Source organism: Durio zibethinus, chromosome 19 (assembly GCF_047325235.1).
Source record: "Durio zibethinus cultivar Kanyao isolate XHJ-2024 chromosome 19, ASM4732523v1, whole genome shotgun sequence".
NCBI classification, from domain to species: domain Eukaryota; kingdom Viridiplantae; phylum Streptophyta; class Magnoliopsida; order Malvales; family Malvaceae; genus Durio; species Durio zibethinus.
The window spans coordinates 12,057,215-13,210,647 of record NC_143180.1 but is presented as its reverse complement, the minus strand read 5'-3'; positions in this window follow the sequence as shown (position 1 = coordinate 13,210,647).

Genomic DNA, 1,153,433 nt, shown 5'->3' with positions numbered 1-1,153,433 from the left:
GGGTACCCCTCTACGTGCTACCGATCCTGCTGCCGCAAACCTTGGTCCGGTCTGATCTGAGACTGAGAATGCACTCCGTATGCCTAAGCCAACCGACGAAACGAGCGGGTGGGCGGACGGGCACTACGTCGGCCAGAGAGACGGGATGCGCAAGCCGTGGATCGATAGGGTGGTAGGTGGGTTTAGGAACATCTTCATATTTCTAAGTGCCAATGCCATTTTTATGGCTTGTAAATTCATACAATGGTCCTTTAAGCCTTCACGTGAAGTTTCATGGCAAGACGACTCATTTTTTATTTTTCATGATTTTTGAAACTTTTTACGGTTCGGGATTTTTTAAAATTTTTTTGGAAGGTGTTTTGGCCCCAAACTTGGTAGACGTGATCCTTGTATTTTTTTTGGCATGCAAAAAAAAATTCAGCTAAAAACTCGAAGTGTACAAGATTTTGTGACCATTTGAAAAAAATGTCCCCATTTCAGACACTTTAATGGCTACTGGTAGCAAACTTGTAAATCTCAAATGCTCTTTAAGGGGGTGTGAGTTCTCGAGGTTTGAAGAGGAATAGGGGGCCAATATAAGGGCCAAGTACCAGCACCCATCGCACATCATGTGCGCACACCCCCGCTGCCCCCCGATCGTCGGAACCCCAATGCCGTCGGTCAGGTTCTCCGGTGATGGTGCCCCGACGAAGAAAAATGCGGCACCAGCACATGCTCGAGCCCAGCATGTGCTGTCGCAACCATCGGTCTGGTTCGATCTTGGACTGGGAATGAACTCCGTATGCTTAGACTAGGAATGAACTCTGTATGCCTAAGTCAGCCCACAAAACGAGCGTGCGGGCGCTCAGCTGACCAGAGGGGCAGGATGCATAAGTCGAGGATCGATCGGGTCCCTCTCTGTGTGCTGCCAATCCTACTGCTGCATCCCTCGGTCTGATCTGATCTTAGACTGGGAATGAACTCCGCATGCCTAAGCCAACCGACGAAACAAGCGGGCGGGCGGGCACTACGTCGGCCAGAGAGACGGGATGCGCAAGCCGTGGATCGATAGGGTGGTAGGTGGGTTTAGGCACATCCAATGCCATTTTTATGTCTTGTAAATTCATACAATGGTCCCTTAAGCCTTCACGTGAAGTTTCATGGCAAGACAACTCGTTTTCTATTTTTCACGATTTTTAAAACTTTTTGTGGTACGGGATTTTTCAAAATTTTGTCGGAAGGAGTTTTGGCCCCAAAACATGGTAGACGTGATCCTTGTATTTTTTTTGGCATGCACAAAAAAATTCAGCTAAAAACTCAAAGTGTACAAGATTTTGTCACCATTTGAAGAAAGTGTCCCTATTTCAGACACTTTAATGGCTACTGGCAGCAAACCTATAAAATGTCAAATGCTCTTTAAGGGGGTGTGAGTTCTCGAGATTTAATGAGGGATAGGGGGCCAATATAAGGGCCAAGTACCAGCACCCATCGCACATCATGTACGCACACACCCCCCCGATCCCCCGATCGTTGAAACCCTAATACCGTCGGTCAGGTTCTCCAACGATGGTGCCCCGACGAAGAAAAATGCGGCACCAGCACATGCCCGAGCCCAAGATGTGCTGCCGCAACCCTCGTTCTGGTCTGATCTTAGGCTGAGAATGAACTCCTATGCTTAGACTAGGAATGAACTCCATATGCCTAAGTCAACCCATGAAACGAGCGTGCGTGCACTCAGCTGACTAGAGGGGCGGGAATGCGCAAGACGAGGATCGGTTGGGTCCCTCTCTATGTGCTGTCGATCCTGCTACCACATCCCTCGATCTGATTGAATCTTAAACTGGGAATGAACTCCGTATGCCTAAGCCAATCGACGAAACAAGCGGACAGGCGGGCACTACACCGGCCATAGAGACGGGATACACAAGCCGTGGATTGATAGGGTGGTAGGTGGGTTTGGGCACATCTTCATATTTTTGCGTGCCAATGCCATTTTTATGGCTTGTAAATTCATACAATGGCCCTTAAGCCTTCACGTGAAGTTTCATGGCAAGACGACTCGTTTTCTATTTTTCATGATTTTCAAAACTTTTTGCGGTGGGGGATTTTTAAAAATTCTTTCGGTAAGAGTTTTGGCTCCAAACTTGGTAGACGTGATCCTTGTATTTTTGTTGGCATGCACAAAACAATTCAGCTAAAAACTCGAAGTGTACAAGATTTTGTGACCATTTGAAAAAAGTGTCCCCATTTCAGACACTTTAATGGCTACTGGCAGCAAACCTGTAAAATCTCAAATGATCTTTAAGGGGGTGCGAGTTCTCGAGGTTTGATGAGGGATAGGGGGCCAATATAAGGGCCAAGTACCAGCACCCATTGCACATCATGTGCGCACACCCCCCCGGCCCTCTCGATCATCGAAACCCCAATGCCGTCGATCAAGTTTTCCGACGATGCTCTGACGATGGTGCCCAGACGAAGAAAAATGCGGCACCAACACATGCCCGAGCCCAAGATGTGCTGCCGTAACCCTCGGTCCGGTCCAATCTTAGACTGGGAATGAACTCTGTATGCTTAGACTGGGAATGAACTCCGTATGCCTAAGTCAACCCACGAAACGAGCGTGCATGAGCTCAGCCGACCAGAGGGGCGGGATGCGCAAGTCGGGGATCGGTCGGGTCCCCCTCTGCGTGCTGCTGATCCTGCTACCGCAACCCTCGATTTGGTCTGATCTTAGACTGGGAATGAACTCCGTATGCCTAAGCCAATTGATGAAACGAGCGGGTGGATGGGCGGGCGGCAACTACGTCGGCCAGAGAGACGGGATGCGCAAGCTTTGGATCGATGGAGAGGTTTGTGGGTTTAGGCACATCTTCATATTTTTGCATGCTAATGCTATTTTTATGGCTTGTAAATTAATACAATCCCTTAAGCCTTCACGTGAAGTTTCATGGCAAGACGACTCATTTTCTATTTTTCATGATTTTCAAAACTTTTTGCGGTTCGAGATTTTTTAAAATTTTTTCGGAATGTGTTTTGGCCCCAAACTTGGTAGACGTGATCCTTGTATTTTTTTTGACATGCACAAAAAAAATCAGCTAAAAACTTGAAGTGTACAAGATTTTGTGACCATTTGAAAAAAGTGTCCCCATTTCAGACACTTTAGTGGCTACTGGCAGCAAACCTGTAAAATCTCAAATGCTCTTTAAGGGGCTCAGAGTTCTCGAGGTTTGATGAGGGATAGGGGGCCAATATAATGGCCAAGTACCAGCACCCATCGTACATCATGTGTGCATACCCCCCCGACCCCCTTGATCGCCGGAACCCTAATGTCGCCGGTAAGGTTCCCCGATGATGCTCCGGTGATGGTGCCCCGACGAAGAAAAATGCGGCACCAGCACTTGCCCGAGCCTAGCATGTGCTGCCGCAACCCTCGGTCTGATCCAATCTTAGATTGAGAATGAACTCCGTAAGCTTAGACTGGGAATGAACTCCGTATGCCTAAGTCAACCCATGAACCGATTGTACGGGGGCTCAGCCGGCCAGAGGGGTGGGATGTGCAAGCTGGCCATCGGTCGAGTCCCCTTCTGTGTGCTACCAATCTTGCTACCGCAACCCTCGGTCCGATCCGATCTTAGACTGGGAATGAACTCCGTATGCTTAAGCCAATCGACGAAACGAGCGGACGGGTGGGCGGGCACTACGTCGGCTAGAGAGACGGGATGCGCAAGCCGTGGATCGATAGGGTGGTAGGTGGGTTTAGGCACATCTTCATATTTCTACGTGCCAATGCCATTTTTATGGCTTGTAAATTCATACAATGCTCCCTTAAGCCTTCAGGTGCAGTTTCATGGCAAGACGACTCGTTTTCTATTTTTCATGATTTTTGAAACTTTTTACGGTTCGAGATTTTTTAAAATTTTTTCGGATGGAGTTTTGGCCCCATACTTGGTAGACATGATCCTTTTATTTTTGTTGGCATGCACAAAAAAATTCAGCTGAAAACTCGAAGTGTACAAGATTTTGTGACCATTTGAAAAAAATGTTCCCATTCCAGATACTTTAATGGCTACTGGCAGCAAACCTGTAAAATCTCAAATGCTCTTTAAGGGGGTGTGAGTTCTCGAGGTTTGATGAGGGATAGGGGGCCAATATAAGGGCCAAGTACCAGCACCCATCGCACATCATATGCGCACACCCCCTGGCCCCCCCGATCGTCGGAACCCCAATGCCGTCGGTCAGGTTCTCCGATGATGCTTCGACGATGGTACCCCGATGAAGAAAAATGTGACACCAGCACATGCCCGAGCCCAACATGTGCTACCGTAACCCTCGGCCCAGTCCGATCTTAGACTGGGATTGAACTCTGTATGCTTAGACTGGGAATGAACTTCGTATGCCTAAGTCAACCTACAAAACGAGCATGCGGGCGCTCAGTCTGCCAGAGAGGCGGGATGCGCAAGCCGGGGATCGACCGGGTCCACCTCTACGTGCTGTCGATCCTGCTACAGCAACCCTCGGTCCGGTTCGATCTTAGACTGGGACTGAACTCTGTATGCCTAAGCCAACTGACGAAATGAGCGAGCGGGCGGGCGGGCGGGCGGGTGAGCGGGGCACTACGCCGGCCAGAGAGACGGGATGCGCAAGCCGTGGATCGATAGGGTGGTAGGTGGGTTTAGGTACATCTTCATATTTCTACGTGCCAATGCCATTTTTATGGCTTGTAAATTCATACAATGGTCCCTTAAGCCTTCACGTGAAGTTTCATGGCAAGACGGCTCGTTTTTTATTTTTTTTTATTTTTGAAACTTTTTACGGTTCGGGATTTTTTAAAAATTTTTTGGAAGGAGTTTTGGCCCCAAACTTGGTAGACGTGATCCTTGTATTTTTGTTGGCATGCACAAAAAAATTCAGCTAAAAACTCGAAGTGTACAAGATTTTGTGACCATTTGAAAAAAGTGTCCCCATTTCAGACACTTTAATCGCTACTGGCAACAAACCTGTAAAATCTCAAATGCTCTTTAAGGGGGTGCAAGTTCTCGAGGTTTGATGAGGGATAGGGGGCCAATATAAGGGCCAAGTTCCAGCACCCATTGCACATCATGTGCGCACACCCACCGGCCCCCCCGATCATCGAAACCCCAATGCCGCCAGTCAGGTTCTCCTACGATACTCCGACGATGGTGCCCCGACGAAGAAAAATACGACACCAGCACATGCCCGAGCCCAGCATGTGCTGCCACAACCCTCGATCCGGTCTGATCTTAGATTGGAAATGAACTCCGTATGCTTAGACTGGGAATGAACTCCGTATGCTTAGGTCAACCCATGAAACGAGCGTGCAGGGGCTCAGCAGGCCAGAGGGGTGGGATGCGCAAGCCGGGGATCGACCGGGTCCCCCTCTGCGTGCTGCTGATCCTGCTGTCGCAACCCTTGATCCGATCTGATCTTAGACTGAGAATGAACTCTGTATGCCTAAGCCAACCGACGAAACAAGCGGGCGAGCGGGCGGGCAGGCACTACGCCGCCCAGAGAGATGGGATGCGTAAGCCGTGGATCAATAGGATGGTAGGTGGGTTTAGGCACATCTTTATATTTTTACGTGCCAATGCCATTTTTATGGCTTGTAAATTCATACAATGGTCCCTTAAGCCTTCACGTGAAGTTTCATGGCAAGACGACTCATTTTTTATTTTTCACGATTTTCAAAACTTTTTGCGGTGCGAGATTTTTTAAAATTTTTTTGGTAGGAGTTTTGGCCCCAAACTTGGTAGACGTGATCCTTGTATTTTTGTTGGCATGCACAAAACAATTCAGCTAAAAAATTGAAGTGAACAAGATTTTGTGACCATTTGAAAAAAGTGTCCCCATTTCAGACACTTTAATGGCTACTGGCAGTAAACCTGTAAAATCTCAAATGCTCTTTAAGGGGGTGCGAGTTCTCGAGGTTTGATGAGGGATAGGGGGCCAATATAAGGGCCAAGTACCAGCACCCGTTGCACATCATGTGCGCACACCCCCCCGCCCCCCCCGATCGTCGAAACCCCAATGCCGCCAATCAGGTTCTCCTATGATGCTCCGGCGATGGTGCCCTGGCGAAGAAAAATGTAGCACCAGCATGTGCTGCCGCAACCCTCGGTCCGGTCCGATCTTACACTGGGAATGAACTTCATATGCTTAGACTGGGAATGAACTCCGTATGCTTAAGTCAACCCACGAAACGAGCGTACAGGTGCTCAGCCGACCAGAGGGGTGGGATGCGCAAGCCGGGGATCGACTGGGTCCCCCTTTGCGTGCTGTCGATCCTACTGCCGCAACCCTCAGTCCGGTCCGATCTTAGACTGGGAATGAACTCCGTATGCCTAAGCCAACCGACGAAACGAGCGAGCGGGCGGGCACTACGCCGGTCAGAGAGACGGGATGCGCAAGCCGTGGATAGATAGGGTGGTAGGTGGGTTTAGGCACATCTTCATATTTCTGTGTGCCAATGCCATTTTTATGGCTTGTAAATTCATACAATGGTCCCTTAAGCTTATTTGTTCATGTGCTTTCATATTTTCTTTTGTTTTCACTTTTTTTCTTCGTTTTAAAAATTTCTACAAAACATTTTTTCTTTTTATTTTATTTCATATTTTTGCCTCTTCATTTTTTATTTTTTCTTGTTTTTCTAATTTTTTTTGCAAAATTTTTTTTATTTCTTCTTTCCATTTTTTTTTCACACTTCCTTAGATTTTTTATTTTTCATAAATCTCTTGTCTTTTCATTTTTATTCTTTTCTTAATTTTTTCACAAATTTCTTTTTATTTTTTATTTTCATTTTTAAATTCTTATAGTTTTTTTGTTGCATTTTCTTTTTTTGTTTTCATTTTTATTTTGCATTAACTTTTTTCTTTTTTAATTTTTTGCCCTTGAATTTTTATATTGTTTTCTTATTATATCTTATATGTTTTTCAATTTTTTGTATTTTTTCAAATATTTTTTTCTATTTTCTCGTTTCAATTCATTTTTGTCTTTTTTTATTTTTTATTTTTGATTCATTATTTTTTTTCTTACTTTTTATATTTTATATTTTTTGTTTTGCTTTAATATTTTTTTCTTTTTTATTTCTTTTTTTCTTTATATTTTCATAAATTTTTATAATGTTTTGGATTTTTTTATTTTTCTTTTCTTTTTTTATTTATCGTTGTTTCTTATTTTCTATTGTATTTTTATAATTTTTCATTAACTCCTTTTCCTTTTAAATTTTTCTTTTTCTTTTTTACTTATTTTTTCATGTGCTTTCATATTTTCTTTTGTTTTCACATTTTTTCTTCGTTTTAAAAATTTCTACAAAACATTTTTTCTTTTTATTTTATTTCATATTTTTGCCTCTTCATTTTTTTTTCTTGTTTTTCTAATTTTTTTCGCAAATTTCTTTTTATTTCTTGTTTCCATTTTTTTTTCACACTTCCTTGGAGTTTTTATTTTTCATAAATCTTTTGTCTTTTCATTTTTATTCTTTTCTTCATTTTTTCACAAATTTCTTTTTATTTTTTATTTTCATTTTTAAATTCTTATATTTTTTTTTGTTGCATTTTCTTTTTTCGTTTTCATTTTTATTTTGCATTAACTTTTCTCTTTTTTAATTTTTTATCCTTGAGTTTTTATATTGTTTTCTTATTATATCTTATATGTTTTTCAATTTTTTGTATTTTTTCAAATATTTTTTTTTCTATTTTCTCGTTTCATTTCATTTTTGTCTATTTTTATTTTTTATTTTTGATTCATTATTTTTTATTTTCTTACTTTTTACATTTTATATTTTTTGTTTTGCTTTAATATTTTTTTCTTTTTTTATTTTTTATTTCTTTCTTTATTTATATTTTTATAAATTTTTATAATGTTTTGGATTTTTTTATTTATCGTTGTTTCTTATTTTCGATTGTATTTTTATACTTTTTCATTAACTCTTTTTCCTTTTAAATTTTTCTTTTTTTTTTTACTTATTTTTTCATGTGCTTTCATATTTTCTTTTGTCTTTTTACTTTTTTTCTTCATTTTAAAAATTTCTAAAAAACATTTTTTCTTTTTATTTTATTTCATATTTTTGCCTCTTCATTTTTTTATTTTTTCTTGTTTTTCTAATTTTTTTCGCAAAATTCTTTTTATTTCTTGTTTCCATTTTTTTTTCACATTTCCTTGGATTTTTTCTTTTTCATAAATCTTTTGTCTTTTCATTTTTATTCTTTTCTTAATTTTTTTACAAATTTGTTTTCATTTTTTATTTTCATTTTTAAATTCTTATAGTTTTTTTTTGTTGCATTTTTTTTTTTCGTTTTCATTTTTATTTTGCATTAACTTTTCTCTTTTTTAATTTTTTGTCCTTGAATTTTTATATTGTTTTCTTATTATATCTTATATGTTTTTCAATTTTTTGTATTTTTTCAAATATTTTTTTTTCTATTTTCTTGTTTCATTTCATTTTTGTCTTTTTCTATTTTTTATTTTTGATTCATTATTTTTTATTTTCTTACTTTTTATATTTTATACTTTTTGTTTTGGTTTAATATTTTTTTCTTTTTTATTTCTTTCTTTATTTATATTTTCATAAATTTTTATAATGTTTTGGATTTTTTTATTTTTCTTTTCTTTTTTTATTTATCATTGTTTCTTATTTTCTATTGTATTTTTATAATTTTTCATTAACTCTTTTTCCTTTTAAATTTTTCTTTTTTTTTACTTCTTTTTTTCATGTGCTTTCATATTTCCTTTTGTTATCACTTTTTTTCTTCGTTTTAAAAATTTCTACAAAACATTTTTTCTTTTTATTTTATTTCATATTTTTGCCTCTTCATTTTTTTTTCTTGTTTTTCTAATTTTTTTCGCAAATTTCTTTTTATTTCTTGTTTCCATTTTTTTTTCACACTTCCTTGGAGTTTTTATTTTTCATAAATCTTTTGTCTTTTCATTTTTATTCTTTTCTTCATTTTTTCACAAATTTCTTTTTATTTTTTATTTTCATTTTTAAATTCTTATATTTTTTTTTGTTGCATTTTCTTTTTTCGTTTTCATTTTTATTTTGCATTAACTTTTCTCTTTTTTAATTTTTTGTCCTTGAGTTTTTATATTGTTTTCTTATTATATCTTATATGTTTTTCAATTTTTTGTATTTTTTCAAATATTTTTTTTTCTATTTTCTCGTTTCATTTCATTTTTGTCTATTTTTATTTTTTATTTTTGATTCATTATTTTTTATTTTCTTACTTTTTACATTTTATATTTTTTGTTTTGCTTTAATATTTTTTTCTTTTTTTATTTTTTATTTCTTTCTTTATTTATATTTTTATAAATTTTTATAATGTTTTGGATTTTTTTATTTATCGTTGTTTCTTATTTTCGATTGTATTTTTATACTTTTTCATTAACTCTTTTTCCTTTTAAATTTTTCTTTTTTTTTTTACTTATTTTTTCATGTGCTTTCATATTTTCTTTTGTCTTTTTACTTTTTTTCTTCATTTTAAAAATTTCTAAAAAACATTTTTTCTTTTTATTTTATTTCATATTTTTGCCTCTTCATTTTTTTATTTTTTCTTGTTTTTCTAATTTTTTTCGCAAAATTCTTTTTATTTCTTGTTTCCATTTTTTTTTCACATTTCCTTGGATTTTTTCTTTTTCATAAATCTTTTGTCTTTTCATTTTTATTCTTTTCTTAATTTTTTTACAAATTTGTTTTCATTTTTTATTTTCATTTTTAAATTCTTATAGTTTTTTTTTGTTGCATTTTTTTTTTTCGTTTTCATTTTTATTTTGCATTAACTTTTCTCTTTTTTAATTTTTTGTCCTTGAATTTTTATATTGTTTTCTTATTATATCTTATATGTTTTTCAATTTTTTGTATTTTTTCAAATATTTTTTTTTCTATTTTCTTGTTTCATTTCATTTTTGTCTTTTTCTATTTTTTATTTTTGATTCATTATTTTTTATTTTCTTACTTTTTATATTTTATACTTTTTGTTTTGGTTTAATATTTTTTTCTTTTTTATTTCTTTCTTTATTTATATTTTCATAAATTTTTATAATGTTTTGGATTTTTTTATTTTTCTTTTCTTTTTTTATTTATCATTGTTTCTTATTTTCTATTGTATTTTTATAATTTTTCATTAACTCTTTTTCCTTTTAAATTTTTCTTTTTTTTTACTTCTTTTTTTCATGTGCTTTCATATTTCCTTTTGTTATCACTTTTTTTCTTCGTTTTAAAAATTTCTACAAAACATTTTTTCTTTTTATTTTATTTCATATTTTTGCCTCTTCATTTTTTTTTCTTGTTTTTCTAATTTTTTTCGCAAATTTCTTTTTATTTCTTGTTTCCATTTTTTTTTCACACTTCCTTGGAGTTTTTATTTTTCATAAATCTTTTGTCTTTTCATTTTTATTCTTTTCTTCATTTTTTCACAAATTTCTTTTTATTTTTTATTTTCATTTTTAAATTCTTATATTTTTTTTGTTGCATTTTCTTTTTTCGTTTTCATTTTTATTTTGCATTAACTTTTCTCTTTTTTAATTTTTTGTCCTTGAGTTTTTATATTGTTTTCTTATTATATCTTATATGTTTTTCAATTTTTTGTATTTTTTCAAATATTTTTTTTTCTATTTTCTCGTTTCATTTCATTTTTGTCTATTTTTATTTTTTATTTTTGATTCATTATTTTTTATTTTCTTACTTTTTACATTTTATATTTTTTGTTTTGCTTTAATATTTTTTTCTTTTTTTATTTTTTATTTCTTTCTTTATTTATATTTTTATAAATTTTTATAATGTTTTGGATTTTTTTATTTATCGTTGTTTCTTATTTTCGATTGTATTTTTATACTTTTTCATTAACTCTTTTTCCTTTTAAATTTTTCTTTTTTTTTTTACTTATTTTTTCATGTGCTTTCATATTTTCTTTTGTCTTTTTACTTTTTTTCTTCATTTTAAAAATTTCTAAAAAACATTTTTTCTTTTTATTTTATTTCATATTTTTGCCTCTTCATTTTTTTATTTTTTCTTGTTTTTCTAATTTTTTTCGCAAAATTCTTTTTATTTCTTGTTTCCATTTTTTTTTCACATTTCCTTGGATTTTTTCTTTTTCATAAATCTTTTGTCTTTTCATTTTTATTCTTTTCTTAATTTTTTTACAAATTTGTTTTCATTTTTTATTTTCATTTTTAAATTCTTATAGTTTTTTTTTGTTGCATTTTTTTTTTTCGTTTTCATTTTTATTTTGCATTAACTTTTCTCTTTTTTAATTTTTTGTCCTTGAATTTTTATATTGTTTTCTTATTATATCTTATATGTTTTTCAATTTTTTGTATTTTTTCAAATATTTTTTTTTCTATTTTCTTGTTTCATTTCATTTTTGTCTTTTTCTATTTTTTATTTTTGATTCATTATTTTTTATTTTCTTACTTTTTATATTTTATACTTTTTGTTTTGGTTTAATATTTTTTTCTTTTTTATTTCTTTCTTTATTTATATTTTCATAAATTTTTATAATGTTTTGGATTTTTTTATTTTTCTTTTCTTTTTTTATTTATCATTGTTTCTTATTTTCTATTGTATTTTTATAATTTTTCATTAACTCTTTTTCCTTTTAAATTTTTCTTTTTTTTTACTTCTTTTTTTCATGTGCTTTCATATTTCCTTTTGTTATCACTTTTTTTCTTCGTTTTAAAAATTTCTACAAAACATTTTTTCTTTTTATTTTATTTCATATTTTTGCCTCTTCATTTTTTTATTTTTTCTTGTTTTTCTAATTTTTTTCCCAAAATTCTTTTTATTTCTTGTTTCCATTTTTTTTTCACACTTCCTTGGATTTTTTATTTTTCATAAATCTTTTGTCTTTTAATTTTTATTCTTAATTTTTTCACAAATTTCTTTTTATTTTTTATTTTCATTTTTAAATTCTTACAGTTTTTTTTAGTTGCATTTTCTTTTTTCGTTTTCATTTTTATTTTGCATTAGCTTTTCTCTTTTTTAATTTTTTGTCCTTGAGTTTTTATATTGTTTCCTTATTATATCTTATATGTTTTTTCATTTTTTGTATTTTTTCAAATATTTTTTTCTATTTTCTCGTTTCATTTCATTTTTGTCTATTTTTTTTTTTTATTTTTGATTCATTATTTTTTATTTTCTTACTTTTTGTATTTTATATTTTTTGTTTTGCTTTAATATTTTTTTCTTTTTTATTTCTTTCTTTATTTATATTTTCATAAATTTTTATAATGTTTTGGATTTTTTTATTTATCGTTGTTTCTTATTTTCTATTGTATTTTTATACTTTTTCATTAACTCTTTTTCCTTTTAAATTTTTCTTTTTTTTTTTACTTATTTTTTCATATGCTTTCATATTTTCTTTTGTCTTTTTACTTTCTTTCTTCGTTTTAAAAATTTCCAAAAAACATTTTTTCTTTTTATTTTATTTCACATTTTTGCCTCTTTATTTTTTTATTTTGTCTTGTTTTTCTAATTTTTTTTGTAAAATTCTTTTTATTTCTTGTTTCCATTTTTTTTTCACATTTCCTTGGATTTTTTCTTTTTCATAAATCTTTTGTCTTTTCATTTTTATTCTTTTCTTAATTTTTTTACAAATTTGTTTTCATTTTTTCTTTTCATTTTTAAATTCTTATAGTTTTTTTTTGTTGCATTTTCTTTTTTCGTTTTCATTTTTATTTTGCATTAACTTTTCTCTTTTTTAATTTTTTGTCCTTGAATTTTTATATTGTTTTCTTATTATATCTTATATGTTTTTCAATTTTTTGTATTTTTTCAAATATTTTTTTTCTATTTTCTCGTTTCATTTCATTTTTGTCTTTTTCTATTTTTTATTTTTGATTCATTATTTTTTATTTTCTTACTTTTTATATTTTATATTTTTTGTTTTGCTTTAATATTTTTTTCCTTTTTTATTTCTTTCTTTATTTATATTTTCATAAATTTTTATAATGTTTTGGATTTATTTATTTTTCTTTTCTTTTTTTATTTATCGTTGTTTCTTATTTTCTATTGTATTTTTATAATTTTTCATTAACTCTTTTTCCTTTTACATTTTTCTTTTTTTTTTACTTCTTTTTTTCATGTGCTTTCATATTTTCTTTTGTTTTCACTTTTTTTCTTCGTTTTAAAAATTTCTACAAAACATTTTTTCTTTTTATTTTATTTCATATTTTTGCCTCTTCATTTTTTATTTTTTCTTGTTTTTCTAATTTTTTTCGCAAAATTCTTTTTATTTCTTGCTTCCATTTTTTTTTTCACACTTTCTTGGATTTTTTATTTTTCATAAATCTTTTGTCTTTTCATTTTTATTCTTTTCTTAATTTTTTCACAAATTTCTTTTTATTTTTTATTTTCATTTTTAAATTCTTATAGTTTTTTTTTGTTGCATTTTCTTTTTTTGTTTTCATTTTTATTTTGCATTAACTTTTCTCTTTTTTAATTTTTTGTCCATGAATTTTTATATTGTTTTCTTATTATATCTTATATGTTTTTCAATTTTTTGTATTTTTTCAAATATTTTTTTCTATTTTCTCGCTTCATTTCATTTTTGTCTTTTTTTATTTTTTATTTTTGATTCATTATTTTTTATTTTATTACTTTTTATATTTTATATTTTTTGTTTTGCTTTAATATTTTTTTCTTTTTTTATTTCTTTCTTTATTTATATTTTCATAAATTTTTATAGTGTTTTGGATTTTTTTATTTTCCTTTTCTTTTTTTATTTATCGTTGTTTCTTATTTTCTATTGTATTTTTATAATTTTTCATTAACCCCTTTTCCTTTTAAATTTTTCTTTTTTTTTTACTTATTTTTTCATGTGCTTTCATATTTTCTTTTGTTTTCACTTTTTTTCTTCGTTTTAAATATATTTTTTCTTTTTATTTTATTTCATATTTTTGCCTTTTCATTTTTTTATTTTTTCTTGTTTTTCTAATTTTTTTCGCAAAATTCTTTTTATTTCTTGTTTCCATTTTTTTTTCACACTTCCTTGGATTTTTTATTTTTCATAAATCTTTTGTCTTTTCATTTTTATTCTTTTCTTAATTTTTTCACAAATTTCTTTTTATTTTTTATTTTCATTTTTAAATTCTTATAGTTTTTTTTTTTTGTTGCAGTTTCTTTTTTCGTTTTCATTTTTATTTTGCATTAACTTTTCTCTTTTTTAATTTTTTGTCCTTGAATTTTTATATTGTTTTCTTATTATATCTTATATGTTTTTCAATTTTTTGTATTTTTTCAAATATTTTTTTTCTATTTTCTCGTTTTATTTCATTTTTGTCTTTTTTTATTTTTTATTTTTGATTCATTATTTTTTATTTTCTTACTTTTTATGTTTTATATTTTTTGTTTTGCTTTAATATTTTTTCTTTTTTTTAATTTTTTATTTCTTTCTTTATTTATATTTTCTTAAATTTTTATAATGTTTTGGACTTTTTTATTTATCGTTGTTTCTTTTTTTCTATTGTATTTTTATAATTTATCATTAACTCCTTTTCCTTTTAAATTTTTCTTTTTTTTTTTTTACTTTTTACGGTTCGGGATTTTTTTAAAATTCTTTTGAAAGGAGTTTTGGCCCCAAACTTGGTAGACGTGATCCTTGTATTTTTTTTGGCATGCATAAAAAAATTCAGCCAAAAACTTGAGGTGTACAAGATTTTGTAACCATTTGAAAAAAGTGTCCCCATTTTAGACACTTTAATGGCTACTGGCAACAAATTTGTAAAATCTCAAATACTCTTTAAGGGGGTGTGAGTTCTCGAGGTTTGATGAGGGATAGGGGGCCAATATAAGGGCTAAGTACTAGCACCCATCGCACATCATGTGCGCACACCCCCCTCGGCCCTCCCGATCGTCGGAACCCCAATACCGTCGATCAGGTTCTCCGACGATGGTGCCCTGACGAAGAAAAATGCGACACCAGCACATGCCCGAGCCCAGCATGTGCTGCCGCAACCTTCGGTCTGGTTTGATCTTAGATTGGGAATGAACTCCGTATGCTTAGATTGGGAATGAACTCCGTATGCCTAAGTCAAGCCATGAAATGAGCGTGCACGCACTCAACCGGCCAGAAGGGCGGGATGCGTAAGCTGGGGATCGACCGGGTCCCCTTCCGCATGCTACCGATCTTGTTGCCGTAACCCTCGGTCTGATCCGATCTTAGACTGGGAATGAACTCTGTATGCCTAAGCCAACCGACGAAACGAGCGGACGGGCACTACGTCGGCCAGAGAGACGGGATGCGCAAGCCGTGGATCGATAGGGTGGTAGGTGGGTTTAGGCATATCTTCATATTTCTGCGTACCAATGCCATTTTTATTTCTTGTAAATTCATACAACGGTCCCTTAAGCCTTCACGTGAAGTTTCATGGCAAGACGACTTGTTTTCTATTTTTCATGATTTTTGAAACTTTTTACGGTTCAAGATTTTTTAAAATTTTTTCGGAAGGAGTTTTGGCCCCAAACTTGGTAGACGTGATCCTTGTATTTTTGTTGGCATGCACAAAAACATTCAGCTAAAAACTCGAAGTGTACAAGATTTTGTGACCATTTGAAAAAAGTGTCCCCATTTCAGACACTTTAATGGCTACCGGCAGCAAACCTGTAAAATCTCAAAAGCTCTTTAAAGGGGTGCGAGTTCTCGAGGTTTGATGAGGCATAGGGGGCCAATATAAGGGCCAAGTACCAGCACCCTTCGCACATCCTGTGCGCACACCCCCCTCGGCCCGCCCGATCACTGGAACCCCAATGTCGCCGGTCAGGTTCTCTGACGATGCTCCAGCGATGGTGCCCCGGTCAAGAAAAATGCGGCACCAGCACATGCCCGAGCCCAGCATGTGCTATCGTAACCCTCGGTTCGGTCTGATCTTAGACTGGGAATGAACTCCGTATGCCTAAGTCAACCCATGAAATGAGCATGCGGGCAATCAGTTGGCCAGAGGGGCGGGATGTGCAAGCCGGGGATCGGTCGGGTCCCCCTCTGGGTGCTGTCGATCCTGCTACCACAACCCTCGATCCGGTCTGATCTTAGACTAGGAATGAACTCCATATGCCTAAGCCAACCAACGAAATAATCAAGTGGGCGGGCAGGCAGGCACTACGCCTGCCAGAGAGACGGGATGCGCAAGTCGTGGATCGATAGGGTGGTAGGTTAGTTTAGGCACATCTTTATATTTCTGCATGCCAATGCCATTTTTATGGCTTGTAAATTCATACAATGGTCCCTTAAGCCTTCATGTGAAGTTTCATGGCAAGACGACTCGTTTTCTATTTTTCACGATTTTTGAAACTTTTTACGATTCAAGATTTTTTTTAAAATTTTTTGGGAAGGAGTTTTGGCCCAAAAATTGGTAGACATGATCCTTGTATTTTTGTTGGTATGCACAGAAAAATTCAACTAAAAAATCGAAGTGTACAAGATTTTGTGACCATTTAAAAAAAGTGTCCCCATTTCAGACACTTTAATGGTTACTGGCAGCAAACCTGTAAAATCTCAAATGCTCTTTAAGGGGTTGTGAGTTCTCGAGGTTTGATAAGGGATAGGGGGCCAATATAAGGGCCAAGTACCAGCACCCATCGCAATCATGTGCGCACACCCCCGCCCCCCCGATCGTCGAAACCCCAATGTCGTCGGTCAGGTTCTTCGGCGATGCTCCGACGATGGTGCCCGACGAAGAAAAATGCGGCACCAGCACATGCCCGAGCCCAGTATGTGCTGCCACAACCCTCATTCCGATCCGATCTTAGACTAGGAATGAACTCTGTATGCTTAGATTGGGAATGAACTTTGTATGCCTAAGTTAACCCACGAAACGAGCGTGCGGGCGCTTAGCCGACCAGAGGGGCGGGATGCGCAAGCCGGGGATCGGTCGGGTCCCCCTTTGCATGCTGCTGATCTTGCTGCCACAACCCTCGGTCTGGTCTGATCTTAGACTGGGAATGCACTCCGTATGTCTAAGCCAATCGACGAAACGAGCAAGTGGGCGAGCGGTCGAGCACTATGCCGGCCAAAGAGTCGGGATGCGCAAGCCGTGGATCGATAGGGTGGTAGGTGGGTTTAGGCACATCTTCATATTTCTGTGTGCCAATGCCATTTTTATGGCTTGTAGATTCATACAATGGTCCCTTAAGCCTTCACGTGAAGTTTCATGGCAAGACGACTTGTTTTCTATTTTTCATGACTTTCAAAACTTTTTACGGTTTGGGATTTTTTAAATTTTTTCGAAAGGATTTTTGGCCCCAAACTTGGTAGACGTGATCCTTGTATTTTTGTTGGCATGCACAAAAAAATTCAGCTAAAAACTCGAAGTGTACAAGATTTTGTGACCATTTCAAAAAAAGTGTCCCCATTTCAGACACTTTAATGGCTACTGGCAGCAAACCTGTAAAATGTCAAATGCTCTTTTAGGGGGTGTGAGTTCTCGAGGTTTGATAAGGGATAGGGGGCCAATATAAGGGCCAAGTACCAGCACCCATCACACATCATGTGTGCGCACCCCCTGCCCCCCCATCGCCGGAATCGTAATGCCGTCGGTCAGGTTCTCTGACAATGCTCCGATGATGGTGCCCCGGTGAAGAAAAATGTGGCACCAGCAAATGCCCGAGCCCAGCATGTGTTGCCGCAACCCTCGGTCTGATCCGATCTTAGACTGGGAATGAACTCCGTATGCTTAGATTGGGAATGAACTCTGTATGCCTAAGTGTACCCACGAAACAAGCATGCGGGCGCTCAGTCGGCTAGAGGGGCGGGATGCGCAAGTCGGGGATCGGTCGGGTCTCCCTCTACGTGCTGTCGATCCTGCTGCCATAACCCTCAATCCGGTCTGATCTTAGACTGGGAATGAACTCCGTATGCCTAAGCCAACCGGCAAAACGAGCGGATGTGCACTACGCCGGCCAGAGAGACGGGATGCGCAAGCCTTGGATCGATAGGGTGGTAGGTGGGTTTAGGCACATCTTCATATTTCTATGTGCCAATACCATTTTTATGGCTTGTAAATTCATACAACGGTCCCTTAACCTTCATGTGAAGTTTTATGGCAAGACGACTCATTTTCTATTTTTCATAATTTTCAAAAATTTTTACGATTCGGGATTTTTTTAAATTTTTTTGGAAGGAGTTTTGGCCCCAAACTTGGTAGATGTGATCTTTGTATTTTTTTTGGCTTGCACCAAAAATTCAGCTAAAAACTCAAAGTGTACAAGATTTTGTGACCATTTGAAAAAAGTGTCCCCATTTCAGACACTTTAATGGCTACTAGCAGCAAACCTATATAATCTCAAATGCTCTTTAAGGGGGTGTGAGTTCTTGAGGTTTGATGAGGGATAGAGGGCCAATATAAAGGCCAAGTACCAGCACCCACCGCACATCCTGTGCGCACACCCCCCGGCCCCCCTGATTGTTGGAACCCTAATGCCGCCGGTCAGGTTCTCCCGTGATGCTCCGGCGATTGCGCCTTGATGAAGAAAAATGCGGCACCAGCACATGCTTGAGCCTAGCATGTGCTGCCGCAACCTTCGATCCGGTATGATCTTAAACTGGGAATGAACTCTGTATGCTTAGACTGGGAATGAACTCCGTATGCTTAAGTCAACCCACGTAACGAGCGTACGGGCGCTCAGCCGGCCAGAGGGGTGGGATGCTCAAGCCGGGGATCGGCTGGGTCCCCCTCTGCATGCTGCCGATCCTGCTACCGCAACACTCAATCTGGTCTGATCTTAGACTGGGAATGAACTCCGTATGCCTAAGCCAACCGACGAAACGAGCGGGCGGGCGGGTAGGCTGGCACTACGTCGGCCAGAGAGACGGGATGCGCAAGTCGTGGATCGATAGGGTAGTAGGTGGGTTTAGGCACATCTTCATATTTTTGTGTGCCAATACCATTTTTATGGCTTGTAAATTCATACAATGGTCCCTTAAGCCTTCACGTGAAGTTTCATGGCAAGACGACTCGTTTTCTATTTTTCATAATTTTTGAAACTTTTTATGGTTCGAGATTTTTTAAAATTTTTTCGGAAAGAGTTTTGGCCCCAAACTTGGTAGACGTGATCCTTGTATTTTTTTGGCATGCACAAAAAAACTCAGCTAAAAAATCAAAGTGTACAAGATTTTGTGAGCATTTGAAAAAAGTGTCTCCATTTCAGACACTTTAATGGCTACTGGTAGCAAACCTGTAAAATCTCAAATGCTCTTTAAGGGGGTGTGAGTTCTCGAGGTTTGATGAGGGATAGGGGGCCAATATAAGGGCCAAGTACCAGCACCCATCGCACATCATGTGCGCACACCCCCCAACCCCCCCGATCATCGGAACCCCAATGCCGTCTGTCAGGTTCTCCGGCGATGGTGCCCTGACGAAGAAAAATGTGGCACCAGCACATGCTCGAGCCCAGCATGTGTTGCCGCAACCCTCAGTCCGATCTGATTTTAGATTGGGAATGAACTCGTATGCCTAAGTCAACCCACGAAACGATCGTGTGGGCGTTCAACAGGCCAGAGGGGTGGGATGCGCAAGCTGGGGATTGGCCGGGTCCCCCTCTACGTGCTGCCAATCCTACTGCCATAACCCTCAGTCTGGTCTGATCTTAGACTGGGAATGAACTCCGTCTGCCTAAGCCAACCAACGAAACAAGCGGGCAGCGCCACGCAAGCTGTGGATCGATAGGGTGTAGGTGGTTTAGGCACATCTTCATATTTTTGTGTGCCAATGCCATTTTTATGGCTTGTAAATTCATACAATGGTCCCTTAAGCCTTCATGTGAAGTTTCATGGCAAGACGACTCCTTTTCTATTGTTCACAATTTTTGAAACTTTTTGCGGTTTTGGATTTTTTAAAATTTTTTTGTAAAGAGTTTTGGACCCAAACTTGGTAGACGTGATCCTTGTATTTTTTTTGGCATGCACAAAAAAATTCAGCCAAAATCTTGAAGTGTACAAGATTTTGTGACCATTTGAAAAAAGTGTCTCCATTTCAGACACTTTAATGGCTACTGGCAGCAAACCTGTAAAATCTCAAATGATCTTTAAGGGGGTGTGAGTTCTGGAGGTTTGATGAGGGATAAAGGGCAATATAAAGGCCAAGTACCAGCACCCATTGCACATCATGTGCGCACACCCCCCCCGACCCCCCGATCGTTGGAACCCCAATGCCGCTGATCAGGTTCTCCAGCGATGCTCCGACGAATGGTGCCCCGGTGAAGAAAAATGTGGCACCAGTACATGCCCAAGCCCGGCATGTGCTGCCGCAACCCTCGGTTCGGTCCAATCTTAGATTGGGAATGAACTCCGTATGCCTAAGAAAACCCATGAAACGAGCATGTGGGTGCTCAGTCGGCCAGAGGGGCGGGATACGCAAGCCGGGGATCGGTTAGGTCCCCCTCTGCATGCTGCCGATCCTGCTGCCGCAACCCTTGGTCCGGTCTGATCTTAGACTGGGAATGAACTCCGTATACCTAAGCCAACTGACCAAACGAGCCGGCGGGCGGGCGGGCGGGCGCTACACCTGCCAGAGATACGGGATTCGCAAGTCGTGGATCGATAGGGTGGTCAGTAGGTTTAGGCACATCTTCATATTTCTCCCTGCCAATGCCATTTTTATGGCTTGTAAATTCATACAATGGTCCCTTAAGCCATCACGTGAAGTTTCATGGCAAGACGACTCGTTTTCTATTTTTCATGATTTTTGAAACTTTTTACGGTTCGAGATTTTTTAAAATTTTTTCAGAAGGAGTTTTGGCCCCAAACTTTGTAGACGTGATCCTTGTATTTTTTTTGGTGTGCACAAAAACATTCAGCTAAAAACTTGAAGTGTAGAAGATTTTGTGACCATTTGAAAAAAGTGTCCCCATTTCTGACACTTTAATGGCTACTGGCAGCAAACCTGTAAAATCTCAAATGCTCTTTAAGGGGGTGTGAGTTCTCGAGGTTTGATGAGGGATAGGGGGCAATATAAGGGCCAAGTACCAGCACCCATCGCACATCATGTGCGCAAACCCCCTGGCCCCCCGATCACCGGAACCCCAATGCCGCTGGTCAGTTTCTTTGACGATGCTTCGGCAATGGTTGCCCGACGAAGAAAAATGCGGCACCAGCACATGCCCGAGCCCAACATGTACTGCCGCAACCCTCAGTCCGATCCAATCTTAGATCGGGAATGAACTCTGTATGCCTAGACTGGGAATGACTCCGTCTACCTAAGCCAATCGACTAAACGAGCGGGCGGGCGGGCAGGCGGGCACTACGTCGGCCAGAGAGACGGGATGCGCAAGCCGTGGATCGATAGGGTGGTAGGTGGGTTTAGGCACATCTTCAAATTTCTGTGTGCCAATGCCATTTTTATGGCTTGTAAATTCTTACAATGGTCCCTTAAGCCTTCACGTGAAGTTTCATGGCAAGACGACTCATTTTCTATTTTTCACGATTTTCAAAACCTTTTACGGTTCATGATTTTTTAAAATTTTTTCGGAAGCATTTTTGGCCCCAAACTTGGTAGACATGATCCTTGTATTTTTTTTGGCATGCATAAAAAAATTCAGCTAAAAACTCGAAGTATACAAGATTTTGTGACCATTTGAAAAAAGTGTCCCCATTTCAGACACTTTAATGGCTACTGGCAGCAAACCTGTAAAATCTCAAATGCTCTTTAAGGTGGAGTGAGTTCTGAAGGTTTGATGAGGGATAGGGGCCCAATATAAGGGCCAAGTACCAGCACCCATCACACATCATGTGCGCACACCCCCCGGTCCCCCCGATCGTCGGAACCCCAATGCCGTCGGTCAGATTCTCCGGTGATGCTCCGGCGATGGTGCCCCGACGAAGAAAAATGCGGCCCCAGCACATGCCCGACCCCAGCATTTGCTGCCACAACCCTCGGTCCGGTCCGATCTTAGACTGGGAATGAACTCCGTATGCTTAGACTGGGAATCAACTAATGAACTCCGTATGTAAGTCAACCCACGAAACGAGCCTAGGGGCGCTCAGCCGGCCAGAGGGGCGGGATACGCAAGCTGTGGATCGGCTGGGTCCCCCTCTACGTGCTGCCAATCTTGCTACCGTAACCCTCAGTCTGGTCTGATCTTGGACTGGAAATGAACTCCGTATGCCTAAGCCAACCGACGAAACGAGCGGACGGGCAGGCGGGCACTACGTCGGCCAGAGAGACAGGATACGCAAGGCGTGGATCGATAGGGTGGTAGGTGGGTTTAGGCACATCTTCATATTTCTGCGTGCCAATGCCATTTTTATGGCTTGTAAATTCATACAACGGTCCCTTAAGCCTTCACGTAAAGTTTCATGGCAAGACGACTCATTTTTTATTTTTCACTATTTTTGAAACTTTTTGCGGTTCGGTATTTTTCAAAATTTTTTCGGAAGGAGTTTTGGCCCCAAACTTGGTAGACGTGATCCTTGTATTTTTTTGGCATGCACAAAAAAATTTAGCTAAAAACTTGAATTGTACAAGATTTTGTGACCATTTGAAAAAAGTGTCCCCATTTCAGACACATTAAAGGCTACGGGCAGCAAACCTGTAAAATCTCAAATGCTCTTTAAGGGGGTGTGAGTTCTTGAGGTTTGATGAGGGATAGGGGGCCAATATAAAGGCCAAGTACCAGCACCCATCGCACATCATGTGCGCACACCCCCCCGGCCCCCCCGATCGTCGGAACCCTAATGCTGCCGGTCAGGTTCTCCGGCGATGCTTCGGCGATAGTGCCCCGAGGAAGAAAAATACGACACCAGCACATGCCCGAGCCCAGCATGTGCTGCCACAACCCTTGGTCCGATCCGATCTTAGACTGGGAATGAACTCCGTATGCCTAAGTCATCTCGCGAAACGAGTGTGCGGGCGCTCAGTCGGCCAGAGGGGCGGGATGCACAAGTCGGGGATCGATCGGGTCCCCCTCTGCGTGCTGTCGATCTTGCTGCCACAACCCTCAGTCTGGCCCAATCTTAGACTAGTAATGAACTCCGTATACCTAAGCCAACCGACGAAATGAGCGGGCGGGCGGGCGGGCACTACGTCGACAAGAGAGATGGGATGCACAAGCCGTGGATCGATAGGGTGGTAGGTGGGTTTAGGCACACCTTCATATTTCTCTATGCAAATGCCATTTTTATTGCTTGTAATTTCATACAATGGTCCCTTAAGCCTTCACATGAAGTTTCATGGCAAGACGACTCGTTTTCTATTTTTCATGATTTTTGAAACTATTTGCGGTTCAGGATTTTTTAAAATTTTTTCGGAAGGAGTTTTGGCAAAAAACTTGGTAGACGTGATCCTTGTATTTTTGTTGGCATGCATAAAAAAATTCAGCTAAAAACTCGAAGTGTACAAGATTTTGTGACCATTTGAAAAAAGTGTCCCCATTTTAGACACTTTAATGGCTACTGGCAGCAAACCTGTAAAATCTCAAATGCTCTTTAAGGGGGTTGAGTTCTTAAGGTTTGATGAGGGATAGGGGGCCGATATAAGGGCCAAGTACCAGCACCCATCACACATCATGTGCGCACACCCCCCCGGTCCCCCCGATCGTCGGAACCCTAATGCCGTCGGTCAGATTCTCCGGTGATGCTTCAGCGATGGTGCCCCGACGAAGAAAAATGCGGCCCCAGCACATGCCCAACCCCAGCATTTGCTGTCGTAACCCTCGGTCCGGTCCGATCTTAGACTGGGAATGAACTCCGTATGCTTAGACTAGGAATGAACTAATAAACTCCGTATGTAAGTCAACCCACGAAACGAGCGTATGGGCGCTCAGCAGGCCAGAGGGGCGGGATACGCAAGCTGTGGATCGGCTGGGTCCCCATCTACGTGCTGCCAATCTTGCTACCGTAACCCTCAGTTTGGTCTGATCTTAGACTGGAAATGAACTCCGTATGCCTAAGCCAACCGACGAAACGAGCGGGCGGGCAGGCGGGCACTACGTCGGCCAGAGAGACGGGATGCGCAAGGCGTGGATCGATAGGGTGGTAGGTGGGTTTAGGCACATTTTCATATTTCTGCGTGCCAATGCCATTTTTATGGCTTGTAAATTCATACAACGGTCCCTTAAGCCTTCACGTGAAGTTTCATGGCAGGACGACTCATTTTTTATTTTTCACTATTTTTGAAACTTTTTGCGGTTCGGTATTTTTCAAAAATTTTTCGGAAGGAGTTTTGGCCCCAAACTTGGTAGACGTGATCCTTGTATTTTTTTGGCATGCACAAAAAAATTTAGCTAAAAACTTGAATTGTACAAGATTTTGTGACCATTTGAAAAAAGTGTCCCCATTTCAGACACATTAAAGGCTCCGGGCAGCAAACCTGTAAAATCTCAAATGCTCTTTAAGGGGGTGTGAGTTCTTGAGGTTTGATGAGGGATAGGGGGCCAATATAAAGGCCAAGTACCAGCACCCATCGCACATCATGTGCGCACACCCCCCGGCCCCCCCGATCATCGGAACCCCAATGCTGTCGGTCAGGTTCTCCGGCGATGCTTCGGCGATAGTGCTCGGGTGAAGAAAAATGCGGCACCAGCACATGCCCGAGCCTAGCATGTGCTGCCGCAACCCTTGTTCTGATCCGATCTTAGACTGGGAATGAACTCTGTATGCTTAGGCTGGGAATGAACTCTGTATACCTAAGTCAACCCACGAAACGAACGTACAGGCGTTCAACCGGCCAGAGGAGTGGGATGCGCCAGTCGGGGATCGGTCGGGTCACCCTTTGCGTGCTGTCGATCCTGCTATCGTAACCCTTTGTCCGATCTGATGTTAGATTGGGAATGAACTCCGTATGCCTAAACCAACCGACGAAATGAGCGAGCGGGCGGGCGGGCGGACGGGCGGGCGGGCACTACGTTAGCCAGAGAGACGGGATGCGCAAGTCATGGATCGATAGGGTGGTAGGTGGGTTTAGGCACATCTTTATATTTTTGTGTGCGAATGCCATTTTTATGGCTTGTAAATTAATACAATGGTCTCTTAAGCCTTCACGTGTAGTTTAATGGCAAGACGACTCGTTTTCTATTTTTAATGATTTTTGAAACTTGTTGCGATTCGAGATTTTTTAAAATTTTTTCGGAAGGTGTTTTTGCCCCAAACTTGGTAGACATGATCTTGAATTTTTGTTGGCATGCACAAAAAAATTCAGCTAAAAACTCGAAGTGTACAAGATTTTGTGACCATTTGAAAAAAGTGTCCCCATTTCAGACACTTTAATGGCTACTGGCAGCAAACCCGTAAAATCTCAAATGTTTTTTAAGGGGGTGTGAGTTCTCAAGGTTTGATTAGGGATACGGGGCCAATATAAGGGCCAAGTACCAGCATCCATCGCACATCATGTGCGCACACCCCCTCGGCCCCCCCGATCGCCGGAACCCCAATGCAGTCGGTCAGGTTCTCCGACGATGCTCCGGCGAAGAAAAATATGGCACCAGCACATGCCCGAGCCTAGCATGTGCTACCGTAACCCTCGGTCCGATCCGATCTTAGACTGGGAATGAACTCTGTATGCTTAGACTGGGAATGAACTCCGTATCCCTAAGTTAACCCATGAAACGAGCGTACAGGTGCTTAGCCGGCCAGAGGGGTGAGACGCGCAAGCTGGGGATCGGTCGAGTCCCCCTCTATGTGCTGCCGATCCTACTGTCGTAACCCTTAATCTAGTCTTATCTCAGACTGGGAATGAACTCTGTATGCCTAAGGCAACTGAAGAAACAAGCGGGCGGGCGGGCATTACGCCGACCAGAGAGACTGGATGCGCAAGCCGTGGATCGATAGGGTGGTACGTGGGTTTAGGCACATCTTCATATTTCTGTGTGCCAAAACCATTTTTATGACTTGTAAATTCATACAATGGTCCTTTAAGCCTTCACATGAAGTTTCATGGCAAGATGACTAGTTTTCTATTTTTCATGATTTTTGAAACTTTTTGCGGTTTGGGATTTTTTAAAATTTTTTCGGATGGGGTTTTGGCCCCAAACTTGGTAGACGTGATCCTTGTATTTTTTTTGGCATGCAAAAAAAAATTCAGCTAAAAACTCGAAGCGTACAAGATTTTTTGACCATTTGAAAAAGTGTCCCTATTCTAGACACTTTAATGGCTACTGGCAGCAAACCTGTAAAATCTCAAATGCTCTTTTAGGGGGTGTGAGTTCTCGAGTTTTGATGAGGGATAAGGGGCCAATATAAGGGCCAAGTACCAGCACCCATCGCACATCATGTGTGCACACCCCCCCGGTCCCCCCGATCGTCGTAACCCCAATGCCGTCGATCAGGTTCTCCGGTAATGGTGCCCCAACGAAGAAAAATGCGGCACCAGCACATGCCCAAGCCCAGCATGTGCTACAGCAACCCTCAGTCCGATCTGATCTTAGACTGGGAATGAACTCCGTATGCTTAGACTGGGAATGAACTCCGTATGCCTAAGTCAACCCATGAAACGAGCGTGCAGGCGCTCAGTCGGCCAGAGGGGCGGGATGCGCAAGCCGGGGATCGGTCGGGTCCCCCTCTCCGTGCTACCGATCCTGCTGCCACAACCCTCGATCTGATCTGATCTTAGACTGGGAATGAATTCCGTATGCCTAAGCCAACCGACGAAACGAGCGGGCGGGCGGGCACTACGCCGGCCAGAGAGACAGGATGCGCAAGCCATGGATTGATAGGGTGGTAGGTGGGTTTAGGGACATCTTCATATTTTTGTATGCCAATGCCATTTTTATGACTTCTAAATTCATACAATGGTCCCTTAAGCCTTCACGTGAAGTTTCATGGGAAGACAACTCGTTTTCTATTTTCCACGATTTTTGAAACCTTTTGGGGTTCGGGATTTTTTAACAATTATTCGGAAGTAGTTTTGGCCCCAAATTTGGTAGACGTGATACTTGTATTTTTGTTGGCATGCACAAAAAAATTCAGCTAAAAAATCAAAGTGTACAAGATTTTGTGACCATTTGAAAAAAGTGTCCCCATTTCAGACACTTTAATGGCTACTGGCAGCAAACCTGTAAAATCTCAAATGCTCTTTAAGGGGGTGTGCGTTCTCGAGGTTTGATGAGGGATAAGGGGCCAATATAAGGGCCAAGTATCAGCACCCATCACACATCATGTTCGCACACCCCCCAGCCCCCCCGATCGTCGTAACCCCAATACCGTCGGTCTGGTTCTCCGGCGATGGTGCCCCGACGAAGAAAAATACGGCACCAACACATGCCCGAGCCCAGTATGTGCTGCCACAACCCTCGGTCGGGTTCGATCTTAGACTGGGAATGAACTCCATATGCTTAGACTAGGAATGAACTCCGTAAGCCTAAGTCAACTCACGAAACGAGCGTGCGGGCGCTTAGCCAGCCAGAGGGGCTGATGCGCAAGCAGGGAATGGGCTGGGTCCCCCTCTGTGTGCTGCCGATCCTATTACCGCAACCCTTGGTCTGGTTCGATCTTAGACAGGGAACGAACTTCGTATGCCTAAGCCAACCGACGAAACAAGCTAGCGGGCGGGCGGGCACTACGCCGGCTAGAGAGACGGGATCCGCAAGCCGTGGACCGATAGGGTGGTAGGTGGGTTTAGGCACATCTTTATATTTCTGTGTGCCAATGCCATTTTTATGGCTTGTAAATTCATACAATGGTCCCTTAAACCTTCACGTGAAGTTTCATGGCAAGACAACTCGTTTTCTATTTTTCATGATTTTTGAAAATTGTTACGGTTTGGGATTTTTTAAAATTTTTTCAGAAGGATTTTTGGCCCCAAACTTGGTAGACGTCATCCTTGTACTTTTGTTGGCATGCACACAGAAATTCAGCTAAAAACTCAAAGTGCACAAGATTTTGTGACCATTTGAAAAAACTGTCACCACTTTATACACTTTAATGGCTACTGGCAGCAAACCTGTAAAATCTCAAATGCTCTTTAAGGGGGTGTGAGTTCTCAAGGTTTGATGAGGTTTAGGGGGCTAATATAAGGGCCAAGTAGCAGCACCCATCTCACATCATGTGTGCACACCCCCCGACCCCCCCGATCGCTGGAACCCCAATGCTGCCGGTCAGGATCTCCGACGATGCTCTAGTGATGGTGCCCCAGTGAAGAAAAATGCGGCACCAGCACATGCCCGAGCCCAGCATGTGCTGCCGTAACCCTCTGTCTGGTCCGATCTTAGACTGGGAATGAAATCCGTATGCTTAGACTAGGAATGAACTCCGTATGCCTAAGCCAACCCATGAAACGTGCGGGCGCTCAGTCGGCCAGAGGGGCAGGATGCGCAAGCCGGGAATCGATCGGGTCTCCCTCTGTGTGCTGCCGATCCTGCTACCGTAACCCTCGGTCTGGTTTGATCTTAGACAGGGAATAAACTCCGTATGCCTCAGCCAACTGACAAAACGAGCGAGCGGGCGGGCGGGCACTACCCCGGCTAAAGAGACGGGATGCGCAAGCCGTGGATCGATAGGGTGGTAGGTGGGTTTAGGGACATCTTCATATTTCTGTGTGCCAATGCCATTTTTATGGCTTGTAAATTCATACAATGGTCCCTTAAGCCTTCACGTGAAGTTTCATGGCAAGACGACTCGTTTTGTATTTTTCACGATTTTCAAAACTTTTTGCGGTTTAGGATTTTTTAAAATTTTTTCGGAAGGATTTTTGGCCCCAAAATTTGTAGACGTGATCCTTGAATATTTGTTGGCATGCAAAAAACAATTCAGTTAAAAACTCGAAGTGTACTAGATTTTGTGACCATTTGAAAAAAGTGTCTCCATTTTAAACACTTTAATGGTTATTGGCAGTAAACCTGTAAAATCTCAAATGTTCTTTAAGGGGGTGTGAGTTCTCAAGGTTTGATGAGGGATAGAGGGCCAATATAAGGACCAAGTACCAGCACCCATCGCACATCATGTGCGCACACCCCCCCGACCCCCCGATCGTCGGAACCCGAATGTCATCGGTCAGGTTCTCCGGCAATGCTCCGGTGATGGTGCCCCGACGAAGAAAAATATGGCACCAGCATATGCCCGAGCCCAGCATGTGCTGTCGCAAACCTCGGTCCGGTCTGATCTTTGACTGGGAATGAACTCCGTATGCCTAAGTCAACCCATAAAACCAGCGTGCGGCCGCTCAACCGGCCAGAGGGGCGAGATGCGCATGCCGGGGATCGACCGGGTACCCCTCTGCGTGCTACCGATCCTGCTGCCGCAACCGTCGGTCCGATCTGATCTTAGACTAGGAATGAACTCCGTATGCCTAAACCAACTGACGAAACGAGCGGGTGGGCGGGCGATCACTACGCCGGCCAGAGATACGGGATGCGCAAGCCGTGGATCGATAGGGTGGTAGGTGGGTTTAGTCACATCTTCATATTTCTGTGTGCCAATGCCATTTTTATGGCTTGTAAAATCGCACATCATGTGTGCACACCCCCCCGGCCTCCCCGATTGCCAGAACCCCAATGTCGTCATTTAGGTTCTTTGGCAATGCTCCGGTGATGGTGCTCCGACGAAGAAAAATGCAGCTCTAGCACATGCCCGAGCCTAGCATGTGCTGTCGCAACCCTCGGTCCGGTCCGATCTTAGACTGGGAATGAACTCCGTATGCTTAGACTGGGAATGAACTCCGTATGCCTAAGTCACCCCATAAAACGAACATGCGGGTGCTCAGCCGACAAGAGGGACGGGATGCGCAAGCCGGAGATCGACCGGGTCCCCCTCTACGTGCTACCGATCTTGCTGCCGCAAACCTCGGTCGGCTCTAATCTTAGACTGGGAATGAACTCCGTATGCCTAAGCCAATCGACGAAACGAACGGGCGGGCGGGCGGGCGGACGGGCGGGCACTACACCGGCCAAAGAGACGGGACGCGCAAGCCGTGGATCGATAGGGTGGTTGGTGGGTTTAGGCACATCTTCATATTTCTATGTGCCAATGCCATTTTTATGGCTTTTAAATTCATACAATGGTCCCTTTAGCCTTCACGTGAAGTTTCATGGCAAGACGACTCATTTTTTAATTTTCACGATTTTTGAAACATTTTATGGTTCGGGATTTTGTAAAATTTTTTCTGAAGGAGTTTCGAATCCAAACTTGGTAGACGTGATCCTTGTATTTTTGTTGGCATGCACAAAAAAATTCAGTTAAAAACTCGAAGTGTACAAGATTTTGTAACCATTTGAAAAAGGTGTCCCTATTTCAGACACTTTAATAGCTACTGGTAGCAAACCTGTAAAATCTCAAACCCTTTTTAAGGGGGTGTGAGTTCTCGAGGGTTGATGAGAGATAGGGGGCCAATATAAGGGCCAAGTACCAGCACCCATCGCACATCATGTGCGCGCATCCCCCTGGCCCCCCCGATCGACGGAACCCCAATGCGGCCGGTCAGGTTCTCCGACAATGCTCCGACGATGGTGCCCCGGAGAAGAAAAATGCGGTACCAGCACATGCTGGGCTTGAGCATGTGCTGCCTCAACCCTCGGTCTGATCCGATCTTAGACTGGGAATGAACTACGTATGCCTCAGTCAACCCACGAAACGAGCGTGCGGGCACTCAGTCGGCCAGAGGGGAGGGATGCACAAATCGGGTATCGGCCGGGTCCCCCTCTACGTGCTGCCGATCCTGCTGTCACAACCCTTGGTTCAGTCCGATCTTAGACTGGGAATGAACTCCGTATGCCTAAGCCAACCGACGAAACGAGCAGGCGGGCGGGCAGGCACTACATCGGCCAGAGAGACGGGATGCGCAAGCCGTGGATCGATAGGGTGGTAGGCGGGTTTAGGTACATCTTCATATTTCTGCGTGCCAATGCCATTTTTATGGCTTGTAAATTCATACAATGGTCCCTTAAGCCTTCGCGTGAAGTTTCATGGCAAGGCGACTCATTTTTTATTTTTCACGATTTTTGAAACTTTTTGCTGTTCGAGCTTTTTGAAAAAATTTTCGGAAGGAGTTTTGGCCCGAAACTCGGTAGACGTGATCCTTGTATTTTTGTTGGCATGCGTAAAAAAATTCAGCTAAAAACTCGAAGTGTGCAAGATTTTGTGATCATTTGAAAAAAGTGTCCCCATTTCAGACACTTTAATGGCTACTAGCAGCAAACCTCTAAAATCTCAAATGCTCTTTAAGGGGGCATGAGTTCTCGAGGTTTGATGAGGGATAGGGGGACAATATAAAGGCCAAGTACCAGCATCCATCATACATGATGTGCGCACACCCCCCAGCGCCCCCGATCGTCAAAATCTAAATGCCGTCGGTCAGGTTCTCCAGCGATGATCCGACGATGGTGCCCCGACGAAGAAAATTATGGCACCAGCACATGCCCGAGCCCAGCATGTGCTGCCGCAACCCTCAGTCCAGTCCGATCTTAGACTAGGAATGAACTCTGTATGCCTAAGCCAACCGACGAAACGAACGAGAGGGCGGGCGGGCAGGCACTACGTCGACCAGAGAGATGGGATGCGCAAGACGTGGATCGATAGGGTGGTAGGTGGGTTTAGGCACTTCTTCATATTTCTGCGTGCCAATGCCATTTTTATGGCTTTTAAATTCATACAATGGTCCCTTAAGCCTTCACGTGAAGTTCATGGTAAGACGACTCGTTTTCTATTTTTCATGATTTTCAAAACTTTTTACGGTTCGAGATTTTTTAAAATTTTTTTGGAAGGAGTTTTGGCCGCAAACTTGGTAGACGTGATCCTTGTATTTTCGTTGGCATGCACAAAAAAATTGAGATAAAAACTCGAAGTGTACAAGATTTTTTGATTATTTGAAAAAAGTGTCCCCATTTCAGACACTTTAATGGCTACTAGCAGCAAACCTGTAAAATCTCAAATACTCTTTAAGGGGGTGTGAGTTCTCAAGGTTTGATGAGGGATAGGGGGCCAATATAAGGGCCAAGTACCAACACCCATCGCACATCATGTGCGCACACCCCCTGGCCCCCCGATCGCCGGAACCCTAATGCCGTCGGTCAGGTTCTCCGGTGATGCTCCGACGATGGTGCCCCGACGAAGAAAAATGCGGCACCAGCACATCATAAGCCCAGCATGTGCTGCCGCAACCCTCAGTCTGGTCGGATCTTAGACTGGGAATGAACTCCATATGCCTAAGCCAACTGATTAAACAAGCGGGCGGGCGGGCACTACGCCGGCCAGAGAGACGTGATGCACAAGCCGTGGATTGATAGGGTGGTAGGTGGGTTTGGGTACATCTTCATATTTCTGCATGCCAATGCAATTTTTATGGCTTGTAAATTTATACAATGGTACCTTACGCCTTCACGTGAAGCTTCATGGCAGGACGACTCCTTTTCTATTTTTAATGATTTTCGTAACTTTTTGTGGTTCGGGATTTGTTAAAAATTTTTTGGAAGGATTTTTGGTCCCAAACTTCGTAGACGTGATCCTTGTATTTTTATTGGCATGCACAAAAGAATTCAGGTAAAAACTCGAAGTGTACAAGATTTTGTGACCATTTGAAAAAAGTGTCCCCATTTTAGACACTTTAATGGCTACTGGCAGCAAACCTGTAAAATCTCAAATGCTCTTTAAAGGGGTGTGAGTTCTCAAGGTTTGATGAGGGATAGGGGGCCAATATAAGGGCCAAATACCAACACCCATCGCACATCATGTGCGCACACCCCCCCGGCCCCCCGATCGCCAAAACCCCAATGCCGTCGGTCAAGTTCTCCGACAATGCTCCGACGATGAAAAATGCGGCACCAGCAAATGCCCGAGCCCAGTATGTGCTGCCGCAACCCTCGGTCTGGTCGGATCTTAGAATGGGAATGAACTCCGTATGCCTAAGCCAATCGATGAAACAAGCGGACGGGCGGGCACTACGTCGGCCAGAGAGACGGGATGCACAAGCCATGGATCGATAGGGTGGTAGGTGGGTTTAGGCACATCGTCATATTTTTGCAGGCCAATGCAATTTTTATGGCTTGTAAATTCATACAATGGTCCCTTAAGCCTTCACGTTAAGCTTCATGGCAGCACGACTCCTTTTCTATTTTTAATGATTTTCGTAACTTTTTGCGGTTCGGATTTTTTAAAATTTTTTTGGAAGGATTTTTTGGCCCAAACATCGTAGTCGTGATCCTTGTATTTTTGCTGGCATGCACAAAAAATTTCAGCTAAAAACTCGAAGTGTACAAGATTTTGTGACCATTTGAAAAAAGTGTCCCCATTTCAGACACTTTAATAGCTACTGACAGCAAACCTGTAAAATCTCAAATGCTCTTTAAGGGGGTGTGAGTTCTCGAGGATTGATGAGGGATAGGGGGCCAATATAAGGGCCAAGTACCAACACCCATTGCACATCATGTGCGCACACCCCCTAGGTCCCCCCGATCATCGGAACCCCAATGCCGCCGGTCAGGTTCTCCGGTGATGCTCCGGTGATGGTGCCCCGACGAAGAAAAATACGGCACCAGCACATCACAGGCCCAGCATGTGCTGCCGCAACCCTTGGTCTGGTCGAATCTTAGACTGGGAATGAACTTCGTATGCCTATGCCAACCGACGAAACGAGTGGGCAGGCAGGCACTACGCCGGCCAGAGAGACGGGATGCACAAGCCGTGGATCAATAGGGTGGTAGGTGGGTTTAGGCACATCTTCATATTTCTGCATGCCAATGCAATTTTTATGGCTTGTAAATTCATACAATGGTCCCTTAAGCCTTCACGTGAAGCTTCATGGCAGGACGACTCCTTTTCTATTTTTAATGATTTTCGTAACCTTTTGCGGTTCGAGATTTTTTAAAATTTTTTTGGAAGGATTTTTGGTCCCAAACTTCGTAGACGTGATGCTTGTATTTTTTTTGGCATGCACAAAAAAATTCAGCTAAAAACTTGAAGTGTACAAGATTTTGTGACCATTTGAAAAAAGTGTCCCCATTTCAAACACTTTAATGGCTACTGGCAGCAAACCTGTAAAATCTCAAATGCTCTTTAAGGGGGTGTGAGTTCTTGAGATTTGATGAGGGATAGGGGGCCAATATAAGGGCCAAGTACCAGCACCCATCTCACATCATGTGCGTGCACCCCCCCGGCCCCCCCGATCATCGGAACCTCAATGCTATCGGTCAGGTTCTCCAGTGATGCTTCGGTAATGGTGCCTCGATGAAGAAAATTATGACACCAGCACATGCCCAAGCCCAGCATGTGCTGCTGCAACCCTCGGTCCGGTCCGATCTTAGACTGGGAATGAACTCCGTATGCCTAAGCCAACCGACGAAAGGAGCGGGCGGGGGGGCACTACGTTGGCCAGAGAGACGGGATGCGCAAGCCGTGGATCGATAGGGTGGTAGGTGGGTTTAGGCACATCTTCATATTTCTGCATGCCAATGCCATTTTTATGGCTTGTAAATTCATACAATGGTCCCTTAAGCCTTCAAGTGAAGTTTCATGGCAAGACGACTCGTTTTCTATTTTTCACGATTTTTGAAACTTTTTGAGGTTTGGGATTTTTTAAAATTTTTTTGAAAGGCATTTTTACCCCAAACCTGGTAGACTTGATCCTCATAGTTTTGTTGGCATGCACAAAAAAAATCAGCTAAAAACTCAAAGTGTACAAGATTTTGTGACGATTTGAAAAAAGTGTCCCCATTTCAGACACTTTAATGGCTACTGGCAGCAAACCTATAAAATCTCAAATGCTCTTTAAGGGGGGGAGTTCTTGAGGTTTGATGAGGGATAAGGGGCCAATATAAGGGCCAAGGACCAGCACCCATCGCACATCATGTGCGCACACCCCCTGGCACCCCCGATCGTCGGAACCCCAATGTCGTCGGTCATGTTCTTCGGTGATGCTGTCCCGATGAAGAAAAATGCTACACCAGCACATGCCTGAGCCCAGCATGTGCTGCTGTAACCCTTGGTCCAGTCTGATCTTAGACTGGGAATGAACTTTGTATGCTTAGATTGGGAATGAACTCCGTACGCCTAAGTCAACCCACGAAACGAGCGTGCGGGCGCTCAACCGGCCAAAGGGGCGGGATTCGCAAGCCGGGGATCGGCCTGGTCCCCCTCTACGTGCTGTCGATCCAGCTACCATAACCCTCAGTCCAGTCTGATCTTAGACTGGGAATGAACTCCGTATGCCTAAGCCAACCGACGAAACAAGTGGGCGGGCACTATCCCGGCCAAAGAAACGGGATGCGCAAGCCGGGGATCAGTTGGGTCTCCCTCTACGTGCTCTCAACCTTGCTACCGCAACCCTCGGTCTGGTCCAATCTTAGACTGGGAATGAACTCCCTATGCTTAAGCTAACCGATGAAACGAGCGGGCGGGCGGGCGGACGGGCACTACGCCGGCCAGAGAGACGGGATGCGCAAGCCGTGGATCGATAGGGTGGTAGGTGGGTTTAGGCACATCTTCATATTTCTGCATGGCAATGCCATTTTTACGACTTGTAAATTCACACAATGGTCCCTTAAGCCTTCACGTGAAGTTTCATGGCAAGACGACTCGTTTTCTAATTTTCACGATTTTTGAAACTTTTTGCGGTTTGAGATTTTTTAAAAATGTTTCGGAAGGATTTTTGGCCCCAAACTTGGTAGACATGATCCTTGTATTTTTTTTGGCATACACAAAAAAAGTCAGCTAAAAACTCGAAGTGTACAAGATTTTGTGACCATTTGAAAAAAGTGCCCCATTTCAGACACTTTAATGGCTACTGGCAGCAAACCTGTAAAATCTCAAATGCTCTTTAAGGGGGTGTGATTTCTTGAGGTTTGATGAGAGATAGGGGGCCAATATAAGGGCCTAGTACCAGCACCCATCGCACATCATGTGCACACACCCCCTCGGCCCCCCCGATCACCGGAAACCCAATGTCGCCGGTCAGGTTCTCCGACGATGGTGCTCCGACGAAGAAAAATGCAGCACCAGCACATGCCCGAGCCCAGCATGTGCTGTCGCAACCCTCGGTCTGGTCCGATCTTAGATTGGGAATGAACTCCGTATCCTTAGACTAGGAATGAACTCCGTATGCCTAAGTCAAACCATGAAACGAGCGTGCAGGCGCTCAAACGGCCAAAGGAGCGAGATGCGTAAGCTGGGGATCGACCGGGTCCCCCTCTGCATGCTACCGATCCTGCTGTAGTAACCCTCAGTCTGATCCAATCTTCGACTAGGAATGAACTCCGTATGCCTAAGACAACCGACGAAACGAGCGGGCGGGCGGGCACTATGCCGACCAGAGAGACGGGATGCGCAAGCCGTGGATCGATAGGGTGGTAGGTGGATTTAGGCAGATCTTCATGTTTCTGCATGCCAATGCCATTTTTTGGATTGTAAATTCATACAATGGTCCCTTAAGCCTTCAGGTGAAGTTTCATGGCAAGACGACTCGTTTTCTATTTTTCACGATTTTCAAAACTTTTTGCAGTTTGGGATTTTTTAAAATTTTTTCGAAAGGAGTTTTGGCCCTAAACTTGGTAGACGTGATCTTTGTATTTTTGTTGGCATACACAAAAAAATTCAGCTAAAAACTCGAAGTGTACAAGATTTTGTGACCATTTGAAAAAAGTATCCCCAATTCAGACATTTTAATGGCTACTGGCAGCAAACTTGTAAAATCTCAAATGCTCTTTAAGGGGGTGTGAATTCTCAAGGCTTTATAAGGGATAGGGGGCCAATATAAGGGCCAAGTACCAGCACCCATCGCACATCATGTCCGCACACCCCCCCGGGCCCCCCGATCGCCGGAACCCCAATGCCATCAGTCAGGTTATTCGGTGATGGTGCCCCGACGAAGAAAAATGCGGCCCCAGCACATGCTCGAGGCCAGCATGTGTTGCCGTAACCCTCAGTCCAGTCCGATCTTAGACTGGGAATGAACTCCGTATGCTTAGACTAGGAATGAACTCCGTATGCCTAAGTCAACCCATGAAACGAGCGTGCGGGCGCTCAGTCGGCCAGAGGGGCGAGATGCGCAAGCTGGGGATCGATCGGGTCCCCCTCTACGTGCTGCTGATCCTGCTGCTGCAACCCCTAGCCCGGTCCAATCTTAGATTGGGAATGAACTCCGTATGCCTAAGCCAATCGACGAAACGAGCGGGTGGGCTGGCAGGCGGGCACTACGTCGGCCAGAGAGACGGGATGCGCAAGCCGTGGATCGATAGGGTGGTAGGTGTGTTTAGGGACATCTTCATATTTCTGTGTGCCAATGCCATTTTTATCTCTTGTAAATTTATACAATGGTCCCTTAAGCCTTCAAGTGAAGTTTCGTGGCAAGATGAATCGTTTTCTAATTTTCACGATTTTTGAAACTTTTTGTGGTTTGGGATTTTTTAAAATTTTTTCGAAAGGATTTTTGGCCCCAAACTTGGTAGACGTGATCCTTGTATTTTTTTGGCATGCATAAAAAAATTCAGCTACAAACTCGAAGTGTACAAGATTTTGTGACCATTTGAAAAAAGTGTCCCCATTTCAGACACTTTAATGGCTACTGGCAGCAAACTTGGAAAATCTCAAATGCTCTTTAAGGGGGTGTGAGTTCTAGAGGTTTTATGAGGCATAGGGGGCCAATATAAGGGCCAAGTACCAGCACCCATCGCACATCATGTGCGCACACCCCCCGGCCCCCCGATCGTCGGAAACCCAATGCCGTCGGTCAGGTTCTCCGGTGATGCTCCGATGATGGTGCCCCGGTGAAGAAAAATGTGGCTCCAGCACATGCCCGAGCCTAGCATTTGCTGTCGCAACACTCGGTCTAGTCCGATCTTAGACTGGAAATGAACTTCGTATGCTTAGACTGGGAATGAACTCTGTATGCCTAAGTCAACCCATGAAATGAGAGTGCGGGCGCTCAGTCGGCCAGAGGGGCGAGATGTGCAAGTTGGGGATTGGTCGGGTCCCCCTTTACGTCCTGTCGATCCTGGTGCTGCAACCCTCGGTTCGGTCTGATCTTAGATTGGGAATGAACTCCGTATGCCTAAGCCAACCGAAGAAACGAGCAGGTGGGCGGGCGGGCACTACGTCGGCCAGAAAGATGGGATGCGCAAGCTGTGGCTCGATAGGATGGTAGGTGGGTTTAGGCACATCTTCATATTTCTGCATGCCAATGCAAATTTTATGGCTTTTAAATTCATACAATGGTCCGTTAAGCCTTCACGTGAAGTTTCATGGCAAGACGACTCGTTTTCTATTTTTCACGATTTTTGAAACTTTTTATGGTGCGGGATTTTTCAAAATATTTTCGAAAGGAGTTTTGGGCCCAAACTTGGTAGACATGATCCCTATATTTTTGTTGGCATGCACAAAACGCTTCAGTCAAAAACTCGAAGTGTACAAGATTTTGTGACCACTTGAGAAAAGTGTCCCCATTTCAGACACTTTAATGGCTACTGGGAGCAAACTTGTAAAATCTCAAATGCTCTTTAAGGGGGTGTGAGTTCTCGAGGTTTGATGAGAGATAGGGGCCAATATAAGGGCCAAGTACCAGCACCAATCGCACATCATGTACGCACACCCCCCGGCCCCCCGATCGTCGAAACCTCAATGCCGTCGGTCAGGTTCTCTGGCTATGCTCCGATGATGGTACCCCGACAAAGAAAAATGTGGCACCAGCACATGCCTGAGCCTAGCATGTGCTGCCGCAACCCTCGGTCTGACCCGATCTTAGATTGAGAATGAATTTCGTCTGCTTAGACTGGGAATGAACTCCGTATGCCTAAGTCAAACCACGAAACGAGCATGCGGGCGCTCAGCCGGCCAGAGGGACGGGATGCGCAACCGGGGATCGGTCGGGTCCCCCGCTATGTGCTATCGATCCTGCTACTGCAACCCTCAGTTCAGTCTGATCTTAGACTGGGAATGAACTCCGTATGCCTAAGCCAATCGACGAAACGAACGGGCATGCGGGTGGGCGGGCATTACGCCGGCCAGAGAGATGGGATGCGCAAGCCGGGATCGATAGGGTGGTAGGTGGGTTTAGGCACATCTTCATATTTCTGCATGCCAATGCCATTTTTATGGCTTGTAAATTCATACAATGGTCCCTTAAGCCTTCACGTGAAGTTTCGTGGCAAGACGACTCATTTTCTAATTTTCACGATTTTTGAAACATTTTGCGGTTCGAGATTTTTTAAAATTTTTTCGGAAGGATTTTTGGCCCCAACCTCGGTAGACGTGATCCTTGTATTTTTCTTGGCATGCACAAAAAAATTCAGCTAAAAACTCGAAGTGTACAAGATTTTGTGACCATTTGAAAAAAGTGTCCCAATTTCAAACACTTTAATACCTACTGGCAGCAAACCTGTAAAATCTCAAATGCTCTTTAAGGGGGTGTGAGTTCTCGAGGTTTGATGAGGGACAGGGGGCCAATATTAGGGCCAAGTACCAGCACCCATCGCACATCATGTGCGCACATCCCCCAGCCCCCCCGATCGTCGGAACCCCAATGTCGTTTATCAGGTTCTCCGGTGATGCTTCGGCGATGGTGCCCCGACGAAGAAAAATGTGACACCAGCACATGCCCGAGGCCGGCATGTGCTGCCACAACCTTCGATCCGGTCCGATCTTAGATTGGGAATGAACTCTGTATGCCTAAGTCAACCCACGAAACGAGCGTGCGGGCGCTCAGCCAACTAGAGAGGCGGGATGCACAAGTCAAGGATCGGTCGGGTGCCCTCTGCGTGCTGTCAATCTTGCTGCCACAACCCTCTATCTGGTCCAATCTTAAACTAGGAATGAACTCCGTATGCATAAGCCAACCGACGAAACAAGCGGGCGGGCGGGTGGGTGGGCACTACGACGGCCAAAGAGACGGATGCGCAAGCCGTAGATCTATAGGGTGGTAGGTGGGTTTTGGCACATCTCCATATTTCTACATGCCATTGCCATTTTTATGGCTTGTAAATTCATACAATGGTCCCTTAAGCCTTCACGTGAAGTTTCTTGGCAAGACAACTCGTTTTCTATTTTTCACGATTTTCGAAACTTTTTATGGTTCAGGATTTTTTAAAATTTTTTTGAAAGGAGTTTTGGCCCCAAACTTGGTAGACGTGATCTTTGTATTTTTGTTGGCATGCAAAAAAACATTCAACCAAAAACTTGAAGTGTACAAGATTTAGTGACCAATTGAAAAAAGTGTCCCCATTTCAGACACTTTAATGGCCGAAACCCCAATGCCGCTGGTCAGGTTCTCCGGTGATGCTTCGACGATGGTGCCTTGACGAAGAAAAATGCGGCACCAGTACATGCCCGAGCCCAGCATGTGCTGTCGCAACCCTTGGGCCGGTCTGATCTTAGACTGGGAATGAACTCCGCATGCTTAGACTGGGAATGAACTCTGTATGCCTAAGTCAACCCACGAAACGAGCGTACGGGCGCTCAACCGGCCACAGGGATGGCATGCGTAAGTCGAGAATCAGCCGGGTCCCCCTCTGCTCGCTGTCGATCCTGCTGTCACAACCCTCGATCCGATCTAATCTTAGACTAGGAATGAACTCTGTATGCCTAAGCCAACCGACGAAACGAGCGGGCGGGCGTGCGGGCACTACTCCGGCCAGAAAGACGAGATGCGCAAGCCGTGGATCGATAGGGTGGTTGGTGGGTTTAGGCACATCTTCATATTTCTGTATGCCAATGCCATTTTTATGGCTTGTAAATTCATACAATGGTCCCTTAAGCCTTCACGTGAAGTTTCATGGCAAGATGACTCGTTTTCTATTTTTCATGATTTTCGAAACTTTTTACGGTTCGGGATTTTTTAAAATTTTTTTGGAAGGATTTTTGGCCCCAAACTTGGTAGACGTGATCCTTGTTTTTTTTTTGGCATGCACAAAAAAATTCAGCTAAACGCTCTAAGTGTACAAGATTTTGTGACCGTTCGAAAAAAGTGTTCCATTTCAGACACTTTAATGGCTACCGGTAGCAAACCTGTAAAATCTCAAATGCTTTTTAAGGGGGTGTGAGTTCTCTAGGTTTGATGAGGGATAGGGGGCCAATATAAGGGCCAAGTACCAGCACCCATCACACATCATGTGCGCACACCCCCCGGCCCCCCCGATCATCGGAACCCCAATGCCGCCGGTCAGGTTCTCCGAGGATGCCCCGACGATGGTGCCCCGGCGAAGAAAAATGCGGCACCGCACATGCCCGAGCCTAGCATGTGCTGCCGCAACCCCCAGTCCGGTCCAAACTTAGACTAGGAATGAACTTCGTATGCTTAGACTAGGAATGAACTCCGTACGCCTAAGTAAACCCACGAAACGAGCGTGCGGGTGCTCAGCCGTCCAGAGGGGCAGGATGCGCAAGCTGGGGATCGGTCGGGTCCCCCTCTACGTGCTGCTGGTCCTGCTGCCACAACCCTCGGTTCAATCTGATCTTAGATTGGGAATGAACTCCGTATGCCTAGGCCAACCGAAGAAATGAGCGAGCGGACGGACGGGCGGGCACTATGCCGGCTAGAGAGACGGGATGCGCAAGCCGTGGATCGATAGGGTGGTAGGTGGGTTTAGGCACATCTTCATATTTCTGTGTGCCAATGCCATTTTTATGGCTTGTAAATTCATACAATGGTCCCTTAAGCCTTCACGTGAAGTTTCATGGCAAGACGACTCGTTTTCTATTTTTCACGATTTTTAAAACTTTTTGAAGTTCAGGATTTTTTAAAATTGTTTTGGAAGGAGTTTTGGCCCCAAACTTGGTAGACATGATCCTTGTATTTTTGTTGGCATGCACAAAAAAATTCAGCTAAAAACTCGAAGTGTACAAGATTTTGTGACCATTTGAAAATAGTGTCCCCATTTCAGACACTTTAATGGCTATTTGCAGCAAACCTATAAAATCTCAAATGCTCTTTAAAGGGGTGTGAGTTCTTGAGGTTTGATGAGGGATAGGGGGCCAATATAAGGGCCAAGTACCAGCACCCATCGCACAACATGTGCGCACACCCCCCGGCCCCCCGATCACCGGAACCCCAATGCCGCCGGACAGGTTCTTCCGTGATGCTACCCTGGCGAAGAAAAATACGGCACTAGCACATGCCCGGGCCCAGCATGTGCTGCCGCAACCCTCAGTCCGGTCTGATCTTAGACAGGGAATGAACTCCGTATGCTTAGACTGGGAATGAACTTCGTATGCCTAAGTCAACCCACGAAACGAGCGGACGGGCGCTCAACCGGCCAGAGGGGCGGGATGCGCAAGCTGCGGATTAGTCGGGTCCCCCTCTGCGTGCTGCCGATCCTGTCGTCGCAACCCATGGTCCGGTTCGATCTTAGACTGGGAATGAACTTCGTATGGCTATGCTAACCAACGAAACGAACGGGCGGGCGGGCACTACGTCGGCCAGAGAAACGGGATGCGCATGCCGTGGATCGATAGGGTGGTATGTGTGTTTAGGCACATCTTCATATTTTTGCATGCCAATGCCATTTTTATGGCTTGTAAATTCATACAATGGTCCCTTAAGCCTTCACTTGAAGTTTCCTGGCAAGATGACTCGTTTTCTATTTTTCATAATTTTTGAAACATTTTGCGGTTCGGGATTTTTTAAAATTTTTTTGGAAGGAGTTTTCGCCCCCAAACTTGGTAGAAGTGATCCATGTATTTTTGTTGGCATGCATAAAAAAATCCAGCTAATAACTCAAGGTGTACAAGATTTTGTGACCATTTGAAAAAAATGTCCCCATTCCAGACACTTTAATGGCTACTGGCAGCAAACCTGTAAAATCTCAAATGCTCTTTAAAGGGGTGTGAGTTCTTAAGGTTTGATGAGGGATAGGGGGCCAATATAAGGGCCAAGTACCAGCACCTATCGCACATCATGTGCGCACACCCCCCTCGGCCCCCCGATCGCCGGAACCCTAATGCCGTCGATCAGGTTCTACGACGATGCTTCGACGATGGTGCCCCGGCGAAGAAAAATGTGGCACCAGCACATGCTTGTGCCCAGAATGTGCTGCGGCAACCCTCGATTCAGTCCGATCTTAAACTGGGAATGAACTCCGTATGCCTAAGTCAACCCAAGAAATGAGCGTGCGGGCGCTCAGCCAGCCAGAGGGGCGGGATACGTGAGCCGAGGATCAGTCGGGTCCACCTCTGCATGCCGCCAATCCTACTGCCGTAACCCTTGGTTCGGTCCGATCTTAGACTGGGAATGAACTCCGTATGCCTAAGCCAACCGATGAAACGAACGGGCGGGCAGACGGGTGAGCACTACGTCGGCTAGATATACGGGATGAGCAAGCCGTGGATCGATAGGGTGGCAGGTGGGTTTAGGCACATCTTCATGTTTCTGTGTGCCAATGCCATTTTTATGGCTTGTAAATTCATACAATGGTCCCTTAAGCCTTCACGTGAAGTTTCATGGCAGGACGACTTCTTTTCTATTTTTCACGATTTTTAAAACTTTTTACGGTTCGAGATTTTTTAAAATTCATTCGAAAGGAGTTTTGGCCCCAGACTTGGTAGACATGATCCTTGTATTTTTGTTGGCATGCAAAAAAACATTTAGCGAAAAACTCGAAGAGTACAAGATTTTGTGACCATTTGAAAAAAGTGTCCCCATTTCAGAGACTTTAATGGCTACTGGCAGCAAACTTGTAAAATCTCAAATGCTCTTTAAGGGGGTGTGAGTTCTCAAGGTTTCATGAGGGACAGGCGACCAATATGAGGGCCAAGTACCAGCACCCATCGCACATCATGTGCACACACCCCCCCGACCCCAAGATCGTCGACACCCAATGCCGCCGGTTAGGTTCTCCGGTGATGCTCCGATGATGGAGCCGCGATGAAGAAAAATATGGCACCAGCACATGCCCGAGCCCAGCATGTGCTGTCACAATCCTCGATCCAGTCCGATCTTAGAACGTGCGGAAGTCAATCCATGAAATGAACGTGCGGGCGTTCAGCCGGCCAGAAGGGCGGGATGCGCAAGCCGAGGATCGATCGGGTCCCCCTTTGCGTGCTGCCAATCCTGCTACCGCAACCCTTAGTCTAGTCCTATCTTAGATTGGTAATTAACTCTGTAAGCTTTAGCCAACCGACGAAACGAGCGGGCGGGCGGGCGGGCGGGCACTACGCTGGCCAGAGAGACGGGGTGCGCAAGCCGTGGATCAATAGGGTGCTAGGTGGGTTTAGGCACATCTTCATATTTCTACGTGCCAATCCCATTTTTATGGCTTGTAAATTCAAACAATGGTCCCTTAAGCCTTCACGTGAAGTCTCATTGCAAGATGACTCGTTTTCTATTTTTCATGATTTTTAAAACTTTTTACGGTTCGAGATTTTTTAAAATTTTTTTGGAAGGATTTTTGGCCCCAAACTTGGTCGACGTGATCCTTGTATTTTTGTTGGCATGCACAAAAATATTCAGCTAAAAACTCAAAGTGTACAAGATTTTGTGACCATTTGAAAAAGTGTCCCCATTTCGGATACTTTAATGGCTAATGGCAGCAAACTTGTAAAATCTCAAATGCTCTTTAAGGGGGTGTGAGTTCTCAAGGTTTGATGACGGATAGGGGGCCAATATAAGGGCCAAGTACCAGCACCCATCGCACATCATGTGCGCACAACCCCCGGCCCCCCGATCGTCGGAACCCAATACCATCGATCAGGTTCTCTGGTGATGCTCCGACGATGGTACCCCGACGAAGAAAAATGCGGCACCAGCACATGCCCAAGCAACCCTCGATTCGGTCCGATCTTTGATTGGCAATGAACTCCATATGCTTAGATTGGAATGAACTCCATATGCCCATGTCAACCCACGAAACGAGCGTGTGGGCGCTTAGCCGGCCAGATGGGCAAGAGGCTCAAGCCGGGGATCGGTCGGGTCCCCCTCTGGGTGCTGCCGATATGCTACCACAACCTCCAGTCCGATCTGATCTTAGACTGGGAATGAACTCCGTATGCCTAAGCCAACTGACAAAATGAGTGGGCGGGTGGGAGGGCACTACGCCGACCAGAGAGACGGGATCTGTAAGCCGTGGATCGATAGGGTGGTAGGTGGGTTTAGGCACATCTTCATATTTTTCCAATGCTATTTTTATGGCTTGTAAATTCTTGCAATGGTCCCTTAAGCCTTCACGTGAAGTTTCATGGCAAGACGACTCGTTTTCTATTTTTCACGATTTTCAAAACATTTTACGGTTCGAGATTTTTTAAAATTTTTTCGGAAGGAGTTTTGGCCCCAAACTCGGTAGACATGATCCTTGTATTTTTGTTGGCATGCACAAAAACATTCAGCTAAAAACTCGAAGTGTACAAGATTTTGTCACCATTTGAAAAAAATGTCCCCATTTCAGACACTTTAATGGCTACTGGTTGCAAACCTGTAAAATCTCAAATGCTCTTTAAGCAGGTGTGAGTTCCCGAGGTTTCATGAGGGATAGGGGGCCAATATGAGGGCCAAGTACCAGCACCCATCACACATCATGTGCGCACACCCCCCCGGCCCCCAGATTATCAGAATCCCAATGCCGTCGGTTAGGTTCTCCGGGGATGCTCCGGTGATGGAGCCCCGATGAAGAAAAATACGACACCAGCACATGCCCGAGCCCAGCATGTGCTGCCGTAACCCTCGGTCCAGTTCGATCTTAGACTGGAAATGAACTCCGTATGCTTAAGTCAACCCACGAAATGAGCGTGCGGGCGCTCAGCCAGCCAGAGGGGCAGGATGCGCAAGCCGGGGATCAGTCGGGTCCCCCTCTACATGCTGCCGATCTTGCTGCCACAACCTTTAATCTAGTATGATCTTAGACTTGGAATGAACTCCGTATGCCTAAGCCAACCGACGAAACGAGCGGGTGGGCGGACGTGCGGGCACTACGCTAGCCAGAGAGACGAGATGCGCAAGCCGTGGACCGATAGGGTGGTAGGTGGGTTTAGGCAGATCTTCATATTTCTGTGTGCCAATGCCATTTTTATGGGTTGTAAATTCATACAATGGTCCGTTAAGCCTTCACGTGAAGTTTCATGGCAAGATGACTCGCTTTTTATTTTTCACGATTTTTGAAACTTTTTGCGGTTTGGGATGTTTTAAAATTTTTTTGAAAGAAGTTTTCGCCCCAAACCTGGTAGATGTGATCCTTGTATTTTTTTTGGCATGCACAAAAAAATTCAGCTAAAAACTCGAAGTGTACAAGATTTTGTGACCATTTGAAAAAAGTGTCCCCATTTCAGACACTTTAATGGCTCCTGGCAGCAAACCTGTAAAATCTCAAAGGCTCTTTAAGGGGGTGTGAGTTCTCGAGGTCTGATGAAGGATAGGGGGCCAATATAAGGGCCAAGTACCAGCACCATTGGACATGATGTGCGCACACCCCCCCGGCCCCCCCGATTGTCGGAACCCCAATGTCGTCAGTCAAGTTCTCCGATGATGCTCCGACGATGGTGCCCCGACGAAGAAAAATGCGGCGCCAGCACATGCCAGAGCCCAGCATGTGTTGCCGTAACCCTCGGTCCGATCCGATCTTAGACTGGGAATGAACTCTGTATGCTTAGACCGAGAATGAACTCCGTATGCCTAAGTCAACCCACGAAATGAGCGTGCGGGCGCCTAGCCGGCCAAAGGAGCGGGATGCGCAAGCTGGGCATCGGCCAGGTCCCCCTCTGTGTGCTACCGATCCTGCTGCCGCAACCCTCAATCCGGTCTGATCTTAGACTAGGAATGAACTCCGTATGCCTAAGCCAATCGATGAAACGAGCGAGCACTACACAGGCTAGAGAGAAGGGATGCACAAGCCGTGGATCGATAGGGTGGTAGGTGGGTTTAGGCACATATTCATATTTCTGTGTGCCAATGCCATTTTTATGGCCTGTAAATTCACACAATGGTCCCTTAAGCCTTCACGTGAAGTTTCATGGCAAGACGACTTGTTTTCTATTTTTCATGATTTTTGAAACTTTTTGCAGTTTGGGATTTTTTTAAATTTTTTCGGAAAGAGTTTTGGCCCCAAAGTTGGTAGACGTGATACTTGCATTTTTGTTGGTATGCACAAAAAAATTCAGCTAAAAACTCAAAGTGTATAAGATTTTGTGACCATTTGAAAAAAGTGTCCCCGTTTGAGACACTTTAATGGCTACTGGCAGCAAACCTATAAAATCTCAAATGCTCTTTAAGGGGGTGTGAGTTCTCGAGGTTTGATGAGGGATAGGGGGCCAATACAGGGGCCAATTACCAGAACCCATCGCACATCATGTGCACACACCACCCCGGCTCCCTTGATCGTCGGAACCCCAATGCCGCCGGTCAGGTTCTCCGACGATGCTCCTGCGATGGTAGCCCGACGAAGAAAAATGCGGCACCAGCACATTCTCGAGCCCAGCATGTGCTACTGCAACCCTCTTTCTGGTCTGATCTTATACTGGGAATGAACTTCGTATGCTTAGACTGGGAATGAACTCTGTATGCCTAAGTCAACCCACGAAATGAGCGTGCGGGCACTAAGCCGGCCAGAGGGGTGTGATGCGCAAGCCGGGGATCGGTCAGGTCCCCCTCTGCATGCTGTCGATCCTACTACCATAACCCTTTGTCCGGTCCAATCTTAGATTGGGAATGAACTCCGTATGCCTAAGCCAACCGACGTAACGAGTGGGCGGGCGGGCACTATGCCGGCCAGAGAGACGGGATGCGCAAGTCGTGGATCGATAGGGTGGTATGTGGGTTTAGGCACATCTTCATATTTTTGCATGCCAATGCCATTTTAATGGCTTGCAAATTCATACAATGGTCCCTTAAGCCTTCACGTGAAGTTTCATGGCAAGACGATTCGTTTTCTATTTTTCATGATTTTTGAAACTTTTACGGTTCAGGATTTTTTAAAATTTTTTTAGAAGGAGTTTTGGCCCCAAACTTGGTAGTCGTGATCCCTGTATTTTTTTTGGCATGTACAAAAAAATTCAGCTAAAAACTCGAAGTGTACAAGATTTTGTGACCATTTGAAAAAAGTGTCCCCATTTCAGACACCTTAATGGCTACTGGTAGCAAACCTGTAAAATCTCAAATGCTCTTTAAGGGGGTGTGAGTTCTCAAGGTTTCATGAGGGATAGGGGGCCAATATAAGGGCCAAGTACCAGCACCCATCACACATCATGTGTGCACACCCCCCCCGCCCCTTCGATCACCGGAACCCCAATGCCGTCGTTCAGGTTCTCTGGAGATGCTTTGGCGATGGTGCCCCAGCGAAGAAAAATGCGGCACCAGCACATTCCCGAGCCTAGCATGTGCTGCTGCAACCCTTGGTCCGGTCCGATTTTAGACTGGGAATGAACTTCGTATGCTTAGACTAGGAATGAACTCCGTATGCGTAAGTCAACCCACGAAACGAGCGTGCGAGTGCTCAGTCGGCCAGAGGGGTGGGATGCGCAAGCCGGGGATCGACCGAGTCCACTTCTGTGTGCTACCGATCCTGCTGCCGCAACCCTCGGTCCGTTCGAATCTTAGAATGGGAATAAACTCTGTATGCCTAAGTCAACCCACGAAACGAGCGTGCGGGCGCTCAACCAGCCAGAGGGGCGAGATGCACAACTTGGGTATCGGCCGGGTCCCCCACTGTGCGCTACCGATCCTGCTGTCACAACCCTCGATCTGATCCAATCTTAGACTGGGAATGAACTCTGTATGCCTAAGTCAACTGACGAAACAAGCGGACGGGCGGGTGGGAACTACGCCGGCCAGAGAGACGGGATGCGCAAGCCATGGATCGATAGGGTGGTAGGTGGGTTTAGGCACATCTTCTTATTTCTATGTACCAATGCCATTTTTATGGCTTTTAAATTCATACAATGGTCCCTTAAGCCTTCACGTGAAGTTTCATGGCAAGACGACTCGTTTTCTGTTTTTCACGAGTTTTGAAACTTTTTGCAGTTCGGGATTTTTTTAAATTTTTTCGGAATGAGTTTTGGCCCCAAACTTGGTAGACGTGATCCTTGTATTTTTTTTTTGCATGCACAAAAAAATTCAGCTAAAAACGCGAAGTGTACAAGATTTTGTGACCATTTGAAAAAAGTGTCCCCATTTCAGACACTTTAATGGCTACTGGCAGCAAACCTGTAAAATCTCAAATGCTCTTTAAGGGGGTGTGAGTTCTCAGGGTTTGTTGAGGGATAGGGGGTGAATATAAGGGCCAAGTACCAGCACCCATCTCACATCATGTGCGCACACCCCCCCGGCCACCCCGATCGTCGAAACCCCAACGCCGTCGGCCAGGTTCTCCGGCGATGCTCCAGCGCTGGTGCCCCAACGAAGAAAAATACGGCACCAAGCACGTGCCCGAGCCTAGCATGTGCTGCTACAACCCTCGGTTCTGTCCGATCTTACACTGGGAATGAACTCTGTATGCCTAAGTCAACCCACGAAACAAGTGTGCAGGCGCTCAGCCGGCCAGAGGGGCAAGATGCACAAGTCGGGGATCGGTCGGGTCCCTCTCTGCGTGCTGTCGTTCCTGCTAATGTAATCCTCAGTCCGATCCAATCTTAGACTGGGAATGAACTCCGTATGCCTAAGCCAACTGACAAAACGAGCGGCGGGCGGGCACTACCTCGGCCAGTGAGATGGGATGCGCAAGCCGTGGATCGATAAGGTAATAGGTGGGTTTAGGCACATCTTCATATATCTACGTGTTGATACCATTTTTATGGCTTCTAAATTCATACAATGGTCCCTTAAGCCTTCACGTGAAGTTTCATGGCAAGACGACTCGTTTTCTATTTTTCACGATTTTTGAAACTTTTTACGGTTTGGGATTTTTTAAAATTTTTTTGGAACCAGTTTTGGCCCCAAACGTTGTAGACGTGATCCTTGTATTTTTTTTGGCATGCACAAAAACATTCAGCTAAAAACTGGCAGTGTACAAAATTTTGTGACCATTTGAAAAAAGTGTCCCCATTTCAGACACCTTAATGGCTACTGGTAGCAAACCTGTAAAATCTCAAATGCTCTTTAAGGGGGTGTGAGTTCTCGAGGTTTGATGAGGGATAGGGGGCCAATATAAGGGCCAAGTACCAGCACCCATCACACATCATGTGTGCACCCCCCGGCCCCCCTGATCGCCGGAACCCCAATGCCGCCGGTCAGGTTCTTCGACAATGCTCCGGTGATGGTGCCCCGATGAAGAAAAATACGGCACCAGCACATGCCCGAGCCAAGCATGAACTCCGTATGCTTAGACTAGGAATGAACTCTGTATGCCTAAGTCAACCCACGAAATGAGCGTGCAAGCGCTCAGCCAGCCAGAGGGGCGGGATGCGCAAGCGGGGGATCAGTCGGGTCCACCTCTGTGTGCTGCCGATCCTGCTGCTGCAACCCTCGGTCTGATCTGATCTTAGATTGGGAATAAACTCTGTATGCCTAAGTCAACCCAAGAAACGAGCGTGCGGGCGCTCAACCGGCCAGAGGGGCGAGATGCGCAACCGGGGGATCGGCCGGGTCCCCCTCTGTGCGCTACCAATCCTGCTGTCGCAACCCTTGGTCTGATCCAATCTTAGACTGGCAATGAACTTCGTATGCCTAAGCCAACCGACGAAACGAGCGGGCGGGCACTACGTCGGCCAGAGAGACGGGATGCGCAAGCCGTGGATCGATAGGGTGGTAGGTGGGTTTAGGCACATTTTCATATTTCTACGTGCCAATGCCATTTTTATGGCTTGTAAATTCATACAATGGTCCCTTAAGCCTTCACGTGAAGTTTCACGGCAAGAGGACTTGTTTTCTATTTTTCATGATTTTCAAAACTTTTTAGGGTTCGAGATTTTTTAAAATTGTTTTGGAAGGAGTTTTAGCCACAAACCTGGTAGACATGATCCTTGTATTTTTATTGGCGTGCACAAAAAAATTCAACTAAAAACTCAAAGTGTACAAGATTTTGTGACCATTTGAAAAACGTGTTTCCATTTTAGACACTTTAATGGCTACTGGCAGCAAACTTGCAAAATCGCAAATGCTCTTTAAGGGGGTGTGAGTTCTCGAGGTTCGATGAGGGATAGGGGGCCAATATAAGGGCCAAGTACCAGCACCCATCGCACCTCATGCACGCACACCCCCCGGCCCCCCCGATCGTCGGAACCCCAATGGCGCCAGTCAGGTTCTCCTACGATGCTCCGGCGATAGTGACCCGACGAAAAAAAATGCGGCACCAGCACATGCCCGAGCCCAGCATGTACTGCCGCGACCCTCGGCCCGGTCCGATCTTAGACTGGGAATGAACTCCGTATGCCTAAGTCAACCCACGAAACGAGCGTACGGGCGCTTAGTCGGCAAGAGGGGCAAGATGTGCAAGTCGGGGATCGTTCGGGTCCCCCTCTGCGTGCTATCGATCCTACTGTCGCAACCCTCTGTTCGGTCCAATCTTAGACTGGGATTGAACTTCGTATGCCTAAGCCAACCGACCAAACAAGCGGGCGGGCGGGGAGGCAGGCACTACGTCGGCCATTACGCCAGCCAGAGAGACGTGATGCGCAAGCCGTGGATCGATAGGGTGGTAGGTGGGTTTAGGCACATCTTCATATTTCTGCATGCCAATGCCATTTTTATGGCTTGTAAATTCATACAATGGTCTCTTAAGCCTTCAATTGAAGTTTCATGGCAAGATGACTCGTTTTCTATTTTTCACGATTTTTGAAACTGTTTGTGGTTCGAGATTTTTTAAAATTTTATTCGTAAGGAGTTTTGGCCCCAAACTTCATAGACTTGATCATTGTATTTTTTGTTGGCATGCACAAAAAAATTAAGCTAAAAACTCGAAGTGTACAAGATTTTGTGACCATTTGAAAAAAGTATCCTTATTTCAGACACTTTAATGGCTACTAGCAGAAAACCTGTAAAATCTTAAATGCTCTTTAAGAGGGTGTGAGTTCTTGAGATTTGATGAGGGATAGGAGGCCAATATAAGGGCCAAGTACTAGCACCCATCGCACATCATGTGCTCACAACCCCCGGGCCCCTCGATCGTCGGAACCCTAATGCCACCGGTCAGGTTCTCCGGCGATGCTCCGGTGATGGTGCCCTGATGAAGAAAAATGCGACACCAGCACATGCCCGAGCCCAGCATGTGTTGCCGCAACCCTCGGTCTGATCCGATCTTAGACTGGGAATGAACTCTGTATGCTTAGATTGGGAATGAACTCCGTATGCCTAAGTCAACCCACGAAACGAGCGTGCGGGTGCTCAGCCGGCAAGAGGGGTGGGATGCGCAAGCTAGGGATCGACCAGGTCCCCTTCTGCGTGCTGTCGATCCTGCTGCCATAACTCTCTGTCTGGCTGATCTTAGACTAGGAATGAACTCCGTATTTCTTAGCCAATCGACGAAACGAGCGAGCGGGCGGGCACTACGCCGATAAGAGAGACGGGATGCGCAAGGCGTGGATCGATAGTGTGGTAGGTGGGCTTAGTCACATCTTCATATTTCTTCATGCCAATGCCATTTTTATGGCTTGTAAATTCATACAACGGTGCCTTAAGCCTTCACGTGAAGTTTTATGGCAAGACGACTCGTTTTCTATTTTTCATGATTTTCGAAACTTTTTACGGTTCGAGATTTTTTAAAATTTTTTCGAAAGGAAATTTGGCCCCAAACTTGGTAGACGTGATCCTTGTATTTTTGTTGGAATGAACAAAAAAATACAGCTACAACCTTGAAGTGTAGAAGATTTTGTGACCATTTGAAAAAAGTGTCCCCATTTTAGACACTTTAATGGCTACTGGCAACAAACCTGTAAAATCTCAACTGCTCTTTAAGGGGGCGTGAGTTCTCAAGGTTTGATGAGGGATAGGGGGCCAATATAAGGGCCAAGTACCAGCACCCATCACACATCATGTGCGCACACCCCCCTCCCCGCCCCCCGATCACCGGAACCCCAATGCCGCCGGTCAGGTTCTCCGACGATGGTGCCCCGACGAAGGAAAATGTGGCACCAACACATGCCCGAGCCTAGCATGTGCTGCCGCAACCCTCGGTCTAATCCGATCTTAGACTGGGAATGAACTCCGTATGCTTAGACTGTGAATGAACTCCGTATGCCTAAGTCAACCCATGAAACGAGCGTGCGGGCGCTCAACCGGCCAGAGGGGTGGGATACGCAAGCCGGGGATCGATCGGGTCGCCCTCTGCGTGCTGCCGATCCTACTACCGTAACCCTCGGTCCGGTCTGATCTTAGACTGGGAATGAACTCCGTATGCCTAAGCCAACCGATGAAACGAGCGTGCGGGTGGGCAGGCACTACACCGACCAGAGAGACGGGATGCGTAATCCGTAGATCGATAGGGTGGTAGGTGAGTTTAGGCACATCTTCATATTTCTACGTGCCAATGCCATTTTTATGGCTTGTAAATTCATACAATGGACCTTTATGCCTTCACATGAAGTTTCATGGCAAGACGAATCGTTTTCTATTTTTCATTATTTTCGAAACCTTTTGCGGTTCAAGATTTTTTAAAATTTTTTCGGAAGGAGTTTTGGTCCCAAACTTGGTAGAAGTGATCCTTGTATTTTTTTTGGCATGCATAAAAAAATTCACCTAAAAACTCGAAGTGTATAAGATTTTGTGACCATTTGAAAAAAGTGTCCTCATTTCAGACACTTTAATTGCTACTGGCAGCAAACCTGTAAAATCTCAAATGCTCTTTAAGGGGGTGTGAGTTCTAGAGGTTTGATGAGGGATAGGGGGCCAATATAAGGGTGAAGTAGCAACACCCATCGCACATCATGTGCGCACACCCCCCGACCACCTCGATTGTCGAAACCCCAATGCCATCGGTCAGGTTCTCCAGTGATGCTCCAACGATGGTGCCCCGACGAGGAAAATTACGGCACCAGCACATGCTCGAGCCCAGCATGTGCTGTCGCAACCCTCGGTCCGGTCCGATCTTAGACTGGGAATGAACACCATATGCTTAGACTAGGAATGCTCTCCGTATGCCTAAGTCAACCCACAAAACGAGCGTGCATGCGCTCAGCCGGCCAGAGGGGTGGGATGCGCAAGTCGGGGATCGGTTGGGTCCCCCTCTGCTTGCTGCCAATCCTGTTGCCGTAACCCTCGGTCCGGTCCGATCTTAGACTGTGAATGAACTCCGTATGCCTAAGCCAATCAATGAAATGAGCGGGCGGGAGGGTACTACGTCGGCCAGAGAGACGAGATGCGCAAGCCATGGATTGATAGGGTGGTAGGTGGGTTTAGGCACATCTTCATATTTCTATGTGCCAATGCCACTTTTATGGCTTGTAAATTCATACAATGGTCCCTTAAGCCTTCACATGAAGTTTCACGGCAAGACGACTCGTTTTATATTTTTCACGATTTTCAAAACTTTTTGTGGTTCAGGATTTTTAAAAATTTTTTTGGAAGGCGTTTTGGCTCCAAACTTTGTAGACGTCATCCTTTTATTTTTGTTGGCATGCACAAAAAAATTCAGCTAAAAACCCAAAGTGTACAAGATTTTGTGACCATTTGAAAAAAGTGTCCCCATTTAAGACACTTTAATGGGTATTGGCAGCAAACTTGTAAAATCTCAAATGCTCTTTAAGGTGGTGTGAGTTCTCGAGGTTTGAAGAGGGATAGGGGGCCAATATAAGGGCCAAGTATCAGCACCCATCACACATCATGTGCGCACACCCCCCGGCCCTCGCCATCACCGGATCCCCAATGCCGCCAGTCAGGTTCTCCGGCGATGGTGCCCTAGCGAAGAAAAATGCAGCACCAGCACATGCCCGAGCCCAGCATGTGTTACGCAACCCTCAGTCTGGTCTGATCTAACACTGGGAATGAACTCCGTATGCTTAGACTACGAATGAGCTCCGTATGCCTAAGTCAACCCACGAAACGAGCGTACGGGCGCTCAGCCGACCAGAGGGGCGGGATGCGCAAGCCGAGGATCGGTTGGGTCCCCCTCTATGTGTTGTCGATTCTTCTACCACAACCCTCGGTCTGATCTGATCTTAGACTGGTAATGAACTCCGTACACCTAAGCAAACTGACGAAACGAGCAGGCGGGCGGGCACTACGCCGACTAGAGAGACGGGATGCGCAAGCCGTGGATCGATAGGGTGGTAGGTGGGTTTAAGTACATCTTCATATTTCTGCATGCCAATGCCATTTTTATGGCATGTAAATTCATACAATGGTCCCTTAAGCTTCACGTGAAGTTTCATGGCAAGACGACTCATTTTCTATTTTCACGATTTTTGAAACTTTTTTTGGTTTTGGATTTTTTAAAATTTTTTCGAAAGGAGTTTTGGCCCAAAATATGGTAGACGTGATCCTTGTAATTTTGTTGGCATGCAAAAAAAATTCACCTAAAAACTTGAAGTGTACAAGATTTTGTGACCATTTGAAAAAAGTGTCCCTATTTCAGACACTTTAATGGCTACTGGCAGCAAACCTATAAAATCTCAAATGCTCTTTAAGGGGGTGTGAGTTCTCGAGGTTTGATGAGGGATAGGGAGCCAATATAAGGGCCAAGTACCAGCACCCATCGCACATCATGTGCGCACACCCCCCCGGCCCCCCCGATCGCTGGAACCCCAGTGCCTCCGGTCAGGTTCTCTGGCGATGCTCCGACGATGGTGCCCTGGTGAAGAAAAATACGGCACCAGCAAATGCTCGAGCCCAGCATGTGCTGCCGCAACCCTCGGTCCGGTCCGATCTTAGACTGGGAATGAACTCCGTATGCCTAAGTCAACCCACAAAATGAGCGTGCGGGCGCTCAGCCAGCCAGAGGGGCGAGATGCGTAAGCCGGGGATCGATCGGGTCCCCCTTGCCTGTTGTCGATCCTATTATCGGAACCCTCAGTCTGGTCTGATCTTAGAGTGGGAATGAACTCTGTATGCTTAAGCCAACTGACGGAACGAGCGGACGGGTAGGCACTACGCCGGCCAGAGAGACGGGATGCGCAAGCCGTGGATCGATAGGGTGGTAGGTGGGTTTAGGCACATCTTCATATTTCTGCATGCCAATACCATTTTTATGGCTTGTAAATTCATACAATGGTCCCTTAAGCCTTCACGTGAAGTTTCATGGCAAGACGACTCGTTTTCCATTTTTCATGATTTTTGAAACTTTTTGTGGTTCGGAATTTTTTAACATTTTTTCGAAAGGATTTTTGGCCCCAAACTTGGTAGACATGATCATTGTATTTTTGCTGGCATGCACAAAAAAATTCAGCTAAAAACTCGAAGTGTACAAGATTTTATGACCATTTGAAAAAAGTGTCTCCATTTCAGACACTCGCAGCAAACCTGTAAAATCTCAAATGCTCTTTAAGGGGTGTGAGTTCTCGAGGTTTGATGAGGGATAGGGGGCTAATATAAGGGCCAAGTACCAGCACCCATCGCACATCAAGTGCGCACACCCCCCGGCTCCCTCGATCGGCGGAACCCCAATGCCACCGGTCAGGTTCTTTGGTGAAGCTCCAGCGATGGTGCCCTGGCGAAGAAAATTGTGTCACCAGCGCATGCCCGAGCCCAGCATATGCTGCTGCAACCCTCGGTCCGGTCCGATCTTAGACTGGGAATGAACTCCGTATGCTTAGACTGGGAATGAACTCTGTATGCCTAAGTCAACCCACGAAACGTGTGTGCGGGCGGTCAGCCGACCAGAAGGGTGGGATGCGCAAGCCGGGGATCGAACGGGTCCCTCTCTGCATGCTGTCGATCCTGCTGCCACAACCCTCAGTCCGGTCCGATCTTAGACTGGGAATGAACTTCGTATGCCTAAGCGAACTGACGAAAAGAGCGGTCGGGTGGACGGGCGGGCACTACGTCGACCAGAGAGACGGGATGCGCAAGCTGTGGATCGATAGGGTGGTAGGTGGGTTTAGGCACATCTTCATATTTCTGCATGCCAATGCCATTTTTATGGCTTGTAAATTCATACAATGGTCCCTTAAGCCTTCACGTGAAGTTTCATGGCAAGACGACTTGTTTTCTATTTTTCACGATTTTTGAAACTTTTTACGGCTCGAGATTTTTAAAAATTTTTTCGAAAGGAGTTTTGGCCCCAAACTTGGTAGATGTGATCCTTGTAGTTTTGTTGGCATGCACAAACAAATTCAGCTAAAAAATCGAAGTGTACAAGATTTTGTGACCATTTGAAAAAGGTGCCCCGTTTCAGACACTTTAATGGCTACAGCCAGCAAACCTGTAAAATCTCAAATGCTCTTTAAAGGGGTGTGAGTTCTCAAGGTTTGATGAGAGATAGGTGGCCAATACAAGGGCCAAGTACCAGCACCCATCGTACATCATGTGCGCACACCCCCCAGCCCTCCCGATCGTCGGAACCCCAATACCGCCGGTCAGGTTCTCCGGCGATGCTCCGGTGATGGTGACCCGATGAAGAAAAATGCGTACCAGCACATGCCTGAGCCCAGCATGTGCTGCTGTAACCCTCGATCCGGTGTGATCTTAGATTGGGAATGAACTCTGTGTGCTTAGATTGGGAATGAACTCCGTATGCCTAAGTCAACCCACGAAACGAGTGTGTGGGCGCTCAGCCGACCAAAAGGGCAGGATGCGTAAGACGGGGATCGACCGAGTCCCCCTCTACGTGCTGTCGATCCTGCTGCTGCAACCCTCGATCTGCTCTGATCTTAGACTGGGAATGAACTTCGTATGCCTAAGCCAACTGACGAAACGAATGGGCGGGCGGACGGGCGGGCACTATGTCGGCTAGAGAGATGGGATGCGCAAGCCGTGGATCGATAGGGTGGTAGGTGGGTTTAGGCACATCTTTATATTTCTGCATGCCAATGCCATTTTTATGGCTTGTAAATTCATACAATGGTCCCTTAAGCCTTCACGTGAAGTTTCATGGCAAGACGACTCATTTTCTATTTTTCACGATTTTCAAAACTTTTTGTGGTTCGGGATTTTTTAAAATTTTTTCGGAAGGAGTTTTGGCCCCAAACTTGGTAGACGTGATCCTTGTATTTTTTTTTGCATGCACAAAAAAATTCAGCCAAAAACACCTAGTGTACAAGATTTTACGACCATTTGAAAAAAGTATCCCCATTTGAGACACTTTAATGGCTACTGGCAGCAAACCTATAAAATCTTAAATGCTCTTTAAGGAGGTGTGAGTTCTCGAGCTTTGAAGAGGGATAGGGGGCCAATATAAGGGCCAAGTACCAGCACCCATCACACGTTATGTAAGCAAACCCCCCAACCCCCCCGATCGTAAGAACCCCAATGCCGCTGGTCAGGTTCTCCGACGATGGTGCGCCGACGAAGAAAAATGCGACACCAGCACATGCCCGAGCCTAGCATGTGCTGTCAAAACCCTCGGTCTGGTCCGATCTTAGATTGGGTATGAACTTCATATGCTTAGACTGGGAATGAACTCCGTATGCCTAAGTCAAACGACGAAACGAGCGTGCGGGCGCTAAGCCGACCAGAAGGGTAGGATGTGCAAGCCAAAGATTGACCTGGTCCCTCTCTGCGTGCTGCCACAACCCTCGATCCAGTCTGATCTTAGACTGGGAATGAACTCCGTATGCCTAAGCCAACCGACGAAACGAGCGAGCAGGCGGGCGGGCGGGCACTACGCCGACCAGAGAGACGGGATGCGCAAGCCGTGGATCGATAGGGTGGTAGGTGGGTGTAGGCACATCTTCATATTTGTGCATGCCAATGCCATTTTTATGGCTTCTAAATTCATACAATGGTCCCTTAAGCCTTCACGTGAACTTTCATGGCAAGATGACTCGTTTTTTATTTTTCATGATTTTCAAAACTTTTTATGATTCAAGATTTTTTAAAATTTTTTCGAAAGACGTTTTGGCCCCAAACTTGGTAGATGTGATCGTTGTATTTTTATTGGCATGCACAAAAAAATTCAGCTAGAAACTCGAAGTGTACAAGATTTTGTGACCATTTGAAAAAAGTGTCCCCATTTCAAACACTTTAATGGCTACTGGCAGCAAACCTGTAAAATCTCAAATGCTCTTTAAGGGGGTGTGAGTTCTCGAGGTTTGATGAGGGATAGGGGGCCAATATAAGGGCCAAGTACCAGCACCCATTGCACATCATGTGCGCACACCCCCCGGCCCCCCCGATCGTCGGAACCCCAATGCCTCCGGTCAGGTTCTCTGGCAATGCTCCGACGATGGTGCCCCGGTGAAGAAAAGTATGGCACCAGCAAATGCCCGAGCCCAGCATGTGCGACCGTAATGCTCGGTTCGGTCCGATCTTAGACTGGGAATGAACTCCGTATGCCTAAGCCAACCGACGAAACGAACGGGCGGACAGGCACTACGCCGACCAGAGAGACGGGATGCCAAGCCGTGGATCGATAGGGTGGCAAGTGGGTTTAGGCACATCTTCATAGTTCTGCATGCCAATGCCATTTTTATGGCTTGTAAATTCATACAATGGTCCCTTAACCCTTCACGTGAAGTTTCATGGCAAGACGACTCGTTTTCTATTTTTCACGATTTTTGAAACTATTTGCGGTTCGGGAGTTTTTAAAATTTTTTCGGAAGGAGTTTTGGCCCCAAACTTGGTAGACGTGATCCTTGTATTTTTATTGCCATGCACAAAAAATTTCAGCAAAAAAATCGAAGTGTACAAGATTTTGTGACCATTTGAAAAAAGTGTCCCCATTTCAAACACTTTAATGGCTACTGGCAGTAAACCTGTAAAATCTCAAATGCTCTTTAAGGGGGTGTGAGTTCCTGAGGTTTGATGAGGGATAGAAGGCCAATATAAGGGCCAAGTACCAGCACCCATCGCACAGCATGTGCGCATACCCCCTGGCCCCCTCGATCACCGTAACCTCAATGCCGCCGGTCAGGTTCAACGGTGATGCTCCGACGATGGTGCCCCGGTGAAGAAAAATGTGGCACCAGCACATGCCCGAGCCCAGCATGTGCTGCCGCAACCCTTGGTCCGGTCCGATCTTAGACTGCAAATGAACTCTATATGCTTAGACTAGGAATGAACTCCGTATGCCTAAGTCAACAACGAAACAAACGTGCGGGCGCTCAGTCGGCCGGAGGGGCGGGATGCGCAAGCTGGGGATCGGTTGGGTCCCCCTCTGCGTGCTTCTGATCTTGCTGGGGCAACCCTCGGTCCGGTTTGATCTTAGACTGGGAATGAACTTTGTATGCCTAAGCCAACCGACGAAACGAGGGGCGGGCGGGCACTATGCTTTTGTGTACAAGATTTTGTGTCCCCATTTCAGACACTTTAATGGCTACTGGCAGCAAACCTGTAAAATCTCAAATGCTCCTTAAGGGGGTGTGAGTTCTTGAGGTTTGATGAGGGATATGGGGCCAATATAAGGGCCAAGTACCAGCACCTATCACACATCATGTGCGCACACCCCCTGGCACCCACGATCGTCGGAACCCCAATGTCGCCAGTCAGGTTCTCCGACGATGTTCCAGCGATGGTGCCCCGACGAAGAAAAATGTGGCACCAGCACATGCCCAAGCCCAGCATGTGCCACCGTAACCCTCAGTCCAGTCCGATCTTAGACTGGGAATGAACTCCATATGCTTAGACTGGGAATGAACTCCGTATGCCTAAGTCAACCCACGAAATGAGCGTGCGGGTGCTCAACCGGCTAGAGGGAAGGGATGCGCAAGTCGGGGATCGGTTGGGTCCCCCTCTACGTGCTGCCGATCCTGGTGCCGCAACCCTTGGTCCGGTCCAATCATAGACTAGGAATGAACTCCATATGCCTAAGCCAACTGACGAAACGAAAGGGCGGGCGGGCGGACGGACATTATGTTGGCCAGAGAGACGGGATGCGCAAGCCGTGGATCGATAGGGTGGTAGGTGGGTTTAGGCACATCTTCATATTTTTGCATGCCAATGCCATTTTTATGGCTTGTAAATTCATACAAAGGTCCTTTAAGCCTTCACGTGAAGATTCATGGCAAGACGACTCGTTTTCTATTTTTAACGATTTTTGAAACTTTTTGCGGTTCAAGATTTTTTAAAATTTTTTCGGATGGTGTTTTGGCCCCAAATATGGTAGACGTGATCCTTGTATTTTTGTTGGCATGCACAAAAAAATTCAGCCAAAAACTCGAAGTGTACAAGATTTTGTGACCATTTGAAAAAAGTGTCCCCATTTCAAACACTTTAATGGCTACTAGCAGCAAACCTGTAAAATCTCAAATGCTCTTTAAAGGGGTGTGAGTTCTCAAGGTTTGATGAGGGATAGGGGCCAATATAAGGGCCAAGTACCATTACCCATCGCACATCATGTGCGCACACCCCCACCCGGCCCCCCGATCGTCGGAACCCCAATGTCGTCAGTCAAGTTCATCGGTGATGCTCCGGTGATGGTGCCCCGACGAAAAAAAATGTGGCACCAGCACATGCTTGAGCCCAGCATGTGCTGCCGTAACCCTCGGTCCAGTCTGATCTTAGATTGGGAATGAACTCCGTATGCTTAGACTAGGAATGAACTCTGTATACCTAAGTCAACCCATGAAACGAGCGTGCGGGCGCTCAGCCGGCCAGAGGGGCAGGATGCACAAGCCGGGGATCGGTCGGGTCCCCCTCTGCATGCTGCCGATCTTGTTGCTGCCACCCTCAGTTTGATACGATCTGAGACTGGGAATGAACTCCATATGCCCAAGCCAACAGACGAAACGAGCGGGCGGGTGGGCACTATGCCGGCCAGAGAGACGGGATGCGCAAGCCATGGATCGATAGGGTGGTAGGTGGGTTTAGGCACATCTTCATATTTATGCATGCCAATGCCATTTTTATGGCTTGTATATTCATACAATGTTCCCTTAAGCCTTCACGTGAAGTTTCATGGCAAGACGACTCGTTTTCTATTTTTCATGATTTTTGAAACTTTTTACAGTTCGAGATTTTTTAAAATTTTTTCAGATGGATTTTTGGCCCTAAACTTGGTAGACGTGATCCTTGTATTTTTTTTGGCATGCACAAAAAAATTTAGCTAAAAACTCAAAGTGTACAAGATTTTGTGGCCATTTGAAAAAAGTGTCCCCATTTCAGACACTTTAATGGCTACTGGTAGCAAACTTGTAAAATCTCAAATGCTCTTTAAGGGGGTGTGAGTTCTCGAGGTTTGATGAGGGATAGGGGGCCAATATAAGGGCTAAGTTCCAGCACCCACTGCACATCATGTGCGCACAACCCCCCAGCCCCCCGATAGTCGGAACCCCAATGTCGTCGGTCAGGTTCTCCGGCGATGCTCCGAAGTTGGTGCCCCAGTGAAGAAAAATGCGGCACCAGCACATGCCTGAGCCCAGCATGTGCTGCCGCAACCCTTGGTCTGATCCGAACTTCGTATGCTTAGACAGGGAATGAACTCCGTATGCCTAAGTCAACCCATGAAATGAGCGTGCGGGCATTCAGCCGGCCAGAGGGGCGGGATTCGCAAGCCGGGGATCGGTCGGGTCCCCCTCTGCATGCTGCCCATCCTGCTGCCACAACCCTTGGTCCGGTCCGATCTTGGACTGGGAATGAACTTTGTATGCCTAAGCCAACCGACGAAACGAGTGGGCGTGCGGGCGGGCGGGCACTACGCCGGCCAGAGAGACGGGATACGCAAGCCGTGGATCGATAGGGTGGTAGGTGGGCTTAGGCACATCTTCATATTTCTGCATGCCAATGCCATTTTTATGGCTTGTAAATTCATATAATGGTCCCTTAAGCCTTCATGTGAAGTTTCATGGCAAGACGACTCGTTTTCTATTTTTCACGATTTTTGAAACTTTTTGCAGTTTGGGATTTTTTAAAATTTTTTCGGAAGGAGTTTTGGCCTCAAACTTGGTATACGTGATCCTTGTATTTTTTTTGAATGCACAAAAAAATTCAATTAAAAACTCAAAGTGTACAAGATTTTGTGACCATTTGAAAAAAGTGTTCCCATTTCAGACACTTTAATGGCTACTAGCAGCAAACCTGTAAAATCTCAAATGCTCTTTAAGGGGGTGTGAGTTCTTGAGGTTTGATGAGGGATAGGGGGCCAATATAAGGGCCAAGTACCAGCACCCATCGTACATCATGTGTGCACACCCCCTGTCGGCTCCCTCGATCATCGAAACCCCACTGCCGCTGGTCAGGTTCTCCGGCGATGCTCTGGTGAAGAAAAAAGCGGCACCAGCACATGCTCGAGGCCAGCATGTGTTGCCGCAACCCTCGGTCTGGTCCAATATTAGACTGGGAATGAACTCCGTATGCTTAGACTGGGAATGAACTCCGTATGCCCAAGTCAACCCACGAAACGAGCGTACAGGCGCTCAGCCGGCCAGAGGGGCGGGATGCACAAGCTGGGGATCGATCGCATCCCCCTCTGCGTGCTGTCGATCCTACTACCGCAACCCTTAGTCCGGTCCAGTCTTAGACTGGGATTGAACTCCGTATGCCTAAGCCAACCGACGAAACGAGCGGGCGGGCGGCCACTACGTCGACCAGAGAGACGGGATGCGTAAGTCGTGGATCGATAGGGTGTAGGTGGGTTTAGGCGCATCTTCATATTTCTACATGCCAATGCCATTTTTATGGCTTGTAAATTCATACAATGGTCCCTTAAGCCTTCCCGTGAAGTTTCATGGCAAGACGACTCGTTTTCTATTTTTCAGGATTTTTGAAACTTTTTACGGTTCAGGATTTTTTAAAATTTTTTCGGAACGAGTTTTAGCCCCAAACTTGGTAGATGTGATCCTTGTATGTTTTTTGGCATGCATAAAAAAATTCAATTAAAAACTCGAAGTGTACAAGATTTTGTGACCATTTGAAAAAAATGTCCCCATTTCAGACACTTTAATTGCTACTAGCAGCAAACCTGTAAAATCTCAATTGCTCTTTAAGGGGGTGTGAGTTGTCAAGGTTTGATGAGGGATAGGGGGCCAATATAAGGGCCAAGTACCAGCACCCATCTTACATCATATGCGCACACCCCACCTGGCCCCCCCGATCACCGGAACCCCAATGCCGTCGGTCAGGTTCTCCGTCGATGCTCCGATGATGGTGCCCCGACGAAGAAAAATGCGACACCAACACATGCACGAGCCCAGCATGTGCTGCCACAACCCTTGGTCCAGTCCGATCTTTGATTGGGAATGAACTCCGTATGCTTAGACTAGGAATGAACTCCGTATGCCTAAGTCAACCCTCGAAACGAGCGTGCGGGCGCTCAGCTGGCAAGAAGGGCGGGATGCGTACACTGGGGATCCGTCGGGTCCCCCTCTATGTGCTGCTGATCCTGCTACCGTAACCCTCAGTCTGATCTGATCTTAGACTGGGAATGAACTCCGTATGCCTAAGCTAACCGACGAAACGAGCGGGCGGTCGGGCGGGCACTACGCTGGCCAGAGAGACGGGATGCATAAGCCGAGGATCGATTGGGTGGTAGGTGGGTTTAGGCACATCTTCATATTTCTGCATGCCAATGCCATTTTTATGGCTTGTAAATTCATACAATGGTCCTTTCAGCCTTCACGTGAAGTTTCATGGCAAGACGACTTGTTTTCTATTTTTCATGATTTTCAAAACTTTTTGCGGTTCGGGATTTTTTTAAATTTTTTCGGAAGGATTTTTCACACCAAACTTGGTAGACGTGATCCTTGTATTTTTTTTGGCCTACACAAAAAAATTCAGCTAAAAACTCGAAGTGTACAAGATTTTGTGACCATTTGAAAAAAGTGTCCCCATTTCAAACACTTTAATGGCTACTGGCAGCAAACTTGTAAAATCTCAAATGCTCTTTAAGGAGGTGTGAGTTCTCGAGGTTTGATGAGGGAGAGGGGGCCAATATAAGGGTCAAGTACCAGCACCCATCGCACATCATGTGCGCACACCCCCCCCTCGGCCCCCTCGATCGTCAGAACCCCAATGCCGTCGGTCAAGTTCTTCGTCGATGCTCCGACGATGGTGCCCCGGTGAAGAAAAATGCGACACCAGCACATGCCTGAGCCCAGCATGTGCTGCCGCAACACTCGGTCCGGTCCGATCCTAGACTGGGAATGAACTCCGTATGCTTAGACTGGGAATGAACTCTGTATGCCTTAGTCAACCCACGAAACGAGCATGCGGGCGCCCAGTCGGTGAGAGGGGCGGGATGCACAAGCCGGGGATCAGTCGGGTTCCCCTCTACGTGCTGCCAATCCTGCTACTGTTACCCTTGGTCTAGTCGAATCTTGGACTGGGAATGAACTCCGTATGCCAAAGCCAACCGATGAAACGGGCGGGTGGGCACTACGCCGACCAGAGAGACGGGATGCGCAAGCCGTGGATCGATAGGGTGGTAGGTGGGTTTAGACACATCTTCTTATTTCTGTGTGCCAATGCCATTTTTATGGCTTGTAAATTCATACAATGGTCCCTTAAGCCTTCGCGTGTAGTTTCATGGCAAGACGACTCATTTTCTATTTTTCATGATTCTCGAAACTTTTTGCGGTTCGGGATTTTTTAAAATCTTTTCGGAAGGAGTTTTGGCCCAAAACTTGGTAGACATGATCCTTGTATTTTTTTTGGCATGCACAAAAAAATTCAGCTAAAAACTCGAAGTGTACAAGATTTTGTGACCATTTGAAAAAGTATCCCCATTTCAGACACTTTAATGGCTACTAGCAGCAAACCTGTAAAATCTCAAATGCTCATTAAGGGGGTGTGAGTTCTCAAGGTTTGATGAGGGACAGGGGGCCAATATAGGGGCCAAGTACCAGCACCCATCGCACGTCATGTGCGTACACCCCCCCCGACCCCCCCGATCGTCAGAACCCCAATGCCGTTGATGAGGTTCTCCGGCGATGCTCCGACGATGGTGACCCGACGATGAGAAATGCGGCACCAGTACATGCCCAAGCCCAGCATGTGCTATCGCAACCCTCGGTCCGATCCGATCTTAGACTGGGAATGAACTCCATATGCCTTAGTCAACGCACAAAACGAGCGTACAGGCGTTCAGCCGGCCGAAAGGGTGGGATGCGCAAGTTGGCGATCGATCGGGTCCCCCTCTACGTGCTGCCGATCCTGCTACCGTAACCCTCGGTCTAATTCGATCTTAGACTGGGAATGAACTCTGTATGCCTAAGCCAACCGACGAAATGTGCTGGCTGGCGGGCGGGCGGGCACGACGCCGGCCAGAGAGACGGGATGCGCAAGCCGTTGATCCATTGGGTGTTAGGTGGGTTTAGGCACATCTTCATATTTATGCATGACAATGCCATTTTTATGGCTTGTAAATTCATGCAATGGTCCCTTAAGCCTTCACGTTAAGTTTCATGGCAAGACGACTTGTTTTCTATTATTCATGATTTTTGAAACTTTTTTCGGTTTGAGATTTTTTAAAATTTTTTCGGAAGGATTTTTGGCCCTAAACTTGGTAGACATGATCCTTGTATTTTTTTTGGCATGCACAAAAAAATTCAGCTAAAAACTCAATGTGTACAAGATTTTGTGACCATTTGAAAAAAGTGTCCCCATTTCAGACACTTTAATGGCTACTGGTAGCAAACCTGTAAAATTTCAAATGCTCTTTAAGGGGGTTTGAGTTCTTGAGGTTTGATGAGGGATAAGGGGCCAATATAAGGGCCAAGTACCAGCACCCATCGTACATCATGTACGCACACCCCCCCGGCCCCCCCGATCGCCGGAAACCCAATGTCGTCAGTCAGGTTCTCCGATGATGCTCCGGTGATGGTGCCCCGACGAAAAAAAAGTGGCACCACCACATGCCTGAGCCCAGCATGTGTTGTCGTAACCCTCGGTCTGCTCCAATCTTAGACTGGGAATGAACTCTGTATGCTTAGACTGGGAATGAACTCTCTATGCCTAAGTCAACCCACGAAACGAGCGTACGGGCGCTCAGTCGACCAGAGGGGCGGGTTGCGCAAGCCGGGGATCAGTCGGGTCCCCCTCTACGTGCTGTCGATCCTACTACCGTAACGCTTGGTTCGGTCTGATCTTAGACTAGGAATGAACTCCGTATGCCTAAGCCAACTGACGAAACGAGTGGGCAGGCGGGCGGGCACTACGCCGGCCAGAGAGATGGGATGCGCAAGCCGTGGATCGATAGGGTGGTAGGTGGGTTTAGGCACATCTTCTTATTTCTACGTGCCAATGCCATTTTTATGGCTTGTAAATTCATACAATGGTCCCTTAAACCTTCATGTGAAGTTTCATGGAAAGACGACTCGTTTTATATTTTTCACGATTTTTGAAACTTTTTGATTTTCGGGATTTTTTAAGATTTTTTCAAAAGGAGTTTTAGCCCCAAACTTGGTAGACATGATCCTTGTATTTTTTTTGGCGTGCACAAAAAAATTCAGCTAGAAACTGGAAGTGTACAAGATTTTGTGACCATTTGAAAAAAGTGTCCCCATTTCAGACACTTTAATGGCTACCGGCAGCAAACTTGTAAAATCTCAAATGGTCTTTAAGGGGGTGTGAGTTCTCGAGGTTTGATGAGGGATAGGGGGCCAATATAAGGGCCAAGTACCAGCACCCATCGCACATCATGTGCGCACACCCCCCGGCCCCCTGATCATCGAAACCCCAATGCCGTCGGTCAGGTTCTCTGGCGATGGTCCGACGATGGTGCCCCGACGAAGAAAAATACGGCACCAGAACATGCTCAAGCCCAGCATGTGCTACCGTAACCCTCAGTCCGGTTCAATCTTAGACTGGGAATGAACTCCGTATGCTTAGACTGGGAATAAACTCCGTATGCCTAAGTCAACTCATGAAGTGAGCATGCGGGCGCTCAGCCGACCAAAGGGGCGGGATGCGTAAGCCGGGGATCGGTAGGGTCCCCGTCTACATACTATCGATCCTGCTACCGTAACCCTCAGTCTGGTCTGATCTTAGATTGGGAATGAACTCCGTATGCCTAAGCAAACCGATGAAATGAGCAGGCGGGCGGGCGAGCACTACGTCGGCCAGAGAGACGGGATGCGCAAGCTGTGGATCGATAGGGTGGTAGGTGGGTTTAGGCACATCTTCATATTTTTACGTGCCAATGCCATTTTTATGGCTTGTAAATTCATAGAATGGTCCCTTAAGCCTTCACGTGAAATTTCATGGCAAGACGACTCATTTTTTATTTTTCAAGATTTTCAAAACGTTTTACGATTCGGGATTTTTTAAAAATTTTTGAAAGGAGTTTTGGCCATAAACTTGGTAGACGTGATCCTTGTATTTTTCTTGGCATGCATAAAAAAATTCAGCTAAAAACTCGAAGTGTATAAGATTTTGTGACCATTTGAAAAAAGTGTCCCCATTTCAAACACTTTAATGGCTACTGGCAGCAAACCTGTAAAATCTCAAATGCTCTTTAAGGGGGTGTGAGTTCTCAAGGTTTGATGAGGGATAGGGGGCCAATATAAGGGCCAAGTACCAGCACCCATCACACATCATCTGCGCACACCCCCCTGGGCCCCCCGATCGCCAGAACCCCAATGCAGCCGGTCAGGTTCTCCAGTGATACTCCGACGATGGTGCCCCGACGAAGAAAGATGCGGCACCAGCACATGCCCGAGCCTAGCATGTGCTGCCGTAACCCCCGGTCTGGCCCGATCTTAGACTGGGAATGAACTCCGTATGCTTAGACTGGGAATGAATTTCGTATGCCTAAGTCAACCCACGAAACGAGCGTGCGGGCTCTCAGCCTGCCAGAGGGGCGGGATGCGCAAGCCGGGTATCGACCGGGTCACCCTTTACGTGCTGTCGATCCTACTGCCACAACGATCAATCCGGTCTAATCTTAGACTGTGAATGAACTCTGCATGCCTAAGCCAACCGACGAAACGAGCGGACGAGCGGGCGAGCACTACGTCGGCCAGAGAGACGGGATGCGCAAGCCGTTGATCGATAGGGTGGTAGGTGGGTTTAGGCACATCTTTATATTTCTGCATGCCAATGCCATTTTTATGGCTTGTAAATTCATACAATGGTTCTTTAAGCCTTCTCGTGAAGTTCCATGGCTGAATCACGATTTTCAAAACTTTTTGCGGTTCGAGATCTTTTAAAATTTTTTCGGAAGGAGTTTTGGCCCTAACCTTGGTAGACATGATCTTGTATTTTTGTTGGCCTGCACAAAAAAATTCAGCTAAAACCTCAAAGCGTACAAGAATTTGTGACCATTTGAGAAAAGTGTCCCTAATTCAGACACTTTAATGGCTACTGGCAGCAAACCTGTAAAATCTCAAATGCTATTAAACAGGGTGTGAGTTCTCAAGGTTTGAAAGGGGATAGGGGGCCAATATAGGGGGCCAAGTACCAGCACCCTTCGCACATCATGTACGCACACCCCCTCGGCCCCCTCAATCACCAGAACCCCAATGTCGCCGGTCAGGTTCTTCGACGATGCTCCGGCGATGGTGCCCCGACGAAGAAAAATGAGGCACCAGCACATGCCCGAGCCTTGAATGTGCTACCGCAACCCTCGGTCCGATCCGATCTTAGAGTAGGAATGAACTCCATATGCTTAGACTGGGAATGAACTCCGTATGCCTAAGTCAACCCACGAAATGAGCGTTCGGGTGCTCAGTCGGCCAAAGGGGCAGGATGTGCAAGCAGGGGATCGGTCGGGTCCCTCTTTGCGTGCTGTCGATCCTGCTGTTGTAACCCTTAGTCTGGTCTGATCTTAGAATGGGAATGAACTCCGTATGCCTAAGCCAACCGACGAAACAAGCGGGCAGGTGGACGGGCGGGCGAGTACTACACCGACCAGAGAGACGGGATGCGTAAGCCATGGATCGATAGGGTGGTAGGTGGGTTTAGCTAGATCTTCATATTTCTGCATTCCAATGCCATTTTTATGGCTTGTAAATTCATGCAATGGTCCCTTAAGCCTTTACGTGAAGTTTCATGGCCAGACGACTCGTTTTCTATTTCTCATGATTTTCAAAACTTTTTACGATTTGGGATTTTTTTAAATTTTTTCGGAAGGAGTTTTGGCCCCAGACTTGGTACACATGATCCTTGTATTTTTGTTGGCATGCACAAAAACATTCAGCTAAAAACTCGAAGTGTATAAGATTTTGTGACCATTTGAAAAAAGTGTCCCCATTTCAGACACTTTAATGGCTACTGCAGCAAACTTGTAAAATCTCAAATGCTCTTTAAGGGGGTGTGCGTTCTCAAGGTTTGATAAGGGATAGGGGGCCAATATAAGGGCCAAGTACCAGCACCCTTCGCACATCATGTACGCACACCCCCCCGGCCCCCCCGATCGTCGGAACCCCAATGCCACCGGTCAGGTTCTCTGACGATGCTCCGGCGATGGTGCCCCGATGAAGAAAAATGAGGCACCAGCACATGCCCGAGCCTTGAATGTGCTGCCGCAACCCTCGGTCTGGTCGGATCTTAAACTGGGAATGAACTCCATATGCTTAGACTGGGAATGAACCCCGTATGCCTAAGCCAACCCACGAAATGAGTGTACAGGCGCTCAGCCGGCCAGAGGGGCAGGATGAGCAAGTCGGGGATCGATCGGGTCCCCCTCTGTGTGCTGTCGATCCCGCTGCTGTAACTCTCAGTTCGGTCCGATCTTAGACTGGGAATGAACTCCGTATGCCTAAGCCAACCGACGATACGAGCGGGCGGGCAGGCGGGCACTAAGCCGACCAGAGAGACGGGATACGCAAGCCGGGGATCGATAGGGTGGTAGGTGGGTTTAGGCACATCTTCATATTTCTACGTGCCAATTCCATTTTTATGGCTTGTAAATTCATACAATGGTCTCTTAAGCCCTCACGTGAAGTTTCATGGCAAGACGACTCGTTTTCTATTTTTTACGCTTTTCGAAACTTTTTACGCTTCAGGATTTTGTAAAATTTTTTCAGAAGGATTTTTGGCCCCAAACTTCGTAGACGTGATCCTCGTATTCTTGTTGGTATGCATAAAAAAATTCAGCTAAAAACTCGAAGTGTACAAAATTTTGTGACCATTTGAAAAAAGTGTCCCCATTTCATACACTTTAATGGCTACTCGTTGCAAACCTGTAAAATCTCAAATGCTCTTTAAGGGGGTGTGAGTTCTCAAGGTTTGATGAGGGATAGGGGGCCAATATATGGGCCAAGTACCAGCACCTATCACACAATCATGTGTGCACACCCCCCGGCCCCCCGATCGCCGGAACCCTAATGCCGTCGGTCTGGTTCTCCGGTGATGCTCCAGCGATGGTGCCCCGGCGAAGAAAAATATGGCACCAGCACATGCTAGAGCCCAGCATGTGCTGCCACAACCCTCGGTCCAGTCCGATCTTAGACTGGGAATGAACTTCGTATGCCTAAGTCAACTCACGAAACGAGCGTACAGGTGCTCAGCCGGCCAGAGGGGCAGGATGGGCAAGCCGGGGATCTGCCGGGTGCCCCTCTGCGTGCTACCGATCCTGCTACCATAACCCTTGGTTCGGTCTAATCTTATACTAGTAATGAACTCTGTATGCCTAAGCCAATCGACAAAACGAGTGGGTAGGCAGGCGGACGGGCACTATGCCGGCCAGAGAGACGATATGCGCAAGCCGTGGATCGATAGGGTGGTAGGTGGGTTTAGGCACATCTTCATATTTCTGTGTGCCAATGCCATTTTTATGGCTTGTAAATTCATAGAATGGTCCCTTAAGCCTTCACGTGAAGTTTCATGGCAAGATGACTCGTTTTCCATTTTCCATGATTTTTGAAACTTTTTGCAGTTCTGGATTTTTTAAAATTCTTTGGAAGGAGTTTTGGCTCCAAACTTGGTAGAAATGATCCTTGTATTTTTGTTGGCATGCACAAAAAATTCAGCTAAAAACTCAAAGTGTTCAAGATTTTGTGAACATTTGAAAGAAGTGTCCCCATTTCAGATACTTTAATGGCTACTGGCAGTAAATCTGTAAAATCTCAAATGCTCTTTAAAGAGGTGTGAGTTCTCGAGGTTTAATGAGGGATAGGGGGCCAATATAAGGGCCAAATACCAGCACCCATCGCACATCATGTGCGCACACCCCCCCGACCCCCCCGATCATCAAAACCCCAATGTCGTCGGTCAGGTTCTCCGGTGATGCTCCGACGATGGTGCCCCGGTCCAATCTTATACTGGGAATGAACTTCGTATGCCTAAGTCAACCCACGAAACGAGCGTGCGGGCGCTCAGTCGGCCAGAGGGGCAGGATGCGCAAGCCGGGGATTGGCCAGGTCCCCCTCTACGTGCTACCTATCCTGCTGCCACAACCCTCGGTTCGATCCGATCTTAGATTGGGAATGAACTCCGTATCCCTATGCTAACCAACGAAACGAGCGGGCGGAAGGGCGGGCGGGCACTACGTCGGCCAAAGAGACAGGATGCGCAAGCTGTGGATCGATAAGGTAGTAGGTGGGTTTAGGCACATCTTCATTTCTCTGTGTGCCAATGCCATTTTCATGGCTTGTAAATTCATACAATGGTCCCTTAAGCCTTCACGTGAAGTTTCATGGTAAGACGACTCGTTTTCTATTTTTCACGATTTCTGAAACTTTTTACGGTTCGAGATTTTTTAAAATTTTTTCGGAAAGCGTTTTGGCCCCAAACCTGGTAGACCTGATCCTTGTATTTTTGTTGGCATGCACAAAACAATTCAGCTAAAAACTCGAAGTGTACAAGATTTTGTGATGATTTGAAAAAAGTCTCCCCATTTCAAATACTTTAATGGCTACTGACAGCAAACCTGTAAAATCTCAAATGCTCTTTAAGGGGGTGTGAGTTCTCGAGGTTTGATGAGGGATATGGGGCTAATATAAGGGCCAAGTACCAGCACCCATCGCACATCATGTGCGCACACCCCCAGCCCCCCCGATCGTCGAAACCCTTATGCCGTCGGTCAGGTTCTCCGATGATACTCTGGCGCTGGTTCCCCGATGAAGAAAAATACAGCACCAGCACATTCTTGAGCCCAGCATGTGCTACTGCAACCCTCGGTCTGGTCCAAGCTTAGATTGGGAATGAACTCCGTATGCCTAAGTCGACCTACGAAATGAGCGTTTGAGTGCTCAACCGACCAGAGGGGCGGGATGCGCAAGCCGGGGATCGGCTGGGTCCTCCTCTGTGTGCTACCCATCCTACTGCTGCAATCCTTGGTCTGGTCTGATCTTAGACTGGGAATGAACTCCGTATGCCTAAGCCAACCGACGAAACGAACGGGCGGACGGGCGGGCAGGCACTACGTCGGCCAGAGGGACGGGATGCGTAAGCCGTGAATCGTTAGGGTGGTAGGTGGGTTTTGGCACATCTTCATATTTTTGCATGCCAATGAAATTTTTATGGCTTGTAAATTCATACAATGGTCCCTTAAGCCTTCACGTGAAGTTTCATGGCAAGACGACTCATTTTCTATTTTTCACGATTTTCAAAACTTTTTGTTGTTCGGGATTTTTTAAAATTTTTTCGGAAGTAGTTTTGGCCCCAAAACTTGTTAGACGTGATCCTTGTATTTTTGCTGGCATGCACAAAAAAAGTCAGCTAAAAACTCAAAGTGTTCAAGATTTTGTGACCATTTGAAAGAAGTATCCCAATTTCAGACACTTTAATGGCTACTGGAAGCAAACCTGTAAAATCTCAAATGCTCGTTAAAGAGGTGTGAGTTCTTGAGGTTTGATGAGGGATAAAGGGCCAATATAAGGGCCAAGTACCAGCACCCATCGCACATCATGTGCGCACACCCCCCGGCCCCTCCGATCGCCGGAACCAAAATGTCGTCAGTCAGGTTCTTCGACGATTGTGCCCCGACGAAGAAAAATGTGGCACCAGCACATGCCTGAGCCCAACATGTGCTGGCGCAACCCTTGGTCCAGTCTGATCTTAGACTGGGAATGAACTTCGTATGCTTAGACTGGGAAGGAACTCCTTATGCCTAAGTCAACACGCGAAACGAGCGTGCGGTCGCTCAGCCGGCCAGAGGGGCGAGATGCGCAAGCCGGGGATCGGCCGGGTCTTTCTCTGCGTGCTACCGATCCTACTATCGTAACCCTCAGTCTGGTTCGATCTTAGACTGGGAATGAACTTCGTATGCCTAAGCCAACCGACAAAAAGAGCGGGCGGGCGGGCATTACATTGGCCAGAGAGACGGGATTCGTAAGCCGTGGATCGATAGGGTGGTAGGTGGGCTTAGGGACATCTTCATATTTTTGCATGCCAATGCCATTTTTATGGCTTGTAAATTCATACAATGGTCCCTTAAGCCTTCACGTCAAATTTCATGGCAAGACGACTCATATGCTCTTTAAGGGGGTGTGAGTTCTCAAGGTTTGATGAGGGATAGAGGGCCAATATAAGGGCCATGTACCAGCACCCATCGCACATCATGTGCACACACCCCCCAGGCCCCCCAATCACCGAAACCCCAATGCTGCTGGTCAGGTTCTCCGACGATGCTCCGGCAATGGTGCCCCGAAAGAAAAATGAGGCACCAGCACAAGCGTAAGCCCAGCATGTGCTGCGGCAACCCTCGGTCCGGTCCAATCTTAGACTGGGAATGAACTCCGTACGCTTAGACTAGGAATGAACTCCGTATGCTTAGACTGGGAATGAACTTCGTATGCCTAAGTCGACTTACGAAAAGAGCGTTCGGGTGCTCAGTCAGCCAGAGGGGCGGGATGCACAAGCCGGGGATTGGCTGGGTCCCCCTCTGCGTGCTGCCGATCCTACTACCGCAATCCTTGGTCTAGTCTAATGTTAGACTGGGAATGAACTCCGTATGCCTAAGCCAACTGACCAAACGAGCGGGCGGGCACTACACCGACTAGAGGGACGGGATGCGCAAGCCATGGATTGATAGGGTGGTAGGTGGGTTTAGGCACATCTTCATATTTTTGCATGCCAATCAAATTTTTAAGGCTTGTAAATTCATACAATGGTCCCTTAAGCCTTCATGTGATGTTTCATGGCAAGACGACTCGTTTTCTATTTTTCACAATTTTTAAAACGTTTTGCGGTTTGGGATTTTTTAAAATTTTTTTAGAAAGATTTTTTGCTAGACATGATCCTTGTATTTTTTTTGGTATGCACAAAAAAATTCAGCTAAAAACTCGAAGTGTACAAGATTTTGTGACCATTTGAAAAAAGTGTCCCCATTTCAAACACTTTAATGGCTACTAGCAGCAAACTTGTAAAATCTCAAATGCTCTTTAAGGGGTGTGATTCTCAAGGTTTGATGAGAGATAGGGGGCCAATATAAGGGCCAAGTACCAGCACCCATCGCACATCATGAGCGCAGACCCCATCGGCCCCCCGATCACCGAAACCCCATGCCATCGGTCAGGTTCTCCGGCGATGCTCCGACGATGGTGCCCCGACGAAGAAAAATGTGACACCAGCACATGCCTGAGTCAAACATGTGCTGTCGTAACCCACGGTCTGATCCGATCTTAGACTGGGAATGAACTCTGTATGCCTAAGTCAACCCACGAAACGAGCGTGCGGGCGCTTAGCCGGCCAGAGAGGCGGGATGCGCAAGCCGGGGATCGGCCGGGTCCCCCTCTGCGTGCTGCCGATCCTACTGCCACAACCCTTGGTCTGGTCTGATCTTAGACTGGGAATGAACTCCATATACCTAAGCCAACCGGCGAAATGAGCGGGCAGGCAGGTGGGAACTACGTCGGCCAGAGAGACGGGATGCGCAAGCCGTGGATTGATAGGGTGGTAGGTGGGTTTAGGCACATCTTCATATTTCTACATGCCAATGCCATTTTATGGCTTGTAAATTCATACAATGGTCCCTTAAGCCTTCACGTGAGGTTTCATGGCCAGATGACTCATTTTTTATTTTTCACGATTTTTGAAAATTTTTGCAGTTCGTGATTTTTTAAACTTTTTTTGGAAGGATTTTTGGTCCCAAACTTGGTAGACGTGATCCTTGTATTTTTTTTGGCATGCACAAAAAAATTCAGCTAAAAACTCGAAGTGTACAAGATTTTGTGACCATTTGAAAAAAGTGTCCCCATTTCAGACACTTTAATGGCTACTAGCAGCAAACCTGTAAAATCTCAAGTGCTCTTTAAACGGGTGTGAGTTCTTGAGGTTTGATGAGGGATAGGGGGCCAATATAAGGGCCAAGTACCAGCACCCATCACACATCATGTGCGCACACCCCCTCGGCCCCCCGATCGCTGAAACCCTAGTGCCGTCGGTTAGGTTCTCCGGCGATGGTGCCCCAACGATGAAAAATGTGGCACCAGAACATGCTCGAGCCCAGCATGTGCTGCCGTAACCCTTGGTTTGGTCCGATCTTAGACTGGGAATGAACTCCGTATGCCAAGGTCAACCCATGAAATAAGCGTGCAGGCGCTCAGTCGGCTAGAAGGGTTGGGTGCGCAAGTCGGGGATCGGTCGGGTCCCCTTTTGCGAGCTACTGATACTACTGCTGTAACCCTCGGTCTGACATGATCTTAGACTGGGAATGAACTCTGTATGCCTAACCCAACCGACAAAATGATCGGGCGGGCACGACACCGGCCAGAGGGACGGGATGCACAAGCCGTTGATCGATAGGGTGGTAGGTGGGTTTAGGCACATCTTCATATTTCTGTGTGCCATTACCATTTTTATGACTTGTAAATTCAAAAAATGGTCCCTTAAGCCTTCACGTGAAGTTTCATGGCAAGACAACTCATTTTTTATTTTTCACGATTTTTGAAACTTTCTGTGGTTCGGGATTTTTTATAATTTTTTCGGAAAGAGTTTTGGCCCCAAACTTGGTAGACGTGATCCTTGTATTTTTTTTGGCATGCAAAAAAAAATTCAGCTAAAAACTCGAAGTGTACAAGATTTTGAGACCATTTGAAAAAAGTTTCCCAATTTCAGACACTTTAATGGCTACTGGCAGCAAACCTGTAAAATCTCAAATGCTCTTTAAGGGGGTGTGAGTTATCCAGGTTTGATGAGGGATAGGGGGCCAATATAAGGGCCAAATATCAGCACCCATCGTACATCATTTGCGCACACCCCCCCGGCCCCCCCGATCGCCAAAACCTCAATGCCGTCGGTCAGGTTCTTCGGCGATGCTCCAATGATGGTGCCCCGACGAAGAAAAATGCGGCACCAGCACATGCACGAGCCCAACATGTGCTGCCGCAACCCTCGATCCGGTCCAATCTTAGACTGGGAATGAACTCCATACGCTTAGACTGGAAATGAACTCCGTATGCCTAAGTCAACCCACGAAACGAGCGTGCGGGCACTGAGCCGGCATGAGGGGCGGAACGTGCATGTCGGGGGTCGATCGAGTCCCCTTCTACATGCTGCCGATCCTGCTGCCACAAACCTCGATCCGATTCAATCTTAGACTGGGAATGAACTCCGTATGCCTAAGCCAACCGATGAAACGAGCGGGCCAGCAGGCGGGCACTATGCCGGCCAGAGAGACGGGATGCGCAAGCCGTGGATCGATAGGGTGCTAGGTGGGTTTAGGCACATCTTCATATTTCTATGTGCCAATGCCATTTTTATGGCTTGTAAATTCATACAATGGTCCCTTAAGCCTTCATGTGAAGTTTCATGGCCAGACGACTCATTTTCTATTTTTCATGATTTTTGAAACTTTTTACGATTCGAGATTCGGAAGAAGTTTTGGCCCTAAAATTGGTAGACATGATCCTTGTATTTTTGTTGGCATGCACAAAAAAATTCAGCTAAAAACTCGAAGTGTACAAGATTTTGGGACCATTTGAAAAAGTGTCCCCATTTCAAACACTTTAATGGCTACTGGCAGCAAACCTGTAAAATCTCAAATGCCCTTTAAGGGGGTGTGAGTTCTCGAGGTTTGATGAGGTATAGGGAGCCAATATAAGGGCCAAATACTAGCACCCATCGCACATAATGTGCGCACACCCCCCCGGCCACCCCGATCGTTGGAACCCCAATGCCGCTGATCAGGTTCTCCGGTGATGCTTCGATGATGGTGCCCCGACGAAGAAAAATATGGCACCAGCACATGCTCGAGCCCAGCATGTGCTGCCGTAACCCTCGGTCTAGTTCGATCTTAGACTGGGAATGAACTCCGTATGCTTAGACTAGGAATGAACTCCGTATGCCTAAGTCAACCTATGAAACGAGTGTGCGAGCGCTCAACCGGCAAGAGGGGTGGGATGCGCAAGCCGGGGATCGATTGGGTCTCCCTCTGCGTGCTGTCGATCCTGCTATCGGAACCCTCAGTTCGGTCCAATCTTAGGCTGGGAATGAACTCCGTATGCCTAAGCCAACCGATAAAATGAGCAGACGGGCGGGCGGGCAGGCACTACGTCGGCAAGAGAGACGGGATGCGCAAGCCATGGATCGATAGGGTGGTAGGTGGGTTTAGCCACATCTTCATATTTCTACATGCCAATGCCATTTTTATGGCTTGTAAATTCATACAATGGTCCCTTAAGCCTTCACGTGAAGTTTCATGGCAAGATGACTCGTTTTCTATTTTTCATGATTTTCTAAACTTTTTGCGGTTCGGGATTTTTTAAAATTTTTTCGAAAGGAGTTTTGGCCCCAAACTTGGTAGACGTGATCCTTGAATTTTTGTTGGCATGCACAAAAAAATTCAGCTAAAACCTCAAAGTGTACAAGATTTTGTGACCATTTGAAAAAAGTGTCCCCATTTCAGACACTTTACTGGCTACTGGCAGCAAACCTGTAAAATCTGAAATGCTCTTTAAGGGGTGTGAGTTCTCGAGGTTTGATGAGGGATAGGGGCCAATATAAAGGCCAAGTACCAGCACCTATCGCACACCATGTGTGCACACCCCCTGTCTCTCCCGATCACCAGAACCCCAATGCTGCCGGTCAGGTTCTTCGACGATGCTCCGGCTATGGTGCCCTGACGAAGAAAAATGCGGCACCAGCACATGCCCGAGCCCAGGATGTGCTGTCGCAACCCTCGGTCCGGTTCGATCTTAGACTGGGAATGAACTCCGTATGCTTAGACTGGGAATGAACTCTGTATGCCTAAGTCAACCCACGAAATGAGCGTGCGGGCGGTCAGCCGGACTGAGGGGCGGCATGAGAAAGCCGAGGATCGATTGGGTTTCCTTCTTCGTACTGTCGATCCTACTACCGTAACCCTCAGTCTAGTTCAATCTTAGACTACGAATGAACTTCGTATGCCTATGCCAACCGACAAAATGAGCGGGCGGGCGGGCGGGTAGGCACTACACCGACCAGAGAGACGGGATGCGCAAGTCGTGGATCGATAGGGTAGTAGGTGGGTTTTGGCACATCTTCATATTTCTACGTGCAAAGGCCATTTTTATGGCTTGTAAATTGATACAATGGTCCCTTAAGCCTTCACGTGAAGTTCATGGCAAGACTACTCATTTTCTATTTTTCACGATTTTCAAAACTTTTTGAGGTTCGAGATTTTTTAAAATTTTTTCGAAAGGAGTTTTGGCCCCAATCTTCGTAGACGTGATCGTTGTATTTTTTTTGGCATGCACAAAAAAATTCAGCTAAAAACTCGAAGTGTACAAGATTTCGTGACCATTTGAAAAAAGTGTCCTCATTTTAGACACTTTAATGGCTACTGGCAGCAAACCTGTAAAATCTCAAATGCTCTTTAAGGGGGTGTGAGTTCTCGAGGCTTGATGAGGGATAGGGGGCCAATATAAGGGCCAAGTAGCAGCACCCATCGCACATCATGTGCGCACACCCCCCGGCCCCTCGATCGTCAGAACCCCAATGCCGTCGATCAGGTTCTCCGACGATGCTCTGGTGATGGTGCCCCGACGAAGAAAAATGCGGCACCAGCAGATGCCCGAGCCAAGCATGTGCTACCGTAACCCTCAGTCCAGTCTGATCTTAGACTGGGAATGAACTCCGTATGCCTTAGTAAACCCACGAAATGAGCGTGCGGGCGCTCAGCCGGCCAGAGGGGCGGGATGTGCAAGCTGGGGATCGACCAGGTCCCCCTCTGCGTGCTGGTGATCCTGCTACAGCAGCCCTCGATCCAGTGTGATCTTAGACTGGGAATGAACTCCGTATGCTTAAGCCAACCGACAAAATGAGCAGGCGGGTGGGCGGGCACTACGCCGGCCAGAGAGACGGGATGCGCAAGCCGTGGATCAATAGGGTGGTAGGTGGGTTTAGGCACATCTTCATATTTCTATGTGCTAATGCCATTTTCATGGCTTGTAAATTCATACAATGGTCCCTTAAGCCTTCACGTGAAGTTTCATGGCAAGACGACTCGTTTTCTATTTTTCATGATTTTTGAAACTCTTTGAGGTTTGGGATTTTTTAAAATTTTTTTGGAAGGATTTTTGGCCCCAATCTTGGTAGACGTGATCCTTGTATTTTTTTTGGCATGCATAAAAAAATTCAGCTACAAACTCGAAGTGTAAAAGATTTTGTGACCATTTGAAAAAAGTGTCCCCATTTTAGACACTTTAATGGTACTGACAGCAAACTTGTAAAATCTCAAATGCTCTTTAAGGGGGTGTGAGTTCTCGAGGTTTGATGAGGGATAGGGGGCCAATATAAGGGCCAAGTACCAGCACCCATCGCACATCATGTGCGCACAACCCCCCCGGCACCCCCGATCGCCGAAACCCCGATGCCGCCGGTCAAGTTCTCCGGCGATGCTCCGACGATGGTGCCCCGGCAAAGAAAAATGTGGCACCAGCACATGCCCGAGCCCAACATGTGCTACCGCAACCTTCGATCCGATTTGATCTTAGACTGGGAATGAACTCTGTATGCTTAGACTGGGAATAAACTCCGTATGCCTAAGTCAACCCACGAAACGATCGTATTGGCGCTCAGCCGGCCAGAGGGGAGGGATGCTCAAGCCGGGGATCGGTCGGGTCCCCTCTGTGTGCTGCCAATCCTGCTGCTACAACCCTTGGTCCGGTCCGATCTTAGACTGGGAATGAACTCCGTATGCCTAAGCCAACCGACGAAATGAACGGGCGGGGGGACGGGCGGGCACTACGCCGGCCAGAGAGAAGGGATGCGTAAGCAATGGATCGATAGGGTGGTAGGTGCGTTTAGGCACATCTTCATATTTTTGCATGGCAATGCCAATATAAGGGCCAAGTACCAGCACCCATCGCACATCATGTGCGCACACCCCCCGACCCCCCCGATCGTCGGAACCCTAATGCCACTAGTCAGGTTCTCTGGTGATGGTGCCCCGGTGAAGAAAAATACGGCACCAGCACATGCCCGAGCCCAGCATGTGCTGCTGCAACCCTCAGTCTGATCCGATCTTAGATTGGGAATGAACTCCGTATGCTTACACTGGGAATGAACTCCGTATGCCTAAGTCAACCCATGCAACGAGCGTGCGGGCGTTTAGTTGGCCAGAGGGGCGGGATGCATAAGCCAAGGATCGATTCGTTCCCCTACTACGTGCTGGTGATCATGCTACCACAACCCTCAGTCCGGTGCAATCTTAGACTGGGAATGAACTCCGTATGCCTAAGTCAACCGACGAAATTAGCGGGTCCAAACTTGGGATTTTTTAAAATTTTTTCGGGAGGAGTTTTGGCCCCAAACATGGTAAACGTGATCCATGTATTTTTGTTGGCATGCACCAAAAAATTCAGCTAAAAACTCGAACTGTACAAGATTTCATGACCATTTGAAAAAAGTGTCCCCATTTCAGACACTTTAATGGCTACTCACAGCAAACCTGTAAAATCTCAAATGCTCTTTAAGGGGGTGTGAGTTCTCGAGGTTTGATGAGGGATAGGGGGCCAATATAAGGGCCAAGTACCAGCACCCATCGCACATCATGTGCGTACACCCCCCGACCCGCCCGATCGCTGGAACCCTAGTGCCGCCAGTCAGGTTCTCAGGTGATGCTTCGGCGATGGTGCCTCGACGAAGAAAATTACTGCACCAACACATGCCCGAGCCCAGCATGTGCTGCCGTAACCCTCAATCCAGTCCGATCTTAGACTGGGAATGAACTCTGTATGCCTAAGCCAACCGACGAAACGAGCGGGCGGGCAGGCACTACGCCGGCCAGAGAGACGGGATGCGCAAGCCGTGGATCGATAGGGTGGTAGGTTGGTTTAGGTACATCTTTATATTTCTACGTGCCAATGCCATTTTTATGGCTTGTAAATTCATACAATGGTCCCTTAAGCCTTCACGTGATGTTTCATGGCAAGAAGACTCGTTTTCTACTTTTTACGATTTTTGAAACTTTTACGGTTCAAGATTTTTTAAAATTTTTTCGGAAAGAGTTTTGGCCCCAAACTTGGTAGATGTGATCCTTGTATTTTTCTTGGCATGCACAAAAAGAATAAGCTAAAAAGTCGAAGTGTACAAGATTTTGTGACCATTTGAAAAAAGTGTCCCCATTTCAAACACTTTAATGGCTATTGGCAGCAAACCGGTAAAATCTCAATTGCTCTTTAAGGGGGTGTGAGTTCTCGAGGCTTGATGATGGATAGGGGGCCAATATAAGGGCCAAGTACCAGCACCCATCTCACATCAAGTGCGCACACCCCCCCAGCCCCCCTATCGTCGGAACCCCAATGCCGCTGGTCAGGTTCTCTGACGATGGTGCCCCACAAAGAAAAATGCGACACCAGCACATGCCCGAGCCCAGCATGTGCTACCGCAATCCTCGGTCTGATCTGATCTTAGACTGGGAATGAACCCTGTATGCTTAGACTGGGAATGAACTCCGTATGCCTAAGTCAACCCACGAAACGAGCGTGCGAGCACTCAACCGGCCAGAGGGGCGGGATGCACAAGCTGGGGATCGGTTGGGTCCCCCTATGCGTGCTGCTGATCCTGCTACCACAACCCTCGATTCGGTCTGATCTTAGACTGGGAATGAACTCCGTATGCCTAAGCCAACCGACGAAACTAGCGGGCAGGCGGGCGGGCGGGCACTACGCTGGCCAGAGAGACGGGATGCGCAAGCCATGGATCGTTAGGGTGGTAGGTGGGTTTAGGCACATCTTCATATTTCTGCATGCCAATGCCATTTTTATGGCTTGTAAATTCATACAATGGTCCCTTAAGCCTTCACATGAAGTTTCATGGCAAGACTACTCGTTTTCTATTTTTCAGGATTTTTGAAACTTTTTACGGTTCGATATTTTTTAAAATTTTTTCGGAAGGGGTTTTGGCCCCTAACTTGGAAGACGTGATCCTTGTATTTTTGTTGGCATGCACAAAAAAATTCAGCTAAGAACTCGAAGTGTACAAGATTTTGTGACAATTTGAAAAAAGTGTCCCCATTTCAGACACTTTAATGGCTACTGGCAGCAAACCTGTAAAATCTCAAATGCTCTTTAAGGGGGTGTGAGTTCTCGAGGTTTGATGAGGGATAGGGGGAGAATATAAGGGCCAAGTACTAGCACCCATCGCACATCATGTGCGCACACCCCCCGGCCCCCCCGATTGTCGGAACCCCAATGTTGCCAGTCAGGTTCTTCGACGATGCTCCGGTGAAGAAAAATGCGGCACCAGCACATGCCCGAGCCCAGCATGTGGTGCCGCAACCCTCGGTCCGATCCGATCGTAACTGGGAATGAACTTCATATGCTAAGACTGGGAATGAACTACGTATGCCTAAGTCAACCCACGAAAGGAGCATGCGGGCGCTCAGGAGGCAAGACGGGCGGGATGCGCAAGCCGGGGATCGATTGGGTCCCCCTCTACGTGCTGCTGATCCTGGTACTGTAACCCTCAGTCTGGTCCGATTTAGACTGGGAATGAACTCCGTATGCCTAAGCCAACCGACAAAACGAGCAGGCGGGCGGGTGGGCAGGCACTACGTCGGCCAGAGAGACGGGATGCGCAAGCTGTGGATCGATAGGGTGGTAGGTGGGTTTAGGCACATCTTCACATTTTTACGTGCCAAAGCAATTTTTATGGCTTGTAAATTCATACAGTGGTCCCTTAAGCCTTCACGTGAAGTTTCATGGCAAGACAACTCGTTTTCTATTTTTCATGATTTTTGAAACTTTTTACGGTTCGGGATTTTTCAAAATTTTTTCGGAAGGAGTTTTGGCCACAAACTTGGTAGATGTGATCATTGTATTTTTGTTGGTACGCACAAAAAAATTCACCTAAAAACTAGAAGAGTACAAGATTTTGTGACCATTTGAAAAAAGTGTCCCCATTTCAGACACTTTAATAGCTACTGGAAGCAAACCTGTAAAATCTCAAATGCTCTTTAAGGGGGTGTGAGTTCTCAAGATTTGATGAGGGATAGGGGGCCAATATAAGGGCCAAGTACCTTCACCCATCACACATCATGTGCACACACCCCCCCGGCCCCTATGATCGTCGAAACCCCAATGTCGATGGTCAGGTTCTTCGGTGATGCTCTGGCGATGGTGCCCCGACGAAGAAAATTGCGGCACCTGCACATGCCCAAGCCTAGTCCGATCTTAGACTAGGAATGAACTCCGTATGGTTAGAATGGGAATGAACTCCGTATGCCTAAGTCAACCCACGAAATGAGCGTGCAGGCGCTCAGTCGGCCAGAGGTGCGGGATGAGCAAGTCGGGGATCAGTCGGATCCGTCTCAGCGTGCTGTTGATCCTGCTACCATAACCCTCAGTCCGACCTGATCTTAGACTGGGAATGAACTCCGTATGCCTAAGCCGACCGATGAAACGAGCGGGCAGGCACTACGTCGGCCAGAGAGACGGAATGTGCAAGCCGTGGATCGATAGGGTGGTAGGTGGGTTTAGGCACATCTTCATATTTATGAGTGCCAATGCCATTTTTATGGCTTGTAAATTCATACAATGGTCCCTTAAGCCTTCATGTAAAGTTTCATGGCAAGACGACTCGTTTTCTATTTTTCATGATTTTTTGAAACTTTTTACGGTTTGAGATTTTTTAAAAGTTTTCAGAAGGAGTTTTGTCCCCAAACTTGGTAGACATGATCCTTCTATTTTTGTTGGCATGCATAAAAAAATTCAGCTAAAAACTCGAAGTGTACAAGATTTTGTGACCATTTGAAAAAAGTGTGCTCATTTCAGACACTTTAATGGCTACTGGCAGCAAACCTGTAATATCTCAAATGCAATTTAATGGGGTGTGAGTTCTCAAGGTTTGATGAGGGATAGGGGGCCAATATAAGGTCCAAGCACCAGCACCCATCACACATCATGTGCGCACACCCCTTCGGCCCCCCCGATCGCCAGAACCCCAATGCCGCCGGTTAGGTTCTCCGACGATGCTCCGACGATGGTGCCCCGACGAAGAAATATACGGCACGAGCACATGCCCGAGCCCAGCATGTGCTGCCGCAACCCTCGATTCGGTCCGATCATAGACTAGGAATGAACTCTGTATGCTTAGACTGGGAGTGAACTTCGTATGCCTAAGTCAACCCACGAAATAAGCGTGCGGGCGCTCAGCCGGCCAAAGTGGCGAGATGTGCAAGCCGGGGATCGATCGGGTCCTCCTCTACGTGCTGCTGATCCTGCTACCGCAACCCTATTTCTGGTCCGATCTTAGACTGGGAATGAACTCCGTATGCCTAAGCCAACTGACGGAACGAGCGGGCAGGCACTACGTCGGCCAAAGACACGGGATGCGCAAGCTGTGGATCGATAGGGTGGTAGGTGGGTTTAGGCACATCTTCATATTTCTGCGTGCCAATGCCATTTTTATGGTTTGTGAATTCATACAATGGTCCCTTAAGCCTTCACGTTAAGTTTCATGGCAAGAGGACTCGTTTTATATTTTTCATAATTTTTGAAACTTTTCACGGTTCCAGATTTTTTAAAATTTTTTCGAATGGACTTTTGGCCCCAAACTTGGTAGACATGATCCTTGTATTTTTGTTGGCATGCATAAAAAAATTCAGCTAAAAACTTGAAGTGTACAAGATTTTCTAACCATTTGAAAAAAGTGTTCCCATTTCAGACACTTTAATGGCTACTGGCAGCAAACCTGTAAAATTTCAAATGCTCTTTAAGGGGGTGTGAGTTCTCCAGGTTTGATGAGGGATAGGGGGCCAATATAATGGCCAAGTACAAGCACCCATCGCACATCATGTTTGTACACCCCCCGGCCCCCCTGATCACCGGAACCCTAATGTCGCCGGTCAGGTTCTCCGACGACGCTCCGACGATGGTGCCCCGGCGAAGAAAAATGTGGCACCAGCACATGCCCGAGCCCAGCATGTGCTGCTGCAACCCTCGGTCTGGTCCGATCTTAGACTGGGAATGAACTCGATATGCTTAGACTGCGAATGAACTTAATATGCCTAAGTCAACCCACGAAACGAGCGTGCGGGCGCTCAGCCGGCTAGAGGGGCGGCATGCACAAGCCGGGCATCGGTCGGGTCCCCCTCTATGTGCTGTCGATCCTACTACTGCAACCCTTAATTTGGTCTGATCTTAGACTTGGAATGAACTCTGTATGCCTAAGCCAACCGACAAAACAAGCGGTCGGGCGGGTGGGCAAGCACTACGCCGGCCAGAGAGATGGGATAAGCAAGTCGTGGATCGATAGGGTGGTAGGTGGGTTTAGGCACATCTACATATTTCTACGTGTCAAGGCCATTTTTATGGCTTGTAAATTCATACAATCGTCCCTTAAGCTTTCACGCGAAGTTTCACGGCAAGATGACTTTTTTCTATTTTTCATGATTTTTGAAACCTTTTGCAGTTTGGGATTTTTTAAAATTTTTTTGGAATGAGTTTTGGCCCCAAACTTGGTAGATGTGATCCTTGTATTTTTTTTGTCATGCACAAAAAAATTCAGCTAAAAACTAGAAGTGTACTAGATTTTGTGAGCATTTGAAAAAAGTGTCGCCATTTCAGACATTTTAATGGCTACTGGCAGCAAACCTATAAAATCTCAAATGCTCTTTAAGGGGGTGTCATTTCTCGAGGTTTGACGAGGGATAGGGGGCCAATATAAGGGCCAAGTACCAGCACCCATCACACATCATGTGCGCACACCCCCTGGCCCCCCCGATCGCCGGAACCCCAATGCCGTAGGTCAGGTTCTCCGGCGATGCTCTGGCGATGGTGTGCCGGCGAAAAAAATGCGGCACCAGCACATGCCCAAGCCTAGCATGTGCCTCCATAACCCTCGATCTGGTCCGATTTAGACTGGGAATGAACTCCGTATGCTTAGACTGGGAATGAACTCCGTATGCCTAAGTTAACCCATGAAACGAGCGTGCGGGCGCTCAGCCGGCCAGAGGGGCAGGATGCGCAAGCCGGGATTCGACTGGGTCTCACTCTACATGCTGTTCATACTGCTACCGCAACCCTCAGTCTGGTCCGATCTTAGACTGGGAATGAACTCCGTATGCCTAAGCCAACCGATGAAATGTGTGGGCGGGTAGGCACTATGTCGGCCAGAGAGACGGGATGCGCAAGCCGTGGATCGATAGGGTGGTAGGTGGGTTTAGGCACATCTTCATATTTCTACATGCCAATGCCATTTTTATGGCTTGTAAATTCATACAACGCCCCTTAAACCTTCACGTGAAGTTTCATTGCAAGACGACTCGTTTTCTATTTTTCACGATTTTCAAAACTTTTTATGGTTCGGGATTTTTTAAATTTTTTTCGGAAGGAGTTTTGGCCCCAAACTTGGTAGACGTGATCCTTGTATTTTTGTTGGCATGCAAAAAAAAATTCAGCTAAAAAATCGAAGTGTGCAAAATTTTGTGGCCATTTGAAAAAAGTGTCCCCATTTTAGACACTTTAATGGCTACTGGCAGCAAACCTGTAAAATCTAAAATGCTCTTTATGGGGGTATGAGTTCTTGAGGTTTAATGAGAAATAGGGGCCAATATAAGGGCCAAGTACCAGCACCCATCGCACATCATGTGCGCACACCCCCCCGTCGGCCCCCTCGATCACCGGAACCCTAATGCCGTAGGTCAGGTTCTCCGGCGATGCTCTGGCAATAGTGCCCCGACGAAGAAAAATGTGGCACCAGCACATGCCTGAGCCCAGCATTTGCTGTCGTAACCCTCGGTCCAGTCCGATCTTATACTAGGAATGAACTCCGTATGCTTAGACTGGGAATGAACTCCGTATGCCTAAGTCAACCCACGAAACGAGCGTGCGGGCGCTCAGCCGGCCAGAGGGGTGGGATGCGCAAGCCGAGATTCGATTGGGTCCCACTCTACGTGCTGTCGATACTGCTACCGTAACCCTCAGTCTGGTCCGTTCTTAGACTGGGAATGAACTCCGTATGCCTAAGCCAACCGACGAAATGAGTGGGCGGGTAGGCACTATGTCGGCCAGAGAGACGGGATGCGCAAACCGTGGATCGATAGGGTGGTAGGTGGGTTTAGGACATCTTCATATTTCTGCATGCCAATGCCATTTTTATGGCTTGTAAATTCATACAACGGTCCCTTAAACCTTCACGTGAAGTTTCATGGCAAGACGACTCATTTTCTATTTTTCACGATTTTCAAAACTTTTTACGGTTCGGGATTTTTTAAAATTTTTTCGGAAGGAGTTTTGGACCCAAACTTGGTAGACGTGATCCTTGTATTTATGTTGGCATGCACAAAAAAATTCAGCTAAAAAATCGAAGTGTACAAAATTTTGTGGCAATTTTGAAAAAAGTGTCCCCATTTCAGACACTTTAATGGCTACTGGCAGCAAACCTGTAAAATCTCAAATGCTCTTTCAGGGGGTGTGAGTTCTCAAGGTTTGATGAGAAATATGGGCCAACATAAGGGCCAAGTACCAGCACCCATCGCACATCATGTGCGCACACCCCTCCGGCCCCCCGATCGCCGGAACCCTGATGCCGTCGGTCAGGTTCTCCGACGATGCTCTGGCAATAGTGCCCCGACAAAGAGAAATGTGGCACCAGCACATGCCCGAACCCAGCATTTGCTGCCGCAACCCTCGGTCCGGTCCGATCTTAGACGAGGAATGAACTCCGTATGCTTAGACTGGGAATGAACTCCGTATGCCTAAGTCAACCCATTAAACGAGTGTGCATCCCAGGGATCGGTCGGGTCCCCCTCTACGTCCTGCCAATCCTACAGCCGCAACCATCAGTCCGATCCAATCTTAGACTGGGAATGAACTCCGTATTCCTAAACCAATCGACGAAACGAGTTGGCGGGCGGGTGGGCACTATGCCGGCCAGAGAGACGGGATGCGCAAGCCGTGGATCGATAGGGTGGTTGGTGGGTTTAGGCACATCTTGATACTTCTACATGACAATGCCATTTTTATGGCTTGTAAATTCATACAATGGTCCCTTAAGCGTTCACGTGAAGTTTCATGGCAAGATGACTCGTTTTCTATTTTTCACGATTTTTGAAACTTTTTACGGTTCAGGATTTTTTAAAATTTTTTCGGAAGGAGTTTTGGCATAAAAATCAGTAGAAATCATCCTTGTGTTCTTGTTGGCATGCACAAAAAAATTTAGCTAAAAAATCGAAGTGTACAAGATGTGGTGACCATTTGAAAAAAATGTCCTCATTTCAGACACTTTAATGGCTACTGGCAGCAAACCTGTAAAATCTCAAATGCTCTTTAAGGGGGTGTGAGTTCTTGAGGTTTGATGAGGGATAGAGGTCCTATGTAAGGGCCAAGTAGCAGCACCCATCACACATCATGTGCGAACACCCCCCACCCGGCCCCCTCGATCGTCGAAACCCCAATACCGTCGGTCGATTCTCTGACGATGCTTCGACGATGGTGCCCCGACGAAGAAAAATGTGGCACCAGCACATGCCCAAGCCCAGCATGTGCTGTCGCAACCCTCCATCTGGTCCGATCTTAGATTGGGAATGAACTCCGTATGCTTAGACTGGGAATGAACTTCGTATGCCTAAGTCAACCCATAAAACGAGCGTACGGGGGCTCAGCCAACCAGAAGGGTGGGATACGCAAGCCGAAGATCGATCGGGTGCCCCTCTGTGTGCTGTCGATCCTGCTACCACAACCCTCGGTCTGGTCTGATCTTAGACTAAGAATGAACTCCGTATGCCTAAGCCAACCGACGAAACGAGCGGGCAGGCGGGCGGGTGGGCACTACGCCGGCCAAATAGACGGGATGCGCAAGCCGTGAATCGATAGAGTGGTAGGTGGGTTTAGGCACATCTTCATATTTCTACGTGCCAATGCCATTTTTATGGCTTCTAAATTCATACAATGGTCCTTTAAGCCTTCACGTGAAGTTTCATGGCAAGATGACTCGTTTTCTATTTATCATAATTTTTGAAACTTTTTGAAGTTCGGGATTTTTTAAAATTTTTTTGGAAGTAGTTTTGGCCCCAAACTTAGTAGAAGTGATCCTTGTATTTTTGTTGGCATGCACAAAAAAATTCAGCCAAAAACTCTAAGTGTACAAGATTTTGTGACCATTTGAAAAAAGTGTCCTCATTTCAGACAATTTAATTGCTACTGGCAGCAAACCTGTAAAATCTCAAATGCTCTTTAAGGGGATGTGAGTTCCCGAGGTTTGATGAGGGATAGGGGGCCAATATAAGAGCCAAGTACCAGCACCTATCGTACATCATGTGCGCACACCCCCCTCGGCCCCCACGATCGTCGGAACCCCAATGCCGCCGGTCAGGTTCTCTGGAGATGCTCCAGCGATGGTGCCCCAGCGAAGAAAAATGCAGCACCAGCGCATGCCCAAGCCCAGTATTTGCTACCGCAACCCTTGGTCCGGTCCGATCTTAGACTGGAAATAAACTCCATATGCTTAGACTAGGAATGAACTCCGCATACCCAAGTCAACCCACAAAATGAGCGTGCGGGCGCTCAACCAGCCAGAGGGGCGGGATGCGCAACCCGAGGATCGACTGGGTCCCCCTCTATGTGTTGCCGATCCTATGCCACAACCCTCGGTCTGGTCCGATCTTAGACTGGGAATGAACTCCGTATGCCTAAGCCAACCGACGAAATGAACGGGTGGGCAGGCACTACGCCGGCCAGAGAGACGGCATGCGCGAGCCATGGATTGATAGGGTGGTAGGTGGGTTTAGGCACATCTTCATATTTCTCAATGCCAATGCCATTTTTATGGCTTGTAAATTCATACAATGGTCCCTTAAGCCTTCACGTGAAGTGTCATGGCAAGACGACTCGTTTTCTATTTTTCACGATTTTTGAAACTTTTTGCTGTTCAAGATGTTTTAAAATTTTTTCAGAAGGGGTTTTCGCCCTAAACTTGGTAGACGTGATCCTTGTATTTTTTTTGGCATGCATAAAAAAATTCAGCTCAAAACTCGAATTGTAAAAGATTTTGTGACCATTTGAAAAAAGTGTCCCCATTTCAGACACTTTAATGGCTACTGGCAGCAAACCTGTAAAATCTCAAATGCTCTTTAAGGGGGTGTGAGTTCTCAAGGTTTGATGAGGGATAGGGGGCCAATATAAGGGCCAAGTACCAGCACCCATCGCACATCATGTGCGCACACCCCCCTCGGCCACACTGATCGTCGGAACCCCAATGCCACCGGTCAGGTTCTCCGATGGTGCTCCGGCGATGGTGCTCTAGTGATGGTGCCCCGACGAAGAAAAATGCGACACCAGCACATGCTCGAGCCCAGCGTGTGCTGCCGCAACCATCAGTTCGGTCTGATCTTAGACTGGGAATGAACTTCGTATGCTTAGACTGTTAATGAACTCCGTATGCCTAAGTCAACCCATGAAATGAGCGTGTAGGCGCTCAATCGGCCAGAGGGGCGGCATGCACAAGCCGGAGATCGGTTGGGTCCCCCTTTGTGTGCTACCGATCCTACTACCATAACCCTCGATCTGGTCATATCTTAGACTGGGAATGAACTCCGTATGCCTAAGCCAACCGACGAAACGAGCAAGCGGGCGGGCGGGCACTACGTCGGCCAGAGAGACGGGATGCGCATGCCGTGGATCGATAGGGTGGTAGGTGGGTTTAGGCACATCTTCATATTTCTATGTGCCAATGCCATTTTTATGGCTTGTAAATTCATACAACGGTCCCTTAAGCCTTGACGTGAAGTTTCATGGCAAGACAACTCATTTTCTATTTTTCATGATTTTTGAAACTTTTTACGGTTCGGGATTTTTTAAAATTTTTTCAGAAGGGGTTTTCACCCCAAACTTGGTAGACGTGATCCTTGTATTTTTGTTGGCATGCACAAAAAAATTCAGCTCAAAACTCGAAGTGTACAAGATTTTGTGATCATTTGAAAAAAGTGTCCCCATTTCAGACACTTTAATGGCTACTGGCAGCAAACCTGTAAAATCTCAAATGCTCTTCAAGGGGTGTGAGTTCTTGAGGTTTGATGAGGGATAGGGGGCCAATATAAGGGCTAAGTACCAGCACCCATCGCACATCATGTGTGCACACCTCCCCGACCCCCCCGATTACTAGAACCCCAATGCCACCGGTCAGGTTCTCCGGTGATGCTCCGGGGATGGTGCCCTGATGAAAAAAAATGCGGCCCCAGCACATGCCCGAGCCCAGCATGTGCTGTTGCAACCCTCGGTCTGGTCCAATCTTAGACTGGGAATGAACTCCGTATGCCTAAGTCAACCCACGAAATGAGCGTGCAGGCGCTTAGTCGGCCAGAGGGGTGGGATGCGCAAGCCGAGGATTGATCGGGTCCCCCTCTACGTGCTGCCGATCCTGCTGCTGCAACCCTTGGTCCGGTCCAATATTAGACTGGCAATGAACTCCGTATGCCTAAGCCAACCGACGAAACGAGTAGGTAGGCGGGCACTACGTCGGCCAGAGAGACGAGATGCGTAAGCCGTGGATCGATAGGGTGGTAAGTGGGTTTAGGCACATCTTCATATTTCTACGTGCCAATCCCATTTTTATGGCTTGTAAATTCAGACAATGGTCCCTTATGCCTTCACGTGAAGTTTCATGTACAAGATTTTGTGACCATATAAAAAAAGTGTCCCCATTTCTGACACTTTAATAGCTACTGGCAATAAACCTGTAAAATCTCAAATGCTCTTTAAGGGGGTGTGAGTTCTCGAGGTTTGATGAGGGATAGGAGGCCAATATAAGGGCCAAGTACCAGCACCCATCGCACATCATGTGCGCACACCCCCCTCCCAGCTCCTCTGATCGCCAAAACCCCAATGTTGTCGGTCAGGTTCTCCGACGATGGTGCCCTAACGAAGAAAAATACGGCACCAGCCCATGCCCGAGCCCAGCATGTGCTGCCGCAGCCCTCGGTCTGATTTGATCTTAGACTGGGAATGAACTCTGTATGCTTAGACTGGGAATGAACTCCGTATGTCTAAGTCAACCCATGAAACGATTGTGCGGGCACTCAGCCGGCCAGAGAGGCGAGATGCGCAAGCCGAGGATCAATCGGGTCCCCCTCTACGTGCTATCGATCCTACTACCGTAATCCTCGATCCGATCTGATCTAATCTTAGACTAGGAATGAACTCCGTATGCCTAAGCCAACCGACGAAACGAGCGGGCGAGCGGGCGGGCGGGCACTACGCCGACCAGAGAGACGGGATTCGCAAGCCGTGGATCGATAGGGTGGTAGGTGGGTTTAGGCACATCTTCATATTTCTGCATGCCAATGCCATTTTTATGGCTTGTAAATTCATACAATGGTCCCTTAAGCCTTCACGTGAAGTTTCATGGCAACACGACTCATTTTCTATTTTTGACGATTTTCCAAACTTTTTACGGTTCGAGATTTTTGAAAATTTTTTCGACAGGAGTTTTGGCCCCAAACTTGGTAGACGTGATCCTTGTATTTTTCTTGGCATGCACAAAGAAATTCAGCTAAAAACTCGAAGTGTACAGGATTTTGTCACCTTTGGAAAAAAGTGTCCCCATTTCAGACACTTTAATGGCTACTGGCAGCAAACCTGTAAAATCTCAAACGCTCTTTAAGGGGGTGTGAGTTCTCGAGGTTTGATGAGGGATAGGGAGCCAATATAAGGGCCAAATACCAGCACCCATCACACATCATGTGCGAACACCCCCCGGCCCCCCTGATCGTCGGAACCCCAATGCCGCCGGTCAGGTTCTCCGGCGATGCTCCGGCAATGGTGCCCCAGCAAAGAAAAATTTGGCACCAGCACATGCCCGACCCCAGCATGTGCTGTCGCAACCCTCGGTCCATCCGATCTTAGACTGGGAATAAACTCCGTATGCTTAGACTGGGAATGAACTCCGTATGCCTATGTCAACCCACGAAACGAGCGTGTAGGTGCTCAGTTGACCAGAAGGGCGGGATGTGCAAGTCGGGGATCGACCGGGTCCCCCTCTGTGTGCTGCTGATCTTGCTGTTGCAACCCTCGATCTGGTCCGATCATAGACTGGGAATGAATTCGTATGCCTAAGCCAACCGACGAAACGAGCTGGTGGGCGGACGAACGGGCACTACGCCGGCCAGAGAGACGGGATACGCAAGCCGTGGATCGATAGGGTGGTAGGTGTGTTTAGGCACATCTTCATATTTCTGTATGCCAATGCAATTTTTATGGCTTGTAAATTCATACAATGGTCCCTTAAGCCTTCACGTGAAGTTTCATGGCAAGACGACTCGTTTTCTATTTTTCACAATTTTTGAAACTTTTTGTTGATTGGGATTTTTTAAATTTTTTTTGAAAAGATTTTTGGCCCCAAACTTGGTAGACGTGATCCTTGTATTTTTATTGGCATGCACAAAAAATATCAGCTAAAAATTCGAAGTGTACAAGATTTTGTGACCATTTGAAAAAAGTGTACCCATTTCAGACACTTTAATGGCTACTGGCAGCAAACCTGTAAAATCTCAAATGCTCTTTAAGGGGGCATGAGTTCTCGAGGTTTGATGAGGGATAGGGGGCCAATATAAGGGCCAAGTACCAGCGCCCATCGTACATATGTGTGCACACCCCCCGGCCCCCCCGATAGCCGGAACCCCAATACCGCCGGTTAGGTTCTCTGGCGATGGTGCCCCAACGAAGAAAAATGCAGCTCCAGCACATGCCCAAGCCCAGCTTGTGCTGCCATATCCCTCAATCCGGTCTGATCTTAGACTGGAAAGAACTCCATATGCTTAGACTAGGAATGAACTCCGTATGCCTAAGTCAACCCACGGAACGAGCGTGCCCCGACGAAGAAAAATGCGGCACCAGCACTTGCCCGAGCCCAGCATGTGCTGTCACAACCCTCGGTCTGGTCCGATCTTAGATTGGAAATAAACTCTGTATGCTTAGACTGGAATGAACTCCGTATGCCTAAGTCAACCCATGAAACGAGCGCGCGGGCGCTCAGCCGGCCAGAGGGGTGGGATGCACAAGCCGTGAATCGATCGGGTCCCCTTTTCCGTGCTACTGATCCTACTACCACAACCCTCGATCTGGTTCGATCTTAGATTGGGAAAGAACTCCGTATGCACAAGCCAACCGACAAAATGAGCGGGCGGGCACTATGCCGGCCAGAGAGACGGGATGCGTAAACCGTGGATCGATAGGGTGGTATGTGGGTTTAGGCATATCTTCATATTTCTGCATGTCAATGCCAGTTTTATGGCTTGTAAATTCATACCAAAGGCCCTTTAAGCCTTCACGTGAAGTTTCATGGCAAGACGACTCGTTTCCTATTTTTCATGATTTTTGAAACTTTTTGTGGTTCGGGATTTTTCAAAATTTTTTCGAAAGGATTTTTGGCCCCAAACTTGGTAGACGTGATCCTTGTATTTTTTTTGGCATGCACAAAAAAAATCAGCTAAAAACTCGAAGTGTACAAGATTTTGTGACCATTTGAAAAAAGTGTCCCCATTTCAAACACTTTAATTGCTACTGGTAGCAAACTTGTAAAATCTCAAATGCTCTTTAAGGGGGTATGAGTTCTTGAGGTTTGATGAGGGATAGGGGGCCAATATAAGGGCCAAGTACCAGCACCCATCACACATTATGTGCACATACCCCCCGGCCCCCTGATCGCCGGAACCCTGATGCCGCCGGTCAGGTTCTCCGGTGATGCTCCGGCGATGGTGCCCCGGTGAAGAAAAATGCGGCACCAGCACATGCCCGAGCCAAGCATTGCTGCCACAACCCTCGATCCGGTCCGATCTTAGACTAGGAATGAACTCCGTATGCTGAGACTGGGAATCAACTTCGTATGCCTAAGCCAACCGACGAAACGAGTGGGCGGGAGGGCGGGCGGGCATTACGTCGGCCAGAGAGACGGGATGCGAAAGCTGTGGATCGATAGGGTGGTAGGTGGGTTTAGGCACATCTTCATATTTCTGCATGCCAATGCTATTTTTATGCTTGTAAATTCATACAATGGTCCCTTAAGCCTTCATGTGAAGTTTCATGACAAGACGACTCGTTTTCTATTTTTCATGATTTTCAAAACCTTTTCTGGTTCGGGATTTTTTAAAATTTTTTCGGAAGGATTTTTGGCACCAAACTTGGAAGACGTGATCCTTACATTTTTTTTGGCACGCACAAAAAAATTCAGCTAAAAACTCGAAGTGTACAAGATTTTGTGACCATTTGAAAAAAGTGTCCCCATTCCAGACACTTTAATGGCTACTGGCAGCAAACCTGTAAAATCTCAAATGCTCTTTAAGGGGGTGTGAGTTCTCAAGGTTTGATGAGGGATAGGGGGCCAATATAAGGGCCAAGTACCAGCACTAATCGCACATCATGTGCGCATACCCCCCGGCCCCCCTGATTGCCGGAACCCCAATGCCGCCGGTCAGTTTCTCCGGTGATGCTCCGGTGATGGTGCCCCGGTGAAGAAAAATGCGGCACCAGCACATGCTCGAGCCCAGCATGTGCTGCCACAACCCTCGGTCCGGTCCGATCTTAGATTGGGAATGAACTTCGTATGCTTAGACTGGGAATGAACTCCGTATGCCTAAGTCAACCCACGAAATGAGCCTGTGGGCACTCAGTCGGCCAGAGGGGCAGGATGCATAAGCCGAGGATCGACCGGGTCCCCCTCTACGTGCTATCAATACTGCAGCTGCAACACTCGGTCCGGTCCAATCTTAGACTGGGAATGAACTCCATATGCCTAAGCCAACCGACGAAACGATCAGGCGGGCGGGCAGGCTCTACATCGGCCAGAGATACGGGATGCGCAAGCCGTGGATCGATAGGGTGGTTGGTGGGTTTAGGCACATCTTCACATTTCTACGTGCCAATGCCATTTTTATGGCTTGTAAATTCATACAATGGTCCCTTAAGCCTTCACGTGAAGTTTCATAGCAAGACAACGCGTTTTCTATTTTTCACGATTTTCAAAACTTTTTGCGGTTCGAGATTTTTTAAAATTTTTTCGAAAGGCATTTTGGCCCCAAACTTGGTAGACGTGATCCTTGTATTTTTGTTGGCATGCACAAAAACATTCAACTAAAAACTCGAAGTGTACAAGATTTTGTGACCAATTGAAAAAAGTGTCCCCATTTTCAGACACTTTAATGGCTACTGGCAGGAAACCAGTAAAATCTCAAATGCTCTCTAAGGGGGTGTGAAATACAAGGATGACGTCTACCAAGTTTGGGGCCAAAACTGCTTCCAAAAAAATTTTAAAAGATCCCGAGACGTAAAAAGTTTCAAAAATCACAAAAAATAGAAAACGAGTCGTCTTGCCATGAAACTTCATGTGAAGGCTTAAGGGACCATTGTATGAATTTGCAAGCCATAAAAATGGCATTGGCACGCAAAATATGAAAATGCACCTAAACCCACCTACCACCCTATCAATACACGGCTTGCGCATCCCGTCTCTCTGGCCAGAGTAGTGCCCGCCCGCCTTCCCGCCCGCTCGTTTCGTCGGTTGGCTTAGGCATACAAAGTTCATTCCCAGTCAAGCATACGGAGTTCATTCCCAGTGTAAGATCAGACCGAGCTGAAGGTTGCGGTAGCACATACTGGGCTCGGGCATCTACTGGTACCGTATTTTTTTTCTCCGGGGCACCATCACCGGAGCATCGCTGGAGAACCTGATCGGCGACATTGGGGTTCCGACGATCGGGGGGGTCGGGGGAGGGTGTGCGCACATGATGTGCAATGGGCGCTTGTACTTGGCCCTTATATTGGTCCCCTATCCCTCATCAAACCTCAAGAACTCACACCCCCTTAACGAGCATTTGAGATTTTACAGGTTTGCTGCCAGTAGCCATTAAAGTGTCTGAAATGGGGACACTTTTTTCAAATGGTCACAAAATCTTGTACACTTTGAGTTTTTTGCTGATTTTTTTTGTGCATGCCAAAAAAAATACAAGGATCACGTCTGCCAAGTTTGGGGCCAAAACTCATTTCGAAAAAAATTGAAAAATCCCAAACTTGGCAGACGTGATCCTTGTATTTTTTTTGGCATGCATAAAAAAAATCAACTAAAAACTCGAAGTATACAAGATTTTGTGACCATTTGAAAAAGGTGTCCCCATTTTAGACACTTTAATAGCTACTGGAAGCAAACCTGTAAAATCTCAAATGCTCTTTAAAAGGGTGTGAGTTCTCGAGGTTTGATGAGGGATAGGGGGCCAATATAAGGGCCAAGTACCAGCAGCCATCGCACATCATGTGCGCACACTCCCCCCCGGCCCCCCGATCGCCGGAACCCCAATGCCGTCGGTCAGGTTCTTCGATGATTCTCCGACGATGGTGCCCCGATGAAGAAAAATGTGGCACCAACACATGCCCAAGCCCAGCATGTGCTGCCGTAACCCTCGATCTGATCCGATGTTAGACTAGGAATGAACTCCATATGCTCAGACTGGGAATGAACTCCGTATGCCTAAGTCAACCCACGAAACGAACGTACGGGCGCTCAGCCGGCCAGAGGGACGGGATGCGCAAGCCGAGGATTGGCCGAGTCCCCCTCTGGGTTCTGCTAATCCTACTACCGTAAACCTCGGTCTAGTCTGATCTTAGACTGGGAATGAACTTCGAATGCCTAAGCCGACCGACGAAACGAACGGGCGGGCGGGCGGGCACTACGCCGGCTAGAGAGACAGGATGCGCAAGCCGTGGATCGATAGGGTGGTAGGTGGGTTTAGGCACATCTTCATATTTCTATGTGCCAATGCCATTTTTATTGCTTGTAAATTCATACAATGGTCTCTTAAGCCTTCACGTGAAGTTTCGTGGCAAGACGACTCGTTTTCTATTTTTCACTATTTTTGAAACTTTTGCGGTTCGAGATTTTTTAAAATTTTTTCGAAATGGGTTTTGCCCCAAACTTGGTAGATGTGATCCTTGTATTTTTGTTGGCATGCACAAAAAATTTCAGCTAAAAACTCAAAGTGTACAAGATTTTGTGACCATTTGAAAAAAGTGTCCCTATTTCAAACACTTTAATAGGTACTGGCAGCAAACCTGTAAAATCTCAAACACTCTTTAAGGGGGTGTGAGTTCTCAAGGTTTGATGAGGGATAGGGGGCCAATATAAGGGCCAAGTACCAGCACCCATCACACATCATGTACGCACACCCCCCGACCCCCCGATCGTCGGAACGCCAATGCCGTCGGTCAGGTTCTCCGGTGATGCTCCGGCGATGGTGCCCCGACGAAGAAAAATGCGACACTAGCACATGCCTAAGCCCAACATGTGCTGTCGTAACCCTTGGTCTGGTCTGATCTTAGACTGAGAATGAACTCCGTATGCTTGGACTGGGAATGAACTCCGTATGCCTAAGTCAACCCATGAAACGAACGTGCAGGCGCTCAGTCGGCTAGAAGGGCGGGATGCGCAAGCCAGGGATTGTTCGGGTCCCCCTCTGCGTGCTGTCGATCCTGCTGCAGCATCCCTCGATCCGATCCGATCTTAAACTGGGAATGAACTCCGTATGCCTAAGTAAACCGACGAAATGAGCAGGCAGGCGGACGGGCGGGCACTACGCCGGCCAAAGAGACGGGATGCGCAAGCCGTGGATCGATAGGGTGGTAGGTGGGTTTAGGCACATCTTCATATTTCTATGTGCCAATGCCATTTTTACAGCTTGTAAATTCATACAATGGTCCCTTAAGCTTTCACATGAAGTTTCATGGCAAGACAACTCGTTTTCTATTTTTCACGATTTTTAAAACTTTTTGCAGTTTGGGATTTTTTAAAATTTTTTCAAAACGAGTTTGGCCCAAACTTGGTAGATGTGATCCTTGTATTTTTGTTGCCATGCATAAAAAATTTCAGCTAAAAACTCAAAGTGTACAAGATTTTGTGACCATTTGAAAAAAGTGTCCCTATTTCAGACACTTTAATGGGTACTGGCAGCAAACCTGTAAAATCTCAAATGCTCTTTAAGGGGTTGTGAGTTCTCAAGGTTTGATGAGGGATAGGGGGCCAATATAAGGGCCAAGTACCAGCACCCATCGCACATCATGTACGCACACCCCCCGACCCCCCGATCGTCGGAACGCCAATGCCGCCGGTCAGGTTCTTCGGTGATGCTCTGACGATGGTGCTCCGACGAAGAAAAATGCGGCACCAGCACATGCCTGAGCCCAGCATGTGCTGTCGCAACCCTTGGTCTGGTCCGATCCTAGACTGAGAATGAACTCCGTACGCTTGGACTGGAATGAACTCCGTATGCCTAAGTCAACCCATGAAACGAGCGTGCAGGGCGGGATGCGCAAGCCAGGGATCGACCGGGTCCCCCTTTGCGTGCTGTCGATCTTGCTACAGCAACCCTCGATCTGATCCGATCTTAGACTGGGAATGAACTCCGTATGCCTAAGTAAACTGATGAAATGAGCGGGCGGACGGGCGGGCACTACGTCGGCCAGAGAGACGGGATGCGCAAGCCATGGATCGGTAGGGTGGTTGGTGGGTTTAGGCACATCTTCATATTTCTGCGTGCCAATGCCATTTTTATGGCTTGTAAATTCATACAATGGTCCCTTAAACCTTCACGTGAAGTTTCATGGCAAGACGACTCATTTTCTATTTTTCACAATTTTTGAAACTCTTTGCGGTTCCGAATTTTTTAAAATTTTTTCGGAAGTTGTTCTAGCCCCAAACTTGGTAGACATGATCCTTGTATTTTTTTTGGCACGCATAAAAAAATTCAGCTAAAAACTTGAAGTGTACGAGATTTTGTGGCCATTTGAAAAAAGTGTCCTCATTTCAGACACTTTAATGGCTACTGGTAGCAAACCTGTAAAATCTCAAATGCTCTTTAAGGGGGTGTGAGTTCTCAAGGTTTGATGAGGGATAGGGGGCAATATAAGGGCCAAGTACCAGCACCCATCGCATATCATGTGCGTACACCCCTCTCGGCCCCCCGATCAACGGAACCCCAATGTCGCCGGTCAAGTTCTCTGGCGAGCCTCGATGAAGAAAAATGCGGCACCAGCACATGCCTGAGTCCAGCATGTGCTGTCGTAACCCTCGGTCTGGTCCGATCTTAGACTGGGAATGAACTCCATATTCTTAGACTGGGAATGAACTCCGTATGCCTAAGTCAATCCACTAAACGAGCGTGCGGCCGCTCAGTCGACCAGAGGGGCAGGATACGCAAGTCGGGGATCAGCGGGTCCCCCTCTGCGTGCTACCGATCCTGCTGCTGCAACCCTCGGTCTAGTCTGATCTTAGACTGGGAATGAACTCTGTATGCCTAAGCCAACCGACGAAATAGGCGGGCGACCGGGCAGGCGGGCACTACGTCGGCCAGAGAGACAGGATGCGCAAGCTGTGGATCGATAGGGTGGTAGGTGGGTTTAGGTATATCTTCATATTTCTATGTACCAATGAGATTTTTATGGCTTGTAAATTCAAACAATTGTCCCTTAAGCCTTCACGTGAAGTTTCATGGCAAGACGACTCGTTTTATATTTTTCATGATTTTCAAAACTTTTTACGGTTTGGGATTTTTTAAAATTTTGTCAAATGGAGTTTTGGCCCCAAACTTGGTAGACATGATCCTTGAATTTTTGTTGGCATGAAAAAAACAATTCAGCTAAAAACCCGAAGTGTATAGGATTTTGTTACGATTTGAAAAAAGTGTCCCCATTTTAGACACTTTAATGGCTACTAGCAGCAAACTTGTAAAATCTCAAATGCTCTTTAAGGGGGTGTGAGTTCTCAAGGTTTGATTAGGGATAGGGGGCCAATATAAGGGCCAAGTACCAGCACCCATTGCACATCATGTGCGCACACCCCCCCGGCCCTCCCGATCGTCGAAAACCCAATGCTGTCGGTTAGGTTCTCCGACGATGCTCCAGCGGAGAAAATTGCGGCACCAGCACATGCCCGAGCCCAGCATGTGCTACCGCAACTCTAGGTCCGGTCCGATCTTAGACTGGGAATGAACTCCGTACGCTTAGACTGGGAATGAACTTCGTATGCCTAAGTCAACCCACGAAACGAGCATGCGGGCGCTCAGCCGGCCAGAGGGGCGGGATGCGCAAACCGGGGATCGACCGGGTCCCCCTCTATGTGCTACCGAACCTGCTACCGCAACCCTCGGTCCGGTCCGATCCTAGACTGGGAATGAACTCCGTATGCCTAAGGCAACCGATGAAATGAGCGGGCGGGCGAGCACTACGCTGGCCAGAGAGATCGGATGCGCAAGCCGTGGATCGATAGGGTGGTAGGTTGGTTTAGGCACATCTTCATATTTCTGCGTGCCAATGCTATTTTTATAGTTGTAAATTCATTAAATGGTCCCTTAAGCCTTCACGTGAAGTTTCCTGGCAAGACGACTCGTTTTCTATTTTTCATGATTTTCAAAACTTTTTACGGTTCGGAATTTTTTAAAATTTTTTTGGAAGGAGTTTTGGCCCCAAACTTGGTAGACGTGATCCTTGTATTTTTTTTGGCATGCATAAAAAAATTCAACTAAAAACTCGAAGTGTACAAGATTTTGTGACCATATGAAATAAGTGTCCCCATTACAGACACTTTAATGGCTACTGGCAGCAAACCTGTAAAATCTCAAATGCTCTTTAAGGGGGTGTGAGTTCTTGAGGTTTGATGAGGGATAGGGGGCCAAGATAAGGGCCAAGTACCAGCACCCATTGCACTTCACGTGCGCACACCCCCTCCGGCCCCCCCGATCGCCGGAACCCCAATGCCGTCGGTCAGGTTCTCCGACGATTCTCCGACAATGGTGCCCGGCGAAGAAAAATGTGGGACCAGCACATGCTTGAGCCTAGCATGTGCTGTCGCAACCCTCCGTCCAGACCGATCTTAGACTGGGAATGAACTCCGTATGCCTACGTCAACCCACGAAACGAGCGTACGGGCGCTCAGCTGGCCAGAGGGGCGGGATGTGCAAGCCAGGGATCGACCGGGTCCCCCTCTGTGTGTTGTCGATCCTGCTGCCGCAACCCTCGATCTAGTCCAATCTTATACTGGGAATGAACTCCGTATCCTAAGCCAACCGATGAAACGAGCGGGCGGGCATTACGCCGGCCAGAGAGACGGGTTGCGCAAGCCGTGGATCGATAGGGTGGTAGATGGGTTTAGGGACATCTTCATATTTCTGTGTGCCAATGCCATTTTTATGGCTTGTAAATTCATACAATGGTCCCTTAAGCCTTCACGTGAAGTTTCATGGCAAGACGACTCGTTTTCTATTTTTCACGATTTTTGAAACTTTTTGCGGTTCAGGATTTTTTAAAATTTTTTTGAAAGGAGTTTTGGACCCAAACTTGGTAGATGTGATCCTTGTATTTTTTTTGGCATGCATAAAAAAATTCAACTAAAAACTCGAAGTGTACAAGATTTTGTGACCATATGAAATAAGTGTCCCCATTACAGACACTTTCATGGCTACTGGTAGCAAACCTGTAAAATCTCAAATGCTCTATAAGGGGGTGTGAGTTCTCAAGGTTTGATGAGGGATAGGGGGCCAATATAAGGGCCATGTACCAGCACCCATCCCACAACATGTGTGCAACCCCCCGGCCCCCCCGATCGTCGGAACCCCAATGTCGCCGGTCAGTTTCTCCGGCGATGGTGCCCTGGTGAAGAAAAATGCGGCACCAGCACATGCTCGAGCCGAGCATGTGCTGCCGCAACCATCAGTTTGGTCCGATCTTAGACTGGGAATGAACTTCGTATGCTTAGATTGGGAATGAACTCCGTATGCCTAAGCCAACCGACGAAATGAGCGAGCGGGCGGGCCAGAGAGACGGGATGCGTAAGCTGTGGATGGATAGTGTGGTAGGTGGGTTTAGGCACATCTTCATATTTCTGCATGCCAATACCATTTTTATGGCTTGTAAATTCATGCAATGTTCCCATAAGCCTTCACGTGAAGTTTCATGGCAAGACGACTCGTTTTCTATTTTTCACGATTTTTGAAACTTTTTGTGGTTCAGGATTTTTAAAAATTTTTTCGGACGGAGTTTTGGCCCCAAAATTGGTAGACGTGATCCTTGTATTTTTTTTGGTATGCACAAAACAATGCAGGTAAAAACTCGATGTGTACAAGTCTTTGTGACCATTTGAAAAAAGTGTCCTCATTTTAGACACTTTAATGGCTACTGGCAATGTCGGCCAGAGAGACGGGATGCGCAAGCTGTGGATCGATAGAGTGGTAGGTGGGTTTAGGCACATCTTCATATTTCTGCATGCCAATGCCATTTTTATGGCTTGTAAATTCATGCAATGGTCCCATAAGCCTTCACATGAAGTTTCATGGCAAGACGACTCGTTTTCTATTTTTCACGATTTTTGAAATTTTTTGTGGTTCAGGATTTTTAAAAATTTTTTCGGACGGAGTTTTGGCCCCAAAATTGGTAGACGTGATCCTTGTATTTTTTTTTGGCATGCACAAAACAATGCAGCTAAAAACTCGATGTGTACAAGATTTTGTGACCATTTGAAAAAAGTGTCCCCATTTCAGACACTTTAATGGCTACTGGCAGCAAACCTGTAAAATCTCAAATGCTCTTTAAGGGGGTGTGAGTTCTCGAGGTTTGATGAGGGATAGGGGGCCAATATAAGTGCCAAGTACTAGCACGCATCGCACATCATGTGCGCACAGCCTAACCAGCCCCCCCAATCGCCGGAACCCCAATGCCGTCGGTCAGGTTCTCCGGCGATGCTACGGTGATGGTGCCCTGGCGAAGAAAAATATGGCACCAGCACATGCCCGAGCCCAGCATGTGCTGCCCCAACCCTAGGTCCAATTCGATCTTAGACTGGGAGTGAACTCCGTATGCCTAAGCCAACCGACGAAACGAGCGGACGGGCGGGCACTACGCCGGCTAGAGAAACGAGATGCGCAAGCCGTGGATCGATAAGGTGGTAGGTGGGTTTAGGCACATCTTCATTCTTTTGCGTGCCAATGCCATTTTTATGGCTTGTAAATTCATACAATGGTCCCTTAAGCCTTCACGTGAAGTTTCATGCCAAGACGACTCGATTTCTACTTTTCACGATTTTTGAAACTTTTTACGGTTCGGGATTTTTTAAAACTTTTTCGTAAGGAGTTTTGGCCCCAAACTTGGTAGACGTGATCCTTGTATTTTTGTTGGCATGCACAAAGAAACTCAGCTAAAAAATTGATGTGTACAAGATTTTGTGACCATTTGAAAAAAGTGTCCCCACTTCAGACACTTTAATGGCTACGGCCAGCAAACCTGTAAAATTTCAAATGCTCTTTAAGGGGGTGTGAGTTCTCGAGGTTTGATGAGGGATAGGGGCCCAATATAAGGGCCAAGTACCAGCACCCATCGCACATCTTGTGTGCACACCCCCCGGCTCCCCCGATCATCGGTACCCCAATGCCGTCAGTCAAGTTCTCCAGCGATGCTCCGATGATGGTGCCCCGACGAAGAAAAATGTAGCACCAGCACATGCTCAAGCCCAGCATGTTCTGTCGTAACCCTCGATCCGGTTTGATCTTATACTGGGAATGAACTTCGTATGCTTAGACTGGGAATGAACTCCGTATGCCTAAGTCAACCCACGAAACGAGCGTGCGAACGCTCAGTCGGCCAGAGGGGTGGGATGCGCAAGCCAGGGATCAGTCGGGTCCCCCACTACGTGCTATCGATCCTGTTGCCACAACCCTCAGTCCGGTCTGATCTTAGACTGGGAATTAAACTACGTATGCCTAAGCCAATCGACGAAACAAGCGGGCGGGTGGGCACTACGTCGACCAGAGACACGGGATGCGCAAGCCGTGGATCAATAAAGTGGTAGGTGGGTTTAGGCACATCTTCATATTTCTACGTGCCAATGCCATTTTTATGGCTTGTAAATTCATACAATGGTCCCTTAAGCCTTCACGTGAAGTTTCATGCAGGACAACTCATTTTCTATTTTTCACGATTTTCAAAACTTTTTGCAGTTCGGGATTTTTTAAAATTTTTTCGGAAGGAGTTTTGGCCCCAAACTTGGTAGACGTGATCCTTGTACTTTTTTTGGGATGTACAAAAAAATTCAGCTAAAAACTCGAAGTGTACAAGATTTTGTGACCATTTGAAAAAAGTGTCCCCATTTTAGACACTTTAATGGCTACTGGCAACAAACCTGTAAAATCTCAAATGCTCTTTAAGGGGTCTGAGTTTTTGAGGTTTGATGAGGGCTAGGGGCCAATATAAGGGCCAAGTACCAGCACTCATCACGCATCATGTGTGCACACCCCCCTCGGCCCCCTCGATCGTCGGAACCCTAATGTCGCCGGTCAGGTTCTCCAGTGATGCTTCATCGATGGCGCCCCAGCGAAGAAAAGTACGGCACCAACACATTCCCGAGCCCAACATGTGCTACCGTAACCCTTGGTCCAGTCTCATCTTAGACTGGGAATGAACTCCATATGCCTAAGCCAACCAACGAAACGAGCGGGCGAGCACTATGCCGGCCAGAGAGACGGGATGCGCAAGCCGTGGATCGATAGGGTGGTACATGGGTTTAGGCACATCTTCATATTTCTACTTGCCAATGCCATTTTTATGGCTTGTAAATTCATACAATGGTCCCTTAAGCCTTCACGTGAAGTTTTATGGCAAAAAGACTCGTTTTCTATTTTTTCGGAAGGATTTTTGGACCCAAACTCAACAGACGTGATCCTTGTATTTTTTTTGGCTTGCACAAAAAAATTCAGCTAAAAACTCGAAGTGTACAAGATTTTTGTGACCATTTGAAAAAAGTGTCCCCATTTCAGATAGTTTAATGGCTACTGGTAGCAAACCTGTAAAATCTCAAATGCTCTTTAAGAGGGTGTGAGTTCTTGAGGTTTGATGAGGGATAGAGGGCCAATATAAGGGCCAAGTGCCAGCACCCATCGCACATTATGTGCACACACCCCTCCCAGGCCCCCCGATCACCGAAACCCCAATGCCGCCAATCAGGTTCTCCGGTGATGGTGCCCCGGCGATGAAAAATGCGGCACTAGCACATGCCCGAGCCCAACATGTGCTACCGTAACCCTCGATCTGATCCGATCTTAGACTGGGAATGAACTCTGTGTGCTTAGACTAGGAATGAACTCCGTATGCCTAAGTCAACCCATGAAACGAGCGTGCGGGCGCTCAGTCGGCCAGAGGGGCGGGATGCCCAAGCTAGGGATCGGTTGGGTCCCCCTCTGCGTGCTGCCGATCCTACTACCACAACCCTCGGTCTGATCCAATCTTAGACTGGGAATGAACTTCATATGCCTAAGCCAACCGACGAAACGAGAGAGCGGGTTGGCAGGCGGGCACTATGTTGGCCAGAGAGACGGGATGCGCAAGCCGTGGATCGATAAGGTGGTAGGTAGGTTTAGGCACAATGTGCCAATGCCATTTTTATGCTTATAAATTCATACAATGGTCCCTTAACCCTTCACGTGAAATTTCATGGCAAGATGACTCGTTTTCTATTTTTCACAATTTTTGAAACTTTTTACGATTCGATATTTTTTAAAATTTTTTTGGGATGAGTTTTGGCCCCCAAACTTGGTAGACATGATCCTTGTTTTTTTGTTGGCATGCTCAAAAAAATTCAGCTAAAAACTCGAAGTGTACAAGATTTTGTGACCATTTGAAAAAAGTGTCCCCATTTCAGACACTTTAATGGCTACTGGCAGCAAACCTGTAAAATTCAAATGCTCTTTAAGAGGGTATGAGTTCTTGAGGTTTGATGAGGGATAGGGGACAAATATAAGGGCCAAGTACCAGCACCCATCGCACATCATGTGTGCACACACCCCCGGCCCCCCGATTGCCGGAACCCCAATGTCGCCGGTTAGGTTCTCCGACGATGCTCCGACGATGGTGCCCCGACGAAGATAAATGCGGCACCAGCACATGACCAGCCCAACATGCGCTGTCGCAACCCTCGATCCAGTCCGATCTTAGACTGGGAATGAACTCCGTATGCTTAGACTGGGAATAAACTCCGTATGCCTAAGTTAACCCATGAAACGAGAGTGCAGGCGCTCAGCCGGCCAGAGGGGTGGGATGCGTAAGCCGAGGATCGGCCAGGTCCCTTCTGTGTGCTACCGATCCTACTTCCACAACCCTCAGTCTAGTCTAATCTTAGACTGGGAATGAACTCCGTATACCTAAGCCAACCGACGAAATGAGCGGGCGGGCGGGCGGGTAGGCACTACGTCGGCCAGAGAGGCGGGATACACAAGCCGTGGATCGATAGGGTGGTCGGTGGGTTTAGGCACATCTTCATATTTTTGTGTGCCAATGCCATTTTTATGGTTTGTAAATTCATACAATGGTCCCTTAACCCTTCACGTGAAATTTCATGGCAAGACGACTCGTTTTCTATTTTTCATGATTTTAAAAACTTTTTACGGTTCGATATTTTTTAAAATTTTTTTGGAATGAGTTTTGGCCCCAAACTTGGTAGAGGTGATCCTTGTATTTTTGTTGGCATGCTCAAAAAAATTCAGCTAAAAACTCAAAGTGTACAAGATTTTGTGACCATTTGAAAAAAGTGTCCCCATTTCAGACACTTTAATGGCTACTGGCAGCAAACCTGTAAAATCTCAAATGCTCTTTAAGGGGGCATGAGTTCTCGAGGTTTGATGAGGGATAGGGGGCCAATATAAGGGCCAAGTACCAGTGCCCATCGTACATATGTGTGCACACCCCCCGGCCCCCCGATAACCGAAACCCCAATACCGCCGGTTAGGTTCTCCGGCGATGGTGCCCCAACGAAGAAAAATGCAGCTCCAGCACATGCCCAAGCCCAGCTTGTGCTGCCACATCCCTCAATCCGGTCTGATCTTAAACTGGAAAGAACTCCATATGCTTAGACTAGGAATGAACTCCGTATGCCTAAGTCAACCCACGGAACGAGCGTACGGGCGCTTAGCCGGCCAGAGGGGCGGGATGCACAAGCCAGGGATCAATCGGGTCCCCCTCTACGTGCTGCCGATCCTGCTACCACAACCCTCGATTTGGTCTGATCTTAGACTGGGAATGAACTCCATATGCCTAAGCCAATCAACGAAACGAACGGGTGGGCGGGCATCGGCCAGAGAGACGGTATGCGCAAGCCGTGGATCGATAGGGTGGTAGGTGGGTTTAGGCACATCTTCATATTTCTGCATGCCAATGCCATTTTTATGGCTTGTAAATTCATACAATGGTCCCTTAAGCCTTCACGTGAAGTTTCATGGCAGGACGACTCGTTCTCTATTTCTCACGATTTTTGAAACTTTTTGCGGTTCGGGATTTTTTAAAAGTTTTTCGAAAGGAGTTTTGGCCCAAAACTTGGTAGACGTGATCCTTGTATTTTTGTTGGCGTGCACAAAAAAATTCAGCTAAAACCTCGAAGAGTACAAGATTTTGTGACCATTTGAAAAAAGTGTACCCATTTCAAACACTTTAATGGCTACTGGCAGCAAACCTGTAAAATCTCAAAAGCTCTTTAAGGGGGTGTGAGTTCTCGAGGTTTCATGAGGGATAGGGGGCCAATATAAGGGCCAAGTACCAGCACCCATCACACATCATGTGCGCACACCCCACCCGGCCTCCTCGATCGTCGACCCCTCAATGCCTCCTGTCAGGTTCTCCGACGATGCCCCGGTGATGGTGCCCCGACAAAGAAAAATGCGGTACCAAAAAATGCCCGTATGCTTAGACTGGGAATGAACTCCGTATGCCTAAGTCAACCCACGAAACGACCGTGCGGGCGCTCAGTCGGCCAGAGGGGCGGGATATGCAAGCCAAGGATTGGCCGGGTCCCCTTCTACGTGTTGTCGATCCTACTGTCGCGACCCTCGGTTCGGTCTGATCTTAGACTGGAATGAACTCCGTATGCCTAAGCCTACTGATGAAATGAGCGGACAGGCGGGCGGGCAGGCGGGCACTACGTCGGCCAGAGAGACGGGATACGCAAGCCGTGGATCGACATGGTGGTAGGTAGGTTTAGGCACTTCTTCATATTTCTGTGTGTCAATGCCATTTTATGGCTTGTAAATTCATACAATGGTCCCTTAAGCCTTCACGTGAAATTTCATGGCAAGATGACTCGTTTTCTATTTTTCATGATTTTTCAAACTTTTTACGGTTCGGGATGTTTTAAAATTTTTTCGAAAGGAGTGTTGGTGCCAAACTTGGTAGACATGATCCTTGTATTTTTGTTGGCATGCCCAAAAGAATTCAGCTAAAAACTCAAAGTGTACAAGATTTTGTGACCATTTGAAAAAAGTGTCCCCATTTTAGACACTTTAATGGCTACTGGTAGCAAACCTGTAAAATCTCAAATGCTCTTTAAGGGGGCGTGAGTTCTCGAGGTTTGATGAGGGATAGGGGGCCAATATAAAGGCCAAGTACCAGTGCCCATCATACATACGTGCGCACACCCCCCGGCCCCCCCGATAGCCGGAACCCAAATGCCACCGGTTAGGTTCTCCGACGATGCTCCGGCGATGATGCCCTGACGAAGAATAATGCGGCACCAGCACATGCCCAAGCCCAGCATGTGCTGCCACATCCCTCGGTTCGGTCTGATCTTAGACTGGGAAAGAACTCCGTATGCTTAAACTAGGAATGAACTCCGTATGCCTAAATCAACCTACGAAATGAGCGTGCGGGCGCTCAGCTAGCCAGAAGGCCGGGATGCGCAAGTCGGGGATCAACTGGGTCCCCCTCTGCATGTTACCAATCCTGCTATCATAACCCTCGATCTAGTCCGATCTTAGACTGGGAATGAACTCCGTATGCCTAAGCCAACTGACGAAATGAGCGGGCGGGTAGGTGGGCACTACGCCGATCGTGGATCGATAGGGTGACAGGTGGGTTTAGGCACATCTGCATATTTGTGAGTGCCAATGCCATTTTTATGGCTTGTAAATTCATACGATGGTCCCTTAAGCCTTCACGTGAAGTTTCATGGCAAGACGACTCGTTTTCTATTTTTCACGATTTTTGAAATTTTTTGCGGTTCGAGATTTTTCAAAAGTTTTTCGGAAGGAGTTTTGGCCCAAAACTTGGTAGATGTGATCCTTGTATTTTTGTTGGCGTGCACAAAAAAATTCAGCTAAAACCTCAAAGAGTACAAGATTTTGTGACCATTTGAAAAAAAGTATCCCCATGTCAGACACTTTAATTGCTACTGGCAGCAAACCTGTAAAATCCCAAATGCTCCTTAAAGGGGTGTGAGTTCTCGAGGTTTGATGAGGGATAGGGGGCCAATATAAGGGCCAAGTACCAGCACCCATGGCACATCATGTGCACACACCCCCCCGGCCCCCCCGATCGTCGGAACCCTAATGCCGTCGGTCAGGTTCCCTGACGAAGCTCCAGCGATGGTGCCCCGACGAAGAAAAATGCGACACCAGCACATGCCCGAGCCCAGCATGTGCTGTCACAACCCTCGGTCTGATCTGATCTTAGACTGGGAATGAACTCCGTATGCTTAGACTGGGAATGAACTCCATATGCCTAAGTCAACCCACGAAACAACCGTACGGGCGCTCAGCGGCCGGAGCGGTGGGATGCGTAAGTCGGGGATCGAACAGGGCCCCCTCTATGTTCTACCGATCCTGCTACTGCAGCCCTCAATCCGGTCTGATCTTAGACTGGGAATGAACTCCATATGCCTAAACCAATCGACGAAACGAACGGGCGGGCGAGCGGGCGGGCACTGCACCAGCCAGAGAGACGGTATGCGTAAGTCGTGGATCGATAAGGTGGTAGGTGGGTTTAGGCACATCTTCTTATTTTTGCATGCCAATGCCATTTTTATGGCTTGTAAATTCATACAATGGTCCCTTAAGCCTTCACGTGAAGTTTCATGGCAAGACGACTCGTTTTCTATTTTTCATGATTTTTGAAACTTTTTACAGTTCAGAATTTTTTAAAATTTTTTCTGAAGGATTTTTGGCCCCAAACTTGGTAGACATGATCATTGTATTTTTGTTGGCATGCACAAAACAATTCAGCTAAAAACTCGAAGTGTACAAGATTTTGTGACCATTTGAAAAAAGTGTCCCCATTTCAGACACTTTAATAGCTACTAGAAGCAAACCTGTAAAATCTTAACTACTCTTTAAGGGGTGTGAGTTCTCAAGGTTTGATGAGGGATAGAGGGCCAAGTACCAGCACCAATCGCGCATCATGTGCACACACCCCCCGGCCCCCCCGATCGTCAAAACCCCAATGCCGTCGGTCAGGTTCTCCGGCGATGCTCAGGTGATGGTGCCTCTGCAAAGAAAAATGTGGCACCAGCACATGCCCAAGCCCAGCATGTGCTGCCGCAACCCTCAGTCTGGTCCGATCTTAGACTGGGAATGAACTCCGTAAGCTTAGACTGGGAATGAACTATGTATGCCTAAGTCAACCCACGAAACGAGCGTGCGGACGCTCAGCCAGCCAGAGGGGTGGCATGCGCAAGCTGGGGATCGGTCGGGTTCCCCTCTGCGTGCTGTAGATCGTGCTATTGCAACCCTCGGTTTGGTCCAATCTTAGACTGGGAATGAACTCCGTATGCCTAAGCCAACCAACGAAATGAGCGGACGGGCGGGCGGGCACTACGTCGGCCAGAGAGATGGGATGCGCAAGCTGTGGATCGATAGGGTGGTAGGTGGGTTTAGGCAAATCTTTATATTTTTATATGCCAATGCCATTTTTATGACTTGTAAATTCATACAGTGGTCCCTTAAGCCTTCACGTGAAGTTTCATGGCAAGACGACTCGTTTTCTATTTTTCACAATTTTTGAGACTTTTGCGGTTCGAGATTTTTTAAAAATTTTTTGGATGGAGTTTTTGCCACAAACTTGGTGGATGTGATCCCTGTATTTTTGTTGGCATGCACAAAAAAATTCAGATAAAAACTCAAAGTGTACAAGATTTTGTGACCATTTGAAAAAAATGTCCCCATATCAAACACTTTAATGGCTACTGGCAGCAAACCTGTAAAATCTCAAATGCTCTTTAAGGGGGGGTGAGTTCTCAAGGTTTCATGAGGGATAGGGGGCCAATATAAGGGCCAAGTACCAGCACCCATCGCACATTATGTGCGCACACCCCCCGGCCCTCTAGATCGCCAGAACCCTAATGCCGCCGGTCAGGTTCTCCGGCGATGCTCCGATGATGGTGCCCCGGCAAGAAAAATGTGGCACCAGCACATGCTCGAGCCCAGCATGTGCTGCCGTAACCCTCGGTCTGATTTGATCTTAGACTGGGAATGAACTCCGTATGATTAGACTGAGAATGAACTCCGTATGCCTAAGTCAACTCACGAAACTAGCGTGCGGGCGCTCAGCCTTCTAGAGGGGCAGGATGCGCAAGTCGGAGATCGATCGGGTCCCCCTTTGTGTGCTGCCGATCCTGTTGCCGTAACCCTCATTCTAGTCCAATCTTAGACTGGGAATGAACTCCGTATGCCTAAGCCAACCGACGAAACGTGCAGGTGGGCGAGCGGGCACAATGTCAGCCTGAGAGACGGGATGCGCAAGCTGTGGATCGATAGGGTGGTAGGTGGGTTTAGGCACATCTTCATATTTTTGCCTGCCAAAGCCATTTTTATGGCATGTAAATTCATACAATGGTCCCTTAAGCCTTCACGTGAAGTTTGATGGCAAGACGACTCGTTTTCAAATTTTCACAATTTTTGAAACTTTTTACGGTTCGAGATTTTTTAAAATTTTTTCGGATGTAGAGTTGGCCCCAAACTTGGTAGACGTGATCCTTGCAATTTTGTTGGCATGCACAAAGAAATTCAGCTAAAAACTCGAAGTGTACAAGATTTTGTGACCATTTGAAAAAAGTGTCCCCATTTCAGACACTTTAATGGCTACTGGCAGCAAACCTATAAAATCTCAAATGCTCTTCAAGGGGGTGTGAGTTCTCGAGGTTTGATGAGGGATTTGGGGCCAATATAAGGGCCAAGTACCAACACCCATCACATATTATGTGTGCACACCCCACCAACCCCCCGATCGCCAGAACCCCAATGCCGTCGGTCAGGTTCTCCGGAGATGGTGCCCCGACGAAGAAACATGCGGCACCAGCACATGCCCGAGCCCAGCATGTGCTGCCGCAACCCTCAGTCTGATCTGATCTTAGACTAGTAATGAACTCGTATGCCTAAGCCAAATGACAAAACGAGCGAGCGGGTGGGCACTACGCCGGCCAGAGAGACGGGATGCGTAAGCCGTGGATCGATAGGGTGGTAGGTTGGTTTAGGCACATCTTCATATTTCTATGTGCCAATTCCATTTTTATGGCTTATAAATTCATACAATGGTCCTTTAAGCCTTCACGTGAAGTTTCATGGCAAGACAACTCGTTTTCTATTTTTCATGATTTTTGAAACTTTTTACAGTTCAAAATTTTTTATAATTTTTTCAAAAGGAGTTTTGGCCCCAAACTTGGTAGTCGTGATCCTTGTATTTTTGTTGGCATACAGCCAAAACTTTAGCTAAAAACTCGAAGTGTACAAGATGTACTATGCTACCCGAGCCTAGCATGTGCTGCCGCAACCCTCGGTCTGGTCTGATCTTAGCTGGGAATGAACTCCGTATGCTTAGATGGGAATAAACTCCGTATGCCTAAATCAACCCATGAAACGAGCGTGCGGGCGCTCAGCCGGCCAGAGGGGCAGGATGCTCAAGCCGGGGATCGGTCGGGTCCCCCTCTACGTGCTGCCGATCCTTTTGCCATAACCCCCAGTCTGGTCCGATCTTAGACTGGGAATGAACTCCGTATGCCTAAGCCAACCGACGAAACGAGCTGGCGGGTGGGTGGGTGGGCACTACACCGACTAGAGAGATGGGATGCGTAAGCCATGGATCGATAGGGTGGTAGGTGGATTTTGGCATATCTTCATATTTCTGTGTGCCAATGCCATTTTAATGGCTTGTAAATTCATACAATGGTCCCTTAAGCCTTCACGTAAAGTTTCATGGCAAGACGACTCATTTTCTATTTTTCATGATTTTTGAAACTTTTTACGATTCGGGATTTTTTAAAAATTTTTTGGAAGGAGTTTTGGCCCCGAACTTGTAGACGTGATCCTTGTATTTTTTTTGGCATGCACTAAAAAAATCAGCTAAAAACTCGAAGTGTACAAGATTTTGTGACCATTTGAAAAGAGTGTCCCCATTTCAGACACTTTAATGGCTACTGGCAGCAAACCTGTAAAATCTCAAATGCTCTTTAAGGGGGTGTGACTTTTCAAGGTTTGATGAGGGATAGGGGGCCAATATAAGGGCCAAGTACAAACACCCATCGCACATCATGCACGCACACCCCGCCGGCCCCCCCGACCGTCGGAACCCTAATGCCGTCGGTCAGGTTCTCCAGTGATGCTCCGACGATGGTGCCCCACGATGAAAAATGCAGCACAGTACATGCCTGAGCCCAGCATGTGCTGTCGCAACCCTCGGTCCGATCCAATCTTAGACTAAGAATGAACTCCGTATGCTTAGACTGGGAATGAACTCCGTATGCTTAAACTAGGAATGAACTCCATATGCCTAAGTCAACCCACGAAACGAGCGTACGGGTGCTCAGCTGGCTAGAGGGGCGGGATGCACAAGCCAGGGATCAATCGGGTCCCCCTCTACGTGCTGCCGATCCTACTGTCGCAACCCTCGGTCTGGTCTGATCTTAGACTGGAAATAAACTCCGTATGCCTTAGCCAACCGACGAAACGAGCTGACGGGCGGGTGGGCGGGCACTACGCCAGCTAGAGAGACGGGATGCGCAAGCTGTGGATCGATAGGGTGTTAGGTGGGTTTTGGCATATCTTCATATTTTTGCATGCCAATGCCATTTTAATGGCTTGTAAATTCATACAATGGTCCCTTGAGCCTTCACATAAAGTTTCATGGCAAGACGAGTCGTTTTCTATTTTACATGATTTTTGAAACTTTTTGTGATTCGAGATTTTTTAAAATTTTTTCGGAAGAAGTTTTAGCCCCAAACTTGGTAGACGTGATCCTTGTATTTTTTTTTGCATGCACTAAAAAAATCAGCTAAAAACTCGAAGTGTACAAGATGTTGAGACCATTTGAAAAAAGTATCCCCATTTCAGACACTTTAATGGCTACTGGTAGCAAACCTGTAAAATCTCAAATGCTCTTTAAGGGGTGTGACTTCTCAAGGTTTGATAAGGGATAGGGGGCCAATATAAGGGCAAGTACAAGCACCCATCGCACATCTTGTGCGCACACCCTGCCGGCCCCCCGGATCGCCGGAACGCCAATGCCGTCAGTCAAGTTCTCCGACGATGCTCCGGCGATGGTGCCCCGACGAAGAAAAATGTGACACCAGCACATGCCCGAGCCCAATATGTGCTACCGCAACCCTCGGTCTGGTCCGATCTTAGATTGGGAATGAACTCCATATGCCTAAGCCAACCGACGAAACGAGCGGGTGGGCGGGCGGGCGGGCACTACACCGACTAGAGAGACGGGATGCATAAGTCGTGGATCGATAGGGTGGTAGGTGGGTTTAGGCGTATCTTCATATTTCTGTGTGCCAATGCCATTTTTACATTTTGTAAATTCATGCAATGGTCTCTTAAGCCTTCACGTGAAGTTTCATGGCAAGACGACTCGTTTTCTATTTTTCACGAGTTTTGAAACTTTTTACGGTTCGAGATTTTTTAAAATTTTTTCGGAAGCATTTTTTGCCCCAAACATGGTATACGTGATCCTTCTATTTTTGTTGGTATGCATAAAACAAATCAGCTAAAAACTCGAAGTGTACAAGATTTTGTGACCATTTGAAAAAAGTGTCCCCATTTCAGACACTTTAATGGCTACTGGCAGCAAACCTGTAAAATCTCAAATGCTCTTTAAGGGGGTGTGAGTTCTCAAGGTTCGATGAGGGATAGGGGGCCAATATAACGGCCAAGTACCAGCACCCATCGCACTTCATGTCCGCACAGCCCCTAGGGCCCCCCGATTGTCGGAACCCCAATACCGCCGGTCAGGTTCTCCGACGATGCTCCGACGATGGTGCCCCGATGAAGAAAAATGCGGCGCCAGCACATGCCCGAGCGTAGCATGTGCTACCGCAACCCTGGATCCGGTCTGATCTTAGACTGGGAATGAACTCTGTATGCCTAAGCCAATCGACGAAGCGAGCCGGCGGGCGGGCGGGCAGGCGGGCACTATATTGGCCTGAGAGACGGGATGCGCAAGCCGTGGATCGATAGGGTTGTAGGTGGGTTTAGGCACATCTGCATATTTCTGCGTGCCAATGCCATTTTCATGGCTTGTAAATTCATACAATGGTCCCTTAAGCCTTCACGTGAAGTTTCATGGCAAGATGACTCGTTTTTTATTTTTCATGATTTTTGAAACTTTTTGCTGTTCGGGATTTTTTAAAATTTTTTCGAAAGGAGTTTTGGCAAAAAACTTGGTAGACGTGATCCTTGTATTTTTTTTGGCATGCACAAAAAAATTCAGCTAAAAACTCGAAGTGTACAAGATATTGTGACCATTTGAAAAAAGTGTCCCCATTTTAGACACTTTAATGGCTACTGGCAGCAAACCTGTAAAATCTCAAATGCTCTTTAAGGGCGTGTGAGTTCTTGAGGTTTGATGAGGGATAGGGGGCCAATATAAGGGCCAAGTACCAGCACCCATCACACATCATGTCCGCACACCCCCCCAGGGCCCCCCGATCGTCGGAACCCCAATGCCGCCAGTCAGGTTCTCCGGCGATGCTCCGACGATGGTGCCCCGATGAAGAAAAATGCGGTGCTAGCACATGCCTGAGTGCAGCATGTGCTACTGCAACCCTCGGTTCGATCCGATCTTAGACTGGGAATGAACTCTTTATGCCTAAGCCAATCGACGAAACGAGCGGGCGGGAGGGCGGGAGGGCGGGCAGGCACTACATCGTCCTGAGAGATGGGATGCGCAAGCCGTGGATCGATAGGGTTGTAGGTGGGTTTAGGCACATCTTCATATTTCTTCATGCCAATGCCATTTTTATGGCTTGTAAATTCATACAATGGTCCCTTAAGCCTTCACGTGAAGTTTCATGGCAAGATGACTCGTTTTTTATTTTTCACGATTTTTGAAACTTTTTGCGGTTTGGGATTTTTTAAAATTTTTTCGGAAGGAGTTTTGGAAAAAAACTTGGTTGACGTGATCCTTGTATTTTTCTTGGCATGCACAAAAAAATTCAGCTAAAAAATCGAAGTGTACAAGATTTTGTGACCATTTGAAAAAAGTGTCCTCATTTCAGACACTTTAATGGCTGCTGGCAGCAAACTTGTAAAATCTCAAACGCTCTTTAAGGGGGTGTGAGTTCTTGAGGTTTAATGAGGGATAGGGGGCCAAAATGAGGGCCAAGTACCAGCACCCATCGCACATAATTTGCGCACAGCCCCCGGCCCCCCCAATCGCCAGAACCCCAATGCCGTCGGTCAGGTTCTTCGGCGATGGCGCCCCGACGAAGAAAAATGCGGCACCAGCACATGCCCGAGCCCAGCATGTGCTGCTGTAACCCTTGGTCCAGTCTGATCTTAGACTAGGAATGAACTCCGTATGCCTAAGCCAACAGACGAAACGAGCGGGCGGCCACTACGCTGGCCTGAGAGACGGGATGCGCAAGCCGTGGATCGATAGGGTGGTAGGTGGGTTAAGGCACATCTTCATATTTCTGCATGCCAATGCCATTTTTATGACTTGTAAATTCATACAACGGTCCTTTAAGCCTTCACATGAAGTTTCATGGCAAGACGACTTGTTTTCTATTTTCCATGATTTTCAAAACTTTTTGCGGTTTGGGAGTTTTTAAAATTTTTTCGGATGGAGTTTTGTCCCCAAACTTGGTAGACATGATCCTTTTATATTTTTTGGCATGCACAAAAAAATTCAGCTAAAAACACGAAGTGTACAAGATTTTGTGACCATTTGAAAAAAGTGTCCCCATTTTAGACACTTTAATGGCTACTGGCAGCAAACATGTAAAATCTCAAATGCTCTTTAAGGGGGTGTGAGTTCTCGAGGTTTGATGAGGGATAGGGGGCCAATATAAGGGCCAATTACCAGCACCCATCGCACATCATCTGCGCACACTGCCCCCAGCCCCCCGATCGCCGGAACCCTAATTCTACCAGTCAAGTTCTCCAGCGATGCTCCGACGATGGTGCCCCAAGGAAGAAAAATGCTACACCAGCACATGCCCGAGCCCAGCATGTGCTGTTGTAACCCTCCGTCTGGTCCGATGTTAGAGTGGGAATGAACTCCGTCTGCCTAAACCAACCGACGAAACGAGCGGGTGGCCGGGCGGGCGGGCACTACGCCAGCCAAAGAGACGGGATGCGCAAGCCGTGGATCGATAGGGTGGTAGGTGGCTTTAGGTACATCTTCATATTTCTGTAGGCCACTTCCATTTTTATGGCTTGTAAATTCATACAATGGTCCCTTAAGCCTTCACATGAAGTTTAATGGCAAGACGACTCGTTTTCTATTTTTCATGATTTTTGAAACTTTTCGTGGTTCGGGATTTTTTAAATTTCTTTCGGAAGGAGTTTTGTTCCCAAACTAGGTAGACGTGATCCTTTTATTTTTGTTGGCATGCACAAAAAAATTCAGCTAAAAACTCGAAGTGTACAAGTTTTTGTGACCATTTGAAAAAAGTGTCCCCATTTCAAACACTTTAATGGCTACTGGCAGCAAACCTGTAAAATCTCATATGCTCTTTAAGGGGGTGTGAGTTCTCGAGGTTTGATGAGGGATAAGGGGCCAATATAAGGGCCAAGTACCAGCACCCATCGCTCATCATCTGCGTACAACCCCCTGACCCCCTTGATCGCCAGAACCCCAATGCCGCCGGTCAGATTCTTCGGTGATGCTCCAGTGACGGTGCCCCGACAAAGAAAAATACGGCACCAGCACATGCCCGAGCCCAGCATGTGCTGGCGCAACCCTCGGTCCGATCCATCTTAGACTAGGAATGAACTTCGTATGCTTAGACTGGGAATGAACTCCGTATGCCTAAGTCAACGCACGAAATGAGCGTGCGGGCGCTCAGTCGGCCATAGGGGCGGGTTGTGCAAGCCGTGGATCGGTCGGTCCCCTTCTATGTGCTGCCGATCCTGCTACCACAACCCTCAGTCCGATCCGATCTTAGACTGAGAATGAACTCCGTATGGCTAAGCCAACCGACGAAACGAGCGGGCGGGCACCCATCGCACATCATGTGTGCACCCATCGCACATCATGTGTGCACACCCCCCTCGGCCCCCCCGATTGTCGGAACCCCAATGCCGCCGGTTAGGTTCTCTGGCAATTCTCCGGTGATGCTGCCCCGATGAAGAAAAATATGGCACCAGCACATGCTCGAGCCCAGCATGTGCTGTCGTAACCCTCGGTCCGGTCCGATCTTAAACTGGGAATGGACTCCGTATGACTAAGCCAACTGACGAAACGGGCGGGCGGGGAGGGGGGCGGGCGGACACTACGTTGGCCAGAGAGACGGGATACGTAAGCCGTGGATCGATGGGGTGGTAGGTGTGTTTAGGCACATCTTCATATTTCTGCAAGCCAATGCCATTTTAATGGCTTGTAAATTCATAAAATGGTTCCCTAAACCTTCACGTAAAGTTTCATGGCAAGACGAATCGTTTTCTATTTTTCATGATTTTCAAAACTTTTTGCGGTTCGGGATTTTTTAAAAAATTTTTGAAAGGAGTTTTGTCCCCAAACATGGTAGATGTGATCCTTGTATTTTTGTTGGCATGCACAAAAAAAATCAGCCAAAGACTCAAAGTGTACAAGATTTTGTGACCATTTAAAAAAAGTGTCCCCATTTCAGACACTTTACTTGCTACCGGCAGCAAACCTGTAAAATATCAAATGCTCTTTAAGGGGGTGTGAGTTCTCGAGGTTTGATGAGGGATAGGGGGCCAATATAAGGGCCAAGTACAAGCACCCATCGCACGTCATGTGCGCACACCCCCGGCCCCCCGATCGTCAGAACCCCAATGCCGCCAATCAGGTTCTCCGACGATGCTTCGACGATGGTGCCCCGATGAAGAAAAATGTGGTACAGCACATGCTCGAGCCCAACGTATGCTACCACAACCCTCGATCCGGTCTGATCTTAGACTAGGAATGAAATCTGTATGCTTAGACTGGGAATGAACTCCGTATGCCTAAGTCAACCCACGAAATGAGCGTGCGGGCTCTCAGTCGGCGAGAGGGGCGGGATGCGTAAGCCGGGGATTGGCGAGGTCCCCCTCTACGTGCTGCCAAACCTGCTGCTGTAACCCTCGGTCTGGTCCAATCTTAGACTGGGAATGAACTCTGTATGCCTAAGCCAACCGACGAAAAGAGCGAGCGGGCGGGCAGGCGGGCCGGCACTACACTGCCCTGAGAGACGGTATGTGCAGGCCTTGGATCAATAGGGTGGTAGGTGGGTTTAGGCACATCTTCATATTTCTACATGCCAATTCCATTTTTATGGCTTGTAAATTCATACAATGGTCCCTCAAGCCTTAACGTGAAGTTTCATGGCAAGACGACTCATTTTTTATTTTTCATGATTTTTGAAACTTTTTGCAGTTCGGGATTTTTTAAAATTTTTTCAAAAGCAGCTTTGGCCCCAAACTTGGTAGACGTGGTCCTTTTATTTTTGTTGGTATGCACAAAAAAATTCAGTTAAAAACTCGAACTGTACAAGATTTTGTGACCATTTGAAAAAAGTGTCCTCATTTCAGACCCTTTAATGGCTACTGGCAGCAAACCTGTAAAATCTCAAATGCTCTTTGTGGGGGTGTGAGTTCTCGAGGTTTGATGAAGGATAGAGGCCCAATATGATGGCCAAGTACCAGCCCCCATCGCACATCATGTGTGCACACCCCCGGCCACCCCGATCGCCGAAACCCCAATGCCGTCGGTCAGGTTCTCCGGCGATGCTCCGACGATGGTGCCCCGGCAAAGAAAAATGCATCACCAGCACATGCCCGAGCCCAGCATGTGCTATCGCAACCCTCGGTCCGGTCCGATCTTAGACTGGGAATGCACTCCGTATGCCTAACCAACCGACGAAACGAGCGGGCGGGCACTACGCCGGCCAGAGAGACAGGATGCATAAGCCGTGGATCGATAGGGTATAGGTGGGTTTAGGCACATCTTCATATTTCTGTGTGCCAATGCCATTTTTATGGCTTGTAGATTCTTTTTATGGCTTGTAAATTCATACAATGGTCCCTTAAGCCTTCACGTGAAGTTTCATGGCAAGACGACTCGTTTTCTCTTTTTCATGATATTCAAAACTTTTTATGGTTCGAGATTTTTTAAAATTTTTTCAGAAGGAGTTTTGGCCCCAAACTTGGTAGACGTGATCCTTGTATTTTTTTTGGCATGCACAAAAAAATTTACTAAAAACTCGAAGTGTACAAGATTTTTTGACCATTCGAAAAAAGTGTCCCCATTTCAGACACTTTAATGAATACCGGCAGTAAACCTGTAAAATCTCAAATGCTCTTTAAGGGGGTGTGAGTTCTCGAGGTTTGGTGAGGGATAGGGGGCCAATATAAGGGCCAAGTACCCGCACCCATCGCACATCATGTGCGCACACCCCCGACCCCCCGATCGTCGGAACCCCAATGCCGCTGGTCAGGCTCTCCGGCGATGCTCCGGTGATGGTACCCTGACGAAGAAAAATAAGGCACCAGCACATGCCCGAGCCCAGCATGTACTACCACAACCCTCAGTTCGGTCCAATCTTAGACTGAGAATGAACTCCGTATGCTTAGATTGGGAATGAACTCCGTATGCCTAAGTTAACCCAAGAAATGAGCGTGTGGGCGCTCAGCCAGCCAGAGGGGCGGGATGCGCAAGCCGGGGATCGGCTAGGTCCCCCTCTCCATGCTGCCGATCCTACTACCACAACCCTCAGACCGGTCTAATGTTAGACTGGGAATGAACTCCTTATGCCTAAGCCAACCGACGAAACGAGCAGGTGGACGGGCGGGCGGGCACTACGCCGGTTAGAGAGACGAGATGCGCAAGCCATGGATCGATAGGGTGGTAGGTGGGTTTAGTCACATCTTCATATTTCTGCATGCCAATGCCATTTTTGTGGCTTGTAAATTCATACAATGGTCCCTTAGGCCTTCACATGAAGTTTCATGGCAAGACGACTCGTTTTCTATTTTTCATGATTTTTGAAACTTTTTGTGGTTTGTGATTTTTTAAAATTTTTTCAGAAGGAGTTTTAATGCCAAACATGTTAGCCCTGATCCTTGTATTTTTGTTGGCATGCACAAAAAAATTCAGCTAAAAACTCGAAGTGTACAAGATTTTGTGACCATTTGAAAAAGTGTCCCCGTTTCAGACACTTTAATGGCTACCGGCAGCAAACCTGTAAAATCTCAAATGGCCTTTAAAGGGGGGTGAGTTCTTGAGGTTTGATGAGGGATAGGGGGTCAATATAAGGTCCAAGTACAATCACCCATCGCACATCATGTGCCCACACCCCCCCGACCCCCCGATCGCCGGAACCCCAATGCCTTCGGTCAGGTTCTCCGGTGATGCTTTGGCGATGGTGCCCCGACGAAGAAAAATGCGGCACCAGCACATGCCTGAGCTCAGCATGTGCTGCCGCAACCCTCGGTCTGGTCTGATCTTAGACTGGGAATGAACTCCGTATGCCTAAGCCAACCGACGAAACGAGCGGGCGGGCACTACGCCGACCAGAGAGACAGGATGCGCAAGCCGTGGATCGATAGGGTGGTAGGTGGGTTTGGCACATCTTCATATTTCTGCATGCCAATGCCATTTTTATGGCTTGTAAATTCATACAATGGTCCCTTAAGCCTTCACGTGAAGTTTCATGGCAAGACGACTCGTTTTCTATTTTTCATGATTTTTGAAACTTTTTGTGGTTCTGGATTTTTTAAAATTTTTTCGGAAGGCGTTTTGGCTCCAAACTTCGTAGATGTGATCCTTGTATTTTTTTTGGCATGCACAAAAAAATTCAGCTAAAAACTCGAAGTGTACAAGATTTTGTGACCATTTGAAAAAACTGTCCCCATTTTAGACACTTTAATTGCTATTGGCAGCAAACCTATAAAATCTCAAATGCTCTTTAAGGGGGTGTGAGTTCTCGAGGTTTGATGAGGGATAGGGGGCCAACATAAGGGCCAAGTACCAGCACCCATCGCACATCATGTGCGCACATCCCCCCGGCCCCCCTGATCGCCGGAACCCTAATGCCGCCAGTCAGGTTCTCCGGTGATGCTCTGGCGATGGTGCCCCGACGAAGAAAAATGTGGCACCAGCACATGCCCCAGCCCAGCATGTGCTGCCGCAACCCTCGGTCTGGTCCGATCTTAGACTGGGAATGAACTCCATATGCCTAAGTCAACGCACGAAACGAGCGTGCGGGCGCTCAGCCGGCCAGAGGGGTGGGACGCGCAAGCCATGGATCAGTCAGTCCCCCTCTGCGTGCTGCCGATCCTGCTACCACAACCCTCAGTCCCATCCGATCTTAGACTGGTAATGAACTCCGTATGCCTAAGCCAACTGACGAAACGAGCGGACGGGCACTACACCGGCCAGAGAGACGGGATGCGAAAGCCGTGGATCGATAGGGTGGTAGGTGGGTTTAGGCACATCTTCATATTTTTGTGTCCCAATGCCATTTTTATGGCTTGTAAATTCATACAATGGTCCCTTAAGCCTTCACGTGAAGTTTCATGGCAAGACGACTCGTTTTCTATTTTTCATTATTTTTGAAACTTTTTGTGGTTTGAGATTTTTTAAAATTTTTTCGGAAGGAGTTTTGGCCCCAAACTTGGTAGACTTGATCCTTGTATTTTTGTTGGCATGCATAAAAACATTCAGCTAAAAACTCAAAGTGTACAAGATTTTGTGACCATTTGAAAAAAGTGTCCTCATTTCAGACACTTTAATAGCTACTGGCAGCAAACCTGTAAAATCTCAAATGCTCTTTAAGGGGGTGTGAGTTCTCGAGGCCTGATGAGGGATAGGGGGAAAATATAAGGGCCAAGTGCCAGAACCCATCGCACATCATGTGCGCACACCCCCCCGATCGTCGGAACCCCAATGCTGTCGGTCAGGTTCTCCGACGATGCTCCTGTGATGGTGCCCCGACGAAGACAAATGCGGCACCAGCACATGCCCGAGCCCAGCATGTGCTGCCGCATCCCTCGGTCTAATCTGATCTTAGACTAGGAACGAGCTCTGTAAGCTTAGACTGGGAATGAACTCCGTATGCCTAAGTCAACCCACGAAACGAGCGTACGGGCACTCAGTGGGCTAGAAGGGCCGGATGCGCAAGTCGGGGATTGATCGGGTCCCCTTCTACGTGCTGCTGATCCTGCTACTGCAACCCTTGGTTGGGTCCAATCTTAGACCAGGAATGAACTCCGTATGCCTAAGCCAACCGATGAAACGAGCAGGTGGGTGGGCGGGCGGGCACTACACCGACCAGAGAGACGGGATGCGCAAGCCCTAGATCGATAGGGTGGTATGTGGGTTTAGGCACATCTTCATATTTCTACATGCCAATGCCATTTTTATGGCTTGTAAATTCATACAATGGTCCCCTAAGCCTTCACGTGAAGTTTCATGGCAAGACGACTCGTTTTCTATTTTTCATGATTTTTGAAACTTTTTAAGGTTCGAGATTATTTAAAATTTTTTTGAAAGGAGTTTTGGCCCCAAACTTGGTAGAGGTGATCCTTTTATTTTTCTTGGCATGCACAAAAACATTCAGCTAAAAACTCGAAGTGTACAAGATTTTGTGACCATTTGAAAAAAGTGTCCCCATTTCGAACACTTTACTTGCTACCGGCAGCAAACCTGTAAAATCTCAAATGCTCTTTAAGGGGGTGTGAGTTATCGAGGTTTGATGAGAGATAGGGGGCCAATATAAGGGCCAAGTACCAGCACCCATCGCACATCATGTGCGCACACCCCCCGGCCCCCCCGATCACCGAAACCTCAATGTCATCGGTCAGGTTTTTCGGCGATGGTGCCCCGGTGAAGAAAAATGCGGCACCAGCACATGCCCGAGCCCAGCATGTGCTTAGACTGGGAATGAACTCCGTATGCTTAGACTGGAAATGAACTCCGTATGCCTAAGTCAACCCACAAAACGTGCGTGCGGGCGCTCAACCGGCCAGAGGGGCGAGATGTGTAAGTCGGGGATCGATCGGGTCCCCCTCTGCGTGCTGCCAATCCTACTGCCGCAACCCTTAGTCCAGTCTGATCTTAGACTGGGAATGAACTCCATATGCCTAATCCAACCGACAAAACGAGCGGGTGCGCGTACGGGCACTACGTCGGCCAGAGAGACGGGATGCGTAAGCCGTGGATCGATAGGGTGGTAGGTGGGTTTAGGCACATCTTCATATTTCTACGTGCCAATGCCATTTTTCTGGATTGTAAATTCAGAAAATGGTCCCTTAAGCCTTCACGTGAAGTTCCATGGCAAGACAACTCGTTTTCTATTTTTCATGATTTTTGAAACTTTTTACAGTTCGAGATTTTTTAAAATTTTTTCGGAAGGAGTTTTGGCCCCAAACTTGGTAGACGTGATCCTTGTATTTTTTTTGACATGCACAAAAACATTCAGCTAAAAACTCGAAGTGTACAAGATTTTGTGACCATTTGAAAAAAGTGTCCCCATTTCAGACACTTTAATGGCTACTGGCAGCAAACCTGTAAAATCTCAAATGCTTTTTAAGGGGGTGTGAGTTCTGGAGGTTTGATGAGGGATAGGGGGCCAATATAAGGGCCAAGTACCAGCACCCATCGCACATCATGTGCACACACCCCCCCAACCCCCCCGATCGTCGGAACCCTAATGTTGCCGGTCAGGTTCTCCGGCGATTTTACCCCGACGAAGAAAAATGTGGCACCGACACATGCCCGATTCCAGCATGTGCCGCTGCAACCCTCTGTCCGATCCGATCTTAGGCTGGGAATGAACTCCGTATGCTTAGACTAGGAATGAACTCCGTATGCCTAAGTCAACCCATGAAACAAGCGTGCGGGCGCTTAGCCGGCCAAAGGGGTGGGATGTGTAAGTCGGGGATCGGTCGGGTCCCCATCTGCGTGCTATCGATCTTACTGCCACAACCCTCAGTCTGATCTGATCTTAGACTAAGAATGAACTCTGTATGCCTAAGCCAACCGACAAAACGAGCGGACGGGCGGGCACTACGTCGGCCAGAGAGACAGGATGCGCAAGACGAGGATCGATAGGGTGGTTGGTGGGTTTAGGCACATCTTCATATTTCTACGTGCCAATGCCATTTTTATGGCTTGTAAATTCATACAATGGTCCCTTAAGCGTTCACGTGAAGTTTCATGGCAAGACGACTCGTTTTCTATTGTTCATGATTTTTCAAACTTTTTACGGTTCCGGATTTTTTAAAATTTTTTCGAAAGGAGTTTTGGCCCCAAACTTAGTAGACGCGATCTTTGTATTTTTTTTGTGTACAAGATTTTGTGTCCATTTGAAAAATGTGCCCCATTTCAGACACTTTATTGGCTATTGGCAGCAAACCTGTAAAATCTCAAATGCTCTTTAAGGGGATGTGAGTTCTCGAGGTTTGATGAGGGATAGGGGGCCAACATAAGGGCCAAGTACCAGCACCCATCGCACATCATGTGCGCACACCCCTGGCCCTCTCGATCGCCGTAACCCTAATGCCGTCGGTACCCTAAAGCATCCGATCAGGTTCTCCGGCGTGGCTCTGACGATGGTGCCCCGACGAAGAAAAATGAGGCACCAGCACATGTCGAAGCCCAGCATGTGCTACCGCAACCCTCGATCCGATCCAATCTTAGATTGGGAATGAACTCCGTCTGCTTAGACTGAGAATGAACTCCGTATGCCTAAGTCAACCCACGAAACGAGCGTGCGGGCACTCAGCCTGCCATAGGAGCAGGATACGCAAGCCATCGGTCGGGTCCCCCTCTGCGTGCTGCCGATCCTGCTACCACAACCCTCGATCCGGTCTGATCTTAGACTAGGAATGAACTCCGTATGCCTAAGCCAACTGACGAAACGAGCGGGCGGGCACTACGCCGGCCAAAGAGACGGGATCGATAAGGTGGTTGGTGTGTTTAGGCACATCTTCATATTTTCTACATGCCAATGCCATTTTTATGGCTTGTAAATTCATACAATGGTCCCTTAACCTTCACGTGAAGTTTCATGGCAAGACAACTCATTTTCTGTTTTTTACGATTTTTGAAACTTTTTATGGTTCGAGATTTTTTTAAATTTTTTCGGAAGGGGTTTTGGCCCTTAACTTCGTAAACGTGATCCTTGTATTTTTGTTGGCATGCACAAAAACATTCAGCTAAAAACTCGAAGTGTACAAGATTTTGTGACCATTTGAAAAAAGCGTCCCCATTTTAGACAGTTTAGTGGCTACTGGCAGCAAACCTATAAAATCTCAAATGCTCTTTAAGGGGGTGTGAGCTCTCGAGGTTTGATGAGGGATAGGGGGCCAATATAAGGGCTAAGTGCCAGCACCCATCGCACATCATGTGTGCACACCCCCCGCCCCCCGATCGTTGGAACCCTAATGCCACTGGTCAGGTTCTCCGGCGATGCTCCAATGATGGTGCCCCGACGAAGAAAAATGCGGCACCAGCACATGCCCGAGCCCAGCATGTGTTGCCATAACCCTCGGTCTGATCCGATCCTAGACTGGGAATGAACTCCGTATGCCTAAGCCAACCGATGAAACGAGCGGACGGGCGGGCGGGCACTACGTCGGCCAGAGAGACGGGATACGCGAGCCATGTATCGGTAGGGTGGTAGGTGGGTTTAGGCACATCATCATATTTCTACGTGCCAATTCCATTTTTATGGCTTGTAAATTCATACAATGGTCCCTTAGGCGTTCACGTGAAGTTTTATAGCAAGACGACTCATTTTCTATTTTTCATGATTTTCAAAACTTTTTACGGTTCGGGATTTTTTAAAAATTTTTTGGAAGGATTTTTCTCCCCAAACTTGGTAGACGTGATCCTTGTATTTTTGTTGACATGCATAAAAACATTCAGCTAAAACTCGAAGTTTACAAGATTTTGTGACCATTTGAAAAAAGTGTCCCCATGTCAGACACTTTAATGGCTATTGGCAGCAAACCTGTAAAATCTGAAATGCTCTTTAAGGGGGTGTGAGTTCTCGAGGTTTGATGAGGGATAGGGTGCCAATATAAGGGCCAAGTACCAGCACCCATCGCACATCATGTGCGCACACCCCCGACCCCCCCGATCGTTGGTACCTCAATGCCGTCGGTCAAGTTCTCCGGCGATGCTCCAGAGATGGTGCCCCGACGAAGAAAAATGCGACACCAGCACATGCTCGAGCCCAGTATGTACTGCCGCAACCCTCGGTCTAGTTTGATCTTAGACTAGGAATGAACTCTGTATGCTTAGACTGGGAATGAACTCCGTATGCCTAAGTCAACCCACGAAATGAGCGTGCGGGCGCTCAGCCGGCCAGAGGGGTGGGATGCATAAGCCGAGGATCGGCTGAGTCCCCCTCTATGTGCTACCGATCCTGCTGCAGCAACCCTTGGTCTGGTCCAATCTTAGACTAGGAATGAACTCCGTATGCCTAAGCCAACCGACGAAACAAATGGGCGGGCGGACAAGCGGACGGGCGGGCGGGCACTACGTCGGCTAGAGAGACGGGATGTGCAAGTCGTGGATCGATAGGGTGATAGGTGGGTTTAGTCACATCTTCATATTTGTGCATGCCAATGCCATTTTTATGGCTTGTAAATGCATACAATGGTCCCTTAAGCCTTCACGTGAAGTTTCATGGCAAGACGACTCGTTTTCTAGTTTTCATGATTTTCAAAATTTTTTACTGTCCGGGATTTTTTAAAATTTTTTCGGAAGGGTTTTTGGTCCCAAACTTGGTAGACGTGATCCTCGTATTTTTTTTGGAATGCACAAAAAAATTCAGCTAAAAACTCGAAGTGTACAAGATATTGTGACCGTTTGAAAAAAGTGTCCCCATTTCAGACACTTTAATGGCTATTGGCAGCAAACCTGTAAAATCTCAAACGCTCTTTAAAGGGGTGTGAGTTCTCGAGGTTTGATGAGGGATAGGGGGACAATATAAGGGCCAAGTACCAGCACCCATCGCACATCATGTGCGCACACCCCCTGGCCCCCCCGATCGCCAGAACCCTAATGCCGCCGGTCAAGTTCTCCGATGATGCTCCGGCGATGGTGCCCCGGGGAAGAAAAATGCGATACCGGCACATGCTCGAGCCCAGCATGTGCTGTCGTAACCCTCGGTCTTGTCCGATCTTAGACTGGGAATGAACTTCGTATGCTTAGACTGGGAATGAACTCCACATGCGTAAGTCAACCCACGAAATAAGCGTGCGGGCGCTCAGCCAGCCGGAGGGGCAGGATGCACAAGCTGGGGATCAGCCGGGTCCCCTTCTGCGTGCTGCCAATCCTGCTACTTCAACCCTCAGTCCGGTTAAATCTTAGACTGAGAATGAACTCCGTATGCCTAAGCAAACCGATGAAATGAGCAGGTGGGCGGGCGGGCGGGCACTGCGTCGGCCAGAGAGACGGGATGCGCAAGCCGTGGATCGATAGGGGGTAGGTGGGTTTAGGCACATCTTTATATTTCTGCATGCCAATGCCATTTTTATGGCTTGTAAATGCATACAATGGTCCCTTAAGCCTTCACGGAAAGTTTCATAGCAAGACGACTCGTTTTCTATTTTTCACAATTTTTGAAACTTTTTACGATTCAGGATTTTTTAAAATTTTTTCGGAAGGAGTTTTGGCCCCAAACTTGGTAGACGTGATCCTTGTATTTTTGTTCGCATGCACAAAAAAGTCAGCTAAAAACTCGAAGTGTACAAGATTTTGTGACCATTTGAAAAAAGTGTCCCCATTTCAGACACTATAATGGCTACTGGCAACAAACCTATAAAATCTCAAATGCTCTTTAAGGGGGTGTGAGTTCTCGAGGTTTGATGAGGGATAGGGGGACAATATAAGGGCCAAGTACCAGCACCCATCGTACATCATGTGCGCACACCCCCCCGGCCCCCCGATAACCGGAACCCTAATGCCGCCGGTCAGGTTCTCTGACAATGATCCGTAGATGGTGCCACTACGAAGAAAAATGCGACACCAGCACATGCCCTAGCCCAACATGTGCTGCCGCAACCGTCGGTCTGGTCCGATCTTAGACTGGGAATGAACTTCGTATGCTTAGACTGGGAATGAACTCCATATGCCTAAGTTAACTCATAAAACGAGCGTGCGGGTGGTCAGTCGGCCAGAGGGGTGGGATGCACAAGCCGGGGATCGATCGAGTCCCCCTCTGCGTGCTACCAATCCTGCTGCCTCAACCCTTAGTCCGGTCTGATCTTAGACTACGAATGAACTCCGTATGCCTAAGCCAACCGACGAAACGAACGGGCGGACGGGCGGGCACTACGTCGGCCAGAGAGACGGGATGCACAAGCTGTGGATCGACAGGGTGGTAGGTGGGTTTAGGCACATCTTCATATTTCTGCGTGCCAATGCCATTTTTATGGCTTGTAAATTCATAGAATGGTCCCTTAAGCCTTCATGTGAAGTTTCATGGCAAGACGACTCGTTTTCTATTTTTCACGATTTTTGAAACTTTTTACGGTTTGGGATTTTTTAAAATTTTTTTGGAAAGAGTTTTGGTCCAAAACATGGTAGTCGTGATCCTTGTATTTTTGTTGGCAAGCAAAAAAAAAGTCAGCTAAAAACTCAAAGTGTACAAGATTTTGTGACCATTTGAAAAAAGTGTCCCCATTTCAGACACTTTAATAGCTACTGGCAGCAAACCTGTAAAATCTCAAATGCTCTTTAAGAGGGTGTGAGTTCTCGAGGTTTGATGAGGATAGGGGGCCAATATAAGGGCCAAGTACTAGCACCCATCGCGCATCTTGCGTGTACACCCCCCCGGCCCCCCGATCACCTGAACCCAAATGCCGCCGGTCAGGTTCTCCGACGATGCTCCAGTGATGGTGCCCCGACGAAGAAAAATGTGGCACCAGCACATGCTCGAGCCCAGCATGTGCTGTCGCAACCCTCGATCTGGTCCGATCTTAGACTGGGAATGAACTTCGTTTGCGTAAGCCAACCGACGAAACGAGCGGGAGGGCAGGCGGGCAGGCACTACGCTGGGCAGCGAGACGAGATGCGCAAGCCGTGGATCGATAGGGTGGTAGGTGGGTTTAGGCACATCTTTATATTTCTGGATGGCAATTCCATTTTTATGGCTTGTAAATTCATACAATGGTCCCTTAAGCCTCCACGTGAAGTTTCGTGGCAAGACAACTCGTTTTCTATTTTTTACGATTTTCAAAACTTTTTGCAATTAGGGATTTTTTAAAATTTTTTCGAAAGGATTTTTGGCCCCAAACTTGGTAAACGTGATCCTTGTATTTTTGTTGGCATGCACAAAAAAATTCAGCTAAAAACTCGAAGTGTACAAGATTTTGTGACCATTTCAAAAAAGTGTCCCCATTTCAAACACTTTAATGGCTACTGGCAGCAAACCTATAAAATGTCAAATGCTCTTTAAGGGGGTGTGAGTTCTTGAGGTTTGATGAGGGATAGGGGGCCAATATAAGGGCCAACTACCAGCACCCATCGTACATCATGTGCGTACACCCCCCCGGCCCCCCCGATCATCGAAACCCCAATGCCGTCGGTTAGGTTCTCCGGTGATACTCCGACGATGGTGCCTCGACGAAGAAAAATGCGGCACCAGCAAATGCCCGAGCCCAACATGTGCTATCGTAACCCTTGGTCCGGCCTGATCCTAGATTGAGAATGAACTCCGTATGCTTAGACTGGGAATGAACTCCATATGCCGAAGTCAACCCATGAAACGAGCGTGCGGGCGCTCAGCCGGCCAGAGGGGCCGGATGTGCAAGTCGGGGATCGATCGGGTCCCCCTCTGTGTGCTACCGATTCTGCTGCCACAACCTTCGGTCCAGTCCGATCTTAGACTGGGAATGAACTCCATATGCCTAAGCCAACGGACAAAACGAATGGGCGAACGGGCGGGCGGGCACTATGGCAGCCAGAGAGGCGGGACGCGCAAGCCGTGGATCGATAGGGCGGTAGGTGGGTTTAGGCACATCTTCATATTTCTATGTGCCAATGCCATTTTTATGGCTTGTAAATTCATACAATGGTCCCTTAAGCCTTCACGTGAAGTTTCATGCCAAGACGACTCATTTTCTATTTTTCATGATTTTTGAAACATTTTACGGTTCGGGATTTTTTAAAATTTTTTCGAAAAGAGTTTTGTCCCTAAACTTTGTAGACGTGATCCTTGTATTTTTGTTGGCATGCACAAAAACATTCAGCTAAAAACTCGAAGTGTACAGGATTTGTTGACCATTTGAAAAAAGTGTCCCCATTTCAGACACTTTAATGGCTACTGGCAGCAAACCTTTAAAATCTCAAACGCTCTTTAAGGGGTGTGAGTTCTCGAAGTTTGATGAGGGATAGGGGGTAAATATAAGGGCCAAGTACCAGCACTCATCACACATCATGTGCGCACATGCCCCCCGGCCCCCCGATCGCCGGAACCCTAATGCCATCGGTCAAGTTCTCCAACGATGCTCCGACGATGGTGCCCCGAAGAAGAAAAATATGGCACCAGCAGATGCTTGAGCCCAGCATGTGCTACCACAACTCTCGGTCCGATCCAATGATAGACTGGGAATGAACTCCATATGCCTAAGCCAACTGACGAAACGAGCGGGCAGGCGAACGGGCGAGCACTACGCCGGCCAGAGAGATGGGTTAAGCAAGCTGTGGATCGATAGAGTGGTGAGTGGGTTTAGGCACATCTTCATATTTCTATGTGCCAATGCCATTTTTATGGCTTGTAAATTCATACAATGGTCTCTTAAGCCTTCACGTGAAATTTCATGGCAAGACGACTCGTTTTCTATTTTTCATTATTTTTGAAACTTTTTACGGTTCGGGATTTTTTAAAATTTTTTCGGAAGGCGTTTTGGCCCCAAACTTGGCAGACATGATCCTTTTGTTTTTTTTGGCTTGCACAAAAAAATTCAGCTAAAAACTCAAAGTGTACAAGATTTTGTGACCGTTTGAAAAAAGTGTCCCCATTTCAGAGACTTTAATGGCTAATGGCAACAAACCTGTAAAATCTCAAATGCTCTTTAAGGGGGTGTGAGTTCTCAAGGTTTGATGAGGGATAGGGGGCCAATAAAAGGGCCAAGTACCAGCACCCATCGCACATCATGTGCGCACACCCTCCCGGCCCCCCCGATTGTCGAAACCCCAATGCCGCCGGTCAGGTTCTCCGGCGATACTCCGATGATGCTGCCCTAGCGAAGAAAAATGTGGCACCAGAACATGCTTTAGCCCAGCATGTGCTGCATGAACCCTTGATCCAATCCAATCTTAGATTGAGAATGAACTCCGTATGCCTAAGCCAATTGACAAAATGAACGGGTGGGCGGGCGGGCGGGCACTACGTCGGCCAGGGAGACGGGTTGCTTAAGGCGTGGATCGATAGGGTGGTAGGTAGGTTTAGGCCCATCTCCATATTTCTATGCTCCAATGCCATTTTTATGGCTTGTAAATTCATGCAATGGTCCCTTAAGCCTTCACGTGAAGTTTCATGGCAAGGCGACTCGTTTTCTATTTTTCATGATTTTTGAAACTTTTTGCGGTACGGGATTTTTTAAAATTTTTTCGGAAGGAGTTTTCGCCCCAAACCTGGTAGACATGATCCTTGTATTTTTTTCGGCATGCACAAAAAAATTCAGCTAAAAACTCGAAGTGTACAAGATTTTATGGCTATTTGAAAAAAGTGTCCCTATTTCAGACACTTTAATGGCTACTGGCAGCAAACCTGTAAAATATCAAATGCACTTTAAGGGGGTGTGAGTTCTCGAGGTTTGATGAGGGATAGGGGGCCAATATAAGGGCCAAGTACCAGCACCCATCACAGATCATGTGCGCACACTCCCCTGGCCCACCCGATTGCCGGAACCCAATGCCGCCGATCAGGTTCTCCGACGATGCTCCGGAGATGGTGCCCTGGCGAAGAAAAATACGGAACCAGCACATGCTCGAGCCCAGCATGTGCTGCAAAAACCCTTGGTCTGGTTTGATCTTAGACTAGGAATGAACTCCGTATGCCTAAGCCAACCGACGAAACGAGCGGGCGGGCGAGCGTGCGGGCGGGGACAATGCCGGCCCGAGAGACGGGTTAAGCAAGCCGTGGATTGATAGGGTGGTAGGAGGGTTTAGGCACATCTTCATATTTCTACGTGCCAATGCCATTTTTATGGCTTGTAAATTCATACAATGGTCCCTTAAGCCTTCACGTGGAGTTTCATGGCAAGACGACTCGTTTTCTATTTTCCATAATTTTCGAAACTTTTTGCTGTTCGGGATTTTTAAAAATTTTTTGGAACGAGTTTTGGATCCAAACTTAGTAGGCGTGATCCTTGTATTTTTGTTGGCATGCACAAAAACAATCAGCTACAAACTCGATGTGTACAAGATTTTTTGACCATTTGAAAAAAGTGTCCCCATTTCAGACACTTTAATGGCTACTGGCAACAAACCTATAAAATCTCAAATGCTCTTTAAGGGGGTATGAGTTCTTGAGGTTTGACGAGGGATAGGGGGCCAGTATAAGGGCCAAGTACCAGCACCCATCGCACATCATGTGTCCACACCCCCCCGATCCCCTATCACCGGAACCCCAATGCCGTTGGTCAGGTTCTTCGGTGATGCTCCGGCGATGGTGCCCCGGTGAAAAAAAATACGGCACCAGCACATGCCATAGCCCAGCATGTGCTGCCGCAACCCTTGGTCCGGTCCGATCTTAGATTGGGAATGAACTCCGTATGCCTAGGTCAACCCATGAAACAAGCGTACTGGCGCTCAACCGGCCAGAGGGGCGGGATGCGTAAGCCGAGGATCGGTCGGGTCCCCCTCTGCGTGCTGCTGATCCTGCTATCGTAACCCTCGATCTGAACCAATCTTAGACTGGGAATGAAGTCCGTATGCCTAAGCCAACCGACGAAATGAATTGGGGGGGGGGCTCTACGTCGGCCAGAGAGACGGGATGCGCAAGCCGTGGATCGATAGCGTGGTAGGTGGGTTTAGGCACATCTTCATCTTTCCGTGTGCCAATGACATTTTTATGGCTTGTAAATTCATACAATGGTCCCCTAAGCCTTCACGTGAAGTTTGATGGCAAGACGACTCGTTTTCTATTTTTCATGATTTTTGAAACTTTTTGTGGTTCAAGATTTTTTAAAATTTTTTTGGAAGGAGCTTTGGCCCCAAACTTGGTAGACGTGATCCTTGTATTTTTTTTGACATGCACAAAAAAAATCTGCTAAAAACTCGAAGTCTACAAGATTTTGTGACCATTTGAAAAAAGTGTCCCCATTTTAGACACTTTAATGGCTACTGGCAGCAAAATTGTAAAATCTCAAATGCTCATTAAGGGGTGTGAGTTCTCGAGGTTTGATGAGGGATAGGGGGCCAATATAAGGGCCAAGCACTAGCACCATCTCACATCATGTGCGCACACCCCCTGGCCCCCTAATCGTCGGAACCCAAATGCCTCCGGTCAGGTTCTCCGGCGATGCTCTGACGATGGTGCCCCGACGAAGAAAAATGCGGCACCAGCACATGCCCGAGCCTAGCTTGTGCTATCGCAACCCTCGGTCTGGTTCGATCTTAGACTGGGAATGAACTTCGTATGCCTAAGTCAACCCACGGAACGAATGTGTGAGAGCTCAGCCGGCCAGAGGGGCAGGATGCGCAATCTGGGGATCGGTCGGGTCCCCTTCTGCATGCTGCTGCAACCCTCAGTCTGGTCCAATCTTAGACTGGGAATGAACTCTGTATGCCTAAGCCAACCGACGAAATGAGCGGCCGGGCAGGCGGGCTCCACACCGGCCAGAGAGGTGGGATGCGCATATCGTGGATCGATAGGGTGGTAGGTGGGTTTAGGCAAATCTTTATATTTTTGCGTGCCAATTCCATTTTTATGGCTTGTAAATTCATAAATGGTCCCTTAATCCTTCACGTGAAGTTTCATGGCAAGACGACTCGTTTTCTATTTTTCACGATTTTTGAAACTTTTTACGGTTTGGGATTTTTTAAAATTTTTTCGTAAGGAGTTTTGGCCCCAAACTTGGTAGACATGATCCTTGTATTTTTGTTGGATGCACAAAAAAATTCAGCTAAAAACTCGAAGTGTACAAGATTTTGTGACCATTTGAAAAAAAGTGTCCACATTTCAGACACTTTAATGGCTACTGGTAGCAAACCTGTAAAATCTCAAATGCTCTTTAAAGGGGTGTGAGTTCTGGAGGTTTGATGAGGGATAGGGAGCCAATATAAGGGCCAAGTACCAGCACCCATCGCACATCATGTGCGATCACCCCTCGGCCCCCCCGATCGTCGGAACCCCAATGCCATCGGTCAGGTTCTCCGGTGATGATCCGGCGATGGTGCCCCAGTGAAGAAAAATATGGCACCAGCACATGCTCGAGCCCAGCATGTGCTGCTGCAACCCTTGGTCTGATCCGATCTTAGACTGGGAATGAACTCCGTATGCTTAGACTGGGAATCAATTCCGTATGCCTAAGTCAACCCACGAAACGAACGTGCGGGCGCTCAGCCGGCCAAAGGGGCGGGATGTGCAAGCCGGGGATTGGTCGGGTCCCCCTCTGCGTGCTGCCGATTCTGCTACTGTGACCCTCAGTTCGGTCCGATCTTAGACTAGGAATGAACTCAGTATGCCTAAGCCAACCGACGAAACGAGCGGGTGGGCACTACGCCGGCTAGAGAGACGGGATGCGCAAGCCGTTGATCGATAGGGTGGTAGGTGGGTTTAGGCAAATCTTCATATTTATACGTGCCAATGCCATTTTTATGGCTTGTAAATTCATAAATGGTCTTTTAAGCCTTCACGTGAAGTTTCATGGCAAGACGACTCGTTTTCTATTTTCCATAATTTTTGAAACTTTTTACTGTTCGAGATTTTTAAAAAATTTTTTGGAGCGAGTTTTGGATCCAAACTTAGTAGGTGTGATCCTTGTATTTTTGTTGGCATGCACAAAAACAATCAGCTACAAACTCGATGTGTACAAGATTTTTTGACCGTTTGAAAAAAATGTCCCCATTTCAGACACTTTAATGGCTACTGGCAGCAAACCTGCAAAATCTCAAATACTCTTTATGGGGGTGTGAGTTCTCGAGGTTTGATGAGGGATAGGGGCCCAATATAAGGGCCAAGCACCAGCACCCATCGCACATCATGTGCGCACACACCCCCGACCCCCCCGATCGCCGGAACCCCAATCTCACCGGTCAGGTTCTCCGACGATGCTCCGGCGATTGTGCCCCGACGAAGAAAAATGTGGTACCAGCACATGCTCGAGCCCAGCATGTGCTGTCGCAACCCTTGGTCTGGTCTGATCTTAGATTGGGAATGAACTCCGTATGCTTAGACTAGGAATGAACTCCGTATGCCTAAGTCAACCCATGAAACGAGCGTGCGGGCGCTCAACGTGTGGGTGATGCTCCGGTGATGGTGCCCCGATGAAGAAAAATGCGGCACCAACACATGCCCAAGCCCAGCATGTGCTGCCACAACCCTCGGTCTGGTCCGATCTTAGATTGGGAATGAACATCGTATTCCTAAGTCAACCCACGAAACGAGCGTGCGGGCGCTCAGCTAGCCAGAGGGGCAGGATGCGCAAGCTGGGGATCGGCTGAGTCCCCCTCTGCGTGCTGCCGATCTTGTTGCCACAACCCTCAGTCCGGTCTGATCTTAGACTGGGAATGACCTTCGTATGCCTAAGCCGACCGACGAAATGAGCGGGCGGACGGGCACTACGTCGGCCAGAGAGGCGGGATGCGCAAGCCATGGATCGATAGGGTGGTAGGTGGGTTTAGGCACTTCTTCATATTTTGGCGTGCCAATGCCATTTTTATGGCTTGGAAATTCATACAATGGTCCCTTAAGCCTTCGTGTGAAGTTTCATTGTAAGACGACTCGTTTTCTATTTTTCATGATTTTTGAAACTTTTTACGGTTTGGGATTTTTTAAAATTTTTTCGGAAGGATTTTTGCCCCCAAACTTGGTAGACGTGATCCTTGTATTTTTGTTGGCTTGCACAAAAAAATTCAGCTAAAAACTCGAAGTGTACAAGATTTTGTGACCATTTGAAAAAAGTGTCCCCATTTCAGACACTTTAATTGCTACTGGCAGGAAACCTGTAAAATCTCAAATGCTCTTTAAGGGGGTGTGAGTTCTCAAGGTTTGATGAGGGATAGGGGGCCAATATAAGGGCCAAGCACCAGCACCCATCGCACATCATGTGCGCACACCCCCCAGCTCCCCCGGTCGTCGGAACCCCAATGCCACCGGTCAGGTTCTCCGACGATGGTGCCCTGTCGAAGAAAAATACGGCACCAGCACATGCCCAAGCCTCGCATGTGCTGCCGTAACCCTCGGTCCGGTCCAATATTAAACTGGGAATGAACTTCGTATGCCTAAGTCAACCCATGAAACAAGCATGCGGGCGCTCAGCCAGCTAGAGGGGCAGGATGCGCAAGTCGGGGATCAATTGAGTCCCCCTCTGCGTGCTGCTGACCCTACTGCCGCAACCCTTGGTCCGGTCCAATCTTAGATTGGGAATTAAGTCCGTATGCCTAAGCCAACCGACGAAATGAGCGGGCGGGCGGGCGGGCACTACACCGGCCAGATAGACGGGATGCGCAAGCCGTGGATCGATAGGTCGGTAGGTGGGTTTAGGCACATCTTCATATTTCTTCATGCCAATGCCATTTTTATGGCTTGTAAATTCATACAACGGTCCCTTAAGCCTTCTTGTAAAGTTTCATGGCAAGACGACTCGTTTTCTATTTTTCACAATTTTTGAAACTTTTTGTGGTTCAGGATTTTTTAAAATTTTTTCGGAAGGAATTTTGGCCTCAAACTTGGTAGACATGATCCTTTTATTTTTGTTGGCATGCACAAAACAATTCAGCTAAAAACTCGAAGTGTCCCCATTTCAGACACTTTAATGGCTACTGGCAGCAAACCTGTAAAATCTCAAATGCTCTTTAAGGGGGTGTCAGTTCTCGAGGTTTGATGAGGGATAGGGGGCCAATATAAGGGCCAAGCACCAGCACCAATCACACATCATGTGCGCACACCCCCCGACCCCCCCGATCGTCGGAGCCCCAATGCCGCCGGTCAAGTTCTCCTGTGATGCTCCGACGATGGTGCCCCGACGAAGAAAAATGCGGCACTAGCACATGCCCGAGCCCAGCATGTGCTGCCGCAACCCTAAGTCCAGTCCAATCTTAGATTGGGAATGAACTTCGTCTGCTTAGACTGGGAATGAACTCCGTATGCCTAAGTCAACCCAAGAAACGAGCGTGTGGGCGCTCAACCGGCCAGAAACGTGGGATGTGCAAGCCGGGGATCGACCGGGTCCCCCTCTGCGTGTTGCTGATCCTGCTGCCACAACCCTCGGTCTGGTCCTATCTTAGACTAGGAATGAACTCCGTATGCCTAAGCCAACCGACGAAATGAGCGGGCAAGCGGGCGGGCGGGCACTACGCCGGCCAGAGAGACGGGATGCGCAAGTCGTGGATCGATAGGGTGGTAGGTGGGTTTACGCACATCTTCATATTTCTGCATGCCAATGCCATTTTTATGGCTTGTAAATTCATACAATGGTCCTATTTTAGACACTTTAATGGCTACTAGCAGCAAACCTGTAAAATCTCAAAGGCTCTTTAAGGGGGTGTGAGTTCTCGAGGTTTGATGAGTGATAAGAGGCCAATATAAGGGCCAAGCACTAGCACCCTTCGCACATCATGTGCGCACACCCCGCCCGACCCCTCTGATCATCGGAACCCCACTGCCGTCGGTCAGGTTCTCCGACGATGCTCCGGTGATGGTGCCCCGTCGAAGAAAAATGTGGCACCAGCACGTGCCCGAGCCCAGCATGTGTTACCGTAACCCTTGGTCCGGTTTGATCTTAGACTGGGAATGAACTCCATATGCTTAGATTGGGAATGAACTCCATATGCCTAAGTCAACCCACGAAATGAGCCTGCCGACGCTCAGCCGGCTAGAGGGGCGGGATGCGCAAGCCGAGGATCGATCGAGTCCCCCTCTGCGTGCTGCCGATCCTGCTACTGCAACCCTCGATCTGGTCCGATCTTAGACTGGGAATGAACTCCGTATGCCTAAGCTAATCGACGAAACGAGCAGGCGGGCGGCCAGAGAGACGGGATGAGCAAGCCTTGGATCGATAGGGTGGTAGGTAGGTTTAGGCACATCTTCATATTTCTGCATGCAAATGCCATTTTTATGGCATGTAAATTCATACAATGGTCCCTTAAGCCTTCACGCGAAGTTTCATGGCAAGACGACTCATTTTATATTTTTCACGATTTTTGAAAACTTTTTGTGGTTTGGGATTTTTAAAAATTTCTTTGGAAGGAGTTTTGGCCCCAAACTTGGTAGATGTGATCTTTGTATTTTTGTTGGCATGCACAAAAAAATTCAGCAAAAAACTCGAAGTGTACAAGATTTTGTGACCATTTGAAAAAAATGTCCCCATTTCAGACACTTTAATGGCTACTGGTAGCAAACCTGTAAAATCTCAAATGCTCTTTAAAGGGGTGTGAGTTCTCGAGGTTTGATGAGGAATAGGGGGCCAATATAAGGGCCAAGTACCAGCACCCATCGCACATCATGTGCGCACACCCCCCTGGCCCCCCGATCGTTGGAACCCTAATGCCGTCAGTCAGGTTCTCTAGTGATGCTCAAGCGATGGTGCCCCGGTGAAGAAAAATGTGGCACCAGCACATGCCCAAGCCCAGCATGTGCTGCCGCAACCCTTGGTCTGATCCGATCTTAGACTGGGAATGAACTCCGTATGCTTAGATTGGGAAAGAACTACGTAGGCCTAAGTCAACTCACGAAACGAGCATGCAGGCGCTCAACCGGCCAGAGGGGCAGGATGCGCAAGTCAGGGATCGACCGGGTCCCCCTCTGCGTGCTGCCGATCCTGCTGTCACAACCCTCAGTCCAGTCGAATCTTAGAATAGGAATGAACTCCGTATGCCTAAGCCAACCGACGAAACGAGCGGGCGGGCGGGCACTATGCCGGCTAGAGAGACGGGATGCGTAAGCCGTGGATCGATGGATGGTAGGTGGGTTTAGGGACATCTGCATATTTCTATGTGCCAATGCCACTTTTATGGCTTGTAAATTCATACAATGGTCCCTTAAGCCTTCACGTCAAGTTTCATGGCAAGATGACTCGTTTTCTATTTTTCATGATTTTCGAAACTTTTTGCTGTTCGAGATTTTTTAAAATTTTTTCGGAAGGAGTTTTGGCCCCAAACTTGGTAGACGTGATCCTTGTATTTTTGTTGGCATGCACAAAAACATTCTGCTAAAAAATCGAAGTGTACAAGATTTTGTGACCACTTGAAAAAAGTGTCCCGATTTCAGATACTTTAATGGCTACTGGCAGCAAACCTATAAAATCTCAAATGTCTTTAAGGGGGTGTGAGTTCTTGAGGTTTGATGAGGGATAGGGGACCAATATAAGGGCCAAGTACCAGCACCCATCGACATTATGTGCGCACACCCCCCCCGGCCCCCCCCCGATAGTCGGAACCTCAAGGCCATCGGTCAGGTTCTCCGGCGATGCTCCGACGATGGTGCCCCGACGAAGAGAAATGTGGCACCAGCACATGCCCGAGCCTAGCATATGCTATCGCAACCCTTGGTTCGGTCCAATCTTAGACTGGGAATGAACTTCATATGCTTAGACTGGGAATTAACTCCGTATGCCTAAGTCAAAACATGAAATGAGCATGCGGGCTCTCAGCCGGCCAGAGGGGTAGGATGCGCAAGCCGGGGATCGACCGGGTCCCCCTCTGCGTGCTATCGATCCTACTACCACTACCCTCGGTCTGGTCCAATCTGAGACTGGGAATGAACTCCGTATGCCTAAGTCAACCGACGAAACGAGTGGGCGGGCAGGCGGGCGGGCACTATGCCAGCCAGAGAGAGGGGATACGGAAGCCGTGGATCGATAGGGTGGTAGGTGGGTTTAGGCACATCTTCATATTTCTGTGTGCCAATGCCATTTTTATGGCTTGTAAATTCGTACAATGGTCCCTTAAGCCTTCACGTGAAGTTTCATGGCAAGACGACTCATTTTCTATTTTTTACGACTTTTGAAACTTTTTGTGGTTTGGGATTTTTTAAAATTTTTCAGAAGGAATTTTGTTCCCAAACTTGGTAGACATGATCCTTGTATTTTTGTTGGCATGCACAAAAAAATTCAGCTAAAAACTCGAAGTGTACAAGATTTTGTGACCATTTGAAAAAAGTGTCCCAATTTTAGACACTTTAATGGCTACTGGCAGCAAATCTGTAAAATCTCAAATGCTCTTTAAGGGGGTGTGAGTTCTCGTGGTTTGATGAGGGATAGGGGGCCAATATAAGGGCCAATATAAGGGCCAAGTACCAGCACCCATGGCACATCATGTGCGCAAACCCCCGGCCCCGATCGTCGGAACCCCAATGCCGTCGGTCAGGTTCTTCGACGATGCTCTGGCGATGGTGCCGCGGCGAAGAAAAATGTGGCACCAGCACATGCCTGAGCCCAATATGTGCTGCTGCAACCCTCGGCCTGGTCCGATCTTAGACTATGAATGAACTCCATATGCTTAGACTAGGAATGAACTCCGTATGGCTAAGTCAACCCACGAAACGAGTGTGCGGGCGCTCAGCCGGCCAGAGGTGGGATGCGTAAGCCGGGGATCAGTCGGGTCCCCCTCTCTGTGCTGTCGATTCTGCTACCACAACCCTCGGTCTAGTCAGATCTTAGAGTGGGAATGAACTCCGTATGCCTAAGCCAACAGACGAAATGAACGGGCGGGCGGGCGGGCGGGCACTACGCCGGCCAGAGAGATGGGAAGCGCAAGCCGTGGATCGATAGGGTGGTAGGTGGATTTAGGCACATCTTCATATTTCTACTTGCCAATGCCATTTTTATGGCTTGTAAATTCATACAATGGTCCCTTAAGCCTTCACGTGAAGTTTCATGGCAAGACGACTTGTTTTCTATTTTTCACGATTTTCTGACCGTTGAAAAAAGTGTCCCCATTTGAAAAAAGGGGGTGTGAGTTCTCAAGGTTTGATGAAGGATAGGGGCCCACTATAAGGGCCAAGTACCAACACCCATCACTCATTATGTGCGCACACCCCCCCGACCCCCCGATCGCCAAAACCACAATGTCGTCGGTCAGGTTCTCTGACGATGGTGCTCCGACAAAGAAAAATGCGACACCAGCACACGCCCGAGCCCAACATGTGTTGCCGCAACCCTTGGTTCGGTCCAATCTTAGACTGGGAATGAACTCTGTATGCCTAAGTCAAACCACGAAATGAGCATATGGGCGCTCAGTCGACCAGAGGGGTTGGATGCACAAGCTGGGGATCGACCGGGTCCCCCTCTGCGTGCTGTCGATCCTACTACCGCAACCCTCGATCTGGTCTGATCTTAGACTGGGAATGAACTCCATATGCCTATGCCAATCGATGAAACGAGCAGGCACTGCGTCGGCCAGAGAGACGGGATGTGCGACCCGTGGATCGATAGGGTGGTTGGTGGGTTTAGGCAAATCTTCATATTTCTGTGTGCCAATGCCATTTTTATTGCTTGTAAATTCGTACAATGGTCCCTTAAGCCTTCACGTGAAGTTTCATGGCAAGACGACTCGTTTTCTATTTTTAACACTTTTGAAACTTTTTGTGGTTTGGGATTTTTTAAAATTTTTCGGAAGGAATTTTGTTCCCAAACTTGGTAGAGGTGATCCTTGTATTTTTGTTGGCATGCACAACACAATTCAGCTAAAAACTCGAAGTGTACAAGATTTTGTGACCATTTGAAAAAAATGTCCCAATTTCAGACACTTTAATGGCTACTGGCAGCAAATCTGTAAAATCTCAAATGCTCTTTAAGAGGGTGTGAGCTCTCGAGGTTTGATGAGGGATAGGGGGCCAATATAAGGGCCAAGTACCAGCACCCATCGCACATCATGTGCACACACCCCCCCGACCCCCCGATCATCGGAACCCTAATGCCGCCGGTCAGGTTCTCTGGCGATGGTGCCCTAGTGAAGAAAAATGCGGCACCAGCACATGCCTGAGCCCAGCATGTGCTGTCGCAACCCTCGATCCGATCCGATCTTAGACTGGGAATGAACTCCGTATGCTTAGATTGGGAATGAACTCCATATGCCTAAGTCAACCCATGAAACGAGCGTGCGGATGCTCAGCCGGCCAAAGGGGCGGGATGCATAAGCTCGGGATCGATCAGGCCCCCCTCTGTGTGCTGTTGATCCTACTGCTGCAACCCTTGGTGCGATCCGATCTTATACTAGGAATGAACTCCGTATGCCTAAGCCAACCGACGAAACGAGCGGGCAAGCGGGCGGGCGGGCACTACGCCGGCCAGAGAGACGGGATGCGCAAGTCGTGGATCGATAGGGTGGTAGGTGGGTTTAGGCACATCTTCATATTTCTACATGCCAATGCCATTTTTTAGCTTGTAAATTCATACAATGGTCCCTTAAGCCTTCACGTCAAGTTTCATGGCTAGACGACTCGTTTTCTATTTTTCACGATTTTCAAAACTTTTTGCGGTTCAGGATTTTTTAAAATTTTTTTGAAAGGAGGTTTAGCCCCAAACTTGGTAGACGTGATCCTTGTATTTTTGTTGGTATGCACAAAAATATTCAGCTAAAAACTGGTAGTGTACAAGATTTTGTGACCATTTGAAAAAAGTGTCTCCATTTCAGACACTTTAATGGCTACTGGCAGCAAACCTGTAAAATCTCAAATGCTCTTTAAGGGGGTGTGAGTTTTCGAGTTTTGATGAGGGATAGGGGGCCAATATAGGGGCCAAGTACCAGCACCCATCGTACATCATGTGCGCACACCCCCCTGGCCCCCCCGATCGTCGGAATCCTAATGTCGCCGGTCAGGTTCTCCGGCAATGCTCCGACGATGGTGCCCCAGTGAAGAAAAATGTGGCACCAGCACATGCCTGAGCCCAGAATGTGCTATCGTAACCCTCGGTCTAATCCGATATTAGACGGGGAATGAACTCCGTATGCCTAGACTGGGAATGAACTCCGTATGCCTAGGTCAACCCACGAAACGAGCGTGCGGGCGCTCAGCTAGCCAGAGGGGAGGGATACGCAAGCCGTGGATCCCCCGCTGCGTGCTGCCGATCCTGTTGCCGTAACCCCCAGTCCGGTCCAATCTTAGACTGGCAATGAACTAAGTATGCCTAAGCCAATCGACGAAACGAGAGGGCGGGCGGGCGGGCAGGCACTACACCGACCAGAGAGACGGGATGCGTAAGTCGTGGATCAATAGGGTGGTAGGTGGGTAGGCACATGTCCATATTTCTACCTGCCAACGCCATTTTTATGTCTTGTAAATTCATACAAAGGTCCCTTAAGCCTTCACGTTAAGTTTCATGGGAAGACGACTCATTTTCTATTTTTCAAGATTTTCAAAACTTTTTGTGGTTCGAGATTTTTGAAAATTTTTTCAAAAGGAGTTTTTACCCCAAACTTGGTAGACGTGATCCTTGTATTTTTGTTGGCTTGCATAAAAAAATTCAGCTAAAAACTAGAAGTGTACAAGATTTTGTGACCATTTGAAAAAAGTGTCCCCATTTCAGACACTTTAATGGCTACTGGCAGCAAACCTGTAAAATCTCAAATGCTCTTTAAGGGGGTGTGAGTTCTGGAGGTTTGATGGGGGATAGGGGGCCAATATAAGGCCCAAGTACCAGCACCGATCGTACTTCATGTGCGCACACCCCCCGGCCCCCCCGATCGTCGGAACCCCAATACCGTCGGTCAGGTTCTCCGGCAATGGTGCCCCGGCGAAGAAAAATGCGGCACCAGCACATGCCTGAGCCTAGTATGTGTTGTCGCAACCCTCGGTCCGAATCGATCTTAGACTGGGAATGAACTCCGTATGCTTAGACTAGGAATGAACTTCGTATGCCTAAGTCAACCCATGAAACGAGCGTACGGGCGCTCAGCCGGCCATAGGGGCGGGATGCGCAAGTTGAGGATCGATGGGGTCCCCCTCTGCGTGCTGCCAATCCTGCTGCCACAACCCTAGGTTCGGTCAGATCTTAGTCTGGCAATGAACTCCGTATGCCTAAGCCAACCGATGAAACAAGCGGACGGACGGGCGGGCACTACGCCGGCCAAAGAGAAAGGGATGCGCAAGCCGTGGATCGATAGGGTGGTAGTTGGGTTTAGGCACATCTTTATATTTCTGTGTGCCAATGCCATTTTTATGGCTTGTAAATTCATACAATGGTCCCTTAAGCCTTCACATGAAGTTTCATGGCAAGACGACTCATTTTCTATTTTTCACGATTTTTGAAACATTTTACTGTTCAAGATTTTTTAAAATTTTTCCAAAAGGAGTTTTTGCCCCAAACTTGGTAGACATGATCCTTGTATTTTTTTTGGCATGCATAAAAAAAGTCAGCTAAAAACCAGAAGTGTACAAGATTTTGTGACCATTTGAAAAAAGTGTCCACATTTCAGACACTTTAATGGCTACTGGCAGCAAACCTGTAAAATCTCAAATGCTCTTTAAGGGGGTGTGAGTTATCGAGGTTTGATGAGGGATAGGGGGCCAATATAAGGGCCAAGTACCAGCACCCATCGTACATCATGTGCGCACACCCCCCGACCCCCCCGATCGTCGGAACTCCAATGCCGTCGGTCAGGTTCTTCGGCGATGCTCCGGCGATTGTGCCCCGATGAACAAAACTGCAGCACCAGCACATGTCAGAGCCCAGCATGTGCTGCTGCAACCCTCGGTCTGTCCAATCTTAGACTGGGAATGAACTTCGTATGCCTAAGCCAATCGACAAAACGGACGGGCGGGCACTACGCCGGGTCAGAGACACGGGATGCGCAAGCCGTGTATCGATAGGGTGGTAGGTGGGTTTAGGCACATCTTCATATTTCTGCATGCCAATGCCATTTTTATGGCTTGTAAATTCATACAATGGTCCCTTAAGCCTTCACGTGAAGTTTCATGGCAAGACGACTCGTTTTCTATTTTTCACGATTTTCTAAACTTTTTGTTGATCGGGATTTTTTAAAATTTTTTCGGAAGGAGTTGTGGCCCATCCTTCTATTTTTGTTGGCATGCACAAAAAGAATCAGCTAAAAACTCGAAGTGTACAAGATTTTGTGACCATTTGAAAAAAGTGTTCCCATTTCAGACACTTTAATGGCTACTGGCAGCAAATCTGTAAAATCTCAATTGCTCTTTAAGGGGTTGTGAGTTCTCGAGGTTTGATGAGAGATAGGGGGCAAATATAAGGGCCAATTACCAGCACCCATTGCACATCATGAGCACACACCATCCCCGGCCCCCCCCGATCACCGGAACCCCAATGTCGTCGGTTAGGTTCTCCGGTGATGCTCCGGCGAAGAAAAATGCGGCACCAGCACATGCCCGAGCCCAGCATGTGCTGCCGTAACCCTCGGTCCGGTTTGATCTTAGACTAGGTATGAACTCCGTATGCGTAAGCCAACCGATGAAACGAGCGAGCGGGCGGGCGGACGGGCACTACGTCGGCCAGAGAGACGGGATGCGCAAGCCGTGAATTGATAGGGTGGTAGGTGGGTTTAGGCACATCTTCATATTTTTGCATGCCAATGCCATTTTTATGGCATGTAAATTCATGCAATGGTCCCTTAAGCCTTCACGTGAAGTTCCATGGCAAAACGACTCGTTTTCTATTTTTCATGATTTTTGAAACTTTTTGCCGTTCGAGATTTTTTAAAATTTTTTCGGAAGGAGTTTTGGCCCCAAACTTTGTAGACATGATCCTTGTATTTTTTTTGGCATGCACAAAAAAAATCAGCTAAAACTCGAAGTGTACAAGATTTTGGGACCATTTGAAAAAAGTGTTCCCATTGCAAATACTTTAATGGCTACTGGCAGCAAACCTGTAAAATCTCAAATGCCTTTTAAAGGGGTGTGAGTTCTTGAGGTTTGATGAGGGATAAAGGGCCAATATGAGGGCCAAGTACCAGCACCCATCGTACATCATGTGTGTAGACCCCCACCGGCCCCCTCGATCGTCGGAACCCCAATGCCGCCGGTCAGGTTCTTCGATGATGCTCCGGTGATGGTGCCCCGACGAAGAAAAATACGGCACCAGCACATGCCCAAGCCCAGCATCTGCTGTCATAACCCTCGGTCCGGTTCGATCTTAGACTGGGAATGAACTCCGTATGCTTAGATTGGGAATGAACACCGTATGCCTAAGTCAACCCCCGAAAGGAGCGTGCGGGCGCTTAACCGGCCAGAGGGGTGAGATGCACAAGCCGGGGATCGATCGGGTCCCCCTCTGCGTGCTGCCAATCTTGCTGCCAGAACCCTTGGTCTGGTCCAATCTTACACTGGGAATGAACTCTGTATGCCTAAGCCAACTGACGAAACGAGTGGGCGGGCGGGCGGGCACTACGCCGGCCAGAGAGACGGGATGTGCAAGCCGTGGATCGATAGGGTGGTAGGTGGGTTTAGGCACATCTTCATATTTCTGCATGGCAATGCCATTTTTATGGCTTGTAATTTCATGCAATGGTCCCTTAAGCCATCACGTGAAGTTTCATGGCAAGACGGCTCGTTTTCTATTTTTCATGATTTTCAAAACTTTTTGCGGTTCGAGATTTTTTAAAATTTTTTCGGAGGGAGTTTTGGCCCCAAACTTGGTAGACGTGATCCTTGTATTTTTGTTGGGATGCACAAAAAAAATCAGCTAAAAACTCGAAGTGTACAAGATTTTGTGACCATTTGAAAAAAGTGTCCCCACTTCAGACACTTTAATGGCTACTGGCAGCAAACCTGTAAAATTTCAAATGCTCTTTAAGGGGGTGTGAGTTCTTGAGGTTTGATGGGGGATAGGGGGCCAATATAAGGGCCAGGTACCAGCACCGATCGTACATCATGTGCGCACACCCCCTGGCCCCCCCGATCGTCGGAACCCCAATGCCGCTGGTCAGGTTCTCCGGTGATTGTGCCCCGGTGAAGAAAAATGCGGCACCAGCACATCCCAAGCCCAGCATGTGCTGCCGCAACCCTCAGTCCGATTCGATCTTAGACTGGGAATGAACTCCATATGCCTAACGCAACCCACGAAACGAGTGTACGGGCATTCAGCCGGCCATAGGGGTGGGATGCGCAAGTCGAGGATCGGTCGGGTCCTCCTCTACGTGCTACCGATCCTGTTGCTGTAACCCTCAGTTTGGTCTGATCTTAGAGTGGGAATGAACTCCATATGCCTAAGCCAACTGACGAACCAAGCGGGCTGGTGGGCGGGCGGGCACTACGTTGGCCAGAGAGACGGGATGCGCAAGCCGTGGATCGATAGGGTGCTAGGTGGGTTTAGGCACATCTTCATATCTCTGTGTGCCAATGCCATTTTTATGGCTTGTAAATTCATACAATGGTCCCTTAAGCCTTCATGTGAAGTTTCATGGCAAGACGACTCATTTTCTATTTTTCACGATTTTTGAAACTTTTTGTCGTTCGGAATATTTTAAAATTTTTTCGGAAGGAGTTTTGGCCCCAAACTTGGTAGACGTGATCCTTGTATTTTTTTTGGCATGCACAAAACAAATCTGCTAAAAACTTGAAGTGTACAAGATTTTGTGACCATTTGGAAAAAGTGTCCCCATTTCAGACACTTTAATGTCTACTGGTAGCGAACCTGTAAAATCTCAAATGCTCTTTAAGGGGGTGTGAGTTCTTGAAGTTTGATGAGGGATAGGGGGCCAATAGAAGGGCCAAGTACCAGCACCCATCGCACATCATGTGTGCACACCACCCCCGGCCCCCTCGATCGCCGGAACCCCAATGTCGCCGGTCAGGTTCTCTGGCGATGCTCCGGCGATCATGCCCCGATGAAGAAAAATGTGCCATCAAAACATGCTCGATCCCAGCATGTGCTACCGCAACCCTCGGTCTGGTCCGATCTTAGATTGGGAATGAACTCTATTTTCTTGGGTTGGGAATGAACTCCGTATGCCTAAGTCATCCCACAAAATGAACGTGCGGGCGCTCAGTCGGCCAGAAGGGCGGGATGCACAAGTCGGAGATCGGCTCGGTCCCCCTCTGCGTGTTGCCAATCCTGCTGCTGCAACACTCGGTCTGGCCTGATTTTAGACTAGGAATGAACTCCATATGCCTAAGCCAACCGACGAAACGAGAGAGCAGGCGAACGGGTGAGCACTACGCCAGCCAGAGAGATAGGATGCGCAAGCCATGGATCGATAGGGTGGTAGGTGGGTTTAGGCACATCTTCATATTTTTGTGTGCCAATGCCATTTTTATGGCTTGTAAATTCATACAATGTTCCCTTAACCCTTCACGTGAAGTTTAATGGCAAGACGACTCGTTTTCTATTTTTCATGATTTTTGAAACTTTTTTAGGTTCGGGATTTTTTAAAATTTTTTTGGAAGGAGTTTTGTTCCCAAACTTGGTAGACATGATCCTTGTATTTTTGTTGGCATGCACATAAAATGTCAGCTAAAAACTCGAAGTGTACAAGATTTTGTGACCATTTGAAAAAAGTGTCCCCATTTTAGACACTTTCATGGCTACTGGTAGCAAACCTATAAAATCTCAAATGCTCTTTAAGGGGGTGTGAGTTCTCGAGGTTTGATGAGGGATAGAGGGCCAATATAAGGGCCAAGTACCAGTACCCATCGCACATCATGTTTGCACACCCCCGACCCTCCTGACCTTCGGAACCCCAATGTCGCCGGTCAGGTTCTCCGGCGATGCTCCGACGTTGATGCCCTGGCGAAGAAAAATACGGCACCAGCACATGCCCGAGCCCAGCATGTGCTGCCACAACCCTCAGTCCAGTCCGATCTTAGACTGGGAATGAACTCTGTATGCTTAGACTGGGAATGAACTCCATATGCCTAAGTCAACCCACGAAACGAGTGTACGGGCGCTAAACCGGCCAGAGGGGCGAGATACGTAAGCCGAGGATCGGTCGGGTCCCCCTCTGTGTGCTACCGATCCTACTGTCGCAACCCTCAATCCGGTCTAATCTTAGACTGGCAATGAACTCCGTATGCCTAAGCTAACCGACGAAACGAACGGGCGGGCGGGCGGGCGGGTGGGCACTACGCCGGCCAGAGAGACGAGATGCGCAACCCGTGCATTGATAGGGTGGTAGGTGGGTTTAGGCACATCTTCATATTTTTGCATGCCAATACCATTTCTACAGCTTGTAAATTCATATAATGGTGCCTTAAGCCTTCAAGTGAAGTTTCATGGCAAGACGACTCGTTTTCTATTTTTCAGGATTTTTGAAACTTTTTGTGGTTCGGGATTTTTTAAAATTTTCTTGGAAGGAGTTTTGGCCCCATACTTGGTAGACGTGATCCTTGTATTTTTTTTGGCATGCACAAAAAAATTCAGCTAAAAACTTGAAGTGTACAAGATTTTGTGACCATTTGAAAAAAATGTCCCCATTTCGAACACTTTAATGGCTACTGGCAGCAAACCTGTAAAATCTCAAATGCTCTTTAAGGGGGTGTGAGTTCTCAAGGTTTGATGAGGGATAGGGGGCCAATATAAGGGCCAAGTGCCAGCACCCATTGCACATCATGTGCGCACACCCCACGGCCCCCCCGATCATCGGAACCCCAATGCTACCGGTCAGGTTCTCCGATGATACTCCGACGATCGTGCCCCGACGAAGAAAAATGTGGCACCAGCACATGCTCGAGCCTAGGATGTGCTACCGCAACCCTTGGTCCAGTCCGATCTTAGATTGGGAATGAACTCAGTATGCTTAGATTGGGAATGAACTCCATATGTCTAAGTCCACCCATGAAACGAGCGTGCGGGCGCTCAGTCGGCCAGAGGGGCGGGATGCACAAGACGGGATCGGCTAGGTCCCCCTCTACGTGTTGCTGATCTTGCTGCCGCAACCCTCGATCCACTCTGATCTTAGACTGGGAATGAACTCCGTATGCCTAAGCCAACCGACGATACAAGCGGGAGGGCGGTCGGGCGGGCACTACGTCAACCAGAGAGACGGGATGCCGAAGCTGCGGATCGATAGGGTGGTAGATGGGTTTAGGCACATCTTCATATTTCTGCATGCCAATGCCATTTTTATGGCTTGTAAATTCATACAATGGTCCCTTAAGCCTTCACGTGAAGTTTCATGGCAAGACGACTTGTTTTCTATTTTTCACGATTTTTGAAACTTTTTGAGGTTCAAGATTTTTTAAAATTTTTTCAGAAGGTTTTTTGGCCCCAAACTTGGTAGACGTGATCCTTGTATTTTTTTTGGCATGCACAAAAAAAATCAGCTAAAAACTCGAAGCGTACAAGATTTTGTGATCATTTGAAAAAAGTGTCCCCATTTCAGACACTTTAATGGCTACTGGCAGCAAACCTGTAAAATCTCAAATGCTCTTTAAGGGGGTGTGAGTTCTCGAGGTTTGATGAGGGATAGGTGGCCAATATAATGGCCAAGTACCAGCACCCATCACACATCATGTGCGCACTTCCCCCCGATCGTCGGAACCCCAATACCGCCAGTCAGGTTCTCTGGTGATGCTCCGATGATGGTGCCCCGGTGAAGAAAAATACGGCACCAGCACATTCCCGAGCCCAACATGTGCTGTCACAACCCTCGGTCCAATTCGATCTTAGACTGGGAATGAATTCCTATGCTTAGACTAGGAATGAACTCCGTATGCCTAAGTCAACCCATGAAACGAACGTGTGGGCACTCAGTCGGCCAGAAAGGCGGGATGCACAAGTCGGGGATCGACCAAGTCCCCCTCTGCATGCTGCTGATCCTGCTACCGCAACCCTCGATCTAGTCTAACTTAGACTGGGAATGAACTCCGTATGCCTAAGCGAACCGACGAAACAAGCGGGCAGGCGGGTGGGCACTATGTCGGCTAGAGAGACGGGATGCGCAAGCCGTGGATCGATAGGGTGGTAGGTGGGTTTAGGCACATCTTCATATTTCTACGTGCCAATGATATTTTTATGGCTTGTAAATTCATACAATGGTCCCTTAAGCCTTCACATGAAGTTTGATGGCAAGATGACTCGGTTTTTATTTTTCATGATTTTGGAAACTTTTTACGGTTCGGGATTTTTTAAAATTTTTTCGGAAGGAGTTTTGGCCCCAAACTTGGTAGACGTGATCCCTGTATTTTTGTTGGCATGCACAAAGAAAATCAGCTAAAAACTCGAAGTGTACAAGATTTTGTGACCATTTGAAAAAAGTGTCCTCATTTCAGACACTTTAATGGCTACTAGAAGCAAACCTGTAAAATCTTAAATGCTCTTTAAGGGGGTTTGAGTTCTCGAGGTTTGACGAGGGATAGGACACCAATATAAGGGCAAAGTACCAGCACCCATCGCATATCATGAGCGTACACCCCCCAGCCCCCTCGATCGTCGAAACCCCAATGCCGCCAGTCAGGTTCTCCAACGATGCTCTGGCGATGGTGCCCCGATGAAGAAATAAGCGGCACCAGCACATGCCCGAGCCTAGCATGTGCTACCGCAACCCTTGGTCCAGTCCAATCTTAGACTGGGAATGAACTCCATATGCTTAGACTGAGAATGAACTCCGTATGCCTAAGTCAACCCACGAAATGAGCGTGTTGGCACTCAGCTAGCTAGAGGGGTGGGATGCGTAAGTCGGGGATCGACTGGGTCCCCTCTACGTGCTGTCGATCCTGTTGCCGCAACCCTCAATCTGGTCTGATCTTAGATTGGGAATGAACTCTGTATGCCTAAGCCAACCGACGAAACAAGCTGGCGGACGGGCAGGCAGGCATTACGTCGGCCAGAGAGACGGGATGCGCAAGCCGTGGATCGATAGGGTGGTAGGTGGGTTTAGGTACATCTTCATATTTCTACGTGCCAATGCCATTTTTATGGCTTGTAAATTCATACAATGGTCCCTTAAGCCTTCACGTGAAGTTTCATGGCAAGAAGACTTGTTTTCTATTTTTCACGATTTTTGAAACTTTTTACGGTTCGGGATTTTTTAAAATTTTTTCAGAAGGAGTTTTGGCCCCAAACTTGGTAAACATGATCCTTGTATTTTTGTTGGCATGCACATAAAATATCAGTTAAAAACTCAAAGTGTACAAGATTTTGTGACCATTTGAAAAAAGTGTCCCCATTTCAGACACTTTAATGGCTACTGGTAGCAAACCTATAAAATCTCAAATGCTCTTTAAAGGGGTGTGAGTTCTCGAGGTTTGATGAGGGATAGGGGGCCAATATAAGGGCCAAGTACCAGCACCCATCGTACATCATGTGCGCACACCCCCCGGCCCTCCTGACCGTCGGAAGCCCAATGCCGTTGATCAGGTTCTCCGGCGATGCTCCGACGTTGATGCCCTGGCGAAGAAAAATGCGGCACCAGCACATGCCCGAGCCCAGCATATGCTGCCGCAACCCTCAGTCCAGTCTGATCTTAGACTGGGAATGAACTCCATATGCTTAGATTGGGAATGAACTCCGTATGCCTAAGTCAACCCACGAAACGAGTGTGCGGGCGCTCAGCCGGCCAGAGGGGCGAGATGCGCAAGCCGGGGATCGGTCGGGTCCTTCTCTGCGTGCTACCGATCCTACTGTCACAACCCTCAATCCGGTTTGATCTTAGACTGGCAATGAACTCCGTATGCCTAAGCTAACCGATGAAACGAACGGGCGGGCGGACGGGTAGGCACTACTTCGGCCAGAGAGACAGCATGCGCAAGCCGTGCATCGATAGGGTGGTAGGTGGGTTTAGGCACATCTTCATATTTTTGCATGCCAATGCCATTTCTACAGCTTGTAAATTCATACAATGGTGCCTTAAGCCTTCACGTGAAGTTTCGTGGCAAGACGACTTGTTTTCTATTTTTTAGGATTTTTGAAACTTTTTGTGGTTCGGGATTTTTTTAAATTTTTTTGGAGGGAGTTTTGGCCACATACTTGGTAGACGTGATCCTTGTATTTTTTTTGGCATGCCTAAAAAAATTCAGCTAAAAACTTGAAGTGTACAAGATTTTGTGACCATTTGAAAAAAGTGTCCCCATTTCGAACACTTAAATGGCTACTGGCAGCAAACCTGTAAAATCTCAAATGCTCTTTAAGGGGGTGTGAGTTCTCAAGGTTTGATGAGGGATAGGGGGCCAATATAACGGCCAAGTGCCAGCACCCATTGCACATCATGTGCGCACACCCCCCGGCCCCCCCGATCGTCGGAACCTCAATGCTACCGGTCAGGTTCTCGGCGATACTCCGGCGATCGTGCCCCACGAAGAAAAATGTGGCACCAGCACATGCCCGAGCCCAGCATGTGCTACTGTAACCCTTGGTCCCGTTCGATCTTAGATTGGGAATGAACTTAGTATGCTTAGACTGGGAATGAACTCCGTATGTCTAAGTCAACCCATGAAACGAGTGTACGGGCGCTCAGTCCGCCAGAGGGGCGGGATGCACAAGACGGGGATCGGCTGGGTCCCCCTCTGCGTGCTACTGATCCTGCTGCCGCAACCCCCGATCCGATCCGATATTAGACTAGGAATGAACTCTGTATGCCTAAGCCAACCGACGAAACGAACGGGCAGGTGGGCATGCGGGCATTACGTCGGCCAGAGAGACGGGATGCGCAAGCCGTGGATCGATAGGGTGGTAGGTGGGTTTAGGTATATCTTCATATTTCTGCATGCCAATGCCATTTTTATGGCTTGTAAATTCATACAATGGTCCCTTCACCCTTCACGTGAAGTTTCATGGTAAGACGACTCGTTTTCTACTTTTCACGATTTTTGAAACTTTTTGAGGTTCGAGATTTTTTAAAATTTTTTCGGAATGAGTTTTGGCCCCAAACTTGGTAGACGTGATCCTTGTATTTTTGTTGTCATGCACATAAAGTATCAGCTAAAAACTTAAAGTGTACAAGATTTTGTGACCATTTGAAAAAAGTGTCCCCATTTCAGACACTTTAAAGGCTACTGGCAGCAAACCTGTAAAATCTCAAATGCTCTTTAAGGGGGTGTGAGTTCTCGAGGTTTGATGAGGGATAGGGGGCCAATATAAGGGCCAAGTACCAGCACCCATCGCACATCATGTCCGCACAACCCCTCCGGCCCCCCTGATCGTCGGAACCCTAATGTCGTCGGTCAGGTTATCAGGCGATGCTCCGACGTTGGTGCCCCGGTGAAGAAAAATGCAGCACCAGCACATGCCCGAGCCCAGCATGTGCTACCGCAACCCTCGGTCCAGTTCGATCTTAGACTGGGAATGAACTCCGTATGCTTAGACTGGGAATGAATTTCGTATGCCTAAGTCAACCCACAAAACGAGCATGCGGGGGCTCAGCCGACCAGAGGGGCGGGATGCGCAAGCCAGGGATCGATCGGGTCCCCCTCTACATGCTGTCGATCCTGCTGTCGCAACCCTCGATCCGATCTGATCTTAGACTGGCAATGAACTCCGTATGCCGAAGCTAACCGACGAAACGAACGTGCGGGCGGGCGGGTGGGCACTACGCCGGCCAGAGAGACGTGATGCGCAAGCCGTGCATCGATAGGGTGGTAGGTTGGTTTAAGCACATCTTCATATTTTTATGTGCCAATGCCATTCTATGACTTGTAAATTCATACAATGGTCCCTTAAGCCTTCACGTGAAGTTTCATGGCAAGACGACTCATTTTTTATTTTTCAGGATTTTTGAAACTTTTTGTGGTTTGAGATTTTTTAAAATTTTTTCGGAATGATTTTTGGCGCCAAACTTGTAGACGAGATCCTTGTATATATTTTTGCCATGCACAAAAAAATTCAGCTAAAAACTCGAAGGGTACAAGATTTTGTGACCATTTGAAAAAAGTGTCCCCATTTCAAACACTTTAATGGCTACTGGCAGCGAACCTGTAAAATCTCAAATGCTCTTTAAGTGGGTGTGAGTTCTCGAGGTTTGATGAGGGATAGGGGGCCAATATAAGGGCCAAGTGCCAGCGCCAATTGCACATCATGTGCGCACACCACCCTCGGCCCCCTCGATCGTCGGAACCGCAATGCTACCGGTCAGGTTCTCCGGCGATGCTCTGACGATGGTGCCCCGACGAAGAAAAATACGGCACCAGCACATGCCCGAGCCTAGTATGTGCTACTGCAACCGTCGGTCCGCTCTGATCTTAGACTGGGAATGAACTCCGTATGCCTATGCCAACCGACGATACAAGCGGGAGGGCGGTCGGGTGGGCATTACGTCAACCAGAGAGACGGGATGCGCAAGTTGCGGATCGATAGGGTGGTAGGTGGGTTTAGGAACATCTTCATATTTCTGCATGCCAATGCCATTTTTATGGCTTGTAAATTCATACAATGGTCCCTTAAGCCTTCACGTGAAGTTTCATGGCAAGACGACTTGTTTTCTATTTTTCACGATTTTTGAAACTTTTTACGGTTCGAGATTTTTTAAAATTTTTTCAAAAAGAGTTTTGGCCCCAAACTTGGTAGACGTGATCCTTGTATTTTTTTTGGCATGCACAAAAAAAAATCAACTAAAAACTCGAAGCGTACAAGATTTTGTGACCATTTGAAAAAAGTGTCCCCATTTCAGACACTTTAATGGCTACTGGCAGCAAACCTGTAAAATCTCAAATGCTCTCTAAAGGGGTGTGAGTTCTCGAGGTTTGATGAGGGATAGGTGGCCAATATAATGGCCAAGTACCAGCACCCATCACACATCATGTGTGCACTTCCCCCCGATCGTCGAAACTCTAATACCGCCAGTCAGGTTCTCCGGTGATGCTCCGATGATGGTGCCCCGGTGAAGAAAAATGCGGCACCAGCACATTCCCGAGCCCAGCATGTGCTGTCACAACCCTCGGTCCAATTCGATCTTAGATTGGGAATGAATTCCTACGCCTAGACTGGGAATGAACTCCGTATGCCTAAGTCAACCCATGAAACGAGAGTGTGGGCACTCAGCCGGCCAGAAGGGCGGGATGCACAAGTCGGGGATCGACCAGGTCCCCCTCTGTGTGCTGCCGATCCTACTACCGGAACCCTCGGTCTAGTCTAACTTAGACTGGGAATGAACTTCGTATGCCTAAGCCAACCGATGAAACAAACGGGCGGGCGGACGGGCGGGCACTACGTCGGCTAGAGAGACGGGATGCGCAAGCCGTGGATCGATAGGGTGGTAGGTGGGTTTAGGCACATCTTCATATTTCTACGTGCCAATGATATTTTTATGGCTTGTAAATTCATACAATGGTCCCTTAAGCCTTCACATGAAGTTTGATGGCAAGATGACTCGTTTTTTATTTTTCATGATTTTGGAAACTTTTTACGGTTTGGGATTTTTTAAAATTTTTTCGGAAGGAGTTTTGGCCCTAAACTTGGTAGACGTGATCCCTGTATTTTTGTTAGCATGCACAAAGAAAATCAGCTAAAAACTCGAAGTGTACAAGATTTTGTGACCATTTGAAAAAAGTGTCCTCATTTCAGACACTTTAATGGCTACTAGAAGCAAACCTGTAAAATCTCAAATGCTCTTTAAGAGGGTGTGAGTTCTCGAGGTTTAACGAGGGATAGGACGCCAATATAAGGGCAAAGTACCAGCACCCATCGCATATCATGAGCGCACACCCCCCAGCCCCTTCGATCGTCGAAACCCCAATGCCGCCAGTCAGGTTCTCCAGCGATGCTCTGGCGATGGTGCCCCGACGAAGAAATAAGCGGCACCAGCACATGCCCGAGCCTAGCATGTGCTACCGCAACCCTCGGTCCGATCCAATCTTAGACTGGGAATGAACTCCGTATGCTTAGACTGGGAATGAACTCTGTATGCCTAAGCCAACCCACGAAACGAGCGTGTTGGCGCTCAGCTAGCTAGAGGGGTTGGATGCGTAAGCCGAGGATCGACTGGGTCCCCTCTACGTGCTGTCGATCTTGTTGCCACAACCCTCGATCTGGTCTGATCTTAGATTGAGAATGAACTCTGTATGCCTAAGCCAATCGACGAAACGAGCGGGCAGGCGGGCACTACGCCGGCCAGAGAGACGGGATGCGCAAGCCGTGGATCGATAGGGTGGTAGGTGGGTTTAGGCACATCTTCATATTTCTACATGCCAATGCCATTTTTATGTCTTGTAAATTCATACAATGGTCCCTTAAGCCTTCACGTGAAGTTTCATGGCAAGACGACTCATTTTCTATTTTTCGCGATCTTCAAAACTTTTTGCGGTTCGAGATTTTTTAAAATTTTTTCAAAAGGAGTTTTGGCCCCAAACTTGGTAGATGTGATCATTGTATTTTTATTGGCATGCACAAAAAAATCAGCTAAAAAGTCTAAGTGTACAAGATTTTGTGACCATTTGAAAAAAGTGTCCCCATTTCAGACACTTTAATGGCTACTGGAAGCAAACCTGTAAAATCTCAAATGCTCTTCAAGGGGGTGTGAGTTTTCGAGGTTTAATGAGGGATAGGGGGTCAATATAAGGGCCAAGTACCAGCACCCATCGCACATCATGTGCGCAGACCCCCCCGGGCCCCCCGATCTCCAGAACCCCAATGCCGTCGGTCAGGTTCTCCGACGATTCTCCGATGATGGTGCCCCGACGAAGAAAAATGCGGCACTAACACATGCTCGAGCCCAGCATGTGCTGTCGGAACCCTCAGTCTGGTCTGATCTTAGACTGGGAATGAACTCCGTATGCCTAAGCTAACCGACGAAATGGGCGGGCAGGCATTACGCCGGCCAAAGAGACAGGATGCACAAGTCGTGGATCGATAGGGTGGTAGGTGGGTTTAGGCACATCTTCATATTTATGCATGCCAATGATAATTTTTATGGCTTGTAAATTCATACAATGGTCCCTTAAGCCTTCACGTGAAGTTTCATGGCAAGACGACTAGTTTTTTATTTTGCACAATTTTGGAAACTTTTTACGGTTCGAGATTTTTTAAAAATTTTTTGAAAGGAGTTTTATCCCCATACTTGGTAGACATGATCCTTGTATTTTTTTTGGCGTGCACAAAAAAATTCAGCTAAAAACTCAAAGTGTACAAGATTTTATGACAATTTGAAAAAAGTGTCCCCAATTTAGACACTTTAATGGCTATTGGCAGCAAACCTGTAAAATCCCAAATGCTCTTTAAGGGGGTGTGAGTTCTCGAGGTTTGATTTGGAATAGGAGGCCAATATAAGGGCTAAGTACCAGCACCCATCACACATCATGTGCGCACACCCCCTGCCCCCCCCCGATCGTCAGAACCCCAATGTTGCCGGTCAGGTTCTCCTACGATGGTGCCCCGGTGAAGAAAAAAGAGACACCAGCACATGCCCGAGCCCAGTATGTGCTACCGCAACCCTCAGTCCTATCCAATCTTAGACTGGGAATGAACCCCGTATGCTTAGACTGGGAATGAACTCCGTATGCTAAGTCCACCCATGAAACGAGCGTGCGGGCACTCAGTCGGCCAGAGGGGCGGGATGCACAAGTCGAGGATCGGTCGGGTCCCCCTCTGCGTGCTGCCGATCCTACTGCTGCAAACCTCGGTCCAGTCTGATCTTAGATTGGGAATGAACTCCGTATGCCTAAGCCAACCGACGAAACGAGCGGGCGGGCGGGCGGGCACTAGCTGGCCAGAGAGACGGGATGAACAAGCCGTGGATCGGTAGGGTGGTAGGTAGGTTTAGTCACATCTTCATATTTCTACGTGCTAATGCCATTTTTATGGCTTGTAAATTCATACAATGGTCCCTTAAGCCTTCACGTGAAGTTTCATGGCAAGATGACTCGTTTTTTATTTGTCATGATTTTTAAAACTTTTTACAGTTCGGGATTTTTTAAAATTTTTTGGAAGGACTTTTGGCCCCAAACTTGGTAGACATGATCCTTGTATTTTTGTTAGCATGCACAAAAAAATTCAGCTAAAAACTCGAAGTGTACAAGATTTTGGCCACCATTTGAAAAAAGTGTCCCTATTTCAGACACTTTAATGGCTACTAGCAGCAAACCTGTAAAATCTCAAATGCTCTTTAAGGGGGTGTGAGTTCTCAAGGTTTGATGATGGATAGGGGGCTAATATAAGGGCCAAGTACCAGCACCCATCGCACATCTTGTGCGCACACCCCCCGGCCCCTCTATCGTCGAAACCCCAATGCCGCTGGTCAGGTTCTTCGGTGATGCTCCGACGATGGAGCCTCGGTGAAGAAAAATGCGGCACCAGCACATGCTCGAGCCCAGCATGTGCTGCCGTAACCCTAGGTCCGGTCCGATCTTAGACTGGGAACGAACTTCGTATGCTTAGACTGGGAATAAACTCCGTATGCCTAAGTCAACCCCCTGAAACGAGCGTGCGGGCACTCAGCCGGCCAGAGGGGCGGGATGCGCATGCCGGGATCGGTCGGGTCCCCCTCTGCATGCTGCCGATCCTGCTGCCACGACCCTCGATCTGGTCTGATCTTAGACCGGGAATGAACTCGTATGCCTAAACCAACCGACGAAACGAACGGGCAGGCGGGCGGGCGGGCACTACGCCGGCTAGAGAGACGGGATGCGCAAGCCGTGGATCCATAGGGTGGTAGGTGGGTTTAGGCACATCTTCATATTTTTACGTGCTAATGCCATTTTTATGACTTGTAAATTCATACAATGGTCCCTTAAGCCTTCACGTGAAGTTTCATGGCAAGACGACTCGTTTTCTATTTGTCACAATTTTCAAAACTTTTTGTGGTTCAGGATTTTTTAAAATTTTTTCGGAAGGATTTTAGGCCCCAAACTTGGCAGACGTGATCCTTGTATTTTTTTGGCATGCACAAAAAAATTCAGCTAAAAACTCGAAGTGTACAAGATTTTGTGACCATTTAAAGAAAGCGTCCCCATTTCAGACACTTTAATAGCTACTGGGAGCAAACCCGTAAAATCTCAAATGCTCTTTAAGGGGGTGTGAGTTCTCAAGGTTTGATGAGGGATAGAAGGCCAATATAAGGGCCAAATACCAGCACCCATCGCACATCATGTGCGCACACCCCCTCGACCCCCCCGATCACCGGAACCCCAATGCCGTCGGTTAGGTTCTCCGGTGATGCTCCGACGATAGTGCCTCGATGAACAAAAATGCGGCACCAACAATGCCCGAGCCCAGCATGTGCTACCGCAACCCTTGGTCTGGTCGGATCTTAGACTAGGAATGAACTCCGTATGCCTAAGTCAACCCACAAAATGAGCGTGCGGGTGCTCAGCCGACTAGAGGGGTGGGATGCGCAAGCCGGGGATCGACCCCTATTTCAGACACTTAAATGGCTACTGGCAGCAAACTTGTAAAATCTCAAATGCTCTTTAAGGGGTGTGAGTTCTTAAGGTTTGATGAGGGATAGGGGGCCAATATAAGGGCCAAGTACCAGCATCCATCGCACATCATGTGCGCACACTCCCCTGGCCCCCTGATCGCCGAAACCCCAATGCTGCCGGTCAGGTTCTCCGATGATGCCACGACGATGGTGCCCCGGTGAAGAAAAATGTGGCACTAGCACATGCTCGAGCCCAGCATGTGTTGCCGTAACCCTCAGTCAGGTCCGTTCTTAGACTGGGATTGAACTCCATATGCTTAGACTGGGAATGAACTCCGTATGCCTAAGTCAAGCCACGAAACGAGCGTGCGGGCGCTCAGCCGGCCAGAAGGGCGGGCTGTGCAAGCCGGGGATCGACTGGGTCCCCCTCTACGTGCTGCCGATCCTATTGTCGTAACCCTCGGTCCGGTCCGATCTTAGACTGGGAATGAACTCCGTATGCCTAAGCGAACCGATGAAACGAGTGGACGGGCGAGCGGGCACTACGCCGGCCAGAAAGACGGGATGCGCAAGCCGTAGATCTATAGGGTGGTAGATTGGTTTAGGCACATCTTTATATTTCTACGTGCCAATGCCATTTTTATGGCTTGCAAATCCATACAATGGTCCCGTAAGCCTTCACGTGAAGTTTCATGGCAAGACGACTCGTTTTCTATTTTTCACAAATTTTGAAACTTTTTGCGGTTCAAGATTTTTTAAAATTTTTTCGGAAACAGTTTTGGCCCCAAAACTTGGTAGACGTGATCCTTGTATTTTTGTTGGCATGCACAAAAAAATGCAGCTAAAAACTCGAAGTGTACAAGATTTTGGCCACCATTTGAAAAAAGTGTCCCCATTTCAGACACTTTAATGGCTACTGGCAGCAAACCTGCAAAATCTCAAATGGTCTTTAAGGGGGTGTGAGTTCTCGAGGTTTGATGAGGGATAGGTGGCAATATAAGGGCCAAGTACCAGCACCCATCGCACATCATGTGCGCACACCCCCTCGGCCCCCCCGATCACCGAAACCCCAATGCCGCCGATCAGGTTCTCCGACGATGCTTCGACGATGGTGCCCTGGCAAAGAAAAATGCGGCACCAGCAGAAGCCCGAGCCTAGCATGTGCTGCCACAACCCTTGGTCTGGTCCGATCTTAGACTGGGACTGAACTCTGTATGCTTAGACTGGGAATGAACTTCGTATGCCTATGTCAACACACGAAACGTACGTGCCGACGCTCAGCCGGCCAGTGGGGCAAGATGCGCGAGCCGGGGATCGACCGGGTCCCCCTCTACGTGCTACCGATCCTACTACCGCAACCCTTGGTCCGGTCCGATCTTAGACTGGGAATGAACTCCGTATGCCTAAGCCAACCGATGAAACGAGCAGGCGTGCAGGCGGGCAGGCACTACGCCGTCCAGAGAGACGGGATGCCCAAGCCGTGGATCGATAGGGTGGTAGGTGGGTTTTGGCACATCTTCATATTTTTGCATGCCAATGCCATTTTTATGGCTTGTAAATTCATACAATGGTCCCTTCAGCCTTCACGTGAAGTTTCATGGCAAGACGACTCGTTTTCAATTTTTCACGATTTTTGAAACTTTTTGCGGTTTGGGATCTTTAAAAATTTTTTCAGAAGGCATTTTGGCCCCAAACTTGGTAGACGTGATCCTTGTATTTTTGTTGGCATGCACAAAAAAATTCAGCTAAAAAATCAAAGTGTACAAGATTTTGTGACCATTTGAAAAAAGTGTCCCCATTTCAGACACTTTAATGGCTACTGGTAGCAAACCTGTAAAACTCAAATGCTCTTTAAGGGGGTGTTAGTTCTCGAGGTTTTATGAGGGATAGGGGGCCAATATTAGGGCCAAGTACCAGCACCCATCACACATCATGTGCACACACCCCCCGGCCCCCCCGATCGTCGGAACCCCATTGCCGCCGGTCAGGATCTCCGGGGATGCTCCGACTATGGTGCCCCAGCGAAGAAAAATGCGACACCAGCACATGCTCGAGCCCAGCATGTACTGCCGCAACCCTCGGTCCAGTACAATCTTAGACTGGGAAAGAACTCCGTATGCTTAGACTGGGAATGAACTCCGTATGCCTAAGTCAACTCACGAAATGAGCGTGCGGGCGCTCAGCCGACCAGAGGGGTGGGATGCGCAAGCCGGGGATCGATCGGGTCCCCCTCTACATGCTGTCGATCCTGCTGCCACAACCCTCGGTCTGGTCTGATCTTAGACTGGGAATGAACCCCGTATGCCTAAGCCAACCGACAAAACGAGCGGGCGGGCACTACGTCGGCTAAAGAGACGGGATGCACAAGCCATGGATCGATAGGGTGGTAGGTGGGTTTAGGCACATCTTCATATTTCTGCATGCCACTTCCATTTTTATGGCTTGTACATTCATGCGATGGTCCCTTAGGCCTTCACGTGAAGTTTCATGGCAAGACGACTCGTTTTCTATTTTTCACGATTTTTAAAACTTTTTACGGTTCGAGATTTTTTAAAATTTTTTCGAAAGGAGTTTTGGCCCCAAACTTGGTAGACGTGATCCTTGTATTTTTTTTGGTGTGCACAAAAAACTTCAGCTAAAAACTCGAAGTGTACAAGATTTTGTGACCATTTGAAAAAAGTGTCCCCATTTTAGACACTTTAATGGCTACTGGCAGCAAACCTGTAAAATCTCAAATGCTCTTTAAGGGGGTGTGAGTTCTCGAGGTTTGATGAGGGATAGGGGGCCAATATAAGGGCCAAGTACCAGCACCCATCGCACATCATGTGCGTACACCCCCCCGGCCCCGCCGTCGCCGAAACCCAAATTCCACCGGTAAGGTTCTTCGGTGATGCTCCGGCGATGCTCCGGTGATGGTGCCCCGACAAAGAAAAATGCAGCACCTCACACATACTCGAGCCTAGCATGTCCACAACCCTCGATTCGGTCTGATGTTAGACTGGGAATGAACTCCATATGCTTAGACTGGGAATGAACTTCGTATGCCTAAGTCAACCCATGAAACAAGCGTACGGGCGCTTAGCCGATCGGAAGGGTGGGATGTGCAAGCTAGGGATCGGCCAGGTCCCCCTCTACGTGCTGTCGATCCTACTGCCACAACCCTCAGTCCGGTCTGATCTTAGATTGGGAATGAACTCCGTATGCCAAAGCCAACTGACGGAACGAGCGGGCGGGTGGTAGGTGGGTTTAGGGTGGTAACAGGTTCGGGATCTATAGGATGGTAGGTTGGTTTAGGCACATCTTCATATTTTTGCATGCCAATGCCATTTTTATGGCCTGTAAATTCATACAATGGTCCCTTAAGCCTTCACGTGAAGTTTAATGGCAAGACGACTCGTTTTCTATTTTTCACCATTTTTGAAACTTTTTACGGTTCGGGAATTTTTAAATTTTTTTCGGAAGGAGTTTTGGCCCGAAACTTAGTAGACGTGATCCTTGTATTTTTGTTGCCATGCCCAAAACAATTCAGCTAAAAACTCGAATAGTACAAGATTTTGTGACCATTTGAAAAAAGTGTCCCCATTTTAGACACTTTAATGGCTACTGGCAGCAAACCTGTAAAATCTGAAATGCTCTTTAAGGGGGTGTGACTTCTCGAGGTTTGATGAGGGATAAGGGGCCAATATAAGGGCCAAGTCTGATCTTAGACTGGGAATAAACTCCGTATGCCTAAGCCAACCGATGAAACGAGCGAGTGGGCAGTACACCGGCCAGAGAGACTGGATGCGCAAGCCGTGGATCGATAGGGTGGTAAGTGGGTTTAGGCACATCTTCATATTTCTGCATGCCAATGCCATTTTTATGGCTTGTAAATTCATACAATGTCCCTTAAGCCTTCACGTGAAGTTTCATGGCAAGACGACTCCTTTTTTATTTTTCACGATTTGTAAAACTTTTTACGGTTCAAGATTTTTTAAAATTATTTTGGAAGGTGTTTTGACCCCAAACTTGGTAGACGTGATCCTTGTATTTTTGGTGGCATGTACAAAAAAATTCAGCTAAAACTCGAAGTGTACAAGATTTTGTGACCATTTGAAAAAAGTGCCCCCATTTAAGACACTTTAACGGCTACTGGCAACAAACCTGTAAAATCTCAAATGCTCTTTAAGGGGGTGTGAGTTCTCGAGGTTTGATGAGAGATAGGGGGCCAATATAAGGGCCAAGTACCAGCACCCAGTGCACATCATGTGCGTACACCCCTCCGCCCCCCCGATCGTCGGAACCCCAATTCCGCCGGTCAGGTTCTCCCACGATGCTATGGCGATGGTGCCCCGACGAAGAAAAATACGGCACCAGCACATGCCCGAGCGTAGCATGTGCTACCGCAACCCTCGGTCTGATCTAATCTTAGATTGGGAATGAACTCCGTATGCTTAGACTGGGAATGAACTCCGTATGCCTAAGCCAACCCATGAAACGAGCGTGCAGGCGCTCAGTCGGCAAGAGGGATGGGATGTGCAAGTCGGGGATCGATTGGGTCCCCCTCTGCGTGCTGTCGAACCTGCTACCACAACCCTCAGTTCGATCCGATTTTAGAATGGTAATGAACTCCGTATGCCTAAGCCAACCGACGAAACGAGCGGACGTGCGGACGGGCGGGCGGGCACTACGCCAGCCAGAGAGACAGGATGCGCAAGCCGTGGATCGATAGGGTGGTAGGTGGCTTTAGGCACATCTTCGTATTTCTATGTGCCAATGCCATTTTTATGGCTTGTAAATTCATGCAATGGTCCCTTAAGCCTTTACGTGAAGTTTCATGGCAAGATGACTCGTTTTCTATTTTTCACGATTTTTCAAACTTTTTACGATTCGGGATTTTTTAAAATTTTTTCAAAAAGAGTTTTCGGCCAAACCTGGTAGACGTGATTCTTGCAATTTATTTGGCATGCACAAAAAAATTCAGCTAAAAACTCAAAGTTTACAAGATTTTGTGACCATTTGAAAAAAGTGTCCCCATTTCAGACACTTTAATTGCTACTGGCAGCAAACCTGTAAAATCTCAAATGCTCTTTAAGGGGGTGTGAGTTCTTGAGGTTTGATGAGGGATAGGGGGCCAATATAAGGGCCAAGTGCCAGCACCCAGCGCACATCATGTGCGCACACCCCTCCAGCCCCCCCGATCGCCGGAACCCCAATTCCGCCGGTCAGGTTCTCCGATGATGCTCTGGCGATGGTGCCCCGACGAAGAAAAATACGGCACCAGCACATGCCCGAGCCCAGCATGTGCTACCGCAACCCTCGGTCTGATCTAATCTTAGATTGGGAATGAACTCCGTATGCTTAGACTGGGAATGAACTCTGTATGCCTAAGTCAACCCACGAAACGAACGTGCGGGCGCTCAGCCGGCAAGAGGGATGGGATGTGCAAGTCGGGGATCGACCGGGTCCCCCTCTACGTGCTGTCGAACCTGCTACCACAACCCTTAGTTCGATCCAATTTTAGAATGGGAATGAACTCCGTATGCCTAAGCCAATCGACGAAACGAGCGGACGGGCGGACGGGCGGGCAGGCACTACGCCAGCCAGAGAGACGGGATGCGCAAGCCGTGGATCAATAGGGTGGTAGCTGGCTTTAGGCATATCTTTGTATTTCTATGTGCCAATGCCATTTTTATGGCTTGTAAATTCATGCAATGGTCCCTTAAGCCTTTACGTGAAGTTTCATGGCAAGATGACTCGTTTTCTATTTTTCACGATTTTTGAAACTTTTTACGGTTCGAGATTTTTTAAAATTTTTTCAAAAGGAGTTTTTTCCCAAACCTGGTAGACGTGATCCTTGCAATTTATTTGGCATGCATAAAAAAATTCAGCTAAAAACTCAAAGTTTACAAGATTTTGTGACCATTTGAAAAAAGTGTCCCCATTTCAAACACTTTAATTGCTACTGGCAGCAAACCTGTAAAATCTCAAATGCACTTTAAGGGGGCTTGAGTTCTCGAGGTTTGATGAGGGATAGGGGGTAAATACAAGGGCCAAGTACCAGCACCCATCGCACATCATGTGCGCACACCCCCCGATCGCTAGAACCCCAATGCCGTCGGTCAGGTTCTCCGGCGATGCTCCGGCGATGGTGCCCCAACGAAGAAAAATACGGCACCAGCACATGCCTAAACCCAGCATGTGCTGTCGCAACCTTCGGTCCAATCCGATCTTAGACTAGGAATGAGCTCCTTATGCTTAGACTGGGAATGAACTCCATATGCCTAGGTCAACCCACGAAACGAGTGTACGGGCGCTTAGTCGGCCAGAGGGGCGGGATGCGCAAGCCGGGGATCGGCCAGGTCCCCCTCTACGTGTTGCTGCAACCCTTGGTCCAGTCCGATCTTAGACCAGGAATGAACTCCGCATGCCTAAGCCAACCGACGAAACGAGCGGGCGGGCGGGCGGGCACTACGCCGTCCAGAGCGACGGGATGCGCAAGCCGTGGATCGATAGGGTGGTAGGTGAGTTTAGACACATCTTCCTATTTCTACATGGCAATGCCATTTTTATGGCTTTTAAATTCATACAATGGTCCCTTAATCCTTCACGTGAAGTTTCATGGCAAGACGACTCGTTTTCTATTTTTCACAATTTTCAAAAAATTTTACTGTTCGAGATTTTTTAAAATTTTTTTGGAAGGAGTTTTGGCCCCAAACTATGTAGACGTGATCCTTGTATTTTTGTTGGCATGCACAAAAAAATTCAGCTAAAAACTTGAAGTGTACAATATTTTGTGACCATTTGAAAAAAGTGTCCCAATTTCAGACACTTTAACGGCTACTGGCAGCAAACCTGTAAAATCTCAAATGCTCTTTAAGGGGGTGTGAGTTCTCGAGGTTTGATGAGGGATAGGGGGCCAAAATAACAGCCAAGTACCAGCACCCATCGCACATCATGTGCGCACTCACCCCCCCGGCCCCCCGATCGCCGGAATCCAAATGCCATCGGTCAGGTTCTCTGACGATGCTCCGACGATGGCGCCTTGACGAAGAAAAATGCAGCACCAGACTTGCTCGAGCCCAGCATGTGCTGCCGCAACCCTCGGTCCGATCCTATCTTAGACTAGGAATGAACTTCGTATTCTTAGACTGGGAATGAACTCCGTATGCCTAAGTCAACCCACAAAATGAGCGTATGGGCGCTCAGCAGGCCAGAGGGGCAGGATGCGCAAGTCGAGGATAGGTCGGGTCCCCCTCTATGTGCTGTCGATCCTGCTACTGCAACCCTCAGTCCGGTCCAATCTTAGACTGGGAATGAACTCTGTTTGCCTAAGCCAACCGACGAAACGAACGGGCGGACGGGTGGGCGGGCACTACACCAGCCAGAGAGACGGGATGCGCAAGCTGTGGATCGATAGGGTGGTAGGTGGGTTTAGGTACATCTTCATATTTCTACATGCCAATGCCATTTTAATGGCTTGTAAATTCCTAAAATGGTCCCTTAGGCCTTCACGTGCAGTTTCATGGCAATACGACTCGTTTTCTATTTTTCATGATTTTTGAAACTTTTTACGGTTTGGGATTTTTTAAAATTCTTTCAGAAGGAGCTTTAGCCCCAATCTTGGTAGATGTGATACTTGTATTTTTGTTGGCATGCACAAAACAATTCAGCCAAAAACTCAAAGTGTACAAGATTTTGTGACCATTTGAAAAAAGTGTCCCCATTTCAAACGCTTTAATGGCTACTGACAGCAAACCTGTAAAATCTCAAATGCACTGTAAGGGGGTGTGAGTTCTCGAGGTCTGATGAGGGATAGGGGGCCAATATAAGGGCCAAGTACCAGCACCCACCGCACATCATGTGCGCACAACCCCCCGGCCCCTCCGATCGCTGGAACCCAAATGCCACCGGTCAGGTTCTCGGCGATGCTCCGACGATCGTGCCACAACGAAGAAAAATGAGTACCAGCACATGCCCGAGCCTAGCATGTGCTGCCGCAACCCTCAGTCCTGTCCGATTTTAGACTGGGAATGAACTCCGTATGCTTACACTGGGAATGAACTCCGTACGCCTAAGTCAACGTACAAAATGAGCGTGCGGGCGCTCAGCTGGCCAGATGGGCAGGATGCGTAAGTCAGAGATCGGCCAGGTCCCTCTCTGCATGCTGCAGATCCTACTGCCGCAACCCTCAGTCTGGTTCCATCTTAGACTGGAAATGAACTCCGTATGCCTAAGCCGACTGACGAAACGAGCGGGTGGGCGGGCACTACATCGGCCAGAGAGACGAGATGCGCAAGCCGTGGATCGATAGGGTGGTAGGTGGGTTTTGGCACATCTTCATATTTCTGCATGCCAATGCCATTTTTATGGCTTGTAAATTCATACAATAGTCCCTTAAGCCTTCACGTAAAGTTTCACGGCAAGATGACTCATTTTTTATTTTTCATGATTTTTGAAACTTTTTGTGGTTCGAGATTTTTTAAAATTTTTTCGGAACGAGTTTTGGCCCCAAACTTGGTAGATGTGATACTTGTATTTTTGTTGGCATGCAAAAAACAATTCAGCCAAAAACTCAAAGTGTACAAGATTTTGTGACCATTTGAAAAAAGTGTCCCCATTTCAGACACTTTAATGGCTACTGGCAGCAAACCTGTAAAATCTCAAATGCTCTTTAAGCGGGTGTGAGTTCTCGAGGTTTGATGAGGGATAGGGGGCCAATATAAGGGCCAAGTACCAGCACCCATCACACATCATATGCGCACACCCCCCCGGCCCCCCCGATCACTGGAACCCAAATGCCGTCGGTCAGGTTCTCCGACGATGCTGCGACGATGGTGCCTTGACGAAGAAAAATACAGCACCAGCACATGCCCGAGCCCAGCATGTGCTACCGCAACCCTCTGTTCGATCTTAGACTGGGAATGAACTCCGTACGCTTACACTGGGAATGAACTCCGTATGCCTCAGTCAACCATAAAATGAGCGTGCGGGCGCTCAGCTGGCCAGAGGGATGGGATGCGCAAGCCGAAGATCAATCGGGTCCCCCTCTGCATGCTGCCGATCCTACTATCGCAACCCTCGGTTCAGTTCAATCTTAGACTGGGAATGAACTCCGTATGCCTAAGCCAACCGACGAAATGATTTTCGAAAGGAGTTTTGGCCCCAAAATTGGTAGACGTGATCCTCGTATTTTTGTTGGCATGCACATAAAAATTCAGCTAAAAACTCAAAGTGTACAAGATTCTGTGACCATTTGAAAAAAGTGTCCCCATTTCAGACACTTTAATGGCTACTGGCAGCAAACCTGTAAAATCTCAAATGCTCTTTAAGGGGGTGTGAGTTCTTGAGGTTTGATGAGGGATAGGGGGCCAATATAGGGGCCAAGTACCAGAACCCATCGCACATCATGTGCCCCCCCGGCCCCCCCAATCGTCGAAACCCTAATGCCACCGGTCAGGTTCTCCGATGATGCTCCTGTGATGGTGTCCTGACGAAGAAAAATGTGGCACTAGCACATGCCCGAGCCCAGCATGTGCTGTCACAACCCTCGGTCTGGAAAAATCTTAGATTGGGAATGAACTCCGTATGCTTAAGTCAACCCACGAAACGAGCGTGCGGGTGCTCAACCTACCAGAGGGGCGGGATGCGCAAGCCGGGGATCGACCGGGTCCCCGTCTGCGTGCAGCCGATCCTGCTGCCACAACCCTCAGTTTGGTCTGATCTTGGACTGGAATGAATTCCGTATGCCTAAGCCAACTGACAAATCGAGCAGGCGGGCGGGCGAGCGGGCGGGCACTTCGTCGACCAGAGAGATGGGATACGCAAGCCGCGGATCGATAGGGTGGTAGGTGGGTTTAGGCACATCTTCATATTTTTATGTGTCAAAGCCATTTTACGAATTGTAAATTCATACAATGGTCCCTTAAGCCTTCACGTGAAGTTTAATGGCAAGACGACTAGTTTCATTGCGGTTCGAGATGTTTTAAAATTTTTTCGAAAGGAGTGTTGGTGCCAAACTTGGTAGACATGATCCTTGTATTTTTGTTGGCATGCCCACAAAAATTCAGCTAAAAACTCGAAGTGTACAAGATTTTGTGACCATTTGAAAAATGTGTCCCCATTTCAGACACTTTAATGGCTACTGGCAGCAAGCCTGTAAAATCTCAAATGCCATTTAAGGGGGCGTGAGTTCTCGAGGTTTGATGAGAGATAGGGGCCAATATAAGGGCCAAGTACCAGCGCCCATCGTACATATGTGCGCACATCCCCCCGGCCCCCCGATAGTCGGAACCCCAATGCCACCGGTTAGGTTCTCCGACGATGCTTCGGCGATGGTGCCCCGACGAAGAAAAATGCAACCCTAGCACATGCCCTAGCCCAGCATGTGCTGCCACATCCCTCGGTCCGATCTGATCTTAGACTGGGAATGAACTTCGTATGCTTAGAGTAGCAATGAACTCCGTATGCGTAAGTCAACCCACGGAACGAGCGTGCGGGCGCTCAGTCGGCCAGAGGGGCGGGATGCGCAAGTCGGGGATCAATCGGGTCCCCCTCTGCGTGCTGCTGATCCTGCTACCGTAACCTTCAGTCTGGTCCAATCTTAGACTGGGAATGAACTCCGTATGCCTAAGCCAACTGACGAAACGAGCGGGCGGGCGGGCAGGCGGGCACTACGTCGGCCAAAGAGACGGTATGCGCAAGCCGTGGATCGATAGAATGGTAGGTGGGTTTAGGCATATCTTCATATTTGTGCATGCCAATGCCATTTTTATGGCTTCTAAATTCATACAATGGTCCCTTAAGCCTTCACGTTAAGTTTCATGGCAAGACGACTCGTTTTCTATTTTTCACGATTTTTGAAACTTTTTGCGGTTCGAGATTTTTTAAAAGTTTTTCGGAAGGAGTTTTGGCCCAAAACTTTTTAGACGTGATCCTTGTATTTTTTTTGGCGTGCACAAAAAAATTCAGCCAAAACCTCAAAGAGTACAAGATTTTGTTTCCATTTGAGGGATAACTCATTTTTTATTTTTCATGATTTTTAAAACTTTTTACGGTTCGGGATTTTTTAAAATTTTTTTGGAAGGAGTTTTGGCCCCAAACATGGTACACATGATCCTTGTCTTTTTTTTTGGCATGCAAAAAAAAATTCAGCTAAAAACTCGAAGTGTACAAGATTTTCTGACCATTTGAAAAAAGTGTCCCCATTTCAGACACTTTAATGGCTACTGGCAGCAAACCTGTAAAATCTCAAATGCTCTTTAAGGGGGTGTGAGTTCTCCAGGTTTGATGAGGGATAGGGAGCCAATATAAGGGCCAAGTACTAGCACCCACCGCATATCATGTGCGCACACCCCCCTGACCCCCCAATCACCGGAACCCCAATGCTGCCGGTCAGGTTCTCCTGCGATGCTCCGACGATGGTGCCCCGACGAAGAAAAATGTGGCACCAGTACATTCTCAAGCCCAGCATGTGCTCTCACAACCCTCGGTCCTGTTTGATCTTAGACTGGGAATGAACTCCGTATGCTTAGACTGGGAATGAACTCCGTATGCCTAAGTCAACCCATGAAATGAGCGTGCGGGCGCTCAGCCGGCCAGAGGGGCAAGATCCGTAAGTCGGGGATCGGCTGGGTCCCCCTTTGTGTGCTGCCAATCTTGCTGCCGCAACCCTCGGTCCTGTCTGATCTTAGACTAGGAATGAACTCCGTATGCTTAAGCCAATCGACAAAACGAGCGGGCGGGCAGGCGGGCACTACGTCAGCCAGAGACACGGGATACGCAAGCCGTGGATCAATAGGGTGGTAGGAGGGTTTAGGCACATCTTCATATTTCTGTGTGCCAATACCATTTTTATGGCTTCTAAATTCATACAACGGTCCCTTAAGCCTTCACCTGAAGTTTCATGGCAAGACGACTCGTTTTCTATTTTTCACGATTTTCAAAACTTTTTGCGGTTCAGGATTTTTTAAAATTTTTTTGGAAGGAGTTTTGGCCCCAAACTTGGTAGACGTGATCCTTGTATTTTTTGTGGCATGCAAAAAAAACATTCAGCTAAAAACTCAAAGTGTACAAGATTTTGTGACCATTTAAAAAAAATGTCACCATTTCAGACACTTTAATGGCTACTGGCAGCAAACCTATAAAATCTCAAATGCTCTTTAGGGGGGTGTGAGTTCTCGAGGTTTTATGAGGGATAGGGGGCCAATATAAGGGCCAAGTACCAGCACCCATCACACATCATGTGCGCACACCCCCTTGGCCCCCCCGATCGTGGAACCCTATTACCGTCGGTCAAGTTCTCCGGCGATGCTCCGACGATGGTGCCCCGACGAAAAAAAATGTGGGACCAGCACATGCCTGAGCCCAGCATATGCTGCCGCAACCCTCGGTGCAGTTCGATCTTAGATTGGGAATGAACTCCGTATGCCTAAGTCAACCCACGAAACGAGCATGCGGGCGCTGAACCGGCAAGAGGGGCGGGATGCGCAAGCTGGTGATCAGCCAGGTCCTCCTCTGCGTGCTGCCGATCCTGCTACCGCAACCCTCAGCTCGGTCTGATCTTAGACTAGGAATGAACTCCATATGCCTAAGCCAACCGACGAAACGAGCGGGCGGGCGGGCACTATGCCGACCAGAGAGACAGGATGCGCAAGCCGTGGATCGATAGGGTGGTAGGTGGGTTTAGGCAGATCTTCATATTTGTGTGTGCCAATGCCATTTTTATGGCTTGTAAATTCATACAATGCTCCCTTAAGCCTTCACGTGAAGTTTCATGGCAAGATTACTCGTTTTCTATTTTTCACGATTTTAAAAACTTTTTATGGTTCGGGATTTTTTAAAATTTTTTTGAAAGGAGTTTTGGCCCCAAACTTGGTAGACGTAATCCATGTATTTTTGTTGTCATGCATAAAAATTCAGCTAAAAACTCGAAGTGTACAAGATTTTGTGACCATTTGAAAAAAGTGTCCCCATTTAAGACACTTCAACGGCTACTGGCAGCAAACTTGTAAAATCTCAAATGCTCTTTAAGGGAGTGTGAGTTCTTGAGGTTTGATGAGGGATAGGGGGCCAATATAAGGGCCAATACCAGCACCCATCGCAAATCATGTGCGCACACCCCCGACCCCCCGATCATTGCAACCCCAATGCCGCCGGTTAGGTTCTCCGACGATGCTCCAGCGATGGCGCCCCGATGAAGAAAAATGTGGGACCAGCACATGCCCGAGCCCAAGATGTGCTGCCGCAACCCTCGGTCCGGTTCGATCTTAGACTGGGAATGAACTTCGTATGCTTATACTGGGAATGAACTCCGTATTCCTAAGTCAACCACGAAACGAGCGTGCGGGGGCTCAGCCGGCAAGAGGGGCGGGATGCGCAAGCTAGTGATCAGCCAGGTCCTCCTCTGCATGCTGCTGATCCTGTGGCCACAACCCTCGGTCTGGTCCGATCTTAGACTGTGAATAAACTCCGTATGACTAAGCCAACCGACGAAATGAGCGTGCGGGCGGCCGGGCGGGCGAGCACTACGCCGGCCAGAGAGACGGGATGCGCAAGTCGCGGATCGATAGGGTGGTAGGTGGGTTTAGGCACATCTTCATATTTCTACGTGCCAATGCCATTTTTGTGGCTTGTAAATTCATACAATGGTCCCTTAAGCCTTCACGTGAAGTTTCATGGCAAGACGACTCGTTTTCAATTTTTCACGATTTTTGAAACTTTTTGCTGCTTAGGATTTTTTAAAATTTTTTCGGAAGGATTTTTGGCCCCAATCTTGGTAGATGTGATCCTTGTATTTTTGCTGGCATGCATAAAAAAATTCAGCTAAAAACTCGGAGTGTACAAGATTTTGTGACAATTTGAAAAAAGTGTCCCCATTTAGGACACTTTAACGGCTACTGACAGCAAACCTGTAAAATCTCAAATGCTCTTTAAGGGGGTGTGAGTTCTCGAGGTTTGATGAGGGATATGGGGCAAATATAAGGGCCAAGTACCAGCACCCAATGCACATCATGTGCGCACACACCCCCCGGCCCCCCCGATCGCCGGAACCCCAATGCCGTCGGTCAGGTTCTCCGACGATGCTTCGACGAAGAAAAATACGGCTCCAGCACATGCTCGAGCCCAGCATGTGCTGCCGCAACCCTCGGTCCGATCGATCTTAGACTGGGAATGAACTCCGTATGCTTAAGCCAACCGACGAGACGAGCGGGAGGACGGGCAGGCGGGCACTACGCTGGCCAGAGAGACGCGATGCGCAACCCGTGGATCGATAGGGTGGTAGGCAGGCTTGGGCACATCTTCATATTCCTCCATTCCAATGCCATTTTTATGGCTTGTAAATTCATACAATGGTCCCTTAAGCCTTCACGTGAAGTTTCAAGGCAAGACGACTCGTTTTTTATTTTTCACAATTTTTGAAACTTTTTATGGTTCGGGATTTTTTAAAATTTTTTCGAAAGGATTTTTGGCCCAAAACTTGGTAGACGTGATCCTTGTATTTTTTTTGGCATGCACAAAAAAATTCAGCTAAAAACTCAAAGTGTACAAGATTTTGTGAGCATTTGAAAAAAATGTCCCCATTTCAGACACTTTAATGGCTACTGGCAGCAAACCTGTAAAATCTCAAATGCTCTTTAAGGGGGTGTGAGTTCTCGAGGTTTGATGAGGGATAGGGGGCCAATATAAGGGCCAAGTACCAGCACCCATCGCACATCATGTGAGTACACCCCCCGGCCCCCCCGATCGTCGGACCCCAATACCGCCGGTCAGGTTCTCCGACGATGGTGCCCCGACGAAGAAAAATGCGGCACCAGCACATGCTTGAGCCCAGCATGTGCTGCTGCAAACCACGGTCTAGACCGATCTTAGACTGGGAATGAACTCCGTATGCCTATGTCAACCCATGAAACGAGTGTGCGGGCGCTCAGTCGGCCAGAAGGGCGGGATGCGCAAGCCGGGGATTGGTCGGGTCCCCCTCTATGTGCTACCAATCCTGCTACTGCAACCCTCGGTCCAATCTGATCTTATATTGGGAATGAACTCCGTATACCTAAGCCAACCGATGAAATGAGCGGGCAGGCGGGTGGGCGGGCACTACGCTGGCCAGAGAGACGGGATGCGCAAGCCGTAGATTGTTAGGGTGGTAGGTGGGTTTAGGCACCTCTTCATATTTCTACATGCCAATGCCATTTTTATGGCTTGTAAATTCATAAAATGGTCCCTTAAGCCTTGACGTGAAGTTTCATGGCAAGACGACTCGTTTTGTATTTTTCACGATTTTTAAAACTTTTTACGGCTCGAGATTTTTTAAAATTTTTTCGGAAGGAGTTTTGGCCCTAAACTTATTAGACGTGATCCTTGTATTCTTGTTGGCATGCACAAAAAAATTCAGCTAAAAACTCGAAGTGTACAAGATTTTGTGACCATTTGAAAAAAGTGTCCCCATTTCAGACACTTTAATTGCTACTGGCAGCAAACCTGTAAAATCTCAAATGCTCTTTCAGAGGGTGTGAGTTCTCGAGGTTTGATGAGGGATAGGGGGCAAATAAAAGGGCCAACTACTAGCACCCATTGCACATCATGTGCGCACACCCCCCCGACCCCCCGATCGTCGAAACCCCAATGTCGCCGATCAAGTTTTTCGATGATGGTGCCCCGGTGAAGAAAAATGCGACACCAGCACATGCCCGAGCCCAGCATGTACTGCCGTAACCCTCGGTCTGGTCCGATCTTAGACTGGGAATGAACTCCGTATGCTTAGAATGGGAATGAACTCCGTATGCCTAAGTCAACCCACGAAATGATTGTGCGTACGCTTAGTCGACCAGAGGGGCGGGATGCGTAAGTCAGGGATCGGTTGGGTCCCCCTCTACGTGCTGTCGATCCTGCTACCGCAACCCTCGATCCAATCTGATCTTAGACTGGGAATGAACTCCGTATGCCTAAGCCAACCGACGAAACGAGAGGGCCGACGGACGGACGGGCACTACGCTGGCCAGAGAGACGGGATGCGCAAGCCGTGTATCGACAGGGTGGTAGGTGGGTTTAGGCACCTCTTCATATTTCTACATGCCAATGCCATTTTTATGGCTTGTAAATTCATACAATGGTCCCTTAAGCCTTGACGTGAAGTTTCATGGCAAGACGACTCGTTTTCTATTTTTCATGATTCTTAAAAATTTTTGGGGTTCGGGATTTTTTAAAATTTTTTCGGAAGGCGTTTTGGCCCCAAACTTATTAGATGGGGTCCTTGTATTCTTGTTGGCATGCACAAACAAATTCAGCTAAAAACTCAAAGTGTACAAGATTTTGTGACCATTTGAAAAAGGTGTCCCCATTTTAGACACTTTAATAGCTACTTGCAGAAAACCTGTAAAATCTCAAATGCTCTTTAAGGGGGTGTGAGTTCTCAAGGTTTGATGAGGGATAGGGGGCCAATATAAGGGCCAAGTACCAGCACCCATCGCACATCATGTGCGTAAACCTCCCCGGCCCCCTGATTGTCGGAAGCTTAATACCGCCGATCAAGTTCTCCGGCAATGGTGCCCCGGTGAAGAAAAATGTGGCACCAGCACATGCCCGAGCCCAGCATGTGCTACCGCAGCCCTTGGTCTGGTCCGATCTTAGACGGGGAATGAACCTTGTATGCTTAGACTGGGAATGAACTCCGTATGCCTAAGTTAACCCATGAATCGAGTGTGCAGGCGCTCAGCCGGTCAGAGGGGCGGGATGGCAAGCCGGGGATCAGTCGAGTCCCCCTCTACGTGTTGTCGATCCTGCTACCGCAACCCTCGATCCGATTTGATCTTAGACTGGGAATGAACTCCGTATGCCTAAGCCAACCGACGAAACGAGCGGGCGGGCGGGCACTACACCGGCCAGAGAGACGGGATGCGCAAGCCGTGGATCGATAGGGTGGTAGGTAGGCTTAGCCACATCTTCATATTCCTGCATTCCAATGCCATTTTTATGGCTTGTAAATTCATACAATGGTCCCTTAAGCCTTCACGTGAAGTTTCATAGGAAGACGACTCATTTTCTATTTTTCACGATTTTTGAAATTTTTTTCTGTTCGGGATTTTTTAAAATTTTTTCGAAAGGAGTTTTAGCCCCAAGCTTGGTGGACGTGATCCTTGTATTTTTGTTGGCATGCATAAAACAATTCAGCTAAAAACTCGAAGTGTACAAGATTTTGTGACCATTTGAAAAAAGTGTCCCCATTTCAGACACTTTAATGGCTACTGGCAGCAAACCTGTAAAATCTCAAATGCTCTTTAAGGGGGTGTGAGTTCGCAAGGTTTGATGAGGGATAAGGGGCCAATATAAGGGCCAAGTACCAGCACCCATCGCACATCATGTGCGCACAGACCCCCGGCCCCCCCGATCGTCGAGACCCCAATACCGCCGGTCAGGTTCTTTGGTGATGCTCCGGTGATGGTGCCCCGACGAAGAAAAATGCGACACCAGCACATGCCCGAGCCCAACATGTGCTAACCCAACCCTCGATCCAGTCCGATCTTAGACTGGGAATGAACTCCATATGCTTAGACTGGGAATGAACTCCGTATGCCTAAGTTAACCCACGAATCGAGCGTGCAGGCACTAAGTCGGCCAGTGGGGTGGGATACGCAAGCCGGGGATCGGCCAGGTCGTAACCCTCAGTCCCATCTGATCTTAGACTGGGAATAAACTCCGTATACCTAAGCCAACCGACAAAACAAACAGGCGGGCAGGTGGGCGGGCACTACGCCAGCCAAAGAAACGGGATGCGCAAGCCGTGGATCGGTAGGTGCTTGGTGGGTTTAGGCACATCTTCATATTTCTGCATGCCAATGCCATTTTTATGGCTTGTAAATTCATACAATGGTCCCTTAAGCCTTCACGTGAAGTTTCATGCCAAGACAACTCGTTTTCTGTTTTTCATGATTTTTGAAACTTTTTGCGGTTCGAGATTTTTTAAAAATATTTTGGAAGGAGTTTTGGCCCGAAACTTGGTAGACATGATCCTTGCATTTTTGTTGGCTTGCACAAAAAAATTCAGCTAAAAACTCGAAGTGTACAAGATTTTGTGACCATTTGAAAAAAGAGTCCTCATTTTAGACACTTTAATGGCTACTGGCAGCAAACCTGTAAAATCTGAAATGCTCTTTAAGGGGGTGTGAGTTCTTGAGGTTTGATGAGGGATAGGGGGCCAATATAAGGGCCCAGTACCAGCACCCATCGGACATCATGTGCGCACACCCCCCCGACCCCCCGATCGTCGGAACCCCAATGCCGCCGATCAGGTTCTCCGGCAATGCTCCGGCGATGGTGCCCCGACAAAGAAAAATACAGCACCACCCCATGCCCGAGCCTAGCATGTGCTACCGCAATCCTCGGTCCAGTCCGATCTTAGACTGGGAATGAACTCTGTATGCTTAGACTGGGAATGAACTCCGTATGCCTAAGTCAACCCACGAAACAAGCGTGCAGGCGCTCAGCCGACGAAAGGGGCGAAATGTTCAAGCTGGGGATTGTCTAGGTCTCGTTTTGCATGCTACCGATTCTGCTACCGCAAACCTTGGTCTGGTCTGATCTTAGATTGGGACTGAACTCCGTATGCCTAAGCCAACCGACAAAACGAGCGAGCGGGCGGGCACTACGTCGGCCAGAGAGACGGGATACGCAATCCGTGGATCGATAGGGTGGTAGGTGGGTTTAGGCACATCTTCATATTTCTGCATGCCAATGCCATTTTTATGGCTTGTAAATTCATACAATGGTCCCTTAATCCTTCACATGAAGTTTCATGGCAAGACGACTCGTTTTCATTTTTCACGATTTTTGAAACTTTTTACGGTTCGAGATTTTTTAAAATTTTTTAGGAAGGAATTTTGGCCCTAAACTTGGTAGACATGATCCTTGTATTTTTGTTGGCATGCACAAAAAAATTGAGCTAAAAGCTCAAAGTGTACATGATTTTGTGACCATTTGACAAAAGTGTCCCAATTTTAGACACTTTAATGGCCACTGGCAGCAAACCTGTAAAATCTCAAATGCTCTTTAAAGGGGTGCGAGTTCTCAAGGTTTGATGAGGGATAGGGGGCCAATATAAGGGCCAAGTACTAGGACCCATCGGACATCATGTGCGCACACCCCCCCGATCCACCCGATCGTCGAAACCCCAATGCCGTAGGTCAGGTTCTCCGGTGATGCTCCGGTGATGGTGCCCCGGCGAAGAAAAATGCGGCACCAGCAAATGCCCCCATCCCTCAGTCCGGTCTGATCTTAGACTGGGAATGAACTCCATTTGCCTAAACCAACCGACGAAACAAGTGGGCTGGCAGGCGGGCGGGCACTACGTCGGCTAGAGAGACAGGATGTGCAAGCCGTGGATCGATAGGGTGGTAGGTGGGTTTAGGCACATCTTCATATTTCTGTGTGCCAATACCATTTTTATGGCTTGTAAATTCATACACTGGTCCATTAAGCCTTCACATGAAGTTTCATGGCAAGACGACTCGTTTTCTATTTTTCACAAACATTTTGCGGTTCGAGATATTTTAAAATTTTCTTGGAATGAATTTTGGCCCCAAACTTAGTGGATGTGATCCTTGTATTTTTGTTGGCATGCACAAAAAAATTCAGCTAAAAACTCGAAGTGTACAAGATTTTGTGACCATTTGAAAAAAGTGTCCCCATTTTAGACACTTTAATGGCCACTGGCAGCAAACCTGTAAAATCTCAAACGCTCTTTAAGGGGGTGTGAGTTCTCAAGGTTTGATGAGGGGTAGGGGGCCAATATAAGGTCCAACTACCAGCACCCATCGCACATCTTCTGTGCACCCCCCGGCCCCCCCGATCGCCAAAACCCCAATGCAACCGGTCAGGTTCTCCGACGATGCTCCAACAATGGTGCCCCGACGAAGAAAAATACGACACCAGCACATGCCCGAGCCTAGCATGTGCTGCCGTAACCCTCAGTCCGGTTCGATCTTAGACTGGGAATGAACTCTGTATGCCTAAGTCAACCAACGAAATGAGCATGCGGGCGCTCAGCCGGCCAGAGGGGCTAGATGCGCAAGTCGGGGATCGGCTGGGTCCCCCTCTGCGTGCTGCCAATCCTACTATCACATCCCTCGGTCCAATCTGATCTTAGATTGGGAATGAACTCCGTATGCCTAAGCCAACAGACGAAACGAATGGGCTGGCAGGCGGGCGGGCACTACGCCGGTTAGAGAGACAGGATGTGCAAGCCGTGGATCGATAGGGTGGTAGGTGGGTTTAGGCACATCTTCATATTTATGTGTGCCAATACCCTTTTTATGGCTTGTAAATTCATACACTGGTCCCTTAAGCCTTCACGTGAAGTTTCATGGCAAGACGACTCGTTTTCTATTTTTCACAAACTTTTTGCGGTTTGAGATATTTTAAAATTTTTTTGGAAGGAATTTTGGCCCCAAACTTAGTAGACGTGATCCTTATATTTTTGTTCGCATGCACAAAAAAATTCATCTCAAAACTTGAAGTGTACAAGATTTTGTGACGATTTAAAAAAAGTGTTTCCATTTCAGACACTTTAATGGCAACTGGTAGCAGACCTGTAAAATTTCAAATGCTCATTAAGGGGGTGTGAGTTCTCGAGGTTTGAAGAGGGATAGGGGGCCAATATAAGGGCCAAGTACCAGCACCCATCGCACATCATGTGCGCACACCCCCCGACCCCTCCGATCGTCGGAACCCCAATGCCACCGGTCAGGTTCTCCGACGATGGTGTCCCGACGAAGAAAAATGTGGCACCAGCACATCCCGAGCCTAGCATGTGCTGTCGTAACCCTCGTTCTGGCTTGATCTTAGAGTGGGAATGAACGCCGTATGCCTAACCCAACCGACGAAAAGAATGGCCGGACGGGCAGGCGGGCACTATGCCAGCCAGAGAGACAGGATGCGTAAGCCTTGGATCGATAGGGTGGTAGGTGGGTTTAGGCACATCTTCATATTTCTGCATGCCAATGCCATTTTTATGGCTTGTAAATTCATACAATGGTCCTATAAGCCTTCATGTGAAGTTTCATGGCAAGACGACTCGTTTTCTATTTTTCACGATTTTTTAAACTTTTTACGGTTCGGAATTTTTTAAAATTTTTTCAGAAGGAGTTTTGGCCCAAACTTGGTAGACGTGATCCTTGTATTTTTGTTGGCATGCAAAAAAAATTCAGATAAAAACTCAAAGTGTACAAGATTTTGTGACCATTTGAAAAAAGTGTCCCTATTTCAGACACTTTAATTGCTACTGGCAGAAAACCTGTAAAATCACAAATGCTCTTTAAGGGGGTGTGAGTTCTCAAGGTTTGATGAGGGATAGGGGGCCAATATAAGGGCCAAGTACCAGCACCCATCACACATCATGTGCAAACACCCCCCGACCCCCCCGATCGTTGGAACCCCAATGCTGTCGATCAGGTTCTCTGGCGATGCTTTGGCGATGGTGCCTTGGCAATGAAAAATGCGGCACCAGCACATGCACAAGCCCAGCATGTGCTGCTACAACCCTCGGTCCGATCCGATCTTAGACTGGGAATGAACTCCATATGCTTAGACTGGGAATGAACTCCATATGCCTAAGTCAAACAACGAAACGAGCGTGCAGGCACTCAGCCGGCCAAAGGGGTGGGATGCGCAAGTCGGGGATAGATCGGGTCCCCCTCTGCGTGCTGCCGATCCTACTACCGTAACTCTCAGTTTGGTCTGATCTTACACTGGGAAGGAACTCCGTATGCCTAAGCCAACCGATGAAATGAGAGGGTGGACGAGCGGGCGGGCACCAAGCCGGCCAGAGAGATGGGATGCGCAAGCCGTGGATCGATAGGTGGTAGGTCGGTTTAGGCACATCTTCATATTTTTGTGTGCCAATGCCAATTTTATGGCTTTTAAATTCATACAATGGTCCCTTAAGCCTTCACGTGAAGTTTCACGGCAAGACGACTCGTTTTCTATTTTTCACGATTTTTGAAACTTTTTGCGGTTCAAGATTTTTTAAAATTTTTTCCAAAGGTTTTTCGACCCCCAACTTGGTAGACATGATCCTTGTATTTTTGTTGGCATGCACAAAAAAATTCAGCTAAAAACTCGAAGTGTACAAGATTTTGTGACCATTTGAAAAAAGTGTTTCCATTTCAAACACTTTAATGGCAATCGGCAGCAAACCTGTAAAATCTCAAATGCTCGTTAAGGGGGTGTGAGTTCTCGAGGTTTGATGAGGGATAGGGGGCCAATATAACGGCCAAGTACCAGCACCCATCACACATCATGTGCGAACACCCCCCGGGCCCCCCGATCACCGGAACCCCAATGCCGCCGGTCAGGTTCTCCGATGATGCTCCGACGATGGTGCCCCGGCGAAGAAAAATTCGGCACCATCACATGCCCGAGCCTAGCATGTGCTGCCATAACCCTCATTTTGGTCTGATCTTAGAGTGGGAATGAACTCCGTATGCCTAACCCAATCGACGAAACGAACGGCCGGAAGGGCAGGCGGGCACTACGCCAGCCAGAGAGATGGGATGCGCAAGCCGTGGATCGATAGGGTGGTAGGTGGGTTTAGGCACATCTTCATATTTCTGCATGCCAATGCCATTTTTATGGCTTGTAAATTCATACAATGGTCCTTTAAGCCTTCACGCGAAGTTTCATGGCAAGACGACTCGTTTTCTATTTTTCACGATTTTTTAAACTTTTTACGGTTCGGGATTTTTTAAAATTTTTTCAGAAGGATTTTTGGCCCCAAACTTGGTAGACATGATCCTTGTATTTTTTTTGGCATGCACAAAAACAATCAGCTAAAAACTCGAAGTGTACAAGATTTTGTGACCAATCGAAAAAAGTTTCCCCATTTTAGACACTTTAATGGCTACTGGCAGCAAACCTGTAAAATCTCAAATGCTCTTTATGAGGGTGTGAGTTCTCGAGGTTTGATGAGGGATAGGGGGCCAATATAAGGGCCAAGTACCAGCACCCATCGTACATCATGTGCGCACACCCTCCGGCCCCCCGATGGCCGGAACCCCAATGCCGCCGATCAGGTTCTCCGACGATGCTCCAGCGATGGTGCTCCGGCGAAGAAAAATACGGCACCAGCACATGGCCGAGCCCAGCATGTGTTGCCGCAACCCTTGGTCCGATCAGATCTTAGACTGGGAATGAACTCCGTATCCTTATACTGGGAATGAACTCCGTATGCCTAAGTCAACCCATGAAACGAGCGTGCGGGCGCTCAACAGGCCAGAGGGGCGGGATACGTAAGCCGGGGATCGGTCGGGTCCCCCTCTGTGTCTTGCCGATCTTGCTGCTGTAACCCTCTGTCCGATCTGATCTTAGATTGGGAATGAACTCCGTATGCCTAAGCCAACCGACGGAACGAGCGGGCGGGCGGGGGGGCGGCCACTATGTCAGTCAGAGAGACGGGATGCGCAAGCCGTTGATTGATAGGGTGGTAGGTGGGTTTAGGCACATCTTCTTATTTCTACGTGCCAATGCCATTTTTATTTTTTGTAAATTCATACAATGGTCCCTTAAGCCTTCACGTGAAGTTTCATGGCAAGACGACTCGTTTTCTATTTTTCATAATTTTCAAAACTTTTTATGGTTCGAGATTTTTTAAAATTTTTTCGGAAGGTTTTTTGGCCCCAAACTTGGTAGACGTGATCCTTGTATTTTTGTTGGCTTGTACAAAAAAATTCAGCTAAACACTCGAAGTGTACAAGATTTTGTGACCATTTGAAAAAAGTGTCCCCATTTCAGACACTTTAATGGCTACTGGCAGCAAAACTGTAAAATCTCAAATGCTCTTTAAGGCGGTGTGAGTTCTCAAGGTTTGCTGAGGGATAGGGGGCCAATATAAGGGCCAAGAACCACCACCCATTGTACATCATGCGCGTACATCCCCCCCGGCCCCCCCGATCGTCGGAACCCCAATGTCGCCTGTTAGGCTCTCCGGGATGCTCCGACGATGGTGCCTCGGTGAAGAGAAATGTGGCACCAGCACATACCCAAGCCCAGCTGCCGCAACCCTTGATCCGGTCTGATCTTAGACTGGGAATGAACTCCTATGCCTAAGTCAACCCATGAAATGAACATGTGGGCGCTCATCCGGCCAGAGGGGTGGGATGCACAAGCTGGGATTGGCCGGGTCCCCCTCTGCGTGCTGCCGATCCTGCTTCTGTAACCCTCGATCTGGTTTGATCTTAGACCGAGAAAGAACTCCGTATGCCTAAGCCAACCGACGAAACGAGCGGGCGGGTGGGCACTATGCCGACCAGAGATACGGGATGCACAAGCCGTTGATCGATAGGGTGGTAGGTGGGTTTACGCACATCTTCATATTTCTGCATGCCAATGCCATTTTTATGTCCTGTAAATTCATACAATGGTCCCTTAAGCCTTCACGTGAAGTTTCATCGCAAGACAACTCATTTTTTATTTTTCACGATTTTCAAAACTTTTTACGGTTAGAGATTTTTTAAAATTTTTTCGAAAGGAGTTTTGGTCCCAAACTTGGTAGACGTGATCCTTATATCTTTTTTGCATGCACAAAAAAATTCATCTCAAAACTTGAAGTGTACAAGATTTTGTGACCATTTGAAAAAAGTGCCCCCATTTGAGACACTTTAATTGCTACTGGCAGCAAACCTGCAAAATCTCAAATGCTTTTTAAGGGGGTGTGAGTTCTCAAGGTTTGATGAGGGATAAGTGGCCAAAATAAGGGCCAAGTACCAGTACCCACCACACATCATGTGTGCACACCCCCCAGGCACCTTCGATCACCGGAACCCCAATGCCGTCGATCAGGTTCTCCGACGATGCTTCGGCGATGGTGCCTTGGCAATGAAAAATACGGCACCAGCACATGCACAAGCCCAGCATGTGCTGCTACAACCCTCGGTCCGATCCGATCTTAGACTGGGAATGAACTCCATATGCCTAAGTCAAACAACGAAACGAGCGTGCAGGCACTCAGTCGGCCAGAGGGGTGGGATGCGCAAGCCGGGATCGATCGGGTCCCCCTCTGCGTGCTGCCGATCCTACTGTCGCAACTCTCGATTCGGTCTGATCTTAGACTGGCAAGGAACTCCGTATGCCTAAGCCAACCGATGAAACGAGTGGGTGGGCGGGCGGGCGGGCACCAAGCCGGCCAGAGAGATGGAATGCGCAAGCCGTGGATCGATAGGGTGGTAGGTCGGTTTAGGCACATCTTCATATTTTTATGTCCCAATGCCATTTTTATGGCTTTTAAATTCATACAATGGTCCCTTAAGCCTTCAGGTGAAGTTTCACGGCAAGACGACTCGTTTTCTATTTTTCATGATTTTTGAAACTTTTTGCGGTTCAAGATTTTTTAAAATTTTTTTCGAAGGTTTTTTGAACCCCAACTTGGTAGACGTGATCCTTGTATTTTTTTTGGCATGCACAAAAAAATTCAGCTAAAAACTCAAAGTGTACAAGATTTTGTGACCATTTGAAAAAAATGTTTCCATTTCAGACACTTTAATGGCAACTGGCAGCAAACCTGTAAAATCTCAAATGCTCATTAAGGGGGTGTGAGTTCTCGAGATTTGATGAGGGATAGGGGCCAATATAACGGCCAAGTACCAGCACCCATCGCACATCATGTGCGCACACCCCCCGGCCCCCCCGATCGTCCGAACCCCAATGTCGTCGGTCAGGTTCTCCGACGATGCTCCGACGATGGTGCCCCGATGAAGAAAAATACGGCACCATCACATGCCCGAGCCTAGCATGTGCTGCCATAACCCTCGTTCCGGTCCAATCTTAGAGTGGGAATGAACTCCGTATGCCTAACCCAACCGACGAAACGAGCGGCCGGGCAGGCAGGTGGGCACTACGCCAGCCAGAGAGACGGGATGCGCAAGCCGTGGGTCGATAGGGTGGTAGGTGGGTTTAGGCACATCTTCATATTTCTGCATGCCAATGCCATTTTTATGGCTTGTAAATTCATACAATGGTCCTTTAAGCCTTCACGTGAAGTTTCATGGCAAGACGACTTGTTTTCTATTTTTCACGATTTTTTAAACTTTTTACGGTTCGGGATTTTTTAAAATTTTTTCGGAAGGATTTTTGGCCCCAAACTTGGTAGACATGATCCTTGTTTTTTTTTTGGCATGCACAAAAACAATCAGCTAAAAACTCGAAGTGTACAAGATTTTGTGACCAATCGAAAAAAGTTTCCCCATTTTAGACACTTTAATGGCTACTGGTAGCAAACCTGTAAAATCTCAAATGCTCTTTATGAGGGTGTGAGTTCTCGAGGTTTGATGAGGGATAGGGGGCCAATATAAGGGCCAAGTACCAGCACCCATCGCACATCATGTGCGCACACCCCCCGGCCCCTCCGATGGCCGGAACCCCAATGCCGCCGGTCAGGTTCTCCGACGATGCTCCAGCGATGGTGCTCCGGCGAAAAAAAATATGGCACCAGCACATGGTCGAGCCCAGCATGTGTTGCCGCAACCCTCGATCTGATCAGATCTTAGACTGGGAATGAACTCCGTATCCTTATATTGGGAATGAACTCCGTATCCTTATATTGGGAATGAACTCCGTATCCTAAGTCAACCCATGAAACGAGCGTGCGAGCTCTCTGCCGGCCAGAGGAGCGGGATGCGCAAGCCGAGGATCTGTTGGGTCCACCTCTGCATGCTACCGATCCTGCTGCCACAACCCTCAGTCCGGTCTGATCTTAGACTAGGAATGAACTCTGTATGCCTAAGCCAATCGATGAAATGAGCGGGCGGACGGGCGGGTGGGTACTACGCCGCCCAGAGAGACGGGATGCACAAGCCATGGATAAATTGGGTGGTAGGCGGGTTTCATCACATCTTCATATTTCTGCTTGCCAATGCCATTTTTATGGCTTGTAAATTCATACAATGGTCCCTTAAGCCTTCACGTGAAGTTTCATGGCAAGATGACTCGTTTTCTTTTTTTCATGATTTTTAAAATTTTTTTCGATTTGGGAGTTTTTAAAATTTTTTCGAAAGGATTTTTGGCCCCAAACTTGGTAGACGTGATCCTTGTATTTTTTTTGGCATGCACAACAAAAAATTAGCTCAAAACTCGGAGTGTACAAGATTTTGTGACCATTTGAAAAAGGTGTCCCCATTTCATACACTTTAATGGCTACTGACAGCAAACCTATAAAATCTCAAATTCTCTTTAAGGGAGTGTGAGTTCTCGAGGTTTGGTGAGGGATAGGGGACCAATATAAAGGTCAAGTACCAGCACCCATCGCACATCATGTGCGCACACCCCCCCGGCCCCCCCGATCACCGGAACCCCAATGTCGCCGGTTAGGTTCTCCGACGATGCTCCGGCGATGGTGCCCCGACAAAAAAAAATACGGCACCATCACATGCCCAAGCCCAGCATGTGCTGCCGCAACCCTCGGTCCAGTCTGATCTTAGACTGGGAATGAACTCCGTATGCTTAGACTAGGAATGAACTCCGTATGCCTAAGTCAACCCACGAAACGAGCGTGCGGGCGCTCAACAGGCCAGAGGGGCGGGATGCGTAAGTTGGGGATCGGCCGGGTCCCCTCTGTGTCTTGCCGATCTTGCTACTGCAACCCTCCGTCCAATCTAATCTTAGATTGGGAATGAACTCCATATGCCTAAGCCAACTGACGAAACGAGCGGGCGGGCGGGGGGGCATCCACTATGTCAGTCAGAGAGACGAGATGCGCAAGCCGTGGATCGATAGGGTGGTAGGTGGGTTTAGGCACATCTTCTTATTTCTACGTGCCAATGCCATTTTTATTTCTTGTAAATTCATACAATGGTCCCTTAAGCCTTCACGTGAAGTTTCATGGCTAGACGACTCGTTTTCTATTTTTCATGATTTTTGAAACTTTTTGTGGTTTGAGATTTTTTAAAATTTTTTCGAAAGGTTTTTTGACCCCAGACTTGGTAGACGTGATCCTTGTATTTTTGTTGGCTTGCACAAAAAAATTCAGCTAAACACTCGAAGTGTACAAGATTTTGTGACCATTTGAAAAAAGTGTCCCCATTTTAGACACTTTAATGGCTACTGGCAGCAAACCTGTAAAATCTCAAATGCTCTTTAAGGGGGTGTGAGTTCTCGAGGTTTGGTGAGGGATATGAGGCCAATATAAGGGCCAGGAACCACCACCCATCTCACATCATGCGCGTACACCCCCCCCGGCCCCCCCGATCGTCGGAACCCTAATGTCGCCTGTCAGGCTCTCTGGCCATGCTCCGACGATGGTGCCCCGATGAAGAAAAATATGGCACCAGCACATGCCCAAGCCCAGCATGTGCTGCCGCAACCTTCGGTCCGGTCTGATCTTAGACTGGGAATGAACTCCTATGCCTAAGTCAACCCATGAAATGAACGTGTGGGCGCTCATCCGGCCAGAGGGGCGGGATGTGCAAGCCGGGGATCGGTCGGGTCCCCCTCTACGTGCTACCGATCCTGCTTCTGTAACCCTCGATCTGGTCTGATCTTAGACCGAGAAATAACTCCGTATGCCTAAGCCAACCGACGAAACGAGCGGGCGAACGGGCGGGTGGGCACTATGCCAACCAGAGATACGGGATGCACAAGCCGTAGATCGATACGGTGGTAGGTGGGTTTACACACATCTTCATATTTTTGCTTGCCAATGCCATTTTTATGTCCTATAAATTCATACAATGGTCCCTTAAGCCTTCACGTGAAGTTTCATCGCAAGACAACTCGTTTTCTATTTTTCACGATTTTCAAAACTTTTTACGGCTAGAGATTTTTTAAAATTTTTTCGGAAGGAGTTTTGGTCCAAAACTTGGTAGACGTGATCCTTATATATTTTTTTGCATGCATAAAAAAATTCATCTCAAAACTTGAAGTGTACAGGATTTTGTGACCATTTGAAAAAAGTGTCCCCATTTGAGACACTTTAATGGCTACTGGCAGCAAACCTGCAAAATCTCAAATGCTCTTTAAGGGGGTGTGAGTTCTCGAGGTTTGATGAGGGATAAGTGGCCAAAATAAGGGCCAAGTACCAGTACCCACCGCACATCATGTGCGCACACCCGCCCAGGCCCCCCCGATCACTGAAACCCCAATGCCGTCGGTCAGGTTCTCCGGCGATGCTCCGACGATGGTGCCCCGGTGAAGAAAAATGTGGCACCAGCACATGCCCGAGCCCAACATGTGATGCAGTAACCTTCGGTCCGGTCTGATCTTAGACTGGGAATGAACTCCGTATGCCTAAGTCAACCCATGAAACGAGCGTGCGAGCACTCAGCCAACCAGAGGGGCGGGATGCGCAAGTCGGGGATCGACCTGGTCCCCCTCTACGTGCTGTCGATCCTGCTGCCACAACCCTCGGTCTGGTCCAATCTTAGATTGGGAATGAACTCCGTATGCCTAAGCCAACTGACGAAACGAACGGGCGGGCAGGCGGGTGGGCACTACGCCGGCCAGAGAGACGGGATGCGTAAGCCGTGGATCGATAGGTTGGTTGGTGGGTTTAGGCACATCTTCATATTTCTACGTGCCAATGCCATTTTTATTTCTTGTAAATTCATACAATGGTCCCTTAAGCCTTCACATGAAGTTTCATGGCAAGATGACTCGTTTTCTATTTTTCATGATTTTTGAAACTTTTTGCGGTTCGAGATTTTTTAAAATTTTTTTGGAAGGATTTTTGGTAGATGTGATCCCTGTATTTTTGTTGGCATGCATAAAAAAATTCAGCTAAAAACTCAAAGTGTACAAGATTTTGTGACCATTTGAAAAAAGTGTCCCCATTTCAGATACTTTAATGGCTACTGGCAGCAAACCTATAAAATCTCAAATGCTCTTTAAGGGGGTGTGAGTTATCGAGGTTTGATGAGGGATAGGGGGCCAATATAAGGGCCAAGTACCAGCACCCAACGCACATCATGTCCGCACACCAACCCCGGCCCCCCGATCGCCGGAACCCCAATGCCGCCGGTCAGGTTCTCCGACGATGCTCCGGCGATGTGCCCGACGAAGAAAAATGTGGCACCAACACATTCTCGAGCCCAACATGTGCTGCCACAACCCTCAATCTAGTCTGATCTTAGACTGAGAATGAACTCCGTATGCCTAAGCCAATCGATGAAACGAGCGGGCGGGCGGGCGGGCGTATGTCAGCCAGAGAGACGGGATGTGCAAGCCATGGATCGATAGGGTGGTAGGTGGGTTTAGGCACATCTTCATATTTCTATGTGCCAATGCCATTTTTATGGCTTGTAAATACATACAATGGTCCCTTAAGCCTTCACGTGAAGTTTCATGGCAAGATGACTCGTTTTCTATTTTTCATGATTTTTGAAACGTTCTGCGGTTCGGAATTTTTGAAAATTTTTTTGGAAGGAGTTTTGGCGCCAAACTTGGTAGACGTGATCCTTGTATTTTTGTTGGCATGCACAAAAAAATTCAACTAAAAACTCGAAGTGCACCAGATTTTGTGGCCATTTGGAAAAAGTGTCGCCATTTAAGACACTTTAACGGCTACTGGCAGCAATCCTGTAAAATCTCAAATGCTCTTTAAGGGAGTGTGAGTTCTCGAGGTTTGATGAGGGACAGGGGCCCAATATAAGGGCCAAGCACCAGCACCCTTCGCACATTATGTGCGCACACCCCTCCGGTGCCCCTGATCGCTGGAACCCTAATGCCGTCGGTCAGGTTCTCCGACGATGCTCCGGTGATGGTGCCCCGACGAAGAAAAATGCGGCACCAACACATGCCCGAGCCCAGCATGTGTTGTCGGAACGCTCGGTCTGGTCCGATCTTAGACTGGGAATGAACTCTGTATGCTTAGACTGGGAATGAACACCGTATGCATAAGGCAACCCATGGAAATAGCGTGCGGGTGCTCAGCTGGCCAGAGAGGCGGGATGCGCAAGCCGGGGATCGATCGGGTCCCCCTCTGCGTGCTGCCAAATGTTGCTGCCACAACCCTCGGTCCAGTCTGATCTTAGACTGGGAATGAATTCCATATGCCTAACCCAACCAACGAAATAAGTGGGCGAGCGGACGAGCACTACACCGGCCAGACAGACAGGATGTGCAAGCCGTCTATCGATAGGGTGGTAGGTGGGTTTAGGCACATCTTTATATTTCTGCGTGCCAATGCCATGTTTATGGCTTGTAAATTCATACAATGGTCCCTTAAGCCTTCACGTGAAGTTTCATGGCAAGACGACTCATTTTCTATTTTTCATGATTTTTGAAACTTTTTACGGTTCGGGATTTTTTAAAATTTTTTCGGAAGGAGTTTTTGCCCCAAACTTGGTAGACATGATCCTTGTATTTTTGTTGGCATGCACAAAAAAATTCAGCTAAAAACTCAAAGTGCACTAGATTTTGTGACCATTTGAAAAAAGTGTCGCCATTTTCAGACACTTTAATGGCTACTGGCAGCAAAGCTGTAAAATCTCAAATTGTCTTTAAGGGGGTGTGAGTTCTCGAGGTTTGATGAGAGATAGGGGGCCAATATAAGGGCCAAGTAGCGGCACCCATCGCACATCATGTGCGCACACCCCCCAGCCCCCCTGATCTTAGACTGGGAATGAAGTCTGTATGCCGATGGCAACCGACGAAACCAGCGGGTGGGCGGGCAGGCGGGCACTATGTCGGCCAGAGAGACGGGATGCGCAAGCCGTGGATCGATAGGGTGGTAGGTGGGTTTAGGCACATCTTCATATTTCTACGTGCCAATTTCATTTTTATGGCTTGTAAATTCATACAACAGTCCCTTAAGCCTTCACGTGAAGTTTCTTGGCAAGACGACTCGTTTTCTATTTTTCATGATTTTCAAAACTTTTTGCCATTCGAGATTTTTTAATATTTTTTCGAAGGGGTTTTTACCCCAAACTTGGTAGACGTCATCCTTGTATTTTTTTTGGCATGCACAAAAAAAATCAGCTAAAAACTCGAAGTGTACAAGATTTTGTGACCATTTGAAAAACGTGTCCCCATTTCAGACACTTTAATGGCTACTGGCAGCAAACCTGTAAAATCTCAAATGCTCTTTATGATGGTGTGAGTTCTTGAGGTTTGATGAGTGATAGGGGGCCAATATAAGGGCCAAGTACCAGCATCCATCGCACATCATGGGCGCACACCCCCCCTCCGGCCCCCCGATCTTCGGAACCCTAATGCCGTCGGTCAGGTTCTCCGGCGATGTTCTGACGATGGTGCCCCGACGAAGAAAAATGAGGCACCAGCACATGCCTGAGCCCAACATGTACTGCCGTAACCCTCGGTCCGGCCCGATCTTCGACTGGGAATGAACTCCGTATGCCTAAGCCAACCAACGAAACGAGCGGGCGGGCGGGTGGGCGGGCGGGTGGGTGGGCACTACGTCTGCCAAAGAGACGGGATGCGTAAGCCATGGATCGATAGGGTGGTAGGTGGGTTTAGGCACATCTTCATATTTTTGCGTGCCAATGCCATTGTTATGGCTTGTAGATTCATACAATGGTCCCTTAAGCTTTCACGTGAAGTTTCATGGCAAGACGACTTGTTTTCTATTTTTCAAGATTTTTGAAACTTTTTTACGGTTCGGCATTTTTTAAAATTTTTTCGGAAGGAGTTTTGGCTCCAAACTTGGTAGACGTGATCCTAGTATTTTTGTTGCCATGCACAAAAAAATTCAGCTAAAAACTCGAAGTGTACAAGATTTTGTGACCATTTGAAAAAAGTATCCCCATTTCAGACATTTTAATGGCTACTGGTAGTAAACCTGTAAAATCTCAAATGCTCTTTAAGGGGGTGTGAGTTCTCGAGCTTTGATGAGGGATATGGGGCCAATATAAGGGCCAAGTACCAGCACCCATCGCACATCATGCGCGCACACCCCCACGGCCCCCCCGATCATCGGAACCCCAATGCCGTCGATCAGGTTCTCTCGCGAAGCTCCGGCGATGGTGCCCCGGCAAAGAAAAATGTGGCACCAGCACATGCCTGAGTGCAGCATGTGCTGCCACAACCCTCGGTCCGGTCCGATCTTAGACTGGGAATGAACTCCGTATGCTTAGACTAGGAATGAACTCTGTATGCCTAAGTCAACCCACGAAACGAGCGTGCGGGCGCTTAGCTGGCCAGAGGGGCAGGATACGCAAGCTGGGGATCAGTCGGGTCCCCCTATACGTGCTGCCGATCCTGCTACTGCAACCATCCATCTGGTCAGATCTTAGACTGGGAATGAACTCTGTATGCCTAAGCCAACTGACAAAATGAGCAGCCGGGCGGGCGGGCACTATGCCGGCCAGAGAGACAGGATGCGTAAGCCGTGGATCGATAGGGTGGTAGGTGGGTTTAGGCACATCTTCATATTTCTACATGCCAATGCCATTTTTATGGCTTGTAAATTCATACAATGGTCCCTTAAGCCTTCACGTGAAGTTTCATGGCAAGACGACTCGTTTTCTATTTTTCATGATTTTTGAAACTTTTTGCGGTTCGGGATTTTTTAAAATTTTTTCGAAAGGAGTTTTGACCCCCAAACTAGGTAGAAATGATCATTTTTTTTTTTGGCATGCACAAAAAAATTCAGCTAAAAACTCGAAGTGTACAAGATTTTGTGAACATTTGAAAAAAGTGTCCCCATTTCAGACGCTTTAATGGCTACTGGCAGCAAATCTGTAAAATCTCAAATGCTCTTTAAGGGGGTGTGAGTTCTTGAGGTTTGATGAGGGATAGGGGGCCAATATAAGGGCCAAGTACCAGCACCCATTGCACATCATGTGCGCACACCCCCCGACCCCCCCGATCGTCGAAACCCCAATGCCGCCGATCAGGTTCTCTGGCGATGCTCCAGCGATGGTGCCCCGACGAAGAAAAATACGGCACCAGCACATGCCCGAGCCCAGCATGTGCTGCCACAACCTTCGGTCTGGTCCGATCTTAGACTGGGAATGAACTCCGTATGCTTAGACTGGGAATGAACTCCATATGCCTAAGTCAACCCACGAAACGAGCGTGCAGGCGCTCAGCCGGCCAGAGAAGCGGGATGTGCAAATCGGGGATCGGCCGGGTCCCCCTTTACATGCTGTCAATCCTGCTGCTGCAACCCTCAGTCCAATCCAATCTTACATTGGGAATGAACTCCGTATGCCTAAGCCAATCGACGAAACGAACGGGTGGGCGGGCAGGCGGGCACTACGTCGGCCAGAGAGACGAGACGTGCAAGCCGTGGATCGATAGGGTGGTACGTGGGTTTAGGCACATCTTTGTATTTCTGCGTGCCAATGCCATTTTTATGGCTTGTAAATTGATACAATGGTCCCTTAAGCCTTCATGTGAAGTTTCATGGCAAGACGACTCGTTTTCTATTTTTCACGATTTTCAAAACTTTTTACGGTTCGGGATTTTTTAAACTTTTTTTGGAAGGATTTTTGGCCCAAAACTTGGTAGACGTGATCCTTGAATTTTTGTTGGCATGCACAAAAAAATTCAGCCAAAAACTCGAAGTGTACCAAATTTTGTGACCAATTGAAAAAAGTGTCCCCATTTCAGACATTTTAATGGCTACTGGCAGCAAACCTGTAAAATTTCAAATGCTCTTTAAGGGGGTGTGAGTTCTCAAGGTTTGATGGGAGATAGGGGGCCAATATACGGGCCAAGTACCAGCACCCATCGTACATATGTGCGCACAAACCCCCGACCCCACCGATCGTCAGAACCCCAATGCCACCGGTCAGGTTCTCCGACGATGCTCCGGTGATGATGCCCTGGCGAAGAAAAATGCGGCACTAGTACATGCCCGAGCCCAGCATGTGCTGCCGCAACCCTTTGTCCAGTCTGATCTTAGACTGGTAATGAACTCTGTATGCTTAGACTGGGAATCAACTACGTATGCCTAAGTCAACCCACGAAACGAGCGTGCAGGCGCTCAGCCGGCCAGAGGGGTGGGATGCGGAAGCCGGAGATCGGTTGGGTCCCCCTCTGCATGCTGCCGATCCTGCTATCGCAACCCTCGGCCCAGTCCGATCTTAGACTGGGAATGAACTCCATATGGCTAAGCCAACCGACGAAACGAGCGGGAGTGCGGGCGGGCACTACGTCAGCCAGAGAGACGAGATGCGTAAGCCGTGGATCGATAGGGTGGTACGTGGGTTTAGGCACATCTTCATATTTCAGCGTGCCAATGCCATTTTTGTGGCTTGTAAATTCATACAATGGTCCCTTAAGCCTTCACGTGAAGTTTCATGGCAAGACGACTCGTTTTCTATTTTTCATGATTTTTGAAACTTTTTACGGTTCGGGATTTTTTAAAGTTTTTTCGGAAGGAGTTTTAGCCCCAAAATTGGTAGACATGATCCTTGTATTTTTTTTGGCATGCACAAAAAAATTCAGCTAGAAACTCGAAATGTACAAGATTTAGTGACCATTTGAAAAAAGTGTCCCCATTTCAGACACTTTAATGGCTACTGGCAGCAAACCTGTAAAATCTCAAATGCTCTTTAAGGGGGTGTGAGTTCTCAAGGTTTGATGAGGGATTTGGGGCCAATATAAGGACCAAGTACCAGCACCCATCGCAAATCATGTGCGCACACCCCCCCGGCCCCTTCGATCGCTGGAACAGTAATGCCGCCGATCAGGTTCTCTGGCGATGCTCCAGCGATGGTGCCCCGGCGAAGAAAAATGCGGCACCAGCACATCCCCGAGCCCAGCATGTGCTGCCACAACCCTCGATCTGCTCCGATCTCAGACTGGGAATGAACTCCGTATGCTTAGAGTAGGAATGAACTCTGTATGCCTAAGTCAACCCACTAAACGAGCGTGCGGGTGCTTAGCCGGCCAAAGGGGCAGGATGCGTAAGTCGGGGATTCGTCGGGTCCCCCTCTACGTACTGCTGATCCTGCTACCGCAATCCTCGGTCCGGTCTGATCTTAGACTGGGAATGAACTCCGTATGCCTACGCCAACCGACGAAACGAGCGGGCGGGCGGGCGGGTACTATGCCGGCCAGAGAGACGTGATGCGCAAGCCGTGGATCGATAAGGTGGTAGGTGGGTTTAGGCACATCTTCATATTTCTGCGTGCCAATGCCATTTTTATTTCTTGTAAATTGATACAATGGTCCCATAAGCCTTCATGTGAAGTTTCATGGGAAGACGACTCATTTTCTATTTTTCATGATTTTTAAAACCTTTTGCGGTTCGAGATTTTTTAAAATTTTTTTGAAAGGAGTTTTGGCCCCAAACCTGATAGAGGTGATCCTTGTATTTTTTTTGGCATGCACAAAAAAATTCAGCTAAAAACTCAAAGTGTACAAGATTTTGTTACCATTTGAAAAAAGTGTCCCCATTTTAGACACTTTAATGGCTATGGCAGCAAACCTGTAAAATCTCAAATGCTCTTTAAGGGGGTGTGAGTTCTCGAGGTTTGATGAGGGAAATGGGGCTAATATAAGGGCCAAGTACCAGCACCCATCGCACATCATGTGCGCACACCCCCCCGACCCCATCGATCGCCGGAACCCCAATGCCGCTGGTCAGGTTCTCCGGCGATGGTTCCTCGACGAAGAAAAATACAGCACCAGCACATGCCTGAGTCCAGCATGTGCTGTCGCAACCCTCAGTCCAATCCGATCTTAGAGTGGGAATGAACTCTGTATGCTTAGACTGGGAACGAACTCCGTACGCCTAAGTCAACCCACGAAATGAGCGTGCAGGCGCTCAGTCGGCCAGAGGGGTGGGATGCGGAAGCCGGGGATCGGCCGGGTCCCCCTCAATGTGCTACCGATCCTATTGTCATAACCCTCGGTCTGGTCTGATCTTAGACTGGGAATGAACTCCGTATGCGTAAGCCAACCGACGAAACGAGCGGGCGGGCACTACGCCAGCTAGAGAGACGGGATGCGCAAGCCGTGGATTGATAGGGTGGTAGGTGGGTTTAGGCACATCTTCATATATTTTGCGTGCCAATGCATTTTTATGGCTTGAAAATTCATACAATGGTCCCTTAAGCCTTCACGTGAAGTTTCATGGCAAGACGACTCGTTTTCTATTTTTCACGATTTTTGAAACTCTTTGCGGTTCGAGATTTTTCAAAATTTTTTTGGAATGAGTTTTGGCCCCAAACTTGGTAGACGTGATCCTTGTATTCTTGTTGGCATGCACAAAACAATTTCGCTAAAAAGTCGAAGTGTACAAGATTTTGTGACCATTTGAAAAAAGTGTCCCCATTTCAAACACTTTAACGGCTACTGGCAGCAATCTTGTAAAATCTGAAATGCTCTTTAAGGAGGTGTGAGTTCTCGAGGATTGATGAGGGATAGGGGGCCAATATAAGAGCCAAGTACTAGCACCCATCGCACATCATGTGCGCACACCCCCTGACCCCCCCGATCACCGGAACCCTAATGCTGCCAGTCAGGTTCTCCAATGATGCTCCGGTGATGGTGCCACGGTGAAGAAAAATACGGCACCAGCACATGCCCAAGCCTAGCATGTGCTACCGCAACTCTCGATCCGATCTGATCTTAGACTGGGAATGAACTCCGTATGCCTAAGGCAACCGATGAAATGAGTGAGTGGGCGGGTGGGCGGGCATTACGCCTGCCAGAGAGATGGGAAGCGCCAGCCATGGATCGATAGGGTGGTAGGTGGGTTTAGGCACATCTTCATATTTCTACATGCCAATGCCATTTTTATGGCTTGTAAATTCATACAATGGTCCCTTAAACCTTCACGTGAAGTTGCATGGCAAGACGACTCATTTTCTATTTTTCATGATTTTCAAAACTTTTTGCGGTTTGAGATTTTTTAAAATTTTTTCGGAAGGAGTTTTGGCCCCAAACTTGGTAGACGTGATCCTTGTATTTTTTTTGTCATGCACAAAAAAAAACCAGCTAAAAACTCAAAGTGTACAAGATTTTGTGACCATTTGAAAAAAGTGTCCCCATTCCAGACACTTTAATGGCTACTTGCAGCAAACATGTAAAATCTGAAATGCCCTTTAAGGAGGTGTGAGTTCTCGAGGTTTGATGAGGGATAGGGGGCCAATATAAGGCCAAGTACCAGCACACATCGCACATCATGTGCGTACACGCCCCCGTCGACCCCTTTGATCGTCGGAATCCCAATACCGCCGGTCAGGTTCTCCGGTGATGCTCCGACGATGGTGCCCCGCCGATGAAAAATGCGGCACAAGCACATGCCCAAGCCCAGTATGGGCTGCCGTAACACTCGGACTGGTCTGATCTTGGACTGGGAATGAAATCCGTATGCTTAAACTGGGAATGAACTCTGTATGCCTAAGTCAACCCACGAAATAAGCGTGCAGGCGCTCAGCGACCAGAGGGGCGCGATGCTTAAGCCAGGGATTGATCGGGTCCCACTCTACGTGCTGCCAAGCCTACTGCTGCAACCCTCGGTCTGGTCTGATCATAGACTCGGAATGAACTCCGTATGCTTAAGCCAACCGATGAAACGAGCGGGCGGGTGGGAGGGCGGGCACTATGCCAGCCAGAGAGATGGGATGCGCAAGTCCTGGATCGATAGGGTGGTAGGTGGGTTTAGGCACATTTTCATATTTTTGCGTGCCAATGCCATTTTTTTTGGCTTGTAAATTCATACAATGGTCCCTTAAGCTTTCACGTGAAGTTTCACGGCAAGACGACTCGTTTTCTATTTTTCATGATTTTCGAAAGTTTTTGCGGTTCGTGATTTTTTAAAATTTTTTCGAAAGGAGTTTTGGCCCCAAACTTGGTAGACATGATCCTTGTTTCTTTTTGGGCATGCATAAAAAAAATCAGCTAAAAACTCAAAGTGTACGAGATTTTGTGACCATTTGAAAAAGGTGTCCCCATTTCAGACACTTTAATGGCTATTGGCAGCAAACCTGTAAAATCTCAAATGCTCTTTAAGGGGGTGTGAGTTCTTGAGGTTTGATGAGGGCTAGGGGGCCAATATAAGGGCTAAGTACCAGCACCCATCACACATTTTGTGCGTACACCCCCCGTCAGCCCCCCCGATCGTCAGAACCCCAATGTCGCCGGTCAGGTTCTCCGATGATGCTCCGACGATGGTGCCCCGATGACGAAAAATGCGGCACCAGCACATGCCCGAGCCCAACATGTGCTGCCGTAACCCTCGGTCTGCTCTGATCTTAGACTGGGAATGAACTCCGTATGCTTAAACTAGGAATGAACTCTGTATGCCTAACTCAACCCACGAAACAAGCGTGCGGGCGCTCAGTCGGCCAAAGGGGCGGGATGCGCAAGCCGGGGATCGACCGAGTCCCACTCTGTGTGCTGCCGAGCCTACTGCCACAACCCTCGGTCTGGTCTGATCATAGATTATGAATAAACTCCGTATGCCTAAGCCAACTGACAAAACGAGCAGGCGGTCGAGAGGTCGGGCACTACGTCGGCCAGAGAGACGGGATGCGCAAGCCGTGAATCGATAGGGTGGTAGGTGGGTTTAGGCACATCTTCATATTTCTGAATGCCAATGCCATTTTTTTGGCTTGTAAATTCATACAATGGTCCCTTAAGCCCTCACGTGAAGTTTCATGGCAAGACGACTCGTTTTCTATTATTCACGATTTTTGAAACTTTTTGCGGTTCGGGATTTTTTAAAATTTTTTCGAAAGGAGTTTTGGTCCCAAACTTGGTAGACGTGATCCTTGTATTTTTTTATGCATGCACAAAAAAATTCAGCTAAAAACTCGAAGTGTACAAGATTTTGTGACCATTTGAAAAAAGTGTCCCCATTTCAGACACTTTAATGGCTACTGGCAGCAAACCTATAAAATCTCAAATGCTCTTTAAGGGGTGTGAGTTCTCGAGGTTTGATGAGGGAAAGGGGGCCAATATAAGGGCCACGTACCAGCACCCATCGCACATCATGTGCGCACACCCGCCTGCCAGCCCCTCGATCATCGGAACCCCAATGACGCCGGTCAGGTTCTCCGGTGATGCTCCGGTGATGGTGCCCCGACGACGAAAAATGCGGCATCAGCACATGCTCGAGCCTAGCAAGTGCTGCCGTAACCCTCAGTCCGGTCTGATCTTAGACTGGAATGAACTCCGTACGCTTAAACTGGGAATGAACTCCATATGCCTAAGTCAACCCACGAAACAAGCGTGAGGGTGCTCAGTCGGCCAAAAGGGCGGGATGCGCAAGTTGGGGATCGATCGGGTCCCCCTCTGCATGCTGCCGAACCTACTGCCACAACCCTTGGTCTGGACCAATCTTAGACTGGGAATGAACTCCGTATGCCTAAGCCAACCGATGAAACGAGCGGGCGGGCGGGCGGGCACTATGTCGGCCAGAGAGACGAGATGCGCAAGCTGTGGATCGATAGGGTGGTAGGTGGGTTTAGGCACATCTTCATATTGCTGCATGCCAATGCCATTTTTATGGCTTGTAAATTCACACAATGGTCCCTTAAGCCTTCACATGAAGTTGCATGGCAAGATGACTCGTTTTCTATTTTTCACGATTTTGAAAACTTTTTGCGGTTCGAGATTTTTTAAAATTTTTTCAGAAGGATTTTTGGCCCCAAACTTGGTAGACGTGATCCTTGTATTTTTATTGGCATGCACAAAAAAAATCAGCTAAAAACTCGAATTGTATAAGATTTTGTGACCATTTGAAAAAACTGTCCCCATTCTAGATACTTTAATGGCTACTGGCAACAAACCTATAGAATCTGATAGGCCCTTTAAGGAGGTGTGAGTTCTCGAGGTTTGATGAGGGATAGGGGGCCAATATAAGGGCCAAGTACCAGCACCTATCGCACATCATGTGAGTACACCCCCCCGTCGGGCCCCCCGATCATCGGAACCCAATGCCGCCGGTCAGGTTCTCCGGTGATGCTCCGACGATGGTCCCCCGACGACGAAAAATACGGCACCAGCACATGCCCGAGCCCAGCATGTGCTGTCGCAACCCTCGGTCTTGTCTGATCTTAGACTGGGAATGAACTCCATATGCTTAAACTGGGAATGAACTCTGTATGCCTAAGTCAACCCATGAAACAAGCGTGCGGGCGCTCATCCGGCCAGAGGGGCGGGATGCGCAAGCCGGGGATCAATCAGGTCCCACTATGCGTGTTGCTGAGCCTACTGCTTCAACCCTCGATCTGGTCTGATCATAGACTGGGAATGAACTCCGTATGCCTGACCCAACCGATGAAATGAGCGGGCGGGCGGGAGGGCGGGCACTACACCGGCCAAAGAGACGGGATGCGCAAGCCGTGGATCGATAGGGTGCTAGGTGGGTTTAGGCACATCTTCATATTTCTACATGCCAATGACATTTTTTTGGCTTGTAAATTCATACAATGGTCCCTTAAGCCTTCACGTCAAGTTTCATGGCAAGACGACTCGTTTTCTATTTTTCTTGATTTTTGAAACTTTTTACGGTTCGGGATTTTTTAAAATTTTTTCGGAAGGAGTTTTGTCCCCAAACTTGGTAGACGTGATCCTTGTATTTTTGTTGGCATGCACAAAAAAAAAATCAGCTAAAAACTCGAAGTGTACAAGATTTTGTGACCATTTGAAAAAAGTGTCCCCATTCTAGACACTTTAATGGCTACTAGCAGCAAACCTGTAAAATCTGAAATGCCCTTTAAGGAGGTGTGAGTTCTCGAGGTTTGATGAGGGATAGGGGGCCAATATAAGGGCCAAGTACCAGCACCCATCGCACATCATGTGCGTACACCCCCCGATCGTCGGAACCCCAATGCCACCGGTCAGGTTCTCCGGTGATGCTCTGGTGATGGTGCCCTGACGATGAAAAATGCGGCACCAGCACATGCCCGAGCCTAGCATGTGCTATCGCAACCCTCATTCTAGTCCGATCTTAGACTGGGAATGAGCTCTGTATGCTTAAACTGGGAATGAACTCCATATGCCTAAGTCAACCCACGAAACAAGCGTGCGGGCGCTCAGTCGGCCAGAGGGGCGAGATGCGCAAGCCGAGGATCGATCGGGTCCCACTCTACGTGTTACCGAGCCTACTGCCGCAACCCTCGGTCTGGTCTGATCATAGACTTGGAATGAACTCCGTATGCCTAAGCCAACCGACGAAATGAGCGGGCGGGCGGGAGGGCGGGTACTACGCCGACCAAAGAGACGGGATGCGCAAGCCGTGGATCGATAGGGTGGTAGGTGGGTTTAGGCACATCTTCATATTTCTGCGTGCCAATGCTATTTTTTTGGCTTGTAAATTCATACAATGGTCCCTTAAGCCTTCATGTGAAGTTTCATGGCAAGACGACTCGTTTTTTATTTTTCTTGATTTTTGAAACTTTTTGCGGTTCGGGATTTTTTTAAATTTTTTCGGAAGGATTTTTGGCCCCAAACATGGTAACGTGATCCTTGTATTTTTTTGGCCATGCACAAAAAAAATCAGCTAAAAACTCAAAGTGTACAAGATTTTGTGACCATTTGAAAAAAGTGTCCCCATTTCAGACACCTTAATGGCTACTGGCAACAAACCTGTAAAATCTCAAATGCTCTTTATGATGGTGTGAGTTCTCGAGGTTTGATGAGTGATAGGGGGCCAATATAAGGGCCAAGTACCAGCATCCATCGCACATCATGTGCGCACACCCCCCCTCCGGCCCCCCGATCGTCGGAACCCTAATGCCGTCTGTCAGGTTCTCCAGCGATGTTCTGACGATGGTGCCCCAACGAAGAAAAATGAGGCACCAGCACATGCCTGAGCCTAGCATGTACTACCGTAACCCTCGGTCCGGTCCGATCTTAGACTGGGAATGAACTCCGTATTACTAAGCCAACCAACGAACCGAGCGGACGGGCGGGCGGGTGGGTGGGCACTACGCCGGCCAGAGAGACGGGATGCGTAAGCCGTGGATCGATAGGGTGGTAGGTGGGTTTAGGCACATCTTCATATTTCTGCGTGCCAATGCCATTGTTATGGCTTGTAGATTCATACAATGGTCCCTTAAGCCTTCACGTGAAGTTTCATGGCAAGACGACTTTGTTTTCTATTTTTCATGATTTTTGAAACTTTTTTACGGTTCGGCATTTTTTAAAATTTTTTGGTAGACGTCATCCTTGTATTTTTGTTGGCATGCACAAAAAAAATCAACTAAAAACTCGAAGTGTACAAGATTTTGTGACCATTTGAAAAACGTGTCCCCATTTCAGACACTTTAATGGCTACTGGCAACAAACCTGTAAAATCTCAAATGCTCTTTATGATGGTGTGAGTTCTCGAGGTTTGATGAGTGATAGGGGGCCAATATAAGGGCCAAGTACCAGCATCCATCACACATCATGTGCGTACACCCCCCTCCGGCCCCCCGATCGTCGGAACCCTAATGCCGTCGATCAGGTTCTTCGGCGATGTTCTGACGATGGTGCCCCAACGAAGAAAAATGAGGCACCAGCACATGCCTGCGCCCAGCATATACTACCGTAACCCTCGGTCTGGCCCGATCTTAGACTGGGAATGAACTCCGTATTACTAAGCCAACCAACGAAACGAGCAGCAGGGCGGGCGGGTGGGTGGGCACTACGCCGGCCAGAGAGACGGGATGCGTAAGCCGTGGATCGATAGGGTGGTAGGTGGGTTTAGGCACATCTTCATATTTCTGCATGCCAATGCCATTGTTATGGCTTGTGATTCATACAATGGTCCCTTAATCCTTCACATGAAGTTTCATGGCAAGACGACTTGTTTTCTATTTTTCATGATTTTTGAAATTTTTTTACGGTTCGGCATTTTTTAAAATTTTTTCAGGAGGAGTTTTGGCTCCAAACTTGGTAGACGTGATCCTAGTATTTTTGTCGCCATGCACAAAAAAATTCAGCTAAAAACTCGAAGTGTACAAGATTTTGTGACCATTTGAAAAAAGTATCCCCATTTCAGACATTTTAATGGCTACTGGTAGCAAACCTATAAAATCTCAAATGCTCTTTAAGGGGGTGTGAGTTCTCGAGGTTTGATGAGGGATATGGGGCCAATATAAGGGCCAAGTACCAGCACCCATTGCACATCATGCGCGCACACCCCCACGGCCCCCCCGATCATCGGAACCCCAATGCCGTCGATCAGGTTCTCTGGCGAAGCTCCGGCGATGGTGCCCCGACGAAGAAAAAGGCGGCACCAGCACATGCCCGAGTGCAGCATGTGCTGCCACAACCCTCGGTCCGGTCTGATCTTAGACTGGGAATGAACTCCGTATGCTTAGACTAGGAATGAACTCCGTATGCCTAAGCCAACCGACGAAACGAGTGGGTGGGCGGGCGGGCGGGCATTACGCCTGCCAGAGAGACGGGATGCGCAAGCCGTGGATCGATACGGTGGTAGGTGGGTTTAGGCACATCTTCATATTTCTGCATGCCAATGCCATTTTTATGGCTTGTAAATTCATACAATGGTCCCTTAAACCTTCACGTGAAGTTGCATGGCAAGACGACTCATTTTCTATTTTTCATGATTTTCAAAACTTTTTACGGTTTGGGTTTTGTTAAAATTTTTTCGGAAGGAGTTTTGGGCCCAAACTTGGTAGACGTGATCCTTGTATTTTTTTTGTCATGCACAAAAAAAATCAGCTAAAAACTCGAAGTGTACAAGATTTTGTGACCATTCGAAAAAAGTGTCCCCATTCTAGACACTTTAATGGCTACTAGCAGCAAACATGTAAAATCTGAAATGCCCTTTAAGGAGGTGTGAGTTCTCGAGGTTTGATGAGGGATAGGGGGCCAATATAAGGCCAAGTACCAGCACACATCGCACATCATGTGCGTACACCCCCCCGTCGGCCCCTTCGATCGTCGGAACCCCAATACCGCCGGTTAGGTTCTCCGTTGATGCTCCGACGATGGTGCCCCGACGACGAAAAATGCGGCACCAGCACATGCCCGAGAGCAGTATGTGCTATCGTAACACTTGGACTGGTCTGATCTTGGACTGGGAATGAACTCCGTATGCTTAAACTGGGAATGAACTCCGTATGCTTAAACTGGGAATGAACTCCGTATGCCTAAGTCAACCCACGAAACAAGCGTGCGGGCGCTCAGCGACCAGAGGGGCGGGATGCGCAAGCCGGGGATCAATCAGGTCCCACTCTGCGTGCTGCCAAGCCTATTGCTGGAACCCTCTGTCTAGTCTGATCATAGACTCGGAATGAACTCCGTATGCCTAAGCCAACCGATGAAACGAGCGTGCGGGTGGGAGGGCGGGCACTATGCCAGCCAGAGAGATGGGATGCGCAAGTCCTGGATCGATAGGGTGGTAGGTGGGTTTAGGCACATCTTCATATTTCTGCGTGCCAATGCCATTTTTTTTGCTTGTAAATTCATACAATGGTCCCTTAAGCCTTCACGTGAAGTTTCACGGCAAGACGACTCGTTTTCTATTTTTCATGATTTTCGAAAGTTTTTGCGGTTCGAGATTTTTTAAAATTTTTTCGAAAGGAGTTTTGGCCCCAAACTTGGTAGACTTGATCCTTGTATCTTTTTGGGTATGCACAAAAAAAATCAGCTAAAAACTCAAAGTGTACGAGATTTTGTGACCATTTGAAAAAGGTGTCCCCATTTCAGACACTTTAATGGCTATTGGCAGCAAACCTGTAAAATCTCAAATGCTCTTTAAGGGGGTGTGAGTTCTTGAGGTTTGATGAGGGCTAGGGGGCCAATATAAGGGCTAAGTACCAGCACCCATCACACATCATGTGCGTACACCCCCCGTCAGCCCCCCCGATCGTCAGAACCCCAATGCCGCCAGTCAGGTTCTCCGGTGATGCTCCGACGATGGTGCCCCGACGAAGAAAAATGCGGTACCAGCACATGCCCGAGCCCAACATGTGCTGCCGTAACCCTCGGTCTGGTCTGATCTTAGACTGGGAATAAACTCCATATGCTTAAACTAGGAATGAACTCCGTATAACTAACTCAACCCACGAAACAAGCGTGCGGGCGCTCAGTCGGCCAAAGGGGCGGGATGCGCAAGCTGGGGATCGACCGAGTCCCACTCTGTGTGCTGCCGAGCCTACTGCCACAACCCTCGGTCTGGTCTGATCATAGATTGGGAATGAACTCCGTATGCCTAAGCCAACTGACAAAACGAGCAGGCGGGCGAGAGGGCGGGCACTACGCCGGCCAGAGAGACGGGATGCGCAAGCCGTGGATCGATAGGGTGGTAGGTGGGTTTAGGCACATCTTCATATTTCTACATGCCAATGCCATTTTTTTGGGTTGTAAATTCATACAATGGTCCCTTAAGCCTTCACGTGAAGTTTCATGGCAAGACGACTCGTTTTCTATTATTCATGATTTTTGAAAGTTTTTGCGGTTCGAGATTTTTTAAAATTTTTTCGGAAGGAGTTTTGGCCCCAAACTTGGTAGACGTGATCCTTGTATTTTTTTAGGCATGCACAAAAAAATTCAGCTAAAAACTAAAAGTGTACAAGATTTTGTGACCATTTGAAAAAAGTGTCCCCACTTTAGACACTTTAATGGCTACTGGCAGCAAACCTATAAAATCTCAAATGCTCTTTAAGAGGTGCCAGTTCTCGAGGTTTGATGAGGGATAGGGGGCCAATATAAGGGCCATATACCAGCACCCATCGCACATCATGTGTGTACACCCGTCTGCCAGCCCCTCGATCATCGGAACCCCAATGACGCCGGTCAGGTTCTCCGGTGATGCTCCGGTGATGGTGCCCCGACGACGAAAAATGCGGCACCAGCACATGCTCGAGCCTAGCAAGTGCTGCCGCAACCCTCAGTCCGGTCTGATCTTAGACTGGAATGAACTCCGTATGCTTAAACTAGGAATGAACTCCGTATGCCTAAGTCAACCCACGAAACAAGCGTGCGGGTGCTCAGTCAGCCAAAAGGGCGGGATGCGCAAGTCGGGGATCGATCGGGTCCCCCTCTGCATGCTGCCGAACCTACTGCCATAACCCTTGGTCTGGAGCAATCTTAGATTGGGAATTAACTCCGTATGCCTAAGCCAACCGACGAAACGAGCGGGCGGGCGAGCGGGCACTATGTCGGCCAGAGAGACGGGATGCGCAAGCGGTGGATTGATAGGGTGGTAGCTGGGTTTAGGCACATCTTCATATTTCTGCATGCCAATGCCATTTTTATGGCTTGTAAATTCATACAATGGTCCCTTAAGCCTTCACATGAAGTTGCATGGCAAGATGACTCGTTTTTTATTTTTCACGATTTTGAAAACTTTTTGCGGTTCGAGATTTTTTAAAATTTTTTCAGAAGGAGTTTTGGCCCCAAACATGGTAGACGTGATCCTTGTATTTTTGTTGGCATGCACAAAAAAAATTAGCTAAAAACTCGAAGTGTACAAGATTTTGTGACCATTTGAAAAAAGTGTCCCCATTCTAGACACTTGAATGGCTACTGGCAACAAACCTGTAAAATCTGATAGGCCCTTTAAGGAGGTGTGAGTTCTCGAGGTTTGATGAGGGATAGGGGGCCAATATAAGGGCCAAGTACCAGCACCCATCTCACATCATGTGTGTACACCCCCCAGTCGGCCCCCCGATCATCGTAACCCCAATGCCGCCGGTCAGGTTCTCCGGTGATGCTCCGACGATGGTGCCTCGATGACGAAAAATGCGGCACCAGCACATGCCCGAGCCCAGCATGTGCTGTCGCAACCCTCGGTCTTGTCTGATCTTAGACTGGGAATGAACTCCATATGCTTAAACTGGGAATGAACTCCGTATGCCTAAGTCAACCCACGAAACAAGCGTGCGGGCGCTCAGCCGGCCAGAGGGGCGGGATGCGCAAGCCGGGGATCAATCGGGTCCCACTCTACGTGTTGCTGAGCCTACTACTTCAACCCTCAGTCTGGTCTGATCATAGACTGGGAATGAACTCTGTATGCCTGACCTAACCGATGAAACGAGCGGGCGGGCGGGAGGGCGGGCACTACACCATCCAAAGAGTCGGGATGCGCAAGCCGTGGATCGATAGGGTGCTAGGTGGGTTTAGGCACATCTTCATATTTCTACGTGCCAATGCCATTTTTTTGGCTTGTAAATTCATACAATGGTCCCTTAAGCCTTCACGTGAAGTTTCATGGCAAGACGACTCGTTTTCTATTTTTCTTGATTTTTGAAACTTTTTGCGGTTCGGGATTTTTTAAAATTTTTTCGGAAGAAGTTTTGGCCCCAAACTTGGTAGACGTGATCCTTGTATTTTTGTTGGCATGCAAAAAAAAAATCAGCTAAAATCTCGTAGTGTACAAGATTTTGTGACCATTTGAAAAAAGTGTCCCCATTCTAGACACTTTAATGGCTACTAGCAGCAAACCTGTAAAATCTGAAATGCCCTTTAAGGAGGTGTGAGTTCTCGAGGTTTGATGAGGGATAGGGGGCCAATATAAGGGCCAAGTACCAGCACCCATCACACATCATGTGCGTACACCCCCCGTCGGCCCCCCCGATCGTCGGAACCCCAATGCCGTCGGTCAGTTTCTCCGGTGATGCTCTGGTGATGGTGCCCCGACGATGAAAAATGCGGCACCAGCACATGCCCGAGCCTAACATGTGCTGTCGCAACCCTCGGTCTGGTCCGATCTTAGACTGGGAATGAGCTCCGTATGCTTAAACTGGGAATGAACTCCGTATGCCTAAGTCAACCCACGAAACAAGCGTGCGGGCGCTCAGCCGGCCAGAGGGGTGAAATGCGCAAGCCGGGGATCGATCGGGTCCCACTCTACGTGTTGCCGAGCCTACTACCGTAACCCTCGGTCTGGTCTGATCATAGACTTGGAATGAACTCCGTATGCCTAAGCGAACCGACGGAACGAGCGGGCGGGCGGGAGGGCGGGCACTATGCCGACCAAAGAGACGGGATGCGCAAGCCGTGGATCGATAGAGTGGTAGGTGGGTTTAGGCACATCTTCATATTTCTGCGTGCCAATGCTATTTTTTTGGCTTGTAAATTCATACAATGGTCCCTTAAGCCTTCATGTGAAGTTTCATGGCAAGATGAGTCGTTTTCTATTTTTCACAATTTTCAAAACTTTTTGCAGTCGAGATTTTTTAAAATTTTTTCGGAAGGAGTTTTGAACCCAAACTTGGTAGACGTGATCCTTGTATATTTGTTGGCATGCACAAACAAATTCAGCTAAAAACTCGAAGTGTACAAGATTTTGTGACCATTTGAAAAAAGTTTCCCCATTTCAGACACTTTAATGGCCATTGGCAGCAAACCTATAAAATCTCAAATGCTCTTTAAGGGGGTGTGAGTTCTCAAGGTTTGATGAGGGATAGGGGGCTAATATATGGGCCAAGTACCAGCACCCATCGCACATCATGTGCGCACACCCTCCCCGGCCCCCCCGATCGTCGGAACCCCAATGCCGCCGATCAGGTTCTCCGACGATGGTGCACCGATGAAGAAAAATGCGGCACCAGCACATGCCCGAGCCCAGCATGTGCTGCCGCAACCCTCGATCCGGTCTGATCTTTCACTAGGAATGAACTCCATATGCTTAGACTAGGAATGAACTCCGTATGCCTAAGTCAACCCTCGAAACGAGCGTGCGGGCGCTCAGCCGGCCAGAGGGGCGGAATGCGCAAGCCGAGGATCGACCGGGTCCTCCTCTGCGTGCTGTTGATCTTGCTACCACAACCCTTGGCTCGATCTGATCTTAGATTGGGAATGAGCCCCGTATGCCTAAGCCAACCGACGAAACGAGTGGGTGGGTGGGCGGGGATCGATTGGGTCCCCCTCTGCATGCTGTCGAACCTACTACCACAACCCTTGGTCTGGACAGATCTTAGACTGAGAATGAACTCCGTATGCCTAAGCCAACCGACGAAACGAGCGTTTTCTATTTAGACGTGATCCTTGTATATTTGTTGGCATGCACAAACAAATTCAGCTAAAAACTCGAAGTGTACAAGATTTCGTGACCATTTGAAAAAAGTGTCCCCATTTCAGACACTTTAATGGCTACTAGCAGCAAACCTGTAAAATCTCAAATGCTCTCCCCATCACACATCATGTACGCACACCCCCCCGGCCCCCTCGATCGTCGGAACCCCAATGCCGTCGATCAGGTTCTCCGGTGATGCTCCGACGATGGTGCCCTGACGAAGAAAAATGCGACACCAACACATGCCTGAGCCTAGCATGTGCTACGCAACCCTTGGTCTGGTCCGATCTTAGACTGGGAATGAACTCCATATGCCTAAGCCAACCGATGAAACGAGCGGGCGGGCAAGCGTGCGGGTACTACGCCGACTAGAGAGATAGGATGCGCAAGCCGTGGATCGATAGGGTGGTAGGTGGGTTTAGGAACATCTTCATATTTCTATGTGCCAATACCATTTTTATGGCTTGTAAATTCATACAATGGTCCCTTAAGCCTTCACGTGAAGATTCATGGCAAGACGACTCCTTTTCTATTTTTCACGATTTTTGAAACTTTTTACGGTTCGGGATTTTTTTAAAATTTTTTCAGAAGGAGATTTGGCCCCAAACTTGGTAGATATGATCCTTGTATTTTTGATGGCATGCACAAAAAAATTCAGCTAAAAACTCGAAGTGTACAAGATTTTGTGACCATTTGAAAAAAGTGTCCCCATTTTAGACACTTTAAAGGCTACTGGCAGCAAACTTGTAAAATCTCAAATGCTCTTTAAGTGGATGTGAGTTCTCAAGGTTTGATTAGGGATAGGGGGCCAATATATGGGCCACGTACCCCCCCAATCGTCGGAACCCCAATGCCACTGGTTAGGTTCTCCGATGATGCTCTGGCGATGGTGCCCCGACGAAGAAAAATATAGCACCAGCACATGCCCGAGCCCAGCATGTGCTGCCGTAACCCTCGGTCAGTTTGATCTTAGATTGGGAATGAACTCCGTATACCTAAGCCAACCGACGAAATGAGCGGAAGGCGGGCGGGCGGGCACTACGCCGGCCAAAGAGACGGGATGTGCAAGCCGTGGATCGATAGGGTGGTAGGTGGGTTTAGGCACATCTTCATATTTCTACACGCCAATGCCATTTTTATGGCTTGTAAATTCAGAGAATGGTCCCTTAAGCCTTCACGTGAAGTTTCATTGCAAGACGACTCGTTTTCTAATTTTCATGATTTTTGAAACTTTTTGCAGTTCGTGATTTTTTAAAATTTTTTCGGAAAGCTTTTTTGCCCCAAACAGGGTAGACGTGATCCTTTTATTTTTGTTTGCATGCATAAAAAAATTCAGCGAAAAACTCGAAGTGTACAAGATTTTGTGACCATTTGAAAAAATTGTCCCCATTTCAGACACTTTAATGGCTACTGGCAGCAAACCTGTAAAATCTCAAATGCTCTTTAAGGGGGTGTGAGTTCTCGAGGTTTGATGAGGGATAGGGGGCCAATATAAGGGCCAAGTGCCAGCACCCATCGCACATCATGTGCGCACACCCGCCCCAGCCCCCCCGATCATCGGAACCCCAATGTCGTCAGTCAGGTTCTCCGGCGATGCTTCGATGAAGGTGCCCCGACGAAGAAAAATGCAGCACCAGCACATGGTCGAGCCCAGCATGTGCTGCAGCAACCCTCGGTCCGGTCCAATCCTAGACTGGGAATGAACTCCTATGCCTAAGCCAACCGACAAAACGAACGGGAGGGCGAGCGGGCGGTCACCACACTGGCCAGAGAGACGGGATGCGCAAGCCGTGGATCGATAGGGTGGTAGGTGGGTTTAGACACATCTTCTTATTTCTACGTGCCAATGCCATTTTTATGGCTTGTAAATTTATACAATGGTCCCTTACGCCTTCACGTGAAGTTTCATGGCAAGATGACTCGTTTTCTATTTTTCACGATTTTTGAAACTTTTTGCGGTTGAGGATTTTTTTAAAATTTTTTCAGAAGGAGATTTGGCCCCAAACTTGGTAGATGTGATCCTTGTATTTTTGATGGCATGCACAAAAAAATTCAGCTAAAAACTCGAAGTGTACATGATTTTGTGAGCATTTGAAAAAAGTGTGCCCATTTCAGACACTTTAATGGATACTGGCAACAAACTTGTAAAATCTCAAATGCTCTTTAATGATGTGTGACTTCTCGAGGTTTGATGAGAGATAGGGGGCTAATATAAGGGCCAAGTACTAGCACCCATCGCACATCATTTGCGCACACCCTCCCCGACCCCCCCGATCGTCGGAACCCCAATGCCGTCAGTCAGGTTCTCCGACGATGCTCCGGTGAAGGTGCCCCGACGAAGAAAAATGTGGCACCAGCACATGCTCAGGCCCAGCATGTGCTGCAGCAAGCCTTGATCTGGTCCGATCCTAGACTGGGAATGAACTCTGTATGCCTAAGCCAACCGACAAAACGAACGGGCGGGCGAGCGGGCGGGCACTACACCGGCCAGAGAGACGGGATGCGCAAGCCGTGGATTGATAGGGTGGTAGGTGGGTTTAGGCACATCTTCTTATTTCTTCGTGCCAATGCCATTTTTATGGCTTGTAAATTTATACAATGGTCCGTTAAGCCTTCACGTGAAGTTTCATGGCAAGACGACTCGTTTTCTATTTTTCACGATTTTTGAAACTTTTTGTGGTTCGGGATTTTTTTAAAATTTTTTCAGAAGGAGATTTGGCCCCAAACTTGGTAGACGTGATCCTTGTATTTTTGATGGCATGCACAAAAAAATTCAGCTAAAAACTCGAAGTGTACAAGACTTTTGTGACCATTTGAAAAAAGTGTCCCCATTTCAGACACTTTAATGGATACTGGCAGCAAACCTGTAAAATCTCAAATGCTCTTTAATGGGGTGTGACTTCTCGAGTTTTGATGAGAGATAGGGGGCCAATAAAAGGGCCAAAGACCAGCACCCAACGCACATCATGTGCATACACCCCCCGGCCCCCCGATTGCCGGAACCCCAATGCCGTCGGTCAGGTTCTCCGGCGATGCTCTGACGATGGTGCCACGGAGAAGAAAAATGCGGCACCAGCACATGCCCGAGCCCAGCATGTGGTGCCGTAACCCTAAGTCCGGTCCGGTCTGATTCTAGACTGGGAATGAACTCCGTATGCCTAAGCCAACTGACAAAACGAGCGGGTGGGCAGGCGGGCGTGCACTACACCGACCAGAGAGACGGGATGCGCAAGCCGTGGATCGATAGGGTGGTAGGTGGGTTTAGGCACATCTTCATATTTCTATGTGCCAATGCCATTTTTATGGCTTGTAAATTCATACAATGGTCCCTCAAGCCTTCATGTGAAGTTTCAAGGCAAGACGACTCGTTTTCTATTTTTCACGATTTTTGAAACTTTTTACGGTTCGGGATTTTTTAAAATTTTTTCAGAAGTCATTTTGGCCCCAACCTTGGTAGACATGATCCTTGTTTTTTCTTTGGCATGCACAAAAAAATTCAGCTAAAAACTCGAAGTGTAGAAGATTTTGTGACCATTTGAAAAAAGTGTCCCCATTTCAAACACTTTAATGGCTACTGGCAGCAAACCTATAAAATCTCAAATGCTCTTTCAGGGGGTGTGAGTTCTCGAGGTTTAATGAGGGATAGGGGGCCAATAAAAGGGCCAAGTACCAGCACCCATCACACATCATGTGCGCACACCCCCCCGACCCCCCCGATCGTCGGAACCCCAATGCCGCCGGTCAGGTTCTCTGATGATGCTCCGGTAATGGTGCCTCGATGAAGAAAAATGCGGCACCAGCACATGCCCGAGCCCAGCATGTGCTGCCACAACCCTCGATCTGGTCCGATCTTAGATTGGGAATGAACTCCATATGATTAGACTGGGAATGAACTCCGTATGCCTAAGTCAATTCATGAAACGAGCTTGCGGGCGCTCAGTCGGCCAGAAGGAAGGGATATGCGAGCCGAGGATCGGTCGAGTCCCCCTCTACGTGCTACCGATCCTACTTTCGCAATCCTAGGTCCGGTCTGATCCTAGACTGGGAATGAATTCCTTATGCCTAAGCCAACTGATAAAACAAGCAGGTAGGCAGGCGGGCGTACACTACACCGGCCAGAGAGATGGGATGCGCAAGCCGTGGATCGATAGGGTGGTAGGTGGGTTTAGGCACATCTTCATATTTCTACGTGCCAATGCCATTTTTATGGCTTGTAAATTCATGCAATGGTCCCTTAAGCTTTCACGTGAAGTCTCATGGCAAGACGACTCATTTTCTATTTTTTACGATTTTCAAAACTTTTGACGGTTCGAGATTTTTTAAAATTTTTTCGGGAAGAGTTTTGGCCCCAAACTTGGTAGACGTGATCCTTGTATTTTTGTTGGTGTGCACAAAACAATTCAGCTAAAAACTCGAGGTGTACAAGATTTTGTTTCCATTTGAAAAAAGTGTCCCCATTTCAGACACTTTAATGGCTACTAGTAGCAAACCTGTAAAATCTCAAATGCTCTTTAAGGGGGTGTGAGTTCTCGAGGTTTGATGAGGGATAGGGGGCCAATAAAAGGGCCAAGTACCAGCACCCATCACACATCATGTGTGCACACCCCCCCGGTGCCCCCGATCGTCGGAACCCGATCGTCACTGGTCAGGTTCTCCGACGACGCTCCGACGATGGTGCCCCGACGAAGAAAAATGCGACACCAGCACATGCCCGAGTCCAGCATGTGCTGCTGCAACCCTTGGTCCCGTCCGATCTTAGATTGGGAATGAACTCTGTATGCTTAGACTGGGAATGAACTCCGTATGCCTAAGTCAACCCACGAAACGAGCGTACGGGTGTTCAATCGGCCAGAGGATCAGGATGCACAAGCCGGGGATCGGTCGGGTCCCCCTCTATTTGCTGTCGATCCTACTACCGCAACCCTCTGTCTGGTCTGATCTTAGATTGGGAATGAACTCCGTATACCTAAGCCAGCCGACGAAACGAACGAACAGGCGGGCGGGCGCTACGCCGACCAGAGAGACGGGATGCGCAAGTCGTGGATCGATAGGGTGGTAGGTGGGTTTAGGCACATCTTCATATTTCTACTTGCCAATGCCATTTTTATGGCTTGTAAATTCATACAATGGTCCCTTAAGCCTTCACGTGAAGTTTCATGGCAAGACGACTCGCTTTCTATTTTTCACGATTTTTAAAACTTTTTGTGATTTGGAATTTTTTAAAATTTTTTCAAAAGGAGTTTTGGCCCCAATCTTGGTAGTCATCATCCTTGTATTTTTGTTGCCATGCACAAAACAATTCAGCTACAAACTCGAAGTGTACAAGATTTTGTGACCATTTGAAAAAAGTGTTCCCATTTCAGACACTTTAATGGCTACTGGCAGCAAACCTATAAAATCTCAAATGCTCTTTAAGGGGGTGTGGGTTCTCGGGGTTTGATGAGGGATAGGGGGCCAATATAAAGGCCAACTACCAGCACCCAATGCACATCATGTGTGCACACCCCACCCGGTCCCTCGATCATCGAAACCCCAATACCGTAGGTCAGGTTATCCTGTGATGGTGCCCCGACGAAGAAACATCTGGCACAAGCACAAGCTCGAGCCCAGCATGTGTTGTCGTAACCCTCGGTCTGATCTGATCTTAGACTGGTAATGAACTTCGTATGCTTAGATTGGGAATGAACTCCGTATGCCTAAGTCAACCCACGAAACGAGCGTGCGGGCGCTCAGTCGGCCAGAGGGGCGGGATGCGCAAGCCAGGGATCGATCGGGTCCCCCTTTACGTGCTGTCGATCCTACTACCACAACCCTCGGTTCAGTTCGATCTTAGATTGGGAATGAACTCCATATGCCTAAGCCAACCGACGAAACGAGCGGGCGGGCGGGCATGCGGGCACTACATCGGCTAGAGAGACGGGATGCGCAAGCCGTGGATCGATAGGGTGGTAGGTGGGTTTATACACATCTTCATATTTCTGCATGCCAATGCCATTTTTATGGCCTGTAAATTCATACAATGGTCCCTTGAGCCTCCACATGAAGTTTCATGGCAAGACGACTCGTTTTCTATTTTTCACGATTTTTGAAACTTTTTACGGTTAGGGATTTTTTAAAATTTTTTCAGAAGGAGTTTTGGCCCCATACTTGGTAGACACTGTAATGGCTACTGGCAGCAAACCTGTAAAATCTCAAATGCTCTTTAAGGGGGTGTGTGTTCTCGAGGTTTGATGAGCGATAGGGGGCCACTATAAGGGCCAAGTACTAGCACCCATCGCACATCATGTGCGCACACCCCCCGGCCCCCCGATCGTCGGAACCTCAATGCCGCCAGTCAGGTTCTCCGATGATGCTCCGGTAATGGTGCCTCGATGAAGAAAAATACGACACCAGCACATGCCCGAGCCCAGCATGTGCTATCACAACCCTCGATCCGATCCGATCTTAGATTGGGAATGAACTCCGTATGATTAGACTGGGAATGAACTCTGTATGCCTAAGTGAACTAATGAAACGAGCTTGCGAGCGCTCAGTCGGCCAGAGGGAAGGGATATGAAAGCTGAGGATCGGTCCAGTCCCCCTCTACGTGCTACCGATCCTACTTTCGTAACCCTAGGTTCGGTCTGATCTTAGACTGGGAATGAACTCCGTATGCCTAAGCCAACCGACGAAACGAGCCGACGAGCGGGCGGGCGGGCACTACACCGGCCAGAGAGACGGGATGCACAAGCCGTGGATCGATAGGGTGGTAGGTGGGTTTAGGCACATCTTCATATTTCTACATGCCAAATGCCATTTTTATGGCTTGTAAATTCATACAATGGTCCCTTAAGCCTTCACGTGAAGTTTCATGGCAAGATGACTCGTTTTCTATTTTTCATGATTTTCGAAACTTTTTGCATTTCGAGATTTTTTAAAATTTGTTCGGAAAGAGTTTTGGCCCCAAACTTGGTAGACGTGATCCTTGTATTTTTGTTGGCATGCACAAAAAAATTCAGCTAAAAACTGTATAAGATTTTGTGACCATTTGAAAAAAGTGTCCCTGTTTCAGACACTTTAATGGCTACTGGCAGCAAACCTATAAAATCTCAAATGCTCTTTAAGGGTGTTTGAGTTCTGAAGGTTTAATGGGGGATAGGGGGCCACTATAAGGGCCAAGTACCAGCACCCATCACACATCATGTGCGCACACCCCCCGACCCCCCGATCATCGGAACCCCAATGCCGTCGGTTAGGTTCTCCGACGATGGTGCCCCGACGAAGAAAAATGCGGCACCAGCACATGCCCGAGCACAGCATGTGCTGCCGCAACCCTCGGTCCGGTCCAATCGTTGAATGGGAATGAACTCCGTATTCTTAGACTGGCAATGAACTCCGTATGCCTAAGTCAACCAATGAAACGAGCGTGTGGGTGCTCAGCTAGCTAGAGGGGCGGGATGCGCCAATCGGGGATCGGTCGGGTCTCCTTCTGTGTGCTGCCGATCCTGCTACCGCAACCCTCAGTCCGGTCCAATCTTAGACTGGGAATGAACTCCGTATGCCTAAGCCAATCGACGAAATGAGCGGGCGGGAGGGCACTACGCCGGCCAGAGAGACAGGATGCGCAAGCCATGGATCGATAAGGTGGTAGGTGGGTTTAGGCATATCTTCATATTTCTGCATGCCAATGCCATTCTTATGGCTTGTAAATTCATACAATGGTCCCTTAAGCCTTCACGTGAAGTTTCATGGCAAGATGACTCGTTTTCTATTTTTCATGATTTTCAAAACTTTTTGTGGTTCGAGATTTTTTAAAATTTTTTCTGAAGGATTTTTGGCCCCAAACTTGGTAGATGTGATCCTTGTATTTTTTTTGGCATGCACAAAAATATTCAGCTAAAAACTCGAAGTGTACAAGATTTTGTGACCATTTGAAAAAAGTGTCCCCATTTCAGACACTTTAATGACTACTGGCAGCAAACCTGTAAAATCTCAAATGTTCTTTAAGGGGGTGTGAGTTCTCGAGGTTTGATGAGGGATAGGGGGCCAATATAAGGGCCAAGTACCAGCATTCATCGCACATCATGTGCACACACCTCCAGGCCCCCCGATCGTCGAAACCCCAATGCCGTCGATCAGGTTCTCCGACGATGCTTCGGCGATGGTGCCACGACGAAGAAAAATACGGCACCAACACATGTCGAGCCCAGCATGCGCTACAGCAAACCTCAGTCTGGTCTGATCTTAGACTGGGAATGAACTCCGTATGCTTAGACTGGGAATGAACTCCGTATGCCTAAGTCAACCCATAAAACGAGCGTACGGGCGCTCAGTAGGCCAGAGGGGCGGGATGTGCAAGCCGGGGATCGGCCGGGTCACCCTCTGCGTGCTGCCGATCATACTACCGTAACCCTCGGTCCGGTCCAATCTTAGATAGGGTGGTGGGTGGGTTTAGGCTCTTCTTCATATTTCTGCGTGCCAATGCCATTTTTGTGGCTTGAAAATTCATACAATGGTCCCTTAAGCCTTCACGTGAAGTTTCATGGCAAGACGACTCGTTTTCTATTTTTCACGATTTTCAAAACTTTTAGCGGTTCTGGATTTTTTAAAATTTTTTCGGAAGGAGTTTTGGCCCCAAACTTGGTAGACATGATCCTTGTATTTTTGTTGGCATGCATAAAAACATTCAGCTAAAAACTCGAAGTGTACAAGATTTTGTGACCATTTTTAAAAAGTGTCCCCATTTTAGACACTTTAATGGCTACTGGCAACAAACCTGTAAAATCTCAAATGCGACACCAGCACATGCTCGAGCCCAGCATGTGCTGCCGTAACCCTCAGTCCAGTTTGATCTTAGACTAGGAATGAACTCTGTATGCTTAGACTGGGAATGAACTTTGTATGCCTAAGTTAACGCACAAAACGAGTGTGTGGGCACTCAACCGGCCAGATGGGTGGGATGCACAAGCTGGGGATCGATCAGGTCCCTCTCTGCGTGCTACCAATTCTGCTGCCATAACCCTTGATCCGGTCTGATCTGCACTACGTCGGCCAGAGAGACGGGATGCGTAAGCCGTGGATCAATAGGGTCGTAGGTGGGTTTAGGCACATCTTCTTATTTCTACGTGCCAATTCCTTTTTTATGGCTTGTAAATTCAAACAATGGTCCCTTAAGCCTTCACGTGAAGTTTCATGGCAAGATGACTCATTTTCTATTTTTCATGATTTTTAAAACTTTTTAAGGTTCAGGATTTTTTTAAATTTTTTCGAAAGGGATTTTGGCCTCAAACTTGGTAGACGTGATCCTTGTATTTTTCTTGGCATGCATAAAAAAATTCAGATAAAAAGACGAAGTGTACAAGATTTTGTGACCATTTGAAAAAAGTGTCCCCATTTCAAACACTTTAATGGCTATAGGCAACAAACCTGTAAAATCTCAAATGCTCTTTAAGGGGGTGTGAGTTCTCAAAGTTTGATGAGAGATAGGGGGCCAATATAAGGGCCAACTACCAGCACCCAGCGCACATCATGTGCGCACACCCCTCCAGCCACCCCGATTGCCGAAACCCCAATGCCGTCGGTCATGTTCTCCAGTGATGGTGCCCCGGCGAAGAAAATTACGGCACCAGCACATGCCCGAGCCCAGCATGTGCTGTCGCAACCTTTGGTCTGGTCTGATCTTAGACTGGGAATGAACTCCGTATGCCTAAGTCAACCTACGAAACGAGCGTGCAGGCACTCAGCCGACCAGAGGGGCGGGATGCGCAAGTCGGGGATCGGCTGGGTCCCCCTCTGCGTGCTATCGATCATGTTGCCGCAACCCTCAGTCCAGTTCATTCTTAGACTGGGAATGAACTTCGTGTGCCTAAGCCAACCGACGAAACGAGCGGACTGGCGGGTGGGCACTACGTCGGCCAGAGAGACGGGATGCGCAAGACGTGGATCGATAGGGTGGTAGGTGGGTTTAGGCACATCTTCATATTTCTATGTGCCAATGCGATTTTTATGGCTTGTAAATTCATACAATTGTCCGTTAGGCCTTCACGTGAAGTTTCATGGCAAGACGACACATTTTCTATTTTTCACGATTTTTAAAACTTTTTACGGTTCGAATTTTTTAAAATTTTTTCGAAAGGATTTTTAGTCCTAAATTTGGTAGGCATGATCCTTGTATTTTTGTTGGCATACACAAAAAGATTCAGCTATAAACTCAATTTGTACAAGATTTTGTGACCATTTGAAAAAAGTGTCCCCATTTCAGACACTTTAACGGCTACTGGCAGCAAACCTGTAAAATCTCAAATGCTCTTTAAGGAGGTGTGAGTTTTCGAGGTTTGATGAAGGATAAGGGGCCAATATAAGGGACAAGTACCAGCACCCATCGCACATCATGTGCGTACACCCCCCGGCCGCCCCGATCGTCGAACCCCAATGTCGTCGATCAGGTTCATCGATGATGCTCCGGTGATGGTGCCCCGACGAAGAAAAATACGGCACCAGCACATGTTCGAGCCCAGCATGTGCTGCCGCAACCCTCGGTTCGGTCCGAACTTAGGCTGGCAATGAACTTCATATGCTTAGACTGGGAATGAACTCCGTATGCCTAAGTCAACCCACGAAACGAGCGTACGGGCGCTCAGCAGGCCAGAGGGGCGGGACGTGCAAGCCGGGGATCGGTCGGGTCCCCCTTTGCGTGCTGTCGATCTTGCTACCGTAACCCTCGGTTTGGTCTGATCTTAGACTGGGAATGAACTCCGTATGCCTAAGCCAACAGACGAAACGAGCGGGCGGGTGGGCACTACGTCGGCCAGAGAGACAGGATGCGCAAGCCGTGGATCGATAGGGTGGTAGGTGGGTTTAGGCACATCTTCATGTTTCTACGTGCCAATGCCATATTTATGGCTTGTAAATTCATACAATGGTCCCTTAAGCCTTCACGTGAAGTTTCATGGCAAGACGACTCGTTTTCTATTTTTCACGATTTTCAAAACTTTTTACGGTTCGAGATTTTTTAAAATTTTTTCGGAAGGAGTTTTGGGTCCAAACTTCTTAGAGGTGATCCTTTTATTTTTGTTGGCATGCACAAAAAAGTTTAGGTAAAAACTCGAAGTGTACAAGATTTTGTGACCATTTGAATAAAATGTCCCCATTTCAGACACTTTAATGGCTACTGGCAACAAACCTGTAAAATCTCAAATGCTTTTTAAGGGGGTGTGAGTGCTCAAGGTTTGATGAGGGATAGGGGGCCAATATAGGGGGCAAGTACCAGCACCCATCTCACATCATGTGTGCACACCCCCCCGGCCCCTCCGATCGTTGGAACCCCAATGCCGCCAGTTAAGTTTTCTGACGATCCTCCGGCGATGGTGCCCCAACGAAGGAAAATGCGGCACCAACACATGCCCGAGCCCAGCATTTGCTGCTGTAACCCTCGGTCTGGTCTGATCTTAGACTGCGAATGAACTCCGTATGCTTAGACTGGGAATGAACTCCATATGCCTAAGTCAACCCACGAAACGAGCGTGCGGGCGCTCAGCCGGCCAGAGGGGTGGGATGCGCAAGCAGGGGATCGGCCGGGTCCCCCTCTGTGTGTTGCCAATCCTGCTGCCCAACCCTCGGTCTGGTCTAATCTTAGACTAGGAATGAACTTCATATGCCTAAGCCAACCGACGAAACGAGCGGGCCGGCACTACGCCAGCCAGAGAGATGAGATGCGCAAGCCGTGGATCGATAGGGTGGTAGGTGGGTTTAGGCACAACTTCATGTTTCTGTGTGCCAATGCCATTTTTATGGCTTGTAAATTCATACAATGGTCCCTTAAGCCTTCACGTGAAGTTTCATGGCAAGACGACTCGTTTTCTATTTTTCACTATTTTCAAACCTTTTTGCAGTTCAAGATTTTTAAAAAATTTTTCGGAATGAGTTTTGGCCCCAAACTTGGAAGAAGTGATCCTCGTATTTTTGTTAGCATGCATAAAAAAATTCAGCTAAAACCGCGAAGTGTAGAAGATTTTGTGACCATTTGAAAAAAGTGTCCCCATTTCAGACACTTTAATGGCTACTGGCAGCAAACTTATAAAATCTCAAATGCTCTTTAAGGGGGTGTGAGTTCTCGAGGTTTGATGAAGGATAGGGGCCAACATAAGGGCCAAGTACCAGCACCCATCACACATCATGTGCGCACACCCCCCCCGATCGTTGGAACCCCAATGCCGCCGGTTAGGTTCTCTGGTGATGGTGCCCCGACGAAGAAAAATGTGGCACCAGCACATGCCCGAGCCCAGCATGTGTTGTCGTAACCCTCAGTCCGATTCAATCTTACACTAGGAATGAACTCCGTATGCTTAGACGGGGAATGAACTCCATATGCCTATGTTAACCCATGAAACGAGCGTGCGGGCGCTTAGCCGATCAGAGGACCAGGATGCGTAAGTCGGGGATCGGCCGGGTCCCCCTCTGCGTGCTGCCGATCTTGCTATCGCAACCCTCGATCGGGTTCAATCTTAGACTGGGAATGAACTCCGTATGCCTAAGCCAACCGACGAAACGAGCGGGCGGGCGGACGGGCGGGCACTATGCCGGCCAGAGAGACAGGATGCGCAAGCCGTAGATCGATAGGGTGGTAGGTGGGTTTAGGCACATCTTCATATTTTTGGGTGCCAATGCGATTTTTATGGCTTGTAAATTCATACATTTGTCCCTTAAGCCTTCATGTGAAGTTTCATGGCAAGACGACTCGTTTTCTATTTTTCACGATTTTCAAAACTTTTTACGGTTCGAGATTTTTTAAAATTTTTTTTGGAAAGAGTTTTGGCCCCAAACATGGTAGATGTGATCCTTGTATTTTTTTTGGCATGCATAAAAAAATTCAGCTAAAAAATCGAAGTGTACAAGATTTTGTGACCATTTGAAAAAAGTGTCCCAATTTCAGACACTTTAATGAATACTGGCAGCAAACCTGTAAAATCTCAAATGCTCTTTAAGAGGGTGTGAGTTCTCGAGGTTTGATGGGGGATAGGGGGCAAATATAAGGGCCAAGTTCGAGCACCCATCGCACGTCATGTGCACAAACCCCCTAGCCCCCCCGATCGCCGGAACCCTAATGCCACCGGTTAGGTTCTCCGATGATGGTGCCCTGACGAAGAAAAATACGGCACCAGCACATGCCCGAGCCCAGCATGTGCTGCCGTAACCCTCGGTCCAGTCCGATCTTAGACTGGGAATGAACTCCATATGCTTAGATTGAGAATGAACTCCATATGCCTAAGTCAACCCATGAAACGAGCGTACGGGCGCTTAGCCGGCCAGAGGGGCGGGATGCGCAAGTCGGGGATCGGTCGGGTCCCCCTCAGCGTGCTGCAGATCCTACTGCTGTAACCCTTGTTTCGGTCTGATCTTAGATTAGGAATGAACTCGGTATGCCTAAGCCAGCCGACAAAACGAATGGGCGGGCGGGCACTACGCCGGCCAGAGAGACGGGATGCGCAAGCTGTGGATTGATAGGGTGGTAGGTGGGTTTAGGCACATCTTCATATTTTTGTGTGCCAATGCCATTTTTATGGCTTGTAAATTCATACAATGGTCCCTTAAGCCTTCACGTGAAGTTTCATGGCAAGACGACTCGTTTTCTATTTTTCACGATTTTCAAAACTTTTTACGGTTCAGGATTTTTTAAAATTTTTTCGGAAGGAGTTCTGGCCCCAAACTTGGTAGAAGTGATCCTTGTATTTTTTTTGGCATGCACAAAAAAATTCAGCCAAAAAGTGTACAAGATTTTATGACCATTTGAAAAAAGTGTCCCCATTTCAGACACTTAATGGCTACTGGCAGCAAACCTGTAAAATCTCAAATACTCTTCAAGGGGGCATGAGTTCTAGAGGTTTGATGAGCGATAGGGGGCCAATACAAGGGCCAAGTACTAGCACCCATCATACATCATGTGCGTACACCCCCCGGCCCCCCAAATCGCCGAAACCCCAATGCCGCTGGTCAGGTTTTCTGACAATGCTCCGACGATGGTGCCCCAGTGAAGAAAAATGTGGCACCAGCACATGCCCGAGCCTAGCATGTGCTACCGTAACCCTCGATCTGGTTCGAGCTTAGACTGGGAATGAACTCCGTATGCCTAAGTCAACCCATTGAACGAGCGTGCGAGCGCTCAGCCGGCGAGAGGGAAGGGATACGCAAGTCGAGGATCGGCCGGGTCCCCCTCTGCGTGCTACCGATCCTGCTGTCGTAACCCTGGGTCCGATCCGATATTAGACTAGGAATGAACTTCGTATGCCTAAGCCAACCGAGGAAACGAGCGGGTGAGCGGGCGGGCGAGCACTACGCCGGCCAGAGAGACGGGATGCACAAGCCGTGGATCGATAGGGTGGTAGGTGGGTTTAGGCACATCTTCATATTTCTGCATGCCAATGCCATTTTTATGGCTTGTAAATTCATACAATGGTCCCTTAGGCCTTCACGTGAAGTTTCATGGCAAGACGACTCGTTTTCTATTTTCCACGATTTTCAAAACTTTTTACGGTTCGGGATTTTTTAAAATTTTTTTTGGAAGGAGTTTTGGCCCCAAACTTGGTAGACGTGATCCTTGTATTTTTGTTGGCATGCCCAAAAAAATTCAGCTAAAAAGTGTAGAAGATTTTGTGACCATTTGAAAAAAGTGTCCCCATTTCAGACACTTTTATGGCTACTGGCAGCAAACCTATAAAATCTCAAATGCTCTTTCAAGGGGTGTGAGTTCTCGAGGTTTGATGAGGGATAGGGGGCCACTATAAGGGCCAAGAACCAGCACCCGTCACACATCATGTGCACACACCCCCTGACCCCCCCGATCGCCAGAACCCCAATGCCGCCGGTCAGGTTCTCCGACGATGGTGCCCCGGTGAAGAAAAATGCATCGCCAGCACATGCCCGAGCCCAGTATGTGCTGGCACAACCCTCGGTTCAGTCCGATCTTAGACTGGGAATGAACTCCGTATGCCTAAGTCAACCCACGAAACGAGCGTACGGGCGCTCAGCCGGCCAGAGGGGCAGGATGCGGAAGTCGGGGATCGGCCAGGTCCCCCTCTGCGTGCTATCGATCCTGCTGCTGCAACCTTGGTCTGGTCCAATCTTGGATAGGGAATGAACTCCGTATGCCTGAGCCAACTGACGGAACGAGCAAGCGGGCGGTCATTATGGCACCCAGAGAGACGGGATGCGCAAGCCGTGGATCGATAGGGTGGTAGGTGGGTTTAGGCACATCTTCATATTTCTGCGTTCCATTGCCATTTTTATGGCTTGTAAATTCATACAATGGTCCCTCAAGCCTTCACGTGAAGTTTCAAGGCAAGACGACTCGTTTTCTATTTTTCATGATTTTTGAAACTTTTTACGGTTCAGGATTTTTTAAAATTTTTTCAGAAGGCATTTTGGCCCCAACCTTGGTAGACATGATCCTTGTTTTTTCTTTGGCATGCACAAAAAAATTCAGCTAAAAACTCGAAGTGTAGAAGATTTTGTGACCATTTGAAAAAAATGTCCCCATTTCAGACACTTTAATGGCTACTGGCAGTAAACCTATAAAATCTCAAATGTTCTTTCAGGAGGTGTGAGTTCTCGAGGTTTAATGAGGGATAGGGGGCCAATATAAGGGCCAAGAACCAGCACCCATCACACATCATGTGCGCACACACCCCACGGCCCCCCTGATCTCCGGAACCCTAATGCCGCCGGTCAAGTTCTTCGGTGATGGTTCGGCGATGGTGCCCCAGCGAAGAAAAATGCGGCACCAGCACATGCCCAAGCCCAACATGTGCTGCCGTAACCCTCGGTCCGGTCTGATCTTAGATTGGGAAAGAACTCTGTATGCTTAGACTGGGAATGAACTCCGTATGCCTAAGTCAACCCAGGAAACGAGCGTACAGGTGCTCAGCCGGCCAGAGGGGCGGGATGCGTAAGCCGGGGATCGATCGGGTCCCCCTCTGCATGCTGCCATAATCCTCGATTCAGTACAATCTTAGACTAGGAATTAACTCCGTATGCCTAAGCCAACTGACGAAATTAGCGGGCGGGCGGGCAGGTTGGGGGGCACTACGTCGGCCAGAGAGATGGGATGCGCAAGCCGTGGATCAATAAGGTGGTAGGTGGGTTTAGGTACATCTTCATATTTCTGCATGCCAATGCCATTTTTATGGCTTGTAAATTCATACAATGGTCCCTTAAGCCTTCATGTGAAGTTTCATGGCAAGATGACTCGTTTTCTATTTTTCACGATTTTTGAAACTTTTTACGGTTCGGGATTTTGTAAAATTTTTTCGAAAGGAGTTTTGGCCCCAAAGTTCATAGACTTGGTCATTGTATTTTTTTTTGGCATGCACAAAAATATTAAGCTAAAAACTTGAAGTGTACAAGATTTTGGGACCATTTGAAAAAAGTATCCTTATTTCAGACACTTTAATGGCTACTGGCAGCAAACCTGTCAAATCTCAAATGCTCTTTAAGGGGGTGTGAGTTCTCAAGGTTTGATGAGGGATAGGGGGCCAATATAAGGGCCAAGTACCAGCACCCATGGCACATCATGTGCGCACACCCCCCCGGCCACCCCGATCGCCGAAACCCCAATGCCGTCGGTCATGTTCTCCAGTGATGCTCCGGTGATGGTGCCCCGACGAAGAAAATTGCGGCACCAGCACATGCCCGAGCCTAGCATGTGCTGCCGTAACCCTCGGTCTGGTCCGATCTTACGTTGGGAATGAACTCCATATGCTTAGACTAGGAATGCACTTCGTATGCCTAAGTCAACCCACAAAACAAGCGTGTGGGCGCTAAGCCGGCCAGAAAGACGAGATGCGCAACCCGGGGATCGATCGGGTCCCCCTCTGCATGCTGCCGATCATGCTACCGTAATCCTCGATCCGGTCCAATCTTAGACTGGGAATGAACTTCGTATGCCTAAGCCAACCGATGAAGCGAACGGGCGGGCGAACGGGCGGGCACTATGCCGGCCAGAGAGACGGGATGCGTAAGCCAAGGATCGATAGGGTGGTAGGTGGGTTTAGGCACATCTTCATATTTTTGCATGCCAATGCCATTTTTATGGCTTGTAAATTCATACAATGGTCCCTTAAGCCTTCACATGAAGTTTCACGGCAAGACGATTCGGTTTCTATTTTTCATGATTTTTAAAACTTTTTACGGTTCAGGATTTTTTAAAATTTTTTTGGAAGGAGTTTCGGCTCCAAACTTTGTAGACGTGATCTTTTTATTTTTGTTGGCATGCACAAAAAAATTCAGCTAAAAACCCAAAGTGTACAAGATTTTGTGACCATTTGAAAAAAGTGTCCCCATTTCAGACACTTTAATAGCTACTGGCAGCAAACCTGTAAAATCTCAAATGCTCTTTAAAGTGGTGTGAGTTCTCAAGGTTTGATGAGGGATAGGGGGCCAATCTAAGGGCCAAGTACCAGCACCCATTGCACATCATGTGCGCACACCCCCCGGCCCCGCCATCACCGGAACCCTAATGTCGTCGGTTAGGTTCTTCTTCGATGGTGCCCCGACGAAGAAAAATACAGCACTAGCACATGCCCGAGGCCAGCATGTGCTGCCGTAACCCTCGATCTGGTCCGAGCTTAGACTGGGAATGAACTCCGTATGCTTAGACTACGAATGAGCTCCGTATGCCTAAGTTAACCCACGAAACGAGCGTGCGGGCGCACAGCCGGCCAGAGGGGCGGGATGCGCAAGCCGTGGATCGATAGGGTGGTAGGTGGGTTTAGGCACATCTTCATATTTCTGCATGCCAATACCATTTTTATGCCTTGTAAATTCAGTCAATGGTCCCTTAAGCCTTCACGTGAAGTTTCATGGCAAGACGACTCGTTTTTTATTTTTCACGATTTTTGAAACTTTTTTTGGTTCAGGATTTTTAAAAAATTTTTTGGTAGGAGTTTTGGACCCCAAACATGGCAGATGTGATCCTTGTATTTTTGTTCGCATGCACAAAAAAATTCACCTAAAAAACTCGAAATGTACAAGATTTTGTGACCATTTGAAAAAAGTATCCCCATTTTAGATACTTTAATAGCTACAGGCAGCAAACCTGTAAAATCTCAAATGCTCTTTAAGGGGGTGTGAGTTCTCAAGGTTTGATGAGGGATAGGGGGCCAATATAAGGGCCAAGTACCAGCACCCATCATACATCATGTGCGCACACCCCCCTGGCCCCCCCGATCGTCGGAACCCCAATACCGCCGGTCAGGTTCTTTGACGATGCCCCGACGATGGTGCCCCGGTGAAGAAAAATACGACACCAGCACATGCCTGAGCCCAGCATGTGTTGTCGCAACCCTCGGTCCGATCCGATCTTAGACTGGGAATGAACTCCGTATGCCTAAGTCAACCCAGGAAATGAGCGTACGGGCGCTCAGCCAGCCAGAAGGGTGGGATGCGTAAGCCGGGGATCAATCGGGTCCCTCTCTGCATGCTACCGATCCTACTGCCACAACCCTCAGTCCGGTCCGATCTTAGACTGGGAATGAACTCCGTATGCCTAAGCCAACCTACGAAACGAGCGGGCGGGCGGGTGGACGGGCACTACGTCGACCAGAGAGACGAGATGCACAAGCCGTGGATCGATTGGGTGGTAGGTGGGTTTAGGCACATCTTCATATTTCTGCATGCCAATGATATTTTTATGGCTTGTAAATTCATACAATGGTCCCTTAAGCCTTCACGTGAAGTTTCATGTCAAGACGACTCGTTTTCTATTTTTCATGATTTTTGAAAGTTTTTGCGGCTCGAGATTTTTTAAAATTTTTTCGGAAGGATTTTTGGCCCCAAACTTGGTAAATGTGATCCTTGTATTTTTGTTGGCTTGCACAAAACAATTCAGCTAAAAACTCGAAGTGTACAAGATTTTTGTGACCATTTGAAAAAGGTGCCCCATTTCAGACACTTTAATGGCTACTACCAGCAAACCTGTAAAATTTCAAATGTTCTTTAAGGGGGTGTGAGTTCTCGACATTTGATGAGGGATAGGGGGCCAATACAAGGGCCAAGTACCAGCACCTGTCGCACATCATGTGCGCACACCCACTGATCGTCGGAACCTCAATGCCGTCGGTTAGGCTCTCCGGTGATGCTCCGACGATGGTGCGCCGACGAAAAAAAATACGGCACCAGCACATGCCAGAGCCCAGCATATGCTACCACAACCCTCGATCCGGTGCAATCTTAGACTGGTAATGAACTCCGTATGCTTAGACTGGGAATGAACTCCGTATGCTTACACTGGGAATGAACTCCGTATGCCTAAGTCAACCCACGAAATGAGCGTGCGGGCGCTCAGCCGGCCAGAGGGGCGGGATGCGCAAGTCGGGGATCGATCAGGTCCCCCTCTGCGTGCTATCAATCCTATTGCTGCAACCCTCGATCTGGTCTGATCTTAGACTGGTAATGAACTCCGTATACCTATGCTAAACGATGAAATGAGCAGGTGGGCGGGCGGGCGGGCACTACGTCGGCCAGAGAGACGGGATGTGCAAGCCGTGGATCAATAGGGTGGTAGGTGGGTTTAGGCATATCTTCATATTTCTGCATGCCAATGCCATTTTTATGGCTTGTAAATTCATACAATGGTCCCTTAAGAGTTTATGCGAAGTTTCATGGCAAGATGACTTGTTTTCTATTTTTCATGATTTTTGAAACTTTTTGTGGTTTGGGATTTTTTAAAATTTTTTTGGAAGGAGTTTTGGCCCCAAACTTGGTAGACGTGGTCTTTGTATTTTTGTAGGCAGGCATAAAAAAATTCAGCTAAAAACTCGACGTGTACAAGATTTTATGACCATTTGAAAAAAGTGTCCCCATTTCAAACACTTTAATGGCTACTGGCAGCAAACCTGTAAAATCTCAAACGCTCTTTAAGGGGGTGTGAGTTCTCGAGGTTTGATGAGGGATAGGGGGCCAATATAAGGGCCAAGTACCAGCACCCATCGCACGTCATGTACCAAACCCCCCCGGCCCCCCCAATCGTCCGAACCCCAATGCCGTCGGTCAGGTTCTCTGGCGATGGTGCACCGACGAAGAAAAATGTGGCACCAGCACATGCCCGAGCCCAGCATGTGCTGCCGCAACCCTCGGTCCGGTCCAATCTTAGACTGGGAATGAACTCCGTATGCTTAGACTGGGAATGAACTCTGTATACTTAGACTAGGAATGAACTTCGTATGCCTAACTCAACCCACGAAACGAGCGTGCGGGCGCTCAGCCGGCCTGAAGGGTGGGATCCGCAAGTCGGGGATCGACCTGGTCCCTCTCTGCGTGCTGTTGATCCTGCTGCCACAACCCTCGATCCAGTCTGATCTTAGACTGGGAATGAACTCCGTATGCCTATGCCAACTGACGAAATGAGCGGGCAGGCGGACGGGTGGGCACTACGCCGGCCAGAGAGACAGGATGCGCAAGCCGTGGATCGATAGGGTGGTAGGTGGGTTTAGGCACATCTTCATATTTGTGCGTGCCAATGCCATTTTTATGGCTTGTAAATTCATACAATGGTCCCTTAAGCTTTCACGTGAAGTTTCATGGCAAGACGACTCGTTTTCTATTTTTCACGATTATCAAAACTTTTTGTGGTTTGGGATTTTTTAAAATTTTTTCAGAAGGAGTTTTGGCCCCAAACATGGTAGACATGATCCTTGTATTTTTGTAGGCATGCATAAATAAATTCAGCTACAAACCTGAAGTGTACAAGATTTTATGACCATTTGAAAAAAATGTCCTCATTCCGGACACTTTAATGGCTACTGGCAGGAAACCGGTAAAATCTCAAATGCTTTTTAAGGGGGTGTGAGCTCTCAAGGTTTGATGAGGGATAGGGGGCCAATATAAGGGCCAAGTACCAGCACCCATCGCACATCATGTGCACACACCCCCCGGCCCCGCGATCGTCGGAACCCCAATGTCGCCTGTCAGGTTCTCCGACGATGCTCCGGCGATGGTGCCCCGGTGAAGAAAAATGTGGCACCAACACATGCCCAAGCCCAGCATGTGCTGCTGCAACCCTTGGTCCGGTCTGATCCTAGACTGGGAATGAAGTCTGTATGCTTAGACTGGGAATGAACTCCGTATGCCTATGTCAACCCACGAAACGAGCGTGCGGGCATTTAACCGGCCAGAGGGGCGGGATGCGCAATCCGAGGATCGATCGGGTCCCCCATTGCGTGCTACCAATCCTGCTACCGCAACCCTCAGTCCGGTCTAAACTTAGACTGGGAATGAACTTCGTATACCTAAGCCAACCGACGAAACGAGCGGGCGGGCGGGCGGGCACTACGTCGGCCAGAGAGACAGGATGCGCAAGCCGTGGATCGATAGAGTGGTAGGTGGGTTTAGGCACATCTTCATATTTCTGCATGCCAATGCCATTTTTATGGCTTGTAAATTCATACAATGGTCCCTTAAGCCTTTACGTGAACTTTCATGGCAAGACGACTCATTTTTTATTTTTCATGATTTTTGAAACTTTTTATGATTTGGGATTTTTTAAAATTTTTTTGGAAGGATTTTTGGCCCTAAACTTGGTAGACGTGACCCTTGTATTTTTATTGGCATGCAAAAAAAAATTCAGCTAGAAACTCGAAGTGTACAAGATTTTGTGACCATTTGAAAAAAGTGTCCCCATTTCAGACACTTTAATGGCTACTAGCAGCAAACCTGTCAAATCTCAATTGCTCTTTAAGGGGGTGTGAGTTCTCAAGGTTTGTGAGGGATAGGGGGCCAATATAAGGGCCAAGTACCAGCACCCATCGCACATGATGTGCGCACACCCCCTGGCCCCCCTGATCGTCAAAACCCGAATGCCGCCTGTCAGGTTCTCCGACGATGCTCCGACGATGGTAAGAAAAATACGGCACTAGCACATGCCCGAGCCCTGAATGTGCTGCCATAAACCTTGGTCTGGTCCGATCTTAGACTGGGAATGAACTCCGCATGCCTAAGTCAACCAACGAAACGAGCGTACAGGCGCTCAGCCGGCCAGAGGGGCAGGATATGCAAACCGGGGATCGGCCAGATCCCTTTCTGCATGCTACCAATCTTGCTGCTGCAACCCTCAGTTCAGTCCGATCTTAGATAGGGAATGAACTCCGTACGCCTAAGCCAACCGACGAAACGAGCGAGCGGGCGGGCGGGCACTACGCTGGCGAGAGAGACGGGATGCGCAAGCCGTGAATCGATAGGGTGGTAGGTGGGTTTAGGCACATCTTTATATTTTTGCATGCCAATGCCATTTTTATGGCTTGTAAATTCTTACAATGGTCCCTAGTTTCGTGGCAAGACGACTCATTTTCTATTTTTCATGATTTTTTAAACTTTTTACGGTTCGGGATTTTTTAAAATTTTTTGAGAAGGATTTTCGATCCCAAACTTGGTAGACGTGATCCTTGTATTTTTGTTGGCATGCACAAAAAAATTCAGCTAAAAACTCGAAGTGTACAAGATTTTGGAACCATTTGAAAAAGGTGCCCCATTTCAGACACTTTAATTGCTACTGCCAACAAACCTGTAAAATCTCAAATGCTCTTTAAGGAGGTGTGAGTTCTCGAGGTTTGATGAGGGATAGGGGACCAATATAAGGGCCAAGTACCAGCACCCATCGCACATCATATGCGCACACCCCCACGGCCCCCCCGATCGCCAAAACCCCAATGTCGTCGGTCAGGTTCTCCAACGATGCTCCGACGATGGTGCCCCGTCGAAGAAAAATATGGCACCAGCACATGCCCGAGCCCTGAATGTATTGCTGTAAGCCTCGATCTGGTCTGATCTTAGACTGTGAATGAACTCGGTATGCTTAGACTGGGAATGAACTCTGTATGCCTAAGTCAAACCACGAAACGAGCGTACAGGCGCTCAGTCGGCCAGAGGGGCAGGATGCGCAAGCTGGGGATTGGCTGGGTCCCCCTCTACATGCTGCCACAACCCTAAGTTCGGTCTGATCTTAGACTGCGAATGAACTCCTATGCCTAAGCCAACCGACGAAACGAGCGGGCGGGCGAGCAGGCACTACACCGACCAGAGAGACAAGATGCGAAAGCCGTGAATCGATAGGGTGGTAGGCGGGTTTAGGCACATCTTTATATTTCTGCCTGCCAATGCCATTTTTATGATTTGTAAATTCATACAATGGTCCCTTAAGCCTTCACGTGAAGTTTCATGGCAAGACGACTCGTTTTCTATTTCTCACGATTTTCAAAACTTTTTACGGTTCGGGATTTTTTAAAATTTTTTTGGAAGGAGTTTTGGCCCAAAACTTGGTAAAAGTGATCCTTGTAATTTTGTTGGCATACACAAAAAAATTCAGCTAAAACTCGAAGTGTACAAGATTTTGTGACCATTTGAAAAAAGAGTCCCCATTTCAGACACTTTAATGGCTACCGATAGCAAACCTGTAAAATCTCAAATGCTCTTTAAGGGGGCGTGAGTTCTCGAGGTTTGATGAGGGATAGGGGGCCAATATAAGGGCCATGTACCAGTACCTATCGCACATCATGTGCGCACACCCCCCCGGCCCCCCCGATCGCCGAAACCCCAATGCCGCCGGTCAAGTTCTCTGGTGATGCTCTGGCGATGGTGCCCGATGAAGAAAAATTTGGCACCAGCACTATGTCGGCCAGAGAGACGGGATGCGTAAGCCATGGATCGATAGGGTGGTAGGTGGGTTTAGGCACATCTTCATATTTTTGCATGCCAATGCCATTTTTATGGCTTGTAAATTCATACAATGGTCCCTTAAGCGTTCACGTGAAGTTTCACGGCAAGACGACTCGGTTTCTATTTTTCATGATTTTCAAAACTTTTTACGGTTCGAGATTTTTTTAAATTTTTTTGGAAGGAGTTTTGGCTCCAAACTTTGTAGACGTGATCCTTTTATTTTTGTTGGCATGCACAAAAAAATTCAGCTAAAAAGCCAAAGTGTACAAGATTTTGTGACCATTTGAAAAAGTGTCCCCATTTCAGATACTTTAATGGCTACTGGCAGCAAACCTGTAAAATCTCAAATGCTCTTTAATGTGGTGTGAGTTCTCAAGGTTTGATGAGGGATAGGGGGCCAATCTAAGGGCCAAGTACCAGCACCCATCGCACATCATGTGCGCACACCCCCCGGCCCCCGCCATCGCCGAAACCCCAATATCGCCAGTCCGGTTCTTCTGCGATGGTGCCCCGATGAAGAAAAATGCAGCACCAGCACATGCCCGAGGCCAGCATGTGCTGCCGTAACCCTCAGTCTAGTCTGATCTTACACTGGGAATGAACTCCGTATGCTTTGACTGGGAATGAACTCCATATGCCTAAGTCAACCCACGAAACGAGCGTGCGGGCGCTCAACCAGCCAGAGGGGCGGGATGCACAAGCCGAGGATCGACCGGGTGCCCCTCTACGTGCTGTCGATCCTGCTGCCGCAACCCTCGATCCGATCCGATCTTAGACTGGGAATGAACTCCGTATGCCTAAGCCAACCGACGAAACGAGCGGATGGGCGGGCGGGCACTATGCAGGCCAGAGAGACGGGAAGTGCAAGTCGTAGATCGATAGGGTGGTAGGTGGGTTTAGGCACATCTTCATATTTTGGCGTGCCAATTCCATTTTTATGGCTTGTAAATTCCTACAATGGTCCCTTAAGCCTTCACGTGAAGTTTCATGGCAAGACACTCGTTTTTTATTTTTCATGATTTTTGAAACTTTTTACTGTACGGGATTTTTTAAAATTTTTTCGGAAGGATTTTTGGCCCCAAACTTGGTAGACGTGATCGTTGTATTTTTTTTGGCATGCACAAAAAAATTCAGCTAAAAACTCGAAGTGTCCCCATTTCAGACACTTTAATGCCTACTGACAGCAAACCTGTAAAATCTTAATAGACACTTTAAAATTTTTTCGGAAGGAGTTTTGGCCCCAAACTTAATAGACGTGATCATTGTATTTTTGTTGGCATGCACAAAAAAATTCAGCTAAAAACTTGAAGTGTACAAGATTTTGTGACCATTTGAAAAAAGTGTCCCCATTTCAGACACTTTAATGCCTACTGGCAGCAAACCTGTAAAATCTCAAATGCTCTTTAAGGGGGTGTGAGTTCACGAGGTTTGATAAGGGACAGGGGGCCAACATAAGAGCCAAGTACCAACACCCATTGCACATCATGTGCGCACACCCCCCAGGCCCCCCCGATCGTCAGAACCCCAATGTCGCCGATCAGGTTCTCCGACGATGCTTCAGCGATGGTGCCCTGGTGAAGAAAAATGCGACACCAGCACATGCCCGAGCCTAGTATGTGCTGCCGCAACCCTCGATCCGGTCCGATCTTAGATTGGGAAAGAACTCCGTATGCTTAGACTGGGAATGAACTCCGTATGCCTAAGTCAACCCATGAAACGACCGTACGGGCGCTCAGTCGACCAGAAGGGCGGGATGCGCAAGCCGGGGATCGGCCGGGTCCCCCAATACGTGCTACCAATCCTACTGCCTCAACCCTCGATCCGGTCTAATCTTAGACTTAGAATGAACTCCACATGCATAAGCCAACTGACGGAACGACCGAGTGGGCGGGCGGGCACTACGCCGGCCAGACAGACGGGATGCGCAAGTTGTGGATCGATAGGGTGGTAGGTGGGTTTAGGCACATCTTTATATTTCTGCATGCCAATGTGATTTTTATGGCTTGTAAATTCATACAATGGTCCGTTAAGCCTTCACGTGAAGTTTCATGGCAAGACGACTCGTTTTCTATTTTTCATGATTTTTGAAACTTTTTATGGTTCGAGATTTTTTAAAATTCTTTCGGAAGGAGTTTTGGCCCAAACTTGGTATACGTGATCCTTGTATTTTTGTTGGCATGCACAAAAAAATTCAGCTAAAAACTCAAAGTGTACAAGATTTTGGGACCATTTGAAAAAAGTGTCCCCACTTCAGACACTTTAATGGCTACTGGCAGCAAACCTGTAAAATCTCAAATGCTCTTTATGGGGGTGGGAGTTCTCGAGGTTTGATGAGGGATAGGGGCCAATATAAGGGCCAAGTACCAGCACCCATTGCACATCATGTACGCACAGCCCCCGACCCCCCGATCGTCGGAACCCCAATGCCGTCGGTCAGGTTCTTCGACGATGCTCCGACGATGGTGCCTCGGTGAAGAAAAATGTGGTACCAGCACATGCTCGAGCTCAGCATATGCTGCCGCAACCCTCGGTCCGGTCCGATCTTAGACTGGGAAAGAACTTCGTATGCTTAGACTGTGAACGAACTCTGTATGCCTAAGTCAACCCACGAAACTTGGTAAAAGTGATCCTTGTAATTTTGTTGGCATACACAAAAAAATTCAGCTAAAAACTCGAAGTGTACAAGATTTTGTGACCATTTGAAAAAAGTGTCCCCATTTCAAGCACTTTAATGGCTACCAACAGCAAACCTGTAAAATCTCAAATGCACTTTAAGGGGGTGTGAGTTCTCTAGGTTTGATGAGGGATAGGGGGGCAATATAGGGGCCAAGTACCAGCACCCATCATACATCAGGGGCGCACACCCCGCCCGGCCCCCCCGATCGTCAGAACCCCAATACCGTAGGTCAGGATCTCCGGTGATGCTTCGACGAAGAAAAATGTGACACCAGCGCATGCCCGAGCCCAGCATGTGCTGTCACAACCCTCGGTCCGATCCGATCTTAGACTGGGAATGAACTCCGTATGCCAAAGTCAACCCATGAAACGAGCGTGCGGGCGCTCAGTCGGCCAGAGGGGCAGGATGCGCAAACCAGAGATCGACCGGGTCCCTCTCTGCATGCTACCGATCCTGCTACCGCAACCCTCGGTCCGGTCCAATCTTAGACTAGGAATGAACTCCGTATGCCTAAGCTAACCGACGAAACGAGCGGGTGGACGGGCGGGAACTACGTCGGCCAGAGAGATGGGATGCGTAAGCCATGGATCGATAGGGTGGTAGGTGGGTTTAGGCACATCTTCATATTTCTATGTGCCAATACCATTTTTATGGCTTGTAAATTCATACAATGGTCTCTTAAGCCTTCAAGTGAAGTTTCATGGCAAGATGACTCGTTTTATATTTTTCATAATTTTTGAAACATTTTGCAGTTCTGGATTTTTTAAAATTTTTCTGCAATGTGTTTTGGCCCCAAACTTGGTAGATGTGATCCTTGTATTTTTTTTTGGCATGCACAAAAAAATTCAGCTAAAAACTCGAAGTGTACAAGATTTTGTGACCATTTGAAAAAAGTGTCCCCATTTTAGACACTTTAATGGCTACTGGCAGCAAACCTGTAAAATCTCAAATGCTCTTTAAGGGGGTGTGAGTTCTCGAGGTTTAATGAGGGATTGGGGGCCAGTATAAGGGCCAAGTACCAGCACCCATCGCACATCATGTGCGCACATCCCCCCGACCCCCAGATCGTCGGAACCCCAATGCCGCCGGTCAGGTTCTTCGACGATGCTCTGACGATGGTGCCCCGATGAAGAAAAATACGGCACCAGCACATGCTCGAGGCCAGCATGTGCTGCCATAACCCTCGGTCTGGTCCGATCTTAGACTAGGAATGAACTCTGTATGCCTAAGCCAACCGACGAAACGAGCGGGTGGGCGAGCAGGCGGGCACTACGCCGACCAGAGAGACGGGATGCGTAAGCCGTGGATCGATAGGGTGGTAGGTGGGTTTAGGTACATCTTCATATTTCTGTGTGCCAATGCCATTTTTATGGCTTGTAAATTCATACAATGGTAACTTAAGCCTTCACGTGAAGTTTCACGGCAAGACGACTCGTTTTCTATTTTTCATAATTTTTGAAACTTTTTGCTGTTCGGGATTTTTTCAAATTTTTTCGGAAGGGGTTTGGCCCCAACCTTGGTAGACGTAATCCTTGTATTTTTGTTGGCATGCACAAAAAAATTCAGCTAAAAACTTGAAGTGTACAAGATTTTGTGATCATTTGAAAAAAGTGTTCCCATTTCAGACACTTTAATGGCTACTGGCAGCAAACCTGTAAAATCTCAAATGCTTTTTAAGACGGTGTGAGTTCTCGAGGTTTGATGAGGGACAGGGGGCTAATATAAGCACCAAGTATCAGCAACCATCGCACATCATGTGCGCACACCCCCCCAGTCCCCCCGATTGCCGGAACCCTAATGCCGCCGGTTAGGTTCTCTGGCGATGCTCCGGCGATGGTGCCCCGGCGAAGAAAAATGTTGCACCAGCACATGCCCGAGCCCAGCATGTGCTGTCACAACCCTCGATCCGATCCGATCTTAGACTGGGAATTAACTTTGTTTGCTTAGACTGGGAATAAACTCCGTATGCCTAAGTCAACCCACGAAATGAGCGTGCAGGCGCTCAGCCGGCCAGAGAGGCGGGATGCACAAGCCGAGGATCGACCGGGTGCCCCTCTGCGTGCTGTCGATCCTACTACCGCAACCCTCGATCTGATCCGATCTTAGACTGGGAATGAACTCCGTATGCCTAAGCCAACCGACGAAACGAGCGGATGGGCGGGGGGCACTACGCAGGCCAGAGAGACGGGAAGTGCAAGTCGTAGATCGATAGGGTGGTAGGTGGGTTTAGGCACATCTTCATAGTTTGGCGTGCCAATTCCATTTTTATGGCTTGCAAATTCCTACAATGGTCCCTTAAGCCTTCACGTGAAGTTTCATGGCAAGACACTCCTTTTTTATTTTTCATGATTTTTGAAACTTTTTACGGTACGGGATTTTTTAAAATTTTTTCGAAAGGAGTTTTGGCCCCAAACTTGGTAGACGTGATCATTGTATTTTTGTTGGCATGCACAAAAAAATTCAGCTAAAAACTTGAAGTGTACAAGATTTTGTGACCATTTGAAAAAAGTGTCCCCATTTCAGACACTTTAATGCCTACTGGCAGCAAACCTGTAAAATCTCAAATGCTCTTTAAGGGGGCGTGAGTTCACGAGGTTTGATAAGGGACAGGGGGCCAACATAAGAGCCAAGTACCAACACCCATTGCACATCATGTGCGCACACCCCCCAGGCCCCCCCGATCGTCAGAACCCCAATGTCACCGATCAGGTTCTCCGACGATGCTCCAGCGATGGTGCCCTGGTGAAGAAAAATGCGACACCAGCACATGCCCGAGCCCAGTATGTGCTGCCGCAACCCTCGATCCGGTCCGATCTTAGACTGGGAAAGAACTCCGTATGCTTAGACTGGGAATGAACTCCGTATGCCTAAGTCAACCCATGAAACGACCGTACGGGCGCTCAGTCGACCAGAAGGGCGGGATGCGCAAGCCGGGGATCGGTCGGGTCCCCCAATACGTGCTGCCAATCCTACTGCCTCAACCCTCGATCCGGTCTAATCTTAGACTTAGAATGAACTCCACATGCATAAGCCAACTGACGGAACGATCGAGCGGGCGGGCGGGCACTACGCCGGCCAGACAGACGGGATGCGCAAGCTGTGGATCGATAGGGTGGTAGGTGGGTTTAGGCACATCTTTATATTTCTGCATGCCAATGCCATTTTTATGGCTTGTAAATTCATACAATGGTCCGTTAAGCCTTCACGTGAAGTTTCATGGCAAGACGACTCGTTTTCTATTTTTCATGATTTTTGAAACTTTTTACGGTTCGAGATTTTTTAAAATTCTTTCGGAAGGAGTTTCGGCCCAAACTTGGTATACGTGATCCTTGTATTTTTGTTGGCATGCACAAAAAAATTCAGCTAAAAACTCAAAGTGTACAAGATTTTGGGACCATTTGAAAAAAGTGTCCCCACTTCAGACACTTTAATGGCTACTGGCAGCAAACCTGTAAAATCTCAAATGCTCTTTATGGGGGTGGGAGTTCTCGAGGTTTGATGAGGGATAGGGGCCAATATAAGGGCCAAGTACCAGCACCCATTGCACATCATGTACGCACAGCCCCCGACCCCCCGATCGTCGGAACCCCAATGCCGTCGGTCAGGTTCTTCGACGATGCTCCGACGATGGTGCCTCGGTGAAGAAAAATGTGGTACCAGCACATGCTCGAGCTCAGCATATGCTGCCGCAACCCTCGGTCCGGTCCGATCTTAGACTGGGAAAGAACTTCGTATGCTTAGACTGTGAACGAACTCTGTATGCCTAAGTCAACCCACGAAACTTGGTAAAAGTGATCCTTGTAATTTTGTTGGCATACACAAAAAAATTCAGCTAAAAACTCGAAGTGTACAAGATTTTGTGACCATTTGAAAAAAGTGTCCCCATTTCAAGCACTTTAATGGCTACCAACAGCAAACCTGTAAAATCTCAAATGCACTTTAAGGGGGTGTGAGTTCTCTAGGTTTGATGAGGGATAGGGGGCCAATATAAGGGCCAAGTACCAGCACCCATCATACATCAGGGGCGCACACCCCGCCCGGCCCCCCCGATCGTCAGAACCCCAATACCGTAGGTCAGGATCTCCGGTGATGCTTCGACGAAGAAAAATGTGACACCAGCACATGCCCGAGCCCAGCATGTGCTGTCACAACCCTCGGTCCGATCCGATCTTAGACTAGGAATGAACTCCGTATGCCAAAGTCAACCCATGAAACGAGCGTGCGGGTGCTCAGTCGGCCAGAGGGGCGAGATGCGCAAACCAGGGATGGACCGGGTCCCTCTCTGCATGCTACCGATCCTGTTGCCGCAGCCCTCGGTCCGATCCAATCTTAGACTGGGAATGAACTCCGTATGCCTAAGCTAACCGACGAAACGAGCGGGTGGACGGGCGGGAACTACGTCGGCCAGAGAGATGGGATGCGTAAGCCATGGATCGATAGGGTGGTAGGTGGGTTTAGGCACATCTTCATATTTCTATGTGCCAATACCATTTTTATGGCTTGTAAATTCATACAATGGTCTCTTAAGCCTTCACGTGAAGTTTCATGGCAAGACGACTCGTTTTATATTTTTCATAATTTTCGAAACATTTTGCAGTTCTGGATTTTTTAAAATTTTTTTGCAATGTGTTTTGGCCCCAAACTTGGTAGACGTGATCCTTGTATTTTTTTTGGCATTCACAAAAAAATTCAGCTAAAAACTCGAAGTGTACAAGATTTTCTGACCATTTGAAAAAAGTGTCCCCATTTCAGACACTTTAATGGCTACTGGCAGCAAACCTGTAAAATCTCAAATGCTCTTTAAGGGGGTGTGAGTTCTCGAGGTTTAATGAGGGATTGGGGGCCAGTATAAGGGCCAAGTACCAGCACCCATCGCACATCATGTGCGCACATCCCCCCGACCCCCAGATCGCCGGAACCCCAATGCCGCCGGTCAGGTTCTTCGACGATGCTCTGACGATGGTGCCCCGATGAAGAAAAATACGGCACCAGCACATGCCCGAGGCCAGCATGTGCTGCCATAACCCTCGGTCTGGTCTGATCTTAGACTAGGAATGAACTATGTATGCCTAAGCCAACCGACGAAACGAGCGGGTGGGCGGGCGGGTGGGCACTACGCCGGCCAGAGAGACAGGATGCGTAAGCCGTAGATCGATAGGGTGGTAGGCGGGTTTAGGTACATCTTCATATTTCTATGTGCCAATGCCATTTTTATGGCTTGTAAATTCATACAATGGTAACTTAAGCCTTCACGTGAAGTTTCATGGCAAGACGACTCGTTTTCTATTTTTCACAATTTTTGAAACTTTTTGCTATTCGAGATTTTTTCAAATTTTTTTGGAAGGGGTTTGGCCCCAACCTTGGTAGACGTAATCCTTGTATTTTTGTTGGCATGCACAAAAAAATTCAGCTAAAAACTCGAAGTGTACAAGATTTTGTGACCATTTGAAAAAAGTGTTCCCATTTCAGACACTTTAATGGCTACTGGCAGCAAACCTGTAAAATCTCAAATGCTTTTTAAGACGGTGTGAGTTCTCGAGGTTTGATGAGGGATAGGGGGCTAATATAAGCACCAAGTATCAGCAACCATCGCACATCATGTGCGCACACCCCCCCAGTCCCCCCGATTGCCGGAACCCTAATGCCGCCGGTTAGGTTCTCTGGCGATGCTCCGACGATGGTGTCCCGGCAAAGAAAAATGTTGCACCAGCACATGCCCGAGCCCAGCATGTGCTGTCACAACCCTCGGTCCGATCCGATCTTAGACTGGGAATTAACTTTGTTTGCTTAGACTGGGAATAAACTCCGTATGCCTAAGTCAACCCACGAAACGAGCGTGCGGGCGCTCAGCCGGCCAGAGGGGCGGGATGCACAAGCCGAGGATCGATCGGGTGCCCCTCTGCGTGCTGTCGATCCTGCTGCCGTAACCCTCAATCCTATCTGATCTTAGACTGGGAATGAACTCCGTATGCCTAAGCCAAGTGACGAAACGAGCGGACGGGCGGGCGGGCACTACGCAGGCCAGAGAGACGGGAAGTGCAAGTCGTAGATCGATAGGGTGGTAGGTGGGTTTAGGCACATCTTCATATTTTGGCGTGCCAATTCCATTTTAATGGCTTGTAAATTCCTACAATGGTCCCTTAAGCCGTCGCGTGAAGTTTCATGGCAAGACACTCGCTTTTTATTTTTCATGATTTTTGAAACTTTTTACGGTACGGGATTTTTTAAAATTTTTTCGAAAGGTGTTTTGGCCCCAAACTTGGTAGACGTGATCATTGTATTTTTGTTGGCATGCACAAAAAAATTCAGCTAAAAACTCGAAGTGTACAAGATTTTGTGACCATTTGAAAAAGGTGTCCCCATTTCAAACACTTTAATGCCTACTGGCTGCAAACCTGTAAAATCTCAAATGCTGTTTAAGGGGGTGTGAGTTCACGAGGTTTGATAAGGGACAGGGGCCAACATAAGAGCCAAGTACCAACACCTATTGCACATCATGTGCGCACACCCCCCCAGGCCCCCCCGATCGTCGGAACCCTAATGTCGCCGATCAGGTTCTCCGGCGATGCTCCGGCGATGGTGCCCTGGTGAAGAAAAATACGACACCAGCACATGCCCGAGCCCAGCATGTGCTGCCGCAACCCTCGATCCGGTCTGATCTTAGACTGGGAATGAACTCCGTATGCTTAGACTGGGAATAAACTCCGTATGCCTATGTCAACCCACGAAATGAGCGTGCGGGCGCTTAGCCGACCAGAGGGGCGAGATGCACAAGCCGGGGATCAGCCGGGTGCCCCTCTACATGTTGCCGATCTTGCTACCATAACCCTCGATTCGGTCTGATCTTAGACTGGGAATGAACTCCGTATGCCTAAGCCAACCGACGAAACGAGTGGGCGGGCAGGCACTACGCCGGCAAGAGAGACAGGATGCGCAAGCCGTGGATCGATAGGGTGGTAGGTGGGTTTAAGCACATCTTCATATTTCTTCATGCCAATGCCATTTTTATGGCTTGTAAATTCATACAACGGTCCTTTTAGCCTTCACGTGAAGTTTCATGGCAAGACAACTCGTTTTCTATTTTTCACGATTTTTGAAACTTTTTGCTGTTCGAGATTTTTTAAAATTTTTTCAGAAGGTGTTTTGGCCCCAAACTTGGTAGACGTGATCCTTGTATTTTTTTTGGCATGCATAAAAAAATTCAGTTAAAAACTCGAAGTGTACAAGATTTTGTGACCATTTGAAAAAAGTGTTCCCATTTTAGACACTTTAATGGCTATTGGCAGCAAACTTGTAAAATCTCAAATGCTCTTTACGGGGGTGTGAGTTCTTGAGGTGTGATGAGGGATAGGGGGCCAATATAAGGGCCAAGTACCAGCACCCATCGCACATCATGAGCACACACCCCCAAAGCCCTCCTGATCGCCGGAACCCCAATGCCACCGGTCAGGTTCTCCGGCGATGCTCTAGCGATGGTGCCCGGACGAAGAAAAATGCGGCACCAGCACATGCCCGAGCCTAGCATGTGCTGCCGCAACCCTCGGTCTGGTCCGATCTTAGACTGGGAATTAACTCTGTTTGCTTAGACTGGGAATTAACTCCATATGCCTAAGCCAACCCACGAAACGAACGTGCGGGAGCTCAGCCGGCCAGAGGGGCGGGATGCACAAGCCGGGGATCGATCGGGTGCCCTTCTACGTGCTGTCGATCCTGCTACCACAACCCTCAGTCTGATCCGATCTTAGACTAGGAATGAACTCCGTATGCCTAAGCCAACCGACGAAACAAGCCGGCGGGCGGGTGGGCACTACGCGGGCCAGAGAGACGGGAATCGTAAGCCGTAGATCGATAGGGTGGTAGGTGAGTTTAGGCACATCTTCATATTTCGGCTGCCAATGCCATTTTTATGGCTTGTAAATTCATACAATGGTCCCTTAAGCCTTCACGTGAAGTTTCATGGCAAGACACCCGTTTTCTATTTTTCACGATTTTTGAAACTTTTTGCGATTTGGGGTTTTTTTAAATTTTTTCGGAAGGATTTTTGGCCCCAAACTTAGTAGACATGATCCTTGTATTTTTGTTGGCATGCACAAAAAAATTCAGCTAAAAACTCGAACTGTACAAGATTTTGTGACCATTTGAAAAAAGTGTCCCAATTTCAGACACTTTACTGGCCACTGGCTGCAAACTTGTAAAATCTCAAATGCTCTTTAAGGGGGTGTGACTTCTCGAGGTTTGGTGAGGGATAGTGGGCCAATATAAGGGCCAAGTACCAGCACCCATCGCACATCATGTGCGCAGACCCCCTGGCCCCTCGATCGTCGGAACCCCAATGCCGTCGGTCAGGTTTTTCGGCGATCCTCCGACGATGGTCCCCAGCGAAGAAAAATGTTGCACGAGGACATGCCCGGGCCCAACATGTGCTGTTGCTACCCTTGGTCTGATCCGATCTTAGACTGGGAATGAACTCCATATGCTTAGACTGGGAATGAACTTCATATGCCTAAGTCAACCCACGAAATGAGCGTGCGGGCGCTCAGCCGGCCAGAGGGGCGGGATGCACAAGTCGGGGATTAGTCGGGTCCCACACTGCGTACTGTCGATCGTGCTACCGTAACTTTCGGTTTGGTTCGATCTTATACTGGGAATGAACTCCGTATGCCTAAGCCAACCGACAAAATGAGCGGGTGGGCGGGCGGGCACTACACCGGCCAGAGAGATGGGATGCGCAAGCCGTGGATCGATAGGGTGGTAGGTGGGCTTAGGCACATCTTCATATTTCTGTGTGCCAATGCAATTTTTATGGCTTGTAAATTCATACAATGGTCCCTTAAGCCTTCCTGTGAAGTTTCGTGGCAAGACGACTCATTTTTTATTTTTCCTGATATTTGAAACTTTTTACGGTTCGGGATTTTTTAAAAATTTTTCGGAAGGAGTTTTGGCCCCAAACATAGTAGATGTGATCCTTGTATTTTTTGGCATGCACAAAAAAATTCAGCTAAAAACTCAAAGTGTACAAGATTCTGTGACCATTTGAAAAAAGTGTTCCCATTTCAGACACTTCAATGGCTACTGGCAGCAAACTTGTAAAATGTCGAATGGTCTTTAAGGCGGTGTGAGTTCTTGAGGTTTGATGAGGGATAAGGGGCCAATATAAGGGCCAAGTACCAGCACCCATCGCACATCATGTGCGCACAACCCCTCCTGGCCCCCCCGATCGTCGGAACCCCAATGCCGCCGGTCAGGTCTACGACGATGCTCCGACGATGGTGCCTCGATGAAGAAAAATCTGGCACCAGCACAGGCCTGAGCCCAGCATGTGCTGCCGCAACCCTTAGTCTAGTCCGATCTTAGACTGGGAATGAACTCTGTATGCTTAGACTAGGAATGAACTCCATACGCCTAAGTCAACCCACAAAACGAGCGTGCGGGCGCTCAGTCGGCCAGAGGGTCGGGATGCGCAAGTCGAGGATCAGTCGGGTCCCCTCTGCTCGCTGCCAATCCTGTTGCCATAACCCTCAATCTGGTTCAATCTTAGACTGGGAATGAACTCCGTATGTCTTAGCCAACCGATGAAACGAGCGGGCAGACGGGCGGGCACTACGTCGGACAGAGAGACGGGATGCGCAAGCCGTGGATCGATAGGGTGGTAGGTGGCTTTAGGTACATCTTCATATTTCTGTGTGCCAATTCCATTCTTATGGCTTGTAAAATCATACAATGGTCCCTTAAGCCTTCACGTGAAGTTTCATGGCAAGATGACCCATTTTCTATTTTTCATGATTTTCGAAACTTTCTGCGGTTCGAGATTTTTTAAAATTTTTTTGAAAGGATTTTTGGCCCCAAACTTGGTAGACGTGATCCTTTTATTTTTATTGGCATGCACAAAAAAATTCAGCTAAAAATTCGAAGTGTACAAGGTTTTGTGGCCATTTGAAAAAAGTGTCCCCATTTCAGACACTTTAATGGCTACTGGCAGCAAACCTGTAAAATCTCAAATGCTCTTTAAGGGGGTGTGAGTTCTCAAGGTTTGATGAGGGATAGGGGGGCAATATAAGGGCCAACTACAAGCAGCCATCGCACATCATGTGCGAGCACCCCGCCGGCCCCTCGATCGTCGGAACCCTAATGCCACTGGTCAGGTTCTCCGGCGATGGTGCCCCGACGAAGAAAAATACGGCACCAGCTCATGCCCGAGCCCAGCATGTGCTGCCGTAACCCTCAGCTTGGTCCAATCTTAGACTGGGAATGAACTCCGTATGCTTAGACTGGGAATAAACTCTGTATGCCAAAGTCAACCCACGAAACGAGCGTGCGGGCGCTCAGCCGGCCAGAGGGGCGGGATGCGTAAGCCGGGGATCGGTCGAGTCCCCTTCTACATGCTGCCGCAGCCCTTCATCTACTCAGATCTTAAACGGGGAATGAACTCTGTATGCTTAAGCCAACCGACGAAATGAACGGGCAAGCAGGCACTACACCGGCCAGAGAGACGGGATGCGCAAGCCGTGGATCGATTGGGTGGTAGGTGGGTTTAGGCACATCTTCATATTTCTGCAAGCCAATGCCATTTTTATGGCTTGTAAATTCATATAATGGTCCCTTAAGCCTTCATGTGAAGTTTAATGGCAAGACGACTCGTTTTCTATTTTTCATGATTTTGAAAAATTTTTATGGTTTGAGATTTTTTAAAATTTTTTCGGAAGGAGTTTTGGCCCCAAACTTGGAAGACGTGATCCTTGTATTTTTGTTGGCATGCACAAAAAAATTCAGCTAAAAACTCGAAGTGTACAAGATTTTGTGACCATTTGAAAAAAGTGTCCCCATTTCAGACACTTTAATGGCTACTGACAGCAAACCTGTAAAATCTCAAACGCCCTTTAAGGGGGTGTGAGTTCTCGAGCTTTGATGGGGGATAGGGGGCCAATATAAGGGCCAAGTACCAGCACCCATCGCACATCATGTGCGCACACCCCGCTGGCCCCCCTGATCACCGGAATCCCAATGTCGTTGGTCAGGTTCTCCGACGATACTCCAGTGATGGTATCCCGACGATGAAAAATGCGGCAGCAGCACATGCCCGGGCCCAGCCTGTGCTGCCGCAACCCTCGGTCCCGTCCAATCTTAGATTGGGAATGAACTCCGTATGCTTAGACTGGGAATGAACTCCGTATTCCTAAGTCAACCCATGAAAAGAGCGCGCGGGCGTTCAGCCGGCCAGAAGGTCGGATGCGTAAGCCGAGGATCGATCGGGTCCCCTCCTGCATGCTGCCAATCCTACTACAGCAACCCTCGGTCTGGCCTGATCTTAGACTGGGAATGAACTCTGTATGCCTAAGTCAACCCATGAAACGAGCGTGCGGGCACTCAGCCAGCCAGAGGGGCTGGATGCGCAAGCCAGGGATCGATCGGGTCCGCCTCTGCGTGCTGCTGATCCTGCTGCAGCAACCCTCGATCTGGTCCAATCTTAGATGGGAATGAACTCCGTTTGCCTAAGCCAACCGACGAAACGAGCAGGCGGGCGGGCGGGCACTACGCCGGCCAGAGAGACGGGATCTGCAAGCCGTGGATCAATAGGGTGGTAGGTGGATTTAGGCACATCTTCATATTTTACAAGCCAATGCCATTTTTATGGCTTGTAAATTCATACAATGGTCCCTTAAGCCTTCACGTGAAGTTTCATGGCAAGACGACTCATTTTCTATTTTTCACGATTTTTGAAACTTTTTCCGGTTCGGGATTTTTTAAAATTTTTTCGGAAGGATTTTTGGCCCAAACTTAGTAGACGTGATCCTTGTATTTTTTTTGGCATGCATAAAAAAATTCAGCTAAAAACTCGAAGTGTACAAGATTTTGTGACCATTTGAAAAAAGTGTCCCCATTTCAGACACTTTAATGGCTACTGGCAGCAAACCTGTAAAATCTCAAATGCTCTTTAAGGGGATGTCAGTTCTCAAGGTTTGATGAGGGAAAGGGGGCCAATATAAAGGCCAAGTACCAGCACCCATTGCACATCATGTGCGCACACCCCCCGGCCCCCCGATCATCGAAACCCCAATGCCGCCGGTCAGGTTCTTCGACGATGGTGCCCCGGTGAAGAAAAATGTGGCACCAGCACATGCCCGAGCCCAGCATATGCTACCACAACCCTCGGTCTGGTCTGATCTTAGACTGGGAAAGAACTCCGTATGCTTAGACTGGGAATGAACTCCGTATGCCTAAGTCAACCCACGAAACGACCGTACAAGCGCTCAATCGGCCAGAGGGGCGGGATGCGCAAGCCGGGGATCGGCCGGGTCCCCCTCTGCGTGCTGCCAATCCTGCTGCCGCAACCCTCGATCCGGTCTAATCTTAGACTGAGAATGAACTCCGCATGCATAAGCCAACTGACAGAACGACCGAGCGGGCGGGCGGGCACTATGCCTAAGTTAACCCACGAAACGAGCGTGCGAGCGCTTAGCCGGCCAGAGGGGCGAGATGAGCAAGCCGGGGATCGGTTGGGTCCCCCTCTGCGTGCTGCCAATCCTACTGTCGTTACCCTCGGTCTGGTCCGATCTTAGACTAGGAATTAACTCCGTATGCCTAAGCCAACCCACGAAACGAGCGGGCGGGCGGGCAGGCGGGCACTACACCGACCAGAGAGACGGGATGCATAAGCCGTGGATCGATAGGGTGGTAGGTGGGTTTAGGCACTTCTTCATATTTCTACGTGCCAATGCCATTTTTATGGCTTGCAAATTCATAAAATGGTCCCTTAAGCCTTCACGTAAAATTTCATGGCAAGACGACTCATTTTCTATTTTTCATAATTTTTGAAACTTTTTGCGGTTCGGGATTTTTTTAAATTTTTTCGGAAGGAGTTTTGGCCCCAAACATGGTAGACGTGATCCTTGTATTTTTGTTGGCATGCACAAAACAATTAAGCTAGAAACTCGAAGTGTACAAGATTTTGTGACCATTTGAAAAAAGTGTCCCCATTTCAGACACTTTAATGGCAACTGGCAGCAAACCTGTAAAATCTCAAATGCTCTTTAAAGGGGTGTGAGTTCTCGAGGTTTGATGAGGGATAGGGGGCCAAAATAGGGGTGAACTACCAACACCCATTGCACATCATGTGCGCACACCCACCCCCTCGGCCCCTCCGATCGTCAGAACCCCAATGCCGTCGGTCAGGTTCTCCGGTGATGCTCCGACGATGGTGCCCCGGTGAAGAAAAATACGGCACCAGCACATGCCCGATCCCAGCATATGCTGTCGCAACCCTCGATCCGGTCTGATATTAGAATGGGAATGAACTTCGTATGCCTAAGTCAACCCACGAAACGATTGTACGGGCGTTCAGTCAGCCAGAGGGGTGGGATGCGCAAGCCGGGGATCGACTGGGTCCCCCTCTACGTGCTGCCAATCCTGCCGCTGCAACCCTTGGTCCGATCAGATCTTAGATTGGGAATGAACTTCGTATGCCTAAGCCAATCGACAAAACGAGCGGCCGGGCGGGTGGGTACTATGCCGACCAGAGAGACGGGATGCACAAGCCGTGGATCGATAGAGTGGTAGGTGGGTTTAGGCACATCTTTATTTTTCTATGGGCCAATGCCATTTTTATGGCTTGTAAATTCATACAATGGTCCCTTAAGCCTTTACGTGAAGTTTCATGGCAAGACGACTCGTTTTCTATTTTTCACGATTTTTAAAACTTTTTGTGGTTCGGGATTTTTTAAAATTTTTTCGGAAGAAGTTTTGGCCCCAAACTTGGTAGACGTGATCCTTGTCTTTTTCTTGGCATGCACAAAAAAATTCAGCTAAAAACTCAAAGTGTACAACATTTTGTGACCATTTGAAAAAAGTGTCCCCATTTCAGACACTTTAATGGCTACTAGCAGCAAACCTGTAAAATCTCAAATGCTCTTGAAAGGGGGGTGTGAGTTCTCAAGGGTTGATGAGGGATAGGGGGCCAATATAAGGGCCAAGTACCAGCACCCATCGCACATCATGTGCGCACACCCCCCAGCCCCCCCGATCGTCGGAACCCCAACGCCGTCGGTCAGGTTCTCCAGCGATGCTTCAGTGATGGTGCCCCGACGAAGAAAAATGCAGCACCAGCACATGCCCGAGCCCAGCATGTGCTGTCATAACCCTCAATCTGATCCGATCTTAGATTGGGAATGAACTCCGTATGCTTAGATTGGGAATGAACTCTGTATGCCTAAGTCAACCCACGAAACGAGTGTGCGGGCGCTCAGTCGGCCAGAGGGGTGGGATGTGCAAGTCGGGGTTCGATCAGGTCCCCCTTTGCGTGCTGCCGATCCTGCTGCTGTAACCCTCGGTCTGGTCTGATTTGAGACTGAGAATGAACTTCGTATGCCTAAGCGAACCGACGAAACGTGCGAACGGGCGGGCGGGCGGGCACTACGTCGGCCAGAGAGGCGGGATGCGCAAGCCGTGGATCGATAGGGTGGCAGGTGGGTTTAGGCACATCTTCATATTTCTGTGTGCCAATGCCATTTTTATGGCATGTAAATTCATATAATGGTCCCTTAAGTCGTCACGTGAAGTTTCATGGCAAGACGACTCGTTTTTTATTTTTTATGATTTTTGAAACTTTTTACAGTTCGGGGTTTTTTTAAATTTTTTCGGAAGGAGTTTTCGCCCCAAACTTGGTAGACATGATCCTTGTATTTTTGTTGGCATGCAAAAAAATATTCATATAAAAACTCGAAGTGTACAAGATTTTGTGAGCATTTGAAAAAAGTGTCCCCATTTCAAACACATTAATTGCTACTGGCAGCAAACCTGTAAAATCTCAAATGCTCTTTGAGGGGGTGTGAGTTCTCGAGGTTTGTTGAGGGATAGGGGCCCAATATAAGGGCCAAGTACCAGCACCCATCGCACATCATGTGCGCACACTCCCCCCCAGCCGCCCCGATCGTCGAAATCCCAATGCCGCCGATCAAGTTCTCCGGCAATGCTCCGACGATGGTGCCCCGGCAAAGAAAAATGCGTTACCAGCACATGGCCGAGCCCAGCATGTGCTGCCGCAACCCTCGATCCGGTCCGATCTTAGACTGGGAATGAACTTTGTATGCTTAGACTGGGAATGAACTCTGTATGCCTAAGTGAACCCACGAAACGAGCGTGCGGGCACTCAGTCAACCAGAGGGGCGGGATGCGCAAGTCGGGGATCGTTCGGGTCCCCCTCTACGTGCTGTCGATCCTGCTGTCGTAACCCTCGGTCCGATCTGATCTTAGACTGGGAATGAACTCCTTATGCCTAAGTCAACCCATGAAACGAGCGTGCGGGCGCTCAGCCGGCCAGAGGGGCGGGATGCGTAAGCCGGGGATCGACCGGGTCTCCCTCTGCGTGCTGTCGATCTTGCTACCGTAACCCTCAATCTGGTCTGATCTTAGATTGGGAATGAACTCCGTATGCCTAAGTCGACCGACGAAACGAGCGGGCAGGCGGGCACTACACCAGCCAGAGATACGGGATGCACAAGCCGTGGATCGATAGGGTGGTAGGTGGGTTTACGAACAACTTCATATTTCTGTGTGCCAATGCCATTTTTATGGCTTGTAAATTCATACAATGGTCCCTTAAGCCTTCACGTGAAGTTTCATGTCAAGACGACTCGTTTTCTATTTTTCACGATTTTTGAAACTTTTTACAGTTCGAGATTTTTTAAAATTTTTTCGGAAGGAGTTTTGGCCCAAACTTGGTAGACGTTGTAGACACCCAATTGGGTCCAGGCCGATTGTGAGAATAGGGATGTATAGAGAGCTAAGAAAAGGTTTAGGAGTGTTCTGGGAGTGAGAAGAAATTTTTTGAGAATTTTTGGCGATTTTTTTTCTGAGAATTTTTGGAAAATTCCAGATTCCGGTGAATTTTTCGGTGAAGTTTGAATTTTCTGACAAAAATTCTGGCCATCCTTGAAGTTTTTGAAGACCTGCCCAGTTTCCGGCAAAGAATCCCAGAAACCGATGATCTTCCGGTGAACTTCCGATGAACTTCCAACGAAAAAACCCAGATTCCAATGACAAAACCTAGAATCTAGTGAATCTTCAACCGAAGTTCTTCGGCCTTTTAGAGAGAAAGGAGAGGAAAAAGGAAGAAGAGAGAGAGAGGGGAGGAGCGTTCTGCTAAAAAACAAAGGGAAGTGCCTTTTATACCCTCTCAAAACGACGTCGTTTTGGCCTTAAGTGACCCAGAGGATCCGCGCGTTTTATCGTGACCCGACCCGACCCGAGTGTCGACCCGCTTCCTGACCCGTGCGTGCCTGCCCCCCTCCAAGCCGAGCCGAGCCGAGCTCTAAGCCACCCCCCTGAGCCGTTTCTCTTCCTTGAGCCGAGCCACGATCCGAGCCGCTCCAGGTTTTTTTTTGTGAATTTTTTTTATTTTCATTTATTTGCTTATTTGTTTTTTTTTTATTTTTTATTTATTAGATTAGGCTTATTTAATATTCTTTTTATCTTTATTTTATTTTTATTTTTGTTTTACTTTTCTTTATTTTTTTATTTTTATTTATTTTTTTATTATTCTGTTTTCTTTAAATAAAAATCAAAATTTCCAAAAAAAAATATTTTTAGGGAAAAGTTGAAAGTATCAATTTTCCTTGAAAATCAAAGTTTCCAAAAAAAAAAACATTTTTGGGTAAAAGTTGAAAGTATCAATTTTCCTTAAAAATAAAATTTCAAAAAAAACAGTTTTTGAGGAAAAGTTGAAAGTATCAATTTTCCTTGAAAATCAAAGTTTCCAAAAAAAAACATTTTTGGGGAAAAGAACAACCATCATTTCCTTCCTTTCTATTTTGATTTTGATTTTTCTTTAACTAATCCGACGACGGAGCCTCTGTAAGTGAAACAGTAGTTTTTCTTGCATACTCTTGAGGTGAGGGAATTTTCTCAATTTTCTACTAAAAGTATTAGAGTCCATTGAGAATAATTTTCAATAATTAATTACTTGGTAAAATTTTAAGGCTTTTGGATAACACAAATTTAAGCTGGTACCATCTTTTGATAGGCGTTGTGAGGGTGCTATAACCTTCCTCACACGTAACCGAACTCCCGAACCCTGTTCTGGTTTGTAGACCTGAACCTATTCTTTTAGGGACCCTTAAGCTTAAGTGTTCCCTGAAAGGATAGATTCCTTAGGTGGCCAATCGCACCTAGATAAAAAAAGATTGCTGGTGACTCCCTAAAGTCAATGTCTAGCGATAGATCCTCGGATCTAGACGTTATGACAGCTTGGCGACTCCACTAGGGAATTTGAGAGTCAAGCCAGCAAATAATTTGTGTTATCCAAAAGCCTAATAAAATTGAACCTTTTTGTATATATGTATTATTGTTCATTCATGTTTATTTACTTTGTTAATTATGTCATTCATGTGCATGTGCATAACATGAGCTCTACACCCGAGCTCCGTCCCTCTAGGAGGGAGTAAAGTACCTATTGCTTTCGTGAGGTCTAATGCCTCTGCAGTGGCTAGCGAAATACTCCCACTCAAATTGAACCTTTTTCGCTTGTAGCCTGTAATGGGTGAGGATTAGAGTGCCTTACTAGTCTGTGATGGACAAGGATGTAAGGAACAATTTGAGGACCTTTAGACTTTGACCCTAAAACCGCATATAGTGAACTTTAAGAGTGCCTAACCTATAGATAGAGCCATCACTCTTCCCTGATAGAATTAACCAAAAGCATAGGATTCATCCCTTTTACTTTGTGTGATGTTTAAATTTATTTAGTTATTTATTCTTTTTCTGGGTATACTAACCTTTTTTTCCTTTCACATTGGTTCATGCGCATATCATAAAGTTGCATAGAGAACATTTGCCTAAAAAATGGTCTTCAACAAATTTTTTCATGGACACCAATGAACGCTTAGTCTGTTCTCCATCAGTATTAGCACCTTGTGGGACACCTAATGAAGTAAAGGCCCAATCAGAAAAGACTCAACTGAAGATGGGAGATTGCTTGCCAATTGGGTATGAGTCTACTCTGTCTCAAGAAACATCTATCCTCTTCAAACAGAACAATTTAGAAGATTTGGTGGATATCTAGAAGAAGATGAGTCCATTAAAACAAGAGCAGTTTTGTCAGAAACATGGGCATATAGCACACCTTCTAGCAGTGGTTGTTGATGATCAACTAATTAGAGCTACAACACAATTTTGGGATCCTGCATACAAGTGTTTCATCTTTAACGAAGCTAATATGACTCCCACTATAGAAGAATATTCGATCTTATTGGGTTTGCATCTAAAGACTCCTGACAAGATATATGTCAAAAAACATAAGTCAGGATTTCGTAAAAGTCTGGCTCAACTCATGGGGATAGACAAAAAAGTTGTGGATTCTCATACAAAGAAGAAACAAGAACAGGTTTGCCTACCTTGGAAGTTCTTTCATGAGTTTCTGATGCAACACGTCAATGAAGAACAGAGGTTAGACATATTTGCCTTGGCTATATACGGACTGGTAATCTTTCCAAAGGTTTTGGGACATATTGAGATAGCGGTGGTCGATTTCTTTGAAAGTGTGATCAGTGGCTGTAATCCTTCAACGATAATATTAGCAGAGACTATCAGATCTTTGAGTTATCATCGTCGAAATGGAAGGCGCTTCATAGGATGCATACAGTTATTGTACGTGTGGATGAAAAGTCATTTTGAACAAGGAAATGGCACTTTCTTGAAGATTTACATCCGTAATCATTTTCCAATCAAGGAATTCTGTGAAAGTGGATGGTCAAAGCGGAAGCCTAAACTAGAATGGATAACTTTCTTACAAAAATTAGAAAGTGCCAGGGTGAGATGGTTGGCCCCATTGATGAATCGTGAGCCTATGTTATACCAATGTGGGGATAGTACAGTGGTTCCGCTTCTGGGTTTATTGGGAATGACGAATTATGCACCACTCCTAGTAAGAAGGCAATTAGGGGGAGAACAGTTCATTCCTATGACTTATGGGCTTCATCAGTTAGATTTCTCTTACAGTGAGCCTAAAGCATTTCAGAGGATGAATGAGATGATCAAAGCATGGAAAAATCCCCAAAGAGTGAGTCCTGGACCATTCACTGAAAAAGTCACCCCAGGTTACTTGGTTTGGAGAACAAAGAGAAGACAAGAAATGGTATTCACTTATGAAATCTCTCAACCACCAATAGAAGAAAAACTTGAAGAGACACCATCAGAGTTAGAGCTGGCAACAAAAGAATTTGAGTTTGAAAAGATCAAGTTAAAGAAAGAGATTCAAGAACTTCAAGAAGAAAAAGCCCAGTGGAAAGGTAGAGCCAAAAATTATGAAGTTAAAGTTCACAAGATTGCTAGAGAACGAGATATAGCTACTGAAGATCTAGCAAGGTTACACCAGGAGCATAAGAGGCTATGTGTGAGAGAAAGAGCTAAAGAGATAACCATTATCGAGCTGACTGAGGAAAATACAAGACTGAAGCAAGAGTATGCCAAATTGGAAGAAGAAAGTATGAAAGCACAAGCAGAAATTAACAGGCTAAACAGTTATTTGAGTAGGTTAAGTTAAAGGTTAGATGAACAAGGAGACCACATCACTGCATTGGTTAGAGAACATAGAGAATTATCATACCAAGTCTGGTATGGTAAAAGAGAGAACCTAGGAAGGTAGAAATACATTGAGCACTTAACAACCCAAATTCATAAAGGGGTGTGTAAGGCAAGAGAGATAGTGGAAGAGGCAAAGGCATTAAGACAAGTGGTGGCCCTAGTAGGAGAACATGGACAGCGTCTCTTGAACTTCATAGAAGAAGCCAAGGCCCAGTATAAACAGATCAAACAATTTTATGGTTATAATTCTAGGATGATAAACTCAATGTAGATCAAAGTTTTTTGGAATAAATGAAATTTTTTAGTTGAATACCGTTTTAAGCCAAATGTTCTTTGTATACATGCATTTTTCATTCATTGCATTTTCATTCATTACACTTAACAAAGTAACCATGTGATGATCATGCAAATTTACTAATTCTGAGATATGATACTCAAGGTTCCAAGATAGCTCCATCTAGCGAAAACCCTACCCATCGATTCAACACAAGATTCAGAGCAAGGCAAATGGAGTAGGAAAATTCTCAAAGATTTAAAAAGATAGAAAAAACCAGGAGAGGAGTGAAAGTGAGCTAAGCAAGATTTTGGAAGCTCTTAATAACATGAATAAAGGAAAAAGAGTTGAAAAAAGTACAAGCCAGTAAGAAATGGCTGACCTTTTGTACCTTCCAAGTTTTGGCCCACCTCAAGCCCAGTCTGCTCAAGAGGTCCCGCCATAACACTTCGCATATCCAACATATCCTGGAATGCCATCAGCTTTTAACCCAGGGCAGTATAATAGCTATATAAATCCTGTCTTCACTGAAAAGGCAACAGAACCAATTCTTGATCTAGATGATTTAAAAGAGAAGGAGAAAGAAAAGATGAGGGTGGAAGCTAAGGAAAGTTTTAAGATTAGCATGCTAGAGCAAAGGCTAAGGGTTGTGGAAGGATTTAGCTTTTATGGGTCAGTTGATGCTGCTGGGCTCTGCCTAGTTCCTGATGTAGTTATCCCTTATAAGTTCAAAGTACCAAAATTTGAAAAATATGATGGTACAAAATGCCCCAAAACCCACATCACCATGTATTGCAGGAAGATGGCAACTCATGCTCATGATGAGAAACTCTTTATGCATGTTTTCCAGGACAGTCTTACTGGTTCTGTAGCCAGATGGTATGTTCAGCTGGACAGGACTCGCATTCACTCTTGGAGTGATATGGCACATGACTTTATCAGTCAATATCGACATATCATCGATTTGGCCCCAGATCGTTTGTCTTTGTAGAATTTGGAGAAAAAGTCAAACGAGTCCTTTAAAGAGTATGCTCAGAGGTGAAGGGATATTGCTTCTCAAGTACAACCTCCTCTGACTGAGAAAGAAACTATAGTGCTATTTGTTAGCACTTTAAAATCTCTCTATTATGAAAAGATGATAGGGAATGCAACAAAAAATTTTACTGATATGGTAATCTCGGGAGAAATCATTGAAAGCGCCATCAAGAATGGCAAGCTAGAAGGAAATGAAGCATCTAGCAAAAGGGTCCCAAAGAAGAAAGAAACCGAAGCTTAGGCTGTGAGCTTTGATAGACAACAGTTCAGAGGTTATTCACCCTACCCCCCACCAGAATATCTGCCATATCACCCCACTGTAAATAACACTTCCTTTCACCCATACCAACCGTTTACATAACCACCATACCCCCAAACCTATCAAACCTCTCATAGACCCCAAAATACCATGTATGGTCCTAACATTCAACCTACCTCAAGACCACAAAATCGCCCAACTAACCCTGCTAGTGGCTCATGGGAGCAACAAACCACTCGTGAGAAACCTATTTTTGACCCTATTCCCATGACTTATATGGAATTATATAAGAAGCTCTACAACAGTCACCTGATTGCTCCAAGTAAATTGGAACCCCTTAAGCCACCTTACCCCAAGTGGTATGATCCCACTGTCTACTGTGACTACCATTATGGGATTGCTGGTCACTCTATCGAAAATTGCACTACCCTGAAACACAAAGTGCAACGGTTAATCAAGGATGGGATGATCTGCTTTGATACTGGAGGGATGGCTGCGCCAAATGTTAGTGGCAATCCTTTACCGAATCATAATGTGAATGCTATAGGTGAAGAACAGGAGCGCCATGTGAAGAAAAAAGTGACAGATATTAAAACACCTTTCAGTCAGCTATTCGATGTTTTACGAAAAATAGACATGATACAACTAGTAAGTCCACACAACTATCATGGAACATATATAGCTGGTACTAGTTGTAAGTATCATAGTGGGGCAATGGGCCATTCCATTGAGACCTGTGAGCGATTTCACCAAGAGGTGCAAAAACTCTTAGATTCATATCAGATGGAGGTCTATGAAAAAAAAAAAACTTGAAAAATGCTGAGGTGTACATGACTGATAGGCCTGAAAAGCTGTTTCCCAAACTAGTGACAATTCAGTGTGGGAACAAACGAAAGTCAGTCATAGATAAACTCCTCCTCAGGCCAGTAACTTTTAAAGTCCTAACTTTTTTCCCATATAAAGATGATAAAGCTGTACCTTAGAGATACGGCTGTGACACTGTAGTTCAGGGATAGAAAAAAGAGGTCTCTAAAGTCGATGCTTCCAATATTACTGGTGTAGGAGGCATTACTCGAAGTGGGAGATGTTACACCCCAAAAATGCTAGAGAAGGCTAGAAAGGAGAAGGTTAAAGAAAGAGAAAGACAGAATAATCCAGAGATAGAGTCTGAAGAAGATCAGCCAAAGCCAGTATCAGAAAGGGAGGTTTGTGAATTCCTGAAATTGGTAAAATATAGTGAGTATTCAGTTGTGGAACAGTTGAATAAAATGCCAGCTTGAATCTCATTATTATCACTGTTGCTGAACTCAGAGTCACACCGAAACGCCTTACTGAAAGTGTTGAATCAGGCATACGTGGCACATAACGTGTCTGTCGAATATGTGAACCACTTAGCTGGAAATCTAGTTATGCCAAATCACATTTCATTCAGTGATGATGAGATCCCTTTGGAGGGAAAAAAATGCCAAGGCTCTGCATATCACAGTTAAGTGCAAGAGCCATATCATAGCCAAAGTCCTTATCGATAATGGTTCTGCCATCAATGTCATGCCTATGTCAACTTTGGCAAGGTTACCCTTTGATTATTCTCATATGAAAGATAGTCAAATGATTGTGAGAGCCTTTGATGGGACCAAAAAAGAAGTCCTGGGGGATATTGAGATGCCCTTACAAATTGGGCCATGCACCTTCAATATAAAATTTCAAGTGATGGATATCTCTCCATCCTACAGCTGTCTATTAAGAAGGCCATGGATTCACATGGCAGGAGCTGTGCCCTCTACTTTACATCAGAAGATCAAGTTCAATATGGAAGGTCAATTAGTAGTGGTAGTTGGAGAAGAAGATATGCTAGTGACCCAACCATTGAACACTCCATATGTAGAGGCTGTCGAAGAAGCATTGGAATGCTCCTATCGGTCTTTTGAATTGGTCAATACTATAGGTGAAGGATTTCAAAGTCAGCCTTTTCCAAAGATAGTGGTAAGCCAAGTCATCAACAAAGGCTGGTGTCCAGGACTTGGGCTAGGCAAAAATTTGCAGGGAATTAAAGAACCTCCAACAATAGTGGACAATAGTGATAGGGCAGGCCTAGGTTATGAGATGGCAGAGTGGGAAGTCAAAAAAAGGCCATCAAGAAAGACAGCAAGATTGATGTTTATCCCACACTTGTATGAAACCTTCAGACCTGGAGGATTCATGTACCCAGATGCAAGAAAAAGTATGGAAGACGATTTTGCCCAGTTAGCCATTAATGTTATTGAAGATGAAGTGGGGGTTAATTAAGAGGAGTGGGTTCACCTTTGTTCGCCAGATTTTGAGCTGAACAACTGGAGTGCCATCAAAATGCCTTTGACTTTTGATTTAGATGCAATGTAATTGTAACATCCAATAGCTATTGCCCAAAGCATTGGGGTGATCTTTTTTCGGGCCATTCATCATTTATTATTTTTAATAAAAATTAAGAAGTATGCATTTCCATTCATTTCTTCTTGTGTCTTCATTATTTCCATCTCTCCAAGCATATCTTGCCAACATATCCCATTTCATTCAATTGCAGGTCTTTAAATGAACATGAAGATAATCATGATAACAATCGAGAGGTTAGCTTTGAGAATTCAATTAGCACTGATGAACTTGACAATGAAAAAAATTTTGAAGAATATGTTATGCCTCCAGATATAATGAGAATGATTGAACAAGAGAATAATCCAATTGAGCCTCATCAAGAGGTAGTGGACTTAGTGAATCGGGAGATGAAAAAAATAAGAAAGAGATCAGAATGGGCCCTTCACTTTCATCTGAAGATAGGCAACGATTGGTAGAACTACTTTGAGAATTTGTAGATATATTTGCTTGGTCTTACCAAGATATGCCAGGATTGAGCACAGAGATAGTGGAGCACAGATTGCCCCTAAAGCCAGAATGTAAGCCAGTTCAACAAAAATTGAGACGGATGAAGCCTGAAATGCTGCTAAAGATTAAAAAAGAGGTGAAGAAACAATTTGATGTAGGTTTTCTACAAGTGGCTAAGTATCCAGAATGGGTAGCCAATATAGTCCCGGTTCCTAAAAAAGATGGAAGAGTACGAATGTGTGTGGACTATCGAGACTTGAATAAGGCCAGCCCAAAAGATAACTTTCCTTTGCCTCATATTGACACATTGGTAGATAACACGGCTAAGCATTCGATTTTCTCCTTTATGGATGGTTTCTCGAGGTATAATCAGATAAAAATGACTACGGAGGATATGGAAAAGATTGCTTTTGTGACCATATGGGGAACCTTCTATTATAAAGTCATGCCTTTTGGGTTGAAAAATGCTGGGGCAACATATCAAAGAGCCATGGTAACACTCTTCCATGACATGATGCACAAAGAGATTGAAGTGTATGTAGATGATATGATTACGAAGTCTTGTGAGAATAAAGATCATGTCACCAGCCTCAAAAAGTTATTTGAGAGGTTGAGAAAATTTCAGCTCAAATTAAATCCAGCCAAGTGCACCTTTGGGGTAAAGTCAGGCAAGTTGTTAGGCTTTATGGTCAGTGAAAAAAGAATTGAAGTTGATCCCGATAAGATACGGGCCATCCAAAATTTGTCACCTCCCAACACACCAAAAGAAGTTTGAAGTTTTCTGGGGAGATTGAACTACATTTCTCGGTTCATCTCTCAACTTACCTATAAATGTGATCCCATCTTTAAGCTTCTCCGTAAAGATAATCCTAGGAAATGGAATGAAAAATGTCAAGAGGCATTTGATAAAATTAAGCAATAGTTATTGAACCCTCCAGTATTGGTGCTACCTATTCTAGGAAAACCTTTAATCTTATACCTAACTGTATGTGAAAGTTCAATGGGATGTGTGCTCGAACAGCAAGACAAAGCCAATCGAAAGGAGAGAGCTATTTACTATCTGAGTAAAAAGTTCACTAAATATGAATTCAAGTATTCTTCATTGGAGAAAATGTGCTGTGCATTAGCGTGGACTGCTAAAAGACTCAGACATTATATGCTCTATCATACTACATGGCTCATAGCAAAACTGGATCCCATTAAGTATATCTTCAAGAAGCCTTCTTTGTCTCGAAGAATCGCTAGATGGCAAGTAATGCTCTCAGAATATGATATTATATATGTGAGCCAAAAAGTAATAAAAGGGGGCGTTATAGTAGAATTTCTTACAGATCGTGCTACTAAAGACTATGAGCCAATGAAGCTGGAATTCCCTGATGAAGACTTAATGACTATTTCCCAAATAGAGAAAGGGGAGCATATAGAAAAATGTTGGAGAATGTACTTTGATGGAGCTGCTAATGCCTTAGGGCATGGAATTGGAGCAATTCTGATTTCTCTTGAAGAACAATATTGTCCTGTAACAGCAAGGTTAAATTTCAATTGCACAAACAACATCGTTGAATATGAGGCATGTGTCATGGGCCTGCAAGCTGCTATAGATAGAAGAGTGAAAGTACTGAAAGTGTTTGGAGACTCAGCTCTAGTCATATATCAGTTGAAAGGAGAATGGGAGACAAGAGATTCAAAACTCGTTCCATATCATAAGTATATTCTAGAGCTGACGAAACGATTTGAAGATATCCAGTTTGATCACTTACCCCGAGAAAAGAATGTGATTGCTGATGCATTGGCTACTCTGGCTGCAATGATTCGAATTAATGATAATATTGACATTTAGCCCATCAAGTTAGATGTTAAGGATATACCAACGTATTGTTCTAATTTAGAGGGGGAAAAAGATGGAAAACCCTAGTATTATGACATCTTACAGTATGTCAAGGATTAACAGTATCCAGTTCATGCAACAGAAAATGATAAAAGGGTCATCCGAAGATTGGCTATGAGTTTTTTCCTGGATGAGGATGTCCTATACAAAAGAAGCAAGGATCAAGTATTATTGAGGTGCGTAAATAAGATTGAAGTGAAGAAAATCATTAAAGAAGTGCATGATGGAATATGTGAGGCACATACTAGTGGACATATGATGGCAAGACAAATTATGAGAGCGAGATATTATTGGTTGACGATGGAGAATGATTGCATTGACTATGCTCATAAATGCCATAAATGCCAGATATATGCTGATAAGATTCATGCTCCGTCATCTGTTTTACATGTTACGGCACCACCATGGCCATTTTCAATGTGGGGCATGGATGTCATTGGTCCGATCACCCCAAAGGCCTCTAACCGATACAGATTCATTTTTGTGATGATAGATTACTTCACAAAATGGGTAGAAGCAGCATCATACGCAAATGTGACACGCTTCGTGGTTTGCAAGTTCATAAAAAAGGAGATCATCTGTAGATATGGACTTCTAGAGAAAATTATTTCAGACAATACTAAGAATCTAAATAGTAAGATGATGCAAGAAATATGTGTTCAATACAAGATCAAGCATCATAACTCGGCACCATACCGTCCGAAAATGAATGGGGCAGTTGAGGCAGCCAATAAGAACATAAAGAGGATTTTGGAGAAGATGATCGAGACTTACAAAGATTGGCATGAGAAGTTGCCATTTGCATTGCATGCATATCGAACGTCGGTTCGCACCTCTCTTGGGGCAATCCCATTTTTTTTTGGTTTATGGGATGGAAGCTGTACTACCAGTGAACGTAGAGATCCCCTCTTTGAGAGTCTTAAAAAAAGTTGAGTTGGAAGAAGTTGAATGGATTCGAGAACGTTATGAGCAGTTAAATTTCATAGAAGAAAAGAGATTGACTGCACTGTGCCATGGTCAGCTATATCAAAGAAGAATGATAAGGGCTCATGATAAGAAGACTCGACCTCATTACTTTCGAGAAGGAGAGTTGGTTTTGAAAAGAATTCTCCCAATCCAACACGATAGTAGAGGAAAATGGACTCCGAATTGGGAAGGGCCGTACGTGGTGAAACAAGCTTTTTCGGGTGGAGCGCTGATACTGACTGAGATGGATGGAAATGATTTACGCCATCCTGTAAATTTTGATGCTGTGAAAAAGTACTATGCTTGAAAAAAAATTAAAAAAAAAGAGAAAAAATGAAAAATGATGAAAAAAACAAAAAAATAAAAAAATAAAAAATGAAAAAGTGATTGAAAAAGGAGGACTTAAGGCGAAAACCCAAAAAGGGCGGTTTGAGTCATAGGGGGTTTGTCTAAGTTGAAAACCTGAAAAGGCGGCTTAGATAAAGAGAATACAACATCGAATTTAAAAGTCTGTTGATATGAAGGTTAGCAAATTCGGAAGAGTTCCAAGTTGTTAAATACATCAGTGGGTTGAGTTTTCAGAAAAAACTTTGAGATGTGTTATCATGATTATCTGATTGTTCATTTTAGGCTTTGTCCCCATACCTATCCTTGTAATTCTCTCTTGGCCAAAGTTTGCCAACATTTTTCTAATAAGAAACATTTTATTTCATTCTTTTGGGCCTTTTTCTGATGACTGTTTCCCTACCATTCATATCCCTTTCTTCTTAGTACCCCACAATGGAAGAAATGTGCAAATGCATTCTCACTTTTTGAGTTTGAAATAATGATTGGTGAATGAATAACAACATAAAAGGATTTTTACATTACATTGAATAAATCAAGAGTGATAAAGGCAGAATCGAGATGTTCAGTTCCTGATTAGGACATTGAATTCGGGAAGAGATTTTTGTTACAGGAAGAAGGTGAGTGGAAGAGACAATTAAGAGCTACACTGGTTTGATCTTAGAAGAGCAGTGTAATTGGATCTCTGAAGAATCAAAAGGCTTGATGCCCAAGAAGAGCTTGAGAAACTTGAGTACCATACATTGAATAGGAATTATTTGGCCAACATTTGCATAGCATGCATTGAAATTCATATGCATTTGCATAGCATACACTACTTTCAGGAAAGTATAGTGTATAAACTCAAGAAGCAAGGGTGTTCCAACATCCCACATGGAGAAGACAGATATGAAGATATTTTGCAAAATTGAAAAAGAAAGAGCTTGTCAGGTAAGTCCCTAATCCTTGAAATAGGATGTCTTCTGGTATCAGGGTTGATTTATAAGACCTTTAGGCATAATCTCCTGAAATTCCTTCAAACACAACTTTCAAACTCCTTTGGACATGATTGTCAAGGAGCAATTTACTTTCCAAAGTTCTGTTGCCTCTGTTTAGAGGAGCAATTTATTTTCCAAAGTCGTGGTGCCTCTGTTTAGAGGAGCAATTTACTTTTCCAAAGTCGTGGTGCCTCTGTTTAGAGGAGCAATTTATTTTCCAAAGTCATGGTGCCTCTGTTTAGAGGAGCAAATTTACTTTCCAAAGTCGTGGTGCCTCTGTTTAGAGGAGCAATTTACTTTCCCAAAGTCGTGTTGCCTCTGTTTAGAGGAGTAATTTATTTTCCAAAGTCGTGGTGCCTCTGTTTAGAGGAGCAATTTACTTTTCCAAAGTCATGGTGCCTCGTTTAGAGGAGCAATTTACTTTCCAAAGTCGAGGTGCCTCTGTTTAGAGGAGCTTTAGTAAAAAAAAAAATAAAAAAAAAAAACAACAAAAAAAAAACACAAAACAAAACAAAAAATGACAATGTTGAGTTGAGTCTTGATTGGGTGTCTACGTCTTTGCGCAATTTCTGTTTCACAGAAAATGTGCAAAAAGGGGCAGCTGTAGACACTCAATTGGGTCCAGGCCCAGATCAATTGGGCCTGGCCCAAATTGGTATAGCCCAATTCAATTTTTTACCTTGTATTTTTTTTTCTTGTTTCTTTTTCCTTCTTTTGTATTTTAGGTTTTTTATTATTTATTATTATTATTATTATGTATATCTTTATTTATTTTTTTTCTTTGTTAATATTTATATGTAATTTATTTATATAGTTATATATTTATTATTATATTATAATTTTTTTTCTGGTAATATTTTTGGATTTATTTTATTTTATTTTTTAATTATCTGTTAATTTTATCTGATTTTTTTTATTTATCTGATTATTATTTTTTTTTTCTTTTTTTGAGGGCTGGGATTGAAAGTTGAAGAATCCCACTGTGAATGGGAATTCAATCAAAAGAGTCCAGTTGGATTGAATTCTCATCCAAGGAGGAATTGGGATTGATCAGGAACTCCTGATCAATCCTTATAAAAGGGACCTCTGGAACAGAATGAAGAACACACAGAACACAGTAAGCAAAAGCTACTGATTGAGAGAATAGGGACGTATAAAGAGCTAAGAAAAGGTTTAGGAGTGTTCTGAGAGTGAGAAGAAATTTTTTGAGAATTTTTAGTGATTTTTTTCTGGGAATTTCTGGAAAATTCCAGATTCTGGTGAATTTTTCGACGAAGTTTGAATTTTCTGGCAAAAATTCCGGCCAACCTTGAAGTTTTCGGTGACCTGCCCAATTTTCGGCAAAGAATCCCAGAAACTTGTGATCTTCCGATGAAAAAGCCCAGATTCTGACGATAAAACCCAGAATCCGATGAATCTTCAACCGGAGTTCTTTGGCCTTTTAGAGAGAAGGGAGAGGAAAAAAGAAAAAGAGAGAGAGAGGGGAGGAGCGTTCTGTTGAAAAAAAAGGGAAGTACCTTTTATACCCTCTCAAAACGACGTCGTTTTGGCCTTAAGTGACCCAGAGGATCCGCGCGTTTTACCATGACCCAACCGGACCTGAGCGTCAACCCGCTTCCTGACCCACGCGTGCCTGCCCCCTCCAAGCTGAGCCGAGTCGAGCCGAGCTCCAAGCCGCCCCCCTGAGCCATTTCTCTTCCTTGAGCCAAGCCGAGCCGAGCCGCTCCAGGTTTTTTTTTTTTGAATTTTTTTTTATTTTCATTTATTTGCTTATTTGTTTTTTTTTATTTTTTATTTATTAGATTAGATTTATTTAATATTCTTTTTATCTTTATTTTATTTTTATTTTTGTTTTACTTTTCTTTATTTTTTTATTTTTATTTATTTTTTTTATTATTCTGTTTTCTTTAAATAAAAATCAAAATTTCCAAAAAAAAATATTTTTAGGGAAAAGTTGAAAGTATCAATTTTCCTTAAAAATAAGTTTAAAAAAAAAGTATTTTTGAGGAAAAGTTGAAAGTATCAATTTTTCTTAGAAATAAATTTCCAAAAAAAATATTTTTAGGGAAAAGTTGAAAGTATCAATTTTCCTTGAAAATCAAAGTTTCCAAAAAAAAAAACATTTTTGGGGAAAAGTTGAAAGTATCAATTTTCCTTAGAAATAAATTTCCAGAAAATTATTTTTAGGGAAAAGTCGAAAGTATCAATTTTCCTTAAAAATAAAATTTCAAAAAAAACAGTTTTTGAGGAAAAGTTGAAAGTATCAATTTTCCTTGAAAATCAAAGTTTCCAAAAAAAAACATTTTTGTGGAAAAGTTGAAAGTATCAATTTTCACTACACAAGAACAACCATCATTTCCTTCCTTTCTATTTTGATTTTGATTTTGATTTTTCTTTAACTAATCCGACGACGGAGCCTCTGTAAGTGAAACAGTAGTTTTTCTTGCATACTCTTGAGGTGAGGGAATTTTCTCAATTTTCTACTAAAAGTATTAGAGTCAATTGAGAATAATTTCCAATAATTAATTACTTGGTAAAATTTTAAGGCATTTGGATAACACAAATTTAAGCTGGTACCATCTTTTGATGGGCGTTGTGAGGGTGCTATAACCTTCCTCACACGTAACTGAACTCTCGAACCCTGTTCTGGTTTGTAAACCTGAACCTATTCTTTTAGGGACCCTTAACCTTAGTTGTTCCCTAAAAGGACAGATTCCTTAGGTGGCCAATCGCACCTAGATAAAAAAAGATTGGTGGCAACTCCCTAAAGTCAATGTCTAGCGATAGATCCTCGGATCTAGACATTATGACAGACGTGATCCTCGTATTTTTGTTGGCATGCACAAAAAACTTCAGCTAAAAACTGGATTGTGCAAGATTTTGTGACCATTTGAAAAAAGTGTCCCTATTTCAGACACTTTAAAGGCTACTGGCAGCAAACCTGTAAAATCTTAAATGCTCTTTAAGGGAGTGTGAGTTCTCGAGGTTTGATGAGGGATAAAGGGCCAATATAAGGGCCAATTGCACATCATGTGTGCACACCCCCCCGACCCCCCCGATCGTCGGAACCCCAATGCCATCGGTCAGGTTCTCTGATGATGCTCCGACGATGGTGCCCCGACGAAGAAAAATACGGCACCAGCACATGCCCGAGCCCAGCATGAGCTGTCGTAACCCTCGGTCCAGTCTGATTTTAGACTGGGAATGAACTCCGTATGCCTAAGCCAACCCATGAATTGAGCGTGCGGGTGCTAAGCCGGCCAGAGGGTGGGATGCGCAAGCCGGGGATCGGTCGAGTCCCCCTCTACGTGCCGCCAATCTGCTGCTGCAACCCTCAGTTTGGTCTGATCTTAGATTGGGAATGAACTTCGTATGCCTAAGCCAACTAACGAAACGAGTGGGCGGGTGGGTGGCGGGCACTACGCCAGCCAGAGAGACGGAATGCGCAAGCCATGGATCGATAGGGTAGTAGGTGGGTTTAGGCACATCTTTATATTTCTGCACATTAATGCCATTTTTATGGCTTGTAAATTCATACAATGGTCCCTTAAGCCTTCACGGGAAGTTTCATGGCAAGACAACTCGTTTTCTATTTTTCACGATTTTTGAAACTTTTTGCGGTTCGAGATTTTATAAAATTTTTTCGAAAGGAGTTTTGGCCCCAAACTTGGTGGACGTGATCCTTGTATTTTTTTTGGCATGCACAAAAACATTTAGCTAAAAACTCGAAGTGTACAATATTTTGTGACCATTTGAAAAAAGTGTCCCTATTTTAGACACTTTAATTGCTACTGGCAGCAAACCTGTAAAATCCCAAATGCTCTTTAAGGGGTGTGAGTTCTCAAGGTTTGGTGAGGGATAGGGGGCCAATATAAGGGCTAGGTACCAGCACCAATCGCACATCATGTGCGCACATCCCCCGGCCCCCGATCGTCGAAACCCCAATGTCGCCGGTCAGGTTCTCCGGCAATGTCCGACGATGGTGTCCCGGCGAAAAAAAATGCAGCACCAGCACATGCTCGAGCCCAGCATGTGCTACTACATCCCTCGGTCTGATCTGATCTTAGACTGGGAATGAACTCCGTATGCCTAAGTCAACCCATGAAACGAGCATACGGGCGCTTAGCCGGCCAGAGGGGTGTGATGCACAAGCCGGGGATAGATCGGGTCTCCCTCTGTGTGCTACCGATCCTGCTGCTGTAACCCTCGATCCGGTCTGATCTTAGACTGGGAATGTACTCCGTATGCCTAAGCCAATCGACGAAACGAGGGGGCGGGCGGGCGGGCGGGCACTACGCTGGCTTGAGAGACGGGAAGCCCAAGCCGTGGATTGATAGGGTGGTAGGTGGGTTTAGGAACATCTTCATATTTCTACATGCCAATGCCATTTTTATGGCTTGTAAAATGATACAATGGTCCCTTAAGCCTTCACGTGAAGTTTCATGGCAAGACGACTCGTTTTTTATTTTTCACGATTTTCAAAACTTTTTGCAGTTCAGGATTTTTTCAAATTCTTTTGAAAGGAATTTTGGCCCCAAACTTGGTAGATGTGATCCTTGTATTTTTATTGGCATACACAAAAAAAGTCAGCTAAAAACTCGAAGTGTACAAGATTGTGACCATTTGAAAAAAGTGTCCCAATTTCAGACACTTTAATGGCTACTGGCAGCAAACCTGTAAAATCTCAAATGCTCTTTAAGGGGGTGTGAGTTCTCGAGGTTTGATGAGGGATAGGGGGCCAATATATGGGCCAAGTTCCAGCACCCGGTGATGGTTAGGTTAGGTTCTCCGGTGATGGTACCCCGACGAAGAAACGTACGGCACCTGCGCATGCCCGAGCCCAGCATGTGCTGTCGCAACCCTCGGTCCGATCCGATCTTAGACTAGGAATGAACTCCGTATGCTTAGACTGGGAATGAACTCTGTATGCCTAACTCAACCCACGAAACGAGCGTACGGGCGCTCAGCCGACCAGAGGGGCGGGATGCGCAAGCCGAGGATTGGTCGGGTCCCCCTCTGCGTGCTGCCGATCCTGCTGCCGCAACTCTCAGCTTGGTTCGATCTTAGATTGGGAATGAACTCCGTATGCCTAAGCCAACCGACAAAACGAGCGAGCGGACGGGCGGGCGAGAACTATGCCGGCCAGAGAGACGTGATGCGCAAGCCGTGGATTGATAGGGTGGTAGGTGGGTTTAGGCACATCTTCATATTTCTGCATGCCAATGCCATTTTTATGGTTTTTAATTCATACAATGGTCCCTTAAGCCTTCACGTGAAGTTTCATGACAAGACAACTCGTTTTCTATTTTTCACGATTTATGAAACTTTTTACGGTTCAGGATTTTTTAAAATTTTTTTAGAAAGAGTTTTGGCCCCAAACTTGGTAGACATGATCCTTGTATTTTTTTTGGCTTGCACAAAAAAATTCAGCTAAAAACTCGAAGTGTACAAGATTTTTGACCATTTGAAAAAAGTGTCCTCATTTCAAACACTTTAATGGCTACTGGCAGCAAACCTGTAAAATCTCAAATGCTCTTTAAGGGGGTGTGAGTTCTCGAGGTTTGATGAGGGATAGGGGGCCAATATAAGGGCCAAGTACCAGCACCCATCGCACATCATGTGCGCCCACCCCCCGGCCCCCCGATCGTCGGAACCCCAATGCCGTCGATCAAGTTCCCCGGTGATACTTCGGCGATGGTGCCCTGACGAAGAAAAATGCGACCCCAGCACATGCTTGAGCCCAGCATCTACTGCCGCAACCCTCGGTCTGGTCGGATCTTAGACTAGGAATGAACTCCGTATGCCTAAACCAACCGACGAAAATAGCGGGCAGGCGGGCGGGCAGGCACTATGCCGGCCAGAGAGACGAGATGCGCAAGTCATGGATCGATAGGGTGGTAGGTGGGTATAGGCACATCATCATATTTGTGCATGCCAATGCCATTTTTATGGCTTGTAAATTCATAGAATGGTCCCTTAAGCCTTCACGTGAAGTTTCATGGCAAGACGACTCGTTTTCTATTTTTCACGATTTTCAAAACTTTTTACGGTTCGAGATTTTTTAAACCTTTTTCGGAAGGATTTTTGGCCCCAAACTTGGTAGACGTGATCCTTGTATTTTTGTTGGCATGCACAAAAAAATTCAGCAAAAAACTCGAAGTGTACAAGATTTTGTTACCATTTGAAAAAAGTGTCCTCATTTCAAACACTTTAATTGCTACTAGCAGCAAACCTGTAAAATCTCAAATGCTCTTTAAAGGGGTGTGAGTTCTCGAGGTTTGATGAGGGATAGGGGGCCAATATAAGGGCCAAGTACCAGTACCCATCGCACATCATGTGCGTACACACCCCCCAGCCCCTTCGATCACCAGAACCCCAATGCCGTCGGTCAGGTTCTCCGATGATGCTCCGGTGATGCTGCCCCGACAAAGAAAAATGTGGCAGCAGCACATGCCCGAGCCCAGCATGTGCTGCCGCAACCCTCGATCCAGTCTGATCTTAGACTGGGAATAAACTCCATATGCTTAGACTGGGAATGAACTCCGTACGCCTAAGTCAACTCACGAAACGAGCGTGCGGGCGCTCTGCTGGCCAGATGGGTGGGATGCGCAACTCGGGGAGCGACCGGGTCCCCCTCTGCGTGCTACCGATCCTGCTGCCGCAACCCTTGGTCCGGTCCGATCTTAGACTGGGAATGAACTTCGTATGCCTAAGCCAATCGACGAAACGAGCGGGCGAACGGGCGGGCGGGATGCGCAAGCCGTGGATCGATAGGGTTGTAGGTGGGTTTAGGCACATCTTCATATTTCTGCATGCCAATGCCATTTTTATGGCTTGTAAATCCATACAATGGTCCCTTAAGCCTTCATGTGAAGTTTCATGGCAAGATGACTTGTTTTCTATTTTTCATGATTTTCAAAACTTTTTATGGTTTGGGATTTTTTTTAAATTTTTTTAGAAGGATTTTTGGCCCTAAACTTGGTAGACATGATCCTTGTATTTTTGTTGGTATGCACAAAAAACTTCAGCTAAAAACTCCAAGTGTACAAGATTTTGTGACCATTTGAAAAAAGTGTCCCCATTTCAGACACTTTAATGGCTACTGGCAGCAAACCTGTAAAATCTCAAACGCTCTTTAAGGGGTGTGTGCGTTCTCGAGTTTTGATGAGGGATAGGGGGCCAATATAAGGGCCAAGTACCAGCACCCATCGCACATCATGTGCGCACACCCCCCGACCCCCCCGATTGCCGGAACCCCAATGCCGTCGGTCAGGTTCTCTGGCAATGCTCCGACGATGATACCCCGGTGAAGAAAAATACGGCACCAGCACATGCCCGAGCCCCGCATGTGCTGCCGCAACCCTCGATCCGATTCAATCTTAGACTGGGAATGAACTCTGTATGCCTAAGTCATCCCACGAAATGAGCGTGCGGGCGCTCAGCCGCCCAGAGGGGCGAAATGCGCAAGTCGGGGATCGGTCGGGTCCCCCTCTGCCTGCTGTCGATCCTGCTGCCGCAACCCTCGATCCGATCCAATCTTATACTGGGAATGAACTCCGTATGCCTAAGCCAACCGATGAAATGAGCGGGCGGGCGGGCCGGCGGGTACTATGCCGGCCAGAGAGACGGGATGCATAAGCCGTGGATCGATAGGGTGGTAGGTGGGTTTAGGCACATCTTTATATTTCTGCATGCCAATGCCATTTTGATGGCCTGTAAATTCATACAATGGTCCCTTAAGCCTTCACGTGAAGTTTCATAGCAAGACGACACGTTTTCTATTTTTCACGATTTTCAAAACTTCTTGTGGTTTAGGATTTTTTAAAATTTTTTCAGAAGAAGTTTTGGCCCCAAACTTGGTAGACGTGATCCTTGTATTTTTTTTAGCATATCCAAAAAATTCAGCTAAAAACTCAAAGTGTACAACATTTTGTGACCATTTCAAAAAAGTGTCCCCATTTCAGACACTTTAATGGCTACTGGGAGTAAACCTGTAAAATCTCAAATGCTCTTTAAGGGGGTGTGAGTTCTTGAGGTTTGATGAGGGATAGGGGGCCAATATAAGGGCAAAGTACCAGCACCCATCGCACATCATGTGCGCACACCACCTCGGCCGCCCCGATCGCCGGAACCCCAATGCCGTCGGTCAGGTTCTCCGACGATGCTCCGACGATGGTGCCCCGACGAAGAAAAATGCGACATCAGCAAATGCCCGAGCCCAGCATGTGCTGTCGTCACCCTCGGTTCGATCCGAACTTAGACTGGGAGTGAACTTCCTATGCTTAGATTGGGAATGAACTCCGTATGCCAAAGTCAACCCATGAAACGAGCGTGCAGGCGCTCAGCCGGTTAGAGGGGTGGGATGCACAAGTCGAGGATCGACCGGGTCCCCTTTTGCGTGCTGTCAATCCTGCTGCCACAACCCTCGGGCAGGCGAGCACTACGCCGGCCAGAGAGACAGGATGCGCAAGCCGTGGATCGATAGGGTGGTAGGTGGGTTTAGGCACATTTTCATATTTCTACATGCCAATGCCATTTTTATGGCTTGTAAATTCATACAATGGTCCCTTAAACCTTCACGTGAAGCTTCATGACAAGATGACTCGTTTTCTATTTTTCATGATTTTTGAAAATTTTTGCAGTTCGAGATTTTTTAAAATTTTTTCGGAAGGATTTTTGGCCCTAAACTTGGTAGACATGATCCTATTATTTTTGTTGGCACGCACAAAAACATTCAGCCAAAAAACTCGAAGTGTACAAGATTTTGTGACCATTTGAAAAAAGTTTCCTCATTTCAGACACTTTAATGGCTACTGGCAGCAAACCTATAAAATCTCAAATGCTCTTTAAGGGGGTGTGAGTTCTCGAGGTTTGATAAGGGATAGGGCGCAAATATAAGGGCCAAGTACTAGAACCCATCTCACATATGTGCGCCCACCCCCTCGGCCCCCCCGATCGTCGGAACCCCAATGCCTTCGGTCAGGTTCTTCGGTGATGCTCTGGCGATGGTGCCCCGACGAAGAAAAATGCTGCACCAGCACATGCCCGAGCCTAGCATGTGCTGCCACAACCCTCGGTCCGGTCTAATCTTTGACTGGGAATGAACTCCGTATGCTTAGACTGGGAATGAACCCCGTATGGCTAAGTCAACCCATGGAACGAGTGTACGGGCGCTCAGCCGGCCGGAGGGGCGAGATGCACAAGTCGGGGATCGACCAGGTCCCCCTCTGCGTGCTGCCGATCCTGCTGCTACAACCCTCGATCTGGTCCGTTCTTAGACTGGGAATGAACTCCGTATGCCTAAGCCAATCGAAGAAACGAGCAAACGGGCGGGCGGGCACTATGCCGGCCAGAGAGACGGGATGCGCAAGCCGTGGATCGCTAGGGTGGCAGGTGGGTTTAGGAATATCTTTATATTTCTACATGCCAATGCCATTTTTATGGCTTGTAAATTCATACAATGGTCCCTTAAGCCTTCACGTGAAGTTTCATGGCAAGATGACTCATTTTCTATTTTTCATGATTTTTAAAACTTTTTAAGGTTCAGGATTTTTAAAATTTTTTTGAAAGGATTTTTGGCCCCAAACTTGGTAGACATGATCCTTGTATTTTTTTTGGCATGCACAAAAAAATTCAGCTAAAAACTCGAAGTGTACAAGATTTTGTGACCATTTGAAAAAAGTGTCCCCATTTTAGACACTCTAATGGCTACTAGCAACAAACCTGTAAAATCTCAAATGCTCTTTAAAGGGTGTGAGTTCTAGAGGTTTGATGAGGGATAGGGGGCCAATATAAGGGCCAAGTACCAGCACCCATCACACATCATGTGCGCACAACCCCCCGGCCCCCCGATCGCCGAAACCCTAATGCCGCCGGTCAGGTTCTCTGGTGATGCCCCGACGATGGTGCCCCGACGATGAAAAATGTGGCACCAGCACATGCTCAAGCCCAGCAAGTGCTGCCGTAACCCTCGGTCTGGTCCAATCATAGACTGAGAATGAACTCCGTACGCTTAGACTGGGAATGAACTCCGTATGCCTAAGTCAACCCACGAAACGAGCGTGTGGGCGCTCAGCTGGCCAGAGGGGCGGGATGCGCAAGCCAGGGATCAGCCGGGTCCCCCTCTGTGTGCTGCCAATCCTGCTACCGCAACCCTCGGTCTGGTCTGATCTTAGACTGGGAATGAACTCCGTATGCCTAAGCCAACCGATGAAACGAGCTGGCGGGTGGGTGGGCGAGCACTACACCGGCTAGTGAGATGGGATGCGCAAGCCGTGGATCGATAGGGTGGTAGGTGGGTTTTGGCATATCTTCATATTTCTATGTGCCAATGCCATTTTAATGGCTTGTAAATTCATACAATGGTCCCTTAAGCCTTCACGTAAAGTTTCATGGCAAGACGACTCGTTTTCTATTTTTTACGATTTTCAAAACTTTTTGCGATTTGGGATTTTTTAAAACTTTTTCGGAAGGAGTTTTGGCCCAAACTTGGTAGACATGATCCTTGTATTTTTTTTGGCTTGCAATAAAAAAATCAGCTAAAAACTCAAAGTGTACAAGATTTTGTGACCATTTGAAAAAAGTGTCCCCATTTCAGACACTTTAATGGCTACTGGCAGCAAACCTGTAAAATCTCAAATGCTCTTTAAGGGGGTGTGAGTTCTCAAGGTTTGATGAGGGATAGGGGGCCAATATAAGGGCCAAGTACAAGCACCCATCGCACATTATGCGCGCACACCTCGCCGGCCCTCCCGATCGCCGGAACCCCAATGTCGCCGGTCAAGTTCTCCAACGATGCTCCGACGATGGTGCCCCGACGAAGAAAAATGCAGCACCAGCACATGCCCGAGCCCAGCATATGCTGTCGCAACCCTCGGTCTGGTCTGATCTTAGACTGGGAATGAACTCCATATGCCTAAGCCAACCGACGAAATGAGCGGGTGGACGGGCGGGCAGGCACTACATCGGCCAGAGAGACGGGATGCACAAGCCGTGGATCGATAGGGTGGTAGGTGGGTTTAGGCATATCTTCATATTTCTGTATGCCAATGCCATTTTTATGGCTTGTAAATTCATACAATGGTCCCTTAAGCCTTCACATGAAGTTTCATGGCAAGACGACTCGTTTTCTATTTTTCATGATTTTCAAAACATTTTAAGTTTCGAGATTTTTTAAAATTTTTTCGGAAGGATTTTGGGTCCTAAACTTGGTATACGTGATCCTTGTATTTTTGTTGGTATGCATAAAACAAATCAGCTTAAAACTCGAAGTGTACAAGATTTTGTGACCATTTGAAAAAAGTGTCCCCATTTCAGACACTTTAATGGCTACTGGCAGCAAACCTGTAAAATCTCAAATGCTCTTTAAGGGAGTGTGAGTTCTCAAGGTTTGATGAGGGATAGGGGGCCAATATAAGGGACAAGTACCACCACCCATCGCACATCATGTCCGCACACCCCCCAGGGCCCCCCGATCGTCGGAACCCCAATGCCGCCGGTCAGGTTCTCCGACGATGCTCCGGCGATGGTGCCCCGATGAAGAAAAATACGGTGCCAGCACATGCCCGAGCGCAGCATCTGCTACCGTAACCCTCGGTCCAGTTCGATCTTAGACTGAGAATGAACTCTGTATGCCTAAGCCAATTGACGAAATGAGCGGGCGGATGGGCGGGAGGGCACTACATCGGCCTGAGAGACGGGATGCACAAGCCGTGGATCGATAGGGTTGTAGGTGAGTTTAGGCACATCTTCATATTTCTACATGCCAATGCCATTTTTATGGCTTGTAAATTCAAACAATGGTCCCTTAAGCCATCACGTGAAGTTTCATGGCAAGATGACTCGTTTTCTATTTTTCACGATTTTTGAAACTTTTTGCCGTTCGAGATTTTTTAAAATTTTTTCGAAAGGAGTTTTGGGAAAAAACTTGGTAGACGTGATCCATGTATTTTTGTTGGCATGCATAAAAAATTCAGCTAAAAACTCGAAGTGTACAACATATTGTGACCATTTGAAAAAAGTGCCCCATTTCAGACACTTTAATGGCTACTGGCAGCAAACCTATAAAATCTCAAATGCTCTTTAAGGGGGTGTGAGTTCTCGAGGTTTGATGAGGGATAGGGGGCCAATGTAAGGGCCAAGTACCAGCACCCATCGCACTTCATGTCCGCACACCCCCCAGGGCCCTCCGATCGCCGGAACCCCAATGCCGCCGGCCAGGTTCTCCGGCGATGCTCTAACGTTGGTGCCCTGATGAAGAAAAATACGACGCCAGCACATGCCCGAGCGCAGCATGTGCTACCGTAACCCTCGGTTCGATCCGATATTAGACTGGGAATGAACTCTGTATGCCTAAGCCAATCGACGGAATGAGCGGACGGGACGGGCAGGCGGGCACTACATCGACCCGAGAGACGGGATGCGCAAGTCGTGGATCGATAGGGTTGTAGGTGGGTTTAGGCACATCTTCAAATTTCTACATGCCAATGCCATTTTTATGGCTTGTAAATTCATACAATGGTCCCTTAAGCCTTCACGTGAAGCTTCATGGCAAGATGACTCGTTTTCTATTTTTCATGATTTTTGAAACTTTTTACGGTTCGGGATTTTTTAAAATTTTTTCGGAAGAAGTTTTGGCAAAAAAGTTGGTAGACGTGATCCTTGTATTTTTGTTGGCATGCACAAAAAAATTCAGCTAAAAACTCGAAGTGTACAAGATTTTGTGGCCATTTGAAAAAAGTTTCCCTATTTCATACACATTAATGGCTACTGGCAGCAAACCTGTAAAATCTCAAATGCACTTTAAGGGGGTGTGAGTTCTCGAGGTTTGATGAGGGATAGGTGGCCAATATAAGGGCCAAGTACCAGCACCAATCGTACATCATGTGCACACACCCCCCAGCCCCCCGATCGCCAGAACCCCAATACCGTCGGTCAGGTTCTCCGACGATGGTGGCCCGACGAAGAAAAATGCGGCACCAGCACATGCTCGAGCCCAGCATGTCCTACTGTAACCCTCAGTCCAATCCGATCTTAGACTAGGAATGAACTCCATATGCCTAAGCCAACCGATAAAATGAGAGGACGGGCACTACGCTGGCCTGAGAGATGGGATGCATAAGCCGTGGATCGATAGGGTCGTAGGTGGGTTTAGGTACATCTTTATATTTCTGCGTGCCAATGCCATTTTTATGGCTTGTAAATTCATACAACGGTCCTTTAAGCCTTCACGTGAAGTTTCATGGCAAGACGACTCGTTTTCTATTTTTCATGATTTTCAAAACTTTTTGCGGTTTGGGATTTTTTTAAAATTTTTTCGGAAGGAGTTTTGTCCCCAAACTTGGTAGACGTGATCCTTGTATTTTTTTTGGCATGCACAAAAAAATTCAGCTAAAAACTCGAAGTGTACAAGATTTTGTGACCATTCGAAAAAAGTGTCCCCATTTCAGACACTTTAATGCTACTGGTAGCAAACATGTAAAATCTCAAATGCTCTTTAAAGGGGTGTGAGTTCTCAAGGTTTGATGAGGGATAGGGGGCCAATATAAGGGCCAAGTACCAGCACCCATCGCACATCATGTGCGCACACCACCCCCGACCCCCCGATCGCCTGAACCCTAATGCTACCAGTCAAGTTCTCCGGTGATGCTCCGACGATGGTGCCCCAAGAAAGAAAAATGCTGCACCAGCACATGCTCGAGCCCAGCATGTGCTGCCGTAACCCTCGATCCGGTCCGATCTTAGAGTGGGAATGAACTCCGTATGCCTAAACCAATCGACGAAACAAGCGGGAGGCCATGCGGGCGGGCACTACGCCGGCCAGAGAGACGGGATGTGTAAGCCGTGGATCGATAGGGTGGTAGGTGGGTTTAGGCACATCTTCATATTTCTGTAGGCCAATGTCATTTTTATGGCTTGTAAATTCGTACAATGGTCCCTTAAGCCTTCACATGAAGTTTCATGGCAAGACGACTCGTTTTCTATTTTTCACGATTTTTGAAACTTTTCGCGGTTCAAGATTTTTTAAATTTCTTTCGGAAGGAGTTTTCACCCCAAACTAGGTAGACGTGATCCTTTTATTTTTCTTGGCATGCACAAAAAAATTCAGCAAAAAACTCGAAGTGTACAAGTTTTTGTGACCATTTGAAAAAAGTGTCCCCATTTCAGACACTTTAATGGCTACTGGCAGCAAACCTGTAAAATCTCAAATGCTCTTTAAGGGGGTGTGAGTTCTCAAGGTTTGATGAGGGATAGGGGGCCAATATAAGGGCCAAGTACCAGCACCCATCGCTCATCATCTGCACACACCCCCTTGATCCCCTTGATCGCCAGAACCCCAATGTCGCCAGTCAGATTCTCCGGTAATGCTCCGACGATGGTGCCCCGACAAAGAAAAATACGGGACCAACACATGCCCGAGCCCAGCATGTGCTGCCGCAACCCTCGGTCTGGTCCGATCTTAGACTGAGAATGAACTTCGTATGCTTAGATTGGGAATGAACTCCGTATGCCTAAGTCAACGCACGAAATGACCGTGCGGGCGCTCAACCGGCCAGAGGGGCGGGATGCGCAAGCTGTGGATCGGTCGGTCCCCCTCTACGTGCTGTCGATCCTGCTACTGCAACCCTCAGTCTGATCTGATCTTAGACTGGGAATGAACTTTGTATGCCTAAGCCAACGGACGAAACGAGCGGGCGGGCACCCATCGCACATCATGTGTGCACCCATCGCACATCATGTGTGCACACCCCCCTGGCCCCCCCGATTGCCGGAACCCCAATGCCATCGGTCAGGTTCTCCGGCAATGCTTCGGTGATGGTGCCCCGGTGAAGAAAAATATGGCACCAGCACATGCTCGAGCCCAGCATATGCAGCCATAACCCTCGGTCTGATCCGATCTTAGACTGGGAATGGACTCCGTATGACTAAGCCAATCGACGAAACGAGAGGGCGGGAGGGCGGGCGGGCACTACGTTGGCCAGAGAGACGGGATGCGCAAGCCGTGGATCGATAGGATGGTAGGTGTGTTTAGGCACATCTTCATATTTCTGCATGCCAATGCCATTTTAATGGCTTGTAAATTCATAAAATGGTCCTCTAAGCCTTCACGTAAAGTTTCACGGCAAGATGAATCGTTTTCTATTTTTCATGATTTTCAAAACTTTTTGCGGTTTGGGAATTTTTTAAAAATTTTTTGAACGGAGTTTTGTCCCCAAACATGGTAGACGTCATCCTTGTATTTTTGTTGGCATGCACAAAAACAAATCAGCTAAAAACTCGAAGTGTACAAGATTTTGTGACCATTTGAAAAAAGTGTCCCCATTTCGGACACTTTACTTGCTACCGGCAGCAAACCTGTAAAATCTCAAATGCCCTTTAAGGGGGTGTGAGTTCTCGAGGTTTGATGAGGGATAGGGGGCCAATATAAGGGCCAAGTACAAGCACCCATCGCACATCATGTGCGCACACCCCCCCGGCCCTCCCGATCGTCGGAACCCCAATGCCGCAGGTCAGGTTCTCCAGCGATGCTCTGATGATGGTGCCTCGACGAAGAAAAATACGGTACCAGCACATGCCCGAGCCCAGCATGTGCTACTGCAACCTTCGGTCCGGTCTGATCTTAGACTAGGAATGAACTCCGTATGCTTAGACTGGGAATGAACTCCGTATGCCTAAGTCAACCCACGAAACGAGCGTGCGGGCTCTCAACCGGCCAGAGGGACGGGATGCACAAGTCGAGGATCGGCTGGGTCCCCCTTCACGTGCTACCGAACCTGTTGCTGCAACCCTCGATCCGATCCAATCTTAGACTGGGAATGAACTCTGTATGCCTAAGCCAACTGACGAAAAGAGCGGGCGGTAGTATCGGCCTGAGAGACGGTATGTGCAAGCCGTGGATCAATAGGGTGGTAGGTGGGTTTAGGCACATCTTCATATTTCTATGTGCCAATGCCATTTTTATGGCTTGTAAATTCATACAATGGTCCCTCAAGCCTTCACGTGAAGTTTCATGGCAAGACGACTCGTTCTCTATTTTTCACGATTTTTGAAACTTTTTACGGTTCAGGATTTTTTAAAATTTTTTTGAAAGCAGCTTTGGCCCCAAACTTGGTAGACGTGATCCTTTTATTTTTGTTGGCATGCACAAAAAAATTCAGCTGAAAACTCGAAGTGTACAAGATTTTGTGACCATTTGAAAAAAGTGTCCCCATTTCAGACCCTTTAATGGCTACTGGCAGCAAACCTGTAAAATCTCAAATGCTCTTTAAGGGGGTGTGAGTTCTTGAGGTTTGATGAGGGATAGGGGGCCAATATGAGGGCCAAGTACCAGCCCCCATCGCACATCATGTGCGCACACCCCCCGCCGCCCCGATCGCCGGAACCCTAATGCCGCCGGTCAGATTCTCCGGCGATTCTCTGACGATGGTGCCCAGGCGAAGAAAAATGCGACACCAGCACATGCCCGAGCCCCATGTGCTATCGTAACCCTCAGTCTGGTCCGATCTTAGACTGGGAATGCACTCCATACGCCTAAGCCAACCGACGAAACGAGCAGGCGGGCGGGCACTACGTCGACCAGAGAGACAGGATGCGCAAGCCGTGGATCGATAGGGTGTAGGTGGGTTTAGGCACATCTTCATATTTCTATGTACCAATGCCATTTTTATGGCTTGTAAATTCATACAATGGTCCCTTAAGCCTTCACGTGAAGTTTCATGGCAAGACGACTCGTTTTCTATTTTTCGTGATATTCAAAACTTTTTATGGTTCGGGATTTTTTAAAATTTTTTCGGAAGGAGTTTTGGCCCCAAACTTGGTAGACGTGATCCTTGTATTTGTTTTGGCATGCACAAAAAAATTTGCTAAAAACTCGAAGTGTACAAGATTTTGTGACCATTTGAAAAAAGTGTCCCCATTTCAGACACTTTAATGGCTACCGACAGCAAACCTGTAAAATCTCAAATGCTCTTTAAGCGGGAGTGAGTTCTCGAGGTTTGGTGAGGGATAGGGGCCAATATAAGGGCCAAGTACCCACACCCATCGCACATCATGTGCGCACACCCCCCCGGCCCCCCCGATCGTCGGAACCCCAATGCCGTCGATCAGGCTCTCCGGTGATGCTCCGGTGATGGTGCCCCGGTGAAGAAAAATGCGACACCAGCACATGCCCGAGCCCAGTATGTGCTGTCGTAACCCTCAATTTGGTTCGATCTTACACTGGGAATGAACTCTGTATGCTTAGACTGGGAATGAACTCCGTATGCCTAAGTCAACCCAAGAAACGAACGTGCGGGCGCTCAGCCTGCCAGAGGGGCGGGATGCACAAGTCGGGGATCGGCTGGGTCACCCTCTCTGTGCTGCTGATCCTACTGCCGCAACCCTTAGACCGGTCCAATCTTAGATCGGGAATGAACTCTTTATGCCTAAGCCAACCGATGAAACAAGCAGGCGGGGCGGGCGGGCACTATGCCGATTAAAGAGATGAGATGCGCAAGCCGTGGATCGATAGGGTGGTAGGTGGGTTTAGTCACATCTTCATATTTCTGCATGCCAATGCCATTTTTATGGCTTGTAAATTCATACAATGGTCCCTTAGGCCTTCACATGAAGTTTCACGGCAAGACGACTCATTTTCTATTTTTCACAATTTTTGAAACTTTTTATGGTTTGTGATTTTTTAAACTTTTTTCGGAAGGAGTTTTAATTCCAAACTTAGTAGACCTGATCCTTGTATTTTTTTTGGCATGCACAAAAAAATTCAGCTAAAAACTCGAAGTGTAAAAGATTTTGTGACCATTTGAAAAAAGTGTCCCCATTTCAGACACTTTAATGGCTACTGGCAGCAAACCTGTAAAATCTCAAATGGTCTTTAAGGGGGGGTGAGTTCTCGAGGTTTGATGAGGGATAGGGGGCCAATATAAGGTCCAAGTGCAACCACCCATCGCACATCATGTCCCCTCACCCCCCCGGCCCCCCGATCACCGGAACCCCAATGTCGTCGGTCGGGTTCTCCGGTGATGCTCTAACGATGGTGCCCCGACGAAGAAAAATACGGCACCAGCACATGCCCGAGCTCAGCATGTGCTGGCGCAACCCTCGGTCTGATCTGATCTTAGACTGGGAATGAACTCCGTTTGCCTAAGCCAACCGACGAAACGAGCGGGCGGGCACTACGTCGGCCAGAGAGACGGGATGTGCAAGCCGTGGATCAATAGGGTGATAGGTGGGTTTAGGCGCATCTTCATATTTTTGCATGCCAATGCCATTTTTATGGCTTGTAAATTCATACAATGGTCCCTTAAGCCTTCACGTGAAGTTTCATGGCAAGACGACTTGTTTTCTATTTTTCACGATTTTCAAAACTTTTTGAGGTTAGGGATTTTTTAAAATTTTTTCGGATGTAGTTTTGGCCCCAAACTTGGTAGACGTGATCCTTGTATTTTTTTTGGCATGCACAAAAAAATTTAGTTAAAAACTCGAAGTGTACAAGATTTTGTGACCATTTGAAAAAAGTGTCCCCATTTTAGACACTTTAATTGCTACTGGCAGCAAACCTGTAAAATCTCAAATGCTCTTTAAGGGGGTGTGAGTTCTCGAGGTTTGATGAGGGATAGGGGGCCAATATAAGGGCCAAGTACCAGCACCCATCGCACATCATGTGCGCACATCCCCCCAACCCCCTGATTGCCGGAACCCCAATGCCGCCGGTTAGGTTCTCCGATGATGCTCCGGCGATGGTGCCCCGGCGAAGAAAAATGTGACACCAGCACATACCTAGCCTAGCATGTGCTGCCGTAACCCTCAGTCTGGTCCGATCTTAGACTGAGAATGAAATCCGTATGCTTAGATTGGGAATGAACTCCATGTGCCTAAGTCAACCCACGAAATAAGCGTGCGGGCGCTCAGTCGGCTAGAGGGCCGGGATGCGCAAGCCAGGGATCGGCTGGGTCCCCCTCTGCGTGCTGCCGATCCTGCTACCGCAACCCTTGGTTGGGTCCAATCTTAGACTGGGAATGAACTCTGTATGCCTAAGCCAACTGACGAAACGAGCGAGCAGGCACTACGTTGGCCAGAGAGATGGGATACGCAAGCCGTGGATCGATAGGGTGGTAGGTGGGTTTAGGCACATCTTCATATTTCTATGTCCCAATGCCATTTTATGGCTTGTAAATTCATACAATGGTCCCTTAAGCCTTCACGTGAAGTTTCATGGCAAGATGACTCGTTTTCTATTTTTCATGATTTTTGAAACTTTTTGCGGTTCGGGATTTTTTAAACTTTTTTCGGAAGGATTTTTGGCCCCAAACTTGGTAGACTTGATCCTTTTATTTTTTTTGGCATGCACAAAAAAATTCAGGTAAAAACTCGAAGTGTACAAGATTTTGTGACCATTTGAAAAAAGTGTCCTCATTTCAGACACTTTAATAGCTACTGGCAGCAAACCTGTAAAATCTCAAATGCTCTTTAAGGGGGTGGGAGTTCACATGGTTTGATGAGGGATAGGGGGCAAATACAAGGGCCAAGTACCAGCACCCATCACACATCATGTGCGCACACCCCCCGATTGTCGGAACCCCAATGCCGTCGGTCAGGTTCTCCGACGATGCTCCGGCTATGGTGCCCCGACGAAGAAAAATACGACACCAGCACATGCCCGAGCCCAGCATGTGCTACCGCATCCCTCGGTCTGATCCGATCTTAGACTAGGAATGAGCTCCGTAAGCTTAGACTGGCAATGAACTCCCTATGCCTAAGTCAACCCACAAAATGAACGTGCGGGCACTCAGTCGGCTAGAGGGGCGGGATGCGCAAGCTGGGGATCGGCCGGGTCCCCCTCGTATGCTGCCGCAACCCTCAGTTGGGTCCGATCTTAGACCAGGAATGAACTCCGTATGCCTAAGCCAACCGATGAAACGAGTAGGTGGGTGGGCGGGCGGGCACTACACCGACCAGAGAGACGGGATGCGCAAGCCGTAGATCGATAGGGTGGTAGATGGGTTTAGGCACATCTTCATATTTCTACATGCCAATGCCATTTTTATGGCTTGTAAATTCATACAATGGTCCCTTAAGCCTTCACGTGAAGTTTCATGGCTAGACGACTCGTTTTCTATTTTTCATGATTTTTGAAACTTTTTACCGTTCAGGATTTTTTAAAATTTTTTTGGAAGGATTTTTGGTCCTAAACTTGGTAGACGTGATCCTTGTATTTTTGTTGGCATGCACAAAAAAATTCAGCTAAAAACTCGAAGTGTACATGATTTTGTTACCATTTGAAAAAAGTGTCCCCATTTCAGACACTTTAATGGCTACTGGCAGCAAACCTGTAAAATCTCAAATGCTCTTTAAGGGGGTGTGAGTTCTCGAGGTTTGATGAGGGATAGGGGGCTAATGCAAGGGCCAAGTACCAGCGCCCATTACACATCATGTGCGCACACCCCCTGGCCCCCCTGATCGTCGGAACCCGAATGCCGTCGGTTAAGTTCTTCGGCGATGCTCCGGCGATGGTACCCCGATGAAGAAAAAAGTGACACCAGCACATGCTTGAGCCCAGTAAGTGCTGCTGTAACTCTCGGTCCAGTCTGATATTAGACTGGGAATGAACTCCGTATGCCTAAGTCAACCCACGAAATGAGCGTGCGGGCGCTCAGCCAGCCAAAGGGACGGGATGCGTAAGTCGGGGATTGACTGGTCCCCCTCTGCGTGCTGGTGATCTTGCTACCGTAACCTTCAGTCTGTTCTGATCTTATACTAGGAATGAACTCTGTATGCCTAAGCCAACCGACGAAACGAGCGGGTGGGCGGGCTGGCGGGCACTACACCGGCCAGAGAGACGGGATGCGCAAGCCGTGCATCGATAGGGTGGTAGGTGGGTTTAGGCACATCTTCATATTTCTGCATGCCAATGCCATTTTTATGGCTTGTAAATTCATACAATGGTCCCTTAAGCCTTCACGTGAAGTTTCAAGGCAAGACGACTCGTTTTCTATTTTTCATGATTTTTGAAACTTTTTAAGGTTCGGGATTTTTTTAAATTTTTTTGAAAGGAGTTTTGGCCCCAAACTTGGTAAAAGGGGTCCCTTTATTTTTGTCGGCATGCACAAAAATATTCAGCTAAAAACTCGAAGTGTACAAGATTTTGTGACCATTTGAAAAAAGTGTCCCCATTTCGGACACTTTACTGGCTACCGGTAGCAAACCTATAAAATCTCAAATGCTCTTTAAGGGGGTGTGAGTTCTCGAGGTTTGATGAGAGATAGGGGGCCAATATAAGAGCCAAGTACCAGCACCCATCGCACATCATGTGCGCACACCCCCCGCCCCCCGATCGTCGAACCTCAATGCCGTCGGTCAGGTTCTCCGGTGATGGTGCCCCGGTGAAGAAAAATACGGCACTAGCACATGCCTGAGCCTAGCATGTGCTTAGACGGGGAATGAACTCCATATGCTTAGACTGGAAATGAACTCCGTATGCCTAAGTCAACCCACGAAATGAGCGTGCGGGCACTCAGTCGACCAAAGGGGCGAGATGCGTAAGTCGAGGATCGATTGGGTCCCCCTCTATGTGCTACCGATCCTGCTGCCGCAACCCTCAGTCCGGTCCGTTCTTAGACTGGGAATGAACTCCGTATGCCTAAGTCGACCGATAAAATGAGCGGGCCAATATAAGGGTCAAGTACCAGCACCCATCGCAAATCATGTGCACGCACCCCCTCACCGACCCCCCCGATAGCTGAAACCCCAATGCCACCAGTCAGGTTCTCTTGTGATGCTCCGGTGATGGTGCCCCGGTGATGAAAAATGGGGCACCAGCACATGCTCGAGCCCAGCATGTGCTTCCACAACCCTCGGTCCGATCCGATCTTAGACTGGGAATAAACTCCGTATGCTTAAACTGGGAATGAACTCCGTATGCCTAAGTCAACCCATGAAACAAGCGTGTGGGCACTCAACTGGCTAGAGGGGCAGGATGTGCAAGCCGAGGATCAACCGGGTCCCCCTCTATGTGCTGCCGAGCCTACTACCACAACCCTTGGTCTGGTCCGATCTTAGACTGGGAATGAACTCCGTATGCCTAAGCAAATCGACGAAATGAGCGGGCGGGCACTACGTCAGCTAGAGAGACGAGATGCGCAAGTCGTGGATCGATAGGGTGGTAGGTGGGTTTAGGCACATCTTCATATTTCTACATGGCAATGCCATTTTTATGGCTTGTAAATTCATACAATGGTCCCTTAAGTCTTCACGTGAAGTTTCATGGCAAAACGACTCGTTTTCTATTTTTCACAATTTTTGAAACTTTTTACGACTCGAGATTTTTTAAAATTTTTTCAGTAGGATTTTTGGCCCCAAACTTGGTAGACGTGATCCTTGTATTTTTGTTGGCATGCATAAAACAATTCAGCTAAAAACTCGAAGTGTACAAGATTTTGTGACCATTTGAAAAAAGTGTCCCCATTTCAGACACTTTAATGGCGACTGGCAGCAAACCTGTAAAATCTCAAATGCTCTTTAAGGGGGTGTGAGTTCTCGAGGTTTCATGAGGGATAGGGGGCCAATATAAGGGCCAAGTACCAGCACCCATCACATATCATGTGCGCATACCTCCCCGGCCCCCCCGATCGTCGTAACCCTAATGCTACCGGTCAAGTTCTCTAACGATGCTCTGACGATGGTGCCCTAGGGAAGAAAAATGTGACACCAGCACATGCCCGAGCCTAGCATGTGCTGTCACAACCCTCGGTCCAGTCTGATCTTAGACTGGGAATGAACTCCGTTTGGTTAGACTGGGAATGAACTCCGTTTGCCTAAGTCAACCCATAAAACGAGCGTGCGGGCGCTCAGCCGGCTAGAGGGGTGGGATGTGCATGCTAGGGATCGATCGCATCCCCCTCTGCGTGCTGCCGATCCTACTGCCATAACCCTCGATCAAAGACTGATTTTAGACTGGGAATGAAGTCCGTATGCCTAAGCCAACCGACGAAACGAGCGGGCGGGCACTATGCCGGCCAAAGAGACGGGATGCGCAAGCCGTGGATCGATAGGGTGGTAGGTGGGTTTAGGCACATCTTCATATTTCTGTGTGCCAATGCCATTTTTATGGCTTGTAAATTCATACAATGGTCCCTTAAGCCTTCACGTGAAGTTTAATGGCAAGACGACTCATTTTCTATTTTACACGATTTTTCAAACTTTTTACGGTTTGGGATTTTTAAAACTTTTTCGGAAGGATTTTTGGCCCCAAACTTGGTAGACATGATCCTTGTATTTTTGTTGGCATGCACAAAAAAATTCAGCTAAAAACTCGAAGTGTACAAGATTTTGTGACCATTTGAAAAAAGTGTCCCCATTTCAGACACTTTAATGGCTACTGGCAGCAAACCTTTAAAATCTCAAATGCTCTTTAAAGGGGTGTGAGTTCTCGAGGTTTGATGAGGGATAGGGGGCCAATATAAGGGCCAAGTACAAGCACCCATCGCACATCATGTGCGCACACCCTCCCTGGCCCCCCCGATCGTCGGAACCTCAATGCCGTCGATCAGGTTCTCCAGCAATGCTTTGGCGATGGTGCACCGACGAAGAAAAATACGACACTAGTACATGCCCGAGTCCAGCATGTGCTGCCACAACCGTCAATCTATTCCGATCTTAAACTGGGAATGAACTCCGTATGCCTAAGTGAACCCACGAAACAAGCGTGCGGGCACTCAGCCGACCAGAGGGGAGGGATACTCAAGTCGGGGATCGGCCAGGTCCCCCTCTGCGTGCTGCCGATCCTGCTGTCACAACCCTCAATCTGGTTCAATCTTAGATTGGGAATGAACTCCGTATGCCTAAGCCAACTAACGAAACGAGCGGGCGGGCGGGCATTACGTCGACCTGAGAGAAGGGATGCGTAAGCCGCGGATTGATAGGGTGGTAGGTGGGTTTAGGCACATCTTCATATTTCTATGTGCCAATGCCATTTTTATGGCTTGTAAATTCATACAATGGTCCCTTAAGCCTTCACGTGAAGTTTCATGGCAAGACAACTCGTTTTCTATTTTTCATGATTTTTGAAACTTTTTACGGTTCGGGATTTCTTAAAATTTTTTCGGAAGGAGTTTTGGCCCCAAACTTGGTAGACGGGATCCTTGTATTTTTGTTGGCATGCACAAAAAAATTCAGCTAAAAACTTGAACTGTACAAGATTTTGTGACCATTTGAAAAAAGTGTCCCCATTTCAGACACTTTAATGGCTACTGGCAGCAAACCTGTAAAATCTCAAATGCTCTTTAAGAGGGTGTGAGTTCTCGAGGTTTGATGGGGGATAGGGGGCCAATATAAGGGCCAAGTACCAGCACCCATCGCACATCATGTGCGCACACCCCCTGGCCCCCCCGATCGCCGAAACCCCAATGCCGTCGGTCAGGTTCTCCGACGATGCTCGAGCGATGACGCCACGGTGAAGAAAAATACGGCACCAACACATCCCGAGCCCAGCATGTGCTGCCGCAACCCTCGGTCCAGTCCGATCTTAGACTGGGAATGAACCCTTATTCTTAGACTGGGAATGAACTCTGTATGCCTAAGTCAACCAACGGAACGAGTGTGCGGGCGCTCAACTGGCCAGTGGGGCGGGATGCGCAAGCCGGGGATCGGTCGGGTCCCCCTCTGCGTGCTGCCAATCCTGCTGCTGCAACCTTCAATCCAGTCTGATCTTAGACTGGGAATGAACTCCGTATGCCTAACGCAACCGATGAAACGAGCGGGCGGGCGGGCACTACGCCGGCCAAAGAGACTGGATGCGCAAGCCGTGGATTGATAGGGTGGTAGGTGGGTTTAGGCACATCTTCATATTTCTATGTGGCAATGCCATTTTTATGGCTTGTAAATTCATACAGTGGTTCCTTAAGCCTTCGCGTGAAGTTTCATAGCAAGACGACTCATTTTCTATTTTTCATGATTTTTGAAATTTTTTACGGTTCAAGATTTTTTTTAAATATTTTCGGAAGAAGTTTTAGCCCCAAACTTGGTTGACGTGATCCTTGTATTTTTGTTGGCATGCACAAAAAAATTCAGCCAAAAAATCGAAGTGTACAAGATTTTGTGATCATTTGAAAAAAGTGTCCCCATTTCAGACACTTTAATGGCTACTGGCAACAAACCTGTAAAATCTCAAATGCTTTTTAAGGGGGTGTGAGTTCTCAAGGTTTGATGAGGGATAGGGGGCCAATATAAGGGCCAAGTACCAGCACCCATCGCACATCATGTGCACACAACCCCCCAGCCACCCTGATCGTCGGAACCCCAATGCCGCCGATGGTGCCCCGACGAAGAAAAATGCGGCAACCCTTGGTCCGGTTCGATCTTAGACTGGGAATGAACTCCGTATGCTTAGACTGGGAATGAATTCCGTATGCCTAAGTCAACCCACGAAATTAGCATGCGGGCGCTTAGCCGACCAGAGGGGCGGGATGCGCAAGCCGGGGATCAATCGGGTCCCCCTCTGTGTGGTACCGCAACCCTCGGTTTGGTCCTATCTTAGACTGGGAATGAGCTCTATATGCCTAAGCCAACCGACAAAATGAGCAGGCGGGTGGGAGGGCGGGCGCTACGCCGGCCAGAGAGGTGGGATGCGCAGGCCGTGGATTGTTAAGGTGGTAGGTGGGTTTCGGAACATCTTCAAATTTTTGTGTGCCAAAGCCATTTTTAAGGCTTGTATATTCATGCAATGGTCCCTTAAACCTTCACGTGAAGTTTTTTGGCAAGACGACTCGTTTTCTATTTTTTACGATTTTTCAAACTTTTTACGGTTTGGGATTTTTTAAAATTTTTTCGGAAGTTGTTTTGGCCCCAAATTTGGTAGACGTGATCCTTGTATATTTGTTGGCATGCACAAAAACATTCAGCTAAAACCTAAAAGTGTATAAGATTTTGTGACCATTTGAAAAAATTGTCCCCATTTCAGACACTTTAATGGCTACTGGCAGCAAACTTGTAAAATCTCAAATGCTCTTTAAAGGGGTGTGAGTTCTCCAGGTTTGATGAGGGATAAGGGGCCAATATAAGGGCCAAGTACTGGCACCCATCGCACATCATGTGCGCACACCCCCCTCGGCCCCCCCGATCGTCGCAACCCCAATGCCGCCGGTCAGGTTTTCTGGCGATGCTCCGGCGATGGTGCCCCGACAAGGCAAAAATACGGCACCAGCACATGCCCGAGCCCAGCATGTGCTGTCGTAACCCTCGGTCCGGTTTGATCTTAGATTGAGAATGAACTCCATATGCTTAGATTGGGAATGAACTTCGTATGCCTAAGTCAACCCACGAAACAAGCGTGTGGGCGCTCAGCCGGCCAGAGGGGCAGGATGCGCAAGCCGAGGATCGATCGGATCCCCCTTTACGTGCTCCTAATCTTGTTACCTTAACCCTCGGTCTGGTCTGATCTTAGACTGGGAATGAACTCCGTATGCCTAAGCCAATTGACGAAACGAGCGGGCGGGCGAGCGGGCGGCCACTACGCCGGCCAAAGAAGCGGGATGCGCAAGCCCTGAATCGATAGGGTGGTAGGTGGGTTTGGCACATCTTCATATTTTTGCATGCGAATGCCATTTTTATGGCTTGTAAATTCATACAATGGTCCCTTAAGGCTTCACGTGAAGTTTCATGGCAAGACGACTCGTTTTCTATTTTTCATGATTTTTGAAACTTTTTGCTGTTCGAGATTTTTTAAAATTTTTTCGAAAGGAGTTTTGCCCCCAAACTTGGTAGACGTGATCCTTGTATTTTTTTTGGCATGGACAAAAACATTCAGCTAAAAACTTGAAGTGTACAAGATTTTGTGACCATTTGAACAAAGTGTCCCCATTTCAGACACTTTAACGGCTACTAGCAGCAAACCTGTAAAATCTCAAATGCTCTTTAAGGGGGTGTGAGTTCTCAAGGTTTGATGAGGGATAGGGGGCCAATATAAGGGACAAGTACTGGCACCCATCGCACATCATGTGCGCACACCTCCCCGGAACCCCCGATCGTTGAAACCCCATTGCCCTCGGTCAGGTTCTCCAGCGATGCTTCGGCGATGGTGCCCCGACGAAGAAAAATTTGCTATCGCAACCCTCCGTCTAGTCTAATCTTAGACTGGGAATGAACTCCGTATGCCTAAGTCAACCCACGAAACGAGCGTGCGGGCACTCAGCTAGCCAGAGGGACGGGATGCGTAAATCGGGGATCGACCGGGTCCCCCTCTACGTGCTACCCATCCTGCTATCGTAACCCTCGATTCGATTCAATCTTAGACTGGGAATGAACTCCGTATGCCTAAGCCATTTGATGAAACGAGCGGGCGGGTGGGCGGACGGGCAGTACGTCGGCCAGAGAGACGGGATGTGCAAGCCGTGGATCGATAGGGTGGTAGGTTGGTTAAGGCACATCTTCATATTTCTGCATGGCAATGCCATTTTTACGGCTTGTAAATTCATACAATGGTCCCTTAAGCCTTCACATGAAGTTTCATGGCAAGACGACTCGTTTTCTATTTTTCACGATTTTTGAAACTTTTTACGGTTCGAGATTTTTTAAAATTTTTTCGGAAAGAGTTTTGGCCCCAAATTTGGTAGACGTGATCCCTGTATTTTTGTTGGCATGCACAAAACAATTCAGCTAAAAAATCGAAGTGTACAAGATTTTGTGACCATTTGAAAAAAGTGTCCCCATTTCAGACAATTTAATGGCTACTGGCAGCAAACCTGTAAAATCTCAAATGCTCTTTAAGGGGGTGTGAGTTCTCGAGGTTTGATGAGGGATAGGGGGCCAATATAAGGGTCAAGTACCAGCACCCATCGCACATCATGTGCTTACACCCCTTGGCCCCCCCGATCGCCGGAACCCCAATGTCGTCGGTCTGGTTCTTCGACGATGCTCCGATGATGGTGCCACGGTGAAGAAAAATACGGCACCAGCACATGCCCGAGCCCAGCATGTGCTACCGCAACCCTCGGTCCGGTCCGATCTTAGATTGGGAATGAACTCCATATTCTTAGACTGGGAATGAACTCCGTATGCCTAAGTCAACCAACGAAACAAGCGTGCGGGCGCTCAGCCGACCAGAGGGGCGGGATGCGCAAGCCGGGGATCGGTCGGGTCCCCCTCTATGTGCTGCCAATCCTACTACTGCAACCCTTAATCCGGTCTGATCTTAGACTGGGAATGAACTCCGTATGCCTAAGCCAACCGATGAAACGAGCGGATGGGCGGGCAGGAGGGCAGGCACTACGTCGGCTAGAGAGACGGGATGCGCAAGCCGTGGATTGATATGGTGGTAGGTGGGTTTAGGCACATCTTCATATTTCTACGTGGCAATGCCATTTTTATGGCTTGTAAATTCATACAGTGGTTCCTTAAGCCTTCACGTGAAGTTTCATGGCAAGACGATTCGTTTTCTATTTTTCACGATTTTTGAAATTTTTTACGGTTCAGGATTTTTTTAAAATATTTTCGGAAGGTGTTTTAGCCCCAAACTTGGTAGACGTCATCCTTGTATTTTTGTTGGCTTGCACAAAAGAATTCAGCCAAAAAATTGAAGTGTACAAGATTTTGTGACCATTTGAAAAAAGTGTCCCCATTTCAGACACTTTAATTGCTACTGGCAGCAAACCTGTAAAATCTCAAATGCTCTTTCAGGGGGTGGGAGTTCTCGAGGTTTGATGAGGGATAGGGGGCCAATATAAGGGCCAAGTACCAGCACCCATCGCACATCATGTGCGCACAACCCCCCGGCCACCCCGATCGTCGGAACCCCAATGCCGCCAATGGTGCCCCGACGAAGAAAAATGCCGCAACCCTCGGTCCGGTTCGATCTTAGACTAGGAATGAACTCCGTATGCTTACACTGGGAATGAACTCCATATGCCTAAGTCAACTCACGAAATGAGCATGCAGGCGCTTAGCTGGCCAGAGGGGCGGGATGCGTAAGCCGGGGATCAATCGAGTCCCCCTCTGCGTGGTACCGCAACCCTCAGTTCGGTCCTATCTTAGACTGGGAATGAACTCCATATGCCTAAGCCAACCGAAAAAATGAGCGGGCGGGCGGGAGGGCGGGCGCTATGCCGGCCAGAGAGGCGGGATGCGCAAGCCGTGGATTGATAGGGTGGTAGGTGGGTTTCGGCACATCTTCAAATTTTTGTGTGCCAAAGCCATTTTTAAGGCTTGTATATTCATACAATGATCCCTTAAACCTTCACGTGAACTTTCTTGGCAAGATGACTCATTTTCTATTTTTTACGATTTTTCAAACTTTTTGCGGTTTGGGTTTTTTTAAAATTTTTTCAGAAGGTGTTTTGGCCCCAAATTTGGTAGACGTGATCCTTGTATATTTGTTCGCATGCACAAAAAAATTCAGCTAAAACCTCAAAGTGTATAAGATTTTGTGACCATTTGAAAAAAGTGTCCCCATTTCAGACACTTTAATGGCTACTGGCAGCAAACTTGTAAAATCTTAAATGCTCTTTAAGGGGGTGTGAGTTCTCGAGGTTTGATGAGTGATAAGGGGCCAATATAAGGGCCAAGTACTAGCACCCATCGCACATTATGTGCGCACACCCCCCTCGGCCCCTCAATCGTCGCAACCCTAATGCCGCCGGTCAGGTTTTTCGGCGATGCTCCGGCGATGGTGCCCCAGTAAGGCAAAAATGCGGCTCCAGCACATGCCTGAGCCCAGCATGTGCTGTCGTAACCCTCGGTCCGGTCCGATCTTAGATTGAGAATGAACTCCGTATGCTTAGATTGGGAATTAACTCCGTATGCATAAGTCAACCCACGAAACAAGCGTGCGGGTGCTCAATCGGCCAGAGGGGCAGGATGCGCAAGCCGGGAATTGATCGGATCCCCCTTTACGTGCTCTTAATCCTGTTGCCTTAACCCTCAGTCTAGTCTGATCTTAGACTGGGAATGAACTCCGTATGCCTAAGCCAACTGACGAAACGAGCGGGCGGGCGAGCGGGCGGCCAGTGAGCCGGCCAAAGAGGCGGGATGCGCAAGCCGTCGATCGATAGGGTGGTAGGTGGGTTTGGCACATCTTCATATTTCTGGATGCGAATGCCATTTTTATGGCTTGTAAATTCATACAGTGGTCCCTTAAGGCTTCACGTGAAGTTTCATGGCAAGACGACTCGTTTTCTATTTTCCATGATTTTTGAAACTTTTTACTGTTCGAGATTTTTTAAAATTTTTTTGAAAGGAGTTTTGGCCCCAAACTTGGTAGACGTGATCCTTGTATTTTTTTTGGCATGGACAAAAACATTCAGCTAAAAACTCAAAGTGTACAAGATTTTGTGACCATTTGAACCAAGTGTCCCCATTTTAGACACTTTAATGGCTACTAGCAGCAAACCTGTAAAATCTCAAATGCTCTTTAAGGGGGTGTGAGTTCTCGAGGTTTGATGAGGGATAGGGGTCCAATATAAGGGACAAGTACTGGCACCCATCGCACATCATGTGCGACACCCCCCCTGCCCCCTCGATCGCCGGAACCCCAATGGCCCCGGTCAGCTTCTCCAACGATGGTGCCCCGGTGAAGAAAAATACGGCACCAGCACATGCCTGAGCCTAGCATGGGCTGCCGCAACCCTCGGTCTGGTCCAATCTTAGACTGGGAATGAACTTCGTATGCTTAGACGGGGAATGAGCTTTGTATGCCTAAGTTAACCCACGAAACAAGCGTGCGAGCGTTCAGCCGACTAGAGGGGTGGGAAGCGCAAGCCGAGGATCAATCGAGTCCCCCTCTGCATGCTACCGATCCGGCTACCGCAACCCTCGATCCAGTCTAATCTTAGACTGGGAATGAACTCCGTATGCCTAAGCCAACCAACGAAAGGAACGGGCTGGCGGGCGGGCTGGCACTACGCCGGCCAAAGAGACGGGATGCGCAAGCCGTGGATCGATAGGGTGGTAGGTGGGTTTAGGCACATCTTCATATTTCTACGTGCCAATGCCATTTTTATGGCTTGTAAATTCATACAATGGTCCCTTAAGCCTTCATATGAAGTTTCATGGCAAAACGACTCGTTTTCTATTTTTCACGATTTTCAAAACTTTTTGTGGTTCAGGAATTTTTAAAATTTTTTCGGAAGGAGTTTTGCCCCCAAACTTGGTAGACGTGATCCTTGTTTTTTTGTTGGCATGCACAAAAAAATTCACCTAAAAACTCGAAGTGTACAAGATTTTGCGACCATTTGAAAAACGTGTCCCCATTTCAGACACTTTAATGGCTACTGGCAGTAAACCTGTAAAATCACAAATGCTCTTTAAGGGGGTGTGAGTTCTAGAGGTTTGATGAGGGATAGGGGGCCAATATAAGGGCCAACTACCAGCACCCATCGCACATGATGTGCGGACACCCCCCGGCCCCTCGATCGTCGAAACCCCAAAGCCGTCGATCAGGTTCTCCGGCGATGCTCTGACGATGGTGCCTCGATGAAGAAAAATGTGGCACCAGCACATGCTCGAGCCTAGCATGGGCGGCTGCAACCCTCGATCCGATCCGATCTTAGACTGGGAATGAACTTCGTATGCTTAGACTGGGAATGAACTCCGTATGCCTAAGTCAACCCACGAAATGAGAGTGCGGGCGCTCAGTCGGCCAGAAGGGCGAGATGCGCAAGCCGGGGATCGGCTGGGTCCCCCTCTGCGTGCTGTCGATCTTGCTACCACAACCCTAGGTCTGGTCTGATCTTAGACTGGGAATGAACTCCATATGCTTAGACTGGGAATGAACTCCGTATGCCTAAGTCAACCCACGAAACGAGCGTACGGGCGCTCAGCCGGCCAGAGGGGCGGGATGCGCAAGCCGGGGATCGATCGGGTCCCCCTCTACGTGTTGCCGATCCTGCTGCTGCAACCCTCGGTCTAGTCTGATCTTAGGCCAGGAATGAACTCCGTATGCCTAAGTCAACCAACGAAATGAGTGAGCGGACGAGCGGGCGGGCACTACGCCGGCCAGAGGGGCAGGATGCGTAAGCCGGGGATTTGTCGGGTCCCCCTTTGCATGCTGCCATCCTGCTGCCGCAACCCCTGGTCTGGTCTGATCTGATCATAGACTGGGAATGAACTCCGTATGCCTAAGCCAACCGACGAAAGAAACGGGTTGACGGGCGGGCTGGCACTACGCCGGCCAGAGAGACGGGATGCGCAAGCCGTGGATCGATAGGGTGGTAGGTGGGTTTAGGCACATCTTCATATTTCTATGTGCCAATGCCATTTTTATCGCTTGTAAATTCATACAATGGTCCCTTAAGCCTTCATGTGAAGTTTCATGGCAAGACGACTCGTTTTCTATTTTTCACGATTTTCAAAACTTTTTGCGGTTCGGGATTTTTTAAAATTTTTTCAAAAGGAGTTTTGGCCCCAAACTTGGTAGACGTGATCTTTGTATTTTTGTTGGCATGCAAAAAACAATTCAGCTAAAAACTCGAAGGGTACAAGATTTTGTGACCATTTGAAAAAAGTGTCCCCATTTCAGACACTTTAATGGCTACTGGCAGCAAACCTGTAAAATCTCAAATGCTCTTTAAAGAGGTGTGAGTTCTCAGGTTTGATGAGGGGTAGGGGGCCAATATAAGGGCCAAGTACCAGCACCCATCGCACATCATGTGGGCACCCCCTCGGCCCCCCCGATCATCGGAACCCCAATGCCGTCGATCAGGTTCTCTGGTGATGCTCTGGCGATGGTGCCCCGACGAAGAAAAATGCGACACCAGCACATGCCCGAGCCCAGCATGTGCTACGGTAACCCTCGGTCTGGTCCGATCTTAGACTGGGAATGAACTCCGTATGCTTAGACTGGGAATGAACTCTATATGCCTAAGTCAACCCAAGAAATGAGCTTACGGGTGCGCAGTCGGCCAGAGAGGTGAGATGCACAAGCCGAGGATTGAACGGGTCCCCCTCTACGTGCTATCGATCCTGCTATCGCAACCTTCAGTCCGGTCTGATCTTAGAGTGGGAATGAACTCCGTATGCCTAAGCAAACTGACGAAACGAACGGGCTGGCGGGCGGGCGGGGACTACGCCGGCCAGAGAGACGTGATGCGCAAGCCGTGGATCGATAGGGTGGTAGGTGGGTTTAGGCACATTTTCATATTTCTGTGTGCCAATGCCCTTTTTATGGCTTGTAAATTCATACAATGGTCTCTTAAGCCTTCACGTGAAGTTTCGTGGCAAGACAACTCATTTTCTATTTTTCATGATTTTCGAAACTTTTAAAGTTTCTAGATTTTTTAAAATTTTTTCAGAAGGGGTTTTGTCCTCAAACTTGGTAGATGCGATCCTTGTATTTTTTTTGGCATGCACAAAAAAATTCAGCTAGAAACTCGAAGTGTACAAGATTTTGTGACCATTTGAAAGAAGTGTCCACATTTCAGACACTTTAATGGCTACTGGCAGCAAACCTATAAAATCTCAAATGCTTTTTAAGGGGGTGTGAGTTCTCAAGGTTTGATGAGGGATAGGGGGCCAATATAAGGGCCATGTATGAGCACCCATCACACATCATGTACGCACACCCCCCCGGCACCCCCGATCGTCGAAACCCCAATCTCGCCGGTCAGGTTCTCCGGCGACGCTCCGACGATGGTGCCCGAACGAAGAAAAATGCGGCACCAGGACATGCCCGAGCCCAGCATGTGTTGCCGCAACCCTCGGTCCAGTCCAATCTTAGACTAGGAATGAACTTCATATGCTTAGACTGGGAATGAACTCCGTATGCCTAAGTCAACCCACGAAACGAGCGTGCGGGCTCTCAGCCAGCCAGAGGGGCGGGATGCGCAAGCTGGGGATCGATTAGGTCCCCTTATGCGTGCTGCCAATCTTGCTGCCGCAACCCTTGATCTGGTCCGATCTTAGATTGGGAATAAACGTCGCATGCCTAAGCCAACCGACGAAACGAGCAGGCGGGCGGGCGGGCGGACACTACGTCGGCCAGAGAGAAGGGATGCGCAAGCCATGGATCGATAGGGTGTTAGGTGGGTTTAGGCACATCATCATATTTCTGCATGCCAATTCCATTTTTATGGCTTGTAAATTCATACAATGGTCCCTTAAGCCTTCACGTGAAGTTTCATGGCAAGACGACTCGTTTTTTTTTTTTCACGATTTTTGAAACTTTTTGCGGTTCGGGATTTTTTAAAATTTTTTTGGAAGGAGTTTTGGCCCCAAACTTGGTAGACGTGATCCTTGTATTTTTTTGGCTTGCATAAAAAAGGTCAGCTAAAAACTCGAAGGGTACAAGTTTTTGTGACAATTTGAAAAAAGTGTCCCCATTTCAGACACTTTAATGGCTGCTGGCAGCAAACCTGTAAAATCTCAAATGCTCTTTAAGGGGGTGCGAGTTCTCGAGGTTTGATGAGGGATAGGGGGCCAATATAAGGGCCAAGTGCCAGCACCCATCGCACATCATGTGTGCAAATCCTCCCCGGCCCCCCGATCACCGGAACCCCAATGCCGTCGGTCAGTTGCTCTGGCGATGCTCCCGCGATGGTGCCCCGACGAAGAAAAATGCAGCACCAGCACATGCTCGAGCCCAGTATGTGCTGTCGTAACCCTCTGTCCGGTCCGATCATAGACTAGGAATGAACTCTGTATGCCTAAGACAACCCACGAAACGAGCGTGCAGGCGTTTAGCTAGCCAGAAAGGCAGGATGCGCAAGCCGGGGATCGATCGGGTCCCCCTCTACGTGCTGTCGATCCTACTACCATAACCCTCGGTTCGAAATGATCATAGACTGGGAATGAACTTCGTATGTCTAAGCCAACCGAAGAAACGAGCGGACGGGCGGACGGGCACTATGCCGGCCAGAGAGATGGGATGCGTAAGCCGTGGATTGATAGGGTGGTTGGTGGCTTTAGGCACATCTTCATATTTCTATGTGCCAATGGCATTTTATGGCTTGTAAATTCACACAATGGTCCCTTAAGCCTTCATGTGAAGTTTCATGGCAAGACGACTCATTTTCTATTTTTCATGATTTTTGAAACTTTTTGGGGTTCGGGATTTTTTGAAATTTTTTCGGAAGGGGTTTTGGCCCCAAACTTGGTAGACGTGATCCTTGTATTTTTGTTGGCATGCACAAGATTTTGTGACCATTTGAAAAAAGTGTCCCCATTTCAGACACTTTAATGGCTACTGGCAGCAAACCTATAAAATCTCAAATACTCTTTAAGTGGGTGTGAGTTTTCAAGGTTTGATGAGGAATAGGGGGCCAATATAAGGGCCAAGTACCAGCACCCATCGCACATCATGTGCACACACCCCCCCAGGCCCCCCGATTGCAGGAACCCTAATGTCGCCGGTCAGGTTCTCCGACGATGGTGCCCCGATGAAGAAAAATACGGCACCAGCGCATGCCCGAGCCCAGCATGTGCTGCCGTAACCCTCGGTTCGATCCGATCTTAGACTGGGAATGAACTCCGTATGCTTAGACTGGGAATGAACTCCGTATGGCTAAGTCAACCCACGAAACGAGCGTGCGGGCGCTCAGTCGGCCAGAGAGGTGGGATGCACAAGTCGGGGATCGGCCGGGTCCTCCTCCACATGTTGCCGATCCTACTACCGTAACCCTCGATCCGGTCCGATCTTAGACTGGGAATGAATTTCGTATGCCTATGCCAACCGACGAAACGAGCGGGCGGAGGGGCGGGCACTACGTCGGCTAGAGAGACGGGATGTGCAAGCCGTGGATCGATAGGGTGGTAGGTGGCTTTAGGCACATCTTCATTTTTCTACATGCCAATGCCATTTTTATGGCTTGTAAATTCATACAATGGTCCCTTAAGCCTTCACGTGAAGTTTCATGGCAAGACGACTCATTTTCTATTTTCCATGATTTTCGAAAATTTTTGAGGTTCGGGATTTTTTAGAATTTTTTCAGAATAATTTTTGGCCCCAAACATGGTAGACGTGATCCTTGTATTTTTGTTGGCATGGACAAAAAAATTCAGCTAAAAACTCAAAGTGTACAAGATTTTGTGACCATTTGAAAAAAGTGTCCCATTTTCAAACACTTTAATGGCTACTGGCAGCAAACCTATAAAATCTCAAATGCTCTTTAAGCGGGTGTAAGTTCTCGAGGTTTGATGAGGCATAGGGGGCCAATATAAGGGCCAAGTACCAGCACCCATCGCACATCATGTGCACACACCCCCCCGGTCCCCCCGATCACCGGAACCCCAATGCCGTCGGTTAGGTTCTCCGACAATGCTTCGACGATGGTGCCCCGACGAAGAAAAATGCGGCACTAGCACATGCCCAAGCCCAGCATGTGCTACCGTAACCCTTTGTCTGATTCGATCTTAGATTGGGAGTGAACTCCGTATGCTTAGACTGGGAATGAACTCCGTATGCCTACGTCAACACACGAAATGAGCGTGCGGGCGCTCAGCCTGCCAGAGAGGCGGGATGCATAAGTCGGGGATCGACCGGGTACCCCTCCACATGTTGCCGATCCTGCTGCTGCAACCTTTGGTCCGGTCCGATCTTAGACTGGGAATGAATTCTGTATGCGTAAGCCAATCGACAAAATGAGTGGGCGAGGGGGGCGGGCATTACGTCGGCCAGAGAGACGGGATGTGCAAGCCGTGGATCAATAGGGTGGTACATGGGTTTAGGCACATCTTCATATTTCTGCGTGCCAATGCCATTTTTATGGCTTGTAAATTCATACAATGATCCCTTAGGCCTTCGTGTGAAGTTTCAAGGCAAGATGACTCGTTTTCTATTTTTCATGATTTTTGAAACTTTTTGTGGTTTGGGACTTTTAAAAATTTTTTCGGAAGCATTTGTTGGGATGCACAAAAAAATTCAGCTAAAAACTCGAAGTGTACAAGATTTTGTGACCGTTTGAAAAATGTGTCCCCATTTTAGACACTTTAATGGCTACTGGCAGCAAACCTGTAAAATCTCAAATGCTCTTTAAGGGGGTGTGAGTTTTCGAGGTTTGATGAGGGATAAAAGGCCAATATAATGGCCAAGCACCAGCACCTATCGCACATCATGTGCGCACACCCCGTCCGGCCCCTCTGATCATCGGAACCCCAATGCCATCGATCAGGTTCTCCGACAATGCTCCGGCGATGGTGCCTCATCGAAGAAAAATGCGGCACCAGCACATGCCCGAGCCCAGCATGTGCTGCTGTAACCCTTGGTCTGGTTTGATCTTAGACTGGGAATGAACTCCGTATGCATATGTCAACCCACGAAACGAGCGCGCGGGCGCTCAGCCGGCCAGAGGGGAGGGATGCACAAGCTGAGGATTGGTCGGGTCGCCCTCTGCATGCTACCAATCCTGCTGCCGCAGCCCTTGATCTGGTCCAATTTTAGACTGGGAATGAACTCCGTATGCCTAAGCCAACCGACGAAACGAGTGGACGGGCGGGCAGGCACTATGCCAGCCAGAGAGGCGGGTTGCGCAAGCCGTGGATCGATAGGGTGTTTGGTGCGTTTAGGACATCTTCATATTTCTGCATGCCAATGCCATTTTTATGGCTTGTAAATTCATACAATGGTTCCTTAAGCCTTCGTGTGAAGTATCATGGCAAGACGACTCGTTTTTTATTTTTCACGATTTTTAAAACTTTTCACGATTTGAGATTTTTAAAAATTTTTTCAAAAGGAGTTTTGGCCCCAAACTAGACATGATCCTTGTATTTTTTTTGGCATGCACAAAAAAATTCAGCTAAAAACTCGAAGTGTACAAGATTTTGTGACCATTTGAAAATAGTGTCCCCATTTTAGACACTTTAATGGCTACTGGCAGCAAACCTGTAAAATCTCAAATGCTCATTAAGGAAGAGTGAGTTCTCCAGTTTTGATGAGGGATAGGGGGCCAATATAAGGGCCAAGCACCAGCACCCATCGCACATCATGTGTGCACAGCCCCCCCGACCCCCCGATCGTCGGAACCCCAATACCGCCGATCAGGTTCTCTGATGATGCTTCGACGATAGTGCCCCGGTAAAGAAAAATACGATACCAGCACATGCCCGAGCCCAGCATGTGCTACCGCAACCCTCGATCTGGTCTGATCTTAGACTGGGAATGAACTCCGTATGCTTAGACTGGGAATGAACTCCGTATGCCTAAGTCAACCAATGAAACGAGTGTGCCGACACTCAGTCTACCAGAGGGGCGGGATGCGCAAGCCGAGGATCAGTCGGGTCCCCCTCTACGTGCTGCTAATCTTGCTATCGCAACCGTCAGTTCGGTCCGATCTTATATTGGGAATGAACTTCGTATGCCTAAGCCAAACGACGAAATGAGCGGGCGAGCGGGCGGCCAGTATGTCGACCAGAGAGGCGGGATCAATAGGGTGGTAGGTGGGTTTAGGCACATCTTCATATTTTTGTGTGCCAATGCCATTTTTATGGCTTGTAAATTCATACAATGGTCCCTTAAGCCTTCGTGTGAAGTTTCATGGCAAGACGACTCGTTTTCTATTTTTCATGATTTTCAAAACTTTTTATGGTTCGAGATTTTTTAAATTTTTTCGAGAGGATTTTTGGCCCCAAACTTGGTAGCCGTGATCCTTGTATTTTTGTTGGCATGCACAAAAACATTCAGCTAAAAACTCGAAGTGTACAAGATTTTGTGACCATTTGAAAAAATGGTACCCATTTTAGACATTTTAATGGCTACTGGCAGCAAACCTATAAAATCTCAAATGCTCTTTAAGGGGGTGTGAGTTCTCGAGGTTCAATGAGGGATAAGTGGCTAATATAAGGGTCAAGAACCAGCACCCGTCGCACATCATGTACGCACACCCCCCCGGGCCCCCGGATCGTCGAAACCCCAATGCTGCCGGTTAGGTTCTCCGGTGATGCTCCGACGATGGTGCCCCGTCGAAGAAAAATGTAGCACCAGTACATGCCTGAGCCCAGCATGTGCTACCGCAACCCTCAATCTGGTCTGATCTTAGACTGGGAATGAACTCCGTATGCTTAGATTGGGAATGAACTCTGTATGCCTAAGTCAACCCACGTAACGAGCGTGCAGGCGCTCAGCCGACCAGAGGGGCGGGATGCGCAAGTTGGGGATTGGCCGGGTCCCCTTCTGTATGCTGCCGATCCTGTTGCCACAGCCCTCGATCCGATCCGATCTTAGACTGCGAATGAACTCCGTATGCCTAGATCAAGTTCTCCGACGATGATCCTAGGATGGTGCCCCGTCGAAGAAAAATACGGCACCAGCACATGCCCGAGCCCAGCATGTGCTGTCGCAACCCTCGGTCTGATCTGATCTTAGACTGGGAATGAACTCCATATGCTTAGACTGGGAACGAACTCCGTATACCTAAGTCAACCCACGAAATGAGCATGCAGGCGCTCAGTCGGCCAGAGGGGCTGGATGCACAAGTCAGGGATCGACAGGGTCATTCTCTGTGTGCTGCCGATCCTGCTGCTACAACCCTTGGTCTGGTCCGATCTTAGGCTGGGAATGAACTCCGTATGCCTAAGCCAACCGACGAAACAAGCGAGCGGGCAGGCACCACGTCGGCCAGAGAGGCGGGATGCGCAAGCCGTGGATCGATAGGGTGGTAGGTGGGTTTAAGCACATCTTCATATTTCTGCATGCCAATGCCATTTTTATGGCTTGTAAATTCATATAATGGTCCCTTAAGCCTTCGTGTGAAGTTTCATGGCAAGATGACTCGTTTTCTATTTTTCACTATTTTTGAAACTTTTTACGGTTCCAGATTTTTTAAAATCTTTTCGAAAGGAGTTTTCGCCCCAAACTTGGTAGATGTGATCCTTGTATTTTTTTGGCATGCATAAAAAAATTCAGCTAAAAACTCGAAGTGTACAAGATTTTGTGACCATTTGAAAAATGTGTCCCCATTTCAGACACTTTAATGGCTAATGGTAGCAAACCTGTAAAATCTCAACTACTCTTTATGGGGGTTTGAGTTCTCAAGGTTTGATGAGGGATAGGGGGCCAATATAAGGGCCAAGCACCAGCACCCATCGCACATCATGTGCACACACCCCCTCGGCCCCCCCGATCGTCGAAACCCCAATGCCGTCGGTCAGGTTCTCCGGCGATGGTGCCCCGACATAGAAAAATGCGGCACCAGCACATGCCCGAGCCCAGCATGTGCTGTCGCAACCATGGATCCTATCCGATCTTAGACTGGGAATGAACTCTATATGCTTAGACTGGGAATGGACTCTGTATGCCTAAGTCAACCCACGAAACTAGTGTGCGAGCACCCAGCCGGCCAGAAAGGCGAGATACGTAAGTCGAGGATCGGTCAGGTCCCCTTCTGCATGCTTCCAATCCTGCTGCCACAACCCTCAATCCGGTCCGATCTTAGACTGGGAATGAACTCCGTATGCCTAAGCCAACCGATGAAACGGGTGGGCGGGCGGGCGGGCACTACGTCGGTTAGAGAGGCGGGAAGCGCAAGCCGTGGATCGATAGGGTGGTAGGTGGGTTTAGGCACATCTTAATATTTCTATGTGCCAATGCCATTATTATGGCTTGTAAATTCATACAATGGTCCCTTAAGCCTTCGTGTGAAGTTTCATGGCAAGACGACTTGTTTTCTATTTTTCATGATTTTGGAAACTTTTTGCGGTTCGAGATTTTTTAAAATTTTTTCGGAAGGAGTTTTGGCCCCAAAGTTGGTAGACATGATCCTTGTATTTTTGTTGGCATGCACAAAAAAATTCAGCTAAAAACTCGAAGTGTACAAGATTTTGTGACCATTTGAAAAAAGTGTCCCCATTTCAAACACTTTAATGGCTACTAACAGCAAACCTGTAAAATCTCAAATGCTCTTTAAGGGGGTTTGAGTTCTTGAGGTTAGATGAGGGATAGGGGCCCAATATAAGGGCCAAGCACCAGCACCATCGCACATCATGTGCGCACACCCCCCGGCCACCCGATCGTTGGAACCCCAATGCCATCAATCAAGTTCTCCGATGATGCCCCGGTGATGGTGCCGCGACAAAGAAAAGTACGGCACTAGCACATGTCCGATCCTAGCCTGTGCTGTCGTAACCCTCGGTCCGGTCTGATCTTAGACTGGGAATAAACTCCTTATGCCTAAGTCAAGCCACGAAACGAGCGTACGAGCGCTCAGCCGGCTAGAGGGGCGAGATGCACAAGTCGGGGATCGGTCGGGTCCCCCACTGCGTGCTGCCAATCCTGCTACCGCAACCCTCAGTTCGGTCTGATCTTAGATTGGGAATGAACTCCGTATGCCTAAGTCAACCGACGAAACGGGCAGGCGGGTGGGCGGGCACAACGTCGGCCAAAGAGGCAGGATGCGTAAGTCGTGGATCGATAGAGTGGTAGGTGGGTTTAGGTACATTTTCATATTTCTGCATGCCAATGCCATTTTTATGGCTTGTAAATTCATACAATGGTCCCTTAAGCCTTCGTGTGAAGTTTCATGGCAAGACGACTCGTTTTCTATTTTTGACGATTTTTGAAACTTTTTTCGGTTTGGGATTTTTTAAAATTTTTTTGGAAGGATTTTTGGCCCCAATCTTGGTAGACGTGATCCTTGTATTTTTATTGGCATGCACAAAAAAATTCAGCTAAAAACTCGAAGTGTACATGATTTTGTGACCATTTGCAAAAAATGTCCCCATTTCAGACACTTAATGGCTACTGGCAGCAAACCTATAAAATCTCAAATGCTCTTTAAGGGGGTGTGAGTTCTTAAGGTTCTTCAAGTTCTCCGACGATGCTCCAACGATGGTGCCCCAGCGAAGAAAAATACGGCACCAGCACATGCCCGAGCCCAGCATGTGCTGCCACAACCCTTGATCTGGTCTGATCTTAGACTGGGAATGAACTCCGTATGCTTAGACTGTGAATGAACTCGGTATGCCAAAGTCAACCCACGAAATGTGAGTGCAGGCGCTCAGTCGGCCAGAGGGGCGGGATGTGAAAACCGGGGATCAGTCGGGTCCCCCTCTGTGTGCTACCGATCCTGCTGCCATAACCCTCAGTCTGATCCGATCTTAGACTGGGAATGAACTCCATATGCCTAAGCCAACCGATGAAATGAGCGGGCGAGCGGGCGGGCACTATGCCGGCCAAAGAGATGGGATGTGCAAACCGTGGATCGATAGGGTGGCAGGTGGGTTTAGGCACATCTTCATATTTCTGCATGCCAATAAATTCATAAAATGGTCCCTTAAGCCTTCGTGTGAAGTTTCATGGCAAGACGACTCGTTTTCTATTTTTCATGATTTTTGAAACTTTTAACGGTTCAGGATTTTTTAAAATTTTTTTGAAAGGGGTTTTGGCCCCAAACTTGGCAGACGTGATCCTTGTATTTTTGTTGGCATGCAAAAAAAAAAAAAATCAGGTAAAAACTCGAAGTGTACAAGATTTTGTGACCATTTGAAAAAAGTATCCCCATTTCAGACACTTTAATGGCTACTGGCAGCAAACCTGTAAAATCTCAAATGCTCTTTAAGGGGGTGTGAGTTGTCGAGGTTTGATGAGGGATAGGGGGCCAATATAAGGGACAAGCACCAGCACCCATTGTACATCATGTGCACACACCCCCCGACCCCCCCGATCGCTGGAACCGCAATGCCGCCGGTCAAGTTCTCCGGTGATGCTCCGACGATGGTGCCCCGGTGAAGAAAAGTGCGGCCCCAGCACATGCCCGAGCCCAACATGTACGGCCACAACCCTTGGTCTGGTCTGATCTTAGACTGGGAATGAACTCTGTATGCTTAGACTGGGAATGAACTCTGTATGCTTAGACTGGGAATGAACGCTGTATGTCTAAGTCAACCCACGAAACGAGCGTACGGGCGCTGAGCCGGCCAGAGGGGCGGGATGCGTAAGTCGGGGATCGGCCAGGTCCCCCTCTGCGTGCTGCCGATCCTACTGCCACAACCCTCCGTCTGGTCCAATCTTAGACTGGGAATGAACTCCATATGCCTAAGCCAACTAACGAAACGAGTGGGCAAGCGGGCACTACGCCGGCCAGAGAGACGGGATGCGCAAGTTATGGATCAATAGGGTGGTAGGTGGGTTTAGGCACATCATCATATTTTTGGGTGCCAATGCCATTTTTAGGGCTTGTAAATTCATACAATGGTCCCTTAAGCCTTCGTGTGAAGTTTCACGGCAAGACGACTTGTTTTCTATTTTTCATGATTTTTGAAACTTTTTACTGCTCGGGATTTTTTAAAATTTTTTCGGAAGGATTTTTAGCCCCAAAATTGGCAGATGTGATCCTTGTATTTTTTTTCACATGCACAAAAAAATTCAGCTAAAAACTCGAAGTGTAAAAGATTTTGTGACCATTTGAAAAAAGTGTCCCTATTTCAGACACTTTAAAGGCTACTGACAGCAAACCTGTAAAATCTCAAATGCCCTTTAAGGGGGTGTGAGTTCTCAAGGTTTGATGTGGGATAGGGGGCCAATATAAGGGTCAAGCACCAGCACCCATCGCACATCATGTGCACACACCCCCCCGGCCCCCCTAATTGCCGGAACCCCAATGTCGCCGATCAGGTTCTCCGGGGATGCTCTGACGATGGTGCCCCGACGAAGAAAAATATGGCACCGGCACATGCCCGAGCCTAGCATCTGCTGTCGTAACCCTCGATCCAGTCTGATCTTAGACTAGGAATGAACTCCGTATGCTTAGACAGGGAATGAGCTCCGTATGCCTAAGTCAACCCACGAAACGAGCGTGCGGGCGTTCAGCCAGCCGGAGGGGCGGGATGTGCAATCCGGGGATCAGCCGGGTCCCCCTCTGCTTGCTGTCGTAACCCTGGTTCCGGTTTGATCTTAGACTGGGAATCAATTCCGTATGCCTAAGCCAACCGATGAAATGAGCGGACAGACGGGCGGGCACTACGCCGGCTAGAGAGACGGGATGCGCAAGCCGTGGATCAATAGGGTGGTAGGTGGGTTTACACACATCTTCTTATTTCTATGTGCCAATGCCATTTTTATGGCTTGCAAATTCATACAATGGTCCCTGAACCCTTCGTGTGAACTTTCATGGCAAGACGACTCGTTTTCTATTTTTCACGATTTTTGAAACTTTTTACGGTTCGGGATTTTTTAAAATTTTTTCAGAAGGAGTTTTGGCCCCAAACTTGGTAGACGTAATCCCTGTATTTTTGTTGGCATGTGCAAAAAAATTAAGCTAAAAACTCGAAGTGTACAAGATTTTGTGACCATTTGAAAAAAGTGTCCCCATTGTAGACACTTTAATGGGTACTGGCAGCAAACCTGTAAAATCTCAAATGCTATTTAAGGGGGTGTGTGTTCTCGAGGTTTGATGAGGGATAGGGGGCCAATATAAGGGCCAAGCACCAGCACCCATTGCACATCATGTGCGCGCAACCCCCCCGGCCCCCCTGATCGTCAGAACCCCAACGCCGCCGGTCAGTTTCTCCAGCGATGGTCCGGCGATGGTACCCCGATGAAGAAAAATGCAGCACCAGCACATGCCCGAGCCTTGCATGTGCAGCCGCAACCCTCAGTCCGATCCGATCTTAGACTGGGAATGAACTCCGTATGCTTAGAATGGGAATGAACTCCATATGCCTAAGTCAACCCACGAAATGAGCCTGCGGGCGCTCAGCCGGCCAGAGGGGCGGGATGCGCAAGCTGAGGATCGGCTTGGTCCACCTCTACGTGCTGCCGTAACCCTCGATCCGGTCCAATCTTAGACTGGGAATGAACTCCATATGCCTAAGCCAACCGACGAAACGAGCGGACGAGCGGGCACTACGCTGGTAAGAGAGACGGGATGCGTAAGCCGTGGATCGATAGGGTGGTAGGTGGGTTTAGGCACATCTTCTTATTTCTGCATGCCAATGCCATTTTTATGGCTTGTAAATTCATACAATGGTCCCTGAACCCTTCGTGTGAAATTTAATGGCAAGACGACTCGTTTTCTATTTTTCATGATTTTCAAAACTTTTTGCGGTTTGAGATTTTTTAAATTTTTTCGGAAGGAGTTTTAGCCCCAAACTTGGTAGATGTAATCCTTGTATTTTTTTTGGCATGTGCAAAAAAATTCAGCTAAAAACTCGAAGTGTACAAGATTTTGTGACCATTTGAAAAAAGTGTCCCCATTGTAGACACTTTAATGGCTATTGGCAGCAAACCTGTAAAATCTCAAATGCTCTTTAAGGGGGTGTGTGTTCTGGAGGTTTGGTGAGGGATAGGGGCCCAATATAAGGGCCAAGCACCAGCACCCATTGCACATCATGTGCGCGCACCCCCCCGGCCCCCCTGATCATCGGAACCCCAACATCGCCGGTCAGTTTCTCCGGTAATGCTCCGACGATGGTGCCTCGACGAAGAAAAATACGGCACCAGCACATGCCCGAGCCTTGCATGTGCAGTCGCAACCCTCAGTCCGGTCCGATCTTAGACTGGGAATGAACTCCGCATGCTTAGAATGGGAATGAACTCCACATGCCTAAGTCAACCCACGAAATGAGCGTGCGGGCGCTGAGCCGGCCAGAGGGGCGGGATGCGCAAGCCGGGGATCGGCTGGGTCCCCCTCTGCGTGCTGTCGCAACCCTCGGTCCGGTCCAATCTTAGACTGGGAATGAACTCCATATGCCTAAGCCAACCGATGAAACGAGCGGATGGGCATACAGGCACTACGTCGGCAATAGAGGCGGGATGCGTAAGCCGTGGATCGATAGGGTGGTAGGTGGGTTTAGGTACATCTTCATATTTCTGCATGCCAATGCCATTTCTATGGCTTGTAAATTCATACAATGGTCCCTTAAGCCTTCATGTGAAGTTTCATGGCAAGACGACTCGTTTTCTATTTTTCACTATTTTTGAAACTTTTTGCGGTCCTGGATTTTTTAAACTTTTTTTGGAAGCAGTTTTACCCCAAACTTAGATGACGTAATCCCTGTATTTTTGTTGGCATGTGCAAAAAAATTTAGTTAAAAACTCAAAGTGTACAAGATTTTATGACTATTTGAAAAAAGTGTCCCCAGTTCAGACACTTTAATGGCTATTGGCAGCAAACCTGTAAAATCTCAAATGCTCTTTAAGGGGGTGTGTGTTCTGGAGGTTTGATGAGGGATAGGGGACCAATATAAGGGCCAAGCACCAGCACCCATTGCACATCAAGTGCGCGCACCCCCCCGGCCCCCCTGATCGTCGGAACCCCAACGCCGCCGGTCAGTTTTTCCGGTAATGCTCCGACGATGGTGCCTCGACGAAGAAAAATACGGCACCAGCACATGCCCGAGCCTTGCATGTGCAGTCGCAACCCTCAGTCCGGTCCGATCTTAGACTGGGAATGAACTCCGCATGCTTAGAATGGGAATGAACTCCATATGCCTAAGTCAACCCACGAAATGAGCGTGCGGGCGCTGAGCCGGCCAGAGGGGCGGGATGCGTAAGCCGGGGATCGGCTGGGTCCCCCTCTGCGTGCTGCCGCAACCCTCGGTCCGGTCCAATCTTAGACTGGGAATGAACTCCATATGCCTAAGCCAACCGATGAAATGAGCGGACGGGCATACAGGCACTACGTCGACAATAGAGGCGGGATGCGTAAGCCGTGGATCGATAGGGTGGTAGGTGGGTTTAGGCACATCTTCATATTTCTGCATGCCAATGCCATTTCTATGGCTTGTAAATTCATACAATGGTCCCTTAAGCCTTCGTGTGAAGTTTCATGGCAAGACGACTCGTTTTCTATTTTTCACTATTTTTGAAACTTTTTACGGTTCGGGATTTTTTAAAATTTTTTTGGAAGCAATTTTACCCCAAACTTAGATGACGTAATCCCTGTATTTTTGTTGGCATGTACAAAAAAATTCAGTTAAAAACTCAAAGTGTACAAGATTTTGTGACTATTTGAAAAAAGTGTCCCCATTTCAGACACTTTATTGGCTACTGGCAGCAAACCTGTAAAATCTGAAATGCTCTTTAAGGGGATGTGAGTTCTCCAGGTTCGATGAGGGATAGGGGGCCAATATAAGGTCCAAGCACCAGCACCCATCACACATCATGTGCGCACACCCCCCCGGCACCCCCGATCGTCGGAACCCCAATGCCGCAGGTCAGGTTCTCCGACAATGCTCTGACGATGGTGTCCCGACGAAGAAAAATACGGCACCAGCACATGCCTGAGCCCAGCATGTGCTGCTGCAACCCTCGGTCCGATCCGATCTTAGACTGGGAATGAACTCCGTATGCCTAAGTCAACCCACGAAACGAGCGTGCAGGCGCTCAGTCGGCCAGAGGGGCGAGATGCGCAAGCCAAGGATCGACCGGGTCCCCCTCTATGTGCTGCCGAACTTACAGCCGCAACCCTTAGTCTGGTCCAATCTTAGACTGGGAATGAACTCCGAATGCCTAAGCCAACTGACGAAACAAGCGGACGGGCGGGCAAGCACTACGTCGCCCAGAAAGGCGGGATGCGCAAGCCGTGGATCAATAGGGTGGTACGTGGGTTTCGACACATCTTCATATTTATGTGTGCCAATGCCATTTTTATGGCCTGTAAATTCATACAATGGTCCCTTAAGCCTTCGTGTGAAGTTTCATGGCAAGACGACTCGTTTTCTATTTTTCACAATTTTCAAAACTTTTGGAGGTTCAAGATTTTTTAAAATTTTTTTGGAAGGAGTTTTGGCCCCAAGCTTGGTAGATGTGATCCTTGTATTTTTGTTGGCTTGCACAAAAAAATTCAGCTAAAAACACAAAGTGTACAAGATTTTGTGACCATTTGAAAAAAGTGTCCCCATTTTAGACACTTTAATGGCTACTGGCAGCAAACTTGTAAAATCTCAAATTCTTTTTAAGGGGTGTGAGTTCTCGAGGTTTGATGAGGGATAAGGGGCCAATATAAGGGCCAAGCACCAGCACCCATCGCACATCATGTGGGCACACCCCCCCGACCCCCCGATCATCGAAACCCCAATGGCACCAGTCAAGTTCTCCGGCGATGCTCCGACGATGGTGCCCCGAAGAAGAAAAATACGGCACCAGCACATGCCCGAGCCTGGCATGTGCTGTCGCAACCCTCGGTCCAGTCTGATCTTAGATTGGGAATGAACTTCGTATGCTTAGACTAGGAATGAACTCCGTATGCCTAAGTCAACCCACGAAACGAACGTGCGGGCGCTCAGTCGACCAGAGGGGCGGGATGCGCAAGCTGGGGATCGACCAGGTCCCTCTCCACGTGCTGCCGATCCTGCTGCCGCAACCCTCGATCTGATCTGATCTTAGACTGGGAATGAACTCCGTATGCTTAGACTGGGAATGAACTCCCTATGCCTAAGTCAACCCACAAAACGAGCGTGCTGGTGCTCAGCCGGACAGAGGGGCGGGATGCGCAAGTCGGGGATCGGTTGAGTCCCCCTCTACCTGCTATCACAACCCTCGGTCTGGTTCCATCTTAGACTGGGAATGAACTCCGTTGCCTAAGCCAACCGATGAAACGACTGGACGGGCGGGCTTACACTACGCTGGCCAAAGAGGCGGGATGCGCAAGCCATGGATCGATAGGGTGGTAGGTGGGTTTAGGAACATCTTCATATTTTTGCATGCCAATGCCATTTTTATGGCTTGTAAATTCATACAATGGTAAATTCGAAAGGATGTTTTGCCCCAAACTTGGTAGACGTGATCCCTGTATTTTTGTTGGCATGCATAAAAAAATTCAGCTAAAAACTCGAAATGTACAAGATTTTGTGACCATTTGAAAAAAATGTCCCCATTTTAGACACTTTAATGGCTACTGGAAGCAAACCTGTAAAATCTCAAATGCTCTTTAAGGAGGTGTGAGTTCTTGAGGTTTGATGAGGGATAGGGGGCCAATATAAGGGCCCAGCACCAGCACCCATCGCACATCATGTGCGCACACCCCCTGGCCCCCCATTTCACCAAAACCCCAATGCCGTCGGTCAGGTTCTCCGGCGATCCTCCAACGATGGTGCCTCAGTGAAGAAAAATACAGTACCAGCACATGCTCGAGCGTAGCATGTGCTGTCGTAACCCTCGGTTCGATCCAATCTTAGACTGGGAATGAACCCCGTATGCCTAAGTCAACCCATGAAACAAGCGTACGGGCGCTCAGTCGACCAGAGGGGCGGGATGCGCAAGCCGGGGATTGGTCGGGTCCTCCTCTGCATGCTGCAGATCCTGCTGCTGCAACCCTCAGTCCGATTCCATCTTAGACTGGGAATGAACTCCGTATGCCTAAGCCAACCGATGAAAGGAGCGGGCGGGTGGGCAGGCACTACGTCGGCCAGAGAGGCGAGATCCGTAAGCCGTTGATCGATAGGGTGGTAGGTGGGTTTAGGCACATCTTCATATTTCTGTGTGCCAATGCCATTTTTATGGCTTGTAAATTCATACAATGGTCCCTTAAGCCTTTGTGTGAAGTTTCATGGCAAGACGACTCATTTTCTATTTTTCATGATTTTTGAAACTTTTTGTGGTTCGAGATTTTTTAAAATTTTTTTGGAAGGAGTTTTGGCCCCCAAATTTGGTAGATGTGATCCTTGTATTTTTTTTTTTGCATGCATAAAAAAATTCAGCTAAAAACTCAAAGTGTACAAGATTTTGTGACCATTCAAAAAAAGTGTTCCCATTTCAAACACTTTAATGGCTACTCGCAGCAAACCTGTAAAATCACAAATGCTCTTTAAAGGGGTATGAGTTCTCAAGGTTTGATAAGGGATAGGGGGCCAATATAAGGGCCAAGCACCAGCACCCATCGCACATCATGTGTGCACACCCCCTCGGCCCCCCCGATCGTCGGAACCCCAATGCCGTCGGTCAGGTTCTCCGATGATGCTCCGGCGATGGTGCCCCGATGAAGAAAAATGCGGCACCAGGACATGCTCAAGCCCAACATGTGCTGCCGCAACCCTTGGTCGGTCCGATCTTAGATTGGGAATGAACTCCGTATGCTTAGACTGGGAATGCACTCTGTACGCCCAAGTCAACCCATGAAACGAGCGTACGGGCGTTCAGCCGGCCAGAGGGGCAGGATGCGCAAGCCGGATATCGGTCGCGTCCCCATCTATGTGCTGCCGATCTTGCTGCCACAACCCTTGGTCCGATCGGATCTTAGACTAGGAATGAACTCCATATGCCCAAACCAACCGTCGAAACGAGCGGACGGGCGGGCGGGCACTACCCCGGCCAGAGAGGCGGGATGCGCAAGCCGTGGATCGATAAGGTGGTAGGTGGGTTTAGGCAAATCTTAATATTTCTACATGGCAATGCCATTTTTATGGCTTGTAAATTCATACAATTGTCCCTTAAGCCTTCGTGTGAAGTTTCATGGCAACACGACTCGTTTTCTATTTTTCATCATTTTTTAAACCTTTTGCGGTTCGAGATTTTTTTAAAATGTTTTCGGAAGGAGTTTTGGCCCCAAACTTGGTAGATGTGATCCTTGTATTTTTGTTGGCATGCACAAAAACATTCAGCTAAAAACTCGAAGTGTACAAGATTTTGTGACCATTTGAAAAAAGTGTCCCCATTTCAGACACTTTAATGCCTATTGGCAGCAAACCTGTAAAATCTCAAAAGCTCTTTAAGGGGGTGTGAGTTCCCAAGGTTTGATGAGGGATAGGGGGCCAATATAAGGGCAAGCACCAGCACCCATTGCACATCATGTGTGCACACCCCCTGGCCCCCCCGATCGCTGAAACCTGAATGCCGTCGATCAGGTTCTCCGACGATGCTCCGGCGATGGTGCCCTGTCGAAGAAAAATGTGGCACCAGCACATGCTCGAGCCCAGCATGTGCTGTCGCAACCCTCGGTCCGATCCAATCTTAGACTGAGAATGAACTCCGTATGCTTATATTGGGAATGAACTCCGTATGCCTAAGTCAACCCATGAAACGAGCGTGCGGGCGCTCAGCCGGCCAGAGGGGCGAGATGCGTAAGCCGGGGATCGATCAGGTCCCTCTCTACATGCTGCCGATCCTACTACTGCAACCCTTGGTCCATTCCAACCTTAGACTGGGAATGAACTCCGTATGCCTAAGCCAACAGACGAAACGAGTGGGCAGGCAGGCGGGCAGTACGTCGGTCGGAGAGGCGGGATGCGCAAGCCATGGATCGATAGGGTGGTAAGTGGGTTTAGGCACATCTTCATATTTCTACGTGCCAATGCCATTTTTATGACTTGTAAATTCATACAATGGTCTCTTAAGCCTTCGTGTGAAGTTTCAAGGCAAGACGACTCGTTTTCTATTTTTCACGATTTTTGAAACTTTTTGCGGTTCGGGATTTTTAAAAATTTTTTCGGAAGGAGTTTTGGCCCCAGACTTGGTAGATGTGATCCTTGTATTTTTGTTGGCATGCTAAAAAACATTCAGCTAAAAACTCAAAGAAAAATGTGGCACCAGCACATGCTCCAACCCAGCATGTGCTACCGCAACCCTCGGTCCGGTCCGATCTTAGACTGGGAATGAACTCCGTATGCTTAGACTGGGAATGAACTCTGTATGCCTAAGTCAGCCCAGACTTGGTAGACGTGACCCTTGAATTTTTGTTGGCATGCGCAAAAAAATTCAGCTAACAACTCAAAGTGTACAAGATTTTGTGACCATTTGAAAAAAGTGTCCCCATTTCAAACACTTTAATGGCTATTGGCAGCAAACTTGTAAAATCTCAAATGCTTTTTAAGGGGGTGTGAGTTCTTGAGGTTTGATGAGGGATAAAGGGCTAATATAAGGGCCAAGCACCAGCACCCATCGCACAACATGTGCGCACACCCCCCTCAGCCACCCCGATCTTCGGAACCCCAATGCCTCCGGTCAGGTTCCCTGGCGATGCTCCGACGATGGTGCCCCAAAAGAAAAATGTGGCACCAGCACATGCCCGACCCCAGCATGTGCTGTCGCAACCCTCAGTCTAGTTTGATCTCAAACTGGGAATGAACTCCATATGCTTAGACTGGGAATGAACTCCGTATGCCTAAGTCAACCCAAGAAACGAGCGTGCGGGTGCTCAAACGGCCAGAGGGGCGGGATGTTTAAGCTAGGGTTCGACCGAGTCCCCCTCTGCATGCTACCGATCCTGCTGTCACAGCCCTCAGTCTGATCCAATCTGAGACTGGGAATAAACTTCATATGCGCTAGCCAACCGACGAAACGAGCGGGCGGGCGGACGGGCGGGCACTACGCCGGCCAGAGAGACGGGATGCGCAAACCGTGGATCGATAGGGTGGTAGGTGGGTTTAGGCACATCTTCATATTTCTGCATGACAATGCCATTTTTATGGCTTGTAAATTCATACAATGGTCCCTTAAGCCTTCTCGTGAAGTTTCATGGCAAGACGACTCGTTTTCTATTTTTCATGATTTTTGAAACTTTTTGCGGTTCAGGATTTTTTTAAATTTTTTTGGAAGGACTTTTGGCCCCAAACTTGGTAGACGTGATCCTTGTAATTTTGTTGGCTTGCACAAAAAAATTCAGCTAAAAACTCGAAGTGTAAAAGATTTTGTGACCATTTGAAAAAAGTGTCCCCATTTCAGACACTTTAATAGCTACTGGCAGCAAACCTATAAAATCTCAAATGCTCTTTAAGGGGGTGTGAGTTCTCAAGGTTTGATGAGGATAGGGGGCCAATATAAGGGCCAAGTACCAGCACCCATTGCACATCATGTGCGCACACCCCCCACGGCCCCCCCGATCACCGGAACCCCAATGCCGCCGGTCAGGTTCTCCGACATGGTACCCCAACGAAGAAAAATACGACACCAGCATATGCTCGAGCCCAGCATGTGCTGCCGTAACCCTCTGACTGGTCTGATCTTAGACTGAGAATGAACTCCGTATGCCTAAGCCAACCGACGAAATGAGTGGGCGGGCGGGCGGGCACTACGTTGCCAGAGAGACGGGATGCGCAAGCTGTGGATTGATAGGGTGGTAGCTGGTTTTAGGCACATCTTTATATTTCTACGTGCGAATGCCATTTTTATGGCTTGGAAATTCATACAATGGTCCCTTAAGCCTTCACGTTAAGTTTCATGGCAAGACGACTCGTTTTTTACTTTTCACGATTTTTGAAACTTTTTACGGTTCGAGATTTTTTAAAATTTTTTCGAAAAGAGTTTTGCCGCCAGACTTGGTAGATGTGATCCTTGTATTTTTGTTGGCATGCTCAAAAACATTCACCTAAAAACTCGAAGTGTACACGATTTTGTGACCATTTGAAAAATGTGTCCCCATTTCAGACACTCTAATGGCTACTGGCAGCAAACCTGTAAAATCTCGAATGCTCTTTAAGGGGGTGTGAGTTCTCGAGTTTTGATGAGGGATAGGGGGCCAATATAAGGGCCAAGTACCAGCACCCATCGCACATCATGTGCGCACACCCCCCTGGCCCCCTCGATCGTCGGAACCCTAATATCATCGGTCAGGTTCTTCGACGATGGTGCCCCGACGAAGAAAAATGTGGCACCAGCTCATGCCTGAGCCCAGCATGTGCTACCGCAACCCTCGGTCTGGTCCGATCCTAGACTAGGAATGAACTCCGTATTCTTAGACTGGGAATGAACTTCGTATGCTTAGACTGGGAATGAACTCCGTATGCCTAAGTCAACCCACGAAATGAGCGTGCGGATGCTCCGCCGGCCAGAGGGGCGGGATGCGTAAGTCGAGGATCGGTCGGGTCCCCCTCTGTGTGCTGTCGATCCTACTACCGCAACCCTCGATCCGGTCCGATCTTAGACTGGAATTAAACTTCGTATGCCTAAGCCAACTAATGAAACGAGCGGGTGGGCGGGCGGACGGGCACTACACCGACCAGAGAGACGGGATTCGCAAGCCGTGGATCGATAGGGTGGTAGGTGGGTTTAGGCACATCTTCATATTTCTACGTGCCAATGCCATTTTTATGGCTTGTAAATTCATACAAAGCTGCCTTAAGCCTTCACGTGAAGTTTCATGGCAACACAACCCGTTTTCTATTTTTCACGATTTTCGAAACTTTTTGCGGTTCTGGATTTTTTCATATTTTTTCGGAAGGAGTTTTGGCCCAAAACTTGGTAGACATGATCCTTGTATTTTTGTTGGCATGCACAAAAAATTTCAGCTAAAAACTCGGAGTGTACAAGATTTTATGACCATTTGAAAAAAGTGTCCCCATTTCAGACACTTTAATGGTTACTGGCAGCACCCATCGCACATCATGTGTGCACACCCCCCGGCCCCCCCGATCGTCGAAACCCCAATGCCGCCTGTCAGGTTCTCCGACGATGCTCCAGTGATGGTAGCCCGATGAAGAAAAATGTGGCACCAGAACATGCCCGAGCCCAGCATGTGCTGCCGCAACCCTCAGTCCGATCTGATCTTAGACTAGGAATGAGCTCCATATGCTTAGATTGGGAATGAACTCAGTATGCCTAAGTCAACCCATGAAACGAGCGTGCAGGCGTGATGCACAAGCTGGGGATCAGCCAGGTCCCCCTCTATGTGCTGTCGATCCTACTGCCACAACCCTCTGTCCGATCTGATCTTAGACTGGGAATGAACTCCATATGCCTAAGCCAACCGATGAAACGAGCGGGCGGGCGGGCGAAAGGGCGGGCACTATGTCGGCCAGAGAGATGGGATGCACAAGTCATAGATCGATAGGGTGGTAGGTGGGTTTAGGCACATCTTCCTATTTCTACGTGCCAACGCCATTTTTATGGCTTGCAAATTTAAACAATGGTCCCTTAAGCCTTCACGTGAAGTTTCATGGCAAGACGACTCGTTTTCTATTTTTCATGATTTTCAAAACTTTTTGCTACTCGGTATTTTTTTAAAATTTTTTTGAAAGGAGTTTTGGCCCCAAACTTGGGAGACATGATCCTTGTATTTTTGTTGGCATGCACAAAAAAATTCAGCTAAAAACTCGAAGTGTACACGATTTTGTGACCATTTGAAAAAAGTGTCCCCATTTTAGACACTTTAATGGCTACTGGCAGCAAACCTGTAAAATCTCAAATGCTCTTTAAGGGGGTGTGAGTTCTCGAGGTTTGATGAGGGATAGGGGGCCAAAATAAGGACCAAGTACCAGCACCTATCGCACATCATGTACGCACAACCCCCTCCCCTGACCCCCCCGATCGTCGGAACCCAAATGTCGTCGGTCAGGTTCTCTGACGATGCTCCGACGATGGTGCCCCGACGAAGAAAAATGCGGCACCAGCACATGCCCGAGCCCAGCATGTGCTGCCGCAACCCTCGGTCCGGTCCAATCTTAGACTGGGAATGAACTCCGTATGCCTAAGTCAGCCCATGAAACGAGCGTGCGGGCGCTCAGCCAGCCAGAGGGGCGGGACACGCAAGTTGGGGATCGGTCGGGTCCCCTTCTGCGTGCTGCCAATTCTGCTGCCACAACCCTCAGTCCGGTTCAATCTTAGACTGGGAATGAACTCTGTATGCCTAAGCCAACAGGCGAAACAACTGGGCGGGCGGGTGGGCGGGCACTACGTCGGCCAGAGAGACGAGATGCGCAAGCCATGGATCAATAGGGTGGATGGTGGGTTTAGGCACATCTTCATATTTCTGCATACCAATGCCATTTTTATGGCTTGTAAATTCATACAGTGGTCCCTTAAGCCTTCTCATGAAGTTTCATGGCAAGACGACTCGTTTTCTATTTTTCACGATTTTCAAACCTTTCTACGGTTCGGGATTTTTTAAAATTTTTTCAGAAGGATTTTTGGCCCCAAACTTGGTAGACGTGATCCTTGTATTTTTGTTGGAATGCACAAAAAAATTCATCTAAAAACTCGAAGTGTACAAGATTTTGTGACCATTTCAAAAAAGTGTCCCCATTTTAGACACTTTAATGGCAACTGGCAGCAAACCTGTAAAATCTCAAATGCTCTTTAAGGGGGTGTGAGTTCTTGAGGTTTGATGAGGGATAGGGGGCCAGTATAAGGGCCAAGTACCAGCACCCATTGCACATCATATGCGTACACCCCCTGGCCCCCCCGATCATCGAAACCCCAATGCCGTCGGTTAGGTTCTCCGATGATGCTGCCCCGACGAAAAAAAATGCGGCACCAGCACATGCCTAAGCCCAGCATGTGCTGCCGCAACCCTCGGTCCGATCCGATCTTAGACTGGGAATGAACTCCATATGCTTAGACTGGGAATGAACTTCGTATGCCTAAGTCAACCCACGAAATGAGCGTGCGGGTGTTCAGCCGATAGAGGGACGGGATGCGCAAGTCGGGGATCGGTCGGGTCCCCCTCTATGTGCTGCCGATCTTGGTACCGCAACCCTCGATTCGGTCCAATCTCAGACTGGGAATGAACTCCGTATGCCTAAACCAACCGATGAAACGAGCGGGCGGACGGGCGGGTGGGCACTACGTCGGCCAGAGAGACTGGTTGCGCAAGCCGTGGATCGATAGGGTGGTAGGTGGGTTTAGGTACATCTTCATATTTCTGCATGCCAATGCCATTTTTATTGCTTGTAAATTCATACAATGGTCCCTTAAGCCTTCACGTGAAGTTTCATGGCAAGATGACTTGTTTTCTATTTTTCACGATTTTTGAAACTTTTTACGGTTCAAGATTTTTTAAAATTTTTCCAGAAGGAGTTTTGGCACCAAACTTGGTAGACGTGATCCTTGTATTTTTGTTGGCATGCAAAAAAAAATTCAACTAAAAAATTGAAGTGTACAAGATTTTGTGACCATTTGAAAAAAGTGTCCCCATTTCAGACACTTTAATGGCTATTGGTAGCAAACTTGTAAAATCTCAAATGCTCTTTAAGGGGGTGTGAGTTCTCGAGGTTTGATGAGGGATAGGGGGCCAATATAAGGGCCAAGTACCAGCACCCATAGCACATCAAGTGCGCACACCCCCCCAGTCCCCCCGATCATCGGAACCCCAATGCGGCCGGTCAGGTTCTCCGACGATGCTCCGACGATGGTGCCCCGACGGAGAAAAATGTGGTACCAGCACATGGTCGAGCCCAGCATGTGCTACCGCAACCCTCGATCTAGTCCGATCTTAGACTGGGAATGAACTCCATATGCTTAGATTGGGAATGAACTCCGTATACCTAAGTCAACCTATGAAATGAGCATGCGATCGCTCAGCCAGCCAGAGGGGCGGGACGTGCAAGCCGAGTGTCACAGACTAAGCTTTCTCTCAACAAGCAATAGACCGTACGGCACTTGAATGGGTGCTCCCAACCAAGTCAGCCTTCAATAGATCGATATCTGAACAAATAACCATAAGCTATGGTTAGTCACAAGCATTCACAATAAGGCACAACATATCGAGATCAATCTAAAGCGCGCACATAATGAGGCATATTCGCATCAAGAAAAAGAAAAATACATCGAGGCAACAATCGGGACATTCAATCGAGATGAGTTTTATTATAAATGGGACTCATACATCGGGACCTCCCACCGTCACCAGGGCCAGGGGGTAGCCTACGCTGCCAGCTCACCCCCATAAAGAGCCTTAGAGATTTTAGAGCTATGCTACCAGTAACCATTACAATGTTTGAAATGGGGACATTTTTCCTAGCATAAGGGATCTACCCGGCCATGGCCCTATACATGGGTGGCTCATGGCAACCTAAGTCCCGGTCATGGCCCTATACAAGGTTGGCTCATGACATCTTCCCCCCACCTATTCTATCGACGTCTTCGTCGACTTGCTGGCTTGAAATTCTTCAATCTTCCTTTGAAATCTCTAGAGGTTGTGTTCTCTCTCTGAGCTGGTTTCTTCTAGTCCTAATCCCTCCCACTTCACTAAGTACTACCGAACTAGTCTTCGAGATATCTTGGTTTCCCTGTCAGCTAAGATCTCTTCGACTCGATGCTCTGAGGGTGGCTTTATGGTGATGGCGGTTCTGGTTAGCTCTCTTTGGCTAGCATCTGTAGGATCTACATGGAAAGGTTTTAGGTTACTCACATGAAATACTGGGTGCACCTTCATCCACTTTGGTGGGTCAATTTTGTAAGAAGCATTCCCCACCTTGGAAAAGACCCTTACTGGACCTTCATATTTGTGCACCAGTCTACGATCACTCTTTCTCAGGAACCTGGATTGTTCAAGAACTAGTCGGACAAGAACCAAATCACCAGCTTGAAATTGTTGAGCTCTACGACCTTTGTCTACCTATTTTTTCATCCCCTTTGATGCTTTCTCTAGGTAGGCTTGTGCAATCTCTGTGTTTTATTTCCACTCTTTGCTGAGATTGAAGGCTCTCAGATTCTTTCCTTCATATTGTTCCAAGAAAGTGTGGGGTAGCCTTGGTAATTGTCCGATGACCACCTCAAATGGGCTTTTATTAGTGGAAGAGCTTTTGTTGGAATTAAAGTAGAGTTGAGCCACATCCAATAATAAAGGCCAGTCTTTCTGATTAGCTTGAACAAAATGCTCAAGTATTCCTCTAATAATCCATTGAACCGTTCCATTTAACCATCAGTTTGGGGGTGATAGGTTGAGGAAATGTTAAGTTGAGACCCCAATATCTTGAAAAGTTCTCTCCAAAAGGACCCCGTGAATCTTGGATCTCGATCGCTGACAATGTTTTGAGGGAGGCCCCAGTATTTGACCACATGTTTGAATAATAGTCGAGCTGTGTCTTCCACTGTACAATACTTCTGAGCGAGAATGAATGTGGCATACTTAGAGAACCGATCAATTACCACCAAAATTGCTCCAAGGTCACCAACCTTGGGTAGGCTCGAAATGAAATCGAGAGAGATGCTTTCCTAAGGTCTGGTGGGTACTGGTAGTGGTTCAAGCATGCCTGCAAGTTTTCTCCTTTCAACCTTGTCTTATTGGCAAATGAGGCAAGTCTTCGTATAGTCCATCACATCTTGTCGCATGTGAGGCCAATAGTATCCTTGTTTCAATAACGCCAAAGTGCGTTGCCAACCCGAGTGTCCCGCCCATGGTGTGTCATGACATTCCTTCATTAACATCTATCTCAGGCCTTCTGCTCTTGGCACAAATACTCGAGGCCCCTTGGTCCATAGGACCCCATTTTCTTGCCAGAAGTACTTGGACTTCTCTTTTTCCACTAGCTTCAGGATGGCACAAGCTTGCGGGTCCTTTCCTAAGTGATCTCCAATCAACTTGTGAATGTCTGTAGTGGCTTTACTAGCCGCCATTGGGGCAATTCTTCTAAGGGCCACTAGATCTGCTCACCTGCTCAATGCATCGGCCACTTGATTGGTCTTTCCAGCAGTGTGCTCAAAATAAAAGTCGAATTCCGCTAAAAATTCCTTCCACCTAGCTTGTTTTGCCGTAAGCCTTGGTTGGGTGAAAAATGGCTAACGGTCATATTGTCTGTCTTCATGACAAAGTGTGAACCCAACAAGTAATGTCACCAAGCCCTCAGTAGTGAACCATCGCGAGGAGTTTTTTTTCCTGGGCCGTATATTTCTTTTCAACTTCACTTAGCTTCCTACTTTCAAATGCTACCGGGTGATGTTGTTGCAAAAGCACTCTTTCAATAGTAAAATTAGATGCATTCATCTGAACTTCGAAGGGCTTTTCAATATCAGGGAAAGCTAAGATGGGATCCTTCATAATAGCATCCTTCAATCCCTCGAAGGCCTCTTGGCACTCACTCATCCAACACCATTTACGCTCCTTCTTCAATAGCTCCGTGAGGGCTATGGTCTTGCGAGAGTACCCTTCCACAAACCTTCTATAGTAGTTGGCTAGTCCCAAAAATGAGCGGAGCTCACTAACATTCTTCAGTGTTGTCCACTCCTTGATGGCCCTAACCTTTTTCATGTGCATTCAAATGTGGCCACGTTCGATAATGTGACCGAGAAAATGGATTCGAGTCTGAGCAAATGTACACTTCTCCCTTTTTACGTATAATTGGTGGTCATGTAATCTTTGAAGTACCTGGCGCAGGTGCTCTTGATGCTCTTCCAAAGTGGAGCTATATACCACTATATCGTCTAAATAGATGACTACAAATTTGTCTAAGTAGTCATGGAACACTTGATTCATCAATGTACAAAATGTGGTAGGAGCATTGGTCAATCCAAAAGGCATAACAAGAAACTCAAATGCACCATACCGTGTCACACAAGTGGTCTTTGGCTCATCTCCCTCAACGATTCGGACCTGATGGTAGCCAGATCTCAAGTCCAATTTGGAAAAGTACTTGGCCCGGCTCAATTGATCAAACAAGTCTGCTATAAGGGGAATTGGATATTTGTTTCTTACGTTGACTTTGTTCAGGGCCCCATAGTCAACACATAATCACAAACTTCTATCGTGCTTCTTCTAAAATAGCACTGGCACTCTGAAAGGAGCCTTTGATGGTCTTATGAACCTGGCTTGTAGCAGCTCATCTAACTACTTTCTTAGTTCGGCCAACTCTAGCATGGCCATGTGGTAGGGTGCTCTAGCAGGGGGTTTCGCTCCAAGGAGGAGCTCGATTTCATGGTCCACTACTCGTCGAGAGGGTAGAACTTTAGGCAACATCTCTGGCATCACCTCTTCAAATTCTTCCAACACTTTTTCCACACCATCAGGTATTGGTTCTACTTCTGACCCTTTTTTGTAAATTGACACCGCCACAAAGGAGGGTTCCCCTCTCTTTATCCCTTTCTTGAACTGCAAAGATGAAATCATTTTCTTCCCACTCTTTGGTAAGTTGTTGGCTGGCACCACACATGGGTGTTCTCCTAAGAACAACAAGCAGCTAGCGACGGGGATAGGGATGACTTGAGCCAACATCATGAAGTCCAATCCAAGGACAACATCAAAGTCATCCATGGAGGAAACTGTAAAGTCTACCTTCCCCTCCCATGGCCCCAATCGGGTTGTCACACTTTTGGAGCTTCCACTGATCGCAAAGGCTGGCAAATTGACTGCCTTCATTCATCCATAGTCTTTACTAATCTGAAGACCACACCTTTTTGCTTCTTCTAGTGTGATGAAAGTGTCGGTTGTACCCGTATCCACCATGGCCTTGGTGGCTTTCTCATTGATCATCAAGTTCACATAGATCAAGCCTCTACTCTGCTATTTCTTTATAGTGTTCAATTGGATGCGTAAGGCATTGAGGAACCTTATTGAACCCATCTTGGCTGGCTCTTCTTCAACTTCTTCAACGCTCTCTGGCACTTTTACGGACTCTTGAGATGAGGTCCTTAAGGCATTAAGGGCTCCCCTGCGTGGGCATTCAGCCACCTGATGCAGCCCCTTGCAAAGAAAGTAAGCTAGCGGTTACCTAGGCTTGAAAATCCCTACGTTGCTTGTCTTGGGCTGGGTGCTATCTCGAACAAAGAACCTCCTGTCTAATCCCCCACTGAAGGGTTGGTCCAACCTAGTCATCTTTCCCCCACTCCCAAAGTTAAAGCTACTGCCAACTAATTTTGGATTTTTTCATTTTAAGGAGCCATCATTGTAATCGTGAAGACGTTCAGCTGCAGCCATGGCCGTGGCCACATCTTGCACTTTTTGCCTTTGTAGTTCTATCCTTGCCCAAGGCTTAAGGCCCTCAAGAAAATAAAATATCTTGTCCTTTTCGAACATGTCCCGAATATCCAACATCAGGGTAGAAAAGCTCCTCATAAATTCTCGCACCGTTCCAGTTTGCACCAACTCTCGAAGTCTCCTTCGAGCCATATACTCCACATTCTCAGGGAAAAATTGGTTTTTCAATTCTTGCTTCAGATCCGTCCAAGTCTTAATCGAGCACTCGTCATCGACAAACTTGGAGTGCCAACACAGCTTGGCATCCCCTGCGAGGTACATCGACACCATTGTCACCTTGTCTTCCACTGAATTTGTGTGTACAGCTTGGAAGTATTGCTCCATGTCAAACAAGAAATTTTCAAGTTCCTTAGCATCCCTTGCCCCCTCATAGCATCGAGGCTCCGGCACCTTGGGCCTTTGTCCCCATTCCATCGAGCTTAAACCCGATTTGGCCACAGCCATTTGTAGGATGCTCACCTGTGCTCTGAGCTCCTCAAACTCCTTTTGGAGAATGTTCAAGGCATCTCTAGCCTCTTCGCTCACATTCTGAAGAGTGTCAGACAACTCCCGTTAGGTTGTCTCGATCTCCCTCACTTGGTCTTTCATCACCATATGAGTTTTCATTATGGCCATCGCGGCTTCAAGTTCCTCAATTCTCTGTTGATGATCCAGTCCACCATTTGTGGCCATCTCATCCATTTTTTTAGCACTTCTCAACTGTGCTCTGATACCATGTGTCACGGACTAAGCTTTCTCTCAACAAGCAATAGACCGTGCGACACTTGAATGGGCGCTCCCAACCAAGTCAGCCTTCAATAGATCGATATCTGAACAAATAACCAGAAGCTATGGTTAGTCACAAGCATTCACAATAAGGCACAACATATCAAGATCAATCTCAAGCACACACACAAGGAGGCATATTCACATCAAGAAAAAGAAAAACACATCGAGGCAACAATTGGGACATTCAATCGGGATAAGTTTTATTATAAACGAGACTCATACATCAGGACCTCCCACCGTCACCAGGGCCAGGGGGCAGCCCTTGGTGGGTGGCCTAAGCTCGCATAGCTACCGGTGAGACAGCCCGACACTTCGCTATCGGCTCACCCCCTAAAGAGCCTTAGAGATTTTAGAGCTATGCTACTAGTAACCATTACAATGTTTGAAATGGGGACACTTTTCCTAGCACAAGGGATCTACCCGACCATGGCCCTATACATGGGTGGCTCATGGCAACCTAAGTCTCGGTCATGGCCCTATACAAGGTTGGCTCATGACACCAGGGATCGATCGGGTCCCCCTCTACGTGCTGTCGATCATGCTATCGTAACACTTAGTCCGGTCCGATCTTAGACACGGAATGAACTCCGTAAGCCTAAGCCAACCGACGAAATGAGCGAGCGGGTGAGCGGGCGGGCACTATGCCGACCAGAGAGTTGGGATGCGCAAGCCGCGGATCAATAGGGTGGTAGGTGGGTTTAGGCACATCTTCATATTTCTACGTACCAATGCCATTTTTATGGCTTTTTAAATTCATACAATGGTCCCTTAAGCCTTCACGTGAAGTTTCATGGCAAGACGACTCGCTTTCTATTTTTCATGATTTTTGAAACTTTTTACGGTTTGGGATTTTTTAAAATTTTTTCGGAAGGATTTTTGGCCCCAAACTTGGTAGCGGTGATCTTTTTATTTTTGTAGGCATGCACAAAAAAATTCAGCTAAAAACTCGAAGTGTATAAGATTTTGTGACCATTTGAAAAAAGCGTCCCCATTTTAGACACTTTAATTGCTACTGGCAGCAAACTTGTAAAATCTCAAATGCTCTTTAAGGGGGTGTGAGTTCTCGAGGTTTGATGAGGGATAGGGGGACAATATAAGGGCCAAGTACCAGCACCCATTGCACATCATGTGCGCACACCCCCAGCCCCCCCCGATCGTCGGAACCCCAATGCCGCCGGTCAGGTTCTCCGACGATGCTCCGACGATGGTGCCCCGACGAAGAAAAATGCGGCACCAGCAAATGCCCTAGCCCAGCATGTGCTGCCACAACCCTCGGTCCGGTAAGATCTTAGACTGGGAATGAACTCTGTATGCCTAAGTCAACCCATGAGCGCGCGAGCACTCAGCCGGCCAGAGGGGCGGGATGCACAAGCCGGGGATCGGTCGGGTCCCCCTCTGCGTGCCACCGATCCTGTTGTCGCAGCCCTTGGTTCGGTCCAATCTTAGATTGGGAATGAACTCCATATGCCTAAGCCAACCGACGAAACGAGATGGCGGGCGAGCGGGCGGGCATTATGCCGGCCAGAGAGATGGGAGCGCAAGCCATGGATCGATAGGGTAGTAGGTGGGTTTGGGCACATCTTCACATTTTTGCATGCCAATGCCATTTTTATGGCTTGTAAATTCAACAATGGTCCCTTAAGCCTTCACGTGAAGTTTCATGGCAAGACGACTCGCTTTTTATTTTTCATGATTTTTGAAACTTTTTACGGTTTGGGATTTTTTAAAATTTTTTTGGAAGGATTTTTGGCCCAAAACTTGGTAGATGTGATCCTTGTATTTTTGTAGGCATGCACAAAAAATTTCAGCTAAAAATTGAAGTGTACAAGATTTTGTTACCATTTGAAAAAAGCGTCCCCATTTCAGACACTTTAATGGCTACTGGCAGCAAACCTGTAAAATCTCAAATGCTCCTTAAGGGGGTGTGAGTTCTAGAGGTTTGATGAGGGATAGGGGGCCAATATAAGGGCCAAGTACCAGCACCCATCGCACATCATGTGCGCACACCCCCCCAACCCCCCGATCGTCGAAACCCCAACGCCGCCGGTCCGGTTCTCCGGCGATGCTCTGGTGATGGTGCCCCAGTGAAGAAAAATGCAGCACCAACACATGCCCTAGCCCAGCATGTGCTGCCATGACCCTCGGTCTGGTAAGATCTTAGACTGGGAATGAACTCCGTATGCCTAAGTCAACCCACGAGCGCGCGGGCACTCAGCCGGCCAGATGGGTGGGATGCGCAAACCAGGGATCGGCTGGGTCCCCCTCTGTGAGCTGTCGATCCTGCTGCCGCAACCCTCGGTTCGATCGGATCTTACATTGGGAATGAACTCCATAAGCCTAAGCCAACCGACAAAAAGAGCGGACAGGCGGGCGGGCGGGCACTACGCCGGCAAGAGAGACGGGATGCGCAAGCCGTGGATGGATAGGGTGGTAGGTGGGTATAGGCACATCTCTATATTTCTATGTGCCAATGCCATTTTTATGTCTTGTAAATTCATACAATGGTCCCTTAAGCCATCGTGTGAAGTTTAATGGCAAGACGACTCGTTTTTTTATTTTTCATGATTTTTGAAACTTTTTGCGGTTAGGGATTTTTTAAAAGTTTTTCGAAAGGAGTTTTGGCCCCAAACTTGGTAGACGTGATCCTTGTATTTTTGCTGGCATGCACAAAAAAGTCAGGTAAAAACTCGAAGTGTACAAGATTTTGTGACCATTTGAAAAAAGTGTCCCCATTTCAGACATTTTAATGGCTACTGGCAGCAAACCTGTAAAATCTCAAATGCTCTTTAAGGGGGTGTGAGTTCTTGAGGTTTGATGAGGGATAGGGGGCCAATATAAGGGCCAAGTACCAGCACCCATTGCACATCATGTGTGCACACCCCCAGCCCCCGATCGTTGAACCCCAATGCCGTCGGTCAGGTTCTCCGGTGATGCACCGACGATGGTGCCCCGACGAAGAAAAATGTGGCACCAGCACATGCCCGAGCCCAGCATGTGCTGCCGTAACCCTCGGTCTGGTCCGATCTTAGACTGGGAATGAACTCCGTATGCCTAAGTTAACCCAGGATACGAGCGTGTGGGCGCTCAATCGACCAGAGGGGCGGGATGCGCAAGTAGGGATCGGTCGGGTCCCCCTCTGTGTTCTAGCGATCCTGCTATCGCAACCCTCAATTTGATCGGATCTTAGACTGGGAATGAACTCCGTATGCCTAAGCCAACCGACGAATCGAGCAGGCATGCAAGCGGGCGGGCAGTACGTCGGCCAGAGAGACGAGATGCGCAAGCCGTGGATCGATAGGGTGGTAGGAGGGTTTAGGAACATCTTCATATTTCTGCATGCCAATGCCATTTTTATGGCTTGTAAATTCATACAATGGTCCCTTAAGCCTTCACATGAAGTTTCATGGCAAGACGACTCGTTTTCTATTTTTCACGATTTCGAAAACTTTTTGTGGTTCGGCATTTTTTAAAATTTTTTCGGAAGGAGTTTTGGCCCCAAACTTGGTAGACGTGATGCTTGTCTTTTTGTTGGCATGCACAAAAACATTCGGCTAAAAACTCGAAGTGTACAAGATTTTGTGACCATTTGAAAAAAGTATCCCCATTTCAGACACTTTAATGGCTACTGGCAGCAAACCTGTAAAATCTCAAATGCTCTTTAAGGGGGTGTGAGTTCTCGAGGTTTGATGAGGGATAGGGGGCCAATATAAGGTCCAAGTACCAGCACCCATCGCACATAATGTGAGTACACCCCCCGGCCCCCCGATCGCCGGAACCCCAATGCCGCCGGTTAGGTTCTCCGACGATGCTCCGACGATGGTGCCCTAGCGAAGAAAAACGCGACAGTAGCACATTCCTAAGCCTAGCATTTACTGTCACAACCCTCGGTTTGGTCCGATCTTAGACTGGGAATGAACTCCGTATGCTTAGACTGGGAATGAACTCTGTATGCCTAAGTCAACCCATGAAACGAACGTGCGGGAACTAAGCCGGCCAGAGGGGTGGGATGCGCAAGCCGGGGATCAATCGGGTCCCCCTCTACGTGCTATCATCCTGCTATAGTAACCCTCAGTCCAGTTCGATCTTAGACTGGGAATGAACTCCGTATGCCTAAGCCAACTGACGAAACGAGCGGAAGGGCGGGCGGGCACTACGCCGGCCAGAGAGACGGGATGCACAAGCCGTGGATCGATAGAGTGGTAGGTGGGTTTAGGCACATCTTCATATTTCTACATGCCAATGCCATTTTTATGGCTTGTAATTTCATACAATGGTCCCTTAAGCCTTCACGTCAAGTTTCATGGCAAGACGACTCGTTTTCTATTTTTCATGATTTTTGAAACTTTTTACGGTTCGAGATTTTTTAAAATTTTTTCGGAAGGAGTTTTGGCCCCAAACTTGGTAGACGTGATCCTTGTATTTCTGTTGGCATGCACAAAAACATTCTGCTAAAAACTCGAAGTGTACAAGATTTTGTGACCATTTGAAAAAAGTGTCCCGATTTGAGACACTTTAATGGCTACTGGCAGCAAACCTGTAAAATCTCAAATGCTCTTTAAGGGGGTGTGAGTTCTCGAGGTTTGATGAGGGATAGGGGACCAATATAAGGGCCAAGTACCAGCACCGATCGACATCATGTGCGCACACCCCCCCGGCCCCCCCGATCGTCGAAATCTCAAGGCCGCCAGTCAGGTTCTCCGGCGATGCTTCGGCGATGGTGCCCCGACGAAAAAAAATATGGCACTAGCATGTGTTGTCAAAACCCTTGGTTTAGTCCAATCTTAGACTGGGAATGAACTTCGCATGCTTAGACTGGGAATGAACTCCGTATGGCTAAGTCAAAACACGAAATGAGCGTGCGGACGCTCAGCTAACCAGAGAGGCAGGATGCACAAGCCGGGGATCGACCTGGTCCCCCTCTGCTTGCTGTCGGTGCTGCTGCTGCAACCCTCAGTCTGGTCTGATCTTAGACTGGGAATGAACTCTATATGCCTAAGTCAACCGACGAAACGAGCGGGCGAGCCGACGGGCACTATGCCGGCCAAAGAGACGGAACGCGCAAGCCGTGGATCGATAGGGTGGTAGGTGGGTTTAGGCACATCTTCATATTTCTACGTGCCACTGCCATTTTTATGGCTTGTAAATTCATACAATGGTCCTTTAAGCCTTCACGTGAAGTTTCATGGCAAGACGACTCGTTTTCTATTTTTTACGACTTTCGAAACTTTTTATGGTTCGGGATTTTTTAAAATTTTTCGAAAGGAATTTTGTTCCCAAACTTGGTAGACGTGATCCTTGTATTTTTGTTGGCATGCACAAAAAAATTCAGCAAAAAACTCGAAGTGTACAAGATTTTGTGACCATTTGAAAAAAGTGTCCCAATTTCAGACACTTTAATGGCTACTGGCAGCAAATCTATAAAATCTCAAATGCTCTTTAAGGGGGTGTGAGTTCTCAAGGTTTGATTAGGGATAGGGGGCCAATATAAGGGCCAAGTACCAGCACCCATCGCACATCATGTGCGCACACCCCCGGTCCCGATCGTCGGAACCCCAATGCAGTCGGTCAGGTTCTCCGACGATCCTCCGGCGATGGTGTCGCGATGAAGAAAAATGCGGCACCAGCATATGCCTGAGCCCAATATGTGCAGCTGTAACCCTCGATCCGGTCTGATCTTAGACTAGGAATGAACTCCGTATGCTTAGAATACGAATGAACTCCGTATTCCTAAGTCAACCCACGAAATGAGCGTGCGGGCGCTCAGCCGGCCAAAGGGGGGGATGCGCAAGCCAGGGATCAGCCGGGTCCCCCTCTCCGTGCTGCTGATCCTACTACCACAACCCTCATTCTGGTCAGATCTTAGAGTGGGAATGAACTCCGTATGCCTAAGCGGGCAGGCAGGCGAGCGGACGGGCGGGCACTACACCAGCCAGAGGGACGGGATGCGCAAGCCGTGGATCGATAGGGTGGTAGGTGGGTTTAGGTACATCTTCATATTTCTGCATGCCAATGCCATTTTTATGGCTTGTAAATTCATACAATGGTCCCCTAAGCCTTCACGTGAAGTTTCATGGCAAGATGACTCGTTTTCTATTTTTCATGATTTTCAAAACTTATTGCGGTTTGGGATTTTTCAAAATTTTTTCGGAAGGAGTTTTGGCCCCAAACTTGGTAGACATGATCCTTTTATTTTCGTTGGCATGCACAAAAAAATTCAGCTAAAAACTCGAAGTGTACAAGATTTTGTGACCATTTGAAAAAAGTGTCCCCATTTCAGACACTTTAATGGCTACTGACAGCAAACTTGTAAAATCTCAAATGCTCTTTAAGGGGGTGTGAGTTCTCCAGGTTTGATGAGGGATGGGGGGCCAATATAAGGGCCAAGTACCAGCACCTATCACACATCATGTGTGCACAGCCCCCCCGACCCCCTCGATCGCCGGAACCCCAATGCCGCCTGTCAAGTTCTCCGACGGTGCTCCGACGATGGTGCCCCGACGAAGAAAAATGCTGCACCAGCACATGCCCGAGCCCAGCATGTGCTGCCACAACCCTCGGTCCGGTCCGATCTTAGACTGGGAATGAACTTCGTATGCTTAGACTGGGAATGAACTCCGTATGCCTAAGTGAACCCACGAAACGAGCGTGCGGGCGCTCAACCGGCTAGAGGGGCAGGATGCATAAGCCGGGGATCGATCGGGTCACCCTATGCGTGCTACCGATCCTGCTACCACAACCCTTGGTCCGATCTGATCTTAGACTGGGAATGAACTCCATATGCCTAAGCCAAGTAACAAAACGAGCGGGCGGGCAGGCAGGAGGGCACTATGCCAGCCAGAGAGACGGGATGCGCAAGCTGTGGATCGATAGGGTGGTAGGCGGGTTTAGGCACATCTTCATATTTCTGTGTGCCAATGCCATTTTTATGGCGTGTAAATTCATACAATGGTCCCTTAAGCCTTCACGTGAAGTTTAATGGCAAGACGACTCGTTTTCTATTTTCAAGATTTTCGAAACTTTTTAAGGTTCGAGATTTTTTAAAATTTTTTCAGAAGGAGTTTTGGCCCCAAACTTGGTTGATGTGATCCTTGTATATTTGTTGCCAAGCACAAAAAATTCAGCTAAAAACTTGAAGTGTACAAGATTTTGTGACCATTTGAAAAAAGTGTGCCCATTTCAGACACTTTAATGGCTACTGGCAGCAAACCTGTAAAATCTCAAATGCTCTTCAAGGGGGTGTGAGTTCTCAAGGTTTGATGAGGGATAGGGGGCCAATATAAGGGACAAGTACCAGCACCCATTGCACATCATGTGCGCACACCCCCCGACCCCCCCGATCGCCGAAACCCCAATGCCGCTGGTTACGTTCTCCGACAATGCTCCGACGATGGTTCCCCGACGAAGAAAAATGTGGCACCAGCACATGGCCGAGCCCAGCATGTGCTATCGTAACCATCAGTTCGATCTGATCTTAGACTGGGAATGAACTCCGTATGCTTAGACTGGGAATGAACTCCGTATGCCTAAGTCAAAACACGAAACGAGCGTGCGGGCCCTCAGCCGGCCAGAGGGGGGGATGCGCAAGCCAGGGATCAGCCGGATGCCCCTCTATGTGCTGCCAATCCTGCTGCTACAACCCTCGGTCCGGTCCTATCTTAGACTGGGAATGAACTCCGTATGCCTAAGCCAACCGACGAAACGAGCGGGCAGGCGGGCACTACGCCGGCCAAAGAGATGGGATGCGCAAGCCCTGGATTAATAGGGTGGTAGGTGGGTTTAGGCGCATCTTCATATTTCTGTGTGCCAATGCCATTTTTATGGCTTCCAAATTCATACAATGGTCCCTTAAGTCTTCATGTGAAGTTTCATTGCAAGACGACTCGTATTCTATTTTTCACAATTTTCAAAATGTTTTGCGGTTTGAGATTTTTTAAAATTCTTTCAGAAGGAGTTTTGGCCCAAAACTTGGTAGACGTGATCCTTGTATTTTTGCTGGCATGCACAAAAAAATTCAGCTAAAAACTTGAAGTGTACAAGATTTTGTTACCATTTGAAAAAAGTGTCCCCATTTCAGACACTTTAATGGCTACTGGCAGCAAACCTGTAAAATCTCAAATGCTCTTTAAGGGGGTGTGAGTTCTCGAGGTTTGATGAGGGATAGGGGGCCAATATAAGGGCCAAGTAACAGCACCCATCGCACATCATGTGCGCATGCCCCCCAGCCCCCCCGATCGTCGGAACCCCAATGCCACCGGTCAAGTTCTCCGACGATGCTCCGGGGATGGTGCCCCGACGAAGAAAAATAGGGTGCCAGCACATGCCCGAGCCCAACATGTGCTACCGTAACCCTCAGTCTGGTCCGATCTTAGATTGGGAATGAACTCTGTAATCTTAGACTGGGAATGAACTCCGTATGCCTAAGTCAACCCACGAAACAAGCGTGCAGGCGCTCAGCCGGCCAGAGGGGCGGGATGCGCAAGCCGAGGATCAACCGAGTCCCCCTCTACGTGCTATCGATCCTGCTCCCAGAACCCTCGATTCGGTCTAATCTTAGACTGGGAATGAACTCCATATGCCTAAGCCAACCAACGAAACGAGCAGGCGGGTGGGCGGGCACTACGCCGGCCAGAGAGACGGGATACGCAAGCCGTGGATCGATAGGGTGGTAGGTGGGTTTAGGTACATCTTGATATTTCTGTGTGCCAATAACATTTTTATGGTTTGTAAATTCATACAATGGTCCCCTAAGCCTTCAGGTGAAGTTTCATGGCAAGACGACTCGTTTTCTATTTTTCATGATTTTTGAAACATTTTGCAGTTCTGGATTTTTTAAAATTTTTTAAAAAGGATTTTTGGCCCTAAACTTGGTAGACGTGATCCTTGTATTTTTATTGGCATGCACAAAAAACTTTCGCTAAAAACTCGAAGTGTACAAGATTTTGTGACCATTTGAAAAAAGTGTCCCCATTTCAGACACTTTAATTCCTACTGGTACCAAACCTGTAAAATCTTAAATGCTCTTTAAGGGGGTGTGAGTTCTCGAGGTTTGACGAGGGATAGGGTGCCAATATAAGGGCCAAGTCCCAGCGCCCATCGCACATCGCACATCATGTGCACACACCCTTCCCGGCCCCCCCGATTGCTGGAACCCCAATGCCGCCGGTCAGGTTCTCCGATGATGGTGCCCCGATGAAGAAAAATATGCCACCAGCACATCCTCGAGCCCAGCATGTGCTACCGCAACCCTCGGTCCGGTCCGATCATAGACTGGGAATGAACTCCATATGCTTGGACTGGGAATGAACTCCGTATGCCTAAGTCAACCCATGAAACGAGCGTGCGGGCGCTCAGTTGGCCAGAGGGGCGGGATGAGCAAGTCGGGGATCGGTCGGGTCCCCTTCTGCATGCTACTGATCTTGCTGCCACAACCCTCGGTCCAGTCTGATCTTAGGCTGGGAATGAAATCCGTATGCCTAAGCCAATCGACGAAATGAGTGGGAGGGCGGGCGGGCAGGTGGGCACTATACCGGCCAGAGAGACGGGATGGGCAAGCCGTGGATCGATAGGGTGGTAGGTGGGTTTAGGCACATCTTCATATTTCTGTGTGCCAATGCGATTTTTATGGCTTGTAAATTCATACAATGGTCCCTTAAGCCTTCACGTGAAGTTTCATGGCAAGACGACTTGTTTTCTATTTTTCACGATTTTTGAAACTTTTTGCAGTGCGGGATTTTTTAAAATTTTTTTGGAAGTATTTTTGGCCCCAAACTTGGTAGACGTGATCCTTATATTTTTGTTGGCATGCACAAAAAACTTCAGCTAAAAACTCAAAGTGTACAAGATTTTGTGACCATTTGAAAAAAGGGTCCCCATTTCAGACACTTTAATGGCTACTGGCAGCAAACCTGTAAAATCTCAAATGCTCTTCAAGGGGGTGTATGCTCTTCAAGGGGGTGTGAGTTCTCAAGGTTTGATGAGGGATAGGGGGCCAATATAAGGGACAAGTACCAGCACCCATTGCACATCATGTGCGCACACCCCCCGACCCCCCCGATCGCCGAAACCCCAATGCCGCTGGTTACGTTCTCCGACAATGCTCCGACGATGGTTCCCCGACGAAGAAAAATGTGGCACCAGCACATGGCCGAGCCCAGCATGTGCTATCGTAACCATCAGTTCGATCTGATCTTAGACTGGGAATGAACTCCGTATGCTTAGACTGGGAATGAACTCCGTATGCCTAAGTCAAAACACGAAACGAGCGTGCGGGCCCTCAGCCGGCCAGAGGGGGGGATGCGCAAGCCAGGGATCAGCCGGATGCCCCTCTATGTGCTGCCAATCCTGCTGCTACAACCCTCGGTCCGGTCCTATCTTAGACTGGGAATGAACTCCGTATGCCTAAGCCAACCGACGAAACGAGCGGGCAGGTGGGCACTACGCCGGCCAAAGAGATGGGATGCGCAAGCCCTGGATTAATAGGGTGGTAGGTGGGTTTAGGCGCATCTTCATATTTCTGTGTGCCAATGCCATTTTTATGGCTTCCAAATTCATACAATGGTCCCTTAAGTCTTCATGTGAAGTTTCATTGCAAGACGACTCGTATTCTATTTTTCACAATTTTCAAAATGTTTTGCGGTTTGAGATTTTTTAAAATTCTTTCAGAAGGAGTTTTGGCCCAAAACTTGGTAGACGTGATCCTTGTATTTTTGCTGGCATGCACAAAAAAATTCAGCTAAAAACTTGAAGTGTACAAGATTTTGTTACCATTTGAAAAAAGTGTCCCCATTTCAGACACTTTAATGGCTACTGGCAGCAAACCTGTAAAATCTCAAATGCTCTTTAAGGGGGTGTGAGTTCTCGAGGTTTGATGAGGGATAGGGGGCCAATATAAGGGCCAAGTAACAGCACCCATCGCACATCATGTGCGCATGCCCCCCAGCCCCCCCGATCGTCGGAACCCCAATGCCACCGGTCAAGTTCTCCGACGATGCTCCGGGGATGGTGCCCCGACGAAGAAAAATAGGGTGCCAGCACATGCCCGAGCCCAACATGTGCTACCGTAACCCTCAGTCTGGTCCGATCTTAGATTGGGAATGAACTCTGTAATCTTAGACTGGGAATGAACTCCGTATGCCTAAGTCAACCCACGAAACAAGCGTGCAGGCGCTCAGCCGGCCAGAGGGGCGGGATGCGCAAGCCGAGGATCAACCGAGTCCCCCTCTACGTGCTATCGATCCTGCTCCCAGAACCCTCGATTCGGTCTAATCTTAGACTGGGAATGAACTCCATATGCCTAAGCCAACCAACGAAACGAGCAGGCGGGTGGGCGGGCACTACGCCGGCCAGAGAGACGGGATACGCAAGCCGTGGATCGATAGGGTGGTAGGTGGGTTTAGGTACATCTTGATATTTCTGTGTGCCAATAACATTTTTATGGTTTGTAAATTCATACAATGGTCCCCTAAGCCTTCAGGTGAAGTTTCATGGCAAGACGACTCGTTTTCTATTTTTCATGATTTTTGAAACATTTTGCAGTTCTGGATTTTTTAAAATTTTTTAAAAAGGATTTTTGGCCCTAAACTTGGTAGACGTGATCCTTGTATTTTTATTGGCATGCACAAAAAACTTTCGCTAAAAACTCGAAGTGTACAAGATTTTGTGACCATTTGAAAAAAGTGTCCCCATTTCAGACACTTTAATTCCTACTGGTACCAAACCTGTAAAATCTTAAATGCTCTTTAAGGGGGTGTGAGTTCTCGAGGTTTGACGAGGGATAGGGTGCCAATATAAGGGCCAAGTCCCAGCGCCCATCGCACATCGCACATCATGTGCACACACCCTTCCCGGCCCCCCCGATTGCTGGAACCCCAATGCCGCCGGTCAGGTTCTCCGATGATGGTGCCCCGATGAAGAAAAATATGCCACCAGCACATCCTCGAGCCCAGCATGTGCTACCGCAACCCTCGGTCCGGTCCGATCATAGACTGGGAATGAACTCCATATGCTTGGACTGGGAATGAACTCCGTATGCCTAAGTCAACCCATGAAACGAGCGTGCGGGCGCTCAGTTGGCCAGAGGGGCGGGATGAGCAAGTCGGGGATCGGTCGGGTCCCCTTCTGCATGCTACTGATCTTGCTGCCACAACCCTCGGTCCAGTCTGATCTTAGGCTGGGAATGAAATCCGTATGCCTAAGCCAATCGACGAAATGAGTGGGAGGGCGGGCGGGCAGGTGGGCACTATACCGGCCAGAGAGACGGGATGGGCAAGCCGTGGATCGATAGGGTGGTAGGTGGGTTTAGGCACATCTTCATATTTCTGTGTGCCAATGCGATTTTTATGGCTTGTAAATTCATACAATGGTCCCTTAAGCCTTCACGTGAAGTTTCATGGCAAGACGACTTGTTTTCTATTTTTCACGATTTTTGAAACTTTTTGCAGTGCGGGATTTTTTAAAATTTTTTTGGAAGTATTTTTGGCCCCAAACTTGGTAGACGTGATCCTTATATTTTTGTTGGCATGCACAAAAAACTTCAGCTAAAAACTCAAAGTGTACAAGATTTTGTGACCATTTGAAAAAAGGGTCCCCATTTCAGACACTTTAATGGCTACTGGCAGCAAACCTGTAAAATCTCAAATGCTCTTCAAGGGGGTGTATGCTCTTCAAGGGGGTGTGAGTTCTCAAGGTTTGATGAGGGATAGGGGGCCAATATAAGGGACAAGTACCAGCACCCATTGCACATCATGTGCGCACACCCCCCGACCCCCCCGATCGCCGAAACCCCAATGCCGCTGGTTACGTTCTCCGACAATGCTCCGACGATGGTTCCCCGACGAAGAAAAATGTGGCACCAGCACATGGCCGAGCCCAGCATGTGCTATCGTAACCATCAGTTCGATCTGATCTTAGACTGGGAATGAACTCCGTATGCTTAGACTGGGAATGAACTCCGTATGCCTAAGTCAAAACACGAAACGAGCGTGCGGGCCCTCAGCCGGCCAGAGGGGGGGATGTGCAAGCCAGGGATCAGCCGGATGCCCCTCTATGTGCTGCCAATCCTGCTGCTACAACCCTCGGTCCGGTCCTATCTTAGACTGGGAATGAACTCCGTATGCCTAAGCCAACCGACGAAACGAGCGGGCAGGCGGGCACTACGCCGGCCAAAGAGATGGGATGCGCAAGCCCTGGATTAATAGGGTGGTAGGTGGGTTTAGGCGCATCTTCATATTTCTGTGTGCCAATGCCATTTTTATGGCTTCCAAATTCATACAATGGTCCCTTAAGTCTTCATGTGAAGTTTCATTGCAAGACGACTCGTATTCTATTTTTCACAATTTTCAAAATGTTTTGCGGTTTGAGATTTTTTAAAATTCTTTCAGAAGGAGTTTTGGCCCAAAACTTGGTAGACGTGATCCTTGTATTTTTGCTGGCATGCACAAAAAAATTCAGCTAAAAACTTGAAGTGTACAAGATTTTGTTACCATTTGAAAAAAGTGTCCCCATTTCAGACACTTTAATGGCTACTGGCAGCAAACCTGTAAAATCTCAAATGCTCTTTAAGGGGGTGTGAGTTCTCGAGGTTTGATGAGGGATAGGGGGCCAATATAAGGGCCAAGTAACAGCACCCATCGCACATCATGTGCGCATGCCCCCCAGCCCCCCCGATCGTCGGAACCCCAATGCCACCGGTCAAGTTCTCCGACGATGCTCCGGGGATGGTGCCCCGACGAAGAAAAATGGGGTGCCAGCACATGCCCGAGCCCAACATGTGCTACCGTAACCCTCAGTCTGGTCCGATCTTAGATTGGGAATGAACTCTGTAATCTTAGACTGGGAATGAACTCCGTATGCCTAAGTCAACCCACGAAACAAGCGTGCAGGCGCTCAGCCGGCCAGAGGGGCGGGATGCGCAAGCCGAGGATCAACCGAGTCCCCCTCTACGTGCTATCGATCCTGCTCCCAGAACCCTCGATTCGGTCTAATCTTAGACTGGGAATGAACTCCATATGCCTAAGCCAACCAACGAAACGAGCAGGCGGGTGGGCGGGCACTACGCCGGCCAGAGAGACGGGATACGCAAGCCGTGGATCGATAGGGTGGTAGGTGGGTTTAGGTACATCTTGATATTTCTGTGTGCCAATAACATTTTTATGGTTTGTAAATTCATACAATGGTCCCCTAAGCCTTCAGGTGAAGTTTCATGGCAAGACGACTCGTTTTCTATTTTTCATGATTTTTGAAACATTTTGCAGTTCTGGATTTTTTAAAATTTTTTAAAAAGGATTTTTGGCCCTAAACTTGGTAGACGTGATCCTTGTATTTTTATTGGCATGCACAAAAAACTTTCGCTAAAAACTCGAAGTGTACAAGATTTTGTGACCATTTGAAAAAAGTGTCCCCATTTCAGACACTTTAATTCCTACTGGTACCAAACCTGTAAAATCTTAAATGCTCTTTAAGGGGGTGTGAGTTCTCGAGGTTTGACGAGGGATAGGGTGCCAATATAAGGGCCAAGTCCCAGCGCCCATCGCACATCGCACATCATGTGCACACACCCTTCCCGGCCCCCCCGATTGCTGGAACCCCAATGCCGCCGGTCAGGTTCTCCGATGATGGTGCCCCGATGAAGAAAAATATGCCACCAGCACATCCTCGAGCCCAGCATGTGCTACCGCAACCCTCGGTCCGGTCCGATCATAGACTGGGAATGAACTCCATATGCTTGGACTGGGAATGAACTCCGTATGCCTAAGTCAACCCATGAAACGAGCGTGCGGGCGCTCAGTTGGCCAGAGGGGTGGGATGAGCAAGTCGGGGATCGGTCGGGTCCCCTTCTGCATGCTACTGATCTTGCTGCCACAACCCTCGGTCCAGTCTGATCTTAGGCTGGGAATGAAATCCGTATGCCTAAGCCAATCGACGAAATGAGTGGGAGGGCGGGCGGGCAGGTGGGCACTATACCGGCCAGAGAGACGGGATGGGCAAGCCGTGGATCGATAGGGTGGTAGGTGGGTTTAGGCACATCTTCATATTTCTGTGTGCCAATGCGATTTTTATGGCTTGTAAATTCATACAATGGTCCCTTAAGCCTTCACGTGAAGTTTCATGGCAAGACGACTTGTTTTCTATTTTTCACGATTTTTGAAACTTTTTGCAGTGCGGGATTTTTTAAAATTTTTTTGGAAGTATTTTTGGCCCCAAACTTGGTAGACGTGATCCTTATATTTTTGTTGGCATGCACAAAAAACTTCAGCTAAAAACTCAAAGTGTACAAGATTTTGTGACCATTTGAAAAAAGGGTCCCCATTTCAGACACTTTAATGGCTACTGGCAGCAAACCTGTAAAATCTCAAATTCTCTTTAAGGGGGTATGAGTTCTCGAGGTTTGATGAGGGATAGGGGGCCAATATAAGGGCCAAGTACCAGTACCCATCGCACATCATGTGCAGACACCCCCCCGGCCCCCCCGATCGTCGGAACCCCAATGCCGCCGATGCTCCGACGATGTTGCCCTGGTGAAGAAAAATGCAACACCAGCACATGCTCGAGCCCAGCATGTGCTGTCGCAACCCTTGGTCCGGTCTGACCTTAGATTGGGAATGAACTCCGTATGCCTAAGTGAACCCACGAAATGAGCATGCGGGTGCTCAGCCGGCCAGAGGGGTGGGATGCGTAAGCCGAGGATCGGCCGGGTCCCCCTCTGCATGCTGCTGCAACCCTCGGTCTGTTTCGATCTTAGACTGGGAATGAACTCCGTATGCTTAAGCCAACAGACGAAACGAGCGGGTGGGTGGGCGGGCGGCCACTACGCCTACCAGAGAGACAGGATGCGCAAGCCGTGCATCGATAGGGTGGTAGGTAGGTTTAGGCACATCTTCATATTTCTGCATGCCAATGCCATTTTTATGGCTTGTAAATTCATACAATGGTCCCTTAAGCCTTCATGTGGAGTTTCATGGCAAGACGATTCCTTTTTTATTTTTCATGATTTTCGAAACTTTTTAAGGTTCGAGATTTTTTAAAATTTTTTCGGAAGGAGTTTTGGCCCCAAACTTGGTAGACGTGATCCTTGTATTTCTGTTGGCATGCACAAAAACATTCTGCTAAAAACTCAAAGTGTAAAAGATTTTGTGACCATTTGAAAAAAGAGTCCCCATTTCAGACACTTTAATGGCTACTGGCAGCACACCTGTAAAATCTCAAATGCTCTTTAAGGAGGTGTGAGTTCTCGAGGTTTGATGAGGGATAGAGGGCCAATATAAGGGCTAAGTACTAGCACCCATCGCACATCATGTGCGCACACCCCCCCTGGCCCTCCGATCGTTGGAACCCCAATGCCGCCGATCAGGTTCTTCGATGATGCTCCGATGATGGTGCCCCGGCAAAGAAAAATGCGGCACCAGCACATGGCCGAGCCCAGCATGTGCTGCCAGAACCCTCGGTCCGGTCCGATCTTAGACTGAGAATAAATTTCGTATGCTTAGACTGGGAATGAACTCCGTATGCCAAAGTCAACCCACGAAACGAGCGTGTGGGCGCTCAGCTGACCAGAAGGGCGGGATGCACAAGTCGGGGATCAATCGGGTCACCCTCTACGTTCTGCCGATTCTGTTGCCGTAACCCTTGATTTGGTGCGATCTTAGATTAGGAATGAACGCCATATGCCTAAGCCAACCGACGAAACAAACGGGCGGGCGGGCGGGCGATACGCCGGCTAGAGAGACGGGATGCGTAAGCCGTGGATCGATAGGGTGGTAGGTGGGTTGAGGCACATCTTCATATTTCTGCATGCCAATGCCATTTTTATGGCTTGTAAATTTATACAATGGTCCCTTAAGCCTTCACGTGGAGTTTCATGGCAAGATGACTCGTTTTCTATTTTTAACGATTTTTGAAACATTTTATGGTTTGGGATTTTTTAAAATTTTTTTGAAAGGCGTTTTGGCCCCAAAATTGGTAGACGTGATCCTTGTATTTTTGTTGGCATGCACAAAAAAATTCAGCTAAAAACTCGAAGTGGACAAGATTTTGTGACCATTTGAAAAAAGTGTCCCCATCTCAGACACTTTCATGGCTATTGGCAGCAAACTTGTAAAATCTCAAATGCTCTTTAAGGGGGTGTGAGTTCTCGAGGTTTGATGAGGGATAGGGAGCCAATATAAGGGCCAAGTACCAGCACCCATTGCTCATTATGTGCGCACACCCCCCCGGCCCCCCCGATCACCGGAACCCCAATGCCGCCGGTCAGGTTCTCCGACGATGCTCCGGCGATGGTGCCCCAACGAAGAAAAATGTGGCACCAGCACATGCCCGAGCCCAGCAAGTGTTGCCGCAACCCTCGGTCCGGTCCGATCTTAGATTGGGAATGAACTCCGTATGCTTAGACTGGGAATGAACTCCGTATGCCTAAGTCAACTCACGAAACGAGCGTGCGGGTGCTCAGTCGGCCAGAGGGGCAGGATGCGCAAGCCGAGGATCGACAGGGTCCCCCTCTGTGTGCTGTCGATCCTACTTCCGTAACCCTTGGTTTGGTCCAATCTTAGACTGGGAATAAACTCCGTATGCCTAAGCCAACCGATGAAATGAATGGGCGGACAGGCGGGCGGGCACTACGTCGGCTAGAGAGACGGGGTGCGCAAGCCGTGGATCGATAAGGTGGTAGGTGGGTTTAGGCACATCTTCATATTTCGGCATGCCAATGCCATTTTTATGGCTTGTAAATTCATACAATGGTCCCTTGACCCATCACTTGAAGTTTCATGGCAAGACGACTCGTTTTCTATTTTTCATGATTTTTGAAACTTTTTACGGTTCGGGATTTTTTAAAATTTTTTCGAAAGGCGTTTTGGCCCCAAAATTTGTAGACGTGATCCTTGTATTTTTGTTGGCATGCACAAAAAACTTCAGCTAAAAACTCGAAGTGTACAAGATTTTGTGACCATTTGAAAAAAGTGTCCCCATTTCAGACACTTTAATGGCTACTGGCAGCAAACCTGTAAAATCTCAAATGCTCTTTAAGGGGGTGTGAGTTCTCGAGGTTTGATGAGGGATAAGGGGCCAATATAAAGGCCAAGTACCAGCACCCATCGCACATCATGTGCGCACACCCCCTGCCCCCCCGAACGCCGGAACCCCAATGCCGTCGGTTAGGGTCTCCGGTGATGCTCCGACGATAGTGCCCAGACGAAGAAAAATGCGGCACCAGCACATGCCTGAGCCCAGCATGTGCTGCTGCAACCCTCAGTTCGGTCCAATCTTAGACTGGGAATGAACTCCGTATGCTTAGACTGGGAATGAACTCCATATGCCTAAGTCAACCCATGAAACGAGCGTTCGGGTGCTCAGCCAGCCAGAGGGGCGGGATATGCAAGCTGGGGAACGGCCGGGTCCCCCTGTACGTGTTTTCGATCCTGCTGCTGCAACCCTCGGTCCGGTCCAATCTTAGACTGGGAATGAACTCCATATGACTAAGCCAACCGATGAAACGAGCAGGCGGGCGGGCGAGCACTACATCGGCCAGAGAGACGGGATGCGCAAGCCATGGATCGGTAGGGTGGTAGGTGGGTTTAAGCACATCTTCATATTTTTGCATGCCAATGCCATTTTTATGGCTTGTAAATTCATACAATGGTCCCTTAAGCCTTCACGTGAAGTTTCATGGCAAGACGACTCGTTTTCTATTTTTCATGATTTACGAAACTTTTTGCGGTTCCGGATTTTTTAAAATTTTTTTGGTAGGATTTTTGGCCCAAACTTGGAAGACGTGATCCTTGTATTTTTTTTGGCATGCACAAAACAATTCAGCTAAAAAAACAAAGTGTACAAGATTTTGTGACCATTTGAAAAAAGTATCCCCATTTCAGACACTTTAATGGCTACTGGCAGCAAACCTGCAAAATCTCAAATGATTTTTAATGGGGTGTGAGTTCTCGAGCTTTGATGAGGGATAGGGGCCAATATAAGGGCCATGTACCAGCACCCATCGCACATCATGTGCGGACACCCACCCTGGCCCCCCGATCACCAGAACCCCAATGCCGCCGGTCAGGTTCTCCGACGATGCTCCGACGATCGTGCACCGACGAAGAAAATTATGGCAACAGCACATTCACGAGCCCAGCATGTGCTGCCGCAACCCTCCGTCTGGTCTGATCTTAGACTGGGAATGAACTCCGTATGCCTAAGCCAACCGACGAAACGAGCGGACAGACGGGCGGGCGGGCACTACGTCGGCCAGAGAGACGGGATGCGCAAGCTGTGGATCGATAGGGTGGTTGGTGGGTTTAGGCACATCTTTATATTTCTGCATGCCAATGCCATTTTTATGGCTTGTAAATTCATAGAATGGTCGCTTAAGCCTTCACGTGAAGTTTCATGGCAAGACGACTCGTTTTCTATTTTTTAGGATTTTTTAAACTTTTTGCCGTTCGAGATTTTTTTAAATTTTTTCGGAAGGAGTTTTGGCCCCAAACTTGGTAGACGTGATCCTTGTATTTTCTTTTGGCATGCACAAAATAATTCAGCTAAAAACTCAAAGTGTACAAGATTTTGCGATCATTTGAAAAAAATTGCCCCATTTTAGACACTTTAATGGCTACTGGCAGCAAACCTGTAAAATCTCAAATGCTGTTTAAGGGGGTATGAGTTCTCAAGGTTTGATGAGGGATAGGGGGCCAATATAAGGGCCAAGTACCAGCACCCATCGCACATCATGTGCGCACACCCCCCGGCCCCTCCGATCGTCGGAACCCCAATGCCGCCGGTCAGGTTATCCGGCTATGCTCCGGTGATGGTGCCCCGACGAAGAAAAATGTGGCACCAGCACATGCCCGAGCCCAGCATGTTCTACCGCAACACTCGATCCGGTCCGATCTTAGACTGGGAATGAATTCCGTATGCTTAGACTGGGAATGAACTCTGTATGCCTAAGTCAACCCACGAAACGAGCGTGCGGGCGCTCAGTCGGCCAGACGGGCGGGATGAGCAAGCCGGGGATCGACTAAGTCTCCCTCTGCGTACTACCGATCCTGCTGCCACAATCCTCGGTCTGGTCCAATCTTAGACTGGGAATGAACTTCGTATGCCTAAGCCACATGACGAAATGAGCGGGCGGGTGGGCACTACGCCAGCTAGAGAGACGGGACGCACAAGCTGTGGATCGATAGGGTGGTAGGTGGGTTTAGGCACATCTTCATATTTCTGTGTGCCAATGCCATTTTTATGGCTTGTAAATTCATACAATGGTCCCTTAAACCTTCACGTGAAGTTTCATGGCAAGACGACTTGTTTTCTATTTTTCACGATTTTCAAAATTTTTTGCGGTTCGAGATTTTTAAAAAATTTTTTGGAAGGCGCTTTGGCCGCAAACTTGGTAGGCATGATCCTTGTATTTTTATTGGCATGCAAAAAAAAATTCAGCTAAAAAATTGAAGTGTACAAGATTTTGTGACCATTTGAAAAAAGTGTCCCCATTTCAGGCACTTTAATAACTACTGGCAGCAAACTTGTAAAATCTCAAATGCTCTTTAAGGGGGTGTGAGTTCTCGAGGTTTGATGAGGGATAGGGGCCCAATATAAGGGCCCAGTACCAGCACCCAAGCGTGTGGGCGCTTAGCCGGCTAGAGGGGTGAGATGCGTAAGCCCAGGATCGACCGGGTCCCCCTCTTCATGCTGTCGATCTTACTGTTGCAACCCTCAGTCCGGTCCGATCTTAGACTAGGAATGAACTCTGTATGCCTAAGCCAACCGATGAAACGAGCGCGCGGGTGGGCGAAAGGGCACTACGCCGGCCAGAGAGGCGGGATGCGTAAGCCGTGGATCGATAGGGTGGTAAGTGGGTTTAGGCACATCTTCATATCTCTGCGTGCCAATGCCATTTTTATGGCTTGTAAATTCAATAAATGGTCCCTTAAGCCTTCACGTGAAGTTTCATGGCAAGACGACTCGTTTTCTATTTTTCATGATTTTTGATAATTTTTACGGTTCAAGATTTTTTTTAAATTTTTTCAGAAGGATTTTGGGCCCCAAATTTGGTAGACGTGATCGTTGTATCTTTTTTGGCATGCACAAAAAAATTCAGCCAAAAACTCGAAGTGTACAAGATTTTGTGACCATTTGAAAAAAGTGTCCCCATTTCAGACACTTTCATGGCTACTGGCAGCAAACCTGTTAAATCACAAAGGCTCTTTAAGGGGGTGTGTGTTCTCGAGGTTTGATGAGGGATAGGGAGCCAATATAAGGGCCAAGTACCAGCACCCATCGCACATCATGTGCGCACACCCTTCGGCCCCCTCGATCAGGTTCTCCGATGATGCTCCGACGATGGTGCCCCGGTGAAGAAAAATACGGTAGCAGCACATGCCCGAGCCCAGCATGTGCTGTCGCCACCCTCAGTCTGGTCCGATCTTAGACTGGGAATGAACTCCGTATGCTTAGACTGAGAATGAACTCCGTATGCCTAAGTCAACCAACGAAACGAGCGTGCGGGCGCTCAGTCAGCCAGAGGGGCAGGATGAGCAAGTCAGGGATCGGTCGGGTCCCTCTCTGCGTGCTGCCGATCTTGTTGCCTCAACCCTCAGTCTCGTCCGATCTTAGACTGGGAATGAACTTCGTATGCCTAAGCCAACCGATGAAACGAGCGGGCACTACGCCGACCAGAGGGGCGGGATGCACAAGCTGTGGATCGATAGGGTGGTAGGTGGGTTTAGGAACATCTTCGTATTTCTGCATGCCAATGCCATTTTTATGGCTTGTAAATTCATACAATGGTCCCTTAAGCCTTGATGTGAAGTTTCATGGCAAGACGACTCGTTTTCTATTTTCATGATTTTCAAAACTTTTTACGGTTCGAGATTTTTTAAAATTTTTTCGGAACAAGTTTTGGCCCTAAACTTATTGTGCAAGTCAGGGATCGGTCGGGTCCCCCTCTACGTGCTGCCGATACTGTTGCCGCAACCCTCAATCTGGTCTGATCTTAGACTGGGAATGAACTCCGTATGCCTAAGCCAACTGATGAAACGAGCGGACGGGCGGGCGGGCACTATACCGGCCAGAGAGACGGGATACGCAAGCCATGGATCGATAGGGTGGTAGGTGGGATTAGGCACATCTTCAAATTTTTGCATGCCAAAGCCATTTTTATGGCTTGTAAATTCATACAATGGTCCCTTAAGCCTTCACGTGAAGTTTCATGGCAAGACGACTCGTTTTCTATTTTTCACGATTTTTGAAACTTTTTATGGTTCGGGATTTTTCACAATTTTTTCAAAAGGAGTTATGGCCCCAAACTTGGTAGACGTGATCCTTGTATTTTTGTTGGCATGCATAAAAAAATTCAGCTAAAAACTCAAAGTGTACAAGATTTTGTGACCATTCGAAAAAAGTGTCCCTATTTCAGACACTTTAATGGCTACTGGCAGCAAACCTGTAAAATCTCAAATGCCCTTTAAAGGGGTGAGAGTTCTTAAGGTTTGATGAGGGATAGGGGGCCAATATAGGGCCAGGTACCACCACCCATCGCACATCATGTGCGCACACCCCCCCGACCCCCCCGATCGCGGGAACCCTAATGCGCAAGCTGTGGATCGATAGGGTGGTAGGTGGGTTTAGGCACATCTTCATATTTCTGTGTGCCAATGCCAATTTTATTAATTGTAAATTCTTACAATGGTCCCTTAAGCCTTCACGTGAAGTTTCATGGCAAGACGACTCGTTTTCTATTTTTTACGTTTTTCAAAACTTTTTACGGTTCAAGATTTTTTAAAAATTTTTCGGAAGGAGTTTTGGCCCCAAACCTGGTAGACGTGATCCTTGCATTTTTTTTGGCATGCACAAAAAAATTCAGCTAAAAACTTGAAGTGTACAAGATTTTATGACCATTTGAAAAAAGTGTCCCCATTTCAGACACTTTAATGGCTATTAGCAGCAAACCTGTAAAATCTCAAATGCTCTTTAAGGGGGTGTGAGTTCTGAAGGTTTGGTGGGGGATAGGGGGCCAATATAAGGGCCAAGTACCAGCACCAATCGCACATCATGTGCGCACACCCCCCGGTCCCCTGATCATCGGAACCCCAATGCCGCCAGTCAAGTTCTCTGATGATGCTCCGACGATGGTGCTTCGACGAAGAAAAATGCGGCACTAGTACATGCTCGAGCCCAGCATATGCTACAGCAACTCTCGGTTTGATCTGATCTTTGACTGAGAATGAACTCCGTATGCCTAAGCCAACCAACAAAACGAACGGGCGGGCGGGCGGGCACTATGCCGACCAGAGAGACGGGATGCGCAAGCCGTCGATCGATAGGGTGGTAGGTGGGTTTAGGCACATCTTCATATTTCTATGTGCCAATCCCAATTTTATGGCTTGTAAATTCATACAATTGTCCCTTAAGCCTTCACGTCAAGTTTCATGGCAAGACGACTCTTTTTCTATTTTTCATGATTTTTGAAACTTTTTGTGGTTCGGGATTTCTTAAAATTTTTTTGGAAGGAGTTTCAGTGCCAAACTTGGCAGACGTGATCCTTTTATTTTTGTTGGCATGCACAAAAAAATTCAACTAAAAACTAGAAGTGTACAAGATTTTGTGACCATTTGAAAAAAGTGTCCCCATTTCAGACACTTTAATTGCTACTGGCAGCAAACCTGTAAAATCTCAAATGCTCTTTAAGGGGGCGTGAGTTCTGAAGGTTTGATGGGAGATAGGGGGCCAATATAAGGGCCAAATACCAGCACCAATCGCACATCATGTGCGCACACCCCCCGGCCCCCCCGATCGTCGGAACCCCAATGCCGCCGGTCAGGTTCTCCGACAATGGTGCCTCGGCGAAGAAAAATGTAGCACCACAACATGCCTGAGCCCAGCATGTGCTGGCGCAACCCCTTGTTTGGTTCAATCTTAGACTGGGAATGAACTCCGTATGCTTAGACTGGGAATGAACTGCGTATGCCTAAGTCAACCCACGAAATGAGCGGACGGGCGCTCAGTTGGCCATAGGGGCGGGATGCGCATGGCGAGGATCGGTCGTGTCCCCCTCTGCGTGCTGCCGATCCTGCTGCCACAACCCTCGGCCCGGTCGGATCTTAGGCTGGCAACGAACTCTGTATGCCTAAGCCAACCGACGAAACAAGCGGACGGGCGGGCGGGCGGGCACTACGCCGGCCAGAGAAACGGGATGCGCAAGCCGTGGATCGATAGGGTGGTAGGTGGGTTGAGGCACATCTTTATATTTCTGTGTGCCAATGCCATTTTTATGGCTTGTAAATTCATACAATGGTCCCTTAAGCCTTCACGTGAAGTTTATTGGCAAGACGACTCGTTTTCTATTTTTCATGATTTTTGAAACTTTTTGCCATTCGCGATTTTTTTAAATTTTTCCAGAAGCAGTTTTGGCCCCAAACTTGGTAGACGTGATGCTCGTATTTTTTTTGGCATGCACAAAAAAATTCAGCTAAAAACCAGAAGTGTACAAGATTTTGTGACCATTTGAAAAAAGTGTCCCCATTTCAGACACTTTAATGGCTACTGGCAGCAAACCTGTAAAATCTCAAATGCTCTTTAAGGGGGTGTGAGTTTTCGAGGTTTGATGAGGGATAGGGGGCCAATATAAGGGCCAAGTAGCAGCACCCATCGTACATCATGTGCGCACACCCCCGCCCCCCTATCGCCGTAACCTCAATGCCATCGGTCAGGTTCTCCGACGATGCTCCGGCGATGGTGCCCCGACGAACAAAATTGCAGCACCACCACATGCTGGAGCCCAGCATGTGCTGCTACAACCCTCGGTCTGGTCCAATCTTAGACTGGGAATGAACTTCGTATGTCTAAGCCAACCGACGAAACGGGCGGGCAGACACTACGCCGGCTAGAGAGACGGGATGCGCAATCCATGGATCGATAGGGTGGTAGGTGGGTTTAGGCACATCTTCATATTTCTGCATGCCAATACCATTTTTATGGCTTGTAAATTCATACAATGGTCCCTTAAGCCTTCACGTGAAGTTTCATGGCAAGAAGACTCGTTTTCTATTTTTCACGATTTTCTAAACTTTTTATCGGTCGGGATTTTTTAAAATTTTTTTGGAAGGAGTTTTAGCCCCAAACATGGTAGACGTGATCCTTCTATTTTTGTTGGCATGCACATAAAAAATCAGCTAAAAACTCGAAGTGTACAAGATTTTGTGACCATTTGAAAAAAGTGTCCCCTTTTCAGACACTTTAATGGCTACTGGCAGCAAATCTGTAAAATCTCAAATGCTCTTTAAAGGGGTGTGAGTTCTTGAGGTTTGATGAGAGATAGGGGGCCAATATAAGGGCCAAGTACCAGCACCCATTGCACATCATGAGTGCACACCACCCCTGGCCCCCCCGATCACCAGAACCCCAATGCCTGAGCCCAGCATGTGCTGGCGCAACCCTCGGTCTGGTTTGATCTTAGATTGGGAATGAACTCCGTATGCCTAAGTCAACCCACGAAACAAGCATACGGGCGCTCAGCCGGCCATAGGGGTGGGATGCGCAAGTCGAGGATCGATCGGGTCCTCCTCTGCATGCTATCGATCCTGCTGCCGCAACCCTCAGTCCTATCTAATCTTAGACTGGGAATGAACTCCGTATGCCTAAGCCAAATGACGAAACAAGCGGGAAGGCGGGCGGGTGGGCACTACGCCGACCAAAGATACGTGATGCGCAAGCCGTGCATCGTTAGGGTGGTAGGTGGGTTTAGGCACATCTTCATATTTTTGTATGCCAATGCCATTTCTATGGCTTGTAAATTCATAGAATGGTCTCTTAAGCCTTCACGTGAAGTTTCATGGCAAGACGACTCGTTTTCTATTTTTCATGATTTTCCAAACTTTTTGTGGTTTGAGATTTTTTAAAATTTTTTCGGAAGGAGTTTTGGCCCCAAACTTGGTAGGCATGATCCTTGTATTTTTTTTGGCATGCACAAAAAAATTTAGTTAAAAACTCGAAGTCTACAAGATTTTGTGACCTTTTGAAAAAAGTGTCCCCATTTCAAACACTTTAGTGGCTACTGGCAGCAAACCTGTAAAATCTCAAATGCTCTTTAAAGGGGTGTGAGTTCTTGAGGTTTAATGAGGGATAGGGGGCCAATATAAGGGCCAAGTGCCAGCATCCATTGCACATCATGTGCGCACACCCCCCCGGCCCCCCCGATCGCCGGAACCCCAATGCTATCGGTCAGGTTCTCTGGCGATGCTCTGACGATGGTGCCCCGACGAAGATAAATGCGGCACCAGCACATGCCCGAGCCTAGTATGTGCTACTGCAACCCTCGGTCAGCTCTGATCTTAGACTGGGAATGAACTTCGTATGCCTAAGCCAACCGACGATACAAGCGGGAGGGCGGTCGGGCGGGCACTACGTCGACCAAAGAGACAGGATGCGCAAGCTGCGGATCGATAGGGTGGTAGGTGGGTTTAGGCACATCTTCATATTTCTGCATACCAATTCCATTTTTATGGCTTGAAAATTCATACAATAGTCCTTTAAGCCTTCACATGAAGTTTCATGGCAAGACGACTTGTTTTCTATTTTTCACGATTTTTAAAACTTTTTGCGGTTCGGGATTTTTTAAATTTTTTTCAGAAGGAGTTTTGGCCCCAAACTTGGTAGACGTGATCCTTGTATTTTTGTTGGCATGCACAAAAAAAAATCAGGCACAAACTCGAAGTGTACAAGATTTTGTGACCATTTGAAAAAAGTGTCCCCATTTCAGACACTTTAATGGCTATTGGCAGCAAACCTTTAATATCTCAAATGCTCTTTAAGGGTGTGTGAGTTCTCGAGGTTTGATGAGGGATAGGTGGTCAATATAATGGCCAAGTACCAGCATCCATCGCACATCATGTGCGCACTCCCCCCCGGCCCCCCCGATCATCGGAACCCCAATACCACCGATCAGGTTCTCCGGTGATGCTCCGATGATTGTGCCCCGTGAAGAAAAATGTGGCACAAGCACATACCCGAGCCTAGTATGTGCTACTGCAACCCTCGGTCCGCTCTGATCTTAGACTGGGAATGAACTCCGTATGCCTAAGCCAACTGACGATACAAGTGGGAGGGCGGTCGGGCGGGCACTACATCGACCAAAGAGACAGGATGCGCAAGCCGTGGATCGATAGGGTGGTAGGTGGGTTTAGGCACATCTTCATATTTCTATGTGCCAATGCCATTTTTATGGCTTGTAAATTCATACAATGGTCCTTTAAGCCATCACTTGAAGTTTCATGGCAAGACGACTTGTTTTCTATTTTTCATGATTTTTGAAACTTTTTACAGTTCGGGATTTTTTAAAATTTTTTCAGAAGGAGTTTTGGCCCCAAACTTGGTAGACGTGATCCTTGTATTTTTGTTGGCATGCACAAAAAAAATCAGGTACAAACTCGAAGTGTACAAGATTTTGTGACCATTTGAAAAAAGTGTCCCCATTTCAGACACTTTAATGGCTACTGGCAGCAAACCTGTAATATCAAATGCTCTTTAAGGGTGTGTGAGTTCTCGAGGTTTGATGAGGGATAGGTGGCCAATATAATGGCCAAGTACCAGCACCCATCGCACATCATGTGCGCACTTCCCCCTGGCCCCCCGATCGTCGGAACCCTAATACCGCCGGTCAGGTTCTCCGGTGATGCTCGGACAATGGTGCCCCGGTGAAGAAAAATGCGGCACCAGCACATGCCCGAGCCCAGCATGTGCTATCGTAACCCTCGGTCCGATCCGATCTTAGACTGGGAATGAACTCCGTATGCTTAGATTGGGAATGAACTCCATATGCCTAAGTCAACCCACGAAACGAGCGTGTGGGCACTCAACCGGCCAGAGGGGCGGGATGCACAAGCCGGGGATCGGCCAGGTCCCCCTCTGCGTGCTGCCGATCCTGCTGTCACAACCCTCGATCCAGTCTGACTTAGACTGGGAATGAACTCCGTATGCCTAAGCCAACCGACGAAACGAGCGGGCGGGCAGGCGGGCACAACGTCGGCCAGAGAGACGGGATGCGCAAGCCGTGGATTGATAGGGTGGTAGGCGGGTTTAGGCACATCTTCATATTTCTACGTGCCAATGATATTTTTATGGATTGTAAATTCATACAATGGTCCCTTAAGCCTTCACGTGAAGTTTGATGGCAAGATGACTTGTTTTTTATTTTTCACGATTTTGGAAACTTTTACGGTTCGGGATTTTTTAAAATTTTTTCGAAAGGAGTTTTGGCCCCAAACTTGGTAGACGTGATCCTTGAATTTTTGTTGGCATGCACAAAGAAAATCAGCTAAAAACCTCGAAGTGTACAAGATTTTGTGACCATTTGAAAAAAGTGTCCTCATTTCGGACACTTTAATGGCTACTAGAAGCAAACCTGTAAAATCTTAAATGCTCTTTAAGGGCGTGTGAGTTCTCGAGGTTTGATGAGGGATAGGAAGCCAATATAAGGGCAAAGTACCAGCACCCATCACATATCATGAGCGCACACCCCCCCTGGCCCCCTCGATGGTCGAAACCCCAATGCCGCCGGTCAGGTTCTCCGACGATGCTCTGGCGATGGTGCCCCGACGAAGAAATATACGGCACCAGCACATGCCCGAGCCCAGCATGTGCTACCGTAACCCTCAGTCTGGTCCAATCTTAGACTGGGAATGAACTCCGTATGCTTAGACTGGGAATGAACTCCGTATGCCTAAGTCAACCCACGAAACGAGCGTGTTGGCGCTCAGCCAACCAGAGGGGCGGGATGTGTAAGTCGGGGATCGACCGGGTCCCCTCTGCGTGCTGTCGATCCTGCTGCTGCAACCCTCGATTTGGTCTGATCTTAGATTAGGAATGAACTCCGTATCCCTAAGCCAACCGACGAAACTAGCGGGCGGGCGGGCACTATGCCGGCCAGAGAGACCGGATGCGCAAGCGTGGATCAATAGGGTGGTAGGTGGGTTTAGGCACATCTTCATATTTCTGCGTGCCAATGCCATTTTTATGGCTTGTAAATTCATACAATGGTCCCTTAAGCCTTCACGTGAAGTTTCATGGCAAGACAACTCGTTTTCTATTTTTCACGATTTTCAAAACTTTTTGATGTTCGGGATTTTTTAAAATTTTTTCGAAAGGAGTTTTGGCCCCAAACTTGGTAGACGTGATCATTGTATTTTTTTTGCCATGCACAAAAAAAAATCAGTTAAAAACTCGAAGTGTACAAGATTTTGTGACCATTTGAAAAAGTGTCCCCATTTCAGACACTTTAATGGCTACTGGAAGCAAACCTGTAAAATCTCAAATGCTCTTTAAGGGGGTGTGAGTTCTCGAGGTTGGATGAGGGATAGGGAGCCAATATAAGGGCCAAGTAGCAGCACCCATCACACATCATGTGCGCACACCCCTCGGGCCCCCCCGATCGCCGGAACCCCAATGCCGCCGATCAGGTTCTCCGGCGATGCTCCGACGATGGTGCCCTGACGAAGAAAAATGCGGCACCAGCACATGCCCGAGCCCAGCATGTGCTACCGTAACCCTCAGTCTAGTCTGATCCTAGACTGGGAATGAACTCCGTATGCCTAAGCTAACCGACGAAATGAGCGGGCGGGCGGGCGAGCACTACGCCGGCCAGAGAGACGGGATGCACAAGCCGTGGATCGATAGGGTGGTAGGTGGGTTTAGGCACATCTTCATATTTTTACGTGCCAATGATAATTTTTATGGCTTGTAAATTCATACAATGGTCCCTTAAGCCATCACGTGAAGTTTCATGGCAAGACGACTGGTTTTTTATTTTTCACGATTTTGGAAACTTTTTATGGTGTCAGATTTTTTAAAATTTTTTCGGAAGGAGTTTTGGCCCCATACTTGATAGACGTGATCCTTGTATTTTTGTTGGCGTGCACAAAAAAATTCAGCTAAAAACTCGAAGTGTACAAGATTTTGTGACCATTTGAAAAAAGTGTCCCCATTTCAGACACTTTATTGGCTACTGGCAGCAAACCTGTAAAATCTCAAATGCTCTTTAAGGGGTTGTGTGTTCTCGAGGTTTGATTAGGGATAGGGGGCCAATATAAGGGCTAAGTACCAGCACCCAGCACACATCATGTGCGCACACCCCCCGGCCGCCCCGATCATTGGAACCCCAATGCCGCCGGTCAGATTCTCTGGCGATGGTGCCCCGGTGAAGAAAAAAATGGCTCCAGCACATGCCCGAGCCCAGCATGTGCTGCCGTAACCCTCAGTCTGGTCCGATCTTAGACTGGGAATGAACTCCGTATGCTTAGACTAGGAATGAACTTCGTATGCGTAAGTCCACCCATGAAACGAGCGTGCGGGGCGCTTAGTCGGCCAGAGGGGCGGGATGGGCAAGCTGAGGATCGACCGGGTCCCCCTCTGCATGCTGCTGATCCTACTGCCGTAACCCTCAGTCCGATCTGATCTTAGATTGGGAATGAACTCCGTATGCCTAAGCCAACCGACGAAACGAGCGGGCGGACGAGCGGGCGGGCACTACGCCGACCAGAGAGACGGGATACGCAAGCCGTGGATCGATAGGGTGGTAGGTGAGTTTAGTCACATCTTCATATTTCTATGTGCTAATGCCATTTTTATGGCTTGCAAATTCATACAATGGTCCCTTAAGCCTTCACGTGAAGTTTCATGGCAAGACGACTCATTTTCTATTTGTCATGATTTTCAAAACTTTTTACGGTTCGAGATTTTTTAAAATTTTTTCGGAAGGAATTTTGGCCCCAAACTTGGTAAACGTGATCCTTGTATTTTTGTTAGCATGCACAAAAAAATTCAGCTAAAAACTCGATGTGTACAAGATTTTGGCCACCATTTGAAAAAAGTGTCCCTATTTCAGATACTTTAATGGCTACTGGCAGTAAACCTGTAAAATCTTAAATGCTCTTTAAGGGGGTGTGAGTTCTCAAGGTTTGATGATGGATAGGGTGCTAATATAAGGGCCAATTACCAGCACCCATCGCACATCATGTGCGCACATGCCCCCCGGCCCCCTATCGCCGAAACCCCAATGTCGCCGGTCAGGTTCTACGGTGATGCTCCGACGATGGTGCCTCGATGAAGAAAAATGTGGCACCAGCACATGCCCGAGCCCAACATGTGCTGTCGCAACCCTAGGTCCGGTCCGATCTTAGACTGGTAATGAACTCGTATGCTTAGACTGGGAATAAACTTCGTATGCCTAAGTCAACCCCACGAAACGAGCATGCGGGTGCTCAGCCGGCCAGAGGGGCGGGATGCCCTTTGCGTGCTGTCGATCCTGCTGCTGCAACCCTCGGTCTGGTCTGATGTTAGACTGGGAATGAACTCCGTATGCCTAAGCCAACCGACGAAACGAACGGGAGGGCGGGCGGGCGGGCACTTCGTCGGCTAGAGAGACGGGATGCGCAAGCCATGGATCCATAGGGTGGTAGGTGGGTTTAGGCACATCTTCATATTTCTGCGTGCTAATGCCATTTTTATGGCTTGTAAATTCATACAATGGTCCCTTAAGCCTTCACGTGAAGTTTCATCGCAAGACGACTCGTTTTCTATTTGTCACGATTTTCAAAACGTTTTGCGGTTCAGGATTTTTTAAAATTTTTTAGGAAGGATTTTAGGCCCCAAAGTTGGCAGACGTGATCCTTGTATTTTGTTGGCATGCACAAAAAAATTCAGCTAAAAACTCGAAGTGTACAAGATTTTGTGACCATTTGAAAAAAGTGTCCCCATTTCAGACACTTTAATGGCTACTGGGAGCAAACCTGTAAAATCTCAAATGCTCTTTAAGGGGGTGTGAGTTCTTGAGGTTTGATGAGGGACAGAGGGCCAATATAAGGGCCAAGTACCAGCACCCATTGCACATCATGTGCGCACACCCCCTCGCCCCCCCGATCGTCGGAACCCAAATGCCACCGGGCAGGTTCTCCAGTGATGCTCCGACGATGGTGCCTGGGAGAAGAAAAATACGGCTCCAGCACATGCCCGAGCCTAGCATGTGCTACCGCAACCCTCGGTCTGGTCAGATCTTAGACTAGGAATGAACTCCGTATGCCTAAGTCAACCCATAAAATGAGCGTACGGGTGCTCAACCGGCTAGAGGGGTGAGATGCACAAGTCGGGGATCGGCCCCATTTCAGACACTTTAATGGCTACTAGCAGCAAACCTGTAAAATCTCAAATGCTCTTTAAGGGGTGTGAGTTCTCGAGGTTTGATGAGGGATAGGGGGCCAATATAAGGGCCAAGTACCAGCACCCATCGCACATCATGTGCGCACACCCCCCAGCACCCCTGATCGCTGAAACCCCAATGCCGCCATCAAGTTCTCCTACGATGCCTCGATGATGGTACCCCGACGAAGAAAAATGTGGCACTAGCACATGCTCGAGCCTAGCATGTGTTGCCGCAACCCTCAGTCCGGTCCGATCTTAGACTGGGATTGAACTCTGTATGCTTAGACTGGGAATGAACTCTGTATGCCTAAGTCAACCCACGAAATGAGTGTGCGGGCACTCAGTCGGCCAGAGGGGCGGGCTGCACAAGCCGAGGATCGATCGGGTCCCCCTCTACGTGCTGCCGATCCTACTGCTACAACCCTCGGTCCGGTCTGATCTTAGACAGGGAATGAACTTTGTATGCCTAAGCCAACAGATGAAATGAGCGAGCGGCCGGGCGGGCACTGCGTCAGCCAGAAAGACGGGATGCGTAAGCCGTGGATCTATAGGGTGGTAGGTGGGTTTAGGCACATCTTTATATTTCTACGTACCAATGCCATTTTTATGGCTTGCAAATCCATACAATGGTCCTTAAGCCTTCACGTGAAGTTTCATGGCAAGACGACTCGTTTTCTATTTTTCATAATTTTCGGAAGGAGTTTTGGCCCCAAAACTTGGTAGACATGATCCTTGTATTTTTGTTGGCATGCACAAAAAAATGCAGCTAAAAACTCGAAGTGTACAAGATTTTGGCCACCATTTGAAAAAAGTGTCCCCATTTCAGACACTTTAATTGCTACTGGCAACAAACCTGTAAAATCTCAAATGCTCTTTAAGGGGGTGTGAATTCTCGAGGTTTGATAAGGGATAGGGGGCAATATAAGGGCCAAGTACCAGCACCCATCGCACATCATGTGCAAGCCGTGGATCGATAGGGTGGTAGGTGGCTTTAGGTGCATCTTCATATTTCTGCATGGCAATGCCATTTTTATGGCTTGTAAATTCATACAATGGTCCCTTAAGCCTTCACATGAAGTTTCATGCCAAGACGACTCGTTTTCTATTTTTCACGATTTTTGAAAATTTTTGTGATTCGGGATTTTTTAAAATTTTTTCAAAAGGAGTTTTCACCCAAACCTGGTAGACGTGATCCTTGCAATTTATTTGGCATGCACAAAAAAATTCAGCTAAAAACTCAAAGTTTACAAGATTTTGTGACAATTTGAAAAAAGTGTCCCCATTTCAGACACTTTAATTGCTACTGGCAGCAAACCTGTAAAATCTCAAATGCTCTTTAAGGGGGCGTGAGTTCTCGAGGGTTGATGAGGGATAGTGGGTAAATACAAGGGCCAAGAACCAGCCATCATCGCACATCATGTGCGCACACCCCCCGATCGCTAGAACCCCAATGCCGCCGGTCAGCTTCTCCGATGATGCTCCGACGATGGTGCCCCGACGAAGAAAAATGCGGCACCAGCACATGCCCGAGCCCAGCATGTGCTGTCACAACCCTCGGTCCAATCCGATCTTAGACTAGGAAAGAGCTCCGTATGCTTAGACTGGGAATGAACTCCATATGCCTAAGTCAACCCACGAAACGAGTGTGCGGGCGCTCAGTCGGCCAGAGGGGCAGGATGCGCAAGCTAGGGATCGGTCATGTCCCTCTCTACGTGCTACCGATCCTGCTGCTGCAACCCTCGATCCAGTCTGATCTTAGACCAGGAATGAACTCCGTATGCCTAAGCCAACCGACGAAATGAACGGGCGGGCGGGCGGGGGGGCACTACGTCGGCCAGAAGACGGGATGCGCAAGCCATGGATCGATAGAGTGGTAGGTTAGTTTAGGCACATCTTCCTATTTCTACATGGCAATGCCATTTTTATGGCTTTTAAATTCATACAATAGTCCCTTAAGCCTTCACGTGAAGTTTCATGGCAAGACGACTCGTTTTCTATTTTTCTCGATTTTTGAAAATTTTTGCTGTTCGGGATTTTTTAAAATTTTTTCACAAGGAGTTTTGGCCCCAAACTAGGTAGATGTGATCCTTGTATTTTTTTTGGCATGCACAAAAAAATTCAGCTAAAAACTCGAAGTGTACAATATTTTGTGACCATTTGAAAAAAGTGTCCCAATTTCAGACACTTTAATGGCTACTGGCAGCAAACCTGTAAAATCTCAAATGCTCTTTAAGGGGGTGTGAGTTCTCGAGGTTTGATGAGGGATAGGGGGCCAAAATAACAGCCAAGTACCAGCACCCATCGCACATCATGTGTGCACTCACCCCCCTGGCGATGCTCCAACGATGGTGCCTCGACGAAGAAAAATGCGACACCAGCACATGCCCGAGCCCAGCTTGTGCTGCCGCAACCCTCGGTCTGGTCCGATCTTAGACTGGGAATGAACTTCATATTTTTAGACTGGTAATGAACTCCGTATGCCTAAGTCAACCCACAAAATGAGCGTACGGGCACTCAGCAGGCCAGAGGGGTAGGATGCCCAAGTCGAGGATAGGCTCGGTCCCCCTCTACGTGCTGTCGATCCTGCTACTGCAACCCTCACTCCGGTCCAATCTTAGACTAGGAATAAACTCTGTATGCCTAAGCCAACCGATGAAACGAACGGGCGGGCGGGTGGGCGGGCACTATGCCTGCCAGAGAGACGGGATGCGCAAGCCGTGGATCGATAGGGTGGTAGGTGGGTTTAGGCACATCTTCATATTTTTGCGTGCCAATGCCACTTTTATGGCTTGTAAATTCATAAAATGGTCCCTTAAGCCTTCACATGAAGTTTCATGGCAAGACGATTCGTTTTCTATTTTTTACGATTTTTGAAACCTTTTACGGTTTGGGAATTTTTAAAAATTTTTCGAACGGAGTTTTGGTCCCAAACTTGGTAGATGTGATACTTGTATTTTTGTTGGCATGCACAAAACAATTCACCGAAAAACTCAAAGTGTACAAGATTTTGTGACCATTTGAAAAAAAGTGTCCCCATTTCAGACACTTTAATGGCTACTGACAGCAAACCTGTAAAATCTCAAATGCACTTTAAGGGGGTGTGAGTTCTCAAGGTCTGATGAGGGATAGGGGGCCAACATAAGGGCCAAGTACTAGCACCCATCGCACATCATGTGTGCACACCTCCCGGCCCCTCCGATCGCCGGAACCTGAATGCCACCGATAAGGTTCTCGACTATGCTCCGATGATGGTGCCTCAACGAAGAAAAATGCGGCACCAGCACATGCCCGAGACCAACATGTGCTGCCGCAACCCTCAGTCCTGTCCGATTTTAGATTGGGAAGGAACTCCGTATGCTTACACTGGGAATGAACTCCGTATGCCTAAGTCAACCCACAAAATGAGCGTGCAGGAGCTCAGTCGGCCAGAGGGGCGGGGCGCGTAAGTCAGAGATCAATCGGGTCCCCCTCTGCATGCTGTCGATCCTGCTGCCGCAACCCTTAGTCTGGTTCCATCTTAGACTAGGAATGAACTCCGTATGCCTAAGCCAACCGACGAAACGAACGAGCGGGCATGCACTACGTCGGCCAGAGAGACGAGATGCGCAAGCCGTGGATTGATAGGGTGGTAGGTGGGTTTAGGCACATCTTCATATTTTTGCGTGCCAATGCCATTTTTATGGCTTGTAAATTCATACAATGGTCCCTTAAGCCTTCACATGAAGTTTCATGGCAAGAAGACTCGTTTTCTATTTTTCACGATTTTTGAAACTTTTTGTGGTTCGGGATTGTTTAAAATTTTTTCGGAAGGAGTTTTGGCCCCAAACATGGTAGATGTGATACTTGTATTTTTGTTGGCATGCACAAAAAAATTCAGCCAAAAAATCAAAGTGTACAAGATTTTGTGACCATTTGAAAAAAGTGTCCCCATTTCAGACACTTTAATGGCTACTGGCAGCAAACCTGTAAAATCTCAAATGCTCTTTAAGCGGGTGTGAGTTCTCGAGGTTTGATGAGGGATAGGGAGCCAATATAAGGGCCAAGTACTAGCACCCATTGCACATCATGTGCGCACACCCCCCGTCCCCCCGATCGCCGGAAACCAAATGCCGTCGGTCAGGTTCTCCGGCGATGCTCCGATGATGGTGCCTCGATGAAGAAAAATGTGGCACCAGCACATGCTCGAGCCCAGCATGTGCTGCCATAACCCTCAGTCCGGTCCGATCTTAGACTGGGAATGAACTCCGTATGCTTACAATGGGAATGAACTCCGTATGCCTAAGTCAACCCACAGAACGAGCGTGTGGGCGCTCAGCCGGCCAGAGGGGTAGGATACGTAAGCCGGAGATCGTTCGGGTCCCCCTCTGCATGCTGCCGATCCTGCTACTGCAACCCTCGGTTCGGTTCGATCTTAGACTGGGAATGAACTTCGTATGCCTAAGCTAATTGACGAAACGAGCGGGCGGGCGGGCGGGCACTACGTCGGCTAGAGAGACGGGATGCGCAAGTCGTGGATCGATAGGGTGGTAGGTGGGTTTAGGCACATCTTCATATTTCTGCGTGACAATGCCATTTTTATGACTTGTAAATTCATACAATGGTCCCTTAAGCCTTCACGTAAAGTTTCATGCCAAGACGATTCGGTTTCTATTTTTCACGATTTTTGAAACTTTTTGCGGTTCGGGATTTTTTAAAATTTTTTTGTAAGGAGTTTTGGCCCCAAACTTGGTAGACGTGATCTTTGTATTTTTTTTGACATGCACAAAGAAAATCAGCTAAAAACTCGAAGTGTACAAGATTTTGTGACCATTTGAAAAAAGTGTCCGCATTTCAAACACTTTAATGGCTACTGGCAGCAAACCTGTAAAATCTCAAATACTCTTTAAGGGGGTGTGAGTTCTCGAGGTTTGATGAGGGGTAGGGGGCCAATATAAGGGCCAAGTACTAGCACCCATCGCACATCATGTACGCACACCCTAACCAGCCCCCCCGATCGTCGGAACCCCAACGCCGTCGGTCAGGTTCTCCGGTGATGCTCCGGCGATGCTTCGGCGATGGTACCCCGACGAAGAAAAATGTGGCACCAGCACATGCCCGAGCCCAGCATGTGTTGCCACAACCCTAGGTCCGATCCGATCTTAGACTGGGAATGAACTCCGTATGCCTAAGTCAACCGATGAAACGAGCGGGCGGGCGAGCGGGCGGGCACTACGCTGGCCAGAGAAACGGGATGCGCAAGCCGTGGATCGATAGGGTGGTAGGTGGGTTTAGGCACATCTTCATATTTTTACGTGCCAATGCCATTTTTATGGCTTGTAAATTCATACAATGGTCCCTTAAGCCTTCACGTAAAGTTTCATGCCAAGATGACTCGGTTTCTATTTTTCATGATTTTTGAAACTTTTACGGTTCAGGATTTTTTAAAATTTTTTCGTAAGGAGTTTTGGCCCCAAACTTGGTAGATGTGATCTTTGTATTTTTGTTGACATGCACAAAGAAAATCAGCTAAAAACTCGAAGTGTACAAGATTTTGTGACCATTTGAAAAAAATGTCCGCATTTCAGACACTTTAATGGCTACTGGCAGCAAACCTGTAAAATCTCAAATACTCTTTAAGGGGGTGTGAGTTCTCGAGGTTTGATGAGGGATAGGGGCCCAATATAAGGGCCAAGTACCAGCACCCATTGCACATCATGTGCACACCCCCCGGCCCCCCTGATCATCGAAACCCCAATGCCGTCGGTCAGGTTCTCCGACGATGCTCCGATGATGCTGCCCCAGAGAAGAAAAATGCAGCACCAGCACATGCCCGAGCCCAGCATGTTCTACAATAACCCTCTGTTTGGTCCGATCTTAGACTGGGAATGAACTCCGTATGCTTAGACTGGGAATGAACTCCGTATGCCTAAGCCAACCCACGAAACGAGCGTGCGGACGCTCAACCGACCAGAGGGGCGGGATGCGCAAGCCGGGGATCGGTCGATTCCCCCTCTATGTCCTGCTGATCCTACTGCCACAACCCTTGGTCTGGTCTGATCTTAGACTGGGAATGAACTCCGTATGCCTAAGCCAATCAACAAAACAAGCGGGCAGGTGGGCACTACGTCGGACAGAGAGGCGGGACGCACAAGCCGTGGATCGATAGGGTGGTAGGTGGGTTTAGGCATATCTTCATATTTCTGTGTGCCAATGCAATTTTTATGGTTTATAAATTCATACAATGGTCCCTTAAGCCTTCACGTTAAGTTTCATGGCAAGATGACTCGTTTTCTATTTTTCATTATTTTTGAAACTTTTTACGGTTCTGGATTTTTTAAACTTTTTTCGAATGGAGTTTTGGCCCCAAAATTGGTAGACGTGATCCTTGTATTTTTGTTGGCATGGACAAAAAAATTCAGCTAAAAACTCAAAGTGTACAAGATTTTGTGACCATTTGAAAAAAGTGTCCCCATTTCAGAAACTTTAATGGCTACTGGCAGCAAACCTGTAAAATCTCAACTGCTCTTTAAGGGGGTGTGAGTTCTCAAGGTTTGACGAGGGATAGGGGGCCAATATAAATGCCAAGTACCAGCACCCATCGTACATCATGTGCGCACACCCCCCGGCCCCCTCGATCGCCGAAACCCCAATGCCGCCAGTCAGGTTCTCCGGTGATGCTCCAGTGATGGTGCGCTGACGAAGAAAAATACAGCACCAGCACATGCTCGAGCCTAGCATGTGCTGCCGCAACCCTCGGTCCAATGCGATCTTTGACTGGGAATGAACTCCGTATGCCTAAGTCAACCCACGAAACGAGCGTGCGGGCGCTCAGCCGACCAGAGGGGCGGGATGCGCAAGCCGGGGATCGACTGGGTCCCCCTCTGTGTGCGGCCGATCCTGCTTCCACAACCCTCGGTTTGGTCTAAACTTGGACTGGAATGAACTTTGTATGCTTAAGCTAACTGACGAAACGAGCAGGCGGGCGGGCGGGCGGGCACTTCACCGACCAGAGAGACGGGATTCGTAAGCCGTGGATCGATAGGGTGGTCGGTGGGTTTAGGCACATCTTCATATTTCTGTGTGTCAATGCCATTTTATGAATTGTAAATTCATACAATGGTCCCTTAAGCCTTCACGTGAAGTTTCATGGCAAGACGACTCGTTTTCTTTTTTTCACGATTTTTAAAACTTTTTGCGGTTCGGGATGTTTTAAAATTTTTCGGAAGGAGTGTTGGTGCCGAACTTGGTAGACATGATCCTTGTATTTGTGTTGGCATGCCCAAAAAAATTCAGCTAAAAACTCGAAGTGTACAAGATTTTGTGACCATTTGAAAAAAGTGTCCCCATTTCAGACACTTTAATGGCTACTGGCAGCAAGCCTGTAAAATCTCAAATTCCCTTTAAGGGGGCGTGAGTTCTCGAGGTTTGATGAGGGATAGGAGGCCAATATAAGGGCCAAGTACCAGCGCCCATCGTACATATGTGCGCACACCCCCCCGGCCGCTCCGATAGTCGGAACCCCAATGTCACCGGTTAGGTTCTCCGAAGATGCTTCGGCGATGGTGCCCTGATGAAGAAAAATGCAACACCAGCACATGCCCTAGCCCAGCATGTGCTGCCACATCCCTCAGTCCAGTCTGATCTTAGACTGGGAATGAACTCCGTATGCTTAGAGTAGGAATGAACTCCGTATGCCTAAGTCAACCCACAGAACGAGCGTGCGGGCGCTCAGCCGGCCAGAGGGGTGAGATGTGCAAACCGGGGATCAGTCGGGTCCCCCTCTGCGTGCTACCGATCCTGCTACCACAACCCTCGAACTGGTCCAATCTTAGACTGGGAATGAACTCCGTATGCATAAGCCAACCGACGAAACGAACGGGCGGACGGGTAGGCGGGCACTACGTCGGCCAGAGAGACTGTATGCGCAAGTCGTGGATCGATACGGTGGTAGGTGGGTTTAGGCACATCTTCATATTTGTGCATGCCAATGCCATTTTTATGGCTTGTAAATTCATGCAATGGTCCCTTAAGCCTTCATGTGAAGTTTCATCGCAAGACGACTCATTTTTTATTTTTCATGATTTTTGAAATTTTTTATGGTTCGAGATTTTTTAAAAGTTTTTCGGAAGGAGTTTTGGCCCAAAACTTGGTAGACGTGATCCTTGTATTTTTTTTGGCGTGCACAAAAAAATTCAGCTAAAACCTCGAAGAGTACAAGATTTTGTGACCATTTGAAAAAAGTGGCCCCATGTTAGACACTTTAATGGCTACTGGCAGCAAACCTGTAAAATCTCAAATGCTCTTTAAGAGGGTGTGAGTTCTCGAGGTTTGATGAGGGATAGGGGGCCAATATAAGGGCCAAGTACCAGCACCCATGGCACACCATCTGCACACACCCCCCCGCCCCCCCGATTGTCAGAACCCTAATGCCGCCAGTCAGGTTCTCCGGTGAAGCTCCAGCGATGGTACCCCGACGAAGAAAAATGCGACACCAGCACATGCCCGAGCCCAACATGTGCTGCCCCAACCATCGGTCCGGTCTGATCTTAGACTGGGAATGAACTCTGTATGCTTAGACTGGGAATGAACTCCGTATGCCTAAGTCAACCCACGAAATGACCGTACGGGCGCTCAGCCGGCCAGAGGGGCAGGATGCGCAAGCCAGGGATCGACCGGGTCCCCCTCTACGTGCTACCGATCCTACTACCACAACCCTCAATCCGATCTGATCTTAGACTGTTAATAAACTCCATATGCCTAAGCCAACCGACGAAACGAGCGGACGGGCAGGCACTACACCGATCAGAGAGACGGGATGTGCAAGCCATCAATCGATAAGGTGGTAGGTGGGTTTAGGCACATCTTCATATTTCTGCATGCCAATGCCATTTTTATGGCTTGTAAATTCATACAATGGTCCCTTAAGCCTTTACGTGAAGTTTCATGGCAAGACGACTCATTTTCTATTTTTAATGATTTTTGAAACTTTTTGCGGTTCAGGATTTTTTAAAATTTTTTTGGAAGAAGTTTTGGTCCCAAACTTGGTAGACATGATCATTGTATTTTTTTTGGCATGCACAAAAAAATTCAGCTAAAAATTCGAAGTGTACAAGATTTTGTGACCATTTGAAAAAAGTGTTCCCATTTCAGACACTTTAATAGCTACTGGAAGCAAACCTGTAAAATCTCAAATGCTCTTTAAGCGGGTGTGAGTTCTCAAGGTTTGATGAGGGATAGGGGGCCAATATAAGGGCCAAGTAGCAGCACCCATCACACATCATGTGCACACACCCCCCGGCCCCCCCAATCGTCGGAACCCCAATGCCATCGGTCAGGTTCTCCGGCAATGCTCCGACGATGGTGCCCCGGCGAAGAAAAATATGGCACCAGCACATGCTCGAGCCTAGCATGTGCTGCCGCAACCCTCAGCCTGATCCGATCTTAGACTGGGAATGAACTTCGTAAGCTTAGACTGGGAATGAACTATGTATGCCTAAGTCAACCCATGAAACGAGTGTGCGGGCGCTCAGCCGGCCAGAGGGCGGGATACGCAAGCCAGGGACCGACCGGGTTCCCCTCTGCGTGCTGCTGATCCTGCTATCGTAACCCTCAGTTTGGTCCGATCTTAGACTGGGAATGAACTTCGTATGCCTAAGCCAACCGACAAAACGAACAGACGAGCGAGCGGGCGGGCACTGCATCGGCCAGAGAGACGGGATGCGCAAGCGGTGGATTGATAGGGTGGTAGGTGGGTTTAGGCACATCTTCATATTTTTGCATGCCAATGCCATTTTTATGGCTTGTAAATTCATACAATGGTCCCTTCAGCCTTCACGTGAAGTTTCATGGCAAGACGACTCGTTTTCTATTTTTCATAATTTTTGAAACTTTTTGCGGTTTGAGATTTTTTAAAATTTTTTCGGATGGAGTTTTGCCCACAAACTTGATAGACGTGATCCTTGTAATTTTGTTGGCATGCACCAAAAAATTATGATAAAAACTCAAAGTGTACAAAATTTTGTGTCCATTTGAAAAAAATGTCCCCATATCAAACACTTTAATGCCTACTGACAGCAAACCTGTAAAATCTCAAATGCTCTTTAAGGGGGGTGAGTCGAGGTTTGATGAGGGATAGGTGGCCAATATAAGGGCCGGTTAGGTTCTCCGACGATGGTGCCCCGACGAAGAAAAATGCGGCACCAGCACCTGCTCGAGCCCAGCATGTGCTGCCGCAACCCTCGATCAGGTCCGATCTTAGACTGGGAAAGAACTTCGTATGCTTAGACAGGGAATGAACTCCGTATGCCTAAGTCAACCCATGAAATGAGCATACGGACGCTTAGCCGGCCAAAGGGCGGGATGCGCAAGCCGGGGATCGAAAGGGTCCCACTCTACGTGCTGCCAATCCTGCTGGTGCAACCTTCGGTCCAGTCTCATCTTAGACTAGGAATGAACTCCGTATGCCTAAGCCAACTGACAAAACGAGCGGGCGGGCGAACGGGCGGGCACTACGCAGGCCAGGGATCGATAGGGTGGTAAGTGGGTTTAGGCACATCTTCATATTTCTATGTGCCAATGCCATTTTTATGGCTTGTAAATTCATACAACGGTCCCTTAAGCCTTCACGTGAAGTTTCATGGTAAGACGACTTGTTTTTTATTTTTCACGATTTTCAAAACTTTTTACGATTCGATATTTTTTAAAATTTTTTTGGATGGAGTTTTGGCCCCAAAATTGGTAGACGTGATCCTTGTAATTTTGTTGGCGTGCACAAAAAAATACAGCTGAAAACTCGCAGTGTGCAAGATTTTGTGACCATTCGAAAAAGTGTCCCCATTTTAGACACTTTAATGGCTACTGGCAGCAAACCTGTAAAATCTCAAATGCTCTTTAAGAGGCTGTGAGTTCTTGAGGTCTGATGAGGGATAGGGTGCCAATATAAGGGCCAAGTACCAGCACCCATCGCACATCATGTGCACACACCCCCTCGGCCCACCCGATCGTCGGAACCCCAATGTCGCCGCTCAGGTTCTCCGGTGATGCTCTGACGAAGAAAAATGGGGCACCAGCACATGCCCGAGCCCAGTATGTGTTGCCGTAACCCTCAGTCCAGTCCGATCTTAGATTGGGAAAGAACTCCGTATGCTTAGATTGGGAATGAACTCCGTATGCCTAAGTCAACCCACAAAACGAGCGTGCGGGAGCTCAGTCGGCCAAAAGGGCAGGATGCACAAGCCGAGGATCGGTCGGGTCCCCTCTGTGTGCTACCGATCCTACTACCCCAACCCTTGGTCCAGTCTGATCTTAGACTGGGAATGAACTCCGTATGCCTAAGCCAACCGACGAAACGAGCGGGCGACCAGGAGGATAGGCACTACGTCGGCCAGAGAGACGGGATGCACAAGCTGTGGATCGAGAGGGTGGTAGGTGGGTATACAGACATCTTCATATTTCTATGTGCCAATGCCATTTTTATGGCTTTTAAATTCATACAATGGTCCCTTAAGCCTTCACGTGAAGTTTCATGGCATCTATTTTTCATGATTTTTGAAACTTTTTACGGTTCAAGATTTTTTAAAATTTTTTCGGAAGGAGTTTTGGCCTCAAACTTGGCAGACTTGATCCTTGTATTTTTGTTGGCATGCATAAAAAATTTCAACTAAAAACTCGAAGTGTACAAGATTTTGTGTCCATTTGAAAAAAGTGTCCCCATTTCAGACACTTTAGTGGCCACTGGCAGCAAACCTATAAAATCTCAAATGCTTTTTAAGGGGGTGTGAGTTCTTGAGGTTTGATGAGGGATAGGGGGCCAATATAAGGGCCAAGTACCAGTACTCATCGCACATTTTGTGCGCACCCCCGTGGCCCCCCCGATCGCCGGAACCCCAATGTCGTCGATCAGGTTCTCCGACAATGGTGCCCCGGTGAAGAATAATGCAGCACCAACACATGCCTAAGCCCAGCATGTGCTGCCGCAACCCTCGGTCGGATCTGATCTTAGACTGGGAATGAACTCCATATGCTTAGACTGGGAATGAACTCTGTATGCCTAAGTCAACCCACGAAACGAGCGTGCGGCCGCTCAACTGACCAGAGGGGCGAGATGCGCAAGTCGGGGATCAGTTGGGTCCCCCTCTACGTGCTGCCGATCCTACTGCTGGAACCCTCAGTCCAGTATGATCTTAGACTGGGAATGAACTCCGTCTGCCTAAGCCAACCGACGAAACGAACGGGTGGACGGGTGGGCGGGCGGGCGGGCATTACGCCGGCCAGAGAGATGGGAAGCGTAAGCTGTGGATCGATAGGGTGGTAGGTGGGTTTTGGCACATCTTCCTAATTCTACATGCCAATACCATTTTTATGGCTTGTAAATTCATAAAATGGTCCCTTAAGCCTTTACGTGAAGTTTCATGGCAAGACGCCTCGTTTCTATTTTTCACGATTTTTAAAACTTTTTACGGTTCGGGATCTTTTAAAATTTTTTTGGAAAGAGTTTTGGCCCCAAACTTGGTAGACGTGATCCTTGTATTTTTGTTGGCATGCCCAAAAAAATTCGGCTAAAAACTCAAAGTGTGCAAGATTTTGTGACCATTTGAAAAAAGTGTCCTCATTCCAGACACATTAATGGTTGCTAGTAGCAAACCTGTAAAATCTGAAATGCTCTTTAAGGGGGTGTGAGTTCTCGAGGTTTGATGAGGGATAGGGGGCCAATATAAGGGCCAAGTACCAGTACCCATTGCACATCATGTACGCACACCCCCCCGGCCCCTCCGATCGTCGGAACCCCAATGTCGCCTGTCAGGTTCTTCGACGATGCTCTGGCGATGGTGCCCCGACGAAGAAAAATGTGGCACCAGCACATGCTCGGGTCCAGCATGTGCTGCCGCAACCCTCGGTTCGGTCCGATATGAGACTGGGAATGAACTCCATATGCCTAAGTCCACCCACGAAACGAGCGGGCGCTCAACCGACTAGAGGGACGGGATGCGCAAGCCAGGGATCGATCGGGTCCCCCTCTGCGTGCTACCGATCCTGCTGCCACAACCCTCGGTCTGGTCCAATCTTAGACTGGGAATGAACTCCATATGCCTAAGCCAATCGTTGAAATAAACGGGCGGGCGGACGGGCGGGTACTACACCGGCTAGAGAGACGGGATGCCCAAGCCATGGATCGATAGGGTGTAGGTGGGTTTAGGCACATCTTCATATTTCTCCATGCCAATGCCATTTTTAGGGCTTGTAAATTCATACAATGGTCCCTTAAGCCTTCACGTGAAGTTTGATGGCAAGACGACTTGTTTTCTATTTTTCATGATTTTTGAAACTTTTTGCAGTTCGAGATTTTTTAAAATTTTTTCGGAAGGATTTTTGGCCCCAAACTTGGTAGACGTGATCCTTGTATTTTTGTTGGCATGCACAAAAAAATTTAGCTAAAAACTCGAAGTGTACAAGATTTTTGTGACCATTTGAAAAAAGTGTCCCCATTTCAGACACTTTAATGGCTACTGGCAACAAACCTGTAAAATCTCAAATGCTCTTTAACGGGGTGTGAGTTCTCAAGGTTTGATGAGGGATAGGGGGCCAAGTACCAGCAACCATCACACACCATGTGCACACACCCCCCCGGCCCCCTCGATCACCGGAACCACAAAGCCATCGATCAGGTTCTCCGGCAATGCTCCGGTGATGGTACCTCGGTGAAGAAAAATACGGCACCAACACATGCCCGAGCCCAGCATGTGCTGTCGTAACCCTTGGTCCTGTCCGATCTTATCCTGGGAATAAACTCCGTATGCTTAGATTGGGAATGAACTCTGTATGCCTAAGTCAACCCACGAAACAAGCGTGCGGGCGCTCAACCGGCCAGAGCGGTTGGATGCGTAAGCCGAGGATCGATCGGGTCCCCGTCTGCATACTGTCGATCCTGCTATCGCAACCCTTGGTTCGGTCCAATCTTAGACTAGGAATGAACTCCGTATGCTTAGGTCAACCCATGAAATGAGCATGCATCTTAGGGATCGGTCGGGTCCCTCTCTGCGTGCTGCCGATCCTGCTACCGCAACCATCGATCCGGTCCAATCTTAGACTGGGAATGAACTCTGTATGCCTAAGCCAATCGATGAAACGAGCGGGCGAGTAGGCGGGCGGGCAGGCGGGCACTACGTCGGCCAGAGAGACGGGATGCGCAAGCTGTGGATCGATAGGATGGTAGGTGGGTTTAGGTACATCTTCATATTTCTGCATGCCAATGCCATTTTTATGGCTTGTAAATTCTTACAATGGTCCCTTAAGCCTTCACGTGAAGTTTCATGGCAAGATGACTCATTTTCTATTTTTCATAAGGAGTTTTAACCCCAAACTTGAAAGACGTGATCCTTGTATTTTTGTTGGCATGCATAAAAAAATTCAGCTAAAAACTCAAAGTGTACAAGATTTTGTGACCATTTGAAAAAAGTGTCCCCATTTCAGACACTTTAATGGCTACTGTCAGCAAACCTGTAAAATCTCAAACATTCTTTAAGGGGGTGTGAGTTCTCAAGGTTTGATGAGGGATAAGGGGCCAATATAAGGGCCAAGTACCAGCACCCATCACACATCATGTGCAAACACCCCCCGACCCCCCCGATCGTCAAAACCCCAATGCTGTCGGTCAAGTTCTCCAGCGATGCTCCGGCAATGGTAGCCCGGTGAAGAAAAATGTGGCACCAGCACATGCCTGAGCCCAGCATGTGCTGTCACAACCCTCGGTCTAGTTCGATCTTAGATTGGGAATGAATTTCGTATGTTTAGACTGGGAATCAACTCTGTATGCCTAAGTCAACCCACGAAATAAGCGTGCAGGTGCTCAGCCGACTAGAGAGGCGGGATGCGTAAGTCGGGGATCGATCGGGTCCCCCTCTGCGTGCTGCCGATCCTGCTGCCGTAACCCTCAGTCCGGTCCAATCTTAGACTAGGAATGAACTCCGTAAGCCTAAGCCAATCGACGAAATGAGCGGACGGGCGGGCGGGTGAGCGGGCAATACGTCGGCCAGAGAGACGGGATGCACAAGCCGTGGATCGATAGGGTGGTAGGTTGGTTTAGGCACATCTTCATATTTCTACATGGCAATGCCATTTTTATGGCTTGTAAATTCATACAATGGTCCCTTAAGCCTTCACAAGAAGTTTCATGGCAAGACGACTTGTTTTCTATTTTTCATGATTTTCAAAACTTTTTGTGGTTTGGGATTTTTTTAAATTTTTTTGGAAGGATTTTTGGCCCCAAACTTGGTAGACGTGATCCCTGTATTTTTGTTGGTATGCACAAAAAAAAATCAACTAAAAACTCGAAGTGTACAAGATTTTGTGACCATTTGAAAAAGTGTCCCCATTTCAGACACTTTAATGGCTACTGGTAGCAAACCTGTAAAATCTCAAATGCTCTTTAATGGGGTGTGAGTTCTCGAGGTTTGATGAGGGATAGGGGGCCAATATAAGGGCCAAGTACCAGCACCCCTCGCACATCATGTGCGCACACCCCCTGGCCCCCCCGATCGTCGGAACCCCATGCCGCTGGTCAGGTTCTCCGGTGATGCTCCGGTGATGGTGCCCCGACGAAGAAAAATACGGCACCAGCACAAGCCCGTGCCTAGCATGTGCTATCGTAACCCTCGGTCTGGTCCGATCTTAGACTGGGAATGAACTCCGTATGCCTAAGCCAACTGACGGAACGAGCGGGCGGGCGGGCAGGCGGACACTACGCCAGCCAGATAGACGGGATGCGCAAGCCGTGGATCGAAAGGGTGGTAGGTGCGTTTAGGCATATCTTCATATTTCTGCATGCCAATGCCATTTTAATGGCTTGTAAATTCATACAATGGTCCCTTAAGCCTTCACATAAAGTTTCATGGCAAGACGACTCGTTTTCTATTTTTCACGATTTTCAAAACTTTTTGCGGTCCAAGATTTTTTAAAATTTTTTCTGAAGGATTTTTGGCCCCAAATTTGGTAGACGTGATCCATGTATTTTTTTTCGCCTGCAAAAAAAAAAATCAGCTAAAAAATCGAAGTGTACAAGATTTTGTGACCATTTGAAAAAAGTGTCCCCATTTGAGACTCTTTAATGGCTACTGGCAGCAAACCTGTAAAATCTCAAATGCGCTTTAAGGGGGTGTGACTACTCATGGTTTGATGAGGGATAGGGGGCCAATATAAGGGCCAAGTACAAGCACCCATCACACATCATGCGTGCACACCCCCCCCGGCCCCCTGATCGTCGGAACCCCAATACCGTCGATCAGGTTCTCCGACGATGGTACCCCGGCAAAGAAAAATACGGGCCAACACATTCGCAAGCCCAGCATGTGCTGTTGCGACCCTCGGTCCGGTTTGATTTTAGATTGGGAATGAACTCTGTATGCCTAAGTCGACCGACGAAACGAGCGGGTGGGCGGGCACTACGCCGACCAGAGAGACAGGATGCGCAAGCCGTGGATCTATAGGGTGGTAGGTGGGTTTAGGCATATCTTCATATTTTTACGTGCCAATGCCATTTTTAGGGCTTTCAAAATTCATACAGTGGTCCCTTAAGCCTTCACGTGAAGTTTCATGGCAAGACGACTCGTTTTCTATTTTTAACGATTTTCAAAACTTTTTGCGATTCAAGATGTGATCCTTGTATTTTTGTTGGTATGCACAAAAAAAATCAGCTAAAAAATTGAAGTGTACAAGATTTTGTGACCATTTGAAAAAAGTGTCCCCATTTCAGATACTTTAATGGCGACTAGCAGCAAACCTGTCAAATCTCAAATGCTCTTTAAAGAGGTGTGAGTTCTTGAGGTTTGATGAGGGATAGATAGGGGGCCAATATAAGGGCCAAGCACCAGCACCCATCGCACATAATCTGCGCACACCCCCCTGGACACCCCGATCGCCGGAACCCCAATGCCGCCGGTCAGGTTCTCCGATGATGCTCCGGCGATGGTGCCCCGACGAAAAAAAATACGGCACCAGCACATGCCCGAGCCCAGCATGTGCTACCGTAACCCTTGGTCTGGTTCAATCTTAGACTGGGAATGAACTCCGTATGCCTAAGCCAACTGACGAAACGAGCGGACGGGCGGGTGGGCGGGCACTACGTCGGCCAGAGAGACGGGATACGCAAGTCATGGATCGAAAGGGTGGTAGGTGGGTTTAGGCCTATCTTCATATTTCTAAATGCCAATGCCATTTTAATGGCTTGTAAATTCATACAATGGTCTCGTAAGCCTTCATGTAAAGTTTCATGGAAAGACAACTCGTTTTCTCTTTTTCACAATTTTTGAAACTTTTTGCGGTTCAAGATTTTTTAAAATTCTTTCGGGAGGAGTTTTGCCCCAAACTTCGTAGACGTGATCCTTGTATTTTTGTTGGCATGCACAAAAAAAATTAGCTAAAAACTCGAAGTGTACAAGATTTTGTGACCATTCGAAAAAAGAGTCCCCATTTCAGACACTTTAATGGCTACTGGCAGCAAACCTGTAAAATCTCAAATGCTCTTTAAGGGGGTGTGACTGCTGGTGGTTTGTTGAGGGATAGGGGCCCAATATAAGGGCCAAGTACAAGCACCCATCGTACATCATATTTTTGCGTCCCAATGCCATTTTTAAGGCTTTCAAAATTCATACAATGGTCCCTTAAGCCTTCACGTGAAATTTCATGGCAAGACGACTCGTTTTCTATTTTTCATGATTTTCAAAACTTTTTGTGGTTCAAGATGTGATCCTTGTATTTTTGTTGGTATGCACAAAAAAAATCAGCTAAAAAATCGAAGTGTACAAGATTTTGTGACCATTTGAAAAAAGTGTCCCCGTTTCAGATACTTTAATGGCGACTGGCAGCAAACCTATAAAATCTCAAATGCTCTTTAAGGGGGTGCGAGTTCTTGAGGTTTGATGAGGCATAGGGGGCTAATATAAGGGCCAAGTACCAGCACCCATCACACATAATGTGTGCACACCCCCTGGACCCCCCGATCGTCGGAACCCCAATGCCACCTATCAGGTTATCCGGCGATGCTCCGTCGATGCTCCGACGATGGTGCCCCGGTGAAGAAAAATATGGCAACAGCACATGCCCGAGCCCAGCATGTGCTGCCATAACCCTCGGTCTGATCCGATCTTAGACTGGGAATGAACTCCGTATGCTTAGACTGGGAATGAACTCCGCATGCCTAAGTCAACCAACGAAACGAGCGTGTGGGCGCTCAGCCGGCCAGAAGGGCAGGATGCACATGTCGTGGATCGATCGGGTCCCCCTCTGCGTGCTGCCGATCCTGTTGCTGCAACCCTCGGTTTGGTCCAATCTTAGACTGGGAATGAACTTCGTATGCCTAACCCAACCGATGAAACGAGCACGCGAGCGGGCGGGCACTACGCCGGCCAGAGAGATGGGATGTACAAGCCATGGATCGATAGGGTGGTAGGTGGGTTTAGGCACATCTTCATATTTCTGTGTGCCAATGCCATTTTATGGCTTATAAATTCATACAATGGTCCCTTAAGCCTTCACGTGAAGTTTCAAGGCAAGACGACTCGTTTTCTATTTTTCATGATTTGGAAAACTTTTTGTGGTTCAAGACATGATCCTTGTATTTTTGTTGGTATGCAAAAAAAAAATCAGCTAAAAAATCGAAGTCTACAAGATTTTGTGACCATTTGAAAAAAGTGTCCCCGTTTCAGATACTTTAATGGCAACTGGCAGCAAACCTGTAAAATCTCAAATGCTCTTTAAGAGGTTGTGAGTTCTTGAGGTTTGATGAGGGATAGGGGGCCAATATAAGGGCCAAGTACCAGCACCCATCGTACATAGTGTGCACACACCTCCTGGACCCCCCGATTGTCGGAACCCCAATGCCGCCTGTCAGGTTCTCCGGCGATGCTCCGACGATGGTGCCCCGGTGAAGAAAAATATGGCAACAGCACATGCTCGAGCCCAGCATGTGCTGCCATAACCCTCGGTCTGGTTCGATCTTAGATTGGGAATGAACTCCGTATGCTTAGACTGGGAATGAACTCCGTATGCCTAAGTCAACCAACGAAACGAGCGTGTGGGCACTTAGCCGGCCAGAAGGGCGGGATGCCCATGCCGGGGATCGATTGGGTCCTCCACTGCGTGCTGCTGATCCTGCTGCTGCAACCCTCGGTCTGGTCCAATCTTAGACTGGGAATGAACTCCGTATGCCTAACCCAACTGACGAAACGAGCAGGCGGGCGGGCGGGCACTACGCCGGCCAGAGAGACAGGATGCGCAAGCCGTGGATCGATAGGGTGGTAGGTGGGTTTAGGCATATCTTCATATTTCTGCGTGCCAATGCCATTTTTAGGGCTTTCAAAATTCATACAATGGTCCCTTAAGCCTTCACGTGAAGTTTCATGGCAAGACGACTCGTTTTCTATTTTTTACGATTTTCAAAAACTTTTTGCGGTTCAGGATTTTTTTCAAATTTTTTCGGAAGGAGTTTTGGCCCCAAACTTGGTAGACATGATCCTTTTATTTTTGTTGGCATGCACAAAAAAAATCAGCTAAAAACTCGAAGTGTACAAGATTTTATGACCATTTGAAAAAAGTGTCCCCATTTTAGACACTTTAATGGCTACTGGCAGCAAACCTGAAAAATCTCAAATGCTCTTTAAGAGGGTGTGAGTTCTCGAGGTTTGATGAGGGATAGGGGGCCAATATAAGGGCCAAGTACCAGCACCCATTGCACATCATGTGCGCACACCCCCGGCCCCCCCGATCGTCGAAACCCCAATGTCGCAGGTCAGGTTCTCCGGTGATGCTCCGATGATGGTGCCCCGATGAAGAAAAATGCGGCACCAGAAAATGCCTGAGCCCAGCATGTCCTATCGCAACCCTCGGTCCTGTCTGATCTTAGACTGGGAATGAACTCTGTTTGCTTAGACTGGGAATGAACTCCGTATGCCTAAGTCAACCGAGGAAACGAGTGTGCAGGTGCTCAGCCGGCCAGAGGGGCGGGATGCATAAGCCAAGGATCGGTCGGGTCCCCCTCTATGTGCTACCAATCCTACTGCTACAACCCTCGATCCGATCCAATCTTAGACTGGGAATGAACTCCGTATGCCTAAGCCAACCGACGAAACGAGCGGACGGACGGGTAGGCGGGCACTATGCCGGCCAGAGAGACGGCATACGCAAGCCGTGGATCGATAGGGTGGTAGGTGGGTTTAGGCACATCTTCATATTTCTATGTGCCAATTCCATTTTTATGGCTTGTAAATTCATACAATGGTCCCTTAAGCCTTCACATGAAGTTTCATGACAAGATGACTCGTTTTCTTTTTTTTCACGATTTTTGAAACTTTTTGTGGTTCAGTATTTTTTAAAATTTTTTCGGAAGGAGCTTTGGCCCCAAACTTGGTACACGTGATCTTTGTATTTTTGTTGGCATGCACAAAAATAATTCAGCTAAAAACTTGAAGTGTACAAGATTTGTGACCATTTGAAAAAAGTGTCGCCATTTCAGGCACTTTAATTGCTACTGGCAGCAAACCTGTAAAATCTCAAATGCTCTTTAAGGGGTTGTGAGTTCTCGAGGTTTGATGAGGGATAGGGGGCCAATATAAGGGCCAAGTACCAGCACCCATCGCACATCATGTGCGCACACCCCCCCGATCCCCCCGATCATCGGAACCCTAATGAGAGACGGCATGCGCAAGCCGTGGATCGATAGGGTGGTAGGTGGGTTTAGGCACATCTTCATATTTCTATGTGCCAATGCCATTTTTATGGCTTGTAAATTCATACAATGGTCCTTAAGCCTTCACGTGAAGTTTCATGGCAGGACGACTCATTTTTTATTTTTCATGATTTTTGAAACTTTACGGTTCGGGATTTTTTAAAATTTTTTCGGAAGGTGTTTTGGCCCCAAACTTTGTAGAAGTGATCCTTGTATTTTTGTTGGCATGCACAAAAAAATCAGCTAAAAACTCGAAGTGTACAAGATTTTGTGACCAGTTGAAAAAAGTATCCCCATTTTAGACACTTTAATGGCTACTGGCAGCAAACTTGAAAAATCTCAAGTGCTCTTTAAGGAGGTGTGAGTTGTCGAGGTTTGATGAGGGATAGGGGGCCAATATAAGGGCCAAGTACCAGCACCCATTGCACATCATGTGCGAACACCACCCGGCCCCCTCGATCGCCGAAACCCCAATGCCGCAGGTCAGGTTCTCTGGCGATGGAGCCCCGACGAAGAAAAATACGGCACCAGCAAATGCCCGAGCCCAGTATGTGCCAACGCAACCCTCTGTCCGGTCTGATCTTAGACTGGGAATGAACTCCGTATGCTTAGATTGGGAATCAATTCTGTATGCCTAAGTCAACCTAAGAAACGAGCGTGCGGGCGCTCAGCCAGCCAGAGAGGCAAAATGCGCAAGCTGAGGATCGACTGAGACCCCTCTGCGTGCTATCGATCCTACGGGCAGGCTGGCGGGCGGGCACTACGCCGACCAAAGAGACGGGATGCGCAAGCCGTGGATCGATAAGGTGGTAGGTGGGTTTAGGCACATCTTCATATTACTGTGAGCCAATGCCATTTTTATGGCTTGTGAATTCATACAATGGTCCCTTAAGCCTTCACGTGAAGTTTCATGGCAAGATGACTCGTTTTCTATTTTTCACGATTTTTGAAACTTTTTGCGGTTCAGGATTTTTTAAAATTTTTTTCGAAAGATTTTTAGACCCAAACTTGGTAGACGTGATCCTTGTATTTTTGTTGGCATGCACAAAAAAAATCAGCTAAAAACTCGAAGTGTACAAGATTTTGTGACCATTTGAAAAATGTGTCCCCATTTTAGACACTTTAATGGCTACCGGCAGCAAACCTGTAAAATCTCAAATGCTCTTTAAGGGGTGTGAGTTCTCAAGGTTTGACGAGGGATAGGGGGCCAATTTAAGGGCCAAGTACCAGCACCCATCGCACATCATGTGCGCACACCCACCCTGACCCCTCCAATCGTCGGAACCCCAATGCCGTCGGTCAGGTTCTCCGACGATTCTCTGGCGATGGTGCCCCGACGAAGAAAAATGTGGCACCAGTACATGCTCGAGCCCGGCATGTGCTACCCCAACCCTCTGTTTGGTCTGATCTTAGACTGGGAATGAACTCCATATGCTTAAGCCAATCAATGAAACGAGCGGACGGGCGGGTGTGCGGGCACAACGCCGTCCAGAGAGACGGGATGCGCAAGCCGTGGATCGATAGGGTGGTAGGTTGGTTTAGGCACATCTTCATATTTCTGTGTGCCAATGCCATTTTTATGGCTTGTAAATTAATACAATGGTCCCTTAAGCCTTCACCTGAAGTTTCATGGCAAGACGACTCGTTTTCTATTTTTCATGATTTTTAAAACTTTTTGCGGTCCAGGATTTTTTAAACTTTTTTCGGAAAGATTTTTGGCCCCAAACTTGGTAGACGTGATCCTTGTATTTTTTTTGGCATGCACAAAAAAAATCAGCTAAAAACTCGAAGTGTATAAGATTTTGTGACCATTTGAAAAAAGTGTCCCCATTTGAGACTCTTTAATGGCTACTGGCAGTAAACCTGTAAAATCTCAAATGCTCTTTAAGGGGGTGTGAGTTCTCGAGGTTTGATAAGGGATAAGGGGCCAATATAAGGGCCAAGTACCAGCACCCATCGCACATCATGTGCGCACACCCCCCCCGACCCCCCCAATCATCGGAACCCTAATGCCGTCGGTCAGGTTCTCCGATGATTCTCCAGCGATAGTGCCCCGACGAAGAAAAATGCACCACCAGCACATGCCCAAGGCTAGCATGTGCTACCGTAACCCTCGGTCCAGTCCGATCTTAGACTGGGAATGAACTCCGTATGCCTAAGTCTACCCGTAAAACGAGCGTGCGGGCATTCAGCTGGCCAAAGGGGCGGGATGCACAAATCGGGGATCGGCCGGGTCCCCCTTTGTGTCCTGCCGATCCTGCTGCCCCAACCCTCAGTCCGGTCTGATCTTAGACTAGGAATGAACTCCGTATGCCTCAGCCAACCGACGAAACAAGCGGGCAGGCGGGCAGCCGGGCACTAAGTTGGCCAGAGAGACGGGATGCGCAAGCCGTGGATCGATAGGGTGGTAGGTGGGTTTAGGCACATCTTCATATTTCTGTGTGCCAATGCCATTTTTATGGCTTGTAAATTCATACAATCGTCCCTTAAGCCTCCACGTGAAGTTTCATGGCAAGACGACTCGTTTTCTATTTTTCATGATTTTTGAAACTTTTTGTAGTTTGGGATTTTTTAAAATATTTTTGGAAGGATTTTTGGCCCCAAACTTGGTAGACATGATCCTTGCATTTTTTTTGGCATGCACAAAAAAAATCAGCTAAAAACTCGAAGTGTACAAGATTTTGTGACCATTTGAAAAAAGTATTCCCATTTCAGACACTTTAATGGCTACTGGCAGCAAACCTGTAAAATCTCAAATGCTCTTTAAGGGGGTGTGAGTTCTCGAATTTTGATGATGGATAGGGGGCCAAGATAAGGGCCAAGTCCCAGCACCCATGGCACATCATGTGCGCACACCCCCCCGGCCCCCCCGATCGCCGAAACTCGAATGTCGTCGGTCAGGTACTCGGGCGATGCTCCGACGATGGTGCCCTGACGAAGAAAAATGTGGCACCAGTACATGCCCGAGCCAATCATGTGCTGCCGCAACCCTCGGTCTAATCCGATCTTAGATTGGGAATGAACTCCGTAGGCCTAAGCCAACCGACGAAACGAGCGGGCGGGCGGGTGGGCGGGCACTACGCCAGCCAGAGAGATGGGATGCGCAAGCCGTGGATCGATAGGGTGGTAGGTGGGTTTAGGCACATCTTCATATTTTTTCATGCCAATGCCATTTTTATGGCCTGTAAATTCATCCAATGGTCCCTTAAGCCTTCACGTGAAGTTTAATGGCAAGACGACTCGTTTTTCTATTTTTCTCGATTTTTGAAACTTTTTACGGTTTGAGATTTTTGAAAACTTTTTCGAAATGAGTTTTGGCCCCAAACTTGGTAGACGTGATCCTTGTATTTTTGTTGGCATGCACAAAAAAATTCAGCTAAAAATTCGAAGTGTATAAGATTTTGTGACCATTTCAAAAAATGTGTCACCATTTCAGACACTTTAATGGCTAATGGCAGCAAACCTGTAAAATCTCAAATGCACTTTAAGGGGGTGTGAGTTCTCAAGGTTTGATGAGAGATAGGGGGCCAATATAAGAGCCAAGTACCAGCACCCATCACACATCATGTGCGCACACCCCGGGGCCCCCCCGATCGTCGGTACCTTAATGCCATCGGTCAGGTTCTCCGGTGATGCTCCTGTGATGGTGCCCGGGCAAAGAAAAATGCGGCACCAGGACATGCCCGAGCCCAGCATGTGCTACCACAAGCCTCGGTCAGGTTCAATCTTAGACTGGGAATGAACTCCGTATGCTTAGACTGGGAATGAACTCCATCTACCTAAGTCAACCCACGAAACAAACGTGCGGGCGCTCAGCCGACCAAAGGGGCAGGATGCACAAGCCAAGGATTGACCGAGTCCCCCTCTACGTGCTACCGATCCTGCTATCGTAATGCTCAGTCCGGTCTGATCTTAGAGTGGGAACGAACTCCGTATGACTAAGCCAATCGACAAAACAATAGGCGGGCGGGCAAGCGGGCACTACGCCGGCTAGAAAGGTAGGATGCGCAAGCCGTGGATCGGTAGGGTGGTAGGTGGGTTTAGGTACATCTTCATATTTCTGCATGCCAATGCCATTTTTATGGCTTGTAAATTCATAACCCTAATGCCGCCGGTCAGGTTCTCCGGCGATGCTCCGGCGATGGTGCCCTGACGAAGAAAAATGCGGCACCAGCACATGCCCGAGCCCAGCATGTGCTGCCGCAACCCTCGATCTGGTCTGATCTTAGACTGGGAATGATCTCCACATTCTTAGACTGGGAATGAACTCCGTATGCGTAAGTCAACCCACGAAATGAGCGTGTGGGCGCTTAGCCGGCCAGAGGGGCGGCATGCGCAAGTCGGGGATCGATCGGGTCCCCCGCTACGTGCTGTCGATCCTACCACCGCAACCCTCAGTCTGGTCTGATCTTAGACTGGGAATGAACTCCGTATGCCTAAGCCAACCGATGAAACGAGCGGACGGGCGGGCGGGCACTACGCCGGCCATAGAGACAGGATACGCAAGTCGTGGATCAATAGGGTGGTAGGTGGGTTTAGGCACATCTTCATATTTCTGCGTGCCAATGCCATTTTTATGGCTTGTAAATTCATAGAATGGTCCTTTAAACCTTCACATAAAGTTTCATGGCAAGACGACTCGTTTTTTATTTTTCATGATTTTCAAAACTTTTTACAGTTCAAGATTTTTTAAAATTTTTTTGGAAGGATTTTTGGCCACAAACTTGGCAGACATGATCCATGTATTTTTGTTGGCATGCACAAAAAAATTCAGCAAAAAACTCGAAGTGTACAAGATTTTGTGACCATTTGAAAAAAGTATCCCCATTTCAGACACTTTAATGGCTACTGGCAGCAAACCTGTAAAATCTCAAATGCTCTTTAAGGGTGTGTGAGTTCTCTAGGTTTGATGAGGGATAAGGGGCCAATATAAGGGCCAAGAACCAGCACCTATCGCACATCATGTGCGCACACCCCCCGTCCCCCCCGATCACCGTAACCTCAATGCCGCCCGTCAGGTTCTCTGGTAATGGTGCCCCGGCGAAGAAAAATGTGGCACCAGCACATGCTCGAGCCCAGCATGTGCTGCCGCAACTCTCGATTTGGTCTGATCTTAGACTGAGAATGAACTCCGTATGCTTAGACTGGGAGTGAACTCCGTATGCTTAGACTGGGAATGAACTCCGTATGCCTAAGTCAACCCACGAAACGAGCGTGCGGGCGCTCAGCTGGCCAGAGGGGCGGGATGCGCAAGCCGGGGATCGGTCGGGTCCCCCTCTGCATGCTGCCGATCCTACTGCCGCAACCCTCGGTTCAATCTGGTCTTAGACTGGGAATGATTTCCATATGCCTAAGCCAACCGATGAAACGAGTGGGCGGGCGGGCAGGCGGGCACTACGCCGACCAGTGAGACGGGATGCGCAAGTCGTGGATCGATAAGGTAGTAGCTGGGTTTAGGCACATCTTCATATTTCTGCATGCCAATTCCATTTTTATGGCTTGTAAATTCATACAATGGTCCCTTAAACCTTCACGTGAAGTGTCGTAGCAAGACCACTCGTTTTCTATTTTTCATAATTTTTGAAACCTTTTGTGGTTCGGGATTTTTTAAAATTTTTTCAGAAGGTGTTTTGGCCCCAAACTTGGTACACATGATCCTTGTACTTCTATCAGCATGCAAAAAAAAATTCAGCTAAAAACTCGAAGTGTACAAGATTTTGTGGCCATTTGTAAAAAGTGTCCCCATTTCAGACACTTTAATGGCTACTAGCAGCAAACCTGTAAAATCTCAAATGCTCTTTAAGGGGTTGTGAGTTCTTGAGGTTTGATGAGGGATAGGGGGCCAATATAAGGGCCAAGTACTAGCACCCATCGCACATCATGTGCGCACACCCCCTCGGCCCCCTGATCACCGGAACCCCAATGCCATCGGTCAGGTTCTCTAGTGATGCTCCGATGATGGTGCCTCGGTGAAGAAAAATGCGGCACCATCACATGCTCGAGCCCAGCATGTGCTGTCGTAACCCTCAGTCCGGTTTGATCTTAGACTGGGAATGAACTTCGTATGCTTACACTGGGAATGAACTCCGTATGCCTAAGTCAACCCATGAAACGAGCGTGCGGGCGCTCAGCCGGCCAGAGGGGCGGGATGCGCAAGCCGAGGATTGGTCGGGTCCCCCTCTGCATGCTGCCAATACTGCTGCCATAACCCTCGGTTCGGTCTGATCTTTGACTGGGAATGAACTCCGTATGCCTAAGCCAACCGACGAAACGAGCGGGCGGTCGAGCAGGCGGGCGGGCAGGCACTATGCCGGCAGAGAGACAGGATGCGCAAGCCGTGGATTGATAGGGTGGTAGGTGGGTTTAGGCACATCTTCATATTTTTGCATGCCAATTCCATTTTTATGGCTTGTAAATTCATACAATGGTCCCTTAAGCCTTCACGTGAAGTGTCGTGGCAAGACAACTCGTTTTCTATTTTTCATAATTTTTGAAACTTTTTGCGGTTTGGGATTTTTTAAAATTTTTTCAGAAGGTTTTTTGGCCCCAAACTTGGTAGACGTGATCCTTGTATTTTTGTCGGCATGGAAAAAAAAATTCAGCTAAAAACTCGAAGTGTACAAGATTTTGTGACCATTTGAAAAAAGTGTCCCCATTTCAAACACTTTAATGGCTACTGGTAGCAAACCTGTAAAATCTCAAATGCTCTTTAAGGGGGTGTGAGTTGTCGAGGTTTGATGAGGCATAGGGGGCCAATATAAGGGCCAAGTACCAGCACCCATCGCACATCATGTGCACACACCCCCCCGTCCCCTCGATCGTTGGAACCCCATTGCCGTCGGTTAGGTTCTCCGGCGATGCTCCGATGATGGTGGGCGACGAAGAAAAATGCGGTATCAGCACATGCCCGAGCCAAGCATGTGCTGTCGCAACCCTGGGTTTGGTTTGATCTTAGACTGGGAATGAACTCCGTATGCTTAGATTGGGAATGAACTCCGTATGCCTAAGTTAACCCACGAAACGAGCGTGGGGGCGCTCAGCTGACCAGAAGGGCGGGATGCGCAAGCCGGGGATCGACCGGGTCCCCCTCTACGTGCTGCCGATCTTGCTGCCACAACCATCGGTCTGGTATGATCTTAGACTGGGAATGAACTCTGTATGCCTAAGCCAACCGATGAAACGAGCGGGCGGGCGGGCGGGCACTACGATGGCCAGAGAAACGGGATGCGCAAGTCGTGGATCGATATGGTGGTAGGTGGGTTTAGGCACATCTTCATATTTTTGCATGCCAATGCCCATTTTATGGCTTGTAAATTCAAACAATGGCCCCTTAAGCCTTCACGTGAAGTTTCCTGGCAAGACGACTCGTTTTATATTTTTCACGATTTTTGAATCTTTTTACGGTATGGAATTTTTTAAAATTTTTTTGGAAGGATTTTTGGCCCCAAACTTGGTAGACGTGATCCTTGTATTTTTGTTGGCATGCACAAAAAAATTCAACTAAAAACTCGAAGTGTACAAGATTTTGTGACCATTTGAAAAAAGTGTCCCCATTACAGACATTTTAATGGCTACTAGCAACAAACCTGTCAAATCCCAAATGCTCTTTAAGGGGGTGTGAGTTCTCGAGGTTTGACGAGGGATAGGGGGCCAACATAAGGGCCAAGTACCAGCACCCATCGCACATCATGTGCGCACACCCCCCGGCCCCCCAATCGCCGGAACCCCAATGCCGTCGGTCAGGTTCTCTGGCGATGCTCTGACGATGGTGAGCCGACGAAGAAAAATACGGCACCAGCACATGCCCAAGCCTAGTATGTGCTGTCACAACCCTCGGTCTGATCCGATCTTAGACTGGGAATGAACTCCGTACGCTTAGACAGGGAATGAACGCCGTATACCTAAGTCAACCCATGAAACGAGCGTACGGGTGCTCAGCCGACCAAAGGGGCGAGATGCGCAAGCTGGGGATCGACTGAGTCCCCCTCTACATGTTACCAATCTTACGGCCACATCCCTTGGTCCGGTCTGATCTTAGACTGGGAATGAACTCCGTATGCCTAAGCCAATCGACGAAACGAGCGTGCGGGCGGGCATTATGCCGGCCAAAGAGACGGGATGCGCAAGCTGTGTATCGATAGGGTGGCAGGTGGGTTTAGGTACATCTTCATATTTTTTCATGCCAATGCCATTTTTATGGCTTGTAAATTCATACAGTGGTCCTTTAAGCCTTCACGTGAAGTTTCATGGCAAGACGACTCGTTTTTTATTTTTTAGGATTTTTGAAACTTTTTGTGGTTCGAGATTTTTTAAAATTTTTTCGGAAGGAGTTTTGGCCACAAACTTGGTAGACGTGATCCTTGTATTTTTGTTGGCATGCACAAAAAAATTCAACTAAAAACTCGAAGTGTACCAGCACCCACGGCACATCATGTGAGTTCTAGAGGTTTGGTGAGGGATAGGATCCAATATAAGGGCCAAGTACCAACACCCACGGCACATCATGTGCGCACACCCCCCCGGCCCCCTCGATCGCTGGAACCCTGTTGCCGTCGATCAGGTTCTCTGGTGAAGCTTCGACGATGGTGCCCCGGCGAAGAAAAATACGGCCCCAGCACATGCCTGAGCCCAGCATGTGCTGCTGCAACCCTCGATCTGGTCCGATCTTAGAGTGGGAATGAACTCAGTATGCTTAGACTAGGAATGAACTCTGTATGCCTAAGTCAACCCATGAAACGATCGTGCGGGCGCTTAGCCTGCCAGAGGGGTGGGATGCGTAAGCCGAGGATCGATCTAGTCCCCCTCTACGCGCTACCGATCCTGCTGCCACAACCCTCGGTCCGGTCCGATCTTAGACTGTGAATGAACTTCGCATACCTAAGCCAACCGATGAAATGAGCGGGCGGGCGAGCGGATGGGCGGGCACTACACCAACCAGAGAGATGGGATGCGCAAGCCATCGATCGATAGGGTGGTAGGTGGGTTTAGGCCCATCTTCATATTTCTGCATGCCAATGCCATTTTTATGGCTTGTAAAATCATACAATGGTCCCTTAAGCCTTCACGTGAAGTTTCATGGCAAGACGACTCATTTTCTATTTTTCATGATTTTTGAAACTTTTTGTGGTTCAGGATTTTTTAAAATTTTTTCGGAAGGATTTTTGGACCCAAACTTGGTAGACATGATCATTGTATTTTTGTTGGCATGCATAAAAAAATTCAGCCAAAAACACAAAGTGTACAAGATTTTTTGACCATTTGAAAAAAGTGTCCCTATTTCAAACACTTTAATAGCTACTGGCAGCAAACCTATAAAATCTCAAATGCTCTTTAAGGGGGTGTGAGTTCTCAAGGCTTGATGAGAGATAGGGGGCCAATATAAGGGCCAAGTACCAGCACCCATCGCACATCATGTGTGCACACCCACCCGTCGGCCCCCCCGATCGTCGGAACCCCAATACCGTCGGTCAGGTTCTCCGGTGATGGTGCCCCGACGATGAAAAATACGGCACCAGCACATGCCCGAGACCAGCATGTGCTACCGCAACCCTCGGTCCAATCCGATCTTTAAGGGGGTGTGAGTTTTCCAGGTTTGATGAGGGATAGGGGGCCAATATATGGGCCAAGTACCAGCACCCATCGCACATCATGTGGACACACCCCCCGGCCCCCCGATCGCTGGAACCCCAATGCCGTCGGTCAGGTTCTCCGATGATGCTTCGACGATGGTGCCCCAGTGAAGAGAAATGCGGCACGAGCACATGCCTGAGCCCAGCATCTGTTGTCGCAACCCTTGGTCCAGTCCGATCTCAGACTGGGAATGAACTCCGTATGCTTAGACTGGCAATGAACTATGTATGCGTAAGTCAACCCACAAAACGAGCGTGCGGGTGCTTAGCCGGCCAGAGGTGCGGGATGCGCAAGCCGAGGATCGACTGGGTTCCCCTCTACGTGCTGCTGATCCTGCTACCGGAACCCTCGGTCTGGTCCAATCTTAGACTAGTAATGAACTCCGTATGCCTAAGCCAACTGACGAAACGAGCGGATGGGCGGGGGGGCGAGCACTATGACGACCAGAGAGACGGGATGCGCAAGCTGTGGATCGATAGGGTGGTAGGTGGGTTTAGGCACATCTTCATATTTCTGCGTGCCAATGCCATTTTTATGGTTTGTAGATCCATACAATGGTCCCTTAAGCCATCATGTGAAGTTTCATGACAAGACGACTCGTTTTCTATTTTTCATGATTTTTGAAACTTTTTACGGTTCAAGATTTTTTAAAATTTTTTCGGTAGGAGTTTTGGCCACAAGCTTGGTAGACGTGATCCTTGTGTTTTTGTTGGCATGCACAAAAAAAGTCAGCTAAAAACTCGAAGTGTACAAGATTTTGTGACCATTTCAAAAAAGTATCCCCATTTCAGACACTTTAATGGCTACTGGCAGCAAACCTATAAAATCTCAAATGCTCTTTAAGGGGGTGTGAGTTCTTGAGATTTGATGAGGGATAGAGGTCCAATATAAGGGCCAAGCACAAGCACCCATCGCACATCATGCGTGCACACCCCCCCGGCCCCCCCGATCGTCAGAACCCTAATGCCGTCAGTCAGGTTCCCCGATGATGCTTTGACGATGGTGCCCCGACGAAGAAAAATGCGACACCAGCACATGCCCGAGCCTAGCATGTGCTGTCGCAACCCTCAGTCTAGTCCGATCTTAGACTGGGAATGAACTCCGTATGCTTAGATCGGGAATGAACTCCATATGCCTAAGTCAACCCACGAAACGAGCGTGCGGGCGCTCAATCGGCCAGAGGGGCGGGATGTGCAAGCCGGGGATCAGTCGGGTCCCCCTTAGCTGCAGCTACAACCCTCGGTTGGCCCAATCTGAGACTGGGAATGAACTCCGTATGCCTAAGCCAACCAAAGAAACGGGCGGGCGGGTGGGTGGGCGGGCAGTACGTCGGCCAGAGAAACGGGATGCGCAAGCCGTCGATCGATAGGATGGTAGGTGGGTTTATGCACATCTTTATATTTCTGCATGCCAATGCCATTTATATGGCTTGTAAATTCATACAATGGTCCCTTCAGCCTTCATGTGAAGTTTTATGGCAAGACGACTCGTTTTCTATTTTTCATGATTTTTGAAACTTTTTACGGTTCAGGATTTTTTTAAATTTTTTTGGAAGAAGTTTTGGCCCCAAACTTGGTAGACATGATCCTTGTATTTTTGTTGGCATGCATAAAAAACGTCAGCTAAAAACTCGAAGTGTACAAGATTTTGTGACCATTTGAAAAAAGTGTCCCCATTTCAAACACTTTAATGGCTACTGGCAGCAAACCTGTAAAATCTCACATGCTCTTTAAGGGGGTGTGAGTTCTCAAGGTTTGATGAGGGATAGGGGGCCAATATAAGGGCCAAGTACCAGCACCCATCACACATCATGTGCGTACACCCCCCCGATCGTCGGAACCCCAATGCCGCCGGTCAGCTTCTCTAGTGATGCTCCGACGATAGTGCCTCGACGAAGAAAATTATGGCACCAGCACATGCCCGAGCCCAGCATGTGCTGCCGCAACCCTCGATTTGGTCTGATCTTAGACTGGGAATGCACTTCGTATGCTTAAGCTGGGAATGAACTCCGTATGCCTAAGTCAACCCATGAAACGAGCGTGCGGGCGCTCAACCGACCAGAGGGGTGGGATGCGCAAGCTGGGGATCGACTGGGTCCCCCTCTATGTGCTGTCGATGCTACTGCCGCAACCCTCGATCCGGTCTGATCTTAGACTGGGAATGAACTCTGTATGCCTAAGCCAACCGACGAAACGAACGGGCGAGCAGGCGGGCACTACGTCGGCCAGAAGGACAGGATTTTTAAAATTTTTTTTGATTGGGAATGAACTCCGTATGCTTAGACTGGAAATGAACTTCGTATGCCTAAGTCAACCCATGAAACGAGCGTGTCGGTGCTCAGTCGACCAGAAGGGCGGGATGCACAAGCCGGGGATTAGTCGGGTCCCCTTCTACGTGCTACCGATCCTGCTGCCGCAACCTTCAGTCCGATCTGATCTTAGACTGGGAATGAACTCTGTATGCCTAAGCCAACCTACAAAATGAGTGGACGGGCAAGCAGGAACTACGCCGGCCAGAGAGATGGGATGCGCAAGCCGTGTATCGATAGGGTGGCAGGTAGGTTCAGGCACATCTTCATATTTCTGCATGCCAATGCCATTTTTATTTCTTGTAAATGCATACAATGGTGCCTTAAGCCTTCACGTGAAGTTTCATGGCAAGACGACTCGTTTTCTATTTTTCACAATTTTTAAAACTTTTTACGGTTCGAGATTTTTCAAAATTTTTTTGAAAGGAGTTTTGGTCCCAAACTTGGTAGACGTGATCCTTGTATTTTTGTTGGCATGCACAAAAACATTCAGCTAAAAACTTGAAGTGTACAAGATTTTGTGACCATTTGAAAAAAGTGTCCCCATTTCAAACACTTTAATGGCTACTGGCAGCAACCTTTTAAATCTCAAATGCTCTTTAAGGGGGTGTGAGTTCTCGAGGTTTGACGAGGGATAGGGGGCATATATAAGGGCCAAGTACCAGCACCCATCACACATCATGTGCGCACACCCCCCCGGCCCCCCCGATCGTCGGAACTTCAATGCCCCAGGGAAGAAAAATACGGCACCAGCACATGCTCGAGCCCAGCATGTGCTGCTGCAACCCTCGGTCCGGTACGATCTTAGAATGGGAATGAAGTCCATATGCTTAGACTGCGAATAAACTCCGTATGCCTAAGTCAACCCACGAAACGAGCGTGCGGGCGCTCAGCTGGCCAAAGGGCCGAGATGCGCAAGCCGACGATCGGTCGGGTCCCCCTCTACGTGCTGCCGATCCTACTGTCGTAACCCTCAGTCTGGTCTGATCTTAGACTGGGAATGAACTCCATATGCCTAAGCCAACCGACGAAATGAGCGGGGCGGCGGGCGGGCGGGAACTACGCCGGCCAGAGAGATGGGATGCGCAAACCATGGATCGATAGGGTGGTAGGTGGGTTTAGGCACATCTTCATATTTTTGCATGCCAATGCCATTTTTATGGCTTGTAAATGCATACAATGGTCCCTTAAGCCTTCACGTGAAGTTTCATGGCAAGACGACTCGTTTTCTATTTTTCACGATTTTTGAAACTTTTTACGGTTCGGCATTTTTTAAAACTTTTTTAGAAGGAGTTTTGGCCCCAAACTTGGTAGACGTGATCCTTGTATTTTTGTTGGCAAGCAAAAAAAATTCAGCTAAAAATTCGAAGTGTACAAGATTTTGTGACCATTTGAAAAAAGTGTCCCCATTTCAGACACTTTAATGGCTACTGGCATCAAACCTATAAAATCTCAAATGCTTTTTAAGGGGGTGTGAGTTCTTGAGGTTTGATGAGGGATAGGGGGCCAATATAAGGGCTAGGTACCAGCACCCATCACACATCATGTGCGCAGACCCCCCGACCCCCCGATCATCAGAACCCCAATGTCGCTGGTCAGGTTTTTCGACGATGCTCCGACGATGGTGCCTTGACGAAGAAAAATGCGGCACCAGCACATGCCGAAGCCCAGCATGTGCTGTCATAACCCTCGGTCCGGTCCGATATTAGACTGGGAATGAACTCCGTATGTTTAGACTGGGAATGAACTCCGTATGCCTAAGTCAACCCACGAAACAAGCGTGCGGGCGCTCAGCCAGCGAGAGGGGTGGGATGCGCAAGCCGGGGATTGGTCGGGTCCCCCTCTACGTGCTACCGATCTTGCTGCTACAACCCTCAGTCTGGTCTGATCTTACATTGAGAATGAACTCCGTATGCCTGAGCCAACCGACGAAACGAATGGGCGGGCGGGCGGGCGAGCTGGCACTACGTTGACCAGAGAGACAAAATGCGCAAGCCAGAGGGGCAGGATGCACAAGCCGGTGATTGGCCAGGTCCCCCTCTGCGTGCTACCAATCGTACTACCGTAACCCTCGGTCCAGTCCAATTTTAGACTGGGAATGAACTCCGTATGCCTAAGGCAACTGACGAAACGAGCGGACGGGCGGGCGGGCACTACACCAGCCAGAGAGACGGGATGCGCGAGCCTTGGATAGATAGGGTGGTAGGTGGGTTTAGGCACATCTTCATATTTTTACGTGCCAATTCCATTTTTATGGCTTATAAATTCATACGATGGTGCCCCGACGAAGAAAAATATGGCACCAACACATGCCCGAGCCCAGCATGTGCTACCGTAACCCTTGTTCCGATCCGATCTTAGACTGGGAATGAACTCCGTATGCTTAGACTGGGAATGAACTCCATATGACTAAGCCAACCGATGAAACGAGTGTGCGGGCGCTCAGCCAGCCAGAGGGGTGGGATGCGCAAGCCGGGGATTGGTCGGGTCCCCTTCTTTGTGCTGTCGATCCTGCTGTCGCAACCTTCAATCCGATCTGATCTTAGATTGGGAATGAACTCCGTATTCATTGAGCCAACTGATGAAACGAACGGGCGGGCGGGCGGGCTGGCACTATGTCGACCAGAGAGACGAGATGCGCAAGCCATGGATCGATAGGGTGGTAGGTGGGTTGAAGCACATCTTCATATTTCTATGTGCCACTGCCATTTTTGTGGCTTGTAAATTCATACAATGGTCCCTTAAGCCTTCACCTGAAGTTTCATGGCAAGACGACTCGTTTTCTATTTTTCATGATTTTCAAAACTTTTTGCGGTTTGAGATTTTTTTTTTATTTTTTTGAAAGGCGTTTTGGCCCCAAACTTGGCAGACGTGATCCTTGTATTTTTTTTGGCATGCACAAAAAAATTCAGCTAAAAACTCGAAGTGTACAAGATTTTGTGACCATTTGAAAAAAGTGTCCCCATTCTAAACACTTTAATGGCTACTGACAGCAAACCTGTAAAATCTCAAATGCTCTTTAAGGGGGTGTGAGTTCTCGAGGTTTGATGAGGGATAGGGGGCCAATATTAGGGCCAAGTACTAGCACCCACCGCACATCATGTGCGCACACCCACCCAGCCCCCCCGATCACCTGAACCCCAATGCTACCGGTCAGGTTTTCCGACGATGCTCCGGCGATGGTGCCCCGACAAAGAAAAATGCTACACCAGCACATGCCTGAGCCTAGCATGTGCTGCCGTAACCCTCGGTACGGTCCAATTTTAGACTGGGAATGAACTCCGTATACCTAAGCCAACCGACGAAACGAGCGAGCGGATGGGCGGGCGGGCACTATGCCAGCCAGAGAGACGGGATGCACAAGCCGTGGATCGATAGGGTGGTAGGTGTGTTTAGGCACATCTTTAGATTTCAGTGTGCCAATACCATTTTTATGGCTTGTAAATTCATACAATGGTCCTTTAAGCCTTCACGTGAAGTTTCATGGCAAGACGACTCGTTTTCTATTTTTCACGATTTTTGAAACTTTTTACAGTTCGGGATTTTTTAAAACTTTTTTGAAAGGAGTTTTGGCCCCAAACTTGGTAGACGTGATCCTTGTATTTTTTTTGGCATGCACAAAAAATATCAGCTAAAAACTCGAAGTGTACAATATTTTGTGACCATTTGAAAAAAATGTCCCCATTTCAGACACTTTAATGGCTACTAGCAGAAAACCTGTAAAATCACAAATGCTCTTTAAGGGGGTGTGAGTTCTAAAGGTTTGATGAGAGATAGGGGGCCAATATAAGGGCCAAGTACCAGCACCCATCGCACATCATGTGCGCACACCCACCCGTCGGCCCCCTCGATCGTCGGAACCCCAATACCGCCGGTCAGGTTCTCCGACGATGGTGCCCCGACGATGAAAAATGTGGCACCAGCACATGCCCGAGCCCAGCATGTGCTGCCGCAACCCTCGGTCCGGTCCGATCTTAGATGGAGAATGAACTCCGTATGCTTAGACTGGGAATGAACTCCGTATGCCTAAGTCAACTCACAAAACGAACGTGCGGGCGCTTAGTCGGCCAGAGGGGTGGGATGCACAAGCCGGGGATTGATCGGGTCCCTTTTTGCGTGCTTCCGATCCTACTACCGCAACCCTTCATCTGATCTGATCTTAGGCTGGGAATTAACTCCGTTTGCCTAAGCCAACCGACGAAACGAGCGGGCGGGCGGACGGGTGGGCACTAGGCCGGCCAGAGAGGGGGAATCCGCAAGCCGTGGATCGATAGGGTGGTAGGTGGGTTTAGGCACATCTTCATATTTCTCCGTGCCAATGCCATTTTTATGGCTTGTAAATTGATACGATGGTCCCTTAAGCCTTCACGTGAAGTTTCATGGCAAGATGACTCGTTTTCTATTTTTCACGATTTTTGAAACTTTTTACGATTTGAGATTTTTAAAATTTTTTTGGAAAGCGTTTTGGCCCCAAACTTGGTAGACGTGATCCTTGTATTTTTGTTGGCATGCACAAAATAATTGAGCTAAAAACTCGAAGTGTGCAAGATTTTGTGACCATTTGAAAAAAGTGTCCCCATTTCAAACACTTTAATGGCTACTGGCAGCAAACCTGTAAAATCTCAAATGCTCTTTAAGGGGGTGTGAGTTCTTGAGGTTTGATGAGGGATAGGGGACCAATATAAGGGCCAAGTACCAGCACCCGTCGCACAACATGTGCGCACACCCCCCCGGCCCCCCGGTCGCCGTAACCCCAATGCCGCCGTTTAGGTTCTCCGACGATGCTTCGACGATGGTGCCCCGACGAAGAAAAATATGGCACCAGCACATGCCCGAGCCCAGCATGTGCTGCCGCAACCTCCGGTCCAGTCCGATCTTAGACTGGGAATGAACTCCGTATGCCTAAGCCAACCAACGAAATGAGCGGGCGAGTAGGCACTACGCCGGCCAGAGAGACGGGATGCGTAAGCCGTGGATCGATAGGGTGGTAGGTGGGTATAGGCACATCTCCATATTTCTGCATGCCAATGCCACTTTTATGGCTTGTAAATTCATACAATGGTCCCTTAAGCCTTCACGTGAAGTTCATGGCAAGACGACTCGTTTTCTATTTTTCATGATTTTCAAAACTTTTTGCGGTTCGGGATTTTTTAAAATTTTTTTAGAAGGAGTTTTGGCCCCAAACCTAGTAGACAAGATGCTTCCATTTTTGTTGGCATGCACAACAAAATTCAGCTAAAAACTCGAAGTGTACAAGATTTTATGACCATTTGAAAAAAGTGTCCCCATTTCAGACACTTTAATGGCTACTGGCAGAAAACCTGTAAAATCTCAAATGCTCTTTAAGGCGGTGTGAGTTATTGAGTTTGATGAGGGATAAGGGGCCAATATAAGGGCCAAGTATAGCACCCACCCCCCCGGACCCCCCGATCGTCGGAATCCCAATGCTGTCGGTCAGGTTCTCCGGCGATGCTCCGACGATGTGCCCCGGCGAAGAAAAATGCGGCACCAGCACATGCCCGAGCCCAGAATGTGCTACCGTAACCTTTGGTCTGGTTCGATCTTAGACTGGGAATGTACTCCGTATGCCTAAGCCAACCGACGAAACGAGTGGGCGGGTGGGCGGGCGGGCACTACGCCTGCTAGAGAGACGGGATGCGCAAGCCGTGGATCGATAGAGTGGTAGGTGGGTTTAGGCACATCTTCATATTTCTGCATGCCAATGCCATTTTTATGGCTTGTAAATTCATACAATGGTCCCTTAAGCCTTCACGTGAAGTTGCATGGCAAGATGACTTGTTTTCTATTTTTCACTATTTTCAAAACTTTTGATGGTTCGGGATGTTTTAAAATTTTTTCGGAAGGAGTTTTGGCCCCAAACTTGGTAGACGTAATCCTTGTATTTTTGTTGAAAAGCACAAAAAAATCAGCTAAAAACTCGAAGTGTACAAGATTTTGTGTCCATTTGAAAAAAGTGTCCCCATTCCAAACACTTTAATGGCTACTGGCAGCAAACCTGTTAAGGAGGTGTGAGTTCTCGAGGTTTGATGAGGGATAGGGGGCCAATATAAGGGCCAAGTACCAGCACCCATTGCACATCATGTTCGTACACCCCCCCGTCAGCCCCCCCGATCGTCGGAACCCCAATGCCGCCGGTCAGGTTCTCCGGTGATGCTCCGATGATGGTGCCCCGACGACGAAAAATGCAGCACCAGCACATGCCCAAGCCCAGCATGTGCTGCCGCAACCCTCGGTCTGGTCCGATCTTAGACTGGGAATGAACTCCATATGCTTACACTGGGAATGAACTCCGTATGCCTAAGTCAACCCACGGAACAAGCGTGCGGGCGCTCAACCGGTCAGAGGGGCGGGATGCGTAAGCTGGGGATCGATCGGGTCCCACTCTATGTGCTGCCGAGCCTACTACCGCAACCCTCAGTCTGGTCTGATCATAGACTGGGAATGAACTCCATATGCCTAAGCCAATCGACGAAACGAGCGGGCGGGCGAGAGGGCGGGCACTACGTCGGCCAGAGAGACGGGATGTGCAAGCCATGGATTGATAGGGTGTTAGGTGGGTTTAGGCACATCTTCATATTTCTGCATGGCAATGCCATTTTTTTGGCTTGTAAATTCATACAATGGTCCCTTAAGCCTTCACGTGAAGTTTCATGGCAAGACGACTCGTTTTCTATTTTTCATGATTTTCAAAACTTTTTGCAGTTCGGGATTTTTTAAAATTTTTTCAGAAGACGTTTTGGCCCTAAACTTGGTAGACGTGATCCTTGTATTTTTTTGGGCATGCACAAAAAAATTCAGCTAAAACCTCGAAGTGTACAAGATTTTGTGACCATTTGAAAAAAGTGTCCCCATTTCAGACACTTTAATGGCTACTGGCAGCAAACCTGTAAAATCTCAAATGCTCTTTAAGGGGGTGTGAGTTCTCGAGGTTTGATGAGGGATAGGGGGCCAATATAAGGGCCAAGTACCAGCACCCATCGCACATCATGTGCGCACACCCCCCGACCCCCCCCGATCGTCGGAATCCCAATGCCGTCGGTCAGGTTCTCCGACGATGCTCCGACGATGGTGCCCCGGTGAAGAGAAATGCGCTCCAGCACATGCCCGAGCCCAGCATGAGCTGCCACAACCTTCGGTTTGGTTCGATCTTAGACTGGGAATGTACTCCGTATGCCTAAGCCAATAGACAAAACGAGAGGGCGGGCGGGCAGTTGGGCGGCCACTATGCCTGCCAGAGAGACGGGATGCGTAAGCCGTGGATCGATAGGGTGATAGGTAGGTTTAGGCACATCTTCATATTTCTGCATGCCAATGCCATTTTTATGGCTTGTAAATTCATACAATGGTCCCTTAAACCTTCACGTGAAGTTGTATGGCAAGACGACTCGTTTTCTATTTTTCAAGATTTTCAAAACTTTTTACGGTTCGGGATTTTTTAAAATTTTTTTGGATGAAGTTTTGGCCCCAAACTTGGTAGACGTGATCCTTGTATTTTTTTTGGCTTGCACAAAAAAAATCAGCTAAAAACTCGAAGGTCCAAGATTTTGTGACCATTTGAAAAAAGTGTCCCCATTCCAGACACTTTAACGGCTACTGGCAGCAAACATGTAAAATCTGAAATGCCCTTTAAGGAGGTGTGAGTTCTCGAGGTTTGATGAGGGATAGGGGGCCAATATAAGGGCCAAGTACCAGCACCCATTGCACATAATGTGCGTACACCCCCCGCCGGACCCCTCGATCGTCGGAACCCCAATGCCGGTCAGGTTCTCCGGTGATGCTCCGACGATGGTGCCCCGACGACGAAAAATGTGGCGCCAGCACATGCCCGAGCCCAGTATGTGCTGCTGCAACCCTCGGTCTGGTCCAATCTTAGACTGGGAATGAACTCCGTATGCCTAAGTTAACCCACGAAACGAGCGTGCAGGCACTCAGCCGGCCAGAGGGGCGGGATGCGCAAGCCGGTGATCGGTCGGGTCCCCCTCTACGTGCTGCCGATCCTACTATCGCAACCCTCAGTCTGATCTGATCTTAGACTGGGAATGAACTCCATATGCCTAAGCCAACCGATGAAATGAGCGGGCGGGCGGGCGTGCGGGAACTACGCCGGCCAGAGAGACGGGATGCGCAAGCCATGGATCGATAGGGTGGTAGGTGGGTTTAGGCACATCTTCATATTTTTGCTTGCCAATACCATTTTTATGGCTTGTAAATGCATACAATGGTCCTTTAAGCCTTCACGTGAAGTTTCATGGCAAGACGACTCGTTTTCTATTTTTCATGATTTTTGAATCTTTTTACGGTTCGGCATTTTTTAGAACTTTTTCAGAAGGAGTTTTGGCCCCAAACTTGGTAGACGTGATCCTTGTATTTTTGTTGGCATGCAAAAAAAATTCAGCTAAAAATTCGAAGTGTACAAGATTTTGTGACCATTTGAAAAAAGTGTCCCCATTTCAGACACTTTAATGGCTACTGGCATCAAACCTATAAAATCTCAAATGCTTTTTAAGGGGGTGTGAGTTCTCGAGGTTTGATGAGGGATAGGAGGCCAACATAAGGGCTAGGTACCAGCACCCATCGTACATCATGTGCGCACTCCCCCCGACCCCTCCGATCATCAGAACCCCAATGTCGTTGGTCAGGTTTTCCGACGATGCTCCGACGATGGTGCCCTGACGAAGAAAAATGCGGCACCAGCACATGCCCGAGCCCAGCATGTGCTGTCATAACCCTCGGTCCGGTCCGATATTAGACTGGGAATGAACTCCGTATGCCTAAGTCAACCCACGAAACAAGCGTGCGGGCGCTCAGCCAGCGAAAGGGGTGGGATGCACAAGCCGGGGATTGGTCGGGTCCCCCTCTACGTGCTACCGATCCAGCTGCTACAACCCTCAGTCCGGTCTGATCTTACATTGAGAATGAACTTCGTATGCCTGAGCCAACCGACAAAACGAATGGGCGGGCGGGCGGGCGAGCTGGCACTACGCCGACCAGAGAGATGAAATGCGCAAGCCAGAGGGGCAGGATGCACAAGCCGACGATTGGCCAGGTCCCCCTCTGTGTGCTACAATCGTACTGCCGTAACCCTCGGTCTGATCCAATTTTAGACTGGGAATGAACTCCGTATGCCTAAGGCAACCGATGAAACAAACGGACGGGCGGGCGGGCACTACACCAGCCAGAGAGACGGGATGCGTGAGCCTTGGATAGATAGGGTGGTAGGTGGGTTTAGGCACATCTTCATATTTTTACGTGCCAATTCCATTTTTATGGCTTGTAAATTCATACGATGGTGCCCCGATGAAGAAAAATGCAGCACCAACACATACCCGAGCCTAGCATGTGCTACCGTAACCCTTGTTCCGATCCGATCTTAGACTGGGAATGAACTCCGTATGCTTAGACTGGGAATGAACTCCATATGACTAAGCCAACCGATGAAACGACTGTGCGGGCGCTCAGCCAGCCAGAGGGGTGGGATGCGCAAGCCGGGGATTAGTCGGGTCCCCCTCTGCGTGCTGTCGATTCTGCTGCCGTAACCTTCAATCCGATCTGATCTTAGATTGGGAATGAACTCCGTATGCATTGAGCCAACCGATGAAACGAACGGGCGGGCGGGTGGGCTAGCACTATGTCGGCCAGAGAGACGAGATGCGCAAGCCATGGATCGATAGGGTGGTAGGTGGGTTGAAGCACATCTTCATATTTCCATGTGCCAATGCCATTTCTGTGGCTTGTAAATTCATACAATGGTCCCTTAAGCCTTCACGTGAAGTTTAATGGCAAGACGACTCGTTTTCTATTTTTCATGATTTTCAAAACTTTTTGTGGTTTGAGATTTTTTTTAATTTTTTTGAAAGGAGTTTGGCCCCAAACTTGGCAGACGTGATCCTTGTATTTCTTTTGGCATGCACAAAAAAATTCAGCTAAAAACTCGAAGTGTACAAGATTTTGTGACCATTTGAAAAAAGTGTCCCCATTCTAAACACTTTAATGGCTACTGACAGCAAACCTGTAAAATCTCAAATGCTCTTTAAGGGGGTGTGAGTTCTCGAGGTTTGATGAGGGATAGGGGGCCAATATTAGGGCCAAGTACTAGCACCCACCGCACATGATGTGCACACACCCACCCAGCCCCCCCGATCACCTGAACCCCAATGCCTCCGGTCAGGTTTTTCGACGATGCTCCGGCGATGGTACCTCGACAAAGAAAAATGCGACACCAGCACATGCCCGAGTGGGAATGAACTCTGTATGCTTAGACTGCGAATGAACTCCGTATGCCTAAGTCAACCTACGAAACGAGCGTGCGGGCGCTTAGTCGGCCAGAGGGGCGGGATGCACAAGCCGGGGATTGATCGGGTCCCCCTTTGCGTGCTTCCGATCCTACTGTCGCAACCCTTCATCCGATCCGATCTTAGACTGGGAATTAACTCCGTTTGCCTAAGCCAACCGACGAAACGAGCGGGCGGGCGGGCGGGCACTAGGTCGGCCAGAGAGGGGGGATGCGCAAGCCGTGGATCGATAGGGTGGTAGGTGGGTTTAGGCACATCTTCATATTTCTTCATGCCAATGCCATTTTTATGGCTTGTAAATTCATACGATGGTCCCTTAAGCCTTCACGTGAAGTTTCATGGCAAGATGACTCGTTTTCTATTTTTCATGATTTTTGAAACTTTTTACGGTTTGAGATTTTTAAAATTTTTCGGAAAGAGTTTTGGCCTCAAACTTGGTAGACGTGATCCTTGTATTTTTGTTGGCATGCACAAAACAATTGAGCTAAAAACTCGAAGTGTGCAAGATTTTGTGACCATTTGAAAAAAGTGTCCCCATTTCAAACACTTTAATGGCTACTGGCAACAAACCTGTAAAGTCTGAAATACCCTTTAAGGAGGTGTGAGTTCTCGAGGTTTCATGAGGGATAGGGGGCCAATATAAGGGCCAAGTACCAGCACCCATCGCACATCATGTGCGTACACCCCCCCCCCCCGTCGGCCCCCCGATCGTCGGAACCCCAATGCCGTCGGTCAGGTTCTCCGGTGATGCTCCGACGATGGTGCCCCAACGACGAAAAATGCGGCACCAGCACATGCCAAAGCCCAGTATGTGCTGTCGTAACCCTCGGTCTGGTCCGATATTAGATTGGGAATGAACTCCGTATGCTTAAACTGGGAATGAACTCCGTATGCCTAAGTCAACCCACGAAACACGCATGCGGGCACTCAGCCGACCAGAGGGGCAGGATCCGCAAGTCGGGGATCGACCGGGTCCCACTCTACATGCTACCGAGCCTACTGTCACAACCCTCGGTCTGGTCTAATCATAGACTGGGAATGAACACCGTATGCCTAAGCCAACCGACGAAATGAGCAGAAGGGCAGGCACTACGCTGGCCAAAGAGACAGGATGCGCAAGCCTTTGATCGATAGGGTGGTAGGTGGGTTTAGGCACATCTTCATATTCCTGCATGCCAATGCCATTTTTTTGGCTTGTAAATTCATACAATGGTCCCTTAAGCCTTCACGTGAAGTTTCATGGCGAGACGACTCGTTTTCTATTTTTCTTGATTTTTGAAAATTTTTGCGGTTCGGGATTTTTTAAAATTTTTTCGGAAGGCGTTTTGGCCCCAAACTTGGTAGACGTGATCCTTGTATTTTTTTGGGCATGCACAAAAAAAATCAGCTAAAAAATCAAAGTGTACAAGATTTTGTGACCATTTGAAAAAGGTGTCCCCATTTCAGACACTTTAATGGCTATTGGCAGGAAAGCTGTAAAATCTCAAATGCTCTTTAAAGGGGTGTGAGTTCTTGAGGTTTGATGAGGGATAGGGGGCCAATATAAGGGCCAAGTACCAGCACCCATCGCACATCATGTGCGCACACCCCCCGGCCCCCCCGATCGCTGTAACCCTAATGCTACCAGTCAAGTTCTCCGACGATGCTCCGACGATGGTGCCCCGGGGAAGAAAAATGCGGCACCAGCACATGCTCGAGCCCAGCATGTGCTACCACAACCCTTGGTCTAGTCCAATCTTAGACTAGGAATGAACTCTGTATGCCAAAGTCAACCCACGAAACGAGCGTGCGGGGGCTCAGCCGGCCAATGGGGCGGGATGCACAAGCCGGGGATCGGTCAGGTCCCTCTCAAAGTGTTGCTGATCTGGCTGCCGCAACCCTTAGTTCCGTCTGATTTTAGACTGGGAATGAACTCCGTATGCCTAAGCTATCCGACGAAACGAGTGGGCGAGCAAGCAGGCGGGTAGTATGCCTGCCAAAGAGACGAGATGCGCAAGCCGTGGATCGATAGGGGGCTAGGTGGGATTAGCCACATCTTCATATTTATGCATGCCAATGCCATTTTTATGGCTTGTAAATTCATACAATGGTCCCTTAAGCCTTCACGTGAAGTTGCATGGCAAGACGACTCGCTTTCTATTTTTCACGATTTTCAAAACTTTTTGTGGTTCGGGATTTTTTAAACTTTTTTCGGAAGGAGTTTTGGCCCCAAACTTGGTAGACGTGATCCTTGTATTTTTGTTGGCATGCACAAAAAAAATCAGCTAAAAACTTGAAGTGTACAAGATTTTGTGACAATTTGAAAAAAGTATCCCCATTTCAGACACTTTAATGGCTACTGACAGCAAACCTATAAAATCTCAAATGCTCTTTAAGGGGGTGTGAGCTCTTGAATTTTGATGATGGATAAGGGGCAAATATAAGCACCAAGTACCAGCACCCATCGCACATCATGTGCGCACACCCCCCCGAAACCCACGATCGTCAGAACCCCAATGCCGTCGGTCAGGTTCTCCAGCGATGCTCCGGCGATGGTGCCCCAACGAAGAAAAATGCCCGAACCCAATATGTGCTCCTACAACCCTCGGTCTGGTCCGATCTTAGACTGGGAATGAACTCCGTATGCTTAAACTGGGAATGAACTCCGTATGCCCGAGTCAACCCATGAAACGAGCGTGCGGGCCCTCGACCGATCGAGGGGAGGGATGCGAAGTCGGGGATCGGTCGGGTCCCCCTCTATGTGCTGCCGATCCTGCTGCTACAACCCTCGGTCTAGTCCGATCTTAAACTGGGAATGAACTCCGTATGCCTAAGCCATCCGATGAAATGATCGGGCGGGCACTACGCCGGCCAGAAAGACGAGTTGCGCAAGCCGTGGATCGATAGGGTGGCAGGCGGGTTTAGCCATATCTTCATATTTCTATGTGCCAATGCCATTTTATGGCTTGTAAATTCATACAATGGTCCCTTAAGCCTTCACGTGAAGTTTCATGGCAAGACGACTCATTTTCTATTTTTCACAATTTTGAAAACTTTTTGCAGTTCGGGATTTTTTAAAATTTTTTCGGAAGGAGTTTTGACCCCAAACTTGGTAGACATGATCCTTGTATTTTTGTTGGCATGCACACAAAAATTCAGCTAAAAACTCGAAGTGTACAAGATTTTGTGACCATTTGAAAAAAGTGTCCCCATTTCAGACACTTTAATGGCTACTGGCAGCAAACCTGTAAAATCTCAAATGCTCTTTAAGGGGGTGTGAGTTCTCGAGGTTTGATGAGGGATAGGGAGCTAATATAAGGGCCAAGTACCAGCACCCATCGCACATCATGTGCGCACACCCTCCTCGGCCCCCCTGATTGTCGGAACCCCAATGCCACCGGTCAGGTTCTCCGACGATGGTGCACCGGTGAAGAAAAAAGCGGCACCAGCACATGCCCGAGCCTAGCATGTGCTGCCGTAACCCTCGATCCGGTCTGATCTTTCCCTGAGAATGAACTCCATATGCTTAGACTGGGAATGAACTCCGTATGCCTAAGTCAACCCACGAAACGAGCATGCGGACGCTCAGCCAGCCAGAGGGGCGGGATGTGCAAGCCGGGGATCGGTCGGGTCCTCCTCTGTGTGCTGTCGATCTTGCTACCATAACCATCGGCTCGGTCTGATCTTAGACTGGCAATGAGCTCCGTATGCCTAAGCCAACCGACGAAACGAACGGGCGGGCGGGCATGCATTACGCCGGCCAGAGAGACGGGATGCGAAAGCCGTGGATCGATTGGGTGGTAGGTGAGTTTAGGCACATCTTCATATTTCTACGTGCCAATGCCATTTTTGTGGCTTGTAAATTTATACAATGGTCCCTTAAGCCTTCACGTGAAGTTTCATGGCAAAACGACTCCTTTTTTTTATTTTTCACGATTTTGGAAACTTTTTGCAGTTCAGGATTTTTTATAACTTTTTTAGAAGGAGTTTTGGCCCCAAACATGGTAGACGTGATCCTTGTATTTTTTTTGGCATGCACAAAAAAATTCAGCTAAAAACTCGAAGGGTACAAGATTTTGTGACCATTTGAAAAAAGTGTCCCCATTTCAGACACTTTAATGGCTACTGGCAGCAAACCTGCAAAATCTCGAATGCTCTTTAAGGGTGTATGAGTTTCATGGTTTGATGAGGGATAGGAGGCCAATATAAGGGCCAAGCACCAGCACCCATCGCACATCATGTGCGCACACCCCCTCTGACCCCCCCGATTGTCGGAACCCCAATGCCGCCGGTTAGGTTCTCCGGCGATGCTCCGACGATGGTGCCTCGGGGAAGAAAAATGCGGCACCAGCACATGCCCGAGCGTAGTATGTGCTCCCACAACCCTCGGTCCGGTCCGATTTTAGACTGGGAATGAACTCCAGATGCCTAAGTCAACCCACGAAACGAGCGTGCGGGCGTTCAGTCGGCCAGCGGGGCGGGATGCGTAAGTCGGGGATCGGTCGGGTCCCCGTCTGTGTGCTGCTGATCTTGCTACCACAACCATCGGCTCGGTCTGATCTTAGACTGGGAATGGGCTCCGTATGCCTATGCCAACCGATGAAACGAGCAGGTGGGCGGGCACTATGCCGACCAGAGAGACGGGATGCGTAAGTCGTAGATCGATAGGGTGGTAGGTGGGTTTAGGCACATCTTCATATTTCTATGTGCCAAAGCCATTTTTATGGCTTGAAAATTCATGCAATGGTCCCTTAAGCCTCACGTGAAGTTTCATGGCAAGACGACTCGTTTTCTATTTTTCACGATTTTTCAAAACTTTTTACGGTTTGGGATTTTTTAAAATTTTTTTAGAAGTAGTTTTGGCCCGAAACTTGGTAGAAGTGATCCTTGTATTTTTGTTGGCATGGACAAAAAAATTCACCTAAAAACTCGAAGTGTACAAGATTTTATGACTATTTGAAAAAAGTGTCCCTATTTCAGACACTTTATCAGCTACTGGCAGCAAACCTGTAAAATCTCAAATGCTCTTTAAGGGGGTGTGAGTTCTCGAGGTTTGATGAGAGATAGGGGGCCAATATAAGGGCCAAGTACCAGCACCCATCGCACATCATGTGCGCACCCCCCCGGCCCCCCCGATCACCGAAACCCCTATGCCGTCGGTCAGGTTCTCCGACGATGCTCCGACGATAGTGCCCCGATGAAGAAAAATATGGCACCAGCACATGCTCGAGCCTAGCATGTGCTGCCATAACCCTCAGTCCGGTCCGATCTTAGACTGGGAATGAACTCCGTATGCCTAAGCCAACCGACGAAACGAGCAGGCGGGCGGGCGGGAACTACGCTGGCCAGAGAGACGGGATGCGCAAGCCGTGGATCGATAGGATGGTAGGTGGGTTTAGGCACATCTTCATATTTCTGCGTGCCAATGCCATTTTTATTGCTTGTAAATTCATACAATGATCCCTTAAGCCTTCACGTGAAGTTTCATGGTAAGACAACCCATTTTCATTTTTTCACGATTTTTGAAACTTTTTGCGATTCGAATTTGTTAAAATTTTTTCAGAAGGATTTTTGGCCCCAAACTTGGTAGACGTGATCCTTGTATTTTTGTTGGCATGCATAAAACAATTCAGCTAAAACCTCGAAGTGTACAAAATTTTGTGACCATTTCAAAAAAGTGTCCCTATTTCAGACACTTTAATGGCTACTGGCAGCAAACCTGTAAAATCTCAAATGCTCTTTAAGGGGTGTGAGTTCTCGAGGTTTGATGAGGGATAGGGGGCCAATATAAGGCCCAAGTACCAGCACCCATCACACATCATGTGCGCACACCCCCCGGCCCCCCCGATCGCCAGATCCCCAATGCCGCCGGTCAGGTTCTCCGACGATGCTCCGACGATGGTGCCCTGATGAAGAAAAATACGGCACCAGCACATGCCTGCCCCCAGCATGTGCTGCCGTAACCCTCAGTCTGGTTCGAACTTAGACTGGGAATGAACTCTGTATGCTTAGACTAGGAATGAACTCCGTATGCGTAAGTCATCCCACGAAACGAGCGTATGGGTGCTCAGCTGGCCAGAGGGGCGGGATGTGCAAGCCGGGGATCGGTCGGGTCCCCCTCTACGTGCTGTCGATCCTATTGCCGTAACCCTCGGTCTGGTTCGATCTGAGACTATGCGTAAGCCAATCGACGAAACGAGCGGGCGGGCGGGCACTACGCCGACCAGAGAAATGGGATGCGCAAGCCATGGATCGATAGGGTGGTAGATGGGTTTAGGCACATATTCATATTTCTACATGCCAATGCCATTTTTATGGCTTATAAATTCATACAATGGTCCTTTAAGCCTTCGCGTGAAGTTTCATGGCAAGACGACTCGTTTTCTATTTTTCATGATTTTTGAAACTTTTTGCGGTTCGAGATTTTTTAAAATTTTTTCGGAAGGCGTTCTGGGTCCAAACTTTGTAGACATGATCCTTGTATTTTTGTTGGTATGCACAAAAAAATTAAGTTAAAAACTTGAGGTGTACAAGATTTTGTGACCATTTGAAAAAGTGTCCCCATTTCAGACACTTTAATGGCTACTGGCAGCAAACCTGTAAAATCTCAAATGCTCTTTAAGGGGGTGTGAGTTCTCGAGGTTTGATGAGGGATAAGGGGCCAATATAAGGGCCAAGTACCAGCACCCATCGCACATCATGTGCGCACCCCCTGGCCCCCTCGATCGTCGAAACCCTAATGCCATCGGCCAGGTTCTCCGGTGATGCTCTGGCGATGGTGCCCGACGAAGAAAAATGTGCCACCAGCACATGCCCGAGCCCAGCATGTGCTGCCACAACCCTCGGTCTGGTCCAATCTTAGACTGGGAAAGAACTTCGTATGTTTAGACTGGGAATGAACTCCGTATGCCTAAGTCAACCCACAAAACGAGTGTACGATGGCTCAGCCGACCAGAGGGGCGGGATGCGCAAGCCGGGGATTGGCTGGTTCCCCCTCTACGTGCAGCCGATCCTGCTGTCGCACCGCTTGGTCTGGTCTGATCTTAGACTAGGAATGAACTCCGTATGCCTAAGCCAACCGACATAACGAGCGGGCGGGCACTACGTCGGCTAGAGAGACGTGATACGCAAGTAGTGGATCGATAGGGTGGTAGTTGGGTTTAGGCACATCTTCATATTTTTGTGTGGCAATGCCATTTTTATGGCTTGTAAATTCATACAATGGTCCCTTAAGCCATCACGTGAAGTTTCATGGCAAGACGACTCGTTTTCTATTTTTCACGATTTTTGAAACTTTTTACGGTTTGGGATTTTTTGAAATTTTTTCGGAAGGCGTTTTGGCCCCAAACTTGGTAGACGTGATCCTTGTATTTTTTTTGGCATGCACAAAAAAATTCAACTAAAAGCTCGAAGCGTACAAGATTTTGTGACCATTTGAAAAAGGTGTCCCCATTTCAGACACTTTAATGGCTACTGGCAGCAAACCTGTAAAATCTCAAATGCTCTTTAAGGGGGTGTGAGTTCTCGAGGTTTGATGAAGGAAAGGGGGGCCAATATAAAGGCCAAGTACTAGCACCCATCACACATCATGTGCGCACACCCCCCGGCCCCCCCGAACGCCGGAACCCCAATGCCGCCGGTCAGGTTCTCCGATGATGCTCCGGCGATGGTGCCCTGGTGAAGAAAAATGCGGCACCAGCACATGCCCGAGCCTAGCATGTGCCACCGTAACCCTCGGTTCGGTCCGATCTTAGAGTGGGAATGACCTCCGTATGGCTAAGCCAACCGATGAAACGAGCGGGCGGGCAGGTGGGTGGGCACTATGCCAACAGAGAGACGGGATGCGCAAGCCATGGATCGATAGGGTGGTAGGTGGGTTTAGGCACATCTTCATATTTTTTTGCGCCAATGCCATTTTTATGGCTTTTAAAAAATTCATACAAAGGTCCCTTAAGCCTTCACGTGAAGTTTCATTGTAAGACGACTCGTTTTCTATTTTTCATGATTTTTGAAACCTCTTGCGGTTCGGGATTTTTTTAAATTTTTTTGAAAGGAGTTTTGGCCCCAAACTTGGTAGACGTGATCCTTGTATTTTTGTTGGCATGCACAAAACAATTCAGCTAAAAACTCGAAGTGTACAAGATTTTGTGACCATTTGAAAAAAGTGTCCTCATTTCAAACACTTTAATGGCTACTGGCAGCAAACCTGTAAAATCTCAAATGCTCTTTAAGGGGGTGTGAGTTCTCAAGGTTTGAGGAGGGATAGGGGGCCAATACAAGGGCCAACTACCAGCACCCATCGCACATCATGTGTGCACACCCCCCGACCCCCCGATTGCCGGAACCCCAATGCCACCGGTCAGGTTCTCCGGTGATGCTCAGGCGATGTTGTTGCGGCAAAGAAAAATGCGGCACCACCACATGCTCGAGCCCAGCATGTGCTGCCGCAACCCTCGGTCCGGTCCAATCTTAGAATGGGAATGAACTCTGTATGCCTAAGCCAACCGACGAAATAAGTGGGTCGGCGGGCACTACGCCGGCCAGAGAGACGGGATGCGCAAGTCGTGGATCGATAGGGTGGTAGGTGGGTTTAGGCACATCTTCATATTTCTGCTTGCCAATGCCATTTTTATGGCTTGTAAATTCATACAATGGTCCCCTAAGCCTTCACGTGAAGTTTCATGGCAAGACGACTCGTTTTCTATTTTTCACGATTTTTGAAACTTTTGCGGTTCGAGATTTTTTAAAATTTTTTCAGAGGAATTCTGGCCCCAAACTTGGTAGACATGATCCTTGTATTTTTCTTGGCATGCACAAAAAATATCAGCTAAAAACTCGAAGTGTACAAGATTTTGTGACAATTTGAAAAAAGTGTCCCCATTTCAGACACTTTAATAGCTACTGGCAGCAAACCTATAAAATCTCAAATGCTCGTTAAGTAGGTGTGAGTTCTCGAGGTTTGATGACGGATAGGGGGCCAATATAAGGGCCAAGTACCAGCACCCATCGCACATCATGTGAGTACACCCCCCCGGCCCCCTCGATCGCTGGAACCCCAACACCGCCGGTTAGGTTCTCCGACGATGCTCCGACGATGGTCCACCGACGAAGAAAAATACGGTACCAGCACATGCTCGAGCCTAGAATGTGCTGCCGCAACCCTCAGTCCGGTCTGATCTTAGACTGGGAATGAACTCCGTATGCCTAAGTCAATCCACGAAACAAGTGTGCGGGCATTCAGCCGACCAGAGAGGCGGGATGCGCATGTCGGGGATCGACCGGGTCCCCCTCTGCGTGCTCTCGGTCTGTTTCAATCTTAGACTGGGAATAAACTCTGTATGCCTAACCCAACCGACGAAACGAACGGGCGGGCGGTCGGGCGGGCACTACGCCGGCCAGAGAGAAGGGATACACAAGCCGTAGATCGATAGGGTGGTAGGTGGGTTTAGGCACATCTTCATATTTCTGTGTGCCAATGCCATTTTTATGGCTTGTAAATTCATACGATGGTCCCTTAAGCCTTCACATGAAGTTTCATGGCAAGACGACTCGTTTTCTATTTTTCATAATTTTTGAAACTTTTTACGGTTCGGGATTTTTTAAAATTTTTTCGGAAGGCGTTTTGGCCCCAAACTTGGTAGACGTGATCCATGTATTTTTGTTGGCATGCATAAAACATTCAGCTAAAAACACGAAGCGTATAAGATCTTGTGACCATTTGAAAAAAGTGTCCCCATTTCAGACACTTTAATTGCTACTGGCAGCAAACCTGTAAAATCTCAAATGCTCTTTAAGGGGGTGTGAGTTCTCGAGGTTTGATGAGGGATAGGGCGCCAATATAAGGGCCAAGTACCAGCACTCATCACACATCATGTGCGCACACCCCCCCGGCCCCTCCGATCGTCGAAACCCCAATGCCGTCGGTCAGGTTCTCAGGCGATGCTCCGACGATGGTGCCCCGACGAAGAAAAATGCGACACCAGCACATGCCCGAGCCCAGCATGTGCTGCCGTAACCTCTGTCCGGTCTGATCTTAGACTTGGAATGAACTCCGTATGCCTAAGCCAACCGACGAAACGAGTGGACGGGCGGGCGGGCACTACGTCGACCGATAGACGGGATGTGCAAGCCATAGATCGATAGGGTGGTAGGTGGGTTTAGGCACATCTTCATATTTCTATGTGCCAATGCCATTTTTATGGCTTGTAAATTCATACAACGGTCCCTTAAGCCTTCACGTGAAGTTTGATGGCAAGATGACTCGTTTTCTATTTTCCATGATTTTTGAAACTTTTTGTGGTTCGAGATTTTTTAAAATTTGTTCAGAAGGAGTTTTGGCCCCAAACTTGGTAGATATGATCCTTGTATTTTTTTTGGCATGCACAAAAAAAATCAGCTAAAAAGTCGAAGTGTACAAGATTTTGTGACCATTTGAAAAAAGTGTCCCCATTTCGGACACTTTACTGGCTACCGGCAGCAAACCTGTAAAATCTCAAATGCTCTTTGAGGGGGTGTGAGTTCTCGATGTTTGATGAGGGATAGGGGGCCAATATAAGGGCCAAGTACAAGCACCCATCACACATCATGTGCGTACGCCCCCCGGCCCCCCGGATCGTCGGAACCCTAATGCCGCCGGTCAGGTTCTCCGGCGATGCTCCGACGATGGTGCCCTGGTGAAGAAAAATGCTGCACCAGCACATGCCCGAGCCTAGCATTTGCTGCCGCAACCTTTGGTCCAGTTCGATCTTAGACTGGGAATGAACTCTGTATGCTTAGACTGGGAATAAACTTCGTATGCCTAAGTCAACCCACGAAACGAGCGTGCGGGCTCTTAGCCGGCCAGAGGGGCGAGTTGCGCAACCTGGGGATCGACCGGGTCCCCCTCTGCGTGCAGACGAACTTGCAGCTGCAGCCCTTGGTCTGGTCCAATCTTAGACTGGGAATGAACTCCGTATGCCTAAGCCAACCGACGAAAAGAGCGGGCAGGCGGGCCGGCACTACACTGGCCCGAGAGACAGTATGTGCAAGCCGTGGATCGATAGGGTGGTAGGTGGGTTTAGGCACATCTTCATATTTTAACATGCCAATGCCATTTTTATGGCTTGTAAATTCATACAATGGTCCTTTAAGCCTTCACGTGAAGTTTCATGGCAAGACGACTCGTTTTTTATTTTTCACGATTTTTGAAACTTTTTATGGTTCGGGATTTTTTAAAATTTTTTCCAAAGCAGTTTTTGCCCCAAACTTGGTAGACGTAATCCTTTCATTTTTGTTGGCATGCATAAAAATATTCAGCTGACAACTTGAAGTGCACAAGATTTTGTGACCATTTGAAAAAAGTGTCCAAATTTCAGACACTTTAATGGCTACTGGCAGCAAACCTGTAAAATCTCAAATGCTCTTTAAGGGGGTGTGGGTTCTCAAGGTTTGATGAGGGATAGGGGGCCAATATGAGGCCAAGTACCAACCCCCATCGTACATCATGTGCACACAGCCCCCTCGGCCCCCCCGATCGTCAGAACCCCAAAGCCGTCGGTCAGGTTCTCCGATGATGCTCCGATGATGGTGCCCCGATGAAGAAAAATGCGGCACTAGCACATGCTCGAGCCCAGCATGTGCTGTCGCAACCCTCGGTCCAGTCCGATCTTAGACTGGGAATGAACTCCGTATGCCTAAGCCAACCGACGAAACGAGCGGGCGGGCGGACGGGCACTATGCCTGCCAGAGAGATAGGATGCGCAAGCCGTTGATCGATAGGGTGTAGGTGGGTTTAGTCACATCTTCATATTTCTGTGTGCCAATGCCATTTTTATGGCTTGTAATTTCATACAATGGTCCCTTAAGCCTTCACGTGAAGTTTCATGGCACGATGACTTGTTTTCTCTTTTTCATGATATTCAAAACGTTTTGTCGTTTGGGATTTTTTAAAGTTTTTTCGAAAGGAGTTTTGGCCCCAAACTTGGTAGATGTGATCCTTGTATTTTTGTTGGCATGCACAAAAAAATCAGCTAAAAACTCAAAGTGTACAAGATTTTGTGACCCTTCGAAAAAAGTGTCCCCATTTCAGACACTTTAATGGCTATTGGCAGCAAACTTGTAAATCTCAAATGCTCTTTAAGGGGGTGTGAGTTCTCGAGGTTTGTTGAGGAATAGGGGGCCAATATAAGGGCCAAGTACCCACACCCATCGCACATCATGTGCGCACACCCCCCGGCCCCCCAGATCGTCGGAACCCCAAAGCCGCCGGTTAGGCTCTCCGGCGTTGCTCCGACGATGGTGCCCCGACGAAGAAAATTGCGGCACCAGCACATGCCCGAGCCCAGCATGTGCTATCGCAACCCTTGGTCCGATCTGATCTTAGACTGGGAATGAACTCCGTATGCCTAAGTCAACCCACGAAACGAGCGTGCGGGCGCTCAGTCGGCCAGAGGGGCGGAATGCGCAAGCCGAGGATCGGTTGGGTACCCCTCTCCGTGCTGCCGATCCTACTGCCGCAACCCTCAGATCGATCCAATCTTAGACTGGGAATGAACTCCATATGCCTAAGCCAACCGACGAAATGAGCAGGCGGGCAGGCACTACGTCGGTTAGAGAGACGAGATGCGCAAGCCGTGGATCGATAGGGTGGTAGGTGGGTTTAGGCACATCTTTATATTTCTATGTGCCAATGCCATTTTTGTGGCTTGTAAACTCATACAATGGTCCCTTAGGCCTTCACATGAAGTTTCATGGCAAGACGACTCGTTTTCTATTTTTCATGATTTTTGAAACTTTTTGTTGTTTGTGATTTTTTAAAATTTTTTTGGAAGGCGTTTTAATGCCAAACTTGGTAGACCTGATCCTTGTATTTTTTTTGGCATGCACAAAAAAATTCAGCTAAAAACTCAAAGTGTACAAGATTTTGTGATCATTTGAAAAAAGTGTCCCCGTTTCAGACACTTTAATGGCTACTGGTAGCAAACCTGTAGAATCTCAAATGGTCTTTAAGGGGGTGTGAGTTCTCAAGGTTTGATGAGGGATAGAGGGCCAATATAAAGGCCAAGTACAAGCACTCATCGCACATCATGTGAGCACACCCCCCGGCCCCCCCGATCGTCGGAACCCCAATACCGCCGGTCAGGTTCTTTGATGATGCTCCGGCGATGGTGCCCCGACGAAGAAAAAAACGGCACCAGCACATGCCCGACCTCGGCATGTGCTACCGCAGCCCTCGGTCTGATCCGATCTTAGACTGGGAATGAACTCCGTATGCCTAAGCCAATCGACGAAACGAGCGGGCGGGCACTACGTCGGCCAGTGAGATGGGATGCGCAAGCCGTGGATCGATAGGGTGGTAGGTGGGTTTAGGTACATCTTCATGTTTCTGTGTCCCAATGCCATTTTTATGGCTTGTAAATTCATATAATGTTCCCTTAAGCCTTCACGTGAAGTTTCATGGCAAGACGACTCGTTTTCTATTTTTCATGATTTTCAAAATTTTTGCAGTTCGAGATTTTTTAAAATTTTTTCGGAAAAAGTTTTGGCCCCAAACTTGGTAGTCTTGATCCTTGTATTTTTTTTGGCATGCACAAAAAAAATTCAGCTAAAAACTCGAAGTGTACAAGATTTTGTGACCATTTGAAAAAAGTCTCCCCATTTTGGACACTTTAATGGCTAATGGCAACAAACCTGTAAAATCTCAAATTCTCTTTAAGGGGGTGTGAGTTCTGGAGGTTTAATGAGGGATAGGGGGCCAATATAAGGGCCAAATACCAGCACCCATCGCACATCATGTGCGCACACCCCCCGACCCCCCCAATCGCCGGAACCCCAATGCCGTCGATCAGGTTCTCCGACGATGGTGCCCCGACGAAGAAAAATGTGGCTCCGACACATGCCTGATTCCAGCTTGTGCCGCTGCAACCCTCGGTCTGGTCTGATATTAGACGGGGAATGAACTCCGTATGCTTAGACTGGGAATGAACTCCATATGCCTAATTCAACCCATGAAACAAGCGTGCAGGCGCTCAGCTGGCCAGAGGGGTGGGATGTGTAAGCCGGGGATCGACCGGGTCCCCCCCTACGTGCTACCGATCCTGCTGCCACAACCCTTGGTTTGGTCCGATCTTAGACTGGGAATGAACTCCGTATGCCTAAGCCAACCGACAAAACGAGCGGGCGGGCGGGCACTACGTCGACCAGAGAGACTGGATGGGCAAGCCATGGATCGATAGGGTGGTAGGTGGGTTTAGGCACATCTTCATATTTCTATGTGCCAATGCCATTTTTATGGCTTGTAAATTCATACAATTGTCCCTTGAGCCTTCACGTGAAGTTTCATGGCAAGACAACTCGTTTTCTATTTTTCACGATTTTGAAAACGTTTTACGGTTCGAGATTTTTTAAAATTTTTTCGGAAGGAGTTTTGGCCCTAAACTTGGTAGACATGATCCTTGTATTTTTGTTGGCATGCATAAAAATATTCCGCTAAAAACTCGAAGTGTACAAGATTTTGTGACCATTTGAAAAAAATGTCCCCATTTCAGACACTTTAAGGTCCAAGTACCAGCACCCATCGCACATCATGTGCGCACACCCCTTTCGGCCCCTCTGATCTCCAGAACCCCAATGGCACCGGTCAGGTTCTCCGGTGATACTCCGATGATGGTGCCCCGGTGAAGAAAAATGTGGCACCAGCACATGCCCTAGCCCAGCATGTGCTGTTGCATCCCTTGGTCTGGTCCGATCTTAGACTGAGAATGAACTCCATATGCTTAGATTGGGAATGAACTCCGTATGCCTAAGTCAACCCATGAAATGATCGTGCGTGTGCTCAACCAGCCAGAGGGGCGGGATGCGCAAGCCGGAGATTGGCCGGGTCCCCCCTGCGTGCTGGTAATCCTACTGCCACAACCCTCCATCCGGTCTGATCTTAGACTAGGAATGAACTCCATATGCCAAGTCAACCCACGAAAACGATCGTACGGGCGCTCAGCCGACCAGAGGGGCGGGATGCTCAACCGGGGATCGGTCGGGTCCCTCTTTGTGTGCTTCTGATCTTGCTACCGTAACCCTCCATCTGGTCCGATCTTAGACTGGGAATGAACTCTGTATGCCTAAGCCAACCGACGAAACGAGCGGGCGGGCGGGTAGGTGGGCACAACGCTAGCCAGAGAGAGGGGATGCGCAAGCCGTGGATCGATAGGGTGGTAGGTGGGTTTAGGCACATCTTCATATTTCTGCATGCCAATGCCATTTTTACGGCTTGTAAATTCATACAATGCTCCCTTAAGCCTTCACGTGAAGTTTCGCGGCAAGATGACTCATTTTCCATCTTTCAAGATTTTTAAAACTTTTTATGGTTCGGGATTTTTAAAATTTGTTCGGAAGGAGTTTTGGCCCCAAACTTGGTAGACTTGATCCTTGTTTTTTTGTTGGCATGCACAAAAATTTAATGAAAAACTCACAGTGTACAAGATTTTGTGACCATTTGAAAAAAGTCTCCCCATTTCAGACACTTTAATGGCTACTGGCAGCAAACATGTAAAATCTCAAATGCTCTTTAAGGGGGTGTGAGTTCTCGAGGTTTAATGAGGGATAGGGGGCCAATATAAGGGCCAAGTACCAGCACCAATCGTACATCATGTGCTCACACCCCCACTCGGCCCCCCCGATCACCGGAACCCCAATGCTATCGATCAGATTCTCCGATGATGCTCCGACGATGGTGCCCTGACGAAGAAAAATACGACACCAGCACATGCCCGATCCAGCATGTGCTGTCGCAACCCTCGGTCCGGTTTGATCTTAGACTGGGAATGAACTCCGTATGCTTAGGCTGGGAATGAACTCCGTATGCCTAAGTCAACCCACGAAATGAGCGTGTGGGCGCTCAGCCAGCCAGAGGGGCAGGATGCACAAGCCGAGGATCGATCGGGTCCCCCTTTGCGTTCTACCGATCCTACTGCTGCAACCCTCGATCCGGTCTGATCTTAGACTGGGAATGAACTCCGCATGCCTAAGCCAATCGACGAAACGGGCGGGCGGGTGGGTGGGCGGGCACTACGCCGACCAGAGAGACGGGATGTACAAGCCGTGGATCGATAGGCTGGTAGGTGGGTTTAGGTAGATCTTCATATTTCTGCATGCCAATGCCATTTTTATGGCTTGTAAATTCATACAGTGGTCCCTTAAGCCTTCACGTGAAGTTTCATGGCAAGACGACTCATTTTCTATTTTTCATGATTTTCAAAACTTTTTGTGGTTTGGGATTTTTTTAAAATTTTTTTGAAAGGTGTTTCAGTCCCAAACTTGGTAGATGTGATCCTTGTATTTTTGTTGGCATGCATAAAAAAAATTAGGTAAAAACTCGAAGTGTACAAGATTTTTTGACCATTTGAAAAAAGTGTCCCCATTTCAAACACTTTAATGGCTACTGGCAGCAAACCTGTAAAATCTCCAATGCTCTTTAAGGGGGTGTGAGTTCTCGAGGTTTGATGAGGGATAGGGGGCCAATATAAGGACCAAGTACCAGCAGCCATCGCACATCATGTGCGCACACCCCCCGGCCCCCCCGATCGCCGGAACCCCAATGCCGCCGGTCAGGTTCTTCAACAATGCTTCGGAGATGGTGCCCCGGCGAAGAAAAATACGGCACCAGCACATGCTCGACCCAGCATGTGCTGTTGTAACCCGTGGTCTGGTCCGATCTTAGACTGGCAATGAACTCCGTATGGTTAGACTGGGAAAGAACTTGGTATGCCTAAGTCAACCCACGAAACGAGCGTACGAGCGCTTAGCCGACCAGAGGGGCAGGATGCACAAGCCAAGGATCGACCGGGTCCCCATCTACATGCTGTCGATCCTACTGCCGTAACCCTTGGTGTGGTCTGATCTTAGACTGGGAATGAACTCCGTATTCCTAAGCCAATCGACAAAACGAGCGGATGGACGGACGGGCGGGCACTACGCCGGCTAGAGAGACGGGATGCGCAAGTCGTGGATCGATAGGGTGGTAGGTGGGTTTAGGCACATCTTCTTATTTCTGCGTGCCAACTTGTAAATTTAAACAGTGGTCCCTTAAGCCTTCACGTGAAGTTTCATGGCAAGACAACTCGTTTTCTATTTTTCATGATTTTTGAAACTTTTTGCGATTTGGGATTTTTTAAAATTTTTTCGAAAGGAGTTTTGGCCCCAAACTTGGTAGACGTGATCCTTGTATTTTTTTTGGCATGCACAAAAAAATTCACCAAAAACTCGAACTGTACAAGATTTTGTGACCATTTGAAGAAAGTGTCTTCATTTCAGACACTTTAATGGCTACTGGTAGCAAACCTGTAAAATCTCAAATGCTCTTTAAGGGGGTGTGAGTTCTTGAGGTTTGATAAGGGATAGGGAGCCAATATAAGGGCCAAGTACCAGCACCCATCGCACATCATATGCGCACACCCTCCAGCTCCTCGATCGTCGGAACCCCATTGTCGTCGGTCAGGTTCTCTGACGATGCTCCGACGATGGTGCCCCGGTGAAGAAAAATACGGCACCAGCACATGCCTGAGCCCAGAATGTGCTGCCGTAACCTTCGGTCTGGTTCGATCTTAGACTGGGAATGAACTCCGTATGGTTAGACTGGGAATGAACTTCGTATGCTTAGACTGGGAATGAACTCCGTATGCCTGAGTCAACCCACGAAATGAGCGTACTGGTACTCAGCCGGCCAGTGGGGCGTGATGCATATGCCGGGGATCAGTCGGGTCATCTTCTGCGTGCTACCGATCCTACTACTGTAACCCTCGATCCAGTTCGATCTTAGACTGGGAATGCACTCCGTATGCCTAAGCCAACCGACGAAACGAACGAGCAGACGGGCGGGCGGGCACTACGCCGGCCAAAAAGACGGGATGCGCAAGCCGTGGATCGATAAGGTGGTAGGTGGGTTTAGGCACCTCTTCATATTTTTGTGTGCCAATGCCATTTTTATGGCTTGTAAATTCATACAATGGTCCCTTAAGCCTTCACGTGAAGTTTCATGGCAAGACGACTCGTTTTTTATTTTTCATGATTTTTGAAACTTTTCCGGTTGGAGATTTTTTAAAATTTTTTCAAAAGGGGTTTTGTCCCCAAACTTGGTAGACGTGATCCTTGTATTTTTTTTAGCATGCACAAAAAAATTCAGCTAAAAACTCGAAGTGTACAAGATTTTGTGACCATTTGAAAAAAGTGTCCCCATTTCAAACACTTTAATTGCTACTGGCAGCAAACCTGTAAAATCTCAAATGCTCTTTCAGGTGGTGTGAGTTCTCGAGGTTTGATGAGTGATAGGGGGCCAATATAAGGGCCAAGTACCAGCACCCATCGCACATCATCTGCGCACACCCCCCGACCCCCCCAATCGTTGGAACCCTAATGCCGCCGATCAGGTTCTCCGATGATGATGCCCCGACGAAGAAAAATACGGCACCAGCAGATGCCTGAGCCTAGCATGTGCTGCCACAACCCTCGGTCCGGTCCGATCTTAGAATGGGAATGAACTCCATATGCTTAGACTGGGAATGAACTCTGTATGCCTAAGTCAACCCACGAAACGAGCGTGCGGGTGTTCAGCCGGCCAGTGGGGCACGATGCGTATGTCGGGGATCAACCGGGTCCCCCTCTGCGTGCTGCCGATTCTGCTGCCGCAACCCTTAGTCCAGTTCAATCTTAGACTAGGAATGAACTACGTATGCCTAAGCCAACCGACGAAACAAGTGGGCAGGCGAGCAGGCGGGCACTACGCCAGCCAGAGAGATGGGATGCGCAAGCCGTGGATCGATAGGGTGGTAGGTGGGTTTAGGCACATCTTCATATTTCTGCATGCCGATGCCATTTTTATGGCTTGTAAATTCATACAATGGTCCCTCAAGCCTTCACGTGAAGTTTCATGGCAAGACGACTCGTTTTCTATTTTTCATGATTTTTGAAACTTTTTGTGGTTCGGGATTTTTTAAAATTTTTTTGGAAGGAGTTTTTGCCCTGTACTTGGTAGACGTGATCCTTGTATTTTTTTTGGCATGCACAAAAAAATTCAGCTAAAAACTCGAAGTGTACAAGATTCTGTGACCATTTGAAAAAGTGTCCCTATTTCAGACACTTTAATGGCTACTGGCAACAAACCTATAAAATCTCAAATCCTTTTTAAGGGGGTGTGAGTTCTTGAGGTTAAATGAGGGATAGGGGGCCAATATAAGGGCCAAATACCAGCACCCATTGCACATCATGTGTGCACACCCCCCCGACCCCCCCAATCGTCGGAACCCCAATGCCGCCGATTAGGTTCTCCGACATGCTCCACGATGGTGCCCCGGCGAAGAAAAATACGGCACCAGCACATGCCCGAGCCCAGCATCTGCTGCCGTAACCCTCGGTCTGGTCTGATCTTAGACTAGGAAGGCACTCCGTATGCCTAAGCCAACCTACGAAACGAGCGGGCGGGCGGGCAGGCGCGCACTATGCCGGCCAGAGAGACGGGATGCGCAAGCCGTGGATCGATAGGGTGGTAGGTGGGTTTAGGCACATCTTTATATTTCTACATGCCAACGCCATTTTTATGGCTTGTAAATTCATACAATGGTCCCTTAAGCCTTCACGTGAAGTTTCATGGAAAGACGACTCGTTTTCTATTTTTCATGATTTTTGAAACTTTTTACGGTTTGAGATTTTTTAAAATTTTTTTGGAAGGTGTTTTGGCCCCAAACTTGGTAGACGTGATCCTTGTATTTTTTTTGGCATGCAAAAAAAAATTCAGCTAAAAACTTGAGGTGAACAAGATTTTGTGACCATTTGAAAAAAGTGTCCCCATTTTAGACACTTTAATGGCTACTGGGAGCAAACCTGTAAAATCTCAAATGCTCTCTAAGGGGTGTGAGTTTTTGAGGTTTGATGAGGGATAGGGGGACAATATAAGGGCCAAGTACCAGCACCCATCGCACATCATGTGCGTACAACCCCCCCGACCCCCCGATCGTCGGAACCCCAATGCCGTCGATCAGGTTCTCCGATGATGCTCCGGCAACGGTGCCCCGACAAACAAAAAATCTGACACCAGCAAATGCCCGAGCCCAACATGTGCTGTCGCAACCCTCGGTCCAGTCTGATATTAGACTGGGAATGAACTCCGTATGCCTAAGTCAACCCACGAAACGAGCGTGCGGGCGCTCAGCCGGCCAGAGGGGCGGGATGCGCAAACTGAGGATCGGTCGGGTTCCCCTCTACGTCATTTCGATCCTGCTACCGCAACCCTCGGTCCGATTTGATCTTAGACTGGGAATGAACTCCGTATGCCTAAGCAAATCGACCAAACGAGTGGGCGGGCGAGCAGACGGGCATTACACCGGCCAGAGAGATGGGATGCGTAAGCCGTGGATCGATAGGGTGGTAGGTGGGTTTAGGCACATCTTCATATTTCTGCGTGCCAATGCCATTTTTATGGCTTCTAAATTCCTACAATGGTCCATTAAGCCTTCACGTGAAGTTTCATGGCAAGATGACTTGTTTTCTATTTTGCACGATTTTCAAAACTTTTTACGGTTTGACATTTTTAAAAATTTTTTTGGAACGAGTTGTGGCCCCAAACATGGTAGACGTGATCCTTGCATTTTTATTGGCATGCACCAAAAAATTCAGCTAAAAACTCGAGGTGAACAAGATTTTGTGACCATTTGAAAAAAGTGTCCCCATTCTAGACACTTTAATGGCTACTGGCAGCAAACCTGTAAAATCTCAAATGCTCTTTAAGGGGGCGTGAGTTCTAGATGTTTGATGAGGAATAGGGGGCCAATATAAGGGCCAAGTACCAGCACCCATCGCACATCATGTGCGCACACCCCTCGGCCCCCCCGATCACCGGAACCCCAATGCCGCCGATCAGGTTCTCTGGCGATGCTCCGACGATGGTGCCCCGACGAAGAAAAATGAGGCACCAGCAAAAACCCGAGCCCAGCATGTGCTACCGCAACCCTCTGTTTGGTCCGATCTTAGACTGGGAATGAACTCCGTATGCCTAAGTCAACCCACGAAACGAGAGTGCGGGGGCTCAGCCAGCCAGAGGGGCGGGATGCACAAGCTGGGGATCGGTCGAGTCCCCCTCTGCGTGCTGCCAATCCTGCTGCCATAACCATCGGTCTGATCCAATCTTAGACTAGGAATGAACTCCGTATGCCTAAGCCAACCGACGAAACGAGCCGGTGGGCGGGCGGGCGGGCACTACGCCGGCCAGAGAGACGGGATGTGCAAGCCGTGGATCGATAGGGTGGTAGGTGGGTTTAGGCACATCTTCATATTTTTGCATGCCAATGCCATTTTTATGGCTTGTAAATTCACAAAATGGTCCATTAAGCCTTCACGTGAAGTTTCACGCAAGATGACTCATTTTTTATTTTTCACAATTTTTGAAACCTTTTGCGGTTCGGGATGTTTTAAAATTTTTTCGGAAGGAGTTTTGGCCCCAAACTTGGTAGACGTGATCCTTGTATTTTTTTTTGGCATGCACAAAAACATTCAGCTAAAAACTCAAAGTGTACAAGATTTTGTGACCATTTGAAAAAAGTGTCCCTATTTCAGACACTTTAATGGCTACTGGCAGTAAACCTGTAAAATCTCAAATGCTCTTTAAGGGGGTGTGAGTTCTCGAGGTTTGATGAGGGATAGGGGGCCAATATAAGGGCCAAGTACCAGCACGCATCGCACATCATGAGCGCACACCCCCCTGGCCCCTTCGATCGCCAGAACCCCAATGCCGCCGATCAGGTTCTCCGACGATGCTCCGGCGATGGTGCCCCAGCGAAGAAAAATGCAGCACAGCCCATGCCCGAGCCCAGCATGTGTGGCCGTAACCCTCGGTTCCGTTTGATCTTAGACTGGGAATGAACACCGTATGCCTAAGCCAACCGACGAAATGAGCGGGTGGGCGGGCAGGCACTACGTCGGCCAGATAGACGGGATGCGCAAGCCGTGGATCGATAGGGTGGTAGGTGGGTTTAGGTACATCTTCATATTTCTACTGCCAATGCCATTTTTATGGCTTTGTAAATTCATACAATGGTCCCTTAAGCCTTCACGTGAAGTTTCATGGCAAGACGACTCGTTTTCTATTTTTCATGATTTTTGAAACTTTTTGCGGTTCGGGATTTTTTAAAATTTTTTCGGATGGAGTTTTTGCCCCAAACATGGTAGACGTGATCCTTGTATTTTTTTTGGCATGCATAAAAAAATTCAGCTAAAAACTCGAAGTGTACAAGATTTTGTGACCATTGGAAAAAAGTGTCCCCATTTCAGACACTTTAATGGCTACTGGCATCAAACCTGTAAAATCTCAAATGCTCTTTAAAGGGTGTGGGTTCTCGAGGTTTGATGAGGGATAGGGGGCCCATATAAGGGCCAACTACCAGCACCAATCACACATCATGTGTGCACACCCCCCTCAGCCCCCCCGATCGCCCGAACCCCAATGCCGTCGGTCAGGTTCTCCGGCAATGCTCCGGTGATGGTGCCCCGACGAAGAAAAATACAGCACCAGCACATGCCAGAGCCCAGCATCTGCTATCGCAACTGTCGGTCTGGTCCGATCTTAGACTGGGAATGAACTCCGTATGCTTAGACTGGGAACGAACTCCGTATGCCTAAGTAAACCCACAAAACGAACGTACGGGCGCTCAGTCGACTAGAGGGGCAAGATGCGCAAGCTGGGGATCGATCAAGTCCCCCTCTGCGTACTGCTGATCCTGCTACCGCAACCCTCAGTCTGATTCGATCTTAGACTAGGAATGAACTCCGTATGCCTAAGCCAACCGATCCAGCTGGCGGGCGGGGGGGCAGGCACTATGCCAGCCAGAGAGACGGGATGGGCAAGCTGTAGATCGATAGGGTGGTAGGTGGGTTTATGCACATCTTCATATTTCTTCATGCCAATGCCATTTTTATGGCTTGTAAATTCATACAATGGTCCCTTAAGCCTTCACGTGAAGTTTCGTGGCACGACGACTCGTTTTCTATTTTTCACGATTTTTAAAACGTTTTACGGTTCGAGATTTTTTAAAATTTTTTGAGGAGTTCTGGCCCCAATCTTGGTAGACGTGATCCTTGTATTTTTGTTGGCATGCACAAAAAAATTCATCTAAAAATTCATCCCTATTTCAGACTCTTTAATGGCTACTCGCAGCAAACCTGTAAAATCTCAAATGCTCTTTAAGGGGGTGTGAGTTCTCGAGGTTTGATGAGGGATAGGGGGCCAATATAAGGGCCAAGTACCAACACCCATCGCACATCATGTGCGCACACCCCCCCGGGCCCTCGATCGTCGGAACCCCAATGCCACCGGTCAAGTTCTCCGATGATGCTCCGACGATGGTGCCCCGTCGAAGAAAAATGCGGCACCAGCACATGCCCAAGCCCAGCATGTGCTGCCGCAACCCTCGGTCTGGTCCAATCATAGACTGGGAATGAACTCCGTATGCCTAAGCCAACCTACAAAACGAGCGGGCGGTCAGGCGGGCGGGCACTACGCCGACCAGAGAGACGGAATGCGTAAGCCGTGGATCGATAGGGTGGTAGGTGGGTTTAGCCACGTCTTCATATTTCTGCATGCCAATGCCATTTTTATGTCTTTTAAATTCATACAATAGTCCCTTAAGCCTTCACGTGAAGTTTCATGGCAAGACGACTCGTTTTCTATTTTTCATACTTTTCAAAACGTTTTGCGGTTTGAGATTTTTTAAAATTTTTTGAGAAGGGGTTCTGGCCCCAAACTTGGTAGACGTGATCCTTGTATTTTTTTTGGCATGTACAAAAAAATTCATCTAAAAACTCGAAGTGTACAAGATTTTGTGACCATTTGAAAAAAGTGTCCCCAATTCAGACTCTTTAATGGCTACTCGCAGCAAACCTGTAAAATCTCAAATGCTCTTTAAAGGGGTGTGAGTTTTCGAGTTTGATGAGGGATAGGGGGCCAATATAAGGGCCAAGTATCGGCACCCATCGCACATCATGTGCGCACACCCCCCCGGCCCCTCTGATCGTCGGAACCCCAAAGCCATCGGTCAGGTTATCCGGCGATGCTCCGGCGATGGTGACCCGAGGAAGAAAAATACGGCACCAACACGTGCCCAAGCCCAGCATGTGCTGCCGCAACCCTCGATCTAGTCCGATCTTAGGCTGGGAATGAACTCCGTATGCTTAGACTGAGAATGAACTCCGTATGCCTAAGTCAACCCATGAAACAACTGTGAGGCGCTCAGCCGGCCAAAGGGGCGGGATGCATAAGTCGAGGATCGGTCGGGTCCCCCTCTGCGTGCTGCCGATCCTGCTGCCGCAACCCTCAGTTCAGTCTAATCTTAGACTGGGAATGAACTCCGAATGCCTAAGCCAACCGACGAAATGAGTGGGGGGACGGGCGGGCGGGCACTACGTCGGCCAGATAGAGGTGATGCGCAAGCCGTGGATCGATAGGGTGGTAGGTGGGTTTAGGCACATCTTCATATTTCTGTGTGACAATGCGATTTTTATGGCTTGTAAATTCATACAATGGTCACTTGAGCCTTCACGTGAAGTTTCATGGCAAGACGACTCGTTTTCTATTTTTCATAATTTTTGAAACTTTTTATGGTTCAGGATTTTTTAAAATTTTTTCGGAAGGAGTTTTGGTCCAAAACTTGGTAGACATGATCCTTGTATTTTTTTTGGCATGCACAAAAAAATTCAGCTAAAAACTCGAATTGTACAAGATTTTGTGACCATTTGAAAAAAGTGTCCCCAATTTAGACACTTTAATTGCTACTGGCAACAAACCTGTAAAATCTCAAATGCTTTTTAAGGGGATGTGAGTTCTAGAGGTTTGAAGAGGGATAGGGGGCTAATATAAGGGCCAAGTACCAGCACCCATTACACATCATGTGCGCACACCCCCCCGGCCCCCTAGATAGCCAGAACCCCAATGCCGTCGGTCAGGTTCTCCGGGGATGCTTCGGCGATGCTGCCCCGACGAAGAAAAATACGGCACCAGCACATGCCCGAGCCCAGCATATGCTATCGCAACCCTCGGTCTGGTCCAATCTTAGACTGGGAATGAACTCCGTATGCTTAGATTGGGAATGAGCTCTGTATGCTTAAGTCAACCCATCAAACGATCGTGTGGGCGCTCAGCAGGCCAGAGGGGCGAGATACGCAAGTCGGGGATCGATCGGGTCCCCCTCTACATGTTGCTGATCCTGCTGCAACAACCATCGGTCCAATCTGATCATAGACTAGGAATGAACTCCGTATGCCTAAGCCAACCGATGAAACGAGCGGACGGGCGTGCGGGCACTACACCGGCTAGAGAGACGGGATGTGCAAGTCATGGATCGATAGGGCGGTAGGTGGGTTTAGGCACATCTTCATATTTTTGCGTGCCAATGCCATTTTCATGGCTTGTAAATTCATACAATGGTCCCTGAAGCCTTCACGTGAAGTGTCATGGCAAGACGACTCGTTTTTTATTTTTCATAATTTTCAAAACTTTTTACGGTTCGGGATTTTTTAAATTTTTTTTGGAAGGATTTTTAGCCCCAAACATGGTAGACGTGATCCTTGTATTTTTCTTTGCATGCACAAAAAAATTCAGCTGAAAACTCAAAGTGTGCAAGATTTTGTGACCAGTTGAAAAAAGTGTCCCCATTTCAGACACTTTAATGGCTACTGGCAGCAAACCTGTAAAATCTCAAACGCTCTTTAAAGAGGTGTAAGTTCTCGAGGTTTGGTGAGGGATAGGGGGCCAATATAATGGCCAAGTACCAGCACCCATCACAAATCATGTGCGCACACCCCCCCGACCCCCTCGATCGTCGGAACCCCAATGCCGCTGGTCAGGTTCTCCGATGATACTCCAACGAAGAAAAATGTGGCACCAGCACATGCCCGAGCCCAGCATGTGCTGCCACAAACCTCGGTCCGGTCCGATCTTACATGGGAATGAACTCTGTATGCTTAGACTGGGAATGAACTCCGTATGCCTAAGTCAACTCATGAAATGAGCGTGCGGGCGCTCAACCGGCCAGAAGGGCGAGATGCGCAAGCCGGGGATCGACCGAGTCCCCCTCTACGTGCTGCTGATCCTGCTGCCGCAACCCTCAATCCGGTCGGATCTTAGACTAGGAATGAACTCCGTATGCCTAAGCCAACCGACGAAACGAGCGGGCGGACGGGCACTACGCCGGCCAGAGAGACGGGATGCGCAAGCCGTGGATCGATAGGGTGTAGGTGGGTTTAGGCACATCTTCATATTTCTGTGTGCCAATGCCATTTTTATGACTTGTAAATTCATACACTGGTCCCTTAAGCCTTCACATTAAGTTTCATGGCAAGACGACTCGTTTTCTATTTTTCACGATTTTTGAAACTTTTCACGGTTTGAGATTTTTTTAAATTTTTTTTGAAAGGAGTTTTGGCCCCAAACTTGGTAGACGTGATCCTTTTATTTTTTTTGGCATGCATAAAAAAATTCAGCTAAAAACTCGAAGTGTACAAAGATTTTGTAACCATTTCAAAGAAGTATCCCCATTTCAGACACTTTAATGGCTACTGGCAACAAACCTATAAAATCTCAAATACTCTTTAAGGGGGTGTGAGTTCTCGAGGTTTGATGAGGGATAGGGGGCCAATATAAGGGTGAAGTACCAGCACCCATCACACATCATGTGCGCACACCCCCCCGGCCCCCCGATCACCGGAACCCCATTGCCGCCGATCAGGTTCTCCAGCGATGCTCCGACGATGGTGCCCCGATGAAGGAAAATGCGGCACCAGCACATGCTCGAGCCCAGCATGTGCTGCCGCAACCCTCGGTCCGGTCTGATCTTAGACTGGGAATGAACTCTGTATGCTTAGATTGGGAATGAACTCCGTATGCCTAAGTCAACCCACGAAACGAGCGTGCGGGCGCTCAACCGGCCAGAGGGGCGGGATGCGCAAGCTGGGGATTGGTCGGGTCCCCCTCTGCGTGTTGTCGATCCTACTATCGTAACCCTCAGTCTGGTTTGATCTTAGACTGGAAATGAACTCTGTATGCCTAAGCCAATCGACGAAACGAGCGGGCGGGCACTATGCCAGCCAGAGAGACGGGATGCGCAAGCTATGGATCGATAGGGTGGTAGGTGGGTTTAGGCACATCTTCATATTTCTATGTGCCAATGCCATTTTTATGGCTTGTAAATTCATACAATGGTGCCTTAAGCCTTCACGTGAAGTTTCATGGCAAGACGACTCGTTTTCTATTTTTCATGATTTTTAAAACTTTTTACGGTTCGGGATTTTTTAAAATTTTTTTGGAAGGAGTTTTGGCCCCAAACTTGGTAGACGTGATCCTTGTATTTTTGTTGGCATGCACAAAAAAATTCAGCTAAAAGCTCGACGTGTACAAGATTTCGTGACCATTTGAAAAAAGTGTCCCCATTTCAGACACTTTAATGGCTACTGGCAGCAAACCTGTCAAATCTCAAATGCTCTTTAAGGGGGTGCGAGTTCTCGAGGTTTAATGAGGGATAGGGGGCCAATATAAGGGCCAAGTACCAGCACTCATCGCACATCCTGTGCGCACACCCCCCTCGGCCCGCCCGATCGTCGGAACCCCAATGCCGTCGGTCAGGTTCTCCGACGATGCTCCAACGATGGTTCCCCGGTGAAGAAAAATACGGCACCAACACATGCCCGAGCCTAGCATGTACTACCGTAACCCTAGGTCTGGTCCGATCTTAGACTGGGAATGAACTCTGTATGCTTAGACTGGGAATGAACTTTGTATGCCTAGGTCAACCCACGAAACGAGCATGCGGGCGTTTAACCGGCCAGAGGGACGGGATGTGCAAGCCGAGGATCGACCGGGTCCCCTTCTGGGTGCTGTCAATCTTGCTGCCGTAACCCTCAGTTCGGTCCAATTTTAGACTGGGAATGAACTTCGTATGCCTAAGCCAACTGACGAAACGATCGAGCGGGCGGACGGGCAGGCACTACACCTGTCAGAGAGACGGGATGCGCAAGTTATGGATCGATAGGGTGGTAGGTGAGTTTAGGCACATCTTTATATTTCTGCATGCCAATGCCATTTTTATGGCTTCTAAATTCATACAATGGTCACATAAGCCTTCACGTGAAGTTTCATGGCAAGATGACTCGTTTTCTATTTTTCATGATTTTTGAAACATTTTTTCGGCTCGAGATTTTTAAAAAAAATTTTGGGAAGGATTTTTGGCCCCAAACCTGGTAGACGTGATCCTTGTATTTTTGTTGGCATGCATAAAAAAATTCAGCTAAAAAATCGAAGTGTACAAGATTTTGTGACCATTTGAAAAAAATGTCCCCATTTCAGACACTTTAATGGCTACTGGCAGCAAACCTGTAAAATCTCAAATGCTCTTTAAGGGGGTTGTGAGCTCTCGAGGTTTGATGAGGGATAGGGGGCCAATATAAGGGCCAAGTACCAGCACCCATCGCACATCATTTGTGCACACCGTCTGACCCCCCCGATCGCCGGAACCCCAATGTCGTCGGTTGGGTTCTTCGGCGATGCTCCGACGATGGTGCCCCGACGAAGAAAAATACAGCACCAGCACATGCCCGAGCCCGGCATGTGCTGCTGCAACCCTCGGTCCGGTCTGATCTTAGACTGGGAATGAACTCCGTATGCTTAGACTGGGAATGAACTTTGTATGCCTAGGTCAACCCATGAAACGAGCATGCGGGCGCTCAGCCGACAAAAGGGGCGGGATGCGCAAACCGGGGATCGATCGGGTCCCCTTCTGCATGCTGCCGATCTTGCTACCACAACCCTCAGTCCGATCCAATCTTAGACTGGGAATGCACTCCGTATGCCTAAGCCAACCGACGAAACGAGCGAGCGGGCGGGCGGCCGAGCACTACGTCGGCCAAAGAGACGGGATGTGCAAGCCGTGGATCGATGGGGTGATAGGTGGGTTTAGGCGCATCTTCATATTTCTGTGTGCCAATGCCATTTTTATGGCCTGTAAATCATACAATGGTCCCTTAAGCCTTCACGTGAAGTTTCATGGCAAGACGACTCGTTTTCTATTTTTTATGACTTTCAAAACTTTTTGCAGTTCGTGATTTTTTAAATTTTTTCGGAAAGAGTTTTGGCCCCAAACTTGGTAGACGTGATCCTTGTATTTTTGTTGGCATGCACAAAAACATTCAGCCAGAAACTCGAAGTGTACAAGATTTTGTGACCATTTGAAAAATGTGTCCCCATTTCAGACATTTTAATGGCTACTGGCAGCAAACCTGTAAAATCTCAAATGCTCTGTTAGGGGGTGTGAGTTCTTGAGGTTTGACAAGGGATAGGGGGCCAATATAATGGCCAAGTACCAGCACCCATCGCACATCATGTGCGCACACCCCCCTGGCCCCCCCGATCACCGGAACCGCAATACCGTCGGTCAGGTTCCCCGGCGATGGTCCGACGATGGTGCCCCGATAAAGAAAAATGCGGTACCAGCACATGCTAGAGCCCAGCATGTGCTGCCGCAATCCTCGGTCCAATCCGATCTTAGACTGGGAATGAACTCCGTATGCTTAGACTTGGAATGAACTCCGTATGCCTAAGTCAACCCACGAAACTAGAGTGCGGGCACTCAGCCGGCCAAAAGGGCAGGATGCGCAAGCCGGGTATCGGTCGGGTCCCCATCTGCATGCTGTCGATCCTGCTGCCGTAACCCTCGGTCCGGTCAGGTTCTCCGACGATGCTCCGACGAAGAAAAATGTGGCACCAGCACATGCCCGAGCCCGGCATGTGCTGTCGCAACCCTCGGTCCGATCTGGTCTTACACTGGGAATGAACTCTGTACGTTTAGACTGGGAATAAACTTCGTATGCCTAAGTCAACTCACGAAATGAGCGTGCGGGCGCTCAACCGGCCAGAGGGGCGAGATGCACAAGCCGGGGATCGACTGGGTCCCCCTCTACGTGCTGCTGATCCTGCTACCACAACCCTCAATTCGGTCTGATCTTAGACTGGGAATGAACTCCGTATGCCTAAGCCAACCGACGAAACGAGCGGGCGGGCGGGCGGGCGGGCACTACGCCAGCTAGAGAGACGAGATGCGCAAGCCGTGGATCGATAGGGTGGTAGGTGGGTTTAGGCATATCTTCATATTTCTATGTTCCAATACCATTTTTATGGCTTGTAAATTCATACAATGGTCCCTTAAGCCTTCACGTGAAGTTTCATGGCAAGACGACTCGTTTTCTATTTTTCACAATTTTTGAAAATTTTTACGGTTTCAAATTTTTTAAATTTTTTTCAGAAGGAGTTTTGGCCCCAAACTTGGTAGACGTGATCCTTGTAATTTTGTTGGCTTGCACAAAAAATTCAGCTAAAAACTCGAAGTGTACAAGATTTTGTGACCATTTGAAAAAAGTGCCCCATTTAAGACACTTTAATGGCTACTGGCAGCAAACCTGTAAAATCTCAAATGATCTTTAAGGGGGTGTGAGTTCTGAAGGTTTGATGAGGGATAGGGGGCAATATAAGGGCCAAGTACGAGCACCCATCGCACATCATGTGCGCACACCCCCCGGCCCCTCGATCGTCGAAACTTTAATACCGTCAGTCAGGTTCTCCGGCAATGCTCCGATGATGGTGCCCCGGCGAAGAAAAATGCGACACCAGCACATGCCCGAGCCTAGCATGTGCTTCCGCAACCTTCGGTTCTTTTCGATCTTAGACTGGGAATGAACTCCATGTGCTTAGATTGGGTATTAACTCCGTATGCCTAAGTGAACCCACGAAATGAGCATGCCGGCACTCAGCCGGCCAGAGGGGCGAGATGTGCAAGCCGGGGATCAGTTGGGTCCCTCTCTGCATGCTGTCGATCCTGCTGCCGATCATGCTATCGCAACCCTCGGTCAGGTCCAATCTTAGACTGGGAATGAACTTTGTATGCCTAAGCTAACTGACCAAACGAGCGGGCGGGCAGGCCGACGGGCACTACGCCGACCAGAGAGACGGGATGCGCAAGCCATAGATCGATAGGGTGGTAGGTGGGTTTAGGCACATCTTCATATTTCTCCATGCCAATGCCATTTTTATGGCTTGTAAATTCATAGAATGGTCCCTTAAGCCGACACGTGAAGTTTCATGGCAAGACGACTCGTTTTCTATTTTTCATGATTTTTGAAACTTTTTGCGGTTCGAGATTTTTTAAAATTTTTTTGGAAGGAGTTTTGGCCCCAAACTTGGTAGACGTGATCCTTGTATTTTTGTTGGCATGCACAAAAACATTCAGCTAAAAACTTGAAGTGTAGAAGATTTTGTGACCATTTGAAAAAAGTGTCCCCATTTTAGACACTTTAATGGCTACTGGCAGCAAACCTGTAAAATCTCAAATGCTCTTTAAGGGGGTGTGAGTTCTCGAGATTTGATGAGGGATAGGGGGCCAATATAAGGGCCAAGTACCAGCACCCATCGTATATCATGTGCGCACACCCCCCGGCCCCCCCGATCACCGGAACCCCAATACCGTCGGTCAGGTTCTCCGATGATGCTCCGATGATGATGCCCCGACGAAGAAAAATGCAGCACCAGCACATACCCGAGCCTAGCATGTGCTGCTGCAACCCTCGGTCTGGTCTGGTCTTAGACTGGGAATGAACTCCATATGCTTAGACTGGGAATGAACTCCGTATGCGTAAGTCAACCCACGAAACGAACGTGCGGGCACTCAGCCGGCCAGAGGGGCGGGATGCGCAAGCCGGGGATCGGTCGGGTCGACCTCTGCGTGCTGTCGATCCTGTTGCCGTAACCCTCAACCTAATCTGATCTTAGACTGGGAATAAATTCCGTATGCCTAAGCCAACTGATGAAACGAGCGGACGGGCGGGCGGGTGGGCACTACGTCGACTAGAGAGACGGGATGCGCAAGCCGTAGATCGATAGAGTGGTAGGTGGGTTTAGGCACATCTTCATATTTCTGCATGCCAATGCAATTTTTATGGCTTTTAAAATGATACAATGGTCCCTTAAGCCTTCTCGTGAAGTTTCATGGCAATACGACTCGTTTTCTATTTTTCACGATTTTTGGAACTGTTTACGGCTCGGGATTTTTGAAAATTTTTTCGGAAGGAGTTTTGGCCCCAAACTTGGTAGACGTGATCCTTTTATTTTTGTTGGCATGCACAAAACAATTCAGCTAAAAAATTGAAGTGTACAAGATTTTGTGACCATTTGAAAAAAGTGTCCTGATTTCAGACTCTTTAATGGCTACTAGTAGCAAACCTATAAAATCTCAAATGCTCTTTAAGGGGGTGTGAGTTCTTGAGGTTTGATGAGGGATAGGGGGACAATATAAGGGCAAAGTACCAGCATCCATCGCACATCATGTGCGCACACACCCCCCGGCCCCCCCATCGCCGAAACCCTAATGTCGGTCAGGTTCTCCGATGATGTTCCGACGATTATGCCCCGCGAAGAGAAATGCGACACAGCACATGCCTGAGCCCAGTATGTGCTGCCACAACCCTCAGTCTGGTCCGATCTTGGACTGGGAATGAACTCCGTATGCTTAGATTGGGAATGAACTCCGTATGCTTAGACTGGGAATGAACTCCATATGCCTAAGTCAACCCACGAAATGAACGTGCGAGCGCTCAGCCGGCCGGAGGGGCGGGATGCGCAAGTCGGAGATTGACCGATTCCCCCTCTGCATGCTATCGATCTTGCTGCTGCAACCCTCGATCTGGTCCTATCTTAGACTGGGAATGAACTCTATATGCCTATGCCAACCAACAAAACGAGCGCACGGGCGGGCGGGCGGGCACTACGTCGGCTGAAGAGATGAGATTCGCAAGCCGTGGATCGATAGGGTGGTAGGTGGGTTTAGGCACATCTTCATATTTCTGCATGCCAATACCATTTTTATGGCTTGTAAATTCATACAACGGTCCCTTAAGCCTTGATGTAAAGTTTCATGGCAAGATGACCCGTTTTCTATTTTTCACAATTTTCAAAACTTTTTACGGTTCGGGATTTTTTAAAATTTTTTCGAAACGAGTTTTGGCCCCAAACTTTGTAGACTTGATCATTGTATTTTTTGTTGGCATGCCTAAAAAAATTCAGCTAAAAAATCAAAGTGTACAAGATTTTGTGACCATTTGAAAAAAGTATCCCCATTTCAGACACTTTAATTGCTACTGGCAGCAAACCTGTAAAATCTCAATTGCTCTTTAAGGGGGTGTGAATTCTCGAGGTTTGATGAGGGATAAGGGGCCAATATAAAGGCCAAGTACTAGACCCATCGCACATCGTGTGCGCACCCCCCCGGCTCCCCGATCGTTGGAACCCCAATGCCGTCGGTCAAGTTCTCCGGCGATGCTCCGACGATGGTGCCCCGACGAAGAAAAATACGGCACCAGCACATGCTCGAGCCCAGCATGTGCTGCCGTAACCCTCGATCCGGTCTGATCTTAGGCTGGGAATGAAATCCATATGCTTATACTGGGAATGAACTCCGTATGCCTAAGCCAACCGACGAAACGAGCAGGCGGGCGGGCGGGCGGGCACTACGCTGGCCAGAGAGACGGGATGCGCAAGCCATGGATCGATAGGATGGTAGGTGGGTTTAGGCACATCTTCATATTTCTATGTGCCAATGCCATTTTTATTGCTTGTAAATTCATACAATGGTCCCTTAAGCCTTCATGTGAAGTATCATGGCAAGATGACACGTTTTCTATTTTTCACGATTTTTGAAACTTTTTGCGATTCGAGATTTTTTAAAATTTTTTTGGAAGGAGTTTTGGCCCCAAACTTGGTAGACATGATCCTTGTATTTTTGTTGGCATGCACAAAACAATACAGCTAAAACCTCGAAGTGTACAAGATTTTGTGACCATTTGAAAAAAGTGTCCCCATTTCAGACACTTTAATGGCTACTGGCAACAAACCTGTAAAATCTCAAATGCTCTTTAACGGGGTGTGAGTTCTTGAGTTTTGATGAGGGATAGGGGGCCAATATAAGGGCCAAGTGCCAGCACCCATCGCACATCATGTGCGCACACCCCCCCGGCCCCCCCGATCGTTGGAACCCCAATGCCGCTGGTCAGGTTCTCCAACGATGCTCCGACGATAATGCCCAGACGAAGAAAAATGCAGCACTAGCACATGCCCGAGCCCAGCATGTGCTGTCGTAACCCTCGGTCCAGTCCGATCTTAGACTGGGAATGAACTTCGTATGCTTAGACTGGGAATGAACTCCGTATACCTATGTCAACAAACGAAACGAGCGTGCGGGCGCTCAGCTGGCCAGAGGGGCGGGATGCGCAAGCCGGGGATCGGTCGAGTCCCCTTATGCATGCTACCGATCCTGCTACTGTAACCCTCGATCCGATTCGATCTTAGACTGGGAATGAACTCCATATGCCTAAGCCAACCGATGAAACGAGCGGGTAGACGGGCGGACGGGCTCTACGTCCGCCAGAGAGACAGGATGCGCAAGTCGTGGATCGATAGGATGGTAGGTGGGTTTAGGCACATCTTCCTATTTCTGTGTGCCAATGCCATTTTTATGGCTTGTAAATTCTTACAATGGTCGCTTAAGCCTTCACGTGAATTTTCATGGCAAGACGACTTGTTTTCTATTTTTCATGATTTTCTAAACATTTTGTGGTTCAAGATTTTTTAAAATTTTTTTGGAAGGTGTTTTAGCCCCAAACTTGGTAGACGTGATCCTTGTATTTTTGTTGGCATGCAAAAAAAAATTCAGCTAAAAACTCGAAGTGCACAAGATTTCGTGACCATTTGAAAAAAGTGTCCCCATTTGAGACACTTTAATGGCTACTGGCAGCAAACCTGTAAAATCTCAAATGCTCTCTAAGGGGGTGTGAGTTCTCGAGGTTTGACGAGGGATAGGGGGCCAATATAAGGGCCAAGTCCCAGCACCCATCGCACATCAAGTGCACACACCCCCTACCCCCCCGATCATCGGAACCCCAATGCCGCCGATCAGGTCCTGAGACGATGCTTCGACGATGGTGCCCCGACAAAGCAAAATGTGGCGCCAGCACATGCCCGACAAAGCAAAATGTGGCACCAGCAAAATGTGGCAAAGTGTTTCCATTTCAGACACTTTAATGGCTACTGGTAGCAAACCTGTAAAATCTCAAATGCTCTTCAAGGCAGTGTGAGTTCTCGAGGTTTGATGAGGGATAGGGGGCCAATATAAGGGCCAAGTACCAGCACCCATCACACATCATGTGCGCACACACCCCCCCGGCCCCCCAGATCACCGAAACCCTAATGCTGCCGGTCAGGTTCTCCGGTGATGCTCCGACGATGATGCCCCGCGAAGAGAAATGCGAACCAGCTCATGGCCGAGCCCAGCATGTTCTGCTGCAACCCTCAGTCTGGTCCGATCTTAGGCCGGGAATGAACTCCGTATGCTTAGACTGGGAATGAACTTCGTATGCCTAAGTTAACCCACGAAACGAGCGTGTGGGCGCTCAACCGGCCAGAGGGCCGAGATGCGCAAGACGGGGATCGATCGGATCCCCTTCGGTGTGCTACCGATCTTACTGTTGCAACCATCGATCCGGTCTAATCTTAGACTGGGAATGAACTCCGTATGCCTAAGCCAACCGACGAAACGAGCAGGCAGGCGGGCGGGCAGGCACTACGCCGGCCAGAGAGACGGGATGCACAAACTGTGGATCGATAGTGTGGTAGGTGGGTTTAGGCACATCTTCATATTTCTGCATGCCAATGCCATTTTTATGGCTTGTAAATTCATACAATGGTCCCTTAAGCCTTAACGTGAAGTTTCATGGCAAGACGACTCGTTTTCTATTTTTCACGATTTTTGAAACTTTTTACGGTTCAGGATTTTTTTAAAATTTCTTCGAAAAGATTTTTGGCCCCAAACTTGGTAGACGTGATCCTTGTATTTTTATTGGCATGCACAAAAAAATTCAACTAAAAACTCGAAGCGTACAAGATTTTGTGACCATTTGAAAAAAGTGTCCCCATTTCAGACACTTTAATGGCTACTAGCAGCAAACCTGTAAAATCTCAAATGCTCTTTAAGGGGGTGTGATTTCCTGAGGTTTGATGAGGGATAGGGGGCAAATCTAAGGGCCAAGTACCAGCACCCATCGCACACCATGTGCGCACACCCCCACGGCCCCCCCGATCGTCGCAACCCTAATACCACCTGTCAGGTTCTCCGGCGATGGTGCCTCGAAGAAGAAAAATGTGGCACCAGCACATGCCCGAGCCCAGCATGTGCTGCCGTAACCCTCGGTCCGGTCCGATCTTGGATTGGGAATGAACTCCGTATGCTTAGACTGGGAATGAACTCCGTATGCCTAAGTCAACCCATGAAACGAGAGTGCGGGCGTTTAGCCGGCCAGAGGGGCGGGATGCGCAAGTCGGGGATCGATCGGGTCCCCCTCTGTGTGCTGCCGATCCTGTTGCCACAACCCTCGGTCCGGTCCATCTTAGACTGGGAATGAACTCCGTATGCCTAAGCCAACCGACAAATCGAGTGGGCGGGCGGGCACTACGCCGGCCAGAGAGATGGGATGCGCAACTCGTGGATCGATAAGGTGGTAGGTGGGTTTAGGCACATCTTCATATTTCTGCATGCCAATGCCATTTTTATGGCTTGTAAATTGATACAATGGTCCCTTAAGCATTCACGTGAAGTTGCATGGCAAGACGACTCGTTTTCTATTTTTCACGATTTTTACGGTTCAGGATTTTTTAAAATTTTTTTGAAAGGAGTTTTGGCCCCAAACTTGGTAGACGTGATCCTTGTATTTTTGTTGGCATGCGCAAAAAAATTCAGCTAAAAACCCAAAGTGTACAAGATTTTGTGACCATTTGAAAAAAGTGTCCCCATTTGAGACACTTTAATGGCTACTGGCAGCAAACCTGTAAAATCTCAAATGCTCTTTAAGGGGGTGTGAGTTCTCGAGGTTTGATTAGGGATAGGGGGCCAATATGAGGGCCATGTACCAGCACCCATCGCACATTACGTGTGCACAGCCCTCCCGACCCCCCCGATCGTCAGAACCCCAATACCGTCGGTCAAGTTCTCCGACGATGGTGCCCCGGTGAAGAAAAATACGACATCAGCAGATGCCTGAGCCCAGCATGTGCTGCCACAACCCTCGGTCCGATCTGATCTTGGACTGGGAATGAACTCCGTATGCCTAAATCAACCTACGAAATGAGCGTGCTGGCGCTCAGCCGGCCAGAGGGGCGGGATACGCACGCGAGGGATCGGTCGGGTCCCCCTCTGTGTGCTATCGATCCTGCTGTCGTAACCCTTGGTCTGATCCATTCTTAGATTGGGAATGAACTCCATATGCCTAAGCCAACAGACGAAACGAGTTGGCAGGCGGGCACTACATCGGCCAGAGTGACAGGATGCGCAAGCCGTGGATCGATAGGGTAGTAGGTGGGTTTAGGCACATCTTCATATTTCTGCATGCCAGTGCCATTTTTATGGCTTGTAAATTCATACAATGGTCCCTTACGCCTTCACGTGAGGTTTCATGGCAAGACGACTCGTTTTTTATTTTTCATGATTTTTGAAACTTTTTACGGTTCGGGATTTTTTAAAATTTTTTCGAAAGGATTTTTGGCCCCAAACTTGGTAGACATGATTCTTGTATTTTTTTTGGCATGTACAAAAAACTTCAGCTAAAAACTCGAAGTGTACAAGATTTGTTGACCATTTGAAAAAAGTGTCCCTATTTCAGGCACTTTAATGGCTACTGGAAGCAAACCTGTAAAATCTCAAATGCTATTTAAGGGGGTGTGAGTTCTAGAGGTTTGATGAGAGATAGGGAGCCAATATAACGGCCAAGCACCAGCACCCATCACACATTATGTGCCCACAGCCCCCCCGGCTCCCCCGATCGTCGGAACCCTAATGCCGTCGGTCAAGTTCTCCGACGATGGTGCCCCGACAAAGAAAAATACGGCACCAGCACATGCCCGAGCCCAGCATGTGCTGCCACAACCCTCGGTCCGGTTCGATCTTAGATTGGGAATGAACTCCATATGCCAAAGACAACTCACAAAACGAGCGTTCGAGCGCTCAATCGACCAGACGGGTTGGATGCGCAAGCTGGGGATCAGCCAGGTCCCCCTCGGCGTGCTTCCGATCCTGCTGTCGGAACCCTCGGTCCAGTCTGATCTTAGACTAGGAATGAACTTCGTATGCCTAAGCCAACCGATTAAATGAGCGGGCGGGCGGGCATGCACTACGCCGGCCAGAGAGACGGGATGCGCAAGCCTTGGATCGATAGTGTGGTAAGTGGGTTTAGTTACATCTTCATATTTCTATGTGCCAATGCCATTTTTATGGCTTGTAAATTCATACAATGGTCCCTTAAGCCGTCACGTGAAGTTTCATGGCAAGACGACTCGTTTTCTATTTTTCATGATTTTTAAAACTTTTTACAGTTCGGGATTGTTTAAAATTTTTTTAAAAGGAGTTTTGGCCCCAAACTTGGTAGGCGTGATCCTTGTATTTTTGTTGGCATGCAAAAAAAAATTCAGCTAAAAACTCGAAGTGTACGAGATTTTGTGACCATTTGAAAAAAGTGTCCCCATTTCAGACACCTTAATGGCTACTGGCAGCAAACCTGTAAAATCTCAAATGCTCTTAAATGGGGTGTGAGTTCTCGAGGTTTGATGAGGGATAGGGGGCCAATATAAGGGCCAAGTACTAGCACCCATTGCACATTATGTGCACACACCCCCCGGCCCCCCCGATCGTCGGAACCCCAATGCCGTCGGTCAGGTTCTCCGGCGATGCTCCGGTGATGGTGCCCCGACGAAGAAAAATGCGGCACCAGCATATGCTCGAGCCCAGCATGTGCTGTCGCAACCCTTGGTCCGGTCTGATCTTAGACTGGGAATGAACTCCGTATGCTTAGACTGGGAATGAACTCCGTATGCCTAAGTCAACCCACGAAACGAGTGTGCGGGCGTTCAGCCGGCCAAAGGGGCAGCATGCGTAAGCCGAGGATCAGTCAGGTCCCCCTCTACGTGCTGCCGATCCCGCTGCCACAACCCTTGGTCTGGTCTGATCTTAGACTGGGAATGAACTCTGTATGCCTAAGCCAGCTGACAAAACGAGTTGGCGGGCAGACGGGCGGGCACTACACTGGCCAGAGAGACGGGATGCGCAAGCCGTAGATCGATAGGGTGGTAGGTGGGTTTAGGCACATCTTCATATTTCTGCATGCCAATGCCATTTTTATGGCTTGTAAATTCATACAATGGTCCCTTAAGCCTTCACGTGAAGTTTCATGGCAAGGCGACTCGTTTTCTATTTTTCACGATTTTTGAAATGTTTTCCAGTTCAAGATTTTTTGAAATTTTTTCGCAATGAGTTTTGGCCCCAAACTTGGTAGACGTGATCCTTGTATTTTTTTTGGCATGCACAAAAAAATTCAGCTAAAAACTCGAAGTGTACAAGATTTTGTGACCATTTGAAAAAAGTGTCCCCATTTGAGACACTTTAATGGCTACTGGCAACAAACCTGTAAAATCTCAAATGCTCTTTAAGGCGGTGTGAGTTCTCGAGGTTTGATGAGGGATAGGGGGCCAATATAAGGGCCAAGTACCAGCAACCATCGCACATCATGTGCGCACACCCCCAGGCCCCCTCGATTGCCGAAACCCTAATGCCGCTGGTTAGGGTCTCCGGCGATGCTCTGGGGATGGTGCCCCAACGAAGAAAAATGCGGCACCAGCACATGCCCGAGCCCAGCATGTGCTACCGCAACCCTCGGTATGGTCCGATCTTAAACTGGGAATGAACTCCGTATGCCTAAGCCAACCGACGAAACGAGTGGGCGGGCAGGCGAGCGGGTACTATACCGGCCAGAGAGACAGGATCGCAAGCCGTGGATCGATAGGGTGGTAGGTGGGTTTAGGCACATCTTCATCTTTCTGCTTTCCAATGCCATTTGTATGGCTTGTAAATTCATACAATGGTCCCTTAAGCCTTCACGTGAAGTTTCATGGCAAGACGACTCGTTTTCTATTTTTTACGATTTTCAAAACTTTTTGCGGTTCGAGATTTTTTAAAATTTTTTCAGAAGGAGTTTTAGCCCCAAACTTGGTAGACATGATCCTTGTTTTTTTGTTGGCTTGGAAAAAAATTCAGCTAAAAACTCGAAGTGTACAAGATTTTGTGACCATTTGAAAAAAGCATCCTCATTTCATACACTTTAATGGCTACTGGCAGCAAACCTATAAAATCTCAAATGCTCTTTAAGGGGGTGTGAGTTCTCGAGGTTTGATGAGGGCGAGGGGGCCAATATAAGGGCCAAGTACCCGCACCCATCACACTTCATGTGCGCACACCCCCTGGCCCCTCCGATTGCCAGAACCCCAATGCCGTCGGCCGGGTTCTCCAGCGATGCTCCGGTGATGGTGCCCCGACAAAGAAAAATATGGCACTAGCACATGCCTGAGCCCAGCATGTGCTGCCGCAACCCTCGGTCCGGTCCAATATTAGACTGGGAATGAACTCCGTATGCTTAGACTGGGAATGAACTCTATATGCCTAAGTCAACCCACGAAACGAACGTACGGGCGCTCAGTCGACCAGACGGGCGGGATGCGCAAGCCGGGGATCAACCGGGTCCTCTTTTGCGTGCTATCGATCTTACTGCCGTAACCCTCGGTCCATCTGATCTTAGATTTGAATGAACTCCGTATGCTTATACTGGGAATGAACTCCGTATGTCTATGTCAACCCACGAAACGAGCGTGCGGGCACTCAACCGGCCAGCGGGTCAGGATGCGTAAGTCGGTAATCGATCGGGTCCCCCTCTACGTGCTATCAATCCTACTACTGCAACCCTCAGTCTGGTCCAATCTTAGACTAGGAATGAACTCCATATGCCTAAGCCAATCGACGAAATGAGCGAGCGGGCGGGCGGGCACTACGCCGGCCAGAGAGATGGGATGCACAAGCCGTGGATCGATAAGGTGGTAGGTGGGTTTAGGCACATCTTCATATTTTTGCATGCCAATGCCATTTTTATGGCTTGTAAATTCATACAATGGTCCCTTAAGCCTTCACGTGAGGTTTCATGGCAAGACGACTCCTTTTTTTATTTTTCAAGATTATTGAAACTTTTTGCAGTTCGAGATTTTTTAAAATTTTTTCGGAAGGAGTTTTGGCCCCAAACTTGGTAGACGTGATCCTTGTATTCTTTTTGGCATGCACAAAAAAATTCAGCTAAAAACTCGAAGTGTACAAGATTTTGTGACCATTTGAAAAAAGTGTCCCCATTTCAGACACTTTGATGCCTACTAGCAGCAAACCTGTAAAATCTCAAATGCTCTTTAAGGGGGTGTGAGTTCTAGAGGTTTGATGAGGGATAGGGGGCCAATATAAGGGCCAAGTACCAGCACCCATCGCACATCATGTGCGCACACCCCCCCGGTCCCCCCGATCGTAGAAACCCTAATGCTGCCGGTCAGGTTCTCCGACGACGCTCCGGCCATGGTGCCCCGACGAAGAAAAATGCGACACCAGCATATGCCCGAGCCCAGCATGTGCTACCGTAACCTCGGTCCAGTCTGATCTTAGACTGGGAATGAGCTCTGTATGCTTAGACTGGCAATGAACTTCGTATGCCTATGTAAACACACAAAACGAGCGTGCAGGCGCTCAGTCGGCCAGAAGGGCGGGATGTGCAAGCCGGGGATCGGTCAGGTCCCCCTCTGCGTGCTGCTGATCCTGCTACCGCAACCCTCGGTCCAGTTTGATCTTAGACTGGGAATGAACTCCGTATGCCTAAGCCAACCAACGGAATGAGCAGGTGGGCGGACGGGCGGGCATTACGCCGGCCAGAGAGACGGGATGCGCAAGCCGTGGATTGATAGGGTGGTAGGTGGGTTTAGGCACATCTTCATATTTCTGCTTGCCAACGCCATTTTTATGGCTTGTAAATTCATACAATGGTCCCTTAAGCCTTCACGTGAAGTTTCATGGCAAGAGGACTCGTTTTCTATTTTTCATGATTTTTGAAACTTTTGTGGTTCGGGATTTTTTAAAAATTTTTCGGAAGGATTTTTGGCCCCAATCTTGGTAGACGTGATCCCTGTATTTTTGTTGGCATGCACAAAAAAATTCAGCTAAAAACTCAAAGTGTACAAGATTTTGTGACCATTTGAAAAAAGTGTCCCCATTTCAGACACTTTAATGGCTACTGGAAGCAAACCTGTAAAATCTCAAATGCTCTGTAAGGGGGTGTGAGTTCTCAAGGTTTGATGAGGGATAGGGGGCCAATATAAGGGCCAAGAACCAGCACCCATCACACATCATGTGCGCACACCCCCCGACTCCCCCGTTCGTCGAAACCCAATGGCGCCGGTCAAGTTCTCTGATGATGGTGCCCCGACGAAGAAAAATGTGACACGAGCACATGCCCGAGCCCAGCATGTGCTGCCGCAACCCTCGGTCTGATCAAATCTTAGATTGGGAATGAACTCTATATGCTTAGATTGGGAATGAACTTCGTATGCCTAAGTCAACCCACGAAACGAGCGTGCAGGCGCTCAACCGGCCAGAGGGCCGGAATGCGCAAGCGGGGATCGGTCGGGTCCCCCTCTGCGTGCTACCGATCCTGTTGCTGTAACCCTCAGTCCGATCCAATCTTAGATTGGGAATGAACTCCGTATGCCTAAGCCAACCGACGAAACGAGCGGGCGGGCGGGCGGGCGCTACGTCGGCCAGAGAGACGAGATGCGCAAGCCGTGGATCGATAGGGTGGTAGGTGGGTTTAGTCACATCTTCATATTTCTACATGCCGATGCCATTTTTATGGCTTGTAAATTCATACAACGGTCCTTTAAGCTTTCACGTGAAGTTTCATGGCAAGGCGACTCGTTTTCTATTCTTCACGATTTTTGAAACTTTTTACAGTTCGAGATTTTTTAAAATTTTTTCGGAAGGAGTTTTGTCCAAAAACTTGGTAGACGTGATCCTTGTATTTTTCTTGGCATGCACAAAAAAATTCAGCTAAACGCTCAAAGTGTACAAGATTTTGTGACCATTTGAAAAAAGTGTCCTCATTTCAGACACTTTAATAGCTACTGGCAGCAAACTTGTAAAATCTCAAATGCTCTTTAAGGGGGTGTGAGTTCTCGAAGTTTGATGAGGGACAGGGGGCCAATATAAGTTCCAAGTACCAGCACCCTTTGCACATTATGTGTGCACACCCGCCCCAGCCCCCCCTGATCATAGGAACCCTAATGTCGCCGGTCAGGTTCTCTTGTGATGCTCCGGCGATGGTGCCCCGACGAAGAAAAATGCAGCACCAGCACATGCCCGAGCCCAGCATGTGCTGCCCAACCCTTGGTCCGGTCCAATCTTAGACTGGGAATGAACTCCGTATGCTTAGACTGGGAACGAACTCCATATGCCTAAGTCAACCCACAAAACGAACGTGCGGGCGCTCAGCCTGCCAGAGGGGCGGAATGCATAAGCCAGGGATCGATCGGGTCCCCCCATGCATGCTGCCGATCCTGCTGCCTCAACCCTCAGTCCAGTCCAATCTTAGACTGGGAATGAACTCCGTATGCCTAAGCCAACTGACGAAATGAGAGGGCCGGCGGGCGGGCGGGCACTACGGCATCTAGAGAGATCGAGATGTGAGTTCTCGAGGTTTGATGAGGGATAGGGGGCAATATAAGGGCCAAGTACCAGCACCCATCGCACATCATGTACGCACACCCCCCCCGACCCCCCCGATCACCGGAACCCCAATGTCGCCGGTCAGGTTCTCCGGCGATGCTCCGACGATGGTGCCCCGACGAAGAAAAATACGACACCAGCACATGCCCGAGCCCAGCATGTGCTATCGTAACCCTCAGTCCGATCCGATCTTTGACTGAAACGAACTCCGTAAGCTTAGACAGGGAATGAACTCCGTAAGCTTAGATAGGGAATGAACTCCGTAAGCTTAGACAGGGAATGAACTCCGTATGCCTAAGTCAACCCATGAAATGAGCGTGCGGGCGCTCAGCCGGCCAAAAGGGCGGGATGCGCAAGCCGGGGATCGACCGGGTCCCCCTCTATGTGCTGTTGATCCTACTATCGCAACCCTCAATCCGATCCAATCTTAGACTGGGAATGAACTCTGTATACCTAAGCCAATCGACGAAACGACCGTGTAGGCGGGCGAGCGGGCACTACGTCAGCCAGAGAGACGGGATGCGCAAGCCGTGGATCGATAGGGTGGTAGGTGGGTTTAGGAACATCTTTATATTTCTGCGTGCCAATGCCATTTTTATGGCTTGTAAATTCAGGCAATGGTCCCTTAAGCCTTCACGTGAAGTTTCATGGCAGGATGACTCGTTTTCTATTTTTCACGATTCTTGAAAGTTTTTGCGGTTCAAGATTTTTTAAAATTTTTTCGGAAGGCGTTTTGTTCCAAAACTTGGTAGACATGATCCTTGTACTTTTCTTGGTATGCACAAAAGAATTCAGCTAAAAACCCAAAGTGTACAAGATTTTATGACCATTTGAAAAAAGTGTCCCCATTTCAGACACTTTAATGGCTACCGGCAGCAAACCTGTAAAATCTCATATGCTCTTTAAGGGGGTGTGAGTTCTCAAGGTTTGATGAGGGATAGGGGGCCAATATAAGGGCCAAGTACCAGCACCCATCGCACATCATGTGCGCACACCCCCCATGGCCCCCTCGATCACCGAAACCCCAATGCCGACGGTCAGGTTCTTCGGCGATGCTCCGGCAATGGTGCCCTGACGAAGAAAAATGCGGCACCAGCACATGCCCGAGCCCAGCATGTGCTGCCGCAACCCTCGGTCTGATCCGATCTTAGACTGGGAATGAACTCCGTATGCCTAAGTCAACCCACGGAACGAGCGTGCGGGCGCTCAGTCGGCGAGAGAGGCAAGATGCTTAATCCAGGGATCGGTCGGGTCCCCCTCTATGTACTACATATCCTGCTGCCGCAACCCTTGATCCGGTCTGATCTTAGACTGGGAATGAACTCCGTATGCCTAAGCCAACCGACGAAACGAGCGGGCGGGCGGGCACTACGCCGGCCAGGGAGACGGGATACGCAAGTCGTGGATCGATAGGGTGGTAGGTGGGTTTAGGCACATCTTCATATTTCTGCATGCGAATACCATTTTTTATGGCTTGTAAATTCATACAATGGTCCCTTAAGCCTTCATGTGAAGTTTCATGGCAAGACGACTCGTTTTCTATTTTTCACAATTTTAGAAGCTTTTTGTGGTTTGGGATTTTTTAAAATTTTTTCGGAATGAGTTTTGGCCCCAAACTTGGTAGACGTGATCCTTGTATTTTCTTTGGCATGCATAAAAAAATTCAGCTAAAATCTCGAACTGTACAAGATTTTGTGACCATTTGAAAAAAGTGTCCCCATTTCAGACACTTTAAAGGCTACTGGCAGCAAACCTGTAAAATCTCAAATGCTCTTTAAGGGGGTGTGGGTTCTCGAGGTTTGATGAGGGATAGGGGGCCAATATAAGGGCCACGTACCAGCACCTAGTGCACATCATGTGCGCACACCCCCCCGGCCCCCCGATCGCCGGAACACCAATGTCGCCGGTCAGGTTCTCCGGTGATGCTCCGGCGATGGTGCCCCGACGAAGAAAAATACTACACCAGCACATGCCTGAGCCCAGCATGTGCTGTTGAAACCCTCGGTCTGGTCCGATCATAGACTGGGAATGAACTCCGCATGCTTAGATGGGGAATGAACTCCGTGTGCCTTAGTCAACCCATGAAACGAGCGTGCAGGCGAGCGGGTTTGAAAAAAGTGTCCCCATTTTCAGACACTTTAATGGCTACTGGTAGCAAACCTGTATAATCTAAAATGCTCTTTAAGGGGGTGTGAGTTCTCGAGGTTTGATGAGGGATAGGGGGCCAATATAAGGGCCAAGTACTAGCACCCATCGCACATCATGTGTGCACACCCCCTCGACCCCCCCGATCGTCAGAACCCCAAGTCCACCGATCAGGTTCCCCGACGATGAAAAATGCCTAAGCCAACCGACGAAACGAGCGGGTGGGCCGGCGGGCAATACGTCGGCCAGAGAGACGGGATACGCAAGCCGTGGATTGATAGGGTGGTTGGTGGGTTTAGGCACCTCTTTATATTTCTGTGTGCCAATGCCATTTTTATGGCTTGTAAATTCATACAATGGTCCCTTAAGCCTTCACGTGAAGTTTAATGGCAGGACGACTCATTTTCTATTTTTCACGATTCTCGAAACTTTTTACGGTTCGGGATTTTTTTAAAATTTTCTCGGAAGGAGTTTTGGCCCCAAATTTGGTAGACGTGATCCTTGTATTTTTTTTGGCATGCACAAAAAAATTCAGCTAAAAAATCGAAGTGTAGAAGATTTTGTGACTATTTGAAAAAAGTGTCCCCATTATAGACACTTTAATGGCTACTGGCAGCAAACCTGTAAAATCTCAAATGCTCTTTGAGGGGGTGTGAGTTCTCAAGGTTTTATGAGGGATGGGGGGCCAATATAAGGGCCAAGTACCAGCACCTATCGCACATCATGTGCGCACACCCCTCTGGCCCCCTCGATCGTCGGAACCCCAATGCCGTCGGACAGGTTCCCCAGCGATGCTTAGGCGATGATGCCCCGACGAAGAAAAATACGGCACTAGCACATGCCCGAGCCTAGCATGTGCTACCGTAACCCTCAGTCCGGTCGAATCTGAGAGTGGGAATGAACTCCGTATGCTTAGAATGGGAATGAACTTCGTATGCCTAAGTCAACCCACAAAACGAGCGTGCGGGCGCTCAGCCGACCAGAGGGATGCACAAGTCGGGGATCAGCCGGGTCCCCCTCTGCGTGCTGCTGATCCTACTGCCATAACCCTCGGTCCAATCAGATCTTAGACTGGGAATGAACTCTGTATGCCTAAGCCAAACGACGAAACGAGCGTGCGAGCGGGTGGGCGGGCACTACGTCGGCCAGAGAGACGGGATGCGCAAGCCGTGGATCGATAGGGTGGTAGGTGTGTTTAGGCACATCTTCATATTTCTGTGTGCCAATGCCATTTTTATGGCCTGTAAATTCATACAATGGTCCCTTAATCCTTCAAGTGAAGTTTCATGGCAAGACGACTCGTTTTCTATTTTTCACGATTTTTAAAACTTTTTACGGTTCGAGATTTTTTAAAATTTTTTTGAAAGGAGTTTTGGCCCCAAACACGGTAGACGTGATCCTTGTATTTTTGTTGGCGTGCACAAAACAATTCAGCTAAAAACTCGAAGTGTACGAGATTTTGTGACCATTTGAAAAAAGTGTCCCCATTTCAGACACTTTAATGGCTACTGGCAGCAAACCTGTAAAATCTCAAATGCTCTTTAAGGGGGTGTGAGTTCTCGAGGTTTGATGAGGGATAGGGGGCCAATATAAGGGCCAAGTACCAGCACCCATCGCACATCATGTGCGCACACCCCCCGGCCCCCCCGATCGTCGGAACCCCGATGCCGTCGGTTAGGTTCTCCGACGATGGTGTCCCGGCGAAGAAAAATACGGCACCAGCACATGCCCGAGCCCAGCATGTGCTTTCGTAACCCTCGATCCGATCCGATCTTAGACTGGGAATGAACTTCGTATGCTTAGACTGGGAATGAACTTCGTATGCCTAAGTCAACCCACAAAACAAACGTGCGGGCGCTCAGTCGGCCAGAGGGGCGGGATGCGATAGTCGAGGATCGGCCAGGTCCCCCTCTCTGTGCTGCCGATCCTACTACCGCAACCATCGATCTGGTCTGATCTTAGACTGGGAATGAACTCTGTACGCCTAAGCCAACCGACGAAACGATCGGACGGGCGGGCGGGCACTACATCGGCCAGAGAGACAAGATGCGCAAGCCGTGGATCGATAGGGTGATAGGTGGGTTTAGGCACAGCTTCATATTTCTGCATGCCAATGCCATTTTTATGGCTTGTAAATTCATACAATAGTCCCTTAACCCTTCACGTGAAGTTTCATGGTAGGACGACTCGTTTCCTATTTTTCACGATTTTTGAAACTTTTTACTCTTTGGGATTTTTAAAAATTTTTTCGGAAGGAGTTTTGGCCTCAAACTTGGTAGACGTGATCCTTGTATTTTTTTTTTGGTATGCATAAAAAAATTCAGCAAAAAACTGGGAGTGTACAAGATTTTGTGACCATTCGAAAAAAGTGTCCCCATTTCAGTCACTTTAATGGCTACTAGCAGCAAACCTGTAAAATCTCAAATGCTCTTTAAGGGGGTGTGAGTTCTCGAGGTTTGATGAGGGATAGGGGGCCAATATAAGGGCCAAGTACTAGCACCCATCGCACATCATGTGCGCACACCCCCTGGCCCCCCCGATCGTCGAAACCCCAATGCCGTCGGTCAGGTTCTCCGACGATGGTGCCCCGGCGAAGAAAAATGCGGCACCAGCACATGCCCAAGCCCAGAATGTGCGACCGTAACCCTCAATCTGATTCAACCTTAGTCTGGGAATGAACTCCGCATGCTTAGACTGGGAATGAACTCCGTATGCCTAAGTCAACCCATGAAACGAGCGTGCGGGCGCTCAGCCTGCCAGAGGGGCGGGATGCGCAAGCCGGGGATCGATCGGGTCCCCCTCTACATGCTGCCGATCCTGTTGCCGCAACCCTCGATCCTGTTTGATCTTAGACTAAGAATGAACTCCGTATGCCTAAGCCAACCGACGAAACAAGCGGGCGGGCGTGCGGGCGGGCACTACGTCGGCCAGAGAGACGAGATGCGCAAGCCGTGGATCGATATGGTGGTAAGTGGGTTTAGGAACATCTTCATATTTCTGCATGCCAATGCCATTTTTATGGCTTGTAAATTCATACACTGGTCCCTTAAGCCTTCACGTGAAGTTTCATGGCAAGACGACTCGTTTTCTATTTTTTACGATTTTTGAAACTTTTTGTGGTTCAGGATTTTTTAAAATTTTTTCGAAAGGATTTTTGGCCCCAAACTTGGTAGACGTGATCCTTGTATTTTTTTTGGCATGCACAAAAAAATTCAGCTAAAAACTCGAAGTGTACAAGATTTTGTGACCATTTGAAAAAAGTGTCCCCATTTCAGACACTTTACTGGCTACTGGCAGCAAACCTGTAAAATCTCAAATGCTCTTTAAAGGGGTGTGAGTGCTCCAGCTTTGATGAGGGATAGGGGACCAATATAAGGGCCAAATACCAGCACCCATCGCACATCATGTGCGCACACCCCCCCGGCGTCCCCGATCGTCGGAAACCCAATGCCGTCAGTCAGGTTCTCCGGAGATGGTGCCCCCGCGAAGAAAAATACGGCACCATCACATGCCCGAGCCCAGCATGTGCTGCCGCAACCCTCAGTCCAGTCTGATCTTAGACTGGGAATGAACTCTGTATGCTTAGACTGGGAAAGAACTCCATATGCCTAAGTTAACTCACGAAACGAGCGTGCGGGCGTTCAGCCAGCCAGAAGGGCGAGATGCGCAAGCCGAGGATCGGTTGGGTCCCCCTCTGCATGCTACAGATCTTGTTACCGTAACCCTCGGTCTGGTCTGATCTTAGACTATGAATGAACTCCATATGCCTAAGCCAACCGACGAAACGAGGCGGTGAACGGGCAGGCAAGCTCTACGTCAGCCAGAAAGACGGGATGCGCAAGCCGTGGATCGATATTGTGGTAGGTGGGTTTAGGCACATGTTCATATTTCTACATTCCAATGCCATTTTTATGGCTTGTAAATTCATACAATGGTCCCTTAAGCCTTCACGTGAAGTTTCATGGCAAGACGACTCGTTTTCTCTTTTTCATGATTTTTGAAACTTTTTCGGTTCGAGATTTTTTTAAATTTTTTCGAAAGGAGTTTTGACCCCAAACTTGGTTGACGTGATCCTTGTATTTTTGTTGGCATGCACAAAAAAATTCAGCTAAAAACTAGAAGTGTACAAGATTTTGTGACCATTTGAAAAAAGTATCACCATTTCAGACACTTTACTGGCTACTGGCAGCAAACCTGTAAAATCTCAAATGCTCTTTAAAGGGGTGTGAGTGCTTGAGCTTTGATGAGGGATAGGGGGCCAATATAAGGGCCAAATACCAGCACCCATCACACATCATGTGCGCTCACCCCCTGGCGTCCCCGATCGCCAGAAACTCAATGCCGCCTGTCAGGTTCTCCGGGGATGGTGCCCCCGCGAAGAAAAATACGGCGCCAGCACATGCCCGAGACTAGCATGTGCTACCGTAACCGTCGGTCCGGTCTGATCTTAGACTGGGAATGAACTTCATATGCTTAGACTGGGAATGAACTCCGTATGCTTAGACTGGGAATGAACTCCGTATGCCTAACTCAACCCACGAAACGAGCGTGCGAGTGCTCAACCGGCTAGAGGGGTGAGATGCACAAGCCGGGGATCGATCGCGTCCCCCTCAGTGTGCTGCCGATCTTGCTGCCGCAACCCTCGATCCAGTCTGATCTTAGATTGGGAATGAACTCCGTATGCCTAAGCCAACCGACGAAACGAGCAGGTGGGCGGGCGGGCAATACGTCGGCAAGAGAGACAGGATACGCAAGCCGTGGATCGTTAGGGTGGTAGTTGGGTTTAGGCACATCTTCATATTTCTGCATGCGAATACCATTTTTATGGCTTCTAAATTCATACAATGGTCCCTTAAGCCTTCATGTGAAGTTTCATGGCAAGACGACTCGTTTTCTATTTTTCACAATTTTAGAATCTTTTTGTGGTTTGGGATTTTTTAAAATTTTTTCGGAATGAGTTTTGGCCCCAAACTTGGTACACGTGATCCTTGTATTTTTTTTGGCATGCATAAAAAAATTCAGCTAAAATCTCGAACTGTACAAGATTTTGTGACCATTTGAAAAAAGTGTCCCCATTTCAGACACTTTAAAGGCTACTGGCAGCAAACCTGTAAAATCTCAAATGCTCTTTAAGGGGGTGTGGGTTCTCGAGGTTTGATGAGGGATAGGGGGCCAATATAAGGGCCACGTACCAGCACCTAGCGCACATCATGTGCGCACACCCCTCCGGCCCCCCGATCGCCGGAACACCAATGCCGTCGATCAGGTTCTCCGGTGATGGTGCCCCGACGAAGAAAAATACTGCACCAGCACATGCCTGAGCCTAGCATGTGCTGTCGGAACCCTCGGTCTGGTCCAATCATAGATTGGGAATGAACTCTGCATGCTTAGATGGGGAATGAACTCCGTGTGCCTAAGTCAACCCACGAAATGAGCGTGCGGGCGAGCGGGTTTGAAAAAAGTGTCCCCATTTCAGACACTTTAATGGCTACTGGTAGCAAACCTGTAAAATCTAAAATGCTCTTTAAGGGGGTGTGAGTTCTCGAGGTTTGATGAGGGATAGGGGGCCAATATAAGGGCCAAGTACTAGCACCCATCGCACATCATGTGCGCACACCCCCTCGGGCCCCCCGATCGTCAGAACCCCAAGTCCACCGATCAGGTTCCCCGACGATGCTCCGGCGATGGTGCCCCGACGATGAAAAATGTGGCACCAGCACGTGCACGAGCCCAGTATGTGCCGTCACAACCCTCGGTCTGGTCCGATCTTAGACTGGGAATGAACTTCATATGCTTAGAGTGGGAATGAACTCCTTATGCCTAAGTCAACCCATGAAACGAGCGTGCGGGCGTTCAGCCGACCAGAGGGGCGGGATGCCCAAATTGGGGATCGATCAGGTCCCCCTTTAAGTGCTACTGATCCTGCTACCTCAACCCTCAGTCCGATCCAATCTTAAACTAGGGATGAACTCCGTATGCCTAAGCCAACCGACGAAATGAGTAGGTGAACAGATGGGCGGGCGGGTACTACGTCGGCCAGAAAGACGGGATGCGCAAGCCGTGGATCGATAGGGTGGTAGGTGGGTTTAGGCACATCTTCATATTTCTACATGCCAATGCCATTTTTATGGCTTGTAAATTCATACAATGGTCCCTTAAGCCTTCACGTGAAGTTTCATGGCAAGACGACTCGTTTTCTATTTTTCATGATTTTCAAAACATTTTGTGGTTCAGGATTTTTTAAAATTTTTTTGAAAGGAGTTTTGCCCCAAACTTGGTGGACGTGATCCTTGTATTTTTGTTGGCATGCACAAAAAAATTCAGCTAAAAACTTGAAGTGTACAAGATTTTGTCACCATTTGAAAAAAGTGTCCCTATTTTAGACAATTTAATGGCTACTGGCAACAAACCTGTAAAATCTGAAATGCCCTTTAAGGGGGAGTGAGTTCTCGAGGTTTGATGACGCATAGGGGGCCAATATAAGGGCCAAGTACCAGCTCCCATCGCACATCATGTGCGCACACCCCCCGGCCCCCCGATCGTCGGAACCCCAATGCCGTCGGTCAGGTTCTCCGGTAATGCTTCGGCGGTGGTACCCCGGCAAAGAACAATGCGGCACCAGCACATGCCTGAGCCCAGCATGTGCTACCGCAACCCTTGGTCCAGTGCGATCTTAGTCTGGGAATGAACTCCGTATGCCTAAGTCAACCCATGAAACGAGCGTGTGGGGGTTCAGCCGGCCAGAGGGGTGGGATGCGCAAGCCGAGGATCGGTCGGGTCCCCTTCTATGTGCTACCAATCCTACTGCTGTAACCCTCGGTCCGGTCTAATCTTAGACTGGGAATGAACTCCATGTGCCTAAGCCAACCGACGAAACGAGTGGGCAGGCGGGCGGGCACTACGCCGGCCAGAGAGACGGGATGCTTAAGCTGTGGATCGATAGGGTGGTAGGTGGGTTTAGGCACATCTTCATATTTCTACTTGCCAATGCCATTTTTATGGCTTGTAAATCCATACAATGGTCCCTTAAGCCTTCACGTGAAGTTTCATGGCAAGACGACTCGTTTTCTATTTTTCACGATTTTTGAAACTTTTTCGGTTCAGGATTTTTTTAAATTTTTTCGAAAAGTGTTTTGGCCCCAAACTTGGTAGACGTGATCCTTGTATTTTTTTTGGCATGCCCAAAAAAATTCAGCTAAAAAATCGAAGTGTACAAGATTTTGTGACCATTTGAAAAAAGTGTCCCCATTTCAGACACTTTAATGGCTACTGGCTGCAAACCTGTAAAATCTCAAATGCTCTTTAAGGGGGTGTGAGCTCTCGAGGTTTGATGAGGGATAGGGGGCCAATATAAGGGCCAAGTACCAGCACCCATCACACATCATGTGCGCACAGCCCCCCAGGCCCCCTCGATTGTCGAAATCCTAATGCCGTCGGTCAGGTTCTCCGACGATGGTGGCCCGACGAAGAAAAATGCGGCCCCAGCACATGCCCGTGCCCAAGATGTGCTGCCACAACCCTCGGTCTGGTTCGATCTTAGACTGGGAATGAACTCCGTATGCTTAGACTAGGAATGAACTCCGTATGCCTAAGTTAACCCACGAAACGAGCGTGCGGGCGCTCAATCGGCCAGAGGGGCGGGATGCGCAAGTCGGGGATCGGTCGAGTCCTCCTCTGCGTGCTGTCGATCCTGCTGTCGTAACCCTCAGTCCGGTCTGATCTTAGACTGAGAATGAACTCCGTATGGCTAAGCCAACCGACGAAACGAGCGGGCGGGCGGATGGGCATTACGTCGACCAAAGAGACAGGATGCGCAAGCCGTGGATCGATAGGGTGGTAGGTGGGTTTAGGCACATCTTCATATTTCTATGTGCCAATGCCATTTTTATCCTTTGTAAATTCATACAATGGTCTTTTAAGCCTTCACATGAAGTTTCATGGCAAGACGACTCATTTTTTATTTTTCACGATTTTTGAAACTTTTTACGGTTCGGGAGTTTTTAAAATTTTTTTGGAAGGTTTTTTGGCCCCAAACTTGGTACACATGATCCTTGTATCTTTTTTGGCATGCAAAAAAAAATTCAGCTAAAAACTCAAAGTGTACAAGATTTTTTGACCATTTGAAAAAAGTGTCCCCATTTCAGACACTTTAATGGCTACTGCTAGCAAACTTGTAAATCTCAAATGCTCTTTAAGGGGGTGTGAGTTCTCGAGGTTTGAAGAGGGATAGGGGGCCAATATAAGGGCCAAGTACCAGCACCCATCACACATCATGTGCGCACACCCCCGCCGGCCCCCCGACCGTCGGAACCCCAATGCCGTCGGTCAGGTTCTCCGGTGATGGTACCCCGATGAAGAAAAATACGGCACCAGCACATGCCCGAGCCCAGCATGTGCTACCGCAACCATCGGTTCGGTTCGATCTTAGACTGGAAATGAACTCCGTATGCTTAGACTGGGAATGAACTCTGTATGCCTAAGTCAACCCACGAAACGAGCGTACGGGCGTTCAGCTGACCAGAGGGGCAAGATGCGCAAGTTGAGGATCGATCGGGTCTCTCTCTGTGTGTTGCCGATCCTGCTACTGCATCCCTTGATTCGATCTGATCTTAGACTAGAAATGAACTCCGTATGCCTAAGCCAACCGACGAAACAAGCGGGCGGATGGGCGGGCGGGCACTACGCCAGCCAGAGAGACGGGATGCGCAAGCCGTGGATCGATAGGGTGGTAGGTGGGTTTAGGTACATCTTCATATTTCTCCATGCCAATGCCATTTTTATGGCTTGTAAATTCATACAATGGTCCCTTAAGCCTTCATGTGAAGTTTCATGGCAAGACGACTCGTTTTTTATTTTTCACGATTTTTAAAACTTTTTATGGTACGAGATTTTTTAAAATTTTGTTGGAAGGAGTTTTGGCCCCAAATATTGTAGACGTGATCCTTGTATTTTTGTTGGCATGCATAAAACAATTCAGCTAAAAACTCGAAGTGTACAAGATTTTGTCACCATTTGAAAAAAGTGTCCCCATTTTAGACACTTTAATTGCTACTGGCAGCAAACCTGTAAAATGTCAAATGCTCTTTAAGGGGGTGTGAGTTCTTGAGATTTGATGAGGGATACGGGGCCAATATAAGGGCCAAGTACCAGCACCCATCGCACATCTTGTGCGCACACACCCCCCGGCCCCCCGATCGTCGAAACCCTAATGCCGTCGGTCAGGTTCTCCGACGATGCTCCGGTGATGGTGCCCTGACGAAGAAAAATGCGGCACCAGCACATGCCCGAGCCCAAGATGTGCTGCCGCAACCCTCGGTCCGGTCTGATCTTAGACTGGGAATGAACTCCGTATGCCTAAGTTAACCCATGAAACGAGCATGCGTGCGCTCAGCCGACCAGAGGTGCGGGATGCACAAGACGAGGATCAATCGGGTCCCTCTCTGTGTGCTGCCGATCCTGCTGCCGTATCCCTCGGTCTGATCCAATCTTAAACTGGGAATGAACTCCGTATGCCTAAGCCAATCGACGAAACAAGCGGGCGGGCGGGCGGGCACTACGTCGGCCAGAGAGACGGGATGCGCAAGCCGTTGATCGATAGGGAGGTAGGTGGGTTTAGGCACATCTTCATATTTCTATGTGCCAATGCCATTTTTATGGCTTGTAAATTCATACAATGGCCCTTAAGCCTTTACGTGAAGTTTCATGGCAAGACGACTCGTTTTCTATTTTTCACGATTTTTGAAACTTTTTACGGTTCAAGATTTTGTAAAATTTTTTCGGAAGGAGTTTTGGCTAAAACCTTGGTAGATGTGATCCTTGTATTTTTGTTGGCATGCACAAAAGAATTCAACTAAAAACTCGAAGTGTACAAGATTTTGTGAACATTTGAAAAAAGTGTCCCCATTTCAGACACTTTAATGGCTACTGACAGCAAACCTGTAAAATCTCAAATACTCTTTAAGGGGGTGTGAGTTCTTGAGCTTTGATGAGGGATAGAGGGCCAATATAAGGGCCAAGTACCAGTACCTATCGCACATCATGTGCGCACACCCCCCGGCCCCCCGATCGTCGGAACCTCAATGCCGCCGGTTAGGTTCTCCGACGATGCTCCGACAATGGTGCCCTGACGAAGAAAAATACGGCACCAGCACATGCTCGAGCCCAGCATGTGCTGTCGCAACCCTCGGTCTGGTCTGATCTTAGACTGGGAATGAACTCCGTATGCTTAGACTGGAAATGAACTCTGCATGCTTGGACTGGGAATGAACTTCGTATGCCTAAGTCAACCCATGAAACGAGCGTGCGAGCGCTCAGTCGGCCAGAGGGGCGGGATGCCCAAGTCGGGGATCGATCGGGTCCCCTTTTGCGTGGTGTTGATCCTACTGTCGTAACCCTCGGTTTGGTCCGATCTTAGACTAGGGATGAACTCCGTATGCCTAAGCCAACTGATGAAATGAACGGGCGGGCGGGCAGTACGTCGGCCAGAGAGAAGGGATGCGCAAGTCGTGGATCGATAGGGTGGTAGGTGGATTTAGGCACATCTTCATATTTCTGCATGCCAATGCCATTTTTATGGCTTGTAAATTCATACAATGGTCCCTTAAGCCTTCGCGTGAAGCTTCATGGCAAGACGACTCGTTTTCTATTTTTCACGAAATTCGAAACATTTTGTGGTTCGAGATTTTTTGAAATTTTTTCGAAAGGAGTTTTTCCCCAAACTTGGTAGACGTGATCCTTGTATTTTTTTTGGCATGCATAAAAAAATTTCAGCCAAAAACTCGAAGTGTACAAGATTTTGTCACCTCTAAAAAAAGTGTCCCCATTTCAGACAATTTAATGGCTACTGGCAGCAAACCTGTAAAATCTTAAATGCCCTTTAAGGGAGAGTGAGTTCTCGAGGTTTGATGAGGCATAGGGGCCAATATAAGGGCCAAGTACCAACACCCATCGCACATCATGTGCGCACACCCCCCGGCCCCTCCGATCGTCGGAACCCCAATGCCGTCGGTCAGGTTCTCCGGTGATGCTCCAATGATGGTGCCCCGATGAAGAAAAATACGGCACCAGCACATGCCCGAGCCCAGCATGTGCTACCGCAACCCTCAGTCCTATCCGATCTTAGATTGGGAATGAACTCCGTATGCCTAAGTCAACCCACGAAACGAGCGTACGAGCGCTCAGCCGGCCAGAGAGGTGGGATGCACAAGTCGGGGATCGGTCGGGTCCCCCTCTGCATGCTGTCAATCATGCTGCCACAACCCTCTGTCTGGTCCGATCTTAGATTGGGAATGAACTCCGTATGCCTAAGGCAACCGACGAAACGAGCGGGCGGACGAGCGGGCGGGCACTACGCTGACCAGAGAGACGGGATGCTTAAGCCATGGATCGATAGGGTGGTAGGTGGGTTTAGGCACATCTTCATGTTTCTGCATGCCAATGCCATTTTTATGGCTTTTAAATTCAGACAATGGTCCCTTAAGCCTTCACGTGAAGTTTCATGGCAAGACGACTCGTTTTCTCTTTTTCATGATTTTTGAAACTTTTTCGGTTCGGGATTTTTTTAATTTTTTTGAAAGGAGTTTTGACCCCAAACTTGGTAGACGTGATCCTTGTATTTTTGTTGGCATGCACAAAAAAATTCAGCTAAAAACTCGAAGTGTACAAGATTTTCTGTCCATTTGAAAAAAGTGTCCCCAATTCAGACACTTTAATAGCTACTGGCTGCAAACCTGTAAAATCTCAAATGCTCTTTAAGGGGGTGTGAGTTCTCGAGGTTTGATGAGGGATAAGGGGCCAATATAAGGGCCAAGTACCAGCACCCATCACACATCATGTGCGCACACCCCCCTAAGCCCCCCCGATTGCCGGAACCCTAATGCCGCCAGTCAGGTTCTCCGGTGATGCTCCGACGATGGTGGCTCGAAGAAGAAAAATGCGACACCAGCACATGCCCTAGCCAAGCATGTGCTGTCACAACCCTCGGTCCGGTCCGATCTTAGACTGAGAATGAACTCCATATGCTTAGACTGGGAATGAACTCCGTATGCTTAGACTGGGAATGAACTCCGTATGCCTAAGTCAACCAATGAAACGAGCGTGCGGGCGTTCAGTCAGCCAGAGGGGCGAGATGCGCAAGCTGGGGATCAACCGGGTCCCCCTCTGCGTGCTGTCGATCCTGCTACCGTAACCCTCAATCCGGTCCGATCTTAGACTGAGAGTGAACTCCGTATGCCTAAGCCAACCGATGAAACGAACGGGCGGGCGGGCGCTACGCCGGCCAGAAAGACGGGATGCGCAAGTCGTGGATCGATAGGGTGGTAGGTGGGTTTAGGCACTTCTTCTTTTTTCTACGTGCCAATGCCATTTTTATGGCTTGTAAATTCATACAATGGTCTTTTAAGCCTTCACGTGAAGTTTCATGGCAAGACGACTCATTTTTTATTTTTTACGATTTTTAAAGCTTTTTACGGTTCGGGATTTTTTAAAATTTTTTTGGAAAGTTTTTTGGCCCCAAACTTAGTAGACGTGATCCTTGTATTTTTGTTGGCATGCAAAAAAAAATTCACCTAAAAACTCGAAGTGTACAAGATTTTGTGGCCATTTGAAAAAAATATCCCCATTTCAGACACTTTAATGGGTACTGGTAGCAAACTTGTGAAATCTCAAATGCTCTTTAAGGGGGTGTGAGTTCTCGAGGTTTGAAGAGGGATAGGGGGCCAATATAAGGGCAAAGTACCAGCACCCATCGCACATCATATGCGCACACCCCCGCCGGCCCCCTCGATCGTCGGAACCCCAATGCCGTCGGTCAGGTTCTCCGGTGATGGTGCCCCGGCGAAGAAAAATGCGGCACCAGCACATGCCCGAGCCCAGCATGTGCTACCGCAACCATCGGTCTGGTTTGATCTTAGACTGAGAATGAACTCCGTATGCTTAGACTGGGAATGAACTCTGTATGCCTAAGTCAACCCACGAAACGAGCGTGCGGGCGCTCAGCCAACCAGAGGGGCGGGATGCGCAAGACGGGGATCGACCAAGTCCCTCTCTGTGTGCTGTCGATCCTGCTACCGCAACCCTCGATCAGATCTGATCTTAGACTAGGAATGAACTCTGCATGCCTAAGGCAACCGATGAAACGAGCGAGCGGATGGGCGGGCAGGCACTACGCTGGACAAAGAGACAGGATGCGCAAGCCATGGATCGATAGGGTGGTAGGTGGGTTTAGGCACATCTTCATATTTTTGAAACATTTTACGGTTCAGGATTTTTTAAAATTTTTTTGGAAGGAGTTTTGGCCCCAAACTTGGTAGATGTGATCCTTGTATTTTTGTTGGCATGCACAAAAATATTCAGCTAAAAACTCGAAGTGTACAAGATTTTGTGACCATTTGAAAAAAGTGTCCCCATTTCAGACACTTTAATGGCTACTGGCAGCAAACCTATAAAATCTCAAATGCTCCTTAAGGGGATGTGAGTTCTCAAGGTTTGATGAGGGATACGGGGCCAATATAAGGGCCAAGTACCAGCACCCATCGCACATCATGTGCGTACACCCCCACGGCCCCCCCGATCACCGGAACCCCAATGCCGTCGATCAGGTTCTCCGGTGATGCTCCGATGATGGTGCCCCGACGAAGAAAAATGTGGCACCAGCACAAGCACGAGCCCAACTTGTGCTGTCGTAACACGCGGTCCAGTCCGATCTTTGACTGAGAATGAACTCTGTATGCTTAGACTGGGAATGAACTCCGTAGGCCTAAGTCAACCCACGAAACAATCGTGCGGGCGCTCAGCCGGCCAGAGGGGCAGGATGAGCAAGCCGAGGATCGACCGGGTCCCCTTCTACGTGCTGCCGATCCTGCTACCTCAACCCTTAGTTTGGACCAATCTTAGACTGGGAATGAACTCCGTATGCCTAAGCCAACCGATGAAACGAGCGGACGGGCGGACGGGCACTACGCCGGCCAGAGAGACGGGATGCGCAAGCCGTAGATCGATAGGGTGGTTGGTGGGTTTAGGTACATCTTCATATTTCTACGTACCAATGCCATTTTTATGGCTTGTAAATTCATACAATGATCCATTAAGCCTTCATGTGAAGTTTCATGGCAAGATGACTTATTTTCTATTTTTCACGATTTTTAAAACTTTTTATGGTGCGGGATTTTTTAAAATTTTTTCGGTAGGAGTTTTGGCCCCAAACTTGGTAGACGTGATCCTTGTATTTCTGTTGGCATGCACAAAACAATTCAGCTAAAAACTCGAAGTGTACAAGATTTTGTGACCATTTGAAAAAAGTGTCCCCATTTCAGACACTTTAATGGCTACTGGCAGCAAACCTGTAAAATCTCAAATGCTTTTTAAGGGGGTGCGAGTTCTCGAGGTTTGTTGAGGGATAGGGAACCAATATAAGGGTCAAGTACCAGCACCCATTGCACATCATGTGCGCACACCCCCCGGATCCCTCGATCGTCGAAACCCTAATGCCGCCAGTCAGGTTCTCTTACGATGCTCCAACGATGGTGCCCTGGCGAAGAAAAATACCTCACCAGCAGATGCCCGAGCCCAGCATGTGCTGCCGTAATCCTCGGTCTGGTCTGATCTTAGACTGGGAATGAACTTCGTATGCTTAGAGTGGGAATGAACTCCGTATGCTTAAGTCAACCCACGAAACGAGCGTGCAGGCGCTCAGCCGGCCAGAGGGGCGGGATGCGTAAGCCGGGGATCGATCGGGTCCCTATCTGCATGCTGTTGATCCTGCTACCGCAACCCTTGATCTGATCCGATCTTAGATTGGGAATGAACTCCGTATGCCTAAGCCAATCGACGAAACAAACGGGCGGGCGGGCGGGCAGGCACTACGCCGGCCAGAGAGACGGGATGCGTAAGTCGTGGATCGATAGGGTGGTAGGTGGGTTTAGGCACATCTTCATATTTCTACGTTCCAATGCCATTTTTATGGCTTGTAAATTCATACAATGGTCCCTTAAGCCTTCACGTGCAGTTTCATGGCAAGACGACTCGTTTTCTATTTTTCACGATTTTTGAAACTTTTTACGATTTGAGATTTTTTAAAATTTTTTTGGATGGGTTTTGGCCCCATACTTAGTAGACATGATCCTTTTATTTTTGTTGGCATGCACAAAAAAATTCAGCTAAAAACTTAAAGTGTACAAGATTTTGTGACCATTTGAAAAAAGTGTCCCCATTCTAGATACTTTAATGGCTACTGGCAGCAAACCTGTAAAATCTCAAATGCTCTTTAAGGGGGTGTGAGTTCTCGAGGTTTGTTGAGGGATAGGGGGCCAATATAAGGGCCAAGTACCAGCACCCATCGCACATCATGTGCGCACACCCCCCGGCCCCCTCGATCGTCGGAACCCCAATGTCGTCGATCAGGTTCTCCAGTGATGCTCCGGTGATGGTGCCCCGGTGAAGAAAAATGAGGCACCAGCACAAGCACGAGCCCAGCATGTGCTACCGCAACTCGCGATCCGGTCTGATCTTTGACTGGGAATGAACTCCGTATGCCTAAGTCAACCCACGAAACGAGCATGCGGGGGCTCAGTCGGCCAGAGGGGCGGGATGCATCAAGCCGGGGATCGACCGGGTCCACCTCTATGAGCTCTCGATCCTGCTGCCGCAACCCTCGGCTCGGTCTGATCTTAGACTGGGAATGAACTCCATATGCCTAAGCCAACTGACGAAATGAGCGGGCGGGCGGGCGGGCACTACGCCGGCCAGAGAAACGGGATGCGCAAGCCGTGGATCGATAGGGTGGTAGGTGGGTTTAGGCACATCTTCATATTTCTACATGCTAATGCCATTTTTATGGCTTGTAAATTCATACAATGGTCCCTTAAGCCTTCACGTGAAGTTTCATGGCAAGACGGCTCGTTTTCTATTTTTTTTTATTTTTAAAACTTTTTACAGTTCGAGATTTTTTAAAATTTTTTTGAAAGGAGTTTTGGCACAAACTTGGTAGACGTGATCCTTTTATTTTTGTTGGCATGCACAAAAAAATTCAGCTAAAAACTCAAAGTGTACAAGATTTTGTGACCATTTGAAAAAAGTGTCCCCATTTCAAACACTTTAATGGTTACTGGCAGCAAACCTGTAAAATCTCAAATGCTCCTTAAGGGGGTGTGAGTTCTCGAGGTTTGATGAGGGATAGGGGGCCAATATAAGGGCCAAGTACCAGCACCCATAGCACATCATGTGCGCACACCCCCCGGCCCCCCCGATCACCGGAACCCCAATGCCGTCGATCAGGTTCTCCGGTGATGCTCCGGTGATGGTGCCCCGACGAAGAAAAATGCGACACCAGCACAAGCACGAGCCTAGTATGTGCTGCCGCAACACGCGGTCCGATCTGATCTTTGACTGGGAATGAACTCCGTATGCTTAGACTGGGAATGAACTCCGTATGCCTAAGTCAACCCACGAAACGATCGTGCGGGCGCTCAGCCAGCCAGAGGGGCAGGATGAGCAAGCCGAGGATCGGTCGGGTCCTCCTCTGCGTGCTGCCGATCCTGCTACCTCAACCCTTAGTTTGGACCGATCTTAGACTGGGAATGAACTCCATATGCCTAAGCCAACCGATGAAACGAGCGGACGGGCGGGCAGGAGGGCGGGCACTATGCCGGCCAGAGAGACGGGATGCGCAAGCCGTGAATCGATAGGGTGGTAGGTGGGTTTAGGTACATCTTCATATTTCTACGTGCCAATGCCATTTTTATGGCTTGTAAATTCAAACAATGGTCCCTTAAGCCTTCACGTGAAGTTTCATGGCAAGACGACTCGTTTTTTATTTTTTACGATTTTCAAAACTTTTTACGGTTCGAGATTTTTTAAAATTTTTTCGGAAGGAGTTTTGGCCCCAAACATGGTAGACGTGATCCTTGTATTTTTGTTGGCGTGCACAAAACAATTCAGCTAAAAAGTCGATGTGTACAAGATTTTGTGACCATTTGAAAAAAGTGTCCCATTTCAGACACTTTAATGGCTACTGGCAGCAAACCTGTAAAATCTCAAATGCTCTTTAAGGGGGTGCGAGTTCTCGAGGTTTGATGAGGGATAGGGGGCCAATATAAGGGCCAAGTACCAGCACCCATTGCACATCATGTGCGCACACCCCCCGGCCCCCCCGATCGTCGAAACCTCAATGCCGCCAGTCAGGTTCTCCTACGATGCTCCGACGATGGTGCCCCGACGAAGAAAAATACGCCATCAGCACATGCCCGAGCCCAGCATGTGCTGCCGTAACCCTCTGTCCTATCTGATCTTAGATTGGGAATGAACTCTGTATGCTTAGACTAGGAATGAACTCCGTATGCTTAAGTCAACCCACGAAACGACCGTACAAGCGCTCAGCCAGCCAGAGGGACGGGATGTGCAAGCCGGGGATCGACCGGGTCCCCCTCTGCATGCTGTTGATCCTGCTGCCACAACCCTTGATCCGGTCCGATCTTAGAGAATGAACTCCGTATGCCTAAGCCAACTGACGAAACAAGCGGGCAGGCGGACGGGCGGGCAGGCACTACGCTGGCCAGAGAGACGGGATGCGTAAGCCGTGGATCGATAGGGTGGTAGGTGGGTTTAGGCACATCTTCATATTTTTACGTGCCAATGCCATTTTTATGGCTTGTAAATTCATACAATGGTCCCTTAAGCCTTCAGTGAAGTTTCATGGCAAGACGACTCGTTTTCTATTTTTCACAATTTTCAAAACTTTTTACGGTGCGGGATTTTTAAAAATTTTTTCGGTAGGAGTTTTGGCCCCAAACTTGGTAGACGTGATCCTTGTATTTTTTTTTGGCATGCACAAAACAATTCAGCTAAAAACTCGAAGTGAACAAGATTTTGTGACCATTTGAAAAAAGTGTCCCCATTTTAGACACTTTAATGGTTACTGGCAGCAAACCTGTAAAATCTCAAATGCTCTTTAAGGGGGTGCAAGTTCTCAAGGTTTAATGAGGGATAGGGGGCCAATATAAGGGCCAAGTACCAGCACCCATTGCACATCATGTGCGCACACCCCCCGACCCCTCGATCGTCGAAACCCTAATGCCGCCAGTCAGGTTCTCCTACGATGCTCCGACGATGGTGCCCCGATGAAGAAAAATGCGGCACCAGCACATGCCCGAGCCCAGCATGTGCTGCCGCAACACGCGGTCCGATCCGATCTTAGACTGGGAATGAACTTCATATGCTTAGACTGGGAATGAACTCCGTATGCTTAAGTCAACCCACGAAACAAGCGTGCAGGCGCCCAGCCAGCCAGAGGGGCGGGATGCGCAAGCTGGGGATCGACCGGGTCCCCCTCTGCATGCTGTCGATCCTACTACCGTAACCCTCGGTCCGGTCCGATCTTAGACTGGGAATGAACTCCGTATGCCTAAGCCAACTGACGAAACGAGCGAGCGGGCGGGTGGGCGAGCACTACGCCGGCCAGAGAAACGGGATGCGCAAGCCGTGGATAGGTAGGGTGGTAGGTGGGTTTAGGCACATCTTCATATTTCTGTGTGCCAATGCCATTTTTATGGCTTGTAAATTCATACAATGGTCCCTTAAGCTTATTTTTTCATGTGCTTTCATATTTTCTTTTGTTTTCACTTTTTTTCTTCGTTTTAAAAATTTCTACAAAACATTTTTTCTTTTTATTTTATTTCATATTTTTGCCTCTTCATTTTTTATTTTTTCTTGTTTTTCTAATTTTTTTCGCAAAATTTTTTTTATTTCTTGTTTCCATTTTTTTTCACACTTCCTTGGATTTTTTATTTTTCATAAATCTTTTGTCTTTTCATTTTTTTTCTTTTCTTAATTTTTTCACAAATTTCTTTTTATTTTTTATTTTCATTTTTAAATTCTTATATTTTTTTTGTTGCATTTTCTTTTTTTGTTTTCAGTTTTATTTTGCATTAATTTTTCTCTTTTTTAATTTTTTGTCCTTGAATTTTTATATTGTTTTCTTATTATATCTTATATGTTTTTCAATTTTTTGTATTTTTTCAAATATTTTTTTTCTATTGTCTCGTTTCATTTCATTTTTTTCTTTTTTTATTTTTTATTTTTGATTCATTATTTTTTATTTTCTTACTTTTTATATTTTATATTTTTTTATTTTGCTTTAATATTTTTTTGTTTTTTTATTTTTTATTTCTTTCTTTATTTATATTTTCATAAATTTTTCTAATGTTTTGGATTTTTTTATATTTCTTTTCTTTTTTTATTTATCGTTGTTTCTTATTTTCTATTCTATTTTTATAATTTTTCATTAACTCCTTTTCCTTTTAAATTTTTCTTTTTTTTTTACTTATTTTTTCATGTGCTTTCATATTTTCTTTTGTTTTCACTTTTTTTCTTTGTTTTAAAAATTTCTACAAAACATTTTTTCTTTTTATTTTATTTCATATTTTTGCCTCTTCATTTTTTATTTTTTCTTGTTTTTCTAATTTTTTTCACAAAATTCTTTTTATTTCTTCTTTCCATTTTTTTTTCACACTCCCTTGGATTTTTTATTTTTCATAAATCTTTTGTCTTTTCATTTTTTTTTCTTTTCTTAATTTTTTCACAAATTTCTTTTTATTTTTTATTTTCATTTTTAAATTCTTATAGTTTTTTTTGTTGCATTTTCTTTTTTTGTTTTCATTTTTATTTTGCATTAATTTTTCTCTTTTTTAATTTTTTGTCCTTGAATTTTTATATTGTTTTCTTATTATATCTTATATGTTTTTCAAATTTTTGTATTTTTTCAAATATTTTTTTTCTATTGTCTCGTTTCATTTCATTTTTTTCTTTTTTTTATTTTTTATTTTTGATTCATTATTTTTTATTTTCTTACTTTTTATATTTTATATTTTTTTATTTTGCTTTAATATTTTTTTGTTTTTTTATTTTTTATTTCTTTCTTTATTTATATTTTCATAAATTTTTCTAATGTTTTGGATTTTTTTATATTTCTTTTCTTTTTTTATTTATCGTTGTTTCTTATTTTCTATTATATTTTTATAATTTTTCATTAACTCCTTTTCCTTTTAAATTTTTCTTTTTTTTTTACTTATTTTTTCATGTGCTTTCATATTTTCTTTTGTTTTCACTTTTTTTCTTTGTTTTAAAAATTTCTACAAAACATTTTTTCTCTTTATTTTATTTCATATTTTTGCCTCTTCATTTTTTATTTTTTCTTGTTTTTCTAATTTTTTTCACAAAATTCTTTTTATTTCTTCTTTCCATTTTTTTTTCACACTCCCTTGGATTTTTTATTTTTCATAAATCTTTTGTCTTTTCATTTTTATTCTTTTCTTAATTTTTTCACAAATTTCTTTTTATTTTTTATTTTCAGTTTTAAATTCTTATAGTTTTTTTTTGTTGCATTTCTTTTTTCGTTTTCATTTTTATTTTGCAATAACTTTTCTCTTTTTAAATTTTTTGCCTTTGAATTTTTATATTGTTTTCTTATTATATCTTATATGTTTTTCAATTTTTTGTATTTTTTCAAATATTTTTTTTCTATTTTCTCGTTTCATTTCATTTTTGACTTTTTTTATTTTTTATTTTTGATTCATCATTTTTTATTTTCTTACTTTTTATATTTTATATTTTTTGTTTTGCTTTAATTTTTTTTCTTTTTTCTTTTTTATTTCTTTCGTTATTTATATTTTCATAAATTTTTATAATGTTTTGGATTTTTTTATTTTTCTTTTCTTTTTTTATTTATCGTTGTTTCTTATTTTCTATTCTATTTTTATAATTTTTCATTAAATCTTTTTCCTTTTAAATTTTTCTTTTTTTTTACTTATTTTTTCATGTGCTTTCATATTTTCTTTTGTTTTCACTTTTTTTCTTCGTTTTAAAATTTTCTACAAAACATTTTTTCTTTTTATTTTATTTCATATTTTTGCCTCTTCATTTTTTATTTTTTCTTGTTTTTCTAATTTTTTTCGCAAAATTCTTTTTATTTCTTCTTTCCATTTTTTTTTCACACTTCCTTGGATTTTTTACTTTTCATAAATCTTTTGTCTTTTCATTTTTATTCTTTTCTTAATTTTTTCACAAATTTCTTTTTATTTTTTATTTTCATTTGTAAATTCTTATAGTTTTTTTTGTTGCAGTTTCTTTTTTCGTTTTCATTTTTATTTTGCATTACCTTTTCTCTTTTTTAATTTTTTGTCTTTGAATTTTTATATTTTTTTCCTAGTATATCTTATATGTTTTTCAATTTTTTGTATTTTTTCAAATATTTTTTTCTATTTTCTCGTTTCATTTCATTTTTGCCTTTTTTTATTTTTTATTTTCTTACTTTTTATATTTTATATTTTATTGTATTTTATTTATATTTTTTGTTTTGCGTTAATATTTTTTTCTTTTTTTAGTTTTTTACTTCTTTCTTTATTTATATTTTCATAAATTTTTATAATGTTTTCGATTTTTTTATTTTTCTTTTTTTTTATTTATTGTTGTTTCTTATTTTCTATTGTATTTTTATAATTTTTCATTAACTCTTTTTCCTTTTAAATTTTTCTTTTTTTTTACTTATTTTTTCATGTGCTTTCATATTTTCTTTTGTTTTCACTTTTTTTCTTCGTTTTAAAATTTTCTACAAAACATTTTTTCTTTTTATTTTATTTCATATTTTTGCCTCTTCATTTTTTATTTTTTCTTGTTTTTCTAATTTTTTTCACAAAATTCTTTCTATTTCTTGTTTCCATTTTTTTTTCACACTTCCTTGGATTTTTTATTTTTCATAAATCTTTTGTCTTTTCATTTTTTTTCTTTTCTTAATTTTTTCACAAATTTCTTTTTATTTTTTATTTTCATTTTTAAATTCTTATAGTTTTTTTTGTTGCATTTTCTTTTTTCCTTTTCATTTTTATTTTGCATTAACTTTTCTCTTTTTTAATTTTTTGTCCTTGAATTTTTATATTGTTTTCTTATTATATCTTATATGTTTTTCAATTTTTTGTATTTTTTCAAATATTTTTTTTCTATTTTCTCGTTTCATTTCATTTTTGTCTTTTTTTATTTTTTATTTTTGATTCATTATTTTTTATTTTCTTACTTTTTATATTTTTTATTTTTTTGTTTTGCTTTAATATTTTTTTCTTTTTTATTTTTTATTTCTTTCTTTATTTATATTTTCATAAATTTTGATAATGTTTTGGATTTTTTTATTTTTCTTTTCTTTTTTTATTTATCGTTGTTTCTTATTTTCTATTGTATTTTTATAATTTTTCATTAACTCTTTTTCCTTTTAAATTTTTCTTTTTTTTTTACTTATTTTTTCATGTGCTTTCATATTTTCTTTTGTTTTCACTTTTTTTCTTCGTTTTAAAATTTTCTACAAAACATTTTTTCTTTTTATTTTATTTCATATTTTTGCCTCTTCATTTTTTATTTTTTCTTGTTTTTCTAATTTTTTTTCGCAAAATTCTTTTTATTTCTTCTTTCCATTTTTTTTCACACTTCCTTGGATTTTTTATTTTTCATAAATCTTTTGTCTTTTCATTTTTATTCTTTTCTTAATTTTTTCAGAAATTTCTTTTTATTTTTTATTTTCATTTTTAAATTTTTATAGTTTTTTTTGTTGCATTTTCTTTTTTCGTTATCACTTTTATTTTGCATTAACTTTTCTCTTTTTTAATTTTTTGTCTTCGAATTTTTATATTGTTTTCTTATTATATCTTATATGTTTTTCAATTTTTTGTATTTTTTCAAATATTTTTTTCTATTTTCTCGTTTTATTTCATTTTTCACTTTTTTTATTTTTTATTTTTGATTCATCATTTTTTATTTTCTTACTTTTTATATTTTATATTTTTTGTTTTTCTTTAATTTTTTTTCATTTTTTATTTTTCTTTCTTTCTTTATTTATATTTTCATAAATTTTTATAATGTTTTGGATTTATTTATTTTTCTTTTCTTTTTTTTATTTATCGTTGTTTCTTATTTTCAATTGTATTTTTATAATTTTTCATTAACTCTTTTTCCTTTTAAATTTTTCTTTTTTTTTACTTATTTTTTCATGTGCTTTCATATTTTCTTTTGTTTTCACTTTTTTTCTTTGTTTTAAAAATTTCTAGAAAACATTTTTTCTTTTTTTTTTATTTCATATTTTTGCCTCTTCATTTTTTATTTTTTCTTGTTTTTCTAATTTTTTTCGCAAAATTCTTTTTATTTCTTGTTTCCATTTTTTTTTCACACTTCCTTGGATTTTTTATTTTTCATAAATCTTTTGTCTTTTCATTTTTATTCTTTTCTTAATTTTTTCACAAATTTCTTTTTATTTTTTATTTTCATTTGTAAATTCTTATAGTTTTTTTTTGTTGCATTTTCTTTTTTCGTTTTCATTTTTATTTTGCATTAACTTTTCTCTTTTTTAATTTTTTGTCTTTGAATTTTTATATTGTTTTCTTATTATATCTTTTATGTTTTTCAATTTTTTGTATTTTTTCAAATATTTTTTTCTATTTTCTAGTTTCATTTCATTTTTGACTTTTTATTTTTTATTTCTGATTCATCATTTTTTATTTTCTTACTTTTTATATTTTATATATTTTTTACTTCAATTTTTTTTATTTCTTTCTTTATTTATATTTTCATAAATTTTTATAATGTTTTGGATTTTTTTATTTTTCTTTTCTTTTTTAATTTATCGTTGTTTCTTATTTTCTATTGTATTTTTATAATTTTTCATTAACTCTTTTTCCTTTTAAATTTTTCTTTTTTTTTTACTTATTTTTTCATGTGCTTTCATATTTTCTTTTGTTTTCACCTTTTTTCTTCGTTTTAAAAATTTCTACAAAACATTTTTTCTTTGCATTTTATTTCATATTTTTGTCTCTTCATTTTTTATTTTTTCTTGTTTTTCTAATTTTTTTTGCAAAATTCTTTTTATTTCTTGTTTCCATTGTTTTTTCACACTTCCTTGGATTTTTTATTTTTCGTAAATCTTTTGCCTTTTCATTTTTATTCTTTTCTTAATTTTTTCACAAATTCCTTTTTATTTTTTATTTTCATTTTTAAATTCTTGTAGTTTTTTTTTTGTTGCATTTTCTTTTTTCCTTTTCATTTTTATTTTGCATTAACTTTTCTCTTTTTTAATTTTTTGTCCTTGAATTTTTATATTGTTTTCTTATTATATCTTATATGTTTTTCAATTTTTTGTATTTTTTCAAATATTTTTTTTCGACTTTCTCGTTTCATTTCATTTTTGTCTTTTTTTATTTTTTATTTTTGATTCATCATTTTTTATTTTCTTACTTTTTATATTTTATATTTTTTGTTTTGCTTTAATATTTTTTTTTTATTTCTTTCTTTATTTATATTTTCATAAATTTTTATAATGTTTTAGATTTTTTTATTTTTCTTTTCTTTTTTTATTTATCGTTGTTTCTTATTTTCTATTGTATTTTTATAATTTTTCATTAACTCTTTTTCCTTTTAAATTTTTCTTTTTTTTTTACTTATTTTTCCATGTGATTTCATATTTTCTTTTGTTTTCCCTTTTCTTCTTCGTTTTAAAAATTTCTACAAAACATTTTTTCTTTTTATTTTATTTCATATTTTTGTCTCTTCATTTTTTATTTTTTCTTGTTTTTCTAATTTTTTTCGCAAAATTCTTTTTATTTCTTGTTTCCATTTTTTTTCACACTTCCTTGGATTTTTTATTTTTCGTAAATCTTTTGCCTTTTCATTTTTATTCTTTTCTCAATTTTTTCACAAATTTCTTTTTATTTTTTATTTTCATTTTTAAATTCTTGTAGTTTTTTTTTGTTGCATTTTCTTTTTTCCTTTTCATTTTTATTTTGCATTAACTTTTCTCTTTTTTAATTTTTTGTCCTAGAATTTTTATATTGTTTTCTTATTATATCTTATATGTTTTTCAATTTTTTGTATTTTTTTAAATATTTTTTTTCTATTTTCTCGTTTCATTTCATTTTTTGTCTTTTTTTATTTTTTATTTTTGATTCATCATTTTTTATTTTCTTACTTTTTATATTTTATATTTTTTGTTTTGCTTTAATATTTTCTTCTTTTTTTATTTCTTTCTTTATTTATATTTTCATAAATTTTTATAATGTTTTGGATTTTTTTATTTTTCTTTTCTTTTTTTATTTATCGTTGTTTCTTATTTTCTATTGTAGTTTTATAATTTTTCATTAACTCTTTTTCCTTTTAAATTTTTCTTTCTTTTTTTTCCTTATTTTTTCATGTGCTTTCATATTTTCTTTTGTTTTCACTTTTTTTCTTCGTTTTAAAATTTTCTACAAAACATTTTTTCTTTTTATTTTATTTCATATTTTTGCCTCTTCATTTTTTATTTTTTCTTGTTTTTTCTAATTTTTTTCGCAAAATTCTTTTTGTTTCTTGTTTCCATTTTTTTTTCACACTTCCTTGGATTTTTTATTTTTCATAAATCTTTTGTCTTTTCATTTTTATTCTTTTTTTAATTTTTTCACAAATTTCTTTTTATTTTTAATTTTCATTTTTAAATTCTTAAAGTTTTTTTTGTTGCATTTTCTTTTTTCGTTTTCATTTTTATTTTGCATTAACTTTTCCCTTTTTTAATTTTTTATCTTTGAATTTTTATATTGTTTTCTTATTATATCTTATATGTTTTTCAATTTTTTGTATTTTTTCAAATTTTTTTTTCTATTTTCTCGTTTCATTTCATTTTTGACTTTTTTTATTTTTCATTTTTGATTCATCATTTTTTATTTTCTTACTTTCTATATTTTATATTTTTTGTTTTGCTTGAATTTTTTTTCTTTTTTTATTTTTTATTTCTTTCTTTATTTATATTTTCATAAATTTTTATAACGTTTTGGATTTTTTTATTTTTCTTTTCTTTTTTTATTTATTGTTGTTTCTTATTTTCTATTGTATTTTTATAATTTTTCATTAACTCTTTTTCCCTTTAAATTTTTCTTTTTTTTTACTTATTTTTTCATGAGCTTTCATATTTTCTTTTGTTTTCACTTTTTTTCTTCGTTTTAAAAATTTCTTCAAAACATTTTTTCTTTTATTTTATTTTATATTTTTGCCTCTTCACTTTTTATTTTTTCTTGTTTTTCTAATTTTTTTTCGCAAAATTCTTTTTATTTCTTGTTTCCATTTTTTTTTCACACTTCCTTGGATTTTTTATTTTTCGTAAATCTTTTGTCTTTTCATTTTTATTCTTTTCTTAATTTTTTCACAAATTTCTTTTTATTTTTTATTTTCATTTTTAAATTCTTGTAGTTTTTTTTGTTGCATTTTCTTTTTTCCTTTTCATTTTTATTTTCCATTAACTTTTCTCTTTTTTAATTTTTTGTCCTTGAATTTTTATATTGTTTTCTTATTATATCTTATATGTTTTTCAATTTTTTGTGTTTTTTCAAATATTTTTTTTCTATTTCCTCGTTTCATTTCATTTTTGTCTTTTTTTATTTTTCATTTTTGATTCATCATTTTTTATTTTCTTACTTTTTAAATTTGATATTTTTTGTTTTGTTTTAATATTTTTTTCTTTTTTATTTCTTTCTTTATTTATATTTTCATAAATTTTTATAATATTTGGATTTTTTTATTTTTCTTTTCTTTTTTTATTTATCGTTGTTTCTTATTTTCTATTGTAGTTTTATAATTTTTCATTAACTATTTTTCCTTTTAAATTTTTCTTTCTTTTTTTTACTTTTTTTTTCATGTGCTTTCATATTTTCTTTTGTTTTCACTTTTTTTCTTCGTTTTAAAATTTTCTACAAAACATTTTTTTCTTTTTATTTTTTTTCATATTTTTGCCTCTTCATTTTTTATTTTTTCTTGTTTTGCTAATTTTTTTTCGCAAAATTCTTTTTATTTCTCTTTTTCATTTTTTTTTTCACACTTCCTTGGATTTTCTATTTTTCGTAAATCTTTTGTCTTTTCATTTTTAGTCTTTTCTCAATTTTTTCACAAATTTCTTTTTATTTTTTATTTTCATTTTTAAGTTCTTGAAGGTTTTTTTTGTTGCATTTTCTTTTTTCGATTTCATTTTTATTTTGCGTTTACTTTTCTCTTTTTTAATTTTTTGTCCTTCAATTTTTATATTGTTTTCTTATTATATCTTATATGTTTTTCAATTTTTTGTATTTTTTCAAATTTTTTTTCTATTTTCTCGTTTCATTTCATTTTTGTCTTTTTTTATTTTTTATTTTTGATTCATTATTTTTTATTTTCTTACTTTTTATATTTTATATTTTTTGTTTTGCTTTAATATTTTTTCTTTTTTTATTTCTTTCTTTATTTATATTTTCATAAATTTTTATAATGTTTTGGATTTTTTTATTTTTCTTTTCTTTTTTTTATTTATCTTATTTATTTATTTTTTATTGTATTTTTATAATTTTTCATTAACTCTTTTTCCTTTTAAATTTTTCTTTTTTTTTTACTTACTTTTTCAGGTTCTTTCATATTTTCTTTTGTTTTCACTTTTTTTCTTTGTTTTAAAAATTTCTACAAAGCATTTTTTCTTTTTCTTTTATTTCATATTTTTGCCTCTTCATTTTTTATTTTTTCTTGTTTTTCTAATTTTTTTCGCAAAATTCTTTTTATTTCTTCTTTCCATTTTTTTTTCACAGTTCTTTGGATTTTTTATTTTTCATAAATCTTTTGTCTTTTCATTTTTTTTCTTTTCTTAATTTTTTCACAAATTTCTTTTTATTTTTTATTTTCATTTTTAAATTCTTATAGTTTTTTTTGTTGCATTTTCTTTTTTCCTTTTCATTTTTATTTTGCATTAACTTTTCTCTTTTTTAATTTTTTGTCCTTGAATTTTTATATTGTTTTCTTATTATATCTTATATGTTTTTCAATTTTTTGTATTTTTTCAAATTTTTTTTTCTATTTTCTCGTTTCATTTCATTTTTGTCTTTTTTTATTTTTTATTTTTGATTCATTATTTTTTATTTTCTTACTTTTTTTATTTTATATTTTTTTATTTTGCTTTAATATTTTTTTGTTTTTTTATTTTTTATTTCTTTCTTTATTTATATTTTCATAAATTTTTATAATGTTTTGGATTTTTTTATTTTTCTTTTCTTTTCTTATTTATCGTTGTTTCTTATTTTCTATTGTATTTTTATAATTTTTCATTAACTCCTTTTCCTTTTAAATTTTTCTTCTTTTTTTTTACTTATTTTTTCATGTGCTTTCATATTTTCTTTTGTTTTCACTTTTTTTCTTTGTTTTAAAAATTTCTACAAAACATTTTTTCTTTTTATTTTATTTAATATTTTTGCCTCTTCATTTTTTATTTTTTCTTGTTTTTCTAATTTTTTTCGCAAAATTCTTTTTATTTCTTGTTTCCATTTTTTTTCACACTCCCTTGGATTTTTTATTTTTCATAAATCTTTTGTCTTTTCATTTTTATTCTTTTCTTAATTTTTTCACAAATTTCTTTTTATATTTTATTTTCATTTTTAAATTCTTAAAGTTTTTTTTCTTGCATTTCTTTTTTCGTTTTCATTTTTATTTTGCATGAACTTTTCTCTTTTTTAATTTTTTGTCTTTGAATTTTTATATTGTTTTCTTATTATATCTTATATGTTTTTCAATTTTTTGTATTTTTTCAAATATTTTTTTCTATTTTCTCGTTTCATTTCATTTTTGTCTTTTTTTTATTTTTTATTTTTTATTTTTGATTCATTATTTTTGATTTTCTTACTTTTTATATTTTATATTTTTTGTTTTGCTTTAATTTTTTTTTCTTTTTTTATTTTTTATTTCTTTCTTTATTTATATTTCCATAAATTTTTATAATGTTTTGGATTTTTTTTATTTTTCATTCTTTTTTTCTTTATCGTTGTTTCTTATTTTCTATTGTATTTTTATAATTTTTCATTAACTCTTTTTCCTTTTAAATTTTTCTTTTTTTTTACTTATTTTTTCTTGTGCTTTCATATTTTCTTTTGTTTTCATTTTTTTTCTTCGTTTTAAAAATTTCTACAAAACATTTTTTCTTTTTATTTTATTTCATATTTTTGCCTCTTTATTTTTTATTTTTTCTTATTTTTCTAATTTTTTTCGCAAAATTCTTTTTATTTCTTGTTTCCATTTTTTTTCACACTCCCTTGGATTTTTTATTTTTCATAAATCTTTTGTTTTTTCATTTTTATTCTTTTCTTAATTTTTTCATAAATTTCTTTTTATTTTTTATTTTCATTTTTAAATTCTTAAAGTTTTTTTTTGTTGCATTTCTTTTTTCGTTTTCATTTTTATTTTGCATTAACTTTTCTCTCTTTTAATTTTTTGTCTTTGAATTTTTATATTGTTTTCTTATTATATCTTATATGTTTTTCAATTTTTTGTATTTTTTCAAATATTTTTTTTCTATTTTCTCGTTTCATTTCATTTTTGTCTTTTTTTATTTTTTATTTTTGATTCATTATTTTTTATTTTCTTACTTTTTATATTTTTTATTTTTTTGTTTTGCTTTAATATTTTTTTCTTTTTTATTTTTTATTTCTTTCTTTATTTATATTTTCATAAATTTTGATAATGTTTTGGATTTTTTTATATTTCTTTTCTTTTTTTATTTATCGTTGCTTCTTATTTTCTATTGTATTTTTATAATTTTTCATTAACTCCTTTTCCCTTTAAATTTTTCTTCTTTTTTTTTACTTATTTTTTCATGTGCTTTCATATTTTCTTTTGTTTTCACTTTTTTTCTTCGTTTTAAAAATTTCGGCAAAACATTTTTTCTTTTTATTTTATTTCATATTTTTGCCTCTTCATTTTTATTTTTTCTTGTTTTTCTAATTTTTTTCGCAAAATTATTTTTATTTCTTGTTTCCATTCTTTTTTCACACTTCCTTGGATTTTTTATTTTTCATAAATCTTTTGTCTTTTCATTTTTATTCTTTTCTTAATTTTTTCACAAATTTCTTTTTATTTTTTATTTTCATTTTTAAATTCTTATAGTTTTTTTTGTTGCATTTCCTTTTTTCCTTTTCATTTTTATTTTGCAATAACTTTTCTCTTTTTTAATTTTTTGTCCTTGAATTTTTATATTGTTTTCTTATTATATCTTATATGTTTTTCAATTTTTTGTGTTTTTTTCAAATATTTTTTTTCTATTTTCTCGTTTCATTTCATTTTTGTCTTTTTTTATTTTTTATTTTTGATTCATCATTTTTTATTTTCTTACTTTTTATATTTTATATTTTTTGTTTTGCTTTAATATTTTTTTCTTTTTTTATTTCTTTCTTTATTTATATTTTCATAAATTTTTATAATGTTTTGGATTTTTTTATTTTTCTTTTCTTTTTTTATTTATCGTTGTTTCTTATTTTCTATTGTAGTTTTATAATTTTTCATTAACTCTTTTTCCTTTTGAATTTTTCTTTCTTTTTTTTACTTATTTTTTCATGTTCTTTCATATTTTTTTTTGTTTTCACTTTTTTTCTTCGTTTTAAAAATTTCTAAAAAACATTTTTTCTTTTTATTTATTTCATATTTTTGCCTCTTCATTTTTTATTTTTCTTGTTTTTCTAATTTTTTTCGCAAAATTCTTTTTGTTTCTTGTTTCCATTTTTTTTTCGCACTTCCTTGGATTTTTTATTTTTCATAAATCTTTTGTCTTTTCATTTTTATTCTTTTCTTAATTTTTTCACAAATTTCTTTTTATTTTTAATTTTCATTTTTAAATTCTTAAAGTTTTTTTTGTTGCATTTTTTTTTTCGTTTTGATTTTTATTTTGCATTAACTTTTCTTTTTTTTAATTTTTTCTTTGAATTTTTATATTATTTTCTTATTATATCTTATATGTTTTTCAATTTTTTGTATTTTTTCAAATATTTTTTCCTATTTTCTCGTTTCATTTCATTTTTGACTTTTTTTATTTTTTATTTTTGATTCATCATTTTTTATTTTCTTACTTTTTATATTTTATATTTTTTGTTTTGCTTTAATTTTTTTTTCTTTTTTATTTCTTTCTTTATTTATATTTTCATAAATTTTTATAATGTTTTGGATTTTTTTATTTTTCTTTTCTTTTTTTATTTATCGTTGTTTCTTATTTTCTATTGTATTTTTATAATTTTTCATTAACTCTTTTTCCTTTTAAATTTTTCTTTTTTTTTACTTATTTTTTCATGAGCTTTCATATTTTCTTTTGTTTTCACTTTTTTTCTTCGTTTTAAAAATTTCTACAAAACATTTTTTCTTTTATTTTATTTCATATTTTTGCCTCTTCACTTTTTATTTTTTCTTGTTTTTCTAATTTTTTTTCACAAAATTCTTTTTATTTTGCATTAATTTTTATTCATTTTGACTTTTTATATTTTTTTATTCGCTAATTTTTTATTTTCTTACTTTGTTTATTTTTATTTTTTCCTTTTTTGGTATTTTATTTAATTTTTTCTCTTAATTTATTTTTTTATTTTCTTTTTTTTCTACTTTGTAATTTTTTAATAACTTTTTCCCTTCATAATTTGCCTTCTTTTTCCTTTTTTTTCATGTGCTTTCATTTTTGCTTATTTTAATTTTTTTTGTTGTTTTAAAAATTTCTATTTTTCTATTTTTTATTCCAAATCTTTTGTCTCTTTTTTTCCTCAAATTTCCTTTCATTTCTTATTTGCGCTTTTAAATTCTCATACTTTTTTTTATTTTGCATTAACTTTTCTCTTTTTAATTTTTTGTCTGACTTTTTATATTGTTAGGTCTTATATGTTTTTCATTGGTCTTATATGTTTTTTAATTTTTTGTATTTTTTAAACTAATTTTTTTTTCATTTTGTCATTCCATTTCATTTTTGAAATTTTTATTCAATTTTTGTCCTTTTTCATTTTCTTACTTTTTATAATTTTTTGTTGTATTTTTGTTTTTTTTCTTTTTTCGTGCTTTATCTATCTTTTTTCTTTTGCTTTAATTTTTTTTCTTATATTATTTTCTTTCTTTATTCATAATTTCATAAATTTTTATAAAGTTTTGGAATTTTTTATTTTTCTATCTTTTTTTCTTTTATCATTCTTAGTTATTTTCTGTTGCATTTTTATAATTTTTCATTAACTTTTTCTCCTTCCGAATTTTTCTTCTTTTTTTTTTACTTTTTTTTATGTGCTTTCATTCTTTTTCGTTCAGTTTTTTCTTTGTTTTAAAATTTTCTATAAATTTTTTTCTTTTTCTTTTATTTCATATTTTTGCCTCTTCATTCTTTATTTTTTTCTTCTTTTTCTCAAATTTTATTTTATATATTTTGTATTTTCATTTTTTATTTTTTTCTTAAATCTTTTTGTTCACGCCTTTTTTTTTCTTCTTTATAACTTTAAAACCTCAAACTTCTTTTTTTGTGCACTTTCTTTTATTTTATTTTTCATCTTTCATATTTTATGTCTTTTTCCTCTATTTGTTATTTTTTTTCTTTTTCTTTGTAAATTCTAAACTAAAAGTTTTTTCCATTTTATATTTGATTATTCATTTTGTCTTTTTATATTTTTTTTATTCGCTAATTTTTTATTTTTTCCTTTTTTGGTGTTTTATTTAATTTTTTCTCTTAATTTATTTTTTTTATTTTCTTATTTTTTTCTACTTTGTAATTTCTTAATAACTTTTTCCCTTCACAATTTTCCTTCTTTTTACCTTTTTTTATGTGCTTTCATTCTCTTTTGTTCGCTTTTTTCTTTGTTTTAAAATTTTCTATAAATTTTTTTCTTTTTGTTTTATTTCATTTTTTTGCCTCTTCATTTTTTATTTTTTTCTTCTTTTTCTCAAATTTTATTTTATATATTTTGTATTTTTTTCTTAAATCTTTGTGTTCACAGCTTTTTTTATTTCTTCTTTATAATTTTAAAACCTCAAACTTTTTTTTTGTGCACTTTCTTTTATTTTATTTTTCATTTTTCATATTTTATATCTTTTTCCTCTATTTGCTATTATTCTTTTTCTTTTTCTTTGTACATTCTAAACTAAAAGTTTTTTCCATTTTATATTTGAAATTTTTATTCATTTTGTCTTTTCATATTTTTTTTATTTTCTTTCTTTCTTTGTTTATTTTTATTTTTCCCTTTTTTTGTATTATATTTAATTTTTTCCCTTAATTTATTTTTTTTCTTTTTTTTTTCCATTTTGTAATTTTTTTAATAACTTTTTCCCTTCACAATTTTCCTTCTCTTTGCCTTTTTTTCATATGCTTTCATTTTTACTTGTTTTAATTTTTTTGTTGTTTTAAAAATTTTTATTTTTCTGTTTTTTATTCCAAATCTTTTGTCTTTTCATTTTTATTCTTTTCTTGCTTCTTTTTTTTTTTCCACAAATTTCCTTTCATTTCTTATTTGCGTTTTTAAATTCTCATACTTTTTTTTTATTTTGCATTAACTTTGCTCTTTTTTAATTTTTTCTCTGACTTTTTATATTATTAGGTCTTATATGTTTTTCAATTTTTTGGATTTTTTAAACTATTTTTTTTCATTTTGTCATTCCATTTCATTTTTGAAATTTTTATTCAATTTTTGTCCTTTTTTTATTTTCTTACTTTTTATATTTTTTGTTGTATTTTTGTTTTTTTTTTGTGCTTTATTTATCTTTTTTCTTTTGCTTTACTTTTTTTTCTTATTTTATTTTATTTTTTATTTTTTTTCTTTATTTATAATTTCATAAATTTTTATAAAGTTTTAGAATTTTTTATTTTTCTATCTTTTTTTCTTTTATCATTCTTGGTTATTTTCTATTGCATTTTTATATTTTTTTCATTAACTTTTTCTCCTTCCAAATTTTTCTTCTTTTTTTTACTTTTTTTTATATGCCATCATTCTTTTTTGTTCACTTTTTTCTTTGTTTTAAAATTTTCTATAAATTTTTTCTTTTTCTTTTATTTCATATTTTTGCCTCTTCATTTTTTATTTTTTTCTTCTTTTTCTCAAATTTTATTTTATATATTTTGTATTTTCATTTTTTTCTTAAATCTTTTTGTTCACACCTTTTTTTCTTTCTTCTTTATAGTTTTAAAACCTCAAACTTCTTTTTTTGTGCACTTTCTTTTATTTTATTTTTCATCTTTCATATTTTATATCTTTTTCCTCTGTTTGTTATATTTTTTTTATTTTTCTTTGTACATTCTGAACCAATAGTTGTTTTCATTTTATATTTGAAATTTTTATTCATTTTGTCTTTTTTTATTCTCTTACTTTGTTTATTTTTATTTTTTCCTTTTTTGGTATTTTATTTAATTTTTTCTCTTAATTTATTTTTTTATTTTCTTTTTTTTCTACTTTGTAATTTTTTAATAACTTTTTCCCTTCATAATTTGCCTTCTTTTTGCTTTTTTTTCATATGCTTTCATTTTTACTTGTTTTAATTTTTTTTGTTGTTTTAAAATTTTCTATTTTTCTATTTTTTATTCCAAATCTTTTGTCTCTTTTTTTCCTCAAATTTCCTTTCATTTCTTATTTGCGCTTTTAAATTCTCATACTTTTTTTTTTATTTTGCATTAACTTTTCTCTTTTTTAATTTTTTGTCTGACTTTTTATATTGTTAGGTCTTATATGTTTTTCAATTTTTTTTATTTTTTAAACTAATTTTATTTTCAGTTTGTCATTCCATTTCATTTTTGAAATTTTTATTCATTTTTTGTCCTCTTTCATTTTCTTACCTTTTATAATTTTTAGTTGTATTTTTGTTTTTTTTTCTTTTTTCATGCTTTATTTATCTTTTTTCTTTTGCTTTTATTTTTTTTCTTATTTTAACTTTTCGTCGTTTTAAAAATTTTATTTTTCTATTTTTTATTCCAAATCTTTTGTCTTTTCTTTTTTTTTTCCATAAATTTCCTTTCATTTCTTATTTGTGTTTTTAAATTCTCAAACTTTTTATATTGTTAGAACTTATATGTTTTTCAATTTTTTGTATCTTTTAAACTAATTTTTTTCATTTTGTCATTCCATTTCATTTTTGAAATTTTTATTCAATTTTTGTCCTTTTTCATTTTCTTACTTTTTATATTTTTGTTGTATTTTTGTTTTTTTTTTTTTGTTTTTTTATGCTTTAGTTATCTTTTTTCTTTTGCTTTAATTTTTTTTCGTATTTTATTTTCTTTCTTTATTTATAATTTCATAAATTTTTATAAAGTTTTCGAATTTTTTATTTTTCTATCTTTTTTTCTTTTATCATTCTTGGTTATTTTCTATTGCATTTTTATAATTTTTCATTAACTTTTTCTCCTTTCAAATTTTTCTTTTTTTTTTACTTTTTTTTATGTGCTTTCATTTTTTTTTTGTTCACTTTTTTTTTGTTTTAAAATTTTCTATAAATTTTTTTCTTTTTATTTTTTTTTCATATTTTTGCTTCTTCTTTTTCTCAAATTTTATTTTATATATTTTGCATTTTCATTTTTTATTTTTTTCTTAAATCTTTTTGTTCACACCTTCTTTTATTTCTTCTTTATAATTTTAAAACCTCAAACTTCTTTTTTTGTGCACTTTATTTTATTTTATGTTTCATCTTTCATATTTTATATCTTTTTCCTCTATTTGTTTTTTTTTTGTTTTTCTGTCTACATTCTAAACTAAAAGTTTTTTCCATTTTATATTTGAAAATTTTATTCATTTGTCTTTTTATATTTTTTTGCTTCGCTAATTTTTTATTTTCTTACTTTGTTTATTTTTATTTTTCCTTTCTGGGTATTTTATTTAATTTTTTCTCTTAATTTATTTTTTTTCAACTTTGTAATTTTTTAATAACTTTTTCCCTTCACAATTTTCCTTCTTTTTGCTTTTTTTTCATATGCTTTCATTTTTACTGGTTTTAATTTTTTCGTTGTTTTAAAAATTTTTATTTTTCTATTTTTTATTTCAAATCTTTTGTCTTTTCTTGCTTCTCTTTTTTTTTCCACAAATTTCCTTTCATTTCTTATTTGCATTTTTAAATTCTCATATATTTTTTTTATTTTGCATTAACTTTTCTCTTTTTTAATTTTTTGTCTGACTTTTTATATTGTGAGGACTTATATGTTTTTAAATTTTTTTGTATTTTTTAAACTAATTTTTTTTCATTTTGTCATTCCATTTCATTTTTGAAATTTTTATTCAATTTTTGTCCTTTTTTTGTATTTTTTTTCTTTCTTTTAAAATTTTCTATAAATTTTTTTCTTTTTGTTTTATTTCATATTTTTGCCTCTTCATTTTTGTTTTTCTTCTTTTTCTCATTTTTTTCTCAAATATTTTTTTATATATTTTGTATTTTCATTTGATATTTTTTTCTTAAATCTTTTTGTTCACACCTTTTTTTTATTTCTTCTTTGTAATTTTAAAACCTCAAACTTATTTTTTTGTGCACTTTCTTTTTATATTTGAAATTTTTATTCATTTTGTCTTTTTATATTTTTTGATTCCCTAATTTTTTTTTTTTACTTTGTAAATTTTTAATAACTTTTTCCCTTTGCAATTTTCCTTCTTTTTTCTTTTTTTACATATGCTTTCATGTTTACTTGTTTTAATTTTTTCATTGTTTTAAAAATTTTTATTTTTCTCTTTTTTATTCCAAATCTTTTGTCTTTTCTTTTTTTTCCACAAATTTCCTTTCATTTCTTATTTGCGTTTTTAAATTCTCATACTTTTTTTTTTATTTTGCATTAACTTTTCTCTTTTTTAATTTTTTGTCAGACTTTTTAGATTGTTTGGTCTTATATGTTTTTTAATTTTTTGTATTTTTTAAACTAATTTTTTTTTCATTTTGTCATTCCATTTCATTTTTAAAATTTTTATTCAATTTTTGACCTTTTTCATTTTCTTACTTTTTATAATTTTTTGTTGTATTTTTGTTTTTTTTCTTTTTTCGTGCTTTATCTATCTTTTTGTTCACACCTTTGTTTTTTCTTCTTTATAACTTTAAAACCTCAAACTTCTTTTTTTGTGCACTTTCTTTTATTTTATTTTTCATCTTTCATATTTTATGTCTTTTTCCTCTATTTGTTATTTTTTTTCTTTTTCTTTGTAAATTCTAAACTAAAAGTTTTTTCCATTTTATATTTGATTATTCATTTTGTCTTTTTATATTTTTTTTATTCGCTAATTTTTTATTTTTTCCTTTTTTGGTGTTTTATTTAATTTTTTCTCTTAATTTATTTTTTTTATTTTCTTATTTTTTTCTACTTTGTAATTTCTTAATAACTTTTTCCCTTCACAATTTTCCTTCTTTTTACCTTTTTTTATGTGCTTTCATTCTCTTTTGTTCGCTTTTTTCTTTGTTTTAAAATTTTCTATAAATTTTTTTCTTTTTGTTTTATTTCATTTTTTTGCCTCTTCATTTTTTATTTTTTTCTTCTTTTTCTCAAATTTTATTTTATATATTTTGTATTTTTTTCTTAAATCTTTGTGTTCACACCTTTTTTTATTTCTTCTTTATAATTTTAAAACCTCAAACTTCTTTTTTTGTGCACTTTCTTTTATTTTATTTTTCATCTTTCATATTTTATATCTTTTTCCTCTATTTGCTATTATTCTTTTTCTTTTTCTTTGTACATTCTAAACTAAAAGTTTTTTCCATTTTATATTTGAAATTTTAATTCATTTTGTCTTTTTATATTTTTTTATTTTCTTTCTTTCTTTGTTTATTTTTATTTTTCCCTTTTTTTGTATTTTATTTAATTTTTTCCCTTAATTTATTTTTTTTCTTTTTTTTTCCATTTTGTAATTTTTTTAATAACTTTTTCCCTTCACAATTTTCCTTCTCTTTGCCTTTTTTTCATATGCTTTCATTTTTACTTGTTTTAATTTTTTTGTTGTTTTAAAAATTTTTATTTTTCTGTTTTTTATTCCAAATCTTTTGTCTTTTCATTTTTATTCTTTTCTTGCTTCTCTTTTTTTTTTCCACAAATTTCCTTTCATTTCTTATTTGCGTTTTTAAATTCTCATACTTTTTTTTTTTTATTTTGCATTAACTTTGCTCATTTTTAATTTTTTCTCTGAATTTTTATATTATTAGGTCTTATATGTTTTTCAATTTTTTGTATTTTTTAAACTAATTTTTTTTTTCATTTTGTCATTCCATTTCATTTTTGAAATTTTTATTCAAATTTTGTCCTTTTTTTATTTTCTTACTTTTTATATTTTTTGTTGTATTTTTATTTTTTTTTGTGCTTTATTTATCTTTTTTCTTTTGCTTTACTTTTTTTTCTTATTTTATTTTATTTTTTATTTTTTTTCTTTATTTATAATTTCATAAATTTTTATAAAGTTTTAGAATTTTTTATTTTTCTATCTTTTTTTCTTTTATCATTCTTGGTTATTTTCTATTGCATTTTTATATTTTTTTCATTAACTTTTTCTCCTTCCAAATTTTTCTTCTTTTTTTTACTTTTTATTATATGCCATCATTCTTTTTTGTTCACTTTTTTCTTTGTTTTAAAATTTTCTATAAATTTTCTCTTTTTCTTTTATTTCATATTTTTGCCTCTTCATTTTTTATTTTTTTCTTCTTTTTCTCAAATTTTATTTTATATATTTTGTATTTTCATTTTTTTCTTAAATCTTTTTGTTCACACCTTTTTTTATTTCTTCTTTATAGTTTTAAAACCTCAAACTTCTTTTTTTGTGCACTTTCTTTTATTTTATTTTTCATCTTTCATATTTTATATCTTTTTCCTCTGTTTGTTATATTTTTTTTATTTTTCATTGTACATTCTGAACCAATAGTTGTTTTCATTTTATATTTGAAATTTTTATTCATTTTGTCTTTTTTTATTTTCTTACTTTGTTTATTTTTATTTTTTCCATTTTTGGTATTTTATTTAATTTTTTCTCTTAATTTATTTTTTTATTTTTTTATTTTCTTTTTTTTCTACTTTGTAATTTTTTAATAACTTTTTCCCTTCATAATTTGCCTTCTTTTTGCTTTTTTTTCATATGCTTTCATTTTTACTTGTTTTAATTTTTTTTGTTGTTTTAAAATTTTCTATTTTTCTATTTTTTATTCCAAATCTTTTGTCTCTTTTTTTCCTCAAATTTCCTTTCATTTCTTATTTACGCTTTTAAATTCTCATACTTTTTTTTATTTTGCTTTAACTTTTCTCTTTTTTAATTTTTTGTTTGACTTTTTATATTGTTAGGTCTTATATGTTTTTCAATTTTTTTTTATTTTTTAAACAATTTTATTTTCATTTTGTCATTCCATTTCATTTTTGAAATTTTTATTCATTTTTTGTCCTCTTTCATTTTCTTACCTTTTATAATTTTTGTTGTATTTTTGTTTTTTTTTCTTTTTTCATGCTTTATTTATCTTTTTTCTTTTGCTTTAATTTTTTTTCTTATTTTAACTTTTCGTCTTTTTAAAAATTTTATTTTTCTATTTTTTATTCCAAATCTTTTGTCTTTTCTTTTTTTTTTTCCATAAATTTCCTTTCATTTCTTATTTGTGTTTTTAAATTCTCAAACTTTTTATATTGTTAGAACTTATATGTTTTTCAATTTTTTGTATTTTTTAAACTAATTTTTTTCATTTTGTCATTCCATTTCATTTTTGAAATTTTTATTCAATTTTTGTCCTTTTTCATTTTCTTACTTTTTATATTTTTGTTCTATTTTTGTTTTTTTTTTATTTTTTTGTGCTTTAGTTATCTTTTTTCTTTTGCTTTAATTTTTTTTCGTATTTTATTTTCTTTCTTTATTTATAATTTCATAAATTTTTATAAAGTTTTGGAATTTTTTATTTTTCTATCTTTTTTTCTTTTATCATTCTTGGTTATTTTCTATTGCATTTTTATAATTTTTCATTAACTTTTTCTCCTTTCAAATTTTTCTTCTTTTTTTTACTTTTTTTTTATGTGCTTTCATTTTTTTTTGTTCACTTTTTTCTTTGTTTTAAAATTTTCTATAAATTGTTTTCTTTTTATTTTTTTTCATATTTTTGCCTCTTCTTTTTCTCAAATTTTATTTTATATATTTTGCATTTTCATTTTTTATTTTTTTCTTAAATCTTTTTGTTCACACCTTCTTTTATTTCTTCTTTATAATTTTAAAACCTCAAACTTCTTTTTTTGTGCACTTTCTTTTATTTTATTTTTCATCTTTCATATTTTATATCTTTTTCCTCTATTTGTTTTTTTTTTTGTTTTTCTTTCTACATTCTAAACTAAAAGTTTTTTCCATTTTATATTTGAAATTTTTATTCATTTGTCTTTTTATATTTTTTTGCTTTGCTAATTTTTTATTTTCTTACTTTGTTTATTTTTATTTTTCCTTTCTGGGTATTTTATTTAATTTTTTCTCTTAATTTATTTTTTTTCAACTTTGTAATTTTTTAATAACTTTTTCCCTTCACAATTTTCCTTCTTTTTGCTTTTTTTTCATATGCTTTCATTTTTACTGGTTTTAATTTTTTCGTTGTTTTAAAAATTTTTATTTTTCTATTTTTTATTCCAAATCTTTTGTCTTTTCTTGCTTCTCTTTTTTTTTCCACACATTTCCTTTCATTTCTTATTTGCATTTTTAAATTCTCATACTTTTTTTTATTTTGCATTAACTTTTCTCTTTTTTAATTTTTTGTCTGACTTTTTATATTGTTAGGACTTATATGTTTTTCAATTTTTTTTGTCTTTTTTAAACTATTTTTTTTTTTCATTTTGTCATTCCATTTCATTTTTGAAATTTTTATTCATTTTTTGTCCTCTTTCATTTTCTTACCTTTTATAATTTTTTGTTGTATTTTTGTTTTTTTTTTCTTTTTTCATGCTTTATTTATCTTTTTTCTTTTGCTTTAATTTTTTTTCTTATTTTAATTTTTCGTCGTTTTAAAAATTTTATTTTTCTATTTTTTATTCCAAATCTTTTGTCTTTTCTTTTTTTTTTTTCCATAAATTTCCTTTCATTTCTTATTTGTGTTTTTAAATTCCCAAACTTTTTATATTGTTAGAACTTATATGTTTTTCAATTTTTTGTATTTTTTAAACTAATTTTTTTCATTTTGTCATTCCATTTCATTTTTGAAATTTTTATTCAATTTTTGTCCTTTTTCATTTTCTTACTTTTTATATTTTTTGTTGTATTTTTGTTTTTTTTTGTGCTTTCTTTATCTTTTTTCTTTTGCTTTAATTTTTTTTCGTGTTTTATTTTCTTTCTTTATTTATAATTTCATAAATTTTTATAAAGTTTTGGAATTTTTTATTTTTCTATCTTTTTTTCTTTTATCATTCTTGGTTATTTTCTATTGCATTTTTATAATTTTTCATTAACTTTTTCTCCTTCCGAATTTTTCTTCTTTTTTCTACTTTTTTTTTATGTGCTTTCATTTTTTTTTGTTCACTTTTTTCTTTGTTTTAAAATTTTCTATAAATTTTTTTCTTTTTATTTTTTTTTCATATTTTTGCCTCTTCATTTTTTATTTTTTTCTTCTTTTTCACAAATTTTATTTTATATATTTTGCATTTTAATTTTTTTTTTCTTAAATCTTTTTGTTCGCACCTTTTTTTATTTCTTCTTTATAATTTTAAAACCTCAAACTTCTTTTTTTGTGCACTTTCTTTTATTTTATTTTTCATCTTTCATATTTTATATCTTTTTCCTCTATTTGTTTTTTTTTTTTTGTTTTTCTTTCTACATTCTAAACTAAAAGTTTTTTCCATTTTATATTTGAAATTTTTATTCATTTGTCTTTTTATATTTTTTTGCTTCGCTAATTTTTTATTTTCTTACTTTGTTTATTTTTATTTTTCCTTTCTGGGTATTTTATTTAATTTTTTCGCTTAATTTATTTTTTTTCAACTTTGTAATTTTTTAATAACTTTTTTCCTTCACAATTTTCCTTCTTTTTGCTTTTTTTTCATATGCTTTCATTTTTACTGGTTTTAATTTTTTCGTTGTTTTAAAAATTTTTATTTTTCTATTTTTTATTCCAAATCTTTTGTCTTTTCTTGCTTCTCTTTTTTTTTCCACACATTTCCTTTCATTTCTTATTTGCATTTTAAAATTCTCATACTTTTTTTTATTTTGCATTAACTTTTCTCTTTTTTAATTTTTTGTCTGACTTTTTATATTGTTAGGACTTATATGTTTTTCAAATTTTTTTGTCTTTTTTAAACTATTTTTTTTTTCATTTTGTCATTCCATTTCATTTTTGAAATTTTTATTCAATTTTTGCCCTTTTTTTGTATTTTTTTTCTTCGTTTTAAAATTTTCTATAAATTTTTTTCTTTTTGTTTTATTTCATATTTTTGCCTCTTCATTTTTTATTTTTTCTTCTTTTTCTCATTTTTTTCTCAAATATTTTTTTATATATTTTGTATTTTCATTTGTTATTTTTTTCTTAAATCTTTTTGTTCACAGCTTTTTTTTATTTCTTCTTTGTAATTTTAAAACCTCAAACTTCTTTTTTTGTGCACTTTCTTTTTATATTTGAAATTTTTATTCATTTTGTCTTTTTATATTTTTTTGATTCCCTAATTTTTTATTTTCTTACTTTGTTTATTTTTATTTTTTTCCTTTTATATTTTTTGATTCCCTAACTTTTTTTTACTTTGTAAATTTTTAATAACTTTTTCCCTTTGCAATTTTCCTTCTTTTTGCTTTTTTTTTTTTCATATGTTTTCCTTTTTAATTTTTTTTACTTTTTTCGTTGTTTTAAAAATTTTTATTTTTCTCTTTTTTATTCCAAATCTTTTGTCTTTTCTTTTTTTTCCACAAATTTCCTTTCATTTCTTATTTGCGTTTTTAAATTCTCATACTTTTTTTTTATTTTGCATTAACTTTTCTCTTTTTTAATTTTTTGTCAGACTTTTTAGATTGTTTGGTCTTATATGTTTTTTAATTTTTTGTATTTTTTAAACTAATTTTTTTTTCATTTTGTCATTCCATTTCATTTTTGAAATTTTTATTCAATTTTTGTCCTTTTTCATTTTCTTACTTTTTATAATTTTTTGTTCTATTTTTGTTTTTTTTTCTTTTTTCGTGCTTTATCTATCTTTTTTCTTTTGCTTTAATTTTTTTTCTTATTTTATTTTCTTTCTTTATTCATAATTTCATAAATTTTTATAAAGTTTTGGAATTTTTTATTTTTCTATCTTTTTTTCTTTTATCATTCTTGGTTATTTTCTGTTGCATTTTTATAATTTTTCATTAACTTTTTCTCCTTTCGAATTTTTCTTCTTTTTTTTACTTTTTTTTATGTGCTTTCATTCTTTTTCGTTCAGTTTTTTCTTTGTTTTAAAATTTTCTATAAATTTTTTTCTTTTTTTTTTATTTCATATTTTTGCCTCTTCATTCTTTATTTTTTTTCTTCTTTTTCTCAAATTTTATTTTATATATTTTGTATTTTCATTTTTTATTTTTTTCTTAAATCTTTTTGTTCACACCTTTCTTTTTTTCTTCTTTATAACTTTAAAACCTCAAACTTCTTTTTTTGTGCACTTTCTTTTATTTTATTTTTCATCTTTCATATTTTATATCTTTTTCCTCTATTTGTTATATTTTTTTTCTTTTTCTTTGTAAATTCTAAACTAAAAGTTTTTTCCATTTTATATTTGATTATTCATTTTGTCTTTTTATATTTTTTTGATTCGCTAATTTTTTATTTTTTCCTTTTTTGGTATTTTATTTAATTTTTTCTCTTAATTTTTTTTTTTTATTTTCTTACTTTTTTCTACTTTGTAATTTCTTAATAACTTTTTCCCTTCACAATTTTCCTTCTTTTTGCTTTTTTTACATATGCTTTCGTGTTTACTTGTTTTAATTTTTCATTGTTTTAAAAATTTTTATTTTTCTGTTTTTTAATCCAAATCTTTTGTAATTTCTTTTTTTTTCCACAAATTTCCTTTCATTTCTTATTTGCGTTTTTAAATTCTCATACTTTTTTTTTATTTTGCATTAACTTTGCTTTTTTTTAATTTTTTCTCTGACTTTTTATATTATTAGGTCTTATATGTTTTTCAATTTTTTGTTAAACTAATTTTTTTTTCATTTTGTCATTCCATTTCATTTTTGAAAATTTTATTCAATTTTTGTCCTTTTTTTATTTTCTTACTTTTTATATTTTTTGTTGTATTTTTGTTTTTTTTGTGCTTTATTTATCTTTTTGCTTTTGCTTTACCTTTTTTTCTTATTTTATTTTATTTTTTATTTTCTTTCTTTATTTATAATTTCATAAATTTTTAGAAAGTTTTAAAATTTTTTACTTTTCTATCTTTTTTTCTTTTATCATTCTTGGTTATTTTCTATTGCATTTTTATATTTTTTTCATTAACTTTTTCTCCTTCCAAATTTTTCTTCTTTTTTTTACTTTTTTTTATATGCCATCATTCTTTTTTGTTCACTTTTTTCTTTGTTTTAAAATTTTCTATAAATTTTTTCTTTTTCTTTTATTTCATATTTTTGCCTCTTCATTTTTTATTTTTTTCTTCTTTTTCTCAAATTTTATTTTATATATTTTGTATTTTCTTTTTTTTTTCTTAAATCTTTTTGTTCACACCTTTTTTTATTTCTTCTTTATAGTTTTAAAACCTCAAACTTCTTTTTTTGTGCACTTTCTTTTATTTTATTTTTCATCTTTCATATTTTATATCTTTTTCCTCTGTTTGTTATATTTTTTTTAATTTTTCTTTGTACATTCTGAACCAATAGTTTTTTTCATTTTATATTTGAAATTTTTATTCATTTTGTCTTTTTATATTTTTTGATTCGCTAATTTTTTATTTTCTTACTTTGTTTATTTTTATTTTTTCCTTTTTTGGTATTTTATTTAATTTTTTCTCTTAATTTAATTTTTTATTTTCTTTTTTTTCTACTTTGTAATTTTTTAATAACTTTTTCCCTTCATAATTTGCCTTCTTTTTGCTTTTTTTTCATATGCTTTCATTTTTACTTATTTTAATTTTTTTTGTTGTTTTAAAATTTTCTATTTTTCTATTTTTTATTCCAAATCTTTTGTCTCTTTTTTTCCTCAAATTTCCTTTCATTTCTTATTTGCGCTTTTAAATTCTCATACTTTTTTTATTTTGCATTAACTTTTCTTTTTTTTAATTTTTTGTCTGACTTTTTATATTGTTAGGTCTTATATGTTTTTCAATTTTTTTTTATTTTTTAAACTAATTTTATTTTCATTTTGTCATTCCATTTCATTTTTGAAATTTTTATTCATTTTTTGTCCTCTTTCATTTTCTTACCTTTTATAATTTTTTGTTGTATTTTTTTTTCTTTTTTCATGCTTTATTTATCTTTTTTCTTTTGCTTTAATTTTTTTTCTTATTTTAATTTTTCGTCGTTTTAAAAATTTTATTTTTCTATTTTTTATTCCAAATCTTTTGTCTTTTCTTTTTTTTTTCCATAAATTTCCTTTCATTTCTTATTTGTGTTTTTAAATTCCCAAACTTTTTATATTGTTAGAACTTATATGTTTTTCAATTTTTTGTATTTTTTAAACTAATTTTTTTCATTTTGTCATTCCATTTCATTTTTGAAATTTTTATTCAACTTTTGTCTTTTTTCATTTTCTTACTTTTTATATTTTTTGTTGTATTTTTGTTTTTTTTTGTGCTTTCTTTATCTTTTTTCTTTTGCTTTAATTTTTTTTCGTGTTTTATTTTCTTTCTTTATTTATAATTTCATAAATTTTTATAAAGTTTTGGAATTTTTTATTTTTCTATCTTTTTTTCTTTTATCATTCTTGGTTATTTTCTATTGCATTTTTATAATTTTTCATTAACTTTTTCTCCTTCCGAATTTTTCTTCTTTTTTCTACTTTTTTTTTATGTGCTTTCATTTTTTTTTGTTCACTTTTTTCTTTGTTTTAAAATTTTCTATAAATTTTTTTCTTTTTATTTTTTTTTCATATTTTTGCCTCTTCATTTTTTATTTTTTTTCTTCTTTTTCTCAAATTTTATTTTATATATTTTGCATTTTAATTTTTTTTTCTTAAATCTTTTTGTTCGCACCTTTTTTTATTTCTTCTTTATAATTTTAAAACCTCAAACTTCTTTTTTTGTGCACTTTCTTTTATTTTATTTTTCATCTTTCATATTTTATATCTTTTTCCTCTATTTGTTTTTTTTTTTTTTGTTTTTCTTTCTACATTCTAAACTAAAAGTTTTTTCCATTTTATATTTGAAATTTTTATTCATTTGTCTTTTTATATTTTTTTGCTTCGCTAATTTTTTATTTTCTTACTTTGTTTATTTTTATTTTTCCTTTCTGGGTATTTTATTTAATTTTTTCGCTTAATTTATTTTTTTTCAACTTTGTAATTTTTTAATAACTTTTTTCCTTCACAATTTTCCTTCTTTTTGCTTTTTTTTCGTATGCTTTCATTTTTACTGGTTTTAATTTTTTCGTTGTTTTAAAAATTTTTATTTTTCTATTTTTTATTCTAAATCTTTTGTCTTTTCTTGCTTCTCTTTTTTTTTCCGCACATTTCCTTTCATTTCTTATTTGCATTTTTAAATTCTCATACTTTTTTTTATTTTGCATTAACTTTTCTCTTTTTTAATTTTTTGTCTCACTTTTTATATTGTTAGGACTTATATGTTTTTCAATTTTTTTGTCTTTTTTAAACTATTTTTTTTTTTCATTTTGTCATTCCATTTCATTTTTGAAATTTTTATTCAATTTTTGTCCTTTTTTTGTATTTTTTTTTCTTTGTTTTAAAATTTTCTATAAATTTTTTTCTTTTTGTTTTATTTCATATTTTTGCCTCTTCATTTTTTATTTTTTTATATATTTTTTATTTTCATTTGTTATTTTTTTCTTTAATCTTTTTGTTCACACCTTTTTTTATTTCTTCTTTGTAATTTTAAAACCTCAAACTTCTTTTTTTGTGCATTTTCTTTTTATATTTGAAATTTTTATTCATTTTGTCTTTTTATATTTTTTGATTCCCTAATTTTTTATTTTCTTACTTTGTTTATTTTTATTTTTTTCCTTTTATATTTTTTGATTCCCTAACTTTTTTTTACTTTGTAAATTTTTAATAACTTTTTCCCTTTTTCAATTTTCCTTCTTTTTGCTTTTTTTTTTTCATATGTTTTCATTTTTAATTTTTTTTAATTTTTTCGTTGTTTTAAAAATTTTTATTTTTCTCTTTTTTATTCCAAATCTTTTGTCTTTTCTTTTTTTTCCACAAATTTCCTTTCATTTCTTATTTGCGTTTTTAAATTCTCATACTTTTTTTTTATTATTTTGCATTAACTTTTCTCTTGTTTAATTTTTTGTCAGACTTTTTAGATTATTTGGTCTTATATGTTTTTTAATTTTTTGTATTTTTTAAACTAATTTTTTTTTCATTTTGTCATTCCATTTCATTTTTGAAATTTTTATTCAATTTTTGTCCTTTTTCATTTTCTTACTTTTTATAATTTTTTGTTGTATTTTTGTTTTTTTTTCTTTTTTCGTGCTTTATCTATCTTTTTTCTTTTGCTTTAATTTTTTTTCTTATTTTATTTTCTTTCTTTATTCATAATTTCATAAATTTTTATAAAGTTTTAGAATTTTTTATTTTTCTATCTTTTTTCCTTTTATCATTCTTGGTTATTTTCTGTTACATTTTTATAATTTTTCATTAACTTTTTCTCCTTCCGAATTTTTCTTCTTTTTTTTACTTTTTTTTATGTGCTTTCATTCTTTTTCGTTCAGTTTTTTCTTTGTTTTAAAATTTTCTATAAATTTTTTTCTTTTTGTTTTATTTCATATTTTTGCCTCTTCATTCTTTATTTTTTTTCTTCTTTTTCTCAAATTTTATTTTATATATTTTGTATTTTCATTTTTTCTTTTTTTCTTAAATCTTTTTGTTCACACCTTTTTTTTTTCTTCTTTATAACTTTAAAACCTCAAACTTCTTTTTTTGTGCACTTTCTTTTATTTTATTTTTCATCTTTCATATTTTATATCTTTTTCCTCTATTTGTTATATTTTTTTTCTTTTTCTTTGTAAATTCTAAACTAAAAGTTTTTTCCATTTTATATTTGAAATTTTTGTTCATTTGTCTTTTTATATTTTTTTGCTTCGCTAATTTTTTATTTTCTTACTTTGTTTATTTTTATTTTTCCTTTCTGGGTATTTTATTTAATTTTTTCGCTTAATTTATTTTTTTTCAACTTTGTAATTTTTTAATAACTTTTTTCCTTCACAATTTTCCTTCTTTTTGCTTTTTTTTCATATGCTTTCATTTTTACTGGTTTTAATTTTTTCGTTGTTTTAAAAATTTTTATTTTTCTATTTTTTATTCCAAATCTTTTGTCTTTTCTTGCTTCTCTTTTTTTTTCCACACATTTCCTTTCATTTCTTATTTGCATTTTTAAATTCTCATACTTTTTTTTATTTTGCATTAACTTTTCTCTTTTTTAATTTTTTGTCTGACTTTTTATATTGTTAGGACTTATATGTTTTTCAATTTTTTTTGTCTTTTTTAAACTTTTTTTTTTCATTTTGTCATTCCATTTCATTTTTGAAATTTTTATTCAATTTTTGTCCTTTTTTTGTATTTTTTTTCTTTGTTTTAAAATTTTCTATAAATTTTTTTCATTTTGTTTTATTTCATATTTTTGCCTCTTCATTTTTTATTTTTTTCTTCTTTTTCTCATTTTTTTCTCAAATATTTTTTTATTTATTTTGTATTTTCATTTGTTATTTTTTTCTTAAATCTTTTTGTTCACACCTTTTTTTATTTTTTCTTTGTAATTTTAAAACCTCAAACTTCTTTTTTTGTGCACTTTCTTTTTATATTTGAAATTTTTATTCATTTTGTCTTTTTATATTTTTTGATTCCCTAATTTTTTATTTTCTTACTTTGTTTATTTTTATTTTTTTCCTTTTATATTTTTTGATTCCCTAACTTTTTTTTACTTTGTAAATTTTTAATAACTTTTTCCCTTTGCAATTTTCCTTCTTTTTGCTTTTTTTTTTTCATATGTTTTCATTTTTAAATTTTTTCGTTGTTTTAAAAATTTTTATTTTTCTCTTTTTTATTCCAAATCTTTTGTCTTTTCTTTTTTTTCCACAAATTTCCTTTCATTTCTTATTTGCGTTTTTAAATCTCATACTTTTTTTTTTTTCTTTTGCATTAACTTTTCTCTTGTTTAATTTTTTGTCAGACTTTTTAGATTGTTTGGTCTTATATGTTTTTTAATTTTTTGTATTTTTTAAACTATTTTTTTTTCATTTTGTCATTCCATTTCATTTTTGAAATTTTATTCAATTTTTGTCCTTTTTTTGTATTTTTTTCATTTTGTTTTGTTTCATATTTTTGCCTCTTCATTTTTTATTTTTTTCATCTTTTTCTCATTTTTTTCTCAAATATTTTTTTATATATTTTGTAATTTCATTTGTTATTTTTTTCTTAAATCTTTTTGTTCACACCTTTTTTTATTTCTTCTTTGTAATTTTAAAACCTCAAACTTCTTTTTTTGTGCACTTTCTTTTTATATTTTTTGATTCCCTAATTTTTTATTTTCTTACTTTGTTTATTTTTATTTTTTTCCTTTTATATTTTTTGATTCCCTAACTTTTTTTTACTTTGTAAATTTTTAATAACTTTTTCCCTTTGCAATTTTCCTTCTTTTTGCTTTTTTTTTTCATATGTTTTCATTTTTAATTTTTTTTAATTTTTTCGTTGTTTTAAAAATTTTTATTTTTCTCTTTTTTATTCCAAATCTTTTGTCTTTTCTTTTTTTTCCACAAATTTCCTTTCATTTCTTATTTGCGTTTTTAAATCTCATACTTTTTTTTTTTATTTTGCATTAACTTTTCTCTTGTTTAATTTTTTGTCAGACTTTTTAGATTGTTTGGTCTTATATGTTTTTTAATTTTTTGTATTTTTTAAACTTTTTTTTTTTTCATTTTGTCATTCCATTTCATTTTTGAAATTTTTATTCAATTTTTGTCCTTTTTCATTTTCTTACTTTTTATAATTTTTTGTTGTATTTTTGTTTTTTTTTCTTTTTTCGTGCTTTATCTATCTTTTTTCTTTTGCTTTAATTTTTTTTCTTATTTTATTTTCTTTCTTTATTCATAATTTCATAAATTTTTATAAAGTTTTGGAATTTTTTATTTTTCTATCTTTTTTTCTTTTATCATTCTTGGTTATTTTCTGTTGCATTTTTATAATTTTTCATTAACTTTTTCTCCTTCCGAATTTTTCTTCTTTTTTTTACTTTTTTTTATGTGCTTTCATTCTTTTTCGTTCAGTTTTTTCTTTGTTTTAAAATTTTCTATAAATTTTTTTCTTTTTGTTTTATTTCATATTTTTGCCTCTTCATTCTTTATTTTTTTTCTTCTTTTTCTCAAATTTTATTTTATATATTTTGTATTTTCATTTTTTATTTTTTTCTTAAATCTTTTTGTTCACACCTTTTTTTTTTTCTTCTTTATAACTTTAAAACCTCAAACTTCTTTTTTTGTGCACTTTCTTTTATTTTATTTTTCATCTTCCATATTTTATATCTTTTTCCTCTATTTGTTATATTTTTTTTCTTTTTCTTTGTAAATTCTAAACTAAAAGTTTTTTCCATTTTATATTTGATTATTCATTTTGTCTTTTTATATTTTTTTGATTCGCTAATTTTTTATTTTTTCCTTTTTTGGTATTTTATTTAATTTTTTCTCTTAATTTATTTTTTTTATTTTCTTACTTTTTTCTACTTTGTAATTTCTTAATAACTTTTTCCCTTGACAATTTTCCTTTTTTTTGCTTTTTTTACATATGCTTTCGTGTTTACTTGTTTTAATTTTTCATTGTTTTAGAAATTTTTATTTTTCTGTTTTTTAATCCAAATCTTTTGTCTTTTCTTTTTTTTTTTTCCACAAATTTCCTTTCATTTCTTATTTGCGTTTTTAAATTCTCATACTTTTTTTTTTTATTTTGCATTAACTTTGCTCTTTTTTAATTTTTTCTCTGACTTTTTATATTATTAGGTCTTATATGTTTTTCAATTTTTTGTTAAACTAATTTTTTTTTTTTCATTTTGTCATTCCATTTCATTTTTGAAATTTTTATTCAATTTTTCCTTTTTTTATTTTCTTACTTTTTATATTTTTTGTTGCATTTTTGTTTTTTTTGTGCTTTATTTATCTTTTTTCTTTTGCTTTACCTTTTTTTCTTATTTTATTTTATTTTTTATTTTCTTTCTTTATTTATAATTTCATAAATTTTTATAAAGTTTTAGAATTTTTTACTTTTCTATCTTTTTTTCTTTTATCATTCTTGGTTATTTTCTATTGCATTTTTATATTTTTTTCATTAACTTTTTCTCCTTCCAAATTTTTCTTCTTTTTTTTACTTTTTTTTATATGCCATCATTCTTTTTTGTTCACTTTTTTCTTTGTTTTAAAATTTTCTATAAATTTTTTCTTTTTCTTTTATTTCATATTTTTGCCTCTTCATTTTTTATTTTTTTCTTCTTTTTCTCAAATTTTATTTTATATATTTTGTATTTTCTTTTTTTTTTCTTAAATCTTTTTGTTCACACCTTTTTTTATTTCTTCTTTATAGTTTTAAAACCTCAAACTTCTTTTTTTGTGCACTTTCTTTTATTTTATTTTTCATCTTTCATATTTTATATCTTTTTCCTCTGTTTGTTATATTTTTTTTATTTTTCTTTGTACATTCTGAACCAATAGTTTTTTTCATTTTATATTTGAAATTTTTATTCATTTTGTCTTTTATATTTTTTGATTCGCTAATTTTTTATTTTCTTACTTTGTTTATTTTTATTTTTTCCTTTTTTGGTATTTTATTTAATTTTTTCTCTTAATTTATTTTTTATTTTCTTTTTTTTCTACTTTGTAATTTTTTAATAACTTTTTCCCTTCATAATTTGCCTTCTTTTTGCTTTTTTTTCATATGCTTTCATTTTTACTTGTTTTAATTTTTTTTGTTGTTTTAAAATTTTCTATTTTTCTATTTTTTATTCCAAATCTTTTGTCTCTTTTTTTCCTCAAATTTCCTTTCATTTCTTATTTGCGCTTTTAAATTCTCATACTTTTTTTTTTATTTTGCATTAACTTTTCTCTTTTTTAATTTTTTGTCTGACTTTTTATATTATTAGGTCTTATATGTTTTTCAATTTTTTTTTTATTTTTTAAACTAATTTTATTTTCATTTTGTCATTCCATTTCATTTTTGAAATTTTTATTCATTTTTTGTCCTCTTTCATTTTCTTACCTTTTATAATTTTTTGTTGTATTTTTGTTTTTTTTTTCTTTTTTCATGCTTTATTTATCTTTTTTCTTTTGCTTTAATTTTTTTTCTTATTTTAATTTTTCGTCGTTTTAAAAATTTTATTTTTTTATTTTTTATTCCAAATCTTTTGTCTTTTCTTTTTTTTTTTTTCCATAAATTTCCTTTCGTTTCTTATTTGTGTTTTTAAATTCCCAAACTTTTTATATTGTTAGAACTTATATGTTTTTCAATTTTTTGTATTTTTTAAACTAATTTTTTTCATTTTGTCATTCCATTTCATTTTTGAAATTTTTATTCAATTTTTGTCCTTTTTCATTTTCTTACTTTTTATATTTTTTGTTGTATTTTTGTTTTTTTTTGTGCTTTATTTATCTTTTTTCTTTTGCTTTAATTTTTTTTAGTGTTTTATTTTCTTTCTTTATTTATAATTTCATAAATTTTTATAAAGTTTTGGAATTTTTTATTTTTCTATCTTTTTTTCTTTTATCATTCTTGGTTATTTTCTATTGCATTTTTATAATTTTTCATTAACTTTTTCTCCTTCCGAATTTTTCTTCTTTTTTTTACTTTGTTTTATGTGCTTTCATTTTTTTTGTTCACTTTTTTCTTTGTTTTAAAATTTTCTATAAATTTTTTTCTTTTTATTTTTTTTTCATATTTTTGCCTTTTCATTTTTTATTTTTTTCTTCTTTTTCTCAAATTTTATTTTATATATTTTGCATTTTCATTTTTTATTTTTTTCTTAAATCTTTTTGTTTGCACCTTTTTTTATTTCTTCTTTATAATTTTAAAACCTCAAACTTCTTTTTTTGTGCACTTTCTTTTATTTTATTTTTCATCTTTCATATTTTATATCTTTTTCCTCTATTTTTTTTTTTTTGTTTTTCTTTCTACATTCTAAACTAAAAGTTTTTTCCATTTTATATTTGAAATTTTTATTCATTTGTCTTTTTATATTTTTTTGCTTCGCTAATTTTTTATTTTCTTACTTTGTTTATTTTTATTTTTCCTTTCTGGGTATTTTATTTAATTTTTTCGCTTAATTTATTTTTTTTCAACTTTGTAATTTTTTAATAACTTTTTTCCTTCACAATTTTCCTTCTTTTTGCTTTTTTTTCGTATGCTTTCATTTTTACTCGTTTTAATTTTTTCGTTGTTTTAAAAATTTTTATTTTTCTATTTTTTATTCCAAATCTTTTGTCTTTTCTTGCTTCTCTTTTTTTTTCCACACATTTCCTTTCATTTCTTATTTGCATTTTTAAATTCTCATACTTTTTTTATTTTGCATTAACTTTTCTCTTTTTTAATTTTTTGTCTGACTTTTTATATTGTTAGGACTTATATGTTTTTCAATTTTTTTTGTCTTTTTTAAACTATTTTTTTTTCATTTTGTCATTCCATTTCATTTTTGAAATTTTTATTCAATTTTTGTCCTTTTTTTGTATTTTTTTTTCTTTGTTTTAAAATTTTCTATAAATTTTTTTCTTTTTGTTTTATTTCATATTTTTGCCTCTTCATTTTTTATTTTTTTATATATTTTGTATTTTCATTTGTTATTTTTTTCTTAAATCTTTTTGTTCACACCTTTTTTTATTTCTTCTTTGTAATTTTAAAACCTCAAACTTCTTTTTTTGTGCACTTTCTTTTTATATTTGAAATTTTTATTCATTTTGTCTTTTTATATTTTTTGATTCCCTAATTTTTTTTTTCTTACTTTGTTTATTTTTATTTTTTTCCTTTTATATTTTTTGATTCCCTAACTTTTTTTTACTTTGTAAATTTTTAATAACTTTTTCCCTTTGCAATTTTCCTTCTTTTTGCTTTTTTTTTTTCATATGTTTTCATTTTTAAATTTTTTCGTTGTTTTAAAAATTTTTATTTTTCTCTTTTTTATTCCAAATCTTTTGTCTTTTCTTTTTTTTCCACAAATTTCCTTTCATTTCTTATTTGCATTTTTAAATCTCATACTTTTTTTTTTTATTTTGCATTAACTTTTCTCTTGTTTAATTTTTTGTCAGACTTTTTAGATTGTTTGGTCTTATATGTTTTTTAATTTTTTGTATTTTTTAAACTAATTTTTTTTTTCATTTTGTCATTCCATTTCATTTTTGAAATTTTTATTCAATTTTTGTCCTTTTTCATTTTCTTACTTTTTATAATTTTTTGTTGTATTTTTGTTTTTTTTCTTTTTTCGTGCTTTATCTATCTTTTTTCTTTTGCTTTAATTTTTTTTCTTATTTTATTTTCTTTCTTTATTCATAATTTCATAAATTTTTAGAAAGTTTTGGAATTTTTTATTTTTCTATCTTTTTTTCTTTTATCATTCTTGGTTATTTTCTGTTGCATTTTTATAATTTTTCATTAACTTTTTCTCCTTCCGAATTTTTCTTCTTTTTTTTACTTTTTTTTATGTGCTTTCATTCTTTTTCGTTCAGTTTTTTCTTTGTTTTAAAATTTTCTATAAATTTTTTTCTTTTTGTTTTATTTCATATTTTTGCCTCTTCATTCTTTATTTTTTTTCTTCTTTTTCTCAAATTTTATTTTATATATTTTGTATTTTCATTTTTTATTTTTTTCTTAAATCTTTTTGTTCACACCTTTTTTTTTTCTTCTTTATAACTTTAAAACCTCAAACTTCTTTTTTTGTGCACTTTCTTTTATTTTATTTTTCATCTTTCATATTTTATATCTTTTTCCTCTATTTGTTATATTTTTTTTCTTTTTCTTTGTAAATTCTAAACTAAAAGTTTTTTCCATTTTATATTTGATTATTCATTTTGTCTTTTTATATTTTTTTGATTCGCTAATTTTTTATTTTTTCCTTTTTTGGTATTTTATTTAATTTTTTCTCTTAATTTATTTTTTTTATTTTCTTATTTTTTTCTACTTTGTAATTTCTTAATAACTTTTTCCCTTCACAATTTTCCTTCTTTTTGCTTTTTGTACATATGCTTTCGTGTTTACTTGTTTTAATTTTTCATTGTTTTAAAAATTTTTATTTTTCTGTTTTTTAGTCCAAATCTTTTGTCTTTTCTTTTTTTTTTCCACAAATTTCCTTTGATTTCTTATTTGCGTTTTTAAATTCTCATACTTTTTTTTATTTTGCATTAACTTTGCTCTTTTTTAATTTTTTCTCTGACTTTTTATATTATTAGGTCTTATATGTTTTTCAATTTTTTGTTAAACTAATTTTTTTTTCATTTTGTCATTCCATTTCATTTTTGAAAATTTTTATTCAATTTTTGTCCTTTTTTTATTTTCTTACTTTTTATATTTTTTGTTGTATTTTTGTTTTTTTTGTTCTTTATTTATCTTTTTTCTTTTGCTTTACTTTTTTTTCTTATTTTATTTTATTTTTTATTTTCTTTCTTTATTTATAATTTCATAAATTTTTATAAAGTTTTAGAATTTTTTACTTTTCTATCTTTTTTTCTTTTATCATTCTTGGTTATTTTCTATTGCATTTTTATATTTTTTTCATTAACTTTTTCTCCTTCCAAATTTTTCTTCTTTTTTTTACTTTTTTTTATATGCCATCATTCTTTTTTGTTCACTTTTTTCTTTGTTTTAAAATTTTCTATAAATTTTTTCTTTTTCTTTTATTTCATATTTTTGCCTCTTCATTTTTTATTTTTTTCTTCTTTTTCTCAAATTTTATTTTATATATTTTGTATTTTCTTTTTTTTTTTCTTAAATCTTTTTGTTCACACCTTTTTTTATTTCTTCTTTATAGTTTTAAAACCTCAAACTTCTTTTTTTGTGCACTTTCTTTTATTTTATTTTTCATCTTTCATATTTTATATCTTTTTCCTCTGTTTGTTATATTTTTTTATTTTTCTTTGTACATTCTGAACCAATAGTTTTTTTCATTTTATATTTGAAATTTTTATTCATTTTGTCTTTTTATATTTTTTGATTTCGCTAATTTTTTATTTTCTTACTTTGTTTATTTTTATTTTTTCCTTTTTTGGTATTTTATTTAATTTTTTCTCTTAATTTATTTTTTTATTTTCTTTTTTTTCTACTTTGTAATTTTTTAATAACTTTTTCCCTTCATAATTTGCCTTCTTTTTGCTTTTTTTTCATATGCTTTCATTTTTACTTGTTTTAATTTTTTTTGTTGTTTTAAAATTTTCTATTTTTTATTCCAAATCTTTTGTCTCTTTTTTTCCTCAAATTTCCTTTCATTTCTTATTTGCGCTTTTAAATTCTCATACTTTTTTTATTTTGCATTAACTTTTCTTTTTTTTAATTTTTTGTCTGACTTTTTATATTGTTAGGTCTTATATGTTTTTCAATTTTTTTTTATTTTTTAAACTAATTTTATTTTCATTTTGTCATTCCATTTCATTTTTGAAATTTTTATTCATTTTTTGTCCTCTTTCATTTTCTTACCTTTTATAATTTTTTGTTGTATTTTTGTTTTTTTTTTCTTTTTTCATGCTTTATTTATCTTTTTTCTTTTGCTTTAATTTTTTTTCTTATTTTAATTTTTCGTCGTTTTAAAAATTTTATTTTTCTATTTTTTATTCCAAATCTTTTGTCTTTTCTTTTTTTTTTCCATAAATTTCCTTTCGTTTCTTATTTGTGTTTTTAAATTCCCAAACTTTTTATATTGTTAGAACTTATATGTTTTTCAATTTTTTGTATTTTTTAAACTAATTTTTTTCATTTTGTCATTCCATTTCATTTTTGAAATTTTTATTCAATTTTTGTCCTTTTTCATTTTCTTACTTTTTATATTTTTTGTTGCATTTTTTTTTTTTTGTGCTTTCTTTATCTTTTTTCTTTTGCTTTAATTTTTTTTCGTGTTTTATTTTTTTTCTTTATTTATAATTTCATAAATTTTTATAAAGTTTTGGAATTTTTTATTTTTCTACCTTTTTTTCTTTTATCATTCTTGGTTATTTTCTATTGCATTTTTATAATTTTTCATTAACTTTTTCTCCTTCCGAATTTTTCTTCTTTTTTCTACTTTTTTTTTATGTGCTTTCATTTTTTTTTGTTCACTTTTTTCTTTGTTTTAAAATTTTCTATAAATTTTTTTCTTTTTATTTTTTTTTTCATATTTTTGCCTCTTCATTTTTTATTTTTTTCTTCTTTTTCTCAAATTTTATTTTATATATTTTGCATTTTAATTTTTTTTTTCTTAAATCTTTTTGTTCGCACCTTTTTTTATTTCTTCTTTATAATTTTAAAACCTCAAACTTCTTTTTTTGTGCACTTTCTTTTATTTTATTTTTCATCTTTCATATTTTATATCTTTTTCCTCTATTTGTTTTTTTTTTTTTTTGTTTTTCTTTCTACATTCTAAACTAAAAGTTTTTTCCATTTTATATTTGAAATTTTTATTCATTTGTCTTTTTATATTTTTTTGCTTCGCTAATTTTTTATTTTCTTACTTTGTTTATTTTTATTTTTCCTTTCTGGGTATTTTATTTAATTTTTTCGCTTAATTTATTTTTTTTCAACTTTGTAATTTTTTAATAACTTTTTTCCTTCACAATTTTCCTTCTTTTTGCTTTTTTTTCGTATGCTTTCATTTTTACTCGTTTTAATTTTTTCGTTGTTTTAAAAATTTTTATTTTTCTATTTTTTATTCCAAATCTTTTGTCTTTTCTTGCTTCTATTTTTTTTTCCACACATTTCCTTTCATTTCTTATTTGCATTTTTAAATTCTCATACTTTTTTTTATTTTGCATTAACATTTCTCTTTTTTAATTTTTTGTCTGACTTTTTATATTGTTAGGACTTATATGTTTTTCAATTTAAACTTTTTTTTTTCATTTTGTCGTTCCATTTCATTTTTGAAATTTTTATTCAATTTTTGTCCTTTTTTTGTATTTTTTTTCTTTGTTTTAAAATTTTCTATAAATTTTTTTCATTTTGTTTTGTTTCATATTTTTGCCTCTTCATTTTTTATTTTTTTCTTCTTTTTCTCATTTTTTTCTCAAATATTTTTTTATATATTTTGTATTTTCATTTGTTATTTTTTTCTTAAATCTTTTTGTTCACACCTTTTTTTATTTCTTCTTTGTAATTTTAAAACCTCAAACTTCTTTTTTTGTGCACTTTCTTTTTATATTTGAAATTTTTATTCATTTTGTCTTTTTATATTTTTTGATTCCCTAATTTTTTATTTTCTTACTTTGTTTATTTTTATTTTTTTCCTTTTATATTTTTTGATTCCCTAACTTTTTTTTACTTTGTAAATTTTTAATAACTTTTTCCCTTTGCAATTTTCCTTCTTTTTGCTTTTTTTTTTTCATATGTTTTCATTTTTAAATTTTTTCGTTGTTTTAAAAATTTTTATTTTTCTCTTTTTTATTCCAAATCTTTTGTCTTTTCTTTTTTTTCCACAAATTTCCTTTCATTTCTTATTTGCGTTTTTAAATCTCATACTTTTTTTTTTTATTTTGCATTAACTTTTCTCTTGTTTAATTTTTTGTCAGACTTTTAAGATTGTTTGGTCTTATATGTTTTTTAATTTTTTGTATTTTTTAAACTTTTTTTTTTTTTTCATTTTGTCATTCCATTTCATTTTTGAAATTTTTATTCAATTTTTGTCCTTTTTCATTTTCTTACTTTTTATAATTTTTTGTTGTATTTTTGTTTTTTTTTCTTTTTTCGTGCTTTATCTATCTTTTTTCTTTTGCTTTAATTTTTTTTCTTATTTTATTTTCTTTCTTTATTCATAATTTCATAAATTTTTATAAAGTTTTGGAATTTTTTATTTTTCTATCTTTTTTTCTTTTATCATTCTTGGTTATTTTCTGTTGCATTTTTATAATTTTTCATTAACTTTTTCTCCTTCCGAATTTTTCTTCTTTTTTTTTACTTTTTTTTATGTGCTTTCATTCTTTTTCGTTCAGTTTTTTCTTTGTTTTAAAATTTTCTATAAATTTTTTTCTTTTTGTTTTATTTCATATTTTTGCCTCTTCACTCTTTATTTTTTTTCTTCTTTTTCTCAAATTTTATTTTATATATTTTGTATTTTCATTTTTTATTTTTTTCTTAAATCTTTTTGTTCACACCTTTTTTTTTTCTTCTTTATAACTTTAAAACCTCAAACTTCTTTTTTTGTGCACTTTCTTTTATTTTATTTTTCATCTTTCATATTTTATATCTTTTTCCTCTATTTGTTATATTTTTTTTCTTTTTCTTTGTAAATTCTAAACTAAAAGTTTTTTCCATTTTATATTTGATTATTCATTTTGTCTTTTTATATTTTTTTGATTCGCTAATTTTTTATTTTTTCCTTTTTTGGTATTTTATTTAATTTTTTCTCTTAATTTATTTTTTTTATTTTCTTACTTTTTTCTACTTTGTAATTTCTTAATAACTTTTTCCCTTCACAATTTTCCTTTTTTTTGCTTTTTTTACATCTGCTTTCGTGTTTACTTGTTTTAATTTTTCATTGTTTTAGAAATTTTTATTTTTCTGTTTTTTAATCCAAATCTTTTGTCTTTTCTTTTTTTTTTCCACAAATTTCCTTTCATTTCTTATTTGCGTTTTTAAATTCTCATACTTTTTTTATTTTGCATTAACTTTTCTCTTTTTTAATTTTTTGTCTGACTTTTTATATTGTTAGGACTTATATGTTTTTCAATTTTTTTTGTCTTTTTTAAACTTTTTTTTTTCATTTTGTCATTCCATTTCATTTTTGAAATTTTTATTCAATTTTTGTCCTTTTTTTGTATTTTTTTTCTTTGTTTTAAAATTTTAAATAAATTTTTTTCATTTTGTTTTGTTTCATATTTTTGCCTCTTCATTTTTTATTTTTTTCTTCTTTTTCTCATTTTTTTCTCAAATATTTTTTTATATATTTTGTATTTTCATTTGTTATTTTTTTCTTAAATCTTTTTGTTCACACCTTTTTTTATTTCTTCTTTGTAATTTTAAAACCTCAAACTTCTTTTTTTGTACACTTTCTTTTTATATTTGAAATTTTTATTCATTTTGTCTTTTTATATTTTTTGATTCCCTAATTTTTTATTTTCTTACTTTATTTATTTTTATTTTTTTCCTTTTATATTTTTTGATTCCCTAACTTTTTTTTACTTTGTAAATTTTTAATAACTTTTTCCCTTTGCAATTTTCCTTCTTTTTGCTTTTTTTTTTCATATGTTTTCATTTTTAAATTTTTTCGTTGTTTTAAAAATTTTTATTTTTCTCTTTTTTATTCCAAATCTTTTGTCTTTTCTTTTTTTTCCACAAATTTCCTTTCATTTCTTATTTGCGTTTTTAAATCTCATACTTTTTTTTTTTATTTTGCATTAACTTTTCTCTTGTTTAATTTTTTGTCAGACTTTTTAGATTGTTTGGTCTTATATGTTTTTTAATTTTTTGTATTTTTTAAACTTTTTTTTTTTTTCATTTTGTCATTCCATTTCATTTTTGAAATTTTTATTCAATTTTTGTCCTTTTTCATTTTCTTACTTTTTATAATTTTTTGTTGTATTTTTGTTTTTTTTCTTTTTTCGTGCTTTATCTATCTTTTTTCTTTTGCTTTAATTTTTTTCTTATTTTATTTTCTTTCTTTATTCATAATTTCATAAATTTTTATAAAGTTTTGGAATTTTTTATTTTTCTATCTTTTTTTCTTTTATCATTCTTGGTTATTTTCTTTGCATTTTTATAATTTTTCATTAACTTTTTCTCCTTCCGAATTTTTCTTCTTTTTTTTACTTTTTTTTATGTGCTTTCATTCTTTTTCGTTCAGTTTTTTCTTTGTTTTAAAATTTTCTATAAATTTTTTTATTTTTGTTTTATTTCATATTTTTGCCTCTTCATTCTTTATTTTTTTTCTTCTTTTTCTCAAATTTTATTTTATATATTTTGTATTTTCATTTTTTATTTTTTTCTTAAATCTTTTTGTTCACACCTTTTTTTTTTCTTCTTTATAACTTTAAAACCTCAAACTTCTTTTTTTGTGCACTTTCTTTTATTTTATTTTTCATCTTTCATATTTTATATCTTTTTCCTCTATTTGTTATATTTTTTTTCTTTTTCTTTGTAAATTCTAAACTAAAAGTTTTTTCCATTTTATATTTGATTATTCATTTTGTCTTTTTATATTTTTTTGATTCGCTAATTTTTTATTTTTTCCTTTTTTGGTATTTTATTTAATTTTTTCTCTTAATTTATTTTTTTTATTTTCTTACTTTTTTCTACTTTGTAATTTCTTAATAACTTTTTCCCTTCACAATTTTCCTTTTTTTTGCTTTTTTTACATATGCTTTCGTGTTTACTTGTTTTAATTTTTCATTGTTTTAGAAATTTTTATTTTTCTGTTTTTTAATCCAAATCTTTTGTCTTTTCTTTTTTTTTTTTTCCACAAATTTCCTTTCATTTCTTATTTGCGTTTTTAAATTCTCATACTTTTTTTTTTTATTTTGCATTAACTTTGCTCTTTTTTAATTTTTTCTCTGACTTTTTATATTATTAGGTCTTATATGTTTTTCAATTTTTTGTTAAACTAATTTTTTTTTTCATTTTGTCATTCCATTTCATTTTTGAAATTTTTATTCAATTTTTCCTTTTTTTATTTTCTTACTTTTTATATTTTTTGTTGTATTTTTGTTTTTTTTGTGCTTTATTTATCTTTTTTCTTTTGCTTTACCTTTTTTTCTTATTTTATTTTATTTTTTATTTTCTTTCTTTATTTATAATTTCATAAATTTTTATAAAGTTTTAGAATTTTTTACTTTTCTATCTTTTTTTCTTTTATCATTCTTGGTTATTTTCTATTGCATTTTTATATTTTTTTCATTAACTTTTTCTCCTTCCAAATTTTTCTTCTTTTTTTTACTTTTTTTTACATGCCATCATTCTTTTTTGTTCACTTTTTTCTTTGTTTTAAAATTTTCTATAAATTTTTTCTTTTTCTTTTATTTCATATTTTTGCCTCTTCATTTTTTATTTTTTTCTTCTTTTTCTCAAATTTTATTTTATATATTTTGTATTTTCTTTTTTTTTTCTTAAATCTTTTTGTTCACACCTTTTTTTATTTCTTCTTTATAGTTTTAAAACCTCAAACTTCTTTTTTTGTGCACTTTCTTTTATTTTATTTTTCATCTTTCATATTTTATATCTTTTTCCTCTGTTTGTTATATTTTTTTTATTTTTCTTTGTACATTCTGAACCAATAGTTTTTTTCATTTTATATTTGAAATTTTTATTCATTTTGTCTTTTTATATTTTTTGATTCGCTAATTTTTTATTTTCTTACTTTGTTTATTTTTATTTTTTCCTTTTTTGGTATTTTATTTAATTTTTTCTCTTAATTTATTTTTTTATTTTCTTTTTTTTCTACTTTGTAATTTTTTAATAACTTTTTCCCTTCATAATTTGCCTTCTTTTTGCTTTTTTTTCATATGCTTTCATTTTTACTTGTTTTAATTTTTTTTGTTGTTTTAAAATTTTTTATTTTTCTATTTTTTATTCCAAATCTTTTGTCTCTTTTTTTCCTCAAATTTCCTTTCATTTCTTATTTGCGCTTTTAAATTCTCATACTTTTTTTTTTATTTTGCATTAACTTTTCTCTTTTTTAATTTTTTGCCTGACTTTTTATATTGTTAGGTCTTATATGTTTTTCAATTTTTTTTTTATTTTTTAAACTAATTTTATTTTCATTTTGTCATTCCATTTCATTTTTGAAATTTTTATTCATTTTTTGTCCTCTTTCATTTTCTTACCTTTTATAATTTTTTGTTGTATTTTTGTTTTTTTTTTCTTTTTTCATGCTTTATTTATCTTTTTTCTTTTGCTTTAATTTTTTTTATTATTTTAATTTTTTGTCGTTTTAAAAATTTTATTTTTTTATTTTTTATTCCAAATCTTTTGTCTTTTCTTTTTTTTTTTTTTCCATAAATTTCCTTTCGTTTCTTATTTGTGTTTTTAAATTCCCAAACTTTTTATATTGTTAGAACTTATATGTTTTTCAATTTTTTGTATTTTTTAAACTAATTTTTTTCATTTTGTCATTCCATTTCATTTTTGAAATTTTTATTCAATTTTTGTCCTTTTTCATTTTCTTACTTTTTATATTTTTTGTTGTATTTTTGTTGTATTTTTGTGCTTTATTTATCTTTTTTCTTTTGCTTTAATTTTTTTTAGTGTTTTATTTTCTTTCTTTATTTATAATTTCATAAATTTTTATAAAGTTTTGGAATTTTTTATTTTTCTATCTTTTTTTCTTTTATCATTCTTGGTTATTTTCTATTGCATTTTTATAATTTTTCATTAACTTTTTCTCCTTCAAAATTTTTCTTCTTTTTTTTACTTTTTTTTATGTGCTTTCATTTTTTTTGTTCACTTTTTTCTTTGTTTTAAAATTTTCTATAAATTTTTTTCTTTTTATTTTTTTTTCATATTTTTGCCTTTTCATTTTTTATTTTTTTCTTCTTTTTCTCAAATTTTATTTTATATATTTTGCATTTTCATTTTTTATTTGTTTCTTAAATCTTTTTGTTCGCACCTTTTTTTATTTCTTCTTTATAATTTTAAAACCTCAAACTTCTTTTTTTGTGCACTTTCTTTTATTTTATTTTTCATCTTTCATATTTTATATCTTTTTCCTCTATTTGTTTTTTTTTTTTTTGTTTTTCTTTCTACATTCTAAACTAAAAGTTTTTTCCATTTTATATTTGAAATTTTTATTCATTTGTCTTTTTATATTTTTTTGCTTCGCTCATTTTTTATTTTCTTACTTTGTTTATTTTTATTTTTCCTTTCTGGGTATTTTATTTAATTTTTTCGCTTAATTTATTTTTTTTCAACTTTGTAATTTTTTAATAACTTTTTTCCTTCACAATTTTCCTTCTTTTTGCTTTTTTTTCGTATGCTTTCATTTTTACTGGTTTTAATTTTTTCGTTGTTTTAAAAATTTTTATTTTTCTATTTTTTATTCCAAATCTTTTGTCTTTTCTTGCTTCTCTTTTTTTTTCCACACATTTCCTTTCATTTCTTATTTGCATTTTTAAATTCTCATACTTTTTTTATTTTGCATTAACTTTTCTCTTTTTTAATTTTTTGTCTGACTTTTTATATTGTTAGGACTTATATGTTTTTCAATTTTTTTTGTCTTTTTTAAACTATTTTTTTTTCATTTTGTCATTCCATTTCATTTTTGAAATTTTTATTCAATTTTTGTCCTTTTTTTGTATTATTTTTCTTTGTTTTAAAATTTTCTATAAATTTTTTTCTTTTTGTTTTATTTCATATTTTTGCCTCTTCATTTTTTATTTTTTTATATATTTTGTATTTTCATTTGTTATTTTTTTCTTAAATCTTTTTGTTCACACCTTTTTTTATTTCTTTTTTGTAATTTTAAAACCTCAAACTTCTTTTTTTGTGCACTTTCTTTTTATATTTGAAATTTTTCTTCATTTTGTCTTTTTATATTTTTTGATTCCCTAATTTTTTATTTTCTTACTTTGTTTATTTTTATTTTTTTCCTTTTATATTTTTTGATTCCCTAACTTTTTTTTACTTTGTAAATTTTTAATAACTTTTTCCCTTTGCAATTTTCCTTCTTTTTGCTTTTTTTTTTTCATATGTTTTCATTTTTAAATTTTTTCGTTGTTTTAAAAATTTTTATTTTTCTCTTTTTTATTCCAAATCTTTTGTCTTTTCTTTTTTTTCCACAAATTTCCTTTCATTTCTTATTTGCGTTTTTAAATCTCATACTTTTTTTTTTTTATTTTGCATTAACTTTTCTCTTGTTTAATTTTTTGTCAGACTTTTTAGATTGTTTGGTCTTATATGTTTTTTAATTTTTTGTATTTTTTAAACTATTTTTTTTTTCATTTTGTCATTCCATTTCATTTTTGAAATTTTTATTCAATTTTTGTCCTTTTTCATTTTCTTACTTTTTATAATTTTTTGTTGTATTTTTGTTTTTTTTCTTTTTTCGTGCTTTATCTATCTTTTTTCTTTTGCTTTAATTTTTTTTCTTATTTTATTTTCTTTCTTTATTCATAATTTCATAATTTTTTATAAAGTTTTGGAATTTTTTATTTTTCTATCTTTTTTTCTTTTATCATTCTTGGTTATTTTCTGTTGCATTTTTATAATTTTTCATTAACTTTTTCTCCTTCCGAATTTTTCTTCTTTTTTTTACTTTTTTTTATGTGCTTTCATTCTTTTTCGTTCAGTTTTTTCTTTGTTTTAAAATTTTCTATAAATTTTTTTCTTTTTGTTTTATTTCATATTTTTGCCTCTTCATTCTTTATTTTTTTTCTTCTTTTTCTCAAATTTTATTTTATATATTTTGTATTTTCATTTTTTATTTTTTTCTTAAATCTTTTTGTTCACACCTTTTTTTTTTTCTTCTTTATAACTTTAAAACCTCAAACTTCTTTTTTTGTGCACTTTCTTTTATTTTATTTTTCGTCTTTCATATTTTATATCTTTTTCCTCTATTTGTTATTTTTTTTTCTTTTTCTTTGTAAATTCTAAACTAAAAGTTTTTTCCATTTTATATTTGATTATTCATTTTGTCTTTTTATATTTTTTTGATTCGCTAATTTTTTATTTTTTCCTTTTTTGGTATTTTATTTAATTTTTTCTCTTAATTTATTTTTTTTATTTTCTTATTTTTTTCTACTTTGTAATTTCTTAATAACTTTTTCCCTTCACAATCTTCCTTCTTTTTGCTTTTTTTACATACGCTTTCGTGTTTACTTGTTTTAATTTTTCATTGTTTTAAAAATTTTTATTTTTCTGTTTTTTATTCCAAATCTTTTGTCTTTTCTTTTTTTTTCCACAAATTTCCTTTCATTTCTTATTTGCGTTTTTAAATTCTCATACTTTTTTTTATTTTGCATTAACTTTGCTCTTTTTTGATTTTTTCTCTGAATTTTTATATTATTAGGTCTTATATGTTTTTCAATTTTTTGTTAAACTAATTTTTTTTTCATTTTGTCATTCCATTTCATTTTTGAAATTTTTATTCAATTTTTGTCCTTTTTTTATTTTCTTACTTTTTATATTTTTTGTTGTATTTTTGTTTTTTTTGTGCTTTATTTATCTTTTTTTCTTTTGCTTTACTTTTTTTTCTTATTTTATTTTATTTTTTATTTTCTTTCTTTATTTATAATTTCATAAATTTTTATAAAGTTTTAGAATTTTTTACTTTTCTATCTTTTTTTCTTTTATCATTCTTGGTTATTTTCTATTGCATTTTTATATTTTTTTAATTAACTTTTTCTCCTTCCAAATTTTTCTTCTTTTTTTTACTTTTTTTTATATGCCATCATTCTTTTTTGTTCACTTTTTTCTTTGTTTTAAAATTTTCTATAAATTTTTTCTTTTTCTTTTATTTCATATTTTTGCCTCTTCATTTTTTATTTTTTCTTCTTTTTCTCAAATTTTATTTTATATATTTTGTATTTTCTTTTTTTTTTCTTAAATCTTTTTGTTCACACCTTTTTTTATTTCTTCTTTATAGTTTTAAAACCTCAAACTTCTTTTTTTGTGCACTTTCTTTTATTTTATTTTTCATCTTTCATATTTTATATCTTTTTCCTCTGCTTGTTATATTTTTTTTATTTTTCTTTGTACATTCTGAACCAATAGTTTTTTTCATTTTATATTTGAAATTTTTATTCATTTTGTCTTTTTATATTTTTTGATTCGCTAATTTTTTATTTTCTTAATTTGTTTATTTTTATTTTTTCCTTTTTTGGTGTTTTATTTAATTTTTTCTCTTAATTTATTTTTTTATTTTCTTTTTTTTCTACTTTGTAATTTTTTAATAACTTTTTCCCTTCATAATTTGCCTTCTTTTTGCTTTTTTTTTCATATGCTTTCATTTTTACTTGTTTTAATTTTTTTTGTTGTTTTAAAATTTTCTATTTTTCTATTTTTTATTCCAAGTCTTTTGTCTCTTTTTTTCCTCAAATTTCCTTTCATTTCTTATTTGCGCTTTTAAATTCTCATACTTTTTTTTTTATTTTGCATTAAATTTTCTCTTTTTTAATTTTTTGTCTGACTTTTTATATTGTTAGGTCTTATATGTTTTTCAATTTTTTTTTTATTTTTTAAACTAATTTTATTTTCATTTTGTCATTCCATTTCATTTTTGAAATTTTTATTCATTTTCTGTCCTCTTCATTTTCTTACCATTTATAATTTTTTGTTGTATTTTTGTTTTTTTTTTCTTTTTTCATGCTTTATTTATCTTTTTTCTTTTGCTTTAATTTTTTTTCTTATTTTTATTTTTCGTCGTTTTAAAAATTTTATTTTTCTATTTTTTATTCCAAATCTTTTGTCTTTTCTTTTTTTTTTTCCATAAATTTCCTTTCATTTCTTATTTGTGTTTTTAAATTCCCAAACTTTTTATATTGTTAGAACTTATATGTTTTTCAATTTTTTGTATTTTTTAAACTAATTTTTTCATTTTGTCATTCCATTTCATTTTTGAAATTTTTATTCAATTTTTGTCCTTTTTCATTTTCTTACTTTTTATATTTTTTGTTGTATTTTTGTTTTTTTTTTGTGCTTTATTTATCTTTTTTCTTTTGCTTTAATTTTTTTTCGTGTTTTATTTTCTTTCTTTATTTATAATTTCATAAATTTTTATAAAGTTTTGGAATTTTTTATTTTTCTATCTTTTTTTCTTTTATCATTCTTGGTTGTTTTCTATTGCATTTTTATAATTTTTCATTAACTTTTTCTCCTTCCGAATTTTTCTGCTTATTTTTACTTTTTTTTATGTGCTTTCATTTTTTTTGTTCACTTTTTTCTTTGTTTTAAAATTTTCTATAAATTTTTTTCTTTTTATTTTTTTTTCATATTTTTGCCTCTTCATTTTTTATTTTTTTCTTCTTTTTCTCAAATTTTATTTTATATATTTTGCATTTTCATTTTTTATTTTTTTCTTAAATCTTTTTGTTCGCACCTTTTTTTATTTCTTCTTTATTATTTTAAAACCTCAAACTTCTTTTTTTGTGCACTTTCTTTTATTTTATTTTTCATCTTTCATATTTTATATCTTTTTCCTCTATTTGTTTTTTTTTTTTTTTGGTTTTCTTTCTACATTCTAAACTAAAAGTTTTTTCCATTTTATATTTGAAATTTTTATTCATTTGTCTTTTTATATTTTTTTGCTTCGCTAATTTTTTATTTTCTTACTTTGTTTCTTTTTATTTTTCCTTTCTGGGTATTTTATTTAATTTTTTCGCTTAATTTATTTTTTTTCAACTTTGTAATTTTTTAATAACTTTTTTCCTTCACAATTTTCCTTCCTTTTGCTTTTTTTTCATATGCTTTCATTTTTACTGGTTTTAATTTTTTCGTTGTTTTAAAAATTTTTATTTTTCTATTTTTTATTCCAAATCTTTTGTCTTTTCTTGCTTCTCTTTTTTTTTCCACACATTTCCTTTCATTTCTTATTTGCATTTTTAAATTCTCATACTTTTTTTTATTTTGCATTAACTTTTCTCTTTTTTAATTTTTTGTCTGACTTTTTATATTGTTAGGACTTATATGTTTTTCAATTTTTTTTTGTCTTTTTTAAACTATTTTTTTTTTCATTTTGTCATTCCATTTCATTTTTGAAATTTTTATTCAATTTTTGTCCTTTTTTTGTATTTTTTTTCTTTGTTTTAAAATTTTCTATAAATTTTTTTCTTTTTGTTTTATTTCATATTTTTGCCTCTTCATTTTTTATTTTTTTCTTCTTTTTCTCATTTTTTTCTCAAATATTTTTTTATATATTTTGTATTTTCATTTGTTATTTTTTTCTTAAATCTTTTTGTTCACACCTTTTTTTATTTCTTCTTTGTAATTTTAAAACCTCAAACTTCTTTTTTTGTGCACTTTCTTTTTATATTTGAAATTTTTATTCATTTTGTCTTTTTATATTTTTTGATTCCCTAATTTTTTATTTTCTTACTTTGTTTATTTTTATTTTTTTCCTTTTATATTTTTTGATTCCCTAACTTTTTTTTACTTTGTAAATTTTTAATAACTTTTTCCCTTTGCAATTTTCCTTCATTTTGCTTTTTTTTTTTTTCATATGTTTTCATTTTTACTTTTTTTAATTTTTTCGTTGTTTTAAAAATTTTTATTTTTCTCTTTTTTATTCCAAATCTTTTGTCTTTTCTTTTTTTTCCACAAATTTCCTTTCATTTCTTATTTGCGCTTTTAAATTCTCATACTTTTTTTTTATTTTGCATTAACTTTTCTCTTTTTTAATTTTTTGTCTGACTTTTTATATTGTTAGGTCTTATATGTTTTTCAATTTTTTTTTATTTTTTAAACTAATTTTATTTTCATTTTGTCATTCCATTTCATTTTTGAAATTTTTATTCATTTTCTGTCCTCTTTCATTTTCTTACCTTTTATAATTTTTTGTTGTATTTTTGTTTTTTTTTTCTTTTTTCATGCTTTATTTATCTTTTTTCTTTTGCTTTAATTTTTTTTCTTATTTTAATTTTTCGTCGTTTTAAAAATTTTATTTTTCTATTTTTTATTCCAAATCTTTTGTCTTTTTTTTTTTTTTCCATAAATTTCCTTTCATTTCTTATTTGTGTTTTTAAATTCCCAAACTTTTTATATTGTTAGAACTTATATGCTTTTCAATTTTTTGTATTTTTTAAACTAATTTTTTTCATTTTGTCATTCCATTTCATTTTTGAAATTTTTATTCAATTTTTGTCCTTTTTCATTTTCTTACTTTTTATATTTTTTGTTGTATTTTTGTTTTTTTTTTGTGCTTTATTTATCTTTTTTCTTTTGCTTTAATTTTTTTTCGTGTTTTATTTTCTTTCTTTATTTATAATTTCATAAATTTTTATAAAGTTTTGGAATTTTTTATTTTTCTATCTTTTTTTCTTTTATCATTCTTGGTTGTTTTCTATTGCATTTTTATAATTTTTCATTAACTTTTTCTCCTTCCGAATTTTTCTTCTTTTTTTTACTTTTTTTTATGTGCTTTCATTTTTTTTTGTTCACTTTTTTCTTTGTTTTAAAATTTTCTATAAATTTTTTTCTTTTTATTTTTTTTTCATATTTTTGCCTCTTCATTTTTTATTTTTTTCTTCTTTTTCTCAATTTTTATTTTATATATTCTGCATTTTCATTTTTTATTTTTTTCTTAAATCTTTTTGTTCGCACCTTTTTTTATTTCTTCTTTATAATTTCAAAACCTCAAACTTCTTTTTTTGTGCACTTTCTTTTATTTTATTTTTCATCTTTCATATTTTATATCTTTTTCCTCTATTTGTTTTTTTTTTTTTGTTTTTCTTTCTACATTCTAAACTAAAAGTTTTTTCCATTTTATATTTGAAATTTTTATTCATTTGTCTTTTTATATTTTTTTTCTTCGCTAATTTTTTATTTTCTTACTTTGTTTATTTTTATTTTTCCTTTCTGGGTATTTTATTTAATTTTTTCGCTTAATTTATTTTTTTTCAACTTTGTAATTTTTTAATAACTTTTTTCCTTCACAATTTTCCTTCTTTTTGCTTTTTTTTCATATGCTTTCATTTTTACTGGTTTTAATTTTTTCGTTGTTTTAAAAATTTTTATTTTTCTATTTTTTATTCCAAATCTTTTGTCTTTTCTTGCTTCTATTTTTTTTTCCACACATTTCCTTTCATTTCTTATTTGCATTTTTAAATTCTCATACTTTTTTTTATTTTGCATTAACTTTTCTCTTTTTTAATTTTTTGTCTGACTTTTTATATTGTTAGGACTTATATGTTTTTCAATTTTTTTTGTCTTTTTTAAACTATTTTTTTTTTCATTTTGTCATTCCATTTCATTTTTGAAATTTTTATTCAATTTTTGTCCTTTTTTTGTATTTTTTTTCTTTGTTTTAAAATTTTCTATAAATTTTTTTCTTTTTGTTTTATTTCATATTTTTGCCTCTTCATTTTTTATTTTTTTCTTCTTTTTCTCATTTTTTTCTCAAATATTTTTTTATATATTTTGTATTTTCATTTGTTATTTTTTTCTTAAATCTTTTTGTTCACACCTTTTTTTTATTTCTTCTTTGTAATTTTAAAACCTCAAACTTCTTTTTTTGTGCACTTTCTTTTTATATTTGAAATTTTTATTCATTTTGTCTTTTTATATTTTTTGATTCCCTAATTTTTTATTTTCTTACTTTGTTTATTTTTATTTTTTTCCTTTTATATTTTTTGATTCCCTAACTTTTTTTTACTTTGTAAATTTTTAATAACTTTTTCCCTTTGCAATTTTCCTTCATTTTGCTTTTTTTTTTTCATATGTTTTCATTTTTACTTTTTTTAATTTTTTCGTTGTTTTAAAAATTTTTATTTTTCTCTTTTTTATTCCAAATCTTTTGTCTTTTCTTTTTTTTTCCACAAATTTCCTTTCATTTCTTATTTGCGTTTTTAAATTCTCATACTTTTTTTTTTTTTTTGCATTAACTTTTCTCTTTTTTAATTTTTTGTCAGACTTTTTAGATTGTTTGGTCTTATATGTTTTTTAATTTTTTGTATTTTTTAAACTAATTTTTTTTTCATTTTGTCATTCCATTTCATTTTTGAAATTTTTATTCAATTTTTTTCCTTTTTCATTTTCTTACTTTTTATAATTTTTTGTTGTATTTTTGTTTTTTTTTTTCTTTTTTCGTGCTTTATCTATCTTTTTTCTTTTGCTTTAATTTTTTTTCTTATTTTATTTTCTTTCTTTATTCATAATTTCATAAATTTTTATAAGGTTTTGGAATTTTTTATTTTTCTATCTTTTTTTCTTTTATCATTCTTGGTTATTTTCTGTTGCATTTTTATAATTTTTCATTAACTTTTTCTCCTTCCGAATTTTTCTTCTTTTTTTTACTTTTTTTTATGTGCTTTCATTCTTTTTCGTTCAGTTTTTTCTTTGTTTTAAAATTTTCTATAAATTTTTTTCTTTTTGTTTTATTTCATATTTTTGCCTCTTCATTTTTTATTTTTTTCTTCTTTTTCTCAAATTTTATTTTATATATTTTGTATTTTCTTTTTTTTTTTCTTAAATCTTTTTGTTCACACCTTTTTTTATTTCTTCTTTATAGTTTTAAAACTTCAAACTTCTTTTTTTGTGCACTTTCTTTTATTTTATTTTTCATCTTTCATATTTTATATCTTTTTCCTCTGTTTGTTATATTTTTTTTATTTTTCTTTGTACATTCTGAACCAATAGTTTTTTTCATTTTATATTTGAAATTTTTATTCATTTTGTCTTTTTATATTTTTTGATTCGCTAATTTTTTATTTTCTTACTTTGTTTATTTTTATTTTTTCCTTTTTTGGTATTTTATTTAATTTTTTCTCTTAATTTATTTTTTTATTTTCTTTTTTTTCTACTTTGTAATTTTTTAATAACTTTTTCCCTTCATAATTTGCCTTCTTTTTGCTTTTTTTTCATATGCTTTCATTTTTACTTGTTTTAATTTTTTTTGTTGTTTTAAAATTTTCTATTTTTCTATTTTTTATTCCAAATCTTTTGTCTCTTTTTTTCCTCAAATTTCCTTTCATTTCTTATTTGCGCTTTTAAATTCTCATACTTTTTTTTATTTTGCATTAACTTTTCTCTTTTTTAATTTTTTGTCTGACTTTTTATATTGTTAGGTCTTATATGTTTTTCAAATTTTTTTTTATTTTTTAAACTAATTTTATTTTCATTTTGTCATTCCATTTCATTTTTGAAATTTTTATTCATTTTTTGTCCTCTTTCATTTTCTTACCTTTTATAATTTTTTGTTGTATTTTTGTTTTTTTTTTTCTTTTTTCATGCTTTATTTATCTTTTTTCTTTTGCTTTAATTTTTTTTCTTATTTTAATTTTTCGTCGTTTTAAAAATTTTATTTTTCTATTTTTTATTCCAAATCTTTTGTCTTTTCTTTTTTTTTTTTTCCATAAATTTCCTTTCATTTCTTATTTGTGATTTTAAATTCCCAAACTTTTTATATTGTTAGAACTTATATGTTTTTCAATTTTTTGTATTTTTTAAACTAATTTTTTTCATTTTGTCATTCCATTTCATTTTTGAAATTTTTATTCAATTTTTGTCCTTTTTCATTTTCTTACTTTTTATATTTTTTGTTGTATTTTTGTTTTTTTTTTGTGCTTTATTTATCTTTTTTCTTTTGCTTTAATTTTTTTTCGTGTTTTATTTTCTTTCTTTATTTATAATTTCATAAATTTTTATAAAGTTTTGGAATTTTTTATTTTTCTATCTTTTTCTCTTTTATCATTCTTGGTTATTTTCTATTGCATTTTTATAATTTTTCATTAACTTTTTCTCCTTCCGAATTTTTCTTCTTTTTTTTACTTTTTTTTATGTGCTTTCATTTTTTTTGTTCACTTTTTTCTTTGTTTTAAAATTTTCTATAAATTTTTTTCTTTTTATTTTTTTTTCATATTTTTGCCTCTTCATTTTTTTTTTTTCTTCTTTTTCTTAAATTTTATTTTATATATTTTGCATTTTCATTTTTTATTTTTTTCTTAAATCTTTTTGTTCGCACCTTTTTTTATTTCTTCTTTATAATTTTAAAACCTCAAACTTCTTTTTTTGTGCACTTTCTTTTATTTTATTTTTCATCTTTCATATTTTATATCTTTTTCCTCTATTTGTTTTTTTTTTTTTGTTTTTCTTTCTACATTCTAAACTAAAAGTTTTTTCCATTTTATATTTGAAATTTTTATTCATTTGTCTTTTTATATTTTTTTGCTTCGCTAATTTTTTATTTTCTTACTTTGTTTATTTTTATTTTTCCTTTCTGGGTATTTTATTTAATTTTTTCGCTTAATTTATTTTTTTTCAACTTTGTAATTTTTTAATAACTTTTTTCCTTCACAATTTTCCTTCTTTTTGCTTTTTTTTCATATGCTTTCATTTTTACTGGTTTTAATTTTTTCGTTGTTTTAAAAATTTTTATTTTTCTATTTTTTATTCCAAATCTTTTGTCTTTTCTTGCTTCTCTTTTTTTTTCCACACATTTCCTTTCATTTCTTATTTGCATTTTTAAATTCTCATACTTTTTTTTATTTTGCATTAACTTTTCTCTTTTTTAATTTTTTGTCTGACTTTTTATATTGTTAGGACTTATATGTTTTTCAATTTTTTTTGTCTTTTTTAAACTTTTTTTTTTCATTTTGTCATTCCATTTCATTTTTGAAATTTTTATTCAATTTTTGTCCTTTTTTTGTATTTTTTTCTTTGTTTTAAAATTTTCTATAAATTTTTTTCTTTTTGTTTTATTTCATATTTTTGCCTCTTCATTTTTTATTTTTTTCTTCTCTTTCTCATTTTTTTCTCAAATATTTTTTTATATATTTTGTATTTTCATTTGTTATTTTTTTCTTAAATCTTTTTGTTCACACCTTTTTTTATTTCTTCTTTGTAATTTTAAAACCTCAAACTTCTTTTTTTGTGCACTTTCTTTTTATATTTGAAATTTTTATTCATTTTGTCTTTTTATATTTTTTGATTCCCTAATTTTTTATTTTCTTACTTTGTTTATTTTTATTTTTTTCCTTTTATATTTTTTGATTCCCTAACTTTTTTTTACTTTGTAAATTTTTAATAACTTTTTCCCTTTGCAATTTTCCTTCATTTTGCTTTTTTTTTTTTTCATATGTTTTCATTTTTACTTTTTTTAATTTTTTCGTTGTTTTAAAAATTTTTATTTTTCTCTTTTTTATTCCAAATCTTTTGTCTTTTCTTTTTTTTCCACAAATTTCCTTTCATTTTTTATTTGCGTTTTTAAATCTCATACTTTTTTTTTTTTATTTTGCATTAACTTTTCTCTTGTTTAATTTTTTGTCAGACATTTTAGATTGTTTGGTCTTATATGTTTTTTAATTTTTTGTATTTTTTAAACTTTTTTTTTTTTTCATTTTGTCATTCCATTTCATTTTTGAAATTTTTATTCAATTTTTGTCCTTTTTCATTTTCTTATTTTTTATAATTTTTTGTTGTATTTTTGTTTTTTTTTCTTTTTTCGTGCTTTATCTATCTTTTTTCTTTTGCTTTAATTTTTTTTCTTATTTTATTTTCTTTCTTTATTCATAATTTCATAAATTTTTATAAAGTTTTGGAATTTTATATTTTTCTATCTTTTTTTCTTTTATCATTCTTGGTTATTTTCTGTTGCATTTTTATAATTTTTCATTAACTTTTTCTCTTTCCGAATTTCTCTTCTTTTTTTTACTTTTTTTTATGTGCTTTCATTCTTTTTCGTTCAGTTTTTTCTTTGTTTTAAAATTTTCTATAAATTTTTTTCTTTTTGTTTTATTTCATATTTTTGCCTCTTCATTCTTTATTTTTTTTCTTCTTTTTCTCAAATTTTATTTTATATATTTTGTATTTTCATTTTTTATTTTTTTCTTAAATCTTTTTGTTCACACCTTTTTTTTTTTTCTTCTTTATAACTTTAAAACCTCAAACTTCTTTTTTTGTGCAATTTCTTTTATTTTATTTTTCATCTTTCATATTTTATATCTTTTTCCTCTATTTGTTATTTTTTTTCTTTTTCTTTGTAAATTCTAAACTAAAAGTTTTTTCCATTTTATATTTGATTATTCATTTTGTCTTTTTATATTTTTTTGATTCGCTAATTTTTTATTTTTTCCTTTTTTGGTATTTTATTTAATTTTTTCTCTTAATTTATTTTTTTTATTTTCTTATTTTTTTCTACTTTGTAATTTCTTAATAACTTTTTCCCTTCACAATCTTCCTTCTTTTTGCTTTTTTTACATACGCTTTCGTGTTTACTTGTTTTAATTTTTCATTGTTTTAAAAATTTTTATTTTTCTGTTTTTTATTCCAAATCTTTTGTCTTTTCTTTTTTTTTTCCACAAATTTCCTTTCATTTCTTATTTGCGTTTTTAAATTCTCATACTTTTTTTTATTTTGCATTAACTTTGCTCTTTTTTGATTTTTTCTCTGACTTTTTATATTATTAGGTCTTATATGTTTTTCAATTTTTTGTTAAACTAATTTTTTTTTCATTTTGTCATTCCATTTCATTTTTGAAATTTTTATTCAATTTTTGTCCTTTTTTATTTTCTTACTTTTTATATTTTTTGTTGTATTTTTGTTTTTTTTGTGCTTTATTTATCTTTTTTTCTTTTGCTTTACTTTTTTTTCTTATTTTATTTTATTTTTTATTTGCTTTCTTTATTTATAATTTCATAAATTTTTATAAAGTTTTAGAATTTTTTACTTTTCTATCTTTTTTTCTTTTATCATTCTTGGTTATTTTCTATTGCATTTTTATATTTTTTTCATTAACTTTTTCTCCTTCCAAATTTTTCTTCTTTTTTTTTCCTTTTTTTTATATGCCATCATTCTTTTTTGTTCACTTTTTTCTTTGTTTTAAAATTTTCTATAAATTTTTTCTTTTTCTTTTATTTCATATTTTTGCCTCTTCATTTTTTATTTTTTTCTTCTTTTTCTCAAATTTTATTTTATATATTTTCTATTTTCTTTTTTTTTTCTTAAATCTTTTTGTTCACACCTTTTTTTATTTCTTCTTTATAGTTTTAAAACCTCAAACTTCTTTTTTTGTGCACTTTCTTTTATTTTATTTTTCATCTTTCATATTTTATATCTTTTTCCTCTGCTTGTTATATTTTTTTTATTTTTCTTTGTACATTCTGAACCAATAGTTTTTTTCATTTTATATTTGAAATTTTTATTCATTTTGTCTTTTTATATTTTTTGATTCGCTAATTTTTTATTTTCTTAATTTGTTTATTTTTATTTTTTCCTTTTCTGGTGTTTTATTTAATTTTTTCTCTTAATTTATTTTTTTATTTTCTTTTTTTTCTACTTTGTAATTTTTTAATAACTTTTTCCCTTCATAATTTGCCTTCTTTTTGCTTTTTTTTTTCATATGCTTTCATTTTTACTTGTTTTAATTTTTTTTGTTGTTTTAAAATTTTCTATTTTTCTATTTTTTATTCCAAATCTTTTGTCTCTTTTTTTCCTCAAATTTCCTTTCATTTCTTATTTGCGCTTTTAAATTCTCATACTTTTTTTTTATTTTGCATTAACTTTTCTCTTTTTTAATTTTTTGTCTGACTTTTTATATTGTTAGGTCTTATATGTTTTTCAATTTTTTTTATTTTTTAAACTAATTTTATTTTCATTTTGTCATTCCATTTCATTTTTGAAATTTTTATTCATTTTCTGTCCTCTTTCATTTTCTTACCTTTTATAATTTTTTGTTGTATTTTTGTTTTTTTTTTCTTTTTTCATGCTTTATTTATCTTTTTTCTTTTGCTTTAATTTCTTTTCTTATTTTTATTTTTCGTCGTTTTAAAAAATTTATTTTTCTATTTTTTATTCCAAATCTTTTGTCTTTTCTTTTTTTTTTCCATAAATTTCCTTTCATTTCTTATTTGTGTTTTTAAATTCCCAAACTTTTTATATTGTTAGAACTTATATGTTTTTCAATTTTTTGTATTTTTTAAACTAATTTTTTTCATTTTGTCATTCCATTTCATTTTTGAAATTTTTATTCAATTTTTGTCCTTTTTCATTTTCTTACTTTTTATATTTTTTGTTGTATTTTTGTTTTTTTTTTGTGCTTTATTTATCTGTTTTCTTTTGCTTTAATTTTTTTTCGTGTTTTATTTTCTTTCTTTATTTATAATTTCATAAATTTTTATAAAGTTTTGGAATTTTTTATTTTTCTATCTTTTTTTCTTTTATCATTCTTGGTTGTTTTCTATTGCATTTTTATAATTTTTCATTAACTTTTTCTCCTTCCGAATTTTTCTTCTTTTTTTTATGTGCTTTCATTTTTTTTTGTTCACTTTTTTCTTTGTTTTAAAATTTTCTATAAATTTTTTTCTTTTTATTTTTTTTTCATATTTTTGCCTCTTCATTTTTTATTTTTTTCTTCTTTTTCTCAATTTTTATTTTATATATTTTGCATTTTCATTTTTTATTTTTTTCTTAAATCTTTTTGTTCGCACCTTTTTTTATTTCTTCTTTTTAATTTTAAAACCTCAAACTTCTTTTTTTGTGCACTTTCTTTTATTTTATTTTTCATCTTTCATATTTTATATCTTTTTCCTCTATTTTTTTTTTTTTGTTTTTCTTTCTACATTCTAAACTAAAAGTTTTTTCCATTTTATATTTGAAATTTTTATTCATTTGTCTTTTTATATTTTTTTGCTTCGCTAATTTTTTATTTTCTTACTTTGTTTATTTTTATTTTTCCTTTCTGGGTATTTTATTTAATTTTTTCGCTTAATTTATTTTTTTTCAACTTTGTAATTTTTTAATAACTTTTTTCCTTCACAATTTTCCTTCTTTTTGCTTTTTTTTCATATGCTTTCATTTTTACTGGTTTTAATTTTTTCGTTATTTTAAAAATTTTTATTTTTCTATTTTTTATTCCAAATCTTTTGTCTTTTCTTGCTTCTCTTTTTTTTTTCCACACATTTCCTTTCATTTCTTATTTGCATTTTTAAATTCTCATACTTTTTTTTATTTTGCATTAACTTTTCTCTTTTTTAATTTTTTGTCTGACTTTTTATATTGTTAGGACTTATATGTTTTTCAATTTTTTTTTGTCTTTTATAAACTAATTTTTTTTTTCATTTTGTCATTCCATTTCATTTTTGAAATTTTTATTCAATTTTTGTCCTTTTTTTGTATTTTTTTTCTTTGTTTTAAAAATTTCTATAAATTTTTTTCTTTTTGTTTTATTTCATATTTTTGCCTCTTCATTTTTTATTTTTTTCTTCTTTTTCTCATTTTTTTCTCAAATATTTTTTTATATATTTTGTATTTTCATTTGTTATTTTTTTCTTAAATCTTTTTGTTCACACCTTTTTTTATTTCTTCTTTGTAATTTTAAAACCTCAAACTTCTTTTTTTGTGCACTTTCTTTTTATATTTGAAATTTTTATTCATTTTGTCTTTTTATATTTTTTGATTCCCTAATTTTTTATTTTCTTACTTTGTTTATTTTTATTTTTTTCCTTTTATATTTTTTGATTCCCTAACTTTTTTTTACTTTGTAAATTTTTAATAACTTTTTCCCTTTGCAATTTTCCTTCATTTTGCTTTTTTTTTTTCATATGTTTTCATTTTTACTTTTTTTAATTTTTTCGTTGTTTTAAAAATTTTTATTTTTCTCTTTTTTATTCCAAATCTTTTGTCTTTTCTTTTTTTTTCCACAAATTTCCTTTCATTTCTTATTTGCGTTTTTAAATTCTCATACTTTTTTTTTTTATTTTGCATTAACTTTTCTCTTTTTTAATTTTTTCTCTGACTTTTTATATTGTTTGGTCTTATATGTTTTTTAATTTTTTGTATTTTTTAAACTAATTTTTTTTTCATTTTGTCATTCCATTTCATTTTTAAAATTTTTATTCAATTTTTGTCCTTTTTCATTTTCTTACTTTTTATAATTTTTTGTTGTATTTTTGTTTTTTTTTTCTTTTTTCGTGCTTTATCTATCTTTTTTCTTTTGCTTTAATTTTTTTCTTATTTTATTTTCTTTCTTTATTCATAATTTCATAAATTTTTATAAGGTTTTGGAATTTTTTATTTTTCTATCTTTTTTTCTTTTATCATTCTTGGTTATTTTCTGTTGCATTTTTATAATTTTTCATTAACTTTTTCTCCTTCCGAAATTTTCTTCTTTTTTTTTATGTGCTTTCATTCTTTTTCGTTCAGTTTTTTCTTTGTTTTAAAATTTTCTATAAATTTTTTTCTTTTTGTTTTATTTCATATTTTTGCCTCTTCATTCTTTATTTTTTTTCTTCTTTTTCTCAAATTTTATTTTATATATTTTGTATTTTCATTTTTTATTTTTTTCTTAAATCTTTTTGTTCACACCTTTTTTTTTTTTTCTTCTTTATAACTTTAAAACCTCAAACTTCTTTTTTTGTGCACTTTCTTTTATTTTATTTTTCATCTTTCATATTTTATATCTTTTTCCTCTATTTGTTATTTTTTTTTCTTTTTCTTTGTAATTTCTAAACTAAAAGTTTTTTCCATTTTATATTTGATTATTCATTTTGTCTTTTTATATTTTTTTGATTCGCTAATTTTTTATTTTTTCCTTTTTTGGTATTTTATTTAATTTTTTCTCTTAATTTATTTTTTTTATTTTCTTATTTTTTTCTACTTTGTAATTTCTTAATAACTTTTTCCCTTCACAATTTTCCTTCTTTTTGCTTTTTTTACATATGCTTTCGTGTTTACTTGTTTTAATTTTTCATTGTTTTAAAATTTTTTATTTTTCTATTTTTTATTCCAAATCTTTTGTCTTTTCTTTTTTTTTTCCACAAATTTCCTTTCATTTCTTATTTGCGTTTTTAAATTCTCATACTTTTTTTTATTTTGCATTAACTTTGCTCTTTTTAAATTTTTTCTCTGACTTTTTATATTATTAGGTCTTATATGTTTTTCAATTTTTTGTTAAACTAATTTTTTTTTCATTTTGTCATTCCATTTCATTTTTGAAATTTTTATTCAATTTTTGTCCTTTTTTTATTTTCTTACTTTTTATATTTTTTGTTGTATTTTTGTTTTTTTTTGTGCTTTATTTATCTTTTTTCTTTTGCTTTACTTTTTTTTCTTATTTTATTTTATTTTTTATTTTCTTTCTTTATTTATAATTTCATAAACTTTTATAAAGTTTTAGAATTTTTTACTTTTCTATCTTTTTTTCTTTTATCATTCTTGGTTATTTTCTATTGCATTTTTATATTTTTTTCATTAACTTTTTCTCCTTCCAAATTTTTCTTCTTTTTTTTACTTTTTTTTTATATGCCATCATTCTTTTTTGTTCACTTTTCTCTTTGTTTTAAAATTTTCTATAAATTTTTTCTTTTTCTTTTATTTCATATTTTTGCCTCTTCATTTTTTATTTTTTTCTTCTTTTTCTCAAATTTTATTTTATATATTTTGTATTTTCTTTTTTTTTCTTAAATCTTTTTGTTCACACCTTTTTTTATTTCTTCTTTATAGTTTTAAAACCTCAAACTTCTTTTTTTGTGCACTTTCTTTTATTTTATTTTTCATCTTTCATATTTTATATCTTTTTCCTCTGCTTGTTATATTTTTTTTATTTTTCTTTGTACATTCTGAACCAATAGTTTTTTTCATTTTATATTTGAAATTTTTATTCATTTTGTCTTTTTATATTTTTTGATTCGCTAATTTTTTATTTTCTTAATTTGTTTATTTTTATTTTTTCCTTTTTTGGTGTTTTATTTAATTTTTTCTCTTAATTTATTTTTTTATTTTCTTTTTTTTCTACTTTGTAATTTTTTAATAACTTTTTCCCTTCATAATTTGCCTTCTTTTTGCTTTTTTTTTTCATATGCTTTCATTTTTACTTGTTTTAATTTTTTTTGTTGTTTTAAAATTTTCTATTTTTCTATTTTTTATTCCAAATCTTTTGTCTCTTTTTTTCCTCAAATTTCCTTTCATTTCTTATTTGCGCTTTTAAATTCTCATACTTTTTTTTTATTTTGCATTAACTTTTCTCTTTTTTAATTTTTTGTCTGACTTTTTATATTGTTAGGTCTTATATGTTTTTCAATTTTTTTTTATTTTTTAAACTAATTTTATTTTCATTTTGTCATTCCATTTCATTTTTGAAATTTTTATTCATTTTCTGTCCTCTTTCATTTTCTTACCTTTTATAATTTTTTGTTGTATTTTTATTTTTTTTTTCTTTTTTCATGCTTTATTTATCTTTTTTCTTTTGCTTTAATTTTTTTTCTTATTTTTATTTTTCGTCGTTTTAAAAAATTTATTTTTCTATTTTTTATTCCAAATCTTTTGTCTTTTCTTTTTTTTTTTTTTCCATAAATTTCCTTTCATTTCTTATTTGTGTTTTTAAATTCCCAAACTTTTTATATTGTTAGAACTTATATGTTTTTCAATTTTTTGTATTTTTTAAACTAATTTTTTTCATTTTGCCATTCCATTTCATTTTTGAAATTTTTATTCAATTTTTGTCCTTTTTCATTTTCTTACTTTTTATATTTTTTGTTGTATTTTTGTTTTTTTTTTTTGTGCTTTATTTATCTTTTTTCTTTTGCTTTAATTTTTTTTCGTGTTTTATTTTCTTTCTTTATTTATAATTTCATAAATTTTTATAAAGTTTTGGAATTTTTTATTTTTCTATCTTTTTTTCTTTTATCATTCTTGGTTGTTTTCTATTGCATTTTTATAATTTTTCATTAACTTTTTCTCCTTCCGAATTTTTCTTCTTTTTTTTACTTTTTTTTATGTGCTTTCATTTTTTTTTGTTCACTTTTTTCTTTGTTTTAAAATTTTCTATAAATTTTTTTCTTTTTATTTTTTTTTCATATTTTTGCCTCTTCATTTTTTATTTTTTTCTTAAATCTTTTTGTTCGCACCTTTTTTTATTTCTTCTTTATAGTTTTAAAACCTCAAACTTCTTTTTTTGTGCACTTTCTTTTATTTTATTTTTCATTTTTCATATTTTATATCTTTTTCCTCTATTTGTTTTTTTTTTTTTTGTTTTTCTTTCTACATTCTAAACTAAAAGTTTTTTCCATTTTATATTTGAAATTTTTATTCATTTGTCTTTTTATATTTTTTTGCTTCGCTAATTTTTTATTTTCTTACTTTGTTTATTTTTATTTTTCCTTTCTGGGTATTTTATTTAATTTTTTCGCTTAATTTATTTTTTTTCAACTTTATAATTTTTTAATAACTTTTTTCCTTCACAATTTTCCTTCTTTTTGCTTTTTTTTCATATGCTTTCATTTTTACTGTTTTAATTTTTTCTTTGTTTTAAAAATTTTTATTTTTCTATTTTTTATTCCAAATCTTTTGTCTTTTCTTGCTTCTCTTTTTTTTTTCCACACATTTCCTTTCATTTCTTATTTGCATTTTTAAATTCTCATACTTTTTTTTATTTTGCATTAACTTTTCTCTTTTTTAATTTTTTGTCTGACTTTTTATATTGTTAGGACTTATATGTTTTTCAATTTTTTTTTGTCTTTTATAAACTAATTTTTTTTTTCATTTTGTCATTCCATTTCATTTTTGAAATTTTTATTCAATTTTTGTCCTTTTTTTGTATTTTTTTTCTTTGTTTTAAAAATTTCTATAAATTTTTTTCTTTTTGTTTTATTTCATATTTTTGCCTCTTCATTTTTTATTTTTTTCTTCTTTTTCTCATTTTTTTCTCAAATATTTTTTTATATATTTTGTATTTTCATTTGTTATTTTTTTCTTAAATCTTTTTGTTCACACCTTTTTTTATTTCTTCTTTGTAATTTTAAAACCTCAAACTTCTTTTTTTGTGCACTTTCTTTTTATATTTGAAATTTTTATTCATTTTGTCTTTTTATATTTTTTGATTCCCTAATTTTTTATTTTCTTACTTTGTTTATTTTTATTTTTTTCCTTTTATATTTTTTGATTCCCTAACTTTTTTTTACTTTGTAAATTTTTAATAACTTTTTCCCTTTGCAATTTTCCTTCATTTTGCTTTTTTTTTTTCATATGTTTTCATTTTTACTTTTTTTTAATTTTTTCGTTGTTTTAAAAATTTTTATTTTTCTCTTTTTTATTCCAAATCTTTTGTCTTTTCTTTTTTTTTCCACAAATTTCCTTTCATTTCTTATTTGCGTTTTTAAATTCTCATACTTTTTTTTTTTATTTTGCATTAACTTTTCTCTTTTTTAATTTTTTCTCTGACTTTTTATATTGTTTGGTCTTATATGTTTTTTAATTTTTTGTATTTTTTAAACTAATTTTTTTTTCATTTTGTCATTCCATTTCATTTTTAAAATTTTTATTCAATTTTTGTCCTTTTTCATTTTCTTACTTTTTATAATTTTTTGTTGTATTTTTGTTTTTTTTTTCTTTTTTCGTGCTTTATCTATCTTTTTTCTTTTGCTTTAATTTTTTTCTTATTTTATTTTCTTTCTTTATTCATAATTTCATAAATTTTTATAAGGTTTTGGAATTTTTTATTTTTCTATCTTTTTTTCTTTTATCATTCTTGGTTATTTTCTGTTGCATTTTTATAATTTTTCATTAACTTTTTCTCCTTCCGAAATTTTCTTCTTTTTTTTTATGTGCTTTCATTCTTTTTCGTTCAGTTTTTTCTTTGTTTTAAAATTTTCTATAAATTTTTTTCTTTTTGTTTTATTTCATATTTTTGCCTCTTCATTCTTTATTTTTTTTCTTCTTTTTCTCAAATTTTATTTTATATATTTTGTATTTTCATTTTTTATTTTTTTCTTAAATCTTTTTGTTCACACCTTTTTTTTTTTTTCTTCTTTATAACTTTAAAACCTCAAACTTCTTTTTTTGTGCACTTTCTTTTATTTTATTTTTCATCTTTCATATTTTATATCTTTTTCCTCTGCTTGTTATATTTTTTTTATTTTTCTTTGTACATTCTGAACCAATAGTTTTTTTCATTTTATATTTGAAATTTTTATTCATTTTGTCTTTTTATATTTTTTGATTCGCTAATTTTTTATTTTCTTAATTTGTTTATTTTTATTTTTTCCTTTTTTGGTGTTTTATTTAATTTTTTCTCTTAATTTATTTTTTTATTTTCTTTTTTTTCTACTTTGTAATTTTTTAATAACTTTTTCCCTTCATAATTTGCCTTCTTTTTGCTTTTTTTTTCATATGCTTTCATTTTTACTTGTTTTAATTTTTTTTGTTGTTTTAAAATTTTCTATTTTTCTATTTTTTATTCCAAATCTTTTGTCTCTTTTTTTCCTCAAATTTCCTTTCATTTCTTATTTGCGCTTTTAAATTCTCATACTTTTTTTTTATTTTGCATTAACTTTTCTCTTTTTTAATTTTTTGTCTGACTTTTTATATTGTTAGGTCTTATATGTTTTTCAATTTTTTTTTATTTTTTAAACTAATTTTATTTTCATTTTGTCATTCCATTTCATTTTTGAAATTTTTATTCATTTTCTGTCCTCTTTCATTTTCTTACCTTTTATAATTTTTTGTTGTATTTTTGTTTTTTTTTTCTTTTTTCATGCTTTATTTATCTTTTTTCTTTTGCTTTAATTTTTTTTCTTATTTTTATTTTTCGTCGTTTTAAAAAATTTATTTTTCTATTTTTTATTCCAAATCTTTTGTCTTTTCTTTTTTTTTTTTTTCCATAAATTTCCTTTCATTTCTTATTTGTGTTTTTAAATTCCCAAACTTTTTATATTGTTAGAACTTATATGTTTTTCAATTTTTTGTATTTTTTAAACTAATTTTTTTCATTTTGCCATTCCATTTCATTTTTGAAATTTTTATTCAATTTTTGTCCTTTTTCATTTTCTTACTTTTTATATTTTTTGTTGTATTTTTGTTTTTTTTTTTTTTGTGCTTTATTTATCTTTTTTCTTTTGCTTTAATTTTTTTTCATGTTTTATTTTCTTTCTTTATTTATAATTTCATAAATTTTTATAAAGTTTTGGAATTTTTTATTTTTCTATCTTTTTTTCTTTTATCATTCTTGGTTGTTTTCTATTGCATTTTTATAATTTTTCATTAACTTTTTCTCCTTCCGAATTTTTCTTCTTTTTTTTACTTTTTTTTATGTGCTTTCATTTTTTTTTTGTTCACTTTTTTCTTTGTTTTAAAATTTTCTATAAATTTTTTTCTTTTTATTTTTTTTTCATATTTTTGCCTCTTCATTTTTTATTTTTTTCTTCTTTTTCTCAATTTTTATTTTATATATTTTGCATTTTCATTTTTTATTTTTTTCTTAAATCTTTTTGTTCGCACCTTTTTTTATTTCTTCTTTATAGTTTTAAAACCTCAAACTTCTTTTTTTGTGCACTTTCTTTTATTTTATTTTTCATCTTTCATATTTTATATCTTTTTCCTCTATTTGTTTTTTTTTTTTTTTGTTTTTCTTTCTACATTCTAAACTAAAAGTTTTTTCCATTTTATATTTGAAATTTTTATTCATTTGTCTTTTTATATTTTTTTGCTTCGCTAATTTTTTATTTTCTTACTTTGTTTATTTTTATTTTTCCTTTCTGGGTATTTTATTTAATTTTTTCGCTTAATTTATTTTTTTTCAACTTTGTAATTTTTTAATAACTTTTTTCCTTCACAATTTTCCTTCTTTTTGCTTTTTTTTCATATGCTTTCATTTTTACTGTTTTAATTTTTTCTTTGTTTTAAAAATTTTTATTTTTCTATTTTTTATTCCAAATCTTTTGTCTTTTCTTGCTTCTCTTTTTTTTTTCCACACATTTCCTTTCATTTCTTATTTGCATTTTTAAATTCTCATAGTTTTTTTTATTTTGCATTAACTTTTCTCTTTTTTAATTTTTTGTCTGACTTTTTATATTGTTAGGACTTATATGTTTTTCAATTTTTTTTTGTCTTTTTTAAACTAATTTTTTTTTTCATTTTGTCATTCCATTTCATTTTTGAAATTTTTATTCAATTTTTGTCCTTTTTTTGTATTTTTTTTCTTTGTTTTAAAATTTTCTATAAATTTTTTTCTTTTTGTTTTATTTCATATTTTTGCCTCTTCATTTTTTATTTTTTTCTTCTTTTTCTCATTTTTTTCTCAAATATTTTTTTATATATTTTGTATTTTCATTTGTTATTTTTTTCTTAAATCTTTTTGTTCACACCTTTTTTTATTTCTTCTTTGTAATTTTAAAACCTCAAACATCTTTTTTTGTGCACTTTCTTTTTATATTTGAAATTTTTATTCATTTTGTCTTTTTATATTTTTTGATTCCCTAATTTTTTATTTTCTTACTTTGTTTATTTTTATTTTTTTCCTTTTATATTTTTTGATTCCCTAACTTTTTTTTACTTTGTAAATTTTTAATAACTTTTTCCCTTTGCAATTTTCCTTCATTTTGCTTTTTTTTTTTCATATGTTTTCATTTTTACTTTTTTTAATTTTTTCGTTGTTTTAAAAATTTTTATTTTTCTCTTTTTTATTCCAAATCTTTTGTCTTTTCTTTTTTTTTCCACAAATTTCCTTTCATTTCTTATTTGCGTTTTTAAATTCTCATACTTTTTTTTTTTATTTTGCATTAACTTTTCTCTTTTTTAATTTTTTGTCAGACTTTTTAGATTGTTTGGGCTTATATGTTTTTTAATTTTTTGTATTTTTTAAACTAATTTTTTTTTCATTTTGTCATTCCATTTCATTTTTGAAATTTTTATTCAATTTTTGTCCTTTTTCATTTTCTTACTTTTTATAATTTTTTGTTGTATTTTTGTTTTTTTTTTCTTTTTTCGTGCTTTATCTATCTTTTTTCTTTTGCTTTAATTTTTTTCTTATTTTATTTTCTTTCTTTATTCATAATTTCATAAATTTTTATAAGGTTTTGGAATTTTTTATTTTTCTATCTTTTTTTCTTTTATCATTCTTGGTTATTTTCTGTTGCATTTTTATAATTTTTCATTAACTTTTTCTCCTTCCGAATTTTTCTTCTTTTTTTTACTTTTTTTTATGTGCTTTCATTCTTTTTCGTTCAGTTTTTTCTTTGTTTTAAAATTTTCTATAAATTTTTTTCTTTTTGTTTTATTTCATATTTTTGCCTCTTCATTCTTTATTTTTTTCTTAAATCTTTTTGTTCACACCTTTTTTTTTTTCTTCTTTATAACTTTAAAACCTCAAACTTCTTTTTTTGTGCACTTTCTTTTATTTTATTTTTCATCTTTCATATTTTATATCTTTTTCCTCTATTTGTTATTTTTTTTTCTTTTTCTTTGTAATTTCTAAACTAAAAGTTTTTTCCATTTTATATTTGATTATTCATTTTGTCTTTTTATATTTTTTTGATTCGCTAATTTTTTATTTTTTCCTTTTTTGGTATTTTATTTAATTTTTTCTCTTAATTTATTTTTTTTATTTTCTTATTTTTTTCTACTTTGTAATTTCTTAATAACTTTTTCCCTTCACAATTTTCCTTCTTTTTGCTTTTTTTACATATGCTTTCGTGTTTACTTGTTTTAATTTTTCATTGTTTTAAAAATTTTTATTTTTCTGTTTTTTATTCCAAATCTTTTATCTTTTCTTTTTTTTTTCCACAAATTTCCTTTCATTTCTTATTTGCGTTTTTAAATTCTCATACTTTTTTTTATATTTCTTATTTTATTTTCTTTCTTTATTCATAATTTCATAAATTTTTATAAGGTTTTGGAATTTTTTATTTTTTTATCTTTTTTTCTTTTATCATTCTTGGTTATTTTCTGTTGCATTTTTATAATTTTTCATTAACTTTTTCTCCTTCCGACTTTTTCTTCTTCTTTTTTATGTGCTTTCATTCTTTTTCGTTCAGTTTTTTCTTTGTTTTAAAATTTTCTATAAATTTTTTTCTTTTTGTTTTATTTCATATTTTTGCCTCTTCATTCTTTATTTTTTTTCTTCTTTTTCTCAAATTTTATTTTATATATTTTGTATTTTCATTTTTTATTTTTTTCTTAAATCTTTTTGTTCACACCTTTTTTTTTTTCTTCTTTATAACTTTAAAACCTCAAACTTCTTTTTTTGTGCACTTTCTTTTATTTTATTTTTCATCTTTCATATTTTATATCTTTTTCCTCTATTTGTTATTTTTTTTTCTTTTTCTTTGTAATTTCTAAACTAAAAGTTTTTTCCATTTTATATTTGATTATTCATTTTGTCTTTTTATATTTTTTTGATTCGCTAATTTTTTATTTTTTCCTTTTTTGGTATTTTATTTAATTTTTTCTCTTAATTTATTTTTTTTATTTTCTTATTTTTTTCTACTTTGTAATTTCTTAATAACTTTTTCCCTTCACAATTTTCCTTCTTTTTGCTTTTTTTACATATGCTTTCGTGTTTACTTGTTTTAATTTTTCATTGTTTTAAAAATTTTTATTTTTCTGTTTTTTATTCCAAATCTTTTGTCTTTTCTTTTTTTTTTCCACAAATTTCCTTTCATTTCTTATTTGCGTTTTTAAATTCTCATACTTTTTTTTATTTTGCATTAACTTTGCTCTTTTTTAATTTTTTCTCTGACTTTTTATATTATTAGGTCTTATATGTTTTTCAATTTTTTGTTAAACTAATTTTTTTTTCATTTTGTCATTCCATTTCATTTTTGAAATTTTTATTCAATTTTTGTCCTTTTTTTATTTTCTTACTTTTTATATTTTTTGTTGTATTTTTGTTTTTTTTTGTGCTTTATTTATCTTTTTTCTTTTGCTTTACTTTTTTTTCTTATTTTATTTTATTTTATTTTTTCTTTCTTTATTTATAATTTCATAAATTTTTATAAAGTTTTAGAATTTTTTACTTTTCTATCTTTTTTTCTTTTATCATTCTTGGTTATTTTCTATTGCATTTTTATATTTTTTTCATTAACTTTTTCTCCTTCCAAATTTTTCTTCTTTTTTTTACTTTTTTTTTATATGCCATCATTCTTTTTTGTTCACTTTTCTCTTTGTTTTAAAATTTTCTATAAATTTTTTCTTTTTCTTTTATTTCATATTTTTGCCTCTTCATTTTTTTATTTTTTTCTTCTTTTTCTCAAATTTTATTTTATATATTTTGTATTTTCTTTTTTTTTTCTTAAATCTTTTTGTTCACACCTTTTTTTATTTCTTCTTTATAGTTTTAAAACCTCAAACTTCTTTTTTTGTGCACTTTCTTTTATTTTATTTTTCATCTTTCATATTTTATATCTTTTTCCTCTGCTTGTTATATTTTTTTTATTTTTCTTTGTACATTCTGAACCAATAGTTTTTTTCATTTTATATTTGAAATTTTTATTCATTTTGTCTTTTTATATTTTTTGATTCGCTAATTTTTTATTTTCTTAATTTGTTTATTTTTATTTTTTCCTTTTTTGGTGTTTTATTTAATTTTTTCTCTTAATTTATTTTTTTATTTTCTTTTTTTTCTACTTTGTAATTTTTTAATAACTTTTTCCCTTCATAATTTGCCTTCTTTTTGCTTTTTTTTTTCATATGCTTTCATTTTTACTTGTTTTAATTTTTTTTGTTGTTTTAAAATTTTCTATTTTTCTATTTTTTATTCCAAATCTTTTGTCTCTTTTTTTCCTCAAATTTCCTTTCATTTCTTATTTGCGCTTTTAAATTCTCATACTTTTTTTTTTATTTTGCATTAACTTTTCTCTTTTTTAATTTTTTGTCTGACTTTTTATATTGTTAGGTCTTATATGTTTTTCAATTTTTTTTTATTTTTTAAACTAATTTTATTTTCATTTTGTCATTCCATTTCATTTTTGAAATTTTTATTCATTTTCTGTCCTCTTTCATTTTCTTACCTTTTATAATTTTTTGTTGTATTTTTGTTTTTTTTTTCTTTTTTCATGCTTTATTTATCTTTTTTCTTTTGCTTTAATTTTTTTTCTTATTTTTATTTTTCGTCGTTTTAAAAATTTTATTTTTCTATTTTTTATTCCAAATCTTTTGTCTTTTCTTTTTTTTTTTCCATAAATTTCCTTTCATTTCTTATTTGTGTTTTTAAATTCCCAAACTTTTTATATTGTTAGAACTTATATGTTTTTCAATTTTTTGTATTTTTTAAACTAATTTTTTTCATTTTGCCATTCCATTTCATTTTTGAAATTTTTATTCAATTTTTGTCCTTTTTCATTTTCTTACTTTTTATATTTTTTGTTGTATTTTTGTTTTTTTTTTTGTGCTTTATTTATCTTTTTTCTTTTGCTTTAATTTTTTTTCGTGTTTTATTTTCTTTCTTTATTTATAATTTCATAAATTTTTATAAAGTTTTGGAATTTTTTATTTTTCTATCTTTTTTTCTTTTATCATTCTTGGTTGTTTTCTATTGCATTTTTATAATTTTTCATTAACTTTTTCTCCTTCCGAATTTTTCTTCTTTTTTTTACTTTTTTTTATGTGCTTTCATTTTTTTTTTGTTCACTTTTTTCTTTGTTTTAAAATTTTCTATAAATTTTTTTCTTTTTATTTTTTTTTTCATATTTTTGCCTCTTCATTTTTTATTTTTTTCTTCTTTTTCTCAATTTTTATTTTATATATTTTGCATTTTCATTTTTTATTTTTTTCTTAAATCTTTTTGTTCGCACCTTTTTTTATTTCTTCTTTATAATTTTAAAACCTCAAACTTCTTTTTTTGTGCACTTTCTTTTATTTTATTTTTCATCTTTCATATTTTATATCTTTTTCCTCTATTTGTTTTTTTTTTTTTTTGTTTTTCTTTCTACATTCTAAACTAAAAGTTTTTTCCATTTTATATTTGAAATTTTTATTCATTTGTCTTTTTATATTTTTTTGCTTCGCTAATTTTTTATTTTCTTACTTTGTTTATTTTTATTTTTCCTTTCTGGGTATTTTATTTAATTTTTTCGCTTAATTTATTTTTTTTCAACTTTGTAATTTTTTAATAACTTTTTTCCTTCACAATTTTCCTTCTTTTTGCTTTTTTTTCATATGCTTTCATTTTTACTGGTTTTAATTTTTTCGTTGTTTTAAAAATTTTTATTTTTCTATATTTTATTCCAAATCTTTTGTCTTTTCTTGCTTCTCTTTTTTTTTTCCACACATTTCCTTTCATTTCTTATTTGCATTTTTAAATTCTCATACTTTTTTTTATTTTGCATTAACTTTTCTCTTTTTTAATTTTTTGTCAGACTTTTTATATTGTTAGGACTTATATGTTTTTCAATTTTTTTTTGTCTTTTTTAAACTATTTTTTTTTTTTCATTTTGTCATTCCATTTCATTTTTGAAATTTTTATTCAATTTTTGTCCTTTTTTTGTATTTTTTTTCTTTGTTTTAAAATTTTCTATAAATTTTTTTCTTTTTGTTTTATTTCATATTTTTGCCTCTTCATTTTTTATTTTTTTCTTCTTTTTCTCATTTTTTTCTCAAATATTTTTTTATATATTTTGTATTTTCATTTGTTATTTTTTTCTTAAATCTTTTTGTTCACACCTTTTTTTATTTCTTCTTTGTAATTTTAAAACCTCAAACATCTTTTTTTGTGCACTTTCTTTTTATATTTGAAATTTTTATTCATTTTGTCTTTTTATATTTTTTGATTCCCTAATTTTTTATTTTCTTACTTTGTTTATTTTTATTTTTTTCCTTTTATATTTTTTGATTCCCTAACTTTTTTTTACTTTGTAAATTTTTAATAACTTTTTCCCTTTGCAATTTTCCTTCATTTTGCTTTTTTTTTTTTTCATATGTTTTCATTTTTACTTTTTTTAATTTTTTCGTTGTTTTAAAAATTTTTATTTTTCTCTTTTTTATTCCAAATCTTTTGTCTTTTCTTTTTTTTTCCACAAATTTCCTTTCATTTCTTATTTGCGTTTTTAAATTGTCATACTTTTTTTTTTATTTTGCATTAACTTTTCTCTTTTTTAATTTTTTGTCAGACTTTTTAGATTGTTTGGTCTTATATGTTTTTTAATTTTTTGTATTTTTTAAACTATTTTTTTTTTCATTTTGTCATTCCATTTCATTTTTGAAATTTTTATTCAATTTTTGTCCTTTTTCATTTTCTTACTTTTTATAATTTTTTGTTGTATTTTTGTTTTTTTTTTTCTTTTTTCGTGCTTTATCTATCTTTTTTCTTTTGCTTTAATTTTTTTTCTTATTTTATTTTCTTTCTTTATTCATAATTTCATAAATTTTTATAAGGTTTTGGAATTTTTTATTTTTCTATCTTTTTTTCTTTTATCATTCTTGGTTATTTTCTGTTGCATTTTTATAATTTTTCATTAACTTTTTCTCCTTCCGAATTTTTCTTCTTCTTTTTTATGTGCTTTCATTCTTTTTCGTTCAGTTTTTTCTTTGTTTTAAAATTTTCTATAAATTTTTTTCTTTTTGTTTTATTTCATATTTTTGCCTCTTCATTCTTTATTTTTTTTCTTCTTTTTCTCAAATTTTATTTTATATATTTTGTATTTTCATTTTTTATTTTTTTCTTAAATCTTTTTGTTCACACCTTTTTTTTTTTTTCTTCTTTATAACTTTAAAACCTCAAACTTCTTTTTTTGTGCACTTTCTTTTATTTTATTTTTCATCTTTCATATTTTATATCTTTTTCCTCTATTTGTTATTTTTTTTTCTTTTTCTTTGTAATTTCTAAACTAAAAGTTTTTTCCATTTTATATTTGATTATTCATTTTGTCTTTTTATATTTTTTTGATTCGCTAATTTTTTATTTTTTCCTTTTTTGGTATTTTATTTAATTTTTTCTCTTAATTTATTTTTTTTATTTTCTTATTTTTTTCTACTTTGTAATTTCTTAATAACTTTTTCCCTTCACAATTTTCCTTCTTTTTGCTTTTTTTACATATGCTTTCGTGTTTACTTGTTTTAATTTTTCATTGTTTTAAAAATTTTTATTTTTCTGTTTTTTATTCCAAATCTTTTGTCTTTTCTTTTTTTTTTCCACAAATTTCCTTTCATTTCTTATTTGCGTTTTTAAATTCTCATACTTTTTTTTATTTTGCATTAACTTTGCTCTTTTTTAATTTTTTCTCTGACTTTTTATATTATTAGGTCTTATATGTTTTTCAATTTTTTGTTAAACTAATTTTTTTTTCATTTTGTCATTCCATTTCATTTTTGAAATTTTTATTCAATTTTTGTCCTTTTTTTATTTTCTTACTTTTTATATTTTTTGTTGTATTTTTGTTTTTTTTTGTGCTTTATTTATCTTTTTTCTTTTGCTTTACTTTTTTTTCTTATTTTATTTTATTTTATTTTTTCTTTCTTTATTTATAATTTCATAAATTTTTATAAAGTTTTAGAATTTTTTACTTTTCTATCTTTTTTTCTTTTATCATTCTTGGTTATTTTCTATTGCATTTTTATATTTTTTTCATTAACTTTTTCTCCTTCCAAATTTTTCTTCTTTTTTTTACTTTTTTTTTATATGCCATCATTCTTTTTTGTTCACTTTTCTCTTTGTTTTAAAATTTTCTATAAATTTTTTCTTTTTCTTTTATTTCATATTTTTGCCTCTTCATTTTTTTATTTTTTTCTTCTTTTTCTCAAATTTTATTTTATATATTTTGTATTTTCTTTTTTTTTTCTTAAATCTTTTTGTTCACACCTTTTTTTATTTCTTCTTTATAGTTTTAAAACCTCAAACTTCTTTTTTTGTGCACTTTCTTTTATTTTATTTTTCATCTTTCATATTTTATATCTTTTTCCTCTGCTTGTTATATTTTTTTTATTTTTCTTTGTACATTCTGAACCAATAGTTTTTTTCATTTTATATTTGAAATTTTTATTCATTTTGTCTTTTTATATTTTTTGATTCGCTAATTTTTTATTTTCTTAATTTGTTTATTTTTATTTTTTCCTTTTTTGGTATTTTATTTAATTTTTTCTCTTAATTTATTTTTTTATTTTCTTTTTTTTCTACTTTGTAATTTTTTAATAACTTTTTCCCTTCATAATTTGCCTTCTTTTTGCTTTTTTTTTTCATATGCTTTCATTTTTACTTGTTTTAATTTTTTTTGTTGTTTTAAAATTTTCTATTTTTCTATTTTTGATTCCAAATCTTTTGTCTCTTTTTTTCCTCAAATTTCCTTTCATTTCTTATTTGCGCTTTTAAATTCTCATACTTTTTTTTTATTTTGCATTAACTTTTCTCTTTTTTAATTTTTTGTCTGACTTTTTATATTGTTAGGTCTTATATGTTTTTCAATTTTTTTTTATTTTTTAAACTAATTTTATTTTCATTTTGTCATTCCATTTCATTTTTGAAATTTTTATTCATTTTCTGTCCTCTTTCATTTTCTTACCTTTTATAATTTTTTGATGTATTTTTGTTTCTTTTTTCTTTTTTCATGCTTTATTTATCTTTTTTCTTTTGCTTTAATTTTTTTTCTTATTTTTATTTTTCGTCGTTTTAAAAATTTTATTTTTCTATTTTTTATTCCAAATCTTTTGTCTTTTCTTTTTTTTTTTTTCCATAAATTTCCTTTCATTTCTTATTTGTGTTTTTAAATTCCCAAACTTTTTATATTGTTAGAACTTATATGTTTTTCAATTTTTTGTATTTTTTAAACTAATTTTTTTCATTTTGCCATTCCATTTCATTTTTGAAATTTTTATTCAATTTTTGTCCTTTTTCATTTTCTTACTTTTTATATTTTTTGTTGTATTTTTGTTTTTTTTTTTTGTGCTTTATTTATCTTTTTTCTTTTGCTTTAATTTTTTTTCGTGTTTTATTTTCTTTCTTTATTTAAATTTCATAAATTTTTATAAAGTTTTGGAATTTTTTATTTTTCTATCTTTTTTTCTTTTATCATTCTTGGTTGTTTTCTATTGCATTTTTATAATTTTTCATTAACTTTTTCTCCTTCCGAATTTTTCTTCTTTTTTTTACTTTTTTTTATGTGCTTTCATTTTTTTTTGTTCACTTTTTTCTTTGTTTTAAAATTTTCTATAAATTTTTTTCTTTTTATTTTTTTTTTCATATTTTTGCCTCTTCATTTTTTATTTTTTTCTTAAATCTTTTTGTTCGCACCTTTTTTTATTTCTTCTTTATAATTTTAAAACCTCAAACTTCTTTTTTTGTGCACTTTCTTTTATTTTATTTTTCATCTTTCATATTTTATATCTTTTTCCTCTATTTGTTTTTTTTTTTTTTTGTTTTTCTTTCTACATTCTAAACTAAAAGTTTTTTCCATTTTATATTTGAAATTTTTATTCATTTGTCTTTTTATATTTTTTTGCTTCGCTAATTTTTTATTTTCTTACTTTGTTTATTTTTATTTTTCCTTTCTGGGTATTTTATTTAATTTTTTCGCTTAATTTATTTTTTTTCAACTTTGTAATTTTTTAATAACTTTTTTCCTTCACAATTTTCCTTCTTTTTGCTTTTTTTTCATATGCTTTCATTTTTACTGGTTTTAATTTTTTCGTTGTTTTAAAAATTTTTATTTTTCTATATTTTATTCCAAATCTTTTGTCTTTTCTTGCTTCTCTTTTTTTTTTCCACACATTTCCTTTCATTTCTTATTTGCATTTTTAAATTCTCATACTTTTTTTTATTTTGCATTAACTTTTCTCTTTTTTAATTTTTTGTCTGACTTTTTATATTGTTAGGACTTATATGTTTTTCAATTTTTTTTTTGTCTTTTTTAAACTAATTTTTTTTTTTCATTTTGTCATTCCATTTCATTTTTGAAATTTTTATTCAATTTTTGTCCTTTTTTTGTATTTTTTTTCTTTGTTTTACAATTTTCTATAAATTTTTTTCATTTTGTTTTATTTCATATTTTTGCCTCTTCATTTTTTATTTTTTTCTTCTTTTTCTCATTTTTTTCTCAAATATTTTTTTATATATTTTGTATTTTCATTTGTTATTTTTTTCTTAAATCTTTTTGTTCACACCTTTTTTTATTTCTTCTTTGTAATTTTAAAACCTCAAACTTCTTTTTTTGTGCACTTTCTTTTTATATTTGAAATTTTTATTCATTTTGTCTTTTTATATTTTTTGATTCCCTAATTTTTTATTTTCTTACTTTGTTTAGTTTTATTTTTTTCCTTTTATATTTTTTGATTCCCTAACTTTTTTTTACTTTGTAAATTTTTAATAACTTTTTCCCTTTGCAATTTTCCTTCATTTTGCTTTTTTTTTTTTTCATATGTTTTCATTTTTACTTTTTTTAATTTTTTCGTTGTTTTAAAAATTTTTATTTTTCTCTTTTTTATTCCAAATCTTTTGTCTTTTCTTTTTTTTTCCACAAATTTCCTTTCATTTCTTATTTGCGTTTTTAAATTCTCATACTTTTTTTTTTAATTTTGCATTAACTTTTCTCTTTTTTAATTTTTTGTCAGACTTTTTAGATTGTTTGGTCTTATATGTTTTTTAATTTTTTGTATTTTTTAAACTATTTTTTTTTTCATTTTGTCATTCCATTTCATTTTTGAAATTTTTATTCAATTTTTGTCCTTTTTCATTTTCTTACTTCTTATAATTTTTTGTTGTATTTTTGTTTTTTTTTTTCTTTTTTCGTGCTTTATCTATCTTTTTTCTTTTGCTTTAATTTTTTTTCTTATTTTATTTTCTTTCTTTATTCATAATTTCATAAATTTTTATAAGGTTTTGGAATTTTTTATTTTTCTATCTTTTTTTCTTTTATCATTCTTGGTTATTTTCTGTTGCATTTTTATAATTTTTCATTAACTTTTTCTCCTTCCGAATTTTTCTTCTTTTTTTTTATGTGCTTTCATTCTTTTTCGTTCAGTTTTTTCTTTGTTTTAAAATTTTCTATAAATTTTTTTCTTTTTGTTTTATTTCATATTTTTGCCTCTTCATTCTTTATTTTTTTTCTTCTTTTTCTCAAATTTTATTTTATATATTTTGTATTTTCATTTTTTATTTTTTTCTTAAATCTTTTTGTTCACACCTTTTTTTTTTTTCTTCTTTATAACTTTAAAACCTCAAACTTCTTTTTTTGTGCACTTTCTTTTATTTTATTTTTCATCTTTCATATTTTATATCTTTTTCCTCTATTTGTTATTTTTTTTTCTTTTTCTTTGTAATTTCTAAACTAAAAGTTTTTTCCATTTTATATTTGATTATTCATTTTGTCTTTTTACATTTTTTTGATTCGCTAATTTTTTATTTTTTCCTTTTTTGGTATTTTATTTAATTTTTTCTCTTAATTTATTTTTTTTATTTTCTTATTTTTTTCTACTTTGTAATTTCTTAATAACTTTTTCCCTTCACAATTTTCCTTCTTTTTGCTTTTTTTACATATGCTTTCGTGTTTACTTGTTTTAATTTTTCATTGTTTTAAAAATTTTTATTTTTCTGTTTTTTATTCCAAATCTTTTGTCTTTTCTTTTTTTTTTCCACAAATTTCCTTTCATTTCTTATTTGCGTTTTTAAATTCTCATACTTTTTTTTATTTTGCATTAACTTTGCTCTTTTTTAATTTTTTCTCTGACTTTTTATATTATTAGGTCTTATATGTTTTTCAATTTTTTGTTAAACTAATTTTTTTTTCATTTTGTCATTCCATTTCATTTTTGAAATTTTTATTCAATTTTTGTCCTTTTTTTATTTTCTTACTTTTTATATTTTTTGTTGTATTTTTGTTTTTTTTTGTGCTTTATTTATCTTTTTTCTTTTGCTTTACTTTTTTTTCTTATTTTATTTTATTTTTTTTTCTTTCTTTATTTATAATTTCATAAATTTTTATAAAGTTTTAGAATTTTTTACTTTTCTATCTTTTTTTCTTTTATCATTCTTGGTTATTTTCTATTGCATTTTTATATTTTTTTCATTAACTTTTTCTCCTTCCAAATTTTTCTTCTTTTTTTTACTTTTTTTTTATATGCCATCATTCTTTTTTGTTCACTTTTCTCTTTGTTTTAAAATTTTCTATAAATTTTTTCTTTTTCTTTTATTTCATATTTTTGCCTCTTCATTTTTTATTTTTTTCTTCTTTTTCTCAAATTTTATTTTATATATTTTGTATTTTCTTTTTTTTTTCTTAAATCTTTTTGTTCACACCTTTTTTTATTTCTTCTTTATAGTTTTAAAACCTCAAACTTCTTTTTTTGTGCACTTTCTTTTATTTTATTTTTCATCTTTCATATTTTATATCTTTTTCCTCTGCTTGTTATATTTTTTTTATTTTTCTTTGTACATTCTGAACCAATAGTTTTTTTCATTTTATATTTGAAATTTTTATTCATTTTGTCTTTTTATATTTTTTGATTCGCTAATTTTTTATTTTCTTAATTTGTTTATTTTTATTTTTTCCTTTTTTGGTATTTTATTTAATTTTTTCTCTTAATTTATTTTTTTATTTTCTTTTTTTTCTACTTTGTAATTTTTTAATAACTTTTTCCCTTCATAATTTGCCTTCTTTTTGCTTTTTTTTTTCATATGCTTTCATTTTTACTTGTTTTAATTTTTTTTGTTGTTTTAAAATTTTCTATTTTTCTATTTTTTATTCCAAATCTTTTGTCTCTTTTTTTCCTCAAATTTCCTTTCATTTCTTATTTGCGCTTTTAAATTCTCATACTTTTTTTTTTATTTTGCATTAACTTTTCTCTTTTTTAATTTTTTGTCTGACTTTTTATATTGTTAGGTCTTATATGTTTTTCAATTTTTTTTTATTTTTTAAACTAATTTTATTTTCATTTTGTCATTCCATTTCATTTTTGAAATTTTTATTCATTTTCTGTCCTCTTTCATTTTCTTACCTTTTATAATTTTTTGTTGTATTTTTGTTTTTTTTTTCTTTTTTCATGCTTTATTTATCTTTTTTCTTTTGCTTTAATTTTTTTTCTTATTTTTATTTTTCGTCGTTTTAAAAATTTTATTTTTCTATTTTTTATTCCAAATCTTTTGTCTTTTCTTTTTTTTTTTTCCATAAATTTCCTTTCATTTCTTATTTGTGTTTTTAAATTCCCAAACTTTTTATATTGTTAGAACTTATATGTTTTTCAATTTTTTGTATTTTTTAAACTAATTTTTTTCATTTTGCCATTCCATTTCATTTTTGAAATTTTTATTCAATTTTTGTCCTTTTTCATTTTCTTACTTTTTATATTTTTTGTTGTATTTTTGTTTTTTTTTTTTTGTGCTTTATTTATCTTTTTTCTTTTGCTTTAATTTTTTTTCGTGTTTTATTTTCTTTCTTTATTTATAATTTCATAAATTTTTATAAAGTTTTGGAATTTTTTATTTTTCTATCTTTTTTTCTTTTATCATTCTTGGTTGTTTTCTATTGCATTTTTATAATTTTTCATTAACTTTTTCTCCTTCCGAATTTTTCTTCTTTTTTTTACTTTTTTTTATGTGCTTTCATTTTTTTTTGTTCACTTTTTTCTTTGTTTTAAAATTTTCTATAAATTTTTTTCTTTTTATTTTTTTTTTCATATTTTTGCCTCTTCATTTTTTATTTTTTTCTTCTTTTTCTCAATTTTTATTTTATATATTTTGCATTTTCATTTTTTATTTTTTTCTTAAATCTTTTTGTTCGCACCTTTTTTTATTTCTTCTTTATAATTTTAAAACCTCAAACTTCTTTTTTTGTGCACTTTCTTTTATTTTATTTTTCATCTTTCATATTTTATATCTTTTTCCTCTATTTGTTTTTTTTTTTTTTTGTTTTTCTTTCTACATTCTAAACTAAAAGTTTTTTCCATTTTATATTTGAAATTTTTATTCATTTGTCTTTTTATATTTTTTTGCTTCGCTAATTTTTTATTTTCTTACTTTGTTTATTTTTATTTTTCCTTTCTGGGTATTTTATTTAATTTTTTCGCTTAATTTATTTTTTTTCAACTTTGTAATTTTTTAATAACTTTTTTCCTTCACAATTTTCCTTCTTTTTGCTTTTTTTTCATATGCTTTCATTTTTACTGGTTTTAATTTTTTCGTTGTTTTAAAAATTTTTATTTTTCTATATTTTATTCCAAATCTTTTGTCTTTTCTTGCTTCTCTTTTTTTTTTCCACACATTTCCTTTCATTTCTTATTTGCATTTTTAAATTCTCATACTTTTTTTTTATTTTGCATTAACTTTTCTCTTTTTTAATTTTTTGTCTGACTTTTTATATTGTTAGGACTTATATGTTTTTCAATTTTTTTTTTGTCTTTTTTAAACTAATTTTTTTTTTTCATTTTGTCATTCCATTTCATTTTTGAAATTTTTATTCAATTTTTGTCCTTTTTTTGTATTTTTTTTCTTTGTTTTACAATTTTCTATAAATTTTTTTCATTTTGTTTTATTTCATATTTTTGCCTCTTCATTTTTTATTTTTTTCTTCTTTTTCTCATTTTTTTCTCAAATATTTTTTTATATATTTTGTATTTTCATTTGTTATTTTTTTCTTAAATCTTTTTGTTCACACCTTTTTTTATTTCTTCTTTGTAATTTTAAAACCTCAAACTTCTTTTTTTGTGCACTTTCTTTTTATATTTGAAATTTTTATTCATTTTGTCTTTTTATATTTTTTGATTCCCTAATTTTTTATTTTCTTACTTTGTTTATTTTTATTTTTTTCCTTTTATATTTTTTGATTCCCTAACTTTTTTTTACTTTGTAAATTTTTAATAACTTTTTCCCTTTGCAATTTTCCTTCATTTTGCTTTTTTTTTTTTCATATGTTTTCATTTTTACTTTTTTTAATTTTTTCGTTGTTTTAAAAATTTTTATTTTTCTCTTTTTTATTCCAAATCTTTTGTCTTTTCTTTTTTTTTCCACAAATTTCCTTTCATTTCTTATTTGCGTTTTTAAATTCTCATACTTTTTTTTTTTATTTTGCATTAACTTTTCTCTTTTTTAATTTTTTGTCAGACTTTTTAGATTGTTTGGTCTTATATGTTTTTTAATTTTTTGTATTTTTTAAACTATTTTTTTTTCATTTTGTCATTCCATTTCATTTTTGAAATTTTTATTCAATTTTTGTCCTTTTTCATTTTCTTACTTCTTATAATTTTTTGTTGTATTTTTGTTTTTTTTTTCTTTTTTCGTGCTTTATCTATCTTTTTTCTTTTGCTTTAATTTTTTTTCTTATTTTATTTTCTTTCTTTATTCATAATTTCATAAATTTTTATAAGGTTTTGGAATTTTTTATTTTTCTATCTTTTTTTCTTTTATCATTCTTGGTTATTTTCTGTTGCATTTTTATAATTTTTCATTAACTTTTTCTCCTTCCGAATTTTTCTTCTTTTTTTTTATGTGCTTTCATTCTTTTTCGTTCAGTTTTTTCTTTGTTTTAAAATTTTCTATAAATTTTTTTCTTTTTGTTTTATTTCATATTTTTGCCTCTTCATTCTTTATTTTTTTTCTTCTTTTTCTCAAATTTTATTTTATATATTTTGTATTTTCATTTTTTATTTTTTTCTTAAATCTTTTTGTTCACACCTTTTTTTTTTTTCTTCTTTATAACTTTAAAACCTCAAACTTCTTTTTTTGTGCACTTTCTTTTATTTTATTTTTCATCTTTCATATTTTATATCTTTTTCCTCTATTTGTTATTTTTTTTTCTTTTTCTTTGTAATTTCTAAACTAAAAGTTTTTTCCATTTTATATTTGATTATTCATTTTGTCTTTTTATATTTTTTTGATTCGCTAATTTTTTATTTTTTCCTTTTTTGGTATTTTATTTAATTTTTTCTCTTAATTTATTTTTTTTATTTTCTTATTTTTTTCTACTTTGTAATTTCTTAATAACTTTTTCCCTTCACAATTTTCCTTCTTTTTGCTTTTTTTACATATGCTTTCGTGTTTACTTGTTTTAATTTTTCATTGTTTTAAAAATTTTTATTTTTCTGTTTTTTATTCCAAATCTTTTGTCTTTTCTTTTTTTTTTCCACAAATTTCCTTTCATTTCTTATTTGCGTTTTTAAATTCTCATACTTTTTTTTATTTTGCATTAACTTTGCTCTTTTTTAATTTTTTCTCTGACTTTTTATATTATTAGGTCTTATATGTTTTTCAATTTTTTGTTAAACTAATTTTTTTTTCATTTTGTCATTCCATTTCATTTTTGAAATTTTTATTCAATTTTTGTCCTTTTTTTATTTTCTTACTTTTTATATTTTTTGTTGTATTTTTTTTTTTTTTCGTGCTTTATTTATCTTTTTTCTTTTGCTTTACTTTTTTTTCTTATTTTATTTTATTTTATTTTTTCTTTCTTTATTTATAATTTCATAAATTTTTATAAAGTTTTAGAATTTTTTACTTTTCTATCTTTTTTTCTTTTATCATTCTTGGTTATTTTCTATTGCATTTTTATATTTTTTTCATTAACTTTTTCTCCTTCCAAATTTTTCTTCTTTTTTTTACTTTTTTTTTATATGCCATCATTCTTTTTTGTTCACTTTTCTCTTTGTTTTAAAATTTTCTATAAATTTTTTCTTTTTCTTTTATTTCATATTTTTCCCTCTTCATTTTTTTATTTTTTTCTTCTTTTTCTCAAATTTTATTTTATATATTTTGTATTTTCTTTTTTTTTTCTTAAATCTTTTTGTTCACACCTTTTTTTATTTCTTCTTTATAGTTTTAAAACCTCAAACTTCTTTTTTTGTGCACTTTCTTTTATTTTATTTTTCATCTTTCATATTTTATATCTTTTTCCTCTGCTTGTTATATTTTTTTTATTTTTCTTTGTACATTCTGAACCAATAGTTTTTTTCATTTTATATTTGAAATTTTTATTCATTTTGTCTTTTTATATTTTTTGATTCGCTAATTTTTTATTTTCTTAATTTGTTTATTTTTATTTTTTCCTTTTTTGGTATTTTATTTAATTTTTTCTCTTAATTTATTTTTTTATTTTCTTTTTTTTCTACTTTGTAATTTTTTAATAACTTTTTCCCTTCATAATTTGCCTTCTTTTTGCTTTTTTTTTTCATATGCTTTCATTTTTACTTGTTTTAATTTTTTTTGTTGTTTTAAAATTTTCTATTTTTCTATTTTTTATTCCAAATCTTTTGTCTCTTTTTTTCCTCAAATTTCCTTTCATTTCTTATTTGCGCTTTTAAATTCTCATACTTTTTTTTTTATTTTGCATTAACTTTTCTCTTTTTTAATTTTTTGTCTGACTTTTTATATTGTTAGGTCTTATATGTTTTTCAATTTTTTTTTATTTTTTAAACTAATTTTATTTTCATTTTGTCATTCCATTTCATTTTTGAAATTTTTATTCATTTTCTGTCCTCTTTCATTTTCTTACCTTTTATAATTTTTTGTTGTATTTTTGTTTTTTTTTTCTTTTTTCATGCTTTATTTATCTTTTTTCTTTTGCTTTAATTTTTTTTCTTATTTTTATTTTTCGTCGTTTTAAAAATTTTATTTTTCTATTTTTTATTCCAAATCTTTTGTCTTTTCTTTTTTTTTTTTCCATAAATTTCCTTTCATTTCTTATTTGTGTTTTTAAATTCCCAAACTTTTTATATTGTTAGAACTTATATGTTTTTCAATTTTTTGTATTTTTTAAACTAATTTTTTTCATTTTGCCATTCCATTTCATTTTTGAAATTTTTATTCAATTTTTGTCCTTTTTCATTTTCTTACTTTTTATATTTTTTGTTGTATTTTTGTTTTTTTTTTTTTGTGCTTTATTTATCTTTTTTCTTTTGCTTTAATTTTTTTTCGTGTTTTATTTTCTTTCTTTATTTATAATTTCATAAATTTTTATAAAGTTTTGGAATTTTTTATTTTTCTATCTTTTTTTCTTTTATCATTCTTGGTTGTTTTCTATTGCATTTTTATAATTTTTCATTAACTTTTTCTCCTTCCGAATTTTTCTTCTTTTTTTTACTTTTTTTTATGTGCTTTCATTTTTTTTTGTTCACTTTTTTCTTTGTTTTAAAATTTTCTATAAATTTTTTTCTTTTTATTTTTTTTTTCATATTTTTGCCTCTTCATTTTTTATTTTTTTCTTCTTTTTCTCAATTTTTATTTTATATATTTTGCATTTTCATTTTTTATTTTTTTCTTAAATCTTTTTGTTCGCACCTTTTTTTATTTCTTCTTTATAATTTTAAAACCTCAAACTTCTTTTTTTGTGCACTTTCTTTTATTTTATTTTTCATCTTTCATATTTTATATCTTTTTCCTCTATTTGTTTTTTTTTTTTTTTGTTTTTCTTTCTACATTCTAAACTAAAAGTTTTTTCCATTTTATATTTGAAATTTTTATTCATTTGTCTTTTTATATTTTTTTGCTTCGCTAATTTTTTATTTTCTTACTTTGTTTATTTTTATTTTTCCTTTCTGGGTATTTTATTTAATTTTTTCGCTTAATTTATTTTTTTTCAACTTTGTAATTTTTTAATAACTTTTTTCCTTCACAATTTTCCTTCTTTTTGCTTTTTTTTCATATGCTTTCATTTTTACTGGTTTTAATTTTTTCGTTGTTTTAAAAATTTTTATTTTTCTATATTTTATTCCAAATCTTTTGTCTTTTCTTGCTTCTCTTTTTTTTTTCCACACATTTCCTTTCATTTCTTATTTGCATTTTTAAATTCTCATACTTTTTTTTTATTTTGCATTAACTTTTCTCTTTTTTAATTTTTTGTCTGACTTTTTATATTGTTAGGACTTATATGTTTTTCAATTTTTTTTTTGTCTTTTTTAAACTAATTTTTTTTTTTCATTTTGTCATTCCATTTCATTTTTGAAATTTTTATTCAATTTTTGTCCTTTTTTTGTATTTTTTTTCTTTGTTTTACAATTTTCTATAAATTTTTTTCATTTTGTTTTATTTCATATTTTTGCCTCTTCATTTTTTATTTTTTTCTTCTTTTTCTCATTTTTTTCTCAAATATTTTTTTATATATTTTGTATTTTCATTTGTTATTTTTTTCTTAAATCTTTTTGTTCACACCTTTTTTTATTTCTTCTTTGTAATTTTAAAACCTCAAACTTCTTTTTTTGTGCACTTTCTTTTTATATTTGAAATTTTTATTCATTTTGTCTTTTTATATTTTTTGATTCCCTAATTTTTTATTTTCTTACTTTGTTTATTTTTATTTTTTTCCTTTTATATTTTTTGATTCCCTAACTTTTTTTTACTTTGTAAATTTTTAATAACTTTTTCCCTTTGCAATTTTCCTTCATTTTGCTTTTTTTTTTTTCATATGTTTTCATTTTTACTTTTTTTAATTTTTTCGTTGTTTTAAAAATTTTTATTTTTCTCTTTTTTATTCCAAATCTTTTGTCTTTTCTTTTTTTTTCCACAAATTTCCTTTCATTTCTTATTTGCGTTTTTAAATTCTCATACTTTTTTTTTTTATTTTGCATTAACTTTTCTCTTTTTTAATTTTTTGTCAGACTTTTTAGATTGTTTGGTCTTATATGTTTTTTAATTTTTTGTATTTTTTAAACTATTTTTTTTTTCATTTTGTCATTCCATTTCATTTTTGAAATTTTTATTCAATTTTTGTCCTTTTTCATTTTCTTACTTCTTATAATTTTTTGTTGTATTTTTGTTTTTTTTTTCTTTTTTCGTGCTTTATCTATCTTTTTTCTTTTGCTTTAATTTTTTTTCTTATTTTATTTTCTTTCTTTATTCATAATTTCATAAATTTTTATAAGGTTTTGGAATTTTTTATTTTTCTATCTTTTTTTCTTTTATCATTCTTGGTTATTTTCTGTTGCATTTTTATAATTTTTCATTAACTTTTTCTCCTTCCGAATTTTTCTTCTTTTTTTTTATGTGCTTTCATTCTTTTTCGTTCAGTTTTTTCTTTGTTTTAAAATTTTCTATAAATTTTTTTCTTTTTGTTTTATTTCATATTTTTGCCTCTTCATTCTTTATTTTTTTTCTTCTTTTTCTCAAATTTTATTTTATATATTTTGTATTTTCATTTTTTATTTTTTTCTTAAATCTTTTTGTTCACACCTTTTTTTTTTTTCTTCTTTATAACTTTAAAACCTCAAACTTCTTTTTTTGTGCACTTTCTTTTATTTTATTTTTCATCTTTCATATTTTATATCTTTTTCCTCTATTTGTTATTTTTTTTTCTTTTTCTTTGTAATTTCTAAACTAAAAGTTTTTTCCATTTTATATTTGATTATTCATTTTGTCTTTTTATATTTTTTTGATTCGCTAATTTTTTATTTTTTCCTTTTTTGGTATTTTATTTAATTTTTTCTCTTAATTTATTTTTTTTATTTTCTTATTTTTTTCTACTTTGTAATTTCTTAATAACTTTTTCCCTTCACAATTTTCCTTCTTTTTGCTTTTTTTACATATGCTTTCGTGTTTACTTGTTTTAATTTTTCATTGTTTTAAAAATTTTTATTTTTCTGTTTTTTATTCCAAATCTTTTGTCTTTTCTTTTTTTTTTCCACAAATTTCCTTTCATTTCTTATTTGCGTTTTTAAATTCTCATACTTTTTTTTATTTTGCATTAACTTTGCTCTTTTTTAATTTTTTCTCTGACTTTTTATATTATTAGGTCTTATATGTTTTTCAATTTTTTGTTAAACTAATTTTTTTTTCATTTTGTCATTCCATTTCATTTTTGAAATTTTTATTCAATTTTTGTCCTTTTTTTATTTTCTTACTTTTTATATTTTTTGTTGTATTTTTTTTTTTTTTCGTGCTTTATTTATCTTTTTTCTTTTGCTTTACTTTTTTTTCTTATTTTATTTTATTTTATTTTTTCTTTCTTTATTTATAATTTCATAAATTTTTATAAAGTTTTAGAATTTTTTACTTTTCTATCTTTTTTTCTTTTATCATTCTTGGTTATTTTCTATTGCATTTTTATATTTTTTTCATTAACTTTTTCTCCTTCCAAATTTTTCTTCTTTTTTTTACTTTTTTTTTATATGCCATCATTCTTTTTTGTTCACTTTTCTCTTTGTTTTAAAATTTTCTATAAATTTTTTCTTTTTCTTTTATTTCATATTTTTCCCTCTTCATTTTTTTATTTTTTTCTTCTTTTTCTCAAATTTTATTTTATATATTTTGTATTTTCTTTTTTTTTTCTTAAATCTTTTTGTTCACACCTTTTTTTATTTCTTCTTTATAGTTTTAAAACCTCAAACTTCTTTTTTTGTGCACTTTCTTTTATTTTATTTTTCATCTTTCATATTTTATATCTTTTTCCTCTGCTTGTTATATTTTTTTTATTTTTCTTTGTACATTCTGAACCAATAGTTTTTTTCATTTTATATTTGAAATTTTTATTCATTTTGTCTTTTTATATTTTTTGATTCGCTAATTTTTTATTTTCTTAATTTGTTTATTTTTATTTTTTCCTTTTTTGGTATTTTATTTAATTTTTTCTCTTAATTTATTTTTTTATTTTCTTTTTTTTCTACTTTGTAATTTTTTAATAACTTTTTCCCTTCATAATTTGCCTTCTTTTTGCTTTTTTTTTTCATATGCTTTCATTTTTACTTGTTTTAATTTTTTTTGTTGTTTTAAAATTTTCTATTTTTCTATTTTTTATTCCAAATCTTTTGTCTCTTTTTTTCCTCAAATTTCCTTTCATTTCTTATTTGCGCTTTTAAATTCTCATACTTTTTTTTTTATTTTGCATTAACTTTTCTCTTTTTTAATTTTTTGTCTGACTTTTTATATTGTTAGGTCTTATATGTTTTTCAATTTTTTTTTATTTTTTAAACTAATTTTATTTTCATTTTGTCATTCCATTTCATTTTTGAAATTTTTATTCATTTTCTGTCCTCTTTCATTTTCTTACCTTTTATAATTTTTTGTTGTATTTTTGTTTTTTTTTTCTTTTTTCATGCTTTATTTATCTTTTTTCTTTTGCTTTAATTTTTTTTCTTATTTTTATTTTTCGTCGTTTTAAAAATTTTATTTTTCTATTTTTTATTCCAAATCTTTTGTCTTTTCTTTTTTTTTTTTCCATAAATTTCCTTTCATTTCTTATTTGTGTTTTTAAATTCCCAAACTTTTTATATTGTTAGAACTTATATGTTTTTCAATTTTTTGTATTTTTTAAACTAATTTTTTTCATTTTGCCATTCCATTTCATTTTTGAAATTTTTATTCAATTTTTGTCCTTTTTCATTTTCTTACTTTTTATATTTTTTGTTGTATTTTTGTTTTTTTTTTTTTGTGCTTTATTTATCTTTTTTCTTTTGCTTTAATTTTTTTTCGTGTTTTATTTTCTTTCTTTATTTATAATTTCATAAATTTTTATAAAGTTTTGGAATTTTTTATTTTTCTATCTTTTTTTCTTTTATCATTCTTGGTTGTTTTCTATTGCATTTTTATAATTTTTCATTAACTTTTTCTCCTTCCGAATTTTTCTTCTTTTTTTTACTTTTTTTTATGTGCTTTCATTTTTTTTTGTTCACTTTTTTCTTTGTTTTAAAATTTTCTATAAATTTTTTTCTTTTTATTTTTTTTTTCATATTTTTGCCTCTTCATTTTTTATTTTTTTCTTCTTTTTCTCAATTTTTATTTTATATATTTTGCATTTTCATTTTTTATTTTTTTCTTAAATCTTTTTGTTCGCACCTTTTTTTATTTCTTCTTTATAATTTTAAAACCTCAAACTTCTTTTTTTGTGCACTTTCTTTTATTTTATTTTTCATCTTTCATATTTTATATCTTTTTCCTCTATTTGTTTTTTTTTTTTTTGTTTTTCTTTCTACATTCTAAACTAAAAGTTTTTTCCATTTTATATTTGAAATTTTTATTCATTTTTCTTTTTATATTTTTTTGCTTCGCTAATTTTTTATTTTCTTACTTTGTTTATTTTTATTTTTCCTTTCTGGGTATTTTATTTAATTTTTTCGCTTAATTTATTTTTTTTCAACTTTGTAATTTTTTAATAACTTTTTTCCTTCACAATTTTCCTTCTTTTTGCTTTTTTTTCATATGCTTTCATTTTTACTGGTTTTAATTTTTTCGTTGTTTTAAAAATTTTTATTTTTCTATATTTTATTCCAAATCTTTTGTCTTTTCTTGCTTCTCTTTTTTTTTTCCACACATTTCCTTTCATTTCTTATTTGCATTTTTAAATTCTCATACTTTTTTTTTATTTTGCATTAACTTTTCTCTTTTTTAATTTTTTGTCTGACTTTTTATATTGTTAGGACTTATATGTTTTTCAATTTTTTTTTTGTCTTTTTTAAACTAATTTTTTTTTTTCATTTTGTCATTCCATTTCATTTTTGAAATTTTTATTCAATTTTTGTCCTTTTTTTGTATTTTTTTTCTTTGTTTTACAATTTTCTATAAATTTTTTTCATTTTGTTTTATTTCATATTTTTGCCTCTTCATTTTTTATTTTTTTCTTCTTTTTCTCATTTTTTTCTCAAATATTTTTTTATATATTTTGTATTTTCATTTGTTATTTTTTTCTTAAATCTTTTTGTTCACACCTTTTTTTATTTCTTCTTTGTAATTTTAAAACCTCAAACTTCTTTTTTTGTGCACTTTCTTTTTATATTTGAAATTTTTATTCATTTTGTCTTTTTATATTTTTTGATTCCCTAATTTTTTATTTTCTTACTTTGTTTATTTTTATTTTTTTCCTTTTATATTTTTTGATTCCCTAACTTTTTTTTACTTTGTAAATTTTTAATAACTTTTTCCCTTTGCAATTTTCCTTCATTTTGCTTTTTTTTTTTTCATATGTTTTCATTTTTACTTTTTTTAATTTTTTCGTTGTTTTAAAAATTTTTATTTTTCTCTTTTTTATTCCAAATCTTTTGTCTTTTCTTTTTTTTTCCACAAATTTCCTTTCATTTCTTATTTGCGTTTTTAAATTCTCATACTTTTTTTTTTTATTTTGCATTAACTTTTCTCTTTTTTAATTTTTTGTCAGACTTTTTAGATTGTTTGGTCTTATATGTTTTTTAATTTTTTGTATTTTTTAAACTATTTTTTTTTCATTTTGTCATTCCATTTCATTTTTGAAATTTTTATTCAATTTTTGTCCTTTTTCATTTTCTTACTTCTTATAATTTTTTGTTGTATTTTTGTTTTTTTTTTCTTTTTTCGTGCTTTATCTATCTTTTTTCTTTTGCTTTAATTTTTTTTCTTATTTTATTTTCTTTCTTTATTCATAATTTCATAAATTTTTATAAGGTTTTGGAATTTTTTATTTTTCTATCTTTTTTTCTTTTATCATTCTTGGTTATTTTCTGTTGCATTTTTATAATTTTTCATTAACTTTTTCTCCTTCCGAATTTTTCTTCTTTTTTTTTATGTGCTTTCATTCTTTTTCGTTCAGTTTTTTCTTTGTTTTAAAATTTTCTATAAATTTTTTTCTTTTTGTTTTATTTCATATTTTTGCCTCTTCATTCTTTATTTTTTTTCTTCTTTTTCTCAAATTTTATTTTATATATTTTGTATTTTCATTTTTTATTTTTTTCTTAAATCTTTTTGTTCACACCTTTTTTTTTTTTCTTCTTTATAACTTTAAAACCTCAAACTTCTTTTTTTGTGCACTTTCTTTTATTTTATTTTTCATCTTTCATATTTTATATCTTTTTCCTCTATTTGTTATTTTTTTTTCTTTTTCTTTGTAATTTCTAAACTAAAAGTTTTTTCCATTTTATATTTGATTATTCATTTTGTCTTTTTATATTTTTTTGATTCGCTAATTTTTTATTTTTTCCTTTTTTGGTATTTTATTTAATTTTTTCTCTTAATTTATTTTTTTTATTTTCTTATTTTTTTCTACTTTGTAATTTCTTAATAACTTTTTCCCTTCACAATTTTCCTTCTTTTTGCTTTTTTTACATATGCTTTCGTGTTTACTTGTTTTAATTTTTCATTGTTTTAAAAATTTTTATTTTTCTGTTTTTTATTCCAAATCTTTTGTCTTTTCTTTTTTTTTTCCACAAATTTCCTTTCATTTCTTATTTGCGTTTTTAAATTCTCATACTTTTTTTTATTTTGCATTAACTTTGCTCTTTTTTAATTTTTTCTCTGACTTTTTATATTATTAGGTCTTATATGTTTTTCAATTTTTTGTTAAACTAATTTTTTTTTCATTTTGTCATTCCATTTCATTTTTGAAATTTTTATTCAATTTTTGTCCTTTTTTTATTTTCTTACTTTTTATATTTTTTGTTGTATTTTTTTTTTTTTTCGTGCTTTATTTATCTTTTTTCTTTTGCTTTACTTTTTTTTCTTATTTTATTTTATTTTATTTTTTCTTTCTTTATTTATAATTTCATAAATTTTTATAAAGTTTTAGAATTTTTTACTTTTCTATCTTTTTTTCTTTTATCATTCTTGGTTATTTTCTATTGCATTTTTATATTTTTTTCATTAACTTTTTCTCCTTCCAAATTTTTCTTCTTTTTTTTACTTTTTTTTTATATGCCATCATTCTTTTTTGTTCACTTTTCTCTTTGTTTTAAAATTTTCTATAAATTTTTTCTTTTTCTTTTATTTCATATTTTTCCCTCTTCATTTTTTTATTTTTTTCTTCTTTTTCTCAAATTTTATTTTATATATTTTGTATTTTCTTTTTTTTTTCTTAAATCTTTTTGTTCACACCTTTTTTTATTTCTTCTTTATAGTTTTAAAACCTCAAACTTCTTTTTTTGTGCACTTTCTTTTATTTTATTTTTCATCTTTCATATTTTATATCTTTTTCCTCTGCTTGTTATATTTTTTTTATTTTTCTTTGTACATTCTGAACCAATAGTTTTTTTCATTTTATATTTGAAATTTTTATTCATTTTGTCTTTTTATATTTTTTGATTCGCTAATTTTTTATTTTCTTAATTTGTTTATTTTTATTTTTTCCTTTTTTGGTATTTTATTTAATTTTTTCTCTTAATTTATTTTTTTATTTTCTTTTTTTTCTACTTTGTAATTTTTTAATAACTTTTTCCCTTCATAATTTGCCTTCTTTTTGCTTTTTTTTTTCATATGCTTTCATTTTTACTTGTTTTAATTTTTTTTGTTGTTTTAAAATTTTCTATTTTTCTATTTTTTATTCCAAATCTTTTGTCTCTTTTTTTCCTCAAATTTCCTTTCATTTCTTATTTGCGCTTTTAAATTCTCATACTTTTTTTTTTATTTTGCATTAACTTTTCTCTTTTTTAATTTTTTGTCTGACTTTTTATATTGTTAGGTCTTATATGTTTTTCAATTTTTTTTTATTTTTTAAACTAATTTTATTTTCATTTTGTCATTCCATTTCATTTTTGAAATTTTTATTCATTTTCTGTCCTCTTTCATTTTCTTACCTTTTATAATTTTTTGTTGTATTTTTGTTTTTTTTTTCTTTTTTCATGCTTTATTTATCTTTTTTCTTTTGCTTTAATTTTTTTTCTTATTTTTATTTTTCGTCGTTTTAAAAATTTTATTTTTCTATTTTTTATTCCAAATCTTTTGTCTTTTCTTTTTTTTTTTTCCATAAATTTCCTTTCATTTCTTATTTGTGTTTTTAAATTCCCAAACTTTTTATATTGTTAGAACTTATATGTTTTTCAATTTTTTGTATTTTTTAAACTAATTTTTTTCATTTTGCCATTCCATTTCATTTTTGAAATTTTTATTCAATTTTTGTCCTTTTTCATTTTCTTACTTTTTATATTTTTTGTTGTATTTTTGTTTTTTTTTTTTTGTGCTTTATTTATCTTTTTTCTTTTGCTTTAATTTTTTTTCGTGTTTTATTTTCTTTCTTTATTTATAATTTCATAAATTTTTATAAAGTTTTGGAATTTTTTATTTTTCTATCTTTTTTTCTTTTATCATTCTTGGTTGTTTTCTATTGCATTTTTATAATTTTTCATTAACTTTTTCTCCTTCCGAATTTTTCTTCTTTTTTTTACTTTTTTTTATGTGCTTTCATTTTTTTTTGTTCACTTTTTTCTTTGTTTTAAAATTTTCTATAAATTTTTTTCTTTTTATTTTTTTTTTCATATTTTTGCCTCTTCATTTTTTATTTTTTTCTTCTTTTTCTCAATTTTTATTTTATATATTTTGCATTTTCATTTTTTATTTTTTTCTTAAATCTTTTTGTTCGCACCTTTTTTTATTTCTTCTTTATAATTTTAAAACCTCAAACTTCTTTTTTTGTGCACTTTCTTTTATTTTATTTTTCATCTTTCATATTTTATATCTTTTTCCTCTATTTGTTTTTTTTTTTTTTTGTTTTTCTTTCTACATTCTAAACTAAAAGTTTTTTCCATTTTATATTTGAAATTTTTATTCATTTGTCTTTTTATATTTTTTTGCTTCGCTAATTTTTTATTTTCTTACTTTGTTTATTTTTATTTTTCCTTTCTGGGTATTTTATTTAATTTTTTCGCTTAATTTATTTTTTTTCAACTTTGTAATTTTTTAATAACTTTTTTCCTTCACAATTTTCCTTCTTTTTGCTTTTTTTTCATATGCTTTCATTTTTACTGGTTTTAATTTTTTCGTTGTTTTAAAAATTTTTATTTTTCTATATTTTATTCCAAATCTTTTGTCTTTTCTTGCTTCTCTTTTTTTTTTCCACACATTTCCTTTCATTTCTTATTTGCATTTTTAAATTCTCATACTTTTTTTTTATTTTGCATTAACTTTTCTCTTTTTTAATTTTTTGTCTGACTTTTTATATTGTTAGGACTTATATGTTTTTCAATTTTTTTTTTGTCTTTTTTAAACTAATTTTTTTTTTTCATTTTGTCATTCCATTTCATTTTTGAAATTTTTATTCAATTTTTGTCCTTTTTTTGTATTTTTTTTCTTTGTTTTACAATTTTCTATAAATTTTTTTCATTTTGTTTTATTTCATATTTTTGCCTCTTCATTTTTTATTTTTTTCTTCTTTTTCTCATTTTTTTCTCAAATATTTTTTTATATATTTTGTATTTTCATTTGTTATTTTTTTCTTAAATCTTTTTGTTCACACCTTTTTTTATTTCTTCTTTGTAATTTTAAAACCTCAAACTTCTTTTTTTGTGCACTTTCTTTTTATATTTGAAATTTTTATTCATTTTGTCTTTTTATATTTTTTGATTCCCTAATTTTTTATTTTCTTACTTTGTTTATTTTTATTTTTTTCCTTTTATATTTTTTGATTCCCTAACTTTTTTTTACTTTGTAAATTTTTAATAACTTTTTCCCTTTGCAATTTTCCTTCATTTTGCTTTTTTTTTTTTCATATGTTTTCATTTTTACTTTTTTTAATTTTTTCGTTGTTTTAAAAATTTTTATTTTTCTCTTTTTTATTCCAAATCTTTTGTCTTTTCTTTTTTTTTCCACAAATTTCCTTTCATTTCTTATTTGCGTTTTTAAATTCTCATACTTTTTTTTTTTATTTTGCATTAACTTTTCTCTTTTTTAATTTTTTGTCAGACTTTTTAGATTGTTTGGTCTTATATGTTTTTTAATTTTTTGTATTTTTTAAACTATTTTTTTTTCATTTTGTCATTCCATTTCATTTTTGAAATTTTTATTCAATTTTTGTCCTTTTTCATTTTCTTACTTCTTATAATTTTTTGTTGTATTTTTGTTTTTTTTTTCTTTTTTCGTGCTTTATCTATCTTTTTTCTTTTGCTTTAATTTTTTTTCTTATTTTATTTTCTTTCTTTATTCATAATTTCATAAATTTTTATAAGGTTTTGGAATTTTTTATTTTTCTATCTTTTTTTCTTTTATCATTCTTGGTTATTTTCTGTTGCATTTTTATAATTTTTCATTAACTTTTTCTCCTTCCGAATTTTTCTTCTTTTTTTTTATGTGCTTTCATTCTTTTTCGTTCAGTTTTTTCTTTGTTTTAAAATTTTCTATAAATTTTTTTCTTTTTGTTTTATTTCATATTTTTGCCTCTTCATTCTTTATTTTTTTTCTTCTTTTTCTCAAATTTTATTTTATATATTTTGTATTTTCATTTTTTATTTTTTTCTTAAATCTTTTTGTTCACACCTTTTTTTTTTTTCTTCTTTATAACTTTAAAACCTCAAACTTCTTTTTTTGTGCACTTTCTTTTATTTTATTTTTCATCTTTCATATTTTATATCTTTTTCCTCTATTTGTTATTTTTTTTTCTTTTTCTTTGTAATTTCTAAACTAAAAGTTTTTTCCATTTTATATTTGATTATTCATTTTGTCTTTTTATATTTTTTTGATTCGCTAATTTTTTATTTTTTCCTTTTTTGGTATTTTATTTAATTTTTTCTCTTAATTTATTTTTTTTATTTTCTTATTTTTTTCTACTTTGTAATTTCTTAATAACTTTTTCCCTTCACAATTTTCCTTCTTTTTGCTTTTTTTACATATGCTTTCGTGTTTACTTGTTTTAATTTTTCATTGTTTTAAAAATTTTTATTTTTCTGTTTTTTATTCCAAATCTTTTGTCTTTTCTTTTTTTTTTCCACAAATTTCCTTTCATTTCTTATTTGCGTTTTTAAATTCTCATACTTTTTTTTATTTTGCATTAACTTTGCTCTTTTTTAATTTTTTCTCTGACTTTTTATATTATTAGGTCTTATATGTTTTTCAATTTTTTGTTAAACTAATTTTTTTTTCATTTTGTCATTCCATTTCATTTTTGAAATTTTTATTCAATTTTTGTCCTTTTTTTATTTTCTTACTTTTTATATTTTTTGTTGTATTTTTTTTTTTTTTCGTGCTTTATTTATCTTTTTTCTTTTGCTTTACTTTTTTTTCTTATTTTATTTTATTTTATTTTTTCTTTCTTTATTTATAATTTCATAAATTTTTATAAAGTTTTAGAATTTTTTACTTTTCTATCTTTTTTTCTTTTATCATTCTTGGTTATTTTCTATTGCATTTTTATATTTTTTTCATTAACTTTTTCTCCTTCCAAATTTTTCTTCTTTTTTTTACTTTTTTTTTATATGCCATCATTCTTTTTTGTTCACTTTTCTCTTTGTTTTAAAATTTTCTATAAATTTTTTCTTTTTCTTTTATTTCATATTTTTCCCTCTTCATTTTTTTATTTTTTTCTTCTTTTTCTCAAATTTTATTTTATATATTTTGTATTTTCTTTTTTTTTTCTTAAATCTTTTTGTTCACACCTTTTTTTATTTCTTCTTTATAGTTTTAAAACCTCAAACTTCTTTTTTTGTGCACTTTCTTTTATTTTATTTTTCATCTTTCATATTTTATATCTTTTTCCTCTGCTTGTTATATTTTTTTTATTTTTCTTTGTACATTCTGAACCAATAGTTTTTTTCATTTTATATTTGAAATTTTTATTCATTTTGTCTTTTTATATTTTTTGATTCGCTAATTTTTTATTTTCTTAATTTGTTTATTTTTATTTTTTCCTTTTTTGGTATTTTATTTAATTTTTTCTCTTAATTTATTTTTTTATTTTCTTTTTTTTCTACTTTGTAATTTTTTAATAACTTTTTCCCTTCATAATTTGCCTTCTTTTTGCTTTTTTTTTTCATATGCTTTCATTTTTACTTGTTTTAATTTTTTTTGTTGTTTTAAAATTTTCTATTTTTCTATTTTTTATTCCAAATCTTTTGTCTCTTTTTTTCCTCAAATTTCCTTTCATTTCTTATTTGCGCTTTTAAATTCTCATACTTTTTTTTTTATTTTGCATTAACTTTTCTCTTTTTTAATTTTTTGTCTGACTTTTTATATTGTTAGGTCTTATATGTTTTTCAATTTTTTTTTATTTTTTAAACTAATTTTATTTTCATTTTGTCATTCCATTTCATTTTTGAAATTTTTATTCATTTTCTGTCCTCTTTCATTTTCTTACCTTTTATAATTTTTTGTTGTATTTTTGTTTTTTTTTTCTTTTTTCATGCTTTATTTATCTTTTTTCTTTTGCTTTAATTTTTTTTCTTATTTTTATTTTTCGTCGTTTTAAAAATTTTATTTTTCTATTTTTTATTCCAAATCTTTTGTCTTTTCTTTTTTTTTTTTCCATAAATTTCCTTTCATTTCTTATTTGTGTTTTTAAATTCCCAAACTTTTTATATTGTTAGAACTTATATGTTTTTCAATTTTTTGTATTTTTTAAACTAATTTTTTTCATTTTGCCATTCCATTTCATTTTTGAAATTTTTATTCAATTTTTGTCCTTTTTCATTTTCTTACTTTTTATATTTTTTGTTGTATTTTTGTTTTTTTTTTTTTGTGCTTTATTTATCTTTTTTCTTTTGCTTTAATTTTTTTTCGTGTTTTATTTTCTTTCTTTATTTATAATTTCATAAATTTTTATAAAGTTTTGGAATTTTTTATTTTTCTATCTTTTTTTCTTTTATCATTCTTGGTTGTTTTCTATTGCATTTTTATAATTTTTCATTAACTTTTTCTCCTTCCGAATTTTTCTTCTTTTTTTTACTTTTTTTTATGTGCTTTCATTTTTTTTTGTTCACTTTTTTCTTTGTTTTAAAATTTTCTATAAATTTTTTTCTTTTTATTTTTTTTTTCATATTTTTGCCTCTTCATTTTTTATTTTTTTCTTCTTTTTCTCAATTTTTATTTTATATATTTTGCATTTTCATTTTTTATTTTTTTCTTAAATCTTTTTGTTCGCACCTTTTTTTATTTCTTCTTTATAATTTTAAAACCTCAAACTTCTTTTTTTGTGCACTTTCTTTTATTTTATTTTTCATCTTTCATATTTTATATCTTTTTCCTCTATTTGTTTTTTTTTTTTTTTGTTTTTCTTTCTACATTCTAAACTAAAAGTTTTTTCCATTTTATATTTGAAATTTTTATTCATTTGTCTTTTTATATTTTTTTGCTTCGCTAATTTTTTATTTTCTTACTTTGTTTATTTTTATTTTTCCTTTCTGGGTATTTTATTTAATTTTTTCGCTTAATTTATTTTTTTTCAACTTTGTAATTTTTTAATAACTTTTTTCCTTCACAATTTTCCTTCTTTTTGCTTTTTTTTCATATGCTTTCATTTTTACTGGTTTTAATTTTTTCGTTGTTTTAAAAATTTTTATTTTTCTATATTTTATTCCAAATCTTTTGTCTTTTCTTGCTTCTCTTTTTTTTTTCCACACATTTCCTTTCATTTCTTATTTGCATTTTTAAATTCTCATACTTTTTTTTTATTTTGCATTAACTTTTCTCTTTTTTAATTTTTTGTCTGACTTTTTATATTGTTAGGACTTATATGTTTTTCAATTTTTTTTTTGTCTTTTTTAAACTAATTTTTTTTTTTCATTTTGTCATTCCATTTCATTTTTGAAATTTTTATTCAATTTTTGTCCTTTTTTTGTATTTTTTTTCTTTGTTTTACAATTTTCTATAAATTTTTTTCATTTTGTTTTATTTCATATTTTTGCCTCTTCATTTTTTATTTTTTTCTTCTTTTTCTCATTTTTTTCTCAAATATTTTTTTATATATTTTGTATTTTCATTTGTTATTTTTTTCTTAAATCTTTTTGTTCACACCTTTTTTTATTTCTTCTTTGTAATTTTAAAACCTCAAACTTCTTTTTTTGTGCACTTTCTTTTTATATTTGAAATTTTTATTCATTTTGTCTTTTTATATTTTTTGATTCCCTAATTTTTTATTTTCTTACTTTGTTTATTTTTATTTTTTTCCTTTTATATTTTTTGATTCCCTAACTTTTTTTTACTTTGTAAATTTTTAATAACTTTTTCCCTTTGCAATTTTCCTTCATTTTGCTTTTTTTTTTTTCATATGTTTTCATTTTTACTTTTTTTAATTTTTTCGTTGTTTTAAAAATTTTTATTTTTCTCTTTTTTATTCCAAATCTTTTGTCTTTTCTTTTTTTTTCCACAAATTTCCTTTCATTTCTTATTTGCGTTTTTAAATTCTCATACTTTTTTTTTTTATTTTGCATTAACTTTTCTCTTTTTTAATTTTTTGTCAGACTTTTTAGATTGTTTGGTCTTATATGTTTTTTAATTTTTTGTATTTTTTAAACTATTTTTTTTTCATTTTGTCATTCCATTTCATTTTTGAAATTTTTATTCAATTTTTGTCCTTTTTCATTTTCTTACTTCTTATAATTTTTTGTTGTATTTTTGTTTTTTTTTTCTTTTTTCGTGCTTTATCTATCTTTTTTCTTTTGCTTTAATTTTTTTTCTTATTTTATTTTCTTTCTTTATTCATAATTTCATAAATTTTTATAAGGTTTTGGAATTTTTTATTTTTCTATCTTTTTTTCTTTTATCATTCTTGGTTATTTTCTGTTGCATTTTTATAATTTTTCATTAACTTTTTCTCCTTCCGAATTTTTCTTCTTTTTTTTTATGTGCTTTCATTCTTTTTCGTTCAGTTTTTTCTTTGTTTTAAAATTTTCTATAAATTTTTTTCTTTTTGTTTTATTTCATATTTTTGCCTCTTCATTCTTTATTTTTTTTCTTCTTTTTCTCAAATTTTATTTTATATATTTTGTATTTTCATTTTTTATTTTTTTCTTAAATCTTTTTGTTCACACCTTTTTTTTTTTTCTTCTTTATAACTTTAAAACCTCAAACTTCTTTTTTTGTGCACTTTCTTTTATTTTATTTTTCATCTTTCATATTTTATATCTTTTTCCTCTATTTGTTATTTTTTTTTCTTTTTCTTTGTAATTTCTAAACTAAAAGTTTTTTCCATTTTATATTTGATTATTCATTTTGTCTTTTTATATTTTTTTGATTCGCTAATTTTTTATTTTTTCCTTTTTTGGTATTTTATTTAATTTTTTCTCTTAATTTATTTTTTTTATTTTCTTATTTTTTTCTACTTTGTAATTTCTTAATAACTTTTTCCCTTCACAATTTTCCTTCTTTTTGCTTTTTTTACATATGCTTTCGTGTTTACTTGTTTTAATTTTTCATTGTTTTAAAAATTTTTATTTTTCTGTTTTTTATTCCAAATCTTTTGTCTTTTCTTTTTTTTTTCCACAAATTTCCTTTCATTTCTTATTTGCGTTTTTAAATTCTCATACTTTTTTTTATTTTGCATTAACTTTGCTCTTTTTTAATTTTTTCTCTGACTTTTTATATTATTAGGTCTTATATGTTTTTCAATTTTTTGTTAAACTAATTTTTTTTTCATTTTGTCATTCCATTTCATTTTTGAAATTTTTATTCAATTTTTGTCCTTTTTTTATTTTCTTACTTTTTATATTTTTTGTTGTATTTTTTTTTTTTTTCGTGCTTTATTTATCTTTTTTCTTTTGCTTTACTTTTTTTTCTTATTTTATTTTATTTTATTTTTTCTTTCTTTATTTATAATTTCATAAATTTTTATAAAGTTTTAGAATTTTTTACTTTTCTATCTTTTTTTCTTTTATCATTCTTGGTTATTTTCTATTGCATTTTTATATTTTTTTCATTAACTTTTTCTCCTTCCAAATTTTTCTTCTTTTTTTTACTTTTTTTTTATATGCCATCATTCTTTTTTGTTCACTTTTCTCTTTGTTTTAAAATTTTCTATAAATTTTTTCTTTTTCTTTTATTTCATATTTTTCCCTCTTCATTTTTTTATTTTTTTCTTCTTTTTCTCAAATTTTATTTTATATATTTTGTATTTTCTTTTTTTTTTCTTAAATCTTTTTGTTCACACCTTTTTTTATTTCTTCTTTATAGTTTTAAAACCTCAAACTTCTTTTTTTGTGCACTTTCTTTTATTTTATTTTTCATCTTTCATATTTTATATCTTTTTCCTCTGCTTGTTATATTTTTTTTATTTTTCTTTGTACATTCTGAACCAATAGTTTTTTTCATTTTATATTTGAAATTTTTATTCATTTTGTCTTTTTATATTTTTTGATTCGCTAATTTTTTATTTTCTTAATTTGTTTATTTTTATTTTTTCCTTTTTTGGTATTTTATTTAATTTTTTCTCTTAATTTATTTTTTTATTTTCTTTTTTTTCTACTTTGTAATTTTTTAATAACTTTTTCCCTTCATAATTTGCCTTCTTTTTGCTTTTTTTTTTCATATGCTTTCATTTTTACTTGTTTTAATTTTTTTTGTTGTTTTAAAATTTTCTATTTTTCTATTTTTTATTCCAAATCTTTTGTCTCTTTTTTTCCTCAAATTTCCTTTCATTTCTTATTTGCGCTTTTAAATTCTCATACTTTTTTTTTTATTTTGCATTAACTTTTCTCTTTTTTAATTTTTTGTCTGACTTTTTATATTGTTAGGTCTTATATGTTTTTCAATTTTTTTTTATTTTTTAAACTAATTTTATTTTCATTTTGTCATTCCATTTCATTTTTGAAATTTTTATTCATTTTCTGTCCTCTTTCATTTTCTTACCTTTTATAATTTTTTGTTGTATTTTTGTTTTTTTTTTCTTTTTTCATGCTTTATTTATCTTTTTTCTTTTGCTTTAATTTTTTTTCTTATTTTTATTTTTCGTCGTTTTAAAAATTTTATTTTTCTATTTTTTATTCCAAATCTTTTGTCTTTTCTTTTTTTTTTTTCCATAAATTTCCTTTCATTTCTTATTTGTGTTTTTAAATTCCCAAACTTTTTATATTGTTAGAACTTATATGTTTTTCAATTTTTTGTATTTTTTAAACTAATTTTTTTCATTTTGCCATTCCATTTCATTTTTGAAATTTTTATTCAATTTTTGTCCTTTTTCATTTTCTTACTTTTTATATTTTTTGTTGTATTTTTGTTTTTTTTTTTTTGTGCTTTATTTATCTTTTTTCTTTTGCTTTAATTTTTTTTCGTGTTTTATTTTCTTTCTTTATTTATAATTTCATAAATTTTTATAAAGTTTTGGAATTTTTTATTTTTCTATCTTTTTTTCTTTTATCATTCTTGGTTGTTTTCTATTGCATTTTTATAATTTTTCATTAACTTTTTCTCCTTCCGAATTTTTCTTCTTTTTTTTACTTTTTTTTATGTGCTTTCATTTTTTTTTGTTCACTTTTTTCTTTGTTTTAAAATTTTCTATAAATTTTTTTCTTTTTATTTTTTTTTTCATATTTTTGCCTCTTCATTTTTTATTTTTTTCTTCTTTTTCTCAATTTTTATTTTATATATTTTGCATTTTCATTTTTTATTTTTTTCTTAAATCTTTTTGTTCGCACCTTTTTTTATTTCTTCTTTATAATTTTAAAACCTCAAACTTCTTTTTTTGTGCACTTTCTTTTATTTTATTTTTCATCTTTCATATTTTATATCTTTTTCCTCTATTTGTTTTTTTTTTTTTTTGTTTTTCTTTCTACATTCTAAACTAAAAGTTTTTTCCATTTTATATTTGAAATTTTTATTCATTTTTCTTTTTATATTTTTTTGCTTCGCTAATTTTTTATTTTCTTACTTTGTTTATTTTTATTTTTCCTTTCTGGGTATTTTATTTAATTTTTTCGCTTAATTTATTTTTTTTCAACTTTGTAATTTTTTAATAACTTTTTTCCTTCACAATTTTCCTTCTTTTTGCTTTTTTTTCATATGCTTTCATTTTTACTGGTTTTAATTTTTTCGTTGTTTTAAAAATTTTTATTTTTCTATATTTTATTCCAAATCTTTTGTCTTTTCTTGCTTCTCTTTTTTTTTTCCACACATTTCCTTTCATTTCTTATTTGCATTTTTAAATTCTCATACTTTTTTTTTATTTTGCATTAACTTTTCTCTTTTTTAATTTTTTGTCTGACTTTTTATATTGTTAGGACTTATATGTTTTTCAATTTTTTTTTTGTCTTTTTTAAACTAATTTTTTTTTTTCATTTTGTCATTCCATTTCATTTTTGAAATTTTTATTCAATTTTTGTCCTTTTTTTGTATTTTTTTTCTTTGTTTTACAATTTTCTATAAATTTTTTTCATTTTGTTTTATTTCATATTTTTGCCTCTTCATTTTTTATTTTTTTCTTCTTTTTCTCATTTTTTTCTCAAATATTTTTTTATATATTTTGTATTTTCATTTGTTATTTTTTTCTTAAATCTTTTTGTTCACACCTTTTTTTATTTCTTCTTTGTAATTTTAAAACCTCAAACTTCTTTTTTTGTGCACTTTCTTTTTATATTTGAAATTTTTATTCATTTTGTCTTTTTATATTTTTTGATTCCCTAATTTTTTATTTTCTTACTTTGTTTATTTTTATTTTTTTCCTTTTATATTTTTTGATTCCCTAACTTTTTTTTACTTTGTAAATTTTTAATAACTTTTTCCCTTTGCAATTTTCCTTCATTTTGCTTTTTTTTTTTTCATATGTTTTCATTTTTACTTTTTTTAATTTTTTCGTTGTTTTAAAAATTTTTATTTTTCTCTTTTTTATTCCAAATCTTTTGTCTTTTCTTTTTTTTTCCACAAATTTCCTTTCATTTCTTATTTGCGTTTTTAAATTCTCATACTTTTTTTTTTTATTTTGCATTAACTTTTCTCTTTTTTAATTTTTTGTCAGACTTTTTAGATTGTTTGGTCTTATATGTTTTTTAATTTTTTGTATTTTTTAAACTATTTTTTTTTCATTTTGTCATTCCATTTCATTTTTGAAATTTTTATTCAATTTTTGTCCTTTTTCATTTTCTTACTTCTTATAATTTTTTGTTGTATTTTTGTTTTTTTTTTCTTTTTTCGTGCTTTATCTATCTTTTTTCTTTTGCTTTAATTTTTTTTCTTATTTTATTTTCTTTCTTTATTCATAATTTCATAAATTTTTATAAGGTTTTGGAATTTTTTATTTTTCTATCTTTTTTTCTTTTATCATTCTTGGTTATTTTCTGTTGCATTTTTATAATTTTTCATTAACTTTTTCTCCTTCCGAATTTTTCTTCTTTTTTTTTATGTGCTTTCATTCTTTTTCGTTCAGTTTTTTCTTTGTTTTAAAATTTTCTATAAATTTTTTTCTTTTTGTTTTATTTCATATTTTTGCCTCTTCATTCTTTATTTTTTTTCTTCTTTTTCTCAAATTTTATTTTATATATTTTGTATTTTCATTTTTTATTTTTTTCTTAAATCTTTTTGTTCACACCTTTTTTTTTTTTCTTCTTTATAACTTTAAAACCTCAAACTTCTTTTTTTGTGCACTTTCTTTTATTTTATTTTTCATCTTTCATATTTTATATCTTTTTCCTCTATTTGTTATTTTTTTTTCTTTTTCTTTGTAATTTCTAAACTAAAAGTTTTTTCCATTTTATATTTGATTATTCATTTTGTCTTTTTATATTTTTTTGATTCGCTAATTTTTTATTTTTTCCTTTTTTGGTATTTTATTTAATTTTTTCTCTTAATTTATTTTTTTTATTTTCTTATTTTTTTCTACTTTGTAATTTCTTAATAACTTTTTCCCTTCACAATTTTCCTTCTTTTTGCTTTTTTTACATATGCTTTCGTGTTTACTTGTTTTAATTTTTCATTGTTTTAAAAATTTTTATTTTTCTGTTTTTTATTCCAAATCTTTTGTCTTTTCTTTTTTTTTTCCACAAATTTCCTTTCATTTCTTATTTGCGTTTTTAAATTCTCATACTTTTTTTTATTTTGCATTAACTTTGCTCTTTTTTAATTTTTTCTCTGACTTTTTATATTATTAGGTCTTATATGTTTTTCAATTTTTTGTTAAACTAATTTTTTTTTCATTTTGTCATTCCATTTCATTTTTGAAATTTTTATTCAATTTTTGTCCTTTTTTTATTTTCTTACTTTTTATATTTTTTGTTGTATTTTTTTTTTTTTCGTGCTTTATTTATCTTTTTTCTTTTGCTTTACTTTTTTTTCTTATTTTATTTTATTTTATTTTTTCTTTCTTTATTTATAATTTCATAAATTTTTATAAAGTTTTAGAATTTTTTACTTTTCTATCTTTTTTTCTTTTATCATTCTTGGTTATTTTCTATTGCATTTTTATATTTTTTTCATTAACTTTTTCTCCTTCCAAATTTTTCTTCTTTTTTTTACTTTTTTTTTATATGCCATCATTCTTTTTTGTTCACTTTTCTCTTTGTTTTAAAATTTTCTATAAATTTTTTCTTTTTCTTTTATTTCTCATATTTTTCCCTCTTCATTTTTTTATTTTTTTCTTCTTTTTCTCAAATTTTATTTTATATATTTTGTATTTTCTTTTTTTTTTCTTAAATCTTTTTGTTCACACCTTTTTTTATTTCTTCTTTATAGTTTTAAAACCTCAAACTTCTTTTTTTGTGCACTTTCTTTTATTTTATTTTTCATCTTTCATATTTTATATCTTTTTCCTCTGCTTGTTATATTTTTTTTATTTTTCTTTGTACATTCTGAACCAATAGTTTTTTTCATTTTATATTTGAAATTTTTATTCATTTTGTCTTTTTATATTTTTTGATTCGCTAATTTTTTATTTTCTTAATTTGTTTATTTTTATTTTTTCCTTTTTTGGTATTTTATTTAATTTTTTCTCTTAATTTATTTTTTTATTTTCTTTTTTTTCTACTTTGTAATTTTTTAATAACTTTTTCCCTTCATAATTTGCCTTCTTTTTGCTTTTTTTTTTCATATGCTTTCATTTTTACTTGTTTTAATTTTTTTTGTTGTTTTAAAATTTTCTATTTTTCTATTTTTTATTCCAAATCTTTTGTCTCTTTTTTTCCTCAAATTTCCTTTCATTTCTTATTTGCGCTTTTAAATTCTCATACTTTTTTTTTTATTTTGCATTAACTTTTCTCTTTTTTAATTTTTTGTCTGACTTTTTATATTGTTAGGTCTTATATGTTTTTCAATTTTTTTTTATTTTTTAAACTAATTTTATTTTCATTTTGTCATTCCATTTCATTTTTGAAATTTTTATTCATTTTCTGTCCTCTTTCATTTTCTTACCTTTTATAATTTTTTGTTGTATTTTTGTTTTTTTTTTCTTTTTTCATGCTTTATTTATCTTTTTTCTTTTGCTTTAATTTTTTTTCTTATTTTTATTTTTCGTCGTTTTAAAAATTTTATTTTTCTATTTTTTATTCCAAATCTTTTGTCTTTTCTTTTTTTTTTTTCCATAAATTTCCTTTCATTTCTTATTTGTGTTTTTAAATTCCCAAACTTTTTATATTGTTAGAACTTATATGTTTTTCAATTTTTTGTATTTTTTAAACTAATTTTTTTCATTTTGCCATTCCATTTCATTTTTGAAATTTTTATTCAATTTTTGTCCTTTTTCATTTTCTTACTTTTTATATTTTTTGTTGTATTTTTGTTTTTTTTTTTTGTGCTTTATTTATCTTTTTTCTTTTGCTTTAATTTTTTTTCGTGTTTTATTTTCTTTCTTTATTTATAATTTCATAAATTTTTATAAAGTTTTGGAATTTTTTATTTTTCTATCTTTTTTTCTTTTATCATTCTTGGTTGTTTTCTATTGCATTTTTATAATTTTTCATTAACTTTTTCTCCTTCCGAATTTTTCTTCTTTTTTTTACTTTTTTTTATGTGCTTTCATTTTTTTTTGTTCACTTTTTTCTTTGTTTTAAAATTTTCTATAAATTTTTTTCTTTTTATTTTTTTTTTCATATTTTTGCCTCTTCATTTTTTATTTTTTTCTTCTTTTTCTCAATTTTTATTTTATATATTTTGCATTTTCATTTTTTATTTTTTTCTTAAATCTTTTTGTTCGCACCTTTTTTTATTTCTTCTTTATAATTTTAAAACCTCAAACTTCTTTTTTTGTGCACTTTCTTTTATTTTATTTTTCATCTTTCATATTTTATATCTTTTTCCTCTATTTGTTTTTTTTTTTTTTTGTTTTTCTTTCTACATTCTAAACTAAAAGTTTTTTCCATTTTATATTTGAAATTTTTATTCATTTTTCTTTTTATATTTTTTTGCTTCGCTAATTTTTTATTTTCTTACTTTGTTTATTTTTATTTTTCCTTTCTGGGTATTTTATTTAATTTTTTCGCTTAATTTATTTTTTTTCAACTTTGTAATTTTTTAATAACTTTTTTCCTTCACAATTTTCCTTCTTTTTGCTTTTTTTTCATATGCTTTCATTTTTACTGGTTTTAATTTTTTCGTTGTTTTAAAAATTTTTATTTTTCTATATTTTATTCCAAATCTTTTGTCTTTTCTTGCTTCTCTTTTTTTTTTCCACACATTTCCTTTCATTTCTTATTTGCATTTTTAAATTCTCATACTTTTTTTTTATTTTGCATTAACTTTTCTCTTTTTTAATTTTTTGTCTGACTTTTTATATTGTTAGGACTTATATGTTTTTCAATTTTTTTTTTGTCTTTTTTAAACTAATTTTTTTTTTTCATTTTGTCATTCCATTTCATTTTTGAAATTTTTATTCAATTTTTGTCCTTTTTTTGTATTTTTTTTCTTTGTTTTACAATTTTCTATAAATTTTTTTCATTTTGTTTTATTTCATATTTTTGCCTCTTCATTTTTTATTTTTTTCTTCTTTTTCTCATTTTTTTCTCAAATATTTTTTTATATATTTTGTATTTTCATTTGTTATTTTTTTCTTAAATCTTTTTGTTCACACCTTTTTTTATTTCTTCTTTGTAATTTTAAAACCTCAAACTTCTTTTTTTGTGCACTTTCTTTTTATATTTGAAATTTTTATTCATTTTGTCTTTTTATATTTTTTGATTCCCTAATTTTTTATTTTCTTACTTTGTTTATTTTTATTTTTTTCCTTTTATATTTTTTGATTCCCTAACTTTTTTTTACTTTGTAAATTTTTAATAACTTTTTCCCTTTGCAATTTTCCTTCATTTTGCTTTTTTTTTTTTCATATGTTTTCATTTTTACTTTTTTTAATTTTTTCGTTGTTTTAAAAATTTTTATTTTTCTCTTTTTTATTCCAAATCTTTTGTCTTTTCTTTTTTTTTCCACAAATTTCCTTTCATTTCTTATTTGCGTTTTTAAATTCTCATACTTTTTTTTTTTATTTTGCATTAACTTTTCTCTTTTTTAATTTTTTGTCAGACTTTTTAGATTGTTTGGTCTTATATGTTTTTTAATTTTTTGTATTTTTTAAACTATTTTTTTTTCATTTTGTCATTCCATTTCATTTTTGAAATTTTTATTCAATTTTTGTCCTTTTTCATTTTCTTACTTCTTATAATTTTTTGTTGTATTTTTGTTTTTTTTTTCTTTTTTCGTGCTTTATCTATCTTTTTTCTTTTGCTTTAATTTTTTTTCTTATTTTATTTTCTTTCTTTATTCATAATTTCATAAATTTTTATAAGGTTTTGGAATTTTTTATTTTTCTATCTTTTTTTCTTTTATCATTCTTGGTTATTTTCTGTTGCATTTTTATAATTTTTCATTAACTTTTTCTCCTTCCGAATTTTTCTTCTTTTTTTTTATGTGCTTTCATTCTTTTTCGTTCAGTTTTTTCTTTGTTTTAAAATTTTCTATAAATTTTTTTCTTTTTGTTTTATTTCATATTTTTGCCTCTTCATTCTTTATTTTTTTTCTTCTTTTTCTCAAATTTTATTTTATATATTTTGTATTTTCATTTTTTATTTTTTTCTTAAATCTTTTTGTTCACACCTTTTTTTTTTTTCTTCTTTATAACTTTAAAACCTCAAACTTCTTTTTTTGTGCACTTTCTTTTATTTTATTTTTCATCTTTCATATTTTATATCTTTTTCCTCTATTTGTTATTTTTTTTTCTTTTTCTTTGTAATTTCTAAACTAAAAGTTTTTTCCATTTTATATTTGATTATTCATTTTGTCTTTTTATATTTTTTTGATTCGCTAATTTTTTATTTTTTCCTTTTTTGGTATTTTATTTAATTTTTTCTCTTAATTTATTTTTTTTATTTTCTTATTTTTTTCTACTTTGTAATTTCTTAATAACTTTTTCCCTTCACAATTTTCCTTCTTTTTGCTTTTTTTACATATGCTTTCGTGTTTACTTGTTTTAATTTTTCATTGTTTTAAAAATTTTTATTTTTCTGTTTTTTATTCCAAATCTTTTGTCTTTTCTTTTTTTTTTCCACAAATTTCCTTTCATTTCTTATTTGCGTTTTTAAATTCTCATACTTTTTTTTATTTTGCATTAACTTTGCTCTTTTTTAATTTTTTCTCTGACTTTTTATATTATTAGGTCTTATATGTTTTTCAATTTTTTGTTAAACTAATTTTTTTTTCATTTTGTCATTCCATTTCATTTTTGAAATTTTTATTCAATTTTTGTCCTTTTTTTATTTTCTTACTTTTTATATTTTTTGTTGTATTTTTTTTTTTTCGTGCTTTATTTATCTTTTTTCTTTTGCTTTACTTTTTTTTCTTATTTTATTTTATTTTATTTTTTCTTTCTTTATTTATAATTTCATAAATTTTTATAAAGTTTTAGAATTTTTTACTTTTCTATCTTTTTTTCTTTTATCATTCTTGGTTATTTTCTATTGCATTTTTATATTTTTTTCATTAACTTTTTCTCCTTCCAAATTTTTCTTCTTTTTTTTACTTTTTTTTTATATGCCATCATTCTTTTTTGTTCACTTTTCTCTTTGTTTTAAAATTTTCTATAAATTTTTTCTTTTTCTTTTATTTCATATTTTTCCCTCTTCATTTTTTTATTTTTTTCTTCTTTTTCTCAAATTTTATTTTATATATTTTGTATTTTCTTTTTTTTTTCTTAAATCTTTTTGTTCACACCTTTTTTTATTTCTTCTTTATAGTTTTAAAACCTCAAACTTCTTTTTTTGTGCACTTTCTTTTATTTTATTTTTCATCTTTCATATTTTATATCTTTTTCCTCTGCTTGTTATATTTTTTTTATTTTTCTTTGTACATTCTGAACCAATAGTTTTTTTCATTTTATATTTGAAATTTTTATTCATTTTGTCTTTTTATATTTTTTGATTCGCTAATTTTTTATTTTCTTAATTTGTTTATTTTTATTTTTTCCTTTTTTGGTATTTTATTTAATTTTTTCTCTTAATTTATTTTTTTATTTTCTTTTTTTTCTACTTTGTAATTTTTTAATAACTTTTTCCCTTCATAATTTGCCTTCTTTTTGCTTTTTTTTTTCATATGCTTTCATTTTTACTTGTTTTAATTTTTTTTGTTGTTTTAAAATTTTCTATTTTTCTATTTTTTATTCCAAATCTTTTGTCTCTTTTTTTCCTCAAATTTCCTTTCATTTCTTATTTGCGCTTTTAAATTCTCATACTTTTTTTTTTATTTTGCATTAACTTTTCTCTTTTTTAATTTTTTGTCTGACTTTTTATATTGTTAGGTCTTATATGTTTTTCAATTTTTTTTATTTTTTAAACTAATTTTATTTTCATTTTGTCATTCCATTTCATTTTTGAAATTTTTATTCATTTTCTGTCCTCTTTCATTTTCTTACCTTTTATAATTTTTTGTTGTATTTTTGTTTTTTTTTTCTTTTTTCATGCTTTATTTATCTTTTTTCTTTTGCTTTAATTTTTTTTCTTATTTTTATTTTTCGTCGTTTTAAAAATTTTATTTTTCTATTTTTTATTCCAAATCTTTTGTCTTTTCTTTTTTTTTTTTTTCCATAAATTTCCTTTCATTTCTTATTTGTGTTTTTAAATTCCCAAACTTTTTATATTGTTAGAACTTATATGTTTTTCAATTTTTTGTATTTTTTAAACTAATTTTTTTCATTTTGCCATTCCATTTCATTTTTGAAATTTTTATTCAATTTTTGTCCTTTTTCATTTTCTTACTTTTTATATTTTTTGTTGTATTTTTGTTTTTTTTTTTGTGCTTTATTTATCTTTTTTCTTTTGCTTTAATTTTTTTTCGTGTTTTATTTTCTTTCTTTATTTATAATTTCATAAATTTTTATAAAGTTTTGGAATTTTTTATTTTTCTATCTTTTTTTCTTTTATCATTCTTGGTTGTTTTCTATTGCATTTTTATAATTTTTCATTAACTTTTTCTCCTTCCGAATTTTTCTTCTTTTTTTTACTTTTTTTTATGTGCTTTCATTTTTTTTTGTTCACTTTTTTCTTTGTTTTAAAATTTTCTATAAATTTTTTTCTTTTTATTTTTTTTTCATATTTTTGCCTCTTCATTTTTTATTTTTTTCTTCTTTTTCTCAATTTTTATTTTATATATTTTGCATTTTCATTTTTTATTTTTTTCTTAAATCTTTTTGTTCGCACCTTTTTTTATTTCTTCTTTATAATTTTAAAACCTCAAACTTCTTTTTTTGTGCACTTTCTTTTATTTTATTTTTCATCTTTCATATTTTATATCTTTTTCCTCTATTTGTTTTTTTTTTTTTTTTGTTTTTCTTTCTACATTCTAAACTAAAAGTTTTTTCCATTTTATATTTGAAATTTTTATTCATTTGTCTTTTTATATTTTTTTGCTTCGCTAATTTTTTATTTTCTTACTTTGTTTATTTTTATTTTTCCTTTCTGGGTATTTTATTTAATTTTTTCGCTTAATTTATTTTTTTTCAACTTTGTAATTTTTTAATAACTTTTTTCCTTCACAATTTTCCTTCTTTTTGCTTTTTTTTCATATGCTTTCATTTTTACTGGTTTTAATTTTTTCGTTGTTTTAAAAATTTTTCTTTTTCTATATTTTATTCCAAATCTTTTGGCTTTTCTTGCTTCTCTTTTTTTTTTCCACACATTTCCTTTCATTTCTTATTTGCATTTTTAAATTCTCATACTTTTTTTTATTTTGCATTAACTTTTCTCTTTTTTAATTTTTTGTCTGACTTTTTATATTGTTAGGACTTATATGTTTTTCAATTTTTTTTTGTCTTTTTTAAACTAATTTTTTTTTTCATTTTGTCATTCCATTTCATTTTTGAAATTTTTATTCAATTTTTGTCCTTTTTTTGTATTTTTTTTCTTTGTTTTAAAATTTTCTATAAATTTTTTTCTTTTTGTTTTATTTCATATTTTTGCCTCTTCATTTTTTATTTTTTTCTTCTTTTTCTCATTTTTTTCTCAAATATTTTTTTATATATTTTGTATTTTCATTTGTTATTTTTTTCTTAAATCTTTTTGTTCACACCTTTTTTTTATTTCTTCTTTGTAATTTTAAAACCTCAAACTTCTTTTTTTGTGCACTTTCTTTTTATATTTGAAATTTTTATTCATTTTGTCTTTTTATATTTTTTGATTCCCTAATTTTTTATTTTCTTACTTTGTTTATTTTTATTTTTTTCCTTTTATATTTTTTGATTCCCTAACTTTTTCCCTTTGCAATTTTCCTTCATTTTGCTTTTTTTTTTTTCATATGTTTTCATTTTTACTTTTTTTAATTTTTTCGTTGTTTTAAAAATTTTTATTTTTCTCTTTTTTATTCCAAATCTTTTGTCTTTTCTTTTTTTTTCCACAAATTTCCTTTCATTTCTTATTTGCGTTTTTAAATTCTCATACTTTTTTTTTTTATTTTGCATTAACTTTTCTCTTTTTTAATTTTTTGTCAGACTTTTTAGATTGTTTGGTCTTATATGTTTTTTAATTTTTTGTATTTTTTAAACTATTTTTTTTTTCATTTTGTCATTCCATTTCATTTTTGAAATTTTTATTCAATTTTTGTCCTTTTTCATTTTCTTACTTCTTATAATTTTTTGTTGTATTTTTGTTTTTTTTTTCTTTTTTCGTGCTTTATCTATCTTTTTTCTTTTGCTTTAATTTTTTTTCTTATTTTATTTTCTTTCTTTATTCATAATTTCATAAATTTTTATAAGGTTTTGGAATTTTTTATTTTTCTATCTTTTTTTCTTTTATCATTCTTGGTTATTTTCTGTTGCATTTTTATAATTTTTCATTAACTTTTTCTCCTTCCGAATTTTTCTTCTTTTTTTTTATGTGCTTTCATTCTTTTTCGTTCAGTTTTTTCTTTGTTTTAAAATTTTCTATAAATTTTTTTCTTTTTGTTTTATTTCATATTTTTGCCTCTTCATTCTTTATTTTTTTTCTTCTTTTTCTCAAATTTTATTTTATATATTTTGTATTTTCATTTTTTATTTTTTTCTTAAATCTTTTTGTTCACACCTTTTTTTTTTTTCTTCTTTATAACTTTAAAACCTCAAACTTCTTTTTTTGTGCACTTTCTTTTATTTTATTTTTCATCTTTCATATTTTATATCTTTTTCCTCTATTTGTTATTTTTTTTTCTTTTTCTTTGTAATTTCTAAACTAAAAGTTTTTTCCATTTTATATTTGATTATTCATTTTGTCTTTTTACATTTTTTTGATTCGCTAATTTTTTATTTTTTCCTTTTTTGGTATTTTATTTAATTTTTTCTCTTAATTTATTTTTTTTATTTTCTTATTTTTTTCTACTTTGTAATTTCTTAATAACTTTTTCCCTTCACAATTTTCCTTCTTTTTGCTTTTTTTACATATGCTTTCGTGTTTACTTGTTTTAATTTTTCATTGTTTTAAAAATTTTTATTTTTCTGTTTTTTATTCCAAATCTTTTGTCTTTTCTTTTTTTTTTTCCACAAATTTCCTTTCATTTCTTATTTGCGTTTTTAAATTCTCATACTTTTTTTTATTTTGCATTAACTTTGCTCTTTTTTAATTTTTTCTCTGACTTTTTATATTATTAGGTCTTATATGTTTTTCAATTTTTTGTTAAACTAATTTTTTTTTCATTTTGTCATTCCATTTCATTTTTGAAATTTTTATTCAATTTTTGTCCTTTTTTTATTTTCTTACTTTTTATATTTTTTGTTGTATTTTTGTTTTTTTTTGTGCTTTATTTATCTTTTTTCTTTTGCTTTACTTTTTTTTCTTATTTTATTTTATTTTATTTTTTCTTTCTTTATTTATAATTTCATAAATTTTTATAAAGTTTTAGAATTTTTTACTTTTCTATCTTTTTTTCTTTTATCATTCTTGGTTATTTTCTATTGCATTTTTATATTTTTTTCATTAACTTTTTCTCCTTCCAAATTTTTCTTCTTTTTTTTACTTTTTTTTTATATGCCATCATTCTTTTTTGTTCACTTTTCTCTTTGTTTTAAAATTTTCTATAAATTTTTTCTTTTTCTTTTATTTCATATTTTTGCCTCTTCATTTTTTATTTTTTTCTTCTTTTTCTCAAATTTTATTTTATATATTTTGTATTTTCTTTTTTTTTTCTTAAATCTTTTTGTTCACACCTTTTTTTATTTCTTCTTTATAGTTTTAAAACCTCAAACTTCTTTTTTTGTGCACTTTCTTTTATTTTATTTTTCATCTTTCATATTTTATATCTTTTTCCTCTGCTTGTTATATTTTTTTTATTTTTCTTTGTACATTCTGAACCAATAGTTTTTTTCATTTTATATTTGAAATTTTTATTCATTTTGTCTTTTTATATTTTTTGATTCGCTAATTTTTTATTTTCTTAATTTGTTTATTTTTATTTTTTCCTTTTTTGGTATTTTATTTAATTTTTTCTCTTAATTTATTTTTTTATTTTCTTTTTTTTCTACTTTGTAATTTTTTAATAACTTTTTCCCTTCATAATTTGCCTTCTTTTTGCTTTTTTTTTTCATATGCTTTCATTTTTACTTGTTTTAATTTTTTTTGTTGTTTTAAAATTTTCTATTTTTCTATTTTTTATTCCAAATCTTTTGTCTCTTTTTTTCCTCAAATTTCCTTTCATTTCTTATTTGCGCTTTTAAATTCTCATACTTTTTTTTTTTTATTTTGCATTAACTTTTCTCTTTTTTAATTTTTTGTCTGACTTTTTATATTGTTAGGTCTTATATGTTTTTCAATTTTTTTTTATTTTTTAAACTAATTTTATTTTCATTTTGTCATTCCATTTCATTTTTGAAATTTTTATTCATTTTCTGTCCTCTTTCATTTTCTTACCTTTTATAATTTTTTGTTGTATTTTTGTTTCTTTTTTCTTTTTTCATGCTTTATTTATCTTTTTTCTTTTGCTTTAATTTTTTTTCTTATTTTTATTTTTCGTCGTTTTAAAAATTTTATTTTTCTATTTTTTATTCCAAATCTTTTGTCTTTTCTTTTTTTTTTTTTCCATAAATTTCCTTTCATTTCTTATTTGTGTTTTTAAATTCCCAAACTTTTTATATTGTTAGAACTTATATGTTTTTCAATTTTTTGTATTTTTTAAACTAATTTTTTTCATTTTGCCATTCCATTTCATTTTTGAAATTTTTATTCAATTTTTGTCCTTTTTCATTTTCTTACTTTTTATATTTTTTGTTGTATTTTTGTTTTTTTTTTTGTGCTTTATTTATCTTTTTTCTTTTGCTTTAATTTTTTTTCGTGTTTTATTTTCTTTCTTTATTTATAATTTCATAAATTTTTATAAAGTTTTGGAATTTTTTATTTTTCTATCTTTTTTTCTTTTATCATTCTTGGTTGTTTTCTATTGCATTTTTATAATTTTTCATTAACTTTTTCTCCTTCCGAATTTTTCTTCTTTTTTTTACTTTTTTTTATGTGCTTTCATTTTTTTTTGTTCACTTTTTTCTTTGTTTTAAAATTTTCTATAAATTTTTTTCTTTTTATTTTTTTTTCGTATTTTTGCCTCTTCATTTTTTATTTTTTTCTTCTTTTTCTCAATTTTTATTTTATATATTTTGCATTTTCATTTTTTATTTTTTTCTTAAATCTTTTTGTTCGCACCTTTTTTTATTTCTTCTTTATAATTTTAAAACCTCAAACTTCTTTTTTTGTGCACTTTCTTTTATTTTATTTTTCATCTTTCATATTTTATATCTTTTTCCTCTATTTGTTTTTTTTTTTTTTTGTTTTTCTTTCTACATTCTAAACTAAAAGTTTTTTCCATTTTATATTTGAAATTTTTATTCATTTGTCTTTTTATATTTTTTTGCTTCGCTAATTTTTTATTTTCTTACTTTGTTTATTTTTATTTTTCCTTTCTGGGTATTTTATTTAATTTTTTCGCTTAATTTATTTTTTTTCAACTTTGTAATTTTTTAATAACTTTTTTCCTTCACAATTTTCCTTCTTTTTGCTTTTTTTTTTCATATGCTTTCATTTTTACTGGTTTTAATTTTTTCGTTGTTTTAAAAATTTTTATTTTTCTATATTTTATTCCAAATCTTTTGTCTTTTCTTGCTTCTCTTTTTTTTTTCCACACATTTCCTTTCATTTCTTATTTGCATTTTTAAATTCTCATACTTTTTTTTATTTTGCATTAACTTTTCTCTTTTTTAATTTTTTGTCTGACTTTTTATATTGTTAGGACTTATATGTTTTTCAATTTTTTTTTGTCTTTTTTAAACTAATTTTTTTTTTTCATTTTGTCATTCCATTTCATTTTTGAAATTTTTATTCAATTTTTGTCCTTTTTTTGTATTTTTTTTCTTTGTTTTAAAATTTTCTATAAATTTTTTTCTTTTTGTTTTATTTCATATTTTTGCCTCTTCATTTTTTATTTTTTTCTTCTTTTTCTCATTTTTTTCTCAAATATTTTTTTATATATTTTGTATTTTCATTTGTTATTTTTTTCTTAAATCTTTTTGTTCACACCTTTTTTTTATTTCTTCTTTGTAATTTTAAAACCTCAAACTTCTTTTTTTGTGCACTTTCTTTTTATATTTGAAATTTTTATTCATTTTGTCTTTTTATATTTTTTGATTCCCTAATTTTTTATTTTCTTACTTTGTTTATTTTTATTTTTTTCCTTTTATATTTTTTGATTCCCTAACTTTTTTTTACTTTGTAAATTTTTAATAAATTTTTCCCTTTGCAATTTTCCTTCATTTTGCTTTTTTTTTTTTCATATGTTTTCATTTTTACTTTTTTTAATTTTTTCGTTGTTTTAAAAATTTTTATTTTTCTCTTTTTTATTCCAAATCTTTTGTCTTTTCTTTTTTTTTCCACAAATTTCCTTTCATTTCTTATTTGCGTTTTTAAATTCTCATACTTTTTTTTTTTTATTTTGCATTAACTTTTCTCTTTTTTAATTTTTTGTCAGACTTTTTAGATTGTTTGGTCTTATATGTTTTTCAATTTTTTTTATTTTTTAAACTAATTTTATTTTCATTTTGTCATTCCATTTCATTTTTGAAATTTTTATTCATTTTCTGTCCTCTTTCATTTTCTTACCTTTTATAATTTTTTGTTGTATTTTTGTTTTTTTTTTCTTTTTTCATGCTTTATTTATCTTTTTTCTTTTGCTTTAATTTTTTTTCTTATTTTTATTTTTCGTCGTTTTAAAAATTTTATTTTTCTATTTTTTATTCCAAATCTTTTGTCTTTTCTTTTTTTTTTTTTCCATAAATTTCCTTTCATTTCTTATTTGTGTTTTTAAATTCCCAAACTTTTTATATTGTTAGAACTTATATGTTTTTCAATTTTTTGTATTTTTTAAACTAATTTTTTTCATTTTGCCATTCCATTTCATTTTTGAAATTTTTATTCAATTTTTGTCCTTTTTCATTTTCTTACTTTTTATATTTTTTGTTGTATTTTTGTTTTTTTTTTTTGTGCTTTATTTATCTTTTTTCTTTTGCTTTAATTTTTTTTCGTGTTTTATTTTCTTTCTTTATTTATAATTTCATAAATTTTTATAAAGTTTTGGAATTTTTTATTTTTCTATCTTTTTTTCTTTTATCATTCTTGGTTGTTTTCTATTGCATTTTTATAATTTTTCATTAACTTTTTCTCCTTCCGAATTTTTCTTCTTTTTTTTACTTTTTTTTATGTGCTTTCATTTTTTTTTGTTCACTTTTTTCTTTGTTTTAAAATTTTCTATAAATTTTTTTCTTTTTATTTTTTTTTCGTATTTTTGCCTCTTCATTTTTTATTTTTTTCTTCTTTTTCTCAATTTTTATTTTATATATTTTGCATTTTCATTTTTTATTTTTTTCTTAAATCTTTTTGTTCGCACCTTTTTTTATTTCTTCTTTATAATTTTAAAACCTCAAACTTCTTTTTTTGTGCACTTTCTTTTATTTTATTTTTCATCTTTCATATTTTATATCTTTTTCCTCTATTTGTTTTTTTTTTTTTTTGTTTTTCTTTCTACATTCTAAACTAAAAGTTTTTTCCATTTTATATTTGAAATTTTTATTCATTTGTCTTTTTATATTTTTTTGCTTCGCTAATTTTTTATTTTCTTACTTTGTTTATTTTTATTTTTCCTTTCTGGGTATTTTATTTAATTTTTTCGCTTAATTTATTTTTTTTCAACTTTGTAATTTTTTAATAACTTTTTTCCTTCACAATTTTCCTTCTTTTTGCTTTTTTTTCATATGCTTTCATTTTTACTGGTTTTAATTTTTTCGTTGTTTTAAAAATTTTTATTTTTCTATATTTTATTCCAAATCTTTTGTCTTTTCTTGCTTCTCTTTTTTTTTTCCACACATTTCCTTTCATTTCTTATTTGCATTTTTAAATTCTCATACTTTTTTTTATTTTGCATTAACTTTTCTCTTTTTTAATTTTTTGTCTGACTTTTTATATTGTTAGGACTTATATGTTTTTCAATTTTTTTTTGTCTTTTTTAAACTAATTTTTTTTTTTCATTTTGTCATTCCATTTCATTTTTGAAATTTTTATTCAATTTTTGTCCTTTTTTGTATTTTTTTTCTTTGTTTTAAAATTTTCTATAAATTTTTTTCTTTTTGTTTTATTTCATATTTTTGCCTCTTCATTTTTTATTTTTTTCTTCTTTTTCTCATTTTTTTCTCAAATATTTTTTTATATATTTTGTATTTTCATTTGTTATTTTTTTCTTAAATCTTTTTGTTCACACCTTTTTTTATTTCTTCTTTGTAATTTTAAAACCTCAAACTTCTTTTTTTGTGCACTTTCTTTTTATATTTGAAATTTTTATTCATTTTGTCTTTTTATATTTTTTGATTCCCTAATTTTTTATTTTCTTACTTTGTTTATTTTTATTTTTTTCCTTTTATATTTTTTGATTCCCTAACTTTTTTTTACTTTGTAAATTTTTAATAACTTTTTCCCTTTGCAATTTTCCTTCATTTTGCTTTTTTTTTTTTCATATGTTTTCATTTTTACTTTTTTTAATTTTTTCGTTGTTTTAAAAATTTTTATTTTTCTCTTTTTTATTCCAAATCTTTTGTCTTTTCTTTTTTTTTCCACAAATTTCCTTTCATTTCTTATTTGCGTTTTTAAATTCTCATACTTTTTTTTTTTATTTTGCATTAACTTTTCTCTTTTTTAATTTTTTGTCAGACTTTTTAGATTGTTTGGTCTTATATGTTTTTTAATTTTTTGTATTTTTTAAACTATTTTTTTTTTTTCATTTTGTCATTCCATTTCATTTTTGAAATTTTTATTCAATTTTTGTCCTTTTTCATTTTCTTACTTCTTATAATTTTTTGTTGTATTTTTGTTTTTTTTTTCTTTTTTCGTGCTTTATCTATCTTTTTTCTTTTGCTTTAATTTTTTTTCTTATTTTATTTTCTTTCTTTATTCATAATTTCATAAATTTTTATAAGGTTTTGGAATTTTTTATTTTTCTATCTTTTTTTCTTTTATCATTCTTGGTTATTTTCTGTTGCATTTTTATAATTTTTCATTAACTTTTTCTCCTTTCGAATTTTTCTTCTTTTTTTTTATGTGCTTTCATTCTTTTTCGTTCAGTTTTTTCTTTGTTTTAAAATTTTCTATAAATTTTTTTCTTTTTGTTTTATTTCATATTTTTGCCTCTTCATTCTTTATTTTTTTTCTTCTTTTTCTCAAATTTTATTTTATATATTTTGTATTTTCATTTTTTATTTTTTTCTTAAATCTTTTTGTTCACACCTTTTTTTTTTTTCTTCTTTATAACTTTAAAACCTCAAACTTCTTTTTTTGTGCACTTTCTTTTATTTTATTTTTCATCTTTCATATTTTATATCTTTTTCCTCTATTTGTTATTTTTTTTTCTTTTTCTTTGTAATTTCTAAACTAAAAGTTTTTTCCATTTTATATTTGATTATTCATTTTGTCTTTTTATATTTTTTTGATTCGCTAATTTTTTATTTTTTCCTTTTTTGGTATTTTATTTAATTTTTTCTCTTAATTTATTTTTTTTATTTTCTTATTTTTTTCTACTTTGTAATTTCTTAATAACTTTTTCCCTTCACAATTTTCCTTCTTTTTGCTTTTTTTACATATGCTTTCGTGTTTACTTGTTTTAATTTTTCATTGTTTTAAAAATTTTTATTTTTCTGTTTTTTATTCCAAATCTTTTGTCTTTTCTTTTTTTTTTCCACAAATTTCCTTTCGTTTCTTATTTGCGTTTTTAAATTCTCATACTTTTTTTTATTTTGCATTAACTTTGCTCTTTTTTAATTTTTTCTCTGACTTTTTATATTATTAGGTCTTATATGTTTTTCAATTTTTTGTTAAACTAATTTTTTTTTCATTTTGTCATTCCATTTCATTTTTGAAATTTTTATTCAATTTTTGTCCTTTTTTTATTTTCTTACTTTTTATATTTTTTGTTGTATTTTTGTTGTATTTTTGTGCTTTATTTATCTTTTTTCTTTTGCTTTACTTTTTTTTCTTATTTTATTTTATTTTATTTTTTCTTTCTTTATTTATAATTTCATAAATTTTTATAAAGTTTTAGAATTTTTTACTTTTCTATCTTTTTTTCTTTTATCATTCTTGGTTATTTTCTATTGCATTTTTATATTTTTTTCATTAACTTTTTCTCCTTCCAAATTTTTCTTCTTTTTTTTACTTTTTTTTTATATGCCATCATTCTTTTTTGTTCACTTTTCTCTTTGTTTTAAAATTTTCTATAAATTTTTTCTTTTTCTTTTATTTCATATTTTTGCCTCTTCATTTTTTATTTTTTTCTTCTTTTTCTCAAATTTTATTTTATATATTTTGTATTTTCTTTTTTTTTTCTTAAATCTTTTTGTTCACACCTTTTTTTATTTCTTCTTTATAGTTTTAAAACCTCAAACTTCTTTTTTTGTGCACTTTCTTTTATTTTATTTTTCATCTTTCATATTTTATATCTTTTTCCTCTGCTTGTTATATTTTTTTTATTTTTCTTTGTACATTCTGAACCAATAGTTTTTTTCATTTTATATTTGAAATTTTTATTCATTTTGTCTTTTTATATTTTTTGATTCGCTAATTTTTTATTTTCTTAATTTGTTTATTTTTATTTTTTCCTTTTTTGGTATTTTATTTAATTTTTTCTCTTAATTTATTTTTTTATTTTCTTTTTTTTCTACTTTGTAATTTTTTAATAACTTTTTCCCTTCATAATTTGCCTTCTTTTTGCTTTTTTTTTTTCATATGCTTTCATTTTTACTTGTTTTAATTTTTTTTGTTGTTTTAAAATTTTCTATTTTTCTATTTTTTATTCCAAATCTTTTGTCTCTTTTTTTCCTCAAATTTCCTTTCATTTCTTATTTGCGCTTTTAAATTCTCATACTTTTTTTTTTATTTTGCATTAACTTTTCTCTTTTTTAATTTGTTGTCTGACTTTTTATATTGTTAGGTCTTATATGTTTTTCAATTTTTTTTTATTTTTTAAACTAATTTTATTTTCATTTTGTCATTCCATTTCATTTTTGAAATTTTTATTCATTTTCTGTCCTCTTTCATTTTCTTACCTTTTATAATTTTTTGTTGTATTTTTGTTTTTTTTTTCTTTTTTCATGCTTTATTTATCTTTTTTCTTTTGCTTTAATTTTTTTTCTTATTTTTATTTTTCGTCGTTTTAAAAATTTTATTTTTCTATTTTTTATTCCAAATCTTTTGTCTTTTCTTTTTTTTTTTTTTCCATAAATTTCCTTTCATTTCTTATTTGTGTTTTTAAATTCCCAAACTTTTTATATTGTTAGAACTTATATGTTTTTCAATTTTTTGTATTTTTTAAACTAATTTTTTTCATTTTGCCATTCCATTTCATTTTTGAAATTTTTATTCAATTTTTGTCCTTTTTCATTTTCTTACTTTTTATATTTTTTGTTGTATTTTTGTTTTTTTTTTTTGTGCTTTATTTATCTTTTTTCTTTTGCTTTAATTTTTTTTCGTGTTTTATTTTCTTTCTTTATTTATAATTTCATAAATTTTTATAAAGTTTTGGAATTTTTTATTTTTCTATCTTTTTTTCTTTTATCATTCTTGGTTGTTTTCTATTGCATTTTTATAATTTTTCATTAACTTTTTCTCCTTCCGAATTTTTCTTCTTTTTTTTACTTTTTTTTATGTGCTTTCATTTTTTTTTGTTCACTTTTTTCTTTGTTTTAAAATTTTCTATAAATTTTTTTCTTTTTATTTTTTTTTCGTATTTTTGCCTCTTCATTTTTTATTTTTTTCTTCTTTTTCTCAATTTTTATTTTATATATTTTGCATTTTCATTTTTTATTTTTTTCTTAAATCTTTTTGTTCGCACCTTTTTTTATTTCTTCTTTATAATTTTAAAACCTCAAACTTCTTTTTTTGTGCACTTCTTTTATTTTATTTTTCATCTTTCATATTTTATATCTTTTTCCTCTATTTGTTTTTTTTTTTTTTTGTTTTTCTTTCTACATTCTAAACTAAAAGTTTTTTCCATTTTATATTTGAAATTTTTATTCATTTGTCTTTTTATATTTTTTTGCTTCGCTAATTTTTTATTTTCTTACTTTGTTTATTTTTATTTTTCCTTTCTGGGTATTTTATTTAATTTTTTCGCTTAATTTATTTTTTTTCAACTTTGTAATTTTTTAATAACTTTTTTCCTTCACAATTTTCCTTCTTTTTGCTTTTTTTTTTCATATGCTTTCATTTTTACTGGTTTTAATTTTTTCGTTGTTTTAAAAATTTTTATTTTTCTATATTTTATTCCAAATCTTTTGTCTTTTCTTGCTTCTCTTTTTTTTTTCCACACATTTCCTTTCATTTCTTATTTGCATTTTTAAATTCTCATACTTTTTTTTATTTTGCATTAACTTTTCTCTTTTTTAATTTTTTGTCTGACTTTTTATATTGTTAGGACTTATATGTTTTTCAATTTTTTTTTGTCTTTTTTAAACTAATTTTTTTTTTCATTTTGTCATTCCATTTCATTTTTGAAATTTTTATTCAATTTTTGTCCTTTTTTTGTATTTTTTTTCTTTGTTTTAAAATTTTCTATAAATTTTTTTCTTTTTGTTTTATTTCATATTTTTGCCTCTTCATTTTTTATTTTTTTCTTCTTTTTCTCATTTTTTTCTCAAATATTTTTTTATATATTTTGTATTTTCATTTGTTATTTTTTTCTTAAATCTTTTTGTTCACACCTTTTTTTATTTCTTCTTTGTAATTTTAAAACCTCAAACTTCTTTTTTTGTGCACTTTCTTTTTATATTTGAAATTTTTATTCATTTTGTCTTTTTATATTTTTTGATTCCCTAATTTTTTATTTTCTTACTTTGTTTATTTTTATTTTTTTCCTTTTATATTTTTTGATTCCCTAACTTTTTTTTACTTTGTAAATTTTTAATAACTTTTTCCCTTTGCAATTTTCCTTCATTTTGCTTTTTTTTTTTTCATATGTTTTCATTTTTACTTTTTTTAATTTTTTCGTTGTTTTAAAAATTTTTATTTTTCTCTTTTTTATTCCAAATCTTTTGTCTTTTCTTTTTTTTTCCACAAATTTCCTTTCATTTCTTATTTGCGTTTTTAAATTCTCATACTTTTTTTTTTTATTTTGCATTAACTTTTCTCTTTTTTAATTTTTTGTCAGACTTTTTAGATTGTTTGGTCTTATATGTTTTTTAATTTTTTGTATTTTTTAAACTAATTTTTTTTTTCATTTTGTCATTCCATTTCATTTTTGAAATTTTTATTCAATTTTTGTCCTTTTTCATTTTCTTACTTCTTATAATTTTTTGTTGTATTTTTGTTTTTTTTTCTTTTTTCGTGCTTTATCTATCTTTTTTCTTTTGCTTTAATTTTTTTTCTTATTTTATTTTCTTTCTTTATTCATAATTTCATAAATTTTTATAAGGTTTTGGAATTTTTTATTTTTCTATCTTTTTTTCTTTTATCATTCTTGGTTATTTTCTGTTGCATTTTTATAATTTTTCATTAACTTTTTCTCCTTCCGAATTTTTCTTCTTTTTTTTTATGTGCTTTCATTCTTTTTCGTTCAGTTTTTTCTTTGTTTTAAAATTTTCTATAAATTTTTTTCTTTTTGTTTTATTTCATATTTTTGCCTCTTCATTCTTTATTTTTTTTCTTCTTTTTCTCAAATTTTATTTTATATATTTTGTATTTTCATTTTTTATTTTTTTCTTAAATCTTTTTGTTCACACCTTTTTTTTTTTTTCTTCTTTATAACTTTAAAACCTCAAACTTCTTTTTTTGTGCACTTTCTTTTATTTTATTTTTCATCTTTCATATTTTATATCTTTTTCCTCTATTTGTTATTTTTTTTTCTTTTTCTTTGTAATTTCTAAACTAAAAGTTTTTTCCATTTTATATTTGATTATTCATTTTGTCTTTTTATATTTTTTTGATTCGCAAATTTTTTATTTTTTCCTTTTTTGGTATTTTATTTAATTTTTTCTCTTAATTTATTTTTTTTATTTTCTTATTTTTTTCTACTTTGTAATTTCTTAATAACTTTTTCCCTTCACAATTTTCCTTCTTTTTGCTTTTTTTACATATGCTTTCGTGTTTACTTGTTTTAATTTTTCATTGTTTTAAAAATTTTTATTTTTCTGTTTTTTATTCCAAATCTTTTGTCTTTTCTTTTTTTTTTCCACAAATTTCCTTTCGTTTCTTATTTGCGTTTTTAAATTCTCATACTTTTTTTTATTTTGCATTAACTTTGCTCTTTTTTAATTTTTTCTCTGACTTTTTATATTATTAGGTCTTATATGTTTTTCAATTTTTTGTTAAACTAATTTTTTTTTCATTTTGTCATTCCATTTCATTTTTGAAATTTTTATTCAATTTTTGTCCTTTTTTTATTTTCTTACTTTTTATATTTTTTGTTGTATTTTTGTTGTATTTTTGTGCTTTATTTATCTTTTTTCTTTTGCTTTACTTTTTTTTCTTATTTTATTTTATTTTATTTTTTCTTTCTTTATTTATAATTTCATAAATTTTTATAAAGTTTTAGAATTTTTTACTTTTCTATCTTTTTTTCTTTTATCATTCTTGGTTATTTTCTATTGCATTTTTATATTTTTTTCATTAACTTTTTCTCCTTCCAAATTTTTCTTCTTTTTTTTACTTTTTTTTTATATGCCATCATTCTTTTTTGTTCACTTTTCTCTTTGTTTTAAAATTTTCTATAAATTTTTTCTTTTTCTTTTATTTCATATTTTTGCCTCTTCATTTTTTATTTTTTTCTTCTTTTTCTCAAATTTTATTTTATATATTTTGTATTTTCTTTTTTTTTTCTTAAATCTTTTTGTTCACACCTTTTTTTATTTCTTCTTTATAGTTTTAAAACCTCAAACTTCTTTTTTTGTGCACTTTCTTTTATTTTATTTTTCATCTTTCATATTTTATATCTTTTTCCTCTGCTTGTTATATTTTTTTTATTTTTCTTTGTACATTCTGAACCAATAGTTTTTTTCATTTTATATTTGAAATTTTTATTCATTTTGTCTTTTTATATTTTTTGATTCGCTAATTTTTTATTTTCTTAATTTGTTTATTTTTATTTTTTCCTTTTTTGGTATTTTATTTAATTTTTTCTCTTAATTTATTTTTTTATTTTCTTTTTTTTCTACTTTGTAATTTTTTAATAACTTTTTCCCTTCATAATTTGCCTTCTTTTTGCTTTTTTTTTTTCATATGCTTTCATTTTTACTTGTTTTAATTTTTTTTGTTGTTTTAAAATTTTCTATTTTTCTATTTTTTATTCCAAATCTTTTGTCTCTTTTTTTCCTCAAATTTCCTTTCATTTCTTATTTGCGCTTTTAAATTCTCATACTTTTTTTTTTATTTTGCATTAACTTTTCTCTTTTTTAATTTTTTGTCTGACTTTTTATATTGTTAGGTCTTATATGTTTTTCAATTTTTTTTTATTTTTTAAACTAATTTTATTTTCATTTTGTCATTCCATTTCATTTTTGAAATTTTTATTCATTTTCTGTCCTCTTTCATTTTCTTACCTTTTATAATTTTTTGTTGTATTTTTGTTTTTTTTTTCTTTTTTCATGCTTTATTTATCTTTTTTCTTTTGCTTTAATTTTTTTTCTTATTTTTATTTTTCGTCGTTTTAAAAATTTTATTTTTCTATTTTTTATTCCAAATCTTTTGTCTTTTCTTTTTTTTTTTTTCCATAAATTTCCTTTCATTTCTTATTTGTGTTTTTAAATTCCCAAACTTTTTATATTGTTAGAACTTATATGTTTTTCAATTTTTTGTATTTTTTAAACTAATTTTTTTCATTTTGCCATTCCATTTCATTTTTGAAATTTTTATTCAATTTTTGTCCTTTTTCATTTTCTTACTTTTTATATTTTTTGTTGTATTTTTGTTTTTTTTTTTTTGTGCTTTATTTATCTTTTTTCTTTTGCTTTAATTTTTTTTCGTGTTTTATTTTCTTTCTTTATTTATAATTTCATAAATTTTTATAAAGTTTTGGAATTTTTTATTTTTCTATCTTTTTTTCTTTTATCATTCTTGGTTGTTTTCTATTGCATTTTTATAATTTTTCATTAACTTTTTCTCCTTCCGAATTTTTCTTCTTTTTTTTACTTTTTTTTATGTGCTTTCATTTTTTTTTGTTCACTTTTTTCTTTGTTTTAAAATTTTCTATAAATTTTTTTCTTTTTATTTTTTTTTCGTATTTTTGCCTCTTCATTTTTTATTTTTTTCTTCTTTTTCTCAATTTTTATTTTATATATTTTGCATTTTCATTTTTTATTTTTTTCTTAAATCTTTTTGTTCGCACCTTTTTTTATTTCTTCTTTATAATTTTAAAACCTCAAACTTCTTTTTTTGTGCACTTCTTTTATTTTATTTTTCATCTTTCATATTTTATATCTTTTTCCTCTATTTGTTTTTTTTTTTTTTTGTTTTTCTTTCTACATTCTAAACTAAAAGTTTTTTCCATTTTATATTTGAAATTTTTATTCATTTGTCTTTTTATATTTTTTTGCTTCGCTAATTTTTTATTTTCTTACTTTGTTTATTTTTATTTTTCCTTTCTGGGTATTTTATTTAATTTTTTCGCTTAATTTATTTTTTTTCAACTTTGTAATTTTTTAATAACTTTTTTCCTTCACAATTTTCCTTCTTTTTGCTTTTTTTTTTCATATGCTTTCATTTTTACTGGTTTTAATTTTTTCGTTGTTTTAAAAATTTTTATTTTTCTATATTTTATTCCAAATCTTTTGTCTTTTCTTGCTTCTCTTTTTTTTTTCCACACATTTCCTTTCATTTCTTATTTGCATTTTTAAATTCTCATACTTTTTTTTATTTTGCATTAACTTTTCTCTTTTTTAATTTTTTGTCTGACTTTTTATATTGTTAGGACTTATATGTTTTTCAATTTTTTTTTGTCTTTTTTAAACTAATTTTTTTTTTCATTTTGTCATTCCATTTCATTTTTGAAATTTTTATTCAATTTTTGTCCTTTTTTTGTATTTTTTTTCTTTGTTTTAAAATTTTCTATAAATTTTTTTCTTTTTGTTTTATTTCATATTTTTGCCTCTTCATTTTTTATTTTTTTCTTCTTTTTCTCATTTTTTTCTCAAATATTTTTTTATATATTTTGTATTTTCATTTGTTATTTTTTTCTTAAATCTTTTTGTTCACACCTTTTTTTTATTTCTTCTTTGTAATTTTAAAACCTCAAACTTCTTTTTTTGTGCACTTTCTTTTTATATTTGAAATTTTTATTCATTTTGTCTTTTTATATTTTTTGATTCCCTAATTTTTTATTTTCTTACTTTGTTTATTTTTATTTTTTTCCTTTTATATTTTTTGATTCCCTAACTTTTTTTTACTTTGTAAATTTTTAATAAATTTTTCCCTTTGCAATTTTCCTTCATTTTGCTTTTTTTTTTTTCATATGTTTTCATTTTTACTTTTTTTAATTTTTTCGTTGTTTTAAAAATTTTTATTTTTCTCTTTTTTATTCCAAATCTTTTGTCTTTTCTTTTTTTTTCCACAAATTTCCTTTCATTTCTTATTTGCGTTTTTAAATTCTCATACTTTTTTTTTTTTATTTTGCATTAACTTTTCTCTTTTTTAATTTTTTGTCAGACTTTTTAGATTGTTTGGTCTTATATGTTTTTTAAATTTTTTTTATTTTTTAAACTAATTTTATTTTCATTTTGTCATTCCATTTCATTTTTGAAATTTTTATTCATTTTCTGTCCTCTTTCATTTTCTTACCTTTTATAATTTTTTGTTGTATTTTTGTTTTTTTTTTCTTTTTTCATGCTTTATTTATCTTTTTTCTTTTGCTTTAATTTTTTTTCTTATTTTTATTTTTCGTCGTTTTAAAAATTTTATTTTTCTATTTTTTATTCCAAATCTTTTGTCTTTTCTTTTTTTTTTTTTCCATAAATTTCCTTTCATTTCTTATTTGTGTTTTTAAATTCCCAAACTTTTTATATTGTTAGAACTTATATGTTTTTCAATTTTTTGTATTTTTTAAACTAATTTTTTTCATTTTGCCATTCCATTTCATTTTTGAAATTTTTATTCAATTTTTGTCCTTTTTCATTTTCTTACTTTTTATATTTTTTGTTGTATTTTTGTTTTTTTTTTTTGTGCTTTATTTATCTTTTTTCTTTTGCTTTAATTTTTTTTCGTGTTTTATTTTCTTTCTTTATTTATAATTTCATAAATTTTTATAAAGTTTTGGAATTTTTTATTTTTCTATCTTTTTTTCTTTTATCATTCTTGGTTGTTTTCTATTGCATTTTTATAATTTTTCATTAACTTTTTCTCCTTCCGAATTTTTCTTCTTTTTTTTACTTTTTTTTATGTGCTTTCATTTTTTTTGTTCACTTTTTTCTTTGTTTTAAAATTTTCTATAAATTTTTTTCTTTTTATTTTTTTTTCGTATTTTTGCCTCTTCATTTTTTATTTTTTTCTTCTTTTTCTCAATTTTTATTTTATATATTTTGCATTTTCATTTTTTATTTTTTTCTTAAATCTTTTTGTTCGCACCTTTTTTTATTTCTTCTTTATAATTTTAAAACCTCAAACTTCTTTTTTTGTGCACTTTCTTTTATTTTATTTTTCATCTTTCATATTTTATATCTTTTTCCTCTATTTGTTTTTTTTTTTTTTTGTTTTTCTTTCTACATTCTAAACTAAAAGTTTTTTCCATTTTATATTTGAAATTTTTATTCATTTGTCTTTTTATATTTTTTTGCTTCGCTAATTTTTTATTTTCTTACTTTGTTTATTTTTATTTTTCCTTTCTGGGTATTTTATTTAATTTTTTCGCTTAATTTATTTTTTTTCAACTTTGTAATTTTTTAATAACTTTTTTCCTTCACAATTTTCCTTCTTTTTGCTTTTTTTTCATATGCTTTCATTTTTACTGGTTTTAATTTTTTCGTTGTTTTAAAAATTTTTATTTTTCTATATTTTATTCCAAATCTTTTGTCTTTTCTTGCTTCTCTTTTTTTTTTCCACACATTTCCTTTCATTTCTTATTTGCATTTTTAAATTCTCATACTTTTTTTTATTTTGCATTAACTTTTCTCTTTTTTAATTTTTTGTCTGACTTTTTATATTGTTAGGACTTATATGTTTTTCAATTTTTTTTTGTCTTTTTTAAACTAATTTTTTTTTTTCATTTTGTCATTCCATTTCATTTTTGAAATTTTTATTCAATTTTTGTCCTTTTTTGTATTTTTTTTCTTTGTTTTAAAATTTTCTATAAATTTTTTTCTTTTTGTTTTATTTCATATTTTTGCCTCTTCATTTTTTATTTTTTTCTTCTTTTTCTCATTTTTTTCTCAAATATTTTTTTATATATTTTGTATTTTCATTTGTTATTTTTTTCTTAAATCTTTTTGTTCACACCTTTTTTTATTTCTTCTTTGTAATTTTAAAACCTCAAACTTCTTTTTTTGTGCACTTTCTTTTTATATTTGAAATTTTTATTCATTTTGTCTTTTTATATTTTTTGATTCCCTAATTTTTTATTTTCTTACTTTGTTTATTTTTATTTTTTTCCTTTTATATTTTTTGATTCCCTAACTTTTTTTTACTTTGTAAATTTTTAATAACTTTTTCCCTTTGCAATTTTCCTTCATTTTGCTTTTTTTTTTTTCATATGTTTTCATTTTTACTTTTTTTAATTTTTTCGTTGTTTTAAAAATTTTTATTTTTCTCTTTTTTATTCCAAATCTTTTGTCTTTTCTTTTTTTTTCCACAAATTTCCTTTCATTTCTTATTTGCGTTTTTAAATTCTCATACTTTTTTTTTTTATTTTGCATTAACTTTTCTCTTTTTTAATTTTTTGTCAGACTTTTTAGATTGTTTGGTCTTATATGTTTTTTAATTTTTTGTATTTTTTAAACTATTTTTTTTTTTCATTTTGTCATTCCATTTCATTTTTGAAATTTTTATTCAATTTTTGTCCTTTTTCATTTTCTTACTTCTTATAATTTTTTGTTGTATTTTTGTTTTTTTTTTCTTTTTTCGTGCTTTATCTATCTTTTTTCTTTTGCTTTAATTTTTTTTCTTATTTTATTTTCTTTCTTTATTCATAATTTCATAAATTTTTATAAGGTTTTGGAATTTTTTATTTTTCTATCTTTTTTTCTTTTATCATTCTTGGTTATTTTCTGTTGCATTTTTATAATTTTTCATTAACTTTTTCTCCTTTCGAATTTTTCTTCTTTTTTTTTATGTGCTTTCATTCTTTTTCGTTCAGTTTTTTCTTTGTTTTAAAATTTTCTATAAATTTTTTTCTTTTTGTTTTATTTCATATTTTTGCCTCTTCATTCTTTATTTTTTTTCTTCTTTTTCTCAAATTTTATTTTATATATTTTGTATTTTCATTTTTTATTTTTTTCTTAAATCTTTTTGTTCACACCTTTTTTTTTTTTCTTCTTTATAACTTTAAAACCTCAAACTTCTTTTTTTGTGCACTTTCTTTTATTTTATTTTTCATCTTTCATATTTTATATCTTTTTCCTCTATTTGTTATTTTTTTTTCTTTTTCTTTGTAATTTCTAAACTAAAAGTTTTTTCCATTTTATATTTGATTATTCATTTTGTCTTTTTATATTTTTTTGATTCGCTAATTTTTTATTTTTTCCTTTTTTGGTATTTTATTTAATTTTTTCTCTTAATTTATTTTTTTTATTTTCTTATTTTTTTCTACTTTGTAATTTCTTAATAACTTTTTCCCTTCACAATTTTCCTTCTTTTTGCTTTTTTTACATATGCTTTCGTGTTTACTTGTTTTAATTTTTCATTGTTTTAAAAATTTTTATTTTTCTGTTTTTTATTCCAAATCTTTTGTCTTTTCTTTTTTTTTTCCACAAATTTCCTTTCGTTTCTTATTTGCGTTTTTAAATTCTCATACTTTTTTTTATTTTGCATTAACTTTGCTCTTTTTTAATTTTTTCTCTGACTTTTTATATTATTAGGTCTTATATGTTTTTCAATTTTTTGTTAAACTAATTTTTTTTTCATTTTGTCATTCCATTTCATTTTTGAAATTTTTATTCAATTTTTGTCCTTTTTTTATTTTCTTACTTTTTATATTTTTTGTTGTATTTTTGTTGTATTTTTGTGCTTTATTTATCTTTTTTCTTTTGCTTTACTTTTTTTTCTTATTTTATTTTATTTTATTTTTTCTTTCTTTATTTATAATTTCATAAATTTTTATAAAGTTTTAGAATTTTTTACTTTTCTATCTTTTTTTCTTTTATCATTCTTGGTTATTTTCTATTGCATTTTTATATTTTTTTCATTAACTTTTTCTCCTTCCAAATTTTTCTTCTTTTTTTTACTTTTTTTTTATATGCCATCATTCTTTTTTGTTCACTTTTCTCTTTGTTTTAAAATTTTCTATAAATTTTTTCTTTTTCTTTTATTTCATATTTTTGCCTCTTCATTTTTTATTTTTTTCTTCTTTTTCTCAAATTTTATTTTATATATTTTGTATTTTCTTTTTTTTTTCTTAAATCTTTTTGTTCACACCTTTTTTTATTTCTTCTTTATAGTTTTAAAACCTCAAACTTCTTTTTTTGTGCACTTTCTTTTATTTTATTTTTCATCTTTCATATTTTATATCTTTTTCCTCTGCTTGTTATATTTTTTTTATTTTTCTTTGTACATTCTGAACCAATAGTTTTTTTCATTTTATATTTGAAATTTTTATTCATTTTGTCTTTTTATATTTTTTGATTCGCTAATTTTTTATTTTCTTAATTTGTTTATTTTTATTTTTTCCTTTTTTGGTATTTTATTTAATTTTTTCTCTTAATTTATTTTTTTATTTTCTTTTTTTTCTACTTTGTAATTTTTTAATAACTTTTTCCCTTCATAATTTGCCTTCTTTTTGCTTTTTTTTTTTCATATGCTTTCATTTTTACTTGTTTTAATTTTTTTTGTTGTTTTAAAATTTTCTATTTTTCTATTTTTTATTCCAAATCTTTTGTCTCTTTTTTTCCTCAAATTTCCTTTCATTTCTTATTTGCGCTTTTAAATTCTCATACTTTTTTTTTTATTTTGCATTAACTTTTCTCTTTTTTAATTTTTTGTCTGACTTTTTATATTGTTAGGTCTTATATGTTTTTCAATTTTTTTTTATTTTTTAAACTAATTTTATTTTCATTTTGTCATTCCATTTCATTTTTGAAATTTTTATTCATTTTCTGTCCTCTTTCATTTTCTTACCTTTTATAATTTTTTGTTGTATTTTTGTTTTTTTTTTCTTTTTTCATGCTTTATTTATCTTTTTTCTTTTGCTTTAATTTTTTTTCTTATTTTTATTTTTCGTCGTTTTAAAAATTTTATTTTTCTATTTTTTATTCCAAATCTTTTGTCTTTTCTTTTTTTTTTTTTCCATAAATTTCCTTTCATTTCTTATTTGTGTTTTTAAATTCCCAAACTTTTTATATTGTTAGAACTTATATGTTTTTCAATTTTTTGTATTTTTTAAACTAATTTTTTTCATTTTGCCATTCCATTTCATTTTTGAAATTTTTATTCAATTTTTGTCCTTTTTCATTTTCTTACTTTTTATATTTTTTGTTGTATTTTTGTTTTTTTTTTTTTGTGCTTTATTTATCTTTTTTCTTTTGCTTTAATTTTTTTTCGTGTTTTATTTTCTTTCTTTATTTATAATTTCATAAATTTTTATAAAGTTTTGGAATTTTTTATTTTTCTATCTTTTTTTCTTTTATCATTCTTGGTTGTTTTCTATTGCATTTTTATAATTTTTCATTAACTTTTTCTCCTTCCGAATTTTTCTTCTTTTTTTTACTTTTTTTTATGTGCTTTCATTTTTTTTTGTTCACTTTTTTCTTTGTTTTAAAATTTTCTATAAATTTTTTTCTTTTTATTTTTTTTTCGTATTTTTGCCTCTTCATTTTTTATTTTTTTCTTCTTTTTCTCAATTTTTATTTTATATATTTTGCATTTTCATTTTTTATTTTTTTCTTAAATCTTTTTGTTCGCACCTTTTTTTATTTCTTCTTTATAATTTTAAAACCTCAAACTTCTTTTTTTGTGCACTTCTTTTATTTTATTTTTCATCTTTCATATTTTATATCTTTTTCCTCTATTTGTTTTTTTTTTTTTTTGTTTTTCTTTCTACATTCTAAACTAAAAGTTTTTTCCATTTTATATTTGAAATTTTTATTCATTTGTCTTTTTATATTTTTTTGCTTCGCTAATTTTTTATTTTCTTACTTTGTTTATTTTTATTTTTCCTTTCTGGGTATTTTATTTAATTTTTTCGCTTAATTTATTTTTTTTCAACTTTGTAATTTTTTAATAACTTTTTTCCTTCACAATTTTCCTTCTTTTTGCTTTTTTTTTTCATATGCTTTCATTTTTACTGGTTTTAATTTTTTCGTTGTTTTAAAAATTTTTATTTTTCTATATTTTATTCCAAATCTTTTGTCTTTTCTTGCTTCTCTTTTTTTTTTCCACACATTTCCTTTCATTTCTTATTTGCATTTTTAAATTCTCATACTTTTTTTTATTTTGCATTAACTTTTCTCTTTTTTAATTTTTTGTCTGACTTTTTATATTGTTAGGACTTATATGTTTTTCAATTTTTTTTTGTCTTTTTTAAACTAATTTTTTTTTTCATTTTGTCATTCCATTTCATTTTTGAAATTTTTATTCAATTTTTGTCCTTTTTTTGTATTTTTTTTCTTTGTTTTAAAATTTTCTATAAATTTTTTTCTTTTTGTTTTATTTCATATTTTTGCCTCTTCATTTTTTATTTTTTTCTTCTTTTTCTCATTTTTTTCTCAAATATTTTTTTATATATTTTGTATTTTCATTTGTTATTTTTTTCTTAAATCTTTTTGTTCACACCTTTTTTTTATTTCTTCTTTGTAATTTTAAAACCTCAAACTTCTTTTTTTGTGCACTTTCTTTTTATATTTGAAATTTTTATTCATTTTGTCTTTTTATATTTTTTGATTCCCTAATTTTTTATTTTCTTACTTTGTTTATTTTTATTTTTTTCCTTTTATATTTTTTGATTCCCTAACTTTTTTTTACTTTGTAAATTTTTAATAAATTTTTCCCTTTGCAATTTTCCTTCATTTTGCTTTTTTTTTTTTCATATGTTTTCATTTTTACTTTTTTTAATTTTTTCGTTGTTTTAAAAATTTTTATTTTTCTCTTTTTTATTCCAAATCTTTTGTCTTTTCTTTTTTTTTCCACAAATTTCCTTTCATTTCTTATTTGCGTTTTTAAATTCTCATACTTTTTTTTTTTTATTTTGCATTAACTTTTCTCTTTTTTAATTTTTTGTCAGACTTTTTAGATTGTTTGGTCTTATATGTTTTTTAAATTTTTTTTATTTTTTAAACTAATTTTATTTTCATTTTGTCATTCCATTTCATTTTTGAAATTTTTATTCATTTTCTGTCCTCTTTCATTTTCTTACCTTTTATAATTTTTTGTTGTATTTTTGTTTTTTTTTTCTTTTTTCATGCTTTATTTATCTTTTTTCTTTTGCTTTAATTTTTTTTCTTATTTTTATTTTTCGTCGTTTTAAAAATTTTATTTTTCTATTTTTTATTCCAAATCTTTTGTCTTTTCTTTTTTTTTTTTTCCATAAATTTCCTTTCATTTCTTATTTGTGTTTTTAAATTCCCAAACTTTTTATATTGTTAGAACTTATATGTTTTTCAATTTTTTGTATTTTTTAAACTAATTTTTTTCATTTTGCCATTCCATTTCATTTTTGAAATTTTTATTCAATTTTTGTCCTTTTTCATTTTCTTACTTTTTATATTTTTTGTTGTATTTTTGTTTTTTTTTTTTGTGCTTTATTTATCTTTTTTCTTTTGCTTTAATTTTTTTTCGTGTTTTATTTTCTTTCTTTATTTATAATTTCATAAATTTTTATAAAGTTTTGGAATTTTTTATTTTTCTATCTTTTTTTCTTTTATCATTCTTGGTTGTTTTCTATTGCATTTTTATAATTTTTCATTAACTTTTTCTCCTTCCGAATTTTTCTTCTTTTTTTTACTTTTTTTTATGTGCTTTCATTTTTTTTGTTCACTTTTTTCTTTGTTTTAAAATTTTCTATAAATTTTTTTCTTTTTATTTTTTTTTCGTATTTTTGCCTCTTCATTTTTTATTTTTTTCTTCTTTTTCTCAATTTTTATTTTATATATTTTGCATTTTCATTTTTTATTTTTTTCTTAAATCTTTTTGTTCGCACCTTTTTTTATTTCTTCTTTATAATTTTAAAACCTCAAACTTCTTTTTTTGTGCACTTTCTTTTATTTTATTTTTCATCTTTCATATTTTATATCTTTTTCCTCTATTTGTTTTTTTTTTTTTTTGTTTTTCTTTCTACATTCTAAACTAAAAGTTTTTTCCATTTTATATTTGAAATTTTTATTCATTTGTCTTTTTATATTTTTTTGCTTCGCTAATTTTTTATTTTCTTACTTTGTTTATTTTTATTTTTCCTTTCTGGGTATTTTATTTAATTTTTTCGCTTAATTTATTTTTTTTCAACTTTGTAATTTTTTAATAACTTTTTTCCTTCACAATTTTCCTTCTTTTTGCTTTTTTTTCATATGCTTTCATTTTTACTGGTTTTAATTTTTTCGTTGTTTTAAAAATTTTTATTTTTCTATATTTTATTCCAAATCTTTTGTCTTTTCTTGCTTCTCTTTTTTTTTTCCACACATTTCCTTTCATTTCTTATTTGCATTTTTAAATTCTCATACTTTTTTTTATTTTGCATTAACTTTTCTCTTTTTTAATTTTTTGTCTGACTTTTTATATTGTTAGGACTTATATGTTTTTCAATTTTTTTTTGTCTTTTTTAAACTAATTTTTTTTTTTCATTTTGTCATTCCATTTCATTTTTGAAATTTTTATTCAATTTTTGTCCTTTTTTGTATTTTTTTTCTTTGTTTTAAAATTTTCTATAAATTTTTTTCTTTTTGTTTTATTTCATATTTTTGCCTCTTCATTTTTTATTTTTTTCTTCTTTTTCTCATTTTTTTCTCAAATATTTTTTTATATATTTTGTATTTTCATTTGTTATTTTTTTCTTAAATCTTTTTGTTCACACCTTTTTTTATTTCTTCTTTGTAATTTTAAAACCTCAAACTTCTTTTTTTGTGCACTTTCTTTTTATATTTGAAATTTTTATTCATTTTGTCTTTTTATATTTTTTGATTCCCTAATTTTTTATTTTCTTACTTTGTTTATTTTTATTTTTTTCCTTTTATATTTTTTGATTCCCTAACTTTTTTTTACTTTGTAAATTTTTAATAACTTTTTCCCTTTGCAATTTTCCTTCATTTTGCTTTTTTTTTTTTCATATGTTTTCATTTTTACTTTTTTTAATTTTTTCGTTGTTTTAAAAATTTTTATTTTTCTCTTTTTTATTCCAAATCTTTTGTCTTTTCTTTTTTTTTCCACAAATTTCCTTTCATTTCTTATTTGCGTTTTTAAATTCTCATACTTTTTTTTTTTATTTTGCATTAACTTTTCTCTTTTTTAATTTTTTGTCAGACTTTTTAGATTGTTTGGTCTTATATGTTTTTTAATTTTTTGTATTTTTTAAACTATTTTTTTTTTTCATTTTGTCATTCCATTTCATTTTTGAAATTTTTATTCAATTTTTGTCCTTTTTCATTTTCTTACTTCTTATAATTTTTTGTTGTATTTTTGTTTTTTTTTTCTTTTTTCGTGCTTTATCTATCTTTTTTCTTTTGCTTTAATTTTTTTTCTTATTTTATTTTCTTTCTTTATTCATAATTTCATAAATTTTTATAAGGTTTTGGAATTTTTTATTTTTCTATCTTTTTTTCTTTTATCATTCTTGGTTATTTTCTGTTGCATTTTTATAATTTTTCATTAACTTTTTCTCCTTTCGAATTTTTCTTCTTTTTTTTTATGTGCTTTCATTCTTTTTCGTTCAGTTTTTTCTTTGTTTTAAAATTTTCTATAAATTTTTTTCTTTTTGTTTTATTTCATATTTTTGCCTCTTCATTCTTTATTTTTTTTCTTCTTTTTCTCAAATTTTATTTTATATATTTTGTATTTTCATTTTTTATTTTTTTCTTAAATCTTTTTGTTCACACCTTTTTTTTTTTTCTTCTTTATAACTTTAAAACCTCAAACTTCTTTTTTTGTGCACTTTCTTTTATTTTATTTTTCATCTTTCATATTTTATATCTTTTTCCTCTATTTGTTATTTTTTTTTCTTTTTCTTTGTAATTTCTAAACTAAAAGTTTTTTCCATTTTATATTTGATTATTCATTTTGTCTTTTTATATTTTTTTGATTCGCTAATTTTTTATTTTTTCCTTTTTTGGTATTTTATTTAATTTTTTCTCTTAATTTATTTTTTTTATTTTCTTATTTTTTTCTACTTTGTAATTTCTTAATAACTTTTTCCCTTCACAATTTTCCTTCTTTTTGCTTTTTTTACATATGCTTTCGTGTTTACTTGTTTTAATTTTTCATTGTTTTAAAAATTTTTATTTTTCTGTTTTTTATTCCAAATCTTTTGTCTTTTCTTTTTTTTTTCCACAAATTTCCTTTCGTTTCTTATTTGCGTTTTTAAATTCTCATACTTTTTTTTATTTTGCATTAACTTTGCTCTTTTTTAATTTTTTCTCTGACTTTTTATATTATTAGGTCTTATATGTTTTTCAATTTTTTGTTAAACTAATTTTTTTTTCATTTTGTCATTCCATTTCATTTTTGAAATTTTTATTCAATTTTTGTCCTTTTTTTATTTTCTTACTTTTTATATTTTTTGTTGTATTTTTGTTGTATTTTTGTGCTTTATTTATCTTTTTTCTTTTGCTTTACTTTTTTTTCTTATTTTATTTTATTTTATTTTTTCTTTCTTTATTTATAATTTCATAAATTTTTATAAAGTTTTAGAATTTTTTACTTTTCTATCTTTTTTTCTTTTATCATTCTTGGTTATTTTCTATTGCATTTTTATATTTTTTTCATTAACTTTTTCTCCTTCCAAATTTTTCTTCTTTTTTTTACTTTTTTTTTATATGCCATCATTCTTTTTTGTTCACTTTTCTCTTTGTTTTAAAATTTTCTATAAATTTTTTCTTTTTCTTTTATTTCATATTTTTGCCTCTTCATTTTTTATTTTTTTCTTCTTTTTCTCAAATTTTATTTTATATATTTTGTATTTTCTTTTTTTTTTCTTAAATCTTTTTGTTCACACCTTTTTTTATTTCTTCTTTATAGTTTTAAAACCTCAAACTTCTTTTTTTGTGCACTTTCTTTTATTTTATTTTTCATCTTTCATATTTTATATCTTTTTCCTCTGCTTGTTATATTTTTTTTATTTTTCTTTGTACATTCTGAACCAATAGTTTTTTTCATTTTATATTTGAAATTTTTATTCATTTTGTCTTTTTATATTTTTTGATTCGCTAATTTTTTATTTTCTTAATTTGTTTATTTTTATTTTTTCCTTTTTTGGTATTTTATTTAATTTTTTCTCTTAATTTATTTTTTTATTTTCTTTTTTTTCTACTTTGTAATTTTTTAATAACTTTTTCCCTTCATAATTTGCCTTCTTTTTGCTTTTTTTTTTTCATATGCTTTCATTTTTACTTGTTTTAATTTTTTTTGTTGTTTTAAAATTTTCTATTTTTCTATTTTTTATTCCAAATCTTTTGTCTCTTTTTTTCCTCAAATTTCCTTTCATTTCTTATTTGCGCTTTTAAATTCTCATACTTTTTTTTTTATTTTGCATTAACTTTTCTCTTTTTTAATTTTTTGTCTGACTTTTTATATTGTTAGGTCTTATATGTTTTTCAATTTTTTTTTATTTTTTAAACTAATTTTATTTTCATTTTGTCATTCCATTTCATTTTTGAAATTTTTATTCATTTTCTGTCCTCTTTCATTTTCTTACCTTTTATAATTTTTTGTTGTATTTTTGTTTTTTTTTTCTTTTTTCATGCTTTATTTATCTTTTTTCTTTTGCTTTAATTTTTTTTCTTATTTTTATTTTTCGTCGTTTTAAAAATTTTATTTTTCTATTTTTTATTCCAAATCTTTTGTCTTTTCTTTTTTTTTTTTTCCATAAATTTCCTTTCATTTCTTATTTGTGTTTTTAAATTCCCAAACTTTTTATATTGTTAGAACTTATATGTTTTTCAATTTTTTGTATTTTTTAAACTAATTTTTTTCATTTTGCCATTCCATTTCATTTTTGAAATTTTTATTCAATTTTTGTCCTTTTTCATTTTCTTACTTTTTATATTTTTTGTTGTATTTTTGTTTTTTTTTTTTTGTGCTTTATTTATCTTTTTTCTTTTGCTTTAATTTTTTTTCGTGTTTTATTTTCTTTCTTTATTTATAATTTCATAAATTTTTATAAAGTTTTGGAATTTTTTATTTTTCTATCTTTTTTTCTTTTATCATTCTTGGTTGTTTTCTATTGCATTTTTATAATTTTTCATTAACTTTTTCTCCTTCCGAATTTTTCTTCTTTTTTTTACTTTTTTTTATGTGCTTTCATTTTTTTTTGTTCACTTTTTTCTTTGTTTTAAAATTTTCTATAAATTTTTTTCTTTTTATTTTTTTTTCGTATTTTTGCCTCTTCATTTTTTATTTTTTTCTTCTTTTTCTCAATTTTTATTTTATATATTTTGCATTTTCATTTTTTATTTTTTTCTTAAATCTTTTTGTTCGCACCTTTTTTTATTTCTTCTTTATAATTTTAAAACCTCAAACTTCTTTTTTTGTGCACTTCTTTTATTTTATTTTTCATCTTTCATATTTTATATCTTTTTCCTCTATTTGTTTTTTTTTTTTTTTGTTTTTCTTTCTACATTCTAAACTAAAAGTTTTTTCCATTTTATATTTGAAATTTTTATTCATTTGTCTTTTTATATTTTTTTGCTTCGCTAATTTTTTATTTTCTTACTTTGTTTATTTTTATTTTTCCTTTCTGGGTATTTTATTTAATTTTTTCGCTTAATTTATTTTTTTTCAACTTTGTAATTTTTTAATAACTTTTTTCCTTCACAATTTTCCTTCTTTTTGCTTTTTTTTTTCATATGCTTTCATTTTTACTGGTTTTAATTTTTTCGTTGTTTTAAAAATTTTTATTTTTCTATATTTTATTCCAAATCTTTTGTCTTTTCTTGCTTCTCTTTTTTTTTTCCACACATTTCCTTTCATTTCTTATTTGCATTTTTAAATTCTCATACTTTTTTTTATTTTGCATTAACTTTTCTCTTTTTTAATTTTTTGTCTGACTTTTTATATTGTTAGGACTTATATGTTTTTCAATTTTTTTTTGTCTTTTTTAAACTAATTTTTTTTTTCATTTTGTCATTCCATTTCATTTTTGAAATTTTTATTCAATTTTTGTCCTTTTTTTGTATTTTTTTTCTTTGTTTTAAAATTTTCTATAAATTTTTTTCTTTTTGTTTTATTTCATATTTTTGCCTCTTCATTTTTTATTTTTTTCTTCTTTTTCTCATTTTTTTCTCAAATATTTTTTTATATATTTTGTATTTTCATTTGTTATTTTTTTCTTAAATCTTTTTGTTCACACCTTTTTTTTATTTCTTCTTTGTAATTTTAAAACCTCAAACTTCTTTTTTTGTGCACTTTCTTTTTATATTTGAAATTTTTATTCATTTTGTCTTTTTATATTTTTTGATTCCCTAATTTTTTATTTTCTTACTTTGTTTATTTTTATTTTTTTCCTTTTATATTTTTTGATTCCCTAACTTTTTTTTACTTTGTAAATTTTTAATAAATTTTTCCCTTTGCAATTTTCCTTCATTTTGCTTTTTTTTTTTTCATATGTTTTCATTTTTACTTTTTTTAATTTTTTCGTTGTTTTAAAAATTTTTATTTTTCTCTTTTTTATTCCAAATCTTTTGTCTTTTCTTTTTTTTTCCACAAATTTCCTTTCATTTCTTATTTGCGTTTTTAAATTCTCATACTTTTTTTTTTTTATTTTGCATTAACTTTTCTCTTTTTTAATTTTTTGTCAGACTTTTTAGATTGTTTGGTCTTATATGTTTTTCAATTTTTTTTATTTTTTAAACTAATTTTATTTTCATTTTGTCATTCCATTTCATTTTTGAAATTTTTATTCATTTTCTGTCCTCTTTCATTTTCTTACCTTTTATAATTTTTTGTTGTATTTTTGTTTTTTTTTTCTTTTTTCATGCTTTATTTATCTTTTTTCTTTTGCTTTAATTTTTTTTCTTATTTTTATTTTTCGTCGTTTTAAAAATTTTATTTTTCTATTTTTTATTCCAAATCTTTTGTCTTTTCTTTTTTTTTTTTTCCATAAATTTCCTTTCATTTCTTATTTGTGTTTTTAAATTCCCAAACTTTTTATATTGTTAGAACTTATATGTTTTTCAATTTTTTGTATTTTTTAAACTAATTTTTTTCATTTTGCCATTCCATTTCATTTTTGAAATTTTTATTCAATTTTTGTCCTTTTTCATTTTCTTACTTTTTATATTTTTTGTTGTATTTTTGTTTTTTTTTTTTGTGCTTTATTTATCTTTTTTCTTTTGCTTTAATTTTTTTTCGTGTTTTATTTTCTTTCTTTATTTATAATTTCATAAATTTTTATAAAGTTTTGGAATTTTTTATTTTTCTATCTTTTTTTCTTTTATCATTCTTGGTTGTTTTCTATTGCATTTTTATAATTTTTCATTAACTTTTTCTCCTTCCGAATTTTTCTTCTTTTTTTTACTTTTTTTTATGTGCTTTCATTTTTTTTGTTCACTTTTTTCTTTGTTTTAAAATTTTCTATAAATTTTTTTCTTTTTATTTTTTTTTCGTATTTTTGCCTCTTCATTTTTTATTTTTTTCTTCTTTTTCTCAATTTTTATTTTATATATTTTGCATTTTCATTTTTTATTTTTTTCTTAAATCTTTTTGTTCGCACCTTTTTTTATTTCTTCTTTATAATTTTAAAACCTCAAACTTCTTTTTTTGTGCACTTTCTTTTATTTTATTTTTCATCTTTCATATTTTATATCTTTTTCCTCTATTTGTTTTTTTTTTTTTTTGTTTTTCTTTCTACATTCTAAACTAAAAGTTTTTTCCATTTTATATTTGAAATTTTTATTCATTTGTCTTTTTATATTTTTTTGCTTCGCTAATTTTTTATTTTCTTACTTTGTTTATTTTTATTTTTCCTTTCTGGGTATTTTATTTAATTTTTTCGCTTAATTTATTTTTTTTCAACTTTGTAATTTTTTAATAACTTTTTTCCTTCACAATTTTCCTTCTTTTTGCTTTTTTTTCATATGCTTTCATTTTTACTGGTTTTAATTTTTTCGTTGTTTTAAAAATTTTTATTTTTCTATATTTTATTCCAAATCTTTTGTCTTTTCTTGCTTCTCTTTTTTTTTTCCACACATTTCCTTTCATTTCTTATTTGCATTTTTAAATTCTCATACTTTTTTTTATTTTGCATTAACTTTTCTCTTTTTTAATTTTTTGTCTGACTTTTTATATTGTTAGGACTTATATGTTTTTCAATTTTTTTTTGTCTTTTTTAAACTAATTTTTTTTTTTTCATTTTGTCATTCCATTTCATTTTTGAAATTTTTATTCAATTTTTGTCCTTTTTTGTATTTTTTTTCTTTGTTTTAAAATTTTCTATAAATTTTTTTCTTTTTGTTTTATTTCATATTTTTGCCTCTTCATTTTTTATTTTTTTCTTCTTTTTCTCATTTTTTTCTCAAATATTTTTTTATATATTTTGTATTTTCATTTGTTATTTTTTTCTTAAATCTTTTTGTTCACACCTTTTTTTATTTCTTCTTTGTAATTTTAAAACCTCAAACTTCTTTTTTTGTGCACTTTCTTTTTATATTTGAAATTTTTATTCATTTTGTCTTTTTATATTTTTTGATTCCCTAATTTTTTATTTTCTTACTTTGTTTATTTTTATTTTTTTCCTTTTATATTTTTTGATTCCCTAACTTTTTTTTACTTTGTAAATTTTTAATAACTTTTTCCCTTTGCAATTTTCCTTCATTTTGCTTTTTTTTTTTTCATATGTTTTCATTTTTACTTTTTTTAATTTTTTCGTTGTTTTAAAAATTTTTATTTTTCTCTTTTTTATTCCAAATCTTTTGTCTTTTCTTTTTTTTTCCACAAATTTCCTTTCATTTCTTATTTGCGTTTTTAAATTCTCATACTTTTTTTTTTTATTTTGCATTAACTTTTCTCTTTTTTAATTTTTTGTCAGACTTTTTAGATTGTTTGGTCTTATATGTTTTTTAATTTTTTGTATTTTTTAAACTATTTTTTTTTTTTCATTTTGTCATTCCATTTCATTTTTGAAATTTTTATTCAATTTTTGTCCTTTTTCATTTTCTTACTTCTTATAATTTTTTGTTGTATTTTTGTTTTTTTTTTCTTTTTTCGTGCTTTATCTATCTTTTTTCTTTTGCTTTAATTTTTTTTCTTATTTTATTTTCTTTCTTTATTCATAATTTCATAAATTTTTATAAGGTTTTGGAATTTTTTATTTTTCTATCTTTTTTTCTTTTATCATTCTTGGTTATTTTCTGTTGCATTTTTATAATTTTTCATTAACTTTTTCTCCTTTCGAATTTTTCTTCTTTTTTTTTATGTGCTTTCATTCTTTTTCGTTCAGTTTTTTCTTTGTTTTAAAATTTTCTATAAATTTTTTTCTTTTTGTTTTATTTCATATTTTTGCCTCTTCATTCTTTATTTTTTTTCTTCTTTTTCTCAAATTTTATTTTATATATTTTGTATTTTCATTTTTTATTTTTTTCTTAAATCTTTTTGTTCACACCTTTTTTTTTTTTCTTCTTTATAACTTTAAAACCTCAAACTTCTTTTTTTGTGCACTTTCTTTTATTTTATTTTTCATCTTTCATATTTTATATCTTTTTCCTCTATTTGTTATTTTTTTTTCTTTTTCTTTGTAATTTCTAAACTAAAAGTTTTTTCCATTTTATATTTGATTATTCATTTTGTCTTTTTATATTTTTTTGATTCGCTAATTTTTTATTTTTTCCTTTTTTGGTATTTTATTTAATTTTTTCTCTTAATTTATTTTTTTTATTTTCTTATTTTTTTCTACTTTGTAATTTCTTAATAACTTTTTCCCTTCACAATTTTCCTTCTTTTTGCTTTTTTTACATATGCTTTCGTGTTTACTTGTTTTAATTTTTCATTGTTTTAAAAATTTTTATTTTTCTGTTTTTTATTCCAAATCTTTTGTCTTTTCTTTTTTTTTTCCACAAATTTCCTTTCGTTTCTTATTTGCGTTTTTAAATTCTCATACTTTTTTTTATTTTGCATTAACTTTGCTCTTTTTTAATTTTTTCTCTGACTTTTTATATTATTAGGTCTTATATGTTTTTCAATTTTTTGTTAAACTAATTTTTTTTTCATTTTGTCATTCCATTTCATTTTTGAAATTTTTATTCAATTTTTGTCCTTTTTTTATTTTCTTACTTTTTATATTTTTTGTTGTATTTTTGTTGTATTTTTGTGCTTTATTTATCTTTTTTCTTTTGCTTTACTTTTTTTTCTTATTTTATTTTATTTTATTTTTTCTTTCTTTATTTATAATTTCATAAATTTTTATAAAGTTTTAGAATTTTTTACTTTTCTATCTTTTTTTCTTTTATCATTCTTGGTTATTTTCTATTGCATTTTTATATTTTTTTCATTAACTTTTTCTCCTTCCAAATTTTTCTTCTTTTTTTTACTTTTTTTTTATATGCCATCATTCTTTTTTGTTCACTTTTCTCTTTGTTTTAAAATTTTCTATAAATTTTTTCTTTTTCTTTTATTTCATATTTTTGCCTCTTCATTTTTTATTTTTTTCTTCTTTTTCTCAAATTTTATTTTATATATTTTGTATTTTCTTTTTTTTTTCTTAAATCTTTTTGTTCACACCTTTTTTTATTTCTTCTTTATAGTTTTAAAACCTCAAACTTCTTTTTTTGTGCACTTTCTTTTATTTTATTTTTCATCTTTCATATTTTATATCTTTTTCCTCTGCTTGTTATATTTTTTTTATTTTTCTTTGTACATTCTGAACCAATAGTTTTTTTCATTTTATATTTGAAATTTTTATTCATTTTGTCTTTTTATATTTTTTGATTCGCTAATTTTTTATTTTCTTAATTTGTTTATTTTTATTTTTTCCTTTTTTGGTATTTTATTTAATTTTTTCTCTTAATTTATTTTTTTATTTTCTTTTTTTTCTACTTTGTAATTTTTTAATAACTTTTTCCCTTCATAATTTGCCTTCTTTTTGCTTTTTTTTTTTCATATGCTTTCATTTTTACTTGTTTTAATTTTTTTTGTTGTTTTAAAATTTTCTATTTTTCTATTTTTTATTCCAAATCTTTTGTCTCTTTTTTTCCTCAAATTTCCTTTCATTTCTTATTTGCGCTTTTAAATTCTCATACTTTTTTTTTTATTTTGCATTAACTTTTCTCTTTTTTAATTTTTTGTCTGACTTTTTATATTGTTAGGTCTTATATGTTTTTCAATTTTTTTTTATTTTTTAAACTAATTTTATTTTCATTTTGTCATTCCATTTCATTTTTGAAATTTTTATTCATTTTCTGTCCTCTTTCATTTTCTTACCTTTTATAATTTTTTGTTGTATTTTTGTTTTTTTTTTCTTTTTTCATGCTTTATTTATCTTTTTTCTTTTGCTTTAATTTTTTTTCTTATTTTTATTTTTCGTCGTTTTAAAAATTTTATTTTTCTATTTTTTATTCCAAATCTTTTGTCTTTTCTTTTTTTTTTTTTCCATAAATTTCCTTTCATTTCTTATTTGTGTTTTTAAATTCCCAAACTTTTTATATTGTTAGAACTTATATGTTTTTCAATTTTTTGTATTTTTTAAACTAATTTTTTTCATTTTGCCATTCCATTTCATTTTTGAAATTTTTATTCAATTTTTGTCCTTTTTCATTTTCTTACTTTTTATATTTTTTGTTGTATTTTTGTTTTTTTTTTTTTGTGCTTTATTTATCTTTTTTCTTTTGCTTTAATTTTTTTTCGTGTTTTATTTTCTTTCTTTATTTATAATTTCATAAATTTTTATAAAGTTTTGGAATTTTTTATTTTTCTATCTTTTTTTCTTTTATCATTCTTGGTTGTTTTCTATTGCATTTTTATAATTTTTCATTAACTTTTTCTCCTTCCGAATTTTTCTTCTTTTTTTTACTTTTTTTTATGTGCTTTCATTTTTTTTTGTTCACTTTTTTCTTTGTTTTAAAATTTTCTATAAATTTTTTTCTTTTTATTTTTTTTTCGTATTTTTGCCTCTTCATTTTTTATTTTTTTCTTCTTTTTCTCAATTTTTATTTTATATATTTTGCATTTTCATTTTTTATTTTTTTCTTAAATCTTTTTGTTCGCACCTTTTTTTATTTCTTCTTTATAATTTTAAAACCTCAAACTTCTTTTTTTGTGCACTTCTTTTATTTTATTTTTCATCTTTCATATTTTATATCTTTTTCCTCTATTTGTTTTTTTTTTTTTTTGTTTTTCTTTCTACATTCTAAACTAAAAGTTTTTTCCATTTTATATTTGAAATTTTTATTCATTTGTCTTTTTATATTTTTTTGCTTCGCTAATTTTTTATTTTCTTACTTTGTTTATTTTTATTTTTCCTTTCTGGGTATTTTATTTAATTTTTTCGCTTAATTTATTTTTTTTCAACTTTGTAATTTTTTAATAACTTTTTTCCTTCACAATTTTCCTTCTTTTTGCTTTTTTTTTTCATATGCTTTCATTTTTACTGGTTTTAATTTTTTCGTTGTTTTAAAAATTTTTATTTTTCTATATTTTATTCCAAATCTTTTGTCTTTTCTTGCTTCTCTTTTTTTTTTCCACACATTTCCTTTCATTTCTTATTTGCATTTTTAAATTCTCATACTTTTTTTTATTTTGCATTAACTTTTCTCTTTTTTAATTTTTTGTCTGACTTTTTATATTGTTAGGACTTATATGTTTTTCAATTTTTTTTTGTCTTTTTTAAACTAATTTTTTTTTTTCATTTTGTCATTCCATTTCATTTTTGAAATTTTTATTCAATTTTTGTCCTTTTTTTGTATTTTTTTTCTTTGTTTTAAAATTTTCTATAAATTTTTTTCTTTTTGTTTTATTTCATATTTTTGCCTCTTCATTTTTTATTCTTTTCTTCTTTTTCTCATTTTTTTCTCAAATATTTTTTTATATATTTTGTATTTTCATTTGTTATTTTTTTCTTAAATCTTTTTGTTCACACCTTTTTTTATTTCTTCTTTGTAATTTTAAAACCTCAAACTTCTTTTTTTGTGCACTTTCTTTTTATATTTGAAATTTTTATTCATTTTGTCTTTTTATATTTTTTGATTCCCTAATTTTTTATTTTCTTACTTTGTTTATTTTTATTTTTTTCCTTTTATATTTTTTGATTCCCTAACTTTTTTTTACTTTGTAAATTTTTAATAACTTTTTCCCTTTGCAATTTTCCTTCATTTTGCTTTTTTTTTTTTTCATATGTTTTCATTTTTACTTTTTTTAATTTTTTCGTTGTTTTAAAAATTTTTATTTTTCTCTTTTTTATTCCAAATCTTTTGTCTTTTCTTTTTTTTTCCACAAATTTCCTTTCATTTCTTATTTGCGTTTTTAAATTCTCATACTTTTTTTTTTTTATTTTGCGTTAACTTTTCTCTTTTTTAATTTTTTGTCAGACTTTTTAGATTGTTTGGTCTTATATGTTTTTTAATTTTTTGTATTTTTTAAACTAATTTTTTTTTTCATTTTGTCATTCCATTTCATTTTTGAAATTTTTATTCAATTTTTGTCCTTTTTCATTTTCTTACTTCTTATAATTTTTTGTTGTATTTTTGTTTTTTTTTCTTTTTTCGTGCTTTATCTATCTTTTTTCTTTTGCTTTAATTTTTTTTCTTATTTTATTTTCTTTCTTTATTCATAATTTCATAAATTTTTATAAGGTTTTGGAATTTTTTATTTTTCTATCTTTTTTTCTTTTATCATTCTTGGTTATTTTCTGTTGCATTTTTATAATTTTTCATTAACTTTTTCTCCTTCCGAATTTTTCTTCTTTTTTTTTATGTGCTTTCATTCTTTTTCGTTCAGTTTTTTCTTTGTTTTAAAATTTTCTATAAATTTTTTTCTTTTTGTTTTATTTCATATTTTTGCCTCTTCATTCTTTATTTTTTTTCTTCTTTTTCTCAAATTTTATTTTATATATTTTGTATTTTCATTTTTTATTTTTTTCTTAAATCTTTTTGTTCACACCTTTTTTTTTTTTTCTTCTTTATAACTTTAAAACCTCAAACTTCTTTTTTTGTGCACTTTCTTTTATTTTATTTTTCATCTTTCATATTTTATATCTTTTTCCTCTATTTGTTATTTTTTTTTCTTTTTCTTTGTAATTTCTAAACTAAAAGTTTTTTCCATTTTATATTTGATTATTCATTTTGTCTTTTTATATTTTTTTGATTCGCAAATTTTTTATTTTTTCCTTTTTTGGTATTTTATTTAATTTTTTCTCTTAATTTATTTTTTTTATTTTCTTATTTTTTTCTACTTTGTAATTTCTTAATAACTTTTTCCCTTCACAATTTTCCTTCTTTTTGCTTTTTTTACATATGCTTTCGTGTTTACTTGTTTTAATTTTTCATTGTTTTAAAAATTTTTATTTTTCTGTTTTTTATTCCAAATCTTTTGTCTTTTCTTTTTTTTTTCCACAAATTTCCTTTCGTTTCTTATTTGCGTTTTTAAATTCTCATACTTTTTTTTATTTTGCATTAACTTTGCTCTTTTTTAATTTTTTCTCTGACTTTTTATATTATTAGGTCTTATATGTTTTTCAATTTTTTGTTAAACTAATTTTTTTTTCATTTTGTCATTCCATTTCATTTTTGAAATTTTTATTCAATTTTTGTCCTTTTTTTATTTTCTTACTTTTTATATTTTTTGTTGTATTTTTGTTGTATTTTTGTGCTTTATTTATCTTTTTTCTTTTGCTTTACTTTTTTTTCTTATTTTATTTTATTTTATTTTTTCTTTCTTTATTTATAATTTCATAAATTTTTATAAAGTTTTAGAATTTTTTACTTTTCTATCTTTTTTTCTTTTATCATTCTTGGTTATTTTCTATTGCATTTTTATATTTTTTTCATTAACTTTTTCTCCTTCCAAATTTTTCTTCTTTTTTTTACTTTTTTTTTATATGCCATCATTCTTTTTTGTTCACTTTTCTCTTTGTTTTAAAATTTTCTATAAATTTTTTCTTTTTCTTTTATTTCATATTTTTGCCTCTTCATTTTTTATTTTTTTCTTCTTTTTCTCAAATTTTATTTTATATATTTTGTATTTTCTTTTTTTTTTCTTAAATCTTTTTGTTCACACCTTTTTTTATTTCTTCTTTATAGTTTTAAAACCTCAAACTTCTTTTTTTGTGCACTTTCTTTTATTTTATTTTTCATCTTTCATATTTTATATCTTTTTCCTCTGCTTGTTATATTTTTTTTATTTTTCTTTGTACATTCTGAACCAATAGTTTTTTTCATTTTATATTTGAAATTTTTATTCATTTTGTCTTTTTATATTTTTTGATTCGCTAATTTTTTATTTTCTTAATTTGTTTATTTTTATTTTTTCCTTTTTTGGTATTTTATTTAATTTTTTCTCTTAATTTATTTTTTTATTTTCTTTTTTTTCTACTTTGTAATTTTTTAATAACTTTTTCCCTTCATAATTTGCCTTCTTTTTGCTTTTTTTTTTTCATATGCTTTCATTTTTACTTGTTTTAATTTTTTTTGTTGTTTTAAAATTTTCTATTTTTCTATTTTTTATTCCAAATCTTTTGTCTCTTTTTTTCCTCAAATTTCCTTTCATTTCTTATTTGCGCTTTTAAATTCTCATACTTTTTTTTTTATTTTGCATTAACTTTTCTCTTTTTTAATTTTTTGTCTGACTTTTTATATTGTTAGGTCTTATATGTTTTTCAATTTTTTTTTATTTTTTAAACTAATTTTATTTTCATTTTGTCATTCCATTTCATTTTTGAAATTTTTATTCATTTTCTGTCCTCTTTCATTTTCTTACCTTTTATAATTTTTTGTTGTATTTTTGTTTTTTTTTTCTTTTTTCATGCTTTATTTATCTTTTTTCTTTTGCTTTAATTTTTTTTCTTATTTTTATTTTTCGTCGTTTTAAAAATTTTATTTTTCTATTTTTTATTCCAAATCTTTTGTCTTTTCTTTTTTTTTTTTTCCATAAATTTCCTTTCATTTCTTATTTGTGTTTTTAAATTCCCAAACTTTTTATATTGTTAGAACTTATATGTTTTTCAATTTTTTGTATTTTTTAAACTAATTTTTTTCATTTTGCCATTCCATTTCATTTTTGAAATTTTTATTCAATTTTTGTCCTTTTTCATTTTCTTACTTTTTATATTTTTTGTTGTATTTTTGTTTTTTTTTTTTTGTGCTTTATTTATCTTTTTTCTTTTGCTTTAATTTTTTTTCGTGTTTTATTTTCTTTCTTTATTTATAATTTCATAAATTTTTATAAAGTTTTGGAATTTTTTATTTTTCTATCTTTTTTTCTTTTATCATTCTTGGTTGTTTTCTATTGCATTTTTATAATTTTTCATTAACTTTTTCTCCTTCCGAATTTTTCTTCTTTTTTTTACTTTTTTTTATGTGCTTTCATTTTTTTTTGTTCACTTTTTTCTTTGTTTTAAAATTTTCTATAAATTTTTTTCTTTTTATTTTTTTTTCGTATTTTTGCCTCTTCATTTTTTATTTTTTTCTTCTTTTTCTCAATTTTTATTTTATATATTTTGCATTTTCATTTTTTATTTTTTTCTTAAATCTTTTTGTTCGCACCTTTTTTTATTTCTTCTTTATAATTTTAAAACCTCAAACTTCTTTTTTTGTGCACTTCTTTTATTTTATTTTTCATCTTTCATATTTTATATCTTTTTCCTCTATTTGTTTTTTTTTTTTTTTGTTTTTCTTTCTACATTCTAAACTAAAAGTTTTTTCCATTTTATATTTGAAATTTTTATTCATTTGTCTTTTTATATTTTTTTGCTTCGCTAATTTTTTATTTTCTTACTTTGTTTATTTTTATTTTTCCTTTCTGGGTATTTTATTTAATTTTTTCGCTTAATTTATTTTTTTTCAACTTTGTAATTTTTTAATAACTTTTTTCCTTCACAATTTTCCTTCTTTTTGCTTTTTTTTTTCATATGCTTTCATTTTTACTGGTTTTAATTTTTTCGTTGTTTTAAAAATTTTTATTTTTCTATATTTTATTCCAAATCTTTTGTCTTTTCTTGCTTCTCTTTTTTTTTTCCACACATTTCCTTTCATTTCTTATTTGCATTTTTAAATTCTCATACTTTTTTTTATTTTGCATTAACTTTTCTCTTTTTTAATTTTTTGTCTGACTTTTTATATTGTTAGGACTTATATGTTTTTCAATTTTTTTTTGTCTTTTTTAAACTAATTTTTTTTTTTCATTTTGTCATTCCATTTCATTTTTGAAATTTTTATTCAATTTTTGTCCTTTTTTTGTATTTTTTTTCTTTGTTTTAAAATTTTCTATAAATTTTTTTCTTTTTGTTTTATTTCATATTTTTGCCTCTTCATTTTTTATTCTTTTCTTCTTTTTCTCATTTTTTTCTCAAATATTTTTTTATATATTTTGTATTTTCATTTGTTATTTTTTTCTTAAATCTTTTTGTTCACACCTTTTTTTATTTCTTCTTTGTAATTTTAAAACCTCAAACTTCTTTTTTTGTGCACTTTCTTTTTATATTTGAAATTTTTATTCATTTTGTCTTTTTATATTTTTTGATTCCCTAATTTTTTATTTTCTTACTTTGTTTATTTTTATTTTTTTCCTTTTATATTTTTTGATTCCCTAACTTTTTTTTACTTTGTAAATTTTTAATAACTTTTTCCCTTTGCAATTTTCCTTCATTTTGCTTTTTTTTTTTTTCATATGTTTTCATTTTTACTTTTTTTAATTTTTTCGTTGTTTTAAAAATTTTTATTTTTCTCTTTTTTATTCCAAATCTTTTGTCTTTTCTTTTTTTTTCCACAAATTTCCTTTCATTTCTTATTTGCGTTTTTAAATTCTCATACTTTTTTTTTTTTATTTTGCGTTAACTTTTCTCTTTTTTAATTTTTTGTCAGACTTTTTAGATTGTTTGGTCTTATATGTTTTTTAATTTTTTGTATTTTTTAAACTAATTTTTTTTTTCATTTTGTCATTCCATTTCATTTTTGAAATTTTTATTCAATTTTTGTCCTTTTTCATTTTCTTACTTCTTATAATTTTTTGTTGTATTTTTGTTTTTTTTTCTTTTTTCGTGCTTTATCTATCTTTTTTCTTTTGCTTTAATTTTTTTTCTTATTTTATTTTCTTTCTTTATTCATAATTTCATAAATTTTTATAAGGTTTTGGAATTTTTTATTTTTCTATCTTTTTTTCTTTTATCATTCTTGGTTATTTTCTGTTGCATTTTTATAATTTTTCATTAACTTTTTCTCCTTCCGAATTTTTCTTCTTTTTTTTTATGTGCTTTCATTCTTTTTCGTTCAGTTTTTTCTTTGTTTTAAAATTTTCTATAAATTTTTTTCTTTTTGTTTTATTTCATATTTTTGCCTCTTCATTCTTTATTTTTTTTCTTCTTTTTCTCAAATTTTATTTTATATATTTTGTATTTTCATTTTTTATTTTTTTCTTAAATCTTTTTGTTCACACCTTTTTTTTTTTTTCTTCTTTATAACTTTAAAACCTCAAACTTCTTTTTTTGTGCACTTTCTTTTATTTTATTTTTCATCTTTCATATTTTATATCTTTTTCCTCTATTTGTTATTTTTTTTTCTTTTTCTTTGTAATTTCTAAACTAAAAGTTTTTTCCATTTTATATTTGATTATTCATTTTGTCTTTTTATATTTTTTTGATTCGCAAATTTTTTATTTTTTCCTTTTTTGGTATTTTATTTAATTTTTTCTCTTAATTTATTTTTTTTATTTTCTTATTTTTTTCTACTTTGTAATTTCTTAATAACTTTTTCCCTTCACAATTTTCCTTCTTTTTGCTTTTTTTACATATGCTTTCGTGTTTACTTGTTTTAATTTTTCATTGTTTTAAAAATTTTTATTTTTCTGTTTTTTATTCCAAATCTTTTGTCTTTTCTTTTTTTTTTCCACAAATTTCCTTTCGTTTCTTATTTGCGTTTTTAAATTCTCATACTTTTTTTTATTTTGCATTAACTTTGCTCTTTTTTAATTTTTTCTCTGACTTTTTATATTATTAGGTCTTATATGTTTTTCAATTTTTTGTTAAACTAATTTTTTTTTCATTTTGTCATTCCATTTCATTTTTGAAATTTTTATTCAATTTTTGTCCTTTTTTTATTTTCTTACTTTTTATATTTTTTGTTGTATTTTTGTTGTATTTTTGTGCTTTATTTATCTTTTTTCTTTTGCTTTACTTTTTTTTCTTATTTTATTTTATTTTATTTTTTCTTTCTTTATTTATAATTTCATAAATTTTTATAAAGTTTTAGAATTTTTTACTTTTCTATCTTTTTTTCTTTTATCATTCTTGGTTATTTTCTATTGCATTTTTATATTTTTTTCATTAACTTTTTCTCCTTCCAAATTTTTCTTCTTTTTTTTACTTTTTTTTTATATGCCATCATTCTTTTTTGTTCACTTTTCTCTTTGTTTTAAAATTTTCTATAAATTTTTTCTTTTTCTTTTATTTCATATTTTTGCCTCTTCATTTTTTATTTTTTTCTTCTTTTTCTCAAATTTTATTTTATATATTTTGTATTTTCTTTTTTTTTTCTTAAATCTTTTTGTTCACACCTTTTTTTATTTCTTCTTTATAGTTTTAAAACCTCAAACTTCTTTTTTTGTGCACTTTCTTTTATTTTATTTTTCATCTTTCATATTTTATATCTTTTTCCTCTGCTTGTTATATTTTTTTTATTTTTCTTTGTACATTCTGAACCAATAGTTTTTTTCATTTTATATTTGAAATTTTTATTCATTTTGTCTTTTTATATTTTTTGATTCGCTAATTTTTTATTTTCTTAATTTGTTTATTTTTATTTTTTCCTTTTTTGGTATTTTATTTAATTTTTTCTCTTAATTTATTTTTTTATTTTCTTTTTTTTCTACTTTGTAATTTTTTAATAACTTTTTCCCTTCATAATTTGCCTTCTTTTTGCTTTTTTTTTTTCATATGCTTTCATTTTTACTTGTTTTAATTTTTTTTGTTGTTTTAAAATTTTCTATTTTTCTATTTTTTATTCCAAATCTTTTGTCTCTTTTTTTCCTCAAATTTCCTTTCATTTCTTATTTGCGCTTTTAAATTCTCATACTTTTTTTTTTATTTTGCATTAACTTTTCTCTTTTTTAATTTTTTGTCTGACTTTTTATATTGTTAGGTCTTATATGTTTTTCAATTTTTTTTTATTTTTTAAACTAATTTTATTTTCATTTTGTCATTCCATTTCATTTTTGAAATTTTTATTCATTTTCTGTCCTCTTTCATTTTCTTACCTTTTATAATTTTTTGTTGTATTTTTGTTTTTTTTTTCTTTTTTCATGCTTTATTTATCTTTTTTCTTTTGCTTTAATTTTTTTTCTTATTTTTATTTTTCGTCGTTTTAAAAATTTTATTTTTCTATTTTTTATTCCAAATCTTTTGTCTTTTCTTTTTTTTTTTTTCCATAAATTTCCTTTCATTTCTTATTTGTGTTTTTAAATTCCCAAACTTTTTATATTGTTAGAACTTATATGTTTTTCAATTTTTTGTATTTTTTAAACTAATTTTTTTCATTTTGCCATTCCATTTCATTTTTGAAATTTTTATTCAATTTTTGTCCTTTTTCATTTTCTTACTTTTTATATTTTTTGTTGTATTTTTGTTTTTTTTTTTTTGTGCTTTATTTATCTTTTTTCTTTTGCTTTAATTTTTTTTCGTGTTTTATTTTCTTTCTTTATTTATAATTTCATAAATTTTTATAAAGTTTTGGAATTTTTTATTTTTCTATCTTTTTTTCTTTTATCATTCTTGGTTGTTTTCTATTGCATTTTTATAATTTTTCATTAACTTTTTCTCCTTCCGAATTTTTCTTCTTTTTTTTACTTTTTTTTATGTGCTTTCATTTTTTTTTGTTCATTTTTTTCTTTGTTTTAAAATTTTCTATAAATTTTTTTCTTTTTATTTTTTTTTCGTATTTTTGCCTCTTCATTTTTTATTTTTTTCTTCTTTTTCTCAATTTTTATTTTATATATTTTGCATTTTCATTTTTTATTTTTTTCTTAAATCTTTTTGTTCGCACCTTTTTTTATTTCTTCTTTATAATTTTAAAACCTCAAACTTCTTTTTTTGTGCACTTCTTTTATTTTATTTTTCATCTTTCATATTTTATATCTTTTTCCTCTATTTGTTTTTTTTTTTTTTGTTTTTCTTTCTACATTCTAAACTAAAAGTTTTTTCCATTTTATATTTGAAATTTTTATTCATTTGTCTTTTTATATTTTTTTGCTTCGCTAATTTTTTATTTTCTTACTTTGTTTATTTTTATTTTTCCTTTCTGGGTATTTTATTTAATTTTTTCGCTTAATTTATTTTTTTTCAACTTTGTAATTTTTTAATAACTTTTTTCCTTCACAATTTTCCTTCTTTTTGCTTTTTTTTTTCATATGCTTTCATTTTTACTGGTTTTAATTTTTTCGTTGTTTTAAAAATTTTTATTTTTCTATATTTTATTCCAAATCTTTTGTCTTTTCTTGCTTCTCTTTTTTTTTTCCACACATTTCCTTTCATTTCTTATTTGCATTTTTAAATTCTCATACTTTTTTTTATTTTGCATTAACTTTTCTCTTTTTTAATTTTTTGTCTGACTTTTTATATTGTTAGGACTTATATGTTTTTCAATTTTTTTTTGTCTTTTTTAAACTAATTTTTTTTTTTCATTTTGTCATTCCATTTCATTTTTGAAATTTTTATTCAATTTTTGTCCTTTTTTTGTATTTTTTTTCTTTGTTTTAAAATTTTCTATAAATTTTTTTCTTTTTGTTTTATTTCATATTTTTGCCTCTTCATTTTTTATTCTTTTCTTCTTTTTCTCATTTTTTTCTCAAATATTTTTTTATATATTTTGTATTTTCATTTGTTATTTTTTTCTTAAATCTTTTTGTTCACACCTTTTTTTATTTCTTCTTTGTAATTTTAAAACCTCAAACTTCTTTTTTTGTGCACTTTCTTTTTATATTTGAAATTTTTATTCATTTTGTCTTTTTATATTTTTTGATTCCCTAATTTTTTATTTTCTTACTTTGTTTATTTTTATTTTTTTCCTTTTATATTTTTTGATTCCCTAACTTTTTTTTACTTTGTAAATTTTTAATAACTTTTTCCCTTTGCAATTTTCCTTCATTTTGCTTTTTTTTTTTTTCATATGTTTTCATTTTTACTTTTTTTAATTTTTTCGTTGTTTTAAAAATTTTTATTTTTCTCTTTTTTATTCCAAATCTTTTGTCTTTTCTTTTTTTTTCCACAAATTTCCTTTCATTTCTTATTTGCGTTTTTAAATTCTCATACTTTTTTTTTTTTATTTTGCGTTAACTTTTCTCTTTTTTAATTTTTTGTCAGACTTTTTAGATTGTTTGGTCTTATATGTTTTTTAATTTTTTGTATTTTTTAAACTAATTTTTTTTTTCATTTTGTCATTCCATTTCATTTTTGAAATTTTTATTCAATTTTTGTCCTTTTTCATTTTCTTACTTCTTATAATTTTTTGTTGTATTTTTGTTTTTTTTTCTTTTTTCGTGCTTTATCTATCTTTTTTCTTTTGCTTTAATTTTTTTTCTTATTTTATTTTCTTTCTTTATTCATAATTTCATAAATTTTTATAAGGTTTTGGAATTTTTTATTTTTCTATCTTTTTTTCTTTTATCATTCTTGGTTATTTTCTGTTGCATTTTTATAATTTTTCATTAACTTTTTCTCCTTCCGAATTTTTCTTCTTCTTTTTTATGTGCTTTCATTCTTTTTCGTTCAGTTTTTTCTTTGTTTTAAAATTTTCTATAAATTTTTTTCTTTTTGTTTTATTTCATATTTTTGCCTCTTCATTCTTTATTTTTTTTCTTCTTTTTCTCAAATTTTATTTTATATATTTTGTATTTTCATTTTTTATTTTTTTCTTAAATCTTTTTGTTCACACCTTTTTTTTTTTTCTTCTTTATAACTTTAAAACCTCAAACTTCTTTTTTTGTGCACTTTCTTTTATTTTATTTTTCATCTTTCATATTTTATATCTTTTTCCTCTATTTGTTATTTTTTTTTCTTTTTCTTTGTAATTTCTAAACTAAAAGTTTTTTCCATTTTATATTTGATTATTCATTTTGTCTTTTTATATTTTTTTGATTCGCTAATTTTTTATTTTTTCCTTTTTTGGTATTTTATTTAATTTTTTCTCTTAATTTATTTTTTTTATTTTCTTATTTTTTTCTACTTTGTAATTTCTTAATAACTTTTTCCCTTCACAATTTTCCTTCTTTTTGCTTTTTTTACATATGCTTTCGTGTTTACTTGTTTTAATTTTTCATTGTTTTAAAAATTTTTATTTTTCTGTTTTTTATTCCAAATCTTTTGTCTTTTCTTTTTTTTTTCCACAAATTTCCTTTCGTTTCTTATTTGCGTTTTTAAATTCTCATACTTTTTTTTATTTTGCATTAACTTTGCTCTTTTTTAATTTTTTCTCTGACTTTTTATATTATTAGGTCTTATATGTTTTTCAATTTTTTGTTAAACTAATTTTTTTTTCATTTTGTCATTCCATTTCATTTTTGAAATTTTTATTCAATTTTTGCCCTTTTTTTATTTTCTTACTTTTTATATTTTTTGTTGTATTTTTGTTTTTTTTTTGTGCTTTATTTATCTTTTTTCTTTTGCTTTACTTTTTTTTCTTATTTTATTTTATTTTATTTTTTCTTTCTTTATTTATAATTTCATAAATTTTTATAAAGTTTTAGAATTTTTTACTTTTCTATCTTTTTTTCTTTTATCATTCTTGGTTATTTTCTATTGCATTTTTATATTTTTTTTCATTAACTTTTTCTCCTTCCAAATTTTTCTTCTTTTTTTTACTTTTTTTTTATATGCCATCATTCTTTTTTGTTCACTTTTCTCTTTGTTTTAAAATTTTCTATAAATTTTTTCTTTTTCTTTTATTTCATATTTTTGCCTCTTCATTTTTTATTTTTTTCTTCTTTTTCTCAAATTTTATTTTATATATTTTGTATTTTCTTTTTTTTTTCTTAAATCTTTTTGTTCACACCTTTTTTTATTTCTTCTTTATAGTTTTAAAACCTCAAACTTCTTTTTTTGTGCACTTTCTTTTATTTTATTTTTCATCTTTCATATTTTATATCTTTTTCCTCTGCTTGTTATATTTTTTTTATTTTTCTTTGTACATTCTGAACCAATAGTTTTTTTCATTTTATATTTGAAATTTTTATTCATTTTGTCTTTTTATATTTTTTGATTCGCTAATTTTTTATTTTCTTAATTTGTTTATTTTTATTTTTTCCTTTTTTGGTATTTTATTTAATTTTTTCTCTTAATTTATTTTTTTATTTTCTTTTTTTTTCTACTTTGTAATTTTTTAATAACTTTTTCCCTTCATAATTTGCCTTCTTTTTGCTTTTTTTTTTCATATGCTTTCATTTTTACTTGTTTTAATTTTTTTTGTTGTTTTAAAATTTTCTATTTTTCTATTTTTTATTCCAAATCTTTTGTCTCTTTTTTTCCTCAAATTTCCTTTCATTTCTTATTTGCGCTTTTAAATTCTCATACTTTTTTTTTTATTTTGCATTAACTTTTCTCTTTTTTAATTTTTTGTCTGACTTTTTATATTGTTAGGTCTTATATGTTTTTCAATTTTTTTTTATTTTTTAAACTAATTTTATTTTCATTTTGTCATTCCATTTCATTTTTGAAATTTTTATTCATTTTCTGTCCTCTTTCATTTTCTTACCTTTTATAATTTTTTGTTGTATTTTTGTTTTTTTTTTCTTTTTTCATGCTTTATTTATCTTTTTTCTTTTGCTTTAATTTTTTTTCTTATTTTTATTTTTCGTCGTTTTAAAAATTTTATTTTTCTATTTTTTATTCCAAATCTTTTGTCTTTTCTTTTTTTTTTTTTTCCATAAATTTCCTTTCATTTCTTATTTGTGTTTTTAAATTCCCAAACTTTTTATATTGTTAGAACTTATATGTTTTTCAATTTTTTGTATTTTTTAAACTAATTTTTTTCATTTTGCCATTCCATTTCATTTTTGAAATTTTTATTCAATTTTTGTCCTTTTTCATTTTCTTACTTTTTATATTTTTTGTTGTATTTTTGTTTTTTTTTTTTGTGCTTTATTTATCTTTTTTCTTTTGCTTTAATTTTTTTTCGTGTTTTATTTTCTTTCTTTATTTATAATTTCATAAATTTTTATAAAGTTTTGGAATTTTTTATTTTTCTATCTTTTTTTCTTTTATCATTCTTGGTTGTTTTCTATTGCATTTTTATAATTTTTCATTAACTTTTTCTCCTTCCGAATTTTTCTTCTTTTTTTTACTTTTTTTTATGTGCTTTCATTTTTTTTTGTTCACTTTTTTCTTTGTTTTAAAATTTTCTATAAATTTTTTTCTTTTTATTTTTTTTTCGTATTTTTGCCTCTTCATTTTTTATTTTTTTCTTCTTTTTCTCAATTTTTATTTTATATATTTTGCATTTTCATTTTTTATTTTTTTCTTAAATCTTTTTGTTCGCACCTTTTTTTATTTCTTCTTTATAATTTTAAAACCTCAAACTTCTTTTTTTGTGCACTTCTTTTATTTTATTTTTCATCTTTCATATTTTATATCTTTTTCCTCTATTTGTTTTTTTTTTTTTTTGTTTTTCTTTCTACATTCTAAACTAAAAGTTTTTTCCATTTTATATTTGAAATTTTTATTCATTTGTCTTTTTATATTTTTTTGCTTCGCTAATTTTTTATTTTCTTACTTTGTTTATTTTTATTTTTCCTTTCTGGGTATTTTATTTAATTTTTTCGCTTAATTTATTTTTTTTCAACTTTGTAATTTTTTAATAACTTTTTTCCTTCACAATTTTCCTTCTTTTTGCTTTTTTTTTTTCATATGCTTTCATTTTTACTGGTTTTAATTTTTTCGTTGTTTTAAAAATTTTTATTTTTCTATATTTTATTCCAAATCTTTTGTCTTTTCTTGCTTCTCTTTTTTTTTTCCACACATTTCCTTTCATTTCTTATTTGCATTTTTAAATTCTCATACTTTTTTTTATTTTGCATTAACTTTTCTCTTTTTTAATTTTTTGTCTGACTTTTTATATTGTTAGGACTTATATGTTTTTCAATTTTTTTTTGTCTTTTTTAAACTAATTTTTTTTTTTCATTTTGTCATTCCATTTCATTTTTGAAATTTTTATTCAATTTTTGTCCTTTTTTTGTATTTTTTTTCTTTGTTTTAAAATTTTCTATAAATTTTTTTCTTTTTGTTTTATTTCATATTTTTGCCTCTTCATTTTTTATTCTTTTCTTCTTTTTCTCATTTTTTTCTCAAATATTTTTTTATATATTTTGTATTTTCATTTGTTATTTTTTTCTTAAATCTTTTTGTTCACACCTTTTTTTATTTCTTCTTTGTAATTTTAAAACCTCAAACTTCTTTTTTTGTGCACTTTCTTTTTATATTTGAAATTTTTATTCATTTTGTCTTTTTATATTTTTTGATTCCCTAATTTTTTATTTTCTTACTTTGTTTATTTTTATTTTTTTCCTTTTATATTTTTTGATTCCCTAACTTTTTTTTACTTTGTAAATTTTTAATAACTTTTTCCCTTTGCAATTTTCCTTCATTTTGCTTTTTTTTTTTTCATATGTTTTCATTTTTACTTTTTTTAATTTTTTCGTTGTTTTAAAAATTTTTATTTTTCTCTTTTTTATTCCAAATCTTTTGTCTTTTCTTTTTTTTTCCACAAATTTCCTTTCATTTCTTATTTGCGTTTTTAAATTCTCATACTTTTTTTTTTTTATTTTGCGTTAACTTTTCTCTTTTTTAATTTTTTGTCAGACTTTTTAGATTGTTTGGTCTTATATGTTTTTTAATTTTTTGTATTTTTTAAACTAATTTTTTTTTTCATTTTGTCATTCCATTTCATTTTTGAAATTTTTATTCAATTTTTGTCCTTTTTCATTTTCTTACTTCTTATAATTTTTTGTTGTATTTTTGTTTTTTTTTTCTTTTTTCGTGCTTTATCTATCTTTTTTCTTTTGCTTTAATTTTTTTTCTTATTTTATTTTCTTTCTTTATTCATAATTTCATAAATTTTTATAAGGTTTTGGAATTTTTTATTTTTCTATCTTTTTTTCTTTTATCATTCTTGGTTATTTTCTGTTGCATTTTTATAATTTTTCATTAACTTTTTCTCCTTCCGAATTTTTCTTCTTCTTTTTTATGTGCTTTCATTCTTTTTCGTTCAGTTTTTTCTTTGTTTTAAAATTTTCTATAAATTTTTTTCTTTTTGTTTTATTTCATATTTTTGCCTCTTCATTCTTTATTTTTTTTCTTCTTTTTCTCAAATTTTATTTTATATATTTTGTATTTTCATTTTTTATTTTTTTCTTAAATCTTTTTGTTCACACCTTTTTTTTTTTTCTTCTTTATAACTTTAAAACCTCAAACTTCTTTTTTTGTGCACTTTCTTTTATTTTATTTTTCATCTTTCATATTTTATATCTTTTTCCTCTATTTGTTATTTTTTTTTCTTTTTCTTTGTAATTTCTAAACTAAAAGTTTTTTCCATTTTATATTTGATTATTCATTTTGTCTTTTTATATTTTTTTGATTCGCTAATTTTTTATTTTTTCCTTTTTTGGTATTTTATTTAATTTTTTCTCTTAATTTATTTTTTTTATTTTCTTATTTTTTTCTACTTTGTAATTTCTTAATAACTTTTTCCCTTCACAATTTTCCTTCTTTTTGCTTTTTTTACATATGCTTTCGTGTTTACTTGTTTTAATTTTTCATTGTTTTAAAAATTTTTATTTTTCTGTTTTTTATTCCAAATCTTTTGTCTTTTCTTTTTTTTTTCCACAAATTTCCTTTCGTTTCTTATTTGCGTTTTTAAATTCTCATACTTTTTTTTATTTTGCATTAACTTTGCTCTTTTTTAATTTTTTCTCTGACTTTTTATATTATTAGGTCTTATATGTTTTTCAATTTTTTGTTAAACTAATTTTTTTTTCATTTTGTCATTCCATTTCATTTTTGAAATTTTTATTCAATTTTTGCCCTTTTTTAATTTTCTTACTTTTTATATTTTTTGTTGTATTTTTGTTTTTTTTTGTGCTTTATTTATCTTTTTTCTTTTGCTTTACTTTTTTTTCTTATTTTATTTTATTTTATTTTTTCTTTCTTTATTTATAATTTCATAAATTTTTATAAAGTTTTAGAATTTTTTACTTTTCTATCTTTTTTTCTTTTATCATTCTTGGTTATTTTCTATTGCATTTTTATATTTTTTTTCATTAACTTTTTCTCCTTCCAAATTTTTCTTCTTTTTTTTACTTTTTTTTTATATGCCATCATTCTTTTTTGTTCACTTTTCTCTTTGTTTTAAAATTTTCTATAAATTTTTTCTTTTTCTTTTATTTCATATTTTTGCCTCTTCATTTTTTATTTTTTTCTTCTTTTTCTCAAATTTTATTTTATATATTTTGTATTTTCTTTTTTTTTTCTTAAATCTTTTTGTTCACACCTTTTTTTATTTCTTCTTTATAGTTTTAAAACCTCAAACTTCTTTTTTTGTGCACTTTCTTTTATTTTATTTTTCATCTTTCATATTTTATATCTTTTTCCTCTGCTTGTTATATTTTTTTTTATTTTTCTTTGTACATTCTGAACCAATAGTTTTTTTCATTTTATATTTGAAATTTTTATTCATTTTGTCTTTTTATATTTTTTGATTCGCTAATTTTTTATTTTCTTAATTTGTTTATTTTTATTTTTTCCTTTTTTGGTATTTTATTTAATTTTTTCTCTTAATTTATTTTTTTATTTTCTTTTTTTTCTACTTTGTAATTTTTTAATAACTTTTTCCCTTCATAATTTGCCTTCTTTTTGCTTTTTTTTTTCATATGCTTTCATTTTTACTTGTTTTAATTTTTTTTGTTGTTTTAAAATTTTCTATTTTTCTATTTTTTATTCCAAATCTTTTGTCTCTTTTTTTCCTCAAATTTCCTTTCATTTCTTATTTGCGCTTTTAAATTCTCATACTTTTTTTTTTATTTTGCATTAACTTTTCTCTTTTTTAATTTTTTGTCTGACTTTTTATATTGTTAGGTCTTATATGTTTTTCAATTTTTTTTTATTTTTTAAACTAATTTTATTTTCATTTTGTCATTCCATTTCATTTTTGAAATTTTTATTCATTTTCTGTCCTCTTTCATTTTCTTACCTTTTATAATTTTTTGTTGTATTTTTGTTTTTTTTTTCTTTTTTCATGCTTTATTTATCTTTTTTCTTTTGCTTTAATTTTTTTTCTTATTTTTATTTTTCGTCGTTTTAAAAATTTTATTTTTCTATTTTTTATTCCAAATCTTTTGTCTTTTCTTTTTTTTTTTTTCCATAAATTTCCTTTCATTTCTTATTTGTGTTTTTAAATTCCCAAACTTTTTATATTGTTAGAACTTATATGTTTTTCAATTTTTTGTATTTTTTAAACTAATTTTTTTCATTTTGCCATTCCATTTCATTTTTGAAATTTTTATTCAATTTTTGTCCTTTTTCATTTTCTTACTTTTTATATTTTTTGTTGTATTTTTGTTTTTTTTTTTTGTGCTTTATTTATCTTTTTTCTTTTGCTTTAATTTTTTTTCGTGTTTTATTTTCTTTCTTTATTTATAATTTCATAAATTTTTATAAAGTTTTGGAATTTTTTATTTTTCTATCTTTTTTCCTTTTATCATTCTTGGTTGTTTTCTATTGCATTTTTATAATTTTTCATTAACTTTTTCTCCTTCCGAATTTTTCTTCTTTTTTTTACTTTTTTTTATGTGCTTTCATTTTTTTTTGTTCACTTTTTTCTTTGTTTTAAAATTTTCTATAAATTTTTTTCTTTTTATTTTTTTTTCGTATTTTTGCCTCTTCATTTTTTATTTTTTTCTTCTTTTTCTCAATTTTTATTTTATATATTTTGCATTTTCATTTTTTATTTTTTTCTTAAATCTTTTTGTTCGCACCTTTTTTTATTTCTTCTTTATAATTTTAAAACCTCAAACTTCTTTTTTTGTGCACTTTCTTTTATTTTTATTTTTCATCTTTCATATTTTATATCTTTTTCCTCTATTTGTTTTTTTTTTTTTTTGTTTTTCTTTCTACATTCTAAACTAAAAGTTTTTTCCATTTTATATTTGAAATTTTTATTCATTTGTCTTTTTATATTTTTTTGCTTCGCTAATTTTTTATTTTCTTACTTTGTTTATTTTTATTTTTCCTTTCTGGGTATTTTATTTAATTTTTTCGCTTAATTTATTTTTTTTCAACTTTGTAATTTTTTAATAACTTTTTTCCTTCACAATTTTCCTTCTTTTTGCTTTTTTTTTTCATATGCTTTCATTTTTACTGGTTTTAATTTTTTCGTTGTTTTAAAAATTTTTATTTTTCTATATTTTATTCCAAATCTTTTGTCTTTTCTTGCTTCTCTTTTTTTTTTCCACACATTTCCTTTCATTTCTTATTTGCATTTTTAAATTCTCATACTTTTTTTTATTTTGCATTAACTTTTCTCTTTTTTAATTTTTTGTCTGACTTTTTATATTGTTAGGACTTATATGTTTTTCAATTTTTTTTTGTCTTTTTTAAACTAATTTTTTTTTTTCATTTTGTCATTCCATTTCATTTTTGAAATTTTTATTCAATTTTTGTCCTTTTTTTGTATTTTTTTTCTTTGTTTTAAAATTTTCTATAAATTTTTTTCTTTTTGTTTTATTTCATATTTTTGCCTCTTCATTTTTTATTCTTTTCTTCTTTTTCTCATTTTTTTCTCAAATATTTTTTTATATATTTTGTATTTTCATTTGTTATTTTTTTCTTAAATCTTTTTGTTCACACCTTTTTTTATTTCTTCTTTGTAATTTTAAAACCTCAAACTTCTTTTTTTGTGCACTTTCTTTTTATATTTGAAATTTTTATTCATTTTGTCTTTTTATATTTTTTGATTCCCTAATTTTTTATTTTCTTACTTTGTTTATTTTTATTTTTTTCCTTTTATATTTTTTGATTCCCTAACTTTTTTTTACTTTGTAAATTTTTAATAACTTTTTCCCTTTGCAATTTTCCTTCATTTTGCTTTTTTTTTTTTCATATGCTTTCATTTTTACTTTTTTTAATTTTTTCGTTGTTTTAAAAATTTTTATTTTTCTCTTTTTTATTCCAAATCTTTTGTCTTTTCTTTTTTTTTCCACAAATTTCCTTTCATTTCTTATTTGCGTTTTTAAATTCTCATACTTTTTTTTTTTTATTTTGCCTTAACTTTTCTCTTTTTTAATTTTTTGTCAGACTTTTTAGATTGTTTGGTCTTATATGTTTTTTAATTTTTTGTATTTTTTAAACTAATTTTTTTTTTCATTTTGTCATTCCATTTCATTTTTGAAATTTTTATTCAATTTTTGTCCTTTTTCATTTTCTTACTTCTTATAATTTTTTGTTGTATTTTTGTTTTTTTTTTCTTTTTTCGTGCTTTATCTATCTTTTTTCTTTTGCTTTAATTTTTTTTCTTATTTTATTTTCTTTCTTTATTCATAATTTCATAAATTTTTATAAGGTTTTGGAATTTTTTATTTTTCTATCTTTTTTTCTTTTATCATTCTTGGTTATTTTCTGTTGCATTTTTATAATTTTTCATTAACTTTTTCTCCTTCCGAATTTTTCTTCTTTTTTTTTATGTGCTTTCATTCTTTTTCGTTCAGTTTTTTCTTTGTTTTAAAATTTTCTATAAATTTTTTTCTTTTTGTTTTATTTCATATTTTTGCCTCTTCATTCTTTATTTTTTTTCTTCTTTTTCTCAAATTTTATTTTATATATTTTGTATTTTCATTTTTTATTTTTTTCTTAAATCTTTTTGTTCACACCTTTTTTTTTTTTCTTCTTTATAACTTTAAAACCTCAAACTTCTTTTTTTGTGCACTTTCTTTTATTTTATTTTTCATCTTTCATATTTTATATCTTTTTCCTCTATTTGTTATTTTTTTTTCTTTTTCTTTGTAATTTCTAAACTAAAAGTTTTTTCCATTTTATATTTGATTATTCATTTTGTCTTTTTATATTTTTTTGATTCGCTAATTTTTTATTTTTTCCTTTTTTGGTATTTTATTTAATTTTTTCTCTTAATTTATTTTTTTTATTTTCTTATTTTTTTCTACTTTGTAATTTCTTAATAACTTTTTCCCTTCACAATTTTCCTTCTTTTTGCTTTTTTTACATATGCTTTCGTGTTTACTTGTTTTAATTTTTCATTGTTTTAAAAATTTTTATTTTTCTGTTTTTTATTCCAAATCTTTTGTCTTTTCTTTTTTTTTTCCACAAATTTCCTTTCGTTTCTTATTTGCGTTTTTAAATTCTCATACTTTTTTTTATTTTGCATTAACTTTGCTCTTTTTTAATTTTTTCTCTGACTTTTTATATTATTAGGTCTTATATGTTTTTCAATTTTTTGTTAAACTAATTTTTTTTTCATTTTGTCATTCCATTTCATTTTTGAAATTTTTATTCAATTTTTGCCCTTTTTTTATTTTCTTACTTTTTATATTTTTTGTTGTATTTTTGTTTTTTTTTGTGCTTTATTTATCTTTTTTCTTTTGCTTTACTTTTTTTTCTTATTTTATTTTATTTTATTTTTTCTTTCTTTATTTATAATTTCATAAATTTTTATAAAGTTTTAGAATTTTTTACTTTTCTATCTTTTTTTCTTTTATCATTCTTGGTTATTTTCTATTGCATTTTTATATTTTTTTCATTAACTTTTTCTCCTTCCAAATTTTTCTTCTTTTTTTTACTTTTTTTTTATATGCCATCATTCTTTTTTGTTCACTTTTCTCTTTGTTTTAAAATTTTCTATAAATTTTTTCTTTTTCTTTTATTTCATATTTTTGCCTCTTCATTTTTTATTTTTTTCTTCTTTTTCTCAAATTTTATTTTATATATTTTGTATTTTCTTTTTTTTTTCTTAAATCTTTTTGTTCACACCTTTTTTTATTTCTTCTTTATAGTTTTAAAACCTCAAACTTCTTTTTTTGTGCACTTTCTTTTATTTTATTTTTCATCTTTCATATTTTATATCTTTTTCCTCTGCTTGTTATATTTTTTTTATTTTTCTTTGTACATTCTGAACCAATAGTTTTTTTCATTTTATATTTGAAATTTTTATTCATTTTGTCTTTTTATATTTTTTGATTCGCTAATTTTTTATTTTCTTAATTTGTTTATTTTTATTTTTTCCTTTTTTGGTATTTTATTTAATTTTTTCTCTTAATTTATTTTTTTATTTTCTTTTTTTTCTACTTTGTAATTTTTTAATAACTTTTTCCCTTCATAATTTGCCTTCTTTTTGCTTTTTTTTTTTCATATGCTTTCATTTTTACTTGTTTTAATTTTTTTTGTTGTTTTAAAATTTTCTATTTTTCTATTTTTTATTCCAAATCTTTTGTCTCTTTTTTTCCTCAAATTTCCTTTCATTTCTTATTTGCGCTTTTAAATTCTCATACTTTTTTTTTTATTTTGCATTAACTTTTCTCTTTTTTAATTTTTTGTCTGACTTTTTATATTGTTAGGTCTTATATGTTTTTCAATTTTTTTTTATTTTTTAAACTAATTTTATTTTCATTTTGTCATTCCATTTCATTTTTGAAATTTTTATTCATTTTCTGTCCTCTTTCATTTTCTTACCTTTTATAATTTTTTGTTGTATTTTTGTTTTTTTTTTTCTTTTTTCATGCTTTATTTATCTTTTTTCTTTTGCTTTAATTTTTTTTCTTATTTTTATTTTTCGTCGTTTTAAAAATTTTATTTTTCTATTTTTTATTCCAAATCTTTTGTCTTTTCTTTTTTTTTTTTTCCATAAATTTCCTTTCATTTCTTATTTGTGTTTTTAAATTCCCAAACTTTTTATATTGTTAGAACTTATATGTTTTTCAATTTTTTGTATTTTTTAAACTAATTTTTTTCATTTTGCCATTCCATTTCATTTTTGAAATTTTTATTCAATTTTTGTCCTTTTTCATTTTCTTACTTTTTATATTTTTTGTTGTATTTTTGTTTTTTTTTTTTTGTGCTTTATTTATCTTTTTTCTTTTGCTTTAATTTTTTTTCGTGTTTTATTTTCTTTCTTTATTTATAATTTCATAAATTTTTATAAAGTTTTGGAATTTTTTATTTTTCTATCTTTTTTTCTTTTATCATTCTTGGTTGTTTTCTATTGCATTTTTATAATTTTTCATTAACTTTTTCTCCTTCCGAATTTTTCTTCTTTTTTTTACTTTTTTTTATGTGCTTTCATTTTTTTTTGTTCACTTTTTTCTTTGTTTTAAAATTTTCTATAAATTTTTTTCTTTTTATTTTTTTTTCGTATTTTTGCCTCTTCATTTTTTATTTTTTTCTTCCTTTTCTCAATTTTTATTTTATATATTTTGCATTTTCATTTTTTATTTTTTTCTTAAATCTTTTTGTTCGCACCTTTTTTTATTTCTTCTTTATAATTTTAAAACCTCAAACTTCTTTTTTTGTGCACTTTCTTTTATTTTTATTTTTCATCTTTCATATTTTATATCTTTTTCCTCTATTTGTTTTTTTTTTTTTTTTGTTTTTCTTTCTACATTCTAAACTAAAAGTTTTTTCCATTTTATATTTGAAATTTTTATTCATTTGTCTTTTTATATTTTTTTGCTTCGCTAATTTTTTATTTTCTTACTTTGTTTATTTTTATTTTTCCTTTCTGGGTATTTTATTTAATTTTTTCGCTTAATTTATTTTTTTTCAACTTTGTAATTTTTTAATAACTTTTTTCCTTCACAATTTTCCTTCTTTTTGCTTTTTTTTTTCATATGCTTTCATTTTTACTGGTTTTAATTTTTTCGTTGTTTTAAAAATTTTTATTTTTCTATATTTTATTCCAAATCTTTTGTCTTTTCTTGCTTCTCTTTTTTTTTTCCACACATTTCCTTTCATTTCTTATTTGCATTTTTAAATTCTCATACTTTTTTTTATTTTGCATTAACTTTTCTCTTTTTTAATTTTTTGTCTGACTTTTTATATTGTTAGGACTTATATGTTTTTCAATTTTTTTTTGTCTTTTTTAAACTAATTTTTTTTTTTCATTTTGTCATTCCATTTCATTTTTGAAATTTTTATTCAATTTTTGTCCTTTTTTTGTATTTTTTTTCTTTGTTTTAAAATTTTCTATAAATTTTTTTCTTTTTGTTTTATTTCATATTTTTGCCTCTTCATTTTTTATTCTTTTCTTCTTTTTCTCATTTTTTTCTCAAATATTTTTTTATATATTTTGTATTTTCATTTGTTATTTTTTTCTTAAATCTTTTTGTTCACACCTTTTTTTATTTCTTCTTTGTAATTTTAAAACCTCAAACTTCTTTTTTTGTGCACTTTCTTTTTATATTTGAAATTTTTATTCATTTTGTCTTTTTATATTTTTTGATTCCCTAATTTTTTATTTTCTTACTTTGTTTATTTTTATTTTTTTCCTTTTATATTTTTTGATTCCCTAACTTTTTTTTACTTTGTAAATTTTTAATAACTTTTTCCCTTTGCAATTTTCCTTCATTTTGCTTTTTTTTTTTTCATATGCTTTCATTTTTACTTTTTTTAATTTTTTCGTTGTTTTAAAAATTTTTATTTTTCTCTTTTTTATTCCAAATCTTTTGTCTTTTCTTTTTTTTTCCACAAATTTCCTTTCATTTCTTATTTGCGTTTTTAAATTCTCATACTTTTTTTTTTTTATTTTGCATTAACTTTTCTCTTTTTTAATTTTTTGTCAGACTTTTTAGATTGTTTGGTCTTATATGTTTTTTAATTTTTTGTATTTTTTAAACTAATTTTTTTTTTCATTTTGTCATTCCATTTCATTTTTGAAATTTTTATTCAATTTTTGTCCTTTTTCATTTTCTTACTTCTTATAATTTTTTGTTGTATTTTTGTTTTTTTTTTCTTTTTTCGTGCTTTATCTATCTTTTTTCTTTTGCTTTAATTTTTTTTCTTATTTTATTTTCTTTCTTTATTCATAATTTCATAAATTTTTATAAGGTTTTGGAATTTTTTATTTTTCTATCTTTTTTTCTTTTATCATTCTTGGTTATTTTCTGTTGCATTTTTATAATTTTTCATTAACTTTTTCTCCTTCCGAATTTTTCTTCTTTTTTTTTATGTGCTTTCATTCTTTTTCGTTCAGTTTTTTCTTTGTTTTAAAATTTTCTATAAATTTTTTTCTTTTTGTTTTATTTCATATTTTTGCCTCTTCATTCTTTATTTTTTTTCTTCTTTTTCTCAAATTTTATTTTATATATTTTGTATTTTCATTTTGTATTTTTTTCTTAAATCTTTTTGTTCACACCTTTTTTTTTTTTCTTCTTTATAACTTTAAAACCTCAAACTTCTTTTTTTGTGCACTTTCTTTTATTTTATTTTTCATCTTTCATATTTTATATCTTTTTCCTCTATTTGTTATTTTTTTTTCTTTTTCTTTGTAATTTCTAAACTAAAAGTTTTTTCCATTTTATATTTGATTATTCATTTTGTCTTTTTATATTTTTTTGATTCGCTAATTTTTTATTTTTTCCTTTTTTGGTATTTTATTTAATTTTTTCTCTTAATTTATTTTTTTTATTTTCTTATTTTTTTCTACTTTGTAATTTCTTAATAACTTTTTCCCTTCACAATTTTCCTTCTTTTTGCTTTTTTTACATATGCTTTCGTGTTTACTTGTTTTAATTTTTCATTGTTTTAAAAATTTTTATTTTTCTGTTTTTTATTCCAAATCTTTTGTCTTTTCTTTTTTTTTTCCACAAATTTCCTTTCGTTTCTTATTTGCGTTTTTAAATTCTCATACTTTTTTTTATTTTGCATTAACTTTGCTCTTTTTTAATTTTTTCTCTGACTTTTTATATTATTAGGTCTTATATGTTTTTCAATTTTTTGTTAAACTAATTTTTTTTTCATTTTGTCATTCCATTTCATTTTTGAAATTTTTATTCAATTTTTGCCCTTTTTTTATTTTCTTACTTTTTATATTTTTTGTTGTATTTTTGTTTTTTTTTGTGCTTTATTTATCTTTTTTCTTTTGCTTTACTTTTTTTTCTTATTTTATTTTATTTTATTTTTTCTTTCTTTATTTATAATTTCATAAATTTTTATAAAGTTTTAGAATTTTTTACTTTTCTATCTTTTTTTCTTTTATCATTCTTGGTTATTTTCTATTGCATTTTTATATTTTTTTCATTAACTTTTTCTCCTTCCAAATTTTTCTTCTTTTTTTTACTTTTTTTTTATATGCCATCATTCTTTTTTGTTCACTTTTCTCTTTGTTTTAAAATTTTCTATAAATTTTTTCTTTTTCTTTTATTTCATATTTTTGCCTCTTCATTTTTTATTTTTTTCTTCTTTTTCTCAAATTTTATTTTATATATTTTGTATTTTCTTTTTTTTTTCTTAAATCTTTTTGTTCACACCTTTTTTTATTTCTTCTTTATAGTTTTAAAACCTCAAACTTCTTTTTTTGTGCACTTTCTTTTATTTTATTTTTCATCTTTCATATTTTATATCTTTTTCCTCTGCTTGTTATATTTTTTTTATTTTTCTTTGTACATTCTGAACCAATAGTTTTTTTCATTTTATATTTGAAATTTTTATTCATTTTGTCTTTTTATATTTTTTGATTCGCTAATTTTTTATTTTCTTAATTTGTTTATTTTTATTTTTTCCTTTTTTGGTATTTTATTTAATTTTTTCTCTTAATTTATTTTTTTATTTTCTTTTTTTTCTACTTTGTAATTTTTTAATAACTTTTTCCCTTCATAATTTGCCTTCTTTTTGCTTTTTTTTTTTCATATGCTTTCATTTTTACTTGTTTTAATTTTTTTTGTTGTTTTAAAATTTTCTATTTTTCTATTTTTTATTCCAAATCTTTTGTCTCTTTTTTTCCTCAAATTTCCTTTCATTTCTTATTTGCGCTTTTAAATTCTCATACTTTTTTTTTTATTTTGCATTAACTTTTCTCTTTTTTAATTTTTTGTCTGACTTTTTATATTGTTAGGTCTTATATGTTTTTCAATTTTTTTTTATTTTTTAAACTAATTTTATTTTCATTTTGTCATTCCATTTCATTTTTGAAATTTTTATTCATTTTCTGTCCTCTTTCATTTTCTTACCTTTTATAATTTTTTGTTGTATTTTTGTTTTTTTTTTCTTTTTTCATGCTTTATTTATCTTTTTTCTTTTGCTTTAATTTTTTTTCTTATTTTTATTTTTCGTCGTTTTAAAAATTTTATTTTTCTATTTTTTATTCCAAATCTTTTGTCTTTTCTTTTTTTTTTTTTCCATAAATTTCCTTTCATTTCTTATTTGTGTTTTTAAATTCCCAAACTTTTTATATTGTTAGAACTTATATGTTTTTCAATTTTTTGTATTTTTTAAACTAATTTTTTTCATTTTGCCATTCCATTTCATTTTTGAAATTTTTATTCAATTTTTGTCCTTTTTCATTTTCTTACTTTTTATATTTTTTGTTGTATTTTTGTTTTTTTTTTTTTGTGCTTTATTTATCTTTTTTCTTTTGCTTTAATTTTTTTTCGTGTTTTATTTTCTTTCTTTATTTATAATTTCATAAATTTTTATAAAGTTTTGGAATTTTTTATTTTTCTATCTTTTTTTCTTTTATCATTCTTGGTTGTTTTCTATTGCATTTTTATAATTTTTCATTAACTTTTTCTCCTTCCGAATTTTTCTTCTTTTTTTTACTTTTTTTTATGTGCTTTCATTTTTTTTTGTTCACTTTTTTCTTTGTTTTAAAATTTTCTATAAATTTTTTTCTTTTTATTTTTTTTTCGTATTTTTGCCTCTTCATTTTTTATTTTTTTCTTCCTTTTCTCAATTTTTATTTTATATATTTTGCATTTTCATTTTTTATTTTTTTCTTAAATCTTTTTGTTCGCACCTTTTTTTATTTCTTCTTTATAATTTTAAAACCTCAAACTTCTTTTTTTGTGCACTTTCTTTTATTTTTATTTTTCATCTTTCATATTTTATATCTTTTTCCTCTATTTGTTTTTTTTTTTTTTTTGTTTTTCTTTCTACATTCTAAACTAAAAGTTTTTTCCATTTTATATTTGAAATTTTTATTCATTTGTCTTTTTATATTTTTTTGCTTCGCTAATTTTTTATTTTCTTACTTTGTTTATTTTTATTTTTCCTTTCTGGGTATTTTATTTAATTTTTTCGCTTAATTTATTTTTTTTCAACTTTGTAATTTTTTAATAACTTTTTTCCTTCACAATTTTCCTTCTTTTTGCTTTTTTTTTTCATATGCTTTCATTTTTACTGGTTTTAATTTTTTCGTTGTTTTAAAAATTTTTATTTTTCTATATTTTATTCCAAATCTTTTGTCTTTTCTTGCTTCTCTTTTTTTTTTCCACACATTTCCTTTCATTTCTTATTTGCATTTTTAAATTCTCATACTTTTTTTTATTTTGCATTAACTTTTCTCTTTTTTAATTTTTTGTCTGACTTTTTATATTGTTAGGACTTATATGTTTTTCAATTTTTTTTTGTCTTTTTTAAACTATTTTTTTTTTTTCATTTTGTCATTCCATTTCATTTTTGAAATTTTTATTCAATTTTTGTCCTTTTTTTGTATTTTTTTTCTTTGTTTTAAAATTTTCTATAAATTTTTTTCTTTTTGTTTTATTTCATATTTTTGCCTCTTCATTTTTTATTCTTTTCTTCTTTTTCTCATTTTTTTCTCAAATATTTTTTTATATATTTTGTATTTTCATTTGTTATTTTTTTCTTAAATCTTTTTGTTCACACCTTTTTTTATTTCTTCTTTGTAATTTTAAAACCTCAAACTTCTTTTTTTGTGCACTTTCTTTTTATATTTGAAATTTTTATTCATTTTGTCTTTTTATATTTTTTGATTCCCTAATTTTTTATTTTCTTACTTTGTTTATTTTTATTTTTTTCCTTTTATATTTTTTGATTCCCTAACTTTTTTTTACTTTGTAAATTTTTAATAACTTTTTCCCTTTGCAATTTTCCTTCATTTTGCTTTTTTTTTTTTCATATGCTTTCATTTTTACTTTTTTTAATTTTTTCGTTGTTTTAAAAATTTTTATTTTTCTCTTTTTTATTCCAAATCTTTTGTCTTTTCTTTTTTTTTCCACAAATTTCCTTTCATTTCTTATTTGCGTTTTTAAATTCTCATACTTTTTTTTTTTTATTTTGCATTAACTTTTCTCTTTTTTAATTTTTTGTCAGACTTTTTAGATTGTTTGGTCTTATATGTTTTTTAATTTTTTGTATTTTTTAAACTAATTTTTTTTTTCATTTTGTCATTCCATTTCATTTTTGAAATTTTTATTCAATTTTTGTCCTTTTTCATTTTCTTACTTCTTATAATTTTTTGTTGTATTTTTGTTTTTTTTTTCTTTTTTCGTGCTTTATCTATCTTTTTTCTTTTGCTTTAATTTTTTTTCTTATTTTATTTTCTTTCTTTATTCATAATTTCATAAATTTTTATAAGGTTTTGGAATTTTTTATTTTTCTATCTTTTTTTCTTTTATCATTCTTGGTTATTTTCTGTTGCATTTTTATAATTTTTCATTAACTTTTTCTCCTTCCGAATTTTTCTTCTTTTTTTTTATGTGCTTTCATTCTTTTTCGTTCAGTTTTTTCTTTGTTTTAAAATTTTCTATAAATTTTTTTCTTTTTGTTTTATTTCATATTTTTGCCTCTTCATTCTTTATTTTTTTTCTTCTTTTTCTCAAATTTTATTTTATATATTTTGTATTTTCATTTTTTATTTTTTTCTTAAATCTTTTTGTTCACACCTTTTTTTTTTTTCTTCTTTATAACTTTAAAACCTCAAACTTCTTTTTTTGTGCACTTTCTTTTATTTTATTTTTCATCTTTCATATTTTATATCTTTTTCCTCTATTTGTTATTTTTTTTTCTTTTTCTTTGTAATTTCTAAACTAAAAGTTTTTTCCATTTTATATTTGATTATTCATTTTGTCTTTTTATATTTTTTTGATTCGCTAATTTTTTATTTTTTCCTTTTTTGGTATTTTATTTAATTTTTTCTCTTAATTTATTTTTTTTATTTTCTTATTTTTTTCTACTTTGTAATTTCTTAATAACTTTTTCCCTTCACAATTTTCCTTCTTTTTGCTTTTTTTACATATGCTTTCGTGTTTACTTGTTTTAATTTTTCATTGTTTTAAAAATTTTTATTTTTCTGTTTTTTATTCCAAATCTTTTGTCTTTTCTTTTTTTTTTCCACAAATTTCCTTTCGTTTCTTATTTGCGTTTTTAAATTCTCATACTTTTTTTTATTTTGCATTAACTTTGCTCTTTTTTAATTTTTTCTCTGACTTTTTATATTATTAGGTCTTATATGTTTTTCAATTTTTTGTTAAACTAATTTTTTTTTCATTTTGTCATTCCATTTCATTTTTGAAATTTTTATTCAATTTTTGCCCTTTTTTTATTTTCTTACTTTTTATATTTTTTGTTGTATTTTTGTTTTTTTTTGTGCTTTATTTATCTTTTTTCTTTTGCTTTACTTTTTTTTCTTATTTTATTTTATTTTATTTTTTCTTTCTTTATTTATAATTTCATAAATTTTTATAAAGTTTTAGAATTTTTTACTTTTCTATCTTTTTTTCTTTTATCATTCTTGGTTATTTTCTATTGCATTTTTATATTTTTTTCATTAACTTTTTCTCCTTCCAAATTTTTCTTCTTTTTTTTACTTTTTTTTTATATGCCATCATTCTTTTTTGTTCACTTTTCTCTTTGTTTTAAAATTTTCTATAAATTTTTTCTTTTTCTTTTATTTCATATTTTTGCCTCTTCATTTTTTATTTTTTTCTTCTTTTTCTCAAATTTTATTTTATATATTTTGTATTTTCTTTTTTTTTTCTTAAATCTTTTTGTTCACACCTTTTTTTATTTCTTCTTTATAGTTTTAAAACCTCAAACTTCTTTTTTTGTGCACTTTCTTTTATTTTATTTTTCATCTTTCATATTTTATATCTTTTTCCTCTGCTTGTTATATTTTTTTTATTTTTCTTTGTACATTCTGAACCAATAGTTTTTTTCATTTTATATTTGAAATTTTTATTCATTTTGTCTTTTTATATTTTTTGATTCGCTAATTTTTTATTTTCTTAATTTGTTTATTTTTATTTTTTCCTTTTTTGGTATTTTATTTAATTTTTTCTCTTAATTTATTTTTTTATTTTCTTTTTTTTCTACTTTGTAATTTTTTAATAACTTTTTCCCTTCATAATTTGCCTTCTTTTTGCTTTTTTTTTTTCATATGCTTTCATTTTTACTTGTTTTAATTTTTTTTGTTGTTTTAAAATTTTCTATTTTTCTATTTTTTATTCCAAATCTTTTGTCTCTTTTTTTCCTCAAATTTCCTTTCATTTCTTATTTGCGCTTTTAAATTCTCATACTTTTTTTTTTATTTTGCATTAACTTTTCTCTTTTTTAATTTTTTGTCTGACTTTTTATATTGTTAGGTCTTATATGTTTTTCAATTTTTTTTTATTTTTTAAACTAATTTTATTTTCATTTTGTCATTCCATTTCATTTTTGAAATTTTTATTCATTTTCTGTCCTCTTTCATTTTCTTACCTTTTATAATTTTTTGTTGTATTTTTGTTTTTTTTTTCTTTTTTCATGCTTTATTTATCTTTTTTCTTTTGCTTTAATTTTTTTTCTTATTTTTATTTTTCGTCGTTTTAAAAATTTTATTTTTCTATTTTTTATTCCAAATCTTTTGTCTTTTCTTTTTTTTTTTTTCCATAAATTTCCTTTCATTTCTTATTTGTGTTTTTAAATTCCCAAACTTTTTATATTGTTAGAACTTATATGTTTTTCAATTTTTTGTATTTTTTAAACTAATTTTTTTCATTTTGCCATTCCATTTCATTTTTGAAATTTTTATTCAATTTTTGTCCTTTTTCATTTTCTTACTTTTTATATTTTTTGTTGTATTTTTGTTTTTTTTTTTTGTGCTTTATTTATCTTTTTTCTTTTGCTTTAATTTTTTTTCGTGTTTTATTTTCTTTCTTTATTTATAATTTCATAAATTTTTATAAAGTTTTGGAATTTTTTATTTTTCTATCTTTTTTTCTTTTATCATTCTTGGTTGTTTTCTATTGCATTTTTATAATTTTTCATTAACTTTTTCTCCTTCCGAATTTTTCTTCTTTTTTTTACTTTTTTTTATGTGCTTTCATTTTTTTTTGTTCACTTTTTTCTTTGTTTTAAAATTTTCTATAAATTTTTTTCTTTTTATTTTTTTTTCGTATTTTTGCCTCTTCATTTTTTATTTTTTTCTTCCTTTTCTCAATTTTTATTTTATATATTTTGCATTTTCATTTTTTATTTTTTTCTTAAATCTTTTTGTTCGCACCTTTTTTTATTTCTTCTTTATAATTTTAAAACCTCAAACTTCTTTTTTTGTGCACTTTCTTTTATTTTTATTTTTCATCTTTCATATTTTATATCTTTTTCCTCTATTTGTTTTTTTTTTTTTTTTGTTTTTCTTTCTACATTCTAAACTAAAAGTTTTTTCCATTTTATATTTGAAATTTTTATTCATTTGTCTTTTTATATTTTTTTGCTTCGCTAATTTTTTATTTTCTTACTTTGTTTATTTTTATTTTTCCTTTCTGGGTATTTTATTTAATTTTTTCGCTTAATTTATTTTTTTTCAACTTTGTAATTTTTTAATAACTTTTTTCCTTCACAATTTTCCTTCTTTTTGCTTTTTTTTTTCATATGCTTTCATTTTTACTGGTTTTAATTTTTTCGTTGTTTTAAAAATTTTTATTTTTCTATATTTTATTCCAAATCTTTTGTCTTTTCTTGCTTCTCTTTTTTTTTTCCACACATTTCCTTTCATTTCTTATTTGCATTTTTAAATTCTCATACTTTTTTTTATTTTGCATTAACTTTTCTCTTTTTTAATTTTTTGTCTGACTTTTTATATTGTTAGGACTTATATGTTTTTCAATTTTTTTTTGTCTTTTTTAAACTATTTTTTTTTTTTCATTTTGTCATTCCATTTCATTTTTGAAATTTTTATTCAATTTTTGTCCTTTTTTTGTATTTTTTTTCTTTGTTTTAAAATTTTCTATAAATTTTTTTCTTTTTGTTTTATTTCATATTTTTGCCTCTTCATTTTTTATTCTTTTCTTCTTTTTCTCATTTTTTTCTCAAATATTTTTTTATATATTTTGTATTTTCATTTGTTATTTTTTTCTTAAATCTTTTTGTTCACACCTTTTTTTATTTCTTCTTTGTAATTTTAAAACCTCAAACTTCTTTTTTTGTGCACTTTCTTTTTATATTTGAAATTTTTATTCATTTTGTCTTTTTATATTTTTTGATTCCCTAATTTTTTATTTTCTTACTTTGTTTATTTTTATTTTTTTCCTTTTATATTTTTTGATTCCCTAACTTTTTTTTACTTTGTAAATTTTTAATAACTTTTTCCCTTTGCAATTTTCCTTCATTTTGCTTTTTTTTTTTTCATATGCTTTCATTTTTACTTTTTTTAATTTTTTCGTTGTTTTAAAAATTTTTATTTTTCTCTTTTTTATTCCAAATCTTTTGTCTTTTCTTTTTTTTTCCACAAATTTCCTTTCATTTCTTATTTGCGTTTTTAAATTCTCATACTTTTTTTTTTTTATTTTGCATTAACTTTTCTCTTTTTTAATTTTTTGTCAGACTTTTTAGATTGTTTGGTCTTATATGTTTTTTAATTTTTTGTATTTTTTAAACTAATTTTTTTTTTCATTTTGTCATTCCATTTCATTTTTGAAATTTTTATTCAATTTTTGTCCTTTTTCATTTTCTTACTTCTTATAATTTTTTGTTGTATTTTTGTTTTTTTTTTCTTTTTTCGTGCTTTATCTATCTTTTTTCTTTTGCTTTAATTTTTTTTCTTATTTTATTTTCTTTCTTTATTCATAATTTCATAAATTTTTATAAGGTTTTGGAATTTTTTATTTTTCTATCTTTTTTTCTTTTATCATTCTTGGTTATTTTCTGTTGCATTTTTATAATTTTTCATTAACTTTTTCTCCTTCCGAATTTTTCTTCTTTTTTTTTATGTGCTTTCATTCTTTTTCGTTCAGTTTTTTCTTTGTTTTAAAATTTTCTATAAATTTTTTTCTTTTTGTTTTATTTCATATTTTTGCCTCTTCATTCTTTATTTTTTTTCTTCTTTTTCTCAAATTTTATTTTATATATTTTGTATTTTCATTTTTTATTTTTTTCTTAAATCTTTTTGTTCACACCTTTTTTTTTTTTCTTCTTTATAACTTTAAAACCTCAAACTTCTTTTTTTGTGCACTTTCTTTTATTTTATTTTTCATCTTTCATATTTTATATCTTTTTCCTCTATTTGTTATTTTTTTTTCTTTTTCTTTGTAATTTCTAAACTAAAAGTTTTTTCCATTTTATATTTGATTATTCATTTTGTCTTTTTATATTTTTTTGATTCGCTAATTTTTTATTTTTTCCTTTTTTGGTATTTTATTTAATTTTTTCTCTTAATTTATTTTTTTTATTTTCTTATTTTTTTCTACTTTGTAATTTCTTAATAACTTTTTCCCTTCACAATTTTCCTTCTTTTTGCTTTTTTTACATATGCTTTCGTGTTTACTTGTTTTAATTTTTCATTGTTTTAAAAATTTTTATTTTTCTGTTTTTTATTCCAAATCTTTTGTCTTTTCTTTTTTTTTTCCACAAATTTCCTTTCGTTTCTTATTTGCGTTTTTAAATTCTCATACTTTTTTTTATTTTGCATTAACTTTGCTCTTTTTTAATTTTTTCTCTGACTTTTTATATTATTAGGTCTTATATGTTTTTCAATTTTTTGTTAAACTAATTTTTTTTTCATTTTGTCATTCCATTTCATTTTTGAAATTTTTATTCAATTTTTGCCCTTTTTTTATTTTCTTACTTTTTATATTTTTTGTTGTATTTTTGTTTTTTTTTGTGCTTTATTTATCTTTTTTCTTTTGCTTTACTTTTTTTTCTTATTTTATTTTATTTTATTTTTTCTTTCTTTATTTATAATTTCATAAATTTTTATAAAGTTTTAGAATTTTTTACTTTTCTATCTTTTTTTCTTTTATCATTCTTGGTTATTTTCTATTGCATTTTTATATTTTTTTCATTAACTTTTTCTCCTTCCAAATTTTTCTTCTTTTTTTTACTTTTTTTTTATATGCCATCATTCTTTTTTGTTCACTTTTCTCTTTGTTTTAAAATTTTCTATAAATTTTTTCTTTTTCTTTTATTTCATATTTTTGCCTCTTCATTTTTTATTTTTTTCTTCTTTTTCTCAAATTTTATTTTATATATTTTGTATTTTCTTTTTTTTTTCTTAAATCTTTTTGTTCACACCTTTTTTTATTTCTTCTTTATAGTTTTAAAACCTCAAACTTCTTTTTTTGTGCACTTTCTTTTATTTTATTTTTCATCTTTCATATTTTATATCTTTTTCCTCTGCTTGTTATATTTTTTTTATTTTTCTTTGTACATTCTGAACCAATAGTTTTTTTCATTTTATATTTGAAATTTTTATTCATTTTGTCTTTTTATATTTTTTGATTCGCTAATTTTTTATTTTCTTAATTTGTTTATTTTTATTTTTTCCTTTTTTGGTATTTTATTTAATTTTTTCTCTTAATTTATTTTTTTATTTTCTTTTTTTTCTACTTTGTAATTTTTTAATAACTTTTTCCCTTCATAATTTGCCTTCTTTTTGCTTTTTTTTTTTCATATGCTTTCATTTTTACTTGTTTTAATTTTTTTTGTTGTTTTAAAATTTTCTATTTTTCTATTTTTTATTCCAAATCTTTTGTCTCTTTTTTTCCTCAAATTTCCTTTCATTTCTTATTTGCGCTTTTAAATTCTCATACTTTTTTTTTTATTTTGCATTAACTTTTCTCTTTTTTAATTTTTTGTCTGACTTTTTATATTGTTAGGTCTTATATGTTTTTCAATTTTTTTTTATTTTTTAAACTAATTTTATTTTCATTTTGTCATTCCATTTCATTTTTGAAATTTTTATTCATTTTCTGTCCTCTTTCATTTTCTTACCTTTTATAATTTTTTGTTGTATTTTTGTTTTTTTTTTTCTTTTTTCATGCTTTATTTATCTTTTTTCTTTTGCTTTAATTTTTTTTCTTATTTTTATTTTTCGTCGTTTTAAAAATTTTATTTTTCTATTTTTTATTCCAAATCTTTTGTCTTTTCTTTTTTTTTTTTTCCATAAATTTCCTTTCATTTCTTATTTGTGTTTTTAAATTCCCAAACTTTTTATATTGTTAGAACTTATATGTTTTTCAATTTTTTGTATTTTTTAAACTAATTTTTTTCATTTTGCCATTCCATTTCATTTTTGAAATTTTTATTCAATTTTTGTCCTTTTTCATTTTCTTACTTTTTATATTTTTTGTTGTATTTTTGTTTTTTTTTTTTTGTGCTTTATTTATCTTTTTTCTTTTGCTTTAATTTTTTTTCGTGTTTTATTTTCTTTCTTTATTTATAATTTCATAAATTTTTATAAAGTTTTGGAATTTTTTATTTTTCTATCTTTTTTTCTTTTATCATTCTTGGTTGTTTTCTATTGCATTTTTATAATTTTTCATTAACTTTTTCTCCTTCCGAATTTTTCTTCTTTTTTTTACTTTTTTTTATGTGCTTTCATTTTTTTTTGTTCACTTTTTTCTTTGTTTTAAAATTTTCTATAAATTTTTTTCTTTTTATTTTTTTTTCGTATTTTTGCCTCTTCATTTTTTATTTTTTTCTTCCTTTTCTCAATTTTTATTTTATATATTTTGCATTTTCATTTTTTATTTTTTTCTTAAATCTTTTTGTTCGCACCTTTTTTTATTTCTTCTTTATAATTTTAAAACCTCAAACTTCTTTTTTTGTGCACTTTCTTTTATTTTTATTTTTCATCTTTCATATTTTATATCTTTTTCCTCTATTTGTTTTTTTTTTTTTTTTGTTTTTCTTTCTACATTCTAAACTAAAAGTTTTTTCCATTTTATATTTGAAATTTTTATTCATTTGTCTTTTTATATTTTTTTGCTTCGCTAATTTTTTATTTTCTTACTTTGTTTATTTTTATTTTTCCTTTCTGGGTATTTTATTTAATTTTTTCGCTTAATTTATTTTTTTTCAACTTTGTAATTTTTTAATAACTTTTTTCCTTCACAATTTTCCTTCTTTTTGCTTTTTTTTTTCATATGCTTTCATTTTTACTGGTTTTAATTTTTTCGTTGTTTTAAAAATTTTTATTTTTCTATATTTTATTCCAAATCTTTTGTCTTTTCTTGCTTCTCTTTTTTTTTTCCACACATTTCCTTTCATTTCTTATTTGCATTTTTAAATTCTCATACTTTTTTTTATTTTGCATTAACTTTTCTCTTTTTTAATTTTTTGTCTGACTTTTTATATTGTTAGGACTTATATGTTTTTCAATTTTTTTTTGTCTTTTTTAAACTATTTTTTTTTTTCATTTTGTCATTCCATTTCATTTTTGAAATTTTTATTCAATTTTTGTCCTTTTTTTGTATTTTTTTTCTTTGTTTTAAAATTTTCTATAAATTTTTTTCTTTTTGTTTTATTTCATATTTTTGCCTCTTCATTTTTTATTCTTTTCTTCTTTTTCTCATTTTTTTCTCAAATATTTTTTTATATATTTTGTATTTTCATTTGTTATTTTTTTCTTAAATCTTTTTGTTCACACCTTTTTTTATTTCTTCTTTGTAATTTTAAAACCTCAAACTTCTTTTTTTGTGCACTTTCTTTTTATATTTGAAATTTTTATTCATTTTGTCTTTTTATATTTTTTGATTCCCTAATTTTTTATTTTCTTACTTTGTTTATTTTTATTTTTTTCCTTTTATATTTTTTGATTCCCTAACTTTTTTTTACTTTGTAAATTTTTAATAACTTTTTCCCTTTGCAATTTTCCTTCATTTTGCTTTTTTTTTTTTCATATGCTTTCATTTTTACTTTTTTTAATTTTTTCGTTGTTTTAAAAATTTTTATTTTTCTCTTTTTTATTCCAAATCTTTTGTCTTTTCTTTTTTTTTCCACAAATTTCCTTTCATTTCTTATTTGCGTTTTTAAATTCTCATACTTTTTTTTTTTTATTTTGCATTAACTTTTCTCTTTTTTAATTTTTTGTCAGACTTTTTAGATTGTTTGGTCTTATATGTTTTTTAATTTTTTGTATTTTTTAAACTAATTTTTTTTTTCATTTTGTCATTCCATTTCATTTTTGAAATTTTTATTCAATTTTTGTCCTTTTTCATTTTCTTACTTCTTATAATTTTTTGTTGTATTTTTGTTTTTTTTTTCTTTTTTCGTGCTTTATCTATCTTTTTTCTTTTGCTTTAATTTTTTTTCTTATTTTATTTTCTTTCTTTATTCATAATTTCATAAATTTTTATAAGGTTTTGGAATTTTTTATTTTTCTATCTTTTTTTCTTTTATCATTCTTGGTTATTTTCTGTTGCATTTTTATAATTTTTCATTAACTTTTTCTCCTTCCGAATTTTTCTTCTTTTTTTTTATGTGCTTTCATTCTTTTTCGTTCAGTTTTTTCTTTGTTTTAAAATTTTCTATAAATTTTTTTCTTTTTGTTTTATTTCATATTTTTGCCTCTTCATTCTTTATTTTTTTTCTTCTTTTTCTCAAATTTTATTTTATATATTTTGTATTTTCATTTTTTATTTTTTTCTTAAATCTTTTTGTTCACACCTTTTTTTTTTTTCTTCTTTATAACTTTAAAACCTCAAACTTCTTTTTTTGTGCACTTTCTTTTATTTTATTTTTCATCTTTCATATTTTATATCTTTTTCCTCTATTTGTTATTTTTTTTTCTTTTTCTTTGTAATTTCTAAACTAAAAGTTTTTTCCATTTTATATTTGATTATTCATTTTGTCTTTTTATATTTTTTTGATTCGCTAATTTTTTATTTTTTCCTTTTTTGGTATTTTATTTAATTTTTTCTCTTAATTTATTTTTTTTATTTTCTTATTTTTTTCTACTTTGTAATTTCTTAATAACTTTTTCCCTTCACAATTTTCCTTCTTTTTGCTTTTTTTACATATGCTTTCGTGTTTACTTGTTTTAATTTTTCATTGTTTTAAAAATTTTTATTTTTCTGTTTTTTATTCCAAATCTTTTGTCTTTTCTTTTTTTTTTCCACAAATTTCCTTTCGTTTCTTATTTGCGTTTTTAAATTCTCATACTTTTTTTTATTTTGCATTAACTTTGCTCTTTTTTAATTTTTTCTCTGACTTTTTATATTATTAGGTCTTATATGTTTTTCAATTTTTTGTTAAACTAATTTTTTTTTCATTTTGTCATTCCATTTCATTTTTGAAATTTTTATTCAATTTTTGCCCTTTTTTTATTTTCTTACTTTTTATATTTTTTGTTGTATTTTTGTTTTTTTTTGTGCTTTATTTATCTTTTTTCTTTTGCTTTACTTTTTTTTCTTATTTTATTTTATTTTATTTTTTCTTTCTTTATTTATAATTTCATAAATTTTTATAAAGTTTTAGAATTTTTTACTTTTCTATCTTTTTTTCTTTTATCATTCTTGGTTATTTTCTATTGCATTTTTATATTTTTTTCATTAACTTTTTCTCCTTCCAAATTTTTCTTCTTTTTTTTACTTTTTTTTTATATGCCATCATTCTTTTTTGTTCACTTTTCTCTTTGTTTTAAAATTTTCTATAAATTTTTTCTTTTTCTTTTATTTCATATTTTTGCCTCTTCATTTTTTATTTTTTTCTTCTTTTTCTCAAATTTTATTTTATATATTTTGTATTTTCTTTTTTTTTTCTTAAATCTTTTTGTTCACACCTTTTTTTATTTCTTCTTTATAGTTTTAAAACCTCAAACTTCTTTTTTTGTGCACTTTCTTTTATTTTATTTTTCATCTTTCATATTTTATATCTTTTTCCTCTGCTTGTTATATTTTTTTTATTTTTCTTTGTACATTCTGAACCAATAGTTTTTTTCATTTTATATTTGAAATTTTTATTCATTTTGTCTTTTTATATTTTTTGATTCGCTAATTTTTTATTTTCTTAATTTGTTTATTTTTATTTTTTCCTTTTTTGGTATTTTATTTAATTTTTTCTCTTAATTTATTTTTTTATTTTCTTTTTTTTCTACTTTGTAATTTTTTAATAACTTTTTCCCTTCATAATTTGCCTTCTTTTTGCTTTTTTTTTTCATATGCTTTCATTTTTACTTGTTTTAATTTTTTTTGTTGTTTTAAAATTTTCTATTTTTCTATTTTTTATTCCAAATCTTTTGTCTCTTTTTTTCCTCAAATTTCCTTTCATTTCTTATTTGCGCTTTTAAATTCTCATACTTTTTTTTTTATTTTGCATTAACTTTTCTCTTTTTTAATTTTTTGTCTGACTTTTTATATTGTTAGGTCTTATATGTTTTTCAATTTTTTTTTATTTTTTAAACTAATTTTATTTTCATTTTGTCATTCCATTTCATTTTTGAAATTTTTATTCATTTTCTGTCCTCTTTCATTTTCTTACCTTTTATAATTTTTTGTTGTATTTTTGTTTTTTTTTTTCTTTTTTCATGCTTTATTTATCTTTTTTCTTTTGCTTTAATTTTTTTTCTTATTTTTATTTTTCGTCGTTTTAAAAATTTTATTTTTCTATTTTTTATTCCAAATCTTTTGTCTTTTCTTTTTTTTTTTTTCCATAAATTTCCTTTCATTTCTTATTTGTGTTTTTAAATTCCCAAACTTTTTATATTGTTAGAACTTATATGTTTTTCAATTTTTTGTATTTTTTAAACTAATTTTTTTCATTTTGCCATTCCATTTCATTTTTGAAATTTTTATTCAATTTTTGTCCTTTTTCATTTTCTTACTTTTTATATTTTTTGTTGTATTTTTGTTTTTTTTTTTTTGTGCTTTATTTATCTTTTTTCTTTTGCTTTAATTTTTTTTCGTGTTTTATTTTCTTTCTTTATTTATAATTTCATAAATTTTTATAAAGTTTTGGAATTTTTTATTTTTCTATCTTTTTTTCTTTTATCATTCTTGGTTGTTTTCTATTGCATTTTTATAATTTTTCATTAACTTTTTCTCCTTCCGAATTTTTCTTCTTTTTTTTACTTTTTTTTATGTGCTTTCATTTTTTTTTGTTCACTTTTTTCTTTGTTTTAAAATTTTCTATAAATTTTTTTCTTTTTATTTTTTTTTCGTATTTTTGCCTCTTCATTTTTTATTTTTTTCTTCCTTTTCTCAATTTTTATTTTATATATTTTGCATTTTCATTTTTTATTTTTTTCTTAAATCTTTTTGTTCGCACCTTTTTTTATTTCTTCTTTATAATTTTAAAACCTCAAACTTCTTTTTTTGTGCACTTTCTTTTATTTTTATTTTTCATCTTTCATATTTTATATCTTTTTCCTCTATTTGTTTTTTTTTTTTTTTTGTTTTTCTTTCTACATTCTAAACTAAAAGTTTTTTCCATTTTATATTTGAAATTTTTATTCATTTGTCTTTTTATATTTTTTTGCTTCGCTAATTTTTTATTTTCTTACTTTGTTTATTTTTATTTTTCCTTTCTGGGTATTTTATTTAATTTTTTCGCTTAATTTATTTTTTTTCAACTTTGTAATTTTTTAATAACTTTTTTCCTTCACAATTTTCCTTCTTTTTGCTTTTTTTTTTCATATGCTTTCATTTTTACTGGTTTTAATTTTTTCGTTGTTTTAAAAATTTTTATTTTTCTATATTTTATTCCAAATCTTTTGTCTTTTCTTGCTTCTCTTTTTTTTTTCCACACATTTCCTTTCATTTCTTATTTGCATTTTTAAATTCTCATACTTTTTTTTATTTTGCATTAACTTTTCTCTTTTTTAATTTTTTGTCTGACTTTTTATATTGTTAGGACTTATATGTTTTTCAATTTTTTTTTGTCTTTTTTAAACTATTTTTTTTTTTTCATTTTGTCATTCCATTTCATTTTTGAAATTTTTATTCAATTTTTGTCCTTTTTTTGTATTTTTTTTCTTTGTTTTAAAATTTTCTATAAATTTTTTTCTTTTTGTTTTATTTCATATTTTTGCCTCTTCATTTTTTATTCTTTTCTTCTTTTTCTCATTTTTTTCTCAAATATTTTTTTATATATTTTGTATTTTCATTTGTTATTTTTTTCTTAAATCTTTTTGTTCACACCTTTTTTTATTTCTTCTTTGTAATTTTAAAACCTCAAACTTCTTTTTTTGTGCACTTTCTTTTTATATTTGAAATTTTTATTCATTTTGTCTTTTTATATTTTTTGATTCCCTAATTTTTTATTTTCTTACTTTGTTTATTTTTATTTTTTTCCTTTTATATTTTTTGATTCCCTAACTTTTTTTTACTTTGTAAATTTTTAATAACTTTTTCCCTTTGCAATTTTCCTTCATTTTGCTTTTTTTTTTTTCATATGCTTTCATTTTTACTTTTTTTAATTTTTTCGTTGTTTTAAAAATTTTTATTTTTCTCTTTTTTATTCCAAATCTTTTGTCTTTTCTTTTTTTTTCCACAAATTTCCTTTCATTTCTTATTTGCGTTTTTAAATTCTCATACTTTTTTTTTTTATTTTGCATTAACTTTTCTCTTTTTTAATTTTTTGTCAGACTTTTTAGATTGTTTGGTCTTATATGTTTTTTAATTTTTTGTATTTTTTAAACTAATTTTTTTTTTCATTTTGTCATTCCATTTCATTTTTGAAATTTTTATTCAATTTTTGTCCTTTTTCATTTTCTTACTTCTTATAATTTTTTGTTGTATTTTTGTTTTTTTTTTCTTTTTTCGTGCTTTATCTATCTTTTTTCTTTTGCTTTAATTTTTTTTCTTATTTTATTTTCTTTCTTTATTCATAATTTCATAAATTTTTATAAGGTTTTGGAATTTTTTATTTTTCTATCTTTTTTTCTTTTATCATTCTTGGTTATTTTCTGTTGCATTTTTATAATTTTTCATTAACTTTTTCTCCTTCCGAATTTTTCTTCTTTTTTTTTATGTGCTTTCATTCTTTTTCGTTCAGTTTTTTCTTTGTTTTAAAATTTTCTATAAATTTTTTTCTTTTTGTTTTATTTCATATTTTTGCCTCTTCATTCTTTATTTTTTTTCTTCTTTTTCTCAAATTTTATTTTATATATTTTGTATTTTCATTTTTTATTTTTTTCTTAAATCTTTTTGTTCACACCTTTTTTTTTTTTTCTTCTTTATAACTTTAAAACCTCAAACTTCTTTTTTTGTGCACTTTCTTTTATTTTATTTTTCATCTTTCATATTTTATATCTTTTTCCTCTATTTGTTATTTTTTTTTCTTTTTCTTTGTAATTTCTAAACTAAAAGTTTTTTCCATTTTATATTTGATTATTCATTTTGTCTTTTTATATTTTTTTGATTCGCTAATTTTTTATTTTTTCCTTTTTTGGTATTTTATTTAATTTTTTCTCTTAATTTATTTTTTTTATTTTCTTATTTTTTTCTACTTTGTAATTTCTTAATAACTTTTTCCCTTCACAATTTTCCTTCTTTTTGCTTTTTTTACATATGCTTTCGTGTTTACTTGTTTTAATTTTTCATTGTTTTAAAAATTTTTATTTTTCTGTTTTTTATTCCAAATCTTTTGTCTTTTCTTTTTTTTTTCCACAAATTTCCTTTCGTTTCTTATTTGCGTTTTTAAATTCTCATACTTTTTTTTATTTTGCATTAACTTTGCTCTTTTTTAATTTTTTCTCTGACTTTTTATATTATTAGGTCTTATATGTTTTTCAATTTTTTGTTAAACTAATTTTTTTTTCATTTTGTCATTCCATTTCATTTTTGAAATTTTTATTCAATTTTTGCCCTTTTTTTATTTTCTTACTTTTTATATTTTTTGTTGTATTTTTGTTTTTTTTTGTGCTTTATTTATCTTTTTTCTTTTGCTTTACTTTTTTTTCTTATTTTATTTTATTTTATTTTTTCTTTCTTTATTTATAATTTCATAAATTTTTATAAAGTTTTAGAATTTTTTACTTTTCTATCTTTTTTTCTTTTATCATTCTTGGTTATTTTCTATTGCATTTTTATATTTTTTTCATTAACTTTTTCTCCTTCCAAATTTTTCTTCTTTTTTTTACTTTTTTTTTATATGCCATCATTCTTTTTTGTTCACTTTTCTCTTTGTTTTAAAATTTTCTATAAATTTTTTCTTTTTCTTTTATTTCATATTTTTGCCTCTTCATTTTTTATTTTTTTCTTCTTTTTCTCAAATTTTATTTTATATATTTTGTATTTTCTTTTTTTTTTCTTAAATCTTTTTGTTCACACCTTTTTTTATTTCTTCTTTATAGTTTTAAAACCTCAAACTTCTTTTTTTGTGCACTTTCTTTTATTTTATTTTTCATCTTTCATATTTTATATCTTTTTCCTCTGCTTGTTATATTTTTTTTATTTTTCTTTGTACATTCTGAACCAATAGTTTTTTTCATTTTATATTTGAAATTTTTATTCATTTTGTCTTTTTATATTTTTTGATTCGCTAATTTTTTATTTTCTTAATTTGTTTATTTTTATTTTTTCCTTTTTTGGTATTTTATTTAATTTTTTCTCTTAATTTATTTTTTTATTTTCTTTTTTTTCTACTTTGTAATTTTTTAATAACTTTTTCCCTTCATAATTTGCCTTCTTTTTGCTTTTTTTTTTTCATATGCTTTCATTTTTACTTGTTTTAATTTTTTTTGTTGTTTTAAAATTTTCTATTTTTCTATTTTTTATTCCAAATCTTTTGTCTCTTTTTTTCCTCAAATTTCCTTTCATTTCTTATTTGCGCTTTTAAATTCTCATACTTTTTTTTTTATTTTGCATTAACTTTTCTCTTTTTTAATTTTTTGTCTGACTTTTTATATTGTTAGGTCTTATATGTTTTTCAATTTTTTTTTATTTTTTAAACTAATTTTATTTTCATTTTGTCATTCCATTTCATTTTTGAAATTTTTATTCATTTTCTGTCCTCTTTCATTTTCTTACCTTTTATAATTTTTTGTTGTATTTTTGTTTTTTTTTTCTTTTTTCATGCTTTATTTATCTTTTTTCTTTTGCTTTAATTTTTTTTCTTATTTTTATTTTTCGTCGTTTTAAAAATTTTATTTTTCTATTTTTTATTCCAAATCTTTTGTCTTTTCTTTTTTTTTTTTTCCATAAATTTCCTTTCATTTCTTATTTGTGTTTTTAAATTCCCAAACTTTTTATATTGTTAGAACTTATATGTTTTTCAATTTTTTGTATTTTTTAAACTAATTTTTTTCATTTTGCCATTCCATTTCATTTTTGAAATTTTTATTCAATTTTTGTCCTTTTTCATTTTCTTACTTTTTATATTTTTTGTTGTATTTTTGTTTTTTTTTTGTGCTTTATTTATCTTTTTTCTTTTGCTTTAATTTTTTTTCGTGTTTTATTTTCTTTCTTTATTTATAATTTCATAAATTTTTATAAAGTTTTGGAATTTTTTATTTTTCTATCTTTTTTTCTTTTATCATTCTTGGTTGTTTTCTATTGCATTTTTATAATTTTTCATTAACTTTTTCTCCTTCCGAATTTTTCTTCTTTTTTTTACTTTTTTTTATGTGCTTTCATTTTTTTTGTTCACTTTTTTCTTTGTTTTAAAATTTTCTATAAATTTTTTTCTTTTTATTTTTTTTTCGTATTTTTGCCTCTTCATTTTTTATTTTTTTCTTCCTTTTCTCAATTTTTATTTTATATATTTTGCATTTTCATTTTTTATTTTTTTCTTAAATCTTTTTGTTCGCACCTTTTTTTATTTCTTCTTTATAATTTTAAAACCTCAAACTTCTTTTTTTGTGCACTTTCTTTTATTTTATTTTTCATCTTTCATATTTTATATCTTTTTCCTCTATTTGTTTTTTTTTTTTTTGTTTTTCTTTCTACATTCTAAACTAAAAGTTTTTTCCATTTTATATTTGAAATTTTTATTCATTTGTCTTTTTATATTTTTTTGCTTCGCTAATTTTTTATTTTCTTACTTTGTTTATTTTTATTTTTCCTTTCTGGGTATTTTATTTAATTTTTTCGCTTAATTTATTTTTTTTCAACTTTGTAATTTTTTAATAACTTTTTTCCTTCACAATTTTCCTTCTTTTTGCTTTTTTTTTTCATATGCTTTCATTTTTACTGGTTTTAATTTTTTCGTTGTTTTAAAAATTTTTATTTTCCTATATTTTATTCCAAATCTTTTGTCTTTTCTTGCTTCTCTTTTTTTTTTCCACACATTTCCTTTCATTTCTTATTTGCATTTTTAAATTCTCATACTTTTTTTTATTTTGCATTAACTTTTCTCTTTTTTAATTTTTTGTCTGACTTTTTATATTGTTAGGACTTATATGTTTTTCAATTTTTTTTTGTCTTTTTTAAACTAATTTTTTTTTTTCATTTTGTCATTCCATTTCATTTTTGAAATTTTTATTCAATTTTTGTCCTTTTTTTGTATTTTTTTTCTTTGTTTTAAAATTTTCTATAAATTTTTTTCTTTTTGTTTTATTTCATATTTTTGCCTCTTCATTTTTTATTCTTTTCTTCTTTTTCTCATTTTTTTCTCAAATATTTTTTTATATATTTTGTATTTTCATTTGTTATTTTTTTCTTAAATCTTTTTGTTCACACCTTTTTTTATTTCTTCTTTGTAATTTTAAAACCTCAAACTTCTTTTTTTGTGCACTTTCTTTTTATATTTGAAATTTTTATTCATTTTGTCTTTTTATATTTTTTGATTCCCTAATTTTTTATTTTCTTACTTTGTTTATTTTTATTTTTTTCCTTTTATATTTTTTGATTCCCTAACTTTTTTTTACTTTGTAAATTTTTAATAACTTTTTCCCTTTGCAATTTTCCTTCATTTTGCTTTTTTTTTTTTCATATGTTTTCATTTTTACTTTTTTTAATTTTTTCGTTGTTTTAAAAATTTTTATTTTTCTCTTTTTTATTCCAAATCTTTTGTCTTTTCTTTTTTTTTCCACAAATTTCCTTTCATTTCTTATTTGCGTTTTTAAATTCTCATACTTTTTTTTTTTATTTTGCATTAACTTTTCTCTTTTTTAATTTTTTGTCAGACTTTTTAGATTGTTTGGTCTTATATGTTTTTTAATTTTTTGTATTTTTTAAACTAATTTTTTTTTTCATTTTGTCATTCCATTTCATTTTTGAAATTTTTATTCAATTTTTGTCCTTTTTCATTTTCTTACTTCTTATAATTTTTTGTTGTATTTTTGTTTTTTTTTTCTTTTTTCGTGCTTTATCTATCTTTTTTCTTTTGCTTTAATTTTTTTTCTTATTTTATTTTCTTTCTTTATTCATAATTTCATAAATTTTTATAAGGTTTTGGAATTTTTTATTTTTCTATCTTTTTTTCTTTTATCATTCTTGGTTATTTTCTGTTGCATTTTTATAATTTTTCATTAACTTTTTCTCCTTCCGAATTTTTCTTCTTTTTTTTTATGTGCTTTCATTCTTTTTCGTTCAGTTTTTTCTTTGTTTTAAAATTTTCTATAAATTGTTTTCTTTTTGTTTTATTTCATATTTTTGCCTCTTCATTCTTTATTTTTTTTCTTCTTTTTCTCAAATTTTATTTTATATATTTTGTATTTTCATTTTTTATTTTTTTCTTAAATCTTTTTGTTCACACCTCTTTTTTTTTTCTTCTTTATAACTTTAAAACCTCAAACTTCTTTTTTTGTGCACTTTCTTTTATTTTATTTTTCATCTTTCATATTTTATATCTTTTTCCTCTATTTGTTATTTTTTTTTCTTTTTCTTTGTAATTTCTAAACTAAAAGTTTTTTCCATTTTATATTTGATTATTCATTTTGTCTTTTTATATTTTTTTGATTCGCTAATTTTTTATTTTTTCCTTTTTTGGTATTTTATTTAATTTTTTCTCTTAATTTATTTTTTTTATTTTCTTATTTTTTTCTACTTTGTAATTTCTTAATAACTTTTTCCCTTCACAATTTTCCTTCTTTTTGCTTTTTTTACATATGCTTTCGTGTTTACTTGTTTTAATTTTTCATTGTTTTAAAAATTTTTATTTTTCTGTTTTTTATTCCAAATCTTTTGTCTTTTCTTTTTTTTTTCCACAAATTTCCTTTCGTTTCTTATTTGCGTTTTTAAATTCTCATACTTTTTTTTATTTTGCATTAACTTTGCTCTTTTTTAATTTTTTCTCTGACTTTTTATATTATTAGGTCTTATATGTTTTTCAATTTTTTGTTAAACTAATTTTTTTTTCATTTTGTCATTCCATTTCATTTTTGAAATTTTTATTCAATTTTTGCCCTTTTTTTATTTTCTTACTTTTTATATTTTTTGTTGTAGTTTTGTTTTTTTTGTGCTTTATTTATCTTTTTTCTTTTGCTTTACTTTTTATTTTATTTTATTTTATTTTATTTTTTCTTTCTTTATTTATAATTTCATAAATTTTTATAAAGTTTTAGAATTTTTTACTTTTCTATCTTTTTTTCTTTTATCATTCTTGGTTATTTTCTATTGCATTTTTATATTTTTTTCATTAACTTTTTCTCCTTCCAAATTTTTCTTCTTTTTTTTACTTTTTTTTTATATGCCATCATTCTTTTTTGTTCACTTTTCTCTTTGTTTTAAAATTTTCTATAAATTTTTTCTTTTTCTTTTATTTCATATTTTTGCCTCTTCATTTTTTATTTTTTTCTTCTTTTTCTCAAATTTTATTTTATATATTTTGTATTTTCTTTTTTTTTTCTTAAATCTTTTTGTTCACACCTTTTTTTATTTCTTCTTTATAGTTTTAAAACCTCAAACTTCTTTTTTTGTGCACTTTCTTTTATTTTATTTTTCATCTTTCATATTTTATATCTTTTTCCTCTGCTTGTTATATTTTTTTTATTTTTCTTTGTACATTCTGAACCAATAGTTTTTTTCATTTTATATTTGAAATTTTTATTCATTTTGTCTTTTTATATTTTTTGATTCGCTAATTTTTTATTTTCTTAATTTGTTTATTTTTATTTTTTCCTTTTTTGGTATTTTATTTAATTTTTTCTCTTAATTTATTTTTTTATTTTCTTTTTTTTCTACTTTGTAATTTTTTAATAACTTTTTCCCTTCATAATTTGCCTTCTTTTTGCTTTTTTTTTTTCATATGCTTTCATTTTTACTTGTTTTAATTTTTTTTGTTGTTTTAAAATTTTCTATTTTTCTATTTTTTATTCCAAATCTTTTGTCTCTTTTTTTCCTCAAATTTCCTTTCATTTCTTATTTGCGCTTTTAAATTCTCATACTTTTTTTTTTATTTTGCATTAACTTTTCTCTTTTTTAATTTTTTGTCTGACTTTTTATATTGTTAGGTCTTATATGTTTTTCAATTTTTTTTTTATTTTTTAAACTAATTTTATTTTCATTTTGTCATTCCATTTCATTTTTGAAATTTTTATTCATTTTCTGTCCTCTTTCATTTTCTTACCTTTTATAATTTTTTGTTGTATTTTTGTTTTTTTTTTCTTTTTTCATGCTTTATTTATCTTTTTTCTTTTGCTTTAATTTTTTTTCTTATTTTTATTTTTCGTCGTTTTAAAAATTTTATTTTTCTATTTTTTATTCCAAATCTTTTGTCTTTTCTTTTTTTTTTTTTCCATAAATTTCCTTTCATTTCTTATTTGTGTTTTTAAATTCCCAAACTTTTTATATTGTTAGAACTTATATGTTTTTCAATTTTTTGTATTTTTTAAACTAATTTTTTTCATTTTGCCATTCCATTTCATTTTTGAAATTTTTATTCAATTTTTGTCCTTTTTCATTTTCTTACTTTTTATATTTTTTGTTGTATTTTTGTTTTTTTTTTTTGTGCTTTATTTATCTTTTTTCTTTTGCTTTAATTTTTTTTCGTGTTTTATTTTCTTTCTTTATTTATAATTTCATAAATTTTTATAAAGTTTTGGAATTTTTTATTTTTCTATCTTTTTTTCTTTTATCATTCTTGGTTGTTTTCTATTGCATTTTTATAATTTTTCATTAACTTTTTCTCCTTCCGAATTTTTCTTCTTTTTTTTACTTTTTTTTATGTGCTTTCATTTTTTTTTGTTCACTTTTTTCTTTGTTTTAAAATTTTCTATAAATTTTTTTCTTTTTATTTTTTTTTCGTATTTTTGCCTCTTCATTTTTTATTTTTTTCTTCCTTTTCTCAATTTTTATTTTATATATTTTGCATTTTCATTTTTTATTTTTTTCTTAAATCTTTTTGTTCGCACCTTTTTTTATTTCTTCTTTATAATTTTAAAACCTCAAACTTCTTTTTTTGTGCACTTTCTTTTATTTTATTTTTCATCTTTCATATTTTATATCTTTTTCCTCTATTTGTTTTTTTTTTTTTTTGTTTTTCTTTCTACATTCTAAACTAAAAGTTTTTTCCATTTTATATTTGAAATTTTTATTCATTTGTCTTTTTATATTTTTTTGCTTCGCTAATTTTTTATTTTCTTACTTTGTTTATTTTTATTTTTCCTTTCTGGGTATTTTATTTAATTTTTTCGCTTAATTTATTTTTTTTCAACTTTGTAATTTTTTAATAACTTTTTTCCTTCACAATTTTCCTTCTTTTTGCCTTTTTTTTTCATATGCTTTCATTTTTACTGGTTTTAATTTTTTCGTTGTTTTAAAAATTTTTATTTTTCTATATTTTATTCCAAATCTTTTGTCTTTTCTTGCTTCTCTTTTTTTTTTCCACACATTTCCTTTCATTTCTTATTTGCATTTTTAAATTCTCATACTTTTTTTTATTTTGCATTAACTTTTCTCTTTTTTAATTTTTTGTCTGACTTTTTATATTGTTAGGACTTATATGTTTTTCAATTTTTTTTTGTCTTTTTTAAACTATTTTTTTTTTTCATTTTGTCATTCCATTTCATTTTTGAAATTTTTATTCAATTTTTGTCCTTTTTTTGTATTTTTTTTCTTTGTTTTAAAATTTTCTATAAATTTTTTTCTTTTTGTTTTATTTCATATTTTTGCCTCTTCATTTTTTATTCTTTTCTTCTTTTTCTCATTTTTTTCTCAAATATTTTTTTATATATTTTGTATTTTCATTTGTTATTTTTTTCTTAAATCTTTTTGTTCACACCTTTTTTTATTTCTTCTTTGTAATTTTAAAACCTCAAACTTCTTTTTTTGTGCACTTTCTTTTTATATTTGAAATTTTTATTCATTTTGTCTTTTTATATTTTTTGATTCCCTAATTTTTTATTTTCTTACTTTGTTTATTTTTATTTTTTTCCTTTTATATTTTTTGATTCCCTAACTTTTTTTTACTTTGTAAATTTTTAATAACTTTTTCCCTTTGCAATTTTCCTTCATTTTGCTTTTTTTTTTTTCATATGTTTTCATTTTTACTTTTTTTAATTTTTTCGTTGTTTTAAAAATTTTTATTTTTCTCTTTTTTATTCCAAATCTTTTGTCTTTTCTTTTTTTTTCCACAAATTTCCTTTCATTTCTTATTTGCGTTTTTAAATTCTCATACTTTTTTTTTTTATTTTGCATTAACTTTTCTCTTTTTTAATTTTTTGTCAGACTTTTTAGATTGTTTGGTCTTATATGTTTTTTAATTTTTTGTATTTTTTAAACTAATTTTTTTTTTCATTTTGTCATTCCATTTCATTTTTGAAATTTTTATTCAATTTTTGTCCTTTTTCATTTTCTTACTTCTTATAATTTTTTGTTGTATTTTTGTTTTTTTTTTCTTTTTTCGTGCTTTATCTATCTTTTTTCTTTTGCTTTAATTTTTTTTCTTATTTTATTTTCTTTCTTTATTCATAATTTCATAAATTTTTATAAGGTTTTGGAATTTTTTATTTTTCTATCTTTTTTTCTTTTATCATTCTTGGTTATTTTCTGTTGCATTTTTATAATTTTTCATTAACTTTTTCTCCTTCCGAATTTTTCTTCTTTTTTTTTATGTGCTTTCATTCTTTTTCGTTCAGTTTTTTCTTTGTTTTAAAATTTTCTATAAATTTTTTTCTTTTTGTTTTATTTCATATTTTTGCCTCTTCATTCTTTATTTTTTTTCTTCTTTTTCTCAAATTTTATTTTATATATTTTGTATTTTCATTTTTTATTTTTTTCTTAAATCTTTTTGTTCACACCTTTTTTTTTTTTTCTTCTTTATAACTTTAAAACCTCAAACTTCTTTTTTTGTGCACTTTCTTTTATTTTATTTTTCATCTTTCATATTTTATATCTTTTTCCTCTATTTGTTATTTTTTTTTTCTTTTTCTTTGTAATTTCTAAACTAAAAGTTTTTTCCATTTTATATTTGATTATTCATTTTGTCTTTTTATATTTTTTTGATTCGCTAATTTTTTATTTTTTCCTTTTTTGGTATTTTATTTAATTTTTTCTCTTAATTTATTTTTTTTATTTTCTTATTTTTTTCTACTTTGTAATTTCTTAATAACTTTTTCCCTTCACAATTTTCCTTCTTTTTGCTTTTTTTACATATGCTTTCGTGTTTACTTGTTTTAATTTTTCATTGTTTTAAAAATTTTTATTTTTCTGTTTTTTATTCCAAATCTTTTGTCTTTTCTTTTTTTTTTCCACAAATTTCCTTTCGTTTCTTATTTGCGTTTTTAAATTCTCATACTTTTTTTTATTTTGCATTAACTTTGCTCTTTTTTAATTTTTTCTCTGACTTTTTATATTATTAGGTCTTATATGTTTTTCAATTTTTTGTTAAACTAATTTTTTTTTCATTTTGTCATTCCATTTCATTTTTGAAATTTTTATTCAATTTTTGCCCTTTTTTTATTTTCTTACTTTTTATATTTTTTGTTGTATTTTTGTTTTTTTTTGTGCTTTATTTATCTTTTTTCTTTTGCTTTACTTTTTTTTCTTATTTTATTTTATTTTATTTTTTCTTTCTTTATTTATAATTTCATAAATTTTTATAAAGTTTTAGAATTTTTTACTTTTCTATCTTTTTTTCTTTTATCATTCTTGGTTATTTTCTATTGCATTTTTATATTTTTTTCATTAACTTTTTCTCCTTCCAAATTTTTCTTCTTTTTTTTACTTTTTTTTTATATGCCATCATTCTTTTTTGTTCACTTTTCTCTTTGTTTTAAAATTTTCTATAAATTTTTTCTTTTTCTTTTATTTCATATTTTTGCCTCTTCATTTTTTATTTTTTTCTTCTTTTTCTCAAATTTTATTTTATATATTTTGTATTTTCTTTTTTTTCTCTTAAATCTTTTTGTTCACACCTTTTTTTATTTCTTCTTTATAGTTTTAAAACCTCAAACTTCTTTTTTTGTGCACTTTCTTTTATTTTATTTTTCATCTTTCATATTTTATATCTTTTTCCTCTGCTTGTTATATTTTTTTTATTTTTCTTTGTACATTCTGAACCAATAGTTTTTTTCATTTTATATTTGAAATTTTTATTCATTTTGTCTTTTTATATTTTTTGATTCGCTAATTTTTTATTTTCTTAATTTGTTTATTTTTATTTTTTCCTTTTTTGGTATTTTATTTAATTTTTTCTCTTAATTTATTTTTTTATTTTCTTTTTTTTCTACTTTGTAATTTTTTAATAACTTTTTCCCTTCATAATTTGCCTTCTTTTTGCTTTTTTTTTTCATATGCTTTCATTTTTACTTGTTTTAATTTTTTTTGTTGTTTTAAAATTTTCTATTTTTCTATTTTTTATTCCAAATCTTTTGTCTCTTTTTTTCCTCAAATTTCCTTTCATTTCTTATTTGCGCTTTTAAATTCTCATACTTTTTTTTTTATTTTGCATTAACTTTTCTCTTTTTTAATTTTTTGTCTGACTTTTTATATTGTTAGGTCTTATATGTTTTTCAATTTTTTTTTTATTTTTTAAACTAATTTTATTTTCATTTTGTCATTCCATTTCATTTTTGAAATTTTTATTCATTTTCTGTCCTCTTTCATTTTCTTACCTTTTATAATTTTTTGTTGTATTTTTGTTTTTTTTTTCTTTTTTCATGCTTTATTTATCTTTTTTCTTTTGCTTTAATTTTTTTTCTTATTTTTATTTTTCGTCGTTTTAAAAATTTTATTTTTCTATTTTTTATTCCAAATCTTTTGTCTTTTCTTTTTTTTTTTTCCATAAATTTCCTTTCATTTCTTATTTGTGTTTTTAAATTCCCAAACTTTTTATATTGTTAGAACTTATATGTTTTTCAATTTTTTGTATTTTTTAAACTAATTTTTTTCATTTTGCCATTCCATTTCATTTTTGAAATTTTTATTCAATTTTTGTCCTTTTTCATTTTCTTACTTTTTATATTTTTTGTTGTATTTTTGTTTTTTTTTTTGTGCTTTATTTATCTTTTTTCTTTTGCTTTAATTTTTTTTCGTGTTTTATTTTCTTTCTTTATTTATAATTTCATAAATTTTTATAAAGTTTTAGAATTTTTTATTTTTCTATCTTTTTTTCTTTTATCATTCTTGGTTGTTTTCTATTGCATTTTTATAATTTTTCATTAACTTTTTCTCCTTCTGAATTTTTCTTCTTTTTTTTACTTTTTTTTATGTGCTTTCATTTTTTTTTGTTCACTTTTTTCTTTGTTTTGAAATTTTCTATAAATTTTTTCCTTTTTATTTTTTTTTCGTATTTTTGCCTCTTCATTTTTTATTTTTTTCTTCTTTTTCTCAATTTTTATTTTATATATTTTGCATTTTCATTTTTTATTTTTTTCTTAAATCTTTTTGTTCGCACCTTTTTTTATTTCTTCTTTATAATTTTAAAACCTCAAACTTCTTTTTTTGTGCACTTTCTTTTATTTTATTTTTCATCTTTCATATTTTATATCTTTTTCCTCTATTTGTTTTTTTTTTTTTTTGTTTTTCTTTCTACATTCTAAACTAAAAGTTTTTTCCATTTTATATTTGAAATTTTTATTCATTTGTCTTTTTATATTTTTTTGCTTCGCTAATTTTTTATTTTCTTACTTTGTTTATTTTTATTTTTCCTTTCTGGGTATTTTATTTAATTTTTTCGCTTAATTTATTTTTTTTCAACTTTGTAATTTTTTAATAACTTTTTTCCTTCACAATTTTCCTTCTTTTTGCTTTTTTTTTTCATATGCTTTCATTTTTACTGGTTTTAATTTTTTCGTTGTTTTAAAAATTTTTATTTTTCTATATTTTATTCCAAATCTTTTGTCTTTTCTTGCTTCTCTTTTTTTTTTCCACACATTTCCTTTCATTTCTTATTTGCATTTTTAAATTCTCATACTTTTTTTTATTTTGCATTAACTTTTCTCTTTTTTAATTTTTTGTCTGACTTTTTATATTGTTAGGACTTATATGTTTTTCAATTTTTTTTTGTCTTTTTTAAACTATTTTTTTTTTTTCATTTTGTCATTCCATTTCATTTTTGAAATTTTTATTCAATTTTTGTCCTTTTTTTGTATTTTTTTTCTTTGTTTTAAAATTTTCTATAAATTTTTTTCTTTTTGTTTTATTTCATATTTTTGCCTCTTCATTTTTTATTCTTTTCTTCTTTTTCTCATTTTTTTCTCAAATATTTTTTTATATTTTTTGTATTTTCATTTGTTATTTTTTTCTTAAATCTTTTTGTTCACACCTTTTTTTATTTCTTCTTTGTAATTTTAAAACCTCAAACTTCTTTTTTTGTGCACTTTCTTTTTATATTTGAAATTTTTATTCATTTTGTCTTTTTATATTTTTTGATTCCCTAATTTTTTATTTTCTTACTTTGTTTATTTTTATTTTTTTCCTTTTATATTTTTTGATTCCCTAACTTTTTTTTACTTTGTAAATTTTTAATAACTTTTTCCCTTTGCAATTTTCCTTCATTTTGCTTTTTTTTTTTTCATATGTTTTCATTTTTACTTTTTTTAATTTTTTCGTTGTTTTAAAAATTTTTATTTTTCTCTTTTTTATTCCAAATCTTTTGTCTTTTCTTTTTTTTTCCACAAATTTCCTTTCATTTCTTATTTGCGTTTTTAAATTCTCATACTTTTTTTTTTTATTTTGCATTAACTTTTCTCTTTTTTAATTTTTTGTCAGACTTTTTAGATTGTTTGGTCTTATATGTTTTTTAATTTTTTGTATTTTTTAAACTAATTTTTTTTTTCATTTTGTCATTCCATTTCATTTTTGAAATTTTTATTCAATTTTTGTCCTTTTTCATTTTCTTACTTCTTATAATTTTTTGTTGTATTTTTGTTTTTTTTTTCTTTTTTCGTGCTTTATCTATCTTTTTTCTTTTGCTTTAATTTTTTTTCTTATTTTATTTTCTTTCTTTATTCATAATTTCATAAATTTTTATAAGGTTTTGGAATTTTTTATTTTTCTATCTTTTTTTCTTTTATCATTCTTGGTTATTTTCTGTTGCATTTTTATAATTTTTCATTAACTTTTTCTCCTTCCGAATTTTTCTTCTTTTTTTTTATGTGCTTTCATTCTTTTTCGTTCAGTTTTTTCTTTGTTTTAAAATTTTCTATAAATTTTTTTCTTTTTGTTTTATTTCATATTTTTGCCTCTTCATTCTTTATTTTTTTTCTTCTTTTTCTCAAATTTTATTTTATATATTTTGTATTTTCATTTTTTATTTTTTTCTTAAATCTTTTTGTTCACACCTTTTTTTTTTTTCTTCTTTATAACTTTAAAACCTCAAACTTCTTTTTTTGTGCACTTTCTTTTATTTTATTTTTCATCTTTCATATTTTATATCTTTTTCCTCTATTTGTTATTTTTTTTTCTTTTTCTTTGTAATTTCTAAACTAAAAGTTTTTTCCATTTTATATTTGATTATTCATTTTGTCTTTTTATATTTTTTTGATTCGCTAATTTTTTATTTTTTCCTTTTTTGGTATTTTATTTAATTTTTTCTCTTAATTTATTTTTTTTATTTTCTTATTTTTTTCTACTTTGTAATTTCTTAATAACTTTTTCCCTTCACAATTTTCCTTCTTTTTGCTTTTTTTACATATGCTTTCGTGTTTACTTGTTTTAATTTTTCATTGTTTTAAAAATTTTTATTTTTCTGTTTTTTATTCCAAATCTTTTGTCTTTTCTTTTTTTTTTCCACAAATTTCCTTTCGTTTCTTATTTGCGTTTTTAAATTCTCATACTTTTTTTTATTTTGCATTAACTTTGCTCTTTTTTAATTTTTTCTCTGACTTTTTATATTATTAGGTCTTATATGTTTTTCAATTTTTTGTTAAACTAATTTTTTTTTCATTTTGTCATTCCATTTCATTTTTGAAATTTTTATTCAATTTTTGCCCTTTTTTTATTTTCTTACTTTTTATATTTTTTGTTGTATTTTTGTTTTTTTTTTGTGCTTTATTTATCTTTTTTCTTTTGCTTTACTTTTTTTTCTTATTTTATTTTATTTTATTTTTTCTTTCTTTATTTATAATTTCATAAATTTTTATAAAGTTTTAGAATTTTTTACTTTTCTATCTTTTTTTCTTTTATCATTCTTGGTTATTTTCTATTGCATTTTTATATTTTTTTCATTAACTTTTTCTCCTTCCAAATTTTTCTTCTTTTTTTTACTTTTTTTTTATATGCCATCATTCTTTTTTGTTCACTTTTCTCTTTGTTTTAAAATTTTCTATAAATTTTTTCTTTTTCTTTTATTTCATATTTTTGCCTCTTCATTTTTTATTTTTTTCTTCTTTTTCTCAAATTTTATTTTATATATTTTGTATTTTCTTTTTTTTCTCTTAAATCTTTTTGTTCACACCTTTTTTTATTTCTTCTTTATAGTTTTAAAACCTCAAACTTCTTTTTTTGTGCACTTTCTTTTATTTTATTTTTCATCTTTCATATTTTATATCTTTTTCCTCTGCTTGTTATATTTTTTTTATTTTTCTTTGTACATTCTGAACCAATAGTTTTTTTCATTTTATATTTGAAATTTTTATTCATTTTGTCTTTTTATATTTTTTGATTCGCTAATTTTTTATTTTCTTAATTTGTTTATTTTTATTTTTTCCTTTTTTGGTATTTTATTTAATTTTTTCTCTTAATTTATTTTTTTATTTTCTTTTTTTTCTACTTTGTAATTTTTTAATAACTTTTTCCCTTCATAATTTGCCTTCTTTTTGCTTTTTTTTTTCATATGCTTTCATTTTTACTTGTTTTAATTTTTTTTGTTGTTTTAAAATTTTCTATTTTTCTATTTTTTATTCCAAATCTTTTGTCTCTTTTTTTCCTCAAATTTCCTTTCATTTCTTATTTGCGCTTTTAAATTCTCATACTTTTTTTTTTATTTTGCATTAACTTTTCTCTTTTTTAATTTTTTGTCTGACTTTTTATATTGTTAGGTCTTATATGTTTTTCAATTTTTTTTTATTTTTTAAACTAATTTTATTTTCATTTTGTCATTCCATTTCATTTTTGAAATTTTTATTCATTTTCTGTCCTCTTTCATTTTCTTACCTTTTATAATTTTTTGTTGTATTTTTGTTTTTTTTTTCTTTTTTCATGCTTTATTTATCTTTTTTCTTTTGCTTTAATTTTTTTTCTTATTTTTATTTTTCGTCGTTTTAAAAATTTTATTTTTCTATTTTTTATTCCAAATCTTTTGTCTTTTCTTTTTTTTTTTTCCATAAATTTCCTTTCATTTCTTATTTGTGTTTTTAAATTCCCAAACTTTTTATATTGTTAGAACTTATATGTTTTTCAATTTTTTGTATTTTTTAAACTAATTTTTTTCATTTTGCCATTCCATTTCATTTTTGAAATTTTTATTCAATTTTTGTCCTTTTTCATTTTCTTACTTTTTATATTTTTTGTTGTATTTTTGTTTTTTTTTTTGTGCTTTATTTATCTTTTTTCTTTTGCTTTAATTTTTTTTCGTGTTTTATTTTCTTTCTTTATTTATAATTTCATAAATTTTTATAAAGTTTTAGAATTTTTTATTTTTCTATCTTTTTTTCTTTTATCATTCTTGGTTGTTTTCTATTGCATTTTTATAATTTTTCATTAACTTTTTCTCCTTCCGAATTTTTCTTCTTTTTTTTACTTTTTTTTATGTGCTTTCATTTTTTTTTGTTCACTTTTTTCTTTGTTTTAAAATTTTCTATAAATTTTTTTCTTTTTATTTTTTTTTCGTATTTTTGCCTCTTCATTTTTTATTTTTTTCTTCTTTTTCTCAATTTTTATTTTATATATTTTGCATTTTCATTTTTTATTTTTTTCTTAAATCTTTTTGTTCGCACCTTTTTTTATTTCTTCTTTATAATTTTAAAACCTCAAACTTCTTTTTTTGTGCACTTTCTTTTATTTTATTTTTCATCTTTCATATTTTATATCTTTTTCCTCTATTTGTTTTTTTTTTTTTTGTTTTTCTTTCTACATTCTAAACTAAAAGTTTTTTCCATTTTATATTTGAAATTTTTATTCATTTGTCTTTTTATATTTTTTTGCTTCGCTAATTTTTTATTTTCTTACTTTGTTTATTTTTATTTTTCCTTTCTGGGTATTTTATTTAATTTTTTCGCTTAATTTATTTTTTTTCAACTTTGTAATTTTTTAATAACTTTTTTCCTTCACAATTTTCCTTCTTTTTGCTTTTTTTTCATATGCTTTCATTTTTACTGGTTTTAATTTTTTCGTTGTTTTAAAAATTTTTATTTTTCTATATTTTATTCCAAATCTTTTGTCTTTTCTTGCTTCTCTTTTTTTTTTCCACACATTTCCTTTCATTTCTTATTTGCATTTTTAAATTCTCATACTTTTTTTTATTTTGCATTAACTTTTCTCTTTTTTAATTTTTTGTCTGACTTTTTATATTGTTAGGACTTATATGTTTTTCAATTTTTTTTTGTCTTTTTTAAACTAATTTTTTTTTTTCATTTTGTCATTCCATTTCATTTTTGAAAATTTTATTCAATTTTTGTCCTTTTTTTGTAATTTTTTTCTTTGTTTTAAAATTTTCTATAAATTTTTTTCTTTTTGTTTTATTTCATATTTTTGCCTCTTCATTTTTTATTTTTTTCTTCTTTTTCTCATTTGTTTCTCAAATATTTTTTTATATATTTTGTTTTTTCATTTGTTATTTTTTTCTTAAATCTTTTTGTTCACACCTTTTTTTATTTCTTCTTTGTAATTTTAAAACCTCAAACTTCTTTTTTTGTGCACTTTCTTTTTATATTTGAAATTTTTGTTCATTTTTTCTTTTTATATTTTTTGATTCCCTAATTTTTTATTTTCTTACTTTGTTTATTTTTATTTTTTTCCTTTTATATTTTTTGATTCCCTAACTTTTTTTTACTTTGTAAATTTTTAATAACTTCTTCCCTTTGCAATTTTCCTTCATTTTGCTTTTTTTTTTTTCATATGTTTTCATTTTTACTTTTTTTAATTTTTTCGTTGTTTTAAAAATTTTTATTTTTCTCTTTTTTATTCCAAATCTTTTGTCTTTTCTTTTTTTTTCCACAAATTTCCTTTCATTTCTTATTTGCGTTTTTAAATTCTCATACTTTTTTTTTTTTATTTTGCATTAACTTTTCTCTTTTTTAATTTTTTGTCAGACTTTTTAGATTGTTTGGTCTTATATGTTTTTTAATTTTTTGTATTTTTTAAACTAATTTTTTTTTCATTTTGTCATTCCATTTCATTTTTGAAATTTTTTTTTCAATTTTTGTCCTTTTTCATTTTCTTACTTTTTATAATTTTTTGTTGTATTTTTGTTTTTTTTTCTTTTTTCGTGCTTTATCTATCTTTTTTCTTTTGCTTTAATTTTTTTTCTTATTTTATTTTCTTTCTTTATTCATAATTTCATAAATTTTTATAAGGTTTTGGAATTTTTTATTTTTCTATCTTTTTTTCTTTTATCATTCTTGGTTATTTTCTGTTGCATTTTTATAATTTTTCATTAACTTTTTCTCCTTCCGAATTTTTCTTCTTTTTTTTTATGTGCTTTCATTCTTTTTCGTTCAGTTTTTTCTTTGTTTTAAAATTTTCTATAAATTTTTTTCTTTTTGTTTTATTTCATATTTTTGCCTCTTCATTCTTTTTTTTTTTTCTTCTTTTTCTCAAATTTTATTTTATATATTTTGTATTTTCATTTTTTATTTTTTTCTTAAATCTTTTTGTTCACACCTTTTTTTTTTTCTTCTTTATAACTTTAAAACCTCAAACTGCTTTTTTTGTGCACTTTCTTTTATTTTATTTTTCATCTTTCATATTTTATATCTTTTTCCTCTATTTGTTTTTTTTTTCTTTTTCTTTGTAAATTCTAAACTAAAAGTTTTTTCCATTTTATATTTGATTATTCATTTTGTCTTTTTATATTTTTTTGATTCGCTAATTTTTTATTTTTTCCTTTTTTGGTATTTTATTTAATTTTTTCTCTTAATTTATTTTTTTTATTTTCTTATTTTTTTCTACTTTGTAATTTCTTAATAACTTTTTCCCTTCACAATTTTCCTTCTTTTTGCTTTTTTTACATATGCTTTCGTGTTTACTTGTTTTAATTTTTCATTGTTTTAAAAATTTTTATTTTTCTGTTTTTTATTCCAAATCTTTTGTCTTTTCTTTTTTTTTTCCACAAATTTCCTTTCCTTTCTTATTTGCGTTTTTAAATTCTCATACTTTTTTTTATTTTGCATTAACTTTGCTCTTTTTTAATTTTTTCTCTGACTTTTTATATTATTAGGTCTTATGTGTTTTTCAATTTTTTGTTAAACTAATTTTTTTTTTCATTTTGTCATTCCCTTTCATTTTTGAAATTTTTATTCAATTTTTGTCCTTTTTTTATTTTCTTACTTTTTATATTTTTTGTTGTATTTTTGTTTTTTTTGTGCTTTATTTATCTTTTTTCTTTTGCTTTACTTTTTTTTCTTATTTTATTTTATTTTTTATTTTCTTTCTTTATTTATAATTTCATAAATTTTTATAAAGTTTTAGAATTTTTTACTTTTCTATCTTTTTTTCTTTTATCATTCTTGGTTATTTTCTATTGCATTTTTATATTTTTTTCATTAACTTTTTCTCCTTCCAAATTTTTCTTCTTTTTTTTACTTTTTTTTTATATGCCATCATTCTTTTTTGTTCACTTTTTTTTTTTATTTTGCATTAACTTTTCTCTTTTTTAATTTTTTGTCAGACTTTTTAGATTGTTTGGTCTTATATGTTTTTTAATTTTTTGTATTTTTTAAACTAATTTTTTTTTCATTTTGTCATTCCATTTCATTTTTGAAATTTTTATTCAATTTTTGTCCTTTTTCATTTTCTTACTTTTTATAATTTTTTGTTGTATTTTTATTTTTTTTTCTTTTTTCGTGCTTTATCTATCTTTTTTGTTTTGCTTTAATTTTTTTTCTTATTTTATTTTCTTTCTTTATTCATAATTTCATAAATTTTTATAAGGTTTTGGAATTTTTTATTTTTCTATCTTTGTTTCTTTTATCATTCTTGGTTATTTTCTGTTGCATTTTTATAATTTTTCATTAACTTTTTCTCCTTCCGAATTTTTCTTCTTTTTTTTATGTGCTTTCATTCTTTTTCGTTCAGTTTTTTCTTTGTTTTAAAATTTTCTATAAATTTTTTTCTTTTTGTTTTATTTCATATTTTTGCCTCTTCATTCTTTATTTTTTTTCTTCTTTTTCTCAAATTTTATTTTATATATTTTGTATTTTCATTTTTTATTTTTTTCTTAAATCTTTTTGTTCACACCTTTTTTTTTTTTCTTCTTTATAACTTTAAAACCTCAAACTTCTTTTTTTGTGCACTTTCTTTTATTTTATTTTTCATCTTTCATATTTTATATCTTTTTCCTCTGCTTGTTATATTTTTTTTATTTTTCTTTGTACATTCTGAACCAATAGTTTTTTTCATTTTATATTTGAAATTTTTATTCATTTTGTCTTTTTATATTTTTTGATTCGCTAATTTTTTATTTTCTTAATTTGTTTATTTTTATTTTTTCCTTTTTTGGTATTTTATTTAATTTTTTCTCTTAATTTATTTTTTTATTTTCTTTTTTTTCTACTTTGTAATTTTTTAATAACTTTTTCCCTTCATAATTTACCTTCTTTTTGCTTTTTTTTTCATATGCTTTCATTTTTACTTGTTTTAATTTTTTTTGTTGTTTTAAAATTTTCTATTTTTCTATTTTTTATTCCAAATCTTTTGTCTCTTTTTTTCCTCAAATTTCCTTTCATTTCTTATTTGCGCTTTTAAATTCTCATACTTTTTTTTATTTTGCATTAACTTTTCTCTTTTTTTATTTTTTGTCTGACTTTTTATATTATTAGGTCTTATATGTTTTTCAATTTTTTTTTATTTTTTAAACTAATTTTATTTTCATTTTGTCATTCCATTTCATTTTTGAAATTTTTATTCATTTTCTGTCCTCTTTCATTTTCTTACCTTTTATAATTTTTTGTTGTATTTTTGTTTTTTTTTTCTTTTTTCATGCTTTATTTATCTTTTTTCTTTTGCTTTAATTTTTTTTCTTATTTTAATTTTTCGTCGTTTTAAAAATTTTATTTTTCTATTTTTTATTCCAAATCTTTTGTCTTTTCTTTTTTTTTTTTTTCCATAAATTTCCTTTCATTTCTTATTTGTGTTTTTAAATTCCCAAACTTTTTATATTGTTAGAACTTATATGTTTTTCAATTTTTTGTATTTTTTAAACTAATTTTTTTCATTTTGTCATTCCATTTCATTTTTGAAATTTTTATTCAATTTTTGTCCTTTTTCATTTTCTTACTTTTTATATTTTTTGTTGTATTTTGTTTTTTTTTTGTGCTTTATTTATCTTTTTTCTTTTGCTTTAATTTTTTTTCGTGTTTTATTTTCTTTCTTTATTTATAATTTCATAAATTTTTATAAAGTTTTGGAATTTTTTATTTTTCTATCTTTTTTTCTTTTATCATTCTTGGTTATTTTCTATTGCATTTTTATAATTTTTCATTAACTTTTTCTCCTTCCGAATTTTTCTTCTTTTTTTTACTTTTTTTTATGTGCTTTCATTTTTTTTTGTTCACTTTTTCTTTGTTTTAAAATTTTCTATAAATTTTTTTCTTTTTATTTTTTTTTCATATTTTTGCTTCTTCATTTTTTATTTTTTTCTTCTTTTTCTCAATTTTTATTTTATATATTTTGCATTTTAATTTTAATTTTTTTCTTAATTCTTTTTGTTCGCACCTTTTTTTATTTCTTCTTTATAATTTTAAAACCTCAAACTTCTTTTTTTGTGCACTTTCTTTTATTTTATTTTTCATCTTTCATATTTTATATCTTTTTCCTCTATTTGTTTTTTTTTTTTTTTGTTTTTCTTTCTACATTCTAAACTAAAAGTTTTTTCCATTTTATATTTGAAATTTTTATTCATTTGTCTTTTTATATTTTTTTGCTTCGCTAATTTTTTATTTTCTTACTTTGTTTATTTTTATTTTTCCTTTCTGGGTATTTTATTTAATTTTTTCGCTTAATTTATTGTTTTTCAACTTTGTAATTTTTTAATAACTTTTTTCCTTCACAATTTTCCTTCTTTTTGATTTTTTTTCATATGCTTTCATTTTTACTGGTTTTAATTTTTTCGTTGTTTTAAAATTTTTTTTTTTTCTATTTTTTATTCCAAATCTTTTGTCTTTTCTTGCTTCTCTTTTTTTTTCCACACATTTCCTTTCATTTCTTATTTGCATTTTTAAATTCTCATACTTTTTTTTATTTTGCATTAACTTTTCTCTTTTTTAATTTTTTGTCTGACTTTTTATATTGTTAGGACTTATATGTTTTTCAATTTTTTTTTGTCTTTTTTAAACTAATTTTTTTTTTTCATTTTGTCATTCCATTTCATTTTTGAAATTTTTATTCAATTTTTGTCCTTTTTTTGTATTTTTTTTCTTTGTTTTAAAATTTTCTATAAATTTTTTTCTTTTTGTTTTATTTCATATTTTTGCCTCTTCATTTTTTATTTTTTTCTCAAATATTTTTTTATATATTTTGTATTTTCATTTGTTATTTTTTTCTTAAATCTTTTTATTCACACCTTTTTTTATTTCTTCTTTGTAATTTTAAAACCTCAAACTTCTTTTTTTGTGCACTTTCTTTTTATATTTGAAATTTTTATTCATTTTGTCTTTTTATATTTTTGATTCCCTAATTTTTTATTTTCTTACTTTGTTTATTTTTATTTTTTTCCTTTTATATTTTTTGATTCCCTAACTTTTTTTTACTTTGTAAATTTTTAATAACTTTTTCCCTTTGCAATTTTCCTTCTTTTTGCTTTTTTTTTTCATATGTTTTCATTTTTACTTTTTTTAATTTTTTCGTTGTTTTAAAAATTTTTATTTTTCTCTTTTTTATTCCAAATCTTTTGTCTTTTCTTTTTTTTTCCACAAATTTCCTTTCATTTCTTATTTGCGTTTTTAAATTCTCATACTTTTTTTTTTATTTTGCATTAACTTTTCTCTTTTTTAATTTTTTGTCAGACTTTTTAGATTGTTTGGTCTTATATGTTTTTTAATTTTTTGTATTTTTTAAACTAATTTTTTTTCATTTTGTCATTCCATTTCATTTTTGAAATTTTTATTCAATTTTTGTCCTTTTTCATTTTCTTACTTTTTATAATTTTTTGTTGTATTTTTGTTTTTTTTTTCTTTTTTCGTGCTTTATCTATCTTTTTTCTTTTGCTTTAATTTTTTTTCTTATTTTATTTTCTTTCTTTATTCATAATTTCATAAATTTTTATAAGGTTTTGGAATGTTTTATTTTTCTATCTTTTTTTCTTTTATCATTCTTGGTTATTTTCTGTTGCATTTTTATAATTTTTCATTAACTTTTTCTCCTTCCGAATTTTTCTTCTTTTTTTTATGTGCTTTCATTCTTTTTCGTTCAGTTTTTTCTTTGTTTTAAAATTTTCTATAAATTTTTTTCTTTTTGTTTTATTTCATATTTTTGCCTCTTCATTCTTTATTTTTTTTCTTCTTTTTCTCAAATTTTATTTTATATATTTTGTATTTTCATTTTTTATTTTTTTCTTAAATCTTTTTGTTCACACCTTTTTTTTTTTTCTTCTTTATAACTTTAAAACCTCAAACTTCTTTTTTTGTGCACTTTCTTTTATTTTATTTTTCATCTTTCATATTTTATATCTTTTTCCTCTATTTGTTTTTTTTTTTCTTTTTCTTTGTAAATTCTAAACTAAAAGTTTTTTCCATTTTATATTTAATTATTCATTTTGTCTTTTTATATTTTTTTGATTCGCTAATTTTTTATTTTTTCCTTTTTTGGTATTTTATTTAATTTTTTCTCTTAATTTATTTTTTTTATTTTCTTATTTTTTTCTCCTTTGTAATTTTTTAATAACTTTTTCCCTTCACAATTTTCCTTCTTTTTGCTTTTTTTACATATGCTTTCGTGTTTACTTGTTTTAATTTTTCATTGTTTTAAAAATTTTTATTTTTCTGTTTTTTATTCCAAATCTTTTGTCTTTTCTTTTTTTTTTCCACAAATTTCCTTTCATTTCTTATTTGCGTTTTTAAATTCTCATACTTTTTTTTTATTTTGCATTAACTTTGCTCTTTTTTAATTTTTTCTCTGACTTTTTATATTATTAGGTCTTATATGTTTTTCAATTTTTTGTTAAACTAATTTTTTTTTCATTTTGTCATTCCATTTCATTTTTGAAATTTTTATTCAATTTTTGTCCTTTTTTTATTTTCTTACTTTTTATATTTTTTGTTGTATTTTTGTTTTTTTTGTGCTTTATTTATCTTTTTTCTTTTGCTTTACTTTTTTTTCTTATTTTATTTTATTTTTTTTTCTTTCTTTATTTATAATTTCATAAATTTTTATAAAGTTTTAGAATTTTTTACTTTTCTATCTTTTTTTCTTTTATCATTCTTGGTTATTTTCTATTGCATTTTTATATTTTTTTCATTAACTTTTTCTCCTTCCAAATTTTTCTTCTTTTTTTTACTTTTTTTTTATATGCCATCATTCTTTTTTGTTCACTTTTCTCTTTGTTTTAAAATTTTCTATAAATTTTTTCTTTTTCTTTTATTTCATATTTTTGCCTCTTCATTTTTTATTTTTTTCTTCTTTTTCTCAAATTTTATTTTATATATTTTGTATTTTCTTTTTTTTTTCTTAAATCTTTTTGTTCACACCTTTTTTTATTTCTTCTTTATAGTTTTAAAACCTCAAACTTCTTTTTTTGTGCACTTTCTTTTATTTTATTTTTCATCTTTCATATTTTATATCTTTTTCCTCTGCTTGTTATATTTTTTTTTATTTTTCTTTGTACATTCTGAACCAATAGTTTTTTTCATTTTATATTTGAAATTTTTATTCATTTTGTCTTTTTATATTTTTTGATTCGCTAATTTTTTATTTTCTTAATTTGTTTATTTTTATTTTTTCCTTTTTTGGTATTTTATTTAATTTTTTCTCTTAATTTATTTTTTTATTTTCTTTTTTTTCTACTTTGTAATTTTTTAATAACTTTTTCCCTTCATAATTTGCCTTCTTTTTGCTTTTTTTTTTTCATATGCTTTCATTTTTACTTGTTTTAATTTTTTTTGTTGTTTTAAAATTTTCTATTTTTCTATTTTTTATTCCAAATCTTTTGTCTCTTTTTTTCCTCAAATTTCCTTTCATTTCTTATTTGCGCTTTTAAATTCTCATACTTTTTTTTATTTTGCATTAACTTTTCTCTTTTTTTATTTTTTGTCTGACTTTTTATATTGTTAGGTCTTATATGTTTTTCAATTTTTTTTTATTTTTTAAACCAATTTTATTTTCATTTTGTCATTCCATTTCATTTTTGAAATTTTTATTCATTTTCTGTCCTCTTTCATTTTCTTACCTTTTATAATTTTTTGTTGTACATTTGTTTTTTTTTTCTTTTTTCATGCTTTATTTATCTTTTTTCTTTTGCTTTAATTTTTTTTCTTATTTTAATTTTTCGTCGTTTTAAAAATTTTATTTTTCTATTTTTTATTCCAAATCTTTTGTCTTTTCTTTTTTTTTTTCCATAAATTTCCTTTCATTTCTTATTTGTGTTTTTAAATTCCCAAACTTTTTATATTGTTAGAACTTATATGTTTTTCAATTTTTTGTATTTTTTAAACTAATTTTTTTCATTTTGTCATTCCATTTCATTTTTTAAATTTTTATTCAATTTTTGTCCTTTTTCATTTTCTTACTTTTTATATTTTTTGTTGTATTTTTGTTTTTTTTTGTGCTTTATTTATCTTTTTTCTTTTGCTTTAATTTTTTTTCGTGTTTTATTTTCTTTCTTTATTTATAATTTCATAAATTTTTATAAAGTTTTGGAATTTTTTATTTTTCTATCTTTTTTTCTTTTATCATTCTTGGTTATTTTCTGTTGTATTTTTATAATTTTTCATTAACTTTTTCTCCTTCCGAATTTTTCTTCTTTTTTTTACTTTTTTTTATGTGCTTTCATTCTTTTTCGTTCAGTTTTTTCTTTGTTTTAAAATTTTCTATAAATTTTTTTTCTTTTTGTTTTATTTCATATTTTTGCATCTTCATTCTTTATTTTTTTTCTTCTTTTTCTCAAATTTTATTTTATATATTTTGTATTTTCATTTTGTATTTTTTTCTTAAATCTTTTTGTTCACACCTTTTTTTTTTTTTCTTCTTTATAACTTTAAAACCTCAAACTTCTTTTTTTGTGCACTTTCTTTTATTTTATTTTTCATCTTTCATATTTTATATCTTTTTCCTCTATTTGTTATTTTTTTTTCTTTTTCTTTGTAAATTCTAAACTAAAAGTTTTTTCCATTTTATATTTGATTATTCATTTTGTCTTTTTATATTTTTTTGATTCGTTAATTTTTTATTTTTTCCTTTTTTGGTATTTTATTTAATTTTTTCTCTTAATTTATTTTTTTTATTTTCTTATTTTTTTCTACTTTGTAATTTCTTAATAACTTTTTCCCTTCACAATTTTCCTTCTTTTTGCTTTTTTTACATATGCTTTCGTGTTTACTTGTTTTAATTTTTCATTGTTTTAAAAATTTTTATTTTTCTGTTTTTTATTCCAAATCTTTTGTCTTTTCTTTTTTTTTTTCCACAAATTTCCTTTCATTTCTTATTTGCGTTTTTAAATTCTCATACTTTTTTTTTTATTTTGCATTAACTTTGCTCTTTTTTAATTTTTTCTCTGACTTTTTATGTTATTAGGTCTTATATGTTTTTCAATTTTTTGTTAAACTAATTTTTTTTTCATTTTGTCATTCCATTTCATTTTTGAAATTTTTATTCAATTTTTGTCCTTTTTTTATTTTCTTACTTTTTATATTTTTTGTTGTATTTTTGTTTTTATTGTGCTTTATTTATCTTTTTTCTTTTGCTTTACTTTTTTTTCTTATTTTATTTTATTTTTTATTTTCTTTCTTTATTTATAATTTCATAAATTTTTATAAAGTTTTAGAATTTTTTACTTTTCTATCTTTTTTTCTTTTATCATTCTTGGTTATTTTCTATTGCATTTTTATATTTTTTTCATTAACTTTTTCTCCTTCCAAATTTTTCTTCTTTTTTTTACTTTTTTTTTATATGCCATCATTCTTTTTTGTTCACTTTTCTCTTTGTTTTAAAATTTTCTATAAATTTTCTCTTTTTCTTTTATTTCATATTTTTGCCTCTTCATTTTTTATTTTTTTCTTCTTTTTCTCAAATTTTATTTTATATATTTTGTATTTTCTTTTTTTTTTCTTAAATCTTTTTGTTCACACCTTTTTTTATTTCTTCTTTATAGTTTTAAAACCTCAAACTTCTTTTTTTGTGCACTTTCTTTTATTTTATTTTTCATCTTTCATATTTTATATCTTTTTCCTCTGCTTGTTATATTTTTTTTATTTTTCTTTGTACATTCTGAACCAATAGTTTTTTTCATTTTATATTTGAAATTTTTATTCATTTTGTCTTTTTATATTTTTTGATTCGCTAATTTTTTATTTTCTTAATTTGTTTATTTTTATTTTTTCCTTTTTTGGTATTTTATTTAATTTTTTCTCTTAATTTATTTTTTTATTTTCTTTTTTTTCTACTTTGTAATTTTTTAATAACTTTTTCCCTTCATAATTTGCCTTCTTTTTGCTTTTCTTTTCATATGCTTTCATTTTTACTTGTTTTAATTTTTTTTGTTGTTTTAAAATTTTCTATTTTTCTATTTTTTATTCCAAATCTTTTGTCTCTTTTTTTCCTCAAATTTCCTTTCATTTCTTATTTGCGCTTTTAAATTCTCATACTTTTTTTTATTTTGCATTAACTTTTCTCTTTTTTTATTTTTTGTCTGACTTTTTATATTGTTAGGTCTTATATGTTTTTCAATTTTTTTTTTATTTTTTAAACTAATTTTATTTTCATTTTGTCATTCCATTTCATTTTTGAAATTTTTATTCATTTTCTGTCCTCTTTCATTTTCTTACCTTTTATAATTTTTTGTTGTACTTTTGTTTTTTTTTTCTTTTTTCATGCTTTATTTATCTTTTTTCTTTTGCTTTAATTTTTTTTCTTATTTTAATTTTTCGTCGTTTTAAAAATTTTATTTTTCTATTTTTTATTCCAAATCTTTTGTCTTTTCTTTTTTTTTTTCCATAAATTTCCTTTCATTTCTTATTTGTGTTTTTAAATTCCCAAACTTTTTATATTGTTAGAACTTATATGTCTTTCAATTTTTTGTATTTTTTAAACTAATTTTTTTCATTTTGTCATTCCATTTCATTTTTGAAATTTTTATTCAATTTTTGTCCTTTTTCATTTTCTTACTTTTTATATTTTTTGTCGTATTTTTTTTTTTTTTCGTGCTTTATCTATCTTTTTTCTTTTGCTTTAATTTTTTTTCTTATTTTATTTTCTTTCTTTATTCATAATTTCATAAATTTTTATAAGGTTTTGGAATTTTTTATTTTTCTATCTTTTTTTCTTTTATCATTCTTGGTTATTTTCTGTTGCATTTTTATAATTTTTCATTAACTTTTTCTCCTTCCGAATTTTTCTTCTTTTTTTTACTTTTTTTTATGTGCTTTCATTCTTTTTCGTTCAGTTTTTTCTTTGTTTTAAAATTTTCTATAAATTTTTTTTCTTTTTGTTTTATTTCATATTTTTGCCTCTTCATTCTTTATTTTTTTTCTTCTTTTTCTCAAATTTTATTTTATATATTTTGTATTTTCATTTTTTATTTTTTTCTTAAATCTTTTTGTTCACACCTTTTTTTTTTTCTTCTTTATAACTTTAAAACCTCAAACTTCTTTTTTTGTGCACTTTCTTTTATTTTATTTTTCATCTTTCATATTTTATATCTTTTTCCTCTATTTGTTATTTTTTTTTCTTTTTCTTTGTAAATTCTAAACTAAAAGTTTTTTCCATTTTATATTTGATTATTCATTTTGTCTTTTTATATTTTTTTGATTCGTTAATTTTTTATTTTTTCCTTTTTTGGTATTTTATTTAATTTTTTCTCTTAATTTATTTTTTTTATTTTCTTATTTTTTTCTACTTTGTAATTTCTTAATAACTTTTTCCCTTCACAATTTTCCTTCTTTTTGCTTTTTTTACATATGCTTTCGTGTTTACTTGTTTTAATTTTTCATTGTTTTAAAAATTTTTATTTTTCTGTTTTTTATTCCAAATCTTTTGTCTTTTCTTTTTTTTTTCCACAAATTTCCTTTCATTTCCTATTTGCGTTTTTAAATTCTCATACTTTTTTTTTTTATTTTGCATTAACTTTGCTCTTTTTTAATTTTTTCTCTGACTTTTTATATTATTAGGTCTTATATGTTTTTCAATTTTTTGTTAAACTAATTTTTTTTTCATTTTGTCATTCCATTTCATTTTTGAAATTTTTATTCAATTTTTGTCCTTTTTTTATTTTCTTACTTTTTATATTTTTTGTTGTATTTTTGTTTTTTTTGTGCTTTATTTATCTTTTTTCTTTTGCTTTACTTTTTTTTCTTATTTTATTTTATTTTTTATTTTCTTTCTTTATTTATAATTTCATAAATTTTTATAAAGTTTTAGAATTTTTTACTTTTCTATCTTTTTTTCTTTTATCATTCTTGGTTATTTTCTATTGCATTTTTATATTTTTTTCATTAACTTTTTCTCCTTCCAAATTTTTCTTCTTTTTTTTTACTTTTTTCTTATATGCCATCATTCTTTTTTGTTCACTTTTCTCTTTGTTTTAAAATTTTCTATAAATTTTCTCTTTTTCTTTTATTTCATATTTTTGCCTCTTCATTTTTTATTTTTTTCTTCTTTTTCTCAAATTTTATTTTATATATTTTGTATTTTCTTTTTTTTTTCTTAAATCTTTTTGTTCACACCTTTTTTTATTTCTTCTTTATAGTTTTAAAACCTCAAACTTCTTTTTTTGTGCACTTTCTTTTATTTTATTTTTCATCTTTCATATTTTATATCTTTTTCCTCTGCTTGTTATATTTTTTTTATTTTTCTTTGTACATTCTGAACCAATAGTTTTTTTCATTTTATATTTGAAATTTTTATTCATTTTGTCTTTTTATATTTTTTGATTCGCTAATTTTTTATTTTCTTAATTTGTTTATTTTTATTTTTTCCTTTTTTGGTATTTTATTTAATTTTTTCTCTTAATTTATTTTTTTATTTTCTTTTTTTTCTACTTTGTAATTTTTTAATAACTTTTTCCCTTCATAATTTGCCTTCTTTTTGCTTTTTTCTTTCATATGCTTTCATTTTTACTTGTTTTAATTTTTTTTGTTGTTTTAAAATTTTCTATTTTTCTATTTTTTATTCCAAATCTTTTGTCTCTTTTTTTTCCTCAAATTTCCTTTCATTTCTTATTTGCGCTTTTAAATTCTCATACTTTTTTTTATTTTGCATTAACTTTTCTCTTTTTTTATTTTTTGTCTGACTTTTTATATTGTTAGGTCTTATATGTTTTTCAATTTTTTTTATTTTTTAAACTAATTTTATTTTCATTTTGTCATTCCATTTCATTTTTGAAATTTTTATTCATTTTCTGTCCTCTTTCATTTTCTTACCTTTTATAATTTTTTGTTGTATTTTTGTTTTTTTTTTCTTTTTTCATGCTTTATTTATCTTTTTTCTTTTGCTTTAATTTTTTTTCTTATTTTAATTTTTCGTCGTTTTAAAAATTTTATTTTTCTATTTTTTATTCCAAATCTTTTGTCTTTTCTTTTTTTTTTTTCCATAAATTTCCTTTCATTTCTTATTTGTGTTTTTAAATTCCCAAACTTTTTATATTGTTAGAACTTATATGTTTTTCAATTTTTTGTATTTTTTAAACTAATTTTTTTCATTTTGTCATTCCATTTCATTTTTGAAATTTTTATTCAATTTTTGTCCTTTTTCATTTTCTTACTTTTTATATTTTTTGTCGTATTTTTGTTTTTTTTTTTTTTGTGCTTTATTTATCTTTTTTCTTTTGCTTTAATTTTTTTTCGTGTTTTATTTTCTTTCTTTATTTATAATTTCATAAATTTTTATAAAGTTTTGGAATTTTTTATTTTTCTATCTTTTTTTCTTTTATCATTCTTGGTTATTTTCTGTTGCATTTTTATAATTTTTCATTAACTTTTTCTCCTTCCGAATTTTTCTTCTTTTTTTTACTTTTTTTTATGTGCTTTCATTTTTTTTTTGTTCTCTTTTTTTTTTGTTTTAAAATTTTCTATAAATTTTTTTCTTTTTATTTTTTTTTCATATTTTTGCCTCTTCATTTTTTATTTTTTTCTTCTTTTTCTCAATTTTTATTTTATATATTTTGCATTTTAATTTTTTATTTTTTTCTTAAATCTTTTTGTTCGCACCTTTTTTTATTTCTTCTTTATAATTTTAAAACCTCAAACTTCTTTTTTTGTGCACTTTCTTTTATTTTATTTTTCATCTTTCATATTTTATATCTTTTTCCTCTATTTGTTTTTTTTTTTTTTGTTTTTCTTTCTACATTCTAAACTAAAAGTTTTTTCCATTTTATATTTGAAATTTTTATTCATTTGTCTTTTTATATTTTTTTGCTTCGCTAATTTTTTATTTTCTTACTTTGTTTATTTTTATTTTTCCTTTCTGGGTATTTTATTTAATTTTTTCGCTTAATTTATTTTTTTTCAACTTTGTAATTTTTTAATAACTTTTTTCCTTCACAATTTTCCTTCTTTTTGCTTTTTTTTCATATGCTTTCATTTTTACTGGTTTTAATTTTTTCGTTGTTTTAAAATTTTTTATTTTTCTATTTTTTATTCCAAATCTTTTGTCTTTTCTTGCTTCTCTTTTTTTTTCCACACATTTCCTTTCATTTCTTATTTGCATTTTTAAATTCTCATACTTTTTTTTATTTTGCATTAACTTTTCTCTTTTTTAATTTTTTGTCTGACTTTTTATATTGTTAGGACTTATATGTTTTTCAATTTTTTTTTGTCTTTTTTAAACTATTTTTTTTTTCATTTTGTCATTCCATTTCATTTTTGAAATTTTTATTCAATTTTTGTCCTTTTTTTGTATTTTTTTTCTTTGTTTTAAAATTTTCTATAAATTTTTTTCTTTTTGTTTTATTTCATATTTTTGCCTCTTCATTTTTTATTTTTTTCTTCTTTTTCTCATTTTTTTCTCAAATATTTTTTTATATATTTTGTATTTTCATTTGTTATTTTTTTCTTAAATCTTTTTGTTCACACCTTTTTTTATTTCTTCTTTGTAATTTTAAAACCTCAAACTTCTTTTTTTGTGCACTTTCTGTTTATATTTGAAATTTTTATTCATTTTGTCTTTTTATATTTTTTGATTCCCTAATTTTTTATTTTCTTACTTTGTTTATTTTTATTTTTTTCCTTTTATATTTTTTGATTCCCTAACTTTTTTTTACTTTGTAAATTTTTAATAACTTTTTCCCTTTGCAATTTTCCTTCATTTTGCTTTTTTTCTTTTCATATGTTTTCATTTTTACTTTTTTTAATTTTTTCGTTGTTTTAAAAATTTTTATTTTTCTCTTTTTTATTCCAAATCTTTTGTCTTTTCTTTTTTTTTCCACAAATTTCCTTTCATTTCTTATTTGCGTTTTTAAATTCTCATACTTTTTTTTTTTATTTTGCATTAACTTTTCTCTTTTTTAATTTTTTGTCAGACTTTTTAGATTGTTTGGTCTTATATGTTTTTTAATTTTTTGTATTTTTTAAACTAATTGTTTTTTCATTTTGTCATTCCATTTCATTTTTGAAATTTTTATTCAATTTTTGTCCTTTTTCATTTTCTTACTTTTTATAATTTTTTGTTGTATTTTTGTTTTTTTTTTCTTTTTTCGTGCTTTATCTATCTTTTTTCTTTTGCTTTAATTTTTTTTCTTATTTTATTTTCTTTCTTTATTCATAATTTCATAAATTTTTATAAGGTTTTGGAATTTTTTATTTTTCTATCTTTTTTTCTTTTATCATTCTTGGTTATTTTCTGTTGCATTTTTATAATTTTTCATTAACTTTTTCTCCTTCCGAATTTTTCTTCTTTTTTTTACTTTTTTTTATGTGCTTTCATTCTTTTTCGTTCAGTTTTTTCTTTGTTTTAAAATTTTCTATAAATTTTTTTTCTTTTTGTTTTATTTCATATTTTTGCCTCTTCATTCTTTATTTTTTTTCTTCTTTTTCTCAAATTTTATTTTATATATTTTGTACTTTCATTTTTTATTTTTTTCCTAAATCTTTTTGTTCACACCTTTTTTTTTTCTTCTTTATAACTTTAAAACCTCAAACTTCTTTTTTTGTGCACTTTCTTTTATTTTATTTTTCATCTTTCATATTTTATATCTTTTTCCTCTATTTGTTATTTTTTTTTCTTTTTCTTTGTAAATTCTAAACTAAAAGTTTTTTCCATTTTATATTTGATTATTCATTTTGTCTTTTTATATTTTTTTGATTCGTTAATTTTTTATTTTTTCCTTTTTTGGTATTTTATTTAATTTTTTCTCTTAATTTATTTTTTTTATTTTCTTATTTTTTTCTACTTTGTAATTTCTTAATAACTTTTTCCCTTCACAATTTTCCTTCTTTTTGCTTTTTTTACATATGCTTTCGTGTTTACTTGTTTTAATTTTTCATTGTTTTAAAAATTTTTATTTTTCTGTTTTTTATTCCAAATCTTTTGTCTTTTCTTTTTTTTTTCCACAAATTTCCTTTCATTTCCTATTTGCGTTTTTAAATTCTCATACTTTTTTTTTTTATTTTGCATTAACTTTGCTCTTTTTTAATTTTTTCTCTGACTTTTTATATTATTAGGTCTTATATGTTTTTCAATTTTTTGTTAAACTACTTTTTTTTTCATTTTGTCATTCCATTTCATTTTTGAAATTTTTATTCAATTTTTGTCCTTTTTTTATTTTCTTACTTTTTATATTTTTTGTTTTATTTTTGTTTTTTTGTGCTTTATTTATCTTTTTTCTTTTGCTTTACTTTTTTTTCTTATTTTATTTTATTTTTTATTTTCTTTCTTTATTTATAATTTCATAAATTTTTATAAAGTTTTAGAATTTTTTACTTTTCTATCTTTTTTTCTTTTATCATTCTTGGTTATTTTCTATTGCATTTTTATATTTTTTTCATTAACTTTTTCTCCTTCCGAATTTTTCTTCTTTTTTTTACTTTTTTTTTATATGCCATCATTCTTTTTTGTTCACTTTTCTCTTTGTTTTAAAATTTTCTATAAATTTTTTCTTTTTCTTTTATTTCATATTTTTGCCTCTTCATTTTTTATTTTTTTCTTCTTTTTCTCAAATTTTATTTTATATATTTTGTATTTTCTTTTTTTTTTCTTAAATCTTTTTGTTCACACCTTTTTTTATTTCTTCTTTATAGTTTTAAAACCTCAAACTTCTTTTTTTGTGCACTTTCTTTTATTTTATTTTTCATCTTTCATATTTTATATCTTTTTCCTCTGCTTGTTATATTTTTTTTATTTTTCTTTGTACATTCTGAACCAATAGTTTTTTTCATTTTATATTTGAAATTTTTATTCATTTTGTCTTTTTATATTTTTTGATTCGCTAATTTTTTATTTTCTTAATTTGTTTATTTTTATTTTTTCCTTTTTTGGTATTTTATTTAATTTTTTCTCTTAATTTATTTTTTTATTTTCTTTTTTTTCTACTTTGTAATTTTTTAATAACTTTTTCCCTTCATAATTTGCCTTCTTTTTGCTTTTTTTTTTCATATGCTTTCATTTTTACTTGTTTTAATTTTTTTTGTTGTTTTAAAATTTTCTATTTTTCTATTTTTTATTCCAAATCTTTTGTCTCTTTTTTTCCTCAAATTTCCTTTCATTTCTTATTTGCGCTTTTAAATTCTCATACTTTTTTTTTATTTTGCATTAACTTTTCTCTTTTTTTATTTTTTGTCTGACTTTTTATATTGTTAGGTCTTATATGTTTTTCAATTTTTTTCTATTTTTTAAACTAATTTTATTTTCATTTTGTCATTCCATTTCATTTTTGAAATGGAATATTCATTTTCTGTCCTCTTTCATTTTCTTACCTTTTATAATTTTTTGTTGTATTTTTGTTTTTTTTTTCTTTTTTCATGCTTTATTTATCTTTTTTCTTTTGCTTTAATTTTTTTTCTTATTTTAATTTTTCGTCGTTTTAAAAATTTTATTTTTCTATTTTTTATTCCAAATCTTTTGTCTTTTCTTTTTTTTTTTTCCATAAATTTCCTTTCATTTCTTATTTGTGTTTTTAAATTCCCAAACTTTTTATATTGTTAGAACTTATATGTTTTTCAATTTTTTGTATTTTTTAAACTAATTTTTTTCATTTTGTCATTCCATTTCATTTTTGAAATTTTTATTCAATTTTTGTCCTTTTTCATTTTCTTACTTTTTATATTTTTTGTCGTATTTTTGTTTTTTTTTTTTGTGCTTTATTTATCTTTTTTCTTTTGCTTTAATTTTTTTTCGTGTTTTATTTTCTTTCTTTATTTATAATTTCATAAATTTTTATAAAGTTTTGGAATTTTTTATTTTTCTACCTTTTTTTCTTTTATCATTCTTGGTTATTTTCTGTTGCATTTTTATAATTTTTCATTAACTTTTTCTCCTTCTGAATTTTTCTTCTTTATTTTACTTTTTTTTTTATGTGCTTTCATTTTTTTTTGTTCACTTTTTTCTTTGTTTTAAAATTTTCTATAAATTTTTTTCTTTTTATTTTTTTTTTCATATTTTTGCCTCTTCATTTTTTATTTTTTTCTTCTTTTTCTCAATTTTTATTTTATATATTTTGCATTTTCATTTTTTATTTTTTTCTTAAATCTTTTTGTTCGCACCTTTTTTTATTTCTTCTTTATAATTTTAAAACCTCAAACTTCTTTTTTTGTGCACTTTCTTTTATTTTATTTTTCATCTTTCATATTTTATATCTTTTTCCTCTATTTGTTTTTTTTTTTTTTTGTTTTTCTTTCTACCTTCTAAACTAAAAGTTTTTTCCATTTTATATTTGAAATTTTTATTCATTTGTCTTTTTATATTTTTTTGCTTCGCTAATTTTTTATTTTCTTACTTTGTTTATTTTTATTTTTCCTTTCTGGGTATTTTATTTAATTTTTTCGCTTAATTTATTTTTTTTCAACTTTGTAATTTTTTAATAACTTTTTTCCTTCACAATTTTCCTTCTTTTTGCTTTTTTTTCATATGCTTTCATTTTTACTGGTTTTAATTTTTTCGTTGTTTTAAAATTTTTTATTTTTCTATTTTTTATTCCAAATCTTTTGTCTTTTCTTGCTTCTTTTTTTTTTTCCACACATTTCCTTTCATTTCTTATTTGCGTTTTTAAATTCTCATACTTTTTTTTTATTTTGCATTAACTTTTCTCTTTTTTAATTTTTTGTCTGACTTTTTATATTGTTAGGACTTATATGTTTTTCAATTTTTTTTTTGTCTTTTTTAAACTTTTTTTTTTTTCATTTTGTCATTCCATTTCATTTTTGAAATTTTTATTCAATTTTTGTCCTTTTTTTGTATTTTTTTTCTTTGTTTTAAAATTTTCTATAAATTTTTTTCTTTTTGTTTTATTTCATATTTTTGCCTCTTCATTTTTTATTTTTTTCTTCTTTTTCTCATTTTTTTCTCAAATATTTTTTTATATATTTTGTATTTTCATTTGTTATTTTTTTCTTAAATCTTTTTGTTCACACCTTTTTTTATTTCTTCTTTGTAATTTTAAAACCTCAAACTTCTTTTTTTGTGCACTTTCTTTTTATATTTGAAATTTTTATTCATTTTGTCTTTTTATATTTTTTGATTCCCTAATTTTTTATTTTCTTACTTTGTTTATTTTTATTTTTTTCCTTTTATATTTTTTGATTCCCTAACTTTTTTTTACTTTGTAAATTTTTAATAACTTTTTCCCTTTGCAATTTTCCTTCTTTTTGCTTTTTTTTTTTTCATATGTTTTCATTTTTACTTTTTTTAATTTTTTCATTGTTTTAAAAATTTTTATTTTTCTCTTTTTTATTCCAAATCTTTTGTCTTTTCTTTTTTTTTCCACAAATTTCCTTTCATTTCTTATTTGCGTTTTTAAATTCTCATACTTTTTTTTTTATTTTGCATTAACTTTTCTCTTTTTTAATTTTTTGTCAGACTTTTTAGATTGTTTGGTCTTATATGTTTTTTAATTTTTTGTATTTTTTAAACTAATTTTTTTTTCATTTTGTCATTCCATTTCATTTTTGAAATTTTTATTCAATTTTTGTCCTTTTTCATTTTCTTACTTTTTATAATTTTTTGTTGTATTTTTGTTTTTTTTTTCTTTTTTCGTGCTTTATCTATCTTTTTTCTTTTGCTTTAATTTTTTTTCTTATTTTATTTTCTTTCTTTATTCATAATTTCATAAATTTTTATAAGGTTTTGGAATTTTTTATTTTTCTATCTTTTTTTCTTTTATCATTCTTGGTTATTTTCTGTTGCATTTTTATAATTTTTCATTAACTTTTTCTCCTTCCGAATTTTTCTTCTTTTTTTTTACTTTTTTTTTATGTGCTTTCATTCTTTTTCGTTCAGTTTTTTCTTTGTTTTAAAATTTTCTATAATTTTTTTTTCTTTTTGTTTTATTTCATATTTTTGCCTCTTCATTCTTTATTTTTTTTCTTCTTTTTCTCAAATTTTATTTTATATATTTTGTATTTTCATTTTTTATTTTTTTCTTAAATCTTTTTGTTCACACCTTTTTTTTTTTTTTCTTCTTTATAACTTTAAAACCTCAAACTTCTTTTTTTGTGCACTTTCTTTTATTTTATTTTTCATCTTTCATATTTTATATCTTTTTCCTCTATTTGTTATTTTTTTTTCTTTTTCTTTGTAAATTCTAAACTAAAAGTTTTTTCCATTTTATATTTGATTATTCATTTTGTCTTTTTATATTTTTTTGATTCGTTAATTTTTTATTTTTTCCTTTTTTGGTATTTTATTTAATTTTTTCTCTTAATTTATTTTTTTTATTTTCTTATTTTTTTCTACTTTGTAATTTCTTAATAACTTTTTCCCTTCACAATTTTCCTTCTTTTTGCTTTTTTTACATATGCTTTCGTGTTTACTTGTTTTAATTTTTCATCGTTTTAAAAATTTTTATTTTTCTGTTTTTTATTCCAAATCTTTTGTCTTTTCTTTTTTTTTTCCACAAATTTCCTTTCATTTCTTATTTGCGTTTTTAAATTCTCATACTTTTTTTTATTTTGCATTAACTTTGCTCTTTTTTAATTTTTTCTCTGACTTTTTATATTATTAGGTCTTATATGTTTTTCAATTTTTTGTTAAACTAATTTTTTTTTCATTTTGTCATTCCATTTCATTTTTGAAATTTTTATTCAATTTTTGTCCTTTTTTTATTTTCTTACTTTTTATATTTTTTGTTGTATTTTTGTTTTTTTTTGTGCTTTATTTATCTTTTTTCTTTTGCTTTACTTTTTTTTCTTATTTTATTTTATTTTTTTTTCTTTCTTTATTTATAATTTCATAAATTTTTATAAAGTTTTAGAATTTTTTTACTTTTCTATCTTTTTTTCTTTTATCATTCTTGGTTATTTTCTATTGCATTTTTATATTTTTTTCATTAACTTTTTCTCCTTCCAAATTTTTCTTCTTTTTTTTACTTTTTTTTTATATGCCATCATTCTTTTTTGTTCACTTTTCTCTTTGTTTTAAAATTTTCTATAAATTTTTTCTTTTTCTTTTGTTTCATATTTTTGCCTCTTCATTTTTTATTTTTTTCTTCTTTTTCTCAAATTTTATTTTATATATTTTGTATTTTCTTTTTTTTTTCTTAAATCTTTTTGTTCACACCTTTTTTTATTTCTTCTTTATAGTTTTAAAACCTCAAACTTCTTTTTTTGTGCACTTTCTTTTATTTTATTTTTCATCTTTCATATTTTATATCTTTTTCCTCTGCTTGTTATATTTTTTTTATTTTTCTTTGTACATTCTGAACCAATAGTTTTTTTCATTTTATATTTGAAATTTTTATTCATTTTGTCTTTTTATATTTTTTGATTCGCTAATTTTTTATTTTCTTAATTTGTTTATTTTTATTTTTTCCTTTTTTGGTATTTTATTTAATTTTTTCTCTTAATTTATTTTTTTATTTTCTTTTTTTTCTACTTTGTAATTTTTTAATAACTTTTTCCCTTCATAATTTGCCTTCTTTTTGCTTTTTTTTTTCATATGCTTTCATTTTTACTTGTTTTAATTTTTTTTGTTGTTTTAAAATTTTCTATTTTTCTATTTTTTATTCCAAATCTTTTGTCTCTTTTTTTCCTCAAATTTCCTTTCATTTCTTATTTGCGCTTTTAAATTCTCATACTTTTTTTTTTATTTTGCATTAACTTTTCTCTTTTTTTATTTTTTGTCTGACTTTTTATATTGTTAGGTCTTATATGTTTTTCAATTTTTTTTTATTTTTTAAACTAATTTTATTTTCATTTTGTCATTCCATTTCATTTTTGAAATTTTTATTCATTTTCTGTCCTCTTTCATTTTCTTACCTTTTATAATTTTTTGTTGTATTTTTGTTTTTTTTTTTCTTTTTTCATGCTTTATTTATCTTTTTTCTTTTGCTTTAATTTTTTTTCTTATTTTAATTTTTCGTCGTTTTAAAAATTTTATTTTTCTATTTTTTATTCCAAATCTTTTGTCTTTTTTTTTTTTTTTCCATAAATTTCCTTTCATTTCTTATTTGTGTTTTTAAATTCCCAAACTTTTTATATTGTTAGAACTTATATGTTTTTCAATTTTTTGTATTTTTTAAACTAATTTTTTTCATTTTGTCCTTCCATTTCATTTTTGAAATTTTTATTCAATTTTTGTCCTTTTTCATTTTCTTACTTTTTATATTTTTTGTTGTATTTTTGTTTTTTTTTTTTTGTGCTTTATTTATCTTTTTTCTTTTGCTTTAATTTTTTTTCGTGTTTTATTTTCTTTCTTTATTTATAATTTCATAAATTTTTATAAAGTTTTGGAATTTTTTATTTTTCTATCTTTTTTTCTTTTATCATTCTTGGTTATTTTCTGTTGCATTTTTATAATTTTTCATTAACTTTTTCTCCTTCCGAATTTTTCTTCTTTTTTTTACTTTTTTTTTGTGCTTTCATTTTTTTTTGTTCACTTTTTTCTTTGTTTTAAAATTTTCTATAAATTTTTTTCTTTTTATTTTTTTTTTCATATTTTTGCCTCTTCATTTTTTATTTTTTTCTTCTTTTTCTCAATTTTTATTTTATATATTTTGCATTTTCATTTTTTATTTTTTTCTTAAATCTTTTTGTTCGCACCTTTTTTTATTTCTTCTTTATAATTTTAAAACCTCAAACTTCTTTTTCTGTGCACTTTCTTTTATTTTATTTTTCATCTTTCATATTTTATATCTTTTTCCTCTATTTGTTTTTTTTTTTTTTTGTTTTTCTTTCTACGTTCTAAACTAAAAGTTTTTTTCCATTTTATATTTGAAATTTTTATTCATTTGTCTTTTTATATTTTTTTGCTTCGCTAATTTTTTATTTTCTTACTTTGTTTATTTTTATTTTTCCTTTCTGGGTATTTTATTTAATTTTTTCGCTTAATTTATTTTTTTTCAACTTTGTAATTTTTTAATAACTTTTTTCCTTCACAATTTTCCTTCTTTTTGCTTTTTTTTCATATGCTTTCATTTTTACTGGTTTTAATTTTTTCGTTGTTTTAAAATTTTTTATTTTTCTATTTTTTATTCCAAATCTTTTGTCTTTTCTTGCTTCTCTTTTTTTTTCCACACATTTCCTTTCATTTCTTATTTGCATTTTTAAATTCTCATACTTTTTTTTATTTTGCATTAACTTTTCTCTTTTTTAATTTTTTGTCTGACTTTTTATATTGTTAGGACTTATATGTTTTTCAATTTTTTTTGTCTTTTTTAAACTATTTTTTTTTTTCATTTTGTCATTCCATTTCATTTTTGAAATTTTTATTCAATTTTTGTCCTTTTTTGTATTTTTTTTCTTTGTTTTAAAATTTTCTATAAATTTTTTTCTTTTTGTTTTATTTCATATTTTTGCCTCTTCATTTTTTATTTTTTTCTTCTTTTTCTCATTTTTTTCTCAAATATTTTTTTATATATTTTGTATTTTCATTTGTTATTTTTTTCTTAAATCTTTTTGTTCACACCTTTTTTTATTTCTTCTTTGTAATTTTAAAACCTCAAACTTCTTTTTTTGTGCACTTTCTTTTTATATTTGAAATTTTTATTCATTTTGTCTTTTTATATTTTTTGATTCCCTAATTTTTTATTTTCTTACTTTGTTTATTTTTATTTTTTTCCTTTTATATTTTTTGATTCCCTAACTTTTTTTTACTTTGTAAATTTTTAATAACTTTTTCCCTTTGCAATTTTCCTTCTTTTTGCTTTTTTTTTTTTCATATGTTTTCATTTTTACTTTTTTTAATTTTTTCGTTGTTTTAAAAATTTTTATTTTTCTCTTTTTTATTCCAAATCTTTTGTCTTTTCTTTTTTTTTCCACAAATTTCCTTTCATTTCTTATTTGCGTTTTTAAATTCTAATACTTTTTTTTTTATTTTGCATTAACTTTTCTCTTTTTTAATTTTTTGTCAGACTTTTTAGATTGTTTGGTCTTATATGTTTTTTAATTTTTTGTATTTTTTAAACTAATTTTTTTTTCATTTTGTCATTCCATTTCATTTTTGAAATTTTTATTCAATTTTTGTCCTTTTTCATTTTCTTACTTTTTATAATTTTTTGTTGTATTTTTGTTTTTTTTTTTTCTTTTTTCGTGCTTTATCTATCTTTTTTCTTTTGCTTTAATTTTTTTTCTTATTTTATTTTCTTTCTTTATTCATAATTTCATAAATTTTTATAAGGTTTTGGAATTTTTTATTTTTCTATCTTTTTTTCTTTTATCATTCTTGGTTATTTTCTGTTGCATTTTTATAATTTTTCATTAACTTTTTCTCCTTCCGAATTTTTCTTCTTTTTTTTACTTTTTTTTATGTGCTTTCATTCTTTTTCGTTCAGTTTTTTCTTTGTTTTAAAATTTTCTATAATTTTTTTTTCTTTTTGTTTTATTTCATATTTTTGCCTCTTCATTCTTTATTTTTTTTCTTCTTTTTCTCAAATTTTATTTTATATATTTTGTATTTTCATTTTTTATTTTTTTCTTAAATCTTTTTGTTCACACCTTTTTTTTTTTTTCTTCTTTATAACTTTAAAACCTCAAACTTCTTTTTTTGTGCACTTTCTTTTATTTTATTTTTCATCTTTCATATTTTATATCTTTTTCCTCTATTTGTTATTTTTTTTTCTTTTTCTTTGTAAATTCTAAACTAAAAGTTTTTTCCATTTTATATTTGATTATTCATTTTGTCTTTTTATATTTTTTTGATTCGTTAATTTTTTATTTTTTCCTTTTTTGGTATTTTATTTAATTTTTTCTCTTAATTTATTTTTTTTATTTTCTTATTTTTTTCTACTTTGTAATTTCTTAATAACTTTTTCCCTTCACAATTTTCCTTCTTTTTGCTTTTTTTACATATGCTTTCGTGTTTACTTGCTTTAATTTTTCATTGTTTTAAAAATTTTTATTTTTCTGTTTTTTATTCCAAATCTTTTGTCTTTTCTTTTTTTTTTCCACAAATTTCCTTTCATTTCTTATTTGCGTTTTTAAATTCTCATACTTTTTTTTATTTTGCATTAACTTTGCTCTTTTTTAATTTTTTCTCTGACTTTTTATATTATTAGGTCTTATATGTTTTTCAATTTTTTGTTAAACTAATTTTTTTTTCATTTTGTCATTCCATTTCATTTTTGAAATTTTTATTCAATTTTTGTCCTTTTTTTATTTTCTTACTTTTTATATTTTTTGTTGTATTTTTGTTTTTTTTTGTGCTTTATTTATCTTTTTTCTTTTGCTTTACTTTTTTTTCTTATTTTATTTTATTTTTTTTTCTTTCTTTATTTATAATTTCATAAATTTTTATAAAGTTTTAGAATTTTTTACTTTTCTATCTTTTTTTCTTTTATCATTCTTGGTTATTTTCTATTGCATTTTTATATTTTTTTCATTAACTTTTTCTCCTTCTGAATTTTTCTTCTTTTTTTTACTTTTTTTTTATATGCCATCATTCTTTTTTGTTCACTTTTCTCTTTGTTTTAAAATTTTCTATAAATTTTTTCTTTTTCTTTTGTTTCATATTTTTGCCTCTTCATTTTTTATTTTTTTCTTCTTTTTCTCAAATTTTATTTTATATATTTTGTATTTTCTTTTTTTTTTCTTAAATCTTTTTGTTCACACCTTTTTTTATTTCTTCTTTATAGTTTTAAAACCTCAAACTTCTTTTTTTGTGCACTTTCTTTTATTTTATTTTTCATCTTTCATATTTTATATCTTTTTCCTCTGCTTGTTATATTTTTTTTATTTTTCTTTGTACATTCTGAACCAATAGTTTTTTTCATTTTATATTTGAAATTTTTATTCATTTTGTCTTTTTATATTTTTTGATTCGCTAATTTTTTATTTTCTTAATTTGTTTATTTTTATTTTTTCCCTTTTTGGTATTTTATTTAATTTTTTCTCTTAATTTATTTTTTTATTTTCTTTTTTTTCTACTTTGTAATTTTTTAATAACTTTTTCCCTTCATAATTTGCCTTCTTTTTGCTTTTTTTTTTCATATGCTTTCATTTTTACTTGTTTTAATTTTTTTTGTTGTTTTAAAATTTTCTATTTTTCTATTTTTTATTCCAAATCTTTTGTCTCTTTTTTTCCTCAAATTTCCTTTCATTTCTTATTTGCGCTTTTAAATTCTCATACTTTTTTTTTATTTTGCATTAACTTTTCTCTTTTTTTATTTTTTGTCTGACTTTTTATATTGTTAGGTCTTATATGTTTTTCAATTTTTTTTTATTTTTTAAACTAATTTTATTTTCATTTTGTCATTCCATTTCATTTTTGAAATTTTTATTCATTTTCTGTCCTCTTTCATTTTCTTACCTTTTATAATTTTTTGTTGTATTTTTGTTTTTTTTTTCTTTTTTCATGCTTTATTTATCTTTTTTCTTTTGCTTTAATTTTTTTTCTTATTTTAATTTTTCGTCGTTTTAAAAATTTTATTTTTCTATTTTTTATTCCAAATCTTTTGTCTTTTCTTTTTTTTTTTTTCCATAAATTTCCTTTCATTTCTTATTTGTGTTTTTAAATTCCCAAACTTTTTATATTGTTAGAACTTATATGTTTTTCAATTTTTTGTATTTTTTAAACTAATTTTTTTCATTTTGTCCTTCCATTTCATTTTTGAAATTTTTATTCAATTTTTGTCCTTTTTCATTTTCTTACTTTTTATATTTTTTGTTGTATTTTTGTTTTTTTTTTTTGTGCCTTATTTATCTTTTTTCTTTTGCTTTAATTTTTTTTCGTGTTTTATTTTCTTTCTTTATTTATAATTTCATAAATTTTTATAAAGTTTTGGAATTTTTTATTTTTCTACCTTTTTTTCTTTTATCATTCTTGGTTATTTTCTGTTGCATTTTTATAATTTTTCATTAACTTTTTCTCCTTCCGAATTTTTCTTCTTTTTTTTACTTTTTTTTTTATGTGCTTTCATTTTTTTTTGTTCACTTTTTTCTTTGTTTTAAAATTTTCTATAATTTTTTTTCTTTTTATTTTTTTTTTCATATTTTTGCCTCTTCATTTTTTATTTTTTTCTTCTTTTTCTCAATTTTTATTTTATATATTTTGCATTTTCATTTTTTATTTTTTTCTTAAATCTTTTTGTTCGCACCTTTTTTTATTTCTTCTTTATAATTTTAAAACCTCAAACTTCTTTTTCTGTGCACTTTCTTTTATTTTATTTTTCATCTTTCATATTTTATATCTTTTTCCTCTATTTGTTTTTTTTTTTTTGTTTTTCTTTCTACGTTCTAAACTAAAAGTTTTTTCCATTTTATATTTGAAATTTTTATTCATTTGTCTTTTTATATTTTTTTGCTTCGCTAATTTTTTATTTTCTTACTTTGTTTATTTTTATTTTTCCTTTCTGGGTATTTTATTTAATTTTTTCGCTTAATTTATTTTTTTTCAACTTTGTAATTTTTTAATAACTTTTTTCCTTCACAATTTTCCTTCTTTTTGCTTTTTTTTCATATGCTTTCATTTTTACTGGTTTTAATTTTTTCGTTGTTTTAAAATTTTTTATTTTTCTATTTTTTATTCCAAATCTTTTGTCTTTTCTTGCTTCTCTTTTTTTTTCCACACATTTCCTTTCATTTCTTATTTGCATTTTTAAATTCTCATACTTTTTTTTATTTTGCATTAACTTTTCTCTTTTTTAATTTTTTGTCTGACTTTTTATATTGTTAGGACTTATATGTTTTTCAATTTTTTTTTGTCTTTTTTAAACTATTTTTTTTTTTTCATTTTGTCATTCCATTTCATTTTTGAAATTTTTATTCAATTTTTGTCCTTTTTTGTATTTTTTTTCTTTGTTTTAAAATTTTCTATAAATTTTTTTCTTTTTGTTTTATTTCATATTTTTGCCTCTTCATTTTTTATTTTTTTCTTCTTTTTCTCATTTTTTTCTCAAATATTTTTTTATATATTTTGTATTTTCATTTGTTATTTTTTTCTTAAATCTTTTTGTTCACACCTTTTTTTATTTCTTCTTTGTAATTTTAAAACCTCAAACTTCTTTTTTTGTGCACTTTCTTTTTATATTTGAAATTTTTATTCATTTTGTCTTTTTATATTTTTTGATTCCCTAATTTTTTATTTTCTTACTTTGTTTATTTTTATTTTTTTCCTTTTATATTTTTTGATTCCCTAACTTTTTTTTACTTTGTAAATTTTTAATAACTTTTTCCCTTTGCAATTTTCCTTCTTTTTGCTTTTTTTTTTTTCATATGTTTTCATTTTTACTTTTTTTAATTTTTTCGTTGTTTTAAAAATTTTTATTTTTCTCTTTTTTATTCCAAATCTTTTGTCTTTTCTTTTTTTTTCCACAAATTTCCTTTCATTTCTTATTTGCGTTTTTAAATTCTCATACTTTTTTTTTTTATTTTGCATTAACTTTTCTCTTTTTTAATTTTTTGTCAGACTTTTTAGATTGTTTGGTCTTATATGTTTTTTTATTTTTTGTATTTTTTAAACTAATTTTTTTTTCATTTTGTCATTCCATTTCATTTTTGAAATTTTTATTCAATTTTTGTCCTTTTTCATTTTCTTACTTTTTATAATTTTTTGTTGTATTTTTGTTTTTTTTTTTTCTTTTTTCGTGCTTTATCTATCTTTTTTCTTTTGCTTTAATTTTTTTTCTTATTTTATTTTCTTTCTTTATTCATAATTTCATAAATTTTTATAAGGTTTTGGAATTTTTTATTTTTCTATCTTTTTTTCTTTTATCATTCTTGGTTATTTTCTGTTGCATTTTTATAATTTTTCATTAACTTTTTCTCCTTCCGAATTTTTCTTCTTTTTTTTACTTTTTTTTATGTGCTTTCATTCTTTTTCGTTCAGTTTTTTCTTTGTTTTAAAAGTTTCTATAATTTTTTTTTTCTTTTTGTTTTATTTCATATTTTTGCCTCTTCATTCTTTATTTTTTTTCTTCTTTTTCTCAAATTTTATTTTATATATTTTGTATTTTCATTTTTTATTTTTTTCTTAAATCTTTTTGTTCACACCTTTTTTTTTTTTTCTTCTTTATAACTTTAAAACCTCAAACTTCTTTTTTTGTGCACTTTCTTTTATTTTATTTTTCATCTTTCATATTTTATATCTTTTTCCTCTATTTGTTATTTTTTTTTCTTTTTCTTTGTAAATTCTAAACTAAAAGTTTTTTCCATTTTATATTTGATTATTCATTTTGTCTTTTTATATTTTTTTGATTCGTTAATTTTTTATTTTTTCCTTTTTTGGTATTTTATTTAATTTTTTCTCTTAATTTATTTTTTTTATTTTCTTATTTTTTTCTACTTTGTAATTTCTTAATAACTTTTTCCCTTCACAATTTTCCTTCTTTTTGCTTTTTTTACATATGCTTTCGTGTTTACTTGTTTTAATTTTTCATTGTTTTAAAAATTTTTATTTTTCTGTTTTTTATTCCAAATCTTTTGTCTTTTCTTTTTTTTTTCCACAAATTTCCTTTCATTTCCTATTTGCGTTTTTAAATTCTCATACTTTTTTTTTTTTATTTTGCATTAACTTTGCTCTTTTTTAATTTTTTCTCTGACTTTTTATATTATTAGGTCTTATATGTTTTTCAATTTTTTGTTAAACTAATTTTTTTTTCATTTTGTCATTCCATTTCATTTTTGAAATTTTTATTCAATTTTTGTCCTTTTTTTATTTTCTTACTTTTTATATTTTTTGTTGTATTTTTGTTTTTTTTGTGCTTTATTTATCTTTTTTCTTTTGCTTTACTTTTTTTTTCTTATTTTATTTTATTTTTTATTTTCTTTCTTTATTTATAATTTCATAAATTTTTATAAAGTTTTAGAATTTTTTACTTTTCTATCTTTTTTTCTTTTATCATTCTTGGTTATTTTCTATTGCATTTTTATATTTTTTTCATTAACTTTTTCTCCTTCCAAATTTTTCTTCTTTTTTTTACTTTTTTTTTATATGCCATCATTCTTTTTTGTTCACTTTTCTCTTTGTTTTAAAATTTTCTATAAATTTTTTCTTTTTCTTTTATTTCATATTTTTGCCTCTTCATTTTTTATTTTTTTCTTCTTTTTCTCAAATTTTATTTTATATATTTTGTATTTTCTTTTTTTTTTCTTAAATCTTTTTGTTCACACCTTTTTTTATTTCTTCTTTATAGTTTTAAAACCTCAAACTTCTTTTTTTGTGCACTTTCTTTTATTTTATTTTTCATCTTTCATATTTTATATCTTTTTCCTCTGCTTGTTATATTTTTTTTATTTTTCTTTGTACATTCTGAACCAATAGTTTTTTTCATTTTATATTTGAAATTTTTATTCATTTTGTCTTTTTATATTTTTTGATTCGCTAATTTTTTATTTTCTTAATTTGTTTATTTTTATTTTTTCCCTTTTTGGTATTTTATTTAATTTTTTCTCTTAATTTATTTTTTTATTTTCTTTTTTTTCTACTTTGTAATTTTTTAATAACTTTTTCCCTTCATAATTTGCCTTCTTTTTGCTTTTTTTTTTCATATGCTTTCATTTTTACTTGTTTTAATTTTTTTTGTTGTTTTAAAATTTTCTATTTTTCTATTTTTTATTCCAAATCTTTTGTCTCTTTTTTTCCTCAAATTTCCTTTCATTTCTTATTTGCGCTTTTAAATTCTCATACTTTTTTTTTTATTTTGCATTAACTTTTCTCTTTTTTTATTTTTTGTCTGACTTTTTATATTGTTAGGTCTTATATGTTTTTCAATTTTTTTTTTATTTTTTAAACTAATTTTATTTTCATTTTGTCATTCCATTTCATTTTTGAAATTTTTATTCATTTTCTGTCCTCTTTCATTTTCTTACCTTTTATAATTTTTTGTTGTATTTTTGTTTTTTTTTTCTTTTTTCATGCTTTATTTATCTTTTTTCTTTTGCTTTAATTTTTTTTCTTATTTTAATTTTTCGTCGTTTTAAAAATTTTATTTTTCTATTTTTTATTCCAAATCTTTTGTCTTTTCTTTTTTTTTTTTCCATAAATTTCCTTTCATTTCTTATTTGTGTTTTTAAATTCCAAAACTTTTTATATTGTTAGAACTTATATGTTTTTCAATTTTTTGTATTTTTTAAACTAATTTTTTTCATTTTGTCATTCCATTTCATTTTTGAAATTTTTATTCAATTTTTGTCCTTTTTCATTTTCTTACTTTTTTTTTTTTGTGCTTTATTTATCTTTTTTCTTTTGCTTTAATTTTTTTTCGTGTTTTATTTTCTTTCTTTATTTATAATTTCATAAATTTTTATAAAGTTTTGGAATTTTTTATTTTTCTATCTTTTTTTCTTTTATCATTCTTGGTTATTTTCTGTTGCATTTTTATAATTTTTCATTAACTTTTTCTCCTTCCGAATTTTTCTTCTTTTTTTTACTTTTTTTTTATGTGCTTTCATTTTTTTTTGTTCACTTTTTTCTTTGTTTTAAAATTTTCTATAAATTTTTTTCTTTTTATTTTTTTTTCATATTTTTGCCTCTTCATTTTTTATTTTTTTCTTCTTTTTCTCAATTTTTATTTTATATATTTTGCATTTTCATTTTTTATTTTTTTCTTAAATCTTTTTGTTCGCACCTTTTTTTATTTCTTCTTTATAATTTTAAAACCTCAAACTTCTTTTTCTGTGCACTTTCTTTTATTTTATTTTTCATCTTTCATATTTTATATCTTTTTCCTCTATTTGTTTTTTTTTTTTTTGTTTTTCTTTCTACGTTCTAAACTAAAAGTTTTTTCCATTTTATATTTGAAATTTTTATTCATTTGTCTTTTTATATTTTTTTGCTTCGTTAATTTTTTATTTTCTTACTTTGTTTATTTTTATTTTTCCTTTCTGGGTATTTTATTTAATTTTTTCGCTTAATTTTTTTTTTTTTCAACTTTGTAATTTTTTAATAACTTTTTTCCTTCACAATTTTCCTTCTTTTTGCTTTTTTTTCATATGCTTTCATTTTTACTGGTTTTAATTTTTTCGTTGTTTTAAAATTTTTTATTTTTCTATTTTTTATTCCAAATCTTTTGTCTTTTCTTGCTTCTCTTTTTTTTTCCACACATTTCCTTTCATTTCTTATTTGCATTTTTAAATTCTCATACTTTTTTTTATTTTGCATTAACTTTTCTCTTTTTAAATTTTTTGTCTGACTTTTTATATTGTTAGGACTTATATGTTTTTCAATTTTTTTTTGTCTTTTTTAAACTAATTTTTTTTTTTCATTTTGTCATTCCATTTCATTTTTGAAATTTTTATTCAATTTTTGTCCTTTTTTGTATTTTTTTTCTTTGTTTTAAAATTTTCTATAAATTTTTTTCTTTTTGTTTTATTTCATATTTTTGCCTCTTCATTTTTTATTTTTTTCTTCTTTTTCTCATTTTTTTCTCAAATATTTTTTTATATATTTTGTATTTTCATTTGTTATTTTTTTCTTAAATCTTTTTGTTCACACCTTTTTTTATTTCTTCTTTGTAATTTTAAAACCTCAAACTTCTTTTTTTGTGCACTTTCTTTTTATATTTGAAATTTTTATTCATTTTGTCTTTTTATATTTTTTGATTCCCTAATTTTTTATTTTCTTACTTTGTTTATTTTTATTTTTTTCCTTTTATATTTTTTGATTCCCTAACTTTTTTTTACTTTGTAAATTTTTAATAACTTTTTCCCTTTGCAATTTTCCTTCTTTTTGCTTTTTTTTTTTTTCATATGTTTTCATTTTTACTTTTTTTAATTTTTTCGTTGTTTTAAAAATTTTTATTTTTCTCTTTTTTATTCCAAATCTTTTGTCTTTTCTTTTTTTTTCCACAAATTTCCTTTCATTTCTTATTTGCGTTTTTAAATTCTCATACTTTTTTTTTTTATTTTGCATTAACTTTTCTCTTTTTTAATTTTTTTGTCAGACTTTTTAGATTGTTTGGTCTTATATGTTTTTTTATTTTTTGTATTTTTTAAACTAATTTTTTTTTCATTTTGTCATTCCATTTCATTTTTGAAATTTTTATTCAATTTTTGTCCTTTTTCATTTTCTTACTTTTTATAATTTTTTGTTGTATTTTTGTTTTTTTTTTTCTTTTTTCGTGCTTTATCTATCTTTTTTCCTTTGCTTTAATTTTTTTTCTTATTTTATTTTCTTTCTTTATTCATAATTTCATAAATTTTTATAAGGTTTTGGAATTTTTTATTTTTCTATCTTTTTTTCTTTTATCATTCTTGGTTATTTTCTGTTGCATTTTTATAATTTTTCATTAACTTTTTCTCCTTCCGAATTTTTCTTCTTTTTTTTACTTTTTTTTATGTGCTTTCATTCTTTTTCGTTCAGTTTTTTCTTTGTTTTAAAATTTTCTATAATTTTTTTTTTCTTTTTGTTTTATTTCATATTTTTGCCTCTTCATTCTTTATTTTTTTTCTTCTTTTTCTCAAATTTTATTTTATATATTTTGTATTTTCATTTTTTATTTTTTTCTTAAATCTTTTTGTTCACACCTTTTTCTTTTTTCTTCTTTATAACTTTAAAACCTCAAACTTCTTTTTTTGTGCACTTTCTTTTATTTTATTTTTCATCTTTCATATTTTATATCTTTTTCCTCTATTTGTTATTTTTTTTTCTTTTTCTTTGTAAATTCTAAACTAAAAGTTTTTTCCATTTTATATTTGATTATTCATTTTGTCTTTTTATATTTTTTTGATTCGTTAATTTTTTATTTTTTCCTTTTTTGGTATTTTATTTAATTTTTTCTCTTAATTTATTTTTTTTATTTTCTTATTTTTTTCTACTTTGTAATTTCTTAATAACTTTTTCCCTTCACAATTTTCCTTCTTTTTGCTTTTTTTACATATGCTTTCGTGTTTACTTGTTTTAATTTTTCATTGTTTTAAAAATTTTTATTTTTCTGTTTTTTATTCCAAATCTTTTGTCTTTTCTTTTTTTTTTCCACAAATTTCCTTTCATTTCCTATTTGCGTTTTTAAATTCTCATACTTTTTTTTTTTATTTTGCATTAACTTTGCTCTTTTTTAATTTTTTCTCTGACTTTTTATATTATTAGGTCTTATATGTTTTTCAATTTTTTGTTAAACTAATTTTTTTTTCATTTTGTCATTCCATTTCATTTTTGAAATTTTTATTCAATTTTTGTCCTTTTTTTATTTTCTTACTTTTTATATTTTTTGTTGTATTTTTGTTTTTTTTGTGCTTTATTTATCTTTTTTCTTTTGCTTTACTTTTTTTTCTTATTTTATTTTATTTTTTATTTTCTTTCTTTATTTATAATTTCATAAATTTTTATAAAGTTTTAGAATTTTTTACTTTTCTATCTTTTTTTCTTTTATCATTCTTGGTTATTTTCTATTGCATTTTTATATTTTTTTCATTAACTTTTTCTCCTTCCAAATTTTTCTTCTTTTTTTTACTTTTTTTTTATATGCCATCATTCTTTTTTGTTCACTTTTCTCTTTGTTTTAAAATTTTCTATAAATTTTTTCTTTTTCTTTTATTTCATATTTTTGCCTCTTCATTTTTTATTTTTTTCTTCTTTTTCTCAAATTTTATTTTATATATTTTGTATTTTCTTTTTTTTTTCTTAAATCTTTTTGTTCACACCTTTTTTTATTTCTTCTTTATAGTTTTAAAACCTCAAACTTCTTTTTTTGTGCACTTTCTTTTATTTTATTTTTCATCTTTCATATTTTATATCTTTTTCCTCTGCTTGTTATATTTTTTTTATTTTTCTTTGTACATTCTGAACCAATAGTTTTTTTCATTTTATATTTGAAATTTTTATTCATTTTGTCTTTTTATATTTTTTGATTCGCTAATTTTTTATTTTCTTAATTTGTTTATTTTTATTTTTTCCCTTTTTGGTATTTTATTTAATTTTTTCTCTTAATTTATTTTTTTATTTTCTTTTTTTTCTACTTTGTAATTTTTTAATAACTTTTTCCCTTCATAATTTGCCTTCTTTTTGCTTTTTTTTTTCATATGCTTTCATTTTTACTTGTTTTAATTTTTTTTGTTGTTTTAAAATTTTCTATTTTTCTATTTTTTATTCCAAATCTTTTGTCTCTTTTTTTCCTCAAATTTCCTTTCATTTCTTATTTGCGCTTTTAAATTCTCATACTTTTTTTTTTATTTTGCATTAACTTTTCTCTTTTTTTATTTTTTGTCTGACTTTTTATATTGTTAGGTCTTATATGTTTTTCAATTTTTTTTTTATTTTTTAAACTAATTTTATTTTCATTTTGTCATTCCATTTCATTTTTGAAATTTTTATTCATTTTCTGTCCTCTTTCATTTTCTTACCTTTTATAATTTTTTGTTGTATTTTTGTTTTTTTTTTCTTTTTTCATGCTTTATTTATCTTTTTTCTTTTGCTTTAATTTTTTTTCTTATTTTAATTTTTCGTCGTTTTAAAAATTTTATTTTTCTATTTTTTATTCCAAATCTTTTGTCTTTTCTTTTTTTTTTTTCCATAAATTTCCTTTCATTTCTTATTTGTGTTTTTAAATTCCAAAACTTTTTATATTGTTAGAACTTATATGTTTTTCAATTTTTTGTATTTTTTAAACTAATTTTTTTCATTTTGTCATTCCATTTCATTTTTGAAATTTTTATTCAATTTTTGTCCTTTTTCATTTTCTTACTTTTTTTTTTTTTGTGCTTTATTTATCTTTTTTCTTTTGCTTTAATTTTTTTTCGTGTTTTATTTTCTTTCTTTATTTATAATTTCATAAATTTTTATAAAGTTTTGGAATTTTTTATTTTTCTATCTTTTTTTCTTTTATCATTCTTGGTTATTTTCTGTTGCATTTTTATAATTTTTCATTAACTTTTTCTCCTTCCGAATTTTTCTTCTTTTTTTTACTTTTTTTTTATGTGCTTTCATTTTTTTTTGTTCACTTTTTTCTTTGTTTTAAAATTTTCTATAAATTTTTTTCTTTTTATTTTTTTTTCATATTTTTGCCTCTTCATTTTTTATTTTTTTCTTCTTTTTCTCAATTTTTATTTTATATATTTTGCATTTTCATTTTTTATTTTTTTCTTAAATCTTTTTGTTCGCACCTTTTTTTATTTCTTCTTTATAATTTTAAAACCTCAAACTTCTTTTTCTGTGCACTTTCTTTTATTTTATTTTTCATCTTTCATATTTTATATCTTTTTCCTCTATTTGTTTTTTTTTTTTTTGTTTTTCTTTCTACGTTCTAAACTAAAAGTTTTTTCCATTTTATATTTGAAATTTTTATTCATTTGTCTTTTTATATTTTTTTGCTTCGTTAATTTTTTATTTTCTTACTTTGTTTATTTTTATTTTTCCTTTCTGGGTATTTTATTTAATTTTTTCGCTTAATTTTTTTTTTTTCAACTTTGTAATTTTTTAATAACTTTTTTCCTTCACAATTTTCCTTCTTTTTGCTTTTTTTTCATATGCTTTCATTTTTACTGGTTTTAATTTTTTCGTTGTTTTAAAATTTTTTATTTTTCTATTTTTTATTCCAAATCTTTTGTCTTTTCTTGCTTCTCTTTTTTTTTCCACACATTTCCTTTCATTTCTTATTTGCATTTTTAAATTCTCATACTTTTTTTTATTTTGCATTAACTTTTCTCTTTTTAAATTTTTTGTCTGACTTTTTATATTGTTAGGACTTATATGTTTTTCAATTTTTTTTTGTCTTTTTTAAACTAATTTTTTTTTTTCATTTTGTCATTCCATTTCATTTTTGAAATTTTTATTCAATTTTTGTCCTTTTTTGTATTTTTTTTCTTTGTTTTAAAATTTTCTATAAATTTTTTTCTTTTTGTTTTATTTCATATTTTTGCCTCTTCATTTTTTATTTTTTTCTTCTTTTTCTCATTTTTTTCTCAAATATTTTTTTATATATTTTGTATTTTCATTTGTTATTTTTTTCTTAAATCTTTTTGTTCACACCTTTTTTTATTTCTTCTTTGTAATTTTAAAACCTCAAACTTCTTTTTTTGTGCACTTTCTTTTTATATTTGAAATTTTTATTCATTTTGTCTTTTTATATTTTTTGATTCCCTAATTTTTTATTTTCTTACTTTGTTTATTTTTATTTTTTTCCTTTTATATTTTTTGATTCCCTAACTTTTTTTTACTTTGTAAATTTTTAATAACTTTTTCCCTTTGCAATTTTCCTTCTTTTTGCTTTTTTTTTTTTTCATATGTTTTCATTTTTACTTTTTTTAATTTTTTCGTTGTTTTAAAAATTTTTATTTTTCTCTTTTTTATTCCAAATCTTTTGTCTTTTCTTTTTTTTTCCACAAATTTCCTTTCATTTCTTATTTGCGTTTTTAAATTCTCATACTTTTTTTTTTTATTTTGCATTAACTTTTCTCTTTTTTAATTTTTTTGTCAGACTTTTTAGATTGTTTGGTCTTATATGTTTTTTTATTTTTTGTATTTTTTAAACTAATTTTTTTTTCATTTTGTCATTCCATTTCATTTTTGAAATTTTTATTCAATTTTTGTCCTTTTTCATTTTCTTACTTTTTATAATTTTTTGTTGTATTTTTGTTTTTTTTTTTCTTTTTTCGTGCTTTATCTATCTTTTTTCCTTTGCTTTAATTTTTTTTCTTATTTTATTTTCTTTCTTTATTCATAATTTCATAAATTTTTATAAGGTTTTGGAATTTTTTATTTTTCTATCTTTTTTTCTTTTATCATTCTTGGTTATTTTCTGTTGCATTTTTATAATTTTTCATTAACTTTTTCTCCTTCCGAATTTTTCTTCTTTTTTTTACTTTTTTTTATGTGCTTTCATTCTTTTTCGTTCAGTTTTTTCTTTGTTTTAAAATTTTCTATAATTTTTTTTTTCTTTTTGTTTTATTTCATATTTTTGCCTCTTCATTCTTTATTTTTTTTCTTCTTTTTCTCAAATTTTATTTTATATATTTTGTATTTTCATTTTTTATTTTTTTCTTAAATCTTTTTGTTCACACCTTTTTCTTTTTTCTTCTTTATAACTTTAAAACCTCAAACTTCTTTTTTTGTGCACTTTCTTTTATTTTATTTTTCATCTTTCATATTTTATATCTTTTTCCTCTATTTGTTATTTTTTTTTCTTTTTCTTTGTAAATTCTAAACTAAAAGTTTTTTCCATTTTATATTTGATTATTCATTTTGTCTTTTTATATTTTTTTGATTCGTTAATTTTTTATTTTTTCCTTTTTTGGTATTTTATTTAATTTTTTCTCTTAATTTATTTTTTTTATTTTCTTATTTTTTTCTACTTTGTAATTTCTTAATAACTTTTTCCCTTCACAATTTTCCTTCTTTTTGCTTTTTTTACATATGCTTTCGTGTTTACTTGTTTTAATTTTTCATTGTTTTAAAAATTTTTATTTTTCTGTTTTTTATTCCAAATCTTTTGTCTTTTCTTTTTTTTTTCCACAAATTTCCTTTCATTTCCTATTTGCGTTTTTAAATTCTCATACTTTTTTTTTTTATTTTGCATTAACTTTGCTCTTTTTTAATTTTTTCTCTGACTTTTTATATTATTAGGTCTTATATGTTTTTCAATTTTTTGTTAAACTAATTTTTTTTTCATTTTGTCATTCCATTTCATTTTTGAAATTTTTATTCAATTTTTGTCCTTTTTTTATTTTCTTACTTTTTATATTTTTTGTTGTATTTTTGTTTTTTTTGTGCTTTATTTATCTTTTTTCTTTTGCTTTACTTTTTTTTCTTATTTTATTTTATTTTTTATTTTCTTTCTTTATTTATAATTTCATAAATTTTTATAAAGTTTTAGAATTTTTTACTTTTCTATCTTTTTTTCTTTTATCATTCTTGGTTATTTTCTATTGCATTTTTATATTTTTTTCATTAACTTTTTCTCCTTCCAAATTTTTCTTCTTTTTTTTACTTTTTTTTTATATGCCATCATTCTTTTTTGTTCACTTTTCTCTTTGTTTTAAAATTTTCTATAAATTTTTTCTTTTTCTTTTATTTCATATTTTTGCCTCTTCATTTTTTATTTTTTTCTTCTTTTTCTCAAATTTTATTTTATATATTTTGTATTTTCTTTTTTTTTTCTTAAATCTTTTTGTTCACACCTTTTTTTATTTCTTCTTTATAGTTTTAAAACCTCAAACTTCTTTTTTTGTGCACTTTCTTTTATTTTATTTTTCATCTTTCATATTTTATATCTTTTTCCTCTGCTTGTTATATTTTTTTTATTTTTCTTTGTACATTCTGAACCAATAGTTTTTTTCATTTTATATTTGAAATTTTTATTCATTTTGTCTTTTTATATTTTTTGATTCGCTAATTTTTTATTTTCTTAATTTGTTTATTTTTATTTTTTCCCTTTTTGGTATTTTATTTAATTTTTTCTCTTAATTTATTTTTTTATTTTCTTTTTTTTCTACTTTGTAATTTTTTAATAACTTTTTCCCTTCATAATTTGCCTTCTTTTTGCTTTTTTTTTTCATATGCTTTCATTTTTACTTGTTTTAATTTTTTTTGTTGTTTTAAAATTTTCTATTTTTCTATTTTTTATTCCAAATCTTTTGTCTCTTTTTTTCCTCAAATTTCCTTTCATTTCTTATTTGCGCTTTTAAATTCTCATACTTTTTTTTTTATTTTGCATTAACTTTTCTCTTTTTTTATTTTTTGTTTGACTTTTTATATTGTTAGGTCTTATATGTTTTTCAATTTTTTTTTTATTTTTTAAACTAATTTTATTTTCATTTTGTCATTCCATTTCATTTTTGAAATTTTTATTCATTTTCTGTCCTCTTTCATTTTCTTACCTTTTATAATTTTTTGTTGTATTTTTGTTTTTTTTTTCTTTTTTCATGCTTTATTTATCTTTTTTCTTTTGCTTTAATTTTTTTTCTTATTTTAATTTTTCGTCGTTTTAAAAATTTTATTTTTCTATTTTTTATTCCAAATCTTTTGTCTTTTCTTTTTTTTTTTTCCATAAATTTCCTTTCATTTCTTATTTGTGTTTTTAAATTCCAAAACTTTTTATATTGTTAGAACTTATATGTTTTTCAATTTTTTGTATTTTTTAAACTAATTTTTTTCATTTTGTCATTCCATTTCATTTTTGAAATTTTTATTCAATTTTTGTCCTTTTTCATTTTCTTACTTTTTTTTTTTTTGTGCTTTATTTATCTTTTTTCTTTTGCTTTAATTTTTTTTCGTGTTTTATTTTCTTTCTTTATTTATAATTTCATAAATTTTTATAAAGTTTTGGAATTTTTTATTTTTCTATCTTTTTTTCTTTTATCATTCTTGGTTATTTTCTGTTGCATTTTTATAATTTTTCATTAACTTTTTCTCCTTCCGAATTTTTCTTCTTTTTTTTACTTTTTTTTTATGTGCTTTCATTTTTTTTTGTTCACTTTTTTCTTTGTTTTAAAATTTTCTATAAATTTTTTTCTTTTTCTTTTTTTTTCATATTTTTGCCTCTTCATTTTTTATTTTTTTCTTCTTTTTCTCAATTTTTATTTTATATATTTTGCATTTTCATTTTTTATTTTTTTCTTAAATCTTTTTGTTCGCACCTTTTTTTATTTCTTCTTTATAATTTTAAAACCTCAAACTTCTTTTTCTGTGCACTTTCTTTTATTTTATTTTTCATCTTTCATATTTTATATCTTTTTCCTCTATTTGTTTTTTTTTTTTTTGTTTTTCTTTCTACGTTCTAAACTAAAAGTTTTTTCCATTTTATATTTGAAATTTTTATTCATTTGTCTTTTTATATTTTTTTGCTTCGTTAATTTTTTATTTTCTTACTTTGTTTATTTTTATTTTTCCTTTCTGGGTATTTTATTTAATTTTTTCGCTTAATTTTTTTTTTTTCAACTTTGTAATTTTTTAATAACTTTTTTCCTTCACAATTTTCCTTCTTTTTGCTTTTTTTTCATATGCTTTCATTTTTACTGGTTTTAATTTTTTCGTTGTTTTAAAATTTTTTATTTTTCTATTTTTTATTCCAAATCTTTTGTCTTTTCTTGCTTCTCTTTTTTTTTCCACACATTTCCTTTCATTTCTTATTTGCATTTTTAAATTCTCATACTTTTTTTTATTTTGCATTAACTTTTCTCTTTTTAAATTTTTTGTCTGACTTTTTATATTGTTAGGACTTATATGTTTTTCAATTTTTTTTTGTCTTTTTTAAACTAATTTTTTTTTTTCATTTTGTCATTCCATTTCATTTTTGAAATTTTTATTCAATTTTTGTCCTTTTTTGTATTTTTTTTCTTTGTTTTAAAATTTTCTATAAATTTTTTTCTTTTTGTTTTATTTCATATTTTTGCCTCTTCATTTTTTATTTTTTTCTTCTTTTTCTCATTTTTTTCTCAAATATTTTTTTATATATTTTGTATTTTCATTTGTTATTTTTTTCTTAAATCTTTTTGTTCACACCTTTTTTTATTTCTTCTTTGTAATTTTAAAACCTCAAACTTCTTTTTTTGTGCACTTTCTTTTTATATTTGAAATTTTTATTCATTTTGTCTTTTTATATTTTTTGATTCCCTAATTTTTTATTTTCTTACTTTGTTTATTTTTATTTTTTTCCTTTTATATTTTTTGATTCCCTAACTTTTTTTTACTTTGTAAATTTTTAATAACTTTTTCCCTTTGCAATTTTCCTTCTTTTTGCTTTTTTTTTTTTTCATATGTTTTCATTTTTACTTTTTTTAATTTTTTCGTTGTTTTAAAAATTTTTATTTTTCTCTTTTTTATTCCAAATCTTTTGTCTTTTCTTTTTTTTTCCACAAATTTCCTTTCATTTCTTATTTGCGTTTTTAAATTCTCATACTTTTTTTTTTTATTTTGCATTAACTTTTCTCTTTTTTAATTTTTTTGTCAGACTTTTTAGATTGTTTGGTCTTATATGTTTTTTTATTTTTTGTATTTTTTAAACTAATTTTTTTTTCATTTTGTCATTCCATTTCATTTTTGAAATTTTTATTCAATTTTTGTCCTTTTTCATTTTCTTACTTTTTATAATTTTTTGTTGTATTTTTGTTTTTTTTTTTCTTTTTTCGTGCTTTATCTATCTTTTTTCCTTTGCTTTAATTTTTTTTCTTATTTTATTTTCTTTCTTTATTCATAATTTCATAAATTTTTATAAGGTTTTGGAATTTTTTATTTTTCTATCTTTTTTTCTTTTATCATTCTTGGTTATTTTCTGTTGCATTTTTATAATTTTTCATTAACTTTTTCTCCTTCCGAATTTTTCTTCTTTTTTTTACTTTTTTTTATGTGCTTTCATTCTTTTTCGTTCAGTTTTTTCTTTGTTTTAAAATTTTCTATAATTTTTTTTTTCTTTTTGTTTTATTTCATATTTTTGCCTCTTCATTCTTTATTTTTTTTCTTCTTTTTCTCAAATTTTATTTTATATATTTTGTATTTTCATTTTTTATTTTTTTCTTAAATCTTTTTGTTCACACCTTTTTCTTTTTTCTTCTTTATAACTTTAAAACCTCAAACTTCTTTTTTTGTGCACTTTCTTTTATTTTATTTTTCATCTTTCATATTTTATATCTTTTTCCTCTATTTGTTATTTTTTTTTCTTTTTCTTTGTAAATTCTAAACTAAAAGTTTTTTCCATTTTATATTTGATTATTCATTTTGTCTTTTTATATTTTTTTGATTCGTTAATTTTTTATTTTTTCCTTTTTTGGTATTTTATTTAATTTTTTCTCTTAATTTATTTTTTTTATTTTCTTATTTTTTTCTACTTTGTAATTTCTTAATAACTTTTTCCCTTCACAATTTTCCTTCTTTTTGCTTTTTTTACATATGCTTTCGTGTTTACTTGTTTTAATTTTTCATTGTTTTAAAAATTTTTATTTTTCTGTTTTTTATTCCAAATCTTTTGTCTTTTCTTTTTTTTTTCCACAAATTTCCTTTCATTTCCTATTTGCGTTTTTAAATTCTCATACTTTTTTTTTTTATTTTGCATTAACTTTGCTCTTTTTTAATTTTTTCTCTGACTTTTTATATTATTAGGTCTTATATGTTTTTCAATTTTTTGTTAAACTAATTTTTTTTTCATTTTGTCATTCCATTTCATTTTTGAAATTTTTATTCAATTTTTGTCCTTTTTTTATTTTCTTACTTTTTATATTTTTTGTTGTATTTTTGTTTTTTTTGTGCTTTATTTATCTTTTTTCTTTTGCTTTACTTTTTTTTCTTATTTTATTTTATTTTTTATTTTCTTTCTTTATTTATAATTTCATAAATTTTTATAAAGTTTTAGAATTTTTTACTTTTCTATCTTTTTTTCTTTTATCATTCTTGGTTATTTTCTATTGCATTTTTATATTTTTTTCATTAACTTTTTCTCCTTCCAAATTTTTCTTCTTTTTTTTACTTTTTTTTTATATGCCATCATTCTTTTTTGTTCACTTTTCTCTTTGTTTTAAAATTTTCTATAAATTTTTTCTTTTTCTTTTATTTCATATTTTTGCCTCTTCATTTTTTATTTTTTTCTTCTTTTTCTCAAATTTTATTTTATATATTTTGTATTTTCTTTTTTTTTTCTTAAATCTTTTTGTTCACACCTTTTTTTATTTCTTCTTTATAGTTTTAAAACCTCAAACTTCTTTTTTTGTGCACTTTCTTTTATTTTATTTTTCATCTTTCATATTTTATATCTTTTTCCTCTGCTTGTTATATTTTTTTTATTTTTCTTTGTACATTCTGAACCAATAGTTTTTTTCATTTTATATTTGAAATTTTTATTCATTTTGTCTTTTTATATTTTTTGATTCGCTAATTTTTTATTTTCTTAATTTGTTTATTTTTATTTTTTCCCTTTTTGGTATTTTATTTAATTTTTTCTCTTAATTTATTTTTTTATTTTCTTTTTTTTCTACTTTGTAATTTTTTAATAACTTTTTCCCTTCATAATTTGCCTTCTTTTTGCTTTTTTTTTTCATATGCTTTCATTTTTACTTGTTTTAATTTTTTTTGTTGTTTTAAAATTTTCTATTTTTCTATTTTTTATTCCAAATCTTTTGTCTCTTTTTTTCCTCAAATTTCCTTTCATTTCTTATTTGCGCTTTTAAATTCTCATACTTTTTTTTTTTATTTTGCATTAACTTTTCTCTTTTTTTATTTTTTGTCTGACTTTTTATATTGTTAGGTCTTATATGTTTTTCAATTTTTTTTTATTTTTTAAACTAATTTTATTTTCATTTTGTCATTCCATTTCATTTTTGAAATTTTTATTCATTTTCTGTCCTCTTTCATTTTCTTACCTTTTATAATTTTTTGTTGTATTTTTGTTTTTTTTTTCTTTTTTCATGCTTTATTTATCTTTTTTCTTTTGCTTTAATTTTTTTTCTTATTTTAATTTTTCGTCGTTTTAAAAATTTTATTTTTCTATTTTTTATTCCAAATCTTTTGTCTTTTCTTTTTTTTTTTTCCATAAATTTCCTTTCATTTCTTATTTGTGTTTTTAAATTCCCAAACTTTTTATATTGTTAGAACTTATATGTTTTTCAATTTTTTGTATTTTTTAAACTAATTTTTTTCATTTTGTCATTCCATTTCATTTTTGAAATTTTTATTCAATTTTTGTCCTTTTTCATTTTCTTACTTTTTTTTTTTTTGTGCTTTATTTATCTTTTTTCTTTTGCTTTAATTTTTTTTCGTGTTTTATTTTCTTTCTTTATTTATAATTTCATAAATTTTTATAAAGTTTTGGAATTTTTTATTTTTCTATCTTTTTTTCTTTTATCATTCTTGGTTATTTTCTGTTGCATTTTTATAATTTTTCATTAACTTTTTCTCCTTCCGAATTTTTCTTCTTTTTTTTACTTTTTTTTTATGTGCTTTCATTTTTTTTTGTTCACTTTTTTCTTTGTTTTAAAATTTTCTATAAATTTTTTTCTTTTTATTTTTTTTTCATATTTTTGCCTCTTCATTTTTTATTTTTTTCTTCTTTTTCTCAATTTTTATTTTATATATTTTGCATTTTCATTTTTTATTTTTTTCTTAAATCTTTTTGTTCGCACCTTTTTTTATTTCTTCTTTATAATTTTAAAACCTCAAACTTCTTTTTCTGTGCACTTTCTTTTATTTTATTTTTCATCTTTCATATTTTATATCTTTTTCCTCTATTTGTTTTTTTTTTTTTTGTTTTTCTTTCTACGTTCTAAACTAAAAGTTTTTTCCATTTTATATTTGAAATTTTTATTCATTTGTCTTTTTATATTTTTTTGCTTCGTTAATTTTTTATTTTCTTACTTTGTTTATTTTTATTTTTCCTTTCTGGGTATTTTATTTAATTTTTTCGCCTAATTTTTTTTTTTTCAACTTTGTAATTTTTTAATAACTTTTTTCCTTCACAATTTTCCTTCTTTTTGCTTTTTTTTCATATGCTTTCATTTTTACTGGTTTTAATTTTTTCGTTGTTTTAAAATTTTTTATTTTTCTATTTTTTATTCCAAATCTTTTGTCTTTTCTTGCTTCTCTTTTTTTTTCCACACATTTCCTTTCATTTCTTATTTGCATTTTTAAATTCTCATACTTTTTTTTATTTTGCATTAACTTTTCTCTTTTTAAATTTTTTGTCTGACTTTTTATATTGTTAGGACTTATATGTTTTTCAATTTTTTTTTGTCTTTTTTAAACTAATTTTTTTTTTTCATTTTGTCATTCCATTTCATTTTTGAAATTTTTATTCAATTTTTGTCCTTTTTTGTATTTTTTTTCTTTGTTTTAAAATTTTCTATAAATTTTTTTCTTTTTGTTTTATTTCATATTTTTGCCTCTTCATTTTTTATTTTTTTCTTCTTTTTCTCATTTTTTTCTCAAATATTTTTTTATATATTTTGTATTTTCATTTGTTATTTTTTTCTTAAATCTTTTTGTTCACACCTTTTTTTATTTCTTCTTTGTAATTTTAAAACCTCAAACTTCTTTTTTTGTGCACTTTCTTTTTATATTTGAAATTTTTATTCATTTTGTCTTTTTATATTTTTTGATTCCCTAATTTTTTATTTTCTTACTTTGTTTATTTTTATTTTTTTCCTTTTATATTTTTTGATTCCCTAACTTTTTTTTACTTTGTAAATTTTTAATAACTTTTTCCCTTTGCAATTTTCCTTCTTTTTGCTTTTTTTTTTTTTCATATGTTTTCATTTTTACTTTTTTTAATTTTTTCGTTGTTTTAAAAATTTTTATTTTTCTCTTTTTTATTCCAAATCTTTTGTCTTTTCTTTTTTTTTCCACAAATTTCCTTTCATTTCTTATTTGCGTTTTTAAATTCTCATACTTTTTTTTTTTATTTTGCATTAACTTTTCTCTTTTTTAATTTTTTTGTCAGACTTTTTAGATTGTTTGGTCTTATATGTTTTTTTATTTTTTGTATTTTTTAAACTAATTTTTTTTTCATTTTGTCATTCCATTTCATTTTTGAAATTTTTATTCAATTTTTGTCCTTTTTCATTTTCTTACTTTTTATAATTTTTTGTTGTATTTTTGTTTTTTTTTTTCTTTTTTCGTGCTTTATCTATCTTTTTTCCTTTGCTTTAATTTTTTTTCTTATTTTATTTTCTTTCTTTATTCATAATTTCATAAATTTTTATAAGGTTTTGGAATTTTTTATTTTTCTATCTTTTTTTCTTTTATCATTCTTGGTTATTTTCTGTTGCATTTTTATAATTTTTCATTAACTTTTTCTCCTTCCGAATTTTTCTTCTTTTTTTTACTTTTTTTTATGTGCTTTCATTCTTTTTCGTTCAGTTTTTTCTTTGTTTTAAAATTTTCTATAATTTTTTTTTTCTTTTTGTTTTATTTCATATTTTTGCCTCTTCATTCTTTATTTTTTTTCTTCTTTTTCTCAAATTTTATTTTATATATTTTGTATTTTCATTTTTTATTTTTTTCTTAAATCTTTTTGTTCACACCTTTTTCTTTTTTCTTCTTTATAACTTTAAAACCTCAAACTTCTTTTTTTGTGCACTTTCTTTTATTTTATTTTTCATCTTTCATATTTTATATCTTTTTCCTCTATTTGTTATTTTTTTTTCTTTTTCTTTGTAAATTCTAAACTAAAAGTTTTTTCCATTTTATATTTGATTATTCATTTTGTCTTTTTATATTTTTTTGATTCGTTAATTTTTTATTTTTTCCTTTTTTGGTATTTTATTTAATTTTTTCTCTTAATTTATTTTTTTTATTTTCTTATTTTTTTCTACTTTGTAATTTCTTAATAACTTTTTCCCTTCACAATTTTCCTTCTTTTTGCTTTTTTTACATATGCTTTCGTGTTTACTTGTTTTAATTTTTCATTGTTTTAAAAATTTTTATTTTTCTGTTTTTTATTCCAAATCTTTTGTCTTTTCTTTTTTTTTTCCACAAATTTCCTTTCATTTCCTATTTGCGTTTTTAAATTCTCATACTTTTTTTTTTTATTTTGCATTAACTTTGCTCTTTTTTAATTTTTTCTCTGACTTTTTATATTATTAGGTCTTATATGTTTTTCAATTTTTTGTTAAACTAATTTTTTTTTCATTTTGTCATTCCATTTCATTTTTGAAATTTTTATTCAATTTTTGTCCTTTTTTTATTTTCTTACTTTTTATATTTTTTGTTGTATTTTTGTTTTTTTTGTGCTTTATTTATCTTTTTTCTTTTGCTTTACTTTTTTTTCTTATTTTATTTTATTTTTTATTTTCTTTCTTTATTTATAATTTCATAAATTTTTATAAAGTTTTAGAATTTTTTACTTTTCTATCTTTTTTTCTTTTATCATTCTTGGTTATTTTCTATTGCATTTTTATATTTTTTTCATTAACTTTTTCTCCTTCCAAATTTTTCTTCTTTTTTTTACTTTTTTTTTATATGCCATCATTCTTTTTTGTTCACTTTTCTCTTTGTTTTAAAATTTTCTATAAATTTTTTCTTTTTCTTTTATTTCATATTTTTGCCTCTTCATTTTTTATTTTTTTCTTCTTTTTCTCAAATTTTATTTTATATATTTTGTATTTTCTTTTTTTTTTCTTAAATCTTTTTGTTCACACCTTTTTTTATTTCTTCTTTATAGTTTTAAAACCTCAAACTTCTTTTTTTGTGCACTTTCTTTTATTTTATTTTTCATCTTTCATATTTTATATCTTTTTCCTCTGCTTGTTATATTTTTTTTATTTTTCTTTGTACATTCTGAACCAATAGTTTTTTTCATTTTATATTTGAAATTTTTATTCATTTTGTCTTTTTATATTTTTTGATTCGCTAATTTTTTATTTTCTTAATTTGTTTATTTTTATTTTTTCCCTTTTTGGTATTTTATTTAATTTTTTCTCTTAATTTATTTTTTTATTTTCTTTTTTTTCTACTTTGTAATTTTTTAATAACTTTTTCCCTTCATAATTTGCCTTCTTTTTGCTTTTTTTTTTCATATGCTTTCATTTTTACTTGTTTTAATTTTTTTTGTTGTTTTAAAATTTTCTATTTTTCTATTTTTTATTCCAAATCTTTTGTCTCTTTTTTTCCTCAAATTTCCTTTCATTTCTTATTTGCGCTTTTAAATTCTCATACTTTTTTTTTTTATTTTGCATTAACTTTTCTCTTTTTTTATTTTTTGTCTGACTTTTTATATTGTTAGGTCTTATATGTTTTTCAATTTTTTTTTATTTTTTAAACTAATTTTATTTTCATTTTGTCATTCCATTTCATTTTTGAAATTTTTATTCATTTTCTGTCCTCTTTCATTTTCTTACCTTTTATAATTTTTTGTTGTATTTTTGTTTTTTTTTTCTTTTTTCATGCTTTATTTATCTTTTTTCTTTTGCTTTAATTTTTTTTCTTATTTTAATTTTTCGTCGTTTTAAAAATTTTATTTTTCTATTTTTTATTCCAAATCTTTTGTCTTTTCTTTTTTTTTTTTCCATAAATTTCCTTTCATTTCTTATTTGTGTTTTTAAATTCCCAAACTTTTTATATTGTTAGAACTTATATGTTTTTCAATTTTTTGTATTTTTTAAACTAATTTTTTTCATTTTGTCATTCCATTTCATTTTTGAAATTTTTATTCAATTTTTGTCCTTTTTCATTTTCTTACTTTTTTTTTTTTTGTGCTTTATTTATCTTTTTTCTTTTGCTTTAATTTTTTTTCGTGTTTTATTTTCTTTCTTTATTTATAATTTCATAAATTTTTATAAAGTTTTGGAATTTTTTATTTTTCTATCTTTTTTTCTTTTATCATTCTTGGTTATTTTCTGTTGCATTTTTATAATTTTTCATTAACTTTTTCTCCTTCCGAATTTTTCTTCTTTTTTTTACTTTTTTTTTATGTGCTTTCATTTTTTTTTGTTCACTTTTTTCTTTGTTTTAAAATTTTCTATAAATTTTTTTCTTTTTATTTTTTTTTCATATTTTTGCCTCTTCATTTTTTATTTTTTTCTTCTTTTTCTCAATTTTTATTTTATATATTTTGCATTTTCATTTTTTATTTTTTTCTTAAATCTTTTTGTTCGCACCTTTTTTTATTTCTTCTTTATAATTTTAAAACCTCAAACTTCTTTTTCTGTGCACTTTCTTTTATTTTATTTTTCATCTTTCATATTTTATATCTTTTTCCTCTATTTGTTTTTTTTTTTTTTGTTTTTCTTTCTACGTTCTAAACTAAAAGTTTTTTCCATTTTATATTTGAAATTTTTATTCATTTGTCTTTTTATATTTTTTTGCTTCGTTAATTTTTTATTTTCTTACTTTGTTTATTTTTATTTTTCCTTTCTGGGTATTTTATTTAATTTTTTCGCCTAATTTTTTTTTTTTCAACTTTGTAATTTTTTAATAACTTTTTTCCTTCACAATTTTCCTTCTTTTTGCTTTTTTTTCATATGCTTTCATTTTTACTGGTTTTAATTTTTTCGTTGTTTTAAAATTTTTTATTTTTCTATTTTTTATTCCAAATCTTTTGTCTTTTCTTGCTTCTCTTTTTTTTTCCACACATTTCCTTTCATTTCTTATTTGCATTTTTAAATTCTCATACTTTTTTTTATTTTGCATTAACTTTTCTCTTTTTAAATTTTTTGTCTGACTTTTTATATTGTTAGGACTTATATGTTTTTCAATTTTTTTTTGTCTTTTTTAAACTAATTTTTTTTTTTCATTTTGTCATTCCATTTCATTTTTGAAATTTTTATTCAATTTTTGTCCTTTTTTGTATTTTTTTTCTTTGTTTTAAAATTTTCTATAAATTTTTTTCTTTTTGTTTTATTTCATATTTTTGCCTCTTCATTTTTTATTTTTTTCTTCTTTTTCTCATTTTTTTCTCAAATATTTTTTTATATATTTTGTATTTTCATTTGTTATTTTTTTCTTAAATCTTTTTGTTCACACCTTTTTTTATTTCTTCTTTGTAATTTTAAAACCTCAAACTTCTTTTTTTGTGCACTTTCTTTTTATATTTGAAATTTTTATTCATTTTGTCTTTTTATATTTTTTGATTCCCTAATTTTTTATTTTCTTACTTTGTTTATTTTTATTTTTTTCCTTTTATATTTTTTGATTCCCTAACTTTTTTTTACTTTGTAAATTTTTAATAACTTTTTCCCTTTGCAATTTTCCTTCTTTTTGCTTTTTTTTTTTTTCATATGTTTTCATTTTTACTTTTTTTAATTTTTTCGTTGTTTTAAAAATTTTTATTTTTCTCTTTTTTATTCCAAATCTTTTGTCTTTTCTTTTTTTTTCCACAAATTTCCTTTCATTTCTTATTTGCGTTTTTAAATTCTCATACTTTTTTTTTTTATTTTGCATTAACTTTTCTCTTTTTTAATTTTTTTGTCAGACTTTTTAGATTGTTTGGTCTTATATGTTTTTTTATTTTTTGTATTTTTTAAACTATTTTTTTTTTCATTTTGTCATTCCATTTCATTTTTGAAATTTTTATTCAATTTTTGTCCTTTTTCATTTTCTTACTTTTTATAATTTTTTGTTGTATTTTTGTTTTTTTTTTTCTTTTTTCGTGCTTTATCTATCTTTTTTCCTTTGCTTTAATTTTTTTTCTTATTTTATTTTCTTTCTTTATTCATAATTTCATAAATTTTTATAAGGTTTTGGAATTTTTTATTTTTCTATCTTTTTTTCTTTTATCATTCTTGGTTATTTTCTGTTGCATTTTTATAATTTTTCATTAACTTTTTCTCCTTCCGAATTTTTCTTCTTTTTTTTACTTTTTTTTATGTGCTTTCATTCTTTTTCGTTCAGTTTTTTCTTTGTTTTAAAATTTTCTATAATTTTTTTTTTCTTTTTGTTTTATTTCATATTTTTGCCTCTTCATTCTTTATTTTTTTTCTTCTTTTTCTCAAATTTTATTTTATATATTTTGTATTTTCATTTTTTATTTTTTTCTTAAATCTTTTTGTTCACACCTTTTTCTTTTTTCTTCTTTATAACTTTAAAACCTCAAACTTCTTTTTTTGTGCACTTTCTTTTATTTTATTTTTCATCTTTCATATTTTATATCTTTTTCCTCTATTTGTTATTTTTTTTTCTTTTTCTTTGTAAATTCTAAACTAAAAGTTTTTTCCATTTTATATTTGATTATTCATTTTGTCTTTTTATATTTTTTTGATTCGTTAATTTTTTATTTTTTCCTTTTTTGGTATTTTATTTAATTTTTTCTCTTAATTTATTTTTTTTATTTTCTTATTTTTTTCTACTTTGTAATTTCTTAATAACTTTTTCCCTTCACAATTTTCCTTCTTTTTGCTTTTTTTACATATGCTTTCGTGTTTACTTGTTTTAATTTTTCATTGTTTTAAAAATTTTTATTTTTCTGTTTTTTATTCCAAATCTTTTGTCTTTTCTTTTTTTTTTCCACAAATTTCCTTTCATTTCCTATTTGCGTTTTTAAATTCTCATACTTTTTTTTTTTATTTTGCATTAACTTTGCTCTTTTTTAATTTTTTCTCTGACTTTTTATATTATTAGGTCTTATATGTTTTTCAATTTTTTGTTAAACTAATTTTTTTTTCATTTTGTCATTCCATTTCATTTTTGAAATTTTTATTCAATTTTTGTCCTTTTTTTATTTTCTTACTTTTTATATTTTTTGTTGTATTTTTGTTTTTTTTGTGCTTTATTTATCTTTTTTCTTTTGCTTTACTTTTTTTTCTTATTTTATTTTATTTTTTATTTTCTTTCTTTATTTATAATTTCATAAATTTTTATAAAGTTTTAGAATTTTTTACTTTTCTATCTTTTTTTCTTTTATCATTCTTGGTTATTTTCTATTGCATTTTTATATTTTTTTCATTAACTTTTTCTCCTTCCAAATTTTTCTTCTTTTTTTTACTTTTTTTTTATATGCCATCATTCTTTTTTGTTCACTTTTCTCTTTGTTTTAAAATTTTCTATAAATTTTTTCTTTTTCTTTTATTTCATATTTTTGCCTCTTCATTTTTTATTTTTTTCTTCTTTTTCTCAAATTTTATTTTATATATTTTGTATTTTCTTTTTTTTTTTCTTAAATCTTTTTGTTCACACCTTTTTTTATTTCTTCTTTATAGTTTTAAAACCTCAAACTTCTTTTTTTGTGCACTTTCTTTTATTTTATTTTTCATCTTTCATATTTTATATCTTTTTCCTCTGCTTGTTATATTTTTTTTATTTTTCTTTGTACATTCTGAACCAATAGTTTTTTTCATTTTATATTTGAAATTTTTATTCATTTTGTCTTTTTATATTTTTTGATTCGCTAATTTTTTATTTTCTTAATTTGTTTATTTTTATTTTTTCCCTTTTTGGTATTTTATTTAATTTTTTCTCTTAATTTATTTTTTTATTTTCTTTTTTTTCTACTTTGTAATTTTTTAATAACTTTTTCCCTTCATAATTTGCCTTCTTTTTGCTTTTTTTTTTCATATGCTTTCATTTTTACTTGTTTTAATTTTTTTTGTTGTTTTAAAATTTTCTATTTTTCTATTTTTTATTCCAAATCTTTTGTCTCTTTTTTTCCTCAAATTTCCTTTCATTTCTTATTTGCGCTTTTAAATTCTCATACTTTTTTTTTTATTTTGCATTAACTTTTCTCTTTTTTTATTTTTTGTCTGACTTTTTATATTGTTAGGTCTTATATGTTTTTCAATTTTTTTTTATTTTTTAAACTAATTTTATTTTCATTTTGTCATTCCATTTCATTTTTGAAATTTTTATTCATTTTCTGTCCTCTTTCATTTTCTTACCTTTTATAATTTTTTGTTGTATTTTTGTTTTTTTTTTCTTTTTTCATGCTTTATTTATCTTTTTTCTTTTGCTTTAATTTTTTTTCTTATTTTAATTTTTCGTCGTTTTAAAAATTTTATTTTTCTATTTTTTATTCCAAATCTTTTGTCTTTTCTTTTTTTTTTTTCCATAAATTTCCTTTCATTTCTTATTTGTGTTTTTAAATTCCCAAACTTTTTATATTGTTAGAACTTATATGTTTTTCAATTTTTTGTATTTTTTAAACTAATTTTTTTCATTTTGTCATTCCATTTCATTTTTGAAATTTTTATTCAATTTTTGTCCTTTTTCATTTTCTTACTTTTTTTTTTTTGTGCTTTATTTATCTTTTTTCTTTTGCTTTAATTTTTTTTCGTGTTTTATTTTCTTTCTTTATTTATAATTTCATAAATTTTTATAAAGTTTTGGAATTTTTTATTTTTCTATCTTTTTTTCTTTTATCATTCTTGGTTATTTTCTGTTGCATTTTTATAATTTTTCATTAACTTTTTCTCCTTCCGAATTTTTCTTCTTTTTTTTACTTTTTTTTTATGTGCTTTCATTTTTTTTTGTTCACTTTTTTCTTTGTTTTAAAATTTTCTATAAATTTTTTTCTTTTTATTTTTTTTTCATATTTTTGCCTCTTCATTTTTTATTTTTTTCTTCTTTTTCTCAATTTTTATTTTATATATTTTGCATTTTCATTTTTTATTTTTTTCTTAAATCTTTTTGTTCGCACCTTTTTTTATTTCTTCTTTATAATTTTAAAACCTCAAACTTCTTTTTCTGTGCACTTTCTTTTATTTTATTTTTCATCTTTCATATTTTATATCTTTTTCCTCTATTTTTTTTTTTTTTTTGTTTTTCTTTCTACGTTCTAAACTAAAAGTTTTTTCCATTTTATATTTGAAATTTTTATTCATTTGTCTTTTTATATTTTTTTGCTTCGCTAATTTTTTATTTTCTTACTTTGTTTATTTTTATTTTTCCTTTCTGGGTATTTTATTTAATTTTTTCGCTTAATTTTTTTTTTTCAACTTTGTAATTTTTTAATAACTTTTTTCCTTCACAATTTTCCTTCTTTTTGCTTTTTTTTTCATATGCTTTCATTTTTACTGGTTTTAATTTTTTCGTTGTTTTAAAATTTTTTATTTTTCTATTTTTTATTCCAAATCTTTTGTCTTTTCTTGCTTCTCTTTTTTTTTCCACACATTTCCTTTCATTTCTTATTTGCATTTTTAAATTCTCATACTTTTTTTTATTTTGCATTAACTTTTCTCTTTTTAAATTTTTTGTCTGACTTTTTATATTGTTAGGACTTATATGTTTTTCAATTTTTTTTTGTCTTTTTTAAACTAATTTTTTTTTTTCATTTTGTCATTCCATTTCATTTTTGAAATTTTTATTCAATTTTTGTCCTTTTTTGTATTTTTTTTCTTTGTTTTAAAATTTTCTATAAATTTTTTTCTTTTTGTTTTATTTCATATTTTTGCCTCTTCATTTTTTATTTTTTTCTTCTTTTTCTCATTTTTTTCTCAAATATTTTTTTATATATTTTGTATTTTCATTTGTTATTTTTTTCTTAAATCTTTTTGTTCACACCTTTTTTTATTTCTTCTTTGTAATTTTAAAACCTCAAACTTCTTTTTTTGTGCACTTTCTTTTTATATTTGAAATTTTTATTCATTTTGTCTTTTTATATTTTTTGATTCCCTAATTTTTTATTTTCTTACTTTGTTTATTTTTATTTTTTTCCTTTTATATTTTTTGATTCCCTAACTTTTTTTTACTTTGTAAATTTTTAATAACTTTTTCCCTTTGCAATTTTCCTTCTTTTTGCTTTTTTTTTTTTTCATATGTTTTCATTTTTACTTTTTTTAATTTTTTCGTTGTTTTAAAAATTTTTATTTTTCTCTTTTTTATTCCAAATCTTTTGTCTTTTCTTTTTTTTTCCACAAATTTCCTTTCATTTCTTATTTGCGTTTTTAAATTCTCATACTTTTTTTTTTTTATTTTGCATTAACTTTTCTCTTTTTTAATTTTTTTGTCAGACTTTTTAGATTGTTTGGTCTTATATGTTTTTTTATTTTTTGTATTTTTTAAACTAATTTTTTTTTCATTTTGTCATTCCATTTCATTTTTGAAATTTTTATTCAATTTTTGTCCTTTTTCATTTTCTTACTTTTTATAATTTTTTGTTGTATTTTTGTTTTTTTTTTCTTTTTTCGTGCTTTATCTATCTTTTTTCCTTTGCTTTAATTTTTTTTCTTATTTTATTTTCTTTCTTTATTCATAATTTCATAAATTTTTATAAGGTTTTGGAATTTTTTATTTTTCTATCTTTTTTTCTTTTATCATTCTTGGTTATTTTCTGTTGCATTTTTATAATTTTTCATTAACTTTTTCTCCTTCCGAATTTTTCTTCTTTTTTTTACTTTTTTTTATGTGCTTTCATTCTTTTTCGTTCAGTTTTTTCTTTGTTTTAAAATTTTCTATAATTTTTTTTTTCTTTTTGTTTTATTTCATATTTTTGCCTCTTCATTCTTTATTTTTTTTCTTCTTTTTCTCAAATTTTATTTTATATATTTTGTATTTTCATTTTTTATTTTTTTCTTAAATCTTTTTGTTCACACCTTTTTCTTTTTTCTTCTTTATAACTTTAAAACCTCAAACTTCTTTTTTTGTGCACTTTCTTTTATTTTATTTTTCATCTTTCATATTTTATATCATCTTTTTCCTCTATTTGTTATTTTTTTTTCTTTTTCTTTGTAAATTCTAAACTAAAAGTTTTTTCCATTTTATATTTGATTATTCATTTTGTCTTTTTATATTTTTTTGATTCGTTAATTTTTTATTTTTTCCTTTTTTGGTATTTTATTTAATTTTTTCTCTTAATTTATTTTTTTTATTTTCTTATTTTTTTCTACTTTGTAATTTCTTAATAACTTTTTCCCTTCACAATTTTCCTTCTTTTTGCTTTTTTTACATATGCTTTCGTGTTTACTTGTTTTAATTTTTCATTGTTTTAAAAATTTTTATTTTTCTGTTTTTTATTCCAAATCTTTTGTCTTTTCTTTTTTTTTTCCACAAATTTCCTTTCATTTCCTATTTGCGTTTTTAAATTCTCATACTTTTTTTTTTTATTTTGCATTAACTTTGCTCTTTTTTAATTTTTTCTCTGACTTTTTATATTATTAGGTCTTATATGTTTTTCAATTTTTTGTTAAACTAATTTTTTTTTCATTTTGTCATTCCATTTCATTTTTGAAATTTTTATTCAATTTTTGTCCTTTTTTTATTTTCTTACTTTTTATATTTTTTGTTGTATTTTTGTTTTTTTTGTGCTTTATTTATCTTTTTTCTTTTGCTTTACTTTTTTTTCTTATTTTATTTTATTTTTTATTTTCTTTCTTTATTTATAATTTCATAAATTTTTATAAAGTTTTAGAATTTTTTACTTTTCTATCTTTTTTTCTTTTATCATTCTTGGTTATTTTCTATTGCATTTTTATATTTTTTTCATTAACTTTTTCTCCTTCCAAATTTTTCTTCTTTTTTTTACTTTTTTTTTATATGCCATCATTCTTTTTTGTTCACTTTTCTCTTTGTTTTAAAATTTTCTATAAATTTTTTCTTTTTCTTTTATTTCATATTTTTGCCTCTTCATTTTTTATTTTTTTCTTCTTTTTCTCAAATTTTATTTTATATATTTTGTATTTTCTTTTTTTTTTCTTAAATCTTTTTGTTCACACCTTTTTTTATTTCTTCTTTATAGTTTTAAAACCTCAAACTTCTTTTTTTGTGCACTTTCTTTTATTTTATTTTTCATCTTTCATATTTTATATCTTTTTCCTCTGCTTGTTATATTTTTTTTATTTTTCTTTGTACATTCTGAACCAATAGTTTTTTTCATTTTATATTTGAAATTTTTATTCATTTTGTCTTTTTATATTTTTTGATTCGCTAATTTTTTATTTTCTTAATTTGTTTATTTTTATTTTTTCCCTTTTTGGTATTTTATTTAATTTTTTCTCTTAATTTATTTTTTTATTTTCTTTTTTTTCTACTTTGTAATTTTTTAATAACTTTTTCCCTTCATAATTTGCCTTCTTTTTGCTTTTTTTTTTCATATGCTTTCATTTTTACTTGTTTTAATTTTTTTTGTTGTTTTAAAATTTTCTATTTTTCTATTTTTTATTCCAAATCTTTTGTCTCTTTTTTTCCTCAAATTTCCTTTCATTTCTTATTTGCGCTTTTAAATTCTCATACTTTTTTTTTTATTTTGCATTAACTTTTCTCTTTTTTTATTTTTTGTCTGACTTTTTATATTGTTAGGTCTTATATGTTTTTCAATTTTTTTTTTATTTTTTAAACTAATTTTATTTTCATTTTGTCATTCCATTTCATTTTTGAAATTTTTATTCATTTTCTGTCCTCTTTCATTTTCTTACCTTTTATAATTTTTTGTTGTATTTTTGTTTTTTTTTTCTTTTTTCATGCTTTATTTATCTTTTTTCTTTTGCTTTAATTTTTTTTCTTATTTCAATTTTTCGTCGTTTTAAAAATTTTATTTTTCTATTTTTTATTCCAAATCTTTTGTCTTTTCTTTTTTTTTTTTTCCATAAATTTCCTTTCATTTCTTATTTGTGTTTTTAAATTCCCAAACTTTTTATATTGTTAGAACTTATATGTTTTTCAATTTTTTGTATTTTTTAAACTAATTTTTTTCATTTTGTCATTCCATTTCATTTTTGAAATTTTTATTCAATTTTTGTCCTTTTTCATTTTCTTACTTTTTTTTTTTTTGTGCTTTATTTATCTTTTTTCTTTTGCTTTAATTTTTTTTCGTGTTTTATTTTCTTTCTTTATTTATAATTTCATAAATTTTTATAAAGTTTTGGAATTTTTTATTTTTCTATCTTTTTTTCTTTTATCATTCTTGGTTATTTTCTGTTGCATTTTTATAATTTTTCATTAACTTTTTCTCCTTCCGAATTTTTCTTCTTTTTTTTACTTTTTTTTTATGTGCTTTCATTTTTTTTTGTTCACTTTTTTCTTTGTTTTAAAATTTTCTATAAATTTTTTTCTTTTTATTTTTTTTTCATATTTTTGCCTCTTCATTTTTTATTTTTTTCTTCTTTTTCTCAATTTTTATTTTATATATTTTGCATTTTCATTTTTTATTTTTTTCTTAAATCTTTTTGTTCGCACCTTTTTTTATTTCTTCTTTATAATTTTAAAACCTCAAACTTCTTTTTCTGTGCACTTTCTTTTATTTTATTTTTCATCTTTCATATTTTATATCTTTTTCCTCTATTTGTTTTTTTTTTTTTTGTTTTTCTTTCTACGTTCTAAACTAAAAGTTTTTTCCATTTTATATTTGAAATTTTTATTCATTTGTCTTTTTATATTTTTTTGCTTCGCTAATTTTTTATTTTCTTACTTTGTTTATTTTTATTTTTCCTTTCTGGGTATTTTATTTAATTTTTTCGCTTAATTTTTTTTTTTCAACTTTGTAATTTTTTAATAACTTTTTTCCTTCACAATTTTCCTTCTTTTTGCTTTTTTTTCATATGCTTTCATTTTTACTGGTTTTAATTTTTTCGTTGTTTTAAAATTTTTTATTTTTCTATTTTTTATTCCAAATCTTTTGTCTTTTCTTGCTTCTCTTTTTTTTTCCACACATTTCCTTTCATTTCTTATTTGCATTTTTAAATTCTCATACTTTTTTTTATTTTGCATTAACTTTTCTCTTTTTAAATTTTTTGTCTGACTTTTTATATTGTTAGGACTTATATGTTTTTCAATTTTTTTTTGTCTTTTTTAAACTAATTTTTTTTTTTCATTTTGTCATTCCATTTCATTTTTGAAATTTTTATTCAATTTTTGTCCTTTTTTGTATTTTTTTTCTTTGTTTTAAAATTTTCTATAAATTTTTTTCTTTTTGTTTTATTTCATATTTTTGCCTCTTCATTTTTTATTTTTTTCTTCTTTTTCTCATTTTTTTCTCAAATATTTTTTTATATATTTTGTATTTTCATTTGTTATTTTTTTCTTAAATCTTTTTGTTCACACCTTTTTTTATTTCTTCTTTGTAATTTTAAAACCTCAAACTTCTTTTTTTGTGCACTTTCTTTTTATATTTGAAATTTTTATTCATTTTGTCTTTTTATATTTTTTGATTCCCTAATTTTTTATTTTCTTACTTTGTTTATTTTTATTTTTTTCCTTTTATATTTTTTGATTCCCTAACTTTTTTTTACTTTGTAAATTTTTAATAACTTTTTCCCTTTGCAATTTTCCTTCTTTTTGCTTTTTTTTTTTTTCATATGTTTTCATTTTTACTTTTTTTAATTTTTTCGTTGTTTTAAAAATTTTTATTTTTCTCTTTTTTATTCCAAATCTTTTGTCTTTTCTTTTTTTTTCCACAAATTTCCTTTCATTTCTTATTTGCGTTTTTAAATTCTCATACTTTTTTTTTTTTATTTTGCATTAACTTTTCTCTTTTTTAATTTTTTTGTCAGACTTTTTAGATTGTTTGGTCTTATATGTTTTTTTATTTTTTGTATTTTTTAAACTAATTTTTTTTTCATTTTGTCATTCCATTTCATTTTTGAAATTTTTATTCAATTTTTGTCCTTTTTCATTTTCTTACTTTTTATAATTTTTTGTTGTATTTTTGTTTTTTTTTTTCTTTTTTCGTGCTTTATCTATCTTTTTTCCTTTGCTTTAATTTTTTTTCTTATTTTATTTTCTTTCTTTATTCATAATTTCATAAATTTTTATAAGGTTTTGGAATTTTTTATTTTTCTATCTTTTTTTCTTTTATCATTCTTGGTTATTTTCTGTTGCATTTTTATAATTTTTCATTAACTTTTTCTCCTTCCGAATTTTTCTTCTTTTTTTTACTTTTTTTTATGTGCTTTCATTCTTTTTCGTTCAGTTTTTTCTTTGTTTTAAAATTTTCTATAATTTTTTTTTTCTTTTTGTTTTATTTCATATTTTTGCCTCTTCATTCTTTATTTTTTTTCTTCTTTTTCTCAAATTTTATTTTATATATTTTGTATTTTCATTTTTTATTTTTTTCTTAAATCTTTTTGTTCACACCTTTTTCTTTTTTCTTCTTTATAACTTTAAAACCTCAAACTTCTTTTTTTGTGCACTTTCTTTTATTTTATTTTTCATCTTTCATATTTTATATCTTTTTCCTCTATTTGTTATTTTTTTTTTCTTTTTCTTTGTAAATTCTAAACTAAAAGTTTTTTCCATTTTATATTTGATTATTCATTTTGTCTTTTTATATTTTTTTGATTCGTTAATTTTTTATTTTTTCCTTTTTTGGTATTTTATTTAATTTTTTCTCTTAATTTATTTTTTTTATTTTCTTATTTTTTTCTACTTTGTAATTTCTTAATAACTTTTTCCCTTCACAATTTTCCTTCTTTTTGCTTTTTTTACATATGCTTTCGTGTTTACTTGTTTTAATTTTTCATTGTTTTAAAAATTTTTATTTTTCTGTTTTTTATTCCAAATCTTTTGTCTTTTCTTTTTTTTTTCCACAAATTTCCTTTCATTTCCTATTTGCGTTTTTAAATTCTCATACTTTTTTTTTTTATTTTGCATTAACTTTGCTCTTTTTTAATTTTTTCTCTGACTTTTTATATTATTAGGTCTTATATGTTTTTCAATTTTTTGTTAAACTAATTTTTTTTTCATTTTGTCATTCCATTTCATTTTTGAAATTTTTATTCAATTTTTGTCCTTTTTTTATTTTCTTACTTTTTATATTTTTTGTTGTATTTTTGTTTTTTTTGTGCTTTATTTATCTTTTTTCTTTTGCTTTACTTTTTTTTCTTATTTTATTTTATTTTTTATTTTCTTTCTTTATTTATAATTTCATAAATTTTTATAAAGTTTTAGAATTTTTTACTTTTCTATCTTTTTTTCTTTTATCATTCTTGGTTATTTTCTATTGCATTTTTATATTTTTTTCATTAACTTTTTCTCCTTCCAAATTTTTCTTCTTTTTTTTACTTTTTTTTTATATGCCATCATTCTTTTTTGTTCACTTTTCTCTTTGTTTTAAAATTTTCTATAAATTTTTTCTTTTTCTTTTATTTCATATTTTTGCCTCTTCATTTTTTATTTTTTTCTTCTTTTTCTCAAATTTTATTTTATATATTTTGTATTTTCTTTTTTTTTTCTTAAATCTTTTTGTTCACACCTTTTTTTATTTCTTCTTTATAGTTTTAAAACCTCAAACTTCTTTTTTTGTGCACTTTCTTTTATTTTATTTTTCATCTTTCATATTTTATATCTTTTTCCTCTGCTTGTTATATTTTTTTTATTTTTCTTTGTACATTCTGAACCAATAGTTTTTTTCATTTTATATTTGAAATTTTTATTCATTTTGTCTTTTTATATTTTTTGATTCGCTAATTTTTTATTTTCTTAATTTGTTTATTTTTATTTTTTCCCTTTTTGGTATTTTATTTAATTTTTTCTCTTAATTTATTTTTTTATTTTCTTTTTTTTCTACTTTGTAATTTTTTAATAACTTTTTCCCTTCATAATTTGCCTTCTTTTTGCTTTTTTTTTTCATATGCTTTCATTTTTACTTGTTTTAATTTTTTTTGTTGTTTTAAAATTTTCTATTTTTCTATTTTTTATTCCAAATCTTTTGTCTCTTTTTTTCCTCAAATTTCCTTTCATTTCTTATTTGCGCTTTTAAATTCTCATACTTTTTTTTTTATTTTGCATTAACTTTTCTCTTTTTTTATTTTTTGTCTGACTTTTTATATTGTTAGGTCTTATATGTTTTTCAATTTTTTTTTTATTTTTTAAACTAATTTTATTTTCATTTTGTCATTCCATTTCATTTTTGAAATTTTTATTCATTTTCTGTCCTCTTTCATTTTCTTACCTTTTATAATTTTTTGTTGTATTTTTGTTTTTTTTTTCTTTTTTCATGCTTTATTTATCTTTTTTCTTTTGCTTTAATTTTTTTTCTTATTTCAATTTTTCGTCGTTTTAAAAATTTTATTTTTCTATTTTTTATTCCAAATCTTTTGTCTTTTCTTTTTTTTTTTTCCATAAATTTCCTTTCATTTCTTATTTGTGTTTTTAAATTCCCAAACTTTTTATATTGTTAGAACTTATATGTTTTTCAATTTTTTGTATTTTTTAAACTAATTTTTTTCATTTTGTCATTCCATTTCATTTTTGAAATTTTTATTCAATTTTTGTCCTTTTTCATTTTCTTACTTTTTTTTTTTTTGTGCTTTATTTATCTTTTTTCTTTTGCTTTAATTTTTTTTCGTGTTTTATTTTCTTTCTTTATTTATAATTTCATAAATTTTTATAAAGTTTTGGAATTTTTTATTTTTCTATCTTTTTTTCTTTTATCATTCTTGGTTATTTTCTGTTGCATTTTTATAATTTTTCATTAACTTTTTCTCCTTCCGAATTTTTCTTCTTTTTTTTACTTTTTTTTTATGTGCTTTCATTTTTTTTTGTTCACTTTTTTCTTTGTTTTAAAATTTTCTATAAATTTTTTTCTTTTTATTTTTTTTTCATATTTTTGCCTCTTCATTTTTTATTTTTTTCTTCTTTTTCTCAATTTTTATTTTATATATTTTGCATTTTCATTTTTTATTTTTTTCTTAAATCTTTTTGTTCGCACCTTTTTTTATTTCTTCTTTATAATTTTAAAACCTCAAACTTCTTTTTCTGTGCACTTTCTTTTATTTTATTTTTCATCTTTCATATTTTATATCTTTTTCCTCTATTTGTTTTTTTTTTTTTTGTTTTTCTTTCTACGTTCTAAACTAAAAGTTTTTTCCATTTTATATTTGAAATTTTTATTCATTTGTCTTTTTATATTTTTTTGCTTCGCTAATTTTTTATTTTCTTACTTTGTTTATTTTTATTTTTCCTTTCTGGGTATTTTATTTAATTTTTTCGCTTAATTTTTTTTTTTCAACTTTGTAATTTTTTAATAACTTTTTTCCTTCACAATTTTCCTTCTTTTTGCTTTTTTTTCATATGCTTTCATTTTTACTGGTTTTAATTTTTTCGTTGTTTTAAAATTTTTTATTTTTCTATTTTTTATTCCAAATCTTTTGTCTTTTCTTGCTTCTCTTTTTTTTTCCACACATTTCCTTTCATTTCTTATTTGCATTTTTAAATTCTCATACTTTTTTTTATTTTGCATTAACTTTTCTCTTTTTAAATTTTTTGTCTGACTTTTTATATTGTTAGGACTTATATGTTTTTCAATTTTTTTTTGTCTTTTTTAAACTAATTTTTTTTTTTCATTTTGTCATTCCATTTCATTTTTGAAATTTTTATTCAATTTTTGTCCTTTTTTGTATTTTTTTTCTTTGTTTTAAAATTTTCTATAAATTTTTTTCTTTTTGTTTTATTTCATATTTTTGCCTCTTCATTTTTTATTTTTTTCTTCTTTTTCTCATTTTTTTCTCAAATATTTTTTTATATATTTTGTATTTTCATTTGTTATTTTTTTCTTAAATCTTTTTGTTCACACCTTTTTTTATTTCTTCTTTGTAATTTTAAAACCTCAAACTTCTTTTTTTGTGCACTTTCTTTTTATATTTGAAATTTTTATTCATTTTGTCTTTTTATATTTTTTGATTCCCTAATTTTTTATTTTCTTACTTTGTTTATTTTTATTTTTTTCCTTTTATATTTTTTGATTCCCTAACTTTTTTTTACTTTGTAAATTTTTAATAACTTTTTCCCTTTGCAATTTTCCTTCTTTTTGCTTTTTTTTTTTTTCATATGTTTTCATTTTTACTTTTTTTAATTTTTTCGTTGTTTTAAAAATTTTTATTTTTCTCTTTTTTATTCCAAATCTTTTGTCTTTTCTTTTTTTTTCCACAAATTTCCTTTCATTTCTTATTTGCGTTTTTAAATTCTCATACTTTTTTTTTTTATTTTGCATTAACTTTTCTCTTTTTTAATTTTTTTGTCAGACTTTTTAGATTGTTTGGTCTTATATGTTTTTTTATTTTTTGTATTTTTTAAACTAATTTTTTTTTCATTTTGTCATTCCATTTCATTTTTGAAATTTTTATTCAATTTTTGTCCTTTTTCATTTTCTTACTTTTTATAATTTTTTGTTGTATTTTTGTTTTTTTTTTTCTTTTTTCGTGCTTTATCTATCTTTTTTCCTTTGCTTTAATTTTTTTTCTTATTTTATTTTCTTTCTTTATTCATAATTTCATAAATTTTTATAAGGTTTTGGAATTTTTTATTTTTCTATCTTTTTTTCTTTTATCATTCTTGGTTATTTTCTGTTGCATTTTTATAATTTTTCATTAACTTTTTCTCCTTCCGAATTTTTCTTCTTTTTTTTACTTTTTTTTATGTGCTTTCATTCTTTTTCGTTCAGTTTTTTCTTTGTTTTAAAATTTTCTATAATTTTTTTTTTCTTTTTGTTTTATTTCATATTTTTGCCTCTTCATTCTTTATTTTTTTTCTTCTTTTTCTCAAATTTTATTTTATATATTTTGTATTTTCATTTTTTATTTTTTTCTTAAATCTTTTTGTTCACACCTTTTTCTTTTTTCTTCTTTATAACTTTAAAACCTCAAACTTCTTTTTTTGTGCACTTTCTTTTATTTTATTTTTCATCTTTCATATTTTATATCTTTTTCCTCTATTTGTTATTTTTTTTTCTTTTTCTTTGTAAATTCTAAACTAAAAGTTTTTTCCATTTTATATTTGATTATTCATTTTGTCTTTTTATATTTTTTTGATTCGTTAATTTTTTATTTTTTCCTTTTTTGGTATTTTATTTAATTTTTTCTCTTAATTTATTTTTTTTATTTTCTTATTTTTTTCTACTTTGTAATTTCTTAATAACTTTTTCCCTTCACAATTTTCCTTCTTTTTGCTTTTTTTACATATGCTTTCGTGTTTACTTGTTTTAATTTTTCATTGTTTTAAAAATTTTTATTTTTCTGTTTTTTATTCCAAATCTTTTGTCTTTTCTTTTTTTTTTCCACAAATTTCCTTTCATTTCCTATTTGCGTTTTTAAATTCTCATACTTTTTTTTTTATTTTGCATTAACTTTGCTCTTTTTTAATTTTTTCTCTGACTTTTTATATTATTAGGTCTTATATGTTTTTCAATTTTTTGTTAAACTAATTTTTTTTTCATTTTGTCATTCCATTTCATTTTTGAAATTTTTATTCAATTTTTGTCCTTTTTTTATTTTCTTACTTTTTATATTTTTTGTTGTATTTTTGTTTTTTTTGTGCTTTATTTATCTTTTTTCTTTTGCTTTACTTTTTTTTCTTATTTTATTTTATTTTTTATTTTCTTTCTTTATTTATAATTTCATAAATTTTTATAAAGTTTTAGAATTTTTTACTTTTCTATCTTTTTTTCTTTTATCATTCTTGGTTATTTTCTATTGCATTTTTATATTTTTTTCATTAACTTTTTCTCCTTCCAAATTTTTCTTCTTTTTTTTACTTTTTTTTTATATGCCATCATTCTTTTTTGTTCACTTTTCTCTTTGTTTTAAAATTTTCTATAAATTTTTTCTTTTTCTTTTATTTCATATTTTTGCCTCTTCATTTTTTATTTTTTTCTTCTTTTTCTCAAATTTTATTTTATATATTTTGTATTTTCTTTTTTTTTTCTTAAATCTTTTTGTTCACACCTTTTTTTATTTCTTCTTTATAGTTTTAAAACCTCAAACTTCTTTTTTTGTGCACTTTCTTTTATTTTATTTTTCATCTTTCATATTTTATATCTTTTTCCTCTGCTTGTTATATTTTTTTTATTTTTCTTTGTACATTCTGAACCAATAGTTTTTTTCATTTTATATTTGAAATTTTTATTCATTTTGTCTTTTTATATTTTTTGATTCGCTAATTTTTTATTTTCTTAATTTGTTTATTTTTATTTTTTCCCTTTTTGGTATTTTATTTAATTTTTTCTCTTAATTTATTTTTTTATTTTCTTTTTTTTCTACTTTGTAATTTTTTAATAACTTTTTCCCTTCATAATTTGCCTTCTTTTTGCTTTTTTTTTTCATATGCTTTCATTTTTACTTGTTTTAATTTTTTTTGTTGTTTTAAAATTTTCTATTTTTCTATTTTTTATTCCAAATCTTTTGTCTCTTTTTTTCCTCAAATTTCCTTTCATTTCTTATTTGCGCTTTTAAATTCTCATACTTTTTTTTTTATTTTGCATTAACTTTTCTCTTTTTTTATTTTTTGTCTGACTTTTTATATTGTTAGGTCTTATATGTTTTTCAATTTTTTTTTTATTTTTTAAACTAATTTTATTTTCATTTTGTCATTCCATTTCATTTTTGAAATTTTTATTCATTTTCTGTCCTCTTTCATTTTCTTACCTTTTATAATTTTTTGTTGTATTTTTGTTTTTTTTTTCTTTTTTCATGCTTTATTTATCTTTTTTCTTTTGCTTTAATTTTTTTTCTTATTTCAATTTTTCGTCGTTTTAAAAATTTTATTTTTCTATTTTTTATTCCAAATCTTTTGTCTTTTCTTTTTTTTTTTTCCATAAATTTCCTTTCATTTCTTATTTGTGTTTTTAAATTCCCAAACTTTTTATATTGTTAGAACTTATATGTTTTTCAATTTTTTGTATTTTTTAAACTAATTTTTTTCATTTTGTCATTCCATTTCATTTTTGAAATTTTTATTCAATTTTTGTCCTTTTTCATTTTCTTACTTTTTTTTTTTTTGTGCTTTATTTATCTTTTTTCTTTTGCTTTAATTTTTTTTCGTGTTTTATTTTCTTTCTTTATTTATAATTTCATAAATTTTTATAAAGTTTTGGAATTTTTTATTTTTCTATCTTTTTTTCTTTTATCATTCTTGGTTATTTTCTGTTGCATTTTTATAATTTTTCATTAACTTTTTCTCCTTCCGAATTTTTCTTCTTTTTTTTACTTTTTTTTTATGTGCTTTCATTTTTTTTTGTTCACTTTTTTCTTTGTTTTAAAATTTTCTATAAATTTTTTTCTTTTTATTTTTTTTTCATATTTTTGCCTCTTCATTTTTTATTTTTTTCTTCTTTTTCTCAATTTTTATTTTATATATTTTGCATTTTCATTTTTTATTTTTTTCTTAAATCTTTTTGTTCGCACCTTTTTTTATTTCTTCTTTATAATTTTAAAACCTCAAACTTCTTTTTCTGTGCACTTTCTTTTATTTTATTTTTCATCTTTCATATTTTATATCTTTTTCCTCTATTTGTTTTTTTTTTTTTTGTTTTTCTTTCTACGTTCTAAACTAAAAGTTTTTTCCATTTTATATTTGAAATTTTTATTCATTTGTCTTTTTATATTTTTTTGCTTCGCTAATTTTTTATTTTCTTACTTTGTTTATTTTTATTTTTCCTTTCTGGGTATTTTATTTAATTTTTTCGCTTAATTTTTTTTTTTTCAACTTTGTAATTTTTTAATAACTTTTTTCCTTCACAATTTTCCTTCTTTTTGCTTTTTTTTCATATGCTTTCATTTTTACTGGTTTTAATTTTTTCGTTGTTTTAAAATTTTTTATTTTTCTATTTTTTATTCCAAATCTTTTGTCTTTTCTTGCTTCTCTTTTTTTTTCCACACATTTCCTTTCATTTCTTATTTGCATTTTTAAATTCTCATACTTTTTTTTATTTTGCATTAACTTTTCTCTTTTTTAATTTTTTGTCTGACTTTTTATATTGTTAGGACTTATATGTTTTTCAATTTTTTTTTGTCTTTTTTAAACTAATTTTTTTTTTTCATTTTGTCATTCCATTTCATTTTTGAAATTTTTATTCAATTTTTGTCCTTTTTTGTATTTTTTTTCTTTGTTTTAAAATTTTCTATAAATTTTTTTCTTTTTGTTTTATTTCATATTTTTGCCTCTTCATTTTTTATTTTTTTCTTCTTTTTCTCATTTTTTTCTCAAATATTTTTTTATATATTTTGTATTTTCATTTGTTATTTTTTTCTTAAATCTTTTTGTTCACACCTTTTTTTATTTCTTCTTTGTAATTTTAAAACCTCAAACTTCTTTTTTTGTGCACTTTCTTTTTATATTTGAAATTTTTATTCATTTTGTCTTTTTATATTTTTTGATTCCCTAATTTTTTATTTTCTTACTTTGTTTATTTTTATTTTTTTCCTTTTATATTTTTTGATTCCCTAACTTTTTTTTACTTTGTAAATTTTTAATAACTTTTTCCCTTTGCAATTTTCCTTCTTTTTGCTTTTTTTTTTTTTCATATGTTTTCATTTTTACTTTTTTTAATTTTTTCGTTGTTTTAAAAATTTTTATTTTTCTCTTTTTTATTCCAAATCTTTTGTCTTTTCTTTTTTTTTCCACAAATTTCCTTTCATTTCTTATTTGCGTTTTTAAATTCTCATACTTTTTTTTTTTATTTTGCATTAACTTTTCTCTTTTTTAATTTTTTTGTCAGACTTTTTAGATTGTTTGGTCTTATATGTTTTTTTATTTTTTGTATTTTTTAAACTAATTTTTTTTTCATTTTGTCATTCCATTTCATTTTTGAAATTTTTATTCAATTTTTGTCCTTTTTCATTTTCTTACTTTTTATAATTTTTTGTTGTATTTTTGTTTTTTTTTTTCTTTTTTCGTGCTTTATCTATCTTTTTTCCTTTGCTTTAATTTTTTTTCTTATTTTATTTTCTTTCTTTATTCATAATTTCATAAATTTTTATAAGGTTTTGGAATTTTTTATTTTTCTATCTTTTTTTCTTTTATCATTCTTGGTTATTTTCTGTTGCATTTTTATAATTTTTCATTAACTTTTTCTCCTTCCGAATTTTTCTTCTTTTTTTTACTTTTTTTTATGTGCTTTCATTCTTTTTCGTTCAGTTTTTTCTTTGTTTTAAAATTTTCTATAATTTTTTTTTTCTTTTTGTTTTATTTCATATTTTTGCCTCTTCATTCTTTATTTTTTTTCTTCTTTTTCTCAAATTTTATTTTATATATTTTGTATTTTCATTTTTTATTTTTTTCTTAAATCTTTTTGTTCACACCTTTTTCTTTTTTCTTCTTTATAACTTTAAAACCTCAAACTTCTTTTTTTGTGCACTTTCTTTTATTTTATTTTTCATCTTTCATATTTTATATCTTTTTCCTCTATTTGTTATTTTTTTTTCTTTTTCTTTGTAAATTCTAAACTAAAAGTTTTTTCCATTTTATATTTGATTATTCATTTTGTCTTTTTATATTTTTTTGATTCGTTAATTTTTTATTTTTTCCTTTTTTGGTATTTTATTTAATTTTTTCTCTTAATTTATTTTTTTTATTTTCTTATTTTTTTCTACTTTGTAATTTCTTAATAACTTTTTCCCTTCACAATTTTCCTTCTTTTTGCTTTTTTTACATATGCTTTCGTGTTTACTTGTTTTAATTTTTCATTGTTTTAAAAATTTTTATTTTTCTGTTTTTTATTCCAAATCTTTTGTCTTTTCTTTTTTTTTTCCACAAATTTCCTTTCATTTCCTATTTGCGTTTTTAAATTCTCATACTTTTTTTTTTATTTTGCATTAACTTTGCTCTTTTTTAATTTTTTCTCTGACTTTTTATATTATTAGGTCTTATATGTTTTTCAATTTTTTGTTAAACTAATTTTTTTTTCATTTTGTCATTCCATTTCATTTTTGAAATTTTTATTCAATTTTTGTCCTTTTTTTATTTTCTTACTTTTTATATTTTTTGTTGTATTTTTGTTTTTTTTGTGCTTTATTTATCTTTTTTCTTTTGCTTTACTTTTTTTTCTTATTTTATTTTATTTTTTATTTTCTTTCTTTATTTATAATTTCATAAATTTTTATAAAGTTTTAGAATTTTTTACTTTTCTATCTTTTTTTCTTTTATCATTCTTGGTTATTTTCTATTGCATTTTTATATTTTTTTCATTAACTTTTTCTCCTTCCAAATTTTTCTTCTTTTTTTTACTTTTTTTTTATATGCCATCATTCTTTTTTGTTCACTTTTCTCTTTGTTTTAAAATTTTCTATAAATTTTTTCTTTTTCTTTTATTTCATATTTTTGCCTCTTCATTTTTTATTTTTTTCTTCTTTTTCTCAAATTTTATTTTATATATTTTGTATTTTCTTTTTTTTTTCTTAAATCTTTTTGTTCACACCTTTTTTTATTTCTTCTTTATAGTTTTAAAACCTCAAACTTCTTTTTTTGTGCACTTTCTTTTATTTTATTTTTCATCTTTCATATTTTATATCTTTTTCCTCTGCTTGTTATATTTTTTTTATTTTTCTTTGTACATTCTGAACCAATAGTTTTTTTCATTTTATATTTGAAATTTTTATTCATTTTGTCTTTTTATATTTTTTGATTCGCTAATTTTTTATTTTCTTAATTTGTTTATTTTTATTTTTTCCCTTTTTGGTATTTTATTTAATTTTTTCTCTTAATTTATTTTTTTATTTTCTTTTTTTTCTACTTTGTAATTTTTTAATAACTTTTTCCCTTCATAATTTGCCTTCTTTTTGCTTTTTTTTTTCATATGCTTTCATTTTTACTTGTTTTAATTTTTTTTGTTGTTTTAAAATTTTCTATTTTTCTATTTTTTATTCCAAATCTTTTGTCTCTTTTTTTCCTCAAATTTCCTTTCATTTCTTATTTGCGCTTTTAAATTCTCATACTTTTTTTTTTATTTTGCATTAACTTTTCTCTTTTTTTATTTTTTGTCTGACTTTTTATATTGTTAGGTCTTATATGTTTTTCAATTTTTTTTTTATTTTTTAAACTAATTTTATTTTCATTTTGTCATTCCATTTCATTTTTGAAATTTTTATTCATTTTCTGTCCTCTTTCATTTTCTTACCTTTTATAATTTTTTGTTGTATTTTTGTTTTTTTTTTCTTTTTTCATGCTTTATTTATCTTTTTTCTTTTGCTTTAATTTTTTTTCTTATTTCAATTTTTCGTCGTTTTAAAAATTTTATTTTTCTATTTTTTATTCCAAATCTTTTGTCTTTTCTTTTTTTTTTTTCCATAAATTTCCTTTCATTTCTTATTTGTGTTTTTAAATTCCCAAACTTTTTATATTGTTAGAACTTATATGTTTTTCAATTTTTTGTATTTTTTAAACTAATTTTTTTCATTTTGTCATTCCATTTCATTTTTGAAATTTTTATTCAATTTTTGTCCTTTTTCATTTTCTTACTTTTTTTTTTTTGTGCTTTATTTATCTTTTTTCTTTTGCTTTAATTTTTTTTCGTGTTTTATTTTCTTTCTTTATTTATAATTTCATAAATTTTTATAAAGTTTTGGAATTTTTTATTTTTCTATCTTTTTTTCTTTTATCATTCTTGGTTATTTTCTGTTGCATTTTTATAATTTTTCATTAACTTTTTCTCCTTCCGAATTTTTCTTCTTTTTTTTACTTTTTTTTTATGTGCTTTCATTTTTTTTTGTTCACTTTTTTCTTTGTTTTAAAATTTTCTATAAATTTTTTTCTTTTTATTTTTTTTTCATATTTTTGCCTCTTCATTTTTTATTTTTTTCTTCTTTTTCTCAATTTTTATTTTATATATTTTGCATTTTCATTTTTTATTTTTTTCTTAAATCTTTTTGTTCGCACCTTTTTTTATTTCTTCTTTATAATTTTAAAACCTCAAACTTCTTTTTCTGTGCACTTTCTTTTATTTTATTTTTCATCTTTCATATTTTATATCTTTTTCCTCTATTTGTTTTTTTTTTTTTTGTTTTTCTTTCTACGTTCTAAACTAAAAGTTTTTTCCATTTTATATTTGAAATTTTTATTCATTTGTCTTTTTATATTTTTTTGCTTCGCTAATTTTTTATTTTCTTACTTTGTTTATTTTTATTTTTCCTTTCTGGGTATTTTATTTAATTTTTTCGCTTAATTTTTTTTTTTTCAACTTTGTAATTTTTTAATAACTTTTTTCCTTCACAATTTTCCTTCTTTTTGCTTTTTTTTCATATGCTTTCATTTTTACTGGTTTTAATTTTTTCGTTGTTTTAAAATTTTTTATTTTTCTATTTTTTATTCCAAATCTTTTGTCTTTTCTTGCTTCTCTTTTTTTTTCCACACATTTCCTTTCATTTCTTATTTGCATTTTTAAATTCTCATACTTTTTTTTATTTTGCATTAACTTTTCTCTTTTTTAATTTTTTGTCTGACTTTTTATATTGTTAGGACTTATATGTTTTTCAATTTTTTTTTGTCTTTTTTAAACTAATTTTTTTTTTTCATTTTGTCATTCCATTTCATTTTTGAAATTTTTATTCAATTTTTGTCCTTTTTTGTATTTTTTTTCTTTGTTTTAAAATTTTCTATAAATTTTTTTCTTTTTGTTTTATTTCATATTTTTGCCTCTTCATTTTTTATTTTTTTCTTCTTTTTCTCATTTTTTTCTCAAATATTTTTTTATATATTTTGTATTTTCATTTGTTATTTTTTTCTTAAATCTTTTTGTTCACACCTTTTTTTATTTCTTCTTTGTAATTTTAAAACCTCAAACTTCTTTTTTTGTGCACTTTCTTTTTATATTTGAAATTTTTATTCATTTTGTCTTTTTATATTTTTTGATTCCCTAATTTTTTATTTTCTTACTTTGTTTATTTTTATTTTTTTCCTTTTATATTTTTTGATTCCCTAACTTTTTTTTACTTTGTAAATTTTTAATAACTTTTTCCCTTTGCAATTTTCCTTCTTTTTGCTTTTTTTTTTTTTCATATGTTTTCATTTTTACTTTTTTTAATTTTTTCGTTGTTTTAAAAATTTTTATTTTTCTCTTTTTTATTCCAAATCTTTTGTCTTTTCTTTTTTTTTCCACAAATTTCCTTTCATTTCTTATTTGCGTTTTTAAATTCTCATACTTTTTTTTTTTATTTTGCATTAACTTTTCTCTTTTTTAATTTTTTTGTCAGACTTTTTAGATTGTTTGGTCTTATATGTTTTTTTATTTTTTGTATTTTTTAAACTAATTTTTTTTTCATTTTGTCATTCCATTTCATTTTTGAAATTTTTATTCAATTTTTGTCCTTTTTCATTTTCTTACTTTTTATAATTTTTTGTTGTATTTTTGTTTTTTTTTTTCTTTTTTCGTGCTTTATCTATCTTTTTTCCTTTGCTTTAATTTTTTTTCTTATTTTATTTTCTTTCTTTATTCATAATTTCATAAATTTTTATAAGGTTTTGGAATTTTTTATTTTTCTATCTTTTTTTCTTTTATCATTCTTGGTTATTTTCTGTTGCATTTTTATAATTTTTCATTAACTTTTTCTCCTTCCGAATTTTTCTTCTTTTTTTTACTTTTTTTTATGTGCTTTCATTCTTTTTCGTTCAGTTTTTTCTTTGTTTTAAAATTTTCTATAATTTTTTTTTTCTTTTTGTTTTATTTCATATTTTTGCCTCTTCATTCTTTATTTTTTTTCTTCTTTTTCTCAAATTTTATTTTATATATTTTGTATTTTCATTTTTTATTTTTTTCTTAAATCTTTTTGTTCACACCTTTTTCTTTTTTCTTCTTTATAACTTTAAAACCTCAAACTTCTTTTTTTGTGCACTTTCTTTTATTTTATTTTTCATCTTTCATATTTTATATCTTTTTCCTCTATTTGTTATTTTTTTTTCTTTTTCTTTGTAAATTCTAAACTAAAAGTTTTTTCCATTTTATATTTGATTATTCATTTTGTCTTTTTATATTTTTTTGATTCGTTAATTTTTTATTTTTTCCTTTTTTGGTATTTTATTTAATTTTTTCTCTTAATTTATTTTTTTTATTTTCTTATTTTTTTCTACTTTGTAATTTCTTAATAACTTTTTCCCTTCACAATTTTCCTTCTTTTTGCTTTTTTTACATATGCTTTCGTGTTTACTTGTTTTAATTTTTCATTGTTTTAAAAATTTTTATTTTTCTGTTTTTTATTCCAAATCTTTTGTCTTTTCTTTTTTTTTTCCACAAATTTCCTTTCATTTCCTATTTGCGTTTTTAAATTCTCATACTTTTTTATTTTATTTTGCATTAACTTTGCTCTTTTTTAATTTTTTCTCTGACTTTTTATATTATTAGGTCTTATATGTTTTTCAATTTTTTGTTAAACTAATTTTTTTTTCATTTTGTCATTCCATTTCATTTTTGAAATTTTTATTCAATTTTTGTCCTTTTTTTATTTTCTTACTTTTTATATTTTTTGTTGTATTTTTGTTTTTTTTGTGCTTTATTTATCTTTTTTCTTTTGCTTTACTTTTTTTTCTTATTTTATTTTATTTTTTATTTTCTTTCTTTATTTATAATTTCATAAATTTTTATAAAGTTTTAGAATTTTTTACTTTTCTATCTTTTTTTCTTTTATCATTCTTGGTTATTTTCTATTGCATTTTTATATTTTTTTCATTAACTTTTTCTCCTTCCAAATTTTTCTTCTTTTTTTTACTTTTTTTTTATATGCCATCATTCTTTTTTGTTCACTTTTCTCTTTGTTTTAAAATTTTCTATAAATTTTTTCTTTTTCTTTTATTTCATATTTTTGCCTCTTCATTTTTTATTTTTTTCTTCTTTTTCTCAAATTTTATTTTATATATTTTGTATTTTCTTTTTTTTTTCTTAAATCTTTTTGTTCACACCTTTTTTTATTTCTTCTTTATAGTTTTAAAACCTCAAACTTCTTTTTTTGTGCACTTTCTTTTATTTTATTTTTCATCTTTCATATTTTATATCTTTTTCCTCTGCTTGTTATATTTTTTTTATTTTTCTTTGTACATTCTGAACCAATAGTTTTTTTCATTTTATATTTGAAATTTTTATTCATTTTGTCTTTTTATATTTTTTGATTCGCTAATTTTTTATTTTCTTAATTTGTTTATTTTTATTTTTTCCCTTTTTGGTATTTTATTTAATTTTTTCTCTTAATTTATTTTTTTATTTTCTTTTTTTTCTACTTTGTAATTTTTTAATAACTTTTTCCCTTCATAATTTGCCTTCTTTTTGCTTTTTTTTTTCATATGCTTTCATTTTTACTTGTTTTAATTTTTTTTGTTGTTTTAAAATTTTCTATTTTTCTATTTTTTATTCCAAATCTTTTGTCTCTTTTTTTCCTCAAATTTCCTTTCATTTCTTATTTGCGCTTTTAAATTCTCATACTTTTTTTTTTATTTTGCATTAACTTTTCTCTTTTTTTATTTTTTGTCTGACTTTTTATATTGTTAGGTCTTATATGTTTTTCAATTTTTTTTTATTTTTTAAACTAATTTTATTTTCATTTTGTCATTCCATTTCATTTTTGAAATTTTTATTCATTTTCTGTCCTCTTTCATTTTCTTACCTTTTATAATTTTTTGTTGTATTTTTGTTTTTTTTTTCTTTTTTCATGCTTTATTTATCTTTTTTCTTTTGCTTTAATTTTTTTTCTTATTTTAATTTTTCGTCGTTTTAAAAATTTTATTTTTCTATTTTTTATTCCAAATCTTTTGTCTTTTCTTTTTTTTTTTTTCCATAAATTTCCTTTCATTTCTTATTTGTGTTTTTAAATTCCCAAACTTTTTATATTGTTAGAACTTATATGTTTTTCAATTTTTTGTATTTTTTAAACTAATTTTTTTCATTTTGTCATTCCATTTCATTTTTGAAATTTTTATTCAATTTTTGTCCTTTTTCATTTTCTTACTTTTTTTTTTTTTGTGCTTTATTTATCTTTTTTCTTTTGCTTTAATTTTTTTTCGTGTTTTATTTTCTTTCTTTATTTATAATTTCATAAATTTTTATAAAGTTTTGGAATTTTTTATTTTTCTATCTTTTTTTCTTTTATCATTCTTGGTTATTTTCTGTTGCATTTTTATAATTTTTCATTAACTTTTTCTCCTTCCGAATTTTTCTTCTTTTTTTTACTTTTTTTTTTATGTGCTTTCATTTTTTTTTGTTCACTTTTTTCTTTGTTTTAAAATTTTTTTCTTTTTATTTTTTTTTCATATTTTTGCCTCTTCATTTTTTATTTTTTTCTTCTTTTTCTCAATTTTTATTTTATATATTTTGCATTTTCATTTTTTATTTTTTTCTTAAATCTTTTTGTTCGCACCTTTTTTTATTTCTTCTTTATAATTTTAAAACCTCAAACTTCTTTTTCTGTGCACTTTCTTTTATTTTATTTTTCATCTTTCATATTTTATATCTTTTTCCTCTATTTGTTTTTTTTTTTTTTGTTTTTCTTTCTACGTTCTAAACTAAAAGTTTTTTCCATTTTATATTTGAAATTTTTATTCATTTGTCTTTTTATATTTTTTTGCTTCGCTAATTTTTTATTTTCTTACTTTGTTTATTTTTATTTTTCCTTTCTGGGTATTTTATTTAATTTTTTCGCTTAATTTTTTTTTTTCAACTTTGTAATTTTTTAATAACTTTTTTCCTTCACAATTTTCCTTCTTTTTGCTTTTTTTTCATATGCTTTCATTTTTACTGGTTTTAATTTTTTCGTTGTTTTAAAATTTTTTATTTTTCTATTTTTTATTCCAAATCTTTTGTCTTTTCTTGCTTCTCTTTTTTTTTCCACACATTTCCTTTCATTTCTTATTTGCATTTTTAAATTCTCATACTTTTTTTTTATTTTGCATTAACTTTTCTCTTTTTTAATTTTTTGTCTGACTTTTTATATTGTTAGGACTTATATGTTTTTCAATTTTTTTTTGTCTTTTTTAAACTAATTTTTTTTTTTCATTTTGTCATTCCATTTCATTTTTGAAATTTTTATTCAATTTTTGTCCTTTTTTGTATTTTTTTTCTTTGTTTTAAAATTTTCTATAAATTTTTTTCTTTTTGTTTTATTTCATATTTTTGCCTCTTCATTTTTTATTTTTTTCTTCTTTTTCTCATTTTTTTCTCAAATATTTTTTTATATATTTTGTATTTTCATTTCTTATTTTTTTCTTAAATCTTTTTGTTCACACCTTTTTTTATTTCTTCTTTGTAATTTTAAAACCTCAAACTTCTTTTTTTGTGCACTTTCTTTTTATATTTGAAATTTTTATTCATTTTGTCTTTTTATATTTTTTGATTCCCTAATTTTTTATTTTCTTACTTTGTTTATTTTTATTTTTTTCCTTTTATATTTTTTGATTCCCTAACTTTTTTTTACTTTGTAAATTTTTAATAACTTTTTCCCTTTGCAATTTTCCTTCTTTTTGCTTTTTTTTTTTTTCATATGTTTTCATTTTTACTTTTTTTAATTTTTTCGTTGTTTTAAAAATTTTTATTTTTCTCTTTTTTATTCCAAATCTTTTGTCTTTTCTTTTTTTTTCCACAAATTTCCTTTCATTTCTTATTTGCGTTTTTAAATTCTCATACTTTTTTTTTTTATTTTGCATTAACTTTTCTCTTTTTTAATTTTTTTGTCAGACTTTTTAGATTGTTTGGTCTTATATGTTTTTTTATTTTTTGTATTTTTTAAACTAATTTTTTTTTCATTTTGTCATTCCATTTCATTTTTGAAATTTTTATTCAATTTTTGTCCTTTTTCATTTTCTTACTTTTTATAATTTTTTGTTGTATTTTTGTTTTTTTTTTTCTTTTTTCGTGCTTTATCTATCTTTTTTCCTTTGCTTTAATTTTTTTTCTTATTTTATTTTCTTTCTTTATTCATAATTTCATAAATTTTTATAAGGTTTTGGAATTTTTTATTTTTCTATCTTTTTTTCTTTTATCATTCTTGGTTATTTTCTGTTGCATTTTTATAATTTTTCATTAACTTTTTCTCCTTCCGAATTTTTCTTCTTTTTTTTACTTTTTTTTATGTGCTTTCATTCTTTTTCGTTCAGTTTTTTCTTTGTTTTAAAATTTTCTATAATTTTTTTTTTCTTTTTGTTTTATTTCATATTTTTGCCTCTTCATTCTTTATTTTTTTTCTTCTTTTTCTCAAATTTTATTTTATATATTTTGTATTTTCATTTTTTATTTTTTTCTTAAATCTTTTTGTTCACACCTTTTTCTTTTTTCTTCTTTATAACTTTAAAACCTCAAACTTCTTTTTTTGTGCACTTTCTTTTATTTTATTTTTCATCTTTCATATTTTATATCTTTTTCCTCTATTTGTTATTTTTTTTTCTTTTTCTTTGTAAATTCTAAACTAAAAGTTTTTTCCATTTTATATTTGATTATTCATTTTGTCTTTTTATATTTTTTTGATTCGTTAATTTTTTATTTTTTCCTTTTTTGGTATTTTATTTAATTTTTTCTCTTAATTTATTTTTTTTATTTTCTTATTTTTTTCTACTTTGTAATTTCTTAATAACTTTTTCCCTTCACAATTTTCCTTCTTTTTGCTTTTTTTACATATGCTTTCGTGTTTACTTGTTTTAATTTTTCATTGTTTTAAAAATTTTTATTTTTCTGTTTTTTATTCCAAATCTTTTGTCTTTTCTTTTTTTTTTCCACAAATTTCCTTTCATTTCCTATTTGCGTTTTTAAATTCTCATACTTTTTTATTTTATTTTGCATTAACTTTGCTCTTTTTTAATTTTTTCTCTGACTTTTTATATTATTAGGTCTTATATGTTTTTCAATTTTTTGTTAAACTAATTTTTTTTTCATTTTGTCATTCCATTTCATTTTTGAAATTTTTATTCAATTTTTGTCCTTTTTTTATTTTCTTACTTTTTATATTTTTTGTTGTATTTTTGTTTTTTTTGTGCTTTATTTATCTTTTTTCTTTTGCTTTACTTTTTTTTCTTATTTTATTTTATTTTTTATTTTCTTTCTTTATTTATAATTTCATAAATTTTTATAAAGTTTTAGAATTTTTTACTTTTCTATCTTTTTTTCTTTTATCATTCTTGGTTATTTTCTATTGCATTTTTATATTTTTTTCATTAACTTTTTCTCCTTCCAAATTTTTCTTCTTTTTTTTACTTTTTTTTTATATGCCATCATTCTTTTTTGTTCACTTTTCTCTTTGTTTTAAAATTTTCTATAAATTTTTTCTTTTTCTTTTATTTCATATTTTTGCCTCTTCATTTTTTATTTTTTTCTTCTTTTTCTCAAATTTTATTTTATATATTTTGTATTTTCTTTTTTTTTTCTTAAATCTTTTTGTTCACACCTTTTTTTATTTCTTCTTTATAGTTTTAAAACCTCAAACTTCTTTTTTTGTGCACTTTCTTTTATTTTATTTTTCATCTTTCATATTTTATATCTTTTTCCTCTGCTTGTTATATTTTTTTTATTTTTCTTTGTACATTCTGAACCAATAGTTTTTTTCATTTTATATTTGAAATTTTTATTCATTTTGTCTTTTTATATTTTTTGATTCGCTAATTTTTTATTTTCTTAATTTGTTTATTTTTATTTTTTCCCTTTTTGGTATTTTATTTAATTTTTTCTCTTAATTTATTTTTTTATTTTCTTTTTTTTCTACTTTGTAATTTTTTAATAACTTTTTCCCTTCATAATTTGCCTTCTTTTTGCTTTTTTTTTTCATATGCTTTCATTTTTACTTGTTTTAATTTTTTTTGTTGTTTTAAAATTTTCTATTTTTCTATTTTTTATTCCAAATCTTTTGTCTCTTTTTTTCCTCAAATTTCCTTTCATTTCTTATTTGCGCTTTTAAATTCTCATACTTTTTTTTTTATTTTGCATTAACTTTTCTCTTTTTTTATTTTTTGTCTGACTTTTTATATTGTTAGGTCTTATATGTTTTTCAATTTTTTTTTATTTTTTAAACTAATTTTATTTTCATTTTGTCATTCCATTTCATTTTTGAAATTTTTATTCATTTTCTGTCCTCTTTCATTTTCTTACCTTTTATAATTTTTTGTTGTATTTTTGTTTTTTTTTTCTTTTTTCATGCTTTATTTATCTTTTTTCTTTTGCTTTAATTTTTTTTCTTATTTTAATTTTTCGTCGTTTTAAAAATTTTATTTTTCTATTTTTTATTCCAAATCTTTTGTCTTTTCTTTTTTTTTTTTTCCATAAATTTCCTTTCATTTCTTATTTGTGTTTTTAAATTCCCAAACTTTTTATATTGTTAGAACTTATATGTTTTTCAATTTTTTGTATTTTTTAAACTAATTTTTTTCATTTTGTCATTCCATTTCATTTTTGAAATTTTTATTCAATTTTTGTCCTTTTTCATTTTCTTACTTTTTTTTTTTTTGTGCTTTATTTATCTTTTTTCTTTTGCTTTAATTTTTTTTCGTGTTTTATTTTCTTTCTTTATTTATAATTTCATAAATTTTTATAAAGTTTTGGAATTTTTTATTTTTCTATCTTTTTTTCTTTTATCATTCTTGGTTATTTTCTGTTGCATTTTTATAATTTTTCATTAACTTTTTCTCCTTCCGAATTTTTCTTCTTTTTTTTACTTTTTTTTTTATGTGCTTTCATTTTTTTTTGTTCACTTTTTTCTTTGTTTTAAAATTTTCTATAAATTTTTTTCTTTTTATTTTTTTTTCATATTTTTGCCTCTTCATTTTTTATTTTTTTCTTCTTTTTCTCAATTTTTATTTTATATATTTTGCATTTTCATTTTTTATTTTTTTCTTAAATCTTTTTGTTCGCACCTTTTTTTATTTCTTCTTTATAATTTTAAAACCTCAAACTTCTTTTTCTGTGCACTTTCTTTTATTTTATTTTTCATCTTTCATATTTTATATCTTTTTCCTCTATTTGTTTTTTTTTTTTTTGTTTTTCTTTCTACGTTCTAAACTAAAAGTTTTTTCCATTTTATATTTGAAATTTTTATTCATTTGTCTTTTTATATTTTTTTGCTTCGCTAATTTTTTATTTTCTTACTTTGTTTATTTTTATTTTTCCTTTCTGGGTATTTTATTTAATTTTTTCGCTTAATTTTTTTTTTTTCAACTTTGTAATTTTTTAATAACTTTTTTCCTTCACAATTTTCCTTCTTTTTGCTTTTTTTTCATATGCTTTCATTTTTACTGGTTTTAATTTTTTCGTTGTTTTAAAATTTTTTATTTTTCTATTTTTTATTCCAAATCTTTTGTCTTTTCTTGCTTCTCTTTTTTTTTCCACACATTTCCTTTCATTTCTTATTTGCATTTTTAAATTCTCATACTTTTTTTTTATTTTGCATTAACTTTTCTCTTTTTTAATTTTTTGTCTGACTTTTTATATTGTTAGGACTTATATGTTTTTCAATTTTTTTTTGTCTTTTTTAAACTATTTTTTTTTTTCATTTTGTCATTCCATTTCATTTTTGAAATTTTTATTCAATTTTTGTCCTTTTTTGTATTTTTTTTCTTTGTTTTAAAATTTTCTATAAATTTTTTTCTTTTTGTTTTATTTCATATTTTTGCCTCTTCATTTTTTATTTTTTTCTTCTTTTTCTCATTTTTTTCTCAAATATTTTTTTATATATTTTGTATTTTCATTTCTTATTTTTTTCTTAAATCTTTTTGTTCACACCTTTTTTTATTTCTTCTTTGTAATTTTAAAACCTCAAACTTCTTTTTTTGTGCACTTTCTTTTTATATTTGAAATTTTTATTCATTTTGTCTTTTTATATTTTTTGATTCCCTAATTTTTTATTTTCTTACTTTGTTTATTTTTATTTTTTTCCTTTTATATTTTTTGATTCCCTAACTTTTTTTTACTTTGTAAATTTTTAATAACTTTTTCCCTTTGCAATTTTCCTTCTTTTTGCTTTTTTTTTTTTTCATATGTTTTCATTTTTACTTTTTTTAATTTTTTCGTTGTTTTAAAAATTTTTATTTTTCTCTTTTTTATTCCAAATCTTTTGTCTTTTCTTTTTTTTTCCACAAATTTCCTTTCATTTCTTATTTGCGTTTTTAAATTCTCATACTTTTTTTTTTTATTTTGCATTAACTTTTCTCTTTTTTAATTTTTTTGTCAGACTTTTTAGATTGTTTGGTCTTATATGTTTTTTTATTTTTTGTATTTTTTAAACTAATTTTTTTTCATTTTGTCATTCCATTTCATTTTTGAAATTTTTATTCAATTTTTGTCCTTTTTCATTTTCTTACTTTTTATAATTTTTTGTTGTATTTTTGTTTTTTTTTTTCTTTTTTCGTGCTTTATCTATCTTTTTTCCTTTGCTTTAATTTTTTTTCTTATTTTATTTTCTTTCTTTATTCATAATTTCATAAATTTTTATAAGGTTTTGGAATTTTTTATTTTTCTATCTTTTTTTCTTTTATCATTCTTGGTTATTTTCTGTTGCATTTTTATAATTTTTCATTAACTTTTTCTCCTTCCGAATTTTTCTTCTTTTTTTTACTTTTTTTTATGTGCTTTCATTCTTTTTCGTTCAGTTTTTTCTTTGTTTTAAAATTTTCTATAATTTTTTTTTTCTTTTTGTTTTATTTCATATTTTTGCCTCTTCATTCTTTATTTTTTTTCTTCTTTTTCTCAAATTTTATTTTATATATTTTGTATTTTCATTTTTTATTTTTTTCTTAAATCTTTTTGTTCACACCTTTTTCTTTTTTCTTCTTTATAACTTTAAAACCTCAAACTTCTTTTTTTGTGCACTTTCTTTTATTTTATTTTTCATCTTTCATATTTTATATCTTTTTCCTCTATTTGTTATTTTTTTTTCTTTTTCTTTGTAAATTCTAAACTAAAAGTTTTTTCCATTTTATATTTGATTATTCATTTTGTCTTTTTATATTTTTTTGATTCGTTAATTTTTTATTTTTTCCTTTTTTGGTATTTTATTTAATTTTTTCTCTTAATTTATTTTTTTTATTTTCTTATTTTTTTCTACTTTGTAATTTCTTAATAACTTTTTCCCTTCACAATTTTCCTTCTTTTTGCTTTTTTTACATATGCTTTCGTGTTTACTTGTTTTAATTTTTCATTGTTTTAAAAATTTTTATTTTTCTGTTTTTTATTCCAAATCTTTTGTCTTTTCTTTTTTTTTTCCACAAATTTCCTTTCATTTCCTATTTGCGTTTTTAAATTCTCATACTTTTTTTTTTTATTTTGCATTAACTTTGCTCTTTTTTAATTTTTTCTCTGACTTTTTATATTATTAGGTCTTATATGTTTTTCAATTTTTTGTTAAACTAATTTTTTTTTCATTTTGTCATTCCATTTCATTTTTGAAATTTTTATTCAATTTTTGTCCTTTTTTTATTTTCTTACTTTTTATATTTTTTGTTGTATTTTTGTTTTTTTTGTGCTTTATTTATCTTTTTTCTTTTGCTTTACTTTTTTTTCTTATTTTATTTTATTTTTTATTTTCTTTCTTTATTTATAATTTCATAAATTTTTATAAAGTTTTAGAATTTTTTACTTTTCTATCTTTTTTTCTTTTATCATTCTTGGTTATTTTCTATTGCATTTTTATATTTTTTTCATTAACTTTTTCTCCTTCCAAATTTTTCTTCTTTTTTTTACTTTTTTTTTATATGCCATCATTCTTTTTTGTTCACTTTTCTCTTTGTTTTAAAATTTTCTATAAATTTTTTCTTTTTCTTTTATTTCATATTTTTGCCTCTTCATTTTTTATTTTTTTCTTCTTTTTCTCAAATTTTATTTTATATATTTTGTATTTTCTTTTTTTTTTCTTAAATCTTTTTGTTCACACCTTTTTTTATTTCTTCTTTATAGTTTTAAAACCTCAAACTTCTTTTTTTGTGCACTTTCTTTTATTTTATTTTTCATCTTTCATATTTTATATCTTTTTCCTCTGCTTGTTATATTTTTTTTATTTTTCTTTGTACATTCTGAACCAATAGTTTTTTTCATTTTATATTTGAAATTTTTATTCATTTTGTCTTTTTATATTTTTTGATTCGCTAATTTTTTATTTTCTTAATTTGTTTATTTTTATTTTTTCCCTTTTTGGTATTTTATTTAATTTTTTCTCTTAATTTATTTTTTTATTTTCTTTTTTTTCTACTTTGTAATTTTTTAATAACTTTTTCCCTTCATAATTTGCCTTCTTTTTGCTTTTTTTTTTTCATATGCTTTCATTTTTACTTGTTTTAATTTTTTTTGTTGTTTTAAAATTTTCTATTTTTCTATTTTTTATTCCAAATCTTTTGTCTCTTTTTTTCCTCAAATTTCCTTTCATTTCTTATTTGCGCTTTTAAATTCTCATACTTTTTTTTTTATTTTGCATTAACTTTTCTCTTTTTTTATTTTTTGTCTGACTTTTTATATTGTTAGGTCTTATATGTTTTTCAATTTTTTTTTTATTTTTTAAACTAATTTTATTTTCATTTTGTCATTCCATTTCATTTTTGAAATTTTTATTCATTTTCTGTCCTCTTTCATTTTCTTACCTTTTATAATTTTTTGTTGTATTTTTGTTTTTTTTTTCTTTTTTCATGCTTTATTTATCTTTTTTCTTTTGCTTTAATTTTTTTTCTTATTTTAATTTTTCGTCGTTTTAAAAATTTTATTTTTCTATTTTTTATTCCAAATCTTTTGTCTTTTCTTTTTTTTTTTTCCATAAATTTCCTTTCATTTCTTATTTGTGTTTTTAAATTCCCAAACTTTTTATATTGTTAGAACTTATATGTTTTTCAATTTTTTGTATTTTTTAAACTAATTTTTTTCATTTTGTCATTCCATTTCATTTTTGAAATTTTTGTTCAATTTTTGTCCTTTTTCATTTTCTTACTTTTTTTTTTTTGTGCTTTATTTATCTTTTTTCTTTTGCTTTAATTTTTTTTCGTGTTTTATTTTCTTTCTTTATTTATAATTTCATAAATTTTTATAAAGTTTTGGAATTTTTTATTTTTCTATCTTTTTTTCTTTTATCATTCTTGGTTATTTTCTGTTGCATTTTTATAATTTTTCATTAACTTTTTCTCCTTCCGAATTTTTCTTCTTTTTTTTACTTTTTTTTTATGTGCTTTCATTTTTTTTTGTTCACTTTTTTCTTTGTTTTAAAATTTTCTATAAATTTTTTTCTTTTTATTTTTTTTTCATATTTTTGCCTCTTCATTTTTTATTTTTTTCTTCTTTTTCTCAATTTTTATTTTATATATTTTGCATTTTCATTTTTTATTTTTTTCTTAAATCTTTTTGTTCGCACCTTTTTTTATTTCTTCTTTATAATTTTAAAACCTCAAACTTCTTTTTCTGTGCACTTTCTTTTATTTTATTTTTCATCTTTCATATTTTATATCTTTTTCCTCTATTTGTTTTTTTTTTTTTGTTTTTCTTTCTACGTTCTAAACTAAAAGTTTTTTCCATTTTATATTTGAAATTTTTATTCATTTGTCTTTTTATATTTTTTTGCTTCGCTAATTTTTTATTTTCTTACTTTGTTTATTTTTATTTTTCCTTTCTGGGTATTTTATTTAATTTTTTCGCTTAATTTTTTTTTTTTCAACTTTGTAATTTTTTAATAACTTTTTTCCTTCACAATTTTCCTTCTTTTTGCTTTTTTTTCATATGCTTTCATTTTTACTGGTTTTAATTTTTTCGTTGTTTTAAAATTTTTTATTTTTCTATTTTTTATTCCAAATCTTTTGTCTTTTCTTGCTTCTCTTTTTTTTTCCACACATTTCCTTTCATTTCTTATTTGCATTTTTAAATTCTCATACTTTTTTTTATTTTGCATTAACTTTTCTCTTTTTTAATTTTTTGTCTGACTTTTTATATTGTTAGGACTTATATGTTTTTCAATTTTTTTTTGTCTTTTTTAAACTAATTTTTTTTTTTCATTTTGTCATTCCATTTCATTTTTGAAATTTTTATTCAATTTTTGTCCTTTTTTGTATTTTTTTTCTTTGTTTTAAAATTTTCTATAAATTTTTTTCTTTTTGTTTTATTTCATATTTTTGCCTCTTCATTTTTTATTTTTTTCTTCTTTTTCTCATTTTTTTCTCAAATATTTTTTTATATATTTTGTATTTTCATTTGTTATTTTTTTCTTAAATCTTTTTGTTCACACCTTTTTTTATTTCTTCTTTGTAATTTTAAAACCTCAAACTTCTTTTTTTGTGCACTTTCTTTTTATATTTGAAATTTTTATTCATTTTGTCTTTTTATATTTTTTGATTCCCTAATTTTTTATTTTCTTACTTTGTTTATTTTTATTTTTTTCCTTTTATATTTTTTGATTCCCTAACTTTTTTTTACTTTGTAAATTTTTAATAACTTTTTCCCTTTGCAATTTTCCTTCTTTTTGCTTTTTTTTTTTTTCATATGTTTTCATTTTTACTTTTTTTAATTTTTTCGTTCTTTTAAAAATTTTTATTTTTCTCTTTTTTATTCCAAATCTTTTGTCTTTTCTTTTTTTTTCCACAAATTTCCTTTCATTTCTTATTTGCGTTTTTAAATTCTCATACTTTTTTTTTTTATTTTGCATTAACTTTTCTCTTTTTTAATTTTTTTGTCAGACTTTTTAGATTGTTTGGTCTTATATGTTTTTTTATTTTTTGTATTTTTTAAACTAATTTTTTTTTCATTTTGTCATTCCATTTCATTTTTGAAATTTTTATTCAATTTTTGTCCTTTTTCATTTTCTTACTTTTTATAATTTTTTGTTGTATTTTTGTTTTTTTTTTTCTTTTTTCGTGCTTTATCTATCTTTTTTCCTTTGCTTTAATTTTTTTTCTTATTTTATTTTCTTTCTTTATTCATAATTTCATAAATTTTTATAAGGTTTTGGAATTTTTTATTTTTCTATCTTTTTTTCTTTTATCATTCTTGGTTATTTTCTGTTGCATTTTTATAATTTTTCATTAACTTTTTCTCCTTCCGAATTTTTCTTCTTTTTTTTACTTTTTTTTATGTGCTTTCATTCTTTTTCGTTCAGTTTTTTCTTTGTTTTAAAATTTTCTATAATTTTTTTTTTCTTTTTGTTTTATTTCATATTTTTGCCTCTTCATTCTTTATTTTTTTTCTTCTTTTTCTCAAATTTTATTTTATATATTTTGTATTTTCATTTTTTATTTTTTTCTTAAATCTTTTTGTTCACACCTTTTTCTTTTTTCTTCTTTATAACTTTAAAACCTCAAACTTCTTTTTTTGTGCACTTTCTTTTATTTTATTTTTCATCTTTCATATTTTATATCTTTTTCCTCTATTTGTTATTTTTTTTTCTTTTTCTTTGTAAATTCTAAACTAAAAGTTTTTTCCATTTTATATTTGATTATTCATTTTGTCTTTTTATATTTTTTTGATTCGTTAATTTTTTATTTTTTCCTTTTTTGGTATTTTATTTAATTTTTTCTCTTAATTTATTTTTTTTATTTTCTTATTTTTTTCTACTTTGTAATTTCTTAATAACTTTTTCCCTTCACAATTTTCCTTCTTTTTGCTTTTTTTACATATGCTTTCGTGTTTACTTGTTTTAATTTTTCATTGTTTTAAAAATTTTTATTTTTCTGTTTTTTATTCCAAATCTTTTGTCTTTTCTTTTTTTTTTCCACAAATTTCCTTTCATTTCCTATTTGCGTTTTTAAATTCTCATACTTTTTTTTTTTATTTTGCATTAACTTTGCTCTTTTTTAATTTTTTCTCTGACTTTTTATATTATTAGGTCTTATATGTTTTTCAATTTTTTGTTAAACTAATTTTTTTTTCATTTTGTCATTCCATTTCATTTTTGAAATTTTTATTCAATTTTTGTCCTTTTTTTATTTTCTTACTTTTTATATTTTTTGTTGTATTTTTGTTTTTTTTGTGCTTTATTTATCTTTTTTCTTTTGCTTTACTTTTTTTTCTTATTTTATTTTATTTTTTATTTTCTTTCTTTATTTATAATTTCATAAATTTTTATAAAGTTTTAGAATTTTTTACTTTTCTATCTTTTTTTCTTTTATCATTCTTGGTTATTTTCTATTGCATTTTTATATTTTTTTCATTAACTTTTTCTCCTTCCAAATTTTTCTTCTTTTTTTTACTTTTTTTTTATATGCCATCATTCTTTTTTGTTCACTTTTCTCTTTGTTTTAAAATTTTCTATAAATTTTTTCTTTTTCTTTTATTTCATATTTTTGCCTCTTCATTTTTTATTTTTTTCTTCTTTTTCTCAAATTTTATTTTATATATTTTGTATTTTCTTTTTTTTTTCTTAAATCTTTTTGTTCACACCTTTTTTTATTTCTTCTTTATAGTTTTAAAACCTCAAACTTCTTTTTTTGTGCACTTTCTTTTATTTTATTTTTCATCTTTCATATTTTATATCTTTTTCCTCTGCTTGTTATATTTTTTTTATTTTTCTTTGTACATTCTGAACCAATAGTTTTTTTCATTTTATATTTGAAATTTTTATTCATTTTGTCTTTTTATATTTTTTGATTCGCTAATTTTTTATTTTCTTAATTTGTTTATTTTTATTTTTTCCCTTTTTGGTATTTTATTTAATTTTTTCTCTTAATTTATTTTTTTATTTTCTTTTTTTTCTACTTTGTAATTTTTTAATAACTTTTTCCCTTCATAATTTGCCTTCTTTTTGCTTTTTTTTTTCATATGCTTTCATTTTTACTTGTTTTAATTTTTTTTGTTGTTTTAAAATTTTCTATTTTTCTATTTTTTATTCCAAATCTTTTGTCTCTTTTTTTCCTCAAATTTCCTTTCATTTCTTATTTGCGCTTTTAAATTCTCATACTTTTTTTTTTATTTTGCATTAACTTTTCTCTTTTTTTATTTTTTGTCTGACTTTTTATATTGTTAGGTCTTATATGTTTTTCAATTTTTTTTTATTTTTTAAACTAATTTTATTTTCATTTTGTCATTCCATTTCATTTTTGAAATTTTTATTCATTTTCTGTCCTCTTTCATTTTCTTACCTTTTATAATTTTTTGTTGTATTTTTGTTTTTTTTTTCTTTTTTCATGCTTTATTTATCTTTTTTCTTTTGCTTTAATTTTTTTTCTTATTTTAATTTTTCGTCGTTTTAAAAATTTTATTTTTCTATTTTTTATTCCAAATCTTTTGTCTTTTCTTTTTTTTTTTTCCATAAATTTCCTTTCATTTCTTATTTGTGTTTTTAAATTCCCAAACTTTTTATATTGTTAGAACTTATATGTTTTTCAATTTTTTGTATTTTTTAAACTAATTTTTTTCATTTTGTCATTCCATTTCATTTTTGAAATTTTTATTCAATTTTTGTCCTTTTTCATTTTCTTACTTTTTTTTTTTTTGTGCTTTATTTATCTTTTTTCTTTTGCTTTAATTTTTTTTCGTGTTTTATTTTCTTTCTTTATTTATAATTTCATAAATTTTTATAAAGTTTTGGAATTTTTTATTTTTCTATCTTTTTTTCTTTTATCATTCTTGGTTATTTTCTGTTGCATTTTTATAATTTTTCATTAACTTTTTCTCCTTCCGAATTTTTCTTCTTTTTTTTACTTTTTTTTTTATGTGCTTTCATTTTTTTTTGTTCACTTTTTTCTTTGTTTTAAAATTTTCTATAAATTTTTTTCTTTTTATTTTTTTTTCATATTTTTGCCTCTTCATTTTTTATTTTTTTCTTCTTTTTCTCAATTTTTATTTTATATATTTTGCATTTTCATTTTTTATTTTTTTCTTAAATCTTTTTGTTCGCACCTTTTTTTATTTCTTCTTTATAATTTTAAAACCTCAAACTTCTTTTTCTGTGCACTTTCTTTTATTTTATTTTTCATCTTTCATATTTTATATCTTTTTCCTCTATTTGTTTTTTTTTTTTTTGTTTTTCTTTCTACGTTCTAAACTAAAAGTTTTTTCCATTTTATATTTGAAATTTTTATTCATTTGTCTTTTTATATTTTTTTGCTTCGCTAATTTTTTATTTTCTTACTTTGTTTATTTTTATTTTTCCTTTCTGGGTATTTTATTTAATTTTTTCGCTTAATTTTTTTTTTTTCAACTTTGTAATTTTTTAATAACTTTTTTCCTTCACAATTTTCCTTCTTTTTGCTTTTTTTTCATATGCTTTCATTTTTACTGGTTTTAATTTTTTCGTTGTTTTAAAATTTTTTATTTTTCTATTTTTTATTCCAAATCTTTTGTCTTTTCTTGCTTCTCTTTTTTTTTCCACACATTTCCTTTCATTTCTTATTTGCATTTTTAAATTCTCATACTTTTTTTTATTTTGCATTAACTTTTCTCTTTTTTAATTTTTTGTCTGACTTTTTATATTGTTAGGACTTATATGTTTTTCAATTTTTTTTTGTCTTTTTTAAACTAATTTTTTTTTTTCATTTTGTCATTCCATTTCATTTTTGAAATTTTTATTCAATTTTTGTCCTTTTTTGTATTTTTTTTCTTTGTTTTAAAATTTTCTATAAATTTTTTTCTTTTTGTTTTATTTCATATTTTTGCCTCTTCATTTTTTATTTTTTTCTTCTTTTTCTCATTTTTTTCTCAAATATTTTTTTATATATTTTGTATTTTCATTTGTTATTTTTTTCTTAAATCTTTTTGTTCACACCTTTTTTTATTTCTTCTTTGTAATTTTAAAACCTCAAACTTCTTTTTTTGTGCACTTTCTTTTTATATTTGAAATTTTTATTCATTTTGTCTTTTTATATTTTTTGATTCCCTAATTTTTTATTTTCTTACTTTGTTTATTTTTATTTTTTTCCTTTTATATTTTTTGATTCCCTAACTTTTTTTTACTTTGTAAATTTTTAATAACTTTTTCCCTTTGCAATTTTCCTTCTTTTTGCTTTTTTTTTTTTTCATATGTTTTCATTTTTACTTTTTTTAATTTTTTCGTTCTTTTAAAAATTTTTATTTTTCTCTTTTTTATTCCAAATCTTTTGTCTTTTCTTTTTTTTTCCACAAATTTCCTTTCATTTCTTATTTGCGTTTTTAAATTCTCATACTTTTTTTTTTTATTTTGCATTAACTTTTCTCTTTTTTAATTTTTTTGTCAGACTTTTTAGATTGTTTGGTCTTATATGTTTTTTTATTTTTTGTATTTTTTAAACTAATTTTTTTTTCATTTTGTCATTCCATTTCATTTTTGAAATTTTTATTCAATTTTTGTCCTTTTTCATTTTCTTACTTTTTATAATTTTTTGTTGTATTTTTGTTTTTTTTTTTCTTTTTTCGTGCTTTATCTATCTTTTTTCCTTTGCTTTAATTTTTTTTCTTATTTTATTTTCTTTCTTTATTCATAATTTCATAAATTTTTATAAGGTTTTGGAATTTTTTATTTTTCTATCTTTTTTTCTTTTATCATTCTTGGTTATTTTCTGTTGCATTTTTATAATTTTTCATTAACTTTTTCTCCTTCCGAATTTTTCTTCTTTTTTTTACTTTTTTTTATGTGCTTTCATTCTTTTTCGTTCAGTTTTTTCTTTGTTTTAAAATTTTCTATAATTTTTTTTTTCTTTTTGTTTTATTTCATATTTTTGCCTCTTCATTCTTTATTTTTTTTCTTCTTTTTCTCAAATTTTATTTTATATATTTTGTATTTTCATTTTTTATTTTTTTCTTAAATCTTTTTGTTCACACCTTTTTCTTTTTTCTTCTTTATAACTTTAAAACCTCAAACTTCTTTTTTTGTGCACTTTCTTTTATTTTATTTTTCATCTTTCATATTTTATATCTTTTTCCTCTATTTGTTATTTTTTTTTCTTTTTCTTTGTAAATTCTAAACTAAAAGTTTTTTCCATTTTATATTTGATTATTCATTTTGTCTTTTTATATTTTTTTGATTCGTTAATTTTTTATTTTTTCCTTTTTTGGTATTTTATTTAATTTTTTCTCTTAATTTATTTTTTTTATTTTCTTATTTTTTTCTACTTTGTAATTTCTTAATAACTTTTTCCCTTCACAATTTTCCTTCTTTTTGCTTTTTTTACATATGCTTTCGTGTTTACTTGTTTTAATTTTTCATTGTTTTAAAAATTTTTATTTTTCTGTTTTTTATTCCAAATCTTTTGTCTTTTCTTTTTTTTTTCCACAAATTTCCTTTCATTTCCTATTTGCGTTTTTAAATTCTCATACTTTTTTTTTTTATTTTGCATTAACTTTGCTCTTTTTTAATTTTTTCTCTGACTTTTTATATTATTAGGTCTTATATGTTTTTCAATTTTTTGTTAAACTAATTTTTTTTTCATTTTGTCATTCCATTTCATTTTTGAAATTTTTATTCAATTTTTGTCCTTTTTTTATTTTCTTACTTTTTATATTTTTTGTTGTATTTTTGTTTTTTTTGTGCTTTATTTATCTTTTTTCTTTTGCTTTACTTTTTTTTCTTATTTTATTTTATTTTTTATTTTCTTTCTTTATTTATAATTTCATAAATTTTTATAAAGTTTTAGAATTTTTTACTTTTCTATCTTTTTTTCTTTTATCATTCTTGGTTATTTTCTATTGCATTTTTATATTTTTTTCATTAACTTTTTCTCCTTCCAAATTTTTCTTCTTTTTTTTACTTTTTTTTTATATGCCATCATTCTTTTTTGTTCACTTTTCTCTTTGTTTTAAAATTTTCTATAAATTTTTTCTTTTTCTTTTATTTCATATTTTTGCCTCTTCATTTTTTATTTTTTTCTTCTTTTTCTCAAATTTTATTTTATATATTTTGTATTTTCTTTTTTTTTTCTTAAATCTTTTTGTTCACACCTTTTTTTATTTCTTCTTTATAGTTTTAAAACCTCAAACTTCTTTTTTTGTGCACTTTCTTTTATTTTATTTTTCATCTTTCATATTTTATATCTTTTTCCTCTGCTTGTTATATTTTTTTTATTTTTCTTTGTACATTCTGAACCAATAGTTTTTTTCATTTTATATTTGAAATTTTTATTCATTTTGTCTTTTTATATTTTTTGATTCGCTAATTTTTTATTTTCTTAATTTGTTTATTTTTATTTTTTCCCTTTTTGGTATTTTATTTAATTTTTTCTCTTAATTTATTTTTTTATTTTCTTTTTTTTCTACTTTGTAATTTTTTAATAACTTTTTCCCTTCATAATTTGCCTTCTTTTTGCTTTTTTTTTTTCATATGCTTTCATTTTTACTTGTTTTAATTTTTTTTGTTGTTTTAAAATTTTCTATTTTTCTATTTTTTATTCCAAATCTTTTGTCTCTTTTTTTCCTCAAATTTCCTTTCATTTCTTATTTGCGCTTTTAAATTCTCATACTTTTTTTTTTATTTTGCATTAACTTTTCTCTTTTTTTATTTTTTGTCTGACTTTTTATATTGTTAGGTCTTATATGTTTTTCAATTTTTTTTTTATTTTTTAAACTAATTTTATTTTCATTTTGTCATTCCATTTCATTTTTGAAATTTTTATTCATTTTCTGTCCTCTTTCATTTTCTTACCTTTTATAATTTTTTGTTGTATTTTTGTTTTTTTTTTCTTTTTTCATGCTTTATTTATCTTTTTTCTTTTGCTTTAATTTTTTTTCTTATTTTAATTTTTCGTCGTTTTAAAAATTTTATTTTTCTATTTTTTATTCCAAATCTTTTGTCTTTTCTTTTTTTTTTTTCCATAAATTTCCTTTCATTTCTTATTTGTGTTTTTAAATTCCCAAACTTTTTATATTGTTAGAACTTATATGTTTTTCAATTTTTTGTATTTTTTAAACTAATTTTTTTCATTTTGTCATTCCATTTCATTTTTGAAATTTTTGTTCAATTTTTGTCCTTTTTCATTTTCTTACTTTTTTTTTTTTGTGCTTTATTTATCTTTTTTCTTTTGCTTTAATTTTTTTTCGTGTTTTATTTTCTTTCTTTATTTATAATTTCATAAATTTTTATAAAGTTTTGGAATTTTTTATTTTTCTATCTTTTTTTCTTTTATCATTCTTGGTTATTTTCTGTTGCATTTTTATAATTTTTCATTAACTTTTTCTCCTTCCGAATTTTTCTTCTTTTTTTTACTTTTTTTTTATGTGCTTTCATTTTTTTTTGTTCACTTTTTTCTTTGTTTTAAAATTTTCTATAAATTTTTTTCTTTTTATTTTTTTTTCATATTTTTGCCTCTTCATTTTTTATTTTTTTCTTCTTTTTCTCAATTTTTATTTTATATATTTTGCATTTTCATTTTTTATTTTTTTCTTAAATCTTTTTGTTCGCACCTTTTTTTATTTCTTCTTTATAATTTTAAAACCTCAAACTTCTTTTTCTGTGCACTTTCTTTTATTTTATTTTTCATCTTTCATATTTTATATCTTTTTCCTCTATTTGTTTTTTTTTTTTTTGTTTTTCTTTCTACGTTCTAAACTAAAAGTTTTTTCCATTTTATATTTGAAATTTTTATTCATTTGTCTTTTTATATTTTTTTGCTTCGCTAATTTTTTATTTTCTTACTTTGTTTATTTTTATTTTTCCTTTCTGGGTATTTTATTTAATTTTTTCGCTTAATTTTTTTTTTTTCAACTTTGTAATTTTTTAATAACTTTTTTCCTTCACAATTTTCCTTCTTTTTGCTTTTTTTTCATATGCTTTCATTTTTACTGGTTTTAATTTTTTCGTTGTTTTAAAATTTTTTATTTTTCTATTTTTTATTCCAAATCTTTTGTCTTTTCTTGCTTCTCTTTTTTTTTCCACACATTTCCTTTCATTTCTTATTTGCATTTTTAAATTCTCATACTTTTTTTTATTTTGCATTAACTTTTCTCTTTTTTAATTTTTTGTCTGACTTTTTATATTGTTAGGACTTATATGTTTTTCAATTTTTTTTTGTCTTTTTTAAACTAATTTTTTTTTTTCATTTTGTCATTCCATTTCATTTTTGAAATTTTTATTCAATTTTTGTCCTTTTTTGTATTTTTTTTCTTTGTTTTAAAATTTTCTATAAATTTTTTTCTTTTTGTTTTATTTCATATTTTTGCCTCTTCATTTTTTATTTTTTTCTTCTTTTTCTCATTTTTTTCTCAAATATTTTTTTATATATTTTGTATTTTCATTTGTTATTTTTTTCTTAAATCTTTTTGTTCACACCTTTTTTTATTTCTTCTTTGTAATTTTAAAACCTCAAACTTCTTTTTTTGTGCACTTTCTTTTTATATTTGAAATTTTTATTCATTTTGTCTTTTTATATTTTTTGATTCCCTAATTTTTTATTTTCTTACTTTGTTTATTTTTATTTTTTTCCTTTTATATTTTTTGATTCCCTAACTTTTTTTTACTTTGTAAATTTTTAATAACTTTTTCCCTTTGCAATTTTCCTTCTTTTTGCTTTTTTTTTTTTTCATATGTTTTCATTTTTACTTTTTTTAATTTTTTCGTTCTTTTAAAAATTTTTATTTTTCTCTTTTTTATTCCAAATCTTTTGTCTTTTCTTTTTTTTTCCACAAATTTCCTTTCATTTCTTATTTGCGTTTTTAAATTCTCATACTTTTTTTTTTTATTTTGCATTAACTTTTCTCTTTTTTAATTTTTTTGTCAGACTTTTTAGATTGTTTGGTCTTATATGTTTTTTTATTTTTTGTATTTTTTAAACTAATTTTTTTTTCATTTTGTCATTCCATTTCATTTTTGAAATTTTTATTCAATTTTTGTCCTTTTTCATTTTCTTACTTTTTATAATTTTTTGTTGTATTTTTGTTTTTTTTTTTCTTTTTTCGTGCTTTATCTATCTTTTTTCCTTTGCTTTAATTTTTTTTCTTATTTTATTTTCTTTCTTTATTCATAATTTCATAAATTTTTATAAGGTTTTGGAATTTTTTATTTTTCTATCTTTTTTTCTTTTATCATTCTTGGTTATTTTCTGTTGCATTTTTATAAGTTTTCATTAACTTTTTCTCCTTCCGAATTTTTCTTCTTTTTTTTACTTTTTTTTATGTGCTTTCATTCTTTTTCGTTCAGTTTTTTCTTTGTTTTAAAATTTTCTATAATTTTTTTTTCTTTTTGTTTTATTTCATATTTTTGCCTCTTCATTCTTTATTTTTTTTCTTCTTTTTCTCAAATTTTATTTTATATATTTTGTATTTTCATTTTTTATTTTTTTCTTAAATCTTTTTGTTCACACCTTTTTCTTTTTTCTTCTTTATAACTTTAAAACCTCAAACTTCTTTTTTTGTGCACTTTCTTTTATTTTATTTTTCATCTTTCATATTTTATATCTTTTTCCTCTATTTGTTATTTTTTTTTCTTTTTCTTTGTAAATTCTAAACTAAAAGTTTTTTCCATTTTATATTTGATTATTCATTTTGTCTTTTTATATTTTTTTGATTCGTTAATTTTTTATTTTTTCCTTTTTTGGTATTTTATTTAATTTTTTCTCTTAATTTATTTTTTTTATTTTCTTATTTTTTTCTACTTTGTAATTTCTTAATAACTTTTTCCCTTCACAATTTTCCTTCTTTTTGCTTTTTTTACATATGCTTTCGTGTTTACTTGTTTTAATTTTTCATTGTTTTAAAAATTTTTATTTTTCTGTTTTTTATTCCAAATCTTTTGTCTTTTCTTTTTTTTTTCCACAAATTTCCTTTCATTTCCTATTTGCGTTTTTAAATTCTCATACTTTTTTTTTTTATTTTGCATTAACTTTGCTCTTTTTTAATTTTTTCTCTGACTTTTTATATTATTAGGTCTTATATGTTTTTCAATTTTTTGTTAAACTAATTTTTTTTTCATTTTGTCATTCCATTTCATTTTTGAAATTTTTATTCAATTTTTTTCCTTTTTTTATTTTCTTACTTTTTATATTTTTTGTTGTATTTTTGTTTTTTTTGTGCTTTATTTATCTTTTTTCTTTTGCTTTACTTTTTTTTCTTATTTTATTTTATTTTTTATTTTCTTTCTTTATTTATAATTTCATAAATTTTTATAAAGTTTTAGAATTTTTTACTTTTCTATCTTTTTTTCTTTTATCATTCTTGGTTATTTTCTATTGCATTTTTATATTTTTTTCATTAACTTTTTCTCCTTCCAAATTTTTCTTCTTGTTTTTACTTTTTTTTTATATGCCATCATTCTTTTTTGTTCACTTTTCTCTTTGTTTTAAAATTTTCTATAAATTTTTTCTTTTTCTTTTATTTCATATTTTTGCCTCTTCATTTTTTATTTTTTTCTTCTTTTTCTCAAATTTTATTTTATATATTTTGTATTTTCTTTTTTTTTTCTTAAATCTTTTTGTTCACACCTTTTTTTATTTCTTCTTTATAGTTTTAAAACCTCAAACTTCTTTTTTTGTGCACTTTCTTTTATTTTATTTTTCATCTTTCATATTTTATATCTTTTTCCTCTGCTTGTTATATTTTTTTTATTTTTCTTTGTACATTCTGAACCAATAGTTTTTTTCATTTTATATTTGAAATTTTTATTCATTTTGTCTTTTTATATTTTTTGAGTCGCTAATTTTTTATTTTCTTAATTTGTTTATTTTTATTTTTTCCCTTTTTGGTATTTTATTTAATTTTTTCTCTTAATTTATTTTTTTATTTTCTTTTTTTTCTACTTTGTAATTTTTTAATAACTTTTTCCCTTCATAATTTGCCTTCTTTTTGCTTTTTTTTTTCATATGCTTTCATTTTTACTTGTTTTAATTTTTTTTGTTGTTTTAAAATTTTCTATTTTTCTATTTTTTATTCCAAATCTTTTGTCTCTTTTTTTCCTCAAATTTCCTTTCATTTCTTATTTGCGCTTTTAAATTCTCATACTTTTTTTTTTATTTTGCATTAACTTTTCTCTTTTTTTATTTTTTGTCTGACTTTTTATATTGTTAGGTCTTATATGTTTTTCAATTTTTTTTTTATTTTTTAAACTAATTTTATTTTCATTTTGTCATTCCATTTCATTTTTGAAATTTTTATTCATTTTCTGTCCTCTTTCATTTTCTTACCTTTTATAATTTTTTGTTGTATTTTTGTTTTTTTTTTCTTTTTTCATGCTTTATTTATCTTTTTTCTTTTGCTTTAATTTTTTTTCTTATTTTAATTTTTCGTCGTTTTAAAAATTTTATTTTTCTATTTTTTATTCCAAATCTTTTGTCTTTTCTTTTTTTTTTTTCCATAAATTTCCTTTCATTTCTTATTTGTGTTTTTAAATTCCCAAACTTTTTATATTGTTAGAACTTATATGTTTTTCAATTTTTTGTATTTTTTAAACTAATTTTTTTCATTTTGTCATTCCATTTCATTTTTGAAATTTTTATTCAATTTTTGTCCTTTTTCATTTTCTTACTTTTTTTTTTTTTGTGCTTTATTTATCTTTTTTCTTTTGCTTTAATTTTTTTTCGTGTTTTATTTTCTTTCTTTATTTATAATTTCATAAATTTTTATAAAGTTTTGGAATTTTTTATTTTTCTATCTTTTTTTCTTTTATCATTCTTGGTTATTTTCTGTTGCATTTTTATAATTTTTCATTAACTTTTTCTCCTTCCGAATTTTTCTTCTTTTTTTTACTTTTTTTTTATGTGCTTTCATTTTTTTTTTGTTCACTTTTTTCTTTGTTTTAAAATTTTCTATAAATTTTTTTCTTTTTATTTTTTTTTCATATTTTTGCCTCTTCATTTTTTATTTTTTTCTTCTTTTTCTCAATTTTTATTTTATATATTTTGCATTTTCATTTTTTATTTTTTTCTTAAATCTTTTTGTTCGCACCTTTTTTTATTTCTTCTTTATAATTTTAAAACCTCAAACTTCTTTTTCTGTGCACTTTCTTTTATTTTATTTTTCATCTTTCATATTTTATATCTTTTTCCTCTATTTGTTTTTTTTTTTTTTGTTTTTCTTTCTACGTTCTAAACTAAAAGTTTTTTCCATTTTATATTTTAAATTTTTATTCATTTGTCTTTTTATATTTTTTTGCTTCGCTAATTTTTTATTTTCTTACTTTGTTTATTTTTATTTTTCCTTTCTGGGTATTTTATTTAATTTTTTCGCTTAATTTTTTTTTTTTCAACTTTGTAATTTTTTAATAACTTTTTTCCTTCACAATTTTCCTTCTTTTTGCTTTTTTTTCATATGCTTTCATTTTTACTGGTTTTAATTTTTTCGTTGTTTTAAAATTTTTTATTTTTCTATTTTTTATTCCAAATCTTTTGTCTTTTCTTGCTTCTCTTTTTTTTTCCACACATTTCCTTTCATTTCTTATTTGCATTTTTAAATTCTCATACTTTTTTTTATTTTGCATTAACTTTTCTCTTTTTTAATTTTTTGTCTGACTTTTTATATTGTTAGGACTTATATGTTTTTCAATTTTTTTTTGTCTTTTTTAAACTAATTTTTTTTTTTCATTTTGTCATTCCATTTCATTTTTGAAATTTTTATTCAATTTTTGTCCTTTTTTGTATTTTTTTTCTTTGTTTTAAAATTTTCTATAAATTTTTTTCTTTTTGTTTTATTTCATATTTTTGCCTCTTCATTTTTTATTTTTTTCTTCTTTTTCTCATTTTTTTCTCAAATATTTTTTTATATATTTTGTATTTTCATTTGTTATTTTTTTCTTAAATCTTTTTGTTCACACCTTTTTTTATTTCTTCTTTGTAATTTTAAAACCTCAAACTTCTTTTTTTGTGCACTTTCTTTTTATATTTGAAATTTTTATTCATTTTGTCTTTTTATATTTTTTGATTCCCTAATTTTTTATTTTCTTACTTTGTTTATTTTTATTTTTTTCCTTTTATATTTTTTGATTCCCTAACTTTTTTTTACTTTGTAAATTTTTAATAACTTTTTCCCTTTGCAATTTTCCTTCTTTTTGCTTTTTTTTTTTTTCATATGTTTTCATTTTTACTTTTTTTAATTTTTTCGTTCTTTTAAAAATTTTTATTTTTCTCTTTTTTATTCCAAATCTTTTGTCTTTTCTTTTTTTTTCCACAAATTTCCTTTCATTTCTTATTTGCGTTTTTAAATTCTCATACTTTTTTTTTTATTTTGCATTAACTTTTCTCTTTTTTAATTTTTTTGTCAGACTTTTTAGATTGTTTGGTCTTATATGTTTTTTTATTTTTTGTATTTTTTAAACTAATTTTTTTTTCATTTTGTCATTCCATTTCATTTTTGAAATTTTTATTCAATTTTTGTCCTTTTTCATTTTCTTACTTTTTATAATTTTTTGTTGTATTTTTGTTTTTTTTTTTCTTTTTTCATGCTTTATCTATCTTTTTTCCTTTGCTTTAATTTTTTTTCTTATTTTATTTTCTTTCTTTATTCATAATTTCATAAATTTTTATAAGGTTTTGGAATTTTTTATTTTTCTATCTTTTTTTCTTTTATCATTCTTGGTTATTTTCTGTTGCATTTTTATAATTTTTCATTAACTTTTTCTCCTTCCGAATTTTTCTTCTTTTTTTTACTTTTTTTTATGTGCTTTCATTCTTTTTCGTTCAGTTTTTTCTTTGTTTTAAAATTTTCTATAATTTTTTTTTTCTTTTTGTTTTATTTCATATTTTTGCCTCTTCATTCTTTATTTTTTTTCTTCTTTTTCTCAAATTTTATTTTATATATTTTGTATTTTCATTTTTTATTTTTTTCTTAAATCTTTTTGTTCACACCTTTTTCTTTTTTCTTCTTTATAACTTTAAAACCTCAAACTTCTTTTTTTGTGCACTTTCTTTTATTTTATTTTTCATCTTTCATATTTTATATCTTTTTCCTCTATTTGTTATTTTTTTTTTCTTTTTCTTTGTAAATTCTAAACTAAAAGTTTTTTCCATTTTATATTTGATTATTCATTTTGTCTTTTTATATTTTTTTGATTCGTTAATTTTTTATTTTTTCCTTTTTTGGTATTTTATTTAATTTTTTCTCTTAATTTATTTTTTTTATTTTCTTATTTTTTTCTACTTTGTAATTTCTTAATAACTTTTTCCCTTCACAATTTTCCTTCTTTTTGCTTTTTTTACATATGCTTTCGTGTTTACTTGTTTTAATTTTTCATTGTTTTAAAAATTTTTATTTTTCTGTTTTTTATTCCAAATCTTTTGTCTTTTCTTTTTTTTTTCCACAAATTTCCTTTCATTTCCTATTTGCGTTTTTAAATTCTCATACTTTTTTTTTTTATTTTGCATTAACTTTGCTCTTTTTTAATTTTTTCTCTGACTTTTTATATTATTAGGTCTTATATGTTTTTCAATTTTTTGTTAAACTAATTTTTTTTTCATTTTGTCATTCCATTTCATTTTTGAAATTTTTATTCAATTTTTGTCCTTTTTTTATTTTCTTACTTTTTATATTTTTTGTTGTATTTTTGTTTTTTTTGTGCTTTATTTATCTTTTTTCTTTTGCTTTACTTTTTTTTCTTATTTTATTTTATTTTTTATTTTCTTTCTTTATTTATAATTTCATAAATTTTTATAAAGTTTTAGAATTTTTTACTTTTCTATCTTTTTTTCTTTTATCATTCTTGGTTATTTTCTATTGCATTTTTATATTTTTTTCATTAACTTTTTCTCCTTCCAAATTTTTCTTCTTGTTTTTACTTTTTTTTTATATGCCATCATTCTTTTTTGTTCACTTTTCTCTTTGTTTTAAAATTTTCTATAAATTTTTTCTTTTTCTTTTATTTCATATTTTTGCCTCTTCATTTTTTATTTTTTTCTTCTTTTTCTCAAATTTTATTTTATATATTTTGTATTTTCTTTTTTTTTTCTTAAATCTTTTTGTTCACACCTTTTTTTATTTCTTCTTTATAGTTTTAAAACCTCAAACTTCTTTTTTTGTGCACTTTCTTTTATTTTATTTTTCATCTTTCATATTTTATATCTTTTTCCTCTGCTTGTTATATTTTTTTTATTTTTCTTTGTACATTCTGAACCAATAGTTTTTTTCATTTTATATTTGAAATTTTTATTCATTTTGTCTTTTTATATTTTTTGAGTCGCTAATTTTTTATTTTCTTAATTTGTTTATTTTTATTTTTTCCCTTTTTGGTATTTTATTTAATTTTTTCTCTTAATTTATTTTTTTATTTTCTTTTTTTTCTACTTTGTAATTTTTTAATAACTTTTTCCCTTCATAATTTGCCTTCTTTTTGCTTTTTTTTTTCATATGCTTTCATTTTTACTTGTTTTAATTTTTTTTGTTGTTTTAAAATTTTCTATTTTTCTATTTTTTATTCCAAATCTTTTGTCTCTTTTTTTCCTCAAATTTCCTTTCATTTCTTATTTGCGCTTTTAAATTCTCATACTTTTTTTTTTATTTTGCATTAACTTTTCTCTTTTTTTATTTTTTGTCTGACTTTTTATATTGTTAGGTCTTATATGTTTTTCAATTTTTTTTTTATTTTTTAAACTAATTTTATTTTCATTTTGTCATTCCATTTCATTTTTGAAATTTTTATTCATTTTCTGTCCTCTTTCATTTTCTTACCTTTTATAATTTTTTGTTGTATTTTTGTTTTTTTTTTCTTTTTTCATGCTTTATTTATCTTTTTTCTTTTGCTTTAATTTTTTTTCTTATTTTAATTTTTCGTCGTTTTAAAAATTTTATTTTTCTATTTTTTATTCCAAATCTTTTGTCTTTTCTTTTTTTTTTTTCCATAAATTTCCTTTCATTTCTTATTTGTGTTTTTAAATTCCCAAACTTTTTATATTGTTAGAACTTATATGTTTTTCAATTTTTTGTATTTTTTAAACTAATTTTTTTCATTTTGTCATTCCATTTCATTTTTGAAATTTTTATTCAATTTTTGTCCTTTTTCATTTTCTTACTTTTTTTTTTTTTGTGCTTTATTTATCTTTTTTCTTTTGCTTTAATTTTTTTTCGTGTTTTATTTTCTTTCTTTATTTATAATTTCATAAATTTTTATAAAGTTTTGGAATTTTTTATTTTTCTATCTTTTTTTCTTTTATCATTCTTGGTTATTTTCTGTTGCATTTTTATAATTTTTCATTAACTTTTTCTCCTTCCGAATTTTTCTTCTTTTTTTTACTTTTTTTTTATGTGCTTTCATTTTTTTTTTGTTCACTTTTTTCTTTGTTTTAAAATTTTCTATAAATTTTTTTCTTTTTATTTTTTTTTCATATTTTTGCCTCTTCATTTTTTATTTTTTTCTTCTTTTTCTCAATTTTTATTTTATATATTTTGCATTTTCATTTTTTATTTTTTTCTTAAATCTTTTTGTTCGCACCTTTTTTTATTTCTTCTTTATAATTTTAAAACCTCAAACTTCTTTTTCTGTGCACTTTCTTTTATTTTATTTTTCATCTTTCATATTTTATATCTTTTTCCTCTATTTGTTTTTTTTTTTTTTGTTTTTCTTTCTACGTTCTAAACTAAAAGTTTTTTCCATTTTATATTTTAAATTTTTATTCATTTGTCTTTTTATATTTTTTTGCTTCGCTAATTTTTTATTTTCTTACTTTGTTTATTTTTATTTTTCCTTTCTGGGTATTTTATTTAATTTTTTCGCTTAATTTTTTTTTTTTCAACTTTGTAATTTTTTAATAACTTTTTTCCTTCACAATTTTCCTTCTTTTTGCTTTTTTTTCATATGCTTTCATTTTTACTGGTTTTAATTTTTTCGTTGTTTTAAAATTTTTTATTTTTCTATTTTTTATTCCAAATCTTTTGTCTTTTCTTGCTTCTCTTTTTTTTTCCACACATTTCCTTTCATTTCTTATTTGCATTTTTAAATTCTCATACTTTTTTTTATTTTGCATTAACTTTTCTCTTTTTTAATTTTTTGTCTGACTTTTTATATTGTTAGGACTTATATGTTTTTCAATTTTTTTTTGTCTTTTTTAAACTAATTTTTTTTTTTCATTTTGTCATTCCATTTCATTTTTGAAATTTTTATTCAATTTTTGTCCTTTTTTGTATTTTTTTTCTTTGTTTTAAAATTTTCTATAAATTTTTTTCTTTTTGTTTTATTTCATATTTTTGCCTCTTCATTTTTTATTTTTTTCTTCTTTTTCTCATTTTTTTCTCAAATATTTTTTTATATATTTTGTATTTTCATTTGTTATTTTTTTCTTAAATCTTTTTGTTCACACCTTTTTTTATTTCTTCTTTGTAATTTTAAAACCTCAAACTTCTTTTTTTGTGCACTTTCTTTTTATATTTGAAATTTTTATTCATTTTGTCTTTTTATATTTTTTGATTCCCTAATTTTTTATTTTCTTACTTTGTTTATTTTTATTTTTTTCCTTTTATATTTTTTGATTCCCTAACTTTTTTTTACTTTGTAAATTTTTAATAACTTTTTCCCTTTGCAATTTTCCTTCTTTTTGCTTTTTTTTTTTTTCATATGTTTTCATTTTTACTTTTTTTAATTTTTTCGTTGTTTTAAAAATTTTTATTTTTCTCTTTTTTATTCCAAATCTTTTGTCTTTTCTTTTTTTTTCCACAAATTTCCTTTCATTTCTTATTTGCGTTTTTAAATTCTCATACTTTTTTTTTTTATTTTGCATTAACTTTTCTCTTTTTTAATTTTTTTGTCAGACTTTTTAGATTGTTTGGTCTTATATGTTTTTTTATTTTTTGTATTTTTTAAACTAATTTTTTTTTCATTTTGTCATTCCATTTCATTTTTGAAATTTTTATTCAATTTTTGTCCTTTTTCATTTTCTTACTTTTTATAATTTTTTGTTGTATTTTTGTTTTTTTTTTTCTTTTTTCGTGCTTTATCTATCTTTTTTCCTTTGCTTTAATTTTTTTTCTTATTTTATTTTCTTTCTTTATTCATAATTTCATAAATTTTTATAAGGTTTTGGAATTTTTTATTTTTCTATCTTTTTTTCTTTTATCATTCTTGGTTATTTTCTGTTGCATTTTTATAATTTTTCATTAACTTTTTCTCCTTCCGAATTTTTCTTCTTTTTTTTACTTTTTTTTATGTGCTTTCATTCTTTTTCGTTCAGTTTTTTCTTTGTTTTAAAATTTTCTATAATTTTTTTTTTCTTTTTGTTTTATTTCATATTTTTGCCTCTTCATTCTTTATTTTTTTTCTTCTTTTTCTCAAATTTTATTTTATATATTTTGTATTTTCATTTTTTATTTTTTTCTTAAATCTTTTTGTTCACACCTTTTTCTTTTTTCTTCTTTATAACTTTAAAACCTCAAACTTCTTTTTTTGTGCACTTTCTTTTATTTTATTTTTCATCTTTCATATTTTATATCTTTTTCCTCTATTTGTTATTTTTTTTTCTTTTTCTTTGTAAATTCTAAACTAAAAGTTTTTTCCATTTTATATTTGATTATTCATTTTGTCTTTTTATATTTTTTTGATTCGTTAATTTTTTATTTTTTCCTTTTTTGGTATTTTATTTAATTTTTTCTCTTAATTTATTTTTTTTATTTTCTTATTTTTTTCTACTTTGTAATTTCTTAATAACTTTTTCCCTTCACAATTTTCCTTCTTTTTGCTTTTTTTACATATGCTTTCGTGTTTACTTGTTTTAATTTTTCATTGTTTTAAAAATTTTTATTTTTCTGTTTTTTATTCCAAATCTTTTGTCTTTTCTTTTTTTTTTCCACAAATTTCCTTTCATTTCCTATTTGCGTTTTTAAATTCTCATACTTTTTTTTTTTATTTTGCATTAACTTTGCTCTTTTTTAATTTTTTCTCTGACTTTTTATATTATTAGGTCTTATATGTTTTTCAATTTTTTGTTAAACTAATTTTTTTTTCATTTTGTCATTCCATTTCATTTTTGAAATTTTTATTCAATTTTTGTCCTTTTTTTATTTTCTTACTTTTTATATTTTTTGTTGTATTTTTGTTTTTTTTGTGCTTTATTTATCTTTTTTCTTTTGCTTTACTTTTTTTTCTTATTTTATTTTATTTTTTATTTTCTTTCTTTATTTATAATTTCATAAATTTTTATAAAGTTTTAGAATTTTTTACTTTTCTATCTTTTTTTCTTTTATCATTCTTGGTTATTTTCTATTGCATTTTTATATTTTTTTCATTAACTTTTTCTCCTTCCAAATTTTTCTTCTTTTTTTTACTTTTTTTTTATATGCCATCATTCTTTTTTGTTCACTTTTCTCTTTGTTTTAAAATTTTCTATAAATTTTTTCTTTTTCTTTTATTTCATATTTTTGCCTCTTCATTTTTTATTTTTTTCTTCTTTTTCTCAAATTTTATTTTATATATTTTGTATTTTCTTTTTTTTTTCTTAAATCTTTTTGTTCACACCTTTTTTTATTTCTTCTTTATAGTTTTAAAACCTCAAACTTCTTTTTTTGTGCACTTTCTTTTATTTTATTTTTCATCTTTCATATTTTATATCTTTTTCCTCTGCTTGTTATATTTTTTTTATTTTTCTTTGTACATTCTGAACCAATAGTTTTTTTCATTTTATATTTGAAATTTTTATTCATTTTGTCTTTTTATATTTTTTGATTCGCTAATTTTTTATTTTCTTAATTTGTTTATTTTTATTTTTTCCCTTTTTGGTATTTTATTTAATTTTTTCTCTTAATTTATTTTTTTATTTTCTTTTTTTTCTACTTTGTAATTTTTTAATAACTTTTTCCCTTCATAATTTGCCTTCTTTTTGCTTTTTTTTTTTCATATGCTTTCATTTTTACTTGTTTTAATTTTTTTTGTTGTTTTAAAATTTTCTATTTTTCTATTTTTTATTCCAAATCTTTTGTCTCTTTTTTTCCTCAAATTTCCTTTCATTTCTTATTTGCGCTTTTAAATTCTCATACTTTTTTTTTTATTTTGCATTAACTTTTCTCTTTTTTTATTTTTTGTCTGACTTTTTATATTGTTAGGTCTTATATGTTTTTCAATTTTTTTTTTATTTTTTAAACTAATTTTATTTTCATTTTGTCATTCCATTTCATTTTTGAAATTTTTATTCATTTTCTGTCCTCTTTCATTTTCTTACCTTTTATAATTTTTTGTTGTATTTTTGTTTTTTTTTTCTTTTTTCATGCTTTATTTATCTTTTTTCTTTTGCTTTAATTTTTTTTCTTATTTTAATTTTTCGTCGTTTTAAAAATTTTATTTTTCTATTTTTTATTCCAAATCTTTTGTCTTTTCTTTTTTTTTTTTCCATAAATTTCCTTTCATTTCTTATTTGTGTTTTTAAATTCCCAAACTTTTTATATTGTTAGAACTTATATGTTTTTCAATTTTTTGTATTTTTTAAACTAATTTTTTTCATTTTGTCATTCCATTTCATTTTTGAAATTTTTATTCAATTTTTGTCCTTTTTCATTTTCTTACTTTTTTTTTTTTGTGCTTTATTTATCTTTTTTCTTTTGCTTTAATTTTTTTTCGTGTTTTATTTTCTTTCTTTATTTATAATTTCATAAATTTTTATAAAGTTTTGGAATTTTTTATTTTTCTATCTTTTTTTCTTTTATCATTCTTGGTTATTTTCTGTTGCATTTTTATAATTTTTCATTAACTTTTTCTCCTTCCGAATTTTTCTTCTTTTTTTTACTTTTTTTTTATGTGCTTTCATTTTTTTTTGTTCACTTTTTTCTTTGTTTTAAAATTTTCTATAAATTTTTTTCTTTTTATTTTTTTTTCATATTTTTGCCTCTTCATTTTTTATTTTTTTCTTCTTTTTCTCAATTTTTATTTTATATATTTTGCATTTTCATTTTTTATTTTTTTCTTAAATCTTTTTGTTCGCACCTTTTTTTATTTCTTCTTTATAATTTTAAAACCTCAAACTTCTTTTTCTGTGCACTTTCTTTTATTTTATTTTTCATCTTTCATATTTTATATCTTTTTCCTCTATTTGTTTTTTTTTTTTTTGTTTTTCTTTCTACGTTCTAAACTAAAAGTTTTTTCCATTTTATATTTGAAATTTTTATTCATTTGTCTTTTTATATTTTTTTGCTTCGCTAATTTTTTATTTTCTTACTTTGTTTATTTTTATTTTTCCTTTCTGGGTATTTTATTTAATTTTTTCGCTTAATTTTTTTTTTTTCAACTTTGTAATTTTTTAATAACTTTTTTCCTTCACAATTTTCCTTCTTTTTGCTTTTTTTTCATATGCTTTCATTTTTACTGGTTTTAATTTTTTCGTTGTTTTAAAATTTTTTATTTTTCTATTTTTTATTCCAAATCTTTTGTCTTTTCTTGCTTCTCTTTTTTTTTCCACACATTTCCTTTCATTTCTTATTTGCATTTTTAAATTCTCATACTTTTTTTTATTTTGCATTAACTTTTCTCTTTTTTAATTTTTTGTCTGACTTTTTATATTGTTAGGACTTATATGTTTTTCAATTTTTTTTTGTCTTTTTTAAACTAATTTTTTTTTTCATTTTGTCATTCCATTTCATTTTTGAAATTTTTATTCAATTTTTGTCCTTTTTTGTATTTTTTTTCTTTGTTTTAAAATTTTCTATAAATTTTTTTCTTTTTGTTTTATTTCATATTTTTGCCTCTTCATTTTTTATTTTTTTCTTCTTTTTCTCATTTTTTTCTCAAATATTTTTTTATATATTTTGTATTTTCATTTGTTATTTTTTTCTTAAATCTTTTTGTTCACACCTTTTTTTATTTCTTCTTTGTAATTTTAAAACCTCAAACTTCTTTTTTTGTGCACTTTCTTTTTATATTTGAAATTTTTATTCATTTTGTCTTTTTATATTTTTTGATTCCCTAATTTTTTATTTTCTTACTTTGTTTATTTTTATTTTTTTCCTTTTATATTTTTTGATTCCCTAACTTTTTTTTACTTTGTAAATTTTTAATAACTTTTTCCCTTTGCAATTTTCCTTCTTTTTGCTTTTTTTTTTTTTCATATGTTTTCATTTTTACTTTTTTTAATTTTTTCGTTGTTTTAAAAATTTTTATTTTTCTCTTTTTTATTCCAAATCTTTTGTCTTTTCTTTTTTTTTCCACAAATTTCCTTTCATTTCTTATTTGCGTTTTTAAATTCTCATACTTTTTTTTTTTATTTTGCATTAACTTTTCTCTTTTTTAATTTTTTTGTCAGACTTTTTAGATTGTTTGGTCTTATATGTTTTTTTATTTTTTGTATTTTTTAAACTAATTTTTTTTTCATTTTGTCATTCCATTTCATTTTTGAAATTTTTATTCAATTTTTGTCCTTTTTCATTTTCTTACTTTTTATAATTTTTTGTTGTATTTTTGTTTTTTTTTTTCTTTTTTCGTGCTTTATCTATCTTTTTTCCTTTGCTTTAATTTTTTTTCTTATTTTATTTTCTTTCTTTATTCATAATTTCATAAATTTTTATAAGGTTTTGGAATTTTTTATTTTTCTATCTTTTTTTCTTTTATCATTCTTGGTTATTTTCTGTTGCATTTTTATAATTTTTCATTAACTTTTTCTCCTTCCGAATTTTTCTTCTTTTTTTTACTTTTTTTTATGTGCTTTCATTCTTTTTCGTTCAGTTTTTTCTTTGTTTTAAAATTTTCTATAATTTTTTTTTTCTTTTTGTTTTATTTCATATTTTTGCCTCTTCATTCTTTATTTTTTTTCTTCTTTTTCTCAAATTTTATTTTATATATTTTGTATTTTCATTTTTTATTTTTTTCTTAAATCTTTTTGTTCACACCTTTTTCTTTTTTCTTCTTTATAACTTTAAAACCTCAAACTTCTTTTTTTGTGCACTTTCTTTTATTTTATTTTTCATCTTTCATATTTTATATCTTTTTCCTCTATTTGTTATTTTTTTTTCTTTTTCTTTGTAAATTCTAAACTAAAAGTTTTTTCCATTTTATATTTGATTATTCATTTTGTCTTTTTATATTTTTTTGATTCGTTAATTTTTTATTTTTTCCTTTTTTGGTATTTTATTTAATTTTTTCTCTTAATTTATTTTTTTTATTTTCTTATTTTTTTCTACTTTGTAATTTCTTAATAACTTTTTCCCTTCACAATTTTCCTTCTTTTTGCTTTTTTTACATATGCTTTCGTGTTTACTTGTTTTAATTTTTCATTGTTTTAAAAATTTTTATTTTTCTGTTTTTTATTCCAAATCTTTTGTCTTTTCTTTTTTTTTTCCACAAATTTCCTTTCATTTCCTATTTGCGTTTTTAAATTCTCATACTTTTTTTTTTTATTTTGCATTAACTTTGCTCTTTTTTAATTTTTTCTCTGACTTTTTATATTATTAGGTCTTATATGTTTTTCAATTTTTTGTTAAACTAATTTTTTTTTCATTTTGTCATTCCATTTCATTTTTGAAATTTTTATTCAATTTTTGTCCTTTTTTTATTTTCTTACTTTTTATATTTTTTGTTGTATTTTTGTTTTTTTTGTGCTTTATTTATCTTTTTTCTTTTGCTTTACTTTTTTTTCTTATTTTATTTTATTTTTTATTTTCTTTCTTTATTTATAATTTCATAAATTTTTATAAAGTTTTAGAATTTTTTACTTTTCTATCTTTTTTTCTTTTATCATTCTTGGTTATTTTCTATTGCATTTTTATATTTTTTTCATTAACTTTTTCTCCTTCCAAATTTTTCTTCTTTTTTTTACTTTTTTTTTATATGCCATCATTCTTTTTTGTTCACTTTTCTCTTTGTTTTAAAATTTTCTATAAATTTTTTCTTTTTCTTTTATTTCATATTTTTGCCTCTTCATTTTTTATTTTTTTCTTCTTTTTCTCAAATTTTATTTTATATATTTTGTATTTTCTTTTTTTTTTCTTAAATCTTTTTGTTCACACCTTTTTTTATTTCTTCTTTATAGTTTTAAAACCTCAAACTTCTTTTTTTGTGCACTTTCTTTTATTTTATTTTTCATCTTTCATATTTTATATCTTTTTCCTCTGCTTGTTATATTTTTTTTATTTTTCTTTGTACATTCTGAACCAATAGTTTTTTTCATTTTATATTTGAAATTTTTATTCATTTTGTCTTTTTATATTTTTTGATTCGCTAATTTTTTATTTTCTTAATTTGTTTATTTTTATTTTTTCCCTTTTTGGTATTTTATTTAATTTTTTCTCTTAATTTATTTTTTTATTTTCTTTTTTTTCTACTTTGTAATTTTTTAATAACTTTTTCCCTTCATAATTTGCCTTCTTTTTGCTTTTTTTTTTCATATGCTTTCATTTTTACTTGTTTTAATTTTTTTTGTTGTTTTAAAATTTTCTATTTTTCTATTTTTTATTCCAAATCTTTTGTCTCTTTTTTTCCTCAAATTTCCTTTCATTTCTTATTTGCGCTTTTAAATTCTCATACTTTTTTTTTTATTTTGCATTAACTTTTCTCTTTTTTTATTTTTTGTCTGACTTTTTATATTGTTAGGTCTTATATGTTTTTCAATTTTTTTTTTATTTTTTAAACTAATTTTATTTTCATTTTGTCATTCCATTTCATTTTTGAAATTTTTATTCATTTTCTGTCCTCTTTCATTTTCTTACCTTTTATAATTTTTTGTTGTATTTTTGTTTTTTTTTTCTTTTTTCATGCTTTATTTATCTTTTTTCTTTTGCTTTAATTTTTTTTCTTATTTTAATTTTTCGTCGTTTTAAAAATTTTATTTTTCTATTTTTTATTCCAAATCTTTTGTCTTTTCTTTTTTTTTTTTTCCATAAATTTCCTTTCATTTCTTATTTGTGTTTTTAAATTCCCAAACTTTTTATATTGTTAGAACTTATATGTTTTTCAATTTTTTGTATTTTTTAAACTAATTTTTTTCATTTTGTCATTCCATTTCATTTTTGAAATTTTTATTCAATTTTTGTCCTTTTTCATTTTCTTACTTTTTTTTTTTTTGTGCTTTATTTATCTTTTTTCTTTTGCTTTAATTTTTTTTCGTGTTTTATTTTCTTTCTTTATTTATAATTTCATAAATTTTTATAAAGTTTTGGAATTTTTTATTTTTCTATCTTTTTTTCTTTTATCATTCTTGGTTATTTTCTGTTGCATTTTTATAATTTTTCATTAACTTTTTCTCCTTCCGAATTTTTCTTCTTTTTTTTACTTTTTTTTTATGTGCTTTCATTTTTTTTTTGTTCACTTTTTTCTTTGTTTTAAAATTTTCTATAAATTTTTTTCTTTTTATTTTTTTTTCATATTTTTGCCTCTTCATTTTTTATTTTTTTCTTCTTTTTCTCAATTTTTATTTTATATATTTTGCATTTTCATTTTTTATTTTTTTCTTAAATCTTTTTGTTCGCACCTTTTTTTATTTCTTCTTTATAATTTTAAAACCTCAAACTTCTTTTTCTGTGCACTTTCTTTTATTTTATTTTTCATCTTTCATATTTTATATCTTTTTCCTCTATTTGTTTTTTTTTTTTTTGTTTTTCTTTCTACGTTCTAAACTAAAAGTTTTTTCCATTTTATATTTGAAATTTTTATTCATTTGTCTTTTTATATTTTTTTGCTTCGCTAATTTTTTATTTTCTTACTTTGTTTATTTTTATTTTTCCTTTCTGGGTATTTTATTTAATTTTTTCGCTTAATTTTTTTTTTTTCAACTTTGTAATTTTTTAATAACTTTTTTCCTTCACAATTTTCCTTCTTTTTGCTTTTTTTTCATATGCTTTCATTTTTACTGGTTTTAATTTTTTCGTTGTTTTAAAATTTTTTATTTTTCTATTTTTTATTCCAAATCTTTTGTCTTTTCTTGCTTCTCTTTTTTTTTCCACACATTTCCTTTCATTTCTTATTTGCATTTTTAAATTCTCATACTTTTTTTTATTTTGCATTAACTTTTCTCTTTTTTAATTTTTTGTCTGACTTTTTATATTGTTAGGACTTATATGTTTTTCAATTTTTTTTTGTCTTTTTTAAACTAATTTTTTTTTTTCATTTTGTCATTCCATTTCATTTTTGAAATTTTTATTCAATTTTTGTCCTTTTCTGTATTTTTTTTCTTTGTTTTAAAATTTTCTATAAATTTTTTTCTTTTTGTTTTATTTCATATTTTTGCCTCTTCATTTTTTATTTTTTTCTTCTTTTTCTCATTTTTTTCTCAAATATTTTTTTATATATTTTGTATTTTCATTTGTTATTTTTTTCTTAAATCTTTTTGTTCACACCTTTTTTTATTTCTTCTTTGTAATTTTAAAACCTCAAACTTCTTTTTTTGTGCACTTTCTTTTTATATTTGAAATTTTTATTCATTTTGTCTTTTTATATTTTTTGATTCCCTAATTTTTTATTTTCTTACTTTGTTTATTTTTATTTTTTTCCTTTTATATTTTTTGATTCCCTAACTTTTTTTTACTTTGTAAATTTTTAATAACTTTTTCCCTTTGCAATTTTCCTTCTTTTTGCTTTTTTTTTTTTTCATATGTTTTCATTTTTACTTTTTTTAATTTTTTCGTTGTTTTAAAAATTTTTATTTTTCTCTTTTTTATTCCAAATCTTTTGTCTTTTCTTTTTTTTTCCACAAATTTCCTTTCATTTCTTATTTGCGTTTTTAAATTCTCATACTTTTTTTTTTTATTTTGCATTAACTTTTCTCTTTTTTAATTTTTTTGTCAGACTTTTTAGATTGTTTGGTCTTATATGTTTTTTTATTTTTTGTATTTTTTAAACTAATTTTTTTTTCATTTTGTCATTCCATTTCATTTTTGAAATTTTTATTCAATTTTTGTCCTTTTTCATTTTCTTACTTTTTATAATTTTTTGTTGTATTTTTGTTTTTTTTTTTCTTTTTTCGTGCTTTATCTATCTTTTTTCCTTTGCTTTAATTTTTTTTCTTATTTTATTTTCTTTCTTTATTCATAATTTCATAAATTTTTATAAGGTTTTGGAATTTTTTATTTTTCTATCTTTTTTTCTTTTATCATTCTTGGTTATTTTCTGTTGCATTTTTATAATTTTTCATTAACTTTTTCTCCTTCCGAATTTTTCTTCTTTTTTTTACTTTTTTTTATGTGCTTTCATTCTTTTTCGTTCAGTTTTTTCTTTGTTTTAAAATTTTCTATAATTTTTTTTTTCTTTTTGTTTTATTTCATATTTTTGCCTCTTCATTCTTTATTTTTTTTCTTCTTTTTCTCAAATTTTATTTTATATATTTTGTATTTTCATTTTTTATTTTTTTCTTAAATCTTTTTGTTCACACCTTTTTCTTTTTTCTTCTTTATAACTTTAAAACCTCAAACTTCTTTTTTTGTGCACTTTCTTTTATTTTATTTTTCATCTTTCATATTTTATATCTTTTTCCTCTATTTGTTATTTTTTTTTCTTTTTCTTTGTAAATTCTAAACTAAAAGTTTTTTCCATTTTATATTTGATTATTCATTTTGTCTTTTTATATTTTTTTGATTCGTTAATTTTTTATTTTTTCCTTTTTTGGTATTTTATTTAATTTTTTCTCTTAATTTATTTTTTTTATTTTCTTATTTTTTTCTACTTTGTAATTTCTTAATAACTTTTTCCCTTCACAATTTTCCTTCTTTTTGCTTTTTTTACATATGCTTTCGTGTTTACTTGTTTTAATTTTTCATTGTTTTAAAAATTTTTATTTTTCTGTTTTTTATTCCAAATCTTTTGTCTTTTCTTTTTTTTTTCCACAAATTTCCTTTCATTTCCTATTTGCGTTTTTAAATTCTCATACTTTTTTTTTTTATTTTGCATTAACTTTGCTCTTTTTTAATTTTTTCTCTGACTTTTTATATTATTAGGTCTTATATGTTTTTCAATTTTTTGTTAAACTAATTTTTTTTTCATTTTGTCATTCCATTTCATTTTTGAAATTTTTATTCAATTTTTGTCCTTTTTTTATTTTCTTACTTTTTATATTTTTTGTTGTATTTTTGTTTTTTTTGTGCTTTATTTATCTTTTTTCTTTTGCTTTACTTTTTTTTCTTATTTTATTTTATTTTTTATTTTCTTTCTTTATTTATAATTTCATAAATTTTTATAAAGTTTTAGAATTTTTTACTTTTCTATCTTTTTTTCTTTTATCATTCTTGGTTATTTTCTATTGCATTTTTATATTTTTTTCATTAACTTTTTCTCCTTCCAAATTTTTCTTCTTTTTTTTACTTTTTTTTTATATGCCATCATTCTTTTTTGTTCACTTTTCTCTTTGTTTTAAAATTTTCTATAAATTTTTTCTTTTTCTTTTATTTCATATTTTTGCCTCTTCATTTTTTATTTTTTTCTTCTTTTTCTCAAATTTTATTTTATATATTTTGTATTTTCTTTTTTTTTTCTTAAATCTTTTTGTTCACACCTTTTTTTATTTCTTCTTTATAGTTTTAAAACCTCAAACTTCTTTTTTTGTGCACTTTCTTTTATTTTATTTTTCATCTTTCATATTTTATATCTTTTTCCTCTGCTTGTTATATTTTTTTTATTTTTCTTTGTACATTCTGAACCAATAGTTTTTTTCATTTTATATTTGAAATTTTTATTCATTTTGTCTTTTTATATTTTTTGAGTCGCTAATTTTTTATTTTCTTAATTTGTTTATTTTTATTTTTTCCCTTTTTGGTATTTTATTTAATTTTTTCTCTTAATTTATTTTTTTATTTTCTTTTTTTTCTACTTTGTAATTTTTTAATAACTTTTTCCCTTCATAATTTGCCTTCTTTTTGCTTTTTTTTTTCATATGCTTTCATTTTTACTTGTTTTAATTTTTTTTGTTGTTTTAAAATTTTCTATTTTTCTATTTTTTATTCCAAATCTTTTGTCTCTTTTTTTCCTCAAATTTCCTTTCATTTCTTATTTGCGCTTTTAAATTCTCATACTTTTTTTTTTATTTTGCATTAACTTTTCTCTTTTTTTATTTTTTGTCTGACTTTTTATATTGTTAGGTCTTATATGTTTTTCAATTTTTTTTTTATTTTTTAAACTAATTTTATTTTCATTTTGTCATTCCATTTCATTTTTGAAATTTTTATTCATTTTCTGTCCTCTTTCATTTTCTTACCTTTTATAATTTTTTGTTGTATTTTTGTTTTTTTTTTCTTTTTTCATGCTTTATTTATCTTTTTTCTTTTGCTTTAATTTTTTTTCTTATTTTAATTTTTCGTCGTTTTAAAAATTTTATTTTTCTATTTTTTATTCCAAATCTTTTGTCTTTTCTTTTTTTTTTTTCCATAAATTTCCTTTCATTTCTTATTTGTGTTTTTAAATTCCCAAACTTTTTATATTGTTAGAACTTATATGTTTTTCAATTTTTTGTATTTTTTAAACTAATTTTTTTCATTTTGTCATTCCATTTCATTTTTGAAATTTTTATTCAATTTTTGTCCTTTTTCATTTTCTTACTTTTTTTTTTTTGTGCTTTATTTATCTTTTTTCTTTTGCTTTAATTTTTTTTCGTGTTTTATTTTCTTTCTTTATTTATAATTTCATAAATTTTTATAAAGTTTTGGAATTTTTTATTTTTCTATCTTTTTTTCTTTTATCATTCTTGGTTATTTTCTGTTGCATTTTTATAATTTTTCATTAACTTTTTCTCCTTCCGAATTTTTCTTCTTTTTTTTACTTTTTTTTTATGTGCTTTCATTTTTTTTTTGTTCACTTTTTTCTTTGTTTTAAAATTTTCTATAAATTTTTTTCTTTTTATTTTTTTTTCATATTTTTGCCTCTTCATTTTTTATTTTTTTCTTCTTTTTCTCAATTTTTATTTTATATATTTTGCATTTTCATTTTTTATTTTTTTCTTAAATCTTTTTGTTCGCACCTTTTTTTATTTCTTCTTTATAATTTTAAAACCTCAAACTTCTTTTTCTGTGCACTTTCTTTTATTTTATTTTTCATCTTTCATATTTTATATCTTTTTCCTCTATTTGTTTTTTTTTTTTTTGTTTTTCTTTCTACGTTCTAAACTAAAAGTTTTTTCCATTTTATATTTTAAATTTTTATTCATTTGTCTTTTTATATTTTTTTGCTTCGCTAATTTTTTATTTTCTTACTTTGTTTATTTTTATTTTTCCTTTCTGGGTATTTTATTTAATTTTTTCGCTTAATTTTTTTTTTTTCAACTTTGTAATTTTTTAATAACTTTTTTCCTTCACAATTTTCCTTCTTTTTGCTTTTTTTTCATATGCTTTCATTTTTACTGGTTTTAATTTTTTCGTTGTTTTAAAATTTTTTATTTTTCTATTTTTTATTCCAAATCTTTTGTCTTTTCTTGCTTCTCTTTTTTTTTCCACACATTTCCTTTCATTTCTTATTTGCATTTTTAAATTCTCATACTTTTTTTTATTTTGCATTAACTTTTCTCTTTTTTAATTTTTTGTCTGACTTTTTATATTGTTAGGACTTATATGTTTTTCAATTTTTTTTTGTCTTTTTTAAACTAATTTTTTTTTTTCATTTTGTCATTCCATTTCATTTTTGAAATTTTTATTCAATTTTTGTCCTTTTTTGTATTTTTTTTCTTTGTTTTAAAATTTTCTATAAATTTTTTTCTTTTTGTTTTATTTCATATTTTTGCCTCTTCATTTTTTATTTTTTTCTTCTTTTTCTCATTTTTTTTTCAAATATTTTTTTATATATTTTGTATTTTCATTTGTTATTTTTTTCTTAAATCTTTTTGTTCACACCTTTTTTTATTTCTTCTTTGTAATTTTAAAACCTCAAACTTCTTTTTTTGTGCACTTTCTTTTTATATTTGAAATTTTTATTCATTTTGTCTTTTTATATTTTTTGATTCCCTAATTTTTTATTTTCTTACTTTGTTTATTTTTATTTTTTTCCTTTTATATTTTTTGATTCCCTAACTTTTTTTTACTTTGTAAATTTTTAATAACTTTTTCCCTTTGCAATTTTCCTTCTTTTTGCTTTTTTTTTTTTTCATATGTTTTCATTTTTACTTTTTTTAATTTTTTCGTTGTTTTAAAAATTTTTATTTTTCTCTTTTTTATTCCAAATCTTTTGTCTTTTCTTTTTTTTTCCACAAATTTCCTTTCATTTCTTATTTGCGTTTTTAAATTCTCATACTTTTTTTTTTTATTTTGCATTAACTTTTCTCTTTTTTAATTTTTTTGTCAGACTTTTTAGATTGTTTGGTCTTATATGTTTTTTTATTTTTTGTATTTTTTAAACTAATTTTTTTTTCATTTTGTCATTCCATTTCATTTTTGAAATTTTTATTCAATTTTTGTCCTTTTTCATTTTCTTACTTTTTATAATTTTTTGTTGTATTTTTGTTTTTTTTTTTCTTTTTTCGTGCTTTATCTATCTTTTTTCCTTTGCTTTAATTTTTTTTCTTATTTTATTTTCTTTCTTTATTCATAATTTCATAAATTTTTATAAGGTTTTGGAATTTTTTATTTTTCTATCTTTTTTTCTTTTATCATTCTTGGTTATTTTCTGTTGCATTTTTATAATTTTTCATTAACTTTTTCTCCTTCCGAATTTTTCTTCTTTTTTTTACTTTTTTTTATGTGCTTTCATTCTTTTTCGTTCAGTTTTTTCTTTGTTTTAAAATTTTCTATAATTTTTTTTTTCTTTTTGTTTTATTTCATATTTTTGCCTCTTCATTCTTTATTTTTTTTCTTCTTTTTCTCAAATTTTATTTTATATATTTTGTATTTTCATTTTTTATTTTTTTCTTAAATCTTTTTGTTCACACCTTTTTCTTTTTTCTTCTTTATAACTTTAAAACCTCAAACTTCTTTTTTTGTGCACTTTCTTTTATTTTATTTTTCATCTTTCATATTTTATATCTTTTTCCTCTATTTGTTATTTTTTTTTCTTTTTCTTTGTAAATTCTAAACTAAAAGTTTTTTCCATTTTATATTTGATTATTCATTTTGTCTTTTTATATTTTTTTGATTCGTTAATTTTTTATTTTTTCCTTTTTTGGTATTTTATTTAATTTTTTCTCTTAATTTATTTTTTTTATTTTCTTATTTTTTTCTACTTTGTAATTTCTTAATAACTTTTTCCCTTCACAATTTTCCTTCTTTTTGCTTTTTTTACATATGCTTTCGTGTTTACTTGTTTTAATTTTTCATTGTTTTAAAAATTTTTATTTTTCTGTTTTTTATTCCAAATCTTTTGTCTTTTCTTTTTTTTTTCCACAAATTTCCTTTCATTTCCTATTTGCGTTTTTAAATTCTCATACTTTTTTTTTTTATTTTGCATTAACTTTGCTCTTTTTTAATTTTTTCTCTGACTTTTTATATTATTAGGTCTTATATGTTTTTCAATTTTTTGTTAAACTAATTTTTTTTTCATTTTGTCATTCCATTTCATTTTTGAAATTTTTATTCAATTTTTGTCCTTTTTTTATTTTCTTACTTTTTATATTTTTTGTTGTATTTTTGTTTTTTTTGTGCTTTATTTATCTTTTTTCTTTTGCTTTACTTTTTTTTCTTATTTTATTTTATTTTTTATTTTCTTTCTTTATTTATAATTTCATAAATTTTTATAAAGTTTTAGAATTTTTTACTTTTCTATCTTTTTTTCTTTTATCATTCTTGGTTATTTTCTATTGCATTTTTATATTTTTTTCATTAACTTTTTCTCCTTCCAAATTTTTCTTCTTTTTTTTACTTTTTTTTTATATGCCATCATTCTTTTTTGTTCACTTTTCTCTTTGTTTTAAAATTTTCTATAAATTTTTTCTTTTTCTTTTATTTCATATTTTTGCCTCTTCATTTTTTATTTTTTTCTTCTTTTTCTCAAATTTTATTTTATATATTTTGTATTTTCTTTTTTTTTTCTTAAATCTTTTTGTTCACACCTTTTTTTATTTCTTCTTTATAGTTTTAAAACCTCAAACTTCTTTTTTTGTGCACTTTCTTTTATTTTATTTTTCATCTTTCATATTTTATATCTTTTTCCTCTGCTTGTTATATTTTTTTTATTTTTCTTTGTACATTCTGAACCAATAGTTTTTTTCATTTTATATTTGAAATTTTTATTCATTTTGTCTTTTTATATTTTTTGAGTCGCTAATTTTTTATTTTCTTAATTTGTTTATTTTTATTTTTTCCCTTTTTGGTATTTTATTTAATTTTTTCTCTTAATTTATTTTTTTATTTTCTTTTTTTTCTACTTTGTAATTTTTTAATAACTTTTTCCCTTCATAATTTGCCTTCTTTTTGCTTTTTTTTTTCATATGCTTTCATTTTTACTTGTTTTAATTTTTTTTGTTGTTTTAAAATTTTCTATTTTTCTATTTTTTATTCCAAATCTTTTGTCTCTTTTTTTCCTCAAATTTCCTTTCATTTCTTATTTGCGCTTTTAAATTCTCATACTTTTTTTTTTATTTTGCATTAACTTTTCTCTTTTTTTATTTTTTGTCTGACTTTTTATATTGTTAGGTCTTATATGTTTTTCAATTTTTTTTTTATTTTTTAAACTAATTTTATTTTCATTTTGTCATTCCATTTCATTTTTGAAATTTTTATTCATTTTCTGTCCTCTTTCATTTTCTTACCTTTTATAATTTTTTGTTGTATTTTTGTTTTTTTTTTCTTTTTTCATGCTTTATTTATCTTTTTTCTTTTGCTTTAATTTTTTTTCTTATTTTAATTTTTCGTCGTTTTAAAAATTTTATTTTTCTATTTTTTATTCCAAATCTTTTGTCTTTTCTTTTTTTTTTTTCCATAAATTTCCTTTCATTTCTTATTTGTGTTTTTAAATTCCCAAACTTTTTATATTGTTAGAACTTATATGTTTTTCAATTTTTTGTATTTTTTAAACTAATTTTTTTCATTTTGTCATTCCATTTCATTTTTGAAATTTTTATTCAATTTTTGTCCTTTTTCATTTTCTTACTTTTTTTTTTTTGTGCTTTATTTATCTTTTTTCTTTTGCTTTAATTTTTTTTCGTGTTTTATTTTCTTTCTTTATTTATAATTTCATAAATTTTTATAAAGTTTTGGAATTTTTTATTTTTCTATCTTTTTTTCTTTTATCATTCTTGGTTATTTTCTGTTGCATTTTTATAATTTTTCATTAACTTTTTCTCCTTCCGAATTTTTCTTCTTTTTTTTACTTTTTTTTTATGTGCTTTCATTTTTTTTTTGTTCACTTTTTTCTTTGTTTTAAAATTTTCTATAAATTTTTTTCTTTTTATTTTTTTTTCATATTTTTGCCTCTTCATTTTTTATTTTTTTCTTCTTTTTCTCAATTTTTATTTTATATATTTTGCATTTTCATTTTTTATTTTTTTCTTAAATCTTTTTGTTCGCACCTTTTTTTATTTCTTCTTTATAATTTTAAAACCTCAAACTTCTTTTTCTGTGCACTTTCTTTTATTTTATTTTTCATCTTTCATATTTTATATCTTTTTCCTCTATTTGTTTTTTTTTTTTTTGTTTTTCTTTCTACGTTCTAAACTAAAAGTTTTTTCCATTTTATATTTTAAATTTTTATTCATTTGTCTTTTTATATTTTTTTGCTTCGCTAATTTTTTATTTTCTTACTTTGTTTATTTTTATTTTTCCTTTCTGGGTATTTTATTTAATTTTTTCGCTTAATTTTTTTTTTTTCAACTTTGTAATTTTTTAATAACTTTTTTCCTTCACAATTTTCCTTCTTTTTGCTTTTTTTTCATATGCTTTCATTTTTACTGGTTTTAATTTTTTCGTTGTTTTAAAATTTTTTATTTTTCTATTTTTTATTCCAAATCTTTTGTCTTTTCTTGCTTCTCTTTTTTTTTCCACACATTTCCTTTCATTTCTTATTTGCATTTTTAAATTCTCATACTTTTTTTTATTTTGCATTAACTTTTCTCTTTTTTAATTTTTTGTCTGACTTTTTATATTGTTAGGACTTATATGTTTTTCAATTTTTTTTTGTCTTTTTTAAACTAATTTTTTTTTTTCATTTTGTCATTCCATTTCATTTTTGAAATTTTTATTCAATTTTTGTCCTTTTTTGTATTTTTTTTCTTTGTTTTAAAATTTTCTATAAATTTTTTTCTTTTTGTTTTATTTCATATTTTTGCCTCTTCATTTTTTATTTTTTTCTTCTTTTTCTCATTTTTTTTTCAAATATTTTTTTATATATTTTGTATTTTCATTTGTTATTTTTTTCTTAAATCTTTTTGTTCACACCTTTTTTTATTTCTTCTTTGTAATTTTAAAACCTCAAACTTCTTTTTTTGTGCACTTTCTTTTTATATTTGAAATTTTTATTCATTTTGTCTTTTTATATTTTTTGATTCCCTAATTTTTTATTTTCTTACTTTGTTTATTTTTATTTTTTTCCTTTTATATTTTTTGATTCCCTAACTTTTTTTTACTTTGTAAATTTTTAATAACTTTTTCCCTTTGCAATTTTCCTTCTTTTTGCTTTTTTTTTTTTTCATATGTTTTCATTTTTACTTTTTTTAATTTTTTCGTTGTTTTAAAAATTTTTATTTTTCTCTTTTTTATTCCAAATCTTTTGTCTTTTCTTTTTTTTTCCACAAATTTCCTTTCATTTCTTATTTGCGTTTTTAAATTCTCATACTTTTTTTTTTTATTTTGCATTAACTTTTCTCTTTTTTAATTTTTTTGTCAGACTTTTTAGATTGTTTGGTCTTATATGTTTTTTTATTTTTTGTATTTTTTAAACTAATTTTTTTTTCATTTTGTCATTCCATTTCATTTTTGAAATTTTTATTCAATTTTTGTCCTTTTTCATTTTCTTACTTTTTATAATTTTTTGTTGTATTTTTGTTTTTTTTTTTCTTTTTTCGTGCTTTATCTATCTTTTTTCCTTTGCTTTAATTTTTTTTCTTATTTTATTTTCTTTCTTTATTCATAATTTCATAAATTTTTATAAGGTTTTGGAATTTTTTATTTTTCTATCTTTTTTTCTTTTATCATTCTTGGTTATTTTCTGTTGCATTTTTATAATTTTTCATTAACTTTTTCTCCTTCCGAATTTTTCTTCTTTTTTTTACTTTTTTTTATGTGCTTTCATTCTTTTTCGTTCAGTTTTTTCTTTGTTTTAAAATTTTCTATAATTTTTTTTTTCTTTTTGTTTTATTTCATATTTTTGCCTCTTCATTCTTTATTTTTTTTCTTCTTTTTCTCAAATTTTATTTTATATATTTTGTATTTTCATTTTTTATTTTTTTCTTAAATCTTTTTGTTCACACCTTTTTCTTTTTTCTTCTTTATAACTTTAAAACCTCAAACTTCTTTTTTTGTGCACTTTCTTTTATTTTATTTTTCATCTTTCATATTTTATATCTTTTTCCTCTATTTGTTATTTTTTTTTCTTTTTCTTTGTAAATTCTAAACTAAAAGTTTTTTCCATTTTATATTTGATTATTCATTTTGTCTTTTTATATTTTTTTGATTCGTTAATTTTTTATTTTTTCCTTTTTTGGTATTTTATTTAATTTTTTCTCTTAATTTATTTTTTTTATTTTCTTATTTTTTTCTACTTTGTAATTTCTTAATAACTTTTTCCCTTCACAATTTTCCTTCTTTTTGCTTTTTTTACATATGCTTTCGTGTTTACTTGTTTTAATTTTTCATTGTTTTAAAAATTTTTATTTTTCTGTTTTTTATTCCAAATCTTTTGTCTTTTCTTTTTTTTTTCCACAAATTTCCTTTCATTTCCTATTTGCGTTTTTAAATTCTCATACTTTTTTTTTTTATTTTGCATTAACTTTGCTCTTTTTTAATTTTTTCTCTGACTTTTTATATTATTAGGTCTTATATGTTTTTCAATTTTTTGTTAAACTAATTTTTTTTTCATTTTGTCATTCCATTTCATTTTTGAAATTTTTATTCAATTTTTGTCCTTTTTTTATTTTCTTACTTTTTATATTTTTTGTTGTATTTTTGTTTTTTTTGTGCTTTATTTATCTTTTTTCTTTTGCTTTACTTTTTTTTCTTATTTTATTTTATTTTTTATTTTCTTTCTTTATTTATAATTTCATAAATTTTTATAAAGTTTTAGAATTTTTTACTTTTCTATCTTTTTTTCTTTTATCATTCTTGGTTATTTTCTATTGCATTTTTATATTTTTTTCATTAACTTTTTCTCCTTCCAAATTTTTCTTCTTTTTTTTACTTTTTTTTTATATGCCATCATTCTTTTTTGTTCACTTTTCTCTTTGTTTTAAAATTTTCTATAAATTTTTTCTTTTTCTTTTATTTCATATTTTTGCCTCTTCATTTTTTATTTTTTTCTTCTTTTTCTCAAATTTTATTTTATATATTTTGTATTTTCTTTTTTTTTTCTTAAATCTTTTTGTTCACACCTTTTTTTATTTCTTCTTTATAGTTTTAAAACCTCAAACTTCTTTTTTTGTGCACTTTCTTTTATTTTATTTTTCATCTTTCATATTTTATATCTTTTTCCTCTGCTTGTTATATTTTTTTTATTTTTCTTTGTACATTCTGAACCAATAGTTTTTTTCATTTTATATTTGAAATTTTTATTCATTTTGTCTTTTTATATTTTTTGAGTCGCTAATTTTTTATTTTCTTAATTTGTTTATTTTTATTTTTTCCCTTTTTGGTATTTTATTTAATTTTTTCTCTTAATTTATTTTTTTATTTTCTTTTTTTTCTACTTTGTAATTTTTTAATAACTTTTTCCCTTCATAATTTGCCTTCTTTTTGCTTTTTTTTTTCATATGCTTTCATTTTTACTTGTTTTAATTTTTTTTGTTGTTTTAAAATTTTCTATTTTTCTATTTTTTATTCCAAATCTTTTGTCTCTTTTTTTCCTCAAATTTCCTTTCATTTCTTATTTGCGCTTTTAAATTCTCATACTTTTTTTTTTATTTTGCATTAACTTTTCTCTTTTTTTATTTTTTGTCTGACTTTTTATATTGTTAGGTCTTATATGTTTTTCAATTTTTTTTTTATTTTTTAAACTAATTTTATTTTCATTTTGTCATTCCATTTCATTTTTGAAATTTTTATTCATTTTCTGTCCTCTTTCATTTTCTTACCTTTTATAATTTTTTGTTGTATTTTTGTTTTTTTTTTCTTTTTTCATGCTTTATTTATCTTTTTTCTTTTGCTTTAATTTTTTTTCTTATTTTAATTTTTCGTCGTTTTAAAAATTTTATTTTTCTATTTTTTATTCCAAATCTTTTGTCTTTTCTTTTTTTTTTTTCCATAAATTTCCTTTCATTTCTTATTTGTGTTTTTAAATTCCCAAACTTTTTATATTGTTAGAACTTATATGTTTTTCAATTTTTTGTATTTTTTAAACTAATTTTTTTCATTTTGTCATTCCATTTCATTTTTGAAATTTTTATTCAATTTTTGTCCTTTTTCATTTTCTTACTTTTTTTTTTTTGTGCTTTATTTATCTTTTTTCTTTTGCTTTAATTTTTTTTCGTGTTTTATTTTCTTTCTTTATTTATAATTTCATAAATTTTTATAAAGTTTTGGAATTTTTTATTTTTCTATCTTTTTTTCTTTTATCATTCTTGGTTATTTTCTGTTGCATTTTTATAATTTTTCATTAACTTTTTCTCCTTCCGAATTTTTCTTCTTTTTTTTACTTTTTTTTTATGTGCTTTCATTTTTTTTTTGTTCACTTTTTTCTTTGTTTTAAAATTTTCTATAAATTTTTTTCTTTTTATTTTTTTTTCATATTTTTGCCTCTTCATTTTTTATTTTTTTCTTCTTTTTCTCAATTTTTATTTTATATATTTTGCATTTTCATTTTTTATTTTTTTCTTAAATCTTTTTGTTCGCACCTTTTTTTATTTCTTCTTTATAATTTTAAAACCTCAAACTTCTTTTTCTGTGCACTTTCTTTTATTTTATTTTTCATCTTTCATATTTTATATCTTTTTCCTCTATTTGTTTTTTTTTTTTTTGTTTTTCTTTCTACGTTCTAAACTAAAAGTTTTTTCCATTTTATATTTTAAATTTTTATTCATTTGTCTTTTTATATTTTTTTGCTTCGCTAATTTTTTATTTTCTTACTTTGTTTATTTTTATTTTTCCTTTCTGGGTATTTTATTTAATTTTTTCGCTTAATTTTTTTTTTTTCAACTTTGTAATTTTTTAATAACTTTTTTCCTTCACAATTTTCCTTCTTTTTGCTTTTTTTTCATATGCTTTCATTTTTACTGGTTTTAATTTTTTCGTTGTTTTAAAATTTTTTATTTTTCTATTTTTTATTCCAAATCTTTTGTCTTTTCTTGCTTCTCTTTTTTTTTCCACACATTTCCTTTCATTTCTTATTTGCATTTTTAAATTCTCATACTTTTTTTTATTTTGCATTAACTTTTCTCTTTTTTAATTTTTTGTCTGACTTTTTATATTGTTAGGACTTATATGTTTTTCAATTTTTTTTTGTCTTTTTTAAACTATTTTTTTTTTTTCATTTTGTCATTCCATTTCATTTTTGAAATTTTTATTCAATTTTTGTCCTTTTTTGTATTTTTTTTCTTTGTTTTAAAATTTTCTATAAATTTTTTTCTTTTTGTTTTATTTCATATTTTTGCCTCTTCATTTTTTATTTTTTTCTTCTTTTTCTCATTTTTTTCTCAAATATTTTTTTATATATTTTGTATTTTCATTTGTTATTTTTTTCTTAAATCTTTTTGTTCACACCTTTTTTTATTTCTTCTTTGTAATTTTAAAACCTCAAACTTCTTTTTTTGTGCACTTTCTTTTTATATTTGAAATTTTTATTCATTTTGTCTTTTTATATTTTTTGATTCCCTAATTTTTTATTTTCTTACTTTGTTTATTTTTATTTTTTTCCTTTTATATTTTTTGATTCCCTAACTTTTTTTTACTTTGTAAATTTTTAATAACTTTTTCCCTTTGCAATTTTCCTTCTTTTTGCTTTTTTTTTTTTTCATATGTTTTCATTTTTACTTTTTTTAATTTTTTCGTTGTTTTAAAAATTTTTATTTTTCTCTTTTTTATTCCAAATCTTTTGTCTTTTCTTTTTTTTTCCACAAATTTCCTTTCATTTCTTATTTGCGTTTTTAAATTCTCATACTTTTTTTTTTTATTTTGCATTAACTTTTCTCTTTTTTAATTTTTTTGTCAGACTTTTTAGATTGTTTGGTCTTATATGTTTTTTTATTTTTTGTATTTTTTAAACTAATTTTTTTTTCATTTTGTCATTCCATTTCATTTTTGAAATTTTTATTCAATTTTTGTCCTTTTTCATTTTCTTACTTTTTATAATTTTTTGTTGTATTTTTGTTTTTTTTTTTCTTTTTTCGTGCTTTATCTATCTTTTTTCCTTTGCTTTAATTTTTTTTCTTATTTTATTTTCTTTCTTTATTCATAATTTCATAAATTTTTATAAGGTTTTGGAATTTTTTATTTTTCTATCTTTTTTTCTTTTATCATTCTTGGTTATTTTCTGTTGCATTTTTATAATTTTTCATTAACTTTTTCTCCTTCCGAATTTTTCTTCTTTTTTTTACTTTTTTTTATGTGCTTTCATTCTTTTTCGTTCAGTTTTTTCTTTGTTTTAAAATTTTCTATAATTTTTTTTTTCTTTTTGTTTTATTTCATATTTTTGCCTCTTCATTCTTTATTTTTTTTCTTCTTTTTCTCAAATTTTATTTTATATATTTTGTATTTTCATTTTTTATTTTTTTCTTAAATCTTTTTGTTCACACCTTTTTCTTTTTTCTTCTTTATAACTTTAAAACCTCAAACTTCTTTTTTTGTGCACTTTCTTTTATTTTATTTTTCATCTTTCATATTTTATATCTTTTTCCTCTATTTGTTATTTTTTTTTCTTTTTCTTTGTAAATTCTAAACTAAAAGTTTTTTCCATTTTATATTTGATTATTCATTTTGTCTTTTTATATTTTTTTGATTCGTTAATTTTTTATTTTTTCCTTTTTTGGTATTTTATTTAATTTTTTCTCTTAATTTATTTTTTTTATTTTCTTATTTTTTTCTACTTTGTAATTTCTTAATAACTTTTTCCCTTCACAATTTTCCTTCTTTTTGCTTTTTTTACATATGCTTTCGTGTTTACTTGTTTTAATTTTTCATTGTTTTAAAAATTTTTATTTTTCTGTTTTTTATTCCAAATCTTTTGTCTTTTCTTTTTTTTTTCCACAAATTTCCTTTCATTTCCTATTTGCGTTTTTAAATTCTCATACTTTTTTTTTTTATTTTGCATTAACTTTGCTCTTTTTTAATTTTTTCTCTGACTTTTTATATTATTAGGTCTTATATGTTTTTCAATTTTTTGTTAAACTAATTTTTTTTTCATTTTGTCATTCCATTTCATTTTTGAAATTTTTATTCAATTTTTGTCCTTTTTTTATTTTCTTACTTTTTATATTTTTTGTTGTATTTTTGTTTTTTTTGTGCTTTATTTATCTTTTTTCTTTTGCTTTACTTTTTTTTCTTATTTTATTTTATTTTTTATTTTCTTTCTTTATTTATAATTTCATAAATTTTTATAAAGTTTTAGAATTTTTTACTTTTCTATCTTTTTTTCTTTTATCATTCTTGGTTATTTTCTATTGCATTTTTATATTTTTTTCATTAACTTTTTCTCCTTCCAAATTTTTCTTCTTTTTTTTACTTTTTTTTTATATGCCATCATTCTTTTTTGTTCACTTTTCTCTTTGTTTTAAAATTTTCTATAAATTTTTTCTTTTTCTTTTATTTCATATTTTTGCCTCTTCATTTTTTATTTTTTTCTTCTTTTTCTCAAATTTTATTTTATATATTTTGTATTTTCTTTTTTTTTTCTTAAATCTTTTTGTTCACACCTTTTTTTATTTCTTCTTTATAGTTTTAAAACCTCAAACTTCTTTTTTTGTGCACTTTCTTTTATTTTATTTTTCATCTTTCATATTTTATATCTTTTTCCTCTGCTTGTTATATTTTTTTTATTTTTCTTTGTACATTCTGAACCAATAGTTTTTTTCATTTTATATTTGAAATTTTTATTCATTTTGTCTTTTTATATTTTTTGAGTCGCTAATTTTTTATTTTCTTAATTTGTTTATTTTTATTTTTTCCCTTTTTGGTATTTTATTTAATTTTTTCTCTTAATTTATTTTTTTATTTTCTTTTTTTTCTACTTTGTAATTTTTTAATAACTTTTTCCCTTCATAATTTGCCTTCTTTTTGCTTTTTTTTTTCATATGCTTTCATTTTTACTTGTTTTAATTTTTTTTGTTGTTTTAAAATTTTCTATTTTTCTATTTTTTATTCCAAATCTTTTGTCTCTTTTTTTCCTCAAATTTCCTTTCATTTCTTATTTGCGCTTTTAAATTCTCATACTTTTTTTTTTATTTTGCATTAACTTTTCTCTTTTTTTATTTTTTGTCTGACTTTTTATATTGTTAGGTCTTATATGTTTTTCAATTTTTTTTTTATTTTTTAAACTAATTTTATTTTCATTTTGTCATTCCATTTCATTTTTGAAATTTTTATTCATTTTCTGTCCTCTTTCATTTTCTTACCTTTTATAATTTTTTGTTGTATTTTTGTTTTTTTTTTCTTTTTTCATGCTTTATTTATCTTTTTTCTTTTGCTTTAATTTTTTTTCTTATTTTAATTTTTCGTCGTTTTAAAAATTTTATTTTTCTATTTTTTATTCCAAATCTTTTGTCTTTTCTTTTTTTTTTTTCCATAAATTTCCTTTCATTTCTTATTTGTGTTTTTAAATTCCCAAACTTTTTATATTGTTAGAACTTATATGTTTTTCAATTTTTTGTATTTTTTAAACTAATTTTTTTCATTTTGTCATTCCATTTCATTTTTGAAATTTTTATTCAATTTTTGTCCTTTTTCATTTTCTTACTTTTTTTTTTTTTGTGCTTTATTTATCTTTTTTCTTTTGCTTTAATTTTTTTTCGTGTTTTATTTTCTTTCTTTATTTATAATTTCATAAATTTTTATAAAGTTTTGGAATTTTTTATTTTTCTATCTTTTTTTCTTTTATCATTCTTGGTTATTTTCTGTTGCATTTTTATAATTTTTCATTAACTTTTTCTCCTTCCGAATTTTTCTTCTTTTTTTTACTTTTTTTTTATGTGCTTTCATTTTTTTTTTGTTCACTTTTTTCTTTGTTTTAAAATTTTCTATAAATTTTTTTCTTTTTATTTTTTTTTCATATTTTTGCCTCTTCATTTTTTATTTTTTTCTTCTTTTTCTCAATTTTTATTTTATATATTTTGCATTTTCATTTTTTATTTTTTTCTTAAATCTTTTTGTTCGCACCTTTTTTTATTTCTTCTTTATAATTTTAAAACCTCAAACTTCTTTTTCTGTGCACTTTCTTTTATTTTATTTTTCATCTTTCATATTTTATATCTTTTTCCTCTATTTGTTTTTTTTTTTTTTGTTTTTCTTTCTACGTTCTAAACTAAAAGTTTTTTCCATTTTATATTTTAAATTTTTATTCATTTGTCTTTTTATATTTTTTTGCTTCGCTAATTTTTTATTTTCTTACTTTGTTTATTTTTATTTTTCCTTTCTGGGTATTTTATTTAATTTTTTCGCTTAATTTTTTTTTTTTCAACTTTGTAATTTTTTAATAACTTTTTTCCTTCACAATTTTCCTTCTTTTTGCTTTTTTTTCATATGCTTTCATTTTTACTGGTTTTAATTTTTTCGTTGTTTTAAAATTTTTTATTTTTCTATTTTTTATTCCAAATCTTTTGTCTTTTCTTGCTTCTCTTTTTTTTTCCACACATTTCCTTTCATTTCTTATTTGCATTTTTAAATTCTCATACTTTTTTTTATTTTGCATTAACTTTTCTCTTTTTTAATTTTTTGTCTGACTTTTTATATTGTTAGGACTTATATGTTTTTCAATTTTTTTTTGTCTTTTTTAAACTATTTTTTTTTTTTCATTTTGTCATTCCATTTCATTTTTGAAATTTTTATTCAATTTTTGTCCTTTTTTGTATTTTTTTTCTTTGTTTTAAAATTTTCTATAAATTTTTTTCTTTTTGTTTTATTTCATATTTTTGCCTCTTCATTTTTTATTTTTTTCTTCTTTTTCTCATTTTTTTCTCAAATATTTTTTTATATATTTTGTATTTTCATTTGTTATTTTTTTCTTAAATCTTTTTGTTCACACCTTTTTTTATTTCTTCTTTGTAATTTTAAAACCTCAAACTTCTTTTTTTGTGCACTTTCTTTTTATATTTGAAATTTTTATTCATTTTGTCTTTTTATATTTTTTGATTCCCTAATTTTTTATTTTCTTACTTTGTTTATTTTTATTTTTTTCCTTTTATATTTTTTGATTCCCTAACTTTTTTTTACTTTGTAAATTTTTAATAACTTTTTCCCTTTGCAATTTTCCTTCTTTTTGCTTTTTTTTTTTTTCATATGTTTTCATTTTTACTTTTTTTAATTTTTTCGTTGTTTTAAAAATTTTTATTTTTCTCTTTTTTATTCCAAATCTTTTGTCTTTTCTTTTTTTTTCCACAAATTTCCTTTCATTTCTTATTTGCGTTTTTAAATTCTCATACTTTTTTTTTTTATTTTGCATTAACTTTTCTCTTTTTTAATTTTTTTGTCAGACTTTTTAGATTGTTTGGTCTTATATGTTTTTTTATTTTTTGTATTTTTTAAACTAATTTTTTTTTCATTTTGTCATTCCATTTCATTTTTGAAATTTTTATTCAATTTTTGTCCTTTTTCATTTTCTTACTTTTTATAATTTTTTGTTGTATTTTTGTTTTTTTTTTTCTTTTTTCGTGCTTTATCTATCTTTTTTCCTTTGCTTTAATTTTTTTTCTTATTTTATTTTCTTTCTTTATTCATAATTTCATAAATTTTTATAAGGTTTTGGAATTTTTTATTTTTCTATCTTTTTTTCTTTTATCATTCTTGGTTATTTTCTGTTGCATTTTTATAATTTTTCATTAACTTTTTCTCCTTCCGAATTTTTCTTCTTTTTTTTACTTTTTTTTATGTGCTTTCATTCTTTTTCGTTCAGTTTTTTCTTTGTTTTAAAATTTTCTATAATTTTTTTTTTCTTTTTGTTTTATTTCATATTTTTGCCTCTTCATTCTTTATTTTTTTTCTTCTTTTTCTCAAATTTTATTTTATATATTTTGTATTTTCATTTTTTATTTTTTTCTTAAATCTTTTTGTTCACACCTTTTTCTTTTTTCTTCTTTATAACTTTAAAACCTCAAACTTCTTTTTTTGTGCACTTTCTTTTATTTTATTTTTCATCTTTCATATTTTATATCTTTTTCCTCTATTTGTTATTTTTTTTTCTTTTTCTTTGTAAATTCTAAACTAAAAGTTTTTTCCATTTTATATTTGATTATTCATTTTGTCTTTTTATATTTTTTTGATTCGTTAATTTTTTATTTTTTCCTTTTTTGGTATTTTATTTAATTTTTTCTCTTAATTTATTTTTTTTATTTTCTTATTTTTTTCTACTTTGTAATTTCTTAATAACTTTTTCCCTTCACAATTTTCCTTCTTTTTGCTTTTTTTACATATGCTTTCGTGTTTACTTGTTTTAATTTTTCATTGTTTTAAAAATTTTTATTTTTCTGTTTTTTATTCCAAATCTTTTGTCTTTTCTTTTTTTTTTCCACAAATTTCCTTTCATTTCCTATTTGCGTTTTTAAATTCTCATACTTTTTTTTTTTATTTTGCATTAACTTTGCTCTTTTTTAATTTTTTCTCTGACTTTTTATATTATTAGGTCTTATATGTTTTTCAATTTTTTGTTAAACTAATTTTTTTTTCATTTTGTCATTCCATTTCATTTTTGAAATTTTTATTCAATTTTTGTCCTTTTTTTATTTTCTTACTTTTTATATTTTTTGTTGTATTTTTGTTTTTTTTGTGCTTTATTTATCTTTTTTCTTTTGCTTTACTTTTTTTTCTTATTTTATTTTATTTTTTATTTTCTTTCTTTATTTATAATTTCATAAATTTTTATAAAGTTTTAGAATTTTTTACTTTTCTATCTTTTTTTCTTTTATCATTCTTGGTTATTTTCTATTGCATTTTTATATTTTTTTCATTAACTTTTTCTCCTTCCAAATTTTTCTTCTTTTTTTTACTTTTTTTTTATATGCCATCATTCTTTTTTGTTCACTTTTCTCTTTGTTTTAAAATTTTCTATAAATTTTTTCTTTTTCTTTTATTTCATATTTTTGCCTCTTCATTTTTTATTTTTTTCTTCTTTTTCTCAAATTTTATTTTATATATTTTGTATTTTCTTTTTTTTTTCTTAAATCTTTTTGTTCACACCTTTTTTTATTTCTTCTTTATAGTTTTAAAACCTCAAACTTCTTTTTTTGTGCACTTTCTTTTATTTTATTTTTCATCTTTCATATTTTATATCTTTTTCCTCTGCTTGTTATATTTTTTTTATTTTTCTTTGTACATTCTGAACCAATAGTTTTTTTCATTTTATATTTGAAATTTTTATTCATTTTGTCTTTTTATATTTTTTGATTCGCTAATTTTTTATTTTCTTAATTTGTTTATTTTTATTTTTTCCCTTTTTGGTATTTTATTTAATTTTTTCTCTTAATTTATTTTTCTATTTTCTTTTTTTTCTACTTTGTAATTTTTTAATAACTTTTTCCCTTCATAATTTGCCTTCTTTTTGCTTTTTTTTTTCATATGCTTTCATTTTTACTTGTTTTAATTTTTTTTGTTGTTTTAAAATTTTCTATTTTTCTATTTTTTATTCCAAATCTTTTGTCTCTTTTTTTCCTCAAATTTCCTTTCATTTCTTATTTGCGCTTTTAAATTCTCATACTTTTTTTTTTTATTTTGCATTAACTTTTCTCTTTTTTTATTTTTTGTCTGCCTTTTTATAATGTTAGGTCTTATATGTTTTTCAATTTTTTTTTTATTTTTTAAACTAATTTTATTTTCATTTTGTCATTCCATTTCATTTTTGAAATTTTTATTCATTTTCTGTCCTCTTTCATTTTCTTACCTTTTATAATTTTTTGTTGTATTTTTGTTTTTTTTTTCTTTTTTCATGCTTTATTTATCTTTTTTCTTTTGCTTTAATTTTTTTTCTTATTTTAATTTTTCGTCGTTTTAAAAATTTTATTTTTCTATTTTTTATTCCAAATCTTTTGTCTTTTCTTTTTTTTTTTTCCATAAATTTCCTTTCATTTCTTATTTGTGTTTTTAAATTCCCAAACTTTTTATATTGTTAGAACTTATATGTTTTTCAATTTTTTGTATTTTTTAAACTAATTTTTTTCATTTTGTCATTCCATTTCATTTTTGAAATTTTTATTCAATTTTTGTCCTTTTTCATTTTCTTACTTTTTTTTTTTTTGTGCTTTATTTATCTTTTTTCTTTTGCTTTAATTTTTTTTCGTGTTTTATTTTCTTTCTTTATTTATAATTTCATAAATTTTTATAAAGTTTTGGAATTTTTTATTTTTCTATCTTTTTTTCTTTTATCATTCTTGGTTATTTTCTGTTGCATTTTTATAATTTTTCATTAACTTTTTCTCCTTCCGAATTTTTCTTCTTTTTTTTACTTTTTTTTTATGTGCTTTCATTTTTTTTTTGTTCACTTTTTTCTTTGTTTTAAAATTTTCTATAAATTTTTTTCTTTTTATTTTTCTTTCATATTTTTGCCTCTTCATTTTTTATTTTTTTCTTCTTTTTCTCAATTTTTATTTTATATATTTTGCATTTTCATTTTTTATTTTTTTCTTAAATCTTTTTGTTCGCACCTTTTTTTATTTCTTCTTTATAATTTTAAAACCTCAAACTTCTTTTTCTGTGCACTTTCTTTTATTTTATTTTTCATCTTTCATATTTTATATCTTTTTCCTCTATTTGTTTTTTTTTTTTTTGTTTTTCTTTCTACGTTCTAAACTAAAAGTTTTTTCCATTTTATATTTGAAATTTTTATTCATTTGTCTTTTTATATTTTTTTGCTTCGCTAATTTTTTATTTTCTTACTTTGTTTATTTTTATTTTTCCTTTCTGGGTATTTTATTTAATTTTTTCGCTTAATTTTTTTTTTTTCAACTTTGTAATTTTTTAATAACTTTTTTCCTTCACAATTTTCCTTCTTTTTGCTTTTTTTTCATATGCTTTCATTTTTACTGGTTTTAATTTTTTCGTTGTTTTAAAATTTTTTATTTTTCTATTTTTTATTCCAAATCTTTTGTCTTTTCTTGCTTCTCTTTTTTTTTCCACACATTTCCTTTCATTTCTTATTTGCATTTTTAAATTCTCATACTTTTTTTTATTTTGCATTAACTTTTCTCTTTTTTAATTTTTTGTCTGACTTTTTATATTGTTAGGACTTATATGTTTTTCAATTTTTTTTTGTCTTTTTTAAACTAATTTTTTTTTTTCATTTTGTCATTCCATTTCATTTTTGAAATTTTTATTCAATTTTTGTCCTTTTTTGTATTTTTTTTCTTTGTTTTAAAATTTTCTATAAATTTTTTTCTTTTTGTTTTATTTCATATTTTTGCCTCTTCATTTTTTATTTTTTTCTTCTTTTTCTCATTTTTTTTTCAAATATTTTTTTATATATTTTGTATTTTCATTTGTTATTTTTTTCTTAAATCTTTTTGTTCACACCTTTTTTTATTTCTTCTTTGTAATTTTAAAACCTCAAACTTCTTTTTTTGTGCACTTTCTTTTTATATTTGAAATTTTTATTCATTTTGTCTTTTTATATTTTTTGATTCCCTAATTTTTTATTTTCTTACTTTGTTTATTTTTATTTTTTTCCTTTTATATTTTTTGATTCCCTAACTTTTTTTTACTTTGTAAATTTTTAATAACTTTTTCCCTTTGCAATTTTCCTTCTTTTTGCTTTTTTTTTTTTTCATATGTTTTCATTTTTACTTTTTTTAATTTTTTCGTTGTTTTAAAAATTTTTATTTTTCTCTTTTTTATTCCAAATCTTTTGTCTTTTCTTTTTTTTTCCACAAATTTCCTTTCATTTCTTATTTGCGTTTTTAAATTCTCATACTTTTTTTTTTTATTTTGCATTAACTTTTCTCTTTTTTAATTTTTTTGTCAGACTTTTTAGATTGTTTGGTCTTATATGTTTTTTTATTTTTTGTATTTTTTAAACTAATTTTTTTTTCATTTTGTCATTCCATTTCATTTTTGAAATTTTTATTCAATTTTTGTCCTTTTTCATTTTCTTACTTTTTATAATTTTTTGTTGTATTTTTGTTTTTTTTTTCTTTTTTCGTGCTTTATCTATCTTTTTTCCTTTGCTTTAATTTTTTTTCTTATTTTATTTTCTTTCTTTATTCATAATTTCATAAATTTTTATAAGGTTTTGGAATTTTTTATTTTTCTATCTTTTTTTCTTTTATCATTCTTGGTTATTTTCTGTTGCATTTTTATAATTTTTCATTAACTTTTTCTCCTTCCGAATTTTTCTTCTTTTTTTTACTTTTTTTTATGTGCTTTCATTCTTTTTCGTTCAGTTTTTTCTTTGTTTTAAAATTTTCTATAATTTTTTTTTCTTTTTGTTTTATTTCATATTTTTGCCTCTTCATTCTTTATTTTTTTTCTTCTTTTTCTCAAATTTTATTTTATATATTTTGTATTTTCATTTTTTATTTTTTTCTTAAATCTTTTTGTTCACACCTTTTTCTTTTTTCTTCTTTATAACTTTAAAACCTCAAACTTCTTTTTTTGTGCACTTTCTTTTATTTTATTTTTCATCTTTCATATTTTATATCTTTTTCCTCTATTTGTTATTTTTTTTTCTTTTTCTTTGTAAATTCTAAACTAAAAGTTTTTTCCATTTTATATTTGATTATTCATTTTGTCTTTTTATATTTTTTTGATTCGTTAATTTTTTATTTTTTCCTTTTTTGGTATTTTATTTAATTTTTTCTCTTAATTTATTTTTTTTATTTTCTTATTTTTTTCTACTTTGTAATTTCTTAATAACTTTTTCCCTTCACAATTTTCCTTCTTTTTGCTTTTTTTACATATGCTTTCGTGTTTACTTGTTTTAATTTTTCATTGTTTTAAAAATTTTTATTTTTCTGTTTTTTATTCCAAATCTTTTGTCTTTTCTTTTTTTTTTCCACAAATTTCCTTTCATTTCCTATTTGCGTTTTTAAATTCTCATACTTTTTTTTTTTATTTTGCATTAACTTTGCTCTTTTTTAATTTTTTCTCTGACTTTTTATATTATTAGGTCTTATATGTTTTTCAATTTTTTGTTAAACTAATTTTTTTTTCATTTTGTCATTCCATTTCATTTTTGAAATTTTTATTCAATTTTTGTCCTTTTTTTATTTTCTTACTTTTTATATTTTTTGTTGTATTTTTGTTTTTTTTGTGCTTTATTTATCTTTTTTCTTTTGCTTTACTTTTTTTTCTTATTTTATTTTATTTTTTATTTTCTTTCTTTATTTATAATTTCATAAATTTTTATAAAGTTTTAGAATTTTTTACTTTTCTATCTTTTTTTCTTTTATCATTCTTGGTTATTTTCTATTGCATTTTTATATTTTTTTCATTAACTTTTTCTCCTTCCAAATTTTTCTTCTTTTTTTTACTTTTTTTTTATATGCCATCATTCTTTTTTGTTCACTTTTCTCTTTGTTTTAAAATTTTCTATAAATTTTTTCTTTTTCTTTTATTTCATATTTTTGCCTCTTCATTTTTTATTTTTTTCTTCTTTTTCTCAAATTTTATTTTATATATTTTGTATTTTCTTTTTTTTTTCTTAAATCTTTTTGTTCACACCTTTTTTTATTTCTTCTTTATAGTTTTAAAACCTCAAACTTCTTTTTTTGTGCACTTTCTTTTATTTTATTTTTCATCTTTCATATTTTATATCTTTTTCCTCTGCTTGTTATATTTTTTTTATTTTTCTTTGTACATTCTGAACCAATAGTTTTTTTCATTTTATATTTGAAATTTTTATTCATTTTGTCTTTTTATATTTTTTGATTCGCTAATTTTTTATTTTCTTAATTTGTTTATTTTTATTTTTTCCCTTTTTGGTATTTTATTTAATTTTTTCTCTTAATTTATTTTTTTATTTTCTTTTTTTTCTACTTTGTAATTTTTTAATAACTTTTTCCCTTCATAATTTGCCTTCTTTTTGCTTTTTTTTTTCATATGCTTTCATTTTTACTTGTTTTAATTTTTTTTGTTGTTTTAAAATTTTCTATTTTTCTATTTTTTATTCCAAATCTTTTGTCTCTTTTTTTCCTCAAATTTCCTTTCATTTCTTATTTGCGCTTTTAAATTCTCATACTTTTTTTTTTATTTTGCATTAACTTTTCTCTTTTTTTATTTTTTGTCTGACTTTTTATATTGTTAGGTCTTATATGTTTTTCAATTTTTTTTTTATTTTTTAAACTAATTTTATTTTCATTTTGTCATTCCATTTCATTTTTGAAATTTTTATTCATTTTCTGTCCTCTTTCATTTTCTTACCTTTTATAATTTTTTGTTGTATTTTTGTTTTTTTTTTTCTTTTTTCATGCTTTATTTATCTTTTTTCTTTTGCTTTAATTTTTTTTCTTATTTTAATTTTTCGTCGTTTTAAAAATTTTATTTTTCTATTTTTTATTCCAAATCTTTTGTCTTTTCTTTTTTTTTTTTCCATAAATTTCCTTTCATTTCTTATTTGTGTTTTTAAATTCCCAAACTTTTTATATTGTTAGAACTTATATGTTTTTCAATTTTTTGTATTTTTTAAACTAATTTTTTTCATTTTGTCATTCCATTTCATTTTTGAAATTTTTATTCAATTTTTGTCCTTTTTCATTTTCTTACTTTTTTTTTTTTTGTGCTTTATTTATCTTTTTTCTTTTGCTTTAATTTTTTTTCGTGTTTTATTTTCTTTCTTTATTTATAATTTCATAAATTTTTATAAAGTTTTGGAATTTTTTATTTTTCTATCTTTTTTTCTTTTATCATTCTTGGTTATTTTCTGTTGCATTTTTATAATTTTTCATTAACTTTTTCTCCTTCCGAATTTTTCTTCTTTTTTTTACTTTTTTTTTATGTGCTTTCATTTTTTTTTTGTTCACTTTTTTCTTTGTTTTAAAATTTTCTATAAATTTTTTTCTTTTTATTTTTTTTTTCATATTTTTGCCTCTTCATTTTTTATTTTTTTCTTCTTTTTCTCAATTTTTATTTTATATATTTTGCATTTTCATTTTTTATTTTTTTCTTAAATCTTTTTGTTCGCACCTTTTTTTATTTCTTCTTTATAATTTTAAAACCTCAAACTTCTTTTTCTGTGCACTTTCTTTTATTTTATTTTTCATCTTTCATATTTTATATCTTTTTCCTCTATTTGTTTTTTTTTTTTTTGTTTTTCTTTCTACGTTCTAAACTAAAAGTTTTTTCCATTTTATATTTTAAATTTTTATTCATTTGTCTTTTTATATTTTTTTGCTTCGCTAATTTTTTATTTTCTTACTTTGTTTATTTTTATTTTTCCTTTCTGGGTATTTTATTTAATTTTTTCGCTTAATTTTTTTTTTTTCAACTTTGTAATTTTTTAATAACTTTTTTCCTTCACAATTTTCCTTCTTTTTGCTTTTTTTTCATATGCTTTCATTTTTACTGGTTTTAATTTTTTCGTTGTTTTAAAATTTTTTATTTTTCTATTTTTTATTCCAAATCTTTTGTCTTTTCTTGCTTCTCTTTTTTTTTCCACACATTTCCTTTCATTTCTTATTTGCATTTTTAAATTCTCATACTTTTTTTTATTTTGCATTAACTTTTCTCTTTTTTAATTTTTTGTCTGACTTTTTATATTGTTAGGACTTATATGTTTTTCAATTTTTTTTTGTCTTTTTTAAACTAATTTTTTTTTTTCATTTTGTCATTGCATTTCATTTTTGAAATTTTTATTCAATTTTTGTCCTTTTTTGTATTTTTTTTCTTTGTTTTAAAATTTTCTATAAATTTTTTTCTTTTTGTTTTATTTCATATTTTTGCCTCTTCATTTTTTATTTTTTTCTTCTTTTTCTCATTTTTTTCTCAAATATTTTTTTATATATTTTGTATTTTCATTTGTTATTTTTTTCTTAAATCTTTTTGTTCACACCTTTTTTTATTTCTTCTTTGTAATTTTAAAACCTCAAACTTCTTTTTTTGTGCACTTTCTTTTTATATTTGAAATTTTTATTCATTTTGTCTTTTTATATTTTTTGATTCCCTAATTTTTTATTTTCTTACTTTGTTTATTTTTATTTTTTTCCTTTTATATTTTTTGATTCCCTAACTTTTTTTTACTTTGTAAATTTTTAATAACTTTTTCCCTTTGCAATTTTCCTTCTTTTTGCTTTTTTTTTTTTTCATATGTTTTCATTTTTACTTTTTTTAATTTTTTCGTTGTTTTAAAAATTTTTATTTTTCTCTTTTTTATTCCAAATCTTTTGTCTTTTCTTTTTTTTTCCACAAATTTCCTTTCATTTCTTATTTGCGTTTTTAAATTCTCATACTTTTTTTTTTTATTTTGCATTAACTTTTCTCTTTTTTAATTTTTTTGTCAGACTTTTTAGATTGTTTGGTCTTATATGTTTTTTTATTTTTTGTATTTTTTAAACTAATTTTTTTTTCATTTTGTCATTCCATTTCATTTTTGAAATTTTTATTCAATTTTTGTCCTTTTTCATTTTCTTACTTTTTATAATTTTTTGTTGTATTTTTGTTTTTTTTTTTCTTTTTTCGTGCTTTATCTATCTTTTTTCCTTTGCTTTAATTTTTTTTCTTATTTTATTTTCTTTCTTTATTCATAATTTCATAAATTTTTATAAGGTTTTGGAATTTTTTATTTTTCTATCTTTTTTTCTTTTATCATTCTTGGTTATTTTCTGTTGCATTTTTATAATTTTTCATTAACTTTTTCTCCTTCCGAATTTTTCTTCTTTTTTTTATGTGCTTTCATTCTTTTTCGTTCAGTTTTTTCTTTGTTTTAAAATTTTCTATAAATTTTTTTCTTTTTGTTTTATTTCATATTTTTGCCTCTTCATTCTTTATTTTTTTTCTTCTTTTTCTCAAATTTTATTTTATATATTTTGTATTTTCATTTTTTATTTTTTTCTTAAATCTTTTTGTTCACACCTTTTTTTTTTCTTCTTTATAACTTTAAAACCTCAAACTTCTTTTTTTGTGCACTTTCTTTTATTTTATTTTTCATCTTTCATATTTTATATCTTTTTCCTCTATTTGTTTTTTTTTTTTCTTTTTCTTTGTAAATTCTAAACTAAAAGTTTTTTCCATTTTATATTTGACTATTCATTTTTTCTTTTTATATTTTTTTGATTCGCTAATTTTTTATTTTTTCCTTTTTTGGTATTTTATTTAATTTTTTCTCTTAATTTATTTTTTTTATTTTCTTATTTTTTTCTCCTTTGTAATTTCTTAATAACTTTTTCCCTTCACAATTTTCCTTCTTTTTGCTTTTTTTACATATGCTTTCGTGTTTACTTGTTTTAATTTTTCATTGTTTTAAAATTTTTTATTTTTCTGTTTTTTATTCCAAATCTTTTGTCTTTTCTTTTTTTTTTCCACAAATTTCCTTTCATTTCTTATTTGCGTTTTTAAATTCTCATACTTTTTTTTATTTTGCATTAACTTTGCTCTTTTTTAATTTTTTTCTCTGACTTTTTATATTATTAGGTCTTATATGTTTTTCAATTTTTTGTTAAACTAATTTTTTTTTCATTTTGTCATTCCATTTCATTTTTGAAATTTTTATTCAATTTTTGTCCTTTTTTTATTTTCTTACTTTTTATATTTTTTGTTGTATTTTTGTTTTTTTTGTGCTTTATTTATCTTTTTTCTTTTGCTTTACTTTTTTTTCTTATTTTATTTTATTTTTTATTTTCTTTCTTTATTTATAATTTCATAAATTTTTATAAAGTTTTAGAATTTTTTACTTTTTTACTTTTTTATCTTTTATCATTCTTGGTTATTTTCTATTGCATTTTTATATTTTTTTCATTAACTTTTTCTCCTTCCAAATTTTTCTTCTTTTTTTTACTTTTTTTTTATATGCCATCATTCTTTTTTGTTCACTTTTCTCTTTGTTTTAAAATTTTCTATAAATTTTTTCTTTTTCTTTTATTTCATATTTTTGCCTCTTCATTTTTTATTTTTTTCTTCTTTTTCTCAAATTTTATTTTATATATTTTGTATTTTCTTTTTTTTTTCTTAAATCTTTTTGTTCACACCTTTTTTTATTTCTTCTTTATAGTTTTAAAACCTCAAACTTCTTTTTTTGTGCACTTTCTTTTATTTTATTTTTCATCTTTCATATTTTATATCTTTTTCCTCTGCTTGTTATATTTTTTTTATTTTTCTTTGTACATTCTGAACCAATAGTTTTTTTCATTTTATATTTGAAATTTTTATTCATTTTGTCTTTTTATATTTTTTGATTCGCTAATTTTTTATTTTTTCCTTTTTTGGTATTTTATTTAATTTTTTCTCTTAATTTATTTTTTTATTTTCTTTTTTTTCTACTTTGTAATTTTTTAATAACTTTTTCCCTTCATAATTTGCCTTCTTTTTGCTTTTTTTTTCATATGCTTTCATTTTTACTTGTTTTAATTTTTTTTGTTGTTTTAAAATTTTCTATTTTTCTATTTTTTATTCCAAATCTTTTGTCTCTTTTTTACCTCAAATTTCCTTTCATTTCTTATTTGCGCTTTTAAATTCTCATACTTTTTTTTTATTTTGCATTAACTTTTCTCTTTTTTTATTTTTTGTCTGACTTTTTATATTGTTAGGTCTTATATGTTTTTCAATTTTTTTTTATTTTTTAAACTAATTTTATTTTCATTTTGTCATTCCATTTCATTTTTGAAATTTTTATTCATTTTCTGTCCTCTTTCATTTTCTTACCTTTTATAATTTTTTGTTGTATTTTTGTTTTTTTTTTTTCTTTTTTCATGCTTTATTTATCTTTTTTCTTTTGCTTTAATTTTTTTTCTTATTTTTATTTTTCGTCGTTTTAAAAATTTTATTTTTCTATTTTTTATTCCAAATCTTTTGTCTTTTCTTTTTTTTTTTTCCATAAATTTCCTTTCATTTCTTATTTGTGTTTTTAAATTCCCAAACTTTTTATATTGTTAGAACTTATATGTTTTTCAATTTTTTGTATTTTTTAAACTAATTTTTTTCATTTTGTCATTCCATTTCATTTTTTAAATTTTTATTCAATTTTTGTCCTTTTTCATTTTCTTACTTTTTATATTTTTTGTTGTATTTTTGTTTTTTTTTTTTTGTGCTTTATTTATCTTTTTTCTTTTGCTTTAATTTTTTTTCGTGTTTTATTTTCTTTCTTTATTTATAATTTCATAAATTTTTATAAAGTTTTGGAATTTTTTATTTTTCTATCGTTTTTTCTTTTATCATTCTTGGTTGTTTTCTATTGCATTTTTATAATTTTTCATTAACTTTTTCTCCTTCCGAATTTTTCTTCTTTTTTTTACTTTTTTTTATGTGCTTTCATTCTTTTTTGTTCACTTTTTTCTTTGTTTTAAAATTTTCTATAAATTTTTTTCTTTTTATTTTTTTTTCATATTTTTGCCTCTTCATTTTTTATTTTTTTCTTCTTTTTCTCAATTTTTATTTTATATATTTTGCATTTTCATTTTTTATTTTTTTCTTAAATCTTTTTGTTCGCACCTTTTTTTATTTCTTCTTTATAATTTTAAAACCTCAAACTTCTTTTTTTGTGCACTTTCTTTTATTTTATTTTTCATCTTTCATATTTTATATCTTTTTCCTCTATTTGTTTTTTTTTTTTTTGTTTTTCTTTCTACATTCTAAACTAAAAGTTTTTTCCATTTTATATTTGAAATTTTTATTCATTTGTCTTTTTATATTTTTTTGCTTCGCTAATTTTTTATTTTCTTACTTTGTTTATTTTTATTTTTCCTTTCTGGGTATTTTATTTAATTTTTTCGCTTAATTTTTTTTTTTTCAACTTTGTAATTTTTTAATAACTTTTTTCCTTCACAATTTTCCTTCTTTTTGCTTTTTTTTCATATGCTTTCATTTTTACTGGTTTTAATTTTTTCGTTGTTTTAAAAATTTTTATTTTTCTATTTTTTATTCCAAATCTTTTGTCTTTTCTTGCTTCTCTTTTTTTTTCCACACATTTCCTTTCATTTCTTATTTGCATTTTTAAATTCTCATACTTTTTTTTATTTTGCATTAACTTTTCTCTTTTTTAATTTTTTGTCTGACTTTTTATATTGTTAGGACTTATATGTTTTTCAATTTTTTTTTGTCTTTTTTAAACTATTTTTTTTTTCATTTTGTCATTCTATTTCATTTTTGAAATTTTTATTCAATTTTTGTCCTTTTTTTGTATTTTTTTTCTTTGTTTTAAAATTTTCTATAAATTTTTTTCTTTTTGTTTTATTTCATATTTTTGCCTCTTCATTTTTTATTTTTTTCTTCTTTTTCTCATTTTTTTCTCAAATATTTTTTTATATATTTTGTATTTTCATTTGTTATTTTTTTCTTAAATCTTTTTGTTCACACCTTTTTTTATTTCTTCTTTGTAATTTTAAAACCTCAAACTTCTTTTTTTGTGCATTTTCTTTTTATATTTGAAATTTTTATTCATTTTGTCTTTTTATATTTTTTGATTCCCTAATTTTTTATTTTCTTACTTTGTTTATTTTTATTTTTTTCCTTTTATATTTTTTGATTCCCTAACTTTTTTTTACTTTGTAAATTTTTAATAACTTTTTCCCTTTGCAATTTTCCTTCATTTTGCTTTTTTTTTTTCATATGTTTTCATTTTTACTTTTTTTAATTTTTTCGTTGTTTTAAAAATTTTTATTTTTCTCTTTTTTATTCCAAATCTTTTGTCTTTTCTTTTTTTTTCCACAAATTTCCTTTCATTTCTTATTTGCGTTTTTAAATTCTCATACTTTTTTTTTTTATTTTGCATTAACTTTTCTCTTTTTTAATTTTTTGTCAGACTTTTTAGATTGTTTGGTCTTATATGTTTTTTAATTTTTTGTATTTTTTAAACTAATTTTTTTTTCATTTTGTCATTCCATTTCATTTTTGAAATTTTTATTCAATTTTTGTCCTTTTTCATTTTCTTACTTTTTATAATTTTTTGTTATATTTTTGTTTTTTTTTTTTTCTTTTTTCGTGCTTTATCTATCTTTTTTCTTTTGCTTTAATTTTTTTTCTTATTTTATTTTCTTTCTTTATTCATAATTTCATAAATTTTTATAAGGTTTTGGAATTTTTTATTTTTCTATCTTTTTTTCTTTTATCATTCTTGGTTATTTTCTGTTGCATTTTTATAATTTTTCATTAACTTTTTCTCCTTCCGAATTTTTCTTCTTTTTTTTACTTTTTTTTATGTGCTTTCATTCTTTTTCGTTCAGTTTTTTCTTTGTTTTAAAATTTTCTATAATTTTTTTTTCTTTTTGTTTTATTTCATATTTTTGCCTCTTCATTCTTTATTTTTTTTCTTCTTTTTCTCAAATTTTATTTTATATATTTTGTATTTTCATTTTTTATTTTTTTCTTAAATCTTTTTGTTCACACCTTTTTTTTTTTCTTCTTTATAACTTTAAAACCTCAAACTTCTTTTTTTGTGCACTTTCTTTTATTTTATTTTTCATCTTTCATATTTTATATCTTTTTCCTCTATTTGTTATTTTTTTTTCTTTTTCTTTGTAAATTCTAAACTAAAAGTTTTTTCCATTTTATATTTGATTATTCATTTTGTCTTTTTATATTTTTTTGATTCGCTAATTTTTTATTTTTTCCTTTTTTGGTATTTTATTTAATTTTTTCTCTTAATTTATTTTTTTTATTTTCTTATTTTTTTCTCCTTTGTAATTTCTTAATAACTTTTTCCCTTCACAATTTTCCTTCTTTTTGCTTTTTTTACATATGCTTTCGTGTTTACTCGTTTTAATTTTTCATTGTTTTAAAAATTTTTATTTTTCTGTTTTTTATTCCAAATCTTTTGTCTTTTCTTTTTTTTTTTCCACAAATTTCCTTTCATTTCTTATTTGCGTTTTTAAATTCTCATACTTTTTTTTTTATTTTGCATTAACTTTGCTCTTTTTTAATTTTTTCTCTGACTTTTTATATTATTAGGTCTTATATGTTTTTCAATTTTTTGTTAAACTAATTTTTTTTTCATTTTGTCATTCCATTTCATTTTTGAAATTTTTATTCAATTTTTGTCCTTTTTTTATTTTCTTACTTTTTATATTTTTTGTTGTATTTTTGTTTTTTTTGTGCTTTATTTATCTTTTTTCTTTTGCTTTACTTTTTTTTCTTATTTTATTTTATTTTTTATTTTATTTTTTATTTATAATTTCATAAATTTTTATAAAGTTTTAGAATTTTTTACTTTTCTATCTTTTTTTCTTTTATCATTCTTGGTTATTTTCTATTGCATTTTTATATTTTTTTCATTAACTTTTTCTCCTTCCAAATTTTTCTTCTTTTTTTTACTTTTTTTTTATATGCCATCATTCTTTTTTGTTCACTTTTCTCTTTGTTTTAAAATTTTCTATAAATTTTTTCTTTTTCTTTTATTTCATATTTTTGCCTCTTCATTTTTTATTTTTTTCTTCTTTTTCTCAAATTTTATTTTATATATTTTGTATTTTCTTTTTTTTTTCTTAAATCTTTTTGTTCACACCTTTTTTTATTTCTTCTTTATAGTTTTAAAACCTCAAACTTCTTTTTTTGTGCACTTTCTTTTATTTTATTTTTCATCTTTCATATTTTATATCTTTTTCCTCTGCTTGTTATATTTTTTTTTATTTTTCTTTGTACATTCTGAAGCAATAGTTTTTTTCATTTTATATTTGAAATTTTTATTCATTTTGTCTTTTTATATTTTTTGATTCGCTAATTTTTTATTTTTTCCTTTTTTGGTATTTTATTTAATTTTTTCTCTTAATTTATTTTTTTATTTTCTTTTTTTTCTACTTTGTAATTTTTTAATAACTTTTTCCCTTCATAATTTGCCTTCTTTTTGCTTTTTTTTTCATATGCTTTCATTTTTACTTGTTTTAATTTTTTTTGTTGTTTTAAAATTTTCTATTTTTCTATTTTTTATTCCAAATCTTTTGTCTCTTTTTTACCTCAAATTTCCTTTCATTTCTTATTTGCGCTTTTAAATTCTCATACTTTTTTTTTATTTTGCATTAACTTTTCTCTTTTTTTATTTTTTGTCTGACTTTTTATATTGTTAGGTCTTATATGTTTTTCAATTTTTTTTTATTTTTTAAACTAATTTTATTTTCATTTTGTCATTCCATTTCATTTTTGAAATTTTTATTCATTTTCTGTCCTCTTTCATTTTCTTACCTTTTATAATTTTTTGTTGTATTTTTGTTTTTTTTTTCTTTTTTCATGCTTTATTTATCTTTTTTCTTTTGCTTTAATTTTTTTTCTTATTTTTATTTTTCGTCGTTTTAAAAATTTTATTTTTCTATTTTTTATTCCAAATCTTTTGTCTTTTCTTTTTTTTTTTTCCATAAATTTCCTTTCATTTCTTATTTGTGTTTTTAAATTCCCAAACTTTTTATATTGTTAGAACTTATATGTTTTTCAATTTTTTGTATTTTTTAAACTAATTTTTTTCATTTTGTCATTCCATTTCATTTTTTAAATTTTTATTCAATTTTTGTCCTTTTTCATTTTCTTACTTTTTATATTTTTTGTTGTATTTTTGTTTTTTTTTTTTTGTGCTTTATTTATCTTTTTTCTTTTGCTTTAATTTTTTTTCGTGTTTTATTTTCTTTCTTTATTTATAATTTCATAAATTTTTATAAAGTTTTGGAATTTTTTATTTTTCTATCGTTTTTTCTTTTATCATTCTTGGTTGTTTTCTATTGCATTTTTATAATTTTTCATTAACTTTTTCTCCTTCCGAATTTTTCTTCTTTTTTTTACTTTTTTTTATGTGCTTTCATTTTTTTTTGTTCACTTTTTTCTTTGTTTTAAAATTTTCTATAAATTTTTTTCTTTTTATTTTTTTTTCATATTTTTGCCTCTTCATTTTTTATTTTTTTCTTCTTTTTCTCAATTTTTATTTTATATATTTTGCATTTTCATTTTTTATTTTTTTCTTAAATCTTTTTGTTCGCACCTTTTTTTATTTCTTCTTTATAATTTTAAAACCTCAAACTTCTTTTTTTGTGCACTTTCTTTTATTTTATTTTTCATCTTTCATATTTTATATCTTTTTCCTCTATTTGTTTTTTTTTTTTTTGTTTTTCTTTCTACATTCTAAACTAAAAGTTTTTTCCATTTTATATTTGAAATTTTTATTCATTTGTCTTTTTATATTTTTTTGCTTCGCTAATTTTTTATTTTCTTACTTTGTTTATTTTTATTTTTCCTTTCTGGGTATTTTATTTAATTTTTTCGCTTAATTTATTTTTTTTCAACTTTGTAATTTTTTAATAACTTTTTTCCTTCACAATTTTCCTTCTTTTTGCTTTTTTTTCATATGCTTTCATTTTTACTGGTTTTAATTTTTTCGTTGTTTTAAAAATTTTTATTTTTCTATTTTTTATTCCAAATCTTTTGTCTTTTCTTGCTTCTCTTTTTTTTTCCACACATTTCCTTTCATTTCTTATTTGCATTTTTAAATTCTCATACTTTTTTTTATTTTGCATTAACTTTTCTCTTTTTTAATTTTTTGTCTGACTTTTTATATTGTTAGGACTTATATGTTTTTCAATTTTTTTTTGTCTTTTTTAAACTATTTTTTTTTTCATTTTGTCATTCTATTTCATTTTTGAAATTTTTATTCAATTTTTGTATTTTTTTTCTTTGTTTTAAAATTTTCTATAAATTTTTTTCTTTTTGTTTTATTTCATATTTTTGCCTCTTCATTTTTTATTTTTTTCTTCTTTTTCTCATTTTTTTCTCAAATATTTTTTTATATATTTTGTATTTTCATTTGTTATTTTTTTCTTAAATCTTTTTGTTCACACCTTTTTTTATTTCTTCTTTGTAATTTTAAAACCTCAAACTTCTTTTTTTGTGCATTTTCTTTTTATATTTGAAATTTTTATTCATTTTGTCTTTTTATATTTTTTGATTCCCTAATTTTTTATTTTCTTACTTTGTTTATTTTTATTTTTTTCCTTTTATATTTTTTGATTCCCTAACTTTTTTTTACTTTGTAAATTTTTAATAACTTTTTCCCTTTGCAATTTTCCTTCATTTTGCTTTTTTTTTTTTCATATGTTTTCATTTCTACTTTTTTTAATTTTTTCGTTGTTTTAAAAATTTTTATTTTTCTCTTTTTTATTCCAAATCTTTTGTCTTTTCTTTTTTTTTCCACAAATTTCCTTTCATTTCTTATTTGCGTTTTTAAATTCTCATACTTTTTTTTTTATTTTGCATTAACTTTTCTCTTTTTTAATTTTTTGTCAGACTTTTTAGATTGTTTGGTCTTATATGTTTTTTAATTTTTTGTATTTTTTAAACTAATTTTTTTTTCATTTTGTCATTCCATTTCATTTTTGAAATTTTTATTCAATTTTTGTCCTTTTTCGTTTTCTTACTTTTTATAATTTTTTGTTGTATTTTTGTTTTTTTTTTTTCTTTTTTCGTGCTTTATCTATCTTTTTTCTTTTGCTTTAATTTTTTTTCTTATTTTATTTTCTTTCTTTATTCATAATTTCATAAATTTTTATAAGGTTTTGGAATTTTTTATTTTTCTATCTTTTTTTCTTTTATCATTCTTGGTTATTTTCTGTTGCATTTTTATAATTTTTCATTAACTTTTTCTCCTTCCGAATTTTTCTTCTTTTTTTTATGTGCTTTCATTCTTTTTCGTTCAGTTTTTTCTTTGTTTTAAAATTTTCTATAAATTTTTTTCTTTTTGTTTTATTTCATATTTTTGCCTCTTCATTCTTTATTTTTTTTCTTCTTTTTCTCAAATTTTATTTTATATATTTTGTATTTTCATTTTTTATTTTTTTCTTAAATCTTTTTGTTCACACCTTTTTTTTTTTTCTTCTTTATAACTTTAAAACCTCAAACTTCTTTTTTTGTGCACTTTCTTTTATTTTATTTTTCATCTTTCATATTTTATATCTTTTTCCTCTATTTGTTATTTTTTTTTCTTTTTCTTTGTAAATTCTAAACTAAAAGTTTTTTCCATTTTATATTTGATTATTCATTTTGTCTTTTTATATTTTTTTGATTCGCTAATTTTTTATTTTTTCCTTTTTTGGTATTTTATTTAATTTTTTCTCTTAATTTATTTTTTTTATTTTCTTATTTTTTTCTCCTTTGTAATTTCTTAATAACTTTTTCCCTTCACAATTTTCCTTCTTTTTGCTTTTTTTACATATGCTTTCGTGTTTACTTGTTTTAATTTTTCATTGTTTTAAAAATTTTTATTTTTCTGTTTTTTATTCCAAATCTTTTGTCTTTTCTTTTTTTTTTCCACAAATTTCCTTTCATTTCTTATTTGCGTTTTTAAATTCTCATACTTTTTTTTTATTTTGCATTAATTTTGCTCTTTTTTAATTTTTTCTCTGACTTTTTATATTATTAGGTCTTATATGTTTTTCAATTTTTTGTTAAACTAATTTTTTTTTCATTTTGTCATTCCATTTCATTTTTGAAATTTTTATTCAATTTTTGTCCTTTTTTTATTTTCTTACTTTTTATATTTTTTGTTGTATTTTTGTTTTTTTTGTGCTTTATTTATCTTTTTTCTTTTGCTTTACTTTTTTTTCTTATTTTATTTTATTTTTTATTTTCTTTCTTTATTTATAATTTCATAAATTTTTATAAAGTTTTAGAATTTTTTACTTTTCTATCTTTTTTTCTTTTATCATTCTTGGTTATTTTCTATTGCATTTTTATATTTTTTTCATTAACTTTTTCTCCTTCCAAATTTTTCTTCTTTTTTTTACTTTTTTTTTATATGCCATCATTCTTTTTTGTTCACTTTTCTCTTTGTTTTAAAATTTTCTATAAATTTTTTCTTTTTCTTTTATTTCATATTTTTGCCTCTTCATTTTTTATTTTTTTCTTCTTTTTCTCAAATTTTATTTTATATATTTTGTATTTTCTTTTTTTTTTCTTAAATCTTTTTCTTCACACCTTTTTTTATTTCTTCTTTATAGTTTTAAAACCTCAAACTTCTTTTTTTGTGCACTTTCTTTTATTTTATTTTTCATCTTTCATATTTTATATCTTTTTCCTCTGCTTGTTATATTTTTTTTATTTTTCTTTGTACATTCTGAACCAATAGTTTTTTTCATTTTATATTTGAAATTTTTATTCATTTTGTCTTTTTATATTTTTTGATTCGCTAATTTTTTATTTTTTCCTTTTTTGGTATTTTATTTAATTTTTTCTCTTAATTTATTTTTTTATTTTCTTTTTTTTCTACTTTGTAATTTTTTAATAACTTTTTCCCTTCATAATTTGCCTTCTTTTTGCTTTTTTTTTCATATGCTTTCATTTTTACTTGTTTTAATTTTTTTTGTTGTTTTAAAATTTTCTATTTTTCTATTTTTTATTCCAAATCTTTTGTCTCTTTTTTACCTCAAATTTCCTTTCATTTCTTATTTGCGCTTTTAAATTCTCATACTTTTTTTTTATTTTGCATTAACTTTTCTCTTTTTTTATTTTTTGTCTGACTTTTTATATTGTTAGGTCTTATATGTTTTTCAATTTTTTTTTATTTTTTAAACTAATTTTATTTTCATTTTGTCATTCCATTTCATTTTTGAAATTTTTATTCATTTTCTGTCCTCTTTCATTTTCTTACCTTTTATAATTTTTTGTTGTATTTTTGTTTTTTTTTTTTCTTTTTTCATGCTTTATTTATCTTTTTTCTTTTGCTTTAATTTTTTTTCTTATTTTTATTTTTCGTCGTTTTAAAAATTTTATTTTTCTATTTTTTATTCCAAATCTTTTGTCTTTTCTTTTTTTTTTTTCCATAAATTTCCTTTCATTTCTTATTTGTGTTTTTAAATTCCCAAACTTTTTATATTGTTAGAACTTATATGTTTTTCAATTTTTTGTATTTTTTAAACTAATTTTTTTCATTTTGTCATTCCATTTCATTTTTTAAATTTTTATTCAATTTTTGTCCTTTTTCATTTTCTTACTTTTTATATTTTTTGTTGTATTTTTGTTTTTTTTTTTTTTGTGCTTTATTTATCTTTTTTCTTTTGCTTTAATTTTTTTTCGTGTTTTATTTTCTTTCTTTATTTATAATTTCATAAATTTTTATAAAGTTTTGGAATTTTTTATTTTTCTATCGTTTTTTCTTTTATCATTCTTGGTTGTTTTCTATTGCATTTTTATAATTTTTCATTAACTTTTTCTCCTTCCGAATTTTTCTTCTTTTTTTTACTTTTTTTTATGTGCTTTCATTTTTTTTTGTTCACTTTTTTCTTTGTTTTAAAATTTTCTATAAATTTTTTTCTTTTTATTTTTTTTTCATATTTTTGCCTCTTCATTTTTTATTTTTTTCTTCTTTTTCTCAATTTTTATTTTATATATTTTGCATTTTCATTTTTTATTTTTTTCTTAAATCCTTTTGTTCGCACCTTTTTTTATTTCTTCTTTATAATTTTAAAACCTCAAACTTCTTTTTTTGTGCACTTTCTTTTATTTTATTTTTCATCTTTCATATTTTATATCTTTTTCCTCTATTTGTTTTTTTTTTTTTTTGTTTTTCTTTCTACATTCTAAACTAAAAGTTTTTTCCATTTTATATTTGAAATTTTTATTCATTTGTCTTTTTATATTTTTTTGCTTCGCTAATTTTTTATTTTCTTACTTTGTTTATTTTTATTTTTCCTTTCTGGGTATTTTATTTAATTTTTTCGCCTAATTTATTTTTTTTCAACTTTGTAATTTTTTAATAACTTTTTTCCTTCACAATTTTCCTTCTTTTTGCTTTTTTTTCATATGCTTTCATTTTTACTGGTTTTAATTTTTTCGTTGTTTTAAAAATTTTTATTTTTCTATTTTTTATTCCAAATCTTTTGTCTTTTCTTGCTTCTCTTTTTTTTTCCACACATTTCCTTTCATTTCTTATTTGCATTTTTAAATTCTCATACTTTTTTTTATTTTGCATTAACTTTTCTCTTTTTTAATTTTTTGTCTGACTTTTTATATTGTTAGGACTTATATGTTTTTCAATTTTTTTTTGTCTTTTTTAAACTATTTTTTTTTCATTTTGTCATTCTATTTCATTTTTGAAATTTTTATTCAATTTTTGTCCTTTTTTTGTATTTTTTTTCTTTGTTTTAAAATTTTCTATAAATTTTTTTCTTTTTGTTTTATTTCATATTTTTGCCTCTTCATTTTTTATTTTTTTCTTCTTTTTCTCATTTTTTTCTCAAATATTTTTTTATATATTTTGTATTTTCATTTGTTATTTTTTTCTTAAATCTTTTTGTTCACACCTTTTTTTATTTCTTCTTTGTAATTTTAAAACCTCAAACTTCTTTTTTTGTGCATTTTCTTTTTATATTTGAAATTTTTATTCATTTTGTCTTTTTATATTTTTTGATTCCCTAATTTTTTATTTTCTTACTTTGTTTATTTTTATTTTTTTCCTTTTATATTTTTTGATTCCCTAACTTTTTTTTACTTTGTAAATTTTTAATAACTTTTTCCCTTTGCAATTTTCCTTCATTTTGCTTTTTTTTTTTCATATGTTTTCATTTCTACTTTTTTTAATTTTTTCGTTGTTTTAAAAATTTTTATTTTTCTCTTTTTTATTCCAAATCTTTTGTCTTTTCTTTTTTTTTCCACAAATTTCCTTTCATTTCTTATTTGCGTTTTTAAATTCTCATACTTTTTTTTTTATTTTGCATTAACTTTTCTCTTTTTTAATTTTTTGTCAGACTTTTTAGATTGTTTGGTCTTATATGTTTTTTAATTTTTTGTATTTTTTAAACTAATTTTTTTTTCATTTTGTCATTCCATTTCATTTTTGAAATTTTTATTCAATTTTTGTCCTTTTTCATTTTCTTACTTTTTATAATTTTTTGTTGTATTTTTGTTTTTTTTTTTTTTCTTTTTTCGTGCTTTATCTATCTTTTTTCTTTTGCTTTAATTTTTTTTCTTATTTTATTTTCTTTCTTTATTCATAATTTCATAAATTTTTATAAGGTTTTGGAATTTTTTATTTTTCTATCTTTTTTTCTTTTATCATTCTTGGTTATTTTCTGTTGCATTTTTATAATTTTTCATTAACTTTTTCTCCTTCCGAATTTTTCTTCTTTTTTTTATGTGCTTTCATTCTTTTTCGTTCAGTTTTTTCTTTGTTTTAAAATTTTCTATAAATTTTTTTCTTTTTGTTTTATTTCATATTTTTGCCTCTTCATTCTTTATTTTTTTTCTTCTTTTTCTCAAATTTTATTTTATATATTTTGTATTTTCATTTTTTATTTTTTTCTTAAATCTTTTTGTTCACACCTTTTTTTTTTTTCTTCTTTATAACTTTAAAACCTCAAACTTCTTTTTTTGTGCACTTTCTTTTATTTTATTTTTCATCTTTCATATTTTATATCTTTTTCCTCTATTTGTTATTTTTTTTTCTTTTTCTTTGTAAATTCTAAACTAAAAGTTTTTTCCATTTTATATTTGATTATTCATTTTGTCTTTTTATATTTTTTTGATTCGCTAATTTTTTATTTTTTCCTTTTTTGGTATTTTATTTAATTTTTTCTCTTAATTTATTTTTTTTATTTTCTTATTTTTTTCTCCTTTGTAATTTCTTAATAACTTTTTCCCTTCACAATTTTCCTTCTTTTTGCTTTTTTTACATATGCTTTCGTGTTTACTTGTTTTAATTTTTCATTGTTTTAAAAATTTTTATTTTTCTGTTTTTTATTCCAAATCTTTTGTCTTTTCTTTTTTTTTTTCCACAAATTTCCTTTCATTTCTTATTTGCGTTTTTAAATTCTCATACTTTTTTTTTATTTTGCATTAATTTTGCTCTTTTTTAATTTTTTCTCTGACTTTTTATATTATTAGGTCTTATATGTTTTTCAATTTTTTGTTAAACTAATTTTTTTTTCATTTTGTCATTCCATTTCATTTTTGAAATTTTTATTCAATTTTTGTCCTTTTTTTATTTTCTTACTTTTTATATTTTTTGTTGTATTTTTGTTTTTTTTGTGCTTTATTTATCTTTTTTCTTTTGCTTTACTTTTTTTTCTTATTTTATTTTATTTTTTATTTTCTTTCTTTATTTATAATTTCATAAATTTTTAAAGTTTTAGAATTTTTTACTTTTCTATCTTTTTTTCTTTTATCATTCTTGGTTATTTTCTATTGCATTTTTATATTTTTTTCATTAACTTTTTCTCCTTCCAAATTTTTCTTCTTTTTTTTACTTTTTTTTTATATGCCATCATTCTTTTTTGTTCACTTTTCTCTTTGTTTTAAAATTTTCTATAAATTTTTTCTTTTTCTTTTATTTCATATTTTTGCCTCTTCATTTTTTATTTTTTTCTTCTTTTTCTCAAATTTTATTTTATATATTTTGTATTTTCTTTTTTTTTTCTTAAATCTTTTTGTTCACACCTTTTTTTATTTCTTCTTTATAGTTTTAAAACCTCAAACTTCTTTTTTTGTGCACTTTCTTTTATTTTATTTTTCATCTTTCATATTTTATATCTTTTTCCTCTGCTTGTTATATTTTTTTTATTTTTCTTTGTACATTCTGAACCAATAGTTTTTTTCATTTTATATTTGAAATTTTTATTCATTTTGTCTTTTTATATTTTTTGATTCGCTAATTTTTTATTTTTTCCTTTTTTGGTATTTTATTTAATTTTTTCTCTTAATTTATTTTTTTATTTTCTTTTTTTTCTACTTTGTAATTTTTTAATAACTTTTTCCCTTCATAATTTGCCTTCTTTTTGCTTTTTTTTTCATATGCTTTCATTTTTACTTGTTTTAATTTTTTTTGTTGTTTTAAAATTTTCTATTTTTCTATTTTTTATTCCAAATCTTTTGTCTCTTTTTTACCTCAAATTTCCTTTCATTTCTTATTTGCGCTTTTAAATTCTCATACTTTTTTTTTATTTTGCATTAACTTTTCTCTTTTTTTATTTTTTGTCTGACTTTTTATATTGTTAGGTCTTATATGTTTTTCAATTTTTTTTTATTTTTTAAACTAATTTTATTTTCATTTTGTCATTCCATTTCATTTTTGAAATTTTTATTCATTTTCTGTCCTCTTTCATTTTCTTACCTTTTATAATTTTTTGTTGTATTTTTGTTTTTTTTTTTTCTTTTTTCATGCTTTATTTATCTTTTTTCTTTTGCTTTAATTTTTTTTCTTATTTTTATTTTTCGTCGTTTTAAAAATTTTATTTTTCTATTTTTTATTCCAAATCTTTTGTCTTTTCTTTTTTTTTTTTCCATAAATTTCCTTTCATTTCTTATTTGTGTTTTTAAATTCCCAAACTTTTTATATTGTTAGAACTTATATGTTTTTCAATTTTTTGTATTTTTTAAACTAATTTTTTTCATTTTGTCATTCCATTTCATTTTTTAAATTTTTATTCAATTTTTGTCCTTTTTCATTTTCTTACTTTTTATATTTTTTGTTGTATTTTTGTTTTTTTTTTTTTTGTGCTTTATTTATCTTTTTTCTTTTGCTTTAATTTTTTTTCGTGTTTTATTTTCTTTCTTTATTTATAATTTCATAAATTTTTATAAAGTTTTGGAATTTTTTATTTTTCTATCGTTTTTTCTTTTATCATTCTTGGTTGTTTTCTATTGCATTTTTATAATTTTTCATTAACTTTTTCTCCTTCCGAATTTTTCTTCTTTTTTTTACTTTTTTTTATGTGCTTTCATTTTTTTTTGTTCACTTTTTTCTTTGTTTTAAAATTTTCTATAAATTTTTTTCTTTTTATTTTTTTTTCATATTTTTGCCTCTTCATTTTTTATTTTTTTCTTCTTTTTCTCAATTTTTATTTTATATATTTTGCATTTTCATTTTTTATTTTTTTCTTAAATCCTTTTGTTCGCACCTTTTTTTATTTCTTCTTTATAATTTTAAAACCTCAAACTTCTTTTTTTGTGCACTTTCTTTTATTTTATTTTTCATCTTTCATATTTTATATCTTTTTCCTCTATTTGTTTTTTTTTTTTTTTGTTTTTCTTTCTACATTCTAAACTAAAAGTTTTTTCCATTTTATATTTGAAATTTTTATTCATTTGTCTTTTTATATTTTTTTGCTTCGCTAATTTTTTATTTTCTTACTTTGTTTATTTTTATTTTTCCTTTCTGGGTATTTTATTTAATTTTTTCGCCTAATTTATTTTTTTTCAACTTTGTAATTTTTTAATAACTTTTTTCCTTCACAATTTTCCTTCTTTTTGCTTTTTTTTCATATGCTTTCATTTTTACTGGTTTTAATTTTTTCGTTGTTTTAAAAATTTTTATTTTTCTATTTTTTATTCCAAATCTTTTGTCTTTTCTTGCTTCTCTTTTTTTTTCCACACATTTCCTTTCATTTCTTATTTGCATTTTTAAATTCTCATACTTTTTTTTATTTTGCATTAACTTTTCTCTTTTTTAATTTTTTGTCTGACTTTTTATATTGTTAGGACTTATATGTTTTTCAATTTTTTTTTGTCTTTTTTAAACTATTTTTTTTTTCATTTTGTCATTCTATTTCATTTTTGAAATTTTTATTCAATTTTTGTCCTTTTTTTGTATTTTTTTTCTTTGTTTTAAAATTTTCTATAAATTTTTTTCTTTTTGTTTTATTTCATATTTTTGCCTCTTCATTTTTTATTTTTTTCTTCTTTTTCTCATTTTTTTCTCAAATATTTTTTTATATATTTTGTATTTTCATTTGTTATTTTTTTCTTAAATCTTTTTGTTCACACCTTTTTTTATTTCTTCTTTGTAATTTTAAAACCTCAAACTTCTTTTTTTGTGCATTTTCTTTTTATATTTGAAATTTTTATTCATTTTGTCTTTTTATATTTTTTGATTCCCTAATTTTTTATTTTCTTACTTTGTTTATTTTTATTTTTTTCCTTTTATATTTTTTGATTCCCTAACTTTTTTTTACTTTGTAAATTTTTAATAACTTTTTCCCTTTGCAATTTTCCTTCATTTTGCTTTTTTTTTTTTCATATGTTTTCATTTCTACTTTTTTTAATTTTTTCGTTGTTTTAAAAATTTTTATTTTTCTCTTTTTTATTCCAAATCTTTTGTCTTTTCTTTTTTTTTCCACAAATTTCCTTTCATTTCTTATTTGCGTTTTTAAATTCTCATACTTTTTTTTTTATTTTGCATTAACTTTTCTCTTTTTTAATTTTTTGTCAGACTTTTTAGATTGTTTGGTCTTATATGTTTTTTAATTTTTTGTATTTTTTGAACTAATTTTTTTTTCATTTTGTCATTCCATTTCATTTTTGAAATTTTTATTCAATTTTTGTCCTTTTTCATTTTCTTACTTTTTATAATTTTTTGTTGTATTTTTGTTTTTTTTTTTTTCTTTTTTCGTGCTTTATCTATCTTTTTTCTTTTGCTTTAATTTTTTTTCTTATTTTATTTTCTTTCTTTATTCATAATTTCATAAATTTTTATAAGGTTTTGGAATTTTTTATTTTTCTATCTTTTTTTCTTTTATCATTCTTGGTTATTTTCTGTTGCATTTTTATAATTTTTCATTAACTTTTTCTCCTTCCGAATTTTTCTTCTTTTTTTTATGTGCTTTCATTCTTTTTCGTTCAGTTTTTTCTTTGTTTTAAAATTTTCTATAAATTTTTTTCTTTTTGTTTTATTTCATATTTTTGCCTCTTCATTCTTTATTTTTTTTCTTCTTTTTCTCAAATTTTATTTTATATATTTTGTATTTTCATTTTTTATTTTTTTCTTAAATCTTTTTGTTCACACCTTTTTTTTTTTTCTTCTTTATAACTTTAAAACCTCAAACTTCTTTTTTTGTGCACTTTCTTTTATTTTATTTTTCATCTTTCATATTTTATATCTTTTTCCTCTATTTGTTATTTTTTTTTCTTTTTCTTTGTAAATTCTAAACTAAAAGTTTTTTCCATTTTATATTTGATTATTCATTTTGTCTTTTTATATTTTTTTGATTCGCTAATTTTTTATTTTTTCCTTTTTTGGTATTTTATTTAATTTTTTCTCTTAATTTATTTTTTTTATTTTCTTATTTTTTTCTCCTTTGTAATTTCTTAATAACTTTTTCCCTTCACAATTTTCCTTCTTTTTGCTTTTTTTACATATGCTTTCGTGTTTACTTGTTTTAATTTTTCATTGTTTTAAAAATTTTTATTTTTCTGTTTTTTATTCCAAATCTTTTGTCTTTTCTTTTTTTTTTCCACAAATTTCCTTTCATTTCTTATTTGCGTTTTTAAATTCTCAAACTTTTTTTTTATTTTGCATTAATTTTGCTCTTTTTTAATTTTTTCTCTGACTTTTTATATTATTAGGTCTTATATGTTTTTCAATTTTTTGTTAAACTAATTTTTTTTTCATTTTGTCATTCCATTTCATTTTTGAAATTTTTATTCAATTTTTGTCCTTTTTTTATTTTCTTACTTTTTATATTTTTTGTTGTATTTTTGTTTTTTTTGTGCTTTATTTATCTTTTTTCTTTTGCTTTACTTTTTTTTCTTATTTTATTTTATTTTTTATTTTCTTTCTTTATTTATAATTTCATAAATTTTTATAAAGTTTTAGAATTTTTTACTTTTCTATCTTTTTTTCTTTTATCATTCTTGGTTATTTTCTATTGCATTTTTATATTTTTTTCATTAACTTTTTCTCCTTCCAAATTTTTCTTCTTTTTTTTACTTTTTTTTTATATGCCATCATTCTTTTTTGTTCACTTTTCTCTTTGTTTTAAAATTTTCTATAAATTTTTTCTTTTTCTTTTATTTCATATTTTTGCCTCTTCATTTTTTATTTTTTTCTTCTTTTTCTCAAATTTTATTTTATATATTTTGTATTTTCTTTTTTTTTTCTTAAATCTTTTTGTTCACACCTTTTTTTATTTCTTCTTTATAGTTTTAAAACCTCAAACTTCTTTTTTTGTGCACTTTCTTTTATTTTATTTTTCATCTTTCATATTTTATATCTTTTTCCTCTGCTTGTTATATTTTTTTTATTTTTCTTTGTACATTCTGAACCAATAGTTTTTTTCATTTTATATTTGAAATTTTTATTCATTTTGTCTTTTTATATTTTTTGATTCGCTAATTTTTTATTTTTTCCTTTTTTGGTATTTTATTTAATTTTTTCTCTTAATTTATTTTTTTATTTTCTTTTTTTTCTACTTTGTAATTTTTTAATAACTTTTTCCCTTCATAATTTGCCTTCTTTTTGCTTTTTTTTTCATATGCTTTCATTTTTACTTGTTTTAATTTTTTTTGTTGTTTTAAAATTTTCTATTTTTCTATTTTTTATTCCAAATCTTTTGTCTCTTTTTTACCTCAAATTTCCTTTCATTTCTTATTTGCGCTTTTAAATTCTCATACTTTTTTTTTATTTTGCATTAACTTTTCTCTTTTTTTATTTTTTGTCTGACTTTTTATATTGTTAGGTCTTATATGTTTTTCAATTTTTTTTTATTTTTTAAACTAATTTTATTTTCATTTTGTCATTCCATTTCATTTTTGAAATTTTTATTCATTTTCTGTCCTCTTTCATTTTCTTACCTTTTATAATTTTTTGTTGTATTTTTGTTTTTTTTTTTTCTTTTTTCATGCTTTATTTATCTTTTTTCTTTTGCTTTAATTTTTTTTCTTATTTTTATTTTTCGTCGTTTTAAAAATTTTATTTTTCTATTTTTTATTCCAAATCTTTTGTCTTTTCTTTTTTTTTTTTCCATAAATTTCCTTTCATTTCTTATTTGTGTTTTTAAATTCCCAAACTTTTTATATTGTTAGAACTTATATGTTTTTCAATTTTTTGTATTTTTTAAACTAATTTTTTTCATTTTGTCATTCCATTTCATTTTTTAAATTTTTATTCAATTTTTGTCCTTTTTCATTTTCTTACTTTTTATATTTTTTGTTGTATTTTTGTTTTTTTTTTTTTTGTGCTTTATTTATCTTTTTTCTTTTGCTTTAATTTTTTTTCGTGTTTTATTTTCTTTCTTTATTTATAATTTCATAAATTTTTATAAAGTTTTGGAATTTTTTATTTTTCTATCGTTTTTTCTTTTATCATTCTTGGTTGTTTTCTATTGCATTTTTATAATTTTTCATTAACTTTTTCTCCTTCCGAATTTTTCTTCTTTTTTTTACTTTTTTTTATGTGCTTTCATTTTTTTTTGTTCACTTTTTTCTTTGTTTTAAAATTTTCTATAAATTTTTTTCTTTTTATTTTTTTTTCATATTTTTGCCTCTTCATTTTTTATTTTTTTCTTCTTTTTCTCAATTTTTATTTTATATATTTTGCATTTTCATTTTTTATTTTTTTCTTAAATCCTTTTGTTCGCACCTTTTTTTATTTCTTCTTTATAATTTTAAAACCTCAAACTTCTTTTTTTGTGCACTTTCTTTTATTTTATTTTTCATCTTTCATATTTTATATCTTTTTCCTCTATTTGTTTTTTTTTTTTTTTGTTTTTCTTTCTACATTCTAAACTAAAAGTTTTTTCCATTTTATATTTGAAATTTTTATTCATTTGTCTTTTTATATTTTTTTGCTTCGCTAATTTTTTATTTTCTTACTTTGTTTATTTTTATTTTTCCTTTCTGGGTATTTTATTTAATTTTTTCGCCTAATTTATTTTTTTTCAACTTTGTAATTTTTTAATAACTTTTTTCCTTCACAATTTTCCTTCTTTTTGCTTTTTTTTCATATGCTTTCATTTTTACTGGTTTTAATTTTTTCGTTGTTTTAAAAATTTTTATTTTTCTATTTTTTATTCCAAATCTTTTGTCTTTTCTTGCTTCTCTTTTTTTTTCCACACATTTCCTTTCATTTCTTATTTGCATTTTTAAATTCTCATACTTTTTTTTATTTTGCATTAACTTTTCTCTTTTTTAATTTTTTGTCTGACTTTTTATATTGTTAGGACTTATATGTTTTTCAATTTTTTTTTGTCTTTTTTAAACTATTTTTTTTTTCATTTTGTCATTCTATTTCATTTTTGAAATTTTTATTCAATTTTTGTCCTTTTTTTGTATTTTTTTTCTTTGTTTTAAAATTTTCTATAAATTTTTTTCTTTTTGTTTTATTTCATATTTTTGCCTCTTCATTTTTTATTTTTTTCTTCTTTTTCTCATTTTTTTCTCAAATATTTTTTTATATATTTTGTATTTTCATTTGTTATTTTTTTCTTAAATCTTTTTGTTCACACCTTTTTTTATTTCTTCTTTGTAATTTTAAAACCTCAAACTTCTTTTTTTGTGCATTTTCTTTTTATATTTGAAATTTTTATTCATTTTGTCTTTTTATATTTTTTGATTCCCTAATTTTTTATTTTCTTACTTTGTTTATTTTTATTTTTTTCCTTTTATATTTTTTGATTCCCTAACCTTTTTTTACTTTGTAAATTTTTAATAACTTTTTCCCTTTGCAATTTTCCTTCATTTTGCTTTTTTTTTTTTCATATGTTTTCATTTCTACTTTTTTTAATTTTTTCGTTGTTTTAAAAATTTTTATTTTTCTCTTTTTTATTCCAAATCTTTTGTCTTTTCTTTTTTTTTCCACAAATTTCCTTTCATTTCTTATTTGCGTTTTTAAATTCTCATACTTTTTTTTTTATTTTGCATTAACTTTTCTCTTTTTTAATTTTTTGTCAGACTTTTTAGATTGTTTGGTCTTATATGTTTTTTAATTTTTTGTATTTTTTAAACTAATTTTTTTTTCATTTTGTCATTCCATTTCATTTTTGAAATTTTTATTCAATTTTTGTCCTTTTTCATTTTCTTACTTTTTATAATTTTTTGTTGTATTTTTGTTTTTTTTTTTTCTTTTTTCGTGCTTTATCTATCTTTTTTCTTTTGCTTTAATTTTTTTTCTTATTTTATTTTCTTTCTTTATTCATAATTTCATAAATTTTTATAAGGTTTTGGAATTTTTTATTTTTCTATCTTTTTTTCTTTTATCATTCTTGGTTATTTTCTGTTGCATTTTTATAATTTTTCATTAACTTTTTCTCCTTCCGAATTTTTCTTCTTTTTTTTATGTGCTTTCATTCTTTTTCGTTCAGTTTTTTCTTTGTTTTAAAATTTTCTATAAATTTTTTTCTTTTTGTTTTATTTCATATTTTTGCCTCTTCATTCTTTATTTTTTTTCTTCTTTTTCTCAAATTTTATTTTATATATTTTGTATTTTCATTTTTTATTTTTTTCTTAAATCTTTTTGTTCACACCTTTTTTTTTTTTCTTCTTTATAACTTTAAAACCTCAAACTTCTTTTTTTGTGCACTTTCTTTTATTTTATTTTTCATCTTTCATATTTTATATCTTTTTCCTCTATTTGTTATTTTTTTTTCTTTTTCTTTGTAAATTCTAAACTAAAAGTTTTTTCCATTTTATATTTGATTATTCATTTTGTCTTTTTATATTTTTTTGATTCGCTAATTTTTTATTTTTTCCTTTTTTGGTATTTTATTTAATTTTTTCTCTTAATTTGTTTTTTTTATTTTCTTATTTTTTTCTCCTTTGTAATTTCTTAATAACTTTTTCCCTTCACAATTTTCCTTCTTTTTGCTTTTTTTACATATGCTTTCGTGTTTACTTGTTTTAATTTTTCATTGTTTTAAAAATTTTTATTTTTCTGTTTTTTATTCCAAATCTTTTGTCTTTTCTTTTTTTTTTCCACAAATTTCCTTTCATTTCTTATTTGCGTTTTTAAATTCTCATACTTTTTTTTTATTTTGCCTTAACTTTGCTCTTTTTTAATTTTTTCTCTGACTTTTTATATTATTAGGTCTTATATGTTTTTCAATTTTTTGTTAAACTAATTTTTTTTTCATTTTGTCATTCCATTTCATTTTTGAAATTTTTATTCAATTTTTGTCCTTTTTTTATTTTCTTACTTTTTATATTTTTTGTTGTATTTTTGTTTTTTTTGTGCTTTATTTATCTTTTTTCTTTTGCTTTACTTTTTTTTCTTATTTTATTTTATTTTTTATTTTCTTTCTTTATTTATAATTTCATAAATTTTTATAAAGTTTTAGAATTTTTTACTTTTCTATCTTTTTTTCTTTTATCATTCTTGGTTATTTTCTATTGCATTTTTATATTTTTTTCATTAACTTTTTCTCCTTCCAAATTTTTCTTCTTTTTTTTACTTTTTTTTTATATGCCATCATTCTTTTTTGTTCACTTTTCTCTTTGTTTTAAAATTTTCTATAAATTTTTTCTTTTTCTTTTATTTCATATTTTTGCCTCTTCATTTTTTATTTTTTTCTTCTTTTTCTCAAATTTTATTTTATATATTTTGTATTTTTTTTTTCTTAAATCTTTTTGTTCACACCTTTTTTTATTTCTTCTTTATAGTTTTAAAACCTCAAACTTCTTTTTTTGTGCACTTTCTTTTATTTTATTTTTCATCTTTCATATTTTATATCTTTTTCCTCTGCTTGTTATATTTTTTTTATTTTTCTTTGTACATTCCGAACCAATAGTTTTTTTCATTTTATATTTGAAATTTTTATTCATTTTGTCTTTTTATATTTTTTGATTCGCTAATTTTTTATTTTTTCCTTTTTTGGTATTTTATTTAATTTTTTCTCTTAATTTATTTTTTTATTTTCTTTTTTTTCTACTTTGTAATTTTTTAATAACTTTTTCTCTTCATAATTTGCCTTCTTTTTGCTTTTTTTTTTCATATGCTTTCATTTTTACTTGTTTTAATTTTTTTTGTTGTTTTAAAATTTTCTATTTTTCTATTTTTTATTCCAAATCTTTTGTCTCTTTTTTACCTCAAATTTCCTTTCATTTCTTATTTGCGCTTTTAAATTCTCATACTTTTTTTTTATTTTGCATTAACTTTTCTCTTTTTTAATTTTTTGTCTGACTTTTTATATTGTTAGGTCTTATATGTTTTTCAATTTTTTTTTATTTTTTAAACTAATTTTATTTTCATTTTGTCATTCCATTTCATTTTTGAAATTTTTATTCATTTTCTGTCCTCTTTCATTTTCTTACCTTTTATAATTTTTTGTTGTATTTTTGTTTTTTTTTTCTTTTTTCATGCTTTATTTATCTTTTTTCTTTTGCTTTAATTTTTTTTCTTATTTTTATTTTTCGTCGTTTTAAAAATTTTATTTTTCTATTTTTTATTCCAAATCTTTTGTCTTTTCTTTTTTTTTTTCCATAAATTTCCTTTCATTTCTTATTTGTGTTTTTAAATTCCCAAACTTTTTATATTGTTAGAACTTATATGTTTTTCAATTTTTTGTATTTTTTAAACTAATTTTTTTCATTTTGTCATTCCATTTCATTTTTTAAATTTTTATTCAATTTTTGTCCTTTTTCATTTTCTTACTTTTTATATTTTTTGTTGTATTTTTGTTTTTTTTTTTTGTGCTTTATTTATCTTTTTTCTTTTGCTTTAATTTTTTTTCGTGTTTTATTTTCTTTCTTTATTTATAATTTCATAAATTTTTATAAAGTTTTGGAATTTTTTATTTTTCTATCGTTTTTTCTTTTATCATTCTTGGTTGTTTTCTATTGCATTTTTATAATTTTTCATTAACTTTTTCTCCTTCCGAATTTTTCTTCTTTTTTTTACTTTTTTTTATGTGCTTTCATTTTTTTTTTGTTCACTTTTTTCTTTGTTTTAAAATTTTCTATAAATTTTTTTCTTTTTATTTTTTTTTCATATTTTTGCCTCTTCATTTTTTATTTTTTTCTTCTTTTTCTCAATTTTTATTTTATATATTTTGCATTTTCATTTTTTATTTTTTTCTTAAATCTTTTTGTTCGCACCTTTTTTTATTTCTTCTTTATAATTTTAAAACCTCAAACTTCTTTTTTTGTGCACTTTCTTTTATTTTATTTTTCATCTTTCATATTTTATATCTTTTTCCTCTATTTGTTTTTTTTTTTTTTTGTTTTTCTTTCTACATTCTAAACTAAAAGTTTTTTCCATTTTATATTTGAAATTTTTATTCATTTGTCTTTTTATATTTTTTTGCTTCGCTAATTTTTTATTTTCTTACTTTGTTTATTTTTATTTTTCCTTTCTGGGTATTTTATTTAATTTTTTCGCTTAATTTATTTTTTTTCAACTTTGTAATTTTTTAATAACTTTTTTCCTTCACAATTTTCCTTCTTTTTGATTTTTTTTCATATGCTTTCATTTTTACTGGTTTTAATTTTTTCGTTGTTTTAAAAATTTTTATTTTTCTATTTTTTATTCCAAATCTTTTGTCTCTTCTTGCTTCTCTTTTTTTTTCCACACATTTCCTTTCATTTCTTATTTGCATTTTTAAATTCTCATACTTTTTTTTATTTTGCATTAACTTTTCTCTTTTTTAATTTTTTGTCTGACTTTTTATATTGTTAGGACTTATATGTTTTTCAATTTTTTTTTGTCTTTTTTAAACTTTTTTTTTTTTTCATTTTGTCATTCTATTTCATTTTTGAAATTTTTATTCAATTTTTGTCCTTTTTTTGTATTTTTTTTCTTTGTTTTAAAATTTTCTATAAATTTTTTTCTTTTTGTTTTATTTCATATTTTTGCCTCTTCATTTTTTATTTTTTTCTTCTTTTTCTCATTTTTTTCTCAAATATTTTTTTATATATTTTGTATTTTCATTTGTTATTTTTTTCTTAAATCTTTTTGTTCACACCTTTTTTTATTTCTTCTTTGTAATTTTAAAACCTCAAACTTCTTTTTTTGTGCATTTTCTTTTTATATTTGAAATTTTTATTCATTTTGTCTTTTTATATTTTTTGATTCCCTAATTTTTGATTTTCTTACTTTGTTTATTTTTATTTTTTTCCTTTTATATTTTTTGATTCCCTAACTTTTTTTTACTTTGTAAATTTTTAATAACTTTTTCCCTTTGCAATTTTCCTTCATTTTGCTTTTTTTTTTTTCATATGTTTTCATTTTTACTTTTTTTAATTTTTTCGTTGTTTTAAAAATTTTTATTTTTCTCTTTTTTATTCCAAATCTTTTGTCTTTTCTTTTTTTTTCCACAAATTTCCTTTCATTTCTTATTTGCGTTTTTAAATTCTCATACTTTTTTTTTTTATTTTGCATTAACTTTTCTCTTTTTTAATTTTTTGTCAGACTTTTTAGATTGTTTGGTCTTATATGTTTTTTAATTTTTTGTATTTTTTAAACTAATTTTTTTTTCATTTTGTCATTCCATTTCATTTTTGAAATTTTTATTCAATTTTTGTCCTTTTTCATTTTCTTACTTTTTATAATTTTTTGTTGTATTTTTGTTTTTTTTTTTTCTTTTTTCGTGCTTTATCTATCTTTTTTCTTTTGCTTTAATTTTTTTTCTTATTTTATTTTCTTTCTTTATTCATAATTTCATAAATTTTTATAAGGTTTTGGAATTTTTTATTTTTCTATCTTTTTTTCTTTTATCATTCTTGGTTATTTTCTGTTGCATTTTTATAATTTTTCATTAACTTTTTCTCCTTCCGAATTTTTCTTCTTTTTTTTATGTGCTTTCATTCTTTTTCGTTCAGTTTTTTCTTTGTTTTAAAATTTTCTATAAATTTTTTTCTTTTTGTTTTATTTCATATTTTTGCCTCTTCATTCTTTATTTTTTTTCTTCTTTTTCTCAAATTTTATTTTATATATTTTGTATTTTCATTTTGTATTTTTTTCTTAAATCTTTTTGTTCACACCTTTTTTTTTTTTTCTTCTTTATAACTTTAAAACCTCAAACTTCTTTTTTTGTGCACTTTCTTTTATTTTATTTTTCATCTTTCATATTTTATATCTTTTTCCTCTATTTGTTATTTTTTTTTCTTTTTCTTTGTAAATTCTAAACTAAAAGTTTTTTCCATTTTATATTTGATTATTCATTTTGTCTTTTTATATTTTTTTGATTCGCTAATTTTTTATTTTTTCCTTTTTTGGTATTTTATTTAATTTTTTCTCTTAATTTATTTTTTTTATTTTCTTATTTTTTTCTCCTTTGTAATTTCTTAATAACTTTTTCCCTTCACAATTTTCCTTCTTTTTGCTTTTTTTACATATGCTTTCGTGTTTACTTGTTTTAATTTTTCATTGTTTTAAAAATTTTTATTTTTCTGTTTTTTATTCCAAATCTTTTGTCTTTTCTTTTTTTTTTCCACAAATTTCCTTTCATTTCTTATTTGCGTTTTTAAATTCTCATACTTTTTTTTTATTTTGCATTAACTTTGCTCTTTTTTAATTTTTTCTCTGACTTTTTATATTATTAGGTCTTATATGTTTTTCAATTTTTTGTTAAACTAATTTGTTTTTCATTTTGTCATTCCATTTCATTTTTGAAATTTTTATTCAATTTTTGTCCTTTTTTTATTTTCTTACTTTTTATATTTTTTGTTGTATTTTTGTTTTTTTTGTGCTTTATTTATCTTTTTTCTTTTGCTTTACTTTTTTTTCTTATTTTATTTTATTTTTTATTTTCTTTCTTTATTTATAATTTCATAAATTTTTATAAAGTTTTAGAATTTTTTACTTTTCTATCTTTTTTTCTTTTATCATTCTTGGTTATTTTCTATTGCATTTTTATATTTTTTTCATTAACTTTTTCTCCTTCCAAATTTTTCCTCTTTTTTTTACTTTTTTTTTATATGCCATCATTCTTTTTTGTTCACTTTTCTCTTTGTTTTAAAATTTTCTATAAATTTTTTCTTTTTCTTTTATTTCATATTTTTGCCTCTTCATTTTTTATTTTTTTCTTCTTTTTCTCAAATTTTATTTTATATATTTTGTATTTTCTTTTTTTTTTCTTAAATCTTTTTGTTCACACCTTTTTTTATTTCTTCTTTATAGTTTTAAAACCTCAAACTTCTTTTTTTGTGCACTTTCTTTTATTTTATTTTTCATCTTTCATATTTTATATCTTTTTCCTCTGCTTGTTATATTTTTTTTTATTTTTCTTTGTACATTCCGAACCAATAGTTTTTTTCATTTTATATTTGAAATTTTTATTCATTTTGTCTTTTTATATTTTTTGATTCGCTAATTTTTGATTTTCTTAATTTGTTTATTTTTATTTTTTCCTTTTTTGGTATTTTATTTAATTTTTTCTCTTAATTTATTTTTTTATTTTCTTTTTTTTCTACTTTGTAATTTTTTAATAACTTTTTCCCTTCATAATTTGCCTTCTTTTTGCTTTTTTTTTCATATGCTTTCATTTTTACTTGTTTTAATTTTTTTTGTTGTTTTAAAATTTTCTATTTTTCTATTTTTTATTCCAAATCTTTTGTCTCTTTTTTTCCTCAAATTTCCTTTCATTTCTTATTTGCGCTTTTAAATTCTCATACTTTTTTTTTATTTTGCATTAACTTTTCTCTTTTTTTATTTTTTGTCTGACTTTTTATATTGTTAGGTCTTATATGTTTTTCAATTTTTTTTTATTTTTTAAACTAATTTTATTTTCATTTTGTCATTCCATTTCATTTTTGAAATTTTTATTCATTTTCTGTCCTCTTTCATTTTCTTACCTTTTATAATTTTTTGTTGTACTTTTGTTTTTTTTTTTCTTTTTTCATGCTTTATTTATCTTTTTTCTTATTTTAATTTTTCGTCGTTTTAAAAATTTTATTTTTCTATTTTTTATTCCAAATCTTTTGTCTTTTCTTTTTTTTTTTCCATAAATTTCCTTTCATTTCTTATTTGTGTTTTTAAATTCCCAAACTTTTTATATTGTTAGAACTTATATGTTTTTCAATTTTTTGTATTTTTTAAACTAATTTTTTTCATTTTGTCATTCCATTTCATTTTTTAAATTTTTATTCAATTTTTGTCCTTTTTCATTTTCTTACTTTTTATATTTTTTGTTGTATTTTTGTTTTTTTTTTGTGCTTTATTTATCTTTTTTCTTTTGCTTTAATTTTTTTTCGTGTTTTATTTTCTTTCTTTATTTATAATTTCATAAATTTTTATAAAGTTTTGGAATTTTTTATTTTTCTATCTTTCTTTCTTTTATCATTCTTGGTTATTTTCTGTTGTATTTTTATAATTTTTCATTAACTTTTTCTCCTTCCGAATTTTTCTTCTTTTTTTTACTTTTTTTTATGTGCTTTCATTCTTTTTCGTTCAGTTTTTTCTTTGTTTTAAAATTTTCTATAAATTTTTTTTCTTTTTGTTTTATTTCATATTTTTGCATCTTCATTCTTTATTTTTTTTCTTCTTTTTCTCAAATTTTATTTTATATATTTTGTATTTTCATTTTTTATTTTTTTCTTAAATCTTTTTGTTCACACCTTTTTTTTTTTCTTCTTTATAACTTTAAAACCTCAAACTTCTTTTTTTGTGCACTTTCTTTTATTTTATTTTTCATCTTTCATATTTTATATCTTTTTCCTCTATTTGTTATTTTTTTTTCTTTTTCTTTGTAAATTCTAAACTAAAAGTTTTTTCCATTTTATATTTGATTATTCATTTTGTCTTTTTTTATTTTTTCCTTTTTTGGTATTTTATTTAATTTTTTCTCTTAATTTATTTTTTTTATTTTCTTATTTTTTTCTACTTTGTAGTTTCTTAATAACTTTTTCCCTTCACAATTTTCCTTCTTTTTGCTTTTTTTACATATGCTTTCGTGTTTACTTGTTTTAATTTTTCATTGTTTTAAAAATTTTTATTTTTTTGTTTTTTATTCCAAATCTTTTGTCTTTTCTTTTTTTTTTCCACAAATTTCCTTTCATTTCTTATTTGCGTTTTTAAATTCTCATACTTTTTTTTTATTTTGCATTAACTTTGCTCTTTTTTAATTTTTTCTCTGACTTTTTATATTATTAGGTCTTATATGTTTTTCAATTTTTTGTTAAACTAATTTTTTTTTCATTTTGTCATTCCATTTCATTTTTGAAATTTTTATTCAATTTTTGTCCTTTTTTTTTTTCTTACTTTTTATATTTTTTGTTGTATTTTTGTTTTTTTTGTGCTTTATTTATCTTTTTTCTTTTGCTTTACTTTTTTTTCTTATTTTATTTTATTTTTTATTTTCTTTCTTTATTTATAATTTCATAAATTTTTATAAAGTTTTAGAATTTTTTACTTTTCTATCTTTTTTTCTTTTATCATTCTTGGTTATTTTCTATTGCATTTTTATATTTTTTTCATTAACTTTTTCTCCTTCCAAATTTTTCTTCATTTTTTTACTTTTTTTTTATATGCCATCATTCTTTTTTGTTCACTTTTTTTTTTTTATTTTGCATTAACTTTTCTCTTTTTTAATTTTTTGTCAGACTTTTTAGATTGTTTGGTCTTATATGTTTTTTAATTTTTTGTATTTTTTAAACTAATTTTTTTTTCATTTTGTCATTCCATTTCATTTTTGAAATTTTTATTCAATTTTTGTCCTTTTTCATTTTCTTACTTTTTATAATTTTTTGTTGTATTTTTGTTTTTTTTTTTCTTTTTTCGTGCTTTATCTATCTTTTTTCTTTTGCTTTAATTTTTTTTCTTATTTTATTTTCTTTCTTTATTCATAATTTCATAAATTTTTATAAGGTTTTGGAATTTTTTATTTTTCTATCTTTTCTTCTTTTATCATTCTTGGTTATTTTCTGTTGCATTTTTATAATTTTTCATTAACTTCTTCTCCTTCCGAATTTTTCTTCTTTTTTTTACTTTTTTTTATGTGCTTTCATTCTTTTTCGTTCAGTTTTTTCTTTGTTTTAAAATTTTCTATAAATTTTTTTTCTTTTTGTTTTATTTCATATTTTTGCCTCTTCATTCTTTATTTTTTTTCTTCTTTTTCTCAAATTTTATTTTATATATTTTGTATTTTCATTTTTTATTTTTTTCTTAAATCTTTTTGTTCACACCTTTTTTTTTTTCTTCTTTATAACTTTAAAACCTCAAACTTCTTTTTTTGTGCACTTTCTTTTATTTTATTTTTCATCTTTCATATTTTATATCTTTTTCCTCTGCTTGTTATATTTTTTTAATTTTTCTTTGTACATTCTGAACCAATAGTTTTTTTCATTTTATATTTGAAATTTTTATTCATTTTGTCTTTTTATATTTTTTGATTCGCTAATTTTTTATTTTCTTAATTTGTTTATTTTTATTTTTTCCTTTTTTGGTATTTTATTTAATTTTTTCTCTTAATTTATTTTTTTATTTTCTTTTTTTTCTACTTTGTAATTTTTTAATAACTTTTTCCCTTCATAATTTACCTTCTTTTTGCTTTTTTTTTCATATGCTTTCATTTTTACTTGTTTTAATTTTTTTTGTTGTTTTAAAATTTTCTATTTTTCTATTTTTTATTCCAAATCTTTTGTCTCTTTTTTTCCTCAAATTTCCTTTCATTTCTTATTTGCGCTTTTAAATTCTCATACTTTTTTTTTATTTTGCATTAACTTTTCTCTTTTTTTATTTTTTGTCTGACTTTTTATATTGTTAGGTCTTATATGTTTTTCAATTTTTTTTTATTTTTTAAACTAATTTTATTTTCATTTTGTCATTCCATTTCATTTTTGAAATTTTTATTCATTTTCTGTCCTCTTTCATTTTCTTACCTTTTATAATTTTTTGTTGTATTTTTGTTTTTTTTTTCTTTTTTCATGCTTTATTTATCTTTTTTCTTTTGCTTTAAATTTTTTTCTTATTTTTATTTTTCGTCGTTTTAAAAATTTTATTTTTCTATTTTTTATTCCAAATCTTTTGTCTTTTCTTTTTTTTTTTTCCATAAATTTCCTTTCATTTCTTATTTGTGTTTTTAAATTCCCAAACTTTTTATATTGTTAGAACTTATATGTTTTTCAATTTTTTGTATTTTTTAAACTAATTTTTTTCATTTTGTCATTCCATTTCATTTTTTAAATTTTTATTCAATTTTTGTCCTTTTTCATTTTCTTACTTTTTATATTTTTTGTTGTATTTTTGTTTTTTTTTTTTGTGCTTTATTTATCTTTTTTCTTTTGCTTTAATTTTTTTTCGTGTTTTATTTTCTTTCTTTATTTATAATTTCATAAATTTTTATAAAGTTTTGGAATTTTTTATTTTTCTATCGTTTTTTCTTTTATCATTCTTGGTTGTTTTCTATTGCATTTTTATAATTTTTCATTAACTTTTTCTCCTTCCGAATTTTTCTTCTTTTTTTTACTTTTTTTTATGTGCTTTCATTTTTTTTTGTTCACTTTTTTCTTTGTTTTAAAATTTTCTATAAAATTTTTTCTTTTTATTTTTTTTTCATATTTTTGCCTCTTCATTTTTTATTTTTTTCTTCTTTTTCTCAATTTTTATTTTATATATTTTGCATTTTCATTTTTTATTTTTTTCTTAAATCTTTTTGTTCGCACCTTTTTTTATTTCTTCTTTATAATTTTAAAACCTCAAACTTCTTTTTTTGTGCACTTTCTTTTATTTTATTTTTCATCTTTCATATTTTATATCTTTTTCCTCTATTTGTTTTTTTTTTTTTTTTGTTTTTCTTTCTACATTCTAAACTAAAAGTTTTTTCCATTTTATATTTGAAATTTTTATTCATTTGTCTTTTTATATTTTTTTGCTTCGCTAATTTTTTATTTTCTTACTTTGTTTATTTTTATTTTTCCTTTCTGGGTATTTTATTTAATTTTTTTGCTTAATTTATTTTTTTTCAACTTTGTAATTTTTTAATAACTTTTTTCCTTCACAATTTTCCTTCTTTTTGCTTTTTTTTCATATGCTTTCATTTTTACTGGTTTTTATTTTTTCGTTGTTTTAAAAATTTTTATTTTTCTATTTTTTATTCCAAATCTTTTGTCTTTTCTTGCTTCTCTTTTTTTTTCCACACATTTCCTTTCATTTCTTATTTGCATTTTTAAATTCTCATACTTTTTTTTATTTTGCATTAACTTTTCTCTTTTTTAATTTTTTGTCTGACTTTTTATATTGTTAGGACTTATATGTTTTTCAATTTTTTTTGTCTTTTTTAAACTATTTTTTTTTTCATTTTGTCATTCTATTTCATTTTTGAAATTTTTATTCAATTTTTGTCCTTTTTTTGTATTTTTTTTCTTTGTTTTAAAATTTTCTATAAATTTTTTTCTTTTTGTTTTATTTCATATTTTTGCCTCTTCATTTTTTATTTTTTTCTTCTTTTTCTCATTTTTTTCTCAAATATTTTTTTATATATTTTGTATTTTCATTTGTTATTTTTTTCTTAAATCTTTTTGTTCACACCTTTTTTTATTTCTTCTTTGTAATTTTAAAACCTCAAACTTCTTTTTTTGTGCATTTTCTTTTTATATTTGAAATTTTTATTCATTTTGTCTTTTTATATTTTTTGATTCCCTAATTTTTGATTTTCTTACTTTGTTTATTTTTATTTTTTTCCTTTTATATTTTTTGATTCCCTAACTTTTTTTTACTTTGTAAATTTTTAATAACTTTTTCCCTTTGCAATTTTCCTTCATTTTGCTTTTTTTTTTTTCATATGTTTTCATTTTTACTTTTTTTAATTTTTTCGTTGTTTTAAAAATTTTTATTTTTCTCTTTTTTATTCCAAATCTTTTGTCTTTTCTTTTTTTTTCCACAAATTTCCTTTCATTTCTTATTTGCGTTTTTAAATTCTCATACTTTTTTTTTTTATTTTGCATTAACTTTTCTCTTTTTTAATTTTTTGTCAGACTTTTTAGATTGTTTGGTCTTATATGTTTTTTAATTTTTTGTATTTTTTAAACTAATTTTTTTTTCATTTTGTCATTCCATTTCATTTTTGAAATTTTTATTCAATTTTTGTCCTTTTTCATTTTCTTACTTTTTATAATTTTTTGTTGTATTTTTGTTTTTTTTTTTCTTTTTTCGTGCTTTATCTATCTTTTTTCTTTTGCTTTAATTTTTTTTCTTATTTTATTTTCTTTCTTTATTCATAATTTCATAAATTTTTATAAGGTTTTGGAATTTTTTATTTTTCTATCTTTTTTTCTTTTATCATTCTTGGTTATTTTCTGTTGCATTTTTATAATTTTTCATTAACTTTTTCTCCTTCCGAATTTTTCTTCTTTTTTTTATGTGCTTTCATTCTTTTTCGTTCAGTTTTTTCTTTGTTTTAAAATTTTCTATAAATTTTTTTCTTTTTGTTTTATTTCATATTTTTGCCTCTTCATTCTTTATTTTTTTTCTTCTTTTTCTCAAATTTTATTTTATATATTTTGTATTTTCATTTTTTATTTTTTTCTTAAATCTTTTTGTTCACACCTTTTTTTTTTCTTCTTTATAACTTTAAAACCTCAAACTTCTTTTTTTGTGCACTTTCTTTTATTTTATTTTTCATCTTTCATATTTTATATCTTTTTCCTCTATTTGTTATTTTTTTTCTTTTTCTTTGTAAATTCTAAACTAAAAGTTTTTTCCATTTTATATTTGATTATTCATTTTGTCTTTTTATATTTTTTTGATTCGCTAATTTTTTATTTTTTCCTTTTTTGGTATTTTATTTAATTTTTTCTCTTAATTTATTTTTTTTATTTTCTTATTTTTTTCTCCTTTGTAATTTCTTAATAACTTTTTCCCTTCACAATTTTCCTTCTTTTTGCTTTTTTTACATATGCTTTCGTGTTTACTTGTTTTAATTTTTCATTGTTTTAAAAATTTTTATTTTTCTGTTTTTTACTCCAAATCTTTTGTCTTTTCTTTTTTTTTTCCACAAATTTCCTTTCATTTCTTATTTGCGTTTTTAAATTCTCATACTTTTTTTTTATTTTGCATTAATTTTGCTCTTTTTTAATTTTTTCTCTGACTTTTTATATTATTAGGTCTTATATGTTTTTCAATTTTTTGTTAAACTATTTTTTTTTTCATTTTGTCATTCCATTTCATTTTTGAAATTTTTATTCAATTTTTGTCCTTTTTTTATTTTCTTACTTTTTATATTTTTTGTTGTATTTTTGTTTTTTTTGTGCTTTATTTATCTTTTTTCTTTTGCTTTACTTTTTTTTCTTATTTTATTTTATTTTTTATTTTCTTTCTTTATTTATAATTTCATAAATTTTTATAAAGTTTTAGAATTTTTTACTTTTCTATCTTTTTTTCTTTTATCATTCTTGGTTATTTTCTATTGCATTTTTATATTTTTTTCATTAACTTTTTCTCCTTCCAAATTTTTCTTCTTTTTTTTACTTTTTTTTTATATGCCATCATTCTTTTTTGTTCACTTTTCTCTTTGTTTTAAAATTTTCTATAAATTTTTTCTTTTTCTTTTATTTCATATTTTTGCCTCTTCATTTTTTATTTTTTTCTTCTTTTTCTCAAATTTTATTTTATATATTTTGTATTTTCTTTTTTTTTTCTTAAATCTTTTTGTTCACACCTTTTTTTATTTCTTCTTTATAGTTTTAAAACCTCAAACTTCTTTTTTTGTGCACTTTCTTTTATTTTATTTTTCATCTTTCATATTTTATATCTTTTTCCTCTGCTTGTTATATTTTTTTTATTTTTCTTTGTACATTCTGAACCAATAGTTTTTTTCATTTTATATTTGAAATTTTTATTCATTTTGTCTTTTTATATTTTTTGATTCGCTAATTTTTTATTTTTTCCTTTTTTGGTATTTTATTTAATTTTTTCTCTTAATTTATTTTTTTATTTTCTTTTTTTTCTACTTTGTAATTTTTTAATAACTTTTTCCCTTCATAATTTGCCTTCTTTTTGCTTTTTTTTTCATATGCTTTCATTTTTACTTGTTTTAATTTTTTTTGTTGTTTTAAAATTTTCTATTTTTCTATTTTTTATTCCAAATCTTTTGTCTCTTTTTTACCTCAAATTTCCTTTCATTTCTTATTTGCGCTTTTAAATTCTCATACTTTTTTTTTATTTTGCATTAACTTTTCTCTTTTTTTATTTTTTGTCTGACTTTTTATATTGTTAGGTCTTATATGTTTTTCAATTTTTTTTTATTTTTTAAACTAATTTTATTTTCATTTTGTCATTCCATTTCATTTTTGAAATTTTTATTCATTTTCTGTCCTCTTTCATTTTCTTACCTTTTATAATTTTTTGTTGTATTTTTGTTTTTTTTTTCTTTTTTCATGCTTTATTTATCTTTTTTCTTTTGCTTTAATTTTTTTTCTTATTTTTATTTTTCGTCGTTTTAAAAATTTTATTTTTCTATTTTTTATTCCAAATCTTTTGTCTTTTCTTTTTTTTTTTTTCCATAAATTTCCTTTCATTTCTTATTTGTGTTTTTAAATTCCCAAACTTTTTATATTGTTAGAACTTATATGTTTTTCAATTTTTTGTATTTTTTAAACTAATTTTTTTCATTTTGTCATTCCATTTCATTTTTTAAATTTTTATTCAATTTTTGTCCTTTTTCATTTTCTTACTTTTTATATTTTTTGTTGTATTTTTGTTTTTTTTTTTTGTGCTTTATTTATCTTTTTTCTTTTGCTTTAATTTTTTTTCGTGTTTTATTTTCTTTCTTTATTTATAATTTCATAAATTTTTATAAAGTTTTGGAATTTTTTATTTTTCTATCGTTTTTTCTTTTATCATTCTTGGTTGTTTTCTATTGCATTTTTATAATTTTTCATTAACTTTTTCTCCTTCCGAATTTTTCTTCTTTTTTTTACTTTTTTTTATGTGCTTTCATTTTTTTTTGTTCACTTTTTTCTTTGTTTTAAAATTTTCTATAAATTTTTTTCTTTTTATTTTTTTTTCATATTTTTGCCTCTTCATTTTTTATTTTTTTCTTCTTTTTCTCAATTTTTATTTTATATATTTTGCATTTTCATTTTTTATTTTTTTCTTAAATCTTTTTGTTCGCACCTTTTTTTATTTCTTCTTTATAATTTTAAAACCTCAAACTTCTTTTTTTGTGCACTTTCTTTTATTTTATTTTTCATCTTTCATATTTTATATCTTTTTCCTCTATTTGTTTTTTTTTTTTTTTGTTTTTCTTTCTACATTCTAAACTAAAAGTTTTTTCCATTTTATATTTGAAATTTTTATTCATTTGTCTTTTTATATTTTTTTGCTTCGCTAATTTTTTATTTTCTTACTTTGTTTATTTTTATTTTTCCTTTCTGGGTATTTTATTTAATTTTTTCGCTTAATTTATTTTTTTTCAACTTTGTAATTTTTTAATAACTTTTTTCCTTCACAATTTTCCTTCTTTTTGCTTTTTTTTCATATGCTTTCATTTTTACTGGTTTTAATTTTTTCGTTGTTTTAAAAATTTTTATTTTTCTATTTTTTATTCCAAATCTTTTGTCTTTTCTTGCTTCTCTTTTTTTTTCCACACATTTCCTTTCATTTCTTATTTGCATTTTTAAATTCTCATACTTTTTTTTATTTTGCATTAACTTTTCTCTTTTTTAATTTTTTGTCTGACTTTTTATATTGTTAGGACTTATATGTTTTTCAATTTTTTTTGTCTTTTTTAAACTATTTTTTTTTTTCATTTTGTCATTCTATTTCATTTTTGAAATTTTTATTCAATTTTTGTCCTTTTTTTGTATTTTTTTTCTTTGTTTTAAAATTTTCTATAAATTTTTTTCTTTTTGTTTTATTTCATATTTTTGCCTCTTCATTTTTTATTTTTTTCTTCTTTTTCTCATTTTTTTCTCAAATATTTTTTTATATATTTTGTATTTTCATTTGTTATTTTTTTCTTAAATCTTTTTGTTCACACCTTTTTTTATTTCTTCTTTGTAATTTTAAAACCTCAAACTTCTTTTTTTGTGCATTTTCTTTTTATATTTGAAATTTTTATTCATTTTGTCTTTTTATATTTTTTGATTCCCTAATTTTTTATTTTCTTACTTTGTTTATTTTTATTTTTTTCCTTTTATATTTTTTGATTCCCTAACTTTTTTTTACTTTGTAAATTTTTAATAACTTTTTCCCTTTGCAATTTTCCTTCATTTTGCTTTTTTTTTTTCATATGTTTTCATTTTTACTTTTTTTAATTTTTTCGTTGTTTTAAAAATTTTTATTTTTCTCTTTTTTATTCCAAATCTTTTGTCTTTTCTTTTTTTTTCCACAAATTTCCTTTCATTTCTTATTTGCGTTTTTAAATTCTCATACTTTTTTTTTTTATTTTGCATTAACTTTTCTCTTTTTTAATTTTTTGTCAGACTTTTTAGATTGTTTGGTCTTATATGTTTTTTAATTTTTTGTATTTTTTAAACTAATTTTTTTTCATTTTGTCATTCCATTTCATTTTTGAAATTTTTATTCAATTTTTGTCCTTTTTCATTTTCTTACTTTTTATAATTTTTTGTTGTATTTTTGTTTTTTTTTTCTTTTTTCGTGCTTTATCTATCTTTTTTCTTTTGCTTTAATTTTTTTTCTTATTTTATTTTCTTTCTTTATTCATAATTTCATAAATTTTTATAAGGTTTTGGAATTTTTTATTTTTCTATCTTTTTTTCTTTTATCATTCTTGGTTATTTTCTGTTGCATTTTTATAATTTTTCATTAACTTTTTCTCCTTCCGAATTTTTCTTCTTTTTTTTATGTGCTTTCATTCTTTTTCGTTCAGTTTTTTCTTTGTTTTAAAATTTTCTATAAATTTTTTTTCTTTTTGTTTTATTTCATATTTTTGCCTCTTCATTCTTTATTTTTTTTCTTCTTTTTCTCAAATTTTATTTTATATATTTTGTATTTTCATTTTTTATTTTTTTCTTAAATCTTTTTGTTCACACCTTTTTTTTTTTTCTTCTTTATAACTTTAAAACCTCAAACTTTTTCTTTTGTGCACTTTCTTTTATTTTATTTTTCATCTTTCATATTTTATATCTTTTTCCTCTATTTGTTATTTTTTTTTCTTTTTCTTTGTAAATTCTAAACTAAAAGTTTTTTCCATTTTATATTTGATTATTCATTTTGTCTTTTTATATTTTTTTGATTCGTTAATTTTTTATTTTTTCCTTTTTTGGTATTTTATTTAATTTTTTCTCTTAATTTATTTTTTTTATTTTCTTATTTTTTTCTACTTTGTAATTTCTTAATAACTTTTTCCCTTCACAATTTTCCTTCTTTTTGCTTTTTTTACATATGCTTTCGTGTTTACTTGTTTTAATTTTTCATTGTTTTAAAAATTTTTATTTTTCTGTTTTTTATTCCAAATGTTTTGTCTTTTCTTTTTTTTTTCCACAAATTTCCTTTCATTTCTTATTTGCGTTTTTAAATTCTCATACTTTTTTTTTTATTTTGCATTAACTTTGCTCTTTTTTAATTTTTTCTCTGACTTTTTATATTATTAGGTCTTATATGTTTTTCAATTTTTTGTTAAACTAATTTTTTTTTCATTTTGTCATTCCATTTCATTTTTGAAATTTTTATTCAATTTTTGTCCTTTTTTTATTTTCTTACTTTTTATATTTTTTGTTGTATTTTTGTTTTTTTTGTGCTTTATTTATCTTTTTTCTTTTGCTTTACTTTTTTTTCTTATTTTATTTTATTTTTTATTTTCTTTCTTTATTTATAATTTCATAAATTTTTATAAAGTTTTAGAATTTTTTACTTTTCTATCTTTTTTTCTTTTATCATTCTTGGTTATTTTCTATTGCATTTTTATATTTTTTTCATTAACTTTTTCTCCTTCCAAATTTTTCTTCTTTTTTTTACTTTTTTTTTATATGCCATCATTCTTTTTTGTTCACTTTTCTCTTTGTTTTAAAATTTTCTATAAATTTTTTTCTTTTTATTTTTTTTTCATATTTTTGCCTCTTCATTTTTTATTTTTTTCTTCTTTTTCTCAATTTTTATTTTATATATTTTGCATTTTCATTTTTTATTTTTTTCTTAAATCTTTTTGTTCACACCTTTTTTTTTTTTCTTCTTTATAACTTTAAAACCTCAAACTTCTTTTTTTGTGCACTTTCTTTTATTTTATTTTTCATCTTTCATATTTTATATCTTTTTCCTCTGCTTGTTATATTTTTTTTATTTTTCTTTGTACATTCTGAACCAATAGTTTTTTTCATTTTATATTTGAAATTTTTATTCATTTTGTCTTTTTATATTTTTTGATTCGCTAATTTTTTATTTTCTTAATTTGTTTATTTTTATTTTTTCCTTTTTTGTTATTTTATTTAATTTTTTCTCTTAATTTATTTTTTTATTTTCTTTTTTTTCTACTTTGTAATTTTTTAATAACTTTTTCCCTTCATAATTTACCTTCTTTTTGCTTTTTTTTTTCATATGCTTTCATTTTTACTTGTTTTAATTTTTTTTGTTGTTTTAAAATTTTCTATTTTTCTATTTTTTATTCCAAATCTTTTGTCTCTTTTTTTCCTCAAATTTCCTTTCATTTCTTATTTGCGCTTTTAAATTCTCATACTTTTTTTTATTTTGCATTAACTTTTCTCTTTTTTTATTTTTTGTCTGACTTTTTATATTGTTAGGTCTTATATGTTTTTCAATTTTTTTTTATTTTTTAAACTAATTTTATTTTCATTTTGTCATTCCATTTCATTTTTAAAATTTTTATTCATTTTCTGTCCTCTTTCATTTTCTTACCTTTTATAATTTTTTGTTGTATTTTTGTTTTTTTTTCTTTTTTCATGCTTTATTTATCTTTTTTCTTTTGCTTTAATTTTTTTTCTTATTTTAATTTTTCGTCGTTTTAAAAATTTTATTTTTCTATTTTTTATTCCAAATCTTTTGTCTTTTCTTTTTTTTTTTTCCATAAATTTCCTTTCATTTCTTATTTGTGTTTTTAAATTCCCAAACTTTTTATATTGTTAGAACTTATATGTTTTTCAATTTTTTGTATTTTTTAAACTAATTTTTTTCATTTTGTCATTCCATTTCATTTTTGAAATTTTTATTCAATTTTTGTCCTTTTTCATTTTCTTACTTTTTATATTTTTTGTTGTATTTTTGTTTTTTTTTTGTGCTTTATTTATCTTTTTTCTTTTGCTTTAATTTTTTTTCGTGTTTTATTTTCTTTCTTTATTTATAATTTCATAAATTTTTATAAAGTTTTGGAATTTTTTATTTTTCTATCTTTTTTTCTTTTATCATTCTTGGTTATTTTCTGTTGCATTTTTATAATTTTTCATTAACTTTTTCTCCTTCCGAATTTTTCTTCTTTTTTTTACTTTTTTTTATGTGCTTTCATTCTTTTTCGTTCAGTTTTTTCTTTGTTTTAAAATTTTCTATAAATTTTTTTCTTTTTGTTTTATTTCATATTTTTGCCTCTTCAATCTTTATTTTTTTTCTTCTTTTTCTCAAATTTTATTTTATATATTTTGTATTTTCATTTTTTATTTTTTTCTTAAATCTTTTTGTTCACACCTTTTTTTTTTCTTCTTTATAACTTTAAAACCTCAAACTTCTTTTTTTGTGCACTTTCTTTTATTTTATTTTTCATCTTTCATAATTTATATCTTTTTCCTCTGCTTGTTATATTTTTTTTATTTTTCTTTGTACATTCTGAACCAATAGTTTTTTTCATTTTATATTTGAAATTTTTATTCATTTTGTCTTTTTATATTTTTTGATTCGCTAATTTTTTATTTTCTTAATTTGTTTATTTTTATTTTTTCCTTTTTTGGTATTTTATTTAATTTTTTCTCTTAATTTATTTTTTTATTTTCTTTTTTTTCTACTTTGTAATTTTTTAATAACTTTTTCCCTTCATAATTTACCTTCTTTTTGCTTTTTTTTTCATATGCTTTCATTTTTACTTGTTTTAATTTTTTTTGTTGTTTTAAAATTTTCTATTTTTCTATTTTTTATTCCAAATCTTTTGTCTCTTTTTTTCCTCAAATTTCCTTTCATTTCTTATTTGCGCTTTTAAATTCTCATACTTTTTTTTATTTTGCATTAACTTTTCTCTTTTTTTATTTTTTGTCTGACTTTTTATATTGTTAGGTCTTATATGTTTTTCAATTTTTTTTTATTTTTTAAACTAATTTTATTTTCATTTTTCATTCCATTTCATTTTTGAAATTTTTATTCATTTTCTATCCTCTTTCATTTTCTTACCTTTTATAATTTTTTGTTGTATTTTTGTTTTTTTTCTTTTTTCATGCTTTATTTATCTTTTTTCTTTTGCTTTAATTTTTTTTCTTATTTTAATTTTTCGTCGTTTTAAAAATTTTATTTTTCTATTTTTTATTCCAAATCTTTTGTCTTTTTTTTTTTTCCATAAATTTCCTTTCATTTCTTATTTGTGTTTTTAAATTCCCAAACTTTTTATATTGTTAGAACTTATATGTTTTTCAATTTTTTGTATTTTTTAAACTAATTTTTTTCATTTTGTCATTCCATTTCATTTTTGAAATTTTTATTCAATTTTTGTCCTTTTTCATTTTCTTACTTTTTATATTTTTTGTTGTATTTTTATTTTTTTTTTGTGCTTTATTTATCTTTTTTCTTTTGCTTTAATTTTTTTTCGTGTTTTATTTTCTTTCTTTATTTATAATTTCATAAATTTTTATAAAGTTTTGGAATTTTTTATTTTTCTATCTTTTTTTCTTTTATCATTCTTGGTTATTTTCTGTTGCATTTTTATAATTTTTCATTAACTTTTTCTCCCTCCGAATTTTTCTTCTTTTTTTTACTTTTTTTTATGTGCTTTCATTCTTTTTCGTTCAGTTTTTTCTTTGTTTTAAAATTTTCTATAAATTTTTTTTCTTTTTGTTTTATTTCATATTTTTGCCTCTTCATTCTTTATTTTTTTTCTTCTTTTTCTCAAATTTTATTTTATATATTTTGTATTTTCATTTTTTATTTTTTTCTTAAATCTTTTTGTTCACACCTTTTTTTTTTTTCTTCTTTATAACTTTAAAACCTCAAACTTCTTTTTTTGTGCACTTTCTTTTATTTTATTTTTCATCTTTCATATTTTATATCTTTTTCCTCTGCTTGTTATATTTTTTTTATTTTTCTTTGTACATTCTGAACCAATAGTTTTTTTCATTTTATATTTGAAATTTTTATTCATTTTGTCTTTTTATATTTTTTGATTCGCTAATTTTTGATTTTTTCCTTTTTTGGTATTTTATTTAATTTTTTCTCTTAATTTATTTTTTTATTTTCTTTTTTTTCTACTTTGTAATTTTTTAATAACTTTTTCCCTTCATAATTTGCCTTCTTTTTGCTTTTTTTTTCATATGCTTTCATTTTTACTTGTTTTAATTTTTTTTGTTGTTTTAAAATTTTCTATTTTTCTATTTTTTATTCCAAATCTTTTGTCTCTTTTTTACCTCAAATTTCCTTTCATTTCTTATTTGCGCTTTTAAATTCTCATACTCTTTTTTTATTTTGCATTAACTTTTCTCTTTTTTTATTTTTTGTCTGACTTTTTATATTGTTAGGTCTTATATGTTTTTCAATTTTTTTTTATTTTTTAAACTAATTTTATTTTCATTTTGTCATTCCATTTCATTTTTGAAATTTTTATTCATTTTCTGTCCTCTTTCATTTTCTTACCTTTTATAATTTTTTGTTGTATTTTTGTTTTTTTTTTCTTTTTTCATGCTTTATTTATCTTTTTTCTTTTGCTTTAATTTTTTTTCTTATTTTTATTTTTCGTCGTTTTAAAAATTTTATTTTTCTATTTTTTATTCCAAATCTTTTGTCTTTTCTTTTTTTTTTTTCCATAAATTTCCTTTCATTTCTTATTTGTGTTTTTAAATTCCCAAACTTTTTATATTGTTAGAACTTATATGTTTTTCAATTTTTTGTATTTTTTAAACTAATTTTTTTCATTTTGTCATTCCATTTCATTTTTTAAATTTTTATTCAATTTTTGTCCTTTTTCATTTTCTTACTTTTTATATTTTTTGTTGTATTTTTGTTTTTTTTTTTTGTGCTTTATTTATCTTTTTTCTTTTGCTTTACTTTTTTTTCTTATTTTATTTTATTTTTTATTTTCTTTCTTTATTTATAATTTCATAAATTTTTATAAAGTTTTAGAATTTTTTACTTTTCTATCTTTTTTTCTTTTATCATTCTTGGTTATTTTCTATTGCATTTTTATATTTTTTTCATTAACTTTTTCTCCTTCCAAATTTTTCTTCTTTTTTTTACTTTTTTTTTATATGCCATCATTCTTTTTTGTTCACTTTTCTCTTTGTTTTAAAATTCTCTATAAATTTTTTCTTTTTCTTTTATTTCATATTTTTGCCTCTTCATTTTTTATTTTTTTCTTCTTTTTCTCAAATTTTATTTTATATATTTTGTATTTTCTTTTTTTTTTCTTAAATCTTTTTGTTCACACCTTTTTTTATTTCTTCTTTATAGTTTTAAAACCTCAAACTTCTTTTTTTGTGCACTTTCTTTTATTTTATTTTTCATCTTTCATATTTTATATCTTTTTCCTCTGCTTGTTATATTTTTTTTTATTTTTCTTTGTACATTCCGAACCAATAGTTTTTTTCATTTTATATTTGAAATTTTTATTCATTTTGTCTTTTTATATTTTTTGATTCGCTAATTTTTGATTTTCTTAATTTGTTTATTTTTATTTTTTCCTTTTTTGGTATTTTATTTAATTTTTTCTCTTAATTTATTTTTTTATTTTCTTTTTTTTCTACTTTGTAATTTTTTAATAACTTTTTCCCTTCATAATTTGCCTTCTTTTTGCTTTTTTTTTCATATGCTTTCATTTTTACTTGTTTTAATTTTTTTTGTTGTTTTAAAATTTTCTATTTTTCTATTTTTTATTCCAAATCTTTTGTCTCTTTTTTTCCTCAAATTTCCTTTCATTTCTTATTTGCGCTTTTAAATTCTCATACTTTTTTTTTTATTTTGCATTAACTTTTCTCTTTTTTTATTTTTTGTCTGACTTTTTATATTGTTAGGTCTTATATGTTTTTCAATTTTTTTTTTATTTTTTAAACTAATTTTATTTTCATTTTGTCATTCCATTTCATTTTTGAAATTTTTATTCATTTTCTGTCCTCTTTCATTTTCTTACCTTTTATAATTTTTTGTTGTACTTTTGTTTTTTTTTTCTTTTTTCATGCTTTATTTATCTTTTTTCTTATTTTAATTTTTCGTCGTTTTAAAAATTTTATTTTTCTATTTTTTATTCCAAATCTTTTGTCTTTTCTTTTTTTTTTTCCATAAATTTCCTTTCATTTCTTATTTGTGTTTTTAAATTCCCAAACTTTTTATATTGTTAGAACTTATATGTTTTTCAATTTTTTGTATTTTTTAAACTAATTTTTTTCATTTTGTCATTCCATTTCATTTTTTAAATTTTTATTCAATTTTTGTCCTTTTTCATTTTCTTACTTTTTATATTTTTTGTTGTATTTTTGTTTTTTTTTTGTGCTTTATTTATCTTTTTTCTTTTGCTTTAATTTTTTTTCGTGTTTTATTTTCTTTCTTTATTTATAATTTCATAAATTTTTATAAAGTTTTGGAATTTTTTATTTTTCTATCTTTCTTTCTTTTATCATTCTTGGTTATTTTCTGTTGTATTTTTATAATTTTTCATTAACTTTTTCTCCTTCCGAATTTTTCTTCTTTTTTTTACTTTTTTTTATGTGCTTTCATTCTTTTTCGTTCAGTTTTTTCTTTGTTTTAAAATTTTCTATAAATTTTTTTTCTTTTTGTTTTATTTCATATTTTTGCATCTTCATTCTTTATTTTTTTTCTTCTTTTTCTCAAATTTTATTTTATATATTTTGTATTTTCATTTTTTATTTTTTTCTTAAATCTTTTTGTTCACACCTTTTTTTTTTTTCTTCTTTATAACTTTAAAACCTCAAACTTCTTTTTTTGTGCACTTTCTTTTATTTTATTTTTCATCTTTCATATTTTATATCTTTTTCCTCTATTTGTTTTTTTTTTTCTTTTTCTTTGTAAATTCTAAACTAAAAGTTTTTTCCATTTTATATTTGATTATTCATTTTGTCTTTTTTTATTTTTTCCTTTTTTGGTATTTTATTTAATTTTTTCTCTTAATTTATTTTTTTTATTTTCTTATTTTTTTCTACTTTGTAATTTCTTAATAACTTTTTCCCTTCACAATTTTCCTTCTTTTTGCTTTTTTTACATATGCTTTCGTGTTTACTTGTTTTAATTTTTCATTGTTTTAAAAATTTTTATTTTTCTATTTTTTATTCCAAATGTTTTGTCTTTTCTTTTTTTTTTCCACAAATTTCCTTTCATTTCTTATTTGCGTTTTTAAATTCTCATACTTTTTTTTTTATTTTGCATTAACTTTGCTCTTTTTTAATTTTTTCTCTGACTTTTTATATTATTAGGTCTTATATGTTTTTCAATTTTTTGTTAAACTAATTTTTTTTTCATTTTGTCATTCCATTTCATTTTTGAAATTTTTATTCAATTTTTGTCCTTTTTTTATTTTCTTACTTTTTATATTTTTTGTTGTATTTTTGTTTTTTTGTGCTTTATTTATCTTTTTTCTTTTGCTTTACTTTTTTTTCTTATTTTATTTTATTTTTTATTTTCTTTCTTTATTTATAATTTCATAAATTTTTATAAAGTTTTAGAATTTTTTACTTTTCTATCTTTTTTTCTTTTATCATTCTTGGTTATTTTCTATTGCATTTTTATATTTTTTTCATTAACTTTTTCTCCTTCCAAATTTTTCTTCATTTTTTTACCTTTTTTTTATATGCCATCATTCTTTTTTGTTCACTTTTTTTTTTTTATTTTGCATTAACTTTTCTCTTTTTTAATTTTTTGTCAGACTTTTTAGATTGTTTGGTCTTATATGTTTTTTAATTTTTTGTATTTTTTAAACTAATTTTTTTTTCATTTTGTCATTCCATTTCATTTTTGAAATTTTTATTCAATTTTTATCCTTTTTCATTTTCTTACTTTTTATAATTTTTTGTTGTATTTTTGTTTTTTTTTTCTTTTTTCGTGCTTTATCTATCTTTTTTCTTTTGCTTTAATTTTTTTTCTTATTTTATTTTCTTTCTTTATTCATAATTTCATAAATTTTTATAAGGTTTTGGAATTTTTTATTTTTCTATCTTTTCTTCTTTTATCATTCTTGGTTATTTTCTGTTGCATTTTTATAATTTTTCATTAACTTCTTCTCCTTCCGAATTTTTCTTCTTTTTTTTACTTTTTTTTATGTGCTTTCATTCTTTTTCGTTCAGTTTTTTCTTTGTTTTAAAATTTTCTATAAATTTTTTTTCTTTTTGTTTTATTTCATATTTTTGCCTCTTCATTCTTTATTTTTTTTCTTCTTTTTCTCAAATTTTATTTTATATATTTTGTATTTTCATTTTTTATTTTTTTCTTAAATCTTTTTGTTCACACCTTTTTTTTTTTCTTCTTTATAACTTTAAAACCTCAAACTTCTTTTTTTGTGCACTTTCTTTTATTTTATTTTTCATCTTTCATATTTTATATCTTTTTCCTCTGCTTGTTATATTTTTTTAATTTTTCTTTGTACATTCTGAACCAATAGTTTTTTTCATTTTATATTTGAAATTTTTATTCATTTTGTCTTTTTATATTTTTTGATTCGCTAATTTTTTATTTTCTTAATTTGTTTATTTTTATTTTTTCCTTTTTTGGTATTTTATTTAATTTTTTCTCTTAATTTATTTTTTTATTTTCTTTTTTTTCTACTTTGTAATTTTTTAATAACTTTTTCCCTTCATAATTTACCTTCTTTTTGCTTTTTTTTTCATATGCTTTCATTTTTACTTGTTTTAATTTTTTTTGTTGTTTTAAAATTTTCTATTTTTCTATTTTTTATTCCAAATCTTTTGTCTCTTTTTTTCCTAAAATTTCCTTTCATTTCTTATTTGCGCTTTTAAATTCTCATACTTTTTTTTATTTTGCATTAACTTTTCTCTTTTTTTATTTTTTGTCTGACTTTTTATATTGTTAGGTCTTATATGGTTTTCAATTTTTTTTTATTTTTTAAACTAATTTTATTTTCATTTTGTCATTCCATTTCATTTTTGAAATTTTTATTCATTTTCTGTCCTCTTTCATTTTCTTACCTTTTATAATTTTTTGTTGTATTTTTGTTTTTTTTTTCTTTTTTCATGCATTATTTATCTTTTTTCTTTTGCTTTAATTTTTTTTCTTATTTTAATTTTTCGTCGTTTTAAAAATTTTATTTTTCTATTTTTTATTCCAAATCTTTTGTCTTTTCTTTTTTTTTTTCCATAAATTTCCTTTCATTTCTTATTTGTGTTTTTAAATTCCCAAACTTTTTATATTGTTAGAACTTATATGTTTTTCAATTTTTTGTATTTTTTAAACTAATTTTTTTCATTTTGTCATTCCATTTCATTTTTGAAATTTTTATTCAATTTTTGTCCTTTTTCATTTTCTTACTTTTTATATTTTTTTTGTGCTTTATTTATCTTTTTTCTTTTGCTTTAATTTTTTTTCGTGTTTTATTTTCTTTCTTTATTTATAATTTCATAAATTTTTATAAAGTTTTGGAATTTTTTATTTTTCTATCTTTTTTTCTTTTATCATTCTTGGTTATTTTCTGTTGCATTTTTATAATTTTTCATTAACTTTTTCTCCTTCCGAATTTTTCTTCTTTTTTTTACTTTGATTTTATGTGCTTTCATTTTTTTTTGTTCACTTTTTTCTTTGTTTTAAAATTTTCTATAAATTTTTTTCTTTTTTATTTTTTTTTCATATTTTTGCCTCTTCATTTTTTATTTTTTTCTTCTTTTTCTCAATTTTTATTTTATATATTTTGCATTTTCATTTTTTATTTTTTTCTTAAATCTTTTTGTTCGCACCTTTTTTTATTTCTTCTTTATAATTTTAAAACCTCAAACTTCTTTTTTTGTGCACTTTCTTTTATTTTATTTTTCATGTTTCATATTTTATATCTTTTTCCTCTATTTGTTTTTTTTTTTTTTTTGTTTTTCTTTCTCCATTCTAAACTAAAAGTTTTTTCCATTTTATATTTGAAATTTTTATTCATTTGTCTTTTTATATTTTTTTGCTTCGCTAATTTTTTATTTTCTTACTTTGTTTATTTTTATTTTTCCTTTCTGGGTATTTTATTTAATTTTTTCGCTTAATTTATTTTTTTTCAACTTTGTAATTTTTTAATAACTTTTTTCCTTCACAATTTTCCTTCTTTTTGCTTTTTTTTCATATGCTTTCATTTTTACTGGTTTTAATTTTTTCGTTGTTTTAAAATTTTTTATTTTTCTATTTTTTATTCCAAATCTTTTGTCTTTTCTTGCTTCTCTTTTTTTTTCCACACATTTCCTTTCATTTCTTATTTGCATTTTTAAATTCTCATACTTTTTTTTATTTTGCATTAACTTTTCTCTTTTTTAATTTTTTGTCTGACTTTTTATATTGTTAGGACTTATATGTTTTTCAATTTTTTTTTGTCTTTTTTAAACTAATTTTTTTTTTCATTTTGTCATTCCATTTCATTTTTGAAATTTTTATTCAATTTTTGTCCTTTTTTTGTATTTTTTTTCTTTGTTTTAAAATTTTCTATAAATTTTTTTCTTTTTGTTTTATTTCATATTTTTGCCTCTTCATTTTTTATTTTTTTCTTCTTTTTCTCATTTTTTTCTCAAATATTTTTTTATATATTTTGTATTTTCATTTGTTATTTTTTTCTTAAATCTTTTTGTTCACACCTTTTTTTATTTCTTCTTTGTAATTTTAAAACCTCAAACTTCTTTTTTTGTGCACTTTCTTTTTATATTTGAAATTTTTATTCATTTTGTCTTTTTATATTTTTTGATTCCCTAATTTTTTATTTTCTTACTTTGTTTATTTTTATTTTTTTCCTTTTATATTTTTTGATTCCCTAACTTTTTTTTACTTTGTAAATTTTTAATAACTTTTTCCCTTTGCAATTTTCCTTCTTTTTGCTTTTTTTTTTTTCATATGTTTTCATTTTTACTTTTTTTAATTTTTTCGTTGTTTTAAAAATTTTTATTTTTCTCTTTTTTATTCCAAATCTTTTGTCTTTTCTTTTTTTTTCCACAAATTTCCTTTCATTTCTTATTTGCGTTTTTAAATTCTCATACTTTTTTTTTTTATTTTGCATTAACTTTTCTCTTTTTTAATTTTTTGTCAGACTTTTTAGATTGTTTGGTCTTATATGTTTTTTAATTTTTTGTATTTTTTAAACTAATTGTTTTTTCATTTTGTCATTCCATTTCATTTTTGAAATTTTTATTCAATTTTTGTCCTTTTTCATTTTCTTACTTTTTATAATTTTTTGTTGTATTTTTGTTTTTTTTTTCTTTTTTCGTGCTTTATCTATCTTTTTTCTTTTGCTTTAATTTTTTTTCTTATTTTATTTTCTTTCTTTATTCATAATTTCATAAATTTTTATAAGGTTTTGGAATTTTTTATTTTTCTATCTTTTTTTCTTTTATCATTCTTGGTTATTTTCTGTTGCATTTTTATAATTTTTCATTAACTTTTTCTCCTTCCGAATTTTTCTTCTTTTTTTTACTTTTTTTTATGTGCTTTCATTCTTTTTCGTTCAGTTTTTTCTTTGTTTTAAAATTTTCTATAAATTTTTTTTCTTTTTGTTTTATTTCATATTTTTGCCTCTTCATTCTTTATTTTTTTTCTTCTTTTTCTCAAATTTTATTTTATATATTTTGTATTTTCATTTTTTATTTTTTTCTTAAATCTTTTTGTTCACACCTTTTTTTTTTTTCTTCTTTATAACTTTAAAACCTCAAACTTCTTTTTTTGTGCACTTTCTTTTATTTTATTTTTCATCTTTCATATTTTATATCTTTTTCCTCTATTTGTTATTTTTTTTTCTTTTTCTTTGTAAATTCTAAACTAAAAGTTTTTTCCATTTTATATTTGATTATTCATTTTGTCTTTTTATATTTTTTTGATTCGTTAATTTTTTATTTTTTCCTTTTTTGGTATTTTATTTTATTTTTTCTCTTAATTTATTTTTTTTATTTTCTTATTTTTTTCTACTTTGTAATTTCTTAATAACTTTTTCCCTTCACAATTTTCCTTCTTTTTGCTTTTTTTACATATGCTTTCGTGTTTACTTGTTTTAATTTTTCATTGTTTTAAAAATTTTTATTTTTCTGTTTTTTATTCCAAATCTTTTGTCTTTTCTTTTTTTTTTCCACAAATTTCCTTTCATTTCCTATTTGCGTTTTTAAATTCTCATACTTTTTTTTTTTTATTTTGCATTAACTTTGCTCTTTTTTAATTTTTTCTCTGACTTTTTATATTATTAGGTCTTATATGTTTTTCAATTTTTTGTTAAACTAATTTTTTTTTCATTTTGTCATTCCATTTCATTTTTGAAATTTTTATTCAATTTTTGTCCTTTTTTTATTTTCTTACTTTTTATATTTTTTGTTGTATTTTTGTTTTTTTTGTGCTTTATTTATCTTTTTTCTTTTGCTTTACTTTTTTTTCTTATTTTATTTTATTTTTTATTTTCTTTCTTTATTTATAATTTCATAAATTTTTATAAAGTTTTAGAATTTTTTACTTTTCTATCTTTTTTTCTTTTATCATTCTTGGTTATTTTCTATTGCATTTTTATATTTTTTTCATTAACTTTTTCTCCTTCCAAATTTTTTTTCTTTTTTTTACTTTTTTTTTATATGCCATCATTCTTTTTTGTTCACTTTTCTCTTTGTTTTAAAATTTTCTATAAATTTTTTCTTTTTCTTTTATTTCATATTTTTGCCTCTTCATTTTTTATTTTTTTCTTCTTTTTCTCAAATTTTATTTTATATATTTTGTATTTTCTTTTTTTTTTCTTAAATCTTTTTGTTCACACCTTTTTTTATTTCTTCTTTATAGTTTTAAAACCTCAAACTTCTTTTTTTGTGCACTTTCTTTTATTTTATTTTTCATCTTTCATATTTTATATCTTTTTCCTCTGCTTGTTATATTTTTTTTATTTTTCTTTGTACATTCTGAACCAATAGTTTTTTTCATTTTATATTTGAAATTTTTATTCATTTTGTCTTTTTATATTTTTTGATTCGCTAATTTTTTATTTTCTTAATTTGTTTATTTTTATGTTTTCCTTTTTTGGTATTTTATTTAATTTTTTCTCTTAATTTATTTTTTTATTTTCTTTTTTTTCTACCTTGTAATTTTTTTTATAACTTTTTCCCTTCATAATTTGCCTTCTTTTTGCTTTTTTTTTTTCATATGCTTTCATTTTTACTTGTTTTAATTTTTTTTGTTGTTTTAAAATTTTCTATTTTTCTATTTTTTATTCCAAATCTTTTGTCTCTTTTTTTCCTCAAATTTCCTTTCATTTCTTATTTGCGCTTTTAAATTCTCATACTTTTTTTTTATTTTGCATTAACTTTTCTCTTTTTTTATTTTTTGTCTGACTTTTTATATTGTTAGGTCTTATATGTTTTTCAATTTTTTTTTTATTTTTTAAACTAATTTTATTTTCATTTTGTCATTCCATTTCATTTTTGAAATTTTTATTCATTTTCTGTCCTCTTTCATTTTCTTACCTTTTATAATTTTTTGTTGTATTTTTGTTTTTTCTTTCTTTTTTCATGCTTTATTTATCTTTTTTCTTTTGCTTTAATTTTTTTTCTTATTTTAATTTTTCGTCGTTTTAAAAATTTTATTTTTCTATTTTTTATTCCAAATCTTTTGTCTTTTCTTTTTTTTTTTCCCATAAATTTCCTTTCATTTCTTATTTGTGTTTTTAAATTCCCAAACTTTTTATATTGTTAGAACTTATATGTTTTTCAATTTTTTGTATTTTTTAAACTAATTTTTTTCATTTTGTCATTCCATTTCATTTTTGAAATTTTTATTCAATTTTTGTCCTTTTTCATTTTCTTACTTTTTATATTTTTTGTTGTATTTTTGTTTTTTTTTTTTGTGCTTTATTTATCTTTTTTCTTTTGCTTTAATTTTTTTTCGTGTTTTATTTTCTTTCTTTATTTATAATTTCATAAATTTTTATAAAGTTTTGGAATTTTTTATTTTTCTATCTTTTTTTCTTTTATCATTCTTGGTTATTTTCTGTTGCATTTTTATAATTTTTCATTAACTTTTTCTCCTTCCGAATTTTTCTTCTTTTTTTTACTTTTTTTTTATGTGCTTTCATTTTTTTTTTGTTCACTTTTTTCTTTGTTTTAAAATTTTCTATAAATTTTTTTCTTTTTATTTTTTTTTCATATTTTTGCCTCTTCATTTTTTATTTTTTTCTTCTTTTTCTCAATTTTTATTTTATATATTTTGCATTTTCATTTTTTATTTTTTTCTTAAATCTTTTTGTTCGCACCTTTTTTTATTTCTTCTTTATAATTTTAAAACCTCAAACTTCTTTTTTTGTGCACTTTCTTTTATTTTATTTTTCATCTTTCATATTTTATATCTTTTTCCTCTATTTGTTTTTTTTTTTTTTTGTTTTTCTTTCTCCATTCTAAACTAAAAGTTTTTTCCATTTTATATTTGAAATTTTTATTCATTTGTCTTTTTATATATTTTTGCTTCGCTAATTTTTTATTTTCTTACTTTGTTTATTTTTATTTTTCCTTTCTGGGTATTTTATTTAATTTTTTCGCTTAATTTATTTTTTTTCAACTTTGTAATTTTTTAATAACTTTTTTCCTTCACAATTTTCCTTCTTTTTGCTTTTTTTTCATATGCTTTCATTTTTACTGGTTTTAATTTTTTCGTTGTTTTAAAATTTTTTATTTTTCTATTTTTTATTCCAAATCTTTTGTCTTTTCTTGCTTCTTTTTTTTTTTCCACACATTTCCTTTCATTTCTTATTTGCATTTTTAAATTCTCATACTTTTTTTTATTTTGCATTAACTTTTCTCTTTTTTAATTTTTTGTCTGACTTTTTATATTGTTAGGACTTATATGTTTTTCAATTTTTTTTTGTCTTTTTTAAACTAATTTTTTTTTTCATTTTGTCATTCCATTTCATTTTTGAAATTTTTATTCAATTTTTGTCCTTTTTTTGTATTTTTTTTCTTTGTTTTAAAATTTTCTATAAATTTTTTTCTTTTTGTTTTATTTCATATTTTTGCCTCTTCATTTTTTATTTTTTTATATATTTTGTATTTTCATTTGTTATTTTTTTCTTAAATCTTTTTGTTCACACCTTTTTTTATTTCTTCTTTGTAATTTTAAAACCTCAAACTTCTTTTTTTGTGCACTTTCTTTTTATATTTGAAATTTTTATTCATTTTGTCTTTTTATATTTTTTGATTCCCTAATTTTTTATTTTCTTACTTTGTTTATTTTTATTTTTTTCCTTTTATATTTTTTGATTCCCTAACTTTTTTTTACTTTGTAAATTTTTAATAACTTTTTCCCTTTGCAATTTTCCTTCTTTTTGCTTTTTTTTTTTTCATATGTTTTCATTTTTACTTTTTTTAATTTTTTCGTTGTTTTAAAAATTTTTATTTTTCTCTTTTTTATTCCAAATCTTTTGTCTTTTCTTTTTTTTTCCACAAATTTCCTTTCATTTCTTATTTGCGTTTTTAAATTCTCATACTTTTTTTTTTTATTTTGCATTAACTTTTCTCTTTTTTAATTTTTTGTCAGACTTTTTAGATTGTTTGGTCTTATATGTTTTTTAATTTTTTGTATTTTTTAAACTAATTGTTTTTTCATTTTGTCATTCCATTTCATTTTTGAAATTTTTATTCAATTTTTGTCCTTTTTCATTTTCTTACTTTTTATAATTTTTTGTTGTATTTTTGTTTTTTTTTTCTTTTTTCGTGCTTTATCTATCTTTTTTCTTTTGCTTTAATTTTTTTTCTTATTTTATTTTCTTTCTTTATTCATAATTTCATAAATTTTTATAAGGTTTTGGAATTTTTTATTTTTCTATCTTTTTTTCTTTTATCATTCTTGGTTATTTTCTGTTGCATTTTTATAATTTTTCATTAACTTTTTCTCCTTCCGAATTTTTCTTCTTTTTTTTACTTTTTTTTATGTGCTTTCATTCTTTTTCGTTCAGTTTTTTCTTTGTTTTAAAATTTTCTATAAATTTTTTTTCTTTTTGTTTTATTTCATATTTTTGCCTCTTCATTCTTTATTTTTTTTCTTCTTTTTCTCAAATTTTATTTTATATATTTTGTATTTTCATTTTTTATTTTTTTCTTAAATCTTTTTGTTCACACCTTTTTTTTTTTTCTTCTTTATAACTTTAAAACCTCAAACTTCTTTTTTTGTGCACTTTCTTTTATTTTATTTTTCATCTTTCATATTTTATATCTTTTTCCTCTATTTGTTATTTTTTTTTCTTTTTCTTTGTAAATTCTAAACTAAAAGTTTTTTCCATTTTATATTTGATTATTCATTTTGTCTTTTTATATTTTTTTGATTCGTTAATTTTTTATTTTTTCCTTTTTTGGTATTTTATTTAATTTTTTCTCTTAATTTATTTTTTTTATTTTCTTATTTTTTTCTACTTTGTAATTTCTTAATAACTTTTTCCCTTCACAATTTTCCTTCTTTTTGCTTTTTTTACATATGCTTTCGTGTTTACTTGTTTTAATTTTTCATTGTTTTAAAAATTTTTATTTTTCTGTTTTTTATTCCAAATCTTTTGTCTTTTCTTTTTTTTTTCCACAAATTTCCTTTCATTTCCTATTTGCGTTTTTAAATTCTCATACTTTTTTTTTTTTATTTTGCATTAACTTTGCTCTTTTTTAATTTTTTCTCTGACTTTTTATATTATTAGGTCTTATATGTTTTTCAATTTTTTGTTAAACTAATTTTTTTTTCATTTTGTCATTCCATTTCATTTTTGAAATTTTTATTCAATTTTTGTCCTTTTTTTATTTTCTTACTTTTTATATTTTTTGTTGTATTTTTGTTTTTTTTGTGCTTTATTTATCTTTTTTCTTTTGCTTTACTTTTTTTTCTTATTTTATTTTATTTTTTATTTTCTTTCTTTATTTATAATTTCATAAATTTTTATAAAGTTTTAGAATTTTTTACTTTTCTATCTTTTTTTCTTTTATCATTCTTGGTTATTTTCTATTGCATTTTTATATTTTTTTCATTAACTTTTTCTCCTTCCAAATTTTTCTTCTTTTTTTTACTTTTTTTTTATATGCCATCATTCTTTTTTGTTCACTTTTCTCTTTGTTTTAAAATTTTCTATAAATTTTTTCTTTTTCTTTTATTTCATATTTTTGCCTCTTCATTTTTTATTTTTTTCTTCTTTTTCTCAAATTTTATTTTATATATTTTGTATTTTCTTTTTTTTTTCTTAAATCTTTTTGTTCACACCTTTTTTTATTTCTTCTTTATAGTTTTAAAACCTCAAACTTCTTTTTTTGTGCACTTTCTTTTATTTTATTTTTCATCTTTCATATTTTATATCTTTTTCCTCTGCTTGTTATATTTTTTTTATTTTTCTTTGTACATTCTGAACCAATAGTTTTTTTCATTTTATATTTGAAATTTTTATTCATTTTGTCTTTTTATATTTTTTGATTCGCTAATTTTTTATTTTCTTAATTTGTTTATTTTTATGTTTTCCTTTTTTGGTATTTTATTTAATTTTTTCTCTTAATTTATTTTTTTATTTTCTTTTTTTTCTACCTTGTAATTTTTTTTATAACTTTTTCCCTTCATAATTTGCCTTCTTTTTGCTTTTTTTTTTTCATATGCTTTCATTTTTACTTGTTTTAATTTTTTTTGTTGTTTTAAAATTTTCTATTTTTCTATTTTTTATTCCAAATCTTTTGTCTCTTTTTTTCCTCAAATTTCCTTTCATTTCTTATTTGCGCTTTTAAATTCTCATACTTTTTTTTTATTTTGCATTAACTTTTCTCTTTTTTTATTTTTTGTCTGACTTTTTATATTGTTAGGTCTTATATGTTTTTCAATTTTTTTTTTATTTTTTAAACTAATTTTATTTTCATTTTGTCATTCCATTTCATTTTTGAAATTTTTATTCATTTTCTGTCCTCTTTCATTTTCTTACCTTTTATAATTTTTTGTTGTATTTTTGTTTTTTCTTTCTTTTTTCATGCTTTATTTATCTTTTTTCTTTTGCTTTAATTTTTTTTCTTATTTTAATTTTTCGTCGTTTTAAAAATTTTATTTTTCTATTTTTTATTCCAAATCTTTTGTCTTTTCTTTTTTTTTTTCCCATAAATTTCCTTTCATTTCTTATTTGTGTTTTTAAATTCCCAAACTTTTTATATTGTTAGAACTTATATGTTTTTCAATTTTTTGTATTTTTTAAACTAATTTTTTTCATTTTGTCATTCCATTTCATTTTTGAAATTTTTATTCAATTTTTGTCCTTTTTCATTTTCTTACTTTTTATATTTTTTGTTGTATTTTTGTTTTTTTTTTTGTGCTTTATTTATCTTTTTTCTTTTGCTTTAATTTTTTTTCGTGTTTTATTTTCTTTCTTTATTTATAATTTCATAAATTTTTATAAAGTTTTGGAATTTTTTATTTTTCTATCTTTTTTTCTTTTATCATTCTTGGTTATTTTCTGTTGCATTTTTATAATTTTTCATTAACTTTTTCTCCTTCCGAATTTTTCTTCTTTTTTTTACTTTTTTTTTATGTGCTTTCATTTTTTTTTTGTTCACTTTTTTCTTTGTTTTAAAATTTTCTATAAATTTTTTTCTTTTTATTTTTTTTTCATATTTTTGCCTCTTCATTTTTTATTTTTTTCTTCTTTTTCTCAATTTTTATTTTATATATTTTGCATTTTCATTTTTTATTTTTTTCTTAAATCTTTTTGTTCGCACCTTTTTTTATTTCTTCTTTATAATTTTAAAACCTCAAACTTCTTTTTTTGTGCACTTTCTTTTATTTTATTTTTCATCTTTCATATTTTATATCTTTTTCCTCTATTTGTTTTTTTTTTTTTTTGTTTTTCTTTCTCCATTCTAAACTAAAAGTTTTTTCCATTTTATATTTGAAATTTTTATTCATTTGTCTTTTTATATATTTTTGCTTCGCTAATTTTTTATTTTCTTACTTTGTTTATTTTTATTTTTCCTTTCTGGGTATTTTATTTAATTTTTTCGCTTAATTTATTTTTTTTCAACTTTGTAATTTTTTAATAACTTTTTTCCTTCACAATTTTCCTTCTTTTTGCTTTTTTTTCATATGCTTTCATTTTTACTGGTTTTAATTTTTTCGTTGTTTTAAAATTTTTTATTTTTCTATTTTTTATTCCAAATCTTTTGTCTTTTCTTGCTTCTTTTTTTTTTTCCACACATTTCCTTTCATTTCTTATTTGCATTTTTAAATTCTCATACTTTTTTTTATTTTGCATTAACTTTTCTCTTTTTTAATTTTTTGTCTGACTTTTTATATTGTTAGGACTTATATGTTTTTCAATTTTTTTTTGTCTTTTTTAAACTAATTTTTTTTTTTCATTTTGTCATTCCATTTCATTTTTGAAATTTTTATTCAATTTTTGTCCTTTTTTTGTATTTTTTTTCTTTGTTTTAAAATTTTCTATAAATTTTTTTCTTTTTGTTTTATTTCATATTTTTGCCTCTTCATTTTTTATTTTTTTATATATTTTGTATTTTCATTTGTTATTTTTTTCTTAAATCTTTTTGTTCACACCTTTTTTTATTTCTTCTTTGTAATTTTAAAACCTCAAACTTCTTTTTTTGTGCACTTTCTTTTTATATTTGAAATTTTTATTCATTTTGTCTTTTTATATTTTTTGATTCCCTAATTTTTTATTTTCTTACTTTGTTTATTTTTATTTTTTTCCTTTTATATTTTTTGATTCCCTAACTTTTTTTTACTTTGTAAATTTTTAATAACTTTTTCCCTTTGCAATTTTCCTTCTTTTTGCTTTTTTTTTTTTCATATGTTTTCATTTTTACTTTTTTTAATTTTTTCGTTGTTTTAAAAATTTTTATTTTTCTCTTTTTTATTCCAAATCTTTTGTCTTTTCTTTTTTTTTCCACAAATTTCCTTTCATTTCTTATTTGCGTTTTTAAATTCTCATACTTTTTTTTTTTATTTTGCATTAACTTTTCTCTTTTTTAATTTTTTGTCAGACTTTTTAGATTGTTTGGTCTTATATGTTTTTTAATTTTTTGTATTTTTTAAACTAATTGTTTTTTCATTTTGTCATTCCATTTCATTTTTGAAATTTTTATTCAATTTTTGTCCTTTTTCATTTTCTTACTTTTTATAATTTTTTGTTGTATTTTTGTTTTTTTTTTCTTTTTTCGTGCTTTATCTATCTTTTTTCTTTTGCTTTAATTTTTTTTCTTATTTTATTTTCTTTCTTTATTCATAATTTCATAAATTTTTATAAGGTTTTGGAATTTTTTATTTTTCTATCTTTTTTTCTTTTATCATTCTTGGTTATTTTCTGTTGCATTTTTATAATTTTTCATTAACTTTTTCTCCTTCCGAATTTTTCTTCTTTTTTTTACTTTTTTTTATGTGCTTTCATTCTTTTTCGTTCAGTTTTTTCTTTGTTTTAAAATTTTCTATAAATTTTTTTTCTTTTTGTTTTATTTCATATTTTTGCCTCTTCATTCTTTATTTTTTTTCTTCTTTTTCTCAAATTTTATTTTATATATTTTGTATTTTCATTTTTTATTTTTTTCTTAAATCTTTTTGTTCACACCTTTTTTTTTTTTCTTCTTTATAACTTTAAAACCTCAAACTTCTTTTTTTGTGCACTTTCTTTTATTTTATTTTTCATCTTTCATATTTTATATCTTTTTCCTCTATTTGTTATTTTTTTTTCTTTTTCTTTGTAAATTCTAAACTAAAAGTTTTTTCCATTTTATATTTGATTATTCATTTTGTCTTTTTATATTTTTTTGATTCGTTAATTTTTTATTTTTTCCTTTTTTGGTATTTTATTTAATTTTTTCTCTTAATTTATTTTTTTTATTTTCTTATTTTTTTCTACTTTGTAATTTCTTAATAACTTTTTCCCTTCACAATTTTCCTTCTTTTTGCTTTTTTTACATATGCTTTCGTGTTTACTTGTTTTAATTTTTCATTGTTTTAAAAATTTTTATTTTTCTGTTTTTTATTCCAAATCTTTTGTCTTTTCTTTTTTTTTTTCCACAAATTTCCTTTCATTTCCTATTTGCGTTTTTAAATTCTCATACTTTTTTTTTTTTATTTTGCATTAACTTTGCTCTTTTTTAATTTTTTCTCTGACTTTTTATATTATTAGGTCTTATATGTTTTTCAATTTTTTGTTAAACTAATTTTTTTTTCATTTTGTCATTCCATTTCATTTTTGAAATTTTTATTCAATTTTTGTCCTTTTTTTATTTTCTTACTTTTTATATTTTTTGTTGTATTTTTGTTTTTTTTGTGCTTTATTTATCTTTTTTCTTTTGCTTTACTTTTTTTTCTTATTTTATTTTATTTTTTATTTTCTTTCTTTATTTATAATTTCATAAATTTTTATAAAGTTTTAGAATTTTTTACTTTTCTATCTTTTTTTCTTTTATCATTCTTGGTTATTTTCTATTGCATTTTTATATTTTTTTCATTAACTTTTTCTCCTTCCAAATTTTTTTTCTTTTTTTTACTTTTTTTTTATATGCCATCATTCTTTTTTGTTCACTTTTCTCTTTGTTTTAAAATTTTCTATAAATTTTTTCTTTTTCTTTTATTTCATATTTTTGCCTCTTCATTTTTTATTTTTTTCTTCTTTTTCTCAAATTTTATTTTATATATTTTGTATTTTCTTTTTTTTTTCTTAAATCTTTTTGTTCACACCTTTTTTTATTTCTTCTTTATAGTTTTAAAACCTCAAACTTCTTTTTTTGTGCACTTTCTTTTATTTTATTTTTCATCTTTCATATTTTATATCTTTTTCCTCTGCTTGTTATATTTTTTTTATTTTTCTTTGTACATTCTGAACCAATAGTTTTTTTCATTTTATATTTGAAATTTTTATTCATTTTGTCTTTTTATATTTTTTGATTCGCTAATTTTTTATTTTCTTAATTTGTTTATTTTTATGTTTTCCTTTTTTGGTATTTTATTTAATTTTTTCTCTTAATTTATTTTTTTATTTTCTTTTTTTTCTACCTTGTAATTTTTTTTATAACTTTTTCCCTTCATAATTTGCCTTCTTTTTGCTTTTTTTTTTTCATATGCTTTCATTTTTACTTGTTTTAATTTTTTTTGTTGTTTTAAAATTTTCTATTTTTCTATTTTTTATTCCAAATCTTTTGTCTCTTTTTTTCCTCAAATTTCCTTTCATTTCTTATTTGCGCTTTTAAATTCTCATACTTTTTTTTTATTTTGCATTAACTTTTCTCTTTTTTTATTTTTTGTCTGACTTTTTATATTGTTAGGTCTTATATGTTTTTCAATTTTTTTTTTATTTTTTAAACTAATTTTATTTTCATTTTGTCATTCCATTTCATTTTTGAAATTTTTATTCATTTTCTGTCCTCTTTCATTTTCTTACCTTTTATAATTTTTTGTTGTATTTTTGTTTTTTCTTTCTTTTTTCATGCTTTATTTATCTTTTTTCTTTTGCTTCAATTTTTTTTCTTATTTTAATTTTTCGTCGTTTTAAAAATTTTATTTTTCTATTTTTTATTCCAAATCTTTTGTCTTTTCTTTTTTTTTTTCCCATAAATTTCCTTTCATTTCTTATTTGTGTTTTTAAATTCCCAAACTTTTTATATTGTTAGAACTTATATGTTTTTCAATTTTTTGTATTTTTTAAACTAATTTTTTTCATTTTGTCATTCCATTTCATTTTTGAAATTTTTATTCAATTTTTGTCCTTTTTCATTTTCTTACTTTTTATATTTTTTGTTGTATTTTTGTTTTTTTTTTTGTGCTTTATTTATCTTTTTTCTTTTGCTTTAATTTTTTTTCGTGTTTTATTTTCTTTCTTTATTTATAATTTCATAAATTTTTATAAAGTTTTGGAATTTTTTATTTTTCTATCTTTTTTTCTTTTATCATTCTTGGTTATTTTCTGTTGCATTTTTATAATTTTTCATTAACTTTTTCTCCTTCCGAATTTTTCTTCTTTTTTTTACTTTTTTTTTATGTGCTTTCATTTTTTTTTTGTTCACTTTTTTCTTTGTTTTAAAATTTTCTATAAATTTTTTTCTTTTTATTTTTTTTTCATATTTTTGCCTCTTCATTTTTTATTTTTTTCTTCTTTTTCTCAATTTTTATTTTATATATTTTGCATTTTCATTTTTTATTTTTTTCTTAAATCTTTTTGTTCGCACCTTTTTTTATTTCTTCTTTATAATTTTAAAACCTCAAACTTCTTTTTTTGTGCACTTTCTTTTATTTTATTTTTCATCTTTCATATTTTATATCTTTTTCCTCTATTTGTTTTTTTTTTTTTTTGTTTTTCTTTCTCCATTCTAAACTAAAAGTTTTTTCCATTTTATATTTGAAATTTTTATTCATTTGTCTTTTTATATTTTTTTGCTTCGCTAATTTTTTATTTTCTTACTTTGTTTATTTTTATTTTTCCTTTCTGGGTATTTTATTTAATTTTTTCGCTTAATTTATTTTTTTTCAACTTTGTAATTTTTTAATAACTTTTTTCCTTCACAATTTTCCTTCTTTTTGCTTTTTTTTCATATGCTTTCATTTTTACTGGTTTTAATTTTTTCGTTGTTTTAAAATTTTTTATTTTTCTATTTTTTATTCCAAATCTTTTGTCTTTTCTTGCTTCTTTTTTTTTTTCCACACATTTCCTTTCATTTCTTATTTGCATTTTTAAATTCTCATACTTTTTTTTATTTTGCATTAACTTTTCTCTTTTTTAATTTTTTGTCTGACTTTTTATATTGTTAGGACTTATATGTTTTTCAATTTTTTTTTGTCTTTTTTAAACTAATTTTTTTTTTTCATTTTGTCATTCCATTTCATTTTTGAAATTTTTATTCAATTTTTGTCCTTTTTTTGTATTTTTTTTCTTTGTTTTAAAATTTTCTATAAATTTTTTTCTTTTTGTTTTATTTCATATTTTTGCCTCTTCATTTTTTATTTTTTTATATATTTTGTATTTTCATTTGTTATTTTTTTCTTAAATCTTTTTGTTCACACCTTTTTTTATTTCTTCTTTGTAATTTTAAAACCTCAAACTTCTTTTTTTGTGCACTTTCTTTTTATATTTGAAATTTTTATTCATTTTGTCTTTTTATATTTTTTGATTCCCTAATTTTTTATTTTCTTACTTTGTTTATTTTTATTTTTTTCCTTTTATATTTTTTGATTCCCTAACTTTTTTTTACTTTGTAAATTTTTAATAACTTTTTCCCTTTGCAATTTTCCTTCTTTTTGCTTTTTTTTTTTTCATATGTTTTCATTTTTACTTTTTTTAATTTTTTCGTTGTTTTAAAAATTTTTATTTTTCTCTTTTTTATTCCAAATCTTTTGTCTTTTCTTTTTTTTTCCACAAATTTCCTTTCATTTCTTATTTGCGTTTTTAAATTCTCATACTTTTTTTTTTTATTTTGCATTAACTTTTCTCTTTTTTAATTTTTTGTCAGACTTTTTAGATTGTTTGGTCTTATATGTTTTTTAATTTTTTGTATTTTTTAAACTAATTGTTTTTTCATTTTGTCATTCCATTTCATTTTTGAAATTTTTATTCAATTTTTGTCCTTTTTCATTTTCTTACTTTTTATAATTTTTTGTTGTATTTTTGTTTTTTTTTTCTTTTTTCGTGCTTTATCTATCTTTTTTCTTTTGCTTTAATTTTTTTTCTTATTTTATTTTCTTTCTTTATTCATAATTTCATAAATTTTTATAAGGTTTTGGAATTTTTTATTTTTCTATCTTTTTTTCTTTTATCATTCTTGGTTATTTTCTGTTGCATTTTTATAATTTTTCATTAACTTTTTCTCCTTCCGAATTTTTCTTCTTTTTTTTACTTTTTTTTATGTGCTTTCATTCTTTTTCGTTCAGTTTTTTCTTTGTTTTAAAATTTTCTATAAATTTTTTTTCTTTTTGTTTTATTTCATATTTTTGCCTCTTCATTCTTTATTTTTTTTCTTCTTTTTCTCAAATTTTATTTTATATATTTTGTATTTTCATTTTTTATTTTTTTCTTAAATCTTTTTGTTCACACCTTTTTTTTTTTTCTTCTTTATAACTTTAAAACCTCAAACTTCTTTTTTTGTGCACTTTCTTTTATTTTATTTTTCATCTTTCATATTTTATATCTTTTTCCTCTATTTGTTATTTTTTTTTCTTTTTCTTTGTAAATTCTAAACTAAAAGTTTTTTCCATTTTATATTTGATTATTCATTTTGTCTTTTTATATTTTTTTGATTCGTTAATTTTTTATTTTTTCCTTTTTTGGTATTTTATTTAATTTTTTCTCTTAATTTATTTTTTTTATTTTCTTATTTTTTTCTACTTTGTAATTTCTTAATAACTTTTTCCCTTCACAATTTTCCTTCTTTTTGCTTTTTTTACATATGCTTTCGTGTTTACTTGTTTTAATTTTTCATTGTTTTAAAAATTTTTATTTTTCTGTTTTTTATTCCAAATCTTTTGTCTTTTCTTTTTTTTTTCCACAAATTTCCTTTCATTTCCTATTTGCGTTTTTAAATTCTCATACTTTTTTTTTTTTATTTTGCATTAACTTTGCTCTTTTTTAATTTTTTCTCTGACTTTTTATATTATTAGGTCTTATATGTTTTTCAATTTTTTGTTAAACTAATTTTTTTTTCATTTTGTCATTCCATTTCATTTTTGAAATTTTTATTCAATTTTTGTCCTTTTTTTATTTTCTTACTTTTTATATTTTTTGTTGTATTTTTGTTTTTTTTGTGCTTTATTTATCTTTTTTCTTTTGCTTTACTTTTTTTTCTTATTTTATTTTATTTTTTATTTTCTTTCTTTATTTATAATTTCATAAATTTTTATAAAGTTTTAGAATTTTTTACTTTTCTATCTTTTTTTCTTTTATCATTCTTGGTTATTTTCTATTGCATTTTTATATTTTTTTCATTAACTTTTTCTCCTTCCAAATTTTTCTTCTTTTTTTTACTTTTTTTTTATATGCCATCATTCTTTTTTGTTCACTTTTCTCTTTGTTTTAAAATTTTCTATAAATTTTTTCTTTTTCTTTTATTTCATATTTTTGCCTCTTCATTTTTTATTTTTTTCTTCTTTTTCTCAAATTTTATTTTATATATTTTGTATTTTCTTTTTTTTTTCTTAAATCTTTTTGTTCACACCTTTTTTTATTTCTTCTTTATAGTTTTAAAACCTCAAACTTCTTTTTTTGTGCACTTTCTTTTATTTTATTTTTCATCTTTCATATTTTATATCTTTTTCCTCTGCTTGTTATATTTTTTTTATTTTTCTTTGTACATTCTGAACCAATAGTTTTTTTCATTTTATATTTGAAATTTTTATTCATTTTGTCTTTTTATATTTTTTGATTCGCTAATTTTTTATTTTCTTAATTTGTTTATTTTTATGTTTTCCTTTTTTGGTATTTTATTTAATTTTTTCTCTTAATTTATTTTTTTATTTTCTTTTTTTTCTACCTTGTAATTTTTTTTATAACTTTTTCCCTTCATAATTTGCCTTCTTTTTGCTTTTTTTTTTTCATATGCTTTCATTTTTACTTGTTTTAATTTTTTTTGTTGTTTTAAAATTTTCTATTTTTCTATTTTTTATTCCAAATCTTTTGTCTCTTTTTTTCCTCAAATTTCCTTTCATTTCTTATTTGCGCTTTTAAATTCTCATACTTTTTTTTTATTTTGCATTAACTTTTCTCTTTTTTTATTTTTTGTCTGACTTTTTATATTGTTAGGTCTTATATGTTTTTCAATTTTTTTTTTATTTTTTAAACTAATTTTATTTTCATTTTGTCATTCCATTTCATTTTTGAAATTTTTATTCATTTTCTGTCCTCTTTCATTTTCTTACCTTTTATAATTTTTTGTTGTATTTTTGTTTTTTCTTTCTTTTTTCATGCTTTATTTATCTTTTTTCTTTTGCTTTAATTTTTTTTCTTATTTTAATTTTTCGTCGTTTTAAAAATTTTATTTTTCTATTTTTTATTCCAAATCTTTTGTCTTTTCTTTTTTTTTTTCCCATAAATTTCCTTTCATTTCTTATTTGTGTTTTTAAATTCCCAAACTTTTTATATTGTTAGAACTTATATGTTTTTCAATTTTTTGTATTTTTTAAACTAATTTTTTTCATTTTTTCATTCCATTTCATTTTTGAAATTTTTATTCAATTTTTGTCCTTTTTCATTTTCTTACTTTTTATATTTTTTGTTGTATTTTTGTTTTTTTTTTTTGTGCTTTATTTATCTTTTTTCTTTTGCTTTAATTTTTTTTCGTGTTTTATTTTCTTTCTTTATTTATAATTTCATAAATTTTTATAAAGTTTTGGAATTTTTTATTTTTCTATCTTTTTTTCTTTTATCATTCTTGGTTATTTTCTGTTGCATTTTTATAATTTTTCATTAACTTTTTCTCCTTCCGAATTTTTCTTCTTTTTTTTACTTTTTTTTTATGTGCTTTCATTTTTTTTTGTTCACTTTTTTCTTTGTTTTAAAATTTTCTATAAATTTTTTTCTTTTTATTTTTTTTTCATATTTTTGCCTCTTCATTTTTTATTTTTTTCTTCTTTTTCTCAATTTTTATTTTATATATTTTGCATTTTCATTTTTTATTTTTTTCTTAAATCTTTTTGTTCGCACCTTTTTTTATTTCTTCTTTATAATTTTAAAACCTCAAACTTCTTTTTTTGTGCACTTTCTTTTATTTTATTTTTCATCTTTCATATTTTATATCTTTTTCCTCTATTTGTTTTTTTTTTTTTTTGTTTTTCTTTCTCCATTCTAAACTAAAAGTTTTTTCCATTTTATATTTGAAATTTTTATTCATTTGTCTTTTTATATTTTTTTGCTTCGCTAATTTTTTATTTTCTTACTTTGTTTATTTTTATTTTTCCTTTCTGGGTATTTTATTTAATTTTTTCGCTTAATTTATTTTTTTTCAACTTTGTAATTTTTTAATAACTTTTTTCCTTCACAATTTTCCTTCTTTTTGCTTTTTTTTCATATGCTTTCATTTTTACTGGTTTTAATTTTTTCGTTGTTTTAAAATTTTTTATTTTTCTATTTTTTATTCCAAATCTTTTGTCTTTTCTTGCTTCTCTTTTTTTTCCACACATTTCCTTTCATTTCTTATTTGCATTTTTAAATTCTCATACTTTTTTTTATTTTGCATTAACTTTTCTCTTTTTTAATTTTTTGTCTGACTTTTTATATTGTTAGGACTTATATGTTTTTCAATTTTTTTTGTCTTTTTTAAACTAATTTTTTTTTTCATTTTGTCATTCCATTTCATTTTTGAAATTTTTATTCAATTTTTGTCCTTTTTTGTATTTTTTTTCTTTGTTTTAAAATTTTCTATAAATTTTTTTCTTTTTGTTTTATTTCATATTTTTGCCTCTTCATTTTTTATTTTTTTCTTCTTTTTCTCATTTTTTTCTCAAATATTTTTTTATATATTTTGTATTTTCATTTGTTATTTTTTTCTTAAATCTTTTTGTTCACACCTTTTTTTATTTCTTCTTTGTAATTTTAAAACCTCAAACTTCTTTTTTTGTGCACTTTCTTTTTATATTTGAAATTTTTATTCATTTTGTCGTTTGATATTTTTTGATTCCCTAATTTTTTATTTTCTTACTTTGTTTATTTTTATTTTTTTCCTTTTATATTTTTTGATTCCCTAACTTTTTTTTACTTTGTAAATTTTTAATAACTTTTTCCCTTTGCAATTTTCCTTCTTTTTGCTTTTTTTTTTTCATATGTTTTCATTTTTACTTTTTTTAATTTTTTTGTTGTTTTAAAAATTTTTATTTTTCTCTTTTTTATTCCAAATCTTTTGTCTTTTCTTTTTTTTTCCACAAATTTCCTTTCATTTCTTATTTGCGTTTTTAAATTCTCATACTTTTTTTTTTTATTTTGCATTAACTTTTCTCTTTTTTAATTTTTTTGTCAGACTTTTTAGATTGTTTGGTCTTATATGTTTTTTAATTTTTTGTATTTTTTAAACTAATTTTTTTTTCATTTTGTCATTCCATTTCATTTTTGAAATTTTTATTCAATTTTTGTCCTTTTTCATTTTCTTACTTTTTATAATTTTTTGTTGTATTTTTGTTTTTTTTTTCTTTTTTCGTGCTTTATCTATCTTTTTTCTTTTGCTTTAATTTTTTTTCTTATTTTATTTTCTTTCTTTATTCATAATTTTATAAATTTTTATAAGGTTTTGGAATTTTTTATTTTTCTATCTTTTTTTCTTTTATCATTCTTGGTTATTTTCTGTTGCATTTTTATAATTTTTCATTAACTTTTTCTCCTTCCGAATTTTTCTTCTTTTTTTTATGTGCTTTCATTCTTTTTCGTTCAGTTTTTTCTTTGTTTTAAAATTTTCTATAATTTTTTTTCTTTTTGTTTTATTTCATATTTTTGCCTCTTCATTCTTTATTTTTTTTCTTCTTTTTCTCAAATTTTATTTTATATATTTTGTATTTTCATTTTTTATTTTTTTCTTAAATCTTTTTGTTCACACCTTTTTTTTTTCTTCTTTATAACTTTAAAACCTCAAACTTCTTTTTTTGTGCACTTTCTTTTATTTTATTTTTCATCTTTCATATTTTATATCTTTTTCCTCTATTTGTTATTTTTTTTTCTTTTTCTTTGTAAATTCTAAACTAAAAGTTTTTTCCATTTTATATTTGATTATTCATTTTGTCTTTTTATATTTTTTTGATTCGTTAATTTTTTATTTTTTCCTTTTTTGGTATTTTATTTAATTTTTTCTCTTAATTTATTTTTTTTATTTTCTTATTTTTTTCTACTTTGTAATTTCTTAATAACTTTTTCCCTTCACAATTTTCCTTCTTTTTGCTTTTTTTACATATGCTTTCGTGTTTACTTGTTTTAATTTTTCATTGTTTTAAAAATTTTTATTTTTCTGTTTTTTATTCCAAATCTTTTGTCTTTTCTTTTTTTTTTCCACAAATTTCCTTTCATTTCCTATTTGCGTTTTTAAATTCTCATACTTTTTTTTTTTATTTTGCATTAACTTTGCTCTTTTTTAATTTTTTCTCTGACTTTTTATATTATTAGGTCTTACATGTTTTTCAATTTTTTGTTAAACTAATTTTTTTTTCATTTTGTCATTCCATTTCATTTTTGAAATTTTTATTCAAATTTTGTCCTTTTTTTATTTTCTTACTTTTTATATTTTTTGTTGTATTTTTGTTTTTTTTGTGCTTTATTTATCTTTTTTCTTTTGCTTTACTTTTTTTTATTATTTTATTTTATTTTTTATTTTCTTTCTTTATTTATAATTTCATAAATTTTTATAAAGTTTTAGAATTTTTTACTTTTCTATCTTTTTTTCTTTTATCATTCTTGGTTATTTTCTATTGCATTTTTATATTTTTTTCATTAACTTTTTCTCCTTCCAAATTTTTCTTCTTTTTTTTACTTTTTTTTTATATGCCATCATTCTTTTTTGTTCACTTTTCTCTTTGTTTTAAAATTTTCTATAAATTTTTTCTTTTTCTTTTATTTCATATTTTTGCCTCTTCATTTTTTATTTTTTTCTTCTTTTTCTCAAATTTTATTTTATATATTTTGTATTTTCTTTTTTTTTCTTAAATCTTTTTGTTCACACCTTTTTTTATTTCTTCTTTATAGTTTTAAAACCTCAAACTTCTTTTTTTGTGCACTTTCTTTTATTTTATTTTTCATCTTTCATATTTTATATCTTTTTCCTCTGCTTGTTATATTTTTTTTATTTTTCTTTGTACATTCTGAACCAATAGTTTTTTTCATTTTATATTTGAAATTTTTATTCATTTTGTCTTTTTATATTTTTTGATTCGCTAATTTTTTATTTTCTTAATTTGTTTATTTTTATTTTTTCCTTTTTTGGTATTTTATTTAATTTTTTCTCTTAATTTATTTTTTTATTTTCTTTTTTTTCTACTTTGTAATTTTTTAATAACTTTTTCCCTTCATAATTTGCCTTCTTTTTGCTTTTTTTTTCATATGCTTTCATTTTTACTTGTTTTAATTTTTTTTGTTGTTTTAAAATTTTCTATTTTTCTATTTTTTATTCCAAATCTTTTGTCTCTTTTTTTCCCTCAAATTTCCTTTCATTTCTTATTTGCGCTTTTAAATTCTCATACTTTTTTTTATTTTGCATTAACTTTTCTCTTTTTTTATTTTTTGTCTGACTTTTTATATTGTTAGGTCTTATATGTTTTTCAATTTTTTTTTATTTTTTAAACTAATTTTATTTTCATTTTGTCATTCCATTTCATTTTCTTACCTTTTATAATTTTTTGTTGTATTTTTGTTTTTTTTTTCTTTTTTCATGCTTTATTTATCTTTTTTCTTTTGCTTTAATTTTTTTTCTTATTTTAATTTTTCGTCGTTTTAAAAATTTTATTTTTCTATTTTTTATTCCAAATCTTTTGTCTTTTCTTTTTTTTTTTTCCATAAATTTCCTTTCATTTCTTATTTGTGTTTTTAAATTCCCAAACTTTTTATATTGTTAGAACTTATATGTTTTTCAATTTTTTGTATTTTTTAAACTAATTTTTTTCATTTTGTCATTCCATTTCATTTTTGAAATTTTTATTCAATTTTTGTCCTTTTTCATTTTCTTACTTTTTATATTTTTTGTTGTATTTTTGTTTTTTTTTTTTTTGTGCTTTATTTATCTTTTTTCTTTTGCTTTAATTTTTTTTCGTGTTTTATTTTCTTTCTTTATTTATAATTTCATAAATTTTTATAAAGTTTTGGAATTTTTTATTTTTCTATCTTTTTTTCTTTTATCATTCTTGGTTATTTTCTGTTGCATTTTTATAATTTTTCATTAACTTTTTCTCCTTCCGAATTTTTCTTCTTTTTTTTACTTTTTTTTATGTGCTTTCATTTTTTTTTTGTTCACTTTTTTCTTTGTTTTAAAATTTTCTATAAATTTTTTTCTTTTTATTTTTTTTTCATATTTTTGCCTCTTCATTTTTTATTTTTTTTCTTCTTTTTCTCAATTTTTATTTTATATATTTTGCATTTTCATTTTTTATTTTTTTCTTAAATCTTTTTGTTCGCACCTTTTTTTATTTCTTCTTTATAATTTTAAAACCTCAAACTTCTTTTTTTGTGCACTTTCTTTTATTTTATTTTTCATCTTTCATATTTTATATCTTTTTCCTCTATTTGTTTTTTTTTTTTTTTTGTTTTTCTTTCTACATTCTAAACTAAAAGTTTTTTCCATTTTATATTTGAAATTTTTATTCATTTGTCTTTTTATATTTTTTTGCTTCGCTAATTTTTTATTTTCTTACTTTGTTTATTTTTATTTTTCCTTTCTGGGTATTTTATTTAATTTTTTTCGCTTAATTTATTTTTTTTCAACTTTGTAATTTTTTAATAACTTTTTTCCTTCACAATTTTCCTTCTTTTTTCTTTTTTTTTCATATGCTTTCATTTTTACTGGTTTTAATTTTTTCGTTGTTTTAAAATTTTTTATTTTTCTATTTTTTATTCCAAATCTTTTGTCTTTTCTTGCTTCTCTTTTTTTTTCCACACATTTCCTTTCATTTCTTATTTGCATTTTTAAATTCTCATACTTTTTTTTATTTTGCATTAACTTTTCTCTTTTTTAATTTTTTGTCTGACTTTTTATATTGTTAGGACTTATATGTTTTTCAATTTTTTTTTGTCTTTTTTAAACTAATTTTTTTTTTCATTTTGTCATTCCATTTCATTTTTGAAATTTTTATTCAATTTTTGTCCTTTTTTTGTATTTTTTTTCTTTGTTTTAAAATTTTCTATAAATTTTTTTCTTTTTGTTTTATTTCATATTTTTGCCTCTTCATTTTTTATTTTTTTCTTCTTTTTCTCATTTTTTTCTCAAATATTTTTTTATATATTTTGTATTTTCATTTGTTATTTTTTTCTTAAATCTTTTTGTTCACACCTTTTTTTATTTCTTCTTTGTAATTTTAAAACCTCAAACTTCTTTTTTTGTGCACTTTCTTTTTATATTCAAAATTTTTATTCATTTTGTCTTTTTATATTTTTTGATTCCCTAATTTTTTATTTTCTTACTTTGTTTATTTTTATTTTTTTCCTTTTATATTTTTTGATTCCCTAACTTTCTTTTACTTTGTAAATTTTTAATAACTTTTTCCCTTTGCAATTTTCCTTCTTTTTGCTTTTTTTTTTTTCATATGTTTTCATTTTTACTTTTTTTGATTTTTTCGTTGTTTTAAAAATTTTTATTTTTCTCTTTTTTATTCCAAATCTTTTGTCTTTTCTTTTTTTTTCCACAAATTTCCTTTCATTTCTTATTTGCGTTTTTAAATTCTCATACTTTTTTTTTTTATTTTGCATTAACTTTTCTCTTTTTTAATTTTTTGTCAGACTTTTTAGATTGTTTGGTCTTATATGTTTTTTAATTTTTTGTATTTTTTAAACTAATTTTTTTTTCATTTTGTCATTCCATTTCATTTTTGAAATTTTTATTCAATTTTTGTCCTTTTTCATTTTCTTACTTTTTATAATTTTTTGTTGTATTTTTGTTTTTTTTTTCTTTTTTCGTGCTTTATCTATCTTTTTTCTTTTGCTTTAATTTTTTTTCTTATTTTATTTTCTTTCTTTATTCATAATTTCATAAATTTTTATAAGGTTTTGGAATTTTTTATTTTTCTATCTTTTTTTCTTTTATCATTCTTGGTTATTTTCTGTTGCATTTTTATAATTTTTCATTAACTTTTTCTCCTTCCGAATTTTTCTTCTTTTTTTTACTTTTTTTTTATGTGCTTTCATTCTTTTTCGTTCAGTTTTTTCTTTGTTTTAAAATTTTCTATAAATTTTTTTTCTTTTTGTTTTATTTCATATTTTTGCCTCTTCATTCTTTATTTTTTTTCTTCTTTTTCTCAAAATTTATTTTATATATTTTGTATTTTCATTTTTTATTTTTTTCTTAAATCTTTTTGTTCACACCTTTTTTTTTTTCTTCTTTATAACTTTAAAACCTCAAACTTCTTTTTTTGTGCACTTTCTTTTATTTTATTTTTCATCTTTCATATTTTATATCTTTTTCCTCTATTTGTTATTTTTTTTTCTTTTTCTTTGTAAATTCTAAACTAAAAGTTTTTTCCATTTTATATTTGATTATTCATTTTGTCTTTTTATATTTTTTTGATTCGTTAATTTTTTATTTTTTCCTTTTTTGGTATTTTATTTAATTTTTTCTCTTAATTTATTTTTTTTATTTTCTTATTTTTTTCTACTTTGTAATTTCTTAATAACTTTTTCCCTTCACAATTTTCTTTCTTTTTGCTTTTTTTACATATGCTTTCGTGTTTACTTGTTTTAATTTTTCATTGTTTTAAAAATTTTTATTTTTCTGTTTTTTATTCCAAATCTTTTGTCTTTTCTTTTTTTTTTCCACAAATTTCCTTTCATTTCCTATTTGCGTTTTTAAATTCTCATACTTTTTTTTTTTTTATTTTGCATTAACTTTGCTCTTTTTTAATTTTTTCTCTGAATTTTTATATTATTAGGTCTTATATGTTTTTCAATTTTTTGTTAAACTAATTTTTTTTTTCATTTTGTCATTCCATTTCATTTTTGAAATTTTTATTCAATTTTTGTCCTTTTTTTATTTTCTTACTTTTTGTATTTTTTGTTGTATTTTTGTTTTTTTTGTGCTTTATTTATCTTTTTTCTTTTGCTTTACTTTTTTTTATTATTTTATTTTATTTTTTATTTTCTTTCTTTATTTATAATTTCATAAATTTTTATAAAGTTTTAGAATTTTTTACTTTTCTATCTTTTTTTCTTTTATCATTCTTGGTTATTTTCTATTGCATTTTTATATTTTTTTCATTAACTTTTTCTCCTTCCGAATTTTTCTTCTTTTTTTTACTTTTTTTTATATGCCATCATTCTTTTTTGTTCACTTTTTTCTTTGTTTTAAAATTTTCTATAAATTTTTTCTTTTTCTTTTATTTCATATTTTTGCCTCTTCATTTTTTATTTTTTTCTTCTTTTTCTCAAATTTTATTTTACATATTTTGTATTTTCTTTTTTTTTCTTAAATCTTTTTGTTCACACCTTTTTTTATTTCTTCTTTATAGTTTTAAAACCTCAAACTTCTTTTTTTGTGCACTTTCTTTTATTTTATTTTTCATCTTTCATATTTTATATCTTTTTCCTCTGTTTGTTATATTTTTTTTTATTTTTCTTTGTACATTCTGAACCAATAGTTTTTTTCGTTTTATATTTGAAATTTTTATTCATTTTGTCTTTTTATATTTTTTTATTCGCTAATTTTTTATTTTCTTACTTTGTTTATTTTTATTTTTTCCTTTTTTGGTATTTTGTTTAATTTTTTCTCTTAATTTATTTTTTTATTTTCTTTTTTTTCTACTTTGTAATTTTTTAATAACTTTTTCCCTTCATAATTTGCCTTCTTTTTGCTTTTTTTTCATATGCTTTCATTTTTACTTGTTTTTATTTTTTTTGTTGTTTTAAAATTTTCTATTTTTCTATTTTTTATTCCAAATCTTTTGTCTCTTTTTTTCCTCAAATTTCCTTTCATTTCTTATTTGCGCTTTTAAATTCTCATACTTTTTTTTTTTTATTTTGCATTAACTTTTCTCTTTTTTAATTTTTTGTCTGACTTTTTATATTGTTAGGTCTTATATGTTTTTCAATTTTTTTTATTTTTTAAACTAATTTTATTTTCATTTTGTCATTCCATTTCATTTTTGAAATTTTTATTCATTTTTTGTCCTCTTTCATTTTCTTACCTTTTATAATTTTTTGTTTTTTTTTTCCTTTTTTCATGCTTTATTTATCTTTTTTCTTTTGCTTTAATTTTTTTTTCTTATTTTAATTTTTCGTCGTTTTAAAAATTTTATTTTTCTATTTTTTATTCCAAATCTTTTGTCTTTTCTTTTTTTTTTTTCCATAAATTTCCTTTCATTTCTTATTTGTGTTTTTAAATTCCCAAACTTTTTATATTGTTAGAACTTATATGTTTTTCAATTTTTTGTATTTTTTAAACTAATTTTTTTCATTTTGTCATTCCATTTCATTTTTGAAATTTTTATTCAATTTTTGTCCTTTTTCATTTTCTTACTTTTTATATTTTTTGTTGTATTTTTGTTTTTTTTTTTTGTGCTTTATTTATCTTTTTTCTTTTGCTTTAATTTTTTTTCGTGTTTTATTTTCTTTCTTTATTTATAATTTCATAAATTTTTATAAAGTTTTGGAATTTTTTATTTTTCTATCTTTTTTTCTTTTATCATTCTTGGTTATTTTCTATTGCATTTTTATAATTTTTCATTAACTTTTTCTCCTTCCGAATTTTTCTTCTTTTTTTTACTTTTTTTTTATGTGCTTTCATTTTTTTTTTTGTTCACTTTTTTCTTTGTTTTAAAATTTTCTATAAATTTTTTTCTTTTTATTTTTTTTTCATATTTTTGCCTCTTCATTTTTTATTTTTTTCTTCTTTTTCTCAAATTTTATTTTATATATTTTGCATTTTCATTTTTTATTTTTTTCTTAAATATTTTTGTTCGCACCTTTTTTTATTTCTTCTTTATAATTTTAAAACCTCAAACTTCTTTTTTTGTGCACTTTCTTTTATTTTATTTTTCATCTTTCATATTTTATATCTTTTTCCTCTATTTGTTTTTTTTTTTTTTTTTTTTTCTTTCTACATTCTAAACTAAAAGTTTTTTCCATTTTATATTTGAAATTTTTATTCATTTGTCTTTTTATATTTTTTTGCTTCGCTAATTTTTTATTTTCTTACTTTGTTTATTTTTATTTTTCCTTTCTGGGTATTTTATTTAATTTTTTCGCTTAATTTATTTTTTTTCAACTTTGTAATTTTTTAATAACTTTTTTCCTTCACAATTTTCCTTCTTTTTGCTTTTTTTTCATATGCTTTCATTTTTACTGGTTTTAATTTTTTCGTTGTTTTAAAAATTTTTATTTTTCTATTTTTTATTCCAAATCTTTTGTCTTTTCTTGCTTCTCTTTTTTTTTTTCCACACATTTCCTTTCATTTCTTATTTGTATTTTTAAATTCTCATACTTTTTTTTTTTTTGCATTAACTTTTCTCTTTTTTAATTTTTTGTCTGACTTTTTATATTGTTAGGACTTATACGTTTTTCATTTTTTTTTGTCCTTTTTAAACTTTTTTTTTTTCATTTTGTCGTTCCATTTCATTTTTGAAATTTTTATTCAATTTTTGTCCTTTTTTTGTATTTTTTTTCTTTTTGTTTTATTTCATATTTTTGCCTCTTCATTTTTTATTTTTTTCTTCTTTTTCTCATTTTTTTCTCAAATATTTTTTTATATATTTTGTATTTTCATTTGTTATTTTTTTCTTAAATCTTTTTGTTCACACCTTTTTTTATTTCTTCTTTGTAATTTTAAAACCTCAAACTTCTTTTTTTGTGCACTTTCTTTTTATATTCGAAATTTTTATTCATTTTGTCTTTTTATATTTTTTGATTCCCTAATTTTTTATTTTCTTACTTTGTTTATTTTTATTTTTTGATTCCCTAACTTTTTTTTACTTTGTAAATTTTTAATAACTTTTTCCCTCTGCAATTTTCCTTCTTTTTGCTTTTTTTTTTTTCATATGTTTTCATTTTTACTTTTTTTGATTTTTTCGTTGTTTTAAAAATTTTTATTTTTCTCTTTTTTATTCCAAATCTTTTGTCTTTTCTTTTTTTTTCCACAAATTTCCTTTCATTTCTTATTTGCGTTTTTAAATTCTCATACTTTTTTTTTTTAATTTTGCATTAACTTTTCTCTTTTTTAATTTTTTGTCAGACTTTTTAGATTGTTTGGTCTTATATGTTTTTTAAATTTTTGTATTTTTTAAACTAATTTTTTTTTTCATTTTGTCACTCCATTTCATTTTTGAAATTTTTATTCAATTTTTGTCCTTTTTCATTTTCTTACTTTTTATAATTTTTTGTTGTATTTTTGTTTTTTTTTTCTTTTTTCGTGCTTTATCTATCTTTTTTCTTTTGCTTTAATTTTTTTTCTTATTTTATTTTCTTTCTTTATTCATAATTTCATAAATTTTTATAAAGTTTTGAAATTTTTTATTTTTCTATCTTTTTTTCTTTTATCATTCTTGGTTATTTTCTGTTGCATTTTTATAATTTTTCATTAACTTTTTCTCCTTCCGAATTTTTCTTCTTTTTTTTACTTTTTTTTATGTGCTTTCATTCTTTTTCGTTCAGTTTTTTCTTTGTTTTAAAATTTTCTATAAATTTTTTTCTTTTTGTTTTATTTCATATTTTTGCCTCTTCATTCTTTATTTTTTTTCTTCTTTTTCTCAAATTTTATTTTATATATTTTGTATTTTCATTTTTTATTTTTTTCTTAAATCTTTTTGTTCACACCTTTTTTTTTTTCTTCTTTATAACTTTAAAACCTCAAACTTCTTTTTTTGTGCACTTTCTTTTATTTTATTTTTCATCTTTCATATTTTATATCTTTTTCCTCTATTTGTTATTTTCTTTTTCTTTTTCTTTGTAAATTCTAAACTAAAAGTTTTTTCCATTTTATATTTGATTATTCATTTTGTCTTTTTATATTTTTTTGATTCGCTAATTTTTTATTTTTTCCTTTTTTGGTATTTTATTTATTTTTTTTATTTTCTTATTTTTTTCTACTTTGTAATTTCTTAATAACTTTTTCCCTTCACAATTTTCCTTCTTTTTGCTTTTTTTACATATGCTTTCATGTTTACTTGTTTTAATTTTTCATTGTTTTAAAAATTTTTATTTTTCTGTTTTTTATTCCAAATCTTTTGTCTTTTCTTTTTTTTTTCCCACAAATTTCCTTTCATTTCTTATTTGCGTTTTTAAATTCTCATACTTTTTTTTATTTTGCATTAACTTTGCTCTTTTTTAATTTTTTCTCTGACTTTTTATATTATTAGGTCTTATATGTTTTTCAATTTTTTGTTAAACTAATTTTTTTTTCATTTTGTCATTCCATTTCATTTTTGAAATTTTTATTCAATTTTTGTCCTTTTCTTATTTTCTTACTTTTTATATTTTTTGTTGTATTTTTGTTTTTTTTTGTGCTTTATTTATCTTTTTTCTTTTGCTTTACTTTTTTTTCTTATTTTATTTTATTTTTTATTTTCTTTCTTTATTTATAATTTCATAAATTTTTATAAAGTTTTAGAATTTTTTACTTTTCTATCTTTTTTTCTTTTATCATTCTTGGTTATTTTCTATTGCATTTTTATATTTTTTTCATTAACTTTTTCTCCTTCCAAATTTTTCTTCTTTTTTTTACTTTTTTTTATATGCCATCATTCTTTTTTGTTCACTTTTTTCTTTGTTTTAAAATTTTCTATAAATTTTTTCTTTTTCTTTTATTTCATATTTTTGCCTCTTCATTTTTTATTTTTTTCTTCTTTTTCTCAAATTTTATTTTATATATTTTGTATTTTCTTTTTTTTTTCTTAAATCTTTTTGTTCACACCTTTTTTTATTTCTTCTTTATAGTTTTAAAACCTCAAACTTCTTTTTTTGTGCACTTTCTTTTATTTTATTTTTCATCTTTCATATTTTATATCTTTTTCCTCTGTTTGTTATATTTTTTTTATTTTTCTTTGTACATTCTGAACCAATAGTTTTTTTCGTTTTATATTTGAAATTTTTATTCATTTTGTCTTTTTATATTTTTTTATTCGCTAATTTTTTATTTTCTTACTTTGTTTATTTTTATTTTTTCCTTTTTTGGTATTTTGTTTAATTTTTTCTCTTAATTTATTTTTTTATTTTCTTTTTTTTCTACTTTGTAATTTTTTAATAACTTTTTCCCTTCATAATTTGCCTTCTTTTTGCTTTTTTTTCATATGCTTTCATTTTTACTTGTTTTTATTTTTTTTGTTGTTTTAAAATTTTCTATTTTTCTATTTTTTATTCCAAATCTTTTGTCTCTTTTTTTCCTCAAATTTCCTTTCATTTCTTATTTGCGCTTTTAAATTCTCATACTTTTTTTTTTTATTTTGCATTAACTTTTCTCTTTTTTAATTTTTTGTCTGACTTTTTATATTGTTAGGTCTTATATGTTTTTCAATTTTTTTTATTTTTTAAACTAATTTTATTTTCATTTTGTCATTCCATTTCATTTTTGAAATTTTTATTCATTTTTTGTCCTCTTTCATTTTCTTACCTTTTATAATTTTTTGTTTTTTTTTTTTTTTTTCTTTTTTCATGCTTTATTTATCTTTTTTCTTTTGCTTTAATTTTTTTTCTTATTTTAATTTTTCGTCGTTTTAAAAATTTTATTTTTCTATTTTTTATTCCAAATCTTTTGTCTTTTCTTTTTTTTTTTTTCCATAAATTTCCTTTCATTTCTTATTTGTGTTTTTAAATTCCCAAACTTTTTATATTGTTAGAACTTATATGTTTTTCAATTTTTTGTATTTTTTAAACTAATTTTTTTCATTTTGTCATTCCATTTCATTTTTGAAATTTTTATTCAATTTTTGTCCTTTTTCATTTTCTTACTTTTTATATTTTTTGTTGTATTTTTGTTTTTTTTTTTTTGTGCTTTATTTATCTTTTTTCTTTTGCTTTAATTTTTTTTCGTGTTTTATTTTCTTTCTTTATTTATAATTTCATAAATTTTTATAAAGTTTTGGAATTTTTTTATTTTTCTATCTTTTTTTCTTTTATCATTCTTGGTTATTTTCTATTGCATTTTTATAATTTTTCATTAACTTTTTCTCCTTCCGAATTTTTCTTCTTTTTTTTACTTTTTTTTTATGTGCTTTCATGTTTTTTTTTGTTCACTTTTTTCTTTGTTTTAAAATTTTCTATAAATTTTTTTCTTTTTATTTTTTTTTCATATTTTTGCCTCTTCATTTTTTATTTTTTTCTTCTTTTTCTCAAATTTTATTTTATATATTTTGCATTTTCATTTTTTATTTTTTTCTTAAATCTTTTTGTTCGCACCTTTTTTTATTTCTTCTTTATAATTTTAAAACCTCAAACTTCTTTTTTTGTGCACTTTCTTTTATTTTATTTTTCATCTTTCATATTTTATATCTTTTTCCTCTATTTGTTTTTTTTTTTTTTTTGTTTTTCTTTCTACATTCTAAACTAAAAGTTTTTTCCATTTTATATTTGAAATTTTTATTCATTTGTCTTTTTATATTTTTTTGCTTCGCTAATTTTTTATTTTCTTACTTTGTTTATTTTTATTTTTCCTTTCTGGGTATTTTATTTAATTTTTTCGCTTAATTTATTTTTTTTCAACTTTGTAATTTTTTAATAACTTTTTTCCTTCACAATTTTCCTTCTTTTTGCTTTTTTTTCATATGCTTTCATTTTTACTGGTTTTAATTTTTTCGTTGTTTTAAAAATTTTTATTTTTCTATTTTTTATTCCAAATCTTTTGTCTTTTCTTGCTTCTCTTTTTTTTTCCACACATTTCCTTTCATTTCTTATTTGTATTTTTAAATTCTCATACTTTTTTTTTTTTTGCATTAACTTTTCTCTTTTTTAATTTTTTGTCTGACTTTTTATATTGTTAGGACTTATACGTTTTTTATTTTTTTTTTGTCTTTTTTAAACTTTTTTTTTTTTCATTTTGTCGTTCCATTTCATTTTTGAAATTTTTATTCAATTTTTGTCCTTTTTTTGTATTTTTTTTCTTTTTGTTTTATTTCATATTTTTGCCTCTTCATTTTTTATTTTTTTCTTCTTTTTCTCATTTTTTTCTCAAATATTTTTTTATATATTTTGTATTTTCATTTGTTATTTTTTTCTTAAATCTTTTTGTTCACACCTTTTTTTATTTCTTCTTTGTAATTTTAAAACCTCAAACTTCTTTTTTTGTGCACTTTCTTTTTATATTCGAAATTTTTATTCATTTTGTCTTTTTATATTTTTTGATTCCCTAATTTTTTATTTTCTTACTTTGTTTATTTTTATTTTTTGATTCCCTAACTTTTTTTTACTTTGTAAATTTTTAATAACTTTTTCCCTCTGCAATTTTCCTTCTTTTTGCTTTTTTTTTTTTTCATATGTTTTCATTTTTACTTTTTTTGATTTTTTCGTTGTTTTAAAAATTTTTATTTTTCTCTTTTTTATTCCAAATCTTTTGTCTTTTCTTTTTTTTTCCACAAATTTCCTTTCATTTCTTATTTGCGTTTTTAAATTCTCATACTTTTTTTTTTTAATTTTGCATTAACTTTTCTCTTTTTTAATTTTTTGTCAGACTTTTTAGATTGTTTGGTCTTATATGTTTTTTAAATTTTTGTATTTTTTAAACTAATTTTTTTTTTCATTTTGTCACTCCATTTCATTTTTGAAATTTTTATTCAATTTTTGTCCTTTTTCATTTTCTTACTTTTTATAATTTTTTGTTGTATTTTTGTTTTTTTTTTTCTTTTTTCGTGCTTTATCTATCTTTTTTCTTTTGCTTTAATTTTTTTTCTTATTTTATTTTCTTTCTTTATTCATAATTTCATAAATTTTTATAAAGTTTTGAAATTTTTTATTTTTCTATCTTTTTTTCTTTTATCATTCTTGGTTATTTTCTGTTGCATTTTTATAATTTTTCATTAACTTTTTCTCCTTCCGAATTTTTCTTCTTTTTTTTACTTTTTTTTATGTGCTTTCATTCTTTTTCGTTCAGTTTTTTCTTTGTTTTAAAATTTTCTATAAATTTTTTTCTTTTTGTTTTATTTCATATTTTTGCCTCTTCATTCTTTATTTTTTTTCTTCTTTTTCTCAAATTTTATTTTATATATTTTGTATTTTCATTTTTTATTTTTTTCTTAAATCTTTTTGTTCACACCTTTTTTTTTTTCTTCTTTATAACTTTAAAACCTCAAACTTCTTTTTTTGTGCACTTTCTTTTATTTTATTTTTCATCTTTCATATTTTATATCTTTTTCCTCTATTTGTTATTTTCTTTTTCTTTTTCTTTGTAAATTCTAAACTAAAAGTTTTTTCCATTTTATATTTGATTATTCATTTTGTCTTTTTATATTTTTTTGATTCGCTAATTTTTTATTTTTTCCTTTTTTGGTATTTTATTTATTTTTTTTTATTTTCTTATTTTTTTCTACTTTGTAATTTCTTAATAACTTTTTCCCTTCACAATTTTCCTTCTTTTTGCTTTTTTTACATATGCTTTCATGTTTACTTGTTTTAATTTTTCATTGTTTTAAAAATTTTTATTTTTCTGTTTTTTATTCCAAATCTTTTGTCTTTTCTTTTTTTTTTCCCACAAATTTCCTTTCATTTCTTATTTGCGTTTTTAAATTCTCATACTTTTTTTTATTTTGCATTAACTTTGCTCTTTTTTAATTTTTTCTCTGACTTTTTATATTATTAGGTCTTATATGTTTTTCAATTTTTTGTTAAACTAATTTTTTTTTCATTTTGTCATTCCATTTCATTTTTGAAATTTTTATTCAATTTTTGTCCTTTTCTTATTTTCTTACTTTTTATATTTTTTGTTGTATTTTTGTTTTTTTTTGTGCTTTATTTATCTTTTTTCTTTTGCTTTACTTTTTTTTCTTATTTTATTTTATTTTTTATTTTCTTTCTTTATTTATAATTTCATAAATTTTTATAAAGTTTTAGAATTTTTTACTTTTCTATCTTTTTTTCTTTTATCATTCTTGGTTATTTTCTATTGCATTTTTATATTTTTTTCATTAACTTTTTCTCCTTCCAAATTTTTCTTCTTTTTTTTACTTTTTTTTATATGCCATCATTCTTTTTTGTTCACTTTTTTCTTTGTTTTAAAATTTTCTATAAATTTTTTCTTTTTCTTTTATTTCATATTTTTGCCTCTTCATTTTTTATTTTTTTCTTCTTTTTCTCAAATTTTATTTTATATATTTTGTATTTTCTTTTTTTTTTCTTAAATCTTTTTGTTCACACCTTTTTTTATTTCTTCTTTATAGTTTTAAAACCTCAAACTTCTTTTTTTGTGCACTTTCTTTTATTTTATTTTTCATCTTTCATATTTTATATCTTTTTCCTCTGTTTGTTATATTTTTTTTATTTTTCTTTGTACATTCTGAACCAATAGTTTTTTTCGTTTTATATTTGAAATTTTTATTCATTTTGTCTTTTTATATTTTTTTATTCGCTAATTTTTTATTTTCTTACTTTGTTTATTTTTATTTTTTCCTTTTTTGGTATTTTGTTTAATTTTTTCTCTTAATTTATTTTTTTATTTTCTTTTTTTTCTACTTTGTAATTTTTTAATAACTTTTTCCCTTCATAATTTGCCTTCTTTTTGCTTTTTTTTCATATGCTTTCATTTTTACTTGTTTTTATTTTTTTTGTTGTTTTAAAATTTTCTATTTTTCTATTTTTTATTCCAAATCTTTTGTCTCTTTTTTTCCTCAAATTTCCTTTCATTTCTTATTTGCGCTTTTAAATTCTCATACTTTTTTTTTTTATTTTGCATTAACTTTTCTCTTTTTTAATTTTTTGTCTGACTTTTTATATTGTTAGGTCTTATATGTTTTTCAATTTTTTTTATTTTTTAAACTAATTTTATTTTCATTTTGTCATTCCATTTCATTTTTGAAATTTTTATTCATTTTTTGTCCTCTTTCATTTTCTTACCTTTTATAATTTTTTGTTTTTTTTTTTTTTTTCTTTTTTCATGCTTTATTTATCTTTTTTCTTTTGCTTTAATTTTTTTTCTTATTTTAATTTTTCGTCGTTTTAAAAATTTTATTTTTCTATTTTTTATTCCAAATCTTTTGTCTTTTCTTTTTTTTTTTTTCCATAAATTTCCTTTCATTTCTTATTTGTGTTTTTAAATTCCCAAACTTTTTATATTGTTAGAACTTATATGTTTTTCAATTTTTTGTATTTTTTAAACTAATTTTTTTCATTTTGTCATTCCATTTCATTTTTGAAATTTTTATTCAATTTTTGTCCTTTTTCATTTTCTTACTTTTTATATTTTTTGTTGTATTTTTGTTTTTTTTTTTTTGTGCTTTATTTATCTTTTTTCTTTTGCTTTAATTTTTTTTCGTGTTTTATTTTCTTTCTTTATTTATAATTTCATAAATTTTTATAAAGTTTTGGAATTTTTTTATTTTTCTATCTTTTTTTCTTTTATCATTCTTGGTTATTTTCTATTGCATTTTTATAATTTTTCATTAACTTTTTCTCCTTCCGAATTTTTCTTCTTTTTTTTACTTTTTTTTTATGTGCTTTCATGTTTTTTTTTGTTCACTTTTTTCTTTGTTTTAAAATTTTCTATAAATTTTTTTCTTTTTATTTTTTTTTCATATTTTTGCCTCTTCATTTTTTATTTTTTTCTTCTTTTTCTCAAATTTTATTTTATATATTTTGCATTTTCATTTTTTATTTTTTTCTTAAATCTTTTTGTTCGCACCTTTTTTTATTTCTTCTTTATAATTTTAAAACCTCAAACTTCTTTTTTTGTGCACTTTCTTTTATTTTATTTTTCATCTTTCATATTTTATATCTTTTTCCTCTATTTGTTTTTTTTTTTTTTTTGTTTTTCTTTCTACATTCTAAACTAAAAGTTTTTTCCATTTTATATTTGAAATTTTTATTCATTTGTCTTTTTATATTTTTTTGCTTCGCTAATTTTTTATTTTCTTACTTTGTTTATTTTTATTTTTCCTTTCTGGGTATTTTATTTAATTTTTTCGCTTAATTTATTTTTTTTCAACTTTGTAATTTTTTAATAACTTTTTTCCTTCACAATTTTCCTTCTTTTTGCTTTTTTTTCATATGCTTTCATTTTTACTGGTTTTAATTTTTTCGTTGTTTTAAAAATTTTTATTTTTCTATTTTTTATTCCAAATCTTTTGTCTTTTCTTGCTTCTCTTTTTTTTTCCACACATTTCCTTTCATTTCTTATTTGTATTTTTAAATTCTCATACTTTTTTTTTTTTTGCATTAACTTTTCTCTTTTTTAATTTTTTGTCTGACTTTTTATATTGTTAGGACTTATACGTTTTTTATTTTTTTTTTGTCTTTTTTAAACTTTTTTTTTTTTCATTTTGTCGTTCCATTTCATTTTTGAAATTTTTATTCAATTTTTGTCCTTTTTTTGTATTTTTTTTCTTTTTGTTTTATTTCATATTTTTGCCTCTTCATTTTTTATTTTTTTCTTCTTTTTCTCATTTTTTTCTCAAATATTTTTTTATATATTTTGTATTTTCATTTGTTATTTTTTTCTTAAATCTTTTTGTTCACACCTTTTTTTATTTCTTCTTTGTAATTTTAAAACCTCAAACTTCTTTTTTTGTGCACTTTCTTTTTATATTCGAAATTTTTATTCATTTTGTCTTTTTATATTTTTTGATTCCCTAATTTTTTATTTTCTTACTTTGTTTATTTTTATTTTTTGATTCCCTAACTTTTTTTTACTTTGTAAATTTTTAATAACTTTTTCCCTCTGCAATTTTCCTTCTTTTTGCTTTTTTTTTTTTTCATATGTTTTCATTTTTACTTTTTTTGATTTTTTCGTTGTTTTAAAAATTTTTATTTTTCTCTTTTTTATTCCAAATCTTTTGTCTTTTCTTTTTTTTTCCACAAATTTCCTTTCATTTCTTATTTGCGTTTTTAAATTCTCATACTTTTTTTTTTTAATTTTGCATTAACTTTTCTCTTTTTTAATTTTTTGTCAGACTTTTTAGATTGTTTGGTCTTATATGTTTTTTAAATTTTTGTATTTTTTAAACTAATTTTTTTTTTCATTTTGTCACTCCATTTCATTTTTGAAATTTTTATTCAATTTTTGTCCTTTTTCATTTTCTTACTTTTTATAATTTTTTGTTGTATTTTTGTTTTTTTTTTTCTTTTTTCGTGCTTTATCTATCTTTTTTCTTTTGCTTTAATTTTTTTTCTTATTTTATTTTCTTTCTTTATTCATAATTTCATAAATTTTTATAAAGTTTTGAAATTTTTTATTTTTCTATCTTTTTTTCTTTTATCATTCTTGGTTATTTTCTGTTGCATTTTTATAATTTTTCATTAACTTTTTCTCCTTCCGAATTTTTCTTCTTTTTTTTACTTTTTTTTATGTGCTTTCATTCTTTTTCGTTCAGTTTTTTCTTTGTTTTAAAATTTTCTATAAATTTTTTTCTTTTTGTTTTATTTCATATTTTTGCCTCTTCATTCTTTATTTTTTTTCTTCTTTTTCTCAAATTTTATTTTATATATTTTGTATTTTCATTTTTTATTTTTTTCTTAAATCTTTTTGTTCACACCTTTTTTTTTTTCTTCTTTATAACTTTAAAACCTCAAACTTCTTTTTTTGTGCACTTTCTTTTATTTTATTTTTCATCTTTCATATTTTATATCTTTTTCCTCTATTTGTTATTTTCTTTTTCTTTTTCTTTGTAAATTCTAAACTAAAAGTTTTTTCCATTTTATATTTGATTATTCATTTTGTCTTTTTATATTTTTTTGATTCGCTAATTTTTTATTTTTTCCTTTTTTGGTATTTTATTTATTTTTTTTATTTTCTTATTTTTTTCTACTTTGTAATTTCTTAATAACTTTTTCCCTTCACAATTTTCCTTCTTTTTGCTTTTTTTACATATGCTTTCATGTTTACTTGTTTTAATTTTTCATTGTTTTAAAAATTTTTATTTTTCTGTTTTTTATTCCAAATCTTTTGTCTTTTCTTTTTTTTTTCCCACAAATTTCCTTTCATTTCTTATTTGCGTTTTTAAATTCTCATACTTTTTTTTATTTTGCATTAACTTTGCTCTTTTTTAATTTTTTCTCTGACTTTTTATATTATTAGGTCTTATATGTTTTTCAATTTTTTGTTAAACTAATTTTTTTTTCATTTTGTCATTCCATTTCATTTTTGAAATTTTTATTCAATTTTTGTCCTTTTCTTATTTTCTTACTTTTTATATTTTTTGTTGTATTTTTGTTTTTTTTTGTGCTTTATTTATCTTTTTTCTTTTGCTTTACTTTTTTTTCTTATTTTATTTTATTTTTTATTTTCTTTCTTTATTTATAATTTCATAAATTTTTATAAAGTTTTAGAATTTTTTACTTTTCTATCTTTTTTTCTTTTATCATTCTTGGTTATTTTCTATTGCATTTTTATATTTTTTTCATTAACTTTTTCTCCTTCCAAATTTTTCTTCTTTTTTTTACTTTTTTTTATATGCCATCATTCTTTTTTGTTCACTTTTTTCTTTGTTTTAAAATTTTCTATAAATTTTTTCTTTTTCTTTTATTTCATATTTTTGCCTCTTCATTTTTTATTTTTTTCTTCTTTTTCTCAAATTTTATTTTATATATTTTGTATTTTCTTTTTTTTTTCTTAAATCTTTTTGTTCACACCTTTTTTTATTTCTTCTTTATAGTTTTAAAACCTCAAACTTCTTTTTTTGTGCACTTTCTTTTATTTTATTTTTCATCTTTCATATTTTATATCTTTTTCCTCTGTTTGTTATATTTTTTTTATTTTTCTTTGTACATTCTGAACCAATAGTTTTTTTCGTTTTATATTTGAAATTTTTATTCATTTTGTCTTTTTATATTTTTTTATTCGCTAATTTTTTATTTTCTTACTTTGTTTATTTTTATTTTTTCCTTTTTTGGTATTTTGTTTAATTTTTTCTCTTAATTTATTTTTTTATTTTCTTTTTTTTCTACTTTGTAATTTTTTAATAACTTTTTCCCTTCATAATTTGCCTTCTTTTTGCTTTTTTTTCATATGCTTTCATTTTTACTTGTTTTTATTTTTTTTGTTGTTTTAAAATTTTCTATTTTTCTATTTTTTATTCCAAATCTTTTGTCTCTTTTTTTCCTCAAATTTCCTTTCATTTCTTATTTGCGCTTTTAAATTCTCATACTTTTTTTTTTTATTTTGCATTAACTTTTCTGTTTTTTAATTTTTTGTCTGACTTTTTATATTGTTAGGTCTTATATGTTTTTCAATTTTTTTTATTTTTTAAACTAATTTTATTTTCATTTTGTCATTCCATTTCATTTTTGAAATTTTTATTCATTTTTTGTCCTCTTTCATTTTCTTACCTTTTATAATTTTTTGTTTTTTTTTTTTTTTTCTTTTTTCATGCTTTATTTATCTTTTTTCTTTTGCTTTAATTTTTTTTTCTTATTTTAATTTTTCGTCGTTTTAAAAATTTTATTTTTCTATTTTTTATTCCAAATCTTTTGTCTTTTCTTTTTTTTTTTTTCCATAAATTTCCTTTCATTTCTTATTTGTGTTTTTAAATTCCCAAACTTTTTATATTGTTAGAACTTATATGTTTTTCAATTTTTTGTATTTTTTAAACTAATTTTTTTCATTTTGTCATTCCATTTCATTTTTGAAATTTTTATTCAATTTTTGTCCTTTTTCATTTTCTTACTTTTTATATTTTTTGTTGTATTTTTGTTTTTTTTTTTTTGTGCTTTATTTATCTTTTTTCTTTTGCTTTAATTTTTTTTCGTGTTTTATTTTCTTTCTTTATTTATAATTTCATAAATTTTTATAAAGTTTTGGAATTTTTTATTTTTCTATCTTTTTTTCTTTTATCATTCTTGGTTATTTTCTATTGCATTTTTATAATTTTTCATTAACTTTTTCTCCTTCCGAATTTTTCTTCTTTTTTTTACTTTTTTTTTATGTGCTTTCATGTTTTTTTTTGTTCACTTTTTTCTTTGTTTTAAAATTTTCTATAAATTTTTTTCTTTTTTTTTTTTTTTCATATTTTTGCCTCTTCATTTTTTATTTTTTTCTTCTTTTTCTCAAATTTTATTTTATATATTTTGCATTTTCATTTTTTATTTTTTTCTTAAATCTTTTTGTTCGCACCTTTTTTTATTTCTTCTTTATAATTTTAAAACCTCAAACTTCTTTTTTTGTGCACTTTCTTTTATTTTATTTTTCATCTTTCATATTTTATATCTTTTTCCTCTATTTGTTTTTTTTTTTTTTTTGTTTTTCTTTCTACATTCTAAACTAAAAGTTTTTTCCATTTTATATTTGAAATTTTTATTCATTTGTCTTTTTATATTTTTTTGCTTCGCTAATTTTTTATTTTCTTACTTTGTTTATTTTTATTTTTCCTTTCTGGGTATTTTATTTAATTTTTTCGCTTAATTTATTTTTTTTCAACTTTGTAATTTTTTAATAACTTTTTTCCTTCACAATTTTCCTTCTTTTTGCTTTTTTTTCATATGCTTTCATTTTTACTGGTTTTAATTTTTTCGTTGTTTTAAAAATTTTTATTTTTCTATTTTTTATTCCAAATCTTTTGTCTTTTCTTGCTTCTCTTTTTTTTTCCACACATTTCCTTTCATTTCTTATTTGTATTTTTAAATTCTCATACTTTTTTTTTTTTTGCATTAACTTTTCTCTTTTTTAATTTTTTGTCTGACTTTTTATATTGTTAGGACTTATACGTTTTTTATTTTTTTTTTGTCTTTTTTAAACTTTTTTTTTTTTCATTTTGTCGTTCCATTTCATTTTTGAAATTTTTATTCAATTTTTGTCCTTTTTTTGTATTTTTTTTCTTTTTGTTTTATTTCATATTTTTGCCTCTTCATTTTTTATTTTTTTCTTCTTTTTCTCATTTTTTTCTCAAATATTTTTTTATATATTTTGTATTTTCATTTGTTATTTTTTTCTTAAATCTTTTTGTTCACACCTTTTTTTATTTCTTCTTTGTAATTTTAAAACCTCAAACTTCTTTTTTTGTGCACTTTCTTTTTATATTCGAAATTTTTATTCATTTTGTCTTTTTATATTTTTTGATTCCCTAATTTTTTATTTTCTTACTTTGTTTATTTTTATTTTTTGATTCCCTAACTTTTTTTTACTTTGTAAATTTTTAATAACTTTTTCCCTCTGCAATTTTCCTTCTTTTTGCTTTTTTTTTTTTTCATATGTTTTCATTTTTACTTTTTTTGATTTTTTCGTTGTTTTAAAAATTTTTATTTTTCTCTTTTTTATTCCAAATCTTTTGTCTTTTCTTTTTTTTTCCACAAATTTCCTTTCATTTCTTATTTGCGTTTTTAAATTCTCATACTTTTTTTTTTTAATTTTGCATTAACTTTTCTCTTTTTTAATTTTTTGTCAGACTTTTTAGATTGTTTGGTCTTATATGTTTTTTAAATTTTTGTATTTTTTAAACTAATTTTTTTTTTCATTTTGTCACTCCATTTCATTTTTGAAATTTTTATTCAATTTTTGTCCTTTTTCATTTTCTTACTTTTTATAATTTTTTGTTGTATTTTTGTTTTTTTTTTTCTTTTTTCGTGCTTTATCTATCTTTTTTCTTTTGCTTTAATTTTTTTTCTTATTTTATTTTCTTTCTTTATTCATAATTTCATAAATTTTTATAAAGTTTTGAAATTTTTTATTTTTCTATCTTTTTTTCTTTTATCATTCTTGGTTATTTTCTGTTGCATTTTTATAATTTTTCATTAACTTTTTCTCCTTCCGAATTTTTCTTCTTTTTTTTACTTTTTTTTATGTGCTTTCATTCTTTTTCGTTCAGTTTTTTCTTTGTTTTAAAATTTTCTATAAATTTTTTTCTTTTTGTTTTATTTCATATTTTTGCCTCTTCATTCTTTATTTTTTTTCTTCTTTTTCTCAAATTTTATTTTATATATTTTGTATTTTCATTTTTTATTTTTTTCTTAAATCTTTTTGTTCACACCTTTTTTTTTTTCTTCTTTATAACTTTAAAACCTCAAACTTCTTTTTTTGTGCACTTTCTTTTATTTTATTTTTCATCTTTCATATTTTATATCTTTTTCCTCTATTTGTTATTTTCTTTTTCTTTTTCTTTGTAAATTCTAAACTAAAAGTTTTTTCCATTTTATATTTGATTATTCATTTTGTCTTTTTATATTTTTTTGATTCGCTAATTTTTTATTTTTTCCTTTTTTGGTATTTTATTTATTTTTTTTATTTTCTTATTTTTTTCTACTTTGTAATTTCTTAATAACTTTTTCCCTTCACAATTTTCCTTCTTTTTGCTTTTTTTACATATGCTTTCATGTTTACTTGTTTTAATTTTTCATTGTTTTAAAAATTTTTATTTTTCTGTTTTTTATTCCAAATCTTTTGTCTTTTCTTTTTTTTTTCCCACAAATTTCCTTTCATTTCTTATTTGCGTTTTTAAATTCTCATACTTTTTTTTATTTTGCATTAACTTTGCTCTTTTTTAATTTTTTCTCTGACTTTTTATATTATTAGGTCTTATATGTTTTTCAATTTTTTGTTAAACTAATTTTTTTTTCATTTTGTCATTCCATTTCATTTTTGAAATTTTTATTCAATTTTTGTCCTTTTCTTATTTTCTTACTTTTTATATTTTTTGTTGTATTTTTGTTTTTTTTTGTGCTTTATTTATCTTTTTTCTTTTGCTTTACTTTTTTTTCTTATTTTATTTTATTTTTTATTTTCTTTCTTTATTTATAATTTCATAAATTTTTATAAAGTTTTAGAATTTTTTACTTTTCTATCTTTTTTTCTTTTATCATTCTTGGTTATTTTCTATTGCATTTTTATATTTTTTTCATTAACTTTTTCTCCTTCCAAATTTTTCTTCTTTTTTTTACTTTTTTTTATATGCCATCATTCTTTTTTGTTCACTTTTTTCTTTGTTTTAAAATTTTCTATAAATTTTTTCTTTTTCTTTTATTTCATATTTTTGCCTCTTCATTTTTTATTTTTTTCTTCTTTTTCTCAAATTTTATTTTATATATTTTGTATTTTCTTTTTTTTTTCTTAAATCTTTTTGTTCACACCTTTTTTTATTTCTTCTTTATAGTTTTAAAACCTCAAACTTCTTTTTTTGTGCACTTTCTTTTATTTTATTTTTCATCTTTCATATTTTATATCTTTTTCCTCTGTTTGTTATATTTTTTTTATTTTTCTTTGTACATTCTGAACCAATAGTTTTTTTCGTTTTATATTTGAAATTTTTATTCATTTTGTCTTTTTATATTTTTTTATTCGCTAATTTTTTATTTTCTTACTTTGTTTATTTTTATTTTTTCCTTTTTTGGTATTTTGTTTAATTTTTTCTCTTAATTTATTTTTTTATTTTCTTTTTTTTCTACTTTGTAATTTTTTAATAACTTTTTCCCTTCATAATTTGCCTTCTTTTTGCTTTTTTTTCATATGCTTTCATTTTTACTTGTTTTTATTTTTTTTGTTGTTTTAAAATTTTCTATTTTTCTATTTTTTATTCCAAATCTTTTGTCTCTTTTTTTCCTCAAATTTCCTTTCATTTCTTATTTGCGCTTTTAAATTCTCATACTTTTTTTTTTTATTTTGCATTAACTTTTCTGTTTTTTAATTTTTTGTCTGACTTTTTATATTGTTAGGTCTTATATGTTTTTCAATTTTTTTTATTTTTTAAACTAATTTTATTTTCATTTTGTCATTCCATTTCATTTTTGAAATTTTTATTCATTTTTTGTCCTCTTTCATTTTCTTACCTTTTATAATTTTTTGTTTTTTTTTTTTTTTTTCTTTTTTCATGCTTTATTTATCTTTTTTCTTTTGCTTTAATTTTTTTTTCTTATTTTAATTTTTCGTCGTTTTAAAAATTTTATTTTTCTATTTTTTATTCCAAATCTTTTGTCTTTTCTTTTTTTTTTTTTCCATAAATTTCCTTTCATTTCTTATTTGTGTTTTTAAATTCCCAAACTTTTTATATTGTTAGAACTTATATGTTTTTCAATTTTTTGTATTTTTTAAACTAATTTTTTTCATTTTGTCATTCCATTTCATTTTTGAAATTTTTATTCAATTTTTGTCCTTTTTCATTTTCTTACTTTTTATATTTTTTGTTGTATTTTTGTTTTTTTTTTTTTGTGCTTTATTTATCTTTTTTCTTTTGCTTTAATTTTTTTTCGTGTTTTATTTTCTTTCTTTATTTATAATTTCATAAATTTTTATAAAGTTTTGGAATTTTTTTATTTTTCTATCTTTTTTTCTTTTATCATTCTTGGTTATTTTCTATTGCATTTTTATAATTTTTCATTAACTTTTTCTCCTTCCGAATTTTTCTTCTTTTTTTTACTTTTTTTTTATGTGCTTTCATGTTTTTTTTTGTTCACTTTTTTCTTTGTTTTAAAATTTTCTATAAATTTTTTTCTTTTTTTTTTTTTTTCATATTTTTGCCTCTTCATTTTTTATTTTTTTCTTCTTTTTCTCAAATTTTATTTTATATATTTTGCATTTTCATTTTTTATTTTTTTCTTAAATCTTTTTGTTCGCACCTTTTTTTATTTCTTCTTTATAATTTTAAAACCTCAAACTTCTTTTTTTGTGCACTTTCTTTTATTTTATTTTTCATCTTTCATATTTTATATCTTTTTCCTCTATTTGTTTTTTTTTTTTTTTTGTTTTTCTTTCTACATTCTAAACTAAAAGTTTTTTCCATTTTATATTTGAAATTTTTATTCATTTGTCTTTTTATATTTTTTTGCTTCGCTAATTTTTTATTTTCTTACTTTGTTTATTTTTATTTTTCCTTTCTGGGTATTTTATTTAATTTTTTCGCTTAATTTATTTTTTTTCAACTTTGTAATTTTTTAATAACTTTTTTCCTTCACAATTTTCCTTCTTTTTGCTTTTTTTTCATATGCTTTCATTTTTACTGGTTTTAATTTTTTCGTTGTTTTAAAAATTTTTATTTTTCTATTTTTTATTCCAAATCTTTTGTCTTTTCTTGCTTCTCTTTTTTTTTCCACACATTTCCTTTCATTTCTTATTTGTATTTTTAAATTCTCATACTTTTTTTTTTTTTGCATTAACTTTTCTCTTTTTTAATTTTTTGTCTGACTTTTTATATTGTTAGGACTTATACGTTTTTTATTTTTTTTTGTCTTTTTTAAACTTTTTTTTTTTCATTTTGTCGTTCCATTTCATTTTTGAAATTTTTATTCAATTTTTGTCCTTTTTTTGTATTTTTTTTCTTTTTGTTTTATTTCATATTTTTGCCTCTTCATTTTTTATTTTTTTCTTCTTTTTCTCATTTTTTTCTCAAATATTTTTTTATATATTTTGTATTTTCATTTGTTATTTTTTTCTTAAATCTTTTTGTTCACACCTTTTTTTATTTCTTCTTTGTAATTTTAAAACCTCAAACTTCTTTTTTTGTGCACTTTCTTTTTATATTCGAAATTTTTATTCATTTTGTCTTTTTATATTTTTTGATTCCCTAATTTTTTATTTTCTTACTTTGTTTATTTTTATTTTTTGATTCCCTAACTTTTTTTTACTTTGTAAATTTTTAATAACTTTTTCCCTCTGCAATTTTCCTTCTTTTTGCTTTTTTTTTTTTTCATATGTTTTCATTTTTACTTTTTTTGATTTTTTCGTTGTTTTAAAAATTTTTATTTTTCTCTTTTTTATTCCAAATCTTTTGTCTTTTCTTTTTTTTTCCACAAATTTCCTTTCATTTCTTATTTGCGTTTTTAAATTCTCATACTTTTTTTTTTTAATTTTGCATTAACTTTTCTCTTTTTTAATTTTTTGTCAGACTTTTTAGATTGTTTGGTCTTATATGTTTTTTAAATTTTTGTATTTTTTAAACTAATTTTTTTTTTCATTTTGTCACTCCATTTCATTTTTGAAATTTTTATTCAATTTTTGTCCTTTTTCATTTTCTTACTTTTTATAATTTTTTGTTGTATTTTTGTTTTTTTTTTTCTTTTTTCGTGCTTTATCTATCTTTTTTCTTTTGCTTTAATTTTTTTTCTTATTTTATTTTCTTTCTTTATTCATAATTTCATAAATTTTTATAAAGTTTTGAAATTTTTTATTTTTCTATCTTTTTTTCTTTTATCATTCTTGGTTATTTTCTGTTGCATTTTTATAATTTTTCATTAACTTTTTCTCCTTCCGAATTTTTCTTCTTTTTTTTACTTTTTTTTATGTGCTTTCATTCTTTTTCGTTCAGTTTTTTCTTTGTTTTAAAATTTTCTATAAATTTTTTTCTTTTTGTTTTATTTCATATTTTTGCCTCTTCATTCTTTATTTTTTTTCTTCTTTTTCTCAAATTTTATTTTATATATTTTGTATTTTCATTTTTTATTTTTTTCTTAAATCTTTTTGTTCACACCTTTTTTTTTTTCTTCTTTATAACTTTAAAACCTCAAACTTCTTTTTTTGTGCACTTTCTTTTATTTTATTTTTCATCTTTCATATTTTATATCTTTTTCCTCTATTTGTTATTTTCTTTTTCTTTTTCTTTGTAAATTCTAAACTAAAAGTTTTTTCCATTTTATATTTGATTATTCATTTTGTCTTTTTATATTTTTTTGATTCGCTAATTTTTTATTTTTTCCTTTTTTGGTATTTTATTTATTTTTTTTATTTTCTTATTTTTTTCTACTTTGTAATTTCTTAATAACTTTTTCCCTTCACAATTTTCCTTCTTTTTGCTTTTTTTACATATGCTTTCATGTTTACTTGTTTTAATTTTTCATTGTTTTAAAAATTTTTATTTTTCTGTTTTTTATTCCAAATCTTTTGTCTTTTCTTTTTTTTTTCCCACAAATTTCCTTTCATTTCTTATTTGCGTTTTTAAATTCTCATACTTTTTTTTATTTTGCATTAACTTTGCTCTTTTTTAATTTTTTCTCTGACTTTTTATATTATTAGGTCTTATATGTTTTTCAATTTTTTGTTAAACTAATTTTTTTTTCATTTTGTCATTCCATTTCATTTTTGAAATTTTTATTCAATTTTTGTCCTTTTCTTATTTTCTTACTTTTTATATTTTTTGTTGTATTTTTGTTTTTTTTTGTGCTTTATTTATCTTTTTTCTTTTGCTTTACTTTTTTTTCTTATTTTATTTTATTTTTTATTTTCTTTCTTTATTTATAATTTCATAAATTTTTATAAAGTTTTAGAATTTTTTACTTTTCTATCTTTTTTTCTTTTATCATTCTTGGTTATTTTCTATTGCATTTTTATATTTTTTTCATTAACTTTTTCTCCTTCCAAATTTTTCTTCTTTTTTTTACTTTTTTTTATATGCCATCATTCTTTTTTGTTCACTTTTTTCTTTGTTTTAAAATTTTCTATAAATTTTTTCTTTTTCTTTTATTTCATATTTTTGCCTCTTCATTTTTTATTTTTTTCTTCTTTTTCTCAAATTTTATTTTATATATTTTGTATTTTCTTTTTTTTTTCTTAAATCTTTTTGTTCACACCTTTTTTTATTTCTTCTTTATAGTTTTAAAACCTCAAACTTCTTTTTTTGTGCACTTTCTTTTATTTTATTTTTCATCTTTCATATTTTATATCTTTTTCCTCTGTTTGTTATATTTTTTTTATTTTTCTTTGTACATTCTGAACCAATAGTTTTTTTCGTTTTATATTTGAAATTTTTATTCATTTTGTCTTTTTATATTTTTTTATTCGCTAATTTTTTATTTTCTTACTTTGTTTATTTTTATTTTTTCCTTTTTTGGTATTTTGTTTAATTTTTTCTCTTAATTTATTTTTTTATTTTCTTTTTTTTCTACTTTGTAATTTTTTAATAACTTTTTCCCTTCATAATTTGCCTTCTTTTTGCTTTTTTTTCATATGCTTTCATTTTTACTTGTTTTTATTTTTTTTGTTGTTTTAAAATTTTCTATTTTTCTATTTTTTATTCCAAATCTTTTGTCTCTTTTTTTCCTCAAATTTCCTTTCATTTCTTATTTGCGCTTTTAAATTCTCATACTTTTTTTTTTTATTTTGCATTAACTTTTCTCTTTTTTAATTTTTTGTCTGACTTTTTATATTGTTAGGTCTTATATGTTTTTCAATTTTTTTTATTTTTTAAACTAATTTTATTTTCATTTTGTCATTCCATTTCATTTTTGAAATTTTTATTCATTTTTTGTCCTCTTTCATTTTCTTACCTTTTATAATTTTTTGTTTTTTTTTTTTTTTTTCTTTTTTCATGCTTTATTTATCTTTTTTCTTTTGCTTTAATTTTTTTTCTTATTTTAATTTTTCGTCGTTTTAAAAATTTTATTTTTCTATTTTTTATTCCAAATCTTTTGTCTTTTCTTTTTTTTTTTTTCCATAAATTTCCTTTCATTTCTTATTTGTGTTTTTAAATTCCCAAACTTTTTATATTGTTAGAACTTATATGTTTTTCAATTTTTTGTATTTTTTAAACTAATTTTTTTCATTTTGTCATTCCATTTCATTTTTGAAATTTTTATTCAATTTTTGTCCTTTTTCATTTTCTTACTTTTTATATTTTTTGTTGTATTTTTGTTTTTTTTTTTTTGTGCTTTATTTATCTTTTTTCTTTTGCTTTAATTTTTTTTCGTGTTTTATTTTCTTTCTTTATTTATAATTTCATAAATTTTTATAAAGTTTTGGAATTTTTTTATTTTTCTATCTTTTTTTCTTTTATCATTCTTGGTTATTTTCTATTGCATTTTTATAATTTTTCATTAACTTTTTCTCCTTCCGAATTTTTCTTCTTTTTTTTACTTTTTTTTTATGTGCTTTCATGTTTTTTTTTGTTCACTTTTTTCTTTGTTTTAAAATTTTCTATAAATTTTTTTCTTTTTATTTTTTTTTCATATTTTTGCCTCTTCATTTTTTATTTTTTTCTTCTTTTTCTCAAATTTTATTTTATATATTTTGCATTTTCATTTTTTATTTTTTTCTTAAATCTTTTTGTTCGCACCTTTTTTTATTTCTTCTTTATAATTTTAAAACCTCAAACTTCTTTTTTTGTGCACTTTCTTTTATTTTATTTTTCATCTTTCATATTTTATATCTTTTTCCTCTATTTGTTTTTTTTTTTTTTTTGTTTTTCTTTCTACATTCTAAACTAAAAGTTTTTTCCATTTTATATTTGAAATTTTTATTCATTTGTCTTTTTATATTTTTTTGCTTCGCTAATTTTTTATTTTCTTACTTTGTTTATTTTTATTTTTCCTTTCTGGGTATTTTATTTAATTTTTTCGCTTAATTTATTTTTTTTCAACTTTGTAATTTTTTAATAACTTTTTTCCTTCACAATTTTCCTTCTTTTTGCTTTTTTTTCATATGCTTTCATTTTTACTGGTTTTAATTTTTTCGTTGTTTTAAAAATTTTTATTTTTCTATTTTTTATTCCAAATCTTTTGTCTTTTCTTGCTTCTCTTTTTTTTTCCACACATTTCCTTTCATTTCTTATTTGTATTTTTAAATTCTCATACTTTTTTTTTTTTTGCATTAACTTTTCTCTTTTTTAATTTTTTGTCTGACTTTTTATATTGTTAGGACTTATACGTTTTTTATTTTTTTTTGTCTTTTTTAAACTTTTTTTTTTTCATTTTGTCGTTCCATTTCATTTTTGAAATTTTTATTCAATTTTTGTCCTTTTTTTGTATTTTTTTTCTTTTTGTTTTATTTCATATTTTTGCCTCTTCATTTTTTATTTTTTTCTTCTTTTTCTCATTTTTTTCTCAAATATTTTTTTATATATTTTGTATTTTCATTTGTTATTTTTTTCTTAAATCTTTTTGTTCACACCTTTTTTTATTTCTTCTTTGTAATTTTAAAACCTCAAACTTCTTTTTTTGTGCACTTTCTTTTTATATTCGAAATTTTTATTCATTTTGTCTTTTTATATTTTTTGATTCCCTAATTTTTTATTTTCTTACTTTGTTTATTTTTATTTTTTGATTCCCTAACTTTTTTTTACTTTGTAAATTTTTAATAACTTTTTCCCTCTGCAATTTTCCTTCTTTTTGCTTTTTTTTTTTTTCATATGTTTTCATTTTTACTTTTTTTGATTTTTTCGTTGTTTTAAAAATTTTTATTTTTCTCTTTTTTATTCCAAATCTTTTGTCTTTTCTTTTTTTTTCCACAAATTTCCTTTCATTTCTTATTTGCGTTTTTAAATTCTCATACTTTTTTTTTTTAATTTTGCATTAACTTTTCTCTTTTTTAATTTTTTGTCAGACTTTTTAGATTGTTTGGTCTTATATGTTTTTTAAATTTTTGTATTTTTTAAACTAATTTTTTTTTTCATTTTGTCACTCCATTTCATTTTTGAAATTTTTATTCAATTTTTGTCCTTTTTCATTTTCTTACTTTTTATAATTTTTTGTTGTATTTTTGTTTTTTTTTTTCTTTTTTCGTGCTTTATCTATCTTTTTTCTTTTGCTTTAATTTTTTTTCTTATTTTATTTTCTTTCTTTATTCATAATTTCATAAATTTTTATAAAGTTTTGAAATTTTTTATTTTTCTATCTTTTTTTCTTTTATCATTCTTGGTTATTTTCTGTTGCATTTTTATAATTTTTCATTAACTTTTTCTCCTTCCGAATTTTTCTTCTTTTTTTTACTTTTTTTTATGTGCTTTCATTCTTTTTCGTTCAGTTTTTTCTTTGTTTTAAAATTTTCTATAAATTTTTTTCTTTTTGTTTTATTTCATATTTTTGCCTCTTCATTCTTTATTTTTTTTCTTCTTTTTCTCAAATTTTATTTTATATATTTTGTATTTTCATTTTTTATTTTTTTCTTAAATCTTTTTGTTCACACCTTTTTTTTTTTCTTCTTTATAACTTTAAAACCTCAAACTTCTTTTTTTGTGCACTTTCTTTTATTTTATTTTTCATCTTTCATATTTTATATCTTTTTCCTCTATTTGTTATTTTCTTTTTCTTTTTCTTTGTAAATTCTAAACTAAAAGTTTTTTCCATTTTATATTTGATTATTCATTTTGTCTTTTTATATTTTTTTGATTCGCTAATTTTTTATTTTTTCCTTTTTTGGTATTTTATTTATTTTTTTTATTTTCTTATTTTTTTCTACTTTGTAATTTCTTAATAACTTTTTCCCTTCACAATTTTCCTTCTTTTTGCTTTTTTTACATATGCTTTCATGTTTACTTGTTTTAATTTTTCATTGTTTTAAAAATTTTTATTTTTCTGTTTTTTATTCCAAATCTTTTGTCTTTTCTTTTTTTTTTCCCACAAATTTCCTTTCATTTCTTATTTGCGTTTTTAAATTCTCATACTTTTTTTTATTTTGCATTAACTTTGCTCTTTTTTAATTTTTTCTCTGACTTTTTATATTATTAGGTCTTATATGTTTTTCAATTTTTTGTTAAACTAATTTTTTTTTCATTTTGTCATTCCATTTCATTTTTGAAATTTTTATTCAATTTTTGTCCTTTTCTTATTTTCTTACTTTTTATATTTTTTGTTGTATTTTTGTTTTTTTTTGTGCTTTATTTATCTTTTTTCTTTTGCTTTACTTTTTTTTCTTATTTTATTTTATTTTTTATTTTCTTTCTTTATTTATAATTTCATAAATTTTTATAAAGTTTTAGAATTTTTTACTTTTCTATCTTTTTTTCTTTTATCATTCTTGGTTATTTTCTATTGCATTTTTATATTTTTTTCATTAACTTTTTCTCCTTCCAAATTTTTCTTCTTTTTTTTACTTTTTTTTATATGCCATCATTCTTTTTTGTTCACTTTTTTCTTTGTTTTAAAATTTTCTATAAATTTTTTCTTTTTCTTTTATTTCATATTTTTGCCTCTTCATTTTTTATTTTTTTCTTCTTTTTCTCAAATTTTATTTTATATATTTTGTATTTTCTTTTTTTTTTCTTAAATCTTTTTGTTCACACCTTTTTTTATTTCTTCTTTATAGTTTTAAAACCTCAAACTTCTTTTTTTGTGCACTTTCTTTTATTTTATTTTTCATCTTTCATATTTTATATCTTTTTCCTCTGTTTGTTATATTTTTTTTATTTTTCTTTGTACATTCTGAACCAATAGTTTTTTTCGTTTTATATTTGAAATTTTTATTCATTTTGTCTTTTTATATTTTTTTATTCGCTAATTTTTTATTTTCTTACTTTGTTTATTTTTATTTTTTCCTTTTTTGGTATTTTGTTTAATTTTTTCTCTTAATTTATTTTTTTATTTTCTTTTTTTTCTACTTTGTAATTTTTTAATAACTTTTTCCCTTCATAATTTGCCTTCTTTTTGCTTTTTTTTCATATGCTTTCATTTTTACTTGTTTTTATTTTTTTTGTTGTTTTAAAATTTTCTATTTTTCTATTTTTTATTCCAAATCTTTTGTCTCTTTTTTTCCTCAAATTTCCTTTCATTTCTTATTTGCGCTTTTAAATTCTCATACTTTTTTTTTTTTATTTTGCATTAACTTTTCTCTTTTTTAATTTTTTGTCTGACTTTTTATATTGTTAGGTCTTATATGTTTTTCAATTTTTTTTATTTTTTAAACTAATTTTATTTTCATTTTGTCATTCCATTTCATTTTTGAAATTTTTATTCATTTTTTGTCCTCTTTCATTTTCTTACCTTTTATAATTTTTTGTTTTTTTTTTTTTTTTCTTTTTTCATGCTTTATTTATCTTTTTTCTTTTGCTTTAATTTTTTTTTCTTATTTTAATTTTTCGTCGTTTTAAAAATTTTATTTTTCTATTTTTTATTCCAAATCTTTTGTCTTTTCTTTTTTTTTTTTTCCATAAATTTCCTTTCATTTCTTATTTGTGTTTTTAAATTCCCAAACTTTTTATATTGTTAGAACTTATATGTTTTTCAATTTTTTGTATTTTTTAAACTAATTTTTTTCATTTTGTCATTCCATTTCATTTTTGAAATTTTTATTCAATTTTTGTCCTTTTTCATTTTCTTACTTTTTATATTTTTTGTTGTATTTTTGTTTTTTTTTTTTTGTGCTTTATTTATCTTTTTTCTTTTGCTTTAATTTTTTTTCGTGTTTTATTTTCTTTCTTTATTTATAATTTCATAAATTTTTATAAAGTTTTGGAATTTTTTTATTTTTCTATCTTTTTTTCTTTTATCATTCTTGGTTATTTTCTATTGCATTTTTATAATTTTTCATTAACTTTTTCTCCTTCCGAATTTTTCTTCTTTTTTTTACTTTTTTTTTATGTGCTTTCATGTTTTTTTTTGTTCACTTTTTTCTTTGTTTTAAAATTTTCTATAAATTTTTTTCTTTTTTTTTTTTTTTCATATTTTTGCCTCTTCATTTTTTATTTTTTTCTTCTTTTTCTCAAATTTTATTTTATATATTTTGCATTTTCATTTTTTATTTTTTTCTTAAATCTTTTTGTTCGCACCTTTTTTTATTTCTTCTTTATAATTTTAAAACCTCAAACTTCTTTTTTTGTGCACTTTCTTTTATTTTATTTTTCATCTTTCATATTTTATATCTTTTTCCTCTATTTGTTTTTTTTTTTTTTTTGTTTTTCTTTCTACATTCTAAACTAAAAGTTTTTTCCATTTTATATTTGAAATTTTTATTCATTTGTCTTTTTATATTTTTTTGCTTCGCTAATTTTTTATTTTCTTACTTTGTTTATTTTTATTTTTCCTTTCTGGGTATTTTATTTAATTTTTTCGCTTAATTTATTTTTTTTCAACTTTGTAATTTTTTAATAACTTTTTTCCTTCACAATTTTCCTTCTTTTTGCTTTTTTTTCATATGCTTTCATTTTTACTGGTTTTAATTTTTTCGTTGTTTTAAAAATTTTTATTTTTCTATTTTTTATTCCAAATCTTTTGTCTTTTCTTGCTTCTCTTTTTTTTTCCACACATTTCCTTTCATTTCTTATTTGTATTTTTAAATTCTCATACTTTTTTTTTTTTTGCATTAACTTTTCTCTTTTTTAATTTTTTGTCTGACTTTTTATATTGTTAGGACTTATACGTTTTTTATTTTTTTTTGTCTTTTTTAAACTTTTTTTTTTTTCATTTTGTCGTTCCATTTCATTTTTGAAATTTTTATTCAATTTTTGTCCTTTTTTTGTATTTTTTTTCTTTTTGTTTTATTTCATATTTTTGCCTCTTCATTTTTTATTTTTTTCTTCTTTTTCTCATTTTTTTCTCAAATATTTTTTTATATATTTTGTATTTTCATTTGTTATTTTTTTCTTAAATCTTTTTGTTCACACCTTTTTTTATTTCTTCTTTGTAATTTTAAAACCTCAAACTTCTTTTTTTGTGCACTTTCTTTTTATATTCGAAATTTTTATTCATTTTGTCTTTTTATATTTTTTGATTCCCTAATTTTTTATTTTCTTACTTTGTTTATTTTTATTTTTTGATTCCCTAACTTTTTTTTACTTTGTAAATTTTTAATAACTTTTTCCCTCTGCAATTTTCCTTCTTTTTGCTTTTTTTTTTTTTCATATGTTTTCATTTTTACTTTTTTTGATTTTTTCGTTGTTTTAAAAATTTTTATTTTTCTCTTTTTTATTCCAAATCTTTTGTCTTTTCTTTTTTTTTCCACAAATTTCCTTTCATTTCTTATTTGCGTTTTTAAATTCTCATACTTTTTTTTTTTAATTTTGCATTAACTTTTCTCTTTTTTAATTTTTTGTCAGACTTTTTAGATTGTTTGGTCTTATATGTTTTTTAAATTTTTGTATTTTTTAAACTAATTTTTTTTTTCATTTTGTCACTCCATTTCATTTTTGAAATTTTTATTCAATTTTTGTCCTTTTTCATTTTCTTACTTTTTATAATTTTTTGTTGTATTTTTGTTTTTTTTTTTCTTTTTTCGTGCTTTATCTATCTTTTTTCTTTTGCTTTAATTTTTTTTCTTATTTTATTTTCTTTCTTTATTCATAATTTCATAAATTTTTATAAAGTTTTGAAATTTTTTATTTTTCTATCTTTTTTTCTTTTATCATTCTTGGTTATTTTCTGTTGCATTTTTATAATTTTTCATTAACTTTTTCTCCTTCCGAATTTTTCTTCTTTTTTTTACTTTTTTTTATGTGCTTTCATTCTTTTTCGTTCAGTTTTTTCTTTGTTTTAAAATTTTCTATAAATTTTTTTCTTTTTGTTTTATTTCATATTTTTGCCTCTTCATTCTTTATTTTTTTTCTTCTTTTTCTCAAATTTTATTTTATATATTTTGTATTTTCATTTTTTATTTTTTTCTTAAATCTTTTTGTTCACACCTTTTTTTTTTTCTTCTTTATAACTTTAAAACCTCAAACTTCTTTTTTTGTGCACTTTCTTTTATTTTATTTTTCATCTTTCATATTTTATATCTTTTTCCTCTATTTGTTATTTTCTTTTTCTTTTTCTTTGTAAATTCTAAACTAAAAGTTTTTTCCATTTTATATTTGATTATTCATTTTGTCTTTTTATATTTTTTTGATTCGCTAATTTTTTATTTTTTCCTTTTTTGGTATTTTATTTATTTTTTTTATTTTCTTATTTTTTTCTACTTTGTAATTTCTTAATAACTTTTTCCCTTCACAATTTTCCTTCTTTTTGCTTTTTTTACATATGCTTTCATGTTTACTTGTTTTAATTTTTCATTGTTTTAAAAATTTTTATTTTTCTGTTTTTTATTCCAAATCTTTTGTCTTTTCTTTTTTTTTTCCCACAAATTTCCTTTCATTTCTTATTTGCGTTTTTAAATTCTCATACTTTTTTTTATTTTGCATTAACTTTGCTCTTTTTTAATTTTTTCTCTGACTTTTTATATTATTAGGTCTTATATGTTTTTCAATTTTTTGTTAAACTAATTTTTTTTTCATTTTGTCATTCCATTTCATTTTTGAAATTTTTATTCAATTTTTGTCCTTTTCTTATTTTCTTACTTTTTATATTTTTTGTTGTATTTTTGTTTTTTTTTGTGCTTTATTTATCTTTTTTCTTTTGCTTTACTTTTTTTTCTTATTTTATTTTATTTTTTATTTTCTTTCTTTATTTATAATTTCATAAATTTTTATAAAGTTTTAGAATTTTTTACTTTTCTATCTTTTTTTCTTTTATCATTCTTGGTTATTTTCTATTGCATTTTTATATTTTTTTCATTAACTTTTTCTCCTTCCAAATTTTTCTTCTTTTTTTTACTTTTTTTTATATGCCATCATTCTTTTTTGTTCACTTTTTTCTTTGTTTTAAAATTTTCTATAAATTTTTTCTTTTTCTTTTATTTCATATTTTTGCCTCTTCATTTTTTATTTTTTTCTTCTTTTTCTCAAATTTTATTTTATATATTTTGTATTTTCTTTTTTTTTTCTTAAATCTTTTTGTTCACACCTTTTTTTATTTCTTCTTTATAGTTTTAAAACCTCAAACTTCTTTTTTTGTGCACTTTCTTTTATTTTATTTTTCATCTTTCATATTTTATATCTTTTTCCTCTGTTTGTTATATTTTTTTTATTTTTCTTTGTACATTCTGAACCAATAGTTTTTTTCGTTTTATATTTGAAATTTTTATTCATTTTGTCTTTTTATATTTTTTTATTCGCTAATTTTTTATTTTCTTACTTTGTTTATTTTTATTTTTTCCTTTTTTGGTATTTTGTTTAATTTTTTCTCTTAATTTATTTTTTTATTTTCTTTTTTTTCTACTTTGTAATTTTTTAATAACTTTTTCCCTTCATAATTTGCCTTCTTTTTGCTTTTTTTTCATATGCTTTCATTTTTACTTGTTTTTATTTTTTTTGTTGTTTTAAAATTTTCTATTTTTCTATTTTTTATTCCAAATCTTTTGTCTCTTTTTTTCCTCAAATTTCCTTTCATTTCTTATTTGCGCTTTTAAATTCTCATACTTTTTTTTTTTATTTTGCATTAACTTTTCTCTTTTTTAATTTTTTGTCTGACTTTTTATATTGTTAGGTCTTATATGTTTTTCAATTTTTTTTATTTTTTAAACTAATTTTATTTTCATTTTGTCATTCCATTTCATTTTTGAAATTTTTATTCATTTTTTGTCCTCTTTCATTTTCTTACCTTTTATAATTTTTTGTTTTTTTTTTTTTTTTTCTTTTTTCATGCTTTATTTATCTTTTTTCTTTTGCTTTAATTTTTTTTTCTTATTTTAATTTTTCGTCGTTTTAAAAATTTTATTTTTCTATTTTTTATTCCAAATCTTTTGTCTTTTCTTTTTTTTTTTTTCCATAAATTTCCTTTCATTTCTTATTTGTGTTTTTAAATTCCCAAACTTTTTATATTGTTAGAACTTATATGTTTTTCAATTTTTTGTATTTTTTAAACTAATTTTTTTCATTTTGTCATTCCATTTCATTTTTGAAATTTTTATTCAATTTTTGTCCTTTTTCATTTTCTTACTTTTTATATTTTTTGTTGTATTTTTGTTTTTTTTTTTTTGTGCTTTATTTATCTTTTTTCTTTTGCTTTAATTTTTTTTCGTGTTTTATTTTCTTTCTTTATTTATAATTTCATAAATTTTTATAAAGTTTTGGAATTTTTTTATTTTTCTATCTTTTTTTCTTTTATCATTCTTGGTTATTTTCTATTGCATTTTTATAATTTTTCATTAACTTTTTCTCCTTCCGAATTTTTCTTCTTTTTTTTACTTTTTTTTTATGTGCTTTCATGTTTTTTTTTGTTCACTTTTTTCTTTGTTTTAAAATTTTCTATAAATTTTTTTCTTTTTTTTTTTTTTTCATATTTTTGCCTCTTCATTTTTTATTTTTTTCTTCTTTTTCTCAAATTTTATTTTATATATTTTGCATTTTCATTTTTTATTTTTTTCTTAAATCTTTTTGTTCGCACCTTTTTTTATTTCTTCTTTATAATTTTAAAACCTCAAACTTCTTTTTTTGTGCACTTTCTTTTATTTTATTTTTCATCTTTCATATTTTATATCTTTTTCCTCTATTTGTTTTTTTTTTTTTTTTGTTTTTCTTTCTACATTCTAAACTAAAAGTTTTTTCCATTTTATATTTGAAATTTTTATTCATTTGTCTTTTTATATTTTTTTGCTTCGCTAATTTTTTATTTTCTTACTTTGTTTATTTTTATTTTTCCTTTCTGGGTATTTTATTTAATTTTTTCGCTTAATTTATTTTTTTTCAACTTTGTAATTTTTTAATAACTTTTTTCCTTCACAATTTTCCTTCTTTTTGCTTTTTTTTCATATGCTTTCATTTTTACTGGTTTTAATTTTTTCGTTGTTTTAAAAATTTTTATTTTTCTATTTTTTATTCCAAATCTTTTGTCTTTTCTTGCTTCTCTTTTTTTTTCCACACATTTCCTTTCATTTCTTATTTGTATTTTTAAATTCTCATACTTTTTTTTTTTTTGCATTAACTTTTCTCTTTTTTAATTTTTTGTCTGACTTTTTATATTGTTAGGACTTATACGTTTTTTATTTTTTTTTGTCTTTTTTAAACTTTTTTTTTTTTCATTTTGTCGTTCCATTTCATTTTTGAAATTTTTATTCAATTTTTGTCCTTTTTTTGTATTTTTTTTCTTTTTGTTTTATTTCATATTTTTGCCTCTTCATTTTTTATTTTTTTCTTCTTTTTCTCATTTTTTTCTCAAATATTTTTTTATATATTTTGTATTTTCATTTGTTATTTTTTTCTTAAATCTTTTTGTTCACACCTTTTTTTATTTCTTCTTTGTAATTTTAAAACCTCAAACTTCTTTTTTTGTGCACTTTCTTTTTATATTCGAAATTTTTATTCATTTTGTCTTTTTATATTTTTTGATTCCCTAATTTTTTATTTTCTTACTTTGTTTATTTTTATTTTTTGATTCCCTAACTTTTTTTTACTTTGTAAATTTTTAATAACTTTTTCCCTCTGCAATTTTCCTTCTTTTTGCTTTTTTTTTTTTTCATATGTTTTCATTTTTACTTTTTTTGATTTTTTCGTTGTTTTAAAAATTTTTATTTTTCTCTTTTTTATTCCAAATCTTTTGTCTTTTCTTTTTTTTTCCACAAATTTCCTTTCATTTCTTATTTGCGTTTTTAAATTCTCATACTTTTTTTTTTTAATTTTGCATTAACTTTTCTCTTTTTTAATTTTTTGTCAGACTTTTTAGATTGTTTGGTCTTATATGTTTTTTAAATTTTTGTATTTTTTAAACTAATTTTTTTTTTCATTTTGTCACTCCATTTCATTTTTGAAATTTTTATTCAATTTTTGTCCTTTTTCATTTTCTTACTTTTTATAATTTTTTGTTGTATTTTTGTTTTTTTTTTTCTTTTTTCGTGCTTTATCTATCTTTTTTCTTTTGCTTTAATTTTTTTTCTTATTTTATTTTCTTTCTTTATTCATAATTTCATAAATTTTTATAAAGTTTTGAAATTTTTTATTTTTCTATCTTTTTTTCTTTTATCATTCTTGGTTATTTTCTGTTGCATTTTTATAATTTTTCATTAACTTTTTCTCCTTCCGAATTTTTCTTCTTTTTTTTACTTTTTTTTATGTGCTTTCATTCTTTTTCGTTCAGTTTTTTCTTTGTTTTAAAATTTTCTATAAATTTTTTTCTTTTTGTTTTATTTCATATTTTTGCCTCTTCATTCTTTATTTTTTTTCTTCTTTTTCTCAAATTTTATTTTATATATTTTGTATTTTCATTTTTTATTTTTTTCTTAAATCTTTTTGTTCACACCTTTTTTTTTTTCTTCTTTATAACTTTAAAACCTCAAACTTCTTTTTTTGTGCACTTTCTTTTATTTTATTTTTCATCTTTCATATTTTATATCTTTTTCCTCTATTTGTTATTTTCTTTTTCTTTTTCTTTGTAAATTCTAAACTAAAAGTTTTTTCCATTTTATATTTGATTATTCATTTTGTCTTTTTATATTTTTTTGATTCGCTAATTTTTTATTTTTTCCTTTTTTGGTATTTTATTTATTTTTTTTATTTTCTTATTTTTTTCTACTTTGTAATTTCTTAATAACTTTTTCCCTTCACAATTTTCCTTCTTTTTGCTTTTTTTACATATGCTTTCATGTTTACTTGTTTTAATTTTTCATTGTTTTAAAAATTTTTATTTTTCTGTTTTTTATTCCAAATCTTTTGTCTTTTCTTTTTTTTTTCCCACAAATTTCCTTTCATTTCTTATTTGCGTTTTTAAATTCTCATACTTTTTTTTATTTTGCATTAACTTTGCTCTTTTTTAATTTTTTCTCTGACTTTTTATATTATTAGGTCTTATATGTTTTTCAATTTTTTGTTAAACTAATTTTTTTTTCATTTTGTCATTCCATTTCATTTTTGAAATTTTTATTCAATTTTTGTCCTTTTCTTATTTTCTTACTTTTTATATTTTTTGTTGTATTTTTGTTTTTTTTTGTGCTTTATTTATCTTTTTTCTTTTGCTTTACTTTTTTTTCTTATTTTATTTTATTTTTTATTTTCTTTCTTTATTTATAATTTCATAAATTTTTATAAAGTTTTAGAATTTTTTACTTTTCTATCTTTTTTTCTTTTATCATTCTTGGTTATTTTCTATTGCATTTTTATATTTTTTTCATTAACTTTTTCTCCTTCCAAATTTTTCTTCTTTTTTTTACTTTTTTTTATATGCCATCATTCTTTTTTGTTCACTTTTTTCTTTGTTTTAAAATTTTCTATAAATTTTTTCTTTTTCTTTTATTTCATATTTTTGCCTCTTCATTTTTTATTTTTTTCTTCTTTTTCTCAAATTTTATTTTATATATTTTGTATTTTCTTTTTTTTTTCTTAAATCTTTTTGTTCACACCTTTTTTTATTTCTTCTTTATAGTTTTAAAACCTCAAACTTCTTTTTTTGTGCACTTTCTTTTATTTTATTTTTCATCTTTCATATTTTATATCTTTTTCCTCTGTTTGTTATATTTTTTTTATTTTTCTTTGTACATTCTGAACCAATAGTTTTTTTCGTTTTATATTTGAAATTTTTATTCATTTTGTCTTTTTATATTTTTTTATTCGCTAATTTTTTATTTTCTTACTTTGTTTATTTTTATTTTTTCCTTTTTTGGTATTTTGTTTAATTTTTTCTCTTAATTTATTTTTTTATTTTCTTTTTTTTCTACTTTGTAATTTTTTAATAACTTTTTCCCTTCATAATTTGCCTTCTTTTTGCTTTTTTTTCATATGCTTTCATTTTTACTTGTTTTTATTTTTTTTGTTGTTTTAAAATTTTCTATTTTTCTATTTTTTATTCCAAATCTTTTGTCTCTTTTTTTCCTCAAATTTCCTTTCATTTCTTATTTGCGCTTTTAAATTCTCATACTTTTTTTTTTTATTTTGCATTAACTTTTCTCTTTTTTAATTTTTTGTCTGACTTTTTATATTGTTAGGTCTTATATGTTTTTCAATTTTTTTTATTTTTTAAACTAATTTTATTTTCATTTTGTCATTCCATTTCATTTTTGAAATTTTTATTCATTTTTTGTCCTCTTTCATTTTCTTACCTTTTATAATTTTTTGTTTTTTTTTTTTTTTTTCTTTTTTCATGCTTTATTTATCTTTTTTCTTTTGCTTTAATTTTTTTTTCTTATTTTAATTTTTCGTCGTTTTAAAAATTTTATTTTTCTATTTTTTATTCCAAATCTTTTGTCTTTTCTTTTTTTTTTTTTCCATAAATTTCCTTTCATTTCTTATTTGTGTTTTTAAATTCCCAAACTTTTTATATTGTTAGAACTTATATGTTTTTCAATTTTTTGTATTTTTTAAACTAATTTTTTTCATTTTGTCATTCCATTTCATTTTTGAAATTTTTATTCAATTTTTGTCCTTTTTCATTTTCTTACTTTTTATATTTTTTGTTGTATTTTTGTTTTTTTTTTTTTGTGCTTTATTTATCTTTTTTCTTTTGCTTTAATTTTTTTTCGTGTTTTATTTTCTTTCTTTATTTATAATTTCATAAATTTTTATAAAGTTTTGGAATTTTTTATTTTTCTATCTTTTTTTCTTTTATCATTCTTGGTTATTTTCTATTGCATTTTTATAATTTTTCATTAACTTTTTCTCCTTCCGAATTTTTCTTCTTTTTTTTACTTTTTTTTTATGTGCTTTCATGTTTTTTTTTGTTCACTTTTTTCTTTGTTTTAAAATTTTCTATAAATTTTTTTCTTTTTTTTTTTTTTTCATATTTTTGCCTCTTCATTTTTTATTTTTTTCTTCTTTTTCTCAAATTTTATTTTATATATTTTGCATTTTCATTTTTTATTTTTTTCTTAAATCTTTTTGTTCGCACCTTTTTTTATTTCTTCTTTATAATTTTAAAACCTCAAACTTCTTTTTTTGTGCACTTTCTTTTATTTTATTTTTCATCTTTCATATTTTATATCTTTTTCCTCTATTTGTTTTTTTTTTTTTTTTGTTTTTCTTTCTACATTCTAAACTAAAAGTTTTTTCCATTTTATATTTGAAATTTTTATTCATTTGTCTTTTTATATTTTTTTGCTTCGCTAATTTTTTATTTTCTTACTTTGTTTATTTTTATTTTTCCTTTCTGGGTATTTTATTTAATTTTTTCGCTTAATTTATTTTTTTTCAACTTTGTAATTTTTTAATAACTTTTTTCCTTCACAATTTTCCTTCTTTTTGCTTTTTTTTCATATGCTTTCATTTTTACTGGTTTTAATTTTTTCGTTGTTTTAAAAATTTTTATTTTTCTATTTTTTATTCCAAATCTTTTGTCTTTTCTTGCTTCTCTTTTTTTTTCCACACATTTCCTTTCATTTCTTATTTGTATTTTTAAATTCTCATACTTTTTTTTTTTTTGCATTAACTTTTCTCTTTTTTAATTTTTTGTCTGACTTTTTATATTGTTAGGACTTATACGTTTTTTATTTTTTTTTGTCTTTTTTAAACTTTTTTTTTTTTCATTTTGTCGTTCCATTTCATTTTTGAAATTTTTATTCAATTTTTGTCCTTTTTTTGTATTTTTTTTCTTTTTGTTTTATTTCATATTTTTGCCTCTTCATTTTTTATTTTTTTCTTCTTTTTCTCATTTTTTTCTCAAATATTTTTTTATATATTTTGTATTTTCATTTGTTATTTTTTTCTTAAATCTTTTTGTTCACACCTTTTTTTATTTCTTCTTTGTAATTTTAAAACCTCAAACTTCTTTTTTTGTGCACTTTCTTTTTATATTCGAAATTTTTATTCATTTTGTCTTTTTATATTTTTTGATTCCCTAATTTTTTATTTTCTTACTTTGTTTATTTTTATTTTTTGATTCCCTAACTTTTTTTTACTTTGTAAATTTTTAATAACTTTTTCCCTCTGCAATTTTCCTTCTTTTTGCTTTTTTTTTTTTTCATATGTTTTCATTTTTACTTTTTTTGATTTTTTCGTTGTTTTAAAAATTTTTATTTTTCTCTTTTTTATTCCAAATCTTTTGTCTTTTCTTTTTTTTTCCACAAATTTCCTTTCATTTCTTATTTGCGTTTTTAAATTCTCATACTTTTTTTTTTTAATTTTGCATTAACTTTTCTCTTTTTTAATTTTTTGTCAGACTTTTTAGATTGTTTGGTCTTATATGTTTTTTAAATTTTTGTATTTTTTAAACTAATTTTTTTTTTCATTTTGTCACTCCATTTCATTTTTGAAATTTTTATTCAATTTTTGTCCTTTTTCATTTTCTTACTTTTTATAATTTTTTGTTGTATTTTTGTTTTTTTTTTTCTTTTTTCGTGCTTTATCTATCTTTTTTCTTTTGCTTTAATTTTTTTTCTTATTTTATTTTCTTTCTTTATTCATAATTTCATAAATTTTTATAAAGTTTTGAAATTTTTTATTTTTCTATCTTTTTTTCTTTTATCATTCTTGGTTATTTTCTGTTGCATTTTTATAATTTTTCATTAACTTTTTCTCCTTCCGAATTTTTCTTCTTTTTTTTACTTTTTTTTATGTGCTTTCATTCTTTTTCGTTCAGTTTTTTCTTTGTTTTAAAATTTTCTATAAATTTTTTTCTTTTTGTTTTATTTCATATTTTTGCCTCTTCATTCTTTATTTTTTTTCTTCTTTTTCTCAAATTTTATTTTATATATTTTGTATTTTCATTTTTTATTTTTTTCTTAAATCTTTTTGTTCACACCTTTTTTTTTTTCTTCTTTATAACTTTAAAACCTCAAACTTCTTTTTTTGTGCACTTTCTTTTATTTTATTTTTCATCTTTCATATTTTATATCTTTTTCCTCTATTTGTTATTTTCTTTTTCTTTTTCTTTGTAAATTCTAAACTAAAAGTTTTTTCCATTTTATATTTGATTATTCATTTTGTCTTTTTATATTTTTTTGATTCGCTAATTTTTTATTTTTTCCTTTTTTGGTATTTTATTTATTTTTTTTATTTTCTTATTTTTTTCTACTTTGTAATTTCTTAATAACTTTTTCCCTTCACAATTTTCCTTCTTTTTGCTTTTTTTACATATGCTTTCATGTTTACTTGTTTTAATTTTTCATTGTTTTAAAAATTTTTATTTTTCTGTTTTTTATTCCAAATCTTTTGTCTTTTCTTTTTTTTTTCCCACAAATTTCCTTTCATTTCTTATTTGCGTTTTTAAATTCTCATACTTTTTTTTATTTTGCATTAACTTTGCTCTTTTTTAATTTTTTCTCTGACTTTTTATATTATTAGGTCTTATATGTTTTTCAATTTTTTGTTAAACTAATTTTTTTTTCATTTTGTCATTCCATTTCATTTTTGAAATTTTTATTCAATTTTTGTCCTTTTCTTATTTTCTTACTTTTTATATTTTTTGTTGTATTTTTGTTTTTTTTTGTGCTTTATTTATCTTTTTTCTTTTGCTTTACTTTTTTTTCTTATTTTATTTTATTTTTTATTTTCTTTCTTTATTTATAATTTCATAAATTTTTATAAAGTTTTAGAATTTTTTACTTTTCTATCTTTTTTTCTTTTATCATTCTTGGTTATTTTCTATTGCATTTTTATATTTTTTTCATTAACTTTTTCTCCTTCCAAATTTTTCTTCTTTTTTTTACTTTTTTTTATATGCCATCATTCTTTTTTGTTCACTTTTTTCTTTGTTTTAAAATTTTCTATAAATTTTTTCTTTTTCTTTTATTTCATATTTTTGCCTCTTCATTTTTTATTTTTTTCTTCTTTTTCTCAAATTTTATTTTATATATTTTGTATTTTCTTTTTTTTTTCTTAAATCTTTTTGTTCACACCTTTTTTTATTTCTTCTTTATAGTTTTAAAACCTCAAACTTCTTTTTTTGTGCACTTTCTTTTATTTTATTTTTCATCTTTCATATTTTATATCTTTTTCCTCTGTTTGTTATATTTTTTTTATTTTTCTTTGTACATTCTGAACCAATAGTTTTTTTCGTTTTATATTTGAAATTTTTATTCATTTTGTCTTTTTATATTTTTTTATTCGCTAATTTTTTATTTTCTTACTTTGTTTATTTTTATTTTTTCCTTTTTTGGTATTTTGTTTAATTTTTTCTCTTAATTTATTTTTTTATTTTCTTTTTTTTCTACTTTGTAATTTTTTAATAACTTTTTCCCTTCATAATTTGCCTTCTTTTTGCTTTTTTTTCATATGCTTTCATTTTTACTTGTTTTTATTTTTTTTGTTGTTTTAAAATTTTCTATTTTTCTATTTTTTATTCCAAATCTTTTGTCTCTTTTTTTCCTCAAATTTCCTTTCATTTCTTATTTGCGCTTTTAAATTCTCATACTTTTTTTTTTTATTTTGCATTAACTTTTCTCTTTTTTAATTTTTTGTCTGACTTTTTATATTGTTAGGTCTTATATGTTTTTCAATTTTTTTTATTTTTTAAACTAATTTTATTTTCATTTTGTCATTCCATTTCATTTTTGAAATTTTTATTCATTTTTTGTCCTCTTTCATTTTCTTACCTTTTATAATTTTTTGTTTTTTTTTTTTTTTTTCTTTTTTCATGCTTTATTTATCTTTTTTCTTTTGCTTTAATTTTTTTTTCTTATTTTAATTTTTCGTCGTTTTAAAAATTTTATTTTTCTATTTTTTATTCCAAATCTTTTGTCTTTTCTTTTTTTTTTTTTCCATAAATTTCCTTTCATTTCTTATTTGTGTTTTTAAATTCCCAAACTTTTTATATTGTTAGAACTTATATGTTTTTCAATTTTTTGTATTTTTTAAACTAATTTTTTTCATTTTGTCATTCCATTTCATTTTTGAAATTTTTATTCAATTTTTGTCCTTTTTCATTTTCTTACTTTTTATATTTTTTGTTGTATTTTTGTTTTTTTTTTTTTGTGCTTTATTTATCTTTTTTCTTTTGCTTTAATTTTTTTTCGTGTTTTATTTTCTTTCTTTATTTATAATTTCATAAATTTTTATAAAGTTTTGGAATTTTTTTATTTTTCTATCTTTTTTTCTTTTATCATTCTTGGTTATTTTCTATTGCATTTTTATAATTTTTCATTAACTTTTTCTCCTTCCGAATTTTTCTTCTTTTTTTTACTTTTTTTTTATGTGCTTTCATGTTTTTTTTTGTTCACTTTTTTCTTTGTTTTAAAATTTTCTATAAATTTTTTTCTTTTTTTTTTTTTTTCATATTTTTGCCTCTTCATTTTTTATTTTTTTCTTCTTTTTCTCAAATTTTATTTTATATATTTTGCATTTTCATTTTTTATTTTTTTCTTAAATCTTTTTGTTCGCACCTTTTTTTATTTCTTCTTTATAATTTTAAAACCTCAAACTTCTTTTTTTGTGCACTTTCTTTTATTTTATTTTTCATCTTTCATATTTTATATCTTTTTCCTCTATTTGTTTTTTTTTTTTTTTTGTTTTTCTTTCTACATTCTAAACTAAAAGTTTTTTCCATTTTATATTTGAAATTTTTATTCATTTGTCTTTTTATATTTTTTTGCTTCGCTAATTTTTTATTTTCTTACTTTGTTTATTTTTATTTTTCCTTTCTGGGTATTTTATTTAATTTTTTCGCTTAATTTATTTTTTTTCAACTTTGTAATTTTTTAATAACTTTTTTCCTTCACAATTTTCCTTCTTTTTGCTTTTTTTTCATATGCTTTCATTTTTACTGGTTTTAATTTTTTCGTTGTTTTAAAAATTTTTATTTTTCTATTTTTTATTCCAAATCTTTTGTCTTTTCTTGCTTCTCTTTTTTTTTCCACACATTTCCTTTCATTTCTTATTTGTATTTTTAAATTCTCATACTTTTTTTTTTTTTGCATTAACTTTTCTCTTTTTTAATTTTTTGTCTGACTTTTTATATTGTTAGGACTTATACGTTTTTTATTTTTTTTTGTCTTTTTTAAACTTTTTTTTTTTTCATTTTGTCGTTCCATTTCATTTTTGAAATTTTTATTCAATTTTTGTCCTTTTTTTGTATTTTTTTTCTTTTTGTTTTATTTCATATTTTTGCCTCTTCATTTTTTATTTTTTTCTTCTTTTTCTCATTTTTTTCTCAAATATTTTTTTATATATTTTGTATTTTCATTTGTTATTTTTTTCTTAAATCTTTTTGTTCACACCTTTTTTTATTTCTTCTTTGTAATTTTAAAACCTCAAACTTCTTTTTTTGTGCACTTTCTTTTTATATTCGAAATTTTTATTCATTTTGTCTTTTTATATTTTTTGATTCCCTAATTTTTTATTTTCTTACTTTGTTTATTTTTATTTTTTGATTCCCTAACTTTTTTTTACTTTGTAAATTTTTAATAACTTTTTCCCTCTGCAATTTTCCTTCTTTTTGCTTTTTTTTTTTTTCATATGTTTTCATTTTTACTTTTTTTGATTTTTTCGTTGTTTTAAAAATTTTTATTTTTCTCTTTTTTATTCCAAATCTTTTGTCTTTTCTTTTTTTTTCCACAAATTTCCTTTCATTTCTTATTTGCGTTTTTAAATTCTCATACTTTTTTTTTTTAATTTTGCATTAACTTTTCTCTTTTTTAATTTTTTGTCAGACTTTTTAGATTGTTTGGTCTTATATGTTTTTTAAATTTTTGTATTTTTTAAACTAATTTTTTTTTTCATTTTGTCACTCCATTTCATTTTTGAAATTTTTATTCAATTTTTGTCCTTTTTCATTTTCTTACTTTTTATAATTTTTTGTTGTATTTTTGTTTTTTTTTTTCTTTTTTCGTGCTTTATCTATCTTTTTTCTTTTGCTTTAATTTTTTTTCTTATTTTATTTTCTTTCTTTATTCATAATTTCATAAATTTTTATAAAGTTTTGAAATTTTTTATTTTTCTATCTTTTTTTCTTTTATCATTCTTGGTTATTTTCTGTTGCATTTTTATAATTTTTCATTAACTTTTTCTCCTTCCGAATTTTTCTTCTTTTTTTTACTTTTTTTTATGTGCTTTCATTCTTTTTCGTTCAGTTTTTTCTTTGTTTTAAAATTTTCTATAAATTTTTTTCTTTTTGTTTTATTTCATATTTTTGCCTCTTCATTCTTTATTTTTTTTCTTCTTTTTCTCAAATTTTATTTTATATATTTTGTATTTTCATTTTTTATTTTTTTCTTAAATCTTTTTGTTCACACCTTTTTTTTTTTCTTCTTTATAACTTTAAAACCTCAAACTTCTTTTTTTGTGCACTTTCTTTTATTTTATTTTTCATCTTTCATATTTTATATCTTTTTCCTCTATTTGTTATTTTCTTTTTCTTTTTCTTTGTAAATTCTAAACTAAAAGTTTTTTCCATTTTATATTTGATTATTCATTTTGTCTTTTTATATTTTTTTGATTCGCTAATTTTTTATTTTTTCCTTTTTTGGTATTTTATTTATTTTTTTTATTTTCTTATTTTTTTCTACTTTGTAATTTCTTAATAACTTTTTCCCTTCACAATTTTCCTTCTTTTTGCTTTTTTTACATATGCTTTCATGTTTACTTGTTTTAATTTTTCATTGTTTTAAAAATTTTTATTTTTCTGTTTTTTATTCCAAATCTTTTGTCTTTTCTTTTTTTTTTCCCACAAATTTCCTTTCATTTCTTATTTGCGTTTTTAAATTCTCATACTTTTTTTTATTTTGCATTAACTTTGCTCTTTTTTAATTTTTTCTCTGACTTTTTATATTATTAGGTCTTATATGTTTTTCAATTTTTTGTTAAACTAATTTTTTTTTCATTTTGTCATTCCATTTCATTTTTGAAATTTTTATTCAATTTTTGTCCTTTTCTTATTTTCTTACTTTTTATATTTTTTGTTGTATTTTTGTTTTTTTTTGTGCTTTATTTATCTTTTTTCTTTTGCTTTACTTTTTTTTCTTATTTTATTTTATTTTTTATTTTCTTTCTTTATTTATAATTTCATAAATTTTTATAAAGTTTTAGAATTTTTTACTTTTCTATCTTTTTTTCTTTTATCATTCTTGGTTATTTTCTATTGCATTTTTATATTTTTTTCATTAACTTTTTCTCCTTCCAAATTTTTCTTCTTTTTTTTACTTTTTTTTATATGCCATCATTCTTTTTTGTTCACTTTTTTCTTTGTTTTAAAATTTTCTATAAATTTTTTCTTTTTCTTTTATTTCATATTTTTGCCTCTTCATTTTTTATTTTTTTCTTCTTTTTCTCAAATTTTATTTTATATATTTTGTATTTTCTTTTTTTTTTCTTAAATCTTTTTGTTCACACCTTTTTTTATTTCTTCTTTATAGTTTTAAAACCTCAAACTTCTTTTTTTGTGCACTTTCTTTTATTTTATTTTTCATCTTTCATATTTTATATCTTTTTCCTCTGTTTGTTATATTTTTTTTATTTTTCTTTGTACATTCTGAACCAATAGTTTTTTTCGTTTTATATTTGAAATTTTTATTCATTTTGTCTTTTTATATTTTTTTATTCGCTAATTTTTTATTTTCTTACTTTGTTTATTTTTATTTTTTCCTTTTTTGGTATTTTGTTTAATTTTTTCTCTTAATTTATTTTTTTATTTTCTTTTTTTTCTACTTTGTAATTTTTTAATAACTTTTTCCCTTCATAATTTGCCTTCTTTTTGCTTTTTTTTCATATGCTTTCATTTTTACTTGTTTTTATTTTTTTTGTTGTTTTAAAATTTTCTATTTTTCTATTTTTTATTCCAAATCTTTTGTCTCTTTTTTTCCTCAAATTTCCTTTCATTTCTTATTTGCGCTTTTAAATTCTCATACTTTTTTTTTTTATTTTGCATTAACTTTTCTCTTTTTTAATTTTTTGTCTGACTTTTTATATTGTTAGGTCTTATATGTTTTTCAATTTTTTTTATTTTTTAAACTAATTTTATTTTCATTTTGTCATTCCATTTCATTTTTGAAATTTTTATTCATTTTTTGTCCACTTTCATTTTCTTACCTTTTATAATTTTTTGTTTTTTTTTTTTTTTCTTTTTTCATGCTTTATTTATCTTTTTTCTTTTGCTTTAATTTTTTTTTCTTATTTTAATTTTTCGTCGTTTTAAAAATTTTATTTTTCTATTTTTTATTCCAAATCTTTTGTCTTTTCTTTTTTTTTTTTTCCATAAATTTCCTTTCATTTCTTATTTGTGTTTTTAAATTCCCAAACTTTTTATATTGTTAGAACTTATATGTTTTTCAATTTTTTGTATTTTTTAAACTAATTTTTTTCATTTTGTCATTCCATTTCATTTTTGAAATTTTTATTCAATTTTTGTCCTTTTTCATTTTCTTACTTTTTATATTTTTTGTTGTATTTTTGTTTTTTTTTTTTTGTGCTTTATTTATCTTTTTTCTTTTGCTTTAATTTTTTTTCGTGTTTTATTTTCTTTCTTTATTTATAATTTCATAAATTTTTATAAAGTTTTGGAATTTTTTATTTTTCTATCTTTTTTTCTTTTATCATTCTTGGTTATTTTCTATTGCATTTTTATAATTTTTCATTAACTTTTTCTCCTTCCGAATTTTTCTTCTTTTTTTTACTTTTTTTTTATGTGCTTTCATGTTTTTTTTTGTTCACTTTTTTCTTTGTTTTAAAATTTTCTATAAATTTTTTTCTTTTTATTTTTTTTTCATATTTTTGCCTCTTCATTTTTTATTTTTTTCTTCTTTTTCTCAAATTTTATTTTATATATTTTGCATTTTCATTTTTTATTTTTTTCTTAAATCTTTTTGTTCGCACCTTTTTTTATTTCTTCTTTATAATTTTAAAACCTCAAACTTCTTTTTTTGTGCACTTTCTTTTATTTTATTTTTCATCTTTCATATTTTATATCTTTTTCCTCTATTTGTTTTTTTTTTTTTTTTGTTTTTCTTTCTACATTCTAAACTAAAAGTTTTTTCCATTTTATATTTGAAATTTTTATTCATTTGTCTTTTTATATTTTTTTGCTTCGCTAATTTTTTATTTTCTTACTTTGTTTATTTTTATTTTTCCTTTCTGGGTATTTTATTTAATTTTTTCGCTTAATTTATTTTTTTTCAACTTTGTAATTTTTTAATAACTTTTTTCCTTCACAATTTTCCTTCTTTTTGCTTTTTTTTCATATGCTTTCATTTTTACTGGTTTTAATTTTTTCGTTGTTTTAAAAATTTTTATTTTTCTATTTTTTATTCCAAATCTTTTGTCTTTTCTTGCTTCTCTTTTTTTTTCCACACATTTCCTTTCATTTCTTATTTGTATTTTTAAATTCTCATACTTTTTTTTTTTTTGCATTAACTTTTCTCTTTTTTAATTTTTTGTCTGACTTTTTATATTGTTAGGACTTATACGTTTTTTATTTTTTTTTGTCTTTTTTAAACTTTTTTTTTTTTCATTTTGTCGTTCCATTTCATTTTTGAAATTTTTATTCAATTTTTGTCCTTTTTTTGTATTTTTTTTCTTTTTGTTTTATTTCATATTTTTGCCTCTTCATTTTTTATTTTTTTCTTCTTTTTCTCATTTTTTTCTCAAATATTTTTTTATATATTTTGTATTTTCATTTGTTATTTTTTTCTTAAATCTTTTTGTTCACACCTTTTTTTATTTCTTCTTTGTAATTTTAAAACCTCAAACTTCTTTTTTTGTGCACTTTCTTTTTATATTCGAAATTTTTATTCATTTTGTCTTTTTATATTTTTTGATTCCCTAATTTTTTATTTTCTTACTTTGTTTATTTTTATTTTTTGATTCCCTAACTTTTTTTTACTTTGTAAATTTTTAATAACTTTTTCCCTCTGCAATTTTCCTTCTTTTTGCTTTTTTTTTTTTTCATATGTTTTCATTTTTACTTTTTTTGATTTTTTCGTTGTTTTAAAAATTTTTATTTTTCTCTTTTTTATTCCAAATCTTTTGTCTTTTCTTTTTTTTTCCACAAATTTCCTTTCATTTCTTATTTGCGTTTTTAAATTCTCATACTTTTTTTTTTTAATTTTGCATTAACTTTTCTCTTTTTTAATTTTTTGTCAGACTTTTTAGATTGTTTGGTCTTATATGTTTTTTAAATTTTTGTATTTTTTAAACTAATTTTTTTTTTCATTTTGTCACTCCATTTCATTTTTGAAATTTTTATTCAATTTTTGTCCTTTTTCATTTTCTTACTTTTTATAATTTTTTGTTGTATTTTTGTTTTTTTTTTTCTTTTTTCGTGCTTTATCTATCTTTTTTCTTTTGCTTTAATTTTTTTTCTTATTTTATTTTCTTTCTTTATTCATAATTTCATAAATTTTTATAAAGTTTTGAAATTTTTTATTTTTCTATCTTTTTTTCTTTTATCATTCTTGGTTATTTTCTGTTGCATTTTTATAATTTTTCATTAACTTTTTCTCCTTCCGAATTTTTCTTCTTTTTTTTACTTTTTTTTATGTGCTTTCATTCTTTTTCGTTCAGTTTTTTCTTTGTTTTAAAATTTTCTATAAATTTTTTTCTTTTTGTTTTATTTCATATTTTTGCCTCTTCATTCTTTATTTTTTTTCTTCTTTTTCTCAAATTTTATTTTATATATTTTGTATTTTCATTTTTTATTTTTTTCTTAAATCTTTTTGTTCACACCTTTTTTTTTTTCTTCTTTATAACTTTAAAACCTCAAACTTCTTTTTTTGTGCACTTTCTTTTATTTTATTTTTCATCTTTCATATTTTATATCTTTTTCCTCTATTTGTTATTTTCTTTTTCTTTTTCTTTGTAAATTCTAAACTAAAAGTTTTTTCCATTTTATATTTGATTATTCATTTTGTCTTTTTATATTTTTTTGATTCGCTAATTTTTTATTTTTTCCTTTTTTGGTATTTTATTTATTTTTTTTATTTTCTTATTTTTTTCTACTTTGTAATTTCTTAATAACTTTTTCCCTTCACAATTTTCCTTCTTTTTGCTTTTTTTACATATGCTTTCATGTTTACTTGTTTTAATTTTTCATTGTTTTAAAAATTTTTATTTTTCTGTTTTTTATTCCAAATCTTTTGTCTTTTCTTTTTTTTTTCCCACAAATTTCCTTTCATTTCTTATTTGCGTTTTTAAATTCTCATACTTTTTTTTATTTTGCATTAACTTTGCTCTTTTTTAATTTTTTCTCTGACTTTTTATATTATTAGGTCTTATATGTTTTTCAATTTTTTGTTAAACTAATTTTTTTTTCATTTTGTCATTCCATTTCATTTTTGAAATTTTTATTCAATTTTTGTCCTTTTCTTATTTTCTTACTTTTTATATTTTTTGTTGTATTTTTGTTTTTTTTTGTGCTTTATTTATCTTTTTTCTTTTGCTTTACTTTTTTTTCTTATTTTATTTTATTTTTTATTTTCTTTCTTTATTTATAATTTCATAAATTTTTATAAAGTTTTAGAATTTTTTACTTTTCTATCTTTTTTTCTTTTATCATTCTTGGTTATTTTCTATTGCATTTTTATATTTTTTTCATTAACTTTTTCTCCTTCCAAATTTTTCTTCTTTTTTTTACTTTTTTTTATATGCCATCATTCTTTTTTGTTCACTTTTTTCTTTGTTTTAAAATTTTCTATAAATTTTTTCTTTTTCTTTTATTTCATATTTTTGCCTCTTCATTTTTTATTTTTTTCTTCTTTTTCTCAAATTTTATTTTATATATTTTGTATTTTCTTTTTTTTTTCTTAAATCTTTTTGTTCACACCTTTTTTTATTTCTTCTTTATAGTTTTAAAACCTCAAACTTCTTTTTTTGTGCACTTTCTTTTATTTTATTTTTCATCTTTCATATTTTATATCTTTTTCCTCTGTTTGTTATATTTTTTTTATTTTTCTTTGTACATTCTGAACCAATAGTTTTTTTCGTTTTATATTTGAAATTTTTATTCATTTTGTCTTTTTATATTTTTTTATTCGCTAATTTTTTATTTTCTTACTTTGTTTATTTTTATTTTTTCCTTTTTTGGTATTTTGTTTAATTTTTTCTCTTAATTTATTTTTTTATTTTCTTTTTTTTCTACTTTGTAATTTTTTAATAACTTTTTCCCTTCATAATTTGCCTTCTTTTTGCTTTTTTTTCATATGCTTTCATTTTTACTTGTTTTTATTTTTTTTGTTGTTTTAAAATTTTCTATTTTTCTATTTTTTATTCCAAATCTTTTGTCTCTTTTTTTCCTCAAATTTCCTTTCATTTCTTATTTGCGCTTTTAAATTCTCATACTTTTTTTTTTATTTTGCATTAACTTTTCTCTTTTTTAATTTTTTGTCTGACTTTTTATATTGTTAGGTCTTATATGTTTTTCAATTTTTTTTATTTTTTAAACTAATTTTATTTTCATTTTGTCATTCCATTTCATTTTTGAAATTTTTATTCATTTTTTGTCCTCTTTCATTTTCTTACCTTTTATAATTTTTTGTTTTTTTTTTTTTCTTTTTTCATGCTTTATTTATCTTTTTTCTTTTGCTTTAATTTTTTTTTCTTATTTTAATTTTTCGTCGTTTTAAAAATTTTATTTTTCTATTTTTTATTCCAAATCTTTTGTCTTTTCTTTTTTTTTTTTCCATAAATTTCCTTTCATTTCTTATTTGTGTTTTTAAATTCCCAAACTTTTTATATTGTTAGAACTTATATGTTTTTCAATTTTTTGTATTTTTTAAACTAATTTTTTTCATTTTGTCATTCCATTTCATTTTTGAAATTTTTATTCAATTTTTGTCCTTTTTCATTTTCTTACTTTTTATATTTTTTGTTGTATTTTTGTTTTTTTTTTTTTGTGCTTTATTTATCTTTTTTCTTTTGCTTTAATTTTTTTTCGTGTTTTATTTTCTTTCTTTATTTATAATTTCATAAATTTTTATAAAGTTTTGGAATTTTTTATTTTTCTATCTTTTTTTCTTTTATCATTCTTGGTTATTTTCTATTGCATTTTTATAATTTTTCATTAACTTTTTCTCCTTCCGAATTTTTCTTCTTTTTTTTACTTTTTTTTTATGTGCTTTCATTTTTTTTTGTTCACTTTTTTCTTTGTTTTAAAATTTTCTATAAATTTTTTTCTTTTTATTTTTTTTTCATATTTTTGCCTCTTCATTTTTTATTTTTTTCTTCTTTTTCTCAAATTTTATTTTATATATTTTGCATTTTCATTTTTTATTTTTTTCTTAAATCTTTTTGTTCGCACCTTTTTTTATTTCTTCTTTATAATTTTAAAACCTCAAACTTCTTTTTTTGTGCACTTTCTTTTATTTTATTTTTCATCTTTCATATTTTATATCTTTTTCCTCTATTTGTTTTTTTTTTTTTTTTTATTTTTCTTTCTACATTCTAAACTAAAAGTTTTTTCCATTTTATATTTGAAATTTTTATTCATTTGTCTTTTTATATTTTTTTGCTTCGCTAATTTTTTATTTTCTTACTTTGTTTATTTTTATTTTTCCTTTCTGGGTATTTTATTTAATTTTTTCGCTTAATTTATTTTTTTTCAACTTTGTAATTTTTTAATAACTTTTTTCCTTCACAATTTTCCTTCTTTTTGCTTTTTTTTCATATGCTTTCATTTTTACTGGTTTTAATTTTTTCGTTGTTTTAAAAATTTTTATTTTTCTATTTTTTATTCCAAATCTTTTGTCTTTTCTTGCTTCTCTTTTTTTTTCCACACATTTCCTTTCATTTCTTATTTGTATTTTTAAATTCTCATACTTTTTTTTTTTTTGCATTAACTTTTCTCTTTTTTAATTTTTTGTCTGACTTTTTATATTGTTAGGACTTATACGTTTTTCATTTTTTTTTGTCTTTTTTAAACTTTTTTTTTTTTCATTTTGTCGTTCCATTTCATTTTTGAAATTTTTATTCAATTTTTGTCCTTTTTTTGTATTTTTTTTCTTTTTGTTTTATTTCATATTTTTGCCTCTTCATTTTTTATTTTTTTCTCAAATATTTTTTTATATATTTTGTATTTTCATTTGTTATTTTTTTCTTAAATCTTTTTGTTCACACCTTTTTTTATTTCTTCTTTGTAATTTTAAAACCTCAAACTTCTTTTTTTGTGCACTTTCTTTTTATATTCGAAATTTTTATTCATTTTGTCTTTTTATATTTTTTGATTCCCTAATTTTTTATTTTCTTACTTTGTTTATTTTTATTTTTTTCCTTTTATATTTTTTGATTCCCTAACTTTTTTTTACTTTGTAAATTTTTAATAACTTTTTCCCTTTGCAATTTTCCTTCTTTTTGCTTTTTTTTTTTCATATGTTTTCATTTTTACTTTTTTTGATTTTTTCGTTGTTTTAAAAATTTTTATTTTTCTCTTTTTTATTCCAAATCTTTTGTCTTTTCTTTTTTTTTCCACAAATTTCCTTTCATTTCTTATTTGCGTTTTTAAATTCTCATACTTTTTTTTTTTAATTTTGCATTAACTTTTCTCTTTTTTAATTTTTTGTCAGACTTTTTAGATTGTTTGGTCTTATATGTTTTTTAAATTTTTGTATTTTTTAAACTAATTTTTTTTTTCATTTTGTCACTCCATTTCATTTTTGAAATTTTTATTCAATTTTTGTCCTTTTTCATTTTCTTACTTTTTATAATTTTTTGTTGTTTTTTTGTTTTTTTTTTCTTTTTTCGTGCTTTATCTATCTTTTTTCTTTTGCTTTAATTTTTTTTCTTATTTTATTTTCTTTCTTTATTCATAATTTCATAAATTTTTATAAAGTTTTGAAATTTTTTATTTTTCTATCTTCTTTTCTTTTATCATTCTTGGTTATTTTCTGTTGCATTTTTATAATTTTTCATTAACTTTTTCTCCTTCCGAATTTTTCTTCTTTTTTTTACTTTTTTTTATGTGCTTTCATTCTTTTTCGTTCAGTTTTTTCTTTGTTTTAAAATTTTCTATAAATTTTTTTCTTTTTGTTTTATTTCATATTTTTGCCTCTTCATTCTTTATTTTTTTTCTTCTTTTTCTCAAATTTTATTTTATATATTTTGTATTTTCATTTTTTATTTTTTTCTTAAATCTTTTTGTTCACACCTTTTTTTTTTTCTTCTTTATAACTTTAAAACCTCAAACTTCTTTTTTTGTGCACTTTCTTTTATTTTATTTTTCATCTTTCATATTTTATATCTTTTTCCTCTATTTGTTATTTTCTTTTTCTTTTTCTTTGTAAATTCTAAACTAAAAGTTTTTTCCATTTTATATTTGATTATTCATTTTGTCTTTTTATATTTTTTTGATTCGCTAATTTTTTATTTTTTCCTTTTTTGGTATTTTATTTATTTTTTTTATTTTCTTATTTTTTTCTACTTTGTAATTTCTTAATAACTTTTTCCCTTCACAATTTTCCTTCTTTTTGCTTTTTTTACATATGCTTTCATGTTTACTTGTTTTAATTTTTCATTGTTTTAAAAATTTTTATTTTTCTGTTTTTTATTCCAAATCTTTTGTCTTTTCTTTTTTTTTTCCCACAAATTTCCTTTCATTTCTTATTTGCGTTTTTAAATTCTCATACTTTTTTTTATTTTGCATTAACTTTGCTCTTTTTTAATTTTTTCTCTGACTTTTTATATTATTAGGTCTTATATGTTTTTCAATTTTTTGTTAAACTAATTTTTTTTTCATTTTGTCATTCCATTTCATTTTTGAAATTTTTATTCAATTTTTGTCCTTTTCTTATTTTCTTACTTTTTATATTTTTTGTTGTATTTTTGTTTTTTTTTGTGCTTTATTTATCTTTTTTCTTTTGCTTTACTTTTTTTTCTTATTTTATTTTATTTTTTATTTTCTTTCTTTATTTATAATTTCATAAATTTTTATAAAGTTTTAGAATTTTTTACTTTTCTATCTTTTTTTCTTTTATCATTCTTGGTTATTTTCTATTGCATTTTTATATTTTTTTCATTAACTTTTTCTCCTTCCAAATTTTTCTTCTTTTTTTTACTTTTTTTTATATGCCATCATTCTTTTTTGTTCACTTTTTTCTTTGTTTTAAAATTTTCTATAAATTTTTTCTTTTTCTTTTATTTCATATTTTTGCCTCTTCATTTTTTATTTTTTTCTTCTTTTTCTCAAATTTTATTTTATATATTTTGTATTTTCTTTTTTTTTTCTTAAATCTTTTTGTTCACACCTTTTTTTATTTCTTCTTTATAGTTTTAAAACCTCAAACTTCTTTTTTTGTGCACTTTCTTTTATTTTATTTTTCATCTTTCATATTTTATATCTTTTTCCTCTGTTTGTTATATTTTTTTTATTTTTCTTTGTACATTCTGAACCAATAGTTTTTTTCGTTTTATATTTGAAATTTTTATTCATTTTGTCTTTTTATATTTTTTTATTCGCTAATTTTTTATTTTCTTACTTTGTTTATTTTTATTTTTTCCTTTTTTGGTATTTTGTTTAATTTTTTCTCTTAATTTATTTTTTTATTTTCTTTTTTTTCTACTTTGTAATTTTTTAATAACTTTTTCCCTTCATAATTTGCCTTCTTTTTGCTTTTTTTTCATATGCTTTCATTTTTACTTGTTTTTATTTTTTTTGTTGTTTTAAAATTTTCTATTTTTCTATTTTTTATTCCAAATCTTTTGTCTCTTTTTTTCCTCAAATTTCCTTTCATTTCTTATTTGCGCTTTTAAATTCTCATACTTTTTTTTTTTATTTTGCATTAACTTTTCTCTTTTTTAATTTTTTGTCTGACTTTTTATATTGTTAGGTCTTATATGTTTTTCAATTTTTTTTATTTTTTAAACTAATTTTATTTTCATTTTGTCATTCCATTTCATTTTTGAAATTTTTATTCATTTTTTGTCCTCTTTCATTTTCTTACCTTTTATAATTTTTTGTTTTTTTTTTTCTTTTTTCATGCTTTATTTATCTTTTTTCTTTTGCTTTAATTTTTTTTTCTTATTTTAATTTTTCGTCGTTTTAAAAATTTTATTTTTCTATTTTTTATTCCAAATCTTTTGTCTTTTCTTTTTTTTTTTTCCATAAATTTCCTTTCATTTCTTATTTGTGTTTTTAAATTCCCAAACTTTTTATATTGTTAGAACTTATATGTTTTTCAATTTTTTGTATTTTTTAAACTAATTTTTTTCATTTTGTCATTCCATTTCATTTTTGAAATTTTTATTCAATTTTTGTCCTTTTTCATTTTCTTACTTTTTATATTTTTTGTTGTATTTTTGTTTTTTTTTTTTGTGCTTTATTTATCTTTTTTCTTTTGCTTTAATTTTTTTTCGTGTTTTATTTTCTTTCTTTATTTATAATTTCATAAATTTTTATAAAGTTTTGGAATTTTTTATTTTTCTATCTTTTTTTCTTTTATCATTCTTGGTTATTTTCTATTGCATTTTTATAATTTTTCATTAACTTTTTCTCCTTCCGAATTTTTCTTCTTTTTTTTACTTTTTTTTTATGTGCTTTAATGTTTTTTTTTGTTCACTTTTTTCTTTGTTTTAAAATTTTCTATAAATTTTTTTCTTTTTATTTTTTTTTCATATTTTTGCCTCTTCATTTTTTATTTTTTTCTTATTTTTCTCAAATTTTATTTTATATATTTTGCATTTTCATTTTTTATTTTTTTCTTAAATCTTTTTGTTCGCACCTTTTTTTATTTCTTCTTTATAATTTTAAAACCTCAAACTTCTTTTTTTGTGCACTTTCTTTTATTTTATTTTTCATCTTTCATATTTTATATCTTTTTCCTCTATTTGTTTTTTTTTTTTTTTTGTTTTTCTTTCTACATTCTAAACTAAAAGTTTTTTCCATTTTATATTTGAAATTTTTATTCATTTGTCTTTTTATATTTTTTTGCTTCGCTAATTTTTTATTTTCTTACTTTGTTTATTTTTATTTTTCCTTTCTGGGTATTTTATTTAATTTTTTCGCTTAATTTATTTTTTTTCAACTTTGTAATTTTTTAATAACTTTTTTCCTTCACAATTTTCCTTCTTTTTGCTTTTTTTTCATATGCTTTCATTTTTACTGGTTTTAATTTTTTCGTTGTTTTAAAATTTTTTATTTTTCTATTTTTTATTCCAAATCTTTTGTCTTTTCTTGCTTCTCTTTTTTTTTCCACACATTTCCTTTCATTTCTTATTTGTATTTTTAAATTCTCATACTTTTTTTTTTTTTGCATTAACTTTTCTCTTTTTTAATTTTTTGTCTGACTTTTTATATTGTTAGGACTTATACGTTTTTCATTTTTTTTTGTCTTTTTTAAACTTTTTTTTTTCATTTTGTCGTTCCATTTCATTTTTGAAATTTTTATTCAATTTTTGTCCTTTTTTTGTATTTTTTTTCTTTTTGTTTTATTTCATATTTTTGCCTCTTCATTTTTTATTTTTTTCTCAAATATTTTTTTATATATTTTGTATTTTCATTTGTTATTTTTTTCTTAAATCTTTTTGTTCACACCTTTTTTTATTTCTTCTTTGTAATTTTAAAACCTCAAACTTCTTTTTTTGTGCACTTTCTTTTTATATTCGAAATTTTTATTCATTTTGTCTTTTTATATTTTTTGATTCCCTAATTTTTTATTTTCTTACTTTGTTTATTTTTATTTTTTTCCTTTTATATTTTTTGATTCCCTAACTTTTTTTTACTTTGTAAATTTTTAATAACTTTTTCCCTTTGCAATTTTCCTTCTTTTTGCTTTTTTTTTTTTCATATGTTTTCATTTTTACTTTTTTTGATTTTTTCGTTGTTTTAAAAATTTTTATTTTTCTCTTTTTTATTCCAAATCTTTTGTCTTTTCTTTTTTTTTCCACAAATTTCCTTTCATTTCTTATTTGCGTTTTTAAATTCTCATACTTTTTTTTTTTAATTTTGCATTAACTTTTCTCTTTTTTAATTTTTTGTCAGACTTTTTAGATTGTTTGGTCTTATATGTTTTTTAAATTTTTGTATTTTTTAAACTAATTTTTTTTTTCATTTTGTCACTCCATTTCATTTTTGAAATTTTTATTCAATTTTTGTCCTTTTTCATTTTCTTACTTTTTATAATTTTTTGTTGTATTTTTGTTTTTTTTTTCTTTTTTCGTGCTTTATCTATCTTTTTTCTTTTGCTTTAATTTTTTTTCTTATTTTATTTTCTTTCTTTATTCATAATTTCATAAATTTTTATAAAGTTTTGAAATTTTTTATTTTTCTATCTTTTTTTCTTTTATCATTCTTGGTTATTTTCTGTTGCATTTTTATAATTTTTCATTAACTTTTTCTCCTTCCGAATTTTTCTTCTTTTTTTTACTTTTTTTTATGTGCTTTCATTCTTTTTCGTTCAGTTTTTTCTTTGTTTTAAAATTTTCTATAAATTTTTTTCTTTTTGTTTTATTTCATATTTTTGCCTCTTCATTCTTTATTTTTTTTCTTCTTTTTCTCAAATTTTATTTTATATATTTTGTATTTTCATTTTTTATTTTTTTCTTAAATCTTTTTGTTCACACCTTTTTTTTTTTCTTCTTTATAACTTTAAAACCTCAAACTTCTTTTTTTGTGCACTTTCTTTTATTTTATTTTTCATCTTTCATATTTTATATCTTTTTCCTCTATTTGTTATTTTCTTTTTCTTTTTCTTTGTAAATTCTAAACTAAAAGTTTTTTCCATTTTATATTTGATTATTCATTTTGTCTTTTTATATTTTTTTGATTCGCTAATTTTTTATTTTTTCCTTTTTTGGTATTTTATTTATTTTTTTTATTTTCTTATTTTTTTCTACTTTGTAATTTCTTAATAACTTTTTCCCTTCACAATTTTCCTTCTTTTTGCTTTTTTTACATATGCTTTCATGTTTACTTGTTTTAATTTTTCATTGTTTTAAAAATTTTTATTTTTCTGTTTTTTATTCCAAATCTTTTGTCTTTTCTTTTTTTTTTCCCACAAATTTCCTTTCATTTCTTATTTGCGTTTTTAAATTCTCATACTTTTTTTTATTTTGCATTAACTTTGCTCTTTTTTAATTTTTTCTCTGACTTTTTAGATTATTAGGTCTTATATGTTTTTCAATTTTTTGTTAAACTAATTTTTTTTTCATTTTGTCATTCCATTTCATTTTTGAAATTTTTATTCAATTTTTGTCCTTTTCTTATTTTCTTACTTTTTATATTTTTTTTTGTATTTTTGTTTTTTTTGTGCTTTATTTATCTTTTTTCTTTTGCTTTACTTTTTTTTCTTATTTTATTTTATTTTTTATTTTCTTTCTTTATTTATAATTTCATAAATTTTTATAAAGTTTTAGAATTTTTTACTTTTCTATCTTTTTTTCTTTTATCATTCTTGGTTATTTTCTATTGCATTTTTATATTTTTTTCATTAACTTTTTCTCCTTCCAAATTTTTCTTCTTTTTTTTACTTTTTTTTATATGCCATCATTCTTTTTTGTTCACTTTTTTCTTTGTTTTAAAATTTTCTATAAATTTTTTCTTTTTCTTTTATTTCATATTTTTGCCTCTTCATTTTTTATTTTTTTCTTCTTTTTCTCAAATTTTATTTTATATATTTTGTATTTTCTTTTTTTTTTCTTAAATCTTTTTGTTCACACCTTTTTTTATTTCTTCTTTATAGTTTTAAAACCTCAAACTTCTTTTTTTGTGCACTTTCTTTTATTTTATTTTTCATCTTTCATATTTTATATCTTTTTCCTCTGTTTGTTATATTTTTTTTATTTTTCTTTGTACATTCTGAACCAATAGTTTTTTTCGTTTTATATTTGAAATTTTTATTCATTTTGTCTTTTTATATTTTTTTATTCGCTAATTTTTTATTTTCTTACTTTGTTTATTTTTATTTTTTCCTTTTTTGGTATTTTGTTTAATTTTTTCTCTTAATTTATTTTTTTATTTTCTTTTTTTTCTACTTTGTAATTTTTTAATAACTTTTTCCCTTCATAATTTGCCTTCTTTTTGCTTTTTTTTCATATGCTTTCATTTTTACTTGTTTTTATTTTTTTTGTTGTTTTAAAATTTTCTATTTTTCTATTTTTTATTCCAAATCTTTTGTCTCTTTTTTTCCTCAAATTTCCTTTCATTTCTTATTTGCGCTTTTAAATTCTCATACTTTTTTTTTTTATTTTGCATTAACTTTTCTCTTTTTTAATTTTTTGTCTGACTTTTTATATTGTTAGGTCTTATATGTTTTTCAATTTTTTTTATTTTTTAAACTAATTTTATTTTCATTTTGTCATTCCATTTCATTTTTGAAATTTTTATTCATTTTTTGTCCTCTTTCATTTTCTTACCTTTTACAATTTTTTGTTTTTTTTTTTCTTTTTTCATGCTTTATTTATCTTTTTTCTTTTGCTTTAATTTTTTTTTCTTATTTTAATTTTTCGTCGTTTTAAAAATTTTATTTTTCTATTTTTTATTCCAAATCTTTTGTCTTTTCTTTTTTTTTTTTCCATAAATTTCCTTTCATTTCTTATTTGTGTTTTTAAATTCCCAAACTTTTTATATTGTTAGAACTTATATGTTTTTCAATTTTTTGTATTTTTTAAACTAATTTTTTTCATTTTGTCATTCCATTTCATTTTTGAAATTTTTATTCAATTTTTGTCCTTTTTCATTTTCTTACTTTTTATATTTTTTGTTGTATTTTTGTTTTTTTTTTTTGTGCTTTATTTATCTTTTTTCTTTTGCTTTAATTTTTTTTCGTGTTTTATTTTCTTTCTTTATTTATAATTTCATAAATTTTTATAAAGTTTTGGAATTTTTTATTTTTCTATCTTTTTTTCTTTTATCATTCTTGGTTATTTTCTATTGCATTTTTATAATTTTTCATTAACTTTTTCTCCTTCCGAATTTTTCTTCTTTTTTTTACTTTTTTTTTATGTGCTTTAATGTTTTTTTTTGTTCACTTTTTTCTTTGTTTTAAAATTTTCTATAAATTTTTTTCTTTTTATTTTTTTTTCATATTTTTGCCTCTTCATTTTTTATTTTTTTCTTATTTTTCTCAAATTTTATTTTATATATTTTGCATTTTCATTTTTTATTTTTTTCTTAAATCTTTTTGTTCGCACCTTTTTTTATTTCTTCTTTATAATTTTAAAACCTCAAACTTCTTTTTTTGTGCACTTTCTTTTATTTTATTTTTCATCTTTCATATTTTATATCTTTTTCCTCTATTTGTTTTTTTTTTTTTTTTTTGTTTTTCTTTCTACATTCTAAACTAAAAGTTTTTTCCATTTTATATTTGAAATTTTTATTCATTTGTCTTTTTATATTTTTTTGCTTCGCTAATTTTTTATTTTCTTACTTTGTTTATTTTTATTTTTCCTTTCTGGGTATTTTATTTAATTTTTTCGCTTAATTTATTTTTTTTCAACTTTGTAATTTTTTAATAACTTTTTTCCTTCACAATTTTCCTTCTTTTTGCTTTTTTTTCATATGCTTTCATTTTTACTGGTTTTAATTTTTTCGTTGTTTTAAAAATTTTTATTTTTCTATTTTTTATTCCAAATCTTTTGTCTTTTCTTGCTTCTCTTTTTTTTTCCACACATTTCCTTTCATTTCTTATTTGTATTTTTAAATTCTCATACTTTTTTTTTTTTTGCATTAACTTTTCTCTTTTTTAATTTTTTGTCTGACTTTTTATATTGTTAGGACTTATACGTTTTTCATTTTTTTTTGTCTTTTTTAAACTTTTTTTTTTCATTTTGTCGTTCCATTTCATTTTTGAAATTTTTATTCAATTTTTGTCCTTTTTTTGTATTTTTTTTCTTTTTGTTTTATTTCATATTTTTGCCTCTTCATTTTTTATTTTTTTCTTCTTTTTCTCATTTTTTTCTCAAATATTTTTTTATATATTTTGTATTTTCATTTGTTATTTTTTTCTTAAATCTTTTTGTTCACACCTTTTTTTATTTCTTCTTTGTAATTTTAAAACCTCAAACTTCTTTTTTTGTGCACTTTCTTTTTATATTCGAAATTTTTATTCATTTTGTCTTTTTATATTTTTTGATTCCCTAATTTTTTATTTTCTTACTTTGTTTATTTTTATTTTTTTCCTTTTATATTTTTTGATTCCCTAACTTTTTTTTACTTTGTAAATTTTTAATAACTTTTTCCCTTTGCAATTTTCCTTCTTTTTGCTTTTTTTTTTTTCATATGTTTTCATTTTTACTTTTTTTGATTTTTTCGTTGTTTTAAAAATTTTTATTTTTCTCTTTTTTATTCCAAATCTTTTGTCTTTTCTTTTTTTTTCCACAAATTTCCTTTCATTTCTTATTTGCGTTTTTAAATTCTCATACTTTTTTTTTTTAATTTTGCATTAACTTTTCTCTTTTTTAATTTTTTGTCAGACTTTTTAGATTGTTTGGTCTTATATGTTTTTTAAATTTTTGTATTTTTTAAACTAATTTTTTTTTTCATTTTGTCACTCCATTTCATTTTTGAAATTTTTATTCAATTTTTGTCCTTTTTCATTTTCTTACTTTTTATAATTTTTTGTTGTATTTTTGTTTTTTTTTTCTTTTTTCGTGCTTTATCTATCTTTTTTCTTTTGCTTTAATTTTTTTTCTTATTTTATTTTCTTTCTTTATTCATAATTTCATAAATTTTTATAAAGTTTTGAAATTTTTTATTTTTCTATCTTTTTTTCTTTTATCATTCTTGGTTATTTTCTGTTGCATTTTTATAATTTTTCATTAACTTTTTCTCCTTCCGAATTTTTCTTCTTTTTTTTACTTTTTTTTATGTGCTTTCATTCTTTTTCGTTCAGTTTTTTCTTTGTTTTAAAATTTTCTATAAATTTTTTTCTTTTTGTTTTATTTCATATTTTTGCCTCTTCATTCTTTATTTTTTTTCTTCTTTTTCTCAAATTTTATTTTATATATTTTGTATTTTCATTTTTTATTTTTTTCTTAAATCTTTTTGTTCACACCTTTTTTTTTTTCTTCTTTATAACTTTAAAACCTCAAACTTCTTTTTTTGTGCACTTTCTTTTATTTTATTTTTCATCTTTCATATTTTATATCTTTTTCCTCTATTTGTTATTTTCTTTTTCTTTTTCTTTGTAAATTCTAAACTAAAAGTTTTTTCCATTTTATATTTGATTATTCATTTTGTCTTTTTATATTTTTTTGATTCGCTAATTTTTTATTTTTTCCTTTTTTGGTATTTTATTTATTTTTTTTATTTTCTTATTTTTTTCTACTTTGTAATTTCTTAATAACTTTTTCCCTTCACAATTTTCCTTCTTTTTGCTTTTTTTACATATGCTTTCATGTTTACTTGTTTTAATTTTTCATTGTTTTAAAAATTTTTATTTTTCTGTTTTTTATTCCAAATCTTTTGTCTTTTCTTTTTTTTTTCCCACAAATTTCCTTTCATTTCTTATTTGCGTTTTTAAATTCTCATACTTTTTTTTATTTTGCATTAACTTTGCTCTTTTTTAATTTTTTCTCTGACTTTTTAGATTATTAGGTCTTATATGTTTTTCAATTTTTTGTTAAACTAATTTTTTTTTCATTTTGTCATTCCATTTCATTTTTGAAATTTTTATTCAATTTTTGTCCTTTTCTTATTTTCTTACTTTTTATATTTTTTTTTGTATTTTTGTTTTTTTTGTGCTTTATTTATCTTTTTTCTTTTGCTTTACTTTTTTTTCTTATTTTATTTTATTTTTTATTTTCTTTCTTTATTTATAATTTCATAAATTTTTATAAAGTTTTAGAATTTTTTACTTTTCTATCTTTTTTTCTTTTATCATTCTTGGTTATTTTCTATTGCATTTTTATATTTTTTTCATTAACTTTTTCTCCTTCCAAATTTTTCTTCTTTTTTTTACTTTTTTTTATATGCCATCATTCTTTTTTGTTCACTTTTTTCTTTGTTTTAAAATTTTCTATAAATTTTTTCTTTTTCTTTTATTTCATATTTTTGCCTCTTCATTTTTTATTTTTTTCTTCTTTTTCTCAAATTTTATTTTATATATTTTGTATTTTCTTTTTTTTTTCTTAAATCTTTTTGTTCACACCTTTTTTTATTTCTTCTTTATAGTTTTAAAACCTCAAACTTCTTTTTTTGTGCACTTTCTTTTATTTTATTTTTCATCTTTCATATTTTATATCTTTTTCCTCTGTTTGTTATATTTTTTTTATTTTTCTTTGTACATTCTGAACCAATAGTTTTTTTCGTTTTATATTTGAAATTTTTATTCATTTTGTCTTTTTATATTTTTTTATTCGCTAATTTTTTATTTTCTTACTTTGTTTATTTTTATTTTTTCCTTTTTTGGTATTTTGTTTAATTTTTTCTCTTAATTTATTTTTTTATTTTCTTTTTTTTCTACTTTGTAATTTTTTAATAACTTTTTCCCTTCATAATTTGCCTTCTTTTTGCTTTTTTTTCATATGCTTTCATTTTTACTTGTTTTTATTTTTTTTGTTGTTTTAAAATTTTCTATTTTTCTATTTTTTATTCCAAATCTTTTGTCTCTTTTTTTCCTCAAATTTCCTTTCATTTCTTATTTGCGCTTTTAAATTCTCATACTTTTTTTTTTTATTTTGCATTAACTTTTCTCTTTTTTAATTTTTTGTCTGACTTTTTATATTGTTAGGTCTTATATGTTTTTCAATTTTTTTTATTTTTTAAACTAATTTTATTTTCATTTTGTCATTCCATTTCATTTTTGAAATTTTTATTCATTTTTTGTCCTCTTTCATTTTCTTACCTTTTACAATTTTTTGTTTTTTTTTTTTCTTTTTTCATGCTTTATTTATCTTTTTTCTTTTGCTTTAATTTTTTTTTCTTATTTTAATTTTTCGTCGTTTTAAAAATTTTATTTTTCTATTTTTTATTCCAAATCTTTTGTCTTTTCTTTTTTTTTTTTCCATAAATTTCCTTTCATTTCTTATTTGTGTTTTTAAATTCCCAAACTTTTTATATTGTTAGAACTTATATGTTTTTCAATTTTTTGTATTTTTTAAACTAATTTTTTTCATTTTGTCATTCCATTTCATTTTTGAAATTTTTATTCAATTTTTGTCCTTTTTCATTTTCTTACTTTTTATATTTTTTGTTGTATTTTTGTTTTTTTTTTTTGTGCTTTATTTATCTTTTTTCTTTTGCTTTAATTTTTTTTCGTGTTTTATTTTCTTTCTTTATTTATAATTTCATAAATTTTTATAAAGTTTTGGAATTTTTTATTTTTCTATCTTTTTTTCTTTTATCATTCTTGGTTATTTTCTATTGCATTTTTATAATTTTTCATTAACTTTTTCTCCTTCCGAATTTTTCTTCTTTTTTTTACTTTTTTTTTATGTGCTTTAATGTTTTTTTTTGTTCACTTTTTTCTTTGTTTTAAAATTTTCTATAAATTTTTTTCTTTTTATTTTTTTTTCATTTTTTTGCCTCTTCATTTTTTATTTTTTTCTTCTTTTTCTCAAATTTTATTTTATATATTTTGCATTTTCATTTTTTATTTTTTTCTTAAATCTTTTTGTTCGCACCTTTTTTTATTTCTTCTTTATAATTTTAAAACCTCAAACTTCTTTTTTTGTGCACTTTCTTTTATTTTATTTTTCATCTTTCATATTTTATATCTTTTTCCTCTATTTGTTTTTTTTTTTTTTTTGTTTTTCTTTCTACATTCTAAACTAAAAGTTTTTTCCATTTTATATTTGAAATTTTTATTCATTTGTCTTTTTATATTTTTTTGCTTCGCTAATTTTTTATTTTCTTACTTTGTTTATTTTTATTTTTCCTTTCTGGGTATTTTATTTAATTTTTTCGCTTAATTTATTTTTTTTCAACTTTGTAATTTTTTAATAACTTTTTTCCTTCACAATTTTCCTTCTTTTTGCTTTTTTTTCATATGCTTTCATTTTTACTGGTTTTAATTTTTTCGTTGTTTTAAAAATTTTTATTTTTCTATTTTTTATTCCAAATCTTTTGTCTTTTCTTGCTTCTCTTTTTTTTTCCACACAGTTCCTTTCATTTCTTATTTGTATTTTTAAATTCTCATACTTTTTTTTTTTTTGCATTAACTTTTCTCTTTTTTAATTTTTTGTCTGACTTTTTATATTGTTAGGACTTATACGTTTTTCATTTTTTTTTGTCTTTTTTAAACTTTTTTTTTTCATTTTGTCGTTCCATTTCATTTTTGAAATTTTTATTCAATTTTTGTCCTTTTTTTGTATTTTTTTTCTTTTTGTTTTATTTCATATTTTTGCCTCTTCATTTTTTATTTTTTTCTTCTTTTTCTCATTTTTTTCTCAAATATTTTTTTATATATTTTGTATTTTCATTTGTTATTTTTTTCTTAAATCTTTTTGTTCACACCTTTTTTTATTTCTTCTTTGTAATTTTAAAACCTCAAACTTCTTTTTTTGTGCACTTTCTTTTTATATTCGAAATTTTTATTCATTTTGTCTTTTTATATTTTTTGATTCCCTAATTTTTTATTTTCTTACTTTGTTTATTTTTATTTTTTTCCTTTTATATTTTTTGATTCCCTAACTTTTTTTTACTTTGTAAATTTTTAATAACTTTTTCCCTTTGCAATTTTCCTTCTTTTTGCTTTTTTTTTTTTCATATGTTTTCATTTTTACTTTTTTTGATTTTTTCGTTGTTTTAAAAATTTTTATTTTTCTCTTTTTTATTCCAAATCTTTTGTCTTTTCTTTTTTTTTCCACAAATTTCCTTTCATTTCTTATTTGCGTTTTTAAATTCTCATACTTTTTTTTTTTAATTTTGCATTAACTTTTCTCTTTTTTAATTTTTTGTCAGACTTTTTAGATTGTTTGGTCTTATATGTTTTTTAAATTTTTGTATTTTTTAAACTAATTTTTTTTTTCATTTTGTCACTCCATTTCATTTTTGAAATTTTTATTCAATTTTTGTCCTTTTTCATTTTCTTACTTTTTATAATTTTTTGTTGTATTTTTGTTTTTTTTTCTTTTTTCGTGCTTTATCTATCTTTTTTCTTTTGCTTTAATTTTTTTTCTTATTTTATTTTCTTTCTTTATTCATAATTTCATAAATTTTTATAAAGTTTTGAAATTTTTTATTTTTCTATCTTTTTTTCTTTTATCATTCTTGGTTATTTTCTGTTGCATTTTTATAATTTTTCATTAACTTTTTCTCCTTCCGAATTTTTCTTCTTTTTTTTACTTTTTTTTATGTGCTTTCATTCTTTTTCGTTCAGTTTTTTCTTTTTTTAAAATTTTCTATAAATTTTTTTCTTTTTGTTTTATTTCATATTTTTGCCTCTTCATTCTTTATTTTTTTTCTTCTTTTTCTCAAATTTTATTTTATATATTTTGTATTTTCATTTTTTATTTTTTTCTTAAATCTTTTTGTTCACACCTTTTTTTTTTCTTCTTTATAACTTTAAAACCTCAAACTTCTTTTTTTGTGCACTTTCTTTTATTTTATTTTTCATCTTTCATATTTTATATCTTTTTCCTCTATTTGTTATTTTCTTTTTCTTTTTCTTTGTAAATTCTAAACTAAAAGTTTTTTCCATTTTATATTTGATTATTCATTTTGTCTTTTTATATTTTTTTGATTCGCTAATTTTTTATTTTTTCCTTTTTTGGTATTTTATTTATTTTTTTTATTTTCTTATTTTTTTCTACTTTGTAATTTCTTAATAACTTTTTCCCTTCACAATTTTTCTTCTTTTTGCTTTTTTTACATATGCTTTCATGTTTACTTGTTTTAATTTTTCATTGTTTTAAAAATTTTTATTTTTCTGTTTTTTATTCCAAATCTTTTGTCTTTTCTTTTTTTTTTCCCACAAATTTACTTTCATTTCTTATTTGCGTTTTTAAATTCTCATACTTTTTTTTATTTTGCATTAACTTTGCTCTTTTTTAATTTTTTCTCTGACTTTTTAGATTATTAGGTCTTATATGTTTTTCAATTTTTTGTTAAACTAATTTTTTTTTCATTTTGTCATTCCATTTCATTTTTGAAATTTTTATTCAATTTTTGTCCTTTTCTTATTTTCTTACTTTTTATATTTTTTTTTGTATTTTTGTTTTTTTTGTGCTTTATTTATCTTTTTTCTTTTGCTTTACTTTTTTTTCTTATTTTATTTTATTTTTTATTTTCTTTCTTTATTTATAATTTCATAAATTTTTATAAAGTTTTAGAATTTTTTACTTTTCTATCTTTTTTTCTTTTATCATTCTTGGTTATTTTCTATTGCATTTTTATATTTTTTTCATTAACTTTTTCTCCTTCCAAATTTTTCTTCTTTTTTTTACTTTTTTTTATATGCCATCATTCTTTTTTGTTCACTTTTTTCTTTGTTTTAAAATTTTCTATAAATTTTTTCTTTTTCTTTTATTTCATATTTTTGCCTCTTCATTTTTTATTTTTTTCTTCTTTTTCTCAAATTTTATTTTATATATTTTGTATTTTCTTTTTTTTTTCTTAAATCTTTTTGTTCACACCTTTTTTTATTTCTTCTTTATAGTTTTAAAACCTCAAACTTCTTTTTTTGTGCACTTTCTTTTATTTTATTTTTCATCTTTCATATTTTATATCTTTTTCCTCTGTTTGTTATATTTTTTTTATTTTTCTTTGTACATTCTGAACCAATAGTTTTTTTCGTTTTATATTTGAAATTTTTATTCATTTTGTCTTTTTATATTTTTTTATTCGCTAATTTTTTATTTTCTTACTTTGTTTATTTTTATTTTTTCCTTTTTTGGTATTTTGTTTAATTTTTTCTCTTAATTTATTTTTTTATTTTCTTTTTTTTCTACTTTGTAATTTTTTAATAACTTTTTCCCTTCATAATTTGCCTTCTTTTTGCTTTTTTTTCATATGCTTTCATTTTTACTTGTTTTTATTTTTTTTGTTGTTTTAAAATTTTCTATTTTTCTATTTTTTATTCCAAATCTTTTGTCTCTTTTTTTCCTCAAATTTCCTTTCATTTCTTATTTGCGCTTTTAAATTCTCATACTTTTTTTTTTTATTTTGCATTAACTTTTCTCTTTTTTAATTTTTTGTCTGACTTTTTATATTGTTAGGTCTTATATGTTTTTCAATTTTTTTTATTTTTTAAACTAATTTTATTTTCATTTTGTCATTCCATTTCATTTTTGAAATTTTTATTCATTTTTTGTCCTCTTTCATTTTCTTACCTTTTACAATTTTTTGTTTTTTTTTTTCTTTTTTCATGCTTTATTTATCTTTTTTCTTTTGCTTTAATTTTTTTTTCTTATTTTAATTTTTCGTCGTTTTAAAAATTTTATTTTTCTATTTTTTATTCCAAATCTTTTGTCTTTTCTTTTTTTTTTTTCCATAAATTTCCTTTCATTTCTTATTTGTGTTTTTAAATTCCCAAACTTTTTATATTGTTAGAACTTATATGTTTTTCAATTTTTTGTATTTTTTAAACTAATTTTTTTCATTTTGTCATTCCATTTCATTTTTGAAATTTTTATTCAATTTTTGTCCTTTTTCATTTTCTTACTTTTTATATTTTTTGTTGTATTTTTGTTTTTTTTTTTTGTGCTTTATTTATCTTTTTTCTTTTGCTTTAATTTTTTTTCGTGTTTTATTTTCTTTCTTTATTTATAATTTCATAAATTTTTATAAAGTTTTGGAATTTTTTATTTTTCTATCTTTTTTTCTTTTATCATTCTTGGTTATTTTCTATTGCATTTTTATAATTTTTCATTAACTTTTTCTCCTTCCGAATTTTTCTTCTTTTTTTTACTTTTTTTTTATGTGCTTTCCATTTTTTTTTGTTCACTTTTTTCTTTGTTTTAAAATTTTCTATAAATTTTTTTCTTTTTATTTTTTTTTCATATTTTTGCCTCTTCATTTTTTATTTTTTTCTTCTTTTTCTCAAATTTTATTTTATATATTTTGCATTTTCATTTTTTATTTTTTTCTTAAATCTTTTTGTTCGCACCTTTTTTTATTTCTTCTTTATAATTTTAAAACCTCAAACTTCTTTTTTTGTGCACTTTCTTTTATTTTATTTTTCATCTTTCATATTTTATATCTTTTTCCTCTATTTGTTTTTTTTTTTTTTTTGTTTTTCTTTCTACATTCTAAACTAAAAGTTTTTTCCATTTTATATTTGAAATTTTTATTCATTTGTCTTTTTATATTTTTTTGCTTCGCTAATTTTTTATTTTCTTACTTTGTTTATTTTTATTTTTCCTTTCTGGGTATTTTATTTAATTTTTTCGCTTAATTTATTTTTTTTCAACTTTGTAATTTTTTAATAACTTTTTTCCTTCACAATTTTCCTTCTTTTTGCTTTTTTTTCATATGCTTTCATTTTTACTGGTTTTAATTTTTTCGTTGTTTTAAAAATTTTTATTTTTCTATTTTTTATTCCAAATCTTTTGTCTTTTCTTGCTTCTCTTTTTTTTTCCACACATTTCCTTTCATTTCTTATTTGTATTTTTAAATTCTCATACTTTTTTTTTTTTTGCATTAACTTTTCTCTTTTTTAATTTTTTGTCTGACTTTTTATATTGTTAGGACTTATACGTTTTTCATTTTTTTTTGTCTTTTTTAAACTTTTTTTTTTTCATTTTGTCGTTCCATTTCATTTTTGAAATTTTTATTCAATTTTTGTCCTTTTTTTGTATTTTTTTTCTTTTTGTTTTATTTCATATTTTTGCCTCTTCATTTTTTATTTTTTTCTTCTTTTTCTCATTTTTTTCTCAAATATTTTTTTATATATTTTGTATTTTCATTTGTTATTTTTTTCTTAAATCTTTTTGTTCACACCTTTTTTTATTTCTTCTTTGTAATTTTAAAACCTCAAACTTCTTTTTTTGTGCACTTTCTTTTTATATTCGAAATTTTTATTCATTTTGTCTTTTTATATTTTTTGATTCCCTAATTTTTTATTTTCTTACTTTGTTTATTTTTATTTTTTTCCTTTTATATTTTTTGATTCCCTAACTTTTTTTACTTTGTAAATTTTTAATAACTTTTTCCCTTTGCAATTTTCCTTCTTTTTGCTTTTTTTTTTTTGCATATGTTTTCATTTTTACTTTTTTTGATTTTTTCGTTGTTTTAAAAATTTTTATTTTTCTCTTTTTTATTCCAAATCTTTTGTCTTTTCTTTTTTTTTCCACAAATTTCCTTTCATTTCTTATTTGCGTTTTTAAATTCTCATACTTTTTTTTTTAATTTTGCATTAACTTTTCTCTTTTTTAATTTTTTGTCAGACTTTTTAGATTGTTTGGTCTTATATGTTTTTTAAATTTTTGTATTTTTTAAACTAATTTTTTTTTTCATTTTGTCACTCCATTTCATTTTTGAAATTTTTATTCAATTTTTGTCCTTTTTCATTTTCTTACTTTTTATAATTTTTTGTTGTATTTTTGTTTTTTTTTTCTTTTTTCGTGCTTTATCTATCTTTTTTCTTTTGCTTTAATTTTTTTTCTTATTTTATTTTCTTTCTTTATTCATAAATTTTTATAAAGTTTTGAAATTTTTTATTTTTCTATCTTTTTTTCTTTTATCATTCTTGGTTATTTTCTGTTGCATTTTTATAATTTTTCATTAACTTTTTCTCCTTCCGAATTTTTCTTCTTTTTTTTACTTTTTTTTATGTGCTTTCATTCTTTTTTCGTTCAGTTTTTTCTTTGTTTTAAAATTTTCTATAAATTTTTTTCTTTTTGTTTTATTTCATATTTTTGCCTCTTCATTCTTTATTTTTTTTCTTCTTTTTCTCAAATTTTATTTTATATATTTTGTATTTTCATTTTTTATTTTTTTCTTAAATCTTTTTGTTCACACCTTTTTTTTTTTCTTCTTTATAACTTTAAAACCTCAAACTTCTTTTTTTGTGCACTTTCTTTTATTTTATTTTTCATCTTTCATATTTTATATCTTTTTCCTCTATTTGTTATTTTCTTTTTCTTTTTCTTTGTAAATTCTAAACTAAAAGTTTTTTCCATTTTATATTTGATTATTCATTTTGTCTTTTTATATTTTTTTGATTCGCTAATTTTTTATTTTTTCCTTTTTTGGTATTTTATTTATTTTATTTATTTTCTTATTTTTTTCTACTTTGTAATTTCTTAATAACTTTTTCCCTTCACAATTTTCCTTCTTTTTGCTTTTTTTACATATGCTTTCATGTTTACTTGTTTTAATTTTTCATTGTTTTAAAAATTTTTATTTTTCTGTTTTTTATTCCAAATCTTTTGTCTTTTCTTTTTTTTTTCCCACAAATTTCCTTTCATTTCTTATTTGCGTTTTTAAATTCTCATACTTTTTTTTATTTTGCATTAACTTTGCTCTTTTTTAATTTTTTCTCTGACTTTTTAGATTATTAGGTCTTATATGTTTTTCAATTTTTTGTTAAACTAATTTTTTTTTCATTTTGTCATTCCATTTCATTTTTGAAATTTTTATTCAATTTTTGTCCTTTTCTTATTTTCTTACTTTTTATATTTTTTTTTGTATTTTTGTTTTTTTTGTGCTTTATTTATCTTTTTTCTTTTGCTTTACTTTTTTTTCTTATTTTATTTTATTTTTTATTTTCTTTCTTTATTTATAATTTCATAAATTTTTATAAAGTTTTAGAATTTTTTACTTTTCTATCTTTTTTTCTTTTATCATTCTTGGTTATTTTCTATTGCATTTTTATATTTTTTTCATTAACTTTTTCTCCTTCCAAATTTTTCTTCTTTTTTTTACTTTTTTTTATATGCCATCATTCTTTTTTGTTCACTTTTTTCTTTGTTTTAAAATTTTCTATAAATTTTTTCTTTTTCTTTTATTTCATATTTTTGCCTCTTCATTTTTTATTTTTTTCTTCTTTTTCTCAAATTTTATTTTATATATTTTGTATTTTCTTTTTTTTTTCTTAAATCTTTTTGTTCACACCTTTTTTTATTTCTTCTTTATAGTTTTAAAACCTCAAACTTCTTTTTTTGTGCACTTTCTTTTATTTTATTTTTCATCTTTCATATTTTATATCTTTTTCCTCTGTTTGTTATATTTTTTTTATTTTTCTTTGTACATTCTGAACCAATAGTTTTTTTCGTTTTATATTTGAAATTTTTATTCATTTTGTCTTTTTATATTTTTTTATTCGCTAATTTTTTATTTTCTTACTTTGTTTATTTTTATTTTTTCCTTTTTTGGTATTTTGTTTAATTTTTTCTCTTAATTTATTTTTTTATTTTCTTTTTTTTCTACTTGTAATTTTTTAATAACTTTTTCCCTTCATAATTTGCCTTCTTTTTGCTTTTTTTTCATATGCTTTCATTTTTACTTGTTTTTATTTTTTTTGTTGTTTTAAAATTTTCTATTTTTTATTCCAAATCTTTTGTCTCTTTTTTTCCTCAAATTTCCTTTCATTTCTTATTTGCGCTTTTAAATTCTCATACTTTTTTTTTTATTTTGCATTAACTTTTCTCTTTTTTAATTTTTTGTCTGACTTTTTATATTGTTAGGTCTTATATGTTTTTCAATTTTTTTTATTTTTTAAACTAATTTTATTTTCATTTTGTCATTCCATTTCATTTTTGAAATTTTTATTCATTTTTTGTCCTCTTTCATTTTCTTACCTTTTATAATTTTTTGTTTTTTTTTTCTTTTTTCATGCTTTATTTATCTTTTTTCTTTTGCTTTAATTTTTTTTTTCTTATTTTAATTTTTCGTCGTTTTAAAAATTTTATTTTTCTATTTTTTATTCCAAATCTTTTGTCTTTTCTTTTTTTTTTTTCCATAAATTTCCTTTCATTTCTTATTTGTGTTTTTAAATTCCCAAACTTTTTATATTGTTAGAACTTATATGTTTTTCAATTTTTTGTATTTTTTAAACTAATTTTTTTCATTTTGTCATTCCATTTCATTTTTGAAATTTTTATTCAATTTTTGTCCTTTTTCATTTTCTTACTTTTTATATTTTTTGTTGTATTTTTGTTTTTTTTTTTTGTGCTTTATTTATCTTTTTTCTTTTGCTTTAATTTTTTTTCGTGTTTTATTTTCTTTCTTTATTTATAATTTCATAAATTTTTATAAAGTTTTGGAATTTTTTATTTTTCTATCTTTTTTTCTTTTATCATTCTTGGTTATTTTCTATTGCATTTTTATAATTTTTCATTAACTTTTTCTCCTTCCGAATTTTTCTTCTTTTTTTTACTTTTTTTTTATGTGCTTTCCATTTTTTTTTGTTCACTTTTTTCTTTGTTTTAAAATTTTCTATAAATTTTTTTCTTTTTATTTTTTTTTCATTTTTTTGCCTCTTCATTTTTTATTTTTTTCTTCTTTTTCTCAAATTTTATTTTATATATTTTGCATTTTCATTTTTTATTTTTTTCTTAAATCTTTTTGTTCGCACCTTTTTTTATTTCTTCTTTATAATTTTAAAACCTCAAACTTCTTTTTTTGTGCACTTTCTTTTATTTTATTTTTCATCTTTCATATTTTATATCTTTTTCCTCTATTTGTTTTTTTTTTTTTTTTGTTTTTCTTTCTACATTCTAAACTAAAAGTTTTTTCCATTTTATATTTGAAATTTTTATTCATTTGTCTTTTTATATTTTTTTGCTTCGCTAATTTTTTATTTTCTTACTTTGTTTATTTTTATTTTTCCTTTCTGGGTATTTTATTTAATTTTTTCGCTTAATTTATTTTTTTTCAACTTTGTAATTTTTTAATAACTTTTTTCCTTCACAATTTTCCTTCTTTTTGCTTTTTTTTCATATGCTTTCATTTTTACTGGTTTTAATTTTTTCGTTGTTTTAAAAATTTTTATTTTTCTATTTTTTATTCCAAATCTTTTGTCTTTTCTTGCTTCTCTTTTTTTTTCCACACATTTCCTTTCATTTCTTATTTGTATTTTTAAATTCTCATACTTTTTTTTTTTTTTGCATTAACTTTTCTCTTTTTTAATTTTTTGTCTGACTTTTTATATTGTTAGGACTTATACGTTTTTCATTTTTTTTTGTCTTTTTTAAACTTTTTTTTTTTCATTTTGTCGTTCCATTTCATTTTTGAAATTTTTATTCAATTTTTATCCTTTTTTTGTATTTTTTTTCTTTTTGTTTTATTTCATATTTTTGCCTCTTCATTTTTTATTTTTTTCTTCTTTTTCTCATTTTTTTCTCAAATATTTTTTTATATATTTTGTATTTTCATTTGTTATTTTTTTCTTAAATCTTTTTGTTCACACCTTTTTTTATTTCTTCTTTGTAATTTTAAAACCTCAAACTTCTTTTTTTGTGCACTTTCTTTTTATATTCGAAATTTTTATTCATTTTGTCTTTTTATATTTTTTGATTCCCTAATTTTTTATTTTCTTACTTTGTTTATTTTTATTTTTTTCCTTTTATATTTTTTGATTCCCTAACTTTTTTTTACTTTGTAAATTTTTAATAACTTTTTCCCTTTGCAATTTTCCTTCTTTTTGCTTTTTTTTTTTTCATATGTTTTCATTTTTACTTTTTTTGATTTTTTCGTTGTTTTAAAAATTTTTATTTTTCTCTTTTTTATTCCAAATCTTTTGTCTTTTCTTTTTTTTTCCACAAATTTCCTTTCATTTCTTATTTGCGTTTTTAAATTCTCATACTTTTTTTTTTTAATTTTGCATTAACTTTTCTCTTTTTTAATTTTTTGTCAGACTTTTTAGATTGTTTGGTCTTATATGTTTTTTAAATTTTTGTATTTTTTAAACTAATTTTTTTTTTCATTTTGTCACTCCATTTCATTTTTGAAATTTTTATTCAATTTTTGTCCTTTTTCATTTTCTTACTTTTTATAATTTTTTGTTGTATTTTTGTTTTTTTTTTCTTTTTTCGTGCTTTATCTATCTTTTTTCTTTTGCTTTAATTTTTTTTCTTATTTTATTTTCTTTCTTTATTCATAAATTTTTATAAAGTTTTGAAATTTTTTATTTTTCTATCTTTTTTTCTTTTATCATTCTTGGTTATTTTCTGTTGCATTTTTATAATTTTTCATTAACTTTTTCTCCTTCCGAATTTTTCTTCTTTTTTTTACTTTTTTTTATGTGCTTTCATTCTTTTTTCGTTCAGTTTTTTCTTTGTTTTAAAATTTTCTATAAATTTTTTTCTTTTTGTTTTATTTCATATTTTTGCCTCTTCATTCTTTATTTTTTTTCTTCTTTTTCTCAAATTTTATTTTATATATTTTGTATTTTCATTTTTTATTTTTTTCTTAAATCTTTTTGTTCACACCTTTTTTTTTTTCTTCTTTATAACTTTAAAACCTCAAACTTCTTTTTTTGTGCACTTTCTTTTATTTTATTTTTCATCTTTCATATTTTATATCTTTTTCCTCTATTTGTTATTTTCTTTTTCTTTTTCTTTGTAAATTCTAAACTAAAAGTTTTTTCCATTTTATATTTGATTATTCATTTTGTCTTTTTATATTTTTTTGATTCGCTAATTTTTTATTTTTTCCTTTTTTGGTATTTTATTTATTTTATTTATTTTCTTATTTTTTTCTACTTTGTAATTTCTTAATAACTTTTTCCCTTCACAATTTTCCTTCTTTTTGCTTTTTTTACATATGCTTTCATGTTTACTTGTTTTAATTTTTCATTGTTTTAAAAATTTTTATTTTTCTGTTTTTTATTCCAAATCTTTTGTCTTTTCTTTTTTTTTTCCCACAAATTTCCTTTCATTTCTTATTTGCGTTTTTAAATTCTCATACTTTTTTTTATTTTGCATTAACTTTGCTCTTTTTTAATTTTTTCTCTGACTTTTTAGATTATTAGGTCTTATATGTTTTTCAATTTTTTGTTAAACTAATTTTTTTTTCATTTTGTCATTCCATTTCATTTTTGAAATTTTTATTCAATTTTTGTCCTTTTCTTATTTTCTTACTTTTTATATTTTTTTTTGTATTTTTGTTTTTTTTGTGCTTTATTTATCTTTTTTCTTTTGCTTTACTTTTTTTTCTTATTTTATTTTATTTTTTATTTTCTTTCTTTATTTATAATTTCATAAATTTTTATAAAGTTTTAGAATTTTTTACTTTTCTATCTTTTTTTCTTTTATCATTCTTGGTTTTTTCTATTGCATTTTTATATTTTTTTCATTAACTTTTTCTCCTTCCAAATTTTTCTTCTTTTTTTTACTTTTTTTTATATGCCATCATTCTTTTTTGTTCACTTTTTTCTTTGTTTTAAAATTTTCTATAAATTTTTTCTTTTTCTTTTATTTCATATTTTTGCCTCTTCATTTTTTATTTTTTTCTTCTTTTTCTCAAATTTTATTTTATATATTTTGTATTTTCTTTTTTTTTTCTTAAATCTTTTTGTTCACACCTTTTTTTATTTCTTCTTTATAGTTTTAAAACCTCAAACTTCTTTTTTTGTGCACTTTCTTTTATTTTATTTTTCATCTTTCATATTTTATATCTTTTTCCTCTGTTTGTTATATTTTTTTTATTTTTCTTTGTACATTCTGAACCAATAGTTTTTTTCGTTTTATATTTGAAATTTTTATTCATTTTGTCTTTTTATATTTTTTTATTCGCTAATTTTTTATTTTCTTACTTTGTTTATTTTTATTTTTTCCTTTTTTGGTATTTTGTTTAATTTTTTCTCTTAATTTATTTTTTTATTTTCTTTTTTTTCTACTTTGTAATTTTTTAATAACTTTTTCCCTTCATAATTTGCCTTCTTTTTGCTTTTTTTTCATATGCTTTCATTTTTACTTGTTTTTATTTTTTTTGTTGTTTTAAAATTTTCTATTTTTTATTCCAAATCTTTTGTCTCTTTTTTTCCTCAAATTTCCTTTCATTTCTTATTTGCGCTTTTAAATTCTCATACTTTTTTTTTTTATTTTGCATTAACTTTTCTCTTTTTTAATTTTTTGTCTGACTTTTTATATTGTTAGGTCTTATATGTTTTTCAATTTTTTTTATTTTTTAAACTAATTTTATTTTCATTTTGTCATTCCATTTCATTTTTGAAATTTTTATTCATTTTTTGTCCTCTTTCATTTTCTTACCTTTTATAATTTTTTGTTTTTTTTTTCTTTTTTCATGCTTTATTTATCTTTTTTCTTTTGCTTTAATTTTTTTTTCTTATTTTAATTTTTCGTCGTTTTAAAAATTTTATTTTTCTATTTTTTATTCCAAATCTTTTGTCTTTTCTTTTTTTTTTTTCCATAAATTTCCTTTCATTTCTTATTTGTGTTTTTAAATTCCCAAACTTTTTATATTGTTAGAACTTATATGTTTTTCAATTTTTTGTATTTTTTAAACTAATTTTTTTCATTTTGTCATTCCATTTCATTTTTGAAATTTTTATTCAATTTTTGTCCTTTTTCATTTTCTTACTTTTTATATTTTTTGTTGTATTTTTGTTTTTTTTTTTTGTGCTTTATTTATCTTTTTTCTTTTGCTTTAATTTTTTTTCGTGTTTTATTTTCTTTCTTTATTTATAATTTCATAAATTTTTATAAAGTTTTGGAATTTTTTATTTTTCTATCTTTTTTTCTTTTATCATTCTTGGTTATTTTCTATTGCATTTTTATAATTTTTCATTAACTTTTTCTCCTTCCGAATTTTTCTTCTTTTTTTTACTTTTTTTTTATGTGCTTTCCATTTTTTTTTGTTCACTTTTTTCTTTGTTTTAAAATTTTCTATAAATTTTTTTCTTTTTATTTTTTTTTCATTTTTTTGCCTCTTCATTTTTTATTTTTTTCTTCTTTTTCTCAAATTTTATTTTATATATTTTGCATTTTCATTTTTTATTTTTTTCTTAAATCTTTTTGTTCGCACCTTTTTTTATTTCTTCTTTATAATTTTAAAACCTCAAACTTCTTTTTTTGTGCACTTTCTTTTATTTTATTTTTCATCTTTCATATTTTATATCTTTTTCCTCTATTTGTTTTTTTTTTTTTTTGTTTTTCTTTCTACATTCTAAACTAAAAGTTTTTTCCATTTTATATTTGAAATTTTTATTCATTTGTCTTTTTATATTTTTTTGCTTCGCTAATTTTTTATTTTCTTACTTTGTTTATTTTTATTTTTCCTTTCTGGGTATTTTATTTAATTTTTTCGCTTAATTTATTTTTTTTCAACTTTGTAATTTTTTAATAACTTTTTTCCTTCACAATTTTCCTTCTTTTTGCTTTTTTTTCATATGCTTTCATTTTTACTGGTTTTAATTTTTTCGTTGTTTTAAAAATTTTTATTTTTCTATTTTTTATTCCAAATCTTTTGTCTTTTCTTGCTTCTCTTTTTTTTTCCACACATTTCCTTTCATTTCTTATTTGTATTTTTAAATTCTCATACTTTTTTTTTTTTTTGCATTAACTTTTCTCTTTTTTAATTTTTTGTCTGACTTTTTATATTGTTAGGACTTATACGTTTTTCATTTTTTTTTGTCTTTTTTAAACTTTTTTTTTTTCATTTTGTCGTTCCATTTCATTTTTGAAATTTTTATTCAATTTTTATCCTTTTTTTGTATTTTTTTTCTTTTTGTTTTATTTCATATTTTTGCCTCTTCATTTTTTATTTTTTTCTTCTTTTTCTCATTTTTTTCTCAAATATTTTTTTATATATTTTGTATTTTCATTTGTTATTTTTTTCTTAAATCTTTTTGTTCACACCTTTTTTTATTTCTTCTTTGTAATTTTAAAACCTCAAACTTCTTTTTTTGTGCACTTTCTTTTTATATTCGAAATTTTTATTCATTTTGTCTTTTTATATTTTTTGATTCCCTAATTTTTTATTTTCTTACTTTGTTTATTTTTATTTTTTTCCTTTTATATTTTTTGATTCCCTAACTTTTTTTTACTTTGTAAATTTTTAATAACTTTTTCCCTTTGCAATTTTCCTTCTTTTTGCTTTTTTTTTTTTCATATGTTTTCATTTTTACTTTTTTTGATTTTTTCGTTGTTTTAAAAATTTTTATTTTTCTCTTTTTTATTCCAAATCTTTTGTCTTTTCTTTTTTTTTCCACAAATTTCCTTTCATTTCTTATTTGCGTTTTTAAATTCTCATACTTTTTTTTTTTAATTTTGCATTAACTTTTCTCTTTTTTAATTTTTTGTCAGACTTTTTAGATTGTTTGGTCTTATATGTTTTTTAAATTTTTGTATTTTTTAAACTAATTTTTTTTTTCATTTTGTCACTCCATTTCATTTTTGAAATTTTTATTCAATTTTTGTCCTTTTTCATTTTCTTACTTTTTATAATTTTTTGTTGTATTTTTGTTTTTTTTTTCTTTTTTCGTGCTTTATCTATCTTTTTTCTTTTGCTTTAATTTTTTTTCTTATTTTATTTTCTTTCTTTATTCATAAATTTTTATAAAGTTTTGAAATTTTTTATTTTTCTATCTTTTTTTCTTTTATCATTCTTGGTTATTTTCTGTTGCATTTTTATAATTTTTCATTAACTTTTTCTCCTTCCGAATTTTTCTTCTTTTTTTTACTTTTTTTTATGTGCTTTCATTCTTTTTTCGTTCAGTTTTTTCTTTGTTTTAAAATTTTCTATAAATTTTTTTCTTTTTGTTTTATTTCATATTTTTGCCTCTTCATTCTTTATTTTTTTTCTTCTTTTTCTCAAATTTTATTTTATATATTTTGTATTTTCATTTTTTATTTTTTTCTTAAATCTTTTTGTTCACACCTTTTTTTTTTTCTTCTTTATAACTTTAAAACCTCAAACTTCTTTTTTTGTGCACTTTCTTTTATTTTATTTTTCATCTTTCATATTTTATATCTTTTTCCTCTATTTGTTATTTTCTTTTTCTTTTTCTTTGTAAATTCTAAACTAAAAGTTTTTTCCATTTTATATTTGATTATTCATTTTGTCTTTTTATATTTTTTTGATTCGCTAATTTTTTATTTTTTCCTTTTTTGGTATTTTATTTATTTTATTTATTTTCTTATTTTTTTCTACTTTGTAATTTCTTAATAACTTTTTCCCTTCACAATTTTCCTTCTTTTTGCTTTTTTTACATATGCTTTCATGTTTACTTGTTTTAATTTTTCATTGTTTTAAAAATTTTTATTTTTCTGTTTTTTATTCCAAATCTTTTGTCTTTTCTTTTTTTTTTCCCACAAATTTCCTTTCATTTCTTATTTGCGTTTTTAAATTCTCATACTTTTTTTTATTTTGCATTAACTTTGCTCTTTTTTAATTTTTTCTCTGACTTTTTAGATTATTAGGTCTTATATGTTTTTCAATTTTTTGTTAAACTAATTTTTTTTTCATTTTGTCATTCCATTTCATTTTTGAAATTTTTATTCAATTTTTGTCCTTTTCTTATTTTCTTACTTTTTATATTTTTTTTTGTATTTTTGTTTTTTTTGTGCTTTATTTATCTTTTTTCTTTTGCTTTACTTTTTTTTCTTATTTTATTTTATTTTTTATTTTCTTTCTTTATTTATAATTTCATAAATTTTTATAAAGTTTTAGAATTTTTTACTTTTCTATCTTTTTTTCTTTTATCATTCTTGGTTATTTTCTATTGCATTTTTATATTTTTTTCATTAACTTTTTCTCCTTCCAAATTTTTCTTCTTTTTTTTACTTTTTTTTATATGCCATCATTCTTTTTTGTTCACTTTTTTCTTTGTTTTAAAATTTTCTATAAATTTTTTCTTTTTCTTTTATTTCATATTTTTGCCTCTTCATTTTTTATTTTTTTCTTCTTTTTCTCAAATTTTATTTTATATATTTTGTATTTTCTTTTTTTTTTCTTAAATCTTTTTGTTCACACCTTTTTTTATTTCTTCTTTATAGTTTTAAAACCTCAAACTTCTTTTTTTGTGCACTTTCTTTTATTTTATTTTTCATCTTTCATATTTTATATCTTTTTCCTCTGTTTGTTATATTTTTTTTATTTTTCTTTGTACATTCTGAACCAATAGTTTTTTTCGTTTTATATTTGAAATTTTTATTCATTTTGTCTTTTTATATTTTTTTATTCGCTAATTTTTTATTTTCTTACTTTGTTTATTTTTATTTTTTCCTTTTTTGGTATTTTGTTTAATTTTTTCTCTTAATTTATTTTTTTATTTTCTTTTTTTTCTACTTGTAATTTTTTAATAACTTTTTCCCTTCATAATTTGCCTTCTTTTTGCTTTTTTTTCATATGCTTTCATTTTTACTTGTTTTTATTTTTTTTGTTGTTTTAAAATTTTCTATTTTTTATTCCAAATCTTTTGTCTCTTTTTTTCCTCAAATTTCCTTTCATTTCTTATTTGCGCTTTTAAATTCTCATACTTTTTTTTTTTATTTTGCATTAACTTTTCTCTTTTTTAATTTTTTGTCTGACTTTTTATATTGTTAGGTCTTATATGTTTTTCAATTTTTTTTATTTTTTAAACTAATTTTATTTTCATTTTGTCATTCCATTTCATTTTTGAAATTTTTATTCATTTTTTGTCCTCTTTCATTTTCTTACCTTTTATAATTTTTTGTTTTTTTTTTCTTTTTTCATGCTTTATTTATCTTTTTTCTTTTGCTTTAATTTTTTTTTCTTATTTTAATTTTTCGTCGTTTTAAAAATTTTATTTTTCTATTTTTTATTCCAAATCTTTTGTCTTTTCTTTTTTTTTTTTCCATAAATTTCCTTTCATTTCTTATTTGTGTTTTTAAATTCCCAAACTTTTTATATTGTTAGAACTTATATGTTTTTCAATTTTTTGTATTTTTTAAACTAATTTTTTTCATTTTGTCATTCCATTTCATTTTTGAAATTTTTATTCAATTTTTGTCCTTTTTCATTTTCTTACTTTTTATATTTTTTGTTGTATTTTTGTTTTTTTTTTTTGTGCTTTATTTATCTTTTTTCTTTTGCTTTAATTTTTTTTCGTGTTTTATTTTCTTTCTTTATTTATAATTTCATAAATTTTTATAAAGTTTTGGAATTTTTTATTTTTCTATCTTTTTTTCTTTTATCATTCTTGGTTATTTTCTATTGCATTTTTATAATTTTTCATTAACTTTTTCTCCTTCCGAATTTTTCTTCTTTTTTTTACTTTTTTTTTATGTGCTTTCCATTTTTTTTTGTTCACTTTTTTCTTTGTTTTAAAATTTTCTATAAATTTTTTTCTTTTTATTTTTTTTTCATTTTTTTGCCTCTTCATTTTTTATTTTTTTCTTCTTTTTCTCAAATTTTATTTTATATATTTTGCATTTTCATTTTTTATTTTTTTCTTAAATCTTTTTGTTCGCACCTTTTTTTATTTCTTCTTTATAATTTTAAAACCTCAAACTTCTTTTTTTGTGCACTTTCTTTTATTTTATTTTTCATCTTTCATATTTTATATCTTTTTCCTCTATTTGTTTTTTTTTTTTTTTGTTTTTCTTTCTACATTCTAAACTAAAAGTTTTTTCCATTTTATATTTGAAATTTTTATTCATTTGTCTTTTTATATTTTTTTGCTTCGCTAATTTTTTATTTTCTTACTTTGTTTATTTTTATTTTTCCTTTCTGGGTATTTTATTTAATTTTTTCGCTTAATTTATTTTTTTTCAACTTTGTAATTTTTTAATAACTTTTTTCCTTCACAATTTTCCTTCTTTTTGCTTTTTTTTCATATGCTTTCATTTTTACTGGTTTTAATTTTTTCGTTGTTTTAAAAATTTTTATTTTTCTATTTTTTATTCCAAATCTTTTGTCTTTTCTTGCTTCTCTTTTTTTTTCCACACATTTCCTTTCATTTCTTATTTGTATTTTTAAATTCTCATACTTTTTTTTTTTTTTGCATTAACTTTTCTCTTTTTTAATTTTTTGTCTGACTTTTTATATTGTTAGGACTTATACGTTTTTCATTTTTTTTTGTCTTTTTTAAACTTTTTTTTTTTCATTTTGTCGTTCCATTTCATTTTTGAAATTTTTATTCAATTTTTATCCTTTTTTTGTATTTTTTTTCTTTTTGTTTTATTTCATATTTTTGCCTCTTCATTTTTTATTTTTTTCTTCTTTTTCTCATTTTTTTCTCAAATATTTTTTTATATATTTTGTATTTTCATTTGTTATTTTTTTCTTAAATCTTTTTGTTCACACCTTTTTTTATTTCTTCTTTGTAATTTTAAAACCTCAAACTTCTTTTTTTGTGCACTTTCTTTTTATATTCGAAATTTTTATTCATTTTGTCTTTTTATATTTTTTGATTCCCTAATTTTTTATTTTCTTACTTTGTTTATTTTTATTTTTTTCCTTTTATATTTTTTGATTCCCTAACTTTTTTTTACTTTGTAAATTTTTAATAACTTTTTCCCTTTGCAATTTTCCTTCTTTTTGCTTTTTTTTTTTTCATATGTTTTCATTTTTACTTTTTTTGATTTTTTCGTTGTTTTAAAAATTTTTATTTTTCTCTTTTTTATTCCAAATCTTTTGTCTTTTCTTTTTTTTTCCACAAATTTCCTTTCATTTCTTATTTGCGTTTTTAAATTCTCATACTTTTTTTTTTTAATTTTGCATTAACTTTTCTCTTTTTTAATTTTTTGTCAGACTTTTTAGATTGTTTGGTCTTATATGTTTTTTAAATTTTTGTATTTTTTAAACTAATTTTTTTTTTCATTTTGTCACTCCATTTCATTTTTGAAATTTTTATTCAATTTTTGTCCTTTTTCATTTTCTTACTTTTTATAATTTTTTGTTGTATTTTTGTTTTTTTTTTCTTTTTTCGTGCTTTATCTATCTTTTTTCTTTTGCTTTAATTTTTTTTCTTATTTTATTTTCTTTCTTTATTCATAAATTTTTATAAAGTTTTGAAATTTTTTATTTTTCTATCTTTTTTTCTTTTATCATTCTTGGTTATTTTCTGTTGCATTTTTATAATTTTTCATTAACTTTTTCTCCTTCCGAATTTTTCTTCTTTTTTTTACTTTTTTTTATGTGCTTTCATTCTTTTTTCGTTCAGTTTTTTCTTTGTTTTAAAATTTTCTATAAATTTTTTTCTTTTTGTTTTATTTCATATTTTTGCCTCTTCATTCTTTATTTTTTTTCTTCTTTTTCTCAAATTTTATTTTATATATTTTGTATTTTCATTTTTTATTTTTTTCTTAAATCTTTTTGTTCACACCTTTTTTTTTTTCTTCTTTATAACTTTAAAACCTCAAACTTCTTTTTTTGTGCACTTTCTTTTATTTTATTTTTCATCTTTCATATTTTATATCTTTTTCCTCTATTTGTTATTTTCTTTTTCTTTTTCTTTGTAAATTCTAAACTAAAAGTTTTTTCCATTTTATATTTGATTATTCATTTTGTCTTTTTATATTTTTTTGATTCGCTAATTTTTTATTTTTTCCTTTTTTGGTATTTTATTTATTTTATTTATTTTCTTATTTTTTTCTACTTTGTAATTTCTTAATAACTTTTTCCCTTCACAATTTTCCTTCTTTTTGCTTTTTTTACATATGCTTTCATGTTTACTTGTTTTAATTTTTCATTGTTTTAAAAATTTTTATTTTTCTATTTTTTATTCCAAATCTTTTGTCTTTTCTTTTTTTTTTCCCACAAATTTCCTTTCATTTCTTATTTGCGTTTTTAAATTCTCATACTTTTTTTTATTTTGCATTAACTTTGCTCTTTTTTAATTTTTTCTCTGACTTTTTAGATTATTAGGTCTTATATGTTTTTCAATTTTTTGTTAAACTAATTTTTTTTTCATTTTGTCATTCCATTTCATTTTTGAAATTTTTATTCAATTTTTGTCCTTTTCTTATTTTCTTACTTTTTATATTTTTTTTTGTATTTTTGTTTTTTTTGTGCTTTATTTATCTTTTTTCTTTTGCTTTACTTTTTTTTCTTATTTTATTTTATTTTTTATTTTCTTTCTTTATTTATAATTTCATAAATTTTTATAAAGTTTTAGAATTTTTTACTTTTCTATCTTTTTTTCTTTTATCATTCTTGGTTATTTTCTATTGCATTTTTATATTTTTTTCATTAACTTTTTCTCCTTCCAAATTTTTCTTCTTTTTTTTACTTTTTTTTATATGCCATCATTCTTTTTTGTTCACTTTTTTCTTTGTTTTAAAATTTTCTATAAATTTTTTCTTTTTCTTTTATTTCATATTTTTGCCTCTTCATTTTTTATTTTTTTCTTCTTTTTCTCAAATTTTATTTTATATATTTTGTATTTTCTTTTTTTTTTCTTAAATCTTTTTGTTCACACCTTTTTTTATTTCTTCTTTATAGTTTTAAAACCTCAAACTTCTTTTTTTGTGCACTTTCTTTTATTTTATTTTTCATCTTTCATATTTTATATCTTTTTCCTCTGTTTGTTATATTTTTTTTATTTTTCTTTGTACATTCTGAACCAATAGTTTTTTTCGTTTTATATTTGAAATTTTTATTCATTTTGTCTTTTTATATTTTTTTATTCGCTAATTTTTTATTTTCTTACTTTGTTTATTTTTATTTTTTCCTTTTTTGGTATTTTGTTTAATTTTTTCTCTTAATTTATTTTTTTATTTTCTTTTTTTTCTACTTGTAATTTTTTAATAACTTTTTCCCTTCATAATTTGCCTTCTTTTTGCTTTTTTTTCATATGCTTTCATTTTTACTTGTTTTTATTTTTTTTGTTGTTTTAAAATTTTCTATTTTTTATTCCAAATCTTTTGTCTCTTTTTTTCCTCAAATTTCCTTTCATTTCTTATTTGCGCTTTTAAATTCTCATACTTTTTTTTTTATTTTGCATTAACTTTTCTCTTTTTTAATTTTTTGTCTGACTTTTTATATTGTTAGGTCTTATATGTTTTTCAATTTTTTTTATTTTTTAAACTAATTTTATTTTCATTTTGTCATTCCATTTCATTTTTGAAATTTTTATTCATTTTTTGTCCTCTTTCATTTTCTTACCTTTTATAATTTTTTGTTTTTTTTTTCTTTTTTCATGCTTTATTTATCTTTTTTCTTTTGCTTTAATTTTTTTTTCTTATTTTAATTTTTCGTCGTTTTAAAAATTTTATTTTTCTATTTTTTATTCCAAATCTTTTGTCTTTTCTTTTTTTTTTTCCATAAATTTCCTTTCATTTCTTATTTGTGTTTTTAAATTCCCAAACTTTTTATATTGTTAGAACTTATATGTTTTTCAATTTTTTGTATTTTTTAAACTAATTTTTTTCATTTTGTCATTCCATTTCATTTTTGAAATTTTTATTCAATTTTTGTCCTTTTTCATTTTCTTACTTTTTATATTTTTTGTTGTATTTTTGTTTTTTTTTTTTGTGCTTTATTTATCTTTTTTCTTTTGCTTTAATTTTTTTTCGTGTTTTATTTTCTTTCTTTATTTATAATTTCATAAATTTTTATAAAGTTTTGGAATTTTTTATTTTTCTATCTTTTTTTCTTTTATCATTCTTGGTTATTTTCTATTGCATTTTTATAATTTTTCATTAACTTTTTCTCCTTCCGAATTTTTCTTCTTTTTTTTACTTTTTTTTTATGTGCTTTCCATTTTTTTTTGTTCACTTTTTTCTTTGTTTTAAAATTTTCTATAAATTTTTTTCTTTTTATTTTTTTTTCATTTTTTTGCCTCTTCATTTTTTATTTTTTTCTTCTTTTTCTCAAATTTTATTTTATATATTTTGCATTTTCATTTTTTATTTTTTTCTTAAATCTTTTTGTTCGCACCTTTTTTTATTTCTTCTTTATAATTTTAAAACCTCAAACTTCTTTTTTTGTGCACTTTCTTTTATTTTATTTTTCATCTTTCATATTTTATATCTTTTTCCTCTATTTGTTTTTTTTTTTTTTTTGTTTTTCTTTCTACATTCTAAACTAAAAGTTTTTTCCATTTTATATTTGAAATTTTTATTCATTTGTCTTTTTATATTTTTTTGCTTCGCTAATTTTTTATTTTCTTACTTTGTTTATTTTTATTTTTCCTTTCTGGGTATTTTATTTAATTTTTTCGCTTAATTTATTTTTTTTCAACTTTGTAATTTTTTAATAACTTTTTTCCTTCACAATTTTCCTTCTTTTTGCTTTTTTTTCATATGCTTTCATTTTTACTGGTTTTAATTTTTTCGTTGTTTTAAAAATTTTTATTTTTCTATTTTTTATTCCAAATCTTTTGTCTTTTCTTGCTTCTCTTTTTTTTTCCACACATTTCCTTTCATTTCTTATTTGTATTTTTAAATTCTCATACTTTTTTTTTTTTTTGCATTAACTTTTCTCTTTTTTAATTTTTTGTCTGACTTTTTATATTGTTAGGACTTATACGTTTTTCATTTTTTTTTGTCTTTTTTAAACTTTTTTTTTTTCATTTTGTCGTTCCATTTCATTTTTGAAATTTTTATTCAATTTTTATCCTTTTTTTGTATTTTTTTTCTTTTTGTTTTATTTCATATTTTTGCCTCTTCATTTTTTATTTTTTTCTTCTTTTTCTCATTTTTTTCTCAAATATTTTTTTATATATTTTGTATTTTCATTTGTTATTTTTTTCTTAAATCTTTTTGTTCACACCTTTTTTTATTTCTTCTTTGTAATTTTAAAACCTCAAACTTCTTTTTTTGTGCACTTTCTTTTTATATTCGAAATTTTTATTCATTTTGTCTTTTTATATTTTTTGATTCCCTAATTTTTTATTTTCTTACTTTGTTTATTTTTATTTTTTTCCTTTTATATTTTTTGATTCCCTAACTTTTTTTTACTTTGTAAATTTTTAATAACTTTTTCCCTTTGCAATTTTCCTTCTTTTTGCTTTTTTTTTTTTCATATGTTTTCATTTTTACTTTTTTTGATTTTTTCGTTGTTTTAAAAATTTTTATTTTTCTCTTTTTTATTCCAAATCTTTTGTCTTTTCTTTTTTTTTCCACAAATTTCCTTTCATTTCTTATTTGCGTTTTTAAATTCTCATACTTTTTTTTTTTAATTTTGCATTAACTTTTCTCTTTTTTAATTTTTTGTCAGACTTTTTAGATTGTTTGGTCTTATATGTTTTTTAAATTTTTGTATTTTTTAAACTAATTTTTTTTTTCATTTTGTCACTCCATTTCATTTTTGAAATTTTTATTCAATTTTTGTCCTTTTTCATTTTCTTACTTTTTATAATTTTTTGTTGTATTTTTGTTTTTTTTTTCTTTTTTCGTGCTTTATCTATCTTTTTTCTTTTGCTTTAATTTTTTTTCTTATTTTATTTTCTTTCTTTATTCATAAATTTTTATAAAGTTTTGAAATTTTTTATTTTTCTATCTTTTTTTCTTTTATCATTCTTGGTTATTTTCTGTTGCATTTTTATAATTTTTCATTAACTTTTTCTCCTTCCGAATTTTTCTTCTTTTTTTTACTTTTTTTTATGTGCTTTCATTCTTTTTTCGTTCAGTTTTTTCTTTGTTTTAAAATTTTCTATAAATTTTTTTCTTTTTGTTTTATTTCATATTTTTGCCTCTTCATTCTTTATTTTTTTTCTTCTTTTTCTCAAATTTTATTTTATATATTTTGTATTTTCATTTTTTATTTTTTTCTTAAATCTTTTTGTTCACACCTTTTTTTTTTTCTTCTTTATAACTTTAAAACCTCAAACTTCTTTTTTTGTGCACTTTCTTTTATTTTATTTTTCATCTTTCATATTTTATATCTTTTTCCTCTATTTGTTATTTTCTTTTTCTTTTTCTTTGTAAATTCTAAACTAAAAGTTTTTTCCATTTTATATTTGATTATTCATTTTGTCTTTTTATATTTTTTTGATTCGCTAATTTTTTATTTTTTCCTTTTTTGGTATTTTATTTATTTTATTTATTTTCTTATTTTTTTCTACTTTGTAATTTCTTAATAACTTTTTCCCTTCACAATTTTCCTTCTTTTTGCTTTTTTTACATATGCTTTCATGTTTACTTGTTTTAATTTTTCATTGTTTTAAAAATTTTTATTTTTCTGTTTTTTATTCCAAATCTTTTGTCTTTTCTTTTTTTTTTCCCACAAATTTCCTTTCATTTCTTATTTGCGTTTTTAAATTCTCATACTTTTTTTTATTTTGCATTAACTTTGCTCTTTTTTAATTTTTTCTCTGACTTTTTAGATTATTAGGTCTTATATGTTTTTCAATTTTTTGTTAAACTAATTTTTTTTTCATTTTGTCATTCCATTTCATTTTTGAAATTTTTATTCAATTTTTGTCCTTTTCTTATTTTCTTACTTTTTATATTTTTTTTTGTATTTTTGTTTTTTTTGTGCTTTATTTATCTTTTTTCTTTTGCTTTACTTTTTTTTCTTATTTTTTTTTATTTTTTATTTTCTTTCTTTATTTATAATTTCATAAATTTTTATAAAGTTTTAGAATTTTTTACTTTTCTATCTTTTTTTCTTTTATCATTCTTGGTTTTTTCTATTGCATTTTTATATTTTTTTCATTAACTTTTTCTCCTTCCAAATTTTTCTTCTTTTTTTTACTTTTTTTTATATGCCATCATTCTTTTTTGTTCACTTTTTTCTTTGTTTTAAAATTTTCTATAAATTTTTTCTTTTTCTTTTATTTCATATTTTTGCCTCTTCATTTTTTATTTTTTTCTTCTTTTTCTCAAATTTTATTTTATATATTTTGTATTTTCTTTTTTTTTTCTTAAATCTTTTTGTTCACACCTTTTTTTATTTCTTCTTTATAGTTTTAAAACCTCAAACTTCTTTTTTTGTGCACTTTCTTTTATTTTATTTTTCATCTTTCATATTTTATATCTTTTTCCTCTGTTTGTTATATTTTTTTTATTTTTCTTTGTACATTCTGAACCAATAGTTTTTTTCGTTTTATATTTGAAATTTTTATTCATTTTGTCTTTTTATATTTTTTTATTCGCTAATTTTTTATTTTCTTACTTTGTTTATTTTTATTTTTTCCTTTTTTGGTATTTTGTTTAATTTTTTCTCTTAATTTATTTTTTTATTTTCTTTTTTTTCTACTTTGTAATTTTTTAATAACTTTTTCCCTTCATAATTTGCCTTCTTTTTGCTTTTTTTTCATATGCTTTCATTTTTACTTGTTTTTATTTTTTTTGTTGTTTTAAAATTTTCTATTTTTTATTCCAAATCTTTTGTCTCTTTTTTTCCTCAAATTTCCTTTCATTTCTTATTTGCGCTTTTAAATTTTCATACTTTTTTTTTTTATTTTGCATTAACTTTTCTCTTTTTTAATTTTTTGTCTGACTTTTTATATTGTTAGGTCTTATATGTTTTTCAATTTTTTTTATTTTTTAAACTAATTTTATTTTCATTTTGTCATTCCATTTCATTTTTGAAATTTTTATTCATTTTTTGTCCTCTTTCATTTTCTTACCTTTTATAATTTTTTGTTTTTTTTTTTCTTTTTTCATGCTTTATTTATCTTTTTTCTTTTGCTTTAATTTTTTTTTCTTATTTTAATTTTTCGTCGTTTTAAAAATTTTATTTTTCTATTTTTTATTCCAAATCTTTTGTCTTTTCTTTTTTTTTTTTCCATAAATTTCCTTTCATTTCTTATTTGTGTTTTTAAATTCCCAAACTTTTTATATTGTTAGAACTTATATGTTTTTCAATTTTTTGTATTTTTTAAACTAATTTTTTTCATTTTGTCATTCCATTTCATTTTTGAAATTTTTATTCAATTTTTGTCCTTTTTCATTTTCTTACTTTTTATATTTTTTGTTGTATTTTTGTTTTTTTTTTTTGTGCTTTATTTATCTTTTTTCTTTTGCTTTAATTTTTTTTCGTGTTTTATTTTCTTTCTTTATTTATAATTTCATAAATTTTTATAAAGTTTTGGAATTTTTTATTTTTCTATCTTTTTTTCTTTTATCATTCTTGGTTATTTTCTATTGCATTTTTATAATTTTTCATTAACTTTTTCTCCTTCCGAATTTTTCTTCTTTTTTTTACTTTTTTTTTATGTGCTTTCCATTTTTTTTTGTTCACTTTTTTCTTTGTTTTAAAATTTTCTATAAATTTTTTTCTTTTTATTTTTTTTTCATTTTTTTGCCTCTTCATTTTTTATTTTTTTCTTCTTTTTCTCAAATTTTATTTTATATATTTTGCATTTTCATTTTTTATTTTTTTCTTAAATCTTTTTGTTCGCACCTTTTTTTATTTCTTCTTTATAATTTTAAAACCTCAAACTTCTTTTTTTGTGCACTTTCTTTTATTTTATTTTTCATCTTTCATATTTTATATCTTTTTCCTCTATTTGTTTTTTTTTTTTTTTTGTTTTTCTTTCTACATTCTAAACTAAAAGTTTTTTCCATTTTATATTTGAAATTTTTATTCATTTGTCTTTTTATATTTTTTTGCTTCGCTAATTTTTTATTTTCTTACTTTGTTTATTTTTATTTTTCCTTTCTGGGTATTTTATTTAATTTTTTCGCTTAATTTATTTTTTTTCAACTTTGTAATTTTTTAATAACTTTTTTCCTTCACAATTTTCCTTCTTTTTGCTTTTTTTTCATATGCTTTCATTTTTACTGGTTTTAATTTTTTCGTTGTTTTAAAAATTTTTATTTTTCTATTTTTTATTCCAAATCTTTTGTCTTTTCTTGCTTCTCTTTTTTTTTCCACACATTTCCTTTCATTTCTTATTTGTATTTTTAAATTCTCATACTTTTTTTTTTTTTTGCATTAACTTTTCTCTTTTTTAATTTTTTGTCTGACTTTTTATATTGTTAGGACTTATACGTTTTTCATTTTTTTTTGTCTTTTTTAAACTTTTTTTTTTTCATTTTGTCGTTCCATTTCATTTTTGAAATTTTTATTCAATTTTTATCCTTTTTTTGTATTTTTTTTCTTTTTGTTTTATTTCATATTTTTGCCTCTTCATTTTTTATTTTTTTCTTCTTTTTCTCATTTTTTTCTCAAATATTTTTTTATATATTTTGTATTTTCATTTGTTATTTTTTTCTTAAATCTTTTTGTTCACACCTTTTTTTATTTCTTCTTTGTAATTTTAAAACCTCAAACTTCTTTTTTTGTGCACTTTCTTTTTATATTCGAAATTTTTATTCATTTTGTCTTTTTATATTTTTTGATTCCCTAATTTTTTATTTTCTTACTTTGTTTATTTTTATTTTTTTCCTTTTATATTTTTTGATTCCCTAACTTTTTTTTACTTTGTAAATTTTTAATAACTTTTTCCCTTTGCAATTTTCCTTCTTTTTGCTTTTTTTTTTTTCATATGTTTTCATTTTTACTTTTTTTGATTTTTTCGTTGTTTTAAAAATTTTTATTTTTCTCTTTTTTATTCCAAATCTTTTGTCTTTTCTTTTTTTTTCCACAAATTTCCTTTCATTTCTTATTTGCGTTTTTAAATTCTCATACTTTTTTTTTTTAATTTTGCATTAACTTTTCTCTTTTTTAATTTTTTGTCAGACTTTTTAGATTGTTTGGTCTTATATGTTTTTTAAATTTTTGTATTTTTTAAACTAATTTTTTTTTTCATTTTGTCACTCCATTTCATTTTTGAAATTTTTATTCAATTTTTGTCCTTTTTCATTTTCTTACTTTTTATAATTTTTTGTTGTATTTTTGTTTTTTTTTTCTTTTTTCGTGCTTTATCTATCTTTTTTCTTTTGCTTTAATTTTTTTTCTTATTTTATTTTCTTTCTTTATTCATAAATTTTTATAAAGTTTTGAAATTTTTTATTTTTCTATCTTTTTTTCTTTTATCATTCTTGGTTATTTTCTGTTGCATTTTTATAATTTTTCATTAACTTTTTCTCCTTCCGAATTTTTCTTCTTTTTTTTACTTTTTTTTATGTGCTTTCATTCTTTTTTCGTTCAGTTTTTTCTTTGTTTTAAAATTTTCTATAAATTTTTTTCTTTTTGTTTTATTTCATATTTTTGCCTCTTCATTCTTTATTTTTTTTCTTCTTTTTCTCAAATTTTATTTTATATATTTTGTATTTTCATTTTTTATTTTTTTCTTAAATCTTTTTGTTCACACCTTTTTTTTTTTCTTCTTTATAACTTTAAAACCTCAAACTTCTTTTTTTGTGCACTTTCTTTTATTTTATTTTTCATCTTTCATATTTTATATCTTTTTCCTCTATTTGTTATTTTCTTTTTCTTTTTCTTTGTAAATTCTAAACTAAAAGTTTTTTCCATTTTATATTTGATTATTCATTTTGTCTTTTTATATTTTTTTGATTCGCTAATTTTTTATTTTTTCCTTTTTTGGTATTTTATTTATTTTATTTATTTTCTTATTTTTTTCTACTTTGTAATTTCTTAATAACTTTTTCCCTTCACAATTTTCCTTCTTTTTGCTTTTTTTACATATGCTTTCATGTTTACTTGTTTTAATTTTTCATTGTTTTAAAAATTTTTATTTTTCTGTTTTTTATTCCAAATCTTTTGTCTTTTCTTTTTTTTTTCCCACAAATTTCCTTTCATTTCTTATTTGCGTTTTTAAATTCTCATACTTTTTTTTATTTTGCATTAACTTTGCTCTTTTTTAATTTTTTCTCTGACTTTTTAGATTATTAGGTCTTATATGTTTTTCAATTTTTTGTTAAACTAATTTTTTTTTCATTTTGTCATTCCATTTCATTTTTGAAATTTTTATTCAATTTTTATCCTTTTCTTATTTTCTTACTTTTTATATTTTTTTTTGTATTTTTGTTTTTTTTGTGCTTTATTTATCTTTTTTCTTTTGCTTTACTTTTTTTTCTTATTTTATTTTATTTTTTATTTTCTTTCTTTATTTATAATTTCATAAATTTTTATAAAGTTTTAGAATTTTTTACTTTTCTATCTTTTTTTCTTTTATCATTCTTGGTTTTTTCTATTGCATTTTTATATTTTTTTCATTAACTTTTTCTCCTTCCAAATTTTTCTTCTTTTTTTTACTTTTTTTTATATGCCATCATTCTTTTTTGTTCACTTTTTTCTTTGTTTTAAAATTTTCTATAAATTTTTTCTTTTTCTTTTATTTCATATTTTTGCCTCTTCATTTTTTATTTTTTTCTTCTTTTTCTCAAATTTTATTTTATATATTTTGTATTTTCTTTTTTTTTTCTTAAATCTTTTTGTTCACACCTTTTTTTATTTCTTCTTTATAGTTTTAAAACCTCAAACTTCTTTTTTTGTGCACTTTCTTTTATTTTATTTTTCATCTTTCATATTTTATATCTTTTTCCTCTGTTTGTTATATTTTTTTTATTTTTCTTTGTACATTCTGAACCAATAGTTTTTTTCGTTTTATATTTGAAATTTTTATTCATTTTGTCTTTTTATATTTTTTTATTCGCTAATTTTTTATTTTCTTACTTTGTTTATTTTTATTTTTTCCTTTTTTGGTATTTTGTTTAATTTTTTCTCTTAATTTATTTTTTTATTTTCTTTTTTTTCTACTTTGTAATTTTTTAATAACTTTTTCCCTTCATAATTTGCCTTCTTTTTGCTTTTTTTTCATATGCTTTCATTTTTACTTGTTTTTATTTTTTTTGTTGTTTTAAAATTTTCTATTTTTTATTCCAAATCTTTTGTCTCTTTTTTTCCTCAAATTTCCTTTCATTTCTTATTTGCGCTTTTAAATTCTCATACTTTTTTTTTTTATTTTGCATTAACTTTTCTCTTTTTTAATTTTTTGTCTGACTTTTTATATTGTTAGGTCTTATATGTTTTTCAATTTTTTTTATTTTTTAAACTAATTTTATTTTCATTTTGTCATTCCATTTCATTTTTGAAATTTTTATTCATTTTTTGTCCTCTTTCATTTTCTTACCTTTTATAATTTTTTGTTTTTTTTTTTCTTTTTTCATGCTTTATTTATCTTTTTTCTTTTGCTTTAATTTTTTTTTCTTATTTTAATTTTTCGTCGTTTTAAAAATTTTATTTTTCTATTTTTTATTCCAAATCTTTTGTCTTTTCTTTTTTTTTTTTCCATAAATTTCCTTTCATTTCTTATTTGTGTTTTTAAATTCCCAAACTTTTTATATTGTTAGAACTTATATGTTTTTCAATTTTTTGTATTTTTTAAACTAATTTTTTTCATTTTGTCATTCCATTTCATTTTTGAAATTTTTATTCAATTTTTGTCCTTTTTCATTTTCTTACTTTTTATATTTTTTGTTGTATTTTTGTTTTTTTTTTTTGTGCTTTATTTATCTTTTTTCTTTTGCTTTAATTTTTTTTCGTGTTTTATTTTCTTTCTTTATTTATAATTTCATAAATTTTTATAAAGTTTTGGAATTTTTTATTTTTCTATCTTTTTTTCTTTTATCATTCTTGGTTATTTTCTATTGCATTTTTATAATTTTTCATTAACTTTTTCTCCTTCCGAATTTTTCTTCTTTTTTTTACTTTTTTTTTATGTGCTTTCCATTTTTTTTTGTTCACTTTTTTCTTTGTTTTAAAATTTTCTATAAATTTTTTTCTTTTTATTTTTTTTTCATTTTTTTGCCTCTTCATTTTTTATTTTTTTCTTCTTTTTCTCAAATTTTATTTTATATATTTTGCATTTTCATTTTTTATTTTTTTCTTAAATCTTTTTGTTCGCACCTTTTTTTATTTCTTCTTTATAATTTTAAAACCTCAAACTTCTTTTTTTGTGCACTTTCTTTTATTTTATTTTTCATCTTTCATATTTTATATCTTTTTCCTCTATTTGTTTTTTTTTTTTTTTTGTTTTTCTTTCTACATTCTAAACTAAAAGTTTTTTCCATTTTATATTTGAAATTTTTATTCATTTGTCTTTTTATATTTTTTTGCTTCGCTAATTTTTTATTTTCTTACTTTGTTTATTTTTATTTTTCCTTTCTGGGTATTTTATTTAATTTTTTCGCTTAATTTATTTTTTTTCAACTTTGTAATTTTTTAATAACTTTTTTCCTTCACAATTTTCCTTCTTTTTGCTTTTTTTTCATATGCTTTCATTTTTACTGGTTTTAATTTTTTCGTTGTTTTAAAAATTTTTATTTTTCTATTTTTTATTCCAAATCTTTTGTCTTTTCTTGCTTCTCTTTTTTTTTCCACACATTTCCTTTCATTTCTTATTTGTATTTTTAAATTCTCATACTTTTTTTTTTTTTTGCATTAACTTTTCTCTTTTTTAATTTTTTGTCTGACTTTTTATATTGTTAGGACTTATACGTTTTTCATTTTTTTTTGTCTTTTTTAAACTTTTTTTTTTTCATTTTGTCGTTCCATTTCATTTTTGAAATTTTTATTCAATTTTTATCCTTTTTTTGTATTTTTTTTCTTTTTGTTTTATTTCATATTTTTGCCTCTTCATTTTTTATTTTTTTCTTCTTTTTCTCATTTTTTTCTCAAATATTTTTTTATATATTTTGTATTTTCATTTGTTATTTTTTTCTTAAATCTTTTTGTTCACACCTTTTTTTATTTCTTCTTTGTAATTTTAAAACCTCAAACTTCTTTTTTTGTGCACTTTCTTTTTATATTCGAAATTTTTATTCATTTTGTCTTTTTATATTTTTTGATTCCCTAATTTTTTATTTTCTTACTTTGTTTATTTTTATTTTTTTCCTTTTATATTTTTTGATTCCCTAACTTTTTTTTACTTTGTAAATTTTTAATAACTTTTTCCCTTTGCAATTTTCCTTCTTTTTGCTTTTTTTTTTTTCATATGTTTTCATTTTTACTTTTTTTGATTTTTTCGTTGTTTTAAAAATTTTTATTTTTCTCTTTTTTATTCCAAATCTTTTGTCTTTTCTTTTTTTTTCCACAAATTTCCTTTCATTTCTTATTTGCGTTTTTAAATTCTCATACTTTTTTTTTTTAATTTTGCATTAACTTTTCTCTTTTTTAATTTTTTGTCAGACTTTTTAGATTGTTTGGTCTTATATGTTTTTTAAATTTTTGTATTTTTTAAACTAATTTTTTTTTTCATTTTGTCACTCCATTTCATTTTTGAAATTTTTATTCAATTTTTGTCCTTTTTCATTTTCTTACTTTTTATAATTTTTTGTTGTATTTTTGTTTTTTTTTTCTTTTTTCGTGCTTTATCTATCTTTTTTCTTTTGCTTTAATTTTTTTTCTTATTTTATTTTCTTTCTTTATTCATAAATTTTTATAAAGTTTTGAAATTTTTTATTTTTCTATCTTTTTTTCTTTTATCATTCTTGGTTATTTTCTGTTGCATTTTTATAATTTTTCATTAACTTTTTCTCCTTCCGAATTTTTCTTCTTTTTTTTACTTTTTTTTATGTGCTTTCATTCTTTTTTCGTTCAGTTTTTTCTTTGTTTTAAAATTTTCTATAAATTTTTTTCTTTTTGTTTTATTTCATATTTTTGCCTCTTCATTCTTTATTTTTTTTCTTCTTTTTCTCAAATTTTATTTTATATATTTTGTATTTTCATTTTTTATTTTTTTCTTAAATCTTTTTGTTCACACCTTTTTTTTTTTCTTCTTTATAACTTTAAAACCTCAAACTTCTTTTTTTGTGCACTTTCTTTTATTTTATTTTTCATCTTTCATATTTTATATCTTTTTCCTCTATTTGTTATTTTCTTTTTCTTTTTCTTTGTAAATTCTAAACTAAAAGTTTTTTCCATTTTATATTTGATTATTCATTTTGTCTTTTTATATTTTTTTGATTCGCTAATTTTTTATTTTTTCCTTTTTTGGTATTTTATTTATTTTATTTATTTTCTTATTTTTTTCTACTTTGTAATTTCTTAATAACTTTTTCCCTTCACAATTTTCCTTCTTTTTGCTTTTTTTACATATGCTTTCATGTTTACTTGTTTTAATTTTTCATTGTTTTAAAAATTTTTATTTTTCTGTTTTTTATTCCAAATCTTTTGTCTTTTCTTTTTTTTTTCCCACAAATTTCCTTTCATTTCTTATTTGCGTTTTTAAATTCTCATACTTTTTTTTATTTTGCATTAACTTTGCTCTTTTTTAATTTTTTCTCTGACTTTTTAGATTATTAGGTCTTATATGTTTTTCAATTTTTTGTTAAACTAATTTTTTTTTCATTTTGTCATTCCATTTCATTTTTGAAATTTTTATTCAATTTTTGTCCTTTTCTTATTTTCTTACTTTTTATATTTTTTTTTGTATTTTTGTTTTTTTTGTGCTTTATTTATCTTTTTTCTTTTGCTTTACTTTTTTTTCTTATTTTATTTTATTTTTTATTTTCTTTCTTTATTTATAATTTCATAAATTTTTATAAAGTTTTAGAATTTTTTACTTTTCTATCTTTTTTTCTTTTATCATTCTTGGTTTTTTCTATTGCATTTTTATATTTTTTTCATTAACTTTTTCTCCTTCCAAATTTTTCTTCTTTTTTTTACTTTTTTTTATATGCCATCATTCTTTTTTGTTCACTTTTTTCTTTGTTTTAAAATTTTCTATAAATTTTTTCTTTTTCTTTTATTTCATATTTTTGCCTCTTCATTTTTTATTTTTTTCTTCTTTTTCTCAAATTTTATTTTATATATTTTGTATTTTCTTTTTTTTTTCTTAAATCTTTTTGTTCACACCTTTTTTTATTTCTTCTTTATAGTTTTAAAACCTCAAACTTCTTTTTTTGTGCACTTTCTTTTATTTTATTTTTCATCTTTCATATTTTATATCTTTTTCCTCTGTTTGTTATATTTTTTTTATTTTTCTTTGTACATTCTGAACCAATAGTTTTTTTCGTTTTATATTTGAAATTTTTATTCATTTTGTCTTTTTATATTTTTTTATTCGCTAATTTTTTATTTTCTTACTTTGTTTATTTTTATTTTTTCCTTTTTTGGTATTTTGTTTAATTTTTTCTCTTAATTTATTTTTTTATTTTCTTTTTTTTCTACTTTGTAATTTTTTAATAACTTTTTCCCTTCATAATTTGCCTTCTTTTTGCTTTTTTTTCATATGCTTTCATTTTTACTTGTTTTTATTTTTTTTGTTGTTTTAAAATTTTCTATTTTTTATTCCAAATCTTTTGTCTCTTTTTTTCCTCAAATTTCCTTTCATTTCTTATTTGCGCTTTTAAATTCTCATACTTTTTTTTTTTATTTTGCATTAACTTTTCTCTTTTTTAATTTTTTGTCTGACTTTTTATATTGTTAGGTCTTATATGTTTTTCAATTTTTTTTATTTTTTAAACTAATTTTATTTTCATTTTGTCATTCCATTTCATTTTTGAAATTTTTATTCATTTTTTGTCCTCTTTCATTTTCTTACCTTTTATAATTTTTTGTTTTTTTTTTTCTTTTTTCATGCTTTATTTATCTTTTTTCTTTTGCTTTAATTTTTTTTTCTTATTTTAATTTTTCGTCGTTTTAAAAATTTTATTTTTCTATTTTTTATTCCAAATCTTTTGTCTTTTCTTTTTTTTTTTTCCATAAATTTCCTTTCATTTCTTATTTGTGTTTTTAAATTCCCAAACTTTTTATATTGTTAGAACTTATATGTTTTTCAATTTTTTGTATTTTTTAAACTAATTTTTTTCATTTTGTCATTCCATTTCATTTTTGAAATTTTTATTCAATTTTTGTCCTTTTTCATTTTCTTACTTTTTATATTTTTTGTTGTATTTTTGTTTTTTTTTTTTGTGCTTTATTTATCTTTTTTCTTTTGCTTTAATTTTTTTTCGTGTTTTATTTTCTTTCTTTATTTATAATTTCATAAATTTTTATAAAGTTTTGGAATTTTTTATTTTTCTATCTTTTTTTCTTTTATCATTCTTGGTTATTTTCTATTGCATTTTTATAATTTTTCATTAACTTTTTCTCCTTCCGAATTTTTCTTCTTTTTTTTACTTTTTTTTTATGTGCTTTCCATTTTTTTTTGTTCACTTTTTTCTTTGTTTTAAAATTTTCTATAAATTTTTTTCTTTTTATTTTTTTTTCATTTTTTTGCCTCTTCATTTTTTATTTTTTTCTTCTTTTTCTCAAATTTTATTTTATATATTTTGCATTTTCATTTTTTATTTTTTTCTTAAATCTTTTTGTTCGCACTTTTTTTTATTTCTTCTTTATAATTTTAAAACCTCAAACTTCTTTTTTTGTGCACTTTCTTTTATTTTATTTTTCATCTTTCATATTTTATATCTTTTTCCTCTATTTGTTTTTTTTTTTTTTTTGTTTTTCTTTCTACATTCTAAACTAAAAGTTTTTTCCATTTTATATTTGAAATTTTTATTCATTTGTCTTTTTATATTTTTTTGCTTCGCTAATTTTTTATTTTCTTACTTTGTTTATTTTTATTTTTCCTTTCTGGGTATTTTATTTAATTTTTTCGCTTAATTTATTTTTTTTCAACTTTGTAATTTTTTAATAACTTTTTTCCTTCACAATTTTCCTTCTTTTTGCTTTTTTTTCATATGCTTTCATTTTTACTGGTTTTAATTTTTTCGTTGTTTTAAAAATTTTTATTTTTCTATTTTTTATTCCAAATCTTTTGTCTTTTCTTGCTTCTCTTTTTTTTTCCACACATTTCCTTTCATTTCTTATTTGTATTTTTAAATTCTCATACTTTTTTTTTTTTTTGCATTAACTTTTCTCTTTTTTAATTTTTTGTCTGACTTTTTATATTGTTAGGACTTATACGTTTTTCATTTTTTTTTGTCTTTTTTAAACTTTTTTTTTTTCATTTTGTCGTTCCATTTCATTTTTGAAATTTTTATTCAATTTTTATCCTTTTTTTGTATTTTTTTTCTTTTTGTTTTATTTCATATTTTTGCCTCTTCATTTTTTATTTTTTTCTTCTTTTTCTCATTTTTTTCTCAAATATTTTTTTATATATTTTGTATTTTCATTTGTTATTTTTTTCTTAAATCTTTTTGTTCACACCTTTTTTTATTTCTTCTTTGTAATTTTAAAACCTCAAACTTCTTTTTTTGTGCACTTTCTTTTTATATTCGAAATTTTTATTCATTTTGTCTTTTTATATTTTTTGATTCCCTAATTTTTTATTTTCTTACTTTGTTTATTTTTATTTTTTTCCTTTTATATTTTTTGATTCCCTAACTTTTTTTTACTTTGTAAATTTTTAATAACTTTTTCCCTTTGCAATTTTCCTTCTTTTTGCTTTTTTTTTTTTCATATGTTTTCATTTTTACTTTTTTTGATTTTTTCGTTGTTTTAAAAATTTTTATTTTTCTCTTTTTTATTCCAAATCTTTTGTCTTTTCTTTTTTTTTCCACAAATTTCCTTTCATTTCTTATTTGCGTTTTTAAATTCTCATACTTTTTTTTTTTAATTTTGCATTAACTTTTCTCTTTTTTAATTTTTTGTCAGACTTTTTAGATTGTTTGGTCTTATATGTTTTTTAAATTTTTGTATTTTTTAAACTAATTTTTTTTTTCATTTTGTCACTCCATTTCATTTTTGAAATTTTTATTCAATTTTTGTCCTTTTTCATTTTCTTACTTTTTATAATTTTTTGTTGTATTTTTGTTTTTTTTTTCTTTTTTCGTGCTTTATCTATCTTTTTTCTTTTGCTTTAATTTTTTTTCTTATTTTATTTTCTTTCTTTATTCATAAATTTTTATAAAGTTTTGAAATTTTTTATTTTTCTATCTTTTTTTCTTTTATCATTCTTGGTTATTTTCTGTTGCATTTTTATAATTTTTCATTAACTTTTTCTCCTTCCGAATTTTTCTTCTTTTTTTTACTTTTTTTTATGTGCTTTCATTCTTTTTCGTTCAGTTTTTTCTTTGTTTTAAAATTTTCTATAAATTTTTTTCTTTTTGTTTTATTTCATATTTTTGCCTCTTCATTCTTTATTTTTTTTCTTCTTTTTCTCAAATTTTATTTTATATATTTTGTATTTTCATTTTTTATTTTTTTCTTAAATCTTTTTGTTCACACCTTTTTTTTTTTCTTCTTTATAACTTTAAAACCTCAAACTTCTTTTTTTGTGCACTTTCTTTTATTTTATTTTTCATCTTTCATATTTTATATCTTTTTCCTCTATTTGTTATTTTCTTTTTCTTTTTCTTTGTAAATTCTAAACTAAAAGTTTTTTCCATTTTATATTTGATTATTCATTTTGTCTTTTTATATTTTTTTGATTCGCTAATTTTTTATTTTTTCCTTTTTTGGTATTTTATTTATTTTTTTTATTTTCTTATTTTTTTCTACTTTGTAATTTCTTAATAACTTTTTCCCTTCACAATTTTCCTTCTTTTTGCTTTTTTTACATATGCTTTCATGTTTACTTGTTTTAATTTTTCATTGTTTTAAAAATTTTTATTTTTCTGTTTTTTATTCCAAATCTTTTGTCTTTTCTTTTTTTTTTCCCACAAATTTCCTTTCATTTCTTATTTGCGTTTTTAAATTCTCATACTTTTTTTTATTTTGCATTAACTTTGCTCTTTTTTAATTTTTTCTCTGACTTTTTATATTATTAGGTCTTATATGTTTTTCAATTTTTTGTTAAACTAATTTTTTTTTCATTTTGTCATTCCATTTCATTTTTGAAATTTTTATTCAATTTTTGTCCTTTTCTTATTTTCTTACTTTTTATATTTTTTTTTGTATTTTTGTTTTTTTTGTGCTTTATTTATCTTTTTTCTTTTGCTTTACTTTTTTTTCTTATTTTATTTTATTTTTTATTTTCTTTCTTTATTTATAATTTCATAAATTTTTATAAAGTTTTAGAATTTTTTACTTTTCTATCTTTTTTTCTTTTATCATTCTTGGTTATTTTCTATTGCATTTTTATATTTTTTTCATTAACTTTTTCTCCTTCCAAATTTTTCTTCTTTTTTTTACTTTTTTTTATATGCCATCATTCTTTTTTGTTCACTTTTTTCTTTGTTTTAAAATTTTCTATAAATTTTTTCTTTTTCTTTTATTTCATATTTTTGCCTCTTCATTTTTTATTTTTTTCTTCTTTTTCTCAAATTTTATTTTATATATTTTGTATTTTCTTTTTTTTTTCTTAAATCTTTTTGTTCACACCTTTTTTTATTTCTTCTTTATAGTTTTAAAACCTCAAACTTCTTTTTTTGTGCACTTTCTTTTATTTTATTTTTCATCTTTCATATTTTATATCTTTTTCCTCTGTTTGTTATATTTTTTTTATTTTTCTTTGTACATTCTGAACCAATAGTTTTTTTCGTTTTATATTTGAAATTTTTATTCATTTTGTCTTTTTATATTTTTTTATTCGCTAATTTTTTATTTTCTTACTTTGTTTATTTTTATTTTTTCCTTTTTTGGTATTTTGTTTAATTTTTTCTCTTAATTTATTTTTTTATTTTCTTTTTTTTCTACTTTGTAATTTTTTAATAACTTTTTCCCTTCATAATTTGCCTTCTTTTTGCTTTTTTTTCATATGCTTTCATTTTTACTTGTTTTTATTTTTTTTGTTGTTTTAAAATTTTCTATTTTTCTATTTTTTATTCCAAATCTTTTGTCTCTTTTTTTCCTCAAATTTCCTTTCATTTCTTATTTGCGCTTTTAAATTCTCATACTTTTTTTTTTATTTTGCATTAACTTTTCTCTTTTTTAATTTTTTGTCTGACTTTTTATATTGTTAGGTCTTATATGTTTTTCAATTTTTTTTATTTTTTAAACTAATTTTATTTTCATTTTGTCATTCCATTTCATTTTTGAAATTTTTATTCATTTTTTGTCCTCTTTCATTTTCTTACCTTTTATAATTTTTTGTTTTTCTTTTTCTTTTTTCATGCTTTATTTATCTTTTTTCTTTTGCTTTAATTTTTTTTTCTTATTTTAATTTTTCGTCGTTTTAAAAATTTTATTTTTCTATTTTTTATTCCAAATCTTTTGTCTTTTCTTTTTTTTTTTCCATAAATTTCCTTTCATTTCTTATTTGTGTTTTTAAATTCCCAAACTTTTTATATTGTTAGAACTTATATGTTTTTCAATTTTTTGTATTTTTTAAACTAATTTTTTTCATTTTGTCATTCCATTTCATTTTTGAAATTTTTATTCAATTTTTGTCCTTTTTCATTTTCTTACTTTTTATATTTTTTGTTGTATTTTTGTTTTTTTTTTTTGTGCTTTATTTATCTTTTTTCTTTTGCTTTAATTTTTTTTCGTGTTTTATTTTCTTTCTTTATTTATAATTTCATAAATTTTTATAAAGTTTTGAAATTTTTTATTTTTTTATCTTTTTTTCTTTTATCATTCTTGGTTATTTTCTATTGCATTTTTATAATTTTTCATTAACTTTTTCTCCTTCCGAATTTTTCTTCTTTTTTTTACTTTTTTTTTATGTGCTTTCATTTTTTTTTTGTTCACTTTTTTCTTTGTTTTAAAATTTTCTATAAATTTTTTTCTTTTTATTTTTTTTTTCATATTTTTGCCTCTTCATTTTTTATTTTTTTCTTCTTTTTCTCAAATTTTATTTTATATATTTTGCATTTTCATTTTTTATTTTTTTCTTAAATCTTTTTGTTCGCACCTTTTTTTATTTCTTCTTTATAATTTTAAAACCTCAAACTTCTTTTTTTGTGCACTTTCTTTTATTTTATTTTTCATCTTTCATATTTTATATCTTTTTCCTCTATTTGTTTTTTTTTTTTTTTTGTTTTTCTTTCTACATTCTAAACTAAAAGTTTTTTCCATTTTATATTTGAAATTTTTATTCATTTGTCTTTTTATATTTTTTTGCTTCGCTAATTTTTTATTTTCTTACTTTGTTTATTTTTATTTTTCCTTTCTGGGTATTTTATTTAATCTTTTCGCTTAATTTATTTTTTTTCAACTTTGTAATTTTTTAATAACTTTTTTCCTTCACAATTTTCCTTCTTTTTGCTTTTTTTTCATATGCTTTCATTTTTACTGGTTTTAATTTTTTCGTTGTTTTAAAAATTTTTATTTTTCTATTTTTTATTCCAAATCTTTTGTCTTTTCTTGCTTCTCTTTTTTTTTCCACACATTTCCTTTCATTTCTTATTTGTATTTTTAAATTCTCATACTTTTTTTTTTTTTGCATTAACTTTTCTCTTTTTTAATTTTTTGTCTGACTTTTTATATTGTTAGGACTTATACGTTTTTCATTTTTTTTTGTCTTTTTTAAACTTTTTTTTTTTTCATTTTGTCGTTCCATTTCATTTTTGAAATTTTTATTCATTTTTTGTCCTTTTTTTGTATTTTTTTTCTTTTTGTTTTATTTCATATTTTTGCCTCTTCATTTTTTATTTTTTTCTTCTTTTTCTCATTTTTTTCTCAAATATTTTTTTATATATTTTGTATTTTCATTTGTTATTTTTTTCTTAAATCTTTTTGTTCACACCTTTTTTTATTTCTTCTTTGTAATTTTAAAACCTCAAACTTCTTTTTTTGTGCACTTTCTTTTTATATTCGAAATTTTTATTCATTTTGCCTTTTTATATTTTTTGATCCCCTAATTTTTTATTTTCTTACTTTGTTTATTTTTATTTTTTTCCTTTTATATTTTTTGATTCCCTAACTTTTTTTTACTTTGTAAATTTTTAATAACTTTTTCCCTTTGCAATTTTCCTTCTTTTTGCTTTTTTTTTTTTCATATGTTTTCATTTTTACTTTTTTTAAATTTTTCGTTGTTTTAAAAATTTTTATTTTTCTCTTTTTTATTCCAAATCTTTTGTCTTTTCTTTTTTTTTCCACAAATTTCCTTTCATTTCTTATTTGCGTTTTTAAATTCTCATACTTTTTTTTTTTAATTTTGCATTAACTTTTCTCTTTTTTAATTTTTTGTCAGACTTTTTAGATTGTTTGGTCTTATATGTTTTTTAAATTTTTGTATTTTTTAAACTAATTTTTTTTTTCATTTTGTCACTCCATTTCATTTTTGAAATTTTTATTCAATTTTTGTCCTTTTTCATTTTCTTACTTTTTATAATTTTTTGTTGTATTTTTGTTTTTTTTTTCTTTTTTCGTGCTTTATCTATCTTTTTTCTTTTGCTTTAATTTTTTTTCTTATTTTATTTTCTTTCTTTATTCATAATTTCATAAATTTTTATAAAGTTTTGAAATTTTTTATTTTTCTATCTTTTTTTCTTTTATCATTCTTGGTTATTTTCTGTTGCATTTTTATAATTTTTCATTAACTTTTTCTCCTTCCGAATTTTTCTTCTTTTTTTTACTTTTTTTTATGTGCTTTCATTCTTTTTCGTTCAGTTTTTTCTTTGTTTTAAAATTTTCTATAAATTTTTTTCTTTTTGTTTTATTTCATATTTTTGCCTCTTCATTCTTTATTTTTTTTCTTCTTTTTCTCAAATTTTATTTTATATATTTTGTATTTTCATTTTTTATTTTTTTCTTAAATCTTTTTGTTCACACCTTTTTTTTTTTCTTCTTTATAACTTTAAAACCTCAAACTTCTTTTTTTGTGCACTTTCTTTTATTTTATTTTTCATCTTTCATATTTTATATCTTTTTCCTCTATTTGTTATTTTCTTTTTCTTTTTCTTTGTAAATTCTAAACTAAAAGTTTTTTCCATTTTATATTTGATTATTCATTTTGTCTTTTTATATTTTTTTGATTCGCTAATTTTTTATTTTTTCCTTTTTTGGTATTTTATTTATTTTTTTTATTTTCTTATTTTTTTCTACTTTGTAATTTCTTAATAACTTTTTCCCTTCACAATTTTCCTTCTTTTTGCTTTTTTTACATATGCTTTCATGTTTACTTGTTTTAATTTTTCATTGTTTTAAAAATTTTTATTTTTCTGTTTTTTATTCCAAATCTTTTGTCTTTTCTTTTTTTTTTCCCACAAATTTCCTTTCATTTCTTATTTGCGTTTTTAAGTTCTGATACTTTTTTTTATTTTGCATTAACTTTGCTCTTTTTTAATTTTTCTCTGACTTTTTATATTATTAGGTCTTATATGTTTTTCAATTTTTTGTTAAACTAATTTTTTTTTCATTTTGTCATTCCATTTCATTTTTGAAATTTTTATTCAATTTTTGTCCTTTTCTTATTTTCTTACTTTTTATATTTTTTGTTGTATTTTTGTTTTTTTTGTGCTTTATTTATCTTTTTTCTTTTGCTTTACTTTTTTTTCTTATTTTATTTTATTTTTTATTTTCTTTCTTTATTTATAATTTCATAAATTTTTATAAAGTTTTAGAATTTTTTACTTTTCTATCTTTTTTTCTTTTATCATTCTTGGTTATTTTCTATTGCATTTTTATATTTTTTTCATTAACTTTTTCTCCTTCCAAATTTTTCTTCTTTTTTTTACTTTTTTTTATATGCCATCATTCTTTTTTGTTCACTTTTTTCTTTGTTTTAAAATTTTCTATAAATTTTTTCTTTTTCTTTTATTTCATATTTTTGCCTCTTCATTTTTTATTTTTTTCTTCTTTTTCTCAAATTTTATTTTATATATTTTGTATTTTCTTTTTTTTTTCTTAAATCTTTTTGTTCACACCTTTTTTTATTTCTTCTTTATAGTTTTAAAACCTCAAACTTCTTTTTTTGTGCACTTTCTTTTATTTTATTTTTCATCTTTCATATTTTATATCTTTTTCCTCTGTTTGTTATATTTTTTTATTTTTCTTTGTACATTCTGAACCAATAGTTTTTTTCGTTTTATATTTGAAATTTTTATTCATTTTGTCTTTTTATATTTTTTTATTCGCTAATTTTTTATTTTCTTACTTTGTTTATTTTTATTTTTTCCTTTTTTGGTATTTTGTTTAATTTTTTCTCTTAATTTATTTTTTTATTTTCTTTTTTTTCTACTTTGTAATTTTTTAATAACTTTTTCCCTTCATAATTTGCCTTCTTTTTGCTTTTTTTTCATATGCTTTCATTTTTACTTGTTTTTATTTTTTTTGTTGTTTTAAAATTTTCTATTTTTCTATTTTTTATTCCAAATCTTTTGTCTCTTTTTTTCCTCAAATTTCCTTTCATTTCTTATTTGCGCTTTTAAATTCTCATACTTTTTTTTTTATTTTGCATTAACTTTTCTCTTTTTTAATTTTTTGTCTGACTTTTTATATTGTTAGGTCTTATATGTTTTTCAATTTTTTTTATTTTTTAAACTAATTTTATTTTCATTTTGTCATTCCATTTCATTTTTGAAATTTTTATTCATTTTTTGTCCTCTTTCATTTTCTTACCTTTTATAATTTTTTGTTTTTTTTTTTCTTTTTTCATGCTTTATTTATCTTTTTTCTTTTGCTTTAATTTTTTTTTCTTATTTTAATTTTTCGTCGTTTTAAAAATTTTATTTTTCTATTTTTTATTCCAAATCTTTTGTCTTTTCTTTTTTTTTTTTCCATAAATTTCCTTTCATTTCTTATTTGTGTTTTTAAATTCCCAAACTTTTTATATTGTTAGAACTTATATGTTTTTCAATTTTTTGTATTTTTTAAACTAATTTTTTTCATTTTGTCATTCCATTTCATTTTTGAAATTTTTATTCAATTTTTGTCCTTTTTCATTTTCTTACTTTTTATATTTTTTGTTGTATTTTTGTTTTTTTTTTTTGTGCTTTATTTATCTTTTTTCTTTTGCTTTAATTTTTTTTCGTGTTTTATTTTCTTTCTTTATTTATAATTTCATAAATTTTTATAAAGTTTTGGAATTTTTTATTTTTTTATCTTTTTTTCTTTTATCATTCTTGGTTATTTTCTATTGCATTTTTATAATTTTTCATTAACTTTTTCTCCTTCCGAATTTTTCTTCTTTTTTTTACTTTTTTTTTATGTGCTTTCATTTTTTTTTTGTTCACTTTTTTCTTTGTTTTAAAATTTTCTATAAATTTTTTTCTTTTTATTTTTTTTTCATATTTTTGCCTCTTCATTTTTTATTTTTTTCTTCTTTTTCTCAAATTTTATTTTATATATTTTGCATTTTCATTTTTTATTTTTTTCTTAAATCTTTTTGTTCGCACCTTTTTTTATTTCTTCTTTATAATTTTAAAACCTCAAACTTCTTTTTTTGTGCACTTTTTTTTATTTTATTTTTCATCTTTCATATTTTATATCTTTTTCCTCTATTTGTTTTTTTTTTTTTTTTGTTTTTCTTTCTACATTCTAAACTAAAAGTTTTTTCCATTTTATATTTGAAATTTTTATTCATTTGTCTTTTTATATTTTTTTGCTTCGCTAATTTTTTATTTTCTTACTTTGTTTATTTTTATTTTTCCTTTCTGGGTATTTTATTTAATCTTTTCGCTTAATTTATTTTTTTTCAACTTTGTAATTTTTTAATAACTTTTTTCCTTCACAATTTTCCTTCTTTTTGCTTTTTTTTCATATGCTTTCATTTTTACTGGTTTTAATTTTTTCGTTGTTTTAAAAATTTTTATTTTTCTATTTTTTATTCCAAATCTTTTGTCTTTTCTTGCTTCTCTTTTTTTTTCCACACATTTCCTTTCATTTCTTATTTGTATTTTTAAATTCTCATACTTTTTTTTTTTTTGCATTAACTTTTCTCTTTTTTAATTTTTTGTCTGACTTTTTATATTGTTAGGACTTATACGTTTTTCATTTTTTTTTGTCTTTTTTAAACTTTTTTTTTTTTCATTTTGTCGTTCCATTTCATTTTTGAAATTTTTATTCATTTTTTGTCCTTTTTTTGTATTTTTTTTCTTTTTGTTTTATTTCATATTTTTGCCTCTTCATTTTTTATTTTTTTCTTCTTTTTCTCATTTTTTTCTCAAATATTTTTTTATATATTTTGTATTTTCATTTGTTATTTTTTTCTTAAATCTTTTTGTTCACACCTTTTTTTATTTCTTCTTTGTAATTTTAAAACCTCAAACTTCTTTTTTTGTGCACTTTCTTTTTATATTCGAAATTTTTATTCATTTTGCCTTTTTATATTTTTTGATCCCCTAATTTTTTATTTTCTTACTTTGTTTATTTTTATTTTTTTCCTTTTATATTTTTTGATTCCCTAACTTTTTTTTACTTTGTAAATTTTTAATAACTTTTTCCCTTTGCAATTTTCCTTCTTTTTGCTTTTTTTTTTTCATATGTTTTCATTTTTACTTTTTTTAAATTTTTCGTTGTTTTAAAAATTTTTATTTTTCTCTTTTTTATTCCAAATCTTTTGTCTTTTCTTTTTTTTTCCACAAATTTCCTTTCATTTCTTATTTGCGTTTTTAAATTCTCATACTTTTTTTTTTTAATTTTGCATTAACTTTTCTCTTTTTTAATTTTTTGTCAGACTTTTTAGATTGTTTGGTCTTATATGTTTTTTAAATTTTTGTATTTTTTAAACTAATTTTTTTTTTCATTTTGTCACTCCATTTCATTTTTGAAATTTTTATTCAATTTTTGTCCTTTTTCATTTTCTTACTTTTTATAATTTTTTGTTGTATTTTTGTTTTTTTTTTTCTTTTTTCGTGCTTTATCTATCTTTTTTCTTTTGCTTTAATTTTTTTTCTTATTTTATTTTCTTTCTTTATTCATAATTTCATAAATTTTTATAAAGTTTTGAAATTTTTTATTTTTCTATCTTTTTTTCTTTTATCATTCTTGGTTATTTTCTGTTGCATTTTTATAATTTTTCATTAACTTTTTCTCCTTCCGAATTTTTCTTCTTTTTTTTACTTTTTTTTATGTGCTTTCATTCTTTTTCGTTCAGTTTTTTCTTTGTTTTAAAATTTTCTATAAATTTTTTTCTTTTTGTTTTATTTCATATTTTTGCCTCTTCATTCTTTATTTTTTTTCTTCTTTTTCTCAAATTTTATTTTATATATTTTGTATTTTCATTTTTTATTTTTTTCTTAAATCTTTTTGTTCACACCTTTTTTTTTTTCTTCTTTATAACTTTAAAACCTCAAACTTCTTTTTTTGTGCACTTTCTTTTATTTTATTTTTCATCTTTCATATTTTATATCTTTTTCCTCTATTTGTTATTTTCTTTTTCTTTTTCTTTGTAAATTCTAAACTAAAAGTTTTTTCCATTTTATATTTGATTATTCATTTTGTCTTTTTATATTTTTTTGATTCGCTAATTTTTTATTTTTTCCTTTTTTGGTATTTTATTTATTTTTTTTATTTTCTTATTTTTTTCTACTTTGTAATTTCTTAATAACTTTTTCCCTTCACAATTTTCCTTCTTTTTGCTTTTTTTACATATGCTTTCATGTTTACTTGTTTTAATTTTTCATTGTTTTAAAAATTTTTATTTTTCTGTTTTTTATTCCAAATCTTTTGTCTTTTCTTTTTTTTTTCCCACAAATTTCCTTTCATTTCTTATTTGCGTTTTTAAATTCTCATACTTTTTTTTATTTTGCATTAACTTTGCTCTTTTTTAATTTTTTCTCTGACTTTTTATATTATTAGGTCTTATATGTTTTTCAATTTTTTGTTAAACTAATTTTTTTTTTCATTTTGTCATTCCATTTCATTTTTGAAATTTTTATTCAATTTTTGTCCTTTTCTTATTTTCTTACTTTTTATATTTTTTGTTGTATTTTTGTTTTTTTTGTGCTTTATTTATCTTTTTTCTTTTGCTTTACTTTTTTTTCTTATTTTATTTTATTTTTTATTTTCTTTCTTTATTTATAATTTCATAAATTTTTATAAAGTTTTAGAATTTTTTACTTTTCTATCTTTTTTTCTTTTATCATTCTTGGTTATTTTCTATTGCATTTTTATATTTTTTTCATTAACTTTTTCTCCTTCCAAATTTTTCTTCTTTTTTTTACTTTTTTTTATATGCCATCATTCTTTTTTGTTCACTTTTTTCTTTGTTTTAAAATTTTCTATAAATTTTTTCTTTTTCTTTTATTTCATATTTTTGCCTCTTCATTTTTTATTTTTTTCTTCTTTTTCTCAAATTTTATTTTATATATTTTGTATTTTCTTTTTTCTTTCTTAAATCTTTTTGTTCACACCTTTTTTTATTTCTTCTTTATAGTTTTAAAACCTCAAACTTCTTTTTTTGTGCACTTTCTTTTATTTTATTTTTCATCTTTCATATTTTATATCTTTTTCCTCTGTTTGTTATATTTTTTTTTATTTTTCTTTGTACATTCTGAACCAATAGTTTTTTTCGTTTTATATTTGAAATTTTTATTCATTTTGTCTTTTTATATTTTTTTATTCGCTAATTTTTTATTTTCTTACTTTGTTTATTTTTATTTTTTCCTTTTTTGGTATTTTGTTTAATTTTTTCTCTTAATTTATTTTTTTATTTTCTTTTTTTTCTACTTTGTAATTTTTTAATAACTTTTTCCCTTCATAATTTGCCTTCTTTTTGCTTTTTTTTCATATGCTTTCATTTTTACTTGTTTTTATTTTTTTTGTTGTTTTAAAATTTTCTATTTTTCTATTTTTTATTCCAAATCTTTTGTCTCTTTTTTTCCTCAAATTTCCTTTCATTTCTTATTTGCGCTTTTAAATTCTCATACTTTTTTTTTTTATTTTGCATTAACTTTTCTCTTTTTTAATTTTTTGTCTGACTTTTTATATTGTTAGGTCTTATATGTTTTTCAATTTTTTTTATTTTTTAAACTAATTTTATTTTCATTTTGTCATTCCATTTCATTTTTGAAATTTTTATTCATTTTTTGTCCTCTTTCATTTTCTTACCTTTTATAATTTTTTGTTTTTTTTTTTCTTTTTTCATGCTTTATTTATCTTTTTTCTTTTGCTTTAATTTTTTTTTCTTATTTTAATTTTTCGTCGTTTTAAAAATTTTATTTTTCTATTTTTTATTCCAAATCTTTTGTCTTTTCTTTTTTTTTTTTCCATAAATTTCCTTTCATTTCTTATTTGTGTTTTTAAATTCCCAAACTTTTTATATTGTTAGAACTTATATGTTTTTCAATTTTTTGTATTTTTTAAACTAATTTTTTTCATTTTGTCATTCCATTTCATTTTTGAAATTTTTATTCAATTTTTGTCCTTTTTCATTTTCTTACTTTTTATATTTTTTGTTGTATTTTTGTTTTTTTTTTTTTGTGCTTTATTTATCTTTTTTCTTTTGCTTTAATTTTTTTTCGTGTTTTATTTTCTTTCTTTATTTATAATTTCATAAATTTTTATAAAGTTTTGGAATTTTTTATTTTTCTATCTTTTTTTCTTTTATCATTCTTGGTTATTTTCTATTGCATTTTTATAATTTTTCATTAACTTTTTCTCCTTCCAAATTTTTCTTCTTTTTTTTACTTTTTTTTTATGTGCTTTCATTTTTTTTTTGTTCACTTTTTTCTTTGTTTTAAAATTTTCTATAAATTTTTTTCTTTTTATTTTTTTTTTTCATATTTTTGCCTCTTCATTTTTTATTTTTTTCTTCTTTTTCTCAAATTTTATTTTATATATTTTGCATTTTCATTTTTTATTTTTTTCTTAAATCTTTTTGTTCGCACCTTTTTTTATTTCTTCTTTATAATTTTAAAACCTCAAACTTCTTTTTTTGTGCACTTTCTTTTATTTTATTTTTCATCTTTCATATTTTATATCTTTTTCCTCTATTTGTTTTTTTTTTTTTTTTGTTTTTCTTTCTACATTCTAAACTAAAAGTTTTTTCCATTTTATATTTGAAATTTTTATTCATTTGTCTTTTTATATTTTTTTGCTTCGCTAATTTTTTATTTTCTTACTTTGTTTATTTTTATTTTTCCTTTCTGGGTATTTTGTTTAATTTTTTCGCTTAATTTATTTTTTTTCAACTTTGTAATTTTTTAATAACTTTTTTCCTTCACAATTTTCCTTCTTTTTGCTTTTTTTTCATATGCTTTCATTTTTACTGGTTTTAATTTTTTCGTTGTTTTAAAAATTTTTATTTTTCTATTTTTTATTCCAAATCTTTTGTCTTTTCTTGCTTCTCTTTTTTTTTCCACACATTTCCTTTCATTTCTTATTTGTATTTTTAAATTCTCATACTTTTTTTTTTTTGCATTAACTTTTCTCTTTTTTAATTTTTTGTCTGACTTTTTATATTGTTAGGACTTATACGTTTTTCATTTTTTTTTGTCTTTTTTAAACTTTTTTTTTTTCATTTTGTCGTTCCATTTCATTTTTGAAATTTTTATTCAATTTTTGTCCTTTTTTTGTATTTTTTTTCTTTTTGTTTTATTTCATATTTTTGCCTCTTCATTTTTTATTTTTTTCTTCTTTTTCTCATTTTTTTCTCAAATATTTTTTTATATATTTTGTATTTTCATTTGTTATTTTTTTCTTAAATCTTTTTGTTCACACCTTTTTTTATTTCTTCTTTGTAATTTTAAAACCTCAAACTTCTTTTTTTGTGCACTTTCTTTTTATATTCGAAATTTTTATTCATTTTGTCTTTTTATATTTTTTGATTCCCTAATTTTTTATTTTCTTACTTTGTTTATTTTTATTTTTTTCCTTTTATATTTTTTGATTCCCTAACTTTTTTTTACTTTGTAAATTTTTAATAACTTTTTCCCTTTGCAATTTTCCTTCTTTTTGCTTTTTTTTTTTCATATGTTTTCATTTTTACTTTTTTTAAATTTTTCGTTGTTTTAAAAACTTTTATTTTTCTCTTTTTTATTCCAAATCTTTTGTCTTTTCTTTTTTTTTTCCACAAATTTCCTTTCATTTCTTATTTGCGTTTTTAAATTCTCATACTTTTTTTTTTTAATTTTGCATTAACTTTTCTCTTTTTTAATTTTTTGTCAGACTTTTTAGATTGTTTGGTCTTATATGTTTTTTAAATTTTTGTATTTTTTAAACTAATTTTTTTTTTCATTTTGTCACTCCATTTCATTTTTGAAATTTTTATTCAATTTTTGTCCTTTTTCATTTTCTTACTTTTTATAATTTTTTGTTGTATTTTTGTTTTTTTTTTCTTTTTTCGTGCTTTATCTATCTTTTTTCTTTTGCTTTAATTTTTTTTCTTATTTTATTTTCTTTCTTTATTCATAATTTCATAAATTTTTATAAAGTTTTGAAATTTTTTATTTTTCTATCTTTTTTTCTTTTATCATTCTTGGTTATTTTCTGTTGCATTTTTATAATTTTTCATTAACTTTTTCTCCTTCCGAATTTTTCTTCTTTTTTTTACTTTTTTTTATGTGCTTTCATTCTTTTTCGTTCAGTTTTTTCTTTGTTTTAAAATTTTCTATAAATTTTTTTCTTTTTGTTTTATTTCATATTTTTGCCTCTTCATTCTTTATTTTTTTTCTTCTTTTTCTCAAATTTTATTTTATATATTTTGTATTTTCATTTTTTATTTTTTTCTTAAATCTTTTTGTTCACACCTTTTTTTTTTTCTTCTTTATAACTTTAAAACCTCAAACTTCTTTTTTTGTGCACTTTCTTTTATTTTATTTTTCATCTTTCATATTTTATATCTTTTTCCTCTATTTGTTATTTTCTTTTTCTTTTTCTTTGTAAATTCTAAACTAAAAGTTTTTTCCATTTTATATTTGATTATTCATTTTGTCTTTTTATATTTTTTTGATTCGCTAATTTTTTATTTTTTCCTTTTTTGGTATTTTATTTATTTTTTTTATTTTCTTATTTTTTTCTACTTTGTAATTTCTTAATAACTTTTTCCCTTCACAATTTTCCTTCTTTTTGCTTTTTTTACATATGCTTTCATGTTTACTTGTTTTAATTTTTCATTGTTTTAAAAATTTTTATTTTTTTGTTTTTTATTCCAAATCTTTTGTCTTTTCTTTTTTTTTTCCCACAAATTTCCTTTCATTTCTTATTTGCGTTTTTAAATTCTCATACTTTTTTTTATTTTGCATTAACTTTGCTCTTTTTTAATTTTTTCTCTGACTTTTTATATTATTAGGTCTTATATGTTTTTCAATTTTTTGTTAAACTAATTTTTTTTTTCATTTTGTCATTCCATTTCATTTTTGAAATTTTTATTCAATTTTTGTCCTTTTCTTATTTTCTTACTTTTTATATTTTTTGTTGTATTTTTGTTTTTTTTGTGCTTTATTTATCTTTTTTCTTTTGCTTTACTTTTTTTTCTTATTTTATTTTATTTTTTATTTTCTTTCTTTATTTATAATTTCATAAATTTTTATAAAGTTTTAGAATTTTTTACTTTTCTATCTTTTTTTCTTTTATCATTCTTGGTTATTTTCTATTGCATTTTTATATTTTTTTCATTAACTTTTTCTCCTTCCAAATTTTTCTTCTTTTTTTTACTTTTTTTTATATGCCATCATTCTTTTTTGTTCACTTTTTTCTTTGTTTTAAAATTTTCTATAAATTTTTTCTTTTTCTTTTATTTCATATTTTTGCCTCTTCATTTTTTATTTTTTTCTTCTTTTTCTCAAATTTTATTTTATATATTTTGTATTTTCTTTTTTCTTTCTTAAATCTTTTTGTTCACACCTTTTTTTATTTCTTCTTTATAGTTTTAAAACCTCAAACTTCTTTTTTTGTGCACTTTCTTTTATTTTATTTTTCATCTTTCATATTTTATATCTTTTTCCTCTGTTTGTTATATTTTTTTTTATTTTTCTTTGTACATTCTGAACCAATAGTTTTTTTCGTTTTATATTTGAAATTTTTATTCATTTTGTCTTTTTATATTTTTTTATTCGCTAATTTTTTATTTTCTTACTTTGTTTATTTTTATTTTTTCCTTTTTTGGTATTTTGTTTAATTTTTTCTCTTAATTTATTTTTTTATTTTCTTTTTTTTCTACTTTGTAATTTTTTAATAACTTTTTCCCTTCATAATTTGCCTTCTTTTTGCTTTTTTTTCATATGCTTTCATTTTTACTTGTTTTTATTTTTTTTGTTGTTTTAAAATTTTCTATTTTTCTATTTTTTATTCCAAATCTTTTGTCTCTTTTTTTCCTCAAATTTCCTTTCATTTCTTATTTGCGCTTTTAAATTCTCATACTTTTTTTTTTTTATTTTGCATTAACTTTTCTCTTTTTTAATTTTTTGTCTGACTTTTTATATTGTTAGGTCTTATATGTTTTTCAATTTTTTTTATTTTTTAAACTAATTTTATTTTCATTTTGTCATTCCATTTCATTTTTGAAATTTTTATTCATTTTTTGTCCTCTTTCATTTTCTTACCTTTTATAATTTTTTGTTTTTTTTTTTCTTTTTTCATGCTTTATTTATCTTTTTTCTTTTGCTTTAATTTTTTTTTCTTATTTTAATTTTTCGTCGTTTTAAAAATTTTATTTTTCTATTTTTTATTCCAAATCTTTTGTCTTTTCTTTTTTTTTTTTCCATAAATTTCCTTTCATTTCTTATTTGTGTTTTTAAATTCCCAAACTTTTTATATTGTTAGAACTTATATGTTTTTCAATTTTTTGTATTTTTTAAACTAATTTTTTTCATTTTGTCATTCCATTTCATTTTTGAAATTTTTATTCAATTTTTGTCCTTTTTCATTTTCTTACTTTTTATATTTTTTGTTGTATTTTTGTTTTTTTTTTTTTGTGCTTTATTTATCTTTTTTCTTTTGCTTTAATTTTTTTTCGTGTTTTATTTTCTTTCTTTATTTATAATTTCATAAATTTTTATAAAGTTTTGGAATTTTTTATTTTTCTATCTTTTTTTCTTTTATCATTCTTGGTTATTTTCTATTGCATTTTTATAATTTTTCATTAACTTTTTCTCCTTCCGAATTTTTCTTCTTTTTTTTACTTTTTTTTTATGTGCTTTCATTTTTTTTTTGTTCACTTTTTTCTTTGTTTTAAAATTTTCTATAAATTTTTTTCTTTTTTTTTTTTTTTTTCATATTTTTGCCTCTTCATTTTTTATTTTTTTCTTCTTTTTCTCAAATTTTATTTTATATATTTTGCATTTTCATTTTTTATTTTTTTCTTAAATCTTTTTGTTCGCACCTTTTTTTATTTCTTCTTTATAATTTTAAAACCTCAAACTTCTTTTTTTGTGCACTTTCTTTTATTTTATTTTTCATCTTTCATATTTTATATCTTTTTCCTCTATTTGTTTTTTTTTTTTTTTGTTTTTCTTTCTACATTCTAAACTAAAAGTTTTTTCCATTTTATATTTGAAATTTTTATTCATTTGTCTTTTTATATTTTTTTGCTTCGCTAATTTTTTATTTTCTTACTTTGTTTATTTTTATTTTTCCTTTCTGGGTATTTTGTTTAATTTTTTCGCTTAATTTATTTTTTTTCAACTTTGTAAATTTTTAATAACTTTTTCCCTTCACAATTTTCCTTCTTTTTGCTTTTTTTTCATATGCTTTCATTTTTACTGGTTTTAATTTTTTCGTTGTTTTAAAAATTTTTATTTTTCTATTTTTTATTCCAAATCTTTTGTCTTTTCTTGCTTCTCTTTTTTTTTCCACACATTTCCTTTCATTTCTTATTTGTATTTTTAAATTCTCATACTTTTTTTTTTTTGCATTAACTTTTCTCTTTTTTAATTTTTTGTCTGACTTTTTATATTGTTAGGACTTATACGTTTTTCATTTTTTTTTGTCTTTTTTAAACTTTTTTTTTTTCATTTTGTCGTTCCATTTCATTTTTGAAATTTTTATTCAATTTTTGTCCTTTTTTTGTATTTTTTTTCTTTTTGTTTTATTTCATATTTTTGCCTCTTCATTTTTTATTTTTTTCTTCTTTTTCTCATTTTTTTCTCAAATATTTTTTTATATATTTTGTATTTTCATTTGTTATTTTTTTCTTAAATCTTTTTGTTCACACCTTTTTTTATTTCTTCTTTGTAATTTTAAAACCTCAAACTTCTTTTTTTGTGCACTTTCTTTTTATATTCGAAATTTTTATTCATTTTGTCTTTTTATATTTTTTGATTCCCTAATTTTTTATTTTCTTACTTTGTTTATTTTTATTTTTTTCCTTTTATATTTTTTGATTCCCTAACTTTTTTTTACTTTGTAAATTTTTAATAACTTTTTCCCTTTGCAATTTTCCTTCTTTTTGCTTTTTTTTTTTCATATGTTTTCATTTTTACTTTTTTTAAATTTTTCGTTGTTTTAAAAACTTTTATTTTTCTCTTTTTTATTCCAAATCTTTTGTCTTTTCTTTTTTTTTTCCACAAATTTCCTTTCATTTCTTATTTGCGTTTTTAAATTCTCATACTTTTTTTTTTTAATTTTGCATTAACTTTTCTCTTTTTTAATTTTTTGTCAGACTTTTTAGATTGTTTGGTCTTATATGTTTTTTAAATTTTTGTATTTTTTAAACTAATTTTTTTTTTCATTTTGTCGTTCCATTTCATTTTTGAAATTTTTATTCAATTTTTGTCCTTTTTTTGTATTTTTTTTCTTTTTGTTTTATTTCATATTTTTGCCTCTTCATTTTTTATTTTTTTCTTCTTTTTCTCATTTTTTTCTCAAATATTTTTTTATATATTTTGTATTTTCATTTGTTATTTTTTTCTTAAATCTTTTTGTTCACACCTTTTTTTATTTCTTCTTTGTAATTTTAAAACCTCAAACTTCTTTTTTTGTGCACTTTCTTTTTATATTCGAAATTTTTATTCATTTTGTCTTTTTATATTTTTTGATTCCCTAATTTTTTATTTTCTTACTTTGTTTATTTTTATTTTTTTCCTTTTATATTTTTTGATTCCCTAACTTTTTTTTACTTTGTAAATTTTCAATAACTTTTTCCCTTTGCAATTTTCCTTCTTTTTGCTTTTTTTTTTTCATATGTTTTCATTTTTACTTTTTTTAAATTTTTCGTTGTTTTAAAAATTTTTATTTTTCTCTTTTTTATTCCAAATCTTTTGTCTTTTCTTTTTTTTTCCACAAATTTCCTTTCATTTCTTATTTGCGTTTTTAAATTCTCATACTTTTTTTTTTTAATTTTGCATTAACTTTTCTCTTTTTTAATTTTTTGTCAGACTTTTTAGATTGTTTGGTCTTATATGTTTTTTAAATTTTTGTATTTTTTAAACTATTTTTTTTTTTCATTTTGTCACTCCATTTCATTTTTGAAATTTTTATTCAATTTTTGTCCTTTTTCATTTTCTTACTTTTTATAATTTTTTGTTGTATTTTTGTTTTTTTTTTCTTTTTTCGTGCTTTATCTATCTTTTTTCTTTTGCTTTAATTTTTTTTCTTATTTTATTTTCTTTCTTTATTCATAATTTCATAAATTTTTATAAAGTTTTGAAATTTTTTATTTTTCTATCTTTTTTTCTTTTATCATTCTTGGTTATTTTCTGTTGCATTTTTATAATTTTTCATTAACTTTTTCTCCTTCCGAATTTTTCTTCTTTTTTTTACTTTTTTTTATGTGCTTTCATTCTTTTTCGTTCAGTTTTTTCTTTGTTTTAAAATTTTCTATAAATTTTTTTCTTTTTGTTTTATTTCATATTTTTGCCTCTTCATTCTTTATTTTTTTTCTTCTTTTTCTCAAATTTTATTTTATATATTTTGTATTTTCATTTTTTATTTTTTTCTTAAATCTTTTTGTTCACACCTTTTTTTTTTTCTTCTTTATAACTTTAAAACCTCAAACTTCTTTTTTTGTGCACTTTCTTTTATTTTATTTTTCATCTTTCATATTTTATATCTTTTTCCTCTATTTGTTATTTTCTTTTTCTTTTTCTTTGTAAATTCTAAACTAAAAGTTTTTTCCATTTTATATTTGATGATTCATTTTGTCTTTTTATATTTTTTTGATTCGCTAATTTTTTATTTTTTCCTTTTTTGGTATTTTATTTATTTTTTTTATTTTCTTATTTTTTTCTACTTTGTAATTTCTTAATAACTTTTTCCCTTCACAATTTTCCTTCTTTTTGCTTTTTTTACATATGCTTTCATGTTTACTTGTTTTAATTTTTCATTGTTTTAAAAATTTTTATTTTTCTGTTTTTTATTCCAAATCTTTTGTCTTTTCTTTTTTTTTTCCCACAAATTTCCTTTCATTTCTTATTTGCGTTTTTAAATTCTCATACTTTTTTTTATTTTGCATTAACTTTGCTCTTTTTTAATTTTTTCTCTGACTTTTTATATTATTAGGTCTTATATGTTTTTCAATTTTTTGTTAAACTAATTTTTTTTTCATTTTGTCATTCCATTTCATTTTTGAAATTTTTATTCAATTTTTGTCCATTTCTTATTTTCTTACTTTTTATATTTTTTGTTGTATTTTTGTTTTTTTTGTGCTTTATTTATCTTTTTTCTTTTGCTTTACTTTTTTTTCTTATTTTATTTTATTTTTTATTTTCTTTCTTTATTTATAATTTCATAAATTTTTATAAAGTTTTAGAATTTTTTACTTTTCTATCTTTTTTTCTTTTATCATTCTTGGTTATTTTCTATTGCATTTTTATATTGTTTTCATTAACTTTTTCTCCTTCCAAATTTTTCTTCTTTTTTTTACTTTTTTTTTATATGCCATCATTCTTTTTTGTTCACTTTTTTCTTTGTTTTAAAATTTTCTATAAATTTTTTCTTTTTCTTTTATTTCATATTTTTGCCTCTTCATTTTTTATTTTTTTCTTCTTTTTCTCAAATTTTATTTTATATATTTTGTATTTTCTTTTTTTTTCTTAAATCTTTTTGTTCACACCTTTTTTTTATTTCTTCTTTATAGTTTTAAAACCTCAAACTTCTTTTTTTGTGCACTTTCTTTTATTTTATTTTTCATCTTTCATATTTTATATCTTTTTCCTCTGTTTGTTATATTTTTTTATTTTTCTTTGTACATTCTGAACCAATAGTTTTTTTCGTTTTATATTTGAAATTTTTATTCATTTTGTCTTTTTATATTTTTTTATTCGCTAATTTTTTATTTTCTTACTTTGTTTATTTTTATTTTTTCCTTTTTTGGTATTTTGTTTAATTTTTTCTCTTAATTTATTTTTTTATTTTTTTTTTCTACTTTGTAATTTTTTAATAACTTTTTCCCTTCATAATTTGCCTTCTTTTTGCTTTTTTTTCATATCCTTTCATTTTTACTTGTTTTTATTTTTTTTGTTGTTTTAAAATTTTCTATTTTTCTATTTTTTATTCCAAATCTTTTGTCTCTTTTTTTCCTCAAATTTCCTTTCATTTCTTATTTGCGCTTTTAAATTCTCATACTTTTTTTTTTTATTTTGCATTAACTTTTCTCTTTTTTAATTTTTTGTCTGACTTTTTATATTGTTAGGTCTTATATGTTTTTCAATTTTTTTTTATTTTTTAAACTAATTTTATTTTCATTTTGTCATTCCATTTCATTTTTGAAATTTTTATTCATTTTTTGTCCTCTTTCATTTTCTTACCTTTTATAATGTTTTGTTTTTTTTTTCTTTTTTCATGCTTTATTTATCTTTTTTCTTTTGCTTTAATTTTTTTTTCTTATTTTAATTTTTCGTCGTTTTAAAAATTTTATTTTTCTATTTTTTATTCCAAATCTTTTGTCTTTTCTTTTTTTTTTTCCATAAATTTCCTTTCATTTCTTATTTGTGTTTTTAAATTCCCAAACTTTTTATATTGTTAGAACTTATATGTTTTTCAATTTTTTGTATTTTTTAAACTAATTTTTTTCATTTTGTCATTCCATTTCATTTTTGAAATTTTTATTCAATTTTTGTCCTTTTTCATTTTCTTACTTTTTATATTTTTTGTTGTATTTTTGTTTTTTTTTTTTGTGCTTTATTTATCTTTTTTCTTTTGCTTTAATTTTTTTTCGTGTTTTATTTTCTTTCTTTATTTATAATTTCATAAATTTTTATAAAGTTTTGGAATTTTTTATTTTTCTATCTTTTTTTCTTTTATCATTCTTGGTTATTTTCTATTGCATTTTTATAATTTTTCATTAACTTTTTCTCCTTCCGAATTTTTCTTCTTTTTTTTACTTTTTTTTTATGTGCTTTCATTTTTTTTTTGTTCACTTTTTTCTTTGTTTTAAAATTTTCTATAAATTTTTTTCTTTTTATTTTTTTTTCATATTTTTGCCTCTTCATTTTTTATTTTTTTCTTCTTTTTCTCAAATTTTATTTTATATATTTTGCATTTTCATTTTTTATTTTTTTCTTAAATCTTTTTGTTCGCACCTTTTTTTATTTCTTCTTTATAATTTTAAAACCTCAAACTTCTTTTTTTGTGCACTTTCTTTTATTTTATTTTTCATCTTTCATATTTTATATCTTTTTCCTCTATTTGTTTTTTTTTTTTTTGTTTTTCTTTCTACATTCTAAACTAAAAGTTTTTTCCATTTTATATTTGAAATATTTATTCATTTGTCTTTTTATATTTTTTTGCTTCGCTAATTTTTTATTTTCTTACTTTGTTTATTTTTATTTTTCCTTTCTGGGTATTTTGTTTAATTTTTTCGCTTAATTTATTTTTTTTCAACTTTGTAATTTTTTAATAACTTTTTTCCTTCACAATTTTCCTTCTTTTTGCTTTTTTTTTCATATGCTTTCATTTTTACTGGTTTTAAATTTTTCGTTGTTTTAAAAATTTTTATTTTTCTCTTTTTTATTCCAAATCTTTTGTCTTTTCTTTTTTTTTCCACAAATTTCCTTTCATTTCTTATTTGCGTTTTTAAATTCTCATACTTTTTTTTTTTAATTTTGCATTAACTTTTCTCTTTTTTAATTTTTTGTCAGACTTTTTAGATTGTTTGGTCTTATATGTTTTTTAAATTTTTGTATTTTTTAAACTAATTTTTTTTTTCATTTTGTCACTCCATTTCATTTTTGAAATTTTTATTCAATTTTTGTCCTTTTTCATTTTCTTACTTTTTATAATTTTTTGTTGTATTTTTGTTTTTTTTTTCTTTTTTCGTGCTTTATCTATCTTTTTTCTTTTGCTTTAATTTTTTTTCTTATTTTATTTTCTTTCTTTATTCATAATTTCATAAATTTTTATAAAGTTTTGAAATTTTTTATTTTTCTATCTTTTTTTCTTTTATCATTCTTGGTTATTTTCTGTTGCATTTTTATAATTTTTCATTAACTTTTTCTCCTTCCGAATTTTTCTTCTTTTTTTTACTTTTTTTTTATGTGCTTTCATTCTTTTTCGTTCAGTTTTTTCTTTGTTTTAAAATTTTCTATAAATTTTTTTCTTTTTGTTTTATTTCATATTTTTGCCTCTTCATTCTTTATTTTTTTTCTTCTTTTTCTCAAATTTTATTTTATATATTTTGTATTTTCATTTTTTATTTTTTTCTTAAATCTTTTTGTTCACACCTTTTTTTTTTTCTTCTTTATAACTTTAAAACCTCAAACTTCTTTTTTTGTGCACTTTCTTTTATTTTATTTTTCATCTTTCATATTTTATATCTTTTTCCTCTATTTGTTATTTTCTTTTTCTTTTTCTTTGTAAATTCTAAACTAAAAGTTTTTTCCATTTTATATTTGATTATTCATTTTGTCTTTTTATATTTTTTTGATTCGCTAATTTTTTATTTTTTCCTTTTTTGGTATTTTATTTTTTTTTTTATTTTCTTATTTTTTTCTACTTTGTAATTTCTTAATAACTTTTTCCCTTCACAATTTTCCTTCTTTTTGCTTTTTTTACATATGCTTTCATGTTTACTTGTTTTAATTTTTCATTGTTTTAAAAATTTTTATTTTTTTGTTTTTTATTCCAAATCTTTTGTCTTTTCTTTTTTTTTTCCCACAAATTTCCTTTCATTTCTTATTTGCGTTTTTAAATTCTCATACTTTTTTTTATTTTGCATTAACTTTGCTCTTTTTTAATTTTTTCTCTAACTTTTTATATTATTAGGTCTTATATGTTTTTCAATTTTTTGTTAAACTAATTTTTTTTTCATTTTATCATTCCATTTCATTTTTGAAATTTTTATTCAATTTTTGTCCTTTTCTTATTTTCTTACTTTTTATATTTTTTGTTGTATTTTTGTTTTTTTTGTGCTTTATTTATCTTTTTTCTTTTGCTTTACCTTTTTTTCTTATTTTATTTTATTTTTTATTTTCTTTCTTTATTTATAATTTCATAAATTTTTATAAAGTTTTAGAATTTTTTACTTTTCTATCTTTTTTTCTTTTATCATTCTTGGTTATTTTCTATTGCATTTTTATATTTTTTTCATTAACTTTTTCTCCTTCCAAATTTTTCTTCTTTTTTTTACTTTTTTTTATATGCCATCATTCTTTTTTGTTCACTTTTTTCTTTGTTTTAAAATTTTCTATAAATTTTTTCTTTTTCTTTTATTTCATATTTTTGCCTCTTCATTTTTTATTTTTTTCTTCTTTTTCTCAAATTTTATTTTATATATTTTGTATTTTCTTTTTTTTTTCTTAAATCTTTTTGTTCACACCTTTTTTTATTTCTTCTTTATAGTTTTAAAACCTCAAACTTCTTTTTTTGTGCACTTTCTTTTATTTTATTTTTCATCTTTCATATTTTATATCTTTTTCCTCTGTTTGTTATATTTTTTTTATTTTTCTTTGTACATTCTGAACCAATAGTTTTTTTCGTTTTATATTTGAAATTTTTATTCATTTTGTCTTTTTATATTTTTTTATTCGCTAATTTTTTATTTTCTTACTTTGTTTATTTTTATTTTTTCCTTTTTTGGTATTTTGTTTAATTTTTTCTCTTAATTTATTTTTTTATTTTCTTTTTTTTTTCCACTTTGTAATTTTTTTAATAACTTTTTCCATTCACAATTTTCCTTCTTTTTGCTTTTTTTTCATATGCTTTCATTTTTACTTGTTTTAATTTTTTCGTTGTTTTAAAAATTTTTTATTTTTCTATTTTTTATTCCAAATCTTTTGTCTTTTCTTTTTTTTTTTCACAAATTTCCTTTCATTTCTTATTTGCATTTTTTATTTTTTTCATTTTTTTTCATTAACTTTTTCTCCTTTTAAATTTTTCTTCTTTTTTTTTTATGTGCTTTCATTTTTTTTGTTCACTTTTTTCTTTGTCTTAAAATTTTCTATAAATTTTTTTTCTTTTTGTTTTATTTCATATTTTTTCCCCTTCATTTTTTATTTTTTTCTTCTTGTTCTCATTTTTTTCTCAAATTTTATTTTATATATTTTGTATTTTCTTTTTTTATTTTTTTCTTAATTCTTTTTGTTCACATCTTTTTTAATTTCTTTTTTATAATTTTAAAACCTCAAACTTCTTTTTTTGTGCACTTTCTTTTATTTCATTTTTCATTTTTCATCTTTCATATATTTTATATCTTTTTCCTCTATTTGTTATATTTTTTTTTCTTTTTCTTTGTACATTCTAAACTAAAAGTTTTATTCATTTTGTCTTTTTATATTTTTTTGATTCGCTAATTTTTTATTTTCTTACTTTGTTTATTTTTACATTTTCCTTTTTTGGTATTTTATTTAATTTTTTCTCGTAATTTATTTTTTTACTTTCTTTTTTTTTCCACTTTGTAATTTTTTTAATAACTTTTTCCCTTCACAATTTTCCTTCTTTTTGCTTTTTTTTCATACGCTTTCATTTTTCGTTGTTTTAAAATTTTTTTATTTTTCTGTTTTTTATTCCAAATCTTTTGTCTTTTCTTTTTTTTTTTCCACAAATTTCCTTTCATTTCTTATTTGCATTTTTAAATTCTCATACTTTTTTTTTTTATTTTGCATTAACTTTTCTCTTTTTTAATTTTTTGTCTGACTTTTTATATTGTTAGGTCTTATATGTTTTTCAATTTTTTGTATTTTTTAAACTAATTTTTTTTTTCATTTTGTCATTTCATTTCATTTTTGAAATTTTTATTCACCTTTTGTCCTTTTTATTTTCTTACTTTTTATATTTTTTGTTGTATTTTTGTTTTTTTTTCTTTTTTCGTGCTTTATTTGTCTTTTTTCTTTTGCTTTAATTTTTTTCCTTATTTTATTTTCTTTCTTTATTTATAATTTCATAAATTTTTATAAAGTTTTGGAATTTTTTATTTTTCTATTGCATTTTTATAATTTTTCTTCTTTTTTTCACTTTTTTTTTATGTGCTTTCATTTTTTTTTGTTCACTTTTTTCTATAAATTTTTTTCTTTTTGTTTTATTTCATATTTTTGCCTCTTCTTTTTCTTCAATTTTTATTTTATATATTTTGTATTTTCATTTTTATTTTTTTTCTTAAATCTTTTTGTTCACACCTTTTTTTAATTTCTTTTTTATAATTTTAAAACCTCAAACTTCTTTTTTTGTGCACTTTCTTCTATTTCGTTTTTCATCTTTCATATTTTATATCTTTTTCCTCTATTTGTTATTTTTTTTTCTTTTTCTTTGTACATTCTAAACTAAAGGTTTTATTCATTTTGTCTTTTTATATATTTTTTTGATTCGCTAATGTTTTATTTTTTTACTTTGTTTATTTTTATATTTTCCTTTTTTGGTATTTTATTTAATTTTTTAATAACTTTTTCCCTTCACAATTTTCCTTCTTTTTGCTTTTTTTTTTTTTTTCATATGCTTTCATTTTTACTTGTTTTAATTTTTTCGTTGTTTTAAAAATTTTTATTTTTCTGTTTTTTATTCCAAATCTTTTGTCTTTTCTTTTTTTATTTCCACGAATTTCCTTTCATTTCTTATTTGCGTTTTTAAATTCTCATACTTTTTTTTATTTTGCATAAACTTTTCTCTTTTTTAATTTTCTGTCTGACTTTTTATATTGTTAGGCCTTATATGCTTTTCAATTTTTTGTATTTTTTGAACTGTTTTTTTTTTATTTTTGAAATTTTTATTCAATTTTTGTCCTTTTTCATTTTCTTACTTTTTATATTTTTTGTTGTATTTTTGTTCTTTTTTGCTTTATTTATCTTTTTTCTTTTGCTTTAATTTTCTTTCTTTATTTATAATTTCATAAATTGTTATAAAGTTTTGGAATTTTTTATTTTTCCATCTTTTTTTCTTTTATCATTCTTGGTTATTTTCTATTGCATTTTTATAATTTTTCATTAACTTTTTCTCCTTTCAAATTTTTCTTCTTTTATTTACTTTTTTTTATGTGCTTTCATTATTTTTTGTTCACTTTTTTCTTTTTGTTTTATTTCATATTTTTGCCTCTTCTTTTTCTCATTTTTTTCTCAAATTTTATTTTATATATTTTGTATTTTCATTTTTTATTTTTTTCTTCAATCTTTTTGTTCACACCTTTTTCTTATTTCTTTTTTATAATTTTAAAACCTCAAACTTCTTTTTTTGTGCACTTTCTTTTATTTTATTTTTCATCTTTCATCTTTTTATATTTTTTGTTGTACTTTTGTTTTTTTTCTTTTTTCGTGCTTTATTTATCTTTTCTCTTTTGCTTTAATTTTTTTCTTATTTTATTTTCTTTCTTTATTTATAATTTCATAAATTTTTATAAAGTTTTGGAGTCTTTTTATTTTTCTATCTTTTTTTCTTTTATCATTCTTGGTTATTTTCTACTGCATTTTTATAATTTTTCATTAACTTTTTCTCCTTTTAAATTTTTCTTCTTTTTTTTTGTTCACTTTTTTCTTTGTTTTAAAATTTTCTATAAATTTTTTTTCTTTTTGTTTTATTTCATATTTTTTCCCCTTCATTTTTTATTTTTTTCTTCTTGTTCTCATTTTTTTCTCAAATTTTATTTTATATATTTTGTATTTTCTTTTTTTATTTTTTTCTTAAATCTTTTTGTTCACATCTTTTTTAATTTCTTTTTTATAATTTTAAAACCTCAAACTTCTTTTTTTGTGCACTTTCTTTTATTTCATTTTTCATTTTTCATCTTTCATATATTTTATATCTTTTTCCTCTATTTGTTATATTTTTTTTTCTTTTTCTTTGTACATTCTAAACTAAAAGTTTTATTCATTTTGTCTTTTTATATTTTTTTGATTCGCTAATTTTTTATTTTCTTACTTTGTTTATTTTTACATTTTCCTTTTTTGGTATTTTATTTAATTTTTTCTCGTAATTTATTTTTTTACTTTCTTTTTTTTTCCACTTTGTAATTTTTTTAATAACTTTTTCCCTTCACAATTTTCCTTCTTTTTGCTTTTTTTTCATACGCTTTCATTTTTCGTTGTTTTAAAAATTTTTTATTTTTCTGTTTTTTATTCCAAATCTTTTGTCTTTTCTTTTTTTTTTTCCACAAATTTCCTTTCATTTCTTATTTGCATTTTTAAATTCTCATACTTTTTTTTTTTATTTTGCATTAACTTTTCTCTTTTTTAATTTTTTGTCTGACTTTTTATATTGTTAGGTCTTATATGTTTTTCAATTTTTTGTATTTTTTAAACTAATTTTTTTTTTCATTTTGTCATTTCATTTCATTTTTGAAATTTTTATTCAACTTTTGTCCTTTTTATTTTCTTACTTTTTATATTTTTTGTTGTATTTTTGTTTTTTTTTTCTTTTTTCGTGCTTTATTTATCTTTTTTCTTTTGCTTTAATTTTTTTTCTTATTTTATTTTCTTTCTTTATTTATAATTTCATAAATTTTTATAAAGTTTTGGAATTTTTTATTTTTCTATTGCATTTTTATAATTTTTCTTCTTTTTTTCACTTTTTTTTTATGTGCTTTCATTTTTTTTTGTTCACTTTTTTCTATAAATTTTTTTCTTTTTGTTTTATTTCATATTTTTGCCTCTTCTTTTTCTTCAATTTTTATTTTATATATTTTGTATTTTCATTTTTATTTTTTTTCTTAAATCTTTTTGTTCACACCTTTTTTTAATTTCTTTTTTATAATTTTAAAACCTCAAACTTCTTTTTTTGTGCACTTTCTTCTATTTCGTTTTTCATCTTTCATATTTTATATCTTTTTCCTCTATTTGTTATTTTTTTTTTCTTTTTCTTTGTACATTCTAAACTAAAGGTTTTATTCATTTTGCCTTTTTATATATTTTTTTGATTCGCTAATTTTTTATTTTTTTACTTTGTTTATTTTTATATTTTCCTTTTTTGGTATTTTATTTAATTTTTTAATAACTTTTTCCCTTCACAATTTTCCTTCTTTTTGCTTTTTTTTTTTTTCATATGCTTTCATTTTTACTTGTTTTAATTTTTTCGTTGTTTTAAAAATTTTTATTTTTCTGTTTTTTATTCCAAATCTTTTGTCTTTTCTTTTTTTATTTCCACGAATTTCCTTTCATTTCTTATTTGCGTTTTTAAATTCTCATACTTTTTTTTATTTTGCATAAACTTTTCTCTTTTTTAATTTTCTGTCTGACTTTTTATATTGTTAGGCCTTATATGCTTTTCAATTTTTTGTATTTTTTGAACTGTTTTTTTTTTATTTTTGAAATTTTTATTCAATTTTTGTCCTTTTTCATTTTCTTACTTTTTATATTTTTTGTTGTATTTTTGTTTTTTTTTTTTCTTTTTTGCTTTATTTATCTTTTTTCTTTTGCTTTAATTTTCTTTCTTTATTTATAATTTCATAAATTGTTATAAAGTTTTGGAATTTTTTATTTTTCCATCTTTTTTTCTTTTATCATTCTTGGTTATTTTCTATTGCATTTTTATAATTTTTCATTAACTTTTTCTCCTTTCAAATTTTTCTTCTTTTATTTACTTTTTTTTATGTGCTTTCATTATTTTTTGTTCACTTTTTTCTTTTTGTTTTATTTCATATTTTTGCCTCTTCTTTTTCTTATTTTTTTCTCAAATTTTATTTTATATATTTTGTATTTTCATTTTTTATTTTTTTCTTCAATCTTTTTGTTCACACCTTTTTCTTATTTCTTTTTTATAATTTTAAAACCTCAAACTTCTTTTTTTGTGCACTTTCTTTTATTTTATTTTTCATCTTTCATCTTTTTATATTTTTTGTTGTATTTTTGTTTTTTTTCTTTTTTCGTGCTTTATTTATCTTTTCTCTTTTGCTTTAATTTTTTTCTTATTTTATTTTCTTTCTTTATTTATAATTTCATAAATTTTTATAAAGTTTTGGAGTCTTTTTATTTTTCTATCTTTTTTTCTTTTATCATTCTTGGTTATTTTCTACAGCATTTTTATAATTTTTCATTAACTTTTTCTCCTTTTAAATTTTTCTTCTTTTTTTTTATGTGCTTTCATTTTTTTTGTTCACTTTTTTCTTTGTTTTAAAATTTTCTATAAATTTTTTTTCTTTTTGTTTTATTTCATATTTTTTCCCCTTCATTTTTTATTTTTTTCTTCTTGTTCTCATTTTTTTCTCAAATTTTATTTTATATATTTTGTATTTTCTTTTTTTTATTTTTTTCTTAAATCTTTTTGTTCACATCTTTTTTAATTTCTTTTTTATAATTTTAAAACCTCAAACTTCTTTTTTTGTGCACTTTCTTTTATTTCATTTTTCATTTTTCATCTTTCATATATTTTATATCTTTTTCCTCTATTTGTTATATTTTTTTTTCTTTTTCTTTGTACATTCTAAACTAAAAGTTTTATTCATTTTGTCTTTTTATATTTTTTTGATTCGCTAATTTTTTATTTTCTTACTTTGTTTATTTTTACATTTTCCTTTTTTGGTATTTTATTTAATTTTTTCTCGTAATTTATTTTTTTACTTTCTTTTTTTTTCCACTTTGTAATTTTTTTAATAACTTTTTCCCTTCACAATTTTCCTTCTTTTTGCTTTTTTTTCATACGCTTTCATTTTTCGTTGTTTTAAAAATTTTTTATTTTTTTGTTTTTTATTCCAAATCTTTTGTCTTTTCTTTTTTTTTTTCCACAAATTTCCTTTCATTTCTTATTTGCATTTTTAAATTCTCATACTTTTTTTTTTTTATTTTGCATTAACTTTTCTCTTTTTTAATTTTTTGTCTGACTTTTTATATTGTTAGGTCTTATATGTTTTTCAATTTTTTGTATTTTTTAAACTAATTTTTTTTTCATTTTGTCATTTCATTTCATTTTTGAAATTTTTATTCAACTTTTGTCCTTTTTATTTTCTTACTTTTTATATTTTTTGTTGTATTTTTGTTTTTTTTTTCTTTTTTCGTGCTTTATTTGTCTTTTTTCTTTTGCTTTAATTTTTTTTCTTATTTTATTTTCTTTCTTTATTTATAATTTCATAAATTTTTATAAAGTTTTGGAATTTTTTATTTTTCTATTGCATTTTTATAATTTTTCTTCTTTTTTTCACTTTTTTTTTATGTGCTTTCATTTTTTTTTGTTCACTTTTTTCTATAAATTTTTTTCTTTTTGTTTTATTTCATATTTTTGCCTCTTCTTTTTCTTCAATTTTTATTTTATATATTTTGTATTTTCATTTTTATTTTTTTTCTTAAATCTTTTTGTTCACACCTTTTTTTAATTTCTTTTTTATAATTTTAAAACCTCAAACTTCTTTTTTTGTGCACTTTCTTCTATTTCGTTTTTCATCTTTCATATTTTATATCTTTTTCCTCTATTTGTTATTTTTTTTTTCTTTTTCTTTGTACATTCTAAACTAAAGGTTTTATTCATTTTGCCTTTTTATATATTTTTTTGATTCGCTAATTTTTTATTTTTTTACTTTGTTTATTTTTATATTTTCCTTTTTTGGTATTTTATTTAATTTTTTAATAACTTTTTCCCTTCACAATTTTCCTTCTTTTTGCTTTTTTTTTTTTTTCATATGCTTTTATTTTTACTTGTTTTAATTTTTTCGTTGTTTTAAAAATTTTTATTTTTCTGTTTTTTATTCCAAATCTTTTGTCTTTTCTTTTTTTATTTCCACGAATTTCCTTTCATTTCTTATTTGCGTTTTTAAATTCTCATACTTTTTTTTATTTTGCATAAACTTTTCTCTTTTTTAATTTTCTGTCTGACTTTTTATATTGTTAGGCCTTATATGCTTTTCAATTTTTTGTATTTTTTGAACTATTTTTTTTTATTTTTGAAATTTTTATTCAATTTTTGTCCTTTTTCATTTTCTTACTTTTTATATTTTTTGTTGTATTTTTGTTTTTTTTTTCTTTTTTGCTTTATTTATCTTTTTTCTTTTGCTTTAATTTTCTTTCTTTATTTATAATTTCATAAATTGTTATAAAGTTTTGGAATTTTTTATTTTTCCATCTTTTTTTCTTTTATCATTCTTGGTTATTTTCTATTGCATTTTTATAATTTTTCATTAACTTTTTCTCCTTTCAAATTTTTCTTCTTTTATTTACTTTTTTTTATGTGCTTTCATTATTTTTTGTTCACTTTTTTCTTTTTGTTTTATTTCATATTTTTGCCTCTTCTTTTTCTCATTTTTTTCTCAAATTTTATTTTATATATTTTGTATTTTCATTTTTTATTTTTTTCTTCAATCTTTTTGTTCACACCTTTTTCTTATTTCTTTTTATAATTTTAAAACCTCAAACTTCTTTTTTTTGTGCACTTTCTTTTATTTTATTTTTCATCTTTCATCTTTTTATATTTTTTGTTGTATTTTTGTTTTTTTTCTTTTTTCGTGCTTTATTTATCTTTTCTCTTTTGCTTTAATTTTTTTCTTATTTTATTTTCTTTCTTTATTTATAATTTCATAAATTTTTATAAAGTTTTGGAGTCTTTTTATTTTTCTATCTTTTTTTCTTTTATCATTCTTGGTTATTTTCTACTGCATTTTTATAATTTTTCATTAACTTTTTCTCCTTTTAAATTTTTCTTCTTTTTTTTTGTTCACTTTTTTCTTTGTTTTAAAATTTTCTATAAATTTTTTTTCTTTTTGTTTTATTTCATATTTTTTCCCCTTCATTTTTTATTTTTTTCTTCTTGTTCTCATTTTTTTCTCAAATTTTATTTTATATATTTTGTATTTTCTTTTTTTATTTTTTTCTTAAATCTTTTTGTTCACATCTTTTTTAATTTCTTTTTTATAATTTTAAAACCTCAAACTTCTTTTTTTGTGCACTTTCTTTTATTTCATTTTTCATTTTTCATCTTTCATATATTTTATATCTTTTTCCTCTATTTGTTATATTTTTTTTTCTTTTTCTTTGTACATTCTAAACTAAAAGTTTTATTCATTTTGTCTTTTTATATTTTTTTGATTCGCTAATTTTTTATTTTCTTACTTTGTTTATTTTTACATTTTCCTTTTTTGGTATTTTATTTAATTTTTTCTCGTAATTTATTTTTTTACTTTCTTTTTTTTTTCCACTTTGTAATTTTTTTAATAACTTTTTCCCTTCACAATTTTCCTTCTTTTTGCTTTTTTTTCATACGCTTTCATTTTTCGTTGTTTTAAAAATTTTTTATTTTTCTGTTTTTTATTCCAAATCTTTTGTCTTTTCTTTTTTTTTTTCCACAAATTTCCTTTCATTTCTTATTTGCATTTTTAAATTCTCATACTTTTTTTTTTTTATTTTGCATTAACTTTTCTCTTTTTTAATTTTTTGTCTGACTTTTTATATTGTTAGGTCTTATATGTTTTTCAATTTTTTGTATTTTTTAAACTAATTTTTTTTTTCATTTTGTCATTTCATTTCATTTTTGAAATTTTTATTCAACTTTTGCCCTTTTTATTTTCTTACTTTTTATATTTTTGTTGTATTTTTGTTTTTTTTTTCTTTTTTCGTGCTTTATTTGTCTTTTTTCTTTTGCTTTAATTTTTTTTTCTTATTTTATTTTCTTTCTTTATTTATAATTTCATAAATTTTTATAAAGTTTTGGAATTTTTTATTTTTCTATTGCATTTTTATAATTTTTCTTCTTTTTTTCACTTTTTTTTTATGTGCTTTCATTTTTTTTTGTTCACTTTTTTCTATAAATTTTTTTCTTTTTGTTTTATTTCATATTTTTGCCTCTTCTTTTTCTTCAATTTTTATTTTATATATTTTGTATTTTCATTTTTATTTTTTTTCTTAAATCTTTTTGTTCACACCTTTTTTTAATTTCTTTTTTATAATTTTAAAACCTCAAACTTCTTTTTTTGTGCACTTTCTTCTATTTCGTTTTTCATCTTTCATATTTTATATCTTTTTCCTCTATTTGTTATTTTTTTTTCTTTTTCTTTGTACATTCTAAACTAAAGTTTTATTCATTTTGTCTTTTTATTTATTTTTTTGATTCGCTAATTTTTTTTTTTCATATGCTTTCATTTTTACTTGTTTTAATTTTTATTTTTCTGTTTTTTATTCCAAATCTTTTGTCTTTTCTTTTTTTATTTCCACGAATTTCCTTTCATTTCTTATTTGCGGTTTTAAATTCTCATACTTTTTTTTATTTTGCATATACTTTTCTCTTTTTTAATTTTCTGTCTGACTTTTTATATTGTTAGGCCTTATATGCTTTTTTAAATTTTTTGTATTTTTTGAACTGGTTTTTTTTTTTTTGAAATTTTTATTCAATTTTTTTCCTTTTTCATTTTCTTACTTTTTATATTTTTTGTTGTATTTTTGTTTTTTTTTTGTTCTTTTTTGCTTTGTTTATCTTTTTTCTTTTGCTTTAATTTTCTTTCTTTATTTATAATTTCATAAATTGTTATAAAGTTTTGGAATTTTTTATTTTTCCATCTTTTTTTCTTTTATCATTCTTGGTTATTTTCTATTGCATTTTTATAATTTTTCATTAACTTTTTCTCCTTTCAAATTTTTCTTCTTTTATTTACTTTTTTTTATGTGCTTTCATTATTATTTTTTCACTTTTTTCTTTTTGTTTTATTTCATATTTTTGCCTCTTCTTTTTCTCATTTTTTTCTCAAATTTTATTTTATATATTTTGTATTTTCATTTTTTATTTTTTTCTTCAATCTTTTTGTTCACACCTTTTTCTTATTTCTTTTTTATAATTTTAAAACCTCAAACTTCTTTTTTTGTGCACTTTCTTTTATTTTATTTTTCATCTTTCATCTTTTTATATTTTTTGTTGTATTTTTGTTTTTTTTCTTTTTTCGTGCTTTATTTATCTTTTCTCTTTTGCTTTAATTTTTTTCTTATTTTATTTTCTTTCTTTATTTATAATTTCATAAATTTTTATAAAGTTTTGGAGTCTTTTTATTTTTCTATCTTTTTTTCTTTTATCATTCTTGGTTATTTTCTACTGCATTTTTATAATTTTTCATTAACTTTTTCTCCTTTTAAATTTTTCTTCATTTTTTTTGTTCACTTTTTTCTTTGTTTTAAAATTTTCTATAAATTTTTTTTCTTTTTGTTTTATTTCATATTTTTTCCCCTTCATTTTTTATTTTTTTCTTCTTGTTCTCATTTTTTTCTCAAATTTTATTTTATATATTTTGTATTTTCTTTTTTTATTTTTTTCTTAAATCTTTTTGTTCACATCTTTTTTAATTTCTTTTTTATAATTTTAAAACCTCAAACTTCTTTTTTTGTGCACTTTCTTTTATTTCATTTTTCATTTTTCATCTTTCATATATTTTATATCTTTTTCCTCTATTTGTTATATTTTTTTTTCTTTTTCTTTGTACATTCTAAACTAAAAGTTTTATTCATTTTGTCTTTTTATATTTTTTTGATTCGCTAATTTTTTATTTTCTTACTTTGTTTATTTTTACATTTTCCTTTTTTGGTATTTTATTTAATTTTTTCTCGTAATTTATTTTTTTACTTTCTTTTTTTTTCCACTTTGTAATTTTTTTAATAACTTTTTCCCTTCACAATTTTCCTTCTTTTTGCTTTTTTTTCATACGCTTTCATTTTTCGTTGTTTTAAAAATTTTTTATTTTTCTGTTTTTTATTCCAAATCTTTTGTCTTTTCTTTTTTTTTTTCCACAAATTTCCTTTCATTTCTTATTTGCATATTTAAATTCTCATACTTTTTTTTTTATTTTGCATTAATTTTTCTCTTTTTTAATTTTTTGTCTGACTTTTTATATTGTTAGGTCTTATATGTTTTTCAATTTTTTGTATTTTTTAAACTAATTTTTTTTTTCATTTTGTCATTTCATTTCATTTTTGAAATTTTTATTCAACTTTTGTCCTTTTTATTTTCTTACTTTTTATATTTTTTGTTGTATTTTTGTTTTTTTTTCTTTTTTCGTGCTTTATTTGTCTTTTTTCTTTTGCTTTAATTTTTTTTCTTATTTTATTTTCTTTCTTTATTTATAATTTCATAAATTTTTATAAAGTTTTGGAATTTTTTATTTTTCTATTGCATTTTTATAATTTTTCTTCTTTTTTTCACTTTTTTTTTTATGTGCTTTCATTTTTTTTTGTTCACTTTTTTCTATAAATTTTTTTCTTTTTGTTTTATTTCATATTTTTGCCTCTTCTTTTTCTTCAATTTTTATTTTATATATTTTGTATTTTCATTTTTATTTTTTTTCTTAAATCTTTTTGTTCACACCTTTTTTTAATTTCTTTTTTATAATTTTAAAACCTCAAACTTCTTTTTTTGTGCACTTTCTTCTATTTCGTTTTTCATCTTTCATATTTTATATCTTTTTCCTCTATTTGTTATTTTTTTTTCTTTTTCTTTGTACATTCTAAACTAAAGGTTTTATTCATTTTGTCTTTTTATATATTTTTTTGATTCGCTAATTTTTTATTTTTTTACTTTGTTTATTTTTATATTTTCCTTTTTTGGTATTTTATTTAATTTTTTAATAACTTTTTCCCTTCACAATTTTCCTTCTTTTTGCTTTTTTTTTTTTTTCATATGCTTTCATTTTTACTTGTTTTAATTTTTTCGTTGTTTTAAAAATTTTTATTTTTCTGTTTTTTATTCCAAATCTTTTGTCTTTTCTTTTTTTATTTCCACGAATTTCCTTTCATTTCTTATTTGCGTTTTTAAATTCTCATACTTTTTTTTATTTTGCATAAACTTTTCTCTTTTTTAATTTTCTGTCTGACTTTTTATATTGTTAGGCCTTATATGCTTTTCAATTTTTTGTATTTTTTGAACTGTTTTTTTTTTTTATTTTTGAAATTTTTTTTCAATTTTTGTCCTTTTTCATTTTCTTACTTTTTATATTTTTTGTTGTATTTTTGTTTTTTTTTTGTTCTTTTTTGCTTTATTTATCTTTTTTCTTTTGCTTTAATTTTCTTTCTTTATTTATAATTTCATAAATTGTTATAAAGTTTTGGAATTTTTTATTTTTCCATCTTTTTTTCTTTTATCATTCTTGGTTATTTTCTATTGCATTTTTATAATTTTTCATTAACTTTTTCTCCTTTCAAATTTTTCTTCTTTTATTTACTTTTTTTTATGTGCTTTCATTATTTTTTGTTCACTTTTTTCTTTTTGTTTTATTTCATATTTTTGCCTCTTCTTTTTCTCATTTTTTTCTCAAATTTTATTTTATATATTTTGTATTTTCATTTTTTATTTTTTTCTTCAATCTTTTTGTTCACACCTTTTTCTTATTTCTTTTTTTATAATTTTAAAACCTCAAACTTCTTTTTTTGTGCACTTTCTTTTATTTTATTTTTCATCTTTCATCTTTTTATATTTTTTGTTGTATTTTTGTTTTTTTTCTTTTTTCGTGCTTTATTTATCTTTTCTCTTTTGCTTTAATTTTTTTCTTATTTTATTTTCTTTCTTTATTTATAATTTCATAAATTTTTATAAAGTTTTGGAGTCTTTTTATTTTTCTATCTTTTTTTCTTTTATCATTCTTGGTTATTTTCTACTACATTTTTATAATTTTTCATTAACTTTTTCTCCTTTTAAATTTTTCTTCTTTTTTTTTATGTGCTTTCATTTTTTTTGTTCACTTTTTTCTTTGTTTTAAAATTTTCTATAAATTTTTTTTCTTTTTGTTTTATTTCATATTTTTTCCCCTTCATTTTTTATTTTTTTCTTCTTGTTCTCATTTTTTTCTCAAATTTTATTTTATATATTTTGTATTTTCTTTTTTTATTTTTTTCTTAAATCTTTTTGTTCACATCTTTTTTAATTTCTTTTTTATAATTTTAAAACCTCAAACTTCTTTTTTTGTGCACTTTCTTTTATTTCATTTTTCATTTTTCGTCTTTCATATATTTTATATCTTTTTCCTCTATTTGTTATATTTTTTTTTCTTTTTCTTTGTACATTCTAAACTAAAAGTTTTATTCATTTTGTCTTTTTATATTTTTTTGATTCGCTAATTTTTTATTTTCTTACTTTGTTTATTTTTACATTTTCCTTTTTTGGTATTTTATTTAATTTTTTCTCGTAATTTATTTTTTTACTTTCTTTTTTTTTCCACTTTGTAATTTTTTTAATAACTTTTTCCCTTCACAATTTTCCTTCTTTTTGCTTTTTTTTCATACGCTTTCATTTTTCGTTGTTTTAAAAATTTTTTATTTTTCTGTTTTTTATTCCAAATCTTTTGTCTTTTCTTTTTTTTTCCACAAATTTCCTTTCATTTCTTATTTGCATTTTTAAATTCTCATACTTTTTTTTATTTTGCATAAACTTTTCTCTTTTTTAATTTTCTGTCTGACTTTTTATATTGTTAGGCCTTATATGCTTTTCAATTTTTTGTATTTTTTGAACTGTTTTTTTTTTTATTTTTGAAATTTTTATTCAATTTTTGTCCTTTTTCATTTTCTTAATTTTTATATTTTTTGTTGTATTTTTGTTTTTTTTTTTGTTCTTTTTTGCTTTATTTATCTTTTTTCTTTTGCTTTAATTTTCTTTCTTTATTTATAATTTCATAAATTGTTATAAAGTTTTGGAATTTTTTATTTTTCTATTGCATTTTTATAATTTTTCTTCTTTTTTTCACTTTTTTTTATGTGCTTTCATTTTTTTTTGTTCACTTTTTTCTATAAATTTTTTTCTTTTTGTTTTATTTCATATTTTTGCCTCTTTTTTTTCTTCAATTTTTATTTTATATATTTTGTATTTTCATTTTTATTTTTTTTCTTAAATCTTTTTGTTCACACCTTTTTTTAATTTCTTTTTTATAATTTTAAAACCTCAAACTTCTTTTTTTGTGCACTTTCTTCTATTTCGTTTTTCATCTTTCATATTTTATATCTTTTTCCTCTATTTGTTATTTTTTTTTTCTTTTTCTTTGTACATTCTAAACTAAAAGTTTTATTCATTTTGTCTTTTTATATTTTTTTGATTCGCTAATTTTTTATTTTCTTACTTTGTTTATTTTTACATTTTCCTTTTTTGGTATTTTATTTAATTTTTTCTCGTAATTTATTTTTTTACTTTCTTTTTTTTTTCCACTTTGTAATTTTTTTAATAACTTTTTCCCTTCACAATTTTCCTTCTTTTTGCTTTTTTTTCATACGCTTTCATTTTTCGTTGTTTGAAAAATTTTTTATTTTTCTGTTTTTTATTCCAAATCTTTTGTCTTTTCTTTTTTTTTTTCCACAAATTTCCTTTCATTTCTTATTTGCATTTTTAAATTCTCATACTTTTTCTTTTTATTTTGCATTAACTTTTCTCTTTTTTAATTTTTTGTCTGACTTTTTATATTGTTAGGTCTTATATGTTTTTCAATTTTTTGTATTTTTTAAACTATTTTTTTTTTCATTTTGTCATTTCATTTCATTTTTGAAAATTTTATTCAACTTTTGTCCTTTTTATTTTCTTACTTTTTATATTTTTTCTTGTATTTTTGTTTTTTTTTTCTTTTTTCGTGCTTTATTTGTCTTTTTTCTTTTGCTTTAATTTTTTTTCTTATTTTATTTTCTTTCTTTATTTATAATTTCATAAATTTTTATAAAGTTTTGGAATTTTTTATTTTTCTATTGCATTTTTATAATTTTTCTTCTTTTTTTCACTTTTTTTTTTATGTGCTTTCCTTTTTTTTTTGTTCACTTTTTTCTATAAATTTTTTTCTTTTTGTTTTATTTCATATTTTTGCCTCTTCTTTTTCTTCAATTTTTATTTTATATATTTTGTATTTTCATTTTTATTTTTTTTCTTAAATCTTTTTCTTCACACCTTTTTTTAATTTCTTTTTTATAATTTTAAAACCTCAAACTTCTTTTTTTGTGCACTTTCTTCTGTTTCGTTTTTCATCTTTCATATTTTATATCTTTTTCCTCTATTTGTTATTTTTTTTTCTTTTTCTTTGTACATTCTAAACTAAAGGTTTTATTCATTTTGTCTTTTTATATATTTTTTTGATTCGCTAATTTTTTATTTTTTTACTTTGTTTATTTTTATATTTTCCTTTTTTGGTATTTTATTTAATTTTTTAATAACTTTTTCCCTTCACAATTTTGCTTTTTTTTTTTTTTTCATATGCTTTCATTTTTACTTGTTTTAATTTTTTCGTTGTTTTAAAAATTTTTATTTTTCTGTTTTTTATTCCAAATCTTTTGTCTTTTCTTTTTTTATTTCCACGAATTTCCTTTCATTTCTTATTTGCCTTTTTTGAATTCTCATACTTTTTTTTATTTTGCATAAACTTTTCTCTTTTTTAATTTTCTGTCTGACTTTTTATATTGTTAGGCCTTATATGCTTTTCAATTTTTTGTATTTTTTGAACTGTTTTTTTTTTTTTTTTGAAATTTTTATTCAATTTTTGTCCTTTTTCATTTTCTTACTTTTTTTATTTTTTGTTTTTTTTTTTTTTTTTGTTCTTTTGTGCTTTATTTATCTTTTTTCTTTTGCTTTAATTTTCTTTCTTTATTTATAATTTCATAAATTGTTATAAAGTTTTGGAATTTTTTATTTTTCCATCTTTTTTTCTTTTATCATTCTTGGTTATTTTCTATTGCATTTTTATAATTTTTCATTAACTTTTTCTCCTTTCAAATTTTTCTTCTTTTATTTACTTTTTTTATGTGCTTTCATTATTTTTTGTTCACTTTTTTCTTTTTGTTTTATTTCATATTTTTGCCTCTTCTTTTTCTCGTTTTTTTCTCAAATTTTATTTTATATATTTTGTATTTTCATTTTTTATTTTTTTCTTCAATCTTTTTGTTCACACCTTTTTCTTATTTCTTTTTTATAATTTTAAAACCTCAAACTTCTTTTTTTGTGCACTTTCTTTTATTTTATTTTTCATCTTTCATCTTTTTGTATTTTTTGTTGTATTTCTGTTTTTTTTCTTTTTTCGTGCTTTATTTATCTTTTCTCTTTTGCTTTAATTTTTTTCTTATTTTATTTTCTTTCTTTATTTATAATTTCATAAAATTTTATAAAGTTTTGGAGTCTTTTTATTTTTCTATCTTTTTTTCTTTTATCATTCTTGGTTATTTTCTACTGCATTTTTATAATTTTTCATTAACTTTTTCTCCTTTTAAATTTTTCTTCTTCTTTTTTATGTGCTTTCATTTTTTTTGTTCACTTTTTTCTTTGTTTTAAAATTTTCTATAAATTTTTTTTCTTGTTGTTTTATTTCATATTTTTTCCCCTTCATTTTTTATTTTTTTCTTCTTGTTCTCATTTTTTTCTCAAATTTTATTTTATATATTTTGTATTTTCTTTTTTTATTTTTTTCTTAAATCTTTTTGTTCACATCTTTTTTAATTTCTTTTTTATAATTTTAAAACCTAAAACTTCTTTTTTTGTGCACTTTCTTTTATTTCATTTTTCATCTTTCATATATTTTATATCTTTTTCCTCTATTTGTTATATTTTTTTTTCTTTTTCTTTGTACATTCTAAACTAAAAGTTTTATTCATTTTGTCTTTTTATATTTTTTTGATTCGCTAATTTTTTATTTTCTTACTTTGTTTATTTTTACATTTTCCTTTTTTGGTATTTTATTTAATTTTTTCTCGTAATTTATTTTTTTACTTTCTTTTTTTTTTCCACTTTGTAATTTTTTTAATAACTTTTTCCCTTCACAATTTTCCTTCTTTTTGCTTTTTTTTCATACGCTTTCATTTTTCGTTGTTTGAAAAATTTTTTATTTTTCTGTTTTTTATTCCAAATCTTTTGTCTTTTCTTTTTTTTTTTCCACAAATTTCCTTTCATTTCTTATTTGCATTTTTAAATTCTCATACTTTTTCTTTTTATTTTGCATTAACTTTTCTCTTTTTTAATTTTTTGTCTGACTTTTTATATTGTTAGGTCTTATATGTTTTTCAATTTTTTGTATTTTTTAAACTATTTTTTTTTTCATTTTGTCATTTCATTTCATTTTTGAAAATTTTATTCAACTTTTGTCCTTTTTATTTTCTTACTTTTTATATTTTTTCTTGTATTTTTGTTTTTTTTTCTTTTTTCGTGCTTTATTTGTCTTTTTTCTTTTGCTTTAATTTTTTTTCTTATTTTATTTTCTTTCTTTATTTATAATTTCATAAATTTTTATAAAGTTTTGGAATTTTTTATTTTTCTATTGCATTTTTATAATTTTTCTTCTTTTTTTCACTTTTTTTTTTATGTGCTTTCCTTTTTTTTTTGTTCACTTTTTTCTATAAATTTTTTTCTTTTTGTTTTATTTCATATTTTTGCCTCTTCTTTTTCTTCAATTTTTATTTTATATATTTTGTATTTTCATTTTTATTTTTTTTCTTAAATCTTTTTCTTCACACCTTTTTTTAATTTCTTTTTTATAATTTTAAAACCTCAAACTTCTTTTTTTGTGCACTTTCTTCTGTTTCGTTTTTCATCTTTCATATTTTATATCTTTTTCCTCTATTTGTTATTTTTTTTTCTTTTTCTTTGTACATTCTAAACTAAAGGTTTTATTCATTTTGTCTTTTTATATATTTTTTTGATTCGCTAATTTTTTATTTTTTTACTTTGTTTATTTTTATATTTTCCTTTTTTGGTATTTTATTTAATTTTTTAATAACTTTTTCCCTTCACAATTTTGCTTTTTTTTTTTTTTTCATATGCTTTCATTTTTACTTGTTTTAATTTTTTCGTTGTTTTAAAAATTTTTATTTTTCTGTTTTTTATTCCAAATCTTTTGTCTTTTCTTTTTTTATTTCCACGAATTTCCTTTCATTTCTTATTTGCCTTTTTTGAATTCTCATACTTTTTTTTATTTTGCATAAACTTTTCTCTTTTTTAATTTTCTGTCTGACTTTTTATATTGTTAGGCCTTATATGCTTTTCAATTTTTTGTATTTTTTGAACTGTTTTTTTTTTTTTTTTTGAAATTTTTATTCAATTTTTGTCCTTTTTCATTTTCTTACTTTTTTTATTTTTTGTTGTATTTTTTTTTTTTTGTTCTTTTGTGCTTTATTTATCTTTTTTCTTTTGCTTTAATTTTCTTTCTTTATTTATAATTTCATAAATTGTTATAAAGTTTTGGAATTTTTTATTTTTCCATCTTTTTTTCTTTTATCATTCTTGGTTATTTTCTATTGCATTTTTATAATTTTTCATTAACTTTTTCTCCTTTCAAATTTTTCTTCTTTTATTTACTTTTTTTATGTGCTTTCATTATTTTTTGTTCACTTTTTTCTTTTTGTTTTATTTCATATTTTTGCCTCTTCTTTTTCTCGTTTTTTTCTCAAATTTTATTTTATATATTTTGTATTTTCATTTTTTATTTTTTTCTTCAATCTTTTTGTTCACACCTTTTTCTTATTTCTTTTTTATAATTTTAAAACCTCAAACTTCTTTTTTTGTGCACTTTCTTTTATTTTATTTTTCATCTTTCATCTTTTTGTATTTTTTGTTGTATTTCTGTTTTTTTTCTTTTTTCGTGCTTTATTTTATCTTTTCTCTTTTGCTTTAATTTTTTTCTTATTTTATTTTCTTTCTTTATTTATAATTTCATAAAATTTTACAAAGTTTTGGAGTCTTTTTATTTTTCTATCTTTTTTTCTTTTATCATTCTTGGTTATTTTCTACTGCATTTTTATAATTTTTCATTAACTTTTTCTCCTTTTAAATTTTTCTTCTTCTTTTTTATGTGCTTTCATTTTTTTTGTTCACTTTTTTCTTTGTTTTAAAATTTTCTATAAATTTTTTTTCTTGTTGTTTTATTTCATATTTTTTCCCCTTCATTTTTTATTTTTTTCTTCTTGTTCTCATTTTTTTCTCAAATTTTATTTTATATATTTTGTATTTTCTTTTTTTATTTTTTTCTTAAATCTTTTTGTTCACATCTTTTTTAATTTCTTTTTTATAATTTTAAAACCTCAAACTTCTTTTTTTGTGCACTTTCTTTTATTTCATTTTTCATCTTTCATATATTTTATATCTTTTTCCTCTATTTGTTATATTTTTTTTTCTTTTTCTTTGTACATTCTAAACTAAAAGTTTTATTCATTTTGTCTTTTTATATTTTTTTGATTCGCTAATTTTTTATTTTCTTACTTTGTTTATTTTTACATTTTCCTTTTTTGGTATTTTATTTAATTTTTTCTCGTAATTTATTTTTTTACTTTCTTTTTTTTTTCCACTTTGTAATTTTTTTAATAACTTTTTCCCTTCACAATTTTCCTTCTTTTTGCTTTTTTTTCATACGCTTTCATTTTTCGTTGTTTGAAAAATTTTTTATTTTTCTGTTTTTTATTCCAAATCTTTTGTCTTTTCTTTTTTTTTTTTCCACAAATTTCCTTTCATTTCTTATTTGCATTTTTAAATTCTCATACTTTTTCTTTTTATTTTGCATTAACTTTTCTCTTTTTTAATTTTTTGTCTGACTTTTTATATTGTTAGGTCTTATATGTTTTTCTATTTTTTGTATTTTTTAAACTATTTTTTTTTTTCATTTTGTCATTTCATTTCATTTTTGAAAATTTTATTCAACTTTTGTCCTTTTTATTTTCTTACTTTTTATATTTTTTCTTGTATTTTTGTTTTTTTTTCTTTTTTCGTGCTTTATTTGTCTTTTTTCTTTTGCTTTAATTTTTTTTCTTATTTTATTTTCTTTCTTTATTTATAATTTCATAAATTTTTATAAAGTTTTGGAATTTTTTATTTTTCTATTGCATTTTTATAATTTTTCTTCTTTTTTTCACTTTTTTTTTTATGTGCTTTCCTTTTTTTTTTTGTTCACTTTTTTCTATAAATTTTTTTCTTTTTGTTTTATTTCATATTTTTGCCTCTTCTTTTTCTTCAATTTTTATTTTATATATTTTGTATTTTCATTTTTATTTTTTTTCTTAAATCTTTTTCTTCACACCTTTTTTTAATTTCTTTTTTATAATTTTAAAACCTCAAACTTCTTTTTTTGTGCACTTTCTTCTGTTTCGTTTTTCATCTTTCATATTTTATATCTGTTTCCTCTATTTGTTATTTTTTTTTCCTTTTCTTTGTACATTCTAAACTAAAGGTTTTATTCATTTTGTCTTTTTATATATTTTTTTGATTCGCTAATTTTTTATTTTTTTACTTTGTTTATTTTTATATTTTCCTTTTTTGGTATTTTATTTAATTTTTTAATAACTTTTTCCCTTCACAATTTTGCTTTTTTTTTTTTTTTCATATGCTTTCATTTTTACTTGTTTTAATTTTTTCGTTGTTTTAAAAATTTTTATTTTTCTGTTTTTTATTCCAAATCTTTTGTCTTTTCTTTTTTTATTTCCACGAATTTCCTTTCATTTCTTATTTGCCTTTTTTGAATTCTCATACTTTTTTTTATTTTGCATAAACTTTTCTCTTTTTTAATTTTCTGTCTGACTTTTTATATTGTTAGGCCTTATATGCTTTTCAATTTTTTGTATTTTTTGAACTGTTTTTTTTTTTTTTTTTGAAATTTTTATTCAATTTTTGTCCTTTTTCATTTTCTTACTTTTTTTATTTTTTGTTGTATTTTTTTTTTTTTGTTCTTTTGTGCTTTATTTATCTTTTTTCTTTTGCTTTAATTTTCTTTCTTTATTTATAATTTCATAAATTGTTATAAAGTTTTGGAATTTTTTATTTTTCCATCTTTTTTTCTTTTATCATTCTTGGTTATTTTCTATTGCATTTTTATAATTTTTCATTAACTTTTTCTCCTTTCAAATTTTTCTTCTTTTATTTACTTTTTTTATGTGCTTTCATTATTTTTTGTTCACTTTTTTCTTTTTGTTTTATTTCATATTTTTGCCTCTTCTTTTTCTCGTTTTTTTCTCAAATTTTATTTTATATATTTTGTATTTTCATTTTTTATTTTTTTCTTCAATCTTTTTGTTCACACCTTTTTCTTATTTCTTTTTTATAATTTTAAAACCTCAAACTTCTTTTTTTGTGCACTTTCTTTTATTTTATTTTTCATCTTTCATCTTTTTGTATTTTTTGTTGTATTTCTGTTTTTTTTCTTTTTTCGTGCTTTATTTTATCTTTTCTCTTTTGCTTTAATTTTTTTCTTATTTTATTTTCTTTCTTTATTTATAATTTCATAAAATTTTATAAAGTTTTGGAGTCTTTTTATTTTTCTATCTTTTTTTCTTTTATCATTCTTGGTTATTTTCTACTGCATTTTTATAATTTTTCATTAACTTTTTCTCCTTTTAAATTTTTCTTCTTCTTTTTTATGTGCTTTCATTTTTTTTGTTCACTTTTTTCTTTGTTTTAAAATTTTCTATAAATTTTTTTTCTTGTTGTTTTATTTCATATTTTTTCCCCTTCATTTTTTATTTTTTTCTTCTTGTTCTCATTTTTTTCTCAAATTTTATTTTATATATTTTGTATTTTCTTTTTTTATTTTTTTCTTAAATCTTTTTGTTCACATCTTTTTTAATTTCTTTTTTATAATTTTAAAACCTCAAACTTCTTTTTTTGTGCACTTTCTTTTATTTCATTTTTCATCTTTCATATATTTTATATCTTTTTCCTCTATTTGTTATATTTTTTTTTCTTTTTCTTTGTACATTCTAAACTAAAAGTTTTATTCATTTTGTCTTTTTATATTTTTTTGATTCGCTAATTTTTTATTTTCTTACTTTGTTTATTTTTACATTTTCCTTTTTTGGTATTTTATTTAATTTTTTCTCGTAATTTATTTTTTTACTTTCTTTTTTTTTTCCACTTTGTAATTTTTTTAATAACTTTTTCCCTTCACAATTTTCCTTCTTTTTGCTTTTTTTTCATACGCTTTCATTTTTCGTTGTTTGAAAAATTTTTTATTTTTCTGTTTTTTATTCCAAATCTTTTGTCTTTTCTTTTTTTTTTTTCCACAAATTTCCTTTCATTTCTTATTTGCATTTTTAAATTCTCATACTTTTTCTTTTTATTTTGCATTAACTTTTCTCTTTTTTAATTTTTTGTCTGACTTTTTATATTGTTAGGTCTTATATGTTTTTCAATTTTTTGTATTTTTTAAACTTTTTTTTTTTTCATTTTGTCATTTCATTTCATTTTTGAAATTTTCATTCAACTTTTGTCCTTTTTATTTTCTTACTTTTTATATTTTTTCTTGTATTTTTGTTTTTTTTTTCTTTTTTCGTGCTTTATTTGTCTTTTTTCTTTTGCTTTAATTTTTTTTCTTATTTTATTTTCTTTCTTTATTTATAATTTCATAAATTTTTATAAAGTTTTGGAATTTTTTATTTTTCTATTGCATTTTTATAATTTTTCTTCTTTTTTTCACTTTTTTTTTTATGTGCTTTCCTTTTTTTTTTGTTCACTTTTTTCTATAAATTTTTTTCTTTTTGTTTTATTTCATATTTTTGCCTCTTCTTTTTCTTCAATTTTTATTTTATATATTTTGTATTTTCATTTTTATTTTTTTTCTTAAATCTTTTTCTTCACACCTTTTTTTAATTTCTTTTTTATAATTTTAAAACCTCAAACTTCTTTTTTTGTGCACTTTCTTCTGTTTCGTTTTTCATCTTTCATATTTTATATCTTTTTCCTCTATTTGTTATTTTTTTTTCTTTTTCTTTGTACATTCTAAACTAAAGGTTTTATTCATTTTGTCTTTTTATATATTTTTTTGATTCGCTAATTTTTTATTTTTTTACTTTGTTTATTTTTATATTTTCCTTTTTTGGTATTTTATTTAATTTTTTAATAACTTTTTCCCTTCACAATTTTCCTTCTTTTTTTTTTTCATATGCTTTCATTTTTACTTGTTTTAATTTTTTCGTTGTTTTAAAAATTTTTATTTTTCTGTTTTTTATTCCAAATCTTTTGTCTTTTCTTTTTTTATTTCCACGAATTTCCTTTCATTTCTTATTTGCCTTTTTTGAATTCTCATACTTTTTTTTATTTTGCATAAACTTTTCTCTTTTTTAATTTTCTGTCTGACTTTTTATATTGTTAGGCCTTATATGCTTTTCAATTTTTTGTATTTTTTGAACTGTTTTTTTTTTTTTTTTTGAAATTTTTATTCAATTTTTGTCCTTTTTCATTTTCTTACTTTTTTTATTTTTTGTTGTATTTTTTTTTTTTTGTTCTTTTGTGCTTTATTTATCTTTTTTCTTTTGCTTTAATTTTCTTTCTTTATTTATAATTTCATAAATTGTTATAAAGTTTTGGAATTTTTTATTTTTCCATCTTTTTTTCTTTTATCATTCTTGGTTATTTTCTATTGCATTTTTATAATTTTTCGTTAACTTTTTCTCCTTTCAAATTTTTCTTCTTTTATTTACTTTTTTTATGTGCTTTCATTATTTTTTGTTCACTTTTTTCTTTTTGTTTTATTTCATATTTTTGCCTCTTCTTTTTCTCGTTTTTTTCTCAAATTTTATTTTATATATTTTGTATTTTCATTTTTTATTTTTTTCTTCAATCTTTTTGTTCACACCTTTTTCTTATTTCTTTTTTATAATTTTAAAACCTCAAACTTCTTTTTTTGTGCACTTTCTTTTATTTTATTTTTCATCTTTCATCTTTTTGTATTTTTTGTTGTATTTCTGTTTTTTTTCTTTTTTCGTGCTTTATTTATCTTTTCTCTTTTGCTTTAATTTTTTTCTTATTTTATTTTCTTTCTTTATTTATAATTTCATAAAATTTTATAAAGTTTTGGAGTCTTTTTATTTTTCTATCTTTTTTTCTTTTATCATTCTTGGTTATTTTCTACTGCATTTTTATAATTTTTCATTAACTTTTTCTCCTTTTAAATTTTTCTTCTTCTTTTTTATGTGCTTTCATTTTTTTTGTTCACTTTTTTCTTTGTTTTAAAATTTTCTATAAATTTTTTTTCTTGTTGTTTTATTTCATATTTTTTCCCCTTCATTTTTTATTTTTTTCTTCTTGTTCTCATTTTTTTCTCAAATTTTATTTTATATATTTTGTATTTTCTTTTTTTATTTTTTTCTTAAATCTTTTTGTTCACATCTTTTTTAATTTCTTTTTTATAATTTTAAAACCTCAAACTTCTTTTTTTGTGCACTTTCTTTTATTTCATTTTTCATCTTTCATATATTTTATATCTTTTTCCTCTATTTGTTATATTTTTTTTTCTTTTTCTTTGTACATTCTAAACTAAAAGTTTTATTCATTTTGTCTTTTTATATTTTTTTGATTCGCTAATTTTTTATTTTCTTACTTTGTTTATTTTTACATTTTCCTTTTTTGGTATTTTATTTAATTTTTTCTCGTAATTTATTTTTTTACTTTCTTTTTTTTTTCCACTTTGTAATTTTTTTAATAACTTTTTCCCTTCACAATTTTCCTTCTTTTTGCTTTTTTTTCATACGCTTTCATTTTTCGTTGTTTGAAAAATTTTTTATTTTTCTGTTTTTTATTCCAAATCTTTTGTCTTTTCTTTTTTTTTTTCCACAAATTTCCTTTCATTTCTTATTTGCATTTTTAAATTCTCATACTTTTTCTTTTTATTTTGCATTAACTTTTCTCTTTTTTAATTTTTTGTCTGACTTTTTATATTGTTAGGTCTTATATGTTTTTCAATTTTTTGTATTTTTTAAACTTTTTTTTTTTTTCATTTTGTCATTTCATTTCATTTTTGAAATTTTCATTCAACTTTTGTCCTTTTTATTTTCTTACTTTTTATATTTTTTCTTGTATTTTTGTTTTTTTTTTCTTTTTTCGTGCTTTATTTGTCTTTTTTCTTTTGCTTTAATTTTTTTTCTTATTTTATTTTCTTTCTTTATTTATAATTTCATAAATTTTTATAAAGTTTTGGAATTTTTTATTTTTCTATTGCATTTTTATAATTTTTCTTCTTTTTTTCACTTTTTTTTTATGTGCTTTCGTTTTTTTTTGTTCACTTTTTTCTATAAATTTTTTTCTTTTTGTTTTATTTCATATTTTTGCCTCTTCTTTTTCTTCAATTTTTATTTTATATATTTTGTATTTTCATTTTTATTTTTTTTCTTCACACCTTTTTTTAATTTCTTTTTTATAATTTTAAAACCTCAAACTTCTTTTTTTGTGCACTTTCTTCTGTTTCGTTTTTCATCTTTCATATTTTATATCTTTTTCCTCTATTTGTTATTTTTTTTTCTTTTTCTTTGTACATTCTAAACTAAAGGTTTTATTCATTTTGTCTTTTTATATATTTTTTTGATTCGCTAATTTTTTATTTTTTTACTTTGTTTATTTTTATATTTTCCTTTTTTGGTATTTTATTTAATTTTTTAATAACTTTTTCCCTTCACAATTTTCCTTCTTTTTTTTTTTCATATGCTTTCATTTTTACTTGTTTTAATTTTTTCGTTCTTTTAAAAATTTTTATTTTTCTGTTTTTTATTCCAAATCTTTTGTCTTTTCTTTTTTTATTTCCACGAATTTCCTTTCATTTCTTATTTGCCTTTTTTGAATTCTCATACTTTTTTTTATTTTGCATAAACTTTTCTCTTTTTTAATTTTCTGTCTGACTTTTTATATTGTTAGGCCTTATATGCTTTTCAATTTTTTGTATTTTTTGAACTGTTTTTTTTTTTTTTTTTGAAATTTTTATTCAATTTTTGTCCTTTTTCATTTTCTTACTTTTTTTATTTTTTGTTGTATTTTTTTTTTTTTGTTCTTTTGTGCTTTATTTATCTTTTTTCTTTTGCTTTAATTTTCTTTCTTTATTTATAATTTCATAAATTGTTATAAAGTTTTGGAATTTTTTATTTTTCCATCTTTTTTTCTTTTATCATTCTTGGTTATTTTCTATTGCATTTTTATAATTTTTCGTTAACTTTTTCTCCTTTCAAATTTTTCTTCTTTTATTTACTTTTTTTATGTGCTTTCATTATTTTTTGTTCACTTTTTTCTTTTTGTTTTATTTCATATTTTTGCCTCTTCTTTTTCTCGTTTTTTTCTCAAATTTTATTTTATATATTTTGTATTTTCATTTTTTATTTTTTTCTTCAATCTTTTTGTTCACACCTTTTTCTTATTTCTTTTTTATAATTTTAAAACCTCAAACTTCTTTTTTTGTGCACTTTCTTTTATTTTATTTTTCATCTTTCATCTTTTTGTATTTTTTGTTGTATTTCTGTTTTTTTTCTTTTTTCGTGCTTTATTTATCTTTTCTCTTTTGCTTTAATTTTTTTCTTATTTTATTTTCTTTCTTTATTTATAATTTCATAAAATTTTATAAAGTTTTGGAGTCTTTTTATTTTTCTATCTTTTTTTCTTTTATCATTCTTGGTTATTTTCTACTGCATTTTTATAATTTTTCATTAACTTTTTCTCCTTTTAAATTTTTCTTCTTCTTTTTTATGTGCTTTCATTTTTTTTGTTCACTTTTTTCTTTGTTTTAAAATTTTCTATAAATTTTTTTTCTTGTTGTTTTATTTCATATTTTTTCCCCTTCATTTTTTATTTTTTTCTTCTTGTTCTCATTTTTTTCTCAAATTTTATTTTATATATTTTGTATTTTCTTTTTTTATTTTTTTCTTAAATCTTTTTGTTCACATCTTTTTTAATTTCTTTTTTATAATTTTAAAACCTCAAACTTCTTTTTTTGTGCACTTTCTTTTATTTCATTTTTCATCTTTCATATATTTTATATCTTTTTCCTCTATTTGTTATATTTTTTTTTCTTTTTCTTTGTACATTCTAAACTAAAAGTTTTATTCATTTTGTCTTTTTATATTTTTTTGATTCGCTAATTTTTTATTTTCTTACTTTGTTTATTTTTACATTTTCCTTTTTTGGTATTTTATTTAATTTTTTCTCGTAATTTATTTTTTTACTTTCTTTTTTTTTTCCACTTTGTAATTTTTTTAATAACTTTTTCCCTTCACAATTTTCCTTCTTTTTGCTTTTTTTTCATACGCTTTCATTTTTCGTTGTTTGAAAAATTTTTTATTTTTCTGTTTTTTATTCCAAATCTTTTGTCTTTTCTTTTTTTTTTTCCACAAATTTCCTTTCATTTCTTATTTGCATTTTTAAATTCTCATACTTTTTCTTTTTATTTTGCATTAACTTTTCTCTTTTTTAATTTTTTGTCTGACTTTTTATATTGTTAGGTCTTATATGTTTTTCAATTTTTTGTATTTTTTAAACTTTTTTTTTTTCATTTTGTCATTTCATTTCATTTTTGAAATTTTCATTCAACTTTTGTCCTTTTTATTTTCTTACTTTTTATATTTTTTCTTGTATTTTTGTTTTTTTTTTCTTTTTTCGTGCTTTATTTGTCTTTTTTCTTTTGCTTTAATTTTTTTTCTTATTTTATTTTCTTTCTTTATTTATAATTTCATAAATTTTTATAAAGTTTTGGAATTTTTTATTTTTCTATTGCATTTTTATAATTTTTCTTCTTTTTTTCACTTTTTTTTTATGTGCTTTCGTTTTTTTTTGTTCACTTTTTTCTATAAATTTTTTTCTTTTTGTTTTATTTCATATTTTTGCCTCTTCTTTTTCTTCAATTTTTATTTTATATATTTTGTATTTTCATTTTTATTTTTTTTCTTCACACCTTTTTTTAATTTCTTTTTTATAATTTTAAAACCTCAAACTTCTTTTTTTGTGCACTTTCTTCTGTTTCGTTTTTCATCTTTCATATTTTATATCTTTTTCCTCTATTTGTTATTTTTTTTTCTTTTTCTTTGTACATTCTAAACTAAAGGTTTTATTCATTTTGTCTTTTTATATATTTTTTTGATTCGCTAATTTTTTATTTTTTTACTTTGTTTATTTTTATATTTTCCTTTTTTGGTATTTTATTTAATTTTTTAATAACTTTTTCCCTTCACAATTTTCCTTCTTTTTTTTTTTCATATGCTTTCATTTTTACTTGTTTTAATTTTTTCGTTGTTTTAAAAATTTTTATTTTTCTGTTTTTTATTCCAAATCTTTTGTCTTTTCTTTTTTTATTTCCACGAATTTCCTTTCATTTCTTATTTGCCTTTTTTGAATTCTCATACTTTTTTTTATTTTGCATAAACTTTTCTCTTTTTTAATTTTCTGTCTGACTTTTTATATTGTTAGGCCTTATATGCTTTTCAATTTTTTGTATTTTTTGAACTGTTTTTTTTTTTTTTTTTGAAATTTTTATTCAATTTTTGTCCTTTTTCATTTTCTTACTTTTTTTATTTTTTGTTGTATTTTTTTTTTTTTGTTCTTTTGTGCTTTATTTATCTTTTTTCTTTTGCTTTAATTTTCTTTCTTTATTTATAATTTCATAAATTGTTATAAAGTTTTGGAATTTTTTATTTTTCCATCTTTTTTTCTTTTATCATTCTTGGTTATTTTCTATTGCATTTTTATAATTTTTCGTTAACTTTTTCTCCTTTCAAATTTTTCTTCTTTTATTTACTTTTTTTATGTGCTTTCATTATTTTTTGTTCACTTTTTTCTTTTTGTTTTATTTCATATTTTTGCCTCTTCTTTTTCTCGTTTTTTTCTCAAATTTTATTTTATATATTTTGTATTTTCATTTTTTATTTTTTTCTTCAATCTTTTTGTTCACACCTTTTTCTTATTTCTTTTTTATAATTTTAAAACCTCAAACTTCTTTTTTTGTGCACTTTCTTTTATTTTATTTTTCATCTTTCATCTTTTTGTATTTTTTGTTGTATTTCTGTTTTTTTTCTTTTTTCGTGCTTTATTTATCTTTTCTCTTTTGCTTTAATTTTTTTCTTATTTTATTTTCTTTCTTTATTTATAATTTCATAAAATTTTATAAAGTTTTGGAGTCTTTTTATTTTTCTATCTTTTTTTCTTTTATCATTCTTGGTTATTTTCTACTGCATTTTTATAATTTTTCATTAACTTTTTCTCCTTTTAAATTTTTCTTCTTCTTTTTTATGTGCTTTCATTTTTTTTGTTCACTTTTTTCTTTGTTTTAAAATTTTCTATAAATTTTTTTTCTTGTTGTTTTATTTCATATTTTTTCCCCTTCATTTTTTATTTTTTTCTTCTTGTTCTCATTTTTTTCTCAATTTTTATTTTATATATTTTGTATTTTCTTTTTTTATTTTTTTCTTAAATCTTTTTGTTCACATCTTTTTTAATTTCTTTTTTATAATTTTAAAACCTCAAACTTCTTTTTTTGTGCACTTTCTTTTATTTCATTTTTCATCTTTCATATATTTTATATCTTTTTCCTCTATTTGTTATATTTTTTTTTCTTTTTCTTTGTACATTCTAAACTAAAAGTTTTATTCATTTTGTCTTTTTATATTTTTTTGATTCGCTAATTTTTTATTTTCTTACTTTGTTTATTTTTACATTTTCCTTTTTTGGTATTTTATTTAATTTTTTCTCGTAATTTATTTTTTTACTTTCTTTTTTTTTTCCACTTTGTAATTTTTTTAATAACTTTTTCCCTTCACAATTTTCCTTCTTTTTGCTTTTTTTTCATACGCTTTCATTTTTCGTTGTTTGAAAAATTTTTTATTTTTCTGTTTTTTATTCCAAATCTTTTGTCTTTTCTTTTTTTTTTTCCACAAATTTCCTTTCATTTCTTATTTGCATTTTTAAATTCTCATACTTTTTCTTTTTATTTTGCATTAACTTTTCTCTTTTTTAATTTTTTGTCTGACTTTTTATATTGTTAGGTCTTATATGTTTTTCAATTTTTTGTATTTTTTAAACTTTTTTTTTTTCATTTTGTCATTTCATTTCATTTTTGAAATTTTCATTCAACTTTTGTCCTTTTTATTTTCTTACTTTTTATATTTTTTCTTGTATTTTTGTTTTTTTTTTCTTTTTTCGTGCTTTATTTGTCTTTTTTCTTTTGCTTTAATTTTTTTTCTTATTTTATTTTCTTTCTTTATTTATAATTTCATAAATTTTTATAAAGTTTTGGAATTTTTTATTTTTCTATTGCATTTTTATAATTTTTCTTCTTTTTTTCACTTTTTTTTTATGTGCTTTCGTTTTTTTTTGTTCACTTTTTTCTATAAATTTTTTTCTTTTTGTTTTATTTCATATTTTTGCCTCTTCTTTTTCTTCAATTTTTATTTTATATATTTTGTATTTTCATTTTTATTTTTTTTCTTCACACCTTTTTTTAATTTCTTTTTTATAATTTTAAAACCTCAAACTTCTTTTTTTGTGCACTTTCTTCTGTTTCGTTTTTCATCTTTCATATTTTATATCTTTTTCCTCTATTTGTTATTTTTTTTTCTTTTTCTTTGTACATTCTAAACTAAAGGTTTTATTCATTTTGTCTTTTTATATATTTTTTTGATTCGCTAATTTTTTATTTTTTTACTTTGTTTATTTTTATATTTTCCTTTTTTGGTATTTTATTTAATTTTTTAATAACTTTTTCCCTTCACAATTTTCCTTCTTTTTTTTTTTCATATGCTTTCATTTTTACTTGTTTTAATTTTTTCGTTGTTTTAAAAATTTTTATTTTTCTGTTTTTTATTCCAAATCTTTTGTCTTTTCTTTTTTTATTTCCACGAATTTCCTTTCATTTCTTATTTGCCTTTTTTGAATTCTCATACTTTTTTTTATTTTGCATAAACTTTTCTCTTTTTTAATTTTCTGTCTGACTTTTTATATTGTTAGGCCTTATATGCTTTTCAATTTTTTGTATTTTTTGAACTGTTTTTTTTTTTTTTTTTGAAATTTTTATTCAATTTTTGTCCTTTTTCATTTTCTTACTTTTTTTATTTTTTGTTGTATTTTTTTTTTTTTTGTTCTTTTGTGCTTTATTTATCTTTTTTCTTTTGCTTTAATTTTCTTTCTTTATTTATAATTTCATAAATTGTTATAAAGTTTTGGAATTTTTTATTTTTCCATCTTTTTTTCTTTTATCATTCTTGGTTATTTTCTATTGCATTTTTATAATTTTTCGTTAACTTTTTCTCCTTTCAAATTTTTCTTCTTTTATTTACTTTTTTTATGTGCTTTCATTATTTTTTGTTCACTTTTTTCTTTTTGTTTTATTTCATATTTTTGCCTCTTCTTTTTCTCGTTTTTTTCTCAAATTTTATTTTATATATTTTGTATTTTCATTTTTTATTTTTTTCTTCAATCTTTTTGTTCACACCTTTTTCTTATTTCTTTTTTATAATTTTAAAACCTCAAACTTCTTTTTTTGTGCACTTTCTTTTATTTTATTTTTCATCTTTCATCTTTTTGTATTTTTTGTTGTATTTCTGTTTTTTTTCTTTTTTCGTGCTTTATTTATCTTTTCTCTTTTGCTTTAATTTTTTTCTTATTTTATTTTCTTTCTTTATTTATAATTTCATAAAATTTTATAAAGTTTTGGAGTCTTTTTATTTTTCTATCTTTTTTTCTTTTATCATTCTTGGTTATTTTCTACTGCATTTTTATAATTTTTCATTAACTTTTTCTCCTTTTAAATTTTTCTTCTTCTTTTTTATGTGCTTTCATTTTTTTTGTTCACTTTTTTCTTTGTTTTAAAATTTTCTATAAATTTTTTTTCTTGTTGTTTTATTTCATATTTTTTCCCCTTCATTTTTTATTTTTTTCTTCTTGTTCTCATTTTTTTCTCAATTTTTATTTTATATATTTTGTATTTTCTTTTTTTATTTTTTTCTTAAATCTTTTTGTTCACATCTTTTTTAATTTCTTTTTTATAATTTTAAAACCTCAAACTTCTTTTTTTGTGCACTTTCTTTTATTTCATTTTTCATCTTTCATATATTTTATATCTTTTTCCTCTATTTGTTATATTTTTTTTTCTTTTTCTTTGTACATTCTAAACTAAAAGTTTTATTCATTTTGTCTTTTTATATTTTTTTGATTCGCTAATTTTTTATTTTCTTACTTTGTTTATTTTTACATTTTCCTTTTTTGGTATTTTATTTAATTTTTTCTCGTAATTTATTTTTTTACTTTCTTTTTTTTTTCCACTTTGTAATTTTTTTAATAACTTTTTCCCTTCACAATTTTCCTTCTTTTTGCTTTTTTTTCATACGCTTTCATTTTTCGTTGTTTGAAAAATTTTTTATTTTTCTGTTTTTTATTCCAAATCTTTTGTCTTTTCTTTTTTTTTTTCCACAAATTTCCTTTCATTTCTTATTTGCATTTTTAAATTCTCATACTTTTTCTTTTTATTTTGCATTAACTTTTCTCTTTTTTAATTTTTTGTCTGACTTTTTATATTGTTAGGTCTTATATGTTTTTCAATTTTTTGTATTTTTTAAACTTTTTTTTTTTCATTTTGTCATTTCATTTCATTTTTGAAATTTTCATTCAACTTTTGTCCTTTTTATTTTCTTACTTTTTATATTTTTTCTTGTATTTTTGTTTTTTTTTTCTTTTTTCGTGCTTTATTTGTCTTTTTTCTTTTGCTTTAATTTTTTTTCTTATTTTATTTTCTTTCTTTATTTATAATTTCATAAATTTTTATAAAGTTTTGGAATTTTTTATTTTTCTATTGCATTTTTATAATTTTTCTTCTTTTTTTCACTTTTTTTTTATGTGCTTTCGTTTTTTTTTGTTCACTTTTTTCTATAAATTTTTTTCTTTTTGTTTTATTTCATATTTTTGCCTCTTCTTTTTCTTCAATTTTTATTTTATATATTTTGTATTTTCATTTTTATTTTTTTTCTTCACACCTTTTTTTAATTTCTTTTTTATAATTTTAAAACCTCAAACTTCTTTTTTTGTGCACTTTCTTCTGTTTCGTTTTTCATCTTTCATATTTTATATCTTTTTCCTCTATTTGTTATTTTTTTTTCTTTTTCTTTGTACATTCTAAACTAAAGGTTTTATTCATTTTGTCTTTTTATATATTTTTTTGATTCGCTAATTTTTTATTTTTTTACTTTGTTTATTTTTATATTTTCCTTTTTTGGTATTTTATTTAATTTTTTAATAACTTTTTCCCTTCACAATTTTCCTTCTTTTTTTTTTTCATATGCTTTCATTTTTACTTGTTTTAATTTTTTCGTTGTTTTAAAAATTTTTATTTTTCTGTTTTTTATTCCAAATCTTTTGTCTTTTCTTTTTTTATTTCCACGAATTTCCTTTCATTTCTTATTTGCCTTTTTTGAATTCTCATACTTTTTTTTATTTTGCATAAACTTTTCTCTTTTTTAATTTTCTGTCTGACTTTTTATATTGTTAGGCCTTATATGCTTTTCAATTTTTTGTATTTTTTGAACTGTTTTTTTTTTTTTTTTTGAAATTTTTATTCAATTTTTGTCCTTTTTCATTTTCTTACTTTTTTTATTTTTTGTTGTATTTTTTTTTTTTTGTTCTTTTGTGCTTTATTTATCTTTTTTCTTTTGCTTTAATTTTCTTTCTTTATTTATAATTTCATAAATTGTTATAAAGTTTTGGAATTTTTTATTTTTCCATCTTTTTTTCTTTTATCATTCTTGGTTATTTTCTATTGCATTTTTATAATTTTTCGTTAACTTTTTCTCCTTTCAAATTTTTCTTCTTTTATTTACTTTTTTTATGTGCTTTCATTATTTTTTGTTCACTTTTTTCTTTTTGTTTTATTTCATATTTTTGCCTCTTCTTTTTCTCGTTTTTTTCTCAAATTTTATTTTATATATTTTGTATTTTCATTTTTTATTTTTTTCTTCAATCTTTTTGTTCACACCTTTTTCTTATTTCTTTTTTATAATTTTAAAACCTCAAACTTCTTTTTTTGTGCACTTTCTTTTATTTTATTTTTCATCTTTCATCTTTTTGTATTTTTTGTTGTATTTCTGTTTTTTTTCTTTTTTCGTGCTTTATTTATCTTTTCTCTTTTGCTTTAATTTTTTTCTTATTTTATTTTCTTTCTTTATTTATAATTTCATAAAATTTTATAAAGTTTTGGAGTCTTTTTATTTTTCTATCTTTTTTTCTTTTATCATTCTTGGTTATTTTCTACTGCATTTTTATAATTTTTCATTAACTTTTTCTCCTTTTAAATTTTTCTTCTTCTTTTTTATGTGCTTTCATTTTTTTTGTTCACTTTTTTCTTTGTTTTAAAATTTTCTATAAATTTTTTTTCTTGTTGTTTTATTTCATATTTTTTCCCCTTCATTTTTTATTTTTTTCTTCTTGTTCTCATTTTTTTCTCAATTTTTATTTTATATATTTTGTATTTTCTTTTTTTATTTTTTTCTTAAATCTTTTTGTTCACATCTTTTTTAATTTCTTTTTTATAATTTTAAAACCTCAAACTTCTTTTTTTGTGCACTTTCTTTTATTTCATTTTTCATCTTTCATATATTTTATATCTTTTTCCTCTATTTGTTATATTTTTTTTTCTTTTTCTTTGTACATTCTAAACTAAAAGTTTTATTCATTTTGTCTTTTTATATTTTTTTGATTCGCTAATTTTTTATTTTCTTACTTTGTTTATTTTTACATTTTCCTTTTTTGGTATTTTATTTAATTTTTTCTCGTAATTTATTTTTTTACTTTCTTTTTTTTTTTCCACTTTGTAATTTTTTTAATAACTTTTTCCCTTCACAATTTTCCTTCTTTTTGCTTTTTTTTCATACGCTTTCATTTTTCGTTGTTTGAAAAATTTTTTATTTTTCTGTTTTTTATTCCAAATCTTTTGTCTTTTCTTTTTTTTTTTCCACAAATTTCCTTTCATTTCTTATTTGCATTTTTAAATTCTCATACTTTTTCTTTTTATTTTGCATTAACTTTTCTCTTTTTTAATTTTTTGTCTGACTTTTTATATTGTTAGGTCTTATATGTTTTTCAATTTTTTGTATTTTTTAAACTTTTTTTTTTTCATTTTGTCATTTCATTTCATTTTTGAAATTTTCATTCAACTTTTGTCCTTTTTATTTTCTTACTTTTTATATTTTTTCTTGTATTTTTGTTTTTTTTTTCTTTTTTCGTGCTTTATTTGTCTTTTTTCTTTTGCTTTAATTTTTTTTCTTATTTTATTTTCTTTCTTTATTTATAATTTCATAAATTTTTATAAAGTTTTGGAATTTTTTATTTTTCTATTGCATTGTTATAATTTTTCTTCTTTTTTTCACTTTTTTTTTATGTGCTTTCGTTTTTTTTTGTTCACTTTTTTCTATAAATTTTTTTCTTTTTGTTTTATTTCATATTTTTGCCTCTTCTTTTTCTTCAATTTTTATTTTATATATTTTGTATTTTCATTTTTATTTTTTTTCTTCACACCTTTTTTTAATTTCTTTTTTATAATTTTAAAACCTCAAACTTCTTTTTTTGTGCACTTTCTTCTGTTTCGTTTTTCATCTTTCATATTTTATATCTTTTTCCTCTATTTGTTATTTTTTTTTCTTTTTCTTTGTACATTCTAAACTAAAGGTTTTATTCATTTTGTCTTTTTATATATTTTTTTGATTCGCTAATTTTTTATTTTTTTACTTTGTTTATTTTTATATTTTCCTTTTTTGGTATTTTATTTAATTTTTTAATAACTTTTTCCCTTCACAATTTTCCTTCTTTTTTTTTTCATATGCTTTCATTTTTACTTGTTTTAATTTTTTCGTTGTTTTAAAAATTTTTATTTTTCTGTTTTTTATTCCAAATCTTTTGTCTTTTCTTTTTTTATTTCCACGAATTTCCTTTCATTTCTTATTTGCCTTTTTTGAATTCTCATACTTTTTTTTATTTTGCATAAACTTTTCTCTTTTTTAATTTTCTGTCTGACTTTTTATATTGTTAGGCCTTATATGCTTTTCAATTTTTTGTATTTTTTGAACTGTTTTTTTTTTTTTTTGAAATTTTTATTCAATTTTTGTCCTTTTTCATTTTCTTACTTTTTTTATTTTTTGTTGTATTTTTTTTTTTTTTGTTCTTTTGTGCTTTGTTTATCTTTTTTCTTTTGCTTTAATTTTCTTTCTTTATTTATAATTTCATAAATTGTTATAAAGTTTTGGAATTTTTTATTTTTCCATCTTTTTTTCTTTTATCATTCTTGGTTATTTTCTATTGCATTTTTATAATTTTTCATTAACTTTTTCTCCTTTCAAATTTTTCTTCTTTTATTTACTTTTTTTATGTGCTTTCATTATTTTTTGTTCACTTTTTTCTTTTTGTTTTATTTCATATTTTTGCCTCTTCTTTTTCTCGTTTTTTTCTCAAATTTTATTTTATATATTTTGTATTTTCATTTTTTATTTTTTTCTTCAATCTTTTTGTTCACACCTTTTTCTTATTTCTTTTTTATAATTTTAAAACCTCAAACTTCTTTTTTTGTGCACTTTCTTTTATTTTATTTTTCATCTTTCATCTTTTTGTATTTTTTGTTGTATTTCTGTTTTTTTTCTTTTTTCGTGCTTTATTTATCTTTTCTCTTTTGCTTTAATTTTTTTCTTATTTTATTTTCTTTCTTTATTTATAATTTCATAAAATTTTATAAAGTTTTGGAGTCTTTTTATTTTTCTATCTTTTTTTCTTTTATCATTCTTGGTTATTTTCTACTGCATTTTTATAATTTTTCATTAACTTTTTCTCCTTTTAAATTTTTCTTCTTCTTTTTTATGTGCTTTCATTTTTTTTGTTCACTTTTTTCTTTGTTTTAAAATTTTCTATAAATTTTTTTTCTTGTTGTTTTATTTCATATTTTTTCCCCTTCATTTTTTATTTTTTTCTTCTTGTTCTCATTTTTTTCTCAATTTTTATTTTATATATTTTGTATTTTCTTTTTTTATTTTTTTCTTAAATCTTTTTGTTCACATCTTTTTTAATTTCTTTTTTATAATTTTAAAACCTCAAACTTCTTTTTTTGTGCACTTTCTTTTATTTCATTTTTCATCTTTCATATATTTTATATCTTTTTCCTCTATTTGTTATATTTTTTTTTCTTTTTCTTTGTACATTCTAAACTAAAAGTTTTATTCATTTTGTCTTTTTATATTTTTTTGATTCGCTAATTTTTTATTTTCTTACTTTGTTTATTTTTACATTTTCCTTTTTTGGTATTTTATTTAATTTTTTCTCGTAATTTATTTTTTTACTTTCTTTTTTTTTTTCCACTTTGTAATTTTTTTAATAACTTTTTCCCTTCACAATTTTCCTTCTTTTTGCTTTTTTTTCATACGCTTTCATTTTTCGTTGTTTGAAAAATTTTTTATTTTTCTGTTTTTTATTCCAAATCTTTTGTCTTTTCTTTTTTTTTTTCCACAAATTTCCTTTCATTTCTTATTTGCATTTTTAAATTCTCATACTTTTTCTTTTTATTTTGCATTAACTTTTCTCTTTTTTAATTTTTTGTCTGACTTTTTATATTGTTAGGTCTTATATGTTTTTCAATTTTTTGTATTTTTTAAACTTTTTTTTTTTTTCATTTTGTCATTTCATTTCATTTTTGAAATTTTCATTCAACTTTTGTCCTTTTTATTTTCTTACTTTTTATATTTTTTCTTGTATTTTTGTTTTTTTTTTCTTTTTTCGTGCTTTATTTGCCTTTTTTCTTTTGCTTTAATTTTTTTTCTTATTTTATTTTCTTTCTTTATTTATAATTTCATAAATTTTTATAAAGTTTTGGAATTTTTTATTTTTCTATTGCATTTTTATAATTTTTCTTCTTTTTTTCACTTTTTTTTTATGTGCTTTCGTTTTTTTTTGTTCACTTTTTTCTATAAATTTTTTTCTTTTTGTTTTATTTCATATTTTTGCCTCTTCTTTTTCTTCAATTTTTATTTTATATATTTTGTATTTTCATTTTTATTTTTTTTCTTCACACCTTTTTTTAATTTCTTTTTTATAATTTTAAAACCTCAAACTTCTTTTTTTGTGCACTTTCTTCTGTTTCGTTTTTCATCTTTCATATTTTATATCTTTTTCCTCTATTTGTTATTTTTTTTTCTTTTTCTTTGTACATTCTAAACTAAAGGTTTTATTCATTTTGTCTTTTTATATATTTTTTTGATTCGCTAATTTTTTATTTTTTTACTTTGTTTATTTTTATATTTTCCTTTTTTGGTATTTTATTTAATTTTTTAATAACTTTTTCCCTTCACAATTTTCCTTCTTTTTTTTTTTCATATGCTTTCATTTTTACTTGTTTTAATTTTTTCGTTGTTTTAAAAATTTTTATTTTTCTGTTTTTTATTCCAAATCTTTTGTCTTTTCTTTTTTTATTTCCACGAATTTCCTTTCATTTCTTATTTGCCTTTTTTGAATTCTCATACTTTTTTTTATTTTGCATAAACTTTTCTCTTTTTTAATTTTCTGTCTGACTTTTTATATTGTTAGGCCTTATATGCTTTTCAATTTTTTGTATTTTTTGAACTGTTTTTTTTTTTTTTTTGAAATTTTTATTCAATTTTTGTCCTTTTTCATTTTCTTACTTTTTTTATTTTTTGTTGTATTTTTTTTTTTTTTGTTCTTTTGTGCTTTGTTTATCTTTTTTCTTTTGCTTTAATTTTCTTTCTTTATTTATAATTTCATAAATTGTTATAAAGTTTTGGAATTTTTTATTTTTCCATCTTTTTTTCTTTTATCATTCTTGGTTATTTTCTATTGCATTTTTATAATTTTTCATTAACTTTTTCTCCTTTCAAATTTTTCTTCTTTTATTTACTTTTTTTATGTGCTTTCATTATTTTTTGTTCACTTTTTTCTTTTTGTTTTATTTCATATTTTTGCCTCTTCTTTTTCTCGTTTTTTTCTCAAATTTTATTTTATATATTTTGTATTTTCATTTTTTATTTTTTTCTTCAATCTTTTTGTTCACACCTTTTTCTTATTTCTTTTTTATAATTTTAAAACCTCAAACTTCTTTTTTTGTGCACTTTCTTTTATTTTATTTTTCATCTTTCATCTTTTTGTATTTTTTGTTGTATTTCTGTTTTTTTTCTTTTTTCGTGCTTTATTTATCTTTTCTCTTTTGCTTTAATTTTTTTCTTATTTTATTTTCTTTCTTTATTTATAATTTCATAAAATTTTATAAAGTTTTGGAGTCTTTTTATTTTTCTATCTTTTTTTCTTTTATCATTCTTGGTTATTTTCTACTGCATTTTTATAATTTTTCATTAACTTTTTCTCCTTTTAAATTTTTCTTCTTCTTTTTTATGTGCTTTCATTTTTTTTGTTCACTTTTTTCTTTGTTTTAAAATTTTCTATAAATTTTTTTTCTTGTTGTTTTATTTCATATTTTTTCCCCTTCATTTTTTATTTTTTTCTTCTTGTTCTCATTTTTTTCTCAATTTTTATTTTATATATTTTGTATTTTCTTTTTTTATTTTTTTCTTAAATCTTTTTGTTCACATCTTTTTTAATTTCTTTTTTATAATTTTAAAACCTCAAACTTCTTTTTTTGTGCACTTTCTTTTATTTCATTTTTCATCTTTCATATATTTTATATCTTTTTCCTCTATTTGTTATATTTTTTTTTCTTTTTCTTTGTACATTCTAAACTAAAAGTTTTATTCATTTTGTCTTTTTATATTTTTTTGATTCGCTAATTTTTTATTTTCTTACTTTGTTTATTTTTACATTTTCCTTTTTTGGTATTTTATTTAATTTTTTCTCGTAATTTATTTTTTTACTTTCTTTTTTTTTTTCCACTTTGTAATTTTTTTAATAACTTTTTCCCTTCACAATTTTCCTTCTTTTTGCTTTTTTTTCATACGCTTTCATTTTTCGTTGTTTGAAAAATTTTTTATTTTTCTGTTTTTTATTCCAAATCTTTTGTCTTTTCTTTTTTTTTTTCCACAAATTTCCTTTCATTTCTTATTTGCATTTTTAAATTCTCATACTTTTTCTTTTTATTTTGCATTAACTTTTCTCTTTTTTAATTTTTTGTCTGACTTTTTATATTGTTAGGTCTTATATGTTTTTCAATTTTTTGTATTTTTTAAACTTTTTTTTTTTTTCATTTTGTCATTTCATTTCATTTTTGAAATTTTCATTCAACTTTTGTCCTTTTTATTTTCTTACTTTTTATATTTTTTCTTGTATTTTTGTTTTTTTTTTCTTTTTTCGTGCTTTATTTGTCTTTTTTCTTTTGCTTTAATTTTTTTTCTTATTTTATTTTCTTTCTTTATTTATAATTTCATAAATTTTTATAAAGTTTTGGAATTTTTTATTTTTCTATTGCATTTTTATAATTTTTCTTCTTTTTTTCACTTTTTTTTTATGTGCTTTCGTTTTTTTTTGTTCACTTTTTTCTATAAATTTTTTTCTTTTTGTTTTATTTCATATTTTTGCCTCTTCTTTTTCTTCAATTTTTATTTTATATATTTTGTATTTTCATTTTTATTTTTTTTCTTCACACCTTTTTTTAATTTCTTTTTTATAATTTTAAAACCTCAAACTTCTTTTTTTGTGCACTTTCTTCTGTTTCGTTTTTCATCTTTCATATTTTATATCTTTTTCCTCTATTTGTTATTTTTTTTTCTTTTTCTTTGTACATTCTAAACTAAAGGTTTTATTCATTTTGTCTTTTTATATATTTTTTTGATTCGCTAATTTTTTATTTTTTTACTTTGTTTATTTTTATATTTTCCTTTTTTGGTATTTTATTTAATTTTTTAATAACTTTTTCCCTTCACAATTTTCCTTCTTTTTTTTTTTCATATGCTTTCATTTTTACTTGTTTTAATTTTTTCGTTGTTTTAAAAATTTTTATTTTTCTGTTTTTTATTCCAAATCTTTTGTCTTTTCTTTTTTTATTTCCACGAATTTCCTTTCATTTCTTATTTGCCTTTTTTGAATTCTCATACTTTTTTTTATTTTGCATAAACTTTTCTCTTTTTTAATTTTCTGTCTGACTTTTTATATTGTTAGGCCTTATATGCTTTTCAATTTTTTGTATTTTTTGAACTGTTTTTTTTTTTTTTTTGAAATTTTTATTCAATTTTTGTCCTTTTTCATTTTCTTACTTTTTTTATTTTTTGTTGTATTTTTTTTTTTTTTTGTTCTTTTGTGCTTTGTTTATCTTTTTTCTTTTGCTTTAATTTTCTTTCTTTATTTATAATTTCATAAATTGTTATAAAGTTTTGGAATTTTTTATTTTTCCATCTTTTTTTCTTTTATCATTCTTGGTTATTTTCTATTGCATTTTTATAATTTTTCATTAACTTTTTCTCCTTTCAAATTTTTCTTCTTTTATTTACTTTTTTTATGTGCTTTCATTATTTTTTGTTCACTTTTTTCTTTTTGTTTTATTTCATATTTTTGCCTCTTCTTTTTCTCGTTTTTTTCTCAAATTTTATTTTATATATTTTGTATTTTCATTTTTTATTTTTTTCTTCAATCTTTTTGTTCACACCTTTTTCTTATTTCTTTTTTATAATTTTAAAACCTCAAACTTCTTTTTTTGTGCACTTTCTTTTATTTTATTTTTCATCTTTCATCTTTTTGTATTTTTTGTTGTATTTCTGTTTTTTTTCTTTTTTCGTGCTTTATTTATCTTTTCTCTTTTGCTTTAATTTTTTTCTTATTTTATTTTCTTTCTTTATTTATAATTTCATAAAATTTTATAAAGTTTTGGAGTCTTTTTATTTTTCTATCTTTTTTTCTTTTATCATTCTTGGTTATTTTCTACTGCATTTTTATAATTTTTCATTAACTTTTTCTCCTTTTAAATTTTTCTTCTTCTTTTTTATGTGCTTTCATTTTTTTTGTTCACTTTTTTCTTTGTTTTAAAATTTTCTATAAATTTTTTTTCTTGTTGTTTTATTTCATATTTTTTCCCCTTCATTTTTTATTTTTTTCTTCTTGTTCTCATTTTTTTCTCAATTTTTATTTTATATATTTTGTATTTTCTTTTTTTATTTTTTTCTTAAATCTTTTTGTTCACATCTTTTTTAATTTCTTTTTTATAATTTTAAAACCTCAAACTTCTTTTTTTGTGCACTTTCTTTTATTTCATTTTTCATCTTTCATATATTTTATATCTTTTTCCTCTATTTGTTATATTTTTTTTTCTTTTTCTTTGTACATTCTAAACTAAAAGTTTTATTCATTTTGTCTTTTTATATTTTTTTGATTCGCTAATTTTTTATTTTCTTACTTTGTTTATTTTTACATTTTCCTTTTTTGGTATTTTATTTAATTTTTTCTCGTAATTTATTTTTTTACTTTCTTTTTTTTTTTCCACTTTGTAATTTTTTTAATAACTTTTTCCCTTCACAATTTTCCTTCTTTTTGCTTTTTTTTCATACGCTTTCATTTTTCGTTGTTTGAAAAATTTTTTATTTTTCTGTTTTTTATTCCAAATCTTTTGTCTTTTCTTTTTTTTTTTCCACAAATTTCCTTTCATTTCTTATTTGCATTTTTAAATTCTCATACTTTTTCTTTTTATTTTGCATTAACTTTTCTCTTTTTTAATTTTTTGTCTGACTTTTTATATTGTTAGGTCTTATATGTTTTTCAATTTTTTGTATTTTTTAAACTTTTTTTTTTTTTCATTTTGTCATTTCATTTCATTTTTGAAATTTTCATTCAACTTTTGTCCTTTTTATTTTCTTACTTTTTATATTTTTTCTTGTATTTTTGTTTTTTTTTTCTTTTTTCGTGCTTTATTTGTCTTTTTTCTTTTGCTTTAATTTTTTTTCTTATTTTATTTTCTTTCTTTATTTATAATTTCATAAATTTTTATAAAGTTTTGGAATTTTTTATTTTTCTATTGCATTTTTATAATTTTTCTTCTTTTTTTCACTTTTTTTTTATGTGCTTTCGTTTTTTTTTGTTCACTTTTTTCTATAAATTTTTTTCTTTTTGTTTTATTTCATATTTTTGCCTCTTCTTTTTCTTCAATTTTTATTTTATATATTTTGTATTTTCATTTTTATTTTTTTTCTTCACACCTTTTTTTAATTTCTTTTTTATAATTTTAAAACCTCAAACTTCTTTTTTTGTGCACTTTCTTCTGTTTCGTTTTTCATCTTTCATATTTTATATCTTTTTCCTCTATTTGTTATTTTTTTTTCTTTTTCTTTGTACATTCTAAACTAAAGGTTTTATTCATTTTGTCTTTTTATATATTTTTTTGATTCGCTAATTTTTTATTTTTTTACTTTGTTTATTTTTATATTTTCCTTTTTTGGTATTTTATTTAATTTTTTAATAACTTTTTCCCTTCACAATTTTCCTTCTTTTTTTTTTTCATATGCTTTCATTTTTACTTGTTTTAATTTTTTCGTTGTTTTAAAAATTTTTATTTTTCTGTTTTTTATTCCAAATCTTTTGTCTTTTCTTTTTTTATTTCCACGAATTTCCTTTCATTTCTTATTTGCCTTTTTTGAATTCTCATACTTTTTTTTATTTTGCATAAACTTTTCTCTTTTTTAATTTTCTGTCTGACTTTTTATATTGTTAGGCCTTATATGCTTTTCAATTTTTTGTATTTTTTGAACTGTTTTTTTTTTTTTTTTGAAATTTTTATTCAATTTTTGTCCTTTTTCATTTTCTTACTTTTTTTATTTTTTGTTGTATTTTTTTTTTTTTTTGTTCTTTTGTGCTTTGTTTATCTTTTTTCTTTTGCTTTAATTTTCTTTCTTTATTTATAATTTCATAAATTGTTATAAAGTTTTGGAATTTTTTATTTTTCCATCTTTTTTTCTTTTATCATTCTTGGTTATTTTCTATTGCATTTTTATAATTTTTCATTAACTTTTTCTCCTTTCAAATTTTTCTTCTTTTATTTACTTTTTTTATGTGCTTTCATTATTTTTTGTTCACTTTTTTCTTTTTGTTTTATTTCATATTTTTGCCTCTTCTTTTTCTCGTTTTTTTCTCAAATTTTATTTTATATATTTTGTATTTTCATTTTTTATTTTTTTCTTCAATCTTTTTGTTCACACCTTTTTCTTATTTCTTTTTTATAATTTTAAAACCTCAAACTTCTTTTTTTGTGCACTTTCTTTTATTTTATTTTTCATCTTTCATCTTTTTGTATTTTTTGTTGTATTTCTGTTTTTTTTCTTTTTTCGTGCTTTATTTATCTTTTCTCTTTTGCTTTAATTTTTTTCTTATTTTATTTTCTTTCTTTATTTATAATTTCATAAAATTTTATAAAGTTTTGGAGTCTTTTTATTTTTCTATCTTTTTTTCTTTTATCATTCTTGGTTATTTTCTACTGCATTTTTATAATTTTTCATTAACTTTTTCTCCTTTTAAATTTTTCTTCTTCTTTTTTATGTGCTTTCATTTTTTTTGTTCACTTTTTTCTTTGTTTTAAAATTTTCTATAAATTTTTTTTCTTGTTGTTTTATTTCATATTTTTTCCCCTTCATTTTTTATTTTTTTCTTCTTGTTCTCATTTTTTTCTCAATTTTTATTTTATATATTTTGTATTTTCTTTTTTTATTTTTTTCTTAAATCTTTTTGTTCACATCTTTTTTAATTTCTTTTTTATAATTTTAAAACCTCAAACTTCTTTTTTTGTGCACTTTCTTTTATTTCATTTTTCATCTTTCATATATTTTATATCTTTTTCCTCTATTTGTTATATTTTTTTTTCTTTTTCTTTGTACATTCTAAACTAAAAGTTTTATTCATTTTGTCTTTTTATATTTTTTTGATTCGCTAATTTTTTATTTTCTTACTTTGTTTATTTTTACATTTTCCTTTTTTGGTATTTTATTTAATTTTTTCTCGTAATTTATTTTTTTACTTTCTTTTTTTTTTCCACTTTGTAATTTTTTTAATAACTTTTTCCCTTCACAATTTTCCTTCTTTTTGCTTTTTTTTCATACGCTTTCATTTTTCGTTGTTTGAAAAATTTTTTATTTTTCTGTTTTTTATTCCAAATCTTTTGTCTTTTCTTTTTTTTTTTCCACAAATTTCCTTTCATTTCTTATTTGCATTTTTAAATTCTCATACTTTTTCTTTTTATTTTGCATTAACTTTTCTCTTTTTTAATTTTTTGTCTGACTTTTTATATTGTTAGGTCTTATATGTTTTTCAATTTTTTGTATTTTTTAAACTTTTTTTTTTTTTCATTTTGTCATTTCATTTCATTTTTGAAATTTTCATTCAACTTTTGTCCTTTTTATTTTCTTACTTTTTATATTTTTTCTTGTATTTTTGTTTTTTTTTTCTTTTTTCGTGCTTTATTTGTCTTTTTTCTTTTGCTTTAATTTTTTTTCTTATTTTATTTTCTTTCTTTATTTATAATTTCATAAATTTTTATAAAGTTTTGGAATTTTTTATTTTTCTATTGCATTTTTATAATTTTTCTTCTTTTTTTCACTTTTTTTTTATGTGCTTTCGTTTTTTTTTGTTCACTTTTTTCTATAAATTTTTTTCTTTTTGTTTTATTTCATATTTTTGCCTCTTCTTTTTCTTCAATTTTTATTTTATATATTTTGTATTTTCATTTTTATTTTTTTTCTTCACACCTTTTTTTAATTTCTTTTTTATAATTTTAAAACCTCAAACTTCTTTTTTTGTGCACTTTCTTCTGTTTCGTTTTTCATCTTTCATATTTTATATCTTTTTCCTCTATTTGTTATTTTTTTTTCTTTTTCTTTGTACATTCTAAACTAAAGGTTTTATTCATTTTGTCTTTTTATATATTTTTTTGATTCGCTAATTTTTTATTTTTTTACTTTGTTTATTTTTATATTTTCCTTTTTTGGTATTTTATTTAATTTTTTAATAACTTTTTCCCTTCACAATTTTCCTTCTTTTTTTTTTTCATATGCTTTCATTTTTACTTGTTTTAATTTTTTCGTTGTTTTAAAAATTTTTATTTTTCTGTTTTTTATTCCAAATCTTTTGTCTTTTCTTTTTTTATTTCCACGAATTTCCTTTCATTTCTTATTTGCCTTTTTTGAATTCTCATACTTTTTTTTATTTTGCATAAACTTTTCTCTTTTTTAATTTTCTGTCTGACTTTTTATATTGTTAGGCCTTATATGCTTTTCAATTTTTTGTATTTTTTGAACTGTTTTTTTTTTTTTTTTGAAATTTTTATTCAATTTTTGTCCTTTTTCATTTTCTTACTTTTTTTATTTTTTGTTGTATTTTTTTTTTTTTTGTTCTTTTGTGCTTTGTTTATCTTTTTTCTTTTGCTTTAATTTTCTTTCTTTATTTATAATTTCATAAATTGTTATAAAGTTTTGGAATTTTTTATTTTTCCATCTTTTTTTCTTTTATCATTCTTGGTTATTTTCTATTGCATTTTTATAATTTTTCATTAACTTTTTCTCCTTTCAAATTTTTCTTCTTTTATTTACTTTTTTTATGTGCTTTCATTATTTTTTGTTCACTTTTTTCTTTTTGTTTTATTTCATATTTTTGCCTCTTCTTTTTCTCGTTTTTTTCTCAAATTTTATTTTATATATTTTGTATTTTCATTTTTTATTTTTTTCTTCAATCTTTTTGTTCACACCTTTTTCTTATTTCTTTTTTATAATTTTAAAACCTCAAACTTCTTTTTTTGTGCACTTTCTTTTATTTTATTTTTCATCTTTCATCTTTTTGTATTTTTTGTTGTATTTCTGTTTTTTTTCTTTTTTCGTGCTTTATTTATCTTTTCTCTTTTGCTTTAATTTTTTTCTTATTTTATTTTCTTTCTTTATTTATAATTTCATAAAATTTTATAAAGTTTTGGAGTCTTTTTATTTTTCTATCTTTTTTTCTTTTATCATTCTTGGTTATTTTCTACTGCATTTTTATAATTTTTCATTAACTTTTTCTCCTTTTAAATTTTTCTTCTTCTTTTTTATGTGCTTTCATTTTTTTTGTTCACTTTTTTCTTTGTTTTAAAATTTTCTATAAATTTTTTTTCTTGTTGTTTTATTTCATATTTTTTCCCCTTCATTTTTTATTTTTTTCTTCTTGTTCTCATTTTTTTCTCAATTTTTATTTTATATATTTTGTATTTTCTTTTTTTATTTTTTTCTTAAATCTTTTTGTTCACATCTTTTTTAATTTCTTTTTTATAATTTTAAAACCTCAAACTTCTTTTTTTGTGCACTTTCTTTTATTTCATTTTTCATCTTTCATATATTTTATATCTTTTTCCTCTATTTGTTATATTTTTTTTTCTTTTTCTTTGTACATTCTAAACTAAAAGTTTTATTCATTTTGTCTTTTTATATTTTTTTGATTCGCTAATTTTTTATTTTCTTACTTTGTTTATTTTTACATTTTCCTTTTTTGGTATTTTATTTAATTTTTTCTCGTAATTTATTTTTTTACTTTCTTTTTTTTTTTCCACTTTGTAATTTTTTTAATAACTTTTTCCCTTCACAATTTTCCTTCTTTTTGCTTTTTTTTCATACGCTTTCATTTTTCGTTGTTTGAAAAATTTTTTATTTTTCTGTTTTTTATTCCAAATCTTTTGTCTTTTCTTTTTTTTTTTCCACAAATTTCCTTTCATTTCTTATTTGCATTTTTAAATTCTCATACTTTTTCTTTTTATTTTGCATTAACTTTTCTCTTTTTTAATTTTTTGTCTGACTTTTTATATTGTTAGGTCTTATATGTTTTTCAATTTTTTGTATTTTTTAAACTTTTTTTTTTTTTCATTTTGTCATTTCATTTCATTTTTGAAATTTTCATTCAACTTTTGTCCTTTTTATTTTCTTACTTTTTATATTTTTTCTTGTATTTTTGTTTTTTTTTTCTTTTTTCGTGCTTTATTTGTCTTTTTTCTTTTGCTTTAATTTTTTTTCTTATTTTATTTTCTTTCTTTATTTATAATTTCATAAATTTTTATAAAGTTTTGGAATTTTTTATTTTTCTATTGCATTTTTATAATTTTTCTTCTTTTTTTCACTTTTTTTTTATGTGCTTTCGTTTTTTTTTGTTCACTTTTTTCTATAAATTTTTTTCTTTTTGTTTTATTTCATATTTTTGCCTCTTCTTTTTCTTCAATTTTTATTTTATATATTTTGTATTTTCATTTTTATTTTTTTTCTTCACACCTTTTTTTAATTTCTTTTTTATAATTTTAAAACCTCAAACTTCTTTTTTTGTGCACTTTCTTCTGTTTCGTTTTTCATCTTTCATATTTTATATCTTTTTCCTCTATTTGTTATTTTTTTTTCTTTTTCTTTGTACATTCTAAACTAAAGGTTTTATTCATTTTGTCTTTTTATATATTTTTTTGATTCGCTAATTTTTTATTTTTTTACTTTGTTTATTTTTATATTTTCCTTTTTTGGTATTTTATTTAATTTTTTAATAACTTTTTCCCTTCACAATTTTCCTTCTTTTTTTTTTTCATATGCTTTCATTTTTACTTGTTTTAATTTTTTCGTTGTTTTAAAAATTTTTATTTTTCTGTTTTTTATTCCAAATCTTTTGTCTTTTCTTTTTTTATTTCCACGAATTTCCTTTCATTTCTTATTTGCCTTTTTTGAATTCTCATACTTTTTTTTATTTTGCATAAACTTTTCTCTTTTTTAATTTTCTGTCTGACTTTTTATATTGTTAGGCCTTATATGCTTTTCAATTTTTTGTATTTTTTGAACTGTTTTTTTTTTTTTTTTGAAATTTTTATTCAATTTTTGTCCTTTTTCATTTTCTTACTTTTTTTATTTTTTGTTGTATTTTTTTTTTTTTTTGTTCTTTTGTGCTTTGTTTATCTTTTTTCTTTTGCTTTAATTTTCTTTCTTTATTTATAATTTCATAAATTGTTATAAAGTTTTGGAATTTTTTATTTTTCCATCTTTTTTTCTTTTATCATTCTTGGTTATTTTCTATTGCATTTTTATAATTTTTCATTAACTTTTTCTCCTTTCAAATTTTTCTTCTTTTATTTACTTTTTTTATGTGCTTTCATTATTTTTTGTTCACTTTTTTCTTTTTGTTTTATTTCATATTTTTGCCTCTTCTTTTTCTCGTTTTTTTCTCAAATTTTATTTTATATATTTTGTATTTTCATTTTTTATTTTTTTCTTCAATCTTTTTGTTCACACCTTTTTCTTATTTCTTTTTTATAATTTTAAAACCTCAAACTTCTTTTTTTGTGCACTTTCTTTTATTTTATTTTTCATCTTTCATCTTTTTGTATTTTTTGTTGTATTTCTGTTTTTTTTCTTTTTTCGTGCTTTATTTATCTTTTCTCTTTTGCTTTAATTTTTTTCTTATTTTATTTTCTTTCTTTATTTATAATTTCATAAAATTTTATAAAGTTTTGGAGTCTTTTTATTTTTCTATCTTTTTTTCTTTTATCATTCTTGGTTATTTTCTACTGCATTTTTATAATTTTTCATTAACTTTTTCTCCTTTTAAATTTTTCTTCTTCTTTTTTATGTGCTTTCATTTTTTTTGTTCACTTTTTTCTTTGTTTTAAAATTTTCTATAAATTTTTTTTCTTGTTGTTTTATTTCATATTTTTTCCCCTTCATTTTTTATTTTTTTCTTCTTGTTCTCATTTTTTTCTCAATTTTTATTTTATATATTTTGTATTTTCTTTTTTTATTTTTTTCTTAAATCTTTTTGTTCACATCTTTTTTAATTTCTTTTTTATAATTTTAAAACCTCAAACTTCTTTTTTTGTGCACTTTCTTTTATTTCATTTTTCATCTTTCATATATTTTATATCTTTTTCCTCTATTTGTTATATTTTTTTTTCTTTTTCTTTGTACATTCTAAACTAAAAGTTTTATTCATTTTGTCTTTTTATATTTTTTTGATTCGCTAATTTTTTATTTTCTTACTTTGTTTATTTTTACATTTTCCTTTTTTGGTATTTTATTTAATTTTTTCTCGTAATTTATTTTTTTACTTTCTTTTTTTTTTTCCACTTTGTAATTTTTTTAATAACTTTTTCCCTTCACAATTTTCCTTCTTTTTGCTTTTTTTTCATACGCTTTCATTTTTCGTTGTTTGAAAAATTTTTTATTTTTCTGTTTTTTATTCCAAATCTTTTGTCTTTTCTTTTTTTTTTTCCACAAATTTCCTTTCATTTCTTATTTGCATTTTTAAATTCTCATACTTTTTCTTTTTATTTTGCATTAACTTTTCTCTTTTTTAATTTTTTGTCTGACTTTTTATATTGTTAGGTCTTATATGTTTTTCAATTTTTTGTATTTTTTAAACTTTTTTTTTTTTTCATTTTGTCATTTCATTTCATTTTTGAAATTTTCATTCAACTTTTGTCCTTTTTATTTTCTTACTTTTTATATTTTTTCTTGTATTTTTGTTTTTTTTTTCTTTTTTCGTGCTTTATTTGTCTTTTTTCTTTTGCTTTAATTTTTTTTCTTATTTTATTTTCTTTCTTTATTTATAATTTCATAAATTTTTATAAAGTTTTGGAATTTTTTATTTTTCTATTGCATTTTTATAATTTTTCTTCTTTTTTTCACTTTTTTTTTATGTGCTTTCGTTTTTTTTTGTTCACTTTTTTCTATAAATTTTTTTCTTTTTGTTTTATTTCATATTTTTGCCTCTTCTTTTTCTTCAATTTTTATTTTATATATTTTGTATTTTCATTTTTATTTTTTTTCTTCACACCTTTTTTTAATTTCTTTTTTATAATTTTAAAACCTCAAACTTCTTTTTTTGTGCACTTTCTTCTGTTTCGTTTTTCATCTTTCATATTTTATATCTTTTTCCTCTATTTGTTATTTTTTTTTCTTTTTCTTTGTACATTCTAAACTAAAGGTTTTATTCATTTTGTCTTTTTATATATTTTTTTGATTCGCTAATTTTTTATTTTTTTACTTTGTTTATTTTTATATTTTCCTTTTTTGGTATTTTATTTAATTTTTTAATAACTTTTTCCCTTCACAATTTTCCTTCTTTTTTTTTTTCATATGCTTTCATTTTTACTTGTTTTAATTTTTTCGTTGTTTTAAAAATTTTTATTTTTCTGTTTTTTATTCCAAATCTTTTGTCTTTTCTTTTTTTATTTCCACGAATTTCCTTTCATTTCTTATTTGCCTTTTTTGAATTCTCATACTTTTTTTTATTTTGCATAAACTTTTCTCTTTTTTAATTTTCTGTCTGACTTTTTATATTGTTAGGCCTTATATGCTTTTCAATTTTTTGTATTTTTTGAACTGTTTTTTTTTTTTTTTTGAAATTTTTATTCAATTTTTGTCCTTTTTCATTTTCTTACTTTTTTTATTTTTTGTTGTATTTTTTTTTTTTTTTGTTCTTTTGTGCTTTGTTTATCTTTTTTCTTTTGCTTTAATTTTCTTTCTTTATTTATAATTTCATAAATTGTTATAAAGTTTTGGAATTTTTTATTTTTCCATCTTTTTTTCTTTTATCATTCTTGGTTATTTTCTATTGCATTTTTATAATTTTTCGTTAACTTTTTCTCCTTTCAAATTTTTCTTCTTTTATTTACTTTTTTTATGTGCTTTCATTATTTTTTGTTCACTTTTTTCTTTTTGTTTTATTTCATATTTTTGCCTCTTCTTTTTCTCGTTTTTTTCTCAAATTTTATTTTATATATTTTGTATTTTCATTTTTTATTTTTTTCTTCAATCTTTTTGTTCACACCTTTTTCTTATTTCTTTTTTATAATTTTAAAACCTCAAACTTCTTTTTTTGTGCACTTTCTTTTATTTTATTTTTCATCTTTCATCTTTTTGTATTTTTTGTTGTATTTCTGTTTTTTTTCTTTTTTCGTGCTTTATTTATCTTTTCTCTTTTGCTTTAATTTTTTTCTTATTTTATTTTCTTTCTTTATTTATAATTTCATAAAATTTTATAAAGTTTTGGAGTCTTTTTATTTTTCTATCTTTTTTTCTTTTATCATTCTTGGTTATTTTCTACTGCATTTTTATAATTTTTCATTAACTTTTTCTCCTTTTAAATTTTTCTTCTTCTTTTTTATGTGCTTTCATTTTTTTTGTTCACTTTTTTCTTTGTTTTAAAATTTTCTATAAATTTTTTTTCTTGTTGTTTTATTTCATATTTTTTCCCCTTCATTTTTTATTTTTTTCTTCTTGTTCTCATTTTTTTCTCAATTTTTATTTTATATATTTTGTATTTTCTTTTTTTCTTTTTTTCTTAAATCTTTTTGTTCACATCTTTTTTAATTTCTTTTTTATAATTTTAAAACCTCAAACTTCTTTTTTTGTGCACTTTCTTTTATTTCATTTTTCATCTTTCATATATTTTATATCTTTTTCCTCTATTTGTTATATTTTTTTTTCTTTTTCTTTGTACATTCTAAACTAAAAGTTTTATTCATTTTGTCTTTTTATATTTTTTTGATTCGCTAATTTTTTATTTTCTTACTTTGTTTATTTTTACATTTTCCTTTTTTGGTATTTTATTTAATTTTTTCTCGTAATTTATTTTTTTACTTTCTTTTTTTTTTTCCACTTTGTAATTTTTTTAATAACTTTTTCCCTTCACAATTTTCCTTCTTTTTGCTTTTTTTTCATACGCTTTCATTTTTCGTTGTTTGAAAAATTTTTTATTTTTCTGTTTTTTATTCCAAATCTTTTGTCTTTTCTTTTTTTTTTTCCACAAATTTCCTTTCATTTCTTATTTGCATTTTTAAATTCTCATACTTTTTCTTTTTATTTTGCATTAACTTTTCTCTTTTTTAATTTTTTGTCTGACTTTTTATATTGTTAGGTCTTATATGTTTTTCAATTTTTTGTATTTTTTAAACTTTTTTTTTTTTTCATTTTGTCATTTCATTTCATTTTTGAAATTTTCATTCAACTTTTGTCCTTTTTATTTTCTTACTTTTTATATTTTTTCTTGTATTTTTGTTTTTTTTTTCTTTTTTCGTGCTTTATTTGCCTTTTTTCTTTTGCTTTAATTTTTTTTCTTATTTTATTTTCTTTCTTTATTTATAATTTCATAAATTTTTATAAAGTTTTGGAATTTTTTATTTTTCTATTGCATTTTTATAATTTTTCTTCTTTTTTTCACTTTTTTTTTATGTGCTTTCGTTTTTTTTTGTTCACTTTTTTCTATAAATTTTTTTCTTTTTGTTTTATTTCATATTTTTGCCTCTTCTTTTTCTTCAATTTTTATTTTATATATTTTGTATTTTCATTTTTATTTTTTTTCTTCACACCTTTTTTTAATTTCTTTTTTATAATTTTAAAACCTCAAACTTCTTTTTTTGTGCACTTTCTTCTGTTTCGTTTTTCATCTTTCATATTTTATATCTTTTTCCTCTATTTGTTATTTTTTTTTCTTTTTCTTTGTACATTCTAAACTAAAGGTTTTATTCATTTTGTCTTTTTATATATTTTTTTGATTCGCTAATTTTTTATTTTTTTACTTTGTTTATTTTTATATTTTCCTTTTTTGGTATTTTATTTAATTTTTTAATAACTTTTTCCCTTCACAATTTTCCTTCTTTTTTTTTTTCATATGCTTTCATTTTTACTTGTTTTAATTTTTTCGTTGTTTTAAAAATTTTTATTTTTCTGTTTTTTATTCCAAATCTTTTGTCTTTTCTTTTTTTATTTCCACGAATTTCCTTTCATTTCTTATTTGCCTTTTTTGAATTCTCATACTTTTTTTTATTTTGCATAAACTTTTCTCTTTTTTAATTTTCTGTCTGACTTTTTATATTGTTAGGCCTTATATGCTTTTCAATTTTTTGTATTTTTTGAACTGTTTTTTTTTTTTTTTTGAAATTTTTATTCAATTTTTGTCCTTTTTCATTTTCTTACTTTTTTTATTTTTTGTTGTATTTTTTTTTTTTTTTGTTCTTTTGTGCTTTGTTTATCTTTTTTCTTTTGCTTTAATTTTCTTTCTTTATTTATAATTTCATAAATTGTTATAAAGTTTTGGAATTTTTTATTTTTCCATCTTTTTTTCTTTTATCATTCTTGGTTATTTTCTATTGCATTTTTATAATTTTTCATTAACTTTTTCTCCTTTCAAATTTTTCTTCTTTTATTTACTTTTTTTATGTGCTTTCATTATTTTTTGTTCACTTTTTTCTTTTTGTTTTATTTCATATTTTTGCCTCTTCTTTTTCTCGTTTTTTTCTCAAATTTTATTTTATATATTTTGTATTTTCATTTTTTATTTTTTTCTTCAATCTTTTTGTTCACACCTTTTTCTTATTTCTTTTTTATAATTTTAAAACCTCAAACTTCTTTTTTTGTGCACTTTCTTTTATTTTATTTTTCATCTTTCATCTTTTTGTATTTTTTGTTGTATTTCTGTTTTTTTTCTTTTTTCGTGCTTTATTTATCTTTTCTCTTTTGCTTTAATTTTTTTCTTATTTTATTTTCTTTCTTTATTTATAATTTCATAAAATTTTATAAAGTTTTGGAGTCTTTTTATTTTTCTATCTTTTTTTCTTTTATCATTCTTGGTTATTTTCTACTGCATTTTTATAATTTTTCATTAACTTTTTCTCCTTTTAAATTTTTCTTCTTCTTTTTTATGTGCTTTCATTTTTTTTGTTCACTTTTTTCTTTGTTTTAAAATTTTCTATAAATTTTTTTTCTTGTTGTTTTATTTCATATTTTTTCCCCTTCATTTTTTATTTTTTTCTTCTTGTTCTCATTTTTTTCTCAATTTTTATTTTATATATTTTGTATTTTCTTTTTTTATTTTTTTCTTAAATCTTTTTGTTCACATCTTTTTTAATTTCTTTTTTATAATTTTAAAACCTCAAACTTCTTTTTTTGTGCACTTTCTTTTATTTCATTTTTCATCTTTCATATATTTTATATCTTTTTCCTCTATTTGTTATATTTTTTTTTCTTTTTCTTTGTACATTCTAAACTAAAAGTTTTATTCATTTTGTCTTTTTATATTTTTTTGATTCGCTAATTTTTTATTTTCTTACTTTGTTTATTTTTACATTTTCCTTTTTTGGTATTTTATTTAATTTTTTCTCGTAATTTATTTTTTTACTTTCTTTTTTTTTTTCCACTTTGTAATTTTTTTAATAACTTTTTCCCTTCACAAATTTCCTTCTTTTTGCTTTTTTTTCATACGCTTTCATTTTTCGTTGTTTGAAAAATTTTTTATTTTTCTGTTTTTTATTCCAAATCTTTTGTCTTTTCTTTTTTTTTTTCCACAAATTTCCTTTCATTTCTTATTTGCATTTTTAAATTCTCATACTTTTTCTTTTTATTTTGCATTAACTTTTCTCTTTTTTAATTTTTTGTCTGACTTTTTATATTGTTAGGTCTTATATGTTTTTCAATTTTTTGTATTTTTTAAACTTTTTTTTTTTTTCATTTTGTCATTTCATTTCATTTTTGAAATTTTCATTCAACTTTTGTCCTTTTTATTTTCTTACTTTTTATATTTTTTCTTGTATTTTTGTTTTTTTTTTCTTTTTTCGTGCTTTATTTGTCTTTTTTCTTTTGCTTTAATTTTTTTTCTTATTTTATTTTCTTTCTTTATTTATAATTTCATAAATTTTTATAAAGTTTTGGAATTTTTTATTTTTCTATTGCATTTTTATAATTTTTCTTCTTTTTTTCACTTTTTTTTTATGTGCTTTCGTTTTTTTTTGTTCACTTTTTTCTATAAATTTTTTTCTTTTTGTTTTATTTCATATTTTTGCCTCTTCTTTTTCTTCAATTTTTATTTTATATATTTTGTATTTTCATTTTTATTTTTTTTCTTCACACCTTTTTTTAATTTCTTTTTTATAATTTTAAAACCTCAAACTTCTTTTTTTGTGCACTTTCTTCTGTTTCGTTTTTCATCTTTCATATTTTATATCTTTTTCCTCTATTTGTTATTTTTTTTTCTTTTTCTTTGTACATTCTAAACTAAAGGTTTTATTCATTTTGTCTTTTTATATATTTTTTTGATTCGCTAATTTTTTATTTTTTTACTTTGTTTATTTTTATATTTTCCTTTTTTGGTATTTTATTTAATTTTTTAATAACTTTTTCCCTTCACAATTTTCCTTCTTTTTTTTTTTCATATGCTTTCATTTTTACTTGTTTTAATTTTTTCGTTGTTTTAAAAATTTTTATTTTTCTGTTTTTTATTCCAAATCTTTTGTCTTTTCTTTTTTTATTTCCACGAATTTCCTTTCATTTCTTATTTGCCTTTTTTGAATTCTCATACTTTTTTTTATTTTGCATAAACTTTTCTCTTTTTTAATTTTCTGTCTGACTTTTTATATTGTTAGGCCTTATATGCTTTTCAATTTTTTGTATTTTTTGAACTGTTTTTTTTTTTTTTTTGAAATTTTTATTCAATTTTTGTCCTTTTTCATTTTCTTACTTTTTTTATTTTTTGTTGTATTTTTTTTTTTTTTTGTTCTTTTGTGCTTTGTTTATCTTTTTTCTTTTGCTTTAATTTTCTTTCTTTATTTATAATTTCATAAATTGTTATAAAGTTTTGGAATTTTTTATTTTTCCATCTTTTTTTCTTTTATCATTCTTGGTTATTTTCTATTGCATTTTTATAATTTTTCGTTAACTTTTTCTCCTTTCAAATTTTTCTTCTTTTATTTACTTTTTTTATGTGCTTTCATTATTTTTTGTTCACTTTTTTCTTTTTGTTTTATTTCATATTTTTGCCTCTTCTTTTTCTCGTTTTTTTCTCAAATTTTATTTTATATATTTTGTATTTTCATTTTTTATTTTTTTCTTCAATCTTTTTGTTCACACCTTTTTCTTATTTCTTTTTTATAATTTTAAAACCTCAAACTTCTTTTTTTGTGCACTTTCTTTTATTTTATTTTTCATCTTTCATCTTTTTGTATTTTTTGTTGTATTTCTGTTTTTTTTCTTTTTTCGTGCTTTATTTATCTTTTCTCTTTTGCTTTAATTTTTTTCTTATTTTATTTTCTTTCTTTATTTATAATTTCATAAAATTTTATAAAGTTTTGGAGTCTTTTTATTTTTCTATCTTTTTTTCTTTTATCATTCTTGGTTATTTTCTACTGCATTTTTATAATTTTTCATTAACTTTTTCTCCTTTTAAATTTTTCTTCTTCTTTTTTATGTGCTTTCATTTTTTTTGTTCACTTTTTTCTTTGTTTTAAAATTTTCTATAAATTTTTTTTCTTGTTGTTTTATTTCATATTTTTTCCCCTTCATTTTTTATTTTTTTCTTCTTGTTCTCATTTTTTTCTCAATTTTTATTTTATATATTTTGTATTTTCTTTTTTTCTTTTTTTCTTAAATCTTTTTGTTCACATCTTTTTTAATTTCTTTTTTATAATTTTAAAACCTCAAACTTCTTTTTTTGTGCACTTTCTTTTATTTCATTTTTCATCTTTCATATATTTTATATCTTTTTCCTCTATTTGTTATATTTTTTTTTCTTTTTCTTTGTACATTCTAAACTAAAAGTTTTATTCATTTTGTCTTTTTATATTTTTTTGATTCGCTAATTTTTTATTTTCTTACTTTGTTTATTTTTACATTTTCCTTTTTTGGTATTTTATTTAATTTTTTCTCGTAATTTATTTTTTTACTTTCTTTTTTTTTTTCCACTTTGTAATTTTTTTAATAACTTTTTCCCTTCACAATTTTCCTTCTTTTTGCTTTTTTTTCATACGCTTTCATTTTTCGTTGTTTGAAAAATTTTTTATTTTTCTGTTTTTTATTCCAAATCTTTTGTCTTTTCTTTTTTTTTTTCCACAAATTTCCTTTCATTTCTTATTTGCATTTTTAAATTCTCATACTTTTTCTTTTTATTTTGCATTAACTTTTCTCTTTTTTAATTTTTTGTCTGACTTTTTATATTGTTAGGTCTTATATGTTTTTCAATTTTTTGTATTTTTTAAACTTTTTTTTTTTTTCATTTTGTCATTTCATTTCATTTTTGAAATTTTCATTCAACTTTTGTCCTTTTTATTTTCTTACTTTTTATATTTTTTCTTGTATTTTTGTTTTTTTTTTCTTTTTTCGTGCTTTATTTGCCTTTTTTCTTTTGCTTTAATTTTTTTTCTTATTTTATTTTCTTTCTTTATTTATAATTTCATAAATTTTTATAAAGTTTTGGAATTTTTTATTTTTCTATTGCATTTTTATAATTTTTCTTCTTTTTTTCACTTTTTTTTTATGTGCTTTCGTTTTTTTTTGTTCACTTTTTTCTATAAATTTTTTTCTTTTTGTTTTATTTCATATTTTTGCCTCTTCTTTTTCTTCAATTTTTATTTTATATATTTTGTATTTTCATTTTTATTTTTTTTCTTCACACCTTTTTTTAATTTCTTTTTTATAATTTTAAAACCTCAAACTTCTTTTTTTGTGCACTTTCTTCTGTTTCGTTTTTCATCTTTCATATTTTATATCTTTTTCCTCTATTTGTTATTTTTTTTTCTTTTTCTTTGTACATTCTAAACTAAAGGTTTTATTCATTTTGTCTTTTTATATATTTTTTTGATTCGCTAATTTTTTATTTTTTTACTTTGTTTATTTTTATATTTTCCTTTTTTGGTATTTTATTTAATTTTTTAATAACTTTTTCCCTTCACAATTTTCCTTCTTTTTTTTTTTCATATGCTTTCATTTTTACTTGTTTTAATTTTTTCGTTGTTTTAAAAATTTTTATTTTTCTGTTTTTTATTCCAAATCTTTTGTCTTTTCTTTTTTTATTTCCACGAATTTCCTTTCATTTCTTATTTGCCTTTTTTGAATTCTCATACTTTTTTTTATTTTGCATAAACTTTTCTCTTTTTTAATTTTCTGTCTGACTTTTTATATTGTTAGGCCTTATATGCTTTTCAATTTTTTGTATTTTTTGAACTGTTTTTTTTTTTTTTTTGAAATTTTTATTCAATTTTTGTCCTTTTTCATTTTCTTACTTTTTTTATTTTTTGTTGTATTTTTTTTTTTTTTGTTCTTTTGTGCTTTGTTTATCTTTTTTCTTTTGCTTTAATTTTCTTTCTTTATTTATAATTTCATAAATTGTTATAAAGTTTTGGAATTTTTTATTTTTCCATCTTTTTTTCTTTTATCATTCTTGGTTATTTTCTATTGCATTTTTATAATTTTTCATTAACTTTTTCTCCTTTCAAATTTTTCTTCTTTTATTTACTTTTTTTATGTGCTTTCATTATTTTTTGTTCACTTTTTTCTTTTTGTTTTATTTCATATTTTTGCCTCTTCTTTTTCTCGTTTTTTTCTCAAATTTTATTTTATATATTTTGTATTTTCATTTTTTATTTTTTTCTTCAATCTTTTTGTTCACACCTTTTTCTTATTTCTTTTTTATAATTTTAAAACCTCAAACTTCTTTTTTTGTGCACTTTCTTTTATTTTATTTTTCATCTTTCATCTTTTTGTATTTTTTGTTGTATTTCTGTTTTTTTTCTTTTTTCGTGCTTTATTTATCTTTTCTCTTTTGCTTTAATTTTTTTCTTATTTTATTTTCTTTCTTTATTTATAATTTCATAAAATTTTATAAAGTTTTGGAGTCTTTTTATTTTTCTATCTTTTTTTCTTTTATCATTCTTGGTTATTTTCTACTGCATTTTTATAATTTTTCATTAACTTTTTCTCCTTTTAAATTTTTCTTCTTCTTTTTTATGTGCTTTCATTTTTTTTGTTCACTTTTTTCTTTGTTTTAAAATTTTCTATAAATTTTTTTTCTTGTTGTTTTATTTCATATTTTTTCCCCTTCATTTTTTATTTTTTTCTTCTTGTTCTCATTTTTTTCTCAATTTTTATTTTATATATTTTGTATTTTCTTTTTTTATTTTTTTCTTAAATCTTTTTGTTCACATCTTTTTTAATTTCTTTTTTATAATTTTAAAACCTCAAACTTCTTTTTTTGTGCACTTTCTTTTATTTCATTTTTCATCTTTCATATATTTTATATCTTTTTCCTCTATTTGTTATATTTTTTTTTCTTTTTCTTTGTACATTCTAAACTAAAAGTTTTATTCATTTTGTCTTTTTATATTTTTTTGATTCGCTAATTTTTTATTTTCTTACTTTGTTTATTTTTACATTTTCCTTTTTTGGTATTTTATTTAATTTTTTCTCGTAATTTATTTTTTTACTTTCTTTTTTTTTTTCCACTTTGTAATTTTTTTAATAACTTTTTCCCTTCACAATTTTCCTTCTTTTTGCTTTTTTTTCATACGCTTTCATTTTTCGTTGTTTGAAAAATTTTTTATTTTTCTGTTTTTTATTCCAAATCTTTTGTCTTTTCTTTTTTTTTTTCCACAAATTTCCTTTCATTTCTTATTTGCATTTTTAAATTCTCATACTTTTTCTTTTTATTTTGCATTAACTTTTCTCTTTTTTAATTTTTTGTCTGACTTTTTATATTGTTAGGTCTTATATGTTTTTCAATTTTTTGTATTTTTTAAACTTTTTTTTTTTCATTTTGTCATTTCATTTCATTTTTGAAATTTTCATTCAACTTTTGTCCTTTTTATTTTCTTACTTTTTATATTTTTTCTTGTATTTTTGTTTTTTTTTTCTTTTTTCGTGCTTTATTTGTCTTTTTTCTTTTGCTTTAATTTTTTTTCTTATTTTATTTTCTTTCTTTATTTATAATTTCATAAATTTTTATAAAGTTTTGGAATTTTTTATTTTTCTATTGCATTTTTATAATTTTTCTTCTTTTTTTCACTTTTTTTTTATGTGCTTTCGTTTTTTTTTGTTCACTTTTTTCTATAAATTTTTTTCTTTTTGTTTTATTTCATATTTTTGCCTCTTCTTTTTCTTCAATTTTTATTTTATATATTTTGTATTTTCATTTTTATTTTTTTTCTTCACACCTTTTTTTAATTTCTTTTTTATAATTTTAAAACCTCAAACTTCTTTTTTTGTGCACTTTCTTCTGTTTCGTTTTTCATCTTTCATATTTTATATCTTTTTCCTCTATTTGTTATTTTTTTTTCTTTTTCTTTGTACATTCTAAACTAAAGGTTTTATTCATTTTGTCTTTTTATATATTTTTTTGATTCGCTAATTTTTTATTTTTTTACTTTGTTTATTTTTATATTTTCCTTTTTTGGTATTTTATTTAATTTTTTAATAACTTTTTCCCTTCACAATTTTCCTTCTTTTTTTTTTCATATGCTTTCATTTTTACTTGTTTTAATTTTTTCGTTGTTTTAAAAATTTTTATTTTTCTGTTTTTTATTCCAAATCTTTTGTCTTTTCTTTTTTTATTTCCACGAATTTCCTTTCATTTCTTATTTGCCTTTTTTGAATTCTCATACTTTTTTTTATTTTGCATAAACTTTTCTCTTTTTTAATTTTCTGTCTGACTTTTTATATTGTTAGGCCTTATATGCTTTTCAATTTTTTGTATTTTTTGAACTGTTTTTTTTTTTTTTTTTGAAATTTTTATTCAATTTTTGTCCTTTTTCATTTTCTTACTTTTTTTATTTTTTGTTGTATTTTTTTTTTTTTGTTCTTTTGTGCTTTGTTTATCTTTTTTCTTTTGCTTTAATTTTCTTTCTTTATTTATAATTTCATAAATTGTTATAAAGTTTTGGAATTTTTTATTTTTCCATCTTTTTTTCTTTTATCATTCTTGGTTATTTTCTATTGCATTTTTATAATTTTTCGTTAACTTTTTCTCCTTTCAAATTTTTCTTCTTTTATTTACTTTTTTTATGTGCTTTCATTATTTTTTGTTCACTTTTTTCTTTTTGTTTTATTTCATATTTTTGCCTCTTCTTTTTCTCGTTTTTTTCTCAAATTTTATTTTATATATTTTGTATTTTCATTTTTTATTTTTTTCTTCAATCTTTTTGTTCACACCTTTTTCTTATTTCTTTTTTATAATTTTAAAACCTCAAACTTCTTTTTTTGTGCACTTTCTTTTATTTTATTTTTCATCTTTCATCTTTTTGTATTTTTTGTTGTATTTCTGTTTTTTTTCTTTTTTCGTGCTTTATTTATCTTTTCTCTTTTGCTTTAATTTTTTTCTTATTTTATTTTCTTTCTTTATTTATAATTTCATAAAATTTTATAAAGTTTTGGAGTCTTTTTATTTTTCTATCTTTTTTTCTTTTATCATTCTTGGTTATTTTCTACTGCATTTTTATAATTTTTCATTAACTTTTTCTCCTTTTAAATTTTTCTTCTTCTTTTTTATGTGCTTTCATTTTTTTTGTTCACTTTTTTCTTTGTTTTAAAATTTTCTATAAATTTTTTTTCTTGTTGTTTTATTTCATATTTTTTCCCCTTCATTTTTTATTTTTTTCTTCTTGTTCTCATTTTTTTCTCAATTTTTATTTTATATATTTTGTATTTTCTTTTTTTATTTTTTTCTTAAATCTTTTTGTTCACATCTTTTTTAATTTCTTTTTTATAATTTTAAAACCTCAAACTTCTTTTTTTGTGCACTTTCTTTTATTTCATTTTTCATCTTTCATATATTTTATATCTTTTTCCTCTATTTGTTATATTTTTTTTTCTTTTTCTTTGTACATTCTAAACTAAAAGTTTTATTCATTTTGTCTTTTTATATTTTTTTGATTCGCTAATTTTTTATTTTCTTACTTTGTTTATTTTTACATTTTCCTTTTTTGGTATTTTATTTAATTTTTTCTCGTAATTTATTTTTTTACTTTCTTTTTTTTTTTCCACTTTGTAATTTTTTTAATAACTTTTTCCCTTCACAATTTTCCTTCTTTTTGCTTTTTTTTCATACGCTTTCATTTTTCGTTGTTTGAAAAATTTTTTATTTTTCTGTTTTTTATTCCAAATCTTTTGTCTTTTCTTTTTTTTTTTCCACAAATTTCCTTTCATTTCTTATTTGCATTTTTAAATTCTCATACTTTTTCTTTTTATTTTGCATTAACTTTTCTCTTTTTTAATTTTTTGTCTGACTTTTTATATTGTTAGGTCTTATATGTTTTTCAATTTTTTGTATTTTTTAAACTTTTTTTTTTTTTCATTTTGTCATTTCATTTCATTTTTGAAATTTTCATTCAACTTTTGTCCTTTTTATTTTCTTACTTTTTATATTTTTTCTTGTATTTTTGTTTTTTTTTTCTTTTTTCGTGCTTTATTTGTCTTTTTTCTTTTGCTTTAATTTTTTTTCTTATTTTATTTTCTTTCTTTATTTATAATTTCATAAATTTTTATAAAGTTTTGGAATTTTTTATTTTTCTATTGCATTTTTATAAATTTTCTTCTTTTTTTCACTTTTTTTTTATGTGCTTTCGTTTTTTTTTGTTCACTTTTTTCTATAAATTTTTTTCTTTTTGTTTTATTTCATATTTTTGCCTCTTCTTTTTCTTCAATTTTTATTTTATATATTTTGTATTTTCATTTTTATTTTTTTTCTTCACACCTTTTTTTAATTTCTTTTTTATAATTTTAAAACCTCAAACTTCTTTTTTTGTGCACTTTCTTCTGTTTCGTTTTTCATCTTTCATATTTTATATCTTTTTCCTCTATTTGTTATTTTTTTTTCTTTTTCTTTGTACATTCTAAACTAAAGGTTTTATTCATTTTGTCTTTTTATATATTTTTTTGATTCGCTAATTTTTTATTTTTTTACTTTGTTTATTTTTATATTTTCCTTTTTTGGTATTTTATTTAATTTTTTAATAACTTTTTCCCTTCACAATTTTCCTTCTTTTTTTTTTTCATATGCTTTCATTTTTACTTGTTTTAATTTTTTCGTTGTTTTAAAAATTTTTATTTTTCTGTTTTTTATTCCAAATCTTTTGTCTTTTCTTTTTTTATTTCCACGAATTTCCTTTCATTTCTTATTTGCCTTTTTTGAATTCTCATACTTTTTTTTATTTTGCATAAACTTTTCTCTTTTTTAATTTTCTGTCTGACTTTTTATATTGTTAGGCCTTATATGCTTTTCAATTTTTTGTATTTTTTGAACTGTTTTTTTTTTTTTTTTTGAAATTTTTATTCAATTTTTGTCCTTTTTCATTTTCTTACTTTTTTTATTTTTTGTTGTATTTTTTTTTTTTTTTGTTCTTTTGTGCTTTGTTTATCTTTTTTCTTTTGCTTTAATTTTCTTTCTTTATTTATAATTTCATAAATTGTTATAAAGTTTTGGAATTTTTTATTTTTCCATCTTTTTTTCTTTTATCATTCTTGGTTATTTTCTATTGCATTTTTATAATTTTTCGTTAACTTTTTCTCCTTTCAAATTTTTCTTCTTTTATTTACTTTTTTTATGTGCTTTCATTATTTTTTGTTCACTTTTTTCTTTTTGTTTTATTTCATATTTTTGCCTCTTCTTTTTCTCGTTTTTTTCTCAAATTTTATTTTATATATTTTGTATTTTCATTTTTTATTTTTTTCTTCAATCTTTTTGTTCACACCTTTTTCTTATTTCTTTTTTATAATTTTAAAACCTCAAACTTCTTTTTTTGTGCACTTTCTTTTATTTTATTTTTCATCTTTCATCTTTTTGTATTTTTTGTTGTATTTCTGTTTTTTTTCTTTTTTCGTGCTTTATTTATCTTTTCTCTTTTGCTTTAATTTTTTTCTTATTTTATTTTCTTTCTTTATTTATAATTTCATAAAATTTTATAAAGTTTTGGAGTCTTTTTATTTTTCTATCTTTTTTTCTTTTATCATTCTTGGTTATTTTCTACTGCATTTTTATAATTTTTCATTAACTTTTTCTCCTTTTAAATTTTTCTTCTTCTTTTTTATGTGCTTTCATTTTTTTTGTTCACTTTTTTCTTTGTTTTAAAATTTTCTATAAATTTTTTTTCTTGTTGTTTTATTTCATATTTTTTCCCCTTCATTTTTTATTTTTTTCTTCTTGTTCTCATTTTTTTCTCAATTTTTATTTTATATATTTTGTATTTTCTTTTTTTCTTTTTTTCTTAAATCTTTTTGTTCACATCTTTTTTAATTTCTTTTTTATAATTTTAAAACCTCAAACTTCTTTTTTTGTGCACTTTCTTTTATTTCATTTTTCATCTTTCATATATTTTATATCTTTTTCCTCTATTTGTTATATTTTTTTTTCTTTTTCTTTGTACATTCTAAACTAAAAGTTTTATTCATTTTGTCTTTTTATATTTTTTTGATTCGCTAATTTTTTATTTTCTTACTTTGTTTATTTTTACATTTTCCTTTTTTGGTATTTTATTTAATTTTTTCTCGTAATTTATTTTTTTACTTTCTTTTTTTTTTTCCACTTTGTAATTTTTTTAATAACTTTTTCCCTTCACAATTTTCCTTCTTTTTGCTTTTTTTTCATACGCTTTCATTTTTCGTTGTTTGAAAAATTTTTTATTTTTCTGTTTTTTATTCCAAATCTTTTGTCTTTTCTTTTTTTTTTTCCACAAATTTCCTTTCATTTCTTATTTGCATTTTTAAATTCTCATACTTTTTCTTTTTATTTTGCATTAACTTTTCTCTTTTTTAATTTTTTGTCTGACTTTTTATATTGTTAGGTCTTATATGTTTTTCAATTTTTTGTATTTTTTAAACTTTTTTTTTTTTTCATTTTGTCATTTCATTTCATTTTTGAAATTTTCATTCAACTTTTGTCCTTTTTATTTTCTTACTTTTTATATTTTTTCTTGTATTTTTGTTTTTTTTTTCTTTTTTCGTGCTTTATTTGTCTTTTTTCTTTTGCTTTAATTTTTTTTCTTATTTTATTTTCTTTCTTTATTTATAATTTCATAAATTTTTATAAAGTTTTGGAATTTTTTATTTTTCTATTGCATTTTTATAATTTTTCTTCTTTTTTTCACTTTTTTTTTATGTGCTTTCGTTTTTTTTTGTTCACTTTTTTCTATAAATTTTTTTCTTTTTGTTTTATTTCATATTTTTGCCTCTTCTTTTTCTTCAATTTTTATTTTATATATTTTGTATTTTCATTTTTATTTTTTTTCTTCACACCTTTTTTTAATTTCTTTTTTATAATTTTAAAACCTCAAACTTCTTTTTTTGTGCACTTTCTTCTGTTTCGTTTTTCATCTTTCATATTTTATATCTTTTTCCTCTATTTGTTATTTTTTTTTCTTTTTCTTTGTACATTCTAAACTAAAGGTTTTATTCATTTTGTCTTTTTATATATTTTTTTGATTCGCTAATTTTTTATTTTTTTACTTTGTTTATTTTTATATTTTCCTTTTTTGGTATTTTATTTAATTTTTTAATAACTTTTTCCCTTCACAATTTTCCTTCTTTTTTTTTTTCATATGCTTTCATTTTTACTTGTTTTAATTTTTTCGTTGTTTTAAAAATTTTTATTTTTCTGTTTTTTATTCCAAATCTTTTGTCTTTTCTTTTTTTATTTCCACGAATTTCCTTTCATTTCTTATTTGCCTTTTTTGAATTCTCATACTTTTTTTTATTTTGCATAAACTTTTCTCTTTTTTAATTTTCTGTCTGACTTTTTATATTGTTAGGCCTTATATGCTTTTCAATTTTTTGTATTTTTTGAACTGTTTTTTTTTTTTTTTTGAAATTTTTATTCAATTTTTGTCCTTTTTCATTTTCTTACTTTTTTTATTTTTTGTTGTATTTTTTTTTTTTTTTGTTCTTTTGTGCTTTGTTTATCTTTTTTCTTTTGCTTTAATTTTCTTTCTTTATTTATAATTTCATAAATTGTTATAAAGTTTTGGAATTTTTTATTTTTCCATCTTTTTTTCTTTTATCATTCTTGGTTATTTTCTATTGCATTTTTATAATTTTTCGTTAACTTTTTCTCCTTTCAAATTTTTCTTCTTTTATTTACTTTTTTTATGTGCTTTCATTATTTTTTGTTCACTTTTTTCTTTTTGTTTTATTTCATATTTTTGCCTCTTCTTTTTCTCGTTTTTTTCTCAAATTTTATTTTATATATTTTGTATTTTCATTTTTTATTTTTTTCTTCAATCTTTTTGTTCACACCTTTTTCTTATTTCTTTTTTATAATTTTAAAACCTCAAACTTCTTTTTTTGTGCACTTTCTTTTATTTTATTTTTCATCTTTCATCTTTTTGTATTTTTTGTTGTATTTCTGTTTTTTTTCTTTTTTCGTGCTTTATTTATCTTTTCTCTTTTGCTTTAATTTTTTTCTTATTTTATTTTCTTTCTTTATTTATAATTTCATAAAATTTTATAAAGTTTTGGAGTCTTTTTATTTTTCTATCTTTTTTTCTTTTATCATTCTTGGTTATTTTCTACTGCATTTTTATAATTTTTCATTAACTTTTTCTCCTTTTAAATTTTTCTTCTTCTTTTTTATGTGCTTTCATTTTTTTTGTTCACTTTTTTCTTTGTTTTAAAATTTTCTATAAATTTTTTTTCTTGTTGTTTTATTTCATATTTTTTCCCCTTCATTTTTTATTTTTTTCTTCTTGTTCTCATTTTTTTCTCAATTTTTATTTTATATATTTTGTATTTTCTTTTTTTATTTTTTTCTTAAATCTTTTTGTTCACATCTTTTTTAATTTCTTTTTTATAATTTTAAAACCTCAAACTTCTTTTTTTGTGCACTTTCTTTTATTTCATTTTTCATCTTTCATATATTTTATATCTTTTTCCTCTATTTGTTATATTTTTTTTTCTTTTTCTTTGTACATTCTAAACTAAAAGTTTTATTCATTTTGTCTTTTTATATTTTTTTGATTCGCTAATTTTTTATTTTCTTACTTTGTTTATTTTTACATTTTCCTTTTTTGGTATTTTATTTAATTTTTTCTCGTAATTTATTTTTTTACTTTCTTTTTTTTTTTCCACTTTGTAATTTTTTTAATAACTTTTTCCCTTCACAATTTTCCTTCTTTTTGCTTTTTTTTCATACGCTTTCATTTTTCGTTGTTTGAAAAATTTTTTATTTTTCTGTTTTTTATTCCAAATCTTTTGTCTTTTCTTTTTTTTTTTCCACAAATTTCCTTTCATTTCTTATTTGCATTTTTAAATTCTCATACTTTTTCTTTTTATTTTGCATTAACTTTTCTCTTTTTTAATTTTTTGTCTGACTTTTTATATTGTTAGGTCTTATATGTTTTTCAATTTTTTGTATTTTTTAAACTTTTTTTTTTTTTCATTTTGTCATTTCATTTCATTTTTGAAATTTTCATTCAACTTTTGTCCTTTTTATTTTCTTACTTTTTATATTTTTTCTTGTATTTTTGTTTTTTTTTTCTTTTTTCGTGCTTTATTTGTCTTTTTTCTTTTGCTTTAATTTTTTTTCTTATTTTATTTTCTTTCTTTATTTATAATTTCATAAATTTTTATAAAGTTTTGGAATTTTTTATTTTTCTATTGCATTTTTATAATTTTTCTTCTTTTTTTCACTTTTTTTTTATGTGCTTTCGTTTTTTTTTGTTCACTTTTTTCTATAAATTTTTTTCTTTTTGTTTTATTTCATATTTTTGCCTCTTCTTTTTCTTCAATTTTTATTTTATATATTTTGTATTTTCATTTTTATTTTTTTTCTTCACACCTTTTTTTAATTTCTTTTTTATAATTTTAAAACCTCAAACTTCTTTTTTTGTGCACTTTCTTCTGTTTCGTTTTTCATCTTTCATATTTTATATCTTTTTCCTCTATTTGTTATTTTTTTTTCTTTTTCTTTGTACATTCTAAACTAAAGGTTTTATTCATTTTGTCTTTTTATATATTTTTTTGATTCGCTAATTTTTTATTTTTTTACTTTGTTTATTTTTATATTTTCCTTTTTTGGTATTTTATTTAATTTTTTAATAACTTTTTCCCTTCACAATTTTCCTTCTTTTTTTTTTTCATATGCTTTCATTTTTACTTGTTTTAATTTTTTCGTTGTTTTAAAAATTTTTATTTTTCTGTTTTTTATTCCAAATCTTTTGTCTTTTCTTTTTTTATTTCCACGAATTTCCTTTCATTTCTTATTTGCCTTTTTTGAATTCTCATACTTTTTTTTATTTTGCATAAACTTTTCTCTTTTTTAATTTTCTGTCTGACTTTTTATATTGTTAGGCCTTATATGCTTTTCAATTTTTTGTATTTTTTGAACTGTTTTTTTTTTTTTTTTTGAAATTTTTATTCAATTTTTGTCCTTTTTCATTTTCTTACTTTTTTTATTTTTTGTTGTATTTTTTTTTTTTTTGTTCTTTTGTGCTTTGTTTATCTTTTTTCTTTTGCTTTAATTTTCTTTCTTTATTTATAATTTCATAAATTGTTATAAAGTTTTGGAATTTTTTATTTTTCCATCTTTTTTTCTTTTATCATTCTTGGTTATTTTCTATTGCATTTTTATAATTTTTCATTAACTTTTTCTCCTTTCAAATTTTTCTTCTTTTATTTACTTTTTTTATGTGCTTTCATTATTTTTTGTTCACTTTTTTCTTTTTGTTTTATTTCATATTTTTGCCTCTTCTTTTTCTCGTTTTTTTCTCAAATTTTATTTTATATATTTTGTATTTTCATTTTTTATTTTTTTCTTCAATCTTTTTGTTCACACCTTTTTCTTATTTCTTTTTTATAATTTTAAAACCTCAAACTTCTTTTTTTGTGCACTTTCTTTTATTTTATTTTTCATCTTTCATCTTTTTGTATTTTTTGTTGTATTTCTGTTTTTTTTCTTTTTTCGTGCTTTATTTATCTTTTCTCTTTTGCTTTAATTTTTTTCTTATTTTATTTTCTTTCTTTATTTATAATTTCATAAAATTTTATAAAGTTTTGGAGTCTTTTTATTTTTCTATCTTTTTTTCTTTTATCATTCTTGGTTATTTTCTACTGCATTTTTATAATTTTTCATTAACTTTTTCTCCTTTTAAATTTTTCTTCTTCTTTTTTATGTGCTTTCATTTTTTTTGTTCACTTTTTTCTTTGTTTTAAAATTTTCTATAAATTTTTTTTCTTGTTGTTTTATTTCATATTTTTTCCCCTTCATTTTTTATTTTTTTCTTCTTGTTCTCATTTTTTTCTCAATTTTTATTTTATATATTTTGTATTTTCTTTTTTTATTTTTTTCTTAAATCTTTTTGTTCACATCTTTTTTAATTTCTTTTTTATAATTTTAAAACCTCAAACTTCTTTTTTTGTGCACTTTCTTTTATTTCATTTTTCATCTTTCATATATTTTATATCTTTTTCCTCTATTTGTTATATTTTTTTTTCTTTTTCTTTGTACATTCTAAACTAAAAGTTTTATTCATTTTGTCTTTTTATATTTTTTTGATTCGCTAATTTTTTATTTTCTTACTTTGTTTATTTTTACATTTTCCTTTTTTGGTATTTTATTTAATTTTTTCTCGTAATTTATTTTTTTACTTTCTTTTTTTTTTTCCACTTTGTAATTTTTTTAATAACTTTTTCCCTTCACAATTTTCCTTCTTTTTGCTTTTTTTTCATACGCTTTCATTTTTCGTTGTTTGAAAAATTTTTTATTTTTCTGTTTTTTATTCCAAATCTTTTGTCTTTTCTTTTTTTTTTTCCACAAATTTCCTTTCATTTCTTATTTGCATTTTTAAATTCTCATACTTTTTCTTTTTATTTTGCATTAACTTTTCTCTTTTTTAATTTTTTGTCTGACTTTTTATATTGTTAGGTCTTATATGTTTTTCAATTTTTTGTATTTTTTAAACTTTTTTTTTTTTTCATTTTGTCATTTCATTTCATTTTTGAAATTTTCATTCAACTTTTGTCCTTTTTATTTTCTTACTTTTTATATTTTTTCTTGTATTTTTGTTTTTTTTTTCTTTTTTCGTGCTTTATTTGTCTTTTTTCTTTTGCTTTAATTTTTTTTCTTATTTTATTTTCTTTCTTTATTTATAATTTCATAAATTTTTATAAAGTTTTGGAATTTTTTATTTTTCTATTGCATTTTTATAATTTTTCTTCTTTTTTTCACTTTTTTTTTATGTGCTTTCGTTTTTTTTTGTTCACTTTTTTCTATAAATTTTTTTCTTTTTGTTTTATTTCATATTTTTGCCTCTTCTTTTTCTTCAATTTTTATTTTATATATTTTGTATTTTCATTTTTATTTTTTTTCTTCACACCTTTTTTTAATTTCTTTTTTATAATTTTAAAACCTCAAACTTCTTTTTTTGTGCACTTTCTTCTGTTTCGTTTTTCATCTTTCATATTTTATATCTTTTTCCTCTATTTGTTATTTTTTTTTCTTTTTCTTTGTACATTCTAAACTAAAGGTTTTATTCATTTTGTCTTTTTATATATTTTTTTGATTCGCTAATTTTTTATTTTTTTACTTTGTTTATTTTTATATTTTCCTTTTTTGGTATTTTATTTAATTTTTTAATAACTTTTTCCCTTCACAATTTTCCTTCTTTTTTTTTTTCATATGCTTTCATTTTTACTTGTTTTAATTTTTTCGTTGTTTTAAAAATTTTTATTTTTCTGTTTTTTATTCCAAATCTTTTGTCTTTTCTTTTTTTATTTCCACGAATTTCCTTTCATTTCTTATTTGCCTTTTTTGAATTCTCATACTTTTTTTTATTTTGCATAAACTTTTCTCTTTTTTAATTTTCTGTCTGACTTTTTATATTGTTAGGCCTTATATGCTTCTCAATTTTTTGAACTGTTTTTTTTTTTATTTTTGAATTTTTTATTCAATTTTTGTCCTTTTTCATTTTCTTACTTTTTTTATTTTTTGTTGTATTTTTTTTTTTTGTTCTTTTGTGCTTTATTTATCTTTTTTCTTTTGCTTTAATTTTCTTTCTTTATTTATAATTTCATAAATTGTTATAAAGTTTTGGAATTTTTTATTTTTCCATCTTTTTTTCTTTTATCATTCTTGGTTATTTTCTATTGCATTTTTATAATTTTTCATTAACTTTTTCTCCTTTCAAATTTTTCTTCTTTTATTTACTTTTTTTATGTGCTTTCATTATTTTTTGTTCACTTTTTTCTTTTTGTTTTATTTCATATTTTTGCCTCTTCTTTTTCTCGTTTTTTTCTCAAATTTTATTTTATATATTTTGTATTTTCATTTTTTATTTTTTTCTTCAATCTTTTTGTTCACACCTTTTTCTTATTTCTTTTTTATAATTTTAAAACCTCAAACTTCTTTTTTTGTGCACTTTCTTTTATTTTATTTTTCATCTTTCATCTTTTTGTATTTTTTGTTGTATTTTTGTTTTTTTTCTTTTTTCGTGCTTTATTTATCTTTTCTCTTTTGCTTTAATTTTTTTCTTATTTTATTTTCTTTCTTTATTTATAATTTCATAAAATTTTATAAAGTTTTGGAGTCTTTTTATTTTTCTATCTTTTTTTCTTTTATCATTCTTGGTTATTTTCTACTGCATTTTTATAATTTTTCATTAACTTTTTCTCCTTTTAAATTTTTCTTCTTCTTTTTTATGTGCTTTCATTTTTTTTGTTCACTTTTTTCTTTGTTTTAAAATTTTCTATAAATTTTTTTTCTTGTTGTTTTATTTCATATTTTTTCCCCTTCATTTTTTATTTTTTTCTTCTTGTTCTCATTTTTTTCTCAATTTTTATTTTATATATTTTGTATTTTCTTTTTTTCTTTTTTTCTTAAATCTTTTTGTTCACATCTTTTTTAATTTCTTTTTTATAATTTTAAAACCTCAAACTTCTTTTTTTGTGCACTTTCTTTTATTTCATTTTTCATCTTTCATATATTTTATATCTTTTTCCTCTATTTGTTATATTTTTTTTTCTTTTTCTTTGTACATTCTAAACTAAAAGTTTTATTCATTTTGTCTTTTTATATTTTTTTGATTCGCTAATTTTTTATTTTCTTACTTTGTTTATTTTTACATTTTCCTTTTTTGGTATTTTATTTAATTTTTTCTCGTAATTTATTTTTTTACTTTCTTTTTTTTTTCCACTTTGTAATTTTTTTAATAACTTTTTCCCTTCACAATTTTCCTTCTTTTTGCTTTTTTTTCATACGCTTTCATTTTTCGTTGTTTGAAAAATTTTTTATTTTTCTGTTTTTTATTCCAAATCTTTTGTCTTTTCTTTTTTTTTTTCCACAAATTTCCTTTCATTTCTTATTTGCATTTTTAAATTCTCATACTTTTTCTTTTTATTTTGCATTAACTTTTCTCTTTTTTAATTTTTTGTCTGACTTTTTATATTGTTAGGTCTTATATGTTTTTCAATTTTTTGTATTTTTTAAACTTTTTTTTTTTTTCATTTTCTCATTTCATTTCATTTTTGAAATTTTCATTCAACTTTTGTCCTTTTTATTTTCTTACTTTTTATATTTTTTCTTGTATTTTTGTTTTTTTTTTCTTTTTTCGTGCTTTATTTGTCTTTTTTCTTTTGCTTTAATTTTTTTTCTTATTTTATTTTCTTTCTTTATTTATAATTTCATAAATTTTTATAAAGTTTTGGAATTTTTTATTTTTCTATTGCATTTTTATAATTTTTCTTCTTTTTTTCACTTTTTTTTTATGTGCTTTCGTTTTTTTTTGTTCACTTTTTTCTATAAATTTTTTTCTTTTTGTTTTATTTCATATTTTTGCCTCTTCTTTTTCTTCAATTTTTATTTTATATATTTTGTATTTTCATTTTTATTTTTTTTCTTAAATCTTTTTCTTCACACCTTTTTTTAATTTCTTTTTTATAATTTTAAAACCTCAAACTTCTTTTTTTGTGCACTTTCTTCTGTTTCGTTTTTCATCTTTCATATTTTATATCTTTTTCCTCTATTTGTTATTTTTTTTTCTTTTTCTTTGTACATTCTAAACTAAAGGTTTTATTCATTTTGTCTTTTTATATATTTTTTTGATTCGCTAATTTTTTATTTTTTTACTTTGTTTATTTTTATATTTTCCTTTTTTGGTATTTTATTTAATTTTTTAATAACTTTTTCCCTTCACAATTTTCCTTCTTTTTGCTTTTTTTTTTTTTTCATATGCTTTCATTTTTACTTGTTTTAATTTTTTCGTTGTTTTAAAAATTTTTATTTTTCTGTTTTTTATTCCAAATCTTTTGTCTTTTCTTTTTTTATTTCCACGAATTTCCTTTCATTTCTTATTTGCCTTTTTTGAATTCTCATACTTTTTTTTATTTTGCATAAACTTTTCTCTTTTTTAATTTTCTGTCTGACTTTTTATATTGTTAGGCCTTATATGCTTCTCAATTTTTTGAACTGTTTTTTTTTTATTTTTGAAATTTTTATTCAATTTTTGTCCTTTTTCATTTTCTTACTTTTTTTATTTTTTGTTGTATTTTTTTTTTTTGTTCTTTTGTGCTTTATTTATCTTTTTTCTTTTGCTTTAATTTTCTTTCTTTATTTATAATTTCATAAATTGTTATAAAGTTTTGGAATTTTTTATTTTTCCATCTTTTTTTCTTTTATCATTCTTGGTTATTTTCTATTGCATTTTTATAATTTTTCATTAACTTTTTCTCCTTTCAAATTTTTCTTCTTTTATTTACTTTTTTTATGTGCTTTCATTATTTTTTGTTCACTTTTTTCTTTTTGTTTTATTTCATATTTTTGCCTCTTCTTTTTCTCGTTTTTTTCTCAAATTTTATTTTATATATTTTGTATTTTCATTTTTTATTTTTTTCTTCAATCTTTTTGTTCACACCTTTTTCTTATTTCTTTTTTATAATTTTAAAACCTCAAACTTCTTTTTTTGTGCACTTTCTTTTATTTTATTTTTCATCTTTCATCTTTTTGTATTTTTTGTTGTATTTTTGTTTTTTTTCTTTTTTCGTGCTTTATTTATCTTTTCTCTTTTGCTTTAATTTTTTTCTTATTTTATTTTCTTTCTTTATTTATAATTTCATAAAATTTTATAAAGTTTTGGAGTCTTTTTATTTTTCTATCTTTTTTTCTTTTATCATTCTTGGTTATTTTCTACTGCATTTTTATAATTTTTCATTAACTTTTTCTCCTTTTAAATTTTTCTTCTTCTTTTTTATGTGCTTTCATTTTTTTTGTTCACTTTTTTCTTTGTTTTAAAATTTTCTATAAATTTTTTTTCTTGTTGTTTTATTTCATATTTTTTCCCCTTCATTTTTTATTTTTTTCTTCTTGTTCTCATTTTTTTCTCAATTTTTATTTTATATATTTTGTATTTTCTTTTTTTCTTTTTTTCTTAAATCTTTTTGTTCACATCTTTTTTAATTTCTTTTTTATAATTTTAAAACCTCAAACTTCTTTTTTTGTGCACTTTCTTTTATTTCATTTTTCATCTTTCATATATTTTATATCTTTTTCCTCTATTTGTTATATTTTTTTTTCTTTTTCTTTGTACATTCTAAACTAAAAGTTTTATTCATTTTGTCTTTTTATATTTTTTTGATTCGCTAATTTTTTATTTTCTTACTTTGTTTATTTTTACATTTTCCTTTTTTGGTATTTTATTTAATTTTTTCTCGTAATTTATTTTTTTACTTTCTTTTTTTTTTCCACTTTGTAATTTTTTTAATAACTTTTTCCCTTCACAATTTTCCTTCTTTTTGCTTTTTTTTCATACGCTTTCATTTTTCGTTGTTTGAAAAATTTTTTATTTTTCTGTTTTTTATTCCAAATCTTTTGTCTTTTCTTTTTTTTTTTCCACAAATTTCCTTTCATTTCTTATTTGCATTTTTAAATTCTCATACTTTTTCTTTTTATTTTGCATTAACTTTTCTCTTTTTTAATTTTTTGTCTGACTTTTTATATTGTTAGGTCTTATATGTTTTTCAATTTTTTGTATTTTTTAAACTTTTTTTTTTTTTCATTTTGTCATTTCATTTCATTTTTGAAATTTTTATTCAACTTTTGTCCTTTTTATTTTCTTACTTTTTATATTTTTTCTTGTATTTTTGTTTTTTTTTTCTTTTTTCGTGCTTTATTTGTCTTTTTTCTTTTGCTTTAATTTTTTTTCTTATTTTATTTTCTTTCTTTATTTATAATTTCATAAATTTTTATAAAGTTTTGGAATTTTTTATTTTTCTATTGCATTTTTATAATTTTTCTTCTTTTTTTCACTTTTTTTTTATGTGCTTTCGTTTTTTTTTGTTCACTTTTTTCTATAAATTTTTTTCTTTTTGTTTTATTTCATATTTTTGCCTCTTCTTTTTCTTCAATTTTTATTTTATATATTTTGTATTTTCATTTTTATTTTTTTTCTTAAATCTTTTTCTTCACACCTTTTTTTAATTTCTTTTTTATAATTTTAAAACCTCAAACTTCTTTTTTTGTGCACCTTCTTCTGTTTCGTTTTTCATCTTTCATATTTTATATCTTTTTCCTCTATTTGTTATTTTTTTTTCTTTTTCTTTGTACATTCTAAACTAAAGGTTTTATTCATTTTGTCTTTTTATATATTTTTTTGATTCGCTAATTTTTTATTTTTTTACTTTGTTTATTTTTATATTTTCCTTTTTTGGTATTTTATTTAATTTTTTAATAACTTTTTCCCTTCACAATTTTCCTTCTTTTTGCTTTTTTTTTTTTTTCATATGCTTTCATTTTTACTTGTTTTAATTTTTTTCGCTGTTTTAAAAATTTTTATTTTTCTGTTTTTTATTCCAAATCTTTTGTCTTTTCTTTTTTTATTTCCACGAATTTCCTTTCATTTCTTATTTGCCTTTTTTGAATTCTCATACTTTTTTTTATTTTGCATAAACTTTTCTCTTTTTTAATTTTCTGTCTGACTTTTTATATTGTTAGGCCTTATATGCTTTTCAATTTTTTGTATTTTTTGAACTGTTTTTTTTTTATTTTTGAAATTTTTATTCAATTTTTGTCCTTTTTCATTTTCTTACTTTTTTTATTTTTTGTTGTATTTTTTTATTTTTTGTTCTTTTGTGCTTTATTTATCTTTTTTCTTTTGCTTTAATTTTCTTTCTTTATTTATAATTTCATAAATTGTTATAAAGTTTTGGAATTTTTTATTTTTCCATCTTTTTTTCTTTTATCATTCTTGGTTATTTTCTATTGCATTTTTATAATTTTTCATTAACTTTTTCTCCTTTCAAATTTTTCTTCTTTTATTTACTTTTTTTATGTGCTTTCATTATTTTTTGTTCACTTTTTTCTTTTTGTTTTATTTCATATTTTTGCCTCTTCTTTTTCTCGTTTTTTTCTCAAATTTTATTTTATATATTTTGTATTTTCATTTTTTATTTTTTTCTTCAATCTTTTTGTTCACACCTTTTTCTTATTTCTTTTTTATAATTTTAAAACCTCAAACTTCTTTTTTTGTGCACTTTCTTTTATTTTATTTTTCATCTTTCATCTTTTTGTATTTTTTGTTGTATTTTTGTTTTTTTTCTTTTTTCGTGCTTTATTTATCTTTTCTCTTTTGCTTTAATTTTTTTCTTATTTTATTTTCTTTCTTTATTTATAATTTCATAAAATTTTATAAAGTTTTGGAGTCTTTTTATTTTTCTATCTTTTTTTCTTTTATCATTCTTGGTTATTTTCTACTGCATTTTTATAATTTTTCATTAACTTTTTCTCCTTTTAAATTTTTCTTCTTCTTTTTTATGTGCTTTCATTTTTTTTGTTCACTTTTTTCTTTGTTTTAAAATTTTCTATAAATTTTTTTTCTTGTTGTTTTATTTCATATTTTTTCCCCTTCATTTTTTATTTTTTTCTTCTTGTTCTCATTTTTTTCTCAATTTTTATTTTATATATTTTGTATTTTCTTTTTTTCTTTTTTTCTTAAATCTTTTTGTTCACATCTTTTTTAATTTCTTTTTTATAATTTTAAAACCTCAAACTTCTTTTTTTGTGCACTTTCTTTTATTTCATTTTTCATCTTTCATATATTTTATATCTTTTTCCTCTATTTGTTATATTTTTTTTTCTTTTTCTTTGTACATTCTAAACTAAAAGTTTTATTCATTTTGTCTTTTTATATTTTTTTGATTCGCTAATTTTTTATTTTCTTACTTTGTTTATTTTTACATTTTCCTTTTTTGGTATTTTATTTAATTTTTTCTCGTAATTTATTTTTTTACTTTCTTTTTTTTTTCCACTTTGTAATTTTTTTAATAACTTTTTCCCTTCACAATTTTCCTTCTTTTTGCTTTTTTTTCATACGCTTTCATTTTTCGTTGTTTGAAAAATTTTTTATTTTTCTGTTTTTTATTCCAAATCTTTTGTCTTTTCTTTTTTTTTTTCCACAAATTTCCTTTCATTTCTTATTTGCATTTTTAAATTCTCATACTTTTTCTTTTTATTTTGCATTAACTTTTCTCTTTTTTAATTTTTTGTCTGACTTTTTATATTGTTAGGTCTTATATGTTTTTCAATTTTTTGTATTTTTTAAACTTTTTTTTTTTTTCATTTTCTCATTTCATTTCATTTTTGAAATTTTTATTCAACTTTTGTCCTTTTTATTTTCTTACTTTTTATATTTTTTCTTGTATTTTTGTTTTTTTTTTCTTTTTTCGTGCTTTATTTGTCTTTTTTCTTTTGCTTTAATTTTTTTTCTTATTTTATTTTCTTTCTTTATTTATAATTTCATAAATTTTTATAAAGTTTTGGAATTTTTTATTTTTCTATTGCATTTTTATAATTTTTCTTCTTTTTTTCACTTTTTTTTTATGTGCTTTCGTTTTTTTTTGTTCACTTTTTTCTATAAATTTTTTTCTTTTTGTTTTATTTCATATTTTTGCCTCTTCTTTTTCTTCAATTTTTATTTTATATATTTTGTATTTTCATTTTTATTTTTTTTCTTAAATCTTTTTCTTCACACCTTTTTTTAATTTCTTTTTTATAATTTTAAAACCTCAAACTTCTTTTTTTGTGCACTTTCTTCTGTTTCGTTTTTCATCTTTCATATTTTATATCTTTTTCCTCTATTTGTTATTTTTTTTTCTTTTTCTTTGTACATTCTAAACTAAAGGTTTTATTCATTTTGTCTTTTTATATATTTTTTTGATTCGCTAATTTTTTATTTTTTTACTTTGTTTATTTTTATATTTTCCTTTTTTGGTATTTTATTTAATTTTTTAATAACTTTTTCCCTTCACAATTTTCCTTCTTTTTGCTTTTTTTTTTTTTTCATATGCTTTCATTTTTACTTGTTTTAATTTTTTCGTTGTTTTAAAAATTTTTATTTTTCTGTTTTTTATTCCAAATCTTTTGTCTTTTCTTTTTTTATTTCCACGAATTTCCTTTCATTTCTTATTTGCCTTTTTTGAATTCTCATACTTTTTTTTATTTTGCATAAACTTTTCTCTTTTTTAATTTTCTGTCTGACTTTTTATATTGTTAGGCCTTATATGCTTCTCAATTTTTTGAACTGTTTTTTTTTTATTTTTGAAATTTTTATTCAATTTTTGTCCTTTTTCATTTTCTTACTTTTTTTATTTTTTGTTGTATTTTTTTTTTTTTGTTCTTTTGTGCTTTATTTATCTTTTTTCTTTTGCTTTAATTTTCTTTCTTTATTTATAATTTCATAAATTGTTATAAAGTTTTGGAATTTTTTATTTTTCCATCTTTTTTTCTTTTATCATTCTTGGTTATTTTCTATTGCATTTTTATAATTTTTCATTAACTTTTTCTCCTTTCAAATTTTTCTTCTTTTATTTACTTTTTTTATGTGCTTTCATTATTTTTTGTTCACTTTTTTCTTTTTGTTTTATTTCATATTTTTGCCTCTTCTTTTTCTCGTTTTTTTCTCAAATTTTATTTTATATATTTTGTATTTTCATTTTTTATTTTTTTCTTCAATCTTTTTGTTCACACCTTTTTCTTATTTCTTTTTTATAATTTTAAAACCTCAAACTTCTTTTTTTGTGCACTTTCTTTTATTTTATTTTTCATCTTTCATCTTTTTGTATTTTTTGTTGTATTTTTGTTTTTTTTCTTTTTTCATGCTTTATTTATCTTTTCTCTTTTGCTTTAATTTTTTTCTTATTTTATTTTCTTTCTTTATTTATAATTTCATAAAATTTTATAAAGTTTTGGAGTCTTTTTATTTTTCTATCTTTTTTTCTTTTATCATTCTTGGTTATTTTCTACTGCATTTTTATAATTTTTCATTAACTTTTTCTCCTTTTAAATTTTTCTTCTTCTTTTTTATGTGCTTTCATTTTTTTTGTTCACTTTTTTCTTTGTTTTAAAATTTTCTATAAATTTTTTTTCTTGTTGTTTTATTTCATATTTTTTCCCCTTCATTTTTTATTTTTTTCTTCTTGTTCTCATTTTTTTCTCAATTTTTATTTTATATATTTTGTATTTTCTTTTTTTCTTTTTTTCTTAAATCTTTTTGTTCACATCTTTTTTAATTTCTTTTTTATAATTTTAAAACCTCAAACTTCTTTTTTTGTGCACTTTCTTTTATTTCATTTTTCATCTTTCATATATTTTATATCTTTTTCCTCTATTTGTTATATTTTTTTTTCTTTTTCTTTGTACATTCTAAACTAAAAGTTTTATTCATTTTGTCTTTTTATATTTTTTTGATTCGCTAATTTTTTATTTTCTTACTTTGTTTATTTTTACATTTTCCTTTTTTGGTATTTTATTTAATTTTTTCTCGTAATTTATTTTTTTACTTTCTTTTTTTTTTCCACTTTGTAATTTTTTTAATAACTTTTTCCCTTCACAATTTTCCTTCTTTTTGCTTTTTTTTCATACGCTTTCATTTTTCGTTGTTTGAAAAATTTTTTATTTTTCTGTTTTTTATTCCAAATCTTTTGTCTTTTCTTTTTTTTTTTCCACAAATTTCCTTTCATTTCTTATTTGCATTTTTAAATTCTCATACTTTTTCTTTTTATTTTGCATTAACTTTTCTCTTTTTTAATTTTTTGTCTGACTTTTTATATTGTTAGGTCTTATATGTTTTTCAATTTTTTGTATTTTTTAAACTTTTTTTTTTTTTCATTTTCTCATTTCATTTCATTTTTGAAATTTTTATTCAACTTTTGTCCTTTTTATTTTCTTACTTTTTATATTTTTTCTTGTATTTTTGTTTTTTTTTTCTTTTTTCGTGCTTTATTTGTCTTTTTTCTTTTGCTTTAATTTTTTTTCTTATTTTATTTTCTTTCTTTATTTATAATTTCATAAATTTTTATAAAGTTTTGGAATTTTTTATTTTTCTATTGCATTTTTATAATTTTTCTTCTTTTTTTCACTTTTTTTTTATGTGCTTTCGTTTTTTTTTGTTCACTTTTTTCTATAAATTTTTTTCTTTTTGTTTTATTTCATATTTTTGCCTCTTCTTTTTCTTCAATTTTTATTTTATATATTTTGTATTTTCATTTTTATTTTTTTTCTTAAATCTTTTTCTTCACACCTTTTTTTAATTTCTTTTTTATAATTTTAAAACCTCAAACTTCTTTTTTTGTGCACTTTCTTCTGTTTCGTTTTTCATCTTTCATATTTTATATCTTTTTCCTCTATTTGTTATTTTTTTTTCTTTTTCTTTGTACATTCTAAACTAAAGGTTTTATTCATTTTGTCTTTTTATATATTTTTTTGATTCGCTAATTTTTTATTTTTTTACTTTGTTTATTTTTATATTTTCCTTTTTTGGTATTTTATTTAATTTTTTAATAACTTTTTCCCTTCACAATTTTCCTTCTTTTTGCTTTTTTTTTTTTTTCATATGCTTTCATTTTTACTTGTTTTAATTTTTTCGTTGTTTTAAAAATTTTTATTTTTCTGTTTTTTATTCCAAATCTTTTGTCTTTTCTTTTTTTATTTCCACGAATTTCCTTTCATTTCTTATTTGCCTTTTTTGAATTCTCATACTTTTTTTTATTTTGCATAAACTTTTCTCTTTTTTAATTTTCTGTCTGACTTTTTATATTGTTAGGCCTTATATGCTTCTCAATTTTTTGAACTGTTTTTTTTTTATTTTTGAAATTTTTATTCAATTTTTGTCCTTTTTCATTTTCTTACTTTTTTTATTTTTTGTTGTATTTTTTTTTTTTTGTTCTTTTGTGCTTTATTTATCTTTTTTCTTTTGCTTTAATTTTCTTTCTTTATTTATAATTTCATAAATTGTTATAAAGTTTTGGAATTTTTTATTTTTCCATCTTTTTTTCTTTTATCATTCTTGGTTATTTTCTATTGCATTTTTATAATTTTTCATTAACTTTTTCTCCTTTCAAATTTTTCTTCTTTTATTTACTTTTTTTATGTGCTTTCATTATTTTTTGTTCACTTTTTTCTTTTTGTTTTATTTCATATTTTTGCCTCTTCTTTTTCTCGTTTTTTTCTCAAATTTTATTTTATATATTTTGTATTTTCATTTTTTATTTTTTTCTTCAATCTTTTTGTTCACACCTTTTTCTTATTTCTTTTTTATAATTTTAAAACCTCAAACTTCTTTTTTTGTGCACTTTCTTTTATTTTATTTTTCATCTTTCATCTTTTTGTATTTTTTGTTGTATTTTTGTTTTTTTTCTTTTTTCGTGCTTTATTTATCTTTTCTCTTTTGCTTTAATTTTTTTCTTATTTTATTTTCTTTCTTTATTTATAATTTCATAAAATTTTATAAAGTTTTGGAGTCTTTTTATTTTTCTATCTTTTTTTCTTTTATCATTCTTGGTTATTTTCTACTGCATTTTTATAATTTTTCATTAACTTTTTCTCCTTTTAAATTTTTCTTCTTCTTTTTTATGTGCTTTCATTTTTTTTGTTCACTTTTTTCTTTGTTTTAAAATTTTCTATAAATTTTTTTTCTTGTTGTTTTATTTCATATTTTTTCCCCTTCATTTTTTATTTTTTTCTTCTTGTTCTCATTTTTTTCTCAATTTTTATTTTATATATTTTGTATTTTCTTTTTTTCTTTTTTTCTTAAATCTTTTTGTTCACATCTTTTTTAATTTCTTTTTTATAATTTTAAAACCTCAAACTTCTTTTTTTGTGCACTTTCTTTTATTTCATTTTTCATCTTTCATATATTTTATATCTTTTTCCTCTATTTGTTATATTTTTTTTTCTTTTTCTTTGTACATTCTAAACTAAAAGTTTTATTCATTTTGTCTTTTTATATTTTTTTGATTCGCTAATTTTTTATTTTCTTACTTTGTTTATTTTTACATTTTCCTTTTTTGGTATTTTATTTAATTTTTTCTCGTAATTTATTTTTTTACTTTCTTTTTTTTTTCCACTTTGTAATTTTTTTAATAACTTTTTCCCTTCACAATTTTCCTTCTTTTTGCTTTTTTTTCATACGCTTTCATTTTTCGTTGTTTGAAAAATTTTTTATTTTTCTGTTTTTTATTCCAAATCTTTTGTCTTTTCTTTTTTTTTTTCCACAAATTTCCTTTCATTTCTTATTTGCATTTTTAAATTCTCATACTTTTTCTTTTTATTTTGCATTAACTTTTCTCTTTTTTAATTTTTTGTCTGACTTTTTATATTGTTAGGTCTTATATGTTTTTCAATTTTTTGTATTTTTTAAACTTTTTTTTTTTTTCATTTTCTCATTTCATTTCATTTTTGAAATTTTCATTCAACTTTTGTCCTTTTTATTTTCTTACTTTTTATATTTTTTCTTGTATTTTTGTTTTTTTTTTCTTTTTTCGTGCTTTATTTGTCTTTTTTCTTTTGCTTTAATTTTTTTTCTTATTTTATTTTCTTTCTTTATTTATAATTTCATAAATTTTTATAAAGTTTTGGAATTTTTTATTTTTCTATTGCATTTTTATAATTTTTCTTCTTTTTTTCACTTTTTTTTTATGTGCTTTCGTTTTTTTTTGTTCACTTTTTTCTATAAATTTTTTTCTTTTTGTTTTATTTCATATTTTTGCCTCTTCTTTTTCTTCAATTTTTATTTTATATATTTTGTATTTTCATTTTTATTTTTTTTCTTCACACCTTTTTTTAATTTCTTTTTTATAATTTTAAAACCTCAAACTTCTTTTTTTGTGCACTTTCTTCTGTTTCGTTTTTCATCTTTCATATTTTATATCTTTTTCCTCTATTTGTTATTTTTTTTTCTTTTTCTTTGTACATTCTAAACTAAAGGTTTTATTCATTTTGTCTTTTTATATATTTTTTTGATTCGCTAATTTTTTATTTTTTTACTTTGTTTATTTTTATATTTTCCTTTTTTGGTATTTTATTTAATTTTTTAATAACTTTTTCCCTTCACAATTTTCCTTCTTTTTTTTTTTCATATGCTTTCATTTTTACTTGTTTTAATTTTTTCGTTGTTTTAAAAATTTTTATTTTTCTGTTTTTTATTCCAAATCTTTTGTCTTTTCTTTTTTTATTTCCACGAATTTCCTTTCATTTCTTATTTGCCTTTTTTGAATTCTCATACTTTTTTTTATTTTGCATAAACTTCTCTTTTTTAATTTTCTGTCTGACTTTTTATATTGTTAGGCCTTATATGCTTCTCAATTTTTTGAACTGTTTTTTTTTATTTTTGAAATTTTTATTCAATTTTTGTCCTTTTTCATTTTCTTACTTTTTTTATTTTTTGTTGTATTTTTTTTTTTTTGTTCTTTTGTGCTTTATTTATCTTTTTTCTTTTGCTTTAATTTTCTTTCTTTATTTATAATTTCATAAATTGTTATAAAGTTTTGGAATTTTTTATTTTTCCATCTTTTTTTCTTTTATCATTCTTGGTTATTTTCTATTGCATTTTTATAATTTTTCATTAACTTTTTCTCCTTTCAAATTTTTCTTCTTTTATTTACTTTTTTTATGTGCTTTCATTATTTTTTGTTCACTTTTTTCTTTTTGTTTTATTTCATATTTTTGCCTCTTCTTTTTCTCGTTTTTTTCTCAAATTTTATTTTATATATTTTGTATTTTCATTTTTTATTTTTTTCTTCAATCTTTTTGTTCACACCTTTTTCTTATTTCTTTTTTATAATTTTAAAACCTCAAACTTCTTTTTTTGTGCACTTTCTTTTATTTTATTTTTCATCTTTCATCTTTTTGTATTTTTTGTTGTATTTCTGTTTTTTTTCTTTTTTCGTGCTTTATTTATCTTTTCTCTTTTGCTTTAATTTTTTTCTTATTTTATTTTCTTTCTTTATTTATAATTTCATAAAATTTTATAAAGTTTTGGAGTCTTTTTATTTTTCTATCTTTTTTTCTTTTATCATTCTTGGTTATTTTCTACTGCATTTTTATAATTTTTCATTAACTTTTTCTCCTTTTAAATTTTTCTTCTTCTTTTTTATGTGCTTTCATTTTTTTTGTTCACTTTTTTCTTTGTTTTAAAATTTTCTATAAATTTTTTTTCTTGTTGTTTTATTTCATATTTTTTCCCCTTCATTTTTTATTTTTTTCTTCTTGTTCTCATTTTTTTCTCAATTTTTATTTTATATATTTTGTATTTTCTTTTTTTCTTTTTTTCTTAAATCTTTTTGTTCACATCTTTTTTAATTTCTTTTTTATAATTTTAAAACCTCAAACTTCTTTTTTTGTGCACTTTCTTTTATTTCATTTTTCATCTTTCATATATTTTATATCTTTTTCCTCTATTTGTTATATTTTTTTTTCTTTTTCTTTGTACATTCTAAACTAAAAGTTTTATTCATTTTGTCTTTTTATATTTTTTTGATTCGCTAATTTTTTATTTTCTTACTTTGTTTATTTTTACATTTTCCTTTTTTGGTATTTTATTTAATTTTTTCTCGTAATTTATTTTTTTACTTTCTTTTTTTTTTCCACTTTGTAATTTTTTTAATAACTTTTTCCCTTCACAATTTTCCTTCTTTTTGCTTTTTTTTCATACGCTTTCATTTTTCGTTGTTTGAAAAATTTTTTATTTTTCTGTTTTTTATTCCAAATCTTTTGTCTTTTCTTTTTTTTTTTCCACAAATTTCCTTTCATTTCTTATTTGCATTTTTAAATTCTCATACTTTTTCTTTTTATTTTGCATTAACTTTTCTCTTTTTTAATTTTTTGTCTGACTTTTTATATTGTTAGGTCTTATATGTTTTTCAATTTTTTGTATTTTTTAAACTTTTTTTTTTTTCATTTTCTCATTTCATTTCATTTTTGAAATTTTTATTCAACTTTTGTCCTTTTTATTTTCTTACTTTTTATATTTTTTCTTGTATTTTTGTTTTTTTTTTTCTTTTTTCGTGCTTTATTTGTCTTTTTTCTTTTGCTTTAATTTTTTTTCTTATTTTATTTTCTTTCTTTATTTATAATTTCATAAATTTTTATAAAGTTTTGGAATTTTTTATTTTTCTATTGCATTTTTATAATTTTTCTTCTTTTTTTCACTTTTTTTTTATGTGCTTTCGTTTTTTTTTGTTCACTTTTTTCTATAAATTTTTTTCTTTTTGTTTTATTTCATATTTTTGCCTCTTCTTTTTCTTCAATTTTTATTTTATATATTTTGTATTTTCATTTTTATTTTTTTTCTTAAATCTTTTTCTTCACACCTTTTTTTAATTTCTTTTTTATAATTTTAAAACCTCAAACTTCTTTTTTTGTGCACTTTCTTCTGTTTCGTTTTTCATCTTTCATATTTTATATCTTTTTCCTCTATTTGTTATTTTTTTTTCTTTTTCTTTGTACATTCTAAACTAAAGGTTTTATTCATTTTGTCTTTTTATATATTTTTTTGATTCGCTAATTTTTTATTTTTTTACTTTGTTTATTTTTATATTTTCCTTTTTTGGTATTTTATTTAATTTTTTAATAACTTTTTCCCTTCACAATTTTCCTTCTTTTTGCTTTTTTTTTTTTTCATATGCTTTCATTTTTACTTGTTTTAATTTTTTCGTTGTTTTAAAAATTTTTATTTTTCTGTTTTTTATTCCAAATCTTTTGTCTTTTCTTTTTTTATTTCCACGAATTTCCTTTCATTTCTTATTTGCCTTTTTTGAATTCTCATACTTTTTTTTATTTTGCATAAACTTCTCTTTTTTAATTTTCTGTCTGACTTTTTATATTGTTAGGCCTTATATGCTTCTCAATTTTTTGAACTGTTTTTTTTTATTTTTGAAATTTTTATTCAATTTTTGTCCTTTTTCATTTTCTTACTTTTTTTATTTTTTGTTGTATTTTTTTTTTTTTGTTCTTTTGTGCTTTATTTATCTTTTTTCTTTTGCTTTAATTTTCTTTCTTTATTTATAATTTCATAAATTGTTATAAAGTTTTGGAATTTTTTATTTTTCCATCTTTTTTTCTTTTATCATTCTTGGTTATTTTCTATTGCATTTTTATAATTTTTCATTAACTTTTTCTCCTTTCAAATTTTTCTTCTTTTATTTACTTTTTTTATGTGCTTTCATTATTTTTTGTTCACTTTTTTCTTTTTGTTTTATTTCATATTTTTGCCTCTTCTTTTTCTCGTTTTTTTCTCAAATTTTATTTTATATATTTTGTATTTTCATTTTTTATTTTTTTCTTCAATCTTTTTGTTCACACCTTTTTCTTATTTCTTTTTTATAATTTTAAAACCTCAAACTTCTTTTTTTGTGCACTTTCTTTTATTTTATTTTTCATCTTTCATCTTTTTGTATTTTTTGTTGTATTTCTGTTTTTTTTCTTTTTTCGTGCTTTATTTATCTTTTCTCTTTTGCTTTAATTTTTTTCTTATTTTATTTTCTTTCTTTATTTATAATTTCATAAAATTTTATAAAGTTTTGGAGTCTTTTTATTTTTCTATCTTTTTTTCTTTTATCATTCTTGGTTATTTTCTACTGCATTTTTATAATTTTTCATTAACTTTTTCTCCTTTTAAATTTTTCTTCTTCTTTTTTATGTGCTTTCATTTTTTTTGTTCACTTTTTTCTTTGTTTTAAAATTTTCTATAAATTTTTTTTCTTGTTGTTTTATTTCATATTTTTTCCCCTTCATTTTTTATTTTTTTCTTCTTGTTCTCATTTTTTTCTCAATTTTTATTTTATATATTTTGTATTTTCTTTTTTTCTTTTTTTCTTAAATCTTTTTGTTCACATCTTTTTTAATTTCTTTTTTATAATTTTAAAACCTCAAACTTCTTTTTTTGTGCACTTTCTTTTATTTCATTTTTCATCTTTCATATATTTTATATCTTTTTCCTCTATTTGTTATATTTTTTTTTCTTTTTCTTTGTACATTCTAAACTAAAAGTTTTATTCATTTTGTCTTTTTATATTTTTTTGATTCGCTAATTTTTTATTTTCTTACTTTGTTTATTTTTACATTTTCCTTTTTTGGTATTTTATTTAATTTTTTCTCGTAATTTATTTTTTTACTTTCTTTTTTTTTTCCACTTTGTAATTTTTTTAATAACTTTTTCCCTTCACAATTTTCCTTCTTTTTGCTTTTTTTTCATACGCTTTCATTTTTCGTTGTTTGAAAAATTTTTTATTTTTCTGTTTTTTATTCCAAATCTTTTGTCTTTTCTTTTTTTTTTTCCACAAATTTCCTTTCATTTCTTATTTGCATTTTTAAATTCTCATACTTTTTCTTTTTATTTTGCATTAACTTTTCTCTTTTTTAATTTTTTGTCTGACTTTTTATATTGTTAGGTCTTATATGTTTTTCAATTTTTTGTATTTTTTAAACTTTTTTTTTTTTCATTTTCTCATTTCATTTCATTTTTGAAATTTTTATTCAACTTTTGTCCTTTTTATTTTCTTACTTTTTATATTTTTTCTTGTATTTTTGTTTTTTTTTTTCTTTTTTCGTGCTTTATTTGTCTTTTTTCTTTTGCTTTAATTTTTTTTCTTATTTTATTTTCTTTCTTTATTTATAATTTCATAAATTTTTATAAAGTTTTGGAATTTTTTATTTTTCTATTGCATTTTTATAATTTTTCTTCTTTTTTTCACTTTTTTTTTATGTGCTTTCGTTTTTTTTTGTTCACTTTTTTCTATAAATTTTTTTCTTTTTGTTTTATTTCATATTTTTGCCTCTTCTTTTTCTTCAATTTTTATTTTATATATTTTGTATTTTCATTTTTATTTTTTTTCTTAAATCTTTTTCTTCACACCTTTTTTTAATTTCTTTTTTATAATTTTAAAACCTCAAACTTCTTTTTTTGTGCACTTTCTTCTGTTTCGTTTTTCATCTTTCATATTTTATATCTTTTTCCTCTATTTGTTATTTTTTTTTCTTTTTCTTTGTACATTCTAAACTAAAGGTTTTATTCATTTTGTCTTTTTATATATTTTTTTGATTCGCTAATTTTTTATTTTTTTACTTTGTTTATTTTTATATTTTCCTTTTTTGGTATTTTATTTAATTTTTTAATAACTTTTTCCCTTCACAATTTTCCTTCTTTTTGCTTTTTTTTTTTTTCATATGCTTTCATTTTTACTTGTTTTAATTTTTTCGTTGTTTTAAAAATTTTTATTTTTCTGTTTTTTATTCCAAATCTTTTGTCTTTTCTTTTTTTATTTCCACGAATTTCCTTTCATTTCTTATTTGCCTTTTTTGAATTCTCATACTTTTTTTTATTTTGCATAAACTTCTCTTTTTTAATTTTCTGTCTGACTTTTTATATTGTTAGGCCTTATATGCTTCTCAATTTTTTGAACTGTTTTTTTTTATTTTTGAAATTTTTATTCAATTTTTGTCCTTTTTCATTTTCTTACTTTTTTTATTTTTTGTTGTATTTTTTTTTTTTTGTTCTTTTGTGCTTTATTTATCTTTTTTCTTTTGCTTTAATTTTCTTTCTTTATTTATAATTTCATAAATTGTTATAAAGTTTTGGAATTTTTTATTTTTCCATCTTTTTTTCTTTTATCATTCTTGGTTATTTTCTATTGCATTTTTATAATTTTTCATTAACTTTTTCTCCTTTCAAATTTTTCTTCTTTTATTTACTTTTTTTATGTGCTTTCATTATTTTTTGTTCACTTTTTTCTTTTTGTTTTATTTCATATTTTTGCCTCTTCTTTTTCTCGTTTTTTTCTCAAATTTTATTTTATATATTTTGTATTTTCATTTTTTATTTTTTTCTTCAATCTTTTTGTTCACACCTTTTTCTTATTTCTTTTTTATAATTTTAAAACCTCAAACTTCTTTTTTTGTGCACTTTCTTTTATTTTATTTTTCATCTTTCATCTTTTTGTATTTTTTGTTGTATTTCTGTTTTTTTTCTTTTTTCGTGCTTTATTTATCTTTTCTCTTTTGCTTTAATTTTTTTCTTATTTTATTTTCTTTCTTTATTTATAATTTCATAAAATTTTATAAAGTTTTGGAGTCTTTTTATTTTTCTATCTTTTTTTCTTTTATCATTCTTGGTTATTTTCTACTGCATTTTTATAATTTTTCATTAACTTTTTCTCCTTTTAAATTTTTCTTCTTCTTTTTTATGTGCTTTCATTTTTTTTGTTCACTTTTTTCTTTGTTTTAAAATTTTCTATAAATTTTTTTTCTTGTTGTTTTATTTCATATTTTTTCCCCTTCATTTTTTATTTTTTTCTTCTTGTTCTCATTTTTTTCTCAATTTTTATTTTATATATTTTGTATTTTCTTTTTTTCTTTTTTTCTTAAATCTTTTTGTTCACATCTTTTTTAATTTCTTTTTTATAATTTTAAAACCTCAAACTTCTTTTTTTGTGCACTTTCTTTTATTTCATTTTTCATCTTTCATATATTTTATATCTTTTTCCTCTATTTGTTATATTTTTTTTTCTTTTTCTTTGTACATTCTAAACTAAAAGTTTTATTCATTTTGTCTTTTTATATCTTTTTGATTCGCTAATTTTTTATTTTCTTACTTTGTTTATTTTTACATTTTCCTTTTTTGGTATTTTATTTAATTTTTTCTCGTAATTTATTTTTTTACTTTCTTTTTTTTTTCCACTTTGTAATTTTTTTAATAACTTTTTCCCTTCACAATTTTCCTTCTTTTTGCTTTTTTTTCATACGCTTTCATTTTTCGTTGTTTGAAAAATTTTTTATTTTTCTGTTTTTTATTCCAAATCTTTTGTCTTTTCTTTTTTTTTTTCCACAAATTTCCTTTCATTTCTTATTTGCATTTTTAAATTCTCATACTTTTTCTTTTTATTTTGCATTAACTTTTCTCTTTTTTAATTTTTTGTCTGACTTTTTATATTGTTAGGTCTTATATGTTTTTCAATTTTTTGTATTTTTTAAACTTTTTTTTTTTTTCATTTTCTCATTTCATTTCATTTTTGAAATTTTCATTCAACTTTTGTCCTTTTTATTTTCTTACTTTTTATATTTTTTCTTGTATTTTTGTTTTTTTTTTCTTTTTTCGTGCTTTATTTGTCTTTTTTCTTTTGCTTTAATTTTTTTTCTTATTTTATTTTCTTTCTTTATTTATAATTTCATAAATTTTTATAAAGTTTTGGAATTTTTTATTTTTCTATTGCATTTTTATAATTTTTCTTCTTTTTTTCACTTTTTTTTTATGTGCTTTCGTTTTTTTTTGTTCACTTTTTTCTATAAATTTTTTTCTTTTTGTTTTATTTCATATTTTTGCCTCTTCTTTTTCTTCAATTTTTATTTTATATATTTTGTATTTTCATTTTTATTTTTTTTCTTAAATCTTTTTCTTCACACCTTTTTTTAATTTCTTTTTTATAATTTTAAAACCTTAAACTTCTTTTTTTGTGCACTTTCTTCTGTTTCGTTTTTCATCTTTCATATTTTATATCTTTTTCCTCTATTTGTTATTTTTTTTTCTTTTTCTTTGTACATTCTAAACTAAAGGTTTTATTCATTTTGTCTTTTTATATATTTTTTTGATTCGCTAATTTTTTATTTTTTTACTTTGTTTATTTTATATTTTCCTTTTTTGGTATTTTATTTAATTTTTTAATAACTTTTTCCCTTCACAATTTTCCTTCTTTTTGCTTTTTTTTTTTTTTCATATGCTTTCATTTTTACTTGTTTTAATTTTTTCGTTGTTTTAAAAATTTTTATTTTTCTGTTTTTTATTCCAAATCTTTTGTCTTTTCTTTTTTTATTTCCACGAATTTCCTTTCATTTCTTATTTGCCTTTTTTGAATTCTCATACTTTTTTTTATTTTGCATAAACTTTTCTCTTTTTTAATTTTCTGTCTGACTTTTTATATTGTTAGGCCTTATATGCTTCTCAATTTTTTGAACTGTTTTTTTTTTATTTTTGAAATTTTTATTCAATTTTTGTCCTTTTTCATTTTCTTACTTTTTTTATTTTTTGTTGTATTTTTTTTTTTGTTCTTTTGTGCTTTATTTATCTTTTTTCTTTTGCTTTAATTTTCTTTCTTTATTTATAATTTCATAAATTGTTATAAAGTTTTGGAATTTTTTATTTTTCCATCTTTTTTTCTTTTATCATTCTTGGTTATTTTCTATTGCATTTTTATAATTTTTCATTAACTTTTTCTCCTTTCAAATTTTTCTTCTTTTATTTACTTTTTTTATGTGCTTTCATTATTTTTTGTTCACTTTTTTCTTTTTGTTTTATTTCATATTTTTGCCTCTTCTTTTTCTCGTTTTTTTCTCAAATTTTATTTTATATATTTTGTATTTTCATTTTTTATTTTTTTCTTCAATCTTTTTGTTCACACCTTTTTCTTATTTCTTTTTTATAATTTTAAAACCTCAAACTTCTTTTTTTGTGCACTTTCTTTTATTTTATTTTTCATCTTTCATCTTTTTGTATTTTTTGTTGTATTTTTGTTTTTTTTCTTTTTTCGTGCTTTATTTATCTTTTCTCTTTTGCTTTAATTTTTTTCTTATTTTATTTTCTTTCTTTATTTATAATTTCATAAAATTTTATAAAGTTTTGGAGTCTTTTTATTTTTCTATCTTTTTTTCTTTTATCATTCTTGGTTATTTTCTACTGCATTTTTATAATTTTTCATTAACTTTTTCTCCTTTTAAATTTTTCTTCTTCTTTTTTATGTGCTTTCATTTTTTTTGTTCACTTTTTTCTTTGTTTTAAAATTTTCTATAAATTTTTTTTCTTGTTGTTTTATTTCATATTTTTTCCCCTTCATTTTTTATTTTTTTCTTCTTGTTCTCATTTTTTTCTCAATTTTTATTTTATATATTTTGTATTTTCTTTTTTTCTTTTTTTCTTAAATCTTTTTGTTCACATCTTTTTTAATTTCTTTTTTATAATTTTAAAACCTCAAACTTCTTTTTTTGTGCACTTTCTTTTATTTCATTTTTCATCTTTCATATATTTTATATCTTTTTCCTCTATTTGTTATATTTTTTTTTCTTTTTCTTTGTACATTCTAAACTAAAAGTTTTATTCATTTTGTCTTTTTATATTTTTTTGATTCGCTAATTTTTTATTTTCTTACTTTGTTTATTTTTACATTTTCCTTTTTTGGTATTTTATTTAATTTTTTCTCGTAATTTATTTTTTTACTTTCTTTTTTTTTTCCACTTTGTAATTTTTTTAATAACTTTTTCCCTTCACAATTTTCCTTCTTTTTGCTTTTTTTTCATACGCTTTCATTTTTCGTTGTTTGAAAAATTTTTTATTTTTCTGTTTTTTATTCCAAATCTTTTGTCTTTTCTTTTTTTTTTTCCACAAATTTCCTTTCATTTCTTATTTGCATTTTTAAATTCTCATACTTTTTCTTTTTATTTTGCATTAACTTTTCTCTTTTTTAATTTTTTGTCTGACTTTTTATATTGTTAGGTCTTATATGTTTTTCAATTTTTTGTATTTTTTAAACTTTTTTTTTTTTTCATTTTCTCATTTCATTTCATTTTTGAAATTTTTATTCAACTTTTGTCCTTTTTATTTTCTTACTTTTTATATTTTTTCTTGTATTTTTGTTTTTTTTTTCTTTTTTCGTGCTTTATTTGTCTTTTTTCTTTTGCTTTAATTTTTTTTCTTATTTTATTTTCTTTCTTTATTTATAATTTCATAAATTTTTATAAAGTTTTGGAATTTTTTATTTTTCTATTGCATTTTTATAATTTTTCTTCTTTTTTTCACTTTTTTTTTTATGTGCTTTCGTTTTTTTTTGTTCACTTTTTTCTATAAATTTTTTTCTTTTTGTTTTATTTCATATTTTTGCCTCTTCTTTTTCTTCAATTTTTATTTTATATATTTTGTATTTTCATTTTTATTTTTTTTCTTAAATCTTTTTCTTCACACCTTTTTTTAATTTCTTTTTTATAATTTTAAAACCTCAAACTTCTTTTTTTGTGCACTTTCTTCTGTTTCGTTTTTCATCTTTCATATTTTATATCTTTTTCCTCTATTTGTTATTTTTTTTTCTTTTTCTTTGTACATTCTAAACTAAAGGTTTTATTCATTTTGTCTTTTTATATATTTTTTTGATTCGCTAATTTTTTATTTTTTTACTTTGTTTATTTTTATATTTTCCTTTTTTGGTATTTTATTTAATTTTTTAATAACTTTTTCCCTTCACAATTTTCCTTCTTTTTGCTTTTTTTTTTTTTCATATGCTTTCATTTTTACTTGTTTTAATTTTTTCGTTGTTTTAAAAATTTTTATTTTTCTGTTTTTTATTCCAAATCTTTTGTCTTTTCTTTTTTTATTTCCACGAATTTCCTTTCATTTCTTATTTGCCTTTTTTGAATTCTCATACTTTTTTTTATTTTGCATAAACTTTTCTCTTTTTTAATTTTCTGTCTGACTTTTTATATTGTTAGGCCTTATATGCTTCTCAATTTTTTGAACTGTTTTTTTTTTATTTTTGAAATTTTTATTCAATTTTTGTCCTTTTTCATTTTCTTACTTTTTTTATTTTTTGTTGTATTTTTTTTTTTTTGTTCTTTTGTGCTTTATTTATCTTTTTTCTTTTGCTTTAATTTTCTTTCTTTATTTATAATTTCATAAATTGTTATAAAGTTTTGGAATTTTTTATTTTTCCATCTTTTTTTCTTTTATCATTCTTGGTTATTTTCTATTGCATTTTTATAATTTTTCATTAACTTTTTCTCCTTTCAAATTTTTCTTCTTTTATTTACTTTTTTTATGTGCTTTCATTATTTTTTGTTCACTTTTTTCTTTTTGTTTTATTTCATATTTTTGCCTCTTCTTTTTCTCGTTTTTTTCTCAAATTTTATTTTATATATTTTGTATTTTCATTTTTTATTTTTTTCTTCAATCTTTTTGTTCACACCTTTTTCTTATTTCTTTTTTATAATTTTAAAACCTCAAACTTCTTTTTTTGTGCACTTTCTTTTATTTTATTTTTCATCTTTCATCTTTTTGTATTTTTTGTTGTATTTCTGTTTTTTTTCTTTTTTCGTGCTTTATTTATCTTTTCTCTTTTGCTTTAATTTTTTTCTTATTTTATTTTCTTTCTTTATTTATAATTTCATAAAATTTTATAAAGTTTTGGAGTCTTTTTATTTTTCTATCTTTTTTTCTTTTATCATTCTTGGTTATTTTCTACTGCATTTTTATAATTTTTCATTAACTTTTTCTCCTTTTAAATTTTTCTTCTTCTTTTTTATGTGCTTTCATTTTTTTTGTTCACTTTTTTCTTTGTTTTAAAATTTTCTATAAATTTTTTTTCTTGTTGTTTTATTTCATATTTTTTCCCCTTCATTTTTTATTTTTTTCTTCTTGTTCTCATTTTTTTCTCAATTTTTATTTTATATATTTTGTATTTTCTTTTTTTCTTTTTTTCTTAAATCTTTTTGTTCACATCTTTTTTAATTTCTTTTTTATAATTTTAAAACCTCAAACTTCTTTTTTTGTGCACTTTCTTTTATTTCATTTTTCATCTTTCATATATTTTATATCTTTTTCCTCTATTTGTTATATTTTTTTTTCTTTTTCTTTGTACATTCTAAACTAAAAGTTTTATTCATTTTGTCTTTTTATATTTTTTTGATTCGCTAATTTTTTATTTTCTTACTTTGTTTATTTTTACATTTTCCTTTTTTGGTATTTTATTTAATTTTTTCTCGTAATTTATTTTTTTACTTTCTTTTTTTTTTCCACTTTGTAATTTTTTTAATAACTTTTTCCCTTCACAATTTTCCTTCTTTTTGCTTTTTTTTCATACGCTTTCATTTTTCGTTGTTTGAAAAATTTTTTATTTTTCTGTTTTTTATTCCAAATCTTTTGTCTTTTCTTTTTTTTTTTCCACAAATTTCCTTTCATTTCTTATTTGCATTTTTAAATTCTCATACTTTTTCTTTTTATTTTGCATTAACTTTTCTCTTTTTTAATTTTTTGTCTGACTTTTTATATTGTTAGGTCTTATATGTTTTTCAATTTTTTGTATTTTTTAAACTTTTTTTTTTTTTCATTTTCTCATTTCATTTCATTTTTGAAATTTTTATTCAACTTTTGTCCTTTTTATTTTCTTACTTTTTATATTTTTTCTTGTATTTTTGTTTTTTTTTTCTTTTTTCGTGCTTTATTTGTCTTTTTTCTTTTGCTTTAATTTTTTTTCTTATTTTATTTTCTTTCTTTATTTATAATTTCATAAATTTTTATAAAGTTTTGGAATTTTTTATTTTTCTATTGCATTTTTATAATTTTTCTTCTTTTTTTCACTTTTTTTTTTATGTGCTTTCGTTTTTTTTTGTTCACTTTTTTCTATAAATTTTTTTCTTTTTGTTTTATTTCATATTTTTGCCTCTTCTTTTTCTTCAATTTTTATTTTATATATTTTGTATTTTCATTTTTATTTTTTTTCTTAAATCTTTTTCTTCACACCTTTTTTTAATTTCTTTTTTATAATTTTAAAACCTCAAACTTCTTTTTTTGTGCACTTTCTTCTGTTTCGTTTTTCATCTTTCATATTTTATATCTTTTTCCTCTATTTGTTATTTTTTTTTCTTTTTCTTTGTACATTCTAAACTAAAGGTTTTATTCATTTTGTCTTTTTATATATTTTTTTGATTCGCTAATTTTTTATTTTTTTACTTTGTTTATTTTTATATTTTCCTTTTTTGGTATTTTATTTAATTTTTTAATAACTTTTTCCCTTCACAATTTTCCTTCTTTTTGCTTTTTTTTTTTTTCATATGCTTTCATTTTTACTTGTTTTAATTTTTTCGTTGTTTTAAAAATTTTTATTTTTCTGTTTTTTATTCCAAATCTTTTGTCTTTTCTTTTTTTATTTCCACGAATTTCCTTTCATTTCTTATTTGCCTTTTTTGAATTCTCATACTTTTTTTTATTTTGCATAAACTTTTCTCTTTTTTAATTTTCTGTCTGACTTTTTATATTGTTAGGCCTTATATGCTTCTCAATTTTTTGAACTGTTTTTTTTTTATTTTTGAAATTTTTATTCAATTTTTGTCCTTTTTCATTTTCTTACTTTTTTTATTTTTTGTTGTATTTTTTTTTTTTTGTTCTTTTGTGCTTTATTTATCTTTTTTCTTTTGCTTTAATTTTCTTTCTTTATTTATAATTTCATAAATTGTTATAAAGTTTTGGAATTTTTTATTTTTCCATCTTTTTTTCTTTTATCATTCTTGGTTATTTTCTATTGCATTTTTATAATTTTTCATTAACTTTTTCTCCTTTCAAATTTTTCTTCTTTTATTTACTTTTTTTATGTGCTTTCATTATTTTTTGTTCACTTTTTTCTTTTTGTTTTATTTCATATTTTTGCCTCTTCTTTTTCTCGTTTTTTTCTCAAATTTTATTTTATATATTTTGTATTTTCATTTTTTATTTTTTTCTTCAATCTTTTTGTTCACACCTTTTTCTTATTTCTTTTTTATAATTTTAAAACCTCAAACTTCTTTTTTTGTGCACTTTCTTTTATTTTATTTTTCATCTTTCATCTTTTTGTATTTTTTGTTGTATTTCTGTTTTTTTTCTTTTTTCGTGCTTTATTTATCTTTTCTCTTTTGCTTTAATTTTTTTCTTATTTTATTTTCTTTCTTTATTTATAATTTCATAAAATTTTATAAAGTTTTGGAGTCTTTTTATTTTTCTATCTTTTTTTCTTTTATCATTCTTGGTTATTTTCTACTGCATTTTTATAATTTTTCATTAACTTTTTCTCCTTTTAAATTTTTCTTCTTCTTTTTTATGTGCTTTCATTTTTTTTGTTCACTTTTTTCTTTGTTTTAAAATTTTCTATAAATTTTTTTTCTTGTTGTTTTATTTCATATTTTTTCCCCTTCATTTTTTATTTTTTTCTTCTTGTTCTCATTTTTTTCTCAATTTTTATTTTATATATTTTGTATTTTCTTTTTTTCTTTTTTTCTTAAATCTTTTTGTTCACATCTTTTTTAATTTCTTTTTTATAATTTTAAAACCTCAAACTTCTTTTTTTGTGCACTTTCTTTTATTTCATTTTTCATCTTTCATATATTTTATATCTTTTTCCTCTATTTGTTATATTTTTTTTTCTTTTTCTTTGTACATTCTAAACTAAAAGTTTTATTCATTTTGTCTTTTTATATTTTTTTGATTCGCTAATTTTTTATTTTCTTACTTTGTTTATTTTTACATTTTCCTTTTTTGGTATTTTATTTAATTTTTTCTCGTAATTTATTTTTTTACTTTCTTTTTTTTTTCCACTTTGTAATTTTTTTAATAACTTTTTCCCTTCACAATTTTCCTTCTTTTTGCTTTTTTTTCATACGCTTTCATTTTTCGTTGTTTGAAAAATTTTTTATTTTTCTGTTTTTTATTCCAAATCTTTTGTCTTTTCTTTTTTTTTTTCCACAAATTTCCTTTCATTTCTTATTTGCATTTTTAAATTCTCATACTTTTTCTTTTTATTTTGCATTAACTTTTCTCTTTTTTAATTTTTTGTCTGACTTTTTATATTGTTAGGTCTTATATGTTTTTCAATTTTTTGTATTTTTTAAACTTTTTTTTTTTTTCATTTTCTCATTTCATTTCATTTTTGAAATTTTTATTCAACTTTTGTCCTTTTTATTTTCTTACTTTTTATATTTTTTCTTGTATTTTTGTTTTTTTTTTCTTTTTTCGTGCTTTATTTGTCTTTTTTCTTTTGCTTTAATTTTTTTTCTTATTTTATTTTCTTTCTTTATTTATAATTTCATAAATTTTTATAAAGTTTTGGAATTTTTTATTTTTCTATTGCATTTTTATAATTTTTCTTCTTTTTTTCACTTTTTTTTTATGTGCTTTCGTTTTTTTTTGTTCACTTTTTTCTATAAATTTTTTTCTTTTTGTTTTATTTCATATTTTTGCCTCTTCTTTTTCTTCAATTTTTATTTTATATATTTTGTATTTTCATTTTTATTTTTTTTCTTAAATCTTTTTCTTCACACCTTTTTTTAATTTCTTTTTTATAATTTTAAAACCTCAAACTTCTTTTTTTGTGCACTTTCTTCTGTTTCGTTTTTCATCTTTCATATTTTATATCTTTTTCCTCTATTTGTTATTTTTTTTTCTTTTTCTTTGTACATTCTAAACTAAAGGTTTTATTCATTTTGTCTTTTTATATATTTTTTTGATTCGCTAATTTTTTATTTTTTTACTTTGTTTATTTTTATATTTTCCTTTTTTGGTATTTTATTTAATTTTTTAATAACTTTTTCCCTTCACAATTTTCCTTCTTTTTGCTTTTTTTTTTTTTTCATATGCTTTCATTTTTACTTGTTTTAATTTTTTCGTTGTTTTAAAAATTTTTATTTTTCTGTTTTTTATTCCAAATCTTTTGTCTTTTCTTTTTTTATTTCCACGAATTTCCTTTCATTTCTTATTTGCCTTTTTTGAATTCTCATACTTTTTTTTATTTTGCATAAACTTTTCTCTTTTTTAATTTTCTGTCTGACTTTTTATATTGTTAGGCCTTATATGCTTCTCAATTTTTTGAACTGTTTTTTTTTTATTTTTGAAATTTTTATTCAATTTTTGTCCTTTTTCATTTTCTTACTTTTTTTATTTTTTGTTGTATTTTTTTTTTTTTGTTCTTTTGTGCTTTATTTATCTTTTTTCTTTTGCTTTAATTTTCTTTCTTTATTTATAATTTCATAAATTGTTATAAAGTTTTGGAATTTTTTATTTTTCCATCTTTTTTTCTTTTATCATTCTTGGTTATTTTCTATTGCATTTTTATAATTTTTCATTAACTTTTTCTCCTTTCAAATTTTTCTTCTTTTATTTACTTTTTTTATGTGCTTTCATTATATTTTGTTCACTTTTTTCTTTTTGTTTTATTTCATATTTTTGCCTCTTCTTTTTCTCGTTTTTTTCTCAAATTTTATTTTATATATTTTGTATTTTCATTTTTTATTTTTTTCTTCAATCTTTTTGTTCACACCTTTTTCTTATTTCTTTTTTATAATTTTAAAACCTCAAACTTCTTTTTTTGTGCACTTTCTTTTATTTTATCTTTCATCTTTCATCTTTTTGTATTTTTTGTTGTATTTTTGTTTTTTTTCTTTTTTCGTGCTTTATTTATCTTTTCTCTTTTGCTTTAATTTTTTTCTTATTTTATTTTCTTTCTTTATTTATAATTTCATAAAATTTTATAAAGTTTTGGAGTCTTTTTATTTTTCTATCTTTTTTTCTTTTATCATTCTTGGTTATTTTCTATTGCATTTTTATAATTTTTCATTAACTTTTTCTCCTTTTAAATTTTTCTTCTTCTTTTTTATGTGCTTTCATTTTTTTTGTTCACTTTTTTCTTTGTTTTAAAATTTTCTATAAATTTTTTTTCTTGTTGTTTTATTTCATATTTTTTCCCCTTCATTTTTTATTTTTTTCTTCTTGTTCTCATTTTTTTCTCAATTTTTATTTTATATATTTTGTATTTTCTTTTTTTCTTTTTTTCTTAAATCTTTTTGTTCACATCTTTTTTAATTTCTTTTTTATAATTTTAAAACCTCAAACTTCTTTTTTTGTGCACTTTCTTTTATTTCATTTTTCATCTTTCATATATTTTATATCTTTTTCCTCTATTTGTTATATTTTTTTTTCTTTTTCTTTGTACATTCTAAACTAAAAGTTTTATTCATTTTGTCTTTTTATATTTTTTTGATTCGCTAATTTTTTATTTTCTTACTTTGTTTATTTTTACATTTTCCTTTTTTGGTATTTTATTTAATTTTTTCTCGTAATTTATTTTTTTACTTTCTTTTTTTTTTCCACTTTGTAATTTTTTTAATAACTTTTTCCCTTCACAATTTTCCTTCTTTTTGCTTTTTTTTCATACGCTTTCATTTTTCGTTGTTTGAAAAATTTTTTATTTTTCTGTTTTTTATTCCAAATCTTTTGTCTTTTCTTTTTTTTTTTCCACAAATTTCCTTTCATTTCTTATTTGCATTTTTAAATTCTCATACTTTTTCTTTTTATTTTGCATTAACTTTTCTCTTTTTTAATTTTTTGTCTGACTTTTTATATTGTTAGGTCTTATATGTTTTTCAATTTTTTGTATTTTTTAAACTTTTTTTTTTTTTCATTTTGTCATTTCATTTCATTTTTGAAATTTTTATTCAACTTTTGTCCTTTTTATTTTCTTACTTTTTATATTTTTTCTTGTATTTTTGTTTTTTTTTTCTTTTTTCGTGCTTTATTTGTCTTTTTTCTTTTGCTTTAATTTTTTTTCTTATTTTATTTTCTTTCTTTATTTATAATTTCATAAATTTTTATAAAGTTTTGGAATTTTTTATTTTTCTATTGCATTTTTATAATTTTTCTTCTTTTTTTCACTTTTTTTTTATGTGCTTTCGTTTTTTTTTGTTCACTTTTTTCTATAAATTTTTTTCTTTTTGTTTTATTTCATATTTTTGCCTCTTCTTTTTCTTCAATTTTTATTTTATATATTTTGTATTTTCATTTTTATTTTTTTTCTTAAATCTTTTTCTTCACACCTTTTTTTAATTTCTTTTTTATAATTTTAAAACCTCAAACTTCTTTTTTTGTGCACTTTCTTCTGTTTCGTTTTTCATCTTTCATATTTTATATCTTTTTCCTCTATTTGTTATTTTTTTTTCTTTTTCTTTGTACATTCTAAACTCAAGGTTTTATTCATTTTGTCTTTTTATATATTTTTTTGATTCGCTAATTTTTTATTTTTTTACTTTGTTTATTTTTATATTTTCCTTTTTTGGTATTTTATTTAATTTTTTAATAACTTTTTCCCTTCACAATTTTCCTTCTTTTTGCTTTTTTTTTTTTTCATATGCTTTCATTTTTACTTGTTTTAATTTTTTCGTTGTTTTAAAAATTTTTATTTTTCTGTTTTTTATTCCAAATCTTTTGTCTTTTCTTTTTTTATTTCCACGAATTTCCTTTCATTTCTTATTTGCCTTTTTTGAATTCTCATACTTTTTTTTATTTTGCATAAACTTTTCTCTTTTTTAATTTTCTGTCTGACTTTTTATATTGTTAGGCCTTATATGCTTCTCAATTTTTTGAACTGTTTTTTTTTTATTTTTGAAATTTTTATTCAATTTTTGTCCTTTTTCATTTTCTTACTTTTTTTATTTTTTGTTGTATTTTTTTTTTTTGTTCTTTTGTGCTTTATTTATCTTTTTTCTTTTGCTTTAATTTTCTTTCTTTATTTATAATTTCATAAATTGTTATAAAGTTTTGGAATTTTTTATTTTTCCATCTTTTTTTCTTTTATCATTCTTGGTTATTTTCTATTGCATTTTTATAATTTTTCATTAACTTTTTCTCCTTTCAAATTTTTCTTCTTTTATTTACTTTTTTTATGTGCTTTCATTATTTTTTGTTCACTTTTTTCTTTTTGTTTTATTTCATATTTTTGCCTCTTCTTTTTCTCGTTTTTTTCTCAAATTTTATTTTATATATTTTGTATTTTCATTTTTTATTTTTTTCTTCAATCTTTTTGTTCACACCTTTTTCTTATTTCTTTTTTATAATTTTAAAACCTCAAACTTCTTTTTTTGTGCACTTTCTTTTATTTTATCTTTCATCTTTCATCTTTTTGTATTTTTTGTTGTATTTTTGTTTTTTTTCTTTTTTCGTGCTTTATTTATCTTTTCTCTTTTGCTTTAATTTTTTTCTTATTTTATTTTCTTTCTTTATTTATAATTTCATAAAATTTTATAAAGTTTTGGAGTCTTTTTATTTTTCTATCTTTTTTTCTTTTATCATTCTTGGTTATTTTCTATTGCATTTTTATAATTTTTCATTAACTTTTTCTCCTTTTAAATTTTTCTTCTTCTTTTTTATGTGCTTTCATTTTTTTTGTTCACTTTTTTCTTTGTTTTAAAATTTTCTATAAATTTTTTTTCTTGTTGTTTTATTTCATATTTTTTCCCCTTCATTTTTTATTTTTTTCTTCTTGTTCTCATTTTTTTCTCAATTTTTATTTTATATATTTTGTATTTTCTTTTTTTCTTTTTTTCTTAAATCTTTTTGTTCACATCTTTTTTAATTTCTTTTTTATAATTTTAAAACCTCAAACTTCTTTTTTTGTGCACTTTCTTTTATTTCATTTTTCATCTTTCATATATTTTATATCTTTTTCCTCTATTTGTTATATTTTTTTTTCTTTTTCTTTGTACATTCTAAACTAAAAGTTTTATTCATTTGGTCTTTTTATATTTTTTTGATTCGCTAATTTTTTATTTTCTTACTTTGTTTATTTTTACATTTTCCTTTTTTGGTATTTTATTTAATTTTTTCTCGTAATTTATTTTTTTACTTTCTTTTTTTTTCCACTTTGTAATTTTTTTAATAACTTTTTCCCTTCACAATTTTCCTTCTTTTTGCTTTTTTTTCATACGCTTTCATTTTTCGTTGTTTGAAAAATTTTTTATTTTTCTGTTTTTTATTCCAAATCTTTTGTCTTTTCTTTTTTTTTTTCCACAAATTTCCTTTCATTTCTTATTTGCATTTTTAAATTCTCATACTTTTTTTTTTATTTTGCATTAACTTTTCTCTTTTTTAATTTTTTGTCTGACTTTTTATATTGTTAGGTCTTATATGTTTTTCAATTTTTTGTATTTTTTAAACTATTTTTTTTTTCATTTTTGAAATTTTTATTCAACTTTTGTCCTTTTTATTTTCTTACTTTTTATATTTTTTCTTGTATTTTTGTTTTTTTTTCTTTTTTCGTGCTTTATTTGTCTTTTTTCTTTTGCTTTAATTTTTTTTCTTATTTTATTTTCTTTCTTTATTTATAATCTCATAAATTTTTATAAAGTTTTGGAATTTTTTATTTTTCTATTGCATTTTTATAATTTTTCTTCTTTTTTTCACTTTTTTTTTATGTGCTTTCGTTTTTTTTTGTTCACTTTTTTCTATAAATTTTTTTCTTTTTGTTTTATTTCATATTTTTGCCTCTTCTTTTTCTTCAATTTTTATTTTATATATTTTGTATTTTCATTTTTATTTTTTTTTCTTAAATCTTTTTCTTCACACCTTTTTTTAATTTCTTTTTTATAATTTTAAAACCTCAAACTTCTTTTTTTGTGCACTTTCTTCTGTTTCGTTTTTCATCTTTCATATTTTATATCTTTTTCCTCTATTTGTTATTTTTTTTTCTTTTTCTTTGTACATTCTAAACTAAAGGTTTTATTCATTTTGTCTTTTTATATATTTTTTTGATTCGCTAATTTTTTATTTTTTTACTTTGTTTATTTTTATATTTTCCTTTTTTGGTATTTTATTTAATTTTTTAATAACTTTTTCCCTTCACAATTTTCCTTCTTTTTGCTTTTTTTTTTTTTCATATGCTTTCATTTTTACTTGTTTTAATTTTTTCGTTGTTTTAAAATTTTTTATTTTTCTGTTTTTTATTCCAAATCTTTTGTCTTTTCTTTTTTTATTTCCACGAATTTCCTTTCATTTCTTATTTGCCTTTTTTGAATTCTCATACCTTTTTTTATTTTGCATAAACTTTTCTCTTTTTTAATTTTCTGTCTGACTTTTTATATTGTTAGGCCTTATATGCTTTTCAATTTTTTGTATTTTTTGAACTGTTTTTTTTTTTTATTTTTGAAATTTTTATTCAAATTTTGTCCTTTTTCATTTTCTTACTTTTTTTTTTTGTTCTTTTGTGCTTTATTTATCTTTTTTCTTTTGCTTTAATTTTCTTTCTTTATTTATAATTTCATAAATTGTTATAAAGTTTTGGAATTTTTTATTTTTCCATCTTTTTTTCTTTTATCATTCTTGGTTATTTTCTATTGCATTTTTATAATTTTTCATTAACTTTTTCTCCTTTCAAATTTTTCTTCTTTTATTTACTTTTTTTATGTGCTTTCATTATTTTTTGTTCACTTTTTTCTTTTTGTTTTATTTCATATTTTTGCCTCTTCTTTTTCTCGTTTTTTTCTCAAATTTTATTTTATATATTTTGTATTTTCATTTTTTATTTTTTTCTTCAATCTTTTTGTTCACACCTTTTTCTTATTTCTTTTTTATAATTTTAAAACCTCAAACTTCTTTTTTTGTGCACTTTCTTTTATTTTATTTTTCATCTTTCATCTTTTTGTATTTTTTGTTGTATTTTTGTTTTTTTTCTTTTTTCGTGCTTTATTTATCTTTTCTCTTTTGCTTTAATTTTTTTCTTATTTTATTTTCTTTCTTTATTTATAATTTCATAAAATTTTATAAAGTTTTGGAGTCTTTTTATTTTTCTATCTTTTTTTCTTTTATCATTCTTGGTTATTTTCTACTGCATTTTTATAATTTTTCATTAACTTTTTCTCCTTTTAAATTTTTCTTCTTCTTTTTTATGTGCTTTCATTTTTTTTGTTCACTTTTTTCTTTGTTTTAAAATTTTCTATAAATTTTTTTTCTTGTTGTTTTATTTCATATTTTTTCCCCTTCATTTTTTATTTTTTTCTTCTTGTTCTCATTTTTTTCTCAAATTTTATTTTATATATTTTGTATTTTCTTTTTTTATTTTTTTCTTAAATCTTTTTGTTCACATCTTTTTTAATTTCTTTTTTATAATTTTAAAACCTCAAACTTCTTTTTTTGTGCACTTTCTTTTATTTCATTTTTCATCTTTCATATATTTTATATCTTTTTCCTCTATTTGTTATATTTTTTTTTCTTTTTCTTTGTACATTCTAAACTAAAAGTTTTATTCATTTTGTCTTTTTATATTTTTTTGATTCGCTAATTTTTTATTTTCTTACTTTGTTTATTTTTACATTTTCCTTTTTTGGTATTTTATTTAATTTTTTCTCGTAATTTATTTTTTTACTTTCTTTTTTTTTTTCCACTTTGTAATTTTTTTAATAACTTTTTCCCTTCACAATTTTCCTTCTTTTTGCTTTTTTTTCATACGCTTTCATTTTTCTTTGTTTGAAAATTTTTTTATTTTTCTGTTTTTTATTCCAAATCTTTTGTCTTTTCTTTTTTTTTTTCCACAAATTTCCTTTCATTTCTTATTTGCATTTTTAAATTCTCATACTTTTTTTTTTATTTTGCATTAACTTTTCTCTTTTTTATTTTGCATTAACTTTTTATATTTTTTGTTGTATTTTTGTTTTTTTTTTCTTTTTTCGTGCTTTATTTGTCTTTTTTCGTGCTTTATTTGTCTTTTTTCTTTTGCTTTAATTTTTTTTCTTATTTTATTTTCTTTCTTTATTTATAATTTCATAAATTTTTATAAAGTTATGAAATTTTTTATTTTTCTATTGTATTTTTATAATTTTTCTTCTTTTTTTCACTTTTTTTATGTGCTTTCATTTTTTTTTGTTCACTTTTTTCTATAAATTTTTTTCTTTTTGTTTTATTTCATATTTTTGCCTCTTCTTTTTCTTCAATTTTTATTTTTTTTCTTAAATCTTTTTGTTCACACCTTTTTTTAATTTCTTTTTTATAATTTTAAAACCTCAAACTTCTTTTTTTGTGCACTTTCTTCTGTTTCGTTTTTCATCTTTCATATTTTATATCTTTTTCCCCTATTTGTTATTTTTTTTTCTTTTTCTTTGTACATTCTAAACTAAAGGTTTTATTCATTTTGTCTTTTTATATATTTTTTTGATTCGCTAATTTTTTATTTTTTTACTTTGTTTATTTTTATATTTTCTTTTTTTGGTATTTTATTTAATTTTTTAATAACTTTTTCTCTTCACAATTTTCCGTCTTTTTGCTTTTTTTTTTTCATATGCTTTCATTTTTACTTGTTTTAATTTTTTCGTTGTTTTAAAAATTTTTATTTTTCTGTTTTTTATTCCAAATCTTTTGTCTTTTCTTTTTTTATTTCCACGAATTTCCTTTCATTTCTTATTTGCGTTTTTAAATTCTCTTACTTTTTTTTTATTTTGCATAAACATTTCTTTTTTTTAATTTTCTGTCTGACTTTTTATATTGTTAGGCCTTATATGCTTTTCAATTTTTTGTATTTTTTGAACTGTTTTTTTTTTATTTTTGAAATTTTTATTCAATTTTTGTCCTTTTTCATTTTCTTACTTTTTATATTTTTTGTTGTATTTTTGTTTTTTTTTGTTCTTTTGTGCTTTATTTATCTTTTTTCTTTTGCTTTAATTTTCTTTCTTTATTTATAATTTCATAAAATTGTTATAAAGTTTTGGAATTTTTTATTTTTCTATCTTTTTTTCTTTTATCATTCTTGGTTATTTTCTACTGCATTTTTATAATTTTTCATTAACTTTTTCTCCTTTTAAATTTTTCTTCTTTTTTTTATGTGCTTTCATTTTTTTTGTTCACTTTTTTCTTTGTTTTAAAATTTTCTATAAATTTTTTTTCTTTTTGTTTTATTTCATATTTTTTCCCCTTCATTTTTTATTTTTTTCTTCTTGTTCTCATTTTTTTCTCAAATTTTATTTTATATATTTTGTATTTTCTTTTTTTATTTTTTTCTTAAATCTTTTTGTTCACATCTTTTTTAATTTCTTTTTTATAATTTTAAAACCTCAAACTTCTTTTTTTGTGCACTTTCTTTTATTTCATTTTTCATCTTTCATATATTTTATATCTTTTTCCTCTATTTGTTATATTTTTTTTCTTTTTCTTTGTACATTCTAAACTAAAAGTTTTATTCATTTTGTCTTTTTATATTTTTTTGATTCGCTAATTTTTTATTTTCTTACTTTGTTTATTTTTACATTTTCCTTTTTTGGTATTTTATTTAATTTTTTCTCGTAATTTATTTTTTTACTTTCTTTTTTTTTCCACTTTGTAATTTTTTTAATAACTTTTTCCCTTCACAATTTTTCTTCTTTTTGCTTTTTTTTCATACGCTTTCATTTTTCGTTGTTTTAAAATTTTTTTATTTTTCTGTTTTTTATTCCAAATCTTTTGTCTTTTCTTTTTTTTTTCCACAAATTTCCTTTCATTTCTTATTTGCATTTTTAAATTCTCATACTTTTTTTTATTTTGCATTAACTTTTCTCTTTTTTAATTTTTTGTCTGACCTTTTATATTGTTAGGTCTTATATGTTTTTCAATTTTTTGTATTTTTTAAACTAATTTTTTTTTTCATTTTGTCATTTCATTTCATTTTTGAAATTTTTATTCAACTTTTGTCCTTTTTATTTTCTTACTTTTTATATTTTTTGTTGTATTTTTGTTTTTTTTTCTTTTTTCGTGCTTTATTTGTCTTTTTTCTTTTGCTTTAATTTTTTTTCTTATTTTATTTTCTTTCTTTATTTATAATTTCATAAATTTTTATAAAGTTTTGGAATTTTTTATTTTTCTATTGCATTTTTATAATTTTTCTTCTTTTTTTCACTTTTTTTTATGTGCTTTCATTTTTTTTTGTTCACTTTTTTCTATAAATTTTTTTCTTTTTGTTTTATTTCATATTTTTGCCTCTTCTTTTTCTTCAATTTTTATTTTATATATTTTGTATTTTCATTTTTATTTTTTTCTTAAATCTTTTTGTTCACACCTTTTTTTAATTTCTTTTTTATAATTTTAAAACCTCAAACTTCTTTTTTTGTGCACTTTCTTCTATTTCGTTTTTCATCTTTCATATTTTATATCTTTTTCCTCTATTTGTTATTTTTTTTTCTTTTTCTTTGTACATTCTAAACTAAAGGTTTTATTCATTTTGTCTTTTTATATATTTTTTTGATTCGCTAATTTTTTATTTTTTTACTTTGTTTATTTTTATATTTTCCTTTTTTGGTATTTTATTTAATTTTTTAATAACTTTTTCCCTTCACAATTTTCCTTCTTTTTGCTTTTTTTTTTTTTTCATATGCTTTCATTTTTACTTGTTTTAATTTTTTCGTTGTTTTAAAAATTTTTATTTTTCTGTTTTTTATTCCAAATCTTTTGTCTTTTCTTTTTTTATTTCCACGAATTTCCTTTTATTTCTTATTTGCGTTTTTAAATTCTCATACTTTTTTTTATTTTGCATAAACTTTTCTCTTTTTTAATTTTCTGTCTGACTTTTTATATTTTTTGTTGTATTTTTGTTTTTTTTTGTTCTTTTGTGCTTTATTTATCTTTTTTCCTTTGCTTTAATTTTCTTTCTTTATTTATAATTTCATAAATTGTTATAAATTTTTGGAATTTTTTATTTTTCCATCTTTTTTTCTTTTATCATTCTTGGTTATTTTCTATTGCATTTTTATAATTTTTCATTAACTTTTTCTCCTTTCAAATTTTTCTTCTTTTATTTACTTTTTTTATGTGCTTTCATTATTTTTTGTTCACTTTTTTCTTTTTGTTTTATTTCATATTTTTGCCACTTCTTTTTCTCATTTTTTTCTCAAATTTTATTTTATATATTTTGTATTTTCATTTTTTATTTTTTTCTTCAATCTTTTTGTTCACACCTTTTTCTTATTTCTTTTTTATAATTTTAAAACCTCAAACTTCTTTTTTTGTGCACTTTCTTTTATTTTATTTTTCATCTTTCATCTTTTTATATTTTTTGTTGTATTTTTGTTTTTTTTCTTTTTTCGTGCTTTATTTATCTTTTCTCTTTTGCTTTAATTTTTTTCTTATTTTATTTTCTTTCTTTATTTATAATTTCATAAAATTTTATAAAGTTTTGGAGTCTTTTTATTTTTCTATCTTTTTTTCTTTTATCATTCTTGGTTATTTTCTACTGCATTTTTATAATTTTTCATTAACTTTTTCTCCTTTTAAATTTTTCTTCTTCTTTTTTATGTGCTTTCATTTTTTTTGTTCACTTTTTTCTTTGTTTTAAAATTTTCTATAAATTTTTTTCTTTTTGTTTGATTTCATATTTTTTCCCCTTCATTTTTTATTTTTTTCTTCTTGTTCCCATTTTTTTCTCAAATTTTATTTTATATATTTTGTATTTTCTTTTTTTATTTTTTTCTTAAATCTTTTTGTTCACATCTTTTTTTATTTCTTTTTTATAATTTTAAAACCTCAAACTTCTTTTTTTGTGCACTTTCTTTTATTTCATTTTTCATCTTTCATATTTTATATCTTTTTCCTTTATTTGTTATTTTATATCTTTTTCTTTGTACATTCTAAACTAAAAGTTTTATTCATTTTGTCTTTTTATATTTTTTTTATTCGCTAATTTTTTATTTTCTTACTTTGTTTATTTTTACATTTTCCTTTTTTGGTATTTTATTTAATTTTTTGTCATAATTTATTTTTTTATTTTCTTTTTTTTTCCACTTTGTAATTTTTTAATAACTTTTTCCCTTCACAATTTTCCTTCTTTTTGCTTTTTTTTCATATGCTTTCATTTTTACTTGTTTTAATTTTTTCGTTGCTTTAAAAATTTTTATTTTTCTGTTTTTTATTCCAAATCTTTTGTCTTTTCTTTTTTTTTTCCACGAATTTCCTTTCATTTCTTATTTGCATTTTTAAATTCTCATACTTTTTTTTATTTTGCATAAACTTTTCTCTTTTTTTATTTTCTGTCTGACTTTTTATATTGTTAGGCCTTATATGCTTTTCAATTTTTTGTATTTTTAGAACTGTTTTTTTTTTCATTTTTTCATTTTTATTCAATTTTTGTCCTTTTTCATTTTCTTACTTTTTATATTTTTTGTTGTATTTTTGTTTTTTTTTGTTCTTTTGTGCTTTATTTATCTTTTTTCTTTCTTTATTTATAATTTCATAAATTGTTATAAAGTTTTGGAATTTTTTATTTTTCTATCTTTTTTTCTTTTATCATTCTTGGTTATTTTCTTAATTTTTTTGTTGTTTTAAAAATTTTTATTTTTCTGCTTTTTATTTCAAATCTTTTGTCTTTTCCTTTTTTTTTTCCACGAATTTCCTTTCATTTCTTATTTGCATTTTTAAATTCTCATACTTTTTTTTATTTTGCATAAACTTTTCTCTTTTTTAATTTTTTGTCTGACTTTTTATATTGTTAGGCCTTATATGTTTTCCAAATTTTTGAATTTTTTAAATTATTTTTTTTTCTTTTTTTCGTTTTTATTCAATTTTTGTCCTTTTTCATTTTCTTACTTTTTATATTTTTTGTTGTATTTTTGTTGTATTTTTGTTTTTTTGTGCTTTATTTATCTTTTTTCTTTTGCTTTAATTTTCTTTCTTTATTTATAATTTCATAAATTGTTATAAAGTTTTGGAATTTTTTATTTTTCTATCTTTTTCTCTTTTATCATTCTTGGTTATTTTCTATTGCATTTTTATAATTTTTCATTAACTTTTTCTCCTTTCAAATTTTTCTTCTTTTATTTACTTTTATTATGTGCTTTCATTCTTTTTTGTTCACTTTTTTCTTTTTGTTTTATTTCATATTTTTGCCTCTTCTTTTTCTCATTTTTTTCTCAAATTTTATTTTATATATTTTGTATTTTCATTTTTTATTTTTTTCTTCAATATTTTTGTTCACACCTTTTTTTTATTTCTTTTTTATAATTTTAAAACCTCAAACACTTTTTTTTGTGCACTTTCTTTTATTTTATTTCTCATCTTTCATCTTTTTATTTTTTTGTTGTATTTTTGTTTTTTTTCTTTTTTCATGCTTTATTTATCTTTTCTCTTTTGCTTTAATTTTTTTCTTATTTTATTTTCTTCCTTTATTTATAATTTCATAAATTTTTATAAAGTTTTGGAGTCTTTTTATTTTTCTATCTTTTTTTCTTTTATCATTCTTGGTTATTTTCTACTGTATTTTTACAATTTTTTATTAACTTTTTCTCCTTTTAAAGTTTTCTTCTTTTTTTTATGTGCTTTCATTTTTTTTGTTTACTTTTTTCTTTGTTTTAAAATTTTCTATAAATTTTTTTTCTTTTTGTTTTATTTGATATTTTTTCCTCTTCATTTTTTATTTTTTTCTTCTTGTTCTCATTTTTTTCTCAAATTTTATTTTATATATTTTGTATTTTCTTTTTTTATTTTTTTCTTAAATCTTTTTGTTCACATCTTTTTTTATTTCTTTTTTATACTTTTAAAACCTCAAACTTCTTTTTTTGTGCACTTTCTTTTATTTCATTTTTCATCTTTCATCTTTCATATTTTATATCTTTTTCCTCTATTTGTTATTTTTTTTTCTTTTTCTTTGTACATTCTAAACTAAAGGTTTTATTCATTTTGTCTTTTTTTATTTTTTTATTCGCTAATTTTTTATTTTCTTACTTTGTTTATTTTTATATTTTCCTTTTTTGGTATTTTATTTAATTTTTTAATAACTTTTTCCCTTCACAATTTTCCTTCTTTTGGTTTTTTTTTTCATATGCTTTCATTTTTACTTGTTTTAATTTTTTCATTGTTTTAAAAATTTTTATTTTTCTATTTTTTATTCTAAATCTTTTGTCTTTTCTTTTTTTTTCCACGAATTTCCTTTCATTTCTTATATGCGTTTTTAAATTCTCATACTTTTTTTTATTTTGCATAAACTTTTCTCTTTTTTAATTTTTTGTCTGACTTTTTATATTGTTAGGCCTTATATGTTTTTAAATTTTTTTGTATTTTTTAAACTATTTTTTTTTAATTTTTGAAATTTTTATTCAATTTTTGTCCTTTTTCATTTTCTTACTTTTTATATTTTTTGTTGTATTTTTGTTTCTTTTGTTTTTTTGTGCTTTATTTATCTTTTTTCTTTTGCTTTAATTTTCTTTCTTTATTTATAATTTCAAAAATTGTTATAAAGTTTTGGACTTTTTTGTTTTTCTATCTTTTTTTCTTTTATCATTCTTGGTTATTTTCTATTGCATTTTTATAATTTTTCATTAACTTTTTCTCCTTTCAAATTTTTCTTCTTTTATTTACTTTTTTTATGTGCTTTCATTCTTTTTTGTTCACTTTTTTCTTTTTCTTTTTTTTCATATTTTTGCCTCTTCTTTTTCTCATTTTTTTCTTAAATTTTATTTTATATATTTTGTATTTTCATTTTTTATTTTTTTCTTCAATATTTTTGTTCACACCTTTTTTTTTATTTCTTTTTTATAATTTTAAAACCTCAAACTTCTTTTTTTGTGCACTTTCTTTTATTTTATTTTTCATCTTTCATCTTTTAATATTTTTTGTTGTATTTTTGTTTTTTTTCTTTTTCATGCTTTATTTATCTTTTCTCTTTTGCTTTAATTTTTTCTTATTTTATTTTCTTTCTTTATTTATAATTTCATAAATTTTTATAAAGTTTTGGAGTCTTTTTATTTTTCTATCTTTTTTTCTTTTATCATTCTTGGTTATTTTTTACTGCATTTTTTTAATTTTTCATTAACTTTTTCTCCTTTTAAATTTTTCTTCTTTTTTTTATGTGCTTTCATTTTTTTTGTTCACTTTTTTCTTTGTTTTAAAATTTTCTATAAATTTTTTTCTTTTTGTTTTATTTCATATTTTTTCCTCTCATTTTTTATTTTTTTCTTCTTGTTCTCATTTTTTTCTCAAATTTTATTTTATATATTTTGTAGTTTCTTTTTATTTTTTTTGTTAAATCTTTTTGTTCACATCTTTTTTTTTCTTTTCTATAATTTTAAAACCTCAAACTTCTTTTTTTGTGCACTTTCTTTTATTTCATTTTTAATTTTTCATATTTTATATCTTTTTCCTCTATTTGTTATATTTTTTTTCTTTTTCTTTGTACATTCTAAACTAAAAGTTTTATTCATTTTGTGTTTTTATATTTTTTTGATTCGCTAATTTTTTATTTTCTTACTTTGTTTATTTTTACATTTTCCTTTTTTGGTATTTTATTTAATTTTTTCTCGTAATTTATTATTATTTTTTCCACTTTGTAATTTTTTAATAACTTTTTCCCTTCACAATTTTCCTTCTTTTTGCTTCTTTTTCATATGCTTTCATTTTTACTGCTTTTGATTTTTTCGTTGTTTTAAAAATTTTTTATTTTTCTATTTTTTATTCCAAATCTTTTGTCTTTTCTTTTTTTTTTTCCATAAATTTCCTTTCATTTCTTATTTGCATTTGTAAATTCTCATACTTTTTTTTTATTTTGCATTAACTTTTCTCTTTTTTAATTTTTTGTTTGACTTTTTATATTGTTAGGTCTTATATGTTTTTCAATTTTTTGTATTTTTTAAACTAATTTTTTTTTTCATTTTGTCATTCCATTTCATTTTTGAAATTTTTATTCAACTTTTGTTCTTTTTATTTTCTTACTTTTTATATTTTTTGTTGTATTTTTGTTTTTTTTTCTTTTTTCGTGCTTTATTTGTCTTTTTTCTTTTGCTTTAATTTTTTTTCTTATTTTATTTTCTTTCTTTATTTATAATTTCATAAATTTTTATAAAGTTTTGGAATTTTTTATTTTTCTATCTTTTTTTCTTTTATCATTCTTGGTTATTTTCTATTGTATTTTTGTAATTTCTCTTGTTTTTTTCACTTTTTTCTATAAATTTTTTTCTTTTTGTTTTATTTCGTATTTTTGCCTCTTCTTTTTCTTAAATTTTATTTTATATATTTTGTATTTTCATTTTTTATTTTTTTCTTAAATCTTTTTGTTCACACCTTTTTTTAATTTCTATTTTATAATTTTAAAACCTCAAACTTCTTTTTTTGTGCACTTTCTTTTATTTCATTTTTCATCTTTCATCTTTCATATTTTATATCTTTTCCCTTTATTTGTTTTTTTTTTTTCCTTTTCTTTGTACATTCTAAACTAAAGGTTTTATTCATTTTGTCTTTTTATATTTTTTTTTGATTCGCTAATTTTTATTTTCTTACTTTGTTTATTTTTATATTTTCCTTTTTTGGTATTTTATTTAATTTTTTAATAACTTTTTCCCTTCACAATTTTCCTTCTTTTTGCTTTTTTTTTCATATGCTTTCATTTTTACTTGTTTTAAATTTTTTGTTGTTTTAAAAATTTTTATTTTTCTGTTTTTTATTCCAAATCTTTTGCCTTTTCCTTTTTTTTCCACGAATTTCCTTTCATTTCTTATTTGCATTTTTAAATTCTCATTTTCTTTTATTTTGCATAAACTTTTCTCTTTTTTAATTTTTTGTCTGACTTTTTATATTGTTAGGCCTTATATGTTTTTCAATTTTTTGTATTTTTTAAACTATTTTTTTTTCATTTTTGAAATTTTTATTCAATTTTTGTCCTTTTTCATTTTCTTACTTTTTATATTTTTGTTGTATTTTTGTTTTTTTGTTTTTTTGTGCTTTATTTATCTTTTTTCATTTGCTTTAATTTTCTTTCTTTATTTATAATTTCATAAATTGTTATAAAGTTTTGGAATTTTTTATTTTTCTATCTTTTTTTCTTTTATCATTCTTGGTTTTTTTCTATTGCATTTTTATAATTTTTCATTAACTTTTTCTCCTTTCAAATTTTTCTTCTTTTATTTGCTTTTTTTATGTGCTTTCATTCTTTTTTGTTCACTTTTTTCTTTTTTTTTTATTTCATATTTTTGCCTCTTCTTTTTCTTAAATTTTATTTTATATATTTTGTATTTTCATTTTTTATTTTTTTCTTAAATCTTTTTGTTCACACCTTTTTTTAATTTCTTTTTTATAATTTTAAAACCTCAAACTTCTTTTTTTGTGCACTTTCTTTTATTTTATTTTTCATCTTTCATCTTTTTATATTTTTTGTTGTATTTTTGTTTTTTTTCTTTTTTCGTGCTTTATTTATCTTTTCTCTTTTGCTTTAATTTTTTTCTTATTTTATTTTCTTTCTTTATTTATAATTTCATAAATTTTTATAAAGTTTTAGAGTCTTTTTATTTTTCAATCTTTTTTTCTTTTATCATTCTTGGTTATTTTCTACTGCATTTTTTTAATTTTTCATTAACTTTTTCTCCTTTTAAATTTTTCTTCTTTTTTTTATGTGCTTTCATTTTTTTTGTTCACTTTTTTTTTTGTTTTAAAATTTTCTATAAAGTTTTTTCTTTTTGTTTTATTTCATATTTTTTCCTCTTCATTTTTTATTTTTTTCTTCTTGTTCTCATTTTTTTCTCAAATTTTATTTTATATGTTTTGTACTTTCTTTTTTTTATTTTTTTCTTAAATCTTTTTGTTCACATCTTTTTTTATTTCTTTTTTATAATTTTAAAACCTCAAACTTCTTTTTTTGTGCACTTTCTTTTATTTCATTTTTCATCTTTCATATTTTTTATCTTTTTCCTCTATTTGTTATATTTTTTTTTCTTTTTCTTTGTACATTCTAAACTAAAAGTTTTATTCATTTTGTCTTTTTATATTTTTTTGATTCGCTAACATTTTATTTTCTTACTTTGTTTATTTTTATTTTTTCCTTTTTTGGTATTTTATTTAATTTTTTAATAACTTTTTCCCTTCACAATTTTCCTTCTTTTTGCTTTTTTTTTTCATATGCTTTCATTTTTACTTGTTTTAATTTTTTCGTTGTTTTAAAAATTTTTATTTTTCTATTTTTTATTCCAAATCTTTTGTCTTTTCTTTTTTTTTTCCACAAATTTCCTTTCATTTCTTATTTGCGTTTTTAAATTCTCATACTTTTTTTTATTTTGCATAAACTTTTCTCTTTTTTAATTTTTTGTCTGACTATTTATATTGTTAGGTCTTATATGATTTTCAATTTTTTGTATTTTTAAAATAATTTTTTTTTCATTTTGTCATTCCATTTCATTTTTGAAATTTTTATTCAATTTTTGTCCTTTTTCATTTTCTTACCTTTTATTTTTTTGTGCTTTATTTATCTTTTTCCATTTGCTTTAATTTTCTTTCTTTATTTATAATTTCATAAATTGTTAAAGTTTTGGAATTTTTTATTTTTCTATCCTTTTTTCTTTTATCATTCTTGGTTATTTTCTATTGCATTTTTATAATTTTTTGTTAACTTTTTCTCCTTTCAAATTTCTCTTCTTTTATTTACTTTTTTTTTATGTGCTTTCATTCTTTTTTGTTCACTTTTTTCTTTGTTTCAAAATTTTCCATAAATTTTTTCTTTTTGTTTTATTTCATATTTTTGCCTCTTTTTTTTCTCAAATTTTATTTTATATATTTTGTATTTTTTTCTTAAATATTTTTGTTCACACCTTTTTTTAATTTCTATTTTATATTTTTAAAACCTCAACTTCTTTTTTTGTGCACTTTATTTTATTTTATTTTTCATCTTTCATATTTTATATCTTTTTTCTCTATTTGTTATATATTTTTTTCTTTTTCTTTGTACATTCTAAACTAAAAGTTTTTTCCATTTTATATTTGAAATTTTTATTCATTTTCTCTTTTTATATTTTTTTGATTCCCTAATTTTTTATTTTCTTACTTTGTTTATTTTTATTTTTTCCTTTTTTGATATTTTATTTTATTTTTTCTCTTAATTTATTTTTTTTTCTTTTTTTTTCTACTTTGTAATTTTTTAATAACTTTTTCCTTTCACAATTTTCCTTCTTTTTGCTTTTTTTTTTTCATATGCTTTTCATTTTTACTAGTTTTAATTTTTTCATTGTTTTAAAAATTTTTATTTTTCTTTTTTTTATTCCAAATCTTTTGTCTTTTCTTTTTTTTTCCACAAATTTCCTTTCATTTCTTATTTGCGTTCCTCATACTTTTTTTTTTATTTTGCATAAACTTTTCTCTTTTTTAATTTTTTGTTTGACTATTTATATCGTTAGGTCTTATATGATTTTCAATTTTTTGTATTTTTAAAATAATTTTTTTTCATTTTGTCATTCCATTTCATTTTTGAAATTTTTATTCAATTTTTGTCCATTTTCATTTTTTTACTTTTTATTTTTTTTTGTGCTTTATTTATCTTTTTCCTTTTGCTTTAATTTTCTTTCTTTATTTATAATTTCATAAATTGTTATAAAGTTTTGGAATTTTTTATTTTTCTATCCTTTTTTCTTTTATCATTCTTGGATATTTTCTATTGCATTTTTATAATTTATCCTTAACTTTTTCTCCTTTCAAATTTCTCTTCTTTTATTTACATTTTTTTATGTGCTTTCATTCTTTTTTGTTCACTTTTGTCTTTGTTTTAAAATTTTCCATAAATTTTTTCTTTTTGTTTTATTTCATATTTTTGCCTCTTCTTTTTCTAAAATTTTATTTTATATATTTTGTATTTTCATTTTTTTTTCTTAAATCTTTTTGTTCGCACCTTTTTTTAATTTTTATTTTATAACTTTAAAACCTCAAACTTCTTTTTTTGTGCACTTTCTTTTATTTTATTTTTCATATTTGATATTTTAGATCTTTTTCCTCTATTTGTTATATTTTTTTTCTTTTTCTTTGTACATTCTAAACTAAAAGTTTTTTCCATTTTATATTTGAAATTTTTATTCATTTTGTCTTTTTATATTTTTTTGATTCGCTAATTTTTTATTTTCTTACTTTGTTTATTTTTATTTTTTCCTTTTTTGGTATTTTATTTAATTTTTTATTTTCTTTTTTTTCTACTTTGTAATTTTTTAATAACTTTTTCCCTTCACAATTTTCCTTCTTTTTGCTTTTTTTTTCGTTGTTTCAAAAATTTTTATTTTTTTGTTTTTTATTCCAAATCTTTTGTCTTTTCTCTTTTTTTTTCCACAAATTTCCTTTCATTTCTTATTTGCGTTTCTCATACTTTTTTTTTTATTTTGCATAAACTTTCTCTTTTTTAATTTTTTGTCTGACTATTTATATTGTTAGGTCTTATATGATTTTCAATTTTTTGTATTTTTAAAATAATTTTTTTTTCATTTTGTCATTCCATTTCATTTTTGAAATTTTTATTCAATTTTTGTCCTTTTTCATTTTCTTACCTTTTAATTTTTTTTGTGCTTTATTTATCTTTTTCCTTTTGCTTTAATTTTCTTTCTTTATTTATAATTTCATAAATTGTTATAAAGTTTTGGAATTTTTTATTTTTCTATCCTTTTTTCTTTTATCATTCTTGGTTATTTTCTATTGCATTTTTATAATTTTTCCTTAACTTTTTCTCCTTTCAAATTTCTCTTCTTTTATTTACTTTTCTTTATGTACTTTCATTCTTTTTTGTTCACTTTTTTCTTTGTTTCAAAATTTTCCATAAATTTTTTCTTTTTGTTTTATTTCATATTTTTGCCTCTTCTTTTTCTCAAATTTTATTTTATATATTTTGTATTTTCATTTTGTATTTTTTTCTTAAATCTTTTTGTTCACACCTTTTTTTAATTTCTATTTTATATTTTTAAAACCTCAAATTTCTTTTTTTGTGCACTTTATTTTATTTTATTTTTCATCTTTCATATTTTATATCTTTTTCCTCTATTTGTTATATATATTTTTTCTTTTTCTTTGTACATTCTAAACTAAAAGTTTTTTCCATTTTATATTTGAAATTTTTATTCATTTTGTCTTTTTATATTTTTTTTATTCGCTAATTTTTTATTTTCTTACTTTGTTTATTTTTATTTTTTCCTTTTTTGGTATTTTATTTAATTTTTTCTCCTAATTTATTTTTTTTCTTTTTTTTTCTACTTTGTAATTTTTTAATAACTTTTTTCCTTCACAATTTTCCTTCTTTTTGCTTTTTTTTTCATATGCTTTTCATTTTTACTAGTTTTAATTTTTTCATTGTTTTAAAAATTTTTATTTTTCTGTTTTTTATTCCAAATCTTTTGTCTTTTCTTTTTTTTTCCACAAATTTCCTTTAATTTCTTATTTGCGTTTCTCATACTTTATTTTTATTTTGCATAAACTTTTCTCTTTTTTAATTTTTTGTTTGACTATTTATATTGTTAGGTCTTATATGATTTTCAATTTTTTGTATTTTTAAAATAATTTTTTTTTTCATTTTGTCATTCCATTTCATTTTTGGAATTTTTATTTAATTTTTATCCTTTTTCATTTTCTTACTTTTTATTTTTTTGTGCTTTGTTTATCTTTTTCCTTTTGCTTTAATTTTCTTTCTTTATTTATAATTTCATAAATTGTTATAAAGTTTTAGAATTTTTTATTTTTCTATCCTTTTTTCTTTTATCATTCTTGGTTATTATTTTCTATTGCATTTTTATAATAACTTTTTCCCTTCACAATTTTCCTTCTTTTTGCTTTTTTTTCATATGCTTTCATTTTTACTTGTTTTAATTTTTTTGTTGTTTTAAAAATTTTTATTTTTCTGTTTTTTATTCCAAATCTTTTGTCTTTTCTTTTCTTTTCCACAAATTTCCTTTCATTTCTTATTTGCGTTTCTCATACTTTTTTTTTTAATTTTGCATAAACTTTTCTCTTTTTTAATTTTTTGTCTGACTATTTATATTGTTAGGTCTTATGTGATTTTCAATTTTTTGTATTTTTAAAATAATTTTTTTTTATTTTGTCATTCCATTTCATTTTCGAAATTTTTATTCAATTTTTGTCCTTTTTCATTTTCTTACTTTTTATTTTTTTATGCTTTATTTATCTTTTTTCTTTTGCTTTAATTTTCTTTCTTTATTTATAATTTCATAAATTGTTATAAAGTTTTGCTATTTTTCTATCCTTTTTTCTTTTATCATTCTTGGTTTATTTTCTATTGCATTTTTATGATTTTTCATTTACTTTTTCTCCTTTCAAATTTCTCTTCTTTTATTTACTTTTTTTTTATGTGCTTTCATTCTTTTTTGTTCACTTTTTTCTTTGTTTTAAAATTTTTCATAAATTTTTTCTCTTTGTTTTATTTCATATTTTTGCCTCTTCTTTTTCTCAAATTTTATTTTATATATTTTGTATTTTCATTTTTTATTTTTTTCTTAAATCTTTTTGTTCACACCTTTTTTTAATTTATATTTTATAATTTTAAAGCCTCAAACTTCCTTTTTTGTGCACTTTCTTTTATTTTATTTTTCATCTTTCATATTTTATATCTTTTTCCTCTATTTGTTATATTTTTTTTCTTTTTCTTTGTACATTCTAAACTAAAATATTTTCCTATTTTATATTTGAAATTTTTATTCGTTTTGTCTTTTTATATTTTTTTGATTCGCTAATTTTTTATTTTCTTACTTTGTTTATTTTTATTTTTTATTTTTTCGGTATTTTATTTAATTTTTTCTCTTAATTTATTTTTTTATTTTCTTTTTATTTTCTACTTTGTATTTTTTTAATAACTTTTTCCCTTCACAATTTTCCTTCTTTTTGCTTTTTTTTCATATGCTTTCAATTTTACTTGTTTTAATTTTTTCTTTGTTTTAAAAATTTTTATTTTTCTGTTTTTTATTCCAAATCTTTTGCCTTTTCTTTTTTTTTTCCACAAATTTCCTTTCATTTCTTATTTGCGTTTCTCATACTTTTTTTTTATTTTGCATAAACTTTTCTCTTTTTTAATTTTTTGTTTGACTATTTATATTGTTAGGTCTTATATGATTTTCAATTTTTTGTATTTTTAAAATAATTTTTTTTTCATTTTGTCATTCCATTTCATTTTTGAAATTTTTATTCAATTTTTGCCCTTTTTCATTTTCTTACTTTTTATTTTTTTATGCTTTATTTATCTTTTTTCTTTTGCTTTAATTTTCTTTCTTTATTTATAATTTCATAAATTGTTATAAAGTTTTGGAATTTTTTATTTTTCTATCATTTTTTCTTTTATCATTCTTGGTTTATTTTCTATTGCATTTTTATAATTTTTCATTAACTTTTTCTCCCTTCAAATTTCTCTTCTTTTATTTACTTTTTTTTATGTTCTTTCATTCTTTTTTGTTCACTTTTTTCTTTGTTTTAAAATTTTCCATAAATTTTTTCTTTTTGTTTTATTTCATATTTTTGCCTCTTCTTTTTCTCAAATTTTATTTTATATATTTTGTTTTTTCATTTTTTAAATTTTTCTTAAATCTTTTTCTTCACACATTTTTTTAATTTCTATTTTATAAATTTTTTTTGTGCACTTTCTTTTATTTTATTTTTCATCTTTCATATTTTATATCTTTTTCCTCTATTTGTGATATTTTTTTTCTTTTTCTTTGTACATTCTAAACTAAAAGTTTTTCCCATTTTATATTTGAAATTTTTATTCGTTTTGTCTTTTTATATTTTTTTGATTCGCTAATTTTTTATTTTCTTAGTTTGTTTATTTTTATTTTTTCCTTTTTTGGTATTTTATTTAATTTTTTCTCTTAATTTATTTTTTTATTTTCTACTTTGTAATTTTTTAATAACTTTTTCCTTTCACAATTTTACTTCTTTTTGCTTTTTTTTCATATGCCTTCATTTTTATTTGTTTTAATTTTTTCGTTGTTTTAAAAATTTTTATTTTTCTGTTTTTTATTCCAAATCTTTTGTCTTTTCTTTTTTTTTTCCACGAATTTCCTTTCATTTCTGATTTGCATTTTTAAATTCTCATACTTTTTTTTATTTTGCATAAACTTTTCTCTTTTTTAATTTTTTGTCTGACTTTTTATATTGTTAGGCCTTATATGCTTTTCAATGTTTTGTATTTTTTGAACTATTTTTTTTTCATTTTTTCATTTTTATTCAATTTTTGTCCTTTTTCATTTTCTTACTTTTTATATTTTTTGTTGTATATTTGTTTCTTTTCTTTTTTTGTGCTTTATTTCTCTATTTTCTTTTGCTTTAATTTTCTTTCTTTATTTATAATTTCATAAATTGTTATAAAAGTTTTGAAATTTTTTATTTTTTTATCTTTTTTTCTTTTATCATTCTTGGCTATTTTCTATTGCATTTTTATAATTTTTCATTAACTTTTTCTCCTTTCAAATTTTTCTTCTTTTATTTACTTTTTTTATGTGCTTTCATTCTTTTTTGTTCACATTTTTCTTTTTGTTTTATTTAATATTTTTGCCTCTTCTTTTTCTCATTTTTTTTCTCGAATTTTATTTTATATATTTTGTATTTTCATTTTTTATTTTTTTCTTCAATCTTTTTGTTCACACCTTTTTTTTATTTCTTTTTTATAATTTTAAAACCTCAAACTTCTTTTTTTGTGCACTTTCTTTTATTTTATTTTTCATCTTTCATCTTTTTATATTTTTTGTTGTAATTTTGTTTTTTTTCTTTTTTCGTGCTTTATTTATCTTTTTTCATTTGCTTTAATTTTTTTCTTATTTTATTTTCTTTCTTTATTTATAATTTCATAAATTTTTATAAAGTTTTGGAGTCTTTTTTTTTTCTATCTTTTTTTCTTTTATCATTCTTGGTTATTTTCTACTGCATTTTTATAATTTTTCATTAACTTTTTCTCCTTTTAACTTTTTCTTCTTTTTTTTATGTGCTTTCATTTTTTTTGTTCACTTTTTCCTTTGTTTTAAAATTTTCTATAAATTTTTTTCTTTTTGTTTTATTCCATATTTTTTCCTCTTCATTTTTTATTTTTTTCTTCTTGTTCTCATTTTTTTCTCAATTTTTTTTATATATCTTGTATTTTCTTTTTTTATTTTTTTCTTAAATCTTTTTGTTCACATCGTTTTTTATTTCTTTTTTATAATTTTAAAACCTGAAACTTCTTTTTTTGTGCACTTTTTTTATTTCATTTTTCATCTTTCATATTTTATATCTTTTTCCTCTATTTGTTATATTTTTTTTTCTTTTTCTTTGTACATTCTAAACTAAAAGTTTTATTTATTTTGTCTTCTTATATTTTTTTGATTCGTTAATTTTTTATTTTCTTACTTTCTTTATTTTTACATTTTCCTTTTTTGGTATTTTATTTAATTTTTTCTCGTAATTTATTTTTTTATTTTTCTTTTTTTGCTTTTTTTTCATATGCTTTCATTTTCACTTGTTTTTATTTTTTCGTTGTTTTAAAAATTTTTTATTTTTCTGGTTTTTATTCCAAATCTTTTGTCTTTTCCTTTTTTTTCCACAAATTTCCTTTCATTTCTTATTTGCATTTTTAAATTCTCATATTTTTTTTTTTATTTTGCATTAACTTTTCTCTTTTTTAATTTTTTGTCTGACTTTTTATATTGTTAGGTCTTATATGTTTTTCAATTTTTTTTAAACTAATTTTTTTTTTCATTTTGTCATTTCATTTCATTTTTGAAATTTTTATTCAAGTTTTGTCCTTTTTATTTTCTTACTTTTTATATTTTTTTGTTGTATTTTTGTTTTTTTTTTCTTTTTTCGTGCTTTATTTGTCTTTTTTCTTTTGCTTTAATTTTTTTCTTATTTTATTTTCTTTCTTTATTTATAATTTCATAAATTTTTATAAAGTTTTGGAATTTTTTATTTTTCTATTTTTTTTTCTTTTATCACTCTTGGTTATTTTCTATTGCATTTTTATAATTTTTCTTCTTTTTTTCACTTTTTTTATGTGCTTTCATTTTTTTTTGTTCACTTTTTTCTATAAATTTTTTTCTTTTTGATTTATTTCATATTTTTGCCTCTTCTTTTTCTTAAATTTTATTTTATATATTTTGTATTTGCATTTTTTATTTTTTTCTTAAATCTTTTTGTTCACACCTTTTTTTAATTTCTTTTTTATAATTTTAAAACCTCAAACTTTTTTTTTTGTGCACTTTCTTTTATTTCATTTTTCATCTTTCATCTTTCATATTTTATAGCTTTCTCCTCTATTTGTTATTTTTTTTTCTTTTTTTTTTGTACATTCTAAAGTAAAGGTTTTATTCATTTTGTCTTTTTATATATTTTTTTGATTCGCTAATTTTTTATTTTCTTAGTTTGTTTATTTTTATATTTTCCTTATTTGGTATTTTATTTAATTTTTTAATAACTTTTTCCCTTGACAATTTTCCTTGTTTTTGCTTTTTTTTTTCATATGCTTTCATTTTTACTTGTTTTAATTTTTTCGTTGTTTTAAAAATTTTTTATTTTTCTGTTTTTTATTCCAAATCTTTTGTCTTTTCTTTTTTTTTCCACGAATTTCCTTTCATTTCTTATTTGCTTTTTTAAATTCTCATACTTTTTTTTTATTTTGCATAAACTTTTCTCTTTTTTAATTTTTTGTCTGACTTTTTATATTGTTAGGTCTTATATGCTTTTCAATTTTTTGTATTTTTTAAACTTTTTTTTTTCATTTTTGAAATTTTTATTCAATTTTTTTCCTTTTTCATTTTCTTACTTTTTATATTTTTTGTTATATTTTTGTTTTTTTTGGTTTTTTTGTGCTTTATTTATCTTTTTTCTTTTGCTTTAATTTCTTTCTTTATTTATAATTTCATAAATTGTTTTAAAGTTTTGGAATTTTTTATTTTTCTATCCTTTTTTCTTTTATCATTCTTGGTTTATTTTCTATTGCATTTTTATAATTTTTCATTAACTTTTTCTCCTTTCAAATTTCTCTTCTTTTATTTACTTTTTTTTATGTGCTTTCATTCTTTTTTGTTCACTTTTTTCTTTGTTTTAAAATTTTCCATAAATTTTTTCTTTTTGTTTTATTTCATATTTTTGCCTCTTCTTTTTTTCAAATTTTATTTTATATATTTTGTATTTTCAATTTTTATTTTTTTCTTAAATCTTTTTGTTCACACCTTTTTTTAATTTCTATTTTATAACTTTAAAACCTCAAACTTTTTTTTGTGCACTTTCTTTTATTTTATTTTTCATCTTTCATATTTTATATCTTTTTCCTCTATTTGTTATATTTTTTTTCTTTTTCTTTATACATTCTAAACTAAAAGTTTTTTCCATTTTCTATTTGAAATTTTTATTTTTTTTGTCTTTTTATATTTTTTTGATTCGCTAATTTTTTATTTTCTTACTTTGTTTATTTTTATTTTTTCCTTTTTTGGTATTTTATTTAATTTTTTCTCTTAATTTATTTTTTTATTATTTTTTTTCTACTTTGTAATTTTTTAATAACTTTTTCCCTTCACAATTTTCCTTCTTTTTGCTTTTTTTTCATATGCTTTCATTTTTACTTGTTTTAATTTTTTCGTTGTTTTAAAAAGTTTTATTTTTCTGTTTTTTATTCCAAATCTTTTGTCTTTTCTTTTTTTGTTCTACGAATTTCCTTTCATTTCTTATTTGCGTTTTTAAATCCTCATACTTTTTTTTTATTTTGCATAAACTTTTCTCTTTTTTAATTTTTTCTTTGACTTTTTATATTGTTAGGCCTTATATGTTTTTCAATTTTTTGTATTTTTTAAACTATTTTTTTTCATTTTTTCATTTTTATTCAATTTTTGTCCTTTTTCATTTTCTTACTTTTTATATTTTTTGTTGTATTTTTGTTTCTTTTGTTTTTTTGTGCTTTATTTATCTTTTTTCTTTTGCTTTAATTTTCTTTCTTTATTTATAATTTCATAAATTGTTATAAAGTTTTGGAATTTTTTATTTTTCTATCTTTTTTTCTTTTATCATTCTTGGTTATTTTCTATTGCATTTTTATAATTTTTCATTAACTTTTTCTCCTTTCAAATTTTTCTTCTTTTATTTACTTTTTTTTATGTGCTTTCATTCTTTTTTGTTCACTTTTTTCTTTTTGTTTTATTTCATATTTTTTCCTCTTTTTTTTCTTAAATTTTATTTTATATATTTTGTATTTTCATTTTTTATTTTTTTCTTAAATCTTTTTGTTCACACCTTTTTTTAATTTTTTTTTATAATTTTAAAACCTCAAACTTCTTTTTTTGTGCACTTTCTTTTATTTCATTTTTCATCTTTCATCTTTCATATTTTATATCTTTTTCCTCTATTTGTTATTTTTTTTTCTTTTTCTTTGTACATTCTAAACTAAAGGTTTTATTCATTTTGTCTTTTTATATTTTTTTTTGATTCGCTAATTTTTTATTTTCTTACTTTGTTTATTTTTATATTTTCCTTTTTTGGTATTTTATTTAATTTTTTAATAACTTTTTCCCTTCACAATTTTCCTTCTTTTTGCTTTTTTTTCATATGCTTTCATTTTTACATGTTTTAATTTTTTCGTTGTTTTAAAAATTTTTATTTTTCTATTTTTTATTCCAAATCTTTTCTTTTTTCCTTTTTTTTTCCACCAATTTCCTTTCATTTCTTATTTGCGTTGTTAAATTCTCATACTTTTTTTTATTTTGCATAAACTTTTCTCTTTTTTAATTTTTTGTCTGACTTTTTATATTGTTAGGCCTTATACGTTTTTCAATTTTTTGTATTTTTTAAACTATTTTTTTTTCATTTTTATTCAATTTTTGTCCTTTCTCATTTTCTTACTTTTTATATTTTTTGTTGTATTTTTGTTTTTTTTTTTTTTTGTGCTTTATTTATCTTTTTTCTTTTGCTTTAATTTTCTTTCTTTATTTATAATTTCATAAATTGTTATAAAGTTTTGGAATTTTTTATTTTTCTATCTTTTTTTCTTTTATCATTCTTGGTTATTTTCTATTGCATTTTTATAATTTTTCATTAACTTTTTCTCCTTTCAAATTTTTCTTCTTTTATTTACTTTTTTTATGTGCTTTCATTCTTTTTTGTTCACTTTTTTCTTTTTGTTTTATTTTATATTTTTGCCTCTTCTTTTTCTCATTTTTTTCTCAAATTTTATTTTATATATTTTGTATTGTCATTTTTTATTTTTTATTTTTTTCTTCAATCTCTCTTATAATTTTAAAACCTCAAACTTCTTTTTTTGTGCATTTCTTTTATTTTATTTTTCATCTTTCATCTTTTTATATTTTTTGTTGTATTTTTGTTTTTTTTTTTTTTTCGTGCTTTATTTATCTTTTTTTTTTTGCTTTAATTTTTTTCTTATTTTATTTTCTTTCTTTATTTATAATTTCATAAATTTTTTTAAATTATAGGAGTCTTTTTATTTTTCTATCTTTTTTTCTTTTATCATTCTTGGTTATTTTCTACTGTATTTTTTTAATTTTTCATTAACTTTTTCTCCTTTTAAATTTTTCTTCTTTTTTTTTATGTGCTTTCATTTTTTTTGTTCACTTTTTTCTTTGTTTTAAAATTTTCCATAAATTTTTTTCTTTTTTTTTATTTCATATTTTTTCCTCTTCATTTTTTATTTTTTTCTTCTTGTTCTCATTTTTTTCTCAAATTTTATTTTATATATTTTGTATTTTCTTTTTTTATTTTTTTCTTACATCTTTTTGTTCACATCTTTTTTTTATTTCTTTTTTATAATTTTAAAACCTCAAACTTCTTTTTTTGTGCACTTTCTTTTATTTCATTTTTCATCTTTTATATTTGATATCTTTTTCCTCTATTTGTTATATTTTTTTTTCTTTTTCTTTGTACATTCTAAACTAAAAGTTTTATTCATTTTGTCTTTTTATATTTTTTTGATTCGCTAATTTTTTATTTTTACATTTTCCTTTTTTGGTATTTTATTTAATTTTTTCTCGTAATTTATTTTTTTATTTTCTTTTTTTTTCCACTTTGTAATTTTTTAATAACTTTTTCCCTTCACAATTTTCCTTTTTTTTGCTTTTTTTTTTCATATGCTTTCATTTTTACTTGTTTTAATTTTTTCCTCGTTTTAAAAATTTTTTATTTTTCTGTTTTTTATTCCAAATCTTTTGTCTTTTCTTTTTTTTTCCACAAATTTCCTTTCATTTCTTATTTGCATTTTTAAATTCTCACATTTTTTTTATTTTGCATTAACTTTTCTCTTTTTTAATTTTTTGTCTGACTTTTTATATTGTTAGGCCTTATATGTTTGTCAATTTTTTGTATTTTTTAAACTATTTTTTTTTCATTTTTATTCAATTTTTGTTTTTTTTTTGTGCTTTATTTATGTTTTTTCTTTTGCTTTAATTTTCTTTCTTTATTTATAATTTCATAAATTGTTATAAAGTTTTGGAATTTTTTTATTTTTCTATCTTTTTTTCTTTTATCATTCTTGGTTATTTTCTATTGCATTTTTATAATTTTTCATTAACTTTTTCTCCTTTCAAATTTTTCTTCTTTTATTTACTTTTTTTATGTGGTCTCATTCTTTTTTGTTCACTTTTTTCTTTTTGTTTTATTTTATATTTTTACCTCTTCTTTTTCTCAAATTTTATTTTATATATTTTGTATTGTCATTTTTTGTTTATTATTTTTTTCTTCAATCTTTCTTATAATTTTAAAACCTCAAACTTCTTTTTTTGTGCACTTTCTTTTATTTTATTTTTCATCTTTCATTTTTTTATATTTTTTGTTGTATTTTTGTTTTTTTTCTTTTTTCGTGCTTTATTTATCTTTTCTCTTTTGCTTTAATTTTTTTCTTATTTTATTTTCTTTCTTTATTTATAATTTCATAAATTTTTTTAAATTATAGGAGTCTTTTTATTTTTCTATCTTTTTTTTTTATCATTCTTGGTTATTTTCTACTGCATTTTTTTTATTTTTTCATTAACTTTTTCTCCTTTTAAATTTTTGTTCTTTTTTTTATGTGCTTTCATTTTTTTTGTTCACTTTTTTCTTTGTTTTAAAATTTTCTATAAATTTTTTTCTTTTTGTTTTATTTCATATTTTTTCCCCTTCATTTTTTATTTTTTTCTTCTTGTTCTCATTTTTTTCTCAAATTTTATTTTATATATTTTGTATTTTCTTTTTTTATTTTTTTCTTAAATCTTTTTGTTCACATCTTTTTTTATTTCTTTTTAATAATTTTAAAACCTCAAACTTCTTTTTTTGTGCACTTTCTTTTATTTCATTTTTCATCTTTCATATATTTTATATCTTTTTCCTCTATTTGTTATATTTTTTTTTCTTTTTCTTTGTACATTCTAAACTAAAAGTTTTATTCATTTTTTCTTTTTATATTTTTTTGATTCGCTAATTTTTTATTTTCTTACTTTGTTTATTTTTACATTTTCCTTTTTTGGTATTTTATTTAATTTTTTCTCGTAATTTATTTTTTTATTTTCTTTTTTTTTCCACTTTGTAATTTTTTAATAACTTTTTCCTTTCACAATTTTTCTTCTTTTTGCTTTTTTTTCATATGCTTTCATTTTTACTTGTTTTAATGTTTTCGTTGTTTTAAAATTTTTTTATTTTTCTGTTTTTTATTCCAAATCTTGTCTTTTCTTTTTTTTTTCCACGAATTTCCTTTCATTTCTTATTTGCATTTTTAAATTCTCATACTTTTTTTTTATTTTGCATTAACTTTTCTCTTTTTTAATTTTTTGTCTGACTTTTTATATTGTTAGGTCTTATATGTTTTTCAATTTTTTGTATTTTTTAAACTAATTTTTTTTTCATTTTGTCATTTCATTTCATTTTTGAAATTTTTATTCAACTTTTGTCCTTTTTATTTTCTTACTTTTTATATTTTTTGTTGTATTTTTGTTTTTTTTTCTTTTTTCGTGCTTTATTTGTCTTTTTTCTTTTGCTTTAATTTTTTTTCTTATTTTATTTTCTTTCTTTATTTATAATTTCATAAATTTTTATAAAGTTTTGGAATTTTTTATTTTTCTATCTTTTTTTCTTTTATCATTCTTGGTTATTTTCTATTGCATTTTTATAATTTTTCTTCTTTTTTTCACTTTTTTTATGTGCTTTCATTTTTTTTTGTTCACTTTTTTCTATAAATTTTTTTCTTTTTGTTCTATTTCATATTTTTTCCTCTTCTTTTTCCTCAATTTTTATTTTATATATTTTGTATTTTCATTTTTTATTGTTTTCTTAAATCTTTTTGTTCACACCTTTTTCTAATTTCTTTTTTATAAATTTAAAACCTCAAACTTCTTTTTTTGTGCACTTTCTTTTATTTCATTTTTCATCTTTCATATTTTATATCTTTTTCCTCTATTTGTTTTTTTTTTCTTTTTCTTTGTACATTCTAAACTAAAAGGTTTTATTCATTTTGTCTTTTTATATTATTTTTTATTCGCTAATTTTTTATTTTCTTACTTTGTTTTTTTTATATTTTCCTTTTTTGGTATTTTATTTAATTTTTTAATAACTTTTTCCCTTCACAATTTTCCTTCTTTTTGCTTTTTTTTTTTCATATGCTTTCATTTTTACTTGTTTTAATTTTTTCGTTGTTTTAAAAATTTTTATTTTTCTGTTTTTTATTCCAAATCTTTTGTCTTTTCTTTTTTTTTTCCACGAATTTCCTTTCATTTCTTATTTGCGTTTTTAAATTCTCACACTTTTTTTTTATTTTGCATAAACTTTTCTCTTTTTTTATTTTCTGTCTGACTTTTTATATTGTTAGGCCTTATATGCTTTTCAATTTTTTGTATTTTTTGGACTGTTTTTTTTTTTATTTTTAAAATTTTTATTCAATTTTTGTCCTTTTTCATTTTCTTACTTTTTATATTTTTTGTTGTATTTTTTTTTTGTTCTTTTGTGCTTTATTTATCTTTTTTCTTTTGCTTTAATTTTCTTTCTTTATTTATAATTTCATAAATTGTTATAAAGTTTTGGAATTTTTTATATTTTTATCTTTTTTTCTTTTATCATTCTTGGTTATTTTCTATTGCATTTTTATAATTTTTCATTAACTTTTTCTCCTTTCAAATTTTTCTTCTTTTATTTACTTTTTTCATGTGCTTTCATTCTTTTTTGTTCACTTTTTTCTTTTTGTTTTATTTCATATTTTTGCCTCTTCTTTTTCTCATTTTTTTCTCAAATTTTATTTTATATATTTTGTATTTTCATTTTTTATTTTTTTCTTCAATCTTTTTGTTCACACCTTTTTTTTATTTCTTTTTTATAATTTTAAAACCTCAAACTTCTTTTTTTGTGCACTTTCTTTTATTTTATTTTTCATCTTTCATCTTTTTATCTTTTTTGTTCTATTTTTGTTTTTTTCTTTTTCGTGCTTTATTTATCTTTTCTCTTTCGCTTTATTTTTTTTCTTATTTTATTTTCTTTCTTTGTTTATAATTTCATAAATTTTTATAAAGTTTTAGACTCTTTTTATTTTTCTATCTTTTTTTCTTTTATCATTATTGGTTATTTTCTACAGCATTTTTTTAATTTTTCATTCACTTTTTCTCCTTTTAAATTTTTCTTCCTTTTTTTATGTGCTTTCATTTTTTTTTGTTCACTTTTTTCTTTGTTTTAAAATTTTCTATAAATTTTTTTCTTTTTGTTTTATTTCATATTTTTTACTCTTAATTTTTTATTTTTTTCTTCTTCTTCTCATTTTTTTCTCAAATTTTATTTTATATATTTTGTATTTTCTTTTTTTATTTCTTTTATATAATTTTAAAACCTCAAACTTCTTTTTTTGTGCACTTTCTTTTATTTCATTTTTCATCTTTCAAAATTTGTATCTTTTTCCTCTATTTGTTATATTTTTTTTCTTTTTCTTTGCACATTCTAAACTAAAAGTTTTATTCATTTTATCTTTTTATATTTTTTTGATTCGCTAATTTTTTATTTTCTTACTTTGTTTATTTTTACATTTTCCATTTTTGGTATTTTATTTAATTTTTTGTCGTAATTTATTTTTTTATTTTCTTTTTTTTTTCCACTTTGTAATTTTTTAATAACTATTTTCCTTCTTTTTGCTTTTTTTATCATATGCTTTCATTTTTACTTGTTTTAATTTTTTCGTTGTTTTAAAAATTTTTATTTTTCTGTTTTTTATTCCAAATCTTTTCTCTTTTCTTTTTTTTTCCCACGAATTTCCTTTCATTTCTTATTTGCGTTTTTAAATTCTCATACTTTTTTTTTATTTTGCATAAACTTTTCTCTTTTTTAATTTTTTGTCTGACTTTTTATATTGTTAGGCCTTATATGTTTTTCGATTTTTTGTATTTTTTGAACTATTTTTGTTCTTTTTTGAAATTTTTATTCAAATTTTGTCCTTTTTCATTTTCTTACTTTTTATATTTTTTTTTTTTTTGTGCTTTTTTTTATCTTTTTTCTTTTGCTTTAATTTTCTTTCTTTATTTATAATTTCCTAAATTGTTATAAAGTTTTGAAATTTTTTATTTTTCTATCTTTTTTTCTTTTATCATTCTTGGTTATTTTCTATTGCATTTTTATAATTTTTCATTAACTTTTTCTCCTTTCAAATTTTTCTTCTTTTATTTACTTTTTTTATGTGCTTTCATTCTTTTTTGTTCACTATTTTCTTTTTGTTTTATTTCATATTTTTGCCTCTTCTTTTTCTCATTTTTTTATCGAATTTTATTTTATATATTTTGTATTTTCATTTTTTATTTTTTTCTTCAATCTTTTTGTTCACACCTTTTTTTTATTTCTTTTTTATAATTTTAAAACCTCAAACTTCTTTTTTTGTGCACTTTCTTTTATTTTATTTTTCATCTTTCATCTTTTTATATTTTTTGTTGTATTTTTGTTTTTTTTCTTTTTTCGTGCTTTATTTATCTTTTCTCTTTTGCTTTAATTTTTTTCTTATTTTATTTTCTTTCTTTATTTATAATTTCATAAATTTTTATAAAGTTTTGGACTCTTTTTATTTTTCTATCTTTTTTCTTTTATCATTATTGGTTATTTTCTATTGCCTTTTTTTAATTTTTCATTCACTTTTTCTCCTTTTAAATTTTTCTTCCTTTTTTTATGTGCTTTCATTTTTTTTTTTGCTCACTTTTTTCTTTGTTTTAAAATTTTCTATAAATTTTTTTCTTTTTGTTTTATTTCATATTTTTTCCTCTTCATTTTTTATTTTTTTCTTCTTCTTCTCATTTTTTTCTCAAATTTTATTTTATCTATTTTGTATTTTCTTTTTTTATTTTTTTCTTCAATCTTTTTGTTCACATCTTTTTTTATTTCTTTTTTATAATTTTAAAAGCTCAAACTTCTTTTTTTGTGCACTTTCTTTTATTTCATTTTTCATCTTTCATATTTTATATCTTTTTCCTCTATTTTTTATTTTTTTTTTCTTTTTCTTTGTACATTCTAAACTAAAAGTTTTATTTATTTTGTCTTTTTATATTTTTTTGATTCGCTAATTTTTTATTTTCTTACTTTGTTTATTTTTACATTTTCCATTTTTCGTATTTTATTTAATTTTTTCTCTTAATTTATTATTTTATTTTCTTTTTTTTTTCCACTTTGTAATTTTTTAATAACTTTTTTCCTTCACAATTTTCCTTCTTTTTGCTTTTTTTTTCGTTGTTTTAAAAATTTTTATTTTTTTATTTTTTATTCCAAATCTTTTCTCTTTTCTTTTTTTTCCCATGAATTTCTTTTCATTTCTTATTTGCGTTTTTAAATACTCATACATTTTTTTTTATTTTGCATAAACTTTTCTCTTTTTTAATTTTTTGTCTGACTTTTTATATTGTTAGGCCTTATATGTTTTTCGATTTTTTGTATTTTTTGAATTTTTTTTTTTCATTTTTGAAATTTTTATTCAATTTTTGTCCTTTTTCATTTTCTTACTTTTTATATTTTTTTGTTTTTTTGTGCTTTTTTTATCTTTTTTCTTTTGCTTTAATTTTCTTTCTTTATTTATAGTTTCCTAACTTGTTATAAAGTTTTGGAATTTTTTATTTTTCTATCTTTTTTTCTTTTATCATTCTTGGTTATTTTCTTTTGCATTTTTATAATTTTTCATTAACTTTTTCTCCTTTCAAATTTTTCTTCTTTTATTTACTTTTTTTATGTGCTTTCATTTTTTTCTTTTTGTTTTATTTCATATTTTTGCCTCTTCTTTTTCTCATTTTTTTCTCAAATTTTATTTTATATATTTTGTATTTTCATTTTTTATTTTTTCTTCAATCTTTTTGTTCACACCTTTTTTTTATTTCTTTTTTATAATTTTAAAACCTCAAACTTCTTTTTTTGGGCACTTTCTTTTATTTTATTTTTCATCTTTCATCTTTTTATATTTTTTGCTGTATTTTTGTTTTTTTTCTTTTTTCGTGCTTTATTTATCTTTTCTCTTTTGCTTTAATTTTTTTCTTATTTTATTTTCTTTCTTTATTTATAATTTCATAAATGTTTATAAGGTTTTGGACTCTTTGTATTTTTCTATCTTTTTTTCTTTTATCATTATTGGTTATTTTCTACTGCATTTTTTTAATTTTTCATTCACTTTTTCTCCTTTTAAATTTTTCTTCCTTTTTTTATGTGCTTTCATTTTTTTTTGTTCACTTTTTTCTTTGTTTTAAAATTTTCTATAAATTTTTTTCTTTTTGTTTTATTTCATATTTTTTCCTCTTCATTTTTTATTTTTTTTCTTCTTCTTCTCATTTTTTTCTCAAATTTTATTTTATCTATTTTGTATTTTCTTTTTTTATTTTTTTCTTAAATCTTTTTGTTCACATCTTTTTTTATTTCTTTTTTATAATTTTAAAACCTCAAACTTCTTTTTTTGTGCACTTTCTTTTATTTCATTTTTCATCTTTCATATTTTATATCTTTTTCCTCTATTTTTTTTTCTTTTTCTTTGTACATTCTAAACTAAAAATTTTATTCATTTTGTCTTTTTATATTTTTTTGATTCGCTAATTTTTTATTTTCTTAATTTTTTTATTTTCACATTTTCCATTTTTTGTATTTTATTTAATTTTTTCTCGTAATTTATTATTTTATTTTCTTTTTTTTTTCCACTTTGTAATTTTTTAATAACTTTTTCCCTTCACAATTTTCCTTCTTTTTGCTTTTTTTTTTCATATGCTTTCATTTTTACTTGTTTTAATTTTTTCGTTGTTTTAAAATTTTTTATTTTTCTGTTTTTTATTCCAAATCTTTTTTCTTTTCTTTTTTTTCCCACGAATTTCCTTTCATTTCTTATTTGCGTTTTTAAATTCTCATACTTTTTTTTTATTTTGCATAAACTTTTCTCTTTTTTAATTTTTTGTCTGACTTTTTATATTGTTAGGCCTTATATGTTTTTCGATTTTTTGTATTTTTTGAACTATTTTTTTTTTCATTTTTGAAATTTTTATTCAATTTTTGTCCTTTTTCATTTTCTTACTTTTTATATTTTTTTTGTTTTTTTGTGCTTTTTTTATCTTTTTTCTTTTGCTTTAATTTTCTTTCTTTATTTATAATTTCCTAAATTGTTATAAAGTTTTGGAATTTTTTATTTTTCTATCTTTTTTTCTTTTATCATTCTTGGTTATTTTCTATTGCATTTTTATAATTTTTCATTAACTTTTTCTCCTTTCAAATTTTTCTTCTTTTATTTACTTTTTTTATGTGCCTTCATTCTTTTTTGTTCACTTTTTTCTTTTTATTTTATTTCATATTTTTGCCTTTTCTTTTTCTCATTTTTTCTCAAATTTTATTTTATATATTTTGTATTTTCATTTTTTATTTTTTTCTTCAATCTTTTTGTTCACACCTTTTTTTTATTTCTTTTTTATAATTTTAAAACCTCAAACTTCTTTTTTTGCGCACTTTCTTTTATTTTATTTTTCATCTTTCATCTTTTTATATTTTTTGTTCTATTTTTGTTTTTTTTTCTTTTTTCGTGCTTTATTTATCTTTTCTCTTTTGCTTTAATTTTTTTCTTATTTTATTTTCTTTCTTTATTTATAATTTCATAAATTTTTATAAAGTTTTGGACTCTTTTTATTTTTCTATCTTTTTTTCTTTTATCATTATTGGTTATTTTCTATTGCATTTTTTTAATTTTGAATTCACTTTTTCTCCTTTTAAATTTTTCTTCCTTTTTTTATGTGCTTTCATTTTTTTTTTTGGTTCACTTTTTTCTTTGTTTTAAAATTTTCTATAAATTTTTTTCTTTTTGTTTTATTTCATATTTTTTCCTCTTCATTTTTTATTTTTCTCTCAAATTTTATTTTATATATTTTGTATTTTTTATTTTTTTCTTAAATCTTTTTGTTCACATCTTTTTTTATTTCTTTTTTATAATTTTAAAACCTCAAACTTCTTTTTTTGTGCACTTTTTTTTATTTCATTTTTCATTTTTCATATTTTATATCTTTTTCCTCTATTTTTTATTTTTTTTCTTTTTCTTTGTACATTCTAAACTAAAAGTTTTATTCATTTTGTCTTTTTATATTTTTTTGATTCACTAATTTTTTATTTTCTTACTTTGTTTATTTTTACATTTTCCATTTTTTGTATTTTATTTAATTTTTTCTTGTAATTTATTATTTTCTTTTCTTTTTTTTTTCCACTTTGTAATTTTTTAATAACTTTTTTCCTTCACAATTTTACTTCTTTTTGCTTTTTTTTTCATATGCTTTCATTTTTACTTGTTTTAATTTTTTTGTTGTTTTAAAAATTTTTATTTTTTTATTTTTTATTCCAAATCTTTTCTCTTTTCTTTTTTTTTCCCACGAATTTCCTTTCATTTCTTATTTGCGTTTTTAAATTCTCATACTTTTTTTTTATTTTGCATAAACTTTTCTCTTTTTTAATTTTTTTTCTGACTTTTTATATTGTTAGGCCTT